This window comes from Aotus nancymaae, unplaced genomic scaffold (genome assembly GCF_030222135.1).
Source record: "Aotus nancymaae isolate 86718 unplaced genomic scaffold, 86718_ANA_hifiasm-v0.15.2.pri h1tg000065l, whole genome shotgun sequence".
Lineage (NCBI taxonomy): Eukaryota > Metazoa > Chordata > Mammalia > Primates > Aotidae > Aotus > Aotus nancymaae.
In genome coordinates this window covers 6,144,746-7,298,178 of record NW_026988480.1, presented here as the reverse complement: position 1 = coordinate 7,298,178, position 1,153,433 = coordinate 6,144,746, and the positions used below count along the sequence as shown (strand labels likewise).

The 1,153,433-nt window shown below is 39.8% G+C and overlaps 8 protein-coding genes, 1 long non-coding RNA gene and 3 pseudogenes across 16 annotated transcripts; 4 read left to right on the top strand and 8 right to left on the bottom strand.

The window, feature by feature from the left end:
- Positions 1–28,956: 28,956 nt before the first annotated feature.
- PKD1L1 (polycystin 1 like 1, transient receptor potential channel interacting) lies at positions 28,957–188,366 on the bottom strand. The gene is given in 57 exon segments (XM_064366637.1): positions 28,957–29,439; positions 48,688–48,858; positions 52,044–52,205; positions 56,156–56,386; positions 58,631–58,765; positions 62,829–62,969; positions 64,034–64,138; positions 66,634–66,868; positions 68,202–68,374; positions 69,017–69,100; positions 70,284–70,407; positions 77,078–77,188; positions 81,479–81,597; positions 83,498–83,674; positions 84,118–84,202; positions 85,304–85,439; positions 87,161–87,323; positions 88,401–88,447; positions 89,012–89,084; positions 89,177–89,287; positions 90,997–91,170; positions 93,390–93,606; positions 94,418–94,524; positions 96,974–97,181; positions 99,125–99,208; positions 100,995–101,187; positions 106,205–106,305; positions 107,710–107,867; positions 107,983–108,093; positions 109,809–110,036; positions 111,334–111,546; positions 116,460–116,516; positions 117,638–117,833; positions 124,450–124,561; positions 126,668–126,788; positions 128,113–128,255; positions 131,131–131,208; positions 132,313–132,489; positions 135,012–135,071; positions 136,110–136,478; positions 138,407–138,567; positions 141,669–141,890; positions 145,002–145,183; positions 149,249–149,455; positions 153,439–153,571; positions 155,395–155,634; positions 156,170–156,338; positions 156,845–156,964; positions 159,122–159,295; positions 164,982–165,072; positions 165,074–165,148; positions 176,493–176,820; positions 177,831–178,048; positions 178,626–178,746; positions 182,235–182,323; positions 185,434–185,558; positions 188,339–188,366. Coding segments are annotated over 57 exon segments (8,442 nt in total). The 3' UTR covers positions 28,957–29,370.
- A 16,584-nt stretch (positions 188,367–204,950) lies between these two features.
- Positions 204,951–223,067, bottom strand: HUS1 (HUS1 checkpoint clamp component). The gene is made up of 8 exons (XM_012458629.2): positions 222,974–223,067; positions 222,236–222,363; positions 221,964–222,140; positions 219,884–219,991; positions 218,802–218,876; positions 212,777–212,876; positions 211,372–211,491; positions 204,951–209,005 (listed from the first exon to the last, which is right to left on the bottom strand). Exons 1-8 carry the CDS (start codon positions 223,023–223,025, stop codon positions 208,923–208,925), a joined length of 843 nt encoding a protein of 280 aa, XP_012314052.1. The 5' UTR covers positions 223,026–223,067; the 3' UTR covers positions 204,951–208,922.
- Positions 223,068–233,741: 10,674 nt separating this feature from the next.
- SUN3 (Sad1 and UNC84 domain containing 3) lies at positions 233,742–271,000 on the bottom strand. The gene is made up of 10 exons (XM_064366643.1): positions 270,719–271,000; positions 267,510–267,571; positions 258,012–258,115; positions 253,597–253,637; positions 251,731–251,893; positions 250,593–250,677; positions 241,626–241,741; positions 239,789–239,956; positions 235,382–235,474; positions 233,742–234,041 (listed from the first exon to the last, which is right to left on the bottom strand). The coding sequence occupies exons 1-10, from the start codon at positions 270,838–270,840 to the stop codon at positions 233,922–233,924; spliced, it is 1,074 nt and encodes a 357-aa protein (XP_064222713.1). The 5' UTR covers positions 270,841–271,000; the 3' UTR covers positions 233,742–233,921.
- LOC135270722 (mRNA export factor RAE1-like) lies at positions 256,329–257,837 on the bottom strand (annotated as a pseudogene).
- Positions 271,001–277,825: 6,825 nt separating the features above from the next.
- On the top strand, positions 277,826–296,137 carry CUNH7orf57 (chromosome unknown C7orf57 homolog). The gene is made up of 8 exons (XM_012459268.3): positions 277,826–277,912; positions 278,464–278,619; positions 282,528–282,713; positions 284,955–285,063; positions 287,856–288,012; positions 291,267–291,364; positions 294,158–294,369; positions 296,043–296,137. Exons 2-8 carry the CDS (start codon positions 278,565–278,567, stop codon positions 296,066–296,068), a joined length of 843 nt encoding a protein of 280 aa, XP_012314691.2. The 5' UTR covers positions 277,826–277,912; positions 278,464–278,564; the 3' UTR covers positions 296,069–296,137.
- Positions 296,138–302,557: 6,420 nt separating this feature from the next.
- Positions 302,558–324,672, top strand: UPP1 (uridine phosphorylase 1). 7 transcript variants are annotated; one of them, XM_064366689.1, is made up of 10 exons: positions 302,782–302,880; positions 303,516–303,706; positions 308,730–308,794; positions 309,823–309,949; positions 315,719–315,836; positions 318,463–318,621; positions 319,919–320,033; positions 323,142–323,351; positions 323,624–323,770; positions 324,469–324,672. In XM_064366689.1, the coding sequence occupies exons 5-10, from the start codon at positions 315,759–315,761 to the stop codon at positions 324,606–324,608; spliced, it is 849 nt and encodes a 282-aa protein (XP_064222759.1). In that variant the 5' UTR covers positions 302,782–302,880; positions 303,516–303,706; positions 308,730–308,794; positions 309,823–309,949; positions 315,719–315,758; the 3' UTR covers positions 324,609–324,672. The 7 variants fall into 7 exon arrangements, with proteins under 7 accessions (XP_064222757.1, XP_064222759.1, XP_064222758.1 ...); XM_064366688.1 differs by having other exon boundaries at positions 309,823–309,992; XM_064366687.1 differs by lacking the exons at positions 302,782–302,880; positions 309,823–309,949 and adding an exon at positions 302,558–302,742.
- Positions 324,673–333,847: 9,175 nt separating this feature from the next.
- LOC105722085 (carboxy-terminal domain RNA polymerase II polypeptide A small phosphatase 2-like) lies at positions 333,848–334,767 on the bottom strand. Its single transcript, XM_064366642.1, is given in 2 exon segments — positions 333,848–334,291; positions 334,294–334,767. Coding segments are annotated over 2 exon segments (831 nt in total). The 5' UTR covers positions 334,766–334,767; the 3' UTR covers positions 333,848–333,932.
- Positions 334,768–349,918: 15,151 nt separating this feature from the next.
- ABCA13 (ATP binding cassette subfamily A member 13) lies at positions 349,919–787,358 on the top strand. 2 transcript variants are annotated; one of them, XM_064366685.1, is made up of 62 exons: positions 349,919–349,994; positions 373,419–373,512; positions 380,360–380,483; positions 391,697–391,848; positions 393,599–393,627; positions 399,378–399,541; positions 402,024–402,154; positions 406,232–406,365; positions 411,951–412,115; positions 413,553–413,752; positions 418,369–418,496; positions 419,298–419,398; positions 419,650–419,817; positions 422,040–422,245; positions 423,017–423,156; positions 440,625–440,739; positions 443,405–448,180; positions 449,722–451,548; positions 452,971–453,080; positions 459,557–459,675; positions 467,464–467,627; positions 468,661–468,740; positions 469,769–469,890; positions 481,872–482,066; positions 485,308–485,472; positions 486,469–486,646; positions 489,736–489,875; positions 506,625–506,738; positions 509,543–509,633; positions 518,948–519,124; positions 520,486–520,792; positions 542,952–543,066; positions 546,596–546,925; positions 548,762–548,831; positions 551,086–551,217; positions 561,763–561,900; positions 562,969–563,149; positions 566,071–566,289; positions 578,093–578,289; positions 584,038–584,195; positions 585,612–585,842; positions 601,146–601,251; positions 622,933–623,182; positions 634,873–634,965; positions 639,129–639,198; positions 647,335–647,453; positions 650,089–650,176; positions 656,265–656,373; positions 675,248–675,302; positions 676,762–676,939; positions 680,257–680,372; positions 685,981–686,137; positions 689,287–689,540; positions 693,245–693,437; positions 697,526–697,635; positions 727,487–727,637; positions 734,429–734,563; positions 742,499–742,602; positions 753,083–753,175; positions 784,694–784,799; positions 786,013–786,150; positions 786,843–787,358. In XM_064366685.1, exons 1-62 carry the CDS (start codon positions 349,926–349,928, stop codon positions 786,936–786,938), a joined length of 15,177 nt encoding a protein of 5,058 aa, XP_064222755.1. In that variant the 5' UTR covers positions 349,919–349,925; the 3' UTR covers positions 786,939–787,358. The 2 variants fall into 2 exon arrangements, with proteins under 2 accessions (XP_064222755.1, XP_064222756.1); XM_064366686.1 differs by lacking the exons at positions 680,257–680,372; positions 693,245–693,437; positions 697,526–697,635; ... (5 more) ...; positions 786,013–786,150; positions 786,843–787,358 and having other exon boundaries at positions 689,287–689,375.
- Positions 426,725–429,715, bottom strand: LOC105721603 (serine/threonine-protein phosphatase 6 regulatory subunit 2-like; annotated as a pseudogene).
- Positions 774,189–777,915, bottom strand: LOC105721592 (chromosome-associated kinesin KIF4A-like). The gene is given in 2 exon segments (XM_012458704.2): positions 774,189–774,634; positions 774,637–777,915. Coding segments are annotated over 2 exon segments (3,696 nt in total). The 5' UTR covers positions 777,887–777,915.
- A 1,285-nt stretch (positions 787,359–788,643) lies between the features above and the next one.
- On the top strand, positions 788,644–805,641 carry LOC135270738 (uncharacterized). Its single transcript, XR_010338873.1, has 3 exons — positions 788,644–788,871; positions 791,750–791,843; positions 805,075–805,641. It is a non-coding gene; the product is annotated as an uncharacterized LOC135270738 (long non-coding RNA).
- Positions 805,642–1,002,351: 196,710 nt separating this feature from the next.
- LOC105721981 (rab GDP dissociation inhibitor beta-like) lies at positions 1,002,352–1,009,942 on the bottom strand (annotated as a pseudogene).
- Between the last annotated feature and the right edge of the window lie 143,491 nt (positions 1,009,943–1,153,433).

Here is a 1,153,433-nt window from a genome sequence, read left to right as displayed (position 1 = left end):
GGGGGAGCCATTCCTCTGCCTCAGTCACAATCTGACAAAGCAGAACCATTGTGCAACTTAAATGCTCCAGGCTGGGCTCCAGGGTCTGCCAAAAGCACAGCTGACATTCATTCACTGCTGCAGGGCAGAGGGTGGCAACAGAGACAGAAGGGCATTGGCCTTCAGCTCAAGCTGCTCACACTGGTCTAGCTCGTTCCAATTTCCAGGTCCTGAGCCAGAGGCCAAGGGTGTGGCTGTGACTATCTCCCATCCCCTGCCCTGTCTCAGACCATGTGAGAACCTTTTAGGCCACATCTGTCCTCCAGTCCCATGATGGTCTTCCTAGCATTTCACATCTGTGGCAAGTCGTTTCCATTATGTGGGGGCTGGTCCATCTCTCACTTGGGCTTCACAGCCTTTGTCCTCCCTGGTTTCAGAACCTCATCTTCAGGTGTCTAGCAAGACTGGTGTCTGCATCTCACAACCCATAGCTTTCCTGCCCACACTTCCACAGGCCCTCACTGCAGCCTCCCATCCAGTCCAGACTGTTACTCAAAGTGTGGTCCCCAGACCAGCAGCGTTAGCATCTCTGGAGAGCTGATTAGAAATGTATAACTTTAGGAACTTAGGTCCATGCCTGACCTGCTGAATTCTAATCTTCATTTCATCAAAAGCCCCAGGTGGCATGTGTGCAAATTCAAAGATGGGAATCACACCCTGGCTTTGGAAAACCATGCCATCTCCCAGAGTCACACTTTCCTTGTCTGTTAATTGAGGAGCTGCATCAAAAGAGTCCTGGGTTTCCCCCTCTGTGGTGTCTTATGGCTCCTCTGTGTGGGTCCACCTTTTGTAAAGTGTTTAACAGCAGCCCAGCTCCACGGGTTGCACAAACCAAAGACTGAACCATAATCACATCGGTGGCTGAGTTGTTAAACTCCTAAACGGAATCTGTGAGCTCTATGGTGTGTGACTGGAATGAGGCACTTGGACATTTCTAGGGACTGCTCACCTTCCTTATGAGCCTAAGCCACACTGGTGCCTGAGTCACAGCAGCAGCCTCCTCAGGGTCTCTGCCTCTGCCCTCAACAAGCAGCCGGAGAGCTCTTTGCAGAGCCCACATGGACAGAGCAGGGTCCCTGTGGACTCAGAGCAGAGCCCGAGTCCCTCCACCAGAGCCTCCCTCACCTCCTGTCCCTGCTCACTCACCCTTGCCTCCAGCAGCCTGGCCTCGGCTGGCCTTTGAACTCAGGTCCTTAGTCTTTGCACATCCATTCTGTGGGCCTGAGACGCTGCCCCATAGGCCCAGCCTTGTCTGCTGTCACAGCACCCTGGGGTCTCTGCTCAAATGATACTATCTGCAGAGGCCTCTCTGGAGCAACCTATTTGATGCTGGCACTTGCTTTCCACCAGCCCACACCACACTCCTGGTCCTCTCTGCCCTCCTCTAATTTTTTATTTTTCCATAGCAATTTCCACTTCCTAAGACGATGCAGCATTTTCCTCCTGTGATGATGGCTGTTCTCGTCAGTTTCGGTTCCCGGATGTTTCCCAGCATCTGTGAATGTCTGGCATAGAGCATGCACAGTATTTTTGGGAGGAACACATTTCTTATTCCTCTAAGTTTCAGGGGACAGGCCCCATCAGGTGCCTCTGTGTCTCCAGGTGATGCCCAAGGGAGGCCGAGAGCCGAAGAGTGGCATTCTCCCGATGTCCTGACCTGGGCCACAGTGGGGCCGGGAAGCCCTCTGGTACTAAACACAGCCTGGTGGGCCTGCTCAGGCCTGAGGTCTCCTCCTTCCCTCTCTCTCTGTCCCACGCTGGCCTCCCCATGTGGTCTGCCTGCCCTGAGGCTTCCTCGAGGATCTGTTGCTTGTTGCTGCTGCTTCTCTGCCTCCAGTTCTTTCTCTGCAGTGTTCCCTCAGCAGGACAGCTCCTTATTTTCTCTGTGGACCCCATGGCTTTCTTAGGCAACACGAAAGAACCAGCACCTCAGCACAACGACAGGATGGTCACTTTGGGAGATTGGCTGTGTGGCTTTAATACATGGTGGCTCCTGGGAACATCAACCAGGAGGGCTTTTTATTTTTATTAATTTTATTTACTTATTTTACTTCTAAATCTTATCTGTGGCTTGACAGGGAGCAAAGCAGCTGGACTTGAAAGTCCAGATCCCTGCCCCCACTCCCAGCTAATCATCTGCAGCTGCGGGTACAGGGTCCCAGTGTCCCTGGGACTTAATGCAGGTAGCCCAAGTCCCGGACACACGATCACAAGAACGGGAGCCTTACTTGTGGAAGCGGCATAAGCGTTACTCAGCAGATAGTTTATTTATTTTCTCCTTGTATTTTAGAAGCCCCTCCTCTGCAGAGGGTGCCTGGAGGCTGCTCAGAGGCCGTCGTACAAAAATCAAAATGTACTAATGTGTTCACACACACACAATGGAATATTATTCACCTTTCAAAAGGAGCTCCTGTCATTTGCAACAATATAGATGAACCTGGAAGACATTTTCGTTAAAAAAATAAGAAAAGCCAAGTTAGACAGAACAAAGCATGAAATATTCCCCAAGTATCAAAATATGACCATGACAGTGTTCTATTCTATTTCCTTTCAGTCTCCACGTCAATGCTTTGTACAATGGTCCCCTCACCTGAGTGGCGTAGCTTCCAAGAACCCCAGTGGATGCCTGAAACGGTGGCTAGCACCAACCCCCATATACACTACGTTTTCTCCTACATACATGCCTATGGTAAAGCCTAATTTATAAATTAGGCACAGTAAGAGATTAGCAACAATAAATAATAATAAAATAATAGAACAATTATAACAGGTGGTAATAAAAGTTACGTGAGGCCAGGTGCAGTGGCTCATGTCTGTAATCCCAACACTTTGGGAGGCCAAGGCCAGTGAATCAGCTGAGGTCAGGAGTTTGAGACCAGCCTGGGCAACATGGTGAAACCCCGTCTCTACTACAAATACAAAAATTAGCTAAACATGGTGGCACGTGCCTGTAATCCCAGCTACTTGGGAAGCTGAGGCAAGAGAATCACTTGAACCTGGGAGGCGGAGTTTGCAGTGAGCAGAGATCGTGCCACTACACTCTAGCCTTGGCAACAGAGTGAGACTCTGTCTCAAAAAAAAAAAAAAGAGTTATGTGAATGTGGTCTCTCTCAGAATATCGTATTATTTCATAATTATTTCATCTGTTTTTGGACTGCAGTTGACTCAGGGTAACTGAAACCTTGGAAAGCAAAATGGGGACTACTGTATATGTAAATAATATGAATATATATCACAGTTTCTTTGTTTATTCATCTGTCAATGGACATGGAGGTTGTTTTCATATCTTGGCTATTGCAATTAATACTGCAATAAAGTTTAATGGAAGTAAGAAAAATTTTCTTCCTTCTCAAGCCAAGTCTCCCCAGGCTGGCTCTCCTTCCTGCCTACTACCTGCCCCAGCAGGTGAGCTTCCACTTCTGAGAAAGAGAGAGCGATTGCCTGCCTCCTGCCATGACCCCAAACCGCAAGCTCACCTCTAGACTCTGAGAACGCTTCCTCTGTCCTCCCACCTCCTCCAGAATCAATCGGAAAGGTGCTCCTTTACCTCCCTGTCAGCTGGGGCTCCAATCTCACCACTCTTCCCTCTTAGTTCTTCAATAAGTTCCTTTCCAAAAGACTCTCCCCTAGAAATGTGTTAACTGCACCAGCCTGATCTGGGCACCCACAGACCTGATGTGTCGTGGTGTGGGCTCCCTGCGTGAGTTTCTCTGTGGAATGTTCTTACACGGAGAACTGCCAGCTGCAGGATGTGAGCATCTTCAGCTTTCCTAGATGTTGCTAAAAAGCTATGCCCTCATTACACTAATTTAAGCTCTACCAGGATGCTTGGGGTTTATAGAATTCTTAAAGGACCTGTGGTCTTGGACAGTAGCTAATCAGTTGATACAGAAATAGTGCCATGATCTAGGGGCATGCTTAGAATCTGAAAAGGTAGATTCTAGAGGAGAGAAGCAGTTCTTCATACCGTAGGGACGGACGTAAGGAATTCATTACCTAGGAGGTCATGCGGGTCGACAACATAAATAGACTCAAGAAAGATGAAGACACTCTCAGGAATGATCCATGAGCAGCCGGGTCGTTAGGAAGAGCGGAGCACCTCTTTAAGCCCTTGTGTGTTTATTTTTCCCATTAAAAACACATTTTCATTAAAAAAAATTAGAGATACCAAGTTAAATAGAATTCAAAATTAAATATGCCAAAGTATCAGAATACGACCCCCAGTGCCATGTTTTCCTTCCAGTCTCTCTGCAAATGTTCGTCTAATTGAGCCATTGTATATAAACAACTTTATAACTTGCGTTATAATTCAACATTAGATCATAAATATCTCACCAGAATATTTAAAATTCTTTGCGACCATTTGTAAAAGGTTTAAAATCGTCCAAAGATAGGTTATTTACAAGCATATTGTGATGAATAATTTTGTACTTGGAATATTTTTGTATATTTAGGGTTGTTTCTTTTGGTCATTTAAAAATACATATTAAGTTTTTTTTTTTTTTTTGACAGAGTTTTGCTCTGTCACCCAGGCTGGAATGCAGTGGTGCAATCTTGGCTTACTGCAACCTCCACCTCCTTTCTGCCTCAGCCTCCAGTGTAGCTGGAATTACAGGCATGCACCGCCACGCCTGGCTAATTTTTGTATTTTCAGTAGAGACGGGGTTTCACCATGTTGGCCAGGCTGGTTTCGAACTCCCAACTTCAAATGATCCACCCACCTTGGCCTCCCACAGTGCTGGGATTACAAGTGTGAACCACTGCGCCAGGCCTAAGCATTTTCTTTAGTAAGATTTGCTGATACGGATTACTGGTTGAAGGATCTAAACATTTAAAAGGTGTGGCTATCTCTTATAGTTTTTAGTACGTATTGCCTAATTGCCTTTGAAGATGGTTGTACTGATTTATACATTTACCAGCATCGTATGTGTTTCCCTGATTTTACCAGCTTTAGGTATTATATTATTTTTAAAGTTTTGTTAATTTGATAGACAGTAAAATAACCTCATTACTTTAATGTTTATTTCTTTAATCACTAGTAGGGCTGAACATTTTCCCATAGGCGTGGGAATTCCCTAATTCTTTTTCTTCTGTTGGGAATTATCTTTGCCTATTGCTCACCTGTTTACAGGATCTTGTTAATTTTCGTAATTTGTATGAGCTCTTCGTGTAATAAAAATACCAAGCTGCTAACTGAATGCTGGCACCGTGGCTGCACAATATCACACGTGGTTAGTGCTGAGGGCTGGCCTCACCCAGGGGAACATGTCAATGTATTTTTTCTGGGTCGTCCTCTCCTTCCTAGGGCTCTCTCTGCATCAGATTCACCCTTTCTGAGCGGGGTCATGTTTGTTTTACTTTTCACAACAATTTATTAAAATAAATGAGTCTGCTTTTACTGACAGCCCACTTCCTCCCTGTTCCCTCAAGGAAAACACAGAGAATCAGCAGATCTGGTGCTGGCAAGGAGCTCGCCTGGAGCAAGCTGTGCCTGGAGACCCTCTGCAGGCTGTTAATCAGTCTCAAAGGAGGGGCCAGTGCCCAGATCCTGAGCTGTCACACAGGCAGAGTCAGGTTACAGTGGCAGGGTAGCCTGGACAGGGAGTGGGTTCTCTGAGTGAGTGGAGTGGGGGTAGGGGAGCTCTTTGTGCCTGGTTGAGGGAATGATGGATGGAAGGGTTGAGGAAGAGATTAGTGGCTATAAGACACAGAACGATCTCTGTTCTACGAGGTAGTGCACTTTAGAAAATACTCTTACATGATCCTTACAACCGCCTTGTAAACTGGGGACCATTTGACCCATTTCCTGGGCAGGGAAGCTGAGTCTCAGGGAGGTGGGGTACATTGCCCACTCTCTCAGAACCAGGGATGCACCTGAGTAGGGACTGGTCCAGCCGAGCCTTCCCAGGCAGGCAGAAGAGAGACTGCACCTGGTTGATGTTCATAGGCCTGAGAAGACTGCAGCTCCGGACCCATCGACCCAGGAACCTGGACCTTACGGAGGTAACATCAAAGAAGACAACGAGCTGCAGCCAGCTAAGCTCTAAAGTGTTCTGGGTGGAACGTCTCATTTCCAGCCCAGAAGTTTCACCCATTTTGTGAAAAATGAAGAAAATAACCAAGAAATGCTAGAAAACTGGTCTTATTGAGGATAAATTTCATTCGTTTATTCATCCATTCAGCAAACGATGATTTTTAAATGATATATTTTAGATTAGCATACAGTAATATTAACCTTTTGTGTATAGTTCTATGAATTTGAGCACGTATATAGATTTACGTCACCACTATGGCAATCAGGATGCAGAGCCACTCCTGACCCTTAAACCCCTGGCACACTATCCTTCAAGGCACCCCTACCCCAACCCTTGGCAACCACTGAGCCGTTCTGTGTTGCTATAATTTTGTCTTTTCCAGAATGTTGTGCAAATACAATCATACCTATTGAGACTGGCCTCATTCACTTAGCATAATGTCTTAGAGATTATCCATGCTGCATATAGCAACAGTCCTTTGCGTTTTAGAGCTGATAGTATTTCACTGCATGGATGTATGACCCTTTCAACCACTGGAGGACTTCTGTGTTGTTTCTAGTTTTTGGTGATTATGCATAAGGCTGCTATAAACGTGTGTCACGCTTTAAACATCGTAAATTTCTTTAGTTTATTTCTTTAAGGTAAATGCTTAGCAGTGGGATTGTTGGGTCATATGGTCAATGTATGCTTGACTTCATAAGAAAGTGCCAAATTATTATCTAGAACGGCTGTGCCATTTTGTATTCTCAGCAGCGATATAGAGTGGTCAGTGGTTCCACACCCTCACCAGCACTCGATATTGTTAGTATTTATCCCAGCCATTCTAGTGGGTATGTAGCATCCCACTGTGGTTTAATTTACATTTCCCCAATGGCTGATGGTGTTGAACATCTTTTTATGTGCTTATTTGCCACCTGTAGTAAAAAACCTGGATACTCTGGTGAAGTAAAAAGACCTGGGTAGTTTGGTAGGGTATCCAGGTCTTTTTACTACTTTTCTTTTCTTTCTTTTTTTTTTTTTTTTTGACAGAGTATCACTTTGTCACCCAGGCTGGGGTGCAATGGCACAATCTCAGCTCACTGCAACCTCTGTCTCCAGGGTTCAAGCAATTCTCCTGCATCTGCCTCCCAAGTAGCTGGGATTACAGGCACCCGCTACCACGCCCAGCTAATTTTTAGTATTCTTAGTATAGATAGGGTTTTGGCATGTTGGCCAGGCTGGTTTTGAACTCCTGACCTCAGGTGATCCACCTGCCTCAGCCTCTGAAAGTGCTGGGATTACAGGTGTGAGCCACCATGCCCGGCTGTCTTTTTACTACTTTTCAATTGGGTTGTTTGTTTCTTTCTGTTGAGTTTTGAGAATTCTTTATACCTTCCAGAGTAATTTGCCTGATTTGCAAATGCTGTTTGATGGTCCCCAGGTCCCAGAGCAGGGCTGGGTATGGAAACTGTACCTCATGTGAAAGTGGCCTGCAGGAGCCTCCAGCAGGGCTGAGGCCAGCCAGCCAGGAAGCTGTTACCTCTGAGTGGGCTGAGGGCACACAGGGCACGTCTGCTCCAGCCTTGGGTGTCCAGCATGACTTTCCAGATGAGACGTGATCTCGGCTCACCGAAACCTCTGCCTCCTGGGTTCAATTGATTCTCCTGCCTCAGCCTCCAAAGTAGCTGGGACTACAGGTGCCCGCCACAACACCCAGTTAATTTTTGTATTTTTTAGTAGAGGCAGGGTTTTGCCATGTTGGCCAGACTGATCTTGAACTCCTGGTCTCGAGTGATCCTCCCACCTCAGCCTCCCAAAGTGCTGGGATAATAGGCATGAGCCACCTCACCCAGCCCATGATTCTGTTTTTAAACAGTCAAATTTTAAGCTAGTAAGGAGATCACGTATGGAGAAATCAACTATGTGCCAGGAGTTTTGCGTATCTCAGCGCAATTTTAATGGTATATTTTGACATTTGTTTTCTAGTTACCTCCCTCACAAGACGTAAGATCCATGAGGGCAAGGGTTATGTTGAAGATTCAGCCCCTACCTCGGTGCATACTTACCAGGAAACAGACAGTAAAGACTGCTTCCTGTAACAATAATTTTGGTTGATTCCTATGAATGATACACTAGTATCTGATTTCCAAGGTGTGGGGAGGGTGGAGTACCTGATTTATCAAAAATCCTAAGAACTGGCAAAATAAGGATTCAGATCAGGACTTCTGGTTGCAAGCCTGAATCTGTTCAACTTGAACGCAGCCCATCTTCTCAGAACTTCCCTTTCCCCACAGGGAGATTAAGGTATTAAACTATCTCAACATGAAGATGTATCGCAGTTCTTGATGTGCCGGAAGTCTGAGCATTCAGGACTTAAGGCAGCATGGCTTAGAAAAGGGTGGGTCCAGACCTGGCTGCCCATCCTGGCCCTAGCGCTTGCTGTCCGTGGCCATGGGCAAGATGGTGAACCTCACGTGGGAAGGGTGAACAGTATCTACCTAGTGGAGCGGAAGGAGGAGAAAATGATGCAGAACAAACACCATGATGCCCTCCTCAGGGCAGCCGAGGTGCCCGATGAATGAGGGGGAGATCGGGGAACCACAACCTGCAAGGGCAGAGGGCAGAGCAGGTGAGGGTGGAGCAGAAGTGGCGTCAGAAGAGTGTGGAACAGCCAACGTTTTCTGCTCAATGAGAGTTCCTTATTTCTCATTCAAAAAATATTTCCCAAAACGAAGGTAAACGTCCTGCCTCCTGTTATGCTCTTTAGTCTTTGCTCCTCTGGGGGTCTTGCTGCCTCTGGGGTTCAGGGTGTCTCAAGAATTCAGACAGCACCGTTCAGAACCAGTGGAGGCCCCCCGATGTGACCCTGGAGCTCCATGCTGTCATTTGTCTGTACCATGCCCTGCCTACCAGCTTCCGTCTCTGTCCCAGATTGTGGCTCAGAAAATACATAATAAAAAGATACTTGGCATAGTTTTGGAATGACCAGGTAGAAAGTTGAAACAGACTGATGGACTGACTTGCTAATTCTCATTAAGGAATTAAATGGATCAGAGTGTGTATGTCTTCCAAGTTTCTGGCAAAATAAAATAGATTACTTTTAAAAGGAAAATAGTTTTGGTTGCTAAGGCCATATATCTAGATCAAAACCATCCTGGCTTCATAAACTTTAAATTATTTTAGATTTCAGAAAAACATGTTTCAGTCTGATGGTGAGAAAATGGGAATTTCAGACATGTGCCTAATGCTATACCAAACTGTCTAGAGAGAAAATCCATCACGATTCTTCCTGAGAATGGAGGTGAGTGGGACTTCTTTAAAAGTAAAACCTACGTTGGGTTTCCCCACTAGGCAAAAGAGAAGCCCAGCCCAAATATATCTGTATAAATATCATATGTATTTATTATTATTATTATTTTTTGAGATAGATTCTTGCTCTGTTGCCCAGGCTGGAGTGCAATGGTACAATCTCGGCTCCACCTTCCACGTTCAAGCAATTCTCCTGCCTCAGCCTCCCAAGTAGCAGAGATTACAGGCCTGTGTCACCACGCTCAGCTAATTTTTTTGTATTTTTAGTAAAGACAGGTTTTGCCACGTTGGCCAGGCTGGTCTCAAATTCCTGACCTCAAATGATCCACTCGCCTCAGCCTCCCAAAGTGCTGAGATTACAAGCATGAGCCACCGCGCCTGGCCACAACAATATTTTTAAAGCCTGGTTGGAGAGCTGACTGGGCAGGAAACCACAGATATGCCACTGTAAAAACCCAAGCGGAAAACAAGGTGGTTGAAGCAGGTGGAGGCAAATGGCGGGCGGCTGGCAACAGGGGCTACTTCACTGATTGGATGTCGGGGGAGAAAGTGGCCGAGGACGGGAAGTGCAGGATGAACTGGGCCTCTGGCTTGAGTTGTTGAATGGATGGTTGGGCCAGTCACTGTGCTAGGAAACTCAAGAGTTAGGGACACTTTGGGAGAAGTTACTCAGACTTTTGATACCTTAGTTTCCTCTGCTGTAAAATGAAGAAAACATCATATACTTGACAGTTGAAATAAACATTGGGAAACTTCATAAAACATCTGAAAGTGCCAGGAATGGAGGCTGTTGTCAGAAATGCTTTTTCCACTGTCTCGTGGCACTCCTGTTTGCAGGCGCAGCGGCTCCTCCCCACAGACAGGCATGTTAGCCCACACTGCAGCAGAACATACTGTTCCTGCAAGATGGCCCGCCCTTCACTGGCTGCCCTGCTGGCCACGGAACAGAATCACCATTCCCTTCACCCACAAAACTGCTGTTGGAATGCAGGCATTTCATGGTGTGAGACAGTATTTTTACACTTTTCTCAGAAATTGGTCAAATTCTTTTTGCTCCCTGCTATTTTCCCCTTCTCCCTCTCCCCTTTCCCTTTTCTTCATTCCAGCAGTAGCTGGATCTCTACTGCCCCTGAGAAAGGACCTGACAGTGGCAAAGCAAGGAACGACAATAACAACCAAACTCCTGAGCCTGGCTGGCCTCGATCTCCCAAAGCAAATCAGTCAAGCAATTAGGAAGGCATGAGCAAAATAGAAACGCACACAGAATCTTTACTACCTGTGGGGAGGACTGCGAGGAAAAAAGAAAAATCTATTCCTCTGTGCCCCATGGGTTATGGAAAGAAGTCACAGATGTGAGGGGTGTGTGTGTGTGTGTGTGTGTGTGTGTGTGTGTGTGAGAGAGAGAGAGAGAGAGAGGCAGAGACAGAGAAGGAGAAACAGAGAGAGAGAAAGAGAGACAAAGACAGGAGAGACAAAGACAGACAGACAGAAAGACGAAAGAAATGGAAAGAGAGACAGAGCAGAGAGAGATAGGCATAGACAGAAGTGTCTCCTGAGGCTGGGCCTCTGAGTCCTGAGTCTTGCTCTCTGGGAAGTGCTCTTGAAAAATGGCAAGACCGCAGGGACCTTGGTGTGTAGAAGACTGATTGCCAAAGCAGGAGCTCTGGTCTTTGGCCAGATACACCGAAGCAGCCAAAGAGTCAAGGTTCCCTCTGGGCTGTTGCCTGGGGTGCAGAGGTGTGTGAAAGGCCATAGCTGGGTGCAGTATTCCTCTAGGTCTCAGGAGAAGTGACAGACACCACAGGAAGCACCCACAGCTTGGACCTGGTGCATCCATTGGTGTGAGCAAGACCTATATACAAAAAAGTGAAGGTGCACAACGAACTCAGACTTTATGTGAAAAGGGGTAAGATCCGTTTCAAAATTGGAAGTAGGGGCCAGGCATGGTGGCTCATGCCTGCAATCCTAGCACTTTGGGAGGCCAAGGCGGGCAGATCACTTGAGGTCAGGAGTTCGAAACCAGCCTGGCCAACACGGGGAAACCTCATGTCTACTAAAAATATAAAAAATTAGCTGGGGGTGGTGTGATCCCAGCTACTTGGGAGGAAATCACTTGAACCTGGGTGGTGGGAGAATCACTTGAACCTGGGAGGCAGAGGTTGCAGTGAGCCAAGATTGTACCTTTGCACTCCAGCCTGGGCAACAGAGCTAGACTCCATCTCAAAAAAAAAAAAAAAAAAAAAAAGTTGGAAGTGGGGCTGATTTGAAAGAATCTATTTTATGAGGATAAACTGATTATGGGATATATTCTACAGATAAGGCTTTCCTTGACTTCTCAGAGAACAGATACACAGAAGGTAATTATCGAGTTAGAGTTGCCTTTTGATTTTGAGAAAATGATAAGACAATTTACATTTTTCAGTCTTGCCTTCTTGCCCCACCAAGGGTCACAGCTGACCTTACACATTTGGGGGTGTGGGCACAACCTCACCACTCTTCCAAGGACCAATGTAAAACCACGCTGGCACCATCCTTTGCTCACTGAAGACTTCCCCACCAAATCCATGTCCTACCTGTGCCTCATCCATCACTGGTTAATTACTATGATTAAAATAAAGCAGTGATTTGGTGTTTCCAAGGAGCTTCATTAGAATGAGAAAAAAATTATATTTACCAAGGAAAGGAGGAAATGGTTGAATAAAAAAATAATGACAAGTAATTAGATTTTAGGTCAATGAATGCTCCACTGTGATTCAATTCTGACACATGGAACAAATAATGAGATGATCAAGCCCTCTTCTTCCTTGCAGAAACCCGCTAATCCATACGAATGGTCTGTTGTTCATGAGCATCTGGTTCCCTTAATGATGTGTGGCCTGTTTACTCCGTGGGGAGAATCTGGTCCTCAGAGCAGCTTTAGGGTCTACACACACTACTAGACATCCACAATGCACCACAGAGTGTGTTGCAGCAATTTCCCATGCGAGGACTTTTTAATCCTAGAAAAGTTGGGTGAAAAGGACAAGATAATATCATCTTTCATATGAGATAATACAGGCTTCAAAAGTTTGCAAAAGAGCACATTTAGATAGTCCCAGAGTTGGGATTTGAACGCCTTTGCTTCTGATTCTAAATTGCATATTCTTCCCATCACGCTCATGGTAATCTCTAGGAGGTGTAGCGAGGTGGACATAGACCCGGTAATCCTGCCAGTGCATCTGTGCACTGAGCTTCTGTTGCTGGCTGTCCTTCCTGGCATCTTACGCAACAATAGCTACTATAAGGGGAGAGATAGTCTTATATTTTGTGAAAGAACTCAAATGGCCAATTTATATATGGCCAGTTTACTTAAGAATGAATTACTGGCTGGGCGCGGTGGCTCATGCCTGTAATCCCAGCACTTTGGGAGGATGAGGCGGCTGGATTACCTGAGGTCAGGAGTTCGAGACTAGCCTGGTCAACATGGCAAAACTTTGTCTCTACTAAAAATACAAAAATTAGCCAGGTGTGGTGGCGGGTGCCTAAAATCCCAGCTACTCAGGAGACTGAGGCAGAAGAATTGCTTGAACCTGGTGGGTGGAGTTTGCAGTGAGCTGAGACTGCGCCACTACACTCCAGGCTGGGCGATGGAACAAAACTCCACCAAAAAAAAAAAAAAAAATGAATTGCCAGGCTCTAAAAACCTATCAATAAGCAATTCTTTTTTTAAAAAGATGGCACTTTATGCTAAGGAATTTGAAAAAACACAATGTTCTTAATACACTGTTGATAAGATAAAAAATCTTTAAAAATTTTTTTTTATTTTTAATTTCTGTGGGTACACAGTATGGCTATATATTTATGGGGTATATGAGATGTTTGATACGGGCATGCAGTGTGAAACAGGCACATCATGAAGAATGGGGTATCCATCCCCTCAAGCGTTTATTCTTTGTGGTAGAAACAGTCCAATTATACTCTTTTTTTTCCCCTAAGATGGAGTTAAGCTCTTGTTGCCCAGGCTGGAGTACAATGGCACGATCTCTGCTCACCGCAACCTCTGTCTCCCAGGTTCAAGTGATTCTCCTGCCTCAGCCTCCCTAGTAGCTGGTGTTACAGGTATGCGCCACCATGCCCGGCTAATTTTGTATTTTTAGTAGAGATGGGGTGTTGGTCCATGTTGGTCAAGCTGGTCTCAAACTTCCAACTTCAAGTGATCCGCCCTCCTCAGCCTCTCAAAGTGCTGGGATTACGGGCGTGAGCCACTGTGCCCGGCCCTCCAACTATACTCTTTTAGTTATTTTAAAATGTCCGATTAAGTTATTATTGACTATAGTCTCCCTGTTGTGCTATCAAATAGTAGGTATTATTCATTCTTTCTATTTTTTTTTTTTTTTTGGTACCCATGAACCATATCCACTTCATCCCCCTAGTCCTATACTACCCTTCTCAGCCTCTGGTAATCATCCTTCCTACCCTCTATGTCCATGATTTCAATTGTTTTAATTTTTAGATCCCACAAATAAGTGAGAACAGTGATGTTTGTCTTTCTGTGCCTGGCTTATTTCACTTAACATAATGTCCTCCAGTTTCATTCCATCTATGTTTTGCAAATGATAGGATCTCATTCTTTTTATGGCTGAATAGGACTCCATTGCGTAGATATACCACATTTTCCTTATCTGTTCATCTGTTGAGGGACTGTTAGTTTGCTTCTAAATCTTAGCTACTGTGGACAGTGCTGTAACAACATGGGAGTGCAGGTATCTCTTAATATACTGATTTCTTTCTTTTGGGTGTATACCCAGCAGTGGGATTGCTGGATCATATGCTAGCTCTATTTTTAGTTTTTTGAGGAACCTCCAAACTGTTCTCCATAGTGGTTGTACTAATTTACATTCCCACCAACAGTGTACAAGCATTCCCTTTTCTCTATATCCTCGCCAGCATTTGTTATGGCCTGTCTTTTAGATAAAAGCCATTTTAACTGGGGTGAGATGATATCTCATTGTAGTTTTGATTTGCATTTCTCTGATGATCAGTGATGATGAGCACCTTTTCATATGCCTGTTTGCCATTTGTAAGTCTTTTGAGAAATGTCTATTCGTTTCTGATTTTTCTATTTGGATTACTAGATTCTGATTTTTGGTTGGATTACTAGATTTTTCCTGTTGAGTTGTTTGAGACCCTTATATATTCTGGTTATTAATCCCTTGCCAAATGGGCAGTTTGCAAATATTTTCTCCCATTCTGTGGGTTGTTTCTTCACTTTGACAAGATTGCTAATTGCCTTAATCATTCTAAAAAGCGATTTGGCAAATAAGGGCTGAATTGTGTCCCCCACAATGTCTAGGTCCAAGTCCTAACCCTTAGTATCTCAGAATGCAACTGCATTTGGAAACAGGATTTTTTTTTTTTTGAAATGGAGTCTCACTCTGTTGCCCAGGCTGGAGTGCAGGGGCACAATCTTGGCTCACTGCAACCTCCGCCTCCCAGGTTCAGGCAATTCTCCTGCTTCAGCCTCCTGAGTAGCTGGGATTACAGGTGTGCGCCACCATGCCCAGCTAATTTTTGTATTTTTAGGAGAGAAGAGGTTTCACCATGTTGGTCAAGCTGGTCTTGAACTCCTGACCTCGTGATCTGCCCGTGTCAGCTTCCCAAAGTGCTGGGATTACAGGTGTGAGTCACGGTGCCCGGCCTGGAAACAGGATTTTTGAAGATGCGATCAAGATAAAAGAGGTCAAACTAGAGTAGAGTAGGCACCTAATTCAATAGGACCATTGTCCTTATAAAAAGGGGAGATTTGGCCTGGTGTGGTGGCTCACGCTGTAATCCCAGCACTTTGGGAGGCCAAGGCGAGTGGCTCACCTGAGGTCAGGAGTTCGAGACCAGTCTGGCCAACATGGGCGAAACCCCATCTCTGCTGAAAATGCAAAAAAACTAGCTGGGCATGGTGGCGGGCACCTGTAATCCCAGCTACTAGGGAGGTTGAGGCAGGAGAATCACTTGAACCCAGGAAGCAGAGGTTGCAGTGAGCCAAGATCACACCATTGCACTCCAGCTGGGCAACGAGAGTGAAACTCTGTCTCAAAAATAAAAAACATATATACATAAAGGGGAGATTTGGACCCAGACATGCCTAGAAGGAAGACGATGTGAAGAGGCATGGGGAGAAGATGGTTGTCCTCAAGCCAAGGAGAGAGGCCTGCAACAGATTCTCCTTCGGCCTTTAGAAGGAACAGCCCTGCCAACACCTTGTTCTCAGACTTCTCCAGAAATTGTTAGACAATACACTTTTGCTGTTCAAGGCAACCAATTTGTGGAACTTTGTTCTGGCAGCCCCAGCAAACCAACACAACAAAATATACACTGCTACTGAGGACCTTAGTATTAGCGATATCATTTGGCACAGGAACGCCTTGCCTTTGGTTGCCACCTAAGAAATCATGCATATTGACATGGAATTACACAAAGAGTATATTCAGCTAGTTTTTCTTTAACATGCTATTGCATAAGGAAAATTCAAAAGTCCTCCCAAATCCCAGCTGATTTCTGAAAGTTCCCTGGGAGCCTGCACGTCAGCCATCAAAATGCATTTTGTCACCTTTTTCTTTCCTTTTGGCCTTCTTTTGTGAAGTCAGCTGCCTGAGGCTGGGCGGAGGTGTCCGACACTCCCTCTGGTTTGGGGGGTCATGCTTATTCTACTGGATGTCACTGTCCCTGAGCTCTGCCACCACTCTCAGCCCCGGAGCTCTGGATTCTGTTCATGAGAGGGGCTGAAGATGAGCCTCTCTCTCAGGCCCAGACCTGAGTCTACAGGTCATCCAGGGCTGGGGCCTTGTGGAAGCAGGTGGTGATAGAGGATATGTCAATGTCACAGTCACGGAGGACACTGCCTCTCCTAGCCCAGCCTCTGTACCTGGACCTCAGCTGTAGACCCTGCCCCCTCGTGCTCTCCCTGACGAGAATCTCTAGGTCTTGAGCTACCTGACTCTTCCCAGTTGGCCTGACATGTCCCAGTGAGTGATCGCCATCCTGCTCTCATCTCACAGCCAGGTGATCAGTCTGTTCACGCTTCACCTACTCAAGTCCAGAGTCGCACATCCGAAGCAACATTTGCATGAGAAATTCCAACACTCGGGGAAGGCAGATCTGGGACAGATTTCTTTCATTTTTTGATCTGCATTTGCCAGATGTCCTCTGTAGCAAGGGCAGGACAAACAGTGAGGACTCCACCAGCACTCACCGGGTGACCCCTTTGCTTTGGAAACTTACTCAGAGTGAAAGGAATTCTGATTTTAAACAGCACCTCTTTGTGTGGCCTGTTTGAGGCACCACACAGAGCTTGCTGGAGCGGCTCTGTTGACCGCTGACCCTTGGCCTGCTAACTGAAACAAGGTGAGTATTTCTAAGGCCGTCCTGGCCAAGGGAGGACCAGAGAAGAAATGTGGACCTATTTACATTCTCTTTTCCCTGAAGGTGATAAATGGCTTCCCCCATCCAGCCCAGGCCCCTCTAGGGCTTTTATTTGCTATTCTGGTTTTAAAAGGCAGGCCGGGAATGTATTGAGTATCTTTCAACTGTTTACTAGCAGAAGGGCAAAGATCAGATTACCAGCTCAGAGTGATTCATCTTTTCTCCCAAATCAAAGCCATATGTACACAGAGTCTGTGTACATATTAGTTCATTTCATTCATTCATCTGGGTCAGGAGAGGGAAACCAGGGACAAAGGCCCGGCAGAAAGATGGAGGCAGCAGGCCGCAGACAGTGAGCAGTGTGGGTCCTTTCTCTGCCTTCACATTAGGACTTTAATTTTTTTTTTTTTTTTTTAAACATAAGTGTCTCTGATTTCCTGTCTGGCCAATTAATGAGGTTTTCCCCCAGGTTTCTGGTCTAGGGGATGTTTAAATTTGAGAGAAGTGTCCACCTACAAAAAGACATATTTATACCTTTGGAAACATTAAGCCTCCAACTGTGAGGACCAAGATTCATATTTAAAAGGAAGTGTGAGGTAATTCTGTGAGTCTTAGATTGATGGTACACAATGGGAAGCTCCATTATCACTGACATTCCAAAACTATGGGTAACTTCAAATACACAAAAGCATAAAAACAACATAAGGAACGCCTGTATTCTCACCTTCAAAACTGTAACACTTTGCCAGATTTGTGTCAGTTCTTTTTTCCTTAAGAAACAACATACCCAGGGATCCTGGAAGCCCCTCCATGCTTCCCTCCCTGTCCTTAAACTGATTTTTCATCTGCAGAATGACACTGTATTAATTCTACAGATGAATGGCTCCATAAACTATATATAGCAAAGTATCGAACTTTTGTTGACTACATCACTCTTTAACAAGATTTTTTCACTGAATATTATGTTTTTGCAATTTCATAATGCCAACAGATGTAGCTACATTCATTTAACTAGTGTATTGCATTTCGTTTTGTTACCAAACTGAACTTGGTTTCAACCATATGGCATAGCAAAGCCAAACACTGACCCTGGGATTTGCAGTGAAAGAAAATGAGGCATTTATAACAGGGCACCAAGCAAGGAGAACCACGCAGCTCTAGGACCTAACCTCCCTAATGGCTTGCATGTAAGGGTTTTTAAAGGTGGGAAGGCAGAAGTTATAGGCAAAGTCATAAATCAATACATGGAGGTTTTACATTGGTTTGGTAAAAAACATGGGATATCTTAAACTGTGGGGTGAGGCACAGGTCATGGGTAGAGTCAAAGATTTTCTGATTTGCAAATTGGTTAAGGGGGTGAAATTTTGTCTAAAGACTAGGGGTCTGCAGAAAGGAATGCTGAGCTCTGACCTCTAGGCGTGACTTCCTCCAGGCCTCTCAGGAAAAAAATTCAAAACAAAAAATGTCAGTCAGAATTCAGTCCCAATTCCTCTGTATCTAAGGTCTATGTGCCAGCAGATGTCATTTTCCATTTGGTGGGGTCCAGGTTTCTTGAAAACAACTCAGGGATATATATTAAGATGCTATCTTTAGTTTCTGTAGGGAACCAAACCTTTGGCTCTCACTTTCTTAGCTATTGTTGTAAGTTGTAGTTACCTTCTTGCTTATCAGGTTGCTCACGTACTCCTCAGGGCTAGCTGGGTGCCTGGAATTTCCCTTGAAGGAACTCAAGATTTTCCTTTATTTCCTGTATTTATATATGCTTGGTGGGGAGGAGTGACAAGCCCCTCAAAGGGGTCTCTGCTCTGTCTCCATTTCACGTGAATCATGCAATTTAATCATGATGATGATAATGGATATTTGGGTGGCTTCTGTCAAGAACTGTGAAGAGGCTGAGATGTCACTCACTACTTGCAGATTCACTAGTGAGACTGCTGCCCCAGTTTCCTGGATGCTGGCAGAAGACTTAAGATTTCCGAATCAGAGACAAAAGACTTCATTTATTATTCACAACTAAAGCAATGGCCAGTATCAGCGTATTTGCACTGGTGCCCCAAACCCTGATGCCCACGGGGTAAAGCAGAGGTCATATGACTCCCACACATGCACTGGGTTACAGTTACAGTAGAGGACCACTAAGCTGGGGCGCCAAGTCGACCTACTGCAGACAGTAGGCAAGCCCACTCTTTGTCCTGGAGCCAAGAACGGGCTCCCTGCAACTACGACCCTGAAAAATGGATCTTGTAAAGACTAGTTAAGATTTGTAGTCTTGGTGCACGTAGTAAGCCTGTAGGAGAACGGGAAGCCCATGGAAGACTGTTTCTTCCAAAAGTTTCCAAGTGTTAGCTTTTACAGATGTATAAACAGTACTGCCATGTGTCTCCATGCATGGTATATCCAAGAAGCAGACTTGCTTCTTGCCAAATTGTTTCCCTCAGTGATTGCAGGAATTGACAATTCCCAGTCGCATATAGGAATTTTCCTGCGTCTTCGTTTCCTGGCTAATTCTTGTGCTGCCAGACACTTTCATTTGTGCTAAGCTGATAAGTATCAAATGATGGTACAGGCTATTCAATATGTGTGTCCTTGATTACTGATGAGTTTGAGCAATCGTCATTTGTTTGTTTGGTCATTCAGTTTCCTCTTCTGTCCTTAGCCTTTTCACATATTTTGCCTGTTTTTGTCAGCGTGCCCTTTTCAAATTGATTTTTTGTTGTTTTTTGTACGTTGAGTTGTTGACTACAGCGAATTCCAAATTTCTCTTCAAAGAATCAGTATGCCAGTATGTTCAGTTTCTGTGTTCTTTGTTCTCCATTTTAAAGTTTAACTTTCTTGTCCTCTTCCTTTCCTTGCCTCTAGTTTCAGTAAACAACATTCCCACCAGCTCCAATCAGTAGTTCATATCTGTACCCCTGGTCACCTGCCTTGTCCTGAGTCACCCCTGGTCACCTGCTCTGATCTGAGTCACTTTTAGTCACCTGTTCCGTAACTGTCTTTCCCACTGAAACTGCTCACCCTGCCACTCTGACTCATACCCCTGCTCTCTTTAAAATGGCCAATCGGAATTAGCTTAGACTGTGTGGTCCAACCCCAGGCAATAGTGGAATGACACAGCATCGGGGTGACCTCCATCAGGAATAAGAACCCCTTTCCCTCCCCTGTTCAGGTGTGCACTCGCCATTGCTCCATCTGTGACACACCCTTCTATAGAAGTAAAAATTGCCTTGCTGAGAAAATTTATGTTCAAGTGCTATTTCTTTTGCGGCACCAAAAATTTGCTTCTAATACCGTATACTAATTCTTTGTCATTTATATGCATTAATAATGTCTCCTTTCACTCTATGGCTTGTCTTCTCAATTTGTTTTTGGGTTTTTGTTTCAGAGAAAATTTTAGAAGCTTTAAATAATAAAGTTTATTTATTTTTAATTTGTTTGATTTTGCTTTTGCATCTTGTTTAAGAAACCGTGTCCTACTTATGAATAAGGCCATAATTATTTTTCTTATCTTTCTTTTTAAAATACAAAAGTTAGGCCAGGTGCAATGGCTCATGCCTGTAATCCCAGCACTTTGGAAGGCCGAGGTGGGTAGATCACTTGAGGTCAGGAGTTCAAGACCAGCCTGACCAACATGGTGAAACCTCGTCTCTATGAAAAATACAAAGTGAGCTGGGTGTGGTGACTCATGCCTGTAATTCCAGCTACTCAGGAGGCTGAGGCACTTGAAACTGGGAGGTGGTGGTTGCAGTGAGCCAAGATCATGCCACTGCAGTCCCGCCTGGGCAACAAGAGTGCAACTCTGTCTCAAAAAAATAAAAAAAGAAAAAAAAGAAAAAAATATGAAAAATTTGCTTTTTTCATTTAGGTCATGAATACATGGGGAACTTAACTTCTTATGCAGGGTGAGGTATGAATCTAATTCATTTTGCATGTGGACAACCAGTTGCCTCATCACCTTGTGGCAGATGCTCCTTCCCTCCCTGAAGACATGTAAAGTATCCATTCCATCATATCATATATCACTTTGCCAGTTGCTCAGGCTGAAAACCTTGGGGCTATCCAGACTCTCTTGTGCCTGACATCCAATCCATTTGCAAATCTTGACAGCTCTATCTTAAAACAGACTTTCTGAAGCCAGCCATTCATCACACCCTCCGACACTGATGCTCAGGGTCAAACCACCGCCACCTTTTACCTGGATTACTCTATGGCCCCCTAATTAGTTTATACCTTCATCTTTTGCTCCCCTACAGTTTTTTGTCTACATAGCAACAGAGTTATGTCTTTTTTTTTTTTTTTGAGATGGAGTTTTGCTCTTTTTGCCCAGGCTGGCGTGCAATGGCACAATCTCAGCTCACCCTAACCTGTGCCTCCCACATTCAAGCAATTCTCCTGCCTCAGCCTCCCAAGTAGCTGAGATTACAGGCATGTGCCACCATGCCCAGCTAATTTTGTATTTTTAGTAGAGATGGGGTTTCTCCATGTTGGTCAGTCTGGTCTTGAACTCCCGACTTCAGGTGATCTTCCCCACCTTGGCCTCCCGAAGTGCTGGGATTACAGGTGTGAGCCACCATGCCCGGCCAAGTTATGTCTTTAAAAATACATTCGATCATGCTCTTCCCTGCCAACACTCAGAATAACATTCTCAATCTTACTGTGTCTATAAGACCTCCCATAACCTGTTTGCTGGTTGCGGTTTGTACCTCATTTTCTACTGCACTTTCTCTCTCTCCTGCTGTGTTCCAGAAACACTTGTGATTTCTTGCATACCGAATGTGTTCCCAGTTCAGACCTTTGCACTTGCCCTTTCTTCTTCCTGCTGTTCCTCTTCCCCCAGAGAGCTGTACAGCTTGCTTGAACCTCATTCAAGGTTTCTGTTCAAACATCACATTATCAAGAGAAGCCTTCCCTATTAACCCTCTCTAAAATAGAGCCCTCCCTAAGTCACTTAATTTTTCTTCATGACATTCACTACTGCCCACAACTGCAGTATATTATTTTTATTACATGACCCCCGTGCTAGAATGTAAGCACCCTGAGGGTAGGCATTTTGTTGGTTTTGTTGATTGATCTATTCTCAAAGCCAAGAATAGAGCCTGGCATACAGTAAAGTTTTTAAAACATGACAAATAAATGGATGAATGAATGAATGAAAAAGTAAAATTTTCCATTGGGAAAGATAAAATTTTTTTGGTTATGATTGCACTGAGTTGAGATCTAAGACTTTCCATTTTGTTATCATTGTAAAAATTATCTTAGCTATTTTTGGCCCTTTCTTTTCCCATTTGAATTTGATAATCAGTGTATCAAGTTTCACATAAACATGCATTGAAATTTTTATTGGAAATGCATTGAATTTATACATTCCTTTGACATGAACACCTTCCATAAATATGGGATGTCTTTCCATTCAGGTTTTAAGTTTTTTAATAATCATTAGGATTTTTTGAAATAAAAGGCATGCCCATATTTTTCTAGCTTTATTAGGTACACTCATAATTTTCTCTCTGTTATTGTTCCCCCACAGTGAGTAAGATATTTTCCTTTCACATTTTAAAATTGTTGGTGTATAGGAATATTATTCATTTTTTATGTCAATCTTCTAAGAAGTTTTCTTAGTTTACTGTCTTAATTTGGGGAGGAAGGTAGGCAAATATGTCATCTGCAACTGAGGACTGTTTGTTTGGTTTCTCTGTCTTCTTTTTTTTTTTTTTTTGAGACAGAGTCATGCTTTGTCACCAGGCGCCAGGCTGGAGTGCAGTGGTGCAATCTCGGCTCACTGAAACCTCCACCTCCTGGGTTCAAGCAATTCTCCTGCCTCAGCCTCCCAAATAACTACAGGTGTGCACCACCATGCCCAGCTAATTTTTGTATTTTTTTTTTTAGTAGAGACGGGGTTTCACCATGTTGGCCAGGATGGTCTTGATCTCTTGACCTCGTGATCTGCCTGCTTCTGCCTCCTAAAGTGTTGGGATTATAGGCGTGAGCCACAGTGCCTGGCCTATTCTTAACCTTTCTGCACCTTATTCGATGACTTTATCTTACTGGTTGATTGCATTTTTTATTACATTGGTTTTCAACCTACAGGATACATGCAGAAATAGCAGACTTCCATGTCCTGTCCTCTGTTTTCCTAGGAATGCTTCTAAGATTGTACTATTAAGTATGATGTCTGCCAATGATTTGAGAGGATAGCCACTTTGGTTTCCTTGCACAGGTTTGATTATGAAATAATGTTGAGTTTTATTAAGTACTTTTTAAAAAATTAAAAAAAATTATTTTAAATTTTTGAGATAGAGTCTTACTCTGTCTCTGAAGCTGGAGTGCCGTGGTGCAATCTCGGCTTATTGCAACCTCTGCCTCCTGGGTTCAAGCAACTCTCCTGCCTCAGCCTCCTGAGTAGTTGAGATTACAGTTGTGAGACACCACATCCAGCTAATTTTTGTATTTTAATAGAGACAGGATTTCACAATGTTGGCCAGGCTGATCTCAAACTCCTGACCTCAGGTGATCTGCCTGCCTCTGCCTCCCAAAGTGCTGGGATTACAGGCCTGAGCCACTGTGCCTGGCCATCAAGTACTTTTTTTCCTTTAATCTTTAATGTGGTGGATACATTATTTTCTGATGTTAAGCCATCTTTCCATCTTCAGGATAAACCCCACGTATCACACGTTATCTTTATATACTGCTGAATTTGATTTGTATTTTATTTAAGATATTTGAAATTATGTTTATTAGTAAGATGGATCCATAATTTTCATTTTTGTATGTTTTTAAAAATCCAGATTATTCTAGTTTCATAGAACAAGTTGCTAAAGTTTACTTCTTTTTTTAATTCTCTGGAAAAATTTGTATGAGATAAAGAGAGCTGTTTTTTGAATGTCTGGTAAAATTTGCTCGTAAAAATGCTCAAGAAATTTTAAGTACCATTTGATTTCTAATTCTATATATTTAATGTTGGTAGTTTACATTTCCTATTTTTGTAGTCAAATTATTTATATTTGCTAGAAAATATCTAATTCATTTAAGTTTTCAAATGTTTTGAAATAGAGTTGTTCATAGGATTATCTTACCAGTTTTTTAATCTTTTTTTTTTTTTTTTTTTTGAGACGGAGTTTCGCTCTTGTTACCCAGGCTGGAGTGCAATGGCGCGATCTCGGCTCACCACAACCTCCGCCTCCCGAGTTCAGGCAATTCTCCTGCCTCGGCCTCCTGAGTAGCTGGGATTACAGGCAAGCGCCACCGTGCCCAGCTAATTTTTTGTATTTTTAGTAGAGACGGGGTTTCACCATGTTGACCAGGATGGTCTCGATCTCTTGATCTCGTGATCCACCCGCCTCGGCCTTCCAAAGTGCTGGGATTACAGGTGTGAGCCACCGCGCCCGGCCCTAATTTTTTAATCTTTATGATGTCTGAATTTGCTGTTTCATGCTCTTATTTTTAAATTTTTATCATTATTTCTAAATCAACTCTGCTAGAAATCTATCCGCTTTAGTATTTCAAAAAACCATCTTCTGATTTTGTTGCATCTCTCTACTGTTTCATTGTTTTTTATTTTTGTGCTTATATGTTTAATTTTTATATTTCTAGGGTGTTTTGTTTTTTGAGATGGAGTCTTGCTTTGTTGCTCAGGATGGAGTGCAGTGGTGTGATCTCAGCTCACTGCAGCCTTTGCCTCTGAGGTTCAAGCGACTTTCCTGCCTCAGCCTCCCGAGTAGCTGGGACAACAGGCGAGTGCTACCATGCCCAGCTAATTATTGTATTTTTAGTAGAGATGAGGTTTTGCCATGTTGGCCAGGCTGGACTCGAACTCCTGACCTCAGGTGATCCACCTGCCTCGTCCTCCCAAAGTGCTGGGATTACAGGCATGAGCCACCATACCCGGCCATATTTTGATGTTCTTTTTGTTTATTTGACTTATCTTCCTCTAAGTTCTTGAGTTGCATATTAAATTATTTATTTTTAAACTTTCTTGGTTTTAAACAAATATATGGCCGGGGGCGGTGGCTCACACCTGTAATTCCAGCACTTTAGGAGGTTGAGGCAGGTGGATCCAGAGGTCAGGAGTTCAAGACCAGCCTGGCCAACATGGTGAAACCCCATCTCCACTAAAAATACAAAAATTAGCCAGGCGTGGTGATGGGCGCCTGTAATCCCAGCTACTCAGGAGGCTGAGGCAGGAGAATTGCTTGAAACCGGAAGGCAGAGGTTGCAGTGAGCCGAGATCATGCCATTGTACTCCAGCCTGGGCAAAAGAGCGAAACTGTCTCAAAACAACAACAACAACAAAAAAAAAAACCCCAAAACAAATATATTTAAAATATAATTTTCCTTCTAAATACGGATTGAGATACATCATATAACTTAGTTTGCATTGTGATTTTTCTCTGTAATTCATCAGTTTTTTCAGAGTCATTTTAAGTTTTCAGTCATGTGGCTATTTTCAGATTATCTTTTTACCCTTTGTATAAACTGGTCACATTGTGGTCAGATAATGAATTCCAGATAACATCAGTTTCCTGAAAATTTTGTTGAGAGTTCTTTCTACAAGGTGTCATGTGAGAAACTCCTTTTCAAAATTAGTGTTGGAGTCTGAGCTCAGAAATCCACGTCTGTTCATTCACTGCAGTGTTCCAAGCAGCCTGGGCGGCACCTGGGGGTGCGTGCCCGATGATGTGATCGGAGCCAGCAAGTGTTTTCCACTGGAGAGCTCTTTAACAGCAAGGGTTGTGTCTGCCACGGTCTTTTCTTAATCTTGGCCATCAGCAGCTTAATTTCAGTGATTAATTTTCCTCCTGGGGTCATTTGCTTTCCTTTCCATGACTTTTTATTAACTACTGTGTAGTCTGGACATCTTTCTTTATACACTGTCTTGATTTAGTTTTTTAATGGAGAGAAGCCAGGTAGAAAGGGAAATAGAAAAACAGAACTCAATGCCATTTGCAATAAAAGCGTTTTTTGTAAAAACAAAAATAGCCGGGCGCGGTGCCTCACGCCTGTAATCCCAGCGCTTTGGGAGGCTGAGGTGGCTGGATCACAAGGTCAGGAGTTCGAGACCAGCCTGGCCAAGATGGTAAAACCCCGTCATTACTAAAAATAACAAAAATTAGCCAGATACAGGGGTAGGTGCCTGTAATTCCAGTTACTTGGGAGACTGAGGCAGGAGAATCGCTTGAACCCACGAGGCAGAAGTTGCAGTGAGCCAAGATTGCACCACTGCACTCCAGCCTGGCAACAGAGCAAGATTCAGTCTCAAAAAAAAAAAGCCTATAAGCAATTTTTTCCACTTGTCTCACATGTGACTGTACGACCAGATTCCTAGAAAATGTCCCTGTTTTTCTCATTCCCCTCCCTGTGGCAGGGAAACAGGATCCCCAGGTCTAAAGGACGAGAGCTCTCAGGGTGCAGGTTAAAACTGGATGATGGGAGCCCAGTGGCATCGGCTGGCTGTGCCCCGGTGGGCCACACAAAGTTCAGCAAGAATAGAATTTAATTAAATATTCTGCATAATGGGATGGAATAGAAGACCCTTTTGAGGAAATAATAGTTTCTCAAAGAAGTGGAGAAATGCCCAAGGGAGTAGCACATTCAGAGCAGGCATGGAGTGGCTGGATTTCAGAAGGAATTTGGCTGTCACCGGTCCGAGGCCAGGTCACTCCCCTCTGAGCGGGCTCTGACAGCAAGGAGCTACTCGGACCTGGATGTGTGGTGAAAAAACAAAATGGTTGTATGTGCAGAATTTCACAGTTAACAAATCACTTTAATAAAACAACCTCATGGAGTCCTCCTCCCAAGTCTACGGGAAAATGTTAAATGTATTTATTTTGTGAAGTTGCATATCAGCTCACAGTTTCTTTGAGCCCAATGTGAGCCCCAAACTGTATAAAAACATGCATTCAGCCCTTCTACCACCTCTATGCAACTTTACTTGCTAAAAATGTGTGACATTCCAAAGTTCTAAAGTGGCCAGGGTGACCGATCATTCCCAACCATTGCTAGAAATCAATGTGTCCAATGGGGGCAAAGGTAACAATTGATACAATCACACCCCCATTTCTCCAGGTTTGGTTTGACAGTTCCTTTCACGCCTTCCTCCTTGGGTTGGTTCCCTAATTGTGTCCCCCCACAGAACCTTCTCCCAGGTCCACTTGCCCCACTAAGGACTCACATGGACTGTGAGTTGGAGAGTCAGCCTGTCACTTCCTGTGTGACCTTGGGCAAGGTGCTGATCTACCCTTGGACCTCAGTTTACCCATCTGTGAAATGGATGATGATAACAGAGTTGTGAAGAGTGAATGAGCTGACGCGATAGCCCTTGGAAGATGCACTGGCACATGATGGCATTTCCCTTTCCACAGAAGCTACTGCCCTCTCTAGCCTCTGTTTCCTGTGAAGTGGGGTTAGTCAAAGCTGTGCCCCGAGGAGCTCTTGTAAAAGAGGAAGGCTTCTGTGGGAGGCGGACAAACACTCCTCCCAGACTTCCACGGCGTGACCCTCAGCACCTGTTTCCTACGTAACAAAGGAGATAAGGCTGCAGATGGAATTAAGGCTGCTTGTCAGCCACCTTAAGATGAGAGATTATCCTAGATTATCCAGCGGGCCCAATGTAACCACAAGGGTCCTTATTAGTGGAGGCAGGAGGCAAGAGTCAGTGTCAGAATGATGGGATGTGAGGACTCAACTTCTCCTTGCTGGCCTTGAAGATGGAGGAAGGGGCCATGAGTCAAGAATTGCAGGTGGCCTCTGGAGACCAGAAACTACAAAGAAATTGATTCTGTCCTAAAGCTTCCAGAGGACACTGCCCTCATGACATCTTGAGTTTTGTTCAGTGAGACTCACTCAGACTTCTGACCTTCAGAACTGTAAGATGACACATTAGTGTTGTTTTAAATACTAAGTTTGTGGTAACTCGATACTGAGCCTAGCAGGGTGCCTTGCTCAGGTAACGCTCCTATACGGGACACTGTCACCATGTTCATTACCATCACCATTGTGGGCCTAAGGTATACAGAAGTGAAAGTTATCCCAAAGGTTCTCACAGTGGCTCATCCTGCAATGTAGCCTCATTTTAAGATTGTCTGATCTCCATGATGCATTACCTCCTCATCCAGACCACCCAGGGCATGTGAGAAGAGCCACTCGTGGGGCGCCTCAGGCATGCTTAACTGCGCCAACCTGCATCCTGTGCGCTATGGGAAAGGCAGCAGCCTGCCAGTGTTGGGGTTGGTTCTCCCCTCCCTTATACAGAGCTTACTGCGTCCCCTGCTGAAACAGCTGCCTATAAAAGGGGCACGGGCCTTGCTTTCTTTGTATTTTTCAAAGCTCTTTGAACATGGGAGTGCTCCATGAAAGTATTTGGAAGGAAAAAGTCCATGAAAAGAGTCTGTCAAAGCATAGCCGATGGAATGAAACAAGATATCGCTGGGTGAGGACGTATTTTGTGATGCCTTATGACTTCACTGGGGAAGAGAGGAGCCTTCTCTAAGCCACCCACCCACCTGGCAACCCTGGCTCATGTAGAGGTCTAAAGTCTGGATGCTCTCTCACTGTCTGTCAATGTGGAAATAGGGCAACATCCCCCAAATAAGTTAGCCTGCCAACCACACAATTTACTCCCTGAGGAGACCTGTACATTCTCAGATATATAAACGCACAGAGAGAGTAGGCATTAGCTTCAGTCAAATCAGTGACACAGAGTTGCCATATGCCATCAGGCACTGTGCTACACAAACTCTTTGAGGCAGGTTCCATTATACTCCCATTTTGCCCATGAGGTAATTGTGCATTAAGACGGCCATGCACCTTGCCCAGGTTCTACATACTAAATGATTACATTGAAAATCTTTCCCAGGTCTGCTTGGTAGACCCTCTACCCCTGTCCTTTCCCTGTGTGCAGCCCCAGGCCCACGGGGAGGCCACGGCACGGCGTGTTTCCATGGTTACCTCCATCCCATCCAGCCACTTGTACCCACTGTCACTGATGTGCACACCAAGCCAGGCATTTTGAAATTATTTAGAATCCAAAAACATAGCATGCACTCCAAACTTAATAATCTCCTTAGCAAATTCTTATCTAAGCATGTGGGTTTTTAAATGGATTCAAAAACAGCAGCCCAGATGACTTCAAAGTTCAGTTTGAGTAACCATTTTACATTGAATTAGTAAGTCAGGAAAAATGAGTTATTAATATAGCATGATTCAATTGTTAAATTTACAAAATAAGGACTTTATTTCAAAAATCTTATTTAAATATTAGAATTTTATGCTGATCTCTTTCATCACTTTTATTAGACCTAAAAGAAATTCCATAAGATAAAAGCCTCTGAATACTCAGACAGATTCTGTAAAACAAACAAACAAATAAGACAATACATAACTCTAGGGCAACTGGCAAATGGATCATTTGGGAGAAGGCTGGAGTTGGAATCTTGTCTCACATCTGAGCTCTCTGAACGGTGGTTATGAGTAACAGTCTGATGACCGATAACCCCTGATTTTCATCCTGGTTTCCCATTTACTTGTTGTGTGAGCTGGAAAAATCAACAAAACTTCTTTGAACCTCAGTTCTTCTCACCAGCAAAACCAGGATGTCTGCTAAAACTGGTCGCTTAGTGAGTTAAGCAAAATGGGGTCCAGAGTGCCTATGCGAGGTGCCAGCCTCCTGTAAGTCCTTGATGTCTTCTGGCTAAAAAGAAAAAATGAAAAACATCTTATACTGAAACAAATGCCAAGTCAACCTGATATAGGTAGCAGAAGCAAAAGTAAATCAGTATTCATATGTTATCGGGATGAAAAACAATTATATGAAGCATAATCCCAATGGTAAAAGCTGGGAAGCTACAGCAGGTTATGGATAAGGTTTGAGACATCTATAAAATCAAAATGGAAGGTCGGTCATTGAGAGGCAAGATAGCATGGTGGTTCAGAGCTGGATTCTAAAGCTTGTGTGCCTGGGTTCAACAGGAGCCTCACCTGCTCATAGCTGTGTGACCTAGGACAAATTATCCTCCCTCTCGGTGCCTCATTTTGCTCAGTCTTCAATGGAGCTAATAAAATCTAGTCCACAGGGTTGTTGCGAGGATGAAAGTAATTAACACTTCTGAAGAATTTAGAACAGTGCCTGACTTACAGAAAGTTCTAATTTAAATAATATATATAAAACAACTTACACCAGCCCCTCAAATTTTTGCTATAATGTTTTGTTATAATGTTGATGAGGAAAAACAGCAGTTTTGTTATATGTCATCTCACTTAAAAATCACGGTGTCCAGGAACCTATTGAAGATGGCAAGTGTAGTATGTAGTCCCTCTTCCTACATATATATATGCATATACGTACATATAAAATCTGTTAGCTATCAATATAAAAAAATTAAAGGGCAAAAACAGACTAATTAAAGATTGAACAAGTTTACACTCTTATTTTAAAGGGTATTGAAAAATCAGACAATAGGATAAATATTTCAATGGAAAACTAGACCACATACATGAACAGACTATATATATTAATATATTATATATATGCATATTTATATATGTGAAGGTCAGCAAACATATATAAAAATGTTAAACTTTTTTATATAAAAGAAATGTCAATTTTAGCAATGAGATTAATAGCAATTTATCACATCAGTCTAAGACATAAAACAAAGGGGATCCCCAGTATGAGCCACTGTTTTTTGAGGAAAGAAACCTCTCTCCTTGCTGGTGGGAGGGTAAACTGAAAAAATATTTCTAGAGGACAATTTAAATTGATGTCTATTGTTCTAGCATGTGGGGTTGTTTAGATACTATTGCTCAAGGTCGTTGCCAAAGTCTGATTGCAAAAATTTTAAAAATTGCAACCTCAGGCATAAATGGGTTAACAATAGTTATCAAAGACCCAGCTTCAAAATACATTTTGCCTGATCTCACAGGGTTTTTTTTTTTAAGTTTTTTTTTTTTTAAATTTCTCTCAGAATATAACTGGACAGGTGAACAGCTATTTGCCGTGCTGGTGTCAAGCAGGCACGGTATCTGCTGCCCCTCTGCACAGTCTCTACCACCGAGAGTCACGCGGGATGGGAGAGAGAGGGTGACAAGAACCCCAGGGCAGGGCTGTGGGTGCACCACCATCTTATGGCTGCTTTTCTAGTTTTGCCTTATGGCCCTTGCTCTTCCTTAGGGACAGATGAATGTCTCTGGGTGAGGAATAGGACTGACAGCTGCCAAGCTTGCTCAGGATTACTATTTTTTAAACAGTTTTATTGAAATATATTTGACAAACTGTGCACACTTAAAATATAACATGTGACACACGCACACATGCACACACCTATAAAACCATCACCATAATCAAGATCATCACCCTTTTTGTCATTCCTCCCTCTTGCCCAGCCCTCCTCACCCCCAGGCAGCCAGGATCTGCTTTCTGTCACCCTCCATTACTTTTGCATTTCCTAGAGTTTTCTATGAATGGCAGCATTCTATAGGCACTCTTTTTTGGTCTGGCTTCTTTCACTCAACATAAATACTGTAGGGTTATAAATATATTTCATATATTCAAAAAGTTAAGAGATATGGAAGATATGCTTTTTTAAAATAAAACTTTTAGAAATGAAAACTAGAATGTGTGAGAACAATATGCTCCATGGGATTCAGGGAAGGTCAGACATGGCAAAAGACTTGTGACCTTGAGGATACAGCAATTAAAAATGTTCTAAATCAAACACAGAGAGAAAAAGGATGTCTTAAATGGAAAGAATACCAGTTAAGCTGTGGGACAACTTCAATTGGCCTAATACACTTGCAGTTGAAGCCAGTGAAAGTGGGTTTTCTGATCTTGATGAAAACTATAAACTCCCAGATTCAAGAAGCTCAGCAAAGGCCTCGCACATAAACATTAAGACACCGAGACACATCATAATCAAATTGCCCCAAACCAGTGACAAAGACAAAATCTCAAAAGCAGCCAGAGAAGGAAGACACTTTATGTACAGAGAATGACTATAATGTGATATGAAGCAAAAACCAAGAGAATTGCAAGAGAAATGGACAACGCTGCACTTACAGTTTATGATTTCAATACCCGTCTCTCAGTGATTGACAGGACAAGTAGGCAGAAAGGCAGCAAGTGCTGAGCAGACCTGAACACCACCATCAGCCAACTTGACCAAGGTGACATTTACACAACACTTCACTCAACAACAGCAGAATACACATCTTTTTAACTTCAAATGAAACATTTGCCAAGTTAGGTCATATTTTGGGCCATTAAAACAAGCCTCAATAACATTCAAATGATTCAAGAGATATGATGTTTTCTGACCACAACAGAAATTTTAAGTTACATAAGGCCGGGCATGGTGGCTCATGCCTGTAATCCCAGCACTTTGGGAGGCCAAGGCAGGCAGATCACAAGGTCAAGAGATCAAGACCATCCTGGCCAACATGGTGAAACCCCGTCTCTACTAAAAATACAAAAATTAGCCAGGCATGGTGGTGTGCGCCTGTAGTCCCAGCTGCTCCAGAGGTTGAGGCAAGAGAACTGCTTGAACCCGGGAAGCAGAGGTTGCTGTGAGCCAAGATCATGCCACGGCACTCCAGACTGGCAACAGAGCGAGACTGTTTCTCGAAAAAAAAAAAAAAAAAAAAAAAAAAATCAGTTGGACATAAGGAAAATCTTAAAATACATACAACTAAATAATATACTTCTAAATCACCCATGAGTCAAAGAAGAAATCAAAAGGGAAATTAGAAAGTATTTTATCTGAATAAAAATGAAAACATATCATTTTCATTCAGGGATCAACGCTAGCTAACACAGTACTCTCAGAGAAATCTGTAGCACTAAATGCCTGTATTAAAAGAAGAAAGGTCTCAAATGACCTCAGCTTTTATGTGAAAGACTAAAAGGAAAAACTACTTAAACTCAATGTAAATGGAAGAAAGTAAATAATAAATAAATAACAAAGATCAAAGCAGAAACCGGTGCTATAGATAACAGAAAAAATATAGAGAAAATGAATGAAACCAAAAGCTAGTTCCTTGAGATCAATAAAATTGATAAGCCCCTAGCCAGGATGATTAGAACGACGACGACGAAGACATAAATTGCCAATATCAGGAATGAGAGAGGTGACAATACTACAGTTTTTACAGATAAAGGATAAAATGGAAATATTATGAACACCTTTATGCCTATACATTTCACAACTGAGATGAAATAGAAAAATTCCTTGATGATAACATTACCAAAGCTACCTTAAAAAGAAATAGATAAGCTGTATAGTCCTATACTTATTTAAAAATAGAATTCATTGTTAAAAAGTTTCTAATAAAAAAACTTCAATTCTAGATGGATTCTCTGGTGAATTCTATCAAACATTTAAAAAAGAAATAGTTCCAATTCTAGACAAATCCATCCAGAAAACTGAAGCAGAGAGAATATTTCCAAATTTATTCCAGGAGGATAGCATTGCCCTGATGCTAATATGAGATAAAGACATTAGAAGAAGAACAACAACAAAACAAAACTCAGGGTCCCTCAGTGTCACTGGCTGCTTCTCCCTTGAGGGGTTCTCCTCCAGGTCTCTCACCTCCAGCTCTGGTGCACCCCGATTTGCCCCAGCAGCTGATTGAACCTGGCCTCAAGCCTAGCACCTATCCATTCCTGTTTTCTCATCTGCTTTTACTGGATTGTGAAATCGTTGAGAAACTTTTTTCTTCATAACCCTGTGCTGAGAACATAGTAGGTATTTGGCAGATATTACTGGATTCAGTTTTGAAGCTGGGAGGCAGGTTGAACATAAATGTTAGCAGAATCCAGTTCAACCCGGAATGCTGTGATAAACAGAACATACGAAATCGAACAGGAATAATAATTAACAACTGTATTTCTGACCACAAAATAGATAGCACCATTATGGAGAGAAAGGTACAGGAGCAAAGACGTTGCTCAGCAATGAAATTTAAGGATGGGTAGGGAGGGGTTGGGACCTCCAAAGGTCCTACTGGTTGACACTTAAATTCTTTTTTTTTTTTTTTTTCTGAGAAGGAGTCTTACTTTGTCAGGCAGGCTGGAGTGCAGTGGTGTGACCTTGGCTCACTGCAACCTCCACCTCCCAGGTTCAAGTGATTCTCCTGCCTCAGCCTCCCAAGTAGCTGGGATTACAGGTGTGCACCATCACATTAGGCTAATTTTTGTATTTTTAGTAGTGACAGGATTTTGCCATGTTAGCCAGGCTGGTCTGAAAATCCTGACCTCAAGTGATCTGTCCACCTCTGCCTCCCAAAGTCCTGGGATTACAGGTGAGAGTCACTGTGTCTGGCCAACACTTAAATTCTGATTATCCAAGATGATTAGTCTAAATTAATCATAATAATTCCATTTCACCATGATCAATTTGGGAATGAATGTGAGGGGAAATATTCTTGGGGACTTCCTGAAAAAGTTTCCTCCTACCTAGTGATAAGACCAAGGGAGATGGTATCCCCCTTCCATGGACAGTTTATCTCTGGCTGTGATGCCTGGACCTGTAGCAGATATCCTGCAACCAAGCGGGGCATCCACCATCCTGAGGCAAAGCCAGCACACAGCAGAATGCAGTGACGGCATCAGCTCTATCTCTCAACTTCTGGCTTTGTAGATAATATATTCCCTTGCCGTTTCAGTCAGTTAGGGTCATGTTTTACGTTATTTACAGTCAAAACCATTGTCAAAGGTTATAAATAATAATGTCATTGGGGGCTGCATTAGTGTAAGTATAGGTTCTAAGGCAAGTGTGAAGTGTGAGAAATCATATATTAGTTAGGTAAAAGCCATGCTGCTGCTGTAACAAAGAGCCCTCAGATTCTCCAGAGCAAAACAGGATCAAAGTTTATTTCTACATAAGCAGCGGGAAGCCGGCACAGTTCCCAGCTTGGAAAGGCTGTCATCTTCAACACAAGCCTTCTAATCTTGCTCCAGGTATCACTTACACTTGGGAAAGAAAAAAGAGCATGAAGAGGTGCATGCCTGATGCCTTCAAGAGCAAGTTCAGAAGCAGGACACATTGCTCTCTCTAGGGGCTGTGTGGAGCTGCAGGGAGGTGGCTTCAGTTCCTGGGCAGTAGCTGTGGCCTTGGGCAGTGAGGGAGAGACAGAGATGGATGCTGTAGCCACATCAACATTTAGCATGGCACGTATTTTTTTTCTAATCATGGCACTCCCGGACTACTGTTTATCATTATGAGGAGACACAAGAAGTACAAACAAGGCCAGAGGAGAATTACCAGTAGCCAACCAGCAGATGAGGTGAGTCAAAGCCACGTCATGGGAGGATGGTGGTGGTGGGGGCTGATGGGGCTTAGGCTGGGGAAGGAAGACCACCAGCGCTGCCAAGGCAGGAGGAAGAACACAACCTTTCCTCACATGCGTGAGCAATTATAGTGTGGAGAAGTGATTAAATGATTAATTTTGACTCCGGGGCAAAGACCTTCTGTTTGGTGCAGTTTACAGAGCAGGTTATGGCTCAACATCAGGAGGGAACAAAAGAACGATAACAGTTGAAGTTACTCATGATTAGAATAAAGAAACGCCAGTGAGTCACACGGAGGAGATAATACAGACCTGGTGGCTCATCGAGGAGGTATTATAGCCCACAGACAGGTAAAGATGAAGAGAACATTTTCTCTTACAAACAATGATGCATCTGTATTTGATCTACTGGAAAGGTCTTTGACCTATGATTTACCAGCTTCCAGTATGCTTAAGTCTAGTACAGAGACAAAGGCAACTGAAATGAGATGATGTACTACTGATATATGGGAGATTTATGATGTTAAAAGTCATTCTCAGGGAGGGCTCGGTGGCTTATGCCTGTAATCCCAGCACTGTGGGAGGCCGCTGAGGCGGGTGGATCATCTGAGGTCAGGAGTTCGAGACCAGCCTGGCTAACATGGTGAAACACCTTTTCTACTAAAAATACAAAAAATTAGCTGGGTGTGGTGGTGCCCGCCTGTAATCCTAGCTACTTGGGAGGCTGAGGCAGGAGAATCACTTGAACCTGGGAGGTGGAGGTTGCAGTAAGCCAAGATCTCATCATTTCACTCCAGCTTGGGCAACAGGAATGAAACTCCATCTCAAATAAAAAATAAAAATAAATAAATAATAAATAAATAAAAATAAATAAAATAAAAGTAATCCTTATCTTGTATGAGATTCTTAGTCTCATAAGAATTTGAATCTCGGGACTGGCCTTCAGCAGATGAATGTCTTCTCTGATCCAGCATGCTGTGGAACAGGCTTGGACATTGACTTCCCACTGACCTCAAAGGCCGCTCTCTTCTTGAACTGGACCTACTTCAAATGCAAGGCAGGACTTTTTATTCTGGAAAGAATTTTGCCCACAGAACAGACACTGGCGATCATATCCTTTTTAAAAAATGATGTTGAGCTAACAGGTTGTTATATGAGTAACTAAACTAGGAGTTGTTGTCCTATGGAGAGAATCTCAAGTCTTCCAAAACATTCTTTTCTACCTTTCACTCAAGTAATTTATCTACTCTGAAGAATGCCAAAAACACACTGCTGTGCCCTGCCCAGCACCACACACATTTCCACTTTTTTTTTTTTAGGTGAATCAGCAAATGTGGATCCAAAAGTGGAAGATATTAGACACTGCTGATGGCAGATGTTTTGCCTATAGGTCAGATGGCTGCACGTTTTTAATCAAGCATGCCCCATCACCTGAGAGCAAAGATCAACTGATCAAGGTAGTGTGTGTGGACAGCTTTTTCCAGCCACTGGCAGACTCAGTTTCCTTTGTCAATTTCTATCTGGGACATGATGCTGTTCAAATGCTGGTGAGCCTTTTGTAGTTAAATTATTCTGAAACATGGTGTGTTTTGAGGAGCAAGTTGTCAGCCAATTCAACGATACCATCAGTGGGAGTGGTCTGTAACTCAGGCACAGCTCCCGTATCTCTGTGGCTTGGTCGGATTCTCTAATGACTCTTTCACCACATTTCTTGCTGTTATTCTCTATGGAGATATTTGGTTACTGATACAGACATATTACTCTTGTCCCAAATAACTCAGAATGTTTGAGCTTCGGGGAATGGCTTCACCTTTACAGAGTCTAAGACGACACAGGCTCTTCCCTCCACCCCTATTTGGGTTTTGGTCTAGCAGAAAGTGTGAACAGATGGTGCAAGGCCCACAGATGAGGCCAGAATCTCATTAGGTAGAAATCCGAGCAATTCAGGATGTCCAGCTACTGCAGGAGCTCAGATGCCTTCATGCTTTGGAGCTTTCATCTATAAAAGATACTTGGGGCAAGGATAAACCATGGGCTGGGTGGGATACAGGAGGTGTCCAGAAAGAGCATTTGTTATGCACATTTGTGACTGGAATATTCTCTTGTTTGCTAGAAAAAATCATTAATATTTGCATTGGTTTTTAAGTTAATACCATTTCAAGTTATTGTAATTTTGCATACTATAACAACCTCATTATTTTCTAATTATATTTTTGTACTTTGAGATAATTGTAGATTCACACACAGTTGTAAGACATAATACAGAACACTCCTATGTATCTTTTACCAGATTTTCCTCAATGGTTACATCTTGCAAAATTACAAAACAATATCCTAGCCAGGATACTGACATTGATACAATTAAGGTAAAGAACATTTCATCACTAAGGTCCCATCTGCTGTCCTTTAATAGACACACCTAAGCCTTCCTCCTTCCTCACTCTCTTTTCAACCCTGACTTCTGGCAACCACAAACTGCTTTCCACATCGGTAATTTTGTCATTTTAAGAATGTTATATTGGCCAGGTGTGGCGGCTCATGCCTGTAATCCCAGCACTTTGCGGGGCCGAGGTGGGTGGATCACTTGAGGTCAGGAGTTTGAGACCAGCCTGGCCAACATGATGAAACCCTGTCTTTACTAAAAATACAAAAATTAGCCAGGTGTGGTGGTGTGCACCTGTAATCCCAGCTACTCGGTAGGCTGAGGCACAAAAATCACTTGAACCTGACAGGTGGAGATTGCAATAGCCAAGATCACACCACTGCACTCCAGTCTGGGTGACAGAGTGAGACTGTCTCAAAAAAAAAAAAAAAAAAAAAAAAAGTATAAATAGAATCTAGTATGTAACCTTTTGAGTTTGGCTTTTTGCATTCACTCAGTATAATTCTCTGGGGATTCACCCAGGTGGTTGTGTGGATCAGTAGTCTTTTTGTCTTTGCTGCTTAGTAGCATCTCATGATATGAAGGCACCACAGTTTGTTTAAGCATTCACTCAGTGAAAGCTATTTCCAGTTCCGAGGTGTCACAAATAAAGCTGCTGTGAACATTCATGCACATGTTTTTATGTAAACCTGTCTTCACTTCTTTGGGATCTATGATCCAGATAATTTCTGGGCGATAAGGTTTCATGTTTCCTTTTATAAGAAACTGCCAAACTATTCCCCGTAGTTGCTGTACTGGTGGGCATACAATTTTACATTCCCACCAGTCATGTATGAGTGATGTGGTCTCTGCATCCTTGCCCGCACTTGGTGTTGTCACTGTTTTTTATTTTAGTCTTTCTAGAGTATGTGGTGTTATATCATTATGGTCTTAATTTGCATTTCTCTAATGGCTAGTGATAGTCACATCTTTTCAGGTGTTTGCCATCTGTACATCTTCTTCAGTGAAATGTCTATTTATTTATTTGTTTATTTATTTATTTTGAGATGGAGTCTTGCTCTGTCGCCAGGCTGGAGTACAGTGGTGTGATCTGTTCATTTTTTTTCGTCCATTTTCTAATTAGATTATTTGTATTTTTACTGTTGAATTCCAAGGCTTCTTTATATATTGTAGATACTAGTCCTTTGTTGAATATGTGGTCTGCAAATACTTCCCTCCAGTCTGTGGATTGTCCTTCCATCCTCTTCACAAGGTCATTTGCAGAACAAAAGTTTTTAATTTTTAAAGTTCCAATTTATCTATTTCTTCTTTTATGGATTGTTCTGATTTTTCTCCTTTGTTTTTTCTCCCCCAAATTTGACAGGTTTATGTTTTGCATAACATTGTTCATGATTCATTTTGAGTTACTTTTGCATATGGTATGAGGTATAGGTCTAAGCTCTTTTTGTTTTCTTTTGCTTTTGGATGTTCAATTGTTCCAGTAACATTGTCAAAAATGCTATTCTTTCTTCATTGAATTGCTTCAGCAGCTTTGTCAAAATGAGTTTGGCACATTTGTGTGAGTCCATTCTGGGATCTCTTATTCCTGGGATCTATTCTGTTCCAAGGACCTTTGTCTCTCCCACTCTGTGAGGACCACATGGTGTTGATTGCTGTGGCTGGATAGTATAGTATAACCACCTTCTGTGCAACGCATCTAGTTCCTCCCCCTCCACTCTGACCCACCATCCAAGAAACCAGCTGCCTATGAGAGTTATAAATTATGTCCCCCACAGCTTTTGAAAAAAGATGCTCAACTTCTGCAGGGTGCAGGGTATGGGTAATTTCTTCAAAGGTCAGTGCACATTTCTAAACTTTAATAATTACATTTCCTTACTCCTGCCTGGCAACAGGACCAGAATGGTAGTCAAAAACAATGCAGTAACTTATGAAAGTAGAGGCTGCAAGGAGGCCCTGGCAAGAACAAATCTCTGGAAAATGATTCAACTCAGGACAACTGCAGCAAAAACTTTCCAAGGTCTCTACTCTTTCAAGGACAAGGGCTAGTATTTCAGTGATATTTAAGTTGATTCTAAACTAGCAAGAGAAGCCAAGAAGAAGGTCACCATGAGAAAAGTGTTCCTTCCTACAGTCCCAGAGATTTGTATAAACTCATTCTATATTTACTTGAATTCTGAAGATCGGAGAGAATAAATCCCCACACTGGTGTAGTGAATGACACTGGAACACCCTTGTGTGCTGGCTGTAACTGGGACCCTCTGTCTTCCACTCAAGAAAAGTCTACTGGGATGTGGGATACTGGTTGAGTGAACATGGCTTTGTAATAGGGAAACCCTTGAATCTGCTCTAATTATTCCTCTCCTTGGTCTTACTTAAAACCAATTAATTGTCAAGGCTTTTAACTATATGCTGAGTAATAAATTATTCGGGATATAGCTAAGAGTGCAAAACCATGAGAACTGCTTTAGTAGATTTTACCAAAGACAGACACTCACTCCCAAACTGCTGGAGAAATGGATTCCATCTTTACTAAAGGTGTTGTGCTGGTGACATGGATGAGGTATGTCCTCTGGGATTCTTAAGTGATTTTATCCCTTGAGAATGAGTCACTTACCCGAGGAGGCAACAGGAGCTCCTGACCTCAGAGGCCCTCCTACATTCCTGCGTTCTGTAACTTAGACAGGCATTGGGAATATATATTGATTGCTATATAGTATTTTTGGGAAGACCCAATGGTATTTCTATTTAAAATTGCAAAAAAAATCATCTTTTGTTATTACCTGATCTTTCCCAAAGTCAGAGAACTCAGATAATCTACCTGTTTTGTAATCTTAATGATAATCAATATGTACCAGCATATAAACATCATTCTTATAAAAGCATCCCTAAATTAAGATCTACACAGAGTAAAAAAGAAGAGCTTGCAAATTTTTTGAGTATTTTGTTTTACTTTTGTCAGATGAATGAAATTGAATTTTTCAAAAAGCTGGAGTTAATGGAAAACTATAATACTCATCTGCAAAGATTCACATTTGTTTAAATGTATTTGTTATGGATTGAATTGTTCTTCCTCCAGAACAAAAAAGGAGGTTAAAATGCTAACCCTCGGTACCAGTGAATGGGACCTTATTTTGCTGATGATCAAGTTAAGATGAGGTCATTAGAGTGGGTCCTAATCTAGTATGATTGTGTCCTTATAAAAAGAGAAAATTTGGGCACCCAGGGAGAACGCCCTGTAAAAATGAGAATTACACTGCCACAAGTCAAGGAGCTAAGGGAAGCTGGAGAGCAGCCTGGAACAGATCCTTCGCCAGGGCCTTCAGAGGGAGCGTGGCCCTACTGACACCCTGACCTTGGACTTCTGGCCTCCAGACTGTAAGAGAATACATTTCTGTTTGTGGCACTTTGTCATGGCAGCCCTAGCAAACTAATACAGTATTTCCATATTCTTTTGGGAAATAACTGTAGTTTGCAAGCCTCCAAATTGAAACAGAAACGTCCAAAAGAAGCCAGCTGACAGTGCATTTGAGTTCTTGAGAATTCAACTTTCTTGAACCCTGCTAGGAGACAATTTGGCCCAAGTAAATGAATTATGTGTTCACAGTAATACAAAAGCCCTGGTTTATATCCTTAGTGCCTCGAGTGCCATTCTAGCTCACATCTAAATAAAAGGGATTAGCAATAATATTTCAACTTCATTGGAGCTATGTCTGCCAGGAAGGAATGAATCAGCAGCCACAAAAACATTCCTGCTTGTGAAGTCGACCCGGGAAGACTTAGTATAATCCATGAAAGCAGAGACAATTCGTTTCAGAAGGCTGTCTGCTTCAACATTTCTGTCTAGGTTTTAAGTGATTCCCACTTCTAATATATTAAGTATTTGTAAGCCATATTTAGTTCTTCTAAATTTAATTAGCTTTTCTTGTGATGTCCATCATGGGAAAAATTCCAAGATATATTTAGAAATATAGAAAAGCTTAGAAAAAACAGTAAGGACCATTAAAACAAATCATATCTTACAACCATGACCCTATCATTTTGTCATCTCTTTACTTGAGTAACACAATAGCTTTCTTTTTAAAACTGTTTCACTAGGAAATAATTTTAAACATAACAAGAAAGTTACAAGAAGCCCTCAGCAACCCTTTCCAGAGCCACCTATTAGCACTTTCCCATGCTTGCTTATTAGTTGCCCTTTTCTATCCACATACATCATCCACCACTTATTTTTTGCTCAATAATCAGTTCACTAAATATTTGCTGAGTGCTGGATTCTGTGGAAGCCACAGTGGTGGAGAGAAAGTCATGAGAACTCAGCAAGGGCAGAACCAGGATGTGAGAGCAGGTGAGAATGATCATTTTTAGTTAAGTCCAGGAATATACTGGTCCTTAACATACTGAATGGAGTCTGGGAATTCTGGGGAGCATTCTTCCTGAACATACCTCATTTTAACTTGATGCTTGCATCCTTACTGGCCCCTGTCGGCTTCACCTGAAGAAACACATCAGAACATAGGTCCGAGTGGATACAAAGGTTGCTAAGGGTTTTGTCCATAATTTTGAGATTTGTATTTTCCAAGTTCCAGGAATATAATGTTTTCTGGGTGGACATAGTTTACTTTCAAGTCAGTCTGGTTCATCTTTGGATTCCCAGCCTCTAGAATTGTGCCTGGCACAAAAATACTTGAGGAATGCATGAAACATGAAAGTTTTAATAGTCTATATGAAAGCTATAGAGCGCACTTACAGCATGCAGACACAAACTCCTTTACCTCTCTCAGTGGTTTCATGGGAGAGGCTCTACTAGTGTCCTCCTTTTACAGAGTAGGATGTAAACACACGAAGAAGCTTGCTTTCACGTAGTCCCCCAGCCAGTGGTTAAAACTGAATCACACTCCACAGTTGTGCATCCCTCAGACCTGCCTGACCTCTATGTTTATCAGCAGAAGTTGAGGCATCTCTAGGACATCATACTTTCTACATGTTCAGGCTGAGTTGATATTTCCCTTTTTTTTTTTTTGAGACAGAGTATCACTCTGTCGCCCAGGCTGGAGTGCAGTGGTGCTATCTCAGCTTACTGCAACTTCTGCCTCCTGGGTTCAAGTGATTCTCCTGCCTCAGCCTCTTGAGTAGCTGGGATTATAGGCACCCACCACCACACCCAGCTAATTTTTGTATTTGTAGGAGGGATGGGGTTTCACCATGTTGACCAGGCTGGTCTCGAACTCCTCACCTCAAGTGATCCGCCTGCCTCAGCCTCCCAAAGCTCTGGGATTAAAGGTGTGAGCCACTGTGCCTGGCCAGTATTTCCTTTAAAAAGTCCCTTCTAGACTGTTCCTTCCTTAAGGATTAAAACTTAGTGTTCAGATACCTTGCATCATCCATTAGAAAATATTGAAATCACTGAAGATTCAGTAAGCTTACAAAACCCAACTATAATTACAAAACTTCTAGATTTGAGGAATCTCTGTGACAGTCACCTGTGATGGAGGCTATCTAAAATTAGCATTGGGAAAAACTAAGTATTCTAAGTCTTCTCATTATTCTACAGACTGGCAAGTTAAGGGAAGAAGCTGAGAGAAAATTCACCCTCTTGATGGTTTTCTGCTCCTAAGTAACACTGACTAGCAGAGCTCAAGTACAAACTTTGCTGAAAAGAGTGGCTGTAGACTGGCACACCAGTCTTCACAAATTGTGTTGGGGACCCCAAATGTGAAAGGGAATACAGATTTTCCAGTTATAAAAAACATCTCAACTTCCTCCTGGCAGGTAGGTGCTAAGGAATTACACTGAAAAAAAGAACCAAAAATCCTCTAGGAGAGACTCTGTGCCCTGAGGTCAGGCGCTCCCCTCTGGATGTTCCTGCCTTACGCAATTGCAATCGTATTCACAGAAGCAAATCAAGAGGAAAGTATGTGGAGGAAAAACCCTTGTGACATCTCTAAATTGCATCTACTGACTAGTGGCCCAGCCAGCTCCTCCAAAGTGGTGAGTCACTGCAGTAGAGAAGAGGCCCAAGCAGGGAGCTGGGCAAGAGTTCTGAGGTCCTTCTGCCCAATCAGCAGCAGCGCCCGGCTGGGAGCTGTCCTTGGGGTCCAAGGCTACATAGCTGAGAGGCCACAGAGAACCAAGAACCGTTAAGGGGACCGAGCTGGTAAGGGGGAGAAAGTGGGGGCTGGCAGCTCACCGCATTTTGTTGCCATGAGTCACTTAAAAAATACAAAGAACAATATGATTTGTAGGTGGTTATTGATAGCTCCAGGCATCCAATCCTTCTAGTTTATAAAGATACAAATCTTAATTATTAATGGTTAAGAGGAAGAAACAAATGCCTGAAGTTAGGAAATTCAAACGAATTGTTCCCTCAGATCCCCTCACACAAAAGAGGGTCTGTTCTGTGAAGTCCAGCTTGCTTGGCCTATTCCAAGACCAGTGACATTCCTGGTTCTTTCCCAGTGAGGCCAGTTAAACTCATGTTGCAGAAACTTGAGTTCTGCAGGCAGAAACCCACCTGGGAGCCAGGTGAGAGAGGCCCACACCTGGCAGCACTGACTTTTTGCCAAATATACTTTGGATGAATGCCTCATAAAGTGATAGTCCAGAAAGCATTGTTTTCCTATGGAATGAACCCAAAGTTGTGATTGCATTGTTGCTAAAAACGTCCCACTCATAGACAGGAAGAGTAAGTCAAAAGGGCAAAGACACAGCACCTACAGGCCTCCACCATCATTTGAGGGAAATTATTTTCTCAGCCATAGGAAATTAGTATAGATTATTATGTGTTGTAGCTGTACAAGGACTCACAATAGTGTGTGCTGTGTATATAAAAGACTACTCAACCATATGATAAATTTAAAGTTCTTGCTAGCTATATGAGCTATCAAATAAATATATATAAACAAAGTGGGTTTATAGGAATGAGATGAGGCATACCCCTTTAAAATGCTGTGGTGGGACTTGGTTTTCATTTGTTTGTTTTTTTTCTTTTTGGAGACAGGTTTTCACTCTGTTGCCCAGGCTGGAGTGCAGTGGCATAATCATGGCTCACTGCAGCCTTGACCTCCCCAGCTCAAGTGATTCTCCCTCCTTAGCCTTCCAAGTACCTGGAACTAGAGATTTGTGCCACCAGACCTGGCTAATGTTGCATTTTTTGTTGAGACAGGATCTCATTATGTTGCCCAGATTGGTCTTGAACTCCTGAGTTCATGTGATTCTGTAGCCTTGGGCTCCTAAAGTGCTTGTGTTGTAGGCGGGAGCCACTGTGCCCAGCCTGTTGTAGGACTTTTGAATTGACAATCTTTTTGTCCTTAGCCTTAGTAGTAAAGGCTCTGATGTTGTATTATTAAATATAATACTGGCATTTAACTTGAGCTATATTACTACATTTTAAAAAAATACCAATTTCACTTTTATTAAGAATATGTTTCAAAAATTAGGAATGAATGTTGAATTTTATCAAATGCAGCCATGGAAAAATATCAAATGATAGTTTCCTCCCTTTTTGGTGAAGGCTATTAATATTCTTATTTTATTTCATTTATTTTTATTTATTTATTTGTTTTTATTTTATTCATATATTTTTATTTTCTTTATTCTGTTGCCCAGGTTGGAAGTGCAGTGGCATGATCTCTGCTCACTGCAACCTACATCTTCTAGGTTCAAGAGATTCTCATGCCTCAGCCTCCTGAGTAGTTGGGATTACAAGCATGCACCTTGCCTGGCTAATTGCTTGTATTTTTAGTAGAGAGACGGTTTTGCCATGTTGGCCAGGCTAGTCTTGAATTCCTGGCCTCAAGTGATCCACCTGCCTTGGCCTCCCAAAGCGCTGGGATTACAGGTGTGAGCCACCACATCCGGCCTAGTTATTAACATGCTTTAAATATTAAAGCCTTTATATCCTGATTCAATACTGATGATCGTGGAATTTAATTTTCTTACTCTGCTGCTGGAGACTATGTGTTAATGTTTTATTTAGATTTTTGGTATCAAAAATCAATAAGACTGGCATGTAGTTTCATTTTTAATTTGGAATATTTTTGTCCAACTTTTAGATCAATAAATTGTTCATTTCATAAAAACACACTTGGAAGCTTTTCTTCTGTCTCTGCTGTGGCATAGGTTGAAAATTGTTCTGGACTTATATGCTCCTTAATAGTTTGGTGTATTTTCTCTGTGAAACCAACTGGGATTGGTGCTTTTGGAGGGACAGAACTTGCAAATGCTGTTTCAGATTCTATCTCTATTCAAGTCAGTTTGTTGCATAATGAACACTGATAACTGTTTTCTACTTCCAAAATTTTATAATTTATTTAATTTCCTTAAAGTTATTTTCCATTTCTCATTTTTATTTTATGTATGTATTGTACTCACTTTGTTCATCATATTTAGATATGTTAGCTAATAATCTGTCATTTAATTGTTTGTAAAAAGAATAATCTCTTGGATTACTTCATTTTGCAGTAGATGTCATTAAATTATACTTTCATTCTTTCAACCTCTTTCCTTCTGTTTTGCTTAGTGCATATGTCTGTGTGTACACTTGTGTGTGTTGTGAATTTTTCCTGTTTGAGTGAATACACACTTAGGTTACTTTTATTTGTTGTTGCTCCATATTATACCAATGGGGTTTCTTCTGTCAGTGCTTTCTGCTAAGCACTTACATTGTCCTTTGTTTGTTTTAATCCTATCATCCAAAAATAACAATATATACATTATGGTTTAAATATAAATACATACAATTATCTTTATTCTAAAATTTTTAATTACATTTTTTCATTTTTATGTTACAAATATAGTAAATACTATCCCATCTTTTTTTTCCCTATATAAATCCTCTATTTTATTTTATTTTATTTTATTTTATTTTATTTTTTGAGACAGAGTCTTGCTCTGTTGCCCAGGCTGGAGTGCAGTGGCATGATCTCAGCTCATTGCGACCTCCACCTCCCAGGTTCAAGCGATTCTCCTGCCTCAGCCTCCTGAGTAGCCGGGACTACACGCATGTGCCACCATGCCTGGCTAATTTTTTGTATTTTTAGTAGAGATGAGGTTTCACCATGTTAGCCAGGATGGTCTCGATCTCCTAACCTTGTGATCTGCCTGCCTCGGCCTCCCAAAGTGCTGGGATTACAGGAGTGAGCCACCACGCCTGGCCCAATTTTATTTTATGTTTTACAAAATTGGTCATTATAGTTTCTTTTCTTAAAAATCATGTTTTTCTTATCATTTGCCCAATTTTCATATGCATATTTAAACAGTTTTTTTATAATTAAAACAATAATAATAATTAATAAATAATTTAAATAATTTTAAAACATATGGAGGTTACTTGATTTTGAGGGGTAGGAAGTATCTGGATGTCAGTAGGATTATCTTTTTTAAGTCCAGTGACTTTATTAGGCTGTGTTTTAGTTCTTTTTTTTGAGATGTGGTCTCATTCTGTCACCTAGGTCAGATCACCACTCACTGCAGCCTCTACCTCCTGGACCCCAATAATCCTTCAATCTCAGCCTACTGAGTAGCTGGGATCACAGGCATGCATCACCAAGCCCAGCTATTTTTTTTTTTTTTCTGTAGAGATAGGGTTTCACTATATAGCTCAGGTTGGTCTTGAACTCCTAGGCTGAAGCAGTCCTTCTGCCTTGGCCTCCCAAATGCTGGGATTATAGGCATGACCCACTATACCCACTCATATTCTAGTATTAATAGATGTGAATCCATTTCTTCCCTGGGACACAGTTCCTTTTTAAATATATAGGTCTATATTTCTTTTCCAATATAGTTTAAAAAAATTATAGTTTAAAATATTTTTCCTGTTCAAATTTCCTGGGCTTTTTTGGGGGAGACACTAATTATAGATACCCTTTCCTTGTCTTATGCACATTCTTCCTGGTCTGATTTCCATGGGTATTATTTTTCCTAAAATCAATTTTAACTGTTTTTATTTTGCAGAATTTTCTCCAACATGTCATCCACATAGTTTCCTGTCTTTTCTGTGAATCCATTTACTTTACTCTTTTTCTTTTCCATTTCTTTTCTCAACTCTGTTAATTCATTGCCTCTTTATTTCATCTTGGAGTTCTTTCATTTTGGCTTTAAACTCTCCTTTCAAAGAGACTTTTTTTTTCCCATTAATTTACCTTTTGTGTGGAGAACTTCTCAGTTACAATTTTTACCTGTTGATGACAATTGTTTTCAAAGTTATACCTTCATCTTCTCTTTTGGTCATTTTTATACACCACTTTTTCCTGAAGCAGATTTGCATAGATCCAGTAATTATTTGCTTTTATTATTACTATTCCTCTCTACATGTAGAAGTTCACCTTTTCATAAAGGATGTTATTCCCTGGGTTGTTGTGAATTAGGGGCAGGGAAGGCTGGGGTAGAGAGTTTGTAGCAGGTACCTCATATTCTCCTCTGCCTTCAGAGAGCTCCTTCATTGCCACTTAGCCATATGAACATGATTGCTCTGGGCCAGCAGAGTATGTCTCTGGATCTCAGGGCAGTTACCACTGGAAGCTATTTATCACTGGGGTACAGCACTCATCTTTCCTTTTCATTGTGTACCTGGCACATGGTGTGTCTATTTGTGTTGATTTTTCTATAGTTTGCAAGTGGTGTAACTCTAGGTCTATGAATCACCAATGGTTCCTCCTCTAGGTAGCCACATCAACAAACAGCTTCCTACAAAGATGGCTTCCTGCATGTTTTTTCCTTCAGTCCTATGTCCTAGGAATTTTGTGGCATTAGGGTTCAGAGAGATTCTTTAAACCATTTTTTGCTCTATAATCTTTTCTTCCAAATGAGGGACCTTTGTTGGCTCTTCCAGATATGCTGTCTAACTTGGAGAATTCTGTGTGTTCTTAGAAATGGTAGCATCCTTTCTCCTTTTGGTCTAATTTTTACTGTTCTTGGCATCCATTCTTGGATTACTGGTCATATTCTGGGCCATAGATTTCTTTTTTTGTTTGTTTCTGGGAAGACTGAGTTTCTGTTTCCATTTCTCAGTATCTTCATTGATTTCAGTTGTAATCAGAAATAAGGGGCAGATAAGATACTTACGCTACCATTTTAAACTGGAAGTCACATTATGCACTTTAAATTATTAAGTGGTTCTTCAGTTCTGGCTAGAGCATATCTTATCAGCAGTATGATTCCCTAGAGAGTATTTATGCAAATGGACCTTACATTTTAGAACAACAAGTATTCAAAAACTCCTTTAGAACTGAAATTGCTGTAAAGAAAATTGACGTAAATAATTTTGCATGGTCTTACCTCAGTAGCTTGGTAACTGGAAATGTCCACCAGGGGACTCTCTTCTGCCCTTGCCTCCCCTGTGCTGTTGGATGTTTTTTCCAGAAGAGGGAGTTGTAGGCTGTCAGACAAATCATTAATCTTCATCAGAAGTTCATCTAACAGATCTGCAAATTCATCCAAGTAGTAATTCTGAAGGGAAGAATATTAGATTAGTAAATGCATTCAAGAATCTCATTTTCCCTCTTTCCTCATTATGTGAAACATTTAGGGGTACCATCTGTAGATGGTATTGTGCTATGTTAGGAAACATACTGATGCTGCCTGCAGTCAGAAGACTTGGGTGCTGGGCCTGCTCTTATGTCTCTATATCTCAGTTGTTTCAATAATAATGTACATATACAGATATATACGTAAATGCTACGGTTAACAATACCTACATAAAAAACTATTGAATGGATTTAAAGGCAATAATGCATAGTGCTGCTATGGGAAAATGAGGTCATTCTTCCATCCCTTCGATTAATAAATCTTTATTGAGTACTGTTCAAAACAAATAAAGGCAATAATGGATGGGGAAGCATATGACATAGAGTAAAGCCCTATCAAAATATACAGTACCATGATTACATATGACTGCCTTCAGAACCTCACTGGATGATACCTAAATATCAGCTCATAGGGTTTGGCTATGTCCCCATTCAGATCTCAACTTGAATTGTATCTCCCAGAATTCCTGTGTGTTGTGGGAGGGACCTAGGGGGAGGTAATTGAATCATGTGGGCTGGTCTTTTCCATACTATTCCTGTGATGGTGAATAAGTCTCATGAGATCTGATGGTTTATCAGGAGTTTCTGCTTTTGCATCTTGCTCATTTTTCTCTGGCTGCCTCCAAGTAAGAAGTGCCTTTCGCCTCTCGCCATGATTCTGAGGCCTCCCAGCCATGTGGAACAATAAGTCCAATTAAACCTCTTTTTATCCCCAGTTTTGGGTATGTCTTTATCAGCAGCGTGAAAACGAACTAAGACAGTAAATTGGTACAAGTAGAGTGGGGCATTCCTGAAAAGATACCCAAAAATGTGGATGTGACTTTGGAACCGGGTAACAGGCAGAGGTTGAAATAGTTTGGAGGGCTCAGAAAAAGACAGGAAAATATGGGAAAGTTTGGAACTTCCTAGAGACATGTTGAATGGCTTTGACAAAAATGCTGATAGTGATATGAACGATAAGGTCCAGACTGAGGTGCTCTCAGATGCAGATGAGAAACTTGTTGGGAACTGGAGCAAAGGGGACTATTGTTATGTTTTAGCAGAGACTGGTGGCATTTTGCCCCTGCCCTAGAGATTTGTGGAACTTTGAACTTGAGAGTGATGATTTAGGGTATTTGATAGAAATTTCTAAGCAACAAAGTATTCAAGAGGTAACTTGGGTGCTGTTAAAAGCATTCTATTTTAAAAGGGAAATGGAGCATAAAAGTTAAAAAAAAAATTGCAGCCTGACAATGCAGTAGAAGAGAAAAACTCATCATTTGCTGGGGAGAAGTTCAAGCCAGCCGTAGAACTTTGCATAAGTAGCAAAGAGCCTAATGGTAATCCCCAAGACCATGAGAAAAATTTCTCCAGGCCATGTCAGAGAACTTCACAGCAGCCTCTCCCATCACAAGCCTGGAGGCCCAGGAGGAAATAGTGGTTTCGTGGGCTAGGCCCAGGGCCTCTGTGCTGTGTGCAGCCTAGAGACTTGGTGCCCTGTGTCCCAGCTGCTCCAGCCATGGCTGAAAACGGCCAATGTACAACTCAGACTGTGGCTTCAGAGGGTGGAAACCCCAGTCCTTGGCAGCTTCCATGTGGTGTTGAGCCTGCAGGTGCACAGAAGTCAAGAATTGAGGTTTAGAAACTTCGGCCTAGATTTCAGAAGATGTATGGAAATGCCTGGATGCCTAGGCAAAAGTTTTCTGCAGGGGTGGGGCCCTCATGGAGACTCTCTGCTAGGGGAGTAGAGAAGGGACCTAGTGGAGCTGTGAGAAGAGGGCCACCATCCTCCAGACCCCAGAATGGTAGATCTTCTGACAGCTTGCACTGTGTGCCTGGAAAAGCCACAGACACTCAATACCAGCCCATGAAAGCAGCCTGGAGGGAGGTGTACCCTGCAAAGCTACAGGGACAGAGCTGCCCAAGACCATGGGAACCCACCTCTTCAATCAGCATGACCTGCATGTGATACCTGGAGTCAAGGGAGATCATTTTGGAGCTTTAAAATTGGATTGCCTTGTTGGATTTGGGACTTGTATGGGGCCCGTAACCCCTTTGTTTTGGCCAATTTGTCCCATTTGGAATGCCTGTATTTACCCAATACTTGTACCTCCATTGTATCTAGGAAGTAACTAGCTAGTTTTTTATTTTACAGGCTCATAGGCAGAAGGGACTTGTCTTGTCTCAGAAGAGACTTTGGACTGTGGACTTTTGGGTTAATGCTGAAATGAGTTAAGACTTTGGGGGACTGTTGGGAAATCATAATTAATTGATTTTGAAATGTGAGAACATGAGATTTGGAGGGGTCAGGGATGAAATGATATTGTTTGGCTGTGTCCCCATTCAAATCTCAACTTGAATTTTATCTCCCAGAATTCCCACATGTTGTGGGAGGGACCTAGTGGGAGGTAATTGAATCACAGGGGCTGGTCTTTCCCATGCTATTCTTGGGATAGTTAAAGATCTGATGGTTTATCAGGGATTTCCACTTTTGCATCTTAATCATTTTTCGCTTGCCACCACCATGTAAGAAGTGCCTTTCACCTCCCATCACGAATCTGAGGCCTTCCAAGCCATTTGGAACTGTAAGTTCAATTAAACTTCTTTTTGTTCCCAGTTTTGGGTACGTCTTTATCAGCAGTGTGAAAATGAATTAATACATTAGCCATGGAAGAAAGTGAGTGTTCAGTGTGCAAACATCTGGTTTGATTTGTTTACAGTCATGTCTGGGGTAACTAAACTCAAACAATGCACCTAAGGCTCCATGTTTTGGGTAGAAATTTGGGTTTGATAGCAGGCACCACAAGAAAATAACTAACTCAGGGGGCAGAATACAGCATGTCTGTGTCCTAGGGAAGACCATAAACTCCATCTTTCCAACTGTACAGGTCATTATAAGGATATAGTGAGTTAATGCAGGAGAATGTGCTTGGTAATCTGTAAAGTGCTTTAGAATTTCAAGGGAAAATTCCATGAGTTCCATTATGATTGAAACTAATTTTGTCGCTTTGCAATGAGATTTGGCACGGAAACATACTCATGCTTTGATAATTGAAAGCAAAATTCTGCAATGAAACCATCGTCTTGCGTGTGCTATCATGCTCAGTAACCCAAGATCCCACAGCTTACGTGATTCTCAATCATCTCAGCCTCTTCTAACTTTGGTGCTTTCAATCTCAGAAAGGTGAGGGCCTTTTCCCACATATAAGCAGTGACATCTTTAAGTCTCACAACAGATTTACTCTGAAAAGATTGTCTTTTTCGGGGTAAAGTCATTAGAAAACCTCTCAGCTAAAAAAGAGAAGAAAAAATAAAGACAAATTTCATGTCAGCAACCTAAATAAACAGCCTTGTTAATATGATAGACTATGCAATGAAGATTATATCTGATGATGCTACTTTACGACCTTTTGGTAAAATAGTGACTTCTTGTTTAAAAAAAGCAAAATCAGGAAAATATCTCTCCTGAGTTGAACTAAATGTTGGTAAGATGATCTCAGCCGTAGAAATTCACTGTATTGTAAAGGATGTTTTCAATATCTAACTTTGAAGACTGAGATTATCAACACAATGTTCATGCTGATAAGTAAAGTCTGTGTCTCAGTTTCAGTCCCCTGGTGAGCTGTTCTGAGCTGTAGGTGAGCCTCAGGAGAGAGCCCTGTGCCTGTGCCTGGGAGACAGAAAGGGTCTTGTGATCAGCAGGCTGTTGTGCCCTCAACGTGTGTTCTATAAGCCTCCAGGTGGTTTATTTCTTCACCGCAGGCTGTAAGCTGTTAGCTCAAAAGCCTGCTGGTACCAAACTCAATCTTTTACACATCCAATTGTTTTAAAAATAACCCAAATAAACAATTTTTTTAGCCATTTAGAGCCTGTCAGCTTTACATATCCTGCAAAACCTCAGGGGACAGCTGTTACCCACTGATAAGATTATAAGGCCCCAAGCTGCCGCTGGCCTCAGGAGCTTTCTGACCCAGAGCTTCCCCTCCACGCTGCTGAGCAGTATCCTCTAAGGGGTAAGCTCCCTCTCTGTCGCCCCTCTCCCCTGAGATCTCCCTTGCTCTTCTTCCTTTTTGGATTGTTCTTGAACCCTACGCTGTAAGCCTTTGGACAGTTTCATAGCATGAGGGAGTTCCCCTACATGGGAACACTTCAAAACAGTACCTCAATAAAGCTTGTGTGTGTTACTGTCTCTTGTGGTCATGTTTGTCCTTGATTGGTCCCCAAATCCCTCAAACTCCTCACAAAGTTTTAGAACTCTGCAAAGATGCTCAGGAGCCTGAAAGGGTAGGCCACTGGTGTGTAGGTTTGAGGCCTTCCAGCTTTACCAGCAAAACAGCCACGGGGGACAGCAAGGCCTGACTCTTGCACCCAGAGACCTCAATGCAATATTGCCTGCCTGTCTCAGAAGATAGCATCCAAACGCCTAAGTACGACATGCAAGGCCCTCCACTCCTGACTCCAACCATCTTTTTCAACACGATGTCTGCTTGAACCAGAACTGCAGCATGGCCCTCTCCGTGTGCTCCCCTGTCTACACTGCTCTCAGCAGTTGTCACCATGAGCGGAACTCCTCTTCAAGGCTCCCTTTACTGCTGTGTGAAGATTTCCTGGTCTCCTTAGGAAGAATAAATGAATCTCTGATCTAAGTTTCTTGCTCTTTGGGGACACTTTCAGTAGGCTTTAAAATTGCCTATAATTATGTAGGATCTGTATGCTGAGGACTATAAAACAGTGATGAAAAGAAACTGAAGATGACCTAAATAAATGGAGAGATATACAGAATTCTAGGATTGGAAAAAGCTTAATATTATTAGGATGCCAATTCTCCCCAAATTTGATTTATACTTCCACGGTAATTTCAATCAGAACCCCCACATGATTTAAAAAACAAGATGTTAACAAGATGATTCTAAAACTTATATGGAAAGGCCAAAGAGCTAGAATAGCTACAAGCAAAACAGAGCAAAGCTGGAGGACTCATCCACTCTACTTAAAGATTTGCCATAGAGTGATCAAGACCTCATAGGACTGGCTAAAGGAAAGATCAGTGGAGCAGAATAGAGAACCCAGATACAGATCCACACAGATACAGCCAATCACTTTTTGACAAAGTTGTAAAACCAATTGCATGGAGTAAACATTCTTTAAAAAAATTGTGCTGGAATAATTGGATATTCATCTATAAAAAACAGGAACTCTGTTCCATGCCTCACATCTTATATTAAAATTAACTAAAAATAGATGATCAACCTAAATGTAAAACATAAAACTATAAAAATTCTAGAAGAAAATAATAGGAGAAAATATATGTGATCTTGGATTTGGGAATTCACTTGGGCCAGGACACCAAAAGCAAAATCCATAAAAGAAAACATTGAAAAACTGGCCTTTATCAAAATTTACAACTTCTGCTCTGTAGAGACGCTGTTAAGAGAATAAAAAGACAAGCTACAGGTCAGGAGAAAATATCTGCAAATCACATGACCAATTTAGAAACTATTTAAAATATAAAAATTACCATAATTATTTGTATATGCCAGCGTTCCCCAATGGACTATGAGCTCTCTGAGGCAGAAAATATTTGCAAATCATATAACCAATTTAGAAACTATTTAAAATATAAAAATTACCCTGATTATTTGTATATGTCAGTCTTCTCCGATGGACTATGAGCTCTCTGAGGCAGTTATTATCTTTTTTTTTTTTTTTTTTGCCTTTGCCTGAATATAATGGGCGTTCTTTAGGTTTTTGTTGAATTAGTGCATGAATGAACAAATGAGTGAATTGATGGATGGATGGGTGGGTGGACAGGTGGACAGGTAACTAGTTTGATGAGCAGGTGGGTGGATGGGTGATGGACGGATTTATGCATTCATGGATGAGCAGGAGTAGGGAGCTAGGAACGTTGATAAAAGCAAAGGACTGGGGTCTGAGTGTTGTCAAGGTGTGAACATGAGCACTCACTTTTAGTTTCCCTCTAGCTCCTAAACTAGAATACCGGTAGACTTTTAAGGACTGCAGAGAATTTTAATCCACTTACAAAGCTTAATATTCAATTCGCTGAACTTACAGTGAGCTCTACAATGTGTCAGGAACTACCCTAGAAGGCAGGCACACCAATATGCCTGCTAGGAATGTGGCTAGAGTTCAAAAGCAGACAAAAACCAACAGCATGGGACAATGGGTGCATTAAGGAGCATGCTCAGAGCCTTGGGGGTCCTGGGAGGGATCAGTGCTGGGAGAGCTTCTAGAGGGAAGGACACACTGACCCTGTCTCAGAACCTAATGCTGAATGAGTCACAGTGGAGGGATCTGAGGGAAGGCATGTGCAGTAAGTGTGGGCAGCACACCAACAGGCCTAGTCAAGCACAGAGCAGGGGTCCCAACCCTGAGCCTTCCATAGGAACCCCTGTAGGGCTTTCTGGAAATAGAAGTGATGAGTCCCACCCTTGTGAATGGGCACAGCAATCCTGGTCGGGCTGGGCAGAGCAGGTGAGAGCCTTGGCAGGGAGGGGTAACATATAAGACACTCAGTTACGTTTTAATTTCAGGTCAACAACAAATAACTTGTAACATAAATATGTCTGAACTATTGCAGGGGGCTAACTAATACTGAAAACTTTAATACTGCTTACTGAAATTTAACTGAAACTGGGTTCCAATTTTATTTGCTAAATCTGTTGACCCCAAGTCCGGGCAGCAGGACGAGACCATGGGGGAAACTTTTTTTCCATTGAAGGAGTTTAAGCTGGCTGTGACATGACTAGATTTGCCAGTGGAAGATCAGTAGGAGGGAGTGAAACAGGGAATCATTCCTCCTTCGGTCCCCAGCCTGGAGAACACGTCCAGCGGAGGGTGGCGGATGGAGTGCAACTCTGATAAGATGGAAAGACTGCGAAAAGGGAACAGATACCCTTGAGGCAGCGTGAGATTGCAGATGAAGTTCAGAGCGAGAAATGATGTGATTTAGTGCAGGGTGAGTAGGACCAGGGAAGCTTCCTGGAGGAGGCACCCTGGGGTGGCTGCTGTTGTGCTGGACTGTTCTAGGGTAAGGGAGCATCAAACTAACTGTGTTTGATTCACCTGATCTCCCAGGTCAGGTGAGCTGGGTCCCAGGGATTCATTACCATGAGACCTGACCTGTGCTGCCTGGCCCCGCCCACATGGACCACAGTTTCACCCCAACAGCAAATGAAACTTGTACAAACCATGACTTGAAAGTCGGGGACACATTTACTTACCATTCCAAAACACAATGTGGCAGAGACTATTAAAAGGGCCCCAAAGTAACAAGCCATGGCCTGCTGCTCGGACTTGGAAAGGCTAAGGAAGGAGTCTTTTCGGCTTCTTCCAGGAAAACGAAACAGCAGCCTGGGGAAGGCGTCTGTGAAGGTGTCAGGTGGTGGAGCCCACATAGAGAGCAGGAATCGGTGCAGGTGGGAGATGGCAGCCAGCATGGGGGCCCCTGCCAGCTGCAGAAAGAAAAGCCGGAGAGCACTGACCTTAGGAGTGGAAGACTCGACTTCTAAATGTTTAAAATAGAGACAAACTTGGAGGGGCAGTTTTGGGAGTGTGAATCAATCACACAATCCCTAGTTTTGAACCCAAAAGGTGGTGTCGCCCTCTGACCTCTCTCTCAGGCCTCCCTCCTCGCACCCCTGCCGGCCCCGCTGGTCTCCCTCCTCCCTTTCAAGGGCTCTTCCTGCCAGGGCCATTCTCTCCTCTGCCTGTGATGACAAGTGGCCTGCTCCCCTGGCCTTTGGCCCCCTTTAGCAGGCCATGGTTGCCATGAGGGGGCAGCTCCCTCATCACCCTTATGTCCCCTGCACCTGGCCAGAGCCTAGTAAAATATACCACTTAGGAAGCATTGAGAAGTCTTGCTGACTTTGATGTGAATTTGGTCAAGCTTAGGTTTCATGGTCCTGGTTATAACACACTGGGAACTTGGTCTGAGATCTGAGGGGTTCTATCACCGGCCCTGTTCATGCTTCTCCCTCCACCTGCTCCAACCAGCTCTGGTACCGACAAGCACTTTCTCCACCTGGATGTTAGACCACCAGGCAGTCACCCCACAGGTCCACATGGTCGATGTGTGCAGACTGTGGACAGGCCTGCAGAGAAGACCCACCCAGCTGCAGCTATAGTCACGGGCTGTGTTCTGTGTGGGTCCTTGCTGGCCTCCATGTGTAAGCCTGGACAGGTACCCAAAGACTTCCCTACGAATGCACTGGGACTCATTTTAGTATTATTTACTCCACAGGTGAAATCAGACATCAGTGGGACTCAGAAGAAAGCAAGCACAATCTATGAGTCTACAGCTGGACAAACTGAGCTGGGTGGTGTCCCGGTCTCCTCCTGGTGCCTATGAGTCTATACTTGCTGCACAGTTAGAACTCTGCTACTTAATCTGGATACAAATTATTTATATTCTGGGCTTTTCTCCCCTTACATAAAAGCATTTTTGCACGTTGCTAAATGGTCCTAATAATGACTAGTTTAATTGTTCCATAAATTCTACGTGCATATAATCTTAAAGGTCAGTAATAACCGTCAGGGCAAACATCATCGATGCTTTTTCTAGAGGCAGAGGTTGGGCAACTGGTTGGTGTTCACAACATGAGCTAGGGCCTGGGACAGCCAGGTTAGAATGCCACTCTCTCTGACTCTTAAGTCCCTTCTCTCTGCCCTGGTTTGCTGAGTGTGTTCCTCAGGGTTTGGGGGAACCCCTTACCTGGAGCAGGAGATCTATGCTTTGTGTCCTGTGTGGCCTGGATCCTGATAGCCAGAGCCTCCAAACTCAGGTCACTTGGCCAAGACTCTCCTTCGGCCCTGATTGCAATTCTGTGCTGTATTAGGGCCTGTCAGGTTGGAGCAAGCTCTTTCCCTGCTGGGACCAGATTGGAAGCACCAGCACCCCAGGAACGTAAGCAGGGCTCCAAGCTGTACTCTGGACCTGTTGATTTGGGGCTTCCCACTCCAGACCAGACTTCAGGGCCAGCTCTGGATGAAGACCTGGCTGTGCCCTGGGGTTTGAGGCAGGCATTCCTGAGAACCTTCTAAGAAGAACTGTGCCTGCCCATAGCTTGGCTGTGATAGTTAAATGAAGTAATCTATGAGAGGCCCAAAGTGCCATTCCTGGCACTTAGAGAAAGCTCAGGAGGTGATAATAACTACTTCTTCTGTAATAATAACATGCTGTTGTAAGGCACAGTACAGAGCAAGTGTTTCATAAATCATGGTTATTGTTGTCATGACCATAACTTACTATATAACTGTTGATATCAGTTATTTAAAAGCACACTGTAAGGGATTAGAAGACTGGAATTCTAGACAGTGTTCACCTTGAGAGCAGTTTGTTCTTCCCTTGAGGAAGGCTGAAAAGAGTACCCAGATCAGCCTGTAATCCCAGCACTTTGGGAGGCCGAGGCGGGCGGATCACGAGGTCAAGAGATCAAGACCATCCTGGTCAACATGGTGAAACCCCGTCTCTACTAAAAATACAAAAAATTAGCTGGGCACGGTGGCGCGTGCCTGTAATCCCAGCTACTCAGGAGGCTGAGGCAGGAGAATTGCCTGAACCCAGGAGGCGGAGGTTGCGGTGAGCCGAGATCGCGCTATTGCACTCCAGCCTGGGTAACAAGAGCGAAACTCTGTCTCAAAAAAAAAAAAAAAGAGTACCCAGATCAATGGTTTATGAGGGAGATGAGAGTTCTTACCCCTGCTACAAAGACGCTGGGGAGTGAGTGGCGCATCATGGAGGAGCAGGATGCCATTGTGTTTTGAATGCCAGGAAGATAGATGCATTTTAATGTCAAGAGGAATAAGAGGATTCCCTGGAGCCATCGAGCCCTCTGAGACAAAAGAACAGAGCAGTCAGTGTGCCACGCCAGTCACTGGAAGGTGCAGACATAGTCACAGCTGTCAGCAGTACATAAAGAGTTCACTGGATTTGATGTTATATAGACCATGAGTCTCCAAGGGACATCAAGTGCAGATGTCTGCAGAGGAGGATGAGTTGGAACTAGGGGTAAGTACAAATCATAACGCATTTTCAGAAGAACTGCTCTGAATTCTGGCCTGGCCATTTCTTTGGACACCAGGATGGAGCAGGTCTAGCAGGCTACGCAGACAGGACTCTGTCCACCCCAGGTCTGTTCTCCCTGTCTGAGACTCAGTCTCTTGAGCTGTAAGAAAATCATCACCATGGAGTGGGCTCAAAGAACGTATTTAGTGCATGCTTGTTTCCTTCCCACTCGTTACATGTATAGAATAGGCCACCAACACTTTCCAAGTAGGTTTTTAAAAATGCAATCCTCGTGGCCGCGTGGTGGCTCACACCTGTAATCCCAGTACTTTGGGAGGCTGAGGTGGGCGGTTCACAAGGTTGGGAGATCGAGACCATCTTGGCTAACACGGTGAAACACTGTCTCCACTAAAAATACAAACAATTAGCAGGGAGTGGTGGCATGAACCTGTAATCCCAGCTACTTGGGAGGCTGAGGCAGGAGAATCGCTTGAACCTGGGAGGCAGAGGGTGCAGTGAGCAGAGATCATGCCACTGCACTCCAGCCTGGGTAACAGAGGGAGATGCTGTCTCCAAAAAAAAAAATGTAATCCTTGAAGAAACCAGAGTCACTCCCCTGTTATAGCTCTAGAGTCTATGGCTCAGACAAACAGTGTGAACAGACAAGCACAGTACAACTGGAGACATGGCAGACCCAGGGGCAAACAGCCTCCTGGACTCGTTCACACTCGGGAGGCCTCTAGGAAGGCTGCTCCCTTCCCCCCTCCCTACGAGGGGCTCACGAGGAACGTCCTTCTGGGTGTATGATCTCATATGCTCTCACCAAAATTACAAGTCCAAGAGAAAAGAAATGACTGCTGGATGGTTTAAAATTTATATGGGCAACGAATCAAGGTTTTCTGTTTGTTTCCTCGGCAACTGGGACAAGGTCAAAAATGACTTCTGACAACCAAAACCTAAACAGTCTGTGAGTGGCTGTCACCCCTCAGGTCCCCTTCAGAGCAGGCAGGGCCGCACATGGGAGAATGGGGATGAATGGAGCTCTAGCCAGCACCAGCCAAGAGAAATGCAATGCAAGCTATGGGGGGAATTTTCTAGTAGCCATGTTTTAAAAAGTACAATTAAACAGGGTGAATTTATTTTATAATATATTTTGTTTAAATGAGTATGTGTAAAATAATTGAAATAGCATCATTTCAGTATATAACCAGCATAGAAATTATTGAGATATTTTACATTAAAAACAAATTTTTTTTGAGATGGAGTCTTGCTCTGTTACCCAGGCTGGAGTATGAGTGCAGTGACACAATCTCAGCTCACTGCAACCTCCGCCTCCCAGCGGGTTCAAGCAATTCTCCTGTCTCAGCCTACCCAGTAGCTGGGACTACAGGTACATGCTGCTACACTTGGCTAAGTTTTTTTTGTATTTTAGTAAAGACGGGATTTCACCTCATTGCCCAGGCTGGTCTTGAACTCCTAAACTCAGGCAGTCTGCCCGCCTCCCAAAATGCTAGAACTATAGGCGAGAGCCACTGCGCCCGGTACATTTTAAATTTTCATACTAAGTTTATGAATTCCAGTGAGTATTTTACACTCACAGCACATCTCAGTTTGGACTAGCCACATTTCACGTTCTCAATAGCCATGTGTGGCTAGTGGTGACTGCTGGACAACACGGCTATAAACTTCCTGTGGACAGAGTGGAAGGGCCCCTTTCTTGCCTGCATCTGATTGAGGGATGCCATAAAGCCTTCTGAGTAATTGCCATTATTATGACTTTCATATATGGAACATCTTCTAGATGCCAAGATGTTCCAAGGATATGTTTGCATGTGTACATACAAATACACACACACACACACACACATGCACACTCTCTCTCTCTCTCAAATCCTAGCAAAACCCACAAAGTATGTATCATAGTTCTATCTTATTAAGACTTGAAAAAAGTTAAGAAACTTGCCTAATGGCACGTGGTCAAAGAGGAGCTGGGAGTGAGTTTTAGGTCTGCTGATTCTAAAGTCTGTGCATTTTCATTTTCACACAGTCAAATCATAGGATCTTTAATCCTGGGTGTTAAATTCCATCATTAGAAAGTCATTTGTGTTTATCTTGAAGATGACTTGTTCTTCCAGCACCCTGGATGCAGCCTACACTGAAGTTAGGGCTAAATTCCTCTAGCTTTGTCCCAGAGAGAGATGCCAATAAATTAAGCAGCCAGTCCTCATCGGGCCCTAATATTGGTACCAGAGGAGCAGTAATGAACAAAATAGATACATTCTCTACTCTGCAGCTTCCAGTCTTGTCGGGGAAGACAAATAGTAAATCAAATAATTGCTTAATGAAGACTTCAGTAGATACTGATATGTGCCTGCAAAACAGGTCCCTGGTTGGCCTTAGCCAGCCCAGCTCTTCCCTTTTTCTTGCTTGTAATTCTCACAATAAATGTTGAACGTGCTAGGAACACAACATCCGGAGATAAGGAGGAACTACTTGGAACAGCCTGGGCTCTGCTCCCGTTCCTCTGAGAAGAGGATGCCCTCCAACACTTTAGCACAGCATGTTATGTTCCCCCAGCTTATGAAACTTCAGGGCAGGCTGCTTTCCAGGCTCTCTGAACTGGTGCAAGTGGGACACACATAGGACTCTGTCCACCCTGGTCAGCTTTCCTGAGCCAGGGGCACCGGCTCACCCTGCAGCCCAGGCTTCTGTTGTCCCTGGCTGCCAATCTGTGAGTGACAGTTGCTTTGCCTTGCTGTGTAAGTGTTCTCTCTCATCAGACTCATGGTTTTTTTTTTTTTTTTTTTTTTCCTTCGGGAGAAAAGCCAAATCTTCTCCTGCTTGGGCTCCTTTAGAACCTGTTTCCTCTAGCCTAGGGAATTTCTCTTGCTTGCAACAAAGTGATCTCCAACAAGGAGGCAGGGACTGGTGCACTGGTGGAGGAAGCAGAAGTGTAGAGGAAACCAGCCTCATCCTGCCTGGTTCTCCTTACAGAGCAGACATGAGCCAAGGAGTGAGAGGGAGGCTGTGGGGGAAACTGACAGACCTGGGGAGGAAGGGCCTGAAGCTGGAGGGGAACTGGCCCTTGTTCTCTAGGTTGCTATAGGACCCACTCAGCCCTGGGAGTGGCCTTGGTACCCTGACCACCCTCTAGATGGGAAAAGGAAGACAAGGCAGGTAGGGGAGGGGCCGGTTCTGACAGCAGCAGGGCAATGAAGCAGAATATGTGGGCTCATCTTCCACCACCACAGGAAGGCAATGTCCCATGCTGTTGTGGGATCCTTCCCTGTCTCATGGGCCCCCTCCCCAGGGCTCATCCAGGCCCATCTGTGCACATTTGCCTGGTCTTCCTGGTAGGAGCTCCCATTCCTACAGGGAATGGGGAACCATTGCCTGCAGAAAGGGTCGCCTAGGAGAAGGAGGTGCAGGGACTTTGAAACCAGACTTCCCTCCACTGAGGGACTGGATACTTTCCATGAGCCTTGGTGTCTTCACTTGCAGAGTGGCTAATACTGCTTGCATTTATGACTGTCGCCAGGATGAAGAGAGAAAATGGTGTGTCTAAGCAAGTAGGCACTAGCCTCCCTCCTCCACACTGCACCAACACCTACTTCCTGTGCCCCTTAGGGTCTCCTGGAAGCACTGGGGGGAGTTCCAGGCTCTTGAGTTCTGCTCCATGCAGAATCCACATACCCTAGTATGCAAAGCATGTCTCAAGTTCTCCAGGCCCTTCACTGTCCTGGCCACCCCCATCTGCCAGCTCAGAGCATCATCTCTCAATATGGAGCAAATCTGTTGTCTCGCACCTTGTAGCGCTTGTGTGACCTCTGCCTTCCGGATGGCATCACAGTGCATCGCCTCTATCTGCATGGCCCCGAGCACCCCCGTACCTGATTCCATGATGCCATAAGGGTGAGGTCCATAAATGCGTGGCAAAGTCCTCTGTGAAACTGGTCGGTGACATCTCCAGCAAGAGTAGCAAGGTGGCCGGAAACTGCATAGTAGGTGAGGCTCACTCCAACCACAGAGAGCTGCAACATCCAGCAGAAAGGCCTTCAGATGGCTCCTGAGGAAGGGCTTACCTGGCACCTCACGTGACACAGGTTGTAAGTTACAGTCATGCATTGCTTAATGACAGGGATGCCTTCTGAGAAATGCATCACTGGGTGATTTTGTCCTTGGGTGAACACTGTTCACAAATACAGACAGTCCCACACACCTAGGCTATATGAGACAGCCTGTTGCTCCCAGGCCACAAAGCTGTGCAGCATGTTCCTGTACTGAATACTGTAGGCAATCATACACAATGGTAAGTACTTGTGCATCGAAATATATCTAAGCATAGAAAAGATACAGTAAAAATCCAGTACAAAGGTAAAAAATGGTCCACCTGTATCGGGCAGTTACCATGAATGGCGCTTGCAGGACTGGAAGCTGCTCTGGGTGAGGCAGCGAGTGAGTGGTGAGTGAAAATGGAGGCCTAGAGCATTACTGTACACTATTGTAGACTTTATAAACACTGCACACTTAGGATACACTACATTTATAAAAATATGTTTCTTTCTTCAGTAATAAATTAACCTTAGCTTACTGTAACTCTTTTACTTAAAAAACTTAAATTTTTAAACTTTTTGACTCTATAATAACACAGCTTTAAACACAAATACACTGTACAGCTGTAAAAAAATATTTTCCTTATATCCTTATTCTAAAAGCTTTTTTCTAGTTTTAAAAGTTTGTAAACTTTTTATTTTTCAAACTTCTTTATTAAAAACTAAGCTGCAAACAGACATATTTAGCCTAGGCCTATACAGGGTCAGAGTCAAGATGTCATTAGGTGATAGGAATTTCTTAGCACCGTATGATCTTATGGGACCACAACCTTGGCTGAGATTCGTGTGGTGCGTGACTAACTGTGACAACACTGAAGGATGCCCGATCTCAAAGCTGTTTTGAGATTACCCTACACAGGGAGAAAACTGCAATAATGCTGGCGGTAGCTAGTGCATAATCAATTTCTTATTTAAATTAGTTTTTAAAGATACAAACACTTTATTGCTATTTTTGAAAAAGAAAATGACACAAGCGAGGCTACCTCCAACCAGTTCCTTGGCTTTCGCCAGTAGCTGAGGACACCCTTGTCCAGCATACGGTGGAGTTGAATGTAGAGGTGTATCAGGCTGAGCACCAGGAAGACCAGCTGGCGGAGACAGTGTAAACAAACAAGATCAACGCAAATGCTGAGAAACTGTTTTTTGAAGACCTCCACATGTGACCAGCTCCCCTACCTTTGAGTAGCGAGGATGCAGGCCCATTTCCTGTTCTGTAGAAATTTAACCCTACACTTGCTCTTCAGTAGGTACTTGGGGTGGTTTGGTGCCTCTCCACAAGTCAAGCACTCACAGAAACTCCATGCCAGGGGTTAGAACCTGAAATGGCCTCTGCACTCAGGGAAAGCACAGAGTACAGGTATCTATGGCCATGAGGCCTCTCCACCACCATGTCAATCCTCCAGTCCTTCCCTGGCACCACTCAAAAGAGTGAGTTTCTGTGTATGTGTGAAATAGATAACATATGAACTATATACATATATATTAGTAGTTTTCTCAGCCAAGTAAAGCCTTCTTTTTTTTTTTTTCTTTTTTTGAGATGAAGTCTTGCTCTGTCTCACAGGCTGGAGTGCAGTGGCGCGATCTCGGTTCACTGCAACCTCCCTGGTTCAAGCAAATCCCCTGCCTCAGTCTCCCGAGTAGCTGGAATTACAGGGGCATGCCACCACGTCCAGCTAATTTTTTTCGTATTTTTAGTAGAGACGGGGTTTCACCATGTTGGCCAGACTGCTCTCAAACTCTTGACCTCACGCAATCTGCCCGCCTCGGCCTCCCACAGTGCTGGGATTACAGGCGTTAGCCACTGCACCTAGCCCCCAAGTAAAGCCTTCTAAAGCTCCCTTATAAGCACTTTCTTAAAGTTCTCTACGTGGTTCTCTCTCCATTGTTGAGTTATCTTTTGATTCATGCCTTCAATCACTGAACCAAACTCATATTTAGTTATGGATTTGAGAGGAACCAGAGCACATCGTCAGGGCTTAGGCATCTTCTCTGTCCTCTGCTGGAGTTACCTGCGTTGTGTCCCACTGGCCCGCTGTAGGGAGCTCCACACATAATCACAGCAGGATTCACTTTTGGGTGCTGAAGTGCTGTGCTGAGCCCTATTGGAGCCTGAGGCAAAGAAACTGTCAGGAAAACTGACCCTGCCATTGTCTACAATTTCCATATTTTGTCCAATATGATTTTTTGATATGAATTCTGATTTTTCATAAATATTGCACCAGAATAGTGTTTGCTTTGATTACCAAGTATTTGTGGTGCCCCTTAAGTTTGATGCCCAAGGTAAGTGCCTCACGTGTCTCTCCCAGGCAGACCCTGACCAGTGTCCCATGCTCCCACCCTCCCTTCTACCCACACCAGCGTGCGCTGAGCTCTATGCAAATCTCAGCCTTTCCTGGGTCACTGAACAGTCCCTAGAGTCTAAAACCTCTTGGGACCCCCCTCTTCATTGCTAAGGCAAAGTAACCTTGACTTGAAGAGTCAGCAGGACTTAGTTCTTCATAGCAGAAAAGTCAACTACAGGCAGAAAATCAGGAACGTTCTCAAGGAATAACTGAGAGTGACTTCTGGTGTTTTGGATTGTTTGGTGAAGCTGTGTGATCTCACCAAGATCCCGGGTTCTATGGATTGAAGGTTTGTGTTCCCTTAAATTCACAAGTGGAATTCCTAACTTCCAGTGTGGATATATGTGGGGATGGGGCCCTGGTCCTATAGGATTAGTGTCCTTACACAAAGAGACTCTAGACAGCTCTCTCTTGCTCTCTTTCCCTGTGTATACCCACAAAGGAGAGGTTCTGTGAGCACACAGTGAGAAGGCGGCCATCTCCCAGGATGAGAGCTTTTGCCAGAATCTGACCAGGCTGGGATCCTGATTATGGAATTCCAGCCTTGGAAGTGTGGGAAATAAATATCTCTCTCTTTTTATTTTTATTTTTATTTTTTTGAGACAGAGTTTCACTCTTGTTGCCCAGGCTGGAGTGCAATGGTGCAATCTCAGCTCACCACAACCTCCACTTCCTGCGTTCAAGTGCTTCTCCTGCCTCAGCCTCGCCAGTAACTGGGATTACAGGCATGCACCACCACGCCCAGCTAATTTTATATTTTTAGTAGAGATGGGGTTTCTCCATGTTGTTCAGGCTGGTCTCGAACTCCCAACCTCAGGTGATCTGCCTGCCTTGGCCTCCCAAAGTGCTGGGATTACAGGCGTGAGCCACCACGCCCAGCCATAAGTGTCTCTTTTTAAAGCACCCTGTGTACACTATTCTTTACAGCAGCCTGAGCTACATCCCCCAGGGTATCTAAACATCAGGCCCAATTCCCCCGTGATGAATTTGGTACCTCAAGACAGGTCTATATTTGCACTTGCCACACATGTGAGAAGTGGTTTCCCCACTGGGGGTCTTCTTCATCTCGTGCCCCTGCACTTAGTGTGATGCCTGCCACATGAAGGGGCCATGACAAGAGTGTGCCCAGAGGGGTGGGGAAATGGGTGGGGAACTAGTCCCGTCTGGTGGAGAAGCCCAGCCCAGGTGAAGCTCCATCTCCCTGTGCACCTCCAGGAGGCCCAAGAGGCAGGTCAGCTTACCTGAGGAAGCACAAGGTGGCACTGCAGGGCTGAGTTGCTGCGGAAGATGCTGAATGACTCCACCCGGGATGAGGGGATGAGACTCCCTGTGGGGAGAATCTCCACGCTCAGGGACACGCTGGTGAAGAGTCGGGTTGGAGGGTTATAGAGGGTGAAGTGTACAGACACGACCCTGGTGCTACGGTCAATCCACGTGTTGGCCCTGAGTCGGGACAGGGCTGTGTGGGCTTCAGGCCTGTAAAGCAGCACACGCTGGGGTAGGGCAGGGCAGGGAGGAAGGCGCAGAAGTCGAATGAGGCTCTGAACTGCAGGTCCCATGCTGGGAACACCCCATGCAAGACTTCGCAAGGACAAATAGTGCCTGGGCTTCAAGGGGCTGGACAGATGGCCCTCTATATCTAAAGGATGGCATCAATGGCCCTCTGTCCTCACTTCTTGACCCACCCTCTTCCCTGCAGGAGCCCAGGGGACCCTCAGGCAGGAGGGACCTGGAGAACAGAGGCCTCCATTTCCCAAACCCCATGTAAGGTAGAGATGCCCAGCATCTCTCCCCAGGGACTCAATAATATTTATTTTTCTTTTTTTTCTAGCGACCCCATTGTTTGGAACAAACAAGTTTGGGGAGGCAGTTACTAAATACAAATTAAATAATTTACTTCTTCTTCTTCTTCTTTTTTTTTTTTTTTTGATGGAGTCTTGCTCTGTCGCCAGGCTGGAATGCAGTGGCACAATCTTGGCTTATTGCAACCTCTGACTTCCTGGTTCAAGCAATTCTCCTGCCTCAGCCTCCCAAGTAGCTGGGACTACAAGTGTGTGCCATCTCACCGAGCTAATTTTTGTATTTTTAGTAGAGACGGGGTTTCACCATGTTGGCCAGAATGATCTCGATTTCTTGACCTCGTGATCTACCCACCTCAGCCTCCCAAAGTGCTGGGATTACAGGCATGAGCCACCGTACCTGGCCTATCATTTATTTCTTAAAGAGTATTCCTCAAAAGCACACATTAGTGTAACTGCCTAGAGCTCCCCACTGTTCTAAGACCATCAGTGTTACCACTGGGTCAGCACAGCTCTAACCCAGTGTGAGGAAGCCAGGGGTGGCTGTGGGCAACAGTGTGACTGGCTGGATGGGGCAGGCAGCCTGACCTCAGACCTAGCTTGTTACGCACTTGAACGTCCACCCCTCATCCTTACCACATAAGAAAAGTAGCATGGGGCCTACTCCACAGAGCTGGGTGAGGATTAAATGAGACAGTAAACACCCAGCTTGGCACAAGGTCAGCACACAACAAATGCTCCTTACTTTCCATGAGCTCCAGATGTTCTAGCAACCACTTTACGAAAGAACGTTTGCTTTGTGCTGTCCCACACACAAGGCCTGAGCCTGAGTGATGCTCCTATCATTCACAACAATGACAAGTCTTGCTGGAGCCCCTGGCAGTGGTGCACTGGCCTCGGGGGCCTGTCTGGAGGCTTCACCTGCTACAGATGCGCCGTGTCCTGCAGGCACCAGAGCTGGAGTGGCGGCAGCAGGCAGGATGAGTGCTGGCCCTCTGAATCTCACTTACCTTGTTCTGCCCAGACTAAGCACATAGTCCTCCCTTGCCCCACAGCCCCCAGGACCATTCAGGGTCACGTTTTGGTTCTCTGGGTCTATCAGGCAGGGCTTCTCAAGGCCTCCAACTTCGGGGCTACATGTAGGAAGAGAGTCTTCGATGAGCACTGAAAATGGCCTGGGAGCCTGTAGAACAAACCAGCAGTCAGAAGAAGACACAGATGCTATTCCTAAAGCTACCCTGCAATCCGGGGTCTCCAGGTCTGGCCAGGCCACACGTGAGCACATGCTCTGTCCTGCAACATGGTGCCCTTCTCTCCTCATAGGATCATTCTGCAGCCTGTTACATTCATGGTCTATGGACTCGAGCTCAAGCTACAGGATCAAGGCTCCACCCACGGGAGGCTGGCATCTGAGGTGTACACAGGTCTAAGGCTTGGACCACTTGAAGACTTCCCCATAATGAGATGCCAGGTAAAGTACCCATCTCAGGGCTCACTCTCCCAATTAGAAAAGGATATGGATTTTTTTTTTTTAATTAAAAATCCTAGTTTTGTCTAGAATGCTAGTCTGTAAGGCCAAAGAGTGAATTGGATAAACCTGCAGCAGAATGCCAAGGAAGGAAGAGGCTTTGGGAAAGGGTTCATAAGGGCGAAGGAAGGAAGGAAGGGCGAGGCGCACCCTCTTCCCAGCCCCGGCATCAACAATTCCAATCACCACCAAACTCTCAGAGAGGTTCAAATGATCTGCTGGGGTCCTGTCCCAGTGCGGCCTAGACTTCTCTAATTCCATTTATTTTTGGAAGCAAAAGGAAAAGGAACATCTTACCTTGCATAAATGGTTGGGAAAAACTTTTAGCTGCTTAATTATGGAACTACCTATTAGGTAGCATTTTCCTCCAAGAGCTCCAGGCTGAAAGAAGAAAAACAGATGAGGACCTGGTGTGCTGTGGACTTCTAACCTCATCAAACAGTGCTCAAAGGGTGTGAGGGGGCTCTGGGTAACTCCACCTGCTACCGTAGAGATCAGAGTTTTACTTTCCTTCCAACATCGTTTTAGGGATACAACCAACATTCTAAGGCAGCAGCGACCTCCTCAGACTTGTCCTGGAAAAGGGCTAGCGTTCAAATGATGTTTGTAACTTATGTCACAGGAGAATGTTCTCTTTTATCTTCTTTGAAAGTTTCTCCAGTGTTATCAGCTCAGGAGGCCATATAGAATACAACCAAATAAAACTAGCAATAAACTGCCTAAGGAATATGGACAAATATATTTCTCTCTTTTTAAATTTAGAGACAGAGTCTAGCTCTGTTGCCCAGGCTGGAATGCAGTGGTGTGATCTCAGCTCACTGCAACCTCCACCTCCCAGATTCAAGCAATTCTCCTGCCTCAGCTTCCCAAGTAGCTGGGATTACAGGCACATGCCACCATGCCTGGCTAATTTTTGTATTTTTAGTAGAGATGGGGTTTCACCATGTTGGCCAGGCTGGTCTTGAACCCCTGACCTCGTGATCAACCTGCCTCAGACCCCCAAAGTGCTGGGATTATAGGCGTGAGCCACCGCGCCCGGCATATTTCATTTTTAAACATGGGAAAGGGGTTGAAAATAAAAGATGAGCAAGGAACGGGGATTATGCAAAATGCATATTCACTTTATCTTCAGAACTTGGGATCAGCCTCACCTCTTTCTGGAAGCTTCCTTGCATTTCCTCTGTTTTCAGGTGGTTCTTTTTTCTCCCTTTCAGGGTATTTTGCACAATGAACTAGATTCTTCCATTTCCTGACCTCGCACCCCATCAACCTGAGGGCTCCTGAGGCTCTGCCGTGGCCCCTGTGTCTCTTTCGGGCCTGGCAACCACAGGAATCTGGAGAATCCCGTGCAGCTCAGGAGGGTGTCATGGGATGGGGTGAGCGGGTTCTGGCAGGAAAGGAACAGGATGCTCTCCTGGCCCCCGCTGGAGAGCCACTGGCCTCACACCTGCATGGTCATTCAAGAAGCTACGCATTGTTGCAGTTCAGCATCGGTGACTGTTTCGCCCACTGCAAGATGGTTTTTCTGAGACGATCTCCTGTGAGGAGGAAATGGAAAGCTCACCTGAGCCCCTGGCACACGGGTTGATGGGGAGCCTCCCGGGTACAGGCCATCCAGCAGTGTGGTCAGACTCCAGTCCCACCAGTCAGTGATGTTTCTCAGGCCACCCAAGGAGTTTCTGGCATTTCTGAACGCAAGAACAAAAATAAAAGTTGCTTCTACATCACCAAAAACAATTAAATGTGAGAACAAAAGCATGTTTTCCTGCCATTTTTTCTCTCATTCAGATTTCAGGTACTCCATAGGAATTAAGCTAAAGCTGTCTGCAGCGCGAAGCATGAAACCCTGCAACTCACTTTGCTCCTTAGCAACAGGAGATAAGAGAGAATGGTGGATGAAGCACTTGTTCATTTGCTTACTCAGTCAGTCACTCAACAAACATTACTATGCAACTACTAGGCGTCAGACACTCTTCTAGGCACTGGGAAACAGAAAATCAATTCCCTGCCCTCCTGTGGGCAAACAGGCAACAAATAAGATAAATAAGCAAACATATACTATGTTAGTGACAAATATGAAGGAAGAAAAAAAGCAGGAAAGACAGGTAAGTGGTGGGGTGAGCAGGTGGAGTAAATTTTAGTTCAAGTAGCCATGGAAGGCTTCAGTAGGCGGTGACGTCAAGTAAAGACCTGAAGGTGAGGGTGGAGCCCATGGTCATCTGAGGGAGGGTGTTCCAGGCAGAGGGAATGGCGAGGGCTTCCACAAGCCAAAGGGTGGAAAGGTGTGGGGGCCACAGGGCTGGCGCAGAGGGAGCACCAGAGCCTGGGTAGACAAAGAGAGGCGCTGGGACACCCAGACCAACACCCAGTCCTTTCTCTGCACTGACTGTCGACTGGATACAGCCTGTGACTGGCCTCCCAAGATGCCTGTGAGTGGCATATGTGAAGGCATAGACGAAACGCAGTGTTGGCACAAACACTAGTCTGTTTTCTTTCCAATTAACTTTTTTTTTTTTTTTTTTTTAAGAAGGAGTCTCACTCTGTTGCCAGGCTGGAGTGCAGTGGTACGATCTCGGCTCACTGCTAACTCCGCCTCCTGGGTTCAAGACATTCTTCTGCCTCAGCCTCCCGAGTAGCTGGGATTACAGGCATGCACTACTACGCCCAGCTGATTTTTGTATTTTTAGTAGAGACAGGGTTTCTCTATGTTGGCCAGGATGGTCTCAATCTCTTGACCTCATGATCTGTCCCCCTCAGCCTCCCAAAGTGCCAGGATTACAGGCATGAGCCACTGTGCCCAGCTTTAACTTCTTTATTATGCTTATTAGATATACTTCATTTTTCCACCAAGGAACTAACTTAAGGAAGCATTGAAATAATGTCAAATGAACAAAATTTGTCATTTTTAGTTTGCTCAGACACTGCCATAAAGCCACATGCTCAGGCAAAGGTTGTGCATGGCAGTGGCAGGGTGTACATTTGGCTCTGAGCTACAACCAGAGGCAAAAGGATAAACTCAAGTGTTCCTAAGAGAAAGCAAAGGACCTCTCACTTAACTCTAAAAAACTTTCTCATACATGGCTTCCCATGAAGAGCCACTGAAGAATGGCAAGGATGACGTGCTCACCAATACGCCCTCAGCAAATAAAAATGGCTCTGGTGGGGCTGTTTCATCCAGGTTTCTCGCCACAAAAAAGGGGAGATCAAAATAGTTCTCAGGAAAAGGAATTTTGTCATAAGGTGAGAAGAAGTTAGAAAGTCACCCAAGTATGCACAATTGAATGCCTGTTTCAGCACCAGCTCCAGACTACTCCAAAGAATGAACACACTGTAAGTCATTCAGATGATGGGTATGGCTTTAGTAAATGAGGCTTGAGAGCAAAGTTGGGCTGTAGACAGCAGGCCTGGAGCCGGATCTCACTGTGAGAACCAAGTTTATACAACTCCTTCCAACTCCATGTTCAGTGATGTCACGTTGGTGGTGTGAAAGACCATGGTGGGTCCCAGCACAGTGGCTCACTCCTGTAATCCCAGCACTTTGGGAGGCTGAGACAGGCAGATCACCTGAGGTCAGGAGTTCAAGACCAGCCTATCCAAAATGATGAGACCCCATCTCTACTAAAAATACAAAAAATTAGCCGGGCATTGTGGTGCACCCCTGTAACCTCAGCTACTCAAGAGGCTGAGGCAGGAGAATCACTTGAACCTGGGAGGTGGAGGTTGCAGTGAGCCAAGATCACACCGCTGCACTCCAGCCTAGGTGACAGGGTGAGACTTTGTTTCAACAAAAAGATGATGGTGGGAGCATTTACACCACAGAAATTGGCAGGCAGATGCTGTAAGTCAGTGCTTTTGTTTTCCAGTTGTTAACTGTTTCCAGCACATCACAAAGACTGTGTTCAAAGGTAAGGTGTGAAACTGATACTCCACTGTAGATTCAGAGCAGATTTTGCAGATAATTTAGAAAAAGTTTCTGAAAACCTGATAGTCATGACAATAATTGGACAATATTTAAAAAATCAAGGACAAATAAATGTCACTAGTATACAGATTAATAAAGAGATGCAGTAGCCTCAACCTATAATTTATATGTACTATAAATGTGTTCAAAAATTTCCATATGGCTGGGCGTGGTGGCTCATGCCTATAATCCTAACACTTTGGAAGGCTGAGGTGAGTAGATCACTTGAGACCAGGAATTCGAGACCAGCCTGGCCAACATGGCTAAACCCCCATCTCTACTAAAAATACAAAAATTAGCCTGGCATGGTGGTGTGTGCCAGCTACTTGGGAGGTGTAGTCCTAGCTACTTGGGACTACATGGTGTAGTCCTAGCTACTTGGGAGGCTGAAGCAGGAGAATTGCTTGAATCCAGGAGGTGGAACTTGCACTGAGCCGAGATCACATTACTGCACTCCAGCCTGGGCAACAGAGCCAGATTCTGTCAAAAAAAAAAAAAAAAAAAAAAAAAAAAATCCGTAGCATGTATGAGTAAAAGTCTAATGAATTAATTTATCTGACTGGCTTTATTTCCTTTTTCTTATAGAGAAGTGATCTCTTATCCTTTCAAGTATTTGATTGTCATTGGTTTATACATCTTTAGAGCTTAACCTTTGCAGGTCTTTTATTGTGTGCTGGTTCTTATCTCCGGACTTCTTTACAAGTTTTGTCAAACTATCAAATGCAGAGCAAGTTGGAGGGCTGCCAGAGCACCCAGAGGGTGGAATGAACAACAGAGAGGGAACAGGAAAGGAGAACACAGATGGAGACAGAGATGGGAAGCATAAGGTAAGCAGATACATCTCTGCAAATATTCAGGCCAAAGGAAAGGACGAATGAGCCAGGGGGCACAGAGATGCAGTGGAAGGGCTGGAGGGTAGAGAAGAGGCAAAGGATGGCTGGTGGTGAACTTTCAACAAAGTAAAGTGTTGAACGTTTGCTGTGGGAAGCAAGATGATTTGACAGACAAACATTGTACATTTATAGCAACTAATACACTCTATATTCTATGTTTTTAAAGAATAAAGTAGTATAGACATTATAGCCGTGCTGAGTTTGCACCACTTTTGGGAAAATGGTATCACTTCTTGACACTTGCATCCCTATTGGTATAACATTAGAGAAACGAAGTCAAAAAAGCCCTGAAAATAACCCAAAGCCAAAAGTCCCAGTGGCCAGACTGTAGACATCTCATGCCTCATTCCTGGCACACCCAAAGTGCAGGTAGTGAACTAAATGAGCCAGGAGTATTCTGGCCCTATCTGTATTAATGACTGCAATTATATAAAATAAGCCCACAAAGCTGGCTAAACAATGCAAAAGATAAAATCAGTTGTTATTATACATTTATGGCACTTAGATAGAATACTTGCTTCATTGATTTGTGCTTTATTTGCTGGTTTATTTTTTGTTTTATATTTATTTTATTTGGAATTTCATGAAGTCTTTCTTGAGTTCAGAAACACATCAAATGCAACTTAAATATGCCAAAATCCAAGAACACGATGACTTCTTAAGACATAAGGTATTCAGCAGCCCAGTTCCTTCCCTTTACAGATGCAGATACTAAGGCCCAGAGTGCAAGCGCTTGCCAGAGTCACCTGGCAACCAAACCTGAGCTGGGGGCCCAGTCTCTGAACTCCGTTTCATCTATTTCCCCTCCTGGGCTTAGCTTCTCTATCTGGAATGCTAGTAAATGCCAAACCCTCAGTTGTTGGTGATGTTTCAGGATTAGGTATTGGGGGCTGGGGGTGAGATGGAGAGGCTCCACTTTAAACATTCCATTACCAACTGGGACACAAAAATATCCTTGCCTGGTGGCCAGAGCACCCAGAGGCAGTGAGGTTTTGCATCCCTGTGGGAAACATAAGGTCTGTGCAAATCCACAGGAGTTGTGAATGTGCGCACACCAGTCTCATGTGCACCTGAGATAGCTCACAAATATGATCTCAGCTGCGATATTTCTGATTTGAATATCAAGAAGCAACAATTCACATGAGAAATATGTCAAATAATGTTGACCTGTGAAATGTGAGATAAAAAAATAAACTAGTAAAATCCAGAAGTTGTTCATGTTTAGATTTCCATTTCCAGAGGACCAAAATTATCACTTTGTTTTGCACACAGCACCACCTACTGACACAGGCTGTGCACTTGCACAGATAGGAGAGCTGAAAAGTTGGTCACGGATGGAAATAACTGCTGGTTTCACAAATGAGGAGGCAGAAAATTCCACTTAATTTCACCATTAGAATGCTCAGCAGAAAAAAGCAAACTTGGATTACTGAGCTACAGAACACCCAGACTCACTGCACTGGGACTTCCAGGTCTTTCCTTACGAGACCACAACGCTGACAAAGGGGACAACATCCATCGGCCAGGATCTCGCTGGGTATGAATAACCCTCTCTCTTACAAAAAATAAATATGTTCTGAAATAGCTGATAAAATTAAACAGACTTTCCAGCCACTCACTTTTGCCAAAAGATTCAACAAAAAAGTATTTACATCAAATTGAATTAGTCAAAGGCAACACACACAGAGATGCTGTATAACTGTGTCTTTAAATAGTCACCAGAGTAAAATAACGTAACTCCTGAAGCACACTGAATTATTTTATATATTTATTTATTTATTTAGAGATGGGGTTTCACTCTTGTCGCCCTGGCTAGAGTGCAATGGCACAATCTCAGCTCACTACAACGTCTGCCTCCTGGGTTCAAGTGATTCTCCTGCTTCAACCTCCTGAGTAGCTGGGATTATAGGCATGTGCCACAATGCCTGGCCAGTTTTGTGTTTTTGGTAGAGATGGGTTTTTTACGTTGGTCAGGCTGGTCTGGAAGGCCTGATCTCAGGTAATCTGCTCACTTCAGCCTCCCAAAATGCTGGGATTACAGGTGTGAGCAACCGCGCCCAGCTGAATTGTCGTATTTATCAGCATTGAAATCATAATGAAGAATGGATATTATTTCATATCATGCACTTTAGAATTCAAAGCCACACTGCCTTGAAAGGACTATCAGACTGACTGTTTGTGGCAGATGAAAATAAAGCCTAACCATGGATTCAAGAAAACCTCTCAATAAAAAAGGAAGATTAGGTTAAATGCACCTATTGATGACAGTATGCATCCCAATTTTAGAAGCACTGAAACGTGGAAAAGAAATATGACACAGGCCGGGCGTGGTGGCTCATGCCCATAATCCTAGCACTTTGGGAGGCTGAGGCAGACGGATCACGAGGTCAGGAGATTGAGATCATCCTGGCCAACATGGTGAAACCCTGTCTCTACTAAAATACAAAAAATTAGCTGGGCCTGGTAGCATGAGCCTATAGTCTCAGCTACTCGGGAAGCTGAGGCAGGAGAATCACTTGAACCTAGGAGGTGGAGATTGCAGTGAGCCAAGATTGTGCCACTGCACTCCATCCTGGCCATAGGATGACCAGGATGAGAAGACTTCATTTTTTTGAGAAGACTCTGTCTCAAAAAAAAAATAAATAAATAAATAAAAGGAAAGAAAAGAAAGAAAGAAAGACAGAAATATGACATAACAAAATGCTATCACGCTTGCCTCTGCCTGGAGGTATCATGGAAATTTTTGTGCTTTACACTTTTCATTTCTACTAGATTTATCTATGATGAACATCTACTATTTACAGAAAGAAGGAGGAAGCATTTGGGAAGTGATCAAGAACTTGAGTGGTGTTAGAAACTGTTTGAAGGCCGAGCGCAGTGGCACACACCTGTAATCCCATTACTTTGGGAGGCTGAGACAGGTGGATCACTTGAGGTCAGCAGTTCAAGACCAGTCTGATCAACATGGTAAAACCCCATCTCTACTAAAAATACCAAAAAAAATTAGCTGAGCGTGGTGGCACATGCCTGTAATCTCAGTTACTTGGGAGGCTGAGGCAGGAGAATTGCTTGAATGCTGGAGGCGGAGGTTGCATTGAGCTGAGATCGCCCCACTGCACACCAGTCTGGGTAACAAGAGAGCAAAACTTAGTCTCAAAAAAAAAAAAAAGAAAAAGAAAAAAACTGTTTGAGTGTCAGTTATTATAAATTGCAACCATAGGCTTTGAAAGAACTCTGATGTCTCCAGCAAAAAAGACATTGCAAGACCCTATTTTGGCACAGTATTTAAACTTCTATGAAATATCCTTGTTTCACTATTTACCCCAAATGAGATGCTAGGAACGTGTTCAAAGTCTGTGAATGGAGGGGGCGTTATTAATACCGGGGAAATGTGACAACCTTTCCAATGTTTCATATGTGGGATGTGGAACATGGGAAAGATGCACACAGACCATGGACTAGTGCAATGGCCCCAGATCGAGAGGAGTTACCTGAACCTCCTACCTTGTAAATTCTTTCCGGATAGCTTGATTGAGGGAGTATTCATCTTGGGAAAATCTGGCATATATTATACACAAAAGCAGAAGAAGCATGAGGATGTCCATTGAAATGTCTCTGTAAGAAGAGTTTTTAAGTTAGCATCCATACAGACCCTATATGTAGGTATCTGAGTGATTCAATCTGCAACATATATATATATATATATATAATTTTTTTTTGAGATGGAGTCTCCCTCTGTCACCCAGGCTGGAGTGCGCTGGTGCGATCTTGGCTCACTGCAACCTCCACCTCCCGGGTTCAAGTGATTCTCCTGCCTCAGCCTCCTGAGTAGCTGGGACTACAGGCATGTGCACCACACCCAGCTATTAGAGATGGGGTTTTACCATGTTGGCCAGTATGTTCTTGAACTCTTGACCTCAGGTGATCCACCTGCCTCAGGCTCCCAAAGTGCTGGGATTACAGGCATGAGCCACCGCACCCATCCAAAAGATTTTAAATGAAACTTGGCTTTGCCTTGGAGGAAATTTTTGTATAAGATGTGAGGTGTGTGAGGGGTTTATTTATTATTTATTTATTTATTTTGCATATCAATATCCAGTTTTCTCAGCACCTTTTTACAAAATTTTTTTTTTTTTTAATTGAGAGAAAGTCTAGCTCTGTCGCCCAGGCTGGAATGCAGTGGCGCGATCTCAGCTCATTGCAACCTCCCCCTTCTGGATTCAAGTGATTCCCCTGCCTCAGCTGCCCAAGTAGTTGGGATTACAGGTAGCCACCACCACATCTGGCAGTTTTTTGTATTTTTAGTAGAGATGGGGTTTCACCATGTTGACCAGGCTGGTCTCGAACTACTGACATCAGGTGATCCAACTGCCTTGGTCTCCCAAAGAGCTGGTATTACAGGCGTGAGCCACCGTGCCCAGCCCCCAGTACCATTTGTAAAAGACTATCCTTTTTCCATTGGATCATCTTTGCACCTCTGCCAAAATGTCAGTTGAGCATGTTTAAGGAAGTCTATTTCTGGGTTCTCTATTCTGTTCCATTGATTTACATGTCCGTCCCCAAACACTATGCTGCCTTGGTTTCTGCAGCTGTATAGTATGGCTTAAAGTCAGATAGTGTCCGTCCTCTGACTTTGCTCATTGTTTTAAGAATTGTTTAGGCTATTCTAGTTCTGTTGCTTTCCATATACATTTTAGAATCAGTTTGTCAATATCTGTAAAAAAGCTGTGGTATTTTGGGTGGGATTGCACCAAAACTACGTATTAAATTAGAAAGAGTCAACACCTGAACATTATTGTGTCCTCCAATCAATGCACACAGTCTATCTCTCCATTTATTCAGATCTTCTTGACTTCTTTCATCAGTGTTTTGTGGTTTTCAACATACAGATCCTGCACACATTTTCTTAGATTTACATCCATGTATTTCATTTATTTGGTGCTGTTGTAAATGGTATCCCTTTTAAAATTTCAACTGTTTATTGCTGGTATGTAGGAATATAATTTACTTTTTTTATATGGACTTGTGTCTTGCAAACTTGCCAAATTCACTTATTAGTTCGAGAAAACTTTCTTTGTAAATTATCTGGGATTTTCTGCTTAGACGATTTATGTCATTTGCCAATAGATGGTTTTATTTCTTCCTTTCAAATCAATATGTTTTTAATTTCTTTTTCTTTGCCTACTGCATTGGCTAGGACCTCCAATGTGATGTTCAATAGGTGTGATCAGAGAGGACATTTCTGCTTTGTTCCTTATCCTAAAAAACATTCCATGTCTCTCTATTAAGTATGATGTTAGGTGTTGAGTTTTCATAGATACCCTTTATTGTTCAGGGAAACTTTTCTATCCCTATTTCTATTCCTAGTTTGCCAAGAGGTTCTTTTTTTTTTTTTTTTTTTGGATGAATTAATGTTGAATTTTATCAAATGCTTTTTCTGCCTCTATTGAGATGATCATATGGTTTTTCTTATTTAGTCTGTTAATATGGTGAATTACATCAATTACTTTCCTCCTCATGTCTCGTCCAGTCTATAGGTATCATCTCTATTTTTGCTTCTTTGCAATCTATTTGTTGAGCAAGTGGTTCTTTGTACTATAGAGTTCTCAGAGTCTTGCTTTTCCATGGTGGTATCTGACATACTCTTACTGTAAACTACAAGTTGGCAAAATCACCTCATCAGATTAAGATTGGACTGTTTTGGGTAGGTTGCCTTGTAGATGATGTATTCACTTTTCCAGTCCATCTTTTGTTTTCAAGAGTTGCTGGTTCTTTAGGCTGGGCGTGGTGGCTCATGCCTGTAATCTCAGCACTTTGGGAGGTTGAGACAGGTGGATCACTTGAGTTGAGCCTGACCTACATGGTGAAACCCTGTCTCTACTAAAAATACAAAAAAATTAGCCAGGCATGGTGGCACATGCCTATAATCCCAGCTACTTGGGAGGCTGAGGCAGGAGAATCACTTGAACCTGGGAGGCAGAGGTTGCAGGGAGCTGAGATTGAGCCACTGCACTCCAGCCCGGGCAACAAGAGCAAAACTCCATCTCAAAAAAAAAAAAAAAAATGGAATATTAAAACTTTGTTACAAATATTTTTTCCTAGTTTGTCACTGTCATTTTATTTTATAAATAGTTTCTTTTGACATAGGAGTTTTTTTTTTCTCTTCTTCAAGTTTTATATAATCCAATTTATTTTTATTTTCCCTTTCTGTGTCTGGATTTTAAGTCATAGGGAAGTTTTCCTCAGTGAAATCTTAAAGAAACTTATACTTAAGATTATGCCTAAGTGTATTTTGTTGTATTTATTATTTGCTTTGTTGAATATGGTCTTGTATTAAATTTCTGACTTTTGCTTGTATATAAATATGATACTGGTTTTTGTCTTTTAATTTTATAACCTAATACTTTACTAGTTTTGACTCTTTCCTAAATGCTTTCTCTGGGCCTGTTCTGCTTGGTTTGGATACTTTCCCCAGCAGCACCCCGAGCCACCCACTTTTAGAAGGCTACGTCCTGGCAGAGCTGGGTTTGGTTAGTTCTGAGGAGAAGCAGAAGTCCCAGACCACGTGCTAAGTGCACATATGGATGGGATTAAATCCAATTGTGTGTGTGAATCCATGCTGGATGCATGAAGCTGGCCCAGCAGTTCCAGACCTCCAGACCTTGCACTCATCCATGAACTTGAGTGTGCAAACTCCTCCCAGATGTGCCCACCACACTCCCAATGAACAGCACTTGCAGGAGCTTGGTGTTCTTCTATTCTCAGATACTTCAGGTACCCCATCCTTCCCTCCACCATGTTCTGTAGCTGCTGAGCTATAGGGTGCGGGCACTTTATGTTTGGTCCCCATCTGTGTGTCTTTGGGGGTGTGTGGGGTGGCGAGCAACTCATGTAATTTTGTTGTGCGTGTTTTCTATAGGTCTTGTTTTTGCTATCTTGCTCTATTTTTATGAGGATGTTTGATAAGATTAAAAACCTTGGCCACTGCTCCATCTTCCTGGAACTCCTCTCACACTCTCCTTTAAATGTGACACCCTAATACAACCACAGCTCTTCTCCTGGGAAAAGGAATGTGAAAATATTTAAGGGGACGCTAATGGTGTGCCACATTGTATGAAGGGATTATTTTTTAAGGAAGATGATTGGAGGTGCTTCTATGATACGCCATTTTTGAAAAACTATCAGAAATTCCCAAATCCTTCACCAACTACACCAGAAAGATTTTCCGGAGACCAAATTCATGTTCTGAATTTGAAGAGGCATTTTGGCTAGCATTTAGTGAAGGCTCCTTGTGGCGGCTGCCATCCAGTATCACCATGATGGGACATGTTGGAGGTAGAAGTTGGAGAGCTTTGCCACAGCATGATTATTTCTTAAAGTTTGTGTTTTATCTAAAAAAATTCAAAATATGTTATGAACACCATAACATAGCTGTACATACTGAACATTAAACGCTTTTTAGATACCTGTCACTGGGCGAAATCCATGCCCTAAGAGGAGGCGTTGCATTTATCTTACAACTTTCACATCCCTAGGCATCCTGGCTGGAGAAGCAGAAGTCCCAGACCACGTGCTAAGCGCACGTATGGGTGAGATTAAATCCAATTGTGTGTGTGAATCTATGCTGAATGCATGAAGCTGAGGCCCAGAGGAGGAGGTTTTCTTAAACAATTTCTCATCACTGGCAAATTGTGGAACTGAATTTTCTGACTTCAGTTCTGTTTCCCTGAATTCCCCCCATCTGCTGGGCAGGACAGCTTGTTATATGGATAAGGACAGCTCTGGGGACAGCAAGGTGGCCACCACCTCCACTCCCCACTCCCCGAGGCGAACAATCGAAGGGTGCTCCCTTTGAGAGGGGAGCTGGATCGGAGCAAACCCCTCCCCAAGGAGGCTGCCACCCACCTCAGGGCTGCCCGTGTGCGACTCTCTCTCCTCATTCCCTCTCTGGTGACCCTCAGCTGGGCCTTGGAAGGTGGACGCGCCCAGCGCAGGTGGCGAGCTCGTTGTCGGGCAGCCAAGACCTGTTAGGGACAAGAGTGCTGTGAGCCGCGGGCTGGCGGGTGGAAGGAGAGAGGCCCTTGCCGTTCCTGCCAAGCCAAGGAATGCGTCATTGCTGTGCTGTGCATTCAGCCTGGCATTTGGGAACAAAGAGGTACTTTGTATGGATAACACAGACCAGGTTGTTGGGAAGGGGTCAGAGATGGGGGGTAGACCCATTTTTAAAAATCTGCTCATGTCCCAGGCAAGCTTTTTTGGCAGGGATTGCAGTTGGGCTATTACAAAGAGCTGCTGTATGGAAGGGGTGTGTCTACTACTGTCAAATTACAGCAGCAGTCATCTTGGGCACTAGCACAGTATTTTCTCTTAAAGACTTTCAAGGTATGGAAAAATCATTTTAAAGTGTAGTCTTAGCAAAAAATGACCTTTCTTTTGTTTTTTTCAAAAGTCATTTTTACTTTCATACTCTGTTTGTGGTCAGGGCATGACAGTAGCCAGATACATGAACTCATTGTAGGTATTCATTCATTCAACACACATTCACTAGCTCAGGCACTGGGGACATCTGAGGGATCAGAGACAGTCCTTCCTCTTAGAGGCTTCCAGGAACTCGACAGCAAGGATACGAACAACATAAAGCGAGAAGCTGCGCGTGCAGAGCTCTGGGGGTTAAGTTACTCTCTTCGGCTGTTGTGCTGTTCTGAGAAGGGAACGTGTGGCGGAGAGATCTGTGGGAGGCTTGGGTGTGGGGGGGCACCCTGATTCTAAGGTGCTAATGGGCCATGCGTAGGTTTGGAGATGCCAGCCTGGCCCTCAGGATCAGGCTGAATTCATTGGAAGGAGCCTCATCCCTGAGGTTGGGACGATAGAAAGAAAATGAACAAACTGGAAGCATGGCGGGGCATAGCTGAACGTGGGGAGAAGAGGAAGGAGAGCCTCTGAAGCAGAAAGGAAAGTTGAGATATAGCAGGTGTGAGGGAACCAAGAGCTAAGGTGCTGCAGAGCGGGGGTGCAGGAGGAAAGGGCAAGGTAGGCCAGGTTTGGGTCCCAGACTCCCCTTTACTGCAGTGTGGCCTGAGTCTAATTGCTTCACCTCATCTTTAAATGGGGTGCAGTGATGCTGCCTACTTCTTAAGGAACAAATGATACGATAAATGTAAATCCGGTGTAGATGTAAAACAGCACAATGACTTGTACATAGCCTGCGTGCACCACCCACCTTCAGCAGTGGCAGCCTCAGTTTCAGGCAGGGCTGAGGGGCTTCAGACAGGTCCTCAGACATGGAACTTATTAGGCTCCTTTGTGAGGAGGAGGGCGGAGAAGAAGAGAGGCCCAGACGGGGGTCTGACTGTAAATGAACTGGGAGTGTGTCCTTGGTCATAAGTGACTTGTGGTTATCACAAAGGAATAGAGAACCACACATGCGTTTCATGTGCACTTAGTCAATGAGCCTGCGAATTTCTTTGCGGTGGCTGGTAGACCTTTCTCTTCCTTCATATCATTCACACTAAGAGAATGCTACACAAACAATAGGCAAAGCTCAACAGGAAGGGACAAAGGGATGAAGGAAGAGAGGGAGAAAGGATGGGGAGAGGTCCATTTTCTGTGGGTCCACTGAAGTGCAAATGGTCTAAAAGTTCCAAAATCATGGCCAAGAATTAGAGTTCTCGTCTGCTTCAGTATTTTAAAATATGCTCATTTTCTTGATGCTCTAACTTCTTTAGGATAGGAGTACAAAAAGTAAGTCCTATATGTTCATCTGTCATGTATGCATGTGCAAAAGCAGCATAAGAAATTAGGACATTCCACTGGTCTCCAAAGATGCAACTCAATTTGAATTCAAAGCCTACATTCAGATACGCCTGATAGAACATGAAGCAGTTTTCTGAAGCTCGATTTGCACTGCACAGGTAATTTTCTTACTTTTTCGACCTCGCCTGCACAGTCAGGAATGCTGTCGCTTGAAGAGAGGGGAAGGCAACTCCAGGAACGTTCTGCCAGTTCAGAGTCCAGATTCCTGGTTGCCTCGAATAAAGACTCAGTAAAAAAGTAGTTGTCAGCTCTTCTTTTCCAAGCAAAACCCAAGGCCACGAGGCACACCTGGAAGGAAAAACATGACAGTGCAGAGAGTCGGCCACACTGTGTTTGTATTCAGTCCACACAGAGCTGTCCTCCTGTCCCCTAATCATGAACAGGGCTCCATCTCCCAGTTTTAAGGATACCAGTAGTCACTGCCTTGGATTCCCAGCCCAACTTCACCAGGTATGGCCTTGCCCAAGAGACCTACATTCTCTGAGGCTCAATTTCCTCAAATAAAAAAATGTGGGTTAAAGTGGTTCACTCCTCATAGGATTTTCATGATGATTAACGAAGAGGCCCATGTGCCGCTTAACACAGAGCCCACTTCCTGGTTCTCTCTCACCACAACTTAAATCAGTCTATAAAGGAAAGCAATACACCATCAAAATGAAGCCTCTGTTTCCCCTTCCCGTCTAGGTCCCCTGCTGGTGGAAGGCACCTTCACCATGGAGGGTGTTTCTTACCATAAGTGGCTGGGTGATGAAAACACAGCAGACCACGGAGAGGGACAGCAGCTGCAGCCACTGCACACACTGCTCCTGGCCAAACCTGCCCCGGGGGAAAGTGTGGTGGTCAGCATCCTCTAGGGGAGCAGGCCACCCAGCTGTCATTGCTACCCAAGCACAGAGACACTGCATGAGAGGGCCCGTGGCCTCGCTGTGGCAGGAAGCCAGCTATGGGGATGGCGCTGGACATGAGCAGTATCTTCCTGCTCATTAAAGGGGAGCCCGTTGCTGCCAAGAGGATAACAACCTCCCTGAAGCTGCCCAGTGGGAAAGAGAAAGGAAAACCCAACATGCAGACAGAACAGAGCACAGAGAGGGGAAGGGGCAGAAAATGGGTTGGGGTATAATAATAATGACGGCAGCAACAACAAAGCTGGATGCCGGCGGGGCTCTCCGCAGGACCAGGCATGATGCCAACAGGACTGCTTTCGTATTTCAGCTGCTCCTCCCCAAACCCTAGGATTAAGCTCTTTGACATTCCTATTTTACAGATGAGCAAACTGAGGCACTAGGGAGGTCTAAGTACCTTCCCATCCTCACAGAGCGATTCAACACCTACAGTTGAGAAGATGAAAAGAGATGGGAAGAAAAGGCCTTGGCTTTGTGGCTACTCTTTGTGGTTTATGAAGACGTGGGCCACAGAGCTACACTGAATGACCCTGGGGTCTCCGATGGTGAGTCCAAGCTGCACAGGAGCCAGAGAGGCAGCATGTGCCGGGTGACAGGATCAGAATCCATGACACATACATCATAATCCCTGTCTCAAAGGCATATGCTTTTTCAAATGATGGGAGACCAGGAACAGCATATTCCAGCCACAGCTCCTGGCTGGGAACCTGGTCCTCTCAGGAGCTCTGCAGCTGGGTTCCTTCCTTCCTTGCACGGAGGTCCTGCAGCTTCTTGTTTAACATCTGGACTCCATCCAAGCCTGCTGCCATGGCAGGGCTGGCCAGGCCAAGCCACTCTTTGAGATCTGCATATTTTCTTTACCCCAAAAGGTGAGAGGTTAGAAATGAGGGAGAAAATAGCAATAGTGACATCTGGAGCCTGCATCTGATGAGTTCCCAGAAATGCAAGGTTTATTTACAAATGCTAGACTTTCCCCCCGAGGATCTGAGGATGTTTGAAAACTTCTACAGCTCACCTGTAGCCTAGAAATCCTGTCCCCAACCCACAGGCCAGAGAAGTGGTCCCACAGATGGCCCACACTGCAGAGTTCCACCATGGCAGAGGGGCTCTTGACCACCGGGGCATTAGTCTCTCCAAACCACCGCTGGGTGCTGTGGAAGAGTAGGACAGAGACAAGGCAGCTCAAGAGACCTCGGCATCTCCATCCACACGGAGTATGGTGGTGAATGTTAGGTGTCAACCAGATGGGGTTGCAGGGCGCCCAGGCATTTGGTTAAATGTGATTTCTGAGTGTGTTTGGGGTGGGGGGTGTTTCCAGGTGATATTAACATCTGAATCAGCCAAGTGAGTGAAGCAGATGGCCTTTCCAGCCATAGCCTCCTCCAATGCCTCGAGGTCCTGAATAGACCTCACAGGCTGAGAACAAGGGAACTCCTGCCTGACTGCTGAGCTGGGACATTGGTGCTCACCTAAGGGTCTAGGGTGGGGGTGGTTGTGGTGAGCAGCAACTCCTGCCTCACTGTGCCCTCAGAAAGCTTTTGGGGACCTCCTCTTCTGAACAGATCAATGGGTCTGTTCAGAGGCAGAGGGACCAGTTTCCATTTCAGACCCAAACAACTAAGCAGGCTGACCTGGAACCTGAGGGTCTGCCCTGATTTGGATCAAGTCCCACATGCCACTAGGGACAGGGCTTGCGACTGGTCCCCTGAAGTCTTCATCCTTCCCTCTCTGCTGTTGATTTCCCCAGGGCCAGGTACAGGACGAAAGGGTTGCCCCATACGGTCTTCATGCCTTCAGATGCAGCCATCTCAGCCCGTTTCTAGCGACTGCTCTTAGAGGCAGATGCCATGTCAACCTAGGGCAACCGAGCACAATACCTTTCAACAACAAAGGAGCTCTTACTGGGAAGCTGGTATTAGACAAACCGGGGGACATTGGTTGAATATAAATCAAGGAATGTGAGCTGTGGCTGGAACAGTGGAGTCGTCCTGAGACACACCTTCGCCACAGCCTCATCAGTGACTGGTCTGCCAGTGTGAGCCTTGCACTTCTGAGTGCTCCTTTCCAGCCCAGGCCACGTGTCCAGCTTGTCTGGGAGGGTGGCCGGTCTTTGGGATGAGTTTGCCCTCTGATCCGCTGCTGATACTGGTGCCTACACTGAAGGCTCACCTGCCTGAAGCTTGTTCACTCACAGAAAAGATCCTTCTTGTGCCCCACTGTGTGTAAGGTGCTGTGCAGCATGGGCCCAACCAGACGCGGCTGCACGCACAGGCCTTGCCAGCCACTGTGAACAAGCACCTGAATCCAGTACACAATGACCTGGGCTGAGCTGGAGTCTCAAGAAAACCATCTCCTCATGCACCAGGTGGCTCCAGGATCCTGAAGCCACACACGCTTGCCAGGCCAGGCCCACCACAGTCTTCTCTCTGCCAGGATTTGGCTGTCCTCCTAGGATTACAGCAGGATTCAATCTCCCTGCACACAGCCCTGTTTGTCCTAGGGTAATCCCTGCCTCAACCAGCTCCCTGCTGAGACTCCAGCATAATTGGAAGCTGGGACTATTGTTCACCGTCATTAGCATTAAGAAATGCAAAGCTTCAAATTCCAGAATATTTTTAAAAAGTTACGAGTGTATTACTGGCTTTTAAAAAGATACGACCAAACTTATGTTAAGTACTTGCCAGAAAGCACCAAGACTTTGGAGGACAGTTGGATGCCTCCGTTTCGGGTGGACCCCTGCCTGGTTTTTAGATCAGACTAGAGGATTCAGTGACATTTGGCTCAACTGTGGCTCTGCTTGTCCTGCCTCTCCCAATGGCTGCAGGTCTGCTGGACTGGCAGGAAGGGGGCTGTGGTTGTAAGCCACAGTTACCTTGAGCATGGGGCGGGCAGCAGTGGCTCTTCCCCGTCAGAGCAGTCCCACTGTGGTCAGCCCCATGGGCCTCCAGCTCAGGGGCTGGACAGGCTGTGCCATTATCACTTGCCGCCTTCCTTTGGGCCCTGCCACTCCCAGAGAGAATGGCTGATGCAGGATGCTAGAATGACAAGGTCAGGCCAAGGTTAATGTCTCCGCAGACAGGGCCTCACATGTGACGCTCAACAGTGGTATGGCTTGCCGCCTTCTCAAAGGATGGGCCTGGCAGGGGCGGGGTGTGGTGCTCAGGCCTCTGGAGAATTCTGAGGGAGGAGGCACAGGCGGCCCTGGAGCCAGCTCCTTCATACTCCTAGGAGGATGGCGGGTGCCCCTGGGGAAATGTTGGCGGCCTAACAGCAGCTCCACGTAGTCAGGGTGATTGCATCTGGCTCTCTGGGAGGCTTGACCCTGCCACCGAGGGGAATTCAGCCAAGAGCAATGGGTTGGGCAAAGCCTCTGAGGGGGGAGGGTGCAGAGCCCCAGCATGGTGTTCGGCACATGGAGGGGGTGGGGGCACACTGTGTTTCGAGCAGCGAAATGAGAATACCACCCTCAGGAACAGGAGCAGCGGATCTGCCGCCAGGGAGTTAGGGACTGGCAAACAAGGCATTGTGTGTGCCCTCACATGTCCCATGGAGCAGAATCTCATGTAAGCGAAGGGGCAATCACACACATCCGAAAAGCTCTATGGCAATGGGGTGCTGCAGCTGTGCTATTAGAAACTGCCCTATGTCACGGGCCTCTTTGAGACCTGGAATGGAGCTCCCAGCCCTGGGGCAGCTTCTCTGAGCCCCCTCCTCCCAAGGAGGTGGAGAAGCTCACTGAACAATCACCCCGAGCCTTGCTGCCAGTGTCTCTCCCACAGTCCTACTGGTATTTACTGAGTAGACACATGGGGCTTTCCAAATTCTGCTGGGCTGCTCCTCCTTCCTGCTTTAGGCCTCTGCCGAGACCCCTTCTCTCTAACCCACTTGGACAGCCAGCCTGCTGTGGCATGTGTCCTGGGAAACGGACCTCCTTGTAGGGAGGATAGCCCCTAGCCAGCACAGCAGGTCTTGCACTGATCTTTTCCTGTGTCCATCTCACTGTGGGCCTGACCCATCCATGGCCAGACCACAGCCAAGGGAGGATGCCAGAGAAATCTAATTGTCAGCATTTCATGCTAGAGGATTAGCTGCTGCACATATGACTGATTTACCTTGCAGGTTTCCTGTGCATCTGATATCCTTCTGCAGGAATTAGAACCTGATTAAAAAAAAAAAGTCCAATATATGATGCTTTGGGATCATACATTTAAACAGGGATACGCTTAAGGATTAGCAGGGGTACTACTTTCTTTAGCAAATACTCTTCCTTCCTGACTCAGCCAGAATGAGCCTTTCTGAGAGGACAAGACTAGAATTAGGACTTTCTGTTGATGCTTCAGTCCTGGTATTGGCTTGGGCAACTTTCATACTCACTTGAGGTTGTCCTAAGGAAACATGGCAGCTTGAGAAAAATGTTTAATTAATATAATAAATGGCACTATCAATGGGAAAATATATTCACTATCCTACTTTACTTAGGAGGTGAAAAGCGTTTATACATCACTCAGAAAAAAAAGGATTTTACAAGGTTCATATAAATGTGGGCACATAAAAAGGACAGACCACAGAAAATAAAATGACTTTTAAACACACGAAATGATGCTTAATGTTACTCATGATAAACACAGTGCAAATTGCAAGCAGAAGATACAATTTCTACTTAGTAGATTGGTGTAAAAGGCTCAGCCCCACGGAGTTTCTGAGAGTTTTAATGCACATTTACCCTGGGGTGCCTCGGTCTGTGCTCCTCCTCTAAGGGGGCTGTGTGGCTCCACTCGGACAGGCCCTGGGGCTTCCTGCAGAAGGAAAGAGGTGGTTTGCCAAGGGCATTCTCCAGCAATAAAGGGGCTGCTCAGGAGAAAAGGGCCATGAGACCAAGAGCAGGTACCTTGCTGAGCCTGAAGAGCAGGGACAAGAGCTGGGCCCCTGGAGAAGCCAGGAGGGTACACAGGAGACCCATCCTGAAGGATTCAAGGGAGGGGCTGACATCCAGCTGGGGCTGCAACAAACCAACAGCAGCTATTACATCAATCCAATATAAGTCCAACTTAAAACACAGTCATTGTGTAATTACAAATATACGTAATATGAATACATACATTATATTTAATAAAAGTGCTCTCTTGATGAATCATGAATTTTAAGTTAGAATTCTATCTATCTGTCTGTCTATCTATCTATCTATCTATCTATCTATCTATCAATTAAAGATGGAGTTTTGCTCTGTCACCCAGCCTGGAGTGCAGTGGTATGATCTTGGATCACTGTAACTTCTGCCTCCTGGGTTCAAGCAATTCTCCCAGCTCAGCCTCCCAAGTAGCTGAGATTACAGGTGTGTACCACCCACATCCAGCTAATTTTTGTATTTTTAGTAGAAATAGGATTTCACCACGTTGGCTAGGCTGCTCTCAAACTCCTGACCTCAGGCGATCTGCCTGCCTCGGCCCCACAAGATGCTGGGGTTATAGGTGTGAGTCACCACGCCTGGCAACAATTTAATTTAAATAATGCCTGGTATTCAATATTGTTCTAAGAAAAAAATAGAACTATATATAGACCTGATACGATGGATACAAGCAGAAGGAATCCAGCAAAGGCTCTTCTACTCCAGGAGTGAAAAAAGAAATAATTTTGTTTCTTCTTATACAAATCCTTTTGGATTGAACAAATGCTTGCCGAGCACCCACTCTCTACCAGGCACGTGCTCTGTGGATTGAATCATGGCTACAATCCGGCAAGGCATCAACACCCACAAGGTACCAATGAACAGACCAACATCAGACAACATCAGACGACCTTTTTTGAGGTCTACCTCAAAAAAGAGGCCAACCAAAGATTTACTCACCATAGTCCCTGGTCCATTTCCAGGTGGACAGAGCTGTTCCCTTCCTGCTACTTGATGGTATTTCTTTATCCTATTTTTACAAATTCTATGTACTGTTATGTTTTTAATCCCACCAATCCATAATTGCTATTGGATATCTCTGATACCTGGTGTCATAAAGGAGCCAGTATGCCCAGCTGTCCCATGGATGGATCGCTGACCCCCACGTCAGAAACGGACCTTGTCACCACGTTCTCCAGCTGCACCATGACCCAGTGGTGAACCGAGCGGACTGGGTGCATGAATGGCCATGATGTTGTAGTAAACAAGTCAGTTTTCCCTCAGCCCACCTCCTGCTGTGCTGTTTTTCCCTCAGGAAAGGCAGGCTCTCCCTTTTAAATGCTGGCACTGATTTGGAACTAATTTTCTACATCTCATGAGGAACAATCAGACCAGAGCTGCCAGTGCAAACTGGCATCCTGAAGAAAAATGTGGTCATCAGAATGGTTCTGCATTCCTTTGTCCAGAGGATTTGTTTAAAATCTAAATGAATTACCAACTTAAAAAAAAAATTCAAGAGCATTCTCATAAGACAGCCGGCTGCCAGGCTCTCTGGAAAAGTTCTGCTGCTGGCTCTGGGGCACGAGCTCCCGCACAGCAGCTGTCCACTGAGCCGGCGGACTCAGGACTGTGCAGGTCCCACCCAGTGCCCACACCTGGCAGAGCCCTCCTGCTCCTTCCCTGGCCTCCAGGTGGCCAGGCTCACTTTCCCTGGTTTAAACTTTTCTCGGATACTGTGAGCTTTGTTCACTTCTTAGGCAAAAAGGGGCCACAGTATAGTCTGGGATCTGGAAGCTGCTAGAAGGAAAAGTGATGGCTCTCACCTGCTCTTGCCCTCCAGCAGTGACCAGGGCAGTGAGACAGGCATAGATGCACAGCAGGGAGAAGGACACGGTGAGGCGCGGCGTGTGCAGGTAGCGGCTGGAGGAGGGCCTGCTGTACACCGACAGCCAGACGTGGAAATCCTCCAGGTACTCTGTGAACTTGCAATAGAAAAGCTGAAACAGAAAACAGAGGAAGTGTTCCCTGACATGGGGCATTCCTGTCAACAAAGCAAGTCCTGACTGTTAAGCAGTGATCTGAGTGGAGACCGTGAGCTTTCTGGTGCTTCTATCCCAGCTGCTTAGTTGTGTACCAGGTGGGCTATGGTGCAGGTGGATGGCACTGCACTTCCCACACTCTCTGGCTCTGCTTTCCTGGCTGCTTAGCTGGGTACCAGGTGGGCTGTGGTGCAGGCAGACAACACTGCCCTCTACATGCCATCTGGCTCTGCTATCCCAGCTGGTTATCTGGGTACTAGGTGGGCTGTGGGTGCAGGTGGACAACACTGCCCTCTACATGCCATCTGGCTCTGCTATCCCAGCTGTTTATCTGGGTACAAGGTGGGCTGTGGGTGCAGGTGGACGGCACCTCAATCTCGGCCTCTTGAAGCTGCTCCCCCTTCCGCCTCCTTGGCAGCCCCCTTGCTCAGCTACCCTCCTATCAAGCTGGACTCTGGCTCACCCTGGCCCTCCCCTGGTTCCTCCTGAGCTTTGACACATGCTTCTCCCAGCTTCGTCTGCCTGGCTCTCAAATGCCTTCATGCCCAGCCTCAGGAGACCTTCTCTCCAGAGCTTCTGATCAGTCTCTCCTTGGTTCTTCTTTGTGTTCCTAAGAGACTTCCTAAAATCCCTTCACTCTCAGAACGTTCCCTGGCAACAGAGTTAATTTCAACTGGGCTTTGAGTGCACTGAGAGTGGGGCTAAGTCGCTTCCACCTCTGTCCTCAGTAGCCCACAGTGGCTGGCACACAGTAGGAAACATGTTGCTTAGGAACTGCACTGAATTTTAAGTTCCAATTCAATTTAAATAATGCTTGGGCCTAAACGTTGTTCTAGAAAAAACAAAATTATACACAGAACTGCTCTTATGGAATATGAGCAGAGCACAGAAGCGAATGCCAGAAAAATCGTACTAACAGAATGAGAATATACCTTCTTTATGTAAATGGACTAGCCAACAAGCAATGCCTGATTTGCAGCACACACAAGTGCTTATACGTGACTAAATTAATAAGCCTATGTTTCTCACAAAAAGCTCTCAAGCACAATAGCTGGAGGATAAGCAATGTATGTCTCCCACGGTTAACTCCAGTTCCTCAGCTCAATAGTCATTCTTATAAGGAGACCATCATCTAAGGGGAAGCCCCAGTTGAATGGACCTTCAGTTCTAGATGTTGAGGAATTTCCACATGCTGTGGCTGATTGAAAACTTGTTTCAAATCCTTCGTGATCAAGTTTCTTACTAACTTAGCAGTATGTCAGGCCTGAAAATGCCAAGGTCTTGAGCCTGGGACTCTCATCAAGGCAGGTGGCAACAGGGCAGGCTGGAAAGAAAACCCAGTGGCCTGGCAAGGTCCAGTGACACAGGAGACTGCCTCAGTTCACTGGGCTCTTACCACGGTTTGAGATGCAGCCTCGGGAAGTACTCACCAGGAACACAGTACTCACACACGAGAGTTCCCACAATGTTGCCCATTACCACAATAAATGAAAGAAAACTGTAAATGCCCAACAGGCCTTCAGCAAAGGGTCACGCACAGTGGGCCATTATCTAGCCCTGAAACGATTTTGTAAAAACTCATGAAGCGGCCTAATCTAAAATGTTGAATAAGAAAGTGCAAAATGCGTGACAATATTATCACAATTGTATGAAATTTGTTTGTATACAGGGAAAGACGGAAAGGACATGCGAAAATCACAACTTCCACGGTTAGTCTGTGAGGGTATCTGTTATTTTGTCACTTTGGCCATCTCCTGCCATCCTGGCCCTGACCACATCTGTACTGCATCTGTATTACCCTATTGATAGTTATCTAGGTTGCTCCAGACACACACAGGGCACTGCAAAGTCTTCAATTACCGGCCTTCTGGACATCACAGACCACCAGCAACCATAAATTCTAGAAATGTTTATGGAATTACATTTACAATTACAGAGAAGCATTACTGCAATAATTAACAGTTGCAAAGGGTAATGGATCCATGCTGGGATGGCCACTTAATGAATGTATCATTTAAGATATAGATATCTTGGTAATCAACTATGAAAAGAGGAATACACTTTAGAAGAGTTCAAAGACACAACTGTGGCGAGCAAAGCAGAGCCAGGTGCCATGCTCTGCCAGTCAGCCAGGTGTGCCACAAGAGGGTGAATAAATTTCACCCGGAGGGGCCTACCTTCCAGAAGCCAAGTCCCCCTCGCAGACAGGTGAGCTCCCGCTCCACACGGCCATCACGCCGGCCGGCACACAGCCAGCACTGGGCGGGGAAGAACCAGCCCCATCCTGTGTGCAGCTCCTTCACCATCACGTGGCTGATGAACCAGCTAGGGGAGGGCCCACAGCTGTCGTGCCAGAGGCAGATCTTCCTCAGCAGGCCCAGCTGGGCAGGAGCGCTGGAGGCACACACAGCAGCATCACATCAGCTGGGTGGGTGATGGTGTGGCCCTGGCATCCCACCAGCCCCAGTGCTCACCCTGAAGGCACTGATGGCCCACAGAGGGTGGAAGGGACATGTCAACAGATGATTGACATGCAGAATGACATGTGAAGCCCCCTGGAACCTGGCCAGAGGATGAGAAATCCCATCAAGCACAGTGACCCTGCACTCAGGCCTTCAATATCCACCAGCTTTCCCAAACCAAAGTCACACAAATCCCGTTCATGTATCAGTCTCTAGTGTGGATTAGTCTAAAGTTAACCTTTTCTCTCTTAATGAAGACATAATACTCCAAACCAATAAATATCATACATGAAATTTACCAGAAGAAAAAATAATTTTGTTCAGTCTTTTCACATTTTCTAAAACACCTGGTGCTTGCATCCTATCTTGTTAAATTCCCTCTTTCCCCAACCCCACCATCTTTGTGACACCATGTGTCCTCACTCTTCCAAACTGGGGACAACCCCAATTAAGGTCAGCAGGTTTAGTGTCATAGAAAGCACTAACTATGAACTTTACTAGTATGTAAAAATAGTAAGTGTTCCTCTCCCACCCACCCTCCTTCCTTCCCTTGCATAAACTTGCTGTTTAATCTACTCAGAATAACAAACTGTAAAAATACACCACAAAATTGTTTGTCTATAAATTGATGCTCAGTATTAAAGACTAATGTTATATTCTACTGTTTTGTTTTTGTGATAAGGTTACACCAATTCTGGTTGACCTCTCTTTCTCAAATCTAGCAGTGAAATATTTTGGAGTACCTCAGGATAAAGGTGTGTCTGGAATTCCTTTCAAACAGGGGTTTCTCTGGACAGGAGAGCTCCTTGGTTTCTGACCGTCCATTGTCGCCACATAAAACAATGTACACCTCAAAACAAAGAACAGGGGTAGGAGCTCAGGCTATTTCATGGCAGACACCATGCAATGCTGGGCAGGGCTTCCTTGTACTTTCTCCCAGCTTCCCACCTCTCCACAAAACCACCTGCATAGTGATGTGTCCCTGCCTGGAGCCAGGGGGTGAGGGGGCATGCCCAGTCCCAGGCCTCCCTGGAGAGAGCCTGGTAGAATTGGCCATTTCCTCACCTATTTGATCTAGAAAAGCCAGATCCCAACTAGGATCCGGGAGGGCATTTATTTTCTCATGAGGGTAGAAGAACACAACGGTGGGCATACCATTTTCCGCCCTACAGCTTGGCAGGGAGATGCCGGAGGAGCCTGGACCCTGGGGGTGGGGGGCACCCATGCACCTGTGGGTACACCCTGGGGAGGCACATGCCAATCTGGCTGGGCTTGTCATTCCTCACTGTGTCTTCTGTCACATAGAAATGAACAATTCTGATGTAATGTCACTTACCAAGCTTTCATTTATTTCTGTTTTTGAAATCTTTCTTATTCTCAAGTATATATTTTCTTTGACTAGTTTCTAAACTTTGTGTTTTCACCTTTCTGTCTCTAAAGTTCTGGAGTTTATTTTTTGTGTGTATAATGTAAAGATTTAATAGTACCTTCTTCTACAAGGTCAGCTATTGTTCCAAAATATTTTTTGAAACAGTCCACCCTTTTCTGTGGTTTGTAAGACCTCTAGTCTGCCCCAGAAATCCTTCCTCAGTGCCTCTCCTGAGGTCACAACATGATCTCAGGTACTAGTTTCAAAATAAGCCTGGATATTGGGTCGGGAGGCCCTTGCCCTGTTCTTGTCTTGAGAGTTGGCATCACCAGTCTTGTAATTGTTTCGTATTCTTGTATTCTTTTCCACCTAAATTTTAGGCTCAGTTTGTCAAGTTCCACAAAACACCTTCCTGGAATTATGAGTGGATTTCATTAGACCCAACCTCATCATGCCTTAGTTTTTCATCTGTAAAGTGGGTATACGAATAGAATTTAATTCACACTATTATTATTAATGTGATAGATTAAGTTGGGAAAAATGAAAAAGGAAAATCAGCTTTCTCATCCATGAATGTAGCTCTTCATTGAGATCTTTTATGCATATCAGGCATAGTTCCTTCATGTGGTATTGTATGTGGGGTTTGATGAATTTACTTGTAGGCACTCCATCATTTTTGACTGTGATGAAGAGGTTCTTATTTTCAACTCCATGTAAATATAAATTTATATTCATATATATATAACATATAAATATATATATTTGTAAATAGTTATTGCTGTTTCATAGAGATTATTTTGCTGATTTTTTCTTAATCACAAATTCAGCAAGTTTCTTAAATGTTATTGGTGCTACTCATGATAGTGAAGAAGCTTCTCCGCTTGCTGTGTAGACAACCACATCCTGCTCAAAGAACCATCTCTTTCTTCCTTTCAGAACCTTTTTTTTCCTGTTTATTTCTTGCTTTATTGTTTTCTACTAGGATTTCTAGTGCAATGATAAATAGAGGTGCTGACAGCAGACATTCCTCAGAAATCACCTGAAGTTTCACCACTCAATCTTAGGTATGCTGTATGTAGATAATCTTTGTTAGGTTAAGAGCATTCCTATGTGTATGGTATGCATTGCTTGTGAATATATACATGTATGTTTATCTGATAGACAATTTAAATATACAGTTGGTGATGAAGGGCTTATGGTGAGTAAGGGCCACATAAGCTTTAAAAATGTGTTGTGTCCCCAACTATCCTACTACACTGTGGTGCCCCATCTCATTCATTCTTCTTCCCATCTAACTATTTCTCATCCACACCCCAATCCAATGGATTCTGTAAAGTAACCATGGTTCCCTCGGGAAATGGGGGCATGAGTTCCAAGTGCAGAGGGAGCCTCCCTCTCTCTGTGGGATCTGTGTCACACACACGTTTAATTGCACACGGCTCCACCCAGGCTCCAGTTTCCACCCCTGCAGACCTCACCTCCACAGCCCACACCGGCACTGCTGCTTCACTCAGCCCAATGCTAGACTATTTCCTCCTCCTCCACCACATCCGCTTCCCACCCCACTCATCCTCCACCAGCTTTTCTGGAACTGTTGTCTTCAGCCCCAAGTTTAGAAGAGTACAACTCATTCTCAGAGTCTCAAAGATGCACTCAGAGACAGAACAGATCTCCTGGGGCTGCTTTCCACGGTGGAGACAGAAGGAGAAGGGACTGGAGTGGCTGCAGAAGGTGAAGGGGTCTGCTCTTCTCCCTGACAGACATGCAGGTAGAGGGAGGGCCGTGGAAAGGGCAGGCAAGCCTTGCCCCCGCAATTAGATGGGGCCACTGTGACAGGTAACAGACAGGGCAGCCAAATTACCAAATCCTCACTTCTGATGTTGACACTGCTTAGACACCATCAAAGAGTACCCCCGGATGCTCAAGCTACCTTTGAGGTCAACCTGGCCGGAGCCCGGAAGCCGGTGTCAATGACGACCGCATACAGCTGGTGGCCCGGCAGGGGAGCTTCTTGCAGAAATATGTAACCAGATTTCTTTTTTTCATGATGATCTACTTGTCTGCTTTTAGTGACCAAAAATCCATAAAGAATCATAGAACCCATAATAAATATACTGGGAAGCAAGTTTTCTGGGTGGCTATAAACAAAAGGAAAGATACAAAGAAAATTGCTCATGAAAATAGACATATAGGAAAAGAGTGATCGCCACCCCTAGCCCCCTACAAACAAAAGTCCCTGCTGGACTTCACTGATAACGTTTTAATACTTGCTTGGGCCTGAGTTGGGAGGGCTTTGAAGGCAGGGAGCTGCCCTGTGGTTCCGTGACCAGCACCCCACAAGCATGGATTCCAGAGCCAAAGAAACCTTGTAATGGACCAGCCTCTGTGCTGAGAGACTGTGCCATGCTGGGTCTGAGGAACTTTCATTGTGAACTATGGCTAAGAATGCCAATCTCACTGCTACTGTAAAGATTAAGCAATACAAATATGCAAAATTCCTGAAACATGCAGGTGCCATTATGCTCCTCTCTCTCTCTCTCCTGCTAGCAGAACAAGGCTAGGAGATGCTGGTGGTGTTTTGGAGACCCTGCCTCTGCCTCCCACTGCCCCTGTGAATGGTGCTGCTTATTCCCTAACTGCAGGATCCACCAACCTGTTCCCAGGCACCAACACTGGCTGGGGAGAGATCACTGAACCCCTGCAGATCCATAGAATGACATTTATATAAAGCTGCTGTGCTGGGATTCTAATCTAACTGTAGTCTTACAGATTTCTGATAGATCTCAGAGGGTGGGCACCATGGCCTATGCCACATGGGGATGTTGCCCTCCCCGCCCCCTGCCATTCTGCTCTTTGATTCCGTCTGAGGGCTGGGCTCTGCTCTTGGTTTCTCACTGCCCTCTTTTTCCCCACTGATTTCTAACTTAGGTTTCAGGGGAATCTTTTAAACTGGGTCTTAGTCATAAAGTTATAATTATTACAGTCTGTCTTCCTTTCACATTTCAAGCTCTGTGCATAAATACCAGTTCCTGAACAGGATGCAGCCTGGCCAGAGCTCTGCCCCATGAGCTCTGCAGGGTGCTCACATCCTTCTGCCTGGATAACACTCTGAAACCTTCTGGATTCTGGCAAGATATCCCAGTTGCTACTGCTCCTGTATAACTTCAGGTGTTGCCTCTCTCTGGACGTCTTCCAGGCTGCTTCCCTCATGGTTTGCCCCAGCCCCAGTGGTATCAATGTCGCAGTCACCCATGGTTGAGGCTGCTGTCCTTTGAGCCCTGTTCACTGAATGGCCAGTGACCTTTTCTGCACCCAGCATCTGTTGCATTAGCAATTAATTTCTTATTTACTAATTATCTGATCCACCAACTAGTCCGTAAAGTAACTTGATTGATGAAATAATAAAGTAAGATAGAGTTTCCTGTTACATGAATATAATGAGAAATAAAATTAACACCCAACACCCCAGAAATGCAGACTCTGCCCTAGATATTTATTCAGCAAATATTTACTCTGAGCATCATATTAAATGTAGAGTGACACTGATGAATAAGACAGAAAATGTTCCTGTCCGTATCAGCTTACACTGTACCTGTAACTCAGAATCTAAATATAGCCATGTCATAGAAAAGTGGCTATAAAAATAGTGTACATTTTAAATCTATTACCTAAAATGGGTTACTCCAGAGAGAGCAAGAGGGAGCTATTAATAATTAGGCTATGACAATAAACATAATCCAGGACAGGCCCCTTAGGCAGTATTGTCACTGTAGATACCAACCCTACCAATGATAATTAACCAAATTCACACTGCACTAGAACTAAACTTAAAAGTATGAAAACTATGTTGACTTCCTTGTATTTATAAACCTCTCATCAGTGAATTTAAGTATAGAGAGATAAAACAGATAAGATATATTCAATTTTATAATATTTAAAGATAATTATCTACTAATATGCATATTTCAAAAACACAATGATAGTAAGTAACATGGATATCAAGCACCCCGGAATTATATGTGGGCAACCTGAGTGAAACAAATAAAGTCTATGAAGTCTTTATGTAGGAAATGAAACTTACCTCTGGAACTTGGAAATGCCACTCACTTCAAAACTGGCCTTCAGCTTTCTCCTTAGGAGAGCGAATGCCGCGACGTGATCGTAGCTAGGAGGGAAATGGGGATGAGGATACAGAATGTGTGGAGAGAGCAGCTGTTGATAGTGTGACAGCACGTTGGTTAAAGGAATGTAAAAAGGAAGGCGGATTGTAATAATTATAAGTTTATGACTAAGACCCAGTTTAAAAGATTCCCTTGAAACCTAAGTTAGAAATTAGTAAGTCTTCTGATGTGCCAGGGTTCTTCACATCTGCGTGTTGGGACACACGGCTCCCGTGGAGGCTGTCCCGAGATGCAAGACTCCGAAGCACATGGTGGACTTCATGACAGCCCTCCACAGCATGGCTGCAGCCTGAGGCTCTTGGGTCCCAGTCATAGCCTCGCTGTGCCACTAGTCAAGCTCTCTGCCTAAGTGCCAGCTCCTGGCATTACAAATATCCCACCCTGACAGTCACTATAAACACTTTCTCCTTTTTAAAAAATAAAACCTATCTTACCCTTATTATCTTGTGAGCAGGTCCTATGTGTTATTAATTTCTTTTTTTTTTTTTTTTTTGAGATAGAGTCTCGTTTTGCTTCCCAGGCTGGAGTGCAGTGGCATGATTTTGGCTCACTGCAACCTCTGCCTCCCAGGTGCAAGCAATTCTCATGCCTCAGCCTCCCGAGTAACTGGGATTACAGGCGTGTGCCCATCTAATTTTGTATTTTTAGTAGAGACGGGGTTTTGCTAGGTTGGCCAGGCTGGTCTCAGACTTCTAACCTCAAGTGCTCCACCTGTCTCGGCCTCCCAAAGTGCTGGGATTATAGGCAATGACCCACCACGCCTGGCCTGTTATTCATTTTTGTAATCCTTGGCTCATAAAAAAGTGCCTAGCAGAGAGTAGTTACGTAATGGAGACTAAATGATTGCATTGATGCATTAATCAATAATTTAATATTGAAGCAAAATATTGGGCCCTTACCAGTAAGTTTGGATGCGCTCCTAGCAATGGCATTAGGCAAATTTAAGAGTGCAACATAAGAAAAGCAATAACTGGCTATGAACTGCACTGATATGGCATGCTCTGGATATATTTGCCTCCTAGCAGGAAACCACAAAATCTAATGTCTTATGGCTTACTTGTTCTTTAAAAGGAAATGACTATCTCTGTTTCTAAATATGCCTAATAATCATTTATCTATATCCTAATGAAAAGGTAAGGGAAACAAAAATGAATGAACTAAGTAAGTTTCTCATAGAATTGTTAGTTTGTCAGCTAGATGATAAAGAATTTCTAATTTAGTGACATGACTCATACTCCCAGAAATTCCTGAGAAGGCTGCTCATATCTGCACAGAGACTTTTCTTGCCTCAGAAAGCACACCTTCACCGCCAGGCTGTGGAGGGTCCTCTGAAGATGAGGGGCTCTCAGGGCAACATGGGGGCATGGTGAGAGCTGGGGGTCCCACCTGCCTGACTACAAACTGCATACTCAAAAGATGTCAGCACTTCTCTGATAAGAAAACTGATGGATTCATCTATCACTCATCCGTGGACTCATGTCTTCAACAGACACTAAACACCTACTGCATGCCAGTCACCACCGGAAGGAGGAACACAAGGACAGTCTATAAAGCAGCCCCTGCTCCTTGGAAGACGGCAGAATAGGAGAACCAAGACTGACACACGAAGTGGTTACACGAGAACTGACAGGCTGGAGAGTGGCACAAACCAAGAGTGCTCCAGCTTCTTGCGGACAAAGTTCAGGAAAGGCTCTAGGGGCAGTGCCAAATGTGGAAGACAATGCAGTCATTCACTAAAACTCTCAGATTCTTTCTCAGGTGTGTCTATACCTGCAGTTCACTTTTTCAGGAGAAGTTCCTGGTTGTGGAGAGAAACGTTCAGATTTCCACTCTCTCTTGTCCCAAAACAGGCATCGGATCCACTGGAAATGTACTGTATAGTTCACTGCCTTAGCTAAATATTTGTTTGGAGGTTTTCTGTCATAGTCAGCATCCAGTAAGGATAAATAGCCGACGTTGGCATCTAAAAAGAGAAAACATAAATAAAAAGTACAATGTGAGGTTTGCAGAAATGCATACTCCATTTCAAATGCAGACAGAGTAGCAGATAGGTGGTGACAAGAAATAGAGATGAGCAAAAACTGAAAGACAACATCAAATTCTAGCCATTTTCTATCCCTGGAGCATTTAAATTTGGATTAAATCCACCCAGTCAAAGCTCTTGGATGCAAATATGAATTGAGAAATGGCAGAGAATTGGGAAGAAAAACTGTTTCTAGCATGCCTTGTGTTCCAAGTGCCCCCTGACACCCTAAACAGGCCACTCCCCTGACCCTAGTGGGGATGGAAGAAGATTAAGTCAGTTTCTTTAGCTGCCATTCAAGCCCAGTTCCTGCTCCTTGCAAGTTTGTCAGCCAGCCTGCAAAATTTCAGTACGCCCAGAGTCTGAACCCACTCTGGTAAGGACAGCACAATGATCCATGGAGTTTTAGCCTATCATTTTGTTTACTTTTTATGTTTAGCCTACTTTTTATGTTTAAAAGCAAAAATATTTAATATTCTATTTATTTCTAAATTGCCCCTAAGACTTTTTAATAAATGGTGTTGGGACAAATAGATACCAGCCCTTTGGAAAAATATGGGCACCTCATGTTATAAAAAATAATAATTGAGCAAACCAGATATCTAAATATAACAAAAACAAACTGCACAAATACTAAGGAACACATGAATGACTTCTTTTTATATACATTTCAAACTATGGCTCAAAATCTAAGAGCCTTACAAGAAAAGCTGGATAAATTACTATTTTAAAAATAGCCCTAACATACAAAGAGCTCTTAAATGTCAAGAAAAAACAAACTCAATATAAAAATGGGCACATATGAACAATTTACAGAAAAAAATGGATAATGGATTTAAATATATGAAAAAATACCAACTTAATTCATATAAAATGCATGTTATAATTAACATTTCTCCATTGTATACTGGCAAAATTCAATAGCTTGAAAATACATCCTGTTGGCAAAGTAGTGGGAAAATAGGCAGTTTCAGACACTGCTGGAGGGGAACATGACAATAGTTATCAAGACCACATAGGCATTTACAGTTCAACTCAGGAATAGCATATCTAGAAATTTAACTTGGAGATACACTCCTCCCCTTACATATAATACAGTGTATGCACAAGTCTTCCATGTGAATACATAGGAGACTGGCTGAATAAACCACGGACCATCTATACAATGGAGAAGCACGCAGCAGTTAAAAAAAATGAAGATGATACTGATGAATAAATACATACAGAGTGATTTCTAAATATGTAATTTAAGTAAGAAAAGCACAATGCAAATGAGTATAAGAAATTAGGGGAAATAATATGTATATGCATGGGTTTATTCTCCCAAAAAGAAACATAAGAAAAACAATTCCCATCAAATTACAATCATTATTCTTCACAGAACTAGGAAAAAAGAATCCTAAGATTCATATGGAATCAGAAAAGAGCCCACATAGCCAAAGAACTACTAACCAAAAAGAACAAATCTGGAGGCATCACATTACCAAACTTCAAACTATACTATAAGGCTATAGTTACCAGCACAGCATGCTACTGGCTTAGAAATAGGCATGTAGATCAATGGAACAGAACAGAGAACCCCAAAATAAGGCCAAATACCTCAAACCAATTGATTTTTGACAAAGCAAACAAAACATAAAGTGGGGAAAGGACACCCTTTTCAACAAATGGTGCTGGGATAACTGGCTAGTCACATGTAGAAGAATAAAACTGGATCCTCATCGCTCAATTTATGTAAAAAATCAACTCAAGCTGGATCAAAGACTTAAATCTAAGACCTGAAGCTGTAAAAATTCTAAAAGATAACATTGGAAAACTTTTCTAGATATTGGCTTAAGAAATAATTCATGACCAGGACCCAAAAGCAAATGCAAAAAACAAAAATAAATAGATGGGACCCAATTAAACCAAAAAGCTTCTGAAAAGCAAAAGAAATAATCAGCAGAGTAAACAGACAACCCACAAAGTGGGAGAAAATATTTGCAAACTATGCATCCGACAAAGGACTAATATCCAGAATCTATAAAGAACTCAAACAAATCAGCAAGAAAAAACAAATAATTCCATCGAATAGTGGGCAAGGACATGAACAGACAATTCGCAAAAGTAAAGAAGATACATAAACAGCCAAGAAATATACGAAAAAATACTCCACATCACTAAGTATTAGGGAAAATTAAAACCACAATGAGATACCATCCTACTCCCACAAGAATGGCCATAATTTTAAAAAAATAAAAAAAATAATAGATGCTGGTGTGGATGTGGTGAAAAGGGAACACTTTTACACTGCTTGTGGGAATGTAAACTAGTCCAACAGAACCAACCTGAATGCCCATCAACCAACAAGTGGATAAAGACAATGTGGTATGTATACACCATGAAATACTACTCAGCCATAAAAAGGAACAAAACAAATGCATTTATAGCAACCTGGATAGAGTTGGAGACTATTATTCTAAGTGCAGTAACTCAGGAATGGAAAACCAAATATTGAATGTTCTCACTTATAAGTGGGAGATAAGCTATGAGGATGCGATGGCAAACGAATGATATAATGGACTTTGGGGACTTAGGGGGAAGGGAGGGAGGGTGAGAGATAAAAATGCTACTCATAGGATGCAGGGTATACTGCTTGGTGATGAGTGCACCAAAATCTCACAAATCACCACTAAGGAACTTATTCATGTAACCAAAAACCACCTGTTCCCCAAAAACTGTTGAAATAAAATAAAATAAACAAATGAATACAATTGCCCATAAGGAATAGGTGAGAACAGGTAGAGGAATAATGCTATTGAAAGATTTAGTTCTGAATACATTCATCTTTAAATATGGTTTAGACATTTGAACAATAAAAATGTTTCACAAATTCAAAACAAATAATGTTAAAAAAATGGGGCTGGGTGCTGTGGCTCACAGCTGTAATCCCAGCACTTTGGGAGGCCAAACAGGGTGAATCACCTGAGGTAAGGAGTTCAAGACCAGCCTGACCAACATGGTGAAACCCCATCTCTACTAAAAATACAAAAATTAGGTGAACTTGGTGGTGTACGCCTGTAATCTCAGCTACTCAAGAGGCTGAGACAGGAGAATCACTTGAACCCGGGAGGCAGAGGTTGCAGTGAGCCAAGATCACATCATTGCACTCCAGTCTGGGCAACAAGAGCGAGATTCCATCTCAAAAAAAAAAAAAAAAAAAAAAAAAAAGATAGAAGTAAGCCTTAGCATTAAGTAGATGCAAAAAAGTGAACCTAGGTGTACACAACATTTACAGCAAAACTCCAAAGAGAAAATAATTTATTCAAGCAACTTTTGACTATGTGCTCTTACTGTAATATCATGTAAGAATGTAAAGTCAAAACTAATCAAAAAATTCTAGAAAGAAATATTGAACTTCATCTAGTAGGGGTTGTTAGGGGTACAGGTACTTTAATTCTCAAATGATTTTGTGTACACAGTAGGACAGAGCAAAGAGAGTTTTGCTCATTGGAAACTGGCTGTCAAGTTGTCATGTTCTGGCAACCGGAATTCTCACTATAGGAGAATGGGGATCTAAACACATAATGGGAGAAAGTAAGAAGGAACCCTGGGTGTTGGATTTGAATTAAGGCACTGACATAAACTCATTTTACACACACACACACACACACACACACACACACACAGAATTAATAAATCAAGGACACCCCAATAGCAATGAGCAAATCTGATGCACAGTTCTTGTGTTCTAATGTCAATTCCCATCAAAGAACCAAGCCTCATTGAGGACATGGCTGCTTCCAAGGAAGGGCTGGCCAAACACAGGATAAGCCAGGACACCCTGGTGTCCCAGAAAGTAAAGAAGCACTTAAGGATTGTGATATCATGTCAGAAAACCCTCAGGAAGCATCTTGAGGTAACTCCCACTGGAATAATTTGTGCATCAAAAAGTAAAATGATGGAGGTGAACTAAACATACCGAGTTTTTAAGAACTGCTATGCATCGTAGAGACAAGAGAGCAAGAGTAAGACAGCGAGAGACAGAAGCTCTTTTTCACTGAAGATTGCCAGCTAATTCACAGTGGAATTAGCAAATCACCATTTTGTAGCCCACTAAGTACCTATATCACCCATGGATCCTTCAAATCATGGGGTGACAGTTTGTAGGGGAAGAAGATATTAAGATGGTCTCACAAGTATCATCTCTCATTTTTAAAAGAAACAAATGTAATTTGTTTCATTTTTAAAGAAACAAATAGTGACTGGTTCTCAGAGGAAAATAATTATATTCCAGTAAAAATGTAGAGACAATGGGTCTGGTCCATTCATTGACAGTCAGAAGCCAGCTCCTCTCCAGGGCCAGGGCCTGCGGAAGCTAGTGTAAAGCACGTGTCTGATGAGTTGCCTGTGGGTGCACTTCAGCACACTGAGTTCCAGTTTCTTGCTTCTTTGGGGAGGGGTCGCTGGGGCTCAGAATTCTAAGTCACCAGGGGCAGACCACTGAGTGGGGCTGAGCCCCAAACTTCACACTCTGCCCTCACACTGTTTCAGAGGGGGTCCTGTGCCCTATTAATACATGAGATACAGAGGTGCCTCAGAAGTCCTGGGTCAACTCCGAGGTCAGGAAAGCTTAGTGGAGGTTGGTTTGAGGGAAGCAAGCTGGGAGGGTGTTGCAGGCAAAGACGCAGCCTGAGCATACTCAGAGACCTGAGGATCGAGCACTCGCAGAGCCCTGAGGATCAAGAGGAGGCAACGGAGATGCATTGGGGAGAGATGGGAGGGGCCGTGAGCAGCACCAGCCACTGCATCACCACGTGTGATATCTATTGTGGAGCAGTTTGTTTATAAGCAGGCAGAGAAAGGATTTTGATGTTTTTGTTATGAATAAGGAAAAATGCCACAAAGACACACAGGTTATAGGGGATGTTTTAATCACGTAAACAGAATTGGAAAATAAGGCACCTTGTCCACTGACCTTTCTGAGAAGCAGCAGGTATATAAATCTGCACAATTGACTCATCCCAGAAGTAGATCTGCTTTACAAGAAAATCAGAGGGAGTAGGTTTCTCAGAGAATCTAGGAGATAAAAATAAAATAGGGATTTCTTGTTTTTTTCTTCTCCCTCAAAGATTTTAGTCAAATTTCTATCAAGTGTTTACTCAATTTGTGCAAAACATCCTTGTCACTGCAAGGAGGTAGCCTGGGACAAAAAAGGGTCAATATGCTTAATTCCATAACACCACTTGGTCTCTTAATAAAAACTCCTACATAACACTTTCACCCTGCATCTCATTAAAAAACAAACACTTCAGTAAAAAACAAGAGCAAGAATGGCCATGTGCTTAATTGCACAACACCACTTGGTCTTTTAATAAAAACTCCTACATAACGCTTTTACCCGGCATCTCGTTAAAAAACAAACACTTCAGTAAAAAACAAGAGCAAGAATGGCCCACACAGTCTGTAGGAATAAGACAAACAGCACTGGCTACACAAGGTTAGGGAGGGCCACTGCAACACACACACATATGTTTGCATGTTTGTATTAACTCTGTATCGTAGCCTGTTTGCAGATAAAAGATAACAAGCACAAAGCACAGGAGTAGTCTTAGTAGTTAGACTCAGAAATTCCTCAAAACTGATTTATCTTTTCTGCATGTGACTTAAAGAATTAAGTTAAAATCCAAACTCTAAGCAGATTGCCACTTTTTGACATTGAATGGCTTAGCTCATTTGGCAGAATGAGAATCAGGCCAACAAGCAGAGATTAAACTGTGTGCTAAGGGCTGTGTGGATAGCCCCTGCATAAGATACAGTCTTGCTCACAAGAATCCTTTAATCTAGTTGAGATGCCCACCCAACCAATCAGGAGCAATGAAACAGTGAGCATCTTTGCCACATAGCCTAAACACACAGGGACTTGGAGAAAAAAAGTAATCAAGGCCCTGCCCATCCAGATCTCCAATGAACTCTGCAGACTGGTGGTTTCCTTTATCACTTTTGCTGTAGAATTCCAAAGAATCTTTTCAATAGTCATTTATTTAACCTTCTCAGGTAATTTATTTATTAACTGGGGCCTATGCAAGTCTCATGAGCCCAACATCCCTGAGAAAAATAATTATTTTATCGAGTTTCCTAAGATATATAAATTTAAATACATTTTCTCCTTTTGGAAAAATAAAAAAAAATTCTAGCTCAGATCTATACTGAGAGAATTAGATTTCTAAATGAGATCGTATGTATTATTACTAATAATTATAATGCTTTTCACTCCAGTAATCAGGGATTCAACCTCAAAAAACAAAGTCAGGAAGCTTACTGTCTGAACAGCAGAAGAGGTAACAATTTCTTTAAACAATGAGCCTCATTATTGCCTTAAAACATAATTTAATTCACTGATTTTTTTTTTCACAAAACATTCGTAAGGACGATATGCTTACTCCAATCTCATTCCCATTGTAGCTGTCACCGTCAACACACCTTACTAGCAACATGACGGGAAACGCCCTTTTAACAGGTTTGGAAAACTCAATTTCTATCTGTAGAGATTCCTGGGGGTTTTCAGAAAGCTCAGTGAACTGATGGAGATTCACTTTATCCCGAAGCAATACAAATGTTGTTTTATTTCTCCTATTATCCTGTCATCACAAAGGAAACAAGTTAAGCAAAATTTGCCTTTGGTAAAATAAACACCTTACAAATCAGCCAGCACAGCCTAAATGAAGCAGAAATAGCGAGAAAGGCTCTCCTTACCAGGCCTTCTTCCTCCCCAAACTCGACCATCATCGGTTTCCTTAGCCACTGCCTGTTGATGGGTCTTCTGCTGGAGCAGTTGTAGAGATTGAGGCCCACAACTCCTCCAATCTTGGGGAACAAAGACCATCTCAGAGCAAATGGCAGCAAGCAGTGGATGTAAGCAAGAAAAGCAGCCAACCAACATATCATGGTGCTACTGTTACACTTACATAAAATTATATGTCTGACATTAGAGGATAGCATACAAAAATAAACCAGTTTTGCTAGTCAGGATGGAAGGATTGCGGTGAATATAATGCTTCATTTGCATCATTCTTATTAAAATTAATAATTTCTGAAGTATTGTGAAGTATTTGTTATTTTAAAAGCTCATACAAAAGAAGCATCTGGTCATTGTAGATAATCAGGAAGGGATAGAAAAGTATACAGAAAAGTGAAGAATAGCTTTCCTATAGTCCCATTGCTCAGAGAAATCATAGTTGAGGACGCTGAGTGCCAAACTTTCGCTATGTAATAGAGTACTTAGTTGGCAGACAATTCAGTCATCTGTATTTTTGCACAGTCTTCCAAAATTACTAAAATTCCCTGATTGACATAATATAAATTAGCTATATGTAAACTCTATCCCTATGTTGAACACTTAGGTACATTTCTATTTGAGTTTTCATAAATAATGTTGTTTTAAGTAAATAAATAAGACAAGACGTCTTGCTCTGAATAAATCTTTTTCATTTCCCTAGTGTAGATTCTTACAAGGGTAACAGTGGAGGCCAGACTGTTGCTGGATGCCTAGCTGACAAAGTGCTTTCCAAAACGTCACGCTGACAGGTGCCCTGGTTTACTCAATGCAGCAACACAAGCAGTAAGTGTTTTTAAGTAATTGCACTTTTGTAAGTTAAAAAAAATCATTTTAATTTGTGTTTTTTTTGCTTGTTAGTTTGAATTATTTTCATATGCTGATTAGCCATTTCCATTTAAAAAAGCAAATGCTATAAACGATGATAATATTTTGACCCAAATAAGATGCACCTCATTAATTTGTCTATGTATCCATCAGACATTTGTTAGGTCACCAAATGAGCGAGGTACTTGAGCCAGACTGGGGTCTGGGGCTACAAAATATGGAGAATCCTTGCTCTCTGCCCTTCCAAACTCACTCACGGTGACCCTGGGGTCATTCACAAAGCTTCTGAATGTAGACATGAAGTGGACATCTACAAAATGGCCAAGTGGCTGGGACAATCCTCCCTGACTTCCCCATCCTCACATCCCCCTTTCACTGTGGTCTCCCGTTCTGCCTGACCTCCCAGGGAGCCAGGAGCCATTCCACAGGTTCAGCCTGGCTGTGCCTCTCTGGAGAGCATGGAGGAAGGGTGGTATGCACTGCCACATTCTCAGCAGCCCCTTCTTAAGTGTAATTCAGGTATACTCCCCATTTGAATAGAACCATGTCTTCATCATTCTAAAGACATGACTGGCCATAGTGCTTGCATAATCACTGCATCACATGCTGCAACCTGCCAGAGCCTTCTGTTCTCTGGCAATGGATTAGAAAACCTCAAGGAAACACTGAATGGGCCCAGTGACCCAGATACAAGTGACATCTCATTTTGTCAGGGTTTTTCCAGAGAACCTAATCTTCTAAGAGGAGCAGAGTCAACAACATATTCTAAGTGGCCCCTCTTGGCACTGAGAGGGTGAAAACATGCAAAAAAAATCCAGGTGCAAATATGCCAACCTAATCTGTCTTTTTGTCATTAAAGCCCAATTACTGTAAATTTGAAATGGTCATTAGAAGTGGCAGGTCATCTGCCAGCTTGTACCTGCCCAGGAACTTGGCCCCCTGGATATGGGTTCTTCTTGAAGAGCATAAGCTGGCTAATGTAGCATGGGCTCTGTGTCTCCACCCCAGCAGGACTTTGCCCAGCAAGGTCACCAGGTAAATGCACCTGGACAGATCCCAGGCTCTGGACAGAGCTCTGAAGGTTGTGATGAAGAAGGGTCCGGAACTCCATCTGCCCAGTGCTAACATGATTCAAAGAGAGACAACCCTGAAAGACAGAGTATAGGGAGTGGGATGTTTACAACACAAATGAGCAAACCATCTTGAATCCAGACCAAGGGAGAGGGGAAAAAAGTTAAAAAGATAGCCCATCGCAAGTTAGATTGGATTCATTTGCCTGATGAAAGATTTTGATAAAAGGATATAAATGGCATTTTATTTTGACACATCTTTCTGTGATATGTTATTCATTTTTCAACAATTGGCATGCTTCTTGGGAGTTCTTAAACCATCAAAAGGAAGTTTTTATACCATAATGATTTTTAAAACATGAAGACACGGCAGGAAGCAAGAGTGCAGGCCTTCGGGGTCAGCGCTGGGCAAGTAGGCAACAAATGTTCTTAAACACTCATGGGTAATGCTGATGATTATTAGTAGGTTCAGATAGACTATTTCCCAAATGTTACAGTAGCCATCAGTCAAATAAACCAGCAGGACTGGAGAGGATGCTCTGTTGGCAGGAGAGGAAGGCCAGAGCCTATTCACTTACTGCTTCTTGAAAGCATTGGCCATTTCATAGAGTAAAAGTAAAAAATCTCAGAGAATCCCAAAGTTACCAGAGCAGAAATAAATGAAATAAACTTTGGCCTTTTTAAAGCAGTTATGTGTCAGCAGGGCTACTTTTTTTTTTTTTTTGAGACTGAGTCTTGCTCTGACACCAGGCTGGAGTGCAGGGGCACAATCTTGGCTCACTGTAACGGCCATCTCCTGGTTCAAGTGATTCTTCCGCCTCAGCCTCTTGAGTAGCTGAGACTATAAGCATGCACCACCACATCTGGCTAATTTTTGTATTTTTAGTAGAGACAGGATTTCACCATGTTAGCCAGGATGGTCTTGATCTCTTGACTTTGTGATCTGCCTGCCTCGGACTCTGAAAGTGCTGGGATTACAGGCATGAGCCACTGTGCCTCGTCAGCAGGGCTACTTTTAAAATTACTGCATGCAATAAATTATTTGCATTACTTTACATCATTCCTCAAAAAGCAGAAAGTATCCTGAGAAATAATGTTTCTAAGTCAAACATCCCAAGTTCCCCAAATGAAAATCTACCAACATAAAAAAGGATAAAACAGAAGAAAGGTTTCACTGAAAACATTACAATGTTACCATGAAATACTTAAAATTCAAAATGAAAGTCTCCAAATACCAAACTCCACCCAGAAAAATACACACAATACTTCAGAAACTGATTCTATTTTTGGTTTTGAGAAGTAATTACAAATACAGGTTAACATCCTGGGAGAGGAAACCGGTATTTTTATGGATGGAGAAAAAGTGTGATTTACCAACAATAAATCTGAGATGACCGTAATTCCTTCCTCACGTAGATAGCCTTCATCCTTTGAGTTTTCTTGCTCAGAGACTTCCCAGACTCTGGATATGAGACCGATGAGTTCAAGCCTCACTCCTTTCTCAACCACAAATGGCCCTGAGAACTGGCCTTGAGCAAGGAGCGCCCGGGTGTACTTGAGGATGAGAACTGCACTCATAAAACTTAGCTGCACGAAGAGAAAAGATGTAAATAAAATGCTTCATGGTGTATGATGCATATATACTTGCATCTTTTATTATTATAAGGAATTAAAATGACTGAACTATGGTCAGAGAGGACTGGATTTAAGTCCAGGTTTGGTCTTAATAGGTGATCATTGGCTAACTTCCTAAGTAACATGTTGCTTTCTGATACTCATCCTCTTGACCAAAGAAAAATAAATGGTCTCTATGCTCTAAGATGTTACTTGGTTTAAACCCCAACAACCACTTTGCAAATCCCTTCACAAACTGGCTCCTGCTTCCTCCCGCAGCCTTCTCCCTCCCCATTACCTAAGTGCATGCTATTCTCAAGGCACTCTGAATCTTTTTATTCAATTCCAAAAGAATTGAGGCTTTTTCTTGATGACTTACAGATTCCCCTGCCTGCAGTACCTTTACCCTTGTTTAGACTGGCAAAATCCAATCCCAAATTTCTCTCTTTCTTCTTTTCTTCTCTTCTCCTCTCTTCTCTCCTCCCCTCCCCTCTCCTCTCTCTCTGTCTCTCTCCTTCCCTCCCTCTCTCTCTCCCTTTTTGTTTAGAGATGGAGTCTCATTCTATCACCCAGATTGGGGTGCAGTAGCAGAAGCACAGCTCACTGCAGACTTGAACTCCTGGGCTTACATGATCCTGCCACCTCAGCTTCCCAAGTACTGGGACTACAGACATGCCCAGACTTCTCTCTCTCTTTCTGAATTCTTAATATAGTCCCCTTTCAACCTTACACAAAAGTAGAGAGGATAGTATAATAGTATAATATGCCTGTCATCCAACATTAACAATTATTCACCGGAATAGTTTTTCTTCTATTCTCTACTCAACTTTAAACACATATTTAAAAGCAGAAAGCAAATCTCAGATATTACTTTTATCTATGAACACTTTAGTGTGTAGTACTGATAGATAAGGATCCTTTCTGAACCATGCCCACAATGCCATTATCACATCTAACAAAACTATGATTCTTTACTACGTATCTTCTAAAACCAACCTCAAATGTCCACGAGACAAAGTCAGCTGCATCACTGCTGGTGTTTATGCAGAATTTTGTCATTCTCCTAATCATAGAACTAAGCATATTTGTGGAAGCATATCTGTTTGCAACTTCATTCCTCAATGCTTAAAAGACACAGACTAATCTTTTTCTTCTTTGTACCTTAGCAGCTCCTAGCAATTGCTAAATAAACGGGTGTTCATGAAATGGAATTGAGACTCTATTCTCTGTTGGCCATGCTTATTTAATCACAATGATATCTAATGGCTTAGATATACCTTTTAAAATCTAGTTCTTTCACCAACAGTAAGGTTAAACTAGCTTGGAAATGCATTTAAACTACTATTAAAGGCCCTTTACATGAGGTAGCTTACCATGGATATTAGGACTTAGAATGAAAGAATAGTCTTTAAAATTAAACAAGTGCTTTAAAGAATATATTATGCCCACTTTCACAATACCAACTTTTTTGATCAAAAATATTAGAGATGGTCACTTTAAGAGAACAATCATGTTCAGTTTTCTCTCCCACTCTGAACTAAGAATTGTGGCAGACCCTGGGGTGCAGAGATGGTCGTAGGAGGGATGGTGGCAGGAATGATTTGATCTCTACCAGATTCATGCTCTGGAGCCTCATGTAGAGTCATCGCTGGGAAATAATTCCAATTCCCAGGTCCCTCGAGTCCAGGTGAGGCCATGTGATGCTCACCAGAGGAAGGTGAGTGCAGCGAGGTGTGCACCTGAGGGCCACATGACTGACCGGCAGCATACCTTCTCCATGCGCTATTTCCCTGACTTAGGAAACCACAGAGTGGAGGTGTTAAGATGGACAGAGCCAGAGTCCCTGAGTCACCATGAGGGAGACCACCCACTGAACACCTGCTATGGAATGTGTGCTAACGAAAAAAAAACATCTGTTGTATTCAGCTTCTGGGATTTCAGGATTATCTGTCATAGCAACTGAATTTATTTTAACTAATACACTTTGTGTCTTAGGAGACTAAGTAGCCTAAAGCTGGAAGACAGATGTACAAAAAGAAATTATAAATCAAAGGTGTTGAAGTGGTAAAACAAAGTCATAAACAAATTTGTCTCCAACAAAACGGACTCTGCCTTCAGACCTCAGTGAATATTTCACAAAGAAGGTGGCATTTGAATCTACCCTTGAGGAGAAAGTAATATTTTTTCCAGAAGAACCTGCTCCAGTTATGGGAAAACATACCATTTGAAGGACAGAAGGGGCATCCCGAATGCCTGCACAGGGAAGCTGCCTGTGTTGGGTTGCACAATGAGGTACAGAGAGTCAGGTGGAAAAGGGTGAAGTCCTCCTATGATACAAAGAACTATTGGATTTTGTCCTCAAACTACTAGAGAGCCATCAAGTGTTCTGATCAAACAGATGGCATGACCAGGTGTGTTGTTTATGAAAACAGCTCATCAGAAGAGAGGAAATGATGATGCCCTCCCACCTCAGCTGGAGGCTGTTGGAGTGGAGTGGCCCGAGATGAGGAGGAGAGACTCAGGCAGGAGGGATGGGAGAAGGACAGGGCCACCCAGCCAGTTCTTGTATCCATTCCCTGTCTCTTCTGAGCTCCTGCCATGTGTCATACCTATGGTATTTTTGTGGTGAAAGGAAGGTCCCTGGTATTAGGGAGTTTACATTCTAGCGAGGAAAGAGCAACATTAAAGAAACAAATGAGATAGCTGCTGTTGTGAAAATATTGAAGGAGACAGAGCGTAACAGGAAGAGAGGATGACTTCAGAGGGTGAGTGTAGGACAGTGCCTCTAAGAAAGTAGCATTTGTGCTGAGAGTCCATGAAAGGTCAGCTATTTGAGAAGCCAAGGGGAGGGCATAGTAGGAAAAGGAGCAAGCCAGTACCCCTGGAGGATTGCAGGAACGGGGAGAAAAGCCAGGAGAAGAGGACAGAAGGAACGAAGGAGCCAGACGGTGCAGCCATGTAAGATGTTTGGTTTCTATTCCACAGGCAATGGGCAGCCATGGGGAGTGTTGAACAGGAGAGCGGCACTCACTGACTCAGGCTTTTATGGTGACCCTCGGCTGCTGTGTGTAGCATGTATTCTAAGGTGGCCTGAGAGGAGGCAGGGAGGACAGGACAGTCAGAGAAACTGCCAGCCTGGATGAGAGTTGACATTTGCTTGGTTTCGGGTGGGGGCAGTAGAGGTAGGAGGGTAGGAAGATTCTAGATGTGTGTTTGAGGAAGAACAGACAGGACTTAATTGTAAGTGAATGGATGAGGGGATAAAAGGACTCTGGTGACACCTGGGCTTTAACATGGGATTCTGCATGGGTGCTGCCCTGTCCTGGGCTGGGGAAAGTATGAGAAACAACGTGGTTTGGTTGGAAGTGGTCGGGGGAGGAGCCCACTCTTTCATGCCGGGTCTGCGCAGTTTCGGCCCATGTGGAAATGAGAGAATGTAGTTATACGCGTGCGTCTGGAGCGCTTGAGTTAGGTTTGGGTTGGAGGTGTCGGATATAGAGTCCCTACCAGATGAATGTAAAGTGGAAGGAGTGGATGAGACCACACAGGGAGGAGGTGTGTCCCTACCAGATGAATGTAAAGTGGAAGGAGTGGATGAGATCACACAGGGAGGAGGTGTGGACAGAGAATCTAGGAGGCCCAAGAGAAAGCCCTGAAGCACTGACCACGTAACTGTAGATGGGAGGAGCCAACAGGGGTCAGTCAACAAGGCCAACCAAGAGACTGTGTCATGAAGCCAAGAGGAGAGTGTGTCCCTGGAAGCAGGGTGAGTCCCATAGAAGGTGCCTGGGAGAGAAAGAATGGGGAGCAGAGGGTGTCCAGTGTATTTGGCCAGATGGAGATCTGCTATGACTTTGGCAGGAGCAGTGTCAGTGTGGAGATGGAGATGGAAACCAGAGTTTGATGGTCTAAAATGCATGAGAAGTTGGGTGTGGTGATGCGCACCTGTGGACCCGCCTACTCGAAAGGCCAAGGCAGGGAGGATGGCTTGAGTCCAGGAGTTTGAGGCAGCCTGAGCAACACAGTGGGACCTTGTCTCTTAGAAAAAACACATACACAAGAGGCAGCAAGGATAGCCCATAGCAGGCTCAGAACTCACTTTTTAAATGCTTTGCCCTGGAGAGGAACATAAAAGTTAGGTGGCAACTGGAAGTGGGTTTGATTTCACTGGAGGGATCTTTTTAAAGAAATAAGTGAGATTCTAAGCATGTGTGGGATCATTCAGCAGAGGAGAAATGGAAGCAGCAGCAAAGAGTGGAAAATGAAAGGAGATGAACTCTGGAGAAGGCAAGGTGGGCAGGAGCCACACAAACTGGGCACTGCCCAATGCTGGGGCACCCATCACTCAGACTGAGATGAGGGGCAATGAGGGGGCCTGGAGGGGAGCCCCACACAAATCAAGGGAGGAGCCCATGCCAGGGCTGGAGATTCCTTCTATGGTGACAGAGCATGGCTGTAGTTAGATTCACACACTGGAGGTAGATGAGAGAATGACGCGTGCTCTTCTCATCTCTCAAGTAGCAATGCAGGGGCGAGCATCAGCCATCGGAGAGGAAAGTGTGCCAGAGGCTCAAGAAGAAAAGAAGGTGTGATGAAGGGAAAACCCAATGCCATGTGTTACCAATAAAGAACAAGCCCCTCACCAAAATTCTTCACAGCATGGATAGTGTGTGTTCTCATCCATTTCTACTTTGGGATTCCAAATTCCTATGTTCAAAATTTCTGAGATGGGCTTTGCTATTCACATGAATTCTTAAGGGAAAATCACACTTCTAACCTAAGTGTCAAAACATGATTCTGGACAGTGTATTTTTCAAGAACTGATAAGGTCCTTCAAAACTATATAAAATAGCAGGAAAACATTCTTGGGAAAAAATTGCACTTACCTTACTAGAGAAGCTCACAAGGTCCCTCAACATAAGAACAGAAGCAGTCATTTCTTCCTGACCAGGAGAAACAACAACAAAACAAAAAGAAAATGCAAGGAGAGGAAAATTAGCTTGTTTGGGTTAAAGTTACAGCTTGCCTATGTAGAAAGAGCACATCCCCTGCGTTTTGGCCAAGAGACCAACTGGAGGCCAGACCTTCTGTAGAGAGACCATGACTGTGGTCTCCAGTTTTCATTCTCCAGTTTGCTTCCAGCATCTCTCCTCAGTGTGGCCCCTGCACGTCCCCAGCACACCCCACCAGGATGATGGAAAAAGGGCACAGAGCAAAGCAAAAAAAAATTTTTTTTTTTTTTTTTTTTGAGACGGAGTTTCACTCTTGCTACCCAGGCTGGAGTGCAATGGCGTGATCTCGGCTCACCGCAACCTCCGCCTCCTGGGTTCAGGCAATTCTCCTGTCTCAGCCTCCTGAGTAGCTGGGATTACAGGCACGCGCCACCGTGCCCAGTTAATTTTTTGTATTTTTAGTAGAGACGGGGTTTCACCATGTTGACCAGGATGGTCTCGATCTCTTGACCTTGTGATCCACCCACCTCAGCCTCCCAAAGTGCTAGGATTACAGGCATGAGCCACCATGCCCAACGCAAAAATTTTTAAAAGGGGTCAGGAAGAATGACAGAAGGAGAAAAAAATTACATCCAGTGAAGTATCTTACAATTGTAATGAAATAAGATACATTCTTTGTAGATGTGAATATTGACAATTATAAGATAGCAGGTGCAGAAATGCTGTGAGCAAAGACAATAACATTTGAATACATGGTAATTTCTTCAGAAGTTTCACACAGTCATGAACTTAACTCTCCGGGATATCATTGTTAACAAGATAAAATCAGATTGTTTTATATAATTTTTACTTAAACATTAGCAGAATTATCTGTAACAATGACTGACTTGGTGATTCTCTTTTTTATAATCCAGTAGCAGTCATTTGTGATACATATCAGCCGGCTAGAGAGACCACAGCCATGTATGGGAGCTGAGCTGGCTGGCCCTCTTGGTCTCATTTCTTGCCCGTGTTTCATAAGCATGACCACTTGTGAGTGAGCCAGCCAGTCATGAGCCCTGCCACTTGATAAAGGTTTACAGACACTAAACTCATCCTCCTCTGGGCCATACCTGATCTACAAAAGCTAGTTTGCATACTGAAGAAATTAATGCATCCTGTGTTTGTGACCATTGGTTGCAGGAGGCAGTTTTGTCCTCCTTAGACAAACGACTCAGGATTCTGGTGATCACAGTGATGTAGTTCCTGATTTCTGTATAACTCCCCATCAGCTGGAGGGTAGACAGGTTTTTCAGGCTGGAATTATACCTGAAGGAAACATAAGAGTTATCATTACTGTTCCAACACACAGCAACACTTTTCACCCTGCCTACCAAGAATGGGATGGGATTTGTTGCAAAAACACTTCTTGGACAGGTCAGGCCAGAAAGAGAATGATATAAAGGAGAATTGGTCTGTGTAGCAGAAATTCGAAATTTTACAAAAGCTCCTTTTATCAGAACTAAAAAAGGCACAAGAAACAAGATACTAATATAGAAGCACCATGGCAAATGAAGAAATATATTCCAGAGCCAGACAGAGATACCACCAAGCTACAGCTGGCCAGAGTTTATGACTCTGGGTTTCAATAATTGGGTATTTATTTACTTATTTACAAACAGCATACTTACTTGCACTTGAAAAGACAACATAATATCGTGAAAAGAGCCCTATGCATGTGGTCAAGGGCCAGTTCCAGCCCTCGCTCTGCAGTTTCTTTGGTGTATGAGCTCAAGAGTATTGTTTAAGAGAACAAATGAGTCCCAGTTTCCAAATGTATAAAATATAAATTTTCATCTGGACACACCACAGTGGGTCATTTCAAGAAGTAAATTAATTAGAAGTTATGTTCTAACAGATTAGAAAATGCATCATCACAGGCTGTATACACATATGCTTAAGCTCACCCTTGACCAGTAAGTGATTTATGGAGACTAAGACCCTAGGAGGCCAAGCTCAAGATGAAAAGAACAAATACATCTGAGCAGAAACATCACTGGCTGCACAATGAGGGGAAATACACTTTACAGAATTTGTTTTCCCAAACTAATAAACATATAAACAAATGACCAAACAAACAAAAACAATGACAACAAGCTCAGGAAAAAGGGGAAGCTCAATACCCAGAATGGTTGCAATATATTATCTAAAATGTCCAGTTTTCAATGAAAAATTATGAGACATCCAAAGAAACATTAAGTGTGACCGAAACATAAGAAAAATAAGCAGGCAATAGAAACTGCCCGTAAGGAGACTCAAATGTTGAATTTAGCAAGGACTTTGAAACAGCTATTATAAACATGACTCAAAGAATGAAAGGAAACCATATTTTTTAAAATCAAAAGAAATTAGAACAATGATTAGTCAAATACAGACTATCAATAGATAGAAACTATAAATTAAGAAGTTATAGGAAGAATCAAATGGAAATTCTGAAGTTACATGTACAATACTTATAACAAAAGAGGTATTCAAAAGCAAATTTGACAAAAGAAAGACTCTGCAAACTTGGAGACAGAGCAATAGAGATTATAAACAACAGGAAGAAAAAAGTAGGAGGAAAATGAATAGCAACTCAGAGAAATGTTCAACAATGAAGTTCATGAATTACATTTTTCCTTTTCTCTCTCTTCTTAACTTGTTTAAAAAGCCATTGCATAAAGTCATTTCTATAGAGCTGTACTTTGGGCCTCTAACACATGGAAATGTAATATAACAATAAGAACACAAATAAGGGAGGTGGGAATAAAACTATATAAGAATAAGGAAATTACACTAGATGGTGACTTAAAGCCACAGGAAGATATGAAGACAAACCAAAATACTAAATAAGATGAACATACATTAAAAGCAACTTCTAAAAAGATCTTTGTGCTCTATTCTCCAGTGTCTTTAAAAGACAGAACATTACATCAAACAATAATTATAACATTGGACTTTTGGGTTTGTAACACTAATAGATGTAACATATATAATAATCATAACACAAAAAGGGAAGATGAAATGAATCTCTGGAGGAGTAAAGTTTCTACATCTTGCTGAAATTAATATAAATTTGAATTAGTTTCTAGTAAGTTAAGGTGTATATTGCCAGTCTGCATGCAACAACTAAGACAATATCAAAAATACATACTTAAAAATCATTAAGGGAATGAAAATGATACACTAGAAAATACTCACTTAGCATAAAAGGAGGCAGTAGAGAAGAAATGGAGGAACAAAGTAATAATGAGGCATGTAAAAAATAAGCAAAATGTCATACATAAATCCATCCAACCACATCAATAATAATATTAAATGTGAATAGATTACATGATCCAATCAAAAGGCAGAGATTGTAAGACTGTATACAAAACTGCAATTCAACTATATGCCGTCTACTGGAGACTACTTTAGGTTCAAGGATACAATTAGGTTGTAAGTAAAAGGATGGAAGAAACATGCAAACAGTAACACTAAGGCATGTAGAGTGGTTATATTTCTATCAAAAAAGAAATTAGACAAAAACAGTAACAATAAAGAGGGACATTTTCTAATGATAATAGAGGTAAATTCACTAGGAAGATTAAAAAATTATAAACATACAGGGACATAATGACAAGTTCCATGTACACGAGAAATAATGGATAGAACTGAAGGGATGGGCAGAAAACACAAAACAATAGTACTGTCAATAATGGATAGAACCACTAGACAGAAAATCAACAAGGATACATAAGAGTCGAACAATAATATAAATCAATTAGACCTAACAAACAATCACTGAACATTTTAGCCAACAGAATCAGATACATATTCTTTTCAAGTGCACATGGGACCCTTTCTAGAATACATCATATAGCAGGCCACAAACAAAACTCAATAAAATTTAAACTACTACGAATATACAGAGTATATCCTCTGACCATAATGGAATTAAGTAGTTAGAAATAAATGACAAAAAGAAATTTGGAAAATTTACAAACGTGAAAAAGTAAACAACATACTCCCACATATTATAATCAATGGTTCAAAGAAGATATTGCAATGAGAATTGCAAAATGCTTTGAAATTAATGAATGAAAACACCAACATTCCAAAACATATTGGATGCAGCAAAGTCAGTGCTTGAGGGAAATTTAAAGCTATAAATGGCTATAAAGAAGAGACCAAATCAATAACCTAATTTTCCACCTTAAGAAACAAACAAACAAGAGCAAACTAAATCAGATACAGCAGAAGGGGGTTGGGGGGGAAGAATAAAAATTAGTACAGAAATGAATGAAATAGAGAATAAAACAACAACAACAACAAAAAGTGAAGGCAAAAGCTGGTTCTTTGAAAACATCAACAAAAGGACAAATCTTTAGCTAGACTGAGACAAAAATAAGAGAGAGAAAAAGAGAAGACTTAAATTACTAAAGTCAGGAATGAAACTGATATCTCTACTGTCCATATAGAAAAAAAAGGATGATAAGAGAACACCATAAAAAATTGTATCCCAAAAAAATTAAGGAATGTAGATGAAATGGAAAATTCCCAGGAAAAAAAAAAAAAAACTAGTGAAACTGACTCAATAAGAAATAGGAAATCTGAATAGTAAAGATACTGAATTAGTCATTTTAAAATTTCCACAAGGAAAATGCCAGGCCCAGATAACTTCGCTGGTAAATGTTTATAGAAGAATTACTCCCATCCTTCACAAAATCTTCCAAATACAGGACTGCAGGGGAAGCTAGGTGCGGTAGCACACACCTGTTATCCCAGCACTTTGGGAGGCCGAGGTGGGAGGATTGCTTGAGCCCAGGAGTTTGAGAACAGCCTGGGCAACATGATGAGACATTGTCTCTAAAAAAATAAAAAAGTAGTTGGGCATGGTGACATGTGCCTGTAGCCCCAACTACTTGGGAGGTCATCGAGGTCGAAGGATGGCATGAGTCTGGGAGGTCGAGGCTGCAGTGAGCGATGATCATGCCACTGTACTCCAATCTAGGCAACAGACAGAGACCTTGTCTCAAAGCAAACAAACAAACAAAGAAAAACAAAAACGAAGGATTACTTCCAAATTGATTGGGGCCAGTATTATTTTGATACCAAAACCAAAGACAACACAAGAAAAGAAAGAAAACTACAGGCCAATACCTCTTATGAAACAGACACAAAAATCCTCAAGAAAGTACTAGACACCAAATCCAGCACACAGAAAAAGGTTTATACATCATGACCAAATGGAATTTATTCCCGGACTGTAAGAGTGATTCAACATTTGAAAATCAATCGGTTTTATATAACTTGTGTCTTAGTTTGTTTGTGCTATTATAATAAAATACCTGAGACTGGGTAATATATAAAGAACAGACATTTATTTTCACAGTTTTGGAGTATGGTAAGTCTGAGATCAAGACACCAGTAGGTTCAGTGTCTATTGAGATTGCTCTCTGCTTCCAAGGTGGCACCTGTTGCTGCCTCCTGCAGAGGGGAGGAAGGCTGTGGTCTCACATGACAGAAGGGACGGAACGAAAAAAGGTGGCCTATATAGTTCCCTCCAGCCATTTTATAAGGCTACTAATTTCATTTATGAGAACAGAACCCTTATGGCCTAATCACCTCCTATAGGTACCACCTCTTACTACTATTGCATTAAAGTTTCAACATGAATTTTAGAGAGGACACACACATCCTAACCATAACTAATTAACAGACTAAAGGACAAAAAACATATAATCATCTCCATAGACCTAGGAAATGCGTTTAACAAAATCCAATACTTTTTTTTTTTAATAATAAAACACACACAAAACAAACTGGGAATGGATGAGAACATACTCAATCTGATAACGGTTGTCTGTGAAAGACCTCTAGCTAATAGTTCTACTAAGTGGTGAAAGACTGAATGCTTCCTCCTTAAAACTGAGAAGAAGATCAGGATTTCCATGCTTGCCATTTCTGTTTGGCATTAAACTGGTAGTTCTAGTCAGGAGAATTAGGCAAGAAAAAGAAATAGAAGGCATCTAGATTAGAAAGAAAGAAGCAAAGCTATTTCTAGTGACAGCTGACATGATCTTACATAGAGAAAATCTCAAGAAATTCGGTAAAAAACTATTAACACTAACAAACACAATCAGCAGGGTTACCGGATACAGGATACTCCCCAAACTGGTGTACAGACTTGCCAAATCCCTATGAAAATCCTGGCTGGGTTTTGTTTTGTTTTTCTATCCCCTTCAGCAGGTGTCTGCAGCCCTAGCCTGCCCAAGTCAGAGCAAGGTTGGAGAGGCTGGCCAGCACCAGAGCCATCGTGCCATGCTTGTGCTGCTTGTTTTTACAGAAATTGACAGACTGATTCTAAAACTCATATGGAAATATGAGAGGCCTGAAATAGCCAAACTTGTAAAAAGAAGAACAAAGTTAGTGGGTTCAGGCTTTTCAGTTTCTAAATTTACTACAAAACTGTAATAATCAAGACAGCATAGTACTGGTATGAGGAGAGACATTTAGACTAATGGAATAAAATTGAGAATTAAGAAATAAACCTTTTAATTAGGTTATCAATAAAAATACAGATAACCTACGTAAAAATGGGTAAAGTAGTAAGCAGACATTTCTTTAAGGAAAACATACAAAGCACATGAAAAGATGCTCAACCTCATCAATCACTAGAGAAACACAAATCCAAACCTTAATGAGGTACCACTTCATACTAACTAGAACAGCTGTGAACAAAAAGACAATAACCAGCGTTGGTTAGGATATTAAGAAACTGGAACCCTCCTACATAACTAGTGGGAATATAAAATGGTACAGCCGCTATGGAAAACAGTTTGGTAGTTACCATATGACAGAGTGATTCCACTCCTAGTTACCTACCCAAGGAAAATGAAACCACACACTCACATAAAAACTTGCACATAAATGTTTATAGCAGTGTGATTCATTATAGCCAAAAAGTGAAAACAACCCACATGTTTATCAACTAATGAATAAATAAAATACAGTATGTTCACACAATAAAATATTATTCAGCAATAAAAAAGAATGAAGTACTGATATATTTTACTACATAGATGAAACTCAAAAACATTCATATGCTAAGTGAAAAAAGACATTTAAGATCATGTGCTGTATCATCTCATTTATATGAAATTTTCAGAATCAGCAAACCTGTAGATATGAAATAGATCTGTGGTTGTCTGGGGCGGGTAGGACGAAGCTGGGTGGCAGGTAAAGGGAGTCACTGCTAATAAGTCGAGGTTTTCATGGGAAGATGAAAACTGTCTAAAACTAGCTAGTGGAGAAGGTTGCATAATTCAATAAATTATTAAAACCTAGGAACTGCATACTTTAAATGGATGGACTAGATGGAATGTAAATGATATCTTAAAAAATTGTTTTTAAAAAAGAAGAAAGTGAGGTCGAGTGCAGTGGCTCACATCTGCAATCCCAGCACTTTGGAAGGCTGAATCAGGTGGATCATGAGGTCAGGAGTTCGAGACCAGCCTGACCAACATGACGAAACCCCATCTCTACTAAAAATACAAAAATTGGCCAGGTGTGGTGGCATGCACCTGCAGTCCCAGCTACTCAGGAGACCGAGGCAAGAGAATTGCTTGAACCTGGGAGGCAGAGGTTGCAGTGAGCCAAGATTGCACCACTGCACTCCAGCCTGGGTGACAGAGTGAGACTCTGTCCCAAAAAAAAGCAGAAAGTGGCTTTATAGGCTCTGAAGGACCTGCAAATATGAGTTAGCAGGACTGCAGTGATAGCACTAGAACTTTTTTCTTTGCTCCATCTTGAGAAGATGAGTTTTTGACATGTTTTTGACAGCTGTTAACAACTTGAGGGAGAGCCAACTTTTGAGGAAATACAAACAATGTCTAGGATGTCTGCGTGGCATTGTGTTACTCACAGGTCCTCGCCCAGACAGTCATTTCCATGGTAGCGGGGCAGCACAGTTACCACCACAGTGCACGGCTGGACCTTGGAGCCTTCGCCATCTGTGATTTCAGTGGAAACCATGACTGTGAAGGAACATGTCAGAAGAGGGTCATCTTGGACATGTGGGTTACAGAGATGCTTCTTCACATGCAGACAGCATCTCCTGGATGACTAAAACTGTGACAAGTGATGAAAAAGGGGCCAGGCTCCGGGCCACAGGGAGCCCAGGGAGTAAAATACAAATTCTGCAATGGACTGTCAAGGCTTGGGGTTATATTTTGACCAGTTCCTAAATGATAAATAGAAACTTAACAGGCCTAGAAAAATGGTGAAGAAGAATTCTGACAGAGGGGACTCTTTCATTAAAAGACCTAAGACCTGCTTGGGGGACCCAGGAATTCCTTCATGTAACAGGGGTGCAGGGCTGTGGTGAAGAGACCTGCAGATCAGACTCAGGGTGCAGGTGATGACCAGATGGTGAGGGCCACAGGTACCATCATGGGAACCACACAGAAAGATCGATGCCCAGGTGTGCCCTATGTATCTTCATAACAACGTTCTCAACCTGAAACCCAATGCCAAGGACTGGGGTTTAATTTTGGAGATTAGTGCTTCTCAGGATGTGGCCTATGGACACTTGCAGCCCAATCACCAGGAATCTTGTCCACAAGCAAATTCTGGGCTCCATCTTCTCCCCACGATTCTGAGTCAGTAGATATTAGGTGGGCCCTGGAGGCAGTAATTTTAACAAATACTCTTAACAGATAAGGTTGGTCCTATGCATGGACAGAAAATCCAAGAGAAGGAGCAGTTTTTAAGCAAGACTCCATTTACTCGGACAAGCTGAGTCTGTGCCATACTCACTCATGCAAAAGATGGGACAAGAAAAGGTATGTATTAAGTTTTTACTATATTGTATTTATTTTGTGTCTGTTTACTCCCTTATAAATCTTGAGTTCAGGTATTCATAGGAATTGATTGTACTGATACTGATAATTACAAACAAATACCATGCTTGTGAATGATTTTTGTAACATCACTAACCCTGATACTGCTCTGGGACTGTAACCTAAATTTGGTCTGTAAATTTATGTTAAGAAATCCTTACTTCCAACACAGAGCTGAGGCCATGGCCCAAGGTTCTTCTATTGGGACGTTTGCCCAGCCTCGGTCTCACATAACCCTGTGTGCAGCTTGACTTCATGAAAACTCAAGAAAAAAGGGAGTACAAAGTCACTGTGATACAAAGCAGAGCATGATTATGAAGATCTCAAAATGCCCTGCTCAGAAGTTTTGCTCAATATAACTGGCTTGTATCTAGAAGGTGCAAGTGTTTCTAACTAGAGGTGACAGGCAAGGTTTCATGAAGAAGGCATTTCATCTTGGCTTAAAGGAGAGGTGAAACTTAAACAAATCAGGTGAATGAACTGGTTCAGACTTTAGGCTTTAATAATCTTACCAACCCAAATCAAAGAAACTTCTAGATCAGTGACTCTCAACCTTGCCTGCACATTAGAATGCTCCAGATGTTTAAAAAGTAAATCAGAAACTTAAAAATTCACCACCAGCGAGATTTTTATTTAACCAGCCTGGGGTGGTGCATGTCAAAATACCTTCCTAAATGGTTGCATGTCTCTTATGCTCAGTTGAAACCATTTCCAAGGGACTGGTTTAGAAGTAACCATGACCTCAGGAACAGGGTCACAGCAGAAAGCTGTCAACACTGTGGGATCATTTTGTGTTGAGGTTATATTACTAACATGCTAACTCAACATTCATTTACCCCACATTTTGTTCCTTAGGGGACTACCTTGATTTGATTTCATCCATAACAAATGCAAGATTCACCAGATATGACATATTTCATTCATAAATAAGAAATGTCCTGATTTTAAATATTTAATTTATATACAAAAAAACATCCTCTGGCATTTTATAATTTGCATTATATTTCAGTTAAAATTTAAGGTATGAAAAACTGATTTAATTTGTTGATATTATTAATGTTCTTTGTACACTAAAAGGTAGATAATCAACCTAAACTGAAAAGCATTAGTCTGATCAAGGTCAATAAACACTTTTATTTTCCAGACACAGTTTAAATGATTTTTAGTTTTTGAAAACCAGGAAAAAAGCTTTAGAATTCTAGGTCAGCACAGCTAGTGACCCCAGCTGGCACCACGGCTTACCTTTGTAATTGTCCAAGCGCTCACCAGCTGGCAACACAAAATAATACTGGGTGTCTCTCCCATGGTACAACATGTGTTTAGAGGTGTTTCCTATCTGGTAACCAAATTTATAATGGAAGTCCTATGATCCAGTCCATGGGGAGCAAAAAATAGTATAAATGAACACGTGAATGACATCCCAATACACACACACACACACACACACACACACACACACACACACACACCCCTGCAGCCTTCATTGTGCCCAAGGACGTTCTTTACAGCCAGGAAGAGGGTAAGTGACAGGTAAGCAGCATTCCCCCTTGCATAGCCCACGTGACAGACCTCCCTGCGCCCTGCAGTGCTCTCTGTTCCCCAAGGCCAAAGGGCTTCTTGAACAACCCTGAGATTCCTCACTGGGGTCTGTGTCCTCTCCTTGCCCAGGAACCTCCCCACAGTCACAAATCAGACTGTCATGGCCTCCTCAGGGTGAAGGTTCCGGCTGCCCCTCAGCTTCCCCACTGCTAGGCACTACACAGCAAGAGGAGCAGGAGGGAGGGGTGGGCATGCCTAAAGGAAGGCCAAGATCTGGCCCCACTGGAGGACAAGGGTGGGACTTCCTAGAAAAGGGGTCAGGCAGAAAGGCAGGGAGGCCAGTGTCCTGGCTAAGAGGATGGAGAGGGCAGTGTCAGGGTCACAATATCACAGGGTCCTGCCCTGCCTTCCCACCACCTGAGGCATTCATCTTTTTTTTTTTTTTTTTGAGATGGAGTCTCACTCTGTTGCCCAGGCTGGAGGGCAGGGGTGCAATCTCGGCTCTCTGTAACCTCTACTTCCTGAGTTCAAGCTATTCTCCTGCCTCAGCCTCCCAAGTAGCTGGGATTACAGGTGCCCACTACCACACCCAGCTAATTTTTGTATTTTTAATAGAGACAGGGTTTCACCATGTTGGTCAGGCTGATTGGCTTTCATCTTTTTAAATCCATCCTCTCATTTCACCCTCACAAGACCCTGAGTGACAAAATCACAATGTTCTTCTCCATGGCCCAGATGAAGAGTGAGGGTAAGTCTGGGTTAGAGATGCGCCCTGGGAGGGAAAGGGCCATGCTCCTCACTTTGGGTCACATGCCTACCTTCTTCTCACGGGCAGCATTAACAGAGGCCCCTGCTCTAACAAGGCTGTGGAGCAGTGGATGCCCTGCCATGTTTCCTAGTGAGCAGGCCCTTGTCTCTTCGTGAAATTCTGAACCTTCTCAACCAGGGGGCCACTTTGCACTCCTCTCATTAGTGGCTGGGGAAGCCCACTTATGCCTAACCAACTTTCTAACATTCAACTGCAGGCCAAATTCCTTCACAGGTGGGAAGGACATTGCTGTCCATTCCTACAGCACCCATGACTGCTGTGACAGCCAGGTGCCACTGTCTTGGGTCTCTCAGGACAGACATGGGGGTTGCCCACATACCGGTTTTCCTGACATGCAGAAGACACTGAAGATGGTATGTGCCTCCAGACCGTGGTGGGGCTGCACCTGGCAGGTCATGTCCTGTGGAGCTGGGTTGACTGTCAAGTACAGCTGAGCTTTACCCAGTAAGCCAAGCTTTGAAGCTAAAGGGAAAGATCAAGCAGGGGTTTCACCCATGACGGAGAATTACAGCAGCGTAGGATTAACTTTTTATAGATAAACCTTATAGCAGGGGTTCTGAAAGTAGGGTCCCCAGACCAGCAGCCTCAGCCTCACCTGGGAATTTGTCAGAAATGCAGATTCTTGAACCCTACCCAGACCTGCTGACTCAGAAAGTGAGACTCATTGATAGTTTTCGCACACACTAAGGGATTCTGAACTGCTGGGGTTTGAGAACCACTGCCTATAGCATTCAATAATATAACAAACACTCACTGGGTGGGGCAGGCACTATCCTAGGCCCTGGGGAGACAAAATTGACTCCCTACCTGGGGGCCACATGGCAACCACCCAGACAGAAACCAAAGCCTAAGGGGGAGATGATGCTAACAGACCCATCACCCAGCAAAGCACACTTTCTCCATTCCCCTGGATTCCCTCAAAACCTCGGACATATACACACATAAGTACAGATTAGTTGACTGTATAGCACTGATACAGTTTTATATTTATTTTATTAACTGTATTAATGTTGTAACTATTTTCCATGTTGACATATAGCATCCAAAATCACTGTTGTAAATAGCTGCACAAGATTCCATGGAACAGATATACCCTAACATGCATAACTGTTATCCCCAACAATTAAACATTTTGTTTATTTTCTATTTTCTATTATCGATCACCCCGTAATGATTATTCTCATACACATAGTTTTTTTAATGTTTAATGTAGTTTTCTTGAGATGGACTGTAGAAATGGAATTTACATGTCAAATGGTTTAAAACCTTGATGGTCATTTTCCTCATCATAACAGCAGGTACCATCTATCCAGCCTCTGCTACACACCAGGTGCCCTGCTAGACACTGTTCCTGTACTATCCTACTTAACAGTCGCAACAACCACAGAAGACAGATCTCATAACAAAAGCAAAATCTAAGAGAAAAGGGTGATGAATTCTGTCTGGCTGACCAGGGAAATCTCAATAAAGGAAGACACATTTGAGCAAGGAGTGTTGGTGTATCAGTCTTATACTGGGCTTAGGAAGGGATGTGGGGAAAAGAATGGGCATTCCAGCCAAAATAACCACAGGGAAAGACAGAGTCACGAGGGGGTCTGGTGTGATCTGAAGAGCATGGGAAGAGAGGGCAGCAGTCAGTGAGGGTGTGCAAAGCCAAGGGAGAGGAGGCCAACAGGAGACCTGGAGCCTGACTGCACCACCTGGCAGCCAGCCAAGGACACTGACCAGGCCCATGGGCCATGGAGAGGCTCTCAGGTGTCTCCTGCAGCAGTAAGGAATATGATCCAGCTAAGAGAACTGTCTTTACACTTGCCACTGGGCAAATTTCAGAGGCAAAAGAAAGAGATCCAGCCAAAGAGCAAAAGGTATTTGTTGAAACAAAAGCAAAAGCTGCCCATCTCGAACCCAAAGCAGGGACCCAGGGCTAGTTGTTAAATGCTAAATGCGGAAAGGGCAGGCTGATGTTTACAGAAACTGTGAGAATCAAGATGACCCTCAGGGATCTCACTGAGCTCAGCCCAGCCAGTTCTCAGGAGAAAGTGAACCTCGTGTTTCCCACTTGCATGACACAAGAGTTCACACAGAATGCAAGTGTGCAAATTTCTGGTGGGTTTTGATTAATGCAAAACTGTGGACCTTGAACCAAACCTATCTGTAAATAAAAATTGTTGGCCGGGTGTGGTGGCTCATGGCTATAATTCCAGCACTTTGGGAGGCCGAGATGGACAGATGGACAGATACCTGAGGTCAGGAGTTGACCAGCCTGGCCAACATGGTGAACCCCTGTCTCTATTAAAAATACAAAAAAGTAGCTGGGCGTGGTGGCAGGTGCTTGTAATCCCAGCTACTCAGGAGGCTGAGGCAGGAGAATTGCTTGAAGAGGCGGAGAGTGCAGTGAGCTGAGATTGCACCTGGGCAACAGAGCGAGACTCGGTCTCAAAACAAAAAAATGTTGAGTCCGCTGTGCTTCTCATATGGAATGAAAACCTCTAGAAATGGGGGGAAATGTCTACAAGTTCCCCGAAATGATGATCTCAGATTGAGAGAGGCATGGAAATGCAAGGAGGAATGCGGAGCAAGGGGAAGGGAGGCCTGTGGGTGAATTTCAATGAACATCAGCAGCACAAGACAAGCATTAACACCTTTCTAGGGTTTAAATAGAGAGAGGGAGAGAGATTATGGACAGATTTGCAGGGAAGGAATCAACTTGTCCAGTTGTCTAGCATTAACAAGATTTATATGTAACTTTTTAAAAAGGCAACTGCTTGTTCAGTCTTTACCCTCAAGTAGACCTGCACCCAATTCCTCAGGAAGAGTAAACTCACAGAAACACGGCAGGCCTCCTTTCCATCCTCTCATAAATCCCACTGACAATGTAACATACCCACAGATGCCTGTAGGACGTACGTCTCTCCACTGTTCAGCCTTTACCCTCAAGTAGACCTGCACCCAATTCCTCAGGAAGAGTAAATTCACAGAGACACGGCAGGCCTCCTTCCCATCCTCTCATAAATCCCACTGACAATGTAACATACCCACAGATGCCTGTAGGACGTACGTCTCTCCACTGTTCAGCCTTTACCCTCAAGTAGACCTGCACCCAATTCCTCAGGAAGAGTAAATTCACAGAGACACGGCAGGCCTCCTTCCCATCCTCTCATAAATCCCACTGACAATGTAACATACCCACAGATGCCTGTAGGACGTACGTCTCTCCACTGTTCAGCCTTTACCCTCAAGTAGACCTGCACCCAATTCCTCAGGAAGAGTAAACTCACAGAGACACGGCAGGCCTCCTTCCCATCCTCTCATAAATCCCACTGACAATGTAACATACCCACAGACGCCTGCAGGACGTACGTCTCTCCACTGTTCAGAGAGTATGGCTTGATTGTCACCGTCTGTTCTGTAATACCTGCAGGAAAGATGTGGCTGCATGGAAGTGACACTCAGTGGACTCAGAGACAGAGGTCAGATGGTGTCCTTGGGAATGGGCTCCACCCTTTCCCTAGAGGTGAAGGTAACATAGGTGCTAGTGAAACATGCTACTCCTGCTTGGAAAGGCTGTTAGTTTGTTGGTTACTGCCTTCTATAAAGAGCCTCTCCCGCCCAGCAGAAGCAATACTGAGGATGTTCCATCCATCCCTGGCTCAGAAATGGCACTAATGTCCCAAGCAATATGAGAATTCTGGTAAGATCTTATTTTGCTTGTTTATAATTATGTTCATGTTTAATTTGGCAATTTTATAAATCACACTATGAAGTATGATTAAGGAATTTCAAAGCTATTCTGAAGTCTGCAAAATACTGGTCATGGACAATTTTTAATCTGGGTGTAACTGCTGACCATGACTGGGTGACTTCCTTAGCAGGGAGGGGCTGACCCCACACCACTCACCCTGAAGAAAGGAGAGATGCCAAATACAAGACTGATGATCTAAACACGGACAGTTTCTAAAACCACAATTGTACAACAGTACTTCCTGAAATGCTTTAAGGGAAGGGTGAAGGGGAAATTATCTAAAAATAGTGTGAAATCCAGATCCTCCCCAAGAGGTTTATAGGGATGACACATCACACGTATTACTACGAAAGGTGGCAATCCCACAAATTGAGCAAAACCAGCATGTCTGGGCTGGGAAAATCTATTAGAAATTCAATTGTTCTTCAGGAGCAGCTTCATTTTGATCAATTCATGCAAATTCTGTCTGCCCTACAAAAGTCTGTCACGGAAAGGCTGTGCACCCCACGGTGTCTGTGCACAAAACGTGCATCGGTTGGAGGCACCTCTCTTTCCCTTTGGTGTGCACACGGGGAGCTCCTGGTAGCAACAGATGCTAACTTTACTTTTGGTAGAAGAGCCTCAGGCCATAGTCCATAGAGGAACAAGCACAAGTAGCACAGGTACACAGTTCTAAATACTTATCTAGTAAAATGAAAAGTTCAGAAGAAATTGAGGGCTGAGATCTAAAAGCTTCAGAAACACTGCAATTGCAGGGTCGAAAGAGAGCATTCACACCTGAGCTTGAGTAGCCTTGGAGAACTGCTCTTCCCAGCAGGGCCTTGGGCCAGTCAATCATGAGGACAGGCTTGGCTCTGCCTGCAGACAGGGAGGGGTCCATCAGGTTATCCCCATCTCCAGGACTCTCCTTGGCACTCAGGCTAGGTCCTGATCCTGGAAAGCTGGTGTCATTTGCTGGGAAGATAAACCAAGCCAATAGATGTTAAAGACAAATAGTCATGATGATCTTAAAGCATTAGTGATTCAATGCTGACATTATTTGTACCATTGCTGGATACCGCATATCTAATATAATGTCTTCAGCAGCTAAGCATAGTCAAGAGATATACTTTGTTATCATATAATTAGTGGTCCAATGGCATCTTCCCTCCCTCCCTCTCTCCCTCCCTCCCTCCCTTCCTTCCTCCCTCCCTTCCTTTCTTCCTTCCACAAGATTTATTATGGTCTACAAAGTCCAGGTACTAGTCTAGGAACAGGGGACACAGCGTGAACCAGATCAATGGTGTCCTTGCTGTCTGGAGTTTAATAGTGAGGCGGTCAGAAAAATAAATGAGAAAACACATAAGTAAATAATACAAAGTCAGGTAATGAAGGAAAGCAAAGCGGAGTTGCAGAGGAAGAGAGAGGGGTGGGGAAAGGGAGTCCTTTTGAGAGGGAGGTCAGGGAGGTCCTCTCTGAAGACCAAGACCGGAAGGAGCTCTTTGAAGGTCTGAAGGAAGGAGCTTCCAGGTTGAGTAAAACCAAAATGCCATGGGAATGATCTTCCCTGGTGATTGGAGGGAGGCAGGAAGAAAGGGCAGGAGGAGGAAAAGCGTGGCTGGAGGCATTGCCAGGGGTCACATCATGCTTGGTGCACAGACATGGGCTTGTGTCCTAAGTGCCCTGGGAAGCCACTGTGGGGACCTGTCAGGAGAGTGACAACAGCCTGGTTTGTGGTGAAAAGAGTCCTTCAGCTGGACTGTGGTGAGGTGACTGCAGGCAGCAAGCAGAGAAGTAGCCAGGGTGGAGGAAGGGCTACTGCATGGTCTAGGCAAGAAGAAGCCGCTGCGCTTCATTTAGGCTAAGGAGGCTCTTTAAAACTTAAACCAAGGTCACCAAAGCAAGATATAGTAATAAAACACAGATGTTGAGCGGTCAGATTACTCCTGTAAGGAAGAATAACTTTGTAAATGCAATACACAGGCAGATCTATTTTTCATTCATTCAGTCCTATTGATGAAGCACCTACTGTGAGTGTGAATGGGAGCCTCTACAACAGATCTGCGTGTGTATTGTGAAGACTTTTAAATGTTTTCAATGTATGATGTTTTGATACTGAAAAACAAAGTGAAACAAAAGTCTTCTAGCTAAGAAGAGAGTGCTCTGATGGCTTCTTCTGGGGCTGGGGATAGCCAACTCTTAGAGACCACAAAAGGCCCAGCCTGCAATGTGTCTTTGATTCACAAACTGACAAATCCAGAACCACCTCTGACAAATTATCCTGGGCAACTAGAGACCACCCTTAGGCCCAGGATCTGCTGAAATTAAACTAGCTGATTCTAAACTATTCACACAGCCCTGCCTTGGCCTTGCCTTTCCTTCCCATGGAAACCCCAAGAAAGACCTTGGCCTAAGTGCTCTCCTTGCTCCTGTCTGCTGCCTCCTGACCTCCCTGTGGCTTCCCCACGTGGCCCTGTGTGGCCTGCCATGCCTCTTGTCTCTAGGACCTGGGAGCATTTCCTTTGTTTTTCTCTCCCCTGACTGACCATCTCCTCCAAGAACAGCATAACACACAGGAAAGAATGTGGGAAGGGCTGGAGAGGCCGAGGAGTTGGAGGCAGCTGAGGAGGACTGCTGTAGGAAACACTGCCGCAAATCAAATTGCTCATTCATCATCCGTTATTCCCTTGAGAGATAAATCATCCACTCATCAGCCATTTATCCATTCATTCAACAAATAAATCATTTACCTACTCATTTGACAGATAAATCACTCACTAGACATCCGTCTCTTCCCTACACAGATAAATCAGTCACTCGCTGATCATCCATCTGTTCATTCAATAGCTGAATAAGTCATTCGCTGATCATCAATTCATTCTACAGTGTGCTCACTGAGTGCCAATGTGCCAGGGACTGTGATCTATCCCGGCACACAGCATAAGTTGGCCATGGAAGCTTTCCTGGAAGAGCTCAGAGCAGAAGACACAGAAGCACAGACACGGAAAAAGTCACTAAGTGCCAGGTGCCATCTGCTTCCCAGAGGAGGGAATAAACACTGAGCTGAGCTGGTGTGTGTGTGTGGGTTGGGGTAGTGGCGGTTGGTCCTTATAAGACAAGCCTGAAGAAGACTTCCCAGAGAGAAATGAAGCCAGACCTGAAGAAGACTTGCTGAGCAGATGACTTAGGAAGGACGTGGAGGGAGGCATTTTTGGCAGATGACACTCCATGACCAAGGCATGGAAAAGCTGGGATGCCCACTCTTGGGTCTAGGGCTACTCTCAGGATTTTGGAGCATAGGGAGACAGAGGGCAGAAAGAGGGGAGCTAGAAATAAAGGTTTGGTTCAGACTGTGCCATGTAAGAGTTTCAACTTTTCCCTGTGACTCTGTGAAGCTCTAAGTGGCCGTGTGAGGGAGCAAGTGGAAATCCAGATTGCAGAAAGGCTGTGGAGGAGAGCTGAGAGGAGAGAGGCAGTGGGCACAGAAGCACAGTCACCTGGCTGTCTTCCTTCTGATGGTATTGCTTCTTGAATATCGCTGTAATAGGCTTCAAAATCTACAGGAAAGGACAAAATCATAATGTTTCCTTTAAAATCACAGAATCTCCTGAAATTAATAGCAACTCTCCTGATGGGTCACATTGTCCTTGGTCTATTTCTAGACTCCATACATTGCTGTGTCAATTACAAAATACCCTCAGTGGTGGCATCTCCCCTCCTCCTGACAGCTGGGTGAAGCAGGTGCCATTGCCCCAGGGCCCCAGGAGGAGGAGCTGGAGCTCCAGTCAGTGTGTGGTTTCTAAGAATAACTCAGTGAGTAAGACGAGGCCAAGGCTCACATGTGGCTTTCTGCCTCCACACCCACATCTCATCCTCTCTTCAAGCAAGTGTTTTACCGTCCTTTTAGAGAAGACATCTTGCTCTTTTCTTTTAGGAGAGAAATGGACATAAGAATGTCCTGCTGCAAATGTCACTTCCTGTCCCCTCAGCCCTCCTCTCCCAGAAGCTAAGGAGCTCACAGTGGTCCCTCCAGCCAGACAAGCCATGTCTGGGAGGCCGGAAGCACAGTGGCATTGACAAGAGCATGCAGGCCATTAGAGCGCCATCGCCCAAGAGTAAGCAGCAAAATCAAATGGGGTCACCAGCTGGGGACAGTGACAGAGAGACAGGTGCCAGGCCAGAGCTTTTCTCACCATTACCTTTTCTCTCCATTTTTTAAGTACCAGAATGGTTTCTGTTCACCTGAAACCCAAGGATAAAGTGAAGCAGTTGATGCCAGGGCAGGGGAGAAGGATGAGGAAGCCCGAGTGGAACAAATGGCTACTGTAGCACAGACACTGCATACACGGGACCTCACTGACCTCACTGCAGCCTCAGAACCTGCTGCGGCTTTGTCATTTTCCCAGTCCAGAGATGAGGAATCCGAAACTCCATGATTACCGCACAGTCAGTAAGTGGTAGGTGTGGACCTGGCACTCTCTGACTTAAAGGCCCACGTTGATGTGATCTCACACCTTACCACCAGATTCGCTGCTTCCAAAGGTAACTTTGGTGCCCAGACAAGGGGGAGGACATGCAGGAACAGTGGCACTTACCAGAGAGGTGAGGGTCAGGGCTGTAGGTGGGCTGACTTCTCTCCGAGGGGTCAGTCATCAGGGATCCCTTGCTCTGTGGCCCTGGCTCTGGGTCTAGCGAACCTTCCTCTGGAGCCTTCCCTGGGACTGCAGAGTCCCCCACAGCAGGAATCCAGTAGACTCCAGTCATGGGATCTGTGGGGGTTCCCCTTGGCGCTGAAGGGGCAGGCTGGCCAAGGGGCATGGGTGAAGGTTCCCGTGAGAATGGTGTGGTCGTGGCATCAGGATCTGCAGTGCCGGGCTCAGTGGACAGCAGGTTTGACTGTGATGATATTGAAACGGCACCGAGTCCCAGTGAGCCCAGCAGCCCCACTACTCTGCAGAAGGGAACTTAAGCAAACATTTGGCAATGTTAGAATTTTGTAGCAAAAATATAAAACATTTGCTTAAAAAAGTCTACAGACTATAAAAGGATGCTCTGTTTTCAACAAATCTGTTGTGAATTTGAAAACCTACACTTAAGAGACTGAGGGCACAGAATGTGGTGTTGGCGTGTTCTGTGTTGGTGTGTTGGCCAACAGCAGGAAACACACATATGGAAGTAGAAGGTAGGGTTCACAGCGATTGCACCTGGCGTTTGCTCTTCGAAGTCAAGGGGTGGGGTCTGCTGAATCCTATGCATTCCCAGGCTTGGCTTATTCATGGTTGTTCTAGAAACAACTTGGGGTGCATAGGGTTTCTCTTAATCCTCACTCCCTTGTCTGTCAGTAAGTGATATGGTTTGGATGTTTTGCCCCTCCAGGTCTCATGTTGAAACATAATCCCCAGTGTTGGAGGGGAGTCTGGTGGGAGGTGTTTAGGTCATGGGGGCGGATCCCTCACCAATGACTACTTAGTGCCCTCCTTGCTGTAATGAGTGAGCTCTTGCTCTGAGTTCGTAGGAGATTTAAAGGAGCGTGGCATCTGCTCTGCCGCCTCGCTCCCTCTCTCACCATGTGTGAAAGCTCCATGAGTAAAAGCCCTCCTCCATGAGTAAAAGCTTCCTGAGGCCTCATCAGAGGCAGATGCAAGCACCATGCTTCCTGTACAGTCTGCAGAACCATAAGCCAAAGTAAACCACTTTTCTTTATAAACTACCCAGCCCAGGTATTCCTTTATAGCAGTGCAAGAAGGGATGAATACAGCAAGTAGCTAGTATAACAGTTTTCAAAACTGCTGTTAGAATTTATGATGAAGGATCAAGAGCAAAGAAAAAATGCCACGAGCATATAAATGACCTCTCGATAAAGTAAACTTTTCCTTGCAACCATGGGAGAGCCCAATTTTCTAAGACACATCAATCTAAGGGCCATGATTCACTTTGCTGAAAGTCTAACCACTGGATGTGTTTCCCCTGCAGGTTCTTCTCATCTATTCAGCATGGACTCTGATTCAGAAAACTCAATTTACCTAAAAGAATTTGGAATGCCTCTTTTGCCAAGAATGGCACAATCACCCTATATGTCTTCATGTCCCTGTAGCCGCTGAGGCCAGCTGTACCCACAGCTCTACTTGTGGAAGCTTTGTATGGCCTCATGGAGGGGATCTTTAAGAAACGTGAAGGTCAGCTGGGGCTTGGCACCAGCTCTGTTGTAGGAGCTGGCTCTCCAGCTCAGAAATAAAGCTCCTCTGCTTGCCATTGAGAGCCACCTCTCTGATCACAAATAACGCCAAGTGAGAACTCAGTCTCATGACTGGTTCAAACCTTTGTGTCCTGCAGTACCCAGTGTCCTTCAGCAGTGCCCGGCATGCTCCACACATTCCATCTAGCCCTGACACCACTCTGTGAAGTTGTAAGGTCTTCATCTTTCACTCAAGAAAATTAAATCTTGAGCTGCTTAAAGCCACCAGCTGGTAGTGTGGAATCAAGGACTGGAACCTTCCACCCTGGTTGCTCTGCTCGTTCCTCACCATGCAACTGCCCCCAAAAGAGAGGTGAGAGGGTGAGGGACACAGCCCTCTGGGCAGTGCATCACATCTCAGGTCCTTCCGAACTGTGGCTTTAGCTCAATAAAACTGCCTACAAAGATGTTGGGAGCAGCCTCCCATATCACGCTGAGGTCAGAAGCAGCCCTCGAGTGTGTCACCTCTTCTGCCGGTGCCTCACAAGTGTTCACATGGATTGTAGAGGCAAGAGGGCTGGGGAAGCACGATGGACCCTTCACCAGGCAGATCAGACACACTGGGTCACGCCAATTGTATTTTGCAACATTTTAGAAATCTTACATAACCCTGAGTTTTTTCCTCAGACAATGAAATAAAGCCATCAGTCTTTTTACCTTCTATCCTATTCTTATCTGTTGCATTGACTAAAAAGAGATCCCAGGAATAAGACAGGTTTGGCATTTCACCACAGTCCGCACATATAGCTTGAAGAGAGAGTTCGTCATTCCAGTTGACAAAGGTGTCTTTAAAGCTGACCCAGGAGATGTGGAGGAATCTGAAACATATATCTTGGTTTGAGATCTTAGGAAAATAATGTGAGGGTTATTTGGTCACATTAATTCGTGTCAGGCATATTTAAATCACCCTACTTTGGATCTTTATTAAGGGAACTGAATAGCAATGTCACAGCACATATGACGGCACATACGGAGTGGCCAACACTGTGCCATGCTCGACACTAGCATGATCTGCTTGAACATCCACGAGATCCAGTGAGGCAAGCACACCGCCACTCTACAGAGTTCAGAGAGGCTGCGCAGCCTGTCTGAGTCACACAGCAGTGAGGGCAGAGCCGGGCCTGGCCAAGGTCCCTCTGTCTCCAAGCCTGGGCTCTGGCCCAGCTCTCCACACTAGAGTGGCTGCCACCATGTGGCTTCTCCTCGCTGCCCCACCTCAGGGCTGGCTTCCACCAGTCACAAACCCATCCCCTCCTGAACCCTCCCTGTGGCTGTCCACCTTTGCCATTCCCACACGGCCTCAGATGCTCACAGAGAAAGAAGTCTCCACTGCCTTGTCCCACCTCCTCCCTGCGAAGGGTTGTGGGTGATGGGCAACACACATCCCATGCCCACAGTCTGGCGCCCACTTCCTTTGGGCCTGCTTTCCATGGCTGCCTGCTTGCAAGCTCTCCAGCCTCTTTGCTGACCCAGCACTTTCTAGAGTGCACTTTTATGGTTTTTCATGATATCACAGGGGTGGGTTGGGATTTCACAGATTTATTTCCTGTGGGACTTAGGGAGGCTTTAAAAGGCCAGGTTGGGGCCAGGCATGGTGGCTCATGCCTATAATCCCAGCACTTTGGGAGGCCGAGGTGGGCGGATCACCTGAGGTAGGGAGTTTGAGATCAGCCTGACCAACATGGAGAAACCCTATCTCTACTAAAAATACAAAATTAGCCGGGCGTGGTGGTGCATGCCTGAAATCCAAGCTACTGGGGAAGCTGAGGCAGAAGAATCATTTAAACCCAGGAGGCAGAGGTTGTGGTGAGTCGAGATCATGCCATTGCACTCCAGCCTGGACAACAAGAGCAAAACTCTGTCTCAAAAAAAAAAGGCCAGGTTGGTAGAAATTCCGGGGTATGCGTGGCACCTGGGGTCTCCCATGCGAACATCCCATGAGTCTCAGACCACGGCCTCAGCATGTGGCTCCCAGCACAAGGGCTGAGGGGCCATGGTGGGAGAGGCCACACAGCATCCTTGCCCGGCACTGGGCCCAGGCAGTCTGTGTGTGTGAAAGGGCCCATCCATGTGTGTGCAGAGTGGGATGACAGGGTTGCAGATGGACATGGGCAAAGAGAGGTCCCTCCAGCCCCAGACCTCCTGGGGACATCATCTACACAGGTCCGGACCTTCCCGACAGGATCAAAAGAGGTTCACCTAACAGTGTTGGCACATAACGAATGATTTTTTTTTTTTTTGAGATGGAGTCTTGCTCTGTCACCCAGGCTGGAGTGCAGTGGCATGATCTTGGCTCACTGCAACATCCGCCTCCTGGGTTCAACCGATTCTTCTGCCTCAGCCTCCCAAGTAGCTGGGACCACAGGAGCATGCCACTACACCCAGCTAATTTTTGTATTATTAGAAGAGACAGGGTTTCACCATGTTGGCCAGGATGGTCTGGATCTCTTGACCTCGTGATCCGCCTGCCTCAGCCTCCCAAAGTGCTGAGATTACAGGCGTGAGCCACTGTGCCTGGCAGAAATAATATTTTAAAATAATTTCTGTAATTATCTCATGAGTAGCAGAAGTGTGTAATACATTACATTTTTGGATTAAAAGTATTTAATTTGTGAAATTTAATGATATAAGTTGTGCCCAATTGTTGTAGGCAGAAATAATATTTTAAAATAATTTCTGTAATTATCTCATGAGTAGCAGAAGTGTATAATACATTACATTTTTGGATTAAAAGTATTTAATTTGTGAAATTTAATGATTTAAGTTGTGTCCAATTGTTGTAGACTTGTACCTGGCATTTCTTCACTTTTAATACATACCCAAAGCCTCAAATAACAGTCAGTGGTCTGGGCCTGTGGGGACCCCTGGGCAGCGCTGTGTGACCTTGGGGTCCACCATGGCATGGCCCACTCTTATCTACTGAGCCTTGTCTTCATGGCTCTAATCTTGAAACCCTGAATTCCAGTCTGGGGCATGACCTTCAAAGCAGTCTTTCTGATCTCTGAGGACAGCAGATTTTCTTCCTTCTCCAGGAAGCCTTCCCAAGCCACCCAGCCCACAAATAGGACCATAGTAACTACCCAGGCCCCTTCCCCCTACCGTTCATGATGGAAGCAACTCAGCCTGCCTGGGGTCTTCTATGTGACATGTAGGGCTATGGGCAGAGGGTCACTCCCAGCACTGCTTCCTGGGTGGGTGCCAGCTTGCAGCCCCCACGGGAGAGTGACCAAAGCAGGTGGGCCTGGGCTCCTGCTCCATCCCTGCTGCTCACTTACATAATGATCCAACCCCTTAGAGGGGAGGCTGGGAAAGAGCTGCAACCCATGCCCACACCCGCACTTGGCTTGGTCCTGGTATCCTGTGTTTGGTGTCTGAGGGCTGCACTTCACCCATGGGTGCTATTCTGGCCTCAGTGCTACAGGGGTTCTGGGTTTGGGGCACAGGACTTCTTTGCCCCTGCACCTTTCACAGTCTCAGACATCACAACTGGGCCCACACTGCTGTCCCCTCAGCCCTGTGATGGCTGGAAGGCCTGGGCAGAGGCCCTGAAACCCCTGGCTTGGAACTTTATGGCTTTGCCTCCTGGCTTTAGCCCCAAGCCCCAGGACAGTCCCCGATCTTTTGGACAGATGCTGTGATGGGAGGGTTCCCACTGAAGTTCCACTTGGAACCCCCTGCTCTGCCAGCTTTAGCCAGTGTGCTTGGCTGTCAGATGCTGCCCAGACATCAGCCTGGGAACGGGGATCGCTTCCCCAGCCGCTTTCTGAACAGCCCTCTCCTCCTTCTTTGCAGTGAGAATCCCACATGGCCAAACTCCAAACTTCTTGCTGGGCACAGCAGATTCCTTTCACAGATGCTAGCACCAGGTGGGAGCAGACACTTGTGAGGTGAGCTGTGCTGAATGCAGGGCAGGTGGTACCTGAAGGCTGAGTCAGGATGGGGGGAAAGGAACACCCGGGCCTCAGAAGAATTCCGGCCACCACTGGAGACCATCAGCATCACAAGGAACTGATCATGGCTGTCACTGAGCCACTGTGCCTCAAAGGAAACAGTGGGAGCCCCGGCGTCTAGTTGGTGTGCAGTGGAGGGGCTGAAGCAGGGATGTCCTGGGGAGCTGGCGGTGGTGCATTCCCAGTGATATCTGTTGGAGAAGTCATCAGAGTGGCTGAGGGGAGCATCGGGCAGAGTCAGGACCACCCTGTGTCACTGTATGGATTTTTCCTGGGTGAGAGGGACCATAGAGGACATGTGGCTAGAGATTTTGCTTCCCACATTTTCTCCCATAAGTAAGGTGGGAGGTGGCAAACGGACAGCAGCACCACCATCTGGGGTGGGCTCAGGCCACCCCTCCTGACTCATGGAGGCTGACTCCAGGCAGCCTTATTTCTGGCTGCCCCAGGCTTCCTACTCCTTCTCTGTGCACAGTGACCTCCTCTGCTCACATCACTGCCACCTCCCAAGTCACACTGCTGTGCTGCCCTCAAGTATTTCCCAAACACTGCACCCCACCCTCGTGACAGCTCCACGTGACAGACAAGAATGCCACGTGAGCCCAAGTTTAGGAAGAAAATACATTTGGGAGGCCTCAGAGAGCTTCCCAGTAGCACAGCTAGTGAGGGGTCTGTGAGACGAACTTCAGGCATCTCTCCTCCCAGTCTCACAGTGTTTCTGCAATATAACACTTGTCACACCCAGCGAAATAAACATGGCTGCTCCAACCACGTCAAGCGGGAAGACAAAGTCATCCCCAACCTTGAACTGGTCTTACTCTAGCAGGGACGCACATTCAAACATGCAGTTCCAGTAGGGAGGAAATGCTGCCTTGGAAATGTTTGTGGCTAGGAAGGCCTGGCCCCATCCTGCAGCCATAAGCCCTTTTCAGAGGTGCCACCTAAATCTGAACTGCTATTGATCTTTTAAAGGCATTTCTCTGTCTGGTGTGCAGGCACCTCATTCTAGACCTCTCTGTTTCCAGAGCCTGCATAGAGAGGCACTGTGATGACTCAGGAACCACCCCGCTCAGCAGGAGCACTGCTTCCAGCTCACGGGCTGTGCAGAACAACTGCCCCTGGGATTTAGCTGGAATATTCTGTACTCCCAGGGAGGAAATTCAGCTCATTTCAGCAGCCACATACAGAGCTCTTGTTTTTGGGCACTGTGCTGGGTGCTAGAACATGGGGATGTGAGGATGAGAAAAGACACAGCCTCTGTCTCCTTAGGTTGGGTGCAGGGAAGGCTGCAGCCAGCTGAGGGCTTTTCCAGAGCATATGCATGGATCAAATTGGTGAATCCAAGCAGCCTTTGCATCCTCTCAACTCAAGAAACACCAAATCCTACATTTGTAATACAGCAAATATGTGTGATCACAGAGGTTGGGAAAACAGAGCAATTCATCTATTGCTTTTTAAGTAAATATTCCCTGACTAGTTACCATGTGCCCAGCATAGGAGACGTATCAAATAAGAGCCCTGCCCTCCAGAGCTTAGATCACTCAGTTAACAGTGACCACAGTAAGTGAGGAAAGGCTGGATGTCAGGAGTGACTACTGTAAAGAAAGAGGCCATCAGATCAGGGCAGGATCTGTCATTTTGGAGTCTCAGGGTGGGCCTCACTGGGAAGGGAATATTTGAGCAGTGAGTGAAAGGAAGGGGATGATGGCAGACATTTGGTGAACTGAGTGACGAGCTGCAGAAGGAACCCTTGCTGTAAAGAGCTGAGAGAGACGCAAGTTGGGTAAGTCCAAGGAGGGGCAGGAAGGCCCGTTTGCAGTGAGCTGTGGAGGCAGGAAGGGACAGCTGAAGCTGCAGTGGGTCAGGGGAGGTCACGTCAGCCTCATCGGCAGTGTGAGGACTTTGGCTTTTACTCTTGAGTGAAAAGGGGGTGCTAGAGGGTCGAGCTGTAAGTAAGGTCTTCTGACTGTTTTTAAAAGAATCTGTCTCCAAAAGGAGGGAGGGTGGGAAACAGGTGAGGAATGAGAAATTACCTAATGGGTACAATGTACAGCAATGATTGCATTAAAAGTCTAGACTTTAACACTAAAAATTCAGGCAATGGTTACATTAAAAGTCTAGACTTTAACACCATCAATATATCCACGTAACAAAACTGCACTCACATCCCCTAAATCAAAAAGAATAAAAACCAATACTACTAGAAAAAGAACCCATCCCTGCCTTGGAGACAGGGCTGCAGGGGAGGATGGCAGCATGAAGACTGGCCAGGAGATCTTAGGGAGATGAGCCCAAGCCCCTGGCAGCTCAAACCAGGATGTACAGGGGGTGGGGGAGGTGGTGGGAAACTCATATTTAAGGGAGGGCCAAAAAAAAAAAAGAAGAAAAAGTAAAAGATGCTGCTAAAAATTTTTGGGTGCATTGGCTCATGCCTGTAATCCCAGCACTTTGGGAGGCCAAGGTGGGCAGATCATTTCAGGTCAGAAGTTTAAAACATGGTGAAACCTGTCTCTACTAAAATACAAAAATTAGCCAGGCATGGAGGCACGTACCTGCAGTCCCAGCTACTTGGGAGGCTGAGGCAGGAGAATGGCTTGAACCCGGGAGGCAGAGTTTGCAGTGAGCTGAGATCAAGCCACTGCACTGCAGCCTAGGCAACAGGGTGAGACCCTATCAAAAAAAAAAAAAAGAGAAAGAAGATTTTGGCCTGAGTGACTGGAAAGGCCCTTCCATGGGTGCAGAAGGCAGGTATGTGGCTGAGGTGTATCAAGGCTGTCCAGAGGGGGCGCTGGATGGAGGCCAGGACTCACAGCCTGGAGTCCGGGGAGCGGTCTAAACAGAGAATCCCTATTTGAGGCTATTACACATAGACCATGGATGGATCCACATCAGGACCTTGGCTGAGGCCATAGGCGGGAAGGGGTGTGGATGGAGAAGAGGACCAAGGCCTGAACTGGGGCAGCCTCCAGCAACAGGAGATCTACCCACCTGGAGATGAGTAACCCTTGGAAACCAAGCCTCCCACACACCACAGCATCTCACCAACCAAGAATTTAATAATAGCGATACTCAAACTCCACATTCCAAAACAGATCACTCTTTAAACACCACCTTAAAAAGTGACCTACATTTTACTTCCACTCTTTTCCTCAATTCCCTTATATTTTGATCCTAAATAAAGCAGTTAAACTTATGAAATACACTTAAAATTTAAAACTGCTAATAGCCTCCAATGTTCCAGAGCCTGCATTTGCAGAAGGCACAGTCTGAGCTGCACAGCTCTGTGTGTGGGTGGTGCTCACCTGAGACTGGCCCCAGGGTTGTCAGGGTCGAAGGACTGGGTCCCTCTGAGGACAATGGGGGATGAAGCGGTCCTAGAGAAGAACAGGTGTGTGCCCTCGGAGATCACACTGACAGGGGCCTGGGCCTGCACCTCCAGGCCCACACAGTAGTTGCTGTACACCACACTGCCTTCAATCTGAACCTGCGGAGCCAAGAACAGAGGATGTCATGCAGGGACAAGGCAGGAACTCGCTGGAGAAACACACTCATCTGAAAATTAGAAACACACTCATCTGAAAATTATAGCATCCCTGGCTATAAATAAAACAGTCATGTTAGTCAAAATAATCACTCTACTGTGCGCCATGAGAGCTGTGGCTAGAATCCACAAGAGCGTGGACATCTTCCTATCCAAGTCTGTGTTCATGTACAAAGTTCGGCATTTCCCAGCTTGTGAACACAATAGAGACTTTCCATGCGTGCACATCTTACGGTTTTCAAACCTCCTCCTTCCACAGTGAATTGTTCCATGCTCCTGGCTTTTGTCCAGCCCCCTTCACCTATCTTAGAACTGCTTCTTTCTAACCCCCAAACATATCATGGACTTTAGGAAATGTAAATAAAATTTAAGACAAATACTTTGAAACCCAGGAATAGCAGAACATGTTATAAATAAGGCATTCACATTGTTCTTTTAAAAATTTGATGCAGCCAGGCGTGGTGGCTCATGCCTGTAATCCCAGTACTTGGGGAGGCCAAGGCAGGCGGATTACTTGAGCTCAGGAGTTTGAGAGATCTCCCTAAGATCTCCTGGCCAGTCTTCATGCTGGGCAACATGGTGAAACCTCATTCCTACTAAAAATACAAAAATTAGCCTGGCGTGGTGGTGCATGCCTGTAATCCAAGCTACTTGGGAGGCTGAGGCATGAGAATCATTTGAACTCAGGAGGCCAGGAGTGGGAGGCTGCAGTGAGCTGAGATCATACCACTACACTCCAGCCTGGGCAACAGAGTGAGACCCTGTCAAAAAAAAAAGTCTGATGCAATTTGAAAATATACAGTTGAACACTTGCTGTTCCGTCACTGGGTCTCAGACTCAGTCACTCTAGATTTTCGTCAGATGCACACAGTTCTCTGCTGGTCAGTCTCCTGAGTGGGACCATAGATAACAGAACAGCTGCAGGATCAGAACTCCCATTTCCACCTCAACCTCTGCTCACTCAGCCTCTCCAGCCCCAAGGAGCCGCTGAGAATGTTCCAAGTATATACAGAGGCTGAAGGAGGCACAATGCAGGGAGCTTCTTGGGAAAGATGGAGGGATGGCCAAGAGCAAAGGAAACCTGAGGCTCTGACAGAAATCAGAGACAGCAGAAGTCACCTTATCGGTCAGAAAGTCTCAGACCTAGAGAAAGACACAGGTCCCCTGTAAAGACACTGAAGACCACAGAGGTGGCTCCCAGCTCACAGTCAAGCCTCCCTCGGAGCTCCTATTACCTGGCCCGTCCCACAGGCTGGACACATGTTCTATGGCTTGTCGGGCTTAATTTAAAAATTATGTAATTTATAAATTAGAAAGCAGAGTTTTATTTTTTAAGAAAGGAATTATCTGCAGGAAGTGTAGTCTCTGGCTAAAAAATTGAAAGTAAGTATTTTGAGGAGGGAGGGAGGGGCAAGACAGGAATTTAAGTTGAATGGGTTATCCCATATTCACAGTATATAGGAGCTATGGATATTTATGGGAGAGGATTGTGTTTTTGTATAATAAGTAAACATATACATGTGTTTTATGTTTACTTTTGGGTGGAGACAATATTGGAATGTATTATAATTAGGTCTTTTATGTTAAAAGGTGAAATAGGGACATGAAGGCACTTAAATGTGTAGTCGATAAAACTGGGCAGAATTAGTTTATGGTTGGTGGTTTTTTATTAGGAAAAAGTTATAGAAATTAGGTTTTTGTTTAATTAAAGTTGTAGTTATGACTTGAGGAATAGGGCCGTTTAGTTAGTTGATGTTTGGTGGTTGTAGAGTTGTAATTGTTTTAATATTGTTTATTTTAAGGCTAGTATTTGTTTAGCTGATAGAGAAAAGGGGAGAAAACATCCTGTGGCAATGAAAACACAGTTTACTTTTTAATTGTAGGACTGTCTGACTTCACCCTTGCCTGGCATCGCCTTAGGTCTTGTTTATAATTTGGTATCTTATTATCATAGAGTATGTCCTGGCCAGGCATGGTGGCTCACGCCTGTAATCCCAGCACTTTGGAAGGCTAAGGCAGGCAGATTGCTTGAGCCCAGGAGTTTGAGAGCAGCCTGGGCAACAGGCTGATACCCCATCTCTACAAAAAAATTCACCAGGCATGGAGGTATGCGCATGTAATCCCAGCTACTCAGGAGGCTGAGGCGGAAGTATTACTTGAGCCCAGGAGGTAGAGGTTGCAATGAGCTGAGATCGCAGCCATTGCACTCCAGCCTGGACAACAGAGTGAGACTCTGTCTCGAAAAACAAAAACAAAAACAAAAACAAAAAACAAAAGGGAGTCTGTTCTGTTCTGTCAGTCTTATAATCTCTATTTTAACATTAATGTTGATCAGTTGTGTCTAAACTATAAAAGGGAGGGGGGTAATGAGGCATGGCCAGGAATTTTATTTTTTAAGGTTTTTCTGGGTCCCCTTGGCCAAGAGGGGGTTTGTTCAGTTGGTTGGGGGTCTTAGTATTTTATTTTTAGTTTACAGGCTCCATCTACCTCCTCCACTCGGTCCTTCACGCAAGTGTGCAAAGACCTTATTTACATTCAAATTCCTCCCCCAGCACACAGCCAGGTACAAATAGTGCTGTTTTCATTAGGAAAATGAACAGCAGCCTCACCCTCCTCCACTCGTTCAGTAGTACAGATTTTCCTTTGCATTTCCCCTTGGCTTCTTACAATTAGCTACTCAGCAGGTCAGATGCTCCCTACCACCCCAAGGTCCCCCCGACATTGACCCTGCTCTGCTCTCTATTCCCTGGCCGCTACCTGCTTCAGCCTCTAACGACTTCTCAACTTCACTAACACCCTCCAAACATCCCATCCTTCAGTCTGCTCCCAACTTGTTACCAGTTAACATTTCTAACGAAGAGTATAGAGCCTGCTGGGGAAGCTCTGGTGTTTCCTGCAACCTGCATCTGACATAGTGCTATGCAAGGCCTGGTCTGCAGCCTGCTGTCGATTGGTCCATTGTTACCTGCCTAGTTCACAATGACATAAGTACAGACACTGAGAGGAAGCTTCTGGTAACTTTAGCGTTTGCCATTGCTGTGACATCCCAGAACAGATTGAGTGGACTTGCTTCCTCAGGCAAGGTCAGGGCAGTTTGAGTGCCAAGGAGCTCTGTGGCAAGTCACATAAGGCACCAGCTGGAACTGTGCTCAGTAGGACTGTGTGCCCCACAGCTTAAAAGAACAAAGCTCCTTCGCTGCAGATACCTTGACTTGAGGGTCCCTGTTCTGGCACTGGCAGCCTGGCCTGCCCCCGCACAATTTGACCCTAGACTCTCCCGCCAGGACCTGCTCACTATCTCTGATCTTCTTCTGCCCCCACACCATTTGATCCTAGACTCTCCTGCCAGGACCTGCTCACTATCCCTGGTCTTCTTCTGCCCCCGCACCATTTGACCCTAGATTCTCCCGCCAGGACCTGCTCACTATTCCTGGTCTTCTTCTACTCTTTGCCAAGCTGTTGCCCTTTCCAGCCCCTTTCTACATCTATGAACAGATTCTCTTTTCAGGACCCCCTTTCTCAAAGCCCACTCTTTAAAAAATGACCTCTCCCTCTTTTAACCCACATATTTTCACCATTTTTCCAGCCAAAATGCACCAAGCACATGCTGTGAATCAAAGCGCCAAGAAGTCACTGTGAATGCCTCTTGCGTACCCTGCCCTCTGACTGTCATCCCCTTTCCTTTCTGGGTGATTGGTCCCTAAATGGCAGGGCCATATATTCTCCTGACATCCCGGCACCAGCACAGGGCTTATTCAAATTAGGTACACAGGAAGGTTTTGTTCACAAATGGGAAGGAGTTCTTCATCAATTGCTTTGTCAGCATAACTTGCTCTCTTTGGGGGAATTCATCATTTCTCTTAAAATCCTAGCCAGATTTGTTTTTTAAACAACTTCCCTTTTCCTGGATAGAACAGGTGTTGAATTACAAATGCTGAGCTCTTGCTCCAGGGTGATGGGAAGCATGGGTTTCACGGGGCTGGTAGAACAGTAAGTCAGCGAGCTGACCTTGGCAAGGGCAGTGTAGTTCCCGTACTCCAGGGTGTGGCTTGGGAGGAGGAGGGTCTGTCTGTGAGTGTCCACAGAAGCAGGAAGGGAGACAGGGAGCCCGTCAGAGTCCATCAACTTCCAGGTATAAGAAAGACCTTGGGAAATGTCACAGAAGACTGCAGCTTCAAACGTCACTCCCAGCCTCACAGGCTGAGACCTCCGTATCTAAGTATCAAGAAGAGAAGATGTCTCGTTAAAATGTCCATGACGTCTAATGCACTGGTAAATTACTAGAAACTTAGTCTTAACTTTAGATCTCCAATTATCTGTTTGTATATTCACAGAATGGTATTCTTAGGGCTGGACTTTAGACTACACCAGAATAAAAGTACATCTGTTTTATAAACAAAAATAAAAGGTAAACAAAACAAAATAAAAATAGTAAGTATTTATATATTCGTAATAAGAAAAATCTTCCTATGCATAAAATTAATGGAAAAATAGCAAAGATATCTGCTATTTGATTACATAAAAAATTTAAGCTTCCAAATGTCAAAAATATAAATGTTACGCTCCTGGGTTTTGGCACCTATGTGTGTGTGTGTTTGTGTACATATATATATATATATATATACACACACACACATATATATATGCATATACATATGTGTATATATGTAAAAATTTATATATACACATGTACATATATATGTGTGTATATATATAAATTTTAAAAATCAATATAAGAAAGTCATCTGCAATATACATGACAGATATTTGCTTTCCCTATTTTATTCTTTGCTGAAATATTCTGAAATCATTCCCAGAAATCATGAAATTTAACCCCTAAATATACATCTCTAATAACTAAGGGAATTTTCCTACTAAACACAATACTGCTATCTTACCTTAAAAATAAACAATAATTTCTTAATATAATCTAAACGTAGTTTATGATCAAATTTCTCTTATCGTTTCCAAAACATATTTTTGTGCAATTGTTTGATTTGAGATGCACAAAGCTTCTTTGGTTTAAAAAAAAAAAAAAAAGGAGAGAGGAGAAAAAAGTTTTCTTATCAGCTAGAACTATGAGGTTTTCTAAACTACAGTTTGTTCAGGAACATAAGAATAAATGTTTAATTCTTTCCCTTAATTACCAACACTCAGAGTAAGAAGTTGAGGCACTAGTTACTTCCAATGGTGACCAGTGTGTTCTATGTGTCTGCCTGCTTGGTGGGTGCAGGAGAAGCTTCTCATTCTCTTTCAGCATAATTATTTTTAAAATATTAGCATTATTCATTCAATCGTAGATGTTATATTTTCCATGCTCCAAGTGGCCCATCTGGGCCTGGGGCATTCTCTTTGGCCTGGCTCTGGTAACCTTCTCATATGACCCTGCTAGTCTTTGAAAGTGATGGTTTGTGGCACTATTCTTTCTACTTTCATTTATGCTTTAAAATTTTCATAACAAAGAATTTTAAATGTAAATAGTAACTGATACATATATAAAAAGCATATTTGCTCACTTTAATAAGCCAATAAGGACAGGATATAAGGGGAAATATTAGTGTCTACCCATCCATATCCCTTGTCCTTCCCAGCCGCTCTGTCTTTCAGAAGCCCCTCCACACCCTTTACTTTGAGCTGGAGCCAGATTCCAACTCAAGCATGGAGGAGCAAGCGAGGCTAGGGGGCTTCAGGATGGAGTCTCGGCCTGGCCGGGGTTCCTCCACCCTGGGGCAGACTCTGGGTACAGAGGCTCCGCTTGGAAGGTTTTTTTTTGTTGTTTAATTCCTAGTTTCCATAAAAATAAAAATTGGAAAGTTTCCATAAAAATAAAAAATCAGCTGGAGGCAGCTGCAAAATGGGATTTTAAGAAATCTTGGTGCTCATTATAAATGAATTTTTACTTTTGATATTCTTTAAGTGACTTTATGATTAAATTACCTTTCAATTACTTTTTATTGTTTCTATTCTGAATACGATATAATTCTAAGATTTGTCACAAAACTGCCCAGATTTATATGGGTTACAGCAAATTTTAATACTAGGATTCCAATTTTTAGCTCATTCATAATAATAAACATTAAAAAATACTAAATGCCTAGTGAGGGTGAGAGTTGGTCCCTCAGTGCAGACACATGTAAGTTGCTACAAGAACATCTCTAGGCTTGTTGAGGTTTCGGGAAACGCATTGTGCCCTTCAATTCTGTAACTTGCAGTCATTATTCCTATGAAAAGGCCATACACTTGCAGACCAGTGTGCAAACAGTGTAATCGCCAACTTATTTGCAGCAATAGGAAACTAGAAACTTGGCGAGGCATGGTGGCTCATGCCTGTAATCCCAGCACTCTGGGAAGCCAAGGCAGGTGGATCGTCTGAGGTCAGAAGTTTGAGACCAGCCTGATCAATGTGGTGAAACCCTGCCTCTACTAAAAATACAAAATTAGCCAGGTGTGGTGGTGCGCGCCTGTAATTCCAGCTACTCGGGAGGCTGAGGCAGGAGAATGGCTTAAACCCGGGAGGCAGAAGTTACAGTGAGCCGAGATCATGTCATTACACTCCAGCCTGGGCAACAAGAGTGAAACTCTGTCTCAAAAAAAAAAAAAAAAAAAGAAAGAAAGAAAGAAAACTGGAAACAACAATTGTTCAATCAGAGGACATTATAAAATGATGCATAATTTGTATACATTATTTAACATTAGAATACCATTAAAAACATGTAATCAAAAGGCTGCTTAATAACCAAAGAGAATGCTCACACTGCAACCCAGGTTTGTGACAAACACACATACCACATATAAAAAGCCTCAGAAAAATACAGAAAATAAATATAGCTGACAAAAGTGGCTATTGCCTACTGCTTGGATTCAGATGATTTCATTTTTTTCTTTATACTTTTAGAAAACATATAAAATAAATAAAAAATGACCAGGCAGGGTGCTTCAAGTCTGCAATCCCAGAACTTTGGGAGGCCAAGCTGGGTGGATCACTTGAGGCCAGGAGTTTGAGACCAGTCTGAGCAACATGGCGAAACCCCGTCTCTACTAAAAATATAAAACTTAGCTAGGCATGGTGGTGCATGCCCATAATCCCAGCTACTTGGGAGGCTGAGGCAGGAGAATTGCTTGAAGCAGGGAGGCAGAGGTTACAACAAGCTGAGATTATGCCACTGCACTCCAGCCTGGGCAAGAGAGTAAGACTCTGTCTCAATAAAATAATAATAATATTAATAAAATGATCAATATTGGTTTCTGTGTTTACAGATAAATAATAAAAATGTTTTACAGATGGAAAAACTCAAGAAAACCACTCTGTCCCAAGGTTCAACCTAACGGGAGCCGGAGCCCTCCTGCCTGGGGTGTGTGCTTTTTCCTGCTGTGCCTTTTGCTTTAGTCCCTTTGCTGCTTGGGTCCATCTCTCACACCCAGAGAACACGTTCCCCCAGCACGCAGACCTACCTAACAGTGTGGGTGCTTGCTGGCCTAAAGGTAGGCAGGGGTTTTGCCTGTGTGGGGGCCAGGACCCTCTCTGGAGTGCCTTGGGAACTTGGTCTCTGCACACTAATCTCCACCAGCACACACTGGGGGCTGACCTCTCAGGGCCAGATGCCATAGAAAGCATTTTAGCAAATGTAGCTCAGTCATGGATTTTAATTCCCATGTGTCATTTGAGCACTTTTGCCCTGAAAAGGAAAATTTGCTGTAAATCACAGGCCTCAAAGGAATGAAAGAAATATAAAGCAATCCTATTTTTTCTAATCCAGAGTAGGTTTTCAACAGATAACTGATCATGTCCTTTCATTTTGGTGCCACATACATTTAAATGTTTTATTCTCCTGAAAATGCTAAAGTTCTTAGCACAATCAAAAATAATAATAATGAAGAAAATTAAAAAAAGAAAAAGCTCCTTAAAGTGAGCCGTGCTGAATGCCAGAGTAATGCAGGCAAATAAAGAACTTATTCACATGCCACACCCCAGAAACGACGCTGTCTCCTCCAGTCCAGGCTGGGGTACCCCTCCCTCCCCCGAGGACCAAGGCCACCCCCTCTGAGGCCCTTATAGGTGCTCCTTTGTGTAAATTGCAGCAGGATAAACGGGACAAAGCCTCGCTTCATTCCCCAAACTCTCGCCCCTCTAAACAGTGGTCCCAACTCAGAGGGAGGATGAAGAGGCTGGTCAAGGATTTCCCAGACTCCGAGCCTACCTGGATTTTCCCAGGCCCCATGTTCTTCACCAGGGGTGGCTGGCAGGGCTTGCACACGATGAAAAGTTGCTTTCTTAGGATGGAGGCACTGACGTTATTGAAGGCAAGGACCTCCACTGTAAATTCTCCTTCCCTGGGAGGGTGGAAAGCACAGAAATGAACAGATTGACATTGCTGGACATCAGGCTTTCATTCACTCTTCATACCTACCCCATCTGCAGAATTATAGTATTTGACAGCAAGTCATCCCAATGAATAAGAACAGAAGAGGCAAGGGTCACAAGATTGATTTCCACAGAGGTGTTTCATCATTTAACCAACAGACTGGCTCCCCAAGTAGCCTGTGCCAGGCCAAATACCAAACTCCCAGACCAACGTCACATGCTATATTCAAACAATACGTCCATGTGAGGGGCGTGTTGCTTCCTTCTTTGGGCAACCCTCCCCACAGCCATGGCCTGGCCCCCTCTTGACAACAGAGCAAATCTATATATTTTCCCTGTGTGATGGGTACCCTAACCCATAACTGGGGCATCTTTGGGCATGGTCTTCCTGTTCTATTTCCTGCTCCATGGATCCGTTTTCCTGATCAGATTCTCAGGGTCCTAAAAACTGAGGAAGGGCAAGCTAGATCCATAGCCTGTCTCCAGGGGAGGGGAGCGGGTCACAGCTGTGGAGAGATTCAGGACAGTTGGAGGAATGAGCTGGGTAGCTCCTGACCAAGCAGGTAGTGCTTTATTAGGAAATACTTGCTTATTTTGCAAATGTTGCAACATGGATAATTACTTCTGAATTTGAAACAGAAAAATATTCCCATCAGAAGACCAGAAATTTGAGTCTGCAAGGACCAGAATATCACTTGCCATCCTGGAACTCCAGCAAGAAAGGTAGGACCTACTGTTAAGAATGAAGACTGGATGGTTGTCTCAGGTTGTCAGACAGCCTAGGGGACACTCTAGAGATGGCAGTGGAGCCACCGAATAAGCCATGTCACTTCCACAGGGCACAAAAGGGCTCCTGGAGCTACTGAATACATCACCAGGGACCTAGGCCACCACATGCTCAATTGAGTATGCAGCAGTCTACAAGCCACTACTGCTCAATTCCTCATGTGAAAATCTATTTCTGATGAAAAAGTCCCGGATCCATAGTTAGTGATGGGGCTATTCTGTCCCCATCAAAGCACAGAGAGGCTGCAGTGTGGGTTCTCGTGGAAATCCTGCACTGGGGGAAGTCTGCAATGTTTCCCTGATGCCACTGCCTACGTAAACCTCATTTTCTAGATACTTCTGCACGCTTTGATATTTCTCTATAGCAACATAAAGTTTTGATGCCAGCCTGAGGCTCAGCCTTGGCCATGGATGTCTCCCCACTGGGGATTTGACCCACTTGGGTCCTAGAACTCACCCTAGACGCTCGGCTGGGAACGAGTGGTCCAGCCAGTCTGCACCTCATCATATGTCCATAATGCTCAGGAAACACAGTTAAAGGACAGAGTTCATGCTCTTCCATATGACATCAAGGCCCTTCACAATCTGCCAACCTACACTTATCTCCCTCTTCTATATACATCTTGCCAGTCAGTCCAAACATCTCCTGTTGGCACCTCACCTATCGCCTGTGCCCAGGCGCTTGTCTGTTTGGGATCCTCTCTCCTGTTTCCCTTTGGCATGCTCCTACTCAAGATTTCACTCTCAAGGAGCCATCCTCACCACACTGCAGGCCTCCTTTGCAGCCACAGCCCCTGTACTGAAAGCAACTCTTTCCTCTTTGTCTTTCCCCTGGACTAGGAACTCCTTGAGAGGCATGGCCGGGTATTATTTGTCTCTGTGTAATCATCTGTCACCTACATTGACGAAAGGCAGATCTCTATGGGGAACCCAAGGGCTGATGCCTTAAGACTCTGATCCCAGGCACTGTCTGTAGAGAGCACTCCCCTGCCTTGCAGTGGCTCACCTACTGTAGACATGGCTGCTGGAGCTGCTCCCCAGGCTGACGGTGCCATCCCCAAAGTCCCACAGGTAGGCAACATCTGTGCCGAAGTTGATCCTGCACTCAAAGGCCACGCTGGTGTTTACCAGAGCTGATGAGGGGGACATGAGCCGATTGGCCACAATTTTCTTCTGCACCCTGATGATGTAGGGCTCAGAGACCACACTGCTGATCCTGTTGGAAGCCTTAACCATCACATGATACCTGCGGGATGGGGACAGGAGGGCAGAGAAGGCAGATGGCAAGACAAGAACAGGGTCAGAGCTAGAGAAACCGTCTGCTTTACTTCAAAAGGAAGGCAGGGGAGGGGAGGCATCATTTAATTTGTAAGAACTACCAAAGTATCCAGTGGTTTTCATCTCATTAGGAAGGAAGCTGATATTTTTGACTACCTCCTCTTCATTATTTAATTCATTTCTCAAAGGAGTGCAGGTAAGGATCATTGCCCTTCCTTAGATGAGGAATTTCTTAGGTCACATGCATGGCCAAGATAGAATTCAAACCTAGGACTGTCTGCTTGAAAGCCCTACACCGTTTCCTTTAGTACAAGCTGAAGAGAGATGGACTAAATCTTCCTTTAAATCTTATGTTTGAATTCACTTCACAGAAGAACCTAGTGGCCCATTATAATACAAATGCAACAGCCATAAGATGACTTCAGTAGCAGCCTCATGATCTTAAGACTGAGTAGAGGCTGAGGTACAAACAGCTACGGAGCAGGACTGCTACTTTTACTGACCATTGGGGGATGCTGAGTCTTTTTTTAATGCTTCTTGAAGTTGTCCTCACTGCTGGATCCTCTCCAAAATACCACTCAAACTCCAGGGGTATTGTTTCCTTGGTAATAGCTACAAATGTGATGTCTGTGTCTGTGGCAAACACAGTTCCATTTGTGTAGACAGAGACAGCTGTGGCAAAAGAAAGGATGGTGTGGCTGTGTCAAAACAGAAAGGCTGGAATCTCCAGAGAAACTGTACCTCTACTTTCCCACTTGGTCATGGGTTTAAGTGATGGTGAGGAGCCTCTGACACGCATGCAGGCTGAGGGCAAGGATATAGCTGTGGGGACGAGGTAGGCAGTGCTGGCCCCCATTCAAAGGCCCTCACAGGAGGAGCTCCTAAGGCCATAGGGCCAACTCCTTTTGGGAGTCTGCTAGAAAGGGTTTGGCACGTGGAGCTGGTAGATGACTGTCCCAATAATCCACCTTCCCATTCCTTCAGATGGGAGCCTTAATGCCTGTGGTTTCAGAAAAGACCCAGAACAAATGGCAGGTGAACAAAGAACCTGTTCAAGGCGAATGGGGCTCTCGGGCAGAGCTGATAAGAAAAACCCAGCTCTGCCTATGGCCTTCCTAATCTCAGCTGACCACAAGAGGGAGGTTTTTGTTAAATCTGGAATTAAAACAAAGACATACATTGCATCTTATACCAGACAGTCATGCTATGCCAAGCCTGGCTGTCACCCACTTGAGTTGGAGAAATAAAGGACACGTTATACGAAGGAATAGATGGAAAGTGATGTATAACAACAGTGCCTAAAATGAGAAAAGAAAGAAGAGAAAAAGTCTTAAAATTAATTCACTTTTCTCATACAACACAGTCAATATTTTTCAATTTTAACTTTCCCTCTTTGAATCCCAATAAATTTCAAAATTCTAAGCATGTGCTCTGAAATCAGACATACCCGGGAAATGTAAACTTAGTCACAGAATTTGTTATTAAATTTTTCTTTGTATATTTTCTTTATCTGAGAACTCCCTGCATGGTATTAAATATGTTAATTCCTTTGAAATATGTCAATTACTTTGATAGATGGCCTTGTTTTAAAGTATTTCTCAATGTGTACACTAAGTAGTCTTCACTTCACAGTAGTTCTTGAATAGGGGTCTACAGATGAGCCTCATGCATTCAAGTCCTATAAGACATAATGTAAGATTGTGCATATATGTATATATACATGTACACACGCCATACCCATACCACACATATAGCATATATACACATATACATCATACACACATCATATGCAGCACATGCACCCATACACACCACACACATACCACACGTGTACTCCTACATACACACCACACAGGTATTACGTACATTCATACGGAGGTGGATAGCAAACACTGAATCAGATTCTGAAAGAGTACTGTGATGTCTAAGAAGATTTAGAGCAATTCATTTATCATAAAAGGCTATTAAGCAGGGAGGGTTATTTATTATTACTACTGTTCTTCTGCATAGTTTTCTCTTTATAAAGAGAAGATATTTGCTTATAACAGAGATCAAGTGGAATGGATATTCTGTCCTTCATCAATGCATCAGAATTTTTGAATATCATATGACTAAAAATCAATATCATATGATAAATAAATATCACATGGTCTCATTAACCATGTCTGAAAATTAATTCTGAGCACAATCTGATAATCAAAAGTGTTTAAAAAGATACAATTTACAGATTTGCACAAGCATACCCTATTATCAATCTGTGGGCTGAATTCAAACCTGGACCTTCCTATTCTAAATCCTGGCATGGAGCCATTGGAGATTTACAAGAATTGTGCTCTTGCTCTGGCTAGACCTGCTGCTTATTTATTCAGGTTTAGATAAGACGAGTCAATAGGAATGGCCGACTGGCTAGTTAGGGTAAGCAAACATGTTAAAAAAAAATCCTTCCATGTATATTTCATAATTTCTTGGATGGAGAGTTCCTCACTAGTCTGATTGTGAACGTGTACAGCCACTGTGTGGAACAGTTGGAAAGAATTCTTAGATGGATGAGTTCACCGGGACTCATCCCTCCATTGGCTCCTCCTTCCTTCTGTTTCTGGGAAACCTGAGCCCATCATTCCATCCACGTAGGCTGGGCACTTTGGGAATGCCTCTGGCTGGCTCCCCATTTGCTCGGTTGTAAAGTGCCACGTAGGCTGGGCACTTTGGGAGTGCCTCTGGCTGGCTTCCCATGTGCTCTGCTGTAAAGTGCAGGGACTCTTTTTCTCTACAGTAAGTGGCTGGAGTTCCCCTTTCCCACCCACTGGCCTCTGAGCTTCCGGTTCCTCCCTCTACAAAACTTACATAAAGGGAATACCTCCCTTACACGTAGCTGTGTGGATAAAATGAGGTGACACGCATAAGGCATTAGCGGTGGATAAAGTGGAATGGATATTTTATCCTTCATCAATGCGTCAGTACATACCTGGCACACTCAGTGAGCACTGGATGCTTTCTCAGCTACATGTTTGGCTCAAGGCCAGGCTGTCTGAGCAACATGTCTCTCTTATAGGGCCAGCCTGTGCTGCAAGGCTCATCATGTATGCTAGCTCCCACCTCATATATGCCTTGTTCCCATAGTTAGATAAAGTTCCTATCTCCTAAAATCTCCCAGTCCCTTAGCCATGTCCTTCCTAAGCATTTTTAATGTCCTGTCTCATCTTGCTCCTGTGCATATCTTAATCTTTTCACTAGATAATAGATTCCTGGAGATGAAGACTTTGTATGACTTTATCTTCACGTTCCCCTAGAACACAGTATTCTGCAAAACATATTTTCTGAATTAGGGAAGAACGAATGAAGAATGTTATATCGAATTTAGAACTGCTATAACCTGAACAGTATAATGAAAGCAGAGATGCCTGCTTCATTTATAGCTAAGGTGTGCTTGCTCAGACTCTAGACACAGGTCTTACTTTTCTGATTCACTTGAGAGTCAGCAAAGACAAGGACCTCATCCTCATGGACACTGCTGGAGTTCATGAACACAGACATGGCCTCATGGCCGATCTCCACATAATAAGGCCCAAGCTCCACTTCGGTTCCATGAAACTCATTATAAATAACAGCCTTGAGCATATAGACTCCTTCTGGAAAAATAAGAAAGAATGGACATTTGATGAATTTTTAATAGCAGGCATAACAGTTAACATTTCTAGAATGGCCCTAATGAGTGACTAATATGGGAACCGATACAGGAAAGGTGATCTTTCTTATCTCTTGTAGCAGCAGGGCCATTTCACAGACATGTGACCCATACAGTTGCACAGAGTCCCACAGGCAATGGAGCTATGTGAGTGATTTAATGTTCAGCTATCTTGAAATTCTTCATAATTGTTTTTAGCAAGGGGTCCTGCATTTTCATTTTCCACTGGGCCTTGAGAATTATGTTGCCAATCCTGTGCAGCAGGAAGGATTCATAAGGATGAAAATAGATATTGGCTATCCCACAGCTAGACAAATAATACTTAAACAGCCAAATGGGAGTATATCAAATAACTATGACGGTGGATGACAAAAATGGCCCCAAACCCTTCCCCCTTTTTTTCCCCACACACTTACAATATAACTGTAATATGACACTGTGGTTCCTCTCATTAGGTGGTGAAGTCTATTGCTTCACCCTTCAAATCACTGCAAATCTTGTGGCCAATGGATTTACAAAGTGTTTGCACATCGGGGTTTGCCCCCTCTTTCTTGTCTTGGGACCCCTGTCATTGCTACCATGTGAAATAGCCTGGCCAGGTCTGCTGAAGGATGAGAGACACATGACTGAGTTCCTCCATGGCCCCAGCCGAGGGTCAGTCACCTCCAGGAGAAGAGCTACCTGCCTGATTGGCAACTGGTCGCAGATCTGTGAGTGAGCCCCTCTAGGACCAGCTCAGACCTGAAGAACTCCCAGTACAAGTTAGAAAAGGTAGTTTATATAATAGTCAAGACTGCAATCTATGGACTCAGAGGAATTTGGCATTGGAAACCTTTGTGACCAAATCTTAGGCATATCTTATTTTAAAGCTGACTTTTTTTTTTTTTTTAATGGAGTTTCACTCTGTCACCCAAGCTGGAGTGCAGTGGCATGATCTTGGCTCACTGCAACCTCCGCCTGCCGGGTTCAGGTGATTCTCCTGTCTCAGCCTCTCTAGTAGCTGGGATTACAGGTGTCCGCCACCACACCCAGCCAATTTTTTACATTTTTAGTAAAGATGGGATTTCACCATGTTGGCCAAGCTGGTCTCAAACATGTGACCTCAGGTGATCCACCTACCTCAGCCTCCCAAAGTGCTGGGACTATAGGCATGAACTACCGCACCTAGCCTCAAGTTGACTTTAGACTTAACCCCTGATAGGAGATGTAAATCCCTGATATAATATGGATGTTTTCCTCTCCCTAATCTCATGTCGAATTGTAATATCCAAAGTTGGAGGTAGAGCCTGTTGGAGGTGACTGGATCATGGGAGTGGATTTCTCATGAATGGTTTAGTACTATCCCTTGGTGCTGTCCTTGCAATAGTGACTTATCCTGAGATCTGGCTGTTTTAAAGTGTGTGGCATCTCATTCTCTCTCTCTCTTGCTCCTGCCTTCACTGTGTGATATGCCTCCTGCCCTGTAGCCTTCTACAAGGATTGTAAACTTCCTGAAGCCTCCCCAGAAGGTGAGCAAACATCAGCACCAGGCTTCTCGTAAAGCCTGCAAAACTGTGAGCCAATTAAGCTTTTCTTTATAAATTACCCAGTCTGAAGTATTTCTTTATAGCAATTTGAGAATGACCTGATACAAAGTCCTTACTTTATTCATAAAGCAACAAAAGAAACCAATGAATATGTATCAAAGTTGCAGATGCTTAAAATTATTATAATAGAGCAAGTCCTGATGTGAAATAGAGATATAATCAGCCTTCTACTTAATCTTCCAGGAGTTAATCCAAAAGAAAAAAGGAAAACAGTGAATAAAAATGAAAACTCTATCTCTTTTCTGTTTGGTGAAAGTAGGAGGTAGCTAGCATGCTCACAATACAAAACAGATGCAAGAGCTGTTAAAGTGGCAAATATCAAGCATGCATGAGCAGGAACTGTACTGAAGGAAGAAAATAGAAAACGTCCTAAAGTGAGAACTCAGTTGCCAAAGGGCTCAGTGGCTGTGAATACCATCAATGCACATACGTGTGTGTATGTAACATGCACATACGTGTGTATATAACACACACATACACACACACACACACACTCCACCTGCAGTTAGTTCAGAAAAAAATGCAACTCTTTCAATTGTGATTAATGCTGTGAAGAAAAAAAAAGGAAGGAAGAAAGGAAGGCAGAAAAAAAAGGAGGGAAGGATAAAGGGAGAAAGAAAAAGAGAGAAGACCATTCAGGACATACAAGATAGTATAAGAGTCAAGAGGAGAAATTCAGGAAATGCTCATAATAGATGATAATTTATCAGAAAAACACCATCCACAAGAATAGGATCAAACAACTTGAGGACTTATTATTTTTTGAGATGCAGGACCAGAGAGCAGAAATGATAGAAACGAAGTCAGGGTATAATGGAGAACAGAAAGTGCAGAACACAAAAGAAGGGATGCAGAGGAAAATATGAGGAGAGCAGGACAGGTGAAAAAAATTAAAGGAAAAACAAAAAGGATTTGAAAAGACAAAAGAGAACTTATAGATGTATGACCAGTCTTCCAAAAAGAAAGCTGACATATTGGAATAGAAACAATTTAAAGATCTAATTCAAGAAATCTTTCCTGAAAGAAAGGACACATTGAACAGGTACATCGTGTGCTGGAGAAAGGTGACCCAGAGTGGTCAGCACTTAGACATGTTCTGGCAAAGCTCCTAGACTTGCAAATAAAGAAATAATTCTCAGCTGGGCACGGTGGCTCACACCTGTGATCCCGTTACTTTGGGAGGCCGAGGTTGGGGGATCACTTGAGGTCAGGAGTTTGAGACCATCCTGGCCAACATGGTGAAACCCCGTCTCTACTAAAAATACAAAAATTAGCCAGGTGTGGTGGCACATGTCTGTAATCCTAGCTACTTGGGAGGCTGAGGCACAAGAATCACTTGACAGTGGAGGTTGCAGTGAGCTGAGAGTGTACCACTATACTCAAGCTTGGGCAACAGAGTGAGACTGTATCTCAAAAAATAAAAAAAATAAAAATAATAGTAGTAAAAATTCTCTTAACAATCACACAAAAATAATCAATGAGGGAAAAAAAGAAGGCTGGCCTTGGAATCGCCATAGGATAAGAAAGACAGAATGGAGAATTTCAGGGAGGCTTCTTCAGACACAGAGTTCTGGGGCTACCAGCTGAATTTCTGATTCGGTAGGTCTGCAGTGGGTCTGAGTGTCTGTATTTTAAGCCAGTCTCAGATGGTCATGATGCTGCTGGGCCACACTTGGGGAACCATGGTTACGGGAGAGAACAGAGTGGAAAGACAACCAGATTTCCCAGGAAAAAAAAACATGTGTCCAAGGAGTCCAGAGCCAGCACACTGTCATTCCAACATAATGGCAGCAACAGTTTTGAATATGTGGGAACTTAGAGGCAGCTTATTCCATAAATCTTCATAAAAATCCTATTAGAGGACAAACTTCAGACAACCAAATAGGAACACAATGACAAAAAGGAAAAAACCAAGAGTGAGGACTGAATATGTGTAGCTCTAGAACCAGAACGAAGACTAATGTGGGGAGGCAGGTTGATATGGTTTGGATCTGTGCCTCCACCAAGTCTCATGTTGAATTGTAGTCACCAGTATTGAAAGTTGGGTCTTCAACATTGGTGGTGAGGAGGGGGGAGGTGATTGAATCATGGTGGCATATTTCTCATGAATGGTTTAGTGTCACCTCCCCACCACCCAACCTTTCGTGCTGTCCTCACGATAGTGAGTTCTCATGAGATCTGGTCATTTAAAAGTGTGTGGGACCTCCCCCCTCTCTTATTCCTACTCTAGCTGTGTAATGTGTGTGCTCCCCGTTCGCTCTCTGCAGTGACTATAAGTTTCCTGAGGCCTCCCCAGAAGCTGAGCAGATGGCAGCATCAATGCTTCCTGTACAGTCTACAGAAGTATGACCCAATTAAATCTCTTTTCTTTATAAATTATCCAGTGTCAGCAATGCAAAAACAAGCTAATACACAGGTGGTAGGAAATAAGGTAAATATTTCATGTTCTGACAATGTAGAAATCATATAATAAACCAAATTTGGGTGGGGGGAGAGAAGAAGAGGTGGGAGCTGTGGGCAATGCAGATTGCCTCTTAAGTAATTGCTGGAAATCAAAAGACATGAAGATTCAACAAAGCAATTAAGAAAGGTGAAAGCATACATAAGTAAGAAAGAAAATGACTAAAACTGGTGATAAAGAAGAGAGAGGGGAAGAGGAAAATAGGGAATAAGCTAATTTCATCATTGCTCATGGTAGGTAATGAATGGTTACTCTAAAGAAGCAGAGGGATAAGGACATTTTACAAATAAAAGGGGTCGACTAAAACAAAGCACAAACCTTTCAAGTATCAGAAGGCTAACTCAGATGAACGTACACAAGAAAGAAAAGATACTTTAATGAAATGCATTTAAAAATGTACACAGAACCCATAATGTAAAATATGACAAACATCTGTGATTTCATAAAGACAAAATCACTAAACTCATGTATCTCAAATAAGAATGATCAGAATGATTCACACAGCAAAGCTAACTCCACTGTAGAGAAACATCTAGGACAGTGATTCTAAAAGGTGGCAGAAGAAAGAATGCCCAAAGTTGTGAGTGGCTGTGTGATAAGGTGGGAGCGACACCCATGCTGCAGGGCCCCCAGGCAAGGCAGGGCAGAAGACACAAAGGGAGAGGCTTGGGCCACCTGGGTTATTAAAGGAATTGGGATTTGCAGTGAAAAGGGTAAAGAGACATAAAGGTTATGTCTTCCTTCTCAGGACAGAGGGCCAACCATGTGGGAGGATCACATAGAATCCTGATCCTCAACCTCATCTGACCCAGTGTTTGCCTCTCTCTTCCTCCCTCTCTATTTGTTTTCCTTTCTTTCCCCTCTTCCCTCTCTTTCTCTTTCTTTTCTTCTCCCCCTCCCCAACACCCCCTCTTCCTCATCAGCCTTTTCCACTGGTGGGTGTGGTGTGGTGATGAGGACCACAGAAGAGGGTGAGCAAAGGGGCTGAGCAAATGGCAGATACCTGGAGCCAGCCCACAGTCACTGTACAGGAGAGACACGGGCTGCAGCTGCCTGTAACCTCCTGAGCAGCCATGGATTTTTATTCCTAACACTGACCATGTTTTAAGCCATAAAGACAACATCAAGACTTAAAAAATGTTAAAACAGCAGAGAAAATATGTGCTTATCATGCTACATTAAAACTAGAAATTAATAATGAAAGCAATTCACAAAAGAGGTCACATGACGTGAAAATTTTAAATGTAAATAGTAACTAATTTAGCATCTGGGAAAGAAAAGAAGCTTTTTTTCTGAGGAATGCAAACCTCCTCTAAATGATCAGTCCCCAGAGGCGCATGGGAATGAGACTGCAGTCACATTCTACTTCCCTTGTTGGGCTAAGGAATCCTGTCTTGAAACTGCTAGCTATCCCATGAGTGGCTATAAATTAACCTAACAATGGCACACACGGGACACTGTAACCCATACAATGTATAGCCAATCACAAATCAATGTCATCTCTGTAAACCAATGAAAATTCCTGACAAACAGCTTTATATCAGTCCAGTCCCTGTGGACTCTTTTTGCTTTTAAAAACATACTTGTGACAAAGGCAGAAATAAGCTGTTATCCAAGGTTACTGGGGTCTGAGTCTTCCTGACAGCTGTTTTCATTTTGCTACAAGTAAACTTTTTAAAATTATATTTTGTGCCTCTGCTTCTTTTTAGGTGGAAATATCCAATTGAAAATGTAAAAGAAGGAAATAATACTTATAAAAGCAAAAAGAAGAAAAAAGCAGAAATTAATAAACTAGGGGAAAATGTGGAATAAACAAAATCTGAAAGTGAGTTCTTTAAATAAACTAATGAAAATTTACCCAACCAATTAAGGAAAGAAGAAGACATAAAATAAAATAAAAATGATAGAAGAAAGTAAATATAGATACCAATTAAAATAAAAGAACTTTAAGAGCCTATTTTGCTCACCTCTATGCAAACAAATGTAAAAGCCTAGATTAAATAGATAATTATTAAACAAGAAAAAGTAACTTGAAAGATCCATCTGGTGGAGAAATTGAAATTCTTAACAGATGAATTTCCATAGAAGAAATAGAGGAAGGTGTCAATGAGTTACTCCAAAGGTAGTAAGAAGAAAGTACCAGTTCCAGAGGGCTAATAAGAAAATTCTTCAAAATAGAATATGTATTTCTGATGCTATTTAAACTGTTTCCAGACAAATAAAAAATAAAGAAAACTTTCACATAGCACTGATATTAAAGATAAAAACCATTGCACAAAAATCAATGACTAGAAATTGTTCTGTACCAGTTGTGTGAATGCGACCCAGTACCTATCTACCTACCTGTCTTTGAGGAGAAAAGCTGTAATGAGGCAAAAGGAAAATTGAACTATTTTTCAAATGTATTTGCAAATGCCTTTAAGAGTTTTAGCATTCAGAATCAGGTCTTGCTGTTACCTTCTGAGTTTTTCTAGAGTTGACCCATTCATTAACTGGAACTTGGGTTCTAAGGTTTAGGTGCCTTAGTCCACTCTTTAAAAATAACTAAATAAAGGGGGGAATCATGGTGGATGGGAGGCAGGACTAGACTGCGGCTCCCACATGGACCGACAGTGCAGCGTGTGGAGGCTCACATAGTGAATTTTTGCTCCAGAACGACTGCAGGAATAAATCAGGAAACCTGAGAGGAACCACAGACCCTCCAAAGGAAGCAGATTGCTCCTGCAGGACCCAGGAGACACCCCAAATACTGTGCTGGTATCCATGGCTGAGATACCCACAAATAGTTCACCTCACAGGACTCTGTGCAGACAACCCCCAGTACCAGCCTGGAACCTGGTAGACTTGCTGGGTGACTAGATCTAGAAGAGAGATAACAATCACTACAGCTCAGCTCTCAGGAAGCCGCATCCATAGGAAAAGGAGGAGAGTACTACATCAAGGGAATACGCTGTGGGACAAAACAATCTGAGCAACAGCCTTTAGCCCCAGACCTTCCCTCTGATACAGCCTACCCAAATGAGAAGGAATCAGAAAGCCAACTGTGGTAATATGACAAAACAAGGTTCTTTAACCCCTCCAAAAAATCACACTAGCTCACCAGCAATGCACTCAAATCAAGAAGAAATCCCTGATTTAACTGAAAAAGAATTCAGGAGGTTAGTCATTAAGCTAATCACGGAGGCACCAGAGAAAGGCAAATCCCAATGTAATAAAATCCAAAAAATGATACAAGCAGTAAGGGGAGACATACTCAAGGAAATAGGTAGCATAAAGAAAAAATCAAAACTTTAGGAAACAAGGGACACACTTACAGAAATGCAAAATGCTCTGAAAAGTCTCAGCAGAATTGAACAAGTGAAAGAAAGAAATTCAGAGCTCAAAGACAAGGTCTTCGAATTAACCAAATCCAACAAAGACAAATAAAAAAAGAAAAGAAAAGAAAAACAAAGCCTCCAAGAAGTCTGGGATCATGTTAAATGACCAAACCTAAGAATAATCGATGTTGCTGAGGAAGAACAGAAATCTGAAAGTCTGGAAAACATATTCAGGGGAATAATTGAGGGGAATAAACTTCCTCAGCCTTGCTAGAGACCCAGACATCCAAATACAAGAAGCACAAGGATGGGCACAGTGGCTAACACCTGCAATCCCAGCACTTTGAGAGGCCAAGTGGGCAGATCACAAGGTCAAGAGATGGAGACCATCCTGGCCAGTATGGTGAAACTCCATCTCTACTAAAAATACAAAAATTAACTGGGCATGATAGTACATGCCTGTAGTCCCAGCTACTTGGGAGGCTGAGGCAGGAGAATCATTTGAACCTGGAAGGTGGAGGTTGTAGTGAGCCGAGATTGCGCCACTGCACTCCAGCCTGGCAACAGAGCAAGACTCCATCTCAAAAAAAAGAAACACGAAAAACACCTGGGAGATTCATTGCAAAAAGATCATTGCCTAGGTACACTGTCCTCAAGTTATCTAAAGTTAAGACGAAGGAAAGAATCTTAAGAGCTATGAAACACAAGCACCAGATAACCTCTAAAGGAAAACCTATCAGATTAGCAGCAGATTTCTCAGCAGAAACCATACAAGCTAGAAGGGTTTGGGGCCCTATCTTCAGTCTCTTCAAACAAAACAATTATCAGCCAAGAATTTGTTTCCACTGAAACTAAGCTTCATGTATGAAGGAAAGATACAGTCTTTTTCAGACAAACAAATGCCAAGAGAATTCACTGCTACCAAGGTACCACTACAAGAAAAGCTAAAAGGAGCTCCAAATCTTGAAAAAAAAATCCTGGAAACACATCAAAACAGAACCTCTTTAAAGCATAAATCTCACAGGACCTATAAAACAAAACTACAATTTAAAAAACCAATAACCAAGATATACAGGCAACAAATAGCATGATGAATGGAATGGTACCTCACATCCCGATACTAACATTGAATGTAAATGATCTAAATGCTCCACTTAAAGGATACAGAATAGCAGAATGGATAAGAATTCACCAATCAACTATCTGCTGCCTTCAAGAGACTCACCTAACACATAGGCACTCGCACAAACTTAAGGTAAAGTGGCAGAAAAAGGCATTTCAAGTGAATGGACACCAAAAGTGAACAGGAGTAGCTATTTTCATATCAGACAAAACAAACTTTAAAGCAACAGCAGTTAAAGGAGACAAAGAAGAACATTATATAATGATAAAAGGCCTTGTCCAACAGGAAAATATCACAATGCTAAACATATATGCACCTAACACTGGAGCTCCCAAATTTATAAAACAATTACTAATAGACCTAAGAAATGAGATACACAGCAACAATAGTGGGGGACTTCAATACTCCACTGACAGCACTACACAGGTCATCAAGACAGAAAGTCAACAAAAAACAGTGAATTTAAACTATACCCTGGAACAAATAGACTTAACAGATACGTACAGAACATTCCATCCAACTACCGCGAAATACACACTCTATGCAACAACTCATAGAACTTTCTCCAAGATAGACCATAAGATAGGCCACAAAACAGCCTCAATAAATTTATGAAAATTGAAATTATATCAAGCACTCTTTCAGACAACAGTGGAATAAAATTGGAAATCAACTCCAAAAGGAACCTTCAAAACCACGAAATATATGGAAACTAAATAACCTGCTTCTGAATGATCACTGGGTCAAAAATGAAATCAAGATGGAAAGTTAAAAATTCTTCAAACTGAACAATAGTGACACAATGTATCAAAACCTCTGGGACACAGCAAAGGCAGTCCTAAGAAGAAAGTTCATGGACATAAACGCCTACATCAAGATTGAAAGAGCACAAAAACTGACATTCTAAGGTCACACCTCAAGGAACTAGAGAAACAAGAACATACCAAACCCAAACTCAGTAGAAGAAAGGAAATAGCCAAGATCAGAGCAGAACTAAATGAAATCAAAATAAACAAAAAATACAAAAGATAAATAAAACAAAAAGTTGGTTCTTTGAAAAATAAATAAAATTGATAGACCATTAGCAAAATTAACCAAGAAGACAGAAAATCCAAATAAGCTCAATAAGAAATACAACAGGAGATATCACAACTGATGCCACAGAAATACAAAAGATCATTCAAGACTACTATGAACACCTTTAATGCACATAAGCTAGAAAATCTAGAAGAGATGGATAAATTCCTGGAAAGATACAACCCTCCTAGCTTAAGTCAGGAAGAATTAGATACCCTGAACAGACCAATAACAAGCAGCAAGATTGAAATAGTAATTTAAAAATTACCACCACCACCAATAACAAAAAGTCCAGGTCCAGACGAAATCAGAGGAGAATTCTACCAGACATTCAAAGAATTGGTACCAATCCTATTGACACTATTCTACAAAATAAAGAGGGAACCCTCCCTAAATTATTCTATGAAGCCAGTGTCACCCTAATATCAAAACCAGGAAAGGATATAACCAAAAAAGAAAACTATAGACCAATATCCCTGATGAATATAGATGCTGAAATCCTTAAAATACTAGCTAACTGAATCCAACATATCAAAAAGATAATCCACCATGATCAAGTGGGTTTCATACCAGGGATGCAGGTATGGTTTAACATATGCAAGTCAATAAATGTGATACACCACGTAAACAGAATTAAAAATAAAAATCATATGATCATCTCATCAGATGCAGAAAAACCATTCAACAAAATCCAGCATCCTTTTATGATTAAAATTCTCAGCAAAATCAGCATACAAGGGACATACCTCAATATAATAAAAGCCAGCTATGACAAACCCAGAGCCAACATAATACTGAATGGGGAAAAGTTGAAAGCATTCCTTCTCAGAACTGAAACAAGACAAGGATGCCCACTCTCACCACTCCTCTTCAGCACGGTACTGGAAGTCCTAGCCAGATCAAGCATGAGAAAGAAATAAAGGGCATCCATATCAGTAAAGAGGAAGTCAAACTGTCACTGTTTTCTGCTAATATGATTGTATACCTAGAAAACCCTAGAGACTCATCCAAAAAGCTCCTAGAACTGATAAAAGAATTCAGCTAAGTTTCTGGATACAAAATTAATGTGCGCAAATGAGTAGGTCTTCTATATATCAACAGAGACCAAGCTGAGAATCAAATCAAGTACTCAACCCCTTTTAAAACAGCTGCAAAACAAAAACAAAAACAAAAAAACTTAGGAATATACCTAAAGAAGGAGGTGAAAGATCACTACAAGGAAAACTACAAAACATTGCTGAAAAAAATCATGGATGACAGAAACAAATGGAAACACATCCCATGCCCATGGATAGGTAGAATCAATATTGTGAAAATGACTACACTGCCAAAAGCAATCTACAAATTCAATGCAATTCCCATCAAAATAGCACCATCATCTTCACAGAATTAGAAAAAAACAATTCTAAAATTCATGTGAAACCAAAAAAGAGCCTGCACAGCCAAAGCAAGACTAAGCAAAAAAAAGAAAAAAAAACGAATCTGGAGGCATCACATTACCTGACTTCAAAGTATACTATAAAGCCATAGTCACTAAAATAGCATGGTACTGGTATAAAAATAAGCACATAGACCAATGGAACAGAATAGAGATCCCAGAAATAAACGCAAACACTTACAGCCAACTGATCTTCAACAAAGCAAACAACATCATAAAGTAGGGAAAGGACACCCTTTTCAACAAATGGTGCTGGAATAATTGGCTAGCCACATGTAGGGAATGAAACTGGATCCTCATCTCGCACCTTATACAAAAATCAATTCAAAATCAATTAGGGACTTAAATCTAAGACCTGAAACTATAAAAATTCTAGAGGAAAACATTGGAAAAACCCTTCTAGACATTGGCTTAGGCAAAGACTTCATGACCAAGAACCCAAAAGCAAATGCAGCAACAACAAAGATAAATGGTTGGGACTTCATTAAACTAAAGAGAATTTGCATGGCAAAAGAAACAGTCAGCAGAGTAAACAGACAACCCACAGACAAGGAAAAAAATCTTCACAATCTATACATCTGACAGAGGACTAATATCCAGTATCTACCTGAATTCAAACAAATCAACAAGAAAAAAAGAAACAATCCCATCAAAAAATGGGCTAAGGACACGAATAGACAATTCTCAAAAAAAGTATACAAATGGCCAGCAAACATATGAAAAAACACTCAGCATCACTAATGATCAGGGAAATGCAAAATCAAAACCACAATGTGATACCACCTTACTCCTGCAAGAATAGCTATAATCAAAAAAATCAAAAAATAGTAAATGTTGGTGTGGATGTAGTCAACAGGGAATGCTTCTACATTGCTGGTAGGAATGTAAACCACTATGGAAAACAGTGTGGAGATTCCTTAAGGAACTAAAAGTAGAACTGCCGCTTGATTCTGCAATCCCACTACTGGTTATCTACCCAGAGGAAAAGAAGTCATTATATGAAAAAGATACTTGCAATGCATGTTTATAGCAGCACAAATCACAATTTCAAAAACATGGAACCAACTCAATGCACATCAATCAATGAGTGGATAAACTGTGATATATATATATGTAAAACATTTATAAAAATGTTTTTTATAATATAAAAACTTTTTTTAAAAAAAGCTTAATTGAGGAAATAAAAAAACATTTTTTTAAATAACCCTAATTGAGGGGGCTCTTGAGCAGCCACTTGCTCAAGCCCGCTCTTACTCTGTGAATTGTCTTCAATAAATCTGTGTCTACTCTGACAAAATAATAAATAAATAAATAAAATCAGTGACTAGAAGCCAATGCCATTCACAAAGACCAGTGGAAGAATCGAGAATAATATGTTAGAAAACTGAACTCAGCAGCATAACTGAAAAGTAATTCACCAAAATCAAGTGTTTTTCACCCCTAGGAATTCAAGAATGAGTCAATAAGATATTAGCTAATATAACACATGATATTTGTAGTTCTAAAGAAGCAAAGAAGGAAGTTATAAGATCAGCTTCACAGATGCTGGATAGAATTTAACAAAATCAACAACTCTTGATTTTTTTAAAGTCTTCATTAAGAGAGGAAAAGATGAAAACTTCATTTACATGATAAATTATAACTGTCCAAATCTAGTATCAAGTTTAATGAAAAAATGTCACAGCCTGATGGGTTCCTCTTTCCCACTGCCCTGAAGAGACTAATGAGAACAGCAGGTGTTGCAGCAAAGAATGTAATAATCACAGACCTGCCAAGCAAGGACAACAGGGAAAACATTCTTGAACCTGTCACCCCCAGAATTTGGAGGCTGGGGTTTTCAAAAGTACTTTTTAAAAAGTACTTTCCCAGCCGCATTCTGGGAAACTGGAACAAATGATTGGCTGAACAACTGGGATGAAATCACAGGAGCATCTCAAACTGTCTTTGTGCAGCTGGGTTAGTTCCTTGGCAGGGATGTGAGGGGGTAGTCTCAGAACCAGATGGCGTCTCTTGGTCTACTGAAATGTTAAATCTAAAAAATATCTGGAAGATCAGATCTTTAGGTTTCACAATAGTGATGTTATCTATAGGAGTAGTTGGGAAAGTTACACATTTTGCAACTCCCAGTTACATGACTGGGGCAATAGACAACCTTTAGAAACAGAAACTGAGCAATGGCAGGTTATTTTTTAACTATGCCTGCTCATTAGCAAAGTCCAAACCCCTAACATAATTTTAACTGTGCCTTACGAATGTGGCTTTAATCTTCAGATAAGGAGGGTGTCAGTTTCCTTTGCCTCCAAGTTTAATGATAAACTAAATCTTTCTCATAATAATCTTGGCCTCTGCATTAGAATAAGTAAAAAAATATTTAGTCTGTGAAGTTAGAAGCAAGATGGAGTCAGTCAGGCTAGATTTCTCTTATGACTTATAATTCTGCAAAGGCAGTTCAAAAACACCGGAAGGATTTTGAGACTGACATGCCCATCATCATCTATCTCATTTAACACTGTCTTGGCAGTACCAGTCATTGTAATTAAACAAGAGAAAGAAACTGGAGATGTCAAATTGGAAATGAGAGGTTGATAATCACCATTCATAATTAATATGTTTACATAGCTGAAAAACGCTAAAGAATACACTTCAAGATAACTACAAACAACATGAGAATGCAGTGAGAGGAGTATCCAAAATCAACAGCAAATAGTAGCAGCTCTTCTATATAACAATGACAACCAGTTTGGGAACAAAATGGGAAAAAAATATTCCTTTTACAATAAAATAGTGCAAAAAATAAAGTATCATACAAGAAACATGTATATTCCATACAAAAAATGTTCAGGCTGGGTGCAGTGGTTCATGCCTGTAATCCCAACACTTGGGGAGGCTGAGGCTGTAGGATCACTTGGGGCCAGGAGTTTGAGACCAGCTTGCTCAATATAGTGAGACTCCTGTCTCTATTAAAACAGAAAAGGAAATAAAAAACAAAAATGTTTAAAATACTTTTAAAGAAAGATGTATGGAAAAATGGACAGGAACAGGGCAGTGCATGCAGGGGGAGATCTTGCATATAAAGACTCTGCATAAATTAACTTGTAAATTAAACATCTGTAAACCAAAAATAAAATTCTAAGTCCTCCAACTGACTGAATGAACCCCTCCTTTTGGCCAAGCACATTCCAAAGTTAACCTGAAAACAAGTTCAGGCCATGATGGGAAGGGTGAGTCAGACATGCCCCATGATACCCTCTTCCCTTTGGAATTCAGGCACAAGTGACCAGCACTAACAGTTAAACAGAGGGCTTAAAAATGACAAAACAGACTTTTTGTCGCAATAAGATACCAACGTGACATGACACATAGCAGGCCCTGAAAGAAACTGAAGTACTTTACTCCAAAATGTATTTCTTCAACATATTGAAATGGTCTTACAAAGCTGTATCTTGCAAGGAAAATCTATGTTCTGTAGAGAATACCCTTCCCTTTCCAGATCTTTTCCTGATCCAGGACAGAATTAACAGAATCTGGCACCTTTTGAAGACTGATAAGAAATATTTACAACCTATTCTCTCCAAAGGCTACTACCTGGAGGTTTTGTCTGCACAATAAAAACCTTGGTCTTCACCACCTCTTATTTTACCCAGATACTTTTTCTTATTAATTCTAGGTCTTTCGATAATACTTAACTCTTTTAACCAATTGCCAATCAGAAAATCTTTGTATCCATCCATGACCTGGAAGTCTCCTCCCACCCCCATCTTTGAGTTGTCCCACCTTTCTCAACAGAACCAATGTACCTCTTAGGCGTATTTGATTGATGTCTTACATCTCCCTAAACGTATAAAACCAAGCTGTACATGACCATCTCAGGCACAAGTTCTCAGAACCTCTTGAGGCTGTGCCTCAGGCCATGTTCACTCATATTTGGCTCAGAACAAATCTCTTCAAAAATTTTACTTAGTATGACTCTTTTCATCAACACGTCATTTAAATAAAAATACCAACAAGATATTTTTATACTAGTCAGTGTGAGTCTAAAGTTCATGTGGAAAAATAAACAAGCAAAAGTGGCAAGAATAATGCTCGAGAAGATGAGTGACAAGGGAAGCCAGCAAACCGTCTGAGGGCAGAGAGGAAACCAGCATAGGTGGAGCTAGCACGCCCCATCAGTGTGGCAACCGGATCTTCCAGCAAATGACGCTGAGCCAAATGGGTGGCCTTTCAGGAAACGGTCAAATGGAATCTACAATGCAGGCTTTATGCCAGGATATACATTCAAATGCATTCAATATTTAAATGGAAAGAGAGAATAATAAAAACTCTAGGAGAAACCATAAGAGAATTGTTCCATAAACTTAGAGTAAGGAAAGCATTTTTAATTACAACGTAAAACTCAGAAACCATAAAATAAAAGGTTGATAAAGTATACTTAATAAAAGTTAAAAATTCCTACATGGAAAGAAAAAAAAACTATAAGTAAAACCAAAATACAAATGACAAACTGAAAAAAAATATTTGCAATGTATACTAAAAGGACACATTTTCTTAATAACTAAAAGAGCTCATCAAAATCCCATATTAGATGGAACTGTGAAAGTGCTCTGCTTGGTTGAATACGGTCATATACTGGCAGTTGACAAGGATGAAACTAATAAAATGCAAATTTTAAAACTTCAGAAAGATACTCTTTTTACTTATTGTATTGATCTCTATATTGTTCACAGGATTGTAAACTGGCCAAGAGTCCTAATTAAAAGCAATTTGGTAATAACTATCAATTACAGATGCACATAGCATTTGAGGCAATAATCTTGCCTTTCCATTAAATGACATACACACGTAATCATTCACTGCGATGTTGCTTGCAATACTGAAAGATCAGAAACAATTTCAACGCCCACCAATAAAAAGAAATAGTTGAGTAGATTTGGTGCATTAAATTAATGGACTACTCAGCAACCACACCAAAAGCCAGGGAAGCTCTTTCTGTGTAGACAGGGGAGCCTGTCTGGATATGGATTTGCATAAGTGGGCAGGGAGTGGGACACTGCATGATATACTTCCATTTGTGGAAAGGAGAGGAAAGAACATTTATACTTGCTTATACACATAAAAGACATAAGAAGTAGAAGATAGTAGTTGACTATGGGTCAATAGAAAAGGACTTTTTACTATATATCCTTCTAGAATGCGGGAGTTTATACCACAAGAATGTACCATGCTCAAAAAGTAACTTATAAAAAAGAGGGGGGCAAGGTACAGTGGCTCACACTGGTAATCCAAGAACTTTGGAAGTCCCAGGCGGGCAGATCACTTGAGGTCAGGAGTTTGAGACTAGCCAGGCCAATGTAGTAAAACCCAGTCTTTACTAAAAATACAAAAAATTAGCTGGGCATGGTGGCATGCACCTGTAATCCCAGCTACTTGGGAGACTGAGGTGGGAGGATCCCTTGAACCTGGGAGGTAGTGGTTGCTTGCGCCACTGCACTCTAGCCTGGGCAACAGAACAAGACTTCATCTCAAAAAAAAAAAGGAAGAAAGAAAAAAAAAATATTAAATGCTATCAGCAAGCAGAAAAGTATCAGAACTCTCCACTCACCTCCCACCCTCAATCATCTTCTCTAGGGGTTTAGTAGTTGAGTAGACTGGATCCAACACTGGAATGTAAATATTTTTTTTTTCTTACTTTGGTTGAGACTACGAAATGTTGGAAATTTTAGTGTAAAAGAATTTGCATACAATATTGCATGTGTGTGTATGTGTGTGCATGTACTTGAAGGACAATTTAAGTAATTTTTCAGTAGTTATTATTTTTAGAATTCTGCCTCCACATAGGATGAAGTGCCAGTACATTAGCTTTGCGACCTCAGGGCACATCCCTCAGCCTCACCACCCCTACCTCACAGGACAGGTAGAAAGATTAAATTCGATGAAGTATGTAGAGTTGGCCACAGTGCAAAACACAGTGCATAGACCCGCCTATGTGCACAGTGTGCCAATGAGCTACTGCTCTTGGAGCCAGGAAGGTTGGCTGAATCCAGAGAAATGGAATAGGGTTCCCTTTCTATTCCCAACACTGCCTCTTGAGTCCCCTAGCTCAGGATCTCCTTCCCAGGCTCCTGATAAGGACACTGTGCACCTTACCTTTTGAGTACTGGTGGTAGGCAGTCACCGCCATTGCCTCAGACATGTTGTGTAGCCTCATTTCAACCCCAGAGCTGTCCCCAAAATCCATCATTAGACAAATAGCCTTTCCAGAAGCCATGTGCACATGGAATCCCAGATTTGGAGGTGCCCAGGTTTCCATTTCCAGGAAGCAATCGATAATGGGGTTTATGGAGTTATCAGGATTTTGAGCTAGGATGGCCACAGGAGGACGCTGAGTAGGGGGACAGAAGCTCTCAGGACCAGGCTGTGATGCTATGAGGCTGGGGGTGTGAGGAGTACCAGGTGGAAGGTCATGGGAGCTGTGGGAGAGAGAGAGAGGCTTCAGATTTCATGACAGTGGACAACATCACCAGGTGAGGTGGGAGGGCAGAAGTCAAGCAGCCTGTCCTGGGCACAGCCAGCTAGAAGCCAAGTCTGAGAAACCTGATGAAAGGCTTCACTTCCACTGGTTCTCAGAGCAGGGTCACAGGGACAGCAGCATCAGCATCACCTGGGCACTTGTGAGACATGCAAATTCTTGGTCCACCCCAGACCCACTGGGTCAGAAACTGGGGTGGGGACAGCAAGCCCCCAGGTGACTCTGAGATCAGCAAAAGTTTGGGAGTCACTGCTCTAGCTACATTATTAATAGTAAAATGTAGAGTTTCTTTCATCACTGATTTAATGTACATGAAAGATGGTATCTCCCACAAGTCACTACCTCCTGTGTTTTCGCAAAAAGCTCCACGTGAGGGTGGGTGCCATCCTTTCTACATTTCATCCTAGTTTCTTGTGCTGCAAATCTGTTGGGGAATTGGGAATAGTTTATGATACTCAAGCTTCAGCTTCCAATCACACAAGACTTCCATGATCATCATTTATGTGTTAAAAACTGGTCTTGAGTGAAGCATATGGTATTGGTACCATTACGTAGCTGGCAGTATAAATGAAAGATTAAAGAAAGCAGGAAAAGAAAGATCATGGAGGTAGAAATGGCTTAAGTATCTAAATGGCCAATTCTCATGCTCTCATGTATTTTTTCCCTCTCCCAGTGTGCTGCTCAAGTCCGGTTAAAAATACACACAGTCAGATAAAGCCTCAGTCTCGGTATGTGATTGATGGGAAGCATAAAGGCAACCAGGTGATACAGGTCTCCGATGGCAAACAGTGGCCAGTTACATCTACAGCATGGTGACTTGAAAATCACTGGACTCAACTGCAAGTATAATTAAAGCAAACCATGAAGACACGAAAATCACCAATAGATTGGGCATGGCTCCAGACTGGGGACGGAGAAGTGGTGCTGGCCTCTACAACTCCTTCACCTTACCTTCTGGGAGAAGTGGGAAAATGGGAAAGTGGCCACAGGGGTACTCACTGGGTGCTGGTTTGAATGGGTCTGGCTGCCTTGGTGGGGGTCTCCATCGTGACAGTTCCAGGAAGGAGCCCCGAGGCCACATCCTCCGCACAGCACAGCAGTCTCAGGACACAGCAGGAAGCCTCCATCTTCAGGCTGCAGGGAGTTGCTGCAGAAGAGGTGCCCTGGACCTTAAAAGTTTAAGAACAGCTCAGGGTTTATTGAATGGCCTCATCTGGCATGAGTACTTGATGTCCTCCATGCTCAAAAAACCAATTTAATAAAGAGCCCCCCGGCTGCTGAGGTCTCTGCTACTGGGTGGGTGACCACAAATTGGCCCCGTGCATTGGTGCTTTCTCGAGAGTGGTAGGATTCATACTTTCCAGCATACTAGCCAAGACAGTGCCCAGGTGGCACCAGATAGAATTATGAGGCATGTGTTATCAGGAATGTCAGGGCTGCTTAGTATCAGAAATTCATGTCACTCCCTCAGCTAAGCCGACAGAAAATTAGCAATTTCATAAGGTCATCTATAATTCTATAAGGTTGTCAGCTTAGAGATGATGCTCTTGCAGACGGCAAAAATATAAAGTCCATTTTCCCTTATTGTGGTGACAAATTTTAGTGATCCCTTTCAACTGCTTGAGCAGTATCCAAATGACGTAGAAAGGCAAAATAGGGTTGGTTCACTGACAAACACTGAGGCTGCCTGCATACGGGTGAGTCTCCCAGACGCATTAAATTCAGCGGCAGGGGTTAGACACCAACCTGGAGGCAGCCAGAGGACGCGCTGCCTGTGGTCCCAGTAGCACACAGCCGCCTGTGATGGAAACTGGGGCCACTGCTGCTCCGGGCACTTGCGATTATGACAAAAGGTTTGTGGGGAAAGCTGTATGGGAAGGAAAATGCAGAAAGAAAAGGAAACTTGGTTGTGTTTCAGTCACACATCCGGCTCATTTGATTAAAAATTATGCCTTTCCTGGGCTTTGCTGGAAATTCTCTTGCTGTGATCGCAGGCCCATTCCTGGGAGTCAGGCCCAGGCTGACCAGGGGGATATGATGTGGTTCGAAGCCAAACCAGTGGGGCTGCTGCAGGCACTCGAGGGACAGGTCTTAGGTAGAGTGGAGCTTATTTAAAGCTATTTACTAAAATCTGCACCCAGCTAGGACACTGCTTCCGACAGTTTACCCAAAGGGGTGAGTCACGTTTAAAACGTGCTCTGTCTGCCTTGTGGGGCCTGGACTCGGCTGGAATACACTACAGTGCGGTGACTGAGGGGCGCTGTGGGAGGCCTGGCGGTAACTGCTTGCCCATGCTCAGTGCAGTCAAAGCCTGGCAGGGAGGCAGGGCTTGGGAATGGGACTCGAGGATGCTGCCTCCAAGCGGCAGGGACAAGAGCCAGTTAGCGGGTTATCTTCATGTCCCCCTGTCATAGGACCCTGTTTTCAGCTGTCATCACCACCTCACCCCGCTGATGAGCCCCAGTGAGGCCTGCAGGAGGGAGTGAAGCACAGTGGGTTCCTTTCTCGGCTGCAGCTCTGGGCTCCTCCTCTGGCAAGACCAGCCTTACTCCCAGCCTCTACCCCGACATGGCTCCCATGAGGTGAGTGTCTCTGTCTCAGGCTGTGGCAAGGCCCAGCCAGCGCTAACCCTGCATGAGAAAAATACAGGATGATATTCTCAATGCCTGCAGCCGACTGGCTCTGGGCTTGCTCTGCTCTGCAGAAGAGGTGGTGTGGGCACGCTGGCTGCCAAGTGAATGGGAAGTACTACGGAGAAATGCCTCCTTAGGAACTCCATGTAGCTCGTGGCTTTAGTGATTGAATCACAATCAATAAAAGCCTGACATTGTGGAAAGACACAAACACACGTGGACCTGGTTATCTTTAACACTGCACTACTCATGACATGTCAGCTCTGGGGCTTGTGGTGCGGGGACTCACAAGCTGTCCACTCTGTCAGCCGAAGCCCACTTCTAGGCACTTTCAATGGCATGTCAACCCGGATCGTCTGTCCTCCCAGAGGGACATCTGAAGTCACTTAGGCTGTTCCTAATGTGACATATTTTTAGTCCATTCATCATCCTAGTCACTTGCTTCCTATTTTTGCCTTTATATTCCTTTAGTTCTTAGTCATTTTCTTTAGGAAAGCAACAACAAAAACGACAACAACAAACCTGCATGTCTTAGCTGAGTCCTGGGAGAAAAGAAAAGGGCACATGCGTCTGTCCAGATTAAGTGTAAAGGGCCTCAGAACAGGGACTGGCTTGGGGGTGGGCGGATTGTGCTCAGACCTCAGGAAACAGACACAGGAGTACCCCCACCAGACTTCACTCTGCTCACAGCTAAGAAGGTCTTCTGTTGCTAGGAAGGAAGACCCTCTCCTTCTAACCAAGCGCACAGGCCAGAGGTTTGCTCACCCAGCACTTTGGGTTTGTGACCAGTGACGGCCCAAGCCAGACTGCAGCAGCTAAGCAGAAGGTGGGACGTGGAGTCACTGAGCTCCCACACAGGGAGACCCCACCCTGATCTTGTTCACCGGGTGTATTTGAAGGCCCTGCCTGCAATGCAAGGCCTCAGCACAGAGACAAGAATAACATTCCTGTGGTGGCTGATTCCAGTTGAAGATTTCTCTCTAATTGAACGGTTACTTACACCTTAGCTAAGTCTTGAAATAATGTCTCAAAAACAAGTTGTGAAATTCTTCATTAGTTGACCCTAGCATTGGAGAAAATCATTCTGCTCGAGCTGCAAAGAATAAATTTTCTTAACGGGGGCTCCAGGGGATGTGCCAATCTACCCAGTAGAATCCAAACACAGTAAGAATTTCACACAGAGATGCTCTACCCTGAAATGGATGCTACATAGAGGCAGGACAACCACAGGGCCTCAGACATTGAATTTCCGGGGGACAGACAGACAAATCCCGTCATAGAAGGCAGGCTTATTGTTAGGAAAATGGATTCCGAAAAACAACAGCTCTGGGCCCACGCATCCAAGTGTCTGGTCACAAAACATCTAGGGGGTCCAATTCTCCCTAGTACTGCTGCCGGCAAAGCCTCGGAGATCACAATGGTGGGGAACAGTCAGGTGTGCAGCGTGGGCTGCCCTCACAGGTGGCTTCCACTGATTTTTCTTCTCCCAAATTTCCACCTAGTGGCTGAATCATGCACGTCCATGGGCACAGGTTGGACCTGGCCCTTGGTATCTCAGGGCATGGTGTTCGCTTCATGCTCTGCCCAGCTCCCTGTTTTGTCAGGCTTGAGGATTTTACAAATAAATAAAACCAGCAATATTATAGCAGCAGATCAAGAGTAAAGATTAGGTGGATTGGAGGTAGACCAGAAAGGACTGTGATCAGTGTAGCTGTTCTTGGCACCATTGATGGGCCATTACCAGTCACTGCCTTTGAACAGTATCATGGAAGGGAAACTTGCATCAGTGAAAATGGTGGAACTGAAACAATAATGAGGAAAACAAAGAAACGTCTAAATTTACCATGTTTTTCCTTTAAGAGAGAAAAGTTACACTTGTTCTTTGTATGCTTAAATGTTTAATTTCCATTAGAAGGAGTAAAACCATCGATTTCAGGTATAGCGTGACATTAGAGAATCCAGAAGGCGGCCAACTGTTTTTAAAAAGCATGCCTACTTTAAATTTGGTATTGCCTGGTGCTATTTTGTTTTCTTAAATTGTGGTTAAAAAATAATAATAACATAAAATGTACCATCTGAACCACCTGAAGGCACGGCTCCGTGGTGTTAAGTGTGTGCATACGTACATGGTTGTGCCGTTCATTTTTAGGACTTGCCTATCCCACAGAACTGAAGCTCTGTACCCATTAAACAATGCTCCATTCCTCCTCCCCCAGCTCCTGGCAACCAACACTTTCCTTTCAGTGTCTGAATGTGACTACTCTAGGAACCTCACACAAGGAGAATTACAAAGGATGTGTCTTTTTGTGACTGGCTTATCTCATGAAGCATAATGTCTTCAAGGTTCACCAAGTGCTGTTTTAAAATCTGTATGTTATGCACCATGAAATAACCAATTACCACCATGTCGAGTGCTCGTACCCAGCTAAGGCTCAGCATATTCCTTCCCAGGGTTCATAACAGAGATGATGATGATTCTTGTATGAAATCACCTTCTATGGCTCCCAACACTCAAGAGTTTCTCATACTACCTGGTCTACTCCTGCAAATTAACTTCAGAACACCATTCATTTTTCCATCAATTTAAGAGCTGCATTTGCTAGCCCACCCTCAGATCATGTAGGAACAAGCGTGGAGTTTCACATCTGAGCAATTCTTTGTAAGTCCCATGTCATTTGCATGTTGAGAAAAGCAAGATTTTTGCCATGGTACATTGACATACCTATTAGCACTGTTATCACAATCCAGAGGCACCCATGTTTTTTCATTAACAACACTTGACACTGCTTTACTAGTTGTTTTCCAAATGTTCTGTAAGAAAAAAATAAAAAAATAGCATGAGAGAGTTGCTTACGAAAACCCAGTACATTTGGGAAAGTAACATTACTTCATTCACAAAATAACAGTGGACCCCTGCTGTGTGCCAGGCACTAGAGAAGCAGCAGCGAGGAAAGCAGACCAGCGTCATCCTCCCAGGGCTCGCTTTCTGCCAGAGGAAGCCAGAAAGCAAGCATGTAGCCATAACAGCACCTGCTGGTAGTTGTGCTGCTGAAGAATGCAGCTGCAGGAGGCATTCATGTGGGGTGAGGATGGGTGCTCTTTTATACACAGGGTCAGAGAAGGCGGCTCTGTGTGATGGCATCTAAGCAGAGCTGGAAGAAGAGAAATGCAGAGCTGTGCCAAGGGCAGAGGCACACCTGCCTCGTTGGAGGAGCAGCAGAAGGCTAGTGGGGCTGCAGGCACCAGGAGAGCACAGGAGGTGACCTCAGAGTCAGGGGAGGCCAAGTGGGGTCAGACTCAGGACCTGGAGTTTCATTCTTAATGAGATGGAGGGTTCTGAGCACAAGAGTGGCACACTCCAACCCACAGAAGCATCAGTGTGGTTGCAGTACTGAAAAAAGCCTGGCAGGCAGGAGTGGCAGCAGGGGAGCCACTCTGATGGCTATGAGGATGGCAGGCCTTGATTGTGGAGGGAAGGCAGAGGATGGATACCTCTGTGGCTAGGGTGGCTGGGCTGGCTGCTGGACTGGAAGTGGGATGGAGCCCAAGAGAGAACTCGGAGACAACTCCATGGGGCTTGCTTGGCCTGAGCACACTGAGACCTTAGGTGGGGTGGGGGCACTGGAGAGCAGGTGAGGGGCGCTGGGAGCCCATCTTGGTTATGAGGCCTCTGTTGACCTTGCGTTGAGCCATGCAGCTCTCCTTGTGACAAAACCTCAATCCCTGTGGCACAAGGAGAGCAGGGAGGTGCCCATGGCACAGGAGGTGGGGGTGCTTGTGGCCTGTGGGAGGCTGGCTACCTCGTTTCCTCTACACAAAAGGATGCCCATCCCCAGATAAAGCCCCGCTATGGACACAAGTACAGAAAGCAGCCACCATCCTTCAGACTGAGGGCCCAGGGCCTCACTCTGGTTCTTGATAGAACAGTTACCAGAAGTAGTTCCAGCCAATTAAAAAGTTAGCATAGGATAACCAACGGCCCGCCCCTCTCTGGGACGTGTGCTCCCCATGCTGCAGGCCTTTTAAAGATTTGTAACTACAGGACATCAGGGGCTTCATCTCCCAGAACAACGGAGGAAGGTGTCAAGAAGGCGAGGGTGGAAGCTGAAAGATGCCAGCTCACACCTGAGTGCATGCGCCTGGCACCTGCCCTTTTTCTATGACAAGAACAGGGGACCCTACTGTGGCCTCCCAGAGCAGGACCTGGGTAGATCCTGGCAGTTTCCTGAGGATGTGAAACCCAGGGGCTGAGGCAGCTGCATGTACCTGCAACCCCTAAAAGGCACAGTGAGCTAGTAAGCAGCATGGGAGACACAGAGCTTTGCAAGACACTATCCTATAACTATGCCGGTCAGCAAACTGCCCAGCATGTCCAGGCCCTGGTGTATGGCCCCAGGTGACCCTCGCCTGAGCCCACTGGGGCTGCAGAGAGCAAAGCGGCCAGAATGCAGCTTGGAAATGGGTCTCCCAGTCAACCAAAGCCAGAAAGCCCCCCAACTGCACATTTCACCAGGACCAAGGCCTTTGGGACATGATGATTAAATCCTAAAGGCAGTGATCTACGCCCAAAGCTGAGGGCCCAGGTGGCTGTACCTTGGAGTCACCAGGGTAGGGTGGGTCGAAGCACCAATGCCCTGAGCCACGCTGCAGCATACCACCGTTAGAATCTTCAGAGGCAGGGCTTGTGTGCCGTTTTGTTTGGGTTCTTTGATTTTTTTAAGCTCCACAGGTGATTCTGCATAGCAGATCTGCATCAAGTGTTCAAGAGGCATGAGGCCTGTTTGCTCCCTTGTGTTTTGGGTGTGGGGGCACTAAAAATCTCAGTAAGTCACTGTATGTGGATATTTACACTGTATAATATGAGAAATGCAGATAATATCACCTCCCCTCTAAAACACCTCCCCCCAACCTCCTGTTCTCAGAACCATCGGACATTCATCTTACTAAATATCCTTCCTTGGGAACCTAAAAATGCCTCCTTGAACTTTCATTGAACAAAGTGATGGCAGAGCACAGCAAAGCTCCCAAACACAAACAGTGTGGGTTGAGATCAAGTTTATTTCGATATAAACTGTGCTAAGTAGGGGGTGGTTTAATAACGCTGCCCTGCATGAGGAATATTGAAAAATGAACTGCAAGAGAGTCTTTGCCAAGGACAGCAGAGGTTCTGGGAGCTTCAGAGAGAACTGGTTTCTTCGAATTTGAACTAGAAACGCACAACTCTGGGCTGTCTCTGCATGTCCCTTTGGAACCAATACTCATTCTGGGTGAAAGCATGTCTCACCCAGAAGTTTTCACTCTTCTCTTGCCCCACCCCAGATGTGAGAGTCACTCCTCTCATGCTTCTCCTCCATCTCCAGGGCACTGCCCAGGCCTTCAGACCCAAGCCCTGTTTAGCTACTCTGATAAATAGATGCAAGGGAATTCACATGTCTCCAGGTAGCCCAGTCTTAATTAATAGGGGTCTTCAAAGAGCTCTCTGAACTCTGAAAAATAAGCAGGGTTTCAGCACTTTGGGTGCTGGAAGCCTTGTCTGTGCTGGAGCCACCTGGGGGCAGCTTGTACTCCCCATCTGGGGAGCAGCACCCATTCCTCTCCCCACCCCAGCGTAGCCCTCACTTCCCACCTGAGGGGCAGCCCCGACTCCCCACCTGGGAGCTACCCACCCCATTCCCCATCTGAGGGCTGTCTCCTACTCTTCTGGGCTGGGCTTGCCCTGTCTGCATTTCTTATCTGTGGAACTACACTCTGGAGCTGAATTAAAGGCTTTATAAGTTATATTTGCTTCATTGGCACAAACACACATGACAGGAAAACAATCCCTGATAAATTCCTGCTGAAACACGGAGGTGTTTTTGAGTCATACTGTACATATACTGTGTTCAGGAAGAAAAGACTGATTTCCCCAGATCCAGAAATACCTTCTCCCCGGAGGCCAATAAGGATGGGCTCTGTGATTCCCCGTCTTCAGCCTTTCTGTTCAGAGCACACCGGGGACAGCCACACTTCTCATCACTCATAAGAAGCACACGATTGGCACAGACCTCTAGGGAAAAAAAAAAACAAGCAAACAGATTCTGAAGACTGCAATGTGCTGGGAAGGTGAGAAAATAAAGCTGGAGAAGCCTTAAGTCATACACAAGGTCAAAGCCACCCCGGCCTAACAACGGCTGATCATGAAGATGCGTGCCCTTGGGCTGCTGTGTCCTGCGTTGTCTTTTCTATTTCCTTGCTTACACAATGTCTCAGGAGTAGCCCACACTAAGCAATATGAGGGAATGCACAACCACCAGCCACACTGATGATGAACGCCTGTTCCAGAAACACCCAGAGGTCTGGTCATAAAATGATGAGGGTCAAGCGTCCCGCTGAGGGGTGTGTAGGAGAGGGGGCAATACCACAGTAGGAAGGAGTGGTGGGGAAGCTATTGGACAAACAGGAAGACCAATAAAGACACTCCAAAGTTTATAAGCAGGATGTTCCCACCCGGGCAGTCTGGCCTTGACGCTAGCGTGGATCTGGCTGATGTTCACTCTTCCCATCTCTGGGGTCCAAAGGCCAGGCAGTGAGTAGGGCCAGCGCCCACCTAGCCAGGAGGCTGAGCACTCTGCCACATCCCACCTCTGTGGGAACAGCTGGAACAGGATCTGCGCACAGCTGACAACTGTTAAAGCTGATGACAGGTCCATGAGTGTTTGTGATGCCATTCTCTCTACACATGCGGATGTTTGAAAATGTCCATAATAAAAGTTCAAAGAAAATATTTCTGCCAGATCTGGCCCTGTACAGAGCCACTCTCAGCAAGAAGCCAAGCAAGAGCTGTTTTCCCTGAAGCCCCCACCCCTCTGCCCGTCGGGGAGGGCCCTCATCCCCAGGCAGGAGTGGAAGGAAGTGGGGGTGGAGGGTAAAGAGGGGACTAGAGCACCATGCTGCTTTTCTCTCTGACCTGAGTCCCCACAAGGAAACCTGTTTCTGTGTGGGCTCCCCACTCTCTCTTATTCTCGCCAGCTTTGCTTAGGCTAGAAGGAACCCAAAGGCCTGCAGGCTGCCAAGAGCAGCATGTTCTCCAGGGGCTCCAGGCCAGGGCTGGGCCATCCTCACAGGGGATGTGGCTTCCAATCCCTGCACCCCCAGCAGTGGTGCCGGCAGTCAGTTTTCCCCTAGCCTCCCAGGATACTCTCAAGTTTAGCCTAGGACAATATCAAATCCAGTTTTGACATTGTGAGTAAAAGCCACTATTTACTGTCAAGACTTCAGTGTACTAATATTCTGAGATAATAAAAGCTGAGGAAAAATCAAAGGCTGTGTTCCCGAGGGTTCTCTAATATGTGACGTGCTACAAGCGCCATTGCGTGTCGTCGAGCACCCACACAGGCTGGATGCTACAACTGAGGTATGAAGCAATTTCCTTAGCTAGACACATCCGAGAGGAGGAAATATTTTTAAAATGTTTTGGGATAAGCTAGAATAGTCAAGTGACTCACATTTCTTTTTTTTTTAATGTCTTTTAATTTTATTTTATACTTTAAGTTCTGGGGCACACGTGCAGAACGTGCAGGTTTGTTACATAGGTATGCATGTGCCACAGTGCGACTCATATTTTTCTGAACCCAATTAATCATCAAAGTCACTGTGCTCAAATTATCTGAAAAAAAAAAGCAGACATATCCCTGAACAGAAAAAATTAGGTAAAAAATCATAAAAAATATACAAAATTGCAAAATTGAATAAAGTATGTCACAAAGGGAGAAATAAACTAAATGAGTGAAACTAATCCTGGAATTGGCCTAACTGTCCCACAAAACTGATATTCACGGGTTTCAGAATAAACATGGAAACTGACTCTCCTAGTCTTAAAACTTGAAACTTAACGCCCATCTCATCTGAGTTCCTCCCTCAGGAAACCAACCCAAGGAAGGGACTGAACCCACCAGACCCCTGCATCCCGCCAGGCCCTCCTTCCTCAGACTGCTTCCTCACCCCTCTCTAATTTTTGTTTCCTTGGCTTTTCTGCTATATAATCCCCCAATTTTAGTCAGTTTGGGAAGACATATGAGGCTTTATCTCCCTTCTCCTCATCTGCATCACCTGATAAAGCTTTCTTCCCTGGCAATCCTCGCTGTCTCAGTAATGGTTATGCTTTCTGTGTAAGCAGCGGCAGCAGGACGTCAGGCAAAATTCTGCATTTAGCTAACAATTCCACACGATCTTAACATAAGAACTGCAAAAGAGTTGACGCTGCATTGTTTCAACATCGATGCCAGGCACACACCTGCCTCCTGACACACACACACACACACACACACACACACACACACACGCTCCATTTAAATCTCCATTTAACTCTTTGGAAATTTTTAAAAAATTAAAAAATTTTATTTTTAAAAATTAGTTTCTCAGATCTAACAAACGTGCAGCCTAAGTTGAAAACTCAAAAATTCCTTCTACTTAAAGAAATACTGGCAATTACGTTTCAGGCAACACTTTAGAATTTTCATTTAAAAAGTTAAAAACCCCACACCCGTGGCCATGCAGACACCTCCTGTAACCTAAGTATCCCCTTCACTGGGCATGGGGAGGCCCCACTGTAGTCTCAGTGGTTCTCGAAGTGGGGCCCCCAGATTTCCTCAGCCTCACCCCAGACTTCCTAAAGCAGAAAGTCAGGGGTGGGCCCCAGTGAAGAAGTTAAAATTATACTACCCTGGCATGTTGAGTATTTAAGTTAGAGGCCCTTGCAAAACAGCAGGTTTAAGATCACTCTGACCTTCCTTCTGTTTCTTAAAAGCAGAAAATGAAATTCCCATGTGGAAGATGTCCTCTTTATACCAGGGAAATAAAGCAACATTCTTATCATGGCGGCCATGCCTCATTCCCCAAGGCCTTACCAACCCACACTCCACCTCCAGGAGGGCTACAGCTGTACAGATGAAGACCCCAACTCTTGTCAGTGCTCACAGGCATATCACCACAAAAGGAAAGGCAGCAGGCAGCCTGGAGACACCTAGGGAAAGAAAATAACCAGAGGAAAATGAAATTAAGTACAATCATTTAATCATAGCCGTCCTGTGACCACTCTTCCATCCATATCCATATTTCTGCCACAGATTTATTAAGTACACAATTGGCTGCCATATGAACAAAAAACAGCTTGCATCTATGGTTTTTTCACTTCATAATTCCCAAACTCAGGGTCTGTTTTGGAAGATTAGCTGAAATATAGTTCCCATCTGACTACTAAAACAGCCTCCGAATAGACCCATCCCTCTTCCTGCTCCTTCCAGGGCTTCCTGCCAGATGCATAGCGCTGACCTTACAGGGCAAGGCCTGGCCTCCTCCAGGGCTCCTCTTCCTCCTCCTCTCTTCCTGCCAATCAATCGCCCCCGGGGTGTTGCCTACGGCTGGGGGTTCCCTCGCAGGGCCCCGCTGGGCCCTACGTCCCCCCAAGTGCAGACCCGGCGGCGCCCGCCCTCCTCTTCTGGCCCCGCACCTTTGCCCTACTCCCCTGCGGCCGCGTGTGGGTGTGGGGAAAGGGGGCCCGGCTGGCTTAGGAGGAGGGGGCAGCAGCGCCGCCCGCGAGAGGAAAACGGGGAGAGGGAGCCGGCTCGGGCCGAGTTCCCGTGGGTGCCGCCGTCGTGGCCCGGGTTCCCAGCTTGGGAGCTCCCTCGCGCCGCACGCGGTTCAGAGGTCTGGGGTGCGTTCGCCCGGGCCGGGTGGAAGGTCCCGCGCCGTCGTCGGTCGTGGTCGGTGTCGAGGGTTGGGGGGGAAGGTGAGGTCAGGTCCTGACTCACCATCCCCATTCCTGCTGCTCACTCGCAGCCCTGAGAGCACGTTCTTCCAGCCTGTGGGGGTCTGGCATGCTGCAGAAAGGAACAGCATGAAACCCACGGCGCTGGGGAGAGACCCCAGCACAGACGCAGAGAGGGTCCTGCATGGCATCCTCTTCGTTCATCTCCACAACAGACTTGAGAGGTTCTGAGCAGTTATTTTTTAAGATGCTGTATCATTTGGATATTCGTCCCTGTGCAAATCTCATGTTGAATTGTAATCCCCAATGCTACAGGTGAGGCCTGGTGGGTGGTGTTTGGATCACGGGGGCAGATCTTTCATGGTTTGGTGCTGTCTTTGTGAGTTCTTCAAGATCCCGTCATTTAAGTGTGTGGCATCTCCTCCCCTCCTCTCGCTCCTGCTGTCTCCATGTGGTGCACCTGCTCCCCCTTCATCTTCCACCATGATTGTAAGCGTCCTGAGGCTTCCCCAGTAGCAGATACAGCATTATGCTTCCTGTACAGCCTGCAGAACCGTGAGCCAATTAAACCTCCTTTCTCAGTCTCAGGTACTTCTTTATCGCAATGCAAGAACAGCCTAATGCAGATGGGATCATGGAGGCCCAGCAAAACAAGTTAGCTCGGCAAAGCTCACACCATCAGTGAGAGGCAGAGCCAACGTTTACACCTGGTTCTCAGCACACCCAAGGCCAATGCCAATTCTATGGCACCTTTCTTCAAAGCTCTCTACAGGTGTGCCTCCAGAGTTCAAGCTGCAGCTGAAGGCAGCCCCGGAGCTCTGCCCCTTGGCACAGCTGGCGGCTTTCCTTCTGGACTCCCTAGGCCTTGACAGCTGTCTGCTGCTCTCATATTTGTCAGCAGAGATCATCGTGGGTCATCATCTGGTCCCTGGTCACTCCCCTTCAGGCTGTAGCTCCTTGGGACCTGAGGTATCTGTGTCTGGCACCAGTCGACTTGAGAAAGATCAAGTACAGCGAGTGAAATGGTCCTGAACTAAGGTGTGGGTTTTCTGGGTTCTGGTCTTGACTCAGCTGGAAATGGATGGTGTGATTTGGGTTTTTCCTCCATGCCCATTCCCAGCAACAGGGCAATGGGAACCATTGCCAAGTTCCCAGCTCCATGTGGGCTACTGTGCCAAGGAGAAGGGCAGGCTCTATCTCCATCTCTTCTAGACACAGGCAGTCACCTTGCCTCTCTGTGTCAGTCTCCTTCTCTGTATGACGAGAATGACACAGACCTATTTCGTGGGGCTGCTGCCAGGACTGTCACTCCAGAAAGGGCCACCCTGTATTAGATAAATGCTTGGTAACCAGCTGCTAAGGGTGTTTGCCTTGTTCTTAGATGCTAGGTTCTACCTTTCCCTTGAAAAAATGCATTCAGCTCTAAAACTTTCTCTCTCTTTTTTTTTTTAACCTGTTTTGGAAGTCTATAAAGTCTAGAGGATACCATTTTATCTTAAACAAGGTTTCTACAAAGATAAAACTGTGGATTGTTTCACTCAAGTTTTACAAGCCTGGTTCTTGATGCCCAAGAAGCTGCCACCAGAGGGCAGACGAGGACACTATTTATAGTTGAGGAAAGTTTTGGGGAGGTGCAAAGCTGTATTTTGAAGATGAAGACAGTCACAAAGTCAAAGGCCTCCAACTGTTGAATAATTCCAAGGATTTCCTTGTCTACTCTCAACTATGCTTGTCTTCCAAAGGCCAGAGAAATGAGAAAATGAAAAAAAAAATAGAAAAGGGGACAATTTTGGAATCATACAGATCAGACCTAGAGGATTTCTGCAATGATCTGGAGGGAAATAAAATTGAGGAAAGGACTAACCTAATCTCTGTCCACCACATACGCCCCACAGCCCACGGCTACAAGACTGCCCACCACTCCGGGGCACACACAAGGTGAGATAGCCCTGGCACCCACCAAGTTCCAAGACCCTCCCTGACGCCCCCACAATGGGGTAACTTCCAAGTGCTACACACAGAAAACACCAGCCCTGATTCCTGGCACATAGTTGGCCCTTGAAAAGTAGCTTTCTGCCTCAGAAGGTGAGAAGCACATCCCCAGCAGGTGTGTCCTCCACTCACAGAGGTACCAAGGACGATGCTGCAAAGCTCATTTTCCTTGAGATGTCAGAAATCTTTTCAAATAAAAAAATGGAAGGGGGAGATGATTTAAATACAAGGGAGGCTCTTTTTCCTGGTGTTGTGTGGAGGCAGGCCCCCAGGCCCTGGCACAGAATCAGCAGCATTTTCACAGAGGTACCTGGCTTCCTCTTAGTTAAACTAACTGTGACTGTTGGGGAACAGGATAAGACTGATGGCTCAAACATAGGCTCTGAGGCATCATGTGCCTTGAGGGAACTAGTTGAGCCATTTGTTTGAATTACACCACAGATCTCTTAGAATCCCTTAAGAGTGAGTGTTCTTTAGGGCCTGTTGTGGGGTGGGGGGCAAGGGGATGGAGAGCATTAGGACAAATAAAAAATGAATACGGGGCTTATAACCTAGATGATGGGTTGATAGGTGCAGCAAACCACCATATACACGTATACCTATGTAACAAAACTGCATGTTCTGCACATGTCCCAGAACTTAAAGCAAAAATAAAATATTTTAAAAGTGGGTGTTTTTGAGCAGTTGGAAGATGAGAGTATTGGAGCTGAAGTCTTATCTAGAACCATTTCACCCACTCTGGCAAGGGGATCCTGGTTATAAAGGCAGCGGCAGGGAGGGCTAGAGTAGGCTCTGGGGCTGGTCCATCGCAGCGCACCAGGTGGACACTTCCTCATCAGCAAGTCAGGATGAAGAAGGACAGTTTGCTGACCAACCTCAACAAATGAAATACTGACGAGCTGGAAGCTGCAGAGACCTCATATTCAAACAGATTTAAAGTGAACTAGGCAGGGAAGCAGAAAAATGATGGTCTTTCTTGGTGTTCAACACTGAGCTCTGACATCAGGTCCTCAGATGGAAATCACCTTGGACAGGCATTTGCGTCATGACGACTTTTCTTGTGTTCTTTTTACTGCCCCAACTAAGTGGTTAGACCAGGCACTGTCACTCTAGGGATTCCACTTATCAAGGTCCTGGAATAGGATTCCAACTACTCCACCACCACTCCAAGGTAAGATCGAGGCACTGTAATATCCTCAAGGGACTCTGCTAAGTTTGCTGCTGGGTGAGTTTTAGAGACCAGGGAATGTAAATGCAAACCATTTAGGCTGGAGATGGATTGTGGGGGTCTCAGGCCGAAGAAGATGAAACTGGGAGAAGACGAAAGATCACACTCACATTCACATCACACACCACACACTTATACCACACACACACCATATACACCACACCACACAGCATCACACACAACATACACACTACACACTCACATCATGCACTTACACACCACACATACCACATAGTATACACCACACACTCTTACCACACACTCACACCACAGCATCACACACAATATACACACACACTCACACCACACACACCACACAGCATCACACACAACATACACACAGTACACAGACCACACATACCTCACACACATGTACCACACATTACACACAATATACACACTACACATTCATACACACACCACACACATACATTCACATCACATCACACACACCACACACACACCATACACACACCACACACATACCACATACACCATACAGCATCACACACAATATACACACTACACACTCACACACCACACACTCACACCACACAGCATCACACACAATATACACACAGCACACACACCACACTCACACCACACACTCAAACACCACACACACTCACACCACACAGCATCACACACAATATACATACACCACACAGCACATACCCACCTACCACACAATCGCACACACCACATTCCATGCACCACACATACACAGCATACACACAAACACCACACACCAACACATCACACACACATCACACAAACACATACACACAGCACACATACAACACCATAGACACACCATACCACACATACCACACACACACAGCACACACCACTCATCACACACACACACCATACCCCCCATACCATACCACACATACCCATACCACCCACTACACACACAGACCACACACCACACCACCCACACGTGTGTCCTACACCACACATACACACACACACACACAGACACTACAGACCTAACTGCATGAAACAAGGGGTACAGGAGAGTCAAGAAAATCTCTTCTGTTTCTATGAACAAGACCAGCCACTGTCTTGCTTTAGGTGACTCAGGAAACCCCAAAAGGCTATGACTTCAGAAATGGGGCCTGGACACCAGTCACAGTGGCTAATGCATGCATGAACTAGTTGGTCTGCAAGTACAAGATGCAGAAATATACAGGGGAAAAACATCAAGTCAGCGACTTCCACTCCTCAGCTTTTCTTTCCTTTCTAAGGACAAAGGGTTAACGCCTTGCAAGTCTTCGCCTGATAGGAGTGAAGGTCAAATTGGGCAAACATCAAGACTCTAGGAGTCTGCAGGAACACAGACATTTGGAATAAAAGAAAAATGAGGTAACAAAAAAAAAAGGAGCGGGGGGGAATTGTAGCCAAAATCAGACAATATTTGGCAGCAGTGACACAAGGCAAAGAAATTTCCAAGCATGAACGTGGCCAACCCTGTCAACGCATGCAACCTAACTTTCTCATCATGGTTTGCTTTGCGTTTCTTGATAAAATGATGGTGATGACACAAAGACAGTAAGCTAACAAAGGCAGCAATGCTGACAGCAAGCGTTCATTAAGGATACTGATCTTTATAATGACCCGCTGGAGTTTACAGATGTGATAACGGGGGTACTCAGATTTTCGGGATGAGAAATCTGGGGGTGAGGAGGTGAAGTGACCTGCAGCAGCGGGGTACCCCACTGGACAAGATCTGCAATCACAGGCTCCCATCACACCAGGCCAGGAGACAGCAGGGACCCTACGTGGGTCCTTACCACATCCCACAGGCAGGTCACCTTGCTGGCCCCATGCCCAGGAAAGGGGGCATGGAGGTTTGTACCATGTCACACTGCCATGAGACAGCCAACAGCAGAGCTCATAGTTACCCAGCCTCAACAACACATGGGTGCTGGCGTGCGCAGAACATGGGAAAGAGGGTTTAGAAATAAGACCCCTGGCCCGAGACCCCATGATCTCTTTCTGTGCTGGGCTTCTCCTGGGCTCCATGCAAGGAACCTGGCAGAGAAGCAGACAGCTTAACTTTGTCTCCTGCCAGGCAGCAGAGAGTCCTGGAACTTGAAAGGTATCCTGCATTTGCAGGAAGAGCAATCATCACTTCTCATGGCTGAGGGCATCTGCTTGGAGGAGTCTTTTCAAAAGCCTTCAGGAAAAAAAAATCCATTCTCATCACCAACTCCAACCTCTGAACTGACCCTGCCAGCCAACTGCACCCTCCTGGTACAGGCCCTGCACCCGTGCCAGAGACAGCCCATGTCCTAGAGATGATGACTTTTGAAAGAAAATTTCTGAATGCATACTTTAAAATCAATCTTACCAAACCCTCTGAAAACAGTGCTAACTCACCTTTCCTGGTCATCAGAAAAGTTTTTGGCTGCCTTCTCGGTCATGTCCTGTGCAAGCTGGTCACAAGTATCACAGTCAGCAGACCAGCTTCTTTCTACAGCCTCTGGAAGACAAATAAATAGAACTTAATGCCTCCAGCTTCTGTACTTGTGACCTTTTATCAGGACATACATAAAACACAGAGGGAAAAAACCAAACTCCAATAACATTTTCCTACTCAGAAACACCTTTTGTTTTCCTAACACTGTCAGACAAATTCCTTCCTGAGAAGTGTGCTTTTGCCAGGCATGATGGCTCATGCCTGTAATCCCAGCACTTTGGAAGGCTGAGATAGGTAGATCACTTGAGGCCAGGAGTTTGAGAACAGCCTGACCATCATGGCAAAACCTTGTCTCTACTAAAAATACAAAAATTAGCCAGGTGCCGTGGTTCATGCCTGGAATCCCAGTTACTCAGGAGGCTGAGAAGAATTGCTTGAATCCAGAAGACAGAGGCTGCAGTGAGTTGAGATGGCACCACTGCACTCCAGCCTGGGCAATACAGTGCGACTCTGTCTCAAAAACAAAATAAAGTGTGTTTTAGGTAGGGATCTTTGTGGCTGCCTGAAACAGATCACTACTCAAGGGAGAGACTGTACAAGGAAGCTGAGAGAGGTCTGAGAATAAAAAGCTGTAACAAGGCCAGGTGTGGTGGCTCACGCCTGTAATCCCAGCACTTTGGGAGGCTGAGGCAGGTGGATCACAAGGTCAGGAGATCAAGACCACCCGGGCCAACATGGTGTAACCCCTTCTCTACTAAAAATATAAAAAAATTAGCTGGGTGTAGCAGCACACGCTGGTAGTCCCAGCAACTCGGGAGGCTGAAGCAGGAAAATTGCTTGAACCCAGGAGGCGGAGATTGCAGTGAGCCAAGATCATGCCACTGCACTACAGCCTGGGCAATAGTGCAAGACTCCATCTCAAAAAAAAAAGCTTTAACAGTCCACAACTGCACTGGGGAACAGGATACCTTCCAGAAGAGTATTCATAAGGAAGGCCAGCAAGGCACATACTAGGTACACAGTTTCTCCTGGCGGAGCCTAGGAATGAGCTGGTCTGAGCCTCCTGCACCTCTCCTTGTTTGCAACTGGTGGGTCAGACTGAGTTCTCTCCATTATGAAACATTTTCTCTTTTATTTTTAAAGCACTTGTTAGTTGCCTTAGCTCTTTATACCAACATTTAAACCTTAATAGAGATTTTTAGAAAACTTACTGTTTTACTCAGAAAACTAGATAATTTTTCTCTCTACTCTGAAGAGAGTGATAGCAAGAAGACTGGGAATGGTTTTAGGCACAAGCTCCTTCTCAGATGGGAACAGGGACCCTTTGAACAATGATGATCCAAGCTGTGGGGGGTCTGGCCTTGGATCCTGTGTTATCTGGAACTTTGCTGCAGATGGGGTGAGTAACCAGAGCCCCGTGGAGGGTAAAGGGGCCTGCTGTTGATGTAACACACCTGTCCTTCCTGGGGCTTGCTGCCACCTCTGCTCTTCTCACACTGCCTTGTCAGTGCCTCTGGCTTTGTCCCCACTGTGTTTGTTGTGGGTAAATCTCAGATTTGGGGGAAATGCGTACTTTCCAGTTTCTTTAGCGATATGCTTTCAAATGCACTTGTGACCAAGGAAAGGATCAACTGCAAACTGCAGTTCCTAAATGAACAAAATCCCTTCTTTCTGAAGCCCCTGTGATTTGCTCTTGACACCTTCCTGTCAAACCTAAACAGAGTCCACTGGGTAAAGACACCTGCATGACCCTGCCTGCTGGGCTGGCATCCATACCCACATGCACACCTGGATGTTCTGACTTTGCTGCTGCCTGTTCCTTCCCTGTGGGACTGGACATCCTGAGAATAGGGCCTACATTTAAAGTTTGTGATGTTTTTGAAGCCAGCAGGGCTAACCAAAGATGCCAGGAAATGAGGAGCAAAGAAAGTGACAAAATTGAGGGAAGAACTATGCCTGTAATGTCCTACGAGGGAGCCACTCTCAGCTACTGGAGCTTAAGTTACGTACAATTAAATAGAGTTAATAATTAGCTTCTCCATCGTTAGCCACATTTCAAGGGCTCAGTAGCCAAGATACAAACTATAGAATCAGAGCACCCTCGTGGCCAGCACTGGGCTGGGCAGCCTCACCTCTTTTTCCGGGCAGCGTGGCCAGCATTGTGTCCTTAGAGCAGCTGCATCCAGACAAGGGATGGGTTCCTGGTTCATGTACATTCTTGGGCCGTATTTCTTGACCTGGGGTTTGCCGAGCACTGCATTGGCACAACAGGGAGCACAACATGGAGCCAAACTCACTGCTTCCCTCCCGAGGACGGAGGGGTGTGCCACTACGGTGAGACGTGGATGCAGCCAAGCAAACTGGAAAGTGTGGCGTTTTAAAAACTGTTTTAAGTAAAAATATTCTGAATAAAATTAGGTAAATGGCTTCTAAACATGGCCCAGTTTAAGAAATCACTATCTAAGCTCCTCATTTAGACACCATCAAAGACTCGATCAGGATTTTGACTCTCCTTCAGACCTTGATGAAAGGAGGAAAAAGCAAAGGAAAAACTGTTTCTCTTTGAATGAAATCAATGTGCAAGGACAGAACCCCCTGGCTGGAAGAGGTCCTGGGAGATCTTTCCCTTGGTCTTTGTTGTTTTAAACAAAAGCCACCTCCTTAGAATTTGTTTTTTAAGCCACACATTCTGTATTTCACATTTAATACTTAGTTTCTAATACTGCTCCTTACATAATAGTTCACTTAGTCAACCTCTGCCTTGCTTCACAGATTTAAGGGGCTTAACATGTACATAGTTCAGAATGGACACCTGAAAGTAGGTAGCATTGCCTGAAGACTTTCAATAGTCAAGTAGAAAAGCAAACATAGGTGTTTACACAGGTCACAGTGTAAAAAGGCACAAACAGAGCTGCAGTTTCAACAGCATGGGGTTCTTCCTCAGATGGAAACCTCAGCAATTGTTCTCACATGGGTCCTCATACTTGAAGATGTACTAGATGACATTTAACGAGGTTAGGTTTCAGATTTGGGGAAATACTACATTTGCAACTCAGACAAGTGTATACATAAAATATACAAGAAAAAATAACACTAGAATGTTGGTTTTCATGAGTAACCAACTTTGTTTCTCAGGTCTCAGTGCAAGCCCAGTGTCTGATCATCATCATCTCATGTTCTGCCTACCTCAGTTTCTCACCTCCAAATGGAGCTTCCTGGAAAAGCACCTGGCTGGCCTAAGATTATTCTTTGCACATGCTGACATGTCCCTTCCTAGCAAGACTGCCAGTCACTGTCATTTTCATTCTGGTCCTTGAAGCAGCTTGTGGACCTCTACTCATTTACCTTTACATAGTCTACATCTTTTTTATTAACAGCCCATTCCCACTCCCAGCCCACACTCTGGGTCCCATCACATTCACAGAATCAAACAGAGTGATTGGACAAATTTTTGTAATTAATTGTGGCAAAAAGAAAGAAAAATTGATAAGATCTTGGTAGAATGTCAAACTTACCATCCTTTGATGTGGTCCCCAGAGTGGGCTGCACCAAGGAGAGCAGGGGCAAGGCTGCGATCAGACCCCTCCACCCCGCTTGCAAGCAGTTTGCTCCCATGAGGCTGCTGATCAGCATCCCAATCAGGATGGCTTTGGGCAAATGAGCACAGGTAGAAAGCCCACATAAGGATCCTAAAGCAAGAGGGACTGGCCTTGCTCCGCCCCATGGGCTGGAGCAGTGAGCTTTCCCTGCCTCCATTAGCATCTTCGGACAACCAGCCAATCGTAAGCACCCCCTGAGAAACAAATCTCCTGCCCAGAAAAGCTCTGGGGCCTTAGCCTCCCCTCACCCCAACATGCTCCTGGGCCGGTTCCTCTGAGATGAATATGTCCTAAGTGATGTTAATTTGCAGGGGAAAATGTGTCAATCATCTGTGAGGCTCAATAGTAGCTCCACTCAAGAAAAACAATATAGTTATTAAAGTATCATGATTTTGTGAAAAATAGCTGGGTGCCCTGTAATTTGCAGTGGAAGGGCATCATGGGACACTTTTTAAGCCTCTGTCAAGTTAGAAAAGACAAACTTGCTACACCTGGGGCTAAAGTAGGTACTCTGTCTTATGTAAATACTCAGTAATTTGAATTATAAATGGCACCTCTCTCTTCTATAGTCTTCCATGCTTTCCATTGGCTTCAAAATAAAATTAAATATCCATGGCTTGATATTTAAACACCTTGATAGGCTGCCCCCAAATGCCTTGGGTCCTTTGGCCACTTGGAGCATAGGGGAACATAACCGTGCCCTAATTGTTCTTTCTCTGCAAAGTCACATGCAGCAAATTCTACTGAAGGAATGTGATCATCACAGTAGGAATCATCTTTCAGCACTACAGAGTTTGTTGATCACTTTAATTTTTCCCTCTTAAAAGTACGTTACAAATAGGGAATTACCATAACCACCTTTGCATTTATCTTGTTCCAATGCAATTGTTAAGAAAAGCATAACACACATATTATATAGGGTAATGAATTAGGTTCAGAAGCACATATTTTGAGTAGTATACAATTATCCATATTATCTCAGCTTCCTCACCCCCGCCCACCCACCTTGCTTTCAACTAAGTCTGTTCTTTCATCTGGAGTGGTTTCTCCACACTGAATAACAATATTATTCAATATAGAGAACTGATATTTCATAAAGTATGAATAGAATCCTCTTAGGAAAGCATTGCTACTTATCTGAGCCCAGATTGTATGATGGTACATGCCAAGGCAGACCCAGGACAACTCCCATGGTCCTGGGCATGGTCCCTCTCAGCTTCCCCATGGGGCTGAGCTGGAGCGGTGTTTCTCCTGGTTTTTTCAGACTTGTCCAGTGTGAAGGGAGGCCCACCTGTCATTTAGGACAGATAAGCAACCAAACATCTAAGAATCACACTGGGAATTTGTTTCTAGATTTAAGACTGCATGCTCCAAAAACTGGACCCAGGTAGGAGTTGCTTTGGGAAGGCCAAATATGAACTAGGTGAAGTGTTAATAAGGAGGTCCCACCTCCCATCAGGCATTTCCCTCATGGGGGCTCCTTAAGTCCTCTACCTCCTTGGCAGGGTTTATTTGCAAACAGTGAAAGAAGTGAACAGAGAAAAGTACAAAAATACAAGGTAGATGCCCTCTACTCAGTTCTGGTTCTCACTTCTGTCTTGTTATATTTTTCTTCCCCTGTAAGGGGAGGATCCTCCCCCAGAAGACTTCACTAGAATTTTCTCAGTAAGAAAGATAACAGATAATTTTAAATTGAAACTAGTATGGTAAAAAGTGGTTACAGTGTATATATGTAGATTCCTTTAAATTTTTAAATAGCTTGAGTTTAGAAACGCAGGGCTGTCTGGTCACAGAGTTTGAGCCCTAAGGTCACTGGATGATGACAAGGTGTGCTGAGACATGCCAATCAAACCTCTGTGAGCCTCAGAAGAGCCATGGAAGCCACCCAGTCTGCACCATGTGCTGCTGTGAACTGGCAGCTTCTGTTTAGAGAGAAAAAAGCCAATTTTTGCCTGTTCTGTTTTGTAAGGCTTATGCTACGGTTTGAATGTGTCCCCTAAATTCTCATGTTGGAAGCTTGGTCCTCTGCAGCAGTGTTGGGAGGTAGGGCCTGGTAAGAAGTGATGAGGTCACGCAGGCTCTGCTCTCATGATGGCTTAATGTTGCTATTGTGAGAATGGGTTACTTACTGAGAACAGGTTATCGAAGGCGGTCTGCCCCTCTTGCCTCCTTTTTGTCTCCTGTACCCGCTTCTGCCTTGTGCCCTTCTGGCAGAGGACAATACAGCAAGGAGACCATCTCCAGATGCATCCCCTTACCTTACTTTGGACATCCTAGCACCCAAAACCTTAAGAAGTCTCTTTTATTTATAAAGGACTCAGTCTGTGGGAATCAGGTACAGACAAACAACACAGATTAAGACTGCTTATAAATGCTCATATTTTACACTTCCCAATTTAGAAACCTGCCAATGAGTAATGCTATTTTCTTTAATTACAACCATCACAGGTGGTCAGTGTGTTTACTCACTGTTAGAGAAACTTGCTGGAAAGAGCCAAAATCCATTCCCAGGTCTTAGGGTGTGGAATTCACCATCTTTCCAAGCTACACATGCTGGATATAGTTACAAAGATTGGTTCATTTGGTGCTACAGGCAAATAGGACCTAGATTCCAGGAAGGTAGCTACATTTTCTCGTGCTACCCATAGGGTCATCTTCCTTAGTGTCCAGTGATCCGTGAAGTCCTCTGCGTGGCTGGTCTCTCCCAGGATCCCTCAGCCTAGAACTTAATAACTGGTCACTCTGCCCTCACTGTTACAGACACTGATTGATCCTCATCCATGTTGGGCCCATGGTAAAAAGAGATGATTCTGCCATGTGGTGCCACTTTATTGATAGAAACTCCAGTATTCTAACCTGGTATAATAACATAGTAACAAATAAAAAATTTAATTTTCTATTTATGAAAATAAGGATGTGCTGTGAAGAGTCTAAAGCCTAACGTTCAGGAAACTGTAATTGCCAAGTGAATATGTAAGGCACTCAAATAACAAATATTTATTATTTAGTCCCTTAAAAATAATTTATTACAAAAATAGTAAATACCATTTTTAGAAAATACACACATGTACAAAGATTGAAATAAAAAACACTCAGAAATACCCAGGTTTACATGTCAGTGTATACCTTCCCGATCGTTGTCTATTATATTGTGTATACCAACATCTAACCTGCTTTTTTTACTTAACTGTAAGTCATAAACATTTTGCCATATCAGTACACTTTTTTCTGTTACATTATTTTTATAGCATATCAAACCATAGTTTATTTAACCAATCCCCAATTAATTCATAATTAGAATATTTTGTGTTTTTCCAGTGTAACAGTTCTAGAACACCTTTGATTTATAACCTTTGTGTAAATTCCTATAAATATTGAGTCAAAGGGGACACACAACTTTTCAGGCTTTCCATATAAAATACCAAATTAGACTCCAGCTAAGTGATATCAGTTGACATTCTCAATAGCACCATCTAAGTGTGCTAATTTATCTCCTTGATAATCTCAGGCTATTTCTAGTTATAACATATCATTTTTATTTATTGATTCATCAACTGTACTTAGAAGAAGCTCTAAAAATCCAAAACTGAAGCTTCCTTTTAGATCCTCCCTATTAGAATCCATATGAAAGTACAGAATTCGAGAATGACATCAGCAAAACTGAGGAGTGAGAGTTCTTAGCTTTTCTTCCCACCACATAAATTCAACTAGCAACTACCTAGAGGCAAGACTATTGCCCTGAATATGCCAGAAATTAGGAGTGAAGCTGTGACAACTCACTGGGCTGCAGAGCCAAGAATAACCATGATCAGAGGGTAAAGAGAATGATTCTGTTTGCTCATGACACCCCTCCCCTAACCCACACAGCACTGCCCTTGGAGAATTTCTCTGGATTCAGTTTCTACAGTGGGAAAAAGAGAGTGGGAGGTGGGCACTCGCCTTCCCCACTATTCTGAGATTCTCACAGGGGGCACGCTCTGGTCTTTTCCCACTGGAAGCATCGCAGGTGCCAGCAGGGTCAACCTCCTAGGTGTAAATTAGAAACAAAGAATGGGGTGGGGCTCACAGCAGTCAACAAACAAATCACAGAGCCGGCTGCAGGGAACCTGGGCTTATGGCACCATTTGGCACTACAAGGGCTGTGGCGCTCATGGGCTTAAAGACCAAAAAAGACAGTAAGCTTAGAATTTCTGGATAGACCTACTGTAAAAGGACAATCACAGACAAAGCCAGATTGCAAAGACTGTTTATAAATACCTACGTATTCAATGCACAGATATCAATGTACGACTACAAGGATGAAGAACAATCAAGGAAATGTGATGTCACCGAACAAAGTGCCAGTGACTGACTCTAAGGAAGCAGAGATATATGGTATTTCTGAGATAATTCAAAATAGCTGTCTGAAGGAATAAAACTGGTAAAAATAACTCAGGAACTGATAACCAAATGATGATGATGATGATGATGATGATGATGAACAACCCAGAGGACTGGTTGAATTTGTTGCTCAAACCAGAGAAACACTGTCCTACTAAACGACACTAGTTTATTGATTGATTGATTGATACTATTTTAAACAAACTGATGGTTCATTACTGTCAAGCAATTAAAGTCCTTTCTCCAGATACGTACGAAGATGAAAGTTTTGCTCAAATTCAAGTGAGATTTAAAAGCTGAATTAAAAGCTATTCAAGAGCCAGATGATGCAGAAATGGCTAGAGCAAACTCTAAGACATTTGCTTTTGTGCCTATGTCTTCTGCACAATTTGAAATATCTCAAGGTAATTTCAAAGAAAGTAAACATCTTCTTCATAAAGCTGTAAAATGTGGAGCAGTACCACTAGAAATGCTGCAAAGCGCCAAGCAGAATTGAAACCTCCAAGAAAACAGCTATTTTCAGAGAAGGAAAAGAGTTTATTGACATTGAGAATATTAACTACCCAAGATTCATTCTCTAGTTCATTGACCATTTACAGAATAGGAACATGCTGTAATTAGGCAATTAGGCAAGAGAAAGAAGAGGCATCCACATTGGAAATAAGGAAGTTAAACTGTCCTTGTTTACAAATGACATGATCGTAAGTACAGAAAATTTTTAAGGACTCCACCAAAAAACTATTCAAACTAAAAAACATTCAGTAAAGTTTCAGGATACAAAACCAACACACAAAAATTAGTATCATTTCTTTTTTCTTTTTGAGAAAAGATCTCACTCTGTTGCCCAGACTGAAGTGCAGTGTTGCAATCACAGCTCACTGCAGCTTCACTCAACCAATCCTCCCACCTCAGCCTCCCAAGTAGCTGGGACCACTGTACCTGGCTAACTTTTGTATTTTTTGTAGAGAAGGGGTTTTGTCATGTTGCCCAGGCTGGTCTCAAATTCTTGAGCTCAAGCAACCCACCTGCCTTGGCCTCCCAAAAGTGCTGGGATTACAGCCATAAACCAGTATCATTTCTATACATTAATAGTGAACCAATTGAAAAAGAAATCAAGAAAATCCTATTTACAATAGCTACAAAAAAAAAAAAAAAAAAAAAAGTAAAATACCTAGGAAGAAATTGAACCATGGTGAAAAATCTCCAGGATAAAAACTATAAAACACTGATGAAAGAAACTGGAGACACAAATAAATGGAAAGTTATTCTGTGTTCATAGATTGAAAGAATTATTTCTGAAGTGTTCATACTCTCCAAAGCAATCTGCAGATTCAGCACAATTCCTATCAAAATACCAATGACATTCTTCACAGAGATAGAAAAAAAAAAAAATCCTAAAATTCGTATGTAACCACAAAAGACCTTGAATAGCCAAAGCAATCTTCAGCAAAAAGAACAAAGCTGGAGGCATCATAATACCTGACTTCAAAATATACCGTAAAACTAAAGTTAAAAAACAGCATGGTTCTGGTATAAAAACAGACAGCTAGACGAATGGAACAGAATAGAGAACCCAGGAATAAATCTACACATTTACAGCCAGCTGATATTCAACAAAGATGCCAAGAACACACATTTATTGAAAAGAAAGGACAGTCTTTCAATAAACAATGCTGGGAAAACTGAAAATCCACAAGCAGAATAATGAAATTAAACCCTTATCTCCCACCATATACATCAATCAACTCAAGCTGAATTAAAGACATAGATGAAGAACTGAAACTATGAAACTGCTGGAGGAAACACAGGGGAAATGCTTCATTACATTTGTATGGGCAAGAATTTTAAAAACAAGACTTCAAAAGCACAGGAAACAAAAGGAAACAATGGGCAAATCAAACTACATCAAACCAAAAAGCTTCTGCACAGCAAAGGAAACAACCAACAGAGTGGAGAGACAACCTACAGATCAGGAGAAAATATTATATTTGTAAACTATACATCCAAGAAAAGGTTAATATCCAAAATATATAAGGAACCCAAACAACTTAATAGTAAGAAAACAGGAGAAAATATTATATTTGTAAACTATACATCCAAGAAAAGGTTAATATCCAAAATATATAAGGAACCCAAACAACTTAATAGTAAGAAAACAAATAACCCTATTTTAAAATGAGCAAAAGACCTGAATAGATTTCTCAAAAGAAGACAAGCAAATGCTCAATGGGTATATGAAAAAATGTTCAACATCACTAATCATCAGGAAAATGAAAATCAAAACCACAATGAGATATCACCTCAGTCACCTCATACCAGTTAAAATGGTCACTACTAAAAAGACAAAAGATTAGCTTTGTTTGGACCTTTATCTAAAAAAACACAAAAGATAAGCGTTGGCAAGGATGTGGAGAAAAGGAAGCTTTTGTATGCTGTTGGAGGAAATGTAAATTAGTATACCCATTATGGCAAACAGTATGGAGGTTCTTCAATATATTAAAAATAGAACTATCATATGATCCAGCAATCCCACTACTCAGTATTTACCCAAAGGAAATGAAAACAGTACATCAAAAAGACATCTTCCCTCCCATGTTCACTGCAGCATTATTCACTATGGCGAAGATATGGAAGCAAACTCAGTGACCATCAACAAATGAATGGATCAACAAAATGGACATATACACAATGGAGTACTATTTAGCCAACAAAAAGAACAAATTATTGTCATTTGCAACCATATTGTTGAATCCCTGGAGAACATTATGTTAAGTGAAATAAGCCGGGCACAGAAAGACAGTGCATGATCTCACATTTAGAATCCAATGAGAAAATATCATAGAAGGAGAGAGTAGAATGGTGGTTAACAGTTTCTTCAGTGTTTGGGAGCAGGGGAGAAGGGAGATAGTGGTCAAGAATATATAATTACAGTTGGATAAAAAGAATTGCTGGGTATGGTGGCTCATGCCTGTAAGCCTAGCACTTTAGGAGGCTAAGGCGGGCAGATTGTTTGGGACCAGGAGTTTGAGACCAGCCTGGGCAATGTGGCAAAACCTCATCTCCACAAAAAATACAAAAATTAGTCGGGAGCAGTGGCACACACCTGTGGTTCCAGCTACTTGGGAGGGTGAAGCAGGAGGATTACGTAAGCCCAGGGGTTTGAAAGTGCAGTGAGATGTGATTGTATCACTGCACTCCAGCCTGGGGGACAGAGCCAGACCCTGTCTCCCCCAAGAAATAAAAAAAAAACCTAAAAACCAGAATAGGCAAATATGTAGAGACAGATATTAGACAAGCAATTGCCTGGGGCCAGGAGGTATATGGTGGGGGACAGCAGAATAAGCTGGGAGAGAAAAATGAAAAATGATTACTTGTGGTTAAGTTTCTTTATTGGGTGATGGAAATGTTCTAAAATTGATAGTGGTGATGGTCGCACAACTCTGAAAACATACTAAAAACCACAATTAAACGGATGAATTGTGTGATACGTGAATTATATCTCAACAACGCTTTTTTAAAAAGTACTGAATTGTATCTCTTCAAAATGATGGATGCTTTGCTAAATTGGCAATATACACCAAGAACGTGAATGTTGTTAAACACCTTTGCCTAGTGGTAGAACCAGAATTCCACCCCCAGGACTACTGTTGAGGCCACATTCTAGGTCCCCAAGAGTGAGCTCCTTCACAACAGGCACAGTCCCTCACTATAAACTCAGCCTACAGACCTGATGGCTAAGCAGTTCCCTGCTGGACCAAGGAAGGACTGGAGGAGGATGGCAGGGCCACCTGGATGCTAGCCAGGAGCAACTGGAATGGGAAATTCTTAAGTGTCTCCAATACGGCACAGAATGACCTCAAAACTCAACTGAAGATGTGCCTACCGAAAGAATGTGGGGCCCTGAGCCCAGGGCAGGCAAGACATGGACTGCCTTATTTGCCCTGGGGACAGTATTCCACAAACCACAGTTCTTATAAATTGCAGTCAGTGAAAGTATGTCTCAAAATCCAGAAAGCTATTTAAACAAAGATCTCCACACTTTGAGATGTTAGTCTGGAAATAAATTAAGTTTTCAAATTACATTCATTCCTCTAAATGGATTAAATTGCTATGTCTTGACCTGACAAAATTTTACCTTGGTAGATCATTCAGTGAGGCAGCACCGTGCCCTTCCCTAAGTCTGTGGTTTTGTACCAACCAGTTCCTGTCATCATTTTTCACAGCTCTTTGAGGTGCAAAGAGGTGGAGGACTTGGTAGACACTAAGGAGCAAGCTGTGATAGAATCAGAAACAGACCCCAGCTTCTTGAGTCCCAACCAAGGTTTCTGTAGCCACACTCTACACAAAGATAAAATCTTAAGCCATCCATTAAAATCTTCATGTGTATTTCATAATAAACATCATATAGAGCAATGGTTAAGTCACTAACACATTCTCTTTAACAGCAATTTCAGTTTTATAAAACTACTTTCAGATATTGTTTCATTTTGTATCATGAATTTTAAGTTTTCTCACTGTAGCTGGAATTAATTTCATTACAAAGAGAGGAGAAAGGGTTTAAAAATTAAAATGGTGTCTTCTAATTTTAAAATGTTAATTTAGCAAAATATTCCATCCTATTTAAACATTATTAACATCAAAAGAATCATTCAAACACACTGGTTTTACCAAAAAACATGAAAAGCCAAAAAATAAATTTTCATTTTAGCTAACCTTCCATTTCCTCATCTTATCCTAAGCAACTTAGGTCTCAATTTTGTAATGTGACATTATGATAATGTTTATGGATGGGTGTGTGATGGCTAATGCCTGAAATCCCAGCATTTTGGGAGGCCCAGGTGGGTGGGTGGCTTGAGCCCAGGAGTTCAAGACCAGCAACACAGTGAAACCCTGTCTCTAGGAAAAATTAAAAACTAGCTGGGTGTGGTGGCACAGACCTGTGGTCCCAGCTAGTCAGGAGGCTGAGATGGGAGGATGGCTTGAGCCAAGGAGGTCAAGGCAGTGAGCCATGATTGTGGCACTGCACTCCAATCTGAGTGACAGAGTAAGACCCTGTCTCAAACAAAACAAAGCAAGAAAACAAAAGATGTTTATCATGTCCACCTCCACAGGACAATGAGATGCAATTATAACAGGAAATATGATGGATAGGTTTCTGGGAGAATGAGAACATCTACCAGTACTGAATCAACTTTGATATTCAGAAACATCAAAGAAGTATAGTCTCATCACTTAACACAGATGATACCTTGTAAGTTTCGTTTGTTTCTACCCTAAGTAGAAGGATCTTCTTTCCACAATGACATATCTGATGCACTGTAGAAGAAAGAAATATGAGGAATTACAACCTAAAACCAAAACTGGCCCCAGGAAGAAACTAATTGGAATGGCAGAAAGAGCCAGATAAGAACTGCGTCGGCTGGGCCAGCTCTCCAGGCATCAAAAGGGGAGTGGGCCCAGGTGGGCTTGAGTCCTCAGCGAGAAAAAAAAGAGACTCCAAATGCTGCGCTGTGACACCCCACAGTACTCTGAGTGACCAAGGCAGTGGCGGCGAGGTGACAGAGGCTGTCCTTTCTGTCACTGGGCTCTGAGGGACAGGAGCAAGCTAAGTGAACACACCAAAATGCAAGACCGACTGTGTGCTACACGCCGTGCTGAGCTAAAGCCTCTGCCCAGAGGGAAAGTACCAAGCTCCCAGGCAACAGCTTTATGAATTCTGGCTACTATACCAAGTCTACTAAATACATGAGAATTTTCACAACATCAATGAGAAATTGTTATTTAAAGTCTGAATAAATTCTAGCTTTCCTTTTTAATGTCTTAAAAACAAAACAAAACAGCCATGAGCAATATGAAGTGATATGTTTATCCAACTGTGTGTCAATCAATCAATTTTTAGTTTAAATGTTAGAGAGGGACAAATAAGTACAGTGTGTCGATGTGCGGTGCTGTGAGGACACAGACCAGTGAGTGGGAACACCATGTCTATGGCCTCTCCCATCCTGACAAAGTCTCTGCATGCCAACTCCAACCACAGGGTGCTAGGACAGCGCGGGGATGAAATACTGAAGGGAGACGTCCTCATGAAGCAGATCAAAATGCACCATCTTGTTAGTCACAATATCTGGGAAGAGAAAAGCCATGATTTTAAAGACCGAGTGCAGCACACACATTTTCATTCCTACTTTTCAGAGCAGCCTTCCTAGCCTCCACCTGTTTTAGGTGTGTCTTCCCTGAGGCAGCTGCGGAGGCCACAGTCTCTCACTCTCACTGCTACAGCTGAGGCTGCATCACCGCCCCAGCACTGGCGGCTCCCTGCAGCGAGGAGAGGAAGAGTGAAACTGCCAAGCCCTTGGCAAAACACCCAGCAGGCCGGCTTCCTGGCAAACCACATTTACCCACATTGGCGTCCTTCTGCGGGGAAGAGCAGCTCGTTATCAGTGAGGAGAGAAGTGTGCTCAGAAGCGCTGAGAGTCACGATCCCCAAGCACCTGGGACAGGCTGTGTCACACACTGCAGCATGGGATGGACCGCTGCATCTCAACAGTCCTGCCAATCCTGTGAGGGCCACGGCCAGCCACTGTGCTGCGTGATGGCTAAAATCCAAGGCATCAGGCATGCAACCAAGCAGGGAAGTAAAGAACACGTGAGGGCGGGCAGGAGCACACAGTGTGACAACTACGGCAAGCTCGGGGAGCTGCAGCACAGCAGCCGAGGAAAGCACTCCAGCAGATGCGAGTGAGTGACAAGAAACCATGCGTAAGCAGGCTGCAGAGAGGCCAGTCCCAGGAGATGGGAGGTCAGGGAAAGGACCACAAAGCACAAGCAGGAAGACAAACGTTCTTTAGGAGAGGCAGTGCAAGGGCACAGGGGAGGCAGAGACTGAGGGTGGCAGGACCTAGATAGAGAAGAGGACAACTGAGCCAGCACCTGCAGAAGGCTGACACAGACAGAAAAGGAGCTTTGGGAAGTTAAGGAGAAGGTATGAGAAGTTCAACCTAGGGTCGTTTTTTTTTTTAATTTTGCTACATCACAATTTGCTGGTCCTCCTTTCTCTGCTACACTTGGGTACACCAAACTGAACGTTGAGAAGACATGTGACTTAGTCAAGCACCTTTGATAAGAACTGTGTTCACCAACCTTGGATTCAGAAGGTCCCCAAAATGTCAAGTTCAAAGACTGATGTTGTGCAGCACAGGGGCCCCCCACATCCTATGTTTCCGCACTCTGCAGAGAGGAGGGGTATTTCACCCTCTCACCATTCAGTGTGCTTGTTAGGACCAAGGGTCTGTTCATTGTATAGGAGCTTGTGAGAAGTGCAGCCGTGAGGCCCAGCCCAAATTATGAACATGGAGTCTGCTTTACAAGGCCTCCAGGTGACCCCCATGCACATCAAGGTTCTGAGAAACACCTTTAAGGACCCTACACTACCACACAGCTCCCACTATGCTCAGCCCTAGAAATATGACATCATCTATGTCAAAGTTCCTTAAAATGCAGCACAGGTGCCTCACCCCAGAACTCCCCATGATCTGGGCTAGCCTAGCTTTTCCATCTCTACCCTAAAGCTGCTCCTCTAGGGATATCTCCTTCTGTGCCCATCACTTCAACTGACGCCTTCCCCAATTCCCAAACACCCATCGCCCCTCCCATGGTCTCTTCTGATTCTCTTCATGTCTCTCATTCAAAAGGGCTGGTCCTTGACATTGCCACCCAGAATGTTCTGTTCCTTCTCTACAGTACACTGCAGATTCTAAGGGGATGAGGTGCAGCATGGGGCCAACCTCCCTCTCAGTTCAGCCTGGGAGCTATTCTACAAAACGTGGAACTTCAAATGCAGGCTGCAGTTTCTTTTAGATTTTGTGATTCTAGTAGGAAGGCGACAAAAATGCCTTGAAAAGCTCTTGGTAGGTAATGCCTTTCTCATGTGTGGTCAGTAGATGAAGAGGGCCGGAGCAGGTGTGTGACCGCACAAGACGGGGCCCAGCCAGAATCAAGAGGCAACACTTAGCAACCAGCAGCTGAGGGACAGATAGCAGGCAGCAAGCACAGGCCAGCACAGCCACAGAAAGGAAACAAGGCATCACAAGGGAACACTTAAATCCAAGCAAAACCGTGTCTGGGGCTCTGAGTAGGTAAAATGAGATGACCATGGAGACGGTGGGATGATCAGCACCCATTCTCCCGATGGCGCCTCCAGGTATGCTGGCCAAATGAAGCAGCACACAACCCACCTACCAACCAGTGTGGCTGCAGGTTTCCGGCCCTAACAGAGTGCCCAGGGGTTGTTTCTCTGCTGCCACCTTTAGGTACTTCAGAATCCAGGAAAATCTAAAAAACCCGACTGTCCTAGGAAGCTAAAGTCTACATAATTGAGCTTTTCTTTTCCTTTTTTTTTTTTTTTGCATTTATGAGACTATATGCAATCTGTTAGACTCGAGTTGACTGAATTATTTAAAATATGAAAAATAAACAGAAAAGCAAACTCACTGCATAAGGCCTTTGTGGGATTTACTTGTTGTCCAGCAAGAAACTGTAGGAGCTTCCTAATATCTATGTGCACTTCAGCCATGTGTCCTGGGTTTCTGTCTTGAGAGGTGCTTTCAGAGGCTAAAATGACAGGAATGCTTTTAAATATAACATCTTTGCATATATCAGGAAACCTAGAGATACTCAATGCATTTTACCTAAATAAATGATTCACTTTAGCACTGGTTTTAGCATCCTAGAGAAAACTTGTAAATGTTGTCACTCATTAAGCATTAGGTCCTAACTATTTAAAATACTGTGATAATTTCCAGGGCCTCTTTATTTACGGGGGACTTGAAATATGACTCAATTTCCCTCTTTAGGTTAAAGAAAATTATATTTATTAGTACTCACTATGTATTTAAGAGTGAAAATATATACATTAACTAATACAAGGCCTGTAATTCCAAAGTGAAATTAAAAAAAAAAAAAAATCCTTTCAACTTCTGAGAAAGTACCAAAGATAAGTCCTATCTTGTGTTTATTAAAATAAACAAAATGAATGACATCAGAATGAAGCACTTTATACAATATTATCACAGCCTTAACCATATGGATTTCACTCTGCTGAAATAGGATGCTCTTAACTAGAAAGTAAAAGTTCCTTGCAACTCTATGCTAAAGTCTATGTTTACATTCAAGCAAACTTGTAGTAACTTAATTCTAAAAGTGACTAGGGCCTATTTTATTGGTTCTGGAACACCTGTGTATCATAAAATGACTTTCTCATCATCCACAGGTGTTTCTCTCATGGTCCTTTGCCGGCTTTCCTGCTCAGGCAGCCCCTGCAACTATACAGTTGCCCACTTTCCAGCCATGATTCCAACCTCCTCTTGGCTTATGACTCACCAAACTGTCTAATCGTCCTTTCTTTCCCCACCTACTGAACTGACTCCATCATCCCTAATTACCTTGTATGAGATGAGAAATGTGATCAAGTAAAACAGTCTTAAATCTGCTACACTAACTTTATACATACGGAAGTAACTAGAGGAGGAGAATATAAGAACAAATGTATCTACCCTTCTGAATCCATTCCAGGTGAGAAATGAAAATCTTTAGGAGCAGAACAGGAATTGAAGAGCTGGAAGGGATCTTGGAGTTTATTTAACTTGATCTGAATTCTACAGAGGACAGATACCCTGTATAGATCCCTTAGCTACTTAGTGGCACAGCCCCTCCCCATGGTGGCTAACTGTCCCGCTACGCCACAGCAAAGCGTAGTCCAATCTCAATTCCTTTGTTATTTCCCCAAGCATGAAACAAAGTCAACTGAATTTCAACCTTTTTACATGAAGAGACCTCAATAGGTAGGTTATCTGAAACAACTTACCAGAAGCAAAATATAACCCATTAGAAAACTTACCTAATGGAGGATTTCCAAGATCTTTAAAATGAGTTGTAACACGTACTAATTCAGTTTCTATTTTCAAATTCAATTCTCCATCTAGGTTTGCTTCAATAATCTGCAAATAAAGTATTTTACATGGTCTTAGAAAAGGAAGACAAAAGGAAAAAAACTCCATGGGCAGCAGCTTTCATGTAACCAGATGACAAAGTAACCTACAAAACCTCAAAACACTTCGGAGCACGCTCAGATCCACATGGTATCAGCACAAACGCAAGATAAGGCCTAAGAGCCAAGAACTCAGAAATCTCCCAAAAATCTTAAAGGGGAAGTCCCCACGCCTGCCTCCCGAAATGGAGAACTCAGTGAAGATGTGAAAACAGGTGGAACTCAGAGGGACTTGCCAGGAGACTACAGCAGCACAACGGCAGCTCCAGGGAGGGCTGGGCGGAGGTGATGAGCAGGAGAGTCCTGCACTGAGAAGGAACCACAGAAGTAAGAGCCTCCATTGAGCAGAATGGGCATGTTGGGCAAAAAAAGGGAATGAAACTTTAAATGATGGAAAAAGAGGGACAGATCTCAGAAAGTCCTGGGAAGTGGAGAGGATGCATGTTTTAATATTTTGTGGTTACAAAGAATGGAGAATTCTAGAGTCACAAAGGTAGAAAACTATTCTGGTCCACTCCCACTCCAACAATGAAACTTCTCTTAAAAGAACCAGAAAAACCACCTACAACAGCAAAAACAAATGGATTGTGGTTGACTTCCATATGATATTCAGAAAAAAGAAAAACAGAAATTATAATACCCAAATAGCACACTTAGAAACCTAAAGGCATTCTGCAAACCAGATGCAGAGTGTAGCCTATTATTTTAAGACCAACTAAAAGAAATTAACAATAGAAGCTATGAAAGAACAACATAAATCTGAATTAGGGATGCTCAGACATGAGATGACCAGACAGCATGCACATATGAAAACACAGCTGACAACACAGGAAATGATTAGAAATATAAGAAAAAATTTAAGAAACAGAAACTAGTTTAGAAGGAAGAAGACTAGAGCAAACAGGCATTACAGAGAGAATAGTAAGAGAAACTGGGATGGAAAGGAGAAAAATAAAATTTAACAAACAAAAAAAGAGATAAAAAGGATTTGACAGAAAATAATAAAGAAGATGGTGAAGAAGACCCAAGCCCTCTGAGTCCCAGGAAAAAAAAACAAAGCACTGGAAAAGAAATGCTATCAACTATAGCTCAAAACGTTCCTGAAGTGAATGAAGAGTTGGGCCCACATACTGAAAGTTGGTTCCCACCACATACTGTGTTGGTTCCCACCACACCTGGGAAAACTGACCCTGGATGGTCAAGACAATTGGATTTTAAAAAATGGAAAAAAATGCATATGGTATTTAGTCCCCACCTTCAAATAAATAAATCCAAGCTGTGAAACAAAATCAGAATGGAATCATCTTTTTGATAGCAATAATCTACACCTGCAGAAAATGCAGTACAGTGAGCCATACTGACATTGAACCCGTGATAGCCAATGAAATCCTATTCCCATGAGTCCTTTCTAGGTGATATGCTAGAGAATAAGCTTTTGATAACCAAAAAACTGATTGGAGAAATTACAGCATAAACAGTATAAGCCTTATTTTGATCTGTAGAACCAAAACTAAACAACAGGAGTGAAGGGGACAGAATAACATGTAATAATTTTATGCTTTGATGATGTAGACATAACTATTGCAAAATAGGAAGAGGGAAAATGAGAAAAGAATGTGAAAAGCAGTGTCCTATTTTTATAAAACATAAATAAACCAGCTGTTATAACTACACATTTAATGACTATAAGCCTTTTACAATCTCATGAGAACATAGCTATTTATTTCGAAAATAAACTCACATGTTGGAAAATGAAATTTCCAAATTCAGAAGGGCCTGGGGCTGCTGTCGGGTTACCAGGACTGAGGATGGCTCAGCCAAACTCCACACACCCAGGCTACCAGACTTCTGCCTCTCCCTCACATACCATCGGGCACCCCTCTTCTACTCCTGCTCTTGCTGCCCTGGGACTGTCTCCACAGGTCACAGGGGGCTCCTTTCCTTTGAAGCTCTTTTCTACCCACCCCAGCAACCACTCAGTTCTTCTAACTGGTTGGAACCTATAAATGAAGCATATGCCACAGTGTGGTTTGAGGTTATGCTAACCCATCCGGGTCCACTCCTACACCTACAATGAAACTTCCTCCTGAAAGAACCAGTACATATTATTTCTCTTTATGCTGTTGCTATCTGCCCAGTGTTAAAGCCTAAGAGGTCTTTGGAAAGCCTGTGTGTGGTCTGCTGGACAGCATTTTACCATCTAGTAATACAAAAGTGCCACCTAGCATCTAGTCTTACTTAGGGCTATTGCATCCTCATAGTGTCACAGAGAAAAAGCAGAGAGGGCACCCTGTCTTCACAGCTCTGTATCACTGTCCACGTTTACTGAACACAATTTAGTGTTCCTTGTTCTTATTCCTTAAAATTGGTGAACTCTGAATATTTTTCATTCCACAAACAAAATAAAGTTTTTCTAAGTTGGGTGAGCTCTTATTTCCGAGCCTTTGACATTAATAGAAAAATAGTGCCCCAAACTTACTTGTTGTATAATCTAGTACATTAACCTTTGAAGGAGAAATACTCATTTTCAACCTTTTTCTTTCATTAATCCAAAAATATACTGTTATATTTCCACTTTCCTATACCTGGAACACTAGTTGACTGAAATAAAACATATAAAACAATCTTTGTGAATATGCTGGACTGCTTACTGGGGCTCTGTAAGGCTAACACATGACTTATGCTCATTTGTTCCAAACAACCACACACCTAAGATTTGTAAATTCCCACGGTTTTGAAAAACAATGGCTTTAGATATAAATAAATAAATACATATTCAAAAATGCAACTTGCGACAGTCCTAGATGCACTTTAGGCTTAAATATTCTCTTGCGTTTTCTTCCAATTCCTAAAAATCTCAGTAACAGAACATTAGGTTCCAACTCCCTCCTAACCATACCCAGTGTCTGGCACATGGTAGCCTTAAATCAATACTTATGGAAGAAATGAACAAACAACTAACTCTCTGAACACTGCTCAGTCATGTCTATTTTAATAATTCGATTATTTGGACTATTATGCGTATCAACACACTTGATTTCTTAAGTATCTGGGTAAGATCTTTCAATGATTTCCTTAATAACAGTCACCTATTGTTTATTGAATGCTGACTATACTGGACACCTAATAAAAATGATCTCTAAATTTATAAAAAGTAACAAAGCCCTGTCGTAGCTGCACTGTTAACCCTGTTTGGGGTAGTATCCAGCACTAGGGCACTCACTGTACAGCACGGCCTGGAACTAAACCCAGGTGTGTGGCTCCAGTGATTCCCCTCTTCCACAGCATGACTCCTAAACCTAGACTCTCTGGGTTTCCATCATTAAGGTGACCCTGCAAAGCGCTATTTCTCAGATAACATTTGAAATGCAATATAGTATGGCACTGATATGGTTTGTTTTGGCTCTGTACCTTCACCCAAATCTCATCTCGAATTGTAATCCCCAAGTGCCGAGGAAGGGACCTGGTGGTAGGCAACTGGAACATGAGGGCAGTTTCCCCTATGCTGTTCTCATGATAGTGATGGAGTTCTCATGACATCTGATGGTTTTAAAAGTTGCAGATTTTCCTGTGCTCTTCTCTCTCCAGCTGCCATGTAAGATGTGCCTTGCTTCCCCTTTGCCTTCTGGCATGATTGTAAGTTTCCTGAGGCCTCCTCAGCTATACAGAATTGTGAGTCAATTAAACCTCTTTTGTTTATAAATTACCTGGTCTCAGGTAACATTTTTTATAGCAGTGTGAAAATGGAGTAATACAGGCACACATCACAAAGCACTGCTATTTGATATGGTCTGAGGATAGGCAGCATTGACATCCCCCAGGAGCTGGTCAGAAACAGAGCCTCAGGCTCCAGCTCAGACCTCCCAAATCAGAACTTGCACTTTAACCAGATCCCAGCAGATTCACACACATGGTAGAGTTTAGAAGCAATGTCTTAGAACATGATGTAGATTCCTTCCAGTTCTTACTTCTTTTTCTGTTCCTGCATGAGTCACATACACAACCCACCCCATCAGTCACATCTCACATTTAATGGAAGAAGGAAGTGATTGGGCATCTCTCATGGGAAGGTGGACATTTTTAGTGTGTTTAGTCTGCCCATTCTCCTTAATTCTATTGCCTATTCAGATATAGAATTCTGGAGACCCAGGAAAACCTCATTATGTACTTTGCTACAGTAACTTGATAACTTTCCATTTAGTAATTCCAGATTGTAGTAGCTACTCCACAAAATTTCTATATATTTTTTAAACTCCAAAAAAGAGAAAACAAAACACCTCTGATGATTCTAAGCTACCCTTCTACCTCTCTACTTTGCTGACTCATTTCCATTGAACAGAAAGAACAAACAAATGCCATCCTTCAGTTAACTGCCCTGTCTTTTCTCTCCTGGGCCTCTCTGAATTTCTCTGGAAGTCCCCAGGGTATCCCCAGATGAAGCCAGGCTGACAACTGGATCAACATCACTGCAGTCACAGGTGAAACCAATGTCTGCACAGTGCACACTGCTTCATGGAAAACAGATTTTAAATTAAAATGAGCTCTATATAAAGTTATGAAGATAAAGCTTTGAGTTAGACAGGCCCAATGACAGCATTGCTCTTAGTGAGCAGAATTCTAGAAAAAGCAGCTCAATGCACATTTTCTAGGCTTCAAAAAACTTTTGTGATTTCAAAGACCTCTTGAACCTAATTTTGTTCCAGATCCATGTAACACTTATTGCTGCCTACCGAGTGGCGATCCCATACTGGGCAGCTGGGACACAAAGATGATTAAGACAGGGTCTTCCCTATCAAGAAGCTGGTGATTCAGGAGACATTCTGAGATATTAGCAGGTGATTTATCATGTACACTGGACAGCTCACCTCCATGGAGGAGGCACTTCCAGAGGGATGATGGGGAAAGGTCTGTAATGAAGCATGAGAATGGCTAAGTGCCTTCAGGGAGATGGAGAGAAGAAGCCACATGTCAAATGGCAAAGAAACTGAACCAAAAAGAAGAGGCATTGTTGGGGGATACCAGAATCCAGCCTGGTTCTGCAGGGAGGGTGTGGCAATAGAACAGAATGTGGCTATGGAGGTGGCCTGGCACACTATGAAGATTAAAAATATCCACTTCATCAGGTGGACAGTGGTTTTTAAAAGATTCAGGGACATAACCAAGTGTGTTTTTTAGGGTGGGAGGGAGCAGGGGGTGGGGCGGTAAGCAAAGGAAGAATTCAGAATAACCCCAGGTGTGAATGAGGATAATCCACACAATTCCCACCACTGTCACACAATGTAACATTTTGAGCCTTGTGGCCATAGGAGACTTTCACAAAATAAACAGAAATATAAAAGTGTCTCCCAGCTTGGCGTGAGAGCTGCTTGGAATAAAGGGTGCTATGGTGTGGCAAATCTTTGTCCCTGGTCCACTGAAAGACACTTGACATGCAGATAGGACACTCCAAACTCACTGTCAATAGTATCAGTGACTCACAGTAAAATACAGGCACACTAGCAGGTAAAAAATACAATGTTCCATCCAAAATATAAGAGGAAAAAGAGGTAGAACAGCTGAACAAATTCTTAATATACTATAAATATAAACACAAGGGATTAAAGGCAAATATAAAAGCTTTCCTCAGTGAATGAGAGTTGAAAAGTATTAAAATAGGTTTCTAAATCCAACTAGCAATCTATCTGCAGGTTCTCGACACCAGGCCAGGACCTCATGAGTGGAAACTTGGTTAGGAGGTGCCTGCCTGCATGGACCACTACAGGGTAAGCTAGAGCACCCACACCTCAGCCCACAGGGAAGCTGCCTCCCAGAGTGTGCAGCCCACACAGCCCCACCCAATACTTCAGAGTTATTTTCTAAAGAAGTTGTAACTTACAAGGTGACTGCTGATGTTTTTCATTTTTTCCACAACACTCTTCATAGTCTTCAAGACTGGTAAATAAATACTAACCTACAAAACCAATAAGAAAAATCACAAGTATTAAAAATATTAATACAAGTGCTCCATAACTAACTCTGGAACACATGCATGCTCAAAAACTACAGAGTACTATTTTAAAATTTTCTGAAATAAAGTTCTTTTAAAAATATAAGAAGAAAATCAATTCTATTTCACTATCTCATGGATGCTCAAGCAAAATCAAAGAATGGAATGCCTGACTCTGGTTACCTCAGCAACCATGTCCCTGTGGGCGTTCTTCGGCTGAGATGCTCCTGTATTGGTCTAGGGGGAAGAAAACTCAGGCACTCAGCAGGAGGCCTTCCTCTAAGGGCTGTTTACACCTGGGATTCAGGGGCCTTTTCCACGCTCTGTGCAAAAATACGGCAGGCAGTCACCCCATCATACTTGAGTCTGTTACCAAGCGTGCTCTATAAAACACGGGCTTTTTCAAAATCAGCGTAGATGACTTCGAGTAAAAGTCAAGTAATTATTTTACCCAGCATATTTTTGTAATTTCTTCTTAAATAAATTGTGAGCAAGAGGCAATGGGCCTTTTGGCATCATCTTTACTTTCAGGGGCTCTAGGGCTAACCATCAGCATGACTGTTAGTCCAAAACCTAAGCCATGAAATTCCTCTCTCCTTGGCTTTCGTGCACATCCAGATGCTGCTTCTGACAGGCTGAGGAAAAGATCAAGTCCTGTGAAATCCATAATGGTGTTGAAGGCCAAGAATACTAACAAATACTAATTGTCCGCCAAAGTATCATTTCAGTTTTGTTTTGTTTAAGTGATGTTACTGAACGAGACGTTTTCTATATATAGGACAGCACGGCATTTCTGTCATATGCAACATGTCTTAAGATGCTTTATGTAAATAACGAAAGGCAAATATTCTAATGTTTTCCTTACGTATCCTTTAAAAATAAAATATACTGTAAGACTACAACTAAAATTAGAGAATTCTAGTCATGCCATTTAATGTGGAGTGTACAACAGGACTGCAGGCATCACTTACATCAGGATCTGGGACCATCGGTTCTTGTAAGTCTTTCCACAATTTCCTAGGAATAACCTTTATGGGGATGTCGTGTGTCGCAATGCGGCTACTGCTTGACATAGAAAACTGCCAAGAAAAGAATTAACCTAAAAATACTTTTATGTTAATATTAAACAACAACAAAACAAATCCAAAGACCCGAGGATAAAAAAGTTGAAATGACAAATCTAAGTGGAATGTTGTCAATTTATTCACTCAAAAGCCATTCGACCAACATTGATGGTGCTAATATTTATGAAACATACTCAGGGTACTTTCAGGAATTGGGAAGTGTGGTGAATGAGACAAAAAGGTCCCCAGTGTTCCAGTGGAACAAACAGATCAATAAAAAAGCGAACAAATGAAATTGTATAAAATGCTCATTAGAGCCATGAGAAAGCACAGCACAGTGACCAGGGTGAGTGTGGGGGGGTTTCCTTAGACTAGGGAGGTGACATTTCAGATACCACCAAAACCAGGAGAAGTAGCAGCCATGGGAAGACAGGAACAAGGGGACAGTGTTTCAGGCTGGGGAAACAGCATATGGAAAGCCGTGAGGCAGAAAGAAGCAAGCCTGCTATGTTGAGGCAACCGAGAAGGCCATTCTTTGGGCATAGGACACTCAGTGTGTTGCAGTTTCTAAACAGTTAAAATGCAAACTGTATTTATCTATTTCTAGGGGTGTCTATGAGACTCACAGACCAAAAGATTTTGCACTTTTAGACAGAAAAGTATTACATGTTACTATCTTGCTTTTCCTTAAGCAATAGAAAAACATACCAAACTTATATTGTGACATGAAATACCCTAATTAGCTCTAAGAACTGCCTGACTGCAAAGAGTTGAGACTTACGAAGAAAAGCTGAGGAATCCTCTTCCACAGAAAGCTTGAAACTAAATATAATACTCACCCATAGACGGATAAAGTATATATAATGGCAAAAACCACAATTACTGTTGCACCAACTGAATACAATATATAAAGAGAGGTAAGAGAACAGAAGGCTGGGGCAGGGGCAGCATTGGTGCCGAGCACTAAACGAAGAGGTTTCAGAGTGAGAAGGAAACAAACTCCAAGTGGAAGCCCAACATCACCAAAGCCTGGGAGTTGAGAAAGAATGGGACACATCTAGGGAAACCACTCAGGGGATCACAGTTTATAATTTGGTCCCTAAGATGGGTTGGGCCATATATGAAGGGCTTTGGTCATGTTAAGAAACATGAACTTCAGGCCAGGCGCCGTGGCTCATGCCTGTAATCCTAGCACTTTGGGAGACCAAGGCGGGAAGATCACCTCAGGTCAGGAGTTCAAGATGAGCCTGGCCAACATGGCGAAACCCTGTCTCTACTGAAAATACAAAAAATTAGCCGGGCATGGTAGTGGGCACCTACGATACCAACTACACAGGAAGCTGAGGCAGGAGAATTGCTTGAACCTGGGGGTGAAGATTGCAGTGAGCTGAGATCGCACCACACCACTTCATTCCAGCCTGGGCGAAAGAGCAAAACTCCATCTCAAAAACAAAACAAAACAAATCAAAACAGAAATACGAACTTCATCCTGTGAGTAGGAAGAGCAACTCTGTGTTGTATGTGTACACATGAGTTTGTGTATTTGTGTGTTTGGGGGAGAGCTGTGCACTCAATTCATCTGGCAGTAGCATATAAAACATAGGTGTACTGAAGAATGAGGGACCATTAAAGGCTATTACAGCAGATGAGGCAGGGTGAGAGTGAAGAGAAAACATGTCAAAGGTGAAAATGGATTGAAATCATGATTTCTAGACAAGGTGACAACACCACTACAAGAAATAAAGAGCTGGAAGTTTTATGACTTGGAAAAAGCAGCATTCTAGTTGAATGCATATGATCACAACACTATAAAATGAGGAGGAACTGACTCTAATGCAAAATATAGTTAAGGACCAGATCTTTAAATTTAAATAAGCCAAATAGTTTTCAACAATATTTACTGTTATAAAGGCTAGGCTAACTATTCTACTCCTTCGAGGCCAAGATTTCTGTGGGAAATTTCAGAAACCCTGACTCTCCTACTCACCAGCTCCACGGAGACTGTGAGGCAGGGAAAGTGTTTATTAGTCAGTTTGATTTTCAAGGCTCTGGCATTATGGGCAGTTTTCAAGGCTCGTGATAAGTTTTCCGATGTTAGCTCTAAATAAATCTCATTGTTTTCTGCAGACAAACCCTCCATTTGAAATTCGCTGAAGAAGTTCTCCTAAAGGAAAAAAAATGGGGGATGAGGGAGGGCATTTGTGGTCTTTCCAGTGACAATCTGTAGCGTGTTCAGGCCTCTCAGAAGCTTTTGCTCACCTGTTCCAGCTCACACCACATGCTCACCCCTCCATTAGCCAGCTTGTCACAAAGGATAAAGTTAAGCTTGTCAGGGCTGATGCGGAGGGTGCAGGTTTTGGCAAGCTTGGCTATCATGTTGCTGATTCCTAAAGCAGGTGTTAAAATAAGGAATTACTAAAATGCACATCATGTATCCTAGACACCAACTTATTTTACACAATTTCTTGTTCATCATGGTGCAACTTCCCGGTGAAAAACATAACGACATACGTTTGTATCACACTGGAAAGTACTTTAATACTTCTGATGTCATGCAATTCTCCCAACAAACCCAGGGAGATGTACAGCACACATCTTCAGTGTCCTACCAGTCATTCATTCATTCAACATAAACTGACTACTGGGTACTGCAACACAGAGTTGAATGCAAAGTTAGGCACTGTCAGGGTAGAGGGACGAATGAAGCCTTGAACCTGATAAAGCCGTCTAGGGGAGCAGTGGCCGCTTTTTTAAAAAGCCACATGATCGGAATCAAGTTTCAGAAACGTCCCTTGAAAGTCGCCTTCATCCCTACAAGTCCCTACGGCTCGCCCCGCGCCCTCCCGCGGCTTCCATAAGCACCCCCATCCCGGACTCCATCCTCCAGCGGCCCCTTCCGGCGCCCATCCCCGCTCTGATCCTCCCCCGCGGTCCCCACCGCGCGCTCACTGCCTTTTTCCGTTCCTCCCTCGCTCCCCTCCTGCCTCCCTTGCTCACGTGTGAAGTGGTTCAAACAGGCCCCGTCCACTATCTTGGCCCGAAACTTCATTGCTGCGCGGCAGCGTCTATGGGTAACGGACAAGTGTCTCACCCTGAGCGTCCCCGCCCGGAAACAGGGCGGTGCACACAGTGGTTCCGCCCGGCTAGGGCTACGCGGCTTTTAGCAGGGTAGCCTCCGGGCCACGCCCCGGGGAAGGTGGGGCCACGGGTCACGCCCCAGAGGAGGTGGGGGCACGGGGCAAGGCTCTCGGGTCACGCCCCGGGGGAGGTGGGGTCCCAGTCTCTGGGTTTGCCTCGTTGCTACGGGGTGATGGTGGGATATACCTTTAGTGAGGCAGAGGCTTCAAGCTCCTGATGTGGGGACGTGTTCTGAGAATTCACGTTTTGAAAGAATTTTGTGACACCTATTTCAAGTTCTATTCTAAAATATCCAAATAAAATTAATCGTTTATAAAGGTTAAACAATATTATCTCTTCAATATACCTCTCTAAGATAGAGCAGCTTTAAACTCTCCAATCTCAGATGACGGTACTGGTGTACTTCGGTATTGAAGCATCTTGGTTAAGGTTCTGAAAATCGCTTTAAATGACTTTTTAAAAAATTGAACATATTACTGGCTAGTTGGTAAAGGCAAGACGCTTAAAGAACACTGACGTTAAGTGATAATTCTGCAATTTGTCTCAAGACGAACTTCACTACCTCCGATAAAATTCTTATTAGCATAAGTAATGTCATTAGGATTTTTTTTAAGGAAATAAATTTTAAAGGGGGAAATGAAGCAACATTGTATCTAATTTGGTTTTTCAAAGCCTAACGATCATTATGTTAATAATTGTTATTTTTAATGCCCTTTGCAAATAGGAGCCTAGAACCTTGTCTTTAGCTTGACATATAGAATCAAGATAATGATAAAGGAGATTATTATTATTATTATTGAGATAGAGTCTCACTCTGTCCCCCAGGCTGGAGTGCAACGGCTCGATCTCGGCTTACTGCAACCTCTGCCTCTGGGTTCAAGTGATTCTCCTGCCTCAGCCTCCCAAGTAGCTGGGATTACAAGCATGTGCCACCACACCAGGCTAATTTTTATATTATTAGTAGAGATGGAGTTTCACCAGTTTGGCCAGGCTGGTCTCCAACTCCTTACCTCAGGTGGCCCACCCGCCTCGGCCTCCCAAAGTACTGAGATTACAAGGCGAGAGCCAACGTGCCAGGCCCAGATTATTTTTAAAGTGCAAAATATAAAATTTGCAGTTTTTGCCTATCTTAAGACCATAACATGAAGCTAAAGTCTAATCTTCATTGTCACATGCGAGTGTTTGCCAAACCAAACTTCATATATCACTTTCAAAGTTATGCCAATAGGCCAGGTACAGTGGCTCACTCCTATAATCCCAGCATTCTGGGAGGCAGAGGTGGGTGGATCACCTGAGGTAAGGAGTTTGAGACAAGATGCCTAAACAGGCTGGCCAACATGGTGAAACCCCATGTCTACTAAAAAATACGAAAATTAGCCGGCCATGGTAGCAGACGCTTGTAATCCCAGCTACTCGGGAGTCTGAGGCAGGAGAATTGCTTGAACCCAGGAGGCAGAGATTTCAGTGAGCTAAGATAGGCCACTGTGCTCCAGCCTAGGCAACAGAGTGAGACTCAGTCTAAATAAATAAATAAATAAATAAATAAAATTTTGCCAACATTTTTTATTTGCCCCATATGATCTGCAGGAAAAAAGCATTTTTTAAAATTTCCTCATAACTGTATTTTGAAGAATTGAGCATCACATTAAATAAGGTGGCTGCTAGTAGATAAATGAATATAATTAAAGAATATATTTAAATAAACTTTGTAAACAGTATTTTGTAACAGCTTGATCTTTGCTGTAAATTGCTTAATTTTGTCAAACTTCCTAAGAAGATGTGATACTATGCATTCTGCATTGACAAACACTCAAATAATATAGGAATTTGACTCAAGAAATAGAAAATAAAGTTGCAGTTATCTTTTCTTGGAAGAATAAAGAAATATTTTATGTGTTCTTGTAATTTTCTTAAATAGGTTTAGCAAATTAATTCAGTAACTCCAGAATTGACAATTAAACATATTGACACTATTTCTCTACTTTCCAAGTGATTTTGGGAGAAGGAATGTGATCTCTAGAGATTTCTAGAAGCCCCATGTACCGAGTTTTCTAACGCAATGTATATTCATGTTCTTGTCTAGCTATAGTAAATAGACTTCTGATTTAAGAACTGCCAAACCTCAGGGGTGAGTTATTCAGCCATGCAATGATCTGGGAAACGGTGTTGACGCTGTTCATTAAGTTTGTTTATTGGGGAGGTAAATGCCTTAATCTTGTCTTAGAAACTGAATTAAACAGTGATGTAAATAAAATGTCAGTCAGCATATATAGTTGGAAGTAAGGAAAATAACCTCTCTACAGCTGCAGATGGTCAACTCTATCTAGGTAAGCACTTGGCCAGTGTCTTTCAGGTATTTCCTCATCTTCTCTAGTCCCTAGGGGAAGAGGCAACAATTTGCAGCCCTGTTGTTAGCAGTGAAGGTCAGGAAAGTTACCCAAGAGAAAGAACGTGACATAGCTCAGATGTTCGCACCAAATTTGAAAGGCAGTATTTGTCTTCTTTTTTTAACATGAGAAAACTGTAAAATGAAGGAAAGCATACCCTGAAGTGGCATGAGTGAATGTCTTTTGAGAATTGTACTTGTTTTAAAAGATGAGTTTTTGCTTAAGCAGCCCTTTAAAGACTCTGCTCATCTTTTAGGTGTCAGAAAAAATACTTGAATAAATTCCACAGATACTTTTTAAAATGAACGTTTGTGGAGCACATGGGAAGTGTCAGGCATGGTGGTGAGTGACGGGGATTAAAGCAGGGGACAAGCCCCACTCAAGAGGAGGGGGATCAACATTTGTTGGATGCCTTCTATGTTTCATTTTAAAAGCACTATTTAAATATTATTGATCAGTAGAGTGAGATAGCTAGCTGTCATTTTATAGCACTGTACACTGATATCATCACTTACATAACATAAACACACATAAAATAAGCACTATTATTCCCATTTTATTTTATTTGAGATGGAGTCTTGCTCTTGTCGCCAAGGCTGGAGTGCAGTGGCACGACCTTGGCTCGCTGCAACCTCTGAGTCCTGGGTTCCAGCAATTCTCCTGCCTCAGCCTCTGAAGTAGCTGGGATTACAGGCACCTGCCACCACACCCGGCCAATTTTTTGTATTTTTAGTAGAGATGGGGTTTCACCATGTTGGCCATGCTGGTCTCAAACTCCTGACCTCAGGTGATCTGCCTGCCTTGGCCTCCCAAAGTGCTGGGACTACAGGCATGAGCCACCATGCTTGGCCTATTATTTCCACTTTAAAGATGGGGACAGAGATAATTGGAAGTGGAAGTTGGCCGTGGCATGCCTTATCTCACACTCTTGATGAGAAACTGCATCACTGGATTGCTGAGGGTCCAGTGACCCACATGCTCCTGCTGACTGGACAAGCTTTATTTACACTTGACCTTCAGGAAAACAATTGATAATGTGGAAAGAAATGAAGACCAGGGGCCAGGTGCGGTGACTCAAGCCTGTAATCCCAGCACTTTGGGAGGCCGAGGCAGGCGGATCACGAGGTCAAGAGATGGAGACCATCCTGGCCAACATGGTGAAACCCCGTCTCTACTAAAAGTACAAAAAATTAGCTGGGCGTGGTGGCGCGTGCCTGTAGTCCCAGCTCCTCGGGAGGCTAAGGCAGGAGAATTGCTTGAACCCAGGAGGCGGAGGTTGTAGTGAGCCGAGATTGTGCCACTGCACTCCAGCCTGGTGCCTGGCAACAGAGTGAGACTCTCTCTCAAAAAAAAAAAAAAAAAGAAAGAAAGAAAAAGAAATGAAGACCAACCAAATGCAACAGGCAAAGCCTATTTATTCAGAGTCAGCCATCATCACTTGCATTTTGGCAGAGACTCAAAGGCAGGCAGAGGAGAGGAATGCTTTATAGTGGAAAAGGGAAGGCTCGAGTGAGCCTTGATGGAGGCCATTGGCCTGGGGAAGCTGAGGAGGGTTATCAGAAGGGGGGCTGCCCAGGTGATTGTTTAAGGGAGTGTATTTGCCTTTCTCTAGTTAGTCCTAAGTTGCAAGAAGGGACAAAAATTAGGGAAGCTGCCAGTTATTAATCAAGTCCTGGCCACTTGGGGTGAATTATTAAAGGAGTAGTTTGGCCTCCTGGATCAGATGTTAGAGAGAGCTGTCTGACTCCTACACAGATTCTGTCTCCTAGTTAGCAAGGGGGCGCCCAGGCCAGTTACTGTAGAGAATGGCTTGGCTTTCTGGGCAGGTTGCTACAGATTGTGGGTCAGAGTTCTGTTTTTCTATATGCTCTGGCCATTGTCGATTTGCGTATTCATTCTCTCAATAGGCTGCAAGCAATTTGCAGCTTGGATTAAAAAAATGGAAAAGGAACTCAGCCGATTCAGAGTCCTCTTTCAAAAACTGGGAATAGGAACTCACGGAATTGTAATAATTAGGGAGTGGGAAGAATATTGGTTACCTATTGATGTGTAAGACACTACCCCAAACATGTGACTTCGCCAAGAATTTAGGATGTTGGCTGGGTGATTGCTCTGCTGCTTTCACGTGGGCTCTCTAATGAGGCTGCATTAGGCTGAAGGTCTGCTGGGCTGGAAGGTCCAAGGTGGCCTCACTGACTGGCCCGGGAGTTGGTGCTAGGATGTTCCCTGGGCACCTCGTTCTCCACTACACAGTCTGTCGTCCTCCAGCAGGCACGTCCAACTTCTTGACAAAGTGGTTTCTGGACAGTAGTTCAAGGGCAGGGTGGAGGCTGCAAGATCTTTTAAAGCTAAAGGACCAGAGCTCCTAGAACATTACTTTTGTGACAAACTACCATTCAGAGCAAGCCACGGGCCAGCCTAGATACAATGGACTAGAGAAACAGATATGCCTCAATTGTTATCAATAGGTAACTGATATACTCCCCACTTCCTGACTGCTACAATTTCTCAGTTTCCTAGTCCCAGTTTCTTTTCTTTTTTCTTTTTTTTTTTTTTTTTTCCTGAAATGGAGTTTCACTCTTGTTGCCCAAGCTGGAGTGCAATGGCGCCATTGCAGCTCACTACAACCTCCGCCTCCTGGGTTCAAGAAATTCTCCTGCCTCAGCCTCCTGAGTAGCTGAAATTACAGGTGCGCACCACCACACCTGGCTAATTTTTGTATTTTTGGTGTTTTGGTAGAGATGGGGTTTCGCTGTGTTTGCCAGGCTGGTCTTGAACATCTGACCTCAGGTGATCCACCTCCCTTGGCCTCTCAAAGCACTGGGATTACAGGCATAAGACACCACACCTGACCCCTATTCCCAGTTTCTAAAAGAGGACTCTGAATTGGCTGAGCTCCATCTCTATTTTTTACTAAGTTGTAAGTTGCTGACCACCTATTGAGATAATGAATTTTTAGAGACAAGTTTCTTTTGATTTTAGTTGATAGTGGTGACTGCATGATGACACAGGGGGATGGGCCAATGCCACAGGAAGAGTCCCTCTCCAGGGCCACATGGGGAAGTGCCACTTTTTGGTTATGCTGTGGTTTGGATGTTTGTCCCCTCAAAATCTTATGTTGAAATGTGACTTCCAATGTTACAGTTAGGACCTAATGAAAGGTATCTGGATCTTGGGGACAGATACCTCATGAATGGCTTGGTGCCATCATCATGATAATGAGTGAGTTCCAGCTCTATTTGGTTCCCATGAGAGCTGGTTGTTGCAAAGAGCCTGGCACCTCTTTTGCTTTCTCCCTCTCACTTCCTCTCTCTCCATGTGACCTGCATCCCAGCTTCCCTTTGCCTTTTGCTATGAGTAGAAGCTTCCTGAGGCCCTCATCAGAAGCAGATGTTGGTGCCATGCTTCTTGTACAGCCTGCAGAATTGTGACCAAATAAAGCTTTTTTCTTTATAAATTACCCAGCCTGAGATGTAATGGAATATTCCAGCCTTGAAATGCACTTTAAAACATTTTTCCTTTCCTTTCTAATTTCAGAATGTAGCCTTGTACTGTGAGCCTCTTTGTTTCTCTGGCTTTCCCACCAGGCACATTGGTGCACAACTCTTGCTTATCTAATTACGTGCTGCTTAGAAATTTCAGGGGCCAATTTTGAAACAAACCAGGCAGAGAGACCCAGCTACAGAATCATTCCACTCACAGGAAGTTAGAAGCATGGAGCCTACCACTACCAGGAGTTTCATTGCCAAGGGACTTCCGTATGGGATGTGTGGAGGGAGGAGTATGTGGCCATTAAACAGCTCCCCTACTCCCAGGAGCCTGGCTGGTATTGGAACAGCCATACTAGTCATGTGTGCAACTCCAGAGAACAGCTGCAGCTCCTGATCCTTGGTCATGAGGTCTGGCTATATTTTATTTCCTGACCTTGCATTTCATGATCTTTTGGGAACTTTGTAAGAACTCCTTCCCAACTACTGCACTAGTTGTAGGGTCCTCTTTCTTATAACCAAAAATTCCTTTTCTAGAACACTGTCCAAGGTCACAGTGCTTGTTAGCTTTGAAATTGTCAACACACATCTCTTTATTTCAAGTCTGCACTTTAAATTTACATCACCCAGCTGGAATTAATATCCACCAGTTGAAATAGAATTCCATATTTTATTCCTCAACCTAAGGAAAGCCAAGGGAACACAAAGAGATGCCAGCATCATTGCCACCTGTGAGAAAGCTGACTTTGCCAACTATTGGTGCATGTCATGGGTAAATTGCTAGAAGGAGGCTTAGTTCAACTGCCCTGGAAAAGACTCTTGCAGACTGATTTCCACTTTGATAGTGTGGAAGCAATTGCTTTATTCACCCCATTAGAGCAATGGCCGTTTGTGGCTCAGAATGGATCCCATTCTAACCAGCCTTTGGACCCTTTCCATTGATTCTGTTTTCCCTCTCATTTCCCCTCTTTTCCATTTGTCTCTTTCCATCCTGCTATCCCCACTAATCACCACCTGGGCTATTGCAACAACTCTCTCACTGACCTCCCCGTGCCTACCCCTGGGCCTCTAGGGTCCATTCTCCACATTCTGGCCAGAGTGACACATCTTAACTCCACTTATGATATCACCATCTTTTCTTAGATCCTCAATGGCTACAAAAACATCGCTTCTCAGGTAAAGTCTAAAATCTTCCATCTACTTCCCTGAGTAGCACCGCCTACATTTTCTAGCCACTCCACTTGTCTCCTGCCATCCCACTGGTCTTAAGCCATTTTTGCAAAGGTCTTGAACTTCTTCTAGTTCCTCCAAAGTGCCACATGTGTGCCCCTGTTATAGTCACAGAATGACCACCCCTAGTGCCACTCATGGTTTCATAAAAAGCCACGTTTTCAATAAAGTGGTATGTTTCAGGGGGGCTACCTGTTGGCAGTTAGGAAACACACACATATATAGAGAATTGTTTGCTAAAGCTTCCAATCTGCTTAGCAAATGCACAGAAACTGGGCTGCAGCTGGGTGGCCACATGAACAGAAGGAGTTTGGAGCTTTCCTTAGCCCAGGGTCTCTAGAAGTGAACCCTGTGTTCAAAAGGGTGATTTACATGGAGCTGAGGACCATAATTTTGTGCTGGTTTTCCATGATGAAAATCGGAGGGCAGGCATTACTATGGCTCATAAAAGTCACCCAGGCCTTTTCCATTTTCATACCACCCCATTGTATCCACATCGTCAAGAGAATACGCAGCTTCCCGGTGTCTGTTTTCTCTACTTTCGTCTTTTCAGCTCTTGGGTGTTTCAGAAAGCCCACTGATATTTCCTTGTATGTTCAGGGGATTCTAATACAGAGAGTAGCCTGAGACCACTATCTCACACATCGTTTTCCTGGCAGGGGGCTCCCCTAATCTCCTGGCTAAGGTCCCCAGTTTTGTGTGTCTCTTTCTTATTTTTTTCTTTTCATTACATTTATCACCTTTTACTAATTGAATATCTATTTTCCTTTGACCATTATATTAAAATACAAAAGAACATGTCTATTTAAAAAACCGTGTAATGTCTAAATTGGCAAAATATTCACATGGTTTACAAACAAAATAGTACAAATATACAGGAAAACACTTTGCTCATACCTATGTGGGGGCCTCCTCCTACCCCATTCCTACCTCTCTCATTCCATTTCCTCCTGGGAAATATTGCTGATGAATAACTTTTCACATATGGTATTTTGCACATGGTAAGTTTTTCAGTCAAAGGGTATATTCATCTCTAATTTTTATAGATAGGCCAAGTTCCCTCCATAAATGTCGTATCTATTTGCATTTCTTCCAGCAATGTGTGAAAGATCCTGTCTCCCCAAAGCCTTGGAATAAAACACTATCAAACTTTTGGATCTTTCTAATTTTATCAGTGAAACATCATACAATATAATTTTTGTAATTTTTCTGGAGTAAATAAGCTTGAATATCTTTCATATGCTTCTGTAGATTATCTGTTCATTGGCCATCTTTCTATTGGTTATGGATTTTTTATTGCTTTCTTGAGACTGTGTATATATTAGAAAGATTTGTCCTTATAATATCAATTGTGAATATTTTTTCCATTTTAAGTTTTGTTGGATATGCAGAGGTTCTTGATTTTTATATAGTAGAATTTTTTTTTCTGTTTTGGCTTCTAAATGTTGGGTCATATTTAGAAAGACCTTCCTCTATTCAATGCCATACAGGAATTATCCCAAGTTTCCTCGTTAATATTTTTATGGTTTTATTACCTACTTGTGTATATTTTACCATATTGGGAGTTTGTCGTGTTGTAAAGCAAGAAATATGGATGGAACTTTATTTTCTTATTGTCTACATAATTGTCCCAAGCCATTTGGTTTTTTCCCCCCATGTCCTTTTGAGAGTCTACCTTTATCATACACCCAACTTCCACATACATGTAAATCTGTTTTTGGACTTGTCTGTTCCATTCATCTATCAGTTTGCCAGTATCAACAGTTTTAACTATTGTGTTGTACCTGTGTCATAGAGCTATTTCTTTTTGCTGGTTTTTTTTTCTTTTCAGAGATTTTTCTGGATTTCCTTTTGCTAAGTTTTTATTTTCCATATGAACTTTAGAATCAATTTCATTTAAAACATACTCCCTTTTGAGTTTTTAAAAATATATAGGTGTCTTAATTTTTAAAAACTTTTCAAATGAAAATATCAAGCATTTATAAATCTAGACAGAACAGTGTAATGAAGCTCCATGGACTGGCAGCAACCAACTTCAATGATCGTTTCATGGCCATTCTTTTTCATGAAATTTTAAATACATTTTCTCCGCTTATGTTATTTTGGAAAAGATTCCACATAGATCATTTCAACTTTAAATACTTAAATATGTAAATCAAAAGTTAAGATTTATTTTTAAAGCAACATTGTAGCACCATTATCAGACAGACACCTATAATTTTTTTTTCAGACAGGGTGTTGCTCTGCTTTCCAGGCAGGAGTGCAGTGATCATGACTCACAGCAGCCTCAAATTCTTGGGCTCAAGTGATCCTCCCATCTCAGCCTCCCAAGTAGCTGGGACTGCAGGTGTGCACCGCCATGTCCAGTTAATTTTTTTATTTTTAATAGAGACTGGGTCTCACGATGTTGCCCAGGCTCATCTTGAACTCCTCGAGTCAAGCAGTCCTTCCACCTTGGCCTCCCAAAGTTCTGGGATTTTAGGTGTGAGCCCCTGTGCCTAGCCCAAACTATGTTTTTAACAATAATTCTTTAATATCTCATAACTCTCCCACAAATGCCATATTTTTCTGGTTTTTGAAACCAAGTTACATTTATAAATTAACTTAGAATTGACATCTTGAGGGCTGAGTTTTCCCATCCGAGGATATGGTATCTATCTTTCCATTTATTGAGGTCTTCTTTTTTCTTTTTCCTTTTTTTTTTTTTTTCCAGAAAGGGTCGCCCAGGCTGGAGTGTAGTGGCTCGAACACAGTTCACTTGAAGCTTCAACCTCCCGGGTTCAAGTGATCCTCCCACCTCCCACCTGTCTCCTGAGTAGCTGCAACTACAGCATGTGCCAAGACGTCTGGTTAATTTTTAAATTTTTTGTAGTATGGGGTCTTGCTATATTGCCCAGACTGGTCTCAAACTCCTGGGCTCAAGTGATCATCCTCCCATGGTCTCTCAAAGTGCTAAGATTACAGTTGTGAGCTTCTGCGCCTGGCCTTAAGTCTTCTTTTAGTCATTCACTGCTGTTTGGGATTTCTTCACATAGCTATTTTACTTTCTTCTTTTATTTGATGTTTAGTCTCTTTATTGTGGATTTTGTACGTTATACCCTGTAACTGGTTGTTGTTTGTATTTATGAATGATATTGATTTATATTTGGTAATTTTGTATCCACTAACTTACAACAGTTTTTCCTTGTTTGAAATCCTTTTGAAATAGACTTTATTGCATTTCAAGTAACTCATCAAATTATCTGTAAACGGTGATGGTCAGAACTCCTCACTAATTTTTACCTCTAATTTTAAAATTACTGGTTTCCTAACTAATTGCACTGACCAGTGCCTCCAGATCAGCACTAAATGATAGTGGGGATAGTGGACATCCATGCCTGGTGTAAATAAATGAGTCATTGAAGGCAAAGATGCTATTAAGAGGGAGACTGATGATGAGACTATCTTCTTCTAAATACAAAATGAGTTTTCAATGCTCTAACAACATGAATCATCCTTAAAGACTAAACTATGGCAAGGATATTTAATTTACTTCCATATTTTTTATTAGTAAAATTCATTTACTTTTACAGGCAAGTATGAACCACTTTGAAGTTTTCTTCCCACTCCCAATTCTCAATTCCTATGTGTGCGGTATCATCTAAGAGAATAAGCGTTCTTGAACATTCCGGACGTGTGGCATGGCCTTCTGCACCAACTCTTCTAGATGTGGGTGCCTGGTGTGCCATGGACCCTGAATCGATATAAACAAGTATAGCTCGGATGTCCCCAGTTGCTAAAGATATTAAGTTTCACACATAATAAATATTCAGAAGCTGCATGCTGAAAATAAAGAAAAGAAAATCAATGCCTTATAAACAAATTCATCTCAAAGAATCCCAATGAATACTAACATAATTTAAAAATTATATACACTTTTTTTTTTTTTTTGAGATAGGATCTGGCTCTGTCACACAGGCTGGAATGTAGCGGCGTGATCACAGCTCACCGCCACCTCTACCTCCTGGGCTTAAGCCATCCACCCAGCTCAGCCTCCCGAGTAGTTGGACTATAGGCACATGCCGCCACATCTAGCTAATTTATTAATTTTTTTGTAGAGACAAGGTTTTGCCATGTTGCCCAGGCTGGTCTTGAATGCCAGGGCTCAAGTGATTTGCCTGCTTAAGTCTCCAAAAGTGATGGAATTACAACCGTGAGCTGCCGTGCCTGGCCTATATACTTTTTCCTTTTCTAACATAACTGTTTTCAAATATCAGTCTAATGAATGAGAAAACAAGCTACTGGAATAAAGAACTTATGAAAAGATGAGTAGGGAGGGAGGAGGGTAATACGGTGGCCAAGTGAGCTCACTGTTCCACTGTCTCTCCCTTCCACACTCCTAGCTGACTGTGCCAAGGAGCAGGGGAGAGAGGGCATATTGTCTGAAAATCAGATCTATGAAGCCAACTCTAAGAACAGATAATATGAGGCCCAATGCATATGAATATACAATCAAATATGAAACTCTACAAATATGTTCATTTCTAATATATATGTATTGTTTTATCTTTATTTTCTCACTATTTAGCCAAAAAGTATCATAAAACACTTGTTTTTACATGATATAAAATGTCTTCTACAGCTCTTCAGCTACTTCCTGTGGCCAATGAAAAACAATGAGAATATATTTCATACACCTTTGTGAGTTTCAGGGGATTTATAAGTTACCAGTTGATATTTTCCCCATTGGGTTAGGAAGAGAAGTTTTACTTGCATTATCTGATATTAAATCTTTATCCTCCCTTCCTCTAAGCTCCTCTCTGCCTCTGTCCACTTCATATTGTACCATCATCCTCCTCCCCTTTACTCAAGCAAGATGAGGTAGTAACTATAGTATCCAAGGAATGGAATAGTTGAGAAAGAACTGAGAAATAGAATACATATATTTTTTAAAACAATAGCAGATAAGGAAGAATTTGACTCAGAAACTGCTTTTGCATTTGTATGTCTTACACATCAAAATCCTTGTAAGCACTTGGAGCTAAGAATTGAAGTTCAGATAAGCCTTGTGTAACTCATGCTTTTGTTGTAATGATTCTCATACATCACTTTGCATGAAGCAATCCCAACAAATCTCTCCCAGTGATAGAGCCACTCATATCATTTCCCAGGGCACACATTACCTGGAGTTCAAATGTTTGAATGGTGGTTCCTGTGTTGTTATATATAAACTGACCTAGGAAAATTTCTTCTCCGTCACATTTTTTTGTGATGCCCTATAAAGAAAGCAACAGATATAGAGGTTGTAATGAATGGATACAGTTGTATTTTCAAAAAAATACCAACAATTTACCGGATATCTTTGTGTGTCCACCAGGGGCACAGTGCCGTGATCATGCCGGTACTAACCTATACACCGAGAGGGCATTTAACTAAGGGGCCAGTGAGGCCAAAGGCTAATCATGGGACTGACTAGAAGGATAGAGGATGGATGGATGGATAGATAGATAGACGGATAGAAGACGGATGAAAGATAGATGATTGATAGATAAACAGATGGTAGATGAAAGACATATAGATACATAGAGATAGAGCAAATCCCAGCCTTAACTCTGGCCTGATAACTATATTTGCGATAAGCATACTTCGAATAAACTAAAAATGGGTCCCCATGTTGAACTGATGTTTTCCAAAATGATATAAACATAAGCCAATTGCCAGATTTTGATCACAGAAGATATTTCCTATGAAAAGTAAGCTTCTGTTGACTAACAAAAACAATAATGTTTTTCTTTGTATGCAATTTCTCTTGTGCTTATGGTTTTTCTTCTCTATGTTTCAAACTGAAGATCTGTGAGAGGAGAATGCACTGGTGCAAACTAATTTATTTTGTGACTCTAAAGTTTCTTGTTAGGTTCCTAAAGTTATAGTAACACAGCAAAATAAAGAGTTCATTCATTGAATCATTTTTATAATAAAAATATTAATATTGAACTACAACATTTTTATTAAAAGAATTGGATACAACATGGTTACATAATGTACTCACAATTACATATGTATTTATGACTTAAGCCTCATATGTTATCTTTAGCCTAAAAGAGGAGTGCTAGTTTTATTTCTGCCTCCTTTATCACCTTGTTGGGTTTTTGAAGAAACAGGATCTGATGGAATACTATGCAGTCATAAAAAAACAAGATCATGTCCTTTGCAGGGACAAGGATGGAGCTAGAGGCCATTATCCTTGGCAAACTAACACAGGAAAAGAAAAACAAATACCACATGGTCTCACTTACAAGTGGGAGCTAAATAATGAGAACACATGGACATAAAGGGGAACAACAGACATGAGGTCCACTTGAGGGTGGAGGGTGGGAGGGGGAGAGGATCAGAGAAATAACTGTCGGTTACGACTACTTAGCACCTATATAACAAATCTGCACATATACCCCTGAACCTAAAATAAAAGTTAAAAGGAAAAAAATGGGGTCTGGCCATGCTGCCCTCGAATTCCTGGGCTCAAGCGATTCTCCTGCTTTAGCCTCCTAAGTAGGTGGGATCACAGGAGTGGCTACTGTGCCCAGCTCTTTTATCACCTTGTTTTAATCTTACTTGGTTCATAAATTCTCTAATGTAGAAGAAAATGATGAGAAGCAGTTTTTATTACTGGGATTCCTGCCTGTGGGATTCACCCATAATTCATCTAAATAATGAATGTGTTCACCTTTCTGACATGGAACTTATTTGCTCAAACTCAACTTAACTCAGCCTTTCAGAGACATCACTTGCAGGTGGTGCCAGCTTCTATGAAAAGACAGCAGCCCTCTGTTTTGAAACTCACATATGGAATATAGAGGCATTTGGGTGGCATGAAAGGCAGGCTGTTCAACCCTGGGCCCTCCTCCAGATGGGAAGATCAAGTAATTGAAGTAAGGCATAAACGTACAAGGTAAAAGTAGGAGTAGACAGTAAAACCAAACCAAAACCAACAAACAAAAGTGAAGATGGCCAAATGGTCCTGGAGAGAAAGAACACAAACTACTCTGGCTGTAGGTAGAGTCAGTAGCGCAGGAGGGAGTCCACGTGCGGCAGGGGACGGGGAAGGAGCCCAGATCTGCGGCTCAGCTGACAGTCATTTCAAAAACTACTTACAACCCCTCCACGCCCCCTAGCCCCGCCTGGCCCAGCAGAGGGCTCTCTTCTTCCTCCCATCTCTAAGACCACTGCCAGCGCCGCCCCGGAACCGCCCTCAAGTGAGAGCATCCCCTCTGCACAAACTGGTGGCCCCGCGGCCCTCCTCTCCCCAGAAGCTCTTGGTGTGGTGGGCCAGGCTGGCACCTCCTGTGTGCACTGCAGGAGTCCTCTCAGGGTCAGCTGTCCTGATAGCAACACTTGTGATTCCAGAAGAAATGGCCCGACCAGGTCATTCCGGCTGCAAACTCAGGACGTAGGAGCCTCACAGTGCACGCAAAGCTTCCTGCCGGCTTTGCACCGCCTATCAATTCATGTGACAAGCATCACAGGCATGGGAGAAAAGGATCGTGCAGGAAACAGAGACTCTACAAACAAGGGTGAAAAGTGGGGCTAGGAAATCCAGACCTGGAAGCCAGCAGAAGAAAATTAGAAGAAGCCTACAGTTAGTATCTTCAGAAGTGTAAGAGAAGGTACTGCCTTCGTAAAAGAAAACAATGTAGGCTCTAGAAAACGGAATATGTACAGAAACAAGAAGTCTTAGAAACTATAATCACGACAGCAGGAATGAAAATTTCCAGAGGGGTTAAAATATGAATTAATATGATCTTCCAGAAGATGGAACAAAAAACACAAAAGGGAAATAAGAAACACTCTTAAAAATAATAAATTAGACAATAAGTTGACTCCTCAAGGATGCAGAAATGAAATCCTGTGACAACAGTTTGAGTGTCAGGCCTACCTAGCGAGGCTGGAGCAGAAGGCAGAGGGCGCCAGAGGGATATCTCGAGAAAAAAGAAAATGAAGGAAGGAATGAAGAAAGGAAGAAATTTATAAATTATCTGATGTGAATTAACATAATGGGAGAATATTTGTACTTCTGAAGAAGAATTTGGGAAAGTTTTGGTTATAAGAATACAGAAAACTAAGCAAATTAAAGACAAATAGGCTGGGCACCCATGGCTCATGTCTGTAATCCCAGCACTTTGGGAGGCCAAGGCAGGAGGATCCCCTGAGCCCTGAAGTTTGAGACCAGCCTGGGCAATATAGTAAGACCGCCATCTATACTAAAAAATTTAAAATTAAAACAATCTCAAGAGTTTGAAGTTGCAGTGAGCTGTGATTGTGCCACTGTACTCCAACCTGGGCAACAGCTGAGACCCTGTCTCAATAAAATAAAATAAAATAAAATAATAAATAAACTTAAAACAATTATTACCCTCAGAAACATCAAAAAATTACGGAAGAAAGTCGTATTTAAGTACACTAGATAGCTCAACTTAGAGTTGTTTTGTTCACATAGTCACTGTATTGCTTGAACAAAAGACAATGTAGTCTTCTAGCAGTGCCTCAAATGATAAACCTACATTTGCCACATGATCTAGCAATTCCAATCTGAGGTATAAACCCAAGGGAAACAAAAATTCATGTCCACACAAAAACTTGTACATGAATGTTTATTGAAACATTATTCACAATGGCCAAAAAGATGAAAATAACTCAAATGTCCATCAACCAGTGAATAAATAAAATGTCATATATCCATACAATGAAATGTTATTCAGTAATAAAAAATAAATGAAATATTGAGACATACTACATCATGAATGAATCTTGAAAACAATATGCTAAGTTATTCACAAAAGATCACAAATTATTCATGGTTCAATGTATATGAAAATGTATAGAACAGATTAATTCATTGAGACAAAGTAGATTAATAATTGCTAGGGGCTGGAGGAGTACAACAGGGGAATAGGAGATGACGGCTAAGGGGTATCGGTTTCTTCTTAAGGTAAGAAAAATGTTCTAAAATTGATTATGTTATACACAACTCTGTGAATACACTAAAAGCCACTGAAAGGTGTACTTTAAATGGGTGAACTAATTGTCATGGGAATTATATCTCCAGAAACCTGTTTTGTTTTTAAATTAAGACATAAACATGGTGGGAGGATGGAAGTGCCATGGAAAAGAGCTAATCTTCATTTTCCACGAGAGGATGTCATAACCCAAACTGAAAAATCAAGAAATAATGGTAAAAGCAAACATGGAGGCAAGTGCTCACCTAAACATCTATTGTTGCAAGTAGAAACTCTGGGATAATGAGAATTGGAGACATTAAGAAGTGGGACAAGGAATTACTGTTTCTTTATAAACTTTATGGAACTATTTCATTTTTACTTATACATGTCTAACTTTGATAAATGCAAAAAATAGAGTTGCATAATATAAATCATTTGGTCCAACTCTCTCTCTTTGTAGATGAGAAAGCAGAAGTCCAGGAAATAAGTGACAGAACTAGTTATCTGTCCTAGTTCAGAGGACAGCCTCTAATTCCTAGCCAACTACCTTCTATCACAGGCCAATCTGAATGACAAATTTAGATAGCTTCTTACATAGACAGAAAATTCCTTGGGTGCACTGGAGATGTTTCCTGAGGGAGACACCTTCTCTGAGATGTGCTCCATGGTAACCGCAGTTGGTATGATCTTCCTAGCAAGCTTGATTAGAGTATGACCCTGGGAACCTGGAAAAGCCCAGCACTTTCCAGGGTAGACATCTGGCTGGAAAGAAAACACTGAATTAATCTCTTAACAAGTTATTTAAATCCATTCCCACAATACTGGCCAGCTAATCACTATTGACTGCTGATCTCTCTTATGCCTGTCAAATGGGAAAACTCCCAAGACACCTCTAGTGTGGTTGCTCTTCAAGTGCACTGTATGCTTATAACAATCAGAGCCCTTTATTGTATGAGCATGTTTTCTTTCATTGCTCTAACTAGACTGTAAGCTCTCATAAGGCAGCTAGAGGGCATGAGTGGTGGTGCTGGTAAGGCTAGTGATGGTGGTAGTGAGGATGATGGTGGTGACCATTGTGGTGATAATGGTGGTAATAATGGTGGCAGTGGAGGTGATGGTGATGGGTTGTAGCAGTAGTCGTGATGGTAATGGTGATGATGGTGGTGATGGCAATGGTGAAAGTAATGGTGAGGGTAGTAAAGGTGGTGGTGCTGATAGTGATAGTGATAATTGAAATGGTAGTGGTGATGAAAGTAGTGATGGTGGTGGTGGTGGTGGCAGTGATGGTGGTGGTGGTGGCAGTGATGGTAATGGTGGTGATGAAGAAAGATGGTGATGAAGGTGGCGGTAGTGGTGGCAGTGATGGTGGTGGTGATGATGGCGATGGACATGGGGATTGTGATGAAGAAAGACAGTTGTGGTGGTGGTGGTGGTGAAGGTGAGGGTGTTGATGGAGATGGGGGTGGTGGTGGTGGTTATGGTGGTAGAGAAGAAAAGTGAGGTCTACTACTTTGTAGATATAAACTACAGCCTGAAATAAGATCAATAGATTTTACCCCTGAAAGTTCTAAATTTGCAACTAATTTCAGGTGTATGGATGAAGCTTGACAGGTGCTCTGCTGTCTGTTGATGCCTACTGCCTTTAGAATGTAACTGAAACGTTTGGTGGGGATCTTACCTGGAGATTTCTCCTGTTATAATTGGACTTAAGAACATGTGATCTGAATAGTACTTAGCAGAATGCAGTACTGGCACTTAGAAGACAAGAACTTTCAACAAATGTTTGTTGAATGAATGAAGTTGTCAATGAAAAAGGGTGGTCACACAATGAACTTACAGAAAAGACATGGAATGTATATGTTCTATTTGAATATAAAATAATCTAGTTTACTAATCTTAAAATGATAAATAAGTAATCAATTAATCATAGTTTACTGATTATAAAATAAGACACAATTCATGCAGTGTGTTGACTATAAAAAATGTAATGAGATGAATTCAGGTCTTGTAACAAGTTCAGACATTCTTATATTGCCTCCATTTTATTATTTATTTATTTAGCAACCGAGTTTCACTCTTTTCACTCAGGCTGAAGTGCACTGACACAGTCTTGGCTCATTGCAACCTCTGCCTCCCGGGTTCAAGCAATTCTCCTGTGTCAGCCTCAGGAGTAGCTGGGATTATAGGTGTCTGCCACCACGCCCAGCTAATTTCTGTATTTTTGGTAGAGACTGGGTTTCACCATGTTGGCCAGGATGGTCTGGAACTCCTGACCTTAGGTGATCCACCTGCCTCGGCCTCCCAAAGTGCTGGGATTACAGGCGTGAGCCACCAAGCCCCAGACCTCCATTTTTTTAAATTAACATTTTCATGATAAATAATAATAACAAAATCCTAAAATAGAAATAAATGATTCTTAATTTAGCTTTACCTGAAGAATAGTATCTGGAGGCATTTCATGATTTAGGAAACCTATCCCATGCCAAAACAATTTTGCTTTATCATTTTTATAACTTTCTGAGGTCCCAGCTTCAATGATGGAGGCTCCTAAAATTGTAAAGTAATCTTTAAAATAAAGAAACAACATACACAATTCAAAATGCATCATTTGAATTCTAGCAATGTCTCTTGAAAATTATTACTGGGCAAATTATAAGTGAGGTAAAATTCACACTCAGGAATTGATAGGAAGAGTATGACAGTTTTCACTACCATTGAAATTTTGCCATTTTGAAAAAAATGTTCTGTTTAGTTTCACAAAATTGAATTTTGAGGCAATTAAATTAGACATGAGAATATTATATGGATTCTGTATAACCTAAAAAGGTATATATATCTCCATATTTTAACAGCTGATGTGATAAATGAGACTTCCTATCATCTCCATTCACTCAATAACAAAAAAAGCAGAAAACTGACCGGGTGCCATGGCTCAAGCCTGTAATCCTAGCACTTTGGGAGGCCAAAGAGGTCAGATTGCCTGAGCTCAGGAGTTCGAGACCAGCCTAGGCAACACGGCGAAACCCTGTCTCTACTAAAAAAAATACAAAAAATTAGCCAGGTGTGGTGGCATGCATCAGTAGTCCTAGCTACTCAAGAGGCTGATGCAGGAGACTTGCTAGAACCAGGGAGGCAGAGGTTGCAGTGAGCCGAGATGAGCACTCCAGCCTGGGTGACAGAGCAAGACTCCATCTCTAACAAAAAAAGCAGAAAACCAGCAATGCTGCCAATGTCCTTCAAGTTACATTTGTAGCAGTAATTATGCAGATTCATTGAACTCAATTTCAATCAAAGAGATACAAAATATACCCACCAAACATTATCCCTGCAGGTTACTTCATTTTAGAAGCAAAGTGTATTTTATATATAAGAAATAAAGAAAGCATAAATTGCTTTTCAAATTGCATTTGTGTAACACACCACAGCACTAAAAATACATGTGCCTCATCAAATATCTGATTATTCATGGTTTTTCTAAGATGATACAGTTTTTGAAATAGTAAATGTGTGCCTGGAGTTGTCAGATTTGGCAAATAAAAATACAAGACTGGCATTTAAATTTGAATTTCAGGTAAACAAAGAATACTTTTTTAGAAGTGATCATGTGCCATACAATATTTGGGATATATTTTGCTATTTGTCTGAAATTTAAATTTAACTGGGCTCCCTTCATTTTATCTGGAAACCCTATGTGTACCTCGTTTTTGAAGGCTGATGCTGATGCCCAGTCACTATTCTACTCGACCAACTGGCTGGACAGAATCTACACTTTCACCTGCTAATGTGAGGAATGAACATCCCGCCCCCATAATCTTTTTTAAAAAAAATTAAAATTGTAGTGTTGTGGAATTTTGAAAATAATTCCTATTTATTCATTTTCTGATTCATTTAAAACATTTTAAATCAGCTTTATTAAGATATAATTCACATCCTATACAATTCACTCATTTACAGTGTATGATTCAGGGTTTTGTATTACACTCTTAGAGTTGCACATCACCACAATTAATTTTAGAACATTTAGTAAGTCCCAAAAGAAACCCATAGCAGTTAGCAGTCATTCCCCGACCTCCCTCCTCAAGCCTTGGCAATTATTAATCTATTTTCTGTCCCTGTAGCTTTACCTGTTCTGGTCATTTCTTTTCACTGCGCCCTTGTAGTCAATCACAGTATTAGCCTTTTCACTAAGGCTACTTTCATTTAGCCCAATGCATTTGAGATTTATGAACGTTGTAATGAATATCAGAAATTCATTCCTCTTATTGACTGCAGGTTATTATTCCATTGTATGAGTCCATCTGTTAGTCTTTGTTGATGGACATGGAGTTGTTCTCAGTTTTGGTGATTACGAATATCGTTGCTATAGACATTCTTGGCAAGTTTTGATGTGAACATATTTCAATTTATCTTAGATAAATATATAGAAGTGGGATTGCTGGGTCAATAAGGTGGTATATTTAACATCGTGAGACAATTGTCAAACCTTTCCAGAGTGGCTGTGCCATGTTGCACTCTCACCCACAGCATATGAGAGGTCCCATTGTTTCATGCTGTTGCCAGCCCTTGCTATGGTCAGTTTTGTTTTGTTTGACATTCTAGTAGATGTGTAGTGATATAACATTGAGCTTTTAATTGATGTTTCACTAGTGAATAATAATGTGAAGCACTTTTTCGTGTACTTTTTTGACATGCATATATCTTTTTAATGAAGCGTCTTCCAAATCTTTTGCCTATTTTTTTTCAGGTTGTCTGTTTGCTTAATTGAGGCTTGAGAGTTTTTAATAAATTCTGGATTCAAGAACGTAGGTGGTTTCCAAATATTCTCCCCCAGCCTGTAACTTCTCTTTTCATTCTTGTAACTTTTTTTGCAGAGCAGAAGTTAATTTTGATGAAGCCCATATTATCTGTTATGTTCCTTTTACAATTATAGTTTTTGATATTGTGTTTAAAGAACTTTTAAAGACAAGGTTTTTTGTAGATAAACCTTTTTCTAACTCAAAATATTGTTTTTTCTAGAATTTTATAGATTTAAGCTTTATATTTAAGAATGTGACCCATTTTGGATTAAGTTTTATAAATTGTGGGTTTTGGGGCAAGGTTTTTTTTTTATTTGTGCATATGAACGTCCATCTGTTCTAACACCATTGACTTACCTTTTGTCTTTTTTCAAAAATCTATTCACCACATGTGTGGACTATTCCTAGACTTTCTGTATTGTTCCATCGATTTCACAAACACCACACTCTCTTGATTACTGTAAACTTAGAGCAAGCCTTAAAATCAGATAGTATGAATTCTCAAACTTTGTTCTTTCTTTTTCCCCAAATAAATTTGGCTATTCTAGTTCCTTTTCCATTCTACATGCATTTTAAAAATGGCTTGTCAATTTCTACAAATAATCCTGATGGGATTTTGATTGGGATTCTATTGAATCCATAGAAAAGCTGGGCAGTATTGTCATCTTAATGGTATTGAGTCTTCTAATCCATAAACGTGGCATACTTGTCCATTTCTTTGTATCTTCTTTTATTTATTTCATTATTGTCTTTTAGTTTTTAGATCTCAGTTTCCACATTTTGTTAGTCTTATACCTAAGTATTTTATGTTTTTTACTTTACGAATAGTGCTACTTTTAAATTTTCTCTAATTTTCTATTATTAGTATATAGAAATGGTATATATACCCTTGAATGTGTAAACCTCATTTATTTTAGTAGATTTTTTTAGTGATTTTTCTACATAAGCGTTCGTGCTCTCTGACTAGAGCCATTTTTAATTTCTTCCTTTCTAATTTACATGCCTTTCCCCCCCACCTTCTGCCTTTCTTACTTTCTATTTTTCTTCATTTCCCTTTTCTGCCTTTTTTTATATTAGTTAAAATTTTTTATTCCTTTTTTTTTTTTGAGACAGAGTCTTGCTCTGTGACCCAGGCTGAAGTGCAATGGTGCAATCTTGGCTCACTGCAACCTCCTCCTTGTGGGTTCAAGCAATTCTCTTGCCTCAGCCTCCTGAGTAGCTGATATTACAGGTGCACACCAGGACGACCGACTGTTTTGTATTTTTAGTAGAAACAGGGTTTCACCATATTGGCCAGGATGGTCTTGAACTCCTGACCTCAAGTGATCTTCCCGCCTTGGCCTCCCAAAGTGCTGGGATTACAGGTGTGACCCACTGTGCCTAGCCTCCATTTTGTTTATCTATTGGTTTTTGGATCTCTCTGTAATTTTAAGTAATTATTCTCGTGATTACAATGCATATACTGAACAGCTCATGGTTTATATAGAGTTAACATTTTATCATTTATATAAAATCTTTACATTTATAAATGCTCCTTAAATCTCACCCACTGACTTTTATGATTGTCACAGTATTAAATCTACATATATTAGTCCTCCACTGCCAGATAATGTCATATATTTTTTCCTTTCAACAGCCACTCATATTTTAAAGTACTTAAGGAAAGAAAATTACCTCATATTTTGTTGTTGTTGTTTTAAGATGGAATTTCACTCTTGTCACCCAGGCTGGAGTGCAGTGGTGTGATCTCGACTTACTGCAACCTCCGCCTTCTGGGTTCAAGAGATTCTCCTGCCTCAGCCACCTGAGCAGCTAAGATTACAGGCATGTGCCACCAAGCCCAGCTAATTTTTGTATTTTTACTAGAGACAGGATTTCACCATGTTGGCCATGCTAGTCTGGAACTCCCGACCTCAGGTGATCAACCTGCCTAGGCCTCCCAAAGTGCTGGGATTACAGGCATGAGTCACCACGCCCGGCCACCTCATCTTTACTCACACATTTATCTTGGCTATTGCTCTTTCTTTATTCATTAAGTCCAACGTTTCTTGTTACTGTCATTTCTAGTAAGCTGAAGAACTTCCTTTAGCAGATCCATTGGCAGAGAATTTTCTTATTTTTTTCCATCTAAGAATGTCTTAACTTTGTCTTCATTCCTGAAAGGTATTTTTATTGGATCCACAGTTCTGCATTGCTAGAGCCTTTCCTTCAGCACGTCAAACATGTAGTTTCCTTCTCTTCTGGTCTCTTTTATTTCTGATAAGAAATCTGTAGTAATCATAGATTATTTTTTATCTTCTTTTAAATATTTTTCTTCATCTTTGATTTTGAGCAATTTAATTATGATGTGTCTGCATGTCATTTTCCTTGAATTTATCTTGTTTCTGGTTTGCTGTGCTTTTTGAATCTGTAAATTTATGTTGTTTTTAAATCAAGTTTGAGATGCTTTTAGCTATTACGTCTTTAGATTACTGTCCTACATTGATCTCTTCCTCATCTCCCTCTGAGACTGAAAGGATAAGAATGTTATACCTTTTTATAGTGTCCTACAGGCTTCCGAAGGTCTGTTTGCATTTTTTTCAAACATTTTTTCATTCTTTGAATTGCACAATTTTAAAAAATCTGTCTTCAACTTCACTACTTTTTTTTAATTTTTATTTAAGTTTGTGGTACATGTGCAGGTTTCTTCTGTAGAAGAACTCAGGTCATGGGGATTTGCTGTACAGATTATTTTGTCACCCAGGTGTTAAGCCTAGTTCCCATCTGTTATTTTTCCTGATCCTCTCCCTTCTCTCACCCTCCATCCTCCAATAGGCCCCAGAGTGTGTTGTTTCCCCCATGTGTTTATGTGTCCTCATCATTTAGCTCCCACTTATAAGAGAACATGTGCTCTTGGTTTTCTATTTCTGTGTTAGTTTGCTAAGGATAATGGACCCCAGCTCCATCCATGTCCCTGCAAAGGACATGATCTGGTTCTTTTTATGGCTGCATAGTATTCCATAGTGTATATGTACAACATTTTCTTTATCCAGCCTATCACTGATGGGCATTTATACTCATTCCATGTCTTTGCTATTGTGAATAGTGCTGCAGTGAACACACATATGCATATGTCTTTATATTAGAACAATTTACATTTCTTTGGATATCCCAGTAATGAGATTGCTGCTTTAAATGGATTTCTGTATTAGGTCTTTAAGAAATCACCACACTGTCTTTCACAGTGGTTGAGACAATTTACACTCCCACCAATAGTGTATAAGCATTCCTTTTTCTACACAACTTTGTCAGCATCTGTTAGTTTTTGACTTTTTGATAATAGTCATTCTGACTAGTGTGAGATGGTATCTCATTGTGGTTTTGATTTGCATTTCTCTAATTATCTGTGATGTTGAGATTTTTTCAAATGATTGTTGGTCACATGTGTGTCTTCTTTTGAAAAGTGTCTGTTCATGTCCTTTGCCCACTTTTTAATGGGGTTGTTTTGTTTTCTTGTAAATTTGTGTAAGTTCCTTATAGATGCTGGATATTAGACCTTCATTGGATATAGAGTTTGCAAAAATTTCCTTCCATTCTGTAGGTTGTCTGTTTACTCTGCTGATAGTTTCCTTTGCTGTGCAGAAGCTCTTTAGTTTAATTAGATCCTGTTTGCCAATTCTTACTTTTGTTGCAATTGCTTTTGATGTCTTTGTCATGATATCTTTGCCCATGGGTATGTCCTAAATGGTATTGCCTAGGTTGTCTTCCAGGGTTTTTGTAGTTTTGGCTTTTACATTTAAGTCTATATTCCATTTTGGGTTAATTGTTGTATATGGTGTAAGGAAGGAGTCCAGTTTCTGTCTTCTGCATATGGCTAGCCAGTTATTCCAGCACCATTTATTGAATAGGAATCCTTTCTGCAATGTTTGTTTTTGTCAGGTTTGTAGAAGATTGGATAGATGTAACAGTGTGGTCTTATTTCTGGGTTCTGTTTTCTGTTCCATTGGTCTATGTGTCTGTTTTTGTACCACTACCATGCTGTTTTGGTTACTGTAGCCCTGTAGTATAGTTTGAAGTTGGGTAACATGATGCCTCCAGCTTTGTTCTTTTCACTTCGATTGCCTTTGCTATTTGGGCTCTTTTTTGGCTTCATATGAATTTTTAAATAGTTTTATCTAGTTTTATGAAGAATGTCAATAGTAGTTTAATAAGAATAGTATTGAATCTACAAATTGCTTTTGGCGGTATGGTCATTTTAATGATATTGATTCTTCCTATCCATGAGCATGAGATGTTTTTCCATTTCTTTGTGTCATCTTTGATTTCTTTAAGCAATGGTTTGTAGTTCTCTTTGTAAAGATCTTTCACTTCCCAAGTTAGCTGTATTCCTAGGTATTTTATTCTTTTTGTGGCAATTATGAATGGGAGTTTGTTACTGATTTGGCTCTTGGCTTGATTTTTGTTGGTGTATAAGAATGCTAGTGATTTTTGCACATCAATTTTGCATCCTGAGACTTTGCTGAAGTTGTTTATCAGCTTAAGAAGCTTTCAGGCTGAGACAATGGGATTTTCTAGATATAGGATTATGTTGTCTGCAAACAGGATGGTTTGACTTCCTCTCTTCCTATCTAGATGCCCTTTATTTCCTTCTCTTGCCTGATTGCCCTGGCCAGGACTCTAATACTGTGTTGAACAGGAGTGAGTTCACTACTCCTTTTCTCTGTTTTTGTTTTTCTATTATTAAGCATATGTAGTCAATTTTTATTTTAGATATTGTATTTTTCAGTCATAAAATTCCATCTGCTTCTTTTTATTCTCTTGGCTGAGAACTGGTATCTTTTCATTCAAGTGTACTTACTTTCACCTCATAAAGCATAATTATGGTAGCTGCTTCAAGTCTTTGTGTGACAATTCCAACATCTGTGTCAGGATGGGGTTGGCATCTTTTCTCTTGGAAATTGGTTTTATTTCCCTAGCAGTTTGCATGCCAAGTAATTGTGATTTGTACCCTAGACATGCTGAATATTATACTGTAAGACTCTGAGTCCTATAACAAGGGAATGCTTTCATTTGCTTCATCCATTAGTTCAGAACTGTCAGTCCTCCCTCCTTTTATGCGAGGACTCAATTCAGTCCTTAAAACCTTTGCTACAGGCCTGTCGTGTCCATGCACCACTTAGGGGTCAGTCTAAGACTTGAGCCATAGTTTACATCATTGCCAAATTCTCAAAGCCTCCACTTTGCTGCTTCGGGTCTGTTCCCATGAATGGGCAGCTGAGATGTGAGGCCAGAAGCTGGCCACAAACAGATAGGGGAGCGAGCGTCTTCTCTGCAGATTTGCCTTCCCAGGCTTTCTCCCCACACTCTGGCCCACAGGACTACTTTATTCTGCGTCTTTGGCTAGAAAAGCGGGACTTTTTCACAGTCTTAGCTGCCCAACTTGCTGCCACGTTTGCAGCTCTGTAGTTGCTGCCTGCCTCAGCCGAGGCTGCAAGAGGAAAGAAAACACCCACAGGGCTCACACCTGCAGTTTTTGGTTCCCCTCCACCAACTGCCTGCTTCGTTTACTTTTCAGCCCACTCAGGTCGTTATTTTTTGAATTTTGACCAGGTAGTTTCTCATCATAATCGGTTGGAAGGGACTTAATAGGCTTTCTCCATCTTGGCCAAACCAGAGCTGACGTTTGTTTCCACATCTAAGGTTACAGAAGAGCCTGAGCCTTTCCTTCTTTTCCTCACTCTGCATGAGCTACTCATGAGCCTACATTCACCACATAGGCTTTTCAAAATGGAAGTTGTAAATACATCAATACAAAGAAGAAAGCATTAAGCAAGTGTGTCAGAATATCATAAAAAAAAAAAGAACTATGGTTCCTCTCCCATCTTATCCCAACACTCATGCTTTAGGGAATCAGGTTCAGGAAAGTTCTACCTTCTAACTCTCTCAAAAAACACACGCTCACAAGACTGAGTAATCATCCTGTTCCAAATGCTCTCCAGTTCATGCAAGCTGGAAATTTATTTTCCTGGCATAAATTTGACTATCAATTGATCAAAATTAACATGACTGTGTGTTTTATATTTTCTTCCTCCTGTCCCTTTCTTCTTTTCTTCCACATTGTTAACTGAACACATCTTGTTCATAGACGATTATAGGCATGGTAGAGAAGATTAAGGTTAGTGATTCATAGCCTTAGCCCTTAAGAATTAATCTTAACTGGAAGATACTAGGAACATTATATATAACCTTTAAACATTGTCATTTAATCCTTAATAATGCATTTAGATTGATTATCATAAGTCATTTTAGCATGTAATAATATAAAATGTCCTAATATTTTGTGCCTTCCGCAACTTCATTGTGACATCTTGGCTTTCTTGGTGGTTCTTTCAGATGCGTGCTAGTGAAGTTGCACAGGACCTGTTCCCTGGAACATTTGCTCTCGGAAAGCACTTAGTAACAACTATTTCTATTCTCTTCTTTAATTATCTAAATTGATTAATTCCTCCCCCCCACAAGTCACAAGATAAGTATGTTTTCCTCATATAGAAATGTAGAGAATAGAGACACTCTTGGAGCATTCTTTTTTTAAATGCTCCTCTTTTCATGTTTTCCGTACTCACCAGCCGACTTCAGGGCATAATCAGCCATCTGGACTTGGTCCTCTCTCAACTTTTTAAGTACGTAATTAACCAAGTTTGACATTTCCTGTAGAAATTTTAGAAACACGTTTCTGTTAACAATCTCTGCCAGCTGCTTGAGTTTTGACCATTCATTTTTTGGACCTAATCTGCGAAATTAGAATAGCAGTGAACACCTATCAGCTGCACTCTGAGACTCGCACTGTGCATGGATCTGGAATGACGTCTTCACTGCTCTTGGGAGTGTCCTTCTCAGGTATATGATGTAAATAAAGCCAAGGTGTGTTCAGGGACCCCCCCCAAGGTCACATGGCATGGTGGACCGAGGGCCCCTTCTGAAGCCCTAACCACTGCACCACAGTGCTTTCCCAGTGAGGTGTGAGATGAGGTTATGCTGTGACCTGCTGTGTTCCCTCCCTCATTAGTGTCCTGTGCTTAACAGTAAAGACTTGAACATTCTAGAGTTATTTGGGAATCAAGGCAGTTATACACAGACTACACAATTGCTTATATTAGACATTTTTCACCAACTCTAGTTAATATTGGGTTAAAGCACCCTGAGCAGACGCAACAGTTCACATTCAAGCTGCCTAAATGTAACACCTTCACAGTGACAAGGCCTGGAGGGTGGCAGGTGGTCTGCGTCAGATTGCTGTGCATTTCAAAAAGTAGACATTAAGGAAGAAGAAGAAGGTAGTTGTGACAGCCGAAGAGAAAGAAGCAAAATAGAGTTCACGGTTTCCATCATAATTTTGCCTGAATCTGATGCTGACTAGACTAACTATACTAGCTATGAAGATGGTGAATGCAAATCTTTTGCTATTTAAGGTATTTGTGTATAGAACTCAGAGACTGTTATTTCTATTTTTTTTTTAACTGAAAAATAGAACAGTTGTTTATTTGGTGTGAAGTAAGTCAAATGCAATAGAATGTATTCTCTGTGACACAGCATTTATGAAACAGTGGGTTTCCGTATACCAACCAAATATCAGTCAACACTGGATTTTCCCCTGGGAGAAGCAGCGGATTTGGCACTGAAAGGACACACTCCCCATCACCCTGGATATCCTCACTATCTGACACCCCAATCCTGCCCAACCCGCCTTGCCTCATCCAGGACCTCTGTGTGGTCCGGGTCCTCTGCCAGGTCTCCATGGGTCCTCCAGCTGTGATTATTGTCCATACTATCCTTCATACCTCTAAGCAATGCCTTCAGGACATCTATTTGTTCAATCAAAAATAGAATTTCACGAAAATTGTTTTCCAAAGTCTGGCTTTCTTTCCTGTAAAGGGAGAACCTCAGCATGAGAGGAAGAAAGTGTAAAGCTCCCATTATCAGCTGTTGCTGGGCTTAGGAGCCTGCCACATGGCAAGGTACTTTATATTGTTGAAGATATACGTTCTTGAGTGAGGGGAGAGCGGAGCATGCCCATTTGTCTAAAGCATCACACTTCACTAAAAAAAAAACAAGGACAAGCGGGGCACCGTGGCTCACGCCTGTAATCCCAGCACTTTGGGAGGCCAAGGTGGGCGGATCTTGAGGTCAGGAGTTCAAGACCAGCCTGACCAACATGGTGAAATCCTGTTTCTACTACAAATATAAAAATTAGCTAGGCGTGGTGGTATGCGCCTGTAGTCCCAGTTACTGAGGAGGCTGAGGCACAAGAATCACTTGAACCCGGGAGGCTGAGGTTGCAGTGAGCCAAGATCGCGCCACTGCACTCCAGCCTGGAGACAGAGCAAGACTGTGTGTCAAACAAACAAACAAAAATGAACAAAACAACGACCTCCAGGGGTCACATGGCTGAGGGTGTCCTAGTGTAGTGCTTGGCCGGGCTCTGCACGGGGAAGGCAAGGCTCAATCAACCTTGCTGGTCCCCCAGCTGGGTGATTTCACACAGGTGAATCCTAAATCCCTCCTTCTAGTCAATCGGGAACACCTTGCATTTCCAGTGTAGTACAGAGCAGTGACTTTCCAACTGTAGCCTGAGTTCAGTGGAAATGCCTTAGAGAAGGGGTGGCTGGGGGATCCAGCCAGTGGGCAGCCACCAGTTACCAGTGTGAGTGACTGCCCGAGCATGCAAGATTTTACTTCCCAAGCATGGGATTTCTATGTTTACAGTTTGAAAAGTACCAGTAGAGAAAATAAGAAAATGTCAAGTGAAAAGTTAGTTCTTTATGCTGAAAAAGTGTAAGCACTACTTATCTAGTATTTTTCCCCATTTGTGAAACAATACATGTTTAAAATTGGGGAAAAAACCAAGCATTTAGAAGAAATAAACACCATTAAATGTTAATGACTTTCTACCAGTGTTTATTTCATGCAAAAAATTAGTAACAAAATCATATTTATAATTTTGTGTCTCCACTGCACTTCCGAATCATTAAACCTATTTTAAAATTATTTGAATGGCTTTATAATTCTTCATTTCATGAATATATTCCAATGTATTTAACCATTGGCCTATTTTTCTTATAGAGTTGTTTTCCATTTTTAATAATCATAAATAATAGGGAAAGCACAGCTCAGTGTGTATTTTGTTAAGGAATGCTCCACAGAGGTGGAAATATATAAAAGGGCAAGTAATTTTCTAAAGTAGGAAAAATGTTACTGTTTGGTGTTTACAATTTTAAATTATGTATATGCACAAGTGAGAGGAGGCCATTTTCTTGGGCTGTTTCCTTCTTCTGATAAATCCAAATCACAATAAATGTACTATTTTTAATAATAAATACAGCGTGTGTAGATTAATTCACCTCTAACCTTTTAATTTTTTCTATCTCCTTTTTTTCTTTTTCTTCCTGTATATATACATAGAGAAATGCTAGGAATAATGTCATTAAATATTAATAATAGGTATTTCTGAGAGTGAAATTTTGAGTTATTTCAGGGAGTAACTTTTCTTTCCTATACTTTTCCATACAAAAACATTTCAGTATTTGAAACCACACCAAAAAGAGGCACATAGCAAAAAATTTCACTCACTTTAAAAGTTCCAGTTGTTCTTTAGACATACGAAGTCTGGCCTGAAAACAGCAGAAAAAGATAAATCATTCTGAATTCTGCTTATTCAAATAGAGTTTTGTTTTGTTTTTTTCTTGGAAAAGGGAAACAAATAGCACGTTGACTCCTGATCTACAGACATGCTGGCTGGAACGCAGGAGCATCCTCTGAGAGGCCTGCCTCTTTCCCAGCCTCACCTGTACATCATGAAGGCAATTGAAGGAAATTTATTTAATGAGTGACATTCAACGGGAGTTCTTAGATGGGCACATCATTTCCTGTTTCTCAAGACTATAAAGGCCTGAACACAGTCTGAGGAGGAGGAGGGGGGGATATTGGAAAAGGAAAAGAATAGAGGGAGGAGGAAGAGAGGGAAGGGAGGAGAAGGGGAGAGGTGCCCCTGGTGGATGTGGGAAAGCCCAAGAAGCACATGGCGGCACTAGAGGGCCATGCTGAGCTCTTTGGGTTTGTCCCTGAACAAGAAGGGGGCCTCCCACTTACAAATAAGAAAGGGGTGTGATTACTTTTGGGTTAGATTAACAATCACAATCAGAAAATTGCAGAAATTTCTCTAACACTGGAGACAACACTGGTGATTTCTGGTACGGATGGTCTTGGTGGTGCCAAAACCAAGACAAGAAACCAGGAAAAGGTAGATTGAATGCTTGGACATAACGTGGCTGTAAGGGTGCTGTGGAGGTGATCAGTGAAAATGTAAACCCTGGAGAGACAGAGGATGCCGGAATGCAGGGAGCACTCTGGCCCGCACTACTGCACTGCCTGTCCCTCAGCCTGGAATGGGGAATGGCCTAGCTGCCTCTTCTTGTCACTGAGAAGACCTCAGTGGTGTAGCCTGGGTAGCCAGCACCTCTGTGCCCCTTAGCTCATCCTGGTGTGTGACCTACCACAGACGACAGTGGTTGTCTGCTCACATTCCAACGTCCTGCACTCTCTTCCCACCTTTCTCTACCCAGCATGAGACACACACACAGACAAACACACACACTCCACAAACACACACTCACACACACATACACACATGCTCATAGGCATATAACATATGCACACATGCACAACCCCTACTCCAACATGGGATGGTTGGAGAAGGTCAATAATATTACCCACAGAGAAAGGGAGGCAAAAGAGGGCACTTTGGGGCGCCAATCTTAAAGGGCTCAGAAGCCAACAAGAGTGTGGACAAGCTGATGAGCACGGGAGGACAAATGTGAAAAGGTGATCTCTTCCCCAGAGAATTCCAGTCAAAACAGTCAACACTGGCCATTGAAGAATGGCTCCTGACATCCTCTCTTTACAGTCTGGAACTCCCCTACCCTGACATGTCGTTATTTAAGTAGTTTATCAATAAAAAGGCAATATCTTCGACTATGTGCCAAGAAAATAATGTAGATCAGAGTGGAGGGATGATCAAGTGTGAGAACGAAGACTGACTCAAGCAAAGTTTCCTTGGGTTTACACTTAAATCTTGGAGGATTCCAGCAGCAGTTTCCAGAATTCTGTCTCATCCACATACTCTCCCTGCCAGGCTAGGAAGCAGACACCTCTGCATTTAGGGATCACTATTTTGCAGCAACAAAGCTCACACTTCAGGTGACCAAGAGAACTCAAAGGGACCCTATGAGTTTCCTGGGGCTCTTGTCACAAATGATCGCAAACGTGGTGTCTTGAAACAATGGAAATTTATTCTGTCACTCTTCTGGAGGCTGGAAGCGTGAGGTCAATGTGTCCACATGGCTACACTCCTCTGAAAGTCCTCAGGGAGATTCTGTTCTTGCCTTTTCTAACTTCCGGTGGCTCTGGGCGTTCCCAGGCTTGTGGCTGTGTCACTCCAATCTCTGCCTCTGCCTTTTCGTGGCCTCCTCTTCTTCTCTCTGTGTGTCTCTCCTCTGTAAGTCTTCTAAAGAGACCGCTGTCATTGTATTTAGGACCCATCTGCATAATCTAGGATGATTTCATCTCAAGAACCATCTGCAAAGACCTTTTCCCAAATAACGGTCACAATCGCAGGTTCTGGGGGTCAGGAGGTAGACATATCTTTTTGGGGATCACCTTTCAACCTCTTACAGTGACCATCAATGTGTTATCTGGGAAATAATGCCCCATCTCTCCGCAGTAGTTAATCTTCTTTCCTGATTCAAAGACTGGCTTTTTGTCAGTTTGCTTTGCCCAAAATGGTGCAACACGCTATAAATGTGTGTGTCTTGTGTGATGCTATTGTGTCATGTATGATAATAGTGTCAAGATGGAATGTAGTGTGACTCACAGGAAAAATACTGCCTTACTTTTTTCTGAACATTTACATTTTTTTTCCAATCTGCAAAAGACTTTATTACAAAATATAACACAGGGCTCACAGACGGTTTTCCAATATTCTCTAACACATACACTGCTGAATGGTGCACTGCAATAGGTTGTGGTTGGCAGTGCCCACAACCTAATGTCTATAATAATTTCAATCCCCTTAGAGTTACAGAAAAACTCTGCACGCCGCAGTGGAGCGGAGATTGCAAGGCGCCGCGGACAGCTGGGCTCTGGGTGCCGAACAATGACAGCCTTTTCTCCAGGGGTTGAAATCCACGTCCGTGGCTGACAACCCAACAAAGCTGGGACCCAAACTGGTACAGAGGTGAGGCAGAGCGGACAGAAACAACTCTGGCTGAGCCAGAGTCTCGGCCACTACTTCTCATTCTGGGGCTTTAGCTCTTCGCTGCATTATGCAGGAAAATGTAAATTTTCTTCTGGGGATTATAAAATTCATGTCCCTTTGACCAGTCATAGCTGGAAGTGTATGCAAATATGTTTCCATTGTGATGAAACGGCAAGCTGAGATGGGTTGATCTAACTGTTCGGAAGTTTTTAGTTTTCTTCTGGCATCTTTGTCTCAGAAGCTGAAGCTACCATCATGATCCCACAGTCGCAAGGGTGCCACGAACAGGATGGAACACGATTCCATTTACCACGTAGATGTCTTGAGGAGCTGAAGTGTTGGTTCCATTAGATCGATGACATTTAAAGGTAAAGTTATCTTTGGCAGGGTTCGGGGGGTTGATACAGTGAATAACAACTCCCCTCAATACTTCCCAGGGCAAAACCAGTAGGCTTATTCTGTTTGTTTTTAAAAACAGTCATACACCTATGCTGATGTTTCAGTGGAGATTCTATCCTCCTGAATTCAGAAGGTTGATTCTCTAGTTGATAGATCAGGCCCCTCTCCGCAGTTGCCACCACGGCCATGGGGTATATCATGTCAGCACAGTAGCACTGTTGACCCGGTAATCTGGCTCAACCAGTTCTGCCATAGCACCCAGGAACAGAAGACAGCAAGAAAAATCTCACTTTGACCCTCTATGATTTAATCTCCAAACTGACCAATCAGCATTTCCCACTTCCCAAGCCCCTACCTGCCAAATTATCTTTAAAAACTCTGATTCTCAAATGCTCGGGGAGACTAATTTGAGTAATAATGAAACTCTGGTCCTGCACAGTTGGCTCTGTGTGATTTACTCTTTCTCCATTTTAATTCCACTGTCCTGATAAATTGGCTCTGTCAAGACAGCGGGCAAGGTGAATCTGTTGCGTGGTTGCACTGCCACCCTCCTCCCTCCAGTCTTCTGAGTTTCTGAGCACAGAAGGGACAAGGCTTATTCTGGAATGCTGGGGGTGGGGTGGATCAGAAAGAGGACATCCAATGACTGGCCTCAGTCTAAGCCCATTTAGCTCTAACTAGCTTCAGGACAAAGGGAACTGCCATACTCCTGTTCAGTGTCAGGCAGAAGTTGATGGTAAAGATTTATTTGCCATTTTATTTGTGCTTGAGATTCTCTTGGAGAACTGTGGAGAATTTTTAGGACCTCATAGCTATGAAACTATTGTCTTATTCTGTTTTCTTGTGCTATAACAGAACACCACAGCCTGGGTAATTTATAAACAACAGAAGTTTGTTTGGCTCACAGTTCTGGAGGCTTGGAAATCTGAGAGCATGGGACTGGTATGTGGTGAGGGTCATTCTATGGCAAAAGGGTGAAAGGTTACATGAACACATGAGACAGAGAAATGGGGCCCAACTAGTCCTTTTATTAGGAACCCACTCCTCAGTTGACTATCCCACTCCAATGATAATGGCATTAATTCAGATCCCTTATGACACAATCACTTCTTAAAGGTCTTACCTCTAAACAGTTATAATGGCAACTAAATTTCAACATGAGGTTTGGTGGTCAGTTCAAACTATAGAAACTACTTAATAGAATTCCATTTCCTACGTTAATTTTATTAGATATGCTCATATAAAACAAAGATAACGTATTGAAAGTTGGATTAGCCTTGTAGCATATTAAACTTTAATCAGTGATATACAAAATGAATTAACAAAACATCACCTGATATTTATAAAGCCTTGAACCATATTCTGCAATTATGGCATACAATTGTCTGGATTTCTGAGGATCCTCTGTCTCTTTAAGCCACTGATGACTTAGGAGTCCTGTTAAAGAAAAGACAAACTCTGATTAAAGAGTTTATCTGGAAACATAAAATATTTTACATGTATTCATAAGAATTGCCCTAAACATGAAGAATTACTGTTAAGAATATCAGATCCTTGGGTGACATCATGGAAAATGGTGGAATAGTACACACAAAGAATCAGGCCTCCGTATAAACAATATAGCTGGTAAAGATGGACAGAATAAACATTTTTGGATCTCTGGAATCTAATCCAAAACCTACAGCAACTAGATAACTAAGGATAGGGGGCTGGTTTCTAGTAACAGAGCATGTAGCATTTTTGTTTACCTGACTACCATCTTCCATTTCCCAACCTGGTGGTGGCAGCTATAGGGACAGCATTTCACATTCTTTCAATATAGACCTTGTTCTTAAAATACCATGGCAATGGTTTTGACCCATCAAGTGGTTCCCTGAGAGCTGGCTCAGAAGCTGACCTGTGTTTGTTCCACCCCCATAGCTTTCTAGGAGGCAGCAATATCTGTTGGAAGAGTTCAAAGACACACTGCCCAAGGCCAACTGGGACAAAGGACAGTAGATGATGAAAGTGGCAGACAGACCCCAAAGCCCATGAATAAAGAGGCAGTCTCTTGCTGGAATGAGGGCTCAGAAAGACTGCTACATCATGTACTAGAAAAGGGAGAATGTAATATGCATTTCTAGGACTGGACACATGTTTCTAAATGACCCTCAAGAAGATACTGGCTTGCACCTCTGGAGGATCTGTAGATTGTGTATAAGCAGGACACGAAGGCTAAGGCAGAGTTTTGGGTGGCCTGGCTTAGACTTGAAGAGTGTCTCAGCTAAGAGCCAAGCTGCAAAGACTGAGAGAGTAATCTCTCTGTCTCTGTTTCTGTCTGTCTGTCTCTGGATTCAGGAATTCAAGGAAATATGTGTTAAATCAGTGGCTAACCACTGAGATCATGCAATAGAAAACATATATGACAAGAAATACAGTCTTAAAAAATGGTTTGAAAATATAACTAAACAAAGAAGTGATTTCAGCCTTCAACATGCAACAGCAGGTAAACCCTGGGGAAGAGGAAAATCTGATTTCTAGAGATATTACATTGTAATATTAAAATGCTCAATTTACAAAATTACATGGCATGCAGTGAAACAGGAAAGTGTGACCCATTCAAAAGGAGAAAATGACAGAAACCATCCCTGAGGAAACTGGCATTGGAATTACGAGACAAAAACTTTAAATCAACTGTTTTACATATGTTCAAAAACTAAAAGAAACTGTGGACAAAGAACTAAAGGAAACCAGGAAGATTATGTAGGAATAAAATGAGAATATTGATAAAAATAAATTATGAAAGAAACCAAATATAAATTCTGAAGCTGAAAGAGGAATAACGAAAATGAAAAACTTACTAGAAGGGCTCAACAGGAGATTTAAGCAGGTAAATGAAAGAATCCGTTAACTTGAAGACAGAGCTATTGAAATTATTGATCTGTAAACAGAAAGAAAAAAGCAAATAGAGCCCAAGAGACCTACCAGACACCATGAAGTGGATGAACATATGTATTGTGGCAGTCTCAGAAAGAGGAGGAAGAGAGAGGAAGGGGCAGAAAGAATATTTGAAGAAATAAAACCTATGGGATACAGCAAAAGTACTACTAAGAGGGAAGATTAAAGCCATAAGTGCCTATATTGAAAAAGAGGAAAGCATCAAATAAATGACGTAATGATGCACCTTAAAGAACTAGAAAAGCAGGAGCAAACCAAACCCAAAATGAGAAGAAAACAAATAATAAAGATCAGAGCATAAATAAATAAAATTGAAATGAAGAAAACAATACAAAGATCAAAAGAACAAAAGTTTTTAGAAAAGTTAAACAAAATTGAGAAACCTTTAGCTAGATTAAGAAACAAAAGAGAAGATACAGATGAAATTAGAAATAATAAAGGTGACATTAAAACTGATACTGTGGCCGGGCGCAGTGGCTCACGCCTGTAATCCCAGCACTTTGGGAGGCCGAGGCGGGTGGATCACGAGGTCAAGAGATCGAGACCATCCTGGTCAACATGGTGAAACCCCATCTCTACTAAAAATACAAAAACTTAGCTGGGCACGGTGGCGCGTGCCTGTAATCCCTGCTACTCAGGAGGCTGAGGCAGGAGAATTGCCTGAACCCAGGAGGCAGAGGTTGCGGTGAGCCGAGATCGCGCCATTGCACTCCAGCCTGGGTAACAAGAGCGAAACTCCGTCTCAAAAAAACAAAAAAACAAAAAAACAAAAAAACAAAAAAAAAAACTGATACTGCACAAATACAAGAAATGGACAAATGACTAGACACATACAACCTACCAAGATTGAACCACGAAGAAATTCAAAACCTGAACAGACCAATAAATAGTAATGAGATTGAAGCCATAATTTAAAAATTCCCAGTAAAGGAAAGCCCAGGATTCCATGGCTTCAGTGCTGAATTCTACCTCATATTTAAAGAAGAGCTAATACCAAACTCACCCAAACTATTCTGAAAAATAGAGGTAGAGGTGAAGGGAATATTTCTAAAATCATTCTATAAGGCCAGTATTACCCTGATACCAAAACCAGATAAAGACACATCAAAAAACCAAAAAGAAAACTATAGGCCAATATCTCTGATAAATATTGATGGAAAAACTCTTAATAAAATACCAGCAAACTGAATTCCACAGTACATTAGAAAGATCATTCTTCATGAGCAAGTGAGATTTATCCTTGGGGTGCAAGGATGGCTCAACATATGCAAATTAATGATATGCAAATCAATTAATGTGATACATCGTGTCAATAGAATGAAGGATAGAAACCATATAACGTTTTCCAATTGATACTGAAAAGCAGTTGGATAAAATTCAACATCTCTCCATGACAAAAATCCTCAAAAAATTGGGTATGGAAGGAACATACCTCAACGTAATAAAAGCCGTGTATGACAGACAGATCCACAGCTAATATCACACTGAATGGGAACAAACTGAAAGGCTTTCCTCAAAGATCTGGAACATGACAAGGATGCTTACTTTCACCACTGCTATTTGATATAGTACTTGAAGTCCTTGCTAGAATAACCAGGCAAGAGAAAGAAACAAAGGGCATCCAAACTGCAATGAAAGAAGTTGAATTATCCTTGCTTGCTGATGATATGATCTTATATTAGGAAAAACCTAAAGACTCCACACACATAAAAACTATTAGAACTGATAAATTCAGTAGTGTTGCAGGATACAAAGTCAATGGACTAAAATTTAGTGGCATTTCTATATGCCAACAGTGAACACTCTGGACAATCAATAAAGTAATCTCATTTACAGTAGCCACAAATAAAATTAAATACCTAGTAATTAACCAAAGAAGTGAAAGATCTCTACAATGAAAACTATACAACATTGATGAAAGAAATTAAAGAGGACACAAAAAATCGATAGTTCATGTTCATAAATTAGAAGATCAATGTTGTTAAATGTCCATACTACTTGAAGTAATCTACATATTTAATGCAATCCCTATCAAAATACCAATGACATTCTTCACAGAAATAGAAAAAAAAAAAAAAACCCTAACATTTATATGCAACCACAAAAGACCCAAAATAGTCAAAGCTATTCTTAGCAAAAAGAAAATTGGAGGAATCACATTACCTGACTTCAAATTATACTACAGAGCTTAGCAACCAAAACAGCATGGTACCGGCATAAAAAGAGAGAGAAAAGCCAATGGAACAGAATGAGAACCCCTATAGATAACTGATTTTCGACAAACGTGCCAAGAATATACACTGGGGAAAACATGGTGTCTTCAATAAATGGTGCTGGGAAAACTAGATATTTGTATGCAGAAGAATGAAACTAGACCCCCGGATTAAAGGCTTAAATCTAAGACTTTAGGCTATGAAACAACTGTAAGAAAACATTGGGGGAAAATCTCCAGGTAATTGATCTAGGCAAAAATTTCTTGAACAGTATCCCACAAGCACAAATGCAAAAATGGACAAATAGAATCACAGTTAAAAAGCTTCTGCACAGCAAAGGATACAATTAACAAAGTGAAGAGATAACTCACAGAATGGGAAAAAATATTTACAAACTACTGATCTGACAAGGGATTAATAAGAAGAATATGTAAGGAGCTCAAATAACTCTATAGGAAAAAAAAACCTATTAATCTGATCAAAAACATAGACCAAAGATTCAAATAAACATCTCTCAAAAAGGACACACAAATGGCAAATAGGTATATGAAAATGTGCCTGTTCCATTGATTGTCAGAGAAATGAAAATCAAAACTACAGTGAGATGTCATCTCACCCCAGTTAAAATGGTTTATATCCAAAAGACAGGCAATGACAAATGCTGGAGAGGATGTGGAGAAAAGAGAACCCTCATACACTGTTGGTGGAAATGTAAATTAGTACAACCAGTATGAAAAATACTTTGGAGAATCTTCAAAACATGATAAACAGAGCTAACATGATCCAGCAGTCTGACTATTGGGCATATCCCAAAAATAAAGGAAATCAGTATATCAAAGACATATCTGCACTCCCGTTTGTTGCAACATTGTTCACAATAGCTAAGATTTGGAAGCAACCTAAGTGTCCATCAGCAGATGAATGGATAAAGAAAATGTACGTGTATATACAATGGTGTACTCTTCAGCCATAAAACAGAATGAGATAATGTCATTTGCAACAACATGGATGGAATTGGAGATCATTATGTTCGGTGAAATAACCCATGCACTGAAAGACAAATATCACATGTTCTCGCTTATTTGTGGGAGCTAAAAATTGAAACAGTTGAACTCATGAACATAGAGAGTAGAATGATGATTACGAGAAACTGGGGAGGGTAGTGTAGAAGAGGGAGGAGGTAAGGATGGTTAACAGGTACAAAAAATAGAAAGGATAAATAAGACGTACTGTCTGAGAGCACAATGGGTGACTACATTAAAAAAATTACTTTATTGTATATTTTAAAATAACTAAAAGATTGTAATTGGATTGTTTGTAACACAAAGAATAAATGTTTGAGGGGATGGATACCCCATTCTTCATGATATGATTATTTCACATTGCATCCCTGTATCAAAACATCTCATGTACCCCATAAGTGTATATATCCACTATGTACCCATGAGAAATTAAAAATTTTTAAATTTTAAACAAGGAAAAGAATATTTAACGAAATAATGGCTGAGGGCTGGGTGTGGTGGCTCATGCTGTAATCTCAGCAGTTTGGGAGGCCAAGACGGATGGATCACTTGAAGTCAGGTGTTTGAGACCAGCCTGACCAACATGATGAAACCCTGTCCCTACTAAAAAATACAAAAATTAGCCGCACATGGTGGTGGGTGCCTGTAATCCCAGGTAGTAGGGAGGCTGAGGCAGGAGAATGGCTAGAACTCAGGAGAGGGAGGTTGCATTGAGCCGAGATCGTGCCATTCCACTCCAGCCTGGGTGACAGAGCAAGATTCTGTCTCAAAATAAAAATAAAAATAAAAAAGGCTGAAAAAGTTCTAAATTTGATTAAAAGCCGTGAATCTATACATCCAAGAAGCTCAACAAACTTCTAGTAAAACAAACTTAAAAAGACCCACACTACCTGTAATCCCAGCACTTTGGGAGGCCGAGGCGGGTGGATCACGAGGTCAGGAGATCGAGACCATCCTGGTCAACATGGTGAAACCCCGTCTCTACTAAAAATACAAAAAATTAGCTGGGCATGGTGGCGCGTGCCTGTAATCCCAGCTACTCAGGAAGCTGAGGCAGGAGAATTGGCTGAACCCAGGAGGCGGAGGTTGTGGTGAGCCGAGATCGCGCCATTGCACTCCAGCCTCGGTAACAAGAGCGAAACTCCGTCTCAAAAAAAAAAAGACCCACACTGAAACCTATTATAATCAAACCACTGAAAGACAAAAACGCAGAGAGAATCTTGAAAGCAGGAAGAGAGCAATGCCTTGTCGTATACAAGGAAGCCTCCACTGGATTATCACCTGATTTTTTCTTCAGAAACCATGGAGACCAAAAGACAGTGGAATGACATATTTAAAGTGCTGAAAGAAAAAAAGATTCTATATATGACAAAACTATTCTTCCAACTGAGGAAAAATTAAGATATTCTAAGATAAAGAAAAGCTCATGGTGTCTTTGCCACTAGACCAGCCCTTCAGGCAATGCTAAAGGGATTCCTTCAGGCTGCAGTGAAAGGACGTTAGAGAGTAACTCAATGCCACATGAAGCAATCAAAATCTCCAGTAAAGGTAACAGAGAAGTAAATATGAAACCAGTATTATTGTTTTGGGTTTGTAACTCCTTTTTTATTTCCCACATAATTTAAAAGAGAAATTTATAAAGCATCATTACAAATCTCTGTTTGCAGGTACCCAATGTATAAAGAGGTAATTTTTGACAACATAAAGAGGAGTCAATCCCAGTGAATGGAGGTCATAAGGAGGAAAAAAACAAACAAACAAAAAAAGAGGAGCAGACCTAAATAGGAGCAGAGTATTTGTATTCCATTAAAGTGAATTTGGTATAAATTTAAACTATATTGTTATAAATGTAAGGTGTTTGTTGAAATCCCCATGGTAACCACTAATAAAATATCTAAAAAACATATACAGAATGAAACAGAACAAAATCAAAACAGTACACACGACAAAGCAATTAAACACAAAAGAAGGCAGCAAAAAAGGAAATGAAGAACAAAAAAGGTATAAGATATAGATTTTCTAAAAAATAGAAAAGTGGCAGAAGCAAGTCATTCCTTATTAGTAATTAATGTAAATAAAAATGGATTAAACTTTCCAATCAAAAGGCAGAGGCTGGCAGAATGCATTTAAAAACATAATTCAACTATATGCTACTTACAAGAGATTTACTTTAGAATCAAAACTAAAAATTATGAAACATGGCTGAAAAAAATTAAAGAAGACCTAAACAAAGGGAAGGACAACTTATGTTCGTGAATTGGGAGATTTACTATTGCTAAGAGGGCAAAACTACCTCCAGCTCTCCACAGATTCAAAGTAATCTTTTTCAAAATCCCAACAGTGTGATACTGGATAATGACAGACATATAGACCAATGGGTTAGACTATCCAGAAATAAACCTATTCAACTATAGCAAATTCAGTTTTTGGAAAGGGGGACAAGACAGTCAAAGATTCCTATAGGGAATAATATTTTCAGCAAATGGTCCTGGGACAATAGGCTATCCACATGCCAAATAATGAAGTTGGATCCCTTGCATCATATACAAAACTGAACTCAAAATGGGTCAATTACCTAAATATTATAAGAACCAAAACCACAAAACTCCTTATAAAAGGGGGTAAATCTTCATAACTTAAGATTTGGCAATAGAATCTTCAATATGACACTCTCAAAATTATAAGCCTTTGTATATCAAAGGACATTATAAAGAAAGTATAAAGGCAACCTAGAATGAAAGAAATATTTTCAAGGGTTGTATCTGAGAAAGGCTTAGTATCTAGAATATACAAAAAACTCTTCCAACTCAACAATAAAAGACAAACCTAATAAAAAATGAGCAAAAGACTTTAATAGACATTTCTCCAAGGAACACATACAAATGGCCAATAAGCACATAAAAACATGCTTGACATAATTAGTCATTAGAGAAATCAAACCATGATGAAACAAGACTTTTCATCCACCATGATGGCTATAATAAAAAGAGGAAAAAAATTGGTATAGAAATTGAACTTCTTGTTTTAATCCATTTGTGTTGCTTTAAAGGAATATCTGAGGTTGGGCAATTTATAAAGAAAAGAGGTTTATGTGGCTCACAGTTCTACAGGCTGTACCAGAAGCATGACACCAGCATCTGCAGCTGGTGAGGGCCTTTGGCTGCTTCCACTTGTAGTGCAAGGCAAAGAGGAGCCAACATGTGCAGAGATCACATGATGAGAGAGGGAGCAAGAGAGAGTGGGAAGAAGTCAGGTTCTTCTTAACAATCAGCTCTTACAGGAACTAATAGAGGGACAACTCATTACCGTAAGGATGGAACTAAGTGATTCATGAGGAATCTGCCCTCATGACCCAGATGCCTTCCATTAGGCCCCCACCTGCAAAACTGGGGGTCAAATTTCAACATGAGGCTTGGGGGGACAGATATCCAACTGTAGCACTGCTTATACACTGCTTGTGGGTATGTAAAATAGTGCAGCCATTGAGGAAAACAGTCTGGTGGTTCCTCCCTAGAAATGTCACTCCTAGGTATATATTTGAAAGCATTGAGAACAGGTGTTCAAATAAGCACATGTATACACTCACACGTCACTATTCACAATAGCCAAAAGACAAAAGCACTCTAAATGTCCATGAATAGATAAATGGATAAATGAAATGTGGTATATACACACAATGGAATATTATTTAGCTACAAAAAGGAATGAAGAACTGACACTTGCTAGAATATGGATGAACTTAAAAACATTATGCTAAGTGAAAGAAATGAGATAAGAAAGATCACATACTATGTTATCTTCTTCATAAGAATAACTGGATTGAAACCTTGATTTTAATGGGAGCTCCATGCTTTAAGTTGTCAATACACTAAAGAGCAATTTTGCAGTATGCCGGGGGTTGTGGGTTGTGATATTGCCCAGTAAGAAACTACAAACTGGCCAGGCACGGTGGCTCATGCCTGTAATCCCAGCACTTTGGGAGTCCGTGGTGGGTGGATCACAAGGTCAGGAGTTCAAGACCAGACTGGCCAACATGGTGAAACCCGGTCTCTACTAAAAATACAAAATTTAGCCGGGTATGGTGGCAGGCGCTTGTAATCCCAGCTACTCAGGAGGCTGAGGCAGAGAATTGCTTGAATTCAGGAGGCGGAGGTTGCAGTGAGCTGAGATCACACCACTGAACTCCAGCCTGGGCAACAGAGTGAGACTCCATCTCAAAAGAAAAAAAAGAAACTACGAACTGCACATTCAGCAGTAACTTCTTTGGGACTGTGTGATGAGCAAGAGTCTCTGGTTGTCAAAACCTCCCAAGTGGAGTGACCCAAATTTAGAAAATGTAAAATGTATAATATGTTTGCAATAAAAATGTTGGAAATTCTTAACTTTAAAGCAACATCCATGACTGTAAAATTTACAAAAAGAAAATCACAATTCCAAGAGAAAAAAGGTCCTTTCTTAATTTTCTTTTAAAAAGCCAATATTACCTTTACAATCAGAAATTTACAAAAAAAAAAAAAAAAGCTTCAAGAATGTGCAGGTCACCTCCAGCATTTTCTGTGGCATTTATTTACAAATATGAGTCATTCTGTTGAGCTCTCTCTCACCAGGCAGACATATTCTGTGAAATGGCTTTAAGGATCATTACTTAGGAAGACTTACCTACAAGAAGAAAAGTCAATGTAAACATTGTACTGAGAATAATCTTCCGTGATCGAGTTACCCTAAAATAATAAAAACAATGATTAAAAAAAGAATTTAACAACACCATGCATTTTACTTGGACTTTAGCCACTACACCCAAGTTAGTAAACTTATTTGTTCTCATTCTTGCCTAATCTAGGTTGAGTCTATGAATTACTTTAGTTTCCAATCCACTATTTTTTAAATTGAGAGAAGATCGTTTTCATGATGATACACACTCACCTGCATATATGTGTGCACATACATACAGTCATACCTCTCACTTTCACATATGTAACGCTTATGCTAGTATGTGTCCATTTATATTCTTAAAATGCTTATAAGAAAAAAACAAAGACAGTATTCTAGAGGTCTCAAATATAGAATTAACTAAGAAAAAAAGAAAAATCAGGCTCTAATTTTATGGAAATTCAGTATAAAGCTACAGAACTATGACAATTAACAAATATCTGATAAAATCCTTTAAAGTCATCATGACCTTTTTTCCTACTCTCTGTTGAAGTATAGTATGCTATGCAAATATGATCTGTGTTCTTTTCTATATAATTGTATAGCCCAGTGATGCTTCACAGAATGAACACATCCATGAAACCTCACACAGGACTGGAAATTGAGCATACTCAGTACTGTGGGTTGAATTGCACCCCACCCCGCAACACACAGACACAAATTCATTTGTTGAAGCCCATGCCCATTGCTACTGTATTTAGAGATAGGGTCTTTAATTGCTAATTAAGGTTAAAAGAGGTTATGAGTGGGACTCTAAGCTAGCAGGATTGTTAGAAGAGGTGGAAGAGAGACCAGAGATTTTTCTCTCTTTGTGCACTCAGAAGAAAGGTCCCATGGGGACTCAGTGAGAAGGCAATCCAGGGAGAGAGCCCTCACCAGAGACCAAATCAGCTGGAACCTCGGACTTTCTAGACTCCAAAACTGCGAGAAAATAAATTTCTGTTGTTTCAGCCACCCAGTCTGTGATATTTTTTTATTACAGCCTGAGCAGTTAAATACCCCAAGCCCATCAGAAGCCCATCTTGTGCCATCATCAGATGCCACACCTCCCACTTCTGAAGGTACCTGATCTCCTGAGCTCTATCCCCATTAAGTAGATTTGTCTGGATTTGAACCGTCTATAAATGGACCCAAATGGGTATGGGCTCTATCTGTCTGCCTCCTGTTCCCAGCCTCACAGTTGTGAGAGTTAACTGTGCTGTTGTGTGTAGTTGTGGTTCATTCATCCTTACGACTGTAAAGTATTCCATTGTGTGAATATACCATGTGGGTATCCATCCTAGCATTGGTGGGTGTTTGGAGCTATGATATATAATGCTGTTATAAATATTATTACAAGCAATGCAGCTATGAACATTCTCATACATGGTTTCTGATGAAGACAAGTATGTATTTCATTTAAGTATATTCCCAAGAGAGGAATTGCTGGGTCATAGGATATATTCATAATCTGTTGCAGTAGATTCTGCTAAAGAGTTTTACAAAGTTGTTGTAAGGATCAACTTTTCACATCCAACCTTTTAAAAAACCCTAAAGGGTGGACGGAGAGGGAAGCTAAAATGATCACATTAAGCTAAGGTGAAGGCTGTAAACTTCTGGATAAAGTATTACAAGTTGGCAAACTAAAAATTTCTACTTAAAACATAAGAAAAATCACATTAACATGGACCATTCATTAACTGCATTCACTAGAGTGGGCCACTCAATTCCCCCAGTACAGAATCTTTAAGTAGCTTATCTCCCCTACATAAAGCAGTCACGCCTGTTAGCTATCCAGGAGTGTGGGACAGTGTGGAAAGCAACTAAGAAGAGAATTTTCTTAACTCTCTTCTCTTCAGGGAAGTGTATTCTTGAACCTCTTCCTTTTAAATGTTATTGGACCTGTGGAGAGTGGTAGGGGGTCCACTGAATAAAAAAATTATTCATAGAGCTGGGTGCCATGGCTCATGCCTGTAATCCCAGCACTTTGGGAGGCTGAGGCGGGCGGATCACGAGGTCTGGAGATCAAGACCATCCTGGCCAACATGGTGAAACCCCATCTCTGCTAAAAATACAAAAATTAGCTGGGTGTGGTGGCATGCGCCTGTAATCGCAGCTACTTAGGAGGCTGAGGCAGGAGAATCGGCTGGACCTGGGAGGTGGAGATTGCAGTAAGCCGGGATCGTGCCATTGCACTCCAACCTGGTGACAGAGCAAGAGTCTGTCTCAAAAAAAAAAAAAAAAAGGTTATTCAAGGTAAATTATGGCCTACAGGGGCTCTCCTGATGGGCTGAATTAAATGAAAACTATCACATTACCGTATTTACCAAAGATTAATTCCATTTTTTTTCTGTTAGAAAACTGGCTGCCAGGCTCTGCAATGCAGAACTCCTTCTGTGCCTTTGCCCAGCCAGGGGGATTCTGCCATTTGGGGCAAGCATATTTTGTTATTACTGTGATTTTGAAATGCTACCATCCTTGTACAATAAATTTGTAGTATTCCTTTTATTTTTATTGACAGTTTTGTTTCTGTGCAAGTGTTTCCTTGTTACCAATGGAAAAGTTATTTCATTGCTTGCAGTTTTTGTTTTCCCAGCAGGCAGCACATGGACAGGGGATTTGTAAATAGGTTTAGGGTCTTTGGATTCCCTGCTGTCTACTTACAGATGATCCTCACATATGTTCTCACTAGAGGAAACAGGGTGATTCACTCAAAATGTGCATCCCCTACCAGAGTCTTTAGTCAATTGTCACCCAAGAATGTAATAAATGCCACTCTGTGTCCAGAGTCCCGAGCCCGGCGCTAAGCTCTGCATATCACCAAGACTATACAAGCTAGCCCAATGACAGAAAAAAAAAAAAAAGTAAATTATCTGGAAGGTTTTAAGTTGCTGCTGCTGTGGCTCATTCTTTGAAACAGGGTGGCTCTCCTTTCTTAATCCTTGTCCCCAGTCTGCTGTTATTAATCCAGATACCGTTGACATAGAAGTATTGTGATCAAGTGTAAGCACTATGATCAAGAGAAACGTTCAAAGGAAACTGTTTGGAAATGATTTTCTCTATAAAGGGGGAAAACACTGTCTGTCAGGTGACAGGTAACAGGTGAGCAGGGCACGAGTGATGGATGTAACACATAAAACCTACAGTCTCAGGCACACCACTCTGCTATGTTTACCTACCCATTCGCATCAGGGTTTTCGTGCTCTGATAGCAAAGCATCGCCACTGGTGCTACCGCTGGCTTCTTCAGAGCAATCTCTGAAAAATATGGCAGCCATTCTCGCCTTTATTTTTCCACTCATGATCCCCCACCAGAGAACAAACAGCTGGTAGGATGAAGAACATTCATCCTCTTTCCTATTTTATGAAAAACATGAACTATACATACAGTTTTGTAATTTGTTTAACGTCTTCTTCCTCTATGGGTGTTTCTTCTTGAAGAGGGAATTTTGAAAAGGTTCTGAGTCTTCTGTTGCATCATCCTCTGTGACACCGCATCATGCAGATGGCCACCACGCCCAGCCAGGGCATGGACACACATCCTCCTGTCTGCTTCAAGGGCCTAATTTTACCATATGTCAAATCCACTGAATAATACAAAGGTCTCCCATGTACCTACTGCTTTTCTATAGCGAATCTGGATGTTTTGCTTTGCTATATTTACTTCAGTGCTTTCCTTCCTTCCTTCCTTCCTCCTTCCTTTCTTCTTTCCTTCCTTCCTTCCTCCTTTCCTCCCTCTCCCTCCCTCTCTCCGTCCCTCTCTCTCTCTTTCTTTCTTTCTCTCTCTCTCTCTTTCTTAGATGGAGTTTCACTCTTGTTGTCCAGGCTGGAGTGCAATGGCGTGATCTTGGCTCACTGCAACCTCTGCCTCCCAGGTTCGAGCGATTCTCCTGCCTCAAGTAGCTGGGATTACAAGTATGCGCCACCACACCTGGCTAATTTTGTATTTTTAGTAGAGACAGTGTTTCTCCATGTTGGTCAGGCTGGTCTTGAACTCCCAACCTCAGGTGATCTGCCTGTCTCAGCCTCCCAAAGTGCTGGGATTACAGGCATGAGAGCCACCACACTGGCCTACTTCAGTGCTTTTCTGATAAACAAAATATCAGAAATATAATGGTAGACCCCCAAGTATCCTCAAATCTCAGCCCTCTCCCTTATTTTTCACAGATAACTACAACATGAAAATTGATATACTCTATTCCAATTATTTTTGATATTTTACAATGTAAATCTGTATCTAAAGATAATATTGTTTTCATGCTTAAAACATAAAATAAATGATATGCCACTCCTGGTTTTCTTACAACATTGTCTATCTTGAGATATTAACTTCTCTCATTTTAATTACTCTATGGTATTTTATTATATATCCATCACAATTCATTTACTCAGCCTTCTGTAGATGTATACTTAGGTTATTTTCAGTTTTTGGCAAGAAATAATGCTCATTGCAAGTTGTTATATGCACACCACAAGGTTTTTCTAAACATAAACCCAGAAATGGAATAGCTAGGGGGAAGGATAATCTAGTTTATTTGGGGCATAAATTCTAGGGTGACGATGATTTCAATCTTAGCACTTTGGGGATACTACTCCATGGTCTTGTGGATTGATTGTTACCGATGAAAATTCTGTCTGGTTTTCATTCCTCTTCATTTTTTTTTTTTTTTGGCAATTTCTCTGGTAGTTTTTAAGATTTTCTGTTTATCCATATTTTCCATTTTATTTTGGTGTATCCAGGTTTGATACTAGTTTTTGTTTTTCCTCACTTATAACTTAGAGTCTTTTCAGGTTGAGTACTTGTGTGTTGTTTTTTTCAGGTCTGGACTATTTTTCAATCAGGGCTTCAAATATGACTCTCCGCCACTGCCTCGATTTTCTCAGAATGGTCCACCTGTTGGCGCTTGTGTCTCCCTTTTACTTTCCATATAGTTCAACTGCTCCTTCAGATTCGTTTCTGCTCTTTTCTCTTTCTACTTATGTTGATTTCTGGATGAATTCTTAAGTGTTATTTTTCAATTTACTACTTTTTTTTTCCTGAAAGCCTACATCTGTCCCAAGAAACCCCCAAGCTTCTACTTTTTTATCTACTAATCCGAAATTCGAAAGTTACAAAACAGTACACACCAAATATGGCCTTTTCACCTGGCATCTGCCTTCTAGCTATTGGTTCCTCTCCCTCCTAGCATCTATGTTACCATTTATACTCTTTCCACTCAAAGATGTGATATGCATGTACAGTATGTGACGTTGCATTATATATGTAATATTTTAAATGTATATTTATCTCTCCACATTCCTAATGGCAGCTTACTATAAACTGTGCTCTGCATCTTTCTTCTTTCACTTAAACATTTATCTTGGAAGTTTTTCTGATGGTTTGAGATAATCTTCCTCATTCATTATGATTGAATAGTGTTTCCTTGGGTGAAGGGGCCATAGGCTGTTTAGCCTGTCTCACATCGATGGGCAGCTTGATATTTAAAATAACGTGCAGTAGTAACCTTGCATTTAAGTTATTATCCATATATGTGAGTATATCTTTAAGGATATATACCCAGAAGAGGAACTTCTGAGTCAAAGTCTATGTGTATTTTCCAAGGATAAACCCACACATATACAGTCAACTAATCTTTGACAAATTTACTAGGTGTACACAATAAGGAAAGAATACTGTAGTCTCTTCAATGAATGGTGCTGGGAAAACTAGATATTCACATGCAAAAGACTAAATTAGACACTTATCTTACACCATACCCAAATATTACCTTGAAATAGATAAAATACTTAAACATAAGACCTGTAACCATAAAATTCCTAGAAGAAAATGGAAAAATCTCCTTGACATTAGTCTTGGCAATGACTTTTTAAATATGACACCAAAATCACAAGCAAAAATAAATAAGTAGAACCACATCAAACCAAAAAGCTTTTGCACAGCAAAGGAACTTAATAGCAAGAAAACAAATAACTCAATCTAAAAGTTGGCAAAGGGCCTAAACAGACATTTTTTCCAAAGAAGACGTATACATGACCAACAGGTATATTTCCCTAATCCTCAGGGAAATGCAAATCAAAACAACAATGCTATATCACCTCACAGTTGTTAGAATGGCTATTATAAAATAGATAAAAGGCTAGTGTTGCATAAAGTGGTACATGCCTGTAATCCCAGCTACTCGGGATGCTGAGGCAGGAGAACTACCTGAGCCCAGGAGTTTGACACCAGCTTGGCAACATAGCCAGATCCCATATTTAAAAAAAATTTGTTAAAACAAACAAACAAAAATATATAAATATAAATGTAGGCAAGAATGCAGAGAAAAGGTAACCCTTATGTACTGTTGCTGGGATGTATTGGTATACTCATAATAAAAAACAGTATGGAAGTTCCTTAAGAAATTAAAAATAGAACTACCATATGATACAGCAATCCCACTTCTGGGTATGTATACCCAAAGGAAATGAAATCAGTGTGTTGAAGAGATATTTGCACTTCCATGTTCATTGTATCACTATTCACAAGCCAAAATATAAAAACAACCCAAGTGTTCATTGATGGATGAATGAATGCGATTTACATACACACACACACACACACACACACACACACACACACACACACACGGTGTGGGGGAAAGAGAAAGTGAGAGGGAATGGAATATTATTCAGTCATAAAAAGTAGGAAATTGTGCCATTTGTGGCAACATGAATGAGCCTGGAGGGCATTATGCTAAGTGAAATAAACCAGACATAGATAGGTGAATACTGTATGATCTCATTTGTATGTGGAGCCTAAAAATGTCAAATTTGTAGAAGCAAAGAGTAGAATGGGAGTTGCCAGTGGCTGACAGGCAGAGAGAGTGGGAAAAGGAAGATGCTAGTCAAAAGGTGCAGAGTTTCAGTTACAAGAGGAATAAATTCTGGGGATCCAATGTACAGCATGCTGACTACAGTTAGCAATATTGTATTGTCTATTTGAAATGTGTTGACAGAGTAGATCTCAAGTATTCTTACCCCAAACACGCATGCACAAAGGTAACTGAGATGATGAATATGTCAATTAGCTTGATTGTAGTAATTATTTGACAATGTATATGTGTATAAAATTAATATGTACAACATAAATATAGAATTTTTTTTGTTAATTATATCTCAATAAAGTTGGAAAAAAAACAAAATGTGTCATTTTCCTTAAGAAAAGTTTCAACCAAAGACAAAGGCTGTTATTTTAACACAATGCAGGGCACTGCAGAGTCAAAGAAATCTAGTCTCTCTCCTGCATATAGATGATCTTGTTTCTCCAACTAGGCTGAAAACCCAAGCTGCTATATAACATTGAAATACATAGATATATACCAAAAAGAAGAAGCGTGTCTTTAAATTACTCAGATTATCAGAAAAAAAGCACAAAATATAAAAGTCCCTCCAGTTTGTGGACCCTCGGTGAGAGTATGCTGTATATTCTGGAGAGAAAGACTGAGCCCGCAGAGCTGAAGACTGGGGAGGGGAACTACACCAGGGCTTTCAGCTGCTTGATATTGGAACAGCCAGTAACAAGGATGGGAAAAGTGGAGAGACGGAAAAGCGCAAACAGAAGATGTGTCCTGCAAGTTTAAATAGACCAGCTTCAGCCAACAACATGGAAAAATCAACAGAGACCAGGCAGGCAGGAAGGGCCAGAGGGCTTCAAAAAATCAGAATTTGTACTCAAATATATTTTTTTCCTCTTCTCAAAATGCCCATAAGCAGGAGGTAGAAGTTAAGTGAATATTCATAAGCATATCTACAAGTAAAGTGAATGAAATTAGGCATAAAGTGAGAATATGTGTCAGAGGATGTTGGATCCTTCTAAATACTGAGGGCCATTATGTGGTAGAAATGATTATGTGATAAAGTATGGGAAATGAAGACATTGAGATAGTCTCACTATAAATAAATTATTCTTGTGTCATGTTTTAATTTGCATGGCATCATTACTTACATTCTTATCTGATCTGGTTTGCAAATATTTGTAATTTCAATCACACTGCAAAAGTCAAAAGTTGGCCAGGCGTCGTGGCTCATGCCTACAGTCCCAGTGCGTTGGGAGGCTGAGGCAGGAGGATCCCTTGAGGCCTGGAGTTGGAGACCAGCTGGGGGATGTAGCAAGACCGTTGTCTTTACAAAAAAAAAAAAAAAAAAGTAATTAGCTAGACGTGGTGGTGTGGGGCCTGGAGTCCTAATTGCTCAGGAAGTCAAGGTGGGAAGATCTCTTGAGCTCATGAGTTCAAAGCTTCACTGAGCCATGATCACACTAACGCATTTCAGCCTGGATGACAGAGCAATATCCTGTCTCAAAAATAACAATAAAACAAAATAAAAATAAAATAAAAAGTTTCTTCTAAGGAATACTTCATTATCATTCAACTTATGAATTCAGCTAGTAAAGAAGGTTATCAACTTGGATGAATGCCGTACTCTTCTGTTAATACAATGGAAAAATAGAGAAACTCTTTGGTCATGATAGCTCCAGCTATTATGATCAATTTTTTTTTTTTTAATAATCTTCTGAGCCAGGTGCTGTGGCTCATACCTGTAATCCCAGCAATTTTGCAGGCTGAGGTGGGTGGATCACAAGATCAGGAGTTTGAGACCAGCCTGGCCAACATGGTGAACGCCCGTCTCTACTACAATTACAAAAATTAGCTGGGCATGGTAGTGTATGCCTGTAATCTCAGCTACTCTGGAGACTGAGGCAAGAGAATTGCTTGAACCCGGGATGCAGAGGTTGCACTGAGCCAATATCATGCCACCGCACTCCAGCCTGGGCTACAGAGCAAATAAAACCTTCTTTTGACCATACAATCCCGTAGCTAAATGATGCTGTGACTTTCACAAACGAAAGCATTTGTCATGCTTGGCGATAACCTAAGAGCCTGTATATACAGTGGAATGAAAATTTGATATTGCAGTATGAAGTCTTAATTACTCATGACTGCACCACTAAAGATGCTTAGAATTCATTATGATATTATATTAGAGCTGGATAAACCATAGTATTAGAGTTAATTCCTGCACAAAAATTATCTTCTTTTTAACCAATTCTGATATTACCTGTCTCCTGCTAGGTTTCTAAGGCTATACTCATATAACAGAAACAGATTCATGTTCAGTTCAAGTTGTCAAATACCCACCATTATGAAAAGTCTTGGTTTTTTTTTTTTTTTTTTTTTTTTAATTCAACAAGAGAAATGCAAGGCTACTAGCTGTTGCTGCAGTCATTAGAACAACGGGATTTCTTTGAATGTTCTCTGTAACAACTTTTCCCTTTGAACTCTCACAAGGGGTTAACACTGGGTAATTAGCCCCATTATTTTGCCAGGGTGGTATGGGGCTTTCTGGATATCAAAAGTGTCTCCTACTGAACTGTGCCATAGCTGTTGGTGTCTGTTAGCCTCACCAAGTACATGCCAGATAGATGATCTTCATTCTCAGGAAACACCATCAGTGATATAGTCGTTGTACTTTCTGTAGATCTCAAAATCCTGGCAGGCAAAAAGTTCACAGTTAAGCCAAGTGTTTGGAATTCTAAACCCAATTTCATATAAACATGGTTAAGAGTTTTAAAAAAAGTCTCTCAACTTACAAAACAGAAATATGCCCAAATAATATCAGGAAGAATGTTCGCATGATAATTTTATTGTCGACACACAATTTCCAAGTACTTAGTCTTTTAAAAAATGCATTAGATGAGAAATTTGCAAGCAAATTTGTCTAAAATTAAGGATTCCTTTACTAAGTGAATTATTATTTCTGCATCTTCTTAGTAAATTCTTTGTGTGTGCGTGTGTGTATACTGGTGGGGTTTTTTGTTTTGTTGTGTTTTTAGGATGAGACAGTTATACTTGTTTGGAAAACATGATGCATGCCCCCAGTTTTTCTGGACTGCTCTACAGTAGCTGTGGTTCCCAGAAAGAGCGGCTAGAGGATGACTGAGGCCTGACTTTCGCCCTGCGCCCACGTCCCCACTCCCCACACCCCTGCACCAGTAACGCCCTGCTCCCTTCCCAGCAGCTCCCCGTTCGGCTCCCCGAGGCCTCGCGGCGCTGCCCTGCCCTGGTCCGGCTCTGGGCTCTGGAGAGTTGACAGGCGTTGCCCGCGCCGCGCTCCCGGCCCTGGTTGGCTCACCGCTGCCCCTCAGGCTACCCCTATTGGCTGCCAGTGATCCCGCCGCGCCCGCCGGTTGGCCGTTCAACCGTTGCCCCGGCGACGCGGATGTTGTAGTTCCGTGGCGCGCTGGGAGTTGGGTTGGTTGGCTGCAGCCCGCCAGCCCTGTAAAAACTCCAACCCCGGGCGCCGCGGGTAGCACCCACGGAGATCCGCGGGGAGCTGGTGAGTCTGAGCCGGCTGGAGGGCAATGGGGGTGCCCACTGGGGCCTTGTCCTTGTCCACTGTCCGGAGCTCGCCGTGCGGGCAGTGCGCGCCGGGGCTGCAGGGAGGGGACCATCTCGTCGCCGGGTTGGGATGAGCACAGGGCGGGATCTCCCAGCCAGCCCAAGTCCCACGGCCCTGTGGTTACCTGCTGTTTACCCTCTCTGTGTGCACCGGCTGAGCACCTGGCGTGGAACTGCCTGTACTGGATAGCCGGCGTGACGTTCCCCCTGCTGTGTGCCCCGCACGCACGTGTCTCTGCTGAATACCCTGCGTGAATGTGCCCCTGCTGTGTACCTGGAGTGCATACGCCCCTGCTGTGTACTCTGCGGATGTGCCCTGTTGTATACCGTCGTGATGTGCTCCCTTCTGTTTACCTGGCGTGAGCATGCCCCCTGCCGCATACCCTGCAGGGACGTGCCAGCGCTTGGCGATCGTAAGGTGCCTGCAGGCGTGTCAGGTAGAGGCGGACAGACCGACCGAGCGGGGGCGCGCGGATTTTACTTTTGCAGCTGCAGCTCCTGGCAGCGGGTCAGGCCGGCATCGCCCAGCGCACCCGCGAACACCAGGTCCGGCAGCATCTGTCTCTTCCCGCAGCGTGCAGCTCCCAACCATGAGGAACACGAGCAAGGAACTGCAGGGCGCCACGCACCGCTACGCTCCCTGCGGTGAGTGCGCCCTCAGCGCGTCCCGGCCAGAAAGAGCCGGCTGCTTGCACTCTGCTTGCTAGACGCGCTGTGGATCCATTGTCCTCTCTGTGGGCGGGAGCGGGGTGTGAACTGCGGGAGTAGGGGACCAAGTAATAAAACTAACAAGCCAAAAAAGTCACGAGCTGCTCCTGTGCCTGAGTGTGAAATCAAGACTTAAAGAGAAATATGAGTCGGGGAAGTCTTGTTTTTCTTTATTTTCAACAAGAGAGAACCAAGGCTACCTACCTTGGTTCAATCTGGAGCAACAGGATCCCTTGGAAGTTTCCTCTGTCGTAGTTGAACCCTATGCAACTCTCACAACTGCGTTCCTGAATGTTGACTTGGGAAGTTTCTTTTCTAGCAGAATAACCTAGGTATTTCACTGAATCCCTAGCCTTTGCTCCTACTTTAGACCCCAAACAAGTTAAATATATGTTCTGGTTTCAGGGTCTGGATACAGGAAAAGGAATTCAGTGAGGTTCATGTCTTCTTATATGACAGCATTTGAAGCAGAGGAGGAGAGGGGAAGGAAAAAGTCTTGAGATGCTGTCTTCTCTTTCTTTTTTCTTTTCTTTTTTTTTTTTTTTTTTGTGAAAGACTGCAAGAGGGTAGAGAAGAGGGTCCTGGAGGTCAGCTGGGACAGCGGAGTTGGAGCTGGTCGGCACTCTGGAGCCAGCACATCTGCTCAGAAGTGAACCAAATGTGGCCCTTCTTCATACTCTAAACAAGCTTCTATCCCAGAGCCCTACCTTGTGACCACTGCTGGAGATAGTGTGGCCATGCTGGGGATTGGGAAAGGGACAGCACAGGAAGTCTGGCTGATTTGCCTTCTCAGTGGGTTCTGAAGCCTTTATGTGATTTCTTGGTGCCTTCTAGTGGCCTTGTCTGTATGAACAGCACTAAGGAACAGTAACAACTGCCAGGCACCGTTCTTAGTGCTTTGTATTATACACTAATTCATTTAACCTCATAACAACCCTATGAGGAAACATTACCCCCATTTTATAGAGTTTGGAGTAAGTTGCCCAAGGTTATACGCTTAGTAAGTGGCCCTGTAGCTGTTCTGTAAGGTCACAGCAGCCTAAAACAGGAGCCTGTGCCCCTGTGGGTAGGTGAGCATATAACACACTTCCTTGTGCCTTTAGAGACCAGGAGAGCTGAGGGATCTTCAGTTCATCTCATAGACTGTCACAGACTGTGTTTCCTCACTGAAAAAATAAGGGTACTAATATTTGACAAATGAGAAGGCAGGGAAGGCTACATAAAAAAAAAATCTATAGGATAGTAAATGATTGATATCATACAAGTACCAATGATTTTTTGCATGATAAAAGCTGAGATAACTCTTAGTTCCTTTAACCCTCTCTCTCTCTCTCTCTCTCTCTCTGTGTGTGTGTGTGTGTGTGTGTGTGTGTGGTGGTCACAGTTGGTTCTTACTGATCTGAGCCCTTGCTCTCTGAGTGCTTTCTTTGTATGCATTTATAAATGGCCAACCAGATTTGAGTTCAGTGCCTGTCAACAGCTTCCAGTAATGAGAAGAAGGTAGAAGACACACTGTTCTCTATGGATTAATTAGTAATCAAAACATAGAGAAAAAATAAAGCAACAATCAAATGCCTTCTCCCTAAAAGAAAATATTTGAACTGAATAGGATCAGAGTATGAAGCTGCTAAATTCTCTTATTCATTCTTAAGTTGATTCTCTGTGATCTTTTGTGTAAGTCTTTAACACTTTTCCAATCTTTCTTTTCTTTCCTTTTCAAAACCACATAGTGTTGATTCAGCTATTTAATGTCCTTTAGATACCTAAAAGATTGTCTGCATTAAAACCCATCCATTAAAAATTTGATGTCTAAGCTTTTGGCTTTAAAGGATGGTTTCTTCTTATTTCTCTGTGCTTACATGAATCAATTTATTCAGTACTATTTTCCTGTGCATCTACTGTGTTACTCAGTGTTCTCCAGGGCAATATAACCAACAGCATATGCATGTCTATCTACATACATACACATATATACATAGATAGATTGATTGATAGATTATATACATATAGATATATAAGATCTCCATTTTAATGATAATGCTGGTCAGCTGTGCCTGAATTCCAAGGCCTGTTCAACCTCCTTCCTGTTATGGCCTAAACTAGTTTTTCAGGTTTACTTTGGAATACAGTTGGCTGAGTGGGGGCATTCATTCAGTCAGTTGGGGGGCTTAGAATTTTATTTTAGGTTTACTCTGATTGGAGGAAGCCCACCCACATTATAGAGGACAATTTACTTCACTTAAATTCTACTGTTTTACATATTTTCATCTAAAAAAGTCTTCATAGACACAGCTAAAATAATGTTTTGCCAATATCTGGGTACCATGGACCAGCCAAGTTTACACATAAAATTAGACATTGTAACCACCCAAGAAGTGGGTATTGTATTAGACTCTGAACATACTGACCCTGTGACAGTTCATTCTGATAAGTGCTATTGCATACACCCAGTCATAGTGTCACATTAATAGTATCTTTCATATCTTACATTCTTCTTGGGTTTTGTTTCTAAAGTTTTCAATCAGGTGTGATATTTTTTCTTATATTTCAGCATTTGGTTAGTCAATATCAGCTTCAAATAGTTACCTAGAACCCCAGTTGTCTGAGTGCCCCAGATCTCTTCTCTCTGTGGAGTCATCAATAAACACTGATACCTCCAGGTCCCTGGGTTTTGCCAACTCACTTGACGGGAGCTCCCGTAGGACTCCAGGGCATCTCCTGGGTGGTTTCAAGCCAGCCTGCAGGGCCTGTCCTGGATGACCTCAGCTCAAGGCCTTAGGGAGCCTCATGGCTTCACCAGGCTCGTGTGAACTCCTCTGTCCACAGCCCCTTTCTGCATGGGCTCTAATCAGGAAAGGAGGAAGGACAGACAACAGCTCTCCTCCTCCACTCCATTGTGCCTGACTTCTTCTTCATGGGTCCTTTCATAACAGAAGTCATGCAATCTATACTCGCTGTGTTTCAAGTTGATCTTTCTCAAGGGAGCCAAACACAGTCACCTTAGGAATCTCTGATTCTCCAGCTGAGAAGTTTTTCCATAATATGTGGTCACCTGTTTCCAACACCTTTCAGGAACCATTTAGACTTCTGGCCACCTTTCACTGTCCTCTTTGGCCTCAGGCATAAGCAAAGCCATTATTATTGAAAACAGTAATTACACAATAATAATAATAAAAGGGACAAAAAATGAGGGAGAGGGAGAGTGATAAGGTGAGATGAACTCTCGCCTGGAGAATCTGGGTGGAGGGAATGTGGGAACTTATGCTGTACTCACTCATGTGGAGAGAAACTTCTGAGCTGATTCAAGCGCCCTTACTCGGTGGCCAGGCCTCTGACCACTCCCTAGTCCTGCCTCTTCTCACTCTTGTGCTATTGGTAAACGTGTTCAAACAGGCTGTTATTTCTGTGACGGAACTTAGATTTCAGTATTTTTATTATACTAAATTTAGCAAATCTTGGTCAACATTTGGCCATGTTCTCCACAGGCTTACCCATAATGTTTTAAGTGATTTGGGGTTTTTCGGGAATGTATATTCCCCAACATAACCAAAAATAGTTGTCTTATTTTTATGGAGGATTAGGAGAGATAGACAGAGACATAATGGGCCTTGGGTACCTTCCTGGGTACCCAATGAAAGGCTGAGCCCTCGCACCTTTCCCCTCGGTTGGTGCCAGTGGTGGCATCTTGGTGGGCAGTACAGACTGGGTGGCATGGCTGGTGTTATGAAGAGGGCATTCTCTTCCTTGCTAATGGGCTCTGTGGCCTGCACTGCCCTGGCGGTGTCATCTGCATAGAGACGCTCTGACACACAGCAAGAGCATGGCCCCTGCCCCCTCCTCTATAGATTGGTATTACCACGTCCCGGTGAAGCGCTCTGAGAAGGCTGTGGATGCCCCGCCAGTGTCCCAGATCCCAGGTCTCAGCAATTTGGGAGACTCACAGAGCGGGAACTTGCCTGGGACTCGGAGACACTGGATAAAAGAAACAGATTCTGAATACGTGAAGCTTGCGAAACAAGGCGGCAGGCCCGGTGAGCCCCTCCACGCGCGAAGCCTCCTGCCCTGTTCAGTGTGGCAGCCCCACGGGCATTGAGGGGGGGATTTGTACCTAATTCTGTCCATATAAAAATATTACTACAGAGTCCATACGTTTCGCTTAGGGCCTTTGGAAATTGGGGTTAACTGAGTCGGTGTAGTGATGGGCATGATCTCCAGGGATGAGCTAATTTTTATGATGTTAGAATAAATAGGCCGAATTCACATGGAATTGCCTGTGTAGGATATTTCTTCTGAGTAATGCCTTTGCGATAATTCAGCCCTTACCTCACCCATTTTATATTCTTATTACAAAGAGAAATTCAGGAAGTTCTTGGCTTCTTGAGATTCTTGGCTAATTTGTGAAAAGGTTTTGTTTCCTGTTTTTTACTCTCATTATGGCTTGTCCTTTGTATGAAAATATTTGAGATAATGAAGACCATAGATGAATTTCAGTGGTGATGCTGAGGAGGGTCAAATTTTGATACATGATTTAATTGAGAAAGTGCTGCTTAACCATGCTAAAAAAATAAGACGTTTGAGCTCAATAGAAATCACTGACCAGATGGTTGAGAGACATCTAAAATGTCTCAGAGCCAGCCTTGGGGTCAGTGACTTGCAGAGACACTAACTTCTTTTTTCTTCTGGCTGCCATTACCCCTGTGGGGATGGTCAGAGAGAAAACAGGAAGCAAAATGGTGAAATCTTTGCTTTAATATTAAAACGCCTGGACCAAACAATTTAGTGGACTAGGTGTGAAGCTCAGAGAACAGGACTTAGACTTCTTTTTAGATATACCCCGTGCTATTGATTAAAAGAACATTAAGGGGACAAACTTGAAATATCTGTAATCAGATAAGAGAATTGCATCGACAGCAATTTCCTGATTGTGATCATTGCACCATGATTATGTCAGGAATGTCCTTTAGCAACATTCTCTGGGGTATAGGGGGCTGACTGGGCACTGGGTCTGCAACACGCTGCCCGATGATTCTGAAAACAATAATGACAACAAAATGATAAAAAGAAAGAAAACATAAGGCAAATGTGGTAAAATATCATTTGGGGGGTCTAGGTGCAGGGTATAGGGGAATTCATACTATTCTTGCAATGTTTCTGTAAGTCCAAAACATTTAACAATGAAAAGTGTTTTAAAAGTAAAAAAAAAAAAAAAATGGAAAGTTAAAATTTTCTCAACAATAACGACAACAAAAAGGCTGGGCGCAGTGGCTCACACCTGTAATCCCAACACTTCGGGAGGCTGAGGCGGGTGGATCACCCGAGGTCAGGAGTTCAAGACTGGCCTGACCACCATGGAGAAACTCCGTCTCTACCAAAAATACAAAATTAGCTGGGTGTGGTGGCATGCACCTGTAATCCCAGCTACTTGGGAGGCTGAGGCAGGAGAATCACTTGAACCCAGGAGGTGGAGGTTGCAGTGAGCCGAGATCATGCCATTGCACTCCAATCTTGGCAACAAGAGTGGAACTCCATCTCAAAAAAAAAATGTCTTACTGATAGTAATAGGTCAACCAAAGTTGCCTGCTGCTGCCACGGGCATTGTTATCATTTTGCTGTCCTTATTATCAGGAAAATCAGTTCTTCCCACTCCCTGCCTTTTGACACCAGGGGAGAGAAGTGTGGGGAGCTACAAAGTAAGTGGGTGAGTCAGGAGCTGACCTGGGCCTCTGGGAAGAGCCTGTGTTCTCTGTGCTTCTCAGGGTTGGCTCCAAGGTGACTGTGAAATCTCCCAGGTAGCTTTCAGGGGCTTGTATCCTACTTCCCATCTGGAAACCTGGAGGGGATGGCTTCTCCTGGAAATGGTAGGGGTGGGGTTAGGGACAGTTCCACAGTGGCAAAGGACAGTCAGACTGTCCTATGCTTGGAGAATGGTGTGGGGGTAGCTGAGGATGAGGGAGCCAGCATGTGCAGCCCCTGGAGACCTGAGCTGTGGAGGGATGGGCCCCCTCCAGGAACTGGTCTTTGTCCAGATCCGCAAAGAGTGAGATAGGGGGAGGCATACAGGATGCCCCTGCTTGAGCACAAAGCAGGACATCCACCCGTCAGCCTGCGCAGAGACAGGTAAGGATCAGGGATGCTCTGTTAGCCCCTGGATCCCAGAGGCAACCCCAGGGAGACCCACAGTTCCCCTTCTAAATTGAGCCTTTCACTGGCAATGCTGTGTGTGTGTGTAGGGGTGGCAGGGTGTCTCACAGCCATGTCATTTTGTCTTTGAGATTTGTTGAAGCACTTTGCCCCCGGGACCAGGAAAGGCTCCCCAGTGGCCTACTCCCTGCCAGACTGGTATATCCACCACAGCAAGCCACCAACAGCCAGCCAGCGAGAGTAAGTATATTAAAGCACTCATGTTTTTGTTTATTTTTGCAGGAAAGAAAATAGCCCAATACTGATAGCAAGCATGTGGTATGGCAACTTCAGTTTCTCTTTTATAATAGGCTGCTTTTTGGGGGACATAGCCTAGGTGGTCATAAAACCTGAGTTCTGGAAACCTGTGACATTTTGTGCCGCCCTAGAGTCTTGGGTCTTTGGGCTCCTTCTTGGTAAATGGCACTGCAGGACTGACCATGTCCGCCTATCATAGAAATAACCCATCCCAAAGCGCTCTTGTTAAAGACAAAAGGCAGTGCCTAACAAGCTACAAATACATGAAATCCTAAGTATCTATGCTCATTATTGAGTTATGGGGAGCGAATGTTCCCATAGTATTTGAAATGTCTTAGAAATTCCTATTTGTGGACATGTAAACTTTATCTCCAAAACCACCTCTCTTGGATTGAGAAGTAAAATAAAAAATCATTTCAGGTCATTTCCCCATTTTTTTGGCTTGAAAATAGGACCACTGTAGATATATCCAGGCTGTTATCCAGTGTCGTTTGAATGTTCTGACGTGGTCACAATGCATCTTTTGTCTTCAGGATTCTGGTCCCCCTGTTGTTTAAAATGAGTATGTGCAGTGGCTCACGCCTGTAATCCCAGCACTTTGGGAGGCTGAGGTGGGTGGATCACCTGAGGTCAAGAGTTCAAGACCAGCCTGACCAATATGGTGAAACCCTGTCTCTACTAAAAATACAAAAATTAGCTTGACATGGTGGTGTGCACCTATAGTCCCAGCTACTTGGGATGCTGAGACCGGAGAATTGCTTAAACCCAGGAGGTGGAGGTTGCAATGAGCCAAGATTGTACCGCTGGACTCCGGCCTGAGCAACAGAGCAAGACTCCATTTCAAAAAAAAAAAAAAAAAAAAAAAAAAGGATACTCTGTGCTAACAGGTTACATCGAAGTGGATGAGCTGAACAAGAAGAGACAGGCTTAGAAGGGGAAGCAGGAGACTGGGGGCCTCCTGCAATGCTGCCTGTGCTTGCAGGAACAGAGCAGGTCAGGCAGCCTGAGGTTAGGGTAGGACCCGAGTATCCCAGGCAGATGTGGAGGGATGGGTTTCCTGAGCGCCCTTGACCCTGAGCTCTGACTGAGGGATGCCCAGTGGGCCAGGACTCTAAGCAGCCGTGCATCTTCTTGCAGCCGACGATGGCTCCTGCTCTATCTGGGTGTCCTGAATCGACGGTAAATTCTGGGGGAGGTGGGGACACCTCATGTCTCTGGGGTGCTCCTGGAGACCCTTACCTCAGGCATGCCCCTTCCTCCCATACTCACACTGCCACATGGACTTTTTCTTCCCTTCTTTCTGCTTTTTTCTTCCAGTCTGCTTGTACCCCTGTTCCTTTGCTGTCACCTCCCACCCCATATGTCCTTACCAATTGTCCAAGCCTCCTAGTGATGATCTATTTCTGGGGCCTTCAGTGTGTTCCTTCCTCCTGGGACCTTGTCCTCCTCTGGACTGCAGACCACTTGCTCCAGGTCCTGGGACAGGGAGAGGATGTGAACAGTGGGACTTGCAGGAGAAATCCTTCCTTCACTGAAAATCTGGCAACCTAGGAGCTACAACTTAACACTGCTTTTTTTTTTTTTAATTGTCCCTCCCTTTGTTGTTTTCAATGCTCATCTGTCTCTGCAGGCTTTTTCCTGCCCTCAGACCATATCAAAAGTGGGAGGGCTGGAGAGAGGTACTGTTTCTCACACCTGTGCTCCCTGAGCAGCTCAGCCACACTCCCAGCTTCTCTTACTGGGTATCTGCGACCACCTCCCAAGCCTGCATTCCCAGCCTCCGACTGCTGCTCCCTGGTCTCCTCACTTGCTCTCTCAGAGGCTCCCAGCTGCCTCCTTCAGGTGCCTTACTGCAGTGGTGCTCAGGACCCCACCCCTCGGCCCTGCCCCTGACACCCAGTCTGTAGCTGGGGCCTCTTCTCAGCCTTCTGGAGCCCTGAACAAGTGCAAATGAGGAGCAGGACATGGGGGCACCCCTGCAGCCCCTCAGACACCACGTGGGGGCATGTGTGCTGCCGTGTGAAGTTTGAATCCAGTGTTCTTCCCTGTTCAAACCTGGTTATGTGTACAGATGGTACCTTCAGGGATCTAAAGGCTAAAGCATTCCAGTGCCTCTGGGTGCCCCTCCTGTATGTGCTGTGTGTATGGGAAGACTGGTTGTTAGTCATTAAACATGATCATCCAACAGGAAACAGAGAATGTTTTTATTATTTTAAATGATCATGTTAAATGGTAAATGTTTAGGAGCATACAGCTATTTTAAGAAGTCAAACTAGTAGATGCTATTCTAAAAGAAATAATTATTTCATAAGGTATGTTTTATAAATTCATATTTTAGTATATCTTGTTTTACTAATGTTGAGACCTTGTGATTTTGGAGTGGGCCTCCTGATTCTGTTTAGCAGGCACAGGAGGGAAGGGCCCATCTGTGTTTTCAGAGGATGGGTGGTGCTTATGTCAAGAGAGATGGAAGAGAAGAGAATAAGGGAGGGAGAGAAAGAAAAAGAGAGGAAAAGAACAAGAGGAAAGAGAAAAAGAAAGAGAGCAAGAGAGGGAGAGAGAGGGAAAGAGAGAGGAGAAAGGAAAGGAGGGAGGCAGTGAGAGAGGGAGGGAGACAAAAGGAGAGAGGGGGTGGGAGAGCCAGTGATGGAGATGCAGGGAAGGGAGGGAGGAAGGAAGGGAGGGAGCAGGAGTGGCTCTGAGCACCAGGCTGTAACTGCTGTCTGTCCCTGCAGAGTCCCAGTCATCTCCATGCCGGATTACATGGTTCATGAAGAATTTAATCCCAATCAGGCCAACGGTAGCTATGCATCCAGAAGAGGGCCCTTCGACTTTGACATGAAAACATTTTGGCAAAGAGAGGCTGAGGAACTTGAAAACGAGGAAAAAAAGGTGACGGGAGCTGCATAGACGGCATAGCCGCATAGCCGCAAATAGATGACATCAGCATCCGCTTTGCTTCTGTGGCCCCGAGTAATTAAGTGCTGTGATGTTAGCTTCCAGTGGCATCTTATATGGCCCGTGGCATTGGCCCCGTGCTCTGTATTTTAAGTTTGGATCTACTGAAAGGCAAGCCGCCACCATACTATGTCTTTCTTTTTCTTTTTATGAATAATGACTTTAAGAGGTAAGATTCCTTTTTGCGAAATGATTTATAGTTAGTGCTTATCTAGAGGGAAACTGACATAGCACTTCTTATCTGGCAAATATAGAAAAGGAATTTTATATTTAGTCATCCCATTTCTGAATATTTTCATTTATTTAAGTATTAAGTTAAAAGTTTTTTGAAATACTCTTTGTTGATAATAAAGGAAGAGAAGATGAGCTATCTTCTTCTGTACAAACTCCTGGTGGTGTGTTTGACCACAGAGAAGTGACTGGCCTTCTCAGAGGATGCGTATTCTAAGAGTGCAATGGAGAAAGTTGGAAGCAATCTTGAACGGGCAGCTCTGCTGCTGGGAAATCTTAATTGGAGGCCCTTCCATCCCCTTTCCTTGGTGCTGGAAGGAGTAAGAGCCAGGCCTCCAGCTCTGCCCGAGGGCTCAGTGTTGCCCAGGGAATCAGCACCAGGTCTCAGATTAGTCTCAGTTCTTGCAACATTGGGGTTTGTGAGTGAAACTGTGAAACTCACATTACAAGTAACAACAGTGTTTGATACTGAGAATAAGAGTGAACACCACTGTCACCCGGTGGGTGATCATTCTGAACAGTGAAGAGCCTGGAAGTGTCTCAGCATAGGCGGAAGTTGTTGTGAGCTATCCATGCCAGATTCCTAGGCTGTTGCCTCAGTGTCTTGGTTTGAAGGGAAACCCCTCAGTTTATTTTGGGGACTTGAGTAGCTGAACACCAAGTGGCATGTCAACTGGCTGCAATGGGCCACGTGCTTTTTCTTCAAGATCTCCTCCATGTCCAGCTGTGATTTGGACTTTGGGTTGTTTCCATGATCCATACAAAGGCACTGGACCTTTTTTGTTGTTTCTCTTTTTCTTTTTTTTTTTTTTTTTAGTTAGAAATTCTTGCGTGTCACACAGGCTGGAGTGCAGCAGCATTATCATAGCTCCCTACACCCTCAAACTCCTGGGCTCAAGGGCTTCTCCTGCCACAGCGTCCTGAGTGGCTGGGTGTGCACGCCACCACACTTAGTCAAAATGGACCATGTTAAGAATCAGAGCTATTTCTTAGTGATGTGCAGGTGGCCAATTACCCTGAGCTACAACCTCTAGTGATAAATGAACCTCTGGATATTAACCATGGTTACAGCTCATATCTAGAGAAATCTTAAAATGCTAAATGCTGTGTCACTCCCAAATCAAGGGAGGTTTTTAAGTTAGTACCCATTTACAAAAGCTGTGCTAGGAGCTGCAAGAAGTTCCTAAAGCCAGTCCCCCACTGTGGGGAAGGAGATAAGATAACAAGGCATGGTGGTTAAAAACACACACACTGAATATTTAACAGCTAGAGGGACATAGTGTTGGGTAAGGTGCAGGGGATAAGCACCACATCGGGATGGGCTCTGATTGTCCTAATGAGATACACCATCACCAGTTTGGTAGGAAGCTCACCTATGAGTGGTGATCGCATCCTGGGAGTGGACCAGCGGACAACGCGCTTCCTCAGTGCCCTGGCCCCACACGGGGCACATGGTGGACACTTGACAAGACTTAGGGCACATGTGTTGGCTGCTGGTTACCCGCATTCACGGGGGTCTTGCTCACTTACAGGGTAATCGGGGGATCTTGTTTCCTCTTTTTGAATAGCCATCTTTTCTTCTTGTAATTGTTAGCAATACCTCCGTGGATTTTGTTTGCTTGCTTTTCTTTTTTCCAGTTTTCCCATAGCATTTATTTCTATGTTTCTATTTCTTTCAATAAGATATAATTTACAAAGAGGGAAACCCACCTTTTATAGAGAACGGCTCTCCAGGTTTTGACTAATGCGTCCCTTATGTACCACCACAGCCGTCAAGGACCATAGCAGTTTCTTCACCCCCAGCATTTCTACGCCTCTTTGCAGTCAGCCCCCCACCAGCCCCTTGCAAGCCCTGATCTGTTTTCAGTCTTTATAGTTCTTCCTGACAGAGCAAAAGCATTGCCATCTTGGACAAGTCTCTAGTTCTAAGAGTTCACCTTAATAAAAATTGTCTAAATCCAAGGGGTATCAACCTAATGGCTAAAGTCAACCTGACCATAAACCACAGATCACATCTCCAACCAGAAACTTTCCAAACTCCTCCCCAACCAGAGACATGACCCTAAATAAGCCCCCTCCAGCAGGGAAGATGCCAGCCCTGAGATAACTCTCCCCGGGCTGAAAGATATCTGCCCCAAAATAACCTCTCCTTCTCCCATAGAGATTCCAACCCTGCCGTGAACTTCTCCACACACATAAACTTTCCAAGCTTCTGATAAGCCCCCTCACCCTAAAACCGATATATACTCTTAGTCTGTAAGAGAAAAATGCTCCTGACCGCAATCAGCCAAGAATGCCTTTCAGGTTTTAACTAAAGAAAACCCGTCTTTGACTGCCAAGCCGTGTTTCATGTTTCCCCTTTCTTTAACTCTTTTACTTCCTTTTCCAGAATGTGAAATCGATGGAAACATACAGCGTGGAGTCTTTCCTGCTTGGCTTCTGCCATGTGTTGTAATACATTTACATTATGCGTTTACATCACATACACATGGCGGTGCTGTTCTGAGTATCTAGTTCATTCATTTCTATTGCTGAGTTTCATTGGCTGATCATGATACAGTTTGTTTATCCATTCATTTGTTGGTGGACATCTGGGTTTTTTCCAGTTCTGGGTGATTATTATAAAAGCATACAGGTGATTTTGTGAACATATGTTTTCATCCGGGTGTGGGAAGTTCCTTCAGGACCAGGATCTTAGTTGTTCATTGTTTTTCCTACTAAGCAGATGGCATCTTTACTCGAATATAGCATCTGCTTTTAAGTTACTGACAGTCCCTTTTACATAACTATATTGAATGGTATTATTCCGAATTTATATTTTATTGTGACCACTTACAATGACCACATTGAAAGTCCAGCCCTATGAGCTTTGTACCTTTGCTACCATTGGTGAGTTTTCTTCTCTAGCTATTGAATGCTTTCCACTAACTCAGGGATTTGTGTGTTTCCCCACACAGCTGAGGCTACCAGCCATTAACTCAAAGTATCTGAGCAAAGCAGGCACCCCACTTGGCTCTAAGGACCCCACAGGAAGTAGACTCTCCTTTCCCCCCATGTAAGTGCTCAAGCTACGCCCCCACTGTCTGCTCTGGGTTTGGGTTTGGCCTTCCGTCTTTCATCCAGTGGTGACTGCGCCAGTGATAGCATCTACACAGCTTCCTGAAGCCCTGCCCGCAGCCTGGCTTGGGTGAGCCTGCCACCTCTTCACTGTAGTTTCTGCTCCTTTCTAATGTCATTTTGCCCCTGTTGAGCACATCTTCCCTTCCAGGTCATGCTTGCTGCAGGTTGGCGGTGTGAAGGCCCTGCTTCTCCATCAGGCTGTGCCCTGCCTGAAGCCCCTGCCGCAATATCACCCTCACCACAGTTTGCAGGGGCTGCTTGTCCTGCATGTGGGGGCGACCAGGTCCTGACGTTTCTGTGTCCAAGGCCTGAACTCAGGCTTCCATGCCTTGCAAGCTCGCTAGCTCTGTTTCCAGCTGGAAGATACAGCAGGCACACTGACATTTGCCGATCCTCCAGCTGGAGAGTGAAACCCCTGAGGCTTTAGGTGTCTTCTTACTCTCCCAGAATCCAAGTTTAATGCTAGGATAAATGTTATTAATTACCTGACTAACTCTTCAAATGGCTTCTTGTCCAGTGGGGGAAAAATAATCAGATACATTGTATTGTGACAAATGTTATGAGAGCACCACACTCAGGCTGGTAGAGAAGGAAATACATATGTATTCTGTGTGTTTACAGATATGTAAGTATATATGTATACATAGACATGTATTTACAGATGTACAAGGGAAAGAAAATGAAACATTAGGAGTGGCCTTGATAACAAAGTGATTGAACCCCTCCTGGGTTCAAGAAATCCTCCCACCTCAGCCTCTCAAGTAGCTGGAGCTATATGCATGCACCACCACACCCAGCTCATTTTTTATTTTTTGTAGAGACAGGGTCTCGCTACGTTGCTCAGGCTGGTATCAAACTCCTGTGCTCAAACAATCCTCCTGCCTGTGTCTCTCAAAGTGCTGAGATGGAGGCTCAGAGAGAACAGGTGGTGCGTTGCTACTGCTTGAGCTGAAGCTCACACTGCCTTGTCACTCTTCAGTGTGGGTCAGGATAAGATCTGTGAAGATGCAGTAGACGGTGAAAGGCTAAGCTAACGTCAAGAAATGACTGGAGACAAAGCTGTGTTCAGAGAGTAAAATAGCAGCAGATAATCTTTGATAAGGACAAGAAAGAACCAATAAGAACAACTGGTTCTTATTTCTCTTTATTTGAGATGCAGTCTCGCTCTGTTGCCCAGGCTAGAGTGCAGCGGTAACATCTCAGCTCACTGCAGCCTTCACTTCCTGGGTTCAAGTGATTCTTCTGCCTCAGCCTCCCGAGTAGTGGGAGTATAGGTGCCCACCACCACAGCTGGATAGTTTTGTACTTTTAGTAGAGATGGGGTTTCATCACGTTGGCCAGACTGGTCTTGAATTCCTGACCTCAAGTGATCCACACACCTGGACTTCCCAAAGTGCTGGGATTACAGGTGTGAGCTACTGTGCCCAGCCTCTTTTTTTTTTTGAGACAGAGTCTTGCTCTGTCGCCCAGCCTGGAATGCAACCTCTTTCTCCTGGGTTCAAGCGATTCTCCTGCCTCAGATTCCCTAGTAGCTGGGACTACAGGCGCATGCCACCACGCTCAGCTAATTTTTGTATTTTTAGTTGAGTCGGGGTTTCACCATGTTGGCCAGGATGGTCTCGATCTCTCGACCTCATGATCCACCCACCTCGACCTCCCAAAGTGCTGGGATTACAGGCGTGAGCCACCGCCCCGGTGGTGTTTTTTTTTGTTTTGTTTTGTTTTTTAAAGGTAGTTCTAAGCAATCCATTACTACCAGGGAAGAGGGTGGTGTTTTCTTAAGAGGGATTCCTGTGAAATACTAGAATTATTACTATTTTCTTTTTTGAGACAGAGTCTTGCTCTGTCATCCAGGCTGCAATCTTCAGCTCACTGCATCCTCTACTTCCTGAGTTCAAGCGATTCTCCTGCCTCGGTGTCCTGAGTAGCTGGAATTACAGGTGTGTGCCACCACACCTGCCTAATATCTGTATTTTTAGTAGAGATGGGGTTTCACCATGTTGGTCAGGCTGGTGGTCTCAAACTCCTGACCTCGTGATCCGCCTGCTTCAGCCTCCCAGTGTGCTGGGATTACAGACGTGAGCTGCTGTGCCTGGCCTAGAATTATTACTAACTCTTTTTTTTTTTTTTTGAGATGGAGTCTTGCTCTGTCGCCAGGCTGGAGTGCAGTGGTGCAATCCCGGCTCACTGCAACCTCCACCTCCTGGGTTCAAGCGATCCTTCCACCTCAGCCTCCAGAGTAGCTGGGACCACAGGTGTGTGCCACCACGCCAGGCTAATTTTTTTGTATTTTTAGTAGAGATGGGGTTTCACCGTGTTGGCCAGGTTGGTCTCAATCTCTTGACCTCATGATCCACCCGCCTCAGCCTCCCAAAGTTCTGGGATTACAGGCGTGAGCCACCGTGCCCGGCCACTATTACTAACTCTTAATTGACTATCACAAAGAAAGATTTTGGAAACAGAACTAAAAATGCTCTCATGCCTGTACAAGGGATGCTTTGACATGCACCTTCTTATGCTTAAAAATGGAGACAGCAAGACAGACAGGCAGAGGGAGAGACAAAGGGGCAGAGAGAGAGGGGGAGACAGAGACAAGGAGAGATAGAAAGAGAGCTCTTCATGAGGTTTGAAGGGACAGTAACTCCTAGTTAGCGTGTTCACTGAATACTGCTTCTGCTTTATCATTACCCTTGTACTTAAGTTTCACATGACTTTCTCTCTTTTTAAGGCCTGGTCAAAAAAAGGGTTCACCAACCAATTTTTCCAAACTCATTAGCAATGGTTATAAGAATGAGTGGCTGCAGCAGCAGCAAGCTGACTCAGACCAGAGGACCCCGAAGACATCCCGGGCGTCATTGTCATCTCAGTCCCCACGAGACCTGGAAGGTGCCCAGGATGCAGGAAGGCTCCAGGATGCAGAAGGCCCTGAGGATGCCCCAGGTGAGGCACAGGCAGCCATCTGCGTTTACTGGAGGCTTGGTTAATTGTAATGCAGCAGCTGACATTGTTATCACATGATGCAATTTGTAATGAGAACTGAGTAACCCAAAAACCATGTGAAAAAGCCCACAGAAATACTAAGGTTACAGGGCCCGGCACAGTGGCTCACGCCTGAAACCCAGCACTTTGCGAGGCCAAGGCAGGCAGATCACAAGGTCAGGAGTTCGAGACCAGCTTGGCCAACATGGTGAAACCTTGTCTCTACTGAAAATACAAAAATTAGCCGGGCGTGGTGGTGGGTGCCTGTAATCCCAGGTACTTGGGAGGCTGAGGCAAGAGAATCGCTTGAACCCGGGAGGCAGAGGTTGTAGTGAGCAGAGACTGCGCCATTGCACTCCAGCCTGGGTGAGAGAGAAAGACTCTGTCTCAAAAAAAAAAAAATAAAGAAAAGAAAGAAAGAAATACTAAGGTTACAGATAAACCTGAGGGTAATACGTGTTTTGCTCTTTCCTCTTTATTCAGATGAATAGCAGAAGTCATGACTGCTGGGGCTTTATGTTTTATTTGTCAAAATTTTTGATAGTCCATTTGATATAATAGATAATATACCAGATAACATCAATTTTTAATCTTCCAGATCCAAAAAATTTTAACCCTAAAATGCTTGTACTTTTGCATAAGCAGCTGGTCCTTTTTGAGGTCACTTCTTGGAAAGCTTTCATTCTTTGAAAATAAGTCAAAACTCAAACTTAAAATTACTCCATTATTGGCATGTCTTAAGCTTTGAATAATTTAGAACTTTCTCTGTAATTAGGTGTTCAAAGTAGTATATTAGTTTCTAGTCTATTCTAATATTTTATTTAATTTTTTGAGATGGAGTCTTACTCTGTTGTCCTGGCTGGAGTGAAGTGGCACAACATAGCTCACTGTAGCCTCGACCTCCTGGGCTCAAGCGATCCTCCCACTTCAGCCTTCCAAGTAGCTCGGACTAAAGGCATGCATCACCACACCCAGCTATTTTTTTATTTTTCATAGAGACAAGGCCTCACTATGTTGCCCCAGCTGGTCTCAAACTCCTAGGCTCAAACACTTTTCCTGCCTCTGCCTTCCCAAAGTACTGAGATTACAGGTGTGAGCCACTGTGCACAGCCATTCATTTTTATTTTTAGTAGTTACAGAAAGAATTCCCCTTATTTTTTCAACACATCCATCTTAAAGCCTATTGAGCATTATGTTCAGTATCCATAGCTCTATTAGTTATTGACAATTTGCCTCTGGGAAACTTGTTTTTACTACTGAGGCTTGATTGAGTTCTTTGATTAAGAGGAAAGATGGCGTGTTATACCTCTGCAGACAGTTGAAGTGTTTGGCGTGGTTATTCGTAAGTGAGGTCATGGCTTGCCATTCCACACCCAGTTCCTTACTGTATTTGTTGAGCAAGATCTGCCACTTACTGGCTAACTCTCATTATCCTGGAGGATGAGATGGTGACAAGTTCACATGCAGTGTTGTTAAAAAGTGCCCTATTGAACTTTACAATGTCAACAGTGTTTTATGACTTATTGCTGTTTTAAGATAGAATTTTTATTAAATCTTTAAATAATTATGACTTCTTTTAACACTCGATCTGTTTCATTAACCTGAATAACGAATGTACTTGTTCTTTATTACAGAGTCTTCTCCAAGTGAGTATTTATGAAGTAATCTGCATCAAAACACAAAAAGTCTTACACAAAAAAATCGATGGACATAGTCCTGCAATCTGAAACCGAAACCTCTTGGCAGTCTGCAACGTCCTTCTCCAAACCTCATGCATTCTGACTACAAAAGCCTGTGCCGTACATGCTTTAAAAAAATCAGCGTTCCAGAAACATAACTTAGGGGGAGGAAAAAGGACCACTCACATTATCACAGCATGGTTATTATTCTTTTATTCGTGTTACACAAGCAAAGAGTTTACTTCCTAGACACACATTGTATTACTCGCCATGTGAGAGTCATACTGGAAAAAATTAGTAAAAGCCTTTGTTTTTTAGTTTACTTTTTATTTTATTTTTAATTGACAAATAATAACTGTATACAACTATGGGATGCAACGCAATGTTTTGATATATGTATATACATTGTGGCATCATTACCTTAAATACTTATGCTTTCTTTTGTGGTGATCACATTTAAAATATGTTCTTTCAACAATTTTGAAATATGCAATATATTATTAACTGTATTCACCTTGCTGTGAAATAGATCATTAAAACTGATTTCTCCTAAGGGAAACTTGCTACCCTTTGACCAACCTCTCCTCTTACCGCATCAACTTCTGCCCCATCCCCAACACCTAGTAGCACATTCTATTCTACTTCTATGAGTTCAACTTTTTTTGATTCCATATGTAGCTACCATTTTACAGTAGTTGTCTTTCTGTACCTGGCTTATTTTACTTAGAATAATGTACTCCAGGTTCACTCATGTTGTCACAGTGATAGAATTTACTTCTTTGTAAAAAGCTGAATAGTGTTCCGTCGTGTACACACCACATTTTCTTCCCTTATTCATCTGCTGATGCACAGTGCGGTTGATTCCATAGCTTGGCTTTTGTGAATAACGCTACAGAAAATTTGGGAGTGCAGAAATAGCTTTTTGACATACTGATTCCGTTTTGTCTGACGTATACCCAGCAGAGGTATCACGTTTGCCATAATGACTATTCTAATTTACATTTTACCTGCAGTATGTAAGGGATCCCTTTTCTCCACATTATTGTCAACACTTACTTTTCGTCTTTTTGGTAATAGCCATTTTGACAGGTGTGAGATGATATCGCATTGTGGTTTTCATCTGCACTTCCCTGATTATAGAGATGTTGAGCTTTTTTTTTTTTTTTTGTATACCTGTTGGCCATTTACATGTCTTCTTTCAAGAAATGTCTGTGCAAGTCCTTTGCCCATTTTTAAATTGAAATTTTTTTTCTTTTTTTCTTTTTGCGACGGAGTGGAGTTCCTTATATATTTTGTGTATTAACCCTTATTAGATGTATGGTTTCCAAATATTTTTTCCTGCTCTGCGGCTTGTCTTTTCATTTTGTTGTTTGTTTCTTCTGCTCGCAGAAACTTTTTAATGTAGTCCCACTTAGTTTTCCTTTTGTTGCCTGGGCTTTTGGTGTTCTATCCAAAAAATCATTGCCCAGACCAATGGTGGGGAGCTTTTTCCCTAGTTTTTTTTATAGGTTAAGGATCCCAAATCTGAAAATCTGAAATCAAAGAAAATGCTCATTGGAACACTTCAGATATGCAAATATTTCAAAATTTAAAAATATGAAATCCCAAACACTTCTGATTCCAAGCATTTCAAATAAAGGATACTCAACCTATAGCAGTTTTACAGTTTCAGGTCTTTTGTTTAAGTCTTTATCTACTTTGAGTTGACTTTAGTATATTAAATGAGGTGAAGATCCAATTTTATTCCTCTGCATGTGGATATTCAGTTTACCCAGCATCATTTACTGAAGAAACTGTCCTTTCTCTCATTGTGTGTTCTTGGCACCTTTGTTGAAAATTAATTGACTGTTAATGTGTGGGTTTATTTCTGGGCTCTATCCACTGATCTATACTTCTGTTTTTATGCCAGTGCCGTGCTATTTTGCTGACTCTAACTTTGTAATATATTTTGAAATCAGTGTGATTCCATATACCTGTTTATTTTCTGTTTGCTCAAGATTGGTTTGGCTATTCAGGGCCTTTTGTGGTTCCCTACAAATCCTAGGATTTATTTTCTATTTCTGTGAAAAATGTCATTGAAATTTTGATAGGGATTGCATTGAATCTGTAGATTGTTTTGGATAGTATGGACATTTTGACAATATTAATTCTGATCCATGTATGTAGGCTATGTTTTCATTTAGCTGTGTCTTCTTCAATTTATTTCATCCATGTTTTATAGTTTTCTGTGTAAAGGTCTTTTACCTCCTCGGTTAAATTTACTCCTAAGTATTTTTTTTAAATGCTATTGAGAACAGGATTGTTTCCTTACTTTATTTTTCAGATCTTTTGTCTGTTGATTTTGTATCCTGCAACTTTACTGGATTTGCTTATCAGTTTTCACAGTTTTTTGGTGCAGTCTTTAGAACTTTCTATATACAAGACCACATTGTCACCAAACAGAAGATTTCACTTGTCTCTTTATAATCTGAATGATTTCTATTTCTTTTTCATGCCTAATTGCTCTGGCTAGGACTTCAGGTACTAAGTCAAATAGAAGTGTTGATAGTGAGCACCCTTGTATTTCTCCTGATTTGGAAAAAAACTTTCAGCTTTCACTGTTGAATATCATATTAGATGTGAGCTTCTCAGGTATGGCTTTTATTGTGTTGAGGTACATTTCCTCCATACTTAATATGTTGAGAGTTTTTATCACAAAAGGATGTTGAACTTTGTCAAGCACCTTTCCTGCATCTATTAAGATGATCCTTTGTTGAAAATTGACTGTTAATGCATGGTTTATTTCCGGGCTCTATCTATTTGTCCTTCATTCTATTAACATGGAATATCACATTTAATGACTTGCATTTGCATATTTAATGATTTTCATATCCATCGTTGCCTACCAGGGATAATTCCACATGATCGTGGTTTATGATCTTTTTAATGCGCTGTTGAATTTGGTTTGCTAGTATTTTGTTGCAGACTTTTGACTCTATGTTTATCAGGGAAATTGGCCTGTAATTTCCTTTTTTCTTTCTTATAGTGTCCTTGTCTGACTTTGGTATCAGGATAATGCAAGTCTCATAAAATGAGTTTGGAAGTGTTCCTTCCTTTTCAATTTTTTGGAAGAGCTTGAGAAGGATTAGTATGAGTTCTTCCTTTACATGTTTGGTAGAATTCACTAGTGAAGCCATTATGTCCTGTGCTTTTCTGTGATAGGAGAGGTTTTTTTTAACTGATTCAATCTCCATACTCATTCTTAGACTGTTAGATATTCTGTTTCTTCATGGCTCAGCTTTGGGGGGTTGTATGATTCTAGGAATGTATCTGTTGGTGTAGAATTGTTCACAGCCATTCTTTATGATCCTTTGTGTTTTGCAGTATTAGTTGCAATGTCTTCTTTCTTTTCTTTTTTTCAGTCTTTTCTTTTTTATTTTTCTCTTAGTCTTGCTAAAGATTTACCAATTTTGTTTATAATAAAAATACTACTCTTACATTTTTTATCTTTTCTATCTTTCCTTCTGTTAAACTTGGGCTTAGATTATTCTTCTTTAGGACCTCAATTTAAATATACAAATGCAGCAGGTACAGAAGATCACCTTCATAGGATATGATAAGGGTTTTATTATTCTGCATTGTCTTAAGAAGATAGAATTTACTTCACCATTGACAAAATATTATATATGATCTGATGAAGGGACTATCATTTGTCATTCATATAAACATATAAACTTTATATTGCAGGTGTTATGTAATCTTTATATTATCAGTAAGATCTGCTTAATTTTGAAGAAACCTTTTAACCTTTCATATTAATGAAAGCCTAAATAAGCTGCAAAGCCCCTAATATCTGGAAGAATCGTCATGTGGAGAGGAGGATCTGCTCTGTGTACTTTCTGGATAGCTGAGGCGGGTGTCACTATGAAACACCTGCTCCCACCTCTCAGTATCTCTGATGCCAAGGCTAGTGCTAGACCTTTTGACAATCACATTCTCTCCACTGTCAGTCTGACCACCTTTTTTCTTCCTGTATTTCATTTCCTCTTTTTTCTATTTCCCCTTCTTTTTTCCTATTTTCCTTGCTGTTCATCACCGTTTTAACTTTATAAACAATAGGCAATTTAGAAAGTGCATTTTTCCTTCCAGCTGGACAACTCTCCACTTAGAGTGTGTTGCTATAACTTTCTGGAGACTAATCTTGTCAACGTTTCTTATTTTATTTGTTTGAGGCAGGATCTTCCTTTGTTGCCAGGCCTGGAGTGCAGTGGTGCAATCATGGCTCACTGCAGCCTTGACCTCCTGGGCTCAAGCAATCCTTCTGCCTCAGCCTCCCCAGTAGCTGGGACTACAAGTGCATGCCACCATGCTTGGCTATTCTTTTTTCTTTTTTTGAGATGGAGTCTCGCTCTGTTCCCAGGCTGGAATGCAGTGGTTCAATCTTGGCTCACTGCAACATCTGACTCCCTCGTTCTAGCGATTTTCCTGCCTCAGACTCCCGAGAAGCTGGGATTACAGGCATTCGCCACCACATCCAGCTTTTTGTATTTTTAGTAGAGACGCAGTTTCACCATGTTGGCCAGGATGGTCTCAATCTCCTGACCTGATGATCTGCCCTCCTCAGCCTCCTAAAGTGCTGGGATTAAGGGCGTGAGACACCGCACCCAGCCAATTTTGGTATTTTTTGTAGAGAGGGTTTCACCATGTTGCCCTGGCTGTTCTTGACCGCCTGAGCAAGAGATTCACCCACCTCAGCCTCCCATAGTGTTGGGATGATAGGTGTGAGCCACCACACCCAGCCTAAGGCTTCTTTTTAATGTTTCTTTCCCTCCATGAGACACAAGATTATTATTATTTCCTTATTGCATTTTTTTTCAGCTGCCTTAGATGTTTTGACATGCCCTAAAGCTGGGCATTAGGAAACTGGTACATTTATTGTACTTTGAGAGGGTCAACATTAATGAAGATTGCAAAAGGCTTGGGGAGCAGGGACACATGCTGTGCAGAGACTGACAGCCCGAGTTGCCCCTCCTGCCTACTAGCCTCACCCAGGCTGTGCTTATACTATTTAATAATTCTTTTCAGTGCGTTTATGTCAGCAGAAAGTTTCCACCATGCACAGGCAAAACTCATGAATTGAACCGGGGCACAGCTGTTAACCCCTCCCCTCCCCCCATCCCCTCTCTCCGCTCCCCTCCCCCCGCTCCCCTCCCCGTCCCTCCCCTCCCCTCCCCTCCCCTTTCTTGAGATCAAGTTTGCTCTTGTTGCTCAGTCTGGAGTACAATGGCACGATCTCAGCTCACGGCAACCTCCGCCTCGCCTCCTACATTCAAACGATTCTCCCACCTCAGCCTACCTAGTAGCTGGGATTACAGGCATGCGCCATCACGCCCAACTACTTTTTGTATTTTTAGTAAAGATGGGTTTTCACTATGTTGGTTAGACTGGTCTCCAACTCCTGACCTCAGGTGATCCACCTGCCTCGGCCTTCCAAAGCGCTGGGCTACTGGGCGTGAACCACTGCGCCTGGCCCAACCCCACGTTTTCTCAGGAACTGCCGGGCGCGGTGGCTCACGCCTGTAATCCAAGCACTTTGGAGGCCAAGGCGGGCGGATCACCTGAGGTCGGGAGTTCAAGACCAACCTGACCAACATGGTGAAACCCCGTCTTAAAAAAAAAAAAAAATGGAAAGCAAGTTAGGGGCGTGCTGGGCTGCCCCGGGCCGCTAGGTCGTTTTGTTTCCCAGGCTCGGTGCTCTCATCAGAGTGCGCCTTTCCAGAAGCAGGGAGAGGACCAGGGAAGACACCTGAGCCGGAGAGTGGGCACCGGCCGGCGACAGGTAGGACTGGCCGCTGGTGTCAGAGTGCAGCGCCGGTGTGGGGCAGTTCTGCCACTCAGCTGCGACTCTAAATGAATGAGTCACTTCTCCTCCCCGGGCGAGCTCCTGGCTGGGGACCTCCCGGGATCAGGAAGGTCCCAGAGAAACTCCCCAAAGGGGAAGCTGAGGCCGTTCAGAGAGATCCAGGGTACACACAGTGCCAGTGCCAGCCCCACATCCCCGACCACCGGCCCAGGGCTGGTTCCACGCCGTCGTTTCTCTCCGCTGGCCCCAGCCGCGGGGCCACCTCCAGACACACGGACCCGGGCTCCTGCCTGGCGGCGTGACCTTGGGTTAGTCCCGAGCCTCCTCTAGCCGGGTTTCCTCCGCCACATGCTAGGACCGCGTGCGTAAGATTTCCTCTGTAGCAGGGGAGGTTTAATGAGTAACAGAACTGGCTGTCGGTTCTTGACAATTGCCCAGCTGCTCCACGGAGGGGAGAAGCAATAGCGGGCGGAGGCTTCTGGCACCTTCCCGGCCCGGGATGGGAGGGGGACGGGGGAGGCGGGGCCTGTCTGCGGGCGGGCCCAGGGTACGGTCAGCTGAGTCAGTGGGCCCAGGGCAGGCGGGGCTGGAGCCAAGCGGCGACCCCCGGGCGGGGCGCTCGCAGACTCCATTTGAGATTCACCTTGCGAGTGGTTCTCTCATTCGAGTGGTCCCGGGCACAGACCCTCGCCCTGCCGTCCGCGAGCCTCGCGAGAGCTGCCCCTTCCTCGGGCCCTGGAGCAGAGCGTTTGTCGCCGGTGTCGCCGTGCGAGGATGGCGCAGCGGGTGTAGGGTCCCTGCGCAGGCCGAGCGGTGAGTCGCCCGCGGCCCGGCATCTGCCGTTCTCTCTTCTCGGGAGGCTGGCCAGTCCCCTGCCTCGGCGACGCGCCCGTTTACCTGTAGGGGCGGTGACGGAGGCGCAGGTGCACCCGGCTGCCAGCTGCAGAGAAGGTGCGGAGAGCGGGCCTGAGGGGGCTGCGCGGGGAGGAGGGCGCGCGGCCGGGAGGTTCCGGGAAACAGTGTGTGCGGGGCGAGGTGGGCGTCGGGGGAAGCGCGCGGGCGGGATGGCTTCATTGGGTCCACTCGGTGCCCACCTCTCTCCCACGTCCCGGCGATCGAGTGCCCGGGGCCCCGGGCGGGGAGCCCACCCGGCCGAGGCGCTGCGAGGGAGGCAGAGCCGGCAGGGTCAGGTCCCGCAGGGCGCAGGCGGGCGCTTCTCGCAGCCCAGGCCGGGGCAGGGAGTGCGGGAACCACGAGAACTGTGCTGGGAGCCCCGGGCAGAGAGGAAGGAGTTGGTGACTGAAGTGACGAAGTGATATTTTGTCCCCACCGCCTTTTAAACGGAGAGGGGATAAAATTTCATTTGGAGGCTGATTGTTACAGGAGCCCTCCGAGTTCAGATGGAGTCAAGTGTCCATTGAATCAACATTTAATCACATGTTACCGCATAAAAATATTGGCATCGAGTCATCTGGCAGCTCCGCAGAGAGAGTTTACAGTCATACGCCTTATATGACATAATTTGCATGGGGAAGGGAGTCCTTTTACGATTCGTTTATATGGCAACCTTTCCTTGGACCTGGCAGGGCCCAGAGAAGCGAGGAACTCCGTAGCCCGCCGGCGGTCAGCGCTTCTCTTCTCCAGTCCCAATTCAGGGCTTGGCGAGGTGACTCGCGGTCGTGAGTGACTCGCTGGCAGCCTTCCTGCCCCGGCCTGGAACGCCTGGAACGCCTCCCGCTGCAGACGTCTGTCCTCCTCCAGCCGCCCTCCTCTGACGGTCAGTTTCAGAGAAATACAGTCTAAAATCCGGAGTAGAAAGGGGCGGTTTCCCGTGAAGGCCGTGGAGGCAGTTTCCAGGCGCCTGGATGACCTGTCTCTGCCCTTCCGTCTCTGGTTCTCCGTCCCCATTTCCTTTCCCCACCGTCCCCGCCAGGCCTTTCCTAGGCTCATTTTCCACCTAACTGGGGTCTTCTGGGTTAAAAAGACCCCTGGTTCCATTCATTGGCTGTAACCTTGGGTCTTTAAAAAACGTTGTGACTTCCTGGAATGGAAGGAATGTCTTAATTTGGGTTTCTAAAGCCCGGCTGAGCCTTTCCCAAGGCAGGCCATTGTCTCTCCCGCCTTTCGATTTGTTTGCCCATCTGCATTTTGGCCCAAGCTGTCCCCACTTCTCAACCGCTTTTCCATTATTTATTTCTTCAGAGGCCACTCTGACCTTCTGGTCCTCTGCGTAAACCTCATCACTGCAGATCATTTTAATCCAGCACAGGTTTATCAAGCAGAGATTATATTCTTGGTTCCAATACTTTCAGCGTTGGTGGGCGTTCATGTTTCACTTAAGAAGGATAAATTACTGTTTCTTTACATGTTTTTTTTTTTTTTTGTCGAAGCGGACTTTTGTTGTCTTTACTTATCATAAAATTAACGCAAACTTACTGTAAAAAAGGAAATCAAATATATAACAGAAAATGAAACTTCTAGGTTTTCCTCCTCCCTAAAGATAAACACCATTCTTCTTCCTTCTCCTCTCTCACACACATTTACTTCTGAAATATGTTCATTCAAAAAAGTATTTTAAATGTTTGCACACTAAGCTATTTATGCATGTAATTTACCAATCTGATTTGAGTTTAATGGGTTAAAACTAAAAAAATCTTCAGGTTTTTTTTTGTAAGATGGATCTGGCTGGTAATAGGTAGGGGAGCCAGAGAGCCAGGTTTAAGGATTTCCCTGGGAGATAGAATTTCCAACCCAGGTAAAACCAGCAAAAGTCTCCTGTTATGTGGGGAGGGGAGCGAAGAGCATGGCTTTCTAGAGAGGTTGTAGAAGACTTGCTGAGAAACTGAATTTCATTTCCTTATAGAAGTTAGAGAACATTGCTGTACAATGTTAGGAGAAATGTTTTCTAAAATCAGCCCAGTCTAACATCTTCTTCCTCAACACCAGGGTCAAAATTCACCAGCCCAGGGGTTGTGTGGGGCTTTGGAAAAGGGATCAGCTCTTATTTCTAAGGACAAAGGGCACTGATGCTATCCAGACCTCCATTCAAATGTCCCAGTGCTGCTGTCTGATTAGAGTCTACTTGTAAAATTAGTGCTCTGTGGTGAGGACTTTGTCCTGGACATTCTCTCCCCTTGGTGTCAATCTGTGCTTTTAGTCCAGGGCTTAATTGTTGATTCCTGTGTTTGCCCTTGACCCCTCGTTCCCACCTGCCGTTTCCCATTGCCATCCTTCCCTTCTGTTTCAAATTGCCGAGTGATGACTCCCCAGACCTCGTTTTCCCACAAGGTGATGAACACAGGTAACTTGTGCAGGCACCATGGTGCCTCCAGTGAAATGTGTAACCTCAGCCCTATGCCTACTAGATGACCTGTTGTCCTTCCCTATTATCCTAGCTAGAAACGACAGCTTTGTCCTCATGCCACGTTCCAGTCACCTGGAGATAGGATAGTTTGTGACAATATCTGAGTGTGGTAGTGTGGAGTGAATCCTCCTAGAAGAGATTAGAGTTGCTCCTGTGACAATTGAATTTAGGTTTTAGGAGGTTCTGCTTTTAGGCAGATATGGGATTTCAAATGCCTTCAGCTGAAAATAATTGTTATGCCATAGTAGCTTATTCTGGACTTCTTGGTGTAGTGCTAACATGCAAATCTCTGTCATTCTCTGCTTAAAATGTCATTTTAGAAAACAAAACAAAACAAAAACCCAAAACGAAAATCAAATATATAACAGAAAATGAAACTTCTAGATTTTCCTACTCCCGAAAGATAAACCCCAAACATCATTCTTCCTCCTCCTCCTCCTCTTCTCTGTCTCACACACACATTTGGTTTTGAAATATGTTCCTTCAAAAATGTATTTTAAATGTTTACATACTAAGTTATTTATGTAAGTAACTTACCAATCTGATTTTAGTTTAATGGATAAGCTTAAAAAATATATATCTTCAGTTTTTTTTTGTTTAGTAAGTTAGATCACTTTTTCCGTGATCACCTGGGGCTCCCCTACTTGTTGCTAGATAGGACCCTGGCAATAGGGGAGACCCCAGCCCCCTCAGGCTGATGCTCAAAGTTTTTACTGGGACATGTAACCACCTGGGGCCCTTCCAGTTTTATTTGCCCAGGCTGAGCTGTTGATCTCTCCACATGTGAGTGCTGCTTTCCCTCTTGGCTGTCTGATGGGTTTCCTGTCATCTTGCCTTTGTTTTTACTGTTATTCCTGTCTAAAGGGTCCTTTCCTCACCAAAAGTTCTCTAGGCTGATTCCTAATTATGAATCATTAAGAACCCCTAGGAGCATGCTGGGCTGGCTGGCTTTCTTTTTTTCTCTTTCTCTCTCTTTTTTTTCCCCCAGAGACAGAGTCTGACTCCATCACGCAGGCTGGAGTGCAGTGGCACAATCTCGGCTCAGTGCAACCTCCACCTGTCAGGCTCAAATGATACCCTTCTACCTCAGTCCCCAAAGTAGTTGGGACAACACAGGCACGCCACCCCACCCAGCTAATTTTTGTTTTTTTTTTATGGAGACAGGGTTTCGCTATGTTGCCCAGGCTGGTTTCGACTTCCTGGGCTCAAGCGATCCACCTGCCTTGCTTTGGTCTCTCAAAGTGCTGGAATTATGGACATGAGCCACCACACTTGACCTGCATTCATTCTTTTCTGCTCTGTCCTTGCTAGCTGAAGTAAATAAATCTTCCAGGCCCTGGTTGCACCTTTACTTGGCCACTTGAGTTGGAGTTGACTCTTGGCTTGCTGACCGCTAGCTTCTCAGTGTCCTGGGTCTTTCCCGTCCCACTGTAGATCATACATGTCATTAGAGATGTTCTTATGCCAGCCTGATTCTAAGTCTACAGTCACTTAATGAGGGGCCAGAGAACAGCTTGTTGGTCTCCTTTATTTTACAGAGGATTTCAGATTCTTTAAATCATTACCATATGTAATACTTAGCACTCCTGGTGTCTTATAGACATGTAATGCCATTTCTAATTATGTTACTGAAAGCACCCAGGCAAGCACCAGTATTCACCCTGTTATTGAAGTTATAGCCAATGTTTTTGGTGGGGTAAGGTGGGAGAGGGCTGAACCAAATTGCAACTTTCCTGAGTAGACAGTGGCTGGAAGGGGGGCTAATTCAGTGCTGGGTTTGGCAAACTGGTTTTTTTCAGCCAAGCAGGAAACAGGAAGTGGAAGGCTGCACTGGGGTCAGATCTGGGATAATGAAGAGGCTGGAAGTCCATAAATCAGATATGTCTCATTAGGAATTAAACTATACATATTGTCTGTTAGAGGAAAAACGTCCAGGATGCACGATAATCGTAATTCAGTAAAAACAATTTAAAAGCAATTGTCAGAAATATTTCCTGAAAGTCTATGAATAACTTATAGATTAAAACAAGATGCCAGTTAAACTGAACAAAAGGCAGTGCTTGGAAATCCTCATGGCCGCGTCCTCAGCTTTCAGAGCCAGGCCGCTTTCCAGCCTGGGTGCCTGTGTGGGAGACACTCCTTAAGGTATTTCTTCCAGTGGCTAGAAAGGGGTACTGAGAAGGCCTTTTGTCTGGGTCTTAAGTTGTGATCTGGAATTGAGTATATTACAGTTGACACTGGGCCCATGAACCTCTTCTCTCACCCCCTTTTCTAAACTAAATTCTACTGGGCCGAACTTCTAGCAACCTTTGAAGATTGGGGAAAACACATGCAGCCTGGTGGCCTATGGGAACAAAAGTCTATGTGAGTGACCACAAGGGTGTGGCGGCTTCTAGTTGTGGGGCTCCAACTAGGCTAAGGGGAGACTTTTTTTTTTTTTTTTTTGAGACGGAGTTTCGCTCTTGTTACCCAGGCTGAAGTGCAATGGCGCGATCTCAGCTCACTGCAACCTCTGCCTCCTGGGTTCAAGCAATTCTCCTGCCTCAGCCTCCCGAGTAGCTGGGACTACAGGTGAACACCACCACGCCCAGCTAATTTTTGCATTTTTTAGTAGAGACGGGGTTTCATCATGTTGACCAGGATGGTCTCAATCTCTTGACCTTGTGATCCACCCGCCACAGCCTCCCAAAGTGCTGGGATTATAGCCGTGAGCCACCGCGCCCGGCCAACTGTGTTTTCTTCTCCCTTCAACTCCTGGAGAAGAGCATCTGAGATTGTAGAAGGGTGAGGCAGAGAGGTATGGTGTGTTGGGTCAGTGAGTCTTGATTTGCTGGGCTGGGAAACTGGGAATAAGGGACAGGTTTGTTTGTTTGTTTTGTTTTGAGATGGAGTCTTGCTCTGTCACCCAGGCTGGAGTGCCGTGGTGTGATCTTGGCTCACTGAAACCTCTGCCTCCCTTGTTCAAGTGATTCTCCTGCCTTAGCCTCCAGAGAGTAGCTGGGATTACAGGCATCTGCCACCACACCCAGCCAATTTTTGTATTTTTGGTAGAGACAGGGTTTCACTATATTGGCCAGGCTGGTCTTGAACTCATGACCTTGGGGGATCCACCCACCTTGGCCTCCCAAAGTGCTGGGATTACAGGCATGAAGGGAACATATTCTCTGAAGGTGTGAGATTCCTGTTTATTTAGGCTTTTGGCACATTTTCGCCACCTCCTCTCTGAAATTAGCAACACTGTAAACACACACACACACACACACACACACACACACTCCTTTCTCTCTCTCTCTCTCTCTCTCTCTCACATACTTTTATCAGGGGTTTAAGGAATTCCACTTCATTGCACTGACTTTCTACATGTTAGTGGGGCTCTGCATGACCTTGGTTTCTATTGGGTGAATTCACTCCATTCTGTGTGATTTTTTTCCCTTAGGGTCCTGCCTCAGTTGAGGGAATGGCGGCCACAGAAGCCAAAGCAGAGAAACCTGAAAGTCACAAGTAAGGTTCCATTTCCTTCCAGGTTGGGTTGGGTTGGATTAGGTTTATAGAGCATACGTTGTGCCACACGTGTGTCTAAGAACTTGACATATATGAACACATTTGATGCTTGTGACAGAGACTGAGGCCTGGAGGGATCAATGATTCAGTAGGTTCAGAATTCAGGTGGCTGAAGACCTCTGGGGTCGGGTGCTGGGACCTCAGCTCTTGATTCTTAGGACATGTCATTTTAGAAAACCAGGCAAGTCTCTGCTCAAATCTCAAGCTCCGTCTCCTGGGTTCAAGTGATTCTCCTGCTTCAGCCTCCCAAGTAGCTGGGCCCACAGGTGTGTGCCACCACGCCCGGCTAATTTTTGTATTTTTAGTAAAGATGGGGTTTCACCATGTTGGCTATGATGGTCTCCATCTCTTGACCTGGTGATCTGCCTGCCTTGGCCTCCCAAAATGTTGGGATTACAGGCATGAGCCACCGTACCCGGCCACTTTTCTTAAACAAAATCCCCTGCCTATCACTCAGCTCTGCCTTGGTTCTGAATCTTAAATGCCTTCTTATTCCTTTGCAGTTTGTCAGACTTCTGGTGTGCTTGGCATGACACCTATTGTGTTTAGGCATTGCTAGAGAAGCAAGAATTTCTTGTCTTCCTCTCGATTCCTATGTGGACTTGAAATCCGTGGATCATTCTTGTTCTGTCGCCCCCTAGTTGTCTCCCACCTCTGCTGCAGTTACTTGGGCAGTCCTCCCATCTCACTTCCATGGCCTCGCCCCAGTCCTGTGGCCTCTGACCTTGGCACCACCCAGGGTTGTGGTGAACTCTGGCCACCCTTGCTCTGGATTCCTGGTCCTTTCTTCCTCTATAACTTCCCTGAGACCTCTCTGGAGTCTCACATGTGACAGCGGCATACCCAGGTTGTAATTCCATGTGAACAATGCTCCCCAATCCTCCTCCATTCCTTAGAAGTCCTGGTGTCCCATTTTGGAGTTTCTGGTGCCTGGGGCCATTCCTTGTTGTGATTTTTTTTTTTTTCAGACGGAGTTTTCCTCTTGTCGCCCAGGCTGGAGTGCAGTCAGTGGCGCTATCTCAGCTCACAGCAACCTCCGCTTCCTGGGTTCAAGCGATTCTGGTGCCTCAGCCTCCCAAGTAGCTGGGATTACAGGTGCAAGCCACCACGCTTGGCTAATTTTGGACTTTTAGTAGAGGTAGGGTTTCGCCATGTTGGCCAGACTGGTCTTGAACTCCTGACCTCAAGGGATCTGCCCACCTCAGCCTCCCAAAGTGCTGGGATTACAGGTGTGAGCCACCATGCCCAGCCTCGGTGATTATTTTTTAATTAAACTAATAGTAATTCCTGGTACTTTCAGTCATTGACAGCCAAAAATGCTGTCTGGAGCTCCCCTCCTTCCTCCTCCTGCCATGACTTGAGGTTGAGGCCCAACAGGAGGCTGGTGGGGGTAGAGGAAGTGGTGGAAATGAAGGCTGGAGAAAACAGGGCTGGCATACCAAGTGCTGAGCAACTCACTAAGGGCTTCCTCCCCTTCCCTCTCTTCAGTAATTATTTTACGCTCCCTTGTTTTATTATCAGCTATTTGCTAATCATGTTCCACTTGCTGAGAGGCAGTCAAGTATAGAGCTCAGGGGTACAGCCTCTTATGAAGGATGTGACCTTGGACCTTTGAAAGGGGTTACTGATGGTACCTAGTTTATACTGAGAGTATTAAATGAATCGATATGTGCTAGCTATAAATAATTTCATTTCTACCCCAAGTTGAAAGACTTCCATGAGTGGAACTGGATCTTACGCATCTTTATGTTCAGTACAGGACACCTGGCTGTGTGAGATTCAGCCAGCATTTTCTGGAGCCCTCCCGCTTCCCCTTCCCCAGTACCCCAGGCCTCTGTGTCTCCCTATCTCATTCTCTTCTTTTCTCCACTTGTGCCTGTCCTAAGCTATTTGGGCAAGTTTATATAAAGGTTGATAGCATTTTCTCTTTCCTGCTGATAAACTCCTGCCATCAGAAGCCAGTTTTCATTTCTTTCTCTCTCTTCCTCCATCCCTCCCTCCCTCCCTCCCTCCTTCCCTCTCTCCCTCCCTCTCTTTTTCTTTCTCTCTCTCTTCTCTTTCTCTCCCTCTCTCTTCTCTTTCTCTCCCTCCCTTCCTTCCCTCCTTCCCTTCCTTCCCTCCCTCCCCTCCCTCCCTCCCTTCCTCCCTTCCTTCCTTCTTCCCTTCCTTCCTTCCTTCCTCTCAGGGTTTCAGAAGCCAGTTCCCCTCCCCTCCCCTCCCTTCCCTTCTTTTCCCTTCCCTTTCCTTTTCTCTTTCCAGGTTTCACCCTGTTACCCAGGCTGGAGTGCCATGGTGTGATCTCAGCTCACAGCAACCTCCACCTCCTGGGCTCAAGTGATCCTCTCACCTCAACCTCCTGAGTAGCTGGGACTACAGTCATGTTACAAACCTGGCTAATTTTTGTACTTTAGAGACGGGGCTTTACTATGTTGTCCAAGCTGATCTTGAACTCCCAGACTCAAGCGATCTGCCCACCTCAGCCTCCCAAATTGCTGGCATTACAGGCATGAGCCACCATACCCAGCCAGTTTTCATTTCTTCCATCTCACACATTTCCTTTACATAGTAGATGCTCAGTGAATATTTGCTAGGTGAATAAAGTGATAGAATTAAGCAGAATAAAGTAACTTGAATTTATATGTAGACTTGAGAAATATTTTTCCAAGTAGTATGTCCCTGACTTGTTATTTTAAAATCCTTCAAAAAATAAATTGGGCCATCTTCTGGTTCGTTATGGTACATGTTAAATTTATTTATTTATTTATTTATTGAGAGAGTCTTACTCTGTCACCCAGGCTGGAGTGCAGTGGTGTGATCACGGCTCACTGCAGCCTCAACCTCCTGGGCTCAGGTGATCCTCCCACATCAGCCTCCCAGGGAGCTGGGACTACAAGTGCATGCCACCATACCCGGCTAATTTTTTCATTTTCTGTTGAGTCAGGGTTTTATCATGTTGCCCTGGCTGGTCTCGAATTTCTGGGCTCAAGTGATCCACCCACATCGGCCTTCTAAAATACTGGGATTACAGGAGTGAGTCACTGCACCCAGCCAAATTTTCATATTTAAAAATCATTGCCAGTCTTCATGGTTACACCCTATTTCCTTCTCCTTCATTTCGCAGAATCAAGGAGGAAAGACAGGTTTCTTTTTATTTTGAAATATGTGGCAAAATTGTCTTAATCACATCCTGTTTTGTCATTTTGAAGCATGACTCTTAGCCCTTCTGTGTTGTACTCTGTGTATTCCTAACATCCTGAAGGAGGATGGGAATGTTACTCACATGAAAAATAAGCTGTCACTAAAGGATCCTAGAGTGCTGCGGAGTGTGTGGATTGTCAGAATTTCAGATTGGTCTAGAGATCAGAAAGGCTTTCTGAGAAAGTCCAAAGATGGTCCTTACATGATTCTGGATTTGGTCCCTTGAAAAATGGCCTTGCCCCACACCCCAGAGTAGAATGAACCCTGATTCTGGAGACCCCCACAGCTTGTCAGGAAGAGGTGGGTTTAGAGGCAGGTGGATGTGGCTCTGTGCTTCAGACAGGTCGCTGTGCCTTCCTGAGCAGGGTTTTTAGCAGAGTCGCTGCTGTAGTCAGCACAGTCCCCGCCTGCCCATAGAGCAGACAGTCCCCTAGGCCCTGCCCCTTTATGCAAAGATCTCCCCGTCTCTGTTTATAAACTTCTGTATTTATCTTTTCTATATCAGCCTTTGGGAAATGTTCAGGTGAGAGCTAACCTGGGCCTTGCTCTAGGGGAATGGACAGGAAGGAACATTTGACAGGAAAGGAGGAAGCAGTCAGGTATAGGCCAAGGGAGAAGCAGGAGCCCTCAGTGTCTAGAGCCTGGGTGTCAGCTGTTGATGCTGAGTGCCAGAAAGAAACAGGGATTTGATAAAATGATAGATAAAATAAATAAAAGAGGATGGGGCCATCTCAACCTTGTTTTGCTTGTCTGCGGTATATTCCGTGGGATTCGGAAATAAGTAAGAAGTGATTGTGGCCTCCAGAAGTTTTTGTTGCTGGAGGTAAAGTTATTACATTAGCTGTATATATCAGTGTTAGACTATAGATAATGTGTGCGGGAGAGAATGGACATCTGCGAAGGGGGTGCATTCCTGATGTAACAGTTATTTCCAAATCCGTGGCAGCTGAGACCCTGGCTCTCTTGTATCTTTTTCCATTCTCATGAGTTAGATTGAGGAGGAGACATGACCAGGGGGTTCTAGACAGAAAGTCACACGCAGAAGGAAGAAAAAGAAGTCCCCAGTTGCCCTGCCATCAGAGTCCCATGTCTGCCTCGGTTTCCTGTGAGGGAGCCCACACCATCTCAGGGACTCAGAAGGCATACATTGTTGAAGGAGCTGTGTTTGAGGCTGGCTCTAAGGGACTTCAGCAGGCTTGAGATGGACTCATCTAGACCTGGGGCATTTGTTTTGTAAGTAAGGTTTTACTGGGACACAGCCACACTCATCTGCGTGCTGTTTATAGTTGCTTTCATATGCTTGTGGTGGTACTGGAGAAGTAGCAGAAACCATGCAGCCTGCAAAACCATATTTATTATCTGGTCTTTTTTTTTTTTTTTTGAGACAACGTCTCCTCTGTCACCAGACTGGAGTATAGTGGTGTGATCTCGGTTCACTGCAACCTCTGCCTCCTGGGTTTAAGCGATTCTCCTGCCTCAGCCTCCCGAGTAACTGGGACTACAGGTGCATGCCACCACACCCAGCTAATTTTTGTATTTTTAGTAGACATGGCATTTTACCATGTTGGCCAGGATGATCTCGATCTCTTGACCTTGTGATCTGCCTGCCTCAGCCTCCCAAAGTGCTGGGATTACAGGTGTGAGCCACCACGCCCAGCCTGTTATGTGGCCTTTTTTTTTTTTTTTTTCCACAAAATGATCAACATCATTTTAACACCCCCCTTCTCCCTAGCCTTAAAACATGTGATGTTGATATTTGAAGTTTAAGTATTTTCCAGAAGTCTTTATGTGGGCAAAATACCTAAATAATTTGAGCTAAATAAATGTTCATTTGTTTAAAGACAGACAAAAGGCAAAACCAATACCCCTCCCTATGTAAACTTCTTGACTAAAGAGAGAATTCTCTCCATCCTAGAGGTCTGCAGTAGGAACAGCATCATCTAGAGATGATGCTCAACTCAGCCAAGCCTCTCAAAGGACCTGCTACCCTGGGTAAATACCTTATGCTGCAACTTCCCTTCCTGTTACTAGAAGGAAGTAGCCTCTAATGGGGAAGGTACCCATGACTTCTCTCCTATGCACACTCGAGGCAGCATGGTGTATTGAGACCAGGGCCAGGACTGGGGCATCACACTGTGCAGAAGAACGCCCACTCAACATTGTTTTATGAAATACTTAAGTCTCATCTTTGAACTATGACACTGTCCCAAAGCTTTTGAGATTGAGGAACAACAGCTGCATTTTTGTCTGCTCTGCACTTTTGGTGATTAAACCAAGATTGATTGGTTCAGAGCCGTGGCCCCTGAATGCAATGCCAAGGCCTGATGGCTGGGTGTCGATGCTGGCTCAATTAAGAAAGTTGCTGAGTAAACTTGTTCCACTTCTCACTCTCCATTTAGCTATTTTATTTAAATGGCAGCCTCCTCCTCTTTGAAAAAAAGGACGTATTGTTTAGTTGAAGAAAACTGGGAATTCTGTAAATTAGAATTTAATCTAGTTGCTCTGCAATATCACGTACAGAAGAATCATGTGTAAAGTTTATCAAAATGCAGGTTCCTATGTCCCACCACCTAGATTCTGGTTCTTTAGGTCAAAATAAGGACTGGGAATCTGCTGTTTGAATAAGCACTCGGTATGACTTTGATACAGAGGTAGTCCAGGTCACACTTGGAAATTACCTGGCTCTTCTACTTAGAAACTATGTGACTGTGAACAGATCCCTCAACTTGAACTCCTGACCTTGTGATTCGCCTGCCTTAGCCTCCTGAAGTGTGGGGATTACAGGCGTGAGCCACTGTGCCTGGCAAACAGATGTGTTATCTTGTCACTCTTATTGAATATTGTGCTAGAGAAGTGGTAGCTAGTGTAACAAACAAAACGAAACTGAAGGTGTGCAGTTTGGAAAGGTTATCTCTGGGAGGTAGGATTAGAAGTTGTTTTTCCTTCTATTTCTGTTCATATTTCCTATGGTAAACATAGTAGTTTTAAAATAAAGTCAAGTTTATACATGGAATGAACTTGATTAGAGAAGCAGCTGGCTATACTCTATACTCCCTGTATAGGTACATTGAACTTTTCCATCTTTGTACTTTTTTTTTTTTTTTTGAGACAGTCTTGCTTTGTCGCCAGACGCCAGGCTGGAGTGCAGTGGTGTGATCTCGGCTCACTGCAACCTCCGCCTCCGAGGTTCGAGCAATTCTCCTGTCTCAGCCTCCCTAGTAGCTGGGACTACAGGCGCACACCACCACACCCAGCTAATTTTTATATTTTTTAGTAGAGATGGGGTTTCACCATATTGACCAGGATGGTCTCGATCTCTTGACCTCGTGATCCACCTGCCTCGGCCTCCCAAAGTGCTGGCATTATAGGCGTGAGCCTCTGCACCTGGCCCCATTTTTGTACTTTTATGTGCTCTTCTGATTTCATCCCTTTTGCCCTCCAAACAGAGCCCTGGGAGCAGCAGGGGTGAAGAGGAAGGAGAACAGGGAAGAACAGAGGGGAGGCAAGTGGGGACCTTGGCAGTGCTGGGGTTGTCTTATCTCCAGGGTCTGGCCCTGTCCTTCTCCCACCATGAGCCTTGTGTCTGACATAGGCCACTTCTGTGATAATGTCAGCTGTCAGGCACTGATGTTCTGTAAGCCTTCCACTTTCTTGTTTTTTTAACAGTGATTGCCTCGTCAGACTTTCAAATCCAAACATAGCAACAATGAAAGAAGATATTCTCTATCATTTCAATCTCACCACTAGCAGACACAATTTCCCAGCCATGTTTGGAGATGTGAAGGTAAGGGGCCAGGCATTGACACCTTGGGATTTGTCTTAAGATCAACCTCCCCCTATATGATACAAGTAGACCAACCCACAAATGCTTGAGAGGCTACAGCTGACAGGTTTATGAAGACAATGTTTACCAAATTTTTGCAAATTTTTAACTTTCAAGTATGTGAACGAGCAAGCAAAAGAAAACGATCCTAAGTAGTGCCATATTGTTCCCTAATTCATCTCTTGCAAATTCAGTGCAGTTTTGCATTGCTTAATGGTGGGAATACAGTCCAAGAAATGCAGCCTTAGGTATTTCATCATTGTGTGGACAGCATAGAGTGTAACCACACAAACCTAGGTGGCAGAGCCTCCTACTTGCCTGGGCCGTATGCCCCTAGGCTACAAACCTCTATAGCATGTGACTGTCCTGAATACTGTAGTTGTAACATAGTAGTAAGCATTTGTGCATCTATACATATGTAAACATAGAAAAGCTACAGTAAAAAATGGTAATCTATAATTTCCTGAGACCACTGTTGTGTATATGTGATTCTTTGCTTACCAGAACATTGTTATATGGGGTATAACTATGTATTTGAAACAATATATAAAATAAACTTCCTAATGCTTCATTGAGAGAAGAGAAAGATGTAAAAATTTCCTAGGGAAGCAAAGGATAGTAAATAAAACTCATTGTAGGCCGGGCGCGGTGGCTCACGCCTGTAATCCCAGCACTTTGGGAGGCCGAGGCGGGTGGATCACGAGACCATCCTGGTCAACATGGTGAAACCCAGTCTTTACTAAAAATACAAAAAAATTAGCTGGGCAAGGTGGCATGTGCCTGTAATCCCAGCTACTCAGGAGGCTGAGACAGCAGAATTGCCTGAACCCAGGAGGCGGAGGTTGCGGTGAGCCGAGATCGCGCCATTGCACTCCAGCCTGGGTAACAAGAGTGAAACTCTGTCTTAAAAAAAAATTGAATAAAATAAAGCTCATTGCATATTGTTTGTAATATAAGACATATTAATATTCTGTTTAGTTAATTGCCTTTAATTTCTTATTTTGCTTCATGCAGCTTCCAGTTAATTTTTTCTTCAAAGTCTTAAGACCTTCGGTTCTGCTTTATCTTAACATAAGACTTTGAAATGTCTAATGGGTAAAGAAGAACTGACATATAGAATAAAAAATCAAAATATACCAGGACCCTAGAATCCAATGTTTCTACATGGGCTCATAATAAAACAATAGTGTTATGTCTTATCAATCATCTGTTCTTTGATAGTGTTGGTTTCAAATTGTGGACAACTTTCCATGTGCTTTTAATTCATTAAATTTTCATTCATCCTGTTAAGTTAATCTATAGTGATTTTTATTCCAGGGTATGAAATTTTCTTTTGTATGTTTAGAGAATAATTTGTTTCTTTTATCTTCAAATTCTTTATTTTTTATTTTTATTTTTTTTGAGCTGAAGTATCACTGCCCAGACCTGGAGTGCAGTGATGTGATCTCAGCTCACCACAACCTCTGCCTCCTGGGTTCAATCGACTCTCCCACTTCAGCCTCCTGATTAATTGGAATTATAGGCACCTGCCACCATGCCTAGCTAATTTTTGTATTTTTAAGTAGAGATGGGGTTTCACCATGTTGGCCAAGCTGGTCTGGAATTCCTAACCTCAGGTGATCCGTCTGCCCACTCTCAAAGTGCTGTGATTACAGCTGTGAGCCACCATGCCCAACCATCCTCAAACTTTTTAAAAACTTACTCACTTTTTTTTTTTTGGCAAAACCAACATTTTCTTTTCTTTTTTTTTTTGAGACGAAGTTTGGTTCTTGTTACCCAGGCTGGAGTGCAATGGCACAATCTCGGCTCACCGCAACCTCCACCTACTGGGTTCAGGCAATTCTCCTGCCTCAGCCTCCTGAGTAGCTGGGATTACAGGCATGCGCCACCATGCCCAGCTAATTTTTTGTATTTTTAGTAGAGACGGGGTTTCACAATGTTGACCAGGATGGTCTCGATCTCTTGACCTCGTGATCCACTCGCCTCAGCCTCCCAAAGTGCTGGGATTACAGGCATGAGCCACCGCGCCCGGCAAAGCAACATTTTCTTACATGGCGTTCTGCAAATTAAAGTTTTTACTTCTCTGAAAGAGACCCACCAAGAATAGCCGTCACTTAATGAACCTCCTCTAGGCTTCAGCTGGCTCTTCCCAAGAATTGGACATTTGGCACTCAAGTGACCAGGTGAGAGAGTGATCAGTAGCCCGTTTTGGGGGGCCCTGGTAACACAGAGGGACAGTGAGGAGTTGCTCCCTCTTGTTTGAAACCCAGGCTCTCTCCACAGGCTGCCTTCTACATGACAGAGGGAGGCCGAGTATGCACAGGACCTGGAATTACCTCCTCAGAGAGAGTGAGGGTCTGGATTCCTGTTTGTGGAGGTGACTGCCTTTTGATGCATGGCAGCTCCCACTGAGCACTCACCAGGGGCCTTGTTAAAGCAGATTACTGGGCCCCTTAGATTCAGCAAGTTCTGGTGAGGCCGGTGAACTTCTATTTTTAGCAAGTTCCTAGGTGATGCTGATGTTGCTGGTCTAGGGACCCCTGCTATAGACAGTGCACTAATGGGGGTCTGTCTTCTCTGGCTGCAGTTTGTGTGTGTTGGTGGAAGCCCCTCCCGGATGAAAGCCTTCATCAGGTATGTTGGTACAGAGCTGGGCCTTGACAGTCCAGGGAGAGACTATCCCAACATCTGCGCGGGAACTGACCGCTACGCCATGTATAAAGTAGGACCTGTGCTGTCCGTCAGTGTGAGTACCTGCCCTCCCTTGTGCTCAGTGTCTAGGCTCCACAAGCCCCTGCGCCCCACCCCTCTGCACACACAGACAGCTGGTCCCCTAACACCTGTTTACTGTAAATGACTGGGAGCAGGGTGAGCCCACAGTAGTAGTGATTCAGAGATTATTGAACACAGGCTCCTGCCCTTGAGGCTCAGTCTCCAGGGGAGGCTAAATACACAAATGCAAATGCACAGCTGTCTGTCTACACAGTGTGAGGGTGGCAGGTGCAGGGAGTTAGAGTGCTTGGGGTGTACAGGAGGGACAGGAGAGGGTGCCCTGCCTGGAGCAGGATGGAAGGAGAGCCTCAAACTACCAGCTCTTTTATCCCCTCTGCCACTTCATAGTGAGTTACTTCAAAACACATTTTGATTTAGCAGTGAGCATGGTGAACACAGAAATCTCTAGATTCTACCATAGAATTCTTTTCATTTTTCAGTTTTGATTTTTTTGTGACGAGCAATATAAATGAACTGTTGCAGAGTAAGGAAAGGGAACCCCTTGTGGTGAGATATGTAGCGGAGGCCTCTAGCTATGTCAACCAGCTAGAACACATCGGGGAGCCGAGGCAGTATTCAATTACTGATAGTCTGTGCAAAGCTTTCCTGTGTGTAAGGCTCCGTGACCAATTCCAGCAGGGATGCCTCCACTGTATGGCTCATTCACAGGAACAGCCCCTGGAAAGTGCTGAGGGCATCTGGGGAGAGGCATCACAGAAGATGTGACACCAGGAAGGGGGCTCTGAGGGGGAGAGCAGGAGGAGGGGTATGCAGAGACCCCAAAGAGACGAAAAGGCACAGGCAGAGGTACAAGACCAGCAAGGCGTCCTGTGTCCAGTGGGCTGAGGAGCCAGCCAGTTACTTCGTTTGGCTGAAGCAGAGGGTGTAGGGAAAAAAGAGAAAGGAGATAACTCTACCCTGTGGCGGGGGTGTGGGGGAGTAGGGGCATTTATGCAGGGGCTCAGATGCTAGAAGGAGCTGTTTGTTACCTGGCGATAGCAGACTGCTGCTTCTCTGCTGAGCCCCTGGCTCCTCAGCTGTTACCTATTTGACTAATTATATCAATCAAATGGGGTTTTGTCTTTGACAGCTTTGAGTAAACTTTTAAGTTTCCCACAGTGTTACTAGTTCTTAAATTTATGTTTAAGAAGTGTATCTTCCATGACCACGACAATGGGCATGGTAGATTAAAGTACATAACATGGAAAGTCAACCAGAACATTGGCAGAGTCACAGCCTTGGCTTAACACGGTGTTTCTCCCTGGTTCCAGCATGGTATGGGCATTCCTTCTATCTCAATCATGTTGCATGAGCTCATAAAGCTGCTGTACCATGCCCAGTGCTCCAACGTCACTATCATCCGCATTGGCACTTCTGGTGGGATAGGTAAGGTCTGCAGAGGGGCCTCTTGCCCTGTGAATGGATGAGAGACTGGGGGATGCTGAGGCAGCTTCTATATGGTGTGGGATTAGACACAAAGAGTTCCTTTCTTGGCTGTGTTCAAGGAGAGCTTGTTAACAGGAGGTGTGAAAAGAAGCTTGTTTTGTTGTTTATGTCCAACCCATTCCTCCAACCCGCACCCCAGAGCTGGGAGCAGAAGGGCGCCACCCCGTGCGTGTGGGGAAACTCATCTTTTTGGGGTTACACTGTTTGTGCCTTCTTATCTGCTTGATTCTCTCTTATTCTTTCTAATCCACCTTCTCCATTCTCTCCTTTCCTTTCCTTACTTTTCCTCCTCCCTATGAGATTTGAGATTTGAAGCACCTTATGAGAAAAGCCACAGGAAAATCAAAGCGGGGAAGAGAGAGGTGCAGTACAAAACTCAGACAAGTGTCCTTAAATTAGCTCAAAATGTCCCTGTCCTCAACGCGTTTCAAAAAACAAAGATGGCAAAGTAAGAATGAGATTTCATGAGAACACAAAAGCTAACATTGTTGGATTGTAAGTCAAAGTCTGATGGGCAGATGTGTTTTAAATACGTGGTTTGCTCTCTGGGGTTCCAACTCTGTATCATTCTTTCTGCTAAAAACTGGGTTCTAGTGATTCCTGCTCCCACCCAGGTGTTCGAGCTCAGGGAAGAAGCCTGAAAGTGCCCTAGAGAAAGTTGAGCTTTGACGCTGCTGGTCAGGCCTGTGTGTACTTGACCCAGTCTGTCTAGTTCTGAACTGTCTAAGATTTACAGCAATTCTAGAATTTAAGTCTCCTGACTTTGAAAGGGGACTTGCTTTAGACCCAAATCTTTTAAATATGTTATCTTGTCTCTTCTCTTTTTGTTATGTAGATTGATGTGTAAAATCTGTGTTTGTATGACTGTAATTCCAGGTTTAGTGAAATTGTCCCTAGACCGCATGCCAATGGCCATGAGCTGTCTCGGTCCTGCAGACTTAGTCTCCAGTAAGACACCCACAGCTATGCATACATAGCATGCTGGCCTCTGCCAGGAACTCTAGCAAATGGTTCTTGAGTTTTTGCTCTGGAGTCATTTTTAAAACAATAATCAGAGAATTCTGGAGGGAGTAGTGTGGATTTTGAATTTCCCTCAATTGCTCCATAAAAGTGGAAAGAGCAAGTAGGGAGCAAAACCCAAAACCCCTGGACACAGTTGATAATAAAGTGTGATGTGCTATCCTCACAAACCCCAAAGTGTGAACGGGTGGGGACAAAAAGCCTCAAGATCTGGGTTGTGTTGGCAGCTGCTCAGGAGGAAGCTCAGAGCGACAGACAAACCTGAGAACAAGAGTTTCAGGTATTCCTAGGAAGGTGCAGGGGACACAGTGAAGATGGCAGCTGACACTGGAGGGGGCCTGCACGTCCCGATGTGAGTGACGCTGGAATCCCAGGGGCTCTATCACTCTGGGCCCTGTGGGTTCACCAAGGCATCGGCCAAGCTCTCCTCTAGCTCCGGCCCCAGTGCTGGGAGAAGCTGCTGCAAGGAGACTCTGAATTGCCTAGAACAGCCGCAGGAATAGCAAGGGAAAGAGGAGTTCAGATTCATGTGGGGAGTGAAGTGAAGGTCTTTGCAATTGGCCGTGTTTTTTAATGTTTCATGAAAACAACTGACTTGGGAGCTCTGGAAAAGATCTTCTGCCTTATTGTTCCCTCCCACATGTTTAGGAAAATCAATTTTGTACCAGAAACCGATCATGGTTATCTTAGTCCCTGTGGGTTGATAGACAAGATGCCATTGACTGGGTGGCTTATAAACAACAGGAATGTATCTCTTACAGTCTAGAGGCTGTGAAGTCCAAGGACAAGGGGTCAGCAAACTTAGTGTTTGCTGAGGGGTAGCTTTGGGATTCACAGAGCTCTGTTTTATTCCTGTGTCCTCATGTGGCAGAAGGGGCAGGCTGCTTTCTGGGGCCCCTTTTATGAGGGCACTAATCCCACTTATGCAGGCTCCACCCTCATGACCTAATCACCTTCCAAAGGCCCTGCTGCCTAAAACCACCACCTTTGGGGTTAGGATTTCAGACTCTGAATTTTGAGGGGGAGACCAACATTCAGTCCCAGTCCATAGCAATGGTCAAATCTCATCTAAAGTTATTCTAGCACAAAAGAATAAGGAGCAGAGTAGTAAGTAGTGTCCCTACAAACAGAAAACTACTCCAGGAAGGCATGCCCAGAACACATGAACTGGACCCTAATAATGCATCAATCTGAGAGGAAGGCCAGGTAGGTCAGCAGTTGGTCATAACTCCCCTGGATTTAGGGTGTGGGAGTTCATTATACTGTTCCAGTCTGCTTTTTGCTGGTTTACTTTTCAAGTATTTGCTTGAAAGCTTAAATATGAACAAGGTACGAAGTAGGGAATCAATGAAACACATCATGGTATAGGTTCAGTGATAGACAACAGTGGGAAATTGCAATGAATGGAAGGCAGAAACATGGGACAAAGTACCTGAAGGGTCCTGGCTATTTTATTTTATTTTACTGAGACAGTTTGCTCTTTTTGCCCATGCTGGAGTGTAGTGGCACAATCTCGGCTCACTGCAACCTCTGCCTCCTCAGTTCAAGCTATTCTCCTGCCTCAGCCCCCCGAGTAGCTTGGATTACAGACATCACCACAATGCCCAGCTGAATTTTGTATTTTTAGTAGAGATGGGGTCTTGCCATGTTGGCCAGGCTGGTCTTGAACTCCTGACCTCAGGTGATCTGCACACCTCGGCCTCTCAAAGTGTTAGGATTGTAGGCATGGGCCACTGCACCTGGCCCTCTGTTTTCTTCTTTGTGCCTTTCTCTTCCATAATGTCCATAATGATCATGCATTAATTGCTTTCATAGTTTTCAAAGAGTTTAATGGGAAAATGGGTCTCTGTGTATTCGAGAACAGTCCTGGATGCTTCCTGTTTGGATGTGCGGATGGATCGTTTCTTTCCTCCATGTGCTTTGCTGTTTGTTCCCTGGCTGCCCTGCATAAATGTCTCCTCTCTTCTTATAGTTTATTTTACTTTGTTTCATGTCCTGCATAATCTTGATGTCTGCTTTTCCCCCCAGGTCTGGAGCCTGGCTCCGTGGTCATAACAGAGCAGGCAGTGGATACCTGCTTCAAGGCAGAGTTTGAGCAGATTGTCCTGGGGAAGAGGGTGGTCCGGAAAACAGACCTGAACAAGCAGCTGGTGCAGGAGCTGTTTGTGTGTTCTACAGAGCTAAGCGAGTTCCCCACAGTGGTGGGGAACACCATGTGTACCTTGGACTTCTATGAAGGTAAGGCAGTGGCTATCAGGAGGCATCTTTCAGCCAGGGAACCCTGGTCTCTCCCCTGAGCTTGCCTTCTCACTGTGGGCTGGGGTTTCCACGTGCCAGGCTGCTGTCTCATTGCGCCTCTCCCAGGGTAGCCAGAATGACCCGTATGAGTGGACCTAGGCAGGACCTGGGTGGGTCTTGCTTGTCCCTGTGTCCCTCAGGCATCGTGGTGCTGATGTGTTGTAGGAACTTACTACATGCCTGTGGTTCTCATATCTCCATGTGTGCCTCAGGGCAGGCTCGTCTGGATGGTGCTGTCTGCTCCTACACAGAGAAGGACAAGCAGACATATCTGCAGGCGGCCTACACAGCCGGCGTCCGGAACATTGAGATGGAGTCCTCGGTGTTTGCCGCCATGTGCAGCGCCTGTGGCCTCCAAGGTAGGCAGCACTCGATGGGCCTCGGTGCCCCCTCCCTGCTCCGCTCCTGCTCTCCTGGAACCCCCTCACTGGGGCACCTTCTCCTGGAGCACCCCAGTACCCATTTCTGGCTTCTATCTCCCCTGCCCCCAAGTCACTTTCTGACATATGTATTGTACTTACAACCCTGTGTTTGATGTCCTTTGATTGTCACGTGACAAAATGCAGGATTCTCCGTGTCCTTGTATAGGAAAGATGACAAAAAAGTTTTGCTGCCCCATGAGGCTGCCACCAGCTCTATAAAAAACTCGGCTTTCAAAGCGCTTTGGCTTTCGGAACTGCGGTTTATCCACCCCCAAGGTCCTAGCCACCCTTGAAGGGCAACTCAGAGCTCTGCAGAATTCCCTCATCACCTTGGCCAAAATGTGCCTTTCAAGGTGGTGCTTGCAGCCCCGAGCTCGTCCTGGAATGGGGAATTCCTTTTGGAAGCTGAGGCTCGAGAATAAGGGAGGGATGGGGCAGGGTGGTGTCAGAGAGGGAGGAGCCTTCCGAGCACCTGGACCACTGCCTTTCCCTCCCGCACTGCATCCTCCAGCTCCGTCTGACTGAATGGGCAGCCTGGTTTCCTGAGTCGCCAGGGCTCGTGGATGCTTCATTCCGTCCCTGTGAACCATTAGACCCCCGGCACCTTGCCTTGATGTGGTATTTGCCTTCTGCAGCGGCCGTGGTGTGTGTCACCCTCCTGAACCGCCTGGAAGGGGACCAGATCAGCAGCCCTTCTAATGTGCTCGCTGAGTTCCAGCAGAGGCCGCAGCGGCTGGTGAGCTACTTCATCAAGAAGAAACTGGGCAAGGCCTGAGCGCTGCCCTGAGCCTCCGTAGACCTGCTGTGATCACTTGCCATTAAAAGCATTGTCCAAAGTCTCCTGTTGTGTGGACTCTAAGCACACTTTGCACAAGAATCTAGACAATCAGATTGCAATTAAGAGACAGAAAATCTTGAATTAACCGCATGGGAGATGTTCTTCCTTTTGAAGTTTCATTGGAGCATTTTCAGCTATGTTAGCCTAATTTGGGGTTTCTTCAAGAACATTCTACCAATTTTTGTACTATTTCTAGGGAAATGTTTTAGACTTTAAAATTCTAATGGTGGTCAGATTTCGTGTCACTAAACAAGAAATCTGACAATAGTGCCAGAAAACTCATTTCCTGATGGATTTTAAAAATCCCATGCACCACTTGCAATGAGAGACGACTGAAAACCAGTGAAGCAGACAGCAGGTGTCTGAGAAATGATGCATACCTAAAAATGCATATACACAGTTTCTAACAGTCACACACATTTCCAGAACTGTCCATACCAGCTTAATCACATGACAGTAAGCCTCCCACCCATTGTCCGCACTGCTAGTATCTTGATCCAAGTACCTGGGGATGGGAAACAGGACACCTGGGCTCAACACAGCTTGTCCTGTTGTGTCTGTCCATGGCTGGTCAGCCTTGCATTCATTCCTGGCCTCACACTGACATTCCCCGACTCTGAGTCTCTTAGCTTCCTCCTGGGTTGCATCTTACAGCAGAGGGGAGAATCTACGGTGGCCCCTCTGTCTATCTCGGGTGAGTCTGGCAGCAGCTACTTCTTGGGCAGGCCTAGGTCCCCAGCTCAGGGGCAGTTGGGTCTTGGGACCTCGCTGGCTTGTGGGTTGCCCAGCGACCAGGCTGACTTCTCAACTTTCCCCACATCGATGTGGCTTCTTTCTGATATTTTTGTTTCCTGTCCTTGAGATGGGCTTATTTCCTGATGGGCTCTAGGGGAGCGTTCCCATGCTCAGGGGCTCTGCTTAGCAGTTTGCTGTGTGACTTGGAGTGGCACAGGGAGGTGTATGGGGAGCTGGTGTGAGTGCACGTGTCTGGTCTGTGCACTCTTCCATGCGCCTTCCCTGTGATTCTGAGATTCAGCCCAAACTGAGGGTCATTCAGCATCTCCTGAGCCCGTGTGCCCTTCTAGGTGCTAAGAGCAAGAGAGACCCTTGCCCCAGTCAGAAACTTCCTTCCCTTCCACCTTCTCAAGCTCTAAGGGCTGTCCTACATATCTGCTTAGGGTGGAGAGTGAATCTTCTTCCATTTCTCTCTCGGCAGAAATGGTCTTCTTGGGCCCTTTGTTGAAGCTGTCTGGGAGAAACTGGAGCTCTCAGAAAGGCTCCAGGGTCCTGGGATGTGGCCGTGCAGCCATCTGTGCACCCAGGGCATTGTGCTAAAGGGTCTGCTCCTGGCCTGTCACTCCAGCATGAACTGCAGGGGCTTGACTTGCTACTGTTGTGCGTTCATCTGTCTGCAATTACCGAGTGCCCCCAGACTTCAACTGGATGTCACCATGCTTCTGTGGGTACATGACCCAGGGTGGGCTAGCCTTTCTATTCTCTGACCAGGCTGAGGATGCAGGTGTGGACCAGCTAGTAGGTGACTTGCAGGTTAATTTCTTTCACACCTCAACCCATGCAAGTGTGGCCAGGTGGGCCTGCCACTTCCTAGGAGGACATCTTTGGTAAAGCAGAGAGAACACACACACACACACACACACACACACCCCAAAATTTAAGGCTAAAGAGGAGGCTGCTGTTAGTAAGAGAAGGGCTATTTCCTTTTCGAGGTGTTTTTCTCTGCACTGCCTTAAGTCTGTCTTGCTCGGGGAGCCATCACAGAGCCTATGGCCTCAGCGCCCTCCTCCTGGACAAGGCAGAAGGTAAAAGGACTTCTGAACATGAGATTCTTTCTACAGGTGTCAATGGCTAAGTTGCAGGTGTGGGCACTGCACTGCCCTCTGCTGGCTGTATGAGGTACGGCATGTCAGCTACCCCAGGTGGATCTCTGTGGCTCTAATGGGGCGACATCCCTGTCCTTACAGGTGAACCCGACAGCTCCTGACACGGAGAAAATGCTGGTGGAACAAAACATCTTGTTCTGATTGAGTAAACATAATAACTATACTTAATGACAACCTGTTGGATTAGTTTATGTCGGCCTAAAAGGAAGAAGCGGAGGCAAAATCGGTAAAAGTAGAGTATGTTACTGACTGGGGCCAAGCTTGAGGACTACAACACAAGAACATAGATTCAAGATCGCCTGAATGAACACTCCGATTAGCAGCACTTACTAGTGGAGTTTTAAAGGCAAAAGGGAAATGTAATGGGCTGATACACAGCTGTCTGCCAGAAATACTCATTGGTAAGCCATAGGGTGTGGGTTATACTGTCCGGTGTGGCATTATTAGGTTCATTTATAGCTACTTGGGGCAATAGCAAGCAGTTCCAAGAGATGAATACATAGTTAAAAGGGAGGAGTCATTGATGTCTTTTTCTTGTAACAAGGTCTTGCTCTGTCACCCAGGCTGGAGTGGAGTGGTGCGATCATAGCTCACTGCAGCCTCCACCTCCTGGGCTCAAGCAATCCTCCCACCTCAGCCTTCCAAGTAGGTGGGACTACAGGTGTGCGCCACCACACCTGGCTAAGTTTTGTATTTTTTGCAGATATGAGGTCTTGCTGTGTTGCCCAAGCTGGTCTTGACCTTCTTGGTTCAAGAACTCCTTCCACCCTCCCAAAGCGCTGGAATTAGAGACGTGAGCCACTGTGTCTGGCTTACTGTCCCATTTTAATGTCTCTCTGGGCCTAATAATTTGAAAGGTCTCGAATTCCTCAGATGAAAGTTCTTTTCGTTCCTTATTCAGCTACCAAGATGTCTCTGGAGCTGATGTTATAAATGTTCTCACATGCGTGTTACTTGAATTCCTCAGGAGACCACCAGAAACTCAGTCCCCTTCCTCTTCCTACACCAGCCACTGTTTGACTTTCAGGCCCTTGTGCCCTGGGCACTGGCCCCTTCCTCAACCCCTTCTCCATTCCCAGCGCTGGTGATAAAGGCTCCTCTGAGTAGGAATATAATGATGCCAACACGGTTCACTTGGTGCTTTCAGCAAGGGGGAGAGAATTAGGAATGTAACTGGGATTGTTCTGATGGAACTAATTACCCCGGATTTCAAACATTGTTGTCAGTGAGTTCTCTTCCTGTTTTCCTCTAGTGCAGTCCTCAAGTGAGATGCTCAGAATGCCTCCCACTAATGTGAAAACCAAACTCTAATAACTATCCAGCCCTTTGTAAATTGGAAAATCAGCACATCACTAGTGAGTTAGTCAAGAGTTTACCTTGGGAAGGCTGCCGCACTCTCATGTAAAGGGTCGGGCTTTGGTGTCAATTGCAGGGGTGTCTGCTCCTCATGGTCCAGTCTCATCACAGCAATGACAATACCACCCTGACCAGAAACAATGAGATGATGGTTTGTCTTTATAAATGACAATAGGGACAAATGTCATTTGTCTTTATAAATGACAACAGTGGAATATGTTAGGGCATAAACCTCCCATACCTTTATCTTTAAGCCTGGTATTAAACCATGTGTCTTTTGTTTGTTTGTTTTTGAGACGGAGTCTCGCTTTGTTGCCCAGGCTGGAGTGCACAATCTCGGTTCACTGCAACTTCTGCCTCTCGGGTTCAAGTGCTTCTCCTGCCTTAGCCTCCTGAGTAGCTGGGATTACAGGCACCTGTCACCATGTCTGCTAAGCCACGTTTTAAAGCCAGGTGTCCAACGTGTATTATCTGGCAATTCCACTCCTGCTCCTGGGATCGCATGGAGAGAACTCATGTGGCCCAGGAGACGTGGAGAGGAATGTTCATAATCTCAATTGCCTCGGTAGCAAAAGCTAGAAGCCCCCAAATATCCATGTGCCAGAGAACGAATGCATAGAGTTTGCCGTGCTCAGATGATGGAAAACAGTGAAAATAAATGCAGACAGTTTCACCATCAGTACAAAACCATCTCAGGTAACATTTTACCTGAAAAAAGCAAATTGTATAATAGTACCTACGACATGATTCCATTTATATAACGTTTGAAAATGGACAAAACTAAACAATATCTTGTTTAGGATTGCAGGCATTGCATGGTAAGACTAGGGGAAAAAACTCCATCAGGGATTGAGAAAGCCCATCTTGAGATCAGGAGTTGCCTCTGTTGGGAGGCCGGGGGCATTTGGGACCCTCAAGGACCTCAGCGATGTTCTGTTTCCCAGGTTAGGAATGACTGCACATCTGGGCTTCTGGGTTCTGCTGCAGCTTACTCATATTTAAGTACTCCCTGGTATGTATGTAATAGTAGAATATCATCTAATTAGCAGAATATCATCTGAACTAATTATCACCACCCAGGGGTTAGGCTCAATTTATAAAATAAGGAAGCAGTGCCAGTGTAAGAAAACAGTACTGCTCTGCTGGTGCTTAGTAGTTACCACGTACATGAAGGAGAGTGATTTCTGACTAATTTTCATGGCGTTAGGAGCAGCTCTGCAGGTGTCAGCTTTTACTAATAGCTAATATTTATCGAGCCATCGTTGTTGGGCCCCTTGGGTGGAACTCCCATCAGCGATCTTGCCTGACCCTCTCGCCATCCATGTTATCCCCAAAAGCCAGGTGAGGACACAGCCTGGGCTCAGTCAGGTCTGTGTGAGGGCTGGGACTGTGCGGCCATAGTGTGTTATTTACCTACGTGCACATATACACACCTGCGCGTTTCCATGCATACACTGTCATACACGCACAGCCACGCAGAAGTTTACTTGCTAGGAAAAGAGTGGCACTCAGTTCTTTGGACTTTACAAGGAAAGAACACAGGTGTGAATGTCAGTCCTCAGCATCCCGGAGTAGTCTGTACTGCAGTGGGGTGGGGGTGGGGTGGGGTGAGGGGTGGTGGAAGTTCTCTTTTAGGGTGTTCTTCAGTGAATATTTTGTAGGAATAAAATTTTCAAAAGGGTAAAGTCACAACTGTCATACAGATATGAAACGAACATGTGTGTTATGGAAATAAAGCCATCCCGCCAGTGTAGGTCTTTCCATGCCCATGCTAGGAAAGGGAAAGCCCCAGTGATCAGAGGCTAGTGCGCTGAGACTCCACGTGTGTGGGAGGGGATTGTGTGGAGAGACTCTTACTCACATTATTCAGTGAAGTGGAGGAAGAATGAGAACTTCTCCCAAATATTCTTGAGGGGTGACCTTGTGACAGTCCCTGCGTGCCTCCCGAGGGCGCCTGAGTTATTTGGGTGTGTGTATTCCCAGTTGTAGAGGGCAGAAGGCCCTAGACCTTGCATTATAGAATCAAAATCTCTCACCCGGTGGATTCTGGAGGCACCCTAAGGAGGGAGGAGGGAAGCAACTATCTCTCACAAGAAAGGTTCATCCTTTTACCCTTATACATGGAAAAGACTTTTTTCTTTTTTCTGTTTTTTGAGACACTTTTGCGGGTGACTACTCTAGAATGATGAGAATGTTGGAGGTTATGATACCTACTTGGTTATGGCGGGTGCAGGAAGAGGAAGCCTGTGGCTCCAGCAGAGGAAATTCCCAGTAACATGCCAGAGGAATGAACTTGGTGTGTGAGAAGGTCCCAGTGAACGGGATTAGTGGTGTGCCATCCCAGGTGGGTCTGAGCTGCTGAGAGATTACACAGATTCCTGTAGACCACACGTGTCCTTGTAGACCACACAGGTCCGGACAGGTCCCCAGAGACCACACAGGTCCCCGTAAACCATGCAGTTCCCACTGTAGACCACACAAGTCTCTGGAGACCATATTTTCTTTTGAGTTCACTGAAAAATGCATGTTACAAATATAATCAAATTTTATAGCAGGAGGAAATAAGTGAAACCAAGCAAAACCAATTATATTAAAATTGAGAAAATATAGGCAGCCAAAATAATGGAAAATAGCATTTTTCATGGTGCTGTCACTTTTTTCATTGCAAAATCTAAGAACAAAATCAATGTCTAAACAATCACTTTTATGAGATTTCCATCAAGTTACATTATTCATCTTATTCTTCAAATCCAAACTCAAAACTTGTTAATAGTTTTATGTGTATTAAAGCAAATTTGACAACAATGTTTTGTATTCTGTAACTGGCTTTGGTCGTTATTTTAAAAATGACTTTCCATGTTTTTCTTACAGGCCCCAAAAGACAATCATGGCCCAGAGGTAGGGATGTCTCTATGTTTTCTGTCATTTATGATATAGGTCTTTGTTCGAGTTTGAAAGAAAAGCATCAGGAAAGATGGTTTGCCTTCTTAGGCGTTCATCGGTTAACATGTTGGAGGTGACAAGCAGGTCACCAAATAAATGCCAGCAATGTCTTTCTTTCCCCTCATTCCTTTCTTCCTTTTTCATTTTTCTCTTCCCTTCCCTTCCGTTTTTTCTTAAGATTACTTTTTTTTTTTTTGAGATGTAGTCTCGCTCTGTCACCCAGGCTGGAGTGCAGTGACACGATCTCGGCTCGCTGCAACCTCTGCTTCCCGGGTTCAAGCAATTCTCTGGCCTCAGCCTCCCAAGTAGCTGGGACTACAGGTGCATGCCACCATACCCAGCTAATTTTTTTGTATTTTTAGTGGAGACAGGGTTTCACTGGGTTAGCCAGAATGGTCTTGATCTCCTGAACTCATGATCTGCCCACTTAGGCCTCCCAAAGTGTTGGGATTACAGGTGTGAGCCACTGCACCTGGCTCACTGTTTCTTTCTTTCTCTCTCTCTTTCTTCTTTCATTTTTCTTTCTCTCTTTCTTTTCTTTTTCTCCTTCCTTCCTTTCTTTCCTTCTTTCTCTCTCCTTCCTTCCTTCCCTCTCTCTTTCTTTCTTTCTTTGTTTCCAGACAGAGTCTTGCTCTGTTGCTCAGGCTGGAGTGCAGTGGCATGATCTTGGCTCTCTGCAACCTCCACCTCCTGGGTTCAAGCGATTCTCCTGCTTCAGCCTCCCGAGTAACTAGGATTCCAGGCGCGCACCACCATGCCCAGCTAATTTTTTTATTTTTAGCAGAGATGAGGTTTCACCATGGTAGCCAGGCTGGTCTTGAACTCTTGACCTCAACTGATCCACCTGCCTCGGGCTCTCAAACTGCTGGGAATACAGGCGTGAGCCACCACACCCAGCCTGTTCTTTATTTTTAAGATGCATTAGTGCTGATGTTCTCACTGCCCTTGAGGTTCGCCTCTTCCCACCAGTGTGTTTAAAATCATGCTGCGATGGAGGATGGCGCACAGAAAGCTCTGATAAATGGGACACTTTCCTCCAATAGCCCTCTCTTGATGATTGATTCAATTTTAAGTAGATTGTGGAAGAGAAATACTGGCTGGAAAAATTTTTTTTAACATATCTGCCACTTCCCAACAAAAAAGAAAGGAACTGTTTCTTTGCTTTAAACTAGACCACATTTTCTTTATCCAGTCCACTGCCGAGGAGCACCTTGGTTGATTCCCTGTCTTTGCTATTGTGAACAGTGTTGCGCTGAACATCTGAGTGCATATGTCTTTTTGGTAGAACAATTTATTTTTCTCTGGGTGTATACGCAGTAATGGGATTGCTAGGTTGAATGGTAGTAGGACATAGGAATCTTTTGATTTCTATTTGGAAATGTGTTTCCTGATATAAAGAAACAAATTGAAGATAATGTAATTGGAATGGATAGGTCAGCCCTTTGATATCACTTGAGCTGCAGTCCAATTATTTGAGGAATTACAAACAACTGCCCTTGTCTTAAAATTGAGACTTTACAAAAACAAAAATGTGACTCTGGAAGCAATTCAAAACTGATCCATCTTACTTACCAACACCCAAACCTCCTCTATTCACCTGGAGATGCATCAGGTACTGTAAAGTCAGGACACTGGAAATGTAGCCATCCTGCATTTTTTTTTTTTTTTTTTTTTTAAGACAGAGTGTCTCTCTGTTGCCCAGGCTGGAGTGCAGTGGTGCAATCTCAGCTCACTGCAACCTCTGCCTCCCAGATTCAAGCGATTTTCCTGCCTCAACCTTTCAAGTAGCTGGGACTACAGGTGCATGTCACCACAGCTGGCTAATTTTCATATTTTCAGTAGAGTCGGGGTTTCATGGTGTTAGCAAGGATGATCTCGATCTCCTGACCATGTGATTCACCCTCCTTGGCCTCCCAAAGTGCTGGGATTACAAGCGTGAGCCACCACACCTGGCTGCCATCCTGCATTTAAGAGAAGAGGAAAGTTTAAATAGTTATAACCTGAACCTCCACCATAGGCAAATGTGCTTCAGAACTCTTTCTTTTTGCCTTTTTGTTTGTTTGTTTCCCATAGGTTATTGGGGTACAGGAGGTGTTTGGTTACATGCGTAAGTTCTTTAGTGGTGATTTGTGAGATTTTGGTGCAGCCATCACCTGAGCAGTATACACTGTACCCTACATGTAGTCTTTTATCTCTTGCTCCCTCCAGTCCTTCCTGCCAAGTCCTCAAAGTCTACTGTATCATTCTTTTTTTGTGTGTGTTTAGAAGAGAATTTTAAAACAGAGTCAAAAGAACGGAAATCAGTTATGTGTCCTCTTCCCAGGCAGGGAGAAAACCTCCCTCCCCACAGGTTTGAGACTATGGCTAGGTGTTGAGGAAGGCAGGCTCAGCACCCCGGTCTTGGGGAGACACAGAAAGGGCCCGTCCCAGGCACTCAGCTGGACGCAAGCATAGCCTCTGGGCCACAAGACCTGATGGCCACTGAGGGGCTGGTCTGGAATCAAGTCCTCATCTTCCCAGAAATGTCATCTTTTGTCTGCAGCAGCTGGCTGGAGGATTTCAGAAAGGTGTGTGCCTGGAGCACCCAAAGGCATACCTTCCTTTCTCCTTGGCATAGGCCTTACAACACTGAGGAAAGGCCATGGTTTGGCAATGAAGCCTTCAATAGTCTTCATCCTTATAGAGCTCAGTGGCTCCTAGGGTAACAGGAGAGGAGGCAAACTCACTTGGGAAGTCTTGGTCTTTCAGCTTCTCCCCCAGTGAAACACTATATGCTGGGGCCACAGTTCATGGCAACACACACACACACACACACACACACACACACTCCCTCTGTCAGACACACATGTTGACAACTTGGTGGCAGGTAGCTCTGGGTATCGTTGGTCTGGCATTTGCCCACTCGGCATCTAGGTTGTCCTAAAGCTCTTTCCAATCTACTTCTCACTGTTTCTGGACCATGTGGTGAGGCGTTCCAGCTTCCACTCTGTCACGTTGATCATTAAGGCACAGTGTGGGAAAGTCCCGTACTGGAATGGCCGTCGCCTGGAAGCAGGGAAGGCTAAGGGGCCCGCAGCTGCCCAAGGCTGGTGTAGACGTCCTTTGCTCCACTCAGCTCCTCAAAGATTGGGATCAGGTTCAGTAACTCAGTGTCTGCCATGTCATCAAACCAGGACTGCACAGGCACTGCATTCTCAGGGTGGAAGATATAAGAAGCAGGCGAGTTGTCCAGGATGAGAGTCTTCCTCAGGTCCCTCCCCAGGCGGCTGAGGTCCTTGACGTAGCAACCCTGGTGAAACACGCAGGACTCACGGAATAGGCGGGCCTGGAACACTCCACACCGGTCCAGCAGGTCTGTCACAGGGTCGGCATACTTGGCCCGGCTGGCAGTGAAGAGAACACATTCGAAGAGTTCCCCATGCGTCTCAGGAACTCATCCACATAAGGCCTCTTGAGCACATACACCTGGTGAGTGGTCCCCTCAATCTCTATAGGCACCATGAAGTCAGCATTATTTATTGGCTTAAAGGAGCTGTGCACGAGGGTTTCGTCCAGGTCAATGACCACACAGATCCTTCCTTGATCTTCCTCTGTCACCTCTGGGAGCAGGCAGGTCCCCGGGATCAGGCCAGAGTCACGTACCTGGTAGAACTGGTACTGGAGACACTGGAGTAGATCCGACTTAGCAATGGTGTTCGCTTCCTCCTTATAGGCAGCGAGCTCAGTGGAGCAACTTGACTGGCCAACATGCTGGGCGCGAAAACAGCAGAAAAGGGCCTTGAAGATGTTACGTCCACGAGGCTTCTTAGGAGAGGACTTGGAGACCAGGCCTTGCTTGGTGAGCACCAGGGCGTCTTCCCTCTGCGCCTGGGTGATGATGGAGCCGTGTTCCATCTAACAATCCTGCGGGCCCGGGCTGGCTGGGCGGGAGGACGGGCGGGCGCGCGGGCTGGGCTGGGCTGGGCTGGGGGGCCTGGGCGGGGGCCCGCTCCGGCTCCCGATACTCCGACTTCCACAGCTGTTCACATCCCCCCTCTCGTTTCCTCCCCGGGCCGGGAAGGGAGGCGGCCTGTACGGAGGGCGGGCGGCCCAGGCAGCGGCTCTCCCGGGTGCCCCCGGCCCCGATTCCCCGGCGGCAGCTCCGGGCTCCTCAGTTTGGGACCAACATGGAGAATCCGGAGCTAAAACAAGCTACTGTATCATTCTTATGCCTTTGTGTCCTCCTAGCTTAGCTTCCACGTCAGTGAGAACATATGGTGTTTGGTTTTCCATTCCTGCAGAGCTCTTATTTTATTTTATTTTTGAGACAGAGTCTCACCCTGTTGCCGAGGCTGGAGTGCAGTGGCATGATTTTAGCTCACTGCAACCTCCACCTGCCAGGTTCAAGTGATTCTCCTGCCTCAGCCTCCTGAGTAGCTGGGACTACAGGTATGCACCACCATGCCCAACTAATTTTCGTATTTTTAGGAGAGACCGGGTTTCACTATGTTGGCCGGATGGTCTCCATCTTTTGACCTCATGATCTGCCTGCCTCAGCCTTCCAAAGTGTTGGAATTACAGGCATAAGCCACCGTGCCCAGTCTAGAACTCTTTCTTGAAGAAAGCTTCCATGTTTTGTCGGTGCCACTGAGGTGTAAATCTTCCACTTTGTTTTCTCTTGGACCCAATTACTGGCCAGTTATTTTGTAGAATGTCTTTCTGTTTGGGTCTGCATAACGTTTCCTCATGGTTAGATAGCAGGAATGATGCTGTGTTTTCATAGCATCTTATTAGATGATGCGTGATTTCAATTTGCTCAGTTACCAGTGATGTTTACTTTAATCATTTGATTATCTCTGCCAGGCTTGTCCACTTAAATTTACTCATTTTTAACTTTGTAATAAATATTTTATGGGTAGAGACTTTGAAAACATGTTAATAATGTGTTCCCCCTTGAACTTCTCCACCTCCTGTGTTCAAGTGATTCTCCTGCTTCAGTCTCCTGAGCAGCTGGGATCACAGGTGCCCACCACCATGCCTGGCTAATTTTTGTATTTTCAGTAGAGACGGGGTTTCACCATGTTGACCAGGCTGGTCTTGAACTCCTGATATCAGGTGATCTGACCGCCTCAGCCTCCTGAAGTGCTGAGATTACATGCATGAGCCACCGTATCCAGCTGTTTGTTCATTTTCATTGCTAAGTAGTACTCTGGTATGGATGTAAGACAGATTGTTTAATCATTCATCTATTGATGGAAATTTTGGTTGTTTCCAGTTTTGAGCTATTACTAATAAAGTTGCTGTGAACATTCATGTACAGGATCTTGTGAGAACATTTTTTCATTGTTTAAATAAGTGCTCAGAAATATGATTGCTGGATTATATTGTGAGCACATGTTCAGTTTTTATTTTTTTTATTATTGTTTTTGAGACAGGATCTCACTGTTGCCTAGGCTTGAGTGCAGTGGTGTGATTTCAGCTCACTGCAGCCTCAACTTCCTAGGCTCAAGCAATCCTTCCACTGCAGCCTCCTGAGTAGCTGGGACCATAGGCACGTGCCACCACACTCAGTTAATTATTTTTATTTATATATTTTGTAGAGACAGGATTTTGCCATGTTGCTGAGGCTGGTCTTGAACTCCTGAGCTCAAGAGCTCTGCCCACCTTGATTAATGGCTCACACCTATAATCCCAGCCTCACAAAGTGCTGGGATTATAGGTGTAAGCCATTGCTCCTGGACTGTATGTTCAATTTTTTTGGGGGGGATGGATTCTCACTCTGTTTCCCAAGCTGGAGTGCAGTGGCATGATCTCAGCTCACTGCAACCTTCACCTCCCAGTTCAAGTGATTCTCCTGCTTCAGTCTCCCAAGTATCTGGGATTATAGGCACATGCCACCACACCCAGCTAATTTTTGTATTTTTAGTAGAAACAGGGTTTCACCAGGGTGGTCTTGAACTCCTGACCTCAAGTGATCCACTTGCCTTGGCCTCCCAAAGTGCTGGGATTCCAGGCATGAGCCACCATGCCTGGCCTGTATATTCAATTTTTAAATTGAACTATTTCTGGAGTGGGCATACCATTTAGCCATCTCACCAGCAATGTACGAGAAATCTAATTTAACTGCATGCTTGCTTCCATTTGGTGTTTACACTAATTTCTATTTTAGTTGTTTTAAGACAAGTGTAATGATATCCCAGCTTGGTTTTAATTTGTATTTCCTTGATGGCTAGTGATGCTGAACATCTTTTCATGGTCTTATTTGCTATTGTATATCTTCTTCACTGGTATGTCTCTTCATGTTTTACTTTTGATAAATTAAAATTATAATTTTTGTCTTTCATGAATTATTCTTTTTGTGTTGCATCACTGTATTCTATATATATTTTTTCTGTGCTAATATCTTTCTCCTCTTGTTCAGGCTCATCATTGATCAGAATGTTAGAGTCTTTGGTATTGTTTCATACATTCCTGAGGTTATGCTTTTTTTTTTTAATCAACTTTTCCCCTCTGTTGTTCATATTAGATTACTTTTATTGCTCTATCTTCTAGTTTCCTGATTTTTCAATTTTCATATACATTCAGTTATTGAGCCTCTCCAGGGATTTTTTTATTTGTGTTATTTTATATTTCATTTCTATAATTTTCCATTTGGTTCTTTTTTTATAGCCACTAATTCTTTGCCAAGAATTCTTTGCCAAGAATTGGTGTAATTTTTTCAAGAGTCTTTGCTGTCACCTAATGGAGCATGGTTATAATAATTGCTTTAAAGTGTTTATCTAATAATTTCACATTATCTTGGGATTGCCATCTGTTGATTGCATTTTCCACTGAGAGCTTTAAAAAGGTTTTTCTGGCTCTTATGTATGTTGGATAATTGTGGATTCTCTCAGATATTTTGAATATTATGTTACAAGATTATGGATCCTTATAAAATCTGGGGGGAATTTTTACTTTTATTTTTGTAAGACAGGGTCTCACTCTGTAACCCAGGCTAAAGTGCAGTGGTGCTATCTCTGCTCACTGCAGCCTTGACCCCTGGGGCTCAGTTGATCCACCTCAGTGGCCCCCAAGTAGCTGGGACTTCAGGTGTGTGCCACCACGCCTTGCTATTTTTTTGGAATTTTTTTGTAGAGACAGGGTTTTACCATGTTCCACAGGTTGGTCTTGAACTCCTGAGCTCAAGCAATCCACCCACCTTGGCCTCCCAAAGTGCTGAAATTACAGGCATCAGCCATAGTGCCCAGTCCATTTTTCTTTATCAGGAAGTTAACTTAGTTGGGTTTGCTCTGCAAGTCTTGACCCATTTTCTGTAGGATGTGCATTCAAAGTTAATTTAATTTCAAAGCTGTTGCAGTGCTGTTCTGTCTGCTTCATATCTGTGCCACCTAGGGGCCAGTCTGGGGAGTGTTCAATGTTGTAGTTCAGTTCTCAAAATCTTTGCTATGTTGATTCTTGTCTATTCTGTGCATGCATAGTTCAGGGATGATCCCAGGATTTCATATATTGATCTAAAGGCTCTCTTCTTTAGCTCCCTCTACTCTGTGGTGTTCCTTACACACAGCAATTCTTAGGGTCACTCTTTCCTGGTATCCTAGTTAGGAAGCTGGTACTTTATTGTTTCTGTGCTGCTGCACACTTCCTATAACAGTGTCCACTTCAGGGCAAAGCAGCAAGAAATTGAGGCTGTGGGGCTGCTATCACCACTGTCACCACTGCAGGAGTCCATATTTGTTACAGGGGTTCACCAGAACTAGGGTTGGGAGACTCAACAGAGTTCCATACTATAGGGACTCTTGTAGGTTCTCTGTCTAGGGTAAGAGTATGTGTTTCTATTTTTTTCTCCCCCTTGGAGGCTTTCCCATATGTGTCTGTTCACAATTTCAGGATTTTGGTTGTCCCAAATTCTATGTAAGGCAATATGAGAGGAACCAAATTTTAAGAAAAAACAAAAACAATTTACTGCCATCTGGGTTATTTTCTGAGTTTGATTTCCCTGACTAGTCTCTCTGCTTCTATTTACTTCTCAGCATTCTTCAATAACCTTTTCTCTATACTATTTTAAGGGATGTTAGTTGCAGTAAGTGGGAGATAGGGTGGGATGGGGTTAATTCATCCTAACTGGAATCAGAACCTTAAATCTTGGTTTTGAAGTATAAAGGTCATGGTCCAGATATAAGGCAGAATATTTGAGAATAATAGTTAATGGCTGGGCTCTGTGGCTCACGCCTGTAATCCTAGTACTTTGGGAGACCGAGGTGGGTGGACCACCTGAGGTCAAGAGTTCAAGGCCAGCCTGGCCATCATGGTGAAACCCCATCTTTATTAAAAAAAAAAAAAAAGAATAGTTATCAGATTAAAAAAAAAAATACTCACTAGGAGTCTAGATAAATTTGCCTAAAATACATATGGATGAGATTATTAGGAAAAACTGAATGGAAATAGTTTTAAGAGGGGACCCTGTACCCATCTCTTCTCCCCTACCATGTTATCTCCAAGGTGAGGCTGGGACAACACAGCCCCAAATAACAATTGGGATCTGAGTAGAGGCTAGTGATCCACTTCCATCTGAAGCCCTGGGTGATGAAAATCTTTCAGGAAATCTGTGCTATCATGGCATAAGAGTGGTAGAGTAGAGATGACAGGGAGTCACTGAGGCAGAGATAGTCTCACTGAGTCACAGTACTAGGGATGTCAGAGAACAGCTTAAGGTTCTCTGTGTCTCTGAGAAAAAGGGGAGAGATGTCTCATGGTCAGGATGAGAGGTCATAGCAACAAAGGGCCTGTAGCCCTGGGGACAAGAGCCCAAATTCAAATGTGGGCATTTCAGTAGAGTTCAGCACTGAGGTGAGGTGATGTGGAAGATTGCTCAGGACCATCCAACACTGTGAATGTCAGTGAGGGGAGGGATCAGACCTGTGTACAAATTTGGAAGCAGTGAGTGCATAAATAGTATTTAAGCCATGAGCTTGGCTGAGGTGTGGGTGAGATGAGAAACTGGCAAAAACGGAGTCCAGGACACTCTGAAGTTCAGAGGATGGAAAGATGAGGAAGAAATGATAACAGAGACTGAGAAGGTTGGGCCTGAAAGGTGGAGAGGAGGCAAGACAAAGTGGTGAGGAAAGAATGAAGTACTGTGCCAAACACCACTGCTGGGGTCGGGCAGGAAGGGGTTTGCTTTGGTCTGGCTCTTAGACGTGGAAATGTGGAACATGGAGGTCACAAAGAAAAGTCAATGGAGTGGTGAGGACAGAGCCTGACTGCTGTGGATTTAAGGTGGGTGGAATGAAGAATTGTGGACAGAAAGAATATACACTTGATCTTAGCCAAAGGCTGAGAAGCAATGACAGAAGACTGACAACTATTTTGAAGAATTCTGATGTTAATAAGCAAAGATACAGAGCAGTACTTGGAAGAACTGCTTTTTATTGGGTGGTAGTGATCTTAGCATGTTTGCATGTTCACTAAAGGGTGGAAAACAGATAATCCTGCAAAGGGCACGAGATGCAGCCAGTGCAGCAGGAGGAAGCTGTCTTTTGGTAGGCACAAGGTGGGTCGATCCATTGTGTCAGGAGGGTAGGCAGATGATCTGAGTAAAGATGAGGCAAGCCAGTCCATTTGGTGGAGGGATTCTGTGAAAGTTTTATTCTAACTGCCTCTGTTTATTCAGTGAAATATCAAGCCTTAGTTTTCACATCTGTAAAATAAAACCTGTAATACCTACCTATTTTATTGGTTTGATGAGCATAACAGAGGATGCATTTAAACATATTTTGGAAATTCCAAGATATTGTACAAATATAATTGTTGTTATGGGCCTCAGTAAAGTTGTTCCCTCTCTTTAGATATGAATGTTTTCTCCCTGAGGTCCTCAGGATTCTGGAATGTTGATTTAGGAGGCATCAGCTTCTCATTGCCCTAGCCTGGCAATGACTCCTTTAGGGCAAATTCTCTTCCCTTATTTTTATACTGAAGGAATGGTATCCTTAAGTCCTATTGCTAAATGAATTTTGATTGTGTCATTCTATGTTTTCAAATTAGACAAACAGGCTCTGATACCAGGGTAAACAGATTTTGCATTTCATATTTTCACCTGGAGAAATATAATTTTACTCAAATGAAAGATGCAAGGAGCATGATTTAAATCTCAGATTGTATCAAAGAGATGAAAAGGAGAATTCTACTCAATGCCCTTAAAATCTAGGCAACTTTTCTTTCAATGGAGAAATGTAATTGTTAGTAGATGTTTGAGGATTTCTTTTAAATTTTCATTGCTCAGTAGACACTAAATAGCATTAAAAGCTGAAAACCACTTGTCCCTATCAATTTATTACCTTTTGAACATTCTTTAGACAGAAATTGAAATTATGTTTTTTATTAGTGTTAAGAAGGGAAACTAATTCAGATTAATAAGAAATTACAGAAATTAGCAAGAGAGAATTTCGGTGTCAGAAAAAAGTAAGTTATTTAAATTACCTTTGAGGCAATTATTTTCAAGATTTATAAATTACAATCAAATATTTGGGTCATGAAAGTTCTTTAAACTATGGAACTTCGAACTGCTTATTGCCATTAATTTTAATAAAGCTTTTTAACAGAGACAAAGAGGAAATGCTACTTGAAAATGCTGAATACTTATAACTTTGAAGCCACATTACCATAACCTTTCAAAGGAATCAGTCAAGTGTGTTCTTGATCATCTCATGCATTCAAGTCCATTGCGTACTCATCTGACAGTTTGCTAGGCTCTTTGGGAACTATTCAGCTCTGACCAACTCAATTTATGCTTGAAACTTATTCCATCCAAGCAGCACTAGACTTAAGTGTAACTGGGAAAGAGATAAGATGGTGTTTTGGCCTGCGGGGCCTTTGTTCTTCATTCCTTTCTTGGTAGACCCTCCTTTCTTTCTTCCCTCCCTGGTCTGTGCCACGCTTCAGGTTCTCTTAACCCATCCACTTCTCTGAGGAGTCAGACCTCCATTTAAAATATCAAGTAGAGTGGCTTCGAGGTGAAAAGATCGGGGGTGGTGGAGGAGCAAAAAAGAGCAGAGACTGGGAGCAAGTTTTGTTATTAGTCATAAAGCCAAATGTTATTATTTATTTATTTATTTATTTTTTTGAGATGGAGTTCCGCTCCTGTAACCCAGGCTGGAGTGCAATGGCGCGATCTTGGGTCCCCGCAACCTCCAACTCCCCGCAACCTCCGCCTCCTGGGTTCAGGCAATTCTCCTGCCTCAGCCTCCTGAGCAGCTGGGACTACAGGCACATGCCACCATGCCCAGCTAATTTTTTGTATTTTTAGTAGAGACGGTGTTTCACCATGTTGACCGGGATGGTCTCAATCTCTTGACCTCGTGATCCACCCGCCTTGGCCTCCGAAAGTGCTGGGATTACAGGCGTGAGCCACTGCGCCCGGCCCAAATGTTATTTTTATAAACTAATATGAGATGTCTTATGACAAAGTACCAGTAGACATGGAATTCTGATTTGCAATGACTGATGTGTGAGGCATGCAGTCTGTCCTGCACAGATAATTCGTGACTCCGTAATGAATATAGAGGGAACAATTCTCCTCAGAGGGAGATTCAGCTTTATGCAAGATCTCCAAAATTTCATCCTCTGGACCCTCTTATATAAAGACTTTTCTGCTAACTCCATGATTTCCTCAGCAATCTTCAGGGTCAAAGGAATTCCCTGATCTAGGTAAGGTGTGAGCATCAACCTTAAATTCCTTGTCAAGATTCATCTTCATGAACCCAAATGCAAGTTTAGGTTGCAGGTCCCCTTTTTATTTTATTTTTTATTTATTTTTTGAGACGGAGTTTTGCTCTTGTTACCCAGGCTGGAGTGCAATGGCGCGATCTCGGCTCACCGCAACCTCCACCTCCCGGGTTCAAGCAGTTCTCCTGCCTCAGCCTCCCAAGTAGCTGGGACTATAGGCACGCGCCACCATGCCCAGCTAATTTTTGTATTTTTAGTAGAGACAGGGTTTCACTATGTTGACCAGGATGGTCTCGATCTCTTGACCTCGTGATCCACCCACCTCGGCCTCCCAAAGTGCTGGGATTACAGGCGTGAGCCACCACGCCTGGCCAAAAATATCTTTGAAATAAATGAAAACAGAGAGATAGCATACCAAATTCCCTGGGATGTAGCAAAAGCAGTGTTAAGAAGAAAGTTTATAGTGCTAAATGCCTGCATCAAAGTTAGAAAGATCTCAAATTAACAACTGAACATTCTTCCTAGAAAAACTAGAGAAACACAGTTCCTAGAGAAACTAGAAAAATGAAAGCAAACTTCAAAGTTAGCAGAAGAAAATAAATAACTGAAATCCGAGCAAAACCTATTGAAACTGAGACCCTAAAATCCACATGAACAACGAAATAAAAAGTTGATAATTTGAAAGGATAAACAAGATTGATAGACTGCTAGCTAGATTAACCAAGGAAAAAAGAGAGATCCAAATAAGCAGAATCAGAAATGACATTGCCACCAATCCCACAGAGATTCAGAAGTCCCTCAGAGAATATTATGAACATGTCTATGCACACAAACTAGAAATTCTAGGAAAAATGGATGAATTCCTGGGAACCCATAACCTCTCAAGATTGAATCAGGAAGAAAATTGAAACCCTAAACAGACCAACAGCAAGAATGAATTCCAAAATTGAATTAGTAATTTAAAAAAACTACTAATCAAAACAAACAAACAGCAAAAAACAAAAACGAAAACAAAACAAACCAACAAAAACAAACAAACAAACAAACAAAAACAAAAAAACAAACCCTGGACCAGATAGATGCACAGCTGAATTCTGTCAGACCTACAATTCTGCTGAATATTTCAAAAAAAAAAAAAAAAAAAAAACAGAGGAAGGACTCTTCCTTAACTAATTCTGCAAAGTCAGCATCATTCTGATACCAAAATCTGGAAAAGACACAATGAAAAAACTAAAGTACAGGTCAATATTCCTGATGGGTATAAATGCAAAAATCCTCAGCAAAATAATAGCAAACCAAATCCAACAGGACAGCAAAAAGTTAATTCACCACAATCAAGTAGGCATTATTCCTGGGATGCAAGGTTGATTCAACATACGTAATTCAATAAATGCAATTCACCACATAAATAGACTCTCTCTCTCTATATATGATTATTTCAATAGATATGGAAAAAGCTTTTGATGCAACTCAACATCCCTTCATGATAAAAACTCTTAAAAAAACTAGGCATCAGCTGCCAGGCGCAGTGGCTCACGCCTGTAATCCGAGCACTTTGGGAGGCCGAGGCGGGTGGATCACAAGGTCAAGAGATCGAGACCATCCTGGTCAACATAGTGAATCCCCGTCTCTACTAACAATACAAAATATTAGCTGGGCATGGTGGTGCGTGCCTGTAATCCCAGCTACTCAGGAGGCTGAGGCAGGAGAATTGCCTGAACCCGGGAGGCGGAGGTTGCGGTGAGCCGAGATTGCGCCATTGCACTCCAGCCTCGGTAACAAGAGCGAAACTCTGTCTCAAAAAAAAAAAAAAAAAAAAAATCAGTAGCATTTCCATACGCAAATAACATTTAAGCTAAGATCCAAATCAAGTTTGCAATCTCATTTACAATAGCCACAAAACCCAAAATACCTAGAAATACTCCCAACTTAAGAGGTGAAAGATCTCTACAAGAAGAACTACAAAACACTGTAAAAAGAAATTATAGATGACACAAACTAATGAAAAAATATTCTATGCTTATGGATTAGAAGAGTCAATATTGTTAAAATGACCGTACTGCCCAAAGCAATCTGTAGATTCAATGCTATGCCTATCAAACTACTAATGTCATTTTTTACTGAATTAGAAACAAAACTATTATAAAATTCATATGGAATCAAAGAAGAGCCTGAATAGTCTAAGCAATCCTAAGCAAAACAAAGTTGGAGGCATCAAATCGCCCACTTTACATGATACAGCATGTCTATACTAACCAAACAGCATGGTACTGGTACAAAAACAGACATATAGACCAATGGAACAAAATAGAGAACCCAGAAATAAAGCTGCACAGCTACAGCTGTCTGATCTGTGACAAAGTCAACAAAAATAAGCAATGAGGAAAGATCTCCCTACTCAATAAATTATACTGGAACACACCTGCAATATCTGACTAGCCATATGCAGAAGAAAATAACTGGATTCCCACATTTCACCATATACAAAAACTAACTCAAGATAGATTAGAGATTTAAATGTAAGGCCTCAAACTATAAGAATCCAAGAAGTAAACCTAGAAAACACAATTCTGGACATTGGCCTTCAGAAACAATTTATAACTAAGTCCTCAAAAGCGACTGTGACAAAAAAAATTGACAAGTGGGACTTAAACAAAAAAGATTTTGCACAGCAAAAGAAACAATCAACAGAATAAACAGGCACCCAACAGAATGGGAGAAAATATTTGTAAGCTATGCATCTGATAAAGGTCTAATACGCAGAATCTATTAGGAACTTAAACAACTGAACAAGCAAAAAAAAAAAAAAATTGTAAAGTGGGCAAAAGACATGAACAAACACTGCTCAAAAGGAGACATACAAATGGCCAAAAAACAACAGATGCTGGTCAGGCTGTGGAGAAAAGGGAACACTTATAGACTGTCTGTGGGAATGTAAATTGGTTCAGCCACTGTGGAAGGCAGTTTGGAGATTTCTCAAATAACTTAAAACAGAAATAACATTCATTCCAGCAATCTTATTAGTAGGTATCCATCCAAAAGCAAACAAATTGTTCTATCAAAAAGACACACACTCATATGTGCATTGCAGCACTGTTCACAATAGCAAGACATGGGGTCAACCAAGATGCCCATCATAGACTGGATAAAGAAAATGTGGCACATATACACCATGGAATACTATGCAGCCATAAAAAAGGATGAATTCATGTCTTTTACAGGGACATGGATGAAGCTGGAAACCATTTTCAGCAAACTGACATAAGAATAGAAAATCAAACACTCATGTTCTCACTCATAAGTGGGTGTTGAACAATAACACATGGACACAGGGAGGGGAACATCACTCACTGGGGCCTGTAGTGGGGAGGAGGGGCCGGGGGAGGGGTAGCAGAGGGTGGGAGTATAGGGGAGGGATAACAGTAGGAGAAATGCCTAATGTGGATGATGGGGGGATGGATGCAGTAAACAACCATGGCACATGTATACCTATGTAACAAATCTGCACGTTCTGCACATGTACCCCAGAACTTAAAGTATAATAAAAAAAAATAAATATTTTATCGCTTAACTTTGACAATCAAAAAAAAAAATGAGACTTCAACTTTTTTTCTGCCTTCAGACTTGAACTGAAGCATTGACTCTTTGTGGTTACTAAACATGCTGGCCTTTAGATGGCACCATTTGCTTTCTTGGTTCTCAGGCTTTTAGCCTGACTAGAGCTACACTATTGTCTCTAACTTGCTACACCATTATCTCCAAGTTGCTGACTCATTTGCTGATCTTGGGACTTGCCCAGCTCCATAACTGCTTATGTCAATTCCTTATAGTAAATTTCTTTGTATATATAAATATACATATGATTCTGTTTCTCTGGAGAACCCTAATACAGATTTTGGTATTAAGAATAATTCTGGAAGAAGAGAATCTACAGGATAAACTTAAATAGGTTCTGAGGTTTCTGGAATTAATTCTCTAACCTGATTAGATTTAAGACTACCAAATCTCTTTCTAGTAAAGAGAAAAATGGTGGCCATGACATAACACAGCATTAAAGATGCATAAAATATCACATTAGATACTCCTAATGAAATACTTAAGAAGAAGCAAGGGTCTGGATGATCTTGTATTTGATATTTTCTTTTTTTGAGATGGAATTTCGCTCTTGTTACCCAGGCTGGAGTGCAATGGCAGGATCTCGGCTCACCACAACCTCCGCCTCCTGGGTTCAGGCAATTCTCCTGCCTCAGCCTCCTGAGTAGCGGGGATTACAGGCAGGCGCCACCATGCCCAGCTAATTTTTTGTATTTTCAGTAGAGACGGGGTTTCACCATGTTGACCAGGATGGTCTCGATCTCTTGACCTCGTGATCCACCCGCCTCGGCCTCCCAAAGTGCTGGGATTACAGGCATGAGCCACCGGGCCTGGCCCATATTTGATATTTTCTAAGATTTTTTGTCAAACTCATAAGTAAAATGAGGTTGACTAGTTGCTTCTAATGTTGCTGGACAAAGTGGAAAAAGAAAAGGATGACCTTAGGGGTCAAATTCCCAGCTGAAGTGCTGCGTAAATGACCTGAAAGTTTCTATGTGTTTCCTCAAAAGAGACCCTTATTTCCTGTAGCTGCAGGGCTAAGATTGCTGAAAATCAAACCAGAATCTTATCTTGCAACTGGCTGAATTACAATGCAAGTTTACTGCTAGTCTTGCAGGGTAAGAGTGAACAGGCAACCAACAAAATGGGAAAATTTTTTGCAATCTATCCATCTGACCAAGGGCTAATATGCAGAATCTACGAAGAACTTAAATTTACAGGAAAAAAACAAACAACCCCATCAAAATTGGGCAAAGGATATGAACAGACACTTTTCAAAAGAAGACATTTATGCAGCCAACAGATATGGAAAAAGCTTATCATCAATGAGTCTACTATTAAAGTAAAGGCATTGATTGGAAGGGAATAGGGTGCAGAAAGTTGAAATGGAGATATGAGGGAAGACTCTGATGAAGCTGAAGACATTGAGCCCCTAAATTCTGTTTTCTCTGTTAGTGGAAGAGGTCTTCACACCCAAGTAGAGGCAGAATCCCCAGTCCTAGTGGAAGCAGTCTCTTACCCCATGTCTGAAGGGATTAACCCTGTCTCCTGCCTTGCCTAAGAAAACTCTAATGTCCTACCATGAGGCAGTTGCCATGCAAGGCACTTCTGCTTCTCCTCAGAACCTACCACCCAGCATTCCTCTTTCATTTCAGACCTATAACTAGATCCAAGTCTCAGCAGCACCTAAAGGGGAGATATAAGGCATAAACCATGAGGAAGTGTGCTATACATCAAATGGACAATTTGAGTTTTCTAATTTATACAAGCAGAAAACTGGGGAATATGTGTGGAAATGGATATAAGGGTGTGGGATAATGAAGGAAGGGACATAAACTTGGATCAGGCAAAATTTACTAATATGGCCTCACTAAGCAGTGATTCTACATTTAATGTGACAGCTCAGGGAGTTAGGAAGGACTCTAATTGCTTGCTTATTTTCTTGGCTGAAACATAGACCAAAAGATAGCATTATTCTGGGAGTTTCTGTGAGGGTGTTTATAAATGACATTAACATTTAAGTAGGTAGAATGAGTTCAGCAGATGGCCCTCCGTTGTGTGAGTGGGCCTCATCCAATTAGTTGAAGACCTAAATAGAACAAAAAGTCTGACCTTCCCCTAAGTTAGATAATTATTTCTGTCTGATGGCCTTCATACCAGGACATTGGCTTTTTTTTTTTTTTTTCTGCCTTCAGACTTTATGGAAATATCAGCTCGTCCTGGGTCTCAAGTTTGCCAGTCTTTGGATGGAAACTACACTATTGGGTCTCCTGTTCTCAGGTCTTTGGACTTGGACTGGAACTACATCATTGGCTTCCCTGGGTCTCTGACTTGCTAATTCACATTGCAGATCTTAGGACTTACCCGCCTCCATGATTGTGTGAGCCAATTTCTTATAATCAATCAATCAATCACCATTGGTTCTGTTTATCTGAAAACCCTAACACAGCATTGTTCCATGAAAGCAATGGATGAAATAATTTTTATGCCCTTGGCATAATTCTGGCACAGCAGCATAGAAACTGGCTGCTGTGAACATATGATGAGAAAAACCTTATGGTTGGAGCCTTTTTCTTATACTAGATTAAAATAAATTATGACAATTACCTGTAACGTAAGGTGTTCTAGATGTTATCTGCAAAGAGAACCAGAGTAGTAATACTTAGGCAACCCCAAAGACCTTTGAGAAGTCATAGATCAAGGGAGGACATCATGTGGGGATCAAGCAAATTCACTTATGGGCACTGGGCCCCATTCTGCTAAGTAATGGCCTTTACTGTAGTGCTGCCAGTCATGTAACAAAAAATAAAATAGGTCTTCTTTAAAAAAATAACTTTACAAAATAATTGAGTTAATTTCTTTGCTGAAGCCTGTGTTCCCTGTTTCCTATTGCAAAAGCCATTTATCAAGCATTCACAGCTTGTGAAAATTGCTTTATGAAACAGAAGACCACAAGACTGAGTTGCCTGAAATAATTCTGACCACAACTGGGGGCAACAGGAACTCAAGAGGGCCTGGCTTCCAGGACGATGAAGCCACCAACTGGCCAGCTGAATCCATCATGCCACTTAAAAAGTACAAGTGGGCCAGAATCAAACAGGACTCAGAGGTAATCCACAGGCCACTTGCTGAGTCCTGCCACTTTTGCACCTGCTACCCTCTGAAATGTAGATCCCACTCCCTTTGGAGGAAATGGGTGAAAGCGAAGTATGAAGTGCAGGTGCAGTAGCAGAGTGGAACTTCAGTCACCCATTCCCCAAACTCCCCAGACACCAACACTGCTTCCATCTCCTTCCCTTCAAATTCTCTGCCATGGGACCACCAAAATGGTAATATTTTGGCAAATTAGTATAAAAGCCAATGCTTCAGAAGAAAAAAGGAAAATTCCATCTACTTAATATGCAGAAAAAAGGGAGGTAAATGGTAAATGTGGACATTACTTCTTGTCACACAGATCACTTATGTGGGTTCTTGGAAAGGGTGGGTGCCCTCTGTGTGTATGCTTGGGAAAGTCCCTGAAGGCAGCTTTGTGTAACTCAACCCTCCCGAAACACTGAACAGCTAGTGAAAAGATTTCTCGGCAGACGCAGAACAAGAGGGGACATCTGATGCCTGCTTTATTCAGTCACGAGTAATCTCTCTTGCATCACTCACTTTTGTTAGAATTGACTAATAGGCAACATGCCTTCACTTGAGCCCAGCAGATATAAGCACCATCCTTACAGGGTGGCATCCTGACTGAGAGCAGGGAGCAGCAGGCATGGGGCATGCCGGGCACCAGTTCCAAGCTCTGCTGTGGAAGAATTGGCTCTGCAGACTCAGGAACCCGGTGAGTCCTTGCCTTGGTTTTCCATAGAGTTCCAGTAAGGTCTGGAGTGAGATCAGGGTCTCTTCTTGCTTGCCTGCCTCTGCCTCCTGGCAGGTACAAACACTCACATTGCAGGGAATTTAGGGAGGTTGGATTATTTTAAATCAAAACCTGTCCAAAGGGCCAAAGTAGCTGAATACTTTAATGACTGGCATGAAATCAAGGCTGAAGAATTTATCAGAAAAGGGCAAATGTAGAAAAACTCTTAAAAAAAAGAAAAAAGAAAAAAACAAGTAGAATTTGAACTATAATTTGTGTTCTAAGCATTCATTGTAAAAACTGAGCAGTGACTTCTCAGGTTTAAGGAACAAAGCATTAGCTGCATTTAATGCATAAACAGAATGCTACAGGTACCAACTCCAAAGCACGCGACTGCACAATGTGCCTCCGCAGAGTCAGGCATGATGCATCTGCTCAGTGTTATTCTGTAGGGTCACATCTTTAGTGTTAATTCACATCTATTTAGAACTGTATTCAAATTACATCAGCAAGGTTTTCCTAAGCAGATTGGAATTGCTCAAATCAAAATTGTGTGAGTACGTAAGCAAATATCTTGTATGTTTTTAAAATCAAATAGAAATCAATTGCTTATTATTATGATTAATATTATTATTGATGCCACTATAGAAACATTAACACCTATAAATGTCATTATCAGTAGAAGTAAATCTGCAGTAATTTACCTACATCATTTCTGATTTTAAGGTCTACAGTTAATCCTATGGGATTTTTCTGCTGACAAATGCTTCGGCTTGAAGAGATTCAGTAATTGACATTGAATTACATTTTGCCTAATCCTCAGAGCCAGAATATTCTATCTCTCTGTCTCAAAATAAAATACATGTTAAAGGAGATGTTTTATTTTTTATGTGATCTTTAGGATCAAAATAATTTCAGTTGAAAGTTTGTATAACAGTTTTTAAGCTCAGGAAAAAAGGAGTGAGACACTCTTCATGAATTGTTAGTGTGCTGGTGTCTGTGTAGGTAGTTTAACATTTATAAACAGTGTATTTCACTGACATGTCCGTTTGTTTTAGGGAATTAGCCTATTTTCCCATGAAAAAGTGTTACAGGTGGAAGTTGGTTCCCAGGCACTGCTCTTTCTGCTTTCTGTATATCAACCTCAAAACAGTTCAGTGACAGAGGTAGCCAGACTGCCTACTCCTCCTTACTGGACATTTGAGTTTTAAAAAATTTTCACAATTACTTTTGCTGCTAAACATACTCATCAGAAGGTTTTATTTGTTTGATAACTGTTCATTTAAAACGGTAACTCCTGTGCTCCACCTTTCTTTGCCTTATTTTTCTTTAGTATTTATCATCTTGTACCACACCACAGATTTTCTTACTTGTCAATTGCCTCTGGATCCTACATGTTACATTCATGAGAGCTGGACATTTCCCCCAATTGGTTTACCAATGTATTTTTCAGCACCCAGAACAGTGCCTGGCACATGGTGGCTATTTAGTAAATATTTGGTGAATAAGTAAAAGAAGGAAGGAATAAAGCATTTATGCACCTCTGTTATGTGCCAGATAGTGGGTGAACAACAAAACTGAGTTTCCGGCTCGCAAGGAGCTATAGTCTGTTCAGAGAAAAGCAACGAAAAATGCAATTAAATATGTAATGAAGCCACCTCTTGGGATATATCCCACAGATGTCCCTGCACAAATGGGAAGTGATATTTGTGCAAGGTTATTCATTATAGCAATGCCTAGAATAGCAACAGAGTAGAAACCACGCAAGTGGTTCCATGCATAGAATTTGGAGCTGCCTGACTGGGTTCACATCCCAGCTCTGCCACTTGCTAGTTTACTTATTCAGTCAATTTCTTAACTTTTTCATCTCTGTAGAATGAGATTGTTTGTAAGTATTAAATGAGTTTGTGCATGTAATGTGCTTCTAACAGTGCCTGGTATAGGAGTGGGAGCTGTTTTCTTATTTGGTAGAAATGGGTGGCCTCAGATATCTGTGGATATGAACTGTGGGCTGTGAGGAGAGGAGGCACAAGGCTAACTCTCAGTTCTTGGCTTGCACAATTGGGTTAGAATAGAACTCCAGGGGGATAAAATGTGAATATGTTTACATATCTTAATGTTATTACAGTGGAAATATTGAGGGCAGGCCCCTCTGGGTGAATGTCTTTAAACTGACCTATTTTTTGTAGCATTCTCCCATTCTCCAATGATAATCTGTAAATTCTTTCTTCTGAATTACGAAGTGAGGTGTTGGCATGAACCGTGGAATCACCAAACTGCCTGAGTGAATAAATGGCCTCAAATAAATGTTTATTTAGTGAATAAAACCAGGAACTATTTGTTAGATGAAGGAAGCTTGTCTGTTTTTACATTTACTGGTTTTCTTGAGCTTTTTTTTTTTTTTAAATCATTGATGCATAATAGATGTATAGTGTCAGCACATATGTGATAATTTGTAATAATTTGTATCATTCATAAGAGCAAATCAGTATATGTTTTTACATTTACTTTTTAAAAATCCTTATCATACTTCATGATTATAGTTTCATCAAAAAACATCTTATAGATTCAAATAAAAATTTAAAAAGAAGAACAATGGATGAATAGTACCCATCATACTTAACACCTGGCTTTATAGATCGTTAAACTTCTACTATTCTTGGAAAAAATAGTTTCTTAAGATTATTTTAATACCATTTATTTTTTCTCTTGATTTTTATTTATTATAAAAAAAAGCACAAAAACAAGAGAAATTTTTAAAACGTCATCTAAAATTTTATTACCCTAATTAACTTACTTTTTTGTGGTCTTTTCTTATCCTTAGGCATACATAATGCAATATTTTTACATAATTAAAGCCATAGCTTTTCCCCCACTTAATATTGAAGCCTAATATTTTAAAAGTTACTGTTGGGTCTTTATATTTAATGATTTTATTGAATAAAAGTTCATTAGTTGGGTACACATAATTATTCCACCATTTCCATATGTTGAGCATTAAGGTTCTTTCCAGCTCTTATTGTTATGAAAAAATTTGTTATAGGAAGGACATACCTTCTCCTGGATCATTTCTCTGGAATAAGTTTCCTGGAGCAGATGCTGGGTCAAGGTAAAAGTGCTTTGCTTTTGGGCAGATGGAGAGCAGTTGATGATATCTCAGGGGTGTCCCCATGGATAGTTCCAGTGTGACCCCATCAACATTGACAAATATTCAGTAGCTTCGAGCCATGCTTTTCCACATGAATTTATATTAATTTCTACATTTTATTCTAACTGTAAATCAGTCTAATTCATTACTTATTTTATGTTTTATTTCTTTTAATTTTATTTTAAATTAATAGATAATTGCACATATTCATAGGGTACATAGTGATGTTTCAATACATATAATTTATGGTGATCAGATCAGGGTGACGAGTATATCTGTCATGTCAAATGTTTATCATTTCTTTGTGTTGGGGACATTCAATATTCTCCTTGTAGCAATTTGAAACTATATTTATTATTATTATTATTATTTCATACAGAGGTTTGCTCTTGTCACCCAGGCTGGAGTGCAGTGGTGTCATCTTGACTCACTGCAACCTCTGCCTCCTGAGTTCAAGTGATTCTCCTGCCTCAGCCTCCTGAATAGTGGGGATTACAGGTGCATTCCACCATGCCCTGTAATTCTACTGTTCTTGGAAAAAATAGTTTCTTAAAATTTTTGTAGTTATAGGAAAGATGGGGTTTAACCATGTTGGCCAGGCTGGTCTCAAACTCCTGACCTAGATGATCCACCTGTCACAGCCTCCACCCAAAGTGCTGGGACTACAGGCGTGAGCCACTGTACCTGGCCTATGTGATATATCATTGTTATTATATAGTCATCCTACAGTGGTATAGAGCACTAGAACTCATTCCTCCTATCTAGCTTTAATTTTGTATCCTTTAACAAATCTATCCCTATGCTCTCCTTTCCCCTACATTTTCCAGCTATTTCTTAAAGAATTAACAACAACAACAATAACAACAACAACAAGAAAATCATGTAAGCCAAGTGTAAGCTCCTTGGATATCTCTTAGTTCTGCAGTCGATTTGGGTTCTCCCATGTTTTAATATTGAATAGAGCAGTTGAGCCTGTAGCATGTGTACTGTGGATGGCACACTTACCCTAATGTATCCTTCAAATCATGGAGCAGTGACCATTCTCAGAGTCATTGTTGTCTCCAGGAGCCTGCATCCGTTGAAACCTCGGATCTCTGTTTTGAATCTCACCTCCTGTTTCTGCTACTCACTCCTTTCCCTCTCCATTCATTTGGACAGGACTCTGAGCCCTTACTCCATTAATGAAAGCTGACATCCTGTAAGTGATATCAGCTTTTTGGGTTTGGAAAGTTTTACTGAAGACTTGGGCAAGTGGAGGAGGGTTGAAGAATAGTCTGATACGAAGACATCAAAGCTTTAAAATACTCATAGTGTAACCACGGCGGGGCTCAGGGGCTCAGCTCTCTCCCCGTGCTTGCAAAAGATGTAACTGGGGGATGGGAGCAGAGCTGTGGGGGCATCTCAAAGATGCTTCCAGTTCTTGAGCTTATCGTTGGAATAATGTTCAGCAGAGAGCGATTTATGAGAGAGGTAAGGAGCCGCCAGTTTTTAACCTCGGAGTTATTCCCGCCCCATTCATGTTCTTGTCCAATGACAGGAGTTCTTTCAAACTTCCGCTGGAGTGATTGATATTTGACTCTGATACCGGATTGGCTGCTAGGTCCGCAACAGAGGCCCTTCCTCTCAGAGCTTTTCGCGGGCTTTTTGAACAAAGAAGCTCCTGGAATTTCTACCTAGCCAGCGCGGGAAAGTCAGGCAAAGAACTTTAGATTGGGGACGTGGATGGAGGCATGGCCTGGGAAATTCCTGCCTTTGAAACCACGCCCCTTGTGGACTCGGTAAGAGGTTTTTTCTCCTTAACACGGTCCCTCAGTGGTTCTCTCTCATCCATGGGCTGGGAGTGGGTCACGGAAACAACAAAACTACACTGGCCAGTTTTACCAGGAACATCCTTCTGCCCACGGAAACCACACCTCAGAACCCAGCGACAGATATCCAGATGTCTACCACAAATAAAACACTGAATTTTTTTTTTTTGAGACACAGTCTCGCTCCGTTGCCAGGCTCCAGGCTGGAGTGCAGTGGCGCTATCTCGGCTCACTGCAACATCCACCTCCCAGGTTCAAGCAATTCTCCTGCCTTAGCCTCCTGAGTAGCTGGGATTACAGGCACGCGCCACCACGCCCACCTAAGTTTTTTGCATTTTTAGTAGAGACGAGGTTTCACCATGTTGGCCAGGATGGTCTCGATCTCTTGACCTAGTGATCCGCCCGCCTCGGCCTCCCAAAGTGCTGGGATTACAGGTGTGAGCCACTGTGCCTGGCCAAACACTGCATTTTTGGTTTAAAAGGCCACACTGATAAAATGCATACTTTCTTTTAGACATGAATCAGAATTATGGTCTCACACCACGGCTCATCCTTTAGCCTGGCTTTTGGGGGATGGAGGGAAGCCTGTTACACTGTCTGAGTTCAAATGCATACCTCCCACCAGCATTAGAGAAACCTGAATATCCTCCCACCAGCATTAGAGAAACCTGAGTTCAAATGCTATCCTCCCACCAACATTAGAGAAACCTGAGTTCAAATGCTTTCCTCCCACTAGCATTAGAGAAACCTGAGTCAGCTCACCCAAACCAAGGCTGAATCCCTGCTGGGCTCTGCCTCTGCATATCTACCTCCTAGCGATCTACCCTGGGGCTAAGTAGAGGAGCTTTCCAAGATCACTACCTTGGAAGTCACTGTTGTTTTTTTTTTAAGATGTAAAGAAACATGTTCTCAAGCTGTTTCACCTACTTCAAACCTTAGAGGTTTTGTGTGTATATATGTGTATGTGTTTCTTTGAGATTTTTGTCTGTCACTGAAATCAGGTGCTAAAAACTGAACTTGGTGTTAAAGAACAAATTTTCTTTTGTAAACATCCTGCTAGCTACAATTTCTGTATTTTTCTGAAATGGAAACAAAATTTACAGATATCAGGTCTCAGAAGTAAAGTAGCTCTTATTTCTTTTGAACGTTGTTTTAGAGGTTGGATTTTTGCTGGTTTTGCATAGTTACATGTTATAGCTTATCAACTATTTGTTGTCAAATTTGCTATAAGGATTTACTAAGGGAATTAGCAGACACCAGAATGTCAAAGGTGAGGTGACTGATCTCTCTCATAGTCAGGTTGGAAAAAGTCTTGAATTATCTCAAAAGATATTCCCTGAAAAGATGCCACTGAGGTTGTGTATAATAGGGTCAGGTGCTGTACTCATGCTTGTAATCCCAACACTTTGGGAGGTAGAGGGGGGAAAATTGCTTGAGCCCAGGAGTTGAAGACCAGTCTGAGTAACATGGTCAGACTTCATTTCTACAAGAAATACAAATGCAATTTTCTGGGCATGGTGGCGTGTGCCTGTAGTCCCAGCTACTCTGGAGGCTGAGGTGGGAGGATTGCCTGAGTCCAGGAGGTTGAGGCTGCAGTGAATGAAGATTGTGGATTGCACTCCAGCCTAGGAGACAGAGTGAGACCCTGTCTCAAAAATAAATAAAATGGCAGAAAAGCTTTATATTAGAAAAAATCTCAGAAAGTTTACTTGTGCAACCATTGACTATATTGACAGACTGCTGTTGGACGTGTTGCTAAAGGAGTTATAGGTAGAATGAATACCAATGAGTGGGTTTTATGAAATAAAAAAGTAAAAGAAGTCTCTGGCATGGAGTCTTAATGCTGAAAGAGTGGCTGAGATTTGTTTACCAGCCCAGCATTCTTTCACCTGGAGTCCTACTGTGCTTTGGCTAGTTGGTAAGAAATTTCTCATCAAAAGAGATTTTCTCTGAATGAGTCTTCTCTTGTTGCCCTGCAAGGCAGTTGGGATGCACCCATGGCCTGCCCATGGGAAGTGTATGAGTCTGCTTAGCCTGCTGTAACAAAATGCCATGGACATGGTGGCTTAAGCAAAAGAAATTTATGGCCTCACAATTCTGGAGACTGTAAGTTCAAGGTCAAAGTGCCACAGAGTTGGTTCCTCTGAGTGCTATGAAGGAAGGATCTCTTTTAGGCTCTCCTTGGCCTAGGAGGAAAAGATGGCCATCTTATCCTTGTATCTCCTCACATTGTTACCCCTCTGTTTGTATATCCAAATTTCTCCTTTATAAGGACAGTCGTATTGGATTAGAGCCTATCTCTCCTACTCTAGGTGAAGACCCCGTGGTAACTAATTACATCTGTAATGACTCTATTCCCAAATAAGGTCACATTCTGAAGTACTGTGGTTTAGCATTTCAATATATGAGTTTTGGGGGAAGACAGTTCAGCGCATAAGAGAGTGTTAACATGACCCAGCCTGGGGCTTTATTCATGTTAACCCAACTCCAGCCTCAGGGGACAAACCCATGTTTTGAATGGCTTGGCACTTTTAAGTAGCTCAGCTGGAATCTCTGGTGCCACCGCTCTAGAGGAAGTATGATGTTTAACTCACTTAAGTCAAAGAAAAAAATTTCATCAGAACAAAGGCTCCTTAAGAACAAGCTTAAATTCTGTACTCAGCATGGAGTGAGGCATGACAGGTTGTGGTCCACTCTGCCCTTCCCTCCCAGGCTGGGAGATTAAGTTACAGCTTCGGTGCTGTTCCCAGGGCTCTGATAAATAAGCTGCCCAAGGGACAGGGATGGCCAAATGGTCCCATGGTCCTGGCCTCTGCCATCAGGACTGTCTTACTCCCAGCTGACAGTCTGTCCAGTTGCACATCCAGGAGCCCTCTACTGTCAGCAGTCTGAAATTTAGTAGAATATCTGTGGTCTGTTTGAATGCAATGATGCTGAATTTCCTGGGCATTGATGAGTCTACTCTGGCCGTCCTCAACTGGACTCACTTTCAACATCCCAGTCCGAGGTCCTCTGGCCAGATGGTTCTGAGAGTTCTCTCATGGAAGGACCTGGGTCCTGTGACTCAAGACACAGCTAGGAGTCTGGCCCTGCTCAGACCCTTCTGATGGTATGTCCAGCACAGGCTGCAGGACTTGGTGGTGACACTGGGCAGAGCCTGCTGGGCCTTCTGAGCCCCAAGATGGGCATCATGGTGGCAGTCAGCCCCATTCTCCTTGGTGTGCTGGTACTTCCCAGAAGCTGCAAATGAGCATAGTGTTCCTATGGCTAGAGGTCCCTGGGCTCAGGGCCTCCTCACTGGCTTTGAGTCAGAAGTGGGGCTGGGGTGCTGCTGAGTGGCCACCTGCAGGCCAGCGTGCTTTCTGCTCCACTTCTCAGCAGTGGCTCATGTCCAGGGGAGCTCCGTACACAAACCTACTCAGCTGCAGACTCCAGCACTGTGGAACAAGATTGACAGAGGCGAGAGGGTCCTCAGGCAGTGTGGGAGCCCTTGAACTATTCTCTTTTCCAGCACTTACACAGAAGTGACACATTTCTTGTGATTAGGCCACACAGGTGACTGACATGATGGCTTCTCCCTCTCTGGCTGCAGTCATACAGTGGTGCAGGTGCGACAGCCTCCAGATAACTTGAATCTCCCACCGTGCATGGTGGCTCACGCCTGTAATCCAAGCACTTTGGAGGCCAAGGCTGGCAGATCACCTGAGGTCGGGACTTTAAGACCAGCCTGACCAACATGACCCTGTCTTTAAAAAAAAAAAAAGTGGAATAATTTAACTTCTGTTTGGCTAGATGAGAAGATAAAGTTGATGATCTTCCTACTTGTCATTAAATCAGGAGCCCATGGGACCCTGGGGCTTGGCTTGGGCTGCCCTGGCCTTCAGGACTTGCCTCCCTGGGAGGAAACTGCTTTGGTCACTGCAAGACCACTGAGGGCCATCTGGATGCAACACAGTTTACTCAGGGCAATGATTTAGGAAAAGCAGTTCAGAAATCTAATAAGAAGCAAACATTCTTTTGTATTTTTTTTTTAGCATGGGCTGGCACCTACGAAGCTGTTTGAGGTTGGTTGGTTTGTTTTTCCTCATTCATAATCAGGGTATCAGCAGTGCCGTTTCTTTAATTTTGATTGATCTTAATTTGCTTCTAAACCTTTAATTTTAGCTTTATTTTCCTCCTCCACTCTCTCTCAAAGCACTAGTGATTGAATCAACAACCAAACATAAAGGAAGAACTTTGAAAGGGAGTGAGGGAACTTTTTGCACAGTGAAAGCGTCTCATTAAGAGTCTGGCTGTGCGGTGAGTGTCTCTTTTGTCCTGCATTGTTGCCTGAGTTTAATAATGTGAGAATAGTGGCTGGGAGTGATGATTTACACCTGCAATCCCAGCACTTTGGGAGGCTGAGGTGGGCAGATCTGACTGAGTTCAGGAGTTTGAGATCAGCCTGGCCAACATGGCAAAACCCCATTTCTACTAAAAATACAAAAATTAGCTGGGCATGGTGGTGGGCACCTGTAATCCCAGCTACCCGGGAGGCTGAGGCAGGAGAATCACTTGAATCTGGGAGGTGGAGGCTGCAGTGAGCCAAGATCGTGCCACTATACTCCAGCCTGGGTGACAGAATGAGACTCTGTCTCAAAAAAAAAAAAAAAAAAGGAAGAAAGAAAGAAAAATAATTTGAGCATATCCAGTCTTTTAAAGGTATGGAAAACCGACTGGATTTCAAAGGCAAGCCATCCAGTTTCTCATTTACCGATTTGACTGTCAGGTTGAAAAGAGAAAATAATTCTCTCTAGGTTGCTCTTTTGCTGAAATTGTTACCAGTGTATTGGAGAGAAAATTACAAGATCATCAAAAGGCTAGGTCTGGGAGATTTTATTTAGGATAGTGGATTTACGTGGCTTCTGTGTAAAACAAAAACCAAAAATTAAAACAGAAAACAAAAAACCGCAAAGATTTACTTTCCCAAGAGCCTTTTCCATCTTACTTGCAAATACAGGTCTCCTTGGGCAGCCTGGAGTTTCCTGGTGTAGTTATTTACTTTGGCCCAGATAAGGCCTGGGTTTTTCAATTACAGGAAAGGTTTTAAGAACAACAACAAAAACATCATAGAGAGCAGAGGGAAAGGCAGCCTCAAGCCTTATTTTCATGATATTGTGTTGGAGACTGAGGCTGTTTTTGGGGAACTGGTCCTTCTGAAAAACACATTTCTTTTTCTATTTTGGAACTCTGGGGGCTCCTTTGAAGGAAATCTTGCCTGAGGTCAGCTCTTCATTTTCCACTCTGTGTGTCCTCTCCTCTCTCTGCTTCATTCCTGTCAGGAATGTTTTCTTCCTCAGCTGCCTGCTTTGGCTAAGCCAGAGAGCTCCCATGAGGGGTAGTACCTGTGCCTGGTCCTACCCAATTCGGGGACTGTCCTGGCCAGACAGCACCTGTCATACTCCAGGTTTGAAGTTGGAGCTCCTGGGAGAATTGAACATGTGCGTCCTTGTTCCCACCTACTTGGAAAATACCAATTCCTTAGGGATGAGAGGGAAGCAGCCAGGAGGCATGGTGCCCTGTCTCGGATCCACAGAATGATGTCTTTTGAGTGTCAGCTCACAGGAACTGCTACAAAAGATCCCAAATGGAAGTTAAAATAGTGCTGTGCTGTGATCCTGACAGGCTCTGAGAGCACACCCTCTCCCTCTCCACTTGGTCACATCAGCCAAGCCAGATGGTGTCAGGGTGTGCTCTTTCTCCCTGCCAACAATCATCCTGCACTTTAGACCATGATCCCAGTCATATTTCCCACACCCCTGCATGACAAAACTTCTCATTCCCGTTTCACAGATACAGAAAATGAGTCAGGAAGGGTGATTAACTTGCACAGGCCCACTTGAAGGAAGCAACGGAGCTGTGCTGAACCCCGATTTTATCTGATACCTGAGACCATGGCACTCCTTCCTGGACAGGCTCCTTGAGTAAACGGCACCAATACATCACTCTGAATTTATCGAAGGCTGGAGTGGGTGAACTAGGACCAAATACCACCAAAGTATGATAATTAGGAAACTCTCTCTTGCACATACTAGGGACTGCCAGGAATTACTGGAGGCATTACCACAGGACAGCATTGGTGCTGTCTACAGCACAGCCTTAAACTCTGTCCACAATACACACTGGAATGGGTGGTATGAGTCCCAAATTCCAGGTGGGGTTAGGTGCTGCCCTTACCAGTTCTGTTTTGGGGTTTCCTTGTTTCTGGTGGTATCTCGATTATCCTACATGCTACTCTTTTAATACATCATATCATATTGATGCTGGACATCTTTTTTCCCTCCCTCCCTCCCTCCCTCCTTTCTTTCTTTTCTTTTCCTTTCCTTTTCTTTTCTTTCTTTTTTTTTTTTGACGGAGTTTCTCTCTTGTCACCCAGGCTGGAGTGCGAAGGCACGATCTCAGCTCACTGCAACCTTCATCTCCCGGGTTCAAGCAATTCTCTTGCCTCAGCCTTCCAAGTAACTGGAATTACAGGTGCCCCATGACTGTGCCTGGCTTTTTCTTTCTTCTTCTTTTTAATATATTTTCATATTTTTAGTAGAGACAGGGTTTCATCATGTTGGCCAGGCTGGTCTTGAACTCCTGACCTCAGGTGATCCATCCACCTTGGCCTCCCAAAGTCCTGGGATTACAAGTGTAAGCCATCATGCCTGGCCGATGCTGGACATCTCTCAATAAATTCTAAGCCAGGTGTGGTGGCACATGCTTGTATCACCAGCTACTAGGGAGGTTGAGGCAGTAGGATCACTTGAGCCCAGGAGTTCTAGGTTGCAGTGAGCCACAATCCTCCTATAGCTCTCCAGCCTGGGTGATAGAGTGAGTTCCCATCTCAAACAAAACAAAACAAAATGAAACAAAAAAACTCACAACCAACAAAACAAAACCAACACACAAAAAACCCAAATTCTAAGTAGCAATATGGCTCAGCCCAAAGGGAACTCATATTACTAACCCTTTTTGGGTTTGTGCCATCTGTTAGCTGGCTTCTTCTCGGAAGGGACGCACAATTCGTGTAATGCCATTCGATCTGTCCAGTACTGTGTTGTCCTTGATTCTGTGCTTGCAAACTGAGTATATGTACAATGGCATATTAGGGCTAATTTGGTTGTATATTTTGTGGAGTTAGTGTAAGAATGAAATTTTTTCTTTATTTTTTCCTTATGTAACTTGCCCATCAAATTATTTCCAATTGTGCCATTAGAGGCCTGGTGATTACTTGCATGCCAAGTATTTCTTTGGTTTGCTATCCTCTTTTTTTCTTATTTTTATCGTTCAGACTTAAAAATTTATATATCTTAAAGTATTGTCTTTTCTGTTTCTTTGAAATATGTCTTTTGTAATTTCAAAACTGCTGAAATTATTCTTCATTCATCCATAGCTTTGATCAATTTTTTACTGTCTTCTTGTTTTACTAAAATTAAATTTACTCTATTTTGCACTTTCATTTACTTTTGAGTTGTATGTTTTAATTTATTATTATTATTTTTAAAGTCTCAATTCACGTAGTCTAATGCCATTGTTGAATTACTCTTTTTTACTTCCTTGTACTTAAAAGGTAATTTTGTTGTATCTTTTTTTAAAATTACACTTTAAGTTCTGGGGTACGTGTACAGATTGTGAAGGATTGTTACATAGGTACACATATGCCATCGTGGTTTGCTGCATCCATCCTCCCGTCATCTGCATTAGGTGTTTCTCCTAATGCTATCTCTCCCCAATCCCTCCACCCCCTGCTATCCCTCCCCCAGCCCCACCCCACAACACTCCCAACAGGCCCTGGTGTATGATATTCCCCTTCCTGTGTCCACGTGTTCTCATTGTTCAACACTCACTTATGAGTGAGAACATGTGGTATTTGGTTTTCTGGTCTTATGTCAGTTTGCTGAGAATGATATCATATCTTTGAAAGGCAGTAGAGCCTCTTTTGGACTTCCCATGCCACTGCATAGATTTCCATTTCTGTTTTTCACTAATTTTATTTTTTTTAAGCACTGAAATGTCAGACTATGTTATAATATTTTGTAGGATTAGAATCTTTCATAGCTCTTCTTTTTTCTTAGGACATTTTTGGTTTTAAAAACACATTTATTTACCAATTATATTTTAGAGCCATTTTGACTGAAGAAATTATTCCAGTTGGTATTTTGGTTATATTTCCATTTCAATATAAATAGGAACTTGGGATGAGAATGTTCTCTCATCCTCCCTGTTTCCTCACTCCCTGAGTCATCTTGGCTGACTCCAGGGTCCCTGTGGATGGAGTACTTGATGTCCCGTATACCTACCTCCCTGCTAGTCTCCTTGTGGCTGTACCATCCCATAGAGTACCTGCACTCAGCCATGGCAGAAAAAACACTACGTCCTAAGTCACTAGTGCAACATCCTAACTTGACTATAATAATTGCAGATTAAAAAAAGTCTGTAAATATATATATTTAACTGCATTAAAAGTAGTTGTGTTTCACTGAAAATGCCGTAACAATACCCTAATGGTTGATGCTTAATTTCTAATTTTTTTGCAGTTGAAACAATATTAAAATAACTCTTTTGTACATATTTTAGATACTTTCCCAATTGTTACCTTATGAAAAAAATCTATCAAATGAGAATATTTGGGATGAAGAGTATGCATATTTCACAATTTTAAAGCATCTTGCTTACTTGACTTCCTGAAAGGTTATACCAACATGCATCTCCTTTCAGTGTTCATACTTAATTTTGATTGTTTGTCTCCTTTGAGTACTTGAGTGGAGAAATTATTCCTCATTCATGTTTATATTGCCAAAGTCTTTAGCTGAATGTTTGACAAAGTACGTGCTAAATAAATGTTCAATAAATGAACATTGAAAGGAAAGCAATTATTTTTCAATATAAAGCCAAAAAAAAAAAAAAAAAAAACCTGTTCCCCACAAAAAAAAAAAAAAGAGAGAAGGAAGAAAAAATTAGTTTATTTCTTTCTGTCAGTATCCAACTAACTAAAAGATTTGCAAGAAGTTCGCTTGGGGAAGAAATTTTGGACTTTGATGGAGAGATGTTTGGAAGGCTTGACTCCTAACTATAAAGGATATAGGCAGATCAACTGTGACTATAGTTGCTATTTGATATTTGACTCTCTCTTAGCTTTGACTTGTGCTTTGTTTGATCCCCTTGGGTGAACATTGGACTGTGTTTTCCTGCAGTGATTAACAACAAGAACTTCAAAATCCATCTGGGAAAGTCCCCTCTTTTGAGAAGTTGGCATCTAGAGGCCCCAAATGCCACAAAGAGACATAATAGAATTTCATGCTTCCTTCAAAGCCCTTCATCTCCAAAGTCAAGGGCAACAGACTAATTATGTACTTTACTTTAGCTTCCTTGATATTCTAAACTTAAGGTGTTTTTCTCTTCTCTCAGCCAATGAGATCTTCTGGTTAGCTCCTCCCTTTGAAAGGCTCTCTTTCCTTCTTACTCATTTGCAATTTTATTTTTTGTACCTAAGCATTTTATTCTTTGTGGTTTTTAGTTGCAACCAAATCCATATACCACATGAGTCACTTGGAGAATTTAAAAATATATTTAAACTGAATCTGGAAGACAGTTTGTTCAAGACAGATGGAAAATTACGTATTGAATCTGTAGGCCTGAGCTTCTGTCCATGTACCATCACAAATTAGTTCCAAGGTGCTGAACGAAATAATGATCTTCATGACATGCAAGTGTAAAACTGGCACAGTATTACCTATCTCACTGATTGTTGTGACAATTAAATAATGAATGAGCAAGTGCTTGCAAATGCTCCATGGTTATGCAAAATTTAAGGATAGGGCTTGGTCTTCACATTGGAATTCCCAGGAGAGCCTCCTTCAGGGGTTGTGTACAACTCTGCTTCATTTACTTTCACAAGGACATTTTTTCTATCCTCTTAGACAGAAACTAAGTCATGTTGGTTCACTGTTATTTCCCCAGTCCCTGTAACAGTGCCTGACGTGGTACACAATTCCTAACGAATGAATGAGTGAACGCACTTCGTTTTATTGCTCTAGTACCCAACAGTTTACTGATCTATTCTTCCATTGATGGGTTTTGCATAACTTCCAATTTTTGTTTTCCTTTCACAAGTAATGCTGTGTAAACACTTTTGAGCATTGAGCATACCTCTTGGTTCATGTGTATAATCCCTTCTCAACAACTGTGTGTTTGGTTAAATCACGTTTTTTTTTTTTTTAGTTTGAAACCAATCTAATCTAACAAAATTAATATGGTTCAACTTACTACATAGTTATGGAATTATTGAGCCACAGAATTTGCAAAGCCTTAGCTTACTAATGTTGTCAAATTGCTGTCCAAAGTTTCTGTGTATCCATATGGTCGCTGACAATGAGTACAGTCAGACTTCTTACATTTTCCCAAACTGGTGGGTGTAAAATGATGATCTCATTGGGGTTTAATTTGCATCTACTTGAGTACTACTGAAATTGGGCATCTTATAAGGTGTTTACATGTTACTCTCGTCTGCTAATTTCTTTTCTTTTTTGGGGGGGGGTGGGGAATGGAGTCTCTCCATCACCCAGGCTGGAGTGCAGTGGCATGATCTTGGCTCACTGCAACTTCTGCATCCTGGGTTCAAGCAATTCTCCTGCCTCAGCTTCCCAAGTAGTTGGGATTGCACACATGTGCCACCATGCCTGGCTAATATTTTTGTATTTTTAGTAGAGACAGGGTTTCACCGTGTTAGCCAGGATGGTCAATCCTGACATCGAGATCCACCCACCTTGGCCTCCCAAAGTGCTGGAATTACAGGCATAAACCACCACACCGGAGTCATCTGCTTATTTCTTTTGACTGTGTTAGATTATATAATTTCTTTCTCACTGATTTGTAGGCATTTGTAGGTATTACAGATGCTGCATTGTCAGTTATATATGTAGAAATAGATCCTTCAAGTCTATGACTGGTCTTTCCACTCTTCAAATGGCTTTTCTGAAGAACAGAGATTTCAGATTTGTAAATAGCTTAACTTTTCTTTGTTGTTTATGATTTTTGTGTCTTATTTAAGCATAAACAAAACATAAAGCAGACTGTGTGTTTTCTTCTGAACATTTTTAAAAAGTTTATTTTACTTTTGGCCAGGTGCGATGGCTCACACCTGTAATCTAGCACTTTGGAAGGCTGAGGTGGACAGATCACTTGAGGTCAGGAGTTCGAGACCAGCCTGGCCAACATGGTGAAATTCCATCTCTACTAAAAATACAAAAATTAGCTGGGCATAGTGGTGTATGCCTGTAATCCCAGCTGCTTAAGCGCCTGAGGCAGAATTGTTTGAACTTGGGAGGCAGAGGTTGCAGTGAGCTGAGATCATGCTACTGCACTGCAGCCTGGAAAGCAGAGCAAGCCTGTCTCAAGAAAATAAAAAAAAGTTTCTTTTACTTTTCATTAAGACAGGATCTCACTTTGTCATCCAGAGTCGGGTGCAGTGGTGAGAACACAGATCACTGTAGCCTCAATCCCTTGGGCTCAAGCAATCCTCCTGCCTCAGCCCCCTAGTAGCTAGGACTATATGAGTACACCATCATGCCTGGATAATTTTTGTATTTTTTGTAGAGATGGTGGTTTCTCCATGTTGCCTAGGCTGAAAGTCGTTTTTTGTTTTTGTTTTTCCACATTTGGAGTTTTGTATGTCTCGATGAAAAAGACCTAATCTATCCCTGCTACTAATCTAACCTAATCTATCCCTCTCTACTCTCAGAAAAACCAATTTCATGGCACAATTTGTTGCAGAGGAATTATTGTCCCTTTGATTTGTCAACCACTTTTCTCATACATCAAGTTTCCAAATATGCACAGCTCTGTTTCTAGGCTGTTCCATAGGTTACTTTGCTTATTATGGAACTAATAGCATGATTTTTTAATTACTATTATTTTATAGAAAGCTTTGTTATGGAAAGGACAAATTCTTTCAACCTGTTGATGAAAATTGTCTTAGATATTTTTGACCATTGTTCTCCCAAATACATTCTAAAATCAGCTTATTAAGTACAACAACAACAGCAAAATAAAAACAAATAAAACCAACTGAACAAAAATCTTTTGGAATTCCTTTAGAATAGCATCAAGCCTATATACAAATCTGGGTAGGTTTAACATTTTTATGGTACTGAGTTTTTTAATGCAGTAATGATATTAATCTGTTCATATATTTACTTTTCTTTGCTATCTTTCAATTAAGTTTTATAATTTTCTTTATGAAATAATTGCACACACTTTCATTAAAATTTTCCCCTAGATGCTTTATCTTTTGTTGATAATACAAATCATATGTTAAAAACATTTTTTTGATTAATACTTGCTGTTGTAAAGAGTTATTGCGAGGTAGATACTGGATTCTCCTCCTATGAAAGTAAATTCAGAATTTTCTTCCTGTAATATAATATTGCAATATAATGCAATTGTTGTGCTTTGTATTTTGAGGCTAAATTGTTCGGTATACACATGCATAATATTATTATACTTTTTTCTTATCAATCTTTTTGTTATGTATTAATCTTCTCAGTCATTGATTGATATCCTTATATTTTGATAAGAATAACAAGATTCCTTGTCTTAAAGTCTCTTTGATATTAACTTAACTAATTTGTTTAATATTTACCTACCATATCTTTTTTATCTCTTTTAACCATTCTATGTCCTTACATTTATTTATATCCATTCTAAACAGCATATAACATTTTCTTTTTGAAATCAAGCTTGGTAATCCTTGTCTTTCAAATAGTGAGTTTAATCTAAGCCTTATTTGAAAGTAAAGCATATTATTTAAAAGTTTCTTTGGTGTATCTGTTGTTGGACAACTTGGTTTCTGATTACGTGAAAAATTTCTTTCAGCCTCATTCCAGAGAGACTGTTTTTCTGGGTACACAATTCTAGACCAACAGAATTTCTCTCAGCAATTTAAAGACATTTAACTATCTCTGATTTCTCATTTTTGATGAGTCCTTGGTAGTTCTAATTTTTTTTTTTTTGAGGTAGTGTGTCTTTATTCTTGAATGATATTGGGATATTCTCTTTTACTTAGTTGTATTTTGTTGTTGTTATTGTTTAAAGGCCATTTGGTTGGACATCATTTTTTTGTAATCCAACTTTCTTTCTCTTAGAAGTTTGTAAATATTGATACATTAGTATCTAACATGGAATGTTTTGAGGATATGTTTAAGGGCAGACTGATTTTTTTCTCCTCTTGTTAGGGAGTTGCCGTTTTTTTTTTTTTTTTTTTTTTTTTTTTTTTTTTTTGATCTGTCTAGACACCTGTAGTAGTCTTACTTTATTTTTGAAGCTCAATAGCTTGAAGTTTAATGGCCATGGTTTAACCATGGCTTATTTTATTTTTTCTGAAATGCAGTATACTCTCTTAGCCAGCAGATGAAATTTTCTCTTTTTCATGGAAATTCTATCTTATATCTTTGAGGAATATCCTCAAAAAATATTTTGTTCCATTTGTTGGGTTCTTTACTTTGGGGATGCCAGTTTTCCTTATGTTGCATAGTCTTTGTTTTTCAAATATATTAGCTTTTGTGTCTTAATATTTTTGTCTTTAAAATGTTTTTAAAAATAATTGTTATTGTAAGCTGTTTCTTATTCCAAAATTTGAAATTTAACTAGTATGTATTTTCTTTTTATGGTTTCTAAATCATTTAAAATTCCACAGTGATGATTCTTTTGTGCTTTTTTTTTTAGATCCATAATTTCTTTTTTCACTTATTTGTTTATATCTTTTTTCTGAGCCCTTGTTTTCTGATATTTGTCCTTATTAAAATGTTCTTCTTAATGAGGCATTCGTAAAGAAATTCTTCATTTAATTGAATTCTTTTCCAGGCATGCTTTATGACTTCCTTTTGTTCACTTTTTCTTTTTTTGTTGGTTTGTTTCCTTCTAAATGTTTAGATAGCTGCTGTGCTCTTTGTTTTATTACCACTCATACTTGGGGAGCTCCGCCCAGGTATTATATTTGCTCTTGACTCTCTTTTCAATAAACCTGGGACCAGTTTTATTTCTCCTTAATATCTAGAGTGATCCCTGAGCATATCCTGTATGCTGTAATCATCAATAAAAGGAGAAGATTGGAAATGGTCAGGAGGGCCATGGAAAAGAGTGAGGGAAATCATCTGAGATGCAATAAAATTTTATTAGACTAGTTGAGCTCCGTGCTCTCCTGTGAAAAACTATCAAACGTTTTATGTAATGTTTAGTTCATCTAGTTGTGGACATTGCTCTCCAGCTTTGGATTCTTTTCACATTTTTGTATGTAGTCCTGGAGGCCTCCCCAAGATTCAGCCTCATTATTCACTTGCCTTGTTTATTTGATCATTCTCAGTAGCAGTTTTTCCAACTCCTCTGTCAGAAGCGGGAGATAAGGAGACTCCTTTGAGGTGCTCATCTCCATGGATGTGGGTATTGGGTATAGTCACCAGGATTGTGAGAGGACATGGTTATGGCTTTAGAGATTGTCGCCTGTGTTGGGGTTGAGGCATGGTGGCTTATTTGATCTACTCTAGAAACTTTTTTTTTTTTTACCTTGGTAGTTTTTTTGTATTAGGCAAATGCAAGTTTATTCCTGCCTCCTCTAATTTATTTTCTTTTCTCTCCCCGCACACCGCCCATTTTGTCTTGAAGAAGAAAAATTCTGTGAGGAAGTTTCAATGTATCATTTTATCCAAGAGTCTTTGTTGTGTACATGTTCATCTGTATGTATTGTTCATGTCTTTCCAAATGCCACTGTGGCTCAGCTATGCTGACGGAACCATGGAAAGGTTTATATTTATGCTCGGGCCACAGGGTGAGAGGAATGAGAGTGGGACAGGGATCTGGGCATCCATGAAATTCATGGTGAGAAGCACCTTAGGGATGGGAAGCTCCAGAGTACAGGACTGAACACTCCCACCCTCTACAGGTTGGAGCTTCCCTCCTGGAACAGTACGAGGGCTTTGTGGTAGTTTGGTAGTGGGGTCATTGTTTTGTTAACTGCTAACAGGTTTACCAGACGATTATTTTTCTTGAGAGGAGAGCCTGTGGTGGCATCTGCACCATTGCATTTGGGCAGCAGAAATGCCAGTTTCTGCTTCTGCCTGGGTCACTTCCTGGTGTTAAGAAGTTGGCACTGGAGGGTCTGGAATGTGGGAGATACCACGAAGCCCTAACATTAATCAGACAGCATTCCTATTTAACAGGGATAAGATTCAAAATGTTAAGCCAGGTTCAAGGATAATAATGACACATAAGAAAAAAAAGTGACATAAAAACGTGATCAGAAAGGGAAGGCTGCCTTTGCACCCCTGCAGAGAAATGGTCTCATGAAAGAGTGATTTACTGGCGCACAATGGACAATGACACAGCAGAACTGGAGTCTGGCTACTTTGCTCTTGAATGGAGCAACTTCAAACTCCGAACAAATGAAAGAAGTTTTTTTTTTCACTTGTGCTTTTCAGAAGGATCAGTGACCAGCTTGTAAATAAAACACTCTGAGATATTCTGTTTTTTAGCTTTAATTGGAATTCTGTTATTATTTCAAGACCCTTAGAGAAGCTTCTCAACAATAAGCTTCAGGGTTTTATTTTCTTCGGATTTTATTTTCAGTTGAAACTAGAGATTGGATGTTGATTTTTAAGACTGGACTCATAAATATTTGTGATTTTAGAGTTGCTACTATTATAATTTGGCTTTGGCAGGGTCCTTTAGATAATGTTGTCTATGTGAAGGCAATAATATCCAGATACTATAAATAAAAAGATTGATAAATTAATAGCATGAAAGATTTAGACAATAAAATAAAAAGGCAAATACAAAATTGGAGAAAATATTTGTAATACCGTAAGCCATGAAAGGGCTGAATTCTTTAATTAAAAAATTAAATAGAAAATGATGCTTTATAAGTCGTCAAAAATAAAGAATAACTTAATAGAAAAATAGGCAACTGGAAGGACAGAGAGTTAATAGGCAAGGAATTACATGCTCAACTTATGAAAAATGTTTGATCTTAATGATTAAAGTTATCATATTTTTGCATATTGACTTGACGAAAAATTGTTAATCCCAGGTGCTATTGAGAGTATAATCAGAGTAAATGATAATTGATTTAGTTTTTAATGAGGACATTTTGGTTATATCTATCCAAATTAAAAATCCACATTAAAAATCATATACATTTTAGTGCAGTAATCCCATTTATCAATGGTACCTCATGGATCTACTAACAAAAGTCAGCCAAACATGTAAAAAAAACCTCATGATATCACTGACCCCAAAGAGAAAAACATGCAAATTTTCATGATGAAGTGATTGGTTAAATCGATTAAATCCTACAGTGTAATATTATATAGTCTTTAAAAGTAGCGAGGTAGAACTAAAAGTGCTGATACGGAAAATTGGTTCTAAAACACTAGTTTTCATGTACATGTATTTTGTAAATAAATAATTTATCCTATAGGAGAGAATGCAAAAGAATAAAAAGCCCAAGAAAATTATATGTTTTTTCTTCTTAATGCTATCAAGTTATCATTTAATATGAGGTATATTTTTTATTTTGCATATTCATAGTCAGTCAGAATTAATGATAGAATCTTCCCCCACCACCTCCCTAATCCAGTACTCCAGTCACTTATTAATTTGTTACAGAGAATGACCAAAATGATTTAAATAAAAATAGTGATCTCTTGAGTGTCCTTGACCTTTCTTTATAGTTTAATTGTGGTCCCTTGAACTAGAGGGCAATCTGCAGGCATTTTCTTTGTTACCAGAATATGTGATACTATGTTTCAGGACTAGGTCATAGAACTTTTTATCATGATGCACTTTTTGACACAAGAAATACTTCCTCGTGGACTATTTCAAAGAGATTGATTTATTTTTAATTAAAAAAATTTCTTTTTGAGATGACATCTTTCTCTGTTGCCAGGCTGGGGTGCAGTGTGGTGTGATCTTGGGTCACTGCAACTTCCACCTCCCGGGTTCAAGTGATTCTCCTGTCTCAGCTTCCTGAGTAGCTGGTATTACAGGCGTGTGTCACGATGCCTTGCTAATTTCTTTGTATTTTTGGTAGAGATGAGGTTTCACCATGTTGGCCAGGCTGTTCCCAAACTCCTGACCCCACGTGATCCACCCACCTTGGCCTCCCAAAGTGTTGGGATTACAGGTGTGAGCCACCATGCCTGGCTAAAGAGGTTGATTTCTTTTCTTCCTTAATTATACCAGGTACAGAAAAACTCTTTTCTGCCTGTATTTTGCCTTGATGGCTTTAGGCAACTCATCTGGTGACATTTAGATCTGCTTACAGAGAAGGGTTACTGCAATGGGATATGACCATGGCAGTTTAAAGAATAAAGGAATCAAAGTGACCAGAAGTTCATTTTAGTTCAAAGCATTATAACTGGGAATCTGAAACAGTAAGACATCCTCTTTGGTGTTTGATGAAGCAGTGTTAACTTTCAGAATTTTAGGTTTTTGTTTGTGCATTTATTCAATGACTTGCCTATTTGTTGTCTGGCTATTAACTTTTGTATTTATAAAATGATGTTGCCTGAATTCAATACAAGATTATCCACCATAAAACAAGTGAATAATGATGGCAGTAAAATTAATTTTATGATAATTGAGGCTTTTCTATTAATTTGGGGGGCTATACCTTATAGGTGGTATTTTTTTTTTCTTCTCGAATGATTGAATTCCATGTATCAATGGCAGTTCCTTTTAACTTTGAAAATTTAAGGTTTTAAAAATTATTGCAATCTTTTTGGGTAGTTCTTATGTAGTCTGTGTCAAGAGATTTTACTCTAGTAATCTTAGTTTTGGAGTTTGTTCTAATCTTAAGAAAATAATTCAAATAAAAAATTATTTATACACAAAATGTTCCTTAATAGAAGAATGTGTGAGTTATGGGATATTCATTTGGTAAGAATGTTATACAGCAAGTAAGCTGATAGTTATGAACCTCTTGTGGCAATATTGAAAAATATGCATAAAGTGAAGGTAAATGAGAAGTGGGGGCTACCACCAAAGCCAGCAAAATATGTTTCAGTAAAAACGTCAGAAATATTAAAGAAATTAGAAAAATAAACATAATTGTTATATTGAAGTGTGGGAAATATGGGGGAAGTTATTTATTTCTTTAATTTCTCTAATGTCATAAGTTCTACAATAAATAAAAATATGCAGAAAAAGGAAAGAAGTAAAAGCTAGGTCTGGTGGGAAAAGAACAAGGAGGTGACACAGTCACAGGTCGGGATGCAATGATTAATAAACTAGGCCGTCTCTGTGGGCTCCTGTCCCAAATGATTGTTCTGAGACATATAGCAGGGATTATGATGACCTCCTTGAAGAGATGAAAATATTGTAATACTTTACAATTTATTCAAGTGGTTTTTTTTTTTTTTTGAAAAAATTTTCTAGGTTCTTTTCCTTGCTGAATTCTTCTGGCCTTGTATCCTGTTTATAATTCTGACAGTACTTCGTTTTCAAGAACCTCCCAGACACAGAGACATTTGTAAGTTTCACTTTTAAATATCCTTTTTAATTAACCTTCAGAGAAAAAACTCGTAGCACTCTTTCTCTCTTTTTTTAAATAAACTTAGAATGCTCAGTGGAATGAATAGACAGGGTTTCATTATGACGATAACAACATATCTGGAGTATATACCAATAAGCCAAGATTTAGGTTTTGTCTCTTAAGAATGATATTCACACAGGTTCACTCAATCTAGCAGAGAGATTTATTCTTCCAATTAAAACAGACATAATTTGGGCATAAGTATATAGCCATTATAAATATAGAAAGAGTAGAAGAAGAAGTAAAAGTAGGAGATGCATTTCATAGTTTATCAACATGATACTGATAGTAACGATGATGGTGGTGATGATGGTGGTGAGAAAATAATGATGATGATATGATGGTGGTGAAGATGGTGATGATAGAGATATGGTGATGATGATGGTGATGATAGTTATAATGGTGATAGAAATATAATGGTGATGGCAGTGATAGAGATGATAGCAATGAAGGTGATGAAGATGATAGTGATGATAGTGATGATGATGGAGATGATAGTGATGATGGTGATGATAATAGAGAGGATAGTAATGGTAGTGATTATGGAGATGATGATGGGGAAATAGTGACTATGGTGATAATGATAGAGATGATGAAGGTGATGACTATGAAATGATAGTGATGAGAGTCATTATGATGGATATAATAATGGTGATGATGATGATGGAGATGATGATAGTGATGATGGTGATGATGGAAATTTTATTATTATTATTTATTTTATTTTATTTTATTTTATTTTATTTGAGACGGAGTTTCGCTCTTGTTACCCAGGCTGGAGTGCAATGGCGCAATCTCGGCTCACTGCAACCTCCGCCTCCCGGGTTCAGGCAATTCTCCTGCCTCAGCCTCCTGAGTAGCTGGGATTACAGGCACGCGCCACCATGCCCAGCTAATTTTTTGTGTTTTTGGTAGAGACGGGGTTTCACCATGTTGACCAGGATGGTCTCGATCTCCTGACCTTGTGATCCACCCTCCTCGGCCTCCCAAAGTGCTGGGATTACAGGCGTGAGCCACCGTGCCCGGCCCAATGATGGAAATTTTAATAATGATGTGGTGCTGATGATGGAGATGAGAGTGATGATGGTGATGATGATAATGGAGATGATGATGATGATGGTGATGATGGAGATGATGAAGATGATAGTGATGATGGTGATGATGGAGATGATAGTGATCATAGTGATGATGAGGGAGATGATAGTGATGATGGTAATGATAATAGAGAGGATAGTAATAGTAATGATTATGGAGATAATGATGGAGAAAATAGAGACAATGGTGATAATAATGATGGAGATGATGAAGGTGATGTCTATGAAATGATAGTGATGAGAGTCATTATGATGGAGATAATAATGGTGATGATGATGATGGAGATGATGATAGTGATGATGGTGATGATAATGGAAATTTTAATAACGATGGTGGTGATGACGATGGAGGTTAGAGTGATGATGGTGATGATGATAATGGAGATGATGAAGATGATAGTGATGATGGATGGTGATGATGGAGATGATGAAGATGACAGTGATGATAGAGATGATGATGAAGATGATAGTGATGATGGTGATGATGGAGATGATGATGAAGATAGTGATGATGGTTGGTGATGATAATGGAGATGATAGTAACTATGGTGATGATGATGGAGATGACCGTATTGATAGTGGTGATAATGATGGAGATGATGGTAGTGATGATGGTGATGATGATGCTGAAGATGATAACAGTGATGACGATGATTATGATGAAGATAATGGTAATAATGGTGATGATGATGGAGATGATAGTGATGATGGCGATGATAATGGAAAAGATAGTAATGATGGCAATTATGATGGTAATGGAGATGATGGTGATGATAGTGATTACTGTGATGATGTTGACAATTGTGAGGATGATGCTCTGTTAAACTATTACTGGTAACTTCCTCTGCTGCAGGAAAATGGTCAGATGGACCATTTTGTTTCTCTGGTTTGAAACCTTAACAATATTACTCTTTGAGAAATAATGATGTGCTTTGTCTCTATCAGGCTATACCACTTAAAATATCTATAATGTGATTGACTCTGTAAACATTACATAAATAAGGAATTAAGTGTTGGGATTTAACCAAAATAGTATGTCAGTTATATTTAAGTTTTACACGTATTAGGACCATTTCTATCAGTTTGTCTTTGTTGTTTGGGGATTCTGTTGTGTGTTGCAGAATGAAAAAATGTGAAACCATGTGAATAAAATATTATTTAGGAAAAGCTGAAAAGCTTCTCAGTGGTCCTACTTTATTATTTACTTATTTGATAAATATGTATTAGTGCCTTTTGTGTTTCAGGCTTTGCTGAGAGTAAAATGGTATACAAGGCATTTTTTCCTGCCTTTACAGAGCTCACTGTAGGGCCAGATTATTACAATGCAGTGGGAAAATTGCTATGGTGGGGTTTTATACAGGGAGCCATGTGAACACACAGGAGGGGTAGCCAGTCCATTCTAAGGAAAGGCTTCTGAGGCAATGTGCAGCTTTGTCAGAACAAGGGAATGCAGGGGAGAAATTGTCGAGGCAGGGCAGACAGCATGGACAAAAGCCTAAAGTGGAGCCAAAAGGCAGAGATGTGCTGGAGGAGTAAGCAGGGTCAAATAAATAAAAGGCTTTGTATGATGTTGAGAATGCTGAACTCTCAAAGAGCATGGAGGAGCCATTGTTTCAGATAAGGTCATAATAAAATGAGCATTTAGGGGTCACATTCTGGTTACTGGAAAAGGTTGAATTTGGAGTGGGTGGAGAGCAGCTCTAGAAAAGGCAAGATCAACTTGTGGAGCTCTTGAGTAACCAGGCAAGAGATGATTGTGCCCTGAAGCAGAAGGAAGAGGGCAGATTCAACAGATATGAAGGAGGTAAGATGTAAAGAAACAACTGGCTGGATGCATGAGGACAGGGAGGCCTCTGACTAGAACAGCAGAGTGGAGAGTGTACTCCCAATGAACTGAAGGGGCACAAGACCTGTCAGGGATTTGGGGAGCTGTGCTCAGCGTGACCATCCTGAGTTTGAGGGAACCTTTTGATTGTCGGGGTGAGCTGCCTAATCAGTCAGATTATGAGTTTGGAATGACATAGATGAGGACACCTGAGAAGGAGAAACTTCTAGAACATAGGCCTTAAGAAAAACACATTGGAGGGACAAGCAGAGGAGACAATAAGCAGCAACCAGACTGCTGAAAGGGAAACAAAGAGATTTGGAATCTGTCTGAGGAGCATTGAAGGAAGGAGATATGGCAGAGCGACAGGTGCTGTTGCTGCATGGGTAGATAAGGGCTGACAAGTTCTCCACAGCAGTTCAGTGGAGGGATGGGATGAGGAGAGCCAGGCTGCAGCAGTCTGAAGAGCAAGGGAAGTGAGAGAAGGGAAAGTAAGTGATGGAAAACCAGGTATACTGTGCAGGAGAAACAGGCAATACAGGGCAAAAAATGTTGCATGCAACCAGAGAATAGCATGGTATCCAGCACTGATAAGAAGCCTCAGAATGATAGTGGCTAATGCAAAATTGTGAATGATTTAGTTGTAAATTATAGAGAGCATGAAGTCTGTCATCCAGTGTGATACTAGCTCAGTCCTGCCCTGTGGAAAGAGCAGCTTACGATGTTCCTTATCCTCAGAGTTTTCATCCATCCCTTAAAAGTTTATCAAGCTCTTGCTTTGTATCAGGAGTGTAGTCCAACAAAGATGTGGCCCAAAGAAACACTGGAAGTGTTTCCTAGAGGTATGCACATAAGCTTTCCTACAGAAGAGAAGACTTTCTCAGAATCTCAAAGGGGCTCAGGAGTCAAAATTGATCAAGTACTGTACGTTGACGCTCCATCAAGCCCCTCATCAGCTCTGTGCAAACAGGCATGGCCTGCAACCTTTGTGAGTCTCTTCTCTATAAAGACAGCAAATTTCTCCTGGCTCCCAGGGCTGCTGTGAGGACTTGTGAGAAAGCCGGTCAGGAACATGCACTCAGCATGGGGCCTGGCATGGAGATGGCCAAAAAATGCCCATCCCCCTGCCTTATGTTTCCCACTGTTTTGGGATAGTCTGATGTTAACGTGCCAGGTCTTTAATCTTGGAGACAAAGTGTGTCCAGGTCTGAAGTCCTCAATCTCTGACACATTGATCACCCTCTATGGGGCCACCATTATTCCTGAAGTGTTCCTGGAAAGATGGGACACGGGAGTCATGCCAAGGAGATGCACTTCTATCACTGTCTGGGCACTGTTGCTGACCCCTGAAGTCACCACCATGTGGAAGCTGTTCTGTGCCTTTCTTGTTACAGGAAGTGCTGCCCCCTTTCTTGTGCTGTAACTGAGAAGGACCTTAGAAAAGGTTATGTGGATCTTGTAATTTTAGAATGAAGCCGAGACTGCATATATGGGTATTTTCACTAAGAAGAAATAATCTTCCAAAGTTAAGATTATTTGCATAGGAAAGTAAAATTTCCTGTTAAGTACCTTGAAAGATTAAACAGGGAAGCTTGAGAAGCTTTATTTATCTGTCTGTCCCGGTACAATTCTGTTTGTGCTGGTGAAGTTAGGCTTGCGATCACCTATGGTTTGGGCAGGTTGCACATGCAGGTGGACACTCACAAGTCCAGGGCACTGCAGCTTCCTCCAGCTACACAGGAATGTGAAAACTGCTGTCAGGGCAGCACTGCCTTTGTATTCCCACTTTCAGGGACCAGAAAAAGAGAAAAACAAGAAGTGGTCAGGGATCCTGAAGAGACCTGGGAAAGTGCTCCAGGTTTCAGATGGGCTCTGGCAATCCTGGGGCACTGGACAGGCATCTCTGTTCCAGGTCTGCTCCCTGGGGAGGTGATGATGTGCGGTGGAATGAACATTTGACCTGGAGTCATTCTTGGGTTTGTGTGTGATTTGGGGAAAGACATACCTGTGATTCTCAGCATCCTCACTGTAAAACATATTTTAATTGCATTCTATGAGATGTCCAAGATGTTCATACCTGATTACTTGGTATTACAGGATGGCCCAATGATACCAAGCCAAACCTTTAGTCTTGGAGACACGCTGTATTCCAAACTGGCATCCTCAAATTCTCATTCACGGAACACCTCACCATGGTGACTTCCATTCCTGATGTGTTCCTGAGAAAAACAGGACACAGAAATTATGCTAGAGAAATACACCTTTTATAGCTAGCTGGGATATAACTCCAAATCCTTAAACGGTCTGTTATTCTAGAGCACTGAGCAATGTGTCTACTAATAACCCCATTTGTCCCCTTAGCTAAAAGCCTATTCACGTATTTTTCATTCATCAAACATTTAGTGAATGTCTTCTATGTGCGAAGCACTGTGCTAAATGCTGGGCATAGTGGGTCTCTAAGTCCTGGATCATCTCCCTGACCAAAGTAGAGGTGAGGAGTAAGGCTGTCAAGCAGGGTTTCAAGAGCTACATTGTAATAGATTACGATGGTAATCATAACTTCCTTCCTTCCATCCTTCTCTCCTTCCTTCCTTCCTTTTTTTTTTTTTTTCAGACTGAGTTTTGCTTTTGTCACTCAGGCTGGAGTGCAATGTCACCATCTTGGCTCACTGCAACCTCTGCCTCCTGGGTTCAAGTGATTCTCCTGCCTCAGCCTCCTGAGTGGCTGGGATTACAGGTGCCCGCCACAATGCCCACCTAATTTTTGTATTTTTTTTAGTAGAGACAGAGTTTCACCACATTGGCCAGGCTGATCTTGAACTCCTGATCTCAGATGATCTGCCTGCCTCGGCCTCCCAAAGTTTTGGGATTACAGGCATGAGCCACTGTGCCCGGCTGGTAATCATAACTTTCAAGTTGCTGTAGCCATCAGCACCCCCACTACTCCCACCCTCCTGGTGGTGTGAAGGGAAGATATGGTTGGGGATGTTAAACAGCATGTTATTCACAGAGGTGGCTTTTTGTAGTGACGTTTGTCCTGAAAAGGCCTATTCAGTGTATAATTTTTTTTTTTTTGTATTACACGATATTTAACAACTATGTTTAAACATCAAGAATTTAATTTGTGACTGGGCGCAGTGGCTCACGCCTGTAATCCCAGCATTTTGGGAGGCCGAGGCGGGTGGATCACGAGGTCAAGAGATCAAGACCATCCCGGTCAACATGGTGAAACCCCGTCTCTACTAAAAATACAAAAAATTAGCTGGGCATGGTGGTGCTTGCCTGTAATCCCAGCTACTCAGGAGGCTGAGGCAGGAGAATTGCCTGAACCCAGGATGCGGAGGTTGCGGTGAGCCGAGATCGCGCCATTGCACTCCAGCCTGGGTAACAAGAGCGAAACTCCGTCTCAAAAAAAAAAAAAAAAAAAAGAATTCGGTTTGCATTAAGCTTGAATTTTTTGACAAAAGCAAAATCTCCTAAATTTTTATATGATATAAGAAGCAGCATCCTTCTTATTCTTCCTGCCCACAGCTTGTTTACAGAGAGCCGCGTCTGGAAGCTTGGCTGTGAATCAGGGGTATTTCATTCTGTGAATGGGGAAGCTCCCGAATCCTGCAGCTATGGCTGCTCAGAGCCATTCTGCCTTGAAGCATGAGTACTGACTCTGGAAGAAAGGTGTTAGATATAAAGGTCTTTCATTTTATTTTTTATTTTTATTTTTTGGTCTGAGTCCTTAGAGGTCCTTTAAATTAATACCATGGTTAATAATATAGTCTGATGTTATATATTACAATTCTAACTCAACAGGGATTCCATCTGTGGTAGCAGGTATATGAACTCCTTTCTTCCTTGTGTCTTTACCTAGGTTATTTGCAGCCCCGAGATCTGCCCAGCCGTGGCATTATTCCCTTTGTTCAAAGCCTTCTTTGTAACACTGGATCAAGGTGCAGGAACTTCAGCTATGAAGGGTCGATGGAGCATCATTTTCGGTAGGAGAAACACAAAGATCTTTTTCATAAATCTCAGAAAGCTGATACATAGAACAGGCATCTGCTTTTTGTAAAGCCTCAATAATTTGGGAGAGGTCAGAGATCATGAAAAGTACAGAAATTAAAGTTACAAAAAAATCAGTTTTATTAAATTCAGCATCACATAATTCTGGCTAATGGTTAGTTTCCAGCAGGAGTTCTTTCTGCTGTCACTTGCAGGAGTCACAGAGTAATGACTGATTAGCAAATGCCATTTGCATGGGATAATTTGTTTTCTGTAGGTTAAAACTCTGACTTCAAAATTACTTGTCTAGCCAACTTTTCATTTAGACTTGTCTAGCCAACTTTTCATTTTAGTGCCACATGCCCCCAGAACAAGTATTTTTTTTAGCTACCTACAGGGTTTTTTCTACTGTGCTATTTGTTGACCAGAAGCCTGTCTCTCCCCGGGAGAGAGCAAATAGAAACTGGGCAGTAACTCTTTATTTGTCATAAACCCCCTAAATGGGCTACAGGATGGGTAAGTTGCCTTCTCTGAGTCTCTGAATGTTGAGCTGTTCCTGTGGTTATCTGTGGTATCAGTTGGCCTTAAAACTCAAGAAGAGAAGGAGAAGAAGATATCTCATGTGGGAAGAGACAGAGTGAAAAGGTTTCACTTGGGGGATCCTGAATGCCCTGGAAACTTCTCCCAGGTGAAGTTAGGAAGGGAAGGAAGTGACTAGTTGATTATGAGAGTTTGAATTTATCAGGTATGAATGATCTGAGTTTTATTTAATCTATATATCCTAATATTTAACAATCTCAGATGTTTAAATGTAAAGCAAATGTTGACATATATGATCTTTATCTTTCACCTGTAAGTTACAAGAGGAAAATTAAAAGCTTCCAGATAATTTTTGGTGTATTGGGTACAATATTTATAAATTGTGTTGTTTTAGTTCATTTGGGCTGCTACAATGAAATAACATAAATGATGAGGTTTATAAAAAACAAATATTGGCCGGGTGCGATGGCTCACACCTATAATCCCAGCACTTTGGGAGGCTGAGGAGGGTGGATTACGAGGTCAAGAGATTGAGACCATCCTGGTCAACATGGTGAAACCCCGTCTCTACTAAAAATACAAAAATTAGCTGGGCATGGTGGCGCGTGCCTGTAGTCCCAGCTACTCGGGAGGCTGAGGCAGGAGAATTGCTTGAACCCAGGAGGCGGAGGTTGCAGTGAGCTGAGATTGCACCATTGCACTCCAGCCTGGGTAACAAGAGCAAAACTCCATCTCAAAACAAAACAAAACATTTATTTCTCATAGCCACTTATAAAACCATCAGATCTCAGAGAACTCACTCACTATCATGAGAATAGTATGAGGGAACTGCCCCCATGATCCAATGACCTCCCATAAGGTCCCTCCCCCAACACATGGGGATTACAATTTTGATTACAATTTAAGATGAGATTTTGGGTGGGGACATGGCCAAACCGTATCACATAGTTATGTTATTTATTTGAAGTTTTTTTTTTTTTTTTAACTTTTGTGATGTAGGCATTTATTGCTATCAAGTTACCTCTTAATACTACTTTGGCTGTATCCCACAGGTTTTGTTATGTTGTTTTTCTACTTTGATTTTTTTAAGCAATTTTGAAATATCCTTTTTAATTTCTTCATTGACACAGTGGTCATTTAGGAGCATATTATTCAATATTTATGTTTTTATAACTTACAAAGTTGGTCTTATTGATACCTAGTTTTATTCCATTGTGGTCAGAAAATATACTTAATATAATTTTAATTGTCTTGAATTTTTTAGGCTTATTTTGTGGCCTAATGTAGGATATATCCTTGAGGGTATTCCATGTTCTAAAAAGAAGAATGCAGATTCTGCAGCTATTGGATGGGATGTTCTGTAAATGTTTATTAGATTCATTTGGTTTATAGTGTAGAAAAAAATCTAATGATTCTTTGTTGATTTTCTGTTTAAATGATCCATGCAATGCAGAAAATGGGGTGTCAAAATCTCCAGCTGTTATTATATTGAGATCTATCTCTCTCTGTAGCTCTGTTAATATTTGCTTTTTATACATGGATGGTCCAGCGTTGGGTGCACCCAATTTATATTATTATATTTATATTACATTTCCCTGTCTGAGAGGTTACCTATCTCTGTCACTCCAGGATTTGTCACTGATGACTTATTTAGTTTCTTTGTTGAAGTCATGTCTTTCTGGATGTTCTTGATGCTTGTGGATGTTCATTAATGCCTGAGTAATGAAGAGTTAGGCATTTATTCTAATCTTTGCAGGGTGAGCCTGTTTGTACCCATCCTTCTTGAGAGGGCTTTCCAAGAATTCAAAGGGGAATGAATGTCATGGCCTCAGCCTGTGGTCACTGCAGCTGTTTCAGCACTAGCTGTTTCATTCCTAAGCCCAGGAATGCTGCAACTCTTGGAGATTCCTAGATAATCAGCCTTGTTGGACTTAGGGAAGTTAAGAGAGCATTCTTTGGGTTACCAGTTGAAGTCTCTTTCTCTCTTTCTTCTGTTCCCCTAATCAAAAGGAGTATCTTTCCACACTTGGCTGCCTGGAATTGGGGGAGGGGTGATGCAGGCACTCCCATGGCCACCACAGCTGGCACCATGATGGGTCACCTGAAGCTTATGTTCTTCCTGACCAGTACAGTACTGGGGCTTACCCAAGGCCCCTGGCCATTACTTCCTGGCTGTTGCTGATGTTTATTCAAGGTCCTAGGTCACCTTACTCAGGATGTGGCCGATCCTGCTTGGACTGGGTTCATCCCATCAGGGCAGCAGATTCCCATCTGGCCTAGATGGGTCTAGAAATGCCACTGGGGAACAAAAGCCTGAAATTGGGAGCTTCAGAAATCTGCCTGGTATTTTATTTTACAGTGGTTAAACTGGCATCCAGCTTGCAAGAAAATGTCTTCTGTAATATTTCTTCTCCATTCCTCAAGTAGAAGGAGTCTTTCCCCCAAGCTGCACTGCCTGGAGTTGGAGGAGTGTTGATGTAGGCACTCTAATGGCCACTACAGTTGGTATTGCATTGGCACTGCAAGTCCTTTGCCTTTAAGACCAGCACAGCACCAGGGCTTACCCAAGGACTGTAGTCCTTGTGGTCTGACTGCCACTCAAATTTATTTGGAGTCCCAAACCACTTTAATCAGCCTGTAATGCGGCAAGCCAGGACTTGGATATCTCTTGCTGAAGTACAGGATTCTCATCTGGCTCTGGGCTGGTCTAAATGTTCCCTCTGTGGGCACCAGTAGAATTCCGCCCTTTGTTGCATTCTTTTGTGACAGGGCAGCACTAAGTTTCAATATAAAAATTCACACTGAGTGTGCTCTCCCTCCCTCAAGCACACAGAATCTTTCTCCATGCTGCACTGCCTGGGATTGAGTGAGGAGTGTGTAGGCAAAGCAAGACTGTCCTTTGTATCCTCTTCAATACCTCTTTCCTTTTTAAATGTTATGAACATTTAAAAATAAGTATTTGTGTGGACAAATATTTTAATTTTTTTGGGGTTAATACCTAGGAGTAGAATTGTTGGAATGAATGTTTAGTGTATGTTTAGCTATGTAATATATGTCCAGGCTGTTGTGCAGTTTTATACTCCCAATTGTGTTGTGCAGTTTTATACTCCCAATATCAATACATGGGAATTCCAGTTGCTCCACATCCTTGCTAACACTTGGTATTATGTTGGTCTCTTTAATTTTAGCCATTATACTGTTGTATTGTGCTTTCCAATTGTAGTTTTAATTTATGTTTTCTTGATCAGGAATGATGTTAAGCATCTTTTTTGTATTTATTGGCCATTTCAATATATTTTGAGGAAAGTGTCTGTTCAAATATTTTATACAATTGATTTTCTATTTTTCATTTTATTGAATTCTTAGAGTTTTTATTTTTATTTTTATTTTTTTTACATATACTGGTTACAAGTCTTTAATCATATGTATACATATTACATATGTACCATAAATATTATTTCCTCATTTCTGCTCTGTCTTTTGAAAAGCAGGGGTTATTTATTTTGATAAAATATAATTTATCACTTTTTTCTGTTTTGATTTGTACTTTTTGTATTTTTCTCTAAAAAAGAAATATTTGCCTAATATTTTAGAAGATCATTCAGATTTTTCCCTGTATTTTCTTCTATATGTTTTATGATTTTAGCTTTTGTTTACAGATACAACTTATTTTCAGTTTATTTCTTTATATGGTGTGATAAAGCTTTTGAGATTTATCTTTTTACATATGTATATACAGTTCTAGTAACATTTGTTGAAAAACCTATTCTATTCCATTAAAATACATTGGGACCTTTGTTTAAAATCAATTGATTTTTTAATAGTATGAAGGACTGTTTTTGGACTCTCAGATCCTGTAGGTTTAGTTTCATAGCATCGGAATATAGCAAATATTGCAATAAAGTGAGTCACAAGAATTTTTTAGTTTTTCATTGCATATAAAAGTTATATTTACACTATATTGTAGGCTATTAAGTGTGCAACAGCATTATCTAAAAAATATACATACCTTAATTTAAGAAATAATTTATTGCTAAAAAATGTTCATGGTCATCTGAATCTTCAGTAAGTCATAATCTTTTTGCTGGTGGAAGATCTCACCTTGTTGTTGATGACTGCTGATTGATCAGGGTGATGGTTGCTGGAGGTGGAAGTGGCTGTGGCTATTTCTCTAAGTAAGACAGAAATGAAGTTTACTGCATCATTAACTGTTTCTTTCATGAAATATTTCTCTCTAGTATGTGATGCTGTTTTTTATCATTTCCTTATAGTGGGACTTCTTTCAAAATGAGAGCCAATCTTTGCAAACTCTGTCACTGAGTTATCAACTAATTTTATATAATATTCAAAATCCTTTGTTATCATTTCAATAATGTTCACAGCATCTTCACCAGGAGTCAATTCCGTCTCAAGAAACCACTTTGCTTGTTTATCCATAAAAAGCAACTCCTCATTCATTAGTTTTATTATGAGATTGCAACAATTCTGTCACATCTGAAGGCTCCACTTCTAATTTTTGTTCTTTGGCTGTCTCCATCACATCTGCAGTTACTTTCTGCACTGAAGTCTTGAACTCTTTCAAAATCACCCATAAATTTGAATCACTATCTGACTCTATAGCTTTATGAAATGTGTTTATTAAATAATAAGATTTGAAATTTGAAGTTACTTCTTGCTCCATGTGCTGCAGACTGGATGTTTGTTAGCAGGCATGAAAACATTAATCTTGTACATCTTCATTGGAGCTCTTGGATGACTGGTCTCATTGTCAATGAGCAGCAATATTTTGAAAATATTTTTTTCTGAACAGTAGGTTTTGACAGTGAGTTTAAAATATTCAGTAAACTATGCTGTAAACAGAAGTGCTGTCATCTAAAGTTTGGTGTTCCATTTACAGACGCAGTTGATTTAGTGGAATTCTTAAAAATCCTAGGATTTTTGGAAAGAGAAATGAACACTGGCTTCAACTTAAGGTCACCAGCTGCATTAGCCCTAACAAGACAGTCAGCCTGTCCTTTGAAACTTGAAGGCAGGCATTGACTTCTTCTCTCTAGTTAATAAAAGTCCTAGATAGCATCTTCTTCCAATATAAGGCTGTTTCTTCTGTATTGAAAAGCTGTTGTTTAGTGTAGACACTTACACCAATTATTTTAGCTAGATCTTCTGGAGAACTTGCTTCAGCCTCTATATCAATGTTTATATCTTCACCTTGTACTTTTATGTCGTGGAGACAGCTTCTTTCCTGAAACTTCAAGAACCAACCTCTGCTAGCTTCAGACTTTTCTTCTGCAGCTTCCTCCCCTCTCTCAGCCTTCATAGAACTTAGGAGAATTAGGACATTTCTCTAGATTAGACTTTGGCTTAAGGAAATATTGTGGCTTACTTGATCTATCCAGACCTCTAAAACTTTTTACATATCACTTTCTTATCATTTGTGTTTTCACTGGAGTGGCAGTTTTAATTTTCTTTAAGAACCTTTTCTTTGCATTCACAAATTCATCAACTGTTAGTGAATTGCATTTATTAACTGCTTGGTGAAAGAGGCCTAGCTTTCAGCTGATCTCAACTTTCAACATGCCTTCCTCACAGGGCTTAATCGTTATTAATCATTAATAAACATGGGAGGTGGAAGTCACAGTGAGCCGAGATTTTGCCACTGCACTCCAGCCTGTGCAACAAGAGTGAGACTCCATCTCAAATAATAATAGCAATAATAATAATAATAATAATTCTAGCTTCGGATTTAAAGTAATAGACATGTGACTCTTCCTTTCACTCAAACAGTTAGAGGTCATTGTCGGGTTATTAATTAGCCTAATTTCAATATCATTGTGTCTCAGGGAACAGAAAAGCCCAAGGAGAGGAAGAGATATGGGGGAATGGCCAGTAAATGGAGAAGTCAGAATACACACAAAATTTACTGATTGAGTTCTCCATCTTATAGTGGCATTCCCAAGCAATTGTGATAGTAATATCAAAGATCACTGATTACAGAACACTATAGCAGATATCATAATGATGAAGATTTAAAATGTTTTGTGCGGATTACCACATGTGACACAGAGAAACAAAGTGAGCACATGCTGTTGGAAAAAATGGCATTTATAGACTTGCTCAATGCAGGGTTGCCATGAACTTTCAATTTGTGAAAAACACAGTATCTGTGAAACACAATAAAGCAAAGCATAATAAAACAAGGTACACCTGTACACAACTCAATTAATTATTAGCATATTCACAGTGCTGGGCAATCATCATCACAGTCAACTTTAAAAAAATTTCACCAACCCAACAAGAAAATCTAAATGTATTAGCCTACACTCCTCATTTCCTCCCAATCTCCCCCATGCCTAATCTTGGGCATACAACTAAACTACTTTCTGTCTTTATAGATTTTACTATTCTAGACATTTCCTACATATAGAATTGGTATAAATTATAGGCTTTGTTTGGTGACTGCCTTCTTTCACTTAGCACAATGTTTTTAAGGTTCATTATGTTGCAGCATATATCAATGATTCATTTTAAAATTGATGATCAACTAATATTCCATTGTATAGATATAGGACATTTTCTTTATTTTTTCATCTGTTGAAGTACATTTGAGTGGCTTCTACTTTTAGACCATTATGAATAATGCTGGAATATTCATGTACCAGTTTTAAAATAAATGTATGTTTTTGTTTCTCTTGGATATATGCTAGGTCATATGATAGCTCTATGTCTAACATTTTGAGAAACTGTCAGATTGTTTTCCAAAGTTGCTCTACCATTTTGCCCTTCCATCATCAGTGGTATAAAGGTTCAATTTCTCCACATTCTCATCAATACTTATATTTCTGTTCTTTAGATTGTAGCCATCTAGGTGGGTGCGAGGAGTTATCTCATTGCAGTTTTGATTTATGTTTCCCTAATGATTTATGATGTTGACAATCATTTTTGTGTTTTTTGGACATTTGTCTATCTTCTTTGGAGAAATGCCTAATCAAATAATTTGCCCATTTCAAATTAGATTATTTGTCTTTTTATTATAAAGTTGTAAGAGTTCTTCATATATTTTAGAGACAAGTTCTTATCAGATTTATGATTTCCACATACTTCCTACCTATTTTCTGGGTTGTCTTTCCACTTTGTGATTGTGTTTTCTTGAAGTAGAAGTTTTTAATTTTGGTGAAGTCCAGCTTACCTATTTTTTCTTTTGTTTTTTTTGTGTTTTTGGTGTCATATCTAAAAGGCTTAACCTGACCTAAAAAGATTTACTACTATGTTTTCTTCTAAGAGTTTTACAATTTAGCTCTTACATTTTAGTCTATTTTCCATTTTGAGTTGACTTTTGTGTATGGTGTGAGGAAGGGATACAACTTAATTCTTTTGCATGTGGATATGCAGTTGTCCTAAAGGGTTACCTTCTATATATAGATAAGTTTGAAGGAAATTAACATTTTAAAAACATTGAATTATCCACTCCATGAGCATGATATAGCTTTCCATTTATTTCAAGCGTTTTTGAATTTCTCTCAGGAATGTTTTTGTAGCTCTCAGTTCTATGTACATTTTGTTAAATGTATTCCTAAGTAATTCATATCTTTTAGTATTGTTTTAAACATTTGATTTCTCAAAGAACTAAGAATAGAACTACCACTCTATCCAACAATTTCATTACTGGTTGTCTATCCAAAGGAACATAAATCATTATATTATAAAGATACTGGCTCTTGTGTGTTTATTGTAGCACTATTCACAAGAGCAAAGTTATGGAATCCACCTAGTACTATCCTCATATCCTTCCTCTCTGGGACAGATAAAGGGGAACAGTAATGTGAGTCAGCCATAACAGCCTTCCTAGGAGAATTATTTCTGCCTTTAGATCTGCTTAGAGAGAATTCTCATTTAACAAGCACTTACCCTGTTTATCTCAGCAAAAATTAACAAAAATTGTAATAGAAAGAATAATCTTATTTCTTCACATTTCTTAATTATTCTTGTAGCCCTTATGCTGAAAATGTGCATATCTCATTGTTAGTCTCACTATTGCCGCTTCCCTTCGTGCTTATTTACACAGTGCTGGGTGCTGGCTGATCCTGACACCACCCTAGTAGGTGGGTAATATTTTGATCTTATTTTAAAGATAATCTCCCAAGGGTGACACTTCTTTAAAAACATTTTGACTCCAGGGGAGCTCTCATTGGGTCTAAGTTTTCTCATCTTCAGACGAGATCAGGTGCATTCAGGGTGGTGTGGCCGGAGACAGTTTTCTCATCTTCAAACTGAGGAAGGGACCCAAATAATGATTTCTTAAAAAAAAAAAAAAAAAAAAAACACAACAACAGAAAACCAAACACCATATGTTCTCACTCATAAGTTGGAGTTGAACTATGAGAACACATGGACAGTGGGAGGGGAGTATCACACACCAGGGCCAGCTGGGGGTTGGGGGTTAGGGGAGGGATAGCGGGGGTTGGTGGATTGGGGAGGGCTAGCATTAGGAGAAATACCTAATGTAGATGATGGGTTAATGGGTGCAGCAAACCATGATGGCACATCTATACCTATGTAACAAACTTGCACTTTCTGCATATGTATCCCAGAACTTAAACTATAATAAAAATTTGCTGAAACAGTGAAAAAAAAAAAAAAAAAAAAAAAAAAGACGGGGTTTCACCATGTTGGTCAGGCTCGTCTTGAACTCCCAACCTCAGGTGATCCGCCTGCCTTGGCCTCCAAAGTGCTTGGATTACAGGCGTGAGTCACCACGCCGGGCCCAAATAATGATTTCTAAGTCCCAACCACTTCTGACACCCTCAAGTGAGTCCTTTGCAGAATTGCAGGGATGTCTGTAGGTGCAGTGCTAGTTCCTGGACCTTTGAAAGGGTGATTCTCAGTGCCAGTCTGAGGATTGAGAAATTTCAGTCATCTCTGCCCAGTGGCCTTCTCTTGTCCACCCCACTGTAATCTCTTTTACCACCCACCTTCCTTTTACAAGTGTTTTCCTAGCCTGGCAGGGCAAGTATTACCTGATAAAAGTCTAAATAAAGACCCAGACTCAGAAAGGAGGAAACTGCTCTCTACCCAAATCCTATTACAACACTGAGATTTCCCTGCTGCTCTGGAATTTACCCTCTCTCTTTCTCTGACACACACACAAATTAACATTTAATCAAGGATTTTTAATGTATTGTTCCACTATAAACATTTCTCATGTTAATAATAGTTCCTAATCTGGTCTTAAGGACAAATTGAGGTACTTTTGAGATAATAACTAGAGAAAGAACATAAAACCTGCTCATTATTACAGGGGAAATTCATCTTGAATTACATCAGTTTCTATAATCTGATAATTCTATTGTTTCCCAGGCAAATCTCACATTTGGTTGAGGCAGGAGAGTTTGAATCATGGTTCACAGGTTTCAGAGGTCATTTTTAGCCTTTAATATGAGGCCTCAGTAGAGAAGTAATTTCTTGTTCTGCTTCTGAAATTCGGATCCACTCAAGTTGAAAGCCACATTTAAAAGGCAAGATTTCTGGCTGGGCATGGTGGTTCATATCTGTAATCCCATACTTTGTAAGGCCAAAGTGGGAGGATCACTTAAGGCCAGGAGTTCAAGATCAGCCTGGGCAATATAGCAAGATCCTCTCTCTACATTTGTTTTTAAAGCAAAGCAAAACAAAACAGTTGAGGTTTCTGTTGAGTGTGTGTAGCAAACACCTGTAGCAGAAGGTCATCTGAGCCAGTGCTCAGTTCTCTGGGCTTCAGACCTTGCTTTGCTGCAAACAGCCTGCTTGCTTTTAGCAAATTCACTTTGATTGTCTGGGCCACCTTTCTTCATCTCTAACTGGCTGACTTAAAAGTCGTTGAATTGATTTCATTCATCAATAAATGCTGAAACTGCTCTGACTTAATGATAGGTTGTGAGAATTAAGTTATAATATTTGTGGAAGAGATTTACTATAACTCTTTGTCATGTAAGCTTTGTTATTCTTTCATGGTAGATTTATATGTTGATAACTTAATTCATTTTCAATGTGTTCTCTAATTTGTAAAATAAAGGCATGGAATTAAAAACTAAAACATTCCCCATAATTATCTCTGTCTCCTCCTCATGCAGAGATCATGTCTGTTCAGTTCACTGATGTATTTTTTCTCAGCACTGTGCACAGGGCATGCTGTATATGTGTTAAATAAATGAAAAAAAAAAAGGGCTTATAAACACAAAATGTAGCTTTCAGATAGTACAGAGAATGAAAACAGTTTTCTAATTTTAAACATGTGAAGACTTTTTTTTTTTTTGAGACGGAGTTTCGTCCTTGTTACTCAGGCTGGAGTGGAATGGCGCGATCTCGGCTCACAGCAACCTCCGCCTCCTGGGTTCAGGCAATTCTCCTGCCTCAGCCTCCTGAGTAGCTGGGACAGGCACGTGCCACCATGCCCAGCTAATTTTTTGTATTTTTAGTAAAGACAGGGTTCCACCATGTTGACCGGGATGGTCTCGATCTCTTGACCTCGTGATCCACCCACCTCGGCCTTCCAAGAAGATTTTTAAAATAATGATTTCTCTTTTGGATGAGTGTCAGGTAAAATGGGCTCTCAGGGGTATCAACAATCTTAAAAATGCCAAGGAAACTTATTCTTGTTAAAGAGTTTCACTTGCAGTATTTATTGTGTTTAAAGTTTATCTAGGTTCCAAACTGCAGCTGACCCCAAGAAAGTCAACAACCTGGACTTTTTAAAAGAGATACAAGACCTGGCTGAGGAAATTTATGGAATGATGGACAAGGCAAAAAACTTACAAAGACGTTGGGTAGAACAAACCAATACTCCAGGCAAGTAAATCTTTCATAACTGTGACATTACCTACCTGGACACAGCTTAGGGAGAGCTGTGGAGGATGTGAGAGCCCAGGATGTTTAAAAAATGCTTAAATCCTTCCTGTGCTAAACTCTCCTTGTAATTGTTTGATGGATGAAGCCAGCACTTGCAGATGGTTGTGGAGGTGAAGAAGGATTCTCCCTCCTTGACCCCCTGGGAAGGTACCTTGTGCAGTGCACACACTGTACAACCTTTAGAGGGCTGCAGCCCATCCTGACTTTGTCTCCACAGTTACGTTCTCACCACTCTACCTACTCCATCATGTTCTTTGGCTGTTGTCTTCCTTTCTTGCTTTTCCTTATTCTGCTTTTAAAATATGTCCCCACCTTTCCCAAACACACACACACACACACACACACACACACACACTCTCTCTCTCTCTCTCTCTCTCTCTCTCTCTCTCTCCCTCTCCCAATTCATTTCCTCCTTCTTGAAGATTTGGATTGGTCTTTTTCATGTTACAAACCTTTTGGATAATTGGGGTAGATTATTCCCTAAACAAAGGTAATTTCTGTTCATTATAAAGAATATCCACATTATAAATGGCTTTGTCTTATTTATAAATCTACAGTAGAGAAAGTTAGGATGGACATAGATCTTAGAGAGCTTGGCTTACAAATGGAGAAGTTTGCACCTCAGAAATAGGCAGCCAGTTGTCTCTCTTCACATCCGAGTCATTGCCTAGTGTAATATTTCTTAATAAATGAGGGGCATTCATTAAATTTGACATTTAAATAACAAAAGTTTGTTAATATGTATGTCCCAAATGTTACATATGTTGGTAAAAAATAATTTATTTTTTAATCTGAAATTGAAATTTAACTGGATGTGCTCTGTTTTACATCTGCTAAATCTGGTAAACCTAAGTACACAGCTCCAAATTTTCTTCCTATGTATTTTTTTTTTTCATGGAGTGTATACAAAAACATGAAATAAAGAGTTTGGCAGAAAAATGAAGAATGAGCTTCCCAGAGCAGATGGCATTATGTGTTATTTTTAAGAGACAGAATAGCACCTTTGTCCAGAATGGGGCAGGACTGGCTATGGCCTCCCTGAAGGCTGATATCACAATGGTCCCAAAATGTATCAACAATAGACCAGAATGGTTTCAAACACCAAATGATGGCAGTCTTATGTTACACTCTATTATGGGGTCATTCTACTTTTTATAAAATTTGATTTTCAAATGAGTTTTTTAACATTCTATTGAAAGAAGAATTAAATTTTTTTGAGATGAAGTCCCTACTTTATTTCTAGTTTTCTATTATTTGAACCATTTTCTATGGTATATGTAATTAAAAATCTGAAAAATTATAATTTTACTTTTTAAAAAATTTTTCCTTCATTTATTTTGTTTTTTTTTTAAAAACTTTCATTTATTCCCTCTATCCTAGCCTGAATTTTTACAATGCCTGGTGAAATTAGATACTAATAAAATAATACAATACCTTTGGCAAATTGTTGAAATTTGGTTTATCAGTTACATTTTTCTATAAATATACATACTTGCATTTGGAAATCTATGGTGATAGCTTTATTCAGAAAAATCTTATGAAGATAGATTTATTCTTCTATTTTGGTGTATTTAGCTTTTGGGTCAGGGCTCTTGGATATTCCATTTGACTTTAGAATTAAAGTAGGTATTTAGCATGTGCTTTTTCATTGATGATTGAACTAATATCTCTTAAATCTTCTTTATCATAGATTCTTCTTATGGTTCCAGTTTTTTTACAGTAAGTATCTTAAGAATAGTTTGAAAATTAGTCTTCAAAGACAGAATAGTTAAGTTCACAACACTGTTTTTAAGTTTAATTTACATTTTCAAACAATGATTTCTAATGACTTGAGTTGTATAACAATTGTGTAGAAGCTGGATTTGAGAGAGCCAAGATCTTTGTAGAGATGGACTGAAAGATAAATTTGAATTTTCTGAAGCAAGGCTCTGGTCTGTGAAAAGCAGGGGTGAAACCTGAGGCCAGCAGGTGGTGGACGAACCACAGAGTTGCTTTGTAAGATGGGTACTGAGTTTATCTGATCCCAGGGAAGGTCTGAGATTTGTACTTGGCACTTAAGCGGTGACTCCCTCGAGACACGAAGCCCTCAGTTAAAGCACTAGTTACCAACAGGGGATGATTTTGCCCTCCATCGTATATTTGTCAATGTCTGGACACATTTTTAGTTATCACAACTGTGGACAGGTGGGGAGGGTGATATTAGTCTCTGGTGTGCTGAGGCCAGAGATGTCGCTAAGAATCTTAAAAAGCATAAGACAGCTTCTACAACAAAGAATTATCTGACCCAGTAGAATTATCTGTCTCAGTAGTCTGGTTGAGAAACCTCAAGTTAAGGGGCAAACTTGATAGTATTAAAAATTCTTTGTTGCTGATATTGCAGCACCAGACACTGACTGACTGTACAGGCATTTGTAGTAACATTGCACTAACTGCACTAACAGAAGCACATGTGTCTGTATCTGTTTAATTCTAGGAAAGATTTAGACAGCTCAAAAAAACATATGCCATAAAACCATAAGAACAGGGGCCAGCTAATGAATAGCAGGAATGTCAGTGTATCCATTAAATAATTACACTAGCAAGGAGTATTGAACACTCAACGTGGAGCTTTCTGATGCGCCAGATCAAAAGGAAAATGTAGGATACACACACTCAAAGTCTTAGAAATAATGAAATAAAAATAGAATAAAGCATCATTTTAATGATTAAATTAGCATTTAAAAAGAAATAATACCTTATGCTTGTGATGTTATAACTTACTGATATAATGTCATATGGTTTATGACAATAAAAAATGGATATAATAATTTTTAGAAAAGCAACTTGGTATTTTTGTCTTGTAATTGTTCTGAAAATTAATCTTATATATAATAGAAATAAAAAGCTGTATAAAATATTCATTGATAATGATGGATAATTTGAATTTCCCAAAGTAAGATAAATTGATATTGATTACCTTCTTAGTACAGCCACTTAATAGTAAGTATGTTATGTGGAAAATGAGTATGTTATTGGATCAAGTGTAAAAAGGAGAGCACAGCATCATATCCGTCATATGTTTGTGATGTGAAAACATTTTGGTACAAGGAGTTGAAGCAAAGTGGCTACAGGAAAGCAGTTCCATTTGTTACAATGAAATAATTCTAGGTCCCTTTTTTATTAAACAATTTTTATAAAGATGTTATACTGTTTGGTTTTCACTGAGAGTGAAATGGCTATCTGAATAATCTGAGCAGAGGAATGATGGGACTTGATTTATGTTTTTGGAGGATTTCTCTGGATGTTGTGTTGAGCAGAGACCGACGGTAGCCAGAGCAAAAGTGGGAGTCCACGTAGGGAATTTGCTCATCCTTCTATGCAACAAGTGGAGGTCTTTTAAAACAGATGCACAGTTAGTGAGAGAGGTAGTGAGATGTGATGGTGGTTTTGATATATTTTGGAGGTAAAACCAGTAGGCTTTACTGATGAATATGAGATAGGTTATAAGAGAAAAAGAAGAATCAAGGATGAATCTATGTGGTTTGACCTCAGTAATTGGAAATATGGAGTGGCCATTTACTCAGGTGGGGAAAGATTGAAACAGGATTTTTGGAGCGGAGGTGAGGAGAGGGTAAAAAGGGAAATCAGACATTGATTTGGGACATTTTAGTGGGATATCCAAGTGGCGCTGCCAAGGAGGTTGTGGGAGGTTCCAGTTTGGAGCTAAGATAAATGGTCTTGGCATAAATGACACTTCAAGGTCATGAAGGGAGAATGTGTAGACAGAGCAGAGAAAGAGGGCTGAGCACCAAGCACTTGCATTTGAAATAGTGTCAGGCAAGGAGGAGGAAAGTGAGGTTGTGGGGTGTCGTGGAAGTGCAGGAAGGCTATTTTCTAGGAGATGGGATGATCCATTGTCTCAAGTGTGGCTGAGTGATCATGTAAGAAGAGGATGAAGTGCCACTGGGAGTAGCAACATGGAGGCCATTGGTGATGTTGACAAGAAAGTCTTTGATGGACTGATGAGGGGAAAACCTGATTGGAGTGGGTTTAGAAGAGAGTGGGGGCAAGTAAGTGGAGACAGAGAGTGTATATGACTCAAGACGGTAGGCTGTGAAGTGGTGAGGCATAGGGTGGAAGCTGCCGGGCACTGCAGAGGCCTTTGGTGTCTGGTTCCCACCCTACTGGCTCCCTAATTTCTCCCCAGCTAAGATGGACAGTTCCCCAAGAGCTCAGACTCCTGGTCACAGGGCCCCACATCAAGCATGTGCTGAGAGTATTTTGCTTTCTGTTCTTGCCTGAAGTCAGCTCAGCTTGAGAGGGCAGGGGAGCTAACACCCCCAGAGCAACCCACAGCCGAGGTGACCACCAGACTCACATTGCCTGGGACTGAGAGTCTCTTGTTCCAGAAAACATCTCAGTCCTGGGCAACTGGGGAGGGTTGGTCCACCTTCCCCCAGTAATGGGTCACTTCTGGGCAGCACCTTTGTTCCTGAGAAACTTTGAAGATTTAAGGCAGCATGGTCTGTCCAGGCCCTTGATGGCTGCATTGACTTTTCCCTCTTTCCTGTCTCATTCTTTCTACCTCCTCAACTCTTTCCTGGGATCATCTCCTGAACATGCCACCTACATACAAGTCCTTGATTCAGGAAACCTAAACCAAGACAGGAAATATGGATTTATTTTCATTCCTTCCTTCCTTCTTTTCTTTTTTTAGAGACAAAAAATAAACGCTGTCATTCACCTTCAAACTCCTGGGCTCAAGCCACCCTCTGGCCTCAGCCTCCCTAAATACTGGGATTATTTAGGAGGAATTAGCCTCCCCAAATACTGGGATTATTTAGGAAAGAAGGAAGGGAGGGAGGGAGGGAAGGAACCACTGTTCCCTCCCTCCCTCCCTCCCTTCATTCCCTCCCTCCCTCCCTGCCTTCCTTCCTTCCTTCCTTTTTTCCTCCCTCCCTCTCTCCCTTCCTCCCTACCTCTCTTTCTCCCTCCCTCCCTTCCTCTATTCCTCCTCCCTCCCTCTCTTCCTCCCTCTCTTCCTTTCTCCCTTCCTTCTTGTCTGCCTTCCTCCCTCTTTCCTTCCTTCCTTTCTTCCTCCCTCCCTTTCCTTCCCTCTGCCCTCCCTCTTTCCCTCCCTCCACCCTCCCTCCTCTCTCCTTCCTTCCTTCCCTCCCTCCCTCCTTCCTTCCTTTCTTTCTCCCTTCCTTTTCTTTCTTCCTCCCTTTCTCCCTTCCTTTCTTCCTCCCTCCCTTCTTCTCTTCCTCCCTCCCTTTTTCCTTCCTTCCTTTCCCACCCTCCTCCCTCCCTCCTTCCTTCTTCTCCTCCCTCCCTCCTTCCTGTCCTTCCTTCCTCTTTCCCTTCCTCCCTCCCTCCCCCCTCCCCTCCTCCCTCCCTCCCTTCCTTCCTTCCTTCCCTCCATCCTTTCTTCCTTCCTTCTCCCTTTCTCCCTTCCATCTTTCCTCCCTCCTTTCTTCCCTCCATCTCTCCCTGTTCAGTACAGATGCAGCCATCCATTTTTTTCCTTAAATTTTTTCAACCTATGGTTGATTGAATCCAAGGATACAGAACACACAGATATGAAAGCCTGACTATACTTCATTGTGTACCTCTGAAAAAGAAGGAATTCTTGTACATAACTACAGTACAATTATTAGAATCAGAAAATTAACACTAATACAATAGAATTGTTTAACCTATAGACTTTTCCAGATTTACCAATTGTTGTAATAATGTTCTTAACAGCAAAAGAAAATCTTGGATCATGCATTGCATTCAGTTGTCCTGTCTTTAATTTTCTTTGGTCTGGAACGGTCTTTCTTTGTCTTTATTTCATCAGGATTTTTGAATACATCACTTATTTGTAGATCGTCTTTCAATTTTTGGGTTGTCTGATGTATGTTCATGATTGCATTTGGCATTTTGTACTTATGGCAGGAATAGGTTGTGTTTTTTAAGATGGCACATAATGATATGCTGATAGGAATGAACTGATAGAGGGGAAAAGAGAGAGGACAATTGCTGAACGATGCTCTTGAGGGGTGGGAGAGCAGTAGGGCTGAGCTCAGCCTGAGGACTGAAGCGCTGAGTTTGACTGGAGATGGAATTTATTATTTATTTATTTATTTTGCCAGAGGAATATATGATAAATTATGAGAGAAGAAAATAGTTGAGTGAGTATTCAAGGGAAAGATCATCCAGGGATCAGGGGCATGAGAGCAAAGAGGACAGGAAAGAGGTGTTGGCACAGTGGAATGTGGGGCCTGGCAGGGCTGAAGAGTCATTAGAGTTGGGGAACTATAGAAAAGGAGTGGGGTTGGTCATGGAAAAGTGAGGTACATAATGTTGTAGCTATTGACAATGAAAAAATACAGATTTTGACCAGAGAAATGGGTGATTCAAGCAAGTGGAAGACAGTATCACTGGATGGAAGGGAGGTCAGTAACAGAAGGGATTTGAGGATTATTAGATATGGAGATCACTGAGAGTGGTGGCTGAAGTCATGCTGAAAAGCATGACAGTGTGCTAGAAGCCAGAATCCTCCAGAAATGACTGGACTGACTGTACTCCCTGGGGAGCTTGTCCTGGGAGCTTCCCAGGACCCTGCTGAGTTCTGAAACCCTCTCTTCATTCCACTGACAGTGGTGTGAGGAAGAGGGAGTGTGTCTTGTTTGGAGTAGTTGGACCACTGGAGAATGCCTCTTTTTGTTTGTTTAAACTTTATCTCATCTGAAAGATAAATGTTGTGACTTTTATGGGTGGCCTAAAATGCAGCATTCACTTTTATTGAAGGAATGGAAACTAGACTGCAAAAAGAAAGCCAGAAACTGTGGAGCTCGGAACACAGAGTGTGGGGTAGTTCTTACTGGGATGTCATGGAGCATTGGGGTGTTTTTCTACCCAGAGAGAGCATGCAGCTGCAGTGAGGCACTGGAGACCCATGTTCCTTCTATTTCGGCACTTTGTCATTCTTGGCATGTATATAAAAGCCTCAGGTATCTAGAGAAATCCAAAGACTCTATACCATAGGCCAGCTGCATTTGCCTTCTGACCAAGCCATCAGTTCTCAGTGAAATATTGGGTTTTCTTGTTCATATTTGAATTATTCTCTTTTTTTTATCATTTATATGTAAAAAATAGATCATTACATTCTTATCTAGCACCTATCTCAAAGACGTTGTTGCTTCAAAAACTGCAGAAGTTGGTACAGCTTGTCATGAAAACCAGCTTTCTTTTTCTCCTTGCCCCATTTACACTTTCCCCCCCCATCCATATTTTTAAACCATTAAAAAAAACCCCTTCAACTGAACAGAATAGTTTTAACATTGTGTTCAACATAGTGGCAAATCTGTTCAGTGTAGTGACATATGAAGTGTGAGTTTCTACCAGGAGAATTTCTACAATTTTGCACCTTTGCAGCATTTCTGTCTCTCATTTACTTGATTAATAAAAGTCCAGAGGGAAACTTTTGGCATTTTTTCCCCCATCAGATGGATCTCAATAAGACCGAGGAGGTAATATTGAAACTGGAAAGCCTCCACCAGCAGCCTCATATCTGGGATTTTCTACTTTTACTACCGAGGCTACACACAAGCCACGATCACGTGGCAGACGGCATGCGTGTTGCAGTGCACCTTCTCCGGGCTGTTTTGAAGTAAGTGAAAATGAAAAATGTAAGTATCGATACGTTGTTTTTCACCTTATTTTTAAAATGGGAAATAAAAATTACTGAGTGTTGGATTAAAAAAACCTCACAATAATGTCACCTTGAAATGACAGGAGCTTCTGCACCTCCACGTCTGTCCCTCATCTATCTGTGTACATGTTTTATGTAGGGGCCATGATGTTCTTCATAGCGTATTCTCCCTGATTTAAAAAAGTTAGCTCCATACTTTAATATTTCATCTGTTATTATAGCTGATAAATGGTCGTTTTGAATGGCTGCAGCATATATCATTCTGGTAAAGTACAATATAGCATAATTTACTTAAATTTAGCATTAGATTTTTGGTTGTTTCTAAGTTTTTCACTATTAGAGATAAGGCTTGAATATAATAATTTAAACTAATTTCTTAAGAAGTTATGCCACAGTTGCCCACATAGTATTCAGAACTGATAAGCTCAGTTGTGTCAGTGGTGTAATTCAGTGAGCTGGACGTTGGTCTCCTATGCTGGATCTGACCCCCATGTTACCTGGGGTGACTTTGGGAGCATCCCTTCCCATGGTGGGTTTCCCATGCTTTAATCAGCATGACGCTCTTTTACAAATAATTGAATTATTTTGTGTAAACTCATTGTATGAATAATGGGTTTTATTATTTTTTATTAGCAGAAGTTTATATTCTTCTCTGATTTTTAACTGTTACTTATTTTATCTGCCATTGGTGAGAGAAACCCACATTGCCCTTAGGCTGGGACAAAAGGGGCCCTGTCCTGGGGCCTGTGCTTTGGGGAGTTCCCTGTTCTGGCCTTCCTCAGACTGTGCCTCTGCTCATGGCTCAGAATGCCCATGGGGTGAAGGGGATGTGTTCACAGAGCCCACACACCCTGATTCCCTCTCACCGTGGAGTTCCCTAATCTAATGGCCAGAGCCTGCTCAAGCCTCTTTTCCTGACCCCTCCTTCTGAGGGAGTCTTACCATTGGACTGTGCCTCCTCCAGCCTAAGGGTGGTCTAGAGATGACTGCAGCCATTGGCAAGAGTGTAGGGTGAGAGGCATGGGTGCTGTTGGGCTGTGTAGGCTGGAGGACTCACCTCTGAGCACTAAGGCCCCTTGAGGTACAGACCAAGCTGCATGGGTGCTGTTGTGCTGTGTAGGCTGGAAGACTCACCTCTGAGCACTAAGGCCCCTTGAGGTACAGACCAAGCTGAGGGTGGGGAGCACATAGGGGAGGAGTGGGCTGAAGGTTGTGGCCAGGGACAGGTGCTCCCTTAAACTCCTACAGTCTGGTGTACAACTCCGAGGATCAGACAATTCTTAATCTGAATGTAGCTTTCCAAGTTGTTATGTAGATCTATGGGTCAATGTAGGAAAATGGAACATATTATGATAGTTAGCTTGATTTATAACTTAAATATTTAAACACATTAGAAATGCCTCTTTTTGTATACTTGCCTGAAACCCTGACTCTGTTAGCAGTGAACAATGAGAACAATGGGGCTATTCAGAGAGACGCAAAATTTAAAATGAGAAGATATTGATGACGGTTGTTGAACCGTATCAACTTCAGCATAAATTGTATTTCCATATTTTGCTTCAGTAGCATGATATCAAGAAAATCTGGATTCATAGACAGAAGTATTTGCAAGTGGTACCAGGTTTCAATGGTATATCTTATAATCCTGGGATAGTCTTCAATACACCAAATTGTCATAAAATATTTTTTTTTTGATGAAAATCTACAAGGAAATAATCTGTTTGGAAGCATAGCTTATGGTTGTGTTGGTCTCATGTTGCCAAAATACAGATATAGTCCACCTTCTGTTGAGTGCATTTTCCAATTTACAAATTGAAGCATATTTATTTATAAAATATAATATTAATATTCTAAAAATAAAATTAATACCATGTATATGTAGACTCCCCCTCCCCAAAGCTCCCTTTTCTTTGAAACAATTTGACAGCCACTGATTGAACCCTTGACCTATTCAGATCCATAGGTTAAGACAGGGTGGAGGATTGAGATACATGGCATTGCCCTGAAAATATTAGACTGATTATCTGAAATTGAAGCAGCCAGGCTGACTGTTCATTTGCTTTTCTAATATGGCAGCGCTTTGCACCTTGCTGGCCTCATCAGCTGCCCTGCGGCAGGAAGAATCAAGGCTGTGTATAAAATAACACCTATGGCAGAGCCGATGCAAACTTGAGTTGTGTGTCAAAGGCAGAGTGGAAGATGGCCTAAGTTCTCAAGTGTTTCAAGAGAAGACCTTAACTCTTACATTTAGTTACTAGTCCAGGGAGTTAGAGTCAAATTAAAGCCATGAAGAATGCTGACATATAAATGGTCCAGCCACTTCTTGCAACAGCGCTAGGGGCCCAGTCCACGGGATGTTAAGTAAACCTTGAATTGATGCTACTTGTTTTGCTAACTACCCATTCATACTGCTTTTTGTTTTGTTTTGTTTTGGTTCTAGTTCCTTAATATCCCTAGAAGATTTAGATTGGCTGCCACTCAACCAAACTTTTTCCCAGGTTTCTGAATTTGTACTGAATGTGACCATTTCGACACTGACATTTCTGCAGCGACATGGAGTAGCAGTCACTGGTATGGGTGCCTTGTAGCTATAGCTATATTTAAACAATGTTTAACTACTTAAATTCATTGACCATCAACAGAGAGCTAAAATGATGTTCAAAATGATTTAATTAGAATTTCAAATTCAAAAAAGAATCAATTGTTTCTGTTAATACATGACAAAAATAGAATAAAAATTTGGAACTCAAAACTGAATTTGACTTTCTACCACTGTTGAAATTCTGCAGTCATTACTAACATAAATAACATTTTTGAATTAAAATAATTGATTTTAAAATTCTTTGACATTATTTCTTCTAATATTAGACCTATTACTGGTTCTGTGATTTTACTCTTTCCTCTCTCTAACCTCCTATGGGAAGGAAATATTTTAAAAATGGTAGTTAGTAAGAGGAGGCAGGTTGATGTGGACTTACAGAGTCCCCTAACTAAATAAGCAGCCCTATCACAGGGGAGGGAATGGAACTATGTAGCTCTTTTCTTGACCCAGGATATTATTTCCTGAATTGTCAACTGAGTCTGAGCATTTTACTTTTAATTCTTTTCTTTTGTCTATTTTTCTATCTTTGGCTATTTCTTTAAGAGAAATATAGTGAGAGAACAACAAAGTTAGACTTCATCCACTCATCTATTCATCTATCCTTTTATTCATTCATCTGTCCACCCATTCACCCACACATCCATGCATTCATCCATCCATCCACCCAACCATCCATCCATCCATCTATCCATCCATCCATTTGCCTACCCATTCAACCACTAAACAACCCATCAACCCATTTATACCTCTATCTGTCTATTCATCCATTAATTCATCCATCCATCCACCCATTCACCTACTCACCAACCCACCAACTCATTCATCTATCTGTCATCCATCCATCCATCCATTCACTCATCCATTCATCTATCCATTCATCTACCTCCCCATTCATCTACTCACCAACCCACCAACACATCCATTTGTTCATTTATTTATTCATTTTCTCATTGAATAAACAATGAGCACTTCCTATGAGCCAAACACTTCCCCAGACAGTGGAGTAAAAAGCTGAATAAGACATAGTTCTTCAATGAGAACACATGGACACAGGGAGGGGGACAACACACATCAGGTCCAGTTGTCAGGTGCAGGGGTGAGGGGAGGGAGAGTGTTAGGACAAATAGCTAATGCAAGGGGGGCTTAAAACTTAAATGATGAGTTGATAGGTGCAGCAAACCACCATGACACATGTATACTTAGGTAACAAAACTGCACTTGTATCCCAGAACTTAAAGTAAAAAAACAAAACAAAACAAAAACAAAAACAAAACATAGTTCTTGCTTTCAAAAAAATCATCTTTAGTAGAGAGATATATCAATAAAGAAAAAAAAAAAAGACCACAGAGTAAGGATCTGAAATCTGTTTCAGGAAAAACTTCAAGGAGGAATTTTGAAGGGTGAGTTGGAGTTTATCAAAGAGATGAGGGAGCATTTCCAGGAAGGAGAAAGAGTGTGTGAGATACTTGGGCTTGCTAAGAGCTGTGAAGGTTTGACATTCAGCTTGTCTGAGGTACAGTAGGCAGTAGCGGGGTTGGCATAGAAAAGAGCCCAGGCCAAAACATGAATGGCCATGGAAGCAGTAAAATTAGATCTGCGTTATAGAAAGATACTCCTGGGCAGTGTGAGGAGTGGATTGGAGGCAGGCCGGTCTGGGGTTCAGGATTCTGGGAGCAAGTCTTCCACTGACCACTTTCTCCTTAGGTCTCAGTCTCCTGAACTATATTATTATTTGAGATGGAATCTTACTCTGTTTCCCAGGCTGGAGTGCAGTGGCGAGATCTCGGCTCACTGCAACCTCCAACTCCTGGGTTCAAGCGATTCTGCTGTCTCAGCCTCCTGAGTAGCTGCGACTACAGGCATCTACCACCCGGCCCAGCTAATTTTTGTATTTTTAGTAGAGACTGGATTTCACCGTGTATTGGCCAGGCTGGACTCAAACTCCTGACCTCAGGTGATCTGCCTGCCTCAGCCTCCCAAAATGCTGGGATTACAGGTGTGAGCCACCACGCCCAGCTCTGAAGTATTATATAATGAGATTGTTATGCACAGAGATTTCTACAATCCCATTCAGAATTTTGCAGCTTTATGGAGCAAACTAACATGAAACCCTCTATTACCCCAAATTCTGCCTGTTGCTTCTTTCTTCTCATTGCTTGTGACCCAGCACAGTGAGATCCACATAGAAAGCGTTTTTATTTATTTATTTATTTTATTTTATTTTTGAGCACTCTGTAAAAGAAAAGTTAGCTCATTAACGTTTAACTCCATTTTCAGGTTAGGTTAGTTCTAATGAGAACTATTTCTTATGCTGAGAACAAAACACAGAGGTGGGGTGTGGGATGAATAAAACACCTCATTGAAGTCTTCCCAGTGACCTTAATTTTAACAAACTCATTTAGAAGCTCAAGTTTTTGTACATCATCCAAATTACAACAACCAATTTACCTTACAATTGGAAATGTAATTACCGCTAAGAATGTAATTAAAATAAACAATTTTCTATTAACTCTCCAGTGAGTCAAAGCTAAGGAACACTATTACAAAACGTACTTTGAGAGGTAGCTAAAAATTGTCTTCATGTCTCTTGTCTCCAAGAAAAATTCTTTGGCCTGATGAGCTGATTTGAAGGGAAAGGATAAGTGGCCTCATGTGGCTTTGGGCTACTGGTCCAATTATGTTATGCACTGGAATTGTTAATCTACACATTCTGAATTCTCTGTTGTTTTAGCAACAAATTTCTGAATCCAAGGCTCCTTTCACTTTTTGAGAAAGATTGTGTACTTTTATAAGTATGCTATACTGACGTCACTATTCTTTTCTCTCCTTTCTAGAACTCTGTGAGTAATTCTAATACCTTCTGAGACCAGTAGAGATTAATAGTTACAGCTCAGCTTCAGGAGCCATATCATTTGGGTTTGAATCAGAGGCTTGATCTAACATGTGTGACTCTAAGAAAAAGGAGATAATTATAGCACCAATCTCACAGTGTTGTTGGAGGACTAAGTGAGACCTCCCATGGGTTATTCTTAGTATAGGTCCTAGTACCTCTTCAACATACAATAAATGCTAGTTTATGCCATGTAGAGACAATCAGAGTGGAAACAAAAAGTCTTGTATTCCTGGGATCTTGCCCATCTTCAGTACCTTCCTGAAGTCCTCATTGACTTGGCCTTTCTTTGTAAATGTCATGGATTGTGCTTTTTTTGTAGACCTCACTGCGATTATAAGGATCCTATGAGATAATGCATGTGAAAATGGTTCAGTAGTGGTTGGCAAGTACGGGGGCTCAGTAGGGTGTTGAATCATGATCTAAAACAATCTAGTTTCTAGATGAAGGTTCAAGGTTCAAACACACCTTGAAATTTGTCTGTTTTTGTGTTTATGCCATAATCCTCATCTGAGGCATAATCCTCAGAGATTTTGTCATACCTTGGGGGTCTTGGATTTATATTTTGAATATGTCATTTCTAGATAGTGTCATGAGTTTTTTGGGTAGCTCATGAATTTTATACGTTGACAACTTGAGTTAGGGGAACTTTTTCTTGTGACTTCAAATAATTATTGGAAATATAGTTTTAAAGAACTCCATAGTATTTTATGCTATGAATATACTATAATTTATCTTTTCCCTTGATGCTAAGCCCTTAGCTGGTTTTCAGTATTTAATCAGTATAGAACCAATAAAATTTTGTTATACAATAATTTTTGCTCAGATATCTGATTAAGCTTCTTGAGAAAGATTTTTAGAAGTGAAATTATTGGGTTCAGGGACTTGAATTTTATAAAGCTCTTGAAATATGTTTTAAAATTGTCCTCTGGAAATGTTGCAACCATTTATGCTAGGGAGTGTGTGACACTTCACCATTCTCTCTATAGCAGCAAACGTTTTTTTCTGTTTGCTTTTTCTATTTGATGCCCAAATGGTGTTTTGTCTTCATTTGCTCTTCCTTTGAGGTGAAAATGCTATTTTTTTTTCTGAATTACTTTAGACATATCAAAATATTCAACCAACTGATGGTGTAAATCTTTTGTTGTTCCAACAGAGCCAGATTACCACCTGTCTATGCAGAATATAGTGTGGGATCCACAGAAAGTCCAGTATGATCTCAAATCCCAATTTGGCTTTGATGATCTTCACACGGAACAGATCCTGAACTATTCAGCTGAACTGAAGGAGGTACACATGCTTGACTGCTTCTCACACCATTGGGTCTTTCCTGGAGACTGGATCTACAGTCTGTTGCTGGGGCAGGGTGGGCAGGTACCACAGGAGAGGCAGCCAGACAGGAGGGTTCCGTTAAAACCTGAACTCCTTGCACAGAAGAGACCCCTGCTGTCTTCAGCTTTTCTAGAAGTGTCTCTTTCTTCTTACCTTGAAGTTTTATCCTGGAACGGAAGGGCAGCTTGGAAGTAATATGATACTTGATTGCTCTGGGAACTAGCAGTGGGAGAGGCCAGGTCAAGTGAGGGTGTGAGAATCTGAAGACAAGACAGTGCTAGTGGGGTCCAGGTAGGAAGGTGGTGCACCAGCCGTAGTGTGTTGGGGTACAATTGGGTGAATTTTTAGATAAAGAGATCATTTTCCTTAGAAGAGTAGGAGCTGTAGGTTATAGATGCCAGCTGGGTTCCCTGAAGTTGAGCTTCTTCCCAAACTAGGTGAAATAAGGGAGTTGGACTGGATGATCCCCAAGACCCAGTTCACTGCTGGTATTGCTGAGGTTCTGGGAGGTAACTTTTAGTCACAGAGTTCCTTTTGCCACTCTGGCCTGTTTGTTGGCACTTCTCCTTTGCATGGTGCAGGCCCAAGAACTATGCACCTGGAGCTTTGGTCCATAGACTTTACTTCCAGGGTTAGAGCATTTCTGCTGCAGCTCCTAGGTCAGGGTTGAGCTAGGCATGTTTGGAAAAGACTACTGTTCTGTTAGGATCTCAGTCCGTGCTGGGTGTGTAGATTTTGCTCACTTCTCTGTGAGTTCCCCACAACCTGGTCTTCCCAGATGGCACTTTTCACATTTCAATGCAGCTACTGTTTTCGTTCAGACTGTGGCTTTCAATATTTAGACTCTGGATCTGTGTTGTCAGTCTGAAGGCTTAGATGGTTGGCCTGCAGCCAGCAGACCCTCATGCTGGCTTGGTGTTTGAAAAATTCTACCGGGTAGGTTAGGGCTCACCACAGTATACTAAATTTTGTGCTTCTTGTACCCCTGGCACAATTTTGTTTATCATCTTACAATTTTAGGAACTATTTACCTACTATATATAGAATTTGAAATTGTGACTCTTGAGTTTTCTCATGGGTGCTGATATAGATGGAATATGAAACCCCAGTTGGCTGACTTTTATTCTAGTTTTCTTCATCTTTAGGACCCATTTTCTCATTATATTATAGTTTGAGTAAACTTTGTAAAATTTTTACTTTAGAATGTTAAATATATTGAGATTAGAATTAAAAGGAAAATGATCAGAAAATGCCACTGTGTATATCAACAAAGCTCCATTTATAATCTGATTGTGTACATATGATGTACATATGATTGTACCTCATATGTGTGAGCTTTCTATTGCTGCTGTAACAAGCTACCCCAACACGGTGGCTTAAGGCAACCCACATTTTTTTTTAAAATCATAGTGTACTGTAGGTCAGACGCCTGAAATGGTCTTACTGGGTTAGACTGAAGGTGTCTGCAGGGCTGCATTCCTTCTTGAGGTCAAGGAGACATACTGTTTTAGGGGAGGAAACATTCTTTTTTTCTCTATTATTGTGTTCAATGGCTGGGGATCATAAATTAACCTGAGAAAAGACAGATAAACAAGAAGAAAACCAGTTATTATGTAGGTATGTAAGGGAGTTCACAAAGAGAAATATATAGATGTTCCCTGACTTAGGATGATTCAACTTATGATTCTTCAACTTCACAATGTTGTGAAAATGATATATATTTAGTAGAAACTGTACCTCGAGTACCCATACGATCATTCTGTTTTTCACTTTCAGTACAGTAGTCAATAAATTACATGAGATAATAAATGCTTTATTATAAAATAAACTTTGTGTTAGATTGTTTTTCCTATTGTAAGCTAATGTATGTGTTCTGAGAACAGTTCAGGCAGGCTAGGTTAAGTTTGGTTATGTTTTGAGGTTAGCTGTATGAAATGCATTTTTGGTTTATGATATTTTCAAGTCATGATGGGCTGATCAGGATGTAACCTCATTGCAGACTAAGGATCACCTGTATTTTAAGGAAGCAGCCAGATGATGAAGGCTTATACACCATCCAAGTCTATCTATGCAAATACAGGGGTTTTGGGGTTTCTAAGCAGCAAGGCAAGTTATGGGAAGGTGAGGGGAGGAAATGTACGGTGAATGAGTTATCCTGTTTTGCAGAGAAGTCTTCCTGGTGATCAGAGTTATTTGAAGAAGTAGTTCTCTTTGTGGTAGGAGAGATCTTTTTTTTGAGACAGAGTTTCACTCTTGTTGCCCAGGCTGGAATGCAGTGGTGTGATCTTGTCTCACTACAACCTCCCGCTCCTAGGTTCAAGCGATTCTTGGACCTCAGTCTCCTGAGTAGCTGGGATTACAGGTGCCTGCCACCACACCTGGCTAAATTTTTTTTTGTATTTTTAGTAGAGACAGAGTTTCTACTACCTTGCCCCTACTAAAAATACAAAAAAAAAAAAAAAAAAAAAAAAAAAAAAAAAAAAGAATTGGCTGGGCGTCTACTACCTCATGTTGATTGGTCAGGTTGGTCTCAAACTTCCGACCTCAGATGATCTACCCACCTCGGCCTCCCAAAGTGCTGGGATTATAGGAGAGAGCCACCATGTCTGGCCAAGAGATACCTTTACAGATGAAAATTATCTTTATAAATGTAAATTTTCTTTAGAAATCTAGGTTTCCTTTACCAAAAAGAAATTTATACTCTATTTTTAAGCAGTTAGGGAGAGATAAGAAGTTTTTCTTACTATGCTGGTTCTCAGTTTGAGTCTTTAGCTCAAAATAATACATATGCCAAAGAAACATACTTTGGGGTGGTATGTTCTGTTTTCTTGCTTTTTCCAGCTTCTAGTGACAATCCGCATTCCTTGGGTCTTAGCCCCTTTCTCAGTTATCAGAGCCAGCAACAACAGGTCTAGTTCTTCCCACATCCCATCACTTGGGCACTAACATTGTTGCTTCCTTTCTCCAATAAGAACCCTTGTGATTACATTGGGATCACCAGGAAACCCAGGATAATCTCCCATCTCAAGGCCAGGTGATAAGCAGCCTTAATTTCATCTGCAGCCTTAAATCTCACTCACCATACAATATAACATATACATGGGCTCTTGGGATTGGGACATGAATATCTTAGGGGATCACTGCCTGCTTCCCACTCTTTGTAAGTGTAATTGCCTGGTGGGTTCTTCCTGCCCACCGCATAGACAAAAGCAATTCACTGAGACTGCAGTCTTGCAGTAGAGAAAGGATTTAATTAATGCAGAGCTAGCCAAGGGGAAGAAATGGAGGTATTACTCAAATCAACCTCTTTGAGAACTCAGAGGGGTGGGTTTTTTTTTTGTTTTTGGATAGTTTGGTGGGCAGGGGACTAGGAAATGGGTTCTGCTGATTGGTTGGGGATGAAATCACAAGGGTGTGGAAAATGCAAAAGTCTAAAAAACATCTCAAAAGATCAATCTTAGGTTTGACAATAGTGATGTTCTTTATATGGGCAATTGGGGAGGTCACATATCTTGTAATCTTTGGCCCCATGACTCCTGAGCAGCAAGGGATTATAGAAGGCCAGCTAGGGGCCAATGGCTGGTTTTCATTTAGCTACACTGACATTTTAGCAGCATTCAGGCCCCTCCCATAATCTTAATTTTGTGGCCTTTTATTAGTCTTACAAGGGCAGGTTCTGTTCCTGAGAAAGGAGAGGATTCATCTTAGGGAGGGACTACTATCACCCTTGCTAAAAAGTTAAACTATAAACTAAATTCCTCCCATGGTTAGCTTGATTTATGCCCAGGTGTGAGCAAGGACAGCCAGCCTCTGAGGCTAGAAGCAAGATGGAGTCACTCATGCTAGACTTCTCTCACTCTCATGATCTGCAAAGGAGGTTTCACAGGGCCCTTTCCATCTGGATCAGCCTGTGCTTCTAGGCCCTCCCTGGGATCTGTCTCACTCCTGACCCCTCCAGTCTCTGGGCCTGCTGGAGACCTCAGCGCATGCTGCCACTGCAGGAGAGTAGTCCTCCTCTCTCACTCTCTCTGCTTCTTGAATTGGGAAATGATTTGTCTAATCTCACATCCTCTGTGGAACCCCTGTGACCTCATTTCAGCCTCTGCCTCTACTCCTTCAACCTTCCATAATAAGGCATGTCCAAGGGAACCTGATGGCTGCATGTCTGCCTCTCATAGACTGAGAACATCTGAGTTGGGACTCAGCCTTATCTATCTAACACGATACATGGTATTGTTGATTTTTTTTTTTTTTTTGAGATGGAGTCTCACTCTGTCACCCAGGCTGGAGTGCAATGGTGCGATCTCGGCTCACTGCAACCTCCACCTCCCAGGTTCAAGCGATTCTCTTGCCTCAGCCTCCTGAGTAGCTGGGATTACAGGCACGTGCCACCGTGCCCAGCTAATTTTTGTATTTTTAGTAGAGACAGGGTTTCAACATCTTGGCCAGGCTGGTCTTGAACTCCTGACCTCATGATGCACCTGCCTCGGCCTCCCAGAGTGCTGGGATTACAGGTGTGAGCCACTGCGCCTGGCCAATTTCTTTTTTTAATCAAGGAAAAAAAATAGGACTAAAACATCAGGGACCCTGTGCTTGGACAGTCACAGGCTAATATTTTAAATCTTGATCCTAAAAGAACCTAAAAGTGAACACAAAAGACTAAAATTAAGCTGTTTGACTACTACCATTATTTAGCCAATTTAGGCTGTTGTAACAAAAGACCATGGGCAGGGTGGCTCGTAAACAATGGAAATTTATCTTGCTGTGTCCTCACATGGAAGAAGAAGTAAAGAAACTCCCTGAGTCTCTTTTATCAGGGTACTAATCCCATTCATAAGGGTTCACCTTCACGATAGTTCCCCAAGGCCCCACCTCTTCATGCCATCACCTTGGGGGCTAGGATTTTAAAATATGAATTTTGCGTACAGTCCATAAGCATTTAGACCTTGGCAGTCATCAACAGAATCTCTTAAAGATAGCATTATAATTGTTGTAAAATGATATAATAGGGGAATGTGGTTCATTATATTACAAACATAAGTATTTGTAAAGCAGTGTTAGAGGAATTGTGTTGAAGTTCACGTGTAAAATAAAGGAGGTTTGTTTCAAGCATGTTAAACAGTTTCTGACCCAAGACCTCAATTTGAATCTTTCCGGTATTATCCACTTTTGATAATCAGAAAAGAAAATGTTCTTGGCAAAACAACACTGTTAGTCCAAAGTATCGATTAAACTGGGCTAACCCATGTTCACTTTTGGCCTGAGAACAAAAAGAAACAAGATTTGATGTCATCTCTATGTCCTTGGCCTGGAGAAACAGCTGTTCCCATTGTTTGCGGATGAAACTGAAAAATATAACCCTTTTTTTTTTAAACTACCAAGTCTCCCCTCAAGGTAAATCACATACATATTATCACTTGTTACTTCTACAATCAAGCAAATGTAAGACCTTTTACTATGGCAAGATCGTGGTGTTATTTTTAGAAGAGGAAGTTTCTAGGAAAGGAGCTTTACTTCTAAATACTTTTTCATATTGTTGTCAGATACCCATAGACAGCTCTATGGAGAAGATGGTGTGTTCAGTCTTGTCTAGCATGTTAGAGGATGAAGCTGAGAGATGGGGCCATGCTGGAGACTGCCACCCCAAGTGGTCAGAAGCCAAAAACTATCTTGTCCATGCAGTCAGCTGGCTGCGAGTCTTCCAACAGGTGCTGTCTCCTATCTAGATGTTCTGTCCAAAGGTGTGCCAGTTTGAGTGTCCAAATCCATTCTCCTCCCTTGCCCCACCCCCACCATGTTGTTTACTGTTGGATTTTATGTCCCTCCCAGGAATGGACCTTAGGATCCCCACATCCTGGCCATTGAGTGCACTTTATCTCATGTGCATCAACTGGCCCCAGCTCCTTAGGCCTAGGCCATCAACCATCATCATCAAACGGTCCATCTTAGGCTTGCACACACACCTTGGCAACTCAGAAGTTCCTAAACCCATGCTCTGTAATTGGTGCATGAGATTCCCCTGGGCTACTTTGACCAGCTCCTTGGACGTTTGCATGCTGGCATTCGGCATCCCTGCAGTACTTTGAGCTCTGGACTGGCCTTGTCCCTTCACTCTGGTTTTGACCAGAAGCTCTGTGCACAGTGACTGTAATTTAGCAACATGAAGGGAGGCTCTGGTCTGTCTTTACAGAAATGTTGGTGTGGGGCAGAGTGCCTGAGTGATCAGATCGCTCCTGGCCTCAGAAGCTCATGGGGCCCTGGCTGTTTCACAGCTTTGTGCTTCTTGGGGAGGTTTTGGAGACCGTGAGGCAGAGCTCTCATGGCAGTCACTTCCTATTTGGTTTATCAGGCTTTGCCATCTGCATCTCATGATTTTCCTTAAAGAACATATCTCTTTAACTTTGTTCCCCTCTAGTATGTGTCATTTATAAAGGCCAAATCTCAAATAGCGGACAAAACATCATTAAAAATATATAGGTGTTGTCATCTGCTTTATGGTACTAAAGTCATCCAGCACTAAAATAATCAAGGGACAGTGCTGAAATGATCAGCATCCAGTGGTCTAGTGGATACCCTTGCTTTGTGCATTACCTGGGTAAAATAACTCGTGGTTATTTAAGGTGTAGTTAGCACACATATGTGTACATCATGCACCTCCCATGCTATCAGGCTTGGGCAAGAATGATCTATTTTGGTATAATGTTGATGATAAACCACATTGCTAATTGACATCAGTATCATCCTCCCCATGTCCATGTCATAAAATGGCACTTAGTAAATATGTATTAACTTTGGTATATATTTAAAAATATGAAAATATACTTATGCTATCCTAAATATGTCAGTTTAGGTTTTAAATTATATTTCATTTGTTTTAAGGTGTATGTTATTCCCTTCTCTCTCTCTCTTTTTTTTTTTTTTAATCTTGGGAGAATAAAGAGAAATAAGGCAGAGATTATAAAGTTGTGTGCATCCATTGTTGCAACATGAAATCTTTAATTTCTGAGTAGAAATTAAGTCATAATGCAATTGCTAACAGATATTCTAATTTTCCAAAAAAAAAAGATTGTTGTATTTATTAACTAAATATTATTCTTTCCAGTTTGCTATTATTAATGCTAGTATTTTTGTTTCCAAATTTGTAGGTATTTGATCAGTGGCAACAGGGTAGCCTGCTTCAGAAGACACTCAGAGGCATGGGCCACAGTCTAGAGGCTCTCAGGAATCAGTTTGAAGAAAAGAGTAAGCCCCGGAAGGTGGTGGAAGCCCTGCACACTGCACTGCTCCTCCTGAATGATAGCTTGGCAGCAGACGGCCCAAAAGATAATCACACATTTCCAAAGATGTAAGGCGCATTTCCCTGTTTGATTATTGATTAGGTATACGGCACTGAATTTTAAGGAGAGCATAATGATACTGTTACAAACACATTCTGTAAACTACAGCTAGACAATGAATTTCAAGTTAGCAAATGGGATATCAAAGGCTTTCATTGTGGACTATCACCAGGATAGAAGTTTTTGCAGCACTCTGGATACCTATTCAGAGGCTGAAATTGACCTAATATGGGAGCAATATTTGAGAAGGTGTCAGTTTCCTGGATTTTGGATTTTATGTGTTTGGTATTTGTTTAAAAATGAATAAATACATTTCAGAGGCATTTTCATATACAGAACTACTTTACATGCTGTTTTCCTAGAATCTTCCTCTTGTAAAAATACATTTTTGTATTTACTTAAAGATTTTGTATAGTTGAAGTGTTTACATAAGGTTCAGAAATATTTTAGAATTAGGAAATGGTGGAACTTGTTTCTTCCTTTTTAAGATAACCACAATTTATTCACCAAAATAGCCGACTACATCTTTTTCCTCAGTAGGTGTGGCAGTTTGTAGTAACTTGAATCTTATTATCCTTCTGAAGTTAAGGCTTTCCTTGGAAAAGAACAATATGATTTCTCAATATTATCTCAAAAATGTTCATTTCAAACCAGGTCAGACAAACTGTTGCTCTTTGTGTACCATGAAGGAGAGTTGAGATGACAGAATTGGATGGGACCGTGTTGTGTTATTATGATTACTTAACAAATAGCAATTCTAAACACTTCCAGTTTTTTCACATTTTCTGGAACCGTTAGCAAACAGGATCTTGCTTTTGAAGGCCCTGTTTCCTAACTTTTACTTAAGAGATGTTCTGGGGTATGAGGTGCTGGTGCTAGAGGTGGCAGTACAGTTCCCCATCAGGGCCATAAAAGCTGTAGGAGGATGGTCACAGGGTACCAGCAAGGATGCCTTGAAGCAGTGATCTAGGCAAAGGGCAGGGACAAAACATCTGTATTAAGTAAACAAATGCCAGGACATTGCATTTGGGATGTTGAAAACCTCCCTGCTGGTCTGTTACTTAACGAACATTAATAGAAACACCACATTAAGTCACCTTAATTATCCTGCACACCTTGAACTCCCCCTGGCACTTTAGCCTAGGATTCTGCCTGCTCTGTGCCAGGCCAGGGGATTGAACCCCAGAAGCTGTACCTGGCTTTTAGTCCTACAGAGATTGGGGAAGCTGAAGACTACATCACACCCTAAGTACAAAGCTAGGACAGCCTGCATTCTTCTGTCCCCATATATAATTTCCACACATTCTCAGTGCCAGGAAGATGAGGCCCAAACACTGGCTTTGCTGTCCATCTGCTGTGTGTGTGTGTGTGTGTGTGTGTGTGTGTGTGTGTGTGTGTGTGTGTGTTTGAGACAGTCTCGCTCTGTCTCCCAGGCTGAAGTGCAATGGCATGATATCGGCTTATTGCAGCCTTCACCTCCTGGGTTCAAGTGATTCTTTTGCCTCAGCCCCTTGAGTAGCTGAGATTACAGGCATGCCATCATGCCCAGCTAATTTTTGCATTTTTAGTAGAGATACGGTTTCACCATGTTGGACTTAAACTCCTAGCCTCAAGTGATCTGCCCTCTTCGGCGTCCCAAAGTGCTGGAATTCCAGGTGTGAGCCACCAAGCCTGGCCTGAAGCCTCCATTTGTATTTGGATACTGCTTTGTTGCCTGTAATAGAAAACTGCCATCTCTTGGCTGTTACAGCTTTGGCCCTTCTGTTGGCTTCCCTATGGGATGGACTCCTGGCTTGGTAATGGCATTGCTAGATGATTGCTAAGGCCCTCACTAGTTTTTAGTTCCTTGGTTTGCTGGAGACTTGGCACACAACTGCCCAATGGCCCTGTCTTCATTTGTTAAGAAGGAATCATCTGTTCCTGCTTGTTAGACTGCTACCGGGATCAACAGAGACCCCTGTGCTGAGATGCATCACGCTCTGAGTGGATGCCCTAAAACATCAGTCTCTGCCACCAAAATCTGCTAATCTCTCTTTCTAAACCCACCCCTCTATCCTGCCATCCTTCTTCTCTTTACAAATTCACTGATTTTCCTACATGGGTGTGAGATGACACTTCATACCTACCTTCAAGACTAATCCCTTTTGTTAATATTTTCAAAGTAAATTTTTTCTCTTAGTTTTGTATGGATTCATGAGTCCCATCCCAGTAGGTGCTAGTTTGTGTGTGTGTGTGTGTGTGTGTGTGTGTGTGTGTGTGTGTTTGTGTGTGTGAGATATTCTAATTGCTTTCTCCTCTGTGTTGTGTGGTTTCTTATCTACCATTCCTATGGCACAAATTCTCTCCTCTGTTTGCCTCCTAAGCATTTGCTGAGTGCCTCCTTCTCCACCTTAGTATTTTATTGTTGTTCTACATGTTGATATATCTATTAAGTCCTTTGTGAAGTTTAATCCTTGTTTCTTCAATTCAGTATTTCAAATAAAGCAGTCACTTGTCTTCAGCTCTTTTTTTTTTTTTTTTTTGAGACAGGGTCTCACTCTGTTGCCCAGACTGACTGGAGTGCAGTGGGCAGTGGCACAATCTCGGCTCACTGCAACCTCAGCCTCTCAGGCTCAAGCGATTTTCCTGCCTCAGCCTCCTGAGTAGCTGGGATTACAGGCACGTGCCACTACCGCCCGGCTAATTTTTGTATTTTTAGTAGAGATGGGGTTTCACCATGTTGGCCAGGCTGGTCTTGAACTCCTGACCTCAAATGATTCACCTGTCTCAGCCACCCAAATGCTGGAATTACAGGCATGAGCCATCATGCCTGGATGCCTTCAGCCTTCTTTAAATCTTTCTGAGAATCACATGCACTCTTAGCAGAAAACTGTGTATCTTTTATCATTAGCTTTGGTCCAGGAAACCCCACCCCTTTTTTCCTACCCTGTCTCCATAATCAATTGTTCACATCTTTTTTTCTTCCTAAGCCACAATGTTCACTTAAAAGAAATGGAAATCACACCAGACCCTCAGTTTTCTACTGAGTTTTTTTGTGTCATTATAGACTCCCTTTTCTTCTCCAGATTCTGTCTGGTTCCTGCCCACATCCCTGCAGTCAGGGTGGCTGAGGTGTGGGTGCTCTTCACCCAGGCTCTAGCAGATAGTGTGGATTTTGGCAAGGCGAGGACTCACAGAGGTTCCTCCAGACCCTCCAGCAAGGACTCACCTTTCAATGTCACACATTGCTGTGAAGTGTCTGTTCACAGATGTGGGAGGAGGGGTGCGGGGGTGGGTATCCGTACTTGTCAGAACTTAAAGACACTTGACAGCAAGATCCAGATTCCAAGTCATGCAGCATTTCTTTTTTCCCTGGGGAAAATGAAATAATCTTCTTCCCACTTTCTGATTCTTTCCAAGAGCCACTCTGCTTCCTTCTCAGTGTAACCCAAAAAGTCAGAGCAACGACTAACCTAAGACCACTTCATTCTGCAGATGACCAGTTCCAAAAGCCATGCTTCCAGCTTCACACTAGCACAAGGTGTCAGGAATCTGGTCAGCAGCCAGAAAGCCCAAGCATGAGGATGTGATGAAGCAATTGCTCCACCTTGTGGGGTGATGACATGGGGATGGGTACCTCTTCCTGCTGGTGTCTCGTAGAAGAATTATCGTTGGGGCCTTGCTCACTCTCTGTATACCCTCTACAGTGGTCAGGTCCATCAGTCCTCCAGCCAGAGAATAGCAGCAGTATTTATCAAGCCTGTGTTCAACCCCAGACTATCAAGGTGCCATGAAGAGACTGACCACTATGGGACAGAAGTCCAAATGGACACCAGGGGCTCAAAGCTGTGGCACGCCTCCAGCCAGTGGAATATTCTGCTTAGGCTTCAAGTAGCTCAACTCTTTCTGCTTTTCTCTTTTTGTGGCTTGCCTTCTTTATTATGGGCGAGGATTCCATGTGGTTCCTTAAAGACACAGAAAGCTTGGACTCATCTGCTCTGGGCAGTTCTGCCCATGGTGTGGCTGTGTCTTGCTCCTCCCTCTCCCATATTTATTCCCATTTCAGGTTCTTTGCATTATTAAACTCATTTTCTTTCCAGCTTCTCTCTCAGTTATTTCTTCCTTATCTAGAGCCCGTTAGTCTGACACTCCAAGGACTATTTGTATTGAACTGCCTGGCTCTTCATTCTTCCTTTGACCTTGGATAATCCTACAGGCATTGCTAATTTGCTCAAGTTGGTACCACTGTGATGGTCCTGTACACCACCACACACCATCTCTGTATTTGAAACTTCTCTCAAAATATTTTTCTGTATCTCATTAACTTCATGGCAAGTGTTTTTAGATCCCATGTGAAACTTTATCCTAACCCTCACTTCTTTTAGACACTGCTAGGAATATGCTTTTCCATTTTAGGGTAAAGAGAGTATTTAATCCATATTCAGTACCAAAAGCATCTCCAAATCAGCTGATTCAAACAATGCAATTTGTCAAGAATCTGGTTGTATGGTGAAGTGAGACTTTCGGTCTGTGAACACACTTCTCAAAGTAGTGGAATATTTTCCCTTGAATGGAATTTTTATTTCCCTAGTTGGCACTTTGAACTACTTTTTATTTTATTTCATTTATTTATTTTTGCCCTCAGATTAGAGCATCTCTGGAAATTGCAAAGCATGCTGCAAAACCTGCCCCAGTGGCCGGCACTGAAGAGATTTCTTCAGCTTGATGGAGCTCTCAGAAATGCGATAGCTCAGAATTTGCATTTTGTCCAAGGTAAGCTAGTTCTGGTGTTATTTGTCCCTGACTTACTAAGTGTAAATGTGAAATTTATTGGAAAATGGACTTGAAACTGCCTAATAACATTGTAAAGTTGAAGATAAGTTGGCTGGTGTTGAATGCATATTTATGCTTTGCTCTGATGCCTTCTAGGGAATTTAAAATATGGCACACCAAGGCTAAATAAACAATGAGGGCACAGTGAAGAGCGCATCCTTGATGTGGCCTATGACAAGCAGTGTCCTAGGGCTGGGTTCACTTTCACATTCACAGCAGCATCCATGGTTGTCAGGCTGGAAAGGAACCAGAGTGCATTGTGAATAAGCGAATTTTTTGTATTCTGTTCCTTCTACCACCTCCTGTTACTGCTGCTCCTTGGTGTCTGGTAGGGATAGCATGTTTCCTGTGGGTTTATAGAATGCCCTTCTTTAAACTTCCTTGACACTGCTGAGCATTATTTCCTTGCCCTCTTCTGAGGAAGTCAGGTTTGCACTTTTGCTCCCATGGGCTGCTGCCTTTGCATTTTCTCAGGGAGGAGAGGGAAAAAATGAGGGGGGTTGTTACTTTAGAAGCAAAACTCTTCTGTAACTAAAAACACATTCTCATGAGTCTTCAGAAAGGATAAAATGATTTACAATGACTTCTGTTTTTCTTTCTGAGGAAGAGAATAAAATATATAATAATAGGTCAAGTTTTTTAAAAAAATCTAAGTGTTCAGAATTCAGTTTCTTGATTCGTGGCCATGTGTAGAAGTAGCCTACCTTAGGTGAATAATAAATGAATTTGTCTATTATGCAGAAGTCCTCATTTGCCTGGAGACATCAGCTAATGATTTTAAATGGTTTGGACTTGACCAATTGAAACTGGAAAAGGATGTGTTCTTTTGGGAGCTAAAGCAGGTAAAGCACAGAAAAGAATTGTAAATAAATAATATTAATAAAACATTCAAGAAGCTCATGCAATATTCAATTTTGCTCCTGTTGTGAATTGTGCTAGCAAAATAAAGAGAACAATATGCAGGTTTTCCAAAACTTTATGTTGTGTTTAAAATGTTTGTCATTGCTTATTATTTTTGCAGTTCTTGAGACCAGGAAGAGGGTATCTAAGCCTCTATAAATGTTACTTTTTCTCATTCTTATTAATCTTTTAGATGTTGATGAAGAATGCTCTCTGCTCAAATGGTCATTTGTCTGAGAAGGAGGTCTTCTTGCCTTCTGGTAACTCCAGCATTTGGGTTGGCTTCCAGGGACTGTTGTGCTATTGTAACTCCTCCAAGACCAGTGTTTTAAACAAGCTACTTGATTCAGTGCAGGATGCTGTAAGTATTTTACCATCTTAGCTCCTCTAAGAGCACCAGTGAACTCATTTTTGAGATTAAATTCACCAAAGATGCTAATATTTAACCTGGAGTTTTGAAGAGGAAAATGTTGCCATGAGCCCATAAACTTAAGGGAAGCTGGCTCTCTGAACTCCAGCTGTCCTTCAATGCTGACCCTCCTGTTTGACTGTTTGAAAGGTTGTGTGCTATCCACCTGGCCAAAACCTACTTGAAGTTCCTCAAACTTTCAAACCATGCCATTTCTGCTTTTCTGGCTTGCTGGCTCCTTGATCTGCTTCATTCTTGGCTACACATGCTAACAAAAGTAGAGGAATCTCTCTGGTGATCGGTCAGTCCCAGCAAAACTGTGGCTTTGAATGGTCACAGGCTTTAAAACTCATGTTCTTCTCATGTAAAACTGCCAAGGACAATGAACTACCTCTATTGAGTGTTCAAGTGGCACTGCAGAATGTTGAGCAATTTGTTTGGAAAGATTATTTTGTCAAGTTCTAGGCCATATTCTTCTTACTGAGAATTAAAAATACAGTATTTTTATTTTTAGAGTTAATTTTTCTCTCTCAGTATTACCTATTTTATTTTTTAATATCCTTCCTCATGTACCATGGAAATAAAACCAGTGAAATAATGAAATTAGTGAAATATAAATGATGTCACAGCAAAATCAAAATTGAGATAGTAATTGCATAGTGTGTATGATTCAATCAGTTGTTTCTTAGCATCTACTCTGGGCATCATGGTATATGGAAGGGAGTACAAACATGAAGACGACACTATTTTGGTAGAGAAGGGCAAACAGTGATAAGAGCCTTGGAACTCAGCATCTAGGAGTCTTCCCAAGTAAGTCAATGAACCTTAGATGAGGTGTAAGCCAAGAGAAGTCAGGAAGGCATGCTAGGCAGACAGCAAAGTGTATGTGAAGGGCTGGGCATGGTGGCTCATGCCTGTAGTCCCAGCACTTTGGGAGGTCTAGGTGGGCAGATCATTTGAGCCCCAGAGTTTAAGACCAACCTGGGAAACATGTCTAAACTCCATCTCTACAAAAATAAAAACAAAAATTAGCCAGATGTGGTGGCATGTGCCTGTAGTATCAGCTACTCAGGAGGCTGAGGTGGGAGAATTGCTTGAGCCCGGCAGGTCAAGGCTACAGTGAGCCATGATCACACCATTGCACTCCAGCTTGGGTGACATAGTGAGACCCTATCTAAAAAAAGAAAAAGAAAATAAAAAAATAAAGAAGAAAAGTATATATGAATGCATGCAGGCACAGAAAACATTACCTGTTTGCAAATATCTTTCTTGCCACTGGATATCAGCTCTTTCCTAGCGGAAATCTCATCCCAAATTTTATCTGTAAAGCTTAACTTATAGCCTCAAATAAAGCATGGAACTATATGTTTATAGGTTACATATACATGAGATACCCTTTCTAATGATGCCTAGGATGCATATCACTAACAAATCACCCCAAAGCTTAGTAACCTAAAACAAAACACATTCTGTTTTCTCTCTTCTGACTCTGGGTTGACTGGGCTCAGTGGGGTGGTTCTTCTGATGTTCTTACTAGACATCATTCATGTAGTTCCAGTCAGAACGGCTGTTGGGGCTGGAGTCTGGTCAGCTGGGACACTGAGACGAAGGCCTCTTGCTCTCCTCTCAGACTCAAGGTGTCTCTTCTCCAGGTAGCCTCTTCATGCGGCCTTTCAGCAGGGTAGCCAGACTTCTGACATGGCTATCCAGGGATCCCCCAAACAAGCAAGAACAGGCAGGGAGGGAGAGCAGGAGCTGCCACTCAGAGAAGGTGGACCTGGAATTGGCACAGTTCACTTCTGCTGCATTTTATAGGATCATGTCAGCCAGACCTCAGCCTAGAATAATTGTAGAAGGTGGTACTAAGAACGAGACTCTCAGGGGGTTTGGGTCACAGGCTACTTGTCACTACTAGCTAACACAGATGGCTATGACACTGGGTTGCATCCTACTTTATTATTGGATTAGGTTTTATTTTGGGACATATTAACTTGAACATGAGTAAAAATTCAAGTCTAGAACTATAACTTGCTTACCATGCCATAGGACATGATTTTTGATGTATAGTTTGAGTGGACCCTTTGTTAAGTGGTACAAGGTAAAGGCTGCAACTCAAATACCCACATTTGAATTGGTTTATTTGTTATAAGCAATTATCTTCTTTTCCTGTTAAGGATCGTATTTTGCAAGAGGTCATTAATTGGCACACAAGCATGCCAGTTTTAATACCTGAAGAATATTTGGACTGGCAGGAACTTCAGATGCAACTGTCAGAAGCAAGCCTTTCCTGTACTCGGCTCTTCCTGCTGCTAGGAGCTGATCCCTCTCCTGAGAATGGTGTCTTTTCTAGTGACTGTAAGCGCCAGCTTGTCTCCATAGTGTAAGTACATGTTTGGTGAAAAACTTATAAACAAATTGGACATCAAAATGATTTCAACTGCCCTTTCTACACAAATGATAGATCACTATGGTAGATTATATTTCTAATAGAAAGAGGTTCAATATATTTTAAAAATATTAACCTACTGGTATTGTTGGAAAGCATCTAAAAACTGTAAAATATGAAGCAGTTCCTTTAATTTAACCACTGACTTAATCGTTCATAAAACATCGAGGATCCCTGTGAAGTCCAAGGTGTGCATGTGATTGAAGTTCTTGTTTACTTCATTACTCAGAAATCACGCATTAACTACCAATGGGAAGGAGCTTCTCTTGGGATCTGTAACTCTACAGAAAATTTGCCTTGTTTTTATTTTATAACTCTGTGAACTATATATGTAATCAATTTCTATTTTCCTTGACTTCTAGGAAGTTCTTTGTCAACTATGTCAAATAGGGAATATATATTTTCTTAACCTAAAGTTTACTTCCTGTTATGGCCTTTAATTTCCCTTCTTTTTTCCTTCTTGATTTATTTTGTCTTATATTTTATGTATTCTCATAAATTGCTTTTCCTCATTTTTCAAATTAAGGTAGAGGAGTTTGTAAAGAAACTAAAAAAATTAATAGAGCTGTTAGAAAGATTCTATTTCCTTACATAAGTGGACTGCCATACTTTTGCATATATTTGTTTTTAGATAAATTTATAATGATCTATCATCTGCAAGATCATTTTTAAATTTAATTTTCTCTGGATTCTTTTTGACTGCAGGATATTTCATACACTTGAAAAAGCACAGTTTTCCCTGGAACAAGCATATTACTGGAAAGCCTTTATAAAGTTTATCAGGAAGACTTGCGAAGTGGCTCAATATGTAAATATGCAAGAGAGTTTCCAGAACAGACTATCAGGTAAGTCAGTAGCCTAACTACAGGAAGGAGAATCTTCTCCCCTTTAGTGGGGTGACATGATTTCCTGAGAGTCTATCCTATTTAACAAAGCAGGGCTTAATATGGTGGATCTCCAAGCACAATTTGGCATTGTGATTACTTCATACAATTTTTTCTCATCAATTATGGCAAGACTTACCAGAAGTCCTTGTTTGACTGGGCCACGTTGTCCCTGCAATATTTCTAATAGTGAATCCTTTTACTCTTAAAACTGTACTAGTTTGGATGATAAATATGTAGACTCATCATGATACTACTCATAACAGTCCAAATTTTCTGCTGTGGGCCTTCTCACTTTACTCAGCATTAAGACTGCTGCTCACACTAGGGACAACACCCCATGCTTCTGTAGAAGAAAACACAAACTGTTTTTCTCTATACTCAACATTTCCAACACTGCTGTGACCATATGTGTGGATTCTTCCACAATAAGCAATTCTCCACTTCTCCGTTGGCACTAATTGGCGCTAATCCAGCAATTCAATTCAATTCTAGCACTATCTACCTGGAATTAGCATCAGATTCTACAGGTTAAGGCTTCAGTTCCACAAGACTGCCCCTATTTCAGATGCCAACCCCAAGTCCAGGTCTCCCTTCTGACTTCTGACCAACTGGTTATAAAATCAGGATTTGCATGAGCCCCTCATTGTGTTCAATAATTTGCTAGTACAAATCACAGAATGCAGAAAAAAAGTTTGCTTACTAGGTTTCTGGTTTATTAAGCAGATATAATTTAGGGACAGCAGATGGAAGAAATACATAGGGCAAGGTATGGGGCGGCATGGAGCTTCTATGCCCTCTCCAGACCTGCCACCCTCCCAGCACCTCCATGTGCTCATCAGCCTACAAATACTCCGAACACTGTCCTTTTGGGTTTTTATGGAAGCTTTTTTATGTAGGCATGATATATTAAATCATTAGCCATTAGTGATCGACTCAACCTCCCTCCCTCTCTCCTTTACTTAGAGGTTAGAGGGAAGGTAAGGGAATGAGAGGAGGGAGAACCTGGAAGTTCCAACCTTCTAATTACAGGGTTGGTTCCCCTGACAATCAGCCCACATTCTGAAGCTATCCAGCAGCCCCTAGTCACCAGTCATTCATTAGCATACAAAAAGACACCACTTCCTATATTCCAAGGGTCTTAGGAGCAATGTGCCAAGAAACAATGGCCTAGACCAAATATATTTATTTGTTATTATGTTAACAGCTCATCTCTTTCCTTTTCAGCTTCCTCCCTCTCTCCCTTCCTTCCTCCCTTCCCTCCTTTCTTTCCTTTTTTTCTTTTTCTCCTAATTGCTGTGGCTTGAACTTCCAGTACTCTGTTGAATACCAGTGGCAAAAGTGGCACCCTTGCCTTGTTTCTGCCCGAAGCAGAAACACTTTGTCTTTTACCATTGAGTATGCTGTTTGCTGGGAGCTTTTCATTATGGTTTTATTATGTTGAGGTAGTGTTCTATTCCTAGTTTGTTAAGTGTTATGAAAGGGTGTTAAATTTTGTCAAATTTTTTTGTGTGCCTGAATTGAGATGATTATGTATTTTCTTTCCTTCATTCTGTTAGTATGGTATATTGCGTTGACTTATTTTTGTGTATTGAACCATCTTTGCATTATAAGAATAAATGCCACTTGTTCATGATGTATAATCCTTTTAATTCTTTTTTTTTTTCTATTGAGTTCTGTTTTTGTTTTGTTTTATGCTTGTATTTGTTTTTTATTTTCATAGATTTCGGGGGAACAAGTGGTGTTTGGTTACATGAATTTCTTTAGTGGTGATTTCTGAGATTTTGGTGCACTCGTCACCTGAGCAGTATACACTATATCCAATTTGTAGTCTTTTATCTCTCACCCCCCTGCCACCCTTCCCCCAACCTCCAAAGTCCACTGTATCACTCTTATGCCTTTGCGTCCTCATAGCTTAGCTCCCACTTTTGAGTGAAAACATACAATATTTGGGGTTTTCCATTCCTGAGTTACTGCACTTAGAATAATGCTCTCTCATTCCATCTACTGCAAATGCCATTATTTTGTTCCTTTTTATGGCTGAGTAGTATTTCATGGCATGTATATACACCATAATTTCTTCATCCACTCATTGATTGATGGGCTTTAGAGCTGGTTCCATATTTTTACAATTGCGAATTATGCTGCTGTAAACATTTTGCTATTGAATTCTATTTGCTAGCATTTTGTTGAGTTTTTGCATTAGTGTTTATCAGGGATATTGGTCTATGCTTTTCCTTTCTTGTGCTGTCTTTGTCTGGCTTTGGTCTCAGGGCAAAGCTGACCTCATAGCATTTGAAAGTGTTCTTTTTTCTTCATTATTTTGGAAGAATTTGAGGAGGATTGGTGTTAATTTTTCTTTAAACATTTGGTAGAATTTACCAGTGAAGCTATTTGGGTTCCGGGATTTTGATGGTTGGAAGATTTTTTATTACTAATTCAAGCTCCTTCCTAGTTCTTAGTCTGTTCTGATTTTCTAGGTAGATGAATTGTTCTAGGATCTTACACACTTCCCCTAGGTTATCTAATTTTTTGATATGCAGTTGTTCGTAGTATTCTCCAGTAATCCTTTTTATTTCTATAAAACCAGTTGTAATGCCCTTTTTTTGTATATGATTGTAGTTATTGGAGTCTTCTCTTGTTTTCCTTTGTCAATTCCGTTAATAATTTGTCAATATTGTTGATCTTTTAAAATAAGCAACTTTTGGGTTTTTTGTTTTTTTTTTTTTTGTCTGAATGACACGGCTTTTATTGGGAGTTTTCGGGGGTTTTGGGTACCCTGTCAGGTGATCAGAACATTAAAAATTGACTCAACGTAAAATAATCTGGACCCTTCTAGAACGACATGGCCATGACCAGTACTGCTAGAAACCAGTCTCTGATCCCCCAGTGCCTTGCCGTGTCCCTGACCTGCATACCTGTGGGGTCCCCTTGCCAGGCCTAGAGGGCCTTGTGTTTTTAAGGCAGTCAAATCTTACAGCCTGGTTCAATGCCAGCTCCAAGGGCTACTGGGCAGCTGCAAGGGTCTGAGACCCTGAATGCACTCCTGCAAGTCAGGTCTACCCAACCCAGGCCCTTGACTCTGCCCTGAGCTTGCAGCTGGATACAAAGTGCAAAATAGCTTGGCTCCTGTATTCTTTAAAAAAAAAAAAAAGTAAAAACAGCCTCCACGTCCAAGCCCTTCCTGGGCCATCAGGTCCTGGCGGCATCTCAGAGTCCTGCTCCCACCCCCTACCCCAGCTCCTGCGGCTCCTGCAGCTCCTGCAGGCAGAGTTTGCATGCCTGAGACCTTATTGCTGCGCTCCGGGCCTGGGGGCAGCTGAGGTGCACCCTCTGTCCTCCAGCAGGGCCCACTCGGTCAGGCAGGAGAGACGCAAGCTGGCCTGTCCAACTGGTTTCAACTGGCAGCTTTACCAATGCAGCATTTATTTCAGAATTCAATTAAATTAAAAAAAAATTGCATCACCAGGTAGTTTTCTCATTAGGATGCAGCCTGACCAGGGTGGGCTGTGGCCAGGTGGCAGCAGCATCACATGGGGCCATTTAAGGCAGCTCCTTCTGGCGAGGCATTTGTCTTCCCGTCTTTTGTCACTGTTCCCAGGGTGTCCACCATGGCTGGGGCTGTTTTGACTGCCATGATGGGCCTTAGGGGGGCTGCCACGGCCACTGCAGAAGAGACTGCTGGGGTGGCTATGGCAGGGCCAGCCTTGCTCAGTGCTGTGGTGGTGGCCACGGTAGCCTCGGGGGGCGCAGCCACAGCTGGGGCAGAGGTCACTTCCTTTGGCATGGGGCAGGCAGGGTCTAACAGCTTGCTGTCAGCACACTCGGCCCTGCTGACAGCTGCCTCTGTCCTGGTCACTGTGGGCAGTGGTGGGGCCTCCCAGCTGGGACCCCTGCTCACAGCATCCGTAGCGCTTGCTGCCTTCTGGTCGTCATCCTCGCTGTCAGAGCCGCCAGAGGAGCTACTGTCAGGTCAGCAGGGGGGCTTTCCTGGTGGCACACACATTCCAGGCACACGGGGAAGCCGGGCTGAAGGCTTTCTCGGAGCCTTGGCTGCGGCTGCCCTCGGCATGACTGCATTCTGTGTCCACCGGAGAGCTGCACCTGGGCCCTGACTCGGAGCAGCAGAAAGGCTGGAAATCAGTGAACTTGGCCCAGCCTTCTCCTCTGGAGCTGAGGTACCAGCTGCCCACACACAGGAACCCACATCCCTCACCACTCCTGGGGCCATGGGCGTCGAGTTTGCTGGCTCATCAAACACTGCCGTCCACGTGGCGCCTTCTGAGTCACCCTCCACAGGGGGGGCTTCGTTCTTCCCAGGGGCCGAGGGGGCATGTGCCCCAGGCACATCTCCGTCTACTGAGCTCGCTTTCCTGTCCTGGCTTCTGCACTCCAGGCTGTTCTTTGAGCAGCTCTCTGAAGCATGGGGGGCTCCAAACCTGGCTCTGGCTGTCACCCAGGTGGCACAGCGAGTGTCACTGTCCTCCCAAATATCCTCATCCTAGTCATCGTCAAAGGGCTGGATGTGGTCGCTGCAGCAGGCCTCAAACAGAGCTGCTCTGGGACTGTCCTCGTCAGCATCGATGTTGAAGTTGATCTCTGCAATCCTGTCAAACGGGGCATTGATGTTGTCATCCTGGTCTGCAAACTCCTCATCATTGAAGCCAAACTGATCCACGAAGTTGGCTGTCATCTGCTGGATCTGGTAGTCAGAGAAGGCCTGCTGAAGGGACAGCTCGTTAGAGAAAGCACCCTCAATGTCCTCGTCCTCACTTGAGGAGTGAAGGTGGTGAGTGCTCACCAGGTCCACGGTGTTCCTGCGGTTCGTCTCCATTAGCGTCTCCTCCACAAAGCTCTCCCAGCGGCCTCGGCAATCCGCATGGAGCCCTCGAATGACCTCGCTGATGTACGTCTGCACAGGGCTCCGCTCCAGGTTCTGCACCACCGTGTTGGCGATCCGCGTGAGGTGGCCCATGTTCCCACGCCTCACGCCACCTGCTGCCTGTGCGTGGTCGTTGGCTTCCCAGGCCTCCAGGATCCTCTGCACCAGGCAGCACTTCTGGAATAGATGGGTCACCATCATGTTGTCAGGGGGGCTAGTGGCAAGCCGGGGGGTCTCCAGGCTCCGGTTCTTATTCTCATGCGGAGGCTCCACCCTGCTGTCGGATCCGCGGGCTTCTGTCCTCTCCTCACGGGCAGCATGGGACAGAATAGCGGCTATGCATAGTTCCACTTGGAAGTGCAAAACGTTATTCCAGGTGTACTTAAAAAACAAGTCCAGCAGCAAGTCCATGGTGTTGAGCCGGCAGAGCTCCTGGTTGATGCTGGGTGTGTTTGTGTGCAGCAGTGCTGCCATGAGGCGGGGGCCATGCAGGCGGGCATTCCTCAGGGGCTCCTCCAGCACACCGATGGTGGGCAGGATCGCTTTCTTCTTGGGCAGGTTGAGCAGGACCTGGTGGAAGTCCTTCAGCCGAGGCTCGATGCCGTGTAGCACGCTGCTGCTGACAGCGTACGACCTTTCCAGTCCCTGAGAAAAGGAGTCCACCAAGCCCTCTGTCCCAACCCGCCTGGTTTCCAGCAAGGTGAGTAACACCTGAGTCCCGCTGACGAGGCAGCTCTCCGTCCTGTCCCCGTCAAACATGTTCTTTAGAAGCTGCTCCACACAGTCCTGTGACTCCAGCGCTGTGAGGAGGGGGTCTAGCTCCAGAGCCTCTTGCAGCTGACTGCCCTGGTCTCTGCCTAGCCTAACAATGTCACAGAGAGTCTAAGCAGCATTCGACTGCCTATCTTCATCCTCACTAGGGTGGATCAATTCCACAAGCCCCTGGATGACTTTCTCTTCATTCAGCCAGTGCAGGACTTCCTGCTGGAGCCCGGCTGGCTCCACACAGCAGACCAGGTGCAGCAGCAGGTCCATAAGCGCTGAAGTACCAATGTGCTTCAACACCAGGCTGATGAACTTGTCCTTCTTCTTCAAAAATGTAATCAATCACCTGTTCGGTTTTTCTTGCAATGAGATTGCCAATGGTCTTGCTGAAAAAACTGGCCTGGCGAGCAGAGGATTGAGAGGCGGCTCATGGCCCAGGAAGTCATACAGGAGGCTCAGCAGGCTCTCGTCCCCACCGAGGCAGTCGCTGATCTGCGGCACATCACAAGTCAGAAGCTCACAGGCTGCGTTTGGATATTTGAAGCGGACCTTCTCCTCCATGTCCAGGGGTGGATCCTGTGTGATGAGGCTCACCAGCTCCTCCATGCACTGCTTCCTGCACAGGAAGTCCAGCAGCTTCTGGTTCTGAGCCTTACACTCCTGCAAGATGTCATCTTCATCCATTAACTCCTGCAGCGTCACATGCGCCTTGTCCAGCAGCTTGTCAACATGGGACGTGGTGTTCAAGTCAAACTTCCAGAACATCGTGACGGCCACGGAGCTTCTGCGGAAACCTCTTGTTTAAATCATGTATTCAGGCAAAATAGAAAAACATTTGTGGATTTTTTTCTTGGAGTATATGCAGCTTTAAGAAAAATTTTTTTCATTCAGTGGAAGATTTATAAACTCTTTACCTGCCCTGCGGGCCGGGCGTCGCGGCAGCTCCTGGGAGACCCGTGTGGAGGCCCGAACGGAGGCCAGGGCGCTGGTGGAGGCAAAGCCCAGGCTGAGGCAAAGCCCAGGCGGCCTCGGGCGGGCCGCACACACATGGACCCGGCCCGGGGCACAGCGCCTATGGACACCGGCGCGGCCGGCCGGCGGCTCGAGATCCACTCAGGGCCGCGGGCGGCACTTGGATCGCTCCAAAATGGCCTTGGGTTTGTTGATTGTCTTTTCTATATTTCATTTATCTCTGTTCTAATAATTAGTAGTTCCTTTCTTTTGCTAGCTTTGCGCTTAGTTTGTTCTCTTTCTACATCCTTAAGGCATAAAGTTAAGTTAGTAGTTTGTGATCTTTTTAAAAAAATATAAACATTCACACCTTTATATGTCCCTCTTAGTGCTGTTTCCCCTGTGTCTCATTAAGTTTTGGTATGTTGTGTTTTATTTTCAATGATCTCACAATAGTTTCTGATTTTCCTTGTCATTTCTTCTTTGACCTATTTGTTTGGGAGTGTATTACTGAACTTCCCCACATTTTCCAGTTTTGTTTCTACTATTAATTTCTAGTTTTATTCCATTGTAATAAGAAAATACACTTTGTATTATTTCAGTCTTTTAAAATATATTAAGACTTGTTTTGTAGGCTAATGTATAGTTTATCCTGGAGATGTTCCATGTAGACTTGAGAAAAATGTGTATTGTGCTGCTGTTGAGTGGAGTGTTTTGTACATGTTTATTAGGTCTATTTTTTCTGTAGTGTTGTTGAATTTCTCTCTTTCCTTTTTCTTTTTTTTCTTACTGACATTTTGTATGGTTGTTCTATATTTTACTAAAAGTGGGGTACTGAAGTCTCCTTGTACTATAGTAGAACTGTTATTTTTCTCTTCAATTTTGTCAATGTTTGCTTCATTTATTTAGGAGCTCTGATGTTTGGTGCATAGATATTAATACTTATTTTATCTGTTTTGGTTACTTGATTCTTTTATCATTACATAATGTCCTTCTTTGTCTCTTGTAACAGTTTTTGACTTAAAGTCTATTTGTGTAATGTTGGTATAGATGCCTTATTTTCTTTTGGTTACTATTTTCATGAAATATCTTTTATCACTCTTTCTATGTTGATTTATGTGTGTTCTTAGATCCAAAGTGCTTCTTTCGAAAACAGCATAAAGTTGGATCCTATATTATCATTTATGATACTAATTTGTGTCTTTAGATAGGGGAACTTAATCCATTCGCATTTAAAGTAATTACTGATAGGGAAAGATTTACTTTTGTCGTTTGACATTTGTTTTTTGACTGTCTTACTGCTTTCTTATCCGACATTTCCTACATTACTCCCTTTTTAGTGTTTAATTGACTTATGATTTGATTCCCTTTTCATTGCCCTTTGTGTGTATTTAGATACATATTTTAGGCTTTATAAAAGTTGTGAAGATATAAACCAAAATTACAATAATAGATTTGTATATTTGTTCATATATTAATCTTTACTGGAAAACCTAGTTGAATGGCTTTATGTTGCTGCCTAATACCTTTTTGTTAGAGGCATAGATTTAAAATATTTTCCCCATTCTGTAGGTTGTCTGTTTACTTAGTTAATAGTTTCTTTTGCTGTTGCGTAAGTATTTAATACAGGATCAACATTAAAGCATACATTCATTCCTTGGTGTGTCATGAACCATACAATTTCTGCCAGGTGCTTTAGAGATAAAACTTGTTTTATGTTTCTGTAGGGAGAGGCACCACAACTAATGGGTGAGAGTTACAAGGGCCCAAATTAGCCTTCAAAGTTTAAATACATATTTGTGTTTTTAAAATTAGTTTTTAATTTGCATCAAATTAGTACATAGTACATTAAATTTAAGATGTCAAATATAAGACAAAATGAAAAGCAGGAGTCCTCTGCCCTACGCCTCTCCAACTTTAATTTTTGAGAGGCAGACTCATTCAGTTCAGGACTTTTACTTTTTTATTTATAAGTAATATGCCTTTTCCACTAATCCTTGACTTTTTATATGAGCTATTATTTATTGACTTTCCACTGTGTAAAGTGAGGACTGCTTCTCTTACATGCTCCTCTTTTCCTTGCATATTTCCCCTCTACCATCTTACCAATGTCGTTTAATCACATTTTTGTTAATTCAATGTAGCAGCCTTAGAGTACCATGTCTTCATTAATAGTGTTCATTTCTTAATTTTATGGGGACCAGGATCACATATTCTTTCTTGTACACTGTTCTATTTTTCTTGAGTTAATAATTGTCTCATAATTTTCATTTGATAGTTTTCTATGCATTAATCCACTTTAAAACCAATTTAACTCACACTTGCCAAACCTGTACACTATTAATATGGTTAAAAATGTTAGATAATCTATAAGTGTATAACTGTCTTCTATTTTTCCTGTTGGCTTAATGCTTTGTGGTCTTCATGCTCCAATTGTAGTTTTGTGGTCCCCTAGAGCTGGGGGTTGCTCTCTGGTGATTCTTTTACCTATATCCTGAAGAGTCCCTTCTCTGCTTTTCTGTGTTGGAGCTTGTTTACTGGATTCTAAGTTTTTTCTTTCTTGGTTTATACCCTTGTTCTAAAGAAGTATATCTTCCAGCAACTTTTTCAGAGAACATTTTGTAGGTAAGTGATTTTTAGAGCTTGTATGTCTTAAAATGTCTTTTGTTTTTTACTCTCAAATTTGATTGGTAACTTAGTTGGGCATAAAAACAAATTTGAAATTAGTTTGCATCATGTACTGTGGTATATTGAAGCCGATATGCCAGCATGTTGACTCTCTCAGTCTGAAACTTTAAGGCTGAGCTGATAGCTTTTAGCTATGAGAAATCCTTCTATTTACCCCAGTAAGCCTGATAAGTATTTTTATTTATTATATGTCATGTCTTCAAAAAGTTTGGGAAGAACTTTAGTTTCTAGTGTTCTTGTTAAAAAGCTCTTTAGATAAAATTTCTAATTTTTTAATGTAGCTTCTCCACCCCCTTTTACTTCTCACTGGTAAACTTTAGTATTCTTTAGTATGATACTTAAAAACATTTTGGAAAATATTTTTGTATTATTTCTCTGTTAATTTCAAACCCCACCTTTCTTTTTCTTTTTAGAAGTCCTGTTAGCCATCAGTTGAACCTCCTGTATGAATTCCTAACTTTATAATCTTTTAGGATATTTTTTCTTCTTCTTTCTGGGATATTTTCTCGATTTTATTTAAAATACTTCTTTAAAGATTTTAAAAATCACATTTTTAATTTTTGAGAACTTTTTCTTATTCTAAATATGTTCATTAAAATAGTTTTTTGCTCTTGTTGCATCTTTTTTTTTTTTAACACGTTGAGATAGTCCTTTATTTTAAAGTTTACATAAGCATTTTCTATTTCTTCTGGGTTTTTCTTTTTTTCCTTTGTGTGAACTGTCTTTTACGTGTAAACTTTCCCCAGTTTGTAATGATTCTAGGCTGTTCATTCATATTTAAGAATGAGGCACTAGAATGCTAATGGGAAGTGCTATGTAAAAGAGAGTGGTTTGTAAAGTGGAAGACATCACTGAGGATAATGAGGCAGTAAGCTAACCTCCCATGAAATGATCCTCAGTTATTGGCATAGTTTTTGGCACATCTTTTCTTTTAGGTAGTTCAATTTCTCCAAAGCCTACAAAACGGAAGTCTTCAAATAGCTGCTAACACCACGCAGATGGAAAGGAATAGACCTGACTGCCAGCATTATGGGATACAAACAAAAAATGAGATGATGAAAATATCACTGTTCAGAAATAACAGGTTAAATTAATCCCCAATATTTCCAGTAATGTTGTGACATCCATACTATCAATTGTGTCTATTACTGGAAGCTCTCTATCAGTCTGGTTCTATTTCTGCAAACTGCCAACTTCTAGCTTTCTACTGACATAGGAGAGGAGTAGTTCCCTGGCTGGGGTGATGTAAAGTGTGTGTTAGAGTTTATTCTTGCTCAAAATTTTATTTAAACGCATCTGCATATTTTTAGTTCCACCTCTCACACTTATAGTCAGATGCTTATACCTCTAAGTCATGAGACTTTGGGGGATTCTGTGAAGGAAACAAACCTTACTCTCTTTTGATTTCTTCTTTTTGAAGTTTAAGCTTAAACTTTTCCTTCTCTGGTATACCATATACCCCTGGTCCATTTGCTTTCTTCCCTCTAATTCTTTTTTATCGGCTGTTGTTTCCTTTTCCATTCATTTTATCTGTATGCTTATATATTTTTATATTATTTACTCTCATTTCAGTGGTATTTTGGCTCTACTTTTCACTGGAGATTCCACAGCTTGATAGGGGAGCCCTAAGAATGTCCAAGTTGGTGGAAAAGATAGACATATTTAGAGGTGGATGTCAGCATAGAGCTCTGGTATACAGAGCAGATAACAATTTGAGCTGTTTGAACCAGAACTTGTGGAATGAGTAGAATTTGACAGGTAGCAACTGAAAGAAGAGTGTTCAAATACTTGCTTGGTATAGTCTCCTCAGGGACATCAGACACACAGATCTTTCCATATTGAACTTTTAAATATTAAAGCTTTGAGCAAATGAATGCATCATAAAAAATTTTTATCATCATATAGAGACATGGATAAGGTAAGATGAATATTAACTGAAGAAAATTAATAGACTGTGTGTTCTCTTTTTTTTTTTTAATCTTATTTTACTTTAGGTTCTGGGTTACATGTGCAGATCATACAGGGTTGTTTTATAGGTGCATACTATATCCAGCATTTCTCCCCATGTTATCACTCCCCACTCTTCCCACCCCCCGCTGTCTCTCCTCTATCCTTCCCCAACTGCCCCCAGTGTGTGATGCTCCCCTCCCTGTGTCCATGTGTTCTCATTGTTCAACACCTGCCTATGAGTGAGAACATGTGGTGCTTGGCTTTCTGTTCTTGTGTCAGTTTGCTGAGAATGATGGTTTCCAGATTCATCCAAATCCCTACAAAGGACACGAACTCATTATTTTTTATGGCTGCATAGTATTCCATGGTGTATATGTGCCACATTTTCTTTGTCCAGTCTATCATTGATGGCCATGTGGGTTGTTCTCTTTTGCTTGTGTTGCATGCATTGTGCACACCTGATTTGCTTACATCCTTGCTGTGCAAAGTGTGATCCCTGGACCAACAGTATCAACATTATCTGGATCTTTTTAGATATGTAGAATTGTGGTCCCATTTCAGACCTACTGAATCAGAGTATGCATTTTAAAAACATTCCTAGATGACTTGTAAGCACAGGAAAGTTTGAGAAGCGCTGGCTGTTGTTATGCATTCATCATTAGGTTATACATTCTTTATTTCCTCCTTTTCCTGTTAAAACTAAACAACTGTGTATAAGACATGATAAGAATGTGGTATAATAGAGACATTATTTATTCTAGTCAGTAGACTATCTTACAGTTACTTAAATTTATGGAGTACAGTTTTATGATGCAGATAAATCATGGACTGTTTGGTGTTTTGGCATGGGTTTTGGAAGCAGATCGACTTGGGAGCAAACATTGCATCTGACACATTCTTAATTAGTTTTATCCTTGGTAAAATGAAAATTACATGGTTTATTGAGTTGCTATGAAGATTAAATAAATAATGATTGTAAAATGCCTAGCACAGTATTGTAGGCACATGCAATATTATTACCCTTTTCTTTCTCACCAAAATGAATGTCAAAATTTTGATACATTGCAACCAATGGCCAGGGAATTTGATATGGAAGATTTTATTTATTTATGTATTTTGTTTAAAAAATTATTTGATACTATTTGACTTTTTAAAAATGTTTAATTTTTATGGGTACATAGTAGGTGTATATATTTATGAGTTACATGACATATTTTCATACAGGCATGCAATGTGTAGTAACCACATCAGTGTTGACATATACATATATCCATAAAATTGTCATCACAATTAAGACAGTGAACATCTTCATCACTCCCAACAGCTTCCTCTGTATAGTCAATTTTGGCCCCCTGCCTGTCACCAGCTACCATTGCTCTGCTTTCTGTCACTATATTTGAGTTTTTAATTTTTAGAGATTTTTATAAATGGAAATATGCAATATGTCCTTTTTTGTCTAACTTATTTTACTTAGCATAATTAGTATTAATTAGTTCAAGATTCATTCATGTTGTAGTATGTTCATTCCTTTGATCACTGAGTACTATTCCATCATATAGATGTATCATAGTTTGTCAGTCCATTCATGCAATTTGCAATTGGGTTGCTTACTCTGTCTGGTTATTACAAGTAAAGCTGCTGTAAACATTCACATACAAGTCTTGCTTGGAAATAAACTTTCTTTTTCTTAAAATTGAAATGGTTTGATTATGTGGTAGTTGTATGCTTAGCCTTTTACAAAACTCACAAACTTTTTTAAAGTTATTGTACCATTTTACACTCCCATTGGCAGTCCATGAGAGCCAAAATACTTCCACTTCCTTGCCAACACTTGGTATGATCAGTCTTTTAAATTTCAATCATTCTAATAGTTTTGTAGTGGTATGCTACTATGGATTTAATTTGTTTATATGAGTAATAATTTTGAACCCCTATCTTTTCATGGACTTATATGCCACCTGTATTTTTATTCATAAATTGTTTATTCAAATCTTTCCTACTTTTTAAGTTGGGTTATTTGTTTATTATTTAGTTTATAATTTTCCTGTATATACAGAATACAAAGTCTTTATCAGACATACACTTTGTGAATATTTCCTCTCACTCCCTGGATTGTCTTTTCATTCTTCTGAGCAAAGTATTCCAGGAGCAGAATTTTAATTTTGATGATGTCTTGTTTATCTTTTTGTTTTTTCAATAGATCCTGCTTTTGGTGTTGTAGCTAAGAAACCTTTGCTAACTCACGAGTTTGCAAAGATTTTTGCCTATATTTTATTCCATAAGTTTAATAGATTTATGTCCTAAATTTAGGTCTATAATTCATTTTGTGCTATATTTGTATGTGGTGTAGGCATATACTGAAGTTTATTATCATTACTTTTGCAATCAGAATGGGGACCTGTTGCGCCAGAAAAATTACTTATAAAGGCTATTCTTTCTCCATTGAGTTACTTTTGTATCTTTGTCAAAAAGCAGTTGTATAAATATATGGGTCTTTTTCTGGACTCTCCATTTTATCCCAGTGATCTATTTGTATATATTTATACCAATATTGACTACCTTGGTTATCATAGCTTTATAGTAAGGCTTAAATTCAAGTAGTATTAGAACTTTAACTTTTTTTTTTTAATTGTATCTAACTATTCTAGGTCATTTTCCTTTCCATATTAATTTTAAAATCTGCTTGTCGATTCCTCAAAATTCTGCTGGAATTTTAACTAGGTTTGAATTGAATCAATGGATGAGTTAAGGGAGAACTAACTTTTAAATTATTTTCAGTGTTCTAGCTCATGGTATATCACTCCATTTATTTTGTCTTCTTTGTTTTTCCTTAACAAATCCTTGTAGTTTTTATTGTAAAAATCTTTCACATCTTTTGTCAGATTTATCCCTATGAATTTAATACTTTTATTGCTTTTATAAATGGTTTGGTTCTTAAAAATTTCAATCTTCAGTAATTTGTTTCTCATATAAATGTATATATAAATATATATTTCATTTTTATATATTCATCTTGTATCCTGCAAACTTGCTAAATTTTCTCTTTAGTTTTTTATAGATTTCATCAGATTGTCTCTAAATCATGTTATCTGTGAATAAAAGTGGTTCAATTGTTTTTGTATGTCTTTTATTTGCTTTATTCATTATTATTATACTGGCTATAACCTCTAGTACAAAATGGAATAGAAATGATGAAAGGTAACATCTTTGGCTTTTCCTTGATCCTGGAAGAGGAGCATTTAATCTTTGGCAATTGAGTATAATGTTAGCTATAGGTTTTCATAGATACCTCTAATTGGATTAAGGAAGTTTTCTTTTATTTCTAGTTTGGCAAAAGTTTTTAATCAGAAATAGATGTTAGATTTGTCAAATGCTTTTCTGCATCTATTGAGATGATTTTTCTTTTTAATTTTTTGAATTTAGTTTTTCTTTTAAATTTTAGTCATATAGTAAATTGCATTGTTTTAAACATTAAATTAACCTTGCATAACTGAGATAAGCTCCACTTGATAAAGATATATTGCCTTTTTATCTGCTACTGGATTTAATTTGTTAAAATTTTGTTTAATATTTTGCATCAGTTTTTATGAAGGACAGTGGTCTTTAGTAGTGTTTCTTTAATTTGTTTTTGTCTTCTATTGAGAGGTGATCATAACCTCATAGAACGAGTTCAGAAATATTCTCTTATTTTCAATTTTCTGGAAGAGTTTGTGTTGGATGGGTATTATTTCTCACTTAAATGGTCGGTAGAATTCACTAATGAAGCCATCTAGGCTTTTGGGGTTCTTTATTAGAAGATATTTAATTACAAATTCAATTTTAAAAAACGGTTAGGGCTATTCAAGTTGTTCAATTCATTATCATAAGGCTTTTTTTTTTAAACCATTCTATTATTATTCTGTTAATTTGTATAGAATCTGTGGTAAAAGCACCATTCTCATAGTTGATATTTGTAATTTGTGCCTTTTTTTCTTGATCACTCTGCCTGGAGGCTTATCAGTCTTATTACTGATCTTCTCAAACAACCAGCCTTTGATTTCATTCATTTTTCTCTAATGTTTTTATTTTTATTTCCTTGATTTCCACTATTCTTTCTTTATTTTACTTAGTTTTGGTTTAATTGACTCATCTAATTTCTTTACATGGAAGTCGAGATTATCAATTTAAGACTATTTTCTTTTCTAATGTAGGAGTTTAGTGGTATACATTTTCCTCTAAATACTTTTTTTAGAGGCATCCCACAAATACTTAAATGTTGTACTTTCATTTTCATTCAGTTCAAAGTACTTTCTATGTTTTCTTTTGATTTCTGTTTTCATCTATGAGTTGTTTAGAAGTGATATTTTTCAAATATTTGGGATTTTCAAGACATGTTTCTGTTATTGATTTCCAATTTAATTTCATTTTAATCATTGAACATTCTTGGTGTGCCTTTAATCCTGTCACGGTTATTGAGACTTGTTTTATGGCCTGGAATACAATCTACCTTGATAAATGCTCCATATGCACTGGAGAAGAATGTATATTATGTTGTCTTTGGGTGGCAGTTTTTTTTATAAACAGCAATTACATCAAGTTGTTTAATAGTGTTCAAATCTTCTGTATCCTTACTGCTATTTTGTCTTGAGCAGTATTGAAATCTCTTGACTCTAATTGTACATCTATCTATTTCTTCTTAGATTTTTATTAGTTTTTGTTTCATGTGTTGTGAAGCTCTGTTGTAATGTTCATAAACATTTAGAATTAATTATATGTTCTTGACTGATACTCTTATCATCATGAAATAATGATTATGTTATCTGCTGAAATCTACTTTGTCTGATAGCTTTCTTTTGATTAGTGTTAGGGTGGTATGCCTTTTCCATCCTTTTACTTGTAACTTGTTTATGTCCTTGTGTTTCAAGTGTATTTCTTACATGTAGCATACAATTGGATCTTGTTTTATTCAATCTTACAAATTTTGCATTTTTTGAGCATGTAAATTATATATTAGGTTGGTGCAAAAGTAATTTCTTTTAAATAAATTTGCCATACTTTTAAAGGCAAAAACTGCAATTACTTTTGCATCAACCTACTAGTATAAACTAAATAACATAAACCATTTTATGTGATTAATGTTCCTTTCTGCTAGGTCTACCATTGCTGTCATTTTTGATTGATTAGTTTTTCTCTTCATTATGGGTCATATTTTTCTGCCTCTTTATATGTCTGGTAGTTTTTTATTGGATTCCGAATATTACAAATTTCAACCTGGTTTTTTGCTAATTATTTTTACATGCCTATAAATAATCTTTAAACAAATTGCTTGAAGTAACTTGATTCTTTAGGATCTCGTTTTTAGGATTTGTTAGGCAGGACTGGCAAAATGCTCAGTCTTATTGTAAATACTTCCCACTCCTGAAGTAAGACCTCTTTTTTGTACTGTACTCAATGACTAATGAATTATGGCTTATTTCAATCTGGCTGATGGAAACAAAGTCTATTCCTGGTCCTGACCACCAGACACTTACCAGGCATCCCTACCACACTGGGCTAATTTTTTGTATTTTTAGTAGAGATGGAGTTTCACCATGTTGGCCAGGCTAGTCTTGAACTCCTGGCCTCAGGTGATCCATCTGCCTCGGCTTCCCAAAGTGCTGGGATTACAGGTGTGAGCTACCATGCCCAGACACTTTTAATTCTTTTGGGTAGGTTTTTCCATGGTCTCAAATAGTTTCCTCAAATGCATGTGTTGATTATTACTCATCTGCATAGTAGAGAAAAACACACCGTCAATTTCCTTGTCTTGTGCAGCCTTCTCTGGTACTCCGTCCTGTGGTTTCTAGCTGTCTTTCAGAGTCTAAGCTTTTTCCCATCTTAGCATTTCTACTGGGCTCTGGCTCAGTTTCTCCTTCTTGTGCCATGGCCTGGACTCTGTCTTAAACCTGTGAGCAGGGATAATCATGGGTCTCGCCCTGTTGTTTACTGTCTTTCATGGTTCAGTGTCTTACATTGCTCAATGATCAGTGATTGGTTCATCTTGTCAGGAAGCACAAGTCAAATTGGAAAGATTCCTAATTGTCCTTTCTTTTTCTTTTTTTTTTATTTTCACATTTTCAACCATATTAGGTGAACTACTTTAGCATTTTTCACTTATTAGATTTGTGTGTTATACCCAGCTTATAATTAATGCAGAAAATGTCTTTTTATTTAGCTTTTTCTCAGGAATCTCCTTGTTATGAAGAAAACATGGATTGGAAAATCATCAGTGATAATTATTTTCAATTTTTGAATAACCTATTCAATTCTCCAATGACTTCCATATCTAGGTAAGTTATCAGAATTTAACTCCCAGGTCTTGATTTAATTATCATTGGAAGATAATCAAAACCTAATTACAGAATGTGCACTCTTTAAAATTTACGAGCCTGATTTAGGTATTGACACAATCTTTCATATGAGTTGTTTAATAAATATTTCAATAGAATATGTGAGTCAAGTTTCAAGATGTTTAATAGAATGTATGACTCAATGGATTTTGAAAGGAAATACAGATTGTAGTAAGAAGGTTTTCCTTCAATAATAACATGATTTATAATAGATGCTCCAAAAGTAAAGTATTTGTTTGTGAAACATTGTCTTATCTAGTTGCCTAGAGTTTAGACAGGAAATCAATACTATAGATCCTGGTAGTTTCAGAGACTCTTGGGAGAGAGAAGTCATCTTTGGAACTAAATTTTTCTGACTATTTTCTACTCTCCTATTTCAGTCTACATATTGAAATGCATATTTTTATGTATGGATATGAATAGTATGTTCAGTTTAAAGGTACACTCTATTATTTGTGTGGTGTGTTGGAACATGATGGGAGACTACAGCACTAACTCTCAAACTTGAGAATGGATTAAATCTGTGAAGACTGCTAAAAATTTTAATGCCTGCACCTTGCCCCAGACATATGAAATCTTACTCTGTGTAAAGGACTCAGGTTTCTATATATTTCACACATTCTATAGGTGGTTTTGGTGCACACCAAAGTTTGAGAACCATTCTTCTATATCTGTCTAGAATGGAGATTAGTCATTCATATGCGACTTCTTCAGCCCAACTATTAGTAGGAACAAGGAAAAGACAATGGGATGGACCCTCTGGAGAATCAGTTCCTTGCCTATATCAGATTTTTAATTCTTTCCTAAAAGCCTCAAAAATTTAATAGCCCTGGAAAAACAGCACAAAACTAGTCTGTATGTGCACAAGAACATGTTTAATTTTATATTTGTAGACCCATAGCAGTTGGCAGTGTCTTTCATGGTAGATATTAGATAATTAGATGTTGATTTAATGAATGAAATTTTATTGAACATTAAGTGCAATTTATATTAAGAAAGCTGAACTTGAAATGAGAAAACCTGGGTCTTGTGCTAGTCATGCCACATAATAACAGCTGAATCTGCCAGTTGAAAAAATAAAGTTTCTTTTTTCATGAAATGAAAATAATGATGTATACTCAAAAGGCTGTTGTAGGAATGAACTAAGATTGTGGTTGTGAAAGTGCTTTATAAACTGTAAAGTAATATTAAAATATGCGGCAATAATACTATTAGTAGTACTACTTTTACTTCAATTTGTTATTCTATTGCTACTCCATAACCTCTCAGTTCCCAATACAAATAAATATAGTTTTATATTCTCCTCTATCAAGGCACAATGACTTGGATAGTAATTATGAATTTCTTTCTAGGCAGGGCTGGATTTAGGCAAGGTTTATGCTGAATTCTTAATAAAACTTTCCCTTTCCCTATGGGATTTTTTTCCCCAGGAATTATTTCAAAGCAGCCATTCTGTCCTAAAAATAACAACCAACTAAATTAAGCCTATATTTTTGTGTGGTGTGCTCAGGTCTCAGCTATCAGAGAGGAAAACAGTATTCTTGCCTTTGATAGGTCTTTTATCTGCCCTGTGTCAGAGAATGTGTTATACAACAGGAGCACAGGATTAAAAAACTTAGGAAGTAATTTACCCTTTAAGGCATTAATAGCCAGTAAAGGTAAAAAATTTTTTACCCACAATTCTGAACTCTTACAAAGTCTGAAAATAGATGCCTTTTTTATGGTTGACGTCAGAACTCATTCAGCAGAGATTTAGCATGAACTGATGTGAAGCAGTTTCAAGTGTGTTATCCTACACTATGAGATCATTCACAGGTATCACTCCTGAAGTGTTAATATGTTGATGATCAGGGCTGCCCCAGCCCTTACTGAGATGCATGAATAGATATCTGATATCTGTAGCATGCTATGTTTTTAAAGGATGAACGTCCCGAATTTTGAAACATGTATAACCCCAAGAATGTCAAAAGTGGACTTGTAACTTCCGAGTTAGTAGACGTTAGCTCTGCAAGTGTGGATTTCTATTACAACAGGGGACTTATAGTGTCTGAGTTGCTCTTCTGAGAACTCTGTATTTTAAAATTAAACACCTGGAGATAAATTACCCCATATATAATAATGAGTTTATAACAGTAGCATATATATAGTAATGTTGAAAGAACACTGGAATTGCCTTCCAGGAAAGTGAATCCCCATACCTTCCTTAAACCATACAGGCATGGTTTCTAATGCATTCCACTATTTGTGCTACCTTTATAGGCCAAGACATTTTGAGATGGAATTAAATCCTAAGATTCTTCTCTCATAAACAGCAACTTTATCTTTAATAATCATACATATTATTGTTACATATGCCAGGGAAAATAATTGAGAATGCGTTCTTTTTGGTGGTAGGAAATATTTTAAGCTAAACGTATACAACTTCATTGTGGATTTTTAAAACACTCTCAAATGCTCACATTAGTTTAATTTCTGTTGGGAAACATATTGTCTATTAAATGTTTCATTTATGTTTTACTATCAATAAATAAGTATTAACTTGGAAACCTGATAAATCGAATTTATTTTTCTATCTAATACTAAAATAATTCTATTAATATTACAGGGCTTTAAATTTCACAAAGCACCTTCTAATGATGGAAAAGAAGTTGCATACCCTTGATGATGAACAAATGAACTTTCTTTTATCATTTGTGGAATTTTTTGAGAAATTATTGTGGCCTAATCTTTTTGACTCCTCGATCGTTCCCAATTTCCATAACCTCCCATCTTTCACAGAAGATATTCTGAATGTAAGTTATCTGTGGACAAATCATTTAAAAAGTGTAGAGAGAGACCCATCTGCCAATGACGCTCAGAAACTCTTGGAATTTGGCAAAGAAGTGATTGGGAAAATGCAAACTCTCGTAAGTCACTGGATAAGGAAGGAACCAAAAAATCTTTTAAGATTCACGGAATTAATACTTTTTGAAATTGATCCCAAATTACTAGAATTATGGCTCTATGGCATTTCAAAAGAAAAAAGAGATAAATTGGAAAACTTGTTTACACTTTTAAATTTTTCTGTCCCAGAAAATGAGATTCTGACTACAAGTTTTAACTTTTCCCAGTTGTTTCATTCAGATTGGCCTATGTCACCAGCTATGAACATAGATTTTGGACATTTAAGTGAGACTATAATAAATAGTCTCTCTGAATTTGGATTTTTGGGGCATCAACAGGTCTCAGAAGCTTTGAACACAGTTTATGCTATGAAAAATGCATCTGATCTTTTCTCAGCCCTTTCTGAACCTCAAAAACAAGAAGTTGATAAAATGTTGACTCACATATACCTAAATGTCTTCAAGGACAAGGATTCAGCTTTACTTCTGCAAATTTATTCTTCATTTTACCAATATATTTATGAATTCTTGAATATTCAGAGTAGAGGTTCTTTGCTAACTTCCCTTACACAAATCTCAGAACACATTTTGGATTTCATAAAACAATTTAATTTCCAAAACATCAGTAAAGCATTTACATTTTTATTTAAGACAGCGGAGGTTCTTGAGGGAATTTCTAATGCATCTTATTGTCAGCAATTGTTTTCAATTTTTAACTTTTTGGAGCTTCAAGCCCAATCCTTCATGTCTACAGAGGGCCAAGAACTTGAAGTGATCCACACTACTTTGACAAGCCTCAAACAGCTGTTCATAATTGATGAAGATTTTCGTATTTCTTTATTTCAATATATGAGCCAGTTCTTCAACAGTTCAGTAGAAGCCGTATTGGATAATGAATGCTTCATTTCAGACAATAAACACATTTCTTCCATGAATTATTCAAGAAGTGAAGAGTCTTCATTTGTTCTTCCATTGGCACAACTTTTTTCAAACCTCTCAACAAATGTCAGTGCATTCAACAAATTTGTATCCATTCACTGTACCGTTTCATGGCTTCAAATGTGGACTGAGATCTGGGAAAGCATATCTCAGTTATTAAAGTTTGACATGAATGTTTTCACATCTCTTCATGATTGTTTCACTCCACTTTTGGATAAACTGGAAAATGATGTGAAAGTCTCTAAAAGCTGTCAGGGAATATTTCCCATCCATAATGTTGCTAGACTCATGCTAAATTTGTTTAAAAATGTAACTCAAGCCAATGACTTCCACGATTGGAAGGACTTCCTGGATCTCAGGGATTTTTTGGTAGCTTTAGGCAATGCATTAGTTTCAGTAAAAAAACTTAACTTGGAGCAAGTGGAGAAATCCCTTTTCACCATGGAAACTGCCCTGCATCAGTTGAAGACATTTCCATTAAACACAAGTACAAGCAGAGAGTTTTTAAATTCTCTGCTCGAAGTTTTCATTGAGCTTAGCAATATCTCGGAATATATAGATAGAAATGCAGGTTGGATAAATCACTTTCTTTCAAATAATCTCACAAATTATGAAGAAAAATTAGAAAATATCATCACTGAGCTAAGGGAAGCAATATTATTTCTTAGAAATGTATCACATGATCTAGATTTGTTTTCCTGTGCTGACATTTTCCAAAGTGTTACTGAGTTTATTTTAGAAGATGGCTCTTTATATGTAAATACCTCACAGAGAATGTTACGTATTCTGGCCATGTTAAATTCCACATTTTCCTCTGAGAACACAATTAGCAGGCTGAAAGGATGCACTGTGTGGATAGATGTCATAAAACATTTGTATTTGGTGTCTAACACAAGTTTTTCACAAGGCTATCTTCAAAATACTTTGGAGAATTTCAGAGATATGGAAAACAAAATGAACTCTATATTGAAAATTGTAACTTGGGTGTTAAATATAAAAAAACCTCTTTGTTCATCAAATTACTCAAATATAAATTGTGTAAACATTTACTTGAAAGATGTAACTGACTTTCTAAATATTATACTTACTACAGTCTTTAAAAAAGAGAAGATACCTAAATTTGAGATTTTATTAGCTCTTTTAAATGATTCCACAAAGCAAGTAAGGATGAGTATCAACAACTTAACAACAGACTTTGATTTTGCATCTCAATCTAATTGGAAATATTTTACTAAATTAATTCTAAGACCAATAGAAATGTCAGATGAAATTCCTAACCAGTTTCAAAATCTTTGGCTGCATTTAATAACACTGGGGACAGAATTCCAGAAGCTTGTAAAAGGTATTTACTCTAACATTCTGGAAAACAATTCCTCTTCTAAAACTGAATACTTGTTAAACATATTTGCTACCAGTCCAAAAGAAAAAGATGTAAACAGAGTAGGCAATTCTATTTATCACTTAGTTAGTTACCTTGCCTTCAACTTATCTCATGATCTCCAAAATTCACCAAAAATAATTTCACCTGAAATAATGAAAGCTATGGGTCTTGGTATTCAACTGATGAGGGATGTGTTCAACTCCTTGATGCCTGCAGTTCGTCACACTAGTCCACAAAATACAGGTTATATGCAAGTTTTGAAGAAGGTAACTTTTGTCATGCGTACTCTTAAGAAGGCGGATGTAGACCTTTTAGTGGATCAGCTTCAACAAATTAGTGCAAGCCTAATAGATTTCTTTAAGAATGTCAGTAATGTGAGAACTGGCAAATTAGGGGTCAACTTGCTTGTTGGCTTGATAGAAAAATTTATAGACAGCTCGCATTCTTGGAATGTTAATCACCTGCTGCAGCTCTCGCGCCTGCTTCCTAAAGATGATGTGGATGCTGTGGTAAATGTGTACTACATGCTTCCTCAGGCTGTAAAGCTCCTGCAGGGAGTACTTGGTAAAAACATCACTGATGGCCTCAAGGATGTCTACAGCTTCACACTCCGTCATGGCATAACCATTTCAAACATCACCAAGGAAGACTTTGCAATTGTGATAAAAATTCTTTTGGATATTATTGAATTAATATCAGATAAACCAGATATTATTTCAGAGGCTTTAACTTGTTTTCCTGTGGTTTGGTGCTGGAATCATACAAATTCTGGATTTCAGCAGAATTCAAAGGTAGACCCCTGCAATGTCCATGGGCTCATGTCTTCTTCCTTTTATGGCAAAGTGGCTAGTATACTTGATCATCTCCACCTGTCTCCCCAAGGTGAAGATTCACCATGTTCAAATGAAAGCTCCCAAATGGAAATAACTAGGAAAGTGATCTGTGTAATTCATGAATTTGTGGACTGGAATTCTTTTCTTCTGGAGTTCTCTGACGTCTTCCATGCTAACATTTCTCTTGTGAAAACTGTGCAGAAATTTTGGCATAAGATATTACCATTTGTCCCACTTTCAATAAATCACACTATGGAAAACATGTCTGAACTTTGTCCTGGTGGTCCCATAAAGCAAGTTGCTTTGCAAATCATAGAAAAACTTAAAAATGTCAACTTTACAAAAGTTACATCAGGTGAAAATATTCTTGACAAACTAGCTAGTTTAGACAAGATCCTTAACATTAATGAAGACACAGAGACATCTGTTCAGAATATTATTTCCTCAAATTTGGAAAGGACAATACAATTGATTTCTGAAGATTGGAGCCTAGAAAAAAGTACTCATGATCTATTCTCTTTATTCATGATGTTTCTGAATGCAAATCTCACAGGTAGCAGCTTAGAAGCATTATCAAGTTTTACTGAAAAAAGTGAAACAACTTACAACTTTGAAGAACTATGGCCTGAGTTTCAACAAACCATGAAAGATCTAACTGAAGATTTTAGAGTCAGACACCTGCTCTCTGAAATGAACAAAGAACTCAAAAGTACAAATTCAGTGGCTGTTCAAAACATAACTTTGCAACTTGCCCATTTCCTGGAAATTTTGGATTTACCATCACTGAAGACATTAGAAATTATTGAAGACTTTCTATTGGTCACAAAATACTGGCTTCAGGAATATGCAAATGAGGATTACTCCAGAATAATAGAAACATTATTCATTTCTATAACCAATGAGAGTTCAATTAAAGATATAGCTTTGCTAACCGAAGCTATTACTACTTTTTTGGGCTCTTTAAAAAATATTTCTAGAGAAGGCAGTTTTGATTTTGCCTTTCTTACTCATCTGCTAAACCAAGAACAACTGACTAATTTCTCTGTTGTTCAGTTGCTTTTTGAAAACATCGTAATCAGTTCAATCAATAGCATAGCTGGGAACTCTCAAGAAGCAGCTTGGAACTTAAGTGATACTGACCTTCAGATAATGAATTTCATTAACCTTATCTTGAACCATATGCAGTCAGAAACAAGTAGGAAAACAGTTCTCCCTCTGAGAAGTATAGTAGATTTCATGGAACAGCTTTTGAAAATGTTCTTCTCCCTTTTGCTAAAGAAAGATTCTGAGAATAAAATATCTCTTCTGCTGAAAGATTTCCACAAAGATGTTATTGCAGAGATGAGGTAAGTCTACTTTTGCTTTGTGTAGTATATGCAGTTGTGATACATCTCAAACTACTTTATTTTCTGGAATATAGACATGTTAATAACAGTATTTGTATCTAATACCTTTGAAAGATCTTTGATGTAAATTTGTCTTAATATTTTATCAAAACGTCAAGGTTAAATAATTTTGATTACTGTCATCTAGCTAGTAAACTTACAAACCCAGCCTATGATAATTAATCACATATTATTATTATTACATTTTTAGATTATGAAAACACTTATGAATCCTATTTTATATGGATCTGAAAAATTAGTTTTCATACCTGTACATGTATATACAGCATTGCCATAATTTGAATTGCTATACTATCACCAACTAGGGGCTTATATATTCTCAACCAAAGGAATCTACTGTGATATTTGCATTTAGAGACATAAAAATGGATAGTCACATTATCTTTTCTGCATATATCTTTAAAAATCTCATTTAAAGTTTGCCAGTGGAAAGCCTGGAGGAAATTCCAATTATTCCATGATGTCTGCTTCAGTCAGGCTTCAATCAGAGTAACAACAACCATCAAAGAATTTAATCCAAGGAGACCAGCTTACACAATTTTGAGGGCTGGCTAAACAAGCCTGCAATCAGTAGGCTGACTGCCAGGAAGGGAGGGCCACAGTAGGCAGGGACGCCGTGGGCATGAGTGGAAGCCCCTTGTCCTCAGGTGGTCAGGAAGGAAGACCAGGGGAAGGGAGAGCCACTGACTATGAATATCCAACTGTGGTTTTGTGCCTCTAAGTTAGAGAGGTCCTATGCCCTCTTTTAGAGTTTTCCTGGCCCACTCAGAACGATATCCCTTCTGACTAATTTAAAATTAACTGATCAGGGACTGTAACTCCATCTGCAAAATCTCTTTATAACAACACCTAGATTAGTGTTCGATTGAGTAGCTGGGAGAAGATGTATTTATATTACAAAATGGCTATAACTACCATCTATCCTCCATCTCTCATGAGGGAATCTCCCCTGTAGCCCACCCAGATGAGAAACATACAAGAAAGGGACTTTGAGGGCTGTTATTCAGCCTAGTTACATTGATACATTGGTCTAAGTAACTTCCTAGTACTTCTAAAGCTCAGAAAAATATAAATATGCTAACTATTTTTCAGAGACTTATTTCTTACATCAAGAATCACTTTCTAGTTATTTTACCTTTTTTCCTAAGTAAAAGCCATTTTAACCTTTTCGTAAGCAAAAGTATGTGGCTTTTTAAGTTGCTACATTCAAAAAACTGTAATAGAATTTGTTCATGAAATTCCTCACCCTTTTCATTATTTGGGAACAAAATATTGAGTTTCATCTGAAATTATTTTAGCGTGTCATCTTTTGCTCAGTATTATCCTTTCATGATGCTATTATAAAATAAGTAAAATTATAAAAATCTATATACTTTAATATTTCCACTGTTGATGTATTAAACATAAAATTAAAAGTGTGTGTGTGTGTGTGTGTGTGTATATATATATATATATATATATATATTTTTTTTTTTTTACAGTTTTGTCCCCAGAGATAAAATTCTAGAAATTCTGAAACTGGATCAATTTCTTACCCTGATGAAAGAAGACAGATTGACGAACATTTTTTCAAGTTTAAAGGAGACTATATATCATCTAATAAAAAGTTCATTTATATTAGACAATGGAGAATTTTATTTTGATAGTCATCAAGGACTGAAGTTCATGCAAGATTTATTTAATACCCTTCTCAGGGAAACTTCAGTTAAAAATAAGATTGAAAATAATATAGACTTTTTCACAGTGGTGAGTCAGTTGTTTTTCCATGTGAATAAGTCTGAGGACCTGTTGAAACTCAATCAAGATCTTAGGTCAGCTCTTCACCTTGTAAGAGAATGTTCAACAGAGATGGCAAGACTTCTGGATACAATTCTAAACTCTCCTAATAAGGACTTCTATGCCTTTTATCCTACTCTCCAAGAAGTTATACTTGCTAATCTAACGGATTTGCTTTTCTTTATAAATAATTCATTCCCTTTAAGAAACAGAGCAACATTAGAAATTACTAAGAGATTACTTGATGCTATTTCAAGAGCTGGTGAAGAAAGTCGTGTCCCAGAACCCCTCTTAGAAATGTCTGGGACTCTGGTCATGCTGTTGAATGACAGTGCTGACCTGAGAGATCATGCCACATCAGTGGACTCCATTGTGAAACTTCTTAAGCTGGCCAAGAAAGTTTCGGTGATGATAGCCACAGTTTTTAAAACTCATTTTATCTCTAATACCACGGACATTATGACATTCTTTGACACTGTCTATTTCATCATGCAACAAAGTGTTCAACATCTTGTGAAAGAAGTAGCTACGTTGAAAAAAATTGATCATTTCACATTTGAAAAGATAAATGATTTGTTGGTGCCATTTCTTGACTTGGCCTTTGAAATGATTGGAGTAGAACCTAATATATCACTGAACTCTGATATTTTCAGTATGTCACCTAGCATACTCTCATATATGAACCAATCTAAGGATTTTTCTGATATTTTGGAAGAAATTGCTGAATTTTTAATGACTGTGAAAGTCAGCTTGGAAGATGTGAAGAGTCTTGTGGTAGCATTTAACAATGAGACTCAAACATTTTCTTTGGATTCTATCAACTTAATAGAAGAAATTCTGGGTTGCTTAGTTCCTATAAATAACTTCACCAACCAAATGGACTTCTTATACTCTAATCCAATTTCCACTCATAGTGGCCCTCAAGATATGAAATGGGAAAAAATTCATGAAGTGATCCCTTTTTTGGATGAAATATTGTCACAAAACAGCACAGAAATAGGGTCTTGCTTGAAAATGGTGATTGGTCTCACCTTAGAAGCTCTTTGGAAAAACTTAAAGAAGGATAATCGGAACATTTATAATCTGTTGATGACATTTACTCAGCATCCAAATAGCCTTTTGAAAACCATTGAAACAGTTTTAGAGGCCTCCAGTGGAATTAAAAGTGACTGTGAAGGTGATTTGAGTAAAAGTTTATATTTTGACAAACCTTTAATTCAGAATATAACTCATCGTCAACTTGAAAAAGCAATCCATAATGTTTTAAGTAGAATACGCCTCTGGAGGAGAGGGCTTCTGTTAAACAACTCTGAATGGACAACTTCCACAAGAACTTTGTTTCAGCCACTTTTTGAGATTTTTATTAAAGCAACCACTGGAAAGAATGTCACAGCAGAACAAGAAGAGAGAACCAAGAAAAAGATGATTGACTTTCCTTATAGTTTCAGACCACTTTCCTGTTTTGAGAAATACCTGAGAGGATTATTTGTATTGACTAAATACTGGCAGCAAATCCCACTGACAGATCAAAGGTAATAAAAAGCCTAATTCACTTTGTTTTTTTCCCTACTGCAGTAACTATAAAATAGAACCATGCAGGAATTACATTGAACAAGGGTAAGTAGTTCTTGACTTCAACTTTCTTTACACTCTGAAATTGGTTTGAACATAGAGCAATTCAGGTCCAGTTATTCTTATCACAAGTTGACTTATTATTTGACATTCAAATATAATTAGAATTTATTCAAAAATATTTCGGAAGTAAGTTATTTTATTCTCAGAAGTAAAAACCTCTTAATTCTATTCACTTGTCCCAAGAATAGGTGCATAAACAATTTTTCTATTCATTTCCTCTAGCAGCCAAGGGTCCTACGATTCATGGAACATGAAGCTGCTTGCTTTACAGAATATTATGCTTCCAGTTGTAGCTAACCACAGGAAAGGGCCAGGCAGCTGCTGGCTTCTACCCTCTTTCCATTCTGCTAAACCTCACATGGTTGATCCACCTTCAAGCCCTCCCATCCCTGAATGTTGTCAGTGGAAACCTGTTCTTAAAAGCTCCAGTCTTGCTAGCTGTCATGCCCTGGAAGCAGTCTGTTGCCTTAAGTTGGAGACCCTGTGCCTCTTGGTGTGCAGAGTCCCTGAGATGCTGCAACTGTCCCTACCTAGCCTTTCTGTGGGTAACAATACTGTTAGGGTGGTCCCTGGTCTCTGTTTCTCCCTGCCTCCCTTTCAGTGTCACATGGAGCTTGGAGATGCCATGTCAACCTGGTTCCTTTGCCAGGCGAGCTGACTTATTTTCCATTGGTTCTGTTACTACAGAGCTATGCCTTGAATCCAGTGACGATTTATGAGTTGGAAAGATGTCTTTACTTGATGAAACAGGTAGCTGTTGGCACAAATAACTGTTGCTACATTGGAATTTGACTGCTAGTTTTCAGAGCATCCTGCCTCATCTCCTCCTTGCTTCTGATCCCAAACTATATTCTGTTTGACTTTAGTGCTCTGATCCCCAACTATACCGTGATTGACTTTAGTGCTCTGCTCTGAATTTTCTTTTGAGCTGAGGTGGTCCTGGCAACCCATTCTTCACCAATCTCAGATTTTATTTGAAATTTTTTAGTTATCCACAGAGGGAGTTTGCACCTTAGCTCTGCATACTGTCATGTTTTGACACCCTTTCAATATTTACCTTTGCATTTCAAAAGAAGGGATCAAAATAAGAAAGAAAAACAAACATTAAGCTTACTGGCCACAAAACTGATTCAGGAGACTTAAAGTTTTCTGAAGGTCCAGACTATGTTATCTGTGTTTTTTTTATGTTCCTATGAAGAAAATATGATTATGTAGAGAGGTTGGTTCTTATATGTGTGTTATGACTCAGCCTACACAGTATAAATGCACCTGGGTTGCACATTTTTACCCTTTCATGCCATTGTGCATTTTTTTCTAAGTGTTGTTGAGATGTGTGAAGTTTTCCAGCAGCCTGTGAAGCCCTCAGAAGCCATGGAGATGCTGCAGAAAGTGAAGATGATGGTCGTGCGTGTGCTCACCATCGTTGCAGGTGAGCTGCTCATATAACAAGTGCTCCACAATTGCCCTGTGCCAGTTTTCAGAACTCGAGTGTCAGAGAGATGAGCATACCGCACTTGAGCTTCTTTTAGAACAAAGCACAGCTTTCTTAGCCTGGCTACTAGGCCTTAAGGGATCTGCCCCTCCCAACCTCGTTCCCACCACTGGGTCTTGGCTCCAGCCAAATTGAACAGCCCCTTCCTGCTCCTTTGCTGGGTTTTCTGGTCTCTCTGTTTTTGCTCATGGAATGTGCTTCGCTTGTCTCCTTGACTTAACTTACAGCCATACTTTGTAGCCTAAAGTTGGGCATATCTTGTCCAGAAGTGTTCCCCCATCTCCTTTTCTGGCAAAGACCTTGAGGAGACTAATCACATGCAGTACAGTACTTTCTTCTTTCTTACATCTCCTCCCTCTGCTACAGTCAATGTTTTTTGAAGATAGAAACTGTGTCATTAACTTCTGTGTGCATTTCTTGATGGGTGCTGTGTAGTCCCTGCACTGAATTCCCTGCAGCTGTGGCACTTACTGCTTGTATCATAGTTTTTGGTATCTCCTTTTCCTGCTGCAGTCTGTAAGCTCACTGGGAACAGGATCAGTCTCTTGTTAAATTCTGTGTCTCCATAACGCTCAACATAGTATCCAGCCATGGTGACTATATTGTAAATGGATTAATTCATCTGCTGAGATGATACTTGCCAAATCCATTCCTGCACATTTCAGTGCAACTCCTTTTAATGCCACTGCTGAAGGAGACTCCCATGAGCAGCCTTAGAGAGTTACTAGGTGATCTTAGGGCTTTTCTGAAAACGTGAGCATTAGATTTCAGAGCACACTTGAGTCCATGGAATAGACCATATTTATTTAAATAATTCACAGGTGCACAGAGTTGCTCCTCTGGCCCAATCTCCTGAGCAGGGCTGCCCAGAGCCCTCTCAGTGGGCTTTCAGGCCTGAGTGCTCTGACTTAGCTGATGGCAGTGGGTTTTGGCAAGATGAATCCAAGCCCAGAAGAGGAGGGGCAGCAAGGAGAAATGGGGAAGCCAAGGGTGGATCTGATCAGAGCAAGAGGAAAGGAGAAAAGTGAGAGATCATCTGAGTGGGGCTTACCTCCAGATCCTGTGTGAGCTCCACTATGGCTGGCCCCGGACTCCCCGCCCCTTGGCTCATCTGATCCACATGTTCGTTCTTCTACCTTCCCCTGATTTACTCTTGGATTATTTTTATTTAGATTACTAGCAGATTGTTGTATTATGATTGTAGATTAAGTGTTATTTCCTCTGGAAAGTTTTCCTTGACCTACTCTGTCTGGGCTCACATAGCCTTAGTCCCCTGTAATGGCTCTTACCACTGTGTGCTGTCCTGAGGATGAACATGTGTCTCTTCTACAGTCGTGAGGACCTGAAGACTGTGCCTGTGTATTGATCACTGTAAACCTAGCACATGGGGATTAGAACATGGGAGATGCTGATGGATGTTTGTTGAATGAATGAATAAATGCCAGGAGCCCTTCTATACTTATGTCATGGTTCATGGGAATTCCTAAATGTGAAATCTATTCATGTGGGAGTGCTCAGCAGTGAGAGGTACTGGGTGGGCTGTCGGCATGCTCTGGGCCTATTTTGTACAACTGAGCAAACCTTGGGGACCTGGGGAGGATGTTGTAGAGAGAAGACTCTGGTTTACCAAGGAGGGGGCACAGTGGACGTACTCCCAACATCCACTGTCAGAGAGGAAGGGCCACCGGCCCCAGGATGGTTAACTGGTGGGTGTGGGCTGCTGAGTCTGTGAGCCAGGAGTATGGGCCAGCATCTATTGGGGAGCAAAATGGAGGAGAAGTGAGCCTTGGGCAGAACCAGCATGTCAAATCCATTTTTCAAAAGCAACTCAAAGAAGATAAATTCTGATACTGGTAAGTGCTAGAAAGAAGCTAAAGTATTTCCAGGAGGGTGCGAGTGAGGGGTGGAGGAGAGGAGAAGACCTTGGTGGTGCAACTCTGGGTGGGGACATTTCAGGTGAGACTTGCATGGTGAGGATGTGTGTCTGCCATGTTTACTGTTATATCTCCCCAGGGTTTAGAAAACATCCTGACATAGACATGATAGGCATTTAATCAATATGTGTAGACGGACTGGATAGGTCAATGCATGAGGGCTGGCACCGGGTTGGGCACTTGTCACTGCTTGAGTTCTTCTACACAACCACTGATGGGCTTCAGGCTAGTGTGCTGGGGATTGTGGTCTGCAGGCTGTCTCCTTACTATCATGATGGGCCACTTAGGGTTATGCACCATCATGTCTGGTAAGGCTTTATTGCCCCAGATGTCTTCAAGGGCAGAGTCAAACATGACTGCTACCACAAGTGATGTTTTGAAAAGTGGTGTAATTGAAGAAGCAGGCACTTTGATATTGAACAGGCTGAGTTTCTTGATTCACACTGAGTGACACAGGGTAATTACTGAATCTCTGTGAGCCTTGAACAAAAAATGGGGTAACCCCTATTTTAACCTATTTGAGAGGATTAAATAAAATGAGTCCCTTCCATGGGCCTTGCCCTTAGGAGACTCCTTGCACATGCTAGTTTCTCAGCCCTGCAAGTTGAAGATGCATCTCCCTGCACGCCACTGGGAAAACTACTTCTCGGCTTACAAAGCTAGTGTATAAGTAAAAATTGGTAATTTAGGAACTGTCTATCACAGGGTTAGCTCTAATCTGCTCACTCACCTCCTTTTTGTAATACAGATGGTTATTTGAACCAAAGAATTGATTGGTCATTTGGCCTAAGAAACATGGAAAAGGAGTAAGAAACAGAGGGGCAAGTGGGGCAAGCCTGATTTAAAAATGAAACCCGAACTGCTGTGTAGGGGTTTTGCATGAATTTTTTCTTTTAAGATAATCTGTATTTCCAGTTCGATGTTATGAACATTGGTGATTAGGAATATTGCTTTGTGTTGTCAAATAGAAAGCAGTAAAGCATTACAATGTGAATATAAATTAGGATGGTCAGTACATGATTTCAGCGTGTGGAAGTATGCTCAGGTAAAATTCAAATCAAACTTCTTCCTCATTCTTGAATGCCTATCTGGCATATTGAATTTAGCCATGTTTGAAGACATAATTATTTTGACATTTCACAGTCAGCTAACGTAATGGTTTTTAAATGAATTAAACATTCATTAATGCATGGATTTATATTTATTTTGCCATTCTGTATTGCAGCTGCTAAATTAATATAGCATACTTGAGATCACATTAGTAACAGAAAATTAATTTTTAATTTTTATATTTCATTTCGAGGAAACACAAGCATAACTAACATTTAAACTGCCACCCCACTGTCCTTATTGAACTGTTACTCCATCCTGTAGAATTGGAGGGCAGTGACAGATCCCATAAAGCTGGAGGGGTCGGGTGGAATTGACCAAAATGGGCAAATAGCTCCTCCCCTCCCACCATATGAAGGGAAGAGCAGTCAGATCTGTTATTATTTTTGTTGTTGAAAATGCTCTAGATTTTTGTCATGTCACAGAGTTGAGTTCTGTATCTCCAAGAGGAAAGTTGTCACTTTTTTCCTCCTGGTCTAATGCTTTAAAGATACCAAACACAATTGCAGGAGAGCTCATGCAGCAGAAGGAACCTCAGTGGGCAGCTACTTTAATCTTCTAGTTTCCCTAAGTGATGAATTGAGGCCCAGAGAGTGAGAGTGAGTTTCCCAGGGTTTCAGAGTGAAGCAGTCAGAGCCCATTTTCAGTTGAAGAGACCCGAGGGGGTCCATGGGGCTGGAAGGAGGAAAGGGAAGGAGTCCACAGAGCGCTGACAGACCTGGAAAACCTGAGTGGGTCTGAAAGTGTCCTCAGAGCCACGCAGAGGGGCCATAGCAAGTAGAAAGGGCTGGAGCCAGGGATCTGAAGAGGCAGTGAGAGGTGGAGAAAGGGTACCTGGGGAAGTTGGAGGAGCCAAGGCTCAAAACCAGCTCTTGTTAGTGTCAAGACAGTTGTCAAGTGTCCTTGAGGGTGGTGCCTTTGAGGACAGGCCTCAAGGTGTGTCAGCTGTGAGGCAGATGGAGACCAGATGGCCTGACAGCCAAGGACTGTGTGCCATGATCATACCATCCCTGACCTAACCTTGCAGGAATGCTGGGCATGGTCACTGTCTACTCCACATTGTCATTTTACACTGAGGAAGCAAGGGGCCGACACAGCTCACAGCTTGCCTAATGCCACATGTTATGTCAGCTTTTCAGGGTGCATTCTCTGCTGTTTTAGGTTTGAACATCGTAACTTATAAATACATTACTGTATCTTCCCCAAAGCAAAGGATATGTTTATGCTTAAAGATAAGTGCTGTCATGTTTAACAACACTTCACTGCCTTCATTTCAAATTTTAATAAGAGATTACTTAAGAGACACATTTTACATTTTCTATAATAAAGATACTTGTCTTCAAAATTGGTAAAAGGAGATTAATGAGCAAAGAAAAATAACTAAGGCGTCTAGGTGGGTTGCATGACTTTGGGTATACAGTATGTACTCTGCATTTTATATGACTGAAAACTGTTTTATTAATTAATACATTTTATATTTTACAGTAGTTTTACATTCACAGCAACCTTGAATGGAAGGTGCAGGGATTTCCCACATAATCCCTTCCCCACCATAGCCTCCCTTATGATCAGTATTCCCCACAGAGTGGCACATTTGTTATAATTGATGAACCCACACTGACACAGCATCATTCTGAGTCCACAGTATGGGGTTCTTTCTTGGTGTTGTGCATTCTATGGGTTATGACAAGCATGTAATGACATGTATTCTCCATTATAGTATCACACATAGGGTTTTACTGCCTGAAAAACCCTCTGTGCTCTGCCCATTCATCCCTCCCTCCCCTCTAGCCCCTGGTCACCACTGATCTTTTCACTGTTTCCACAGTTTTGTCTTTTCCAGCACATCATTATATAATATGTAGTTGAAATTATATAATATGTAGCCTTTGCAGATGGGCTTCTTTCACTTAGTAATATGCCAGAACTGTTTTTCTAAAGGACTTTTGAGAAACAATTCAAGAGTCAGGATGGGCTGGGCGCAGTGGCTCATGCCTGTAATCCCAGCATTTTGGGAGGCTGAGGCGGGTGGATCACGAGGTCAAGAGATCAAGACCATCCTGGTCAACATGGTGAAACCCCATCTCTACTAAAAATACAAAAAATTAGCTGGGCATGGTGGCGAGTGCCTGTAATCCCAGCTACTCAGGAGGCTGAGGCAGGAGAATTGCCTGAACCCAGGAGGTGGAGGTTGCGGTGAGCCGAGATCGCGCCATTGCACTCCAGCCTGGGTAACAAGAGTGAAACTCCGTCTCAAAAAAAAAAAAAAAAAAAAATCAGGGTAACATTTTTTTCTAATTAAAAATATTTTATTTCTTATAAAAATGTATTTTATTTTCTGTCATGACCAAACATCTAGGAGGTACAAAGCCCTGTGCTAGATGCACAATGGCAGGAAGGCAGTGATAAGAAAAGTCCCTCATGGCGGGTCTTGTGCAGATGGATTTATTGGGCAGTGGGCAACCACGTAGGGAGGTGAGCACACAGGCATCTGTGCAGCAGGGAGCGGAGAGACTCTGCTCAGCCTGGGAAAGGTGGGTGTGTGGAGGCAGAGCTCTAGAAGATAGGTAGGTTCAGGAAGAGAGAAGTGGTGCCTTGTATCTGATGGCCTTGAGGAGACAGGAGGGATACAGGGCATGAATGCAGAGAGGTGGGGGCACCTGAGGCTGTGGAAAGAATTTGGAAGCAGCATGTAGCCTTTGGGCAGATTTCTGTAATGGGGGATCTTCTTTGAGGAAGAGCCTGGTGGCCCAGAGCATAAGGCAGATTGGAAGGATGAGGTGGGGGTGGGACTGTTAAGAGCACAGCAGTTTCCTGGGCGTGATCTGTGGGTGCTGGACAGAGGCACGGATGGAGAGCCATTGGGGAGGTCACGCTGAGCAGATGGGGAGGTTGGTTGGCTGTGAGGACCAGGGGGAGGAGAGTCATGACTGGCTTCCAGGAAGTGACTTGAGAGGCGTGGGGCATGGAGAAGACCACAAATAGACAGTGTGCTATTCATCCTTCAAACTGGGGCACTGTTCATAAGCACCTAAGAACAATAGGTGGAAAGCAAGTCTGTCCTGGGCAAACTGTGGTGAATGGGTACCCTACCTATAGGGGATACAAGGAAAGGAGCCCGTTTGGGGAGGTAGAGGAAATTTATATCTACAAAATCAATTAGGTCCAGAACAACAAAATCTTTATTTTATTAAATTTGGAACTCAAAAGGCACAGCTTTGCCCTCATCATCTGAATGTTCATCTTGATGATTTAAGAAATGTTTAGGAATTTGTATCATTTTGAATCTTTAAAATGTGATTTTGTGAGAGTAGCTAGTTCAGGAGAGGACTGTCTACTAATTACTTCTCTGTGTGTTGCCTCTGACAGAAAACCCTTCCTGGACCAAGGACATTTTATGTGCTACTCTGAGCTGCAAGCAAGGTGGGATAAGGCGTCTCATTTTATCTGCTATACAAGGAGTCACTTTGTTGCAGGGCCATTTCCAGGTTTGTGCCTTTTATATTTCAGAGAATTTCACATTCATCACTATTGGCCCTTACAAGGCAGTCAAGTTATTCAAAGCTTGCGGCTTGGTTCTTACAACTACAGCAACGGTGTCACACACAGTCTTGTTGGAAGTTGGGGGTGCAAAATGACAGCTCACCCTTCCTCCCTCTTGGCCTCTCCCAGTGGTGTGCTGGGGTTGAGTGGCACTGCATTGTGAGAGTTGATTGTTAAATTTTCAGGAATTTTGCAAGCTGGTTGTTAAAACAGATATCATCATCATAAATAAATTATACCGACTTATGACAAAATAAATCATATTAGAAACACAGCAATGATTACCCAAGATTCATCACTTCCTAATTATTTTAGTATGTTTTACTGTTATCTGTCTTCCTGTGATGATTTCATTCATCCTGTTGTATCCACATGATGGAAATACTATGTAGTCTTGTGCTAAGTGCAGTTCTTCCCAACTCTATGTTTAGTGATGTTATCATGGCAGTTTGAACTAGGCTATGTGGGAGCATTCACACCATGGAAATTGGCAAGTGCTACTAATCAGATTTTTTTTTCTGGAGTGTTAGTTTCTAAATATTTACCAGCTCAGCACTGGCTCTAACTAATCGAATATACTGGCTAGTACCAAAAATTGATGGCCGAGTGGGAACCAGCACAGCAGTTTTCTTTTTGTTAAATTGGGCACATGCCCAGTAGGCTCCTATGCAGGGTCTCCAACTACAGCTGAGTCAGAGAATGTGACTCTTATTTGGAGCCTACTCCCTTACCTGGAATTAAAGACCCCTGGCCCATAGACAGGCCTGATCTCCCTGAGAAGCTTGGACAATGGTGATGTCTTTCAAATAATGCAGCAAAGACCTGTGTTTCTTCTAGGTCTGGTTCTGAATGTTGTTGCTTGCTTTCGTGATGCGTATGTCTGTGAGCATGGGATTATCACAGAAAGCGGAGAAATAGATGATGCCCGAGAGAGATGAGAGATAGTCATGCCAGACTCCCACAGCATGGCAAGGGTGTAGAATGCCATGCCTTGGGGAAGTGTCAGGAAGGAGTGAGAGCTGCTGATCCCTAATCAATGTCCTGTGGCCTTTGGAGGAGTGGTGCATGTCAGCCGAAAGCCCTGAGCAGTCGCTAGTGATGACTGACTTTACAGCCCCAGTAGTTTGTCATACTCACATGGATTTATTTAGAACATCAAATTCTTATTTCCAGGTTGTGCAGATCTTTTTCAGGTATTAAATGTGGATACAGGAAAAAGCCTCACAGACAATTATTTTTCTTTTGAGATGGAGTCTCATATTGCTGCCCTGGCTGGAGTGCAGTGGCTCAGTCTCAGCTCACTGGAACCTCCGCCTCCTGGGTTTAAGCAATTATCCTGCCTTGGCCTCCTGAGTAGCTGGGATTACAGGTGCCCACCACCATGCCCCGCTAATTTTTTGTATTTTTAGTAGAGACACGGTTTCACTATATTGGCCAGGCTGGTCTCAAACTCCTGACCTCATGATCTTCCTGCCTCGGTCTCCCAAAGTGCTGGGATTACAGGCGTGAACAACTGTGCCCAGCCCCTCACAGAAAGTTTTTTAGTGCTGAGTGAAGGTTATGATAATAAAATAGTCAAGAGACTCCAGCTTTCAAAGCAATGGATTCAAAGACTGTATTTATAGTTGAAATTTCTATATGGTTATCAACAAGTCTGGCTGGTAACAGTTGAGTTACTTTTGATAAAAAGCAGAAGTTCCCGTCTTTAATGACAAAAATAGTATGTTGCTTATCTCAGGATGCAAAGCTTTTAGGATGGGTCCGTGGTTCAAAGGCTTCAAGTATGTGAGACTTTTAGAAATATAAATCTTTTTCAGGCTGTGGGATATGAAGTACCCAACAGAGGTCGGCAAAGAGCACAATGCCGTTTGCTAGTTTTCAATATCTAAATAAATATTTTAACATACTGTTTTCTCAGTAGCAACATGGAATAACCATTGAAAGAGAACATTTTAGCTGATTGAATTGACATGACAAAAGTTCAGGGCTGTCAACTCCTTACCCTCTTCCACAATCTTTGTTCCAAACAGTAGAAAGCGGCAATAAAGAGATGAATGGGCAGCAGAAATTAAATTTTAAAAACGACAGCAAGTGCCCACTGTATCTCCTGGGATACGCCGAGTTGGAGAATGCAGCTGGAATTTCAGGTTGGGTGGGGGCTTCCTACTGCCTCTCCAGATCTAGACCTTTGGGTCTACCTGTGTATACTTATCCACTGTTTATTGATTCCAGGCCTGATCTAGCCAGAGAAGAAAAGTCTGATAGGTGCTGCCTTTTCCATGGGGTGCTTTTACCCAGTTCCAAAAGTATAGCCTGATCAATATCAATCTCTACCTTTCTGCTAGATATTTTTCCTTACCTGGAGCCTGGAACACCTGTGCTGAAGAAACTTGGAATTTTTCTTCTAGCAGTCCTTGCTACTGGGGCAGAATGTGCATTTTTCTACTTTATAATCCCTTCTATGTCAAAATTATTATTTTGTTAAATTTAATCATAACATCCACAGCAGGAATATTATAAATGCATTGAATGAAAATTAATTTGCACGCAGTTACAAATTATGAACTAGATGTTTTTTGCTATGAGGGAATACTCCATGGCAGAGCCCCCATGCAATGGGTTTAATTCGATCTATGTTCTCAGGAGTGAGTTGGCCCCTAAGGGAATACTCACTTATGTCTATTGTTCTGACCTAGTTGTATCTGTGCATTGGTATGCTACAAAAAGGGATCTCTTTGGAGGAAGGAGAATATCGAGCCTGTGAAATGCTTGGTGAAAGAACTGAGGAAGGTTAGAGCTTCATTCTCCGGGAAAAAAAAAAAAAAAGCAGAGTGTGAAAGTCCAAAGGCTTCTATGACTGTTATTAGAAATGTGCATGTAGCTTGGAGTTTTGAGACTGGACCTAGGCATCTCTCTGTCTTGCAGATGCTCTGCCTGAGTTTGCTGCCATCCTTTTCCTTTCTGCTTTGCTGTGGTTATATTCAGACAATAAATGCGGTCTGTGCACATGAGGGACAGTGGGTGAGAGAAGGCTGGAAGAGGGCTGTGTCTCCTCTGATAGAGCAGGCAGCGGAAACTTAAGTGAAGAAAGGAAAGAAGTCTGTGCCCTTGAGTCCTGCCACATGACAGAAAATGGAGAGACTGGCTTGAGCTGACCACTCCCTGTGAGACCCCTTCAGGTGTTACCCACACAATACATGGATTCCATTGCTTGGCGGGTACCAACTCAATGACCACAACCAAGGAGGATTTGGTAATGGGATTTTATTACTTGTAACGAGTAAGGAGAACACCAGGGTTGGTTCCCAAAGTAGTGCCTCCAAGCTGGGGACTGGGTGAGGCTTTATAAACATAGTGTAATGAGGATTTGATTGACTGGATCCTGCCGTGGGTGATGCCAGAGCTCAATCCAATTGGATCCTGGATCCTGCCATGCAGTATCCGCTTCTTAATTCAGTCCCTACTCCCAGTCTAAGCACTCGGCCTCCCTCTGTGGTTACACACTGGTTCGTTGGGGCATGCTGGGGTTATGTGACCTGAGGGTCCATGGCAACTGAAAAACAACTCACAACTTTGTTATGTAAAAGTTGAACCAGATTGGCCTGTTGTGGCTAACACAGACAGCAGACACCTCTCCAACTGCCCAGTCCCTCAACCTCCACGTGTGGAGTCTTACTCCTTACCTCTGGCGTCTGAGCCCGGCATTGACACAGACTCATCCATGCCTATCCCCATGTCACTCAGCTCCTGCGACCTTCCCTGGGCTCCTCCTGCATCCTCGGCTGACTGTCTTCATCTCCACGCCTCACTCCTCTATGTGGCAGAAGGACCCAGACTGTCTCCAGACCTTTTCTCTTCTCAGTCTATGCTCACGTGCTAGGAAATCTTATCCAGATTCCTTTGCAACCTAAAAATCTTAATTACTTCCTGACAACTCCCAAATTTCCTTCTCCAGCCAACACCTCACCTGATCTTCATCCTCATTTGTTAAGTTGCATCCCCGCTCAGATGTCAAACAGGCCCCTCAACTGTACTCATCTGAAAAAAAAAAAAAAAAAAAAAAACCTTTTCATCTTTCTGTGTAATTTTTCCCTTCGCTGGTGTTCTTTCCTTCCGATGCCAGGGACAACAACCTTGGCATACTTGTTTAGTCTTTTTTATTTTTTTCTGTTAGAAAACTCTCCCTTCTACCTTCCAAATGTTTCCATGATCTGCCTATGTTCCACCACCTCCCCAGCACCTCCCAGATCCAAGCCAACTCTCCCTTCCTCCTCCCCTTGCCTCGATCCGCAACGCAGTTGCCAGAGTGATCCTTCCAAAACATCATCAGATCGTGTCATTCCTTTGCTGAGAGTGCCCAGTGTCTTCCAGTCTTACTTAGAATAAGTGTCAGATTTCTAAGAGAGGCCGCTGCTAGGTACTGCTGTCTGGGTGGCACATCCCTCCACCTGCCCTTCCCAGCACTCTCTTCTCCACCTAGCTGGCTCCTTTGTACCCACCTCAGGACCTTTGCACAATCTGCTCCCTCACCTGCAGTGTGCTTCCCTGATGATGCTAAGGAGGGTTGTACACCTCCCTCTTGTACCTCCAGCACTGCCCTTACCCCCACCTTATTTTCCTCCAGGTCACCTTGTGACATACGACCAGTTTGCCCTTACAACTGTCTGTTGGTAGTGTTCCTGCACTGGGGTGGGAACCTCATGGAGGCAGGAGTTTTGTCTTCTGTGTTCACAAAACTCTCAGTCCAGCACCTAGCCTGGGCTTGGCATTTGGCACGTGCTCCATAAATATTTTTTGAATGAATGAATGAATAGTCTTATAGGATTTCTGTTCAAGTTCCACTCCCAAATCACTTGGGGAAAAAAAGAAACTTATAAAATGAATGACAATAATAGATGAATTAGAGTCAAAAAGTTGTATGCTTTGTAATAATCTATTGGTTGGTTTAGTTCCCCCACACAGTGAGATTCTGGGGTTTGGTTGAGGTGGTGGTGACAGCGGCATGAGTGCTCTGATCATGGGTTAATGTTCATCAGTTCCCGAGAAGTCTTCACCCACAACTAAATCTACCTTAGCTGTGCCGGGGTCCTCACCTCAGGGTAGCCGCCAGAGCTCAGCACCCAACCTTGACTTTTCAGCAGTCTTCACATTTAACTTTCCTTGGAACATATATTTGTTAGCTCCCTGTGGTCACTTGAATGATTCATGATTTTCCTTTGCAAGAGAAACTGACAGTGGTTTTGAAAAAAATATTTAAAGTTTTATTTCGAAAGAAATATTATCTAAGTGTTGACCTACATATAATAACTTCCCATAATTGGTGTAACCTGGAACTATGCTTCTAATAGTAGTAAGAATATGGTAATATAAATAAAATGTGATGAAGCAAATAAATTCTGATAATGTAAAATAAAGGATTTATGGTAAAATAGCTGTGTCTAGGGAATGTGTATAGATTCATGTGTATTTTTATAGACATAGATTTTATATGTGTGTGCTGTTTTTCAGGTTGTTTTAATTTTTAAATTACCTATATTTGTCATTTAATTCCACATATGGTAAGTATTTTGCATTTTTTCAATTAATAGGTATGATTCTAAAAGGGTATTTTTTTTTTGGCAAAATGATTGGTCTTTTAAAAAAACTGATTGTTTCTAGGAAGATACTGGTAAGATGTCCATGAAATCTTAGTGGGGGCTGTAGATGCAGAGAGTGGGGACCTACTTCTGAGGTCTTTCCAGATGTTCCCCAGAGTCTTAGGAGCTTCTCCACCTGCAGTGGGGAGGACAGGAGATGTCCAGGCTGCACTGCTGACCTTCAGAGTAGGACAAATCCAGGTTTTATTCACTTCACATATGAATAACCACATATAATTTCTAATCATTGGGTTTGTGGCTGTGAATTTTGTAAAGCCTAAATTTTCTTTATTTTTCAATATTTTCATATTTATTTTTAATAGTATATATTTTAAGTGTACAACATGATGGTTTGCTAAACATATGCAAAGTGAAATGATTACTACAAACAAATTAACATGTCTGTCCTCTCAGAGTTATCTTTGTGTGTTGTGTATGTGTGTGTTAAAAGCACCTAAAATCTACTTTCTTAGCAGATTTCCAATATATAATACAATATTGGCAACTATAATTCTCATGCTGTATATTAATTCTCTAGATGTTTTCATTCTACCTAACTGTAACTTTATACCCTTTGACCACCATCTGCATTCCTCCCACGTTCATCCTGCGTAACCACCATTCTATGCTTTGTTTCTATGTGTTTGAATCTTAAAAAGTTTGACTCTATAAGGATACATGCACATGAATGTTCATTGAAGCACAGTTTACAATAGCAAAGACCTGGAACCACCCCAAATGCCCATTGATGATAGACTGGACAGGGAAAATGTGGCACATATACATCATGGAATATGCAGCCATCAAAAACGATGAGTTTGCGTCCTTTTTAGGGACATGGATGAACCTGGAAACCATCATTCTCAGCAAACTGACACAAGAACACAAAATCAAACACCACATGTTCTCACTCATAGGCGGGTGTTGAACAATGAGAACACATGGACACGGGGAGGGGAGCACTACACACTGGGGTCTGTTGGAGGGAAATAGGGGAGGGACAGCAGGGGGTGGGGAGTTGAGGAGAGATAGCATGGGGAGAAATGCCAGATACAGATGAAGGGGAGGAAGGCAGCAAATCACACTGCCATGTGTGTACCTATGCAACAATCTTGCATGTTCTTCACATGTACCCCAAAACATAAAATGCAGTAAAAAAAAAAAAAGTTTGACTCTACATGTAAATGAAATCATGCAGTAGTTTTCTTTCCGTGGCTGACTTACTTCACTTAGCATACCTTCTGGTTTCATCCGTGCTGCTGCCAATGGCATAATTTCCTTTTTATGGCTGAATAGTATTTTATTGTATATAATGTCACATTTTCTTTATTTGTTCATCTCTTTATAAACATTTAGGCTGATTCTGTATCTTGGCTGTTGTGAATAATGTAAATATCTCTTTGGGACATAATTTTCTTTCCTTTGGATTTATACCCAGAAGTGGGATTTCTGGATCATATGGTAGTTCCATTTTTAATATTTTGAGGAATTTTCATACTGTTTTCCATAATGGCTGTACTGATTTACATTTGCACCAACAGGGCACCAGGGTTCCCTTCCCTGCACACCCCACCAACACTTACTGTTTCTTGTCTTTTTGATAATAGCCATCCTAACAGGTATGAGATAATATCTCATTGTGGTTGATTTGCATTTTCCTGGTGATTAGTGAAGTTGAGCACCTTTTCTTTTACCTGCTTGCCATTGTTATGTCTTCTTTGGATAAGTGTCTGTTCAGGTTCTTTGACCATTTTTTACATTGAGTTATTTGTTTTTCTCCATTGAGTGGTATGTCTTCTTAGAAATAGAGCTTCAGGAAGTTAGGAGCCAGGCCATGGAGAATTGCATGTTCTCTGCTATATGGTGAAGAACACGCTGTCTTGCCTGGCTGGCTAACAGCAGAGCCAGGAGTAAAATCTGGGCTTCTGTATTTCCACAGCCAAGGGCTCTTTCTACTACTCTGCAATGCACAGAAATGACTGACATAATTGTTCTCTGTGTTTCCTGAAACTAATGAGAATAAACTAAAATCTTACAATGCATGTAATAGAAATAAGTATGTGTGTTTCTCACCTATATCATTGCTATGTTTTCTAGGAAATTGAAAAGATATGGTCCTCGCCCAATCAGCTAAATTGTGAAAGTCTTATCAAGAATCTTTCTAACACCTTGGAAAGCTTCAAGAGCAGCTTGGAGAATGCCACTGAACAGGACTGTGCATGCCAGCTGAGGCTGGAGACCATACAGCAGCGCTTGCACATGTACGCTCTAATATTCTTTCATGCCCTCCCCAGAACTTCCATTCATACAGAAGGTGTCTAGCACTTTTAAAATGCGAATTTCAGACAGTAGTCTTCACAACATACTCTTAATGTAAATATTAATATGTGTTCTCCAAACATCAAAGTTTTCTGTGACAGTTTTTGAGTGGTAAAATATAACAGCAGTATTATTCAGAAGGCTAACTTTATTGGTGATCAAAATATTAGATACAAAAATATAACCCTGTATGTTTGGTGGCAAATGCCTGTAATCCTATCTACTAGGAGGCTGAGGTGAGAGAACAGCTTGAGGCTAGGAATTTGAGACCAACCTGGGCAACACAGCAAGACCCTGTCTCTAAAAAATAGAAGTAGCAAAAAATATTTAGTAGGATGTGGTGCTGTGCATTTGTGGTCCCAAACACATAGGAAGCTGAGGCAGGAGGATCGCTTGACCCCAGGAGTTCAAGGCTGCAGTGAGCGTTGATTGTGCTACTGCACCCCAGTCTGGTTGACAGGTAAAGGGCCTGTCTCATAAATAAATAAAGTTCAGTATGAGCAGGTAAATATTTTTCACATTACCTTCATGTTTGATTAATTTTGCTCAGTGTTCTAAAAGTGCAAAGCACCAGAAGGGGAAATGAGGAACTTTGAATTCTGCAAATGACTTTTTCAGTGAAAGGATGATGTTCATCTTACCCTGGCTATCCTAATTTCTCATACATTCCATGATGTATCCTATCTATTCTTTTCACAGTTGTGAAAAGCCATTTATTAGGCATCCTCATTCCCTTGGTTCATCTCGCTTGGCAGGAGCTCTGAGAAAGAAATACTGGAGTGTGGGCAGTATTAATGGATATTCACATACAGATGGTGTCGGGAGACACATGTGTCTAATTGTTGGAGGAACTTTATGGAAATGTGATCTTGTTATCCAGCCCATCTCCTGGGAGCTGAAGCAGTGTTATTCATTCCAACATTGTTTCTGATGTTTTATCTTGTCTAATTTAGCTTTAATTTTCTGCCATTTTAGGTTGGCCAAAAGCCTGGAGGAAACTTGGTCATCAGGGAATCCTATCATGACTTTTCTAAGCAATTTCACAGTAACTGAGAGTAAGTATGTGGTTTTCCAAGTTTGCTTGATTAAAAATTAAATTTAGTTTCTGATGCAAATATATTATTAAAATAAAACATACAACAGAAAATTTATGCTATATGTGATACATAATCATTTAGAACTTGGCTGGTCTGATGTATTTGGCACTTACAAAGGAAGTCCTGAAATCCTAGGGTACCATATTGAAGCAGGGGAACAAAGAGAATCTTCTGTGGTCTGGATTTTGCTCTGGTCTTGCCTCCTTGGACAAATAATTGATGTCTGTTTGTCTCTGTTTTTTGGCTGTTCAATCTATCAATTCATGAAGCTTCTTGTAGCATCAACATGCCATATCTGAAGAATTCTGGCAAATCCTTAAATGATCCCTCTCTTGTTAAAAAAGTGAGATGAATAGATGTATATCTAGAAGTGTATTTCCTATAACACTTGGTCACTGCTCTCTAAGAAGAAGCTTTCTTTTCCTTTTTCTTTTCTTTTCTTGAGATGGAGTCTTGCTCTGTCACCCAGGCTGCAGTGCAGTGGTGCGATCTTGGTCTTCCATTCAAGCAGTTCTCCTTCCTCAGCCTCCTGAGTAGCTGGGATTATAGGCATGTGCCCCCACACCCAGCTAATTTTTTGTATTTTTAGTAGAGATGGGGTTTCACCATGTTGGTCAGACTGATCTTGAACTACTGACCTCATGATCTGCCTGCCTTGGCCTCCCAAAGTGCTGGGATTACAGGCTGAGCCACTGCACCTGGCCAAAAGAAGCTCTTTCTAAATAAATATTCTTAAAACACACAGGCCGTAGTGACAGTAGACCAGTAACCAGAAAATATTATGGAACCTGACATTTTGGTTTACTGTAGTATAAATTATTTAAGTTACTCCCGGGGGCGTAAGATGTGACTTTATTTAGTGATTTATGGGCTGAATGGAGTGAAAGAAACTATCTTAGCCAGGTTGTAATGGCAAATTTTGTTTTCGCAGTTAGTAATTATTTAAACATTTATTATAAAATTTTCTTATTTTCCTTACTTTGCAGATGTAAAAGTAAAAGATCTGATGAAGAACATCACCAGATTGACTGCAGAGCTTCGCTCTTCCATCCCCATCTCGGATGAGACTATCCATAGCATTCTGGAAGCAAATGTTTCCCACTCCAAGGTGCGGTGCTGCTTCTTGTCTGTTTTGCTCATTCAAGGAGCCTTACTTAGCCTGAAGTTACTGGCATCGTGTTGTCCTTTCTTCCTCTTTCCTTCCTCTCCTTTGGCTAGTGAAGTGCGTTGCTGCACGAATGATATAAACTGGAGGCAGAAAGGAAACAAGAGAACAAGCGCGGAAGGTGTCATTGTCCCATGCCAAAATCTTAGGGTTTTAAATTCCATAATATTTTCTTTATTTGGGGCTAGAAAGAACAAAGTTGGCAATTATTTATTCTGGTGATTTCTAGCCCTGATGTATGATACCTAGGGGGGCTCTGCTTGGTTCAGTAGATGTTGCAAAATTCTCAAAATACCCAAAACCAAAAGCAGTTAAAAATATCTAAGAATCAACTATGACTTCCTCTGATTGGAGAGTTACTGGGCACAGTCTGACTGTGTGCTACTGTAGTGACTCGCCGTGAAAGCAAATGAGTAATGGCAGGCTCTGTCATCTCCAAGCTGAAAAATCTGATAAAACACTTAAAGGGCTATTGCAACAAACCAAGGGATGCGTAACACATACTGGCCACATGGAGTATGGTTTATCTCTGAAAAGGGGAACAGGGACGTTTCATGTTGTCCACAGCAGATATCACCTGGATCCCTAGCAGGAGCTTTTCTGAGACAGCTTTCAGTACTTCTAGCTGGGGTTTTACCTTCCTGTACAGAGAACCTTCCAGAAGTAGTAACCGTGAAACTGACTCATAAGTGAATATTGCAATTGACCATCGACTGGGCCCCAACACAGGTTTAATTTCATGTCAATTCTGGTTAATTGGGGGCTTATTGCAAACTTGACGGGTAGACTAATGAAGAATTAATAAATTAATCTAAATTAAAAAAGAGATTGGAAGCTGGGAACCCAAAATTCAAATGACAGTGTCACCAAGTTACTTATAATAAGGAACTTAGTTTTCAAGGAAAAATGTCAAATTCAGCTTATTAAACATGCAAGAGCCAAAAAAAAGCAGGGGGCAGTGCTGAAATTTTCTCTCCCCACCTTCCATACTGCCTTATAGAGAAACAGTAATTATTTTTGGTTTAAAATCCTTAGTTATTGAAATGTGGAACAGGGGACAGAAGCAGCAGCTGGAGTAATTTGAGTAGCTACCTGGGAATGCTTTAAGACCAAGGTCAGGTTAGCTAACTTCTGGGGTCCCTTTCAAATTCAAAGTTTATTTTATTTTATTTATTTAAGTATTATACTTTAAGTTCCAGGGTACATGTGCAGAACGTGCAGCATTGTTACATAGGTATACACGTGCCATGGTTCTCACCAAATTCCGAGTTTTATGATACTCTTTGGGTTTGGGCTCATCTGTTTTTGATGACCGCTGCCTGATGAAGCAAGTGGCCACTAGGTGTCACTGCTGTTCTATCATGGGAGGGCTGTGCGCAGAAACGGCTCCTGTGATAATGTGATATTGTCTTGTGTAGAGGGTTCTGCAGTGGATTTTTTTGTACTCTGTGTATCTTCCTCTACCTCTTTGTCAGTATGAATCATTATGATTGCCTATACAGCTGGGCAGTTAAGTAATTGGGAGGACTATTTAAAAAATTGCATTTTTGCATTTCAAATAAGTAATGAGATCATTTGCTTTAATGGTTAAGTATATAAATGCACATGTATCTGCAGATCCTAGGTAAGGAGTTTATGTTAGGTTAGGTTTGCAATGATGGTCAGTGTTAAGAGACCAGAAAATTCTATGATGCACATAGGAGGTGACACTTTGGATACTTGTTTTTTTCTAGATTGTCAGGTTTTCAGCAGCACCATATTATTTCTAGTATCCTTTTCTTATCTTTCTTCCTGGGCTTCTCTACCATAGCTTTAGTCAGTTTGCAAATAATTACATCAGATTCTTAGTCCAGGCTGTTGGTGGCCTGCAGGGAATACTTTTCAGTGGGGCTAAAGCCCTGGCAAAATTGCAGCAATCTTAGTTCATTCATTTCTTCATTTATTCACTTAGGATGTTCTGATGTTTTCGGCACAGTCCCAAAAACTTGGGCTCAAAGCCAGTGCTCCAAAGGAGCCAATGATCTATGGGGGATGACACAGTAAATTTACAGACAAATGATGGTCAGTGTTAAGAGACCCGAACATTCTATGACACACACAGAACACAGCAATGAGGACAGGTGGTCCCTGGAAGCCTCCCTGAATTGGTGAAGATGGATGTCAGACTAGAATGATGATGAGCTTATGAAGAGCTATGTGAGAGTCACAGAGCTGGGGACATTCCTGTCAAAAGACTAGAAGCAGGAATGAACAGAAGGAGCCAAAGGCAGCAGATGCATGGATACCATCTCATTTTTCTTTCCTGCCCTCTTCACTGGCTGCAGAATACCTACTGTGAGCATCCACCTATGGGAAGTTTCCTTTTCTTGCAGAGCTCTATTCTCTAATATCAGCATCACCCAATTAAAACCACAAATCACAGGGGCTTGCTGGACCCTGGAGCCTGTCCTAGGCCAGACTTCTGTCCTGAGCTTGGATCCTGTCCACCTGCCCTGTGAAGCACCCACCCACTTCATGCTGTGTTCCTATGTTTTAGGTGCACGTTCAAATCAACAATGACTTCTTTCTTTGTGTTGGACCAAATTATTATTCTTCTAAAATTAACAATGAGATCAAAGTGTCAGGACTCAAATAGATTGAAAAAGCAATCAAAAAGTCTATCTTCTGACCCTTTATTTTCTGTGCTAAACAATTGGGCAGTGTTCAGAGGACCTTGATCTTTTGCTTGGAAGATGACTATTTTTTCACAATTCTCAGTGGATTTATTCTCCCTGCTCCACAAATCAAGCAGAAAGGGAGAGGCCATGTCCAGAAAGTTCTGATCTCTTCTGGGAGGCTCCTTGAGATGGGAAGGTATTCTGAATTTTTTCCCCTGTTTCTTTTGAGCAGAAATGATTGAGTTTGGTGAATCTGGTCAAATTTCCTTATCTCACTTGGGACTGGTCCTGTGGCCTGGTTCTGTCTGTTGCTTCCTTGACAGAGCTGCCAGGCACAATTTGTGGAGAGGGAGAGTTTTCTCTCAGTAGTTTGGAAACATTACACATTCCATTTGTTTTAGTACATGAAGTTTGTTTCCTGAAAAGCTCCAACAGATAGTTCTTGGTAAAACTTATTTCAGAGCAGATACTGGTCAAAATCTGCTCATTCTGATTTTTTGTTTGTTTGTTTTTTTCTTTCTCTGAAGACAAAAAGTAATTAATGTGTGACTAGAGTTATGGGTTTCTGGGATCATGAAGAGCAGTCTGGCCCGAAGTTTCCTGGAAGACACTGTCTGTTGTGTGCTGTGTCTCATCCTAGCCAGAGCCCTTCCTAGGCACTAGGCTGCTCATCTGGCTCTGTTACCATATCATGAGGTTGGGGCTTATGGTCCTTGTAGTCTGTGGTGCCTGGAATAAAGTGCACACACCCATCTACCACCATCTCATTCTCTGGTGCTCTTAGAGTAGGACTTTTCTCTTTTTTGATTTGTTGTTCTACTAGAGTGTGCTCAGTAAATGTGGTATGTTCTCATTAAACATTCACCAAAATGAAGTGAAATTCCAGCTGCTCTCCTTCCATTAAGTCAGCTAGCGTTCCTTAGGTTTATGAAAGCCACATTACCTTATTTGCTCATTAGGAATTCTGAGAAATGAATATTGTGCTAAGGGCATTTGTGTCTCATTTAACCATGCCCTCCCAGGCCATTTCTCTTCTTTCACAGATGAATGTGGTGCTGTGAAAGTCACAGCTGGGAGAGGGCCTGAAATCAAACCCAGGTCTTTGAACTCAAACTGTGTTATTATTCCATCACATGATGTTATTGCTTTAATTTATTATAAATTAACAGTTCTAAGTAAATTGCTGCTTGCAGATGGGTTTCCTCTTCTCCTACTTGCACTTACACAAATATTTTTAAACCTTAATTCCCCAGTTGGCATTGATCTCTGTAAAAATACTTCTTGCTAGTTTTGGCTATATATATATATATATATATATATATATATATATATATATATATTTTTTTTTTTTTTTTAATTTTATTTTTGGCTTAGGAGTGCATGTGCAGGTTTGTTATATAGGTAAACTCATGTTAGGGGGTAGTTTGTAGTACAGATGATTTCATCACCCAGGTACTAAGCCTAGTATCCAATAGTTATTTTTTCTGATCCGCTCCCTCCTCCCACTCTCCACCCTCAAGTAGGCCCCAGTGTGCTTTGTTCCCCTCTTTGTATCCATGTATTCTCATTATTTAGCAACAACTTATGAGTGAGAACACGTGGTATTTGGTTTCTGTTCCTGCATTAGTTTGCTGAGGATAACGGCCTCCAGCTCCAGCCATGTCCCTCCCAAGGACATGATCTTGTTCTTTTTATGGCTGCATAATATTCCATGGTGTACATGTACCACATTTTCTTTATCCGGTCTGCCCTTGATGGGCATTTAGGTTGATTTCATGTCTTTGCCATTGTGAACAGTGCTGCAATAAACATACATGTGTATAGGTATCTTTATGGTAGTATGATTTATATTCCTTTGGGTATATACCTTGTAATGGGATTGGTGGGTCAAATGGTAGTTCTCTTTTTAGTTCTTTAAGGATTTGCCACACTGTTGGTTTCCACAATGGTTGAACTAATTTACATTCTCAGTAGGAATGTGTAAATATTCCCTTTTCTCTGCAACCTCGCCAGAATTGGTTGCTTTTTTGACTTTTTGATAATAGTCATTCTAATTGGTGTGAGATGGCATCTCACTGTGGTTTAGATTTGCATGTCTCTAATGATCAGTAGTATTGAGACTTTTTTCATGTGCTTGTTGGCTGGGTGTATGTTTTCCTTTGAAAAGTATCTGCTCATGTCCTTTGCCCACTTTTTAATGGGGTTGTTCGTTTTTTTCTTGTAATTTTTTAAAAAGTTACTTATTGATACTGGATATTAGACCTTTGTCAGGTGCATAGTTTGCAAAATCTCCCATTGTGTAGATTGTTTATTGATAGTTTCTTTTGCTGTGCATAAGCTTTTTTGCTTAATTAGGTCCCATTTTTCAGTTTTTCCTTTTCTTGAGATTGCTTCTAGCATCTTCATCATGAAATCTTTGCCCATGTCTATGTTCAGAATAGGTTGTCTTCCAGAGTTTTATAGTTTTGGATTTTACATTTAAATCTTTAGCCCATCTTGAGTTGATTTTTGTATAGCATAAGGAAGGAGTCCAGTTTCAATCTTCTGCACATTGCTAGCCAGTTATCCCAGCACCATTATTTATTGACTAGGGGATGCTTTCCCTATTGCTTGTTTTTGTCAGGTTTGTTAAAGATCAGATAGTTAAAGATTTATGGCCTTGTTTCTGGGCTATTTTCTATTAGTTCCATTGGTCTATGTGTCTGTTTTTGTACAAGTACCATGCTGTTTTGTCTAATTAGATATTCTTTCAAGGTGTTTTTTAATATCAAATTCTGATACTTTAATTTGCAAAACATCATTTGTTTCTCTCAGCTTCATCAGTCACCAAAAGATGAGAGTATCTTTTATACTTTCGTCCAAGTCATTAGTGCAGAAAGATTACCATGACATAGGAAGATATCACCTGCCACCTATTTATTTATTTGGGCTCTTAAATCAGTTGCAACATGTCTGTTTGGGGTGTCTTGGTAATGTATTAGCCTAATAATTTCACCGTTAAAAGAAAATGACTTTATATTGACATGGCTCATTGATCATGACTGTATCGACATGGTTACCAGCAATTTTCTTTCTCTTCAAGGGCTTACACATAATCTTTTGGATAATCCATGATCAGAATTCTTCCAGGATTGAAGTTATCATCTGTTAGTAATTTCTAAAGTCTACTTTAAAAAATAAAACCTAGATAGTTTTTGTTTCTATCATGACTTCTTAAAAACTGTAGATAGAAGAACTATCATCCTTTCTGAAAGTATGAAGAGGAAGCAGGGAGAGAGGCAACTGGAAATGGAGACAAAGAAGGTGGTGGAGAGGGTGGCGGGACAGCAGCTGTGGCCTCACTGAAGAACCGCGGCCAGGCTAAATGGTAGGTTTCTTTGAGAAATCTCCACACTGCTTTCCACGGTGGCTGAACTAATTTACATTCCCACCAACAGTGTATAAATGTTCCCTTTTTCCGCAATCTCACAAACATCTTTTATTTTTTGACTTTTTAATAATAGCCTTTCTGACTAGTGTGAGATGGAATCTCCTTGTGCTTTTGACTTGCATTTCTCTAACGATCAGCGATGGAACAGTAGACATTAGAGGGGGACTACTGGGGGGAGGAAGAAGGGGGAAAAAGGGTTGAAAAACTACCTATTGGGCCCTATACTCACTACCTGGGTGATGTGATGGTTCATATACCAAACCTCAGCAACACATAATTTACCCATGTAACAAACCTACATGTACCCCGTAAACCTAAAATAAATTTTGAGAAAACAAGGAACTCAGCCAGCGGATGCCTGCCTCACTGAGCAAGGACACCATTGGCACTGCCCTGGAGGCCGGCTGCCAGGATGCTTATCCACAGACCTCTTAGGCATCTTGTTTTGCCCCTGCAGTGTGAAGATGGCTCTCTTTAGGAATATGAAAACAAAGAAGGAATTAATTAGTTCTCTTATTTTAAGTGTTATCATTTTTAATCAATAAACCCATCTAATTCTTATTTATCTTTTCCTTTAAATATTCTATAAGTCAAAACTAGGCTTTGGCTGATAGGGACAGATAGGCTTCTTAGTAGTAATGTCATTTTTGAGCACCTACATACACCACCCCAAGCTGAATGCTTGACATCTCATTTAATTCTCCTAACAAGTCTTTGGAGTCCTTTGTCTTTTAATGTCATCCCTGGTTGTATAGACAAAGAAACTGAAGTATATAGCTGTTAAGCAGCTTTCAGGAAGTCACACGGTAAGAGCTGGAGTCAGGATCCACTATCTTGCCACAGTGTGGCTTCAGTCCTTCTGGACAGGTTCTCGCAGCTCTCTCCTGCCCTCCGATGCTCATCTCTTGTACTTGCCTCTTTATCCTGTGAGCAGCTTGAGCTCAAATGGGGCCCCAACAGCAGAGAGCCACACTGCTCCACTCTGAAGTGCACAGGGTCTATTTTTAAATACTTGCCCTCCTTTCATTGTCTTGTCTTACAAATCCTATGGCAGAATCTCTCTCCCCGACATGTCCAGTTCCCTGAGTAACTGTCAGTGTTTCCTTTCTGGTCACAACTGGGGCTGAGGGCAGCCTTTCCTCCCATGCTTTGCTGCACCTCTGAGTCTACAATGAGCAGCTGGGCAACATGGAGGCCATCTCTGGTGCTCTCCTCTGAATGCGATTAGGGTTTCGGCAGATGTCCAGTAAACAAAGCTCTTGCTAAAAATGCAAATGCCTCTCCTAAGGATCATTCTCATTTTTAAACCACATATATACCCAGGTAATTATCTAAGTGGCCAAGTGTGTTTGAGCCAGGCTTACAGCTAGGAGAGGCGTCGGCCCTGGATCCTCAGCCTCCTTGCAGCTTTCCAAGCCAAACACGAAAACACAGGAAAACCAGCAGGAGCTTGGCATTCTGTTTCTGATAATTTGCAGCATTAGCCTATGCAAAGCCTGAGTTAAAAGGTGCCTGTTTTGCTTTGAATAGCAATCACACACGATGTTTCCAATCAAGTACAATTCAGTGTTGTCTTTGCTTTTTAATCTTCCTCCCCTCCTACCTAGTCTCAAACAGGAATAATGAACACAATCAATTTTTATTTTTATTTTTTATTTATTTTTTTATTGCATTTTAGGTTTTCGGGTACATGTGAAGAACATGCAAGATTGTTGCATAGGTGCATACGTGGCAGTGTGATTTGCTGCCTTCCTCCCCTTCACCTCACAATGCAATTTTTAAAAGATAAATAGTAATATTTGGAAAACCACAGGAAAGGAGAGGCAGCAAATGTGCTGCTGGGGCTGTTGCTTCTGTGCATTGTGTCTGTGGAACTTCCACACGACAGGGTGTGGGATCCTCTCTATTTGGTAAAAAGAGATGTAAAAAATTTCGGGACAAATATTTTTGTCCTGGGACTAAACTCTAAAAAAAGTATTAATTATGATCTTGCATGGGGACCACAGTATGACGCCCTAGAAAATAATTAAGACAAATGTTCTATAGTAAATGCAGAACATTGAGCCAGCTTAGGTTGATGCTCATGAAAAGCCAGGGCGACTCCCTTGAGTTGGGGGTTTGGATGATGCCCCTTTTCAGGGATGGTTTCATGCAGAAGACTATTTTATGGGACTGATCAAAGAGAGACTGCTCTTGTGAAAGCAAAGGGTAGATGCCCATATTCTGCTCCCAGCCTCCTCCTGAGAGCTTCCCCTTTGTCCAGAGACAGCATGTTTGAAAGCAGTGGCATTAAGGAAAATTTCACCAAGGTATGTCTGCACAATGCAAGTCCTATGTGAAAAAAAGGTCTTCTTGGTAAATTAATGACAAAAACACTTAATATTCTTTCTTAAAGACTCAAAATGCACACTGGCATACTAGCGCATCATAGCCATTGGTGATGATTAATTTTGTGTGTCAGCTTGGTTAGGCTGCAGTACTCAGATATTCATTCAAACATTATTCTAAATGTCCCTGTGAAAGTATTTTTTGGATGACATTAACAGTTAAAGCAATAGACTTTGAGTAAAGAAGATGACTCGCCATAATGTGAGTCGGCCTTAACCAATCAGTTGAAGGCTTTAAGAGAAAAAAATAACCAGGTTCCCCAAGCAGGAGTAACTTCTGTCTCCAGACAGCCTGCAGACTTGAGCTATAATGTCAGTTCCTTCCTGGGTCCCCAGCCTGCTGGCCCTACAGATTTGGGGCTTGCTAGCCCCCACGTTTGCATGAACCAGTTCCTTAAAATAAATCACTCCCCGTATGTGTATGCTTCATTTCACTTAATGACTAGGATTCATTCTGAGAAATGCATCATTAGGCAATTTCATCATTATGTAAACTTCATAGAGTACTTATACAAATTTAGCTGGTATAGACTATTACACACCTAGGCTATATGGTATGGCCTATTCCTCCTAGGCTACAAACCTGTACAGCAGGTTACTCTACCGAATACTGTAGGCAATTGTAACACTGTGGTAAGTATTTATATATTAAAACATAGAAAACACAAGAACATATTTTACTATACCTTTTCTACACATAGAAAAGGTACTGTAAAAATATGGTATAAAAGATTAAAAAAATAGTTTGCCTGTATGGGATACTTGGCAGGAATAAAGCTACAGGACTGGAAGTTGCTCTGGGTAAGTCAGTGAGTGAGTGGCAAGTGAATGTGAAGGCCTAGGACATGTCCGTACAGCACTGTAGACTTAATAAGCACTGTACGCTTAGGCTACACTAAATTTATTTTTTAAAATGTCTTTCTTCAATCCTGGATTAATCTTAGGTTACTGTAACTTTTTTACTTTATAAACTTTAATTTTTTTTTTTTGGCAGAGTCTTGCTCTGTCACCCAGGCTGGAGTACAGTGGCACGATCTTGGCTCACTGCAACCTCCAGCTCCCTGATTCAAGCAATTACTCTCCCTCAGCCTTCCGAGTAGCTGAGATTACAGGCACATGCCCCCACGCCCGGCTAATTTTTTTTTTTTTTTGTAGTTTTAGTAGAGACGGGGTTTCACCATGTTGGCCAGACTGGTCTTGAATTCCTGACCTCAGGCAATCTGCCTGCCTCGGCCTCCCAAAGTGCTGGGATTACAGGCGTGAGCCACCGTGCCCAGCCTAAACTTAAAAAATTGTAAAAACTTTTGGACTCTTCAGTGATAACACTTATATTAAAACACAAGTACACTGCACAGCTGTACAACTGTTTGCCTTTAGGTCTTTATAAGCTCTTTTCTATTTTAAGAATTTTTTACTTTTAACTTTTAAAACTGTTTTGTTAAAAATTAAGGCAGAAACACACAGTCTAGCCTGGGCCTACGTGAGGTCAGAATCATGAATATCACCGTCTTCCACCTCCACAGCTTGTCCCACTGGGAGGTCTTCAGGTGCAGTGAAATGCCTGGAGCTGTCTTCTGTGCTAACAGTGCCTTCCGGATACCTCCTGAGGGACTTGCCTGGGGCTATTTTACAGTTAACTTTTTCTTAATAATTAGAAAGAGTATATTCTAAAATAATAAAAATATAGTTTAGTAAGTATATAAACCAGTAATATAGTCATTTACTTATATCCAATATCCTTATCAATATTATGTACTGTAGATAATTGTGTGTGTGATACTTTTACTATGAATGGCAGTGCAGCAGGTTTGTTTACACCATCACTGCCACAAACACTTGTGCAAGGCTACATAATATGCCAGGCTACAACATGACCATGACTGATGTCACTAGAAGATAGAAATTTTTTCATCTTCATTATAATCTTATGGGACCACCACCGTATATGCGGTTTGTCATCATGTACCAGATAGGGACATTTTGGTCAACAATGGACTGCATATATGATGGTGGTCCCATCAGATTATATACTACTGTATTTTTACTGTACCTTTTCTATGTTTAGATAAGTTCAGACACACAAATACTTACCACTGTGTGACAATTGCCTACAGGATTCAGTGCAGTGACACGCTGTACAGGTTTGTAGCCTAGGAGCAGAAGGCCATACCCTATAACATACGTGTGTAGTATGATCTAGGATTGTGTAAGTGCACTCTATGATGTTCACAAAATTAAAAAATTACCTAGTGGCACATTTCCCAAATGTATCCTTGTCATTATGAGACACATGACTGCACATGCACACACACACACACAGACTCTCTATTGGTTCTGTTTCTCTGGAGAACTCTGACTAATACACCATCATCTATGTCTCTCTCTCTTTTTTTTTTTTTTTGAGACAGTTTCTTGCTCTGTCATCCAGGCTAGAGTACAGTGGCATGATCTTGACTCACTGCAACCTCCACCTCCTGGGTTCAGGTGATTCTTCTGCCTCAGCCTCCTGAGTAGCTCAGATTACAGGTGTATGCCACCATGCCCAGCTAATTTTTGTATTTTTAGTAGGGACAGGGTTTCACTATGTTGGTCAGGCTGGTCTCAATCTCCTGACCTTGTAATCCGCCCTCCTCAGCCTCCCGAAGGGCTGGGATTATGGGTGTGAGCGACTGTAGCTGGTCATTACCATGTTACTATTATCTATCTCTTAATGTATTTTGGGGACATTTTATGGCATATGAAAGCATCTGATGAGTTCTCCATGCTCTTATTCAGTGCATATGGCTCCTATTCACATGGGTTTATGCACTTCAGCCTTACTTGGCCTGAATGTTTCACAATAATTCCCATCAGGAGCAAAAACATGGAGCAGGAAGTATGGTTTGTGTTTTATTTTATAGTAATAAACTAGAGACTCATACAAGTTGTCCTAAATCCCTCCTTCTGAGTTTACTTGCTTTAAAAAAATATTTAACAAGCTTGGTAATCCTGTTTTCAATCTAGAAATGGAGGAGGCAAAAAATATCAGCTTCACACTGATGACAGTGAAAAGTGGAAGCTGATAAACTGAATGCCAAGGGTAAGACAATATCAGACAAACAAGACACAGATGCTAATTATGAGGGTGGCATCGGAGGGTGGGGGCTGGGTGGGCATTCAGAGTGAGCCCCTCAGAGAGCAGAGGGATGGAGTTTCAGAAGGGTGATCCCAAGACCTCAAGCAAAGGCAAGTTTTAGAAGAAGCCACAGAATGATGTGCACATTTCAGAAACATTTCCATCAAAATGTTAAGAATTGAACCACAGGTTGGGCTCCCTGCATCTGCAGGGCAGTGCCCGGAGCGGGGAAATCTACTTTTGGTCAACTCCCTGCTTTTGAAGCTCTGGTCTGAGGTGGTGAAGCACGTGACGTTGTAGGTATGCTCACTTCTGATCTCTGTGCTTTGAAACAGGTTCTCTTCAGTGCCCTCACAGTAGCTCTGTCTGGAAAGTGTGATCAGGACATCCTTCGTCTCCTGCTGACATTTCCCGAGGGGGAGAAATCTTGGATTGCGACGAAAGAACTCTGTGGCCTGCTGGGGTCAAAAGTATATCCTCTGATTGTATTGATGAGTCGAAACCTGGATGTTCGGGCTTTCATTTACAAGGTATAGGGAGCGTGCCAGCTGGGGCGGGCCTCTATAGGACTCTGCTGCGGTGGCTGTGGATAAGTAGGTCCTGGTGGCGCAGCAATGGGAGACCAGCACCCAGCTACTCTGCAGTGGCCTCCACCAGCCTCTGGTGTCACATGTTTGCTCACTCCAGGGTGGGGCTCAAGAGGACTTTGATGTAATAAAGGGATGTTCAGGAGACTCTTCAGGGATTCCTTGGAGACAGGTGTCAGGGCATTGGCACAGAGTTGGTGGTAGTCTCCATGCTCATTGTGGAAGGACCCACTTGCAAAAACACACCACCTCTTCTTAATGCCCGATGTTCTCTCCTCTGTAAGGGGCATCTCCCTGGAGCATGTTTGGAGAGGGATTGTGCATGACCTACTCCTGAGCGGCCCAAGTCAGGTGCTGCTCCCCGCACTGTGGCCCTATCAGTCAGTAGGAAGCATCCAGCTCTGCCAGGGCCTACCCTGGAGAGAACATGAAGGGGTGGGCAGCTCAGGAAGCCCAATCCCCTGTGGGTGCCAGTTCTGTACTTGCCCTGTGATCCTCTGACAAGCAGCAGTGTGAGGGCAGGGTGGGGCTGGAGGAGGTAAAGATGGTGCTGTCTGCAGGAGAGTGGAGAGTGAGAAGTGAGGAGGAGGAGCTGGGACAAGCCCAGGCCCAGGACTTTCCAGAAGGCCCCAGAACTGGTGTAGGAGCCACCCAGCTCCCAACCATAGCTCCCTCCCCTCAAGCTGCTCCTTCCAGAAGCTCCTCCTTCCGACCTCCGCCGTTTGAATCTTTACTTAAATTTCCAGAAGCTTCCCCTTCTGCCGTTAGGCATTGATCTTGCTCCAAGTACCACTGTTTTTCCTTTAGGGAAGTATTTCACAAGCTCTGGGTTCATTAGAGGGGCTGCAGGGTTTGCAGTATGTCAAGGTGGCTGTGGAGTCTGGGAGAACAGATTTAGGGTAGAGAAGGCATAGGTTTGCCATTTCAGCCACCCATGGTTTCCTTGCTTTCTGTTATTCCAAGAGTCCAGGGGATAAATGTTGGAAGGAACACATAAACAGCGCGCGCGCGCGCGCGCTCGCACACACACACACACATACGCACACACTCTCTCTCTCTCCAAGAACAAATACTTATTCAGAATGATTACATTTCAAACCAATAAGGAGGAGGATAAGTATTTCTTGTGTCCTCATAATTTGCAAGCCCACCTCTATCTTGGTGGAATTCATATTTCTCGCAACATGCATTAGCTCTGTATTTGCTCACCACAGCCTCTCTTCCAACTGTACAATTTGCCTTGTGGGGAACAGAGCTCCCATTGGCTGATACTCTAGTGGCCACTTTGTTATGTGCATAAAGGACCCCCCAATTTGAAATGAGTGCTTTTAGAGGCCCGCATAATTATTGCAACAAGAGCTATCATCTATACCAAGATTCCTTTGGAGGATAAGATAGTAGGTTGGATTTAGTCTCCTAGACACAAAGAAAATGACATCATCATAAATAACAATAGCTCTTATTTATCAGGTACCTTCTATATGCAGGGATGTATGAAAGTTAATTAAATACAAGATATTGCTCAGGATGTTAGAGCAGTCCCACCTCCACATGAGGGTCACATACAGCAGCATATCACTCCCAAGTCCATGTACTTTCTGATTCACTCAGCTGACAATGAATTTCTGAAGCCTTCAGCAAATCACAATTTGCTATATTAATTTGGCACATTAATCTGGTCTGTTGGCGTTGCACTGGGTCCCTGTCACTCCCTACCATAAGTCAGGGGTCGGTCACTGTGTGCCATTTTTATTAAAGGGCAGCTGTAATTAGAAAGGTGAGTAGATAAAGTGACAAAAGCTACACACCATTTCTCCTGCTTGAGCTGTCTCTATAGTATGAATGGAGAACTCCACCTTTATTAGTAGAGTGCCTCTGCGAAGGATGGAGCTGTGATCTCGGAGCCCTGGAAGTCATCTGCAGAGCTAGCAGCTAGAACACTAACGAGTAAAAATAAGAAGGAGCGACAATTGGGTTCCTCCGCCCGAGCCTGGAAAATGGAAAAATTCAGTGTGCAAATGACAGACGGTGGAGATTTGCTGTGATTTTCCCTGCCCTGTGCAAAGAGCTGACATTTCCTCCTTTAACCATTCATCCAACAAATATTTATCGAGCAGCTAATAATCGCTGTTGCTATTTTATTCCCAGTAGCTACATAAATGATCAAGATAGAAAAAAAAACCCTGCCTTCAGTCTAGAACTGCGAATGTGCAAAAAAAAAAAAAAAAATCCAATGTATAACACAGAGCATGTCAGGTGGTGATAGCATAAGTAAGTTTCAAAGGGCACTGATATTTTTAAAGAATCCAGGTACCTAAAATGCAATTAAAAAAAAAAAAAAAAAGAATCCAGGTTAAATTCACATCCCTGAACCTTTCTAACTGTGAGACCTCAGGAAGCCTTTTAATCTCTTACAGCCCAAATTTTCTCATCCACAAAATGAACATTATAATGAACATCTCCAAAGTATTATGAGAACTGAGATGACGTGTGAATGTTACGAATACCGTAAAGCAGTAGATAAATGTAAATTGCTTCACATATAAGCACTGCTCATATTTTGAGCCGCTTCTTAAATTTCCACCTTGATCACTTCAAAGATACAAAGAAATATTTGGCAAGTGATTTGAATTTTTTTTTTTTTTTGAGGCGGAGTTTCGCTCGTTACCCAGGCTGGAGTGCAATGGCGTGATCTCGGCTCACCGCAACCTCCACCTCCTGGGTTCAGGCAATTCTCCTGTCTCAGCCTCCTGAGTAGCTGGGATTACAGGCACGCGCCACCATGCCCAGCTAATTTTTTGTATTAGTAGAGACGGGGTTTCACCATGTTGACCAGGATGGTCTTGATCTCTTGACCTCGTGATCCAACTGCCTCGGCCTCCCAAAGTGCTGGGATTACAGGCTTGAGGCACCGCGCCTGGCCGTGATTTGAATTTTAATGATGGATCACATTTGTTTCTGGTTTACATGTTAACAATGCTGGTGCAATTTAGTGTGCTCTCAAAACACCTGAGCTATGTATACTCTAATGACGAGAACTTTCATATAGTATAGCAAAGGCGTCTCTGAAGTTCAAGAGAGAATAAAATCAAATAAATAAGTTTCACAGCTCAAAAGATGCTTGTGAGGGTAAAAATACAGTGTTGCTTATTTCATGTTGTTATGTTTTTGTTTGTCCTTTAAGACTCTGGTGCCTTCTGAAGCAAATGGATTGCTCAACTCCTTGTTGGATGTAGTTTCCAGCCTGAGCTCCTTGCTTGCCAAAGCCCAGCACGTCTTTGAGTATCTTCCTGACTTTCTTCACACCTTTAAAATCACTGCCTTGCTAGAAATGCTGGACCTTCAACAGGTGTGTGTTTCATCTTTGTCCCTAGGGAAGTATTCAAATTTGTCCTTTCTTTGTATTTGCTCCTTTTTGCTTTTATCTTCTCACTTCTAAAATTTGCATTAGACAACCAAATACAGGAATGGAAGTATCTTTTTATATCTCTGGAAGCAACAACATAACATAAGAGTAAGGCCTGGCATCTGCCTGTAAACTGCATGAAACTGACTTTTTAATCCACATTCCACCAGTGTGGAGATTGGGATAGTACATGCATTATCTATAAAGTAAGAAATTACTAACTCAATTATTGCACAGATGAGACTTCAAGGGCCTGTTTAACTTAATTCAGAGAGCAGATTGCTTTCAAAAACCTTAAAATATTTATTTACACATAAATAATTGACTTACAAATTACAGATCATTTACTACAAATGCAAACACAAACTTGAATTAGTTTAGTGGCTTGATATTAGTTTTTGCTTGAACTCTCTTTGCCTGGAATGAAACTGACTGGGTACGAATGAGGAGGAGTGTGGAATTTTTATGTTTGGAGGTGCAGGATGAGGAGTCAGATAACAATCTTCTCAGAACTGCCTTGGAGACAGAATGTAAGCCCATCACGTGATAGATAATTTGTATAACTATAAAATGTCTGGATATCTTGGTAGCATAGACACACATTAAGACTAGTAATTAGTCTGAATTAGTGATATTTTATGGATTAATAATTTATTACTGGACAAATAGTAAGGAGTTGTGTGTGCTTGTGTGTGTGTGTGTGTGTGTGTATGTATGAATGACATTTCCCTCTTCTACCAGGTATCTTGGCCAGAAAAATTACCGTAATGTTTCAAATGGTATCCCAAGGACAGAAAACTCTAAGGCAGACATTGCATTCTTTTGACTTGTTGAATATCTTGCACATTCAGTGGAGGAAGGAAGAAGACTTTCAAACGTGGGTGAAGGAATTGTTTTAAGTCACTGTGTAACTGCAATCTAGTTTTCTTATTTTCTCAGGTTTCACAAAATGTCCAGGCCAGAAGTTCAGCCTTCGGGTCTTTCCAGTCTGTGATGAAGATGATTTGCAAGGACCAAGCATCGTTCCTTAGCAATTCTAACATGTTCATTAATTTGCCCAGACTTAACGAACTCTTGGAAGATGACAAAGAAAAATTCAACATTCCTGAAGATTCAAGTAAGACAGTAGTAATATATATATTTGTGTGTTTAGATTCCTTTGTATCTCGATCATTGGCCTGACTTTATATTAAATATTCTGTCTGTGTATGAGGTTGCTATATACTGGCATAGAATCTTCTGCTTCCACCTCCCCAAATTCTGGCATGGCAGCTGACTTTGAATGGTCCTAGTGCCCTTGAGCACAGACGAATCCTCCCACCTGGGTCACTAAGGAACTGTATCACAAAGGAAACGTCTAAAACACCTGAATCCCAGCCCCATTGGTTTCTCAGGCTAACCAGTATTGGTGAGGGTCCAGGCATACAGACCATGAGCATGGCTTTGGTCCATGCTAATGGCTTTATTATATAACAAACAGAACTTGTCTGTGGCCACCTCCAAATCTGCTCTCTATGAAGCTCGGGTACAAATGAATATGCCATGATATGTACAAATGAATGCAAATTAATATGTAATTTTTTGGCCCCATTAAGTGAAAACATTTTTATTAGAAAGGCAGAATAAACATGCTGGTGAGGTTTTGGAGGTTAGACAGTTCAGCTCCACTAGTTGTACATTTTTGGTCATGTTGTTTTATGTGTCTACATCATGTTAGTTTCATTTATAATGTGGAAACACTAGCATCTGGCTCATAAGCTTGTTGTGAGATGCAATATGGCACCTTAGCACAAGGGTATACGTGTATCCTAGTGTATTTGTTTTCTATGCTGCATGACAAATCATTGCACACTTAATGGCTTAAGACAACACACATTATCTCATAGTTTCTGTATGTCGGGATTTCTGATTTAAAATTTTTAGTTTTGTGCTTATCATGACTACACCTTTTTCTGCAATAAAATTGCTCCCGTTTATATTAAGCTTGCAATGTAAAGAGTAAGTTATTAAATTTCAGTAAGAACAACCTCCATAATTAATAGTTTTGAAATTTATTGTGTAGTCATACTCTTAATTTATACTTTAGGGGGAAGTATTTCTATTGATTCTGTAGTACCTGTCAAATAATTTTTCCCTTTCAAATGAGGAATTTGGGAAAATGAAATTAACATTTAAAGTAATCACAACAATCACACCTTGAGTATTTATGAATCATAGTACCAAATCTAAGATAATATGTTCATTTTATCCTTATGAAGCTAAGATAATATTTTCATTTTAAATGTTCTCTTTATGGATAAAGGCATAATTATACTGAAGTACTCCTCACTAGCTTAAAACTTTCTAGAAATAGAAATTCCATTTGACCCAGCAAACCGATTACTAGGTATATACCCAAAGGATTATAAATTGTTCTATTATGTTTATTGCGGTACTATTTACAATAGCAAAGACCTGGAACCGACCCAAATGCCCATCGATGATAGACTGGACAAAGAAAATGTGGCACATATACACCATGGAATACTATGCGGCCATAAAAAATGATGAGTTCATGTCCTTTGTAGGGACATGGATGAATCTGGAAACCATCATTCTCAGCAAACTGACACAAGAGCAGAAAACAAAACACCACATGTTCTCACTCATAGGCAGGAATTCAACAATGAGAACACATGGGCACCGAGAGGGGTACATCACACACTGGGGTCTGTTGGGGGGTGGGGGGCTAGGAGAGGGACAGTGGGGGATGGGGAGATTGGGGAGGGATAACACTGGGAGAAATACCTGATGTAGGTGACAGGCAGATGGAGACAGCAAACTACCATGGCACATGTGTACCTATGCAACAATCCTGCAAGATCTGCACATGTATCCCAGCATTTAAAGTACAATTCAAAAAAAAAAAAAAGAAAAAGAAAAACTTTATAAGATTTAGTACCTAGTTATTAAGGTGATGAAATCGCTACCCTCATCAGATAACTATTGATTTAAACAATTAAGTTGAGTAAATCTTTAATTGAAATCAAGTAGCATCACAAGAACAATGAGAGCCACCAAGAGGGATTAAGTATTTGAGTGAAAATAAGGCAGTTTAATATGTCAAAAGTAGTAAGTTTGACAGTTCTGCATGGGTTCATCAAATACGATTCAGTAGTAACTTGGAAAGCTGACTTCATAAGAGAAGCTCGGTTCTGGTGTCAATATTGTGACTGTTGAAATGAGCATTTTCTTGATGAAAAACCAGATTTATTCTTCTACATGTCATTTTCATTTTCAAGTGTCCATGTCATTATTTAATATTCTTATTGATTAATTACTTTGAAAATGTGAGTCATACTTTCCTTCCTTTGAAGTCATTTAAGTGAACACAGTATAATGAAGTTTCTTACAAGATGAGAGCTACTGAAAACTATAACAGGGAAGAAAATCTTGTTTTACTTCTTGTCTTAGTTTATTCGGTGTTGCTATACAGGAATACCAGACACTGGGTAATTTGTAAAGAAAAGAGATTTGTTTGGCTCACAGTTCTGCAGACTATACAAGAAGCATGGCACCAGTATCTGCTTCTAGTAAAGCCTCAGGCTGCTTCCACTCATGGCAGAAATTGAAGGGGAGCTCTGCCATGTGCAGAGATCACAGAATGAGAGAGAGAGGAAGCAAGGGGAGGGAGGAGGGAGGTACCAGGCTGGCTGGCTTGCTCCTTCCTTCCCTCCTTCCTTCCTTCCTTCCTTCTTTCCTTTTTTTCTTTCCTTTTTTCTCTCTTTCTCCCTTGCTCCCTCTTTCTCTTTGTTTCCTTCCTTCCTTCCTTCTCTTTCTCTCTCTCTCTGTTTTTCTCTCTCTTTCATTCTCTCATTCTTTCCTTTCTCAACCAGCTCTCTTGGGAACTAATAGAGTGAGAACTACGCTCATTACTGTGACAATGGTACCAAAACATTCATGAGGGATCTGCCCTCATGACCTAAAGACTTCTTGTCAGGCTCCACTTCCAACACTGGGGATCAAATTTCAACTTGAGGTTTGGGAGGACAGACATTCAAACTATGGCACTCCAATGTTCAGAGTCATGTCAGAAAAAATATGTCTATCATTGAAAATGATGTGATTTGTGATTCATTCACATCATGATATGTGAACGAATCTCCCTGTTAACCTAGGCATCCTGTATCATTAGTAATACTTTTTTTTTCTTTCTAATTGCAACAGCACCATTTTGTTTGAAGCTTTATCAGGAAATTCTACAAATGCCAAATGGTGCTTTGGTGTGGTCCTTCCTAAAACCCATATTGCATGGAAAAATACTATACACACCAAACACTCCAGAGATTAACAAGGTCATTCAAAAGGTGAGTTAAAATGAATGAGAATCATGTAGACCATACATGCACTAAATCAGAAAGGAATCTTTAAGCATGTCTAACATAATTGTTATGTGCCTTGGATTATGTAAAAGGCTCTTGTGTTGAATCTAATTCATTTTAGCCTGAGTGTTTTACCTGTCATTGTTGTTAAATCTGAATTTGCTGACTCCTTCCCTTAGAGGCCGCTTTGGGGCTGGGTTGTTATTTACAATAATTAATGCAGTGAACTTATAGGACTCTAATATTAAAAGTCAAGGACAATGAGGCAGAGAGGAGGGCTGTTTGGAGTAATTCCAGAAAAACTTGGAGAACAAATGCTAATCTGTTTTGCTTGGTGCATCTAGCAATTAAGAAAGAATCAGACACAGTACATGCAAACTGATGTATTAACAATTACTTAGTATTTTGGTTTGTGATGTTTCTGAATTCACTGTGAGGCTTTGCTTCACCCTGTGGAGAATAAGGTGAGATGAAGACACCAAAGCAGGGTCTACCCAGGAAGAATTTAGACACTATGTGGCTCTGCTTGTTTTCCTTTTCTTATATTGTGTAATCTCTTAAATCTATTTACTGCAGGGTTTGTTATTATTCATATTTGCAATTTCTTTTGAAATAATTGTGTTGTATTTTCCTGGAGTCTTTTCTGACCTGTGTGGGGGCCTGTAAGCCTACAGGCACCTGAACAGGGGCCATTTTATCAAGGTCATAGGAATAATTGGTCTTATTGTGAAACACGGAAGAGAAGATACCCATACTATTCATGATAAACTTCCAAGCCTCAAATAGTATTAATAATTTAGAAACTGCGATCACATGATGTGGGATCATATGAGCAGTTAGGTCATTTTTGATCAAACTTGCTTTCACGAGTTTCATGCTCCTGATCACAGTTGCTGTGTAAGGTCATAGCAGTATTTCCTAAAGTTCCCTTTCCCACCTTGCCACCCACCTCATGGACTGCCCTTACCTCTGCCTACTCTGAATGGTATTTAAACTTTAAAACATTTATTTATTTTTAATTAATATTTCTGTTTTTTGGAGAGACAGAGTCTGGCTCTGTCACGCAGGCTGGAGTGTAGTGGTGCAATCACAGCTCACTGCAGCCTTGCATTCCTGGGCTTAAGCAGTTCTCCTGCCTCAGGCTCCCAAAGTGCTGGGATTACAGGTGTGTTCCCCCACACCTGGCTAAGTTTTCATTTTTTTTTTTTTAATTGTAGCGGCATGGTCTTGTCTACTTTCTAAAAAAAAATCTCGAAAGTGTCCTTTTGGAGGGGTATTTGCCAAGTCTGCACTTACACATGGAATTACATTGATCTCCATATATCCTTGGTGTGAGCTGTTCTGTCAGACAGGAACTCTGGCCTCACAGCTGCCATCCCTGGACTGGAGTCTCTGTGCCCATTACTCGAATTTCCTTAGTGTAGTGAGCTTTTTGGGGTTTTGGATATTTAAATAATTTATTAGAAAATGGCTTCATATCACAACTCTATTTTAAATTCAAAATTTAAAAATGGGCCATGACTTTAAAAAATGATGATATGTTACATTATTATGTTAATATTATTAATATATGACTATAGCATTGCATATTATGCGGTTTTCTATGGTATAACAATTAGTATGATAATCTCTGCTTTTAAAGAGCTCACCCTGTTGTAGGGAAGAGAAGGCAAATAGCTGAAGAAATAATTTAGATATACTATGCTGTAAGGCTTGTTCAGTGTAGCAGAGGCACAGGCCTGGGGGGCAGCTGATCTCCCTGGAAAGAAAGATTGGGCAAAGCACTTGGAAGGACAGGTTGTATAAGCCCCTGTGAGGTGGAGATGGGGGGACCATGGGCCTGGACAGAGGTGTGGGGAGGTGCCAATCCCCACATGTGTGCTCTGCTAATCATGAGAATTTTTGAAAAATCACCAAGATTTTTCGCTGGTTCTTGCTAGCTCCTTTTTAGATCTTACAGGCAGTGTTAAGAGCTGATGTCTTTTTTACTTACTTAAAATTGCTAACAACTTTGCATGTAGGTGTCCTGGTTTTGCACTTATAAAGCTGACTTTATGGCATTGTACCTGGGATGAATTATCCTAGCAGTCAGCTACGGCTATTTGGTTTTATGAAAATTGTTTCTAGTCATTAGACTCATGGTCTAAAGGCCCGCAGAGCTGGGAGACGCTTGTAGCTTTGCCATGGGGCTATGTGAAGCAATATTATTTACAGTGTTGGAATGGCCCAGGCTATAAATTATTTAAGACATGGTCTTTTTCTCTTCATTACTTCTTGTTAGGTGAAACTGTCTGAAGCTGCCATTTTTGCAGGAAAAAAATCGATAAAAGTTGGTAATTTCATTTGGTTTAACTTGTAATAGCCCAGGTGGCACCCAGAAGCATGATGCCATGGTATGAAACGTGTGTATGTGTTGGAAGGCTGGATTTTGGTTCCCTTTTTCCTAACTCTCTGTGACCTTGGGGTTATTGCTTTCTCTTTGAAGTACTCTTTTTCTTTACGAAATGAAAGACATGAGCAGATCTGTGATTTTCAGTCATCTGGGAGACGGCTCTTCATGGGGGATGAATCAGAATCACTCAGGGGCCTTTAGTAAGGCCTTCCCCCTTCTGGGATCTGACATCCGCCTCCCTAGGGGCTTGTACCCCTCACATCTACCCACACCTTTCCACGGAGGTGTGTGCATCTCCATCTATCAGCCTCAAAGACAATGGAGGTCAAGCACTTTCATGAACTGGAAAAAAAATGATGGCCAAACCTCTAGAGAGTATTAAAAGATAAACTTAGGGACATTAAAATTTCAACAGGTTTGTTTGAGCGTTTGGTTATTCATGAATTAGGCAACGCCAGACTATTCAATGCTCCACTGACTACATTGGGGTGTTGGGTGAGGGGTAAGAGAAGCTTTTATAAAGTGTTTGCTGCAGCAAGATAAAAATATATTCGTTAAAGTCAAAAGTCCCTAGTTGGAGTTTAGTTGGAGGTTTCTGATTGGTTAATCTTAACTTTTGTTTTACTGTTTGCATTGAATTGGGTTTTGGTTTGCTTACATAGGAACTCAAGATGCTATAGCTGCTACAGCTTCCCAATTAATTATTATAACAGGAGTTAATTTAACTTATACTCTGAGGGTGTCAGACTCAGTATTTGCAAAGGAACCGATGATATTTCCATGTTCTTAGTCAAGAGATTCTAATGCATTAATATACTCTTTTTATTTTATAGGTCAAAATTGTATTTGATTTTGACCCCAGGCTGATGCAAACATGAAGAACAATGTGTAGACAAAATCATGAGCTTGAAGGGAGCCTATAAAAGTGAAAACAGATAAAATAATTATATTGTTTTCCCAACAATAAGTATCATGCCTGAAATGATACTTCAGTGAAAATCACCAGGCACATTCTAGTCCCTTGCTGTGCAAAGTAGGTTTAGTTTGAGCTCCTATGGGATGTACAAGCCCACGACAGCAGACCATCTTGTTTTAATCTAGCTCTCTCCCTTTGGCCAAGTTATTTGAACTGTCATGCTCAATTTCCTCCTTTGTGAAACAGGGCTAAATCATAACTCTCTCTCAATACCATTTGGAAGTGGAAAAAAATGCCAGAAATAATATTCAGAAAACAGTAAACCAATGGGAGCACCTTCCTTAAGAACGTTATTCCCAGAAATGCATTCTGCCATTGTTGCCTCTGGTGAGTGGGGAGAACAGGTGTCACCTCAGAAAGAGGAAAGAGATGGTGGAGGCCAGTGGTTCCAACCAGGGTGGTGTCTGAGAAATTTTACCCAACTGAGCATGTGTGACAGTATCTGAAGATATTTTTAGTGTCACAAGTAGGAGGCACTGCTGGCATCTGGAGGCTGGAGGCCAGGGATGCTGCTAAACATCCTACAATACACGGGACCGCCCCCAACCCCAAACAAATAATCATCTGGCTTACAATGTTAGTAGTGCTGAGGTTGAGAAACCCTAGCATAAAGGGTTTATAATGCCAAATGGGAGCAGATGCGAGCAAGCCTCTGGGAAGAGAGGGATGAAAGTAGAGGAAGCTGGTGGTCAGCTGGGCATCCTGGCTTCTCCTCTCCTAATCATGGTCCCAAACAGGGGCTGTGGAATGATGGGGGAGCTGCAAGCTGAGGGCCTTGGCCCTGCCCATGTGTCTTGGGGGATAATCTCTGTGTAGGCCGGCCCTGAGCTAACATGTGGTCCTAGCAGTTTGGTTGAGCAGAAGGATACTTGAATTAGTGTCTCTGAGCATGGAGTAGAAGGGAGCCACATTTCCCTGACACCCATGTCCTGAGACTGCGTGTCAAGTGGAGGCCTTGGAGACCTGCTATGAGCCAGCTCCTGTGAGAGCGATGTGGCCTCTGCACCAGGCTTGCGGAGGAGATGGCTGAGGCTCAGAAAGCCGGAGCTGAGGGCAGCAAGGGAGAAGGTAGTGCCAGATCCTGAGGCTCTAGGTAAGATGTAGGCTGGACAGGCCAGGCCCTGGCAGCATCACAGACAGGCAGACGAGGCACGAGGCTGTGGGAGTCCTGGGCCCACCACGCCTGTCTGTCACCAGGCTGGCTGCTCCTGGAGAACACCAGGGGGGTTGAGCATTCATCCTAAAGAGCCTGAACCACTCAGAAGATGGTGTTTGAACAGGGAGCCACTGTTAGAGGGCAATTTTGGGACTTTGTTCTCTCTTCACCACCCACAGTGGGTAAAAACTTGATTAGCAATAGGAAATACAGAACTACATTTTTTTTTGCAGCCCCAAGTAGTTGGGGTGCTGGATATTTGGCTTTGTAGCATCATATGTCTGCATGCATAATATCAGTCAGGACACAGAGCAGGTCCTATAAAATGGCAGCCCTACGGTGAGCACCTGCCTGATCCTTTGTCTGGAAGCCACCTGCAGAGGAGGGACTCTGGTAGTTACGTTTGTTTCCAAGTCTTTCCATGCAGCTCAAGTTGGCCAAGTTTTTCAGTAACCTTGTGTATCACTCAAGACATACGGCAGCAGCCCACACATATCGGGAATTTAAATGCCACACTTTCTCAGGATCCGGTGTGGCTGAGAGGCATGCCCTCACCTGATCACTGTGTTGGAGAGGTCCTTCCTCCTTTCAGGTTGGTCTCAGCAGGTGGCAGAGATCAGAGACGGGGCACCAGTGGTGACCCAGGCAGCCATGCCATGTCTCTCCCTGATCCTTCTCTTCCTGTCCTCCCAATTCCCATGGTAGTTGGTGCTCCTGTCTCTAGCTCCAGCTCTGGGGGGGCTCCAGATGTCTTTTTCTTGCCTTCTGTGTTTCTGGAGCTTATCCTCCAACCTTCTTAAGAAGTATCTTCTTCCTTCAGGCACCCCCTAACAGGTACTGTGTGGTTTTGCTTTGTTTTTTAATTAACATAGAGTAAGTTTGGTGGACTTTTTTTGGGCCTACAGCTCTCACATTTGTCTGGATCAGTAGAAAGAACAGTTCCATTGCCCCATCCCACACCAAATCCCTCATTTTGTCTCTTGGTAGTCAGACTATCTTCCCACCCTAAACCCATCTATTCTCTCACTATAGGTTTTTCTTTGTGAGAATGCCCTAGAATGGAATCGTCATCTGTAACCTTTGAAAGTGGTCTCTTTTACTCAATACGAGGGCTGTGATTCACCCCGGTCATTGTGTGTATCAGCAGTTGCCTCCTCTTTATTGCCAAGTGGTATTCTGTGGTGTGGATTCACTGCAGTGTATTCATCCATTCACCCGTTAAAGGGTATGTGGGTTTTTCTAGACTTTTGTGATTATAAAGTAGAGCTGCTACCTTGCTTTTATCACTACTTGAAATGATCTCATTGCCTTATGAGCATACTTGTTTATTATTTGTCTCTTGCTGTAATACAAGCTCCATGAGGGGCAGGAGCTTTTCTGTCTTCTTGGCCATCATCCCCAGTGCCTGGAAGAATGCTAGGAATACATTCGGCAATGGCTGTTAAATAAGTTAAAGAATAGCAATTATTTGGCTCTGGTACCCATTTGAGACAAAGATATTCTGGTGTTAAATACACAAGGGAGAGAGAGTAGACTATACGCCAAGCCCTCTGCCCCCTGCCAGAGTCCAGGGCCCCTCCATCATGGCAGGAGCCGGGGCTTAGCTTTGCAAATCTGCAATAGCTTTGTCTGAGTTTAGCAGTGGTGGGTGCCATCAAGAAGATTATCTCCCATGGTCATTAATTTCATTTACTGAGCCTGCACCAGGCACCTTGTGTAGATTATCTTATTTACTCCTCACAACCACTACTGCAGGTAAGTACTGATATCCCCATTGTATAGCTAGGAAAACCAAGGCTGAGAGAGGGTAAGTTAACTTGTCCAGAGTCACACCCCTAGCACGTGGTGGAGCTGGAATTCAGGCCCAATCTATTATTTTGAAGTCTTAGATCTACTGGTTTGATATGGTTTGGCTGTGCCCCAACTCAAATCTCACCTTGAATTGTAATAATCCCCACATGTCAAGGGCAGGGCCAGGTGGAGATAACAGAATCATTGGGGCAGTTTTCCCCACACTGTTCTTGTGGTAGTGAATAAATCTCATGAGATCTGAAGGTTTTACAAATGGGTGTTCCCCTGCTCAAGCTGTCTTGTCTGCCGCCATGTAAAACATGACTTTGATCCTCATTTGCCTTTTGCCATGATTGTGAGGCCTCCCTAACCATGTGGAACTGAGAGTCAATTAAACCTCTTTCCTTTATAAATTGCCCAATCTCAGATTAGCAGTATGAGAACAGATTAATACAGCCTGTATTAATTTTCTCAGGCTGCCATAACAAAATACCACAGATCAGGTGGCTTAAACAACAGAAATGTATTTTCTCAACGTTCTGGAGGCTGGATGACCACGGTCAAGGTGTTGGCCGGGCTGGTTTCTCTGAGGCCTCTCTGGCTTGCAGATAGTCATCTTCTCCTTGTGTCCTCACATGGTTGTCCCTCTGAGTGTGTGTCCTAATCTCCTCTTTTTATAAGGACACCAGTTATATGGATTACAGTTCACCCCAATGACCTCATTTTAATTTAATTGATGATTTAAATAGGATCTTTAAAGACCTATTTCCAAATAAGGCCACATTCTGAGGTACTGAGGTTAAGACTTTGGCATATGAATTTGGGAAGCACATAATTCATCTAGCCCACAACAGTGCCTCTTTGGAATGATCATTTACCACTTGTAAATGGAAATAATTAGAGCTGTCTTATGAAACTTGCAAACCCTGTCCTTATGGTTTTGCAGCTGGTTATGGAATCACATTGAAAAATAGTAGCCCAGGGAGGCTAGTTTGCTAATTACTGCAGGAACCTAGGACTGTATACTAAAAAAAAAATAAGCAGAAAGCACTTGGAAACCAGTTGCAGGTCATCTCTCAGCAGCCACCTGTCCTCGGGACCTATATGAATTCCCCACTAAACAGTAGATGCTCCCAGTGCATGATGTTTGTTTCCTGGGAACGTACCCAGGGCAGGGTCCAGTCTCACTCATCTGTGTTAACTGCCTAGCATGGTACAATGATGCACAATGTTTGATTATGAAAAGCTTGTTAAACTGCATTTATGTATGAAGATTTTTGTTGCAAAGCCATTTGGAGAAGGAGACGATGTGGTTCAAATTGCTTTCTTAATTAAAATTTTTCTCTACAGATTGAGCTAAACATTACTTCCTCCTTCCCTTTGGTCACTAGAGACCTCTGTCAGAGAACCAACGATGTCTTTTTTATGCTGACAATAGTTTGCTCTAAAGTTACTGAAGCGGTAACTTAGACATGCTTATTCGTGAGAGGACTGCTAATTTGTGCCTGAGTACATTTTTGCAGACTGAGGATGGCTTGCAGCTGGTGGCAAGAAAGCTGATCCATAATGTCCGATTTTTAGTTTTCCCTGTAGTCCAGGTACATTCTGTAAATAGGACTTGGTGCTGGGTACATGAACTGAGGACTGAGAACCAGGAACCCACTGGTGACTGTGACCACCCTGTGGTTATTGTGCAGAACCCTACCTTACTTGAGGCATCAAAGCATTGGAATCTCTGCCTCTACCCGCCTCATGCCCTTAGATTAACTTTTGTGACTTCATACTTTTGCCAACATCACATCCCAAGAGGCTTTTTTTCTTTTTCAAAAAATATCAGGCTGTGTTTAAAACTGTAGCTTTTGGTACTTTCAGTGATCTTGACACATTTAGGAAATCTGATTACTTTCTCTTTTCGTTCTTTTCATGGCATCTGAATTTTTTTGCTGTTTCCTGAGCCCAGTTTCCATTTTGTTATTAGCCAATGTATCAGTCAAGGTTCAAGAAGAAAAGAGAAAACTGGTTAAGTTTAACGTGAATAATTATTACTATAAAAAGGTATTAGAGTAATGACGGATTGGTTAGCAGTAGTGAAGAGGTCTCTAAAGAATGCAGCAATGGCAGATACAGGGAACAACTCCTGCCCCTAGAGCTGGGGCAGAGCACCCAAGGAAGAAACAGAACTAGAAGTAGTTTCCCCATCCAGGCTTGAAATCTAGACCCTACTAGAGTTCACATAGCCATGGCCCACAGGATGGCAGAGAAAGTCACTGAGGAACCACTTCGATTTCCTGGTAATTGCCAGGAATCTGAACTCTGGGGTGCCAGGAGAAGTTCTACACTTCTCAACTCTGCAAGGCTATAAAAGGGCATGCCTGGGGAAGTCATCCAGGCGGACATGCTACACCAGCAGAATTCCCTAGGACACCACTCATTGGGATGCTGTAGATGTTGCCTGTGAGAAGGTGCCATGTGCTGCTGCTTGTGTACATTGCAGGAGCTGAGCTTTAGAGAAGCTAGATGTGGGGGAATCCAGGAGCTTGCTCCATGGGAGCCTGTTGGAAGCAGCACATTGGAATCTGGAAGAGAAAATCCCTCTTCCTCTACCGTCCTTCCAGGGCCGTCTTCTGGCAAAGCTTAATATTGTATCAGTTGGCAAGGGAGAATGTCTACAAGGCTCAACTTTATTATTTCACAAGGCTCAACTTTATTATTTCAGAACAGGCAATGAAGGGTAAATTTCGAGTTGTGAGAAGGTATGTTAATAACTGGCTAGCTGTAAATTGGTTTCTTTGTTTTAGACTATTGAAGTATAAAGGGTTTCCATAAAGTACATCAGTTCTTAAATATAAGTTTTAATTTATCAAGCATATATTGAATGGAGGTAGAAGGAGAGATGCTAGAGAAGAATTACCTGCTCTAATGCTGACACTGCTAAGAGCTAATGTGGGTTGGAAACCCCATTTATGCCTTATACCTACAACAGGAATTGGCAATTATCTTACTCATTTTGCAGGTAAAGAAAGTGAGTCTTAGGGGTAAGTAACCTTATCAAGAGCTCTCAACAGGAGGCACAGGTGGCATTTGAAACAAGGTCTGTTTAACCGTAGGGCCAATGTTTTATTTTTTTCTTTTATACTTTACGATATTCTCTAAGTAGAAATTCACATGGGAATATACCTATTTCTGCCTCAGAGGAACTGCTTTTGGTATGAAGGAGATATGGAGTCCCAGTGATAAGGGCATGGGGAAGACTGCTTCCTATGGAAGGAGCTGGCCTCAAACTTCCACATTGGAATATGAGGTTATGATGGGAAGAGATTGGCTGTCAGTCTCATCTGCCTAGTATAGTGGATTCTGATCATATCTGGAGCAACAGAGCAGGACAGATAAAGAGTTTTACATTTACTCATAGTTTCAGAACTCTAACACCAATAATTTTACCATTTTAAATGCAGACTGAATCACTCTTTATTTAACTTTTACTTCTATAAGGTTAGAGGAACCATCATGTACGCTGTCTTAGTCCATTCTCACACTGCTATGAAGAGATACCTGAGAATGGGTCATTTATAAAGGAAAGTGGTTTAATTGACTCACAGTTCTGCATAGCTAGAGAGGCCTTGGGAAACATTGATGGTGGAAGGCACCTTTTTTCTGGTGGTGGGCAGCAGGAGAGAGAATGAGAACCTAGTAAACGGGGAAGCCCTTTATAAAATCATCAGATTTTATGATAATTTAGTGTCATGAGAATAGCATGGGGGAACTGCCCCTGTGATTCAATTACCTCCCACCATGTTCCTCTCATGACACATGGGGATTATGGGAACTACAATTCAAGATGAGATTTGGGTGGGGACACAGCCAAACCATATCAGACACTTTCCCAAATCCTCCCTCATTTACTTCTTACAAGAACCCCATAGGGTAGGCATTATTAAATCCATTTTATAGATTAAAATTGTAAGAATTGGGCAAGTTTACATTCCCAAGTTTATTAGATGAAAAACAGAAGCTAATGGCTTGAATCCAAGTTTGGCAGACTCTGCAGTCAATTTCTTTTCATTGGCAATATTTATAGTATTAGTTATAAAATAATAAGGACCCTGTGCACTAAGGCTTCTTTCACATCATCACTTTGGGCTACTGGGTACCTAATTTATCTCATTAAAAAAAATAACTTTGTGTAACAATGCACGGCATTTTACCGATCCCCAGAATTATGATTGTCTTCACCTTTGGGAGAATTAAAATGAAGTCACACAGATTAAAGGATATTTATTGTGTCATTGTTTGTAAGCAGTAGAGATGAGAAACAGCTTGGCTATCAATACAGAATTTGGTGAATCAAATATATGCTGATCTTCAGGAGAATATCAGGCAAAGTGAGGAATAAACACAGGCTATTGCTAATGTTATCATTAAACAGACACAAAGCCTGATAATTAACTTGCATAGAAATGAAAATTCTTGGTTCCATGATACTTATTAAAGATGAAAAATGCCAGTGAAGTGGAAGCTGCCTAAGCCTGGAGTCTACATAAATCTGTACAGGCTGGAAGTGCACAGGCTCTGCACATATGTGAGACTTTTTACATGTGCAGAGCAATAGGGAAGGGCACTGGTAGGACCTTTAGGCAGGTCAAGATATTTCCCAGGGAGCCCCACAGAGAGAACAAATTTCATTGCAATCTGACTGTAGGCATTGAATCACGTATTGGAAAGCAAGTTGTCAGTGGTTCAGCAAGGCTCTCAGGTGGGTGAAAGTGTCCAATATGGAACATTTGATCAAAACTCAGCAAAGTTGCCCAGAGTAGAAGTAATTACATTTTACAAGTGGCCTTGTTTGATATAATCTTGTATAAAATAACAGTTCTCTAAGACAACAGTATCAGTAGACCTGTGAATATACTTTTCTGTGAGACCAGATAACATCCAAAACCCTCAGAAGAGCACGGATATTGCTCTTTGACTGACCTTGGATGCCTGCGATTTCCCATCATTCCTCTTCCTGTCTGCTTCGAAATGGTGGTCTATTTAATACAATTTTAATTAATTTATTAGTGAAATAGCACATTAGAACATGAGCAAAAATATAAGCATATAGTTTAAAAAAGTAAAAAAGCCAAAATGTATTTTAAACAAATGAAAAGATGTTCAAACTTAAGTAATACTAACAGAAATGCAGATCCCCAAAATGAGATACCCACAAATGAGATCTCATATCAAAATGGTAAAGGCTCAAAATTTGATATATTTTGTTGTTTGGAGGAATTAGGAGAGAGTCAATCTCATACATTGCTGTTGGGAGTATATTTGTGTTATGTCTTTGAGTCATTTTGGGAATATCTATCAATACTACAAAAACATCTATTCACACATGCAAACAAGGATATTTATTGTGCCATTGTAAGCAGTAGAGATGGGAAACAGACTGGACATCAATACAGAATTGGTTGAAGCAGATATGGACGGATCTTCAAGAGAATTTTAGGCAAAGTGAAGAAGAACATGGGTAGTAAGAGTGAATACAAGCAGAATATCAACATATGCACCTGTTTTTATTAACACATAGATAAACTTGGAGTCTGCACTTCTCAAAAGAAGATATTTATGCAGCCAACAAACATGAAAAAAAGCTAATCATCAAAACCACATTGAGATAACATCTCATGCTAGTTAGGATGGCGATCATTAAAAAATCAGGAGTCAACAGATGCTGAAGAGAATGTGGAGAAGTAGGAAGGCTTTTACACTGTTGGTGGGAGTGTAAATTAGTTCAGCAATTGTGGAAGACAGTGTGGTGATTCTTCAAGGATCTGGAACTAGAAATACCATTTGACCCAGCAATCCCATTACTGGTTATATACCCAAAGGATTATAAATTATTCTGTTATAAAGACACATGCACACCTGTGTTTAATTGTGGCACTGTTCACAATAGCAAAGACTTGGAACCAAATCAAATGTCCATCAATGATAGACTGGATAAAGAAAATGTGGCACATATACGCCATGGGTTACTATGCAGTCATAAAAAAGGATGACTTCGTGTCCTTTGCAGGGACATGGATGAAGCTGGAAACCATCATTCTCAGCAAACTGACACAAGAACAGAAAACCAAACATTGCATGTTCTCACTCATTAGTGGGAGTTGAACAATGAGAACACATGGACACTGGGAGGGGAACATCACACACTGGGAGGGGAACATCACACACTGGGGCCTGTTGCGGGATGGGGGATTAGGGGAGGGATAGCTGGGGCTGGTGGATTAGGGGAGGGATAGCATTAGAAGAAATACCTAATGTAGATGACAGGGTGATGGATGCAGCAAACCACCATGGCACGTGTATACATATGTAATAAACCTGCACGTTCTGCACATGTACCCCAAAACTTAAAGTATAATAATAATAAAAAAGCATTTTCCAAAATCAAAAGTTAGTAGGTGGTGTATAAATGAAACCAAAACCTAAGACGTTTCTCCTAATGAAGTAAAATGGAAATAAGACTTTAATCACAGGGTATCTGAGAATCCTGACACACTTTTACAAGGGATTATGAGCTCTGAGCCTCATTGATTCCCTACAATTTTCTGAAGGTGATCAATTAATATGATTATGAATTCATAGATTTAAACGTGGTTAATACATTTCAGTCAATTACACTCTTTATTCTTTCTGATGTTCAAATGAACCCATCTGTGGTCAGTGAGTACCTCTTCATTTAGAATTCCATGTTCTTTTAAAAATTAGTTTTTAATCTTGAGACAGTGGTAGATTTACATGCATTTGTAAGAAACAACACAAAGATTGATGTAGCCTTCACTCGGTTTCCTAGTGGTAATATCTCATGAAACTACTTGTAATGCAGTGTCACAAACAGGATTCTGCCATTGATACAGTTCACTTATCTTCCAATTTCCCATTTTACTCTGTGTGTGTGTGTGTATTTAGTTTATGCAGTCTTAGCACCTGTGTAGGTTTGTGTATCCATCACCAGCACTGAAGCAGAACAGTCACAAAGTCTCTTGCTTTACTTTTTATAGCCACACCCATTAATTCCTATACCACTCCCCCTAAGTCCCTGACCCCTGCCAGCCACCAACCAGTTCTTCATTTCTATAATTTTGTCATTTCTAGATTGTTGTACACGTGTACAGTGTGTAACCATTTGGGATAGACTTTTTAAACTTAGCCGAATTCCCTAGAGAGGTATCCATATTGTGCAGATATCATTAATTCATTCATTTTTATTGCTGAATAGCATTCCCTTATATGCATGGTCCACAGTTTCTTTAACCATTTACACATTGTGAGACATCTGGGTTGTTCCCAGTTTTTGGCTATTGTGTCTTCTATTTCTCTTTTCTTGCCTTCCTGTGGATTACTTAAACATTTTTGAGCATCCTTACCCTAAGACGTGATATTAGGACACCCATCCTAAAAAATGATTTATTGATAGTGTTTTTGAGTGTATCTTTTTGTATGATGTTCTTACAAAGAACATCTGGCTCTAGATATTACAATACAGACATACACACGTGGCTTATCACAGTTCATTGGCATTGAGATTTTTCCACTTCAAGTCACGTGTGGAAACCCCACTTCAACTTAGGTCTCTTTTCCTTCTTTGCTTTTAAATATCATCGTCTTAACTGTCAGATGGTGTTATGATTTATGTTTTAATTATGAAATACATTTTATAAAATTCATGGAAAACAGGGTAGTCTGTTGCATTCATCAACATTTCTGCTCTTTTTGTTGTTTTTTTCTTCCTTCCCAATGCTCCAAGATTCCCTCCCATATTTTCATTTTTTAAAGTATTTCTTCATCTGAGAATGTCTTTATTTTATCTTCATTCCTAAAAGATTTTATATTAGATTCAGAATTCACAATGACAATTCTTTTATTTCATCATGAGAAATGTTAGGCTACTTTCTTCTGGCTTCCAGGGTTTCAGATGAGAGATCTGCTAACCTTTGAGTGGGTGTTCCCTAGAGGTAACATGTCATGGTTCTCCAGCTGCTTTTAAGCTTTTATTGTGTTCAGATTTTAGAAGTTTAATTATGGTTTCATTTAATGTAGATTTCTCTCAGTTTATTATATTTAGTGTTTGCTTAGCTTCCTGAGTCTGAAGGATTTTGTATTTCTACAATTTTAGGAAGTTTTTCAGCCATGATTTCCTGTCACACTCGTTCAAGTTCCACTTGGTTTCTCCTCTCTTTCAGAGACTCCAATGACACCAATATGAAATTTTTATTACTGTCCTACAGGTACTTGAGGCTCTGTTCATTTTCCTATCAATCTCCTTTTCCCTGTTGTGCAGATTGGGTGCCACACACTGATCAGCTCTCAGGTTCACTGGTTCTATTCTCTGCCCTCTCCATTTTCTACTGAGACCATCCAGCAAGTTCTTTTATTTGCGTTACCGTGTTTTCTAGTTCTGCAGTATCCATCAGTTTATTGCTTTTCTTTTCTTTTTTTTTTTGAGACGGAGTTTCACTCTTGTTACCCAGGCTGGAGTGCAATGGCGCGATCTCGGCTCACCGAAACCTCCGCCTCCTGGGTTCAGGCAATTCTCCTGCCTCAGCCTCCTGAGTATCTAGGATTACAGGCATGCACCACCATGTCCAGCTAATTTTTTGTATTTTTAGTAGAGACGGGCTTTCACCATGTTGACCAGGATGGTCTCGATCTCTTTACCTCATGATCCACCCGCCTCGGCCTCCCAAAGTGCTGGGAGCCACCGCGCCCGGCCCTTGATTGCTTTTCTTAATTCAAGTTGTGTTTTCTTTGGTTATTTTTATAATGGGTGATTTTCAATTGTATCTTGGGTATTTTGAGCATTATAATAGGGGACTTTGAGCCTTATGTAAAATTATTTATTTTTGTGGGTGGTCATTCTACTTTAGCTTAACACACAGATCTTGGTCCACTTTGTGTGCTGTGGTTCCAATAGGAGTTTAATTTTGGTTTAACTGATGCTTCTGGGATTCCCTGATGTTGCCATATAAAAGGACAGATGAGATTTCTCCAGCTGCCTCCATGTTAGGGAGATGGAGCCTCCAGCAGTTGGGGAAGAAGGGAACTTCTTAGAAGCCCAGGTCTTTGTTGCATCAGGAGCCATCCTGCTGTGGGGCAGCCAATATTTCCAGGCAAGGTCACTTGTCATTGTGGAATACCCTTTGCCCTGTCTCCTGGGTGCTTGTTGTGGTTCCTCTACCCCCAGGGGCAGAACAAACATTTCCCTGGCTGTTTATTATCAGTGGCATCTAAGCTGATGCCCCTTGTTGGTGTTTCAGGGCCAGTGTGGTTTGTTGGAAGGACTCCTGGTCCCTCCAGAGAGGCAGCCCAGCTAGGCTGCCTTCTGTCGCTAGAATGTTAGAAATGTGAGGTCTTTTGGGTGGGGGTTTTAAGGGGGGTGTGTGTGTGTGTGTGTGTGCGCGCATGTGTGTGTGGTGTGTGCATTCTCTATTTGTAGTTTTAAAATATTTTACAGATCTTCTAAATTTGTTACATTAATAGTGTTATTCAGATATCTGTATGCATTTTTTGACTGGTATAGCTGGTATTTACTGAGTATTTACTATGTGCCAGGCCTGATGCCAAGATATTGGAATACTAATTTATCTTAATACTTAGAAGAATCTCTACCCCTATTATTCTGGAAGACTGAAGCTGAGAGTTCAAGGTTTTTCTCTGTTTGCTGTGCTATTTCTCAGCTTCTGTGCTACTGTGAGGGTCTCTTAGTGACCCTAGGCAGATGTAGTTAGTCCCTCAAACCCTCCTTAAATATTGTCTCTTTGGCATTTAGACTATTTTTGTATTAAATGTAATAATATTGCAATAGACATATTCATAGAAATAGCTTTATATTTTATTTAAACTATTTCCTTAGGATAGAGTTCTTTTATCTTGAGAGAGAAAAGCATGTACATTTTTTATGGATCAGTGACTGTGTTTTTCTGATACCCAAATTATTTTTTATAAGTCTTATGCCAGTGTACTTTGCCTGTAGCAATAAATGAAAAAATGTACCAATTTTATTCTATCCTCAATAGTGCTGGGTACCACAAAACAAATAAGTATTAGTTGAGAATCCGTTTTTGAGGAAGAAATGTGGGCAAGCATTGTTAATTTGTTCAGTTTGTACTGGGGACATATACTGTACCCAGCAGTGAGCCCAACACTGGGGAGACAGTGGTGAACAGGCAGGTAGCCCCTGGATGGACAGAGTCAAAGAGAGAGGTCTCAGAGGACTCACCTGTGATGTGAGGGCACTGGAACTTTTCATTTTATTAAGGAAGGCTTGCAGGTAGATCTTTGCTCTGGTGGCCACTTCATATACAGTTTTTGTTAATGTCCTTGTTGGAGCTGAATATAACGAGACATACCCAAATATTCTTCATTTTGCAGGCTAATTACACCTTTTATATTGTGGACAAGCTGAAAACAGTATCAGAAACACTGCTGGAAGTGTCCAGCCTTTTCCAGAGAAGTGGAAGTGGCCAGATGTTCAACCAGCTGCAGGTGAGTGGTTGGTCTTCACCACTGAGGGATGGGGAGCTACTGCTAGGGTATGTTTGAGACATCAGGGCAGTCCTGTAGAGGATTCTACAGAGTCACATCAGGCATGGTGGTTCTAGCTGATTCATGTAACTGACATAAAATTAGAGATGTGTGAAAACTTTTTGTGATTTTTCAGTATTTTGCCTATGCAGGATGGTATAATTGTGAGAATAATTAATAATTTGTTAATAGTAACCTGTTCTTTAAATTCTGTATTAAACTTAATGCCTTTTAGATTGTTTGTATACTTTTGAATTGTAGGTCTATTCAATGATTAATGATCATTTTTTCCTATTCTGTATTGACAACCTAATATTTTAAAAAGAAATGACTTGCAGTTTAGAATGACCCAACTCCATTAGAGCCTGACAATCAGTAATTGTCAAACTTTAATTCAGGTGGATCACCTAATAATTTTTTGGGCATTTGTGTAGCTTCAACTTACCTAAACTCTGATAAGATGAGAAAACATGCTTTCATTTTAATTCATGTTTGGTTTATTTATTAACCACCAGGTGGGTAGTTCAGAGTACAGACTCAGGAGCTAGAATTCTTTGAGTTTGATTCCCAGCTCAACTCCCGACCAGTTGTGTGATCTTGGATGAGTCACTGAAATTCTCTGTGCCTTGGGTTTCTTCCCTGAGAAATGAGGAAGTGATAGTTCTTATGAGGTATAAATGGGTCAGGATACATAGAGCACTTGGAATAGGTTTTGACACAGAGAAAATGCTACTGTGTGAGTCTGGGTTTTCCAAGAAGCAGATGCTAAGATGGGATTACATGTGCAAGAATTTGATTTTGGGAAATGGCTGCAGAGCAAAGGAAGGGGAAGGTCAGACAGTCTGAAAGTGAAGTTGTCAATGGTGATGCGAGTCTGATCCTGAGGGAAGGAGGGAGGGGGATGGTCGGGTGGAAGCATCTTGGTGGGTCCTGCAATTTAATGGATATCAGACAAGGCCGAGAGCAAGTCACAGAGCTAAAGTCGGTTATCAAGGGAGGGGTCCCATGTCAGTGGAGTTCTGTGGCTCTTGGGAGTGGTCCTGATGTGGTGGTCATTGGTGAGGGACACCCCATGGGAGGTGTGACCTCAGGGCAAAGTGCCATAGATTCAGAGTGCAGCAGCAGGCCCTGCCATTTCCATTTCCTGCAGTTGGAGGTCTCTGATGTTCATTCTTACGGCGGCCATGACCATATGTGTTAGCTAGTATTGTAATCTTTAATTTGTTTGTGCATGGACTAATTTGTTAATACAGATATCAGCAAACCTTTGCAGTTAATGGGCCAGATAGTGCTTTAGACTAGATAAGGTCTCTGCTGCGACTATATGTAATCCCACGCAATATTAAATGCCAAGTTGAGAATGTACAAAGTTCTAGGAGAACATAAAACAGAGCCTATCTTGGCCTCAAAAATTGGGCAGCTGTTTGTGAAGTCTATGGTGTACCTGAGTACTATTTACTAAGTAGCCATGTCAGAAATCAAAGTCACATATTCTACCAGTTGAAGAACTTATCTTCCATAGGATAAGATGGTATAAGGTGTTCCTCTGTTTCTTAACTTTGGGATCATGCTCAGGAGCTCCCAGTGCCTTGGGTTTGTAGTAGTCGATGTCTGTGTTCCAGGCCTGGTTCTGCCACTAGATTGAGTGGTTAGAGCCTCTGGGTAAAGTCCTATGTTTGCTCTGCTTCCCGGCTTCATCAGGAAAAGGCAGCAGTAACCTCAAGGGGATGTTGTTGAGATTAAGTGACATGATGCATAATAAGTGTCCTGTACACTGACTGACAAATAGCTAATGCCCAGTGAAGGAAGATAAATAAGATCCAAAAAAAGAAAAGCAAACACCAAGCTTTCATAATAAATTATTGTCATCTGTAGACAAGATAAGTTAAAACCATCACATGCAATAAGGTGAATGTGCGAAATAAAGGAGCTAATTACAAAGGGTACATATTATTTGAGAATTCCTGTGCTGAGCTCCTGTGCTGGAACAAATCTGTATAGCGTACAGATATTCTCTAAGAAATTGGCAAATTCCAAAATTAATCCCCAGTTTTGGATCCTGAGGTGGAGCCTGGATGCATCAGTGTTTTTCCCTCTTAGTTTCTTGTTGGTTATTGTATGTTGTAAGTGTGGAGCAGTGCAGTGCAAGCACATGCATATCAACAGCAAAATAAAGGAGCAAGATGTCATTTTGCTGATGATAAAATCTTGGGAGAACTCTCCACAGTAAAACCATTGACAAAATAGGCAAAGTCAGAACCATCAATAGTAATGAGAGAAGAATAGACAGATGAAGCAATGAAAGATGCTTCCGAAGATGATGAATAGCCAAACATTGAGAGAGGCTTTGGGAAATTCTGAAATCCTCCCTCAGAGTTTTTGCAATGAAGACCCTTTCTTTATAACTGGCATCTGGGGAAGGCCATGCAAAGTAAAGGAAAGAATCTTTTAGAAAGTAAAGGATCACCATATAGGTTCGTTAGAAAATTTTGCCAAAAACAAACACTTAATTCAATCTTTGTTTTTAGTATGAATACATAATTACAATTCCAAGATAAATTTTCATAATTGTTGATTTTGTCTTTCAAGATAAGGGCCTAATCAAATGTTATCCTGTTATTGTGGTGTTTTAAAACTTCTTTTAAGTGGATTTAGTTTATGTGTCTTTTTCCTGTGTAATGACATTGTGAATAAGTCTAATAAGTATTATTCAATAAGACAAAATAATGCGATTATTTTTGTTACACTATATTATTTTTCTTTAGGAGGCCCTGAGAAACAGATTTGTAAGAAACTTTGTAGAAAACCAGTTGCACATTGATGTAGACAAACTTACTGAAAAACTCCAGACATATGGTAAGTGTGCTGATGGGTATGGTAGCATTCTCCTGCCCAAATGGCTCTGCCACTTGGGCGAGTCCTCCCCCTTGGGCCATGACGTTGCTAGGTGACTTCCAGCAAGTCACTTTTCCTCCCTCAGTTTCTATTTTCTTATCTGGACCCTGAAGGGGTCCAGATAAGAAACACTCCAAAGTTTGTTCATGCCTGAAGTTTTTTGATTCACTGATTCAGGACTTAAGTAGTAAAAAACCTAGTTAAAAAGGAAGTTTTCTGATTCAAACACAAGAATTGTGAGTTAGGAAACAAGTTTATAAAAGAAATTATTATTATTGAATTAAAAGTAAATTGAAAATCATTGCATGGGTTTGAAAATGTGAAGCTCAGATAGAAACATCACCTATCAGTACCTCTGCAACTGATGGCTCTGTGAATTCATTTAGGTGTTGAACAAACATTTGCTGGACACACAAGGAGAGCCAGTTCTATGAAATAATTCATAGAGGGGCATTTAATATTCCTATTCTGCCATGCAGTGCAGAGAGGAAGATGACCATGCTTAGCAACTGCAACACTGTGGCAAAATCGGCTGTCTCCAGGAATATTAAGGATTAGCAAAAATGAAATCAGACATTATAAATGGAAAATTGTAGAAATAAATTTGAGACTCCTGATGGCGCTGTCTTCCTCTAGATAATATTATTTGCCTGCTTCTGGCAGAGAGCTAGGGCAGGGCCATGTTTTCCTAATCCAGTCGGGGATGGAGTGGATTGATGGAGGTGGACTTCAGCCTTGGTAGGGAAATTTCCAGTTTCCTATACTCCTGGGGAGATCCCCTATTTGGGTGGGGTGGGGATCTCACCTATAAAACTGGTATTGATTAGGAACCATGTAGGTCCTGAGCTGAAAGCCCATGGACCACAGAAGACTCAGCCTCTCACTTTTTGGCAGGACCAAATACCAGGCTTCCCAAGCCTCCCTTTTCTCTTGCATCTCAGACCTTTGAGCTTTTGCTGCCTTGGAAGCTCTTTAAAGTTTTTTTTTTTTTTTTTTTTTTGGACAGAGTCTCTCTCTGTTGCCAGACTGGAGTGCAGTGGCATGATCTCAGCTCACTGCAACCTCCACCTCCCGAGTTCAAGCAATTCTGCTGCCCTCAGCCTCCTGAGTAGCTGGGACTACAGGTGCATGCCACCACGCCCAGCTAATTTTTGTATTTTTAGTAGAGATGGGATTTCACCATGTTGGCAAGATGGTCTTGATCTCTTGACCTCATGATCTGCCCACCTTGGCCTCCCGAAGTGCTGGGATTACAGTCGTGAACCACCATGCCCAGTCTCTTTAAAGTCTTTATATGGATTTTCTTTTTTTAAATTTCACTCAGCTTTTGGGGAACAATTGGTGGTTGGTTACATGGATAAGTTCCATACTGGCACTTTCTGAGATTTTGGTGCACCCATCACCTGACCAGTGTACACTATATCCAATGTGTAGACTTTTAAAAAATTTTAAACTAAAGTCTTTTTTAGATTTTTTTAAAAGTCATTCACAATTTCTGGTTCTTCTTGGCAGGAAACTTCATCTGCACCATTTTGTCCTCCATTACTCTAAGCAGGGATTTCCTCAATAGGGCCTTTCAATCTGAAGACGATGACTTTTCAATTAAGAGGAGTTTTCTTGTCATCGTTTCTTTGATATTTTTACCTTTCTATAAAAATGCCATTTTTAACTTCAGTTTATTTTAAAATCAGTATTACTGTTTTCTATTTGTTTATTTTGAGTTCTCTCTTTCACGTTAGAGGGTTTGCTGAAATGTTTGGTGATATTTTGAGTGAGGCATTAAAACTAGACTGAAAGTTTTTTGGTGAGCAGAAGTTATTGTGACTCAGTTCACATCAGCAGTTCTCAACTGAGGATGATTTTGTCCTCTAAGGGATGTTTGGTCCTGTCTGGAGATATTTTTGGTTGTCACAGCTGGTCACAGCTACTGCCACCTAACAGGTAGAGGTTAGGGTACTGCTAAACATCCTATGCTGCACAGAATAGCCCTCCACAGCAAGGAATTATGGGCCCAACATGTCTGTAGGGCCTCGATTGAGAAACTCTCATTTAGAGCAATAGGATGGAGTCACTTCTTTACCTGTGCTTCTTTACCACGCCTCTTGTTCCCTGGGACCTGTGTGTTTTTCTTGGCCCATTTTTACTATATATTGTGAGCTGAAGAGACCTAATAAGAGCTGTGATTCTAGGACTCTCAGCAGGGGCTTCGCCCATTCATGTCTTGTCCTCTCTACTCCATCTTTCTCTCATAGCAGTGTCCTCATCATTTAGGATGGGGAGAGTACTCAAGGTCTCCAAAGTGATACAACATGCAGAATACTAGATCACATTTTATTTTTATTATATCCACTTCATTGTGTAGGAACTGTTACCCAACAAGGATATTGCTTCTTTCCTCCCAGAGGAGGGAGATCTGCCCAGTGTCCTAAGACCTAAGAGTTTTTATGTGGAGCTGCTTTTCTAATTTGTAGTTAGTGCTACGTAATAACGTTTTGGTCAAGATTGATCTGTATACATGATGGTGTTCCTATAAGGTCATAATGAGCTGAAAATTCCTATCACCTAGTGACTTCGTAACTGTGATAACATTGTAGAACAACACATTACTCACTTGTTTACGGGGATGCGGCTGTAAACAAACCTACTGCACTGCCAGTCATAGAAAAGTCTAGCACACACAATTATGTACAACACATAACAAGCTCTGTGTGTGTTAATGCCCTGAAGACCCCTTCCAGTGGGACAAGAGGTGGAAGTGGAAGAAAGTGATATTGATCATAATGACCCTGTGTAGGCTTAGGCTAATGTGTGGTTTTGTGTGTCAGTTTTTAACAAAAAAAATTAAAAAGTGTTAAAAAAAAACTAAAAGTAAAAACAAGCTCATAGAACAAGGAAATAAAGAAAATATTTTGGTACAGCTGTACAATGTGTTTTGTATTTTCAGCTAAGTATAATTACAAAAGAGTCAAAGTTAAAAATTAAAAAGTTTATAAAGTATAAAGTTACAGTAAGCTAAGGTTAATTTATTTTTGAAGAAAAATTTTAAAAATAAATTTAGTGTAGCTTAAGTATACAGTGTTTATAAAGTATATAGTGTACGGTAATGTCCTAGGCCTTCACATTCACTCACCACTTACTTAATGCCTCATCAGAGCAACTTCCAGCCTGCACGCTTTATTCTTGGTGAGTACTCTATACAAGTGTATCATTAAAAAAAATCTTTCACACTATATTTTTATTATACCTTTTCTATGTTTAGAGATGTTTAGATAAATACTTACCATCGTGTTGCAATTGCTTGCAGTATTCAGTACAATAACATTCTGTGCAGGTTTGTAGCCTAGGAGCAATAGGCTATTCCATACAGCTAGGTGTGCAGTAGGCTGTACCATTTAGGATTATGTAAGTCCACTCTGTGATGCTCACACAATGATGAAATTGCCTAATGCCGTATTTTTTATGCTGCATTTCTCAGAATGCATCCTCGTGATTAAGTGATGCATGGCTGTAGATGTATCTATGTCGCACAATTATATGCGTGATAAGAAAGCTTACAGCCTTCTTCAAAGCAGCTTCGATTCTGCCACTGGAAGATAATGAAAGTCACACTATAGTGAGACCAAGTCACTCTTCACTGTGTTTAACATCTGGTATTTTATGCAGTTAAAATGTCTAACCACGCTTACTAGGCAAGCTTATAGTGCAGCCTATTCTAAATAGCAAATGGTCAGCAACATACAGCTGCATAGAAAAATGTCTCTAGTTTGCCCTACCCTGCGAAATTTAACAATCTCCACTTGTCCATTAAAAAAAGGCCCCCCACAATGCACAATATACTTTTTATTTTTCCATTTTCTAGTTGTTCTGCTTACCTTCATGCAGAGAAATTAATTAAAGATAATTAGTTGGAGCCTCACTCTCTCCTTATAGCTGTTATATGATAATAGCACTTGCTGTAAATCAGATTATAGTGTATATATAAACTTCAACCACGTTTACTTTTCACAACAGTTTCATGGTAATTTTGCTTTTCTTATACTACAGATGAGGAAACTGAAACTTTTACAGACTAAATAACTATTTAATATAAAACAAGATAAATAGTGCAGTTGCCATGGGAGCAAAGCCACGTCTTGTTGGCTTTGCAGCACCAGGGAACTATACTCCTGTAGCAGTGACAGCAGGGTCGATGCGACTTCTATGCTCCCAAGCCAGGTTATCCCGGCCCACGTTTTTCATGGGTCTTGCTTTTTGATGCCTCCCAGGGCTATAATTGCACATAAGAATATCCAAGATCAGCCTCATACCCACACTATTTAGAAAGCAGACGGACCCTCAAGGGAGTTTTCATCACAGTCATTGCATACCCTGTAAATAGCAGCCCTTAGAGTAGCATTTCACAGCAATGCTGTCTCCAGAACCTGATACCTCAATGCTTCTAGCAGGTGCTAGGCAGTCTTCCAGGGCCCATGGAAAATCATGGAGTAAACATTGTGAAATATCCAAAGGAATCACTTTTGCAACAACGTTTTGGGGAAAATGAGACATAATTTCATACTAAAACAAATGAGTAGAACAGTACAATATCATTTTCACGCACAAAAGTCAGTTATTTCATGGAATTTTCTTAAGTATACAATTCTCAAGGCTCATCCAGGATCCTGTCTTCTTCTTGCACACCCTTGTATCCACCCTTCTCCCTGGGTGGAGTAGCCTGAGAAGTGCAATATAAGAAGGCACCGTCAGCACAGTATGATGGACTCACCAGCCAAGGGCCAGTTCAGAGATGCAGTGCCATCTAGGAGAAGGAAATAGAGGAAACGGTCAAGAAATGTTAAGAACTGCTGGTGTCAGCACTGCCTCCGTATCAGCCAGTCCAGGCCAGCTGTCCAGCTCCGGCCCTCTGTGTCCCCCACAGCAGATAAACTGGGGTGCTGAGTGATTCATTTTGGTTGGGTGGGGGTGGGGCTGGAAATCTGGAAATTGCCCTGCCACACAGGACATTGCTTTGATTGTGCTGTGTTACCTGAGCTGATATTGGAGACTTAGAGCAAGATAAAGCCAGTGGAGTTTGTCTCCTCTACTAGAAACAATTTTATGTAGTATATTAATAACTGTGATACTAGGAAATAGTCATTGAGTACTCTCTATGTGCCCGACACAGTGTCAAGCGTGTTACACATTATTTCACTTCATCTTTGGAAAAAGACCGTTGAGTACGTAATTATTTTCTTTTCATAAAGAGGACGAGGATTAAACAGCGTCAGATGCCCACTGAGGGGTGGTAAGCAGGCACCCAACTCCATCTGACCCATTGTCCATGAGGTCCATTAGACAGTGGAGATCCTGTGTCCCCATCTCCAGGCCAAATGGGCACCATGCCAAGAGAAATTCTTTAAACCAAACCATGTGACCTCTTGTTGAGCAAGGTGGACTGGACCAGACTGCTAGCCACCCCCTAAGCTTTCCATGTCAGTGCCGAGGGAAAGGCCTCACTGGTGTACATCACAGTGGCTCAGAGGCTCAGAACTTTTCCAAGGGACTCTGAGATGCTGTGTCCCTTTTAGGGGACTTGGGGGACTCATGACACTCTGAGGCAGAAAACTGGACACTGTGGATCCTTGTAGCTCCTCTTTGATTGTGTTATCCAAACAGCCAAAGGTCCCTTTCTGCCTTAAACCTTAGAAAGTATTGACTGTAAAACTAAATGAGAAATGAAAACTGCTGTGCAATGACATGTTTCTGCTATTGATGCCATTTGGGAACTCTGGCTTGAGCTATTTTCTTCTCACTGATTTTTCCAATGAGCTTGTTTCATTATTCTGTGTATTCATTTTGACTATCTTAACCAGGCCCTTCAGGCTCCACCAAATTGGGGACTGTGGGAGGATTTCTATGAGATGTGTGTGAGCTCCGATGGCAATAGTTAATTGATCTTCTGCTTTAGAGTTTACTAAATAGCTTTATGCCTTTTGAAAAAATATATTTTTTATCTCTCTTTGGAAAACAGTACCAAGATTTTCATTCTTTCTAAAATATAGATGATAATCTGTATTTTAGAGACTGGCTCTTTCAAGGTCCTGCAATATTTGGTGGAACCAAGAACACAATTCCTTGAACTTTACTTCATGTAGTTCTTCTACTATGTTTTAGGGAGGGCTATCTGGAATTCCTGATGTTTGAATATTTTTGACACACATTAAACAGCAGTTTCGTATGGTTCCACTCAATACAAATGCAGCCTGGTGTATTTGTAAGAAGGTGGATTCCACAGCTAGATAGCATGTGTTTGAATCATGGTTTTGAAATTTCCTTTGTGCCTTAATTCCTACACTTTAAAATGAACATGCCACTAGCAGTTCCCCATGGATATAAGGATTCAGTGAGATGATACAGAAGTGCCCAGAATTGTACCTGGCACAAGACTGACTCTTCTACGATGCCACCTTACTATTATTATAGCTATTTGGCAAAAACTTAATTATCAGAAATCCAGATCCTTACACTCATGTCTTGGCCTGAGATCTGCAAATTACTGGAACATAATAACAGCAGTAACAACATAATGAATAACAGTCTTTTATTTGAGAAACTGAGCAATTAAGGTTGAGGAGATAAGGGGCAGAAGGGATGAGGGGTCCTTACCAGGGAAGAAGTTGAGGTCAGGATGTGTCAACTGATTTTTCTACAGACCTCAGGATGATGTAGTTGGATCTTGATGTAATTTCTTATTCAAGGCTGGTTCCCCTTTGCAGAGCCCCAACATCCCTTTCAAACACAGGCTGAATGGCAAGCAAGCAAAGCCCAGACTTGATCCAGAAACCTAGAAAACTGGGAGGATCTGGGAGCAGGGAAACCAGTACAGGAGGGAAGGGAGTGTGAGAGGCAGAGGCCTGTTTGATGTCAGTGGGGACTGATGCTGCCATGTCTGGGGACAGGATGGCAGGTAGGCTCCAAGCTTCAATGGAGGGTGGAAGTGAGCACAGGGAGCAGCTGATTGTCATTTGGAAAGTTGAGCTCAGGAGGTCAGTGAGATGCAGGAGGACCAATGGAAAGCAGTGCCTGCACACAGAGCCTAGGATAGATTATTGTCTGCCACCATAGAATGGAGGGCAAGTGATAGAACCTGCAGGCAGAGGCTGCCCCCAGACCACAGAGGAGAACAACAAAGTCAAGGGCTGACACTGGACATGCCTATGGAGAACTTCTGTTCCACAGAATATTTCTGAGCTGGACACTTGGAAGTCTGGTGTGGAGTATTGCAGTGTTCCTTTAAGAGGTGTTTGAACCACAGCAACTCCATTTTGAATGTGGGCTAGGAAAATTAGGCCGAGACTTGCTGGGCTGCATTCTCAGAAAGTTAGGCATTCCTAGCTGGTAGATGTTTATGGTTAAGGAAACAAATTAATAATGTTTACTAAACAGACCTAGACTTGGGAGCGTCCAGATATCCTGATACCTGGAGAACAAAAGCTTTCTTAATATCAATTCTTACAAAATACAGCAATTAAGAAAATTAATCCTGTACCTAGGGTGGACGCATTCCCCCTCTTACTTTCTTACTTTTTTGAATCTCTGTCCTACTTTGTCTATGGAGTAACTGTTCTTTTGCCACTTTACTTTCTTAGTAAACTTGCTTTTGCTTTGCACTGCGGACTTGTCCTGAGTTCTTTCTCACGTGAGATCCAAGAACCCTCTCTTGGAGTGTAGATTGGGACCTCTTCCCTGTAACTTTCCCAGGAATGACCATCAACAAACTGCTGGATAGAAAATGCACTCGTATATTCAATAGCAGAATAATACAGAACAGCAATGTTAGCCATTCAACACTCACCCCAAAGTACATCATTCTTTGGTAAAAGTAAAATGTGCAGGAAAGATTAAGTGTCATATAAATTTGTAAGTGTGATCTTGGAAGATTCTAAATGTGCTTCCATTTCTTTCTGGCTTCGAAGATTCTAAACATGCTTGCATTTCCCAGACAGTGGATGGTTCTGGTCAATCTGATAGATTTGGGGTTGGGTGGAGGCTAGTTGTAACCAAGCTCCTTTAGGAGAGTTTTTTGAGAGGAGGATGTGTCAGGAGTTGAGATCTCCCTACTGCTTGGGACTGGATTAAGCAGCTCCCATAGCTGAGTAGGTGATCGATTACTGGCAACCAACAGCTGTCCCACACTGATTTTGTCTACACAGTTTTATAATTTGCAGTGTGTGCTTGTGCAGATTGTGGGTTTCTAAAAACACATTGATATGCTTTCATGTGTGTTAAATTTTTCTCAATTAATTTTAAACATTTTTGATAAAATCTTGAGCCAAAAAGTAAATTCTCTGGGTCTCATTAAGGAGGGGGTCCTAGGGTTGGTGGAGACTCCTTTGCCGTGAACATCACACCAGCTAGATGAGCAGGATCACTTCCTCTTGTACCATCGAGGGTGAAGCCACACTCGCCCCACCTGATGTGATGGAGGGACCCTGGGCAGTGACAGCATCTTCTGCTGCCAGGGCCTCCAGCAGAGCAAACCTGAGCAGCTTGGTTCCCCACACAGCTCCACCACGTATGGACTTTGTGATCTTTCCTGCTGCTTTCCTTCTTGAGGTCCTGTTCTGGGCTTTCTTGCCATGCTGCCTTACTCTAGATAATTTGGTTTTTCTAGTTCCTTCCTGAAACCAGAGTGAAAATACTGAGATATCCTCAGCCTTTTGCCCTGAAAATGTTTGATGTCAGCATTCTTAGCCAAGATGTTGCGACTTTACTCTGTTACTCTATTTCCATTTTGAATGCACAGATCCAGACAAAGACTATACGAGGATTTGGTTTCCTCAGAGTTGATACTCCTTGATAATTGCTTTTGCAAAATTAATGTAACAAAATGACTTTCCCAAAATGACTGCTTCAGAGAAAGCATTTTTTTTTTTTTTTAGAATGACTTGACTCCAGGTTGAAACTGTCTTTCCTATCACATGTAGACTTTCCCTCTGCTGTTTATCCTATTATCGTCAACTTCCTTTCCTTAGGCTGCTGTATCACCCTTTGTGATTTTTTTTCTCATGTGCATGTATCAGTGTTACAGAGCATGCATATAAAATGGGAGAGTTTACACTCAGCAAGTAAATGGCAAATTTTGCATTTGTACAAAACTTGACTCCTTTGAGCAATTTTTTAGTGGAAGAATTCATATTCATTTTCAGATTCATTTGGATGATCTCCACTATCTGAACGGTAAACACTGGGGGGAAACAGAAGTTGATCTGTCCTAATCTGTACCCTTTGCTCAGGAGGGCTGCTGGATGAGATGTTTAACCACACAGATGCCAGACACTTCCGTTTCTTAGGCAGCATCTTGGTCAATCTCTCTTCCTGCGTGGCACTGAACCGTTTCCAGGCTGTGCAGTCTGTCGACATCCTGGAGACTAAAGCACATGAGCTCTTGAAGCAGAACAGCTTCTTGGCCAGTAAGTACTCAATGAAAAAACTATGTTCACAAAGGTGCCAATTCCCATAAGTTGTCATTTTGGGAGTTTCTCCTTAAAGGTGTCTTACGGTAGCTCAGAAAGAAAATAAGTTCTTTCCAGATAAAACATAAAATAAAGCAGAAATATTTGCCTTCATTAATGAAAAGTTGTACCTTATGCCATTGTGACTGATAACGTTTTCACCATTCTAGGATCAATGCTATTTACTGCATCTGCTTTTACCATTTTATGACATCATGTTCTGGTTAAATCTCACATAAATTATGTTATTCCTGATTAAAGTTATACTCTAATTTCCTGCATCATCACTTTTACTTTGATCAGAGTATCTTGATATCCTGGTTGGGGCAGAGAGCAGACAATGGTCAACCCTGCTCCATTATTTAATTGTTCATTAATGGGTGAACAATTAAAGATAAATATGGTGGTGCTCTCATATTCTTTTGGAATATACATTTAATTATTTTTAATAGAGGTTTTGTATTAGTTTGTTAAGGTTGCTGTAACAAAGTATCACGGACTAAAACAACAGAATTTTATTGTCTCAGAGTTCTGGAAGCTAGATATTCTGGATGGAGGCATACACTGGATTTTTCTGTGGGCTGTGAGGAGAGGATCTTCTCCAGGCCTCTCTCATTGGCTTGTAGGTGACCATCTTCTCCCTGGGTTCCTGCACCTCATCTTCCCTCTATGTATTTCTCTGTGTTTAAGTTTCCCTCTTTTTATAAAGACGCCTTCATACTGAGTTAGGGCCCACCCTAATGGCCCTCATTTTAACGTGATTATTCTTTAAATGTTGTCTCCAAATATAGTCACATTCTGAGGTACTAGGGGTCAGGACTTTGACATATGAATTTAGTAGGGGACACGATTTAGCTGTAATAGGCTTTGTGCATGCAATTCAAAGAATCCATGTGGCAGAAAATAGAGTCCATGTATTTAAATTGCGAATGATAAGTAACCCTGAAGAGATGGGTTCTGCACATTGAGTGCAGAAGAGATGGATTCTGCTCTTGATCAGCAATGAAGAGAAGAAATCCCTGCAAAAAACACCTAACAAAGAATTTTTTTGGTGTTAATTATACCACAGTATGCTTTTATAAAAAATACAAAGCAGCACTGGACAGGGAATTAAGAGGTCTTGGTTCAGGCTTACCACCAATTGCCTGTATGACTGAAAGTCAGCTTTGCCCCTGGGGGCTTGGGCTCTGAGTCTGCAGGAGTGGAGGGCTGTGATGGGTCGCAGGGTCTTGAGACTTTCCCATCTCACCCAGTATAGACGTGGTATAACCAATTCCTTGCAGTATGGTAATGCTTCGTTTTTCTTTTTCTGCCACTAGGTATCATTTTCAACAATTCCTTATTCAGCAAGAACTTCAGCTCAGAGTCTGTCAAACTGCCACCCCATGTCTCATATACAATCCGGACCAATGTGTTATATAGCATGCGAACAGATTTGGCAAAAAACCCTTCTTGGAAGTTCCACCCTCAGAATCTACCAGCTGATGGCTTCAAATATAACTACGTCTTTGTCCCACTGCAAGACATGATCGAAAGAGCCATCATTTTGGTGCAGACTGGGCAGGAAGCTCTGGAACCAGCAGCACAGACGCAGGCGGCCCCTTACCCCTGCCATACCAGTGATCTGTGAGTAGCCTGGGGCTGGAGCCAAGCTGCCCTCCAGGGTCCACCAACAGTGAGAAGGGCCTTGCATTTGGCAAGCTGAGGAGAGAAAACTTTGAGTTTTTTTATGGTTATTTCAAAAAGCACTTTTAAAAAAGTTTACCCCCACCTTTTAATTTCCCAAGGTTCATTTTTTTTTTATATGCTTGTACTCTTCAGGTAGAAGAAATACAATGCTTGAGATAATATGATCAAGTGAAGTTTTAAATTTGACATTGGGCATCATCTATAGTTTTAAATACACTTAAAATAAATTTGATGAATAATATTCACAAGGGCTGTGCATGTCCAACAAAGGACTCCACCTGTCTAACCTTGGGGAAACTGAGGAAGGTTATTTTCTCTATAGTGCATATCCTTAGGAATAGGCTATATACTGGGCAGGGCGGCAAGGGATTCCACACAGGCCTTGCTCATGGCTTAATAGTCAGGAAGTAGGGGTTAAGACATCAAGTCACCTGTCCTTACGTGTGTGTCCCCAGTCACCTGGAGAGGCAGTCCTGACTTCAGCTTGGTGGTCCATGGCTCCATGGGTCCGTGGGTCCATAACCCATAAAGTAATATGAGAACATTTAGGAGTTGAATTGTGTAATTTGACTGGTGACGTCTACAGGAGGAGAGGCGGAGCTCAGTGAAGGGCTGGAGCAGCTGGACAAGAGGACTTGGAGGGGATGTCACAGAGGCATTAAAGCAGCTGTCAGGGAGGCCAGGAAGGGCATGTTTGCAGAGAGGACTGGAGGCCGTAGTCGGACTTAGGCTCAGTGAACCTGAGGGTGAGCTTGGATGCCTTGGCAGGGTCAGATGATGAAAGGACTGCAAAGCTCCCCAAAGTGGGGTGAACCATATTGCTGTGGGCTGTGGGGTTCAGCCTGGATTCCTTACTTTCCACATGGTGGATGCTGTTCTCATAAGCATCCTGCTCCCACAGCTGGCCCACCCCTGGATAATGCAGGTCATTCATTTGCAGTCTCTGCATGCTGGCTGTGATGCAGAGCCTCAGGAAGATACCACCTTCTCACACTCTCTCAAAAGCACACTAGGAAGTAAGTGGCTGAACATGAGGCTACCCAAGGGACAGGTTTGCATGTTCTTTTAGTTATGAGAACAGGGACAAGTACTCATCCATCATCGAGACACTGCCAGTAACAACTTATGGCACATCCCACCCCTCACTAGGGCAGAGCCATGGACCACCAAGCAAAAGTCAAGACTGCCTCTCCAGGTGACTGGGGGACACACACGTAAGGACAGGTGACTTGATGTCTTAACCCCTCCTTCCTGTCTAGCGATATGCTGCATATATAATAGCACATCCACACATTTTGATAAAAATGCTGGTGGTACAGGAACAACCTTCTGATAGTGGGAGGATAAAAGGCTGAAGACCACCTGATTGAACTTGGGGTAGCCTAGTGTGATGCAAAGAACAAAGGGTCAGGAAGAAAGAGATGAAGACGACATTTTCACTCAGGGGCTGCCTTGTTAGGCAGAATGTTAGTAAGCCTCTTAACCTCTTTCTTTGTAAAATGTCAGCTTTTCTCTTTTCAAAGTGATGATGTTTTTGGCTTTGAACATTTTCAACCAGTGATTTTCAGCTCCTAAAGCATTTTTCCTGGATGTGATAGCAGCGAGAGCAGAACCCAAGAAAACTGCTGTTGTTGGCTTAGCTAGGTGTCATGCACAAACACTTCATACCCAGCTCAAACATCTGAGAGCTCTGAGAATTAGCAATCTGTGTTAGACACTGAAAGAAGGCAATGCTTTATTATGCTCATTTTCTAAAGGCAAACCTCAAAAATACTGCATTCTGAGAGTCTCCTTCTAGCTCGAAAGTATGTTATGATCTCCACCCATGGAAGAGGGTGGTTGTGCTTACCTGGATGGGAAGATCACAGTTCCCTCTGCTCCTGTTCATAGGGAAAGGCTGGGTGTTTACTTTGTCCACTCTGACATGGGATATTTCCCAAGAAGGCATGTTGTGAAGAACAGCATACACTCCTGCAAATGTATTGATGGAAAGCCAGAGATGGCCTGAACTATCAGTTTGCAGTTCCTACTGTGTGGTTAACAGACATTGCAAGAGGGTTGGAAAGGAGGCATTGAGGGACATGGATGGAGACATACTTTTTTCATCCCTTGAAGATACATTCTGATGTATGAGAAACTTTGCAGCTTAGAACGTTGGAATGAGTGGAATGCCCAGGTGTGATTCTGGTGTCATGGAATTACCTCTGTCATTCTACTACTGAGATACAGCAACATAACTCGTCAGAAGTACTGTTTTACTTCTTTGAGAAAGATGAAGAAGTATTTTACTTCTCTGAAAGGGTTACATCTTGAGATTTCTCATTGTGCTGTATCCTTCTTTTATCTCTAGTTACAAAGTCTCCCTTTCTTGAGGGCTTAGAGTACCTGCAGTGATTGAAACACAGTCTGAAATCTTGAAAGAACTTAGCTACTTGAGTAAAAATCCTAAAGCACAGTTTGTACTGTAGACAACATTTGTTAATTTTTTAAGTAGTTTCCTCCTGCTTACTGAATGAGCTACATATTCATTAATTTATGAATTTATTCAATGACATTGATGTACTATTTGTCAGCCTCTAGACTGAATCAGTAAAGAAAATAGGTGAATCAGTAAAGAAAATAGGTGAGTCAGTAAAGAAATTAGTTAAAAATCCCTGCTCTTATGAAACTTATAGTCCAGGGAAGCACAGACACCACAATTACAATTAAGAAGACAATTGCATTGAATGTTAGGAAGTAGGAAGTGCCGTGGAGTTGGGAAATAGGATGAACAGGGTCAAGGACACTAGGAGGGGAATATGAAATTGTTAATGTGGATGGGGTAGACCCTATCAGCAAGGTAACATTTTAGCAAAGACTTGATGGGGTGCAGAAACACAAGGGGAAGTGTGTTACAGAGCAGAGGAACAGCCCATGCAAAGGCCCTGTGGTTGGAGTGGCCTAGGGTGTGTGTGAAGGGTCATCAGAGCAGAGTGTACAAGGGAGAGAGGATAGGAGATGAAGTCAAAGAGCTGATCATAGATCATGTGGTTGCAGGTGATCAGAGTGGTATTAAAAGGCTGCTGGAGGGTTTTGGGCAGGAGTGATGTCATCATCTGACTTATACTGTAAAAGCTTTGCTCATGTTGTTGTGTAGAAAAGAGCTTGTAGGAGTAAGTGTGGGACAGAGAGATGATTTAGAAGGCTGTTGTAATAACCCAGGTGAGAGATGATGGTGACTTGGCCCAGTGTGGTAGCAGAGAAGGTGGTAAAAGGTGATCAGATTCTAAGTTGCATTCAGAAACTAGAGGCACAGAGTTGCCAAAAGATTTGATGAGGGTGTGATAGAAATCAAGGAAGACTCCCCTATTTCAGTCCAAGTAATTGGATTGCTGGAATGATCTCCAACTACGATAGAAAAAACCATGGGTAGAGGTTTGGAGGATAAGGATAGAAACTCAGCTTTGAACATGTCTAGTTGCCTTTTAGAAATCCAAAGGAAATGTGAAGTAGGTGGATTTGTTCAGGAGGCTGGGGCAATGTACCTGGATCTATTAATTTAGGAGTCTCTCCCATTTTGATAATAGTTAGGACTCTAAGATTGGATGGCATTGCCATGGGAAGGAGTATAGATAGAAAAATAGAGAGGGCAAAGACCAAGTCTGGGGCCCCTTTCATGAAGAGGTCGAGGAGAAGAGGAGATTGAGAAAGTATCATTGAGGCAGGAGGAAAACCTAGGAGTGTGGAGTCCTGGAGGCCGAGCTGAGCAAGAGACTGCAGGAAGGGGAGTAATCAAGTGTGTCATATGTGGCTCATGGGTGAAATAAGGTAAAGTCAGGTAATGGACCACTGGATTTAGCAATGTATATACCATCCAGGACTTCTTAGAGAGCAGCTTCCATGATGTGGTGAGAACGATGGCCAAATTAGAGTGGACAGAAGGAGACATGGAGGGGTAGAATTGGGAAGCAAGCTCAGACAGCTCTCAGTGGGAAGAAATGGGAAGAAGTGGCTGGAGGATAATTTGGGAAGAAGATTTTTTTTTTTTTTTTTTTTTTTTAATATAGGACGCTACTTAGGGAATAGTCCAGTAAGATGGAAAAATTCGTAGTGTATAAGCGGGAGGTAGTGTATAAGCGGGAGGTAGTGTACAGCTGTGTCCTGAAGTAGTAGAGGGGAAGAGAACTCAACAAGTGGAGAGACCTATTATAGGTAGGAACATGGCAATTCATCTGTGGTAACAAAACCTGTTATTTAACTAAAAACTTTCCATCTTTCTTGCACACAGATCTCTCTCTCTCCTACTTTTTTTTTTTTTCATGTAGTGTCTACCAGCAGCTCATGGAACTACGGTCTTGAAGCATGCACTGGGAAATGTTGCTGGAGATTGTAGAGTTGGATAGGCAGCAGGAGTTTTTGAAATTTCTTGATCCTATAATCCCCATGATTCATGGGCAGTTATCATAGGACAATTTTATGATTGGAACTGTAGTGTACTTCATGAATATAAAGGATTTCAAATGTTAATGTATTGCTTTAAAGAGTAAGCCAACTTACTCAAAAGGTTTTCAGAAAATTAAAACCACAACAATATTCTGGAATTGTTTTATATGCACAAAGAATATTTATTTGAAAGGGCCACTGTTATTTCCTCTACTGCTTGTCGCCTGCTTCAATTCACATCACCCTGGGGTGGGTTCAAGAGAAGGAGAAATGGAGCGTGCTGGGCCAGGCTGAGTGATGGCTCCCGCGAGGCGTTGCATCTGGACTTTGACATGTCTTGGGCAAAGTGGAGAGTGAAGAGTTGACAGCCACTCATGCTTGAAATGTTGAATTCCTGCTTAAAAAAATCAGCTTGATCCACAACAGACCAGTGAGAGGACCTTTCATTTTATTTTATTTATTTATTTATTTTTTATTTTATTTTATTTATTTTTTTTATTGCATTTTAGGTTTTGGGGTACATGTGGAAAACATGCAAGATGTTGCATAGGTGCATATGTGGCAGTGTGATTTGCTGCCTTCCTCCCCTTCACCTATATGTGGCATTTCTCCCCATGCTATCTCTCCCCAGCTCCCCACCACCCGCTGTCCCCCCGACTTCCCCCCAGCAGACCCCAGTGTATAGTGCTCCCCTCCCTGTGTCCATGTGTTCCCATTGTTCAACACCCGTCTATGAGTGAGAACATGCGATGTTTGATTTTGTGTTCTTGTGTCATTTATCTTCCTTGGGCTTTACTTCAGGTAACCTTATTAAATACCTCACTCTTCCATTTAGTCAGTAGTCATTGTTCTTAGCAGAAATTCCCATTCCTGATTGCTCTTAGAGCTCAGAGCTGCTGGAAGCCCCCTCCATTGCCCGCAGGCTCTGTCCTGTCTCACCAACACAGGTAATTTGTTGGTGATACCAACTGTAGTGGGAAGTAGAATAAAAATCCTCGTTAAATTTTATAATTCTTCATTTTCTCAAGCCCTATACAGCTCTTATAAACTTATCTCCTTGCTGGGCAGAGGAGGATGGTTTCTGGTTAAAACCTCAGTGAATCGTTTCTCCAATTTGTCTATGTTCTTTCCCTCAACAGAAGCAATAGTAATCTCTTAAAATTGTATCATATTAAAAAAATCTCATTTATCCTCTAAGAACCTTAAAAATACAGCAGAAGAAATTGAGACTCTGATAAGTTATTTCCCCCAAAGTCTCACAGGTTCTTAATGCCCCTCACTCCTCGAATAAACTATCAATTGCCACTTGCTACTTTTAAGCACTTCGTGAGAAGCCTTGGTCACTTGACTGCCTTTTCACTCCAGTGTATTTGAAAGTCTGGCATGTTTTCGGCTGGGTGTGGTAGCTCATGCCTGTAATCCCAGCACTTTGAGAGGCTGAGGCAGGCAGATCACGAGGTCAGAAGTTCAAGACCAGCCTGGCCAATATGGTGAAACCCCGTTTCAACTAAAACTACAAAAATTAGCTCACGCCTATAATCCCAGCACTTTGGGAGGCCGAGGCAGGTGGATCACGAGGTCAAGAGATCGAGACCATACTGGTCAACATGGTGAAACCCCGTCTCTACTAAAAATACAAAAAAATTAGCTGGGCATGGTGGCACACGCCTGTAGTCCCAGCTACTTGGGAGGCTGAGGCAGGAGAATTGCTTGAACCCAGGAGGCGGAGGTTGCGGTGAGCCGAGATCGCACCACTGCACTCCGGCCTGGGTAACAAGAGCGAAACTCCGTCTCAAAAAAAAGAAAAAAAAATACAAATATTAGCTGGGCATGGTTGCATATGCCTGTAATTCCAGCTACTTGGGAGGCTGAGGCAGGAGAACCACTTAAACCTGGGGGGCAGAGTTTACAGTGAGCGGAGATCATGCCATTGCACTCCAGCCTGAGTGACAAGAGCAAGACTCCATCTCAAAAACAAGCAAAAAAAGTCTAGCATATTTTCTTATATCCTAGCCAGAACTCAGATTCAAGCAGTAGTTCATAACCTTGTTTGGTGGGAGTTTGGAAATATGTGAGGTGTTTTGATGGTAACAGTGGGGGCCAGTATATGTTTAGTGCCTGAGGGCCAGAGGTGACAACTGTTTTGTAACAAATGGCACTGTAGTGTTCAATGAAGAATAGTCCTAGCCAAATTCCAAAACACCCTAATTTAGATCCACTGTTTGCTTTGCCTCTGATAAATTATTTCAAGGCCTTCATCATTCACGTATATAGTTATTCCTCTAATCATCTATGTAAAAACATTTTGTTTTCGTATGTTTCATATGTATGACACACATTATTCTATGCTGGGATGGATGCAGAGATGAGCACAATGCAGTTCTTGAGGTCAAGAAACTCACTGTTTAATGCAGTAGTCAGCGTACATTCATAACTAATAAGGGGTGAGAAAGGAGATACAGACCCTTTAAAAGTGGCAGCACTGGGTTGATCCCAATAGGCTTCATGCCTTCCTCTACCAAGTAAAATATAGGAGAATTTCTTGGTAGAATTTTTATGACCTGTAATTCTGAATTAAGTTCTCAAAGTCTCCTTCTTCAGATATTTTAGATCCTGACGGTACATCTCACCTTCTAAGGTTATCTGATCTCTTTCGAGCTTCCTGGATCCCTTTAGAATCTTAGACTCGGAATGATGACAGAGCTGGGATGAAAAAACTGCATTTGGGTGCCAGCTTTGCCACTTGCTGCTTCGCAAGACCTTGGGCCAGTTTTGCACCAGTTTTGAGTGTCAGTTTCCTTACCTCACACGAGGTATTAATTGCTGCCTGCCCAGCGTGCTGGGTTGTAGGGCGCAGTGAAGCTTCTTGCTTGAGGAGACCCTGGGACTTGTGAGGGGCAACATCAGGCACTGTGAGTGGGTGGGATGCTCTGAGTGGCAGCTCTCTCCATTCTTGAACAGTTTCAAACGTAAGTAAGTTCTTCCACCTACTGACGCGGAAGATCAATACAGGTCTGATGTTCTTGGATGGTGTTAAGATTCAAAGAGGTAGGGATGCATGCGACTATCTTCCCTTCTCCCTGGCTTTTCCAAGGGAATTGCAAAAACCAGGAACAATAAAATGAATGAAAGCCAATGTTCCTCTTTGTTTGTGGTTAGGGAAGTGCACTTACTTGCATGCATGGCTCTGGCAGTGGCTGAGTCAGGAACACCAGAGTCTTAAATGCCACTTGCTCCACCTTCCCTGACCTCCATTCCCCTCCAATTCACAAATCACGTCAGACTCTAGCTGGCTGTGTTGCGGAAGGCAGCGGAAGACAGAGAGCTAGCAAGTGACAGGGGTAACATCAATCTGTGCCTCTGGTTTCATGAAAAGGAAAGGGAGGATGAAGGGAGAGAGAGAAAGCAGAGGCCAAATGCTCTGGTCCTGCTGTTCAGCAACTGCCCCCTGCTGTGTCCTTTCTCCCCAGGATTGGTGAGGACAGGTTCTGGGCAGTAGTGGTGATGAGGGTTGGTGGAGAGGGGCAGGGTAAGGGCAGGCAGAGGCCAGGCTGACGTGAGAGGCGATGGCTGGAAATTTGCCATTTCCCTGCACTTGCCTCAAAGTCCTACATCCTGAGCAAAAAAAACAAAAAACAAAACAAAACAAAAAACCCAGCTGATTTCTTATGGTCATTCTTTCTATAGTAAGACTGGTCCAACACGCCCATCACTTTTTTGTCATTGCACTCACTGATAGTGTTGACAGAGGCAAGTAACAGATCAAATTCCATGAACGAGGCTTATTAAAATGGAAACCAAGGAGGTCCACCTGCAGAAAAAGCAATGCTGACAATGTTTATGAAGATCAGAGTATCTCTTTAGAAAGGCTTAAAGAAGTAAGAGAGTTTAATTTCCTAATGGTAAAATTTATAGACAGTTCTTTGGTTTGGGTTCCAGAGAAGGGAAAACATACGAGGAGATTCTAGATTTTTAGTTTGATTCATGCTCTCCTGATAAGAGGAAAATTCTATTTCTTAGGTCAGTAAGACATCCTTGACCTTTGTGTCTTTTTAATTTTTAGTTTTATAAACAAGTAGTAATCAAGAGTGAAGAAAATAGTGAAAATAATTCACACTTAATATCCTGTTCTAAAACTACGTTTATTTATTTATGTTTTGTTTTGGGATGAGTCCCAACGGCATTCTTTGCCTTTGTGATGCATGTTTTACCAACTAGAAATCGCAAAATCTTGCCAAGATTCAGCCTGAAAATTTCTGTGCTACATATTCATCTAGGAACTATTTATGGAGCGCTCACTGCATGTCACACACTATAATTGCACGACATATGTAGTAGGGAAAGATGTAGTCCTGCCTCGAGGAAGGTTGGAGAGAAGGGATTGTTAGGACTGTATTAAGAAAAGAAAACCAGCCTGGACAGCATGGCAAGACCCACTCTTTACAGAAAACAAACAAAATTAGCTGGGTGTCGTGGTGTGTTCTGTAGTTCCAGCTACTTCGGAGGCTGAGAAGGGAGAATTGCTTGAGCCCAGGAGGTTGAGGCTGCATTGAGCCCAGATTATGCCATTGTACTCCAGCCTGAGCAACACAGTGAGGCCCTGTTTGGAAAAAAAAAAAAAGACAAGAAAACTACGAATGACTGAAATCTGCTCTGCTGTCACCCTGCTCTCATGGAGACCCCAAGGGATCAGAGCAACTCTTCAGAACTTGGTACTCAGTGCAGTTGTTGTTGGTGATACATAATACATAATACTTCAACTTTAATATGAACCTTTTCCAATTATTAAGATCCTAGATAGGAATTAAAGTCAAAAAATGAAATCATCTTATCCTCTCCCTTTTCCCTATTCATCCTCATTCATTTCCTCGCTTCGTAAGGTTACTCCTCTATAACATGCTGTCTTTTTCTTTTTTTTTTTCTTTTTTTTCTTTTTTTGAGACGGAGTTTCACTCTTGTTACCCAGGCTAGAGTGCAATGGCGCGATCTCGGCTCACCGCAACCTCTGCCTCCTGGGTTCAGGCAATTGTCCTGCCTCAGCCTCCTGAGTAGCTGGGATTACAGGCACGCGCCACCATGCCCAGCTAATTTTTTATATTTTTAGTAGAGACGGAATTTCACCGTGTTGACCAGGATGGTCTCGATCTCTTGACCTCGTGATCCACCTGCCTTGGCCTCCCAAAGTGCTGGGATTACAGGCTTGAGCCACTGCGCCCGGCTGTCTTTTTCTTTAGTTTTAAAATTCATGATGTGCAAGTTCTTTCTTTCTTTTCTTATTTAACTTCCATTTTTACAAATAACCATATTTGGACTTAATCAATTCTCTCTTTTGTCTCTTCTAACTTATTTCTACTTTTATTACTTCCTTACTTTTATGTATCTTCAACATGTTCTTTTATAATTTGAGACTAATGTTTAATTCATTATTTTTAGTATTTTCTTACATATTTGTAGTTAAATATAATATTAGGTACCTAAGGTAATGACTTTTCTTTCAACCACTACCTTATGTCCCATAGATTTCATTTGTAGCTAATAATTTATTGTTTTCTAGATGCGTGCAGTACAGGTTTCTATTTTTTTTTTTTACCCAAGAGCTATTTGAATAAAACTTCTTTTAATTTCCACTTGGAAATTCTCAAGAATTTTAAACATATGAAAAACTATGTTTACGCAGTATACTTGTAATAAGAAACATACAAATTAAATCTTCTCTGTGATAGCATGTTTTTACATATCAGATGGACAAAATACAAAATTTGCAACATATACTAAATTGCCAAATTCTGTTGCTAAATCTTAATTTCTGAATTGCAATCAAAATATTATTCTTATTATTTCTGTTTTGGTATCAAGTAGTATATAACCTACTTTTGTGAATAATTCATAGACACTTGAAAAATAATTTCTAATTCTCTATTTTAGGGCAGAGAATTTGATTTGAGCTAATTTTGTTATTTAGGATTTTTCTATCCTTAATTTATGTCCTTGTGATCTGTCTTAGACTGGGATAGTAATTCTAGTCCCCCATTACTTGGTTGTCCCTCTCTCTTTTTCCTGTGGAGTTTGGCTTTTGAATTTTGGTGGTTTGTTACTGTGTGCATGACTATGAATAATTGTGCTCTGGGTCTTTTAATGCTTTGTGGACATAACTTTACCTTGTATGATATTGAAATGGTAAACTCTGCTGTTTATCTCTGTTTCTTCACTCTTTCCTCCTCTTCCTCCTCCTCCTTCTTCTCCTCTTCTTCTTATTTTTCCTCTTCCTCTTCTCCTTGCCTTTTAATGTTTCTATTTGCTTGATATGCCTTTGCCCATCTTTTCATTTACATTTTTTCTGAAGTATTTTGTTTCAGGTGTGTCTCTTGTATGCATTATATAGCTTCTTATATAGGTGGCATTAATTCTTTGATAGTATAAAATGCAAATATAAATATATATATTGTCTTACCTCTATCATATTTTTTATGCTTGTAATTTTTCTTTTAAGCTAATATTTAATAATGTTTTATTATTGTCTTAGTGGTTACCTTACAGTTACAACTTTATGTAAGTAATATAAACCCTTGTTTTTTTTTTTTTACCACAAGCAGTAAAAACTTAAAATATGTTCTCTTATTTCATCATATACTTTCTTTTGTCCATCATGCAATTTTAATTGGTATTGTTAATCTTACTTAATGTCATCTTTTGTACTGTTAAAGACACTTATACTAATATGCTATGTTTGCCAATATTTTAAAAAATAGTATTTTAGTTTGGCATACACCAACTTTTTTTTCCTCTCTGTCTCATTCCCCCTTATCCTTCCATTTGTTTTTCATATCACTTCTGCATTTCAGGGAATAGTAGCATTTCCAATCTGTCTTGTAATCTTAATTCCTACTTTTGTTTGAGCCTTGCTTTTACGGGAAAATGTATTCATTGCTTACCATTAGCCCTTTCATTGTAAATTACCAGTCATCATTTGGCAGGATGAAGTTTGCCATCTAGTAATTTCTTTAAGATGCTCTCATAATATTACCTGAATTATGTACATAAAACTCTTTGTAGCAATTATATTTGAAAGACAGCGTTGGGAGGAAATAGGGGAGGGACAGCGGGGGGTGGGGAGTTGGGGAGAGATAGCATGGGGAGAAATGCCAGATACAGGTGAAGGGGAGGAAGGCAGCAAATCACGCTGCCACGTGTGTACCTATACAACAATCTTGCGTGTTCTTCACATGTATCCCAAAACCTAAAATGCAATAAAATAAATAAATAAATAAGTAAATAAATAAATAAAAAAAAAAGACAGCTTGGCTGAATATAAAACCCTTGGCTCATTCCTTCCTTAAGTATCCTGTAAAAATAGTAACTCTATTGTCTTTGGTCTTGAATGTTACTATGGAGAAATCTGAGGCCACCTTGATATTTTCCCGCTTTTATATGACTTTGTAATTGTGACAAACTGCCAGTAGCTTGAAAATTCAATAAATTTTATTAGGGTATGTTTAATTGTTGAACATTCTAGGACAATTTTCTATAATGACAAGATAGGTTCTTTGGATGTGTAGATTTGAATTTTTTTAAATTGAGATTCTTCATTATTCTAGCTTTGCAAATTTAGAAATATTTAGTTTTTCTTTTTCAGGGAGTTTAATTGCCTGCATTTCTTTTCCCTGTGTTTCTAATCAATAGATTTTTATGTTTTTAAGAATTCTTTATTTCTGTTTCCTTTAGTTGCATTTCTTGCATCTATTTTCTATATTCCTTACTGTATTTTGTGCAGTATCAATTTGGCTTGTGTTTCTTCTGATTTTATTCTCCTCTGCCTGATGGTTACTTTTTTCCATCTATTTTTTCTAAGTTCTTTCAATTCGCATTTTCTATCTTTCTGCTACTTTATCATCTCATTAATTCAATCCTGTGGTGCTTCTTATAGAGGGACTTGCTTTTTTTAAGTTGTTTAAATATGTTTAAATTGAAACAAAAAGTATTTCGCTATTGTCACATGTTCAGTGTCATCAACTTTTTGGCATGGGTTTTTCACTTGTTAGTAATTGTGCAACTCTCAACCTCTTTTTATTTCTTGCACAAATGTTGTGCTTAATTTTTGTTACCATGGTTGTTACTCATCTGGGATAAACTGGATATTCCTGCCCAGGTATCTGCAAGAAGATCCTGTTGGTGGTGAGGACCAGGTGCCATTAATGACCACACAGCTCAAAGGCTTACTTTTCCATTGCCACAAAGATAAAGTGCTTCCTGAAAACATATGGATTCCTCACATGGCCTTCTGTCTTCTGTTTCCCTGGAAATAGGGTCTAGGAGCAGGTGTGGCTTCTCACACTACTTTATTTATTTATTTATTTACCTTTCTATTGATACACACTAGTTGTTTATATTCATGAATTATTTGTGATAATTGCATACATGCATACAGTGTGTAATGATCAAATCAGGGTAAATGAGATTGCTATCACTTCAACGATCATTTCTTTGGCTTAGGAATATTCCAAAGCCTGTCTTTTAGCTATTTTGAAATATAAAAGTTATTGTTAGCTACAGTTCCCTTAGCGTGCTATTGCATGTTAGAACTTATCCCTTCTCTCCGTTTGTACACACTAACCAACCTTTAATTATCTTCCCCTCCCCTCTACGCTTCCCAGTATCTGGGTAACTCACCACTCTACTTTCTACCTCAGTAAGTTCAATTTATTTTTAGCTCCCTTGTATGAGTGAGAACATATATTTGTTTTTCTGTGTCTGGCTCATTTACTTAATATAATGTCCTCCAGTTCCATTCATGTTGCTCCAAATGACAGGATTTTATTCTTTTTAATGGCTGAATGATAGTCTAATTTTTATATATGCCACATTTCTTTATCTTTTCATCCGTTGATGAACTCTTAGGTTGATTCCTTATCTTAGCTATTGTCAATAAGTTTGCAGTAAACATGGGAGTCCAGATACCTCTTTGATATACTGATTTTCTTTATTTGAGATATATACTCTGCATTGGGATTGCTGGGTTATATTGTAGTTATATTTTTTAGTTATTTGAGGAAACTCCATACCTTTCTCCACAGTGTCTCTACTAATTTTCATTCCCACCTGACAAAGTATGGGCTTTCCTCTTTCTCCATATCCCCCACAGCGTCTGTTATTTTCTCTCTTTTTGATACTATTTTAAATTGGGGCAAGACGATATCTCATTGTGGATTTGATTTGCATTATCTTGATAATTCATGAGGTTCAGCATATTTTTGTACAACTGTTGGCTGTTTGTGGGTCTTTTTTTTTTTTGAGAAATATTGATTCAGATCTTTTGCCTATGTTTTAATTGGATTATTTGGGTTTCTTGCTATCCTATTTCCTTGAGTTTCTTATATATTCTGGCTATTAATCCCTTGTCAGATGGATAGTTCGAAACTATTTTCTCCCATTCTGTAGGTTGTCTTCACACTTTGCTGATTGCTTCCTTTGTTCGCAAAAGCTTTTAAGCTTGATGTAATCTCATTTGTCTATTTTTGCTTTTGTTGTCTATGCTTTTGAGGTCTTACCCAAAAAGTCTTTTTCCAGAATCAGTGTCCTGAAGCAGTTCTCTGATATTTTCTTCTAGTAGTTTTATTGTTTCAAGTTTTACATGTAAGTCCTTTAATCCATTTTGAACTCATTTTTGTATATAGTGAGAGATAAGGATCTAGTTTAAGTCCTTTGCATGTGGTTATCCAGTTTTCCCAGCACCATTTGTTGAAGAGATAGTCCTTTTCCCAATGTATGAACTTGGAAACTTTGTTGAAAATGAGTTGACTACAAATATGTGGATTTATATCTGTGTTCTTTATTCTGTTCTATTGGTTTATGTGTCTGTTTTTATCCCAGTACTTTGCTGCTTTGATTACTATGGTTTTGTATTAAATTTTGAAGTCAAATAGTGGGATGCCTCCAGTTTCCTTTTTTTTTTTTAATTTTTTAATTTTTCTCAAGATTGCTTTGGTTATTCTGGGTCTTTTGTGGTTCCATATAAGTTTTAGGATTTTTTTCCGTTTCTATGAGGAATGTCATTGGTATTTTAATAAGGATTGCATTAGCTCTGCAGATTGCTTTGGTTAGTATAGATATTTCAACAATATTAATTTTTAAATCAATAAGCATAGGCTATCTTTTTATTTTTATGTCCTCTTTAACTTCTCACATCAATATTACATAGTTTGCTTTGTAGAGATCTTTCACTTCTGTGGTTAAATGGAATACCTGATATTTTTTATTTTGGTAGCTATTGTAAATGCGATTGCGTTCTTGATTTCTTTTTCAGATCACTGGTGTTAATGTATAGAAATGCTACTGAATTTTGTATGTTGATTTTGTGCCCTGAAACTTTGGCTGAATTCATCTATCAGTTCTAGCAGGTGTTTGGTGAAGTCTTTAGGTTTCTCTAACTATAAAATCATTTTATCTGCAAAAAAAGAAAATTTGACTTCTTTCTAATTTGGATATCCTTTATTTATTAGTCTTGCTTAATTGCTCTAGATAGGACTTCCAGCATTCTGTTAAATAAAAGTGGTGAAAGCTGTCTTGTTCCAGATCTTGGAAAAAAGGCTTTTAATTTTTCCCCATGCCATATGGTATTAGCTGTGGATTTGTTATATTTGTTCTTTATTTTTTTGAGACATATTTCTGGTATACCCAGTTTGTTGAGCGTTTTTGTCATGAAAAATGTTGAATGTTATTAAATAGATTCTCTTTTAGCATCTACAGAAATGATCATAAGATTTTTGTTCTTGATTTTATTAAGGTGATGAATCATGTTTGTTGATTTGCATATGTTGAACCATACTTACATTCGTGGGATGAATCTCATTTGATAATGATTAACAATCTTTTAAATGTGTTGTTGTATTTGGTCTGTTAATGTTTTGTTGAGGATATTTCCCTTTATATTCTTAAGAAATATAAGCCTGTAGTTTTTTTTGTTTTTTTTTTTCAATCATTGAGGCCTTGTGTTGTTTTGGTATCAGGGTAATCCTAGATTTATAGAATGAGTTTGAATGTACTCTCTCCTCTTCAATGTTCGCAATAGTTGGAGTAGAATTGGTATTAATTCTTTAAATGTTTGGTATTATTCAGCAGTGAAGCCCTCAGGTCCTGGGCTTTTTTTTTGATGAAAGACTTTACATTAGAGCAGAAATAAATAAAATGGAGACTAAAGCAAATAAAAAAGGTGAACAAAACAAAAAGCTGGTGTTTTTATTGTTTTGTTTTTCTTTTGGTTTTATATTGCCATAATTGACTTTAGGAAATTCTTTATAAGAATTGTTTTCTTGGGCCAGGAGCGGTGGTTCATACCTATAATCCCAGCACTTGGGAGGCCAAGGCAGGCAGATCACGAGGTCAGGAGTTTGAGACCAGCCTGGCCAAAGTGGTGAAACTTAGTCTCTACTAAAAATACAAAAAATTAGCCAGGCGTGGTGTCTTGTACCTGTAGTCCCAGCTACTCAGTAGGCTGAGGCAGGAGAATCACTTGAACCCAGGAGGTGGATGTTGCAGTGAGCCGAAATTGCACCACTGTGCCCTGGCCTGGTCTACAGAGTGAGACTCTGTCTCAAAAAAAAACATTGTTTTCTTAAAAGACAATGAAAATTTATAAATACATTTTTTTCTGAATACCTGTTGTAAAACATTAATCAATACTTAAAGGTAGAATTAAAAATAAATCTCCCATCCCTGATTGTGAGCCGGTTTCCTCTCTCTAGGACAGTAAGTAAGAATACTTTTTTTGGTGCATCCTCCAGGAATATTCTATGTGTAAGTACCATTTTATATGATTTATTCAGCATTCATTCAATACACACTAAACACAAACATTAGCTCACTATGAATCTTTTCTGTACTTATTTGTTTTACTTAATGGTATCTAGTGGAGAGTTCTGTATCTTAGGCTATATTGGCCTCATTCTTTTTTTTCTGTGCAAATATATGTCATTATGTGAATATAGATTGCATGATGTTTTATTTAGTGAAGGCTCTAATTGATGGATATTAAGTATGTTTTCCATATTTTTAAAATATAATTTTAATTTTAATGTTAGATTCAGGGGGCACATGTGCAGGTTTGTTACATGGGTATATTGTGTGATGCTGAGGTGTGTGGGATGCAGTTGATCCTGTCACCTAGGTAGTGAACATAGTACCCAATAGTTAGTTTTTCAATCCTTGTCTCCTTCTTTTCTCCCCCTTCTAGTAGTCCCCAGTGTCTATTGTTACCATTATGTCCATGAGTACCCAGTGTTTAGCTCCCACTTATAATTAAGAACATGCAGTATTTGGTTTTCTGTTCCTATGTTAATTCACTTAAGATAATGACCTCCAGCTGCATCCATGTTGCTGCAAAGGACATGATATCATTCTATTTTCATGGCTGCATAGTATTCCATGATGTATATGTACCACCTTTTCTTTATCCAGTCCGCTGCTGATGGGCATCTAGGTTGATTCCATGTCTTTGCTATTGTAAATAGTGGTTTTGAACATGTGAGTGCCTGTGTCTTTTTGGTTGAACGATTTATTTTCTTTTGGATATATACCCAGTAACGGGATTGGGGGTTTGAATGGTAGTTCTGTTTTAAGTTACTTAAGAAATCTCCAAACTACTTTATACAGCAGCTGAACTCATTTACATTCCCATCAACAGTATAAAAGCCTTCCCTTTTCTCCACGGTCTGGCCAGTATCTGTTGTTTTTGACTTTTTAATAATAACCATTCTGACTGGTATAAGATGGTATCTCATTGTGGTGTTGATTTGCCTCTCTCTGATGATTTGTGATGGGGAGCATTTTTTTATGTTTGTTGGCTGCTTGTATGTCTTCTTTTGAGAAGTGCCTGCTCCTGTCTTTTGCCTGCTTTCATTGGGGTATTTGTTTGTTGAATTGTTTAAGTTCCTTATAGACTGTGGATATTAGATATTTGTTGGATGCAGTCTGTGAATATTTTCTCCCATTCTGTAGGTTGTCTCTTTGTTAATAGTTTCAAAGAGGTGTTTTTTTAAAAAAAAGATAAACAAATTCAATAAATTTTTAGCTAGATTAAGAAAAAAAGAGTGAAGACTCAAATAAAATTGGAAACAAAAAAGGAGACATTATAACTGATACCACAGAAATACAAAGGATCAGTAGACACTATTATGAATAATTACACACACACCAATAAATTTAAAAATCTAGAAGAAATGGACAAATTCTTGGACACATATAACCTATCATGATTGAGCAATTAAGAAATACAAAGCCTGAACAGACCAATAATGAGTAATGAGATCAAGGCAGTGACAAAGCTATCCAATTTAACATGTAACTTGACATCCACCTAACACAATCTGTTGTATGTATTTTGCCTCTCGGAGTGTGCTGCTTGCTTTTAAGAAGTGTTTTCTTTTTTTTCTTTTTGGAGACCGGGTCTTGTTCTGTCACCTAGGTTGGAGTGCAGTGGCACAACTAGAGCTCACAGCAGCCTCAATTTTCTGGCTCCAGTGATCCTCCCATCTCAACCTCCCAAGTAGCTGGGACTACAGGCATGTTCCACCACATCTGGGTAATTTTTGGATTTTTTTGAACAGATGGGGTTTAACCATGTTACCATGTTTTCTAGGCTTGTCTCAAACTCTTGGGCTCAAGTGATTTGCCTGCTTTAGCCTCCCAAAGTGTTGGGATTACAAGTGTGAGCCACTGTATCCAACCAAGAAATGTACTTTCAATAGTGCATTCTGAGATCTGCAGAGGGTGGGGATTTGCTACTGAAATCTCTCCTATTTACATTTTTGTGTGAATCTCACATGAACTTAATTTCTTTCTTTCTTTCTTTCTTTTTTAAAGACAGGGTTTCACCATGTTGGTCAGGCTGGTCTTGAACTCCTGACCTCAGGTGATCTGCCCACCTTGGCCTCCAAAGTGCTTGGATTACAGGCGTGAGCCACCACGCCCAGCCGAACTTGATTTCTTAGCACCGTTTTCAAATGCTTCGTGTCTCTTCTAAGCATTTATATAAATTTGAATTTATGTCTTTTTTTCTTCTCTTTTTGATTTTAGACCAATTTCCAGGTGCATATAAGAAATAGTCTGAGTTACATAGCCATGTCTTGTAATCTGTCATCTCCAATTTGTTATTCTATTCTATTTCTACCAAATGACTTCAGTCTGACATGTCTGTGCAGAGTGTCTGGGTGTTCTCTTGTATCTGAGGTAGGTGCTTCAAGATTTTCAGGGTTAGGTTGATCCAACTCCAAGCCTCTCATGACTTTCTCCTTTACAAAGCTTCAAGGGATCAACAGGACACACACATGGTACAGAAGTCTGACCTAAGGTGACTTCTGAAGCAACAGCTTAAAAAACAATCTTAGATAATGCTTGTGCATGATGCTTATGGGCTCTTTTGTAAGATTCAAGTTGCTGCAAGAATAGAGTTCAGTAGTCATTGATTCCACTGCCATTAAGTAAAAAAAGCGAAATATGTGAACAAATAGACAAACTTTTTCAACCCTCTTAATAAACTCAGTATTAGTTGTCTTTAACTTTACAGATGATCCAAGCTTCCTCTCTGTGGTAAACTATGTTACTCTGAGAAAACAAATGGCGTTTGTCGGATAGACACGCAGATAGAGTTTATGGCACTTCCTGTTCATAGACTTCTACCTGCTCTGAGCACTACAAAAATAATGCTTTTAAAAAAACCCAGACACAAAACTGGAAATCTAAAAGACTCTGCCTTCTGCAAGCAAACAGTCACTGTATAGCATACAAGTTAACCATATTTAACTTCCTTCCTTTCTGTCTTTTCTTTTCTTTCTTTCTTTCTTTTTTTTTTTTAGAGAGTCTTGCTCTGTCACCCAGGCTGGAACACATTAGCTCAGTCATGGCTCATTGCAAGCTCTGCCTCCTGGGTTCAAGTGATTCTCCTGCCTCAACCTCCTGAGTAGTTGGGATTACAGGTGCCCGCCACCAAGCCTGGCTAATTTTTGTATTTTTAGTAGAGACGGGGTTTCCCCATGTATTGGCCAGGCTGGTCTTGAACTCCTGATCTCAGGTGATCTACCCGCCTCAGCTTCCCGAAGTGCTGGGATTACAAGCATGAACCACCATGCCTAGCCCATATTTAACTTTCAAATGTGACTCGCCAAGTTGACAGCTTGTAAAAGTTGTCTTAAGCAGAAAAGTGAATAAAAACAAATAATTTCCTTTTCTTTGTTACACATTCATGTATTTATTAATAAGTATTTGGCTTCCATTATGAGGCAGGCCCTTGCCAGGCCAAGGAGATGCAGTGGAAGGTCTTCCTTAAGGAGCTTAGATTCTGGTATGAGAGGCAGACATCAAGTCTTGAACATGTTCCATGCTGTTGTTAATGCTATGAAGAAGTTCTGGAGGGCCTCTGAGATGCTATTGCATCAGGGCAAATATCCAATCTGGTCATTTCCCTGTCTTCAGGGCCACTGTCTTTGTTGGGGAGCCCTTATTTCTCATCTCGACTGTTGAGTCTGCTGTAGCCTTCTGACCCCTTGCTTCACAGGCTTCCCCACCTGTAGCCCATAGTCTACATTGCATTTAGTGGTCTTTTTAAAAACAGTGTCCACCTGACTATGTCACCACTCTGTTTTTCTCTCTCCTTTTAAAGTCTTTTCAGTGTACCTTCTTGTTCACTAAGTAAAATATAGAATTTACCCTGACATGAAAGATTCTTGCATGATCTGGCCCCTGCTTATGCTCTGACCCCATCTGCTGCTGTTCCGTGAAGGCCTTGGCTGCTCCTGACCCGTGCTCTGCTTGCTCCCACCTCTGGCCCTGCCCTTTCTTTTCCTTTGCCTGGAGGATTCTTTCGGATACCTGTGTGACTCATTTCCTTACTTCATCTGCTTTCTGCTCAAATATTTTTTTCCGCCGTCTGCTCAGCTGATCACCCTGTCCAAAATAGCATTCCTTCTCACTTTTGGTTGAGCTGGTTCTTTTTCCTCACAGCATTTATCACTACCTGCCATTATGCGTCTCTGTTTTTGTCCTTTCTGTGTTGCTGTTGCAGAATACCTGAGACTGGGTAGTTTGTAAAGAAGAGAAGTCTATTTGGCTCATAATTCTGGTGGGAGGTCCAAGATCAGGCAGCCTGTTTGGTCAGCGTCTGCTGAGGGCTTCATGCTACTTCAACTCATGGTGGAAAGTGTAAGGGGAAGGGGGTGTGCGCTTCACACCTGAGAGGCAACCCTGCTTCGTAACGGCCAGCTCTCTCAAGAACTAATCCAGTACCCTGGGAACTCACCTAGTCTTATGAGAACTACATTGATCTATTCACGACAGTGGAGCCCCCATAACCCAAACACCTCTTAAAGGCTGCATCACCCCTCGATACCTTTACATGGGCAATTAAATTTCAACATGAGTTTTGACAGGGACAGAACATAGCAATCTCTGTTTATTGAATTATTTTGTGTCCCTTTCCACCTGGCTGACTCACTAGAATGAAAGATCTTTAATGGCAGGAACTTTTTTCTCTTTGGCTCATTCATGTATCATCAGCCCAGTAACATGGCTTGCACCTTTGTTTGGCCTCAATGTTGAATACATAATTATTATGTGGATTTAGAGCTCAGAGACTATATGATGGGAAGACAGAGTATCCAGCTTGAGGTGATAATGCCTACATTTAAAGGCAGGTAAAGGAGATGTTGCCAAGCTGTGGGTGCAAAGCTCGGAGTTGTTCTGGAAGCTAAGAGAAAAGAGAGGAGGAGGAAATGACCAGTGTCATCAAACATGTCTGAGAACTGAAGAAGGAAAATGACTGGGATAATTCTCATTGGATTTTGAGGCATGACTGTCACTGATGCCCTAGATGAGAGTCATTTCAAGTGTGTATTAGAAATGGAGCCCAGTTAGAGTAGGTTGAAATATGAGTGTTGGAAAAATGGAAAGGAAGACTTTCATTTGCCAATTTTCACATGTTATAGATGATAATCTATGATCAGTTAATATCAATAATTGAACATAGATAAGGGTCCCTATTAAGTGGGAGAAATGGTAGGTATGGATTAATTACCTGTTTTGCTCCAACCTGCTTTGCCTATGGCAGGTGTCAGAGAGTATTGGGGCTGGGCTGTGGCTATCTGAGAGACCTTGAACCAGTTGTGTCTCTTTCGTGGGTTCTTTCATGAGTTTGCACACCTACAAAATAAGCACACCAATCGTGGCTGTCCTACCTAAGTCACAGGCATGTAGAAATGACCAAAGGAGGGCCAGGCACAGTGACTCACACCTGTAATCCCAGCACTTTGGGAGGCCGAGGCGGGTGGATCATGAGGTCAAGAGATTGAGACCATCCTGGTCAACATGGTGAAACCCTGTCTCTACTAAAAATACAAAAAATTAGCTGGGCATGGTGGTGCATGCTTGTAATCCCAGCTACTCAGGAGGCTGAGGCAGGAGAATTGCCTGAACCCACGAGGCAGAGGTTGTGGTGAGCCAAGATCGCACCATTGCATTCCAGCCTGGCTAACAAGAGCGAAACTTCATCTCAAAAAAAAAAAAAAAAAAAAAGAAATGACCAAAGGAGACATCACTCCTGAAAGTGCTTTGTAACTTGGAAGAAAAATGTAAAAAATCAGTAGAGTCATTTTGCTTGCCTCTGGATGCTGACTGAATTATGCCTTTACAGATTCCTGAACAACGTTGGTTTCTTTTTTCCACTGATAATGATGCTGACGTGGATGGTGTCTGTGGCCAGCATGGTCAGAAAGTTGGTGTATGAGCAGGAGATCCAGATAGAAGAGGTAAATATTCTTAAACCTTGCTGGGAGGCAAAAACAGGGAGAGTAGGGACTTTAGAAACAGATCTTGTCCCATAACTAACCTGAGCCTCTCTGTTTTGCTTTCCTCTCCTCTGCTGGAGTTCTGGTGTACAAAAATAGCTGAGCCCCTGTCTCAGAAAGATGATTTTATGTTGAAGTCTGAAACCATGCCAGAGTCTAACAGATATTTTCCATTGACATGAAAGAAAACCAAATAGCCATATGAGATTTCAAGAACAAATCAATGTTCCTCATTCAGCAACTTTTAAATAACCCAGAAAAACATAGCAACAGATTTCCCATCTTAATTTATGCTTAGAATTTTTTATGTAAAGGCCTTGCAATTTTTGTTGTAATACTGTTATAAAACTTGAAACTATAATAACTTAAAATTTTTTTATTTTCATAGAGTTTTTCGGGAACAGGTGGTGTTTGGTTACATGAATAAGTTCTTCAGTAGTCATTTCTGAGATTTTGGTGCACCCATCACCCTAGCGGTGTTCCTTGCACCCAATGTATAGCCTTTTATCTGTCACCACCCCCCATCCTTTACCGTGAGTCCCCAAAGTCCAATGAATGACTCTTATGCCTTTGTGTCTCATAGCTTTGCCCCTACATGTGAGTGAGAACATATGATGTTTGGTTTTTGCATTTCTGAGTTACTTTACTTAGAATAATAGTCTCCAAATTCCATCCAAATTGCTGTGAATGCTATTATTTCATTCCTTTTTTATGGAAGAGTAGTTTTCAATGGTGTGTGTATATATACATTTTCTTTATCCACTCATTGGTTGTTGGGCATCTAGGTTGGTTCCACATTTTTATAATTGTGAATTGTGCTGCTATAAACAAATGTGTGCAAGTATCTTTTTCATACAATAACTTATTCTCCTCTGGGTAGATATCCAGGAGTGGGATTGCTGGTTCAAACAGTAGATTTACTTTTAGTTCTTTAAGGAATCTCCACACTGTTTTTCATAATGGTTGCACTAGCTTACATTCCCACCAACAGTGTAAAAGTTTTTCTTTTTCACCACATCCATGCCAACATCGATTATTTTTTGATGTTTTGATTATGCCCATTCTTGCAAGAGTAGAGTGGTATCACATTGTGGTTTTGATTTGCATTTCCCTGATAATTAGTGATAATGAGCATTTTTCATATGTTTGTTGGCCATTTGTTTACCTTCTTTTGAGAATTGTCTATTCATGTCCTTAGCCAACTTTTAGATGGGATTGTTTATTTTTTCTTGCTGATTTATTTGAGTTCTTTGTAGATTCTGGATATTAGTCCTATGCTGGATATATAGATTGTGAAGATTTTCTCCCACTCTGTTGGTTGTCTATATACTCTGCTGATTATTTCTTTTGCTGTGCAGAAGCCATTTAGTTTAATTAAGTCCCGTCTATTTATCTTTGCTTTTATTACATTTGCTTTTGGGTTCTTGGTCATGAAGTCTTTGCCTAAGCCAATGTCTAGAAGCGTTTTTCTCATGTGATTTTTCTAGACTCTTTATGGTTTCATTAGATTTATGGTTTCATTAGATCAAAGACTTTTTTTGGTTCCATATGAATTTTAGGATTGTTTTTCCTAGTTCTGTGAAGAATAATGGTGGTATTTTGATGGGAATTGCATTGAATTGCAGATTGCTTTTGGCAGTATGGTCATTTTCACAATATTGATTCTAGCCATCCATGAGCATGGCATGTGTTTCCATTTGTTTGTATTTCTTTTTGCAGTGTTTTGTAGTTTTCCTTGTAGAGGTCTTTCACCTCCTTGTTTAGGTATATTCTTAAGTATTTTCTTTTATTTTTTGTAGCTATTGTAAAAGGGGTTGAGTTCTTGATTTGATTCTCAGCTTGTTCACTCTTGGTATATAGCAGAGCTACTGATTTTTGTACATTAATTTTGTATCCTGAAACTTTGCTGAATTTATTTGTCACTTCTAGGAGCTTTTTGGAGGAGTCTTTAGGGTTTCTAGGTATATGATCATATTGTCAACAAACAGCAACAATTTGACTTCCTCTTTACTGATTTGTATACCATTTATTTCTTTCTCTTGTCTGATTGCTCTGGCTAGGACTCTCAGTACTATGTTGAATAGAAGTGGTGAAAGTGGGCATCCTTGTCTTGTTCCAGTTCTCAGAGGGAATGCTTTCAACTTTTCCCTGTTCAGTATAATGTTGGCTGTGGGTTTGTCATAGATGGCTCAGACCATGCTCCACTACATGATAGTGGAGTAAAATTGAAAATCAACTACCAAAGGAAACCTCAAAACCATGCAAATACATGGACATTAAATAACCTGCTCCTGAATGGGTCAATAATGAAATCAAGATGGAAATTAACTGAACTAAATGATAATAGTAATACAACCTATCAAAACCTTTGGGATACAGCAAAAGCGATGCTAAAAGGAAAGTTCATAACATTAAATGCCTACATCAGAAACTCTGAAAGAGCACAAATAGACAACCTAGGGTCACACCTCATGGAACTGGAGAAACAAGACCAATAGAAACCCAGCAGAAGAAAAGAAATAACAAAGATGAGAGAATAACTAAATAAAATTGAAACAAAAAATACATGTAAGTTTTTAATCCATCTTGAGTTAATTTTTGTATAAGGTGTAAGGAAGGGGTCTAGTTTGTCTAATTCTGTGAAGAACACCAGTGGTAGTTTAATGGGATAGCATTGAATCTATAAATTACTTAGAGCAGTATGGCCATTTTCATGATATTGATTCTTCCTATCCATGAGCATGGGATGTTTTTCTATTTGTTTGTGTCCTATCTTATTTCCTTGAGCAGTGGTTTGTAGTTCTCCTATAGTGGAAGTCATTCACTTCCCTTGTTAGCTGTATTCCTAGGCATTTAATTCTCTTTATGGCAATTGTGAATGGGCATTCATTCATGATTTGGCTCTCTGCTTGTTTCCTGTTGGTGTACAGGAATGCTTGTGATTTTTGCACATTGATTTTGCATCCTGAGACTTTACTGAAGTTTCTTATTAACTCGAGCTTTTGGGCTGAGATGATGGGATTTTCTAGATATAGGATTATATCATCTGCAAACAGAGACAGTTTGACTTCCTCTCTTCCTATTTGAATACTCTTTATTTCTTTCTCTTGCCTGATTGTCCTGGCCATAACTTCCAATATGATGTTGAATAGGAGTGGTGAGAGAGGGCATCCTTGTTCTGTGCCATTTTTAAAGGGGAATGCTTCCAGCTTTTGTCCATTCAGTATGCTATTAGCTATGGGTTTGTCATAAATGGCTCTTTTTAAAAATTTAATTTAATTTAATTTTAAGTTCCAGGATACAAGTGCTCATGAAAATCAGATATCAAGCTCTAGGAAGCAGCGTCCTTCCCAGGGCCCTTCACAGGGCTGAATTTGCAAGCAAGCAGATTTACCTTTCCACTGGTCCACTTTCTTTCTCCTGCCGTCTGATCTGCTCTTCCTCAAGTATGCATGCTGTGATAACCCTGGGTTTTCTCTCTTTTTGATAGTACATGCGGATGATGGGAGTGCATCCAGTGATCCATTTCCTGGCCTGGTTCCTGGAGAACACGGCTGTGTTGACCATAAGCAGTACTGCTCTGGCCATCATTCTGAAAACAAGTGGCATCTTCGCACACAGCAATGCCTTTATTATTTTCCTCTTTCTCTGGGATTTTGGGGTGTCAGTCATCATGCTGAGCTACCTCTTGAGTGCATTTTTCAGCCAAGCTAATACAGCGGCCCTTTGCACCAGCTTGGTGTACGTGATCAGCTTTCTGCCCTACATAGTACTATTGGTTCTACATAACCAATTAAGTTTTGTCATTCAGACATTTCTGGTAAGTAAATTGTTTTGTCAAAATACAAAATGAAACAAAACTGTCATCTATCTAACAGAACAAAACCTACCACCCTCACCTGTTCAATTTGTCATGTTCATATCTACATGGGCTTTTGGATAACTGCCTTTTAAAATCTTACCCTTAAAGGCAAACCATTGAAATTGCAGTGTTTTTGCTGCACAGCAGCACCTTAAGAATGTCCAGTTTTTATGTAACGGAGACTTTCTGCAGACTCTGGAAAATAAGCAGCATCTTTAAGGAAGCATATAACTTTATTTTCTCTTTCTTTCATGCACGGAAGGAAATAGATTTCTAAAGCTGTTTTAGAAGTTAAAAATAAGCATTTTTGAAGCATTATGAATTACATCACATTAAGTGGAAAAATCTCTCTGTTAGCAATGTCAGAGTCACTCATCCATTTAAAATGTACCTCCTAAAAATGCATGATAACACTATCAAGTCTGTAACATCAAATATATAGAACATACAAATGTATTCATTTTTTGTGACAGTTGCTGGCAAGCACAGTGCCTGACACATAGTAGGAACTCAAAGTGAGGGTGAACACATCGCTATTGAAACAATCTCTTTCAGGGAGCCAGTGGCATCACTTGCACTGTGCTCAAGACTTTATTCTCCCTAAAAGGTCAAGTGACTTCCTAAAATTGCAGTCTGCTGAGAGATATGACAGAGTCATTATCTCTTAGAGACTTTGGGGAGGTGTCAAGGAGACGTAGAACACAGGGATGCTCAGGGATATTTAAAGGCCCTTGAAAGCCCTTTAGTCCAGCACAGGCTTCATGACAACTCCAGTGCTTCATTCACTTACTGGGAACAGAACACTTTCTCTGCTCATTTAGGGCCGAGAGTAAAATATTTTATGAAAGCCAAGTGATTTTTCTTCAACTTTAAAAAATAATTTAGAGCTCTCTGGTTTCTACTAGCCATATACACACAACATAGATATACATGCATAATGAAAAAGTGGTTATATTCCATCAGTATTTTATCTATTGACATGTGTTCATTGGTTTTGATTAGCTTATGTCACATTTGTACAAACTCATAACCAATAATTTTAAGTTAGTGTTAATTAGGTGTTTTCAGGATAATTAACACAAGTGGGACCAGTTGGGGTCCTTCCCCATATTTTCCTTACACATAGAAAAGGAGTCATTCATGATCTGACCTAATTTTCAAATGCTGCTATTTTTAGTTTTACTTCAGTCCTTATATGTGTGGGTTCTATGCATACAAAATTTTATTTTCTTTTTATATATTAAAATGTTTTCTAGCAAGTAAAAAAAAATCTAACTCTGGTACATTGTATTGTTTGATGTAAGATTTTTTTTTCAGTGGGGTTTTGTTCTAACATAAGACCTCTCCACTGAGATAAAATAACATTTTTCTTCAATACACTTTCTTTCTAGTGTAGAATAGTGTATGTATTCCATCAGTCAGCCTACAGTGTGCTTCAGGGCATTCACTTAATAATAAAAATAGTAAATTGCTCTATTCCGTTTTTCACTGTTTCGTGTTGCACATTTCTGTGTATGATGCATTGGATTTATGACACTTTAAGCATCTCAGTGAACAGAAGTAATTCATTTTAGCGTTAAAAACTAGCTTGTTATCATGCTTTTCAGAGTGGACTGACATTCTAAGTTTTTCAGGTTAAAATATTTAAATGTCTGCCTGAAGCAATGGCTGGGTGTCATCAGAATGAGAAGTTGTCACAGCTTCTCTCTTTGAGTTAAGCGTTGTGGATTTTCTGTGGTTCCTATCAAACACTAACGTGCAGTTTTTCTCTTCACTCCATGAATCTGTGCGCAGTGCCTTCTCTCCACAACTGCCTTTGGACAAGGAGTATTTTTTATTACATTCCTGGAAGGACAAGAGACAGGTAAGATGAAGGCATGTGTAAAAAGTGACTCTCAGTGAATCACCTTTTTGAAAATTAATAATTAATTGCAAGTGATCCAGCTGGAAGTCTTCATTGTCAAGTAGAGCATTCAGAATGAGATGGGTTGTTTTTGCTGTTGTAAACACCTCCTACCATCTGGTGCCCCTACTTTTGAGAGCAATCAGGAATAATCATGGCACCCCTTGCTTTAGATGTTATCCAGGTCAGCCACCCAGCCAATGCTTGGGTCTTCCTTATACCACCCCTGACGTCTGGTCAGGTGAGTGACTGTCTAAACCTTCCAAGAACAAGGTATGCAAATATGTCCATCTGTTAGACCAGGGGTTCCCAACCCCTGGGCCATGGAGCAGTCCATCCCCTGTTGGGAACTGAGCTGCACAGCAGGAGGTGAGCAGCAGGTGAGGGAAAGAAGCTTCATCTGTATTTGCAGCCATTTTCCATTGCTCACGTTATCACCTGAGCACTGCCTCCTGTCAGGTCAGCGGGGGCATTGGATTATCATAGGAGCCCAAACCCTGTGTGAACTGTGCATGCAAAGGATCTAGGTCATGTGTTCCTTATGAGAATTTAATGCCTGATGATCTGTCACTGTCTCCTGTCACCCCCAAATGGGACTGTGTAGTTGCAGGAAAACAAGCTCAGCTCTGAGGTTGGGACCCGCCGTGTTAGATGATTGTTGACTTGAGATCTGTCTTCCTGGATCTTCTACCCGTGTTTTCTAGTGCCTCCTTTCTAATGATCGCTTTCACATGACAACCATCCACATATTTGTTGGCTCTCATTTTTACTCCTAGATTTGCTAGATCATTCCTGGAGGTCAGGATCCAGAAATAGGTCTAATCAGCGTAAAATAGAGTGCAATTATCTCCTACCAATGCATCCTAAAATGATTTTCTAAAAATCCATTGGTAGCATTTTTTGCTTACATTGAGAATTTGACAACTAAAATTCTAAACCACAACAGACATATATTTCTTAGATATTTGTATAGTTTTGGGGGGTATGTTTTGTAAACAGTAGTAAAACACATGCTATAAGTAAAATTTGACTCCAGCTATTGTCGTATTAGCCAGTTAATTTGTACTGGTCTTTCAGTTCTTAGAGTTTTTCAATAAGACATATAAAAATGTTCTTTTACAGATGAGTAATCCTCAATGATTTCTTCTAACTAATCTTTAGAATAAATTGAATCAAGAAGATAGAAACAAGAAATGGTCACTGTTAGACCATTTGAATATTTTGTTCTAAATTCCAAGTACACAATGATTAAAAGATATACTTTATTGAGCTGTAGCCTAGTACCATAGGGAAATTTAGAAAGGGGAATATTTTTCTTAAATTATATGTTAATCCAGAAGTAAATCACAAACATATTGTATAAAAATACTAATTCTTTCCCACCCCAGTTATTATATTTCCTATTTATATATTTTTCAAGAAAACAGAGAGTTACACAGTTTAGAATTTGGGTTCTCAAGGATAATTTTTAAATTTTTTTTCCAAATGCTTATGTTCCTTAAATATAAAGTCCTTCCTAGTTGGGTAAATAAAATGAGATATAAGTAAGGTGACCTTTAAAACTTTTTAAACCATCCAAATACCCATCAATGATAGACTGGACAAAGAAAATGTGGCACATATACACCATGGAATACTATGCAGCCGTAAAAAACTATGAGTTCGTGTCGTTTGTAGGGACTTGGATGAATCTGAAAACCATCATTCTCAGCAAACTGACACAAGAACAGAAAACCAAACACCGCATGTTCTCACTCATAGGCGGGTGTTGAACAATGAGAACACGTGGACTCAGAGGAGCATCATACACTGGGGGCAGTTGGGGGAGGCTAAGGGAGGGACAGTGCGGGGTGGGAAGGGTGGGGAGGGATAACATGGGGAGAAATACTGGATATAGTATGCACCTATGCAACAACCCTGCATGACCTGCACATGTACCCCAGAACCTAAAGTAAAATAAAATTTAAAAAAAACTTTTTAAAGTATTAGATATTAAAATGCAGTTAACAGTCACCCCACCTGATATCATGGAAATAGATGTAAGATTGCGCAAGTTAACATTTCATTTGAAGAGTTATGGCCAATGGTATTGACCTTCCTTTTGTTTTAGCTGTATTCAACTTTACTTGAGCTTCCAGAAGTAATGAACTTATTGTGACAAAATCTACCATAAAAGAGCTTGTGCAGTTCTAACTGACCTTTTTCTTCCTGCTAGGGATTCAGTGGAATAATATGTACCAGGCTCCAGAACAAGGGGGCATGACATTTGGCTGGGTTTGCTGGATGATTCTGTTTGATTCAAGCCTTTATTTTTTGTGTGGATGGTACTTGAGCAACTTGATTCCTGGTAAGAATTTTGTACTTTATAAGATAAAATAAGTTTTTAAAACAGTTTTAATTAATATGCATAAATATTAAGATAACCACTTATTCTTTAAGGAAGAGTCAGAAAGGGAAGTCTTAGGTTATGTTTTAAAAGTAAGTGTACATTCTTGAGAAAAAATGGATGCTTTTGTTTCCCAAGTGAAATGCCAAAGGCCAAGTGAGGGGTTAGCCAGGATGAAATTAGCATGAAAACCCACCAAGCCCACCAACCAGCTTCCAACAAGTGGGCTTCAGTCTACACAGAAATGATCCTGCTTTCCCAGATAGAGTGTTTGGGGAAGGCAGGCATGAGGGGTGAGGATGAGAGAGTCTGGGGGCCCATGGTGCTGCAGAATCCTAGACAACAAAGAGGTCAGATGGGGTGGGAGTGCTCAGAATGCCTTGGGCAGAAAGTCACTCCTAGTGGGGGTGCAAGGGCCAAGTGCTCAGCCAGCAGCAAGTCAATCGGTGGCAGGACCTGGGGAAAAGCAGGCAGAGCCCAAAGGCAGCTGGATAGGGTGGGCTGGGAGTGAGGGACTACCTCCAACCACAGGGCTTTCAGTGTTGTCACAGACATGGGGTTTCCCAAATATGGCACACTACTCTGGTGTGGCAAGCACGCCCCAGAGGTCTGGAGGACAAGTGTATCAATGGCAGAAAAAGGCCACTAATGGTGATGGGTTTTCCTAGCTATCTTGGGAGGAAAAGAGGCATGCATACCTTTACCTTTTTGGTTCAGGCCCAAAAGAGCAAAAATGGCACTTAAAATTAATTTACTTTATAAAATTATTTTATTTTTTAGAGATAACACTTTGACGGTGGTGTATTTTCTTGCTGAAATTACTTGTGACTCTGGTTCTATGCTTTTCAAAGCAAATGGCATCAAATTAAATTAAAATTAAAAATGGAAAAGAGAGTTTCTAATCTTATACAAATGAAAATGGAGGGATAGAAGGAAAACAAACGCAATTCATTCTGTTTGTGAAAACACATTCCACACTTGGAGAGCTCATGCACCATTTAGGGATGGGTAAACATAAAAATAATATGGGTCACTGAAAAGATTATTTTACATAAAAGTAGGAATATATGGCCCTCAAGAGATAGAGAGAGAACATAAATTGGAAATGTGATTTATTTAGGAAAAACTTAGACTGCATCATCTTGGTACTTTGAATAAAATTTAAGAAAATAAAATTTAAGAAATAAGATTCTAAGAAATAAGAGATAAAAAAATGAGAAGGCCAAGGTTTCAAGGAAACTGGATGAGAAGCAGTTGACTATTGAAAAGAAGCAAAAATAAGAAAGTAATGTTACAAAATACATTTGTGATGTCAATTTACAATACAAAGACCAGCAAAAAAGTCTACTCTCTGCAATGTTGAGATGAAGATAAAATGTGTCCCAGGACCCAAAATGATCTGATTTCTCCCTCAACCATCAGCACCTGAGGCAAGAGGCTCCTGGGGCAATATTTTTCTGCATTATAGTAAAGCAAATGAACATTGTGTTCAGCTGAGACTTTCCCTCCAAATCCCACTGTGGAATTCCAAATTGAAAAAAGAGACTAAGCCTTGAGATGGATGTCAGGTGTGCAGAGGGCTCACTTTCTAGGTCATATTTGAAGGGAAGATACGTGGAGATACATTCATGTAGAAAGGTAACTGAGCTCAGAAAAACAGTGATGGTGAGAATGTCCCCACCAGTGGGACAGTATTGAATCATTCCCTATCCTGTGGGTCAGGGGATGATCGACCAAGCTGGTGGCTTTTAAGAAGAGATTTTTTTCTAAGAGTTCAATGAGTTCAATTTGAGGCTCAGAGGAAATTTAAAAAAAAAATTGTTTTCTTCAGGAAACCAGGAGATTCAAATGCTAGATTTGGTAATCTTTTGGAAGTACCTTGGCCATTGGAACCATGCTGAACCATGTCACATTTGGAACTTTCGTATATTCGACTGGCGGAACCATCACTCCTGTTCCTTCTTTCATTTCCTCCTGTCCTTCCATTTCTTCAGGCTCCTAATTCCCTGCCTTCCCATTAAGCGAAGGTTAAACCAACAATCCACTATCTTCATACACTCACACTGCAATCCTGCAGTCTCACCTACGGCTCATGGTTAACTTCTACCCAATATGTTAAACTTGAGCTACTTTGGAATCAGCGGTTACCCTGTCACATCCAACTGGGGAAAAAGATCTGCTGACTTTACTTTGCAAATCTCTCTTAAGTTCACATGGGTGTGCCTTTTCTAGGAAATGTCTCCATATTTTCATCAGGCCATACAAAGTGCTCTGTGATCTCTAATGAGTTATTGGAGCTACGTTGAGCTATATTGGATTCCACACCCTGCAAAAGGAAGCAAATGTAGGAGGATCTCAATCCACGTTTGAATGGCAAACACTCATTTCAACATTTTGTTTAGTGAATTTAGAGTGGTGGGTTTTTACATTTTCTTTTTGTGATTATAACACTAATTTTAGCTACTGACTAGTTAGGAAGAAAGATCAGAGTCTATTAGAGAATTTTTAAAAAAATCAAAGCTGAACATATTTATAACACATATTTAAAAATATAAAGACATAGAGCTGAATAAATGTCAATAAATATTTTTGAATTTATCATGAAATTCTGATTCTTTTATTTCAAAAGACAAAAAAAGAGTTGGCAATTTATATATTTTTAAATTATACAAGGGTACTTATTTTCAACTTTGACAAAGTTTGCCAAAAGTAACAAAGAATAAAATTGCCAGACACCATAAATGGGCTTTCAGATCCATAAAGAGGGTTATAATTTCTAGGAATTTTCAAATCTTCTTTTTAAGAGAAATATTTTATATTACTTCCATTACTCTCTTGAAATGAAACTTACAGATAATGAAAACTATCTGCATGAGTCTTAAAATTAATGTAATTTTAATATTTTAATATAAAAGAAATAAAGTAATTTCTAATAAGATAATATGTAAATTCTCAGTGCTCAGGCATGAATTCATGAGAACACAGGATGAGATATTCAGTTGCTTACACGTATGTGGAAAAAGTTTGGATTTAAAAGAAGGAAAATGGTCAGAAACCATTTGGTAGTAAAAGGAAAGAAAAAGCACAAGTAAAGATTAATGTAGACACTGGAATTAAAGCTATTGTTAATGTAAGAAATACTAGATCAGACTTATTTGTATGTGGTTAAAAAGATGAAAATAACTTTCATTAAAGTAGGAAAAATATGGGAAGAAATATTAAACATGAATGAGGTGAATAAAAGAATGATATTTTTGTAAGTGACCTAGGCCTTATTTAAAAGTAATCAAGGAATTCCCTATGTTAACACATGGGGCAGGTGATGACAAAACAGAGCAGAAGATACATTTCCTGTCTTGTAATTCTGTCTCATTTCAGTCTTTCCATTCAGCCTCCAGTCTTTTAAAGGCTTTCAAGATCTATTCCTTAGTAGTGACAGGAAATACAGAACTGATTGAACAAAGAAATAATAATAATAATCTAAGAGGGCTTATCGAGAAGCCGAGGGGTGAACATCTGGGAACAGCATCAAAATAAGTTTGAAAGCTCATAGAGAGGCTCATATTCATCATTTCAATGTGTAATTTTTACCAAATGGTCTTATTGTGCTATACAATTTTAAAATATATATGGAATGACAATGTAAAATATAGTCACTAACCCTTATTAATACAATTTAGTGTATTTTGTGAATGTCTGCTAATTTAAAAATATTTGGTTTTAAGTTTGTTAAAAGCCATCTTTATATCTTTTGTCATATATTTGCATATAATAGGGCAGAGTGAAGACTGATACAGCCATACTGCATTGCAAACTCAAAAGCAGTGAGTGGCATCACTACTGATGGCATGGTTTTCCAAAAGAATAAGCAGTTTCTGCTTTAAACAGTAATCTTCCACTGGTTTACACAGTGGTTGCATTTCTGAAAAATTACCGAAGCTGCATGGAAACTTTGAGTTTATATGTCCTAGGCTCAATAATCATGAAAGACTGCACTTGCACAGCTGCGATCAGGCTCACAGAAGGCAAGTCAAGGACAATTCTTTTGTTGTACTTTGTAGGATATCAACTAACCCAGGCATCTGCACACTAAAGGCAATTGTACCATCCCATTGTGTTAGTCATACTTCTTTATTTTCTGTATTTCTGATGCTTTGACTGGGGTTGGAGGGGTGCAGTTACCCTAGAGGGACTGCCCCTTCCAGGGATAGCTAGTTCCTAGCCATAGTAACAGACTCACCTGTAGATGTGCCTTTCACATGCAAACAAATCAATCCAGAGGCTACACTCCTACCGCCTCCTCTTTGCCACCCAGAGCCACTGTCCACCTGGCCTGATCAACCCAGGGCTGGGTACCAGCCAACTAGGGACAGACCTTCTCCCCCAGAGCCTGCTGAAATGATTCACACTAGTCAATTAGAAACATGCTTGCCCTTCCTCACATGTTCCTTTTCTTGGAAACCACAGTAAAGGCTCTTGTTCACATTCCCACAACAGCCCCCCCCTACTTCCCTTGTCTCCTGACTGACACTGGTGCTTCCCTGTGTGGTGTATAAAGTCTCCTTCTCTTGGGATCTGTGAGTAACAAAGTATAGTTTCAGTGAAAGTTATCTCCTGATTTGTTGGCATCATCATACTTGAGTAATAATAACATCTACATTTTAAAACACTTTTTCAAAATCTCCTGTGGGTAGGAGGGTGTCTCCAGATGGGAGGTAGGAGGAAGGTGAGAACTTTCTTTCACTCTCTGTCTCTCAAACACACACACTCACACATACACACACACAAATGCATTTCTCTCCATTTTCTTCCTTTGTTATAAAGTGACCCTGTGAGTATGACCCCAGCATTTCTCAGCCCTGCTGTCCGACTGGGAGACTCTATAGATTCAGTATCAGATCATTTCCTAGCCTGTGGCGCTCAGTGTCAACTGCAGTTCTCCACACTGGAGTCAGGAGCTCACAAGCAAACATCTGGTCCTCTCTTTTTCATTGCATAAACTCTTTTTATATGCTTCCAATTAAATTTGATTCTGCTCGATCTGTCTAATTTCATTGACTTCTTCTTTCATCACTGTCAGTTTTGGGGGGCAATGCTAATTAGTTTCCTGGCCTGCAGAAGCCAGCAGGCAGTTCCCCTTGAGGAGAAAAGCTCAGTGTAAATGGAGGGCCTTTGCACATATTAATGTGCCTAATTACATCTGATAATGTGAGCAGGTTGCATATGCTTCTAGAGCATGCATGTAAAACAAGTTTGGATTTATAAGCAAAAGCCGATTGCAGAGGCAAGCCAAAGAACTGAGTGGCCTCCATGCCAACTTGCATTTGGCAGCTCCCTGCTTTAGTTGGATTAGTAGATTAATTAGGAGGTTTTAAAAGTCCAGACAGATTATGGCTGAGATGGTTTAATTAGCAAAGCAACCCTTAATATTCAATTTATTTCTAATTTCTTTTTCCCTAACTCTGGAAAAATGATGTCTTTCATATTTTGTTTCTACTTCCCATCCCTGAAGTCACTACCTTAGTTCAGGCCTCACTGTCCCTAATCTGGACTTACAGCAAGTTACAGTGCCCTCGTAACTCCTTCCCACTCCTCTAGGTACATATTCATACTAAAACATTACTTGTTGTTTGTTTGAATTTCAAAATTAATTGGGCATTCTATGTTTGTATTTTCTAAATCCAGCATCCCTCCCAGCCTCTCTCTGTCTTTTCATCCTCACTTCTTTTTATTGGGTTGAAGGGCCTGCTTTTGTTTTGCATAGGTGGAAATTCTACGATGGCAAAATTGTCTTGTATTTTTCTCTCAATGATTTTATTATATTTTATTTTGGTCATCTGGACTAGAAGAAAGATCATAAGCAGGTGCAGTCTCTGCCTGATTGATTTGTGTGTTCCCTCATCCCACTAGAGGGTGTGACTCGTTAATTTCTGTTTGATGACTGACATCTCCCTGGAACAGGAAGGTATAAACCAGAGAGCAGAAGGGCAAGGGATAGGATGTTCCAGATCTAGGGGACCTCCTCTGCTCCTTTGTCCCTGTGCTGAGACTTCTCCTGTCCTGCTCATTCTTGAACTGACAGCTGGAAGTGTGAGCCTTGGAGATGAGCCAACCACTCCCCTCCTACCTCTGTACAAAATTCTTAGTTATTCATTTCTCAGCAAAGCATCTCCCACGTAAGTCAGGGCTGGAGGAAGGTGTCATTTTCCAAAGACTCAAGTGAGAAAACAAGGACACAAATAATAATGAGTAATGTCTTAGCTCCATTGAAAGAAACTGGTGACTCCTGACATTGTTGCAGTTGTCTGTGTGTGCACACTTGTGTGTGTGTACATGTACATGTGTGCACATGCTGCATGAGTATGTGCATGTGTACGTGTGTACTCGTATGTGAATGCCTGTGTGTGTGCATGCATAGGTGGGTATACTGTGTGTGTGCACACACACATGTATGGTGATCCTCACTTTGAGTCATGGCCCAAAGTTTGAAACCATGTTCATCTTTGTACAACTTCCACTTATATCGAAGTGAAGCAGAGCTGAGGCTTGCTTCAGGATTTCCTTGTGTACACTCAATATGTAAAGGTGTTCAACGACTTCATTTGGAACAGGTAAGTTGTGCCTCATTTTACCTTTAGAATGTGCATGTATGAAATATTCTTTTCTCCCCTAAGGTTCTGAAAACTTGAGCTGTAAAATGTCAGATGGATATGTGCTTATTGTAAAATATTTGAAAAGTTTATAAAGAAGCAGGAAACATTTATGAGGAAGCAGAAAAAAAATTCAATTATCTTCAGTTTCACTAACCAGAACCAACATTTCCCAGGCTTTTTTCCAGACAGTTTTCTGCACCTAGTTGGGTTTACACTGTGTATGTAAATTTCCCTCTATGTTTAAAAAAATATTTTTATTCTAAGCATTTATCCACATCTTTGAAAGTACTGTTAATGGCTGCTCAACATTTCATTAAATGGAAGTAATAACTTCCTGTACCTTTCTCCTACTTTGCAAATTTAAATAATTTCTGACTTTTCCCCACTATAAGTGATGTTACAGTGAATATATTTATGTTCAGATCTATGTCCCCACTTTGTCATTGTGTCATCTAGATTCCTAGAATTTTGATTGCTAATTCACATCTATAAACACTCTAAGGCATCCAGATCCCATTACCGACTGTGTTTGCTAAGGGTGGTGTTCACTTAAGCTGCAACTGAGTGTGGTTCCCTGGGAGGCCTCTCAGCCCAAGAGCTACAGCTTTGTGAGAATAATTTTCCTCATGTATTTGCTTGCTTTCTATCTCCTTTGATTTCCACACTCATTTTTCATGTATGTGTCAACTGGGGCTTATTGTGTAATTGGTACTGGAAGAAGCTGTGTGCTTCTTTCTTGTTGTAGAAGGCAACCCAAAGCATCCTGACTGCTGCACCTGTGTGTTCAGACAAGCAGGAGCTGCTAGAGAGGATAGCCAGTGTGTAGCTTCTGGAGCCACCAACTGTAAGTCACTGGGCAAGCCTTGCTGTTCCTTCCTTTTTCATTGGGAAGGGAGAGGTGATAATTGTACCTGACATGGTGGTGGTCACAGGACTGTGTGAATTAATACAACCAGATACTCTGAACAGTGCCTGGAACAGAGAGAGTGAGTGGAATGCTGGCTGTGATGTGACCTGATTATCCAGCTGCTACTCATCCTCTTCCTACAGAGGGATGGTTATTGCTTTTCTAGGTTCTTGGAGAACACCTGCCTGCATTAATTTTCTCAGCCTGCCATAACAAAGTACCACAAACTGGGTGGCTCAACAGGAATATGTTGTCTCACAATCCTGGAGGCCAGACGTCTGAGACTAAGGTGTAGGCAGGGGTGGTTTCTCTTGAGGCCACTCTCCTTGGCTTTGCAGATGGTGTCATCTCTTTGTGTTATTCCTGTGTATCTGTGTCCAACTTTTCTTTTATGAGGACACCACTCACATTGGATTAGTCCTTGCTCTTGTGACTTCATTTTGCCTTAATTACCTCTTCGAAGACCACATCTCCAAAAACAGTCACATTTTGAAATATAGGGAGTTAAAACTTCAACATATGAAACCTGGGGAGACACAACTCAGTCGGCAAACAAAAGGCAGTTGCTACACCTGGCAGCAGGTCAACAGCTTTCCTTCACTTTATTATTATTATTTTTTGTAACTTTTAAGTGCAGAGGTACATGTGCAGGTATGTTACATAGGTAAATGTATGTCATGAGGGATTGTTGTACAGATTATTTTGTCACCCAGATATTAAGCCTAGTACCCATCAGTTATTTTTTCTGATCCTCTCCCTCCTCCCATCCTCCACCCTCTGAAAGGCCCCAGTGCATCTTGTTCCCCCTCATGTGTTCTTATCATTTAACTCCCACTTATAAGTGAGAACGTGCAGTATTTGGTTTTCTGTACCTGCATTAGTTTGCTAAGGATAATGGCCTCCAGCTCCATTCACATCCCTGCAAAGGATATAATCTCATTCTTTTTTTATGGCTGCATAGTAGTCCATGGTGTATATGTACCATATTTTCTTTATCCAGTATATCATCAATGGGCATTTAGGTTGATTCCATGTCTTTGCTATTATGAATAGTGACACAAAGAACATACGTGTGCATGTGTCTTTATAAGGAAATGATTCATATTCCTTTGGGTATATACTCAGTAATGGAATTGCTGGGTCAAATGGTTTTTCTGTCTTTAGGTCTTTGAGGAACCACCACCTGTCTTCTTCCAGGTTCAATGGTTGAATCAATTTACACTCCCACCAACAGTATATAAGCATTCCTTTTTATCCACAACCTCACCAGCATCTGTTGTTTTTTTAACCTTTTAATAATAGCCATTCTGACTGGTGTGAGATAGTAGCTTATTGTGGTTTTGATTTGTATTTCTCTAATGATCAATGATAGTGAGGTTTTTTTCATATGATTGTTGGCCCCATGTATATTTTCTTTTGAGAAGTGTCTGTTCATGTCCTTTGCCCACTTTTTAATGGAGTGTTTGTGTTTTACTTAATTTAAGTTTCTTAATATTCTTCACAGAACTAGGAAAAAATGTTTTAAAATTCATATGGCATCAAAAAAGAGCCCAAATATCTAAGACAATCCTGAGAGAAAAGAACAAAGCTGGAGGCATCACACTACCTGACTTCAAACTATACTACAGAACTATAGTAACCATTACAGCATGGTTCTGGTACTAGAACAGACACCTAGACCAACGGAACAGAATAGAGAACCCAGAAATAAGAACACACACCTACAACTCTCTAATCTTAAACACACCTGAAAAAACAAGCAATGGGGAAAGAATTTTCTATTTAGCAAATGATGTGGGGCTAACTGGCTAGCCATATGCAGAAAATTGAAACTGAACCCCTTCCTTATTACCTTATACAAAAATTAAGAGGTATTAAAGACTTAAATGTAAAATTCAAAACTATAAAAACCCTGGAAGACAACCTAGTCAATACCATTCAGGACATAGTCACGGACAAAGATTTCATAAGGAAGATGCCAAAAGCAATTGCAACAAAAGCAAAAATTGACACATGGGATCTAACTAAACTGAAGAACTTCTGCACAACAAAGGAAACTATTGACAGAATAAACAGACAACCTACAGAATGGGAGAAAAATTTTGCAAACCTTCCCTTTACTTTCAAAAGGTAATGGATACATCTGCTCTCCTTTGAGTACATGAACATCTCTTTCTATTTTTCAGATTAGACTGTGTGAGGGCTTGCATATCTCTCTTCTGCTTGATGATCAAAGTGCTATAATAGTCTTTATATAGGCCTTTTAAATTCTAATCAGTTGTAGAATTTAGGCCTTTAGGTAAGTTGCGTTCATCAAACTTAAACTAGAATGGATGTGTTCAAAGAAAATTGGGAAGTGTTAATAATTAAATCCCCTTTCATTTCAACATGTAATGAGGGTAAAGTGACTGTTAAATGGGCTGAAATGAATTTGGAGAATACTTTTGAAGAATGGTAATATGTTTCATATGGAAATGTTAGCATTATAGATTATTCTTCTTTGTGGAAGTTTCAATTGATTAATCCCCTCATGCACTTACCTCATGTTCTTCCTCTTGTCTAGGAATTCATGCAAACATCAAAAATAGATAAAAGAACAATCACAAAATAGAGGAGCAGCGTGGGGTAGGGTGGGACTTTACTCTGGGGAATATTCAGCAATTGTCCAAAAAGTGTTTATTTAACCCTTACTATAAAGGCCTCTTGGGGCAAGTGGATGAGAGGTGGTTTTAGCACATGGCCTTGGATCAGGCCGAGAAGGGAGAGTTAGGGCTTCACTGCAAAGCTAATAGCTATGCCCTAGGATATCACTTTTTTGTATATGGGACATATATTAAAAATATTAACATGGAATAATACTTTATATTAATTACTTAAGATATTCTAAAACAGAACCTTCATCTAAATAGAAAAGTTAAAACTAATTTTAATTGTCTCATTTTTTAGGAACATTTGGTCTACAGAAACCGTGGTATTTCCCCTTTACTGCCTCATATTGGAAGACTGTGGGTGTCTTGGTGGAGAAAAGGCAACACTCTCTAAGTTCTAGTCTGTTCTTCTTCAATGAGAACTTTGACAGTAAAGGTTTGTAAGGAGTAGAATTATTAGATGCATGTTTTTTTCCTTTGATCTATTTTGATTTTTTTTTTTTCTGGTCTAGCTTTTGCAAGTGTATGCTGATTCCTAGAGAGACTTACATTTAGGCTGTCTTGAGCTGGGAAACAGTTATAAGGCCAAGATGTGAGGCAGTATGCCCTGACAGTGTTTGTTCTGTGAAACCCAGGAACTCCAGGGAGTTCCCATTATTTATTATTTAACATCCTCCCCTTATGCATTATGTGCGTTTGTGTGTATATTACAATTTAGTAAAATTGAAGCCTTATTCCAAAAATGAATATGTGTAAGAAATAAAAGCAAAGATGGGCAGCTACCCTGTCATGCACTTTAAAATTTTTAAGTGTTCTCACCCATGCCACTTTATTCAATGTTCCTGCGCGAGGGACAACATCACTGTCCCTTACAAATAGGGATTATGGTTCTCAGGAGATAGAGGCAGGACTGTCCCTGGGCCTCTGCACTCCAGAGTCATGGCCTATTCCTGCAGGTGCAGGCGCAGGGCACCTCTGCCAAAGGATGACTTCAGAGGGGATCTCCATGGAAATAGAGATGCATCACCCAGAGACAAATGGGCTCCCACCATGGTGGGTTAGGATTACAAGTCAACACTGTAATCTAAACAATCTAATATTTTTTTCTGAATTATGAATCTTTTAGAAAATGTGGAACACATCGACAAGCACCTATCAACTCTCACCTTCTCAGGAGACTATTTCTCATGAACATTTTATGTGTAACTATTCTGCCTATTGTTTTTTCTCTCAACAAACAAAAATACATGTGTGTGTGTTTATTTTTAGCTTTTTACAAAATGGTTATCATAAGGGTTCAAAACTTTGTAATCAGTGATATCACTTAATGTTTGCCATTATATAGTCTGCTTCTTGTTCTTGCTAAAGAAAGACTTTTGAGTTGATTTGCATGCTTCACAGGGCTGGAATTCAATTTCAAAGCAGAACATTGAATTAATAAATATGAGTATTATTTTCAGGGCTTTTGAAGTCTTTTCACAGTGAATTTGCATCTCTCACACAGAGTCATCACTGCAAAACAGAAAAGGAGAGCTTGAAGGAAGTCCCCCGGGAGTCACCCTGGTGTCTGTGACCAAGGAATATGAGGGCCACAAGGCTGCAGTCCAAGACCTCAGCCTCACCTTCTACACAGACCAAATCACCGCCCTGCTGGGGACAAATGGTGCCGGGAAAACCACCATCGTGTGGGTCCCATTTTACCTTTATCAAACACTAGGCACTGGATTCTTAAAATTTCAGTTTACCCGTGAGGCAGAAGGTTTGATTTCTTTTCCTTTTTTAAAAAGGTTGAGTCTCAGTGCAGAGTTTAGAGACACAGGAGAAAGGCAGAGCCCCTCGTGAGTGCCCATGTGAGGGAGGCCCTGTGTCCTCAGTTGCACAGGTGCACTTTCGGTCTGGGCTCCAGTCAAAGGGTTAGGGGTGAATGGGTTTTTAAAAGTCTTTCTTCTGTTTTCTACAAATAATTTATGGTGTTGTACTTTAGTCTTTGAAAGTCCTTTGACACTTTTGGTGTTTGTTCTACTAAGTATAATCTTGCTTGCATATCTATAGAAAGAGGAATATCACAGTGGTATTTGCAAATTTTTTAAACCCCTGACTATTCTTTTCCATGTTCTCATTTTTGTGTGATTCTTTTCTTGTTAAGGGTGAATGTTTGGTTTAGGATCCAATGGCTCTAGATTCGATTAAAGAATCAAATCATGTGCTCCCAGAGAAACAAGGAATTCAAACATTCACAGCCTTGGGCTGGCTGTGGAAGTGGTGGTTTAAGGTTAAACTACTGAAATTATGGAGTATCTCTTTTGAACAAATTATTTACTCTTTTGTTCTTTTCTCACGAAATATGTAGCATTAAAGTGTGAATTGTTAAAACAGTGAACAGGGTTTTGTCTCATATTGAAAAAATAGAAAGAAAGAATATGGACTGTTTTTATTTGTTCCTTGGATACAGAAATGGACCTGGAAATGAGTCTCAGTATTTTCTTGTGTGTTTGAAAATTGGGAAACCACAAGTTACACAGATAATGACTCATCCAGCCAGCTCCTCTAACTTTGCTTTTACTAAGACACATTTCTTGCAAGGAAAACCTGAGCTGCTTGTTAAGCACAATGATGAGAATTACATTTGGAGTTTCTCGATGATTTAAGGTTCAATGACTGCATTGCTTTTGTACATTTTGAGTCATCCTAAGCGGCTGCCTCCACCTGGCAATTCTTAGATGAAAGGCTGAGAGGTCAAAGACAGGGTCTTCACTATTTAAAACAAAAATCTGAGACTTCCAGGGAATGTGTATACATTATTCTATAGTATCCCCCAGAGAGGTTTGAAAATAATATAGCAAAGAGTTGATAAGTTCATTGAGGTCTAATCTTTGTGCAGTAAACAGTATCTGTTGATATGTAGTTTGATGAGTTTTGACACACTTGGTTAGCACTGGAACAAGCACCACAAATACAGAACCTTTCTATGCCACTCCAAGGCTTCCTGTGCTCTCCTTTGACCCTGGCCTTCACGTGACCACTGATCTGCTCTTTGTCACTATAAACTAATTTACTTATTCTAGAATTTTATGTAAATGAGATCATGTCCAGCTTCTTGTACTCAGCAGACTACAGAACCAGGAATGGTGGTGGTGGGCCAGTAGCCTGCTCCTTGGGACAGCTGAGTGGTATCTGCTAGATGGAGGCACCCCATTTTCTTTATGTTTTCATATGTGGGTTGCTGTTGAGGTTGCTTCTCTTTGTCAGTGATTATGAAGGCAGCTACTGTGAACATTTGTGCATACAGCTTGCTGTAGGCACACGTTTAATCTCTCATATGTAAATACTAAGGAGTGGATTTGCTAGGTCTTCTGGTAGGGACATGTTCAACTTTTCAGAAATAAGAAACCAATTCAAAACTTAAATAATAAACTTCCTGAAACAAGGAAGCAGAACCAGGCAATTCTCAGGCTTCTGCTGGTAAAGTCAGATGTGTGAGCTTATGGTGGCAGGCTTACTTGAGTTTTCGGTTTTTTTTTTTTGAGATGGAGTTTTGCTCGTTACCCAGGCTGAAGTGCAATGGCATGGTCTTGGCTCACTGCAACCTCTGCCTCCTGGGTTCAAGCAATTCTTCTGCCTCAGACTCCTGAGTAGCTGGGACTACAGGCGTGCACCACCATGCCCGACTAATTTTTGTATTTTTAGTAGAGACGGGGTTTCACCATGTTGACCAGGATGGTCTCTATCTCTTGATCTTGTGATCTACCCGCCTCGGCCTCCCAAAGTGCTGGGATTACAGGCGTGAGACACTGCGCCCGGCTGAGTTCTTGTTGTTTTAGCACACACAGACTATCCTGATAGGAGCAGAAGGAAGACTGGCTCCAGGGTTGGGGGCTACTTTCACATCTCCATTTTGCTTATATTTAATGATGAGGATTTAGGTAAATGTGTCAATTCTTTAGCAGGTTTTCTCATCTGTAAAAAGTTGAATGTTATCATCTTAAAGTCTCATACAACAATAATGCTCTATGATCACTGTTCAGACTTACAATGGTTCAATTTAATGATATTTTGACTTTATGATGGTGTGAAAGTGATACACATTAGGTAGAATCTGTAGTTTGAGGACTCATACAGCGATTCTCCTTTTTACTTTCAGTATAATATTCAATAAATTATAAGAGATATTCAACACCTTATTATAAAGTATGCTTTGTGTTAGATGATTTTGCCCAGATGTCGGCTAATGTAAATGTTTTGGAGACATTTAAGTTAGGCTAGACTAAGATGTGATGTTAAGTAGGTTAGATGTATTAAATGCATTTTTGACTTATAATATTTTCAAGTTTTGATGAGTTTACTGGTATATAACCTGATCAAAAGTCAAGGAGCATTTGTATTTCATATGGAAGCATAAACATTATGTTAAGCTCACATTTTCAAGATCAACCAGCTAACTTGCCCTCAAACTCCTCACACCTTTTAACTGATTGTGTAGAAACCAGATCAGCAGAGGGTGAGTGCTCTTGGCAGGAGGCATGCGTCGTCCTGGAGCTGACTGGATTGCTGACATTCAGAGTATCAGCAGCACGTGTTCCCTATGCTGACTTATTTTCTCTGGCAGATCCATGTTGATGGGGCTCTACCCTCCCACTTCTGGGACCATCATCATCAATGGCAAGAACCTGCAGACAGACCTGTCGAAGGTGAGAATGGAGCTGGGTGTGTGTCCGCAGCAGGACATCCTGTTGGACAACCTCACCGTCCGGGAACATCTGCTGCTCTTTGCTTCCATAAAGGCACCACAGTGGACCAAAAAGGAGCTGCATCAGCAAATCAATCGGTTAGTAAACAGTTGTCTCTCTGCTCCTCCTGCCTCTGCCCATTGTGTAAGGAAGTGAAGGCACTAGAAAGAGACACTTTACAAAAATCACTGGTGTCTACATTTATAAGAGGAAATAATTAGCAAATGGTTGTTCACTATGGAATTATGACACAGCCACCAACAGTGGGAATGGCAGAAAAGACTTCTGTGGAAAGGCATGGAATTTGATTTGATTTGTCTTTGAAGTGGGGAAGAGATGAGCACATGTAAACACAGAGGCTGTTGGTGGAAACTTTGTTTGTCTGGAGCAAAAAGTCCCTATGGGTGTCCTGAAATGAAAAGAATTCAAAGGCAGCAGGAAAACTGGTTATCAAGAAGCAGATTAGTCTGCCTTCTCTCTTCTTGATCCCTAGCTCTTCCTCAACTCCTTCCTTCCTTCCTTCCTGTCACACACACAGAAAAAATTAAGAAAAAAGAGCCTCATTAGTCATGCTGAGGAGTTTGAACTTCACTGAGCAAGTAGGTGTTCATGAGTGGGGGATTGTGAGTCGCTTGATATCTGGAAGATCTCTCCTGCCAGACCATAGCAGGTGCCAGGGGAGAGACTAGATACAGAGCGGCCACTGTAGGCAAGAGGTGGGGACAGCCTGATTTATGGCCATGCCATGGGGGTACATAGTCAAGGAAGGCCTGCAATGGAAGATATTTCAAATTTAGAAGAATCAGGTCATGCTGACTAACTGGTTGTACAAGGCGGGGAGCAGTGAAGTCCAGGTAGGGCCATGAAGAATGGGTAGGATATTGGTTAGTCCGTATGGAGGGCTGAAGCCTGTATCAAAATGGAAAAGCACGAGGAAGATCTAGAGTCAAGAACACATGAGGAGAGGTGGAACAGAAGTAGGGTATCCAGGATGGGAAGCAAGGCAAAAGCAAGGCAGTGTCCCCTGTCTCATTGGACACTGATAGAAGTTTAGACCAGAAGGAAAAGGGAGCGACAGCAGGTTCCTGATTAGAGAACAAAGTGGTGTTTGAGGGTGATGACCATGGAAGCATGGATTGGAGGGGTAAGTGGAGGAATGAAAGTCAAGGAGAGTAGCTGGGGATGGAAACATTAATCCAGTGGTGGGGTCATCGATTCAGCAAACAGTGGTAGTTAAGTGTGCAGGCCATCTGTCCCGTGCTGGACTCTGTCCCCTCAGGAAGATGCATGGCTCTGGCCTCCTGGGGCTAGTGCTTCATCCTTGGCTATTTCAATGGATGGACTTTGCAAAAGAGAACATCAACCAGGGCATGAGTATGTGGGGAAGGAGCCCTCGGAGGCAAGTGTGTAAGTGTAACTGGTAATGGATTGCACATCCCTAAGAAGAAAATGTGAATGTAATGAATTCTTACACATTATTGTTATTTTATAATATTTTTGCAAGCTTTACATTTATAAATAAGTATTTATAATCTACATTTAATTAAGGTGAAAACGCACAGGGTTTTGGTTGTTCTTTTGTATGGTGTAACCTTATTTCTTCATCACTTTTTCCATTATATGCTTCAGGATGGTGGAGTTTCTGGCCCCAGAACACTGAGACAAAGAGGAAGGAGTTTTAAAGTTGTCACACACTCTGCGTGCCTTTGGCTGTATGTCCAGAGACCAAGCAAAACATTTGCAGTGAGAGTGCTCCACTCCACCCTTCCTTTTGCTCGGCCTCGCCATCTGCCATTGTTTGCTTCTCCATCCCTGCAGTTGCAGGTCACCCCTGCATCATGCCTCTGTGGAGATGCCCAGGCTGCAGCTGGCCTTCCTGCTTGCTGTCAGCTTCTCCCTTTTCCTCCAGCCCCTTTGGCTCACTTCTTCAAAGCTTATCTTTCTCCAAACCCAACCCCTAGATGCTCTTCCCAGATCATTGTCTAGCTTCCGGATGTCCCCTGCTTTCAGCACTACACATGGAGTGCTCCTTAGAAATGTACCCGGGTCCTGGCCCTTCTCTGCCCACTGCCCTTCAGGGACTCCCCACATCACCCGACGTACAATCTAAAGGCTACGGGCGCCTACAATAGTGTAATTTATATTCTCGTGCCTGTTGTCCCAGATTTATTATGAGTGCCCCCTTCCAACTCAAAACCCTCCTCTTTTGGATTATAAATTTATAAGGACCTGCCAGCCTCTCTTGCTTCACCTCATCCTTCATTGTGTGGTGCCAGCTGCACTGGTCTTATGGTGGCTCCCTGAGCACACTGAACAGGCCCTTTGCTGCATTTGTGCTCACTTGTACAGCCTGCCTCACTGCCGTCCTGGCTCTTCCCAGACACCATCTTACCAAAGCAGACTTCCTGAGCATTCTGTCCAAAATACCCTCCACTCACCCTCCTGAGACCCCTCTGTTTCTCTGGCTTTTATTTACATTTATCACTACATAACATGCTCTGTGTGTTTGTCTTCTGTTGCTTTCCACCAGATAGCAAACCCCTTGACTACAGGGACGTAGTCTGCTTGGTTCACTGTATATAACTGTTTTTCTTTTGTCAATTTTTATTTTCTTATTTTATTTTCCGTAAGTTATTGTGGTATAGGTAGTATTTGGTTATATGAGTAAGTTCTTTAGTGGTGATTTGTGAGATCTTGGTGCATTCATCACCCAAGCAGTATACACTGCAGCATATTTGTAGTCTTTTACCCCTCAACCCCCCTCACTCTTCCCCCAAGTCCCCAGAGTCCACTGTATCACTCTTAAACCTTTGTGTCCTTATAGCTTAGCTCCCACATATCAGTGAGAACATACAATGTTTGGTTTTCCATTCCTGAGTTGCTTCACTTAGAATCATAGTCTCCAGTCTCATCCAGGTCACTGCAAACACTGTTAAGTCGTTCCTTTTTATGGCTGAGTAGTTGAATAACTGGATTAATGAATGAATAATGCTATTTTCCTACTAAAATCCCTCCATGCCATCTTATCTTCTAAGATAAGATTCCTTTAGCTTGGGGTATATAAGGGACTCCCCCATCTTTCTTCATCCTAACTTTCTAGCCTTTCATCCTAGTGTCCTGATTCATTCCACACATTTTATTTATTCAACCAATGTTCAGCAATGTCTGAGTTTGCTAGAGCTGCCATAACAAAATGCATAGAATGGGTGGCTTAAAGAACAGAAATTTGTTTTCTCACAGTCCTGAAGGATAGAAGACAAAGATGAAAACATCATCAGGGTGGGTTTCCCCTGAGGCCTCTCTCCTTGACGTGTAGACAGTTGGCTTCTCCCTGTGCCTGCACATGGTCTTTTCCCTCTGTGGTGTCTGTGTCCTAATCCCTTCTTATAAGGACATCAGTCATACTAGACAAGTCCCCACCCTGTCTCATCTGACATAATTTTCTTTAGAAATACCCTATCTCCAAACCGATTATAGGGTAATAGGGGTTGGGACTCCAACATAGGAATTTTGGTGAGACACGTTTTATCCCATAACAGTATGTGGTTGGGTTCTAGGAAACAAAGATGCAGCAGTCCCTGCTCTTGAGTTCAGAAAGAAGTCTCAGGTGCAGACAATGAAGCTGAATGAACTCTACTGGGGTGTGTATGAAGTGGGTGCAGGGGTCAGCTGCCCCTGGTTCTATGGTGAGGGGTCATAGCAGAGGTGATGATTGAGCAGCAGGCTACAGGATGAATAAAGATGACCTGAGGTTGACTGCAGTGGGTGGGCTGCAATATGTTACAGCATGTGCGGCTTAGAGGGGCCACAGGCCTCCCTCTTGCAGGCACAGGGCAGGCCGGAGAAGCTGGAGCACATTACAGAAGCTTCCTAAGCCTTGCAAGATTTTAGGTTTTGTGCTGTAGGCTGTCCATGGGCCTGAGGCCTCTGGAGAGTGCTGAGCACTTGGCACAATGGCAGCCCAATGGTGGGTCACACGCTCTCTACAGTTGCAGGTGGAGGATTGGGTGGGCTGGGGTGAGCCCAAGTAGTGAGGAGAGCTGGGGGCTCCTGCATTAAAAACAGATTAGGCCAGGAGATGTCTAGGAGTGTGAGAAGGAAGGAGAGATGCAAACCCAATGGCGAATAAGAGAGGAGGGGACGTCCATGGCAATCCCTAGGTGTCTGGCTCAGGCAAGCACAGTGCTTTTCAACATACAGTTGATTCTTGAACAACACAGGTTTGAACCCTGAAGGTCTTACTTATATTCAAATGTTTCCAATACAAGTAACACCCAGTGCACCTGCCTCTTCTGCTGCCCTTCCATCTCCTCCGCCTGTCCTGCCTCAACCACCTTTGAGATAGCAAGACCAGCTCTCCCTTTCCTCCTCCTCCTCAGCCTACTCAACGTGAAGATGACAAGGATAAGGACCTTTATGATGATCCACTTCCAGTTAGAGAATAGTAAATATAGTTTCTTTTCTTTCTGCTTTTTTAAATAACTTGTTTTCTCTAGCTTGCCTCATTGGAAGCATACAGTATGTAATGCATGTAACACACCAAAGGGGTGTCCACTGACTGTTCACATTATTGGTAAGCCTTCCAGTCAACAGTAGAATATTAGTAGGTAAGTTTTGGTGGAGTTGAAAGGCGTATGCAGATTTTTGACTGTGTACAGTGTCCCTGCATTGTTCAAGGGTCAGCTGTGTGTATAGAGAGAGCCTATTTGAGAAGTGGGGAGAGGGAAATGATGAGTTTGTCTTAGAGATGTGAGTTTAAGGAGCCTGGAGGTATCTGATGCTGAGGCCAGCTGTGGTGCTAGACTCCCACCAGGGCATTGCCAGCCTGTGCTCCTGCCTATGCTGGTTTTTCTTATCCATTGCCCTCTCCTCTGCTGCTACCTCAGTTTCCTTGGTGTGCCCAAATCCTGATATCCTTCAAGGACCAGATCCCTTCCCACCGTGGCCTTGGGATGTTGTGAAGGCCATGTGGGCCAGGGCAGGAAAGAAGCACCCTGTGGGCTCTCTCAGATGGCCAAAGGGGCCTTCTGTTTCTAGCCTCACCTCTGTAAGGGCTACCTATGTTGTATAAATTAAGCCTTTCATTTGTTTAACACCTTTTTTGTGCCAGCCACTACTGTCGATATGCTCTAGGAACTTACATGTGTGGTCTCATTCAAGTATCTTTTCCCTGGGATGCAGGAAGGGCAGAGGCTCTGGGAGACGGTGCCATGCAGTTCACAGAGGGAAGCCAGGATCTGACTCAGGACTCTCAGATACAAAGTGCCTTCTGCTGCCTTTCCTTCAAGCTGGCCACTGTGCTGTAGCATGTGGGCAAGGCCTCTGGGAAGACAAGACTGGCAGGTGGAGAGAGGGTGGATTCTCTAGCACGTTTCTACTGTTGATGCCCTAATGGGAGTATGGACACCCATGGGGGATTCCAGGAGTCTGAGAAGTGAAGGTGATTTGTTAACAGTTGCTCTCTCTGGAGCTAGTGAATGCAGTAGCCTTAAAATGCACTTTCAGAACCTGGAAGGCAGAGCAGGTGGGTCACTAGCACCCCACAGTGGGGAACGCGTGGATGAAGGATCCCTGGTGCATTGTGGAACCTGCCTCTGGAGCATTTCTTTTTAAGGAGTCTCACCTGAGAAAGGGCAAATTGCACACAGGAGATCCTAGAGGGCCTAAGTGAGGAGTATTATGGACATTCTCTTGGAGATACAAAACACAACAAAACAAGACCATAGACCCGGAATATGGTAGAGGCACATATTACTCAGGGGCCAGGGTCTGAAAGCAGGGCATTGGGGAAAACCATGCTCACTTTACCCCTGAAAATGTTTTAGTGGAGGGCAGCATTGGAAAATGAAAAACTGGTTCTCTAGAAATGCACCACTGCACATTGCATTGTAGTTTTATTTTTCCCATACTTGGATAGAATCACTATCTGTTTAGATGATCTCAAGTTAAATTTCATGGCTGTGTTTACAGACCAGCTATACTACATAAGTGCATCTGTAGAACAAGCCAAATCTCCTTCTGGATAGATGCTGACACCGTGAGGGCCATGTGCAAATTAAGGTTGGATTGATGGAAAAAGTCCTTGAGGGACAAAAGTCCATTGTTAAAGTGATGGATGATACCATACATTTTATTTAAATCATCCTTTTTTCTTTCATCCCCCTCAACATTCACATAATTGGCATAATCTCTACTGGAAGGCACTCTCTACTGGAAGGTGGCTGGTTCATATCTCATGCTGTCTTCAGAGAATGGCTGGAAATACTAATAATGTTAATGACAGTGGATAGTGAGTGTGCAGGTAAAATATTTAGTTTGTACTATTCAAACCTGTCTTAAATTTTAGTGGGTACTTAATGAGAAATGGCTAGGTATATGGACTACATATTACTAGATACCAAATTGTCTAGGTTCAACCTAATTTCTAAAAACAAGTCATAGGTTACCTATTGTAATTTAAAAAAATGTCTCTACCCTCGACCACAGTCAACTCTTTTGTGATTAAGATTGGGAGCTTAAATCAAACACCTAATAATACTACATTTGCTTCATTTTTTTTGGGTGCCAGGCAGCCTTAATGATTATTAGTGCACAGCATGTTACCTAGCAACAAAGCCAATTTGCACAAAAGCAATCAGAATAAGATCATGTTTTAGGACAGTAGTCTTCAATTAGAGAAAGGGAAAACTGCAAACATCTGATTTAGATCCAGCATGCTCCCTATTAGTCTCCTAAACACCGCTTGGTTTCTTTAATGTGTAGCTTCATTAAAATGTGAGTTCGAGGGAGGTGGCATCCCTGCTAGAATCTTTAGAGTAAACTTGTGTCAAGATTTGGATCATTACTGTTTTGCCCTTAACTTGGCCTAGAGAAGATTAGCGTAGTCAAGAGAGGAACTTTGTCAGACCTTTAAGTCAGTGTGATGTTGTTATGTAGTTAATGTTATCACTTAGAATTCTGGAGTTCACCATGTAACTCAGGTTGGAGGCACATTTGTTTAATAGTAATGAGATCATTGAGGGCATAAGTGCAGGAAGAGTAGAAGACGGGACAAGGCATTGATCCCTGGACACTCCAGCATGCGGTGTGTGGAGAGATGAGTTGAAACCAGTCAAGCAGACAAGAAAGAGAAACCAGTAGCAAAGGTGGAAGACAAAGAAGTACATCAAGTTCACTAACGGTGAGGGAGTGATCCGTGCCTTAAATGCTGTTGAGCGTCAAGTAAAATGAAGACTCAAAAAATGGCCTTTGGATTTAGTGTGTAGAGGGCTCTAGTGACCTCCAGAAGAGCAATTTTAGAAGTGTGAAGGGAATGAAGGTCTTATTGGAGTCAGTTAAAGAGAGAATGGAGGAAGGGAAGTTGGCAGCAGCATATCTTCTCAGGAGATTTTCTGCAAAAAAGAGCAAAGAAATATGATGGTGTCAAGAAGGAAAAGTGAGGTCAAGAGGAAAAATGCTCTTCTTCCATTCAAAGAATTCAAAGACAGGAATAACAGCAGCATATCTGTACACGGATGAGAATGCCCCAGTAGAAAATAGATAATTGAGTTGAGCTACAGAGCAGGTGGCTTGCTGGAACACTATTCTGTATGGGACAGGGAAAGGAATCTAGACAAGAGACAAGGGGTTGTCTCTCCTGAGAGCACAGCAGGCTCCCTTACAATAGAAAGGGCAAAGGCTGAGTTGGTGAGTGTTTCCATTCAGCTTCATTGTTTTTCAAAATAAAGAGTGCATGCACAGAAGTGACTAACTAGTCAAAAGAGGATGCCTGGAATTGAGAGCCTGGAGGAGCTGTGGTTGTTAGAAATTACAAGGTCTAGGATGTACCTCAGTTGTGAGTAAATGGGATTGGTGGAGTGAAGGAAGGATATGCTACATCAAATACAAATAAAATCTCTAAGAACAATGACAAGAGCAGGGCTGAAGAAAGAGTGCACAAGAGCAGACTCAGGGATGGGTAGATGACAACAATGATACCACCACCCAACAGTGGATGATATGCTCAGATGACCTGACATTCAAGGCTGGGGGCTTTAACAGAGGTGGGGAAGGTCACAGTGAGACAAAAAGAGTCACCTGCCCCTCATGGAGACTCAGTGAAGGAAAGAACCAGCAGTTACAGAACAGGATTTACAATGGGTATGTGTTCTGGCTCTAGCCTCTCTCTCCTGTATTATCTGAGGTTATTGTATGGTTTTCCCTGTACTTCAAGGACAGAATCTCTTTGTTTCTTGCATATGCTGTTCTTTCTCCCCCAAGTCCCGGCAAATGCTTTTCTTTTTTTCCTGAACATACTGTTCAAGCATCCCCACTTCACTTGCTCTCACTACCCATCTGACTGATTTTATATGCCACTTTCTCTGGAGTCAGAGGGAATCCCCATAGCACCTGGGACTTTATCATTACCCTACTTATATTTTTATTATAATTTCTTGCCTGTCTTTTCCACTAGACCTTGAGTTTCTTGAATCAAGGATAAGATTCGATTTATTTCTCTATACCTAGCAGGTGGCAGGTACCAGGCATTGTAGGGGTTCAGTAAACATTCCTTGAATAAATGAATGGATGATTAAAGAGCAGCATCTGAAACACATTCTCTGGTGTCTAATTGGGACAATAGGAGAAAATGTCTTTTCCTCCTTTCCCTGCTGCCTAGCAATGTTCTCAATTAGAGGATTATCCTGTCCTTTTGAGAAGGAATTTGGAAATGTAACTTTGCAAAATTATTTGCTTCTTTTTGGTATGTATAAGATCAATGACTAGAAAAACACTCGCCTCTGAATAACTTTCAAATTAAAAAAAAATTTCAACAGGTTAAAAACTTCTGACAGTTTTTAACTTCTGACAAATTGCTCTCTTCTTTAATTTTTGAGTGTGCTGTAAGCATCTGAACAATGCCTAGAAGCCAGCAGAGTGGAAATGGCTGGGTTTTGCAATGGGGTTCTCTCCCTGCTGCAATGATGGGTGTTCAGAGATTGTTGTATTGGCCCCGACCGATGCATCAGTGGCTTGGAGTCCTAGGAATGTGTTATACTATGCAAAATAAGTCAAGGACTTTTACTTGCATTGACCTTCATGGATATTATATTCACTGATTAAAATGCCATGAGTGCCAATCATCTTCAGCCTCCATGTCTGGTTCTGGGAAAACAGACCTTGTAAGACAAAGGGCTTGTTCTTGGGAAAGCCCAAGTCCACGTGAGGAGTGACACACTCAGCAGGCATATGATGCATGTCACAGGGACCCAGTGGATGTCAGTGTTTATTCTGGCTTCAGACTGCTAGTGTTTGAATGCAACTCCTCCACTTAGAGAAGTTTTTACAATACATATTATCTCTCTCTTGGGTTTTCCAAATATAATGTGGTCCTAATAACAAGAAGACCTTCATTTGGAGGTTATGTGGATTAAACTAATGTATATACTCAAAGCACTTAGAATAGTACCTATTGTGTAGATATAGGTCTAATAAATGTTAAATATGATTATTCAGGCCAGGAGCTAACATTTAAACATAAAATAAAAAAGTATCTGGGATTTCTTCTGTGGGAAAGAGTTTATGAAATGAATGAATGATATTCTTTAAAATAATATATTCTATGGTATTTTTGTGGTGTGATAGAAGGTTCTACTTTAAGCTGGATCTCTCCAAGACCAATAACTCACCATCTCCTGTGAGCTCCCCACAGCACTTTGTTTATATGTCATCTGTAACATTTCTCTCATTGTGTCCTAATTGGATATATACACATGATTTCTCTACAAAACTCTTATGTCCTGCAGAAGGACCTGTGCTTTGTTGCTCTTTGATGCCCCTACCCTTATATGCGATATGCAACCAGCATCTTGATGCTATAGACCATTTGTGCAATCTTGCAAGAACTGATAAAATACATTTGAATGAAATAGGCTCATCATCACTCCTACACCTATCATTATTACCTACCACTCTTGGTTTCAGGAATCTTAAAAACCACACACATACACATACAAAAGATTGGGAGCAAAGTTGTCAGTAAAATGTGTTGTATATTGAAGTTCAAAGTGCATCAGAAAACAGGCATGTACTGAAAACAGAAGTAGAAATACAGAGTGAACCCAACTGGTCAGTTGAATGCTAACCAGTTGCATAAGATATAATAGACAACAGGCCCCAGCCTCTTTGCATAAATTTGATTGTAGAAGCATGGTTGGTCCCTTTTGCTTACATCTTGTTTGACGCTTGTGTAGTGAAGGTTCTGTGAAGGGGACTGCACAGGTGGGGACAAAGTGGCAGGGGGCTGAAAGCATTCCTGAGGCTCAATGCCAGGTGTATGAAGAGGAGGTGGGCTTCCAGCTTGGTTAGGGTGCACAATGAAGCAGCAGCAAGGGGCCACCCAAGATGGTACCATAGACATCTGAGTGCCCGAGTGGTGCCCAAGGAAGAAATGAAGAAGGAAGGGTTTGGGGTTGAACATAGAAAGGTAACCAGAACATGCACGTTTGAGAACATCTGACATCTTACTGACTTGTTTTCTTGTCTGTTTGTCTTCTCTGCTGACTGATCTCTGGTTAATGTGCTAAGTTCGGCTTAATAAATCCACCTTTTCTGCTAGATTGGAATCTCGCAGCTGGGAGGGTGTTGGGAGATTGCAGGGCCTGGTGAAATGGAAACATTTGTCTTCCTCCTTCCAAAAGGGTGTTGTCCACACTAGGAACACCTGAAAACCAGGAGCATAAATTACTACTATAAATTTAGGTTGAGATTTAACTAGCAGAAAATGCACTGTAAGACTTGGATGAAACATTAAGTGCCTAGAGTGAGCACTAAACACTAAGAAGCGGGCTTGAACTCTTTCTAGGTCAACATGGGAAGTATTTACATGAAAAATTTACTTAGTCATCAGGCAGACAATGGGATTCACCCAGTTCTTTGCTTGGGATGCTGGAATGTTCCAGGCCCCAACTATTCTTGAAGCTCCACTGTATGGAACCAGTCCAGTCCTCCTCTGCCTGTCTAGCCTCCTCTCTCTGGCTGCAGAATGGCACCTTGACTTCAGCACCTGGGTAGCAGGAAGGCAGAAACATGCCTGCAGCTCAGGGGAGAGACTCCACTTTTGTTTGAGTGGTCAAGGGAAGGTTTCAGGAAAACATTGTTTAAACTGGATCTCTAACAATGAGTAAGATGGTAAGTAGGTGATGAGGGCAGTAAGCACTCCTGTAGAGTTAACAGGGGCACAGTGGTGAGGGAAGTTATTTGTGAGAAAAGAGAGTAGATCCCTGGAGAGGGGTAACGTTTCACATAGGGAAGGCTTAGTGCTGGGTATCTGAAATCTGGAACTCCCAAGACTGAATGATCCTGCAACAGAACAGGAGACTTGTTCTTACATTATTAGCAAATGATAATTTGTACTTCGCACATGGCATTTTGTTGGAACACCTGCATTAATCAGGAAGGTGGGGTGATCCAGATTTAGTGCACAGAGGGCCAGGGAATGAAGGGCTTCTCTGGTGAGCAGTGGGGCTGGGCCTGCCTTGCTGCTTCTGACCACACTGGTGCATCAGCCATTCCACTATACTCCATACCCTGTAGAGGGATACAGGGCCTTCCTTGGCAGGAGCTATGAGTGAAATGAGAGACATGCTTCTCCAGAGAGGAGACAGTGCAAGTATTTCCAAGCACAATTCTTGGTGGGTATTGCTGGTCTGCATCACGGTTAGTCCCTTGGCATGATTCCATCTGAACCTGAAGAAGGTCAGTGCTGCTCTGGTGAGACTCACATGAGCGTAGCCTCCAGGCCTCCGTGATAGATTTGTGGTTTATAACGATCTCAGCCACTGTTAGTCATTATTTCTGGAGTGAAATTAGAAACAAAGCTTTCAGGTGTTCAGGGAGAAGAGTGACGTTTTATTCTAATTTCAGAACTCTTCAGGAGGTGGGCTTAACTCAGCATCAGCACAAACAGACCCGAGCTCTGTCTGGAGGCCTGAAGAGGAAGCTCTCCATTGGCATTGCTTTCCTGGGCACATCGAGGACTGTGGTTCTGGATGAGCCCACCAGTGGGGTGGACCCTTGCTCCCGGCACAGCGTGTGGGACATCCTGCTCAAGTACCGAGAAGGTAGGCACTGGGCCTCGTTCTACCTTCTCTTCCCACAATGTTGTGTTTCAGGAAATGCATTGCTATTGTATGGTAGAACCAAGATGTATCCCAATGAGGCTACATTATCCTTTTCAGAAAAACATGAATTTTTAGAAGTGCTTATAGGAGTATATTCATTAGATAACATCTCTATAGTGCTTAGAATTGCTTACTTTGTATTTGAACTCTCAATAACAGCAGTGACATCTATGTACATTATACATCATCGTACATGATATTAAGGGAAATTGTCTTCTTCTGGAAGCATAGTTTCTTAGAAGAGGCATCCCAGATTATAGGACAAGACTTCCTTGTCTCAGATGAAGAAATGAAGGCTCAGAGAGATGGGCATGTGATTTACTCACAGCTACAGAGGCAGTTTCCTGAACTGAGAGTGGACGTTGAGCCTCTGGTTAATATTTCTCACATCTATTATTGTTTCTTACTAATTCAGGACATTTAATGGGCAGTTACTAATTTCCAACTTCTGATTCTTTCTGCAATTCTGACAGCTAGGAAGTGTTGCTGTACATGTTTTCTATGAGAATACTCCCTTTTGGAAAGAAACATTGCAACAGTAAAACACATCTTGGTGCTGGTAAACAAGTGTAGCAATATCAGTGGCAGGATTAATACAGATTCTTATAAAATGTTATTTTGCTTTTTCTTTTGCCTTTTGAATATAAAACTTTCTTCTGACTTGACCTAAAGCCTCCATTTTTTTGGAGGTGAACTAGGATTTGCAAATGAAGAAATAAAATGAAAAATAACAAGAAAGAGCCCTTCCTTTTCTTAGTATTTAGAGGGCTGAGCCCACAAGTCTTGGACCATCAAATTCTATCTTTGGAGTAGAAAATATACTCCAGCCTGTCACTTAAAGCTTAATCATAGGCTGGAATCAGACAGGAGAAAAATAACTAAAAGGAACATAGAAGAACAGTTTGTTTCTTTCTGTCCCACAGTTTTGGTGGAATTATGGAAGGAGAAGACACAGATAGAGGTGGGGAAATTGGGCAAGCAGATGTGGCTTTTTGTTCCATTCTGGGGTTTGGCCTGGCCTGGGCAATTGCACTAGAAAAGTGCAGGCCACATCTGTGGTGCAGCCACATCAGAGTTCATGAGGCTGAATGGAATGCCAGGACCCAGTGAGGTACTGAGGGCTGGTATTCCCTACATTTTCAGGCCCATGAACTTTGACACTGAGAGGCAGGGCTTGCTAGGGATGCTGCCACAGAAGGAGGGGGCCCCTTGGAGTTAGCTGGCCAGAAGCCAGGGCTGAGATTCAGCCATCTGCAGTCAGCAGGACCTACTGTGAGGCCTAGACAGCCTGGGAGCACTCTGCTCTGGCCTGACCCCTTTGGACTCAAAGCACAAATGCCAAGGTGAGGAGGAGGACAGCACCAAGTGGTCTTGTTTAGCACCCAGACACCAGAGGAGGCTGACCACATTGCACCCAAAGATTCAAACCCTTCCCCATTGCCATGAGATCACCAAGACTCCTGGCTCCATTTACCTAAGTGCCCCTTGGGGAAAGACATAGAAAGGGCAGAAATGGGACACTGACCACCACTTCAAAAGACTGATTAAATTTTGAGATGAAACAATTTAAACTGGACTAAATAATTCACCTGCTACCCTGGCTGGGGGCTGATGCAGAAGATCAGTGGGAGATAGACAAATAGATTACATTATCTCTGCAACTGTGAATTGCAGTGCAAATTAAATACTGCAAGCCCACTACTCTTGTTTAGTTTAAAAATTAAAGATGGAGTCTCAAAGGTTTAGCTGACAGAATATTTTTGTAATTACATAAAGGTTATTTTAGACAGAAAAATAGATACAATGAAAGTCTCAGAAACAGACAGTTTTCTTCAGTTTCTGTTGTTATAATACAAATGTTTTCTCAGTGTTATTCATTGTTTAGCAATGTTTTTTGTCTTTGGAGAACTTTTTGGTATTGTCCCTGTACTGATTGAAGTGCAAAATCAATAGCATGTAAGCAATTAGATAGGCGGTATTGGAAGAAAAATGTGTTTTCAAGAATCAAAACGTATGGCTATTTCTGAAGTAGCCCAAACCTCTAGGTAATCATACAGCTCTGTGAGACAGATCTAAGGACTGTGCAGAAACGAACGTTCCCTGATGAGAAGAAAGAACTCTTCTGTCGGAACACCAGTGCACTGGGGGCTCCGTCTACCTGGAATGTTGTGTGTGTTTCTTGCTTAGTTATGTACAGTGAGGGCTCTTGATCAGCCCTGGTACCAGTATTTCTGTGTCTCCCATGGAAAAATAAATAAGGAAGCAAAAGATACCAGCGAAAACTGGCACGTCTCAACTAAATTTCTGTCCTGGGGAATGCACTTGCTCTACAATTCCCATGTGACCCTGCAGAAATGATCAAATGCTTCTGAGCGCCAGTGTTCTCATTTGCAAACATCTCACAGGATGTGAAAGTGCACAGTTGTATGTGAAAGTGCACAGCTTGGTATCTGCCATGTGGGCGCTCAATCAATGACAGGTTATCATTATTATTATTAAAATAGACAAGGGGTGAACGTGGAAGTGTAGCTTTTGGAGGAAAGCGGGCAGAACATATCATCTGAATCAGAGAGAGAAACAGTCAAGCAGTGTCTTGGGGAAAACAGCAACGTTGCTCTTTGAAGCTGGGCGTGGTGGCTCACGCCTATAATTCTAGCACTTTGGGAGGCTGAGAGGGGTGGATCACCTGAGGGCAGGAGTTCAGGACAAGCCTGACCAACATGGCAAAATCTCATCTCTACTAAAAATACAAAAAAATTAGCCGGGTGTGGTGGTGCACACCTGTAGTCCCAGATACTTAGGAGGCTGAGGCATGAGAACCACTTGAAACCAGGAGGTGGAGGTTGCAGTGAGCTGAGACCATGCCATTGTACTCCAGCCTGGGTGACAAAGTGAGACTCTGTCTTAAAAAAAAAAAATCTGGGAAACAAACAAACAAAAAACCAATAAGAAATAATAATACAGCTATAAAAAATAATACAAATAAAAACAATAGAGTATTACAACTATTTAAATGGTACTTACATTATATTATTAGCAGGTATTATATGTGATCTAGAGATGACTTAAAGTATATGGGAGGATGTACATAGGTTATATGCAAATACTATCCCATTTTACATAGGGATTTTGGTAGCTTCAGGGGTCCTTGAGTCAATGCCCCATAGATACCAAGGGCTAGATGTACGTATACATTGTGAAATGATTAAATCAAGCTAATTAACATGCCCATCACCTCACATACTTCTCCTTTTGTTGTTGAGATCACTTAAGATCTAATCAGCAATTTTCTGGTATACAGTGCATCATTATTAACTGTAGTCACCATGCTGCACAATAGATTACTAGAATTTATTCACCTGTGTCACTGAAACTTTGTGTCCTTTAACTAACATCTCCCTCCTTCTCCCTGCTCCTTGCCCCCTGCCCGCCAGCTCCTGGCAACCACCATTCTACTCTTTGCTTCTCTTTTGGGGATTTAGATTCTAGTTGACTTTTAGTTTTAGACTTCATTGTATGGGAATATATCATCTGAACTACATGATAGCTCTAATCAGAGTATCTAAACTGCCTGTAATCCTAGATCAGGGATTAAGCAAATTTTCTTAGCCTCAAAGTTCTAACATGCAAGGAGCTTGGCCTTGGGCCTGGGGACAGGGACACATATGTGGCAAGAACTGGTCATTGTGGACCTTCAAGCTCTGTTGCTCTTGGGTCCACCTTCCATAGTTTCTTTGTAAATACATTTTTTTAAAATGAAAGTCCTAGTCTTTTAAGGTGTCTCCTCTATTGTTATCTTTTACTTGTATTTTGTTTTTAATTGACACATGATAATTGCATATATTGATTTATTTTTATTTTTTAACTTTCGTTTTAAATTCAGGGGTACATGTGCAGATTTGTTCTATAGATAAACTTGTTTCACAGGGGTTTGTTGTACAGATTATTTCATCACTCAGGTATTCAGCCTAGTACCCATTCATTATTTTTCCTGATCCTGTCCCTCCCCACTCCCTCCACCCACTGGTAGACCCCAGTGTGTGTTGTTCCCTCTATGTGTCCATGTGTTCTTATCACTTAATTCTCACAAGTGAGAACATGCGATATTTGGTTTTTTGTTCCTGCATTAGTTTGCTAATCATGATGGCCTAGAGATCCATCCATTTTCCAGTTGTGGGTTACAGTGTGATGTTTTGACACATGAACACATTGTGTAATGATCAAATCAGGGTAATTAGTGTATTCACCACCTCAGACATTTACTTGCATAGAGTTAAAGACATGTTTCGCCTTCTCTCTTTGAAAATTTACCTTTGGAACAAGAATCAATCAATGTGTTTCTTTCTATTCAATAGAATGGAACATGTTGAATGGGGCTCAGCGAAAGCCAATGGGCAACGGCGAAGCTTAAAGCAGCAACATTGTTTAAAATGCAACTGAATCAACTTCACCAAAATGACTTCTAGTTCCTCTGGCCTATGCTCTTCCAAAACTAAACCTGAGGCTTTTTCTTTCCAAGCAAAAGTCATAAAACTTGACAAGACACTAGAATGCTTCGGGAAAACATTTGAACTTAGTATTTGTTTCTGCCAAAAGAGGCCATGGCCACTGGGTTCAGTAATCTCCTGCCAGAAACACCCAAGTCTCCCTCCAAGTCTCCCTGGCTCCCCGTGCCTGTCACTCACAACGTAACTCTCCTCTCTGTGGGTCATGGCTGCCGCAAGCTTTTCCAGGGAGGCAGTGTGTGTTCTGATGCTGCTACTTTGAAGACTAAGTATGTGTGGTTACCTCATCTCTGATTCCAAAGGGTATCAATGCGTATCATGACCATTTCAGATCTCTTTTTTATGATTGATTTCTGCCTTAACTCAGTGCTGTGATTTTCTTATTTGATAGCAATTTCATAAAATATAGCCTTCTCCCTACATACATCTCCCTTATCATCCAAAGGAAAATGAGGAGGGCCGGACACGGTGGCTCATGCCTGTATTCCGAGTAGTTTGGGAGGCTGAGGTGGGTGGATCACTGGAGGTCAGGAGTTCAACAGCAGCCTAGCCAACATCATGAAATCTTGTGTCTACTGAAAACACAGAAAAAAAAAATTAGCCAGGCGTGGTGGCATGCACCTGTAGTCCCAGCTACTTGGGAGGCTGATGTGGGAGAATCACTTAAACTCGGGAGGTGGAGGTTGCAGTGAGCCAAGATCATGCTACTGCACACTCCACCCTGAGTGACAGAGCGAGACTCCCTCTGAAGAAAAAAAAAAAAAAAAAGAATGAGGACTTTTGTATCTGAGGAGAGAGATGCCCACTCTGCTTTTTTTTTTTAATTTCTTTTTTCCATTCATTCAGTGATCTGCCTCTAAGCAGGAGAGAACAGGGGGCTGTGCACAAGCACTCTGTTTTGCCCTCAGTTTTAACCCCCATGCCTGGCAGAGCACCCACTTGGGTTCATGGGGGTGGGGGTGGGAGATCCGTGGAAACAACTGTAGAGGAAAGAGTTTCAGAACCTCGAATTGGCCAAGTGGCCTTGAGTAAGTCCTTCCTGCTGGACACATTTCAATTTTTTTGTTTGAAATTGGTAAGGATCTTTAAATTGTGCCCTGGATCTACCATCCTGAGGAAAGGAGGGAGGTCCTTCTGGGGTCTTTGTCCTGCCGGTCCTGATGTACCCTATGCTTGAACCCAGGTCGCACGATCATCTTCACAACCCACCACCTGGACGAAGCCGAAGCGCTGAGTGACTGCGTGGCCGTCCTCCAGCATGGGAGGCTCAGGTGCTATGGTCCTCCCTTCTGCCTGAAGGAGGCATATGGCCAGGGGCTCCACCTGACGCTCACGAGGCAGGTAAGGAATGCAGCCATTTCATCTCACCAAAGTCCCATTCCTGTCTGTGGCACAGGAAACAAGTGGCAACAGTTACACAGTAATAATGTCTCAGTAGAGGCTTTCTGTGCACAATGGCCCACATGCCAAAATGAGTGCCCCCAGGCCTGTGCAGGGAGCAAGCCTCTGGGAACCCAAGCATGCATTTGACCACTAGGAGAAAATACGTGAGGGGTCAGAATTACCTGATAGGTAACAGGAGCTGCTGTGAGTGTCAGGGCCAGGAAGTACATGACCTAGATATTCTACAAATATTTTTCCCTCCTTCTCTCTCTCTCTCTTTTCTTTTCTTTTCTTTTTCTTTCTCTCTCTTTCTTTCTTTCTGTCTCTCTTCCTTTATTCCTTCTTTCTTTTTGAGATGGAGTCTCACTCTGTTGCCCAGGCTGGAGTGCAGTGGCACAATCTCTTCATTGCAACCTCTGCCTGCCGGTTTCAAGCAGTTCTTCTGCTTCATCCTCCTGAGTAGCTGAGATTACAGACACCTGGCACCACACCTGGCTAATTTTTGTGTTTTTCAGTAGAGGTGAGGTTTCATCATGTTGGCCAGGTTGGTCTCAAACTCCTGACCTCAGGTGATCCAGTCGCCTCGGCCTCTCAAAATGCTGAAATTACAGGCGTGAGCCACCGTGCCTGGCCTAGAAATATTTTTCTGACAAAGATATTCCCTCTTAGAGGCTAAAGCTTTGCCAGAATGCAGAAGAGCAGGGAGGGGATAGAGCGAGTGGAGTCTGGCCTGAGAGGCCGAACCTGTGTCACATCTGTAGTCATCATTACCTGTGTCAATGGAGGTCAGGCAGTGGTGACTCTTGGGCTGGGATTCGGGTGTGTGGGAAGTCACCTCTCCACTCTTGATGACTGTATTTGACCCTTGGTGGCCCAAGAAAAGTCTGTCCCCAGCTCTGAGCCAAGGTTCCTATTTGCTTCCTCTCTAATTCAGCATGAATATCACCATCCCCAGGTGGATTCTTTCTTCTTTGGCTGAGAATTCTCATCTCCCTTTTAAGAAGACTCAACCCAGTTTCCTGCTGTTCAATGCTAGGCCCAGGACTTCTTTGTGACTCTGCCAGGGGATGGGGGCACTTCATGAATACAAACCCCAGGAGGCTGGCTATGGCATGCCCAGTAGCCAAGATGGGCACGTTAGGGGGCATGTGGGTATGTCCCCACCAGGTTTATCACTGCAGATCTATATTTTTAAAAAGAAACAAAAAAAATACAAGGTATCATTGAAATGCCTATTGCTTAAATGTGATATTTGATTTAAGCTTTGAAGTGGAGTTTTGATATAATTTGCTTATGGATCTACATGAAATGAGTTGATGTAAATTTGAATCAACATTCCTTACTGGTTTCTTTTTTCCTTTTTTTGGTGGATAGCCTTCTGTTCTGGAGGCCCATGATCTGAAAGACATGGCTCGTGTTACATCTCTGATCAGGATGTATATTCCACAAGCGTTTCTCAAAGATAGCAGTGGAAGTGAGCTGACCTACACCATTCCAAAGGACACAGACAAGGCCTGCTTCAAAGGGCTCTTTCAGGCCCTGGATGAGAACCTGTGTCAGCTGCACCTGACAGGCTATGGGATCTCAGACACCACCTTAGAAGAGGTACTGAAAAAACTGAAGCATGCTTTAATTATTTATGCTTTTTTGGCCATTCCACATTAAAGGAAGAGATGTGGTAAAGGAGAAAAGGTGGAGAAAATGTGCACTTTTATTTACATTTAAGTTCTGGTTAGTAGCATAGTAGGTGCTATGCTACTAACAGTAACTGAACTTAACACGCCTGACAGGTGATGATTGTTCTTTAACTGAAATGTCATTCTTTTAGCATGCTTATAGTTGAGAAGCTTGGTGCCTTTAATCCAGAATAATTCGGTGTTTAAACAGTTGTTAATAGTGGATGATTACTGGTTGTAATTCTTCATGTAGAGGTGCCCTCCTCTATCTGCTTCTGTTTGGGAGCCTCTGGCCCCATGCATGGTCTCCGTGATGTGAGAGGGTTTAGCATGGGAATGGTACAGACGCCTGGTGAGCTCCCATCCCCCAGGTCCCACCTTTTCTCTACTGGATCTGAGGTGGATGAGACCACTCCACGTGGGTTCTTCATGGACTACACTCAATAACAGGCAGAATTAGGCATTTCCTCCAGGAGTACGTTGCTGTGTTGTGTGACCCAACCTAAGGCAAGCTTTGTTTGGGGTTCTTGAAGTTGGCTCTCTGTGTGGACAGTATTTGAGCTTAATTTTACATTGCTATTATTTACGTAAATGTTGCAGATTTAAAAAAAATCAAGTGCTGCAAGTTAAAATTTTAAAAAATCTGCAGAAGTCAAAGTCTGAACATTCAGGCGTGTGTTGGAACTGATTCCTTGGGTTAGTGATGCAGGAGGAAAGGCAATCTTTTGTGTGATAAATCAGTGTGGTCCCAAATAGATAGCAGCCATCACAAGTTTTCTCTATAATGAATAGTCATAAAAGATTGTGAAACATAGAAAAATAACATTACAAAAGCTTTTATACATAGAATATATTTGGTTCCCCCAAAGATCTGTAACTTACTATTCCTGTTTTAAGGTTGAGTAAGCTGAGGCTCACATAGGCTAATTTCTTTACCCCAAATCATGAAGGTCATAAATGGTGAGCTATACTTAGACCTAGGCTTTCTGATAGTTAGTTGAATTCTGTAAATGAGCCCATGCCTTTGTAGTTGATGCTCTGTATTCCATTCATCATCAGGACGGGAGTCCATCAATTCCCACTGTGTTTTAATAGAGCACATTAGAGTTTAAGAGACAAACAAAAAGCAGCCCAATAAACACGCATGATGAGTATGAGCTGTTTTCTAAAGCCAAAGGATGTGGTCACTGCATCTTTTCTTGCCTGGCTGTCTCTTATTTTCATTCTTCAAGTCTTGACATGAACGGCGCCTCTGCAGCGGATTCCCAGATTCCTCAGCATCAATTCTCTTCTGTGCTCCCCCCACCCGCCCTCACTGCACTCTGAAGCTTCTCTTCATGACACTTCTCCAAACTTGTTATGCATGCATCTCTGTCTCTCCCGTGGAAGTTGAGATCTGTGAGTGCTTGTATCTTCTCTGCCCACCTCCAAAATACCAGCAGTGCCCAGGACAGTTGCTGGCACTTGTAGTTGCTTAATATATGTTTTCTAAATGAACAATGTGCAGGACCCTTCTAAAGATTCATCCAGAAAGATTCATCCAGCTTCTGGGAGTAGCATGTTACAGTGGAAAGGGCATAAACTGTGCCCCAGACAGCTTTTTTTTTTTGAAGGGCTTTTTTTTTTTTTTAATTGTACTTTAGGTTCTGCAGTACATGTGCAGATCATGCAGGATTGTTGCATAGGTACATACATGGCAAGGTGGTTTGCTGCCTTCATCCCCCTATCACCTATATCTGGTATTTCTCCCCTCGTTATCCCTCCCCTCCCTCCCCACACCCTGCTGTCTCTCCCTTAGCCCACCCATGACTGACCACAGTATATGATGCTCCCCTCCCTGTGTCCTTGTGTTCTAACTGTTCAACACCCACCTATGAGTGGTAACATGTGGTGTTTGGTTTTCTGTTCTTGCGTCAGTTTGCTGAGAATGATGGTTTCCAGATTAATCCATGTTCCTATGAAGGACACAAACTCATCATTTTTTTTTTGGCTGCATAGTATTCCATGGTGTATATGTGCCACATTTTCTTTATCCAGTCTATCGTTGGTGGACATTTGGGTTGGTTCCAGGTCTTTGCTATTGTAAACAGTGCCACAATGAACATACATGTGCATATGTCTTTATAATAGAACAATTTATAATTCTTTGGGTATATGCCCAGTAATGGGATTGCTGGTTCAAATGGTGTATCTATTTCTAGGTCCTTGAGGAATCGCCACACTGTCTTCCACAATGGTTGCACTAATTTGCACTCCCACCAACAGTGTAAAAGTGTTTCTATTTCTCCATGTCCTCTCCAGCATCTGTCTCCAGATTTTTTAAAGATTGACACATTGAGATACCATCTCACACCAGACAATTCTTAATTCAAATCTTTGTCCCTCCTGAGCTCTAGAAACTTGAATAAATGCCTCAGCTTTTGTGAGTCTCCGTTTTTTAACTCTTCATTTTATTTTTATTAATTTTCTTTTCTTTTTTAATGAACAGGGTTTCATTGTGTTGCTCAGGCTGATCTGGAACTCCTGGGCTGAAGTGATTCTCCCATCTTAGCCTCCCAAATAGCGGGGACTATAGGCGTGTGCCACTGCACCTGGCACCAGCTTTTGATCTTTAAAATGGAAACATCAGAACAGTTTGCATAGTTTTCCAAGGAGTAACAATAATGATTAAATGCCTGGAACAAATCAGTCATGATTTGTTCAAGAATGGTAATGGCTTTTCTGACTTACAGTGGGATTGCATGAGATGTTGCTACCATAACTTTGGAGTATCCACAGAATTAGATAACATCTATACCCGCAAAAGACATCTTTCTTCCAGGGATTTTTGGCAGACAGCAGTGTTCCCTGAGCCAATGTAGAAGAACAAGGAATTTCCTAAGCCCGTTTTCCCTGGATTGCATGAGTCAGGATGTAGGTTTACAGGCCTGCTGCTGACTGAAGCACCGTACTTGAATGCAGCTAGGTCAGGCACCACAGTTGTCACTATCTTCTTAAATGTGAATAGCAAGTCCGAATATTACATCAGAAGCTAATCATTTGGATAGCTGAGAGCTGTCAGCTGGCATGAATCAGTTTCCCTACAGACAGAAGGAGGTATGGCTTCCAGGGGTAGTTTCACCATCCTGGGTCACTTGGAAAAGAAAAATAAAATAATATTTTCTGGGTTATAAAGAGAAATTGTCAAAAAAAAGTCCAGACTTGTTATGTTCGTGTCTGTCTCTGTATTCACTGGGTTAATGAGGTTGTGTACTAGTTATCTGGCATCTTGTATAGATAAATTGAACATATTCATAAGCTCACTAGACTCTCAGGGCAGGAAGGAAGACCCTGTGGGAATATGGACCAAGCACACTTACCAGTGAAATAATGAGTGTTCACCCCCAATATATGTGTGTTTACTGATTTATAAAATTAAACACATGTGGCAGGGAGAGTGGGTGTTCTTTTACATAAGTGGCATTTTGCTTGTTGCTAATGAAATAGAAAAGCTCAGTAATATTTTTAATTTTTAGTATTAAGCAGAGTGAAATTTTGTGGAACATTTTGCTTGAATATTTTATGAATTTAAACATCATAGAAAACAAAACTGGTGAGGAGAGTCTTTATGTCCTGGGCAGATGCTTAGCCTTTAAATGTTTTGTTAATTATTGTAGCATATATGACCAATAAATAATATCTCATGGTAAAATGTACATTTAAGGAGAGGCTTATTCATATCCATAGAACACGTGAATAAGATACTTCATTATTATTCTTAGTAATTCCCTTCCTTTTTGCCTTCCTTCCCTACCTCTCTTTTTTTGCTTCCCTTCTTCCTTCCTGCTTATATCCTTTTTTTCTCCCCAATTTTCAGGTCTGTCTGAGTATTTAGTCCATCTGAGACTAAAATGAAGAGCCCACAGGAGTAAGAGTGTCAGCTGTGCTGTTTCGTGTTTGCTGAGCTTGCGTTACTCGTGTTATCTGCAGAATCTTTTAAAGCCACTATTTCCTTTATAAGTGTTATTTTAGTAAAAACTAGATAAATCAATGTAAAAATCCACTGAGGCCTCTACAAAGTTGCAACCTGTTGGAACTTAAAGAACTGTCACTGTGGCCACAGAGGCCATCAGTGTTCCTACCAGTCTTCAATATGAGGACTTCTTCATGTCTGATAGGTTCCATCTAGGAATAGAAACTGAGATTTCCTCATTTCCTCCTGCACCTCCTGGGGAGCAGAGAGAGCCAGGCCTGGATAGAGCCTGCAGGGTGGGCTAGGAGTGCTCTGCACACTTGACCATGCATGGTGCTCTCTCTCTGCAGAATGACCTCCCCACTTTGGCACCCTCACCTGTAGGTTGGGAATCATGGAAGAAACCACAACATTGGATTGAAGGGAAGAAACTCCTAGTGCAGCGCATGACACACAGACAGATGCCATTTGTTCCATTTGACAGGGACTTGCATGAGATACCCCGGGAGGATCCCCAGCCCGGGAGTGCCCCGGGACCAAGCGAAGCCGCCTGCAGGCACTCACACACAGTGGACAAGGCCCAGAGCTGCAATCTGGCTGTGTCTTGGGGGTTAGAGGCTGCCCCTTTTTCTCCCTTATCCATCAGCCACAGGCCCAGCCTCCCGCCTCTTCCAGACCTGCGTCCATGCTTCTCCTTCTGATGTCTGCCCCTTCCCCACTCTTCTCCCTGCAGAGCCCGGACCTGTGAAGTGCTTGCTGTACTTTACTCCTTCCATGCCCAGAATTCTAAACCAGACTTGAAATCTCACTTCATATACCATTTTTAAACAGGAGTTACCCATTTCACAATGTTTATCTTGAACAGTTTTAATTCTTCCCATCATGATGTCCATGGTGATGTAATTTCTTTTACAATAAATATGGCCTCATGTAGTTCCTCCCCTCCCTGCTTTAAGGCACTTTGGTTGTTTCCAGAGTTTTAATTTTACCATTGAGATGATACAAGGCCGAAGAACAGGGTCCCCCAGCTTCTCCATAAACCGATTCCCAGAAGTGCAATTACTAGGTCCACGGGGATAACCCTCAAGGTCTGTGGCGGGATCAAATGACAGAGTCCCAAAATGATGACACGCATTTGTGTCCCAGATGCCCGTTTTCATATGCCTCAATCTTTTCATCACTTCAAAACAAACACAGCACCTTCCAGTCACATTTAGAATTTCCTAACTGGCCTGCTGCCCTGTATCTTCTTCAACCCGTGGTTGCCATGGGAAGGGCCTGGGAATCAAGAAAGAACATTGACACTTGCATTTATGTTTCCTCACTTCCTGTCGGGGGGCAACCTGGATGAATCACTTCGGCTAGAACCACATTTATTTTAATTTAATTTTTAAAACTTTTTAAAGAGCAGTTTTAGATTCTCAGCAAAATTGAGCAGAATGCACAAAGGATTCCTGTGTTCCTCTGCCTCCCATGCCCCCAGCCTCTGCCACTATCAGCATCCCCACAGAATGGCTCATTTGTTGCAACTGATGAGCCGACGTGGACACATCACCACCCAGCACATTAGGCTTCACTCTTGCTGTTGTACGTTCTGCGGGTTTCGGTGAATGTATAATTTCATGTATCTGCCATTTTAGTATGATATAGAACAGTTTCACTACCCTAAAATTCTCTTGTGCTCTGCCTAGTCATTCCTCCCTGCCCCCAGTCCCAGCCCCTGGCAACCACTGATGTTTTTACTCTCACTGTAGTTTTACCTTTTCCAGAATGTTGCAGAATTGGGAATCATACAACCCTGGTAGCCTTTTCAATTTGGCTTTTTTATTTTAGTAACATGGATTTAAATTTTCTCTGTGTCTTTTCATGGCTTGATAGCCTATTTCATGTGACAGTGAATAATACTCCATTGGCTGAATGTCTATTTTATCTATTCACCTACTGAAAGACATCTTGGTTGCTCCCAAGTTTTAGCAATTATGAACAAAGCTGCCATAAATACCGGTGTGCAGAATTTTGTGCAGACATGTTTTCAACTTATTTGAGTAAATACCTAAGACTGCAATTGCCATATCATATGATAAGAGTGTCTTAGTTGTGTAAGAAACTGTCAAACTCATCCAAAGTACCTGCACCATCTTGCATTTCCACTAGCAATAAATGAGAGTTTCTGTTGTTCCGTATTCTTGCCGACATTTGGTACTGTTAGGGTTCTGGATTTTAGCCATTTTAATAGATGTGCAGAGGTATCTCACTGCTGTTTTAATTTGCATTTTCCTGATGGCATATGATGTGGAACAACTTTTCATATGCTTATTTGCCATTTGAATATATTCTTTAGTGAGGTATCTGTTTTGGTCTCTTGCCCATTTTTTAAAAATTGGGCTGTTTTCTTATTGTTGAGTTTTAAGAGCTCTTTGTTAAGTTCATTTTTCTCATCTCTTTAATAGGATTATCTTCCCTATCTTCCACACACAGTTTTTGTTTAGGTCAAATCATACAATTAACACTGAGTGCAGGTTACATATTGCTGGATTATGACATAAATATGAGGACTTATCAATATTTTTTTCTACCATTTATATCCAAAACACATGTGCTGTGGTGCATTTTCAGATTAAACATTGTTGTATTTTAACCTATCTGTATTTTAATGTTACAGTATACATTGCATTGTAGCATAACTTCTGAAAATTCTTTTTATGTTATGTGTTAGTCCATTCTCACATTGCTGTAAATAAATACCTGAGACTGGGTAATTTATAAAGAAAAGAGGTTTAATTGACTCATGGTTCTGCAGGCTGTACAGGAAGCATAGCAGTATCTTCCTCTGGGGAGGCCTTGGGTGGAAGGTGGAAGGCAAAGAGGGAGCAGACATCTTACGTGCAGAAGCAGGAGTGAGAGAGAGTGGGGCATGTCACACACTGTTGAACAACCAGATCTCACAAGAACTCACTCACTCACTCTTCAGTACCAAGGGAGGGTGGTGCTAAACTATTCATGAGAACTCCACCTCCATGGTCCAGTCACCTCCCACCAGAACCTACCTTCGACATTGGGGATTACAATTTGACATGAGGTTTGGGTGATAACACGGTTCCAAACCATATTATCCCATATTCCTTAAATATCTTTATTTCTGTTTAGTAGTCACCTTTTACAAAATATTTGTATTTGTACTTTGCCCCTTCATATTCCTTTTGGAAATTTCTCAATCTTCCTTCCTCCTCTTTGCCCTCTTTTCTTAAAAAATATATATTTATTACTTTATATGTAAAATTTCTACAGTGAAATCCACTATGAGTTTGACAAATGTGTAGAATTGTGGAACTACCACCCCAATCAAAGTACAGAGGAGTTTCATCCCCACTACATTTTGAAAAGAATATTTCTTCCATGTAACCCGCCTCTGCAATTTTTTAAATCCAAGATTCATGTTCTTGCTGTTAGTCACCCGGAACAGCAAGAAATCCTCATTAGTCAGTGAGGAGCAACAGAGCAAGCTGTTCAATTACTTTGGAGATGTAGTACGTGTTTCTTCCATTTCTTACAGTAATTTCTACTTTCTACATTTACTAAGTGCTTTGCACATAATAGGTCTTAAATAAATATTCATTTAATAGATTTTACATCTCTCTCTTTTTCACATCTCTCTCATACACAGATATTAAAAAAGAAATCATCTTTCCAAGGACAACGATGGGCAAAGAATCTGGAATATATATAATGTATGAGATCTAACAAAATATAAACAGTATATTTAGAGCTGTTTGAGAAAGGTATCTTCAATTGGAAAAAGATCAGGGGCTTTTGAAGCACCTTCTTTTGTTTGGTAGAAGCTATAAAATGTCTGTCTCAACCAATTTTGTCTCTTCACACTTGGCAAGCATTGACTTGCTTTCTTATGTCTGTTATTGATCCATAGTTAGCATGGCTGCTGTAGCACTGAGCGTGCTTTTCCCTTCCTTCATCTGCATTTTGCCTAATGACTTTACAGGAGTGAGGGGGACCTGCCAATTAACTCTCCAGTGTAGCTCTTTAGCTAAAAAGCATATTTCATTTCTAAACTGCAATTCATTTACTATAAATTTTTATCTCCAACTTTACCTACAAGCTAGTGAAATTGAGATTTAAAATGGAATCGCGATAGTCACCAGTTTCATTAAGGCATTTGTATTTCTACTCTGTTGCTTGGATCTAAGGACCATGCTGGCAAGTCACAATGTTTACTCTGTGTGGGATGGGGCCACGGAGAGCTAGAAGGCTTGGCTGTGCATATGGAATATATTTGCAGCAATCTCTGAAGCCAAGACAAAACTTTCTGGCATAATGCAAACAGTAAATTTTAGCAGTGCATTTTTAAATAATTTTGAAGTGTTTAGTGATGTTTTAGAAAGGTTGGAGAGCCTGCATGAGATGGGAAGTTTCTTTTCTCATGGCTTTGCTAGATACTGATTAGTGGGTTCCCTTTGTACCTTTGCCAAGGAGGTTCTGGAGGCTAGTTCCTTGGGTGCATGAACTCAGCTGCCCCATCCTACACAGCATTAAGAGGTAAAGCCTGGGCCTCAGATGTAGGGCTTGATTTCTTTCTTTCTTTTTTTTTTTCTTGACTGTTTTTAGAACAATTTTTGAGGAAAAAGAATTCTTGTATAATCTTTGCCCATTTAAGTTTCAATCGTGCCCCTCGTGTACCTGAGAGCAGAAGGATCTGGTCGAGGGTCACAAGCTGCACTCAGTTGCATGCCTCTTTAGTCCTTGTCGATCTGCAAGAATTCCTCAATTTCCTTGACTTTCATGACCTCAATATTTTTGAAGATTCCAGAGCACGTACTTTGCACTATACGCCTCAATATGGGTTTGCCCTATTTTGCTGTGATTGGTCAGGTTACGCATTTTTAGCTGGCATATTCCAAGAGTGATGCTGTGTTCCACTGCTCCTACCAGCCTACTGAGAGGCTGATCTGTCCCATGGTTAGTGGGGAGATCTTTTATCCCAGGTAAAGTGGAAAGTGGTGTCTGCCAGGCTTAAGATTAACTTAATCTTAAATTAATTTCCTTTTCTCTGTTTTTTTTTTTTTTTTTTTTTGAGGACATTTTGAGACTCTCTAAATTCCACTTTTCTCACCCACCTGTGTCAGCATCTTCTGATATTCCTTGCCAGAATTAAAAATTATTACTATGGCATTTGCCAAGTGGTTTTTCTAATTCCATCATTCATTGTGTGTGTTTTAGTTGGCATTGTCCAGTAAAGAAGAACTGTCTCTTTGCCCCATTGACCTATTTATAGCAGAGCCACTCATAACCTCCTCTTCTACTCAATGAGTTACAATTAATAGGGTCACTGTTTACTTTGAGGCTCAAATCATACCAGGCTGAGTCAGTGGGAAGTTCGTCACACTGATTTCTGTGCCTTTTAACTCATGCCTCCATTCTTTGGGCATTTTCCTGCTTTCTGACAAAACAAGATGTTCCAGGATTGCCATTCTTTCTCAGGCCTAGCTCTAGAATCAGCCATTTCTCCAAGAAGTCCTGGCTGCTCAATATGTTCATAGTGACCAGGATATTGCTGCTCTGAGGTTCCCTCATAGATAAAGCAAAAGATTCACCTCAACTTTTGCTTCTCTTTCTGCACGTAAATAGAAAACTAGGAGTTCAACTCCACATGGCATCTCTAATTCCAATCCAATGACACAGCATTCATTTAGTGTTTCCTCTTGCCTTATTTGCCCTCTTGTGGGAACCTGTCTCACTCCAGCTGCCACTTTGTGCTGGCCCCATACCCTAATCTGATATCTTCCTTACAAAAAAAAAAAAAAAAAAAGAGAGAGGAGAGAAAGAAGAAAGAGAGAGAGGAAAAAAGAAGCAGGTACTTGATTTGAGAACCCGTTTTCTTTTCCTTTCATGTGACATCCTGCTTTTTTTCCCCTAAAGAACAATACATTCAATATTTTGAGGATTCTCCATTTGGGGGCTAAGGTCTTCGTAACTTAGAACAGCCTCAGGGTCTAAGCACTTATGCAGCCTGGTGTCTTCTAAACACTGAGTGTTCTATCAGTCCTTCGGCTGGAGTGCTGTGACCCATTCTTTGCATTCTGTTTATAACAAGGTGTTGTAGGATGTCACAGAGCCTGAGTGTGAACTAGAATTGACCTTTTATAACATATGTCTTTTAATCTTCCCCTTGTAGGAATAAGCAAACTGAGACTGAGAGACCAAAAAGATAATGAGTTGACCGAAATCAGAAATTGGAATTTTTTTCATTTTGTGTTGAGCTCCAAAATTTTCTACTCCACTTTCTGACTTTTACTGTTCTATAGTGTCCAGGGACACCTCAGATCAACAGCCCTTGTTTCAAAGGTGTGCTGATGGTGGGACAGTTCTAGGATAGGCTGGATAATGGTCCCCCAACGATGTCCACTTCCTTATCCCTGAAGCCTGTAAATGTTACCCACATGGGACTGTGGCAGGAAGATATCCCAAATTACCTGGGTGGACTTGATATAATCAAAAATATACATCCATGAGGGATCCAGGAAGGTCAGAGGGGAAGAAGGTGATGTAATGATGAGGCAGCAGTTGGAGAGAGAAACTTTGAAGATCAAGGCTGGGCTCACTAGCCAAACAATACTGGCAGCTACTAGAAGCTGGGAAAGTCCAGGGCATGTATTCTGCCTTGATTTTAGCATGTCAGGGGACAGCCCTGCCCAAAGTCCTGTATTTAGAGAGGAATTTCTAGTACCTCTAGTGTTTCTTATCATTTAAGTTGTTCATGTGTTTTCATCTGCTTCTTTAAAAAACAATCATGGCCAGGCACGGTGGCTCATGCCTGTAATCCCAGCACTTTGGGAGGCCAAGGCGGGAGGATCACAAGGTCAAGAGATTGAGACCATTCTGGGCAACATGGTGAAACCCCGTCTCTACTAAAAATACAAAAATTAGCTGGGCATGGTGGCACACACCTGTATTCCCAGCTACTTGGGAGGCTGAGACAGGAGAATCACTTAAACCTGGCAGGCAGAGTTTGCAGCAAGCCGAGATCATGCCACTGCACTCCAACCTGGTGACAGAGTGAGACTCCATGTTAAAAAAAAAAATCATTTTTGGGAAACTTAAAGAATACATCTTATATTACATGTAGGTCAAGTTTAGAAATTCGTCCTCTGTTCATGTCATCATTGAGCTGGATTCCATTGTCCTTGTCTTACAGAAATTTGGTCAACTTCATGAATTTCTCTGCATCTAAGCAAAAAGTACCTTGCACTGACCATCTCCAGGACACAGTCCATCAAACTGACAGTTTAAGTGTTGATCACATCTGGGGTCTCATGCTGCTTGATCCCTTTAAACAGAGAACTCAAAAGCATGGACCATACGACTCCAGGCTGAGGGATTGATAGTACAATCAGTGTAGAGATGACACTAAGCTGTCATAAATGCTTAGACCTTGAAGCTCTTTTGAATTAAGGAGATGTAGACCCCCAAATGAAGAATCCCAAAAGTTTTGAATTTACTGTCCCTTGAAAAGAAAGATTAGATACACCACAGGCATTGGTTTTAAAGCCATAATTTTGTTACATTTTAAATGACTTTCATGCTAGTTAGTGTCCTTGAGATTTAATTTCATCATTTCTTATTTTCTTCTTATTTATTTTGTGTGATGAATTTACCTAAAAATTAATGAGTAGTTTGACCAACTTGATTGTCCTTTGACTTGAGAAGCTTGTCATTTCAGTGGGATTCAAAACATTAGATAAGATCAAAAAGCAATATTCTAGTCCTTTTGTATGAAAGTGGGGAAGTGTAGGTCTTATTTGGTCCACTTGAATTGGCTTATGGCCTATATTCAGTTATAATGATAGAAATTACCACCAAAAAGAGGAGGAAGACCTATGTATAAATGCCATTCCATACCAAATGCACAAACGCAGCATTCTTCTTAAACTGGAAAGTGTAGCCGGGACATTAGATGTTTAACCTGCATTCAGATAACTTCCTGTGCAGCTGCTTAACCCTTATTTCTGTCTCTTGAAGGATTGTTTACATGTTTGATCAGGACTTTTATAATATTAATGAAAATCTTTTTGCTGTATTTTGCATCTCCTCATGATCGTTGAAATGAAACAGAGCTTACATTCCTTTATCTGAGTTACTTTTAAAAACCTGAAGAATGCCTTTCAGTACAAATACTGATTTAAATATTGCTGGAAAGCATGTATCAGATTAAGAAGGAATACAGTGAGACTTCAGTTAACATTGTTGATGGGTTCTTGGAAAGCAAGACTTTAAGCAAAACAATTTTTTTCCCTCATCAATGTTATAGCAAAATGACATTGAATGAGATGACATTATTTGAGGACCTGCTGTATATCTTTTTGCTTAAAGTTTCAGTTGTGACCAAGAACTTACTGATGACACTAAGTGAGGACTTACTATAAAATGATATAATGTGGAAATTCTATTTCCAGAATTCAGTGAAATGTTAGGAGCGTTCTCATAAGTTTTCTTTCATTAAAGCACTGGGTAATGTTCCATTCTGGATGTTAGGGTTACTTGAGATACTTGCCCGGCAGAGTTTTACAATTGCTATCTGAGTGATTCAGCATGATAATTATAGTGCAAAATCACAAAGGCAAAGTCTGCCATCAATACTCTAAATCTTTGATCAATATCATATTGCTTTTGAAAACAGTAACCTTTTTTGGTCCTCTCTCTTACTGGGGCAACTTCAACATTTTCTCAAATTCTCAGAGCCTCCTGGACTGTGTGCCTTCAGTTAAGATGAGCTGCCACTTGATGGCGCTCATAACATTCTGATTGTCTTAGACTTGCCTTTCACCATTCACAGGCAAATTTCCAGAATTCTCAGAGGCATTGTACCCAGATACCTAGTGCTGTAGCATAATTGATTGTATCTCCTGCTGATCTGTGAGATTATTGGGGGCAAAAACTCTGTCCTTATTCTGTTTTCCCCTCCAATACACATATGCACACAAATGTGTGCATTCAAACATGTACATACACATTCACACATGTTCACACATACCTACTCACACACACAGCCACTCACCCTGCCCCCCACCCCCACATATAACTACGGCCTTTTATGAGAGAGGTTAGAAAAGGACAATTTAAAATGAGACATGAATTTATTGTTATCAATAATGCCTTAGTTATTAAGATATGCTTCATATAGTCATAGTTAAATGTGACCATTAAATGAAAATTCCATTTAGAATAAGATGCAAAGGAAAATCTTTAGTCAATGAACAATTCTCGATTCTCACTCTTTCTATCGTTTTCAATTTAATTCCCTATAAAGGCACTAGGCGAAGACTTATTGCACTAAGCCTCAGTGTCCACATCTTAAGCAGGGATAATAGTACTTATCAGAGTGATCTGAGAATTACATGATGAAACAGCACACACACCCGATTACACTTATTCATCCTTATCTAGCTATTGTTAAGCCTAGACATTGCCAGTGTGCTGCATGCCAGGCATCGTTTTCATAACTTTATATATAAATGCCTTTACTGCTTGCAACAATCTGATAATATGTCTTATTTATTACCATTTATCATGCGAGGAAACTAAGTTACAGAGTGGTAAAATAATTTTTCCAAGGTCACATGGCTGGCACACACTCAGAAATGTTATTAATCATTATTATTCTTGTTATTATTTGAAATAGTAGTAAGGTTTGCAGCTTTTCCTTGGAGTCCTACTGAGAATCAGCAAAGGGTTACCTTTCACATGAAGGTAGCTGCATCTGACCCTTCACTAGCACTAAGCATGCAGATTTTGCTCAGTAGGATTCCATGCAAACTAATTAACCACGTGCAGAGAGATTGCATGCCTCTCCTGAAGGCTCGCTTGCTCATGGCTTCCTCTTTCTGGTGCCTTTCCCCATCTTTCCCTATGGCTGGAGGCTCCCCAGGAACATCTAGAGAGAGTCAATACCTTTTTGTTTATTTAGAAAAATCAGAATGGTGAGATTGTGTATACAGAAATCAGAAGTGAGGCAGGGTGCTCAGTATGGGCTGAGCTCTGTACATGCAGGTATAGGACTTCACCACCCAGAGCATTGGGTAGGAGGTACCAGCTGGATGGACAGTGACACTGGCCCAGCAGGAGTCACTTGGAGAGGGGCCAGGGAAACATATCTCTACGGATGTGTGCAGAGGAAGGGGTGATGAAAGCACATGCACGGATGATGCCAAGCAGAGAGAGTGGCAGTGCACAGTGCCTAGCTTGGTGCATGGCCTACAGAGGACGTTCAGAAAATCTCGGCTAACCACATGAATAATAGAAGACTTACTGCGTGCTTCCAGAGTCTGTGCCTAGCACTTTGCAGCCATCATCTGCTCAACTTTAGATACTGTGATCATCATCCCTGTTTTATTAATACGAGGCAGCCAGCACTCTGGGTGGTGCAGTCCTATGCCTGCAGACACAGAGCCAGCCCACGTGTTGTCAAGAGTGGAGCTCCAGCAGTTAGGACCAGGCTGCTGCAGGGCTCTGTCTCCTTGACTTTTATGCTTCTTGTGCACTGCCCAATGTTTATTTTAGAGATTATCTTTCCATCACTCCATAAATCCCTGCCAGCAATCCAGGTGCAGCTCAAGGGCCTGGAAGTCTCCGGCCCACCTCATTTCCTTTCATCTCTGCTTGCACTTCTGCTTTCTCATCTTATTTTTGCTACTTTGGTCATAGTCTTTTGCTTTGAATAAATTGAGGTTGGACTTCTGCCTCCACTGTTAACCAAGAAGTGACTTCAAGCAAGTTACTTAATTAACTGCCTTAGTGACATGATACATCATAGCCCATGGAAAGCACACATTTAATGGGGATTTTCATGTTTGAGATCCCATCTACTGTAACGAAACTGAGCGTTGCAATTTTATTGTCTGATTCACCTCTGAATTTCTAGGATGCTGATAGAGTGAGTCACAAACTTGAGTTGCATTGGATACACTGTGTTACTGTCTGTCCCCTCCCTGCCTACGGCTCCACCGTAGGCAGCCTTCACCAGCCCATAAGGGTCTGGGAGCTCACAATCAAGTTTCATTCATCTTTGCATCCTATGAGTAGCCTATCAGCTGTTTTGCTGAGACTTAGATAACCTTGGAGTTATGCCAATTAATTAGATGGCTAAATGAAATATATGGGGTGTGTTTGGTGTATGTTGTCACAACTGGATTAGGCGATTGAGGCAGAAGAAAAAAATGCAGTGTGTATAGAAACATAAAATAATGCATGGCTGATTTTTTTCCCTGAAAGGTGTTTTTGATGCTTTTGCAAGATTCCAACAAGAAATCTGACGCTGCCTCGGGGACTGAGTCAGAGCTGCAGAACCACAGGCCTGCAGGACATCTGCCTGGCAGCTGTAAGTACAGAGTGGCTTCCTGCATTTCTGCTGGAGGAACAATAACACCAGCCCTATTCAACATCCCTTGTTTTAAAAGTTGAATAGCAAGATTCTGAAGTTAGTGAGGAGATGTGAGTGTATAGGGAGGGGACATAAGTAAACACAGGTCAGAGGCAGAACACTTTTGAGTTTTAGCCTGGCTTGAATAAAATAACTGTTTGTTTATGAGACACATTTATCCTTTCTTCAGGACTTGACTTAGTATTAAAATTTCTCAGTGTATATAGTTAGAATAATGACCACCGTTCATTTTGTTTTACCTTCATCAAACAAACTGATCCGGTCTACCTGTGTGGTTTGTGTCTTATGTGCAGGCACCTGCCTGGTAATGGGTTTGCATGGCTGAACAAAGCCCTAGATGTGGGCTTTGCCTTCATGCAACCTCTGTCCATTTGGGACCAAATCATGGCTTCAGCCTTTGTATGCAGCCTCCTTTATGGGTTTTAATGATTAAATAGAATCCAGATTTGGTTTCTAGGTGTGTGACTGAAGCTCCAGTTCAATCCAATTCCTGGCATATTTATTAGCAGCAACTCAGCAAGGATCCCTGAGCTGAACTCTAGGGAAGTGGAGGGTAATAAATCTCAGAGCCTTCCTTTGGAGATTTCAGTCCACCAGGCACATGAATAAGTAACTAGAATTAAAGATGTTATAACCTTTTATGATGTTTGCCAAATTGCATCCTCACCAGCAACTGTAGAAATTGCTATTGCTCTACTTCCCTTTAGCTCTTAGTAGTATCAGATTTAAAAAACATGTAATTTAGCTATTAAAATAGATGTGTTGTTTCTCATTGTAGTTTTAATATGCATTTTCCTAATAATTATGTTAAGCGTATCATTTTCTTTCCCACAGCTTTATTGAGATATAATTCACCTAACACACAATTCACTCATGTAAATGGGACCATTCCATGGCTTTTAGTTCCTTCAGAGTTCTGCATTCATCACCACAATCAACCTAAAACTATTTTCATTACTCTGAAAACTGGTGTCACTTAGCAGTCACTCCTCAAAATCCTCACCCCTTCAGTGGTAGGCAACTCCTGATGTACCTTCAATCTCTTATAGATGTGCCTATTTTGGACATTTTATTTACATGAAATCATAACACATGTGGCCCTCTGTGACTGGCTTCTTTCATTCAGCACAGCGTTTTTGAGATTCATCCATGTCACAGCAGGCCAGTACTCAGTTTATGTTGATTACCAAATATTCCATTGTATAAATACACCACATTTTTGTTTGTCCATTCACCAGTTCGTGGGCATTTGGTATTGTTTCCAGTTTTTTTGCTATTGCAAATATACTATTATGAACATTTATGTACACATTTTTTTATGAATATGTTTTCTCTTACATATATACCTAGGAATGAAATTGCTGAATCATATGTTTCAATCATTTGAGAAATTGCTAGACTGTCATCTAAAGTGACCACACCTTACATTCCCACCAGTAGTATGTGAAGGTTCTAATTTCTTCACGTTCTCTCAACACTAGTTATTATCTGCTGTGTCGATTACACCTTAGTGGATGTGACACACACCTTAGTATATATCTCATTGTAGGTTTTATTTGCATTTCACTGGTGGCTAATGATATTGAGTATCTTTTCATAGGCTTAATGGCCATTTGTATATTTTTTTTTTGAGAAATCCATATTCAGATTTTATGTTCATTATTAAAATTGGGCAGATTTTATTTCTAGAGCTGGAAGAATTTCTAATTATGGAATTGTGGGAGTTAAAAGTGTAATGGTAACTAGGTTTTCATAAATGCCCCTCATGAAGTTGAAGAAGTTCTTATCTATTTCTAATAGTGGCATGTTTTTAATCATGAAAGGTGTTGGATATTGCCAAATGCTTTCTCTGCGTCTATTGAGATGATCATGTTATTTATTTATTTACATGGCATATTATATTTTTGATTTTTGGAAGTTAAAAAAACATTGCATTCCTGGAATAAATTCTACCTGTCATGTCATATATCGCTGGATTTTATCATACTAGTATCTTATTGAGGATTTTTGGATCTTTGTAACAGGTACTGGTCTGCAGTTTTCCTTTCTTGCAATGTCTGTCTGGTGTTGGCATCATGGTACTCTTTACCTTATAGAATGTGTTGGGAGGTGTTCCCTTTTCTTCTTTTTTTCTGAAAATGTTTGTGAATACTTGGTATTAGCTCTTCTTTCCATGTTTTGTAGAATTCACTAGTGAAGGCCTCTAGCCTGGGCTTTTCTTTGTGGGTAGATTTTTTATTGTTATTATTAATTCACTTATTTAATTGATGTAGGCCTATTAGACTGTCTATATTTTTCTCAAATCAGTTTCAGTGTTTTGTGTCTTTCTAAGAATCAGTCCATTTCATTTCATTCTTTATGCTATTTTATATTATGGGCATACAATTGTTCATCGTAATTAGTTTTAATTCCTTTTATTTTTTAAAAGTCTGTAGTGATGTTTCACCTTTCATTTCCAGTTCTAATAATTTGAGTCTTCTCTGTTTTCTTGGTTAATCTAGCTGAAATGTTGTCAATTGTGGTAATGTTTTCACAGAATCAGCTTTTGGTTTTATTGATTTTCTGTTTTCGGTTTCATGAAATTCAGCTCTAATTTTTATTATTATTTATTTATTTTTTTTTTGCTTACTTTAGATTTAATTTGCTTTGTTTTTCCAGTGTCTTCAGGAGGGTGTTTATATCATTAATTTAAGATCCCTCATTATTTATAGTAATAAGCATTTACTGCTAAGTTTTTCTCTAAGCATTGTTTCAGCTGTATCCTGTATGTTTTGGTATGTTGTATCTTCATTTTTCATTCATCTTTAAGTATTTTTTAGCTTCTCTTTTATTTCTTTCATTGGTTACTTAGGTTGTGTTGTTTTGATTTCCACATATTTGTGAGTTTATAAATTCCTTTTTGTTATTAAAATCCCATTTCATTTCATTGTGACCTGAAAAAAAACAGAATGGGTTTGTATTTTTAGTAGAGGTGGGGTTTCACCATGTTGGCAAGGCTGGTCTTGAACTCCTGAACCTGGGAAGTGGAGGTTGCAGTAAGCTGAGATCGTGCCACTGCACTCCAGCCTGAGCAACAGACAGAGACTCTGTCTCAAACAACAGCAACAACAACAAAAAACAGAATGGGTTTATGTCTTTTCAATTTATTTAGGCTTGTTTTATGTTCGAGACTGGAGAAGGTTCCATGTACCCTTGGAAAGAATGTTCATCTGTTATGATAGGTGGTGTGTTCTGTAGATGTCTGTAATGTTTAGTTTGTGTGTAGTGGTTATTAAGTCTTTTGTTTTCTTGTTGATATTCTTGTAAATTATTTTATCTGTTAATAAAATTTGGGTATCGATATTTCTGATTATTATTGTAGAATTGCCTATTTCTCCCTTTAATTCTGTTGACTTCTGTTTTTATGTCTTTGAGTGTTCTGTTAGGTATATAAATCATCATAATTTTATTTCTTCCAGATGTAAGGCTTATTTCGTATCTTTTATAGTCTTCTTTTCTTTTTGCATTTTTCCTGGTCTTTTTAGACAGCGCTGGCACTACACCTGATGAAGCAATTTTCTCAAGAACTTTGTGAACCTTTTTTGGATTTCAGTAATAGTCACCCATTAGACAAAAACCAAGTGTTTTTGAAATAACCTCTTCTCTATTTTTTGGCTTCTGCATAGATAGCAGACGGAATCACCCCACAAAGCTTCCTAGAGGTCCTCTGATTTGGTTGAGTAGACTTCTGAGACACACTTGATCTTTTAAAATTTTTTTTTCATCTAGAAAATTTATTAGTAATATAAAATATCAAATGGCAAATTAATTAGTGAATGTGTTTATAATATATACGATAAATGTATACTATATAGTACATATATTTATGTAAATATGTAATATGTATTTATGTATTATATTTAAGATATATATTTTTACCATGGTAAAATATACGTAATACAGATTTTACCATTTTAACCGTATTTAAGTATATAGCTCATTGGCATTACACACATTCACATTGTTATGTAACCATCACCCTCATCCATCTCCAGAAATTTTTATCTTCTCAGATTGAAACTCTGTACCAATTAGACAACAGCTCCTCATTTCTCCCTCCCCTAGCTCCTGGAAACCACCATTCTACCTCCCATCTCTATGAATTTAACTACCTCACATAAATGGTATCATACAGTATTTGTCCTTCTGTGACTAGCTTATTTCACTTGGAGTAAGAGTTTCAAGGTTTATCCATGTTGTAGCAAGTGACAGAACTTCATTCTTTTATAGGGCTGAATAATATTCTGTTACATATATGTATCACATTTTGTTTATTAATTTATCTGTTGATGGACATTTATGTTGCTTTCATCTTTAAGCTACTGTAATAATGCTGCTATGAAAATTGATGTACAAATATCTATTCAAGCACCCAGCTTTTGCTTCTTTTGAGCATATAAAAAGAAATGGAATTACTGGATCCTATGGGATGTTTAATTTTTTGAGAAATTGCTGTATCATTTTCCGCAGTGGTTGCACCATTTTACATTTCCACCAGCCATGAACTAGGGCTCCAATTCCTCCGCATCTTTACAAATACTTGTTATTCCACTTTTTAAATAATAATCACCTAATGGGTGTGAAGTGGTATCTCACTGTGGTTTTGATTTGCATTTCCCTAATGATTAGTAATGTTAACATTTTTTTTTTCTGACTTTACTATATCTTCTTTGGAGAATCCTCTAGTAAGGCCTTTGTCCATTTTTGATTGGGGTTGGTTTTTGTTTGTTTTCGTTGTTGTGGTGAGTTGTAGAAGTTCTTATGTTTTCTGGATATTAATTTCATATTAGTGATATAATTTGTAATTTTTTCTCATTCCCATTCATTCTCATTACTTTTTTACTCCATTAATTGTCCTTTTTCATGTACCAAAGTCTCACCTTTTTATCCCATTGCCTCAAACATTCTATTCTGGTGTGCTTGCTGAATCAGGTGAGACAGATACCAGTCCCTTGGGCACTCTACAGCCAGGCAAGGCAAGTATTTTGAAAATGATTTGCACTCTGCTCTTTCTGCCCTGAAGGAGAGATTAGGAATTGGGTCATTTCTTTTACCCCACCAATATGGGAAGAGGTGAGCAAAGTCGAGTAAAACACCACAGAATTTATCCTACCATTTGAATGTGTTTTGTTTGTTTCTGACTGGGAGTTTGCTTGGTTGCTATAGATCTTAGACTAATTTCCAGAGCTCTTATAAAGCTCTTGGTTTTAGTTGGTCTGTAATTGTTTATTTAGTGTCTCCATGGGGGCAGAGGAGTTGTGGACTTCCTAATCTGCCATCTTGCTGATGTCATTCTATCCTCTTAATCCTTTTAGAGGGCCAATTTTGTGACCAAATACTGGCACCTTGTGAGTCTTTTGAGGTTTTAGCAGAAGGTTCTATAGTTACATATTCAGCCTTTTCTTTCTGCCATGTTATCAATAGCTTTCTTACCTTCTACTACTTTTTCTTTTTTTTAGTCTGCTGAGGCTGAGAGTTATCAAAATTATCAGTTTATTTACTTATTTTTTGATTGCCTGTTTAACATTTCTTTCCTTATTTTATTTTTCTCTCCTCTCTCATTTTACTAGAAACCAGACAGTACCTTCAATTTTTCTTTAGAAATCTCCTTAGCTAAATATCCAACTTTATTGCTAACAAATTCTGCTTTTCATGTAACCACACAATTGCAGGAGACCGTTTTGTTAAGTTTTTTTTTTTATTGTTGTTTTTTAAGTAATGATCTGACCAAGGAAATTTAGGTTTTTCTCTAACATTCTTCTGAAAATTCTTTTACCTGCTACCTATTCCATGATTTCAAGTTACTCTGACATTTTAAAGTATTTGTTATGCCACTTCTCCATTTCCAGTTCCCAAAATTTGTTTTAGTTTTCTATTACTATTAATAAATTACCATCAACTGAACAGATTAAAACAATGCCTATTTATTATCTCACAGTTTCTTTTGGTCAGGGGACTGGACACAGCCCAACATCCAATCTCTGCTTAGGATCTCAAAAAGCTGAATAAAGGTATTATTAGGACTTCATTTTTATCTAGAGCTTGGCGTTCTCTTCCAAGATTGTTTAGGTCCTTGGCAGAATCAGTTTCTTGAGGTGCTCGTTTTTTTGGCAGGCTGTCAGCTGTGGACTGCTCTCAGCTTCTAGAAGTCACCCTCAGGTCTTAGATAAAATGTTTATGAGAATCTAATAATCACATTTCCTTTAAATTCTCTCTTACACGTAAAATTATTCAGAATTGTATCTTAAAGGAACTGAATGCTCAGAAATTAAACCTTTAGGCAAAATGCTAATAACTAAAAGAGAAAATAATGCATATGTCCAGTAAATTTTGACATAAACAGTATAATGTAGAGACCAATTATGATACTTGCAGGAGACTATTACTACATAGAAATTACATAAGCAAAAAATACATTTATAGAAATGACAGACTTTTGTAATACCATATAATTCCTTTTACATAAAGTTCAAAAAACAGGCACAATTATACTAAAGTGATAGAATTACCCTTGGGCATAAACAATTTTATAGGAGCTCTGTCAGAAGTAAACTGGCAGTTTACTTCTTTAAAGTGAGCAGGATAATCTGTTTTGATTAATTTAAAATAGGCAACTGATTAGGGCTCTTAATGAGATCTGTAAAGTATCATCACCTTTACCATATGACCTAGTCTAATTGAGGGAGTGACAGCTATTGTATTCAAGGTCTCACTCCCACGCAAGGAGAGGGGATTGTACAAGGGTTTGAGTCACTTGGGGCCACTTTATACTTCTCACTGAAACAATATTCTAACAAGCTAAACTGAATTTCCACAACTTGAACCTCTCTTCATACTTAGTAGCCATTTGTATTTTCTGTTTTGTAACAATGTTGTTCCTTACTATTACACATAAATTACATATTTATTTAAGAATAGTGTTCTAAATTTATTTTCACTAGTGTAAACTACATCCATCTTATAATAAATGGCAGAGATGTTAATTGTGAAACCAGATGGATTTTTCCATGGTATACACCTGTGTAACCATCACCCAGACTGAGCTAGAACATTCCTAGCGATTCAGCAGGTACCCTCACATCCTCTCCCCGTCAAATCCCTCTCCACAAGGGTAACTGAATGAATCACTTTAGAATAATTATGCCTGTTTCTGAACTTCATATAAAAGGAATCATACAGTATGTACAAAAGTCTGTTTTTCTCTACATATGTATTTTGTTTCTGACATCCATCTATGTAATTGCTTGTGTAATTTCTATGTAGTAATATTCCCCTGCATGTATCATAATTGGTCTCTACATTCTGCTGTTTACATCAAAATTTATTTTAACTGGAGATACCCATTATTTCATTTTTGGTTATTAGCATTTTGCCTAAAGGTTTAATTTCTGAGCATTCAGTTTTAAAAAATATATTAGTTAATAACTTTTATATGTAAGAGTGAATTTAATGAAAATATGATTATTAGGTTCTCATAAACATTTTGTCATCATGAGAATTTAGGATAATTTATGTTGAAAATGTATTGGCTGTAAATGTCCCATATATGGGCTATATTTATCCTGTTTATTATGGTTCTACATCTGTTTTAAAAATAATAATTTTATATTCTGAATTTGGAGAACATTATAAAAAAACCCGTGTAAATAATTTGGAAGTAAAACATGTGCAATAAAAGCTAATGCTATATGGAAAAGAGTAGTGTTTTGAATTTAAGAAAGAACCATGAAGAAAGAAAAATTATGTTTTTATTACCATTATAAAATATGACATAAAAATGTAATTTTATTTATCATTCAAATTACAAATCTGGGAACTGGAATGTATATTATTTAAGAATCAATTTAAGTATTTCATTACCAAATAACAAGTAAGTCCAGGATGCATTAAAACAAATTTGGTATGAGATTGCCTACATTTGCCAATTTTATTATATTCTGCAAATTCCTCCCATAAAACTCCACATCCTGCCTCAATCCAAGTCCAGTTTATGTTACTTAGTAGGTATAACTTAATCACAACATTAGCTCAGGATATTGAACACAGTATGCATTAATGTCTTCTAAATAAAGGGATTTAGTTACTTTTTGTGTGGTGTATGTGATCTACACTAGAGAAATTTCATTTCTAGAATAACCATTTACAAAGGCCTTTCTCCTCCTATTGGTGCCCTCCAAGATTATTCTTTTGTTATTGATTCCTACTCCTGGGCTGCGCCTGCCTGTGGGCACACCTTCTCTCTACAGACGCCATATGTCTTCAGAAACAGTCTTTCAAGGGCTAGCTCTGAAATAGCTCACTCCTTGCTTCTCTGAAGGATTGATGAAGGCAAAATAAAATATAAAATATATACTTTTTAATCATAGGGACCCTAGTAGCTCCGTAGAAATGAGTTATGAAGACCGATGCTTGTAACTGCACTTTTGTCCTTGTGTCTGCACTGCAGAGTGTGGAAGTCATCACTTCATGGAGAAAGAAACTATTTATTAGCTGCCCGAAGCGGATCAGACACTATGATAGGCACTTGAAATGATCTGGATTTTCTCACTTAATCATTACAGCCAGTTTGCAAACAGGCTTTCCTATCTCTGTTATTTGGATGGTATAGAGGTGTTATTTGGATTTCTGGGCAGTATTGAGAGTCCTGTTATTGAGAATCTACTATACAGCCTGCAAACTCTAATGATAAAAATGCTAAACTTACTGAGAAAAAATGAAAACCATGCGATGAGCAACAACGAATCAGCATGGTGAAACCTACAAGAGAAGTGTACACTAACTGTTGGAGGAACATGTAGGACAGAGTAAATAACTGCTCAGAAGAGCTGAGAGGCTTCCAGAGGAGGGACTGTGTAAACAGAGGCTGTGTGAGTGCTCTGCCATGGCCAGTGACCGTAGGGGCCAGCTTTTACTCTAGAGGAAGACAAGTGGCATGAACACACAGAGTGCCCCATCCCAGCACTGAGCTGCTGGGCTGAGGAATCAACCAGCCAAACTCACATTGCCCATGTGTAAGCTCTGCAAGGAAATGACTTCCCCAGTTGTATTATGACTTCCCCAAGTTGTAGTTGTATTGGCAGCTCAGGCTGCCAAACAAACTACCACAGACTGAGTGGCTTAAACAACAGACATTCATTATCTCACAGTTATTTTCTAAACCTTGAAACTGAGGTTTAGAGGTATTATCTGATTTGCCCAAACCCTCAGCAGGTTCAGCCTGTAACTTTCATCCAGGCACAATGCCTCTATATATCCTCTTTCTTACAGCTGTACATCTGCCATTGCAGTCTCTTTAGGTCCTTTTTTAATAATTTTTAATTTTTGAAAGGACTTTTCCAAGGCCCAATAATCTAGCGCTTAGTATAATGTAAAGAATACACATAAATCGCTGAATTACCTTGTTGGCTTCCTGAGAAATTTAGTGATTTCACAACTGAATGATGACCTGGAGAGTTTGTTACAACACAGGTTCCTGGGCTTCACCCCCAAATCTTCTAAGTTAGGAAGTCGAGGATGGGGCCTGAGAACTTGCATTTCTAATGAGAGCTCAGGAGATGCTGCTAGTCCATGCATCACACCTGGAGATACTGTTTTGGTGTGATGGAAAAGGAGAGTTCTATTTACAATCATAACTTATGGGCTATTCTCTCTTTCAGTGGCTTTCTAGCTGTGTACTGGAGTTATGTACTGAACCATGTTCTCTGTTCGTCTTAACCCTCAGTACCTCAGCATGTGACTATACTTAGGGCTTTAAGAAAGGTAATGAAGACAAAGTGACATCAAATGGGTGGATGTCCATTTGAAGATGTCCTCTTCCATAAGAAGAGGAAATTTGCGCATAAAAAGAGACAACAGGGATGCACACAGATAGAGAAAAGACCATGCAAGGCAGAAGACTGCTGTCTGCAAACCAAGGAGAGAGCCCTCAGAAGAAACCAGCCCTGCCCACACCTTGCTCTTGATGTTGACAACCGTGAGATAATGATTGTCTGTTGTTTCAGCCACTCAGTCTGTGGTAGTTTGTTTGGCAGCCTGAGCTGACTAATACAACTGGGGAAGCAATTTCCTTACTGAGCTTACATATGGGCAATGCAAGAGTTTGGCTGGCTGATTCCTCAGCCCAGCCACTTAGTGGTGGGATGGGGCACTCTGTGTATTCATGCCACTTGACTTGATCTAGAGTAAAAGCTGGTTCCCACGGGCACTGGCCATGGCAGAGCACTCACACAGCCTCTGTTTACACAGTCCCTCCTGTGGAAGCCTCTCAGCTCTTCTGAGCAGTTATTTACTCTATCCTACATGTTCCTCCAACATTTAGTATGTGCTTCTCTCATAGGTTTCACCATGCTGATTTGTTGTTACTCATCACATGGTTTTCATTTTTTCCCAGTAGGTTTAGCATTGTTATCATTTAGAGTTTGCAGGCTCTATAGTAGATTCTCAGTCACAGGCCTCAACACTGCCCAGAAATCTAACCCTGATTCCCTGGCCAACTCTCTCATCTTGTGCCAAGTCAATTTCAAATGTCCCCTCTCCTCATGCCTCTGGCTCCTCTTTCTCCCACTCCCATTGGAGGAGGGGGTTCCTGCCTCAGAGAGAAAATAAGAGTGAATAAATCCCTACATCCACCTCCCATCCTCTCCTACCTGCATCCTCTTTCCTTCCTGTTACAGGAGAGAGGAGGGCCCTCTTCCCAGGGGAGGCTGATTTCTCTGCCAAGATGAATCCTTTCCCGCCTTTGAAGGAAGAATTCTTTGCCCACTGTTGTCAACACCTCCCCATACCCTGATCTTTCTCATTAGGGATTAAACATGTTCATGACTCTTCCTTTGCTAAAGACAAAGCACCATAAAAGACAAAACCTTTCCTTCAAACCACTTCCTTCCAGATACCTCCCTAGCTCTCTCCCCTTTACAGCCAAACTTCCGTCTCAAGAGTTGTCGAGACGTGCCGTGATGTGTGTTGTTGTCTCTCACGTGAGCCTCGGTCAACTCAGATATGTGCCGTTCTCCCACCATCCCACTAAAAAGGCCTGTTTTAATTTCACTGGTGACCAGCACATCACCAGTTTCAAAAGGCATTATCCTTGATCTCTAAGCTATATCCAACTTCCTTTGGGCAAAACTTTCTTGGGACCCTGTAACACGTCACTTGTTTTCCTTTGATCATCCTCACCTCACCTCCTTCATCCTGACCTTTGCCTATTAGCGTTCTACCATGCTCAGTCAGTCCCTGAGCTCCCTTCTCTCTTTATTCTTCTCAGGGGTCATTTTGTCCCTGACTGAGGTGTCATCATTCCCATGCTGTGGCTGCTCACACTTTTGCTTGGCTCTAACTGCCTGATGAGCATCTTCATTCTAATGCCTCCCAGGTGCCTCCATCTCAACACATTTAAGCCCAATTCATGATTTTCACCTAGAAAACTTTTCTCTGACTCATCATTCTTGGTCTTAGAGAATATTGTCACTCTCTACCTAGTTCACAAACAAGAATGTCAGAGTTATTCATGAACCTTTTCCTCTTGCCCTCCATATGTAGCCATCCCTAGATTCCAGCAGGTATGCTATACACTGCAGCCAAGTCTTTTCTTTGTTTGTTTGTGTGTGTGTGTGTGTGTGTGTGTTTGATTTTTGAGATGGAGTTTTGCTCTTGTTGCCCAGGGTGAAGTGCAATGGCATGATCTCGGCTCACTGCAACCTCTGCCACATGGGTTCAAGCGATTCTCCTGCGTTGGCCTCCCAAGTAGCTGGGATTATAGGTGTGCACCACCACACCCAGTGTGGTGTATTTTGTACTTTTAGTAGAGATGGGTTTTCACCATGTTAGCCAGGCTGGTCTTGAACTCCTGACCTCAAGTGATCCATCCACTTCAGCCTCCCAAAGTGCTGGGACTACAGGTGTGAACCACTGTGCCTGGCCTGACCAAGTCTTAAGAATAAGTATTTGATCACATTATTCTCACTCCCAGATATGTAATGGTTTTTCATATTCTGGTACTCAAATTCTGCTCATGGACTCCTAAGATGATACAAGGTCTGGATCCTGCCTGCACCTTGTCTATCCCAGTTGGACTCCTTTTAGCTTCTTAAACAGATCAAGCTCCTTCTTGCCCCCAGAACCTTCACAACAGCTCTTCTCCCTGCCCGGAATGCTGCCTCCTCTTTCCCCCTTCTCTGAGCTAATCTTTGCTCATTCTTCAGTATGTGATTTATCTGACCCTTCTGCAGAATCTTCTTCAACTTGCCAGACTGAGTTAGACCCCTCCTGATAAATGCTCATGCTCCCCTCTTATGCTTCACAGCACCAGTGGCAGATTGTATTAAATAGCTAATTGCATGTGTTTAACGTCTTTGCCCAATGAAAGAACGTAAATCCAGTGGAGCTATGTCATGTGTGGCTGTATTTCTGGCAGGGAATGCAGTTTCTATCATAATAAACCTGGAATACAGGTTGCTTGCCTGACTAACAGACCAGCTGACTGAGAAGGGAGACCTGCATATCAAGGCAAGTGGTGACCATTTGGCCTTACCTGGGTTCACCTATAGGGCTTCTGGAATCCATGTGCCACTGCACATATCTGGCTTTTGGGGGCCCTGTTCCACCTGCGGAATGAACAGTCCCACAGTGTTGCCCATACTGATGTGCCACTGCCTTGGTTACTATGTTCAGGATGTAGTTTTAAGAGAAGGAGCCTTTTTAAAGAAGGTTTAAAAATCACCTAGGTACTTATTAAGAAGGCATATTCTTAGGCCTAACTTTCAGAAATTTGGATTCTAAAGACTTAGGCATTTACATTAAAGAGCACCCCAAGTTCCTTGATTTAGATGGTCTATGGCCACTACTATCAGAAACATCCCAGTAGAGTCTCTTTAAGCTCAAAGTTTATGTGAAAGATCACAAATCTATCTAATACTGAGTGATTTGGGGAAACATGATTGTTTTCTTTATATAAGGCTTTGTCATGCCCATTTTTTTGGAAGAAACCTTATTCCCTGATGTGAGACCTGAGATTGCATTTGAATTTTTAGCTCTACGATTTGCCAATACCACTTTACATAAAATTCTGTTCCTTTTTCTCCCACAATTTAATCCTCTATATTTCATTCCTAATTACTGCTTCTTCTGATGATGGAAAGCAATTTTGGCAGCGATTAATTTGAAGGGTCTGCAACCTCTCCTTTGCTTTTTAAGACAATCCTATTTGCACAGCTCATCCTGTGAAGGCCTACTGTAACTCTCTGCCTCTTCAGAGAGCTGTTCCAAATTCCTTGTGTGTCTCCTAGGCTTAACCATGGTGCTAACCCTAGAGTGCTGTTTTTTCTTCCTTGTCCAAATTTCCTCAAATCTCAAAAACCACCCTCCCTGCAAGCAAGGTGGGAAGGGACATGACTGCTGCCAATTGTACAGGCCAAAGAAGGTTTGTTTTCCACATCAGCTAAAAGCAGCAGAGAGCTAATGGCAGGGTGCTTTGCAGAAAAGAGTCTGCCAAAACAAAATGGAATTGAAATAGACTTGGGCAGAATAAATGCTGGTGGCAGGTGCCAGAAAGCAGCACCTTCTGTCAGGGGCAGTGAAAAGTGAAGAAAGTGTGTGAAGCTGTAATTCTTGCAGCCATGCAGATCAGAGCTACTAAATAAAGTCCCTGAGGTTAATGATAAATAGTTCCAAACCTCATCTTCTGTACTGGAATATCATATCCCTGTGAAATATTTAACAAAAGATAAGCTTCACTCATCTTAAATGCAGTCATTGCTTCAAAACTGGATAATTCAGACAGGACTAGCTCTGGGCAACTTTCACTAACATATCTACTTCCAGGAAGCTAAGCATAAATAGGCCCTTGAGTGCATCTTCAATTCCATTTCAACACGCGTCTCCTCACTGGAGCCTAGGAGAGTTTGGTAGGGCATCTTGAACTGGATCTTTCAATTCTATCTGCCTCTCGACTCCCGTAATCTCCTTTCTTTCTCCCTAGTGGATAGAGATGCCTGGGAATACTGTGAACAGCTGCAGCTATCTCTATTCAGACCATGGTACAAAATCATGACTTTTCTTTGTCAGCTACTTTAACTTTATTGTTTATTCTCTGTAAGTCATGCTGCAATGAAGCCCCTCTTAGTGAGTTGACAACTGCTCTGGAATGAGGCCCACTAGGCACAGATGTCAAAGTTGAGAGTGAAATCAAGAGGTGAAAGGAACTGCATAGGTGGTATTAAGTTTTCTGAGGAGGGGAAGAATGGACCTAGGAGAGAGAGAAGCCTCACCTCAGGAAGGCAATAAATAGGTAGGGATGCTGAATACGGTATTTGGTCAGTATCCATCCATTCAATCACTCGTCAGACCTCACTGAGCATCTCATCTGGGCTTGGGGAGTGAGGTTAAAACTGAAGATACTGAGATGAATTTAAATTAAGCTTCACTCCTTCTGGTTTCAAGGACTTCAGCGCATATGAAGAAGAAAGGTAAGTGGAAGGTGATAGGAACAGTGAGGGAGATGAACATTGGGCTCAGGTTGAAGAGAAGATTTGGTCTTAGGGAAAATTTTCTTCTTTTTTAGCTATGTTTATTGGCCCTCACTTGTGCCAGATGCCACCATAAGGGCTCCTACTTGCATTATCTCAATAACTTTTCCAAAAGGAGCTGTCTGAGCCAGTCTTCCAACAGGCAGATGCCTGACAACAGAGTCCACATGCCTGCCCCCGTATACCCTTGCCTCCCAAATGTAACTAAAATAGAAATCAGAGAGCAGGATTAAAGCTGAGATCACGATTAGGGTGGAGCAACAATATCTCTCTTTCCCTAACCATCAGTGACAACTGTGAAGGAAGCTCAGGTTTGGAAACTCAAGTGTGAAACTGTTTAGAGACTGCAGGAAGACCTGTCTTTGGTGGATATTTAGAGTTTAGGTGCCTTGCCCAGGTAGTATAAGCACTTTAGTGATACTGCTGGGTTTTTATCACTATTGTACCACCAATTCAATATCCCTGATTCCCTGAATGTCAACTCACTGTCTTTTCAGTACAGGTTTAATCAAAAGGGTTTCAGCAACCTTTATTCCAAAAATGTGGTGGATTTAAGGGATGACCTTATTCACAAGTGAAATACTAATTTGATCTTTTGACATTTTGGCTATTACAATCATAGGGCATTGCAAAGAACCACATCAATGATGAATTAGCCACATAGCAATTGGAAATTTTAATGGTATGACATGTAGTGTTTTTCTTTTACCTATCTTTTTTTATTTTTAAGAAAAATCACGTTTGAAAAAGCAGTATAGTTTTTATAAAAAATCAACAGATAAAGTATCACATAAATTGATAAGATATAATTATGAGATTATCAATAAAACTGTTTAAACATAGCCTCCACTTATTAGTTTATTTAAATAATTAAGCATAATATTGATTTTACTTTTTAAGAATATATTTAACTAACCTAGTGGGTTTTTTTGTTTGTTTGTTTGTTTTGAGACAAAGTCTTACTCTGTTGCCCAGGCTGGAGTGCAGTGATATGATCTCAGCTCACTGCAACCTCTGTCTCCCAGGTTCAAGCAATTCTCCTGCCTCAGCCTCCTGAGTAGCTGGGATTACAGGCACCCGCCACCACGCCCAGCTAATTTTTGTATTTTTAGTAGAGATGGGATTTCATTATGTTGGCCAGGCTGGTCTCGAATTCCTAACCTCCAGTGATCCACCTGCCTTGGCCTCCCAATGTGCTGTGATTACAGGCGTGAGCCACCGTGCCCAGCCCCTAGCATTATTCTTAAATTCATATATCTCGGTATTATCATATTTAAGAAATATTTGTTTTTCAGGTTTTATGTTGTGTTAATAAGCACCCACATGCCACAAAAACATTGTTTTATTTTTTCTTTTCCTTTTGAATTATTTCTATTCTCTCTCCTATTTCTTCTCTCCTTCCTTCCTTCTCCTTCTCTCTTCTCTTCTTCCCTTTTCTCTTCTTCCTTAAAAAGATGTTTGATTTTATTGGCCCTCTAGAGTTGGGGAAACAAAAATGCTTTGAATAAGATAATTTAGTAATGATTTAGACAAATTTCATACACACACACATACACACACACACACATTTATATTTATACCAGAACAAAGATTGAAGACTATCCTATCTAACAGGGAAGAAAATTACCTGTCCAAAATGTTCAGTGTATTCAGAGTTATCCAGGGCTGGAATTCGGGCATCCTAATGCTAGAGTGTGTGACTTCCCCCGTGAGACATTTACAAAGTTAGTACCCATCTTAATGATGTCTGCCTATTGAATTAAAAGTATATTTCCCAAGGAAACCTGTAGCACTGTTAGGGTTTCCATGCAGCTCATCTGATTCTATTCTCTGAATTGGTGCGACAGGTGCAATGTTTCACATCTGCCAATGATTCTGAAATACAGCATTATGACTAGGGTCAGCAGAAAATAGCCCTCCTACCCTTTCCTTAACCAGCTTAGCATATTCCATGTATTTGCATGAGATTCCTTTTATTTCTTCACATTCTGGTTACCCTCCCTACCTGTCACAAACATCTTTTTATGTTTGAATTGCTGGCATTGGCCGACTCCTTGAAGAAACTTCCTCTGATCTGACATTACGTTTATTTCACTGTGTTGTTCAGGTTTCACTGACATGTTTTGTTTACCTGTTTGACTCCATTACAAGACAAAGAACTTCTCAAAACCTTATTCAAATAGGTTACCAAGTACCTAGCATAGCACTTGCACTAGTAAATATTTACAGAATTTAATTCCCCGAATTTAACTCATTTCACAACCTCTCCCAAACTGGATTTATTTATAAATAAATGAACCTTTTGATGCACATTAGTTCAGAGATCCATTTCAGCACTAGAATTCTGTAACTCACTGAACAGGGAATTATACTGTTTCTATCTCATAACGCCACGCTTTATTTCCTAAATAAGTCCACGGTCTTTACAAAGTAATTTATCGTTTACAAGATGATTAAGTGTTCAGAATATTGTGAAGAAGATTAAAGGAGTCATAACCTCACCACAAGAATATAAGCCTTTAAGTAGGTTAAAAAATGCTTATACCGCTTTCACTTTTCAAATTAAAACCCTCCATTTTATCAAATGGTATTTAGGGTATATGAATTATTGGATAAAATGCAACTTTTCACTGAAAACATATCCAAATATTAATTTTTATAGTTTAATATTAGTAGTTTTAGCAAATTATGTTCATTCTATATGTATTACTTTGCAACGCTTTTCATCTGATATATGATGAATATTTTCTCATAATTTCATATGTGATGTTTTGATCCTCTCTCATTTTTTGGTTAATACATGCTGTTAATACTTGGGTCATATTCCCTCTCCCACTCATTTTACTGAGTAACCTTTCATGTTCATTTTTCAAAAGATTATGTAATTTAATCTTAAATTGCTTTATTCATTTACAAAATGAAATAAACATTCTCTATGAGTATTTATCTATACTATTACCTCAAGCAGATTAACATATTTTACTACATCATGGTATTGTAATTTGTTCAGTCAATACCTACATGTTAAATATTTAAGTTGTTTCTCGCCTCTTGCTATTATTATTACTTTCTTTTCTTTTCTTTTTTTTGGAGATGAACTGTCACCCAAGCTGGAGTGCAGTGGTGCAATCTTGGCTCAGTGCAACCTCCGCCTCCTGGGTTCAAGTGATTCTCAGGCCTCAGCCTCCCAAGTAGCTGGGATTACAGGCATGCGCCATCATGCCTGGCTAATTTTTGTATTTTTAATAGAGATGGAGTTTCGCTATGTTGGTCAGGCTGGTCTTGAACTCCTGACCTGAGGTGATCTGCCCACTTGGGCCTCCCAAAATGTTGGGATTACAGGTGTGAACCACTGTGCCCAGCAAGCTGTAACAAATCACCTGGCTTCATGTATTTGATGACATTTTATTTTTTATAATAAAACTCTTGTATTGGGATTCAGCAGATCAAAGGCGACCTGTATTTGTCGCCCATAGAAAGACTACACTGATCTGTTCTCCCACCAGCATTGTATAAGATCCATTACCTTAACCTTCAGTGACATTAGATGTTAACATTGCCTTAGTCTTTACATACTGATGAGTTTAAATACTAAATTATTGCCTTAGATTATCATATTTACATATTGGCTGCTTAGTAGATCTTTTATTAACGGTATATTCATGAATGCTGGGTCCCATTTTCTTTTGGAGTGTTCATCTTAATCTTATTGACTTGAAAGCATTACGTTTGTAAAGCTTTATTTTAAAATCTTCAAGAACACTTGGATGAACTGGGTAATGTGGAGATCATATTCTTGGATGCTTGCTGAGACTTTGATATTTAAGCTATTTCTCACAGGTGTTGTTAACGTTTGAACAATTGAAGCCAACTGACCACGAAAAAAAAAAAAATCTTTGGACATTCTTCCTAGGCACTTTGATGGTCAGGGCAAATGGGAATGCATGATTATGGATGAAACTAGAGTCCTTGAATATAATTGCACTCATAAGTCAAAGAAGGCAATTCATAACAATTTGGCCCAGCATTTTAATTATGTCTGTTAAATTATTCATGTGAATACTTTCATGAGTTAAGCCATGAATATTTGATTGGTGGTTGATTCATAACCATAAACTATATTAGCCCTTTATTTTTCTCATTTATGTCCAATTAACATATATGGGAAGGTGGAGAAAATTTATTCTTCTTAATATGAGAAACATCTTTCCCCACAGACTTATTGAGGCTGTCTGATGAACATTTACTATGACTGCAGGTCAACATTACGCCTGTTCTGGCAGTTTAATAATTGTTCTAATAATAATTCTCATTATGCAGAGAAAAAATATCACAAATCTCCACTTTACAAGTGAGGCTATGACATTCAGAGAGGTTAAATAATGTTCCAGAAGTCACACAGTATGTTAGCGGCTGAGATTAGATTCAAATCCAGGATTAAAAAGTTGAATATTCCCCACCCCACAGTGGCTGTGATGGTCATTCTCAATGAACCAGGCCAGTGTGCACGTAAATCACTGCTCTCCGAGTCTGCTCCATACCTTTTCTCTTAACAGAGCAAATTGCTAAGTAGATATCCAATACACGTTTAGTCATGTCAGTCTTGTATCACTTAACAAAAATCTCTTCTGTCAAATAAACAGGTATTTACAGCCTTCTTGTACACAAATATGAGAAGGTGCACAGTTTGGCAGGTGGCTAAGGATGGGTGGCTACATGTAAATATCAAAAGCTGCTATGTAAAGGCTAATTTGTAGGTTGTGACATCTGGTAAACTGTGGGTATTCAATTCCTTTTAAGCCTGAACAAAGTATGGCATTTTACGTTGTCAGAGAACGTGCTCCTTAGGCAAAGGTCAGTGAAGATGTCAAGTAATTATCCCCATAATTACTTTTAGAAATCCAGAGATGGGCCCCCAAAACATCTCAATTATTTTAGCTTGAGTAAGAGAATTCAAATACTTAATGAGTATGCAGACTTAATAGAATTGGTGTTATTCAGCATTATAACCTCATAAAATTATCAAGGAGGGTGTATGTATATGTGTGTATATATATATGAAAGGGTCAAATTTAATGACATACATTTTTCCTAGTAGTATAATCTCTCTATATGCTGACTTAATAACTGCTTTATGAGAGCTAGATATGGATTGCCATTGGTAAATACATTAAATCAGTAGTTCCATAGACCACTGAACCTTGGAAGATCGAATTTCAATCTTCTGGGAATTTCTAAAAAACACGTTTTTAACTCTGAATCCCTAGGGATTGGGATTTTTCTTCTGAGATAGGGTCTGGCAACTACCATTTAAAATCTTCCCAGGAGAATCTGATATGCAGCCTGCTTTAGAACCACTGCTTCAACCACATAATGCCTCATTCTCATTAGAGCTTTGCTGTTAAAATTAAATACTAATATTTGCCTTATAATTGGAAAGTCTAACATATAACTCAACCCAAGTGACTCCTGGGTTTGGAAGTCTTCAATGTCCAGCACAAACCCTGAAATCCTTAAAAATGGGTGTGCAGGTCTTTCTTGTCTTGGTTTCTGACCACCTTTAACTCTCATCTCCTGCCACTTGCTACACATATGTGCCACATTCTGCTCCCTTGCTATTCACAGAGAATGCCAGGCCTATTTATATCTCCTGTTTTGATCTTTAGACTTCCACATTTTCTTGTCTGCCTGTAAACTCCCGAGATCTCAAGGATTCTGCCTGAATGTCCAGGCGGCTGGGCCTGTTTTCTCACTTTTTCCTCAACATCCCAAGGACTCATTCCTTGGTACTAACTTTCCAGCCTGAGGCTTTGTTATGCTGTGCTGGGTTATTTCTTTACATTTTTATCTCAGTCCCTATGTTGGGGACAGAAGCCAAATAGCCCAGTGCCTGCACACTCTGGGCACTCAATAAATATCCCAAATGAAGGAGTTTTTCTCAGATATGCATTTTTATCCCCACGATGCCTCTACAACTCTTCTCAATGCTATGACAAATGATTTCTTTTTCAAATGCTATGGTTTCTTTAAAAATGTTCTCTTTCGGGTCTTCAAACTTGTTTGCTGCTCTCTATTAACTGTGTTTCAGTTTGGTATCTGAGCATTACAATCCGTTTAGTACATCTGTTCCTTATAGGACTGCCTTTCTTGTGAAATACTTCCTATTGGATTTTCTGGAGTATTTTAGAGGCAATGATCGGGAAAAACTATCAGGACAGCTGATTGATCCGGCGGAGTTCTGTTTGGATGTGGTTTAGGACTGCAGTCCTGAGGCTGCATCTGTCTCTGCTCCCAGCTTCTCATCCTCACAGTGGACAGGAAAGCTACTCTCCACAGCTTGTTTGGAACGCACAACCTCAACTCTAGGAGGTTTACTGAGATGCTTTTGTGGAGGCCTCAAAGGATCACTCTTGAGGGGGCATGGCCGGATGATCAGTGGATCAATGATGCACAGCTCACGCTTTCCTTTCGAATTTTGTCTGTGGACCGCTCTGATTGCTGAGGATGTTTTCAGATCCACTGCGTCCCACAGAGCAGGGGAGCGGGAGCAGTGAGACCCCGGGGCACAGGCGCCGGGCTCGCCTATGCCCTGCATGGAAGTGGAAGGTGCAGGGGGGCTGGGACGGTGGAACTGAGGAAAAGCAGGCCATGAGGTTATTCTCTGAAAGAATCCCGACCTGCACATAAACGGGTTTCCTCAGGAGCGACCTGGGGTTAAGAACAGAGAGGAAAAGGACGTGGGAGAGGGGAGGAGGAAGCAGAGGGACAGCCCAGGTGTGTCCTCCGGTCTAAGCACAGTGGAGCCCACACGCCCTGTTCCTGCCACGCGTTGCCACAAGGCTTCCTCTTGCATTGCAGCCTTCCCACCCAAAGCCCAGCTTCGGTACTTTAGGTGTATAAAGGGGGGCCATCAAGGGAGCCCCAACACGGATGGGCCTGCGTGGCATTCCCATGGCTGCGAGTTGCCTCAGGGTCACCGAGAGGGCAAATGAAGCGAAGCGCAGTCACCTCCTTGGAGCTGACCCAGCCGCCTTTCCTCCCTCCCGTCGTCCTGCAGGTGGCTCCCTAGCCCGGCCCACACCTGTGCGGGGCCTCCCACTGCTCCGTGCGCAGATGGCCGCGCTCCTGGCCCGGAGGCTCCTCCACACGCTGCGAGCCGGGAAGAGCACCCTCGCCGACCTGCTGCTGCCAGTCCTCTTCGTGGCCTTGGCCATGGGCTTATTCATGGTGAGGCCCCTGGCCACCGACTACCCTCCCCTCAGACTCACACCAGGACAGTACCAGTGGGGCGAGACCTACTTTTTCAGGTAAGTTGTTTTTGTTCCTTTGACTTCAAAATTATGTCAAGGCAGATTATGAATTGCAATAGCTTTGATACTTTTGAGAATTCTAGATAAAAACTTGAAATATAAATATTTTCATTGTTTCCAAGAGCTTCTCATTATTTCACGAGGAGATTCTTGGAGAAGCTCTTGCTCCTCTGAGGCTGTCTCAGGACAGGCGCTTAAGGCTAATGAGCCTCCCTGGCCTCCGAATCCAGAGCTACTGACCCCTCCTCATGATGCTAAGTCCCTGCGCAAAAGGGCCATGCAGCCACCTGCCGACCAGCAGAGGGCTGGCGCGCCCTGTCCCACAGGAGGGCCCTATAGACTCAGGATTTGTAGGATTCTAGAACGTATTAGATATAGGTAGTATATTTAACAAAACCCTCCACAGTTGTTTCTGGGACAACAGCCACACAGTTGCGCATACCTATTTGCAGAGAAATGTATGACAGCAGGGACGGGATGAAAGCCCTTAGCCTCCACAGGCCAGGGTCGGGCAGGGTCTATTGCCTTTGTGTTCAGAAGAGCCTGGGCGTTTTCCCACTAAATGAATTTATGCAACTCAGAGCTTTCTGTATTGTAGATTCATACACAAGGGTTGGGAACCTACAATAGGAACCCATTCCCTAAGTTCCTTTGCTTCTGTTTAGTGGGCTCCTCTCTAGATTCAGGAGAATCTGTGCAGCCAGGAAGGCCCGGCCCCTGCCTGGCACGGCCATAGCTGTGACCACAGACATCACTTCATTGAATATGCAGAGTCGTCTTCAAAGTAGATATAATTTTTCACATTTAGGGTGGGGAGACAAGTGACTGGGACTCAGTGATACTGGTGTACAACTGCACGAGTGTACTGCCTAGGCTTTTCATCATGAAGACAACTAAGAGGACCGTATCAGTCCTGCTTCTGTCAAATATATATGCTTACTAAAATAAGCAGCCTAACCAGCTAGTGTCCAAGCACCTACTAATATTTGTGTGACTTTTACAGTGATGTGTAATTTGGAATTAGAGTTAAACAAATACATGGACAAAGGAAAAATCTATGGTAAACTCTTCAGTTTGTTCCCTTCTCCTTTGGTTAATGATGTTTCTCCTTCTCTGGATGTCATGAGACATCGGGTCTGAAGCAACAGGAAGTGTCCTGTGGTCACGGTTTGTTGACTTGCATCCATGTCCCTAGTATCGCCTCAGCTGGCTTTCCTAACTTCTGGGGCCATGTCTTTTATTACTCTGCCCTCATTCTTCTTTCATGAAGTGCTTAAAATGAACATACCTATATGTGAGAATGTCTGCTAATGCCTTTATTCTCTCCAAATGTTCAGATTTCTGTCACACTCCTCAACTATAAAAGGGCTGTCACATATTTTGATTATAAAATATATTTCTTGAAGAAAATGATACAAAGCATAGGCTAGCCAAAAAATAAAATAAAAACAACCACATGTAATTTTACCAGAGATACCTACTGTAAACCTATTGGTATAATCTCCTGCATAATATACATAATACTCATATCTACATACATTTTTATTTTTTATCACAATGAGATCATTCTATAATACTCCCTGTAACTCTTTTACACACCATAATATCTTTGTATCTCTTCTTATAAATCAGTACAACCATTTTACCCATGAAAACTACAGGAGCCTGACTACTATATGGCTCTATAGTAGAGCCACATTAATTTATTGGAGGTACATTAATTTATTTAGACAATCTCTTTTGGGGGCACATAAAGGCTTATTTATTTATTTTTTCTATTATAGGCAATGCTATATAAGAATCTTTGTTTAGTTAGATTTATGTGACTGCTTATTCTTACTATCATACATTTCTATTAGAATTTTGGGGGGCAAAGTCATCAATATTTTTCTGGTAGATATTGCCAAATTACCCTTACAAATGTGTGCCAATTTACAGTCTTATAAAGTCATTGATTCTTTTGTTCAACAAATATTTACGGTGCACTTACTATATGCTAGGTACTGTTCTAGGTGGTAGTTATATGTATGATTAGAACAGGCCAAAACTCCTATTCTTGTGGGAGAAAGGAAGCTTATTTCTGTAAACTCTAATAGTTTTGAAAGTCCACACCTCATATTTTATTGCTTTATTTGGCAGCTTTTGATTACTATTGAAGTTAAATATTTTCAAAGTTTTTTGGTTATTTAAAATGTTACTTTACATATTGAATATATTAAGCATTATCTGTATTATAAGTGTATTTCCACATCATATTTTGCTTCTAAGTGACTTCTTCACCGTCCTCCCCTCTCTCAACTTTACCTCTTGCCTTTGTCTTCTGAGACTGTTGAGAATTTCTCTACATGGTGTTTATTTCACTGATACCATTTTCAGTTGACTCCAAATAGCCATTCATTTTCCCTACTGCATTATTAATTTGGTGATTATATTTTTCATTTGAAAGCATTTTTCCTACTCTCCCAGTATTCATTTTTCATGGAAGTAATGTACTTTAACATTATTTTGTGTCTGAGAGTTAAGATATTTTTTCTTGTATTTCTAAGAGTTACTATTTTAAAGTAAGATAGTTGTTTGTTCTCATTTTTCATAATGTTACTTAAATTATTAAACAGAGGAGTTTACATATCTGGAGGTTTCTTTGCTCATCCTTACAGAGGAGTCCTGCCTGCCATTGGCTATAGTACCGGTTTTATCAGTGATTGTAAGTGCCCCACTTGTAATGGTTAATTTCTATCTAAAGAGAGAAAAGAGCAAGTTTACATTTTCTCAGTTTTTATTTTAGTAGCATGGAAGTTTAGTTAGTTATGAGGAAAAAGTAAAAAGCTACCAGAGAGCATCCACATTGATGGAACATTTTCTTGCTTTTTTATTATTATCTCTAATGTTTGTAGTGATAGTCAAAAATTAGTGGGGGAGAAGAACAGCTATCATCATTTTATCATTTTGTCACTGCTATAACTGCTCTTGTTAGGAACTCTCCACTGACCTTCATTACTTTTCTTCTGTGTACTGGATCCTCTCTGAGCGTGTACCTTGGTTTCTCTCAAGACAACCCCTGTTTTTTTGTATTAAACTTGCCTCTTTTCATTCTCAAAAGTGTCCTGGTATGAGTGATAAATGATGTGGCCATTCCTTCTATATTAAAGCTGAGCACCATGGTCTAAATCTTGGCACAGGAATGATTCACAAAGAGGCCCAGATTTTCACAGCTCATAGTCCTCCTGACTCCCTGTGCACACAGGCTGCCTGTGGTCACCTAGCACCCATCCTTGCGGCTCCAAATGTGGGACAACCCCATTTGATAACATCTGTGAGCATTCTCCTTTGGAAGGTATATAGGATTGCCATTACATTCCCTTACTTTCTCCTTAGGGTAACTCCCTGTTGATAGGTGCATAATTCAGACCTGCATATAGCTTTCAAAAATCATTAATGCATTAGCTTTGTGTTGATTTGGATGGCATGTATAAGTCTTATAAGTGTTTTGACAATTCTCAATAGAGCCCCATGTTTCTAAAATTTTAGAGTTGAGAAAATGCAACTATATATCTACATTAAATTCACTGAAAATTTCTTGTAGAATACAAATCTTCATAAAAGCACAAACCAGAAGAAATGCACCAGAGAGGTTCTCTTCTACCTGAATCCTTCTACAAATGAAGGCAACAGATAGCACCCCCACAGTTCATAGAGGGTTTGGGCTTTTTGGACCCAAATAAACCTGGGGCTTTGGCAACTCAGTCTCCAGTGGTCTCCAACTCACATGCCTTGGGGGCCAGGTGGGGAGCGAAGGCATGACATCCACAGGGCTGTAAAGCTGCAGAAAGATGCTTGTTTTGTGACTAGACCTTTCCAGCACATTGCCTTCACAGACTGAGAGGGAGGAGGAGAAGTATGGAGCATGTCTGTGCTGGTTTTGGGTCTGGCCAGCCGCTCATGACCCAGGCTTCTGACTCAGTTTTATTCTGAATCAACTTGCTCTCTGATTGCTATTTTGAGAGGGCTCCAGAAAATCTCCCTTCCCACTGAGAACTGTGAGAGAAGAGTGGCAGGGCCTCTGTGCCTGTTCATGGTGGATGTGAGCAGCACAAAGCAGCCCCAGAGAAACTAGGAGAGGGCAGTACAGCTCTGAGAGATACAATGTGAACACAGCTGCACCCGCTTGCACACATCTGAGGCTGGTGAGACCTGACAGACCTGCTGCAAAACCTCGAGCACCTCCACGTTGCCCAAGGGATGATGTCAGCACATCTTAACACACACCACAGGTCCTCCTGGTGCCTCTATTACTCCCTTTAGTTCATTCTCTGAACTTCAGAGGGACACAATCATGCATGATGTTGCTGCATCTCTCAATGTTTAAGGAAGTGAAACTACGTTCCTCTCCTCAGTCCTCTGCCACTCCCACTCTATATACTCTAATGTTTCCAGCAAAATATGAACGCTTTCAAAACCTGGCTTGGATGTCCCCTCTTCCAGGGATCCTCTGTGGCTGCTCTCTCATCTGAATGTCTGTCATTGCTTTGTGGATGTCACTGTGGCTTAACTTAGTGCTGGAGATTCTTGCCCTCCTTCCTACAGGGAGACTTCTTGGAGGGTAAAGATCAAGCTTTCTTCGTCTCTGTACCTTTAGTTTCTGCCACTATGTCTAGAAATGATTACTTTCATTAAGTCCTTGTTAAATTGAAGCACTCAATGAAAATGAAATGTACCAAAAATGTCTTCCAGAAATTAACTTGGACAGGTAGCAGACAAACAAATGGAGCATGGAAAGATAGCGCTCTACATATTAAAAATATTTAGACTCCATGACCTCATCCTCTGGGATGGGGCTCTTAGTCCTTACTGGAGGAGATGCTTTTAAATTCACCACCAAGTTCACTGCATTAGGAAAACCTGTGAGTCCTCCTTGAACATGGACATGACGCTGGCCCATTGCCTGCTGAGTTTGTTCCTACGCCCAAACTCTCTCTCCTTTTCTCCCAGTTATCCAACCAGAAAATGTCCTAGAAGGAGCAAGTGGGGGACTCCAGGTCCTGGTTGCTATACCAGTTGTCTAAGAAACCAAGAGGGCCAGTGTATGTATGTGGCCAGTCAGTGCCCGCTGTCACCATCCCCTTCTCCTGTTAGCATGCCAGCAGAAACTGGATGCCTCTCCTAGTTTGCTAGGGCTGCTGTACCAAAGCAGCACAAACTGGATGACTTAACAGAAATGTATTCTCTCACTGTTCTGGAGGCCAGAAGTCTGAAATCAAGGTGTCAGCAGGACCATGTCCTCTCTGAAGGCTCCGGAGGAGAACTCTTCCATGCCTTTCCAGCTTCCGTGGCTGCTGGTGATCCCTGGCATGCCTTGTCTTGTGGCGGCATCACTCTAGTCTCAGCCTCCCATCTTCACGTGGCCTTTGTCCTGCGTGTCTCTGTGTCCACATTTCCCTCTTAGAAGGACACCAGTCACATTGGATTTGGTACCCAGTCTAATTCTGTATAAACTCATCTAGTTATATCTGGAGAAACTCATTCCAAATAAGGTCACATTCTGAGGTTCTGAGTGGGCATGAGATTTGGAGGGGAAATACTCAACTACAACATTTCCTACCATCTTCCTTACAAATACCACTAAATTTGACCAATTTCTTGGCCACTTGCCTACAGTAGAATCTCTTGGTGTTCTATAAAACTCATGCTTTTCTGTTATATGCAGAAAGATAATATAAATTAAAATTAATTGAAGACTGACAGTGATTGTTGGTGTATACTCATTGGCTTTCTGTCGTCTCAAAAACATCCACCAGGTTTTACAAAATGGCCACTGGGATGTGACAAATGTACACTTGATGATCCAGTGATGTTTTCATTCATAGAGAACATCTTCAATTATTTACATTCTTCTCCCCATATATGTACAACTTCCTTCTATGTATGTGGCATCTTTATCACATGAGATAATAGTGCTTGCTTCACTTTGTTTCAGTAATTCAGTGAGAGGACAAATGGAAAGCAACCGGGCGATTATCTGGAAGAAATACAATGAAAGTTACTGTTCTTCCTATTCTTAGTAAATCCTGGGATGGACTTAATATATCATCTGTGCTTCTGAGTGGGGCTGGGGAGGAGGTAGTACACTCATGAGCAGGCTCTTGGAAGCCTTTTTCTGGCAGAATAACATACAGAGTGCTAGCTGCCTCATCTCCTGGCTGCCCTTCCCTCATCTGCAAGGTCTGCCCTCACACCAGGCTTCATCCAGGTCATGAAACATCCAAATTCTGGACCAACTTTGCATGTCCAGTTGGATCCCCCAAGAGCATTCTTCCTCTCGGTCATGACACAGAAGCTGCCTTCTCAGTGCAACTCGCCCATAATCCCTTTACAGGCCAGTGGGGAAAAAAAATAGATAGTAAACAAAATAACTGAAACTATTTGCTTGACTTAATTATGTATACATTGTATGGGGACAAAGTCCAGCACTAAGTAGGCATTTTAAAAATGTTTACCATGAGTGAATGTATATCCTTCATGCTCTACCTAACCATGAATTTAAGATGTACTTTATGGCCCCTCACCCTGGGTGAACTATTCTTTAGCTTGACCCACTTGAGATTGAGTCATTTATGAACTGTTGGTAGTCTTAGTGGTATGAAATTATAAAAAGAGAGAGGATACCTGATGACAACATTCTCATTGTGAGGACGCTGAACTCATAGATGTTGGGTAAACTGCTTAGTTGGCACAGCCTAGCAGAAGCAGGACTGAGAATCCAGTTCAGGCCCCCTGACTCTAATTCTCATTTTGCAAACGCTTACAAGGCCATAAGTTCTACCCTCAGAAAGTTTACAGTCAAGCAGAGAAGTGATCCCTACAGACAGATGGGAACATCTTATAGGTAGATACTTTGTACAGGGGTTGTGCATAAGCCACATGGGGAGATCTGCTTAGGGATGTCAAAGAAGGTTTCATAAGGATGTGGCCCCTAAATTCCTTCTTCTGAGATAAGTAGGTGTTTTCCAGTCATGGAAGGGAGAAACTTTCTTCTCTTGTACTCTCTCTAAAGAAAGAAGTGTGAGTAAATGTGAAAAGTAATGAAGGAAATCAAGCAAAAGTTGGGATGGTTTCTGGCAGGTACTGTAAGACATTCTAAGGAGAACTGACTTTATCCTGAAAATGTAATGCAGGGAGGCATTAAGGAGTTCTAAAATCTGGGAAGTGATATAAGGGGTATTATTTTTGTAGCTTCCAGGTATGAAGTCTGATTTGGAGCAGTCTATCTGAGTCTTTTCCCCCATAGGTAACTTTTTCTGTCTGGAATTGTATAAGATTTCTTCTTTATCCTTGGAGTAAAGGATTCCTTCCCACCCCCCCCCCCCACCCCACTGTTTCCTCATCAAAACTGTAGATTTTAGTCTTTTTTCAGTTCAGGATAATTTTTTTTTTTTTTTTTTTTTGAGATGGGGTCTCACTCTGTTGCCCAGGCTGGAATACAGTGGTGTGATCTTGGCTCACTGCAACCTCCACCTCCCAGGTTCCAGCGATTCTCCTGCCTCAGCCTCCTGAGTAGCTGGAATTACAAGTGTGTGCCACCACACCTGGCTAATTTTTGTATTTTTAGTAGAGACGGGGTTTCACCATGTTGGCCAGGCTGGTCTCGAACTCCTGACCTGAGGTGATCCACCTACCTCAGCCTCCCAAAGGGCTGGGATTATAGGCATGAGCCACCATGCCCTGCCAGTTCAGGGTAATTTTATTATATTATTAATCTAATTGTTTCCTCTCACACATTTTTCCTTACCCTCCTTTCTGAACTCCTATCACGTCTCATGTTAGGGTCTTCCAAATCCAACTTTTAATTCTTTATCTATCCTTAAGGATTTCTTTTTCCTTTCTTTTCCTCCTGTGTGGGTATTTCTCATATGTCACTGTTTGTATGTAAACAGTGGCTACCATCTTACTCAATCTACACCTCTAATATTATCTTCAGGAAATCATTCTTCTTGGTTTCAGAAAGTCCTGTGTAGGTATACGCTTCTCCTTTTTTTTTTTTTCTTCGAAGTGTGTATTCTTTCAGCGCCTTTATTTTTCATAAGTATTGGCGCTGTTCGGGTATTTCTCTGGTTGCTGGAACCCAGGGACATGTGTTTGTTGTTGCTGCTTTGACACATCAGATAAGGGTGTTGCCTATCAACTGCACGAAGTTCCAAGTCAAAGCGCATTCTGCCTCTGTAGAGCAGTAGCTGGGCTGCCAGTGCTTTCTGCTTCTTTCAGGGAGGTGGAGACCTTTGTTTCCTATATTCTCTCTCATTTAGAAATAGAAGGCATAAGCCTCTTTAATTAAGCTTTTTCTTGACTGCTGGGGTCCAGCAAGAGAGGAGAGGCTGAGGTCTCTAGAGATTTGCAGGTCTCTAAAGGTTGCTCTTCCCAGGATGGTTCCTTTCTGGTCCTTTCCCTGGATGCTCTGCTCCTGTTCTTCATATTGAATTCGTATGTGGCCTGGCCTGTGGGGATGATGGTCCTGAATTCACTTGGCCAGTAGTAACTCCCTCGGAGCCCAAGACCTCACCTGGAACCAGATGTTTATCAACACCAAAAGCTGGTTAGATTACGAAAAGTCAAAAGACTGGAGCTGAGAATGTGGAGAAGGTAGGAAGGAAGGAAAGAGTACAGGCTGTTGTCTTCCCAGAAGCCCAAGAGTTTCTCAAGGTTGTTTTGATCCTCATCTAAATCAGAACCACCGGGGGGCCTCGTTAACCAGGAAGGCCCTTTGGGATGGTGCTTAGGAGTGTCCATTTGTTCAGCCAAGCTCCTTGGGTCACTTTGGTGCACATTAAATTTTAAGAGATGATTATTAGAGAGAGTGATTCCATTTATGAACTTCCTCGGGAATCATAGGTAGTAATTTTCAATTTCTAGAATCTGGTAAGGACAGATGTCAAATGATTCTAACATAGAGGTTTACTTTAAAACATAGCCAGGAGTTTGAAGGCAACAAAGCAGGGATAGTTTAGGAAAAAGCATTTGAATTTTGTGGTGATTAAAAGAAGCTTGTATTTCTTAATTTGTTAGAAACCTGAAGGCTGTTTATACAGAGGTCACACTGCCTACCTATGAGACATAACTTCGTTGTAAATTTCAACATGTTCCATCATTGTGTGTTTCTGGCCATTGCTGTAGGGAATTATATTAGAACAGTTGTAAGCCATACGAATATTTTTAAATCCTTATTAAATTTTATGCAGTGGGGAAGATAGTGTTTTTCTATAAATATTTCTGGGTTTGGATGCTACAGAGGTGTTTGCATTTTAAGTAGCTCTGAAAACAAAGCCCTCTTCAGCAGAAATATAATACTAATTCAGTGTAATAAGCTGGAATTTTTTAAAATTAAATTTTGTTTTTGTTTGAATGGTAAGAGTTCAGAAAAGTCCAGATTTAGGGAAGTGAAATAATTGGATAGAGATTAAGGATGAGGCCAGTGAGTTCAGTGCATTGTTAACATATCACAACTTGTCCAACATATCATTTATGAGACACTACTGAGTTTCATAAGCATTGTGCCTTTCCTCAAGGATTGCTTTGTTCCAGTTATGAGACCAAGGATGATCCTCCAGTTAAACTCCAGTGAAGAGGTACTAGGGCTATCAGGTAGGACAAATGGAGCAGAGAAGGCAGGAAGGACTTATTGTGGAATCGGTGTTCCAGCCAAGGTTTCCAGGCCAAGCTGGAGATGGCTTTCAATCAACTGTCCAGGATGCTGGGGATACCGACTCAGAGGGATCAGCACTCTCAAAAGCAGATCTGCTTAATCAAACAGTGATTCTCCTGGGCTGGACTGGGCTGTGCTGGCTAGGCTGGGCTGGATGCTATGTTCAGGAAGAAATGTTGAACAATAGGCCCTAAGATTGTAGAGAAATTCAAATAGTATTTCAAGACACATAGGTCATAAGAGGTCATTGATAAATTTTGAGCAAAGAAAATGTCAGATTGGTATATTAGAGAGCTCACTAAAGGAATTAGAGAAATTGGGAGTCTGTGAAGTTCTCATCTATGTGTAGGGTCACACTGAACAGTAGCCTAATGAGAAGTTTCTTCTCATTCTGAGCTTACGCTTGTTGTGCAGGACAGGGTTGGAAATTCCTATATTTCCAACTAAGACCTTTCTACATTTTAATGCTAATGCTAATATCAATTCAGAAAAAATTTGGGAGTCAATTATTTTATGTCTGTGAACAAAAAATTAATTAGAGAAATCAGTGGTTGAGGATTAGATTACTCTGTGGTTACTTACATTTCTTCTCTCTTTTTTTTGCATTTTCTGTTTTAAAGCTTTTTTATTGATCATAATAATTGTACATATTTATGGGGTACATGTGATATTTTGATACATACATAGGATATATAATAACCAAAGCAGAGTATTTAGGTATTTATCACCTCAAATATTTATGATTTCTTACTTTCAGAACATTTCAAATCTTCTAGCTGTTTTGAAAATAGGATGAATTGTCATTAAACACAGTCACCCTACTGTGCTACTGAACACTAGAACCTATTTTTTCTAACTGTATGTTTGTACCTATTAGCCAACCACTCTCCCTTTCTTATTCTTCCTAGCCTCTGGTGCTTGCATTTCTTCAATGTAGCAAATGTTTTAAGTTCTTTGAAACTCATCACTTATGTACATTTGTTAATTTATATAGTAATTCTTTCCAAAAAGAATTGAGGTCATCAGGTATATCTATATAATCTATAATGCTGCTTATACATCATTTTTTTTTATTTTTGAGACAAGTGTTTGCAAACATGCTTACTCAAAAAGTATTCTTATAAATAACACCATGTAAGTTCTGAAAAGTAATAAATCTATATTTTTTCTAAATACTAATTTAGAATTTTAACTAATTAAATGAGCTCATTCCCATTCAATCCAATTTAGAAAATCTTAAAATGTCTTTTTCTCTACATTTTCTCAAGGTTTTCTTACAATTCAGGTATAAAGTTTAATACAGAGTTTGTTTCTACAACTCCCCACAGTGACATGAATAGTGTTTTATTGCTGGTGGTATCTTCAGTAAGGAAATCATTCAGTATTGGTTTTTGGCTTTTAGTAATGCTGTCTGAACTACTAATAGACTTCTGAGATGTGTGCCAGTAAAATAAATATAATTTAATGTTTACTTAAAACACACATAGGATTCTATGTTGAAAACCTCTTGTTAAGAAAATGTAGTTCAATATAGCTCACATATAGAAACCAAATGATATAAATATAAGAAATTGTTTTATTTTAGGACTATGTAATATTCAGACCAAACTAGAGCTCCAACTTTAAGAGTATAGTTTTACAGATTTTAATATATTAACACAATATGGTACTATACCGCCTTTAAAATTTGTTTTTAAAAATGATGCAAATATGTGAAAAATGGTTGTGTTATAATATTAACTGAAAATGTTGAGGAAAATAAGGTACTGTGAATGCGAGTCTATAAAAATGCATATCTGATGGCAAAACTATGCTTTTAATAAATTTTCCAATTTATTAAAAACAGTGGAAAATCAGCTTTATCTCACTTACTAGGAATCATTAGATGGATCAGCCTGACAGGAGCACAATGTGAGGTCAGCAGCTGGTTCTGCGTTCTCTGTTGGGAGCCACTAATAATCCTACTTTGTTTCCTTTGTCTCAAAATAAACAGCAGCAGTGGGGGCGATGACTTGGACCTCATCCATGTGCTTCTGCAGAAGTTCAGAGATCAAGATCTGCCCTGTACAGATTTAAACCCAGACCGGTAAGTATCAGGTGCTCTCTGCAAAAGTGAACACTGCTAACTGGTAACATTACAGCCTGGGAGGATCGTTTTTCTCCATGATTGGTTATTTCATGTCACAAATTTACATTATAAAAAATGAAAATTAGCCTAATGAGTAGGTTATTACTGAATGGGCCTTATGGGTATCGCCATCTAAAATGACCCGAAATAAACTACATAATTACCCCTTTCTCCCTTCATACACCCATGCTTTGTATTATTGCAAAATAAATTAAAACTAATAGCATTTAATTTGTTTAATAAAACCCAAAGCTCAAAAGAATGAAGTAGTTATTAGGTCTGACTTAGGTATTAGCTGTTATTTACTTTAGAGAATACTTACATATATCAAAAAATTAATTATAATTTTTTTTAACTTAAAAGACTTAAAGGTCAGTACTATACATCAATGTGGGATGAATTACTTTGAAAATTATCTTTCTAGTATTTAAACATGGTTATTGTGATGACCTTTCTATGAAACCTGGATAGGGGATGCTTTTCTTTATAAACACTTATTTCCCTCCTATTTTGCTCAGTTGTTATGTATTGAAGATCTACTACAAATAAAATGCTGCTGTAAGAACCAAGATTAATGAGAAATATGGCCGTGATCTCAAGGATTTTATAATTCTGGGTAGAGCAAATGAGGCAAGTGATAAAAACCATAATGATGTATTAAGTGCCAGAAGTGTATGTTTTTAAGTAGTAAATATTAAAATCTAATAATAATACAATATTGGCAATATGTTTTCTAATTTATGATGACATATTTTGCCCATTAGTCATGTTGGTAATTAGTGTGAGACTGAAAAACTATAAATGTTCTCAGTAAGGGAGAATTAGCAGATAATTAATTATGTTGCTTCACTCTAGTCTTCTCTTGCAAAACAAATTAATTTATTTAACTGAGGCTTCAATGGTAATATTTTTATTTTTCTTCTCTCTGATGAAACACACACTATGTAAAATATATCTACCTTTGAAAAGTTCAAATGTTACCTAAGGCCCCATGGGGTCCAGCCCTGGCCCAGGATGGCGTTGAAGAAGAACCAGTTAGCAAAAAAAAAAAGTTATTTTATCTAGTCTTTAGAGAGGAAAAAACAAAAAGGAGAATCAATGATTAAAGGACAGCAGAACACATTGGATATTTTGTTTGGACACATACTTTACTTCCAGTTCCTTTCACATGGGTTACAATAGAGCCTCAAATTCTCCTCCTCTCCTCTCTCTCTTCCACAAGCTCCTGCCCTCCAGCCCAGTGTGCAGATCAGCCTCATTGCTTTTCTTCTCTGTCCTTTCTTTTACCTTCCTGGATTTGTTTTTGTGTTCTCCCTTTTCTTTGTGAAATCACCTAATCTATCCTTAACTCATTTCTATTTTTAATCATTTCTATCTATTTTTGTGATCAGCATAAAAAAGGCTGGGGGAAGTGGTACATGAAAAGATGCTGGGAACACTTGTATTAATAATGTGTGTCCATTTTATACAAATAGGGCTTGATTCACTGGGACCCCAAATCAAAGCAAAAAGTTTTACTTAAAAACTGTAGACTTCCTTCTGTAAGTGTAAAATATTGTTGAATTTGATTAGGTTTACATTTTACCTCCTTGGAAGACTTGGGCAATCACTTGACAATTAACTAAAGGAAGCATTTTAAAATAATAGATTGGATTCTGCTGATAGGTTGTTTTTCTGTTGAAATATTCAACTCTTGAGTGTCAACTCAAGGGTGCTATGTTGAACTTCTCATATGTACCTCTCTCTCATATGAAGACAATGAAGAGCTCTAGAAAAATCCACCATGGTATAAATCTGATCTAAAGTATGAGTTTATCACAGTAGTAGGTGATGCATAATTTAAAAGTTAAAATGTGTTAAAGTTGCCAACTTTAACATATTTAGCTTCATTTTAGAAGGTTTACATTTGGTGACACTTCAGTGTGAATTCTTTGACTATTTCTAATGCGAAACGGTCACTTTCCTCACCCATCCTTGTTAATGCTTTAATACAGAACAAAGGTGGTAGCAAATCTTCTATTTCTATCAAACTTAAAGAGCCCAGTGGGGAGATGGGTAAGGCTTATTTTTGTAATTAAAAGGAAAGTTATGATTAGATTGCAGTGTTATAATCGTCTCGGCACTCAGGAAAATCTGGAAGGCTCCTTATTAGCCAAAAGGGATCTTCAGAGCCTAGTATGGCTGGTGACAGATTCCCTCTGAGGGGTCTGTAAAGATGAACGTTGAGGTCAGGAATCAACAGTGTAGAGAGTGCATACCAGGCATCGTGATAGAGGGGTTAATATGGGACCAGTCTACCTGAATCCAAATCTCAGCTCCACTACTTATTGGCTTTGTGACCTACCCAACTTGCTGAAAATCTCCCTGCTTTTCTTGTTTGCATCAATGTGCTCCCAGTTCTGTAGAAAGAACACTCAACAGCAGAGTAGTTCTTGCGGAGAGCTTTTGTTCTCTTAAGGCAAGTTCCTGCCTCAGAAAGCTACTCTCAAGACAGTAGATCCTTAGAGCTTCTGCCTCCCTCTTCAAGATTTAAAATGCACCTTAGGCAATTGAAAACTCCACGCAGCCCTGTAGTAGAGAGAGCTATTTCATCCAGTGCATCCAAACCTGAAGGACCAAATGACTCTGCTCCAGCAGCGTCACTGAGGCTGTGTCCCATAGGCCACTTTAGGGAAATGCTTTGCTTAGTCAAAGTGTATTTTTAGATTCCTAAGCTTTAAAAGATAAATTATCTAGATATGTCTGATTTCTCATAGATCATCCCCTCTGTTTGTCCCTTTTACGAACATTCACACAGCTTCCTAGTGAATCTGTTTTAACACAAACGTTGGAGGCTGAGAGGTGCTCAAAAAACTACCTGTCATGGGTCATTATGCACCTCTAATGGACATATATTTTTACTCTATGAAAGGGAGCTAGGAGAATAATAAGGGAGGATTTGGAAGAGAAAAAGAGGACTGACCTTTTGAAGTCATATATTATAAACACTTGTTAACCATTATCGAAGGTATCTGAAGGAATAAGAGTCTGCTGAGTTTCAAGAGTATAAATGGATTTTTTAAAAGTACACATCAGATATAGTACTCTGATTAAATACATAACTCACTTAGATATTATTTCCATGTAAACTCTTAAGTTTCAAACTGGAGTCCCTATAAGCTAGTCAGCCAAGAAAGTAGTGTGGAGAAATCGTTACATTTTTTGTTTTTAAGACATTGTACCTTGCTAACCTGGTTAATAGAAATGTCAAGTTTCTTTTCACTGGACTGTGCTTTCTTCAATTGGTGTCATACTGGCTTTCTCACTGGAATAGCACACATTTTGCATAGAGCTGGGATCTCGACAGCTGCTTCACCTCTCTGGACCTGGCTCTTCTTCTGAAAAGCAGGGCTAGTAAGAATGCTGGTAGAAATATCTAGCCAGTGCTTGTAATTCAGTAAATGCTACTTTCCTCCCTTCTTTTCCAATTTTTGAGTAATTAAGAGTAATCTTCATTACTAAAATAAATTTTGATTTACAAATGCTAAAAAAATATTTTAGAGTATGGGACTCATAATGGAATAAAAACAATCGGGAAACTATGGAATAAAAACCTGTTTTTGAACCACTGCTACAAATGATTTTCCTGTTTCTGTTGCACAACCTTTCTGCAACAGAAAGTTTAAACAGAAAGGTTTAAAATGGAAATTTAAAAATTGTTTTTCTTTAAGTGATGATTAAATTACTGTGTCTTGCCACAAAAAGGAATTAGCGTCTTGCTGTGTTTATTAATTGCTTCTTGGTACCTAGTTATGAGACTGGAAGCCTCAGGTTGCACTAGGAGCCCCAGCCTCCGTCTTCAACACTCGTTCCATGAAAGTCTCAGGGAGCCCTGTGATACACTCAGTACAGTGAGAAAAGTGAGCCCCATGTAATATAATGGAAATGCTGGCATTGTAATAAACATTGTCATCAGATTAACAGCTCAAGCTGTGAAAACAAATGTAAGAGCTCTGCCTTCTCGGCAGTAGGAGATGATTATCTTGTGAACTCTGCTCGAGTCTGATGGAACTCTTTTTTATGGAAATACAATGGTTTTGTAAATCTGAAAGATCATTCCAATTCTCTCCTTTGTTTTTTAGGAAGAATTCTTCATGCTGGCACACAGATTCCTTTTCTCACCCAGAATTCCAGGATTCATGTGGCTGCCTGGTAGGTTTCTGCAGCATTCTTGATCTTTTTAAGTCTAAAATTTCAAGTGACAAAATTGTGTTTACTCCATCTATAAAATTTCCATGTTTGTAACTGAGTCTCTTTGACTTTTTGGTTTCCTGGATTAGCTGTTTCTGGGAAAAGTTTCATCACATAAAGTGAATATTTATAGAACACAGATTCTGTATGGATTGACAGTGCCCCTCTCCTTCATTGCCTACTGCCTTTGGTCTTTAATACTCCCTCTGGCATTCATTAAGAAAATGAATCCTCTTCAAGTAATGATAAGGAAGCTAGAATTGCCCTATGGAAGGAAATTTTTCTAAATTTCAAGGCAGCATGACCTCAGGGCTCTTGCCATGTTTTTATTTGGGCTAGATATTAACAGCTAAGATGCCCCATAGCTCTCTGACTATGGCTGACTTATACAAAAACATGTGGAAATAGGTGCACCCCCATTGAGGTGAAAGACATCACTGTCTAATCTGTGAAGGAGAATAAATTGAAATTTATTTGGAAAACTGATTGGAACTCATCTCAAAGAAAATCTCAGACTCTAATTAATAAAAGGCATAGACCTGCTAGCCACAATCCACAAACAAGTATGACAGTCCTAATTTACAGGAAACAGGGAAAAGAAAAAAAAAATTGAAGTTAATTGAGCATCTATAATGGAAATGGCCACTGGGAGAACATGTTTACAGGGCCTTCCTGTAGTGCCTCATGAGATGCAATTCTTCTTAATAGTTGCCAACCTAAGGGAAGAAACTGAGACAAATTAATATAGGTAGAGAATTTATTTGAGCCAAGGTTGAGGACAGCTATGTGGAACACACTTCCAAGTTATCTTTGGAAGTGCCCCAGAGAACAAAAAAGCTCAAGTGAAGTGGCCTTATTGTCTAGGGTGTCACCTGAAGTTCTTTGTCTCAGGGCCAAGAAAATCAAGGATGTGGACACACCAAAAGTGAGCTTAGAGCAGAAATTTAATAAGTGAACGGAAGAGGGAAAGCTCTCTGCTACAGAGAGGGATCCCAAAAAACGATTGTCATTTTAAAGTGAAATGCAAGGGTTTTTATAAAAAAAAAAGCTAGCAGGGAAGGGTGCTGCATTTACATAGGGCTAGAAAAACTGGTTAGGACTAGGTGTGTCGTTTGCATAAGGTGTGAATCCCTGGCAGTCTCCACCCCATCTACTTAGTGCACATGCGGGTCCTTAGCCTAAGTTATTCCGTATTGCTTATCTCCTCCTACTGCACATGCTTTAGGGGCAGAACCCTTTGTATTCGTCCACTTTCATGCTGCTGATAAAGGTATACCCAAGACTGGGCAATTTACAGAAGAAACAGGTTTATTGAACTTATAGTTCTACGTGGCTGGGAAGCCTTTCACAAATGCAGAGGGCGAAAGGCACTTCTTACGTGCAACAGCAAGAGAGAGAGAATGAGAGCCAAGGGAAATGAGTTTCCCCTTATCCAACCATCAGACCTCGTGAGATTTGTTCACTACCATAAGAACAGTATGAGGGAAACAACTCCCATGATTTAATTATCTCCCACTGGGTCCCTCCCACCACATATGGGAATTATGCAAATACAATTCAAGATGAGATTTGGGTGGGGACACAGGGCCAAGCCATATTACCCTTCAAGGTGGATGTGCCTGGCTCAGGGTAGCTCTTCTTATCCATAGTGTTGTAGGCATGTTCCGAGCAAGACCCCATGCAAGCTTCCTTATCTGAGTATGTCCAAAAAGGAAAGGAATGTGCTCACTGGGCCCATGGTATGCTAGTGAAACTTACTGACTACACAGGAGGCCCCTTTCTGTGCTGGAATTAATCTCCCTATCTATGTTTGCAGCCGGAGCTTTCAGGCTGCTCTTGGTTAGAAAAGAAATCCTGCCAAAGAATTTGCCCTAACTATCTGCCCAGCCAGTTTCTTCCTTTCTTCTCTCTCATAATTTATTAAAGAAAAAAGAACAAATCAGGAGAGTGGGTGATTACAAAAGTTGTTTGTCAGGGATTCTCATTGACGTTGTTAGGTTACTTTATAGCTCTGGTGATGGCACTCAGCCTAGAGTCCATATAGCGAGCTGCTCAGAAATGATTGCTTAGCTCAAGGGGGATGGGGTGGAGTGTGACAGCTGTCTCACTCCAGTGCCTCTTTGGGCCTGATTATTTAATGGGAGCTCACATTCCTCAAATAAAAAGTTTTTTTGGTTTTTGTTTTTTCATAGTTTAGAGATTTTAGAAAGCTTGCTTTTGGAACAACTAGTCTGCTTTCTTCTCTTAGACAAAAGATACACATGTAAGAGGTAATAATGACACAGCACCTTTAGGGGACACTCAGAATGTTGGTTGATTTGGGAGAGCTAATGGAACTCTTCATGTTTCCCTCTTGGCCTCAGCTGTCAATATACTCAGCTACATTTAGTAATCCTTTGCGTGACCAACTACCTTTTTTTTTTTTTAATAGACATAATTATTGTTTTTTTCCCTAGTATTGTTTTTCCATTTATTCACTTTAGGGGCAAAGGGCAAACTTCCCTTTCACCCTCTGAAGCTTCACTGAAAATCAGTTGACAAAAAGCAGGTTAGTTGGGGAAATATCATACAAATGTGTTAATGTGTATGGGGGGATCACATCGCAGAGTAAATACCCCAAACTCCCAAAGAGGTACAGAAATTTTGATCCCATTTTCATAGGGTAGGGAGGAGATGGGGAGTGTGGATGGTTGTTAGAGAGAAAGAATGGGTCAGGGAGACAGAAATTAACTTGTAGTGATTCTCTTGGAATTTGAGTGAGCCCAAAAGTCAGGCATTATCTTGTGAAAAAGTCCATCCAAGCATGGTTACATTCTTTACTCCTCTTTTCTGAAATACATAATGAGATTTCAGGGAGGGGATTAAGAACCTATGTTTTTTTTTTTTTTTTTCTGGTACAGAATTTTTTGGTCAGAAATGGAAATTCCAAAGAGAATTGGAATGGAGGAGGAGCAAGAGGAGCAAGACAAGGTTCTAGGGACCTTGATTCTGAGGTTTATTTCTGAGGCCTTTCAAAAATGCCCAGCATGCACAAGCATCACGCTTTGGGGGATTGTTTTCTATGCCCCAACACTCATGAAATCTCTAATTATTTGCACCACACTCTTATTCTCTAGCCTTGATTTGATCATTCTATTGTACTAGTAGCTTTTAATACCACCAGCTACTTAAGGTCTATTGGGATTAGACTGGGCAAATATCAGAATGATTGGTGTTTATGTTTGTAAATTCACTTCAACTCACACGAAGTGTAAGATTTCAGTAATATGTAAGAAAGGTTTTACATGAAAAAGTTCCATAGTCACATAAGTTTCACAAATGCTGGATAAAGCAGTATTAAGCAGGTATCTTTGCCATAGTTCTTCTAAGAAGCTATTTGGTGATAATGAAATTGTCCTTGAATTGACTGTGGAATAGATGCAGCATTTTTTGTAAATTTGACTGAAGAATCCTTCCCTTTTATGGTGCCTATGTTTTTTGAGATGTACTTTGAGAAATGCTGGACCACATGTTAGAAATCAGAGAACTTCAGGAGAGAGGGAGTTGAGGTGGAATTAATGAAAGTTCTAAGGAATGGGTGTGGCTACTCTTCTGTGTTGGCTCAAAGGAGATGTACAAAAAGATGTGTGGAAGGAAGGCCTATATACCCAAGGCCAGGTCCCTGGTCTTTAGTGTTCATGTTGAGCCAAGTTGACTGTGTTTTGTCAGAAGGAAAAATGTTTCTCTCCCCTCAAATACATATGTGCTATCCAGAAGCCCTGGGTCTGCAAAGGCATGTCCATTTCCTCATATTTTATTTGTCAAAGATGCTGTGACTCTCTCCAAACCTACAGAAAAGTTCCATGGTTAGTTCTTCTTCTGAGGATGAAGACATTATTTGGAAAAGACCCCGTTAGAAAAGGCTCAAAAGGGAACAGGAATTGAGCTAACCCTAAAGAACAAGCAGGGATTTTTAGGGCCTGAGCTCCCATAGATAACAACACTGTGATCCAATACATCAGGAGTGAGTGTGGCTTTATACAGAATAGGTGGAGGGTTTCTTGTGGCTGAGTTAGTAAATTACCACACACTTGGTAGAGGACAATCTGTCCTTTTCCTCCTCCAGCTTCTCTTGCTTCCAGCCTTCCTTGGCCTCTGGTCACATTACACACATCTCCAGCTCCATTGTCACAGTGCCTCGTCCTCTTCTTTCTCTGTCTAGTCCTCCTCTGTCTCCCTCTCACAGTGGCACAGGTTGTAACCAGCCAAAGGGTCTGGCTGCTCGCTGCTTATAGAAAGAGGCCAAAATAATAACGAGGTGATTAAAAGACAGCAAGACTTTATTATCTGTGCCAGCAAAGGGGAAGCTTAGAAAGTAATTCCACTGTAACTTGTGGAGGGAACACAGGAGTTTTTAAAGAAGCGGGTTGGAATGCAGAAGAGGCGGGGTGGGAGGTTGGGGGTTAGCGGGAGGGGAGAGCTAGGAGATCCCAGGTGGGGTTACTTACTCCAGTGGTTCATCTTGAATTATTCTTGCATTTGGTGAAGAGGCTGACACCATCGTGGATCCTGCCAGGTTATAAACTAATTACAGTCAATCTTGCAGTTAGTCTTCAGCTGGGAGTGGGTTCCAGCCTTGAAGTAATCTTCTGTTGGGGACAGGTTTTCAGAGGTGTTTCATCCATATCAGGATTCAACCCCTGAAGCTTCTAAGGAAATAATATGACCAGATACGTGAGCATGGTATGTGGTTAACAAGCATCTAGGTAAATAAATGTGTGTAAGGCATGGGGGCATGAAGTGGGAAAGGAAAAAGAAAGAAAACATTTTGAGGCTGTAAAGTTCATCTCAGAGCTACATCTTAAAACTAGGGAGGGGAAGGATGAAAAGGGAAAGGATAAAAAAGTTTTAAAATGCAGTTTGAGGCTAAGCTGTTAAGTAGCTCTGTTACAAGGTGACTGCATGAGGGTGCACTGTCAGAATCCAGGATAATCTTCCGGACTCAAGATCCATAACTTAATAACATCATTGGCCGGGTACAGTGGCTCATACCTGTAATTCCAGCACTTTGGGCGGTGGAGACGGGTGGATCACCTGAGGTCAGAAGTTCGAGACCAGCCTGCCCAACATGGTGAAACCCTGTCTCTACTGAAAATACAAAAAAATTAGCCAAACATGGTGGCAGGTGCCTGTAATCCCAGCTACTCTGGAGGCTGAGGCAGGAGAATCACTTGAACCTGGGAGGCAGATGTTGTAGTGAGCTGAGATTGCGCCACTGCTCTTCAGCCTAGGCAACAAGAGCGAAACTCTGTCTCAAAAATAAATAAATAAATAATAATTTCATCAAGACAGCATTTAAAGATTCCAGAGATAAGGGCCTGATATTTTGGGGAGGGGGTGTTTTTATTCAGTTTAATACAGAGAGTGTATTTGGGGATACCTATGCAGATAATGGTTAGAACGAGACCAAGGACATTTTCTAGTAGACCTGAATTCTTGATAAGAATTTGAATCTTTTTAGCAAGAGAATCATCTAACTGAAAACAGAATTTTAGAAGGATATATCTTGATGGGTCTGGGGATGTAAAGTGAATTGGAGAGAGGAAATCTTGAGGTAGGGAAAGTTTAAAGGTTGTTATGTTCATCAAGTTTGGCTGATTTATTTAATTGACAAGCAGAAATCATATATATTTGTGGTTACAGCATGATATCATATGTCATGATATTTTATATATATATATACACACACACATACATTACCTCATGTACTTATTGTAGGGGCACAGGAAAACTTTCCCTTCATCTCCTATAGGTGTGCTAAAAAATCAACTTGTAAAAGGCAGATTAATTGGAGAAAAAGCATATGAATTCTTTTAACATGTACAGTGGAAGACTCACAGAGTGCTTATCTACCCCCCAACGAAGTTCAGAAGTTTATATATCATCTCAAGTTTACGGAAAGAATAGGGCCTTGGATCCTGGTAAATCAGGTTATGGAGGGAGGAGAAGAGGAAGTCTTACTGGAGCAATAAAGGATTTCAAGGGAGAGTAAATGGATCTGGGAACAGACATTATCTGTTTAGGTATGGTTATATCCTCGATCTTACAGGGAAGAGAAGAAATAAAACAAATATTCTCCTTGGTGGGTCTAGATGTTAGGTAGGTAAAGGAATTTCCACTTCATCCTGTGCTTTGGGAGAGATAGTGGGTGGGAGGGAGGTCAGAGAGACTTTGAAGCTTCTTCAGCTCAGCACGTGAAAGCACCATATTTTGTGGTATTGTTTGCTGAGCGTCAGCATTACTACTTGTGTACATGTGTGTTGAGGATACTTAAATCTACTCTTTTAGCAATTTTCTTTTTTTTGAGACAAAGTCTCGCTCTGTGGCCCAGGCTGGAGTACAGTGGCACCATATTGGCTCACTGCAACTTCCATCTCCCAGGTTCAAGCGATTCTCCTGCCTCAGCCTCCCAAGTAGGTGGGACCACATGAGCATGCTACCACACCCTGATAATTATTGTATTTTTATTAGAGATGGGCTTTCGCCATGTTGGTCAGGCTAGTCTTGAACTCCTGACCTCAAGGGATCTGCCCACCTCGGCCTCCCAAAGTGCTGAAATTACAGGCATGAGCCACCTAGCCTGGCTCTTTTAGCAATTTTCAAGTGTACAATATGTTATTACTAATTGTAGTCATCATGTTGTACAATAAATCTCTTGTACTTTTGCCTCCTGTTTAACTGAAATTTTGTATCCATTGACCAACATCCTCTCAGGCAATCACAATTTTACTCTGTTCCTATGAGTTTGACTTTTTTAGGTTCCACATATAAGTGAGAGTTTGGCTGAATTATGATTTACCACAATTATTATTCTTTTTAGTATCATTCCTCAAGCCTTTCTATCAAGACCCTGAAAGCAGTATCTTAAATGTATATTGCCCTTCTTACTTTGTCATAGTTCTTTCATGTGTATCTGAACCTAACAGCAAATCCATGCATTTAGGTAAACCTGTTTTTATTTTCATTTTGCAAATCAGAAGACAAGTTTCCAAAGCCAAAAGGAATGTGAAACTGGCCTAAATGTCTCTTAGAAATAATATTTATGGTTTTTTGGATAAACATAGAAATGGACCCTCCCTGGTCTTAAAACCTGAAACTTACATTTGTCTTAACTAAGTTTCTTTCTTAAGAAACTGATCCTCAGGCAAGGGACTGAAATACATCACATCCATACATTCAGAAAATGAGACTCTGGACCCCTCATCCATCATGATTGCTTCCTTACCCCTCCCTCATTCCTGCTTTTCCACTTTCCCTTTTATATAACCCCACCAGTTTTAGTTAATTGAGGAGATGGATTTGAGACTTTCTCTTCCATTCTCCTCAGCTCTAGAACTCAGTTAAAGCCTTCCTCCCTGGCAACACTCATTGTCTCAGTGATTGGCTTTCTGTGCAGCAAGACCAAACTCCTGGCATTTTGGTAACAAAAGATTCAGAGACAGAGTCGCTTCCTAATTTAATATATCATCTTTTTCGAAAGAGTTTGAGAAATGGAAACAAAGCACATTAATTCTAAAGCTGGTGTGGCAGGTCAGGGCACATCACTGCACAGCCTCCAGTGGCCTGGGTGTTTTGTTGTGTTGACCACTGCCTCCTACATCATTAGGTGAGTATTCCATGATTCAGAGCTGGTGCTGGCACGCTGATGAGTTGCTGGAGAAGAGCTGTTTGATTTCTACTTTAGACACTTATGAAAGTGACATATGCCTTTGAATTCTCCTGCTTATCTTCCTCTCACTAGTTGTCTCTGGCTCTCTTTCAGGTTCATCAAATGCAAGATCACCCCAGTGAAAACATTTGTTTTTTCTTTTTGGCTTTTATAAACCCTCCCAAACTTACATACAGAAAAGGATTTTAAGTTCTCAGATATAACTGACTGCAAAAGTCACAGTGGTATTCTGGCATAATTCTCAAATGTAGGTGACTCTGAAAGAGATTTTAGAAATCAGAACATATAAAAGGCAGCAGATTATTAAAAATGGAAAGCTAGAGAAAAAGGTGAACCAGTTTGTGAGTAATAAAAAGTTTTTGTTTTTATCTTTTTGAAAACAATTTCAGAAGTGTCCAAATAGAAGTGCCAGCGCTCCCTACCTGACCAACCACCTGGGCCACACACTGTTGAATCTCTCAGGCTTCAATGTGGAGGAGTACTTGCTGGCGCCATCTGAAAAACCAAGGTGTGTTCAATGCTCTTGCTGGGTCTTTTCTGTTGTGTTTGGATTACTATGGAAAACTTATTGTTTTAAATGCTAATGTTCTTAAATACTCAAAAATCTAAGATTGACCTTGATGCTCATAAAAATTCCAAATTGATACCATGGATCTTAATACGATTCCTTACTGCTGACTTTCACTCTTTTACATGCTGGGGGAAATCCTATCAACTGAGATTTGTCAGTGGCAGAAGTGTGAGAGCCAGAAGCAGTTTTACTGCTTTAGGGAATAAGAGCAGCTAAGCTTACAGCATAATAAAAGAAAGGCCTTCTTTTAGAATTCCCTCTATTATGCAACATTCAATATGGGAACCTAGGTACAACTATTATCTTGAAATTCCTCTTGTGCAATTTTTGGGAAAACTTTTGTGTTGTGTTGAATTTCCTTGAGCCTAAGAGGATGAATCCAGATGAGGAGGATGGGCAATGGGTGATTCTCATTGCTTTGAATATTTTTTTTTTTTTTTTTTTTTTTTTTTTTTTTTTGAGACGGAGTTTCGCTCTTGATACCCAGGCTGGAGTGCAATGGCGCGATCTCGGCTCACCGCAACCTCCGCCTCCTGGGTTCAGGCAATTCTCCTGCCTCAGCCTCCTGAGTAGCTGAGATTACAGGCACACGCCACCGTGCCCAGCTAATTTTTGGTATTAGTAGAGACGGGGTTTCACCATGTTGACCAGGATGGTCTCGATCTCTTGACCTCGTGATCCACCCGCCTCGGCCTCCCAAAGTGCTGGGATTACAGGCTTGAGCCACCGCGCCCGGCCTGCTTTGAATATTAATAACATCTGTCTACTGTAATTTTTCCATGTCCCCAAATGTATTATATCGCTTCATGTACGAAGGCATTTCACAGGCTGTCTGTATTGCCTGGGACACCATCCCTGCCCCACTGGGGTGTGCCTGCCTCTGTTCTGCTGTCCCACCTCTTCGTGTCTTTCAGCATATACTAGAATCTCTGATTTTCTGTTCTAACTCTGATGGTTAGCTTTTTTTCTTTTTCTTTTTTCTTTTTTTTTTTGAGATAGAGTCTCACTCTGTTGCCCAGGCTACAGTGCAGTGGCACAATCTCAGCTCACTGAAAGCTCCACCTCCCGGGTTCAAGCGATTCTCGTGTCTCAGCCTCTCTAGTAGCTGAGTCTACAGGTGCCTGCCACCATGCCCAGCTAATTTTTTTTTGCATTTTTAGTAGAGACGAGGGTTCACCATATTGGTCAGGCTGGTCTCAAACTCCTGACGTCAGGTGATCTTCTGGTTCTGACCTCCCAAACAGGATTACAGGCATGAGCTGATGATTAGCTTTTTGAAGGTGGGAGCTTGTGTGCCCAGAACTTAGAATATTATCTGTCACATCAAAGGTGTTCAGTCAGTATCTATTGAATGAATGAATGAATGAATGTATTTAATTGAGCCAGTTGGGTATGTGTACTTATTTCTTTGCCTGAATTTTTGCTAAGAGTAGAACACTGTGATAGAATAGAAGACTATTCTTCAGTATCCTTTTGTCTAGTGAGTAGGAGATAAAATTTATTTATATAATAGTCAACATTATATTTTTAAAATGTTAACTATACTTTTTGAAGTTTAATAGGTACAAGATACTGTGCAACTCATGGAGATATAAAAGATTTAATTTCCACCCAGGAAAATTCACAGAGCTGCTTAAAGATAAACTAGCAAATAGACAATTAAAACCCAGCGTGGTAATTGGTAACAATGGATGGAAATGCAGGATATTGTGGGAACTCAAAAGACAAGGAATATCTTCCCCACCTGAAATTGTCTGGAATGCCTTCCTGAACCAGGAAGATTTGAGTAGAGTATTAAAGAAATAGAGTAGGGAAGACAAACCAGAGTGGCTCAAAAGATTATGCCCACTATTAAGAAATCCTTTATTTATTTATTTACTTTTTTTGAGATAGAGTCTTGCTTTGTTGCCCAGGCTGGAGTGCAAAGGCATGATGTCCATTGTAAACTCTGCCTCCCAGGTTCAAGCGATTCTCTTGCTTCAGCCTCCCGAGTAGCTGGGATTACAGGTGCCTGCTACCATGCCCAGCTAATTTTTTTTTTTTTTTTGTATTTTCACAAAAGACTAAAAAATGACAGGGTTTCTCCATGTTGGCCAGGTTGGTCTCGGACTCCTGACCTCAGGTGATCCACCTGCCTTGGCATCTCAAAGTGCTGGGATTACAGGCATGAGCCACCATGCCTAGTCTGAGAATTTCTGAATAGTGGATTTGTAGAGGAAATGACTATTAATTATTTAAATAATTACAGTGCTGATGGTCAAGCTCTCTCTGTTACACAGCATATATTTCCTAACAAGACAGTAAGGTGTGACAAGTACACTTTCTAATGTGGCCAGCCTTATCCAGATCCTCTCAATTATCAGTGGCTTCCATTTTACTTGGCTTGGGAGTTAGGCAACTTCCATCAGCACGGCACCTCTGCCTGTCTGTTCATGTCACAGACCACAGATGCTCAGCTGGCTACTGTCCTAAGACTGCTGTACCTGCTGGGGTTAGTAACGAACACCCTCTTCTGGTTAGAAGTCCTGGTGCTCTGTGGTTGAAGCACTAACACAGCGTTTATTGTTAACAGGCTTGGAGGCTGGTCTTTTGGAGTACGAATCCCCAGTGAAGCTGGAGGTACATATACAAACATATCAAAACCCCAAACTCTGGCAAAGGTAATCATATTCTTTTTATTTTTTTTTTCTGTTTTAGAAAGTATTTAGGAAAACTCAACGTTCAAATATATTTTTGAGCACAAGGTTGGGAAGGACCAGATTAAATGCCAGCATTTGTTACCAAGCATTAAGAAAAATTATACGTAAACATTGTCTTGAAAAGAAAATGACTTGTTTTTCTTTAGAAATAAAGCGAATAGGTTTCTGCTTTTTGTTAAGACAGGACTTCACCAAGTAGATATAAAGTGGAGGAAAACTCTATTTTTAAAGATATCCATAGTTGTGATAATTGGAAATATCACTAGTTTCTTTGCTGGCCAATGAGTTCTTCCATATATGAACGTGAATGTCTCATCTTCCAGAAGGCTGGATGGATAGGCCTGGAGATGACACAAAGAAAGCAGCAGTTACACAGCAGTTACTACTCTTAGGGGTTCTGAATTTTCAATCCCTGCCAGAATTATTCCTATGAAATAGGAATGGTCCCCTTGGAATTAGAGAGACGAGGTTGGGGGGTTATTAAGTGAGGGAATGAGGACTGGAACAGAGGAAAAATGCCTTGATCCATCAGTGGGAATACAGAAATGGTGAACCCAACAGGTTGTGTTGTTTAAGAAAAATAGCCAACACTACCTAAAAATGGGGAGAGTGGAAAGATTCAAGGCATTCATTCTCCATGACTGGAGAAATAGTACTGTGTTTGATTGAGAGAGATACTGGAAAAGAGTAGATTATGGGAGCAAGTTAAGTCCACTGCGGGAGAGTGAGTGCGAGTTCTTGTTGGGACATCAGTATAGACATTTCATGCTGTAGGGTGTGGGCGTTGTATCTACTCATTAGCCCATTGTGGAACTGTGGGGACAAGAACAATCTCCATGAGCCCAGGAAGGTATTCTCTCTCTTCTGCAGTGGGGACTTTCATGGTTCATGTGAACCTGAAGAAGCTTATTGGGATAAAGACATGCACATGTTGGAGGTTTACTCAGTGAAATAAAAGTTCTTACAGGCACTTCACAGTGTCATCCCTGATGAGACAGTCATACTTCACGATGTAATCCCTAAACAGAATTTTAAGTCATACATTACAATGTAATCCCTGAGAAAAATATTCATTCATAGTGTGGACGATTCAGAAATTTCTCCAACAGCTGAGATTTGTTCAAATCTCTCTTCCTTCTAAAGGCAACACACATGAAGATTTAAAGCTCGATATGAGAATATCATTATTCATAACTTGATAGAAAAATAAAATATATTTGCTGACATATATTGGAACACATTACGTAGCCATTATAAAATTATACCTAGTTAGTAGAAGGAATCTGTTCATTTCCTCTATGAATATTCCTTTTTGTAGAGGAAAGGTGAACTTTTTAGTCTATCCCAATTTAAACCCTTCTTACGTATTCATAGGAGACAGCTGTGTCTTTGCTTTGAAGTGCTCAAGGCACGGATCTCTTGTTTAGTTGATGAGTGGCTGGGGATTTGTGTGTTCCCCTCACATCTTTTGCTTTTTGTCTTTGTTTAGTTAGATGAGTCTTCTGTACTGACATGTTTGAGTGGTGATTGCTGAAGTTTTTAATGTTATTTACGTGTCTTGTGATAGGCAGAAGCATGCAGGTGAATTATACCTGACCTTCTGGGGACTGAGCTCCACTCCAGCAAGCCATGGAATCCGACATTGCTGTGGGGCATAAAGGGCAATCTATTATTTGAAATACCCTCAGCTGGCAGCTGATATTGCATCAGAGGATTGCGTTTATCTTTTTGTAGTTAATGACCAGCTTTTTCTTTCAGCCTTTAGGCTACATTCATTGACATTGATGATATGATTTTCATAGGCTCTTTGAAGGAAAAATGAAAAATTTGCATATGAATAGGCTTAATGTATGGTTCATTATCTTGTAGAATGTCTCTTGTGCGACCTTTATGAGTTCTATCATTCACATCTTGAGTGTTTAGCTTGTTTAATCAAAACACTCTTTATAATTTATACACTTCAGTTAAAGAAGCCAAAACAAAAGTCCCTTTTGTTTTTTTTGCATACATTCTGTTCTCCCATGGAATTTTATACATTTGAATATCCACTGAGGTTTTTTTTTCTTCTTCTTAACAGCTACTTAGTTACTTTTCTGAGGGGCTGTATTGCTAAGATGAAAGGATTGTTTTGCTGTGTGAAAATATGTTCCTAAAAGAAGATTAACTTCCTATTTCATTTATCGGACTTTATCACTTCTTGACTTATGACTCTAGGTAGGGAAGGAAATCCCACAGCTTATTTCCAGAACACAGTCCATTTTTAGAAAACCATTCTTGGGAGAAAAAGAAAGAAAAGCTTTTCCTTTGAACTCTGCTAAGTCCTGAATGCTAACTTTAAGATCATCATAAAATATGCATTCATTACTTAAAGAATTTATAAAACCTTTCCCAACTAAAGGTCAATTTATAAAGGAACCGATCAGGAGTTCAAGAACATTTTAAAATCTGTTCCTTGGAACTCTGCAAATCAATCATTTATTGCCAAAATGAGGCTTTATAGCAAACAACTGCAAACCGTTAGTAGCATTGAGAATAAACATGCATTTAGCTCATGGGTCTGTGGTATTGTGCTGCTGTGGGCTGTGCATAACAGATGGTGCCAGGCTCTGCTAGCTGTGGGGAATTTGGGATGCTCCTTAGCCAGGCTCTGGTTCTGCATCCTGGGAATGTTCCCCAGCTCATCATCTGCACTGACCCTTTACTCTACCAAGTGCTTCCCCTTCCATCGCCCTCCATGGCTATGTGTGAAGATACTTGAAAATATGCCTTTTGAGCAGCTCTCAGCCTGCTTCCTGCCTGTGGACAGCTGGGCTCTCAGAGCTATTTACATTTTAGATGTAGTTCAGCCTGGGGTACCTTCTTGATATAGCTCCCTATAAAGCACTCTAGGCTTTCTAGTTCTCTGAGGTCCACAAGCCACTCTCATGATCTTGTTGAGGTATGCTGCTCTCTCTAAAATTAATTAGTGGCATTTTGGGATGGGCAGAGTACTAGAGGACAACACCCTTTAGGTTACTAAAAGACCTGTGTACCCCTGAGAGGGTCCCTTAGCAGCATTGTTCTTTGAAGAGCTCAACAAAGTTCTTATAATTGTACCTTTGACATGACCTTTCTTCTGAGGCCATGTCTTTCAACATTCTCTCTAGAGATCTCCATATCCAGGTCAAGATGTTTATTGGGCGGCATTTTCATCTTTGAAGTTAGTATAGGTGGCAATATTACCCACTATTTTCACACTGTAATATGCATCACCATTTTTTCAGTTATCTTTAGCAGTTTGTTTTTTTTAGTATTTTTTTCCCAGTATTCCTAAATATTTTATCATGTATTTCCAGGCTTCTAGAATTGTCTCTTTGTCCCCCGACTTGCTTGTCTCAAAAGCAATGCCACCTGTTTTCAGTTTTTGGTACAGTAATACCCCATTCCAGTGTAAATTACTGTATTGGTATTCTATTGCTACACTAATGCTCTATAACAACAATTTCAAAGCTCAGTGGCCTCTACAGTGGACATTTGTTTAGCTCACAGGTCTGTGAGGTTTTGCTAATACAGGCTGGGCTGGGCTGATCTTTGCCAGGAACGATCATGTGTGTGGTTGGCTGGCCGTTGGCTTCAGCTGGGATGACTGTGGAGGTCTCAGCTCCACTGTTGCATCTGATCCTCCCACAGGTTAGCCTGGCCATGCTCCCATGGTGATAGCAGAGGCATATGGGAGACTTCGAGTACATACATGTGCCTCTCAAACCTCTGCTTGTGCCGCATTCTATTGGCCATAGCAAGTCACATAGTCAAGCACAGCATCAGAATGGGAGGGCGTGAAAGTCATGTAGCAAAGCATGTGGACACAGGGGTGGTGAAAAACTAGGGCCCTTAATACAATCAAGAACAGAAGTCTCGGCCAGGTGCAGTGGCTCATGCCACTTTGGGATGACTAATCCCAGCACTTTGGGAGGCCGAGGTGGGCGAGTAACCTGAGGTCCCGAGTTCAAGATCAGCCTGACCAACATGGAGAAACCCTGTCTGTACTAAAAATATAAAATTAGCTGGGTGTGGTGGCTCATGCCTGTAATCCCAGCTACTGGGGAGGCTGAGGCAGGAGAATCGCTGGACCTTGGGAGGTGGAGGTTGTGGTGAGCCGAGATCACACATTTGCACTCCAGCCTGGGTGACAAGAGTGAAACTCTGTCTCAAAACAAAACAAAACAAAACAAAGCAAAACCAGAAGTCTCAGAGTCTACAAGGGGTGAGGTGAGGGAGGCTTGAGGAGGCAGCCTCCTGTCTTTCCAGCTCCATTCTGCCAAAGAAGCTCTGCTTTTGTTTCTGTGCCATAATGTGGTGTTATTTTTTTTTTTAATCACTCTACTTTAAAAAAATTTAAAACAAACAATAAAACAAAATTAGAAAAACCTTAATTCAGGGCAAAAAATTGTCTCTCTTACTTTTTTCCTTCATTTGAACAGTTAAGGGAATCAAGACTTGGGGGAGAAGGAGGTCACAGACAGGGCTAGTGGGAGGTTAAACTTTCCACAGGCAGTGGGCTTGTCTACTACATTAGCCTGTCCCTTGCCTTCACCAGAATCCTAAGTTTCTATCATTTCCAGAAATGTGGCTAATGCCTGTGCATGTATTTATGAGGGGGCGGGGTGGCATGGGTGAGACCCCAGAAGGTGACAATACAGAATTGTATGGGTGGAAGACATGGACACACCTCTGTTATGTGACATTAGTTCCTTCAGTTCACTATTGACTTTTCCATCAAGGGAACTTGGAATTTACCCTACTTTGGAGAATTGTGTGTCTATGTTGCTTTAGATTTTTTTTTTTTGGTCATAAAATTCCACTGTTTAGGCATAGCTTTGAACACTCAGTTCTGTAGTTAGTAGGTCTCAAGATGCACTTCTTCCCCCTAAGGTTTAAAATAATGATTTGCAAGGATTTCTCTGTGAGCTTAAGAAAATATTTAAAAACGTATGGTATGAAAGATGGGGTCTGCTTTCTGAATTGCCTGAAGAAGCAGACTGTTTGAGAAAGAATTGGGGAACATTGTCTTGTATAGCAGGGTTTTGTTTTTATTTTATCTGTTTTTGGTTTTTTAGCTATATAATCATTTTATTATTTAGCTGTTTCCATGAACATGATAGCTGCCACACAAGACTCTGGTTAAAAAATAATTAGTTATTACATGAAGGCGTGAAAAGAAAATTGATTGGAAGCCCTCAAATTGGAAGGAATTTGAGATCTAGTCCAAAGTTTGCAAAAACTATGAGAACTTGAATAGGTTTCTCCAAGCATTAACTCTCTGTGGGGGAGTTCTAATTCTATCAAGTGAATTATCTGTCACAAAAGGCAGCCTTTTCTAGAGAAATGAGCTGTTCAGTCAATTGAATTAATACCAAAATGCATCAGTTGGATTCATCATACTTCTTGAAGACACTTGCTTTTCAAATTGAGAATATATTTTTCATTTTTATTAAAATATTGATACTTTGAAATATAGATACTGATGGTTTTATTGGTGTTTTTTATGATACTTCTTATTCCAGCTTTAATAACATTGTCTTTCTCTTATTTTCACCTTTCTCCTCTCAGGCATGCTACTTTATTCTCAGCAAATGTTCAGTTCAGTTTATTTTGAGAAATAATGTTCCATGTTCAGTTATTAATTTGAAAGTAATAATTTTTTTCTGATCATCTTCCACACTTTTAATTTGCAGGTCAAATTTCATTAGCTTACTAACTGAGAAAGAAAAAAATGATAGGGTTTGGTTCCTTTTTTCTTGTAAGAATATAATTATAGAGCAACATCCACATTTGTTCTGGGGAAAATTAATCTATTTTTAGCTGTAAATTATATGCTTGAGATAAATATAAAATTAGCAGACTGGAATTGACTGCTCACTGTCAGCCATGCAGGAACATTACTTTGAATCCTGCACTCAGGTGCCTTGGAAGTTAATTGACACATACGTTCCTTATACCCCAGAATAGCTGACAAACAGACTTAAGAACTAATTTCATGAGAGCCATTAAATTATTTTTCTTTTTTTAGGTGTGGTATAATCAGAAGGGTTTTCATTCCCTTCCTTCCTACTTAAATCATCTAAACAACCTTATTTTGTGGCAGCACCTACCCCCTACTCTGGACTGGAGACAATACGGTAATGTTATTTTTCATTCATTATAATTCACTACTTTCAGATACGTTCCATCAATACCTAGTTTATTGAGGGTTTTTAGCATAAAGCGCTGTTGAATTTTGTCAAAGGCCTTCTCTGCATCAGTTGAGATAATCATGTGGTTTTTGTCTTTGGTTCTGTTTATGTGGTGAATTACATTTATAGACTTCCGTATGTTGAACCAGCCTTGCATCCCCGGGATGAATCCTACTTGATCATGGTGGATAAGCTTTTTGATGTGCTGTTGCAATAGGCTTGCCAGTATTTTATTGAAGATTTTTGCATCTATGTTCATCATGGATATTGGCCTGTAGTTTTCTTTTCTTTTTGAGTCTCTGTCGGGTTTTGGTATCAGGATGATGTTGGTCTCATAAAATGATTTGGGAAGGATTCCCTCTTTTTGGATTATTTGGAATAGTTTCAGAAGGAATGGTACCAGTTCCTCTTTGTATGTCTGGTAGAATTCGACTGTGAATCCATCTGGACCTGGGCTTTTTTTGGGTGGTAGGCTCTTAATTGCTGCCTCGACTTCAGACCTTGTTATTGGTCTATTCAGGGTTTCGACTTCTTCCTGGTTTAGGCTTGGGAGGAGGCAACTGTCCAGCAATTTATCCATTTCTTCCAGGTTTTCTAGTTTATGTGCATAGAGTTGTTTGTAATAATCTCTGATGATGGTTTGAATTTCTGTGGAATCTGTGGTGATATCCCCTTTATCATTTTTTATTGCATCTATTTGGTTATTCTCTCTTTTCTTTTTTATTAATCTGGCTAGTGGTCTGTCTATTTTGTTGATCTTTTCAAAAACCCAGCTCCTGGATTTATTGATTTTTTGAAGGGTTTTTCGTGTCTCTATCTCCTTCAGTTGGCTGCTCTGATCTTAGTTATTTATTGTCTTCTGCTAAGTTTTGAGTTTTTTTTTTTGATCTTGCTCCTCTAGCTCTTTCAATTTTGACGATAGGGTGTCAATTTTAGATCTCTCATTGCTTCTCATATGGGCACTTATTGCTATATATTTTCCTCTAGAGACTGCTTTAAATGTGTCCCAGAGATTCTGGTATGTGGTGTCTTCGTTCTCGTTGGTTTCGAAGAACATCTTTATTTCTGCCTTCATTTCATTGTTTATCCAGTCAACCTTCAAGAGAAAGTTGTTCAGTTTCCATGAAGCTGTGCGGTTCTGGGTTGGTTTCTGAATTCTGAGTTCTAACTTGATTGCACTGTGGTCTGAGAGACTGTTTGTTATGGTTTCCGTTCTTTTGCATTTGCTGAGGAGTGATTTACTTCCAATTATGTGGTCAATTTTAGAGTAAGTGTGATGTGGTGCTGAGAAGAATGTATATTCTGTGGATTTGGGGTGGAGAGTTCTGCAAATGTCTGTTAGGTTTGCTTGGTCCAGGTATGAGTTCAAGTCCTGGATATCCTTGTTAATTTTCTGTCTCGTTGATCTGTCTAATATTGACAATGGTGTGTTCATATGCAGAAAGCAGAAACTGGATTCCTTCCTGACACCTTAGACTAAAATTAACTCCAGATGGATTAAAGACTTAAACATAAGACCTAAAACCATAAAAACCCTAGAAGAAAACCTAGGCAAAACCATTCAGGACATAGGCATAGGCAAGGACTTCATGACCAAAACACCAAAAGCATTGGCAACAAAAACCAAAATAGACAAATGGGACCTAATCAAACTCCACAGCTTCTGCACGGCAAAAGAAACAGTCATTAGAGTGAATCGGCAACCAACAGAATGGGCAAAAATTTTTGCAGTTTACCCATCTGACAAAGGGCTGATATCTAGAATTTACAATGAAATAAAACAGATTTACAAGAAAAAAACAAACAAGCCCATTCAAAAGTGGGTGAAGGATATGAACAGATACTTTATAAAAGAAGACATACATGAGGCCAACAAACATATGAAAAAATGCTCATCATCACTGGTCATTAGAGAAATGCAAATCAAATCTACATTGAGATACCATCTCACGCCAGTTAGAATGGCGATCATTAAAAAATCTGGAGACAACAGATGCTGGAGAGGATGTGGAGAAATAGAAACACATTTACACTGTTGGTGGGAGTGTAAATTAGTTCAACCATTGTGGAAGACAGTGTGGTGATTCCTCAAGGACCTAGAAATAGAAATTCCATTTGACCCAGCAATCCCATTACTGGGTATATATCCAAAGGATTATAAATCATTCTACTATAAGGACACATGCACATGAATGTTCATTGCAGCACAGTTTACAATAGCAAAGACCTGGAACCAACCCAAATGCCCATCGATGATAGACTGGACAGGGAAAATGTGGCACATATACACCATGGAATATTATGCAGCCATCAAAAACGATGAGTTCGCATCCTTTGTAGGGACATGGATGAACCTGGAAACCATCATTCTCAGCAAACTGACACAAGAACACAAAATCAAACACTGCATGTTCTCACTTATAGACGGGTGTTGAACAATGGGAACACATGGACACAGGGAGGGGAGCACTATACACTGGGGTCTGTTAGGGGGGAAATAGGGGAGGGACAGCGGGGGGTGGGGAGTTGGGGAGAGATAGCATGGGGAGAAATGCCACATATAGGTGAAGGGGAGGAAGGCAGCAAATCATACTGCCACGTGTGCACCTATGCAACAATCTTGCATGTTTTTCACATGTACCCCAAAACCTAAAATGCAATTTAAAAAAATAATAATTCACTACTTTCAAAAGACAATGTTTTAAAAGTGAAGGAAGTAGAAAAGGTTCTGAGTAGAAATGTGAGGAGCAACTAGAAGGTTTCAACTTGGCAGCCAATCCATGTCTAAACACAATACAAAGTCATACGCTTTCTTTGCCTTTATTTGTGTGTCATTAAATGTCTTTACCTTCTTGAACCTGTGACCTCATCTGTGGGATGAGGGGAACAAAATGCGACGTGAGAGTTTGCCCCTAAAATTATTTTATTCTGTGACTTAATGTCTTACAGAAGCAAGAAAAATTTTACTTTTGAAAGACAATATTATATAATACTGTTATAGAGAATACAGACTGTCCCTCTGCCTTATCATCGGGAAGATGAACATCACATTTTGATTTATGCTGAGCCCTCAATTCAACAATTATTTATATTGGTCATTAATTCATTATCTGTGCTTTCTTATTTTGGTAAATGGCACAGGTCCATTTCTGGTATCCAGAGTTAACTTATTGGTTTAAGTGAATATTTATTTATTTCACTTGGGTGAGATAAATTATAATTTGTTAATTTAATTCAGTTTCTTTTTTAAAGACAGGAAAGAAACAAGAAGTATAAGCAACAACAGGCCATGTCCACCACAACTTATGCTCAAAATGTATTTGTCGAAACATTAATTCACATACAAATCAATACTAAACAATTTTTCTAATATGCTGTCACTTTATTTCAATCATACCATATTTGTTTTTCCTTCTACACCAGTTTTTGAACAAAGTAAATGTAATTATTTTGTGGCACTGTAATTATTTTGAAATGATAATATGTAATATAAAAAATTAAAAATGTATATAACTAAGGAAGTACAAAAATAGTACAATAGTCATACAGAGTAGGGACAGCAGAATAACATATATCAAATGTCTGAAATGTATCAAGAACTTCATTAGATATTTAACATCCATGATCTTATCTAATTTTTGTGTCAATTTTGCAAGATGGACAATGTTTGCCTACTTTACTGATTGGAAAACTGCTTTTCAGAAAACATCACCTATCAGCTATGGCTTTGAGCAAGGTAATAATGGGGCCATGATTGGATTCTAGGTCTAGCTGATAACAAACTTTTGCTTTTCTACTACATCAAACTGAAATGTCATTCTAGTTGGCATGAATACAGCATGGTTCATAGAGGGGAAGTTATTAACGATGGAACTTGAACAATGAGCAGAAGTTTAACTGAGGTTAGAAAGCCATTCTGGGTCTTAGTAATGCAGTAACAATCATAGGGTATGTTCAGGTTATATGGAAGAGTCCGGTTTGACCTCATGATAAAGCTGAACATAGAAGGATAATTGTTGATCTCTTCAGAACGATTGTTTAAGATCAAATGCTGCTTGGCTTTGACTGATATGATGAAGAGTATGGACTTTAGTAAGTGATAGACAGGTTTTACCAATATGTGAGAATAAGAATGACATAATCTATGTAATATGTTAGGAAGAATGATCTGGAAGTCATTGATTAAAGGGAGAGGACTGGTTGTAATTCAGTGACCTATTGGAAGTGTACTGCTCACAATTTTGAGATCAAGGCCAGGATGAATCCTGAGGGGGAAAAAATGATAAATTTCAGACAGATGGGAGAAAAGATTGAGGTACTAGGGTTGGGATTAAAAAAGATATTAAGAAACTAAAATATAAATATGAACATTTTACAGCAAATGTTCAATACTGATGATATTATAAGAAATGTCAGGGAGAAGAGATGTTTTCAAGGAAGGGGCAAGGTGATTTGTGCAGGATCAGAGATGCTAGTTTGGTTCACATATATAGATGAAAATGTGCAGTAGAATTCAGAAAACTGGAGAGAAAAGTTCAGTAGAGTAGTCATAGGTAACCTAAGTTCTAACCTTAATAACAAATGGTAGATAAAGGTGTTGGTAACGTGAGATCCTGCATGGGTCAGGCACAGACGCAGAACAGAAGAGGGCTATGGGTAGAACAGAGGGAAGAGGACAAATATTCTGCAGCCTTCAAGGTAGGAAGATCTTAGTGTGGAGGCCAGGGGAGGGCAGAATTTCAAGCAGATGGGCAGGAAAAATGAACTATTACAGGGTCATCCAGCAGAAGGAGAATGAAGAGGTTTTGCTGCTGATCTCCAGAGGGCTAGTTCAATGGTGTTTCAGAAATGGAAAATTAAAGTAGAAGGAATGAAACAGAGAGAGTTTATTTTTAAAACTTGCGACTAAACAGATAAATTCCAGTTTGACTTGTTTATGCATCATCATGGGAAAGGAAGGCTTGTGCAATGAATTGGGAATATGCTATACGTAGCACCACAGGAGGATGTGTTGGGAGTTATTATCAAAATATTGATAAAGAACTCCCACGAGCAGGACTCTGATGAAAATATTTTATCACATCCCTTGATGCTTGCTTGTTCCTATAGGAAATGGACAGAGCTAGAACTATTAGTTTAATAATTATAGTGAAACAAAAGCTTGCCCTGATGTGAAACTTCAATAAATCCTATGAAAGCAGAAGCTGTTTCTTGCTCACTGTTGGTCTCAGCAGTCCCACAGCACCAGGCTCAGGGAACATTCAGGCTATACCAGGCAAATGCATGGATCATTGTACTACACGGACAATATACCATACTTTTCATCACAGTGGTTTTTAATGGGGTTTCGGCAATGTACACATTCTAATATTAGAGATTTCTCAACCCTGATGCAGGTCACTTGATAAGAAGCTATTTTCTTAGAACCCAGGCTGGCCATTTTTCTCTGCTGAGTAAATTTGCAGCTTGTTAGAGCCCTTAATTTTTAACATAAAACTCATTGTAAATCTGAATACTATAACCATTCAACTGAAGTCAGTTTCTGAAGTATTGGAAGGCTGGTACTGGCCTAGACCAAATAGATGTGGTTTGAGAAGTGAATCTCCAAGGTAAATCATTTCCTCCTACATGAGCATGACTGTAGTTGGGGTGTTCCCTACTTAGTGCATGCAAAAGATGCCAAGATTTTCTTGGGTGATGAGAGGGAGAGTTTTGCAAGTACAGCAGGCACAGATTTGGGAGTACATGTAAGGGATGAAAAAAACATGAAATATATTTTCATATCAGAGACCTCTTTTCCCTCTTTATGCTCACATCAGTAACTTAGTCACACTTAATGTCATATAATATTTTTCAGAATCTCAAGGAAACTTAAAGCCCGTTGAGGCCAAAATCCAAATATTGATTGTGTTTTGTCCTGAATATTCCTTGGTAAATCAGCAAATCTCATCTCTTCTGCCCTTGAACTCCTGAATGTACATCTTTTCAGTATGTTACTACTGCTCACCTGGCCCATGGTACCATCCACTCCTACCCCGGACGCCTGCACCAGCTTATTTTGTGGCTCCTTGGGGCCGCCCTTGTTCCCTACCCTAAAAGTCTCATCTCTGCATAAGTGCCCACCATCACCCCTGGAATGCATCTGTCAGATCACAGCATCTCCTCTGGCTTCCTATGTCTCTTAAAAAAAAATCCTAACTATGACCTACAAGTTCTCCCTGGCCTAGGCCCTGCAGCCTCTCCAGCTTCATCTCAAACCACTTATTCACAACCTTGCTGAAATTTCAACTCCAGCCACACCTGCCTCCTTGCTGTCTACTAAGTATGCCACCTGTTCTCCCATTTCAAATCACAGTTCCCTTTTTCTGGAATTTTCTCTCCCTCATAGTTACATGGCTTGCTCACTCACTTTCTTTTAGGTTTTCCCAGCAATGTCCAACTAGGGTGAAATACTGAAAACACAAAAACAAAACACAAATCCAATTTGATATGCCCATCACAGATGACCTTGTGTAACTCTTTGATGATAGTCCATGTCTGAGCATCTTTCCATTCTGGTTGCTCTCTTCTGAGAGCATTTTTGTCAAGATTCCACTTACATTGATTCAGCAATAAAGTCACAATCAAGGTGTTGACATTTCTCTGGGAAAAGTATGTCTAAAAATGTTAACATTGCCCTTTTTGCCCAATACTCAGGACTGTTAATGCCTCACATATGTGTTCATGATAAAGACCACACTTCTAAATTTGCATGCACTAGATGCTCCTGACCTACCATTTCAGTCTTATCTCTTCCTTATGGCCTCTCACTTTCCCCTCAGTGTGGCTGGCCTTTGCATCGCTGGCCTGTCATCCCTGTGAGCCTGGTAGCTGCATTGCTTCTGCTGAGACTACCTGTCTTCTTCTGCATCACCTTAAGCATTTCTGCTCAACTTTCAAAGCCCATCTCAGACATCACCTCTGTTGAAATACTCACCACCCTTGCAGAATGAGTTAATGTCTTCTCTTTCTTCTCCCACAGTTATTTGCTTATAAAATTCATCCTTTTTTTTTTTTTTCTGCAAGCATTCATGTAATGGCAGATATTTCCCAGACACTGTGTTAGGGCATTGCTGTACTTTAAATGTGTCCCCCTAAAGTCTGTGTGTTGGAAACTTGGTCCCCAGTATAACAGTGTTGGGAGGAAGGGCCTTTGGGAGGTGCTTGGGTCATGGGGGCTCCACTCTTAGGAATGAATTAATGCCAGTATCTCAGGAGTGGGCTACATATTGCTGGTGCCATGCCCTTGGACTTCCCAGACTCCAGACTGTGAGAAATAATTATTTTCCTTTATAAATTACCCAGTCTCATGGCCAGGCATGGTGGCTTATGCCTGTAATCCCAGCACTTTGGGAGGCTGAGATGGGTGGATTACCTGACATCAGGAGTTTGAGACCAGCCTGGCCAACATGGTGAAACTCTGTCTCTATTAAAAATACAAAAATTAGCTGGAGTGTTGGTAGGTGCCTGTGATCCCAGCTACTTGGGAGGCAGAGGCAAGAGAATTGCTTGCACCCAGGAAGCAGAGGTTGCAGTGAGCTGAGATCATGCCACTGCACTCCAGCCTGGATGACAGAGCGAGCTTTGGTCTCAAAATAAATAAATAAATAACCCAGTCTCAGATATTCTATTATAGCAACAGAAAACAGACTAAGACAGTCATTAGAGTAGTTGATACTTTACATTATCATTATTTGCTTATATTCTTTTGTTAATAAGAATGTAAACACTTCATGAAGGTGCTTATACTACTGATGTTTGTGTTTCTAAAATCTTTATTCATAGGTATTCAATAAATATGTCATTTAAGTGAATCAGCTTTTGCACTATTATAGGGTTACTGTAGTACATTCCATTATGATACATTCTAAAATAAAGATAAATATGCAGCAAAATATACTTGCTACTTTCATTATTATGACCTTTTAAGTTGGCATAATTTTATTAAAATATTAAAGATATAAAATAATGAACCTAAGTGGAAATTTGTTTTAATAGGACTAACAAGTGAAGATAAAGGGACACTCTGGTAAGGGAGGATTCTGAAAAGCATCAGTACTAGCTTGCCCTTGCTGGAATCAAGAAGGAGTAAGAAACAAAAGAACAGCAAAGCCAGTTATCAAACCCAGTGTGGAACAAGGACTGATCTCCCCTGCCCTGCAACCACAGAGAGGAGAACATTGAATACACTGGGAGGGTGTTTTCATGGGGAGCATCTCATGATGTATTTCTATCTGCATAATAGAGGGAAATGTGTGAACTCTATGAAACAGAGAATAAAAGATAAGAAGAAAATGCCAGGCTGAGCTGCAGAGTGTGACAAAAAAGGAGCTAGCTAAGATGAAGATGGAAATATGAATTTTCATTGGATGCAGTGACTAACATTATTGGGATTACAAACCTCTCTCCTTCACTCAGAATTATTGACCTAAAGAGCAAACATGCAGTATTCTCTAAGAAAACACAGGGAAAAGGTGGTACAATAAAACTGACCTAGGGGAGGAGCTAGGGGAATCGGGTAAAGAACAAAAGCAGATGAATAATGAAGTAACAAGGAATGATGTAAGAAGAAAACAAATTAAACACAAAACAAAACAACAAAACAACTCCGTACCAATGGATTGGAAGAGTTTGCCATGATTCTGCCAAAATTTATGAATTAGGTATTGTGGCAGTATCAATGATTGATGCACAAATTTGGTGAATTTTCTAAAGTTAAAGTATAAAAAAAAAGTTTTTACAAAGCTACATCAAAGCACATTTGTTTCTAAGGAATACAAATAAGACTGGCCTCTGACATTTTTTATAGTTTCCTTTGATACCTCATCTTTGATCCAGGGATTATTAAGAAACAATAATGTTTAAATTCTAAGTTTTGAGATTTTCCTGTGGTCTTTCTGTTACTGATTTCCGGTGTGATTCCTCATGGTCAGTGACCATACTCTGCATTATTTAAATTGTTTTAAATTGGTTGATGTTTATTTTATGGTCAGGATATTGTTTATCTTGAAGCTTCTATGGGTGATTAAAAAAAGTATTCTACTCTTGTTGGTAGAAATGTACCTTACATGTCAATTAGATCCCGTTGGTTGATTGTTTGGTTTTGTTCTTCCACATCTTCACTGATCATTGAAGAGCACTGCATCTTCACTGAAGTTCATCACTGACATATCATTTGCTGAGAGGCGAGTAGTAAAGTCTCCAAATTGTGGCTTTCTTGTTTTAGTTCCATCAGTTTTCATTTCATGTATTTTGAGGCTCTGAGATACTTGTCAAATGTTTGTACACATTTGGGATAGTCACATATTTCTGGTGGATTGATCCTTTTATCATTTGGGGTGATTATGTTTTCGTGGTAGATTAATCCTTTGCATATATGTAATGTCCATCTTTGTCACTAGTAAATGTAGTTGCTGTGACATTTGTTTTATCTGATATTAATTAACATAGTCACTTTTTGTCTTTTGCTTTTGATTAATGTTTACATGCTATATCTTTTCTATTATTTTATTTCTAGTCTATCTCATTGTGTAAATGAGTTTTGTGTAGAGCGAATATTGTTGGGTCATATTTTTTAAACCGTGCTGTGTATCTCTGCCTTTTAATTGGTGTTTAGGAACCATTTACATTTAAGGTAATTACCAATATATTTGGGTTTAAGTCTTTCACTGTCATTTGTTTTATGTTTCCTCTGTTTGTCTTTTCTTGCTTTCCATGAGTTACTTGAACATTTTATTTTTAGGATCCCATTTTGATTTATTTATAGTATTTTTAAGATATATATTTATTTAGTTATCTTCGTGGTTCCTCTAGGTGTTATAATACATATGTACGACTTATCACAGTCTACTGATATTGTTATTTACTACTTTGGGTGAAGTGTAGAAAGATTACTTCCACTTAGGTCCTTTTACCCTGTTTACCTTCAATATATTATTGTCTTAAGTAGTTCCTATTCATTGAACACCACATCAGATAGTGTTTTAATTCTTACTTAAGTCACCAAATATGAGATGAATGATAGTCTATTATATTTACTGCTTTTTTTTTTAACATATATTGATGTTCATCTTTCCTTTTGGAAGTTCTAAGTCTTTTTCTGTTATGATTTCCTTTGTGTTTATGTAACTTCTTTTTGCTATTCTTTAAGTGTAGGTTTGCTAATGACAAATTTGCTTATTTTTTTTTTAACTGATACAAACTTCATTTCACCTTGATTCTTGAAGATATTTTCACTAAATATAGAATTCATGGCTGACAAAGAAAAGCTCAGTGCTTGAAAAATGTGCTACTTTCTTTTGGCCTGCATGGTTGGGCCCTGCTGAAACCTGAGAGAGTGGGGACAGTTGTTTTGCTGGTGGTGGTTGCCTCGAGTAAGGCAGATATTGCAAAAGAGTTCCTTTGTTAGACCACTGTTTTCTGGATCCTTTGGTTTTTTATTTTTTGGAGCCTTTCTTATTTGTACTTGTTGGGTTTCAATTTGGAGGCTTTAGCAATGCCTTGTTCAGGATATATGTGAGGTGATAAGGAAGCCAGGGTATTTATTGTTGAAGTCTTGCAGTCTCAGGGGACCACCATCTTGTTTGCACCCCAGAATCTTTCTATTTCTGTTTGTTATGTCCAGCAGTTTTTGGTTGTAAAAACGAGGGCCTGGCAGAACTGGGTCTGCTCCATCTGGGAGGAATGTCTCTGGCATATTAACCATAACTTCAAAGGCAGAGAATAATAGAATAGCACCTATGGAAATGGAAAGAAAAGGTTATTCTCCTCACATTCTGCACCTAGTGAAGATGTTGCCCATAAAGTACATAGGCCACAGAGATATGCTCATGTAGAGAATGGCTCAAAAATATACTGTAGACAGATTGTTCATTAAAAAGAATGCCAAAAGATAGCATTTGAGATATTAACTGAAAGGCGGATCATGAAAATACTGAATGCACACAATGAAGAAAAGAACTTGGGTGAGCACCGATTGTAGTGAAGGCTATAGATTATGCAAATGTTTGCATCCATGTGGTGAAAAATTAATTGATGATCAAGAATTATCCATTAAACTGAAGATAGGTAACATAAAACTTAATAATGTGCACATGTAGAGAAAATTGTCAACAGAAACAATTAAGACCCAAATGCAAACAGTGATTACTTCTGATTGGTTTTGGATAGGATTATAAGTTATTTTAATTTTTTCTTTACCCTATTTTAAAATTTAAAACATTTATACAATTGGCATCTAGTACTCATAAGAATAATAATTAATCTTAATATTGAGAAAAATACATTTTTCAGGACAGATTGATTAAGGAAGAGAGAGAGAAACCGTTGAAATGCCTTGTAGTCAGAAGAGCTCATATATTTCTTTTAATAGTTTGTTAGATTGAATTAACTTTTTACCCTTCCATATTTCACTAATATGTCATAGTGAATTAATTATAAGAACATAAACTTTCCGCATATGTTGATGGTAAGACAAGTTTTTCCTTTTGATGTGGATGTTTACAGACATCTGGGCATTAATACTTCTAAAGATATACATTTTATAGGAGTAATGAACCCGAAAGTGACTACTTGAGTTGGAGACATGTTAAGTATCTTGCTATCATAATGGATATTGGACAAAAGCACAGATGTGCATTTTTACCAATGACAAATAAACAGAGTCTGGAAACCATAACAGATGTAGCCATAATGAGACCACTAAATGAGAAAACTAATTTTGTACATTCATACATTGCTGTGGGCCAATTCCTTGAAAGAAAAGCCAGAATATAAATGATAAGACTAATCAAACAAAGAAAAATTATTTAAATGTACTCAACATGTACATTTTGAAATGTCATTTCTGAAAACTTGTAATGTTATAAAGACTTGAGTGAGCTGCTTCTACTCAATTCTGGTATTAAAACTATGCCCCTTTTACTTGGGAGCCTTGGGCCTTTTACCAACATCGTCATCTCAAGATTCTATCACAATATGATTGTTACCTAACTAGAGTACTGAGTGCTCAACATACAATGAAAACAACAACACAATTACAGAGATTGTCCATTGCAATAATGTGGTTTTTACAGCAAGGATATAATGATTTTCCTAGTCTTGTAGGAAATTTGTTAAACTGGTATCTAGAAAATCAGGGTTGTAGTTCTTATTCTGGTACCAATTGTACTTGACCTCAGATAAGTTAGTAGAGTGTGCTTATGTCTCAGTTTCCTTCCCTGCATCCATTCACCAATCTACAGCTACACTTTCTCTGCAGTAGGCCCCACACGTCAGATAGGGTTCCTCGTTATGAGGCAGCGCATCGCCATCCTCTCTTTCTTTGGATCCATGAAGAGAGCTCTGCTTTCTAACATTTTACTCTTTTAAAGAACAAGGGGCATCATGGGAAGGTACAGGATAGTGTGAAGGTGAGCCAGTGTGGTGCAATTGTTCCTACCTACTGCTTCTTGCACACATATCTAGGACAACCCAGGACCCTCAGGTAGGAGAGTAAGCTTCCACCAGTGTCATCTTTCTTTATTCATACTCTTATTTTTGTGAAAATACACATTATTTATTTAAATAACTCTAAGTCCTTCTTCCTTTTTTGAAAAATAGGAATAAAATCTTTTTAGCACCAGTTTAAAGATAGACATATTTGCTTGATTTTTATATATGTTTAATTCTACACAGATGCTTTCAAAGAATGACTATGACCCTAAAAACATCTAATGCAGTGATTGATAAGCTAAATTGAAATATAAAAATGAAAAGGGCTGGGCGTGGTGGCTCACGCCTGTAATCTCAGCACTTTGAGAGACTGAGGCGGGGCGGATGACAAGGTGAAGAGATTGAGACCATCCTGGCCAACATGGTGAAACCCCATCTCTACTAAAAATACAAAAATTAGCTGGGCATGGTGGCACATGCCTGTAGTCCCAGCTACTCGGGAGGCTGGGACAGGAGAATCACTTGAACTCAGGAGGCAGAGGTTGCAGTGAGCTGAGATCGTGACAGAGCGAGACTTCATCTCAAAAAAAAAAAAAAAAAAAAAAGGAAAAGAAAAGAAACGTTCACCTCATATTCCTAAACCAAAACTCTGCATGGGTTTCACCCTGCAGCTCCCTGCTACCCCTCCAGTCTTCCCATTGAAGTTCCAGGGCAGCCTTGCAGGATCACACTTTCCTTGCACTCCAGCCCTGTGCTGGGGTATCCTGTGCATCTGGAATTTATCCTTTCTTAGAAAGCTCCCCAACTTCCTCCCACCCTGCTGGACCCAACCTCCTAGGCAGCCTTACATGGAACATAGCCCTGTGAGTGGGCTGTAGTCCACCCACCATGGTGGGCCCCCCAAGGGAGGGCCTGCTTGTCCCTCCCATCAGACTGCTTCAGCATAATGGGCAAGGAAAAGATGCATGTTGAATGAATTCTCAGTCCTGTGAAGGAAGAGGAATCAAATCTTTATTTGACCCTTGGCGAAACTCAATTACTGTGCAGTGCCCTGATTTTCACCACTAGAGTCCTAAAAAAGGACCATTTAATCAGAACATTCTTTGACCCTTGGCCTGACAGGAGCAGGCTGTTGTCTTATAAGAGCTGGTGGTCAACGCCTAGTCGGGGGAGGTGGGAAGTGAACTCAAGACTGACAGCAGGTCCAGGGTTTTCCCTACTTATTGATGGCATTGTTTTCCTAAACACTGTGGTCTAGGGCCCTCTCTTTGTCTGTGTCTTAGCTTTGAGAGATAATTTTTTAATTTTGGAGTTGAAACATGGGAATGTTAAGCCCCAAAGTGCTTAGAAATTGTCCAGGAGCACTGAACACTGAGCAGGAAGGCCCCATTCCAAGGCCATAAAGATTCCCTGGAGGGCCCTGTGAGAGGAGCTGTGGATCAGTATGTTCTTCAATAGAGTGTCTTTAAATGTTTACTCTGTGACAAATATGTAAATTGTAGGACTCTAAAGCCAGTGCCAAATGAAAAATCTGTGACCCCTCTGAATTATTTATGAGTAAAGGACCTAGGAAGGGAGGGGCAGCCACTGTAGTTTGGGGGGTTCAGGTATTTGCACCAGTGGTTTTGTACTCTTAAGACCTAGGTAGGGACAGAGCTCATGGAGGATTATAGCAATGTGCAAAAATTAGAAGGGAAGGCAAGATGGCTGCCATCAGTGGGCTCTCTCCTGAAGTTCAGAATGTAAAATTTATCAGCTGCTCTCTTCTGCTGTCATAGTTGAGGTTTTCATTTCTATGTTATACTGTCATTGGGATCCATTGTGGATCACTGTAGAGGCAGTATTTTCAGTGCTCTGTATGTTAGTAGGTGATTTGATGAAAGAGGCACAAACCTGAGATTTCAGACTCGTGGGTTCTGCCTGTGTCAGGAGCAGGTTCCAGACTCCAGGAAAAGTCACTACATTCCTCTGATTCTGTTTTCTGCTTCTGGAACACGCAGGTGTGTCCAAACTAGACCACTTCATGGGATTCCCTTTTCCTGTAAGAATCTACAATTCTAAAATGCTGAGAGCTGACTTACAAAGAACTGTGCATAGAATACTTGTTTCTTTAACACAATTTCACCATCAGATTACTGAATGAGAAAATGTATTATGAAAACATCCAGGAGAGGATCTGGCATGTTGGGAAACTACTATCCGTAGGAGCAGTCAATCAGTGAGATGGGAGACCAGATGTACTCTCGCCTCCTAGATTAAAACCCTAAAAGAATGACACAAATCCAGGAAATGTGCTAAAATGAAGGGGAATAAATTCATAACAGAGGAAATAGGATACAGAAAGCAAATAGGAAAGCGCTGTTTTTAATCTTTCAGCAATGACTGTCACGGTTTAAGGGAAGAAAAGGTATTTTATGTATGTGACTTGATCAAATAAAGATCCAACCTTGGTAGTTTAACATTTTATTATTGAGCTCCCCACAGAAACAACAGTGTTTTTTGGCAGCTTTTCACTGCAGAATGAACAGAACAGAGGCCTTCAACCTCCAGCCATGTATCATTCCCACTATATGGCTATATTCTTTGGAAAACCAGACATGTGTGCTGAAGAAAGACGTATGATATGCTGGCAGGGAAATGGTTGTGGTGTCTGCAGACCAAGGTCTCAATCTCAGCTGTGCCATAACGGTCAGTCTACAGGAAGATTTCCTAAATACCTGTGCTTCAGATACTTCTTCTGTAAACTAACATAATAATTCTGATTGGACATAGTTTCTCTATGAGAATTTATACAAATAGTCTAATGTCCTAAGCAGCATACAATGCATGGCTACAGGCTAATTTTTGTGTATTTCTGGTTACCAACCCTTTATCTCTGCTCATAAGCATGAAAGGACTTAGAGTTTGAGATTTTCCTGTCCTCCTTTTTACCCATCTTCATACTCCTGAAAATTTAATTTCTTTTTTCATGCATGGTGAGGATAGCTAATGTTATCAAACATCATCAAATGTTTAGTATGCAAAACATTATTAACTATAGTTGCCATGCTATACATTAGGTCTCCAGAACTTATTTGTATATTTACTTATGTATGTATTTATTTATTGAGAAAGACAAGGTCTCACTCTGTTACCTAGGCTGGAATGCAGTGGTACAATCACGGTTTACTGCAGCCTCAAACTCCTGGGCTCAAGCAATCCTCCCACCTCAGCCTTTCAAGTAGCTGGCACTACAAGTGCATGCCACCATGCCCTGATAATTAAAACAAATATTTTTATAGAAATGGGATCTCTCTATGTTGCCCAGGCTGGCCTCAAACTCCTGGGCTTGGGTAGTCTTCCTCCTTTGGCCTCCCAAAGGGCTAAGATTACAGGTGCGTGCTTCCATGCCCAGCCTTTATTTATCTTATGTCTGGAATTTTGTATCCTTTGACTAACATCTCCCTATTGCATCTTTCCTCTGGCCCCTGGTGATAGCCTTCTACTCTCTTTGTGAGTTTGTCTTTTGAAAATTCCACATATAAATGAGATTTTACGGTGTTTGTCTTTCTTTGCCTGGCTTATTTCACTTAACATCATGTCCTCTGTGTTCATTCATGTTGTCTCAAAGACAGGATTTCCTTCTCTTCTGAAGCTGAATAATGTTCCATTATGTGTGTGAATGTCTATCTGTCTATCCCATATTTTCTGCGTCCATTTATTTATCAATGGACACAGATTATTTTCCTGTATTGGTTATTGTGAATAATGCTGCAATGAACATGGACCTGCAGATATTTCTTCAAGATAATATTTTATTTTACTTTTTTTTTTGACCTATATCCAGAAATGGGTTTGCTGGAGCACATGGTAGATCTATTTTTAATTTTTTGAGGCACCCCCATACTGTTTTCCATAATGGCTGTGCCAATTTACATTCCCATCAGCAGGATAAAAATTGTGGTAATCATTTTGTAAAGTATACATATATCAAAACATTACATTGTATACCTTAAATATATACAATTTTTATTTGTCAATTATACCTGAATAAAGCTGGAAACAATACAAACAAAACGAGAGCAATAATAATTGAAAACAAAGGAAATTTAATTCAGCATCAAACAGATGTGAGACAGGAGTGGGTTATCAGCAGCGTTGGACAGAAACATAAGGAAATGATGACGCATGCCTGCAGCCATAGAGTTTGGGGAAATGATAGCAATCTAGCTTTTCAAATGGGAGCAGTGGGAGAATATAGAGATTGGACTTGATTTTAAAAGAGATGTGTGTCTAAGTAAAGTACACTGGCTCTGTGTTTTTCTATTTCTTTCTGGAAGTTCTCTAGGATTTCTGGATGGGGGAATTCATGGGTGTGCAGAGAGGCGAGCTGAGAGGGGATGCACGTGTTTGTGAGGGAGCCCTGGCACTGTGGGGACGGAGATCAGGTGTAAATAATATGACTTGGCAACTTCTTGGATGTGTAGGGTGAAGAAGAGCAGGGAGATGAGGAGGACTTAAAGTTTTTATGAGTCTGGGTGACTGGGAAGATGATAAGGGTATTTGCCACAGGATGTGTGTCTGTGTGTGTGTGTGTGTGTCTGTGTGTGTGTGTATTTAGGTTAAACAATTTCAGTATTCTACTGTGTTCCTAAAATAATATAATTCTAAGACATGTTCTCAGCTAACCACATTTCTCTGGATTCTCTCTAATCTAGAATGTTCCCATTCTTAAGTAGAAACTAGACGAGCCTATGACATTGCAAATATATTCCTACCGTCTACAGCACCAGTGGGGCACGGGTCATACTTTGGCAGGATCTGATACTTTATAAACACTGTCTAATGTCACTTGGCTGTTTCTGACCCCCTGATAGGGTTGGTTGACATTGGGTTGCACATCAAGTGAGAAGCTGCCTGTGAGTCAACACGTTAGCTAGGAAGGATGGGACTGGCTGGCCCATGAGGAGTAGGCTAGAAGTTAAGCTTGGTGAAGGAAAGACTATAGGAGAACGACTGGTGAGTGTTATTGGTCCAGAGAGGCAAGGGATTGAGACCACACAATTCAGTTCACAATGAATGTGTTAAGTCCAGGATCCAGGAAGTGGCACAGCAGGTGTCAGGCACACACACTGCAAGCCTGGATCAGCATATCTGGAAAGCATTTATTTATAATCAAAGAAATTATTCTGGAAAACTGTACAGTGGATTTGCTGAACCAATAGCTCTCACTGTTGTTGCTTCTGAGTTGGAACTTGCCTTAGTGTGTGGCTGAGTCCACAATGGAAGGGAAAAAAAGGCTGGCATAACTGGGGAGAAGAGCAGGTGGCAAAGGGACAGAAGTCCAGATGCCTGGTGGCAAAACTGTTGGAATTTTGGAGCACTGTAGCCTGTTTCAATTCTGTACCTTTTATGTATGCTTACTTAAACCCTGTGGTGTTTCAGTAGGGATTTAATGTATTCTCAGAAGGCAATACAAAATATCAATGATAAGATAAATTAAAATACAGATGATAGGGTAAATTAAAGGTGAGTCAAAAGAAAAATAAGCAAAATCTAGGACTGGCAACATGAACTGGAGCAAGGATGTGTGCCTTGGGTAATAGCCTCCATGTACAAGCCACACATTTGGCTCTCATCACTGACACAACCAATTAGGAAAAGGAAACCTGCTTACTTTCACAGTCCACAATGTCTAAGATAGAACATGAGCCAGTTTTATTTATGGAGTTCTTCTTAACACAATATTGACTAGAATTCTCTGGGGAAGTGCTATCCCACTCTGTGATATTATAAACAGCTCTTATAATAAGATCCTTTTAATTGATGAACTGACAGAAATTTCTTCATTTTGGCTGCTGGCATCACACACATGCAAAAAGCCCAAGAAAGCAAACCAAAACAAACAACTCCAAAATCAAAATTGATTCAATGAAAGAGTCCAGTTCTCTGTCTGTCTAGACCTGGCTTGATCTTGAGGTGAATATTGACCTGATTTATATCAAATAGTCTTCTTTGTATATTGTTACTTAGCCTGAGTATGTTTCCTCTCTGCAAACATAGGCTGTGGGATACTTATGAGGATTAGACAATAAAACGTAAAAACCTGTAAACACAGTGCCTGTCATGTAAAGCATGAGCAATTCATGCTGGTTATGTTTGACAACTACATCAGTGACAGATATCCCAGCACACATTTGCTGAATTTCAAAATGGAACTTGCCATTCTTTTCTGCTAATTGGCCAGGGCCTGGGCAAAGCAAGCAGGAGACATGTTGATGGCACAGGGAATCTGTGTAGCTTGTAGATGAGCTGCAATTCACCATGCAGGAGCAGGCTCCAGGCTCACTTTCCAATTTGTCTTTCACAGGAATAACACTCTACAGCCACCCATACGGAGGGGCCTTGCTGAACGAAGACAAGATGTGAGTTGATGGAATGCTGAGTGAGGGGTGTGTGACTCTGACAACGGAAGAACATCTTTGGGTTACTTAGGGATGACTTTGATTCCTCTTTTGCATTTGCCCCAAGAGATGACTTATAGAGTTAGAAATGCCCACAAGAACTGGGCATTTCTTTGCAAAGTATGAGAAAATGGCTATTAAGAGAGGCAGTACATTGAGCTTAAAACAGACGAGTATGTCATGCAACTGTACTTCTAAGCAGAAATTATTCTAAAGGAATGATTTACCAGAAGTTTATGTGACTGTACATCTTCTGAAGACTTTTTTTGGGTTAAAATCACAAACATTGCATTCATGTAGGTGAACATAGTAATGCCTCCTTGAATATTTATCACGCAAGATTTTCCTCATGATCCTGATGGAGTCATGGGTGGTGATAAGGCAAGAGCGCTTCAGGTACAGAATTCGGTGTCAGTTCTCACTGTCTCTGTAAAGGGTAGCATGCTTCCACCTGTCTTCTCTTTTCCCCCCATCTCCCTTCTCTATAATGTGGTTGACAATTTTTAAATTAAAAGTCGACAATAAAAGAAGGTATTTTAAAAAGCTTTTTATGACCTACCAAATTAAGTTGGAGAATGCAAATCTGCTTAATGGGCATTCTCTGCTCAAGTCGTTAATATGGCAGGAAGCAGCAGGAAGCATAGGTTGGGTTGCAGCTTGTCCTCACATTCACATAATGATTTTCGGGATTCTAGCTTTAACAGTGTTAGACACCTCCTGGAATTCCAAGAGTAGGCTAGCTGACATCTGTTGTAGAATGAGACACAGTGGAGCAGAAGGCATGGAACAGCAGATTACTTCTGCTGAGGAGTTCCATTGTGTCGGCCTCTTGAAAGACCATCTGTGGTCTGGTCATGACAGTTGACTTGAGTGAAAGATGTTAGCAGTAGGGCTCCAGGTAAAACAATTACTAAGAAAATGTACAGTGTATATTACAAAGCACCTCAATGTATTGCAGAATCTCTTTGGCATTTCATATGACTAAATTCAGAGATGGGCAAGTTCAGTGTGGGGCTGTAGTGAAGGCTCCTCTCTGGCAGGTGTTGCTGTATTGCAAAGCAGTTCCCATGTGGGCAAAGGTCACAGCTTACCTGGACACTACTCAGAGGATGTCCTTCATCTTTATTGGGAATCAGGCTCAATGGTGAAGAGCAGACTTTGACACAAGCAGACTCTGGAATGCCCTCAAACTGTGCTCCTCAGTTATGTCTTCTGTAAACTGAGCTTAGTCATCCATGTCTCAAAAGCTGACTGAGGGGATTCAATGTGGGAATCCATGCCCTTAGCCAACATGCCTGGCCAATTATGAATTTTTAATTAGCAGTTTTCACTGCTGTCATCATTGCAGATTGCTATTGGCAAAGAAGGCTTGTGTTCTTCATCTGGTGCCTGAGAGTTGGTTGCTCTGTTTTGCCTGCAGCCTGGAGAGCATCCGTCAGTGTGGAGTGGCCCTCTGCATCGTGCTGGGATTCTCCATCTTATCTGCATCGATCGGCACCTCCGTGGTGAGGGACAGGGTGACTGGAGCCAAAAGGTTGCAGCACATAAGTGGCCTTGGCTACAGGATGTACTGGTTCACAAACTTCCTATATGACATGGTAGGATATGGGAATGAGATTCTGTGTGCCTCCAAGCTAGTGATCTAAATAGTGTGTGTGTATGGAGATGGGTGCGGGGCACTGGCTGCTTTAGAGTGTCCACAAAAAGGGGTCATCTTATTGGTAAGGGCCTTTTAGATTAAGTCACCTTTACTGATCACCATAGAATTGGTTCATAACAGGTAGACTGACAAGCTTCAGGCTGGAGAACTGGGAAATAATAGAATCTCACAAAGACACAAAGTTTCTTATTGAGGAAATGAGAAAATAATCACCTTTGCTATGCTCTTTTCAATGGGATAGCAGGTGAGGTGATAAAAATCATTAGAAATGATCTTTTATTTGCATGCCTAACTCCCCCTCCTGTGAGACCTGTGCCTCACTGCCTAATAGGTATGGCAGGTATTATTAGCATTTCCTGAATACACTCAGTTCTCTGATGGAAATCCTCTGGATCAGTGTCTCCAGTCCTAAGGGACAATAATAGATGCAGTGTCTAGTTGTTCCCTCTTGTTCAGGACATTTATCTTAAGTAAAAAAATGCAGCTTATAAAGTAGGTTGTTCTTAGTGGCCAACATCTACTGTCTTTGTTCTCTGGAGCTGTCTTTATTTTTTAGGGAAGTGATATCCCTGCCCTCATAAATATGATTTATTCTATGATACAGAACATTGTATGTAAGTCAGTGGAAGGCCAGAGGGCTGCCATTTACTGAGCACCTTCCATGCCGTCCTGGCTGTGCGACACTGTGCACAAAGTCCCATGTATTAATGTGTTGCTTTCCTGTGAGATTTATTCCTTTGAACTGGCTTAGAATTAGCTAATTTATTTCCTTTTGATCATGTAACTTGGATTTTTGTTTTGTTTTGTTTTGAAAGTAAAGTTTATTGGGGTCACACTTAAGTTACCTAACGTTTCAGGAGTTCATTTAACTTAATCAGACGTTTCCCTGAACCTACCTGGTGATAGATATCACCAGGGACATTTGTTAACAATAAGGATTCCCAAGGGCCTGTCCTTCAAAATTCTATTCAGTAGGTCTGGGGAGACTTGGAGATCTGTGTTTTACTAGGTACTTAAGGTGATTTATGAATCTTAACTAAGATTGACAAATTCTGGGTCTCCAGACCTTTATCTTTACTGAGGGATACTTGAAGGTAGGCAAGTGGAAGTAACTTGTCCAAGATTTTACATCTAGTTGGTACAGAGATGGCTTCTCAGTACCAGCTTCTGTCTCCTGGTCCAGTTTGGTTCCCAGCACTACACACTGCTGCTGGCTACTCAACTGTCTTCCATCTGTAATCAGTGTCTAAGGACCACAACTTACCCAGAGAAAAGGGAAGAAGGGTGTGCCAAGAGAGAATCACAGCATACAGCAGGACATGCTTCCAGGACACCATGGGGCTTTGAAAGTCTCCAAAACCCCAAGGTCTTCCTTCTTTCTTCACCCTTAGTTTATCTCTCTTTTTTTTTTTTGAGACAGAGTTTCGCTCTTGTTACCCAGGCTGGAGTACAATGGTGTAATCTCGGCTCACTGCAACCTCTGCCTTCTGGGTTCAAGCAATTCTCCTGCCTCAGCCTCCCGAGTAGCTGGGACTCCAGGCATGCGCCACCATGCCCAGCTAATTTTTTGTATTTTTATTAGAGACGGGGTTTCACCATGTTGACCAGGTTGGTCTCGATCTCTTGACCTCGTGATCCACCCACCTTGGCCTCCCAAAATACTGAGATTATAGGTGTGAACCACTGTGCCTGGCCCTAGGTTATTATCTCTTTATGCCTCCCACTCAGTCTGGCTCTTCTTTACTTTGTGATGTTTGACCTTGGGGATTCAGGACAGGGAGTGTTCTTTGCTTCTTGGTTGGATGGTTTTCCATCTCCATACAACCATTCTCTGCTTATTCTATTCAATCACTAATTTAATAAATATTTTTGAGGATCTGTTATGGGTCAAGCTGTATCCAAGTTTGCTATAGACTGATTATGTCCCTCCAAAATTCACATGTTGAAACCTAATCCCCAGTGTGATGGCATTTGGAGGTGGGATCTTGGAGAGATAATTAGTTCTGAGGGTGGAGCTCTCCTGAATGAGATTAGAGTCCTTGTAAAAGAGGCCTCAGAGAGCTCTATGTAAGAACATGGTGGGAAGTCACAGTCTGAACCAGGCAAGTGGCCCTCACCAGACACTGAACCTGCCAGCACCTTGATTCTGGTCTTTCCAGTCTTCAGAACTGTGAGCAATAAAGTTGTGTGGTTTATAAGCTACCTGGTGTATGTTATTCTATCATAGCACTCCAAATAGTGTTGGCCATAAAGCCATGCATAAAGCCTCAGAGAAGATTTTTCCCCTCAAAGAAAGGAGGAAGCAGAAAACAAGCAAGTAAACAAACAAATAAACAAATGCACAAGATACGGTTGACCCATGACGGGGTCTACTGAAAGAATCAAGAGAACACTGGGATGGGGGTTGACTTCAAATGTGGAGGTCAAAGAAGACAGTGAAACTTAAGCTGAGATCTGTAAGGAAAGAAGGGGCCCTCCCCATGGATGACATTGAGAAAGCTCTGCAGCTTAAGGCTCTAAGAGAAGAGGGAGCCAGGTATGTGAGAGCCCCAAGGAAAGCCATGGCTGTTGTTGGCCAGTGGGGAGCACCTTAAGGTGAGCCTGGATAGGGAGGTAGCCCGAGGAGTCTGGCCTTGGTTCTACATGTGTACGAGGAGGCTGTGTTTCATGCAAGCTGATTGGATTCCTTGACCCTCCTCAAAGGACATGAGTATGCATGACAGTAGTAGTCAGCTTAGGCTGCCATAACAAAATACCACAGGCTGGGTGGCTTAACCCCGGAAACTTGATTCTGTCACTGTCCTGGAGTCTGGAAGTCTGAGATCAAGGTGTTGGTAGGGTTGGTTCCTTCTGAGGCTTCTCTCCTTGGCTTTTGGATGGCCATCCTCTCCCTGTATCCTCACATGGTCACCCCTCTTTGAGTGACTGCCTCCTGATCTCTTCTAGGGACACCAGTCATGTTGGATGAGGGCTCATCTGAATGACTTGATTTTACCTTAATCACTTGTTTAAAGGCCCTGCCTCCAAATACTGTCACATCTTGAAGTACTGAGGGTTCAGTGTATACATTTTAGGAGGATACAACTCAGATTATAACAAGCAACTTTCCAGACTTACTTCCATGGCTACAGAACTCCTAATGTGCAAAACAGGAAATATATTTGTAAAGTTGAAAGGAAACTTCAGGATAAGTAGACGGTAATAAATATGACCATCTGATGTAACAGCTCTCCCTATTTCTTTTTATTTTCTCAGCTCTTTTACTTGGTTTCCGTCTGCCTGTGCGTTGCTGTTATTGTCGCCTTCCAGTTAACAGCTTTTACTTTCCGCGAGAACTTGGCAGCCACAGCCCTCCTGCTGTCACTTTTCGGGTATGTGATAAGAAACTCTGCTGCAGAATTACGGTTTGTTTTCTGAAAGAGAAAACCCTTAGGATGGCTTTGAACCTGCTGTCGGCTTCATGATTTCCTCTCTTTTGAAGCAATTATGTTGCTTCTACAAGGGACAAGGAGCAAACAAGCCTGAGCAGGATGATGAATGCCCCGTGGAGGAAGGAAGGGCTGACCTGGTTGTGATGAAGACAGCACTGTCCTGTCTCAGACAGGCCCTCAAGCTGTTTGACAAACTCGTGCAGCTGGAAATGGATTCTCTATTATTCTTACTTTGACATTAATCAGGGGCTCAAATATATAATCCAGTTAGCTCGGAGATTACATTTGTGGAGGTTCTCTCAGCAAGCTGTCTGGCATTTTTTCTCCTCTCCTATGATATTAGTAGTTTGAAAATGTTTTGTCTAACTTCTATCACTTTTTTCTCAGATGAAAAAATAGCAAATGGAGAAAAGTCATCTTATGAATTTCTGATTTATGCATACTAGTGAAGATCATTAGTAGTGGCCTCAAAATTATATCTATCTGGTATCAGGATATATATGTCTTCTTATGTGTGATGCACATATGCTTACATACAGGCCATGTAAGAGATACTTAGTAGGGAAAATCATTATCATACTACTGTATTATAATTCAAGGCTATTTTTAAAGATAAAACAGTTTGCTTTTATTTAAGAGGATTACAAATAAAATGGTTTTTGCAGTTTGCATTTATGTAAGTGACCCAGAATTATTCAAAACATCTAATTAGAAGACAAAGTTTTACTTAAATATACACCATTACTAGATGAATATATAGCTGGGTGGGTGGATGGATGGATGGATGGAAGGAGAAATAAGTATGTAGATAAGAGAGAGAGAGAGAAAGAGAGTAAGAGAGAGAGGGAGAGGGAGAAAGAGAGGGAGAGAGGAATAAGAAAGACAGACAGACAGACTTGGGGGTAATATTGATTTTACCACTCATGAACTTCAATTCTGTGACTTTGGTGATATTAATTATTCTGTCTAAGCCTCAGTGTTTTCTTTGTAAAACTTCATGTCTTTTGCTATAAAGATTAAATTAAATAGTTTATATGAATATCATGGACAATGACTGGTACAAAGTTCCCATTAAATTAATTTTAGCCATTATTGTTACTCTTCAGAATTATTTTACTCTTTAGAAGATATAATGTCCTAAGCTATAAAGCATAGTAGACACATGTTTATTATATCCAACTGGAAATTTATGAACTTGTGCAGGAAGATCTAATGTGTGTATACCCAGCTCTAAGAACACAGTTTGATTTCAGTTTATTGATCCAATCGAATGGATAGTATTTTCATATCTCCTTCTATTTTGAGTAAAATAGACTTTGTTATAAAATTATTTTTGAATTTTAGGAGAGCATATCTCAAAAACTGAGTTAAAACTTAGATTAAATGGTTAGAAAGCCTTAAAAACATGCTTTTAGAAATTTTTATTAATGTTGTTTTGATTGTGAAACCCTTTAAGACTTTGAATTAAACTAAGAATTTTCTCCATATAGAGAATTATGTTTTTCAAAGAATTTCTAGAGATTCATGGGTCTGTTGAAACATAATCATAAGTAATAGGGGTTACACACTCCTGGTTAAGTTGGTTGCAGGGACTGGAAAGGTGTAAAAGATAACTCAGACCGTGTTTGTGATCACGGCTATTTCCAGGGAAGAAGAGCCCTCAAGGGAGGTAGACCAGGGTTGCTGGGTGACATCCATGGGGATGCAGCTTTAGAAGGTAGCTCTTTCTTCATTGGAGCACAGCCAGTGGAACTGGTGACCCTCCACTGTAACAGGAGGGGCAGTGAGAGACCTAGTCTGGGGAGCCGCTGTCCCCTGTGTGCCTGGCAATCTCTGGGCGAGGACAGCAGAGTTGGCTCATGACTGTTGTCCCTATAAAGACCTGTGGGTACAGGGATCCCAATGGCAGGCTCAGGAAAGAAGAATCCTGAGCTGAAACCTAAGAGCACATCCATGCATTAAATGACTACTTAAAGGCAGGAATCTGAAGGAGTAAGGGATAGTATACACAAATTGATTCTTTTAAGAGATAACAAGACAAACATGCCCAACAGCTGTTTTATTGTTTTTCTTCTTTCTGTTAAGGGCAATTTATTCTTTAAAATATAAAAGAGAGAGTGGGGAGAATTAGCATCCAAAAGAGGGAAGTAACACCTAAAAATGAATGAAAGAAAAGAAAGCATAGCTTACATAAAAATTGAAACCTTAAGAACATATTTGATGTATATTTAATACTAAAAGATGAGGTTGCAGAATCCTATTTGGTGTCTTGGGAAATTCACAAAGCATGGGGAAGTGGCCGATTTTCAAAAGGGGAATTTTCTTCCTCCATAAATTTCATGATGTCGTGAACAGTAGGCCAATCTCTAGCAAATTTTAAAATCATTAAAATAATATTATATTTTAATGAAAGATGAGATTATTAAAATTCGCTGTAATTTTCACAAAAAATAAATTATGCTCTATAAGCCAATTTAATTTTTTTCTTATAAAAAAGGAGACTGGAGCTGCTAATATGTTAATTTAAGACAAGTATTTGAAAGATAACTAATGAAAATGTAATTAAAAAAGTGATGGAATCATAGCTAGTTGAAAAACCACACTGGAAGACTCTTCATTCATCTAGCAATAGAAACTCCCATGTGGTATCATTTAGGACCATGTCTCTGATTCTTTGTTTTTCTTAAATAATGCTTTAATCCACTTGTCAAATATTTAAATGACATAGCCCAGCATGGCAACCTTGTGTAATAAGTAATAAAGTACCACTCCTAAACCATCTCAAAGGAAGCAGAGCCTAGTGTTGAAGTGGTAATTAGTCCCTCAAGTGTGGATCCAGTATGCAGACTCCACAGCATGACAGGAAGGCTGCTGCACATTAGATTGCATGGTTGGATGTGGAGATGCTGATCAAATCAGATGATGATCTTGCTCTGTGTTGTGCCAGGCCAACCACATCGTATCCTCTGTGAGGTGCCCTTACCGAAACTCCCCTAAGCCCTACAATGCAAAATTTAACAGAGAGAGCTGGTTGAATATCATGTTGTTAAAGGAGCAGAGAAAGACCCAGCCTTTTATAGTGGAGGTTTAAGCAGAATAACATGGCAATCTTCAGCTATTTAAAGGACTGTCACACGGAAAAGAAAACCAATTTGCCATGTGTTGTTTCAGAATATAGAGTTTGAATCAGTAGTTATAAGTTGGAGAGATTTTTCATTCACTCTTAGAATGAATTTTACAGCAATTATAGCTGCCCCAAAATTCAGCTCACAAACTTTTACTACTGCTTATGTTTCAGTTGCAAAAATACTTGGAATTCTATGATTTCATTTGCTTCTCAAAACAGCCACATGATGGAGTGTAGCACTTAATGACTGTCTCGGAAAGGACAGTACAGGAAAGAGGGTAGGTGTGTGGTGTAGGTGAATATGTGTTGGGGTTTGAATCCTCTCTGTGGTAGTTTATTTCAGACAGAGGTGTTGATAGTGTACAACCCCAAGAAGTCATGACTTACCTCTCTAGTAATTATATTGATTTATTTAGTTGATTGTCTTATGCAGCAACTGTTTTAGAACAGCTCTTGCCTCCGTTGTGTGTTTTGAAATAATTGTTTTCATGTCTACATTTTGAGGCAGGTTAGTATTGGGTAGAGTGTCTAAAACACTATATGATTTCATATGTCATAGTATGTATATCTTATGAATTATGAGAATGTATCTTTTAACCCAGGAAAGCATTCTAATATCACAGATATTATATGAAAGAGGATGTATACTAGACTAAGAGATAATTTGAGGGCCTGGCATCTCTTGTATCATTTTGAAGTCTCATACTTTTCAGAACTTGTTAACATATTAAGAAAACTTCAGACATTTTGGAGGCCCTGAAGTGTTGGAAACAGTGATACAAGTTAGCAGAGAACATATTGCAGCTCCTGATACATGAGAGTCTTTTGGGAAAATTGTGATTCAAAATCAGTGACTTCTCTGTTGATATTAGGAACCATTCATTCAACGTGTGTTTCCTTTATTGGGTGCAGTGGGATTATTTCAGGAAAGAGCTGAGGGAAGTTGCCAGGAGTGAAACCTCGCTCTAGAATTGAAGAGACACAATAAAGAAAATGAGATGTTTTCCTTTTAGGGATATTTGGATGGTATCTTAGATCCTGATGTCATCTGACACATATGGAGACTGCTTCTAGAGTTCAATGTTTAGTAGTGTCTCTTTTATTTTTATTTTTTATTTTATTTTCTTATTGTATTTTAGCTTTTGGGGTACATTTGAAGAACATGCAAAATTAATGGGAAAAAATTTTTGCAGTTTACCCATCTGACAAAGGGCTGATATCCAGTAGTGTCTCTTACTCCCAGGTTTGGGGCCACATAGAAATGAACCCCATATTCAGCTTCATCTACTTGCCACCTCCAAAGCTCAATCAAGCGTCTGAACTCTGCAAAGCCCCATTGTTCTGCCTGTGAGATGACAGTTACAGTGCTGTCTCCTGGGTTGCTGGGGGCTAGAGGAAGATTAGGGAGCTGTGACTGAGGAGTTACAGACAGTACTCCTGCACAGTGGATGCTGAAAGAGGGCTTTCAGTTTTTATTTTTAGGCCTTATTTTCTTATGTAGCTCTGCAGCTTTTTATGTTCTTGACACCTTTTAATTCTCAGTATAACAAGTAAGTATTATTCCTGCTTTCCTGATGAGAAGCAGAGCAAAGAAGCTTCCCTTTTGGGGAAGAGAAGTTGGAGAAGTCAGCTGACTTTCTCCAGGCCTCAGAGCCAGCGAGTTCAGGTGCAGGTATGACCCATGTGTTGTGACCCCATTCAGTGTTCCTTCTGTTGCATTGCAGAGTCCTCTAAGGCCCCAGGGCTTTGGAAAATACCATGGGATGTATTACATAAAGTGTATTTCTGTTCACCAAGTAAAGAAAAAGTGCTGGACCAATAAAATTGCCTCTGTAATTCTGTCATTATGTAAATACAGCTGTCCCCTTATCTGCTTTTTTGCTTTCAGAGACTTCAGTTACCTACAGCCAACTGTGGTCTTAAGATATTAAATGGAAAATTCCAGAAATAATTCATGAGTTTTAAAGGGCACAGTGTTCAGAGTAGCATGATGAAGCCTTGCACTGTCTTACTCCATCCTGGCAGGGACGTGAATTTCCCTTTTGTCCAGCATATCCTCACTTTGGACCTGGGAGTCAGTGAGCTACCAATTTGACTGTAGCAGCATGGCTGTGCTTGTGTTCAGGGAACCTTTGTTTTACTTGATGGCCCCAAAGTGCTAGAGTAGTCATGCTGGCATATTGCTGTAATTGTTCTATTTTATACTAGTCATTGTTCTTAATCTCTCACTGCACCTAATTTGTAAATCAAACCTTATCATAGATTGTATGTATGGGGAAAAACATAGTGTATATAGCATTCAGTAACATCTACATTTTCAGGGATTCACCCCAAGGTCTTAGAATGTATCTACCATAAATAAGAGAAAACTACTGTAAATGTTACAGTAAAACAAACATGACTTTTCACTTTACTTTTCAGATATGCATCTCTTCCGTGGATGTACCTGATGTCCAGAATCTTCTCCAGTTCAGATGTGGCTTTCATTTCCTATGTCTCACTAAACTTCATCTTTGGCCTTTGTACCATGCTCATAACCATCATGCCCCGGTTGCTGGCCATCATCTCCAAAGCTAAGGTCAGTAGCTTCGTAGCATCACCTCTACACCTCTGTACCTCTAGTGCAAAGACGGTATTAACTCATGCCTCTTTTGTTGCTTTTCCAACTGGAATTCAATGGAAATGCATTGGTATCCACTTTCTTTAAACTCCAAAAAGATAAATTGGTTCTAATTTGCAGAAAACATGTTGCCATTATGAAAGCCATGCCCAGGCTTAGCGACAGTTGATGAAAAGATGTGCTGTTTTGGCCACTCCATTCTTGAGGTAGAGCCATGAAGATGTTCACTGCCACATCCATAGCATTTTCATCAGAGACTGTTTGTTGATGAATTACTGATGAATGGTGGAGAAGTGAGTCATTGAAACATGTCAGTGTTCACCATCGTTGGGATCAGAGACTACAAGGGCCCCAGCCCAGCTGAACATACTCTCAGGACACAGCATGTCTGGATGATAATCTCGGGGGACTCTGCCCTCTTCTCTGTGATTTCTGGAACAAATTTAATTTTGCTATTTTCCAAGCCTGGCAGCCACAGGCTTTCCTAAGCATGAGCCCCGTGGTCAGGAAGAATTTCTCTTGTGATGCCAATGCCATTCTCCAATTGCTGTTCCCATTAGCAAGTCATTTTTTAGGTGTCATCTTCAGCAGGTGTCTAGGTCAAGCTGAACCCATTCATCCTGTCACATTCCTTTCATGCCAGTCTCCTTCCTTAGTGAGGCCTGCCTGGGTCTTTGCCTCTGCTTTAATACACCTTTCAGCCTCTCAGCATCCCTTGTGCTACCTGGAGATATGGACTTCAGATTTTGCACTTTCCTCTGCCCCAATATTGCAGTCCTTTTCATTTTATTATTTTTCTCAGCTCTGACCACACTATTCTCTCCTGATTCCCTGCTGTTTGCATGGACTCTGATTCCTCAGTAGTTCCCAAATGTTTGGCCAACTCAGGGGCAGAAAATATGACCGGAGAAAGGTATTGAGCTCCTAGTTCTGAAGCATGTGCTGCAGTTCTCATTTTAAATCAAACAGGGACTGACACCTGCTTAACTGGGATGAGTCTACTTCCTCATGGCTGGACTTTCAGAGACTTAGTAGACTTGCCAATGATAGGGGATATTAGTTTTTATAATTGTGCTTCATATTTGCATAGAAGAAGTGAACTCTATAAACATCTATTATGCATTCAGTGATGGTAATAGTCTATTTTGGTGACTTTTACAGATTGATTATTGATACTAATCTATATTAGTATGTCTAAACTTTAAATAGAAAACTTGCAGAACAATTAATTGGCTTTAGCTTGAGGAGAAAATTGAAATCATTAGAGATAGTGTACAATTTCCCTCTTCCCTCATCAGATCTCTAACATGACATGATCCTTCAGGATGTCAACCATGAACCATGGTGAAACCAAAAATAGACTCACAGTAGGTAATCCTCGTGGTGAGAAACTTGGAAGCAGAGAGCTGCCCTGGAAAGAGAGTCACATAAGTGAGATTTAGATCCAAAAGAAAAAGGAAGAATTGTCCATATCCAAAGAGGAAGCTGACCAGGAACATTTCCACTCATGAGATTATACCAGTGTGGCAAGTGGAAAGGCATTGCTACCTTTAATTATAAACAACATTGCTTACTTGTTTAAAAAAATCGATAGGCAATGAGGTATTTGCAGAAAAATGGATCTAAATAAATTGGTAGCAAATAATAAAAAGCAGTTTATTGCTTTTCTTTGGGTCTTTCTTTTCCTTTGCTCTTTATTTTGATGTTTGGGAAGCAACATTATTCAAATGTTTATTTCAAATTTCATTTGTAGGTTATGGAACAATGTTCTTATAGAGTTAATGAAAGAAACCAAGAAAAGTGACTGGATTCTCAGATCAGTCTTTTTTTTTTTTTAATTATTTTAAGTTCTGGGGTACATGTGCAGGATGTGCAGGTTTGTTATATAGGTAAATGTGTGCCATAGTGGTTTGCTGGACCTATCAACCCATCACTTAGGTATTAAACCCAGCATTCATTCGCTATTTTTCCTAATGCTCTTCCTCTTCCACCTAATTCCCCAACAGGCCCCAGTGTGTGTTTTTCCCATCCTTGTGTTCATGTGTTCTCACTCTTCAGCTCCCACTTATAAGTGGGAATATGTGGTGTTTGGTTTTCTGTTCCTGCATTAGTTTCCTAAGAATAATGACTTCTAACTCCAACCATGTCCCTGCAAAGGACATGATCTCCTTTTTTATGGCTGCATAGTATTCCATGGTGTATATGTACCACATTTTCTTTATCTAGTATATCATTGATGGGCATTTGGGTTGATTCCTTGTCTTTGCTATTGTGAATAGTGCTGTTGTGAACATACGCATACATGTATCTTTGGAATAGAATGATTTATATTCCTTTGGGTTTATACCCAGTAATGGGATTGCTGGGTCAAATGGTATTTCTGGTTCTAGATCTTTGAGGAATATCCACACTGTCTTCCACAATGGTGAATTAGATCAGTCTTAATATCTAGTGTAACCAGTATTAACTATTGTGTATACAAGCTATAGTGTTAACTATAGTATTAACTATTGTGTATACAAGCTATAGTGTTAATGTGATCATTTCCATTGTTACCAAATCACAGTTGATATATGATGACACATTTTGAGTTCAAACACAAGATCTGAAACATCTGTCTTTCCCACTGGTGAGGCTTCCTGTTGGAGTGAGGGGGTTAGGGGGAGCAAAAATTTGTGTTTTCTAATTTATTTCTTTGTATAATGATCATTTTCACATAATCCTAAATCAAACGTCATGGATTGTTATTCTTTGAGTTTGCGCAGCTGCATCCCCCTTATGTGTATGGGTTATTTGTGAACTCAGTGTTCGTATATTGCTAACACCTTTGTTCATACTTGTGTAGAGATCATTGTGAATTCCTTAAAATTAGATGTAAAATCATCACTGTTCTCAAGCAAGTAAAATCTTGAAAGGCAAATGTCAGTAGATCTAATATCTCAAGAAGGATCTGCTTTATTTTGATGGCTGTCGATCTGAGAATATCAGTGAGTGGTTGGGAGAGGGAGGACCTGGAACACAGAACTAACAAAGGAGAAAAAGAAGTTACTGGTATATGTGATGAAAAGGGGAATAGCTTTTAATTGGATTTCTTTTTCACTCTACAGAATTTACAGAATATCTATGATGTCCTCAAATGGGTCTTTACTATTTTTCCTCAATTCTGCCTGGGTCAAGGGCTGATAGAACTCTGCTATAATCAGATAAAATATGACCTGACCCACAACTTCGGCATTGATTCCTATGTGAGTCCCTTTGAGATGAACTTTCTGGGCTGGATCTTCGTGGAACTGGCCACGCAGGGCACAGTACTTCTCCTCCTGAGGGTTCTGTTACACTGGGATCTTCTGCAGTGGCCAAGGTGGGTTCCAAAGGGCTCATCCTCGAGCTGCACTTACTCCTGCAAAAAGGGAGGAAGAGAAAAATTCATCCTGGAAATTGTAAAATAAAAATTGTATCTGATCAGCATTATACATAGTTCTAATGTGTTAAGATTTTGTTATTTTTTAAATGTTGATTGGTGTGAGTCACCCACACCAGGAAGGAAATTTTCAAAGGATACTGTGCCAAGCATTAAGATAGTCTTTCCAATTATTTGTCTCAGTCTATTTTCACTTTGAAATTGCTGAATTTCTCTGTTACTTTGAAGCAGCTAAGGTAAATTTGGTTGATACCATAACATTATTTTTACAACTAAATGCTAAGAACTCTGGAAGCAGAAAGATAGGAAAGTTCAGTGCAGATGTCTGTGTGTCCTTTGCTGGATCTTGTTGCTTATGCTGCTGTGTTCTCATCTTTGTCAGGTAAGGTCGAAAGTCAGTAGCAGGGGACATATGTAGACATGTAGATGTATGATGTGGTTTATACACATGCACGCACACATATACACACGCATGCATTCCTACTACTCTAAATAGGATTTAATATGGCCTTGCAAGGATATCTGAAATATTGTAAGATAAAACATTTGAATGACATAAGGAAGCAACGTGGTTTCCTGTGTAGGGTCCACAATGGTATGGCTTTCCCTCCATGACCCAAGTGGCCTGAATTCAATGGCCTGCTCTTTCCAAGGCTTATGTATTTCCCTCTGACCTCTACTTGAGGGAAGGATCCTTTTTGGAGAAATTACCAATTAAGACCATGTCACTAGAAAATCTGTTAAGAATTATAAGGACACATGATTAATATTTTATGGTGATTCCCTCATATAACGTTTTTTCCTTTCAGCCATTTCCTGACATATTTTCTTACCTAACCCCTTTTAATAAAGTAAAGTAGACAACTGTTTTGAATATAAATCCCGTGTGCTTTTGAATTGGCCACATCACCCTGGAGTCTGCAGATTTCCAATAGCTGACTGAACCTGGAGTAAAATGTGGAGTGCCTTTTAAACATAATTTTTTCTCTGATGTCCCTTACTAGTTTAGTCTATTTTAAAAACCTATAATGTAGGATCCCCTTGGGCAGATTTCAGGGTACTCCATTTTCCTATAGTATCAAAAACTTTTCTTTAAAGAGAAAAATCTGTATTACCTTTACTTTCTAGAGTTGTAAGTATAAGTTGAATTGTATTTTAGAATAATGTCCTTGTTATCCACAGTAAAGAGTCAATTTTTTTCTCTACGTGAAAGTTACAGAACATAGAAATTTAAGTGAATTTAGACACTAGTTGCCTACTACTGTTTTATGGATAATTGTCATAATGACTGCATGACCCAGTCAATTTACTTTTAAAACCCAGATCTAACTAAGTCACTAGTCATTGGTTGAAAGGTAAAGCCTAAGGTTCATAGGTCCCCCTCAGGTGTGGTGCCTCCTGCTTAGTGAAGCTGTCTGTGATCCTCCTCCCACCCCACAGGGACATTTGCTGCCCTGCCTCTGGGGCTGGGCTGATGCCTTCTCAGTGTTTCTGTTATGTCCTTTTTCTCTATTAGGACGCATCTGTGTTGTTTTATAGTATTGACATGCTATTCATAGTTGAATCTTGGAAGAGAATAGGAAGACCCTGCCCTCTGCAATGGGGGATGGATAGATCCTGCCTTCCTGGCCTGTGCAGGGCCCCTGTCACCTGCACCCACTGCAGGACGTGAGTGCTGAATTCCCACTTCCTTGCTGTCCTTCCCTAGCCTACACTGGCTCCTGTCCAGCTGTCCCACTCTCCTGCTGCTGGCCTTGGGTTGTTTGCCAAGAATTCAGGTTTCTATTAGGACCAGAGCCCTAGTTCTTGTCTATTCTCTCTCCTGCCTGGAGCTGCACTTTTGCTCTCTATACCCTAGGTGCTGGCTGGGTTGGAACCTCCACACGGTTCAGATATGAGATATGCTGCATATTGGGAAAATTCTGCTATACCTAGGGCCCATGTGGATTTTTCCTATTTAATGTAGAGATCATTTTTTAGTGATTTTCAGTTAGAGGATAACTAAGTGGCACCTTTCTGGGCATAGTTGGATTTCTGTATTAGGACACTGGATTTTTGTGAGTGGGTGGACCAGAAGTAACCTCTGTCAATTGTCCCCACCAACTAGCATGACTTAAGGAGATTTAAATGAATGTGCACACCTGGGCCCGTCCCTAGAACTCTATGATGAGAAGCTCTGGAGATGAGACCCAGGAGCTGTTCATAAAGCTTCCCAGGTAATCCTCCTGAGGATAGGATGAGCAAGCTGATGTGGGTTACTGTGAGGACTGATCTGCCAGTCAGGAGGGAATACAGGTGGCCCAACTTCTTGTTGGAGTGGGAAGACTTCTGGAAGTCCAGGACAGGATGAAAGGTCAATAAACACACCTTCATCTCGAAAAGGGAAAAACCATTCAAGCAGAAAAGTGTAAAATTTAATGAATTTTCACAAATTGAACACATTTATGTAACCCCCCCTCACTAATAAACTGAATACTACCAACACCTCAGATGGCCCTTCATAAACTTCTCCATCAATAGTTGCACTCTAGGTAACTGCAATCCTTATTTTTATTTTTATTGATTCATTTTTTATGCCTTTGAATATTATATAAATGAGGTCATAGAAGATAGACTTCTGAGTATCTAGCCACATTTTCCTCATCATCTGTGTTCTGTGTAGAATGAATTGTATGTTTGTCAAATGGTGATTTCAGGTGTGGAAAAATAATAAGGAAAAGTTGCCATGGAGAGTTGCTGGGGATACTTGGAGCTTGCCATGGATATTGAGTTTTATTCTTAATATGTTTTTTATTTTGAAACAGTTTAATAATCAGAAGAAGTTGTAAAATTAGTATAGAAAGTTGCTATGTACCTTTCACCCAGCTTCTCCCAATGATAATATAATAATTCATGGTAATTTACACTGTCAAAGCCAGGTAATTGATGTTGGTTATGATACTAACTCGGGGTTATCATTAAAATATAATCATTAAATATGTTTTAAATGATTAAGTATAATAATTAAAATGTTGGCATATTATAGTTTATAGGGGAAATTGAAATTTAGTTGAAAGTCAAATATCTCAGATTGGAAATTATAAAGAAGATTAAAAAGTGAGCAGCTCAGATTTAGAGAAAATAAGAGTTGAAAATTAAGTTTGCATTCCTTTGATAGATATTATCGAATACTTTTTGCAAAGTATTGTGCAAAGTGCTGGCTATATAATCCTTTTATATGATTCAACATATAAACTTACAGTGTTTGAATACTTTTATATGCAATTTACTTTATTAAATGATTTGTTTAGTAAAATCGCTTGATAAGTAAATGCCTTATAATTTTGTGATAAATTATTTTAACATTTAGTACAAAAGTCTGGCATGACTTTATTATTCATAAAATTAAAAACTGGTTCTAGTTTAGTGTCAATCAATTTCAGTATCTTTTAGGAACATATATATTTTGTTTATGTTAGAGAATAAAAATGGATTCTTGCCTGATAATCAGGATGGCAGAACTAAGGTGCTCTAGACAAAGTGATTGTGCAGAAGTGAGAAGGCAGTAGCTTTCGTTTTTTACAAATCTCTGGACTTTTTCCCTTTTATAAACTCTTCTGGTATCATTTGCCAGGTGTGAATTCACTCTGATTTCATCTTCCCAGGGGTCATTCTACTCTCCACGGCACAGTCAAATCTTCTAAGGATATAGATGTTGAAAAAGAGGAGATGAGGGTGTTTGAAGGAAGAACCAGTGGAGACATTCTTGTGTTGTACAACCTTAGTAAACATTATCGACGCTTTTTCCAGAAGATTATTGCTGTTCAAGATATTAGTTTGGGCATACCAAAAGGAGAGGTAATGAAGCTCCTATTTTTATCTTCTTCTATTGTGAACCTGTGCAACTCTAACTGCTGAGCTACTTGTGTTATTCTCAGGATATTTGAAATCAGAGCCAAAAACAGCCCTCAAATTTCAGAAATTCCTACAAAATCAGCAGAAGCAGAACTGATAGAGGATCTGTTGACTATTTTATAGTGAAAACTTAGTTGATTGATAGAATTTGTTTTGTTTTATAATTTTAAAATTTCCATGTGATTGCATAGTTTAATTATGACTTGGGCTATGGGATAACTTTTTGTTGAGCAAATATTTTGTGAATCTAATTAAAAAAACCACTTTTATCTCCTACTGGGACATCAATACTCTAAAGTCCAATTAAGCCAATCTGGCAAAATGCTACTCTGAAAAGGTAGAGAACACTCATTTATCCTAGTGATAGCTCAGGAAGTTTTTTTTTTTTTTTTTCACAGATAAGACATTAATTCTAGTTATAATGTTTAATCAGAACTGACAGAAGCCATATAAATTGTTCTGATTTGTGCTTAATATATAAAGGGAAATCAGCTCTGGAAATGATTGCCTTTAATTAACTGTTAAAAATAAAAGAGCACCTTGCATTCTCAGGTTCCCAGCTCCTGAGAAATTCAAAACAGGCTATATTGTTATCTGATTGGTATCTATGTTCTACATGTGATCTGACAGTAGGCATTTCAGATATGACTATTCTGAGGTAAAGAGAAGCTGAGAGGCCAATCTGAAGTAATGCAGGCATATTCTTACTCTTTGAACTATGAGTTCTGGTAGATTAGGACAAAATGTTAAGAAAGGATTTTTTTTTTTTTTTTTTGGTGGTTGTTAGCTTCTGCTCTAAGACTGGCTATGCAATCTTACCCATCTTACTGAACTATTATTTTTTTACCCTTGCTTTACAAAGCATAATTATTTTAGTTTTCCCAGTTCCTCTTCATAGTAGTTTGAAGCAAACAAGTGTAGGGGCCAAGGTTCACTGAAAATCGACTGACAAAAGGCAGATTAACAGGAAAAAGGCATATGAATTTATTTGATTATAGTTTTACGTGCTACGAGAGCCTTCATAATGAAGACCCAAAGATACGGGGAAACCATCTAATTTTATGCTTACGTTCAACCAAGTGTGGACAGCCATGTAGAAATATGGTCGGACAAAAAGGGTATGACTCAATTAAAGCTATTAGACTGAGTGGGAAACCCAGCAAGGCCTCTCTGTTTAGATTTTTTTTTTTTTTATTTTGGAGTTATTATCTATATGTTTATGATGTTTTATTTTTATTTATTTTTTTAAATTATATTTTATTATAAGTCCTGGGATACATGTGCAGGATGCACAGGTTTGTTACATAGCTGTAAACGTGTGCCATAGTGGTTTTTGCTGCACCTCTCAACCCATTACCTAGGTATTAAGCCCCACATACATTAGCTATTTATCCTGATGCTCTCCCTCCCCGCTGCCCCCCAACCAGGCCCCAGTGTGTGGTATTCCCTTCCCTGTGCCCATGTGTTCTCATTGTTCAGCTCCCACTTATAAGTGAGAACATGCAGTGTTTGGTTTTCTGTTTATTCCTTCTGGGTGTGGGGCAGGACCCTCTCTGGAATGCAGGTCTGTCTTATAACCTATGGTCAAACAAGGTAAGACAGATAACTTCTTTAGGGCTAGTTTTTGTGCTGAAAAATATGTAAGGGGGGAGAAGTTAGGGTAACATTTTTAGGTTTTATGGCTGGCTTTGGGGAAAAGAGGTTCTAGTTTCTATGACCAGCCTCAGGGGAGGAAGAGGGGCCAGAGACAGCAGGGCAGGAGGTCAGAGGAGAAGCTTTGGATTCTGAGGCTGCCTTTGAGGCCTTCACTTTGGGGTATTGTTTTCTGAGTCCCAACAGCGCTAAGAGAGAAACTTGTAAATCATTGATAAGAATGATGCTCCAGGTATGTTAAATGATCCAAGATGCCATTTTAAGTTGGATTTTATTTTCTTAAGCTCTTATAAGCATTACAGTTTAATTACCTAGATGGAGAGTGTTATTCAAGAGTCTGTGGAAAATACATAAATGACCAAGATATGGTCCTACATTGCTTAACAATGGGGATATGTTCTGAGAAATGTGTCATTAGGTGATTTCATTATATAATATACTTTCACAAACCTACATGGTATAGCCTATAACACACCTAGGCTGTCTGGTATAGCCCATTCCTCCTAGGCTACAAGTCTATACATCATATGCTGAATACTGTAGGCAGTTGTAACATAATGGCAAGTATTTGTGTATCTAAACATAGACAAGGTACAGTTAAAATATGGTATTGTCATCTTGTAAGATGACCATTGTGTGTGCGGTTCATCATTACCTGAACTATCATTGACTGTATGTCCTTCTCCATCTAGAAATTAATGATCAGGAAACAAAATATCATAAACATATACTATGTTACATGGGAGCATAAGCATTCTCCCAAAGCAGGGACAATGATAAAATAATATGTTCTTTGGAAGTCACATCATCATAATAATTATCATCCTCCCAATTTCATTTTTGTGTATATTAAAGTACTTTCTGAAAAGAACTGGAAGGTTCATGAGTGGTATTGTCTTCAGTGCAGGGAGGAAAGAAAAGGTAGGAGGACAGGGTATGCGGGGAGAGCTTTATGAAAAGGTGAGTTTATAGCTAAGCCTTAAAGCGTAAGTAGAATTTGGATAGGCTGATGGTGGTGCACCCTGGGACATGGACAGGGTAGGCCTGGATCGAGATGGACTCATATTGCAGATAGTGGGAAAGATGCAGGGAAGTGGAGGAAAATGGTAATTGAAGCAGGTGGCAACTCAGGGGCATAGTGAAATCCAGAGGTCCAAAATAGGGTTATGTGATGGTTAGGTAGGGCTTGGTGGCAGAAAATCCAGAAGCAGTCACTTTCCAAGATTTGAGAAGCCAGGAAGCCAGTTTGTATCCATAGATTGCAGCAACTAGCCATCAGAAAACAGTCTTGGAAGGAGACTGACAAAACCAGAGAGACACAGCCACCAAGGTGGGCTCTCGGGCACTGTATATGCTGAGGCACATGATAGCGACAAAGTGTAGAAAAGACAGCAAGAAGGCCATTTTTCACATTGGCTTTTAAGGTGAGATTGGATCAGTAACTGAATTGACTCTATGCTCAATGTCAGAATATAGAACGAGAGGTTATCTTTTAATTAATACCAGGATTAGCCTAGACTCTGAGTTAGGAGTGAAGTTACAGGAATTTTACAGCCTCTTCAATGGAAACAGAAAGTATGTAAAGGAAGCTGTGAGCACTACACAAACATACACACATGTGTACATACACACACACACATATGCATATACAGTAGAAGATGGAATCTTTGAAGAAAATACTTTAAAATATGCAAAAATGAAATTAGGAGAAAATAATTATGACGACGTGACTTCCAAAGAATATTATATTAAGTCTGCATAATTTGGGGTAGTTGGCATTTACTTCTTATCCTCTTGAGTTTTCCACACATGAATTTATTGTCTGTAAATTACTGCTGAAATTCTTTTTTTTTTTTTTTTGAGATGGACTTTTGCTCTTGTTACCCAGGCTGGAATGCAATGGCGCGATCTCGGCTCATGGCAACCTCCGCCTCCTGGGTTCAAGCAATTCTCCTGCCTCAGCCTCCCGAGTAGCTGGGACTACAGGCGTGTTCCACCATGCCCAGCTAATTTTTGTATTTTTAGTAGAGACGGGGTTTCACCATGTTGACCAGGATGGTCTCTATCTCTTGACCTTGTGATCCACCCGCCTCGGCCTCCCAAAGTGCTGGGATTATAGGCGTGAGCCACCGCGCCCGGCCGCTGAAATTCTTATAGCACTCAAGTGTCGTCATGATTTGGAGAGGACTTTGCAATCTATACAGTGTTTTATATAATATTATGATTTTAAAACTCCACAAATAACACAAACCAACAAAGTCAACTCGAAGCTGGCTAAAAGCAAGTGCTGTTTCTAATATAATTTTGATTATTTAACTTGTTCTATTTATTTAGCTTGTTTGATTGAATGTGCTTTACCTAACTTTATTTCCTCTTAGTGCTTTGGACTTCTAGGGGTGAATGGAGCTGGGAAGAGCACAACTTTCAAAATGCTGAGTGGTGAAGTTTCTCCAACTTCCGGACACGCCTTCATCAGGACGCCCATGGGGTAAGATCCAGATTTCATTACTTTTTCTGCTTAAAGAGATAATGAGCCCAGAGAACCCCCAGCATTCCCTCAATCCTGTGTAATAAAATTTGAAAACATGATTTTCCTCCAAATTTACCTTCCAATTATCACTTCTCTGAAGGGGGAAGTTTCCAAATATGAATGAACTGAGCTCAGTACTTCCAGCTGGAGTAGAGGGTCATGGAGGTCTTATCACAATGCAGCTAAAGGCCAACCTCCCTGGGAGGTATCAGAGTGGACTGCAAGTACCCTGCTCCTCTCTGCAGATAGAACGCAGGGGAGCAGAAAATGGCAAACAGGTGGTTCTTCTTCGTTCTCTTCTGGATGAATCTTTAAATGTTCCCACCAGCTTAAGTGGCCAGATGGTTTCCCTCTTTTTATCACCCAGACTTCCTCTTTCAGGTGGTCATGACTCCTTCAGGGTAGGAGGAGTGAACACATTAAAAACCAAGAAAGCAGACTCTGGGAGAGTGGGAAAGACATGTATTCCCCTTGCTCTAACATATGTGAGGTCCCTGTGCACCCTGCACACTCAGAGGCTGCCTGAGGCCAGATAACCCCTACAGGCTCTGTGGGTAATGTGTACTCATGCACTCCTGTATGTCACTCTGACCTGGGCCCTTTCACTCCCATTTCACAGGGACACCTGATCCTTCTAAACTGTGTGCTTGATTGGGAAGATTTAGGGCATGGTGCCTTCATGCCCCTTTCTGCCCTGTGTGGTAGCGTGTCTTCCCTTTTCCCCTGTTCTGATCAGGACTAATGTTAATGATTTTTCTCTCCACTGCAAGAAGAAATTTCCTGCTCTAAACTTCTCTGTGCTCCATTTGCTCTTTGATTTGTGTGCTAGCAAGTTTTATCCTAACAGCAAACTAGGCTCAATATCACAAACTAAAATCTTAGACTTTTAATTTTACAGCAGTTTCTGGTGATTATTTCTCCATACATCACTTCTGTGCTATGCCTCCTAATATGGATGTCCTGTATCCCATTCTGTTTCAGTACTGTGGTACAAGACCCCAGGCACCTATCTTTCCTTTTTCCCACTATAGCAAACTCATTGTAACTTGATGGGTAGTCAAATTCACAGCTATCTTTATGAATTTAAACCCAGCTTCCAGCAGCCAACAGGTTGAGACCCGACCTCTAGCTTTCTGTTCAGTTTCTGATCCACAGAAATATTTAGTTTTAAGAGTGGTTTTATGTTCTCGACACTAGTTTTGTAGCAATGAATATGGCAAATAAAAATCGATTAAACACTGTTTTCTGGATATAGAGAAAGAAATATCAATAGGGTTTTGGGGAACAGGTGGTTGATTACATGATTAAGTTCTTTAGTGGTGATTTCTGAGATTTTGGTGTACCTATCACCCAAGCAGTGTACACAGTACACAATGTGTAGTCTTTTATCCCTCACTCCCCTCCCACCCTTTCTCCCCAAGACACCAAATTTCATTGTATCATTCTTTTAATTCATTGTATCATTCTCATGCCTTTGTGTCCTCATAGCTTAACTCCCAATTATGAGTGAGAACATAAGAATGTTTGGTTTTCTATTCCTGAGTTACTTCACTTAGAAGAATAGTCTCCAATTCCATCCAGCTTGCTTTGAATGCCCTTATTTATTTAGTTCTTTTTTATGGCTGAGTAGTATTCCATATATATATAGACACACACACACACATATATACACATATACATACATACATACATACATACATACATATCACATTTTCTTTATCCACTTGTTGATTGATGGGCATTTGGTGCTGGTTCCACATTTTTGCAGTTACAAATTATGCTGCTGTAAATATGTATGTGTTAGCTATCTTTTTCATGTAATGACTTTTTTTTTCCTCTGGGTAGAAACCTCGTAGTGGGATTGCTGGATCAAACAGTAAATCTACTTTTAGTACTTTAAGGAATCTCCACACTGTTTTCTATGGTGGTTGTACTAGTTTGCATCTCCACCAGCAGTGTAAAAGTGTTCCCTTTTTACTGCGTCCATGCCAACCTCTATTATTTTGATTTTTTTTTATTATGGCCATTCTTGCTGGAGTGAAGTTGTATCACATTGTGGTTTTCATTTGCATTTCCCTGATCATTAGTGATGTTAAGCATTTTTCATATGCTTTTTAGTCATTTGTATATCTTCTTTTGATAATTGTCTATTCACATCCTCAGCCCACTTTTTGATAGTATTGTTTGTTTTTTTTTGCTGATTTCTTTGAGTTCTTTGTAGATTCTGAATATTAGACTTTTGTCAGATGTATAGATTTTGAAGATTTTTCTCCCACTCTGTGGGTTGTCTGTTAATGCTGCTGACTGTTTATTTGACTGTGCAAAATCTTTTTAGTTTAATTAAGTCCCATATATTTATCTTTGTTTTTGTTGCATTTCCTTTTGGGTTCTTGGTCACAAAGTCTTTGCCTAAGCCAACGTCTTGAAGGGTTTTTCTGATGTTATCTCCTAGAATCATTATGGTTTCAGGTCTTAGATTTAGGTCTTTGATCCATTATGCCATCCTGTATTTTTTAAGTGGAGCATTTAAGCCATTTACATTCAATGTTAGTATTAAGATGTGAGTTATTATTCTATTCATCATACTATTTGTTGCCTGAATACCTTTTTTTTTTTTCATTGTGTTATTGTTACATAGGTCCTGTGAGATTTATGCTTTAAAGAGGTTTTATTTTAGTGTATTTTAAGGACTTATTTTAAGATTTAGAATTCGTTTTAGCAGTTCTGGTAGTGCTGGGTTGGTAGTGGAATTGTCTCAGCATTTGTTTGTCTGGAAAAGACTGTATCTTTCCTTCATTCATGAAGCTTAGTTTTGCTGGATACAAAATTCTGATAATTGTTTTGTTTAAGGAGGTTGAATATAAGACCTTAATCCCTTCTAGCATGTAGGATTTCTTCTGAGAAATCTGCTGTTTTTCTGGTGGCTTTTCCTTTACAGGTTACCTGATGCTTTTGCTTCATAGCTCTTAAGAGTCTTTCCTTCATCTTGACTTTAGATAACCTGATGATTATGTGCTTATTTGTATGGTTTTGACAGTTCCTTAAAATCTAGGTGATGATCTTTTATCAATGAATTTCCAAGGTGTTCTGTGAGCTTCTTGTATTTGAATGTCTAGATATCTGGCAAGGACAGGGAAGTTTTTCTTGATTATTCCCTCAGATATGTTTTCCAGACTTGCAGATTTCTCTTCTTCCTGAGGAATATCAATTATTCTTAGGTTTGGATGCTTAGCATAATCCCAATCTTCTTGGAGGCTTTGTTCATTTTTTTTAAATTCTTTTTTCTTTGTCTTTGATGAATTGGGTTAATTAAAAAGCCTTGTCTTTGAGCTCTGAAGTTTTTTCTTCTGCTTGTCCAGTTCTATTGCTGAAACTTTCCAGTGCATTTTGCATTTGTCTAAATGTGTCTTGATTTCCAGAAGTTGTGATTTTTTTCAAAATGATGCTATCTATTACACTGGAGATTTTTCCTTCCATGTCCTGTATTATATTTTTGATTTCTTTAAGTTAGAGTTCATCTTTGCCTGGTGACTCCTCAGTTAGTTTAATAATTAACCTTCTAAATTATTTTTCTGGCAATTCAGAGATTTCATCTTGTTTTTGATCCATCGCTGGTGAGCTGGTGTGATCTTCTAGAGGTGTTAAAGAATTTTATTTTGTCATATTACCAGAATTGTTTTTCTGGTTTCTTCTCATTTGGGTAGACTATGTCAGAGGGAAGCACTGGGACTCAAGGGGCTGCTATTTAGATTCTTTTGTCCCACAGGGTCTTCCCTTGGAGTGGTGCTCTCCCCTTTCCCCTAGGAATAGGACTTCCTGAGAGCCCAACTGTAGTGATTGTTTTTGCTCTTCCAGTTCTAGCCAACCCACAGAGCTACCAGGCTCCGGGATGGTACTGGGGAGTGTCTGCAAAGAGTTCTGTGATATGATCCATCTTCAGGTCTTTCAGCCATGGATACAAGCACCTGTTCAGGTGGAGGTAGGAGGGGAGTGAAGTGGACTCTGTGAGGTTCCTTGGCTGTTTTTTTGTTTAGTGCTCTGGTTTTGTATTGGTTGGCCTCAAGCCAGGAAGTGGCTCTTTCAAGAGCGTATCACAGCCCTAGTATAGCAAGGATCAGGCGATAGGTGGGGCCATAGAGCTCCCAAGAAGATTATGTCCTTTGTCTTCCACTACCAGGGCGGGTAGAGAAGGACTATCAGATGGGGGCAGAGTTAGGTGTGTCTGAGCTCAGACTCTTCTTGGGTTGGGTTTGCTGCAGCTGCTGTAGGGGATGGGGATGTAGTTATCAGGTCAATGGATTTATGTTCCTCAGGGGATTATGGCTGCCTCTGCTGAGTCACACAGATTGCCAGGGAAGTGGGGGTAAGCCAGCAGCCACAGGCCTTACCCCACTACCATACAGCCTGAAGTCCTAAAGGTGGGTCTCACTTCCACTGTGGCCCCCTGAATAGCACTAAATGAGTTTCCAGGCAGTTGGTGACCAGGGCTGAGAACTTGCCCCAGAGAACTCAGCCTCACTGCTGAAAAAGAAAGTGGATTCATAGTTTTCTGGCATCCCAGGGAGCCAGCAGCAGTGACCGAGTTCCTTCTGTGGATTCTTGCATCTTTCCTGTATGTTCCTGGGGTAGTTCTTATAGCAAAAGTTCATGATATGAGTCTCGACATGCTGCTCTGTCTGTCTGAGCAGGAGCTGCAGGCTAGTCCTGCCTCCTATCCCTCTATGGTAACATCTCTGATTCTAATTCTCCTTATTGCTTTCCCTAGAACTATCAACACAATGTTAAATAACAATTCATTTTCTCATTTAATGGTAATATTTCCATTTATGAAGTATTCTGAAGCAAAAATTACCTACAAATTTTCATCTAAAGTGGACATTATTTTGTTTGCAATTTTATAATAAGTTCTTATAAGAATATCTTAAATTTATCACTTTAAGCCCAGGTACAGTGGCTCACACCTGTAATCCTAGTACTTTGGGAGGCTGAGGTGGGTGGATCACTCGAGGTCAGAAGTTCAAGACCAGCTTGGCCAACATGGTGAAAACCCATCTCTACTAAAAATATAAAAATTAGGTGGACATGGTGGTGTGTGCTTGTAATTCAAGATAGGTGGGAAGCTGAGGTGGGAGAATCACTTCCACTCCAGAGGCGAAGGTTGCAGTGAGCCAAGATAACATCACTGCACTCCAGCCTGGGTGACAGAATGAGACTCTGTATCAAAAAAAAAATAAAAAAGTTATCACTTTAACATTAAACATTTGTAAAGTTGCATGTATTTCTTAATTCTTTTCCTTTTGACCTATTTGTTATAAATAAGAGATTTTTGATTATCCTTAGCTTTCTGTGATAAATTTTATTTTTGTTAGATTTCTAATAGTTTTTATTAAATTTCACATGCTAATTAATAGTCTATATAGATTTTGTATTTATTATTGATAAGAAAATTAATTTGTTGAAAACTTCATTTTCAATTTTTGCTATTAACTACTCTTCTGAATTTTTCTCATTTTGACAATTTATGTTTCCTTAGAAACTCATTAATTTAATTTAAAATTGCAAATTACTGACATAGGGTTATAACTATGATTCACCTACAATTTGTATGTCCTTTCTGTACCTGTATCTGTATGTTTGTGTTTTATTTCCATGAAATTATATTTTCTAGAGTCTAACTTTTATTTTTAGAAGGATGAAATATTGAATTTATTTAGAAATTCAAATTATTTTTAGTTTTCAAATTTATCAAATTTTGTCATCCTTTTTAATCTCCCACCATGCTTTTTTCAATCTATTTGTTGTTTTATTTCTAACTTTTTGATTTAAGTGACTTTTGCATTTTTCATCTTAAAATAAATAATCAAATTGTGAGGACTATCAGTATGCTTTTTTGTACAGCTTTACCTCGATCCTAAAAATGTAATAAGTGACATTATTGTTGTTATTCTCTAAATGACATATATGATTTAATATAGTATTTTTCTCAAAACTTTAGAAGGCTTTTTTCAGATACTCATTATTTCTTTTTTCTTTTTTGTATTTTTTGAGACAGAGTCACTCGTTCTCTCCCAAGCTGGAGTGCAGTGGCCTGATCTCAACCCATTGCAACCTCCACCTCCCAGGTTCAAGCGATTCTTCTGCCTCAGCCTCCTGAGTAGCTGGGATTACAGGCACACGCCACCATGCCTGGATAAGTTTTGTGTTTTTAGTAGAGATGGAGTTTTACCATATCGGCCAGTCTGGTCTCGAACTCCTGACCTCAGGTGATCCACCCGCTTCAGCCTCCCAAAGTGCTGGGATTACAGGCCTGAGCCACCACACCCAACCTATCTTATTTCTTGCTTCAATATTTTTACAAGATCTTTTTAAAGACTTTTTTGAAGTTTAATTGAAATATGAAAAGGAACATCCAGTGACTTTTCATAAAGTGAATATAATTATATAATCAATACCTACCTCAAGAAACAGAACAAGACCAGCACCCCATAAATTCCATCTAATCATATCCCTGTTGAGGGTGACTCTTATTTGCATCTTTTTTGTTTTTGTTTTTAATAGAGCTTAATGTATTATTATAAGATAAACTTGTAAACAAAACTCAGGACAAGAAATAGAACTTTGGCAACTAACTTATAAGTCATTCTGTGTATTCAGTTCCAAACACAACTTCTTCCAAGTAAATGATTTTTTATAATTCGTTACTAAAGAGTGTATTCCTAGACACCATAGTTTAATCTTGCTTATTTGTAGGATAGTTGATATGGCCTTTAAATTAGTCAATTCACAGGTCCTTTCTCAATTTTTTAAATTTCTTTACAAACTCTCTGTCAAAGAACCTGGACTGTTGAATTTGGAGGGTTGCCTACAAACTGCTGACTGCATACTGATGATGTAATTTAACATGTTCATTTGTTCTATTTCTTGCAATTGCCTTTATTTAGAGGTTTCGTTAGGCTCAGGTTCAATCCTTTGCATGACTTAACAGGAGATGATATTCTCTTTCATCAAGAGGCGGCTCATGCCTGTAATCCTCGAACTTTGGGAGGCCATGGCAGGTGAATCACATGAGCCCAGAGTTTGAGACCAGCCTGAGAAACATGGTGATACCCTGTTCTACCAAAAATACAAAAATTAGCCAATCTCATAACCTTGTATCAAAATAAATGAATAGATAAAAATTAAAAAATAAAACTAAAAAAGCGGCACATAACAGCTCATCTTTAGTTTTCTTTTTTTTGATGTTAGCAGTTTTGATGGTTAATGCTTAGATGAATTAATCCATTGCAAAATGGTGACATTTTAACCTAGTCTTTCTGTTTTCATTTACTAGTTAGGATAATTTTGTACAGAGATGCTTTAACTGTCTTTCATTTGGCTACTCAGAGGTACAGTTCATACAGGAAAAGAGACAGATAAAATGTTTAATTCTTTTCTTTTAGTTACCCAGCTTTCAGGATAATCAGCTGGTTTTCAGCTGATTATATCGGAAAGTGACAGATTGGGTTTTCATGCATTTGTTTCCTCGTATCATTCTGACTTCACTCTGATAGAATTAGAATATATCGCTAGAGTCACTTTGTGCTTAATTATCTCTTTTACATCTTGGGATTTCCTTTTTTGGTTCTCTCCTTATTCTCCCCTAGTCATTTCTTCATCCATATACTAGAAATAATAACTCAAATGTTTAAATGAAGTTTCAATGCTGTACTATATAAAATCCACCTTGTGCAGAAACAGACATGCTGTTGTCATTTAAGAAATATTTTTTCTCCTAACTTATATAAAGAAAGTTGCAGACCTGAAATCATATCTATCTTGCTCCAGATGCTACATGCTATATCTATTCTGTCTGTGGGCAGATAATGCAGCTTTACTTTGGTTAATCTATGTCAATAGATGAAAACTCAATATTAAGAGCTAATTATGTCTGAGAACAGAAAGTAGAGAAAATTTATTAGTTGAGCAAGTGTTTGAAGTTGATATGTGTAAAGAGAGTTGTTTTACTACTTATTCTGAAAGGAAATCATGCTGTATGGGATTGACTCTCTCTCTCAAGTGTTTTGTTGGTTTTTCCCTGTAGTCATAGAAGTAAGAAGTAAGATATTTTTGTTGAATTTGGAGGTGGGTTTTGAAAAATAAAAATTCTAAATTCTCTATTTACATATAGACAAAAGAATCATAACTTATAAAGCAAGATTAGGTTTATTTCTTCGTCCCTAGAAGACTGACTCTCTCCTTTATAATTCTATTTCATCATTTGTAAAATAATTGGAAAATGAAATTCAAATAACTTCTCGAAAAGAAGAATAAATTTACATCCAAATAATGGTCTGCAAGTCCCTTATTATACTACATATCTGTGTAATTAGTTTAATTATAACTGAATCACACTTGCATTAATTATATTTTAACCTTGATTTTTTGTAATGTTAATTGTACATTGGTATTCAAAGAATTAAATAGGTAATTAGAAGCATAATGGAATTTTTCACTGCTTAGAGAGTTGAAATGTACCTTCCTGCCTGTGAAGCCCATAGCTTATTGCTATGTAATTGAAACACATCTACTCATTCATTCATTATATTAAGGTATTTTTGTCTCTTCTTTGAGGTTATATTATCTAAAACAGTGTTCTTTTGCTTTCCTGTGTAATTAATTAATTTCCATGAATGCACATCTTCAAACTTGAGAGTAATACCTGTCTAAATACATTTCAAAATTGGCCACTATAGTTTGGTTCAGAGCATGTCATGTTCTCCTGATTTGTTGATAGTTGTCAGAAATTGACCACAGGCCAGAAATCACATGCATTTTTATTTGGCCAGCACAGTGTTAAAATTTTGGATTTGAATTGGCATTGGTCAGAACATATACTTCCCATTTTGTCACAGTTGTCACCATTACTTATCAACTTATTGATGGACATCATCAAATGTTTGTTTGGACTGTTACATCCAGAAGTTACTGAAATTTGTGGCTCCTGAACACCATAAATGTTAACATCATTAGCCATTATTTCCTGTGTCTCTCTTTTTCACCAAGTATTAAGTTAGGGCTTTACATTTTTTATCTTATTTGGTAATTATAATAGCATAGAAGTTGTTATACTAATTTTACTGACAAGAATTTAAGATTCAGAAAAATTAAGTAGCTTGCCAAAAGTCAAACTTCTAGAAAATAATGGAGCTTTGAATCCAAGTTTTTGAAGTTCTAAATCACACACACTTCCTGCCACCTCTTGACTATTAGAGAAAACCCACAAAGTAGCCATAATCAATGAGGCAGAACATAAAATATTTTAAAAGGAGAAGGAAAAGGTATAAATATATGTATATATAATAGCATGTATATAAATGTATATATCATAATTATATATATAAATATATATATATTAAATGAAAGTTGACGGATACCAGAGCAGGCATATATTTTTATTCTAATAAATAATTGAGAAGATGTTGTTCCTATATATTTAACAATTATATTAATTACAAAATGTTGCTGCAAAATCATTAAAAATAATACATTAAAATGGAAGATTGGGATAACTTAAAAATGCTCTCATTACTAGATAAGAATTGTCTAAAACTATTATATGAGTACCCATCTGAGGCCACAAGAAAGAAAGGAAATGTCCAGATGCCATAAAAGAAGAAACCGACAAACCTGAGGTGATACTGTGTAATATATATTTTTGTCGTAGACCCATTTCCAAGCCTACAACTCTGAGAATTCTTGGAATCTCTAAATTGATGTATTTTTTTATGCTAATGAATAATGGGGCTGGCAGCCTCTAGGTCGCTTCAGGATGGGGCTGGTCACCAGAAAGACCAAGACAGGATTAGAAGGTTAGGACTTTTAGCTGCACCTGTCAGTCTCAGGGGAGGATGGGGGCGCTGAAGGTTAAGTTGATCGCAAATGGCCAACGATTTATTCAACCATGCCTATGTAATGAAGTTTCTGTAAAATCCCCCAAAGACTGGGTTCAGGGAGTTTCTAGATAGCTGAACACATGGTGGTTTCTGAAGGGTGGTTTCCAGAGAGGGATGGAAGCTCCACACCCCTTCCCACATGCTTTGCCTTATACACCTTTTCATGTCTATCCTATGTAATAGTCTTTGTAATAAACTGGTAAATGCAAGTAAGTGTTTCCCTGAGTTCTGTGAGTCATTCTAGCAAAGTAATCAAACCCAACGAGAGGGTCATGGGATTCCTGGCTGATCCTAGAAGGTCAGAAGATCAGGTGAAACAACCTGAGGCTTGTAACTGGTGCCTGAAAGAAGGCAGTCTTGGGGACTGAACTCTCAACTTGTGGGATCTGATGCTGTCTTCAGGCAGATAGGATCAGAATAGAACTGAACTAGAGAACACTCAGCTGGTGTCTGCTGCAGAACTGATTGCTTAATTGGTGGTGGGGAGAAATCCCCACATATTTGGTTACAGAAATCTTGTGTTTATTGTGGTGGTGGGAGAGCAGAGGAAAACCAGAATTTTCCCACTTTCATTCCAGAGTAATTGCTTGTGTGGCCACCTAAGAAAGAGGCAAAGCGTATGTGGATGTCTGATTTGGAGACATAGGTTTTAATGTCCCTGTGGTATGACTGCAGCTCTGCACAAGGAGAGTATTGAACTGAAACTCTGTATAAAGCTAGGATCATTGAAGGGCTACATCCTTACTCAAGGGGTAGGATCAAGAAAAGTCCTTCCACTGGGATAGAAAGATGATAGGAAAACATTGATTTCTGTCTAGGATTAAAGGTGAAAAAAAAAAAAATCTCCCCTGGAATTTTGAAACTCTGAGCTTATACCCTAGAACTTAAACTCCTAGAATTGTGGGAGTTTTAAACCTGAGATCTGAGAACCACAACTCCCCCTACCCAGGAATATAACATAAAAATTGGCCCCAGTTTGGTGGTACCCATGGGCACCTTTAAGAAGAAAACACAAATCTTTGCAAGAATGCTCTCACAGCTCATATTTTATTTTTTTAAAGGGCCCCATTAAAGTGGAGTGCCTAACCAAACATTACAAAACACACAAGACAACTATTTACTATAGATATAAATTAATGACTATAACAAAAAGGAGAATTGGCACACCAAGAGTGTAATGTAAAAGAACTACAATCACAAAGATAATGTAAGAAGTACCATGATATTATGAGAGAGAATCGATTTGAAAAAAAAGTAATATAATAAAAACTATGGCTATTAAAAAGAAACACATAATGGTTGGGTTAAAAGCAAATAATATACTGCTAATAAAAATATGAAAATATGTAAAATGTGGAGGATAGAAAGAGGTCTAACATGATTAGAGTTCTAATCTGATCCAATTAGATTTCTGAACAAGAGAATAGAGCAATGGGAGAGAGGCACCATTTGAAGAAATAATAGGTAAGGATTGTCTAGTGTTAGGACAGTTGATTCCTTCAAATGAGGAAACATTACATTTATTGAGCATAGTAAATAAGACATTCATACTTAGGCATTTTGTGTTGAAACCAAGAATTCCAAAAACAAACTTCAAAGAAACAAGATGACAGATCACCATAAAGTAAGAGGTACACCTGCACCTGTTCACAATAATAGCCACTGGCCACTTGTAGCATTTAAAATTAAATGTAAATACATTAAAATCAAATCAAATTATAAATTGTTTCTCATCAGCCACTAGCAACGTTTCAACAGTACAAGAACTTTCTGTTCAGAAGGCACTGATACAGAACATTTTCATTGTTGCTGAAAGTTCAATTTGCCAGTGCTGAATTAGACCAAAGACTAACTTCTTGGCAGCAAATTTATAAACAGAATATAGTAAAATGAAAGAGCATAATAAATCAAAATGCATTAATAGGTCAATAGTTGTTACATATAGAGAATTACAGGTAAGTTTTATTTTTTTCCTTAATCCTTTCTGTACTTTCCAAATCTAGTGCTATGATCATGTGTTAGATTATCAGGTAATTAAATAATAAACAGGATGTAAACTCTTAAGACAAAAGCCTTTCTCTTCACATTTCCAACTAGTATTTTTTGGGTTTGCTCCATTGTAATGTATGCAACTGGGATAAACTGTTTTTTCCTTTGGTTTTCCTGTTTCTTAAGTGACCTCATCATAGAATTCATGTGAGCAGTAACTATGAAGTGCTATGACACCATCAAAATTCTAAGTATTATATATATAACACTTAAAAATGTATGTACAAATTACTGTGCCTCACATAAACCAATACACTACCCATATATACAAAAATACATGGGACTCATTTATTGCTTTTAAAGGTTTTATCTTCTTTTAGACTAATATGAATCACAAATTGGAGTAGTTTTAACCATAAATCCACCAACTAGCAACTAATTGACAACTTAATTTTCTCCCATTTTTAATTAAATGAAAATTTAATAATAATAGAGTTAGGAAAACAATGAAAGAAAATCCTGTCTAATTTTACATCAAAGTGATTTTTGTTCTTGCATACCCCGGTTTAAAAAAACTGTCTAACTATTCCTCTATATATGTATGGATCAATCATCTGTCTGCATGTACACGTGCTTACAATGCTTACATGCACATACACACAAAAATGCTCACATTGTTAGTGCTCATATATAATGACATATATATATTTCATTCATTTCATCCAGTTTTTCGGTTTACGTTATCGTATCAAAATGTTTTCAGAACTGCTGTACAGTCTTCACATTAATGCCTACCTTATATTCTACTGGTTTTCTATGCCAGGATGTACAGAGTCATTTCTCTATTACATAGTTATAGTCTCATTTGAATTTTCCTTTACTGGAACAAAGTATCTCCTAGCTGAAAAAAGTCTTATTCTGTGAAGAAAATTCTGCCTGTTCCATGCTATGTCTAAGCTACAGCAGAATGGGCAAACTAGCAGAAAGCATCTGTATTTAGCCACGAGCGTTGACTTCAGTGGGCCCCATGTAGATCATCACTCTGTATTAAATGGGGTTCCCTGCTGCTTGCTGCCTCAGGCTTCCTTGGGGAGTACCCAGAACACAGTATGTACAGAGGTGTTCTTAATTTCACACTGAAGATGTTTGATTCTTCTTATGAAATATAGATATGCATGTTACCTACACTGGTGTCATATGCACCATTTATAAGATTAATTTTCGAAATACTCTGTCCAAAATGATGTAATTAACTTGGTGAGGGAATAATGATGTAAAAGTTTGTTTTTAAACTTAAAAATTTGTTATTATTCTTTCCACTGATGAATTGATTATTAAGCCCATAAGGACTCTTTTCTAAACCTAGATTTTTGCCACCATCTGGTTATGTAAACTTGGTAAGTGTTTATCTTTGTAAACATTAGTTTGCTAATCCTTAAAATGAGATGCTGGTACTTACCTGAAATGTTGACGTGAAGGTATATTAGCTAATCCATGTCTGGCACATAATGAGTACTCACAAAATTTTGTTTATTATTGCCTACATTGACGTTTTATTATTGACATGTCTAGAAAACAAGGAAAAGTTCATGACCAGGTAGGTTTCTAGGTCACAAGGAAACTTTTGTACTTTCTTTTAGCCTCTCAAGTTCATAGTCAGATGAAGCATAGCTAACATTTCTGTCCTATGTGTACCACAAAATAGCTGAATATTTATTTTTATAGATAATTCTGCCTTTCATATATTTTCTTTTTTACCAAACTCTTTGAAGTCTCTATTTTCTTTTTTGTTTGGAGATGAAGTCTCACTCTGTTGCACAGGCTGGAGTGCAGTAGTGTGATCTCAGCTCACTGCAACCTCTCTGATTGAATCACCCTGATTCAAGTGATTCTCCTGTCTCAGCCTCCCCAGTAGCTGAGACTACAGGTGCCTGCCATCATACCTGGCTATTTTTTTTTTTTTTTTTTTTTTTTTTTTTAGTAGAGGTAGGGTTTCGTCATTTTGGCCAGGCTGGTTTTGAACTCCTGACCTCAAGTTATCCACCCACCTCAACCTCCCAAAGTGCTGGGATTACAGGCATGAGCCACCATGCCCGGCCTCTATTTTCTTTTTTGTCTTCGAATGACAAATCTCCTAATTTATGTGTGTGTGTACTTATGTGTTATTGTGTATTCTTTTTTCAGTGGATGATGCCACTGGCTGAAACATACTGTGAATCAATCTCTCTCTCTCTCTCTCTCTCTCTCTCTCATATCTATCTTTAATCTGTCCATCCATCCATCCATCCATCCATCTACTTATTTACAGACCTTGGCACAGATCATTCATGCTGTGCCACCTCCCACACTATCAGTGTGCACCAACTGGCATCCCAGAGACTGTTTTTAATATTTTTAAAGATAAGACTAATAGAGGCCAATTGAAAAATATTATTTCTCTTTTTTTCTTTTCTTCCTTGTCCTTCTTTTTCCCTCTATTCTATCTCTTCTTCTTTACCTGTCTTCCTCCTCTTTTATAAAACAGTTAAGATGGTTAGGTGTGCACCGCATAGAAATCCTTGTCCACTGGGATGTGAAAAAGGCATTGTCCTTTCCCTCTTTTTACATATTGATATACTCACATCATCTTTTCCCTTGTCACTTTGGTGCAGGTAACTATGATACCTATTTTAGCTTTTCTCTGCATCAAACCTGGCTGAATAAACTTGGGAACTCAAAAACCTTTTGCAGTGCAGCAGTGAGGGACATGTGACAGGCTCAGCCTGTGGGCTGTGTTCTGGTGTGTGGGCTGCCCCACAGAGCCTCAGCAGAGCCAGACACTTCTCATGTAGTATAATGTCACCATATGTATTATTGTCCAGTCCCATCTTTTGCACCAGGAATTCTAAACTAATACAGGGAAAATGCATTCTGAAAGTAATATAATTATAAATACTTTCTACAAAACTACAAAAACAAGCAAACAAATGAGACACATACTACATTTTCATTTAACGTAACATTGGAGCAATTAATTAATTGACATCTAAATTCTAAGATACCATTTGTGATTGGGTATAGATGAGTTCACTGAAATTTTGATTTCTAGTTATTCAAGTGGTTTTATCTCTATCTTGAGTAATTTACTTGTAACTCTAGAGTAGTGCTTAGGAAAGCCTTTCTCATCTCAATAGGGGTCTTTATTGCAGATGAAAATTGTAATATTTTAATGGTTTAAGTAAGTATACTCTTAGTTATTTTTAAATGTCTAATTAAGTTATTATTGACTACCCTGTTGTGCTATGAAATACTAGGTCTTATTCATTCTTTACAACTAGTTCTTGTAGCCATTAATCATCCCTACTTCCCTCCCCCAACACCCACTACCCTCCCCAGCCTCTGGTAACTGTTCTTCTATTCTCTATATCCATGAGTTCAGTTGTTTTAATTTTCAGCTCCCATGAATAAGTGAGAATATACAAAGTTTGGCTTTCTGTACTTGGTTTATTTCACTTAACACAATGACCACCAGTTCCATACATGTTGTTGCAAATGACAAGATTTCATTTTCTTTTATGGCTAAATAGTACTCAGTGCACTGAGTATATGTGCTGCATTTTCTTTTCTATTAATCTGCTGATGGACACTAGTTTACTTTCAAATCTTGGCTATTGTGAACAGTGCTGCAGTAAATATGGGAGTGCAGATATCCCTTTTATGTGTTGATTTCCTTTCTTGATTGCTAGGTCCTTTGGTAGCTCTATTTTTGGTTTTGAGGAAATTTCAAACTTTTCTCCATAGTGGTTGTACCAATTTACATTCCTACTAATGCTGTATGAAGGTTCCCTTTTCTCTCCATCCTCTCCAGCCTTTGTTGCTTGTTGCCTGTCTTTTGGATAAAAGCTGTTTTAACTGGGGTGAGATAATATGTTTTTGTAATTTTGATTTGCATTTCTCTGATGATCAATGATGTTGGGAACCTTTTCATATACCTGTTTGTCATTTGTATGTCTTCTCTTGCAAAATGTCCATTCAGATCTTTTGCCCATTTTTAAATCAAATTATTAGATTTTTCCTGTAGATTTGTTTGAACTTGTTATGCATTCTGCATTTAATTCCTTTTCAGTTGGATAGTTTGCAAATATTTTCTCCCATGCTATGGGCTGTCTCTTTACTTTGTTGGTTTTTTTTTTTTTTTTTTCTGTGCAGAAGGTTTTTAACTTGATGTGATCCCATTTATCTGTTTTTGCTTTTGGTCACCTGTGCTTGTGGGGTATTACTCAAGAAATTTTTACTCACACCAATGTCCTGGAAAGTTTTCAAAGTAATAGTAATAGTAATTGTTCATCTTAAAACTGACAGGCATAAAGTTGTGATTTTGATATAATTTGTTACCTGTGAATATGGTAGATGGTTGCCAAAATTATGTAGCATAAATAATACAAATATTTGGTGTTATCCTCTGTAATGATACTAATATATTGTGATTTCCAAAAAGAATGATGATGGCTTATAGCTTTGAGTTATTACATATAGGTATGTATGTGTATATATATGTCTGTGTGTCTACACACACACACACACACACACACACACATATGCCTTGTGATGTTGCTTTAGCATTTGCATTTGGCATGATCATTTTAAATATTTTTAAATATGCAATGCATGTTCATGGTATAAATATCCAGGCTACAAAAAGGTACAGTCAAGGTGTGTCAAAAGCATTGAAAGGTAGAATTTTTTCCCAGTCATGCAGCATTTCTCTTCACAGATTTCTTGTTTAGTTTTGTGTACCTTCCGTGAGTAGATGTGTTACGGTAGGGAGGTTGTGAGAAGGAGTTGTTCTTTAGCATATTCTTCCTAATTTCTACATAGTAATTCATCATTGTTTGCCATCTGTGAGGTCAGTTTGGGTTATTTATATTTCCTGAAGAAGGGGAGAGTTAAAGGCTAGAGTAGAAAAGTATTGGGTACCTAGTCAGAGTAGGGAGATGTATCATTAGGGTTCTCCCTCACTTCTCCCATAACAAGGTCTCAGCAGAGATGATGAAAGACCCAGATAAGGAGATGAGAATGAAGTCACCGGGCTAGAAATGCCAATATGTGTAAGAGCATGACTGGCCAAAAGAGCCTGAGACCTTGACTGGGACCTCTTTCAGAGACTTCAGTGCATTGGATGTGCACTCAGTCTGATAGAGGAAGGACAACTTTCCCCATGAGGCCTGTCAGGTACAGATTTCTTAATGGCCTGTGGTCAGGCCTGAAAAGTTGCATAAGTCTTTAACTGGAAGCTAGACACCTCAAATACCCCCCACCCCAATCATGTTTAATTATATCTGTGTATGGTCTAGCTTTTGTTGCTTTTGTTGACTGCTTTTGTGTGTGTGTGTGTGTTTTGCATGGCCTCATCTTTCTTCCTATAATTCGGGAGATTTGTAGTCTGTGTTTAGCTTCTCTGGTTTCCTCTACAAATATAACTCTATATAATTCTTGGTTTCCTACTTCTTTACAGGGGCTATATTAAATCCTCAGTATAAACAATAGCAATGTTATTTCTTTTGGAAAATCAGCATGGCATGATTCTACAAGTGAGAATTGGACCTACAGCTAGATGTTCTGGTGTAACTTAACTCTCAGATCTATATTAGCATATTGATTTGGATCGAGTTGGGACAATGTAACTGTCATATATGGACTTGAATTCTGTTCCCCCTTAAATTTGTAAAATAATAATAATCTTATTTAATCATTTTTTTTGAGGTAGAATACATTAGAATCTTTGAAAGACACTGACAGCTTTAAAGAATGCTATAATATTGAGGCATTATCGTCTATGGCTATTGGTTATCAACAAAAAAATGAAGTTCTTTTTCTGACAGCTGTAGTTTCTACTTTTTTAGTAATAATTATTCTTAGCATATTTTGATACATAATATAGTAAAATAAGCTGTGCTCACATAAGTTTTTTTTTTTAATATCCCTTTAGGAAAATAAGAATCTTAGTAAATTTACCTGCCTTTGCTTAAACAAAAATATCAGTCAGGTAGAGAATAGTTGTACTAACATTCTCAATCTGTCATTTTCTTATAAATAGCAAAGTTTTGGTATTTCTTTATATGAAAATTTCTTATATAATTTAAAAAGTTAAATATATCCAACATTAGAAAAATTTGAAATACTAAAGTTTACAAACCCTTCCTGACAACATCTATTATGGAATTAATAATGCATTTAAAATTTCTGAATATACATACATTTGAAAAATAATACAAACATATGTAAGCTATATTACAGACACTTGTTATGTGAATTAGTGTCTCTCATATTTGCTATCCAGATTCTATAAAACTTACCAATAATTTGCTTGATCACTAACACTGACTTTGTGGAAGAATTAGATTTGGTAAAGGAGTTCTGAGAAAACTGTAACTGCTGTTTTCTGGATAGTTTTTAAAACTGAACCTGTGTGTGTCATAAATTAAGACACCAAATGAAAGAAACATTAAATGAAAATTCTGAATGACAGTGGAACAGGTGATAAACCTAAGCCACCATTCGTTCTTAAAAGTATGTCTTTGATACATTAGTCTCTTCCTCCAATAAATTATTAAGTGGGAATGTTGGTAGCTGCTGTGCACAGAGCATATGTGTAATTTAATGAGCTGTATTTTTGTCGGAAGTTTGTAACATTTTCTTCTTGGGCAAGAACAAAAAAAATCTCAGGAGTAAGAAAATATAATTGTTTGTTAATTTTTCTGTTTTGAAAAGATGTAATTTAATCAGATTTGTGGTGTCTCCCTTAGCCAAATACAAAAGGAAGAAAATGAATAAAACTTATTGCTTAAGTCCCTAAATGAATGACTATGTTCTCTTACGTTGCAATTGTACTGATGTTTAAATACTAATCTGAAATACCTGAGAGAACTTCACTTGTATTAGATGGTTAAATAGTAGTGTATGTGTGTGAGTGTACCTTTAAACCAGGAGAATAAACTTACTTTACCTTTCAAAGGATAAGGTAAAAACATATTCCTGATTCATATGTAAGAAACAAAGCAGCATGAGAGCACTGTGATTTTTCTAAAACAGTGTCAAGCTGTCATGGAGAGTACGCTCCCTGAAGCCGTCTTTCGATTCAGTTTCTTTGATTTGGGTCACAGGCTCAGGGCTTTCTCCTAAAAACACATGATTTGTGTCCAAGAGCCAACAAGACCAGCAGACAGGAGCATGTGACGGTCCTGTTAACACACAGAAACAAATCAGATATTCAGAATCCAGTCACTTGATGAAAGGGTAGATGGTAAATTGGAGGTTAACCTTGCAATAAAGTATGGATAGTGGCAGTAGAAAAGTCAGCACTTTGGAAGCAAATGAATTTAAAATACTAACTGGAAAGCAAATCAGATCAGGACCTGTTCTGTCTTGATTCTCGACCTCCTTTCACAGTTTATAGACTGCTGATAATATAAAGGAAATTAAATGTCTGCAGTGAGAAGGTTCTTGATTTGGCAAAGACCCCTCAGAGTGCTCAAACATTTTATTTAATTTCCAAAATTTCTTGATCTGTTATGTCATTAACTAAAGGGGGAGAAACATCTGGTCAGGATGCATCATGATAAAAACCACTTGAAGCTTGCTTTTGTGTCAGACCCAGCACTAAAAAATGTCTTGCCTTTCCAAGTGGTGCTGAAGCATAAAGCCTACAGTTATGACTTTCACTGTTCGGTTGAGATAACTGAAATGCAAATATATGGAAGCTGTAAAATGGATGTGAGCATTTTCTAATAATATCAATATGATTGACAGTGATTTTGATTAAGGAGGTGTTGGTTAGCATCTCACAGAAATAGATTAGAAGATTTGTATAGATGAGCTCACCTCTTCTAGGTCAGTCAGAATCAGCTCTGGTTTAGATATTAAACTCTTGCCATGCTGAAAAGCTTTATTATCATATGACCTCCTTTTGTATGCAAATCTGCACAAGGCTGAACCCACTTACTGTTTCCAACTGGATTATAATAAGACACCATGGAAAATGGGTCCTGTTCACTTAAACTTAGTTGTCAGGTTGGTCTTCATAGATTCTTATTTTCCTCAAAATTCAGATGAAGAAATTTAGCTATTCACAGAGCAGCGGATATTTAAGCTAATAAAACAGAGCATAGGAAATCACAGTACAGTTTGTCTTAACATGTCTTTAAATACTATCTGAATACCGACCTCTACTGTGGTTTAGCACACCCTGGATCCTTTCTGCAAACATTCTACCAAACTACCTGTAGTGATAGACATCAATGCTTAATAAAATCTACAGAATTAATAGATATACTGTGTGCAAAAGTTGAGTGAGGTGATTTCCACTAACTGCAAAGCAAATGTTTTAATTTTACAGCATGCAGAAGATACCCTGCTCTAAAAGTGAAAGAAAAGGTTCTGCATGTGTTTCCATTATGAAGTCACACCCTTAGTTTAAAAATATAACTTAAGCAATTAAAAATTAGTCAGCCTTCATTGAACTGGATGATGTGTTGCTTTGAAGGCAGAAAGGATTTTTCCATTGTTGAATCCCTGTATTCCCAGAGTGCTATAATTCCTGTTTTGAAGTTGAAAGATATTGAGTAGAAAAAACGAGTATGGATCTTGGCCAGTGCAGAGGCTGGAATGCAAAGAATCTTTGAATATGTATTCCATATCTTTATATATTTTACAATGTTTAAAATCTATACTATATGTTTTTAAATTGTCATAGAGCTCATTAAGATTGGGGAGTAGTTGGTAGGAGACTATTCAAACAAATTTTAGCAGAACTTATGTAAAACCTTTTTAAACATGAACATTTGTGCTAGATGATTTATGAATTAATGTGTGGAGATTACCAGCATTTAAAAAATATCAGCTTAAACAATGAGATATATAATAGTCATAAATCATAAATATATGAGTTGACAAACTTTTATAACTATCATCAGGAGAGAGACCTTTGGCAGACCCCTGAGAAACTCCCTTCATGACCTTGTTTAACTCAAACACTATTCTGGCTTTTATTACCATAGGTTAGTTTTACTTGTTTGTGAATTTTATATAAATGGGATAATACAGTTTGTATTTTTACATGAGTAATTTTTTCCTAAAAATCGTATTTGTGAAATGCATTTATATTGTCACGTTACAATAGTTTTATTTTCATTAATATTGACGGACATTTGTTATGAACAAATCCTGATACACATAGAAATGGAATTGCTTCCATAGAGCATGTGTGTGTTTAGCTTTTGTAAATACTGGTAGTGTTTTGATTAACTAAGATATAATTCACATACCATAAAATTTACACTTTTTAAAATGTAACAGTTCAGTGATTTTTACCATATTCATAAAGCTGTACAATAATTTCCACTATCTGATTTTAGAACATTTTCATTCCTTTGAAAAGAAACCTTATGCCAATTAGCAGTCATTCCCTTTTGCTTCCCCCTTCCTCACCAGTCTTCATCAACCATTAATCTACTTCTATCTTCATGGATTTGAATATCCTGGAAATTCCATATAAATAGGTTCATACAGTAATTTCCTTTTATCTGGAGTTATTTTACTGTTTTATTATAAAAAGGTATTGGACTTTGTCAAATTCCTTTTCTGTGTTTAATGAGATATGCGGTTTTTGCATTTTATTACCATGGTATAGATAATTGGTATAATCAACAAATGATTGATTTTTAGATATTAAACCAACTTTAAATTCCTGGAGTCAGTTATACTTGAGCATAGTGCCTATTTCTCTTTATGTGGGCTGGATTAGATTTACTTGTATTTTGTTGAGGATTTTTAAACATCTGTTCATAAGAAATACTGTTATATAGTTCTGTCATATTTAGTTATGGTATCAGGATGATACTGACCTTAATTAGTTTGGGAATTTTTTTTCTCTTCTACTTTTTGAAACAGTCTAGAAGCATTAGTGTTAATTCATCTTTAAATATGTGGTAGAACTAACCAGTGAAACCAGTTGGTACTGGATTTTTATTTATGAAAAGGTTTTTGGCATTGTTTCTATTCTTTTTTATCATTATTGCTAATTCAGCATCTTTACTTGTGGATCTGTTTAGATTTTCTTTTTCTCATTTGGTCACTTTCAATAGTTTGTGTCTTTCTAGGAATTTGTCCATGTTTTCTAAATTTCTTAGGATTTTGGCATATGAATATTTGGACTATTTACTTAAAAAATTTTCCATTTATTTAAGATTGGTAGAAATGTTTTATTTCTTATTTTAGTAATTTTAATATTCTTGTTCCCTTTTGTTGGTAAATGTAACTGAGTTTGTAGGGTTCATTGATCTTAAAGAATCACGTTTTGAGTCTATTTTCATGATTTTTCTTCTTCCCTGTTTTATTTATTTCTGCTCAAATCATTATTATTTTCTTCATTCTGTTTACTTTAGGTTTAGTTTGCTTTACTTTTTCTAATTTCTTAATGTAAATGCCTAGGTTATTGTTCTGACATCTACCTTTAGAAAAATAATACACATATTACAGCTATATCTTTCTCTTTATGCACCTTTTTAGCTGAATACCATGCTTTGGTATGTTGTGTTTTTATTTTCATTCATTTCAAAGTATTTTCTAATTTTCTTTTTTATTTCTTCTTTCTTTGACCCATTGATTACGAAGGAGTATGTTGTTTAATTTCTACACATTTGGGATTTCCCAAAGTTTGCTTCTGTATTGATTTTTAATATTTCAGTCCATTGTAGTCAAAGAACATACTCTGTATGATTTAACTTCTTTTCATTTATTGAGGGTTTTTCTTTTTTTTTTTTTTAATGGAGTCTTGCTCTTTCACCCAGGTTGGAGTGCAGTGGCATTATCTTGGCTCATTGCAGCCTCCACCTCTCGCGTTCTAGTGATTCTCCTGCCCCAGCCTTCTAAGGAGCAGGCATTACAGGCATCTGCCACTATGCCTGGCTAATTTTTGCATTTTTAGTAGAGAGTGTTTTTCACCATGTTGGGCAGGCTGATCTCAAACTTCTGACCTAAAGTGATCCACCCACCTTGGCCTGCCAAAGTGCAGGAATTACAGGCTTGTACCACTGCACTCAGCTATTAAGGCTTTTTTTTTTTTTTTTTAAATATAGCCACACACTTGTTCTATACTGGAGAATTTCTTATATATGAAGAATGTGCATTCTGCTCATTTTGGATGGAGAGTTCTAAGTCTCTATAGTCGCTTAGGTCTAGTTGTTCTGTTGTATTGTTCCAATCTCCTATATTTTTGTTGATCTTCTAGAATAGTTATTCTAGGAAATATTGCATATGGTGTATTAAACTTTCTATTATTGCTGAATTGTCTATTTCTCCCTTTAATGCTGTCAGCATTTGCTTTGTGTGTTGTGAGGCTCTGTTCTTAACATCATATGTTTTTATAATTAGTCTGTCTTCCTAAGGAATTGATCCTTTTATTGTTATATGATTTTTTTGTTTTGTTTTTAGTAATAATATTTTCTTCAAGGCTATTTTGTTTTACATTAGTAGAACCACCTCAGCTCTCTTTTGGATACTGATTTCATTATATATCATTTTGCATCCTTTTACTTTTAAACTATTTGTGACTTCTATTCTAAAGTGTACATTTTATAGACAGCATACAGTTCAATCATTTAAAAAATCCAATCTATGTGTTAAATGGTAAAATTAATTGATAATTATGTGGTAATTACATTAAATGTAAATGGGCTAAATAATCTAATTTCTGAGATGGTAGCATTGGGTTTCACCATTTTACTATTTGCTTTCTATATTTCCTCTGTATTTTTCATTCCTCTTTACTTCTATTACTGCTATCTTTTGTGCTAGATAAGTATTTTCTAGAACAACACTTTAAGTCCTTATTGTGTTTTTTTGCTGTATATTTTTGTGAGTTATTTTCTTAGCAGTTTTCCTGGGGATCATAACTAACATTTTGAGTTAAAATCCTCTAATTTAGATTAATACTCACTTATTTCAACAGTTTATAAAACTTTGTTTCTATATAGCTCCTCTCCCATTTATGCTATTATTATTGCAAATTACATTTTTATAGATTGTGTGCTCATCAGCATTGATTTTTAAATTATTTTATTATAAAAGTGCATTTAACTAAAATTAAAAAAGGGATTACAAGCAACCTGTACATTTATCTTGTCATTTATATTTCTTTAATCAGTAATCTTAACTGGTGCTTTTTGTTTTATGTCATTATGTGGATTCAAGTTATTGTTAATACTTTTCACTTCAGCTTAAAGACTTCCTTTAGTATTTTTGGGGCAGTTCCACTATCAACAAATCTCTCAGTTTTTGTTGAGCTGTGAATATCTTAATCTCTCATTCAATTTTAAAAGATAGTAATTTCTTCTTTGATATAGAATTATAGGCCAGCTTTTTTTTTTTTCTTTTAATCTTTCAACACTTTGCCTATGCCTTCCTATTGTGTTCTGGCCTCTATGATATCTATTAAGAAAGCAACTACTAAGCTTCCTGGAGACTTTTTGTGCATTATGAGTTATTCTCTCATTGCCGTCATGATTCTCCCTTTGTCTGAAGCCTTCAACAGTTTGATTATGATTTGTCTAGGTATATATATTTTTTGTATATATTATACACATAAAGATGTCATTTCTGAACATATGCAACATTATTATTTTCTTTCAATCTTTATAACTTTCTTTTAACTTGACTTATTGCACTGGACAGCACTGACATTACCATGTTGAATAGAAGAAGTGGTAATGGGGACCTTACTTTTGTGTTTGATATGAAGGGGAAGACTTTAAATATTTTAAGATTAACATAGGCTGGGTACAGTGGCTCATATCTGTAATACCAGCATTGTGGGAGGCTGAGGCGGGTGGATCACTTAAGGTTAGGAGTTCAATGGCAGCCTTCCTAATGTGGCAAAACCCCATCTCTACTAAAAACAATAAAAAAAAAAAAAAATAGCTGGGCCTGGTGGCACATGCATGTAATCCCAGCTACTTGCGAGGCTGAGGCATGAGAATCACTTGAACCCTGAAGACAGAGCTTGCAGTGAGTTGAGATCATGCCACTGCATTCCAGCCTAGGTGATGGAGTGAAACTCTGTCTCAAAAAAAAAAAAAGATAAATAAATTTTTTATTATTAACATAAATATATAGTTTCTATGGACTTGGCATACATACTTTTAAAAATCAAATTAAGAAAATTCTTTTATATTTCTCTTTCTGGCTTGTAACTTTATTTTCAAGTTTTTACTTTTATTTGTTTATTTTTATAAAGAATGTATTTAGAGACAGGGTCTTGCTCTGTCACCTAGGCTGGAGTACAGTAGCTTGATCATAGCTCACCACAGCCTCAAACATCTGGGCTCAAGTAATCTTTTTGCTTCAGCCTTCTATTAGTTGGGACTAGATGCACAGTTATTTTTATAAGCAATAATTTTAACATTTTACTATTTTTTCTCATCTTTTCTTTATACTTTTAGTATACTATGTTACATTAAATAATTTTTAAATTTTATTTTTAAAATATTGAATTCGTGGATAACGTTGACTTGGTCAAATGTTAATACCCCTTTTATATATCACTTGATTTAATTGAGTAATAATTATTAAAATTTTGTGATGACTATTATGAGAAATTATCTTGTGATTTTACTTATTGAAACGCATTTGTCAGGTTTAATTGTCAAGGAATAATGGCCTCAATAAGTAACTTGAAAATTGTTTCCAGCCTTTCTAGTTCCCAGAATAGTATGATACATGTAATTTTTACATATATATTTCAAAGAATGCTCTAATGAATGCATTTGGGTCTGAATTTTTCAAAAGAATTTTAATTAACGATTCAGTTTCTTTTTTGAATTAGAAATTTTGAGGCTTTCTCTTTCCTTTTTTGGTATGTTGTATTTTAAGGGATTTTTCTATTCCATCTAAATTATTACATTTCTATGTAGAAATTTGGTGTATCATATACTTTTTATTTTTAATATCTATCTTAAGTGATATTGTTAGTATTTTTGAAATTGGTATTTTATCAAATTATATCAATGTTACTATATATTACTGTGTTTAAAGTACTCTATTACTGTCTTAATTTTGCTTGTTATAACTTTCCAGCTCTAAAATTTTTATTTTATTTTTAATATAGATTTCAGTTTTCTGATGTAATTCACCTCTTTTTCCTCCTTTTTGTTCATTTATTAATTAAACTATGTTAAAATCTCTGTCAGATAACTCCAATGTCTGTATCATTTGTGGGTTTTTTTTGTTGTTTGTTTTTTATCTCAGTTTTTTAAAATGATATTTCTGATGTATTCATTTGTTAGGACTACTGTAAAAATATGCCATTGGCCTGAAGCAGTGGCTCATGTCTCTAATCCCAGTAGTGCTTTGGGAAGTTAAGGTGGGAGGATCATTTGAGGCTAGGAGTTTGAGAACAGTCTGGGCAACACAGCAAGACTCCATCTCTACAAAACAGAAACAAAACAAAGCAAAACAACAACAACAACAAATGTTTAATTAGGCAGGCCTGGTGTTGCATGTGTGTAGTCTGAGCTACTTGGGAAGCTGAGATGGGAGGATTGCTGGAGCCCAGGAGTTTGAGGCTGCAGTGAGCTGTCACTGCACCACTGCACTCCAGCCTCAGCTACAGAGTGAGACTCCATCTCAGCAACAACAACAAGAACAACAAAACACAAACTTAGTGGCTTAAACCAGGAAAACTTACTCTCTCATGGTTCTAAAGGCTTGAAGTCTGAGATCAAGCTGTTGCCAGCATTAGTTCTTACTGACTGCTGTGTGGGAGGGATCTGCTCCAGGCCTGTCTCCTTGGCTTATAAATGGCCATCTTCTCTCTCTGTGTTTATGTAAGCTTCCCTCTATGTATGTGTCTATGTCCACATTTTCCCTTTTTAAAGGACATCGATCATACCAGATTAGGGCCCACCATAGTAGCCTCATTTGAATTAGATTTTCTTTGTGACATTTTATCTTCAAATAAGGTCGTATTCCAAGGTATGGGGAGTTAGGAGTCTAACATGATTATTATTATTTTGGATGGGACACAATTCAACCCATAATAACTGATAAAGTTTGATTGAATGAAAACATTTAGAGACTCTGGATGATTCTGTTTTCCTTCAGAAAGAATTCTCTTTATCTTTGATATGGAATTAGAATAGATAAAATTGTCTCAGAAAATTTATCTCAGAAAATGAGACGATCTTATTAAATGATTTTTTTAAAGAGCTTGTCTATTTTTGCATTTCCTTTGGCTTCACTGTTGAGTGGCCCTTATTAAAAGCCATGGTTATTTACCAGAGTCCCAAAACCTGAATGTCTGCTGAATGACAGTTTACTTACTTGTTAGATTCTTAGAGTTGTGTCTTGATTTCCCTTTTCAATTATAGGCCTGCTTTGCTCATGCATTAATGAACATCTCAAGAATGAGACACCTAGAGTTACAGAGTTTCTCTTACTTTCTTCCCTCTGGGATTTTGGCCCCTCAAGTCCTATCTGCTGTGGTAGCCCTGAACCTCAATTTTCATCTTTTCTAAAGACTAATAACAGCTTTGCTTGGCTCCTTTGCCTTTTAGCAGTCACTTTCTCCATAGTATCACTACTTCTTCCTCATTTTATCTGTGACTAATACTTCAAGGAAAAACAAACAAAACACATGTCTCATCTCAGTGAGTTTTTCTTCTTTTTGGGATTTGAATCTTTAATTCCTAGTCTTTAAATAGATTTTTCTGCATTTTATCCAGCTGTTCCATTGTTTTATGGGCTATTGAAAACGACTCCCATTTTAGCTTCAATTTTGATAATAAAACACAAGGATAATATAGCACATGGATGGTATGTTTGAAGCCATAGATAATATATACATTAACATTTACAAATATTCCCCTATACAGAAAATACTTGAAACTTGTATTTCTAGTAGATTTTTTTTTGTATAACACATAATAACACATATAAACATTTTGCAGTACATACTTACACTTAACATTTATTCACTGTCTATCTGAATTACCAATGTAAGTGGATATTCTGTATTTTCTTCTGGCAATCTTGCCCCCCTTATGAGAATGCATTCATAAACAATAATACATCAGAATAATTATGGTACAAAAACTGGAGCACTATGAAAGATTGTAACTAAAAATTATGCATGAATATTTTTGTTAAGCATAAGGGAATGCTTTTTTTAACAGTTGATATTCTAATGACTTAAAGGTTAAAATTTTATGACATGAATGTAGAAACTTTCATAACACATGTACTAGCTGAATTTGAAAGACAGGAGAATATGGATGCAATCGGAACTAAAATGAAGGAAATTAAGATCCATGATAGGCAACACAGTACGGAAGAAGAAAAAAATCTAAAGAATGACATTACCTGACTTCAAAATTTACTATAAAGTCACGCTAATTCCCAGAGCTAGCCCCTCACCAATACAGTCAACTGATAGATGACAGAAGAACAAAGGCAATCATGTGGGGAAATAATCATCTTTGCAACAAATGGTGCCAAACAAATGGACATCCACATGCCACACAATCAATCTGGGAACTTAACTTATACCTGTGACAAAAATGAACTCCAAGCAGACCTATGACCTGACTGTAAACTGCAAATTATAAAAGTTCTAGAAAATAACATAGGAGAAAATCTAAGTGACCTTGGATTTGACAATGGCTTTTTAGATACATATCAAAAGCATGATCCATAAAAGAAAATGTTGGTAAGTTTGACTTCATTAAAGTGTATTTCTGCTCTGCAAAAGATACTGTTGAGAGATTAAAAAGTCAATCCATAGCTGGGAAAAAATTTTTTTGCAGACCCATGTCTCATAAAAGACTTGTATACAAAATACACAAAGAATCCTTAAAATTAAACAATAAGAAGACACACAGTTAAAATATGGGCAAAAGATATGAACAGATGTCTCGCCAAAGAAGACAGATGCAAATAAGTTCATGATAAGATGCTCAACATCATATGTCATTGGATAATTGCAAATTAAAGCAACAATGTAATACATCTATATACCTAATACAATGAATAAAATACGAAACACTGACAATACCAAATGTTGACAATAATGTGGAGCAATAGAAACTCTCATTTTCTGCTGATGGGAATTCAAAATGGTACAACCACTTTGACAGACAGTTTGGCAGAATCTTATAAAACTAAATATAGTCTTTCCATCTGATTCAGCAATACATATTAATAAGAAAATAAAACAATTTGATTATGTTCAAACTTTTATTTTCTTATTAATATGTATTAGTTTACAGGAGTTTCACACAAAAAATAAGACTCAAGTAGCTGGCCAGGTGATTGAGGCTTATGCACCCTATAAGGTTAAACAAAGAAAAAAAGATTTGGGGATTTTGGGCAGGGGATGCCAGCTATGGGAAGGTGAAGGGAGGAAGTGTATGGTGAATTAGGGTTGTCTCTAATTCAACCCTAATTGAAAGGTTGCAGATAAGAGTCTCTCCGTTTCAGAGTTATCTGGCAAAGTAGCTCTCTTTTTGGTAGGGAGACATCTTTACAAATGAAAATTTACTTTGTAAATGTGAATTTCCTTTTCAAAAGAAGACATTTATACTCAGTTTTTAGGCAGTTGAGGAGAGGTAAAGAGCTTTTTCTGTGTCTTCTGGTTCTCATTTGCCTTTAGGTCAAAATAATCCATATGCCAAAGAGGCATATTTTGGGGTGACTTCTTGTATCCTTTATTTCTCATGAATTGAGCCTATTCTTGTGAGATGAACTAATTGTTTTAAATAAACTGCTGTGGGCTTGTTACTGATGAGCAGCATTTTAAAAATGGGGTGATGCCAGTTTGGGAAGCTGCTGTTCTCAGCCTGTGCTGCTTCTCTCTGCAGAGACACCGTGGACCTGTCTTCTGCTGGCGCCGCAGGCGTGCTCATTGGCTACTGTCCACAGCAGGATGCCCTGGACGAGCTTCTGACTGGTTGGGAACATCTCCATTATTACTGCAGCTTACGTGGGATTCCAACGCAGTGCATCCCTGAGGTAAATGTCCCTAGGGTCTTCTAGATAAAGGGACCCATTGAGGAATGCTTGATGGCCACCTCTGGCTCCAAGGGAGCTCTCTCACCCTGTGAGGAGAAGGAACTGTAGTATCAGGTAAACTTACCTGCAAGAGATTTTTCAATATGATTATACTGAAGAAAACATAAAATATATTTGCCTTATTCGCATTATATATTTGAAATGTATCTGTGTGAGGCAGTCATGTGGTCAAAGTTAAAGCATAAATACATCATTGATAACTTTGTATCCCCCTTGCTGTTTTTTTCTCTCTAAAGGCCTTTTACATTTATTGAACTCTTTGTATTCAGGAAGAATTATCATAAACTCTGTATTTTCAGGGCTTATGAAGGAGTGGGCACAAAATATGTGTGGAATCTGGGCGATTGTTGGAGGGATGACTTCCTGATGGACAGATTTCCTGTCCATGACTTCCTAATGGACAGAGTTGATGGACAGATTTCCCTGTCAGGGGATTCCTTTCTAGGTGGCCTTAGGGAAATGAAGGAGTGGCAGAAACTGCAGATCCCATATCCCCCATACCCCGCATCACTGCCTGTGACAGGAGTGAGGCAGGTGGAGCAGTGAGAGAGCAAGAGACAGATGCCACTTCTCCTGAATGAGGAGAGGTCAGTGAAGCAGAGCAGACAGCTTTGATTGACAGCTTAGGACGTTGTACCATGAGCCATCAAAATTGCAGTTATTTAAACACATTTTTACCTTTTCTGCACCTCATTATAGAAAGTCTGGGGTGTGTGCTCCTTGGATTTCTGGATTCTGAACTAGAAGCAGAAATAAGTGGCTTCTATGATGCATTCGCAATTTGATTCTGTGGGAGAGGGAACATTCTAGGACTCACGGTAGATAAAACTAATAGCCTTCACCTTCGCTGGTCCATGAACATACATTCTCTGTTGTGTTTATATAATCCTTCAGCCATTGTTTCTTATGCTTCTAACTTTAAGTGAAACTAAATAGAATGCCTGCACCTCATTGTAAGGACTCTGGTCCCTTTTCCCATCGCCCATCTTAATAAAGCAAAGATAAATGACCACTTCACAGAGACCTGCTGTTGTAGTTAAACAGTTATTGGACTCCAGGACTAATTGTTGGCTCAATTTTTAATCAGTGTTCATCTCTGTCCGCTCCTCCTTGTTAGTTTTTGATGAAAGAGGTGGGTTCTTGGCAAAGGCGTTAAGCTGGTGCCTTTGTTTTTTGAGAGAAACATGATTATGAAAAAGCTCTCATTAATATAGTAAGGATTGGTTCTTTCTGTCCTTCAGGGCAATTGTGTCTTGATACTCAGCTGTCTTACAATTTTGTTTTTCTGAGCTGTTCTACCAAGAAAAGTTATTTAAATGGTAACCAATTAGGAACTAGCTTCATTTCCTTTATAAAAACTGAAACTGATTTTACAGAAAGTATTGCAACTTACTCTTGTTTCTAAGATGTCAACACACTTTTGCATCTGTTACCAAAGGAGTTAGCTCCTTTTCTGGAAAAATTCTGTCTCCTGTGTATTTGGGGAATATTTAAGTTATAGAAGAGGTATATCCATTCTGAGGTACTTATCACAAGATGACCAGAAAGAATGATTATAAAATAATGGAAAACAATAGTTTTATCTTTCAGTATTTATTACATATCAGGTCCTGTTCTAAGTATTTTACAGCAACTGTATGAAGTAGATGCTTATTTCCACTTAAGAAACTGAGAATTAGACACAGTTTAATTGAGATGCAGAGACACAGGAAAACTGAGACACCAGAGAAATGAGGCAATTTACCCACGTTCACATGGCTAGTATTTGGCAAGGTTTTGCTTTGAAACAATATAAACCAGCTTCAGGGTACAAGTTCTTGATTAAGACGTTACTCTGACACTTATTCAGGTTGTTTGTTGTATAAGATGGAATTCCTGGTGGTATCAACAGTTCAGTCTTATTTTTAATACCCCTGGGGTGGCCAAAGAAGTGGGAACTGTGTGGGTTTAGTGCATGACTTCTCTAACATGGAGCTCCTCCTGCTGATTGGCTTTCCATTGGGCTGGAGTTGGGCTCAGCATGTGCGCTTCACCTCCAGGCTTTCAGAACTCATAGATATGGGGGTAATCTTTAGACATATCTGCTGCTTACCTTGGTTGTTTCCTTTAGGCTGCCATCTATTTTCATTGTAATATGGACAGCCACCATTGTATGCTCTATGATTCTAGTGGAAGACCCTCTGTGCTTGCTGGGAGGCTCCTTTGTTCAGCCTCATAGTCCCTTCTCCTCCCTCCCTGGGACCCTCAGAGCCCATCCCTTGGCTGAGCCAGCCCACCTGTGCTTCACTTGCTGGTCATTTCTGTGTATGGTCAAATTACTCACTTCTCCCACCTTTCAAAAGTTTGATGAGGTAAGAATAAGATGCCACTTGATAAAGCTTGAAATTAGGTTCGTCAAGTTAACATAACGATTTTCGGTTTTCTCATGATTTACACTGCACAGTTTTATGCAGTGTACATATTTGAGCCTGAATTTAATTAACCTGATAAAAAATTTTACATGAAGTTCTATCATTTGGTTATTACCAAATCATGCAAGAGATAAGGGCTACATAGTCTGGGATGCTAGAGAAAATGTGTAAAAGTTGATCATACTAGGTAGTTTCAGTGATAGTGTCATACCAAAAAAACCAAACAATACTTCTAATTGGGAAGAGATTTGGCGAATTCTGCATTTTAATTCTCCTTGGTATAGAAGAGGTATGACCCCTTATCATCTTAGTTTTATTAATACCTGTGCATCCCTACCAGGGAATATCCCTATTGTGTCTTGCTTTCCCTTATCTTCTCTAAAGATACGATTTTTATCTTTAAGTTTTTTTCCATTCACACAGTTTAGCTAGAAGGAGCTAGAAGTTTTAAGATAGCAGGAATGGGGAAAGGAGGTCATCCTGAGGAAGGGCCAGGAGAAGACAATTCCATCTGAAATCCTTGGTTCCCTTTTCCTACTTTACTACTCAGTTTGATCTTTAATCTCACAGAAAATGTTGACCTGGCCATTATGTGTTCTAGTGGAAACACTTTGGCCTTGGAGTCCAACAGATGCATGTGTGAATCTCTGGGCAATTTATTTTGGCTCTAGTGATATTGATAGAAGCCCTACTAAGTGCCAAACATGAATAAGCACTGAGAATATGCATCCCAATGCAGTTTCCATTCGAATGCATCCCAAAACGAATGCATCCCAAAATGAATGCATCCCAATCTCTTGCCTTACGTGTGGTACAACTCGTAGAGCTCCATGAGAGAAAAATACCAAACTGCAGGGAGAGATTCTGTGAACTTTTGACATTTTGTGATTTTAGGCATATTTTGTCAGCCAGATTGCTAAGGCATTGCTTTTGCCATTACTTTTACAGTAGTGCTGAGTACAGAAAAGACTGTAGCAAAATACTTCTTATTAGGCTATCTTCAGTTATTTTCTGACAACAGGACATTTAGAAAACATTGGATCAAACTATACATTTGTTCCTGTATACTGTGGAATCCTTCATGTGGTTAACTAATCCAGAATTTGTAGGCTGTAACGTTTAACCTTTTGTGAAATTGGGAAAACATGACATATGTTTCCTAACTTCATAAAAATATGCAATAATAATTTGGCAAGTTCATTCAAAATGTATCTTGCATTCTCAGGTGCATTTCTCCAGAACCAGGTGCTTATATTATTGTTTTTTTTCATTTGTCAGTTTATCAGCTTTCATTTGTATATTGCTAATCTTTGAATAACATGGATGAGAGTAACTAAAAATGTATTTCTAATACATGCACACACACACACATACACATTTTCATTCTCTTTTTCTTGTAATAATTATAGATCTAACATAACCAAAAAAATCACTTTCACAATTTGTCATTTTTGCCAGCCTCACCACTGTCAGTACAGCAGGTCCCTAAATAGGGTTGTTTAGTTCAACATTGTTTTATTACAATGATGGGAAAAATAAAATTGATTTCTGCCAGGACCACTGTTGGAGAGGAGTTTGCACACTTTCCCAGGTCTGCATACATTTTCTCCGGGTATGCTTGTTTTCTCTAGTGTCCCAAAGCCATGTACATTAGTTTCTTTGGTGCATCTACATTGAGCCCATGTGGGTGAGTGTATGTGGGTGAGTGAGTGTACCCTGCAATGGAATGGCATGCTCTCCCGGGCTGGTTCCTGCCTTGTGCCCTGAGCTTCCAGGATAGGCTCCAACCACCCTCAACCCTGAACTAGAATAATTGGGTAAATCATGTTTTTAGCTGACATTTATTTCAGTGTTTGTTATTAGAAGGGTTATTTTTATTTAGAAGTTTGGAGATGTTTTTGTGACCAGAAATATGCCATAGGAACTTAACTCTCGTTTCTACCAATCAGTTTATGATAAAATTGGTTTCATTAAATGTTGATTCCGTTAAAGTGGTTTCCAAGAACATATAGATATCATGAAGTAAGGACTGCATTGGCTTTTTCCTGACAAATAAAGCTTTCTAACAGGGTCTACCTTGCTCTTACTTTTCTTCTCTTTTATGTGGACATGTACCTTCTTTGCCAGGAAGCCTCCTTGGTTCCCTTCCTTCATCTCTCATATGAGTGTTTATCTAGCACTGATTTACATTTCTTGGCCATTCTTCTTTGAGAAAAATTTGGATGAAGATACATTACTACTTCTTTTATCTCTTTAATTTCGGAAATGCCAGGCATCTGTATTTCTTCAATTTTATGGCACTTCCCTTAATATTTGTGTTTGTTTCCTTGTGATGAATAAAATGTTTCATCTTGATATTTTAAAATTCGCTTAAATGAATTTTTATTCAGCTTGTGATAATTGAAATAATTTGTCTGAATGGAGCCAGGAAAAGGGATGATTCTTATAAAACATTCTGGTGAAAATGATTTTACTTTCAATAAGACAAACTACTGACCTTGAGATGATCTTTGGCAGATAGTAGGAGATTAAATATTTCATCTTTATGTATCTTTTGTGCCTTGAAATCTGCATTTCCTAGAATTATGCTATTTTACCATAAGACCAGTCCTTGAGCCACTTCATTCATTTGTGATGTATTTTGAAGTGGCACAAATAAAGCCATATAAGAATTTCTGTTGAAAGATTTTATTGGGAGGCATGATTATCTGAATATTTGTGGAGGTTCTTAACACTTCATTATCATTATTGTTATCCTAACTTTTATGCACTTGTCAAAAAGAGAATACACATTAGTTTAAATTTATGTTTTATTCAGTTATTTGGGATTCACAGTTATTAACCCATCTTCATAGTCTTATAGAATTTTTCCCTTTTCTCCTAAATTTGAATTAAGATGTGTGATCTTGGTCAATTTGGCTATATGATGATGTCTAAAAATGAATTTATATTAATATCTCTATGGTCACAAGAGTTAAATAAAATTGTTTGCAAAATTTTAAAATTATGCTGAGTTGGAAACAAAAAAGTTGCTTACCTTAGACATCAGGAAGAACTAATCCAGCATAGGTGACAGAACTGGAAACAGAAAATATAGTGTGGTACAAATTACAATGGGAAACACTAAATAAAAGTGTTCTATAGACACATACAATACACAGAAGAGGTGACACATATACCACACAGAAGAAGCAATAATTATTTTTTTCTGAGGGGAAATATGGGCTGTGCCTTCAAGGATGTGGGATAAGATGGCTGGATGGAAGGCAGGGAAGAATAAAGGAGCTGTGAACACCAGGCTCTTGGAAGCAGTCTGAATGATCACTCCTCTGTGGCTGGGAGAGGGAGGTTTGATAAATGCTGCCACCATCTTCGGGACTTAGTAAAATGTTTTTCAGCCATTGCAAATAAGAAACATGCCGCCATTCTCTTCTCCACCTCTAGTTACTTTATAAACCAAACTCTGAGCTTGCAAACATAAAGAGTGGCTTCTCAGTGTCGAAGAGACATTTCCTTCCTTGTGTTAATATTGAAAATTCCCTCCAGCCATAAAAACAAAATCACATCCTTTGCAGCAGCATGGATGCAGCTGGAGGCATCATCCTAAGCAAATTAACATAGGAACACAATACCAGATACCATGTGTTCTCATTTCTAGGGGGAGCTTAACATTGGGTACACATGGACACAAAGATGGCAGCAGTAGACACACGGGAATCCAGGGGTGTGGAGGCAAGGCATGGGACATGGGGTGAAAAACTGCCTGTTGGGTACTATGCTCACTATTTGGGTGATGAATCATTAGAAACCCAAACATCAGCATCACAGAATATACCCATGTAACAAACCTGCACATAGACTCTCTGAATATAAAATTAAAAAAATTAAAATAATAAAAAATAATTTTCTACCTCTGTTGTCTCCTGCCTTGAAGTTTTGACACCTCTGCCTATTAGTTTCATTCCCATTTATTTCCTTCTCAGTTTTCTTTTTGGCATACCCTTCTCTGCTCACCTCAACGTGGATATTTATCTGGACCCCCAACCTTGAGTGCATTTCTTGCCCACCCTGCTCCCTGAACTCCAGATGTGATTATTCTGACCTTTACTTAGATGTCTCCAGCTACAGAAAACTCCCACCTGTTCACTCTCAATTACTGCCTATATGGTGAACGGGGATGTTTCAGGAGATATACCTGATTGTATGTGTGAAGTTGGGCAGGGTTATTGGGAGGGAGAAGCAGGAGTCAGGACTGAGATGAGGTGTCTGGTGGACACTTCGGTGAATGGCAGTGTGCACATGGACATTCCTTTCTTCCAGGTTGCTGGAGACCTCATTAGGCGCTTACACCTTGAAGCCCATGCGGACAAACCTGTGGCCACCTATAGTGGGGGAACCAAGCGGAAACTCTCTACAGCCCTGGCCTTGGTGGGGAAACCTGACATTCTTTTATTGGTGAGTAGTGGAAATAGCAGCAATATGTCAATGTTTTGGAATAAGATACATTGCATATGGATTTATAAACTGATTTTAACTGACTTTAAGAGTTTTTCTGGGAAGTAACTTCAGAATCTGCAAAGCTGGTTCATCGAACTGATAAACTGTTTTGCCAGAAGTCAGCATTTCCCAAACATCATTTGAATTTTATAGAAATAGAACATTTATCTTTTGCTAGATTTGCTTGTATTTATCAAGTTGAAAATTCTATATAATCTTGACATTAAAACAATGTTTTAGAACATTATTAGAATTCATCTGTAATCTGAAAACCAATTATGTTTTCCTCTAGAATATTGCTTTTAAGTCTTTTTCTGTGTGCAGATGTATGTTTATCACAGCAGCAGTGAAACCAATCATGGTGAATCTTGAAGATGGGTGTTGAAAGTGAAAGATATGATATTGAGAGTAGGGAAGAAAACTCCAGCAAGAGTGTAGAGTATATGCAATGGTCTTGAGACAGGTGGTCTGTAATCAATCTAGGAACTGCAATTAATTTGATTGGAATGAATCAAAGCATTAATTAGGGGCAACAATTGTCAAGAAATGGAGTTAATTGTCTTGCATTTCAAAAAGCAGCGATAATTGTTAATACAAGTATTGCCATTGAAACAGTAAATAAAGGCTATTGTTACATGCCATAAATTGGATTCTTATCACTAGAGTGCACCCTTGGGCTTCACACCAGTCAAGAGTCTGGGGGGAGTCAAAAAGCTTGGAAAACAAAACAGATTCCTTTTTGTATCTTTCTTCATCAAATGAATACACCCTTTTAGTGGGGTAGTAAATGGGGATTGAGAAGGTCTGTGTCAGAAAATGGTCATCGTTTGCTGGTCGTCTCCTGGAAACTCATCTAAATATTCTTTTTATGTGTCGTAAATTTGCTTTTGCAATGTCCAAATCCTGGACTATTGTGTAGTTTAGTATTCTGGAATCTGATAATAAAACTACCATTTGCACAATTCTGAAGTTTACAAATTACCTTTTATTTTCAACATGAGGCAGGATTATGTTGAGTAGTTAACAAGGTGTGGGTGTTCATTACTTTCTGCAGAATTTCCCTATGCCCAGCCTCTTACAATGCATCTCCTCAGTTGGATAAAGGGGCCTCTGCTCTACAGCCATGACCTGGCTCACTGCAGACCCCGACATTCTTTTCTTTGATACATCCTTGCTCTCAGATTCCCATAAATGCCAAAACCTGTGACATAGTGGTCAAGGTGGGGACTCTGGAGTCTGACTGACAAGCATTGAATTTTGTTCTGGAGCCTCCCGACACTTGGCCTTATATGTTCTAAGCCTGCTTCCTTGTCATCTGAAAATTGTCCTGATAGTACTGTCTGTCTCATGGAGTCATTGAAAGCAGTAAATGAAATAAACTACATTAAAAATATAGCCCAGTGTCCAGTACATGGTAAACCACAGTAACCATTTGTGACTAAGATGAGGGTTACTGTTCAGAGAATTAGGTGAAAGAGATTTGTTGCTGGGCCTTTGAAATTCTCAACAGAGAGAATAGAAGTGACTCTCAGAGCTGACATCAAGGAAGGAATCAGGAAAATGTAAACTTACACATCCAACTCTGGTACTGAGCATTGTGTGATCACACCTTTTATTTACTTATTTTTATAGCTAGTACATATATATTGCTTGATTTGCAGAAAAGACTAGGTATTTATTTTCTTGTTCAGTGCCTCTGCCCCCAACCCCTACTGCTTCCCATCTGTTTCTTTCCTTGGGGAAGTTTATGACCCTAAGCTCTTAAGAAATATGTGTTTAGTACTCCCTGGCTAATAAAAGCACAGAAATACATCTTGCAGTTTGGCAAGATTTCTCTAAAAGTGGTTCATAAAAGAAATGCTTTCGTGTCTACTGAAGGAGAAAGCTTCAAGTTCTAAGAAATATCAATTATTTGATTTTGCTAAATAAATGAAGCCTTTTTCTGCTATCATATGTCTTCCTAGGGGATATCATTCTAATATTTCATGGAGGTTTAAAATTCATTTTAAAAACATCAAGCTTGGCTTACCTAGCCAGATCATGAAGGAAAAGCAACCTGATGTGAAAATATAGACCAATTCCCCACCTCCCAGTTTTATGGAGGTATAATTAATTAATAAATATTGTATATTTAATGAATTCAACATGTGTTTTGATATAAACATTGTGAAGTGATGACTACAGGCAAACTAATTAACATACTGATCACCTCATATAATTACCATCTTTTTCCTGTGTAGTATGAGAACACTTAATATCTACCCTCTTAGCAAATTTCAAATATGTGATACAGCATTGTTACCTACAATCCCTGTCTTATTCCACTGTGCTGCTATAACAGACTGGACGATTTATAAAGAACAGAGAACAGAAATTTGGGTTTTGGAGTCTGGGAAGTCCAAGATCAAGGCACTGCCAGGTTCAGGTGTCTGCTGAGGGTGCCAACTCTGCTTTCAGGATGACTCCTTGAACCCTGCTCCCTCCAGAGTGGGGAATACTGTGTCCTCACAAGGCAGAAGTCAGAAGGGCAAAAAGTGGTGAATGTCCTTCCTCAGGTCTTTTTACAAGGTGCCTTAACCTCATAAATTTGTCCATTTCCAAAAGAGCACACCTCTCAATACTGTTTCATTGGGGATTGAGTTTTAACATGAATTCTGTAGGGGTCAAAACATCCAAACTATGGCAGCCCTATATGTTGTATATTAGATCTCCAGAACTTGTTTGTTCTGTACAATTGGAATTTTCTGCCCTTTGACCAGTATCTCCCCATTTCTGCAGGCTTGCACCTTTCTATTTTCAAAAGTTCCTATGAGGTCAACTTTTTTTTATATTTCATTAGAAGTAGTGTTTTTCCATGCATGGTTTATTTCACTTTATGTTTGGCATGGTGTCCTCCAGATTCACCTATGTTGTTGAAAAATGGCAGGATTTCCTTATTTTTCAGGCAGAATAATATATAATATTCCATTACACAGACACACATTCACAGAGGAAGGGGGAGGGAGGGAAGGAGGGAGGGAGGAGGGGGAGAGAGAGAAAGAGAGAGAGAGATTTTCTTTTCCTATTTATCCACTTAGAGTTCCTTAGGTTGTTTCTGTATGTTGACTTTTGTAAATAATGTTGTAATGAATATGGCAGTGCAGATATCTCTTCCAGATATTGATTTTATTTTTTTGGAGATATACAACAGAAGTGGGATTACTGGATCATATGGTAGTGGTATTTTTAATTTGTAGAGGAAACTCCACACTGTTTTCCATAATATATGTACATTTACATTCCCACCAATTGTGTATAAGGGTTCACTTTTCTCCAGATCCTTGCCAGTGCTGGTTATCTTCTGTCCTTTTTACGATAACCATTCTAACAAGTATAAGATGATACCACATTGTGGTTTTTATTGTCATTTCCCTGATGATTAATAGTGTTGAGCATCTTTTTGTATACCTGCTGACCATTTACATGTCTTCTTTTGAGAAAAGTCTGTTCAAGTTTTTTGTCCATTTTTAATTATTATTTTGCTATTTAGTTTTATGAATTCCATACAGTCTATATATGGAATTCTTATTGAATATATGGTTGCATGTATTGAATATATGGTTGCAAATATTTTATCCCTCTTATTGAATATGTGGTTGCAAATATTTTATCCCTCTTATTGAATATATGGTTGCAAATATTTTATCCCTCTTATTGAATATATGGTTGCAAATATTTTATCCCTCTTTGTAGTTTGCCTTTTTTGTTGATTTTTTTTTTCTTGTACAGAAACTTCTTTAGTTTGAAATAGTCTCACTTTATGTTTGCTTCTGTTTTCTGTTTTTTGGTGTCTTATTTAAAAAACAAACAAAATCATTTCAAGGAGCTTTGTTATAGTTTTCGTTTTTTTTTCTACAAGTTTTTTTTTTTTTTTTTTTTTTTTTTTTGGAGACGGAGTTTCACTGTTCTTACCCAGATTGGAGTGCAATGGCGCGATCTCGGCTCACCGCAACCTCCGCCTCCTGGGTTCAGGCAATTCTTCTGCCTCAGCCTCCCGAGTAGCTGGGAATACAGGCACGCGCCACCATGCCCAGCTAATTTTTTGTATTTTTAGTAGAGACGGGGTTTCACCATGTTGACCAGGATGGTCTCGATCTCTTGACCTCGTGATCCACCCGCCTCGGCCTCCCAAAGTGCTGGGATTACAGGTGTGAGCCACTGTGCCCGGCTCTCTGGGGCTTTTCTTTTCTATGGGTCTATATGTGTGTTTTTATACCTGTACCATACTTTCTAAATTACAATAGGATAGTAGTATATTTTGAAATTAGGAAATGCGAAGCCTCCAGAACTACTGTCCTTCTTGCTTAATTTCTTTAGCTATTTGTGGATCTTTTGATTCTTTTTTCTTTCTTTTTCTTTTTTTTTCTTTCTTTCTTTCTTTTTTCTTTCTTTCTTTTCTTTCTTCTTCCTCTTTTTTTTTCTTTACAGATTTTAGTGTTCTGGTCTTCTATTTCTGTGAAAAATGCTAATGGAATTATAGGAATAGTACTTAGTCTGTAGATTGCTTTGGGTAACATGGGCATTTTTAAAATATTAATTCTTTTAGTCCACGTACATGGATAGCATTCCATTTATTGTCTTTAATTTCTTTAATCAAAATGTTATAGTTTTCAGTATACAAATCTTTTACTTCCTTTGTTACAATTATTCCTAAGTATTTTGTTCTTTTTGATCTTATCGTAAATGAAATTGTCTTAAATTTCCTTTTCTGACTTCACTGTTATTTTATGGAAGCACAATTGATATTTGTAGGTTGATTTTGTATCATATGATGTTATTAAATTTGTTTATTAATTCTAATGGAATTTTTGGTGGAGTCTATAGTGTTTTCTGTATATTAGAGCATGCTTTTTGAAAAGATAATTTTACATCTTCCTTTTTGATTTGGAGGCCTTTTCTTTGTCTTGACTAATTGCTCTGGTTAGGATTTCTAGTATTATGTTGAGTAGAAGTGTCTAGAGTGGGCATCCTTGTCTTGTTCTTCTTAGAAGTTTTTAGCTTTTCGTTGTTGAATTCATGATGTTAGCTGTGGACTTATGGTATATTACCTTTTATTATTTTCTTATTTCTGCCAACTTTAAGCTTAGTTCATTTCTTTATCCAGTTTCTTCAGTTGTTTTTCTTAGATTACAAGTTTTTAGCTTTTCACTGTTGAATATGATGTTAGCTGTGGACTTCTGATATATGGCTTTTCATTATTTTCTTATTTCTGCTAACTTTGGGCTTAGTTCATTTCTTTATCCAGTTTCTTCAGCTGTAAAGGTAGGATATTTATTTGAAATCTTTATTTTATCTTAATGTTGGTGACTTCTTCCTCAAACCTGCTTTTACTTCATCCCGTAAGTTTTGTTTTGTTTCCATTTTCATTTGTCTCAAGATATATGTATTTTATAATTTTCTTTTTAATTTCATTTTTGACCCATTGATTGTTCAGGAGTGCATTGTTAATTTATATGTATTTGTGAATTTTCCAGTTTTCCTCCTTATTAATGTATTTTTTAAAATTTTCTTTTTAATTTCATATTTGACCCCTTTGTCGTTCAGGAGTGTTTTTTTTTTTTCAATTTACATGTATTTGTGAATTTTCCAGTTTTTCCTCCTTATTAATTTCTAGTATCATACCATGGTGGTCTGAAGTGACATCATACTGGATATGATGTCAATTTTTTAAATTGTTTAGACTAGACTTATTTTGTGGCCTAACATATGGTCTGTCCTGTATTTTATATGTGCTGGGAAAGAATGTGTGTTCTGCTACCGTTGTATGGGATGTTCTGTGTATGGCTATTAGGTTAATTTAGTCTAAAGTGTAGTTCAAGTACATTGTTTCCTTAATAATTTTCTGTCTTGGTTAATCAATGTATCATTGAAAGTGGAGCCTTGAACTCCCCTATTCTTATTGTATTTATGTCTTTTATTCCCTTCAGTTCTGTTAATCTTTGCATTACACATATAGTTACTCTAGTGTTGGGTGCATGTCTATTTATAATTACCCTTTTATCATTTTATAATAAATTGACCATTTTACATTGTAGTTTTCTCTTTTTACAGTTTTTGACTTAAAGTGTATTTTGTCTGATATAAAATATAGATAAACATGCCCTCTGGGTCATCATTTGCTTGGAATATCTTCACCAATTGTTTCACACTCAGTCTATTTATATCCTAAAAACTGTACTAAGTCTGTTGTAAACAGCATAAGGTTGGATTTTGTTTTTTTATTGATTCATTCACTTTATGTCTTTTGATTGACAAATGTTGTCTATTTGCATTTAATGTAGTTATTAATAGGTAAGAACATACTTTTGACATTTTGTTAATTGTTTTCTGGCTATTCGTAAAGTTATTTATTCTTTTATTCCTCTATTACTGTTTTTCATTTAATTTGATAATTTTTTTGTATTGGTATGCTTTGATTCATTTCTGTGTGTGCGTGTGCTCACGTGCACATCTACTACAGGTTTTTTATTTGTGGTTACCATGAATCTACATAAAACATCTTATAGTTACAAAAGTCTTATTTTTAACCTGATAGTAACAGAACTTACATAACATTTAAAAAAAAAAACTACACTTTTACTTCCACCCATCTTATTTTATGTTTTAGATGTCACAGTTTGCAGCTCTTTAGATTGTGTTTCTATTAAAAAATTATTGTAGCTTTAGTTATTTTTAATATTTTTTTGTCTTTTAATCTCAATATTATAATTGATTTACACACCAACATTAAAGCATTAAACTTTGCTGAATTGGCTGTATACTGTGAGTTTTATAATTTCATGTTGCTAATTAGAATCCTTTTATTTTGTTTTGAAGAACTCCCTTTTTAAAATTTTATTTACAACATTTTAAAATTTTATTTAAAGCATTTTTTATAAGGCAGGTATTGTGTCAATGAACTCCTTCAGCTTTTGTTTGGGAAATTCTTTATCTCTTCTTTATTTCTGAAGGGCAGCTTTGCTGGGTAAAGTAGGTAAAGTTTTCTGATTTGGCAGGATTTTTTTCTTTTGGCACTTTGAATATATCAGCCTACTCCTTCCCGGTTCTCAAGGTTTCTTCTGAAAAATCCACTGATAGCCTTGTGGATGTATGTAATGAGCATTTTTTTCCTCTTGTTGCTGTGAAAATTATGTTTTTCATTTTTGACAGTTTGTTGTGTATCTCAGTAGATAATTCTTTAGGTTGAAGCTGTTTGGGAATTTTTAAGCTTCATATAAATGAGGTTTTCAAATATTTATTTCTTTACTCAAATTTGATAGGGTTCCAGCCATTATTTCTTTAATAAACATTCTGCTGCCCCTTTTTCTCACCTTCTTTTATTTGTAAATCTCATAATGTAAAAGTTAAGTGTCTGGATAATGTGCCATAAACCCTGGAGGCTTTATTTCATAATTTTTTTTGTTTGTTTTTCCTTGACTGGATATTTTCAAATAATCTGCCTTCAAGTTCCCAGATTTGTTTTATCTGCTTGATCAAATTTGCTTTTGGCATTCTCCATTGTATTTTTCATTTCATTTATTTTGTTTTTCTGCTCCAGTATTTCTATTTGGTTCTTTTTATATGTAAATAATTTCGATCTCTTTTTTGAATTTCTCTGGATTTGGTGAGAAAGAAGTGGAGCTCTTGGGTAGCATGCTGCATGGCTGGGGAGTCAGGCACTCACTCATTGTTCTCTCACATTTCCCTATCATTCTGGCTTTGTTGAGCAGAGTGCAACAAAACCAATTGGAGAAGTGCCTGTTAGAGCCAGAGCAGAGATTTTTCTCTCACCCAGGGTTTGGCCTCCCATATCATTGCATATATTTCTGTGTGTGTTTTTCAAATGCCAATGACTATGTGTTGTATTTTCTTCAGGATGAGCCCAGCTCTGGGATGGATCCCTGCTCTAAGCGCTACCTGTGGCAAACAATAATGAAGGAGGTTCGGGAAGGCTGTGCTGCAGTGCTGACCTCCCACAGGTGAGCTACAATCTCTCTTGTGGTGATTTCCTGAGTAAGACTGAGTAACAAAGCTTAAGAAGTGCATTTAGGCCCCTGCACAGTGCTACACATAGACATTTATTAATCTTAGCACTATAATGGTGATATTGTGTGGGAATTCACTCAGGGTGGTAGCAAAAATATTAAGGGAAAAATATTAGAGAAAGTTATGGAATATAGTCTCAAACCCTTTTGGAAAGCCTAAGGGTTTTTTCTACAGTTCTTGGCTGAAGGCAGCCACAGTCTCTTTGCAGGAGCCAGAGAGATTAGGGTGCAAAGACAAAGGAATGTGGGAGTTTAACTAACTTGTTTACTCATGTGGTCTTAAAACTAACCTTTGAGCTGGATGGCCCTGTCAGGGGTTGGTCCATCAGGGATATTACCCATTAATGGTGTTTGCTTTGGGCATCAGAACTTGTCCTTTAATCTTTCAACCTCTAGTGGTATTGACTCAAACCTTTGTCAATTAAACTTTACTAAATAATGTGAGTCTTACTGGCAGGTGGGGACTGGTGGTCACAACTGTTTATAGCACTCCTCAGGGAGTCTGTAAATGGCCACACTCACTCAGTGGAACTAGCAAAGCATAATATCTGTGTGTCAGTGTACTTTATTCATCCATCACTGAGTCAGGGTCTGCAGGACAGACCCCCACAGGTGGCAAGCCCAGCAATATTAATGTTAGCCTTCACTGTATAAATTGAGACTGAAGCCATGAGGTATTACATTATGTAACCATGTTTACATAGCAAACAGCTGGCAGAGCTAGAATTTGAACCTAGTATTCTGTGTCCAAAGACAATATTCTTACCTCATCCATTGCTACTGTTGAAGGATGAATGCTAGACTACCTTTTTCAGGTCATCCTGAAGGATCTTTCAGATCCTTTTTATCTAATGCCTCTTATTTCAGCAGGTAGAATTAGCTGAACTAAAATACATAACAAGTTATTAAATCTGGTTTAATATTTTCTTTATCACAGAATTAAGTTTGTAATTAGATTTCAAAACCATTGGCTTCTTTTTAACTCTCTAGAACACTGTTCTGGGCCACACAGATATACAAATATAGATTTAATAAAACCTGCTTATGGGGAGTGAGCAGTATGATTTAACTAATACAAATCCTAATGATGTAATGAAGATCAGGCTTTAAAGTTTAGACTTGTTTTGTCTTTATGCTTAAGTAAAATATACTGTAAATAAGATGTCAAGAGCTGCCAAAGATCTGACATTTTGCCCTTTTGCAAGCTAACAAATTTAGATTGATATAGTTTTATGGAAGAAACTATATCAGAAGAAATGAGACTTCTTGGTTGGAAATGAAAGACTTTATTCCTCACAGCAAAAGCAGTAGCAAGAATGTTGGCATGGTTTCTCATTGGTTCCCTAAACCCCAATTTCTATGGGACTAGTGGATACTTGCACACACAGGAAAGGAATGCCAAATCTAGTGAAATTACTGCCTTATAACACCTGATAAGGAAGCCAGCTCTTGGTTTGGGAGGAGGTGTCACCTCTTCTATGGGTGTTTGCTGCAAGCATAACTTTGAGAAATGGCCTGAGTGAAGAGCAGTCAGGGCCTTACAGTCTTGGAATTCATGGAAAGACATGTAGGAACACAAGGGACCAATGGAAGTATGCCTCCCAACAGTCTAAATCATTCAGTCTATGTTTGAGTGGCCGAGCCCTTGTTACCAGAAGTGAAATATAAAACTAGCCCTATCATTTGAAATGTGAGATTTCTGAGAGGACCTCAGAAGACTTTCCTGATTACTGCAGCATTATTAGTTTATATAAAAATACTATTAAATGCTATAACTCAGCATGCATAATCCTTTTACACATAAATCTTACAGCCATTTTCTGTAACAAGTGTTAGTGGCTGCAAAGCCAACTTATTGTGAAGAAATCAGCCATTCACACATTCCTCACATTGCTTCATGTTAAAGTAGACTTTTCTTCTTAATTTTATATCTCTGGGCTTTTTATTATTTTTTAAATTCATTCACTGGTAGGTGTGTCTATATTGCTTAACATTCCCCAATTTTCACTGTCAGACTGAACTTTACACTGTTATTTTTTTAAATAGCTTTTTCTGAAGTATAATTTACTTTTCATATAAATTAACCACTGTACATAAGGAATTCTATGATTTTTTTTTAGTGAATTTATAGACTTTGCAAATGTTACCATAAATAAGAAATAGAACATTTCTGTCACCTCCCCCAAAATTTTCTCATGCTTATTTTCAGTTAAATTACCATTCAAAACCCCCACCTAGGAAAACATTGATTGCTTTCTGTCTCTGTAAATTTGCTTTATATGGATATTTTATTAACTGAATCATCTAATAAGTAGTCTTCTGCATCTGACTTTTTTATTTATCATAACATTTTAAAAGTATATCCATATCGTGGTTTATGTCAATAGCTTGCTCCTTTTCATTCTGAACAGTATTCCATTGTATAGCTATACCACTTTTGTCTATCCATTCACTAGTTGATAAACATTTGGGTTGTTTCCAGTGTTTTGCTATTATGAATAACATGTTATGAACAGTCATATAAATATCTTTGTATGTAAATACATATGTTTTAATGTTTTAAAAATTTTCACAGAGTTGCTAGGTTGTATAGTAAGTTGTGTTTGACACTTTAAAAAACTGCAGAGTTATTTTCCAAATTGGCCTTATCATTATATGATCCCAGCAACAATGATGAAATTTCTTTATTCCACACCCTTTTCACTACTATCTTTTTTTATTATAGGCATCCTAGTGACTTGGGGTTTTAATTCACATTTTCCTAATGACTAATGCTGTTAGAATCTTTTCATGTGCCTATTGGTTATTTGTATTTATTATTTAGTAAAATATCTATTCACATATTTCCTTCATCCTCCATTTTTTTAATGGCTTTATATTTTAGAATAGTTTAAGGTTCACTGCAAAACTGAGGGTAAGGAGATATTTTTATATTCTGAATACAAGTTCCTTACCAGATATATGATTTGCAAATATTTATTTCTAGTCTATGGCTGTCTTTCCATTTTATTAATGATGTCTTTGGAAGGCAAACATTTTAAATTTTGATTACATTCATTTTATCAATTTATTTTTATATGGTTTGTGCTTTTGGTGCATCATCTAAGAATTATTTGTTCAAATAAAGTCCTAAAGATATTCCATCTTTTTTTCCTAAAGATTTTAGAATTTTAGCTTTTATATTTAAGTTTTTGATCTATATGGAGCTAAATTTTGTGTATAGTATGATAAAAGAGTATAAATTCACTTTTATGCATGTAAATATCCAATTATTTCAGCACTGTTTCTTGAAAAGATTATCTTTTATATCCCACTGAATTGTTATAGCACCTTTATTGAAATCAGCTGATTATAATTGTATGGATTTATTTTTGGATTCTCAATAATTATCCATTGATATGTATGCCTATTTTCTCATTAATATAATATCATGTTGATTATGGTTGTTTTCTATTAAGTTTTGGAAGCAGGAAGTGTTAGTCCTTCAGCTTTTTCTTTCTACTACAAAATTTTTCATTCTCTTAAAATATTTTCCAATTTCCTTTGTGATTATCTCTTTGACCCTTAGTTTATTTAGAAGTGTTGTTCAATTTCCTAATATTTGGAAATTTTAAATTTTTTTTCTGTTATTTATTTCTGATTTAATTCTGTTGTAATTAGAGAAAATGCTTTGTATGATTTCCATCCTTTTAATTTGTTAGGACTTTTTAATGGCCTACCAGAGGGGTTGCAGTTTTTGTTTTTTCTGATAAAGCACTATATTATATATATATTTGCTTTTGCAAATCAGATGGTGTGTACTGCACTATCCAACTCCACTGTTGTAGTGTGAAAGCTTCCAACAGCATTAGATAAATGCATAATTGTTGTTGTATTCCAATAAAACTTTATTTATTCTTCTCCTCCAACACCCCACATTATGCTAATAGGCTGGATTTAACCAATGGGCTACAGTTTTCTACTCCAGGCTTAACATGTGGTCTATCCTACAGAACTGACCATGCAAAGTAATATGTATTCTATAATAGTTGGATGGAATATTATATATGCAGCAAGTTAGTTTGTTAGTGTTGTTTAAGTGTTCTGTATTCTTGTGGAATTTTTCCTGGTTATTCTATGAATTACAGAAAATAAGATGTTGAAATCTTCAAGTATAATTGTTACATTTTCCTTTCCCTTCTTTAGATTTTGTCACATTTTGGTTCATGTGCTTGGAGTCTGTGTAGTTAGGTGAATATGCATTCTTAATTGCTATTATACTAATATTTTGACTTTCTTAATATGAAATGTCTTTTTTTGGGTCTAGTAGTGTATCTCAAAGTCTACTTTGTTTTTTAAAATAGCCATTGGCTCTGTCTTTTGGATACTGTTCATATGGTATATCTTTTCATATTCTTTTACTTTCAAATAATTTGTGTCTTTGAAGAGAAGCAGTGTTTCCTGTAGATTGTGCATAGTTGGATATTGTTTTTTTCCTAGTCTGACAATGTCTGCCTTTTGTGTGAGGTGTTTAAACCATTCCACATTTCATGTAATTGTTAATATGCCTATAGTAACTTTGGCCATTTTGCTATTTTTTGTATAATGTCACCTATGTTTCTTGTATCTCTGTTTCTACTTGACAGTCATTTATTTCTCATATAATTATTGTAGATTGTTCTCAGGAAGACTGCATATCACTGCAATTTCTCTTTTATATCTTCCTATTCATTTAGTTTCACTATCTATCTATCTATCTATCTTCATTTCCCTAAGTCTGTCCATATTCATGCAATACAAAGATCAAAATTACTCACTGTTAATGAAGAGTGGGGAAGCTTATGATTTATTCTGTGATTCTAAAATGGCGGCCTTTAGTTGAAAAGAAGTCTCTGTATTGGATATTTTTCTCTTAACTTAGAGTTCATTTATCATTGCTTCTTCTAGTTCCTTGCCCCAGAGAATCTTGGTATAGCATGAGCATGGAGCAAGAAACTAAGGAGAAGAAACTTGTATACTATTCTTACTAAGAGAAGTTGAAACCAGTACAATCAAGAATGACTACTTTTTCTTGCACATCCAACATCATGAATTCCAATATGACTCTTGAAATCTCTGCATTGCCTAGCCATATATCTGAACTACTTAGATTAACCAGTGATACAGGAAATTTTGTGTTTATTTCTTGAAGCTGGCACATCTTATGTGGCTGGAGAAGGATAAAGCGTGTCAAGGGGAAGGTGCTATACACTTCTTAACCAGATCTCATGCGAATTCACTCATGATCACGAGAACAGCAACAGGAAAACCTGCCCCATGATCTAATCACCTACAACCACACCCTTCCTCCAACATTGGGGGTTACAATTTGACATGATGTTTGGGCAAAGACTCAAATCCAAATCATATTATTTTGTACCTGGCTCCTCCCATACCTCATGTCTTTTTCACATTGCAAAATGCAATCATTCCTTCTCAAAATTCCCACATCTTAACTCATTTCAGCATTTACTCAAAAGTCCAATATAACTCCTGAAATCTCTGCATTGCCTAGCCATATTTCTGAACTACTTAGATTAACCAGCCATACAGGAAATTTTGTGTTTATTTTTTGAAGCTGTCACATCTTACCTGGCTGGAGAAGGATAAAGTGTGTCAAGGGGAAGGTGCTACATACTTCTTAAGAACCAGATATCATGAGAATTCTGAACTACTTAGATTGAAACTTAGTCCAAAGTTTCATCTGAGAAAAGGCAAGGCCCCTCTGCATGAGCCTGTAAAATAAAAAAACAAGTTAGTTACTTCCAAGATATAATGAGAGTACTGACATTGGACAAATACACCTGAACCAAAAGGGAGAAATCAGCCAAAAGAGATAGGCTACAAGCCCCAAGCAAGTACGAAACCCAGCAGGGTAGTCATTAAATTTTAAAGCTCCAAAATAGTGGATTCCATATATCCAAAAGATATGGAATCAAAAGCTCTTTTGATTCCATATCTCACTTTCAGGCCACACTGATGCAAGGGGTGGATTGCAAGGCCTTGGGCAGCTCTGCCCCTGTGGTTCTGCAGGGCTTAGCTCCCATGGCTGCTCTCAAGGGCTGGCATTGAGTGCCTGTGACTTTTCCAGGACTGCAGTGCAAGCTGTCGGTAGAGGTACCATTCTGAGGTTTAGAGGATGGTAGCCCTCTTCTCATGGTTCCACTAGGCAGTGCCCCAGTGGGGACTCTGTGTGAGTGCTCCAACCCTACATTTTCCATCTACACTGCCCTAGTAGAGGTTCTCCATGAGGGCCATGCTCCTGCAGCAGACTTATATTTGGACATCCAGGTGTCTCCATATATCCTCTGAAATGCAGGTAAAGGCTTCTAAGCCCCAACTCTTGCCTTCTGTACACCTGCAGGCTTACTGCCATGTGGAAGCCACCAAGGCTTACTGCTTGCACACTTTGAGCAGTGGCCTGGGATCTATCTGGGGCCATTTAGCTATGGCTAGAGCTGGAGCAGCTGCAATACAGTGAGCAGTGTCCTGAGATTATGTAGGACAGTGAGGCCCTAGGTCTAGCCACACAAAATCATTCTTCCTTCCTAGGCTTCCAGGCCTGTGATGGGAGGGGCTGCCTAGAAGGTCTCTGAAATGCCTTTGAGGCATTTTTCCTATTGTCTTGGGTATTAACATTCAGCTCTTCTTTATTTATGCAAATTTCTGCAGCCATTCCTCCTCAGAAAATGTGTTTTTCTTTTCTACCACATTGTCAGGCTGCAAAGTTTCCAAACTTCTATGCTCTGTTTACCTTTTAAATATGAATTTTAAGGCGGGCAGATCACGAGGTCAAGAGATCGGGACCATCCTGGTCAACAAGGTGAAACCCTGTCTCTGCTAAAAATACAAAAAATTAGCTGGGCATGGTGGCATGTGCCTGTAATCCCAGCTACTCAGGAGGCTGAGGCAGGAGAATTGCCTGAACCCAGGAGGCGGAGGTTGCGGTGAGCCGAGATCACACCATTGCACTCCAGCCTGGGTAACAAGAGTGAAACTCCGTCTCAAAAAAAAAAAAAAAAAATATGAATTTTAATTTCAGAGCATCTCTTTGATCATGTCTAACAAAAGTGAACTTTGCTCCAGTTCCCAGTAAGTTTCTCATCTCTATCTGAGATCTCCTCAGCCTGGACTTGTCCATATCACTATCAGCATTTTGTTCACAACAATTTGACAAGCCTCTAGGAAGTTCCAAACTTTCCCTCATTTTCCTGTCTTCTTCTAAGCCCTCCAAACTGTTCCGACCTCCACTCGTTATCCAGTTCCAAAGCTGCTTCCACATTTTCAGTTATCTTTATTGCAATGCATCAACTTTCTGTATTACTTTGTTCTCACACTACTATAAAAAAAGTTTAATTGGCTCACAGTTCCATAGGCTGTACAGGAACTATGGCTGGGGAGGCCTCAGGAAACTTACAATCATGGCAGAAGGCAAAGCGGCAGCTGGCATGTCTTACATGACCAGAGAAGGAGGAAGAGAGTGAGAGGGGAAGGGCTCCACACATTTAAAAAAGTAGATCTTGTGAGAACTCACTATCATGTGAACAGCAAGGGGGAAATCTGCCACCATGATCTGTTTACCTCCCACCAGACGCCTTTTCCAACATGGATGATCACAATTCCACATGAGATTTAGGTAGGGACACACACACAAACCATATCAGACCTTTGCTTGTCTGAACCCCGTTTAAGAAATTAATGTAAAAGTGACTTCATATTCTACCTATTTAATTAGAGTACCTACAGTGTGCCCATCAGATAATTACTTTTAAATTGAAATTAATTAAAGAAATATATGTTTCTACAGGAAAATATATAAGGCATATTTGGAAAATTTATGACATGTATTTCTTGGACTTCACACTAAGCAACTATAACAAATAAACATCAATTTACAGTGGCCCAGACAAGACATATTTTTTCCTCTTGCTTAATTCATGTCAGTGAGCTGTGCATCATCAGGCCAACCAAGTCCTTGGGTTCGTTCCACCATGCCACCATCACAATCATCATGCTTGATGTTGACTCATCAGCACCATGTCTACATCTCAGCTCAAGGTCAAGCGGCTTGCTGTATTTCATCATGATCCATAAATTGTACATTCCATTGACCTGAATTTGTTACATCTCCACATTGAGGTGCATGGAAGGCTGAGAAGTATCTTGATTTGAATGCCCATTAATCCACCTAGAAAACTACTTTATGACTGTTCTCCAATAATATAAATAATACATGCTTCCTGTAGAGGATTTGGATTATGCAAAATGGTAAAAGAACTAAAGAAAATCCATCATTAATTGCACTGTTGAGATATTGACAGTCATACTTTCTGTGTGTTTTTATCCTAGGAAGTTTTTTTCACATACCTGTACAATCCTCTTAATACGCATTGTCATTTTACCGTTGCTATATTATGAACTTTTCTCCATGTGATTAATTGACTTTGGTGAACTTCATTTTAATAGCTAACACATGGATGAACGCTCACTTAAATGAGTGGTATATTCTCCTACTGTGGAACATTGACCTGTTTCCAGATGTTTACTATTGTAAATAAGTTGTTCCATTAATTTATATTTTCAGTGTTTTCTAGGGTAAGTTTTTAGGAAAGGAATTATTGTCAAATTGGTGTTCAAAAAGTTATGCCAATTTTTCCTCCCACCAGCAATATATAAGATGACACATTTAGAATTACTGAGAAAATGGTGTTGACCTTCTGGGTGTCTGTTTGATCTGATAACTCATTGTTTTTTGAAGTGAGGACTGGAAAAAAAAAAAAACTCATTTTTCTCTACAATACACAAAAGCACACATGAATACTTTTCCAGCAAGAAAATAGTTTTAAAATCAATTGATTTAATGGTTTATATTTTATAATTCATTGGTATGTTTGTTAGCCACGAGCAGTTCTTTGAATGGTCTCTACATGTTATTTACCCCTTTTTATCTATTATATTTTTATTATTTTCTTTTAAACTAACATATATGAGCTCTTTGTAGTAGATATATCAACCTCTACCCAGTATGTCTACTTAGATTTTTTTTTTTGCTTTTAGACAGAGTCTCACTCTTATCACCCAGGCTGGAGTGCAGTGGCATGATCTTAGCCCACTGCAACCTCTGCCTCCTGGATTCAAGCGATTCTTCTCCCTCAGTCTCCTGAGTAGCTGGAATTACAGGTGCCCACCACCATACCCAGCTAATTTTTGTACTTTCAGTAGAGATGAGGTTTCACCATGTTGGCCAGGCTGGTCTTGAACTCCCAACCTCAGGTGATCTGCCCACCTTGGCTTCTCAAAATGCTGGGATTATAGGCGTGAGCCATCACACCTGGTTGGAATTTTTTAAATGTTAGTTTGCTGTGTTAAGGCACAACTAGTACAAACACCTTCATAGTTTCTTCCATTGCTTTTCAGCTTAGAAAGTATGTTCCCATATTCAAATCATTACATGTGTAAGATAGTAACATCTTGTTTGGGGCTCTCTTATCTTGTTCTAATGACATCTGCCTTGTAATTCTTTAGTGTATTACCGAATTGGAATTATTTTAGTTATATAGAAAATATTTATGTTTTCTGGAGCGAGTCTTCTTTCATGATTCTTCTTTTATTATTTTTCTTCCTTTCACTAAGTAATTTTAAAGATATACATTATAATTATTTTAAAATTTTCTTATGGGAATGATAAAAGTAAAATTTTAATTGGATTATACTATATCTGTATTTTCATTAATATAATATAAATTACCAATTTTGTAACATATTTTGAATTGAAATGTCAAAATATAATTTAAATTATAATTACACATTAAAATGTTATAGTATTGTATTTTATATTATACACTATATTAAAATAGAATTTATATTTTACATATAATTAATTTACTTATATTTTATATTTATACTTAAGGTAATATTTGATATTTACATTAACATATTAATATTATTTTATGTCACACTAATTTTCATAACAGTTTTTCCATTTTCAAAATATCCATTCTTTTCTTCCATGCCTCCTTCCATTGATTCAAGGTTTCATTTGTGCCTATTAGTAAAGCTTTCTTGTTTCTTTTCATAAAATGTTCACATTGCTTTGTAAAGATTATTCTCATTTTTTATTTTTGTACTATTGCTAAATGCTTCTCTCCTACATATTTTATAGCTGATCTTCCTGATGTAAGAAAATATAAATTTTTTTGTTAATTGTATAATTGGCTGTCTAAATAAAACCTTATAGTTTTTAAAAGCATTTTATTTGGTTAACATGATATTTCTGTATAAAAAATTAAGTAATTTGCCCTAATGGTATCTTGTCTGCTTTTTGCTTTGAAAAGTTTGACTCAAGCCTCCCCTCTTCAGGAAATGGCTCATTTATGTCTCTTTCCCTTCCTCGCAGCATGGAGGAGTGTGAGGCTCTTTGCACGAGACTGGCCATAATGGTAGATGGCAGCTTCAAATGCGTTGGTTCTCCTCAGCACATCAAAAATAGGTGCGTTGAAATTCTCTTTTTGCTTAAATATTTACTATGAAATCAATAGCATGATGCAGGGTTATGACTGGAGGTGCCTTAGGAGTAAGTGTGTTCCAATTACCTGCTGGCATAAAATAGGAGATGAAGGCTCTTAAGAGATAAAATACTGTGGTTAGTAAGTGAAAGACACAGCAGCTCCCAAACACAAAGTCTACTGTTCTCCCTGTAAGGGAGACATTTTGCTTTTCTCTTCCTAGGAAGAGAAAAGCCCTCATTGTAGTGACATTCGTAGGGGTGACAATAAGATTGAAGAGTCAAGATGATGACAGGACACCAGATGTCCTCTTTACGCACAAAATGCCTTATGAAAAGGCTGTGCAAATATGTCCCTCATCCGCAGTGAATCAGAGTTCCCATTTTATCCTACCAAACACTATTCTTTTGAAAAAGATCATCAATTTAAGAGGGTAGGAGACGGTTGTTATGGTTGCTTTTCATTTGGATTATGAAAGACTAAAGACTTCTTTCCTGTGCTCATTGATCCTTTATAGTTCTTCCTGGATTTAATTCCCTTCATGTCTTTTCTTCAGGTACTTTTTGGAATCTTAATGATTTTGTTATTAATTTGTATGAGCATCGTTACATCCTAGTATGACATTTAAAAAATGAAGTTACCTATATAAATATCAACTTGTTTAACCTGTCATTCTTGTGTAGAATACTTTATTCATTTATGTTGATAAATCTCTTATTTTCATGTATTCAGTGTTTTTAAGGTTAGGATTCTCAAGCAAAGATTTGGTAAATAGTCATATGTAAATTTTAAATACTTTTAATTTATGGAGAAAATAGCTGTTGCTCAGGATTGAGATGACATAGTAGCAGGCGGGTGTCCATTTTTAGAATTAGGCATTGCTGTAATAGTCAACCTCACAGTTGCTTGCTGCTTCAAGTCAACCACTGGTCAGATGCACCTACTGGAAACTATTCTCGATATGTACTCTGCCCACTTTTAATAAGTATCTTCAAAACAAAAATAATATTTCATGCTCTCCAGCCTTTATGAATGCCTACATAAAGTTTTATAACCCATTCCTGATTGTTGGGTGATTTATGACTGATTTATGTTTACAAAAATTTGCTGCAAGAGCCAGCAGGATGAAGCACATGGGGATAGGTTTTCTCTAGCTGGTGCATTCTACACACTGGAAAAACTCTGCCCATTTCTGAGTTTTGGTTCCAGTAATGTGATACATGGGTTGAGCATGAATTGTTAGTGGATATGAACTATAGGACTATTTTAAATAAGAAATGGCTTGTGGGTTATTCACTGAAACATCAAACTTAATAAAATTTAAAAAATAATTTGTGGCCAGATATGGTGGCTCACACCTGTAATTCTAACACCTTGAGAGGGTGAAGTGGGAGGATCACTTGAAGCCAGGAGTTTGAGACCAGCCTGGGCAACATAGTGAGACCTCATCCCTACAAAACATTTAAAAAATGATTTGTAAAAATTAAATCCAGGCATGATGGGGTACATCTGTAGTACTAGCTAGTTTGGAGGTGGGAGAATCACTTGTGTCCAGGAGGTTGAGGCTGCAGTGAGCCATGATTGTGCCACTACACTCCAGCCTGCATGACAGAGCAAGACCCTGTCTTAAAAATAAGTAAAATAAAATAAAATAATCTGTAAAGTGTTTATTTTCCTATAACTATAAACCTATAACAAACAAACATATGATGATGTATATTTCTATAATATTGAAATAAAGAATAAAGGATTGATCATGACATAGATGATAATAATTACTAGATTTTTCAGAATCTTGGACATCCATACCTGGGAGTTGGCAACATCTGAACCCATTTCTCTGTGTGTGACACGGCGGTGTTGAGGTGGACTAGAAAACTTGTAGTGGGGCTCCTTCCTCCCCGTCTCCATCCCTTTCTTTCCATGAGCATTCACTGTGGCTGATGCCCCTTAAACACTCTTGTCTAGGTAGCCTTAAAGCACACAGAAGATGGAATTCTGCCTCAGATATTGTTGTCCTTAACTTAGCAAGCAGTACACAGTCACCTGTGACAATCTTGCTACAAGGGCAGAAAGGAGACTACCTCCTGCATGTTCTGATGACATCACCATAGGACGTGCTCCTCAGTGGTGACCTCGGATGTTTAGTTTGGAGTGATTTCCAGGAGGATTCTGAGTGCCAAGGCACCCTCTGGGCTCCTGCAGATGGTGACAGCAGTGTAGAGATGAGGGCCTGTTCCAAGTTTCCCAAGTGCACTCATCACATGACCTCTCTATTCCCATCTGCTCAGCTGTCACATGGGTCCTTATAAGCACTAAACAAGCATGAAAGCACTTTAGGAGAAGGCCTTTCACAGTCCACGATTGAATGTTTGCTGCCATTATTATTGCAGGCTATCTGAACAGAACTGACTTTCACCACAGGGCTTCCCACTGGCACTTTGCAAGGGCCAGAGGAGTAGGGAGGGAGGATGGTCCATGAGTAGGCTTATGCAGCAGTCCCTTTGAGAGACAAGAAAAGCTAGAGCTGAAGGCATGGGGATGCATGTGAATGAGTAGTGACTCTGAATGATAGTGTACTGGGAGCAGTGGCCAAGTTTACGGTCAGGAGATGCCTGGCACAGAGAATAGGAGAAGCCAGAGATGCTCTTGAGATTTGGGATTGGGGGAATTTGAAAAGAGCAAGGGAAGAATGAGGAAGAGTAGGGTCTGGGTGTGGAAAGAGGTTCTGAGGAGATAACTCAGGAGAAGGCAAGGGTTTTGGAGCAAGGGTTTTGGCTGAATTTGGGAAGGGATCTGAGCGTCAAGATTTCCCCATGGAGAGGCAGGAGGCTGGTGAGTAGGGTCCCTGGCTTGGGCTGGGTGACATCGGCCCAGAGGGAGAATAGAAGAGAGGAGCTACAGAAATCCCACAGAAGTAGGACCCATAAGGCAGGGCTGGGGCCTCAGAGACCAGCTGCCCACTGGGATGGGCAGGTGCAGCAAGAGCCCGAAACAAGAGCTGAGTAAAGTCAGGCCAGGGGAGCACGACGGTTTAGCCACTTTTAGCTTCTGAATTGCAAGGCTGACTTTGACCTTATGAACAGTCAGGAACCCTCAGACTTCAGTGCAGGTCTCATCAAATTTGCCTGGACAGGAAGCTGAGGCTTGCACCTGTTAGGGCAGTTTGCTTGGGCAAAGCAGCCATCTTTTAGGGTGAAGGAGGAATGTAGAAAAGGAATGTAAGGAAGAGAAAAATGAGGAGCCATAGAATATAGAGGGAAGAATGTATGTGACAAGTAGGGACAGATACAAAAGAGGAAAAAGCAAAATGGAAAGTGAAGTAAAATTGCCCAAACCAAAGAACTCTCCCTACCTCACTCTCTGGTGCAGGCACAGCCCTCAGAGAAATGGGACCTCAGGTGAGAAACAGCTCCTCCTTGGGACGTCAGACCCCCGCCCTGGGCTCCCTGAATTCATCCCACCTTCTTGAGCCTGGGGAACAAGACTCAAGCACAGGGATCATGTCGTACCCCAATCTGTGGGTGGCACTCTCTTTCCCACCCTCTGTCAGTTCAGTTGACCCCATACACCCATGCCTAACTATGCTCTGATTCTCTTCCCTCCTGCTGTGCTTATTTAAATTCCTTCCTTGTGTCCTAAGCACAACCCACATGCACTTTATCATCAGAGAAGGGTTTCTGCAGAAGACACCAAATCCCATTCCCATGCTCCTAACAGAGCATTAAGGCCCCAGCATCCTGCTTCATGCCTGGACCGACCTCTTCCCTAGCCCACTGTTTTAAAATATAGTGTATTAATAGAACTATTGAAGTACAATAAGGCTAAAAGATCAAGAGATGACTGCCTTTGAAAATACCACGTATTCATTTCCAAGAATAGGGGCATAGCACACAAGGTCACATGAAGGAATATCAGGTCAGCCAGGAGGCAGAGGGCAGCTGGAAGGAAACATGAGCAAGAGCTTGTATTGTGGTTTCCATTGGAAAGAACAGGCAAAACATGGCAAACAGACCTAGGGTTTGCTGGTTTGAATAACTGTATTGGGCTGTGCAGCATATGTTTTCCCTAGTTGTCTAGGACCTGTCCCTGGAGTGACTGCGGGAGGTGGATTGTGGCTTAGCATGTGAAAGTTTCTTAGAGGAGGTGGTTGAGATGATGTATGCTCTGGGTCAACTGGTTTGTATTTAAAAAATGAATTTATGTACAAGTTGTTCACTATCTTTAGAAATTGGCTAATTCTGAGAGGGGCAGTTCTTCCAGAGTCAGCAAGTCCCCGCATTTTCAAAGTATTAGAATACAGAAGATAAAAGATATGGTTAATACTCTTGCTCCAGGACTCACTGAGGCTGAGTGGAGCCACAAGTGCAGGGTCCATCACATTCTCCCTGCCTGGAGGAAGCCAGACTTGCCCACTTTGCGGAAGAAGGCAGGGAGCTCTGGCTTTGCCAAGCATTCTGAAGTCCCCATCTTCTTCCCTGGTACAGAGTTTTGTTCTTTCTGGAAATCTTTTTGATAGCTGGTTTTAGAGCTATTATCTAGATAATGAATTTTCAAAGAATTTGAGGTTATAGAGTTGTATTAAAAAATAAGTTCCTTGGAACTCTTGTCTATGGATAACCTAAAGCTCTGTGTGACTGGTCTGTATCAATCATCCGTGGAGAAGAGCCTTGAAGGAAAAACAATGCCATAGGCCGTTATCCAGTGTGTATGTCTATCTGTTGAAATCCAGTTGTTATGTTAACTCTGATGTTATTTCTCAGCTGAGTAACAATTTAAGAAAAATCAATCAATATTAAATCTTTTGCTGGTAAAATTGAGGTTATTTGCTTCTGACACTCAATACTTCTTTAACAAATGTTTATTGAAACCTGGCAAGGGGATGCAGAGGTAGGTCTGATGCAGCTCATGCTTGCTTTGATGCTTCCAAGTACAGAGAGTGGGCTTTGCAGACACCTGGTGACATCACAAGGCCTAACAAGGCAGGCAACATAGAAAAGGTATCAACTAGAGCGTTCAGTGAAAGGGCCATATATGCCAAGTGGCCTCCAAACCCAGGAAAAGCTGAGAAACCAAAGAAGGAGGAAAACAAATTCAGTTTGTTGGTAAAGGGCAATTTCCTGGGGTACTTATAAACGGAAATGTGGTCTCGGGAAGCAGCAAGACAGATAGATCTCTGCATCATTACTTCCTAGACTCAGGGCTCGTATATCATAGGGAAAGGGCACCTACTCTAGAGAGACAATTAAAGATGCCCTCCAGAACAGGCAAGAGCGCTGCATGCATCATGGCCTGTCATTTGTGCAATAACATCAGGGTCGCCTTGATCTAAAGGCAGGAGCACATGTTCTTACGGGAAGAACAGGAAGTGAGGTAGGAATCAAGAGGCATTTGTGGGACTGGGCTAACCAGAAGTGCATGTGGTAGATTAGCATCCATGATGGAGTCACTTTGAAAATACCACGTATTCGTTTATTCCACATGGAGAAGGAGGAGGCGGAGGCTTTTTTTAGTTTGAAGAAATACAGAAATATCTTAGACTTGGAAGTACAGGCAAAATTTGGTTAAAAGGGGATTTAATTCTAGATTGTATTTAGCAATGAAAACATCACTACAGAATCAGAATTTGAGAGCAAGTAAAAGGGACAGACATATACTAGTCAAAGCAAAGTTTAGATTTCAACATGAAAAATGAAATCCTACAGCTAAGTAAAAGCAGCATGACTATTTTAAATGTTCTTTGAGCAACCCTCGGCTTTGTGGTCTTAACTTTGTTTCAGCAGCTCAGCATTATTTCATTTGGGGTTGGATAATTCTTGGTTGTGGGAGGTTGTCCTGGGCATGTAAGATGTTTACCATCATCCCTGGCATGTGTGGCACCCTCACCCCAATTATGACAACTAAAATGTCTCTGGACATTTGCAGATGTCTTCTGGGCAGCAAATTGTCCTGGTTGAGAACCACTGTCTCAGCTGTTACTTTGTTCTATGTCCCCAGAGACATAGAACTTAGTGGGAAACCTAGTTACAAAAATAGTTAGACCATATTCCCCAAAACATATTAGCCAGTCAACCCTGCCTTTCCTTTGGCCAGATCTCTTGAAACTTGTCCTGCTCAGTGGTTAAGAGGAGGCAGGTGTATGAAGTAGGAGTATGTCAGGAAATGGGCATAAGGATGGGTAGAGGGCATTGCACACAGGGTATTGTCTTCCCACAGGCAAACCCTCTGTGCTGTGGAGTGACCTCATTTTGCAGAAGCTCCAAGGTTCATGGGAAAGGAGTGCCCTCTTCTTTTAGTCTCAGTACAGCTCCAGTATGAGATGTATGAAGTCATAGCAGAAAGCCAGAGGACCTGAGAGGAGCTGCAACTCTGCAGGCCAGGGTCACGCAGGTGCTTTTTTATGCTCCTCTACATACATCTGTATCCAGTGTCTGTTCTCACTTGAACACCTTGTTTGCACCACTCCCCATCGTTGACTGTATAATACTCCCACCCACCGACACCCAGAATGATTCTTCCTTTTTCCTTGAGACTTCTCTGGCTTTTCCAATGCTTGGCATTTTCTTCCCTTTGCTTGTGTGTGTGTGTGTGTGTGTTTTCTTCATAGCAATAATCTTTTCCTCTGCTTTGGCATGAATTTGCATCCTGCCCGCCAAAATATCTGTTTGTAGAGTGTTTAATATCTACAATCTTATCTCGTTCCAATTCAGTGTTCCGCTCCTGGAGAGTGCAGACTTTGTCTTTCATCAGTCCTAGTATTGTGGTATGCTCATTCATCCATGTGGTTTCGGAGGTAAAATCTGAGGGCAGTGACAACCAGTCCAGTCCCGGAGGCCTTAGTGTCCGAAAACCCAGGAGTACCACAATAAAGAGGATGTGTGTGGTCCTGAAATGTTTAGGCTTTAGTTCACCAGGAGGTTCAATACTGCCAGATTCTGAATTCATTATTTACTAAATTGGTGTTCTATGCTCTTCTTGAGCTCTAAATCTTCTTGTTATGGTTCCTTAAATTATCTTTTTTATATTTCTAAGTAGTTAAACAGTACTTTTAACTTTAGAGGTGGTATTCCAAAGCATTTCTAAACTGCTGTATGTATTTGTAAGTTAAGAACCAACCAAATTAAAGTTTAAGAGTTTTGTCTATGGTTTATCCTTCAATGAAAGAAACCAACAATGGATTTCTATTAGTGGGGTTTAGCTAAAGGGATTTTCCTGACTCTAGTTTGAGACCTCACCATACTCTTCCTGTCTTCAGCCAGTACCAGCTGCCCCAATCCTGAGCCTAGTGCAGATGGAAATATTTGTTCAAAATTGGTAACTGATTTCCCAGAAGGACAGACAGCATCTAGAGTATAGAATTTCAGGGGCCCAACCTTACAGGGAAAAGTGAATTTGCTCCCTCCATGGACATCTTGACCTCATTCCAGTGCCTCCCTCCTTTTCTCCTACCCTTGTGACTTTCTGGCCTATTTCAGCTGGAGAAATCATCAGGTCCTTCCTTGTCCCCTCTCTAGGCTGCAAGACTCTTGCTAAACTTGCAAGGTCTTCACAGAGTGCTCCTCAGGTGCATTCTTCTTCAGTTGTCCTTCCTGTGGCATTACCAAAACACACCCTCAAAGCATTATTACTATTTGTTCTTTCTGCAGAACCTTCCCTCCTCTAATTCATTTTCTACTTCTCAGTTTCCCGAGGCTGGACCCAGTTTACACCTGGGCTCCACCTGTGCCATTTTCCTCTTGGAGCAGAAGGGATTAGAATGCTGCTGGATGGCCTCCCTTCAGTCAAGAAACTCCTGGAAAATTCTCTTCTCCCCTTTTATTATCTGGCAAAGGAAAATTTACCCCTTATAAAATCTGTAGTGTGTGTCCTAACGTGCAGTCCTGGACCATCTCTTAGTGATGACGTGTCCCCTTGTCTTGCATCACTTTGTTCCCTTCTTACTGGCTTTCTAGTCTATAGGTATTCCCCTTTCCTAATTGTCCTCATACTCATCTTTCATCTCTTTTATCTTCACCATTTGTTATAGTCTCTTACCTTTTGTTCTGAGCAAGGTATATAGATTATCTAGCAATCTGGACAATAATATTGAGAACTAATTCTTACATAGTACTTACTGTATGTCAGCTCTATGTGCTTTATACATAGGAATCAATTTATTCCTCATGACAATCCTACAAAGTAACTGTTATTATTACCCTTCATTTTATAGGTATAAAATAGTAGTCATTGAAAGGTTGAGTGACTTTTCCAGGATTACCATCTAGTAAGTAGAGGAGCTGAGATTTGAATGTCAGCATTCTGGTCTACTTTGCTCTATGATGCATCATCTCATGATTGTCCTCATTTAATAAATGAAATAAGTGAGCCTCCTACCTGTGGTGGAGCTGCCTTTCAATTGCAGCCAATATGACTCCAAGCCTGCAGGTCTGGTCACCATTTCTGCTTCCTACTGCTGGAGCACTTCCCAGAACTGTAAGCATGGACATGCAAAGTCTCGCTGCATCTTCAATGGCATCTGCACCAGCAACTCTGTCTTGTTGACATGTCTCTTGGTAAAGTTTTAACATCTTTTCCATTCCTATTGAGACCTCATCACCCTATTCATTTAATAAGTAATTCCTAATTTCCTGAGAGATATCGCCTGTCAACTAGCTTTTTGATGGGCTCTCACAAAGTTTTTATTTCTTCATCATTATTCTCTTTCTTTGTGCCTATATCTGAGAATGAAATCTGCCTCTTTATTAAGTATTTTTCTTCTGTTTGATGATAACATGATCACTTTTTCTTTCCTTCTGTCTGTGGTTTCATTCTCCTTTATAGCCTTAATCTTTTCACAGTTACAAGCAGTTATTTGTCTATTATAACAGAACATCAACCACACTGACTTAACCATATTCATTGTTATTTGTAGTAAGAATCCGGAGGTAACTGGTTATTGGCATTCCTTAAGAGGTCCTAGGCCTGACAGTATGGGTATTCCCGAAGTGGCTGCTGTAGCTCCACCCGACATATCTATGTTTTGGGCAAGAACTGAGAGGAGAAGAGAAAAGCAAAAAGAGCACATGCCAACTGTCTGTTTCCTCTTAAAGTAGCTTTCTGACAGAGTAACACCCAGCAACTTGTACTTAGGTTTATTTGTTACCCTGGCTACAAAAAATCTAAGCAATGGAGACATTAGCTGGCACCTTGCCCTTAAATAAGGTTAGGTTTCTGTTCCCAAGGAAGACAGGGAACATGGATATGGAGTGGGAAGCCTGCAGCCTCACATATTCACTTGACTGGATTCTTCTCCTTTGTTGAGGGTAGGTCATTAGGTTGAGCAGTTGAGCTGAACAGACTCTTGGACTTTCAATTTAAGATTGTCATATGCTTTGAAAGAGCCCTATATGTAATAGAGATTCATGAGTTTATGTGTGAGCACATGATTGTGTGTGTGTGTGTGTGTGTGTGTGTGTCTGTGTGTGGCTCAGTTAACAACAGAGGCGAACTGGAGAGAAGTAATACTCACCTAATAGCCACATGTGGCTAAAACAACCCTTTTGGGCACTGAAGTTATGTCCCAGCCAATTAGAGTTACATCCTCAAATCCTCTGCATGTAATAAACTGAGCACATAATGGTGCCCTGGTAGCTAGATGCCTTTGTACTTACAGGCGCTGGGCATATTTGTAACTCACCTGGAGAAAACCATTAATAGCTTCATGTGGCACCTGTTTGCTTTTCTCCTCTCTTGGACCTGACTGACACAGGAGGCTTAAGTCTGACTGGTAAACACACTCCTCTCATGGAGAGAAAATAAAGAATGCTTCTGATGCACAGAGTTTCTAATTTGAAATACTCAGGCCAATTTATGATTTTGGGGTGAGGGAGGATAAAGCCTGTTTTTTTGCTTATCTGTTTGTTTGTATTTTGTTGAGACAGAGTTTCACTCTTGTTGCCCAGGCTAGCCTGCAATGGTGCAATCTTGGTTCACTGCAACCTCCGTCTCCTGGGTTCAAGCGATTCTCCTGTCTCAGACTCCCAAGTAGCTGGGATTACAGGCGTATGCCACTATGCCCAGCTAATTTTGTATTTTTAGTAGAGACAGGGTTTCACCATGTTGGTCAGGCAGGTCTTGAGCTCCTGACCTTGGGTGATCCACCAGCCTTGGTCTCCCAAAGTGCTGAGATAACACAGGTGAGCCACCATGCCCAGCCTGGGTTTTTGTTTGTTTGTTTTTATTTATTTATTTTGAGACGGAGTTTTGCTCTTGTTACCCAGGCTGGCGCGATCTCGGCTCACCGCAACCTCCGCCTCCTGGGTTCAGGCAATTCTCCTGCCTCAGCCTCCTGAGTAGCTGGGATTACAGGCATGCGCCACCATGTCCAGCTAATTTTTTGTATTTTTAGTAGAGATGGGGTTTCGCCATGTTGACCAGGATGGTCTCGATCTCTTGACTTCGTGATCCACCCACCTCGGCCTCCCAAAGTGCTGGGATTACAGGCGTGAGCCACCGCGCCCGGTCCGTGTTTGTTTTTATTTAAAAAAAAAAAAAAACAGCTTCAAATGATTTAAAGATTATGAGAATTTACATTTCCTTGAGTTGTCAACTGAAAATGTTGGGAACCAACAATAAAAATAGAATAAACTTCAGAGGATCCCATCATAGATGTGTTATATAGCTGTTAAAGTTAAAATATAGTTTTAACTTTAAGTCTAGAGGGGTTTGTTTGTGTATTTTTTTTTCTTAAAAAAATGAAAGGAGGCAGAATGATGTTTGAGCTCTCAAGCTATACCACTATCTGAGTAGCTGCAAATTAATATATCACCTTATGTGGCACCATATGCTTTAGTGTGGCAACTTTGACTTAATACATCTATAAACCATTACTATAATCATAACATCTCAGATTAAGATTGCATCACCAGATAATGAAGTGGATCATTTAAAAGTGAGATAGATAATTCAGTATGTTTATTTCATTTTCACAAATGAGGAAGGAAGTTTGTACATGAGCACATAAAATAATTTCTACCATAATGTGGAACTATGGAATGATGTGCTACTGAGTTATATTTTTCTACATTTTACTTCAGCTTAAAGCATCATATAATTTATCTGCTGCTACTAACCACTGAATTGATTATCTTTACTAGAAATGATTATGAGAAAGAATATAGCACACCTTCATATCCTCAGCATGTTTCACCTCAACCACTATGTGTTATTTGTCATCTCATTTGTTTTCACAACATCATGTTGTATGAACACAATGTTGCTCTGACATAATTATCTGGGAAGAGTTTCTGATTGTCATGCCATTCTCATGCTGGGCATTTTGGTTAGCTGCCTTTGGTCTTGGAAATTCAGGTCATGAGCAATATCACCCAGAGCTGTCACTTTACCAAAAGTAAACATTCTGCATTCATTTTCTAATATTTTCTGTAAGAACAAACAGAATGCTTTTCCTTCACAATGAAGATGGAAAATAGAAGTGTTGGAGATATTTTTAAATGGGCGAAGTTGTTGGAAACTCAGACTCACATCATGAGTCCTGTTCATTCATTTACATTTATTGAGTAATCACTTTGTTAGAAATGATGAAGATGTGATTCTTAATCTCAATAAACTCGGCATAGTGTCAGAGACAGAAACATAACAACGAATGCAACACAACGTGATAATTGTTTTAAGTGACTGGTGAACAAAATGCTGTGTGATGCACCTCAGTTGAAACCTGCAAACATTACCGAATGTTTACATAATGCCAAGTCTTGGGATTAAGTGGGTAGTAAGGCATGAGCCCTATAAGAACTGGACTAGACACACAAATACAAAATTATATAAGAAAGACCATTAGAGCCACAAGAAAGTTTCAAAGCCCATGAGGTATGAGTTAGGAGGAGGAAGAATGCACACCCATTGTTTTAGGGGAAGGATTGGCACAGGTGGTTTTAAGGGTGAGGAGGAATTTAAACCACGTGTATGCTTAACCAGCTAATCAACTATGAATGCTTTAGGGGTAGTGGCACAGAGATGAACAATGCAAACCATGTTTAGAGCAGCTTAACTGTAAATAGAATACAGGTAGAATTGTGAGGCATACGCTTGAAGAGAATCTTTGGGACAAAATCATGGGAAATACTAATTCTAAGGTAAAAAAATGGCCAATAAAATGGAGGAACAGGGGAAGCAACAAGAAACAGGAGAATAAATGGGCTATTAAACAGAAATTTTTATTCTCTAGCAGGAAGTTAAATAAGACAAACTGAAGTCAGCTGGCAATCGAGCACAAGGAGCAGGCAGCATGGGTACAGGAGACATTGGAGAACACGATGATAAAACTTTACCGCTGGCTGACCTGAGCTTGAGAAAAGGAGGTGCCTTTGGGTTTGGGACACAGAAAGATAGTGATGTCATTAGAGAAATAGAAGTTGGGTGGGCTGTCAGGGTGAGGAGGATTCTGGGTGTTGAGTATGTTCCTAGGGAAGCATTGATGGGCTGTTTGGAGAATTCCTGTGAAGAACGGCTGCTGATACTCATGTCCCTTTTGTTATGGCAAGAGTTGGGAAAGCAAATCTAAAGTTGGAGGTGATTCTTGCATATGGTTGAGACAGACAAATAAGTAGCTGAACTCATCCCAGCTTTGAACCAATATGTATAAACTCTGAAGTAAAGTGAGCTGAGCCCAGATTCATGCTGTTGCATTTATTTTATTTATTACTAAACATAGGCAATTTGCCAAATGCTTTCTGTGCATGGTTTCATTTAATTCTTATTACATAATGGCTATTATTGTACCCACTTCACCATAAGGAAACTGAGACCTAAAGAATTTAAGCATTTGGCCCAAAACAGAGTTAGTATTGAGAAAAGCAGTTTTCCAACTCAATTTTTTGACTCAAAATTTCTTATTTTTTCCACACCACTTCAGTAGTCTCAACCAACTTTGTGTATAACTGACTAAAGAACAAAGCTTTGCTTCAAGTACATGTCATGGACACCTGCATGATGAAACCTACACACTTTACTCTTCTGTTGAATTTACTTCCTTGTATTTACTGAGAAAACGGACTATCTTCTTTTAAAAAGATGCACAGAGTCCTCTTTGAAAGCCTGGTTTGATGAAATAAAAGACATCTAGAGTAAGACTTTTACTCATTTATATTTACTACCTATATAACTTGGAAAAAGTTAACATTTCTGGAGGTACTTTTTTTCTTTAATGGAGATAATAATACGTATTTTATAGTATTTTGAAAAGAAATGAAGGAATATACCAATCATTTTCCCACCTCTGTTAATCTATTTGCTGTTACTATAACAGAATACCAGAGACTGGGTAATTTTTTTTTTTTTTTTTTTGAGACAGAGTTTTGCTCTTGTTGCCCAGGCTGGACTGTAATGGCTCAATCTCAGCTCACCTCAACCTCTGCCTCCCAGGTTCAAGTGATTCTCCTGTCTCAGCCTCCTGAGTAGTTGGGATTACAGGCATACACCACCACACCTGGCTGGGCTTCTTCATGTTGGTCAGGCTGATCTCGAGCTTCCACCTCAGGTGATCCATCTACCTAGGCCTCCCAAAGTGCTGGGATTATAGGTATGAGCTACCATGCCTGGCCGAGACTAGGTAATTTATAAAGGAAAGAGTTTCATTTAGTTCAGAATTCTGGAGGTTGGGAAGTCCTAGATTTGGTGGCTGCCTCTGGTCCACTTCTGGTGAGGGCCTAGTGCTGCTTGATAGCATGGCAGAAGCACAGAAGTATGAGTGCAAGCTAAAAGAGACAAGCACAAGGGGTCAAGCTTGCTGTGTAACAACCAACTTTAATGAGAACTAACCCAGTCTCTAATGAACAGCATTAATCCATTAATGAAGGAAGAGTCTCCTTCACCCAAACACCTCCCCCTTAGTCCTATCTCCCAACACTACCACATTGAGAATTGAGATTCCAATATGTGAACTTCTGAGGGACACGTTCAAGACATAACACCACCTCAACGTGTTATGCTTTCTCTTTCCCTCACTGTAAAGTCTTTTCCAAGAGAAACACATGACTAGTTCCTTCAGTTTTCTGCTCAACCATCCCTTCTTCAGAGAAATCTCCAGTATCGATTCTATCCATTCATAGAAGCAGAAGAACACCTGGATGTTAGCCAACAACATGCCTACATAGGAATAAGACTGTTTTCCCACTTTCCCTACAGCTACATGTGGCCAAAGAGTTATAGTGAGAAGAGATGTCCACAATTTCAGGGATATGAATTTGCAAAGAGAGACATGCATGTTTCTTCCCTTCCTTCCTTTTGGTTTATGCAGATGTGGTGGCTACAGACAAAGCAGCTATCTTGAGCCACAAGGAAATCTTAGAAATGGAGACCTCTGAAGCAGAGCAATAATACAGAACGAGCTAAAGAAATGCTTTTTCTGCTCTGTCTGCCTGACTTCAGACTTTAAACACTAACATCCCTACTACCTTGGGTCTTCTGTCACTGTACATGAGTCTGAACAGACTAATATTCCCTGTGACATATTAAATATAGCATTAATTTATTTGCATGGTTATTGTCTATGTCTGCCCAGTAGAATGTAAACTTTCTGAGGGTAAAACCTTTACTTCTGTTTACTTCTGTATCCCTACCATGTGAAATAGTGCCTGGTCCATAAATGTTCTCAACGTATTTGTCAACAAATTCGTTGAATGTATTAATAATGAATGTAAAATTCCTAGTATATGGAAGCTTTTTGCTTGATGGGAATTCCTTTCAGAATGCTGTGACTAGACTCTAAAAGATGAATCAGATGAGGCCACTCAAGCATTCAGCTTCTGCCTAGCTTAATAAACAACCACTACTAAGAACAGTAACTGACCCCTTTGATGGAGACTTTTACTCCAATCCCATTTATCTTTAGACAGGGTGAAGCCTGCTTTCTCTCAAAACAGTCTGCATTATTCATGATTAGTTTGCTGCTTTTCAAAACTGGACTCTGTCTCTCTTCAGCATCTCCACTAACAGAAACTATCAGGTGTGTGATTCAGGCCTAATTGCTGCCATGGCCTTGGCAATATTGTGCTGTCACCTTCTCTGCTGGATAGCCAGACTTAGCAGTGGTGCACATTGGCTTGCCAAGAATTAATGTACACTGCCGACAGCAAAAATATGCCATTCCAGAATCCAACTGTACACTATGGGATTATGATTTCCTTTTGTAAATACAGCCTAAGTGCAAGAAAACATAGCCTCACAAGGAAATGGATTTCTATATTTCAGGTTTAAAATGTATCTGGATTGGAATTTGGGAGAAAATTTATTTACTCTGAGTTCAAACTATCAGCCTAAAATGTGTGTATGAGTGTGTTTGTGTATTTTTTTAAATGTACCAGTCCACATTTCTTTGTTTCATAGTTAGCTTACAAATTTTATGTTTTCATTCTATTTTCATAAAAGAACAAAAAAAAATTCCTAAACATCATTTACATTTTGGTACAAAAAACACTGCAAAGTTTATAAAAACTCAGTGGCTTAAAAAAATCATCATTTGCCCTCAAGGACGTGCAGGTTTTATGGAGATGAGCTGGCCTGGTGTGGACTTCTGCACCTGTCCCTTGTCATCCTGGGATTGGTGTCTGGAAGGTTGAGGCACCAGAAGGGACAGGCCAAACTGCACAAGGATGAATCAAGCCTCTGGTCACATCACAGCTACTAATGTCCTTTTAGTCAATCAAGTCACATGGCTAGCCCAAAATAAAAGCATAGGATGGTACTCCCACTCATAGTGGAAGAACACCACATATAGCTACATGGCAAAGGACACAGAAGTAGGAAGGGGAAGAATTGGGGCCATATTTACAATGTACTACAATCTCCAAACATTTTGTAACCAGTTTTTAAAATTATTGTTAGCTATTTCTAGGTCTTTTTGTTCTACTTTTCCTTTTAGGAGAGTTTCCTAGATTTAAATATTTTATGTATTTTAATTTTGAAGCGCTTTTTTGTTTCCAGATTACTACTCTAAATCTTTTATGTAATATCCTGTTAATATTTCAGGGATAAAATGTCTTTATTACTTGTTTTTAAAAACTTTTAGTTTCAGGGGTACATGTGCAGATTTATTATATAGGTAATTGCATATCATGGGGTTTGGTGTACAGATTATTTTATCACCCAGGTAATACACATAGCATCCTATAGGTAGTTTCTCAATCTTCATTCTCCTCCCATCCTCCACCCTCAAGTAGGCTCCAGTGTCTGTTGTTTCTTTCTTTGTGTCCATCCATGTATGCTCCTCGTTTAGCTCGCACATATGTGTGAACATGTGGTATTTGTTTTTCTGTTTCTGCATTAGTTCAGTTAGGTTAATGGCCCCCAGCTCCATCCATGTTGCTGCAAAGACATAATCTTGTTCATTTTGATGACAGCACAGTATTCCATGGTATATATGGGACACATTTTCTTTATCTAGTTGATGGTCACTTAGGTTGATTCCATGTCTTTGCTACCATGAATAGGAGCTGCAATGAATATATACATGCATGTATCTTTATGGTAGAGTGATTTATATTCCTTTGGGTATATAACCAATAATGGAATTTCTTTATGGTAGAGTGATTTGTATTCCTTTGGGTATATAAGCAATAATGGAATTACTGGGTTGAATGGTAGTTCTGTTTTAAGTTTTTGGGAGGTCACCAAACTGGTTTCCACAGTGCCTGAACTAATTTACATTCCCACAAACAGTGGATAGGCATTCCCATTTCTCCACAGCCTTGCCAGCATCTATTTTTTTTTCTTCTTAATAATTGCCATCCTGACTCGTGTGAAATGGTATTTCACTGTAGTTTTGATTTGCATTTCTCTGATGATTAGTGACGATGAACATTTTTCTCATATGTTTGTTGACTGCTTATAGATCTTCTTTTGAGAAGTGTCTATTCATGTCTTTTGCCATTTTTTAAATGAAGTTATTTGTTTTTTGCTTGTTAAGTTCCTTATAGATTCTGATATTAGACCTTTGTTGGGTGTATAGTTTGCAAATATTCTGTGGGTTGTCTTTTTGTTTTTTACTCTGTTGATAATTTCTTTTGCTTTGCAAAAGCACTGTAGTTTAATTAGGTCTCACTTGTCAATTTTTATTTTCATTGGAATTGCTTTTGAGGACTTAGTCATAAATTATTTGTCAAGGCTGATGTCCAGAATGATATTTCCTAGGTTTTCTTCTGTGATTTTTTTTTTTTACTTTGTAGTCTTATATTTAAATATTTAATCCATTTTAATTTTTATACATTGTGAAAGATGGGATGCAGTTTTATTCTTTTGCATATGGGTAGCCACTTATCCCTACACTATTTATTAAACAGGTGGTCCTTTCCCCATTGTTTGTTTTTGTCAACTTTGCTAAAGATTAGATGGTTGTAGGTTTGCAATTTTATTTCTGGGTTCTCTAATCTTTTCCATTGGTCTATGTGTCTGTTTTTGTACCAGTACCATGATGTTTTGGTTATTGTAGCCTTATAGCATAGTTTGGAGTCAGATAATGTAATGCCTTCAGCTTTGTTCTTTTTAATTAAGATTGATTTAACTACTGGAGCTTTTCTTTATTTTTCTTTATTATTATTATTATTTTTTTGGTTCCATATGAATTTTAGAATAGTTTTTTTTTTTAATTCTGTGAATAATGGTATTGGTATTTTGATAGGAATTACATTGAATATGTAGGTTGATTTTGGTAATATGGTCATTTTTATATTGATTCTTCTAATCCATAGCATGGGATGTATTTCCATTTATTTTTGTCATCTATGATTTCTTTCATTAGCACTTGTAATTCTTTTTGTAGAGATATTTCACCTTCTTGGCTAAGTATATTCATAGGTATTTTGTTTTCCTGCAGCTTTGTAAAAGAATTGAGTTTTTGATTTGATTCTCAGCTTGGTTGTTGTTCGTCTATAGCAGTGGTACTGATTTGTGCCATTGATTTTGTAAACTGAGACTTTACTGAATTCATTTATCAAGTCTAGGAGTCTTTTGGAGGAGCCTTTAGTGTTTTCTAGGTACACATTCATATTATTGGCAAACAGAGATAGTTTGACTTCCTATTTTCTGATTTGACTGCCCTTTAGTTTTTTATCTTGCTTGATTGCTTCGGCTAGGAAACATATATGAGCCACATCTCTGGAGCAATGGGAGCAATGTTATGTTTCTTTCTGAATGATGCTCCTGCTTTAGGAACTGAGCACTCATTGGAGAGGGAGGACAGTGACCTCAGATTCTCTCAGCTTGCTTCTCCCAGTGTGGAAACCCTACACCATGATATGAGGCAAGAACAAGGGGCACCCCAATATTCTCAGCAATGCTGTTCTTAATTTAAAACTTGTGTCTAATGAGGTAGAACTAGGTAAAAAAGGGCACCATCACCTCTCAACTGTACTCACTGGAAGCTTAACTTCATGAATAGGTAGCTGGGGCCAGAATGAGAGGGGAAGACTGCTCACTCATGGGGAGCTAAGGCAGGAGGGAGCCCCGTGTTCTTGGATGCAGTGGTCTGGAGTGGAGTTTCCATTTTCCTGAGCTGGGAGATAGGAGAAGAGTAGGTCTTGTTTTAAATGCCACAGACATTCACTGTTCTTAGTTTCAGTAGACTTTCTTGAATAAATGTATTTTTTAGCTTGCTGTATACAGAAATATACCATTTTGGAGACTATTGCTTTTTTAAAAATAATTTTCACCAGTCTTACTGGGAAATGAGTCTGCAGAGCTCCTCATACTGTCCTGATGTGTCTTGACTAAATTCTTTTAAAGACATCTATTTATGTCTACTTCATGCCGATATTGCACCTACATCTAAAGTGACTGTGCCTGTAAAATGGGGAGTCAAGGTCCATTGATTTTTAGTCCAATTTTAACATCTATCTTGATTTTTTGATCACCCCTGCTTTCTTATTTAAACAGGGGTGATCAAATTATTGTAAACATTTAATTATTGTAAACATTTTAATTATTGTAAACATTTATAGTATTAATTTTATTGTGTACAGAGGCATAGTTGAATGATTAAAGGGCAAGCACCAGCCTTTTGAGAAGACTTTATCAATCACTCTGGCACAATTGTTCACAAAGCAGGGAGTCAGCTGCCTGCGGTATAGGCATCCCCGCAACCATAATGTGGAGAAGCTGATCCCAGTTAGTACTTTCTTTGTTATAGCTCCTCTAGTTTGTAATTAGTCTTTAAAAGAATCCAGAGTAACATGGAAAAGATGCACTGTCTTGATTCATTTTCATAACCCAGCTGTCACTATGGTCTTTCCTGCCTATGGGAGATTTAGGAAAATGTGCCTGATTTCATGCCAGGTGATCCAGGACCCTTGTCTAAGGGTTCTGTGAACTCCTGATAAGTCGGAGGCCTGTGCAGCCTGCCCTATCTTTGAGCCTGCACATTCCTGCCTGGACATGTGCTCCAGTGCCAGGGGAGCCAGCCATGTGTCACCACACATACACACAAATGTCTCAAGAATTCCATGAATTTAGTAATTTTCTAACACTTTTGAATGTGGGCCTGAAGAGAGAAGTGATTGGGGATCCCTGGGCTGTCTACCTGTCTTCGTCCTCAGCTGTTTCCCCTCTCAAGTCCCTGGCTGCCAGGGTGCTGTCCTTACCCAGGCATCCAGCTGGAAAGTTCCAGCCACATTTTGTCCCAGAGTCTCTTAAACAGAGCCTGGCTTATCAAAGCCTTTTCTTAACAATAGGAGGGAGGTTGCACCTTTAAGTAATTCTTCTCTGTTAAAGCAATTATGCATTTTTTTCTTATTATTTTATTACTTATTTAAGGGATGTATTACATGGGATATGACTGGAGTCCATAGAGGTTATTTGCGAAGCCTTTGAAAATGAACTCAGAAGTTTAATCCACTCTCCCAAGGGAACTATGTCCCTATAAAAATGTAAAACTGCAGCAAAACAGAATAGAGAAGATTTGCTTGTGTGCCTATAGCAGAACACCCCCTCCCTTATGGTAACACCTACAAAGCTTCCGTCTTTGCCCAGATGGTGGCTGAATGGGGTGCTGGCTTTGAAGGCTCCCTGTTTTAATATTGTTTTCCTCCACGTCTCACCCACAAAGTACTACAGGCTTCTCTATGGGCAGCACTCATCAAGCCAGAAAGTAGCTTGCTATGGCTTCTTCTATACGCCGTTCTCTTTATTATGTTTAGAGGCTCAAGTAAAAAAAGAAAAGAAAAGAAAATCAGAAAGAAAATGGCTTCTTTCGGTCTCTTGGCCTCTCAAGGTGACTGGTATGAGAACAGCTTGGCAGCTGAGGACAGAAAATCACATATACAACTTATTTCAACAATAACAGGTTTTTAGACCCTCCTCTATGCTCCAAACAAAACTTGTCTGCTGCTACTCTTAGTGGAACTCATGTGTAAGAATTTCGACTTCATGGGTAATCATTTATTTATTTATTTATTTATTTATTTAGATGAGCTAAGGTTTATTTACTTACTTAACATTTAAAAATAGTTCATTTACTTCAACAACATGGCAGACAGTCAAGAGTATTATTGAAACACTTACAATTCAGAGAGGGTCAGGACAGAAAAGATCACAACCCCATTCCTGAGGTGGAGTGAAAGATCTAAGCCAGGCTTCCATCCTAGGCCAGGCTCCTCCATTAAACAGACAACCAAAAGATAGGAAAGCCATCAGAAGATAGCCTGAACTGCTCACAAATAAGAAAGAACTTGACCATACTGAGGGCTGGTTCCTGATGAGTCATTAGGAAAGTCAGTTGGTTCTCTCTTTAGTAGGTGGTTTAGCACCCTTCTGGAGAGAACAGTAGTCTGGGGCTGGAGGCTGAGGGCCAACATCCAACAAAGGTTACCTTCTTTTTAGTAACGCTTTGTTCCTTTTTACAACAGCAAGAAACCTGAAATCCAGAGGAGTCATTTAAAAAACCCTTTCTGGCTGCAACCTGAAAGCTTCTCTCAGGCCAGACTGGGGGTAGAGATGATGACTCCAATTTCAGTGGGCCTCTTCTTCAATAGGGGAGCAGCCAGAGAAGAAGCTGGTGTTGCTGGCCAGAGCTCGTTTCTTTTTCTTCTCTGGAGCCTTATTTCCTTGGTATTCTGCTGCTACATGTTTCAACTCTGGGAGGTCAAAAGGGGAGGGAGGTGGGGCAGTCTTCTTTGATAGCACTTGCTTCACGTCACACATCTCTTTCAGGATCTTGCTATTGGGGGTGGCACAGACAGGGTTAAAGAAGCTCAATCCTGGAGTCACCTCGGTAGGATCCTCCAGTTTGAAGGAGGCTTCAGAATCCTGGGTCCATTCAACTGTGCTCAAGCTATCCTTTCCTTGCTGGCGGTTCCGACACTTTGCGGGGTCACAGCTACAGTCCACACCACAGTCTGACTTTTGCTTCCTGCACCCACACTGCTTGTTTCCACACCAGCCCTTGCAGGAACACCTTGGATGTTCTTCCTGGACACCTTAACTAATTTTGTTGGCTTCCATTCCTCATCATCCCCCTCATCGCTGTCACCATCACCATCCTCATGCTCATTGACAGAATGCTCTGAACAATATTTTAGATCCTCGATGTCCATGCTTTGCTCCAGGAACTTTTCTTTAACACGAGAAGGTTTTGGCTTAGGTGGGATATATTCAAAAGAAGAGTCTGGAGATAGAAGGGTATCCTTAGGAAGAGGTTTCTGTCTGCTGGCTACCTGGAGGAGGGTCAGTTTCTGCTTGATGATTTCATTCTCTCGGAGAAGCTGCTGACTTTCCTCACACACTTCTCGCATCTTCTCAAGTTCTTCATCCTGACACTTCAGTGTGCTCAGGAGCCGCTGTTCCTTTTCACTGATTGATTCTTCTAACTGTTTCTCTGCCATTTGGCTTTGCTGCAGCTGGCTGAGAAGGTACAGCACCTTCTCCTGGTGCTGTTGCTCCATTCTGACCAGCTCAGCTTGTAACTCTGTCTCTATCTCGGCAAAATGATTTCGTTCCTCAAACAGCATCTTCTGCATGTCAGCACAGCTGGCCTTGCTCTGTTTCAGGCTGCTTTCAAGTTTGCTGACTTGTATTTTGGAGGAGACCAGCTCTCCAATCAAATATTTCAGGGCACACTTGGCTTCCACAATGGTGGCAATATTCTTCCAGTGTTGTTTTGGTCTGTTCTCACTTTCTGCATCTAGCAGCTTCTGCTGTAGGTCAGCAATCTGAGCACTCCTGAATTCCATTTCAGTCTCTAGGCTTTCAATCTGCTTTGTAATAGAATCTTCTGACACTGAAACTTGACCACACACTTCAGTAAGGGAGAATGTATGCCTCTGGAGTTTAGGAGGTGGATTCTCCCCAGATTCCTTTTTTTCTTTGAGTTGAGCCACATCTTGAGCTAGGATCTTTCTGTCTTCAAGGAGGTCATTCAGATGGTGTTTGACTTCCTCAGTACTAACCATAACCTCAATTTCATTTCCAAGCCAATTCTTCACTTGAGCTGCAGTGCTTTCCATTCCATGACTCTGAGTCTCTTTCTGCTTATCCGCAACCTCCTGTTGTTTCTGGAGAGCATCCTTGAGACGCTTATTGGCAGTTGTTGCCTCCTCTGTTTTACGTCTGAGCACATTGGATTGTTTTTGGAAGTTTCTTTCAAGTTTCAGCAGCTCAAATTGCCTCTTACAGTCTCGTTCTTTTAACTGCATTACTTCTTTGTCTTTTTTCTGCTTCCACTGTCTGAACTTCTCAGCATCCTCTTTCATTTGACGCATTAACTGTACCCGCTGGTTTTTCATCATCCGTATCTCCTGGTTCAGTTTGGAGACAGTATGCTCTGTGGATTCCTTTAGTTTCAGAAGTTTGGACTGCTCATTCAGTTTCTTCTTCAGATCAGCGATTTGACCCTCCAGCTCCTGGAGACGTTTGTGGCGGTGCTCACTCAACTTGGCTTGTATGACATCCTTCTTTGCTGTCTGAAGTTCAAGAACCAATTCTTCCTTTTCCTTTTGCAGATTGATGACTTCTAATTCTAGACCTTTTATGTTATCCTGATATTGGAATTGAATGAGCTGTAGTTGGCTGTCGTTCTGAGTCATCTTCCTAGCCAGGGCCTCTTTCAGTGCAAGGGCTTTATTCAACTCAGTCAGCTCCTTAGACATCTGCACCTGATGGAGAGCATGCTGAGTGGTAAAAGCGTCAGAAGACCTGCTCACCTCTGGACTGGTTTCCACTTGGGCTTCTTGTTCCACTGCAGTGTCAATGACTGCAGCCATGCAAACAACAGTTTCATCTGATAACTGGGTAATCAATTGCTGCAGGTTACAAATTATTTCTACATTTTCTTTCAGTTCCTCGTCTTCCAAAGTCTCTACTAGCTTTTGAAGATTCAGTTTGCAGGCCGCATGCTGCCTGAGCTCTTCTAGCTTGGCGTTCATTTTTTCATTCGCTTGCTCTGTCAAAATGATCCTCTCCAACATCTGGGCTGTCTGACCAGCTGCCTCGCTCAGACCACGACTTAATTTTTCATTCTCCTCTACCAGGGACTGATTCTTCTCCATCAGGGACTGCAGATTCTCTGATGGTTCCATATTTATAGATCCAGGCAGGGTACCTCCATGGGCTTGTAGCAACAAGACCTGTAGCTGTTGTACCTGTTGCTTCAGATGATTAAGTTCAGCTGTCTGGGGATCAATGTTAACAATAGGTTTGTTCTTGATTTTTCTTGCTCTGTCAGCATAGCGAAGGGTGTTTAATGTTTCTTCTAGATTGGAGTCAGCAGGACTCACACAGGCTATCATAAGAGTATGACTATTACCTCCCAGAGAATCTTGAAGCAGTCGAGTCAACTTGGAATCTCTGTAGGGCACAAATCCACCCTTTTTGTCATCTCCAAGAGCACTGATTACATTTCCCAAGCATAGGAGGCCTCGGTTAATATTAATACCCTCTTTCAGACGATCCCCTTCGGCCTTGGTTTTCTTCTGTCTTTCTGATCCAGCGAGGTCTACAAGATGCAGCTTAGAGTGAAAGCTGCTATTCTTGTCACTTTTCTTTCTATGCTCTATGGAGATTGTAAAGATGGCATGAGATCGGGATGACTGGGAGTTCATAGCTGTGGAGGCTACAGTCCTAGAGTTGTTGCCCTGCTCCAAACAGGAAACAGTATCCAAGGCAACTAAAACAGTCTTCTCAGTGAGTCCCACAATCTTTATGCCTTCCTTAGGATCCTCCCGTATATTTATTTGAGATTTCTCACAAGATGGGCATAGAAGATCCAAAATTTCTTCATTGTAAATCTCTAAGTAAGACACTTTCAAAGTAAATTCAAAGTCACTCTTTTTATCAATTTCTTTGAAGAGCAGTTGTATTACCCTAGGAATAACCCCAACTGTCAGTTCATTCTCTTGCTCTGCAGTGTATGCACCTCCCATCGAATAGGTTTTTCCAGAGCCAGTCTGCCCATAGGCCAGGACCGTTGCATTATATCCTTTAAATACGCCTTTTATGAGAGGCGCTACTGCTGTATTGAAGACTTCTTCCTGTTCAGTAGAATGATCAAACACAAAATCGTAGGTGTAGGATTTATCAGCACCAACCACCACCTGAGGCTCCCCGGGCGTGAAGGAAAGGCACATCTGGCAGCCCTCGCTAATCTCTTTGGGGACCAGAGGGCGACAACGCAGCGCCACTCTTACAGGAATTCCCTTCACCTCTTCCTTCATGATCCTATCTCAGCTCTGTCTCAAACTAAATGTCCCTTCCCCATTCTCCCCAGGTCTCCCGCCGCCCTGTCCCAGCCGGAGCTTTAACCGCCAAATTTCAAATCCGTCCCAGAGACGCTAGCCAATTGCAGTGCAGACTGCTGGAGCGGGAGCGCGCCCCTTGGCGGCGCGCGCGTGTGCGCGCAGGCCTGCACAGTAGAAAGGGGAGAGTCCGTGGGTAATCATTTATTTCCCAACTTTCTCTTTAAAACTTCAGGGGACTACCATCCTGGTCAACATGGCGAAAACCCATCTCTACTAAAAATACAAAAATTAGCTGGGCATGGTGGTGCGCGCCTGTAATCCCAGCTACTCAGGAGGCCGAGGCAGGAGAATTGCTTGAACCTGGGAGGCGGAGGTTGTGGTGAGCCAAGATCGCGCCATTGCACTCGAGCCTGAAATATAGCAAATCACTCTTGCAATATTGTCAGCTGTAAAAGGCATCTTTTGTTTACATAGACTCTAGGGTATTTCTGAAATGAAGGGAAATGTTCAGAGACCATTAAAAATGCAAGAGGCCACATAAGGGGCTGAGTCATAGAGCTGTCACCTCACCATCTTGGAAACAAAATGCTCTATCGTGCTTGTTTAGCCGGTGACAGTGATATAATGTTGGAGATGAGGCTACGTATTTTTTTTGTCCTGCTGACTTGGCTGTTGTTCCTTGCTTTAAAATGATCCCTTTTGATTGCTTTAAAGAAGGAAGGAGAAACAATAGATATACATTTTGCTATTCAGTTAAGAAAGAAATATTGTTTCCATTACACCAAAACCTGACGAGGAATTTTTTTTTTTTTTTTTTTTTGAGATGGAGTCTGGCTCTGTCACCAGGCTGGAGTGCAGTGGTGCGATCTCGGCTCACTGCAACCTCTGTCTCCTGGGTTCAAGCGATTCTTCCGCCTCAGCCTCCCGAGTAGCTGGGACCACAGGCGTGTGCCACTACGCCCAGCTAATTTTTGTTATTTTTAGTAGAGACGGGGTTTCATCATGGCCAGAATAGTCTCGGGGTTTCATCATGGCCAGAATAGTCTCAATCTCTTGACCTCGTGATCCGCCTGCCTTGGCCTCCCAAAGTGCTGGGATTACAGGCACTCGTTACTCCATTAAATATGAACTGGGCCTCTGCAGGGCTGTTAGAGTCAGTGGCAGAAGGGTCTATGTGTCCTGTCTTCTTGGAGTTCTACTGTAACAACTGATGGCATTGAAGGATGCACCATACACCTGGATGTACGCAGGAAGGACTTCAGAATAGGGCCTTGCACAGCCAGAAGAGCGCCTTGCACAGCTGAGCACTGAGTGAGTACGGAATGGAGGGAGCAAAGGAGATTTGGTATGGGTAGCATGAAGGATACTCTTAGATGCAAAGTCAGAGAGGAAGGCACTAGTTACATTGGAGAGCTTTGTGGACAAGCTGAAGAGTTTGATTTTGAGTCAGTCATTCAGAGTTGAAGCTGACACGGTCTCCAGACTTCTGAGACGGTTCTGTTGGCCTTTCCTAGAGGTGACATTGACCCAAGCACTTTAATCTGGATCTGTGACTGGTAGTGTCATTTAAGAAAGTGACACATCTAGCCACAGAGAGTGATGTGTATTAACATGAATCAAGCTTCTTTTTTATTGTGAAGCTGTGTCATCTACCCATATGATCTTGTCTTTAAACTCAGAAAGTGTATTGAGGCTCTTTTCAAAGAGGGTTTCTTCCCCAAGAGGAGAGCAGGTGCCAGCTGCCAAACACTGTTTTGTTGTTGTTATTTGTCAAAGGCTCTCTTTATGTTAATACCTTTGGTCTGTAATCCTCACAGCCATTCTGATTTGCATATGCAATGATTAGAAAATGATCCAAATCAAACTTAACTGAAGTTGAAATAATAAAGGTGCTTGCAATGAAGGGACATGGTTTTGAGGTAAGCCCCATGGTCTCAGCTCTGCTAGCTAATAAGCTGAGTGACAAAGGAAAAATCCTCTGATCTCTTTGGGCCTCAAATTTTTGCATTTAATAAAGAGGAAATGGTATCTGTTCTAGTCAGTGTACAGGTATGATAAGAGTAAAATGAAATTATTGATGTGAAAGTATTAATATAAAGGATGTAAGAGCATTATGATGAGATGAGATCCTGCTGCAGGCTGCAGTTTTGAGGTTAAGTGCTCAGCATAGGAACTGTACCTCCCTCCATTCCCTTTGAGTTGTGTGACCTGAACGAGTTATGTAGCTTCTCTAAGATCCACCTTACTTCTGTAAATCAGAGACAGAGAGAGCAACATCAGCATTTTGTGGGGATTAATTAGGATAATGTGTTTTGGTGCCTCACTCACCGAGGGTGCAGGACAGAGCTCATGTCCTCAGTCTTCTCTCTTGGGTTCCTTTCCTTTCCAGTGGGTAATCATGAGGACAGATTGCAATGAGGAAGTTTCTATTAATAATACAGAGATAGCCAGAGTGCAACGGCTCACACTTGGGCTAGAAACCAAGGCAGGCAAATCACAAGGTCAGGAGTTCAAGACTAGCCTGGCCAACATGGTGAAATCCCGTCTCTACTAAAAATACAAAAAATTAGCTGGGCATAGTGGCGGGTACCTTTAATCTCAGCTACTCAGGAGGATTAGGCAGGAGAATCACTTGAACCTGGGAGGCGGGGGTTGCAGTGAGCCAAGATTGTGCCACTGCACTCCAGCCCAGGTGGCAGTGCGAGACTCCATCTCAAAAATAAAAAATAATAATACAGAGATGCCAGCTAAACATCAACTGCTCACATACATGTTTGCATCCCGGTGTTTACTTGGCCACCCTTCCTCAGTGCCGTATGCTCCTCCTCTTCATGCATCCAAAGACAAGCTATTACAATTCAGTAGGACCAATCACTGGAATTTGGTACATTGTTAAGGCACCAACCCATGAGGAGTGGGGTGTGGTGAGGTGAGGCAGGAAGATGAGAATGAGGGACCAATGTAGTCTGAGGCAGCAGGGGTCCCACATTCCACAGTCAGTGCTGTAACATTTGTGCTGGATGAAAGCTTAACTTGAGACCATGGGAGGCCTGGTCCCCCTCTGCTAGCTGTTCTCACTCTGTGGTGGATGAGGGAGAAGTCATCTTTAAAGATATTTCCTACTCAGATATGTGTAGGGAAGGGCACATGTATGGGGCTGTGGATGTGAGTGTGACTAGACTCCTTGTGGGGCAGATGATGGAAACCAGTGGGTATATATCTATAAAAAATAAATAATACAAATATTACATATTTTGTAAATCCTATTATTTTCTAAAGTCTAAGATTAGTTTCTATACCAAGAAGAATTTTATGCATTTAATTTTTAAAGGCAGTATGACAAAAAGTACCTAAATAAAATTTTTATGATAAAAATTTTCTGATTTTTAAAATCAGAAACTGAAATACAGTTGTAGTATATGTTCCTTTTATTTTCTTAGAAACTGTGTATATTTTTTCTTTCTAATGATAAAGTTATATGTGCTCATTATTTTAGAATTCAGAATAGCATAAGGGAAAAAAACCAACAGTCATATGATTATTGTCCAGCTAGCATTCCAGAATTTATTTCATTCTGACTGTAAATATATGCAAATATATTTACATAATTAATAGAATAGTGAGTCTATGATTTTCTATTTTGCACTTAATATAATAGCCATTTTCTCTTAATATAACAGCCATCTTCTCTTTACAAAAATTATTTATAGAGATTTTTAATAGTTGAGGCTGAAATTAATGTATTTGTTATAAATAGATGACTTTTAATTTTGGAAAAAGGACTTTTATAAAGGGAGCCTTAAGCCCAGGAATGCAAAGCTTCATAGGCAGTTGGTATAACTTGACAAGTGATTTTTCAGAAATGTCTCTGCGGGTGCATTGCCACCTCTTTTGTTCTGCTTTTGAAGTGTCTGAGTTTTAAAATACATGTACGTATTTTTGTTCTTCCACTCACATATTACTATTGCTTCTGTTTTAGCATTAATATATTACATTTAATGTCTGTGGTTCCAAAATGTTGTACCTCAAAAAATTGCAGAAAATTTCTTATAAGCACCTTTACCTACAGATAATATCATTTATTTATCTCTATTTAATCATTGATTCTACAAATAATGTGCACATAATGTATTACCTAGAAATGTTAGATCACTGAGTGAACATAGAAATAAATGACTCTTGGGCTATTTTGAAGCCTTTTATTCTATAATGAATTTAATAATCTAAGAGTGTCTTAATTGTTGAAGGTGCCATGCTTTTATAATTTTATGTTTAGAAGTCTTCTTAACTATTAAATGTTCTACAGAGATCCTGTGTAATCTCTTTCAACCTTTTTCCTATTTCAGGAATATTTTCTCTAGAGTTTTTTTATTTTTGAAAAATGATGTAATTTACCCTTTGTTTAATTTTTTTGTATAATTTTTCTTTTTGTGTAATTCAACTTCTTCAAAGTAAATTTGGAAATGTTTTAGTTCAAATGAAACTTTATTTTGAAAGAATTTTAAGTATTAATATGCGTATGTGCTTATAGAGAATTTATTAGATAATTATTGTTATTTAGCATGAATTTGTCAAAATTATTAGCAAAATATACCCATAGGTCTGCAATTTTTACTAATGGTGAAAGTGGATCCTAATATGCATAAGGACATATAGTCATCTCTCTGCCCACTGTCTCCTCATATCATTATCTTTTTATGTAGTGCTTACGATTCGTGTTTGAATTGTTTTATCTGCTTTCATCTAAGTTCTCCAAATACATAGTGGCCTTCTTCACTCCAAAAAGAGCATTCTTCTGTTTTGGTCATATTCTGCACAGAGCCTAAATTTCACTACTTATTTATCTACTTATTTACACAGTGCCAGACATTGTCCCAAGCAATTTGCAAGGATTAATTCAGTCAGTCTTCTCACAATCTTATTAGGCAGCTACTATAATTAATCTATTTGCTAGATCAGGCAACTGAGGTTAGAAAATTTACCTGACTTTCCAGGGTCACACAACTAGTATGTGGAGGAGCTAGATTCCACATCAGTAGTGCAAACACTGCATTTTGTCATGCCATCAGAATCCTTGATAACCATGAGACCTGGGCACATCTCCATCCAACACATCCCCTCTGCCCTGCAACACAACGTTATGCCCAGACACAGCTGAGAACTCTCCCAGGAATAGTTACAAAGCTCCAGCGACTTGGTGGTTCACCTTGGGAAGCCCCTTCAACCACCTGGGCCTCAATCCCTTCTTTTCGTGAAACACTGACGTATACACCCACTTTGGGGATTTGTTGAAGTCACAGTGGGTTGATTGTGTTATTCAGCAGCACAGCTTGTAACATACTGCTGAGAAGAGAACAGCCACAGAATATATACCTCTTATACCAACCCAATGTGTTGGCCTTTAACAATTCTTAGAGATAGCCAAATAGAAATGTTAGAGACGTGTATGTCTATATGCTTTTATGTATATTTTATCAGTGTCCTCAGCAATCTCTCAGCCATGTGAAGATTAGAAACAATCAACTAGAATGATGGAAGGCTATGGGGCCATACACAGACCTCAAGGGGTAATGACATCTGACAGCCTGAAATCAAGGCAGGAGGCAGGAAAACAGAACTCGAGGGCGAGGAGCTCCATGGGTGCTCACAAGGGTGATCTATGCCACTGAAACAAAGTCACATTTTCTTGGGTATTCTGTCTTTACCAGACAGACTTGAAAAATAATTTGACCATAAATGTATTAGGGGTCAGCTTCATTTAGGGAAAATTTACTTAAATATAGCACATTTTTCCCCAGCAATGCTTTGTAAGTAAGATGAATATGATTGCTAAGACTAGGCATGCAATTTGCTCATTCTTCATTCATTAAACTAGTATTTATCAGTGCTAGGTACTAGGTACTTATACTGTGCTTGGTACTTAGAAAAGATGCCTTAGTGAACAAAACAGACAGAAATTTTAGTCATCAGAATATATTCATCTATTTATCTTTTATTGAACAGATCTTTATTGGGATGCTATGATGCGTCCAACACCACGTGAGATAAGGCAGTAGAATAATTCATATAGTTTTTGGAGACTCCCTACATTCCTGGAGATTGCTATTTGAGGTTACCTTAGGGTATGAGTATGGGCTTGTGTCTTGATGGGACACCAATGGAACTATTGTTGACAGCTCTACAATTTTGTCTTGATGGGACACCAGTGGAACTATTGTTGACAGCTCTACAATGTGAGGAACAGAGCCCCTTAGGCAGAAGACTTCCTTTGTAGTCATAGGGCCTGTCCACCTAGGCTGGGTTGAAGTACAACTGGGAGAATTATTTTATGTAACAGACAAGTGCCTGGTTAAATTACATATGTAATCCCTTTCATCTTTTCCCAGCCAAATTTTAATCAGTACAGACCTTGAAGCAATGAGGCCAACAATAATAATGCTTCCCAGGGCCAGTTTCCAGCCCAGCTTCCCACTTCCTCTAACTCAGGACCTTGCTTTCACTGTTTGCATTTTCACCTTTCATTTTTTATTGCCTGGGTGTTGATTCCAAGACTTGCTGATAATTTTTTTTTAAGGTAAATCAGTATCTGTGTCAAAATAAATGGAATAACAACCAACTGCATAATTGACTTGCAATTAATTTCTGTGTCTTATATTGAGAATCCAAACTCTCAACAGTTTGGAGTAGTTATTTCCTTTCTCTGCCTCTATGTGAAAATGGACTTAAAATTTAGTCATCTTAGGTCAATATAATAATCATGTTTTTATTTTATTTAACTCTCAGGTTTGGTGATGGTTATACAGTCAAAGTTTGGCTCTGTAAGGAAGCAAATCAACATTGCATTGTTTCTGACCACTTGAAGCTTTATTTTCCAGGAATCCAGTTCAAGGTAGTGCTAATATTCTGTATTGTTTCTTTATTTTCAGCTACAAAATTGATAAATGCACCTGTCTATTTCTGTTTTTATTCTGTGCTTTTATAAGATACTGCTTGTTACCTTAGCCTCTTTGCAAAGTATAGGCCCTGCCTTCCTACCAAAAACAGCATGGATAGCTGATATTGCTTGACCACTCTGAAGAGTGACAAGTCTGCTTGGCTACTTGCTGGACTGACCAGAGCAGCCTGTGATTACATATCGCCCTTCTTATCTGTGGGCACAGGTTCATTGCATAGCTCACCTTGTTCAGCATAGATGATTGCAAAAGCTAATCTCTTTCATATATTTGCTGTAGGGTTTATAGGCTTGATGGTTTCAGCATTGCTTCACAAAAAGAGCCCTATGCTTGAGATCACAATCGTCTACAAACTTGCTGTCATCTAGTATGGTCCCTGAACCAGCAGCATCTTCATTACCTGGGACTTGTTAGACATGCAGAATCACAGGCCCCAACCTATTGAATGGGAATCTGCATTTTAGCAAGGTGATCCAGTGATTCCTATAGATGCTAAAGTATGAGAAGCACTGTCTAAAATTCTCTTGGATAACTGTGGGATGCTAGCTTATTATAACTTCTAGCAGGTTGTAGTCTATATAGTAGCTATGTTCTATTTATTTCAACAACTGCCATTTAGTGAAATCCTACTATGGAAGAAGCATCTGTGTGAGACTGCCTTTCATGCTCAATTATGACTTTGAGCCATCCTACAAAACAGATATCATTGTCTACATTGGCATACATGAGGACAAGGATCAGAGGTTTAAATATCTTTCCAAGAGTTGCTCAGCTAATGATGAGAACAGCTGAGAGATAAGCCCAAGTCCCAGTGTAAAGCTCAGGGTTCCTCCATCCATTTCTGTTAGGCCACGTTAATTTCCTACATCTCAGATATCTGTGGGCATCTTGATTCCTTAAAGAGTGCTTCCCCATGCTATGGCAAGGTGGAAGCATATAAAAGGGCAATGCCATTCAGGTGAATGCCATTTGTCAGATATACCCCATGAAAAATTGTCATCAACACACATTCATTGGAGACTCACAAAATTATGTCTGTAGGTTGAGAAAATACAACTGAATTTATTTGCCAATTAAATGTAGTATGATCAATGTTGTTTAATAATATTAATTATGTGATACGTTCTTTAAATTTTTTTTTGCTTTTAGGGACAGCACCTGAACTTATTAGAATATCATGTGCCAAAAAGATGGGCATGCCTAGCTGACTTGTTCAAAGTTATAGAGAACAATAAGACCTTATTGAATATTAAGCATTATTCCATTAACCAAACCACTTTGGAGCAGGTATAGTATCTTGAACGATTCAGGAGGTTGCATTTTGTTCTGTTCATCAAACATAATCTAGCCAATTTTAAAATTAATCAAATTACTTCAATTCACCACTTTATTCAATTCATCTTGTTCAATTTTATAAAATTATCAATGATAAGGATAGAGAGTGTCAGAAAGTTTGTTTATTGTATACCCTTCTACTTAAGGTAGATATTCAATAGAGCTTCAATGTGTTCATGATTCTATTGGACATTTGGCAAGTTAAATCATGTCACATTAACTTTCCTTTCTCCACATTACCCAGCCTCACAAGACTTGTGTGTGGGGGGGGGAGGGGTGAGGGGGGCGGGGGCTCTACTGTAATCAGTTGATAGCTAACTTCTGAAGAAACAAAAAGGGTTTGATTTACTAAGAGTTCCACAAATATAAAAATACATCACAACATCTTTCTAAAACCAGGCTTAAGGTATTGAGAACTTCTAGGCGATTTATTATTATAATTGTCTAGAAATATAAACATTCTTAGAGTTGTGTCCTCAGTGGATTTACATGTTTATGTGATTTGGGAGGGAGTGATATAAATTAATGATCTGTGGCTTTTAGGACAAGTTGGCCAGTATTCTGAGAGAATGTCTTTTTTCTAGTAAGTGAGACCAAAAGGTTTTATTCTTATACATTAACAACAATTTTTATGACTTTTTCAGGTATTTATTAATTTTGCGTCTGAGCAGCAGCCGACTCTACAGTCTACTCCTGATCCATCCACTGACAGTCATCAACCACATCACTTGCCCATCTGAGCACTAAAGAAGTTTCCATAAGGAATAAAACCTTGTCTTTCATTGCAATTAACAGTCAAGGATAAAACAAGCACATATACAACAAAGGAGCTGAACACACTCTCCAGGCAGTCAAATTACATTCTCTTGTTCATTTTCTATTTTGAAACTCCTTGTTAGTTAATAACGAGCAAATGGAAAGGTCATTCTTTATGTAGACTTTTGGGGAGTTGCTCCAAGATATTTCTTCTCTTTACCATGCCAGATGGACACTAGCTTCTTTGTGACAAAGGCATGAATTATTTGACAGTGTCCAAACTGAGACATTCTAGAGCTGGAAAGGCTGTCACAGATTGTCCACTGTAAACATGTCACTTTACTATTAAGAAAACTGAGCACCCCAGATTAAAAAACTTTACTAACTTATTTGTATAGAAAATAGTAACAAGGACTATTTTCTATTGTTGTCATCTTTTTACTAGGTACATGTTTTTGATGATTTTAATGTAGGCTTTTACTAATGCTGATGACATGATATGAAAAAATCACCAATTTCTACATATAAAAGAAGCCTTTTTAAAAAACAGAATTTAAAAAGCTTTTAGTACACGCTTTAGCAAAATTAATTAAATTGAACTAGGTATTCTGTATCAATTACAGTAGTTTTACCAGAATCTCACAGATTATAATTTTTGAAGGTAGAGAAATAGAATATAGATGCATTTTCTTTTTCTTAATTTGGATGAATAATTACTGCTTTTTTAATTCTAAGTCAGTGGTTTTCAAGGTCTCCATATTAGCTGGATTACCATCTCCTGGGAGCTTGCAAGAAATGGGCATTCTCAGAATCCACTCTAGACCTAGCAAATTTCAAATTCTGGAGCTTAAACAAGCACATTCCAGTTTAAGAACCAATAACTTATGGGAATGTCTAGTTACTTCTTAGTTATACAAGCAAAATTGGCATAGTATGTAGTTTATTTTTAAATGTATTATTAAAAACTCAGTAAAAATTATGTCATTCTTGGAATTGTTGTCTTCGAAGCATTGTCAGATATGAAGTGCTCAGATGTGGCTCTTAAAGTCGATACAAATCTGCTATTTTGCATCCTATAGTTAGTAAAATGTATAAAATCAATCTATTACTGAAATAGTTTCCAGTCAGACATTTCTGAGTTCAGATATTTCTCAACATTCTTTTACAAGATTTCTCTAAGTCTTCAATAGAAAATCACATTCATCTTACTTGGGAAAATTTGATACTTTTCAACACTAGCATTGAGTACCACTAGCTTGTGATCAAAGGAATGTACTTCATTATGAGATTTCTTTACTAAAGCAAGATTTCATTAAATCTCTCTTTCCTAAATATCATTCTACATAAGAGAAATTTTTAAATGGTAAGGATTAAGACAATCACAGATAGCTTTGTTGTGAGCAATTTTGATTCTCATGTATCACATGAATTATACTTCTTTAAATAAATTACAGTTTATGGCTGTATGATTTATTCTCTAATTCTAACATAGTCTAGTTGTCATAAAGAAATACATAATCTTTTTTATGATTTTGAATCGATAAATACCAATTTGTGAAACATGAACATGTTTAAACTGCAGTGAATAAATGAGATGTGCTTTAATTTAACCCAATTCTTGGAATGTAATTGTGTTTTTGCCAGTATATTTTCTTGTATCTTTATTTGTATCTTTAGGGATCCAATTTAATTTAGGTAAGCAGGAAATGAAGCTACTCTAGATCTTTTAAAGTTTGAAAGGTTAAAATTTAATTGCATTTTGCTCTGCTATATTCTGCTCTTAGGGGTTCTTTTCTGGTTTTTGAACTGCTGTATTATTGAAGTTTATGCTTCAAGGTATGCCTTTGAACAATAAACAGAAAGAAAGAGAAACTCAACATGCTGAAACACCACATCCCAGAAGACTGGACACAAAAGGTCAAATCTTATGTTAATGTTGAAAATGTCATTGCATTTATAAGTCATGCAGGTATTTTACGCCTTTGGAGTCAAACATTTGTCTTAAGACCTTTGGGCTTAAGGTCACACAACTGAGACCCTTAAACAAACTACCTTCATTTGAAATCATTCTGAGTAGAGTACTTTATAAAACAGAAATAACAGTGATTATTCCAGTTCTAGTAATCTAGCATTTACTATGTAGTTTATCTTTACTCAGATATTTAAACAGATGATGTATTAAAGCTTTCATGCAAAATCAAGATAGTAAAAAGCAAATAGAAAGTATATTTTTAGAATAGGAAAGACTAGGTGGCTTAAGGTCATAGGTAGTTTTGTTTAATAAGCATTGAATTGAAAAATAGCTCAACATGGCACCTTACAAAACATCTTAGAAAATATACAGCCCCATACACACCTTGCAATCTCACCCATACGCACACTATTAGCGTTAATGAGAATGACATGAATATTAGCATAATCACAAATGTTTCTGTCCAAGTAGGAGTTACAGACACTTCAAATTTTCAAACTGGGTTGACTATGTTTCTCCTTTGGCTTTTGCTTTGGTCTGCTGCGTTATTTCAGCCCAGTGAATTTTTATGATTACTTATTACAGCTCAATTTCACACACGAATAATTCAAAGCCCTTTCGCACATATACACAGACATGCATACACACACATCATCCATATACAAACATACACATGCACACATGCACATGTATGCACACTCAAACACACATTTCTTCCTTCAACTAATACTTTTGATCTCATTCCATGCACATAGGTGGTGGGTACTGTAAACATGGGGTGGTGGACTAATCAATCGAAGAGCCACAACAACCTGCTTGTTGTCCTTGAGGAGCACTCAAGCAGGTGGAGATGGCAAGGCGATACCTACAAGCAAGGAATACTCTCTGACATAGGGTCAGAATGATTCACTCTCATGGGGAAAATGACATCCGAGGCTAAGAATATCAGAGAAAATGGAAAATATTTAATGAGCAATGGATGCTTGCTTATTATGTTGGAGATAGATGGCTAATATAATAGTTCTCGTAGACATCAAGAACCTAGTGTCTCATTTTCAGAATTTCTCTTACATTCCAGAATGGCTGCTAGATCTCTAGCTATCACACTATTCAAAGCTGAAATAAAAGAGAAATTGTACTAAGGTGATAATAGCACATCTATTTGAAGAGCTTTCCTGGCAACCTCACCTGCATACTTAGGCTTATATTATATCACCTAGAAGTATTCACATGGCCCTAACTAGCTACAGTAGTGTTTGGTCAATGTAGTCTTTATTCAGGCTTCTGACCACCCTAAAATAAAATGAAGGCTCTGATTATATGTGAGAAGAACTAAGCAGATACTGGATAGATAACCAACAGTCACTACTATAGAAACACAGAGAAGTTTTGTGGTCATTTTGCTTGGGAAAAGAATGCATTCAATTTTGGACATGTTGAATGAACCAGGTAATGTTAAATTATGTGGCCATTTTGGGTACTCTAGGCTCTAAGAGTGTTACTATTTTCAGGATTAAAGTTTATGCTGAGATCTGTGGAGCAGATATCATTTATGTTTATAAACATTACTGTCAAATTGAATGTGGTAGATAAAGAGAAGAAAATTTTATGAATATTTTCCATTTGGGCTAAATAAATAGTGTTGTCATTTTCTCACAGTGAGAATTCCTCTTGAGAACTTTAATGAATAAACTTCTCTTGCTGGAAAGGGTTGCAAATTACAGAAAGAAGTCAGAAGCATTTTTCTTAATTATTTGCTATTGCTTGCCATCACAAGAGACGTTTCACTGTCTTTCACTGTAAGTGAATCTGTCACATTTTTTATCTTAAGTTAGTGTTTTAAAGAAACACTCTTACATTAAAATGTTTTAAGGAAATATTGGGTCCACTGAGTTAAAGATACATCTTAAACCTAGCAAAACTCAATGGTTAAAAAACACATCTGGAAATTTCATGAGCATATTCCTCTTTCCAATACAAGGCAACATTCTGAACACCAAGTTTGCCTTCACATTTATATTCCATGGGTGTGGCTTGGTATTGATGTATGACAACTGTTGTTGGTGGGGGTCTGTTTGTTCTGGCGTTTTGTTCATGAAACTCTGGGGACTCTTTGTGGGGTGCCATGCAGGGTGAGGAGTCATTGCTTTACACTTTTACTCAGTGTCATATTGCAGCTTTTTCTACCTACACTTAACCAAGTAAAATCTTTGTTTGCCTCAGCATAAGTTTAAGCGAATTAGAGTAGTAAGCTAGTGCATGACAGCAAGTCCAAGGGGTAGTTCATAGGCTGGGAATCAGGAGACCTGGCTCTACTGCCAATCAGTGTGTGATCTCCAAGCCCCTTTGCTGATGTGCGCTTCCATTTTCCTCACGTTTGCAATCATGGCAAGATCTTTAAGAAGGCTAATGAAATCAGCAAATTTCCACAGAGAGCACACAAATATACAATTTTAGAAAAGAAATATACAATTTTAGAAAATCAGCAAATTTCCACAGAGAGCACACAAATATACAATTTTAGAAAAAAAAAAGTGAAGAGAGTAATAAGAAAATAATATGAAAAACTTAATGCAAAATATTTGAAAACAGATAAATAATATTTTAAACAAATAATTAGGAATCAGGATTGTCTCAGGAAAACAATAGCCACTCCAGAAATTAAATCAACCATGAAATGTCATCACAGGTATATCCCTACCAGTGTCCCACCACAATACAGCAGACCCAGATGGTTTTACAAATGTGTCATTCTAAAGGAGATAAGCTCCCTACTACACAGCCTATTATTTCAGAAAATAAACAAATTCTATCTCATTTCAGATGCCAGTATAACATTGACAAACAAATTTGTCCAGGAATGAAAGAAAGAAAAATATGGAGAAATTCATGTATGAACATGGACACAGAAATAATGGTAAATAGAATCAGTAGTATATGTCTCATAATGAAATGTGATTTATCTAGAAAATGAAGTTGTGATATAAACTCAAACTATTAATGTAATTTATTGCATTCAAAGGTAAGAAAATAGTCTCAAATACAGGAAAAATATTTCATAAAATCAATAATCTGTATTATAAAGTTACGATTACAAGTATGTTTTCACAATCTGATATGATACAGCTAGTAATATTTATGAAATTTTAAAACCTAAATTGTGTTACACTGTCTGAATATAGCATGCCCTTCTCTGGAAACTTTATTTTTTATTTCTCTTCTGTCATGTATATGTGTTCTCTCTCTTAGAGGTAGGCTCTTTCTAGCAACACTTAAGATGCTTTAGTCTCTCCCATTGTATAAAACACTGTATCAATGCCACATCAGTGTCCACTCAGTAATCCATCCCTCCAGTGTCTGCTCCATCTTCACCTCCCACCGCCTCCTCTGGCTATTCCTCTCTGGGTGCTGCTCTCTCTATGCCACCAAAACAGTCCCAGCTAAGATCCCCGAGGCTCTCCATTTTTCTATGTCCCAAGAGATGATTCAAAATTCACACCTACTCACCTCTCTATTAAAATACTTTTAATTCCTTGGATCCCATGACACTACTCTTTCCTTGTTTTCTTTCCCTCTCCTTAGTTTCATTTTAGGCAAATGCTCCTTCACATGGCAAATGAACTGGGGGCCTTTGAAAGCCTAGTCCTTGGCCTTCTGATTTTCTCTCTATCTTTTATCTCTTCCTCACCAATTATCACCCATAAGTTGCTGACTCACAGATTGGTTTATCCGTAGCAGCCCTCTCTACTGAGCTCTAAACATGCAACAAGGCCCACTTGGCATCTCCACTAAACTCTCATGGATTCATCCTTCTCACCAAGAGAACAGATGAATGTGCCTTCTCTCCAAGCCAACCAATTCATCTCCTTTATGTTCAACATGCCAGGGAATATTACTAAGAACCTTCAAGTTTCATGAACTATCCTCTGAGAGTTGTCCTTAACATCTACTGCTCCCTAATGTTCCAGAATCAGTCCTTTATTAGTCCTGGCGATTTTCCTTAACAACTCTTGCTGATTATGTTTTCACTTCTTCTTTCACTATCTTAATGAAAGCCTGTATTATTTCTCACTTGGATAATAGTTTTACACTGGTATCTTAACTGGTTTCCCTTGATCTAATTTTGCCTGTCTATCATCTGCCTTTTATGTTTCTGATGGGGTGATTTTTTTTTTTTTTTTTTGAAATGTAAAGCCAAGAATGTTATTCTTTTGATTAAAACTCCATGCCTTCCCAGTGCTCTCAGGATAAAGAAAACACTTTTAATAATGCTTGGAACATCTTGACTGGTTTTCTTCCACATACCTCCTGCTTCAGCTGCTAGAGCTGCATTAGCCTTGTGTTCTTCCAGTGTGTCCTAATCCCCTTTTATTACAGAGAATGTGTGTGTGTGATATCCTCTGCTGTGTTCTTCCTCCTTGCTCTCTTATTTACCAAGCTAACTTCTCCTCCCATTTCATATCCCAGCACAAGTGTCACTCCTCATGGGAGCTTTTCTGAACACTGCCCAGGGTCCCTGCCTCTGCTAATCCCTCTCATTTCACCCAGTACATCTCCTTCATAGCAAGTACCATGATTCTAATTTTACTTGTGTACAATTATTTGAAAAATGTTTATATCTCTGTACTAAATTGCAGATTCCATAAGGGCAATGACAATGGGGCAGAGGTTGGGAGGTGTTTGCCTTTCTCCATTTTATTCTCAGGGCCTGGCACTGAATAGATGATCAATAAATATCTGTTGAAATGATCAGTGGATGTATTAATTCGTTCCCACACTGCTATAAAGAAATTACCTGAGACTGAGTAAATTATAAACAAAAGAAGTTTAATTAATTCACGGTTCTACATGTCTGGGGAAGCCTCAGGAAACGTACAATCAGGGCAAAAGGAGAAGGGGAAGCATGCACTCTCTTCAGAAGGCAGCAGGAAAGGAAGAGAGAGCATAGGGGAAACTTATAAAACTATCAGATCTCCTGAGAAGTCACTATCACTAGAACAGCGTGAGGGAAAACATCCTCATGATTCAATCACCTCCTAGCAGGTCCCTCCCTAGATACATGGGGATTATATAATTTACAAATTCCAGATAAGATTTGGGTGGAGACAGAGCCAAACCATATCAGTGAATGAGTGACTGGCCATCAGTTAGACTGCAGACTTCCTTAGGCCTCCAGGGTCATGTTGAGCGTGGAGGCAAAGCTGGCAGCATGAAGTGCCTTGGGAGCACTGGGAAAGTCAAGGAAAGGTCGACAGAGAAAGTGGCATTGGAGCTGATAGAAGAGCTGATGATACAAATAGCCACATTCAGAACGGGGAGTGGGAGTAGTTCTGGGAAGGCACAGACACATGAAAGAACTTAAAGTGTTTGAGAACCTGCAGATAATTCACTCTGGTTGAAGCTTAGCATGCCTGTGAAGAAATATCAAAGAAGGCAGATGAAGGTCTGGTTCTGGGCTCACCCTTTAGACCTGCAGGAGCAGACAGGAAGGTTTGCAGCAGACGCATACCCTGATTACATCTGTAATTTAGGAAGAGAGCCTGTCAACCTGTCTCCCTCTCATTGTTCATCTGTGTGTGTTTTATAGAGTAGCCTCTGATTGGACTCCTACACAGCTCTCCATGCTGCTCCAGATTGGTTTTCCAGAATGAAACTTGGTCATAAAAGGCCTCTTCTCACAGGTGCTTTGCTGACCTCCAGGCCGTCTCCCCTTCCTCCTTTCAATGGAGAGTCTGTCTCTGCTCCCCCACCCTGCACCACCTCCAGCTAGAACACCAGGTCTGCTCTTGTGCAACTGTGTCTGTGGGACAAGCTCTTTTCTCTGCTTGCCGAGGCTCATCTGTTGCCTTCTAGAGAATGCTTTTCGGGACACTTTACTATTCCCTCTCTTATTCTTCCTTGAACCCTTTCCCAGCTCAGAGAGTTAATTATGACCTCTTTTGAGTATCTCCATTTTTATATATGCCTTTGTTGTCAAAAACTGCATTTTTTCATATTAATTTCCTTGTATATGGTGGAATTTTTCAAAAATAACTTCAGAATCAGATGCATCATTATATTCCTAGAGCCTCATAGTAGATCCAGTTCTTATAAATGTTTGCTGAAGGAGAAGAAGAACAATGTGGAGGATGGAGGCAGGAACTACATTAACCTTAAAAAGTGCATACTTACTATTAATCATTGTTATCTGAAACTAAACAATAATAAGGGAATAATTTAGTTTATGTAAGAGACTCCTCAATTTCCTGTTAGGCTATGTCAGTTCTCGAGATGGTCCATTACCCAACCCTTTCAGCGAATGCTCATAGACACAGAGAGTGTGCATTGCTCCACGACCCTGGGATATGGGAAAGTTCCCTGATTATAAATGTGTCTGTGTGAATCCCATGGTCATGTGCAATACTGAAGTCCTTGTCTTCCAGAGTTATCAAGGCCTCCCTAATTATTCTTGTATTTTCCTTGAAAACCCTACAGTCACTCACTGTTTTCTAAGAAAATATTTGTGCATTTTTAGATGCATGAAAAGTGTATCCATTTTTCCTTCAGTTTCTGCAAAGTGAAAAATGTGGTTATTCCCCATCTAACTGTAATGCCCATAAGGAGAAGAAAATGCCCAGACTTCATGTCCCAGCATTATTTAATAGGGTGATTAAGACACACTCACCATACATCAACTTAATTTCATTTCCTTCAAGCAAGTTGGTAACAAAATCTTAATAGACACTTGGCACTTTTAGGGAAGGAAATATTTTGTTCATCAGATAAAAGCAGAAAACATGATTACTACTGATATAATACTGATAATATCTCCTGTGCTTGATTGCAAAAAGAAAAAGGATACTAATCTATTTTAAAGACAATTTTCACAAAGATACCTGTCATCACAAAACGAGGACTGGGCACTATGCTAGTTTGGGCAAAATTTCTTTCCAGGGCTTAGAGTGTAGTTACTGATGCTTGTGAGATACTCCCTGTCTCTAGGCAGGAAATTAGCATAGGGGAGGACAGAGAGAAATAAGCATGGCCTGGCAGCCAGAGGAAGCTGAGCAATGTGTAATAGCAACCCCGTTAAGAATATCTCTCCACCCTGAGATTGTTATTGAACTGGACTGGGGTCTGCTCACCCAGTGCAGCTAAACCAAACACTGAGATTGGGAAAGGTGTGAGAGAAAGTGAGGCATTTATTGCAGGGCACCTAACAAACAAAATTGGGCAGCTTATGCGTGAGAACTGAGCTTCAAGGTGCCTTACAAGTAAGGGTTTTTAAAGGTGGGGAGACAGAGGTTACAGGAAAGTCATACATCAATACATGGAGGCTCTACATTGGTTTGACACTGAAAGGCAGGGAAGCTCAAAGCAGGGTACCACAGGACGTAGGTGGATTCAGAGATTTTCTGATTTGCTGTTGGTTAAGGAGGTGAAGCTTGTCTAAGAATTTGGGATCAGCAAAAAAGAATGTTAGCTCTGGCCCATGGACATGGCCTCCTCCAGGACCCTTAGCAAGAAATTTAGAAGAAAGAACAACCATCAGAGCTCAGCTCTTGGTTTCCCCCTTATCTGAGGTCTGTGTGTCAGAGAACCCATGTGGTGGAGATCCATGTTTCTGATTAAAAAAAAAAAAACCTCAGGGATGCATGTTAAGATGCCATCTTTAGTTTCTATGGGGAGCCAAGCATTCCTGTGACTCTAACTTCCATGGCTATTGTTTTAGGCTACTATTCCATTCTTGCTTACCAAGTCGCTCATGTACTTCTTAATGCTACCTAGGTGCCTGGAATTTCTCTTGAAGGCACTCAAGATTTTCCTGTTTGGCCCCTAGCAGGGGTCTTGACTCCATCTCAAAATTTCCTCCTGGCCACTGGGTTGAGTTCGGAGTGGAGGGGACATGAGTTTGGATCCTGAAGAGAAACTTCAATAGCATGGGATTTATGACAATAGAATAGGGAGGCAGAAACTTGGAACCTGGCAGCCCATCATAGGACTAACTTTGCTTCTGAATCTTTCTTCTTAAATCTCAACTCTTATTTTTGCTTCACTCTACCATTACCCTCTGGATTTTGTAAATTCCTCTTTATTTATTTATTTATTCATTTATTTAGAGATGAAGTCTTACTCTGTCATCCAGGTTGGAGCACAGTGGCGTGGTCTCACTGCAACCTCCACCTCCTAGGTTCAGGAGATTCTCTTGCCTCAGCCTCCTGAGTAGCTGGGACTAAAGGCTCCTGCTATCATGCCCAGCTAATTTTTGTATTTTTAGTAGAGACAGGGTTTCACTATGTTAGCCAGGGTGGTCTCAAACTTCTGACCTCAGATGATCCTCCCATCCTCCCACTTTGGCCTCTCAAAGTGCTGGGATTATAGGCATGAGCCACCATGCCTGGCCTAGATTCCTCTTATAATTTTTATAATTTACTCCTTTATCTTCCTTCTAGTTTTAGGACTCATATTGTAAATCAAGAGGGCAATAAACATTATCTTTGGTACTTTCATTACTCTTACATAAATAGCAACTACTCCTTTTGTTCCTGTGTTATTCTGCCCTCTTCTGACCGAAACACAGTGACCTAAAATAATAAGCTAATTCTTAGTTTGGTATGTGCAGCCTTACTTTGTCCAACGACAGCCAGAAGCTGACTTCTATTTGGTCTTCCAAGTTGTTCTTGGTAATTGGGAAAGTCTTTGATGAGAACAAAATGCTTTTACCCATCAGTAATAGCTGCTCAGGTCTGAATGGGTGTGTGTGCCTGACTCAAAATTTGTGTATTGAAGTCCTAACCCACAAGGTAATAATTTTAGAAGTTGGGGGTGGTTAGATTATGAAGGAAAAGCCCTCATGAATGGAGTTAGAGCCCTTGAAAAAAAAAAAGGCCCCAGAGAGAACCCTCAGCCTTTCCACCACATGAAGACACAGAGGGAAGGCACTGCCTATGGGGAAGCAGGCCCTCACCAGACACTGAACCTGTTGGTGCTTTGGTCTTGGACTTCCCAGCCTCCAAAACTGTGAGGAAATAAATATCTGTTGTTTGTAAGCCACCTAGTTTACGGGTATTTTCTTATAGCAGCCTAAATTGCCTAAGACAGTATCCATGCAAACTAATTTACACAACACACACACACAAATTCCAAATATTTTGTTCAGAAGTGGAATGGTCTATGTAATAAAAAAATTAGATTTTGAGGTTAGACTGGATCTTATATTTTGGCCCTAGAGTTGCCGTAACAAAGTATCTGGGTGGCTTAGAACAACAGAAACTAATTCTCCCACAGCTGAGGGTAGAAGTCCAAAATCAAGGTGTTAGCAGGACCATGTTCCCTCCAAGACTCTAGGTGGACTCTTTTCCTGCCTCTTCTAGCTTCTGATGGTGACCATTATTGTTTTGCATTCCTTGACCAGAAGACACATCCTTTGAGTCTTGGCCTCTGCTGTCAGGTGGTGCTCTCCCTGTGTACATCTGTCTTCATGTCATGTTCTCCTTTTCTTAAGAAGATACAAGCAATACTGGATGCTGGTCCGCTCTGATGGCCTTTTCTTAATTAACTCTGCAAAGACATTACAAATAAGATCACATCCACTTCAACATCTATCTTTTTGGGGAACACACTTCAATCCACTTAAGCAGGTTGAATTTCAATTTTATTAAGCTGGGGATAATAATGCTGACTTCCTAATGTTTCTGTGAATTGAAATGGGACAGCAAATGTAAATGACTACCATGGTGACTGACTGATATTAGCATTCTGTTTATCCCCTCACCTCCAAGAAAGGTGTATTCATGCCTTTTTCAGTCACTCGCTTTTCTCTACCTTCTTTGCTGCTACATGAGGCATAGATGACATTTCAATAGCCTATATCTCAGATTTGTTTTGTGGCCAAACTGCTTTTTAGTTCTAGATCTCTTTTTCTAAATATCCACTTGGAATCTCCCTTTGAATGACCTTAAGGCCGTTAAGCTCATTATCCAAAATCTAACCAATGCGCTTTCTTGCCAAACCTTAATCCCCTTCAAAAATAACTATCACACTCTTAGGACTCATATTGTAATTCAACAGTGCAATAAACATTGTCCCTGATACTTTCATTACTCTTCTCACATCCAGTCCACTATGAAGTCCTGTCAAGTTTGCCTCCTTTTAGATGGAGTCAGGGGCCAGCAGCCAAGGAATGCTGGTGCCTTTAGAAGCTGGAAGGGACAAGAAAACCCATTCTCATCTGGAGCCTCCAGAAGGAGTACATCAGGCCAATATCTTGATTTAAGCCCAGAGAGATCCATTTCCAACTTCTGGCTTCCAGAACTATAGGATCATAAATGTCTGTGGCTTTAATTCACCATGTCTGTGGTAATTTCTTACAGCAGCAACAGGAAAATAATATGCTACTGTTTGCCTCTTCCTTGACACAGACATTCTTGACACAGACAAAATAATGCCATCTTTGAGAATCAGATCTTATCATGTCAACTCCCATAGTTGCTCCAGTGATTTTCAATTCTTCTTGAAATCAAAATTTGATAATCTTCCTGATGCATTCTTACATCCCTGGTCCACACTTGTCTGAGCCTACTGTAACATCAAGCCCTCCGTAACATCAAGCCCTCCTTGGTCTTCGCATTCTCTGCACTGAGGTCTCCCAATTCCTGGATCTCACTGGCTCCTTCCTGCTACAAGAATTTGCTCATGTTGTTCCCTGTCCTCAAAACAGCTATGCAGCCCTGTCATCACTTATGATGTATTATAATGTAAGTATTAGAAGATTATCACTTCTTATAATACTCTCTTAGTATCATGCATCTTCTCTTTTTAACCCTTGTCATCATTACCATTGATATTTTACAGTTCTTAGCCTTTAATTTGTGTCCCTTTTTCTACCTGACTTTATGTTTACTCCTCCATAAAGTCAGGGACATCTCCTTCTTCTTCTTTCTTTACATCATTGTGTCTCCACCCTCCAGCTCAGTGCACATGTCATTGTGAGTGCTGAAACGAGTTTAGGCAAGGAATGCCCAGAAGAACCCCAGCAATATCCAGGCTGGAGGATGTTTGTATTGCTGCCTGGACTGTTAATAGCATCTGTAGCTTTGTAATGTATCTAGTTGACTAACTACATTGACAGTGTTTCTACCCATATGAAAGAAATAAATGAACTTGCATCATCATTTCATAAGTTCAGGAAGGGTGTTATGGAGTTATCATCATTTGCTTGTCAGGATATTTTGAGGCACTGAAGTCATTGACAATTCAGTGTAGGAAGTGATAGTGTTGCATTTAAAAAAAATCTGTAACAGTATACAGCCAATGTGTTCTAAATCTTTATGTCTCAGAACAGTAAGTTAATATAGGTAAATAAAGCTAAAAAAAGAGAATAAGATTAATTTCTAATCTGATATATGAATAGGAGCATAAGGTAATGTTTAATTCTCTACTGCATTCAGTTATAAGCCAAATGGAATATCAACAATCTGGAAAAGATTAAATAAAAGGTTTAAAGCACATTTTTCAGTTCAAAAATAGGCATTATTTTCAATGCTCATGGCACTTACAATTCCTTAGAAATATTGTGTCCCTTTTTATGTTACAAGTGTGTGGGAGATGGCTGTTTCACACAAGAATGAACCTGGTTCAGGCCCTGTTGTGAAGTGTTTCTCATTCAGAGAACCCAAATCCACAAAAGCCCACTAATCCTAATCACCCAGCTAATCCCTCTGAGAAGAGGATGGAGACAGGGTGGAAGGTGAAGGTGCCACTCAGGGGAGCAGTTACACTTTCTGTGTTCCCAGAAACGTGGCCTCCTCCAGGAGGAAGGATTTACTGGAATTCTGGTTGTGGAGGGGAAGCTGGGTGGGATAGGGTGGGGCAAAGCAATGGGTGCTCAATCCAAACACTTGTAGGATCTACTCCAAAATCTTCAAATTAGTGAGGACCAAAGAGAGACGCTGTCATAATTGACATGGAGTCATCTGAGAGGAGGGCCTGTTCAGGGCAGCAGGACAGAGGGAGGGGCAGGGGCTTGGATTGTGTTGGAGGGAGGAGAGGGTTTGCTGCTTTGTGAGTTTGACCTTATGCAGAGGACAATGGCTGCATCCACATGTTCAGGCATACTATAGTCCCACCAGTACCTGCAGGGGTTCTTTTAATTCAGTATGTTGTGATGGTAACAAAAGGGTTAGTTTGGAAGGGCCTGCTCAGAGGGATGAAGGATGTTGTCTAGGTGGCTGCTCTACTTACTGGAGCACAGGTTGAGACAGGCGTGGTGAGAGTTGGAGCTGGACAGGCTGGTAAGGCATGGTTGTGAAGGGCCTCCAGGGCCATGTTTCGGATTTGAGACTTCACTCCAACAATGAACTCTATGGGACCTTGCTCCAGGAGGTTTTTTTCCTATGGTTCCTGAGCAAATGCACTGTATATGACCTCTCCCAACACATTCTAGCTTACACCCTGTTGTCAATAGGAAACTGCTGAGGAAGGTTAACAATGGAGTAAAAATGTCCTATTTTGGACAGACAACCCTGGTGTCCCACCAGTGTCCAGTTGGAAATAAAAAGAAGCTAAAAGCTCCAGCATCTTCCAGGTGACTTTGGCCATCATCTGAATAACAATACTGGAGGGCCTTAGCCAGCATGGGTGAGTTGGGAGATACTTAGAAAGCAAAATTGGCAGAAGTTCAGCAGGGAAATGAATATGTACATGCAGCAGAGAGATCTGGACTGGGAGAAGACATCTGGCAAATATAGAGAGCTGTCACATCAAAACTGTGGAGAGATTGACGTTCATTAAGGACAAAGTGTGGAGAAAGAAGCAAACACACAAATGCTAAGGAGACTAACATGCCAAAGAACAAAGGGAGATGAGCCCTTGTTGAAAAGTGAGAACCAAGCAGAGGTTGAGGAAAGTCAGAGAAGGATAAACAATCAGGAGTAATGGGAGGAAAGCATTTCACCAAGGGAGATGGCAAAATGCTGCTGTGAGCAGCCTGCTAGAGCAAGCCTCTCTTCCGGACTACAGTTATCCTTACAACTTCTCCTTTCCAAGCCCCTGGCTGAGAGTTTTGGTTACTGCTGTGGATTTCTTCTGTCAGATACGCTGCCTCCTGACTGGTATCACCTCGGTCCTTATCAACAGGATTGGCAATGTATTATTCCTCTCACCTCTTGCTTTGGGTGCACCTCTCTATTCGACTTCCTAGACATGGCCAGAATCCTTTCTTCTCCCCACCCCCTCACTTTGCAATCAATAAGATGGATAAGGCCCTTTATTCTGAGAACATCTATCATTTGTTCAATGAGCCCTGTCTGAGTCATTTACTCTTTGTGTCTAAAAAATACGTTGAGAAGGAGGGAAATGCAGCCACTACCGCTCAGAGGTGACTTCACTACCACCCAATGGACTGCTCAGGAATAGACTGGCAGGTACCAGAGGCACTGGCCCTACACTTTGCCCTGGAAGGTTGAAGCCAGATACCAGAAACTCCCAGGCTCATGTGCAGCAGCAAGTGAATTTAGTTAATTAATTAATTAATTTATTTTGAGATAGTCTTGCTCTGTTGTCCAGGCTGGAGTGCAGTGGCACCATCTCAGCTCACTGCAATGTCCATCTCCCAGGTTAAAGCAATTCTCTGCCTCCGCCTGCTAGGGCTTTCACTTGCAGCAGCAAAGTGAACATCAGTATCCTGTGACAGGCTTTTGAGGAAGTTTGCATGGGTCACTTTACATTGTTTCCTAGCAATAGATTGATGATGGTCAAACTTTCTGTGTATCTAGACTACACCATCTTGGGTGGGATGTGGGTCTCCTGGCAGTGGCATACAGAGGAGTTGTCCCACTTCTCCAAGAAATGGAGTCACTGAGACCATTTGACATCTGGAGTGAAACAAAGGAACTTTGCAGGCCTTGTTCAAGAGAAGGATGAGGAAGCCTGTATGTCCAACCATTTTACCCTCTCTGGACCACTTCTTTGCATTTGTGCTGCATTTTCTGATCCAGCAATGTTCTCTTTCAAGATGGGATGGGAATAGAGACCCATGCTCCTTGCTGCCAGCACCTGACCCAGCTGGCACATGTAGAGCAAGGCTAGTCCCAAGTAGGAAAGCTGGTTCCATATTGTGGTGAGACTAGGGGAGTGGCAGAGAGTTCTTTAGCCTCACATGCTACCCTAGCTAAGCTCTGGAATGCACCTCGCTTTTAAGCAATGCAAAAGATAGAAGACGTTTCTCTAAAAATGGGAGGCTATCTCCTCTGGCCAGCTTCAAATGGCTATCCCTTATGATGGTTACATCTAGGTAAGGTATGGAGAAGAAAATACAGTCTCAGAGTTTAAAGTGAGGCTTCATTTTTGGTATTAATTTCAGGACACTCAGTAGGAAGAGGAAAGTGAAACTTGTGGTCCTAGATTTCAAATTTCCAAGTAACTGTCAGGGTTTGTAAAATTTCTGGGATTTTTATTCTGACTGCAACCTAATACATTAACCTGTTACTGCTTCATAATGCTGGCAGAAGACATGGTAGTCCTGTATCAGAAACAAAGGACTTTATCACTCATGGTGAAGCAAGCAGCATGAGCTTCACTTTGGTTTACATTGGTTTCTATTTCTCCCCAAGTTTCATGGGCCGACACAGGTGGGTCTACATGATGCCTGTCTATGAAGTTGATTGGGTGACAGCAATGGGACCTGGAGCCTGGAGAACTTATTGCATTTGCATGGAGCAACAAGCAAGCCTGATCTGTGTCTGAGGGAATAGGAGTAGATGGCATGGGAGTAGATGGCACTGTTTCATCATCCTTCATTGATGCTGGACAAATAAAATCCTGAGAAAGGGTCCTGGATTCTTGGTACACCAAGCAAAAACAGGCAGGAATGCTAAGGCACCATAGAGTGTTGCCTTTCTGACAATGACTTTCTGAAAAGGATGCTGTTACCATGCTTTTTAAAGAGATCATGCTATTTGTTCAATTAAATATTTAGTATCTATAACAATGTTATAGCATGTGCTGGGGTAGTAAATCATGAAAGACCTATTTTTATTTCAGATGTATAACATATTTGTGTATGTGACATGAAATTATTTGGATTATATGGAGATAATTTTCTCTGCAAGGGTTCTAATGCCTATGCAAAATCCAGAATGTGGCATCTTGAGGATTTCCATTGGCCCTTTATCTGACATGTTATTCTCCAATATACTGCACTTGTAACATTTGTTCTTAATGCACAAATGGATTAATCTCCCTGCTTCCACTCTTCAGTTGCTCATGAAGTCTAGCTATAGTTACCTACATCTACTCTCTTTCCTTGGACACAGCAACACCTGGATGATGAAAGATCTTTTCACAAAGATGGTGTCCCTCTTCTGTGATTCTCTACAATAATCAATAGCACAGATATTTTCTAGGTCTGTGCATAAGTGGATATACCTGCCTCTGTATGTATAGGATCTATAGGATACAACCAGATAGAATATATAAGAATCTGATTCTTAGCGGGATAGCTCTATTGTTACTGCTCCTACAAATGAACTCACTGGATCATTCTTTCACCATTGTGGAATTTACTGACAACAGTTTGTCACCCTTCTTGAGGTAAAACACAATGTTCCCTTGCAACTGTGGCTTCACTCTCACTGACTCCCTTAGTGGACTGCTGACTGTGTCCACCATCCTCACTTCTGGCAGTAGCAGGAGGAGTTGTAGATTTTTCAAGAGGATCTGTGATATATTTTTGGCCATGCCAATAGGCTGAGCAAGTTTTGATGACCAAGGCTTGGTTCCAGTGAAGGCTAGGGGAGCCCTATTAGTTATGCTATGATAATAATGAAGGACCAATGAAAAAAGAATCATGGAAATGTACCTTGTCACCAAAGAAGTGCTCCAAAATGCTCTGGAATGTTCCAGAATGACCTTCCAGCAGGTGAACCCAGGAGGTCTCCAAGTGGGACTCTTGGATTCTGTGGTCCTTACACTGGCAGGTCGGTCATGCAGCACTGGGCTAAAGTACAGTAAAGCAAACCATGCACGGGACAAGAGGTGATGTCAAGTGACCATCTCACACCTCTCCTCTCCTCCTTACTCCTTCCACTTGCAATATTCTTCACTTGCTTACTGGCACACCCCAGGTTTCCAGATCCCTGATTCCTTTCTCACTTCATTTTCCCTCTTAGGTTTATCCATTCTCTGGATTCCTTATGGGATTGTTTGCTAAGTGGCTGTCAACTCTGTCTTCAACCTTCTCTGCTCACCTAGTTCTTCTATATCTAGGTATGTAACCGTGGTGGGTGGGGAAGTGCTTTTGTTGATTAGAGAAGAAGAGATGCTCTCCTCTGGGATTCAGGAAGTAGGAGAAATTGCTTCCAGGTAGAGGTCAGGGAAACACTTGTGGAGGAGAAACCAGCTGCCTAGAATCTTGGAGACAGTTTGCATATCTAACTAGGAAGACATCAGGAGGGGCTGGACAACAACAGAAAGGCCCAGAGACAGTGCACCGAGGGCATCATGAGCAAGGGTAAGAAGCTCAGTTTAAATGAAACAGGACACACTTAGGTGCTACTGAGTACTGAATTATCAGATGTTGCTTTTCTAGTAATTATGCATGTAATTTTCCCTCTCTCTTTTTCACTTTGCAAATGTTTTTTTTTTCTTTTCAAAACTGCAATGTGGGTTGCCACTCTGAAAGCTCAGTGTTATCTGGAGAAATATATGCATTTTATAGTCCCCATTCCTGACTCTTCCTTAACAATCTCATCTTTGTGCTTTCTTCAGCAAATTTATCTGAACAGCAGCACATTATTTTTTGTTTATCTTGGATCATTTAAAAATTTTCTCAAAGGGATTTCTTCAAAATGCAGTAGTTTCTTTATCTTGCCATTTGCCTGTATTCTTGGAATCATCCCAGCATTAATGATTCTGTGATTGCTGGACCATAGAAACTCGCCCCTTGTATATTTGTTTTCATCATTCTTTGTTTATTAGGAGAAAATCCAGTAAATAAATCAAGAAATCAAAGCATTCTCTGGAGTTTTACTGTGGCTCAGCATTCCTTAAAAAATATGTCCTGCTGTTCACTTATTCCAGAGTGTACTTGATGATTCTCTGGGAATTTACTGTCCATCACATGTTAGAACATTGCACCATTCAAAAATTCATCCCTTAGGGACATAAATTCATCTGGGAGAGTTTCTTTAGCTGTTTTTCTCATTAGTCTTCAACTTCCCAGAAACTGCCTTAGAGAAAGCTTTAAATGCTCACTATCTAAACTACAAGTATACAGCAGTGGTCTTTCCATTTTGTCAGAAACTTCCGATGGCTGCTGACAGAATTGGATCTGCAATAAGAAGAGTGAAAGAGATGGATCAGAAAACATTAGAATGCAGAATTTAAAGGATATATTTGAACATACTGTCTGAATAAAAAGGAATTAAGCCATAAAGTTGAAAACGTTTATGTTGTATAGCAGCCCTTCTTTCCAAGCACAGACTTGGTCATGCCATTAATTTTTCCATTGAAATTTCTTGAATTAAATACTTAACAAATATAAATTGAGTGACTACAGTGTGCTGAGTACTTAAGACACAAACAATGCAGGCAGAGTCTCCAGCTTCAAGCATATTACAGATTGTAGTGGAATAGCAAGATTTAGCAAATGATTTTGATAATGAGCCAAATAAAGATAATGTGGCCAGATGTTCCCACCAGTGGAGGAACTCTCCATGCCTGGGCACAGGCTAGGATTGACATGCTTATTGCAAAGGGGTGGATTCCAGGAAGTAGCACCTAGATGGGGGAATATAGCCAAGAGCAATCAGGATCAATGAAAGGAAGGTGAGTGGTCAAGAGATTGGAGAAAGTGTGTGCTATTATCACAGTGGCACAGAACAGCCCTTGTGAAGATACAACAGGAGGAATTCAGGTTCTCATAGCATGTTTTTCTGTGTTGACCCACCTTTCGTTATATGTGCTGGGGGCAGTTAGAAAGTAAATTGCAAAATGGAGTTGGTTAATGTGTGAAGAATGATAAGAATAAAGAGCTTGTTCAGTTCTGTCTCGGGAAGCAGTGAAGGCACCATAGGATGAATTGAATTCTGAAGGATGAGTCATAGACCAATGCTGTTTTTTTTTTGTTTGAAATGAAACTGTCATCAAAATATGTATTAGATCATCAAAATATGTCTTAGAGATTTTCCTTCTAAGATTTTTTATGTATGTGTAAGTGTGTGTATATGTTTGTGTGTGTGTACGTGTGTGTGTATGTGTGTGTATATATACACATATATATTTGCATATACATGTGTTTATATATGGGAATATATATATTAGAAAAAATATGTATATTTCTTGTTTTCTGAAAAACAAAAGGCTATCTTGAAATGTTTTTTATTTATACAGTTAAACTATATTTATATCAAATATACAATGAATTAGAAAACAATTTTGTTTTGGTTAATCTAATTGGTTGAGAACATGGTTCTGTTTCTGATTGCATTATTCTGTTTTCTACAGAAAAAAAGAATTAATTCTTTTGGGTTCAAATAAAGGGACTTTAACAAAGAGAACAGTTACAGATGTGAGGTCTTTGTTAAAAACAAGGGTACTCAGAGATGAGCCACAGCAGCAGGAGAAAACTGGCATGACTTGTAATGCCTGATAGATGATGGGGGAGGGGATAGGAGATGGTTTTTGGAGCAGTGATCAGGGAGAGAGATGGAGAAAAGGATACCTGAGAAGGTTTGATGCCGAACCAGAATACCCAAATATACATCTGGACAAAATATATTTGTATTAGTGATATGGTTTGGCTGTGTCCCCACCCAAATTTCATCTTGAATTGTAGCTCCCATAATTCCTTCCTATTGTGGGAGGGACCTAGTGGGAGATAATTGAATCACAGGGGTGGTTACCCCCATACTGTCCTCATGGTAGCGAATATGTCTCACGAGAGCTGATGGTTTTATAAGGGGAAATCCCTTTCACTTGGCTCTTACTCTTTGCTTATCTGCTGCCATGTGAGATGTGACTTTCACCCTCTGCCACGATTGTGAGGGCTCCCCTACCCTGTGGAACTGTGAATCTACTAAACCTCTTTCTTTTGTAAATTGCCCAGTCTTGGGCATGTCTTTATAAGCAGTGTGAAAACAGACTAATACAATTGAGTTATCTGTAATTTGTTAGCCTGGGTATAATTCTACAACAGTAGAAAAAGCCATTCCATTCAGAGAAGAAGCCTGTATGAAGGCAAGACGACAAGAAAATACACGGTGACCTGGAGGACACTTCAGTGGACTTCAGGTGATGGAGGGAAGAAGAAGTTGAGTTTACAGAAGAAGATTTGGGGAGAATGCAGGTCTTGTGCCATGGTTGATGGAACCTACAATTAGCATCAATCTTCACTAGCCTACAATTAAAAATATCTTCCAAACTGAATGTGAGACTCCATCAGAGACAAGTAAATTGGACTTAACTTGTTAACTGGTGAATGGGACAACTTCTAGTTACTTCAGATTCTGTCTCAGGAAATAGAAAGTGAATTGAAACTTTGTGAATGACTTTTATATCACCATCTCTCTGGAATGTTTTGAAAATTATTTGACTAATTCAGAAAGAATTTTCTGAATCTTACTATATGCTAGGCTCTGTGATACAAGATATAATTCTGATTTTATATTTTAATGGTAGGCATAAGAGAAATACAAATGCTAAGAACTGAACTAGAACAGTGAAAAAGATGAATAGAGTCCTTATCTTTATGGAGTTTATATTTCAGAAAGAAACACTGATAATTTAAAGTGTTTATGAGCACATGGCATTTTTGAAGGACATGTGGCAGGTGTTATATGTGGAGCAGGTTCATGGTGCACCAGTTACCAGTCCTAGGGGAGGGTTCCTACTGCAGGGAAGACAGCAAAGACATTCACGAAGTCAATCACCAGGAATAGGAGTCCACACGCTTTCACCTATTGCATTTTGAGCTGCAATTTCTACAACTTGCACAAGTCTGGTGAGAGAAAAATTATATACATGAAGCAACTTTATTACTCACAGACATGCAGCAAGAGACAGTAGAAGCCTAGGATCCTTGGTGAGCTGATCTCTCAAAGCTCAGGAAAGCTTCCTAGGATAGATGAAGTCTCACCTGCACGTTCTCTACATTACTTCATAGCTGAGGAATCCAAAAAGCATTCTGCCATTTTCCCAGGGGAAACTGGGATCACTGGCCTAAAGCATCGTGGGACACCCTGTTCCAGGAGGGATAGAAACAGAGCTCAGGCTGCTTCAGCCAGTTACTCCTTATCTCAAGATGGTGCATTCTCATCATGTTCAACTGTTATTCTGAGACCTACAAGGGAGAATCAGGGAAGAGCTGGGTCAGCCAAGGCTATCTTGGGATGTCCTGCACTATGAGGAAAGTGGAACTTTCATCTGTAGGTGATAATTCAAGACTCCCCAGAGGGAGAATGATAAAAGCCGAGATTGAAGGTGGAAGACTGAACCATGAAAGCAAGTGGTGAAGGTGGACATGCCAGTGCAGAGTCCCATTTCAAACAGGGAAACAGTAAGAGAGTGGGGCTTCTTTGAGAAACATAAAATCATTATGTTTAAAGTAATGACTGCAAGAAAGAAAGCTAGGTTGCCTTGTGCGAGAAACCATAAATGTGGTTTGCAATACACTGACCCTGAAAGATAAAGTTCTTCGTAATGCTAAGTTAGTTGGCACAAACCCAGAAATTAATTCCACCCCTGGTGTTATGAGAGACATCCAGTAGTTAGAAGCTGAATGAGGACACTGTCATTACTTTGTGGAGGGTGTTATTTCTAGTGTACCTATCCTGGCTGTCAATGTGAAGTGCTGTATATTGAAAGTTAATATATATCACTCTGTCTTCACTTGGATGTGAAACCGCTGGTGGAAGTAGCAAAGGATTTGCAAGTTTAGTCAAGTCTAACTGACACTCCCAAGGGCAATGAGGCATTTGCCCCTGATTTAGGTGACTAGGCTGGTACTCCCTTCCAGGGTCCCTTCATTTCTCAATAGATAATTATTGGGTACTTGCCATGCGTTGGGCCTTGTACTCAGAACTGGGTTGATTAAGTTATAGCTCTCAAGGCAGCCACAGTCTATTAGGAAAGCAGAGAAGATTATACATCAGAAATAATACTGCATGGTAATGCTTCACAAAAAGGAAAGTACAATATCTTAAGGGAAAAGAGGCTACCTGAGGAATCTGAGTTAATTCATTTGAGCCAGCTTCAAGGAATAAACAGGAGATTTATAAAAGTGAATTGCCATGGCTGAAATTTCAACTGACTTGGACGTTTGGAATTTATGTTAGATTCAAAAGTGTTTAGTGCCCACTACCCCCACCAAAAAAGTGTCCAAATATTTTCCAAAAATTTACTAGAATACTTGCATCAAAAATAACATTTATGGTTGGATATAAGGATATTGATCAAATACACTTGTATCGCTGAGTTTCTAGAGAAGTGTCAGACTTTAAGCAAGAAGAATTAAGATATTTACAGAAATAGCTGAAAGGGACTTCTTAATGCAGGCCATCATTTATGACTGTATTTTATAACTATATTAACTGTAGGGAGACAAACAAAAGGGCTGTCCAGTATTTACTTACTGAAATCTCTCAGGAACTTTCATCAAAGAGAAGGACTAAATACATTCAGATCTTTGAAATGGTATTTTTTTTTTGGTAGCTCAGTGGATTCTGATATTTTCCCAGATAGATTGAGCCAGATTTCCCAGATAGATTCTCTATGCTAAAGAAGTCTTCAGCCAGTGAGATTCTGTTCCTTCCCCTCTATAAGAAAAAGGGTTATTAGGGCTTCAGAGGACTGAATTCTAGATCTTTGGGTAATTGCTAAGAAGCATAGTTATAAGCTGTCCTATCATAAAAATATTAAAATTTTAATTAAAAATATTAAAATTTAATATTAAATATTAAAATATTTTATATTAAATTTTAATATTTAATATTAAAATAAATTTAATATTAAAATATTAAATTTCCAAAACCAAACAATTCCTTTATGTATAGGTGCCACAGATGGATGGCTGATCAGTGTGAATAATAAATGACTAGAAGTAAGCTCTTTAAGCAAATGCTAGCCTCTAGCTGGGGTGTTATAGGAGTCCCATTCAGAAACAGAGTTTGAATTGAGCTATCCATGAAAGCTTACACTTGCTTTAGTCTGTGATACTGCCACAGTTTCATCTTTGCCTTCAATGACTGATTCCTCGAAAGAAAGAAAGCAGCAGAACCAAATGTACACTCTCTCTATAGCCACTTGAGGCAGCAACATTTGCAGCTGCTTGGTATAACTGCAGATTTAAAATTACATTAGAATATTTTTTCTTCTCCTTCTTTTCCGTTTTTTTTCTGAACAATTCAGATCAAAAGTTGTTAGGTGGGTCTGAGCAAGGTTACTTTCTGCAGTGGGTGGTAGATAGGATGCAGGGTCTTGGCTTAGGTTGTCAGAGACCTAGCAGTGTGGAGAGACTGTCAGTCAGTTGGGGAAGAAGGTGGCAGCTCAGCATGGGTTATTGGAGCTCTACTGGAATAAACAGGATGTCTGAGGGGCATGAGTGATAACAAGAAATTGGTTCCATACAAAGGAATGCACTGAACAGGTAATAATATGAGGATATTGAGAGACAGACTCTCACTGTCAGAGAAGAAAGTTAAGTATCCTAAAAGGGAGAAAATTAGAATGAACCTTATTGATTTGGAGATAACCGTGTACACTAATTTTCAAACATCTATAAATAAATTTAAAAAGTCTATATTTAAAAGTAAAATAAGAGAACAGCAGACTAAAAAAACAAATAATGAGCCCTAACATAAAGAATGAAAATCCTTGCTTCCAGAATCTCTGTAGAACTGACCTGAAAACTTGAGGGATGCAGCTGCATGACCTTGAGAACAAATCAAATTTGAGGTCACCAGTAGAGACTCAAAAACAATAGACAAAGTTGGAATCCAACAACAGGTATACAATAGTTTTTTTCCTGAAGCTTGTTTTTCTCCCTAGTTCCCCATTTTTACCAAAGACAAATCATAGCAGCACCAATTTATTTGCAAAACAAGTTTCAGTTCCATTGTATTTGTCTTAATTATTTGCATGAAATGAATTCTTTTCGTAAGGAATTTTAGATTTGACATTTTAAAACTCTCTTGAGCCCAGCCAAGGATTTATCTGTGGCTACAGATACCTGTATGAATTGGGCAAATTCCTCTCTTCTTGCAGTCTCAAAATAACTTGGGGTTTCTGGGCCTGTCAGAAAGTAACATTCTTTACTCACCACAGGTCAAGAACACTGTACAGACAAGATATGAGGCCAGTTTCTCCAAGGGGCTTTTATTGGCTCTATAAATCAACTTCAACTCCACAAAGCAGTCTGAAAACATGTTATTCCAGTCAAAATCTTGGTAAAAATAAGCAGTGTCTCCAACTGTGTTCTGTTACAAAAGCTAATACCTATATTGCTATAAATTAAGAATAGTCACCAATAGTAAAGTATACTCCTGTGAGCAAAATTTGGAGCACATTTCTTTCTACCTGATTTCTACAGAATGTGGAAACTATTGGCTGTGAAAATCAAAACCAAAATAATCAACATTTCAAATAAAAAGTAAATCTCTTACTCCTGTTCTACTCGATATTGGGCCAGCACTTCTTAAAAACACATCAGCTCTCCTTGACAGTCCTGGAAGTTATTGTTCTCTATTCCAATGACACAATTTTTAAAGCTATCAGGAACCCATCAGAGCACCCAATAGTGTCTTATAGCTGGTTATAAAATCACCTTTTGAAAAGGATTAAAGTAAAGCAGAAAATGTGTATTTTTTAATTAAAAATTGGATGACACCCTTGTATAAATATCTAAATATTCTGAAAATTTTCATGTATTCAAATATAGGGAAATAGGGATCATCAAACTTTTTGTAACGTGAAATACTGGAAATACCATTACCATATTGGAGAGTAAAATCAGTATAACTATTGCACTATAAAACAGAATCACTTACTGTTTGACTTCATAAAGCTCAGAAAAAAGTTAAGGACTGTTGTGCTCCTCAGATCTAGGGAGAAGTATTGTATCACAAAAGATGGGCACGATACTCTGAGGGTCCTCACATGTGCTCCAAAAAGGTGACTGGTAATGTGGTGAAGCTCTAATGAGACTGGTATGCTACCTAGAAGATTCTGCAGTGCACTCATATTTTAGTGAGCAAGATTTTGGAGAAAGGAGGAATGATAATCCTATGTGAGGTAGAATAAAGAGAACCAGTCTATTAGAGCCTGTATCTATGTTGTTTCTAATTTTGGTGAAAAGGAGGACAAACCATCTTCAGACTGGAAAAGATAGATCAAACGTGAGCAGGAAGGAGTAGGTGAGTTACTTAGGAGACACAGTGGGTATTTGTAGAGGCAAAGACACAAATATTGGCTCTCAAAACTGGCCCAAATGGTTTTTTCTCCAGGCACAAATAGGGTCCTTGTAAAACTCTGTGGCATTCTGAGGGATCAGGAAATCTTGCATCACTGTGAACAGAGGTTCGCAAGATGGGTAGGTACTGTTTCAATCTTTAGAAAGGAAGGAAAGTGTGAGCTGAGTAATTTTACATTGGATCACTAAAAAGGTGGTTTGTGAGAATATATAAAAAGTCAGGAAAAAAGGAATCTATGAGAACAAATCACATAAAACATTCTACTTCTTTTATGATACACGTAAAGAACTAGTAGGTCATGGGTTAGTCTTCATATTGTAAGTTAATACTTCAAGACACCATGCTATGGGATAAGCCTGTGGAAAGCTGGAGAAATGGACAAATGTGAGCTGATTAACACTAAATAGTTGAAACACAGATGATAATGCACTGAATTACTGACTTTAATTATTGATCTGGGTGATCCAGTAACCAATCTGTAAAGGAGAAATAAGGCTTTGTGGTTTAGCTAGTCCCCTTCAAGGTGTTTTCAAAACATACAAGCATCCTCTGCATGTGAGATTCCACAGTGTGTCAAACAAACTGGCTCTGTGTGAAGACTCATGGCTTGCAGCCTGCTCACCCTTAGAGACTCCATTTTTCACATTTGCTCACTGAGTAGCCCCGAGTAATCCCTCCTATGACGAACTTTGCTCTTTCATACATCTGAATATTTTCTGTATGTCTCCTCTGTTTGAAAGCTTTTGTTCTTCTCTACCCCCTGAATGAAATGCTATAAATGTTTGGGAAGTAGTAGGAAGACAGATTTTGAAATTAGAAAGACCAATTTTCAAATCTTGCCCCTTTTGCCTGAAAATAGCAGGACAACTGGAGTTGTTACTTAAACTCTCTTGACCTTAGATTTCTTATCCGTACAATGGATATGGAGAATGTCTTTAACTGAGAGTTGTTTTTTAGGATCAAATTAGGTAATTAATATAATGCTTTTATCACAAGTGCTCATGTAGTAAAGATTAATAAATATTAGCTGCTCTATTGTCATTGCTATTATCAGACCCAAGGCTAGATCATGGTATCATTAATAGTCTGGGCTTTGGTTAGATGTACCAGCTGTGTGACTGTGGAGAGTTTAAACTCTCACTGATTCAGTTTTCTTATCTGGAATATCTGGACAGTAAGGGTTGTTTTGGGAATTAAATGAGATAATGGATGTAAAACTGGCATTTGTCAAGCACTTAATAAATGTTAACTATTTTCATTACTAGTTGCATTAGTAATGAAAGGGAGGGCACACATCAGAAATTTCTTTCTCACAATTCTGGAGACTGGAAAGTCCAAGTTCAAGGTGCTGTCAAGGTAGGTTTCATTCTGTATGTGTTTCTCTTTGCTTATATGCTGTCCCCATCTTGCTGCATGTTCACATGACCTCTTCTTTGTGAACACATGGAGAAGGCAGAAGTTCTCTGGTGTCTCTTCTCATAAGGGCACTAATCCCATCAGACCAAGTCCTTACCATATGGCCTCATTTAACCTTTACTTCCATAAAGAGCCCTCTCCAAATATAGACCCATTGGGGGTTAAGGCTTCAACATACAAATTTTGGAGAGGACAGTAACATTCATCCTGTAACACTATTACTATTGTCGCTGTTATTTTTTAAGGGCCAACATAAATATCCCCGTGTATTTTAAGCCTTCTCTTACTCTCAAGATGCTTTCTTCTCTGCATTTATGTCTTTATGTATAGAGGTCTTTCCTCTTAAAAAAGGTTTAAGTTATTGGCATCACAAATAACTGGCTCACAAGAAACTTCAATAGACCTTTAATGAAAAAATGATAGAACAAATACATTCGTATGGAATTGATTTCACACTTATTATTTGTGACTGTAGACAGCTGGAGTAGTTACAGTGGGTGGAAGTTATATGAATTTTGGGTTAATATTGAAATAACTTTCTTACAATTAATGTTGACTGAAATTGAAATAATTTGCCTCTGTGGTAGCATTACCAACTTATTTAGTTACTTAATTATAAATAGACTGGCCCCTATGATGTGTTCTTGGCTGAAAACTACCTAAGTTACCTGGGGCAATGCACTTCCTCTTTATGGGCCTCATGTGTAAAATGAGAAAGTTGGTAGAGGTGTTTCTCTAAATTGTTTTTCATTTCTTCTTTATTGCCATGGAGATGACTTTTTGTTTCTGGTTATCATGTTCTACACTTTTTTTTTCTAAGAAGTCAAATACGCAGGTGAGTATTCATCTTAATCTTAAGCCCTATGTTACCTGCTTCTTTTACTCAGAACACATTTACTTAAAAGAGCAGAAACTCACTTGAGCTAACTTAAGTAAAGGAAGGTTTATTGTAAGGACATAGCAGGCAATCTCTTGAGCATCCTATACTGAGAAATAAAAGAATTGTACCTGAAAAGTCAGATTCCAAGGCTATGTCTTCTTCCCTCAATAAAGATAGCATTAAATTCAATCTCCATTTTCTCCCCTTGCCTGTTCCATCATCTCTCTTTTGAATCACTAGCCTTCTCTGCTTCTTCATGAGTGTGCCCAACCAGTGGTGCCATGTCATTCTGGTGATAGCTGCCTGCTCAACTCGAGCAATAATGACACAACAACAACAGCAAATTAAGCCAGACTAGTCTCTATACCCCTTAATTCAGTTGGCTGAGATGAGAAACTTGATTTTTTTCAGAACTAGCCTTGGATGGTGACCCTTGGGTTGGGCCTCCCTTGTACCAAGTAGTTGTGTGATTGGTGGTTAAGTGGAAATAGAATCACAACTTCCAGGGACTACATGTAGGAAAATAAAACTGACTGATAAAATAGCCACAGAGGTGGTCCATAAATGTGCAAAGAGTCATATAATGGACTGCTGAATTTCAAAGAACTTTAGGGAATGAAACATGGTCCAGGGAAAAGAGAAAGATTCTCAAGATGCTAGCAGGATAATGTGGACCCTCAGAGTGAAACCATGTGGTTCCCAGCAGGGCTGACTTGAGAAAGTGTGCATCTGTTGATATGCTTTTTCCTTTTATTTTTTAAGGTATAACATATATACAATGTAATTCCCCCATTTTGATGTATAGTTCTGCAAGTCTTGACAAAAATGTATCGTTGTATAACTACTAACACATTCAGAATGCTGTACAGTCCAGTTGCCCAAATTCCAAAATGCTCAAGTGCTCCTTTGTAATCAATCCCTCCCCATCCCCAGACTCTGGCAGCCACTGATCTGTTTTCTGTCCCTAGAGTTTTGCCTCTTCCAGTAAGTCACATACATAAAATCAACATTCTGTAACTGTTAATCTGTCTTCTCTTACTTGGCATAATGCATTTGAGGTTCATCCTTGTCAAGTGCATCATACTGGTTTGTTCCTTTTCATTGCTGAGTAGTCTTCCACTGTATATATACACCATCGTTTGTTTATCTATTTGCAAGTTAAAAACATTTGAGTTGTTGCCAATTTTTCTCTGCTATTAATATCCTTCATAGGTTTTTTTATGTATGTAAAAGTTTCCATTCAACCTAGATGCCTAGAAATAAAATTTCTGGAACATACAATATTTCTTTAACTTTAAAATAAATCATTAATTTGTTTTGCAAAGTGTTTGCAACATTTTACATTCCACAAGCAATATATGAGAATTCCTGTTGCTCTGTATCCTCTGGATGTGTCAGTTATTTTTATTTTAGCAGTTTAAATAGATGTATAGTGCTATCTCTTTGTGGTTTTAATTTGCATTTCTTTAATGACTAATGATGTTGAACATCTTTTTGTGTGTTTATTTGCCATCTGTATGTTGTCTTTGATAAATTGTCTGTTTGAGTCTTTCACTGATTTTTATATTAGGTTGAATGTTTTCTTATTTTTGAGTTTTCATAGTTTTTAACATATTCACACATGCATATACACACTCACTCGCTTAATCAAATATGTTATTTACAAATATTTCCTCCCTATCAAATCTTGTATTTTTTTTTCAATTTTCAACTCATTTTAAACTTACAGAAATACAGAATCAGTTTCCTTATGTTCTTCACCCTACCTGGTCTAATGTTACCATCTCACATGCTCCCTTAATAGCATTGTTTGAAGAGCAGAAGTCCTTAATTTTGATCAACTCCAATTTATCATTTCTTTTTCCATTGTAAAACACATTTTTGATTTCCTATCTAAGAAGCCTTTACCTAACTCAGAGTCACAAAGGTTTTCTCTGTTTTCTTCTGGAATTTTTAGAGTTTTAGAATATATGTTTATATTGACCATTTTGGGTAAATTTTGTATATGGAGTGAAGGGTGGATTAAATTTTATTTTAGCTTTTTTTTTTTTTTTTTTTTTGCAAATAAATATCCAAGTATTCTAGTACTGCTTGTTAAAAAGACACCATCCTGTTTTCACTAAATTTTATGTGCAATTGTGTTGAAAATCACTTGACCATAGGAGCTTATTTCTGTATTGTGTTCTGCTGCATTCATCTATATTCTTTCACCAACACTATATTGCGTTGATTACTGAATGTTGTAAGTCTTAAAATCAGATAACATGACTTCTCCAAATTTGTTCTTTTCAAAGTTGTTTTGACTCTACTCTTTTTACAATTTCACATACATCATAGAATCACTGAGTCTATTTCTACAATTCCCTGCTGTGATTTGGACTGGAATTTTGTTGAATCTATAGAATCACTTTGGGGACAATTGACAAATAGTTTCTAAAGTAAGAATTTTAGCCTATTGATGTGTGACCTTTTTTCTTTTCTAATGTACAGTTATGTACTACTTAATGATGTTTTGGTCAATGATGGACTCTGTATATGATGGTGGTTTCATAAGTGTGCAATATTATATTTTTTCCATGTTTACATATGTTTAGATGCACAAATACTTACCATTGTGTGTAATTGCCTACAATATTCAGTACAGTGACATACCGTACAGGTGTGTAGCCTAGGAGCGATAGACCATACCATGAAGCCTAGGTGTGTAGTAGGCCCTACCATCTGGATTTGTGTTAAGTCTATTCTATGATGTTCTCACAATGACTAAATCACCTAACAACACATTTCTCAGAACATATCCCTGTTGTTAAATGATGCATGACAGTGCATGTACACTACTATAAATTTACCTCTATTTGCATCCAAAATTTCATATGCTGTAATTTTTATCTTATTCAGCTTATTTTCTAATAGCCTGTTTAATTTTTTTAACTTAAACCACATAGTAATTCAAAGTTTGCTGTGTAGTTTCAAATAATGTAGTTTTAACTGAAACCATATAGTAATTCGAAGTTTGCTGTGTAGTTTCAAACTCAGAGGTTTTCATTGAGACTTTTGTATTATTGATTTTTAATTTGATTTTTTTTGCACAACATATTTTGTAGAATTCCAATCTTTTAAAAGTTATTTAGAATTGTTTAATAACCTCAAATATGTTCTATCTTGGAAAATATACATATACACTTGAAAAAATGAATTTTATATGGCTGTGGGACAGAGTATTTGATAAATATCAAAGGTCTTTTAAAAATTAAGCTTATAGCTATATTTATTCAAAATTTCTTCTTCCCTCACTTTTTAAAATTGATTTCATGTATGCATATATTGGCCCAAATGAGATGTCCTATAGTTACTCATTAGTAGTCTTTTTCTGGCCAAGTATTCGATTCTGTGTTTCATTTTGGATATTTTAATGGCTGTGTCTTCAATTTACTAATGTATTCCTCTACAGGGTTAAATCTGCTGTTCCTTTCATTTAGTTATTTTTCATCTCAGACATTGTAGTTTTTATTTCTAGAAATTCATTTTGGGTTTTATTTTTTATATCTTCATGTCTGATGATTATTCTCTTTTCTACTTTATTACACATATGTATAAAGTTATAATAAGCATATTAATGTCATAATAATACTAATAATGTATACTAATTTAATGTCTGGACATTTTTAACTAGATGCCCAATATTATAATTTTATGTTAATTAGGTCTCTTTTTTCTTTAGCTGTAAGTTACATCTATCTGACAGTATATTTCTAAATATTCTCCTATTATTTTTCAACAATTATTAGTTCTTGTTCAAATTACCTTTAAACAGCTTGACTTTTTGAAGCTTGATTTTAAGGCTTATTAGATTGAATGAGACAAACATTTAGTGCAGGACCTGTCTTCCCCACTTTTGAATCAAAACCCTTGGGTTAATTCTTTCCAATTCCTTATGCATTATTTATTTGTTTGTTGGTTTGTTTTACTTGGAACAGTGCAAACAGTAGCTCTTCCTGGCCTTATGCTAGCTTTGGAGATTATTCCAATTGCTCCTTTCATGTGCTCGTCTTCCAAGCTTTGGGTGTTTTCTCCACATGCATGCACTAAGCAGTGCTCTGTTATAAACTGGAGGGAGACCTTCTGCAGACTCTGGAGCTCACCTACCATGCAGTTCTTTTCTCTAGAATACCTTGCCCTAAAATCTCTAACTATTTTTGTTCTGTCCAAACTCTGCACTCCATCTTCTGACATCCAGGCAATCATTGGGCTCTGTCTTTATTTTTCCTTTTTGCTAGTACCCAGAGGCTCTCTCCAGGCAGTAAGCATGGGCAATTGCAGAAGTCTTATCATTTGCTTTCCCACTCTTAGGGATTTTCAGTGTCTCAGAAAATGTTTCATATATTTTTTTCCATTATTTTTAGTAGTTTAAGGTGAGGGGACAAATCTGGTTTTTGTTACTTCATCTTGTAAGAAACAAAAGTGCCTCTGTAAATATAATTCTTATTGAGAACAATAAAAACCAAATAACAAAAGGGCTTTCCAAAAACAAGGTGTGAGGGATCTCATAATACTGATATAATAGAATACTTTAGAGGCAGAGAAAAAAGATCACATGGAGAGAATACACAACTATTTGAATTACATATAAATTAAGTAGCAAAAAATATGTCAAAATGTCTTTTCATGGGGTTTGACTCAGATTAGAAACTTTAATATTAGGAACGGGGGATGGCGATGTTCTGCAATTCTGTTCATTTTCTTCCATTCAATTCCACTTTTTTTTAAATCAACAGTGGTTCGGGAATTATTAATCAGGTAGTTAGAGAGGTGACTTACAAATTACAGCTTTCGGAGTGTATTGTGATGTACAGGGGCTTCAAAACAAGTTATTTTGAATATAGAATTGCCCTTTTTTTTTTTTTTTAAGTCTAAGGGAAGTATTCTTGAAATTGGAATTCTGTTTTTAAGTAGAAAGCAGACATGTCTAATTCCAATATAGTGTTCATTTCTCTGAAACTAGTATCAAAATTCAGATTATTTAGTGTTTAGTCCTTTCCGAAATATATTTTCAAGCTCTAAAAAGAGTTAAGTTTCATTTTGTATATATTCTCAGAAGAATACTCCTCAAGTAAATTCCCACCACATCCTCATATTTACACTGCTTTTAAATAATGAAGCAATGCAAATTGTTTTTCATGCATATGGATTAGAACATTCAATTAGTTTTCAATTATGTACCCGACTGCTTTTAAGAAATTCCAAGTTTGTATTATGATAGCACCAGCTACTATTTCTTTTTCTTTTTAACCTTAAGCAATTTTAAGAAATCATCTGGCAATATTACAGCATCTCATGAACTGAGGAAGAAAGAGTTCATGAAGCTTCAAAATAAAAGAAGTTTGGCAGAAATGAAACATTATAGCATAGGTCTCCTGTCTTGTCTACTGGATTCAATTCAATTAATGGCGCTATTTGCAGAGGAGCATAAAGAACACTTCAAGGTGTTTACAAGCCAGAAGAGCCAGACAATAGGGACCAGAAGACACACCCTGAGGTTCATTATCCACTTACTCATTCCTCTCTTTAATAATTCACAGGATTTGTACCCTGCTGATACTAAGCAAAGTGCTGGAGACTGTCAGTAGAAGAGTATGAAAACACATCAGAAAGGAACCCAGCCTCTAACAAGTCTACTGAGCTATTCACACTGATCATAATCAACTAGTCATAATGAGCATTCCCTTTTGTTAGATGCTTGCTCTATGACTGGCACTTTTATATGGCTTAACTAGTTGACTCTTCCCAGTAGCACTGACCAGAGGATGTTATTCTTTCAATTTTATAGAAGAGGTAATAGGAAAAAATAACATTCACTGAATTGCCGAGGATATAGTGGAGTTCCAGTTCAAACCAAGATCTATTTGATGCTAAAATGATTATTTTTTTCCACTATGAGGCATGATTCCATTTTACTCAAGATTTCTCTTATAAATTAGTATCTTAGATAAACTTGAAAAAGAAGGAAAAGGACAAAAATAGGAGTAAAATTAACCATATGTGCAGGCCTCATCCTCTCTCTGTATAGGGTAGACCATGCTGGACCTCAATCAGATGTGTCCATTTCAGACATGACCCTGCCCCACCCCAACCAACCTAAGGACAGAACTGCTCTGCTCACCAGCTTCCCTGCAGTGGCTTAGCTGCTCACGCTGGCCTCCTTGATTGCTCCAGGCACATTCTCATCTTAGGACCCTCACCTTTATTGTCCACTTTGCCTTGGAGCTCTTTCCTCAGAGATTCTTACAGCCACCACACTTACCTGCCACATGTCTATCTAAATGCCACCTTGTCAATAAACTCTTTCATGATGGCACTATGGGAAATCGTAACTGTCTCACCAGCATTTTCCATCATTCTTCCTGCCTTCATTTTTCCATTGCATATGCTAGCTTTTAATATATACACTTTGCATATAAATGTCTTTCTTATTTTGTTTATTTTGTCTTACCCAGTTAGGAAATAAATTTCATGAGGCCAGATATTTTGTTTAGTGGTGTAATCTCAGCTCTTAAAACAGTGGATGGTGCTTAGTAGATGTCATTTATCAGAGTTTCTATGACCAATTACCACACACTGGGTGGCTTGACGGGCAGCTATTTTTTTAAATTTCACATATAAGTGAGATCATGCACAAAGATAGAGAATGAAACAGGAGTTATGGGTGGTAGGGGGAGAAGAAATGGGGAGATGTAGGTAAAATGATACAAAGTAGCAGATAAGTGGGATGAACAAGTCTAGAGATGGAATGTACAAAATGACTATGGTTAATAAAATTGTATTGTATTAGGAATTTTTGTAAAATAAGTAGATTTTACTTGTTCATGCCACAAAAAAGAAATTATGTGAGATCATATGTTAATCTGCTTCATCAGTATACTATCTACTTTATCTATCTATCTATCTACCTGTCTATCTATCTATATCCCATAGTATCATGTTGTAAACCTTAAATGTATACAACATAATTTATTTTGAAGTAGAAATAAAAAAAACGCAGCAGGGATTTATTCTTTCCCAGCTCTTCAGGATAAAGATCTGAAATGAAGGTGTTAGTCTTCAGTGCCATGCTCTTTCTGAAGGGTTTTCAAAGAATACCCTTCCTTGTCTCTCCCTGGCTTCTGCTGATTCCTGGTAAACCTTGGTGTTCTGTGGCTTGCAGCTGAATCCTTTCAGTCTTTGTATCCACTGTTATACAGTGTTTTCTCCTTGTGTTTATGTGTCTTGTGTCATGTCTTCTTCCTCTACGGCACCAGCCATTCAATTTAGGACCAGCACTAATCCAGTATGACCTCGTCTTAACTAATTACATCTATGATAATTCTGTTTGCAAAAAAAGTACATTTTGAGGTTCCAGGTAGACATAAATTCTTGAGGGGAGGGAGTGTTTATTCAAATCACAGCACTTGGTATACAATGCATGCTTGTTGAATGATGGACTGTATAAATGTCCTGCACCTGCCCTACATGGCAGCATAGGAGACTCTTTGTCTTTGGCCAGTTGATTAAAGAAATGGGCTCAAGTTTTTCATACTCGACCGTGTCCATGCCTTTGAATCTCAGTTTAACCATTCAGCTGGGATTAGCCAATAAGACATTGCAAACGTGATGCAGAGATTGGAGGTATTTGTGCGTTAGGGCTTGTTAGCTGTGTTAGGAACCCTGAGCCCTTCATATGAACATGGTTTGTGCAGAATGAGGGATCATATGGAGGGCTCCCATCATTCTAACTGGCCCACTTGAGACCATCAAAAACCTGCCAACTCTAGACAGCCTACCAACTCACCACAGATGCATTAGCAAGTTTAGCTGAGTGCACCAGGGCCTGATACTGAATAAAGCAACTGCTTAAGTGAACCCTGCCTAAATGACCAAGCTGCAGAGTTATGAATTCAACTTTTGGTTGATTTTTTTAACCCATTGAGTTTAGGGGTATTGTTATGTAGAAATTATTACCTCAGACCTTGACCTTCAATGGCTCTCTGTTCTACTTTACTAGGAATAACACACACACACACACACACACGCACACACACCTATATCTAACTACACATATATATATACACCCTACTAATTCAGAATGAATTTAATATTGTTTTAATTTTATTGAAGAATTCCAAGTATAGGCAGATAATTAAGTAATATTACCAATCTAAATTTTAATTATCCTTATTTTTAGATGCCCTGCACACAAGTTCTAAGACAAGAGATTTACATAGAATTAACATTTCAAGATCCATTTACTTTGAATAATTTTGGAATGCATTCACTTTCTTACCAAAGAGATTATCATACACAAAAGAGAAAATTTACACTGCTGTCGTCAGCTCACATGTAATTCTATGTCTATGTGCATTTATTCAGTTATGGAAGGAAGAGCCCTATGAGTCTTCTTCTAACAATCTCAAATATAATTACTCTTTATAGAAATCACATTATACAATGAATAGAAAATATATTTCATTTTTTTTTTTCACATACAGCTTTCAATTTAGCCTTGAGGTTGTAGAATTTCCCTAAGGGGCAATAAAATCCTAGCAGAAAAAAATTGTGATTGCAAAAGTCTAATAAATTTGATAAAGTTAGAAAATGCATCAAGTTCACAAAGTATTTGTAGCTAGTGCAATTTTGGTGGAGTGAATTTTTTGAGGTTCAGTCCTTTCTCTGGAACTCTTTGGCGACAGTCAAAATGCCTTATTGAAACTTGGGTTCTGCTTAATTCTTGATCAACGCTTTCTTTTTAACTGTAACTATGGTTCAGCTTCATCAAATTATTAGAGTGAAAAAATGCCAGAGAAAATTTACAAAAAAATTTTCTTAGGATACTTGACTCATGAAATCAAGAGAGGAGTCCAGACTTCCTGAGATGATAGGAATTTTAAAAAATGTTCCCAACACCAGAAGGCCTGCCAGGCACACTATCCTTGGAGAGATTTTAGGGTGGGAAAAGCATTGCAAAGGGCCAGCTTGACTTGACTATTCTACCGAGGCTGCTCTTGAATAGAGGGCCTTCACAATGAGCCCGAAGTGAATAAGAAACATTTGGAGCAGACCTTGAATACATCTTATTGCAATTAACAGGTTGCCAGTTTTCACATGTAGGAGTTTGTCTAAGTGATATTTTTACATAGTTTTATCAGAAAATGATAATTTATGTGTAAGATCCACTCAAAGTTATTTTTCTGTCAATCTTATTCACCTTTTTATGTGGAAGCAGCAGAAAAAACATGTTGGGATTCTTTTTTATGCCATGTTTTGATCAGCTTAGCTCTGTCTGAATGTTTGTTGTAAGGGCTTGTGGCGGCTTCTAGCAGGTACCATTGTTAGGCAGGAATACAGACACTTTCTGATTTAAAGAACCCCATCTGTTTACAAAGATAACTTTTTCTCTGAAGTTTTGACTGAGAAAGGGGTTGAGGCCAAACCTGAGAAAATGCTTACATTGTACTGTCTTCCTGAATTCAGAGCTATCTCTAAGTGGTGGGGAGGCCTCTTCACAGCCCCGTGCTGCTCCACAGTCTTTGTGCTCCATTGCACTTGGGTTCTTATCAGAAGATGAGGAAACGGATGCTGTGAACAGAAAGTTCATTGGACTAACGTGATTTGACTTTGGGCAAGTATTCAACCAGTGCTTATAAAGGCAGGATTAGGCATGCAGTGAGCATCCTAAACCTTAGAGAAATTCAGCCCCTTACTCTTGTTTATCATCTTTTTATAAAAATATGTATTAAAGCCAGTGTGCAAAAGTTGAAATAGGGATGTCTGCATTGGAAAGAGATTTATTTCTCAGGAGCAAGAATGATAACAAAATATGGTAAAACAGCATTTTATCATAATTACAATCATCTAGTGAACACTTGCTATGAGCAAGTTCTCTGAGGTTCTGCTCACATCACACGTATTTTTTCACTTCTGCTTACAACAGCCCTTTTGGGTAGATACAAATGTGCCCTTTTTTACTGTTGAGAAATCCGAGTCTCAGAGAGGAAGAGTTCCAAGCAGAGCTAGGGAGTTGCACAGCCTAATTTCAAACATGCCAGTGTGTCTCTTAATATCATTCTATAACCACTATATTGTTTCATATTACATTTTAAATGTGCATTTCAGTGTCCTTTTTATGTTTAATAGCTATATTTACATTTTTTTTTTTTTGTTTTTTCTTAATGATTTAATGCAATAATAGACAGAAGCCAGAAAATGGTGACAGGAAAACTGGGCTTCAGAGAGGTTAGTAAATTGCTAAAGGCCGTGCAGGTAGCTGGAAAGATAGAATTGGACCTGAGCTCTCTCTGACCACAAACCTCATCTAACATATCATGATGTTTTTGAGGCAGTCTGGACTAGAACTAAATTATTCCGCTCCTATTTTAGAAATACTGGTCCCTATATGAAGATTGTAAGTGACACTGCTTTTCCCTTAAGAGAAATTGAATAAGGGAAGCTTCACATGGTGTATGGAATAAAGGGGAATAGGTAAAATGCTGGCTGCAATAAAGTTTTGACATTTTTGAAGAGCAACTTATTAATTGGAACCTTAACTAAGTTTAATTTAGTTCTTGGATCCCAGTTCCATGTCCATCAACCCCCACCCCACAATCTTTTTAGAACAAGAGCAACGGACAAGACTTCAGCAGCTAGATGATCTTTAAGAAAGCCTAATATTCCATGATAATACATTTTACTTGAGGAAGTTGAACTTATTATATGTGACATGAATCAAAAAAACTTTTAATTTTGACCATTATGTAACTGATAAAATAAGAAAAAGGGCAGAAAATTCTCATATTAAAAAAACCATAATTTTACAGTAAAATACATCATTGTATTCATATGTAGTAAATAGTTATCAATCTATTTGTTGTTTTGCTTGTTGCTTGCTTATAATTCTTTCCTACTAATTCAAAAATACCTGAAGAATCATGCATTAATACAACATTTGTACTTTAGGGGAAAAGTGCAGAACAGCGACTAAAAAGATTAAAAAGAATAGATCACATTTTATTGAAAAAAAAATGCATGATTTCATAGTCTAAAACTATGATAGCATTTGATGAATGTCAACATACACCATCAGAAATGATTATATCTTGCATTGTGAAATGACTTCTTTTGAACTTTGTATCATCTTGGGAATCACAACAGCAAATATGTATTTGAAAGCAAACATCACCATCATTTACTACCCTCTGTACCCTCATACATTCTAGGTGTCATGTAGCACCACAAAGACACGTGTTCTGACTTCAGATTTCTAAAGGTTAGCTATTAAATTTAATGGGAAGGTGTTGTACAATGAGCGTATTTGGTTGAGGTCTACAAAATATCACTACACATGTATTTTAACAAAGACATTTTAATCACTTATTTAATTGTCCACCCTTTATGTATTCATCTCATAAAAAAGAATATAGATTTGTCTCTAAAAATTTCCCAGGAGCAAAAACACTATTCAAAGTGCCTAATTTTGAGGCTTTATTTTTAATTTACACCCAGGGATGGTGTGATAAAACTGGTTTCATTTAACACATTTATAGTCTGTTTTTGAAACTGTCCAGATATATTGAGCATCTGTCTTAATCAGATTAAAAATGTTTTCTAGGTCAAAAATTTTCTGCAAAAATGTCATCCATTCATTCAACCAAAAAATACACTGAATTCCTACTGCCTTCCAGTCAGAGTAGTGATTAGACAGGTGGGATGCCTGCATTAAGGGTGTGTTAATTCTAAGAAATAGGATAGACACTGAGCAACAAACTTTAGGAAAGGGAAGCCCAGTTCACCTGAAATATGTGAATCTGGGACCTAACTTTATGCAGTAATATATTCATGCCTCCAGTGTTCTGTGTTTACTTAACCACAGCACAAACATCCTTGCATTTTAATTGTCTGTTTATACTTTTGATATGAGAGATAAAAAAATTAGATATTTTATTCATCTAGTTTCTAGTAGTGTCTCACATATGGTAGGTGGTCAACATATTTTCTTGAACAGAAGTTAACAATGGATGTGGATACTTGCAGAGTATACCATGGACTTCACAATCAATCATTTCATGAGCGAGTGGGTGAGGCTAGGTAAGCAATTTAGCCTAAATTCTCTTTTACCTTATTCAGGGTAATTTTTATTCTCAATAGTAGTGTTTTCTTTAATTGTGCAGGGAAATCCATGGCCTAACATTAGAGCATGTCACAAAATCCAAAGATTTAGAAATTCCTATCCTAGATAAATAAAACTGAAGAAATTGGTTGTGGGGGGCTTCAACTGAACAACGGTAACTTAGACCTTGTCATATTTGGACAATTAGAAATAAAGAAAATTGTGTATACAATTGCTGTAGAATTCTTTGTTTGTTTTGAGCAAATCCTAAGTAGAAGAGTCATCAAATTTACCTAGTTCTGGATATATAAACTTACTTAAGGAAATCAGAAACCTTTCTACCATATGCCGATGAGAAATGCTATTTAGAGAGGAGATGCACCACGAAACAGCATGCTATCACACACTTGCCGGATAAGTACCTCATGGGTTGTCTTAGCTTGGAGTCTACCAAAAGCACAGCCTGAGCTAAGCAGTATTGAGGCAAGGGTTTGTATGAAAGTAATTCATTTGATCAGTGATCCTAGGAAGCAGTGTGAGGGAGTGGGGAAGGAAGATGAAGGAGGGAAGGATGTCAACAAGGAGTGCGGTAAGGGACAGAAGACCTCTGCAGACATTTGCAGCTCAGTACCCCTGGGGTCTCCCTAAGAGATTGTGTGGAGCTGTCTCACAGAGAGAAAAGAGGACTGGGGCTTTTGCACCCATGCTTATCCCTTCTTGGTCGAGGTTGATCCTGGGGTGTTACCTGCAGTCTGTACCTGTGTGTGCCTGGCACACTCCTAGGAGCAGAGAGCACCCTCAGGTAGAAAGATGCTGGATACCATCAGCAGAGCTGGGAATTATTCAAGGTTACCTCCTGGGTGGGTTGAAAAGACGTGGACAAGGACCAACAGCATCAGCTACATATATTTATGTCAACTCTCAATGAGCTGGTGAGGCTGGCTATGTTGCTCCATTGTTATAATTGAGAAAAAGCCGGAGAGGTTAGTAACTTACCCTGGTTTATCAGTATAATAAGTGACAGAGCAAAAGCTCAAACCCACCTATACAGAAATCCAGGACTTTTTGTCTTCCCATTATACTATGCCTAATATATAGGGATTAAACAAAGAAAATGTTATAATCTTTTTTTTTTTTTTTTTGGAGATGGAGTTTCGCTCTTGTTACCCAGGCTGGAGTGCAATGGCATGATCTCAGCTCACCACAACCTCCGCCTCCTGGGTTCAGGCAATTCTCCTGCCTCAGCCTCCTGAGTAGCTGGGATTACAGGCACGCGCCACCATGCCCAGCTAATTTTTAGTATTTTTAGTAGAGATGGGGTTTCACCGTGTTGACCAGGATGGTCTCGATCTCTTGACTTCGTGATCCATCCACCTCGGCCTCCCAAAGTGCTGGGATTACAGGTGTGAGCCAAAAATGTTATAATCTTTTACTGATGCACAACTGCATCAAAAATGCTGAACTCAAAGCCTGAAACATTAGATATCTCAAACTTGTTATATTCTGCTATCATAGCACAAATATAGTACCTAAATTCAATGGCTGGTATCTCTATAAGACAACTATTTATAATTTTCTGCGTAATATTTTTGAGAAGAAGAATTTAATTTAGATATTAACAGATATTTTTGAAAGAAAAACAAATGAAGGAACATTAATTGCAAGAATTTGGTTTGTACAAATAATAATTTTTAAAAATGCATATGTTTGTTCATTATATGCACTGAAAGGATTTTGTTATTATTTATTACTTATTTTTAAATAAATTCAGCACTCTCTAAATGGCATACTGTATGATCCTTTCCAAGTTATTTGAAATTTTATGGTATAAGTTAAGGGACCTTTATTTCTTTGTGAATCCCTGCTGCCTCCTTGTTACTCTGGCAATACATCCAAACAGCTGTCTTTCTTAAACTATGTAATTTTTCCTCATTAATTTATTGCACATCTTGCAAAAATCAACATGGAAACATTAATAATGACCAAAGCACAGCCACTGAGCAATACTGATGCCCAGAACCCAGGCAGGCACGATGGAGTGAGAGGCTTTACCTTAATAAATGGCCACTTTGCCTTTTTTGAGCAGTTGTCATAAAAACACACCTTAGAGGGGTAATTTCTCTTTCCACCAGAACTTTTTATTGTTTGTAATTTAGAGCCTCAGTAATTGAGATGTTGAGTGGGGAATTGGTGACAGAAAGGTGAGAGCTTGGGGAAAGGAAGTTTTGACCCTCACGTTAATAATGCACAATCACACCTTGAGAAGATGGTAGATCCTGTTTTTAATAGAAGAAAAAAAGAGACTTGTCTTTGTTGGAGGCTAAAATAGCAGCCCTGGAAATTGAAGGGGAAGGAATGGATATTAAAATGAAGACACTGGGACTGTATTTGTTAAGAAAGTTGTATTAGGCTTTGGTAACAAGAAAATCTATGCGCTTGATTTAACCTGACAGTGTCTTTGAATTTTGAGATCTCTCCTCTTTTCTCCAGCTGCTAAAAAGCCAGACTTGTATTGTCTCGCAAATATAACAAATGCATAAGACATTATATGGGATGCATTTCATAATTAGTCTTTTCTCTCAAATGAAAACTAATTTCCTACTTTTCTTCCTTTATCTTTTAAATTTTGTTTAGTATTGTACATTCTTCTGGTCTCAAAGCCTTCACAGACACATGCAGGATGTAAATCAATCTGTCGATTTATTTTAATGAACATGGCAGACTAATAAAGTGAACTAGACCATCAATCAATCATAAATATATTGCATTGTTTTTAACTCTTTTTATTTACAAGAAGAGGTCAGAAATGCATTTTTTTTCTTTTAATGTTTATCATTATTTAGTTACCCCTTTCTTATATTTATTCATTAAAAAATGAGGTTGCATTCAGCTTACAAAACGTCTGGCTTTAGGCAAACAACTAGGGTTGCACATCCCATAAACTGTCAAAAAAGGGTCTGAGTTAATACATTTTACTTCATGATTACTGATTTGAAATTTTGAAGTCATAGTTCCAAGTTTCATCACAGATGAAGCTCTCAGCAAATGTAATTCTGACCCATTTCAGACAAGCATAAGAGGATGTGTGTCTGTAGACATGGTGAGCACTGCTGCTTACAGGGTCCATACAACACTGAGCTCCGACCCCTCTCAAAGCTGGGCCACAGTTATGATGGCGTTTCGCTCAGTATTTCAGAGTCCTCTTGCCTCTGAGGGATTTGACTCTATGTTTTATTGTCTGTGTGGTCCCAGGGTTTGCAGATAGTAGAGCCTCAAAGAACAGCTGATAAAGGAGTGTGGCGTTTACTCCTCCATAAACTGCTCTTCTTTTATTCCTGTAACTGATTTCACATTCTTTCATTTTCCCAGACCAGACATCTTTTATTTTCATTAACCCTCTACTTCATTTGAAGGAAGAAAAATGATAAAGACTTTCGGATTCTTCCTTAGAAATGTATTCTACAGTAAATCTCTCTAGACTTTATTTTCTTTTTCTTTCTTTTCTTTTCTTTTTTTCTTTTCTTTTTTTTTTTTTTTTTTTTGGAGACAGAGTCTTGCTCTGTTGTCCAGGCTGGAATGCAGTGATATGATCTTGACTCACTGCAACCTCCGCCTCCTGGGACTACAGGCATGTACCACCACACCCAATTAATTTTTTTTTTTTTTTTTTAGACGGAGTTTCGCTCTTGTTACCCAGGCTGGAGTGCAATGGCGCGATCTTGGCTCACCGCAACCTCCGCCTCCTGGGTTCAGGCAATTCTCCTGCCTCAGCCTCCTGAGTAGCTGGGATTACAGGCACGCGCCACCGTGCCCAGCTAATTTTTGTATTTTTAGTAGAGACGGGGTTTCACCATGTTGACCAGGATGGTCTTGAACTCCTCACCTCAAGTGATCCACCCGTCTCAGCCTTCCAAAGTGCTAGGATTGCAGGCTTGAGCCATCGTGCCTGGCCAGTATTTCATTTAATATTATCTTTATCTCTGGTCTTATCATACTGGGTGCTATATACTAAAATAACTGTGGGACTATCTTTGCTGTCTCCAACTGTCGCTTTCTTTGTGCCATTGTAATATACCTAAAATATGGTTTTTTGTTAAGTCTTTTCCCTGATGAATAATTTCTGCCATTTAATATTTAGTATGTCTTTTTTGGGCACTCCTCTCTCTCTACAATCTGGCTCCACCTCCCACCCACATTATTTTCACCAGACTTCTTATCCGTTGTTGGCCTTCAGAAAATGTTATTATAGTGCAGATTCTGATTTTACAACCCATGTTTCTCCTTTGCAGAGGCATGTAAGCATCGGTCTTTAATGTCAACATATGCACCACCAAGAGCATAACGTTCTTCTTCATTGCTCAGATCCATTTATGTTTTTCATCATGACACCTGAGACTCTAAAATAAATAGTGAAGGAGAGATGGAAGGATACTGGCAAGACATTTTATTTTACACATGTAATAAAATAAGGATGTGCCAGATTAAAACATAAACATTAGATGGACACACCAAGCTCAAAATTGAGATTCATTTTCTCCCCATTATACCATGACTTAAATAAATATTAGAATTTTTCTGGGTTCTATCTCATATTGCATTTCTTCTCTTGCTGGAGCACACAACATAGTTCTTAGTTTTCTGTGTTGCTAATATGCCAGTTACACCCAGTGCTATGCCTCTTGTGTCTGTCTATCTGTTGCATGTTGTCCTAACTCTACCTAGGTGTCTTCAAACAAACTCAAACGTTTTAAGTCATTGTAATTTTCACTAAAAGGGTTTATCCTTCAAAATGTTCTGTTAAATATTCACCTTGAAGTCTACCTTCTATAGAAGACTTACAAAAAACAGGAGACTCTGAGCAGAAGTATGAGAACAAGAATGCACCAGGCAAGGGGGAGGGCCCATTGTGGTGTTTGGGAAGGACGAGATGGTAGCTTTAGTTGGTAAATAAACATGCTACAAGTCACAAGAGTAATGCACAATGGAATTGAAGTGGAATGGATATGTTCCAAAATATTCTAAAATAAGGTGGAAACATTTAGACCACCTCCCCCTCAAAAGAATGAAGGAAAGGCAAGAATGGAGGTAAGGGGATAGAAAAAGAAGGACAGAGGCAAAATGTATTGTTGAAGATTTAAAAGGTGATGTATACCAATGATCAACAAATAATAATGCCCTAGAATCACCTATTGAAATAAAATGAGCAAAACTGTCCTTCAGAAATTGCCAGCTATAATTTATGCGAAAATAAGAGGCCTATCACTGAAGCGTAGTTGAAAGTAAGGGGTTTAACTTAGAAAATACTAACCATGAGAAAGTTATGAAATATAATAATTTTAGACGAAACAGACTTTAATAATAAATGCATTTTGGCCAAGCAAGGTGGCTCATGCCTGTAATCCCAGCACGTTGGGAGGCCGAGCAGGCGGATCATGAGGTCAAGAGTTTGAGACCAGCCTGACCAACATGGTGAAACCTTGTCTCTACAACAAACACAAAAATTAACTGGGTGTGGTGGCATGTGCCTGTAATCCCAGCTGTTCAAGAGGCTGAGGCAGGAGAATAGCTTGAACTTGGGAGGCGGAGGTTGCAGTGAGCCAAAATTGTGCCATGGCACTCCAGGCTGTGCAACAGAGTAAGACTCCATCTCAAAAAAAAAAAAAAAAAAAAAAAAAGCATTTTTAGGCATTTGGAGGATAAAATGTGTGATAAAAGGTTCAATTTAGCAGGAAAATATAATAGTAATCATCTTAAATGCATGCAATAAATTAAGGTAAAGGAAAAAATTGTATCATTACAGGGAGAAATATAAACTACACTAACAAATATGGGGGTTGTAAAAGAATTCACTTAGCAGTCAAGCATTTAACATACATACACCTAAATAAGCAATCTATATAGTATAAACTACATGCTTTTAGTTTTTTTCCACCTTAAAGGAGAACTCAGGTTCTCAAGAACATATGCAATTTCCAGTTTGCCGTGGTCTTTGTATTGCATTTTTTTTAGAAATAGAATTTGAGATAAATATATGAGTGCCAGCAGTTTACTTATGAGGTGAAGGAAACACTGATAAAGAAATGGAAAGTGAGATAGGAAAAGGAAAAGCTAAAGCGCTCAATTTTAAAGTAGTTATCAGCAAGAGTAAATGGAACTCGTTCTTGCTGAGAAACTGATAGTCGGCATAAAACATGCATCTGAGTTATTCCACACAGGGACAAGGGAAATTGATAGACCAACTCCCATCAGTCATTGGTTGAGTGCTGCTCCTTGGGGATGCAAATTCTTGAACACCCCTTGTGCCAGCTGGGCCATAGCACGTGTAGGTGGTGGCCGAGGCCATGGCTATCAAAAGATGCTTACAGGCCAGGAGGTGCTGGCAATTGGAAATCAAAAAAACTGAAGTGGAAAGGAGGAGAGAACAAGGCTACACCATCAGCAGTGTTGCTATAACAGCATTCTAACCAATATAACAAATATCAGCACATTTAAGGAATCTGTTCCATATTGTTTGAAGTCTTAGGTACAGTGCAACTAAAGTATAGTAAAGATATTTTAAATCTGCATACATTTGAATTTTTTAAAAAAGTTCTAAATAACAACACGTCAAAAATAAACTCAATGAAAATTTAAAGAAATACTCAGAATTGAGAGATAATGAAAATTATATATAGCAACTTAGGAGATGCAGTTATAGAAAGATTTAGGAAAACATTTATACAAAAATGGCTGAAAGTTAATAAGCTAAGCAGATACATTATAAAGTAGCAGAAGTACAGTAAAATAACCTAAAAAAATCAAAGGAAGAAGATAATAACCAAGAGGACAGTAGAAATTAACAAAATTAAAAATATCACCGAAAGAGTCAGGAGAGCTAAATGTTGATAGAAAAACAAAAACTAGTGGAACAGATAAATAACTGGGAAGACAAGAAAAATGAAAGAAAAAAATTCTAAATAAACCATATTAGAACATTAACTATACATATCCTATAGGGAGAGCCCATATGATTGTGTGTGTGTGTGTGTGTGTGTGTGTGTGTGTGTGTGTGTATATATATATATATATATAATGGTGTGTATATGTAATGTTTATGTCCCTAACATAGTTCCATATATATGGAAGTAATTCAGTACATTTTAAAATGTAGATGAAATATTTGAGCTTCTTTTAATTTAACATTTGAACTGCCCCTCAAGTCATAAACTAGTTTTTTGCCACAGGTTTGTGTACATAACAACAACAACAACAAAACACTCCCTTTGAGATTAAACACTCCTCTGGAGACAATGATGACATTTTACATGGCTCTACAAAAGCCAACCAGAACATTGACATTGGTATTACACTTTTAGCTGGATTAGAGACTTTGGTCATTTCCATCTTTACATGCAAACGTGTGTGTAGTATGCTGTGTCCAATTCTTTAGAATGAAATTATTTTTAGAAAATTTAAAATTAAGTAAAATTAAGCTATATATGGATATATTTTAAAGATGCTTATGCATATCATAAATATGTATCATAGAATATATATTTAAAAACATGGTGACATAGGTGAGGAGATATGCAGTGACAGGGAGAGGTCATTTTAATGTTTTAGTTTTTAGATGGGTGGTGAGTTCACAAATTTCATTTTAAATTTATCTTTCTAATTTACATATATGAAATATAAATATATCAATTATTGTGTAATAAAATATTTCATTGCTTGTAGAAATTTGGAGGCTGTTGTTGATCTCCCTAGGACTGTTGCAGAAGGTGTCCCCAAATGCTGACACAGAGATGATGGAGCAAGCATTGCTCTATTGAGTGGATGGGAGGGGAAGAGAGAAAATGCAGGCCTGAATGGGGCATAGCAAGCAAAATGGCTTTTGTACACATTTATGCTCCAGCCTGGGAGCCGTGCACAGTGGATGACACTTAAGTGACTAAAGATGGAAGAGACATCCAATGCAGCCACAGGGAGGGGATCCCTCATGAGCATCTGATTGATCACTATTAAAGGAGATTAAAGAAGGTTGACCTCCAAATCTTGGTTGGACATTTTTGTGCTTGGGGGAAAGTTAGGAGAAAATATCTGAAATATTTTCTGCTAGATGGCATTTATCTTTTCACTGGTACCCTCCAAAGGTCAAGGGTTGAGAGAACAACAGAAGCTAGGCTGGATGTGGATAGCAGACACAGTGCAAAATAGCTACAGAGGAGGAGAACAAAAGTCATCTGAGAGAGAATGAAGACTGATTGTGGGCCCTGCTGGGATCAGATTACACAAGCGTGCAGGGGAGGTTTATTATATTCTTTGATGGGAGCCTGACAAGGACTGGGTATTAATTAGCCACTGATCTATTTTAAATGACATATATTTGTTTCCAGGCTATGGCGATTTGGAGTGCATGTAGATTGGTAGAAACAAGCATCCTACCAGGTCAGTTGGGAGAACATTACCTTCCATGGGCATCATATGATATGCATTATGAAGACATACCCAACACACCCTCTGTCTACACAAGAGTCCACTAAGCTAAGGGATATTGAAATGTAAAATGTTTTGATTGAGATAAGAGGATTCTTGGAGGAGCCCACTTATATACTACCCTGACTGCTCTCTATCTCTGAAGAGGGCTTTTTTTAAAAGAACATCGTGATCTGGAGAAAGGCAAGGATTAGGTTTGCTAAGCTCTACATTGAGAAGATGGAGAGTGAGAGATTGGGTGCCCCATACGCTAAGTAGTACAGGAATTAAAAACAAAAGCCTAGAAACTATGAAGAAAGAAACTTTGGAATATGCCTTTGATTCAATGACCTTTAAAAAATATGCTGTATGCAAATTTACATTTACGTCTATATCGTCTACATCTGTTTCTAGATCCATGTATGTATGTATGTATGTATCTATATCTGTTATGTATTTTTTAATGAATGCTGGCAAGCAAGTTTAACATAGAGAATATCCCTGATTTTAAAAGGTGCTTACGTCCACAATGGGTTGGGGTGGGGCTGGTGACAGACAGGTAGAGAAACAATTTAATGCTATTTAAAAGGAAGGGATATTGCTGGATGTGGGTTGTGGGTAAATGTGGCAACCCTTAAGATCACAAAACATAATAAAATCAACAATAATCATAACAGGTACTCTTTCTGAGCACCTAACTTAAAGTAGGTGCTTTACAGTACTGTTTCAACCACAATGTTCTTATCTTATTTTGTTGAAAGCTGCAAACACTTTAAGGGCAAGAACCAAGTCTGTTCTGTTCATTGATCTATACCAGAGACCTACTCTAGTGCCCAGCTCACTGTAAGAATAAATAAATAAATAGATAGTAACAATAAATAACGGAACTGAATCTGTCCACCACACCACGCTGTGCTGGTGGTAGGGAGAAATACGTTAAGTCCTTGCAGAGGCCTAGTCAGCCCTTACCGGCCATCCCAGCCTGTAGCAACCAAGTCAAGTAGACTGTATTAAGTCCTGTCCCACAGGTTCTGTCCATGGCTTCTCCTCTTTGGCTGGATACTTGAGAGAATCTAATATTCAGCACCTGACCCAGCAGGCAAACGTTCAGAAGCCAGCTTTCCCATCAGCAGTAGCACTTACGCCCCAGCCTGGGAGCCGTGCACGGTGGATGGCATTTGAATGACCAAGAATGGAAGAGACACCTGCAATGCCATTTGTGGTGTATATGTCCTTCTTTAAAAGCAAACATGGCAATTTGTGCATTTTAAAGTATATAACATGTTGGGAGGTTTCAAAGCAAAGGGGGCAACTTGGAACGCCAAGTAAATGACAAATTCATAAAATCGTTTTAAAGGAAATGCATGAATAACCGATTTTTAAAAAATCAGTAAATAGCTCTTTCCCCTTCTAATTTTAAAAGTTGAGTTATTCATTTTCCCCAAGACTTTCATTAGCCTTAGCAAATGCGTGCTGTTCAAGCCTCAATTCTTGCCATAAGTGCTATTCAGAGAACATCTGCGTGTATCGGTTCTTTCTCTGTTTCCAAGCAGAGCTGCGACACTTGCTGAAAGGGAGCTGCCACACTGTTGTGTCATTGATAGGCCCAATCAGGCTGCCTCTTTCAGATGTTGAAATCGCATGTTTTCTGTACAAAGCAGATGCTTCCATCATACAGGACTAAATTATCCTAAGGGGTTGAGGGAAGGGTCTTAGGATGAGCCAAAACAGGAAGCTCTGCAGTAGGCTTCAAATGCTGCTAAATTCTGGCGTTTGTTTATGTTGAAAAGAAAACAATGAGAGAATGGGACAGATGATCAGTGGCATAAAATTCCAACCAAAGCTGAGGAAAAAAATGAGCTCATAGTTAGGTTTTCTGTCAAATGGCCCTGTGTGGGTTAGTTAGCAGAGACTCTGGGCTGAAACTGTGATCCATGCTCTTAAGGGGGTCCCCAAAAATGTATCTTCCAAGGCAGAACTGCCTGCAGAAGATCCCTGGAGGCTGATCTTGCCAAGTAGATACTCTTGAGTTTTTAACTCTAGTCAAAGTGGCTTTACTACGAAAAGGGTCTACTTCAGTGAAGAAGATCGGGGCCTGTCAATGAAGCTTGGCATAAGCCAGTTGTGGTTAGGGGATCTGCCCTGGCCGTAGGACTGGACTCTGGTAACGGGGCTTCCTGTCCAGTTTAGGATGTCAGAATGCGCATTGTGGATTCAGTGGGTCGATGGATCCTATCCAGTAGGGGAGTCTCCCAGTAGGTGGGTTTTTGACTCTGAGATTCTTCTAATCTTGGGAATGCTATTGTTTTTGATCCTCTATCAGTCTTAAAGAAAGACCTCAGCAGGCAACTGTGGCTACAGAAGGCATGCTCAGCTTCCATGGAGATAGGACAAGTGGTCAGGGACCCAGCAATGTGTACTGATGTATAGGGGCCCAACAATGTGGTAAACAAGATCTAGCAAAAGGAGAAGTTCAGAAACACATTTGTAGAGCACTATAATGAAGTCCTAGGCTACCTCATTCAATTCCTAAAATCTTCTGAAGGGTAACTATTATTATTATGTCAGATATTACATACAAAATATAGAAATTTGTAGTGGTGAAGTAACTTGTCCAAAGTCATGTGCCTAGTAAATGGTTAGGGAAGAAGGGAGTTTCAGGTGTGGATTACAAATCTTCCATCTTTATGCCATGTCATACAACCAAACTGGAGTGGCGTTACCAGGTACATCTTCAATATTGAAGGGCCCTCATAACAGACAATCTGGATATCATGGACACAGCAGCACATCTTGGAATCCAAAAATCTCGTAAGCCTGGTTCAGATAGGCTGTGAGACCTGAAGTTCAGCCTGTGAGATCCAATAATGATGGCAGCAGATGGGAGTCACTGGTTTTTATGCAAATGAGCCCATATGCAAAAGGCAATTTTTAGCCACCTGGAATACTAGGTGAAGTCCCTGTTTAGCTGGTCCTATGCCACAAGCAGAGTTGACAGCTCAGTGCTACAATTTCTCCGGTGTGATCCAAGATGGGACTTGCCTAATAACCTGGAATTTTATACAGCCCCTTTCACTACGACTGAATACTACAGCTGAATACTACAGTATTCAGCCAGGCGAGCTAATGTACATTCACACTCCTTTCAGATTTCCTTCAGTTATAAAAATCAGCATTTGTCAGACAAATTTATTAATGTCTTCCTCAAGATCGGAAGCTAATTTCTAAATGAATTCCATGACTTTTGCCTTGCGGAACAGGGAGTACTGATGTACCAGCTCTCTCAGAAGGTGATCAGGAAGTTTGGGGAAATAAAATAATTCAGGTAGGAAGATTCCTGCAAAATAGAGCTGCAGTGTTTCTGCATGTTGCGCCTCCAGCCTGTTTAATGCACAGCTGTGTGTGAAGAAGGAAGTTAATTCATTCTCATTTAGGCATGTTGGGACATTATCTATGTGCCTGTGGGGTTCTAGGGATATAAGAAAACTCCAATATTTAATTAAACTGCCTGCAAACATTGATTCATCTACTACCACCTGAATGGATTGGTCAGTGAATGTCTGCAGCTCCTTGGGAGAACTCTGGAAAACTGATAAATCAGAGGCAGAAATCTGATGTTAAAGGGCCACAGGGAGAATGGGAGTTGCTTCTTCCAGAAATGCCTTAGGGAGGAGCCATCCTACAAACCTTTCACAAGTATGCAAACTTGGGCCAGGATAGCAATATAAGATCGAGTAGGAGGTAAGGGGAGTGTGAGAACTGTTGGATACTTAATATGCCTTTGATTCTTAGAAACAGCGGTTTTATGCAGCAGTTACTTGAATTTCTCTCCTAAATGTTTGAAAGAAAAAGTACTGGTTAGTTAGGATTATGCTGACTTTGGTTAATTTTCTGAATAAGTGTTCATCCAAAAAATTTATTGAGAACATGTAGTAGATGCTCAAAAATGGAAACATAAAATCGCTGGCTAGGGAAATAACTATAGGAAATTTTGCTTTTTAGTTTTCATGCCTTTATATATAGAATATTAACTGCAGTAATCATCAATGTTCCAAGCAGACTCAACTTAAATATCCATCATTATATTAATACATTTGTTAAAATTGGGCATTGAAAAAGAAAAATCAAAATTCAGTTGAGAATGCCTGAATGTATACTCTAAAATGAGGGTGGTATTTTTCAGTAGCATAACTTTGTGAATACTTATTTTTGACAGACTCAATGTTATCCACTTAATTTTCTCGTCAGATTTTCTTTTTGTGCACTCACTTTTGGTATGACTCTTTAACCAGTGCAATCAGGGGACTAGACCCTATCTTGGCTTATCCTGAACCTTGATCTCAGCTTCAGGAGCTTTGACTCTCTTTACTGAAAGGGCCATTTGTCAATGTGGGTAGAGTTCAGAGGTGCTGTTAAACATCTGTAATGCACAGGAAAATCCCCCACAATAAAGAATTATACAATCCAAAATGTCCATTGTGCCAACATTGAGAAACCCTATCTGGACCAAGATCTCCACCTTTAGCAAATAAAAATACAGGACACCTAGTTAAATTTGAATTTCAGATACGCAACGAATAATATGTATATATTATATAACATACAAATAATATGTTATTATATATATATGTTTAATTGATTATGAAATGTGATGCTTAATATGTCTGAAATTTTGCATGAGATATACTTTTTCTAAAAGAATATATAGTTCATTTGAAATTCAAATTTATTTGACATCCTGAATTTTTCCTGGCAACCCTAGCTCTATGTCTTGTACAATAATGTGACCTAGTCCATGAATTCTAAGCTTTTCTGCAACAGAAAGAAATTTATTTTGTTTGCAGTTTTTTTATGCAATTGCATAGGTTTTGGAATAAAGCATGTCTCAATTCAGATTCCATTTCTGACCCACTGTATAATTATGGAGAGTTTATTTCTTTAAGCCTTAGTTACCTCATATATGTTATGGGAATAATCATGACAACCTCATAGGTTTATTGTGAGATGGAAATAAAATAATGTATATAAAATGACTAGTATTCATCAAGGATAACTATGATTTTTATTATTGATTTATTATTTTCCTCAGTAATACCTTGAAGTTCTCTGTCAGCCCAAGTTTTATCAGGATATTTTTTCTTTGTAATATATCCTGTGGGATTATTGCAGCTTGTTTTACTAGATAACCCAAGAATGAGTTGAATTTTATCTTTTCTTTTAGTGTTTGATGAAGTAAAACACACAATGACCAAGTGAGCAAATCTCGATTATAGTCTTCATCACTTTTATTTACAAAGTGAACATACACATAGCTATCATTTAACTCAAAATGCAGAATGTTGTCCACCCCCAGAGACTCTACTGTGACTTCTTCTATTCATTACATCTCTAAAGATAATTAATATCTTCATGTCCATCACTATATATTAGGGTTTTTTAAAATTTATGATGAATGGAGTTACGTGATAAGTACTCTTTTGTGTCTGGATTTTCTTTCTTTTTTAAAAAATATATGTTTTTGGATTTTCTGGCAAGATGACTGAATAGAAACAGCTCCGGTATGCAGCTCCCAGCTAGAGTATTGCAAAAGATGGGTTATCTCTGCATTTCCAACTGAGGTATCTGGTTCATCTCATTGGAACTGGGTAGATAGTGGGTGCAGCCCAAGGAGGGCAAGCCTAAGCAGGGTGGTTTGTCACCTCACCCAGGAAGTGCAAGGGGCTGGAGAACTCCCTCTTATAGCTAAGAGAAGCCGTTCGGGGCTTTTCCCCTTACTCCGGCATTCTGGCTCAGATAGTGTGCTTTTCCCACGGTCTTCACAATCCTCAGACCAGGAGATTCCCTCTGGTGCCTACAACACCAGTGCCTGGGTTTCCAGCACAAAACTGGGCAGCCATCTGGGAAGACACCAAGTTAGCTGCAACAGTTTTGTTGTTTTTTTTTTAAATAACCCAGTGGTACCTGGAAAGCCAACAAGACAGAACTGCTCATTCCTCTGAAAAAGGGAGCTGAAGCCAGGGAGCCAAGTGATCTGGCTCAGCGGATCCCACCCCCACGAAGATCAGCAAGCTAAGATCCACTGGCTTGAAATTCTTGCAGCCAGCACAGCAGTCTGAGGTCAACCTGGAACAGTCCAGCTTGGTGGGGGAGGGGGAGTCCACCATTGCTGAGGCTTGGGTAGGAGGTTTTAACCTCACCTGTGTGAACAAAGTCACCAGGAAGTTTATACAGCAAGTGGGCAGAGCCCACGGCAGCTCAGCAAGGCCCTCCTTGCTGGGCAGGACATCTCTGAAAAAAGGCAGCAGCCCATCAGGGACTTAATAAAGCCCCCACCTTCCTGGGACAGAGCACTTGGGAAAAGGGGTAGTTGGTACAGCTTCAGCAGACTTAAACGTCCCTGCCACACAGCTCTGAAGGGAGCAATGGATCTCCCAGCACAATGCTCGAGCTCTGATAAGGGACAGACTGCCTCCTCAAGTGGCTCCCTGACCCCCGTGTATCCTGACTGGGAGACACCTCATGGAGGAGAGCTCTGGCTGGCATCTGATGGGTTTCCTTCTGGGACAAAGCTACCAGAGGAAGGAACAGGCAACAATCTTTGCTGTCCTGCAGCCCCTCACTGGTGATTTCCAGGCAAGCAGGATCTGGAGCAAACTTCCAGCAAACTCCAGCAGACCTGCAGCAGAAGGGCCTGACTGTTAGAAGAAAAACTAACAAACAAACAGGAAGAAATAGTTTAACTTCAACAGAAAGGACATCCACTCAGAGACCCCATCCAACAGGAAAAGCTGACTATCCTAAATATATATGCACCCAATATAGGAACACCCAGATATATACAGCAAGTTCTTAGAGAACTACAAAGAGACTTAAAATCCCTCACAAAAATAGTGGGAGACTTTAACTCCCCACTGTCAATATTAGACAGATCAACAAGACAGAAAATTAATAAGGATACCCAGGGCTTGAACGCAGATCTGGACCAAGTGGACCTAATAAACTATAGAACTCTCCACCTCAAATCCACAGAATATACATTCTTCTCAGCACCACATTGCACTTATTCTAAAACTGATCACATAATTGGAAATAAAACACTCCTCAGCAAATGCAAAAGAATGGAAATCATAACAGGCTCTCACCCCACAGTGCAATCAAATTAGAATCCAGGATTAAGAAACTCACTCAAAACCACACAACTACATGGAAACTGAACAACTTGCTCTTGAATGACTACTGGATAAATATTGAAATGAAGGCAGAAATAAAGATGTTCTTTGAAACCAATGAGAACAAAGACACAACATATCAGAATCTTTGTGACATGTTTAAAGCAGTGTGTAGAGGGAAATTTATAGCACTAAATGCCTACAAGAGAAATGAGGAAAGATCTAAAATTGACACCCTAACATCACAATTAAAAGAGCTAGAGAAGCAAGATCAAACAAATTCAAAAGTTAGCAGAAAACAAGAAATAACTAAGATCAAAGCAGAACTGAAGGAGATAGAGACATGAAAAATCCTGCAAAAAAATCAATGAACCCAGGAGCTGGTTTTTTGAAAAGATCAACAAAAAAATTGACCACTAGCCAGACTAATAAAGAAGAAAAGAGAGAAGAATCAAATAGATGCAATAAAAAATAATAAAGGCGATAGCACCATGGATCCAACAGAAATACAAATGATCATCAGAGAATACTATAAACACCTCTATGCAAATAAACCAGTAAATTTAGAAGAAATGGATAAATTCCTGGACACTTACATACTCCAAGACTAAACCAGGAAGAGGTTGAATCCCTGAATAGACCAATGAAAAGGTCAGAAATTAAGGCAACAATTAATAGCCTGCCAACCAAAAAAATTCCAGAGTCAGATGGCTTTACAGCTGAATTCTACCAGAGGTACAAAGAGGAGCTAGTACTATTCCTTCTGAAACTATTCCAAACAACACAAGAAGAGGGAATCCTACCTAACTCATTTTATGAGACCAACCTCATCCTGATACCAAAACCTGGCAGAAACACAACTAAAATATAAAATTTCAGGCCAATATCCATGATGAACATTGATGTGAAAATCCTCCATAAAATACTGGCAAACTGAATCCAACAGCACATCAAAAAGCTTATTCATCACCATCAAATAGGCTTAATCTCTGGGATGCAAGGCTGATTCAACATCCACAAATCTATAAATGTAATCCATCACATAAACAGAACCAAAGACAGAAACCACATGATTATCTCAATAGATGCAGAGAAGGCCTTTGACAAAATTCAACAGCCCTTTATGCTAAAAACTCTCAATAAAGGTATCGATGGAACATATCTCAAAATAATAAGAGCTATTTATGACAAACCCACAGCCAATATCATACTGAATGGGCAAAACCTGGAAGCATTCCCTTTGAAAACTCACCACTCCTATTCAACATAGTATTGGAAGTTCTGACCAGGGCAATCAGGCAAGAAAAAGATAAAGTGTATTCAATTAAGAACAAAGGAAGTCAAATTGTCTCTATTTGCAGACGACATGATTGTATATTTAGAAGACCCCATCGTCTCAGTCGAAAATCTCCTGAAGCTGCTAAGCAACTTCAGCAAAGTCTCAGGATACAAAATCAATGTACAAAAATCACAAGCATTCCAATACACCAGTAATAGACAGAGAGCCAAATCATGAGTGAACTCCCATTCACAATTGCTACAAATATAATAAAATACCTAGGAATACAACTAACAAGGGATGTGAAGGACCTCTTCAAGGAGAACTACAAATCACTGCTCAAGGAATTAAGAGAGGACACAGATGAAAAAAATATTCCATGCTCATGGCTAGGAGGAATCAATATCATGAAAATGGCAATACTTCCCAATGTAGTTTAGAGATTCAATGATAACCCCATCAAGCTACCGTTGACTTTCTTCGGAGAATTGGAATAAACCACCTTAAACTTCATATGGAACCAAAAAAGAGCCCACATAGCCAAGACAATCCTAAGCAAAAACAAACAAAAAAACAAAAACCAAAAACAAAGCTGAAGGCATTACACTACCTGACTTCAAACTCTACTATAAGGCTACAGTAATCAAAACAGCATGATACTGGTACCAAAACAGAGATATAGACCAATATAATAGAACAGAGGCCTCATAAGAATGCCACACATCTACAACCATCTGATCTTTGACAAACCTGACAAAAACAAGCAATGGGGAAAGGATTCCCTATTTAATAAATGGTGTTGGGGAAACTGGCTAGCCATGTGCAGAAAGCTGAAACTGGACCCCTTCCTTACACCTTATACAATAATTAACTCAAGATGGACTAAAGACTTAAGCATAAGTCCTAACACTATAAAAACCCTAGCAGAAAACCAAGGCAATACCATTCAGGACATAGGCATAGGCAAGGACTTCATGACTAAAACACCAAAAGCAGTGGCAACAAAAGCCAAAATAGACAAATGGGATCTAATTAAATTTAAGAGCTTCTGCACAGCAAAAGAAACAATCATTAAAGTGAACAAGCAACCAACAGAATGGGGAAAAATTTTTGCATTTTACCCATCTGACAAAGGGCTAATAACCAAAATCTACAAAGAACTTAAACAAACTTACAAGAAAAAAACACAACCCCATCAAAAAGTGGGCAAAGGATATGAACAGACACTTCTCAAAACAAGACATTTTTTCTTTTTTTTTTTTTGTTTTTTTGAGACAGAGTTTTGCTCTTATTACCCAGGCTGGAGTGCAATGGTGCGATCTCGGCTCACTGCAACCTCTGCCTCCTGGATTCAGGGCAATTCTTCCTGCCTCAGCCTCCTGAGTAGCTGGGATTACAGGCACACGCCACCATGCCCAGCTAATTTTTTGTATTTTTAGTAGAGATGGGGTTTCACCATGTTGACCAGGATGGTCTCGATCTCTTGACCTCGTGATCCACCCTCCTCGGCCTCCCAAAGTGCTGGGATTACAGGCGTGAGCCACCGCGCCTGGCCAAAACAAGACATTTATGTAGCCAACAAACATATGAAAAAAATCTCATCATCACTGGTCATTAGAGAAATGCAAATGAAAACCACATTGAGATACCATCTCACGTCAGTTAGAATGGTGATCATTAAAAAATCAGGAGACAACAGATGCTGGAGAGGATGGAGAAAAATAGGAATGCTTTTACACTGTTGGTGGGAGTGTAAATTAGTTCAACCATTGTGGAAGACAGTGTGGTGATTCCTCAAGGATCTAGATATAGAAATACCATTTGACCCAGCAATCCCATTATTGGGTATATACCCAAAGGATTATAAATTGTTCTATTATAAAGACACATGAACACATATGTTTATTGTGGCACTGTTCACAATAGCAAAGATGTGGAACCAACCCAAATGCCCCTCAATGATAGACTGGATAAAGAAAATGTGGTTCATATACACTATGGAATACTATGCAGTCATAAAAAAGGATGAGTTCATGTTCTTTGCAGGGACATGGATGAAGCTGGAAACCATCATTCTCGGCACACTAACACAAGAACAGACAACCAAACACCGCATATTCTCACTCATAAATGGAAGTTGAACAATCAGAACACATGGATACAGGGAGGGGAATATCCACACCAGTGCCTGTCAGGTGGTGGGGGGTTAGGGGTAGGATAGCATTAGGAGAAATACCTGATGTAGATGATGGGTTAATAGGTGCAGCAAACCACCGTGGCACTTGTATACCTATATAACAAACCTGCACGTTCTGCACATGTATCCCAGATCTTAAAGTATAAAAATAAAAACAATTTTTTAATTCTTTTTATTTCTTTTTTGAACCATGGAATATTTAATAGTGTATTGCTTTGTTTCCAAAGATTTGAGATTTCTTTATTATTTTGTGAATTATTCTCACCTTAATCATTTTAAACATTTATAACACATTTTGACAATATTTTAATTTCCATATGATCAGATTAACATTTTTTTTTTAGACTTTTGTTATAGTTTAGCATTTAATCAATTTTAGTACATATTCACATGGAAAAAAATAGTCTTTTGATCTGTGTTCAAGTTTTATATGTGTGTGGGCTGGGTGTGGTGGCACACGTTTTTAATCCCAGGAATTTCTCCCAAATTGAGGTAGGAGGATTGCTTGAGCCCAGAAGTTTGAGACAAGCCTGGGCAACATGGCAAGACTGCATCTCTACAAAAAATACAAAAATTAACCAGCCATGGTGGTGTGCACCTGTGGCCCCACCAGCTACTGGGAAGGCTGAAACAGGAGGATTGCTTGTGCCCAGGAGGTCGACACTGCAGTGAGCCATGGTCACGCCACTGGATCCTAACCTGGGTGACAATAAGACTCTCTCTCTCAGCAAAAAAAGTTTTATGTGTGTTAATTATATCAGTGTGTTAATTGTATTGTTCTAATATTTTATATTCTTTCTGATTTACTTATGTTGCTCTGTAATTTACTGAGAATGTTACTTAAATATGAAATTATAATTATAGATTTGTCTATTATTTTACAATTTTTTCATCATTTTCCCCAAGTTTACCTTAGTTTTATTAGTAAGTAGAAAAAGTTTAAGCCTTAAAAATTGTGTAATTGAAGACAAATATATTCTCCAAGACATTTTTCTATTTCTCTACACAAGTTTAATAATAACATCCATTCCTGTCTTCCTATGGTGCATAACATTGTTAATTATGAACAAGCGTGGGGAGCTTGTTTATAAATCTGTGGTTTACACCAACAGATTTTCTAGGACTACCTTTGACATAATTTTTGACACTTAATGTCAAGATATGACTAAGTTAGTAGGTATATAATTTTTGTCTCCCCTTAAATAGAACAAGAAAAGGCAGAAACATTTGAATGTTTAGGCAGATAAATACAACTACTACAATCTTTATTACATCGACCTGTTAGAACATATTTCAATTATAAATGCCACAGAGGGGTTTCAAAGTCTAAATGCTCAATTAAGGCAACTAGTTTCTATTGGATTAACATTTGCATAATCTATCTTTGTCTTTTATTTTACTTTCAAGCTACTTAAGTTATTGAATTTAAAGTGAATTTCTTATAAACAGCATATCAATGAATTCTGTTTGTTTATACACTCTGAAAATCTTGATACTCAATGTAATGCCTATATGACCTAGCTGAATTTCTACCAGAGCTTAGCTCTGCTTTGCTTTAGGAGACAGGATGCCTGAGGTCAGAAGTTCCGCCTGGTGACCAAACCAGTTAAGTCTAATGGGATTCAAGTTCCAGCTCACTTGACCTTTGAAGAACCTCTAACTTAATTATAATTTAATTTCCATGCTAAATGACACTCCCACCAGTGCCATGACAGTTTATAATCACCATGACAATGACTGGAAGAAACTATGAAAGGATAAAAACTAGGCCACAACTCCAGCTCCAAGGAATCCTCCACCAATTCCCAGAAAAGACAAGAATATTCCTCCCCTTGTTTTTAATGCCCAAACCCTTCATTAAAGGTGCCCCATATCTGTGACTTTCTGCCTCTCGTGAACTGAGAAGTTAATTTGTGAGCCAAGCTCTTGCTTCTCAAGTACATGGCCATTGAATAAAGCCTGCACTGTTTGATGCTCACTTTGGTTACATGCATTGACTTTGCAGCACTGAAAAGATCCCATTTTAAAATCAGTAATGCTCTGACGTCTAATGGATTAAGTTTGCCATTTTATTATTTGTTTTCTGTTTGATTTGCTTTTTGTTCTTCCATTTCAAGTGGGTTACTTGAACAGTTTTAAGAATTCTGTCTTTATTTACAGTGTTTTGGAGTACAACTCCTTGTACAGTTTAATGTTGTTGTAGGTTTCACAGTATACCTCACATGTGACTTGTCAGTCCATCAGTATCAATGCTGAGTCCTGTGAAAGCTTATTTCCACTTAGATCTCTTTACATTCCTCATTTTTAAATATCATTATCTGAGAAACAAGATGATATAATAATTTTTATTTCACTAAACAAATATGGTTATAGAATTCATAAAGAAAAGGATAATATATTGTTATGTATCTATATTGCATGTCCAGTTTTTTCTTCCTTTCTGCTAAGATCTTCCTTTATTTCCTTTCTGTTTGAAGATTCCTTTAGCCAGGCTTTAAGAGTAGGTCTACTAGCGACATAACCGTTTAGTTTTCTTTTGTCCAAGACTGTCCCTCTTTCGTCTTGTTACCTTAAGGATAAGGTAAGAAGTTACAGAATTTGTCGTTCAGTTTTTTTCTTAAATATCATTTGAAAGTTTTGTGTCACTTTCTCTGTTTTCCAGGGTTTTGGATGAAAAATTCACTGCCATTTTAATTGGTGTTCTCTTGTAGATAATATAGTTTCTCCAGCTAATTCCAAGTCTTTTCTTTGTCAGTTTTCAGAAGGTTACTTATGATCTTTCTTGATATAGATTTCTTTGGATTTATTCTATTTGGGGCTCATTCAAATATTTAAATTTGTAAGGTTTATATATTTTGCTAACTTTAGGAAGTTTTTATCCATTATTTCTTTAAGTAGAAATGTTGAATATTTTATTTTTCCATATCCCTAAGGCTCTGGTCATTTTTGTGGTGGGGGGTCGGGGGGCGCTGGGAAGGCCTGTTTGCTATCTGTTATTCAGACTGGGTAAATTTTAGTGATTAGTCCTCAAGTCCACTGATTCTATTTGCTCTCATCTCTGTTCTACTAAGAAGCCCATCTGGCAAGTTTCAAAGTTTCTGTTATTTCACTTACACTTGGGTAATTTTGATGTGGTCTTTTCTGGAGCATTTTCTATATATATATATTTTATTTTTGGTGAGATTTTCTACTATTTCATTTGTTTCAAGAGAATTTATAATTGCTTATTGATTCATTTTTTTGATAGCTGCTTTAAGGTCCTCATCAGATATTTCCAACATCTGTGTCATTTCAGTGTCGGCTTCATTTGATTGTATTTCTCAGGTTGTGATTTTATTGGTTCTTGGTAAGATAGGTGATTTTCAGTTGTATTCTGGTCATGCCTATTATATCTATTATGTTATGAGATTCTGGATCCTGTTTAAATTTCCTGTTGCAGCAGGTTTGTTTTCTGTTTAGATTTAGTAGTAGTAGTATTTGGTCTACTTGGTTTATACGGTGTGCCTGGGGCTCCTACTGGACCTTGCTGGCATCCTAAGCGGGCAGAAAGTAATTTCTCAGGACAGGCCTTATGTCCCTCTAGATGGGGGAAGTGATTCTCCACCCTGGAGGGATGACAAGTCTTCCCAGGCCAGGTAGCTTGTCGAGCCAGGTTCCCACTTGCCTGTGCTTTATGGCCACCCAGTGTCTCTCGGTGACAGAAGAGATTTTCATGACTTGTGGGGATAGAGAGTGCTCACCAGCAGATTTCCATCTACTAAAGTTAAGACAGTTATTGCTTCATAGCAAGGATACAACCTATAAGAAAAAGCCAGTTAGTTTTGGCAGATGTCAGTTATGTGAACCAAAAGTCAGACAAATTTGGTAAGTCAGACTCTTGCCCTGTCTACTGGAGCATCATCTGAAGAAGCTGCAAGTTCTCAGAGGTCTCATTTTCAGAAGAGTCATGGTTTTCATCAGGGTGTAGGAGTAGAAGGGATGACTGAGGAAGGTGTCATCCTTTTCTTCAGATATGTATATATGAAGAAAGTTCTCAGGACCTAATCTACTTTATTATGAAGCAAGATGAGATGCCGATTGTTCCCAGCAGGACATTTCAAGGGCTTAGTGGTACTTCCAGGAGCTGAGCAAGGGCCAAGCCATCCTTTGAGCAATGTTAATCCTTCACTGTGTGGTTTGCTATTGTCATTCCTCTGGAACTGTGCACCAGTTGGTGTGGGTCTGTTTATGCCTCTAGACTTCCTCTCCTTTGGTGGGAGAGACTGCAAAGTTACATGTCAAAAGGCACAAAACTTTGGAAAATAATGTATTCTATCACAGTGAGCACCCTGGAGCTTAGCTTAGGACATCAGGGAAAACGATAAGGGGAAAAAGATACTCAAAGACTATCTGTGCCAAAAGGACCACTTTGAGATAAAGTGTGACTGTGATAATAATGTTTGAATTTAACAGGAAATTCAAAGAATTGAACTCGAAATATAGAGATACCTCATATATATATTTGAAGATGGAGGGACTTGTAGGATAGATGAGTGTTACCAATATCTACATTATAGAGTATCAAAGAGAATGGAGAGGAGGACACAGATCAAAAACAAGATGACATCAAGGTTGTGGATGTAGGGGATTTGAACAAGGCGCAGCTGAAGATGATTCTATTTTTCAGTTGGGTGCTGGGATTCTAGGAATGAGATTAACAAAATCAAGAGAAGAAAGAGCAACTTTGGAGAGAAATATCAGCTCACTAGGGCTCTATCACAATTGTCTTTCTACTAACTTCTCATATATTTCCGAGCTCTTTTTGAAAATGACATTTTTTCCAGGCTGTCCCATTCTCCAAACATATTTGATCCAACCTGTTTTCCTGGCTTTGTCCTAACCTTGCACCAAACCTCAGCTTAAACATCACTTTCTCTGGGATACGTGTTTTAACTACATATATTAAATGAAATATCCTGATTTCACCCAGCCCTCCTCTTTCATGACATTTTTCCTTTTATTTTTCGGTAACAACTTTTTTTTAATAGCTATTTTCATCACTTAATGGTAATACCAATAAAGGGGGCTAGGAAGTTCATCTGGCTTATTGTATATTCCCTGTGCTGAGCTCAATGCCTATTTCATAGTTGGCACTTAATGAATACATTTTTGTTTGAGATGGAGTCTTGCACTGGCCCCCGGGCTGAAGTTCAGTGGCACGGTCTTGGCTCACTGCAACCTCCACTCCTGTGTTCAAGCAATTCTCCTGCCTCAGCCTCCCAAGCTGGGATTATAGGCACCCATCACCAGACCTAGCTAATATTTTTTTGTATTTTAGTAGAGACAAGGTTTCACTGTGTTGGCCAGGCTGGTCTCAAACTACTGACATTGTGATCTGCCCATCTCAGCCTCCCAAAGTGCTGGGATTACAGGCATGAGCCACCGAGCTGGACTCACTGAATGCATTTTGAATGAGTGAGTAAATGACAGAATAAACAATGCTATTATCATTGTCTGAATGGTCCACCATTCTGTATTTGGTCTTTCCAGAGATGACTTCAACCTGTTTCTCACAAATCTGTCATCCTTACTCACCAGGGAGTATTTTTCACAGTGTAGTTTCAGAGTACTGCATATATAATAGTATTAATATGGAATAATATTTTTATTCACTTGTATTTTGATTGTAGAGTGAGCCTACAGGTAATTCCTGACTTTTGAATGTTTAAAAGTTAATGAGAAAACAGTATGGTGTAAGGAAAAGCAGACTAACCTCAAACTTAAAACAGAATCCATTCTGCTTCCCCCAACAGCCATTTTCCACTGGAGCAAAGACTGTTTATTTTTGAAGTGTTCTCCAGATAAAAATTGATAATTGATTGAATTATCAGCATGCCATAATTTTTCTTTAGAAAAAAAGCAATGAAGAAATCTCTATAGTAAGTAATGTATTAGGGTTCTCCAGTAAATGGAAACAATAGGATATGTAAATACATATATATCATGAAAATGATACAGATATGTGAGACAGGACCTGTTAGGAGGGATGACTCACATGATTATGGAGGCTGAGAAATCATGCGTTGGAAATGGAATCCCCGATGAAACAGTGTTGGGCGGTGGAGCCTAGTGGAAGGTGTTTGGGTCATAAGGGCTTCACCCTCAGAATGAATTTATGCCAGTTGTAAAAGAGCTTGAGGCTGCCAGCTGGATGTCTTGCTCTCTTTTTGCTCTTCTACCATAGGTATACACAGCCAGAAGTCCCTCACAAGATGTGGGCTCCCTGACATTAGACTTACTAACCTTCAGAACTATAAGAAATAAATCTATGTTTTCTTATAAATTATCCAGTCTCATGTCTTCTGTTACAGCAGCACAACATGAACAAAAACAAATATATGTGTCACTTTTTAATTTAACAAATATGTAACACTTGTTGTGTGGCTGGCATTATTCTAAGCACTATGCACACTAATTTAATTTTTACAACAACTCTATGAGGTCATTGCTGTTATTGTCTCTGTATTACAGAAGAGAGCTGTGGCACAACGAAGTAAGTTCCCCAGTGATCTTGTTTGTCTCACGATCAAAACCAGTGTTTTCTTTCTTCTCCAGCTTTTAAAGTGGTCTGTGTAGTAAAACAATTTTAAAAAACAGAAACACAATCATTGTTTTTTCTTCCAGAATGTCCAACTGAAAAGTAGTTGTTTTTAAGTCAATTAGGAAATTCTAGTTTTGAAGTGTAGCCCTATTGTTGACAAGAAGAGAACACCAAAGGAAACTCTTGGGACTAGCTCCGTAATGTTGGCTGTCTCTAGTTTTCACACAGAAAGATGATTCTTAAATTTGAAACTAGTTACTAACAGAACAAAACGAGAAGGCTCTTTGAGACAGCATGACACAGAATGGGCAATTACTTTTAGAGGACTTTTACTCCAATATTTCTAATAAACTGGAACGTCTTTACTCAATCCTGCTCTGAAGAAAATATTACTAACCTAAATCACAATAATAACAATCCATAATAAAGGAAAGAAATCACACTTTTCTAGTTTTCTTTTATTTGCATTTAATAATATGGTAAAGCTTCAGAGATCTTTTCCAAGATTGCTTTAGCAAATTTGTACCTTTGATCAAACATACCACACACACACACACACACACACACACACACGCATGCACACACGTCTATTTTGAAGTCCAGTTGCCTTATTAGTCATCATAATGGTGCTGTCTATTCTCAGCTTCCCAATACTTCTTTTATGACCAAGAACTGGAAAATTTTCAATACAGAAAAGGCAAATCAAGGAGATAAACCATATGACAAAATGTAAATAGGTGTCTAATAACAAAATCTCATGAAAATTACTGGTGGTAGAATAGCAAAAGGATTTGAGATCATCTGAAGTTCACATCTCTATGGCTCTCTTGCCTATTTGGGAGCTAGACTTAGTGGAGACATGCAATAATACATTTGTTTAATAAATTTATGAGTATGCCAATAAAAAACTAAGGCCCAGGGAAATTAAACAACTTAATGTCATGCAACTACGAGATAACAGAGAGAAACACTGAATCTAGGCATTATACCATTATGTCCTCATATACTACATTCTTTCCCTTATGCCTTGGTTATTATTTTTACACAGTGCAGATATTTATTTTGTTGTTTAAAATAATATATAATGCAACTATTTATGGAGTATAAATCAATTTGGCTGTTACATGTTTGTCTAAATGAATTTCTGACATTTATTTTACTACAAAAATGTTCCTAAATAGCAAATAAATTTCTGTTATTATTTTATTAGAATTATTTTGGTGTACCTAGTTGCTTCTCCCTCAAAAGTGCATGGCTGCAAAAATGCTTGTGCAGGTAGTCCAGGGTGGACAGAAAGGTCTATGGGAGAGAAAAAAATGTAAAGATTAAACCTGAATAAGAAGTTTGAAATTGATGTGCTTTATCAAGAAATTTCAATAGGAGTAAATGTGTGCCTTTACAGAATTAATAAAGTAATCATGGTATTTATTTTCCTTTGCCTATTATTGATTTATTAGTTCATATTAATAGATGTCTTCATTTAAAAGTATTGAGGAGTTCTCAAGTTATACCCTAAATGATCAAAGCATAATACATGCTGTTTCCACCCAAATCTCATTTTGAGCTGTAGTTCTTATAATCCCCACATGTCATGGGCAGGGCCCAGTGGAAAGTAATTGAATCATGGCGGTGATTACCCCCATGCTGCTCTTGTGATAGTGAGTTAGTTCTCATGAGATCCAATAGTTTTATAAGGAGGTTTTCCTCCTTTGCTCTACACTTCTCTCCTGCTGCCATGTAAAGAAAGACGTGTTTGCTTCCCCTTCTGCCATGACTGTAAGTTTCCTGAGGCCTCAGTCATGCAAAACTGTGAGTCAATTAAACTTCTTTTCTTTATAAATTACCCAGTCTCAGATATTTCTTCATAGCAGTGTTAGAGCACACTAACACAGCAAATTGGTACCACAGAGAGTGGTGTACTTCTTTAAGGATACCTTTTGGAACTAGGTATTGGCAGAGGTTGGAACCATTTGGAGGGCACTGAAGAAGATGGGAAAATGTGGGAGAGTTTGGAACTTCCTAGAGATTTATTGAATGTCTTTGACTGAAATGCTGATAGTGATATGGACAATGAAGTCCAGGCTTAGGTGGTCTCAGATGGAGATGAGAAACATTTTGGGAACTGGAGTAAAGGTGACTTTTGCTATGCTTTAGCAAAGAGACTGGTGGCATTTTTTCCTTGTCCTAGAAATCTTTGGAACGTTGAACTTGAGAGAGATGCTTTAGAATATCTGGCAGAAGGAATTTCTAAGTGGAAAAGCATTCAAGAGGAAGCAGAGCATAAAAGTTTGAAAACTTTGCAGCCTGACAATGCAATAGAAAAAAAAACCCATCTCTGGGGAGAAATTCAAGCAGGCTGCATAAATTTGCATAAGTGATAAGTAGCCAAATGTTAATCTCCAAGTTAATAGGGAAAATGTCCCCAGGGTATGTCAGAGAATTTCATGGCAGCCCCTCCTATCATTGATTTAGAGACCAATGTGGAAAAAAATGGTTTCCTGGGTCCAGCTCATGAACCCTGCTCTGTGCACCCTCAGGACATGGTGCCCTGCCTCCCGGCTGCTTCAGCTCCAGCCATGGCTAAAAGGGGCCAAAGTACATCTCAGATCATTGGTTCAGAGGGTGCAAGCCCCAAGCCTTAGTGGCCTACACATGGTTTTGGACTTGCAGGTGCACAGAAACTAAGAATTGAGGTTTGGGAGCCTCCACCTAGATTTCAGAGGATGTTTGGAAAACCCTGGATGTCCAGGCAGAAGTTTGCTACAGAAGTGGAGTCCTCATGGAGAACCTCTGCTACGGCAGTGCAGGAGGGAAACGTAGGGTTGGAGCAGGATCTCCCCTGGGGAACTACCCAGTGGAGTTGTGAGAAGACGGCCACCATCTTCCATAGCCCAGAATGGTACATCCACCAATACCTTGTACTGTGCACCTGGAAAAGCTGCAGGCACTCAACATCAGTGTGTGAAAGCAGCTGGGATGGGGGCTGTACCTGCAAAGCCACAGGGGCAGAGCTGCTCAAGGCTGTGGGAGCCCACCTCTTGCATCAGCATAATATGGATGTGAGACATGGAGTCAAAGGGGATTATTTTGGAATTTTAAGACTCAATGAGTGCCTGATTGGATTTGAGACTTGCATTGGGCCCAAAGTCCCTTTGTTTTGGCCAATTTCTTCCATTTGGAAAAAGTGTATTTACTCAATGCCTGTACCCCCATTGTATCTAGCAAGTATAGTGACTAACTTGCTTTTAATTTTTCAGGCTCATAGACAGAAGGGACTTGCCTTGTCTGGGATGAGACTTTGAATGTGGATTTTTGGGTTAATGCTGGAATGAGCTAAGACTTTGAGGGGCTGCTGGAAAGGCATGGTTATGTTTTGAAATGTGGAGACATGAGATTTATAAAGGGCTAGGAGTGGAATTATCTGATTTGGCTGTGTCACCACCCAAATCTCATCTTGAATTATAGTTCCCACAATCCCCACATGTCCTGGAAGGGACCCAGTGGGAGGTAATTAAATCATGGAGGCAGTTACTCCCAAGCTGTTCCTGTGATAGTGAATGGCTTCTCACAGTATATTATGGTTTTACAATGGGCTTTTCCCCCACCCTTTGTTTGGCATTTGTCTCTCCTGCCACCATGTGAAGAATATATTTGCTTTATCTTCCACCATGATTGTAAGTTTCCTGAGGCCTCCCCAGCCATGTCGAACTGTGAGTCAATTAAACCTTTATAAATTACCTTTAAAAATTACCCAGTGTTGGGCAGTTCTTTACAGCAGCATGAGAACAGACCAATACACAAGCCTATCGTGCATTGTGGACACTGCTCTTACTCTGCACAGATCTCTGGCTCCCACCTGCAAGTTCTGTTTATCCTTCCCTTCACTACTATGTGCTTTTGCTTCCAAACATCCTTTGCCTGGAACTTGTTTTGGAGACCTGCTCTTGGACTTCTAAAAACTCCTGGAGCCACTTTGCAGACCCAAAAGAAGCAGAAGTGCCTGCAACTTTATGTTCATGTGAGCAACCCATAGCCAGTGCCTAACTTGTCAAAGTGTGTGAAAACCCAGCTCCTTGCCCAGTCTTGGGACAAACTCTCAGATATCACTTATACTCCAGCATCTACCTGTAGGTGGCCTAACCTTTCCTGCCTGTGACTTTGCCTGAAATTTCCCTTGCTTTTGCATGGCTTCATCTTCCCATTTCTTTTTTCCTTTCTCTCTCAAACATTTTTTCCTGGGAGCACTTGTAAACCACTTGCCCAGTAATCTTTGTTTTATTGTCTGCTTCTAGGGAATTGGCCCAAAAATGTATACTACATGATTTGCTAATGTTAAATTCTGATTTTAGCTTCTGTATCAATTTTCTAAAGGAGTCTATATGTTTCTTCTGGAGACTCTGGGGAGAATTAATTCCTTGGGGGTTCTAAGTATGTTCCTTGTCTTCTGGCCTCTTCTTCAACCTTCAAAGTGTATCAACCAACCTCTGCTTCCATCAGCAAATCTTGCAAGTACCCTTGTAATTATATTGTGTCCACCCTAATAATTTATGCTGATCTCCTCATCCTGAAACCTTTAATTAAAGCAAATCTGCAAGTTCCTTTTGCTACATAAGATCACATGTTCACAGGTTCTGGGGATTAAAATGTAGAAATTTGATAGGGTGGATTATTCTCTTTACCATAGCAACTTAGAAAGATGCCCTTCTCTGAAATTTTTTTCACCTCATTTTTACTGTTTTCTGTTACTTATAAGTGAGATTGATCTATCAAAGGTTTTTCTTTATGTCATGGTTTTGTATAATATTGTTGTTAGTATAATAGCATTTACTGAGAAAATTACTTTTTACTTTTGTCTAAAATTTTTTACATTGCAAACAATGATCAATGTGAAAAAAAGTGTTTATAAAATCAAAATGAGAGGACAATGATTGAAAGCTGTTCTTAAGATTAAGAAAGCTCACAACACAATTTTTCCAATTATTTTCAGTATTTTTTCCCCATGAAAGTTTTTTTATTTCTTCTGTGTCAGTTGAAAGTCATTTGCATAGCATTTTATAGGATGTCATCTGTTTTCTTTTAAAATATATCCTGGATTCTCATGTTTTCTAATATAATGTTCTCTTTCTTTCTTTCTTTCTTGATTATAAAGTGCATGGAATCTTGTTACTATGCCTTTAAATGTCTTAGCTCTTAAATTTATATATTCTTTTATTTACACTTTTTCTCTTTTAAATATCTTGCATATAATGTATTTAGGCTTGCTCATTTTTCATTTGCTAGAATTGAATATTTAGCTTATATTTTATATTAAATGATAATTTTTTTTTTGCAAATAAGATTATTAGTTTCATGCTGCCCTTTAATATTTCATTCAACTATATTTTGCATTATTTGGAATAGCGGGAGAATTTTTTTTTCTTTCTTTTTTTTTTTCTGTATTGCTTATACTCAACTTTATTCTCATTTCACAATACCCAAATGTCCTAATCCAAACAGAATAAGGTAGAGGTGAGACAATCTTGATGGGCATGTGTTATCTGTGTGTAAAGTCCCCTATTATTTTGGGGCCATAATGATGTAAAGGGCCAGATTTTTAGATTTCTAAAGAAATACTTCCCCCAAATTAGGAGGCTACAATAGAAATGCTGATTTTTTTTTTCGAGATGGAGTCTCACTCTATTGCCAGGCTGGAGTGCAGTGGCGTGATCTCAGCTCACTGCAGGCTCTGCCTCCTAGGTTCAAGTGATTCTCCTGTGTCAGCCTCCCAAGTATCTGGGAGTACAGGCGTGTGCTACCATGCCCAGCTAATTCTTGCACCTTTAGTAGAGACAGGGTTTCACCATGTTGCCCAGGATGGTTTTGATCTTTTGACCTCATGATCCACCTGCCTCAGCTTCCTAAAGTGCTGGGATTACAGGTGTGAGCCACCACATGCGGCCTGACTTTTTATTTCTACCAGGTATAGCCAATAAAAACAAATACCACACCACTGTCTCCTGTCACCATCATTTCATTTAACAAAAGAATATTTCCACTCAAACAATTTGAAAGAACAGAATCTCTCACAATAAATTTTATTTTTTAATTTTTTGAGACGGAGTCTTGCTCTGTCGGCAGGCTGGACATGATCTCGGCTCACTGCAACCTCCACCTCCCGCTTTCAAGTGATTCTCCTGCTTCTGCCTCCTGAGTAGCTGGGACTACAGGCGTGTGCCACCACGCCCAGTAGCTGGAGAATTTTATAGATATACCATATATAACTGATCTCTTATTGCTAGACATTGAGATACTGTTCAAGATTTTAATATCAGAAAGAGCACCGTGATAAACAAATTTATATTAACTTCTGTATACTTTTGTTTAAATTTCCTTCGAGAATTTTGACACAAATCTTGAAGGAGAAATTGTCTGGGTGTTGGAAGAAATCATCGCCATCCCTTTTCTAAAGACAAAGAGTCTACCAAAGATTTGAATTCCCATTTTAGGAGCTCTGGTCAGCTCCCCACCTTCAGTATGGCCCCACAACTCAGCAAGTTTTCTTTAGGGACATGTTTGTGGCCCCTTGGATTCCTAGAGCCCCACTCCATCCCTGTGTGAGTGAATTTTTGTTGGGTTACATTTCCCCAGCAGGGACTTTCCATGTTGGCCAAGAGTGACACTTACTTGTGCCAGAATTGGCAGTTGCCCTAGGGAAGACCTGGCTAGAGACTGTCAGCTTCTCTTAGAAAGAAGTCTGTCTCTGAAATTTTAGTTCATGTAGTCTTTGTTGCTTATTCTGTCAGATAACACTGATTGAGCATCTACTCTGTGCCAGAGATCAGGAAGTGTCTGTGAGTGCAGAAAATACTGAAAATACTTTATTGCTCTTAAAACAACCAAAGACAAGGACTGAAACTAGTACAGTGAGAAGTAAGATTAGAAGAGTTTCGTAAGAGGGGACATAGACTGCTTATAAATTGAAGAATTCCAGGCATTAGTGCATACATTTGCATCCTAATCACTGTTTCTAGTAAAGCCTACAAATAATTGAAGCAAAGGTGTCTGGGGGCTGGATTAACTGGGTGTATTTTCTCAGTTCAGCACTTGTACTTGAGGGTGTTGACACAGTGCAGAGGAGAATTGTAATCCTATTGACAAGGCTTCTGTGAGAAAGAACTAATAAAAATGGTGTGAAGACAAACACCCAAGTCCTGTTTCCCAGGGTTTCCAACATTACTGTAAATGAAGTTCTGTTTTCAAAAACTCAGCTGAATCTTTATGTCAAAAAATATACCAGAACTGATGTTTGATACACACAATCTTGAGGGCTCTGTGTCTGTCTGTGTGTGTGTGTGTGTGTGTGTCTGTGTCTGTGTGTGTGTGCATGCATATATGAGAGTCTGGCGGTTTACTGTATTCAGGAACATATATGTATGTATGCATGGGATGTCAGGGACTTGGAATCAGAGCACATGGATAACCTTTCAGCAACCGAATAATGCTGTGGCCTCTGACAAGTGACAAAGGAAATCCAGGCTTTCGCTTACTTTTCTTGGTATTCAAAATAATTATTTGCCTCATGGAGCCATCTTGAAGTTGAGATGAAATAATGCCTTTCATAGTGGAGCTGTCTCCAAGAAAAGTAAGCACTGAAACAGGCTCCTTTTTCAGAACGATGATACTTACCTGGGCCTTCAGCCCTTGTTAATTACATTTAATCATCATAATAAATGATAACCACAATAATTGATGGCCACAGTAAGTACCATAATAGTACCAATTGCTAATATCTACTCAATGACTCACTGCACACTCCCAGTACCCACTCTGGCCAGGCACCGCCCATTTCTCTGCACAGTAAGGTTACAGTATGCTGCCAAGATCACTACAAGCCCAGCTGAACTAAAAATGCATTAAAATGCAGAGATAAGAAGGGTGGACCCTGTTCCCCAGTTTAGGAGCCAATTCTGGAGGTGAGACCAATTGGTAGAGCAGGTAAACAAGAAGAAATGGACTGAAACTAATTTAATCACATGGAACCATCTGAGAAACACCTGGAAGCATCAAGCCCTCAAAAGGTTCATCAGTTTTTAAAACATGGGCTTATATTTGCACATTATACTAAAAAGCATACTCATTCTTTTTTGGTTTCCTTTTTTCTTTGTCTTAAGGTTTGTGATTACTGCCGCCCTGTTGAAGGCACCATGGTTTTCCCTATTTTCTGCCTAAATTGGGTTGTGGCAATCCCTCCCTCTTGAAAAATCCAACACTGCTTCCAAGAAGATTCAAACATTCCTTCGCCATTTCTCTATTTTTCATGCCTCACTTACTTAGGAGCTCTAGCATGATGCACAGTACAACCGATGAGAGTGGAATTCCTTCTTTTATTGCAGATTTCAAAAGCAAAGTTTTCAATATTTCACCATTAAGTGCTGAGAAATGTAAAAGAAAAATCCATTTACAGTTCTGCTTGTTTGATGGATACCAAACTTGAATGTTGTCTTTTTACCACAGTTCTTCTATTGACCACCAGCTGCAGCTCTTTAAAGACCATAAACTTTGTTTGGTTGGGTTTAGTATGTCAAACACTTCCTGAGCCTACTGAGTAATGAATGATGGAAGTTCTTTAAACCAATGGTATACAAATGATCGCACTGATTCTATCATCTCCAGAGCGTTAATTTTCAGTGTTTGATTGGTATCCCATCAAAACATGGACTCCTCCACCCTGCAATATCTACCAATGAAATCTTCTAAAGTTTTCCTCCTCTGGATGCTCAGTGAAGTCCTCCACTTGTCTGTATCCCTTACTTGGCAAACTATTAAATTCCTTTCTCAGCTTTTCCTTAAAAAAAAAAAAAAAAAAAAAAAAAACTTCAGGAAGAACTCCTTTATTTCTAATTGTCTAAACATTTTTATTATGAATTGAAAACTGAATTCTGTCATATTTTTTTCTGTACAATTTGGCCCTTATAGGCTTTCTTTTTGTCTGGATTTACTTTGCCAATATTTTGTTTAGAATATGTTCATCTTTATTTATGAAAGAGATTGGTAGGTAATCTCACTTTTCTTGAAGAATGTTCACCCTTTCAATTTTCTGGAAAGCTTGGTATATGAATGAAATATTTCTATATTGAATGTCTGGCACTATTATCCAATAATAGTATGTAGTGCTGGAGTTTTTTTGTGGGAATAATTTGGATAATTATTTTTTAATAGTAGATGATTTTTCAAGTTTTTGATTTTTTCTGAAAGGTTTTCTTTTGATTGCTTCTATTTTCTTGGTGAAATGAAAAGTGAGGTTAGGAACTGACAGTGAGTAGGTATTAGGGAGTATTAAGGACTGGAAGAGAAGAATGAGTTATAGAAGAGTTGTTCTAGACAGTGAAAGGATGAAGTGACCAGGAATATGTTGTATGATTTCCAGGCAGCTTGAAGTAGTTGTTCAAGGCTTATGGTCATAAAATCTAAATGACATCAATTTCTGTGGCTGTGTGTTCTCTGGATATGGAATAGGTAAAGAGCTGGATGTAACTCAAATTGATATTTTGACCTGTAAGAGTGAAGATAAATAAATAATGCTCATATTCTTTTGTTTCGTTAATATTTGCTGCCCTTAATTTTATATTATCCAATAATAACTTTCTTAATGTTCACTTTTGCTTTATATTTTAATATATTTGGCTATCCTTTAATTTTTAATCATTTTGTGCCATTTGGCTTTAGAAAACGTATCTCTTGAAAACAGCACAAAACAGGTGGTGATATGCTCTTTCTCATTCTCCCAAATTATGTTGTGTGCTTCCTTGCTGTTTTTATTTCCTTTTTATGATATCTTAAATTCTCATGTCTTCTCCCATTGGTTTTAAAATTATAATTTTAATATTTATCCTCTGATGGTTTCAAAACATACTTGATACTTTGTCTTCAACTACATTAGAAATAAAGATGGATAACACAATGTTTTCCAAAGGAATGTGAAAATTTACTATTTTTGTTCTTTCTATCCTCTTTCTCTCTAAAAGTATTATTTAATTGTATTAATTTTTACTAATATGAAATCTTTGAGTCAGGTGTTTACTATTACATGTTTACATTTTAATAGTTACTTTCTTCACTAATCAGGTAAATAGAATTATTTTTCTTTTATTTCACAATTCATTATTTATTATCTTTGAAATAATATGTTTCTCCTGTCTTTGAATAGTATCCTGATCACATAAAGAAAAAGTTCCCAAACTTAATATGCACACAAGTCACTGGGATTTTGTAAAAAAGCAGATGATGACTCATTAGTTCTGGGTGGGCCTGAGATTATACATTTTTAACAAGCTCCAAGATGGTACAGATCAGGAGATTGTCTCATTTGCTGATCACTTTGTATAGCAAGGATATAGAGTGTTTCCTTGAAAACCTTTTCCTAGGAACAGTGCATAGCTGGTATAGTTTCTGAGTTCTGGCAGAAACTGAGACTATTCCAAGACTACTGTATCATTATCCTTGTGCAATGACAGTAGTCTGCCTAGCTAATTGTCTTCTGGTGTTACCGCATTTTTTTCTCATAGATCTTCTTGTTGTCATTTTTCAGAAAGTTTTTTTTGGAAGATGACGATAGATGATGTGAGTAAGAACATACACTCAGTGAGACCGAATTTTGTGTCATAAACTATTTCATTAACTTTAAATCATGTAAAATTTCTGTATTAATATTTTGAAATATGTTTAGTGTTTGATGTATAAAATATACCCCACTTGATGAGATGTTTCTAAAGATGTTTATTTTAATACAACAAACATGGAAAAAGAGACAGCTCTGTGAATAGCATCCTTCCAAACATATGTGATACAGCACTGATTATAATCAGCAGAATTCCTACCTTCATGGAGCTTAAAATAAAAAAAATCCTAGAATTAAGCAGTAATAATGGAGATAAAGAGATGTGAATACATTCAAATGCTACTTAAAATTAAAAATTGCAAGAATAACTTGTAAGTATTTTAGTCTTTGGTGTTATAGCAATTTAGCTTGCCTGCTTATTACTGAAACTTATGTTGATTTTGTTAATTTCTACGCTCTCTTTATATAATGTTGAAAATAATTGTTACATTTAAATATTATCTTTATTTTTAAAAAATTAAGTTTGATTTTTATTTAACCAAACTTTTTGATATTTAAATGATAGAATCTTTTGCATCATGTCTTTGCATTTACTTTTCTGTTTGGGAAATCATGTTGTGCATGTAATTTTGGGTCATAAACTATTTGGTTCACTTTATATTGTGTAAACTTTCTGCATTGATATTTTGGACCATGTTTAGTGTTAATGTATAAAGTGTTAATTTTTATACTTTGAATGCCATTACATTGTTCAAATGTCTTTTTTTCTTTATATAGTCATATTTATTTTGTCCTCTTTAAACCAGTTTGCCTAAAGTCAGATTAAAAAAAAATAATAATAAATAAAGAAACTTTTGTTTTAAGTTCAGGGATGCATGTGCAGGTTTGTTATATAGTTAAAATTATGTCACAGGCTTTGATGTACAGATTATTTTGTCACCCAGGTACTAAGCCTAACACCCAATAGTTATTTTTACTGCTTCTCTTCCTTCTCTCACCCTCTAGTAAGCCCCAGTATCGGTTTTTCCCCTCTTTGTGTCTCTGTGTTCTCATCATTTAGCTCCCATTTAAAAGTGAGAGCACGTGGAATTTGTTTTTCTGTTCCCACATTAATTTGCTAAGGATAATGGCCTCCAGCTACATCCATGTTCCTGCAAACAACATGATTTTGTTCTTTAGTCTATGCATAGTATTCTATGGTGTATATCTACATTTTTTTTTTTATCCAATATGCAATTGTCTTTGAAAAGTCTCCAAGAACTTGCTTTATGAAACTGGGTGCTCCTATGTTGGGTGTATATGTATTTTGGGTATTTGAATAATTCTTGTTGAATTGCAGTCTTTACCATTATAAAATACCCTTCTTTGTCTTTTTTTGTCTTTGTTGGCACAAAGTTTCTTTTGTCTGAAATTAGGAATGTACCCTCTGCTTTTTTATGTTCTCCATTTTCTTGTTACATTTTTCTCCACCCCTTTATTTTGCAGGAGTTCTCTGCATTTTCTGAATTTGAATATTAGCTTCCCTAACTAGGTTGGGGAAGCTATCATGGATGATGACCTAAAATATGTTTCCCAAGTTGCTTCCATTCTCCCCATCTCTCTTTCAGGGACACTAATGAATCACAGATTTAGTCTCTTTACATAATCCCGTATTTCTTGTAGGTTTTGTTCATTTTGTTTCATTCTTCTTTCTTTATTCTTGTCTGACTGTCTTATTTCAGAAAGCCAGTCTTCGAGCTCTGAAATTCTTTCTTCGCCTTGGTCTGTTCTGCTCTTAATAGTTGAAATTGCATTATGAAATTCTTGCAGAGTGTTTTTCTGCTCTATCAGGCCAGCTATATTCTGTTCTATACTGGCTATTTTGTCTGTCAGCTACTGTATTATTGTATTGTGATTCTTAGCTTCTTTTGATTGGGTTTCTCTGTTCTCTTGAATCTGGATGATCTTTGTGCCTGTTCATGTTCTGAATTCTATTTCTGTCATTTCAGCCAGCTCAACATTGTTGAGGATCCTTGCTGAAGCACTAGTGCAGTCATTTGGAAGAAAATCACACTCTGGCCTTTTGAGTTTTCAGAGTTCCTGTGCTTGTTCTTTCTCAACTTCATGGTTTCATGTTTCTTCAATCTTTGAAGTTGCTGTCCTTTGGATGAGAATTTTTTCTTTTTATTTTATTTGATGACCTTAAGAGTTTGATTGTGGTTTAACATGGATTCAGTTGACTGGCATTGTGAACAGAAAATTCTAGGGGGCCATGGCTTAGCTGAGGACCCCTGGACTGCATGCTCTAACTCTGGGGTACTGTTATTGTCCTGGCTTTTATCCCTGGGCCCTAGAGATTAGAAACCTGCTGCACTGGAGGGGCAGTTGCTCCTGGATTACTGGTCATAACAGTTCGATAGGTGTGGCCAAAGTATTCACAGGGCGGTGGCAGTGGAACCTGTCCTTGTTGGCATGGGCTAGCAGCAGCAGTGGCAACAAAAAAGGGTGCACACTTGTCAACTGGGCAGGGTGCTAGTGGATGCTAGGGTGACAGCCTCTGTGTGGACGTTCACAGCAGCAGTGGTGGCAGTATGACTTGGGGGAATGGGAGCCCCCACTGGTGACTGTGTGTGTTCATGCTGGTGGTGGTATTAGCATGGGAGTGGGGGACTGGTAGACACAGGACTGTATGTCTTTGAGTGTTCAGGCTGGTGGTCATGGCTGCTCAGGGCTGGGGTGGTCTGCCTTTTTCCCCTGTCTAGTTTGTGGTATCAGTGTCGGCACAGGGATGTGGTGCTGCTGGGGGCAGGTCTGGCAGGCACCATGCCGACCAACACTCTCACATCACTGGTGGTGCTGCGTGGGGGTGGTGGTTCAGGGTGCACGCACACCTGCAGCAGTGGCACTACAGGGTGCACATGTACAGTATGCTGGTGGGGAAGGAAAGGTTAGGTCTGTCAATGTACACATGTTCTCACAGAGCAATGTTGGGGTGGCCATGGGCGAATGCCTGCAGATGAAGCAGCATGGGGGAGGCTGCAGTGGCTGGGAGGGCTTGGGTAGGCTCGTCCATGCCCACAGGGGCTGCTCTGCTGGAGCACTCTGCCATCAAGTAGTCCTCCAGCACAGGAGCTATGATGTGGGCCCCGCAGGAGGTAACTGGCCTGCACGAAACCCTCTGGGCTCTGCATTTGCTGGAGATCTGCTGTTACCACTCCTTAAAGCACCTTTTCCTGCCAACTCAAGTGTCTGTGGTGGTTGGGAGTTTCCCCCTGCCAGAATTACCGAGGCCCATGGTGAGAGCGAGTTGCTCTTTGTCTGTTCAACTCACTTCCACTGCAGGAGTCTTAGGGGGCCAGGAATGAGTCCTGGTGTACAGTAGCCCCATTCAAGGTTCCCAGCCTCTTCCACCTTCAGCTTGTGCTCTGTGTCTTCCCTCTATCTGCTGCTGTCAATGCCTTCCTACTGAATATCTGCTAGGAGTGCACTGGTCTTTCAGATGTCCTGGTCCCTTGGTGTAGGATGTTATTCCTGGCTACATCTAGTCGGCCATCTTCCAAGCATTTTTATATTAAGAAATTATTGGACTTTTAATTATTTCTTTATGCCTTTTAGTCAATTGGTTAGGCTTAGGCAAGTTTTCCTGACAATCAACTGGATGTGCTATACCCGTGAGATTAATTCAATCAGTGATCATATATGCATATTGTGAACACATAAACATCACACTCTTTTAATTTGTGTTTTTGAAAACAAACACTTCTTAATTCTATAAAAAGTTAATTTAATTATAAAAAAATAATGTGCTATTAGGCAATTATTTATCCAGTTTTTAAATGAACAGACTTCCTACAACACATACTTTTCAACATTTAAAGTTAATGCAGGAATTAATTGCCTGCATTTCAAATTGTAAATTTTATTTTAATAAATATTTGCAGAATTAACAAGTCTACACTGTTAGAGTGATCCTAGACTTGTTAGTGAATCAACAGAAGAGGATTAAGATGCCTAGACACCGAAGAGACAGTGTAACAGGAATACATCACACAGGAATGGGAGAGAATCAGAGATGAGAAGGGGAAAATGTCACAGAATCCACAACACTGAACACTTAGTGTGTCCCTAGTTAGACTTACTATGTGTGAAGGAAGGTAACGTTCAGCAACCAGCGTCATGGGAAAGAGCATAAGACAGAACAGATGGAGTAAAATTCAAGCACTTCACCATACAATACCAGAGACAGGAGTTAAACACATTGCACTAATACTCTAAATGCCGTCACAATGGAATGATTTAACTTAGTTCAGTGTTTGAGTCATCACTGTCACCATAGCTAATTACAGGGGAGTCAACATGAAGCAACAGCTAGTAGAACATATTCAAGGACCAGGACTGCTTTCATCTGTGAATTTTGACTTTAAGTCACTGTCTGTAAATAATCACAGTCAAATATTTGTTGATTTCTCAAAATTTTGCCGTTGGATTCATTTACTGATATGTCTCAGTTGCATGCAGTTGTTAATTGTGTTCACAATAAGTATATAAATATTCAAAACACCATTTGGATGATAACGTCACAACATTATAACATAGTTTACATACTGTATATATGCCTCAATATATAATTATTTATGCCATTTGTTTTAAATGTTAATAATAATCTTTCATTAAGTCACTTTCACTCTTCCAGATGACTTCCAAAAACAATTTGCTAGGTTACAAAAGTATTTTCCTTTGGGTTTTTGACTAGTATTTCATTAAGGTATATACGTTGGCTTTGAAACATTGGTGTTTGATCACCTCATTCAAGAAAATGCTCTGTGTCTTCAGATTATCCAAGTCACTTTTATGTCCACTTGTAAAGTTTTACAATCTTATTTTGTAGTTTATGCATCCTTCTCACAGTATATCCTGAAGTATTTTAAATATTACTTGCTATAGTGAAGGAGATCTCATATATTCTATCCAGCCAGATGGGGCTCATCATGAGGGTATTAATTTTTACAATTTATAATATGTATACTATTTTATTGGACTTTTCTAATCATATTTGGCATTGATTGGAGCCTTTATTGCTTTCTCATTCAATGCCATGGGTATGTCTGTATTGATATGGAATTGAGTCTCAGCAGACTCGAAGACTCTAAAATATCTGTCAGAAACTAAAAACTTGTGGGAACGCCTGAAGTGAATCTCGCCTTTGGAAGGGCAAGAAAGTGAGAAACCGGTTAATTTTGGACTCTCCGGTGGACACTATTAGATTTTACTCTTGAAACATCTGGGTGGCAGAGGTCAATTAAGCATGGTTATTCCTCAACTGGGAAGTTATTATTGTAGTCTTTTACTGTACCATCTACTTAGAGAAAGTATTATTTTTAAACTTTCGGTAATATAATTTTATCTTTTCCCTAATTTATATTGCTGCCAAATGGGAGAGCACAGGTCTAAATTATAGCACCTGCCACACCTACATGACGTGAAAAATACTCTAAGAGTATCTTTGTGCATAAAGGGAGGATTCATGGTGCTTTCATCTGTGGACCTCCAGTGGCAGGAGGACAATCCAGACCCAATTTAGAGCATGGTGGGAGACATGTCTTTCTATTTCATATCTTTACAATTCTATGGAGGGGAAGTAACTGATTCACACAATTTAGACATTGATTTATCCTGTTTACTTGGGCTGCTCAAACAGGGCATATAATTCTTAATTCCAAGGGAGGATAATAAGGTCTTCTTTCCTTGCAATCCAGAGGTTGAACATTCATGTATATTCTTTTCAAAGTCAAAAATATTACCCATCTGGGAAAACCCAAACAAGCTGTGAGATTGCTCTTAGTTAAATGATTATCTTAAGCATAGATATATACATGGAAACACATGCAGTTGCATTCGCCCACTCCTGTTTGGTATATTAATTGTTCTTCTCTTATTAGCGTAATAGTGGGACTTCAAGTAAGTAGTCCTTGATCATGCTCTATATTCATTATGATCTAGGACAGAGGATACATCTAGCCCTCAGACACCTTGGTTTTGCCTTCCTGTTTCATTTTTTAACATTTACACTGATATTAAAATATATTGTTTGTGTGTCTAAGTTTATACCACCATTTAAATATTACTAATCAACATTTTCAGCTTTTCTTAGAAAGAGAAAGGCTGCTCTGCCTATGGCTTGAGCTCACATCCACAGGGGCCCCCTTTAGATGGGCATGTGCCCCTGGCATCTGCCATGAATTCTCAAACAATGTCTTGGTCCCATTTATATCTGCCTCTTCCACTAATTTTAGCTTCATGTCTGGTTCCTGAAAGCAGGTAGAACTCTCATTTTCATTTCTCTAATTCATTTTTATAGACTATTCCTGTATTTCATCAGAGGCAGCATACAGATTAAAGAGTCCTTCCCTGTCAGTTCTACTGCTGCCTGAGGAAGTTTTGTCTTTAATATAAAAGAAATTCTTTTCTGTCTCCTATTTTCCTTTCCTCTTGGCAAAGATCCAAGCAATAATGAAGTTTCAGGAGTCGTGGATATGCTAATTTCTTCTTTATATATATACGTATCCGACACAATATGTGGAAAGGAGCAGTTAGATACCTCCCGTGTCAGGAATGAACATTATCATTTCTGGGTTAAATTTGATTCAGATAGATTATGGTTGTAAATATTTGTACAGCATTATGGAATATATAAACGATGATTACATCTTTCTTATTATTTGAAACAACTTGAACTATGTTCTATGCTGTTGAGCTCAAGAGCACCAGAAGTGTCAAGCAGACATGTGAATATGTCTAGGCATATGTTTTGGGTGGACAGGGCTGCACTTCCAGCCAGCTTCTCTGATGCTGATTCCTGGTTTTCTCCACAACACCATGACTTCATGTTTCTATCAAGAAGTGCTTCTCTGGTCATCGAAAAGAAATGTAAAAATTGCCAGATATAGGTGAAGGGGAGGGAGGCAGCAAATCATACTGCCACGTGTGCACCTATGCAACAACCTTGCATGTTATTCACATGTACCCCAAAACCTAAAATGCAATAAAAAAAAAAAAAAAAAAGAAATGTAAAAATTGAACCTCCCCAGGTTTATGATTTAGCTGCTATGCAGCTTAGGGAGAGTTGGGGGAGCTAGATCCTGATAGAGGAGAAAAAGATTAAATAGCTTTAGAACAGGTGACTAGTTCCAAGGTTCTTAGGTTACCATAAATGAGAAAATAATTTTTTTTGAGACAGAGTCTCGCTTTGTCACCAGGCGCCAAGCTGGAGTGCAGTGACACGATCTCAGCTCACTGCATCCTCTGCCTCCTGGGTTCAAGCAATTCTCCTGCCTCAGCCTCCCTCCCGAGTTGCTGGAACTACAGGCGCGCACCACCATGCTCAGCTACTTTTTGTATTTTTAGTAGAGATGGGATTTCATCATGTTGGCCAGGATAGTCTCAATCTCTTGACCTCGTGATCGACCCTCCTTGGCCTCCCGAAGTGCTGGGATTACAGGCGTGAGCCACCGCGCCCGGCCGAGAAAATGAATTCTTAAGCAAAGAGAAGGAGTTTACTTTGGAAGAAATCACTTCTAAAGAAGTCGATATGTAGAAGGGACTTAGTAGCTACTTTGTGCCAATTACTGTGTATTCACAACCTTTCATTTGTGATCTTGTGGAATAATTTATAAAGCGTTACGTCACCATCAGAAAGCCATATGAGGTAGAAAACAATACTAAGTGTTTATAGATGAGAAAACTGAAGCTTTGTGTGGTTAACATACTCAGTTAATACTCTGAGTAAGTGGCTGAGTGAGGGTTTGAGCCCAGGACTCTCGAGACTGAGTCCATCACAGCTGTCAGGAATGCTAGAAGGCAGCTATTTTCTCGGAACTGTTCTATTTCCCAAGTTTCTTCTTTATTTTTCCAACGCACTCTGCTCTACCTTCATGAGACTTCTCTGATTAAAGACACCTACATTGCACGATCAGAATCTGTCAGGCAGCCACAGATTGATTTTCTTGCTGCTAGAGCAGAAAAACACATTTTCTATTTCCCATATAGATTTTTCAGTGGATCTGTGCAGGTAATAAATTATTGGCACATTCAGATTATGGGTGATGCACAAAATCTAGATGTGTTGTATATGATCTTCCAAAAATGCAAATTAAAAGTGTATTTGCCTCGTCCTTCAGCTCCAGTGTTTCATCACCCAATGTCACTACAGCCCTCTGACAGAAACCACAGGAATGTTAGATTTGGAAATTCTGGTAAACTTTATTTAATATGCACCCTATGCAGAGAGACATGGAGAAGATATACCTGTGTTTGGAGAATATCTTTAAAAAATTAGCAGGACAAAATGAGGCTAAAGGCGTGACACATCTTTTTGTCCACAGCCAGTCTGTAGCTCAGAGTTCTCTGGCACTGGGGTTAAAGGAAAGACCATATCTGGCTATTCAAGAGACAATATTTACAGGAAGCTGTCCAGTGGCACATCAGTGCCCATGGAGGTAACATCTTTCCCTCTCCTCATGTTTCTGTGCTGGTCCTTGGTTTAGGAGTTTTATCAAATATCTCTATACTCTGGGGAAGTTCTGGTGGACTTTTGCCATCATTTTTGCCTTCTTAGAAAAGTGTTCAGAAGGAAGGGTCTGTCATTTCTTCTAGCCCCTCATTTTTTTTTCCACAAAGGAGAAGGGGTGGTTACATATTGGAGGGGTCTGGGGTAAAAGTCCCTTCATATGTATGATATCCTCTCCCACTTACTTTCTCTCCAGTCTGCCTGACAGAAGGAATCATGCCTCTAGATAACATTTCTCTAGTCTGCTTTCTCTAGTCTGTTAGATAAAAACTAAGTCAGACCGGGTGTGGTGGTTCACGCCCATAATCCCAGCACTTTGGGAGGCCGAGGCGGGTGGATCACAAGGTCAAGAGATCAAGACTATCCTGGCCAACATGGTGAAACCCCGTCTCTAGTAAAAATAAAAAAATTAGCCGGGCATTTGGCACGTGCCTGTAGTCCCAGCTACTTGGGAGGCTGAGGCAAAAGAATCGCTTGAACCCAGGAAGTGGAGATTGCAGTGAGCCAAGACTGTGCCACTGTGCTCCAGCCTGGTGACAGAGCAAGACTCTGTCTCAAAGAAAAAAAAAAGAGTAAAAAAAAACTAAGTCAGTCATGGTCCCCAGGGAAGCTGATTGGTTTACTGTCTGCTGTTCATATCCTAGTAGTATCTCACTAACCTAAAATACTGGTCCCATGACCCACTTTAGGGGAGAAAAAGGAAGCATTTGCTTTGACCTGATACAAAATCTCATTTTCCAGATCACCTTTATCATTGACAGCACTGACATTTTTATTCCTGTCTGACTGGTTTCTGTCTTTAACTCTGAACATAAAGGAAGATGAAGTATTTCAAGTGTAGTGATCCATTGTCTTACTGACATTAGATTAGAAAGAGAACACAGCAGAAGGAGGGCAAGCCTTGCAAGAGGTCACCACAGTCTAGAAACTAGGTTTGCTAGGACAACTAGCGCTTATCAGGACCTCGGAAATGGCCTTCATTAAACAAATCACAAAGCATTAGAGCTTACTCGTTAATATATCAGCAGGCAGTGAGAGAAAAAATGTTCAGGTATCCCACTCTCCGGGACCCATGTTCATCTCTTGGAGTGATATCTAAACGGCGTTCTTACTGGAAACAAAGATGGCCTTGATTGAGAGGAAAGGCAGGGCACTGGATGATCCTGCTGGCCCACATTAGTAAAGCTGGCAATCTACCACAGACTCACTATTGGGACAAATTATCTCCATGTGGTGGTACTGGAGACAAAATGAAAAGATCTTGGTGGTGTGGTGGAGGGAGGACTTTATCTATAGCTCACACCAATGACTTCTCTCCTACTACTTTATTATCACTCTAGACACAGGAGTTTAGGGTATGGGCTCTCGGGAAAGACAAGGCCTGTGTTTGAGTCCTGGATGTGTCATTTACTCGTGTGAACCTTGGACACGAACCTCGTGAGGCTCAGTTTGCTCATCTGAGAAATGGAGATGACAATTACACCTACCCAATTGGTGTGGTGTGAAAGTCAAATTAGCGCTATGCATGTAAAGTACAGTGTCTGACTAGTAATAAATAAGCAGTAATTATAAACTACTGGGCCTCAAGTGAAAGAGCGTTTGACAGTAGCTCTAGTAAAGTTTAGTGTAGGTGTTGTCTGAACAAAGATTCTGCAGGGCAAATGTGAGAAGAAAACTAAACCTTCCTTTGCAAGACAGGAATGATAGTTCTAACTACACTCAGAGATGAGAGGCAAACTTTCTGCCTTTAGATAGTATGACGACTGCTTTGTAAACTGATGGGCTCTATCTCGTGTGGCTACAGAGTGTGTTAAGAGTGCAGGCTTTGTGGTTAGACAGACACAGAAACATATTCCAGATCTCCTGCTTAGTAACCCAAAGCTTGTGCTTCTTTAAGATTAGGAAAAACAAGCATAACTATTTTACAAGATTGCTTAGGATAATAACTATAAGGTACTTAGCTCAATCACCCAATAAGTAGTTGGCCCTTACTGACTACAAGAAAATATCATGCCTGCAGCAGCTACCACAGGTGGCATGCCATAGCCTAATAAATCCCAGGTTTATCTCTTAGTCATCTTTCTGTCCTTCCATCCTCCCAACCTGTCATCCTTCATTTCTTCATTACTTTCATCCTTCTATCCTTCCTTCCACCAATCTTTCCAATCTACCATCCTTCCATTCTTCTATCTGTTCATCAATTTATCCTTCGATCCTCCCTTCCTCACATTCCCTTATCTTTCCATACGTCCTTCCCTCCATATTCCATCCCTCCAACCTTCCATCTGTTTATTCATTCATGCTTCCATCCTTCTATTCTTTCATACCAACCTCCTTGGGATTTTTGACTATATTCACACAGAGGCTTCACACTAAGGTTCTGGAGTCACACATGTCTTGCAGGTGACTAGGGGACACTGGAAGGTCTGGGTATCTAGAAAGAGTAAGGAAGGAATACTAGGCATGACAACTCATGCTAGATCAGAGAAGTTTCTGATTTGAAGAAGGAAAGACTTCTTTTAAACCTTAGGACTACATTATCCCCAAGCATCCTTGGAGCTGTGTTTAGCTTTTGCGTGCTGGGATGGTGCAATGGCCACTGTGTGGACTAACTTGCTGTTGTCCATGCCATCCCTGTCATAAATATCTAATTAATCCATTTAGGATCTGGAATCTTCTTCAGGAGGCTGAAACAAATTCTTCTAGACCTAATAAAGTTCTTAAGCAAAATTGTCTCCTTACTATTTGGAATAATTCAAACTACAACAAGACAATTAGTAGCATGAAACAAAATGGCTATTTACTCTATTAGATTTCTTGGTTAACTCAATGTCAAGTCTGTTGTGCTGTGTGTGTAGCTGTAATTTCCTATGGTAAACTTATGTGTTTACTTATACGGTCACCAGTCGTGAGAATCCCGGTTAATTGTAAAATCTTAAAGTATGTATTAAACTTACATGCTATTTCTAATGGAGCTCTAGTTTATTTAACATGGTATGATTTTAGTTATTTTTATCAGTTACCATATTATTATTACTTGTGTTTTTTACAATTTTCAAAATGCTTTCTATTCTACAAGTATCCCTTGGCTCTCAAAACAACTTTTTGCAGAGAAATCCCTGTCAGAAGAGAAAACTGAAACTCAGGGACTTATGTAAGATTTTGTGGCCAACACATGGCAAAGCCCAGACTGGAACCTGGTAGTTAAAAGGGTTGAGTATTAGCCATACACACACAGGGAGCAGAGAGCAAGAGGTCTGAGGAAAGGAGACACTCAGGATAACCACTGAAGGTCAACACAGAGCAAAGATGTGTCACCTTCAAGACACCCCTGCTAGTCTCTGTGTCTCAGAGCACTAATCTACTATGATGGCTCATTTTAAATATCAGTTTTATGGGGCCACAGGATTCCAGATCTTTGGAAATATTCTTTCTAGGTGCTTCTGTGAGGGTGTTTCTGGATGAGATTAATAGTTGAATCAGTAGCCTGAGTAAAGCAGATAGCCTTCCTCAATGTGGGTAGGTCTCATTCAATCCTTTGGAGGTCTGACTAGAATAAAAGACTAAGAGAGAATTCCCTCTGTCCACCTGACTGTCTTCAATCTAGGTCACTGGTCTTCTCCTGCCTGCAGACTTGGACTAGTTAGAACTCCATCAGCTCTCTTGGTGCTCAGATCTTTGGACTCAGACGGAAACTACACCACGGGTTCTCCTGGGTCTCCAGTTTGCTGACTACAGATGTTGGACTTCTCTACCTCTACAAGTGTGCCAGCCGATTTCTTATAGTATATCAATTTCTCTGTCTCTTTCTACGTGACTGTCTCTCTCTCTCCTCCTCTCTTTGTACACACATACACACAAACACACACACACTCACACACATACACACACGTGTCCTTTGATATCTGCAGGGTGTTGTTTCCAAAACCCCCATGGATATTAAAATCCACACATGTTCAAGTTTGTTATAGAAAATGGTGAATTATTTGCATATAACCTGTGCGTGTTCTCCCATATACTTTAAATCATCTCTAGATTACTTATTAATACCTAATAAGACACAAATGCTATATAAATAATTGTTATACTGTATTTTAAAATAAATAAGGACAAGACAAAAAGTCTATACATGTCCAGTGCAGACACACTATCTGTTTTTTTTTTTCTTTCCAAATATTTTCCATTTGCAGTTGGCAGTATCCACAGATGCCAAATTCACAGATATGGGGAATTCACAAATACACATACCCTTGATTCTGTTTCACTGGAGAACTCAGACTAACACATTTACTATGTACTAACCCAGACTAACACATTTATTATGGCACTTTCTATCACATTTATTAGGGATTATTCCTTTTGTAAATTCAACACAACAGTTGTTTGGCCTTAAGGCATACTTTATAACAGTAACAATTAACATTTGTATGGATTTTTTTTTTACCTTCTATTATGCGTATTTTCACATCTAATCCTGTTAAAAGCCCTCATAACAAGGCATTTATTATCATCTCAATTTACTGATGGGGAACTCCTGGCTAAAAGAAATGAAGTAAGGGCTGTATGCAGTGACTCACCCTGTAATCCCAGCACTTTGGGAGGCCGAAGCAGGTGGATCACTTGAGGTCAGGAGTTCAAGACTAGCCTGGTCAACATGGTGAAAGCCCATCTCTACTACAAATACAAAAATTAGCAGGTCACGGTGGTGAATGCCTGTAGTGCCAGCTACTCTATTCTGGAGGCTGAAGCAGGAGAATTGCTTGAACCCTGGAGGCGGAGGTTGCAGTGAGCCGAGATCGCCCCACTGCACTCAAGCCTGGGTGACAGAGCCAGCTTCTGTCTCAAAAAAAAAAAAAAAAAAAAAGAAAGAAATGAAGTAAGGTGCTATAGGTCACATCTCGATAGGGTTACAGGTGACGCATGACTGAGCAGGGCGGAGGCCTGTGCTTGCCCACGCTAGAGCTGCCTCTTTAAAGCAGGGCCCTCTGCATTTGACAGTGAAGGCAAATGTGCTCAGCAAGATGGCATTGATGCTTAGTCCCTCGATTTTTTCTCTATCATATTCTGTGATGTTTCTGGTTTTAAAAGACCATTCCAAATTTAATAATATGAAATGTGCTATTAAAGAACAGTCTTTTCAGTTGTGTCACATTAGAATGGACTGCATTTTAAAATGTGCCTTTTTATTCAACTGCTCTCTCCTTATTGCTCACCATTTATTCATGATATGTTGGCAAAGGACTGAATCTTAGTAATTTATATTTTCAGACAGAGGCTGGAGATTGCCTTTAACAAATTAAACATTATACTAATGCATGCAGGCAGCCACTGTTTGAATGAATTGTGAGAACAAGAGCACCTATTTATTGTTATTTTCTTTCTAGATTCCTGTATCAGACTTTAAATTGTTTCAGAGCAGGAAATCATGAAGTACATTACCTACGTATCATTTTTTCTTTTTGTTTATATGCACAAAATTTAGATGGATGCGCGCGCGCACACACACACACACTTCCAGGAACTATGCTAAAATAAGGCTCAGAAACAAGAGAAAATTACTTTCCTGCTGCAGCCTCCTGCCTGCTCTTCCTCTCTCCCCAACAAACAGAAACACTATCATTATTTTATCTTAATTATCCCCATTTTCTTTGCTCTCCTTCCCCCACCGGAAATATATGCATCTCTAAGCAGTCTATTGTTTGGTTTTAGGAGGTCTGGGGCTTTGTCTAACAGAACCATGCTGCGTGCATTATTCTGTAACTTTGCTTTTTATCCAACCTATTTTGAAGATTCTTTTCCACATGTGTCATATACACAATTTGCCCTAGAAATGAGCAATTTAAAAATTGATTAGTAGGGAATCATCCACTTTCAACTAAATGGACAATCCATATTGCCTGGAAAATTATCTGAGGAGATAAAAGCTCCAATTATCCCTAGTTGAACAAAAGCCTTTGACAGAGCACTGAGGTCATGGGCAATCTTGGCTTCTGGAACCTTCAATCTTGTAAGTTGAAATCCTCCATGTAATGGCTGCAGCCTTTTGAAGTTCCACACCACCTGTCTATGTTCTACATGACTGTTATTCTTCTCCACACTACCTAAATGAAAGGTAGAAGCTCGTGCCAGAGAAACAGGACCAATAGAATGTGCATGTGTACACACACACACACACACACACACACACACACACAATTATAGAGAAATTTATTATAAAAAATTGGCTATGTGATTACAGAGGCTGGCAAGTCCAAGCCTGCATTGTGTGTGACAAGCTGGGGACCCAGGGGAGCTGCTTGCGCAGATGAAGTCCCAAGGTCATCTGCCGAAGATTCCCTCTGGTTCAAAGGGATCAGTCTTTTGTTCTATTCGGCCTTCAACTGATTGGAGGAGACCCACTCACATTACAGAGGGCAACCTACTTACTCAATATCCACCAATTTAAATGTTAATTTTATTCAAAACACCCTCCAAATTGATGTATGAAATTAACCATCACAATGCTGGAGAGCAAAAATTCAGAGTTTTGAAATGTCTACCTGAAATTATTTCTGCTCCATAAATGTAGATGACATTTGTGACAGCTTCTCTAAAGAGTCCTCTATGTCGTTATGCTCTTATTGATATTTTGTGAACTACCTTAATGCCTGATGTGTACCACCTCGTTACTGTTATTAGTTTATCCTTTTCTTCAGGTAGACTAATTTCAGGTCAGACAATGAGTCTCATTCACTTCTGCATGTCTGGGACCGCATACTGTGCATGGCACAGAACAAGTAGGCAGCAAATACTTGCTGAATGCAAACCAACACAGTCCTGATAAATCACCCTCATTTCAATATTAAGTACAATGATATTAAATAGAAATAAGCCTCTTTAATAGAACTTTGTGAAAGAAAAGGCTATTTTCTTAGCTTTTGCTTTCTGGTAGTAAGAGCTTGATTCTAAGTGTCTGGAATGATCCAGTCATTCAGAATATATGTGTGAATAACAGGGCTAGACTGGAAGATTCTCTAAAGTGCACCTCTATAAAAAGGGCGAAAGGATTGTCTCTCTTGACTGAAATCAAGTAGAACTCTATGTGCTTTGCTTAGCAGTTAACTTAGGCAGAGCTCCAGACCACTATACACGCTCTACCGTGACACTCTTGTTCCAGCTCTGACTTTCTATGGGATTAGTAACAACCACAGTGACAAAGAGATGAAATTTACCTTCATTTGGTACTTTTTTTCTAGATTCTGCTCATACACCCTCAACTAGAACTCAATTCATGACTCTGGGATGTCCACTTCTGGCTAACAATTCTTGCAATCAATTCCAGACAGTTTGCAGAGTATGCTTGACCATTTTAAGCAGCATGCAATTGGTAATTGTTATTTCTGGAGGCAAAATAGTCCCCTCCACGGTAGCTTCTGCCACTCCAATCATTTTCCACAGAAGTCATTCTGAGCATGTCCACCCCTCTACCGGTTCACTCTGGAAGTGGAGTTGGTCTCATTATTCTCTGTCTAACTTTAGCACTCTGTGTTTGCAGCAGACTCTGATTCATATGCATCTTTTGCATTAGACATGAATAGCACAGGAGGATTTGAAAAAGACATTGGGTGTGGAGAACCCTCTCTTCAATGTGTGAACATGCACAGCTCTTTGTGTGATTTAATTTAATCTTGTGAGGTAGGGTAACTTATCTCCATTGTGCAGATGAGAAAATAATCTAAGAATGGCTCAGATCACAAAACTTATAAGTGGTTTGGCCGAAATTAAAACCCAGATCCGTCTCTAGAGGCCATGCTTTCCCCTGTTTAACTCTCCTCTGGATAAATGAGCACAAGAAGCCCTGGTGTGTCTGCTCCTCATCTGGCCCCTGAAGGCATATGAGGAAGATAGTGATTAAGAGACTACTTAGAATGGCTTTTCTGACACTATGCCTTCTTTGTCATTCTGACCTCCACCACTGTCCTTACCAAGCACACCACCTTTAGCTGTGGATGAGGACCCAGTGCTAAGGACTGAACTGGGAAGATCTCTGTCATTGTGCCTCCCATATATCCCGGCAATCATGACTCCATGCATTGACTTCCAATGGGAAACCTCTAAAAACGCAGCTTAATTGCAGGCCAGGCCAGAAGTTCTGGGGAGTACCCAGCTCAACACCTCAGGAGCAGCCTTCAGCCAAAGGGCTGACCACATATCTCTCTGTTAGATTGGTCTAGTTGCAATCAAGCCACAAACTGCACGCTGTGGAACAATGGAAGTTCACTCATTCAAATCTGACCAAAGAGAAACTGCAAGTGATAAGGCATTCTATAATGTACTGGGAAAGTGGAAGAATAAGGAGGATGAACAAATTTGGAGGTAGTCCCTTCCCCAAAGCAGGGATTCTGACCTCACTAGAGAAGGTGCAGTTGCAGCCCAATAATAGGCAAATCTCTTCAGTTTCCTCAGCCAGAGTTGATCCACAGTCAGTGAGCAAGCAGGAAGCAGCATCCCAGGGCACAGGCCAGATATGTGGTGGTGTGAAGAGGGCATGGGGTGCCCTAGTGGACAGGAGGCCTGAAGTGCTGTGTCAACAGTGAGGGAGCCACAAGGATGTGATCACCTGGCTGGCCTGGAGCTATAAGGTCACTGACAGACCATGCATTTTGCATATGTGGCCAGAGCAGAGCCCCATCAATGTCCTCACATCTACACTTCTGAGTGGTCATATGGCACTGCTAGCAGCAGGAGAACTCCCTGATCCTGCATTGTCCCTTGCAGAACCCTCTACTGAGAAATCTCAGAATCGTCATGCTCAATGTAAAGGAGGAAGGCATACAGCAATTTCATCTATTATTGCAGTGTGTATTGAAGGGTGAATTTTGACTTGAGAGGATGACCCATTGGTTAGGGTGACTCTGAGGTATATTTTGCAATGTGTCCCAGAGTCTCCCAGCATGTTAAAACCCAGTTGTCCACAGATCATATTTTCATCTTTCATGGGCATCTTTTAATTTATTTTTCACCTCCACATTTACTGATATTTGTTTCCTGGGACTTCTTCCATACACATTCTTATCTCTTCACATGGTTCTGGAAAAACACAACCTTAGCCGAAAAATCAAGTAGAGAGTTCAAGAATGAGTAATATATCGCCGGTTTTTACTATGACAAGTGTATGAGGTCATCCTGAACAAGTATGAAGCTAGTAAAAGACACACATGGGGATGAAAAATTGGGAGTCACATAATAATTGTATAATACTAAAAAATTATAAGAGCTTTGAGTAAGTCACTTGCAATATGCAGAAAGCAACTCAAAGGGCTGCTAAGAGGATTAAATGAAATGGTGAATGAATAGATGTTAGAATGCTCACAAGAAAACCTTTATCTTCAATCAAACTTTCATTGAACTAAGCCAATATGCATGGTTTTAACAATAAAGAAAAAGAATGATATTATGAATGTTCGAGACTAAAATGGGAAAAATGTCTTGGCGATCATAGGTTTAAAGTCAGTACTTTTGGAGGAAAGTTAATGAAAGCTAACTCAAACATTGAGAGCGAGAGAGAGAAAGAGAGAGATAGAGAGAGGGAGAGGGGGAGAGAGAGAGAGAGAGAGAGAGAAATCACAAACCTACTGACCCATAATACTGTGAAGTCCAGTGGTAATGGCTTCAGGCACACATGGATGGAGATGCTTAGGAAGGCCTTCACTATAAATTTTTGCTTACTTTTCAAATGGCTTCATTTTAAACTCAGGTCTTCCTTCATGAGACCCCATCATCTCCAGATTGAGATTTGATATATTTTCTTTGTATTTAGTTTTAAGAAATTTGATTACGATGTGTCTGGGGATAAATTTTTTTGGGCTCTTCTTGCTTTAGAATGACTCAACTTTTTGAATTTGTAGGTTTATGTCATTTGCCAAATTTGGGGATTTCAACTATTATTCCTTTGATTTATTTCCAGCACAGCACTAATTCTCCTTTTCTTCTAAAACTTTGATGGCATGATTGTAAGATATTGTATGTTATTGCCCTGCAGATCCATGAGGCTCTGTTAAATTTATTTTTCATCTCTTTTGTCTGGATTGGATTATTTCTATGGATGTGCTACCTCTTATGCTTTCCTCTGTCATCTCTATACACCTAGTTAGCCAATTCATTGATTTGCTTCACTCTATTATTGTATTTTTTTAGTTTTAACATTTTCAGTTTTATCTGGCATTTACTATGACTTTTTTATGTTTTAATTTGTTTTAAGAGTGTTCATGATTGCTTGTTGGAGCATTTGTGTGAAAGGTGCTTTAAAGTTCTTATCTGATAATTCTCACATCAGTGTCATGATGTGGGCATGTTTCTTATTGAAGTTGAGATTTGATACATTCTTGATATGCTGTGCAATTTAAGTTTTTTTTTTGGACATTACAGTATGTTATAAGACTAGATTCTGTTGTTAAAATATTTTATTTTATCAAGCATTTGATCCATTTTGGCTGAGGACATTTTGTAGTCTATGGCTTAGATGAGAAATTAGTTTTCAAAGCCTTACAGTGCTATTCTGCTGTTCCTGTTGATATGCAGCACAGTGACAAGTCTGAAACCTGGACTATTCCATGCTGCAGCTAACTGTCTTAAACTTTCAGTATGAGGATTATAGAGTGTTCTGGAAAGACTTCAGATACACCCTTAACCACTGTCTCTGGCTGTCTCTTCTTCTTCTTCTTTTTTTACTCTTTACTTGAGTGAGAAAGGGGCACTCTGCTGGATTTTGGCTAATGTAGGGGAGGGATCATAGTAAGTATTCAGCCCCACGTGTCTCTGGCTACAGTATAAGTGGAGAAGGGAGAAGGTAGGTCAGCCCTCTGCTTAGCTTTGCTAAATGCAAGGTGAGGATAGTTGAGAGGTCTCTACTTGTTCTTAGCTACTGAGTCAGTGGGGAGAAACAGCACTTCTTACATGGCATTCAATTCAACTGATATATAGTAGGTATAATCTAAAGGGTTCCATCCTGTAGGGCCACACTCTTCTGTAGCCTCTGGCAAAAATGAAGTTTTTGTGGGGAGTTTTTGTTCTGTGTATTTTTTGGCAGTTCTAGCTTGTAAATTCTTCGAACACCCAGGTTGGGATATACATATAGCAAATGGGAACAAAATAAGCAAACACACAAGCAAGCAAAAACACACACACACATACCATACACACACACACACACACACACCATACACACACACACACACACACACACCCCATACACATGAATAAACAAACAAACAGGAACTCTATAGGAAATTACTATATTTGTTCCTGGAATCCTGAGGTCTTATTTCTTTTCTTTGTATTTCAGCATTTTCCCATTGTTGTTACATTGATTTTGTTCACGGTTTCTAGTTATAATTAGTGGGAGGCGTAGGATAGAGTGTGCTTGCTGCATCTTGGCCAAATCTAGAAATACCTAGTTTTACATTATATTTCAATGACAGAAATAGACATTATATATGTGTTAGGTATACTTGTATCCAACCAAACTATCATTGAATCGATAATTCCAATTGTCTTGAATTTAGAATGGTCTGAAGCCAATTTAATTTCACAATTAAACTGTAGATGAATTCTTCCATCTGAATGATGGCTATGACAGATTAACCAGAAAAAAATTAAGAAATAACTGTTAGTTCATAGTTTACATTTTCCAGACCTATCATCTATTTCTGCTGCCTCATTTTGACTCAGAGATGGGGGAACAGATCTGTTGCTGTAAGATAAAATGTACTCCAATTTTGCTTTTTTTCTCCTTGTGGTTAAAGGGACCATAGTCAGTACTCTACCCTCAAGCTGTCTGAATTTATAGAACTATACAATTTTAGAGATGAATGCGATCTTCATGATCAACTTTATGTTTACTTCAACCTAATGTTTCTCTCTGGAACTGTATTTTCCAACACGGTAGATACATTTCAATTGCCTAATAGCTACATGGGGCCAGTGGGTATTTTATTGAACAGCAATGATAAATAATATTTTTATCCACATGGAAACTTTACTGGAAAGCTATGATCTAGAACCTTCTTTATTAAATTGCCAGGCAGTAGCTCTCTTACCTATAATTGAATATGTCTCTTTCAAACTTTAATACTTCTATTTCAGTAGTAAGAATTTTAACTAGATATCATAGCAGTCGCTGCTCAGAGCAAATGTATTTGGAAGATCAAAGGCTCTCAAGTCAGAATGATCTGGGTTCAAGTTATGTTTAGAGATAGAAAAATATGGGATATGTCAATTTACTGTGTTTTCATGAATCTCAAGTTTATTATCTGTAAAACAGAGAGAACAAAGCTTCACACATAAAGTTACCATGAGAATTAAATAAAATAAATGTGTACAAACAATTAGAAGTTACATACCTGATTGCTTGTTTCCTATTCTGAATCACACTGAGCTTCTTAAAACAAAAAGAAAACCCTAAGGTGTATGATTTTGTGTGTGTGTGTGCCAGAATGCTGTATTTGGACATTATCGTTGCAGAAGTGTTATCTCCCTCATTCTTTAATTATACCTTTACTATTTTTGGACTCAGGTGTAGGATTTTATATTCATTTGTGTTGAATTCTGTTCTACTCCACTAAGCCTATTACTTAAGCCTTTGAAGGACTTTCCAATCCACATATGAGGCTCTTTTTAAGCCTCACATAATGAACACTTAGAGGATAGTTTTTTTATTTCTATGTCCAAAAGGTTTGTGCACATGTTGAACAAAAGATAAAGTTGGTCCCTGGGTGTCTTTTAACTAAGTCCTGTTGACCCCAGCTTAAAGTGTGCTCTCATTACTTTGTATTCTGTTTACACAAGTAGCAATCCAAATCCCTAAAATATGAAGTCTTCACAGAGATATCTCTTTCTAATAATAGGCAAAGGTTGTATACCAGTAAATTTAGTGCTAGTCTTTACTTGGTTTATAGAATAATGGCCCCATTAAAAAGCTCCATGTCCTAATCTCTGGAACCTGTGAATACATTCACTTACAAAGTAAAAGGAATTTTGTGGATGTGGTTAGTTTAAGGAAATTGAGATGGAGAGATTATCCTGGGATATCTGGGTGGACAAAGGGTGTTTATAAATGAAAGAGGACAGCAGAGAGTCAGAGAGGAATTCTAAGATGTGCACTGCTTTCTTTGAAGATGGAAGAAGGTGCCATGAGCTAAGGAATGCAGATAGCCTCTAGAAGTGGGAAAAGACAAGATACGGATTATCTCCCAGAGTTTCCAAAAGGAACACAGCCCTGTGGCAACTTCATTTTAGTCCTGTGAAATATATTTTGGACTTCTGGCCTTCAGAATTTTAAGGTAGTAAATTTGTATTGTGTTAAACCATGGAGTTTGTGACAATTTGTTACAGCAGCAAAAGGAAACAAATACCTTACATTCAGAAAATTTTCATTCCACCGTGATATCATCCATTGAGACAGATTCCTCCGCTGCTATTCCAAGTGCTTGCTACTATAAGGGGACTGTATTAGACAACAGTTCTCTGCCAGATACTTTAAAAAGACTATGCCATTTAATTTTCACAACAAATCTATAAGCCAAAGTCATTTTTCTAAGTTAGTTAGTTAATTAATTAATTAATGTATTTATTTTGAGATGGTGTGTTGCTCTGCTGCCCAGGTTGGAGTGCAATGGTGCGATCTTGGCTCACTGCAAACTCTACCTCCCGGGTTCAGCCAATTCTCCTACCTCAGCCTCCTGAGTAGCTGGGATTGCAGGCGTGTGCCACCATACCTGGCTAATTTTTTTGTATTTTTAATAGAGACAGAATTTCACCATGTTGGCCAGGCTGGTCTCGAACTTCTGAGATCAAATGATCTGCCTGCCCTGGCCTCCCAAAGTACTGGGATTACAATCATGAGCCACCATGCCTGGCTTCTAAGTTTAAATACAAGAAAACTGAGGATGGGCACCGTGGCTCACACCTGTAATCCCAGCACTTTGGGAGGCCAAGGTGGGTGGATCACAAGATCAAGAGATTGAGACCATCCTGGTCAACATGGTGAAACCCCGTCTCTACTAAAAATACAAAAAATATCTGGGCATGGTGGCATGTGCCTGTAGTCCCAGCTGCTTGGGAGGCTGAGGCAGGAGAATCACTTGAACTCGGGAGGCAGAGGTTGCAGTGAACTGAGCTTGTGCCACTGCACTCCAACCTGGCAACAGAGTGAGAGTCCATCTCAAAAACAAAAATAAATGAATTTTAAAAAAAGAAACCTAAGGTTCAGAATTAGGAATATATCAAGTGCTTCAGAAGTAGAAGTCCTGGCAACTTCTCCCTGGCTCTTTGCATCTCACAGTTTAAAGAGTGTTACTGGAAAGAACCTTGAACATTTGCTTTTCCTGCATTTTATTGTTTTAGCCTGAGATTCTAATTTTGTTTTCTCATAAAGTAGTGATAACATAACTGCCCTATTAATGTCACAAAGGGATGTTATGATATACAATTGGGGAAAAGTGTATAGAAATGCTTAATTTTATAAAACACTTTACATATGTATTCTGTTTTAATTGCAATTTAAAGAATTATTAGTATTATTTTAATCCCATATTTTCACAGAATTTCCAAGAGTCTAAGCTTCACAAATGTTACATAGCAATGATAAAAATAGCAGTATTTGTGTATCCAATTATGCATATTGGAAAATTACTACCATTTTGGAATTAATGAAATACTAAATTGCCCAATTAAGGTGAGTGTTAAATTCATCTCTAACGAGCATTGTCTGTGCATTCAATTGTTCCCCAATGAACACAAGATTTCACCAGAATAGTTACAGTTATTAAACAGAAAATTCATAGCTCTCTCTGAGATGTTTTTGTTAAAATCAGTATGAGAAAGTCCACCTAATTGCAGCAATTATCCCTTTCTCAACTTCAAATTGCTGAACTCCACATGGCTACAATCACCTTATAAACTGTGATGCTTGGGGCATTGATTGTACGCCTCAGCAGAATTTATTTTCTGATATATATTTTTTAATTTTCCTTTTTAATAGCTAGAAAGAAAGCACAAGCTTTTTGACCTGATGACTGAAGTCCTTAAGCAACTGACAATTTTTCTCCTAGGAGAAAACTGAAAGGTCTGCCCTTTGTATTTTAGCTCCTTTTGAGCAAATGCTGCAGCCTGGATTTGAACCTGGACCTAGATGAGCAAGTTGCTTGCAGGTCAGACTGGTTTGTGTGAGAATATGTTGGCACTAGAGTCAACAATGCATCAAAGGAGAGGCACAGACACTGCAGAAGCAGCTAAAATTGGTAAAACCTGAAATTATTCTGCTAATGAAATAGTCCTAGCATGGTAATAGCAGGAACTATAATAGCAGGAAAAATAGAAATGCTTTATTTTAAAACAATAGGCACTTAAAACTGTTTATTTGAAAACTGGATGGAGAGGTCATCAAGAATGAGTGACAGTAGATGAATATGTGTTTTAGAGTCAAATTCATCTAGATTGATATTTTGTTTCTTTGTTTTGAGATGGAGTTTCGCTCTTGTTCCCCAGGCTGGAGTGCAACGGCATGATCTCAGGTCACTGCAACCTCTGCCTCCCGGGTTCAAGCAATTCTTCTGCCACAGCCTCCTGAGTAGCTGGGATTAAAGGCATGCACCACCACGCCTAGCTAATTTTTTGTATTTTCAGTAGAGACAGAGTTTCACCATGTTGGTCAGGCTGGTCTTGAACTCCTGACCTCGTGATCTGCCAGCAGATTGATATTTTGGTTGCACCTTGGTATTTGTGGGTTCTTAGCCTGTGTTTCTTCATCTGATAAATGATTGTCATGCCATTTGCTTTAAAGTGTGGAAATGAGCTACAGGAGTGTAAAGGTTCTGTGTGGGGCACACGTGCAAATAGTGATAGCTATTACTACTGTGACTGATGTTAACATAAAACATGGGTGGCCAAAGTGGAAGTTATAATGAACCGTTGTCTCTAGTTTGATCTTCAAACTGGAAATAAAACTGATACCCCGAGTATTGACTTGGGGTATATTGAGATTATTTTCTATTTTATGCAAGGAGAATTCATCTATTTAGAGCCCAGGCCCTGCCTAACTACAGTCTCTGCAGATCTTTGTAGCAAGCCTTGCTTAGTCCCAGGGAAAGTTGGGAAATAGTTAAATTTTGTATTGGGCTCTTTACAGTCTCTGTGGCTCTGCCCTCACCTCCACTCTTAATCATCATTCTTATCATTTATCCCTATTGTCTTAGGCACCCCTGGCTTCTGTAACAGAATGCTGTGCTGCACATTGACTGGGTGGCTTTAACACTAGGAATTTAGTTCTCACAGTTCTGGAGACTAGAAATCTAAGATCAAGGTGCTGGCCAATCTGGTGTCTGCTGGTGTCTCTCCTTGGCTTGCAGTAGACCTCTTTCTTGCTGTGTCCTCAAGTGACCTTTCTTTGGTGTATGTGGGTAAAGAGGAAAGGAGGAAGCAAGTTCTCTGGTGTTTCTTTTTATAAGGGCACTAATATTATCATTCAGTCTCCACTGTTCTGGCTTGATCTGAACCTAATCACTTTCCGGAGGCCCCATCTCCAAATACCATCACACTGGGGATTAGGGCTTTAGCATATGGATATTTGGGTAACAAAATTCCATCTATGGCACCTATTATTTTAAAAATAAAACAAAACAAATAAAACCTCACACATTTTCTCATGTGCTTCACTATTCATTCTCTCAACGCATATTTGTTGATCATCAGAGCTTGGCAATCGGCTGGCATCTGGAGGCTCTGGAAGGAGTCCGGTTGACACGTCCAACCTTTGGGAGGCAGACAGTCTGGCAGTATAAACAAAGATAAATCAATTAATAATAGCAAATTGAGATAGTCTAATAACTATGGATTCTAGAAATGTCCTCTAGAGGTTTTCAACTATAGATCTGACCTATTGAAAAGATTACAGCAATAAAGTGACATTTTTTATTGAGTTCTGAAGGATGCGAAAGAGGCATGTCTAGTACATTTATGGACTCTTCAGTAAAATTTCAACTTACATGTTGAATACCTACTATGTGCTAAGCTCTAAAGTCAACACAGAAAAACTGAATGGTATATATGTTCTGATCAGAATATTTAGCTTTAAATTGTAGTATCCATTTGCCATTAAATGCTAAAAACTCTTATTCATGCACTGCATATGGGATACACACCCATTCCATCTGCTAGAATTTAAGTAGCTAAATATTATCCTTGGAGCCATCCAAAATCACCAGTTAGCTAAGGTATTACTCATAACATCGTCTGGTCGCTTAAAGAAGGGATTTTCCTGAATAGCATCTCTGACGCACATTTAAGAACATTAAGAAAGATAAGCATAGAAAACTCGCTCTCCCCTTCATAAGACTTCATGGAAAGAAGTTTTTGATTTTTTCCTTTATTTGTTTCAGCACAAGGAAACCCCTCTATTTGGTATGAATAGTTTGATTTTATAGTAATTGAATTCCAATTATAATTCTATCTTTGCTGTAGCCAAATTTGTTGTTCATTTTAAATAATATTTCAGGATATTATCACATGCATTTTTGTGTATTAACTTTATGTCACATTTGGAATGTGTGTACTGATAAACTGTTTGACTTACAGTAAAGAAACTAAGGGGAAGGTGTTACCTTACACAAGAAGTACGGAGAGAGTACATGGCTCTGATGCTGATTAATTCGTTGGCTCAACAAGGGGGCACTCTTTGCTTGCTGCCTCCTCTGAATGCTGGCTTTTGTTACTGGAGTTCTTCTCATGGGTGCAGGATGGTCCTATCACAAGGAGATGTGCTCACATTGAAAGGAAGGAGAGGAGCCTACCCGGAGATTTGTCTTCATGTCTCTGACCAAACTGCATCCCATGTTTTTTTATAATCCAATAACCAGCAAAGAGGAGTGAGATTAGCAACATTGTTCTAGATTTACCGGTATTCACCCCTCTGGAACTGGAGGCCTGCTCCCTTCACACATACAGTGGAGGAGGCAAATGAAAGTCAGCGTTCAGCTAGCAAAGAAGGGTGAATTGCTGATGAGTACATATCAAATTTGTATTACATTTACCTGTGTTTTATATAGATATTTTTACCCTTATGTCTTTCTTTGATGCAATGCTCTCATCTAGTCATTCTATTCTATCTTACGTGAATGTCCTCAATCATTTATTTTAATGTAAAGTGTAGACATAATCAAATAACAAAAAAAATCGATATTAAAAAAGTCCACATACTCATGTGATAAGTCCTACGTTTGGTATTAAAGCTATAGATGTAAAAAAATAAAAGGAGCAAAAAGATTAGGCCTCAAGGAGTAAAAAATCAAGAGGCTTTTCTTATGGACTTGATACAGAACCCAGAGGTGAGGGGAGTGTGCTGCCACTCTGAGTCTGACAGGAGACCCCGTAGGTAGTGCTTCTCACAATTATAGGGGACGTAAAGGTGAAAAAAGTATTCACCAGCGGCATCATGAGTTTCGAAACACTATTAGGTAGTTAGGTAGTTATAGCAAATGTCACAGAGGGCTTGTCGTGAGTTTAGGTTCAAACAAGCTGTGTTTGAGGTATCCTGATGAAGAAATCCAAGAGGCACTCGTGTGCACCTATAAAAGCATTTTGAAGTTTAGAAAAATACTTTCATAATGATTATCTCATTTGTTCTTTCGAATCCTGCTAAGCACTATGCATTATATTTATAAAGAAACTGATCCTCTGAGTGTGTGTGCTTTGTTCCACATCACACAGCTAACAAGAGTCCAAGACCTTTTAGACATGTTGTCAGGTATTGAGTCCAAAGCCTCAGGCTAAAATTTTAGAATTCTACAGTCACAAGACTTCAGTTGGATAAGAAGATGCTTTGGGGTGGAACAGGTGGAACTGAGGTGAGTTCACTGTTTCTTAATGGATCAGTTGATGAGGAAGCCTCATAGCATCTGGTTCATGTAATTTACTAACTTTTGATTTGTCCATTTATTTGTTCATTTATTCATTTGTTCACCCATTCAATAAACATTAAAGAACACAACTGGCCGGGCACGGTGGCTCACGCCTGTAATCCCAGCACTTTGGGAGGCCGAGGCAGATGGATCACGAGGTCTAGAGATCGAGACCATCCTGGTCAACATGGTGAAACCCCGTCTCTACTAAAAATACAAAAAATTAGCTGGGCATGGTGGCATGTGCCTGTAATCTCAGCTACTCAGGAGGCTGAGGCAGGAGAATTGCCTGAACCCAGGAGGTGGAGGTTGCGGTGAGCCGAGATCGCGCCATTGCACTCCAGCCTGGGTAACAAGAGCGAAACTCCGTCTCAAAAAAAAAAAAAAAAAAGAACACAACTATGCTAGGGACTGTACTGGGTGTGTTCAGATACAAACCATACAATTCAGAACAGAAGACATACATGAGAAAAATGTGTGTCTTGTGCAGAGGGGCTGTTTCAAGGATGTCTGGAATTTAGGTTCAATTACTACTAGGCATTTTTTGTTCCCCAGATTCTCAGTATCCACCCTCATCCCAAGTTAGATACATGTGATAGAAGAGGACAAGGCAAAACTATTTTGTCTTGCATTAGAAGCACATTGTAAGAAGGGGAATGGGTGGAGAAGATATTCAATGTTTATTCTATGGGTCTATGGCTAGACAGTCATTTTCATGTTGCCACATAACCCTCACAACATTTGTGTGAATGGACATTATTCTACTACTTGGTTGACTTGATAATTGGGACTCAGAGAGGTTAAGTACCTGGCCCAAGTTTGTATTCATTTAAAGTAAATATATTAGTATATATTTTATAATAAGTATAATAATATAAAAGGCTAAAGAACTTTTTTGCTGATAAGTCTCTTGGTTTTTCCTAAACACAACAATGTTAATTCATAAGATTTATAAACTTAGATTGAGTGACTGGGGAAATTCTAAAAAATGGAAGAAAATATTTTAAGGAGTAAAAGAAGCATTTTAGTGGATCTCTAGACAGAAACACATGCTGTTTTTCTCGTGTCACTGGAGGAGATCCTGGTGAAGAAGGAAATTGGAACAACGGGAGTAGTAAAGCTGTGGGGAAATGAAATAAAGTTGCCTGGAACGCACTCGCTTCAAAGGTCTCTGCAGCCTGGCCTCTTATGTATGCATTCTCCTGGCCAATTTTCCCATCTGTGAGCCAGAAACATCAAGCAATTTGACAAAATAAGAGCCTTCAAGTCTTTGGTATCAGATTAAACTTTCTTAAAGGTTATAATAGAAAAACTATTAGGTGGGTATGTAGTTACAGCCAGTGTCAGAGAGGGCTTGTCAGGTTTCACTAAAGGTCCAGAAAAATTGGTAAGTTGCCAGCAGAATAGCTATTTATGAGGAAGAGGTACAGAGAATTCCACATTTAATTCATTGCCTGTTTTAGTGCCTTTCTGCTTAACTAGAATCTTACTCCCACCTTCCCCATCTCCCACTTTGCAGAGAAGACTGAAAATTTTATGGCTTACCCTTCAGTTTTGTTCCTTGCCAACCCAAAATGGTGCAACACTTTCAATCTGGCACTAATCAATGAGGCAGCATAAGTTGAAGTGGGTCAAGCAGGCCCCTGGATGCAATTGTACAGAACGATCACTTCCTACCACTAACCCAAACCCCAAGTCCTGTGGCTTGGCCCTTGCTTGTTTCTGCTCACTGGATAACCTGGACTGGGGCATTCTTGCTTGCTGCTCTTGGAGACATTACCTAAGTAGATAATGCACCATTTTTTGGTATCCTGTCCACACTCAAAGTTTTGTTCATATGAGCCATCATTGCTCTACTTCTGTAATGAAGGCATCTTGACAGACATAAAAAAATTACTTATGTTAAAGTCTAACCTTACTAGAGTGTTACTGGATGCATTTTAGGAAATATTTAACACATGGTAAATCAGAAACAGGTAAAAATGACCCATATTATACGGGATCCTAATACATGACATAGTATACATAGCAAAATGTCTCATAGATCTTAAAAAGGAAATGGTCACATCAATTAAAAAAAAAAGATATCCATTCTTTTTCTCCTGTGACTGAATTCAGGTTCCTTCTCTCAGCCTGTAATATACCCAGGGCTTTTCCATCCAAGAAATGCTATAAATTCTCCAGCTACCTTCCTTTTTCTTATGCTGTCACTTACCAAATTAGTTAAAAAGTTGTCCGTATTTCTGATTTCCCATCCTCACCATACATTCACCTTCATTTCATAGTGATCAGCCTGCTGTCTACTGAAACTACACATTCAGGAGTCACCGGGATCACTCTAGTTTTCCATTTAATGGGCTGCTTCTCAATTTTCTCTCTCCTGGCAGGAAAGATGTTTTTCCTGAAATATATTTTTTAGTTAGTGGTTAAAGCCTTTTATTTTGAGTCTGGGTCGGGAGATTTGGCTCTACTGCTTTCTAAAATTATGAGTTTAGGTAGGTTATTATGAATTTATAAACCTCAGTTTCCCTTCTGTAAACAAAAGGTTACTAATTCTTACTTCAAAAGGTTTGTGTGAGGATTCCAGGAGATAAGCCATGCAAAGCATTTAGTGAGATCCCAGCTCAGAGTAAACGTGCCGTGAGTGCTAGCTTTTGCAGCCAGCTTCTTTTCGTTTCCCTTTGATTGCAATGTCTAGGTTCTTCGTCTACCACTCTAACCCCATCACCTTAGTTCTCCTCTCCCTCGGGGCTTCTAAATAAACATTCTATAAAAGTTACTTCCTCTGCTCACTTTTCTCCATGTCCACATGTTTTGCTTTGATTACATAATTATTCCTATTGCTAGTATCAATGCGTCTATGCTCTTAACTCCCAAATCCACATCTCTATTTTAAGACTCAGACTCCTGCATCCAATTCTTCACTTACTATCATATCTAAATGTCTGTAGGACGCTTCAGATTCACCACAACAAAATCTGACCTCACCTCTCAGTTTCTAAACTGCTCTGCGCTCCCAGCGTCATCTTCCAGAAACCGAGAACACACCCTGCAGCAGCTTTACACCCCCATCCCCAGTCCCCAGTCCCCAAGGGAATCAGCCACCAAGTCTCTTCCCAGCTTCCTCACCTCTAACACCTTTTCCATATCCTTAATTCTTTTTCTTTTTCTTTTTTTTTGAGATGGAAAGATGAAGTCTTGCTCTCTCACCCAGGCTGGAGTGCAATGGCACAATTTTGCCTCACTACAACCTCCACCTCCCTGATTCAAGCTATTCTCCTGTCTCAATTTCCCTAGTAGCTGAAATTACAGGCACCCACCATCATGTCCAGCTAATTTTTTTAGAGGTGGGTTTTCACCATGTTCGTCAGGCTGGTCATGAACTCCTGACCGCTGGTGATCAGCCTGCTTTGGCCTCCCAAAGTGCTGGGATTACAGGCATGAGCCACTGCACCTGGCCCCATATCCTTACTTCTAACATCATTTTCTATTTCAGTATCTCATCATTTCTTGCTTTATCTCTAGTAATAATGTCTAAAGTATTTTTTCTGCTTTCACCTCTGCCTCTTCTTCACATTTTCACATGAACTGCCTTTCACATTGTAGCTTTCATCATCTTTCTCCTCTGTGCAGTTACTAGGGAAACCTACCCTAGGCTACAAATAAGGGCCAGATTCCAATATCCAATTACTTGGTACAAACTGAACTTCCCAGCTTCTCATTTAAAAATATTTTCCCTGCCACTGTCCCTGAGCTTTGACCACCACAGCCTAGTCTCCATGTCCTGAAAAGTTTCCCGCCTCCACCTCTTCTGCCCTAATGCAGATTCCCCCATTCAGGTCTCTTCTCTGAAATGCCCTTTCTCCTGCCTCATCCTGTCTCTGTCCTTAGAGATCCTTCATGTCCTACAAAAGCCCTTCCTCTTCCAAGAAGTTGTCCAGAAAGAAAATAGTGTATCCCTTTGTCTGCTCCCTGGGCACCTGGTTTTATCATGCCATTACAATGGCTTCACCCTAGTTACCAGCATGCATGTATGCTTTGCCATTCATTCCTTCAAGTCAGAGACCACATCATTTTGAATTATTATCTTTCTTCAGTGGCATGAATATGTTAAAAAATGCAATTGACGCTTATTTTACTGAATTATTGACTGTTTAGAAATTACAGAACCAAAACCACAACACATTAGTGTCGTGAATATAGAATTTATTAATTTATTTTAAAAATCACAATTGAGAACAGATCATGTGACAAATGTTAGACATTCAAAGAAAAATGTAATCTTTCTCCTTGTGCTGGATAGTATCCCAGTCTTTAGACAAGTGGTTCTCAAACTTTGGCATGCCTCAGGACCATCTGAGACATGTCAAAAGGTCATGAGAGCTTGTCAAAAACTCCAGTTTCTGATTTGGTGGATCATGGATGATACTACAGAATTTACATCTCTACAAATTTACAGGAGGTGCCAATGCTGCTAATTGAGAGACCACACTTTGACGATCATGGTCCTAGATAACTAGTCCAGAATTGGTTTAGGTGAAGTCACTTCATTGTCTGAATCTTACTTTTCTGTTATGTAAAAGGTAATCACTGGACAAAGTAATAACTCGCCCAGCTCTAATATTGTACATCGACTTGTGTAACACATTTTTAATGAATAAACAAAATCTGGAGATCCTAGAAGTATTAACATTTCTTTCAATACTTTCAATAAGAATGGGAAATGAGTTATTTTCGTATCTTGGATTGTGGATTGATTTCCCCAAGAAATCTTTTAGGAAATCTAGATTATGTTTCAAGGCCAGTGTGCAGTCATCTCAACCTTGATTTGAAATAAGATATTTTGTTGACAGGCATGGATGGCTGACTTTGTTAAGTGGTAGTTGTTTTCAAAGAATTCTAATGTGGATAAAATCCGTCTTACTTTTTGCATTTGTCTAGGCTGAATCTGGAACAAGTAATTCACAGACTATGAGTTCTGGGCCATCATTTGAACAGCATCACCTAGAAAGTAGTTCTCAGAAATATTTGTGATGGAGAACCAGGGAACAGAGATAATTTATGATAAATTGTCTGATAAGTGTTTAGTGTAGTTTTTTTGGTATTATGAGCCTAATTTTTGTCCAGGAGGCATGAGGTCTGGGGAGATGGGACCGTATCATCTTCACTAGGTAACCCAGACCTTTACCTGAGAAGTGGAGCAGAGCGGGAAGTAGCAGGTGTTGTGTGGCTGCACTTCACTTCTCTCATCATGTTCATGTGTTGTTTTTATCTGAGAATTTGGCCAAAAATGAAAGGAAACCAAAGGATATGCTGCCCATAGGCCAATCTGTTTAGTTTCCCACAGGACAATAGAACTTGGCAGGGCCTCCCAGCCTGAGTCTCTCATTGAGGACATGATCAATGGCAATTAAATTTACACAGTGAAGACACAGCTTCATCCTATGAAGAGTCAAGCTGGGATAGAGAAATCCTGTTAGATTCTCATTCTTTCTTTCCTCTGTCTTAAAGATACAAATAATTTCTATAGAAAACATAGTCAACATACGGGGTTGCTGTCTATATGTAAACATTCTGCACTCTTAGAACACCACATACACCTGTAGTTGAGCACATTGAGTTTTTTGCTTGATACATTGAGAAAGAACACACACCATGGGACATCTCAATAAAGGATAGAGGGAAGGACTTATAGGATTTGGGCTTCAGTTAGATAATATTTGGTAGGGTTAAAAAATAGAGCTCTATTCTGGAGTGGATGCTGTTGGGAAGTAGTAAAATTCAATGATTAATAACTTAATATATTTTATCTATATGTTTGAATGAGTCTATCCTAAAGCTCCGACAGGTAAAGAAGCAGCAGACATATCACTCATAATAGCCAAAAAAATGAGGCTACTTGGCTATTTTTGTGGTTAGGAAAATGTTCATAATGGTATCTATGTTCTAACTGATTTGTGAAGTTTTCTTATATTTTTCATGTTCTATTACATTCACACTCTGGCCGTGTGTATTGTTGGTATACTGTGAACCTGTTTATGCTCAGCAGGAAAATACCAAATCCTAGATAGCAGTACCAGGCTGGCTCCTGAATGCCAGCAATTGCTTTATTCTTTCTTATATCTAAAACACTAATCTGTGCTTACTATAAGGTAACATATGTCTACAATTAATTCCATATTCCCAAAGTTTATATCCAAAATAAAAAGCATACTATATTGTGCAAAGGAGACTTTTTTCTTCTTGTTCTTCAAAGCAAAATATAGTTTCACAGGTAAAAAACCCTCAGAAATCATCTAGTAATCTAATCCTATGTTGGTCAGGACTCTCCAGAGAAACAAAACCAATAGGACATTGTGTGTGTGTGTGTGTGTGTGTGTGTGTGTAAATGTGTGATTTATTGATTTTTTTTGTAAGAGATTTGTTCTCACAATTATGGAGTCTGAAAAATATCAAGATTTATAGTTAGCAAGCAGGAAGCCCAAGAGAGCTAAAGCTGTAAGTTCTACTCTGAGTCTTAAGGCTCTGAGAACCAGGAGACACAATGGTATAAGTTTTAGTCTGAAAGCTGGCAGGCTGAAGACCTAAGAAGAATCCATGTTTTAGTTCAAATCTCAAGGCCCAAAAAGACCTAAGTTTTAGCTCACCCAGTCAGGCAGAAAGAGGTCCCCCTCTTACTCATATTTGTTGTTCTAGTCATGTCTTCAATAGATTGAATGAGGCACACCGTATTGTGGGAGCCAAACTGCTTTACTCATATGTAAATATTAATCTCATTCAGAAACACCCTCACAGACACACCTAGAAGAATGCTTACCCAAATGGTTGGACATCTATGATCCAGTTAAGTTGATATATAAAATTGACCATCAAAGGCCAGGTATGGTGTGTAATGCCTATAATCTGAACACTTTGGGAAGTCAAGGTAGGAGGATTGCTTGAGGCTAGGAGTTAGAGACTAGCCTGGACAACATAGCAAGACCTCATCTCTATAAAAAGCATAAACAATTAGCTGGCTGTGGTGGCACATACCTGTAGTCCTAGCTACTTGGGAAGATGAGGCAGAAAGATTGTTGGAGCACAGGAGTTCAAGGTTGCAGTGAGCTGTGATCACACTGCTACACTACAACCTGTGCAACAGAGTAAGACCCTGTCTCTAAAATAAAATTAAATTAAAAAAAAGAACTATCACAAAGCCCAGTTGGGAAATAACTAAAAGTAGTAGTTTAGAAATCAGGGCTCGAAGTAAGTTTTTCTGGATCCTTAGAGAGTAGTCGTCTCACTAGTGCACTGTTGTTACTGGCGGAAAGATTACAGGGAAACTTGATCTGCTTAGAACCAAAGTTTAACACCTCATTCCAAATTAAGAAATGTTGACAAAAAAGAATCAAAATTTGTAAAATATTTGAAGAGATTTACTCTGAGCCAAATATGAGTACCATGACCTGTGACACGGCCCCAGGAGGTCCTAAGAACACATGACCAAGGTGGTTGGGCTATGGGTTGGTTTTATACATTTTAGGGAGATATAGGACATCAATCAATACATGTCAGATAAACATTGGTTCTATCTGGAAAGGCAAGGCAACTCAAAGTGGTGGTGAGGGTGGGGCAGGGGGCATCCAGGTCATAGGGGGATTTAGGATTTTTTTGGTTGGTAATTGGTTGAAATTGTGAGGTTATTATCTAAGGACCTGGAATCAGTAGAAAGGAGTGTCTGGGTTAAGATAGGGGGTTGTGAAGACTGAGGTTTTCATCATGCAAATGAAGCCTCCAGTTAGCAGGCTTCAGAGAGAATAGACTGGAAATGTTTCTTATCAGAAACGATGGTACAGGACATCTACTGCAGCCAGGACTTGGGTATTTCCCCTCTCCCATGTGGAAGGGTATGGCTGGCTGAAGTTGGGTATTTGCCTTTCTTCAGGTCAGTTAGGCTGTGATAAAACACCAGAGGAATAGGCTGTGTTTGACTAGTTTCTCCAGAGGGCAGACATTATTAAGAAGAACAGGACACTCTGGCATATTTCAAAATGGGTCCTTCTCTCCTCCTGCTGCTGGAAACACAAGGGAATTTCTCTCCACTGTTCACTATGATGTCTAGGCAGTAAGGCTCACAAAAGCATGGGGTCCCCCTAGGACTGGGCTCCCCTGGAGTTTTTGTCTCTCAGACTTGCTCCCACTGAGCCTTCAGCGATTCAGCAATTACAGCAATTCATCAATTACAGTTCAGTTTTTCTCTGCGACGATGGTTCCCCAGGGTGTTTCTGCTTGTGGGTTTCTGCTCTGGTTAAGTTCTGATTTTCCGTATCCTCTTGTCTGTCTCTCCAATTCTGGGGTTTAGCAGTTTGCTTTGTGACCTCACTTCACTGCTGGATCTAAGAGGAGCTGTTGATTTTTCAGTTTGTTTAGGTTTTACTTGTTAGGTTGAAATGACAGCTTCTAAGCCTGTTACCTGCCAGACCAGAAACCAGATGTTGTTGTCTTGTCATACTTAATTGTGTTCCATAAATTCTGTATTTGAAATGTTGTTTGTAAAAAAGGTAATGGTGAAACTAGGATAATGCTCTATTTATTTCAAGGAGCATTTGATTTTCTTTTGCTGGTACTTGTACAAAATGGCAGAGTTGTCACTGCGGTCCATTTTTAGGAAATGAGATGATTAAAAGTTAAAGATTTTTCCTTTATAGTTCCAACCCGAAGAGTGGGAGGTTCACGAGGAGCCTTTCCACTATGGATCCTGAATGGCTTCAAACGTTTCCCCTAGACTTTCAGGGCTGTGAATTCACCATTCAGCTACTTGTCTTCTCAGACACCCTAAAGACACAGGAAAAGGCAAGTCCAGATGCTGCGTTTGGGATTTTGTGTGTCTTCCTTCTCCTGCATCTGGGTTGGCTATTTCTTAAGTGCCTTCAATAAAATTTCTGACATATATATTTTTTAAATAGCTTTCTAAATTTTTTAAGTAGCTTTCTAAATCCTCATATGAAAAAGAATGTGATTCTTTTTCCTGAGTAATTCCAGGTCTGCCCATTTAACTCTGCCTCTGAAACATATCATTCCTTGCCTTATAGATACAGCCTATCACAACCTATACCTGTGTATCCATCTTTCGATACCTCTGATCTTCACAGTTTGCTTAGTTTCCAATTAGGAGCCTGAGGTTTGATATTTATTTCCGATATATAATTAATCTGTGAAAACCAAGTCAGGTGCCTAAAACCTCAAAATATCTTTAATTTTCATATAATTCCATGCTTGGATCACATTAATACTATATTTAGAGTATTTAGAGTGAAGCATGTCAAAATCATTAACCAAATGATTGTACTTAGTGGTACCAGTGTGAAAATTGAATAGATGTCCTTTGATTGACTGTATTTCACAGGTGAAAGAAAAAGTTATCTATTTTTTCTATTAAAATATAATTTTCCTGCTCTTTGTTTAGTAGCTGTTAAACTTCTATGTCATAATAACTCTTTTCTTTGATTTAGCTCTTCTATTTTGAGGTATCATTTACCCTTCAAAACTCTAGAGTGTTCATTATACCCTTTGGCAAAGGGAAGTTTTCTCAGTAAGCAACAGCAGTTAAAAGTCTATAGTTTAAGTTGCTGAAATAAGGTTTAAATTCATGTTTTAATCAATACAGAGGCTACGGGTAACATGGTTATGTTTGCAACATTTCTGACTTAATCAGTGAGTTAAAATGGCTCTGCTCTTTTAAAACCATACTTCAAAAAATACCCTAAGGTCTTTAAAGATTCTAAGACATGAAGCTCATAAACTTTTCATTTTCTAGAATCAAGAGGAGCCTCCAGCATACTTTGACTGATAGGCTTCTACATTTCAAGTACCCATTTGGTAACTAATTCACTCCTGGCCATCCGACTCCCCTCCCATAACACTGTCAGGCACAGGTGAAAAACTACTGCTTCAGAAAGTTACAGTCAGAGGGCAGACAAATTTAACTGTTTCATTGCCAGGTGAGAATCTAGGTCCACACCATACAACATCATGACAAATATGAGAGCACACGCCTGCTCCATTTCACCAACAAGGGTGTACAGGCTATCTATCTGTGCTCATGAAAAAGATAAACCTGCCCACATAGAAATTATCTGATACAGGAACCCAGAAAACAAACCAACAAAAAAGCATAAGAATCAGTAGATAAAGAGGCTACAAAAAGGTTCGCCGCAGTGGTGACAACTGAACTGGGACTGAGGCAATCAATTAGAAGTGGCCACATGAAGAAAATGGCGATGTAGACAACGGCTTGGATGCAGCAGTTAGAGCAACAGACAGAAAAGCGATATGTCTAGAAAGGGATGGAAGATGAGGCCAGCAGGGCTGAATACACCCAGATCGGGGGTCTTATAGAACGTGGACAGTAAGTCCAGATTTGATTTTAACAGCAAGGGAGACTTATGAAGTTTTAAAATCTAGGATGTTACTTACCTTTTAAAAAGTTCTCTGTGCTGTGAGGAGAAAGTTTTATAGGAGGATATAAGTAGAGGGGTGTAGTGGTGGCCTGGGAAGTGGTCATGGTGATTTGGGCTAGAATGATGTGATGGTTAATTTCAATTTTATGTGTCCACCTGAATGGACCACCTACCCAGATATTTGGTCAAACATCTGTCTAGATGTGTCTGTGAAGGTGTGTTTTTAGATGAGCTTAACTTGTTTTTATTTTTTTTAAGAGACAATATCTCACTCTGTTGCCTAGGCTGCAGTGTACTGGTGTGATCACAGCTCACTGCAGCCCCCAACTCCTCAGCTCAAGTGATCCTCCTCCCTCAGCCTTCCAAGTAGCCAGGACTAAAGGAGAATACCACCATGCCTGGCTATTTATTTATTTTTTTATAGAGACGGGATCTTGCTATGCAGCCCAGACTTATGTCAAACTCCTGGTGGTTAACATTTAAATCAGTAGACTTGGAGTAAAACTTGCCTTCTATATGTGAGCAGGACTTATTCAGTCAAGAGAATTTCTTAAGAGAAAAAGTCTACCTTCTCTGAAGGAGAAAGAATTCTGTCAGGAGACTGCCTTTGGGCTCTAACTGCAACTCTTCCCTGAGTCTCCAGCCTGCTGGCCTATCCTGAAGATTTTGGACTTGCCAGTCCCACAACCCTTTAAAATAGTTCTCTATCTGTCTTTGTGTGTGTGTGTGTGTGTGTGTGTGTGTGTGTTTGTATGCATGCATGTGTATATGTGTATATATATCTGTCTCTCTATATATAGACATATGTAACCATAGATACAGATATATCTTAAGTACATAGATATCTTCTATTGATTCTACTTCTCTGGAGAACTCTGACTAATTAATATAACTGGTTACAGAGACATGCAGAGAAAAGGGTACATTCAAGGGATTCAGGGATTAGGAACACAGATATTTGCTGATACATTGCTGGTGGGGGATCTGAAAAAGAAAGTAAGTGAGCTTAGCTCCAAAGTTTGGACCCAAGCAAATGAAATTCAGTGGTGCCATTTGCCAAGCTGGGGAAGAAAGAGGAGAGCCAGAGTGTGCAGCGGGGGTTAGGGGAAGAATTAAAGACTGCTGTTCTGCACATGCTGAGTTTGAAATGCTGATCATTCCATATCCAAACGCACATATCTAGTGGGCAGTGGCATGCATGGATTTATATATAAAAGGCATCTTGGGGCTTTAGAAAGAGCATGGACTTTGACATTCATTATCATGGGTTCAAATCTTGGCTTTGCCAATTTGCCTTTTGATGCCAATCAATTCTCTTTTTATATTTGAGATAAAAATAGCATCTATGTCACATAGTTTTTTTTGAGAGAACGTATTGCAAAAAAATATATCTCAGCATAGAAAGATTTAAAATGCCACATAAATGTCAATTATATGCTCACAAGAGTATTTGATTTGATGGAAAATAAACGCCTGAGACAATGCTATGTGTAGTCTTCCTCATTCCTTAGTTGCTACAGGTGAAAATTGGATTTTTTTTCACAAGTGTAAATTTAAATACTTACATAGATGACAAGAAGCCTCTGATGTTAAAGTAGAAACTGGTCGCCTTCTCTGAGAAGGGGGCAATCACAGTAAAGAGTCACCTGATGAGTTCCAGGAAAGAGAGGCTGGGAAGCCAGTGGACAGGACAGGTAGGGGCCACTGTTTGATGTCTGGCCTCAAGGGATCAAAAAAGTTCTGTATCCCTGCAGAGAACAGGGTAGGAAGAGCTCCATCTGAAGGATGATACATAATCAGCATATGGCCTGTGGGTTTCTCATCTGTGGTGAAGCATCTTTTTCCTTCATTTTTTCCCTTAATGTAAGTGAATCAACAAAATAGAATAAAAATAAAGCACAAGAAACATAATCTTAGAAAACACAAAAATGTATAAGACAAATCCTAATCATTTATAATTAGATTTATACCACTGATACAGTTTGGCTGTGTCCACACCTAAATCTCATCTTGAATTCCCATGTGTTATGGGAAGGACCCAGTGTGAGGTAATCGAATCATGGGGGCAGGTCTTTCCCATGCTGTTGTCATGATAGTGAAGATCTGATGGTTTTTAAAATGGGAGTCTCCCTGCACAAGCTCTCTTTTCTTGTCTGCTGCCATGTGAGATGTGCCTTTCACCTTCCCCCATCATTGTGAGGCCTCCCCAGTCATGTGGAACTGTAAGCCCAGTAAAAACCTCTTTCTTTTGTAAATTGCCCAGTCTTGAGTGCATCTTTATCAGCAGCATGAAAATGGATTAATATACACATGTAAAATGAGTCTCAAAAATTGCTGTAAAATACACTAAATGATTTGTCTGAAGTTTTGCATTTGTCTGGGTCTGTAGCCATAACAACTAACTTGCCAACTGTGAGCTCCAGCTATAATTGGGGAAGCATCATGTAGGAAGTAATTCTCAGAAATATTTGAGGTGGAGACCCAGAGAATAGATAGAATTTATGGTAATTTGTCAGATAAGGAGTTAGTATTGCTGTAATTTGGATATTAGGAGGTAGATGACCCTTTGTTTTGGCCAAGAGCAAGTGATCTGGGGAAGTTGGGTCTTATAATCACTAGGTGTCCTGGGCCTCCGTCTGAGAAGCAGGGTGGAGTGGGAAGTTGCAGGTGTCCTGTGGCCACACTTCACTCCCGCCGTTGTGCTCCTGTTGTTTTTGTCTGGGAGTCTGGCCAAGAATAAGAGGAAAGCAAAGAATACATTTCCCACAGGCCAAAGCTGTTTATTTTTCCAGTAAAACTTGGCAAGACCTTCCAGCTTTGGTTCTTCTTCAAGTATATCATAATAGATAATTATATCTGCATGATGGAGACATAGCTTTATGTCATCAAAAGCCAAATTTCTGGACTCGAGACAAGCATAAAATCCGGTGAGCGGCAGACAGCTGGCCCTGGGTCAGCCCAGAGCCTAGCCCAGGGGAGGCCAGCACATAGTCAAAGGGGATGGCCAAAGGTTAGTGAGGTGGGGGTTGGTGATGCTTACAGCTCGTGTTTCTATGACTCCACAGTTTACTTTGTTGGTACTAGAAAACTCCACTGTTAACTAATTAAATCTCAATTAGAAGAATCATCCTAGTAAAATGCCAACAAATATTATCACTTTCTCTGAAAGAAGGCTTTACTGGCTTCTAAGAAAGGGAACAGTTAATTATTTGAGCCCTCACAACAGTAATAGATTTGCGAACAAGAGCACGTAACCAAACTGGTTATACTGGGATTAGAAGCAGGAAAGTTCAGTTTTGCCCCTGACACGCTGAGCAGGAAGCTCCATGGATTTGTTTCCTTCCACAGGTCACGGGGCACCTCCCATTTCCATGCTGCTCTATCCAGAGCTTACTCTGTAGGGGTTCGGATCTGATCCAGGCCAAGTGCAGAAAGCCAGGTTGGGTCATGGAGTACTGAAATCATCTCCAGGTTCCTGTTTATTAAAATGTTAAAAAAGATTTCAGTTCATTTGTTTCTTCACTTCAACTTGAGGCAGCTAAATAAATAAGTAGACAATAACAGAGTGAAGGCAAAAGTAAGAAAAGTCCAGATGGATATAAAATAAAAATGAAAGCAATCGGCAAGCTACATGAAATGCATAGCATAGAGTCATGTAACATTTCTAGAAGTTGAGTCTGAATCTACTTCTAAGACAACATCAGTGGGAAATCATTGTTCATTAATGGAGTCTTGTAACTGCATGCACCAACTAGAGAAGTCCTCCTGTATCCATAGGAAATATTGTCAAGGCCCACAGTGGATGCCTGAAACCACAGATAGTATCAAAGTCTATCAATACTATTTTTTCCTATAAATATATATCAATGGTAAAGTTTAATTTATAAATTGGGTACAGTAAGAGATTAACAATAACTAGTTATAAAATAGAACAATTATAACAATATGCCACTATCACTACTGTTGCATTTTGGGGCCATTATTAAGTACAGTAAGGGTGACTGACACAAATACCTCATTACTATGACAGTCCATTCGATGGCCAGATGGCTGCTAGGTGACTAACAGGCAGAAGCACAAACAGCCCGGATCCTCTGGGCAGAGGTGCAGTTCAAGTCCTAGGACAGACAAAGTGGCATGGAGCAAAATTTCGTCACTGGACACAGAACAATGTGCAATTTAAAATGTATGTATTATTTCTGGAATTTTCCATTTAGAATTTTCAAACCATAGTTGGCCATAAGTAACTGACACTTCAGAAAGTGAAACTGTGGATATGGGGGCACAGAGGTGTTACTGTAACTAAGTGTCTAGAAGTATTAGTTTCCTGAAATGAAGACATGAAGACATGAGAATTTTGTGTGTGACTTCATAAAGAAGATACAGGGTGATGTAGAGATATTTGACTTTCTGTTCTTTTAAATGCTAAACAAAAAGTGGTTTTCAAGTGAATTGATCTCATAGTACATTAAAATGTTGTCATTTAGCTGCATGATTTATTGTGTACTCTTTTAAAGGCAGTAACTTTTTGTCATGCATTATATCAAACTAAGAAAGTAGTGAAGAGATTATATTCTTATCTAAGTGCATTAAAATGCATATGTAGTTTAGAAATGCAAATCATTTAGACAGAGTCTATGACAAACTGTGGCCTTATTTTAAATGGTTATAATAGAATCCCTTTCACATAAGTTAAATATTACGATTCCAAGACAAAGATCTTCTGAAAACATTTGAGGATTCTGACCTGTGGAGGTGGTAGCATAGAAACGTGGGCTCTATTTGAATGCACATTGAAAAACTAGCAGCATGAAGGACTTTTTCTTCTGCTGACACCCCAGTCTGAGGAGGACTCTGTGGGTATCTTTTTCCTCTCATTCTAATACACGGGCAGTTTTGTTTTTCTAATGCATCTGGTGGAAAGCAGGGATGGTGCATCACTTTGATTTATAGTTCTAGTAGCACATTTTCTTCACTGCTACTGCTCTAACACTTCTGGATGAATTTTAATATGGTCTCCAAGTGCCCTTTTTAGCAAAATAGATGTGGAAGACAATGGATTTTTTTTTCTTTACTAGCTGAAAGTCCAGAAATATAAAAAATACCTTTAAATATAGTGTGTGTATGTATGTGTGTGTGTGTGCATGTTGACAGCTGAAATCAGTCTTCTGTCATGAGAAGATATTTTATTGTCTATGCTTCAGTCTGGGATAGTTTCTTTATTCATTTAAAAAGTTGTAAAAAATTTGAATTTCTATTATTATTAGAAATTCTTTTATTAGGTTTATTAGATGTCTTTCCAAGCTATATCTGTGTGATTATTTTACATAATTATAACTATTACTCACATACTACATAATAGTAGTTTAATAGTAGTTTTATATTTTTTTTTGCACTTTTGTTATGTAATACTCCACAAATGTGTTTTCATGTCTTTCTTAAAATCATTTTAAGAAAGAATATGTAATTTACTTACATATTCTAGGAGCTCTAAGATTGTTTTCCGTGTTCACTTCCACAGTGAACGTTCTGTTGCATGACCATTCATTGTGCTCAGTGGCAACTCTCCTCCTGTCATTTCGTTTAGGACCTGAATGAGGCACTGCTGGTCTCAAAAGAGGAAATAAAAGAAATGGGTGAACCCCTCACTGTCTCCTAGAGGCTCTGCTCAGGAGTGGCTTTCATAACCTCCCATATCATCTCATTCAGCAAAGCACTTCAGATGGCCAATCCTGAAGTTATCAAGGCAGAAAGTAAAATCCTTCCCCACAGAGAGGAAGCGACTCATTTGAACAAAAATATAATCTAGTACAACCACTGCACTCTACTGCTTCTTTGAGACATAACTGATTACATTTTAAGAGAGCCTTCAATGGCCAACTGCATTTATTGTGTGCAAGGTCTATCTTCTTTCCTTTCCCACTTCTCAGCTAAAAGGTTCAGATAGGCAATATCATGATGTCATCTTTCATATTAATATTAAATTTATCTGGTGAATTGTGCCAGACATTGCCACTTAATTAACAATGTATGAATTATGCTAGACTTAGACACATTTGGAAAAAAAAAACTAGTATTGCAAAAACCGTATTAAAGATTTATTAATTTTACAACTAAAGTTGATATGAACACAGGTAAAAATCATATCCAAAGCACAGCAGAGTCAAGATTTAAGAGAATGCAGAAAGCAGAATTTTTTTTTGTATTTCTTTTATTTTTATCTTTGTATTTCTTTTATGTATTTGTTTTACTTTGTATTTTTTTGTATTTCTTTTATTTTTATTTTTGTATTTCTTTTATGTATTTATTTTATTTTGTATTAATTTTTTTGTATTTCTTTTATTTTTATTTTTGTATTTCTTTTATGTATTTATGTCACATTTCTGTTTAGGATGCAGTCCTTGCTTTCTCAGTCACCAGCAAAAAGCAGTGTTCATTATTTGAAGACTAAACTTTTTTTTTTTTTTTACTTTCAGTCAGTTCAAAATATCAATCATTTCTAAATTCATCATTGAGACCCCTGAATAAAATGATGCACAAGAAATTACATAAAATTGACAGTGAACTAATATTTTTAGTTATTTGTATTGTCCAAAATTTTACTATATTTGGGGAATAGTCAGGGCTAAATTTCTCAATGACTGTATTTGCTGAGAACTGCCACTTATTTTTTGAACTTAGTATTTTCTTTCCTTTTCCAACAACAGAAATTCTGTCCTCTGCAAATGTTTTCTGTAATATCACAGGCTAATTCTCAGTGTTTGTTGGTCATCTTTCTGAATTCAAATTGTATTAGTTGTAAAAATAAGCATTTGCAAAGTTACTTGCAAATTCTTTGTAAGCAGACAGTGCTATAATGATTATTTTTATTTCTATTCATGTTTTTAGTTTTTATTTTTGTTTAAAAAATGCTCTTCTGTAGAATCTCAGGAATGAGAGTACTGAGTTTGAACACCTTTTCAGCTCTTGAAATCTGTGCCAAATTCCTCTTCTAAGTGAGATGTACCAATTTACAGCCACAGTCTGTATATTAGAATGCGTGTGCTATTGCAGCATTGCCGATCTTAATTATTAAATATTGGCTTATGTAATAGATTTTTAAAAAGTCATCTAATTTTGACACTCCTGGGTTTACACAGTGTTTTCTATTGTCTAAGGTTGTTACTATCATTGTTAGTGGTAATATTGGTAGTAGGTGACATGTTTCCTCATGACCTTTACCTCCCAAGGTCTTCACCTTCTGTCACATGTAAGCTGATCCAGCAATCTTTTGTCTCTTTTAGAAATAGTCTTTTAATTGTATAAAAGTTTAATCATTTTATATATTTAAATGTTTAATAATTTATTCGTCTATCAGTCAGAAGATGAAAATTCTTTCAGTTATTTGAACAGAAAAAATTTATTATTAAGAATTGTTAGGCCGGGGGTGGTGGCTCACGCCCATAATCCCAGCACTTTGGGAGGCCGAGACAGGTGGATCACGAGGTCAAGAGATCGAGACCATCCTGGTCAACATGGTGAAACCCTGTCTCTACTAAAAATACAAAAAAATTACCTGGGCATGGTGGCGCGTGCCTGTAATCCCAGCTACTCAGGAGGCTGAGGCAGGAGAATTGCCTGAACCCAGGAGGCGGAGGTTGCAGTGAGCCGAGATCGCGCCATTGCACTCCAGCCTGTGTAACAAGAGTGAAACTCCGTCTCAAAAAACCAAAACAAAACAAAAAAAAACAACAACAAAGAATTGTTAACTTAGTATAAAGATGTGAACTACTGAATAGATAAAGAGTGGACGCTGAATTGTCAGGGAGTTGGCAGCTAAAGGAAGCCATGCTCACCCCTAAAGCTAAGGGGACAAAAGGAAAAAAGAAATATGGAGGTGGGCACCACAGAGAGAAACTCAGTCCTTTGAGTAGAGAGGACTACATGCTCCGGTCTCGATTCCAGAGAAAGTGCTGAGAGCTGCGACCCTGACCTTCTCAAAGGAACTGCAGCCACAGGAGTGAAGATGTGATGCATTAAAGTTGTGCTACAACGGGAATTAAAGGGGACAAAGGACTCCCGTCACTTCTCCAGACTTGCAGTTCCTTCGAATGCCCTCTTTTGGTGAAACATAACAGAAGTGAGCTGGGGAGCAAAAATGTGGCTTGTGTTGTTTCAGCCCCAACACCACAAAGCAGGGTATAGGAGAGTATGCTCGAGCTGAGGGTCAACAACAGAATGACTAATTACATACATTGGAAGAGGTTGGGGTAATTATTTGAACTCTGTTAAAAACAATTATTCTGACACTCCTTAAAAAGATAAGAAGGCTTTATTCAAGACCGTCAGAATACAGGAGAGAGATCAGGCTCAACTCAAACACAGCGAAGAAAAGTGGGAGTTTATAGCCAACAAACAAAGTGAAGGAGTTCATGAGTGGAAACTTACTAGGAGAAGACATCAAGGGTATGCGGATTCTTGCTAAACCAACTTGACAGGATTCTTGCTCGAGGCAGGTCAAGGATCTGTACACCAAAGGTGGGGGATGACAAATTTTATTAGATATCAAGGATGGGGAGATCCTTGCTAAGTTGACTTGGCAGGATTCTTGCTAAAACTGAACTAGGAAGGCCAAAGACAGGACAGGGACCAAGGTCAAGGCTTAATTTAGAAGAGGGCTTACCAGAACCTTACTAAAGTTTAATCAAGGAGAGAATGCCTGCCAGGAAAAGGCTGAGGGTAATTATTTGGACTTCTAGAAATTAATATGGCCTCTATGTACTCTTTCATCCTACAAGGAGAGAGAGAAATACACATGTAATTGCTTATTTATGATTTTATAGCTTCCTTGTATCACAAAGGATTTGATGTCACTTACCAATGTTAGTGAAAAAATCATTGTGTATCTAGCTCTGTTTGAGATTTTCAGATTTACATTTTCTTGAATAAATTTCATATTCCTGATTTAATTTTCGAAGTGATATTCAACAGGGCACATACTAGTTTAACATATTACTTCCAACTAGGTATTCTGTCTATTGCCTTTTAAAAAATTCTTTCTTGGTGAATTAGGCTAGATACTTTTACACACAAAAGTGGTACCAAGTTTTAACTAAGTAGTAGGCACTGGGCTAAGTATATTCCTTATTACTGCATACATTTTTTAGAGTTTTATGTGAATGGGCTTCAAAAGCACCACAAGCCACTGTTAATGCCATTAAAATTTAAGAACTCTTAGAATTAGCAAATTCTCCTTTATTGCTCCGAAACATAAAGATTAGTTGAGTAATAAAGTAATGAATGAATAAGTGGAACTCTTTGTTATCCAGCCACTAACTGCTGGTTTTCTGTTTCAACCCTTATTCCTTTGATTATACACACATATATGAAATAGTGTGATACAATATATTTAATCATATGTTTTAAACATATTACCAGGTCAATAATGATTGTTCTGTTTTATCATTTAAAGTTTTTGCAGTGTTTCAGTGAATTCCATTTTGGATGTTAGTATTATTTTTAATTGTTTTTATTAAAATATGGCTGCAGAAACTTTGAGTTTTAGCTCCACATGTAAAGAACTTAAAAGTTGTCACTCTGTCCTTAAAACAATAATGAAACTGAATAAAGTAAAAGTCAACAGATTTTTTGGGTCCTATCAGATAAATGAGGTCACAGGGCAAATAACCACCACCAAATCTGGAGAGACAGCTAATTAGAGAAAATCATAGTTGAGATCATCTTATGATGAGCAAAAGATACTGGAACCATAAGTTGGTAGGAAAAAGCAATAATAACTTACACCAATTGGTAGAGGAGGTGTGAAAATTTCTGGGGTTTACAGTCTTAGAATGGCACAGTTTTATTGATTTTCCTCTATGAACCTCACAAGTTCTAAGTAATCATTTTGAAATATATTCAGAGTTTTCTCCATAGCAGATACCAAAACTCTTAGGGAAAGGACATTTCTAGATACTTATCTGACATGGAGAAAGGACAATTTCCCAACTCCAGCCCTATGTAGCCTTCCAATTACTCCTAGGGAGGGTAAAATCAGTGAAACATTTCTGAAGATATCACAGCCTAGGGAAGCCTGTACACTAAAAGTCTGAGATTTAGTTATAAGAATATAGAATGATCCTCTCTGCCACTCCTAATCACAGGACTTCAACATAATAACAGCAGGTTTCAGCAAGGCTCCAACTCTAAGGAGTTTTTAGGAAAACCCAAAAGTAACAAGGAAGACAGAAAGATGGATAGTGGACAGAGGACGTTGAAGGCTCTGGAACCTACAGCTACCACAAATGTGAAGCACACCCCAACTCATAGCCAGAGGGACATAAAATTCACCCCAAAGGTTCCACTTATCTCTCTTTCTAGTAGCTGATGTGTCATGTCTGGCTTGCACGAACAGTTGCAAAACATTCAAAGAGACAAGAAAAAAACATTATCTGAAGAGAAAAAGTTACCAGGCTCAGGTAAGACACAGAATTTGGAACAATCAGATAGTCAATTTATATAATTATAATTAACATATTAGGCACATATATGTTATATTTGTTTTATATAGGTTATAAATATCACTGAGAATATACACATAAAGCAGAATATCCAAGATCTGCATAATTTCAAGAGGTATAAATTAGAAATTATTGGAATAGTAGAAAAAGAAAAAGATAAGAGAGCTGAAAAAAAATTTAAGTATATAATAATGCTAAAAATGTTTCAAAATTAATGATGGTCATGAAATCATATTGCCAGGAAGCTCAGAGAAGGCTGAGGAGGATACATGCCAGATAATTTAAACTTAAGCATATATTTATTTATTTTTATTCCCAGATTTGTTAAGGGATAATGACAAGTAAAAATTATATGTATTTATGATATTCAACATAAAGTTTTGATTAATTTATATATTATGTAATGATTAAATCAAGCTAATTAACCTATTCATCACCTCACAGAGCTAATTTTTATGATAATACAATGCCTAATTTCTTAGCAATTTTTAAGCATATCATGTTGTTTCATTTTTAATTTTATCATGTCTATTTGAGGTCTACACATGTTATTGGATATGTACTGACAGTAAAATCATGATAAAGCAAATGAACACATCTATCACCTCATGTTACTTTTTTGTGTGATAACAGCAGCTAAAATTTTATTTAGCAGAAATCCCTTATAAAAGTTTATTAACTATAGTGCTCATGTTATACATTAGATTTCTAAATTTTTTATCTTCCACATCTACTAGTTTGTATCCTTTGACCTACACCTCCTTCTTGTTCCCAAACCCCATACTATAGAAACCACTATTTTACATTGTTTTATTCTCTCTGTATATTTGATCTTTTTTTAAAAAGAAAAATTCCACATTTATATGAGATCATGCAATATTTTTCTACTGGTAGTTTTTATGTCTTCTTTAGAGAAATATCTGTCTCGATCATTTGCTCATATTTTAATCAGGTTATTTGATTTTTGATATTGAATTTTAAGTGCTTTTCATATATTTAGGGTATCAAGTCATTATCAAATATATGGTTTGCAGTTATTCTTTTTCCCAGTCATAGGATGCCTTTTCATTCTGTTGATTTTCTTTGTTGTGTTGAGGATTTTAGTTTGATGTAGTCTCATTTATTTATTTTTGCTTTTGTACTCTGGGCTTTCAGCGTGATATCCAAAAAAATTCATTGCCAAGGTCAATGTCTAAGAGCTTTTCCCCCTATGTTGTCTTCTAGGAGTTTGAGGGTTTCATGTCTTATCTTTAGTTTTTTTTTGTTTTTTTAATCCATTATAAGTTGATTTTTATGTATGGTATAAGACAAGGGTCCAATTTTATTTTTTGTCTGTGGAAATCCAGTTTTTCCAGCATCACTTGTGGAAGTGACTGTTTTATCTTCACCATGTCCTTTTGGCATAATTTTTGAAAATTATTTGACTGTGTATGCTTGGATTTATTTTGCTCTTCTGTTACAGTAGCCAAACAAACTAGGACACATACCAAGTATCATTTCTGACCACAGTAGAATGAAATTAGAAATCAATAACAGAAGGAAAACTGGAAAATTCACAAATATATGGAAATTAAACAACACCTTCTTGAATAAACATTGGGTCAAAGAAGCAATCAAAATGAAAATTAGAAAATATTTGGAGTCAATGAAAGCAAAAAACTTACCCAAACAGATAAGATATAGAAAAAGCAACACTAAAAGGGAAAGGGCATGCCAATAACTGCCTGTGTTAAGAAAAAAGAAAAAATTAAATAACTCAATTTTATACCACAAAGAACTAAAGAAAAAAGAACAATCTAAGACTGAAGATAATAGAGGGAAGGGAATTTTAAAAATTACATGAGAAATATCAAATATAGCACATAGAAAATTAATGGAAAAAAACAACTAAGATTTGGGCTTTTTTTAAAGTAAAAAATACTGGAAAAAATAAAAATACTCAAATAAAATCAGAAATGAAAAAGGAGGCATAACATCTGATGGCAAAGAAAAAAAGGTTCATAAAAGTCTACTGTGAATAATTATATGTCAGCATGTATAAACATACTGTACTAAGACTGAATCATGAAGACAGAAAAATCTCTCTTAATAAAGAAAAGTCCAGGATCAGGGATGAATTCTGATGAATTGTACCAAACACTTAAAGTATAAACACTGATCCTTCTCAATCTCTTTAAAAAATATTGAAGAGTGGAGAATCCCAAAGTCATTTTATGAGGCTAGTATTATCCTGACAACAAATACAGATAAAGAAACCTTTACATGAAGAGAAAACTACAGGTCAATCAATATTCCTGATGAATATAGATGCAAAAACCCTCAACAAAAAACTAGCAAACTTAGTTCTACAGCACATTAAAAGGATATATACCATAACCGAGTGGGATGTATTTGTGGGATGCAGACTGATCTAACATATACAAATCAATAAATGTGATACCACACATTAGTAGAATTCAGGATAAAATTACATAATAATCTCAATAGATGCAGAAAAAGCCTTTGACAAAACCCAACACACTTTCATGATAAAATATCTCAACAAACTATATGCAGAATTTTTTTGTGTATGAAAAGCCCACAAATAACATGATATAGAACATGAAATCATAAAAACATTTTCTCTAAGATCAAAAAAGGCAAGATGAACACTTTTACCACATCTATTCCTTACAGTACTGAAATTTTCAGCCAAGGCAATTAAGAAAGAAAAAGCAATAAACTATATTAAATTAAAAAAGAATGAAGTAAAAACTGTCTTTTGGCAGAAGACATGATCTTATATGTATAAAATATGAAAGACCACACACATAAATTTTCAAAGTGATGTTGGGCAAAAAAAACAAAGCTAGAAACGTCACACTTTCTGATATTAAAATATACTACAAATGTAAAATAACCAAAATAGCATGATACTGGCATTAAAACAAATACATAGACCAACGGGACAGAATATAGACTTCAGAAATAAACCCATGTACATGCGGTAAATTTATCTTCAACAGGATGCCAAGAATGCACAATGGGGAAAGGACAGTTTCTTCAACAAATGATGCTGAGAAAACTGGATATTCGTGTGAAAAAGAATGAATTTGATCTTTATCTTATGACATACACAAAAAACAACTGAAGGTGGATTAAAAATTAAATGTAAGACCTGAATCTACAGAACTCAGAAAGAAACAAAATACATAATCATTATTTTAGGCAATGGTTCTTCTTAGGCAATGGCACCAAGAACACTGGCAACAAAAGCAAAAATAGACAATGGGGTTACATGAAACTAGAAAACTTCTGCACGCAAGGGAAATAATCAACAAAATAGAAAAGCACCTACAGAATGGGAGAAAATATTTGTAAACCATATGTCTTATAAAGGGTTAATGTCTAAAATATATACAAATCTTTCACAGCTCAATAGCAAACAAACAAAAAATGAACCTGATTTAAAAATTGGCAAACTATGTAGATATTTCTCTAAAGAAGACATGCAAATTGCCAAGTATATAAAAAGATACTCAACATCACTAATCATCAGGAAAATTCAAGTCAAAGCCACAGTGAGGTATTACCTTACCGTGTTTTGGTGGCTGTTATCAAAAACTAAAAGATTTTGGAAAGAATTTGGAGAAATTGGAACACTGTTAGTGGAAATGTAAAATGGTGCAGCTGCTATAGCAGTTTCTCAAAAAAGCAATAATAGAACTACCATACGATCCAGCAATCTCACTTCTGGGTATACTTTTTCAAAATTGAAATACATATTATAATGAAATATTAACACTCCCACATTTATTTCACATTTATTTCACTGTTATTCACAATAGTCAAAATATGGAAGCAACCTAAATGTTCATGGAGGGAGTGCATTAAAAAATGTGATATAGATATTTTTATGCAATTATTTTAATAATAATTAACATTTAATTAATTATTAAATATTAAATCATATTAATTTAATAATTAATGCAGTTAATGTAATTACTTCAATAATTAATATAACTGAATTAATTATTAAATCATATTGATTATTAAAATAATTAATTAAATGTATTATTTTAATGTAATTATTATTACATGTATTAGTAGTAGTATTATTACATTTTAATGTAATTATTTTAATAATATAATTATTTTGATATATAGATTTTAATATAATGTATTATTATTTTAATAATAATTAAATAGTATTAATAATTATTATATATTAATGATAATATTATTATTCAGCCCCCAAAAAGGAAATCCTCCCATACGTGACAACATGGATAAACCTGTTGGTCATTATGCTAATTGAAATAAGCAGGTCACAGAAGGACAATAACCTATTATTTCACTTACATAAGAAATCTAAGATTATTAAACTCATCCAAAGAGAGTAGAATGGAAGATGCCAGAGGTGGGGAGAGGAAGGAATGGGAAGTTGTTGTTCAATGTGTATAACATTTCAGTTATACAAAATAAATAAGTTCTACAAATGTGTTGCACAATACTGTGCCTATAATTAACAATACAAAATTTTTCAGTTAAAAATTTTGTTAAGAGGGTAGATTTCAGGTTAAATGTTCTTTCCACATATAAAACAGAAGCAAAGATGAAATAAAATAATTTTTTTATTCTTCATTGATCCAGTAGATAACACTTAGTTTAAAAAAATAGTGGCAACATTGTACTTGGTGACTATAGCAGGTGGATAACTGAAATTAACCACATCAGTATAATGAACAAGAGAAAGGAATGGCAATCCTATATTAAGGTTTCTGCACTGCCCATGAAGTGGTATAATGTTAGTTGAAAGAAGACTTTGATTAGTTATAAAGACGTATTACAAACGCTAGAGCAATCACTAAGCAAAATTTAAAGAGATAATTATTAATATATTAAGATAGGAAAGAAAACTGAGTTATACAAAATGCTCAACTAAACTCAGAGAAGGTAGAAAAAGAAAGAAAAGAGGAAACAAAGAGTAAATAAAATAAATGGAAACATTATTAATGAGTAGATACTAAACCAACTAAATAAAAATCACTTACATATAAAGGTGTAAATACACCATTTAAAGACAAAGATTGTCAGAGTGATTACAAAATAAGACCCAACTTTATGTTGTCTATGAGAAATTCACTGTAATTATAATGATACAAATAGATGACAAATGAAGAGATGGCCAATTTATTTTTAAGAATGATGCTAAAATAATTCCATGGGCAAAATAATAGTCTTTTCAACAAATAATACTGAATAGAAGCATGCAAGGAAATTAAGTTGTACCCTTTCCTTACACCATATACAGAAATTAACTCAAAGTGAATAAAAGACCTCAATATAAGTCCTGAAACTTAAAATCTTAGAAGAAAATTAAGGGGATAAATCTTTATGACTCTGAAATCAACTATGGGTTCTTGGATATGACATCAAAAGCACAAATTTAAAAAATAGAAATATTGGATATCAGCACAGTTAAAATCTCTTTTTGCTTCAACAGACAGTATAAAGAAACTGAAAAGTAAAACTCACGTATTAGCAGGAAATAATCACAATATGTATCTGATAAGATATTACATCTTGGGTATCCTCACATGAAAAGAGCTCATAGAATTCAATAAAAAGACAAGTAACCCTTTTAAAAAATAAGTGAAAAGACTGAATAGACATTACTTAAAAGAAGAGATATAAATGGCCAAGAAGCACATGGAAAGATCCTCAAAGTTATTAGCCATCAGAAAAATGCAAATCAAAATCACAGTGAGACAACACTTTACACCTACTATGATAAATAGAATAAAAAATTCAAATGATAACAAGTGTTGGTGGCAGTGTGAAAAAATTGGAATCTTCATACAGTGCTGGTGGGAATGTAATGTTCTAAGTCAAGAACAGGGTCTTGAAGTTTCTCAAATAGTTAAACATAGTTACCAATATAATCCAGCAATTTCATCACAGATACTTATCCGGGAAAAACTGAAACATATGACAAACACAACAATTAGCACACAAAAATATATAGCAGCCTTATTCATAATAGCCAAAAGGTGAAATAAATCTAAAAAATGCTCAACAACTGATTAGTGGATAAACAAAAATAGGATATCTATACAATGGACTATTATTCAGTCATAACGAAGAGTAAAATACTAAAACACACTAAAAATGAATTAACCTAGAAAACATTACACTGAATGATCAAATACAGTGACAAAAGATCACATATAATTCAATTAATTTGAAATGGCTGTAATAGCCAAATTTCTAGATACAGAAAGTAAATTAATGTCTGCTTATGGACTGGGATGATGGGTGGATAGAATGGTGATAGTTAAAGGGTATGGGGTTTCTTTTTGAGGTTATAAAATGATTTAACCTCAAGAGTGGTGATGGTTGCAGTTACCTCTGCATATGTTAAAAATCATTGAATTGTACACTTTTTGTTGATGAATTGTATTTCTCAATAAAGATGTTTTAAAAAGTAAAGAATTAGAGAAAGACATACCAAAAGAAAACTGGGGAAACTATGTAAATTTCAGATAAATGAACTTAATATCAAGGAAAAGTACAGAGATAAAGAGGAGTATTACAAAATGACAATGGACAAATTCTCCAGGAAGACATAAAATCTTTAACATATATATACCTAACAGCAGAGCATCAAAATATGAGGCTACAATTAACAGAACTGCAAGGAAAATAGACAAATCTAATAGTATGATTACAGACTTCACCATTGCTCATCAGTAACTGACAATTTCAGCAGGTAGAAAATCAGTAAGGATATAGTTTAACTGAACAACACCATCAATCAACTGGATCTAATTGACATTTAAGGAATACTTTATTTAACAAACACCGGAATCCATATTCTTCTGAAGTTCACATAGAACATTCACCAAGATAGACTATACGCTGGGCAGCAAGCATATCTGAACCAGTTTAGAAATAGAGATAATATGCAGAATGCTATTAGACCACAACGAAATTAAACTATTACTAAAAAACAGAAAGTTAGTGATGAATCCCAAAGTATATAGAGATTAAGCAATGTTATACTTAATAAATAAATAACATACTACTTCTTTTGGCATGGGCAAAAGAATAAATTTCAAGATAAATTTAAAAAATATTTTGAATTAAATGACAAGATATAACTTCTCATAATTATGCAACACAACATAAGCAGTTTTTAAAGGGAAATTTATAGCAGCAAATGAATAAAAAGAAGGATCTAAAATCAATAATGTAAGCTTTCATTTTAGGAAACTATAGAAAGAAAAATGACGCAAACCTGTAACAAGCAGAAGAAAGAAATTAAGACTTAAAGTAGAAATCAATGAAACCAAAAACAGAAAATGAAGAGAAAATCAACAAAACCAAAAGCTGTTTCTTTGAAAAGATCTGTACAATGTATTAACCTCTAGCCAGGCTAATCAAGAAAAAAGAGAGAAGACACAAATTACCAATATTAAAAATAAAAAAACATGTATTTCTCCGTTGAGTATATGCCCTATTTGAACAGTGTAATCCTATTTATAGTTCAATGACAATTTTTAAAAGAGCATATAGATCATATTGCTGCACAGCCTTCTGGAACCAGTTCACCTTAGTTTGAATTCCAGCCTTGCCTATTCCAACTTTGCATATGGTTCAGATAATCTTTTTCTTTTTAAATTCAATTTATGGATGAATTTTTAAAGATGATTTAATAGCCACAATTAAGATCAATATGTGGTGGTGTACAGAAGTTCATGTCAGTTGGAAAGAGTGCTTGTTCATTTTGTCAGGGACTGAGCAGGCATGATGTAAGTCTCAACTAGATTTACAACCACAGGTAAATTATTTGAACAACTCATGCTTCAGTTCCATTAGCTGTAAAATAATAATATGAATAGTACAGAATAGTACATACATTATAATATTAAACTCTTAAGAATATGAAATGATTTATGTTGCCTGACCTACAATAATTATGTAAATATAACTATATAATTATTCTTCAATATTTTGATCTACATAGTTTATTTTCTAATGTTGAGCTGACTTTTGCTTTCTGAAAAAAATTTCTACTGGTCTTTCTTACTCCAATTTATCTTTATTCTTTTACATTTAGTAATATACAATGGGACACATATGAGATAAAAGAGGAACAAAAAATTAAAAATAGAGTTAACACAGCCCTGGCATGGTGACTCAAGCCTGTAATCCTAACATTTTGGGAGGCCAAGGTGGGTGGGTTCCTTGAGCCCAGAAGTTCAAGACCAGCCTGGACAACATGGTAAAACCTCATCTCTATACAAACAAACAAAGAAAAAATAGCAGGGCATGTGGTGCATGCCTGTGGTCTCAACTACTCAGGTGGCTAAGATGGGAGAATTACTTTTACTTGAGCCTGGGAGACAGAGGTTTCAATGAGCTGAGATTTCACCACTGCACTCCACCCTAGGTGACAGAGTGAGACTGTCTCAAAAAAAAAAAAAAGGAAACTAAGCACAACAGTTACCCAGGAATGCTCAGTTCTGACAAAATTAACAAGCATTCTATCCAATTGACGTGAACTCTTGCACACCACCACATATTGATCTTAATTATGGCAATTATGTCATCTTTAAAAATTCTTCCATAAATCTAACTTAAAGGGAAAATTAAGAATTATCATTGTTTACATTTGTACACTTCTATCAATATGTTTTTAATGTGTTTTTTAAACTTGGTATCATATATATATAGATAATGTTTTCACTCACTTTAAATATCATCTCTGACATATTTTCCTATGCTATTAAAAACATAGCATAGGAAACAATGCAAAGTTTACATAGCATAGAAAGCAATGCAAAGCTGTGTTAAGTTCTCATGAAGTCACTTACACCAGAGCTGCTCAGGGTTCCTGGCAAAATGGACAAGCACTCTCTCCAATTGACATGAACTTCTGTACGCTACCACATATTGATTTTAATTGTGGCTATTATATTATCTTTAAGAAATCATCTATAAATCTAACTTAAAAGAAAAAAAAGATTATCTGAATTATATGCCAGACATATGTGTGGGTCACTCAATTTTCAGCCTGCCAGTTTTCTGTAATAGGGAATTTCTAGTGATCTCTATCTTTTCATAAACAAAACACTGGAAACGTCTTTATTGTAACTTTCATTTTAATCTTCTAATTACCTGGCCGTGTGCTAAAAATTATTAGTTTCTCTTCTTACAATAAATATATTATTTCATAGATTTCAGTAAGATGGACTTTCGATACATAAAAAATACTGATGCTTGCAAATTTTCACTAGTGAGATTATTTGGGAAAAAAATTTTTATTTTACATTTTCAAGAATGTCACATAGAAATGAGGTTTTTGTTAGTTACAGAAGAGATAATTCGTGTATTCATTTTTTATTAATGCTATAAGAAATTTCCACAAATGTAGTGACTGAAACAATACAAACATATTATATTTTTGTAGATTCAAAGTTCAAAAAGGATCTCACTGGGCTACAATAAAGGGGCTGGCAGGGCTGGGTTCCTTTCCAAAGGCTCTGGGGGAAGAAACTGTTCTCTTGCATTTTCCAGCTTCTAGAGGCTGCCCTCCTTCCTTGGCCCATGGCCCCCTTTTCTCATACTCAATGCCAAAAGTGTTGCCTTCCTCTGATCCTTCTTCCACAATTACGCCTTCCACTAACTCTGCTGGCATAGGTTCTTCAACTTTACAGATCCATGTCATTACATTAAGCCTACCTGGATAACCCAGCACAATCTCTTCTTCTCAAGGTTTTTAACTACATCATCTGCAAATTCCCTTTTTCCAAAGTCTTTTTTGGAAGGTAACAACATCTTCAGTTACAAAAAAATGTGGTGCATTCAATTTAAATTTTCATAAAAGTAAATGACATTTGGGATTCCCCCAAAAATTCTGAATCCTATGGTTTATCCTTTGTGCATTTAATGTACTTGAAGATCTTTGCTCTTTCCGCCGTGCAAGTCATTAAAGCCAGGCCATGCTCCACAGCTTCTGAAAAGTCATGACCACACAGCTGAGAAATGACCCAGCAACAGATGACAGAAATCCCACCGCCTTATTATTCATATCTTTCAACTCTCATTACAGGTCAATTTTAAGCCCCACAGAGGTATTTTAGTGGGGCCACAACTGCCACATTGGATGACTGTCAAATATTCTAACTGTGGCTGTCAGGAAGACAAATAAACAATCCCTGAATCAAAAGCCCACCAGGCTGTGCTGGCTGTCATAGACCTGGTGCTTTGCTTTGAGACAAGCCCTTTCCCATTTGTGACTTCTTATGTCCTCCAAAATTTATATGTTAGGTGGAGGGGCCTTTGGGAGGTGATTAGATCATGAGGGTGGAGCCTCATAAATGGGATTAGTGCTCTAATAAAAGAGGCCCCAGGGAGCTGCCTTGCCCCTTCATCATGTGAAGATACAGCAAAAAGACAGCCATCTATGAAACAAAAAATGGTTCCCCTACAGAACACCAAATCTGATAGCACCTTGATCCTGGAATTCCCAGACTCTGAATCTCTGAGAAATACATTTCTATTGTTTTTAAGCCACCTAATTTGGGATATTTTGTTACATCTGCCCAAATAGAATACGACAGGGCTCTAACGGTAAGATTTTGTTTTGTTTGTTTGTTTGTTTAACTCTGGGCAAATTATTCAAGCCTCTTTTTTCATATAAAGTGGAGATACCTGACACTTTGAGTAGAAATATATTTCTATGTATTTAGCTCACCAGAATTATAGCAGAGATTCAACAAGTCTTAGTTCTCAGTCTCTGACCATCAGGTCTAAAGAAGGTCCTACCTTCCTTTATTTCACAACATTTATTAGTAGTTGTAATTAATTATTGTTCACTTTGTTTACTGAACTTTACATTTCAAGAGTGATAAAACCATGCCTTTCTTATGTAGCCAGGTGTACCTGATCCCTAGAACAGTTTAATGTACTCAGTAAATGCTTAACATTTTCTCAGTGATTTCGTTTCCTCTTTTCTTAGCTCCCTTACACGTGTTAAATCCATGACAATCATTCCTAAGAAACTTGATCACCAAAATTATGAACAATGGCACACATATTTAAACTTATCGCCTGATTTATTGCTGGTGTCACCTGCTGGAATTAGACAGTGTAAAGGAAAATTTTGTAGAAAAAGTTAAACCGAAGACCTGAATATAGATAACCAGGCCTAAGAGAAAAAGATAAATTCCTGTCTTTCCTTGAGACTGGAGGGATTTCTAGGCTTTAAGAGAGGATATCAGAGCAGAGTCAGTGCTCTTGCTTGGGTCAAAGCAATGTGCCTGCTTTTCAGCATACAAAAAAAGAATACGCTAGGATGCAAAGAGGAAATAATGTCGTTGAACCATTCTGAACAGGTAAAACCTGCTTAAGCGTTTAATTGGAAAGTGAAAATGAAAATATCCAAGAAGCAATACTACACACTTGAATAGATTTAAATAATTAACACATTTGTAACCAAAATAGGGCTTACTATTGTAAGTTTTGAAACTTGAGCGTTTATTGTCCAGGGCCTTTCCAAGGCCATGAGAGTGGCTCTAACAATCTCTTTACTTGATTACTTGTTTTGTAAAGTTTTCACTTCCATACTTTAACTTGTTTTTTTCTTCCACGACGCCCAGTAGTTTAGGTATTTGGGCCCATCTTTTCCTCACATTTTTGTTTCAACCTGCTGGATTATCCAGAGAAGTTCCACTTTGAGACAGAGCACAGCATTATTTCAAGCAGGAAAATGCCAAGATACCAAGTGCTGTGTGGGCAGATGGCAGCTGGGCTATGAGACTTCCCCTTGGACGTGTATTTTCGGGGCAGTAATGACCACATTCTGAGGAGAATGACCATGATTTTAAGGAGATTTGTTGTTGTTGTTTGCTCAGGGAGAGAATATTTGAAAGAACAGAGAAAACTTGACTCAGAGGTAGACACTTGGGTACACAATGACACTCTAGGAAGATGTTCAACTTGGACTAAAAGAAATAAAACTGAAAAGAATTCTGTATTATCACCTTAAATAAGTCAGTTCAAATTTATGGTCTTCTGTTGGCTTAATTTTTCAAGGGTAAAGTCAGAAATTGAGTCATATTATAACAGGAAACCGAGTGTTCGTTAGGCCTTTACCTTGTGTGAAGCACAGTGATAATTACACATAATCATCAGAGCAAGCTGAATTAACTCAAAATGGATCACTGACCTAAATATAGGAGAAAAACAATGAAACTAGTAGAGAGAAACATAGAGATAGTCCTTTATGACCTTTGATTTGTTAATAGGTTCTCAAGTTTGACAACAGAATCAAAAGCAACAAAAATAACAGACAAATTAGTCTTCATTAAAATTAAAAACTTTTATGCATCAAAACACATTAGCAAGAAAGTAAAAAGACAACCTACAAAATGGGAAAAAATTGGCAAATAATATTTCAGGTAAAAATTTAGTTTCCAGAATAGAAATACCATATCACATATACTAGCATGGTAAGATAACTATACCAACAACAACAACCAAAGGAAAGAAATGAAGAAAAGAAAAACAACAACTGATACTAACAAGTGTTCACACAAATGAAGAGAAATAGGAGCCCTCATGCATTGCTTTGGGGGTATAAAATAGTGCAGTTTGGCAGTTCTGCTAAAAGTTAAACAGAATTACCATTTGACATTGGAATTTTACTCCTCGGTATATGCCCAAGAGGAATAAAAACGTATGTCAAGTGACTATGTTCATAAAATAACTTGTAAGGCAATGCTTATAATAGCATTATTCATGACAGCACAAAGGTGAAACACCTGTTCAGCAAGGAAGGAATGGATAAACAAATTTTGGTATATACACACAATGAAATATTATTCAGCCATAAAAAGGAATGAAGCATCGACACATGCTACAGTTTGAATGAACCTAGAAAATAATATGCTAAGTGAAGGAATCCAGCACAAAAGGTCTCAGGTTGCATAATTTCTTTCCTATGAAATATCTAGAATAGGTAGATCCATACAGACAAAAAGTAGATTAGTGATTGCCAGGGGATGAGGGTGAGAGGGAGGAAGGAACAGTCATTACTTAAAGAGGATGTAGTATTTTTCTGGCATGATGAAAAATTTTGAAACTAAAGAGAAGTGGTGGTGGTTTACAGCATAGTAAATGTACCAAACGTGCTATGTGAAATAGTTAATTGTATATAATGTGAATTTTGCCTTAAGAAAATAGTAATCATAATTTAGTATATAAACACCTTGAAAAGGAAGAAAAAAATTACACTGTTATCTCTAACAAAAGTGGAAAAATCGTTGGGCAAAATCCAACATCCATTTCTAAAAATCTTTCAGCAAAATAGTAACAGGAAGGAACTCCTTTAGCTGCATAAAAGGCATTTAAGAACATCCTATTGCTACCACCTTAATGCTGAAAGATTGAGTGCTTCCCTCCAAAATAAGGGGAAAAGACAGGGCTGTCTACTCTCTCAGCGTACATAGGCAACCAGCTGGAATATGGTCGCTGTCACTGATGGCAAAGGAACACCACAGAGATGTCCTCAGCACCTCCGAGAAAAAGAGCTGTGTTCAAATAGCTGCTGGGTCCACAGAGCCCTGCAGTTAGATCAGCCCAACAGCACTCATCAAGCAGGAACTTTCCAGGAAGGTTACAAACAGGGTTGCCATGTTTTTTGGAGAACGACTAGAAGCACGGGATGAGACTGCCATCTCCCACTCCCCTCCCCAAGTCAGGCTTCCGTTGGGGGATGTGGAGAATTATTTCCTTTAAAGCAAGAATAAAATACTGACTACTACAAAACAAAACAGGACATGTGTCTGAAAGGACCAGAGTCAGGTGTATGTGCCCTAAGAGGGAACATAAACCTCTGGGGCCTATGGAGGGTTTCATCCAAGAATTCCCATCCCACACAGTGGGTTAAAAGAGCAGTGCAAGATGAAACCAAGCTGCTTCAGGACTGGATCCTGCAAGTGAGCCCACACAGGGGCAGGCTGCTAGTAGCAGAGAGAAAAAGGAACAACCTACCTAAATAGGCATTAGTGAGACCAGGTACCAGGCACGGGGGAGGATAGGATGTTCTTTCAAGTCCTTGGTCCCTCACTCACCCAAGAATGGGAGAGGGGACCACACTGGATGTAGTTGGCTCATTTAAGTAAATATCCGACCCCAAAGAGTTTTGCAGAAAGTGATTTATTTAGACAGAGAGAGAAAAAGAGGAAAGAAATAGAGCAGCTTCCATGAGGTCGTGGAAAGGGATCCAGAAATGGAGTCTGCACTGATGAGAGAGATGGGGACTTTTAATCTGGGGGTAATTCTCACCCCATTCAGGTTTTCTGTCCTATAAAAGGAGTTCCTCTAAACTTCCGCTGGAGTAATTGACCTTTGATTTCCCCCCACCCTCCCCACCCCCGCATGGGCGAAAGTTAAACAAAGACCTTTAAGCTCCTAGATGGAGATGGGGGTGGAGGTATAGTGCAGGGAAGTTCTTGCCTTTAAAACTACTCCCCCTTGTGGACCTGGGAAGAGAATACATTCCCTCATTAGTAGTATGATTTGGGGTCAGAATTTCTCATATAAATTGCCACATCATCTGTCTTTCAATGTTCTTTCCATTAGGCAACTCACAGCAAGAGAAGTAATTCTGGAGAAGAAATTAAACATTTCTATATTCCCTGGAAAGTATTCCATCAAAGTAACACCCACAGTAGCACCCAAAATAGCACCCACAGTAGAATCCATTTTTTGAAGCCATGATTCCTAATGATCAGGGTTTTTGGGATCCTCGGCTATCCAGTTCCAGCTTAGACATAACATCCTTGCCTCCTGCTGCCACTGTGCAATGGACCATGGATGAAAATCCAAACAAGACTGCTGACTGCTCTTTTTAAAAAAACCCCTCCTGTGTCATTGCTTCAGTCTCTTGGCCTGACATGCTCCTTCCACGTATGAAGTTAATAACTTGCTGCCAACACTTAATTCAAAAGCCACCATCTACCATGAAGCCTCCTATCATTCTTACAGCCCAAACGTAATTTTTATCTATTTTAAATTCTGTATCAGTTTTCTCATCCATTTCTATCATACGTTTACTATTTTACCTACATTGCAAAATTCTCTGTGCTTAGAGCCATATTTTATATGCCAAATTGCCTGCTACAGCAGACGGTGCTCAGTAAATATTTGTTCAATGAATGAATGAATAAATGAGTGAATAGAGCTGAAGGAGTGAATTAAAGAAGAGAGTTACAGCATTTCCCTTTACAAGGGTAGAAATAATGATCCCCATTATGGATTGAAACTTTGAAAATATAAGCAGTAGAAGTATTGTGTTGCAACAAAAGTCTTATAACCACAGCCTTTGTTCAAGATATTTCCCATGTTTCTCTACAAAGCTAATAATACTCTGATTCATCTTCCTAAGAGAGTTATAAAATAAAAAGGAATGATCATCTGATTGAATATCTGATGTAATTCCAGTGATGCATAATTAACTAGCTTCTTAGCCCCAAACTGTTTTTTAGTGTTAGTAATCGCATCTGTTCCGCACTTTCAGAGAATAAAGTACTGCCAATCAATATATGATAATGATTTTACTAAAATGTTCAAAGCAGAAAACAGATCTTACTTACTAAATACTTTATCAGTTCTAAATTTACTCAGAACTCTTTCCTCAAATAAGTAATATGTTTTAAACAAGACTGTGGTTTGCTTTCTCCAATATTCCTCTCATTGCACGTGCGTTAGTTTAAGATCGCCAAGGTTCTTTCCTTTCCCCTGCCCTGTGTTGATGACCATCAAATGAGGAAACTGACATCTGGACGTTGATTACTTTCATCTGTTTGGCTGATATTTATTAGAAAAAATGATAATTGCTAACATATTGATGATTCATTATGTGCCATGCCTCTAATATTTATTTTATATACAGTATCTCGTTCAGTACACGTTGCAAGGGACTGTATAAAGTGATGGGCTAAAATATGTTCCCCTCAAAATCATATGTTGAGGTCCTAATTCCCATAGTTCAGAATGTGACTGTATTTAGAGATAGGGCCATTAAAAAGGTCATTGAGTTAAAACGGGGCCCTTTGGGTTGGACCTAGTCCAATATGACTGGTGTCTTTATTAGTACATTGTCCCCGGTACACAGAGGGCTGACCGTGTGAAGAGACAGCAAGAGGGTGGCATCCATCAGATAAGGAAAGAGGTCTCAGAGGTCATCTGCCCTGCCGGCACCCTGATCTTGGATTTCTGGTCTCCAAAATTGTGACAAAATAATTTTTTGCTATTTATGCCACCCAGTGTGTGGTATTTTGTTATGGCAGTCTGAGCAAACTAACATAGATACAATTATCATCTCAGTTTTACAGATGGGAAGACAGAATCTTGAAAAGGTCACAGTCTAGCCTGTGGTGGAGCAGATGCTAAAACTGCAGTCTGAGTTCAAAGGCTATGCACTTTGATATTTTCTGTTAGCACCTCCTTGACATTAAGATCGAATTGATTTAACTGTATGATTATGGCAGGCACTGTGCTAAGAATTTTGGTGCTTTATCAAACCTGGTTGCTGATACACTTAAAGAATGTCTGAAACTTTGTCATTTGTATTTTTTGCTGCTGACCACTTTATTCCTCAGGGCTTCTCCAATTCTCTTAAATGGACTGTTCTCTTTTTCCAACCTTTTCTCCTTCCCACCCTGTATCTATGACAAAGTCACAGTAAATTTTCTTGGTTTTTAAAAATTTTTTATTATACTTTAAGTTCTGGGGTACATGTGCAGATCGTGCAGAATTGTTACATAGCTATACACTTGCCATGATGGTTTGCTGCATCCATCCCCCCATGATCTACATTAGGTATTTCTCCTAATGCTATCCTTCCCTAATACCCCACCCCCTGCTATTCCTTCCCTAACACCCCCATTCCCCAACAGGCCCTGGTGTATGATGTTCCCCTCCCTGTGTCCATGTGTTCTTACTGTTCAGTACCCACTTATGAGTGAGAACAATTGGTGTTTGGTTTTCTGTTCTTGTGTCAGTTTGCTGAGAATGATGGTTTCCAGTTTCATTGGTGTCCCTGCAAAGAACATGAACTCATCCTTTTTTATGGCTGCATAGTATTCCATGGTGTATATGTGCCACATTTTCTTTATCCAGTCTATCATTGATGGGCATTTGGGTTGGTTCCAAATCTTCGCTATTGTAAATAATGCTGCAATGAACATACATGTTCATGTGTCTTTATAACTGAATGTTTTACAATTCTTTGGGTATATACCCAGTAATGGGATTCCTGGGTCAAATAGTATTTCTTTTTCTAGATCCTTGAGGAATCACCATACTGTTTCCACAATAGTTGAACTAATTTATGCTCCTACCAACAGTGTAAAAGCATTCCTATTTCTCCACATCCTCTCCAGCATCTGTTGTCTCCAGATTTTTTAATGATCACCATTCTAACTGGCATGAGATGGTATCTCAATATGGTTTTGATTTGCATTTCTCTAATGACCAGTGGTGATAAGCTTTTTTTCATATGTTTGTTGGCTGCATAAATGTCTTTTTTTGAAAAGTGTCTGTTCAAATCCTTCCCCCACTTTTTGATGGGGTTGTTTAAAAACAAGCCCAAGTCCTTTAAAACTCAGGCATCCAGAGATAGATACTGGCTTCTTAACATAGTTGCGGCCACTTGTGGACTGTGACTGGGTTTTCTGTATTGAAGCCCAGCTCCTGCCTTTCTTTTCAGGTCACTCCAACAACGTTCTCTGCACTGTGTACAGATTCTGCAGTTTTGTCCCTAGACACATGATTTATTGCCACCCTCCACTTCTGGTCCTTGTGAAGACAGTTTTATCTTCACTCTTGGATGCTTCCCTGTCTTCCTACTGCTTCAGAGGCCCTGCCGTTTCTGTGATCCTCTGAGCTGTCCCTGTGGCTTCCATGCAGACGAGCACAGGAGGATCAGGGTTAAATGATCGGTAGTGGGTGAGCCAATGTCACATATGAGAAGAAACAGGCTGTGACCTGAGAGTGAGATGCTGAAAAAATTGGGAGGTGAAAGTTACTGCATTTGAGAATTCCAAGGATCTCAGAAGACAGAAATCTGTTGAAGTGTCCACGCGGACCCCGAAGTCGGCGAATATGATAGTGCAACATAAAGGTGAGTTCTCAAGGCCCCCCAATTCCTCCTACTGAGAAGAAGACACAATTATTTCTAGAATTTTTATATATTTTTAACAAAATAATAAGCATGTGATAGTGTAGCTTGTTTTATGATTTTCAACTGGGTAAAACTCTATGCAAAATGATTTTCCATCTTATTTAAGATTTAAATAGTCATGACTATATGGCTATATGAATATCACCAGAAGAAAAAAATCCTAGCCTATGTAAATCCAGTCTTAAAATAGCCTATAAAAACCTATAAAGTCCTCCACAGCCCCCTGCCCTCATCCCCCTGTCCCCTTGCTAACGGGTCAGGCATTTTCCTCCCTGCCTCAGGACCTTTGCATTTGCTCTTTACTCTGCCTTCATTGCCCTTTGTTCATGTATCTGCATAACTCATTTCTTTTCCTCCTTCAAGACTTTGCTCAAATATAATTTTCTCCTTAAGGCCTTTTCTGAATACTCTGCTTAAAATTGCAACTCTCTGCCCCAAAATCATCTTATTTTTCTAGGCATTGTATTTCTTTATAGCATCTATCACCTTCTGTCATATCATTTACCCATCTATTTTGTTTATTTGCCCTTGTCTACAATGTTCAGAATGGCTTCTTTCTTCCTTATTGTATTCTTTGATGTATCCTCAACACTTAGGTGAGTGCCTGGTGCACATATTAAGTAGTCATTACTAATTTATTAGATGAATGAATAAATGATGTAAGGAAGAATCTTTGTATCTGCAACTTTTTGTCTGCTATAATCTGTTAATTTTTTAATATATTATACAGTTCAATTATGAAACTTACCTTTCTGAATATCAGAAAACCCCTTAGCCTCTTTAATCTGCAAATTAACTGGATTCTTCCAGAGATTATTAAATCATTCTGATGATTTTATGATTGGCCTCTGTTACCCTATGATGGATGCATTTGCTACGGTCCATACTGAAGACTTCTGAAATGCTCCTAACCCATGCTACATTGATAGTTTCCATGACTATATGGATATCACCAAAAAAGAAAAAAAAAATCCTAACATATGTACGTTAAGATATTATCAAACTTGAGGAAGAGAATTAGAAAGACAGAAAAAAAGGGTACAAAACAGTGATCACTCATAAACCACCTAGCTCAATAAATATTACCGTTTGAGTGTACATACCCCTCCCAACATACACAAAATTGCAATTGCTCTGCTTGTTGACATTATTCCTAAGTCTTTTCCCTCCTTTTTCAGAACTCTTCCTGACACCTCTAATCGAATGCCAGTGCTGTAGAGGCTGCAGTGAATTGTGGCTGTTGGCCGGGGGCAACCCTCTTTGTTGACCCTTGCCATTCACACTTTTGGCAATTAATCTTATTATGGAATCATCAATGTTCAATATTGATAATTTTAAAGATGTAAAGACATAAATAAAGGCAGAAACATCACATGTAATTCCAAAAGTCAGAAATGACATCTATTTCTTGAAAAATTTTTAGTATTTACTTCTAGAAATCTATTTATGCATTTTCATTCGTATATGCATCTTTTCCCAGAATTGGGGTCACATAGTACATTGTGTTTATAACCCACTTTCTTTCATGTAATAATAACTACGAAGATTCCCAAATGCAGTTAATACTCCCACGTATTGCCTATGTGCCATTTTTCACCTCCACCAACAGAGTTATTAAGAGGACTGCCACAAGTAAAGTTACAGAATAATCCATCTGAAAGCTAAATTAAACCTAAAACACATCATATTTTCCCTCCTTTATTCATGGTAAATGCTGTTATCTCTACCATTTGGCCTCCAGCAGCAATTTATGTTCATAAAGAATTTCCATCCAGGAAAGAAAAAATGACACTCCACCTTTCACTCTCAATGTTTTATAATGTGTGATGTGCTTGACGGCATTTCACTGCTTTCTCTGACCACAAACAAACAGTGTAACTGAATGGTCTGTGTCTACTGTCACCCCGCTCGTACTTCCCAGCTTCCTTTCATGGTTGTCTTTACACAGAAGACATGTAAGCATGGAAAATGTTGGTATAGTAAGAGCTGTCACAATAAGATCGGAGTAACCTTTTTCTCACTCTTAATGGCAAATTAAGTTTGTATAACAAAATCTTTGGAATTACAAATTAAAACCACCAGACATCATTTCACACTCATTTTGTTTAGGAGAAAGTACTAGTCAGATGTTGAAAAGATGTATAAACTCTTACTTAGAGACTGTAGGAGATACATTTGTCACAATCACTTTAGAAATATTTTTGGCATTATCATTTCAATTTTAAAATGTAATAGCCAGAGATGCAACATCTCCAGGCATACCACATTATCTTACTTGAACACTTGCATATTTATGAGGGCTAATCATAGCATCATTTACAATGGCAAGAAATAAGTAAATAAAGCAGATGAAAGATACATAGACACACATATGGATAAATAAATTGTGGAGTATTTTCTCAATGGATTGCCACACAGCAGTAGAGATGAATTCTGCCCAAAAAAGGAAAGAAGGTAAATATCACACATCTTTGTTGAGTGGGAAAAACCACACATGTATACAGATTCCTGGAAGGTTCATATGCCTTGCCCCACATGAGTGGAACAAATAGGACTTGAACCCAAGGCCTCTAACAGAAGGGTGCAGCTGCTCAACAATATACTAACCCAGCTTGGGCAGATGTGCATAACATACAAGGAGCAGTGGGAAGGAGCATCTTGAGAATGACAAAGAGAAAGGAGGGGACCCAGGGAGTGCAGTTCTAGAGGGGGCAGGTGCATGGTCAGAGAAAACAGCTGTGCCACTCCGGCAGCAGGAAGGCTGACCGTGGGCATGGGTGCAGACGGAAGAAAAAGGTTGGAGTGGGGGCAGAGGGATGAAGGTACTTTGTTAACTTAATTTTGTTACATACAAGTTATGCATTCAAATACTAAAACTGTCAGAGTACCACAGCATTGTGATAAAATATTCACTGTAGTTCATGCTCCATATGATCCACTCTGGAGTCTCCTTCTCCAAACTAACTTTTCTAGCTCTCTCTTCTGACATTTATTTGCATGATTGCTAAATATCCTATATCATTATTTCTTATGAAAATTTTAATTATTATCTATGCACTTTCATAGAAGATAATGATTGTATACTCATAAACCAACCTCACACCATCCTCCTCCATTACCTTTCTATCATAATTTTTAAAACAATATTTACCATTTAATTTATAGAAATATAATTCTTACCACTGATGATCTTTAAGGTTAATGTATAATTGAATTTTCTTTCCCGTATTTTCTCTTCTGTAAAATGGCAATGACAAAATAAAACCTACTTCACAGGGCTGTTAAAAGTAAAAGTGGGAATGCATAAAGGGTCTTAAACAGTGTCTGGAAGATAATCCAATAAATCTTAGCTTCATTTACTATCAAAAAGGCAGAGGAAGATATAGAAATTGACAGACTCAGGTTAAATTCAAAGTTTCTCGACCTCCCATTCAAACGCTATCCACAATATGCCACATTCTTGCTTTTGTCATATGTAAGTTTAAATGTTTCAGAAAGTAATTGCTTTGAAATGTTAGAAACAACTTGGCCTTGCACATAAAGGTCAACAAGACATCCCAAGTGCGACTTGATGAGTACTTCCATATTCTCCTCAAATTTATTTTACTGCCTTGACCTTTACTCCCAGCCTCAGCTGAGTGATTTTCCTGGTTTGTTGAATACGTTTTGCAGTGATGTTGTGCTTTTGTGAAGAATGAACCCTGTTGTATGTCAGTACAAATACCAATTTAACGTCAGAGTGATTCTGGAGGGAGTTGTGTTTATGAGTTTATTTATGAAATAATGAATATTACTCATTAGTCCGGCACTGATTTATTTGAAGGGATAGGTTGGATTAGAACTTTGGTGGTAATAGGGCTATCATAGCATATTCTAACTGTAGGAGCACTGAGAGAATAATTGCTGAATTAGAACTCTGGTGGTAATAGTTCTGTCTACTATATTCTAACTGCAGGAGCATTGAGAGAATGGCAGTTACAGAATGAAACCTGCAGCTCTCTTAACTAAAGAAACCCAAACACTTTCTTAAATACTGAACAGCAATTATGTTATTTAAACTGTTCTCCCAACAGTAGCCCACATACTAAACAGGAGAGAAAATTATTCCTAGCCAGGCTGGGCAAGGTGGCTCACACCTGTAATCCCAGCACTTTGGAAGGTCGAGGTGGGCTGGGCACTTGGGCAACATGATGAAATCCTGTCTCCACAAAAAATAGAAAAGTTTTCCTGAATGTGGTGTGTACCTGTAGTCCCAGCTACTAGGGAGGCTGAGGCGGGAGGATCAATTGAGCCCAAGAGGTAGAGGCTGCGATGAGCCATGAACAGGCCACTGCACCCCAGCTTGGGTGACAGAGTGAAACTGTGTCCCAAAAATAAGAGAAAAGATTTATATTCCTTTGGGTATATACCCAGTAATGGTATTGCTGGATCAAACTGTATTTCTATTTCTGGATCCTTGAGGAATTGCCACACTGTCTTCCACAACGGTTGAACTAATTTACACTCCAACTGGCATGAGATGGTATCTCAATGTGGTTTTCATTTGAATGACCAGTGATGATGAGCTTTTTTTATATGTTTGTTGGCTGCATAAATGTCTTCTTCTGAAAAGTGTCTGTTCATATTCTTTGCCCACTTTTAGATGTTTTTTTTATTCTTGTAAATTTGTTTAAGTTCTTTGTAGATTCTGGATATTTGCCCTTTATCAGATGGAATATAAATCATTCTATTATAAAGACACATGCACATGTATGTTCATTGTGGCACTGTTTACAACAGCAAAGACGTGGAACCAAGTCAAATGCCCATCAATGATAGACTGGATAAAGAAACTGTGGCACATATACATCATTGAATATTATGCAGCCATAAAAAAGGATGAGTTCATATCCTTTGCAGGGACATGGATGAAGCTGGAAACCATCACTCTTAGCAAACTGACACAAGAACAGAAAACCAAACACTGCATGTTCTCACTCATAAGTGGGTGTTGAACAATGAGAACACACAGACACAGAGAGGGGAACATCACACACCAGGGCCTGTTGGGGAGTGGGGGGCTGGGAGAGGGATAGCAGGGGGTTGGAGGATTGGGGAGGGATAACATTAGGAGAAATACCTAATGTAGATGACGGAGGGATGGATGCAGTAAACCTCCATGGCATGTGTATACCTATGTAACAATTCTGCATGATCTGCACATGTACCCCAGAATTTAAAGTATTAAAAAAAGAGAAAAGAAAGAAAATAATGGCTACCCAGTATGAATGCCCTAGATCTGCGAAATGACTCATAACCATTTGTAACTTTTGTTTCCCAGTCCACAAAGCATGTACTAAACTACCACTAACTATTACTGCCATAAGGAACTCTCTGTTTTTGCTGTCATGAGCATTTAATATCCTCTAACAATATAGACAATGTCACCTTCTCATAGGGTGTATTTCTGACCTTTCATACTCAGAGGAAACTCTCAAATACTCTTGAACCTGTAGAAAACTGTTATTCTCTTCAAAGCCTATCTATCTAAAATTATATCATTTTGTTTGTTTGCCTATGTGTTATTTACTTCTCCCACTAGATTTTAATCTCCATAATATCAAGAATTTTGTTTTTTTCTTTCATGACTCTATTCCCAGTGCCTGAAAAATTTTTCAGTGTAAGGCTGTGCCCAATAAGTAGCCACTGAATTACACAGTTGCTAAATGATAAGACACAGCTAGTTCCATTCTGGACTCATGGGAGCACTATATAAATTGCACACCTAGCTCAAAAGACTCCAAAATTTTGAGAATCCACACATCAAAATGTGGAGCTGGGGGATTATTAGAGGACTGAAGGAAGCAAGCTTAAAAATAAATTCTTAGCTGTTAATTTTAAAAGTTTGTCTTCGGGAACCTCATCTTGATTAATTTATTCTCTGATGGGGTTTTGGAATTTTATAATTTATGTAATTAACAATTAGGTAGCAAAAATTTTACAAATAGCTGAGTTATAAGTATTTGAAACAACATATTTTTAATTGCAAAAATTCCTTTTCACTTATTCAGCATCTATGTGTAAAAAGCAAAATTAACATAAATACTCTACAATTTCAATGAACACTCTAATATTTTCATCTCCATACATATCTACCAAAAATGTCTTCAAGGCAAGGACTTCTGAGGCTTTCCTCTGAGATAAAAAAATGTATGCAGATATAAGAGAAGGAATTTCCCAGCATAAATATGTTTGGCCAGGAGATTTATGATGGGAAGAATGTCTTTCTCTGAGGTCATATATCTCAATTTTGAATGAGCTATGATTCTCTCCATTAGTTTACATTGTTCTGTAAGCAAGCAAACTCTTCTGTTTCAAGAGGACACACAAGTGTTTGAAAGCACTAAGTTGCTATACAGGGACATCAATCATTTGCAGTAAGTTTTAAAATCATAGAGTATTACAGACACCACAAAATCATAAAGGATTGCAGAAGACTCATTGCTGTTGGGTGTGGGGTGTAGTAGAACCAGAAAAAGAGTACCTGGGCCATTTTAGCACTCTATGATTGTGCCCCAATTCCTGGAAGAGACCCACATCTCTAGGAAATGCAGTGGAAAAATTATAATTGTGAAGGCATATGTGCTTGATGTTGGGGAAGCTGTGATGCTAATTTTAACTCTACTATATTTACTTGGGCTATATTAGGCAACTCGAACAACCTCTCTGAGCCTTGGAATCTTCATCATTAAAAAGCAGAAACTACAGTAGTAACTTCCTTAGAGATTACTGAAAGAATTCAACACCTTATAAATTCTTTAAACTATGGCAGTGCACCTGCTACAAAACAGTTCCATGCTATTGACTGCATGTTAAAAGGCCATAGAGACAGATGAAAAAAGAGGTTAAAATTAATAATCCTTTCTTACTAATTCTCATTTAATAAATTTTATATTCCTTCCCATATGATATGATGTAAAACATTTTATTCTTTTCCATTAAATAAATTACTACTACATTATTCCAATAAAGTCTGGAGAAACACTTTTATCCTGTTATCTTGGCTTTGAAAGATGTCAAGATGTAAAACTTATCCTAGAGGGAAGAAATGTCAAATATGTAGATTCATTCATTGTGATTTTTTTTACCTCCTGTATTATTTACACTTCTTGTCATTTATATTTTTATACAATTTTAATCTTAATATATTTTTAAATGAAATTTAAACTTTGAACAATTTTGATTGCTATTGCTATCTGTATTTGATCACAACAAAGACACAAAATAAAATGAGAAGCTGGATTAACATGTGTAAGTTCTAGGTACATTTGAAGAGCTAACAACTGATCTGATGATAGATTTCTGAATCAGAGATTAAAATTATTGTAAGAAGTTCTACTAGTATCAGTTTTGGGTTAGGGTATTCAGACAAATACCAGCACTGAGATCAAATTGAAAGTTAGACCAAATATTAATAATAAAGTTAAAGACATTGAAGAGCTTCCAAGGCATTGAAAATTTGTGACCTAAAATCAGGGAGAAGAGGGGTACCAAAAGTTAAATAAGCCATTTGGAGTCTCTTTTAGCCTAGAGGTATTTGGTGATTTCAAAATGCTTGATAGAAATGTTGAGGAGCCACAATAAACTATCAACAACGTAATGGAAACAGGCCATCAAAAACTGCAGTTCAAGGACCACAAAGGAGGAAGGGCATGGATCAACCCCTGGCTTTTCTGTTGGGCTCTACAAAGCTACAAGCTAGGAGTAAGAGTGAATATTAAACAGACTATGCCTCACAAGACTGAAGCTCAGCTTAAAATCATTTTGATCTATAATTGGATTAAGGTGATCTGGGATCCTAAGTACCTCTGCAGGAAGATAGCATCATGTAATGCTTCAAACCACTTGTATAGCATTTCATATACAATGTCTAGCACTAAAAAATAACCAGTCATTTGAAAAGACAAGACCATGTGGCAGAAAATAGAAGAAACTACAGACAATAAAGAAAAAATGAGAAATGGATAGTTAGTGGAAATAGAAGGTGCAGATTATAAGTAGCTGACCAAAAAAAAGAAATAGTGAACTAGAAGCCAAGTTAGAAGAAAATATCTAGACTGATGCATGAGAAGACAGAAGGATGAGATGCTCAGGAAAAAAAAAATGACATATGTCAGATACAGTACAAATGATTACATATATTTGGGATCCCAGGGGATGATGATAATGAGACAGAAATAGTAGTTGAAGGAATAATGATTGATAATTTTCTAAGATTGTTTGAAGTTATCAAGCTATAGATTTAAAAAGCACTACTAGAGGTTTAGGAAGAATACACTCCAAAAAATACGCCTACTAACACCATTTTAAACAGTTGAAAAGTTCAGACCAAGAGAAGATCCTTAAGAGAGAGACAAAAAATAATAATAAAACTAAGACTTTCCAAAAAGCAACATTAAGAACTGAAGCTAACTTCTCTGCTAGATTAATGACAAAAGATGATGAAATATCTAAAAATTCTGGAAAACAGGGGAATAAAAAAATCATGAAACTAAAAATATCGATATCCAAGAAAAAGATATATATCAGTAATAAACTGAAATAAATACATTTTCAGCCAACCAAAACCTGAAAGATTGTCACCCACAAACCTTCAACTAAAGAAATAAAAACATCCTTCCTTCAAAAGGAAATAATCTCAGATTAAAATGGAAGGTTTATTAAACAATTAATATGTATGTGAGTAAATACTAATTTGATGTATTTATACATGTATTATTTCAGGACATAAGTATATATAATATCTATTTTTATAATGCATAGTGCAATTACAATAAAGAAAATTAATATATAAAATAACAAGACTATAGAGTTAAGGAAAGCTAAAATAGTTAACATAGTTAATGTCTTTGCCTTATCCCTGTGGTATGTGTATGTGTTTGTGTGTATTTGTCTAACTGTATGTGTGCTTATGAGTGTACACAGTAAAAGTTAAGGATACATGCTGCCTTCTTTGGAAAACTACAAAAAATTGTGAAGGAATAGATACTGATATTGTTTGGCTATGTCCCCACCCAAATCTCATCTTCAACTGTAGTTCCCATAATTCCCACATGTCCTGGGAGGAACCTGGTGGGAAGTAATTGAATCATGGGGGCTGTTACCTCCATGCTGTTCTCATAATAGTGAGTGAGTTCTCATGGGATCTGCACTTCTCCTTGATGCTGAAGGAAGAATGTATTTGCTTCTTCTTTTGCCATGATTGTAAGTTTCCTGAGGCCTTCCCAGCCATGCAGTACTGTGAGCCAATTAAACCTCTTGATTTTATAAATTACCAGTCTTGGTATGTCTTTATTAGCAGCATGAGAATAAACTAATACATATACCTGTCGAACAGAGGGGAAATAAAATAATTTTAAAATTTGCATTAAATTAATCAAAAATCAAACACAATAACACAATAAAAAGAACATTAAAAAGGCAGGACAAATTTAAATGAATATTAAGGTAATAGACTAAATCCAAATATTTCAGAAATTGCATTAAAATATGAATGGATTTAATACTCAATGACACATCTTTCCAGGTTTCTGACAAAACACATATCTAAATGTAGGGATATCAAATATATGAAAAGCATATGAATTTGGGGAAACAGATGTTCAGAGCCTAGCAATGTTATGTACTTTATATATTGCATATTTAGCATATACTTTATATAATTTTATTTTATAAACAAAAGTTTAAAATCAAGATGATATGACATTTCTAGATTTGTGTTGACTTGTTAACATAACTTTAAAATACATTAATCAAAAATAATTAAAAGAGCAGAAAAATTTCTAATTATAGTGAAAATTTTAAATATACACTTTCAGTAACTACAAAATCAAGGACATAGGAGATTCTTTAAACATTTTCAACACATTTGATATCATTTCACTGCATTTAGTGCAGTGAAATCTTCCACTAAACTACATCAAGATACTTCTCTTTTCAAAATACGAAATTATTATATGGTCATAGTGCTATTAAGCTAGAAATTCATGTATAAGTTAACATTTGAAATGTCCTACTTATAAGACATTAAAAAATTCACTTGAAATAATCCATTAAAATGAACTCTGTAAACTTAGAGAATATTTGTATTATCTTAGAAATGCTAAAAATGAAACAAGTGAGGCCTAATTAAGCCACAATTACAGAGGAAATAGTGTCAAAAACATAAATTTTAGAAAAGACAGAGGCTGCAGATCTATTTTTGAGAATTCGTTCTAAGAAACAAGCAAAAGAAGAGTTAATAAACACAAAGGAGGCAAAAGGAAGGAAATAATACCATAGGAGGGAAATCAGATAAAAGTAACCTACATAGAGGGTTTGAGGGAAAACAAGAAGGAGAAAGGCGATAACCAATACCATGAATGGTAAAAGGGCAACATGAGGATCCAGTGGATATCAAAAACATAAAAAGATTTTGAACAAATTTATACAAGCAAATGTGAACATTTGAATGGCATGGGCAGGTTCCTAGAAAAACACAGTTTGTTAAAATCAACACAGAAAAATGGAAAAATATGAAGTGTTTATTATATATTAATGACATTGAACTCATAAGCAACCATCTACCAAAGATAAAAATAGAGTCCAAAGGCTAAACTACAGTTTATCAAAATTACTTTTGAGGTTAGCATAACCTTGGAAATCATAAGACATCTCACCTATGAATATAGACAAAAATTCCCACAGAAATTATTTACAAACTGTATCTAGCTATCTATGGATATAAATACAGTTTTAATTTTAGATGTAAATATAAATTTAAAATATAAATTATAGGATAAATAAATCACAACCAAGTTGCTCCCCAACCTAGAAATGTAATTTCAGATTAACAGTCAAAAATTAATCATTGTAACTCACTGTATTAACAGTGGAATTGAGGAGAAAAAATATGATCATATTAATAAATCAAGATAAAGCATTTTGTAAAATAGCATCTATTTACAATTTTAAAAACTGTTTGCATACTTACAAGATAAGAGCTTTAATCTAATTATGTTCATCTCCAATTCATCTATTTCAAATGTTACACTTAATGGCAAAGTATTGAAAACTAATATGTCTGGGATTGAGAGTGGGCTACCACTCCTTCTATTCAAATTTGTACTGGAGGACCTCTGTAGTAGGAAATTTATTAAGTAATGTACATAATAATTGGAGAGAAAAGTAAAACTCATTAGCAAAGGGTACATTGAAAAAATAATTTATATCTACAGATAATGATAGTTAAAAATAAACCTCCGGATTCAAGGTAAAAAAGCAACATTAAATGTATTCCTTTATATGAGAAATAAGCAGCTATTGAAATGAAATTCAAAAAGATATAGTTTACATTAGCAACAAAGTCACATTTATGTAAAAATTAACAAAATATGTTAAAGAACATTTGCATTATACTGCATTATAAAAATATTATAGTAATTAATAAAAAGGAGGTTTATGTTAGATAGAAAGAAAACCATATTTATACATGAGAAGAGTAAACATTTCAAATTTGTTAGTTTTCTTCAAATCAATAAATTAACATAACCATAATAATTGTTCAGCCATTTATGTCTTTGTGCATATGTGTGTGTGTGCCAGAGAAAGAGTGAGACAGAGAGAGAAAGAAAGCATATGTGCAAATTAACAAACTGATTCTACAATTTACATGAAATTGCAAAAGAACAAGAACAGATAAAACATTTTTAAGGAGGACAAAGTGAGAAGACATACTGTACCAAATATCAAGAACTATTATGCATCTATATAAATAATTCAGTATGGTAATAATACAATAAATGGGAATTGGACCAATGAAACACAAAGGAGAGACTCCAAAGTCAGATTCATGCCTGTATGAACAGTTTATTTATGATAAAGCTGGAACTATATAATATGGAGGGAATATATATGTATGTGTATGTATACGTATATTCATACACACACACACACACACACACACACACACAGTTATGGTGCTGAGTCAACTGGCTATCAAAATCGAACAAATAAAGAGAAAAAAGAAAATCCCTACCTCATACCAAATATAAATATTAAATCCCAGTAAATTATAGATATAAAAGTAAAAGGCAAAACCAATAAGGCATAGATAATATTACAGGAGAGTATCTTTGGACATTCAGATGGGGAAGATTTGTTAAATAATACACACAAAAAGCCCTATTATAAAGAGAATCAGGATTGGTCTACGACAACATCTGAAAGTTCTGCATATTAAAAAACACCACTGGGATAGTGAAAATGTGACCAAGAGAGTGGGAGAAAATACCTGCAACATATGTAACAGTCAAATAATTTGTATTTGGAAATACATAAATAAATATTACTAAGGCAACAATGCAATTAAAAATGTGCATTAGATATGTATATGCCAACTCATGGATAAGAATGTTAATAATGGCACAACTTATATTAGCCCAAATCTGGAAAAATTCTAATGCCCATCAACTGTAGAACAGATACAAGCATTCACAAAATCGAATATAATATATGCAGTGTAAATAAATAAATTATAACTCTATGCAACAATAAAGATGGATATCACAAATGTAAGGGTGAGTGGAAGTAGCTGTACGTAAAGGATTGCATGTGTTTAATTCCATTTATATACAGGTCAAAATGGGTTGGGAATCAAGATGGAGGGTGTCTTTGCAACTGGGGATGGAGCCAAGGAAGAGGCATGAAGGGATTTTTCTGGGCTGTGGACAATCTTTATTTTTGACTTGCGCTCATCTTTGTGAAGCTACATGTATAAACAGACCTAGTTGGGGCGTGTTCCCTGGAAGCAGAGCCTGGTTCTGTGTGATTTATTGAGGCAGTGCTCTTCAAGGAAAGCAATGAAGGAAGAGAGGAAGAGAGAAGACACTAAGAAGAAGGTAGTGTTAGTCAAAGGTGAGGTTTAACTAGAACTTAACTTAGCCCATCCAAGGAAGAGTTCTGGACCATAACTCACACCCCCACCTGCCTTCAGAAAAGGGGCCATTTTACCCGATGTCGATCAGTTAGTTACTGAGCACACATCCTCTTCTGTGGATTGTTGCTGAGGATTATAGCCTCTCCTCCGAAGCTAACTCTTGGTCAATTCTCCAGAGAGGGACCAGTAGCTAGGGCAACTGTTAGCACTCAACTGTTAAAGCAGCAGAGGATGGGTACCCCTGATGGTGAAGCATGGAGCACCATAGCATTTACCCTGACGTGAACCCTGCTGTTACAGAACTTACACACTCAAATGTTCTCAGTATTCATGCCATGGGCTAAAGTCATGAATCTCATAAAAGAGCACTATCCAAAGAGCAGGAACTAGCTAATCAGGTGCACTCAGGGGTATTCCTTATCCACAGCCTCTCCCCAGTAACCCAACCCTCCAAGCATTTTTCTGAATGCTTTTTTTCTGTCCAATGGTTGATTTTCAAGAATGCTCCATCCTATCTTTATCATGTGGATTCCTCCTTGTGAGTTTTATAAATTTCATATTCTCTGGCGTCCATTGACTAATGAGTCTTTCCTCCATGATTTTCTTTTCTGCTGGGTCTGCAGAGGGGACAAGTGTGCACAGATCTGTTGATATGAAAAGAAGAAAGGACAGTGAGGGCATCTCACTACGAATGTATTCTTTTTCAAATCTTTCAAAGGCAAAATGCTTAATGTCTCCAAGAAAACCTCTCCTCTAGGTTTGATGAGAGTCATATTCTGCTATTAATGAAACTGACAAACATTCCTGCTTCCCTCACCTTGTTACATTTAAAGAGACTGACTTTGACCAAATTACTTTCCCTAACCATAAATTGCTTCTCTGGCCACAAACAGGAAAGGCCATCTCATTTATCCACAAAAACATTTCTTTGAACTTTGAATATTCCCATCTCCGATGTAATGAAATGTGTTAAATCTCACATAGAGGGAGGCGAAAATTATAGAAGGCATGAAGAAATTAATTTTCCCTTTAGCATAGTGGGAGATGAAGCTAAAGAGATGTAATAGGATGATATTATTGAGTGTCATATTTCCAAAAATATTTATTAAGCACCTATTAGACATTGGAACTACATTTATTAAGCACTTATTAGACATTGGAACTACAGAAATGAGTATTTTCTCTGAGAAAGATACTGGAATGATACATTGTTTGGATTTTCTCTTAATCAGTGGCCATGTTAAGCAAGATAGTCATGTTGTCCTGTGCGTGGTTAAGATGCACAACTCTCTGGACAAAGTGAAGGATAGATTCAATGGTGGGATGGAGAACAGATAATAAAGAATCATTGAACATTATACTGCATAATGTAAGTAGACAGTGATATAATTGAAAAGATGGTGAAATTGCAACCTAGATAGTGATAGATTACAGGCAAACGTAGGCAGGGAAATTCAATGGATTTTGTGATGACCTGAAGGTAAAAAGTGAGAAGGAAACTCAGCAACGACTGTGTTGCTCTCAGATTTCTCTCCAGTGTAACTTTTGGTAACACTGAAGGGCAAGTCAGTGAATGTAGGCAGAAGAGATTTGAGGAAGAAGATACAGGATTTGATTTGTGGTAACTAGAATTTGTGATACTTGAAGAAAAAGACGTTTGACATGTTTAAGAATTCTAAAACTCTGCTGAGGGAAATGCATCAATCACTTTGTTTAATGTTCAAGAAAATATCTGGTTTTTAAAAATTTAATTTAATAGTGAAATGTTTTATATAAAATGTTTTATAATTCATAACTATACTGATAGCTACAAAACTTGTCATTTTCCAGTAGCTGGCAATGCATTTTTCTAGCCTTTAATCCTGTGAATTTAATTTAATTATCATTGTAGAATAACAAAAATGACAAGAGGGTATGTGACTGTGTCAAGTTCAACAGAAGAACTGGGATTGCACAATTTCATCTAGTTCCTGGTTGAAAGCTCTTTTTTCTACATCACTATTTCCCTCATGGATTTTCTTTCTATTTTTATGGGATTGTTTTCTAATTAGAAAATTCATGGCCAGGCCCGGTGGCTAAAGCCTGTAATCCCAGCACTTTGGGAGGCCGAGGCGGGTGGATCATGAAGTCAAGAGATCGAGACCATCCTGGCCAACATGGTGAAACCCCGTCTCTACTAAAAATACAAAAATTAGCTGGGCGTGGTGGCGCGTACCTGTAGTTTCAGCTACTCGGGGGGCTGAGGCAGGAGAATCGCTTTAACCCAGGAGGCAGAGGTTGCAGTGAGCTGAGATTGTGCCACTGCACTCCAGCCTGGCACCTGGTGATAGAGTGAGACTCTGTCTCAAAACAAAAAAAAAAAGAAAATTCATTTTAACATTATTGTTGTCATTTCAAAGGTTAATTAGCTGTGCACTGTTGCATCATCTTCATATCTGTTGAATTTCTTCACCTTTAATAAAGATCGTTAAAGGGATTTAATGGCTTACTTGTAATTTCTAAAATTTTTATACACCTGAGATCAAAGCAATCATAGATGTTACCTGATATTACAGGTGAAGAAATCGAGTCAGAAAGAGGAATTCAAATCTAAAACCCATTTTTTCACTATACTATGGTGTTAAATTATTCTCTCATGTTAAGGCTAAGATACGTATCTCCTAACTCTGGCTCTCAAATATAAATCAGCTAATACATATCACTGTAGGGGCAAACAAATACCCTTGTATAATACATTCTTAATATAATGACATTAACCTCTAATCACAGAAATCACTAAAATCAAGTCAGTTTCTAGTTTATCATGGGGAACATAATTTCATCAGTATATGATTCAGTAGGTCTTTTTTGATACTCTGTCACACAAGTGGCACACATGCGCATACACTTACACACACATGTGCACACGCACACACACACAGACCCTAAAAAAATACAGTTCTTAATATCTCTTCCAAGTAGCCCTCGATGATACTGTACACACATTTAAAGTAAAAGAAAGAAAATTAGAAAATGCAAACAATGCAGAAAAATACAAAATTGCAAGGAAAACTATTTAACCTACCTCACACCCAAGACCTCTTCCCAAATTCAAACACTGAAAATAGATTTTTCTGTTACTCCTTTCATAAGCACATATCCATATTTATATAAATAGGCATTTGTTTATATATTTATATATTCACACATACATTTATTTTCTGTTTAATAAACATTATCATAATATGCAGACCTGTTTTCCTCACTTAATGTCAGATCTTAAAAGATATGCTCCTACATATATATCACTTTTGTCTTTGGGTCAGCATAATTACAGACATAGATTTAGAGCTCATTTCAGTCATTTGCAGAATTGCATTGTCTTTAAAACAGAATAGATTTTCTAGTTAACTGATTTCTAACTTTCACACATTTTCAGGAAAAAAATGGTTAGTTGTTTTTAAATATGTCGTATCCTTTTCTAAGATTAAAACCTGCTGGCCCAAGTAATTTGAACACATCACCAAGAAATAATTCAATGTAATTTTTCCACAAACCAAAAAAGTATCATCACTGCAAATACACCATAAAGTTACAGTTCGTTTGTTTGTTTGTTTTGAGACAGAGTCTTGGAGTCTTGCTCTGTTGCCAGGCTTGAGTGCAGTGGCGAGATCTCGGCTCACTGCAATCTCCACCTGCCAGGTTCAAGCGATTCTCCTGCCTCAGCCTCCCACATAGCAGGACTGCAGGTGTGCACCACCATGCCCAGCTAATGTTTGTATTTTTAGTAGAGACGGGGTTTTACCATGTTGGCCAGGATGGTCTTGATCCATTGACCTCGTGATTGGCCCCCCTTAGCTTCCCTGAGTACTGAGATTACAGGCGTGAGCCACCATGCCTGATTACTGGCATTTAAATGTCAACAATTAGTATTTCTACTTTTTAATCATTTTTAATTTTACATTCTGTATTCGTACTTCATTGTGTATTCCAGGAAATTTTGCTGTTGTCCCATAGACTTCACTGTTATCCATGTAAGGACTCCATTAAGTGGAAGGATTCTAAACATTACCTTTGAACATGATATGTTAATAAATTTTAATAGGTTTAAATAATCTATGTTGAGTAGCTGTATATGTCTTTGGTTGCATCACTGATCATTTAAGACAACTTCTTTGAAGTGGGATTATTGAGTCAGGAATATGAATCCCAATGTTAAGACACATCAGAGACTTTGATGTAGGGGTATAGACATTACTGATGTTTTTCTTGTTGAACAAGTTTCTCTCTATGAATAATGCACAAACCACTGCTTGCCAAGTCGAAAAAGAGAATTGCCACTGGGAAATGAAATACATGGGTAGACTGAAAAAGAAAGCTTTTGAGATGTGTTAGTGGGGGATAATAACTTAAAATAAAACATCTATTTAAAACAAAAACTTCGACGGTATCGTGTGGAACTCCACCCAAGGGAAAGGACGAGTAAAGGAGAAGTTGGACATTCACAATACTGCTATGAGCAGAAACCCTAAAACTGGTTTAGGGGGTGAGGCAGAGTAATAAGCCCAGCACATGCTATGGGCTAACGTTTGTGCCCCACACCTCACAAAGTTCTTATGTGGAAGTCCTCATCCCCAAGGTGATAGTGTTTGAAGGTGTGGCCCTTGGGAGTGATTCAGTTTTCATGAGGTCATGGGTATGGAGTGTCCATGATAGGATTGGTGCCCTTTAAGAAGATTTCTGTCTCCCTCAGCCCATTTCCCAACAAGGAAGAGGTCATCAGTAAGCCAGGAAGAGAGCCTTCACCAAGAATAAGACCAGGCTGGCACCTGAATCTTGGACTTCCAGCCTCCAGGATTGTGAACAATTGTTGTTTTAGTCACCCAACCTGTGGTATTCTGTTATTGCAGACTGACTAGGACAGTACATGAGCTGGGAACAGGGTACACTTAGGCTGGAGAATGAGGTGGAAGAGAAGATACTCATCTCAATATCTCATGAGTTGTGCTGGGCTTCGGCAATGCAACAGGGAGAAGCCCACCTGCACTGAAAAGACAGATGAGTGCATATGACTGCAACAGCGGAGGGCTCCAGAACTTGCTAATGCCCTCTTAGAAAATGCTGCGGAAGGGGTTTAAATGAAGCTGCAGGATTTGCCTGGAGGATCCTGAGATTCTGTGAAATATATTATGAGAGTTTACACTGCAGGGCTTGCTAGAAGTAGATATTTCCAATGAATTTGAACAGTTTGATGAACAGAACATAAAGAAGATTTGACCCCAGAGGGCTGAAGCCTGCCAAGGAAGGAAGAAAAAAAGAAAAGAGACATAGAAGTGAAGGCTGAGCTGAAAGCAGCATTCCTGTCCTCCTCCTTTTCTAATACTCCAAGGACATCACCAACTGACCAGCTGTGTCATCCCAGCAGCTTCTAAAGTGTTGTGCTCTCTCTATTTTTGTAAGAATCACACAATGCATAGCACTACCCAGGCCACGATTGTGCCCACCTCTTCCCGCAATGATTCCTCCATCTAAGCGGCACCAAATAGGTGTAGCTTGTCTTAGTCATTTTGGGCAGCTGGAACAACAGACATTTATTTCTCACAGTTCTGGAGGCTGGAATTCATCAAGGCACCAGCTGATCTAGTGTTGGGTAAGGGCCCACTTCATGATTTGCAGACAATGCTTCTTGCTATTTCCTCACATGGCAGAGATAGATGCAGAGAGAAAGTGAGCTTTTGCGTCTCTTCTCATAAGGGCACTTATCACAGACAGGAGGGCTCCACCCTCAACCTAATCATCTCTCAAAGGACCCACATCTCCTCACACTGGGGATTAGGATTTCAATGTATAAAACAAACATTCACTCCGTAACACAGCCTCTGCTCAATATAAACAATGTTATTTTTTCTGTTTGCAAATGAAAAGGTTGTATTTTTATGAAGATTTATGATAAAGACATGCACAGTAAGAGAAATAATTTGAAGGTGGGTTCCTGTACTGCTCTGTGTGAATAAGTAAGGGTTGAAGGATACTCACATAGGCTCTCCTTTTGTGCTGGTGAGACCCTGGCATACTGTCTTCCTAGGCTCTATGCAGATAATGTGGACATTAAACACGCTTAGTTTCCTCCCTTCCACCTTGGGCTTAATCTCTCCATTTAAGAAATAACGAATGGGTAACATACCATGAGTGCTACAATTTCTTGAATTAAGGAAGGTGTGCAAAGACAAGTAAGAAAAATTGCAATACTCTACTGTTTTCAAACTATTTTGTGAATTTTGGAAGAATAATACATCTAGAAAACAAGGTATAAAAATAAAAGACTTGAAAACCTTTGACAAAATAAGTAGACATGCCAAAAAAAAACCCACTTTCATATAACTTTTTTTTTCCTGTTAAAATACAATTTTCCATTGCATGATATTTTAATCAAATTATACCAGGGAACTGAAATGAAACCAATAGACTGTAGTGAGTGTTATTTATCTAACCAGGGTACCACACCAGTTTTAAAGCAATTTTGTTGCATTATCATATCTTGCTGTGTCATGTCGCATATCAGAGTTGCAATTGAAAATGAAATTATCTGTAACCACATCACCTTAATAGTATTTATTTAAAATGCAAGTGTTCTTCTCTGGCACTTTATTCTAAGAATACAATGTGGTAATTTTAACTAAGGACTATGCATAAAATTAAATTTTAAGTTAGGCTGAAGATCCAGTTGTCAAGTAATGGGATTGTGAGTACGCATGTGTAACGAGTAGCACACATAGACACACTGTACCCAGGAGAGGAAGTATTCTGAAATAAAGTATGCTTAGTTCATTTTGCTCTCTCAAAACAGAACACTCTGACCGAATGGGTCAGAGTGGGTCTATTTGCCTCATTTACCCACATGGAAAAAAGTCTGATGGGTTCCTTTAACATGTAAGAAACCAACAGCTGGGGTTCCCGGAAGTGAATAATCTCACACTGGGATGTTGACAACATTTATTTTATTAAACCATTACCTTGAGCAAAATATTTACATCAAACTACAAAGAGCACGGAGTTGGATTTTAATTTTTTTTAGAAAGAATCAGGTGTAGTTCCTCATCGCTGCTTCTCAGCTGGGCAGAATCTCTCTCTGTAGGATGGCTGTGGAAGGAGGCTCGTCCGCACTGGGGATTCTCTTTACTTGAGCATGTTTTACTTTCTGCAGCTTCTTATCTCAATGTCCCATGTTGTTCTCATGTACACAAGTCTGTTCAAGGTTGGTGTGTATGTGTTGCGGGGTAGGTGTGTGCCTCTGTGTTTGTGTGTGCACATCTGCATGTGTCTCTTTGTGAATGGGTGTGTGTATGTGTGCCTGGACATGTCTAGGTGTGTGTCTGTGTGGGTGCATATATATTTGTATGTCTGGGTATTTATGTGTATGTGTTTATGTGTGTTCATGTGTGGGGGTGTGTCTCTCTGTGTTATGTGTCTGGGTGTCTGAGGGGTGGGAAGGTGGATGTGGATATGTGTTTGTCTCCGCTAAAAATTTTAATCCAAATTACTACATAAGGACGTGTCTGCTGCTCATTTTAGTTATCATCTTTCTAAGTTTGTACCTGGAGATTTTTGTTTATGGTAAATGACCTCAGCAAAATGCTTCCAATTCGTATTAATTCTCACTTCTGTTTATTTGCACATGTATGTTTTCTAATGAAAGAATTATCAACTCGTAGTTTTGTATGCATCTTTCTGTGTCTGTGTGCTGATAGGAAATATATTTTATTTTGGATTGGAATATAAGCAGAAAAAGGATTCCCAGAGGCCTGGAGCCCCAGTGCAGAGGAACATACTTTGTACAATCCCATTACACAGCTATCTGGCCTCAGGGAGCCTGGGACCAGTTCAACCTAATTAATCTGCCCTCAGTCTTATGTGCATTACAACATGCTCCTCCTGGCTTCTTTATCATTTGAAAACTGCAGTGAGGGCTTTGGATTTAAGTGACCCTGCCCGACATACAAGTAATGGCATTAAATATATTTTAGAGGACTGTGTTATGTAGGAAACCCTTATCCACCACACCTAAAAACTTTGAAATCCCAAAAAGACTCATATAGCAAAGTCAAAAAGTACTATATTGGCCTGGGGCGGGGGCTCGCACCTGTAATCCCAGCACTTTGGGAGGCCCAGGGGGGTGGATCACCTGAGGTGAAGAGTTTGAGACCAGCCTGGCCAACATGGCAAAACCCCATCTCTACTAAAAATACAAAAATTATCCAAGTGTAGTGGCAGGCATCTGTAATCTCAGCTACTTGGGAAGCTAAGGCAAGAGAATTGCTTGAACCCAGGAGGCAGGAGTTGCAGTGAGCCAAGATCACGTCACTGCACTCCAGCCTGGGTGACAGAGATAGATTCCATCTCAAAAAAAAAAAAAAAGTGCTATCTCAATTTTAAAAAGTTATATTTACTCATTTTAATATTTTAAATGGCCAATTATTTTATATAATAATAATATCATTATGGAAGCTGAAAAAGAAAACGGTATTAAAAGAATGAGAGAGAATGGGGGAAAGGGAGAAAAATGAAAGAGACTTCAATTTTATAACAAGAACAAAAATTCTTAATAGCAAAAACAGGAAAAAATAGTGCAAAAATAAAAGATTATTTTATGTGAAATAATATCTATATGTGAAAATACTATATAAGAAAAAGAAAAGTGAACAGAAGAGTACCTGTGGTGAGCTGCCTTGAAGAAGATTCTTTTGTTTTTTTAAATTTATTTATTTAACTTTAGGTGCATACTATATCTGGCGTTTCTCCCCATATTATCCCTCTCCACCATCCCCTCCCTCCCCACCCCCCCGCTGTCTCTCCCCTACCCCCCTCAACTGCCCTCAGTGTGTGATGTTCCTCTCCCTGAGTCCACGTGTTCTCATTGCTCAACACCCACTTATGAGTGAGAACATGTGGTGTTTGGTTTTCTGTTCTTGTGTCAGTTTGCTGAGAATGATGGTTTCCAGGTTCATCCAAGTTCCTACAAAGGACATGAACTATTCGTTTTTTATGGCTGCATAGTATTCCATGGTGTATATGTGCCACATTTTCTTTGTTCAGTCTATCATTGATGGGCATTTGGGTTGGTTAATGCCCCCACCTCCTGGTGAATGGTTAATTATTCCATGTAATAGTAACATTTTGGAAGCTACAAAAGAAAATGATATTAAAAGAGAGTGTGAACTGAATTCAGTTACTCACTTATGAATAGAACATGCTAGAAGTGATGAGATGTCATTTTCATAATGAAGTTACAAAATACACTGGCTCTGTCTCGGGAGGCCTGTGTCTTGCATGCAAGAGTGGAGGGAGGTGGCTGCCATGTGGGGAGGTCCATGTGGCAGGCCCTGGGTGACCCTTGTTGGGGAAACTGGGACAGCCATCAAGGAACCAAATCCTGCCCAAAACTGCTTGAGTGAACTCAAAAGCAGATGTTCCCCCAATCCAGTTTTCAGATGGTCCTGCAGCCCCTGTTGAGGTCTTGACTGTAGGTTTGCGAGAGACTGAGCAGAGGCACCCAGCTGATAGCACTCCCGGGTTCCTGACTGACCTATAGAAACTGTGGAATAAATGCTTGTTGTTATAAGGAACAAAGTTTCTGGGTAATTTGCTATGCAGCAAGAGATTAATTAATACAGTAAATTATCCTTCATTCTCTAATTTAGCTAATAAATTCAAGGACTTACAAAACTCATCAATTTATTCACAGAACAAAGCAAATTGTAGAGTGTGTACCAGATGCTATGTGAACGTGAGATTAGAGGGTTCTGCCCTCATAGACCTTCTGTTGCAACAGGGAAGACGATCTACAAGGACTTTTGGTGAAACTTCTTCCTTACTTTGCTTCACCCGATATGGCTTGAGTCCACTTCTCAAAGTGCAAACTGGGTCCCTTCCCACTGCATCTCTCAAACATGGGTGCTCTCTGTGTGATGCATCTAACTTCGTAAAGTGGGATTGTGTTTTAGGTTTTGAAATCCAGGGTCAAGACTTTAGAGACAAAGGGTCTATTCCTGGTCCTGAGATGCTGTGAAGCCACATGGCCAAGCAGGATTTTCAGCTACAAAGTGTCAGGTTTGCTTGGTATACATTGAGAACTCTGAAAGGATTAATGAGAATAATGTGAAGACTCACTACATGATTCAGAAGAAAAATGCAGCATGACAAGTATTCTTATGTTCAAAGGTAACCTATTTTTTCTTAAAATATACCACAGGGACATAAACCTTTGAAAAAAGTATATTTTTGATCTATTTTTTAACTGTAATGAGACTGGTGAACAGCTAGCAAAAATCCAGGATACATAACTTTTTTGTCATGATGTTACGGTGTCTCAAGCCCTATTCAAATCTCATCTCCATCACACATTGACCTAATGATTTGGGGCCAGCCTTTTGACCCCAATGTTTGAGCCTTAGTTTCCTCATCTGTGAAGCAGGCATAGGAAGCCCTGCCCTGTCACACCACAGGGTTTTGTCAGTGGTTCCCAGCACTTGGCATCAGAGCACCACCTCCACAAACAGATGAGGGGGTGTTGTGGATCAGACCAGGAAGGTGTGGGAATGAAGCTGGAAAAGCAGCTTAAAGTCTGTTGGGAGTCTCTTGCTTTAGAACACACATTAGTGCAGAATTTGCTTTCTAGCCCATGTACAATATAGTTAGTACAGATATTTCCCTACCTTGGAGAAAAAATTGGAATCATAGGAAGATGTGTGATAACCCCAAGTCACCCTAAATCTCAGTGCTGCAGCAGTGGGCACCTGTGTGTGCTCTGTCAAAGTCCAGTGAACACTGACAAGTGTACTGGGCGGCTCTTCGTGATGACCAGCCCTACTACTGTCCAGACTCCTTCCACCCCACACACCTCTGTGTCAACAGATTTCTCTGGCAGGGAGAAATCAAATTAACAAGGTGAGTACCAGGAATTAAATGCTTCTATGAGGAAGGGAGACCCATCACTTCTGTTCCCATTTCATTGGCCAAAGCAAATCTCATATCTATTCAACATCACATAAATGAGTGGAGGGTCCAAGAAGAATTAGTGAGGGACTGAATTTGGTCAGTGAAAAAAATGCCCACCACACTGTGTCTAGATCCTGCTCCCTTCCTCCGAAATATCCGTATGAAGATTCAAGTAGAGTTCATTACCAAAACAAATGCAGTCAGATTTAGGGCCAAACAGGATATCCAGATCTGGTTTCTCCTTATACATAAAGCATCTGCTGCCCATATGAAAGCATCTGTCCTATTCACCTCCCTTGGTTTAGACCCTATTGCCTACACATCAGTTTCTAGGCCCTTCTGGAATGCTCTTTATGCTTCCCAGGAGTCACAATGGCCCCTTAAGCCAAAGCTGCAAAGATGTGCTGTCCTTGCCTCTCACAACTGAGGCCTGGGATAGAGAGTCTTCACATCTTTAGACTGGGGTATTTTCTGAACAAACACTAGAATTCCAGAACCACTCTGTGCTATGATGCTGACATCTCCTTGCTGGGGGGTAAGGATGGAAAGGAAAGCACAGAGTAAAGAGCAGAAGGTGCCTTCTATGTGCCCTGGTATTCACTTTAAGGGAAAATAAAGTGTAAGTGAATTTATTTTCTCAAATTTTATTTATTGTTTTATAAGTTAATATGATTGTTAGCTTAATAAGGTCACTCTGTCTGTGAGCAAAGTACCATAATGAATGCTGGGAAATCAGTGAGGTTGACACTTCCCGTGCCCTCTGGCTCTTGCTGGGGGCTCTCCCATTGCATTTTAAGCCTTCTATAAAATCCTATTTGTAGATGCCCTCCTGTAGCTTTTCCATGCACTGGACCTTGTACTCGTCAGGTTCAGTGAGGGACCCCTGCAGAAATACCTTGGCCATGGGCAAATACAGGGACATGAAGAAATGTCTTTCAGCAGTAGTAGCTCCAAGACTGGAATTTACAGCAGGTCTTACATAAAACAAGGTCAGTAACTCTGCATCTTTGGTGTATAATGTGGTTATTAGACCCCTCTTGTCTTTGGTTACTCACCATTTAAACTCCCTCAGACTTTAGATTAATAAATAGATCAAAACTGATATCAGTAAGGAAACTATAGAGCTCCAGCAAAGTTCTATATGACAAAAGGAAACATACAGGATTAAAAGGAAAAGTGATTAACAAACATATTAAAATTTAAACTTGTGAATATTCAAATAATTAAAACTATAACCACATCATACATTTTCATCAAAATGGCATTTTCTTTTCTTTTCTTTTTTTTTTTTTGAGACAAGAGTCTTGATCTATTGCCCAGGCTGGAGTGCAGTGGCAAATCTCGGCTCATTGCAACTTCTGCTTCCTGGGTTCAAGCAATTCTCCTTCCTCAGCCTCCCAAGTAGCTGGAATTACAGGCATGTGTCACCTTGTCTGGCTAATTTTTGTATTTTTAGTAGAGACAGGGTTTTGCCATGTTGGCCAGGCTGGTTTTGAACACCTGACCTCAAGTGATTCGCCTGCCTTGGCCTCCCAAAGTGCTGACATTACAGGCATGAGCCACCACGCGTGGCCTCAAAATGGCATTTTGAAAAATGATGATATTTGCTTTTGAAAAATGTGTGGTTAAATATATGAACATGCTGTATAGGTAAATGCCAATATATATCAAGCATAATTAACAAATTTATAATTTTTGATCACAAATTTCACTGCTAGGAGTTCTTGCTGGGAAATAAATGGTACCAGAAAAGAGGGAGGGTGGTGGATAAAGCTTTAAAGTGTTTAGAAGTTTAGGAGTGGTGAGCCTGAGATGGGAGGGTCAGTTGAGCCTGGGAGTTTGAGACTGCAATGAGCTGTGATTGTGCCATTGCACACCAGCCTGGGTGAAAGAACAAGATCCTGCCTCAAAAATAAAACAAAATAAAGTTATGGAATGGCTAATTAATCTGTTGTAAATCCATACTGAGAAAGTTTTGCAGCCATTAAAAGGACTGTGACATTGGAAATATTCATGTCTTATAGCAAAATAAAAAGCAAGAATATACAACGACAGCTTAGATTGTTGAGCTATTCACTCTTTAGACTTTACTGTCTTTTCTCAAATATTCTACAAAACCTATGAATTGTTATTAATATCACAAATAATCAAAAAAAGCATTTGGGCATGTCTTGCATGCTGGAGGAAGTGATTAAATAATTTTGCACAGGGTTGTGTTCTCTGCAGCTGCACTTAGGTATAAGTTTCTTACGCAAAAGTTTTATTGAAGATTGTCATTGTTGGCAAATTCTTCTCAATCACTTTGGGGAAAGTTGAAACATGGAAAAAGTACATCTGCCAAGTTTCTTAACAGAACTCTTACCACAAATTTCCATGAGTAGAAATTAAATCAATAGGTAGATGCAACCATCATAAATCACTGAATGCAGCATATGGGGAAGCTGAAATATTATTCTCTCTGCGAATGTCCTTTGCTTCTCTCAGGGAGGCTTTTATGGCCACTGGTATTATTTGCTTCCCCACTAATCTAGTGCACATGGACTTTCACTTCCTAGGTCTAGATTTGGTATACATATTGTATTAGTCAGAGCTCGCCAGATAGATAGATAGAAGAAAGGCTGATAGAAAGAGAGAGACAGATAAAGGGATTTATTATACGCATGGCTCACACTAGTACAGTAGCTCAGAAGTCCGATGATATGCACTCTGCAACCTGGAGAACCAAGAAGGCTAGTGGTAATTCGGTCCTGGACCACACTTTTAAGAACCCAGGGGCCACTGGCATAAACCCCTGAATCTGAAGTCAGAGGATGGATGTGCCAGCTTCAGAGGTGAGGATAAATTTGTTTTCTCTCTGCCTTATCTATTTGGGCCCTGAACATACTGGATGATACCTGCCCACATTGAGGAGGGTGGATCTTCTTTACTCAGTCTACTGCTTCAAATGCTCAGTTCTTCTGAAAAAAATCTCTGCAGGCCCAGAAATGTTTACCAGCTACTTTTGCATCCCTTAACCCAGTCAGGTTAACAGAAAAAATTAACCATCACACTTGCTGTGTTCTTCCTATGATTCTTTAGTCTCTGAATTGCTTCTTCAATATGTGCTTGTCTCTGGTATTAATACCACATCTCTTCAATGCAAACTACTGGGACAAATGAGCATATTTTTATAAAATAATTGTTTTGTCTACTGTAGGTCACCTACAGTAGAAAAAATCTTTTTATATTTCTCTCTATTTAAACTTTAAAATTTATTTATGTAAATCACATATGCTTGATTAAAGGTGATATTTTTCCCATTTTAGACTCCTCTTCAAACAATTAAAATTTCTTTCTGTCCTTCTTCATCCTCCATGAACCATCTCTCCATCCCATCCAAGCCTACACAATGGCTTTCTTAAGGCTTACACCCAAGCAAAAGTCAAGTCAGAGCTGAACGATCAGTTAATATCTATTGGTTAACTGCAGCCTACATTTCTGCACCTTAGAAATGTCATTTCAGCCCAAGCATGGAGGAGAGACTAAGATTTGAGGAGAGACAGAAGTGTTTATAAGCTGTTAGTAGCTCAGATGGGCGAGGGTAAGGGTTAAATTAGGGCAGTAACCTATGTCTGAGTCACGCTGGTTGTGCAAGAAAGAGAAGAGTAAAGCTCCTCTTGTATGTGTATGAGACGAGGACTCAGGGCTCCTGTGAATAAAATCTTCCAAAGTCTCTCCCTTATGGAGCGTCCTGGTTGGGTAGCCAAGGTAGGCACCATGATTGAGTCCCTTGTTGGCTAACTACAAAAGCCATTGGTCTCTAAGAGTATTTCACTAGACTGTAAATGCTACTCCAGCACACACATTGATACTTTTTTTTTTTATTTGAGACGGAGTTTCGCTCTTGTTACCCAGGCTGGAGTGCAATGGCGCGATCTCCGCTCACCGCAACCTCCGCCTCCTGGGTTCAGGCAATTCTCCTGCCTCAGCCTCCTGAGTAGCTGGGATTACAGGCACGCGCCACCATGGCCAGCTAATTTTTTGTATTTTTAGTAGAGACGGGGTTTCACCATGTTGACCAGGATGGTCTCGATCTCTTGACCTCGTGATCCACCCGCCTCGGCCTCCCAAAGTGCTGGGATTACAGGCTTGAGCCACCGCGCCCAGCCGATCTTTAAAATTTTGTATTCACTGTGCATAATTTAGAGTCTGCCACATAGTAGGGAGCATCTGTGAATACCAATGATGAAGTTTATCGTCTTCACAAGCAGTGTAATTCCTTACGAGGCCTAAAATCTGCCTATATGGAGGTGAAATATAATTTTCTGTAATTTGCGTTAACAAGTCTTGGACACATGTTGTTGCCACAGTGTCTACCACCAGCTGCCGTCACCCTCTTTCTCCCTTGGCTGTCTTTCTCCGTGGAGGTGAGCAAAGCCAGACACCAACCTCCCTGCAACTGGTGAGGAGACGTGAAGCAAATGATTGACAAGGGGGGCTCCTGGGGTAACGTGGAGCTTCTTCAAAGATTGTTTCTTGCAAAGAAAAGAGTAGCCCAAGAAGGAACACTTCTGTCCTGCACTCTTCCTAGTCTCCTGTCTTTGAATGTGATTGTGGGCATGAAGCCCAGAGTTATAGAAAAACTTGGTAATCATAAATGCTCCATATCACCCAAATGCCAGCCCAGAGCACAGACAGTCGAACAGCAGCAGCTACTTTCTCATAAATGTCTTGCTATAGGAGAGCAGTAATGCCATTTTTGGTCAGGTATTCTGTTACTTGTAACTAAAGCTTTCCTAACTGGTGTCATATCCTACATATGTATATCATTTGCTCCTTTATTGGGCTTGGGAAATGAAAACATGGAAACTAATTCACTAATTCATCTGTTTCTTTTCTTTTCTTTTTTTTTTTGAGACAGAGTCTAATTCTGTCACCAGGCTGGAGTGTAGTGGTGTAATCTCTGTTCACTGCAACCTCTGCCTCCCAGGTTCAAGCCATTCTCCTGCCCCAGCCTCCCAAATCGCTGGGACTACAGGTGTGTGCCACCACTCCCAGATTATTTTTGTATTTTTAGTAGAGATAGAGTTTCACCATGTTGTCCAGGATGGTCTCGATCTCTCAACCTTGTGACTCGCCTGCCTCAGTCTCCCCAAGTACTGGGATTACAGGCGTTAGCCACCATGCAGGGCCCATCTGTTACTTCTAACACTTTATTTAAATGCTGTGAATTCTTGGTTCCAAATGCTTTAGTACAGTTGTCCCCAATCCCTGGGCCACAGACCAGTACTGGTTAAGAACTAGGCTACACAGGTGAGTGGCTGGTGAGTGAGCATTATTGCCTGAGCTCTACGTCCTCTCAGATCAGTGGCAGCATTAGATTCTCATAGGAGCACGAACCCTCTCGTGAACTGTCCATGTGAGTGATCTAGGTTGCCTGAGCCTTATGAGAATCTAATGCCTGATGATATGAGGTGGAACAGTTTCACCCCATAACCATCCCCCCACCCTGTCCATGGAAGAAGCATCTTCCAAGAAACTGGTCCCTGGTGCCAGAAAGTTTGGCAACTGCTGATTTAGTAGAACCAGAGTAAGACATATCAGTTCATTTTTGTTTCTACTCACCTGACATTTGTTTATTGAGCACATGCTACTTATCAAGCTCTATGCTAAGAGTTACTTTACTTAGCCTGTTAGGGAGTTCCTGACAGCCTGAAGTTCCAACAGGCTAAGTAAAGCCTTCCTAACAGGCTTGGTAAGTAGCATGTGCTCAATAAACGTGTCCATTCTTTTAATACATTATGTCCTCTGTCACATCAATGGATCTGAATTCACACAGTATTTCTCATTAGTGTCACATAAGTAGTAGCCTGAATTCAAGAAGCCTCATGAGAGACATCATTGTCATAGAAAGACTTAGCCTTCTTAACAGGTTAAGTAAAGTAGCTCTTAGCATAGAGCTTGGTAAATAACATGTGCTCAATAAACTTGTCCTTTCTTTTAATACGTTTATGTCCTCTGTCACATCAATGAATCTGAATGAATACAGTATTTCTCTTGTTAGTGTCACATAGGTAGTAGACTGAATTCAAGAAGCCTCATGAGACATCATTTGTCATAGAGAGGCTGGCTGTGGTGACAGGTGTCTCCTGTGAGGATTTCAAAAGTACTAGGAATGATGGATGAATTTTTCAACTTTGCTGTGATTTTATTAACAAGTGTATTTTCAAAGGCTTGTCTGGTATCTGCTTTGCAGATTTTCCCTTTGCTTTTTTAAACCATGAGCTGAAGGGCTATATCATACTGACAGCAACAAAGCATTAGATGAATAAGTTATAATGTTCTTCTCATAGCAGCCACCTGGATCCTAACCTTCTCTCCAGTCTCTGGAAATTCAGCCAAACAAGTGTTACTTTGAGTATGACTTTATTACCAAATCATAGTATTGTTGAAACATTCATTTAAGATGCATTAAAAGTTGGAGGCTGTGATCATTGGTATTGAAAGTCGTTCCTGCTTGGAGACAAGTTAATGTTGACATATTGCTCTTTCACCGACTCTCCCAATACCCCAGCCTTAGAAACATAGGAATACAATATGGTTAAATAGATAGCTTAAAAGATGGCATTTCTTTTTTTCTGTTCTATGTTGGCTTTCCAAAGCAAAGTCTTAGAGAACTAAACAATGTGTGTAGAAGATCACACATGGATAAGTGACAAGTGATAAATTTTATACCTGATCAGTGTCATCCCAAAGCCAATATGCAGCTCTGCACTTCTTGGGAATGGAACAGACCTCTCTTCCTCAGCCAGGAGAGCCCCATGAAGCTTCATCCCTAAATTCTGGGTTGGGGGTAAAGTAAAGAATAGGACTGATGGGTTGCTCCTAAGCTTGTTACTCATTCATGTATCTTCTTGCCCTTTTTGTTTGGTGGGATTTTCCTTAATCATCTGTATCCTCTGGTGTTCACCAGGAGTGGGACCTAAATTCCCAATTAGATCGCCTTTATGAAATTTTAAAAGTAAATGCATATATTGGAATTAGTTCAGGAGAAAAGAGAGAAGAATAAAAGGAGATAGGTAAAGATTCATATTTGGCCTTAAATATTCAAGCTTCTGGATGTCATAAGTGTTTTGATTGATGGGGACCTCAAGAATCATTTTATTCATGACTGTCCCAACACTTGCCTCCCATCCACAATATTTCTGTCCAGTGAATGCATTGTATTTTATTTTTTCCAGTTTCTGTTGGAATACCCATATCTGATAGGAAACAAACTATGTCTGAAGGCATGCAGTGAGGATATTGATTTCCCTTGCCTTTTCTTACCAGTTATTAATAGATTCAGAAACAATTTACTGAATGTTTGCTCTTTGCTGGAGAAATGGTTCTTGCTAAGAAATGCAGTTTCATATGAGACAGTCTTGCTCTTGGAATTTGTATAGTCACCACCCTATTCATGAACCCTTAGAGTCCTGTTTATAATAATTTAAAAAATCCTAAACACAGCTGATTAGAAAAGGCACTTCATCCAGGTTGGAACACTCAAATCCCTTCTTCTATGAAGTGGATGTGAGTCCCAGAGCCCCTCCTTATTCTTTTTGGGGTTGCTGAGTGAAATGCTCATTCATGTAAAATTTGATCTGGGTAGCCATATCTGAGACAAGTGAAAGGTGAGCTGAGAAGGCCATGCTTCTAAGAAAAAATAATAAAACAGACTCCTAGAGAGAAACAACAATGATTGACCATGTGGCACCAGAGACGATGGAGACTGTTATCTATCCTTTCAGCCTGAGGTGGTTCCCTTCTAGTGACTGGCATCTGCTTCTCAAGAGATCTTCTCCTTAAGTTCCAGAGATAATCTCTTATTCTTCCTCCCTCAGGCCTCCTGCAATTGTCTGGCTAGTTTGAGAGTGTTTGTGTCTACAACTCAATGATTCCCGCCTGGGTCTTTGTTATTCAAGTAACCACAGGAACAGGTTCTTTTGACTTACTGAAAAGATGCATCCATGGCCACCTCTCTGTGGGAGGAAAGTAAAGGGCTCAACTTTTCTCAGACAGGTTATTTATTTTTCATTGTTGAGTCCCTTTTGTTCCTTCTGCCTTTACGGTTGAACTCTAATGTGGGTGGAGGGTTTTAGACATGAAGAAGGTTTTATTTTCCCACCCAAATTAGCTACCATTTTGACCACCATTATTTCTGCCTAAGGCAGGACATACAGACAACTAGAGGAAGGTTTGAAGAGCAGTGTACTAATTGTCTCCAGGATTATCTAACCTAACAGAGTTAAGGCTATGTGGAAAAATAAGCTATTCTGTATGTTTGGATCAAACAAAATGGTTGGTTCTCACTGACAATACTTACTGGAAACAAAACCCAACAAATGAGGTTAACTAAATTACAATGGCCAAAGAGGGTGGTCATGATGCCACAGTTACTCTGAAATTCCTGAACCTTTTGACTTATATAAGGAATTCCACGAGCTGGGTTCATCACAAACTGATAATGACTATTCCAAGAAGTGCTGTAGCCTTTAGCCAATCATGTTAGCTTCTTTCTGTCGACCAATGGTATTTCTATATAAACACACTGACAACACCTTGCTGTATCTCTTCATTTTGTCCTGAAAAATCTGCTAGTAACCTCCCTAATTGAAAGCACTTCTCTGAGGTAGTTTGGATATGTGTTTCTTAGGTTGCAATCCTCAAATCCTTATACTAATTTTGCCTTAGATTTTTCTTTCAGGTCAACATTATGGATGCTCTAGATGGAGGTTTTTTAGGTGACCCAATTGTTCAGTGGGTGACCTCCATTCTTTATCTCTTGCTGAAACCTCTTATTCTTCCCTTAGTCCTATTCTTTTAAGTTTTTCCTTCATCCTAAATTCTAGCCCTCATTTTTTGTCTATTTTAGTTACCCTACCCTAAATACATACCCAATTACAAATCTCCTCTGAAATTTATAGTGACATTATTATCCCCAGATCCTCACAGCTGCTTGTTTATGCTCCTGGGGAAAGAAAAACTATGGCATCAGTCATTGAGTTCCTTCTGCAACCTGGCTTTCTCCCTTCCCTTTCATCTGAGTTCCAGCTATAAGCTTGTTCCCAGAAGCTATACTTGCTTTGCAGCTCTGTTCCCTGTACATACAGTAAATACTCTCCTACATTTCTTCCTTTTGTTGCTTACAATCCTCTGTTCAAACTTGGTGTCTTCCAGAGTACTTGTATCTTATTTTATTATTTGGTCACTGCACCTGAGAATTTGCCTTGTATAATTCTACATAAAGAAATACTGTATGGTAATGTATTCAACATACCATCACATCTGCTTATCTGTTACAACTGTTTGTATGGCTATGAAGTTTAAATAACTTAAAATACAAAAAATAAGGGATATTGAATTTGGGAAATACAAGAGTTGTAGAATGATTGTCTAATTAAAATAATACAACAGTAAATGACTTTATGACTTCTAGTTATTTTTCAAGATGGAAATTATTTGGGATATAAGAAAATAGAGGAATATGAATGATATTTCTCATAAAATAAAATGATTACGGTGGGGATTTTATGTGGTTCGTTTATTTACTCCTCTTGCATCAGAACAATTCAGGAGGATCGTGTTTATGAGAACCATTTATAACACATAATTTGTCTTTAAATTAAGGCATATTTTCAAGCCAGGATTTTTTCCCCCTCCATACAAAAATAAAAGATGGATTCTGTAAGGCCTCCAAACAGTTTAACTAAGCTGCCTGCCCTTCATGCCAGTGACAAGTAATGAGTAAGAACTATTAGATATCATTGAGAAAACACACATTGTAATGCTAGTGCCAATCAAAATTATCTGGTGGTGAAAATTGGACTTTAAATTTTAAAAATATGTGAGAGCTGTTAGAAAAATTGTGAAAAATTGAGTAGGGTCACAGCGCTCAACAAATCTTCCATTTTCTCTGCCACAGGCTTAGTGTCACTTGTACATTTTCTAGTCTAATAGAATGTAATAGTCCAAGAGGGTCAGCAGTGATATGCACCTCTCCCAAATACAGTTCCGTTTACATTCCTGAGGTCCAATTATAATAACAATGCCATAATTTGAATTCTAAACACATTTGTATTGCTGATACAGTCTGAAATTTTTCAACTAATTAGAAAATTCTACCTTTAAAAATGCACAGTGAATAAATATAGCACATACACATGTGCTGCTGCTGTTTCTGTTTTTTGTTTTTGTTTTTTCCAATAGCTAAGTCTATGACTGCTACTTCAGGTTCTATTTATCAATTTAATATGAGCTGAGGACCATTGCACTTTTGGCCTTCAAGCTTGTATTCTATCAGGAAGATGAGATAGAGAAGAATTGGTAGATAACATTGTGTGTCTTTGAGGGCACACGCTCGTAGTCCCAGATACCAGGGAGATTGAGGTAGAAGGATCACTACATCCCAGGAATTCAAGACCAGCCTGGGCAACATAGTGAGACTTTGTCTTTAAAAATCAATAAATACAAGCAAGTAAGTTTTCAAATAAAACAAAATATATATTTTTAAAAAAATTGTATGAACTCAACATATGGGTAATTTCCTTCATTTGTTTCATCATTAATGAAATTAAGGAACTATAAAGATTCATTTCAATACAGATTTATTACTTAGAATAGAAGTGTTTGAACATCTTTACACTATTTACTCTTTTATCACAAACTCTTCATTGCTTTTTATTCTTGGTACAATTCTTAGCAAAATTGAGACCATAGCTGCAGCTTCTCCCTGCAAATCTCCATCTGTGGTTTAGCAGCCAGGTGGTTCACTGCCACATTCAGAAGAAACTTCATTCATTAAGCCAAAAATAACTGAGAAATAATAAAAATGTTTCCTATAAAGTCTAAAAATTATACTAAAGTGGGTATCCGTTTATACTACTGTTATGAATTGAATCATGTTCCCCCTTCCAGATTTCTGTGTTGAAGTCTTGAGCCTCAGAACCTCAGAATGTGACCATATGGTAATACTGGAGCGGGTTGGGCCCATCATCTTATATGACTTGGGTCCTTACACAAAAAGGAAATTTGAATATCTCAAGCTGAATGAAAAAAAATGATAATTAATATATACCAACTTTAACAAGACCCAAATGTTAACGTTGTCTAACACAGATTTTAAAGCAGCTGAACTGAAAATGCTCCAACAAGCAACCAACCACAGATGAAAATATTAAATAATAATAATAGCAATACAATAAAAACAATACAAATAAGAAACCAGTATAATATAGCAACTATTTACATTGTATTAGGTATTCTAAATAATCTAGAGATGATTTAAAGTATGCAGGAATATATAAATAGGTTATATGCAAATTTTACACCATTTTTTGTCAGGGACTTGAGCATGCTCATAGGTTGATGTCCAAGAAGGGTCCTGGAACCAATCAGTCAACCACAGGTACAGAGGAATGACTGTACACTGCGAAAAAAACAACAAAAACAAAAAGCTAGAAAGCATCAGCAAAGAATTAAACAACTCGGCAAAGACCAAAACATAAAGACTTTGAGAGAAAAGAAGAGAGAAGTTAGGGACAGCTGCTCTAATGTGATAAACAGAGCTTTGAAAAGCTAGGTACTTTTACATTTTTATTTGTGGTTACATTAGTTTGCTAGGGACAAACACTTTGATCTTTTTTCTTCTGGATATGATGTCCACCTGTATTTCCAAAACAATTGGCTTATGTCATAATTTCTCATTTATCTTTTTTTTTTTTTTTTTTTTGAGCCAGAGTCTTGTCCCTCAGGCTGGAGTGCAATGGCATGATCTCAGACCACTGCAACCTTTGCCTCCTGAGTTCAAGCGATTCTCCTGTCTCAGCCTTCCTAGTAGCTGGAATTACTGGCACCCACCACCACGCCTGACTAATTTTTGTATTTTCAGTAGAGACAGGGTTTTGCCATGTTGGTCAGGCTGATCTTGAACTCCTGACCTCAGGTGATCCACCTACCTCAACCTCCCAAAGTGCTGGGATTATAGGCATGAGCCACTGCACCCAGCCCTGTTTTTTTAGTTTTACAAATTGTCTGTTGACTTGTTGCTATGCAAAATGAGGATATCATTGAATACACACACACCATTGAATACACCATCTCCTTCCATTTTCTCAGGGTAGTTTTGGATTAGAACAATATTCTATGTTACATTTCTATGATGAAATATATATTATCTGCTTGAGTAGTGGAGTATATTTTGAGTTAAATTACATTCCATATGCATTTCTGAAATTCCCACCATACTCTATATTTTTACTTTTCTATTTCTTTTAGGCTTCTTTATTGTTTACTATCCAAGTTACAGTCTAATTTGAGATTTCCTGAAGATTGATCAGAGTCTGTCCTTGGCATTGGAAAAATGGAATGGGAAAAGGCTTTTTGCTTTATTAGTTTTGTTTCCATTTTAAATTCCATGTGTTATTTTTATAAAAATAAAAATGTTGAAGGAGAAATAAAAACAATTACTAGGAGCTTAGAAGAAGTGAACACTTTTTTAAGTACTTGAGATTATTATATGGTCCCACTGTCCATCAATTTTATAAAGAGAAACTGAGGACAAGAGAGACTGAGAGAAAAGCACCATTCCCCAGCTAGGGAAGCCGGGGCTTCAGCCCACATCTTTCTGACTTCCAGTCCAATCTCTGTGCAATACCCTATTGAGAGGTAGGGGAAGAAGGCAAGCGTGACTCGGGCTGGCATGCTGGCTGTTCAGAGGATACCTTCAGGGCTTGGAGAACAACACTGTGTGGTTAGCCACCATGATCCAATTTGCAGCTAGAAAGGTAATCCACGTCCCAAGGATGACAGCGCTGGATTACAAAGGGTTGGGAGCTTCTGTCAGGATTAATTGGTGACCTGAGTAGAAGAAAAGACACTCAACTGTGAAGAAAAATAAGGCAATTATGGTAAAAAGGCCCCTCTTAGGTTCACTTGCAACTACGAAGCACTATTTTCTAGACATGAGCTTAGTTTGGGCAGATTAGCAAACTCATATATGAATGAACAAAGGAAGATAGTTTCTTGGTCAAATTAGTCAATGCAGTGCTGTGTGTCTTCCTTGCTAATGTTAGTTTACTTCAAGAAAGGGTTATTTATACTTATCTTTCATCCATCACCCCCGAGTCAATTAGCAACGTGCACAACTGCTTAACGAGTAATGCCTATATTATAAAATACTCTCAAATATGTGTGATGATCTGTAAATGTTGGGGTTTTATTTGTACCTCTCACCATGCCTTTATGTTACAGGCAATAGTAGAACAGGCCATTAAATGTCTATTTAGTAATTGCTTGTTTATTAAGCACTTAATAAACTTAATGAAGTGTTTCCAATTAACACGTGGGGAATTTAAAGAAGAAAATAATAGGAAAATAAATTGTTGACAAATGGATGTCATGGCATATGGATAGTGTTGTCAAGGACTACAGTCATCAGCATCTGACTTTTTTTCTTCTTTCAAATACTTATCACTTCTTTTGTGTTCTAGTATCTGAGCTAGGTGTTGGGGGTACAGAAATATTCTACAAGCAGTCTAATCCTGAGAACACAGAGGAAAGAGCCATCACCTGCCTGTCTTCAGCGGAAACGTAATACTTCAGTGAGATGTTAAGCTTGAGTGGAAGTTTTCCAGCAAAAGAGGGTATAAAGGCTTACTCTAGAAGGGTACAAGGCCACACCAAGGCTTGCTTCCTTTGCCTCTGAAGTGTCCAGTCATCATGAGCAGGTCTTGTTAGGGCAATAAGTGTTTTATTTATGAAATTATGATTAATTAGAAGTATTTGTTCCCCTCCTTTTTTCCTGGTAGTTATAATAAACGCTTTAAGATTTTAATGGAATATAATGTTGCTCTAAGGCAAGCTTGTCCGACCTATGACCTGCGGGCTGCATGTGGCCCAAGACAGCTTTGAATGCGGCCCAACGCAGATTCATAAACTTCTTAAAACATTATGAGATTTTTTTGCGATTTTTTCAAAGTTCATTAGCTATCATTAGTGTATTTTACATGTGGCCCAAGACAATTCTTCTTCTTACAATGAGGCCCAGGGAAGGCAAAAGTTGAATACCCCTGCTCTAAGGCTAACAGATCCTCATGTAAATCCAAAGTCCTCTGCTCTTACCATGTGACTTCAATGTGCTCAATCTACTTTAAATTGCCTCCTCATTTTGAAATAAGAAATAGCACAGCCTATCTGCTAGAGTTATGCTGAATGATAAATGATAAAATGATAGTAGCTAGCACTAGATAAATGTTGTTTCTCATCTCATTTTGCTTTATTTCATGTGACTGTGTTATAATATCTAGTGTGAACAAAAAATAAACAAGATTTGGTTCTTTGCAACGAAGAAAGTTCTAAAGCCTTAGAAATTACAGTTTCAAGCTTTTACAGCCTTTCAGAAATTTATTCATCGAGCAATAGATACACTGAAAATGGATAATTGTAAACATCATTGCTTATTTTTTTTAAAAAAGAAAAAAGTGATGTTAACAATGGTTGAATGTTGCATGATGTATTTCATTGAAGAATCAGAGCCATGAAAGTATTTCTGAGATAAAGAAGTATTTATGAGACTGGGCCTTGATATAAGCTATAACATGGCTTAAGTAGGCCTTTCTCTGGACCAGGGACACATTAAAAATCTGGGAATAATAGGCATATAGTAGCTATTTAGGTCATGCATGGCAAGTATTCACCGTATATATTTCCTTCAAGAACATTACCAGCCAGCCATTGTGGCTCATGCCTATAATTCCACCACTTTGAAAGGCCAAGGTAGGTGGTGGACAAATCACTTGAGATCAGAAGTTCAAGACCAGCCTGGCCAACATGGTAAAACCCTGTCTCTACTAAAAATACAAAAATTAGCTGGTTGTGGTGGCCTGTGTTTGTAGTTCCAGCTACTTGGGAGGCTGAAGCAAGAAAATCACTTGAACCTTAGAGGCGGAGGTTGCAGTGAGGCGAGATTGGGCCACTGTACTCCAACCTGGGCAACAGAGTGAGACTCCATCTCAAAAAAGAAAAAAAAAAGAACATTACCAGTGGGGATTTGCTTGGGTGCTATAGATTTGGCTGGCATTCATTAAAAAAAGAAGAAAAGTAGAAAAAAATTTAAATTATGGGTGAGATCTGCTGAAAATTATAAGGCTGAGATTTCCTTTTTCAGTGAAAATAACTTAAGAAGCTCAATTACTAAGTTAGTATTTTCTAATGTTCCTTCAATTCCAACACACACACACACACACACACACAGACACACACACACAACTTGAAATTTTCTCTTCCAAATACTTATAATGTTTTATAATTTGAATGCTAATCTAATAAACATTTTCCGGAAACTGTTCTGAATATTCACTGCGGACCCCCCTTTAGCTAGCTGAACATTCCTAGCCAGTGAGTAAGACCAATATGGTATTGATCGGTATTTTGGTGTTAAAATGTGGTATTAAAAAGATTGTTGTTATTGACAAGAAATTAGTCTCTCACTTTTCCCTGTTGGACACTACCTGAATTGTAGTCAGGAGTAGCCTTCAGACTCTGTGCTTGAGGGTAACCACGACCTTGAGTAGCCATCTCTAAGCCCTGCAGGAAACAGGAAAGGAGGCATGTGGAGTAGAAGCTCACGTTTTTCCACAGTACTGATTTTTGGCTGCTGTTCACCTTGCAGACTCTTCTGGGAGGCTTCACAGACCAGATCAATGATGGCCTGCGCTAATGTTACATGTTAGGAAAGCAGACTAGGGGTTGGCCAGGATAACTGACTAGAAACACCAATATTACAGGTCACCTACTAAATTTCAGCTCTAATGATATACTTTTGGAACAATATAAAGACATTTTGTTACTTAATGGCAATTGATAGATAGCTTACTTTACTTTTATTTGAAACCTTTCAGAAAACTTCCACCCATGTGGGCTCCAGGACAGAGTGGGCTCTTTGCAGGATTCCTCTAAAATAATCGTGCCTGTACTGGGCACTCTCTCCTATCATAATCCCAATATTTCAGTATCGGGCCTGTAAGCTAATGTTTCATAATGAGTCTGCACTTAGCACTTCTATGACTCTCTTAGCTCTTTATATTCTCTTGTATTTATGCATCATTCTCTCATAAGCCACCAGGATGGTAGAGTGTATTCTCAAAATCATCTAACCATGCTCAGCATTTAATTGCCATATAAAGTACTCTCTAAATTACAGAGGCTGATATTTCGTATTTTACCTTTAAATTATCTATCTTGAGAGGGCTAAAATAAACATGATTTTATGTGCAGATCATTATTTAAATAGTAATTGATTTGTGGAAAATACAACAACTTGAAAGCAGGACACGGGTTGTAGTCTTCATTCAGAAGTCCTTGTAAATCCAGCTCGTCTGAAGCTTACTACTTCCTTGCGCAGCACGGGTCCACCTACGTTGTCTCCATGTGATTTAGTCACATATGTAGAGTGAGATTACTAGATAACACTCTTTCCAATGGGAACATGGTCAGGCTCCTTGTTTAAGAATTTAATTTCCTTGATTGTGCTGAATACAAAATGGAATAACATTAAGTAGAGTGTTTATTTTTGCTACTGTTATAAGGACTCCAGTTTCAGCTCAGACATGTGAAGAGCTGGGCAGTCATCACATCGACCCACAGCAACAAGAAATCCAAGCAAACTGAAAATCAATGACTTTTTTGGACCCATCAGAAAACTGAGGTTGTAGAGTTTGTTAGTCTACATTGCTATGAAGGAATACTTGAGACTGGGTAATTTATTTTAAAAATAAATTTATTTTGGCTCAGCTGTATGGGAAGTGTGGTGATGGCATCTGCTTTTGATGAGGGCCTCAGGGAGCTTACAATCATGGCAGAAGGTGAAGGAAGCCATTGTCATGTGACAGGAGAGGGAGCAAGAAAGATGGGGCTAATTTTCTATTTTTAGTAGAAGCAGTGTTTCTCCATGTTGGTCAGGCTGGTGTCAAACTCCTGACCTAAGTGATCCTCCCATCTTGGCCTCCTAAAGTGAGTGCTGAGATTACAGGCATGAGCCACTGTGCCCGGAGTGGTGGTGCACACCTGTAATCTCAGCTACTCAGGAGACTGAGGCAGGAGGATCACTTGAACAAGGGAGGCTGAAGTTTCAGTAAGCCCAGATAGTGTCATTGTACTACAGCCTGGGCAACAAGAGTGAAACTCCGTCTAAAAAAATAGAGAGAGAGAGAGAGAGAGAGAGAGAGAGAGATTGAGAGAGAGAGAGAGAGAGAGAGAGAATGAATACAGGGGGTTCCAGGTCCTTTTAAATAAGCAGATCTCACATAAACTAATACAGTGAAAACTCACTCATTATTGTGATGACAGCACCAAGCCATTCATCAGGGATCTACCCCCATGACTCAAACTGTCTTCAGTACACCCCACTTCCAAAATTGGAGATCACATTTTAACATGAGAATTGAAGGGATCAAACATCCAAACTATATCATAGGGAAAAGTGACATCCCAACACCTGGAAATAAGGTCCCCAGCATTTTCTTATCTGAAACAGAAGCCACTGTATATTATATAAGCCAATCAAAAAATTAAAAATCTTACAGAACTTTTGGAGGCTCAGGGTGGCCTAATGTGAGAATATGAAGCTCCCAAGGGCTGTATCCTAGGAGAGAGTTCCACTCTCTTGCGAGCTTTTTGTCCAGGAATTCACCCACATTTACAAAGAACAAGAAGAAAGAACCTAGAAAAAGTTCACCCTCACCCCTTTCCCCACATACACCATAGTGCTGGCCGGGAGTGGTGGAAGAAGCAGCCACTGCCAAATCCACCCAACTATTTCCAACTACCCACTTCATGGCACAATTTCCTTCTGTCCAAAAGAGAGAACAAAACAACTGCTGGTCTTCACACTAGGACTGACACTAGAATGGAAAATGACCTCTTTAGTTTCAGATAAGAAGCCTCCAATCTTGTTTCAAGATTAACTTTCTGTTGTTTTGTTTTTAAGTGCATTTTAGTTCTGTTTTTCAACTTCTCTTCACTATATATGTTAAAAATCCTGCATTTTTTCATAATGTCAGGAAAATCTCTGAAATTCAGACCACTGAGAAGCATCCACTATACCACAGGGGTCACCATCTTCTTTCCTTTGCCTTTAAAAATTGAGATATAATGTAAATACAATGCAATGTGGAAATCTGAAGTGTACGTCCAGGTCAATTTTTGCTGTCTGCTTGTCAATGAGATAAAGATACAGAATGTCTCTGTCACTCAGAAAGTCCTTCCATCCTAATTTCTAGTCAATCTTCACAGCAGAAGTATTCATCATTCTAACTTCTGTCATACCATGTTCTACATTATCTTGAATTTCATAAGTGGACTCATGCACCATGTACTTTTCAACACCATAGAATGTTTTTGAACTTTACTTTGTGGTTTTATGGCCCACTGTCCATTCCTTTTCATTGCTGTGTAATAGTCCCTTGTGTGATTTATGACAATGGGTCTGTTGAGATGAAGCAGCTGTCTTTTTCTGCTGCTTCATCTCAATAGACTCATGAGGCCTGATCATAGTGCACTGTGCGATCACTGAGAATCATCCCACTCCTTTGAAAATTCCTGACTTCAAATCACAGCATTGATCAACGTGTGACCCTGTTCACAGAAAGAAAAAATAAAAGGGATTAGCGGGTGGGAGTGGGCAGGAGAGACAGCAACACTGTCAATTTTGTTTCTCTGCAAAACTTAAATACCCTCCCCATCATCTTCTTGTTTTAAGGAACAATAAAGAATAACTTTCTGGGTCTCTTGGCTGTTTTAATTAAGTAGCCACAGAAAGTACTAGCTAGAAAAGTCTGTAGCGACTCATATACAGAAGTGATAACATTTTAGAAAAAGGAGTTTTGGCTTATGGCTGGAAAATAACTTCTGATCCAATACCTTTTTTTTGGTAAAACTTTGATTTGGATAACCAAATATGTCTAGTTGTACTCTCTTTTATATTATTTTATGCCCGAAGCTCAGCCTAGCCCTTGTGGAGTAGACATCTGTCAGATGTCTACAACCTCTGCTGCCTGGGGGCTGCATGAGGGGGTGGATAGAGTCAGGGGAGCAGAGAGGGACTGCACATTTACCTCTGAAAGGCTCCCATGAAAGATTGTCTGGATTTCTGCTTAAAAGCAGTTTATTTATAAGACGAACAAGTGGAATTTGATATAACTGCATATATGCGTTACCAAAATTTGATGTCATCTTTCCAAGGTCACCTTTTAATTTGTAATCAAGGCACATAGAAATAGGTTTACAAATGTAATATAAACACAAATGTTGCATGTAATTGCAAAAATCTCAGCACATTATCAAATTGGACATACTCTATGACATCATTTGGATGATACTACTTTAATTAAAACGAGACAGCATTGAATAATCTTAGAAGTCTGGACACGCAGCAAAGAGTAGAATGGGTGAGAGTGAGCCTTCTGCAATAAACTCTCCTGACCAAAGTGAGACTTCGTGGCATATACAGTGATCCATCAGGGATGTCATCTGTCTATGGGAGTTCATTGCTAAAGCAAGGTCCTCTTAAGTTAGTCTTTCGGGGCTCTTTGAACAAAGGATAGTTCTTACCACTGATGTTTTTGGGACACAATGCTCAAACACTTCATATATGAAGCAATAAAGTGACTTAAATTCCCTTCTCCAATTTTATAAAACAAACATGACTTGAGATGAGCTATCTTAGGGGAAAGGAAACTGTGCACTAAGTGCATACCATATGCAAGACGGTGTTGAACATCATCAAATTATATGCAAGTGATATCATTTTGTTTTTATGACTATTATATAAATATTAATATTCTCAGTTCATGGATGAAACTAAGCCACATTCTTGGGTTATATAGATACCAAAGATCTGTTTTTCACAGTCAGGAATGATGTGATTCTGGGCTTGATCTTATTCCCTGAACTTCTGGTTATTTTTATTGTAGAAGCTTGAAGAGAAAATCAGTTAAATCTTTGGGAGCAGAAAATTTTTCTTATGAATATGCATGCCTTATCTCTCAGTGCCTTAGGTAAGGACATCTATTTATCTTGGAAATAAATGGTACTAGTTTTCTTAATAGCAGGACTAATGATGTGTGGATAGAACACAATCAGAAACCGTATTAGTAATAAAATCATGGTGTACTTTATCAAATGGGTCTTTGATATGCATAGTCAACAATGTACTGAGGATGAAAAATGGTGCTTCACAGGCAGGACGAGTCTCCTTACAGGAAAGCAGAAGTACGGGATAAAAGTAGAGCCAAGATGGACTTTCATAGGATGCCTTAGGCAGAGGGTAAGAAGAAAAGGGAACTGGGGCAGCAATTGAGTTTTGAAGGGTTTATCTGGACTGTGGAGAAAGGATAAGAAGTCAGAAGGACACTATTGGTATAGAAAATGATAATATTTTATCATTATTATGTTTATAATGCTAGGGAAGGCAAAAACTAGAGTTAGATGACAATGATTAAGAACAAACATGTTTATTAGGGATGAGGACATGGGAGAAGAAACCTGAGATTATATCAGAGAGAAAATTAGGTTCTAAAATAAGTTTAGAGCTTTGACTGTTAAGCATTTGGGGAACAGCTTCAAAGTATCACCCTCCAAACTGGTTGCTAAAGTAAGAAGTAGAGACCATGAGAACATAGAGAGAAGGCCCAGTGCTTGGGGACTCATTTGCAGGAGATCAAGTTGAGTGGAAAAGTGCAAACCAGGCCATCATAGTCAGTGAACGTCCAACAGTAACCCTCAGTTGCAGACTGTAGGTGTGGAAGTAAGCATGGCTTTAGTTTGATATACACCAGGATACAGATTGCTATTAAATAGACAGAGTGAATAAGAATCAACAGCTTTATTGTGTAATCACAGCATCTCAATTTTTAAAAATTACAATGAGTAAAGCATTAATGGTGAAATAAGCTACGTTGCTCACATGTTGCATTTTATTATTCATGTGACATTTCTGACTGGCTAAAACGTTTCAGTATATTAGGTGGCATACTTAGTTCTAGAAAGACAGAAAAATTAGTTGCAATTACTGGCTCATAATCCAATGCATGTGTTCAGATGAGTGGAGAGAAGAGGCAGACCATACAAATATCATGCATGCTGCAAAGGACCTGCAATGTACGGACTGTGGTGTTTACCAAGGAGAGAAGAGCTAGTTTAGTGGCTGTGGTAAAGAACAGACGTAGTCACTGAACTTCCCATTCTCCGTCAGTCTCCAAGTGTCCTTGTCTTTCACTTAATTATTTACATGAGATTGATCACATATAACCAATATCTTAGGGCCTCGCTTAGGTGATCAATTTGTAGTGTCTCCACATAATAAAATATCAAAGAAGAAAGCCATGATAGTCTGATGAAATACCATCTTTTAAGGACCACTTATGTTAGCATCTAAAGGGAGAGTTTAAAACACAGTTCTTAAATCTGTGCTCTAATATACAAATCAGAAGACATTAATCTAATAGGGCAATGTGAGTTCATTCCTCAAACAGCAGTGTGCACAATGAACACTTGGTTTACACCAGTGCATCTGCACACGGTTGAACTTCAGAATTATTTGGAGAGTTTGATCTTCAAAGTGTAGCTCCTTAGGATTTGTCAGAGACTTTCTGAATCAGGAGTTTCAGGAGAAAGTCCAAGGCTCTGCAGTTATAGAAGCCTCAGAAGGAAACACTGATGCTCAGCCTAACGGAGTGACCAATGTTCTAGGAGGGTCTTAAAACTCTGACTGAAGCACCATGGTGAATTCTATCCATATTGGAGCTGTCTCAGTCTCTGGTTTTCCTGCTCCCACAGTCCTGATGCAAACCTGTTAGAACATTCTTTCTAAGCGGATCCTCTGATTATGCTATGTGCCTTCTCAGAGTTACTCAGTTTCCTCTGACCTACAGAGCTGTCCAATACACTCTACACATTCTCCCTGCCTTGCCTTTGACTGTGGCATTATGCCTATCTGTCCATAATGACAGCCTAGTTCTGACAGCTGACTCATGGAAGCTAACTTTTACTACCCTTTATTCTATGTTGTGACATTTGTCTGCTCACCTGTATCACAGTTCTTATATGAAATCATCATTTTTGGTTTCGAATATTATAAATATTTGCTGTATAAAGAATGAATTTTTTTTTCTGTGACCTTTTCTGCAGAACATAGGCTTCCATAGCAAGTATTTGAAAATACCAAAAGAGCTGAGATCCAGTAACTGGATATTTGAAAGCACTAAAAGGGAGAGTGATGGGTTTGACTGCCTTAGAACACTTCAGAGGACTTGGCCCCAATCAATCGCTCTTTCTAATACCAGCACTTTCCTGGGCTATACTCTCTCTCAAACCACCGGCTTTCAAGTTGTCTTTTATCCTAAGCAATTTGCATAATATTACCTAGATTTCTCAGTAAGATTTGGAATAAAGGAAAAGAAATTCATCTTCTATCTTGAGTTCAGCTCTATAATTGCAAGATTTGCACAGAGGCTGAAAATTTCCACAAAGCATTTATTTGCCCTTGGGTGAGTTGCTGATTCTCTGGAGCAATCTTCTCCTCTTTTGCATGCATAGAGTAAGGTAGCAGAGATGAAAGACAGCTTTGAGCTTCAGCTACAAATCAGAGCAGAAGAGTGGTGCTGGACAGCCTCAGAATTATAACTGATCCAGCTTGGCTCAGCAGTGATTGGAATTAGGTCAAAAAATGGCAGTGCTGGAGTCCAGAGTGTGTGGGAGAATACTACATCTCCTTTAATATTCTAACAGTTCCTTGTCTTGTTCTCCGACTTTTTACTTCTTCGTGCTCTTCCTGTAGTTTTTAATCTTTGTATGCATAAGGAGACAAAAGGAGCTGAGAAATTTTTGATATAGAAAAGTGATGAGAAATCTTGATTTATAAGATAATAAATGTATTTAAAACTTAACAATATTTATGACACTGAGGTCATTTTTCAAGAAGAGACAAACAGATCAAAAGCTCAGAATGTGAAGCCCAGGAAAACAACTTAGTGTAAATAAAAGTTAATAACTGATAAATGAACATCTTAAATTGATAATGTAAATATGAACTATTTAATAACTTTTCTTGGGGAAATTTTCTATCAGGAGAATTTGGTTAATTTGCCACCAAAATAAATACATGCTAGGAAAAAAAGTCAAAATTTAGTTTTTAAAATGTAGTCACAAAACAACATGAGAGAAAACTGAGGATAACATTTATTTGCTTTGGCAGATGGGCTAACATTCAAATAATGAAAATTATAAAAGACATGACAGAAATGGATGAAAAAAACAAATGACATTAAAAAACACTTGTACATGAAAAGCAACATAAAGTTAATTAAAATTCATAAAGAAGACAAATACAAGGATTGGGAAATTATTCTAAAAGTGCATAGAATTTATATACATGGATAGGAAAACACTTATGTCCAGAAATGAAAAGGACAATGGAGATACAAAAATAATCCACAAATGACTAAATTCAAATGGATAATAAACATATGAAAGACTTTGTTTTCGTTTGGTTTGATTTTGCCTTTTGAGTTAAAGAAAGCAAATGAAAATAACACTCATGGTAGTTTTTAGTGCTAGCAATGGTATGGAAAGATAAGCATATTCAGACACTAACATTAGAGAGTGCACAAATTAGTAGAAGCATTCTAGATGCAGTTTGGGATTAGAAATCTCAATAACATACAACTCCTTTAACCTTATAATCCTGATAATGAGAATTGTAAGTTTCCACCAAATATTTATAAAACTATTCATTGTGCATTCATTTTAAATAACAAACAATGGGAAACAACCTAAAATATGGTGTATTAATATAAAAGAGTATTATATGCCTACTCATGAAGATTTCCAGTATGTTTCTGAAGTGTTTTTATGTCCTCCCAACAAGCAGGCAAGTTGACAAAGACTAGTCAATGCCGTTATGGTGGAATGGAATCACAGCATCTGCTGCTGAAATACCAGCAGTGACTGTATCTGTGGAGAGTGGCTATCATCCAGCAAGAGATGGTGCAGGTAGTCCTCCTGGACCTAGAAATAATTTGAGAAATATTTCTTAAATAAAATTTGCAAAGCTTGGCAGCTAACTGTGGATGGTCTGGGAAAGAGAGGGAAGATGTTTAAGAGATGCTGACATTTATAGGTCAATGAGCTGAGCTGGTGGAAACAATAACCAAAGCTGTGAGAATGAGGAAGGTAACTAGGCAGAAACCTCGAGTATTCAATTCCTTTTGGAACTGACAAATGAGAAAACAGCTTCAGAGAGACTTGAGAGTTCATCTGCACAAAAGAGGGATGGAATTAACATTTGGGGAAGTCTCTACTCTGTATGTATCAAACGTATTTCTTATTCTGTTTTATTTAATTCTCATGGCAGGTAAACAAAATTTTTAGATTTAGGCATTCAACAAACCTTTCTTGCTTCCCCGCTATATAAGTGAAGGAGAAATAAAATCCTCTATAGACAAGCAATTGCTGAGAGACTTCATCACCACCAGGTCTGCCTTACAAGAGTCCCCAAAGGAAGCACTAAACATGGAAAGGAACAACCAGTACTAGCCAATCCAAAAACATACCAAATGGTAAAGACCATCGACTCAATGAAGAAACAGCGTCAACTAACAGGCAAAACAACCAGCTAGTATCAAAATGGCAGGATCAAATTCACACATAACAATATTAACCTTAAATGTAAATGGGCTAAATGCCCTAATCAAAAGACACAGACTGGCAAAGTGGATAAAAAGTCAAGACCCATTAGTGTGTTGTACTCAGGAGACCCATCTCACATGCAAAGACACACATAGACTCAAAATAAACGGATGGAAGAAGATTTACCAAGCAAATGGAGAGGAAAAAAAAAAAAAGCCGTGGTTGGAAGCCTACTCTCTGACAAAAGGAACTTTAAACTAACAAAGATCAAAAGAGACAAAGAAGGGCATTACATGATGGCAAAAGGACCAATGCAACAAGAAGAGCTAACTATCTTAAATATCTATGCACCCAAAACAGGAGCACACAGATACATAAAGCAAGTTCTTAACGACCTACAAAGGGACTTCGACTCTCTCACACAATAATAGTGGGAGACTTTAACACTCCCCTGTTAATATTAGACAGATCAATGAGACAGAAAATTAACAAGGATATCCAGAATTGAATGCAGATCTGGACCAAATGGACCAATAGGCATCTACAGAACTCTTCACTCCAAATCCACAGAGTATTCATTCTTTTCAGCACCACATTGCACTTACTCTAAAATTGACCACATAATTGGAAGCAAATCACTCCTCAGCAAATGCAAAAGAATGGAAATCATAACAAACAGTCTCTCAGACCACAGTGCAATCAAATTAGAACTCAAGATTAAGAAACTCACTCAAAATCGCACAACCACATGGAACCAGAACAATCTGCTCCTGAAGGACTACTGGATAAATAATGAAATAAAGTCAGGAATAAAGATGTTCTTTGAAACCAATGAGAATGAGGGCACAATGTGCTGGATCTCTGGGATACATTTAAAGCAGTGTCTAGAGAGAAATTACAGCAATAAATGCCCACATGAGAAGTGAGAAAAGATCTAAAATTGCCACCCTATCATCACAATTAAAAAAACACAGGAGCAAGATCAAACAAATTCAAAAGATAGCTGAGGACAAGAAATAACTAAGATCAGAGCAGAACTGAAGGGGATAGAGACACAAAAAACCCTTCAAAAAATCAATTAATCCAGGAGGTGGTTTTTTGAAAAGATCAACAAAACAGACCGTTAGCTAGACTAGTACAAAAGAAAAGAGAGAATTGAATAGATACAATAAAAAATGATAGAGGGGATATCACCACCAATTCCACAGAAATACAAACTACCATCAGAGATTACTACAAACAACTCTATGCAAATAAACCAGTAAATCTAGAAGAAATGGATAGATTCCTGGACACTTACAGTCTCCCAAGACTAAACCAGGAAGAAGTTGAATCCCTGAATACACCAATAACAAGGTCTGAAGTTGAGGCAGCAATTAATAATAGCCTATCAACCAAAAAAAGTCCTGGTCTAGATGGATTCACAGATGAATTCTACCAGACATACAAAGAGGAACTGGTACCAATCCTTCTGAAACTATTCCAAACAATACAAAAAGAGAGAATCCTCCATAACTCATTTTATGAGACCAACATCATCCTGATACTAAAACCTGGCAGAGACACAACTAAAAAAGAAAATTTCAAGCCATTATCCATGATGAACATTGATGAATCAATGTTCATGAATTCTCGATAAATGAATCCTCGATAAAATACTGACAAACCAAATGAAACAGCACAAGCTTCATCCCAGGATGCAAGGCTGGTTCACATATGCAATCTATAAATGTAATCCATCACATAAACAGAAACAAAGACAAAAACCACATGATTATCTCAATAGATGCAGAAAAGGCTTTCGACAAAAATCCAACAGTGCTTTATGCTAAAAACTCTCAATAAAATAGGTATTGATGAAACATTATCTCAAAATAAGAGCTATTTATAAGAAACCCACAGCCAATATCATACTGAATGGTCAAAAACTGGAAACATTCCCTTTGAAAACTGGCACTAGACAAGGATGCCCTCTCTCACAATACATATTCAAAATAGTATTGGAAATTTTAACCAGAGTAATCAGGCAAGAAAAAGACATGAAGTGCATTCAATTAGGAAAAGAGGAAGTCAAATTGTCTCTATTTGCAGATGACATGATTGTATACTTAAAAGATCCCACCACTTCAGCCCAAAATCTCCTTAACATAAGTAACTTCAGCAAAGTCTCAGAATACAAAATCAATGTGCAAAATCGCAAGCATTCCTATATACCAATAATAGACAAACAGAGAGCTAAATCATGAGTAAACTCCCATTCACAATTGCCACAAAGAGAATAAAATAACTAGGAATACAACTGACAAAGCATGTGAGGGACCTCTTCAAGGAGAACTACAAAACACTGCTCAAAGAAATAAGAGAGGACACAAACAGATGGAAAAATATTCCATGCACAAGGTTAGGAAGAATCAATATTGTGAAAATGGCCATATTGCCAGAAATAATTTATAGATTCAATACTATCCCCATCAAGCTACCATTGACCATTTTCACAGAACTGAAAAAAACCACCAAAAAAGAGCCCATATAGCCAAGACAATCATAAGCAAAAAGAACAAAGCTGGAGGGATCTCGCTATCTGATTTCAAACTATACTACAAGGCTACAGTAATCAAAACAGGATGGTACTGGTACCAAAACAGAGATCTAGACCAATGGAACAGAACAGAGGCCTCGGAAATAATGCCATACATCTACAACCACCTGTTCTTTGACAAACCTGAAAAAACAAGCAATGGAGAAAGGATTCCCTGTTCAATAAATGGTGTTGGGAAAACTGGCTAGCCATGTGTAGAAAGCTGAAACTAAACCCCTTCCTGACACCTTATACAAAAATTAACTCCAGATGGATTAAAGATTTAAATATAAGACCTAACACCATAAAAACCCTAGAAGAAAACCTAAGCAATACCATTCAGGACATAGGCATAGGCAAGGACTTCATGAATAAAACACCAAAAGCAATGGCAACAAAAGCCAAAATAGACAAATGGAATTAAACTTAAGAGGTTTTGCACAGCAAAAGAAACTATCATTAGAGTGAACCAGCAGCCAACAGGATGGAAAAAATTTTTTGCAATCCACCCATCTGACAAACGGCTAATATCTAGAATCTACAAAGAGCTTAAACAAATTTACAAGAAAAAAAAAACCATCAAAAAGTGGGCAAAGTATATGAAAAGTCACTTTTCAAAAGAAGACATTTATGCAGCCAACAAACATGAAAAAATGCTCATCATCGCTGGTCGTTTGAGAAATGCAAATCAAAACCACATTGAGATACCATCTCATGCCAGTTAGAATGGCAATCATTAAAAAAATCTGGAGACAACAGATGCTGGAGAGGATGTGGAGAAATAGGAATGCTTTTACACTGTTGGAGGGAGTGTAAATTAGTTCAACCATTGTGAAAGACAGTGTGGTGATTCCTCAAGGATCTAGAACTAGAAATAGCATTTGACCCAGCAATCCCATTACTGGGTATATATCCAAAGGATTGTAAGTCATTCTATTATAAAGACATACACATGTATTTTCATCGTGGCACTGTTTACAATAGCAAAGACCTGGAACCAACCTAAATGCCCATCAATGATAGACTGGACAAGGAAAATGTGGCACATATACATCATGGAATACTATGCAGCCATAAAAAAAGATGAGTTCATATCCTTTGTAGGGACATTGATGAATCTGGAAACCATCATTCTCAGCAAACTGACACAAGAACAGAAAACCAGACACTGCATGTTCTCACTCATAGGTGGGTGTTGAACAATGAAAACACACGGACACAGGGAGGGGAACATCACACACTGGGGTCTGTTGGGGGTTTGGGGGCTAGGGGAGGGATAGCAGGGGTTGGGGAAGTTGGGGAGATTGGGGAGGGATAACAATGGGAGAAAAACCTAATGTAGATGACGAGGGGGATGGAGGCAGCAAACTACCATAGCATGTGTGTACCTATTCAACAATCCTGCAAGATCTATATATATATATATTACTTTTTCTGTGTTATAATTTGATTTTTTTCTAATATATATTCTAATTTATTATTTTTTCAGTTATGTCTAATCTACTTTTCAACCCAGCTCTATTTTTATTTTAATGTTTATATTTTTATTTCAAAAATCTTTTTTAAACAGTCATAATATTTATAATAATCTTTTATTCATTCCTGTAGTATTCAATTACTTTTCTTATATTTTAAGCATTTGGGACATATTCCTTTTACAGTCTGTTTTTGTTCATCCTAATATCTGAATTCTTTTGGCTCTAAATCTGGTTTTTGTTGTGTTTTCTTATTCTTTCTCACAGCTGCTTGTTTTGTTTTATTAACTTTTTATTTTTTATTTAATTCCGACTCATCTAAATCTTTGGGAATATCAAAAGCCTGGATTGAGGGTGTGTTTGTCTAAAGATAATTGGTGTTTAATTTTTCCAGAGGCAATTAGCCTTGAAAGTAATAGGAGTGACTTCTGATGAGAGTGGGTTTTTTTTGGTGGGGTTGTGTTTGGGGGAGAAGCATGATCTAAAGTTAGATAGTAGTGGTGTTTACACAACTCTTCAGTATACTAAAAACCACTAAACTTCATACTATAAAGAGGTGAATTTTATGGTACGTGAATTATATCTCAATAAAGCTGTAATACAAAAATTAGTCAAGAGGACGTTGAATCAACTCTACATTCTCTGTCAAACTTTCCTTCAAATAGTACCGAGATGTGGAGTTGTCCAGTGGAAAAATGTGGGCAAAGAGCACTTAGTAGCTGTCTCTGATGTAGAGATGGCAGTAAGATTTTCCCGCTAAAATAACATCTGCAAAGACAATTTTGGGATGCAAAGGATTATGTGTTTTTATCTAGTTGCAGGAAATAGAAGTAGAAGCATTTTTACTCTTAATGACTTTTTTTTTTTTGTCACTGGCCATTGGAAGGACTACAATATGAAGGCTAAGATCGATGACCTCATTAGTGACTACTGATAGGAGTAGGGGTCCTGGAATGTTTTGCATCTACATTGTCTCGCCTGGCATTTGACTTCATCTACATGGTCTGGGCAGCATCAGAGCTGAAGACAGAAAGAAACATATTAGGCAACTTTTAATTGTGGATAATTAAAAAGCCTTTGGTTATTAGAGCCTTTCCTACTTAATGATGGTAGGAAACAGTTTCTAATGGAGAAAAGAGAAAACGAAGTGGCCTAGTGCATGACAAAGCAGGCTTTAGTCACTGCAAGTGTCGGGAGGGGAAGACAGGGGAAGAGAATAGTAAAAACATGACCACAGATTAGCAAAATCCTAAAAGTTGATGAGATTGCTGAGCAACAGGAGTTCTCATACATGGATGGTAGAAGAGCAAACTGATGCAAAACTTTCAGAAAACTCTGGCAGCATCCACAGAAGCTAAGCATCCTTATTCAGCAAGCCCCTCCTAGTCGTAGTCTTCAGCCAGCAGAAGCATACGCCCGTACAAAGTAAGGTCCATGTCCACAAACAATTAGCTCCTCTCTGATCCTTTAACTTGATTTCACAGAGCATGATACCTTCAATAAGATTCTTAATGACAGAGAACGATAGATTAATGTTACTATTAGAAGGCTCTATTTATTTTATTTGTTTATTTTTTCTTGCTCACAAGAAACGGACTCACAGAAATAAACTGCTGGGATTTCAAATCCAATAATCTATCATGAAGTACTTGAAGACAGCAACCATGCCCCACTCCCTTATTGTTCATCCCAAAATCTAAGAAAGTGCAGGTGTTTTCAGGGACTCAATATATAAGTAAGTACTGAATATAAGATTCTTAGATGACAGGCTTATGCATTTCATTAACAACCAAAGAGAAAAAAAAGGAAAAAAACCAAAGCAAAAACCTTCAAATTTTCCTAAACTAAAATATAAAATTAAGGACATTTTGTGCATTACAATCATTGTGGTATTTATTAAGTTTGCCATAAATATTTTACAACATTTCTACTAGTAATTGATGACTTTTACTATGTTTTTAATGCCTTATCATGAAACAAATTATTTGGTGCTAACAATGTATTTTAAATTACTGTGTTGAATATCTTTTATACTCTAACAGAAATTTTTGGAAATGAGGTGAAAATTTGTTGTAGGTTTCTTTATGATGTACATTTATCATGTGATTCTTTTCAATGATGAGCTTGCCAGGGCAGTGGCAGGTCTCTGTTTTAGTGGTGGTTTTCCTAACCATCCCTCCCAAAGTAGCATCCCTAGTTTATTCTTCTGCAACCTTACACTATATTACATATTTTTATTTGCCTATGTTATCTCTCCACTAGTAGAATATAAACTCCTCGAAGACACTTTGTCAATTGTGTTCACTGATGTATCTCAAGCTCCTATAAATGCCAGTGACCTAAGAACTTACACATCTACCCTCAGAATATGTCTCTATGCAGTTTCTTTTAGGGGCCTTGAGATAGGCCTGCTTCCAGCAGCTCTCTAAGTTCTCAACTATGCAGTTTATTCCATCCTTGGCTGTAGCAACAGCACTCTTTTTATTATTATCATTATTAAACTTTAAGTTCTGGGATACATGTGTAGAATGTGCAGGTTTGTTGCATAGGTGTACACTTGTCATGGTGGTTTGCTACACCCATCAGTGCTCTTTTCTTAGTAGTTGACAGTGCAGATGTTCACAATACTGGTATCAATTTGGAAGCTGCTGACCTCTGCTGGCCACCAGGTTGCCAATGCGAATGCTAGTGTTTCTTCCTCTAGGTCCAGCAGAATTCCTTCAAGCTTTGAGCAATTTTTTCAGAGAAAGGAGTCTTCTCCCCACCTTTTGTTTAACTATAGTCCTAGAGAGGCAGGGATACAGTCAGACACAGCCTCCCATTATTCCTGATGCCGTTTCTCAAACCACATGCCTGTAGCCCCGTCTGACACTCTGGGCTTGATTTCTTGACATATGATGATTGTCTCTAAAAGATGCCTCTGTCTTCCCATGAATCTGGTGTTTTTAGGAGTTGTCCAGGCCACTCGATGTCCTATATGTGTCTATACCCCAGTCATTACTGAATTCCATCAAGTTCCTTGCCCTGGGTTTCTCGACCCAGGAGATGTGAATGGACAACTAATTCAAACTCCCGGAGCATTCTATTAGGGTTAAGAATTTCTCACATATCCCCTGGCAGTTAGGAGCCTCGTCTGCCCTACATACACTGGGGGCATCTTTTGTGTGTTGTGGCGTCTCCCCGTCAGCAAACAAGATCTTAGGTCTATACCAGCCCAAACAGTAAAGACAGTGGATCACAACCACAAAGATAGAACAGAAGACTAGGCAAGAGTTCTACTCTTGTGCTCTTTTCCAAGATAATTGGTTCTTGGAGAGGAAATGTAGAGTTCACATGAACAGATATGAATGGACTTACTCTATGCCAAACAGAGCCTATCATGAAGGCTCTGTAGGAAATCTCTTCCCTCCTGTCCCCACATTTGCATTCATCACCAGGTGTCTCTTTAGGTTTTGAGTTTCAGTTCATCTGTTCATATGATCTCTACATTTCCTCCCTGAGGACCAATTACGTTGGAAAAGAGCACTGGAGTGGAAGTCTTGCCTAGTCTTCTGCTCTACCTTTGCGATTGTGAGCCACTGTCTTTACTGTTCGGGTTGATACAGATGGAAGACCTCATTTGCTGATGGGGAGACACCACAACACGCAAAGCCGTCCCGACTGTATTTAGGGCAGAGGAGGCTCCTAACTTTTTGGACCATCTTTCCTGCTGTCTCAGGAGAGCAAGACACACACACAAAACCTTTTCTAAAGCAAACACACAACACATTTTTAGGATTGTGATACATAACCCTTTTATAAAAAATATTCATTTTAAATGTGAATATGCTAATTGTAGAAATTTTAAAACAAACCATAAGAAGGAAATGGCTTCCCAGATCGCTTATAGCCATAGAATCCATTGTTAGCATTTGATTATTTTTCCTCTCAGTTTAAGAGCAGTGTTAAATCATGGTTGCTCTCATGCTTTAATTAAGTTGTGTATCTTGGTTTTCCATTTAGGATGAAATCAGTATTTCATTTGATAAACATCATTTTAATAGGTTGCACATTACTTCTTTGAGCAATTCTACCACAACATAATAGCCTCTCACTTGGGGAATTTGGGTCTCTAGTTTTAGCTCATACTGATATTGTTATTTTATATATAATACTATAATAATACTCACTAGGGAAAATGAAATAGTAGGCAATCTTCCAGTATGTATTGCTTTGAAGTTAATAATAATACTAATAACCCTTGCTAGTTTAAGGCCTACAATGTGCCACTCAGCTATTTTCACATTACCTCCTTCAGACCTTAAAACAGTGCTGCAGATACACCCTGTGAGTCCACGTTTCCCAGATAAGCCCACTGATTAAGTGATGCTTATTAACTGATACTGATGCTCACTGATTAAGTCACACTCCCTGAGTCATACAGTCATCACAGGTAGGAGCTGGATATTAGAACCTAGTTTATCTGAATCTAAAGTCTATGCTGTTTCCATTGTTCAATGCTGCCACAGATAAGCATGTATATATAAAGTGTTCCCTGATGTGAAGATAAAAGCATTTTTTTCTGCACTGAAATATGTATCAACTAGGTAGAAAAAATGACCAAGAAGTATACTGGGTATGAGGAAATATCAATGTGTACATAATCCCTGTAAGTATAAATGTCCCCCAGCATTCTGCACTGTGAGGAACAGAGATGCAGGTGACTTAGATTGGGCCATTTGCATTGTTAAATAATTGAGCCACAGCCAGGCTCATTCAGGACTATGCACAGTTGAGGTACTGCCCAAATGAATGATGAGGACTTGCATTTTAGGTGCTCAACAAATAACTAAGGCTCAGGAAAATAATAGGTTAATGGCTGATATGTCTTCTCCTAAACCTTGAGCTGCTGGCACTATGCAGTCTCTTTTCAGCACCTCATGCTTTGTTCCGTAGCCTGGTGTGGCACCGAGCCCCATGCTGCTGTGAGGTGCACACCCAGGGCAAGGATTTTGGGCAGCCTAGTTGGACCATGTCATCTCCATTAAACTCCGCATTCTCTTTACATTTTTTCTTTCTTTTAAACACAGCCTGAACATGAATGAGACAAACATCTGTAATCTTTTCTAACAAGATCAGAGGATGTCCTTTTTCTATTTAGAAGGTGGATTAGATTGAAGTTAAGAAGAGACACAGGGGAAAATCATATTATTCACAAACAACATAACCACCGTGAAAATACAATCTGTTTTTTCCCCCTTTGGAGACCTAGTTACTATATTTTAAAAAGTGTTTGTGCAAGGAAATACAGCTTATTAAAATGCATGAAGTCTAGCTTGCCTACAACAATAATCAGAATATTTTTATCTGCTGTCTATACCACAGTCTCATGTTGACATGTAATGAGGTTCTTCTCAATTTTGCAAGGATGACACTATTGTCCATTTGATTTCTCCATCACCTGCTGACCTACTTCCAGTTACTCCCCCAGCAGGCCCTCCTGAGGCAACCTGCTCATGCTCTTCTTGGTTCTTCTATGCCCTTTATCTAGTAACAGTCTATCTGTTTCACCCCTACAGATGGTTTAAATTGCCACCGACTGGTCAATGGATGCAGCTTCTTATATATCAATACACCTGCTTCCACAAATAGCTCTGACATCATTTCTCAGATAAATTGGTCTCTCTCTTTCTTCCTATTTTGTTCTCTCTATGATGCCAAATGAAATGTGAATTTTTCTCTCCCGTTGGAGTACTACCCATGCTTACATTTAATCTCCATTTATTTTACTCATACACTCCTACCCCAGAGATTTTCAGAAAGTGAGAAAAGTATTAGAGGTTTGGAAATGAATATACATGTCTCCAAGCTTTTGAAATCTTGTTTCCAAACATAGAGCTGACTTCGGTAGAGAGAAAGAGAACTATTAGCAATGTTCTTAAAGGATGACTTTACAGTGATAATCTGAATTTTATTCTGTGGGCAGATTTCTTCAATGGTGATTCAGTTATTTATAATAACAACTATATGAAAACCAATAATCATGAAAGAACAGTGGTCATTTTTCATGTGAACACAGTGTAATGGGATTATCTTCAGAGACTCTAAAAATCACAACTTTCCCAAGATCCAGTGTATATGGTGGATGTAGACCAGCGGTGAACTGTTTCATTGAATTATCTTCCCGTTTCCAGCAGATGGAGGGCTGGAAGTCTCTGGAAGAGGACTTGAAGCCCTGAACTGGTCCTCCTCACACAGTGGCAGGCCAGGCAGCCCTCACTTTTTTCCCCAGCCCCAAGTCACACTTGGTAGAATTTCTGCTTAGCCCCCAGAAGCTGTTTGGATCTTGCTGCCCTGGTATTATTTGGTCTTGAGGAATGGCTGTTTTCTCACATGAAGGGAAGAGCTGGGTGGATTGCCTCCCAGGACTTCTGTCTTCCCTGTATCCATATTGATGTGAGGAATTACAGCAGAGTCTGTGGGAACTGTGAACATGTAAGAGGACAGAATATCACTGTGTAATATGACTGTATTTTCTCCAAGAAACAGAAAGCTATCAGCTGTCTGACACTAATTTTTAAAATACAAAACAAAAAACAGATTCTTTTCTCCAAAGGCAGGGAGGAAACCTGAAGCTCAGGGTTTTCTAAAGCTTCTTTGAATTTGATGAAGTAAAACACTGAAGATTATTGGGAAAAGGGCGAGTTAGAAGCTTATGGTGATATGCTTTCTTACTTAGGAGATTTTGCTAACTACAGCTTATTTTCAGGAGGTGTGCACATACTGAGTGTCTCTATTATTTTTCACTTTTCTGCAGCAATAACATAAAAAAATTCAAATTCCCAGACCATGTCAACATACTTACTTGTTCTTTGGAAAATGAATTCAGCAGAAAGAAAAAGAATCATATATGTGATATTTTTAAAAGGTGTTTTATTTAAATATTTAATAATGATGAAAGCCCCAAATAATCAAAATTGGCACATTTATATTTTAATTTCCAACCAACCAAGGGAAGCAGAAATTCATAGCCTTTGGCAAGGATATTTTAAAGTGTGTTGATGAAGCTTGTGGTGAGTGCGCACTACTCTTCACCCCGGAGTGAAGAAAGGACACCCCTGGGAACAGCCGTGTGGCCGTGATAAATGAAGGGCCATACCCTAACTTATGATATTGACATCTGGTCCCAGAATTGTGCAGTAATTGAAATCAATGTGCAAAACACTGCTAAATCAGAAAGGCACTTAAGGGAGACCCTTCCTCTCTGCCCTATTTAATTTAACACCCTACTCCAATATACCCTTTCCCCTTTCCTACCTGTTTTTCCCTGGCACTTCTGTAGCCATGTATTCTATGGTCACATGTAGCCACTGTGTATGACACTTATTTATTTATTATCTGCTCACACACTAGAATGTAAGTCCTTACATATCTGCAGTGACTGCAAAGTGCATGAAACACAGCAAGCGCTCAATGCATATCTGCAGCATCAATGAATGAATGAATGTGCTTTTAATTACATTAGTAAATATTTATAATGAGATAAAAGAGTTCTACTGACATTGCAGTGTAAATATCTTTAATGGCAGGGTGAATTATGTAAACTGAATTATAGAAGTTCAGTGCTGAAACAGAAATTAGAAAATTAGAAATTTTCCATATGACAAAACTGAGTTCAAGAAAAGCTCTAACTTGGCAATGATCATGTTTGTAGCGCACAACATAATTTAATTCTCTTGAGACGAAATAAAGCCCCAAATATAACCCATTATTATTATGCATTTGGTTGCCTTATGTTATTAGCATATAGACTATTCGAATTTATATACTTTTAGGCTCTGCTATTTTCATGTGTCAGTATTCAACTGTTGTTTATCTCAAAAATATGTATTCCATTCGCCTCACCCTTAAATGTAATGGCTTTATAACTTTATTATTTTTTATCAATGTTTTGAAAATATTTTTTCATAAAAAAATGAACCCTTCAAATACTGGAAGTTTCTGCTGTATTTAGCTTATTTGAAAATCATAGTCTCTGTTATTTAATAAACAGTGTCTTAGTGTTTTTGTACTGATATAATAGAGCTCTGTAGGCTAGGTAATTTATAATTAACAGAAATGTATTTGGCTCATAGTTCTGGAAGTCCAAGATTGAAGGGGGTGGCATTAGGTAAGGGCCTTCTTGCTGAGTCACTCCATGGTGGATATAAGAGGGCGAGAGAGGGCTGAACTTGTCCTTTTATAAAGAACCCACCCCTGAGATACTGAACCTACTCCTGAGATGACAACTTTAATCCACTCATGAGGGCAAATGCCCCATGACCCAAACACCTCCCACCAGGCCCCAACTCCCAACACTGCTGTACTGAGAAACAAATTTCCAACACATGAACTTTGGGGGACACATTCAAGTCATAGCAAGTATTATTCTAAAATATATAAACTAAATATTTAATAAACAATTGAAAATTATTGGGGAATAAATTACTGTCTTTGTGGCAGAAATTAAATACACACTTTATTTTTTCCATTAATTAAAAGTGTCTAATTCAAGATAACAAAGAAACTCTACAAGTTTCTAAAACAATGTTCAATATTTTTTATAAATAAACGTCATTGTTAAAAAAATCTCAGTTTCAAGAACATTTGATTTTTCAACCCATAGAGCCATAATTATTTAATTATGCAAGGATTCTAATTAAGCCCAGAAGGAGAGGCAATCTACTACTTGTGTGCATATATTTATATTAGCCAGGGAAGATATTGATTAAATTTTCATATTAACATTATTTACTTTATCCACTGATTATGATATTTAATGTACTTGCTGAATTGCACAGTATGCCATTTTACAAAATCAGACTTTAAGGACTAAAGCTTGGATGTCTTGAGCCAAATGATCAAACAGAAAAAGCACAGACAATTTGGCCTAGGGAGAACCCCAGCGATAGATAAGGCAGACAAATCAATCAGGAATAATGAGCCATAAAAGAAACAATTGATCATTTTATTTGACTGCCTGATTTAAAATATGCACATGGCTTGGAGGCTCCCAGTCACATTTATACACATAAATTCCCCTATTTTTTTCACTCCTTCAGCACATATTCATCGGGGGTTTATTAAGTGGCAGTCACTCTGCCTGTCACAAAAACATCTAGAAATTATAGTCAAAGATCTCACCAAGGAGGATTGGGTGTGACCATCTGAGGGTCCCCTTCAACCTCCCGTAATACGGCCACCACTTCATGTTTATTGTGTATGTTAGGGACTGCTCTAGGATAGCTACAATAAGAAACTGAGATAAGTGAGAAATTAGGAGCTCTAAGAATGGTAACACAGGTAACACCATGTAAGACACGGTGGCTCACACCTGTAATTCCAGCACTTTGGGAGGCTGAGGCTGGTGAATCACTTGAGGTCAGGAGTTTGAGACCAGCCCAGCCAACACGGTGAAATCCCATCTCTACAAAAAATACAAAAATTAGCTGGGTTTGGTGGTGTGTGCCTGTAATCCCAGCTACTTGGGAGGCTGAGATATGAGAATCGCTTGGACTTGAGAGGTGGAGTTTGCAGTGAGCAGAGACTGTGACACTGCACTCCAGCCTGGGTGACAGAGTGAGACCCCGTCTCAAAAAAAAAAAAAAAAAAAAAAGAACAATAACACTGACTGACAAGTTCACATCCTATTCGAAAGGAATATTTACGAGGAAATCGGATTAATGAGGCTGGTCCAGAAAGGCTAAATGGGTGAGGTGACTTGAGTGTGCTCTGAAGAAAAAGGATCGTTTCCCTGCAGAGAGAACAAGGAACAGAGAGAAGGAATGGCACATGCAACACACAAACCAGTAAAAGGGCATGATGGGAGGGTGCCCTTGAGTGGGCTGGCCCTGGTCTGTGGTGGGGGAGAATGGTGAAAGACAGATTGAAGAGGAATTTGGAATTTGTCACTGGGACCCAATATTGAGGATGGGAACAGCCGCAGCAGCACAGAGGAGCTAGGAAGCATGGAGAGACGGACCTTCGGGAGATGCAGGCTTCGTGCCAAAAACATTGTAACTGAAGGTGAGCTCTGGACAGGGAGCATTCCTAGAGAGGAATGGAAAACAGTTCTGGGCTGTTCTCGATGGAAAAATAGTAGTAGCCATATTTATTTAACGAGACAATATGCTTTGGAAGAGGAGACAGAGTGGGCTGCTCAAAATAAGGAGCCAGCCAGGGCTTTTTATCTGGAAAATAAACAACAAACAAAGTGAGTCAAGTGATTCATACTTGCATTTGAAGGGGAACATTGCCCATTTTTAGACAAAACTATACTGTGTGATTCTTTCTTTCTTTCTTTTTTTTTTGGAGACAGAGTCTTGCTCTGTTGCCAGGCTGGAGTGCAGTGGCATGATCTCTGCTCACTGCAACCTCTGCCCCACCAGTTCAAGTGATTCTCCTGCCTCAGCCTCCCAAATAACTGGGACTACAGGCACATGCCACCACACCTGGCTAATTTTTGCATTTTTTTTTTTTTTTTTTTTTTTTTTTTTTGGCAGAGACGGGTTTCACCATGTTGACCAGGATGGGCTCAATCTCTTGACCTTGTGATTCACCCGCCTCGGCCTCCCAAAGTGCTGGGATTATAGGCATGAGCCACCGTGCCTGCTTACTGTGTGATTCTTAAGTTCCCTCAGCAAAATTGTCCTTCTGAGAGGGTTTGTGATTTGAACCCTTTCTTCCTAGGAGTAATAAGAGCCTTTCCCATTTCCAGGGCAAGTGCCCTATTGTGGCACCATCCTTTCCCCTGGGCCAGGTGTTCTCCCCTGGAACATGCAGTCCTCACAGTCTGGGATACTAGATCAGAGAAGGTGGCTGAGCAGGGCCCTATGAGCAAAGCGGATGTTTTGATGTGTCATCCCTTCCTTAGGCACTCTCACTGGGAAACAGAGTCACAAACACCATGTTCAATTCTCCTTTTCAATGTGCTTGTTAAGAACTCTGTGAGCATAAAAACTGGGGTTGCGGGGAAGCTGAATGGTATGAAATCCTGGAAACTAGGCAGCTTCAAGAAATGGCTTGTAGGAAAAGGGGGCTTGGGACATTTTTTGAAGCTTACAGCAGGCAGAGGAGCAATTCAACAGACGTGACTCACCAGGCGGCTGCTGGCTCTGAAGACATGGGACTTGTGTCTGAGTCCAAGCTATGGTTAGTAGGTCCCCATCCCTGCTGCCAGTCCAGAACATCCCTGAGGATATGCTTTCTGGGGGCTGTCAATAATTAACTCCAGTTTGTTTCTGCAATAAGAAATAACATTTTAGTACATTTTACTCATTTGGAGTTTATAACATCCTTGCACTTAGAGAGGTGATTATTATTCCCATGTTACAGCTTGTGAAACGGAGGTTAGGTGAGCATAGCCAGCTGTTAAGCCTCACCTAGCTGGTAAACCACAGATCTCTAATTTGGATTTATGCCTTTAAGTCATCACTCTCAGGCTCCCCCAGTGCTACTATTCTTTCTCTAAGAGCCCTTTTGAGGATGTGTCTGTCATGGCAACTGAGCTGTGAGAATTGTGTGATGAGCGGCAGTTCCAGGCAGGAGGGGCTTGAGAGCAGGGGACAGAGAGTGAGCAGAGGGGTAGAGACATGGAAGGCTCTGAGGAGGTCAGAAGCTGCTAGGAGAGAGATTTTCCCCCAAGTCAGCAATCTTGCAGCACTGGTCTCCATGAGGAGCGACTGGAATTCAGTTAGTTTTAAAATCCTAGAGTCTTACAGTGTACTAGCAGAGTTCTACATAACAGCCTGAGACAAGAAAAGACAGAAGGAAACACCTATCAGCATTCTTGGGATCACTCACCCACTCTCATTCTCCTAATGGTCGTTCAGCTTTTGATTTCAGCATTGACCAGTTCAGCAGAAATTTCTACCCAGAATCGGTGATTTCAAGTCTCTTAAAAGCCCGTGGTATTTATCTGGGCTTTGCCTTCAGCAGCACCATCACTGCCTGATTGCTCCGCAGGTCTCCAGGGGAGGCTGGCAGCCGTGGCAGCATCTTTATCATAAAGATGATGTATCTCTCTTTCTCCTGATCTCCCTTCGGCTTTTATCTAGTACTTGAAGGTGAAATATTTTGTAGAACATTATGTACAGTATGTTCTTATTTCTTTAAAAACACAACACAACAAAGCAACTTGCATATGCACATAAACAGTCTGGGAATCAGGCTAACAGGGCTTCCCTCTGCGGCTGCAGCTGGGGACTGGGGTGCTGCTGGCAGGTGGTGGGGGGTCTCACATTTTCTTTTATACATTTTTTTTCTGTAGCATTTTTTAAAACTTGAATCACTTAGGTAATAAAGTAATACTTTATGAGGTCAATGGAAAATCTATTTAGATATATGAAAATTTTTTTAAATAGAACTTTAAAATAAAAGAAAACTGATTTGGATTCCTTAAAAATTTGCATCTCAGCATCACCCAATACAACTTTGTAACAGTTGTATCGAGGTACTGAATATGTACCTCCTGAACCTGTAATAAAAGTTGAAAAAAACTTAAATGTCCTTCTCTGAATATTGTAGGATATACTGATAGATTCCGGACGCATGTCCAGGTCAGAGTTCTGTTTTCGGGTTGGAGACGTCACGGCTTATATTGTCTAGAAAGATGATTTTTTTTAGTGTTTCTGTGCCACAAAGATGTGTGTAACATCATCTTCCTCTACCTCCCACCCCAACACCATATGAAGGACACATTTTGTTATGCAAAGAATATAATCTGAAATGGCTTAAGGGGACTTGATTGGCTAGGAGCTGTCAATGGCAAGCAAAATGCATGGACCTGCTAGGAGGACCTCCTAGACACGACTTTATGCAGTAGCTCCTTCTTAGCTGTGGAGGATATGTTCAAAAACCTGCAGTGGATTCCTGAAACCATGGATAAAACCGAGCCTTAAAATACACTATGGTTTTTCCTATACATACATACCTATCATAAAGTTTAATTTATAAATTAGGCACAGTAAGAGACTAACAACAATGACTAGTAATAAAATGATTATAACAATATGCCAGCATCAGTACCTCCATGTTTTAGGGCCATTCTTAGGTAAAATAGAGCGACTTGAACACAAGCACTGTGATACCGTGACAGTCCATCTGAAAATGAGGCGTATCTGAAAAGCAAGGCAGCTTTCATCACACTGACAGATGCAGGAGGCAGATCGGGGGATACCCGGACAATCTCTGACCCGTCCCACAAGTGTTTACATCACATGCTTTTGTGCAGATGACAAAACCTGCCTAGGGTCTTGTCTGTGCATGTCGGGAATGGACTGGGGACCCATCTGGGCACTGGGAGGATGGGGTGGAGCCACAGAAGTTCACGCCTTGTGCAGGGGAAGGAACCAGGCCTCTTCAGCTCCTGTGTGTTGGCCTGGTGTGCAATCTGTAAAGTGGGAGCCCATTGGCAGGACTCCCTTTCGCTTTGCTGAGTGTTTTCTTTCTGCTCTCCTCACCCTTCAAAGTGTCCACGTGCCTAATTTTTTTTGGTCATGACACAAGAACTTGGGTTTAGCTGAACTAAGGAGCAAAACTTCTGCATCATTTAGGTGGCCCATATGGGGACATGAGGAAGGGTGAGTAAAGTGTGGACCAAAAAAAAATTTTTCCCTTTTATTTCTAAGCTTGTTTGTCCTTGGACTTCTTCTGAGGGTAAAGGAAGCTATGCCTGCCACCATGCACATCACTCTCGGAAGTTGGGAATGGCAGTGTCAGTCCAATTCAGCCTTTCTATGGCATTTTTCTTCTTTTTTTTGGGATGGATAGGCAAGCAGTGGATATGGCCTGAAGGTCCCGCGTGGCAGACTGGCCAGCATTCCCCACCACTTGTCCATAGAGTCTTCCCTTCCCCTGACTGAGAAGGCCAGCTCCCTCTGACAGCAATTAAGTTTTTCTCCCTGTTGGAGGAAACTGTTTGCTTAAGAATAAGTGGTGATTGTCCCAAGGGTCTTTCCAACCCTGCATTTTAAGCTGTTTTTTTTTTCTACCCAGTTAGCAGTTAACACAGCCCTGCACTTTAAGTGTTTTTTCTTTCCTCCACCAGGTCAGTAGTTAACTTTAAAGTGAGAGTTTTTTCCATTTAGAAAACATTTTACTAGGCCAGGACCCCAATTATCACTGTTTATATTTTCTGTAAACAGTGATATTGTTTTTGTGAGATTGGTCTTAAGCTGTAGCCAAGCTGGTGTGCTTTGCATGTCTTTCTGTATGGTCAGTAGCAGACTTTGCTGCAGGCCTCCATCTTGTTTTGTCTTTGGGAAGTTGCCTGTAACCATGTGGTAGTACTCTCTTTAGGCCTCCCTATTTTACAGTGACAGCCCAGGTTCAGTCCTGGCTTAGGGAATGAGTTCTTTCTGGTTTGGTATCTGGGTGACTGTTGCCATTTTTTGATTCTCTTCCTCTCTCCAAACCACCTTGGATTTTCCTTTCTCTAAATCTTTAGTAAAGTTTAGAAGCCAGAAATATTGGCCAGTTGGTACAGCTAGAGTTGGGTAATAAGGGATTTAAAAAAATTTTCTTAAAGAACACTCAGCTTAATTCAAAGTGGATATCCAAGTTACAGGAATATTTAAAAGGCTTTTATGTTTTTCTCTTCTTGGGTCTTGTTTTGCTGCAAATGTTTTTTCTGCATCACCTGAATTATTTTTCCCCATTTAGCCTTGCCACTCTTACTGCATGCATGAGAGGGAGAGACCTCTGTTTTCCTCATAGAACCCCAGGAATTAAAAGCAGATAGATCCCTCTAAAAATCTGTTTTTGTCTTTCAGCTATCCCTGTTTAATAGGCCCTAGAAACCATGTTTTTCTAGTCTTGCTCTTAAAGGGCTCCACCCAGAGGCCAGTAATCCAATTAGTAAATGGGCAAATGAAAAATCTTCTAGCTATTGGAGTTTTCTCTGCTGGTCTGTGTAGTTATATACGTATTGTGTGTGTGATGTCTAGGAAAAAAGAGCTCTAATTAACTGACTTAAAGAAGGAAAAATATAAAGGGAAAATAAAAATTGTGGTACCTTGTAGTTCACGATTTTAATATTTGAGAAATAAAAGCAGCCTTAAAGATTATTGGTAAGGGCCGGGCGCGGTGGCTCACGTCTGTAATCCCGGCACTTTGGGAGGCCGAGGCGGGTGGATCACGAGGTCAAGAGATCTAGACCATCCTGGTCAACATGGTGAAACCCCGTCTCTCTAAAAATACAAAAAAGTAGCTGGGCATGGTGGTGCGTGCCTGTAATCCCAGCTACACAAGAGGCTGAGGCAGGAGAATTGCCTGAACCCAGGTGGCGGAGGTTGCGGTGAGCTGAGATCGCGCCATTGCACTCCAGCCTGGGTAACAAGAGCGAAACTCCGTCTCAAAAAAAAAAAAAAAAAAAAAAAAAAGATTATTGGTAAAATGCAGATATCATCAAAATTTAAAGTTTTTGCCTAGGATTCAAGGATTGTTTTGAATTAGATAAGATAAAGGTGAAAGTTCAAACAAGCTGTTGAAGGATTATAAAAATTAATCTTACAAAAGAAATTCCGTGTGTGAACATATTGGCTAAATGCAAAAAGGTATGATACGGCTCTTCTGTAAATTGGGCATTGAAATAAAAGCACAACAAGCTACTCTTAAGGCAGTAATCTGCTCTTTGGCAAAATTTGTAAAAGGCTAGAAAACGTTTTTGCTTTTTAAAATTTCTGAGTCTTCATTTTAGCAAAGTAAACAACTTACGGCAATCTGGAATTCTATTTCACAACATAAAGTGTTTTAAAACTCTAACACATTTAACAGGTCTCCCAAAGCAAACTTCAGTTTCAAAATTGTCTTTCCTGACACCTGGCTTTTGGATGCTATAGAGGGAAACTGAAGCATCTGAAAGAAAAATAAGCAGGATTATTTGACATGTTTAGGTACATGGGAATGCCAAAATAATGTTTAATCTTCTTTAGCCTATATTACAGAGAAATATTAATATATGTTCCAAAATTGTAGGGGATTTCTGAAGTTATAATGTCTGATTATATGCTATCAATCACAATTATAGTTGTTATATTAAGTTATTGTAAACCCCTGAGATAACCAATGTCTTTATCATTTGTGTTTTTAACTGTAACTTACTTGGATATGTTGCTATTTAGAGACAATTGTCTTGTTTTGATCCTCTTCATAAGATGGTTTATAATCAACTATAGAACTTTGACATGTTCTTTCAGATGCAAGTTTCTAATGCCTTTGGAGACTGTGACATTGGAATAAAGGAAAATTGTATAGGACTCATAAAGAGCTGAAGTGTTCACGAATATCAGGCAAAATAAGAGTTACCTGAATGAACTGAACTAATAGAAAATCGAATTAATCTTTTTGACTTCTGCTTGCAAAATTGCTGATCCTTGTTTTGTTTTTCAGAGTCAAGGAAATTTATCTTGATCTATTTGTGGCCTTTAATAACTGAGTAAGATATATTCCTGTGAATAAAATTTGGAGCATATTTGTCTCACTGTCTGGCTTCTCCAGAATTTGTAAATAGTTGTGAGTATTCTTAACTTATGGCAATATAGTTGTTTGCCTCAGTGCAATAAGAATCCATTTTCTTTTGCAACAAGATACAATTGGAGAAACTGGTTGTCTCACCAAGTCTTTGACTGGAAGGGTATGCTTCTCTTTAAGGAGTCAAGCTTGACTACCAGAGCCGATAAAAGCCCCTTGGTAAAACTGATCTCACACCCTGTCTACACCATCCCTGTGCAGGTTTCCTAACCTGCAGTGGATAAAGACTGTCACTTTCTGACAGGTCCAGGAACCCCATTTTCTTGGGACCTCAAGAAGAGAGGAGTTTACCCAACTCACAGGAATTCAAAGGTACAAAACCATAGCTGGGTTTAGCTTTGGAAAGTCCTTTGTGAAACAGAGTTCCATCAAAGCCAATCTAAAAGACTTATGTAAAATTAACTATTCTTGTGGCACTTTATGCAAATATCAGGCCAAGTATAAGACTAAAATCTATTTGTCAAACAACTCAGTCACATCATGATTTGTTTTTAACAAAAATGAGGACTGAGAGACAGAAATTACGTTTTAAAACATCACACATTTGTCATTGAATTCTAGACTTGTTAGTTGTTTTTAAGTGTTTGCCTACATTTCAGGCTAACTCTGTTTATTCCTGTGAACCAACCAGCAATCTCCAACTCCAGCTCAGAAGGAACAAAAGAGGATGGGTGATGTAAATCTGGATCAATATTCCAGTTCTGAGCAATTATCCTGCAGATCCTGCCGGGTGATGGGAAAAAACAGGATGCCCATCACCCAGAGGTTTCCTTTTTGGGAAAGTAAGACCAAGGGAGCTAACCAAAGCCAAGTCCCATGCACCCAAATTTGGCAAGCATGACTATAACCACCAGTGGTCTGGGCATGTCACAAGACATTTTTTCTCTCTCTGTTGGGGGAGGACTCAATTCCACAGCTTCATTTTAGCATTTGGCTTATAATAATGAGTCCATGTGCCCCCCTCAAAACATATTTTTTGTTCCAAACTCAATTTTAAGCTTCAGGTAGCAGCCTCATGAAAGAAAACTGGATCTGAGGGATCCAGATCCAGAAGCCAATGGTAACAGAAGTTAAAAGGTGCAGTGAAAGTGAGCCTGACTGATTCCTGCTGATTAAGTCAAGCTTCCCATTTCTTGGATAAAGCCATGCTAGTATTTACAGCATAAACAAGGTGTAGGGAATTCTAAGGCTACTGACAGCAGGGGATATATGGTGTACAAAGCCCCTGGCCCCCATTAACATGGGTGAAAGGCTTTTTGATACCCATGAACGGCACCCTGTTGCCCTGTTGCACTTGCTGGGACTCAGGGGATATAAGAATGGAAGACAGAAAGAGAAATGCCTCGCTTTCTCTCTCACACACACTCTTGGTGTCTGCTAGAAAGAGAAGGAAACCTGGGATGCCTCACTCCCGTCTTTCTTAGTCAGTAACCATTCATCATCAGTCTGTACCCTTTTCAAATGCATCCTGAAACCCTGGGACTCCGTTGAAAGAAATGCCTTCCTTTTTTCTTTTTCCTCCTCTCTCCTCTCTTTAGAGAGGTAATTTTGTCTCCATACTACTGGACACTCCCTTGGATACAACCTCCAAACAGGGAAAAGTTAATTTTCCAAATTTTAAACTGGTTGATTTAGGATTGGGCTTGGGGGAAGGAAATCCAGAAGTCTGAAATGCCAGCAAAAGGTAAACTTTTTTTTTACCAGTAGGGATTTTTTCCTCCCTCTTCCTGTGCAAATTGGCAAAAGACCTTGGAATTTTTGAGCTGTCCTTACCCCACCTTTGTTTCATTTTGATACATGTTTTCTAATAACCCGGTTTGTCTTTTCTCACCTACAAGCCATCAAGCTTCAAACCATCATGCAACCAGAGCCTCTGACTATAGCCCTTCTGCAGGGTACCCTTAGATCAGCCTCTGAGTGAGCTCTGACTCCAAAATAGTGCCCCGTGTCAGCAGGAAGCAGTTAAGATTGGTCTTCGTCTTTATCCTTAGCCTTACTTTAATGGTAGCTAGATGTATTTCTTTAGAGGGTGGAATGATAGATTCAGGAAACAGATCAGGGGCATCCCTGGAGAATCTCCCACCTTCCCCTACAAGGATTTACATCAGTTGCTTTTATGCAGGTGAGGGATCCTGCCCAGGGTCTTGTCTGCACATTCCTGCAATGGACTGGGGACCCACCTGCACACTGGGAGGATGGGGCAGAGTCATGGAAAGTTCATGCCTTGTGCAGTGAGGAGGAGCCTGCCCTCTTCAGTTCATGCATGGTGCCCTGGTATTTAATCAGTGAGGCGGGAACCCATTAGCAGGGCTCCCTCTTGCTTTATTTTATTATTTTTTTCTTTTCTTTTCTTTTTTCCTTTTTGCCCAATAAATTCTGCTCTTCTTACCCTTCAGTACGTCCACTTGCCTAATGTTTCTTGGTTGTGGCTGAACTAAGAAGTAAAAATTCTACGTCAACACTATGCAGAATGGTGAACAAGTTAAAGCATATGTTTATTTCTGGAATATTCCATTTAATATTTTAGGACAACAGCAGATCTTGGATAACTGAAATCTTGCAAAGTAAAACCTCAAATAAGAGGGGATTACTGTATATAGGAGGTGGTTGGCTAAGTTGTATTTTTAGTACTGAAGATCAAAATCAAATTAACTCAGTGAAAGGTCCTATCTTATTTGCAGAACAAAGAAATAATATTATGTGTTTTCTCATTAATTGACAGTTTAAAGACAAAGAATTTCTCAGCCTAATATACTTCTTTATTTTAGGCATCCTTAATTAATTCTAGAATTTTCCCATTTCTGACATAATTCTTAAAGCAAACAAACACTTCATTCACAACTAACATCACGGCAAGGCTATGACTTACTTTAAGAATCCAGTAGGAAAAAACTGTTGGAGCACGGACATAACACATTAGCCATACACAGGAGATGGGGGCTAGGTACGGCTGTGGTGGCATGCCTTGTCATTCTGTCTCAGGCATAGAAGTGGCTTTAGAAACATCCAATAACTTACTTAACAAGGTAATCTATTTTTTTGGGGTGGGAAAATAATGTTTAAGTAACTTGGCTAGAGTTTCCCAGGTACTAAAAGCTGAAAGAATTGACATTCCAACCCAGAAAAGATGGCTCCAAGGCCACACTCATGTTTAAACTTTATTAATTACCTCCTCATACCATATATATATATTTATATATACACATGTATATAATATATGTGTGTGTGTATGTGTATGTGTGTGTATGAATGTGTATATATATATATATATGTATATGTATAATGAAGCCACTGGCTTTATTTTTGGATGGCATGCAATGAGGAAGCTTCCCTGAGACTTAAACAATTGAGACTCATGCCATGGGGTGAAACAACAGTTGGTAAAGCCAAAAGTTTAATATCTTGGAAATTATTGGCTGAAATTGTAGCTCTGGTGGAAGAAGTTGGGAAATAGAATATTTTCACCATGTATTCGTTGCTATAAGCTCTATTTTTCAAGGTATTACAGAGTAGGAAAGAGAGAAAGAGAGAGGCAGAGAAGAGGAAAAATAGTGAGAGGGGGAAGAGCGAGAGCAGCTCAGGAAGAACTGATCACCCTGCAAGCAGGAAGGAAAAGAAATACAGAGGTCCAAAAATCTGTTGCTATATGTGGCAGGAAAAACATTTTCTTGTGTAGCCCAAATATTAAGGCATGGATCTGAGAAAAAAGCTTTGAGTGGCAAAGACCCAATTAAACCTTTCAGTTAGTTATAGCAAATCGAGGCAAAATCATACTAAGGATGATGGTACTCTCACCTCTTGCTCTAAGTAGTCCAATGTAGTCTGTAGTTTGTGCAAAGAAAGATCTGGAAGCAAGAAATTTTTTAAAGTACCAAAAATTTGAAAACTTTCTTGAAACAATTTAGGCTGTGATTATACACACAGACTGACTGGAATACATTGATTTCCCTGGTTCTAAGAAAAATATTTTTCCCACATTTTAACATTTATGAAGTAATAGATGAATGTCAGAGTATCAGAGTATAATTTTCTTCATTTGTTTTTTAGTAATACATAAAGTATTACAATAATAATTTTTACAACAGATTATAGGGCAAACTTTTCTAAGAAAAGTGTATAGAAAATAAAGGAAAATATGAACAAAGGCAAAAAAACAAAAACAAAAAAAACTCTTTGACTGATTTGACTGTTAGTCTTTGGGTCTTCAGTGTTTTCCAAGCAGGAATCAGGCTGGAAAGCTGTGTGGTGCTCCAACACCCACATGGCTCCATGGCCCAGGGGAATGATGGAAAAGAAAGACCCCTCCACAGGACAGAGAACAGGCACCTCTGCCAGTAAGATGAATCAGAGCCTCATTGGGCAACATCGAGCAATTGCTCCTCACCCAACAGAAGGCATTTGCTGCTGAGACATGAGACTTATTCTAGGTCAGAGTTGCAAAAAGGGCAGTGTTGAGTGGCATCCATGAAGAGGGCAACATTTTTCTCTTTCCTCAATACAGTTCTCTATGGGATTTACTATCTTCCCACATTTAGTATTGTAGAAGAGAAGCCTAATGCTAATTTATTAATTCTTTTCCTTTGCAGATAGTTGTGTTTTCTGTAAATCATATTATAGACATTTTTACATTGGTTCTTCTTATTTTCAAAAAATCAGAAATTTTACCAAGGCATGTCTGGATGTCAATCTTTTTTTTATTATTTGTTTTCTCTTCAAGAACTTTCTTCAGATTGAGTATGTCTTTTCTGTGAATCCTATGACTATAGCTGTTGGTTGTCTTCCCTTCTAGTTAGGTATAAGCACACACACGCACACACATACACACGTTAAGGCACAGGAACACATACATGAACCCAGACACGTATACACAGATGAGTTTTTTTATTCTCTGGGATCTATAGCTTTTATCAGTAGCTTGTAGTTTTTCACTTTGTCTTCATCTGATAATACTTTGTCTTCTAAGTAGGAGAAACTTTCCTCTTAACAACAAATTCCATTTCCTTCCTGTTCAGTATTGTTTCCAGCTTTTGAAATTTTAATAATCATATTTTCCATCTGAAAGCAATCATTTGTCATTTCTGATTGTTCTGATGTTCTCACTAGATAGCCACTTTTTTTCTTTAATCTGCTAAAGAATATGAATATGAAACAGAGATTTTTGGAAATATTCTTTTTCTTCCCATGGAATGTGTCTACAGTTTAATACAGTAACATTTAGATTGACCTGTTACTCCTCACAATGGTTTTTTTTTGCAAATTTTTCTATATTAAGAGCTAGTTCTCTGTTGTCATTTTTGTCCAGTCATAAGTTTTTTTTTGTTTTTTAAATTACCCAAGGCTACAAAAGTTGCTTTTAAAATGTATATTCCTTATAATACAGCCATAAAAAAAGAATGAGATCATGTCCTTTGCAGGGTCATGGATGAAACTGGAGTCCATTATGCTTAGCAAAGTAACACAGGAACAAAAAACCAAGTACCACATGTTCTCACTTACAAGTGGGAGCTAAATGATGAGAACGCCATGGACACATAGAGAGGAACAACACACACTGGGGCCTTTCAGAAGGTGGAGGGTGTGAGGAGGGAGAGAATCCGAAAAAATAATTACTGGGTACTACACTTAATACCTGGGTGATGAAATTGTCTGTACAATAAACCCTAATCAAATAAGCTTACCTATGTAACAAACTTGCACTTGTAGCCCTGAACTTAAAAGTTTTAAAATATATTTTTAAAAAAGAAAAACACATAAATAAAATAAAATAAATAAAATACGTATTCCTAAATATTTCCAGTGGCTTTATTTGGATAGGTTAGGCAGTTGAGTCTGAAGTGGGCTTTTGTGTCATAGCCACACTGATGTCACCTTCTACTTCATGAATGCAGCTGGCAGCAGATCATAATTGTTCACCAGATGTTTTGTTTGCTTGGAGGGAGAATATTCAAAAACATAAGAGAAAAACACATGCTTATATCTGTTTATATAATCAGCTTGTTAACACTTTGTGGACTAAGGACCAATTTGCCATGTTCCTGGACAGAGTAGGTTCCACTTTTATAATCGTCCACACAGTGTCTTCAGACTTTTCTCAAGAAAGTCATGAGCTTTTTGAAGGCAGAGATGGTGTCTCATCTAGTGTTGAGGCATGAAATTTACACTTGTGTTCAGTGTTTAGGACTGGTCGTAGGAATGAAAGAATGAATGAAGATGCAAGCCAAGCAGTCGATGAATGAGTTCTCCTGTAATCACTGTGCTGGGGGAGTCCTACTGTCCCTAGCCTGCCTCACTGTGCCCGCTCCCTGGGACAGCTGTGGTGGGTGTACTGTGTGGCAATTTTGTGCTATGCTGGGGGAGTGTCTCAGGGAATGGCAGGCGTGTGGCCTGGGAGATGTACATGTGGTCTCCTTTTATCCAAGTCTTACATATTTCTGATGCTGCACTTCATCTCTCCTTGGAACTCTCTCCATCTCTATCCTTTTTTTTCTGCCTCCATCTTCTCTGTCCAGGTGACCTTCCAGCCCAAGGGATGCAGAAATCATCAGATCAGTACATACAATAACTTGTTTAAATTCCGACTTTTAAATAAGGGGTCATGTGACTTTGGCCAAGCTGTTCGCTTTTATTCTAAGTTTCAGTTTCTTTATATACAGGACCAATTTGCCATGTTCCTGGACAGAGTATGTTCCACTTTTATAAGCTTCCACACAGCGTCTTCAGACTTTTCTGTTCCCAGCACTGGAACAGATGAACTTTCAGGTATTTTTGAGTTTCTTTAGTCAATTCTCAGTGTCAGTTCCTGCCCACAGGTCAGGTTCCCAGCTAATGTTGGCTTCCAGGTGGGCACCCCACTGCCTCTCCCCACTTCTCTTCCTTCACTCTCCATAGCAGCCCATACTGCTGGAAGTGGGGCTCTCTCCTTAAAACTCACAGCGTTATCTATACTGCTCTGAGGTGCAGATACCAATCCCCTTCCTAGATAAGACAATTGGAGTTCAGGGAGGTGAAATCACTTGCATAAGTGATATGGCAGTTAACTGTCAGGACCAGAATTCGATCTTAGGCCAATCTGAAACCATGATCTCCTGCCCTTTTGTATTTTATTTTGCTCAAAATAGAAATTCAGAAAGGTTGAATCAAACATGGTTTTTATCAATTTAGAAGTTAGTTCACAGTTCTGCGTTGTTCTTTTCTCCTTATGTGTTGGGCCCTATGCAGAGAACACAGACTGCTTTGGTAAGAGTTAATAAAAGGACATTTCAGTGCTATTTGATGCTGACCCCCAGACCCTGGCTTGGAGTTGAATAAGGGTGATAGCTCTTAGCTCTCCATACAGAGGTAAATGGGCAATGCCCTGGCCACCTGTGGTGTCTGCAGCAGTGCCGAGTCTATCTTGCAGGTCAGTGGTCAGTGGTGGAAAAGGACTCCTGCTCGCTTGATGTCAGAGCTACCACATGAGACAGGCTGCACAAGTTCTGACATCAAACTGCCTGGAGAGAATGTACTCAAGACTAAGTGGGTGTGCGCCTGACCGCAGTCTTAAGTCATTGACTAATTTTTTAATTGGTCATGCCACTCTTTCTAAATCTAACCATAACATTTAGAAACAACATTTATTTCAAAATTCAACCTGCTGCACTAGGACCAAGTTAGATCATATCGCTTGTGACTGGGGGCCTAGAGACTGCAACGAACAAAGCAAAGATGTGGTTGGTGTCCAAAGGGAAAAGCCCCTCATTTCAAGGCAACATCTGCTTGAAGGACCTGGTGCCCCAGAGAATACTTTACCAGAAGGCCATTAAAGATACAAATGGTTTCTAAACTCCAACTTATTTTCAATTCAGCAAGCAGAGTCATCATTTTTTTTTTTTTTTGATCTATTCAACACAAGTCAGGGAGGTAGGTAAACATGAAATTGGCAAATGATAACTCTAAAAACTAACTCTATATAGTAAAGCCAAATTGAAACCTTTACAGATGTTCTTATACTTGTGTGTTGGTTCATTCAAAATAGAGATTTCTTTTTTGATTTTTAAATAAACACTAGTTTCATTCCCATGACAGTTTTATTAAATATAAAGAATGTTTTCCTGTACATCTTCCACAGGACAATAAACAAATTGAAGTGCAAAGTCATTCCACTCTGAGAAGGGAAATTTTAAAATACATTTTAGAATCCAGGATCTTTTGCACTGCATGTGAATTAACTATTTTTAGCCTAAACATAAGACTTATATTTAGAGACTGGAATCAGCTGATACAGCCTTATTTATGGTCTGACCCAACTGAGAGATGAAATCCACTGTGATCATGGACTCAGACACATAAATTCAAACTTAGTCTCTAAATATAAGGGGCTCCTGATGACTAAAGGTAACATTTGCTGGAGTATTCAGACTTAACAAAAGAGTGTCCCTTTTTGACTCTTTTATATTACATTTTTTTAAAATTGAATTTTTTTTAATTAGGCAGTTAAATTCCATTTAAAATGATTTTGTGTTTTGTCTTGATTACTAATGGGAGCTTAGAAATCATACTGAAAACTTCACTAAGTTCTTCATTCACATTTCACCAAAAGTTGCCTCAATTGACTTTCATATGTATTTTGCAAACTTAGATTAATTTTATCAGAACATCTCTGGTAAAAATTATTGATATGCTCTTATTTCTTTGGAAAAGATAATGTATTAGCCAACCTAGTGTGGCAAAATCAACTGTGGTTTTCTCAGTAGAGTGATGGTCCATTCTTCTCTTTATTCTTGTAAGCAGGAGAGATCAGATACTTCCCCAGCCATAAGGATTCAGAATTACTCATTTGAATGACAGGACGTAATCTCAAACTTGCTTTTGAAGCTAGTAAATATCATCCTAGTCTAAATTAGTTCTGTCCAGAGATAATTAAATGAATGACATGTCTTATAACTGGATTTTACCTTCTTTTCTAGTGAAAGTGCTGCTACACTGTGCATGGAGGAGATTGTGCAAATCCAGATATCTGACTTTTGACTGACTCAGTTCTCTGGAATAATGACCTGACAGGAGTTGACATCACTGGTGTTCTTGATGGGCTGGCTGAGGACCCAAGTAACTCTGATTACTTGGTCCACTTTTTCTAGCCAATCTTTTACATAGCGGGGGTCACAGATGAGCTACTTACAGCGAGCAACTTCTCCTCTGGATTTTACACCAATTACTTTTCCATTCTGCACAATGATTTATTCAATAGGTTTATTCAGCATATAGGTACCTCTATACATAGCACTTAGCCTTGCAAACAGCCGTGTGACAGTTCTCCAAGGCCACAGAGTGGATAAAGGGATGGACTTCTGCCATATCTTGAAAAGATTCACTGTCATGTTTAATTCCATTAATGGTTTCACAACATGGTTGATCTAAGTAGTCATCAGTTCTGTAAAACGCAAAAGCATGACCAGTAAAATCTGTAACATCTTGGCCCAAATAAAATTTCTTATACACCTCTCACATTGGGTTTTCTTAGGATCAATTCCCTCAAAAATTCTCAGATCTTTTCCATCTAAGTTGGAACTTACACTAGGGATTTCCTGAAGCGACATTGTTTAAACAGTCCCCTTAAGCTAGATGCCAGGGCTTCTGCCTCAGTGGAAGAATCCTTGTAGATTTGTCCACCCTTATAGACAAAGCTCCCTTTAGTCACTAAAATCCAGTTAGTGAGTTACCTCTGTAAAAAGCAGCATCTTAACCAGCTGACCATTAGCTATAAGGAACTTGGGAATCAGGTCAACACTACAGTTTCTTCCTCTCCCTACTGATGCAGGTGGTGATCCTGGTATTTTAAATCTTTTGTATAAATCTTCCAGTGGTGTTATAGAGGCACTCTCTCCTCCATAGTAAGGGTTTCAATTCATATGAAGAACTTTCTTTCCCTTCACTAACATTATACCTGAAAGGATACATTCCATCAGGCCTATGCCCAGCATGATCGTCTTGTACTCTTCATTCATGGTGGGGCAAGCGTGAATGCAGGACCAGAGAAAGGAGAAGCCACCCGGACTCCGTAACCACCCTTCAGGGCAGTGAGGTGTTCTCTGCCATGAGGGAAAAGGGAAGAGCACCTCTCCACTTTTTAAGGAAAGATTATTTCTAGTTAAGTTTACACTGTGGATCTTCAATTTTATGAAAATCGTGTAATTTAAAAATATCATCTTCAATACTTTGACTTCATTTTCCTAAGTATGTATTTCCCCTGCTTGAGAATGGCTTAAATGTATTATTTCGTTTACACGGTTTGAAGAATAGTGGATTTAATGTTAGCAGCATGTAAATCACTACTGTGCCATTTACTCAGTTGAATGAAATGGGAATAATAATGTCTACCATGTGAAACTGCAGAAAGGGTTACTGATATGATGGGCAGAAGATCCCTAGCACACACAACATCTAGTAGACAGCTCTCTTCCATAAATATGTGGTAAACTGGAAAATCAAGTCATGCAATCTTTGATTTATTTTTACAAAGCATATGAAATAAGATAGCAAATTAATGATAGAGGCAGGGCTTGTACCCAGCCCCTCTGTTGTTTCAACCACCTTTTCAGGCCCAAAGATACAAAGCTAAAACATAAAAAGTAAAAGTAAATAAAATAGATAACACAAAAACTTTTTTTCCTTCTTCCTTAAAACGTATTCCTGTTTGGTCACACATTTATTCTGATCCAAGTTTATCTGTAGAGAGTCGTTGTCTGCTGTTTATTGTGCATATGGATGGTTAAAAATGAATTTAAAATTCTCAGCTCTTGCAAACCAACTGTAAGGACAAAGAATGACAGCCAAATGGGGAGGATAGGTGTCCCATGAGAACATCTCACAGAATCGCTAACCAATATGCCCTGCAGTATTAGAATCTATTGATGTTGTTTCTAAGCTGAGCTCCACTGCTGTTTGCTATTTATTTTGGCAAGCAGTTCAAACCATCAAGAATGTGCTGATTCATCGCCCCTTTGATAGGAGATCATGGGGCACAGGGGACAGTTTGGTGAGTAGGCTTCACATTGTACTGTTTTTTTCCCAGAAGGATTGGTTTATCATTAAGAAGCAGGGAAATGTGGCAGAAAAAAAATAGCCTTGATTATAGGACACTTTTTTTCTAGCCCCAGTTCTCCTAAAAATTCTCAATGTATGGGCTTGGATAGTTAATTTTATGTGACAACATAACTGGATCATAGGATGCCTAGCTACTTGGTCAAACATCATTCTAGGTGTACCTGTGCAGGCGTTTGTGGATGTGATAAACATTGGAATCAGTAGACCGAGTAGAACAGATTGCCCTTCCCCTGGTGGGTGTACAGTATCATCTACTCAGGTGAAGACCTGAATAGAATGAAAAGCTGAAGGAAGGAAGAATTCACACTCCTCTCTGCCTGAAGCCTTGAGCTGAAACATTGGTTTTCTGCTGCCCTCAGACTGGAAATTATACCATTGATGCTTATGATTCTCAGGCCCTTAAACTCAGGCTGGAATCATGCAACTGGTTTTCTTGAGTCTCCAACATGCAGAGATCAAATTACAGGATTTCTCAGCATCCATAATCAGGTGAGCCTATTCCTTATAATAAATATCTTTATATACATTGTATATATAGATACAGATATATGGTATCTATTATATTCTATCTATATAGGGTGTACGCATATCTATCTTTAGATCTATATCTATCTATCTATATGTATGTATGTATCTATCTACCTACCTATCATCTATTTTATTGGTTTTGTTTTTCTGGAGAAACTTGGCTAGTGAAGTGCATCCTTAAGCAATTCATCTTTGTATAGACATCATACCGTGTACTTATACAATCAAGGGTGGTATAGCCTACTACATACCTAAAGTATATGGTATAGCCTATCGCTTCTAGGCTACAAACCAGTATATCATGTACTAAATATGGTAAGCAATTGTAATCCAACGGCAAGTATTGGTTTATCTAAACATAGAAAAGTTGGTGGAGTATAAAGTATTAAAAAATGATACACTTTTATAGGGCACTTATGAATGGAGCTTACAGGACTGTGAGTTGCTCTGGGTGAGACAGTAAGTGAGTGGTAAGTAAGGCGTGAAGGCCTAGAACATTACTACACACTACTGTAGACTTTATAAACACTATACACTTAGGCTACATACAATTTATTTAAAAATATTTTTCTCCAATAAAAAATTAACCTTAGCTTCCTGTAACTTTTTACTTTATCGACACCTAGCTTAAAACTCAAACACATTATGCAAGTGTACAAAATTATTTCCTTTATATTTTTATTCCATATGCTGTTTTCTGTTTTTAAATCTTAATTTTATTTATTTGAAAACTTTTTGATAAACACTAAGGAAGAAACACACACTAGCCTAGGCCTACACAGGTCAGCATTGTCAATATCACCATCTTCCACCTCCACATCTCACCCCACTGGGAGGTCTTCATGGGAAATAACATGCATAGAGCTGTCATCTCCTGAGATAATGATACCTTCTCTAGACACCTCCTGAAGGACCTGCCTGAAGACATTTTACAGTTAACTTTTTTAAAAGTAGAAGTAAACTTTAAAACAACAATAGAAGTATAATATAGTAAATACAAATAGTCATTTATTACAGTTATTAAGTATTATGTATTGTGCATCATTGTATCTGCTATGATTTTATACAACTGGCCACACAGTGGATTTCCCCACACCAGCATGTCCCCAAACATGTGAGTAATGCTTTATGCTATCTTACCACAGTTAGGATGTCACTAGGCAATAGGAGTTTTTCAGCTTCGTTGTAATCTCATAGGACCATCCTTGTACACGCGGTTCATCTTTGATGTTTGGCGTCGTCATGCAGCACACGACCATAGATGGCAACACTACTTCCAAATTATACTGTTGATTCTCCCACTTTCTCCCCACTGCGTCATCGTGTTAGCAGTTTTCCTATCTTCTTTCACCTGGATCACAGCAATAGCCACCTAGCCAGTTTATTTACTTCCTTTCTTGACCTCCTATACTATGCTATTTATCTCCACCATAGCCTGGGTTATCATTTATAAATGAAAATCAGTTCACAACTTTTTCACTTATTTATTTTATTTATTTTTTTTGAGACAGAGTCTCACTCTGTTACCCAGGTGGGAGTGCAGTGGCATGATCTTGGCTCTCTCCAACCTCTGACTACAGGGGCATACTACTACACCTGGTTAATTTTTTGTATTTCTTTTCAGTAGAGATGGGGTTTCACCATGTTAGCCAAGATGGTCTTGATCTCCTGACCTTGTGATCCACCCTCCTTGATTTCCCAAAGCGTTGGGATTACAGGCTGAGCTGCCATGCCTGGCCCACTTTCAGAGGCTTCCCAATAGAACATAAACCCTACCTCCTTGCCACGGCTTGCACAGGTTCTTCACGGTCTGCCCCTGGCTACTGCCCCCACTTCATTCCACACCATCCTTGAGCTGGCCACTAAACTCATCCACGGTGTCTTTTGTTATATGTGGACTTTTGTACTTCTGCCAGAGGGGCTTCACACTAGGAGATATTTCCAGCCAGAGACACTCTTTCCTATGACATTCATGCCACAGATTGCTTCTTACCATTTAGATCTCAGAAACAGCTTTCCAGACGATCTCAACCAGCTGTCCTCATTCTCTTGTCCGCTTCACAGTATTCCCTGCTCAGCATACATCACTATTTCCTAGTTTTCAAATGATTGAATGAATTTTTTGTTGTGCTAGTTGATTTGCTGCCTCTCTGTCTGGCTCATGAGGCTGTATATTCCCTGAGAGAAGAAAGCAATTATTCAATACTATTTCTCCAGTTCCTGGTATGGAGGAGTGTCTAATATAGAGGAATCATCCCAAAGTATTTGTTGAATTAAGCAATGTGAGACATTTATTTGAATAGTGTACATCAAAGGAATTTGATACAAATGCACAATTTATATGTCAAATCTACCTTACTTCTTTACTCATTAGTATACTACAATTAAAATACATGTGAATGTAAAGAATTCAATTATGTATCAACACTGCATTGTGTGATGGTTTTCAATGCTTTATGATCTTGTCTTTGTCAGCTTGGATGGTTATAACAAATTATCATAAGCTGGGTCGCTGATATACAACAAAAATTGATTTCTCACAGTTCTGGAGGCTGGAAAGTCTAAGGTCAAGGCAGCAGCAAGTAGGTTTACTGTCTGGTGAGTGTGTACTTCCTGGTCATATATGGTTTCTTTTCATAATGTCTCCAGATGGTAGAAGGGGAGTTCTCTGGGCCTCCTTTATGAGGGCACTAATCTCTCCCATGGGAGCTCCACCCTCATGACCGAATCACCTCCAGGAGGCTCCACCTCTGGCCACCATGATATTGGGGATTAGGTTTCCTCATATAAATTTTTGGGAGACAAAAACATTCTGTCTCTGGCAGATCTCTTATTATCATCCACAAAATGAAAACACAGAATAAAATAATTATCATGAGGAACTCACTGCTTCCTGAAACATATCTATGGGTTTCAGGCTTTGAATGTACTAGACTAGTATTGAGACAATTACCTCTGAATGTCTGGATTCAATTGAGTTTCTAAATGTAGGACTTTGAGATTAGTGGTAACTGAAGGAACTCCTGATTTCCTCCTTGAGAGCCCTGGACTGAACATAGACAGTCTTCTCTTCTAATATCTCAGTAGAATCATCTAAGTACAAAGCCGCTCTTCTGAAGAGTTTGATAGAAGAATTTGGTACAGTTAATAATTTAATTAGCTCTCATGATTGGAGTCTGGGACTCCTAACTCACAAACATAAAGGTATGTGTCAATAAGTTATTTTCAGATAAAAGAGATGGATATGTCTATGTTTTTTTCTTTGTTTTTATTTTATTCTAATTTCCAGGGATGATTCATTACTGTATTAGATAATATTGCTATTGCATGAGCAAAAAATTCTGTATTTCCATAGTAAGTGGAAAAGGATATATAACCTCAATATTGATAAAATGCCATTGAATTAGTTGAAATGCAATGACCATACAATGCCTTTGGCAAGGCTGGCCACCCTCATGGGGACTGAAACTTGATTCAAAATTAGCATATTGTATTAGTTAATGCACAATGTAGTGACACATCATGGGTAAATTGATTTGATCCTTGTCTATTAGAATGTTTAAAATGATGTTTTTATAAGAGAAAAGCAACTTACAAAGAACCAGGAAAATTAAGGCCCCATACTGTTACTGTGAATAAGTCCTTGACATCATTCTGTCACACCCTATTCTTATACTGGTTTAAGAAGTTAGGGCTGGGCGCGGTGGCTCAAGCCTGTAATCCCAGCACTTTGGGAGGCCGAGGCAGGTGGATCATGAGGTCAAGAGATCGAGACCATCCTGGTCAACATGGTGAAACCCCGCCTCTACTAATACAAAAAAATTAGCTGGGCATGGTGGCACGTGCCTGTAATCCCAGCTACTCAGGAGGCTGAGGCAGGAGAATTGCCTGAACCCAGGAGGCGGAGGTTGCGGTGAGCCAAGATCGCGCCATTGCACACCAGCCTGGGTAACGAGAGTGAAACTCAGTCTCAAAAAAAAAAGAAGTTAGAGCTAGAAGTTTTAATATATAGAAGAATGATAAAACAATCAGGCCTCTACAGTGCATGTTTTTTTAAAGATTGCTATTATTTTATCTCAGAAGAGACAAACTTATGGAATGATATTTTGTTAACACAAATTCCCTGCTTGCTTGAGTTTGCACTTACAAAATTTTGACTGAGGGTTAGTCCACAGAAAGCTAAAAAGAGAAATCTTTCATAGAATCGCTGCCAGGCCTATAACAAAAGCCACCCTGCTGGTTGTAGCTCTAATAATAAACTCTCTTTTATATAGGCCTTTCAAAGTTACAGGGTCACAAAGTGCCTTGAAATAAATTTCAAAGGGAACAGAAAATTCTGGAATCACACCCAAACTCTTTATGTTCATGACTGTAACAGAGTTAATAAATTGTGGGTATAAATGAATAACTGCAGTGTCCTGCTTGGAAACCCAGTGGTGAGTATGTTCATCAGATAAAAATGACCAGGTGTTGACAGGCAATAGAAAGGAATTATGAGCAGCAGGGGTTTAGTATCGATACCTCAGGAATTTAACTTATGTGTCAGAAACAAGGCTAGGGCCCTGGGAGAGGGAGACGGGGAGATGGATGTACTTTGCAGACTATTACTGTGAAGCTTGGCATAAAGAGAGACAGGAGACTGAGTTGATTATCATATTCATGAGCTTGTCAACAATAATTGGCAAAAGCCTTGTTAAAACAGAAACTGTAAGAGTCTTGACTGTTCATTTTCTGGGATTATCTCCTATGCAAAGCCCGAGGGCGCCCAACCATCCCCTACTTCACATAAAGATGATTTATTTTCTTTCTTGTCTTTTTTTCTTCCTCTCCTCAGTATTGAGAAAGAACAAATACTTTGAATGGAAGACTTGGCATATTTTGGGTCCAAGACAGAGACTCTGTAGTCTCAGTTCTCTTATACACATAAGGGGACTACTGATATTTGAAATTTCATGAAGGAGAGTCAAGTGGAGTCTCTAACATGTTAGGACCTGGTTCTCTTAAAAGGACGACGTTTTCTTCCCTCTATTCTAAACTCCCAAAATCTTAGCATTTTCTACTTTGTGTTATACTTTACATAAATGTTATTTTACTTACATGTTCTCTCCTCTGGTCACCTCTAACCACCTTTAACAGAACTCTGTATACTAATTTCTCATCTCATCCACTAGTATTTTGTGTATTGTACAGTATCAGTAAATATTCTTCTTTTACTGTATTTTTATCTCCATGATAAGAAATTCCAAAGTATGCTTTGTTAGTTTCCTCATTTATTACTTTTATTAGGCAGAAAAGGCTTTTTTATGTCTAGCTTACTGTGTATTCATTTGCTAAAATCTATATTTATTTTAATTGAGTTAATTCTCCAAGGCAGTGAAGAAATCTTCTCTGATTTCTGCTAACCTATAAATCACATATCTGAGTTTTGTGTATTGGCATTTACAAAGTTGCCTTTATTGTTAGCACACTGTAAAATCTATTGTAGGTAAAGTTTAACTACTTAAGGCAACTTGGAATTATGTTCATATATCATACCTCTGATTGCTTCATTAAGTAACTATTGATTTGGAATTAGGTACCATTTCCTGCTTTACTATAGGGTCCTTTGATCCAAAGAAAGATTATTAGTCACCTAAGCCACAACTTTCACTTAATGCTAAAAATTTTGCCAATATTTTGCCAAATTATAATCTTTAATCTTGAACATAACGCTTCCAGGGACTGGAGGTCGAAATCATCCTGTTCCAACTCTGGGCATCTTTTCTGATGTAAAGTGCTTCCTGAACTAAAACCAATATGTATTTAACTTTTCTTCAATGGTGTTTGTCACAGACACTGAAGGAAAAAAAAGGAAATAACTGTATGATAGTCAAAACTATTTTAAAGTTGTTTCATTTCTCAGAGTTTTCCTCATTTAATGTAGTTTGGAGACTATTCGCTGATGTAAACACTGCCTGCTAACTGGGTTTGCTTGTGCTGCTGAGAGTAGCCTGCAATGAGGTCAAGTAGTGCCAGGAGTGGGACAGGGTATGTTTTGTTCTGAAGTTATGGTCTCTGTGAAGCTGACATTCACAGTAGGACTTTTTAAAATTGCACAACTCTGTTGAATAAGATTGAGCTTATAACTGAAAACCTTGTGTGTTTGTTTTTAATCTATGCATTTATTTATTCCTTGAAATATGGGGTCCTCTGTAAATATGCTGGTGAATTAGGTCAACATAGATCTTGCTCTCACTGATCTTAACATCTAGAAGGCAAAAAAGTCAATTAATTCAGCGGCACGTAGCTGTGCAAAACATAATATGACCTATAGGAGCAGCATGGGGACCTGGAGCTACAGAGAAGGAGTGCATATCCTAGGGAAAGGCCAGTTATGCTGACTCAGAGGATTGGGGAAAAGCTAGAATCTTGATTCCTGGAAATGGTGGTCTCCTGCAGAGGGCGGTGGTAGAACAGAGATAGGTGGGATCAGGAAATACATATGTGGAAGGCAGATTTAGCAGGATTTGGTGATTGATCATATGTGGAGGAGTAAAGGAAAGGAGAAATGCAAGATGATGCCATATTTGTGGGTTGGGGACCTGGCTAGTCAGTGAGGCTATTCATGGACCTGGGTAGACAGTAAGGCTGTTCAGGGAAGGAGAGGAGAGAGGCAGGGTTGGGAGAGTAGAGAGGCAGCATTGGGTAGTACCTGAGATCACACACGAACTGGGAGAATGACAATAGAAGAGTCCTCAAACACAGACACAATCAAAATAGAAAGGATGATCCCAAGGTCAACATTCAATGATTCCAACACACTGGCTAGAAATGCAGAAGAGAAAGTCTGGTATCAGGGAACCCAGGGGCGAGGAGTTTTATACAGAAGGAGAGAGTCAACAGTGTCAGGAAGCACACAGAATTCACAGGCACCAAAGCCTTATAAAATCAATTTCATTCAATAATAAGAAAGCTATTCACGACTTTAAAAAAAAGTGATTTTGGTGAAATGGTGGAGGCAGAATGTACTATATTCAAAGGTCAGGAGAAAGTAAAGAAGACAAGAAAGTGACTTTGGCAACAAAGTTCAGAGATCAGACCAGAGGGAGTAGCCACATCTGTGAGGGGAAGGGTATTTTTAAGATGAATAGATTGGGATATGTTTCCATACTGATTAAAGGGGCCTGGCACAATAAAAGACACTAACAGCCTGCAAGAGAAGAGGAGTCAGTTGCATTATCCCAAGAGAAACGTTCTCCAGAAAGCTTCTTCTTTCAAAAAACATTTAAACAGCTTTATTGAAGTATAATTTGCATATCATAAAATTACCTCACTATAAGTGTGCAATTTAGTTATTATAGTCATTTATAGACCTGTGCAACTACCTCTGAAATCCAGTTTGAGAACATTTCTGTAATCTCCAGATGTTTTCTCACACGGCCTTGCAGTTCTTCCTTGCTCCCATCCCCAGCAACCACCAATCTGCTCTTTGTCTTAACAAATGTGGCTATGCTAGGCTATTTATATAAATGGAATTATATAATGTGTATCATCTGTGTCTGTGTTCTCTCACTTAGCATAATGTTTGTAGACTTATTTGTGTTCCAGTATGCACCCTTTTATTTATTGAATAGTTTTCAATTTAGTGGACATAGTACACTTTTATTTATCTCTTCAACTGTTGATAGATATTTGGATCGTTTGCAGTCTTAAGGTACTAAGAATAATGATGTCGTGAACTCACGTATGCATATTTTCAAACAGACATGGTTTCATTTCCCTTGGATACATTCGTAGGAGTATAACTGATGGTTATATGATAAGTTTATGTTTTAAGAAAATGCCAACCTGTTTTCAGAATGGTTTTATCATTTTATATTCCCATCAGCACTATGTAATTGTTCTTAGTCCTCTGTATTTTGTCAACAGTTGGTACTGTCTGTCTTTTAAAATTATAGCTATCTTAGTGGGTGTTCAATGTTATTTCATCTTGTTTCAATTTTCACTTTTCCTAATGACTAATTATGTTAAGCATCTATACGTTTGTTTACCATTCCTATATTTCCCGAGATGAAATTTCTATTCAAGTTTTGTGTTCATTTGTAATTGAGGTGTTTGTTTTGTTATTGAAAAATCTGAGTTACTTGCAATCCCTTTGTTAAATATAATTTAATTTTACAGATGTTTTCTTCCAGTTTGTGACTTGTATTTTCGTTTTCTTAATGATGTCTTTTGAAGCACAAAGTTTTAATCTTTTTGGTAAAGTTCAATTTGTCCATTTGTTCCTTTTTAGGGATAACGTGTTTGGTGTTCTATTTAAAAACTTTGTGCCTAAACCAAAGTAATGAAGATTTTCCTTCTGTTTTCTTCTAAAAGTTTTATAATTTTAACACTTAAATTTACTTTAATAGTGAATGCTGAATTAATTCTTGTATATAATGTGAGGTAGAGATCAATGTTTATTGTTTTGTTCTGGATATTCAATTGTTCTCACACTATTTGTTTGGAAACACACACACACACACACACACACACACACACACACACACTATTCTTTACCCATTAAATTTCCTTGGAATCTGCCAAAAGCCAAATGACCATAAATGTTTCTCTTTATGGTTTTAAATAAATAATTACCAAAATTAATTGCAGCCTGTAACACTAATTACTGCTAAATTTTATCAAAATTGAATCAGTTGCTTAAGAATTAAAAGTTAAGCAAATTAGAAATAATGTTTTTTGAAAATACTTGGAATAAAATATTAACAAATCTTAAGAATACATCTATCTTCGAAAAGGAATAAAGTATACATGAGGGATTTTGAAGTACACAGAAAGGCTTTCCAATGATAAATTATCCATAGATATTGTTATAACATTAAAGTAAGTATAAACTTGAAATGTGTTCTTAGTCAGACAGAAACCTCAGGAGGCCAACAAAGGTTGGGGAACAGAATATTCCCCTGAAAGACAATAAATGAAGTCCACACAGAAAGTGAAGCAGTTAAGGCCGGGCATGCTGGCTCATGCCTTAACATCAACACTTTGGGAGACTGAGGTGGGTGAATCACTTGAGGTCAGGAGTTTGAGACCAACTTGGCCAACATGGTGAAACTCTGTCTCTATAAAAATACAAAAATTTGCTGGGCATAATGGCACACACCTGTAATCTGAGCTACTTGGGAGGCTGAGGCAGGAGAATTACTTGAACCAGGGAGGTGGAGTTTGCAGTGAGCTGAGATCACGCCACTGTACTCCAGCCTGGGTGACAGAGCAAAACTCCATCAAATAAAAAACCGAAATGAAATAAAGGAAAGAAAAGAAAGAAAGAAGGAAAGAAAGAAAGAAAGACAGAGAAAGAGAAAGAAAGAAAAAAGAAAAAGTAAAGAGAGAAAAAGAAGGAAGGAAGGGAGGGAAGAAAGAAAGAAAAAGAAAAGAAAGAGAAAGAAAGAAAGAAAAAGAAAGTGAGGCAGTTAAAAATGGAGTTTCTTTAGTTTACAGGCTTTACATGGAATTGGCTAATAGCATCTGCCTGGTACATGCCTGATGGGTGAATGAGCTAGTGATTGGTAATGGGGCTAAATATCAGAGCCAAGAGAAGAAAGCACAGCTCAGCAATAAGTAGACAAGAAATGTGATGAAAGGGTCAGTTGAGAAAAATCTCAGTATTAAAGACCAAAGCTAAACAGTTATTCTTACTTAGGCTTTCCTGAATTTTGAGATTAAAGGAAGCAAGAATAGTTTTTGCCAAATATGACAGAATCCTGTTGAATAACATTGTGCCGTAGTCTAATCCTGAAACAGGACATAGAAACATTTTTTTCTTGAGTGTCTACCATATGTTGGTACTGTTTTGGGTGTTATGCAGATTTTCTTCGTCTGCTTTTAGATACCATATTGCGTCGGTCCATTTTGTGTTGCTATAAAGGATTACCTGAGGCTGTGTAACTTATAAAGAAAAGAAGTTTATTTGGCTCAAGGCTTTTCAGGCTATGTAATCATGGTGCAAGCGTCTGCTAAGTGAGGCCTCACAAAGCCCTCAATCATGGTGGAAGGTGAAGGGGTAGAAGGCATGTCACATGATAAAAGAGGGAGCAAGAGAGAGGAGGAGGTGCCAGGCTTCTTTAAACAACCAGCTATCATGTGACTAATAGAGTGAGAACTCACTCATTATCATGGGGAGAGCAACAAACCATTCGTGAGGGATCCATACCCAGGACCGAAACACCTCCCACCAGGCCCCACCTCCAACACTGAGGATCACATTTCAACGTGAGATTTGGAGGGAACAAACATGCAAACTACATATGAATAATAATTTTCAAAAAAGTGAAAGAAAATTGCCCAAGGCACAAAGGACCTGAGTCCAGATTTAAGAATAATCATCTTTCTTTGTATTTATTTCAGCCTGAAAACTAAAGAAATATAGTAAGATTTTTTTTGCTCTGTCCTCCAACTTTCAAAGTTAACACACCCAGCCCCTGTGAAATTAAAGAATGACCCATCAAAATGTGATGGGCTGTTCATCCCAGCTCTAGTTCATATTGTTTGGTGATGACGGATCATCAAAATGTGTGCAGCCTCCAGGTCCCTATAAATTTCTGCTGTATGGGAATTATTAGGAAAGAGTTGCAAAGTGGCTTTGGGCCAAAACATTTTACTTTTATTTTACCTTTGTCACCTGCAGTTTAATCTAAAAGCAGGCTCTTGATCCCACAGGTGGAACCCTTATCTAGATTAACATCTGAGGGTAGTGAGCAGAGCAAAGATGACTCTTTAGCTTCTTATCATCAAATTCATCAAAATTCAGAGTATCTATGTACTGAGCACTGTGTAAACACTTAAGTCACACTGACTGTAAGTTCCACCAGTAGTCCATCACTATAACCCCTATATAAAGAACATGGTCTCAGATCTTGTGTGCATAAAGTTCACAAGGGAAAATTTTTAAACACAAGTTCCTGATGGGTTTAATAACCAATGATTCTGATTTAGTAGATCAGGGATGGGGCCCCACATAAGTGTTTAAATAAATTTTTACAACAAAGAAAAAAAACCTAGTGATTTATGCATGTTGTCAAAGATGAAATTTTGAAATTTTTCTCTGTGCTTCATGTTTATTTTACATGTGGGTAATGGAAGATATTAAGAATTGATTCAAGGATTTAGATATCTTAGGTCTGGTTGCAATTATCACAGGTAATGTTAATGGAAATCCAGAAAATTCGACAATGATAACCACAGCTAAGATGCAGGAAAACAGATCAAATCAGAGAGCCACTCACTGAGGGAGCCCAGATATGCATCTAGTCTGATTACCCGCTGGGGAAGAAAGAGTTAAACAGTTAGCTTTCCATCCATTTCTTCCCTGAAAAGTAGACTAATGATCTAGTCTCACTCTTTATAAACATATGTTGATAATTTGACCCCTTGGCAATAAAAGAAAAGGGAAGTTATTATCTATGGAATGCTAATGGTTGGGTGTCCCTGTTTTAGGATTGTTTATAGAAAGCAAACCAACAATCTGTGGACTTTTGAGGGCTGACTTCAAAAAACGTCATATAAGATCTATAACTCTCTAGGTCTATAAAATGGAGATGCTTCCTATTACAAATACTCATCACTCTGTGAGGTGACCCACAAATCTCTGCTAGAGACCTCATTTCAGCCTGGGACAGACAGCCTGTGTCCAATGTGAGAACGGAAAGATTTAGAGAGCCACATGGAATGCCCCCAGTTTTCTCAGCTTTGCTTTTGTTTTTGATTGCCTGGGTCCTTCAAACTACTAGTAAATCTTGATTCTGGGCAAGATCTCTGATTAATTTGCTTTGATTTGACAGCCCAATCATTTGTGTTAGATCAGTTAGTCTTCATAGTGTTGTCAGAGATGGTTTCATTGGTTAAAGCTTCCCACCAGAGTACCCTGTAACACTCTGATTTACCCATTAATTAAATGATATAATGGGAGCCTGAAAACTCACTACAGTTTCCAAAGACTCTCGGACTAGTTAAGGAACATAGTTGATATACTTATAAGCTAAGTCCTCAAGTGCAATTGTTCATTGTAAGAAAAGAAACCAAAAATATAGTTTGGATTGTCAAAATTATAGTTTGATGTTATAATAGAAATTTGAAATTTAAATATTTCGAATATTTTACCTGTACTATATTTACAATTGGTAAAAAAATTGGTATTTTCCAGTTGTGGTTAATATAAAAAGAGATACTTCAAAAAATGTGTTGGAGGAATAAAATTACTTTATAATTATCTGACTCATAAATGTTGTACAAAGTCGCACTCCGCATATGGATACTATATATATATATACAGTTTCCATTATTTTCCATTTAGTACTTTCTTGACTTTGGACAACTCTCTTAATCTGTTTGACTCAGTTTCTTTATTGGTAAAATGAAAATCGTGAAGGACTGAAGGAAGAGGAGAATAAGAATGAAAGATGAGGAAAGGGAAAGGGGAAGAATGGAGGATGAAGAGGAGGAGGATTAAATAAGGGAAAGATGAATGTGTATGACAGCACTTAAAATAGACTCTGACACCTTATAAGTGCTATATAAATGTTAACTAGTATAAGTTTAAATTAAAAAAAATTTTAGACATATAATTGTACAATTTATGGAGTACAGTATGCTACACATGTATGTATATGTAAATATACATACATATATATACATATATAAATACATATATATATAAATATGTTTTATCCTTTTTTTCAGAAAATAAGCATGCAAATATCTACATGCAGTACCATGAGTATTCTAATGTTCATCCTTTACAGAATTATTAGAAAAGACTGTATGTAACATTTCTTAATAAATATATAAATAATTTTCTTATACACGCCTAAATTGTTAAAATATAGGAAGGTAGAAGTTTGCTGACAGTGTTGGAAAATAATTAAAAGCAAAATATTCTGTTCTCTCAGAAAATCTCTCTATAAATGAAGCAGAGTTTTGTTATTGAATTAACATTGAAGATGGTGGTGATGCCACCTTCATCACAGGCAGTTGCTAAAGGTAGCACAGAATCAGAAGGAAATCTGACCCTTTTATATAGTCAGGAAGATACAATCCAATACATATATTTTCACAGGATAAACAACTAGCTAGTACTCAAATAAGAGGTGGTAACAGCACCATTTGCAATATACTGTTGATTCTAAATTCATCTAGTAATAGAAGTGGCTATCTGTGTTGGTTAATTGCCTTTATCGAGAAAAATGGAACTTCTTAAGTCTCCTTGACAAGCAGGTAGTTTTACAGCTAGAAACCAAACACCTAAATGAAAGTCTCACTCTTCCGCCTAGAAGGGGAGATAGAGGCACTAATGTCCTTGACATTTACATTTCAAAGAGATGGCTCCAAGCCCCTGAGGAAAACATTTCTGGTTATAAAACTGGAGAGAGGCTTACTTAGCATTTAAACAGGTTTACATACCTCTCAATGGGACAGGGAAAGGATTTAGAATTATCAGTTTTCTAAGGGAAATGCTCTTGGCAAAGAGGAGAGGTCTCTTTCCCCTTTTTACCAGGGAGATTTTCAAAAGTTCTTTTCAGATTCTTATTTGCCCTTATGGTAGCATAGACTTCTGACAAAAATTAGATTTTATTAGAGTTTAGAATAAAACATATGTTCTACAAATGAGTTTGTTACTGGTTTACTAGTTCCTTGCATTCATTTACTTATTCTTCCCAGCTTTCGATTCCACAAGGGCTTGTTAATAAATCTCAAGGGAGCTGTTTGCCTGTGTCACCAAAAGTCTACAGAATATTCTGTGATTAACAAAAATAGATACACGGAATCTTCTGTATAGAAATTCAGAATCCTAGCTTGTCCCTTCTTCTAAGATATTTTAGATGTTGCTAAGCATGAAGGCTATGGGGTATGACCATTTCATGTTTTATTTTTGATATGAAATGATGCTCTTTTACAAAATGATATATTTCTAGAAAAAGATTCCAATGGAAGAGATTAGACTGATGTGACACAACCAGAGTTTTTTCAAAATGAGCAGAGAAACTGTTCCAATATCAACATTAACAGTGGTATCCTGATCATTTCCCCTGCTAATGTTGGAATGAACATTGATTTCCTCCTTCATTAAACACAAGCATTTCTGTCAGTTGCCAGAGAATATTAGTCACTGGCTTCATGGAAGGCTCTAGGAAGAGTCAGTGCTTTCCACAAGTCCAGTCTGGTCATTGTGACTGTTTCCAGACAAATGAGGTCCAGCTGCTTATTCTCACTGCACAATAACAAGATGCAGACAAACTGGGAAAGAAAATTTATTTCTGAAACGGTTACAGGGAGAAGGTTGGAGTAACTATCCAGGCAAACTTAAAGTTACAACTTTTTTCTTTAGCTTATGTATACAATTCAGGTTTATGCCTACATGCCAGAGTCTCATCTGCTTTCCTTTCCCCTTTCCTCCTTTCCTCTTTCCTTTCCTTTCTTTCCTTTCTTTTTGTCTTTCTTTCCTTTCCTTTCTTTTTGTCCTCCTTTCTTTCCTGATGTAGTTTCACTCTTGTCACCCAGGTTACAGTGCAGTGGCACGATCTTGGCTAACTGCAACTTCCACCTCCCGGATTCAAGCAATTCTCCTGCCTCAGCCTCCCAAGTAGCTGAGATTGCAGATGTCTGCCACCACCGCCTGGCTAATTTTTGTGTTTTTGTGCCTCTTAATTAACTGTATTAAATTTCAATTTTAACTGTGTTAAATTTCAAATTTCTCCCTCTTGGCCAGGCTGGTCTCGAAATCCTGACCTCAGGAGATTCGCCCATCTTTGCCTCCCATGGAGTGTTTCTTAATCAATTTAATCTTAACTAAGGGTCTGCAGGTAGGAAAGTTTGTTAGATTTGTTCTTGGACTAGACTAAAGAGGTTGAGAAAGTCTAGGTGTGGTTTTAATGCATTTGTTTTTGCATTCCAGGCCTGGTGCTCAGGCAACAATTTCTCCAGTTCTTTAATGCCAATCTTACACATTCATTATTCCAGCAAATGGCTTATGCAGACTTGGCTGCTTGTGGAGCTCTGGCCTGCCACAGGAGAATTGAGCCCAGAAAGAGTACCTCTGCCAAGGGACAGGACCCCTGGAAACCTCTCCAAAAGCTGATGCCTCAAATAGATATTGAAGAGTAATTTACCAGGTGGGAAAGCAGGATAAGGCATTTCAGTTAAACCAAAGTTATAAAGACTTGAAAAAAGATATTTGTTTGGAAATAAGTGTTTGTGTGTGTGTATGTATGTTTGTGTGTGTGTGTGTGTGTGTGTTTGTGTGGTGGTGGTGGTGGTGATGATTTAGTGAGTTAGAGGAGAAGTGTCAAGAAAACAGCTAGAATGTGAGTTAGGAGCTATGTCATCCTGACTTAAGGAACTATGTAAGGCATTTTGCATTTTATCCTGAAGAAGGTTCTGACAGATTTCAACAGAGATGGAAAATCATTAGTTGCATTGTTATAATAAAATCTTCTCTTGTGATGGATTGAAATTGGTACAGGAGGCAGCACTGAGGAATCTGTGCAGTACAAGGCCAGCAAAATGGCAGGGCTTGTGCCACCAGCAGATTCGGTGGAGGGAGGAATTTAGTGGAGTTTGTTAAAGGTGAGGGGTTGAAGGACATCACTTTTGAGAATTAGGTCTTACAGTTGTGAATTTAGCCTTGATCAAGCAAATTTGTAGCTGATTGTTTTTAAAACTTGCACTATTGAAAGTAGGATTCCTTGGGTGTTTCCTATCTGAAAAAGACCAACAACAAAAAACACTGACTGTTTTATAGCCAGCCTTCTCTCTTGAGAATGCGTGCCAGGACAGCGAATGAGAAACAGGTAGCTGTCAGGTGACTGTAGAGGACCAAAGAGGTCACCTCAGTGAGGGCTAATTTGGCACTGAGGCTGATGGGAAAGGCACCTTGTTGTAGTCCCTTTTGTGCCTCTTAACTAACCGCATCAAATTTCAATTTTCTTAAAATGCAGGAATTGAACGGAGACCGCTAAGGGCACTTTGAGCCCTCATGGTCTAGGACTCTTGATTGACATCATCTAATTTGGAGCTCATGGGCTAGTTTTCAATTTTTAAACCTTCTGTTTTTGATTTTCACGAGAAAAACTTTCTATTTCTGTTCACATACATTTTATGTAAATGAATTAAGTAGAGAGAAATATAGAGTACCTTTCCTCTTTTTGTTAAGATAATCTTCTTCATGTCAACAAAACAATGAAGATTATGCTTGTCTGTGAAAATAGAAATGGAATTAAAACTCTTACAGATAAATTTTTTTTTTTTTTTAAAAGAATCTGATGTGATTTTGCTTAACTGGTAAGGTGCCATTCTGCAAGGCACAGGATGTCATCCACAGTGAGAGCTTCCACCTTCCTATGCTCCACCTCAGATTGTCTCGTTGGCATACTCCACTTCAGTTTTCAAAGCTAATTAGAAGATATTCACTTTTGTCTCAGTTATATATTCAGGGAGAACCCATATATCTATACAAATGAGGTAGACTTCAATTGCCATTCAAGTTTACTGAAGGTCCCAGGCAGATGAGGACCTGCCAGAGAATTTTCCCCAAGGAAAGCACAAGCAGAGAGAGGCATCCTGTGCACGGGCCCCTACTCTGTATGCTGGAGGGTGTGCTGGAGCCTGCTTAACAGTCCTTCAATAATTATATCAGTTATATAAAGATTTGTTCCAAGGTTTAGGAAAATCAGTCTCATAAAAATGAAATAACTTACCCCACATCATGAACTAGTAAAAACTCGTATTTTGGGGAGTCAGGATGGGAACACAAGTTTGATTCTCAAGCCATTACCTTTCAGCCTCACTCTGATTCAAAATAAAACAATCCATCACCCTTCCTCTGGAAGCAACACCACAAAACAAGAAATAACTACTACACTCTTGATTCAGAGCAATGAGAGAAAGGCCTGGCCAGGACAAACTAGCTTTGTTAAAAGTCTAATACTGTAGGCCCTGCTAGACTCTTGTATTTGTTCATCAGATTTAATTAGCAAAAAAATACTCATGAAATAGTGATATCACCACTTCATGGATGAATAGCCATTGGTGAATGTTACATCAAATGTGAGTATACTCAACTTCAAAGCCACTTCTACACCTGAAGTTTTGGATACACAGAACTGTTGTGATAAACAACTATATGAGTTGATAGTCTCTGCCTTTTAATTGAGGAGCCAAAGGTACGGGGAGATTACTGTCTCAACCACATTTGCTAAGTTGGAACATGCCAAGTGGGGATTTGGACCCAGTTCTCCCACTTTTCTCCAGTGGTCTTTTGCTACCTGATTTCTAAAGTCACTAAGAATGCTGCCCTCTTCACTTTTATTTAGGATTTTCTTTCAGTCCAAAATGCCCTTCCCTGCATGGTAGCAAACTTAATCTTCAAGATCTTGGATCTTTAATTTAAAAACCCAAAAATCTTTAGGAACCTGGAGTGCACCTGGGTATTGTGCTACATGCTGAAGAAACTGCAGAGAGGAATTCTGTTGCCTTTGTGAAAGTCATCAGAATCAAAATGGAGTCAATAGTGTCAGGAGCAAAAATCCTTCCCAAAACAACAACAACAAAACTCCCAAGTTTTACAAATAGGGCTGCAGAAGGCCATAAAATAAAAAGAGGGAGAACCATGTGCATATGCCTACTAACAAAAACTATCACAAAAAATGCAAAAGTCACAACCTTGCACAAAAACCATCACTACTTTACACAAAAGTTATTTCTGCAAGGACATTTTCCCAGTAACTGCTGGTCCAACCTTGGACTGGCATCATCTTTGTTATTGAATTTGTCAGGCTGTTCTTGCATTGCTACAAAGAAAGACCTGAGCCTGAATAATTTATAAGGAAAAGGGGTTTAATTGGCTTATGATTCTGCAGGCTTTATAGGAAGGATCGTGAAGACATCTGCTCAGCTTCTGGGGAGGCTAAAATCAAGTCGAATGGGAAGCAAATGTCTCATATGGTAAAAGGAGGAGTGAGAAAGAGAGGGAAAGGAAATGCCCCACACTTTCAAACTCTAGATCTTGTGAGAACAGCACCAAGGGAATAAGTGTTAAACCATTAGTGGAAACCCATCTCCATGTTCCAATCACCTCCCCTCAGGTCCCATCTCCAACACTGGGATTACATTTCAACATGAGATTTACGGTAACAAATATCCAAACTCTGTCATTCTGCTCCTTGCACTCCAAATCTCATGTTCTTCTCACTTAGAAAAATACAATCATGCCTTTCAAATAGTTCCCCAGTCTTAATGTGTTTCAGTATTAACTCAAAGTTCAAAGTCTAATGTCCCATCTGGAGAGAAGTTTCTTTTACCTATGAGCCTGTAAAATTAAAACAAGTTATTTATTTCAATGATACTATGCAGGTTCAAGCATTGGGGAAACATTCCCATTTTAAAAGGGAGAAATTGACCAAAAGAAAGGGCAATGGATCCCATTCAAGTCTGAAACACAGCAAGGAAGCCATTAAATCTTAAAGCTCCAAAATAATTTTATTTGACTCCATGTCCACATCCAGGGCACACTGGTATGAGGGATAAGCTCCGAAGCTCTTGGGCAGCTTCACTCCTGTGGCTTTTCCTCATTAAGGGTGCAAGCTGCTGTTGGCTCTACCATTCTGAGGTCTGGGGGTAATACCCCCTTCCAACAGCTCCACAGTGCCACAATAGAAAGTCTGTGTAGGGCCTCCAATTTCACATTTCCCCTTGGCACTGCCCTAGTAGAGGTTCTATATGAGGGCTCTACCCCTGCAACAAGTTTCTTCCTGAGAACCCATGATTTCTGATACATTCTTTGAAATGTAGGTGGACACTGCCAAGCCTCCTTCACTCTTGCACTCTGGATGCCTACCAGGCTTAACACCACATAGAAGCCACCAAGGCTTATGGCTTGTGCCCTTTGAAGTGTGGTGCAAGCCATATCTGAGGCCCTTTCAGACTTAGGTGGAGCCAGAGCAACCAGGATGTGAGGAGCAGCTTCCTGTGGTGGTGCAGGGCAGTGGCACCACAGGCCTGGCCTTAAAACCATTCAGTCCTCCTAGGCCTCTGGGTATGTAATGGGAGGGGCTTCTTAGAAGATCTCTGAAATGCCTTCTAGGCCTTTTCTCCATTGCCTTGGAAATTTGCACTTGGTTCCTTTTTCATCATGTGAATGTCTCTAGCAAGTGGTTGCTCCACAGCTTTCTCGGATTTGTACTCTGATAAAGCAGTTTCTTTGCCACGTGGCTGGGTCACAAATTTGCTAAACTTTTATGATCTGCTTCCTCTGTAAATATAACTTTCAACTTTAGGTCACTTGTTTGCTCTCCCATCTGATTTAGGCTGTTAGAAACAGCCAGACTACATCTTTAACACCTGCTGCTTAGAAATTTCTTATGCCAGATACCCTAGGTCATCACTTTTAAGTTCAAATCTCTACAGATTTCTATGGCATAAAAACAATACAGCCAAGCTCTTTGCTAAGGCATAACAAGGATGACCTTAGCTCCAGTTCCCAGTAAGTTCCTCATTTCCATCTGAGACTTCATCAGCCTGAACTTTAGTGTTGATATTACTATCAGCATTTTGCTCACAACCACTTAGTGGTCTCTGAGAAGTTCCAAACGTTCCCTCATATTCCTGCCTTCTTCTGTGCCCTCCAATCTTTACCAATCTCTACCTACTACCCAGTTTCAAAGCTGCATCCAAATCATCAAGTACCTTTGTAGCCATGTCCCACTCCTCAATAGTAATTTTCTATGTTACGCTGTTATTGAAGTGCTATAAAAAATCTGACACTGGATAATTTATAAAGAAAAGAGATTCAATTGGCTTATGGTTCTGCAGGCTTCACAGAATGCATGGTGCCAGTGGCAGCTGCTCAACTTTTGGGGAAGTTTTAGAAAGTTTACAATCATGTTGGAAGGCCAAGGGGATGAAGACAACTCACACTGAGAGGGAAGGAGCAAAAGGGAGAGCAAAAGTGCCACACACTTTTAAACAACAAGATCTTGCCAGGACAGGACCACAGGGATGGTACTAAATCATTCATGAGAAATTCACCTTTATGATCCAATCACTTCCCACCAGGCCCTGCCTCTCACATTGCAGATTACATTTCAACAAGAGATTTGGGAGGAAAATAACCAAACTCCATCATTTATCTTTGTAGCCAAGGATATTTGTTTCAAACAATTATATAATTCTTCTCATTTTATTCTTTAAAAGCCTTCGTCTTCCTTTACTCCACAGAATATGCATATATTTTATTATGGCATGTGTATTCCCATTGTTATGCTTTATTCTCAAATAAATAACCTTTTATTCTACAGCCTCTCTTTTTGTTATTAATGTTGACATCTTGATCAGTCTAATAGAGAATTCCCTTGGATCATGGTGAAATCTCACTCCTCTTTAGCAGCCCTTTTATGTTTCTCCAGGTAAAAGGAATGTCTGCCTTTTCCTCACCTTCCCAGCTGTTCCCCTGTGCTTCTGTTTTGACATTTATCAAAGCTATCTTTTGATTCTACCTATATATAAGTCCGTGATATCTGCAAAATTGAGTCCTGGAGGCAAAAAATGCTATTTTGGGCCCCTGTCCTCTTCAGTCTTTTATGTGAAAATCAATACATATTTGTTCAATTTGGGAAGTGGGGTAAAAATTCTCATGAAATAGAGTGGAAAGAAGGAAAAGAAAAGCAAAGCCTCGTTAACCAGAAAGAATAATCCATGGCTATTTGCTCAGTATGGTATAATGATTCTCCAGTGGCAGATAACATTTGGGTGGGCATGTATTAAACTTTTGAGCCAGTAATTCTTTCTCTGTTCTTCTCTTTTGTCACCTTTCCAGGCAGAATTTTCATAAAAACAGCTTGGAAGTTCAGATGCTTTCTGGCTGTCATGTTGTCAGTATGATAATTACTGTGCTAATCACCAACACCTTGCAGATTAGTGGAGATTAGCAGCAGGCCTGAAGAGTGAGAAGGCAGACTGACTCAGAGGCAGGATTTACAAAAACCCTCAAAGGAGTCCAGGTTAACAGGCTAGTAAAGAAGAAGTAAACAAAATATTTTTGAATTATTTCTCAGGAGGATCTGTAGAAGCCACTGTACTCTATGAATCAATGAAGGGTATGAAGATTGGTCCTGTAGTTCTTCAAGTAGTGTCTCAAGAGAAAACATGGGACATAGTTTTACCAGAAATTAAGAAAAATGAGATGAGAAGAAAATGTTCCAAGGCTCAATTAGTTTGGGATTCTCAAGATTAAGTAAAGCAATTGGGATTTTGTTACCCGAGAATTTTTCAGAGCCCTCAATAAGCCAGTAAGCATGGTGAGTTCTTAAGCATAAAATACCTAGAATTTCCCTGCCTTATTTAAGCATAGAACTCTGAACCCTACTCATCTTCTTATTATAGGATGGAGGTTCTGCAGAGCACTTTGGGAAATTCTGACTTAAATGCAGAATTTAAAAGACAGAAGGCAAATTGTCTTTCTTTGGGAAGCCACTGGTACCCACGTATGTGTGTTACATGCTTTTATATACATTTTTCACTGAATCAACCAAACCCAGTGATACAGAAAATACTATTTTCTTTCCACAGATGTAGAAATGAAAGTTCAAAGGCTTAAATGGCATGCTGAAGATGAGCAGAGTTTTGATTTAAATCAAAGTCTGGCTGGTTATATCCCTAAATTGACAGCGATGATGAATCTCCTTGACAAGAAGAAGTAGGTCTCCAACGAGCTTGAAGGCAACACAGGATCTCCACCATAATTAGATTCCATTGAATGGGTGATGAATATACAAAATAGTTTTAGCAGTTACTGTAGTCATATTAAAATGGAATAAAAGATTAAGTTGAAGATGGGTAAGGACTCTTGGAAACTGAAATACTATTCTAGATAGCTTTGCTTCCTTGTTAGTTGGAACAAACAAACAAAATAAAACAAACAAACAAAAAAACAGAAACCATGCATACACAAATCTATAAACGTATTCCTTCACATAAACAGAACCAAAGACAAAAACCAAATGATTATCTCAACAGATGCAGAGAAGACCTTAGAAAAAAAATTCAACAGTCGTTTATGCTAAAAATTCTCAATAAACTCGGTATTGATGGAATGTATTTCAAAATAATAAGTGCTATTTATAACAAACCCACAGTCAATATCATACCGAATGGGCAAAAACTGGTAGCATTCCCTTTGAAAACCAGCACAAGACAAGGATGCCCTCTCTCACCACTGCTATTCAACATAGTACTGGAAGTTCTGGACAGGGAATCAGGCAAGAAAAAGAAATAAAAGTATTCAATTAGGAAAATAGGAAGTCAAATTGTCTCTATTTGCAGATGACATGATTGTATATTTAGAAGACCCCATGGTCTCTGTCCAAAATCTGCTTAAGGTCATAAACTACTTCAGCAAAGTCTCAGCATATGAAATCAATGTGCAAAAATCACAAGCATTCCTACACACCAATAACAGACAAACAGAGAGCCAAATCATGAGTGATTTGTTACACAATTGCTACAAAGAGAATAAAATACCTAGGAAAACAACTAACAAGAGATGTGAAGCACCTCTTCAAGGAGAACGATAAACCACTGCTTAAGGAAATAAGAGAGGATACAAACAGATGGAAAAACATTTCATGCTCATGGTTAAGAAGAATCAATAGTGTAAAAATGGCCTTACTGTCCAAAGTAATTTATAGATTTAATGCTATCCCCATCAAGCTACCATTGACTTTCTTCACAGAATTGGAAAAAAAAATCTTAAATTTCATATGGAACCAAAAAGGAGCCGACATAGCTAAGACAACCCTAAGCAAAAAGAAAACAACAATAAAAAAAAAAACAAAAAACAAAGCTGGAGGAGTCATGCTACCTGACTTTAAAGTATACTGCAAGTCTACAGCAATCAAAACAGGATGGTACTGGTATCAAAACAGAGATACAGACTAATGGAACAGAAGAGAGGCCTCAGAAATAACGCCACACATCTACAACCATCTGGTCTTTGACAAACCTGACAAAAACAAGCAATGGGGAAAGGATTTCCTGTTTAATAAATGGGAAAACTGGCTAGCCATATGCAGAAACTGGATCCCTTCCTTACACAAAGTTATACAAAAATTAACTCCAGATGGATTAAAGATTTAAACATAAGACCTAACACCATAAAAACCCTAGAAGAAAACCTAGGCAATACCATTCAGGACACAGGCAGAGGCAAGGACTTCATGACTAAAACACCAAAAGCAATGGCAACAAATGCCAAAATAGACAAATGGGATCTAATTAAACTAAAGAGCTTCTGCACAGCAAAAGAAACAATCATTAGAGTAAACCAGCAACCAAGGGAATAGGAAAAAATTTTTGCAATCTACCCATCTGACAAAGGGCTAATATCCAGAATCTAAAAAGAACTTAAACAAATTTACAAGAAAAAAAAAAAACCATCAAAAAGTGGGCAAAGGATATGAACAGTCACTTTTCAAAAGAAGACATTTACGAGGCCAAGAAACATGAAAAAAAGCTCATCACCACTGGTCATTAGAGAAATGCAAATCAAAACCACATCGAGATACCATCTCATGTCAGTTAGAATGGTGATTATTAAAAAATCAGGAGACAACAGATGCTGGAGAGAATGTGGAGAAATAGGAGCACTTTTACACTGTTGGTGGGAGTGTAAATTAGTTCAACCATTGTGGAAGACAGTGTGGCAATTCCTCAAGGATCTAGAACTAGAAATACTGTTTGTTCCAGCAATCTCATTACTGGGTATATACCCAAAGGATTATAAATCATTCTATTATAAAGACGCATTCACAGATATATTCATTGCAGCACTGTTGACAATAGCAAAGACTTGGAACCAACCCAAATGTCCATCAGTGATAGACTGGATAAAGAAAATGTGGCACATATACACTGTGGAATACTATGCAGTCATAAAAAAGGATAATCTCATATCTCCTTTTCAGGGACATGGATAAAGTTGGAAACCATCATTCTCAGCAAGCTGACACAAGAACAGAAAACCAAACACTGCATGTTCTCACTCGTAAGTGGATGTTGAACAATGAGAATACATGGACACAGGGAGGGGAACATCACACACTGGGGACTGTCGGGGGTCGGGGGCTAGGGGAGGGATAGCAGGGGATGGGGGGATAGTGGAGGGATAACATTCAGAAAAATACCTAATGTAGATGACAGGGTACTGGATGCAGCAAACCACCGTGGCACGTGTATATCTATGTAAGAAAACTGCACGTTCTGCACATGTACCCCAGAACTTAAAGTGTAATAATAAAATAAATAAAATAGGAAAAAAGAGAAAAGGATAAAAGGAAAATCTACCATGCAAACACGAGTGAAAAGAAGGTTTTATTGGTATGGTAATATCAGACAAAGTAGACTTCAGCACAGGAAAAATAATCAGAGATAAAAAGGGACATTAACCATTAGAAAGGCAAGAATTCACCAGGAAGGTATAATAAATCTACATGAGTATGTCCTTCATAACAGAGCTTTAACATGTGTGAAGCAAAAACTGTCTGAATAGAATGGAGAAATGCACAGTATCCCATTCAGTGATAAAACAAGCAGAAAGAAAATCAGCAAGGACAGAGAAAACCTAAACAACTCCAAGAGACCAAATTGATCAATGGGAACACACCACACAGCAACAGCAGGATGCACATTCTTTTCCAGTTGGACATATCCTGGGTCATAAAACAAACATTCACAGGTTCAAAATAATACAATCCTGGGCAGCATGGTGAAATCCTATCTCTACAAAAAAATACAAAAAATTAACCGGATGTGGTGGTGTGCACCTGTAGTCCCAGCTACTAGGGAGGCTTAGGTGAGAGAATTGATTGAGCCTGGGAGATCAAGGTTTCAGTGAGCTGTGATTGCACCACTGCACTCCAGCCTGGGTGACAGAATGAGACTCTGTCTCAAAAAAAAGTAAAAAGAATAAAATAATAGAAATTTTAGTATATATATTCCTTGAAAATAATGAAAATTAACTGAAAATCAATAACAAAAAGACAACTGGAAAATTTATCAACGATTTGGAAGTTAAACAACAAACTTTCAAATAATCCAAATTATCTATAGTAATTCAACCAAAACATCTCGAAGGAAACTATAAAATATTTTGGAGTGATTTGAAATGAAAATAAAACAAAATGTTGAGTGATTGAGTGAAAGCATAGCCTGGCTCTATCGCCATATGGAGGACCCATATGGAGGATTTGTAGTGTGTTTCTGTGTTAACACCCTCATTATGCACTAATTCTGTGAAAGTAAGAGGATATGTGTCTATTGCCTGACTATTAGAAAAACTAAAGAGGTCTAAAGGTTTCAAAACATGTTTAAATTGGATACGTTTAGAAAAACTAAATCCAGCAATAAACAATTGATATATGTAAGATAGGGATGGCAGGAAAAAGTGAAGTAGATTGGCACTTTACGACAGGCATATTACCATCGTCCATTTGTATTTGTATCACACTTTGTACTTTCAGCACACGTGCACATCATTTCATTTGACATTCATCACAGGCCTGTAACACCCACCTTATTTTGTATTTGCAGAAGTCGATACATATATCTGACTATTTAAAACTCTGATGATGATGATGCTACTTTTTCTGACCCCTCTTTTCATTACCTCTCATAGGTTTTCCTAAATTACACATGAATATTAATTTATTCTAAATCAGACTTATGAAGGAGAGTAAACAGCCATATAGTGTTACCTGATGTAACAGAAATTAAACTGCATGCTTTGTTGAATGAAAACTAATTAATTGCATTGATAGTCTATTTACTGGTTACTAGCCTCCCAATTCCTCCCAATTATATGTTAGCCCTGTATAATTATATTTTTAAATGATTTATTCATTTGTTCTACCCAAACAGCAACAGTTAATTTTAAATTGATTAAATATATTCTAGGCATGAGCTTATGAACTGTATTTCAAAGAATAAATCATACTTTTAACGAATAGAGTTGAGTTTAATTAATTAAATTGAACCAAAAATGTAGTTGGCGATCTTTCTGTCATCTAAATTTAGTAGCTAGGGTCATCAGAGCAAGTTGTTTGCACTCATTGATATTACATAAGTCAATCCAATCAGTTTCACATACATTTAAATAATTTTGATCATTTTTGTAATCATTACTGAATCATATCACTTGAACAGTAATATTCAAACATTGACATTCATTTAAATACCATGACTGATAGTTAAATTCAGTGACTATGAAAGATTCAATGAAAATAATTTTTATAATTATAGAGAAATTAAATTGTAATCTCTGTTGGAATAACATGAACTGAATAATAATAGTTTAATTCTGCATAATTACCCATGAGTGGACACTTCAGGGCATTTACTTATTTTTGAGTAACACTGCATATTGGCATACGGCATAGATTTGAGACAGTTAGACCTGCCACTTTATTAGCTGCTTGATTATAGCTGGGTTTCTAAATTTCTCTAAACCGCATTTTCTCATTCTATAAAACGAATATAGAGCAGTACCTACCTATTAGCACTATTGTGGAAATTAAGTAAAATGTACATAGCACAGTGCCTGGCAGAAAAGTAAAGACACAATAAATATTACTACTGTTGTAATAATTTTTATTATTATTAGCATTACCAAGACTCTTTATTAGGTAGACAAATGAGATTAGTGCAGACAAGCAAAGGGAAAGAAATGAAGTTCTCAATACCTTGATATTATTAAAATATAAGCATCAATTCTTGAGACAGAAGTCACAGGCTTGCTACTTGTACAGAAACTCCCCCATCCAGGCTGGAAGGCAAATGACTGATTGAAACCAATATGTTGGCAAAGAAATCATAAATTAGGAAACCATGAGGCATTTAAACTAAAGATAGCCCAATTAGGTGTTAGGTTAAATTATGAAGTCTAATTGGTCAGAAATCAAGGGGTGGAAAAATTAAGAGACGCTAAGTCTGGAGGCAAAGCCATAGCAACAAGTTTCCATTTGAAAAAACTCTTGTTTCAAGTAGTTGTATTATTCACAGCCAGTCAGGAGACAGAAAGCATACTGGGAATGTAAACATGGAAATTTCAATACGAGTAATTATTACCTGGAAACATGTCTCTTTAGTAGTTGGTACAATAGTATGTATGCCAGCGACTAGCAACATCAGCCTGCAGTTGGTTTTTCAGTATTTCTGAAGGAGGCTTCCAGCACACCAGAAAGAAAGAATACATGAAAATTCTCAGGATTGAGAGCGCAGAGAAAGGGGCTGACTTGGGAGGGCATCTCCTCTCTGATGCTGAGTTTCAGACAACAGGAGGGCGAAGTTGGCTGGGTTGCCTTGGGGTAGGCATGTTCCATAGGCTCTGGGGTGAGGCTAGAATGCAGGAAACCGTGAGCATGGACTGGTGAGCACAAAACCATCTGCTGGGGGTGAGGATAGCATGGGTCTGAGACACTGGAAGGCTCTTGTTGGAATGGCTGAGGGTGTGCAGAAGGGGAAAACTGCTGGGTAGCTGTTTCTCAGGCATGCCATTCTGCCAGCTACCAAAGAAAAATGACACTGGCTCCAGCTCCAGAATCACAAATCAAGGCAATGAGGGTAGATTTGGAGTTCAGTGACAACAAATTGATAACCACCCAGTAGCAATAGTTCATATTATTAAAACTCACTTTGTGCTAGGTACATAAGCTTATTTAATTTTTATAATAGCCTTATGATTTAGAAATTATGTGGCCTTCTGGCCAAAAACCATGAGGAACACACTTAAAGTAAAAAAATTACAGAGTTATTAGTTCTTGCAGAGAAGAGAAGCACACACAAGAAACTGAGGCATCTCAGAAGAGGGGTATGCCATCAAAGGTCTGGGGTGTGAGAGTGAATCTTAAAGCAGCCTTGGTAGTTACGTTCAGAATTTAGAAAGCAGTCTAATCACTGGAGCAGTCAGTGGACTTATTTTTAATCTGCATTTTGTCTCATGAACCCACAGCAGAGTCATGTGGTGTCTGACACATCCTTTGACCCCACCAACAGAAAAATTTGTAATAATGCAGATGGTTATAATCTCAGACTACCGGAGCTAGACTCTTCTAGTTCTAATAGTCTAAGTTTAGCCCTGAAAGTTGATGACCATTGTCTCTTCTACTGCACTACACAGTGTGTGCCATCACATTCAGAAAAAATAAAGGAATGACCTGTGTTGGGGCCACCTGCTATGTTTTGAAAATCAAATAAACTTGATGATTTACATTTAAAGGTAAAATTGGCTACAAATGCCCTAAATTGCCTATTTCTTTTACCAGCAACAGCTGCTGCTTTTCCTTTTTTAAATAGTGCATTAAAAATCATACATGACACAGCTTTATCTTACCCTGGCAATGGAAGTGAACATTTAAATATCTTGATTTAAGGTGACAGATGTGGTATAATTCTATTATTAAATCTTCCGATCCAAAGATTTAGTCTATTGTAATTTTTTGTTTAATATCAATAAAATGTCTTTCCCATTGAGCTTACATTACAATAAGCTCAGATTAATTCCACAAGTCTCACCAGATTTATAACTGGAAGAGAAAATGGGGATTGGATTGAATTTATTTGAATTTTGTCTGATTGAAGCCGAATCTTCCATAAGTCTTTACTAAAAACAGCTTATCTGACAGGGAAACATGTACAGTGCATATTTGAGTTCTTATAAAACTTTAATTCCCTTTTCATGCTATTTGTGTCAGGGAAATATATTGCAGTAGAGAAAACTTATCATCTACTTTTGAATACTAAACGACTAAAAGAATTAAAGGTAGATCCAATTTATGTAGAATGCATTTTGCATCATAATCAGTTGTCACTTAAGCCCATGTACCAGTGGATGATCTAGAATTATGTTAAGTGGAGAATTTCTCAGTAGGTGTACAGTGGTTTGGAAAATTTCCAGGTCTGCATTTATGGAACTGGCAGCAGTACATTCACATATCCAGTGTTCAGAGTGAACCTAATAGGGTTGAAATGGGAGAAGCCACATGGCAACATAGACTCTCCCACTGTGTATATATTCTACAGGATGCAATGTAAGTGACTTACGAATTTCTAAATACTTCTTGCATATTTTAAAAATCAGGATCAAAGAGCCTGTGTTTTATTTTAGAGTAAAGCGCATACTGTGTGTGTAATATACTGTTATTTGGAGCTGGGGATAAAAGGATGTGTCAGACAGCACATGACTGGAATGGATCTTAGTATGCTGAAAGAAAGAGATTCATTAAAAGATCATTTCATTTCACTGTAATGAGAGTAATAATAGAGACAAAATAGAATATGGCACAGACACAAATTACATTTTGTGCAGGTGAAGAAATACCCGTGCCCTTAGGAGGATGAGTAGCAGTTACCACATGGGTAGTGGAAGTGGATTTACTGTTAGCAGATATTTTAATAGTTTGGGTACTGCACACATTGTTATTAATGGGTATGAAAGCACAGCCAGAAATGTCAAGAGCTGAGATTTGAAAGGGAGGCGGAAGCCAGATGTCGGAGCAACCGGAAAGTAGTGTGATGTTATGGAGCTTGAACTCTTTTAGACTCTTCATCCAACATCTGTGATTGCTTTAGGAAAAAATGGGTTTTAGGGACTGAAATGGAGAAAGTGAAACAGAAAGTTAATACACAGTCAAAACAAGGCATCATGGTGATGTAAATTTGGGCAACTATGATTTGAAAGGAGAAGAGAAGGATTCAAGAAAGGATTTCCAATTCATTCTACGAAAAGAAAAGAAAAACATCCAAACAGGAGACATTGAGGAAGCTTCAGAGTTTTGCTTAATTAAGTAGAGGATAAAATCAATAGGGTAAAGATATCGGACTTACCTATCTTTCTGCTTCTAAATCTTAGTACATTGCCTGGCACACTCATTAACTTTTGAGGAATTGAAGGCCACATCAGAACTGTGTGTTTGAACTACAGGAAATCAGCTATGGAGCTGATTACGATGACAATCTGCAGCATTAATCGAAACTAGCTTTCTTTCTTTCAATCACTAAATGTTCAAGAGTAAATGATTCTTTTTTCCCAAACCAATACATGTCTATGATTAATAAACTAAATGTTGAGATGTTTTAGCGATATATTAGTATGCCTGGTGTAATAAGTAATCTTTATAAAGCTATCGAACTGTATACATTACTTTCACATTTATTAACCATTTCCACCCTCAGAATGACGCTCTAAGTTAAGTGTGTGGCTACACTCATGTTACAGTGCAAAATGCCCAGGGCCTCAATTCCCTAGAAGCCTAATTTCTGGAGGTTGTTCCGTCTTTGTGATTGCAATGTTGGTGTTTGAGGAAGCAGAACTCAGCACTTAACCAACAGTTCTTTCATTTCTGTGTTTACTCACAAAGCACCAGGGTTATAAATCTTAGAGTGATTTGTTTGGCTTTTTTAGTTCTGTGTTATTCATTGTTTATGACTCTCAATTCTTTGAGGCTGAGCAACATGTCTTTGCACTTGATTAAATATCTGTGCCTCAGAAATAAGATGGTAAAAAGTGTGAGTGTCTGAGGAGGGCCTTAGAGAGGAGCGCCTGAGGTCTTAATGAGTGTGTTTTAAGGGCTATTTAACATTAAGCTACTGCTCTGAAGATTATGAATAGTAAATACATTACTTGTTTTGAAAAAAAGTCTATAATTCTATAAAACTGGCTGAGTTAATGCACTAGAAACCTATTAAGCAGAAATCCTGTTGCAACCAAAGTGTTGTTATTTCAACTAGCAATTCATGTAAAAATCACTATTTTTAGATGACTGCTTCCTCCAACCTCTTGGTATGGATGCTCTTTTAGTCAGCATGGAAGAAAAGGTTGCATTTATGCTCACCGTGCATTGGTAATTGACTAACTGATGAGGGTGGAAGAAAGACAAAATAGTAAAAAAAAAATAAAAAAATGAATGAATAAAATGGAATAATCCCTAGATCATCTCCTAATGCCCACACTCTTTAGTCCTAGGAAATCCAATTTTGACATTTATCTGTCTTAGGATAATGTATCAAGGCCTTTACTCATTTTTCTTGTTTATTTTATTCAGTCACAAAGGCCTCTATAAAGAAATGTCAAAAGCATAATTCAGTATATTAAACAGCATAATTAAACATATAAACAGAGGATAGCAAGTGAGTCTTAACTGGTGGGAAATGTGTTCGAAGGGAGCTTTTACACAGAATTCAAACCCATGTAGGCATGTAAAAACCAGGGTTGGAGTGCAGCTGTAAACCAGGCAAAGGAAACTAAATGTGCAGACACATGCCTTTAACAAAATGCTAAACTGAGTAGTAGCCTCCTCAGCTAGCCAAGCAGACTATTTGAAAAGTGGCAATGGCCACCTTCTCCAGCTGTTTTATCAGCTGCGCACCATCCCTCCCCCCACCCCATCTGTCTTTGCCTGTTCTCTGCATTTTGCATCCTGGATGGTGGTTCCTTTTCACAACATCACTGAACTCTGTTGCCCTCTTTCCTTCTGGTAGTTTGTTTTGCACAATGGAAGCACCACCAAGAGATTCGTGTAAAAAGAGAGAATGTTATGGTTTCCCATCCCCATGTCCTTCTTTACTTACATGGGCGTGGCAGGAGCTTCTTCTCTCCCCTTATAGCCCTTTTTTTCTTTTCTTTTCTGAGAGAGACTCTTGCTCGGTCATCCAGGTTGGAGTGCAGTGGCGTGATCTCGGCCTCCTGGGTTCCAGCGATTCTCCTGCCTTAGCCTCCCGAGTGCCTGGGGTTACAGGCACCCACCACCATGCCCCGCCAATTTTTTAGTGGAGACAGGGTTTCACCGTGTGAAGTCTAGTCTTAAACTCCTGACCTCAAGTGATTCTCCTGCCTCGGCCTCCCAAAGTGCTGGGATTACAGGCATGAGCCACAGTACCCAGCCCCCCGTGTGCCCCTTTTTCTTGCCGGGAGTTCTGGCAGCCTCCTTCTAGACCTACAGCTCTAGGCAGCTCCAGGAACATCCCTTCCCCACTTTGCCCCCTCAGGTTTGGGAGCATAAAGGTTACTAGTCCCTGGGGTCTTCTTTCATTCTTGGTTCTCCTTGCCCCACCCTCGCTACTATAAATAGTCATTTCATTAGATTTTTTTCAGTCAATCCTTTCAATGTGCCATCTGTTTCTTCCCAAGATGCTTCCAGAATGCAACTGTTTTCTAAGCTTCACACCATAACAGATTTTCCTCGTATGAAACTAATTTTGTGCTTGAATGACTCACTGAAGCCTTCTGATGACCCTGCTAAATAGCCTATGAATTATGTTGGTTTTCAACATAGCTTTATTAAAGATGTGGTAGAATAAATCAATGTCTTATCCATGCACAGGGTCAACAAACTTTATGAACCCGTGAAAAGGAAATTAAAACTTGGGACCCCAATTCACTCTGCAAAAGGAAAACATTAAGCTGACAGCTGAGTATACAAGGAGCTGCCTTTCCTTTTGTTCCTAAGCAGAAAGCTGTAGATAAAAGGTTAAACGTCTCCATAGGTAGATACTCACCTTATCCTGTGTAAAGAGCCAGTTTACTTAGCGTGAGACAGATACATCATTGACTATTCCCCTACCTGCTCCTTTTCTCTTCCAACACATGGATTTAGCAATGTGACCATACCCTCCCTCTTTCCCCTCCAGCTTTCTCTTCCACTTTAAACACTGAAGCCCTCAAAATCATCTTTGGAGAAAAACACAGACCTTGAACTATTTCTGTGATTCCCATTTCTTATCTCCCAGGCATTGTCTTTAACCTTAGCAAAATACATTTCTAAATTGATTTAGACCTGTCTCAAATACTTTTTGGTTTACAAACCTATAGAAATCTTCCAAAGTTATATTAAATGTGGACACTCCATACTGTCTAGCACGAATCCAGTGAATATGCAATGGGGAAAAAAATGTCACTTCAGTTTTGGAAAAACAAAATGCACTTTGGAAAAAGCCATATGTCAAAATGTTGTAAGAATAATGACGTAATTGAAATACCGTATATTTTCTCTTTTGATTTCTATTATTTTAAATCTCTCAGTATCTCTTGCCAGATTATGGTATCACTGACTTTCAACTGTTGGTGACTTTTCCCTGTTTTCTGCTTTCCAGCTAGAACGATCCAGTAATGCTGTTTCACCAGCTTTTAAGACTTTAGTAGTTCTTTCGGACTAAGAAGAAAGTGGAAGGTTATTAGGATGGTTGACAAGGCAGTTCCTGATCTGCTCCCTGACTCTTCTGCAAGTATCTGGACATACAATTCTCCCACAAGAACAAACTTCTCCAAAAGCATTGAGCTGGCCAGCCTTCCCTGAACATACTATTTTCACTTCATTCAAGTCTTGTGTAATGTGTCTTTATCCAACATTTTAATTTTTATTTCTACGAACCTTCTCTTTTCTTCAATTACAATTTACTCCTACCCCCATGACAGAATATGCCATTTTATGTGCGATTATTCATTCATCTACCCTTATTCTTCCTAATGGTGTAAGCTCTTTGAGAAGGGAAACTAAGCATTTTCATCCCTGAATTTCTGGTGCAAAGCATAATGTCTGGCTTCCAAGAGGTGCCAATAAGTCTGTTGAATTCAAGACCGTAAGAAGTACCACTAAGCCCATGATTCAGCTTGGACTGTACACAGAAAAGTCAGTGTTGTGTGGAGCCCTTCCATCCTCCAGCTGCCATAATATCAGTCAAAAGCTACTGTCCTGACATCTATAAAGTCTACTGAAGAGGCCGGGTGCGGTGGCTCAGGCCTGTAATCCCAGTACTTTGGAAGGCCGAAGTGGGTGGATCACCTGAGGTATGGAGTTTAAGATCAGCCTGACCAAGACGGAGAAAACCCATCTCTACTAAAAATACAAAATTAGCTGGGTATGGTGTCACATTCCTGTAATCCCAGCTACGTGGGAGGCTGAGGCAGGAGAATCACTTGAATCCAAGAGGTGGAAGTTGTGGTGAACAGAGATCGTGCCATTACACTCCAGCCAGGGCCAAAAGAGCAAAACTCTGTCTCAAAAATAAAGTCTACTGAAGAATTGGAGAAACTGAAAAATACTCCTGGAAACTTATTATTCAATAGCAAATCATGGTTGAATACATTTTAAACAAGGGCACCAATCTCGTAATGAATAACATGGATGGATCGATCCAGAGAAAGATTAATTTTATATTTCTGTGAAGAAACTTTTATGTTTCTTATGGAGAAATTCACTTAGATCAATTTTCTGCAGATTTTAAATAAAAGTCCTTTCAATATTCAACTGTAATATAATCCAGTAGCTCCAATCAAATTCAATTTTATAATGGTTTAATTGAAAGTAAATTAAACAAGTGTATGTCAAAGTTTTATCACACCAAATAATATTTTAAATTACTCTGAAAACAAGTATTTCAATTCTGATATGATGACTTTAAACATGATAATATTTGATTTGTCAGAACAATTAATAAGAATTTCACAAACATTTGGGAGCTATCTTCTATTGATTTTGCACAAAATTAAGTTGAATTTCACTTTATGCCCATGTAATCATGGTAAAGGAAGAAGACTCTGCAAATCAGATTTGAATTTTAAGTATTTTGTCAAATGCCTTCCATGGTAATAGCAAGAATAGATTTTCTTTCTCATTTTACTCCTGGTAACCAAGATTGGACTCATGAAGCAGAGCATATGCATTGAATCATTTTGCAAGTTAGTCATGGATTTACAGAGGAAGGTGGTTCTATAACGACCCTTCAACATCCTTTGAGTATTGTCATAGGTGTGTACTATTGGACAATATATTTTTAAATAATTGATATTTTATAGCCTATTCCTCAAGGAATTTGAAGAACATTAGAAAGTGAAACACATATAAATCAGAACAATTAAAATTTAAGAGCAAATAAAAAACCAATTAGGAAGAAGATAAAGGCAAATGAAATAGTTTCCTGGAATGATTAATTTCTGCCAAGCACTGCCTTTTGCCCTGTGGTTCATTCAGCAGCACAGGCAGAGAGGAAATAGATGTCAGCTCACGGGATTTTAATTCTTTTGTTTCTTCTCATGGAACATTTCTTGGCTCAGCTAAGAAGTCACTGACACTGAATGCACTGGTGACTTTGGAAAGGTGTTCTCTACTACATGGATAGTGCCCACTACATAAATTCTAGTTTGAAGGCAGAGAGACATTTCCAGAACAGATCTCTCTGCAAGCTGAGATGACTGCATTGAAGCATAATACTGTGAAGATATATAAACTATAATGAAGTTTATCTCTTCTAATCTAAGTATACATCTTTGATGATCTAACTTAAAACAGATACAATTTATGTTCTAGGCCATATCAGTGGTTGAAAGTAAAACACTGGTTCCTAAACATGATCTGGGTAACATCTCCTGCTCCCAGTGAATTTGGCTGGTGGAGGCACCTTTCTGACCTCTGCAATCTGTCAGCTACTCAGAAAGAGTTGATGTCAGTGTCATCTGCTCAAGAGACACTAGTCTACTTGTCCTTGACTGGGTACATTATGTCTACATATAACTTGAACTGCGGATAGTCACCGGGGTAGCAGCCTGTCATGAACTGAAAGACCCTCTTCAATTGAATGTTGTTCTCAGAAGCTGAAGGAACTCCATTGTCTCCCTTAAACATTTCTTTAAGTTTAACTTTGTACTGGCTTAGACTCAAATTCTGTCTCTAGTTCCTGCTATATATGTGACTTTTAGTAAATTAATTAATCTCTGGGTCTCTGTTTCTGTACTTGCAAAATATGGATGATGTCTGCCTAATGAATGTTTTGTCGTGAGAATCAGATGTGTTATGTGCCACAAAACACCAGGTGACACCAGGTGTCCGATGTCAGTATTTGTCGGTTCCTTTCCTCCTTCCTTTATCCTAGGGTTTGAGTTTCATGCTTATAGGTACCTAGAGACATGAGCTGTTTTATACAAATCTGCTGTCAACCCCTGAAGACTCAGCTGGCTGCAATTTTTAAGTCTTATCACTTTAGAATCTCTGCCACTTTGAGTGTCACTTTCAAACTTCTTCATTTTACATAGGAGATTTTTGAATTATCAATGTTCTAATAAACCAGATGATGGCTTACTTTCACCAGCTTCCTTTCTACTGGAGAAATGTTATGAATGCATATATTACCTGCTATAAAATCATGGCAGATGACAGTGGGTGGTAACTTCTATATGTGCCCAACATGCACAACATGCTCATCCACCATGTCTGTCTGCTAATCACATTATGGATTTCTGAGTTGTATCTTGCCCAGAGATAAGCCTTGTAGGATAATTATGTAACATAGGCCTCTTGACAAGTGAATGAACATTAAGATTTTCTGATTATTTTTTAAATTAAAGTTACTATTTGTTACTTTAGTTACTAAACAGACAGGAAGCAAAAATAAAATAAGAAGATTTGAAGCATTATGAGTTTGTCTTACACTCTGCACAAAACAGGGTCATGTTGCATCTCAATGGAGCTGAGTTGAAGGAAATCGTTTCTCAAAATAATAATTATTTTTTTAATTCTGTTAACGGGTTTGTTTTAAATCAATGCATTTTATAAAATCAATTATGTAAAGCTTCATTTTAGTCTAAAAAGTAGACGTTACCTATTGACCAGTTATTAACCTTTATTAAGGCTGTTTGTTGGTGTTCTGTGTCAGGGATGTGCAACGGGAGAAGAAAAGACACACACAATACTTTAAGGGTAAACAACTTTCATTCCATGTATATGGCAATGCAGATATAATAAGCAAATGATATAATAAGCAAATTGCAATGGGAAAGGGAGAAGGGAAAGATATATATACTTACACTCATCAGACTATGAAGCAGACTGGGAAGCGACAGCCTGGGCTCCAGAATGGAACACTACACTCACCAGACTATGGAGGACTGATGCGTCACCACAGCAGGAAGTGACAGCCTGAGCTCCGGAATCAGCCAGTCATCCGTGTACAGCCAAGGAGAGGACTCATGAGGCTTCCCCATGGTCTGAGTCTCTAGCTCTTTTTGTAATGAGTTGTTTGGCATGAGGCCCAGTCATGAGGGTCCTTCACTACTGGGCTCAAGGAACACAAAAAGGTCAACTTGTTTTTGCAATTGTCTTTTTTTTTTTTTTTTTTTTTTTAATAGCTAACATATAGGAATAGATTGAAATGGAGATTTCTCTGAAACAGTGCTGGATGAAGGCCTCAAGGGCTAACACAACCTGTTCCAGGACTTGGTGATTTAATAGATTAAAAAAAAATTTTCTTATTAAAAAAATTGAAATCATACCAACCATACTCTCGGAGTACAGTGGAATAAAAATGGAAATTAATCCCAGCAGCAATAGAAATGAATCCAGTAGCACATCAAAAAGATATCTCAAAACCACAAAACTACAACGCAATTTAAACAACTTGCTCCAGAAAGATTTGGTGGTAGACAATTAATTTAAGGGAGAAATAAAAATATTATTTGAAATAAATGAAAAGAGAGACACAACATGCCACATTCTCTGAGATGCAGCAAAAACAGTGCTAAAAGGAAATCTATAGTGCTAAAAGCCTACCTCATAAGTTAGAAAGATCTCAAATTAACTATCTACTGTCACATCTAGAGGAACTAGAAAAATAAGAACAAGCTAACTATATTATAAAGTTGGCAAAAGGCATGAACAAATACTTCTCAAAAGAAGACATAGAAGTGACCAACGAACATATGAAAAAACGCCCCACATCACTAATCATCAGAGAAATGCAACTCAAAACCACAATGAGATACCATCTCACACCAGCTAGAATGGCTACCATGAAAAAGTCACAACACAACAGATGCTCATGAGGTTGTGGAGAAAAAGATACATTTATGAACTTTCAGTGAGAATGTAAATGAGTGCAGCTACTGTGGAAAGCAGCTTGGAGATATCTCAAAGAGCTTAAAACTGAGCTTCTGTTCAACCCAGCAATCCTACTGCTGGTTACATACCCAAAGAAAAAATAAATTTTTCTTCCAAAAAGCCTCATGCATTTGCATGTTCATTGCAGTATCATTCACAATTACAAAGACATAGAATCAACCTTGGTGCCCACTAACGGTACAATGGATAAAGAAAATGTGGTGCATATACATCATGGGATATTTTGCAGCCATAAAAATGAAGGAGATCATGTCCTTTGCAGCAACATGGATGGAGCTGGAGGCCATTATCTTAAGCTAATTAATTCAGGAACAGAAAATCAAATACCACATGTTCCTACCTATAAGTGGGAGCTAAACAATATGTACCCATGGATATAGAAGTGGGAACAATAGAAACTGGGGACTACTAGAGGGGGAGGGGGCAAGAGGGTAAACAGTGCAAAACAAACTGTCTGATACTAAGCTCAATACCTGGGTGGCAGAATTAATTGTACCCCAAACCTCATATCACACAATATACTTACGTAACAAACCTGCTCATATACCCCTTGGATCTAAAATAAAAGTTGAAATTTAAAAAACAAAGTTTAAAAAGTGCACCTACTGCACAGCCTTCTTGTGAGAATAAAATAAGATGATGTAAGTAAGGCCTCCAGTGCCTGGTTAGTACAAAGTTGGAAGAAAACCAGCTTCTAGGGAAGGCTTCTTCAATCAGAACACTTAATTAGCTATCTAATGTTTAAGAAAAGAAATATAAAGAACATAAAAATTTCAAAATAAAGATTTGGCAATTTTGTTGCAGTCTGGAAGGTGATGCTATTTTTATTCTAATAAGGATTAAAAGGCAGGTTAGGAATCAATAAAATATAGCTTGAAATAATTAGTTTAGCTGAGTAGATTCAACATTGACTTAAAGTCCAAGGCATGACCATGAAGTAATGTAAAAAAATACATTGAGGGCCCGGCACAGTGGCTCACGCCTATAATCCCAGTGCTTCGGGAGGCCAAGGCAGGCAGATCACAAGGTCAAGAGATTGAGACCATCCTGGCCAACATGGTGAAACTCTGTCTCTACTAAAAATACAAAAATTAGCTGGGTGTGGTGATGCATGCCTGTAATCCCAGTTACTGGGGAGGCTGAGGCAGAAGAATTGGTTGAACCCATGAGGCAGAGGTTGCAGTGAGCCAAGCTCGCACCACTGCACTCCAGCCTGGTGACAGAGCAAGACTCTGTCTCATGAAAAATGAAAACTACATTGAGCACATAACTTAACTTTGAGGTCTACAACCTTCCAAGCAAGGAATGTTGCTTTAGAAAATAATATTAATACCCAATTTAAGTTTATTATCCTTGTTAAATACTACAGAACTTTTCCATAGGAACCACCAGTCCTAAGGTCCAGAAGGTCTTCCTGTATAATCTTCATACCTTGAAGGCAAACTTACATTTTTTTGAGAGAAAATAATACCCTAATTTATTAGATTTAGTGTCAAATCTAGCAAATTAGGTGAATTATCTGGAAAACACATTTTTAAGTGAGATTTTAAAAAAACGATTCTATAATTTTAAATTGAGGGATATGAGAGAGACACAGATGTATTCAACCTGGAGCCAGTTAGGCTGCTTGAAAGGGAAAGCTATGTATACACTGCTTAGGGTACAGCTACGGTAATGATTGGTTCGGTCAGTGACACTGCTGGTGTTTTATTCAACCATTTGGATTGAAGGTCTTTTTCTCATTTAATTGATCAATATTGGTGGGAAGCAGGTGAATAACCTGCAGCAGGGAGCGGAGTCTGAAGCAGTGACTCTAAACTCAGGCCAGTCTGGAGTCTGAAAAGGGAGGGACATGGAGCTTCTCTTGGTGCTTCCTAGGCAGCCTGCTCTCCCCTGCAGGTGTCTTTCAGCTGCTCAGACAGCTCCTGAACCAGTGTAGATTCCGAGAAGCTACAGAGAGCACTGGAAAGCAGGAGACCCACATGCAGATTGGTTGGAGAGTTCTGTCCTTTCTGAGGTTGTACTTCTGGTGCCTAGGGCAGTTTCTGGACAGTGTTTTCATTTGGGTATGCATACCATCACTGGAGTTGATGCAGGACAGGTGAGCCCTAAAGTGGAGCTTAGCCCACTAGGGTTCCTGACTTTGCCCAGGAAAGAATTCAAGGACAAGCCAGATATAGAAGAAAACAGCTTTATTAAAGTGGCAGTTTTACAGCTCCAGCTGTGTCACAGCTCTGGGACTACTCCTGCAGAGCAGAGCTACTCTGTAGGCAGGAGAGTAGCAGCTTAGGGAAGTTTTGCACAGTCACAATTAAACCCACTTCTAATAACATGCAGATTAAGAGGTCTTTTATGCAGAAATTTCATAGCAATAGAAAGAGGCAGTAACCTGTGGATGTTGTCATGGCAATGGTAAACTGACATGGCACACTGATGGGCGTATCTGATAGAAAGCTGTTTCTGACTCCACCCTGTTTTAGCTGGTCTTCAATCTGGTCGGATGTCTGAGCCCTACCACCTACCTCAGAGTCACACTATAATTTATATATGAAGAAGATCTGTGAAGGTCAGACTTAGAGCAAGACCCTTTGGGGTGTCTCCTGGAGAAAAAGTTTATGAATTTGAGTTTATTTCAGGCAGAATCTTAAACTGATTCCACATGAGATTGTCTTGCTATTAAAAATGAAGGTCTTGAAGACGGAAGGTTTTCTACATCAAGGGAGTGGGAAGCATGTTGAGTTTCAAGAGATAATTTGTGAAATTTGTCAGAATCAAAATGAAGTTGCTGATGTTAAGAAAACCTTGACACATATAGCCAGGGAAGGCCATGAAGGAGGGATCCCATGCTGTAAGCCTGATAACAAAAGCCATCACTAAAGACTGCAAAAACCACCACCTTGCACAAAGGCCATCATGACCTTACACAAAAAAGTATTTCTGCAAGGACATCTGTCCAGTAACTGCCTGCCCAACCTCAGACTGATATTACTCTTATTATTAATCTTTGTAGCCTCAGATAATTATTTCAAAACAATTCCGTGATCGTCTTTATTTTTTCCTTTAAAACCCTTTGTCTTCTCTTGCCTCCCTAAATATGCATAGTTTTACTATGACATGTGTATTCCTATTGCAATGCTATATTACCAAATAAACATCTTTTAGAAAAAACGAACAACAAACCCAAAGTGGTTTTGGCCATCTTACAATCCCACCAGCAGTGTACGAGACTGTGTCCAGTGTACAACAGATTAATTCATATGCTTTCCAATCAGTGCCTCGGTCTTTTTATTTTTAGCTATTTTAATAGATGTTTAATAGTTTCTCAGTGTGATTGTAATTTGTATTTATCCGAGGATTAATAATGTCAAGCACCTTTTTATGTGATTATTTATTGTCTGTGTTTTCCTTGGCGAAATATCTGTACGAATCTTTTCCCTTTTTTATTTTCTTCTTGTTGACTACGGAAATTTAAAAGTTCTTTATATATTACAGTTATAAACATTTCATATATTTATCTTTCTAGACATTTCTGTCAGTCTGTGACTTATATTATCATTCTATTGACAAATTATTTTGATAAAGAGCAATTTATCAGTTCTTTTATGAGTCATGTTTCTGGTGTTTAATCTAAGAAATCTTTGTTCAAACAAGGGTCACAAAAAATGTTCTATATTTCTCCCTACAAGTCTTATTGCTTTAGGCTTCACACTTAAGTCTATGACACATTTCTAATTAATTTTTATGTATGTGGTACATAGATCCAAATCAGTATTTTGCGAATGGATATCCAATTGTTCTAGCACTGTATGTAGAAAATATTACCTATTTCCACTGAATTAGATAGCATTTTGCATATCTAAAAAGATCAGATGTCAGTATGTGACATATAGGACTATTTCTGGACTTTCTATCCAGGTCCATAGATATGCTTGTCTATCTCGAGCCCTATTCTGCACTGTCTAAATTATTTTAACTTTTTTATAAATCTTGAAACCCACTTTTTTAGTTGTTGTTGTTGAGATGGGGTCTTGCTTTGTTGCTCAGGCTAGTCTTTAACTCCTGGCTTCAAGGAATCCTCCAATCTTAGCCTCTCAAAGTGCTGGGGTTATAAGTGTGAGCCACTGCTCTTGGCCAGTGGTTTCTTTAGAGTTTATATTGCCCATCTTCAAGTTATTACTATCTTCCTTCAAATGATCTTATATTACTTTGTTTACACAATGAGAAACCTAAATTTATTTTCTACTGGATATTTATGCTATTTTTGCCACATATTTTACTTATATATCTATTATGAAACCAATAAATATATTGTTATTAATTTTTGTTTAAGTATTCAACTATCTTTAAATATTTACCTAAGAAGAGGGTAATCTTATATAATTACCCATCTAGTTACTATTATTGATGTCTTTACTTATTTTTATAAATATGCATTTACACAATGTCATTTATTTCTGTCGGAAAGACAACATTTGATCAATTCTCTTAGCTTTTGCATATGTGATAACTTAATTCACCCCCCTCCCACTTTTTTGTATGAGACAGAGTCTCGCTCTGTCACCAGGCTGGAGTGCAGTGGAAGGATTAGTAGAGATGGGATTTCACCATGTTGGCTGGGATGGCCTCGAACTCTTGACCTCTTGACCTCTTGATCCACCTGCCTTGGCCTCCTGAAGAGCTGGGATTACAGGCATGAACAACCGCGCCCAGCCTGCTTTTGAATATTTTTTCTGGGGATAGATTTCTAGGTAGACAAGTTTTCGTTTTTCCCTTTTTACAAACTTGACAATGTTGCTACATTGTCTCTTCACTTGCATTTTTTTTTTTGAGAAATTTAATCTGTTTTCTCCTTGTCTTTGCTCTTCTGTATGTAATGTGTCATTTAATTTCTTTCTTCACTGATCTTGAGCAATTAGAGGGCAATTATATACTGATGTAGCTTTATAGTTACTGAGTTTTGTTGAGATTTTTGGAACTAAGGAGTTACACCATTAAATTTGTAAATTTTTCAGTTACAATTTTTCAGTTATTTTTTGTCCCTTTCCTTCTCTCCTCTATTTTTGAGAATCTAACTGCACGTATTTTATACTGCTTGAAATGTCTTTTAAACTCCTTATGATTTTTCTTTTCTTAAAAAGAATATTTTTTCTGTTTTAATGTGAAATCTTAAATTTCTATATGTTCTTATTTACAAATATTTTCTTCTGCAATGTCAAATTTTATGTTATTTTCGTCACAGTATTTTTACTTCATTCATTGTAATATTCATCTACAGAACTTTGATTTGATTCCCTTTTGTATTGCTCATGTTTCTCCTTAACATTGAAATGTGTAAGAAATACATGTAGTAATTGTTTCAATGTCTTTGTTTGCTAATTCTAGCACCTGTGGTTCTGAGTCACTGTTCATTAATTGTTTTTTCTCCTTATTATGATTTCTATTTTTCTGCCTCTATAAATATCTAGTATTCTTTCATTCAAATACTAGTCATAGTAAATTTTTCCCTTGGTAGATGATTGCTTTTCTATAAATATTATTGTGATTTCTCCTGAGATACAGAAAAGTTACAAATATGTATATAAATATATGTATCTCTCTCTCTGTGTGTGTGTGTGTGTGTGTGTGTGTGTGTCTTTTTTTTGAAGTGTTGTTAAGCAGGGCCAGAGAAGCATTTATTTATCTATAATTATTATCTGCTACTGGGTTAAGTCTATTTCGTGTACCCTGTTTACCTATAAACATCTTTGTACCTTTATATTTATAGTGCATATATTTTACAGAGAGAAAATTGTGGCATCTTACTTTCCATAATGGCTAAAAATCTCTACTTTTTCATTGAAAGGTTAATTATGTTCACATCTAGTGTAATTATTGATATGTTTTGATTTAGTCTTTTGGTATTTGTGTTTATTTCTCCTACTTAATTTTTGTTTTAATCAAACATACTCCAATACTTATTTTTATCTTCTTTATTATATTTTTAGCATCGTTGTTACATTTAAATTACTATTCTGCGTTGTTTTAGGAATTAAAATATGTCTTTCTAACTTATAGTCTACTAACAAGTAACATTGTATCACTTTTCATAAAATATTCTAAAAACAAACGACATAATGTAATTATATTTAACCTCCATATTTTGGTTTATTTTTCTTACATGCTTTAATTTTACATGTATTATAAGCCTCATATTAATATGACCTTTATAATTAAAAAAAATCAATACTAAGTCTCTCGCTGTAATGGTACACTGTAATCTCAAACTCTTTGCCCACAGAAATCCTCCTGCCTCAGCCTCCCAAGTAGCTGAGACTGCATGCACACACCACGTCTGGTTAATTAAAAATTTTTTTTTATAAAGATGAGGTCGCACTCTGTTGTCCAGACTCTCTAATTCCTGTCCTCAAATGATCCTCCCACCTTTGCCTTCCAACGGGCTTGGATTACAGGTATGAATTACCATGCTGGGACTCATATCTTTTCTTTACCAAAGTTTTTTTTTTTTTTGAGACGCAGTTTCACTCTTGTTACCCAGGCTGGAGTGCAATGGCACGATCTCGGCTCACCGCAACCTCCGCCTCCCGGAGAACCAAGCGATTCTCCTGCCTCAGCCTCCTGAGTAGCTGGGATTACAGGCACGCGCCACGATGCCCAGCTAATTTTTGTATTTTTAGTAGAGATGGGGTTTCACTATCTTGACCAGGATGGTCTCGATCTCTTGACCTCGTGATCCACCCGCCTCGGTCTCCCAAAGTGCTGGGATTACAGGCGTGAGCCGCCGTGACCGGCCACTAAAGTTTTTAAAAATCATTTTCAGTACTCTTTAACTCTTCTTGTTGATTCTGGTGTTACACATTTCCCTTTATCCTTCACTTCCTTTAACATATTATCTAGTGCAAATATGATGGCAACAAATTCTTTCTTCTTTCATTTATGTGAAAATGTCCTCATATATATATTTCTCAGTTTTTTTTTTTTTTTTTTTTTTTGAGACGGAGTTTCGCTCTTGTTACCCAGGCTGGAGTGCAATGGCGCGATCTCGGCTCACCGCAACCTCCGCCTCCTGGGTTCAGGCAATTCTCCTGCCTTAGCCTCCTGAGTAGCTGGGATTACAGGCTTGCGCCACCATGCCCAGCTAATTTTTTGTATTTTTAGTAGAGACGGGGTTTCACCATGTTGACCAGGATGGTCTCGATCTCTTGACTTCGTGATCTACCCACCTCAGCCTCCCAAAGTGCTGGGATTACAGGCGTGAGCCACCGTGCCCGGCCCATATTTCTCAGTTTTTAAGATATGCTACTTGGCTACACACTTCTAGACTGATTTTTTTTCCCTTAAAAAAGTTAAATATATTATTCATGTCTGCTTTCTGCCTAGCATTGTTTCTTGTAATAGTTGATCTTCGTTTTCATTGTTTCTCCATATTTATTTATTTTTAACATTGATTTTAGTTTCAGGGGTACATGTGCAAGTTTGTTGTATAGACAAATTACATGTTGTGGGGGTTTGGTGTAGATATTATTTTGTTACCCAGGTAATATGCGTGGTACCCAATAGGTAAGTTTTCTATCCTCACCCTCCTCTCACCCTCCACCTTCAAGCGGGGCTCAGTATGCATTGTTCCCTTCTTTGTGCCTATTCGTACTCAGTGTTTAGCTCTCACTTATAAGTGAGAACATGTGTTATTTGGTTTTCTGTTCCTTTGTTAGTTTGCTTAGGATAATGGTTTCCAGCTCTATCGGTATTGCCACAAAGGACATCATTGCCTTCTTTTTTTGGCTGTGTAGTATTCCATGGTGTATATGTACCACATTTTCCTTATCCAGTCTACTGTTGGAGGGTACTTAGGTTGATTCCATGTCTTTGCTTTTGTAAATAGTGCTGCAAAGAACATATGTGTGCATATATGTCTTTATGGAAGAATTATTTATTTTCATTTTGGTATATATCCAACAATGTAATTGCTGGGTTAAAGGGTAATTCTGCTTTAACTTCTTTGGGAAATCTTCAAACTGTTTTCCACAGTAGCTGAACTAATTTACATTCTCGTCAGAAGTGTGTAAGTGTTCCCATTTCTCTGCAACCTCTCCAGCTGTTATTTTCTTAGTTTTTAATAATAGCCATTCTGGCTGGTGTGAGATGATATCTCATTGTGGTTTTCATTTGCATTTCTTTAATTATTAGTGAATGTTGAGAATTTTTCATATGCTTGTTGGCTGTGGGTATGTATTTTGAAAAGTCTCTGTTCACATCCTTTGCCCACTTTTTAATGGGATTATTTGTTTTTGGCTTATTAATTTAAGTTCCTTACAGTTTCTGGATGTTAGACCTTTTTCAGATGCACAGTTTGCAAATACTTTCTTCCATTCTGCAGGTTGTTTCTTTACTCTGCAGATGGTGATTTTTGCTGTGCAGAAGCTCTTTAGTTTAATTAGATCCAATTTGTCAATTTTGGGTATTGCTGCAATTGCTTTTGGTGTCTTTGTTATGAAGTATTGGCCCATTCCTATGTCTGCAATGGTATTTTCTAGGTTATCTTCCATAGTTTTTATAGTTTTAAGTTTTATCTTTAATTATGTAATTGATCTGGAATTAATTTTTGTACATGATGAAAAGTAGGGGTCTAGGTTCAATCTTCTACATGTTGCCAGCCAGTTATCCCAGTACCATTTATTGAATACAGAATCCTTTCCTTGTTGCTTGTTTTTGTCAGCTTTGTCGAAGATCAGCTAGTTGTAAGTGTGTGGCCTTATTTCTGGGCTCTCTATTGTGTTCCATCAATATATGTGTTTGTTTTTGTACCAGTACCATACTGTTTTAGTTAATGTAGCCTTTTTGTATAATTTGAAGCCAGGTAATGAGATGCCTTCAGCTTTGTTCATTTTTCTCTGGATTGCTTTGGCTATTCAAACTATTTTATTAATCCATATGTGTTTTAGAGTAGTTTTTTTTCCCTTCTAGTTTTATGAAAAATGTCCTTAGTAGTTTGATAGAAATAGTATTGAATCTTTAAATTGCTTAAGGCAGTATGGCCATTTTAATTACGTTAATTCTTCCTATCTATGAACATGGAACGTTTTTCCATTTGTTTGTGTTATCTCTGATTTATTTGAACAGTGTTTTGTAATTTTCATAGTAGAGCTCTTTTGTCTCCCTAGTTAGCTGTGTTCCCAGGTATTTTGTTCTTTTGTGGCTATTGTGAATGGAATTGTGTTCTGATTTGTTTCTCATCTTGAATGTTGTTGGTGTATAGAAATGCTTCTGATTTTTGCATATTGATTTTATATGCTGGAACTGTTGAAGTTGCTTATCAGATCTAGGAGCTTTTGGACAGGAACAACAGGGTTTTCTAAGTACAAAATCATATATTCTACAAACAGTGATAGTTTGACTTCCTCTCTTCCTGTTTGGATGCCCTTTGTTTTGCTGTCTAGGACTTCCAGTACTATGCTGAATGGGGTGGTGAGAGTGGGCTTCTTTGTCTTGTCCCAGTTCTCAGGGATAATGCTTCTAGCTTTAATGTTGGCTGTGGGTTTGTCACAGATGCCTCTTATTATTTTAAGTATGTTCCTTCATTGCCTAGTTTGTTGTGTTTCTCTACATTTAACTTACTTTTCCCCCATTTTGGTTTCCTTTTAACCTTTAATTTTACACTTTCTTTTCAGCAGTCAATGACTGAGTGTGGTTTCTGTTTTATTTCCCATCTTTGGGGTTTCCTAAGTATCTTAGATTTGTAAACTGATGCTTTTGGAAAATTTTCACCCATTGTTTCTTCATTATTTTCTTGTCTACCTCTCCCTTTTATATAGTATAACTCTAATTACACATACTACTTGGTGTTGTCTGGATCTTTACTAATGGTATACTTACTTTTTAAAATGTATTTTTCTCCCTATGTTCTTTACTTGGGTAAATTCTATTGATATGTCTTTATCGATTTTTTATTCTGTAATATGTAATCTGTAGTTAAATCTATCAGAAAATTGTGTTTTAAATGTATTATGGCTTACTTTTAGAATTCCCACTTGAGTTTTTGTAATACGTTCTATTTCTCTATTGATAGTCCACATGTGTTTACTCGTTCTTTCCATCATTTCCTTTAAATTCTCGAGGACACTGGGGAACTGCTTAGTGGAGCTGTGAGAAGAGGCACACCATCCTCCAGACCCCAGAATGGTAGATCCATTGACAACTTGCACCATGCGCCTGGAAAAGCCACAGACACTCAACCAGCTGTGAAAGCAGTGGGGTGGGAGTTGTATCCTGCAAAGCCACAGGGGCAGAGCTGCCTAAGGCCATGAGAGCCTACCTCTTGCTTCAGCATTACCTGGATGTGAGACATGGAGTCAAAGGAGATTGTTTTGGAGCCTTAAGTTTTAATGACTGCCCTTTTGTGTTCTGGACTAGCATGAGGCCTGTAGCCCTTTCTTTTTGGCCAATTTCTCCCATTTGGAATGGGAATATTTACCCAATGCCTGTACCCTCATTATATGTAGGATGTAACTAATTTGCTTTTGTTTTTATAGACTCATAGGCAGAATGGACTTGCCTTGTCTCAGATGAGAGTTTGAACTGTGGACTTTTGAATTAATGATTAAATGATTTAAGACTTTGGAGGACTGTTAGGAAGGTATGATTGGTTTTGAAATGTGAAAGGACATGAGATTTGGGAAGGGCCAGGGTCAGAGTGATATGATTAGGCTTTGTGTCCCCACCCGAACCTCCTAGTGAATTGTAATCCCCAGGTGTTGAGAGAGAGACCTGGTAGGAAGTGATTGGGTTATGGGGGTTGTTTTCCCCATGCTGTTCTCATGATAGTGAGTGAATTCTCACAAAATCTGATGGTTGTATAAACGGTAGTTTTTCCTATGCTCTCACACTTTATCTTCTGCCACTATGCAATATGTACCTGCTTCCCATTCAGCCATGATTGTAAGTTTCCTGAGGCCTCCCCGCCATGGAAAACTGTGAGCCAATTAAATCTCTTTTCCTTATAAATTACCAGTTTGGGGTATTTCTTTATAGCAATGTGAAATTATCCAGTCTTGGGTATTTCTTTATAACAGTGTGAAAACAAACTAATACACTCTTCATCAGATTTATATATTTTTTCTGATTATTAAATCAATATATTCTTATTGATTTAATTTTCAAAGTGCAAAAGAGCAAGAAAAATACTGATAATCACAGCATTCACAGAATACTAATTACTTGTTCTTGATAATTGTTCTGTGCTTATGTAAGATGTTAACATCACAGTCTGATGAATGATTTAAGAGAACTCTACACTATTTTGTAGATTTCCTTTAAGATTAAAGTTAGTTTAAAATTGAAAGTTTAAAAATCACCACAATGTTTTTATAGACTTTTAAATATTTGAGACTATATTATAGATCTAATTTTGTATCTTGATTTTTTTAAAACAATATACCATTAGCATTTACTCAAGTCAACAAACTCATAATAAGCATTTTGTTTAATGGTGTCATAACATTCCAATCAAAAAATACATCACAATTTTCTACACTATTACCCTACTCTTGAACTATTGGACTATTTCTATTTGTGCTATAAACATTTTTACAATAGACAAAATTATTGATAATTCTTTGCCTTAATTTTGGATTATGCTCTGTTGTTGGAAATCAGGGTCAAGTGTATAAACATTTAAAAGAATAGGATCAGGAATGCATACCCCACCTTACTGAATGCCTACCAGGAGTCAGAGAGGAGAAAAACAGAAGGGTCCAGCTGAGTGACACCTGGATAGTAGGAAATTAGATTAGTTACATATTTGGGTTCCCATATGAGTAACTATAGGATCTGATAAAATATTTAGGTGTCTCATATTGGTTTCTAGGGAAAACTGGTTGTAATTCATGAATAAAGTAGGTAATATATCCATGTTGTTGTCAAATGCCTTGGAACCAGGTTCTTTAAGCTCACATTTTGGGGTGAGGTGGGTTATAGGAATACAAGTCGAATTTGCAGGAAGGAAAATAGCAAAACATAAGTGCTGCAGAGCTGCAGGGGTGCATTTGTTAGGCTTCCCAAGAAAAACAGAACCAATAGTACATGTGATATGTATATACAGAGAGAGTGAGAGAGAGAGAGAGAAGAGGGAGAGATGTATCATGGGAGTTGACTTACATGATTGTGGAGGCCTAGATGTACCACCGTCTACCATCTTTAAGCTGGAGAGCCTGGAAAACTGATGATATAATTCAGTTCAAATCCAAAAGTCTAGAACCAGGAAAGTCAATGATGTAATTCTCAGTCTATGTCAGAAGGCCTAAGAGAACTGGCAGGGGTGAGGGCGGAGGTTGGGCTGTTTGGTTTAAGTCCTGGAATCTGAAGCCCAGAGAAGGAGAAACTTCCATGTGTGCGGGCAGGAGAAGCTGGATGTAACAGTTCAAGAACAGAGAGACTGAATTAACTCTTTCTCCACTTTTTTATTCTATTCAGGCCCTTGACTCATTGATGCCCATTGATGAGGGCTGTTCTTTAGTCAGTCTGTTGATTCAAAAGTTAATCTTTTCTGGAAACACCCACACAAACCCAGAAATAAGGAATAAGTTTTTGCCAGCTCTACTGGTACACTTTAGCCTGGTCACATTGACACGTAAAATTAACTATCTCAAGGGCTAAAGCTAAAGAAAGAGGCACTCACTATTCTCGAAGGAATGTGAATGACTGGTGTACTACAGAACTTAATGTTAGGCTTTGGCCCTCCTGAGCTTATCTCAGAAGGAATGAATCCATTAGAAACAAGGAGTAAATGCTCTCTCTGGGCTTCCATTCATGAACAATGCTCACATTGATGGCCCCCAGAACATTGCCCCCTTAGAGAATAATTTGTGGAAGACAATGACTTTATGTTTGAGTATTAGGGATTGGCTGAGGCCATTGTAGGGCTAGAGAAAATCTTATGGATATATAATCCTAACACTATGAGGTTCAAGACATAGGGTAAGTGTGAGACTGCACACTTGTGGGTAGGCTTATAACTATGGTGGAAATCACTTTTAAAATATTTAGATTCTCAAACCCCACTATGACCTACTAAATCAGAATCTTCAGGACAAGATGAGAAAATCTCTGCTTTGATGGCATTCTAAGCATATCTAGAACACAAATCCAAATTTGAAAAGCACTAAGCTAGAATCTGGAGGCAGCACTAAGGGCTATCAACTGAAACCACCAGACTGCTAGGAAAGGATAACAGTAACAATAATAGTGGCAATGAGCATAATCAAAGCTCAATTAAGAGAACAGAGATAAAAGGCTAAGACCCAGGCAGAACCTGGGCTGATAAGGGAAAGAACTCTATCTAATCTTGGACTAGAAGTGTAAAACGTGCTAGCAGGGAAAAAAGTGCAGTTGCCTAAAAACCACTGAGTAATCATTAAATGTTTAGTTAGAGAATGGACTGTTTTGACTGATTCAGCTCTGAATCATTGACCCTTATGACTCCTTCAGTGAGTAGATAGAATTCATTAAGGACTTGTACTAAAATGGGCTAGATAAGGTGAAGGAATAAAACCTAAAGAATCTCAGAAGATTTCTCAATGCAGAATGTTCATTTTCCTCCCTCAAACTTTAATCCAGTTCTGGCCACAGAAGGGGCAGCAGAAATGTGAGTAAATGAGCCATGTGCTGGCACTGTTCCATTTGTCATGGGCTATAAGACCTAATCACCATTCTGCAGCCTCCCCCATTGATTGGTTAACTGTCCACAACCCTGACTACTACAATTAACCACACCACTTGTTAAGCTGAACCCATTATTACATAGATATATTTCCAAGTAGCAGCTTAAATACTAACTCAATCCATATTCCAATTAGGTAAAATATATCTATTATGTTTCAGATTCCCTGCTAGAGCCTGGTACAGTGTGAAAACAGTAAATGTTCTTTGAATTTAAGCATCCAAGAAAAATGTCATTTGAATGAATGAAAATGTGAGCATCAGTGATATATTTCCTTGATCGTTTGGGAGTTAAACATCAAGATGTTGAAAAAAAAATAAGGGTTAGAGGAATTTACACAGAGGTGGGGCCATGCTGGTGTAATTTAAAAAACACATTCTCTCAATTACTCAAATCCACAAACCACATACACATAGTTTGATTTAAATAAGATCAAGGAATTTGAAAATTGGATAAAGAGGTTTAAGTCATGAGATTTATTTTTATTATTATAAATCTTGATTGCAGATAGGGAGTCAATATTTAAAAAGTATTTTCAGTAATAATTGAAGGGAACTTAAACATCCTAAAGTGGGAATGTAGAGAGATGGCACCAATCAGAACAGGCTGGAAGTAGTTACATTAGTTGTAGAAAGCAGCTTGACCTAGCACTTCCACTCCTGGGATTTATAAACAAAAGAAAATTTCTAACAGGTTAACGAGTACATTCCTTAGAGAGAATTCTTGGTGGCAGGTTGTTAAAGGTAGTCTGGGTGAAGAGGTAAAAAGTAGTAGATACACAGTGCAGAGCACCCCTGTCTTAGGTGAGGCTCTTAGATGTGAAATCTCTTGCAATGATTTATTGACTGACTGCTCTCAGGAAAAGTGAGAGAAGCTCCATATGGCAGCAGAAGAAATGTGTTTTGAAAGGTCCAGCCCTAGCCTCATTCTATGGACAGCTCTGGAGTATAAGTGGTGTCACCATTTGTCTTAGCCTGATGTAAGGGACTGGGCTGTTAACACTTCCATTTTGGTCTGTTGAAGGCTGCCCTTGGTGGTGAGAAGCAAGCTACAGCCAGATCTGTGTAAGTAGTCTTTACTTATCCTCATTTGGGTGGTCTATATTTACTTCCACAGTTAATCCTAGGGGTCCCACTGACACCCAATCTGCATTGCCCATTGTGGTAGACACCAGCTTTTCACCCTAGTGCAGTACCACAGAGGCCTTTTGTGCACTGCTGATGGTGGCTTGTCAAGTCTGTGAAGACATATTGAAGCAGCACCAGGTCCGAAATAATCCACTTCCTTTGCATTGAGTTCCTCAGCTATTTATTCTTGGTTTAGTAACAGATTTTGTTATTGGTTCTCGTCTGTTCGGGATTCTTGGTGGAATCAGCCCATTCCTCTTTATTCTTTTTTGCAGGCTTTTGTTTTCCTGTTCTGTGTCATGCTATCTGGAAGTGCTATGTCTCATAAGAAAAAGAACTATAGGAAGGAAAATAGCCATAGACCCTAGAAGCCTCTTGTTTGAGCTGCCCTCACAGACCTGTGGGTTTACAGTTCTCACCTGACAAACTCTTGTCTACTTGGACAAACTTTGCTGCAGGTCACCAATAACACTAAATGAGATTCTCTTTCACTCTTGATTTTGCATCCTGCGGGTTAGGCGTTGATCCAGAGAGAGGAATGTCTCCGGTTTCCCACTTGCCAGGGCCAGCAGGCTGTCAGGTCTGGCTTTGGAGGCAGACACTCACTAGATTGGGGGCCCACGACATGAGGTCCACAAGTATTTTTGCCTGTCAACTGTGGCCAGCACTTACAGGGTCATTCAAGTCTTCTCTGCTGCAGGAAAGTCCCTGCTTCTTATAGGTACCCCTTGACAATTTTAATTCTTCCACTTATTTTTCTAAGTTGCATAATTTTACCAAGGATGATTTGGGAATTCAGTGGCCATGCTGGGAAATATTTGATTTCAGGACAATTTTTACTTGAGAGGCACCTTAGGAAAGACAGGGAATGAGAGTTCACAAGGCCAATGGGCAGTATTTTTTTAATTGGTATGCAGAAATCTCCAAAAAAAAAAAAAAAAAAGCTGTGAATCAGTAATTGCTTCATTAAAAGATTATTTGGCCAAAGTTAACGAGCAAGTTGACAGTCTCAAGTAGAAAAAAAATAGGCTCCTTTCCTTCGTAAATTCTCCCCCTCCTTTCCCTCCAGTTGCCTCTCTATTTTCAGCCCTCCTTTCTTATGTGATTTCTCTCCTTCACGCCCCTTCTTTACTCTTGTCCAGATCCTCTTCCTTTTCCCATCACTTCTCCTAAAACCCTAAAACTCCAGTTGCTTTTAAGAATCCTTTCCTCCCATGAGCCAAATATGCAAACAACTGTGGAATTTGAACCTTAAACCTGAGTTTAATTGAAGAGTTATACTTAAAGATTTCTCTAACCCCTCGCCCTCAAAAAACAGTGGATATATTTACAGGAGAATTTAGAATTCCTGTGTGTGTATAAAATCCAGACCTAACTGACCTATGTGAACCTGAGTACAATGCCGATCTGAACCTTGGATACTAAATCCTTGAGAGAAAAAGCTGATGGGACCGAACCTGGAAGGGACCTATGAGATCTTTCTTTCTATAATACACCCGAAGGTTAAAAAACAATGCCAGAAAAGTATATTAAAGTTTCTTAAAAGTCATACCTGAAACATTTCCCATAAAAATTGATTGACCCATAATTCAATTATGCAAACCAAAAGGATGAAACTGTAGGAGATTTACAGGATAGACTAGAAACATATCCAACAATTTTTGGGAGTGAAATAGGTACTGATGGAACAGCAGCTCTTTCGTTTCATTTTAATCAATGGAGTCAAAACTAAAACTGAAGCTCCAATTCAAAAATAAAAATCAGAATGAAAAATGGGCCCCTTAGCAGAACTACAACACCTGACAAAACATTTTAAAAGGGCTTTAGAACAAAAACAAGACTCAAAGGGAACCCATGGCCCAGCCCATCAAACAGCTATGTGGTCCACTCACCAACCAATCCCCTACTAACAAAAAGACACTTGTAAATATTATAAACAGAAGGAACATTAGGAAAAGAAAATTGTCTCATCATTCAAAAGGAAAACAAGACAAAAAATTTTCTTAATTCAGATCAATGAGAGTGCTTTCAGGAAAGAAAACATGCCCAATATCATGCTATATCCTTAAACATTCAAGGTGTTTAACCACAAACATAGATGGACATTCTTAATAATTCCTGGTAGATATGGGTATCACTCTTACTGTATCAAACCCAGACACATTTGCTCAGCTCTTCCCTGGAGTAAGCATACCACATAGATGTGCTTCTCTGTGTGTATAACTCACAGATTTTCCCTATTTCCCAGCCCTTAATCATAAACTTTGAGCTCTTGACTGAAAAACATTTCTTCCTGCTTTGTGATATTACTCCTGCAAATTAAATAGAGAGATGTACTTTCCAAATGAAATCATGATACTGAATGCACAGCAGAGGGATAATTTATTCAGGTCCCAGATGATGTCCCTATTCATATCAAGTCGTATCTACTCTGAATATACCTGTTTGATTATATTTTATAAAGAGCCCAGATAAAAACCTTAATAGTGTGTGCCTAATATCTATGAGCTAAAATTCTACTGACATAGGCAACAGAGAAGAGAAAACATAAAACAGTTCAGATAGATTTGACCGCACCATTATCTACACATTCCCAATATTCCTTGAAGCCAGAAGCAAGAGGGAATCACATCTGTACAGTGGATCCTTGAACAATGAGGGGGTCAGGGGCACCAAATCCTGCACAGTTGAAAACTGGCATATAACTTTTGGCTCCCCAGAAACTTAACTAATAATAGCCAGCTGTCGTCCAGAAGACTTATGCATAGCATAAACAGTTGATTAACATGTATTTTGTATGTCATATGCATTATATATTATATTCTTACAACAAAGCAAGCTAGCAAAAAGGAAATGTTATTATGAAATCATGATGAAGATAAAATATATTTACTATTTATTAAATGGAATCAGATTATCATCAAGGTCTTTATCTTTGTCCTTTACATATTGAGTAGGCTGAGGAAGAGGGAAAAAGAGGAGAGGTAAGTCCCCCTGTTTCAGCGGTTGCAAAGACAGAAGAAAGTCTACATATAAGTGGACCCATGAAGTTCAAACACATGTTGCTCAAAGGCTTACTGTAGTTGAAAACCTTAATCCAGAGGTCTTCTCATACCCTCCACCAGCCCTTTCAACACTCCTATCCTGCCAGTAAAGAACCCAAACCAAATGGACAAAAATATTAATTTGCCCAAGAGCTCAGGGCCATCAATAAAACTGGTATTTCTTACTTCCCAAACCCAAATGCCATCTTGCCATCAATTCCTACTAATGCCACTTGTGTCACTATAGTGGACTTTTTCTCTGTCTTTTCTAGTATGCCCCTAGACCAGGAGAGTTAGTACCTTTTTACCTTCACCTGGAGGTAGATGACAACAGTATACCAGGACAGTCATGCTCCAAATGGTCACTGAAGCCTCCTTCTAATGTCTCCCAGGTCTGAGATCTACATAAAGGCCATGACTGGAAGGACATAGGATCAAAAACATTGAGATATTTTCTCTCTTTCCACTGATGTGCTGCTCCAAAACAATCAGGTTCTTAATATAATGACTGGATTCCTTTTTTCTAGTAATTTTTATTTTTCTATTGTATTTTCTTTTGTCAGCTTCTCTCTCTTGTTTCACTCATCCTTTTTTCTTCTTCTTCTACTAATCTCTACCTTTCTTTTTAATAAACTAGGCCAGTGGATTTTATTAACAGAGAAAGGAACACATTTCTAACAAGGAGCACAAACATTCATACTCAAACTTTTTCCTACTGTGAATCAAAAACTTGCAATAGCAAAGAGCCTATCCCCTGGCTATAGCAAAAATGTATACTTCTATGATCTGATATTATGAAGCAGTTTATAGAGTTCAATATATTATCTTGTTGAGATATCTAACCTTTGGTGGAAATGTTACCTTCTTCTAACAGATATTATATGCTTAATAATAATATCCAAATCTGGTTACATTTGAGAATATTAGTATACCCTGGCATAAATGGATATCAATTGATCAGAGTGTAGTAAGGACTACATAATTATTATTCATTTTCAACTACTTATTCTAAGAAAAATAATCTAAAAATGTTTTGAGCATAAATATTTTAATTTAACTGATATTTATAATAGTAATACAAGTGTAGAAAGCATGTCAAAATAACAAACATGGAATGATTTATCTGTTGCACTAAGTTTGGCATTTAGCATTGCTTATAACACAGAGTAAATGCTAAATTTAAAATAAACTAACTGAATAAAACATAATCTATTGAATAAAGTGGGTAGAAAAATAATTTGCTTCATGGAATAGGTTTACAAAACGTGCTAGGTTATTAACTTCAATAAAAATATGTGGATTAGCTATGATTACAAGCTCCTGTGAGCCTTGTTACTTCCTAAGTGACTAGATTTTTAGGATGGAAGGATTATAGAAAGCTTTTTTAAAAAATTTACTTTCTACATGTCAAAACCTTGTATTTAAAACATGAAATAATGAGAAAACTAAGAGAATACTTACCTTTATATAAGTCATAAGTGTAAGAAACCTCTGAATTGCTATTTTAGTTGTTTGAAAATAAGCTTTTATAGCTATTAAATTTTTCTAGAGTCAAGATCATTTTTGTATAACTTTTTATTTAGTCTGTAAAGTAAAAAATGAATGAATTGAGTTGACAAACACTTGATCCACATACATATGGGCACATTCTTCAAGGCTCTGTTTTTTGTTTAAGTTCTCTGGAATAAGACTATCACCGACAGTGATGGATTCCATGTTATTTTTTTGTTAAATCCAAAGCTCAACTGATGCTGGTTTTGCTAAATTGCCGTCATTTCTTTATTGCTGAGGATTTTATTGTAAAATGAAAGTTTCCAGGGCATTAATTGCTCCCTTGAAATGCTGCATTCTAGTTTGCCTCTAGGTCTTCTTTTCATGGCATTTTTACCTCCTCATAGTTGTTGAAATTAGTGACTAATATATTCAGACTTGAATGCATTCCTGCAAACCATAATAGTGTTAATTAGTGCCTCAAATTGACAGGGTATAAAATTATGCATATTGTTTTCTATAAAGAATGACATGCATAGAATTAGAAAGTGCATGACATTTACTCACTTCATAAAACATACAGTAACACGGTATGGAAGGCATTACCGTATTTAAGTTAACAAGGATCAGAAGTCATTTTGAAGGTGGCCTAATGCCTTATCTCAGATATTTTCTGACAGTTCATTAGTGTGTAATTTTTACTGGCATCAGAAAGGTCTTTCATCCTTAGCAGTGAAGTGCTAGTAATGTGTAGTAACAAATAAGATCAAGTCTAGTCTGCTTGGCAGATACTTAGGCAAATTTGATTAGCCTTATGATGGCCTGCTTGATCAGAAATGCCAAGAGTATCTCTCGTCCAACTCAAAAATGAATCTGCTAAATCAACCGTTCATTAAAGAGAAAAATGTTTTCTTCTGCCATGATTATCCCTTATAACCTCCCTGGTTGGAGACGTAAGCTTGTCCTCAGGGGTTACTTCCTTTATTCTAAGAAGTTTGCTTCGCCGGAGTCCTTATATGCCTTCTCTTTCTGCTTTCGGATCCTGGCATTTTCAACTCCACTCCTGAACACATACTGCCTTCTTCTTAAATATATCTGTGGGTTAGGAAAACATACTCATTATTCATCACATGCACACCATGATATTAGGATATATGTATTTTGATTTTCATCTATTACTTCTGGCTCTCGGCTCCTGTGAGCCTTGTCACTTCCTAGGTGACTAGAGCAATAAGAATAACTTTTGTTCAAGTATTTAGCCTTCGTCCTTGGTTCCTGAACTAGATCTTGAACAATAAAGATTAAAGGCAGCCTTTTTTTATTTACAATAAGCCCTTTCAAAGACACCTGAATTTATGTTAATGAGGTGATTTTTGGAAAGCCCTGGAAACCACCAGATGGGCAGGAGAATCAGCAAAGTGCCCAGAGTGATTAAATTTTCAGGGGAGGGAAGAGGGGTCAAGTTGATCACTGATGGCCAATGGTTTAATCAGTCATGCCTACATAATGAAGCCTCCATAAAAATCCAACAGGACAGGGTCCAAGGAGCTTCTGAACACATGGAAGCTGACCGGAAGCTGCATAAGAGCTCATTCACATGACAGGAGGGTGGCACTCCCCAGCTCCACAGGGACAGAGGTTCCCGAACTTAAACCCTTCCAGATCTAACCTCTATATCTCTTCATCTAGCTCTTTATTTGTATCTTTCATATCACTTGTAATACACTGGTAAATGTAAATACACATTTGCCTGAGTTCTGTGAACTGCTCTAGCAAATTAATTGAAGCTGACAAGGGGGTTGTGAAAACCCTGAGTTGTAACGTTTAAAATAACATGGGGGCTTTAGATTGGCATCAGAAGTGGGGAAGGCGGGAAGTCTTGTGAACTGGGCCCTCTACCTGTGAGGTCTGCTACCATCTCCAGATACATAGTGTCAGAATTGAATTGGAGGATATCCAGCAGGTGTCTGCTGCAGAAATTATTGCTCGCTTGCTGGTGGGGAGAAATCCCCACACGTTTGGTCAGAGAACTCTTCTGTGTAGATGTTTATTACTGTTGTGGAGTGAGAGCAAAGAAAAAAAACCAGTTTGAGTTATTTTTCTTTTCCCAGATATGTATATTAGAGGATGGTGTAAAGATTACTATGACCCTAAGTAGAAAGTCTGAGCGCTTGTTTTTTTATCACTGACCCCTGTTAATGAAGATACATTCAGTACATGGTATTTTTGATGTTAACCAATCTATTTATGCACACTTTCATTTGTTATATTTATATATAATCTTGCTGTTTCCAAACTGCATTCACTTATCTCATTTTCAGTTATAATGGAATAATTCTGTGTCAATACTATGAGGTTTCCAATGAAGAGTTCTGTTGTCCTCCACCCCAGTCAAACCCTTACGGGATCCACTTACTGTGTTAGTATCTGCTGTCAACTTTCCAATCACAAAATGATCAGGAAAACGCATAAACTGGAGGACATCTTGTTCTACTCAGCAATGCTGGAGGGCTAGATATAAACCACAAGAGTTCTGAAAGAAGACACGTGGGAGAAGACGGATGTTTGTTCTTTTGTTGCCTGCCAAAGAGCTTGGAATAGGGAGCAGCAGACTTAGAGGGTGTGTCTTTCTCCAGTTTCCAATACCCGCTGCGGAAGATTGAGTATAAGGACTATTTCTGAAATTATGGAACGGATTTCTGAATCTCCTCTGGAGGTGAGAAGCTTGAAATGTCATCTGAAGAGCAGGCATTGCCTGGCAGGTGTTTCTGGAAGCTGCTGTCCACCTGTCTGTCCCCTGCACCTGCAAGGTCGGGGGCACAACATGATCTGAAGCCACACTCCAACATCAGTGGTCACAATATCAGACTGACTCAAAAAATGTCCAGGGAGCATCTCTAGTCCCTCATTTTTTGCAGCTGTCACTGCAGCCTGGTCACCTGGTAAAGACCACAGCAGCGAAAGATGCAACGGGTGCTGCTGCTCTGGGGCTCATTTTGTGACAGTCACTTTACTCCCCGTAAGACCCAGAAACCCCATAATGTGGAAGCATCTCTAAAAGAGGTAAAAGAGGAAACCCTTGAGAAGGGGAAGAAATCAGTGAGAAGTAGGTTTTGAATTGGACAGTGATTGAGATAATAATACTTGAATTTGAATTAGGAATTACAGAACTAGACAAAGTGTACCAGATTAGACTAAATTAAGTTTTCCTCTATTAGTAAAATGGGTGCTCTGGAGCTAGCATAATCACGCTTTTATAATTGATAAAAAATTCCTGGATTTGTGGAATACAGCACTAGTGAAACTTAATATTCTTTAGATATATGGATATTCACACAATCTTGATGAAATGGGAAGATAAATTATCATTATTATCATTTAGAAATGAATAATCTGAGCTTCAAAAGAACTGGGTTTGGCTTGGAAACCATGGTCTACTCATTTCAAGACCAGCATTTGTCCCATTCCTCCAATAGGCTTCCCAAATATTCACCAAGTATACTTACTAAGTATATTAATCATGGCAGAGAATACACCCATCATGCTTCTTTAGGACTGGGAAAACTTTTCATAACAAATTGTCATTTTATTGCATTTATAATAAACTTTGAAAATCAAAATTTTGTTATATAATATCCCAGCCAGAGGCCTTACCCTCAAAAAGAATATAGGTTGATAAGGTAAAGGAGATATCAGTGTCTTAAGTAACTAAAAAATTTCAAGAAAATTTAGAGTGGTAATAGTTTTATAAGCATTTTCTGAGAGGGTGTTAAACCCTTTTCAATATGGAAGGACACAGAAGCATCACACCGACTCACCCAGCCCCACCCTTACTCTCAGGTGGAAGCAGGAGGGCATGAATGACCGTCAAGAGCAAGACCCTGGACCAGAGCTGTAGGACCGAGGCAGGGGGCAAGACAGGACACCACTATGGAAGAGTATAAATCCGACTAAGGTTTTACCTTTATGAAATGTTTAACACAGCTTTTAATGACTTTATTTAGGCTATCATGTTGACAATACCCCTTTATTTTCTGGTTCATGATAATTTTGAAAAATGTTAAGAGTAACAATATTTTTTAAGTTTTCACTTAAAATGGATGAGATTGAAACATTAAAAAATAAATCTTCCAAAATGCATTCCCTTGAAAAATCACACTTTCTTTAGTATATAATTTCCTCAGTTTATATGGTAAGAAAAAAGGCATTGAAAACTCTAAAAAGCATCTATAGCATTAGCTTAATATACAAATATTTATTGCATTCTCACTGTGTACAATTCATGTGGTTATGTCTGCATATTTGTAAAAAATTAAGATAACATGTGTTTTGTTCTCAAAGGATTTGTAAGACGGAGATGATAGATCATTGAGCAAGGATATCAAACTGAAAACAGGGGTAGAAGAAATATGACTAAAGCGTTTAACACTGACTGTGATAATGCAGGCCCGCTTTATTGAAGCAGTATCATTTAGGTCACTTTGGTATGTGTGCCAGTCATCCATGTTTTGCCTTTCAGCTCTAAATCCTTCTTTGCCCTGCTTTGGGGTACTTGGAGCTGGACCCTGTAAATAATTTTCCTTTGACAGCTGGCGCAATGCTAAGCATTGCCAGTAGAGGGTGCTGGAGAGACACTGCCCTAGCAAGATGCTGTCTTCTGGTCTCTGCTGTGCTTCCCCGATCCTGCTCCTGTGGTGCCTGTCTGACGACCCCGTGCATTGCACCAAGTGACAACTTTCCTTACCCAGGTAGAGGCTTCACTGCAAGTTTCACTTTTCAGTGGCATAAAAATGGATGGCTTCCCAGAGTCTTGCTGGCCACCCAGTGCATGGTTTTCTACTTGTCATTTTGGCCTGGGCCACTTCTGTGAAAGCCTCTACCATCTAGCTGGCCATAGCCACACTGTCTTCAACCTGACATGCCTGACACCCTGAGAGGGTGGGGACTCTTATCCAAGTTTGTTCCTTCTTTGGGTTTCACTCCAAATCCCTGCCAACTCATTTCCCTTGCTGTGAGGAATTCTGATTTATATCTATTCACAGCCATCATTACTTTTATGATATCTATGCTATTCATTTTATTCTGAAAACCCCAAAGAATCCCAGAATGTTTTATGACTAAGAAGCAACCAGCTCAACATCGCTGTTGAGACAGAGGTGTGTCAATTCAAGCCATTCCTCCCAGGATCAGATGATCTATCTTAATGACCAACTCATGGACACTATTGGGGTGTTGAGTATACATTTTTCTCCTGTGTGTATCTATTTATTTTTAACTGTGCTACCGTTTGTAGTACTATAAACTGTGCAAAGATGATGTTTTCAGGGACAAGGGAACATGAAGGAGGATGCAGCAGGAATACTGGAGCCAGTTAGCCTACATTTGAACCCTAGGCCTGAACTTTACTAATTATCTTTTTGACCAACTTAATTTTTCTGAAGATCGTCTTTATGAAATATATAACCACACTGTCTTGCCTTATCTGTCTTTCCAAGCTCCCCTAAATGGCTTAATTTTCTCTCTCCTTTAAAACTATAGGTTGGTGCAAAAGTAGTTGCCATTTTTGCCATTACTTTAAACAGCAAAAACTGCAAATAGTTTTGCACCAACCTAATAATTATAATGAAATTCCTAAGCTAATTTTGATCAGTCAGAAATGGATGAGTTAATTCTATCTATTGATGATTTGCAGCATTCTTTACATGTGTTTTCATTGGGTACTTAAGAGATTTCTAAGTACTCATTTACCTTGCTTTAGCACTCAGGAGTATTTTAAAAGAGTATTTATTTATTATAAACATTTTGAAACCCATATAAAATTAGAGACAAGGGTATAATTGACACACTGTTAACTCATAAACTATATTTATAGTTGTTAAATTTTTAGCATATTTATTTTATCCTTTGGATGTTATTATTATTGCTAAAAATTTTTAAGGTAGACTATATGTATCATAATGTTTCACTCATAAATAACCCAACATCCATCTACAAAAAAGAGGACATTTTCTAACACAACCATGGTGCCATTATCACAACTGACAAAACTGCAATTACTCTTTACTAATGTCTAATACCCAGCCTGATTTAAAATTTCACATCAAAATAAATATCTTTATTAGAAATAAGAAGGTATATAGGCCCACCCCAGTAAATGTTGCTGTTATTATTATTTTTTTAACAGGAATACATCCCTTCTGTGCATTTATATGTACTTTTTCATGAAGTAAACTTGAAGAGTTTTAGTCAGTTTTTCTCATGGTGAAATTAATCATGTTCCTCTACCCTTTGTATTTTAGATACACTGTAAATGAGCTCTAAATGCTTTTTAAGATAAATTTGATTTTTTGCAAGAATATAGTATAAAGAGTGTTGTGAATGTCAGTTAGCCATGACCTTTTTATTACACCAAACATCAGTTAATTTCTGAAGACTGGCTTTTGAAGGAAGTTCAATGAAACAGTATATGATGACTTCTAAATTAAAATAAAAATAGAGGTCGGTTACCTCTATTATACTCCTTTTTTTTATTTGAGACACAGTCTTGTTTTGTCACCAGGTGCTAGGCTGGAGTGCAGTGGCAGGATCTCGGCTCACTGCAATCTCCCCCTCCCAGATTCAAGCAATTCTCTTGCTTCAGCCTCCCGAGTAGCTGGGACTACAGGCGTGCGCCACCACGCCCAGCTAATTTTTGTATTTTTAGTAAAGAAGGGGTTTCACCATGTTGGCCAGGATGGTCTTGATCTCTTGACCTCATGATCTGCCCGCCTCGGCCTCCCAAAGTGCTGGGATTACAGGCGTGAGCCACCGCGCCCAGCCCTCTATTATACTCTTAAATGGGGCATGGGATTTTTCCCACTGAAGCAAAGCTTTCGCTTTAAATGAGGAACAATATCTTTACTCTAAAAAAAAGGAAAAATATAATGTTAAGTAAATGTCATTTTACACAAGAACATTAGCTGTCTTGTTTTGATTTAGAAAACAAATTCCTTTCACTCTTTGGTTCTTAGGTTCTAAAAGTTCACATAGTTTCTTGGGAAATCATAGTTCTTGACACCATTTTGAATTAACATATTGGGAAATACGGTACAAAATGTAAAAAATAGAAGTGGAACACCCTGATAAATGGAATTACAAAAGTTATGACTAAATATTCCTAAAATATAATAGAAATTTAAAAATGTAATTGAAGATGTAGAAATAAATATTTCTTGGTAAATTTCTTGTGAATATGTTTATAGTTTTTTGTTTTGTTTTGTTTTGCTTTTTGAGACAGAGTCTCACTCTGATGGAGTCTTGCTCTGTCATCCAGGCTGGAGTGCAATGGTACAGTCTTGACTCACTGAAACCTCTGCCTCCCAGGTTCAAGCAATTCTCCTGCCTCAGCCTCATGAGTAGCTGGGACTATAGGCACATGCCACTATGCCCAGCTAATTTTTGTATTTTTAGTACAGTCAGGGCTTTACCATGTTGTTTAGGCTGTTCTTGAACTCTTGACCTTGTCATCCACCCACCTGAGCCTCCCAAAGTGCTGGGATTATAGGTGTGGGCCACCGCACCAGACCTGAATATGTGTATCATTTTAAAAGTAAAACTGTGTATCTACTAGATACACAATTCTGTGCAAGAAGATGTAATTGTCATGGGGAGAAATATAAATTTACATACAGCAAAGCTGGGAGCAATTTAATATCTTCTTTTCTCTAAGAAAATGATGCTAGCAGTACACTCAATCAAATCTAATCTTACGGTGACAGAAACATATGCTTTGCTTTAACTTTACAGCTTCTGTAAAACCAAAATCCTAACACATACTTATAAATGCTTAAATGATTTTCAAATTATTTATACATTTTATAGCATTCACAATTGTAGTAACTAATATATATATATATATATATTTATTTCCTATTTCTTGCAAGTAATTTGTTAGCTCATTTTATTTTGTCTTCAATTATATTGTCAAAATTTTTATATTTTTAATGCCCATAACAAGATTTCCTGCCATGGTATTTAACAGAAAAAAATAATAACCCACAAGATCACATTAACTAATGGACAGGTTGATTTCCACATCTCAATTGTTGCACACACATCTCTCAGAGAAATCTCTATCAGACTTTATTTGTGTCATTCTTTTGCTCAAAAATGTCTTATTCTTTTAAATATCTTAGTGTATATCACAGTCAAACTATAAATAATTATTTCCAAGAATTTCTGTTATCTAAACTACACTTCTGTGGGGTTTTTTTTGTACCAAAACTTCCTTTTATTTCTTTAGTGTATTTCATACTCTAGAATTTGGACTAATCCTTATTATGTTCTGCGCCATCTTTGTAATTTTATAACCTTTTGAAACTGGACTGTTTTTCCCATAGCCTCATTTGTAAGACTCTTACTCATTTTAAAAGTTGGTTTTTTTTTTTTTTGAGACGGAGTTTCGCTCTTGTTACCCAGGCTGGAGTGCAATGGCGCGATCTCGGCTCACCGCAACCTCCACCTCCTGGGTTCAGGCAATTCTCCTGCCTCAGCCTCCTGAGTAGCTGGGATTACAGGCACGCGCCACCATGTCCAGCTAATTTTTTTTGTATTAGTAGAGACGGTGTTTCACCATGTTGACCAGGATGGTCTCGATCTCTTGACTTCGTGATCCACCCGCCTCGGCCTCCCAAAGTGCTGGGATTACAGGCTTGAGCCACCGCGCCCAGCCTTTTTTTTTTTTTTTTAATGTCAGGATAGTCTTGATTTTTCTGAACTTCAGATGTCTTGGTTTATACTTCTCTCTTTGGAACTACCTCATTGTGACCTCCTCTAGAGAGTAGAATGGTGGCCTTAAGCACACGTCCACATTTCAATCACCAGAATCTGCCTCTTACCTCAAATGGTAGATGGTGTTTTTAAATGAAGAAGCTCGAGAGGAAGAGATTATTCTTCATAATTATCTGGATTATTATCCTGGATTATTCTGTGCTAGGTGAGCCCTAAATGCTCACCTAGCACAGAATAATCCAGGATAATAATCCAGATAATTATTCTAAGAGGAAGACAGAATATATTATTCTAAGAGGAAGACAGAATTAGATTCACCTCCCCACCCGAGAGAAGGCAATAGGAAGACGTGAAGATTGAGTAGAGAGAGTGATGCGACCACAAGCCAAGAATGCTGATGGCCACCAGAAGCAGGAAGGGGCAAGGAAGGTGTTTTCCCCCAACCTCTTGAGGGAGCACAGACCTGCCCACATGGTCATTTCAGAATTTCATCATCAAAACTGTGAAAGAATAGGTTTTGTTATTTTAAGTCTCCAAGCTTGTGGTAATTTGTTGCTTTTATTTCCTTTGCTGTGTTTGAGTCTTGATTTGTCAATTTTATTGTAAGTTACTTCAAAAGTTGTGAATGGACCTTATTTACATTTTCTCAACCATTTAGATTAGCATTTAACATACAACACTAACAGTATCCTGGGTGCCAGATACAATGTTGAACAATGTAAAAATCCCCTGCCTCTATTAACTTTTAATGGGAGATACAGGCAAGTACATTGGTTTGTGTGACAGAGTGTTTATTTTATGTAAGATACTGTGCTATGGAGCACACTGCAGTGATCTTGACCCATATTTGGAACATTTGAGAAAGGCATTTTTGAGAAATGAGATCTATGCTGAACCTGGAAGTTGAATATAATTTAAGCAGGTATGGTGTTGGGGGATGAAAGTTTGGGGCAAAAAATTAAAAAAAAATTAGGATCAATAGCTTGAAAAAAAAAAAAAAAGGCGAAGCATGGGCCACTCAGGCAATGTAAGGTGATTTCAGGTGTTTGAAGCTGTAGAGATTGAATGTGAGGGTGTGGGATGCATTGGTGCCTGGTGGAGAAATTACATATGATACTCCCAAAATAAAGAAACAGATCGGAAACATTTTCAAGTGGCATAGTAATTAGTTTTGTTGGAATTCCAAGTACAGATATTTCTGTGTTTTACAAAAAGCACTGAATCTTCTGTACTGGAAATGGAATAAGTGGAAGAAAGACAGTGAGAGTAAAGAAAGGGATGCTGGCTATGAGGTAGCTGGGACAATATAAACCAGAAAAAAGTGACATCCTTAATAAGGTTATTGCCAATGTATATGGCAAATTCTGAAAACTTGTGGAAATATTCAACAACAGCAACCACAGAACTCAAACCAAATTAGGAGGATACAGAAATTAAAATATAATGATAGTGTTCACAGCTATGATGGAGTAGCCAGTGCAGAATTAGTTCTCTTGCAATAAACAGCTGCAAAACTCAACAAACTACATGACATAAATGCTTATCTTATTGCATAGTCAGTAAAATTGTGATCTATGAGGGAAGGGAAACAAGGGAGGTAAGCCACACAGTATACCTAGCATTGGTTCTTTGTGCATCACAGCAGCAGGTTGGAAGTGGGGCACAGCATGCTGGTCCTATAGAACTGTGGAGGGAGACATGAGAGTTCAGAACTACTGAACTATTGTAGGTTGGAATCTGGGGGCAGGTTCAGAGGGAAGGGAGCTAAGTGGAGAAAACCTCTAGAAATTTGCATTAGGCTCTTCTTGAGCAATTGGTAAAATATTAAATTGTGCATTTATAGGATGGATGACTACTTAGCTATCCAAAGAAGAACTGTTAGTGGAAAAAAAAAAAGTTTGAGGAGTTATAATACAAGAAATATCTGGAGCATCCACAGGACTGGGAGCTCCTCAACTCCAACCAACCAGAGTGATTAAGCATCTAATCATAAGAAGGATACTCCAGTAATACCACATCTATGGACAGTGCTAATGCAGCCCAACAGTAGGGACTACTCAGCTCATTTGTAAAAGGTTACAAGCAGTATTCAAAGAGAACAAACTCACATTAAAAACTGCAACTGCTTTCCTGAAGAAACAAAACGAAATCTAGACAGTCTGTAAGATAACATCTATAATGCTCAGTATAAAACTAAAAATTATTAAATGTGAAGATGCAGGAAAATTGAACCCACAATCAGAAAAACAAATCTGTCAGTAGAAATATATTAAAAATGTAGAAATAAAATGTTAACTTAAAGTAGTTATTAAAATATATTGAGGATCTTAAAGGAAATATCAACCCAGCAGGAAAAAAATGGAGATATTAATGATAAACTTGAAACTGTACCAAAAACCAAATGAAAATTATAGAAATGAAGAACAAAATATTTGAGGTAAAGCCCTCACTCTTTGAGGTTAATAGCATAAATTATCAGTGAAATTGAGGAAAGATCATTTGAACCTATTAAAATACTGAAAAAAAATCTTAAAAATGAAATAGAGTCTCAGTAACATGTGAGATAATGCCAAGGCTCCTAACATATGAGAGAAGACAAGAGAGAAACTGAGTAGAATACATGTTAACTAATATTGGTCATGATTTTTTAGAACTTGATAAAAAATATTAATCCTAATATCTAAAATGCTTAGTGAATCCCAGGCAGAATAAATACAGAGCAGCAAACCAAATCATGCCCATAATCATATGACTGCAATACAAAATAATGAAAAAATTTCAAAGGAGTTGAAGAGGAAAAAGACATAATACATTAGGTACTGCAGTGGGGTATGGGAAGGATAGAATGTCTGTGAACTTAACATCAGAAACAAAAGAACACAGAAGACACTGAAACAACATATTTAAGGTTCAGAGAGAAAAAAATCCAAAAAAACACAAAAGCATCAGCAACCTCAAATCTATTTGGGAAACTTCAACATTCCACTGACAGTATTAGACAAATCATCAAGGCAGAAAATTAACAAAGAAATTATTCAGGACATAAACTCAACATTGGACCAAATCAATCTGATAGACCTCCACAGAACTCTCCACCCCAACACAACAGAATATACATTCTTCTCAATGCCACATGGCAAGTATCCTAAAGTTGACCACATAATTGGACATAAAACAATCCTCAGCAAAGGCAAAAGATCAAAAATCATACCATACACATATTCAGACCACTGTGAAATACAAGTAGAAGTTAAGACTGACAACATTGCTCAAACCCATGCAATTCCATGGAAATTAAACAACATGTTCCTGAACAACTTTTGAGTAAATAATGAAATTAAGGCAGAAATCAAGAAGATCTTTGAAACTAATGAAAACAATGATACAACATACGGGAACCTCTGGGACACAGGTAAGGCAATATTGAGAGGGAAATTCGTAGCCTACATCAGAAAAGTAGAAAGATCTTAAATTGACAACCTGACATCACAACTGAAAGAATTGAAGTGCACAAACAAATCAACAAAAAGCTAGCAGGAGACAAGAAATAACCAAAATCTGAGCTGAATGAAATTGAAATACAAAAAATTCAAAATATCAACAAATCCAGGAGTTGGTTTTTGACAAAGTTAATTATATAGGCCACTATCTAGACTAATAAAGAAAAGAGAGAAGATCCAAATAAACAAAATTAGAAATGATGAAGGGAATGTTATCACTGACCTCAAAGAAATAGAAATAACCATCATAAACTACTATGAACACCTCTATACATACAAACTAGAAAACCTAGAAGAGATGTATCAATTATTGGACACATACACACTCCCAAGACTGAAACAACAAGAAGAAATTGATTTCTTCAACAAACCAATAACAAAAATCTATAACAGCCTAATAACCAAAGAACTTCCAGGATCTGATGGATTCACAGCCGAATTGTACCACATATGCAGAGGAGAGCTGGTACCCTTTCTACAGAAACTATTGCAAAAAATTTAGGAAGAGGGACTCCTCCCCAACTCATTCTATGAGGCTAGCATCATCTTAATATCAAAACCAGGCAGAGACACAACAGAAAAACAAAACTTCAGGCCAATATCCTCAATGATCATAGATACAAAAATCTTCAAGAAAATACTTGCAAAATGAATCTAGAAGCACATCAAAAAGCTAATCCACCATGATCAAGTAGGCATCCCCAGGATGCAGGGTTGGTTTAAAATTTTCAGATCAGTATATTTGATTCATCACATAAACAGAACTAAAGGCAAAAAGCAGATGATTATCTTAATAGACATGGAAAAGACTTTTGGCAAAATTCAACATCTCTTCATGCTAAAAACTCTCAATAAACTAGCTATTGAAGGAACATATTTCAAAATAATAACAGCCATCTATAAAAAACCCACAGCCAACGTTATACTGAATGAGTAAAAGTCAGGAGCATTCCCCTTGATAAATGGCACAAGATAGGGATGCCCACTCATACCACTTCTATTCAATATAGTATTGGAAGCCCTATCCAGAGCAATCAAGCAAGAGAAAGAAGTAAAGATCATACAAATAGGAAGAGAGGAAGTCAAATTATTTCTGTTTGTATGTGACATGATTTTATATCTAGAAAACCTCATAGTCTCTACCCAAAAGCTCCTTCAGCTGATAAACAAATTCAGCAAAGTTTCAGAATACAAAATCAATGTGCACATGTCACTAGCATTTCTATACACCAAGAACAGCCAAGCCAAGAGCCAAATCAGGAAGGCATTCCCATTCACAACTGCCACAAAAAGAATAAAATATATATGAATACAGCCAACTTGGGGGGGGGAGAAAGAGCTGTACAATGAGAATTACTAAACATTGCTTAAATAAATTAGAGAAGAAAAACAAATGGTAAAACATCCCATGCTCATGGATAGGAAGACTCAATATTGTAAAAATGACTGCACTGCCCAAAACAATTTACAGATTCAATGCTATTCCTATCAAACTACCAATGACAATTTTCAAAGAATTAGAAAATACGATTTTACCATAAATATGGAACCACAAAAGAGCCCAAATAGCCAAGGCAATTCTAAGCATGAGAAAAAAACAAAACAAAACAAAAGCTGAAGGCATCATGTTACCTGACATCAAAAAATACTACAGGATTACAGTAACCAAACCATGTTATACTGGTACAAAAATATGCATATAGACCAATGGAACAGAATAGAGAGTCCATAAGTAAGGCCAGATACCTACAACCACCAGATCTTTGACAAAACTGACAAGAACAAGCAATGGGGAAAAGACTCCCTATTCAATAAATGGTGCTGGGATAATAGGTGACCCATGTGCAGAAGATGGAAGCTGGATCCCATCCTTACACCATATACAAAAATCAACTCAAGATGGATTAAAGACTTAATAGTAAAACCCAAAACTATAAAAATCCTGGAAGACAACCTAGGCAACACTATCCTGCACATAGGAACAAGGTAAGATTTCACGATAAAGACACCAAAAGCAATTGCAACAAAAGCAAAAATTGGCAAGTGAGACCTAATCAAACTAAGGAGTTTTGCACAACAAAAGAAACTATCAACAGAATGACAGACTACCTACAGAATGATAGAAAATATTTGCAAACTATGCATCTGACAAAGGTCTAATATCCAGTATCTATAAGGAACTGAAACAAATCAAAACAAATCAAAACAACCATCTCACACCAGTTAGAATGGCGATCATTAAAAAATCTGGAGACAACAGATGCTGGAGAGGATGTGGAGAAGTAGGAACACTTTTACACTGTTGGTGGGAGTGTAAATTAGTTAAACCATTGCGGAAGACAGTGTGGTGATTCCTCAAGGATCTAGAAATAGAAATTCCATTTGACCTAGCAATCTCATTACTGGGTATATATCCAAAGGATTATAAATCGTTCTATTATAAAGACACACGCACATGAATGTTCATTGTGGCACTGTTTACAATAGCAAAGACCTGGAACCAACCCAAATGCCCATCAATGATAGACTGGACAGGGAAAATGTGGCACATATATACCATGGAATACTATGCAGCCAGAAAAAATGATGAGTTTCTGTCCTTTGTAGGGACATGGATGAATCTGGAAACCACCATTCTCAGCAAACTGACACAAGAACAGAAAATCAAACACCGCATGTTCTCACTCATAGGTGGGTGTTGGGCAATGAGAACACATGGAAACAGGGAGGGGAGCATCACACACTGGGGTCTATTGGGGGGAATAGAGGAGGGACAGTGGCGGGGGAAGGGAGGTTGGGGAGGGATAACATGGGGAGAAATGCCAGATATAGGTGATGGGGAGATGGAGGCAGCAAACCACATTGCCATGTATGTACCTATGCAACAATCCTGCATGTTCTGCACATGTACCCCAGAACCTAAAGTGCAATAAAATATATATATTTTAAAAAAGACTTAAATTAAAAAAAAAGTTGGCCAATGTCATGTACAGACACTTTTCAAGAGAAGACATACATGTGGACCACCAACATATGAAAAAAAAGCTTCATATCCCTGATCGTTAGAGAAAGGCAAGTCTAAACTACAATGAGGTGCCATTTTACACCAGTCAGAATGACTATGATTAAAAAATAAAACAATTACAGATATCAGCAAGATTGCAGAGAAAAGGGACAACTTATGCACTCTTGGTGGGAGTGTAAATTAGGTCAGTCTTTGTGGAAAACAGTATGGTGAATCCTCAAAGAGCTAAAAGCAGAACTACCCTTTGGCCCAGCAATTTCATTACTGGGTATATATCCAGAGAAATATAAATCATTCACCATAAAGACACATGCACACAAATGTTAACTGCAGCAGTATTCACTATAGCAAAGACATAGCATCCAACTAAGTGCCCATCAGTGACTGATTGGATAAAGAAAATGTGGTACATATACACTATGGAATACTATGCAGCCATAAAAAGAATGAGATCATGTTTTTTGCAGGAACATGGATGGTGCTGGATGGAGGCTATTATTCTCAGGAAACTAATGCAGTAACAGAAAAACAAATAGTGCACGTTCTCACTTTTAAGGCAGAGCTAAATGATGAAATCTTTTGAACACAAAGAAGTAAACAACAGACATTTGGTGTCTTGAGAATGGAGAGTGGAAGGAGGGAGATGAGCAGAAATAATAATTAATGGGTACTGGGCTTAATTCCTGGGTGATGAAATAATCTGTAAAACAAATCCACATGACATGAGTTTACCTATGTAACAAACCTTCACATGTACACCCAAACCTAAGATAAAAATTAAAAACCAAATACATCCTTCAAAAATCAAAGTAAAATTTGAAGAAGAAAAGAGAGAGTTTGTCAGCAGAATCATACTACAAGAAAGACTAGTTTTTGGCAGGCTGAAGAGGAATTATACCACATAAAAATTTGGATCTATAGAAAGCAACGAGGAACATCAAAAACCATAAATATGTTTAAAAATGAAAGTGCACCACTTTAACTTAATATATAAATACTAATTGATGGCTTAAAGTATCACATCAATTAGCATTTAGACATATTAAGTTGAAACAGTATGGTGGTTCCTCAAAGAGCTAAAAGAGAATTATTCTTCAACCCAGAGATCCTATTACTGGGTACATACCCAGAGGAAGATAAATTGTTCAATATCATTCTATGATAATTCTGCAGACAGAAGCTTGTGTTTCAAGGTAGTCGAGGGGGTGTGTGTGTGTGTGTGTGTGTGTGTGTTTGTGTTTCAGGATAGTTAGAGCATATATATATATATGGGAGGAGGAGGGCAGTATTGCTTTTAGCTCTTTGAGGAGTCACCATACACTCTATCAATAACATCATGTGTTTTGTGCTTTATAATATATTTAGAAGTAAAATGTAAAATAACAATAGCTGAAACACAAGAGAGAAAACAATGAGCAAACACAAGTAATAAAAACTGACACAAATAGAGAACTATGCCTGCATCTATTATAGAAATTGCATTTGTAATTTAAAAATTCCCACAAATAAAAATGTGAGATTAGACAGCTCCAAAAAGAAATTCCATGAAATAAAGAAAAGTTAACATCAATTTTAACTAAACTTTTTAATAAAATAGCAAGACATGGGTTTGTACATAAAAACTAGCAAAGAATAGTTTGAAATGAAATAAAAACGGTTATCACAACAGCATTAACTATATACAATACATAGGAATCAATATAATGAAATATATGTAATACCTCATCCCTGAAAAGTATAAAAAATGCTAGAATATATAAATAAAGATCTAAAAATAGAAAAAGAAATACGTTATGATCATGGATTAGCAGACACAAAGTTGTTAATATGTCAATATTCCCAAACTGGTGTATACATTCAGTGCGGTCCCATTCAAAATCCCTGTAGCTTGGTTCTAACAAATGGCATTCTGATTTTATCATGTATATGGAAATGTAAATGACCTAGAAGAACACAGGCAATCTTTAGAAGGAATACCAGAATTGGAGAATTTACACTACATGATTTCAAGAATTAATACAAAGATATCGCACTCAAGATAGCCAAACAGATGAATGGAATAGAATAGAGTCCAGAGATATACTCATACTTGTAGAGTGAATTGATTTTTAACCATAGTGCCACAGCAATTCCATCAGCAAAGATATCTATTCCACAGGCCAAGTAAAAGCCATATATATGTCCAAATAAAAACTGGAGGTAGCTTTTTATAATCTTTGCAGAGTAAAAACTGGATATCTATATGGGATAGAAATAGACAAAATGAACTTCATTAATAACATTTATTAATGAGCTAAATGAATAATAAATAGACAACTCATAGACTGGAGGAAAATATTCTCAATCACACATTTTACAGAATATTTATACCCAAAATACGACAAGAAATTATACAACTGATTAGGGAAAAAAATTAAACAACTTAGTTAATAGATGGATACATGTACTTCAGCACAACTCTCTCAGACAGCATTTACAGCACTGTCATTCTGTAGCAGTTCTGCAAAGATGGAAGCTTGTGTTTCAGGGTGTGCGTGTGTGCACGTGCAGGTGTGTGTGTGTGTACCGTAAACCAGAAAGTATCTAAAGCAGGTCTCAATCGATTTAGTAAGTTTATTTTACCAAGGTTAAGGACCCAGCCTCAGGACGTCTTGACATGTGCCCAAGGTGGCTGAGGTACAGCTTGATTTTACACATTTTAGGGATACGTGAGGGGAAATCAATATACGTAAGATGTACATTGGTTTAGTCCAGAAAGGCAAGACAACTTGAAATGGAAAGTAGGCTTCCACGTTATCGGTTGATAAGAGAAAAATGATCACGTTCTTTTGAGTTTCTAATTAGTCTTTCACTGAATGCACAATGTACAGGAATAGCCACTTACGCCTTAGCCTGGCTTAGTGCAAGGACGCGATCACATATGCACTTGTCTCATGTGAGCAGATGGATGACTTTGAGTTCTGCTTGTCCTTTGTCCACAAGAAATTTCCTTGTGGGTAAATTGTGAGGGAGGTATGTAGCTTTTTACAATCTTTGTAGCTATCTTATCTAGGAATAAAATGGGAGGCAGGTTTGCTCAACATAGTTCCCAGCTTGACATTTTCCTTTTGTTTAGTGATTCGGGGGCCCTGAGATTTATTTTGTTTCCCAAAATTTATATATCTTAATCAAAAGGGATTATAGACCTGACAGAGTAGAGACCCTGCCCTGAAAGAAGCTGCACATTCATTCAGCACCACGTTCACCCTGAAAGCTGAGACAAGTCAGAACTGGCTGTGACAGGCAAATGACTCAGGAGGCAGTGCCCAGCTTCTGAGCCAAGCATCTGCATGCCCTCTGGTCAAGGAACGTGGACACTTAGAAAGCACAGAAGGACTGGAGGAGGCCTAGTTCAAGAATAAGAGTGTGAAGGGTGTCTGTACTTTGTAAGTGAAGGAACATGGCTGTGGCTGTGTTCTAACATGGACTTCTTTTCTCCTCCTAGAGGCCACCTGGCAGCCTCCACGTGTGTTTCTTGGCTTGTCATGTTGCTGTTGTTCTGTGTCTTTTCCATACCTAGAATGGCCTCACCACATATTTTGAGGTTCAAATCCTATCTGTCTCTTAAAGTTCATTTGTAATGATATCTCCTCCATAAATGCTTCAGGCTAGGCTCAATAAATATATTATTTCTCGGTATTTAATCTTTTCAGCATTTTAATGCTGTAGATTAAAACTTTTGCTAACATTTTAAATGCTGTTTGCCTTTACTAGCATATAAGCAGATGTCTTACATACAATATCCCTTCAAGAATTGGTCTAACACACTGCCTAGCAAAGAAAAATACTCCAAACACATTATTGCAGATTAAATGGAATTATGACAAAAATTGTGCTTGTTTGACATCAATAGTTTGCTTAGTTCTTATATTCCTGTATTCTATTAGAACATGGGAAACAATGTAAAATTCCTGGCCTCTACCTTTAGGCAAATCAGGATCTAGTGGGATAGGGAAGCATAGAAATGAACAAATGTTTAATAGAACAAAATACCGTCATATAACTCGGTCTTTGGGTCAACAGAACGTTCCATAGACAAAGGTAGAAAGCCCATTTCAGGAAAATGAATGAATATTTACAAGGTGGAGAAGCAAAAAGTTACAAGTGCAAGAAAAAAGTGCCTAACTTTATTTTGTCAGATTTCAGTGTCATGATGGCAGTAGACTGAACTGGAAAGAAAGGTTTAGAACAGACTTTCAAAAACCATTAAATATGAATATTAAAAATAAGTTGTTGAAGGTCCAGAAGAAAATAAAAGTGAGATGATTAGGTCTGTGCTGCAGAAGCATCTCCAAGAAGCAGTGGATTAGGAGTGGGGAGACGAGGAGCAGAACAAGTTAGAAATCAAGGGGCATGGCACAAGCGATGGCTGCTTCCATGCCGAATTCCCCACGGGACTGATGTGGTAGAAAAAGCAGTTGGTGAAAAGCTTTATAAAAATTATTTCTAGGCTTAAGATCCAGCTCCTGAATTTTCTTTAGGATGGAAGCCATAAAATTACATTGACATTTGGAAATTCTTTACGGCTTTCCTTGGTTCTTTATGAAAAATCCATTACTGCTATCATTTTCTGAATTTATGAGCATTTCATCTCTGGTATTCATATTTACTATTCCAATTTGACTTGTTTATTATGTTACAGAATATGATTGGCTACTTTATAAGTTTTAGATGTTAACCCATCACAATGGGTTGGCAAAACACAGATTCAAAGATTGTTTTCTAAAGGATAAATGCACAACTAAATAGGGGAATTTTACTGACCAGGATATTTTTGAGGAAAACATAAAAATAAAGAAATAATTTGATAAGCTGTTTGTAATGAGGTCTAAGGCTCCAAAGTACATGTGCAGATAAGAAATGGTTCTGAAAGTGTCTTTGGAAGGCTTTCTAAGGAGGTAGATCCGTTTCATTGGGTGGCTACCAGTATAATTTAGGGCCAGAATCAGGCTTCTTGTTAATTGCTCTGCAAAGTAGAGGCTCTCAAAAGTAGTAGCCGCAATCTTAGAAGAAGGAGAAAAGAGATGCTGGGAAGCTCCTTAGGCAAAAATAAGAAAAATGTAAGAACTGTAGAATATGGATTTTGATGTTGAGCTGTGAGTGATGGACATCTTGTTCTCTCTCTGACTCTTGAAATGATTGTATTCTCTTCTGGTTTTATATGAATGGACTCTTCAAGAGGGATTTGAAGAAGTGACAAATGTTATCTTCACAGTAGTGAGAAAAACAGAGTGGCAACTAAAATCATTTTAAATTACATGCTAGTTAGGTGATAAAATGATATGTGCCCAATAATTACAGCTTTTTTCCCTAAATGATTTAAGCATGTGTGTATATATTAATAATATATATTATATATTTATGTATATATTATATTTATTATATATTTAAGTGTATATATATATAATTAATAATAATTAAAATATGTGCCTAATGTTTACAGGTTTTTATTTCCAAAAGGATTTAAGTGTGTGTATTTATATAATTATTTTAATTATTTTAAATATAATTATTATTAATTATATATATATATACACACACACGCACACACTTAAATCCTTTCGGAAATAAAAACCTGTAAACATTAGGCACATATTTTATCACCTAAGTAGCATGTAATTTAAAATGATTTTAAATTATATTTTAAAATATCTAGAATAAATTATATATATTTATTTTTATAGAAAAATATCATGAAAGCTCAAATCAACTAAGAACATCAGCTGGTTGGGGCGATCAATTTTGGATCCATCTCCCAGAGGTAGGTTCCAGCATATTCAGACATCAGGCATGGGGTTCACGGGTGCCACACTAGAGGGGCTACATGCAGAGTCATAGCATGAAGGCAGCCTTTGCTTATCAGACCCATCAGGACTCACATCTCAGCTCTGAGTTTTCCTGCATAAACATGGTTGCCACTTGATCTCTTTGAGCATTAGTTTCTTTGCTTTTAGAGAGAAGGATAAAGACAATTTACAGGACTTATGTATACATACTTTCCGCATATATAAGATTAATGGTGATGATGCATGTGGCTCAGCTTCAGTAGCTACTCAATAAACATGCTCTTCTGTCTTCTTGAATGAACCACCAGCATTTGAGAAGTTCAGATCCTCAAGGGTTCAAAGCTGAAATGATTGGCGATCACACTGGATATCACATATTAAAAGAATGTTGGCCTTTTTTTCCCTCGTACTCTTTGCAAGTACTTTACTCTTTTTTAGCTCATTTATTTTTCACCTAACTTTTTGAGGTCAGAGTTATTTATGTTCTTGATTTCCTCTAGGAAAAAAGCAAGATATAATTGTCTTGGTAAGTTGTGACCACTAATAAGAAGTGGCACAATTAAGATTAAAACTACAGACTATGTCTTGGAATTCACGATAAAATACAGTTAGTTAAATTCCCCAGAAGACAAATTTGTTTCTAGTATGAATTGCTTAATCATAAGCAAAAACAATGGAACATGAACGCTTTATTGAAGCCTATAACTTTTGTTTTCCTCTCTATTATCTATTCATTATTCATCAAGTAATGCCACTCCCTCACAGTAAATGCCAAAGCATTCAAGATAAAATATACTTCCTTTTGTTAGATATGGAAGATACTTGATATAAATATATTATATAACAGTAGTTCTTGGATTTAAAACTGTCCCTCTATTTTTCACCTTATAAAGAAATATCAAAGGTCTGTCCATGGAAAGTGGAGTATTAATTTTAATTTCATGTATATTGCATCATACTACAAGTATTATTTATAATTGGACTTTTATTTGTGCTACTAGAGATGTGATTCTTTCAAGTAGTAAATCATTGGCAAATACTTGGTAGTTAACTAGATAGGTTGCCCTAATCATTAAGCATTTTTATTTGTTAATAAATCAACTTTACTGACTTCTTTAGGGCTCTATTCCAATTTTTAATTCATCTTAACATTCCTGATGTGTTCATTAAGATAAATAGTAGGACTCTGCCAGCCAGGTGGGCCCAAGCAATATACATACTTCTGAAAAGAAATACATTTATATATTTTATTTATATGGCTTGAATCTGGTATAAAACAGAGTGTACTAGGATTATGCTTTTGCTGCCAGGATCGAGACTACCCAGCCTGCAGCATGTGAATTACTTGGTAAAGCTAACAGTGAGGCAGGAGGTTGTTGACTGTGATGGAAGGGACCCTGGACCCAAAGTGAGGGAGAGAGCACAGTCCTGTTCAGGTCAACAGAGCTCACACTTGCTCTGCTTTTGACTCACAGTCTGTCTGATCTTTTGCAAGTCACTTACCTTCTGCTTTTCTGTTTCCTCAGCAGTAAAATCTACTGTAAAATTTTTCCTCAGCTGTAAAAATCTACTAATATCTTGGTAAAGATTGCAAAGTTTATATGCAAATCGGTAAAACGTAGTAGGGATGCAATGTGGAGTAGCCTTAATGTTATCATTGGAGAAAAACACTTGAGAGCCAAAATGCTTTCCCTGGCACTTTTTAGCTGTGAAGTATTAAGTTGGCATCAGGTCCCCAGACTTCTTATTTATAGGTATCCTCCAGCAGCCATTTTAAGCACATATTGCAGTGTGGCTACACAAGCCTCCACCTTCTTGCTTCTCATTTTTCTCTTGTTTGGCAACGTTGATGTTTGTCTCTGCTGTGCCCTGCCCCCTCTCAACTCTTATCAGCACAGACATTTGAGAAGCACTGTCATTACTGGGGCCTGTAGAGCTCATTTGCTAAAGTCTTCCCTGATGGTCCCCAGAATTAACATATCTCTCTCTTTGGAACTTGCAATGCGCAATACTTACACATTGCTTTTTGTACTTGTATCTGGTCCCCTATTACAATTGTCTATACATGATTCTTTCACACCTATTAATCTGTGATGACCTTAAGCATAAGTGTTGACTTCATTTCAGTTTGAAATAACAAGAGATACTACTCAAATACTGGGCTTTTTTTTTTTTTTTTTTTTTTTTTTTTACCTCTTCATGACCACATGCAGGCAAATTAAAAGCCAGAGAGCACATTTTCCTGTGTCAGAAAGCAATTGACAAGGATTAGGATTTTAAATAATAGCTATAGTCATCTGGTGGATTGCAGAGGGGCCTGGGGGAGAGAAATGCACAGGCCAAACTCTGACAGTGTTTATAGACACAGAGGGGTTATATAACATGATGAAATGAGAAGAGGCAGAGCCTTGGGGGACATTCATGCTTTCCTGGCTGAATGCTCAGCCACGCAAGGAGCGTGCTCCAAGCACTAGTGAGCCTGGCAGGAATCCCAGATGCAAAGGACAAAGGCAGACTCTGCCGCCAGGGATCCAAACAGAGCACAACGGAGCTCAGTTGGTCAAGGACTGCACATTACCCTTTCACCTGACTGGTGGCTGCTAAAAGAGTTCTGCTCATAAAACTCTGCTCAACCAATTTTGCTGTTGTCTACTGCTTGAACTACTTGTAATTTTTTCAAAGAAAAAAACAATATATGTATTTGTCATCTAATTTATGCCATGCAAAGGCATTCTACATTATTTTGTGTGTGTGTGTGTTTCCACATTTAAAAAATGTGAAGTTAAGGCATTGATTTAGTAAATAAATTCTCAAAGAAATTTAGTCGTGCTTAGGTACCACAGAAAGTTAGAGGAATCAAAATTTGAATGAAGTCTTTTTTTTTCTTTCTACTTTCCAAAGTCATTGTTCTTCTTAATCTAGTAGGCTCCTTTCACATTGCCTGTAAAGTTGTCTGCAAAAACAAATTAAATTGCAACTATTCAACTCCTGGAAAACTCAAATGGCTCTCCAAAGCTCTCAGAAGAAGTCCAAACTACTTGATTTGAAAAACAACACTTTGCATAGTTAGGGTTTGGTTTACTGACCAGCCCTCACCTCTTGTCACCAAAACAAGCCCTTCTCCAATTTTCTGTGTGCCATTTATTGTTCTGAAAAAGTATTTCCACATCAGCATCTTTGCATATGCCTTGGAATGCTCTCCCACTCTAGAACATGAAAGAATGTAGCTCACTTTATCACAGCTGGCTAAGATGCACCCCTTACCTCTGTATAGGGACAATCATTCTCACTTGAGCAACTCGCATTGCATTTTGTGCTGGTTCATTGTTTATATATGTATGTGTACATATATCTTAAGTATCATATATACATATAATGTACGTATATATATACATATATATGTACGTACATATATATGTATATATATGTATGTGTGTATATATATGTATGTATATATATACATGCATAATATGTATTTGTCCTACAAATATATATATATATATATATTCCTGGCTGGAATAGGGGCAATATAATGACAAGAAAATCTGCTTATCCTTCTCTGTGTTACATTTTATGTCCCAGATGTATAGTGGATTACAACCTACGTCTGTTGATTAATCATTGTTTTTTTTCCCGTTATTTTGGTGCAACATAAATCAGTTTATTAGTTACATGTATCATGTTTGTTTATCTTTAAAAGAATGAATATGGAAAAGTCTGAAACCGTCCTTATAGAATTGAATAAAACTAAATTGCTAGCTTTTTACCAAAAGCATATTGAATAGAAGCATAGCCAAGCATTCAGCTGTTGCCTGTAGCCCACTTCCTTATAGCTGTTTACTGCTTAGAAGTATGTAGCACCTGTCACAAGGCCCTAGCATCTACGGATAACAACTTTGCCTTTAAGAAACCTCAAGTCTTCTGTTTGAGATATTTTCCAGATTCTGCATTTCAGTAGGTCCACTGATGTCAGTCAGTCTGAAGACCCCTCTGAGGAACCGACCAAGTTCTGAAATGCATTTTCTTCATGTCTTTCTGATGACTTCACCTTTCGCCTCACCAATTAGTAACTCCAGCTCCTCAGCCCTGCTACCTGCCAAAATTTCCTTTAAAAGCTCAGTCCGAAACTCCTCAGGAAGCAGATGTGACATTCCCTCCCACTCCCTCCTTTGGCTGCCAACCAATTATTAAACTCTGTCTGTTGAAACTGCTACTGTTTTGGTGCATTTGTCTATCACCAGACAATGGGCACAAATCTCATGGTCTTATAACAAGTTTACTTACCCCTTTAAAATATATGCGCAATATTAGGTTCACAGATGCCAAAAGTGAAAGAATTCTGGAACTCACATGAGGAAAAAGACAAATCAAAGCCAGCCATACGGAAGCCTCACTGCCTTTTCAGCCTGGCCTCAGAAATGCATCTGAAAGTATATTTAATTCTCTCCTTCTCTAGTTTATTTACATGCCCCTCTCATTGAGTGATCCTTGAAGAAGAACAAAAGAATGTCTCTCAATCATGAAAATACAAAGTCAGAAGAAAAAAAAATACCGTATTATTTGGGGATCTTGAAGAAACCAATTCTCATTGGTTTTTTAGGTGTGTGGTAGTAGAAAATAGTTCAAGGTTGTCAGTGAAGGGAGCAATAAAATCTAGTTTGTAAAATATTCCCAAGGCATTTTCTCTTGTCTTACGGTCTTCTTTCGGCACTTCCCTTACTCATGGCTTGAGCTCAGAGCACTTTTCTTATTTCACCACTTCAATTTAATTTGATTTGATTTTTAGTGTTTCTTCACATTTCATTCTGCATGCTTACCATTCATGACTCACCTTTACTTCCTTATCAATATGGAAAGTTATATGTTAAACATTTAAGCCACTTCCGATGAACTCTGACAATTTTTACAAGTTTTCTACACATACTACCTTGAAGCTGCATGACGATTTTGCTTTATATCCACAGAATTATAATTTTAGAGTCAGAAGGTATCCAACTCAGAGAATATCTAGGTCAAACACCTAATTTCACAGGTGAGGAAGCTAAAAACCTGGTTGTTACATGTGTTGCTCAAGGTTACAAAACTAATTAAGAAAACCCTGAGGACTAAAACACTAATCTCCCAATTCCCAAAGCTGCTCTCAGACTATTTTGGCTTTTCTTACTAGTTCACATATAGCTATCTGATTGAACCCGTCTCATGTTCTAAGCTGTAGACGTTTCACCCTTGGGCTAGGCCTGATGAGACTTTAGGATATAATGAAACTGAATTCAGTATCAGAAACAGTTGTAACTACAGCTCCACTCTTCCACGTATGAACGATAGCTTGCGATTTTGGTTCACCTTCTTCAAACACAAGTTCACTATCTATAGAATGGATATTTTGATTCTTATGCCACAGGGTCATAGTGAGACAAAAATGAAAGAATAAATATAAATTATTTAGTTTAGTTTTCAAGAAAAAGAACATAATCAGGAAATAGCCTCTTCCTCGTCATTCCTCTCTGGATTAAGGATATTTCAATCCACGTATCCAAATATATATTATCCAAAGTTTATATGATAATCTCTAGCTTACTATATTCAATTTTGTCCTACAAAGCTAAGCCATATGGCTTTGTTTGTTTTTTTCATGGTTTACCAAGAAATGCCTTCATTTATCAAAGTACTCTAACTATACGGAAATGTTTAAACATTTTTAAAAATTCCCCCATAAATCAGCCTTCTCTCTTTAGGAAAAACATTAAGCATTTAAAATGAAATCTGGCAACATTATAAAATCTGGGAACATATGTTTCTATACTTGTTTCTGTTTCTGTATTTCCCTCTGTCTCTCTCTCTTTGCCTCTCTTTCTCTTTCTCTCTCTCTTCTCTGTCTCTCCCTGTGAGTGCATGTGTGTGGGTTTAAATTTACCTATTTCTCCACAGTGAAAATGCACTATGTAATAAAAACACTTGGCTTGTTTTATTTAACAATAAATTACAGATATTTTATTAGGTTTTTTTTTCTATAAAACAGAATCTTAGACAAAGACTTATGTGTGTTACTTAATTAGAAAATGTAATCTCAGAGAACAAGAGAGAAGGATGGGGAAACAAAACAGGCTATGAGAAGGTATCCATGAAATTAAGAGTTATTGTTGATTGTCATATTGATGACCGATGGCTTTAATCCATTTGCACTGTATGAAAAGGCTATGAAATGCATCTCATGACTATTTGTCTCAGGAAGAGGATAAATGATTTGTGTACTGTCTCCCATCTCCGCATCATAACTGCCCCACATTTCAGGTTCGTGCAAACACAGCTCAGAGAGAATTTCCATAGCTTCCCATGCCTTGGCGTCAATCAAGAAGCCCTAGATCATGTAGCAGAATCCACATGGCACAGGCGGAGGTCAGAGTGAAGCTGACTTATGCCCACACAGAGCAGTAGTCATGGGAATAGAGGCAGGTGAGGCTGACAATCTCAAATGGTGCAGAAGAGTTGTCTGACACAGTCCACACCTTGACCTTTCAGATCTGCTCCTGACCTCCATTTGAGCTGTTTTAGTCCCAATACTTCTGACACCAAATGTGTAAGATTTTTTTTTGCCCTTATATCCACCAATTTTTAAACTCTCTGGACACTAAATGTGTGTCCTACAAATTAATTCAATTCTAACATAAACTATTCAAAGTTAGTGTCTGGTTCCACAGGTTTAGGGGATCAGTCCCACAGGAGTCTGTCCTCGCTTCAGATGCCAGTGGCAAGTATAGGGTCCCCAGATTACCCACTCTTCTGTCTGATTTGGCTACAGAGTTCGAAGATTCCCTCCACATTCTTTCAAGTTTGATAATTTGAGAGAATGGCTTATAAAACTCCAGAAAAGTTTACTTACCATTACTTTTTATAATAAAAGATATAACTCAGGAACAGCCAAACAGAAAAGACGCATAGAGCAAGATATTGGAGCAGAGTTGCAAGACCAAACATATTTCTTATCATTCCACAGCTTGTATCCAACTCCCATACTAATTTATTAGTTCTCAACTGTGAAAACAAGATGCTCTTACTTTTCTGAGATGACGTGCAACCACTGCAGAGTCCAATTTGAGGTGTTAGTCAGCCACAGTCTCTGCAAATACTCAATGCAAACAGGTAAATGAAACAAGCTACAGTCCCTGCTGAACCTGGTCCTGTGCCCTAAATGGTATTTATTGCATTCTTCCTATAATGCCCATTTTCTATTTCACTTAACCTTGACTAGTGATTTAGCCAAAGTGGCTCATCTTTAGATATATCATTAAGTTGATCCCTGGGAGAGGTTTTTGTTTTGAGCCTGTTCTGATGTATTAAGTTGGTGCCAAAGTAATTGCGGTGTTTGCCATTAATAGCTTTAGCAAAATCACAATTACTTTTCCACCAACCTAATACCATTAACTCAGGATAAAATACAAAGAGATACCCCAGGAGGTGTACGGCTTCCTGACATACTTTCCTGGGCATTAATCAGGATAGCTCACCCTTACAATTCATTCCGCTGGCATGAAGAACCCCAAGTATAATTTCACCTATTGATAGAGTACCCCTCCTGTGGCTCAGAACCTCTAATCAATCTGATTCTAAGGTTTATTTAGAGAACAGAAAATGCAAATTCCTTAAGTGAGGCACCAGGAGTGATTGTGAAAGGGCACAATTTTACCTTCATGCCTTGGCTCCTAAGTCTATATATTTCAATTGGTAGGGACAAAATGTTGTATGCCAGGTACTGTTTCAGGCTGGGTGGATTTTTCTTCACCACTGCACCACTGCTCTTTAGAGTACAGTGCACCCCTAAATGCGCTGCACTGTGGCCATAGATTCTTTCTATTGCCTATTCCAAAATATCACGCCAATTTAACTTGGAACCTGATCCTAGTTTTTTCTCCTTTGTCAGTTGGTGTTGGAGACCCTTCTTCCAATTGAGCCATAGATGTGGGTTGAGAGAGAGTTAACTGTCAAATATAAATAGGAAGAAATATAGGAGTCTGGGCATCTTGGGTGTTATTATTTTTTTTTTCCTACTGTGGACTCAATGGTCCATTTCATTATATAGTCTGGATTGCTGATACTGAAACATGAAGATATATAATTTGGATTGCTTGTGTTCAAATATACTTAAATATAGGATTAGGTAAATCTGACAATAACTAGCTTACATCAGGAAGTTCCAGTCACATAAATACTCCATGCTCCATGGTTAAGTGCTCAGTCTTTACCAGGATCCAGTAGTAGAGCACGAATTATTTATAATACAGAAAGTTATTTGTTGTTGCTATGGAAGGCAAACATTTCTCCAGAAATACAGGAATCAGCATTAATAGTCTCTTATTGAAGCTTTCCAGAAATACTAGAGAGTACCTTTATTCACTGTGGATACCTCTAGCACTATCAGATATAATAAACTACATATCATAGCTATGAATCATATATGCTATATGTGATAAGCTATATATGTTACATATCATATAGATTTTTTAAAATAATTTATTATATAATATAATATATTATATATAAGCTTGCCCTAAGGCAAGCAGCTTGGATCAGGGTTTCCCTTTGGTGCAGAATTATCTCTTTCTCTGGGTCTCACTCAAAAATAAATGCCTGGTGAGTCATCCAGAAAAAGTTTTAAGGATTTATTCTCAAGTATTATATATTCTGTCTCTAAAATACAAAGATACCCAGTGCTGTGCCTCTTTCTTAATAAAAAGTATGAGGTGGCATGCCACAGAATGTTGCGTGTTAAAAAACTTCTCACTGATGACTGGTCGGTAAATGTGTTTGGTGTGTGTATGTGTGTTTTCTCCCTCATGTTGTAGGAAGCATGTGTCACACTAGGTTATTAATGGTACTCACCACCTCCTGCTCACCAATTCCCATTACCATAATGCCATTAGTACAGTGCACAAACATGAAGCTTTACAGAACACCAGGAAAACAAGTTTCTTAAAGATCATATTGTGTCAGAGTTCTGACAATTAATACAGTCCTGAAATAAAATAGTGAAAGTATACTATTGAGTCTCTCATATGAGGGCAAACTGCTTTTGATCAGCCCTACTGAGATGGACCAGTAATTACACATTCATAAATCAGTGGTTACAGAGTGAATGCCAGTAGCTGTATTGACCATTTTCAGTAAAGAACCAAATTGGCACGATAGCTATAATTAGAAATACCAACACCATTTGGTTATATTAACAATAATCCACCTTTTTCTGATACAATTCCCTAGTTTTAGCAGAAGCCACAAAGGTAAAATGGAGTGAGATATTATGCTAAGCACTGATACTGCATCCTTTAAGTCAGAGGTTGGCAAACTGTACAGTACATGACCAGAAAATAACTGTAGGCTTTAAAGGTTATACGCCTCTGTCACACCTTCTCAACTCTGCAGCTATAAACAATGCATAGACTAATGACTGTGGCTATATTCCAATAAAAATTTGTTTCCAAGTGGAGGCAGTGGACCAAATTTGGCCCATGGGACATTGTTTGCCAAATCCTGCCTTAGGTCTTCGATGATGGCACTAACTTGTACAATCACTCTTGAAATACAATATAGCTACTGATTTTTTCTCTGTGCTGGATGAATGTGAGAGCTATAGGTACTTCCGTTTAGCTTTTTTTTTTCTTTGCTGGGTTGACAGCATCCTTCCAAATTACACGTTCACCTGGAATTTCTGAATATGATCTGACATGGAATCGTGTCTGCAGATGTCATGACTAAAGTTAAGATGAGATTACACTGGATTAAGGTGAGCCCTAATCCAAGATTAGTATCCCAGAAGAATAAAAATGGAGACAGATAGAGATACACACATAGAAGACCATGTGATGATGAAGGCAGAGTTGGAGTGATATAGCTACAAGGATTGTTAGCAGCCACCAGAAGCCAGGAGAGAGGCATAAGATAGATTTTTCTTCAGAGCCTCCAGGACAAACCAACCCTACTGACACTCCAATTTCAGACTTTTGACCTCAACCACTGTGAGAGAATAAATTTCTGTTAATTCAAGCCACCCAGTTTGTGTGTAATTTGCTACAACCACCCCAGGAAACTAACACATATTTCCATTTTTCCAGCTCTGATTAGAGGGGTCAGGGTCACAGTTTGAAGGTACTGCCTACTGTTAAGTATATTTATCTTCGTTATGCACTCAGGGACAAGATGTTGACCATCTGGTGGATCTGCAGTTATTTCATCCATCACTTTATCACATGGCCTCCATGATTTCCTACCCTAGCCATTGACTATGCATTAACATTAGCTCAAACCCCATACCCACTAGTCCTTAAAAAGTCTAATCAGTCTGCTTTATTCAGGTATTGTTAGCTTGGAAAGAGTCCTGATCCTTTTTAGAAGGACAAGAAGAGTATTTGTTTCAAATACTTGCAATGATTTTGTGGGATCTTTTGACAAAGCGACATAGATGTCCTTTTATTTATGGACTCTGGCTCTGACTTACACCTGAAAACTGATAGGAAGGAAATGATTTCCTATTGAAAAGGGTAACATAAGCTTTCTGATCACAATATTTTGATTATTTTATCCACATTCAGCAAGAAGCTATTTTTCATCTGTATCACCTCATCAAGCTCCGTAATTCCTTAGCCACTGACATTTCCCTGCATATCAAATACATTGGCTACATCCTATTACAGTAACCAGATCAGTTTTGGCTCTCAATATTGGTTTATTCCTTTTTGTTGCTGATTAGTATTTTTTAGAATGATTCCGTGAGAAGTTAATAAAAACATTTTTCTGTAGAAGATATTTGAGTTGTACTTTTATTTTTTATTAGTACAAATTAGGCAGCTATGAACTTTCATGTAAATCTTTTGTATAGAAACATGCTTTCATTTTCTTTTGGTCAGAGGGAACAGTTAAGATTGAGATAGGTGGATTATATGGCAGATATCTGTTTGACATGTTTTGAAACTAGCAAAATATTTTATGAAGAGGTTTTATCATTTTACAATCACACTAGCAGTGTATGTAGCTTCTTGATCCTCCACATCACTGCCAAAAATAACTATGAACAATGTTTATAAATTTCAGCTGTTCTAATAGGTCTTTAGTGCTATCTCATTTTATTTTTATTTTGAGTTTTTCTAATGACTACTGATGTTGAGAATTTTTTTCATATACGTTTTTTCTACCCATTCATCTTCTTTGGTAAATTGATAAAATCTTTAACCAATATTTGTTGGATTATTTGTTTTCTTGTTTTTGAAATTGGAGAGACTTTATATATCTAGGATAAACATTGCCTGTTAGAATATGATTTGTAAGAGGACTTTTTTTAAATATGTGGCTTGACTTAATTATCTTAATAGTGTTTTCTACAAAAGAAATACATTTTGATAAAGTCTACTTTATCAACTATTTCATAAAAAATTATAGATTATGCTTTGATGTTGTATCTATTTCCTAACTTGAGGTTATAAAGAATTTCTTCTATTTTTTTCTTTTCTTTTTTTTATTTTTGAGATGGAGCCTTGCTCTGTTACCCAGGCTGGAGTGCAGTGGTGTGATCTTGGCTCACTTCAACCTCCAGCTCCTGGGTTCAGGTAATTTTCCTGCCTCAGTCTCTCGAGTAGCTGGGACTACAGACATGCACCACCATGCCTGGCTAATTTTTGTATTTTTGGTAGAAATGGGGTTTCACCATGTTGGCCAGGCTGGTCTCAAACTCCTGACCTAAGATGATCCACCGGCCTTGGCCTCCCAAAATGCTGGGATTACAGGTGTATGCCACTGTGTCCAGCCTCGTCTATTTTTTTCTTCTAGTAACTTTATAGTTCCACATTTTATACTTTGTTTTTGATTAATTTTATATTACTTTTTTACATAATCTGAGACATGTATTGAAGTTGGGTTTTTCTTTTTGACCACATGGAAATTTTTATTTCATATGTTGATAAGATTATTTTTCCTTCCTTGAATTACTCTTTCGTGAAAGTCAAAAATCAGTTATGCATATATCTTTGGTCTCTTTATTGGCTATCTTTTTCATTCATCTGTTTCTATGTCATAAAACTAATAGCACACCGTCTTGATTACTGTAGCTTTATAGTGGGTCAGCCTTGGCCAGGCACAGTGGCTCATGCCTCTAATACTAGCACTTTGGGAGGCCAAGGCAGGCAGATCACGAGGTCAAGAGATCGAGACCATCCTGGCCAACATGGTGAAACCCCATCTCTACTAAAAATACAGAAAAATTATCTGGGCGTGAAGGTGTGTGCCTATAGTCCCAGCTACCCTAAATTCTGAGGCAGGAGGATCACTTGAACCCGGAGGTGGAGGTTGCAGTGAGCCAAGATCATGCCACTGCACTCCAGCTGGTGACAGAGCAAGACCCCGTCTCAAAAAGAAAAAGGAATGACCTTACAGAATTTTCTGTCTTGTCATTTCTATTTGTATTATTGCTATATTATTTTAAACATAAAATATGTTGTTAATCTTGAAATTAACTTGACACATCAGTTCTTTTGGTTATAAAATATTAGTGGATAAATATTGATACAAGAATGTTATAAATGCATTAGATAAAATAATATAAAACAAAAGGTGAAGGAATAATGAGATTAACTCTAAGATGGATATGATGCAATTATTATTAATTTAATACAGGACAGAAATAGAAAATGTAAAAGTTAAGTTTAGATACATTTATGTTAAGAAGAAAAACTTTATTAAGGGCAACTGAAGACTAGAAAAATATATACATATACAATCTTGCTCTGTCCACATGTAAATACACCCACACACATATGCACATATATATAAGTGTGTATTCATGCACCTAAATAGGAATTATCATAAAGTGAAACTTGCAAAATTCTACAGCAATATATTAGCAATGATCATCTCTACTTAGTAACATTGTAAATAATAGGTGATTCTTCCTCTTTATAAATGTGTTTATTTCTATTTTTTTTCTGAAATGTCCATGCATGATTTGTGAAAAACTTTAGAGAAGAAAGAGAAATGTTTTATTTCAAATAGTTGGGCATCTAGAAAAGAATGGAGAGGACAGAAAGCTCAGCTCTACCACTTTCCTCCACACTGAACTTCAGAGTGTTTAAAATCTGTGAAGGAGGTCAAAGTGCATCCTCTGTGGGCAGGTGAAGGAGGTAAATCAAACACTGGGGGTGAAGGCACTTCATGCAGTCCCTGGAATTTATCAGGGCCTCAACAATTGTTGGTTGTATTAGAATTTGAGCTGCAAGGTTTAAACTTTAAACACTCTATTCTTCCCATCTTCATCACAAATTGATCACCAAGGACATTCTGGTTTGTTTTTCTTCTTTATTTTATTATTATTTTTAAGTAGGCATTTCCACAGTTTAACTACTTTGCCTCATTTTCAAAACTTGTACGCTAACCCAGACTCCCATCCACATGTTCAATGATGATTAGTAAAATACAATATGGGACAGCATGAATTGAGATAATCCAACTAATCCCTTTGGTCCCTGGTGAAGATTGGGAATATTGCTTTCTCTCTTGGGCTTCTGTTTTCTTCCAGAGGAAGGGCATTGGTCATATTATTTTATATGACTGCACACATTTTTATAGCTGAGCTATCATGCTGCTGTCAGGATGCTGTCTGGACAACTGTCACTTTCTCTGCTTTGGAAGTTAAAACCCTGTGTTTTTTAAGGACTACTATATGTCTTCCCCTCTGGAAAGGGCTTCTGATATTACTCCAACACAAAACATTCACATTTCTTCTGGCTTTATTGAGCATTTACAATACAATATACCAAACCGTCTCACTTGGTGAGAGGGCTGAAGCACACAGAACACTGAAAAAAAACAAATAAGCCTCCTTGGAAAGGGCACAGTTTGAGCAGGGCAGCACTTCCCCGTCCATGATTGCTGGGTTGGCAGATAATGTACTGACATATTTATATTGTATTCATTTATTTATTTACTTTTAGAAACAGGGTCTTGCTCTGTAGCCCAGGTTGGAGTGCACTAGCCTCATCTTGGGTCACTGCAGCCTCGAACTCTTGGGTTCAAGCAATCCCCCACCTCAGCCTCCCAAGTAGCCAGTACTACAGGAACACATTACCGTACCTGGCTAATTTTTTTTATTGTTTAGCAGAGATGGGGGTCTCATTTCATTTTCTTGCCCAAAATAATCTCAAACTCCTGGATGTAAGTGATCCTCCTACCTCAGTCTCCCAAAGTGCTGCAATTACAGGCATGAGCCACTGAGCCTGATCCTGTTTTCATTTTTGTTGTTACTGTTTTTTTAATACTGTTTTTTATACTCTGGTTTAGGCAGGGAGACTCTATGACATTTCTTTCCTTAAGCAGAATATGTTACAGCAGGGAAGCATAGAAAAGATGCTTCTAGACACAGAACTTGGAATATAAAAAATAAATTTAGTAAACGCACATAGTGAATAAGACTAATGCTTTGCACACCCTAAATTCCATGTGAATCCTTATGGTTTTTGATCTCTGAGAAAGACAGAGCTATGCCCTACTCCCAGTGAGAAGACTAGGACAGCAGTATAGCCATCAGAAGAAGGCTGTGTCCTCACACTCAATAAGACGACCAGCGAGTGATAAAACTCCAGAAGGGAAAGGGTGGCTCTAAAGGGTGTTTATGCACGTGGACCTGACGTGGCCTCCCAATTTTCTGAAGTCCCAGAACGGTAGGATGATGTTTTCTATGCCATTATGACAATGCATTAAATGATCAGAAACATCGGATGGAGACTTAAGGGTAGGAATGTGTGCAACACAATGACTTGTGTGCACCAATAAATGAGAAACAAGTGGAGTTTTGCAAATCTCAGCATCAGTGGAGTAGAAAAATGATCCAGAAGATCCTCTTCCCCAGTGTGTTGGTATGAGACTAGTCCTGTTAAACTCAGATGCAACCAAGAGGGCCAATGGGTAACAGAAGTTTTTTTTATCATACAAGGGAATGGGGAATTGAAGTGGAAATTAAGCTGAACTCCAGATAACCAGAGAAAGTTAAACTTTTTCAAGTGAGTCTGTGGGCTGAGATTTCTATGGCTATCAAATATATGGTGCTTATTTAATTTGGTAATGTAAGGAGACAGCACTTAAGGTTTATCTGGGCTTAAGGAAAATTAACGTGGTAAGAGTCAAGGAATTACTAAAATGTTCAACCATGGCTGGGCTGTAAAGGAGTGAGATGCAATAAATTCACACCGAGGAAGGAGGAGAACCAAGCAAGATTTCTCATCAGAGAGTTTTGACTCTGATATAAACAAACTTTGGACCAAATATTGTTATTTGATCTGCAGCTTTTTCATTAGTTTCTGTTTAAGTTAATTTTACAGAAACTAATTCTGTAAAATTAACTTAGAATTCGTTTCTGTAAAATTAACTTAAACAGAATTCTGTAAAATTAACTTAAACAGAAACTATTTCTAAGGACCTATCAATATCTTTTTTTTTTCTTTTGAAGAATAAAAAAGGAAGAAAGAAAGAAAGAAAAAAAAGAATGAAGAAGAGGAAGAAAAAGGAAGAGAAAGAGGGAGAGAGAACAGGAGTATTGCTTTATTGCCCAGGCTAGAATGCAGTCTAAAAATGGGAATTGAAAACCTCTTTTATGCCAATAATTGTGCTTAACAATGGAGACAGGAAGGAATAAGGGAAGAAAATAACAAACAAGCAGCCAACCAATATTTCATTTAAACCTATGAAATGCTATGCAATTGCTGAGGAGTGATTTACTTCCAATTATGTAGTCACTTTTGGAATAGGTGTAATATGGTACTGATAAGAATGTATGTTTTGTGTATTTGAAGTGGAGAGTTCTATAAATGTTTATTAAGTTTACTCGTTCCGGGTCTGAGTTCAAGTCCTGGATATCCTTGTTAATTTTCTGTCTCGTTGATCAGTCTAATATTGACAATGTGATGTTACAGTCTCCCACTATTATTGTGTGGGAGGCTAAGTCTCTTTATAGAAGTCATTAAGAATTTGTCTTATGTATCTGGGTGCTCCCGTATTGGGTACGTGTACATATAGGATTGTTAGCTCTTTTTGTTGCATTGATCCTTTTACCATTATGTAATGTCCTTCTTTGCCTCTTTTGATCTTTGTTGCTTTAAAGTCTATTTTACCAGAGGAGAGAATTGCAACTCCTGCTTTTTATTTATTTATTTATGTTTGTTCTCTGTTTGGTTAGTAAATCTTCCTCTGTCCCTTTGTTTTGAGTCTTTGTGTATCGTTGCATGTGAGATGGGTCTGGCTACAGTGTACCGATGGGTTTTGGCTTTTTACCCAGTTAATAATATATATGAGTTTAATACTGCCATTTGATGCTAGCTGGATATATTTTTGGAAAGGCTGATACTGGTTGCTCCTTTATATGTATAGTGCTTCTTTCAGAAGCTTCTGCAAAGCAGGCCTGGTGATGGTGAAATCTCTAAGTACTTGCTTGTTTGCAAAAGATTCTATTTTTCCTTCGCTTTTGAAGCTCAGTTTGGCTGGATATGAAATTCTGGGTTGAAAGTTCTTTTCTTTAAGGATGTTGAATATTGGCCCCCACTCTTTTCTAGCTTGTAGGGTTTCTGCTGAGAGATCTTCTGTAAGTCTGATAGGCTTCCCTTTGTGGGTAACCTGACCTTTCTCTCTGGCTGCCCTTAGTATTTTCTCCTTCATTTCAACCCTGATGAATCTGATGATTATGTGCCTTGGGGTTGGTCTTCTTGAGGAATATCTTTGTGGTGTTCTTTGTATTACCTGGAGTTGAATATTGTTCTGTCTTACTAGGTTGGGAAAGTTTTCCTGAAAAATCTCCTGAAGAGTATTTTCCAACTTGGATTCACTCTCTTCATCACATTTAGGTACACCTATCAAACATAGATTAGGTCTTTTCAAATAGTCCCATATTTCTTGAAGACTTTGCTCATTCTTTTTTATCCTTTTTTCTCTAATCTTAACTTCTCGTTTTATTTCGTTAAGTTGGTCTTTGACCTCTGATATCCTTTCTTCTGCCTGATCAATTCAACTGTTAAAACTTGTACATACTTCGCGAAGTTCTCATGTTGTGTTTTTCAGCTCCATTAATTCACATATATTCCTCTCCAAATTGTCTATTCTCATTAGCATTTCATCAAACCTTTTTTCAAAGTTCTTAGTTTCTTTGCATTGGGTTAGAACAAGTTCTTTTAATTCACAGAAGTTTCTTATCATCCACCTTCTGAAGCCTACTTCTGTTAATGGAATACACTCGTTCTCCATCAGGGCTTGTTTCGTTGCTGATGAGGGACTGTGATCCCCTGTAGAGAGAGAGGCATTCTGATTTTGGGTATTCTCAGCCTTTTTATGCTGGTTTCTTCCCATCATTGTAAATTTATCCACCTGTCATCTTTGTGATTTCCAACTTTCAAATTAGGTTTCTGAGTGCACGTCCAACTTGTTGATTCCCAGCGCTGAAATCTGAGCAATCCACTGTGCCGGCCAAAACAGAGGTGTTAAGATTGATGGTGCTTTTCTGCCTGGGAATCAGCCAAAAGGGGACCCAGTCCTGCTCACTCTGCACCAAGAACTGCCGCGCTGAGGCACCAGCAAAACCGCCAGGCCGGCCACAAGAGTCGTGCTGGCGACCCGTGGGGCTCCTCCGCTGGGAATCTCCTGGTCCATGAGCAACAAAAATTCGTCTGAAAGTGTGGTGTCCTCTCGTTCTCTGCACTTTCACTGGGAGCTACAATCCTGAGCTGCTAGTGGTCAGCTATCTTGGATCTCTCTCTCAATATCTTAGAATATAGGCCAGCAATTTCCAAAGCAGTACCAGCAGCACCAACTGGCAACTTGTAAAAATGCAAATCCTGACGTACTGAATCAGAAACTCAGAATGGGGCCTTACATTCAGCCTTTTAATAAGCCCTGCAGGTGGTTCTGATACACATTGATGTTAACAACTATCAGTCCAGATAATGAAAGCTAAATTCTAGCAGTTGCTGTGAATGAAACATTATGATAAAGGAATATTACACTTTTACAGCAAAAAAAAAAAAAAAAAAAAAAAAAAAAGATTGACTATGATATAACTACATGCTGACATGGATACTAAAAATTTTCACTAATTTTGCTAAAACTGTGGAGAAGGCAGAGCAAGACAGCAGAAGAGAAAGCTCCACCAATTGTACACCCCTGCCCTCCAACTGGAAGGAAACCAATTAACAATTATCTACACAAAAAAGTACCTTAATAAGAACCAAAAATTAGGTGGACACTCATAGTACCCAGTTTTAACTTCATATTGCTGAAAGAGGCACTGAAGAGATAGAAAAAACAGTCTTGAATTGCCAAGGCCACCTCTCCCTGCCCCTGGCCACAGCAGCTCAGTGCTGAGAATGTGGCCGGGCAGTAGGAGTGGGATAATACGGCAATTGTGAAGCAGTGAGCTCAGTGCCTTTCTGTTAGAAAGGAAAACCAAACCAGACTCAACTGATGCTTGCTCATAGAGGGAGCATTTAAACCAGCCCTAACCAGAGGGGAATTGCTGATCCCAGCAGTCCAAAGTTGAGTCCTGCAAACCTCACTGCTACCAAGGGCTGAAGCTCTCTGTGTCTCTAAGTAAACTTAAAAGACAGTCTAGACCATAAGGACTGCAACTCTTAAGCAAGTCCTAGTGCTGAACTAGGCCCAGTGACAGCGGACTGGGGTGCATGTCACATATTGAGACATAGACTGCAGCAGCCAAGTGAGTGCTGGCTTACCCCTTCCCTAACCGCAGGCTGCACAGCTCATGGTTCCAAAAAAGGCCTCTACCCTCTGCTTGAGTAGAGGAGAAGGAAGAATGTGGAGAATTTTATGTTGCATCTAGGATACCAGCTCAGCCACACCAAGATAGGGCACTGGTCAGTCATGAGGCCCCTGTTCCAGGCCCTAGCTCCTGGATGACATTTCTAGACACACCCTGGGCCAGAAGAGAACCTGTTGCCATGACAGACAGGACCCAGTCCTGGCAGCATTCATCACCTGCTAACTGAAGAGCTGTTGGGCTCTGAATAACCAGAAATGATATCTAGGTATGACATCAAAGGCCTTGGTGAGACTTGGAGACTTTCTGGCTTCAGGTGAGACTTGGCACATTACCAGCTGTGTAACTCTGGGTCAAAATGCCTTCTGCTTGAGAAAAGTAGAGGGAGAGATTTTGTCTTGCAACTTAGGTACCTGCATGGCCACAGGCAGGTAGAACACCAAGCTTGACCAAGCCAGTCTAGAAATGTCATCTAAGACCTCACTCCTAGATAGTATTTCTGGACCTGCCCTAGGCCAGAGAGAAGTCCACTCCCCTGAAGTGTGAGTCCCAGGCCAGGGAGTATTTATGACAAGAATAAATAAGAGACCTTGGATTTTAAGGGACCATCAGTGGTAGTATGGCAGTACCCCTCATGGCCTGGGGTGGCAGTGGCTACAAGGTAAGGATCTTATGCCTTTGGAAAGGGAAGGGAAGGACTGTATCTTGTGGTTTGAGTGCCAGCTCAGCTACAATACAATAGAACAACAATTACATTTCTAAGGTTTTTGACTCTAGTCCCTGACTCCCTAAGCACCCAGGGCCTGGCTGGCTTTGCCACCTACTGATTTTGGACCCCAGAGCCTTGAGTGAACACAGGCGGTAACTAAGGAGTGGTTATAGCAGGTCTTGGGTGAGACCCAGTGCTGTGCTGACTTCAGGGCTGAAACCCAGGTCTGTGCTGGCTTCATAGCAGTGGTGGCCCCAGGATGCTTGTGTCACTCTATCCCTAGCTCCAGGTGGCTCAGAACAGAGAGAAAGAGAGAAAAAGAAAATAGGAGAAGAGATCAGAGTCTCTGCTTAGCAATCCTGAGAATTCTCCTGGAATATGTCCAAGATTATCAAGGTGGTACCTCTAAGAGTCTGCAAGAACCACATCATTACTGGGCTTAGAGTGCCCCTAAAGCAGATACAGCTAGACCACATAGATTACTTTTGCACTAACTGATAGCTGTGCTGATGAAATTCAAGATACTCAAGATAACACAGAGAAGGAATTCAGAATTCTATAGATAAATTTAACAAATATATTGAATTAAGCAGACATTTTAGAGCTAAAAGATGCAGTTGGCATACTGAAGAATGCATCAGAGCCCTTTAATAGGAGAATTGACCAAGCAGAAGAATCAATTAGTGAGCTTAAAAACAGTCTATTTGAAAATGCACAGTCAGAGGAGACAAAAGAAGTGAGAATAAAAAACAATAAAATATGTTTACAAGATCTAGCAAACTGCCTCAAAAGGACAAATTTAAGAGTTATTGGACTTAAAGAGGAGGCAGAGAAAGAGATAGGGGTAGAAATTTCATTCAAAAGGACAATAACAGAGAGCTTTGAAACCTAGAGAAATATATCAATACCCAAGTACAAGAAGGTTATACTACACCAAGTAAATGCAACCCAAATAAGACTGCCTCAGGGCATTTAATAATCAAAACTCAAAGATCTAGAATAAAGAAAGGATCCTAAAAGCAACTAGGAAAAAGCAACAAATGACATACAATACATTTGGCAGCAGACTTTTCTGTGGAAACCTTATGGCCAGAAAAGAGTGGCAAGACATTTTTAAAGTGCTGAAGAAAAAAAAAAAAACTATTGCTGTAGAATGGTATATCTAGCAAAAATATCCTTCAAACATGAAGGAGAAATAAAGACCTTCCCAGACAAACAGAAGCTGAGAGATTCCATCAATACTAGATCTGTCCTGCAAGAAATGTTAAAAGCAGTACATTTATAATAAAGGACATCAGTGAGCAATAAATAATCACCTGAAGTTACAAAACTCATTGGTAATAATAACTGGACAGAAAAACAGAATATTATAGCACTGTAACTGTGATGTGCCAACTACTCTTATTCTAAGTAGGAAGACTAAATGATGAACCAATGAAAAATAACAACTTTTCTAGACATAATCAGAACTAAAATGTATAAATAGAGACCACAAAAAGTTAAAAACTAGGAGTACAAAGTTAAAGTGTAGAGTTCATATTCGCTTTCTTTTTGTTTGTTTATGCAAATAGCTGTAAGTGGTAATTATGTTAAAATACTAGTTTATAAGAGAGTGTTTGCAAGCCTCATGGTAACCTCAAACCAAAAAAACATACAACAGACATACAAAAATTAGAAAGCAAGGAATTAAATCATATCATCAGAGAAAAATCACTTTTACTCAAGAAAGACAGGAATGAAAGAAAGAATGAAGTTAAGATCAGAAGACAACCAGAAAACAAATAACAAAATGGCAGGATTAAGTACCTATCAATAATAGCATTAAATGTAAATTGACTTAACTCTCCAATCAAAAGACATAGACTGGATGAATAAATGACAAAAAAAGGCCCATTGGTCTGCTGCCTACAAGAAACATACTTCACCTATAAAGATACACATCAACTGAAAAGAAAAGGATGTAAAAAGATATTCCATGCCAATGAAAACCAAAAAACAACAACAACAACAACAAACAAACAAAAAAAACCTCAGCAGGAATAGCTATACTTATAGAAGACAAAATAAATTTCAAGGCAAAAATGACAAGAGGAGACAAAGTCAATCAGTATATAATGATAAAGGGGTCAATTCAGGAAGAGGACGTGACAATTGTAAATATGCACCCAATGCTGGAGTAGCACCCAGATATGTAAAGGAAATATTGTTAGAGCTAAAGAGAGATATAGTCCCCAATGCCATAATAGCTAGAAGCTTCAGCATCCCCTTTCAGCATCGGGCAGATATTCTAGACAGAAAATCAACAAAGAGACATTGGACTTAACCTGTACTATAGAAGAAATGGATCTGGTAGATATTTACAGAACATTGCATCCAATGTCTGCACAATACACACTCTTCTCCTCAGACATGAATCATTCCATAGGATAGGCCATAAGTTATATCCCAAAGCAAGACTTAAAAGATTCAAAAAATTAAAATAATATCAGGGATCTTCTCTCACCATAATGGAATAAAACTTGTAATTAAGGAAAAGAAAAATTTTGGAAACTGTACAAATACATGGAAATTAAATAAAATGCTCCTGAATGACTAATGGGTCAATGACAAAATTAAGAAGAAGCTGAAAAATGTCTTGAAACAAATGGTAATGGAAATACAACATACCAAAACCTATGGGACACTACAAAATCAATATTATTTGAAGTAGAGAAAGCAAAAAATAATGAGTCTCTAACCTACGTGGAAGAAAATTAGAAGGGTTCTTGATTTATGTAGGAAATTGTCTCAGAAAATAGACTTGAAGTTGGCTGGGATGAGGGAGAGAAAGGGATGAACACGAATGGCATCCAGGTTTGGGGCTTCGTTAACCAAGAGAAATTGGATCAGAAATACAGAATGAATTATTTCAAGTTTATGAGCCATAGAATGAGTTCACTTTGGCATTTGTTGGTTTTAAGATGTCCATGAGCAAGCCTAGAGGATTTGTCTAATAAATGCTTACACATGGGCCTGATTATTCATAGTTGGGAGTAGGATTGGGAAACAGCAGTATAATGCTGGTAATTGCAGCCTTGCCTGTGGGAGAGAGAGAATACAGAGTGATAAAAGAGCCAGACTAAAAGTTAGTGTGAGGCAGAAAGGATGAAAGTGTGGACAGGACAGAGAGAGTGCTAGTGTTAGAATCCCACCTCCAACATCAAGCTATGTCATAGGGATGCTCCTTACCTTGTCAACGCCTTAGTTTTCTCATTTGGAATAAGCAGAATGTAACTGTCACAAGAATTTACTCTGAAAATTAAAAAAGATTATACACACAAATACTAGGTATACGGCTGGAACCTTGTAAGTACATAGTTTATGGTAGCAACTATCAGAGGATGAGGACTGGAAGAAAACAACATTTTGGAATCCAAGAGGAGTGGACGTTTATTTATTGCAGCAATAGTTACAAAAATGAGGGTATGTGTCCATCAATGGATGATTAGATAAATAAAACATGGTATATACAATGACACAGTATTCAGCCATTACAATTATGAAATCTTGTCTTTTGTAGCAATATGGATGGAACTGGAAGCCATTATCTTAAGTGAAACAACTCAGAAACATAAAGGCAAATACCACATGTTCCCATTTGTAAGCAGGAGCTAAATTGTGTGTACACATGGACATATAGAATGGAATGATAGACACTGGAGATTTGGAAAGGTAGGAGGGTGGGAATGAGGTGAAGAATGAGAAATTACTAAATGTGTACAATGTACAATATTTGGGAGATTATTACACTAAAAGCCCAAACTTTACCACTATGCAATATATGCATGTAACAAAATTGCACTTGTACCTCCTAAATCTCTAAAAATAAAATCAAGATAGAAGGAAGATTGAGTCTCAAATAGGATAACAGGTTAAGCATATCATTTTAGTTTGTTAAATAAATGTGTTAAATGCATTTAGGAAGCAAATTTTCAGTGCATTAGTAGTAATATAGGCTAATGGATGATAAACTGGTAGATGGAAGATGGCAAACTGATGATTCAGTTATCTGAGCTATAAAGGAAATGTGATAGAGGTCAATTGGTAAAGAATATGGGGTCCTTATAAAGCTTTTTTATTGTGTATTTGTCATACACATGTTCAAAGAGAAAAGAGTCAGCAGAAGGAATGAGACTGAAGACACTGATGATAATAAATGATGAATGCAGAGTCAGATGCATCTCTAGTTGAGGGACTGATGCAGATACAAATTTTTACATGGCATTGGATATGCATATACGCTAGAGATATGAATATAAATGCAAATATATCTCTAAAAAATCAAGTAGCAGAAATTCTCAGATAATGAGATAAATGACAAGTACTTCAGAAGTATAATTGAATCAGATATATAAGAAGCTTAAAGGGGCTTTGAAAAATAATAGAGCAATTGGAAAGTGCTTCCTAGGATACTTATTAAAGTAATTAGTGATTAAAATGTAAATCTTAGATTGCCTCCGGTTTAGACAGAACATATATTGAAAGATCTTTATCCTTAAAAAATAATTCCAGAAAGTATCAGGGTTCAAAAAGAATAACTGAGCACTTAAATTGTAATATAACCAAACTACCTGCTGAAAACTATTCATACACGCCCAGGAGCTGAGTCCAAAATTTCTTTTGTAATCAAGCTCTTCAGAAAGCAGATACCACTTTCTGATTTAAATGTATCTACAGATATGCAGGTATGATGAATTAGTAAATGAAAAATGTAAATTATATATTAAATGTAAATTCAGGGAAATAATAACAGCTCATTATAACTCGGGTGCAAAATGTTAGGGTTTGAGCTGTAGCAATCAAAGTGTATTTCCCTGGGCACATATAATGGATATTCTAGGAACAGTTTCTGACTCAGGAATAGGAAGTCTCAAAATTTTCCAGATATACTCTAGCCATACTTAATAGTTGAAACCAATTATGGCCTGTCCTGATAGCAGCACAACTCTGTTCATAACTGGACAGTTGTTATCTAAGATTGTGATGGAAAGGTGGGTTTCCGGGTCTTCATCACCAATATGATGGAAAATAAAAAGGAGGGAAGAACGGCAACAAGTTCAAATAAGGAACACACCGGAGACGATGATTACACTGAGCTCCTCCCAGCAATCTAGGATAATCCCTCCTTCAAGACTCTTAGCTTAATCATATGAGCAAAGTCTATCTTGTTAAGTAACATAAAATATTCCCAGGCTGGCTTGGGCATTAATGTTTGTCCATCTTTTGGGGAACCATTATTGTTCTGTCTACCACAGTACTTCACTTACATTATCATCATTCAGGAGGACTGCAATTCATGATCAGGAAAAATAAATTATATATTCTATATGCAAATAATTTGCAGAGAACAAACCTGTGCCTTAGTCCATCTCCCGTCCTGATTCTCTCCATTAGGCTGTAGTATCCCTATTCACAGTATTTAGGAATATTTAATGTTATCATCAAATAGCTTTAACAACTAAAAGGGGGGAAAACACATGCCTTATTCCACCCTTCTAGCCAGAAGAAAAGTTCGAATTGGCCAAACCAGAAGGAAAAACATGCCAACCAATCAATACAAAGAATAAGATGAGTTTTTCTGAACAGAGAACAAGCCAAGAAAGCATGCACATGATTTTCATGAAAGAAGTATTATTGGTAAATTCTTGAGTTCAAATTGGTTCACATACATTTCTGAATGTAGGTAATACTAGTCTTAAACTATAAAGTTCTCTAGTGCCATTTTTCATATTATAAATGGGATCTGAGTTTATTTTATTTTGAGGGTGGTTTCCCATAGCTTTCTATTTATTGAAATTTCTGAGCACAAACAGTTCATGTGTTAAAACTTATTTTCCTCAGTCAAATTGGTCTGAATCTCATTATAGAGGCTTGGCTTCAGTGAGAACAGTTTCCTTAGCCATGGGTAACCTGTGCGCCTTGGAGTCGCCTAGACCAAATTGGCTGCAAATGAGTGCAGAAAACATTCTCACACTGTGTTTCTTCATTTGAAAATCTGCCAAAAGGTTTCCATTTGGATTATATATAATACAATCAAAAGCAATTGCTACTTAGTAAAATAAACACCTAAACCAATATGAGTAAAACAAGAAGCTCTTAGAAGAGAACACACATACTTTCAAATAATTTGTAAATTAAAAAATATGTAATCATGTTCTTTTATCTGTATAAATGCCTTTTTCTTTAAATTTTCATAGTACTTATGTCTTTTTCCTCACCAAAACACCTCAAACTAGCCTGTGTACTCAGTTCTGTGCCACCCTCTGTTTGATATTCATGTTTCAGCTAATAAAACAAAATTATGAGACACCTCTTTAATTTGTTAAGAAATATAATTCTCATTTTGATATTATACTAATTATTCGATATTCATGACAGAAAAGACTACATAATATGCAATTACATTTATATAAAATTCTAGAATAGATAAAACAAACATGATAAAACTAATCAGAGAGTGTCATGGTCCAGGATGTGTCAGAGTGAGAGTAACTTCAAAAGACTAGGGGGAGACTTTTGGGGAGTTGCAGTTGCTCTACATCTTGGACGTGGTGGTAGTTGCATTGTTCTGTGCATTTATCCAAACTATTGCATTTTATTTTATTTATTTATTTATGATGGAGTCCCACTCTTGTTGCCCAGGCTTGAGTGTAATGGCACTATCTCGGCTCACTGCAACCTCTACCTCCTGGATTCAAGCAATTCTTCTGCCTCAGCCTCCCAAGTAGCTGGGATTACAAGTGCCTGCCACCATGCCCAGCTAATTTTTTTTTTCAAAATCTTGTTTTATTTTTTTAAGTTGTACTTTAGGTTCTGGGCTACATGTACAGATCATGCAGGATTGTTGCATAGGTACACACATGGCAATGTGGTTTGCTGCCTCCATCACCCTGTCACCTACATCTGGCATTTCTCCCCATGTTATCTTGGCCCCCCTCAACAGACCCCAGTGTGTGATGCTCCCCTCCCTGTGTCCATGTGTTCTCATTGTTCAACACTCACCTATGAGTGAGAACATGCAGTGTTTGATTCTCTGTTCTTGTGTCAGTTTGCTGAGAATGATGGTTTCCAGATTCATCCACATCCCTACAAAGGACACAAATTTATCATTTTTTATGGCTTCATAGTATTCCATGGTGTATATGTGCCACATTTTCCTTGTCCAGTCTGTTGTTGATGGGCATTTGGGTTGGTTCCAGGTCTTTGCTATTGTAAACAGTGCAGCTATGAACATACGAGTGCATGTGTCTTTATAATAGAATGATTTCTAATCCTTTGGGTATATATCCAGTAATGGGATTGCCAGCTAATGTTTTGTATTTTTATTAGAGATGGGGTTTCACCCCGTTGGCGAAGCTGGTCTTGAACTCCTGATCTGAGGTGATCTGCCTGCCTCAGCCTCCCAAATTGCTGGGATTACAGGCGTGAGTCACTGCTTCTGGGTGAGTTTTAAATTGGCAACTTTTATTTTATGTAACTAGCAAAAAGAGCAAAGGTGACAATAAGCACCACAATCGTCTGTCAGTTTTCGAATGTCCCCAGTCGCTGGCTAGACCATGGAGCCTGGTCTGGCCTCCCATGGAGGACTTCAAAAGGGTTTCAGTTTTCAGCCAAACAGGCTGTCTTTAGTCAGAACATGAATGCAAGTGGATTTTTAATGGCAAAAGTGGAAAATGAAACTAGGCTATAAGTGGATCCAAAGTGGCTGAGGATAAGGAAAGAAAATAATTTATAAAAAGCATAGCCATCTAAGCTACATATGAGGGGCCATAAATACCATACTTTTCTTCAGTACATGCTAATTCCAAGTTGACCTAGATTCCAGGATTAAGATTGCTGTTGTATTCTTTACCTCGAACCAAATTTGTCCATATCTGGGGCATGCCTAGGTCTTCAGGCAAGCTGAGGAACGCCGGTACTGAGGAACTGGTCAGAGCTCACTTCTTTGACATGTCTTAGTCTGTGCCTACTTGTTACCCAAGAAACTACCAATTTTTCATTTTGCCCTGGGTTCATTGTGAGTCACAGAGAAGATGTGAGGTGCAGAGGAATTTGAGAAGGTGTAATCCTACTGTTTCTGGCTACATTCATTCTGCCTTACCATTCAGAGCAAGGTCTCTGTGAAAATACAAGCTTTTTTTTAGAGTTTCCTCTCTTCTGACATATAGTGATGTTGGTAATGATATTCTTTGGATGGGTCTCATTAGAGTAATAAATAATAGAGGACAATGGTTGGGGCAGTGATCGAGGGGTAATGAAGGAAGGACACTTCAGCCTGGGAGTTCAGAGGGTTTTCTTTGTGTAAGTAACGACTGTCTTTATTATTGAATCATGGGGAATCAGCCACAAGAGGCTCTGGTAAGAGAGCATTTTAGGCACAAGAGACAGAAGAAGTGCACAGGGATTGAAACAGAGACTAACATGAAAAGATTGATGAACAGGATTATTTTCCAATACTGTAGGAACGTAGTGAGCCAAAGAAACACTTCAGGTAAAGAGCTCACGGAGTGAAGGTGGATCAGCCCAGGCAGCGCTGAGGACCACAGCAAAGAACTTGGATTTTATTACATTTATGACAGAGGTGCATTAAAATATTTTAAACAGCTGAGTAAAATTAATTGTTTTATATTTTTTAAAAAGTAACCGGTTATTTTAGAAGTAAACCATAAGTAGGCTGGAGTAGAAGCATGTGGATCAATTAGAAGGCCATGTAAATAATCCAGTCAAGGGCTGATGTGCTGGGGTTGAGGTTGATAGCAACAGATTCCAAAAACACATGCAAATCCAGAATACATTTGATCTTGATGTGGGCCCAGTCTGCAGGACTGCCACAAGTCCTCAGATGATAAGAAGCTGTAAATACAGAGCGGTATTTCTTCTACAAAGCTCTACTAACTCTTTCAAGGAGCATCCCAGATACCTATCTTTGGAGCAGTAGTTCCTGACTCCCTGGGCAGAATCCTTCAGTCCTCCTTTCATGCTACCGCATCACTCTTTTTGCCCTTGTAATGGGGCATGTTTTACTTTACCTTTTGGTTATTTGTGTGTATATATATATATACACTTTCTGCAAGAACAAAAACTGTCTCGTTCACTACTTAAAAACTTCCGTTTCTTCACGTTAGTGTCTTCTGCCAATTCCATGTACGTGGTGTGGCATTTTGGGCTCTCAGTGGGCACACAGACAATTAAATACAAAACCACATTACAATTCAAGCTTTCGATAATTTCCCCAAGTATTTATATAATAAATATTTATTATACAACTATTATTTGCCAGGCTATGTATCAGATCTTACTTGTAATTAATTTTCTGGTAGTTATAATGGAGAGAATATTGGCTGGAATCCCAAGACCTTCACAGTTGACTTTCCTGAATATAAAAGGGAGTTCCTATTACCTCGCTAGAGGATTGTGGAAAACATTGAATATGTTAATATAAGCAAAATTCCTATTGAATTCTAAAGTCACATAAATGTCAAGGATTATTGTAGATAATCCAAAGTCTAATTCAAAAGAAGACATACAAATGGTCAAAAAGTATATGAAAAAAATGTGCAACACCATTAATAATCTAAGAAATGCAAATTAATACTTCAATGAGATACGGTCTTCTACCAGTCAGAATGGCTATTATTAAAAGGTTAAAAAATATCAGATGTTGGTGAGGATATAGAGAAAAGGGGATGCTTATATATTGTTTGTAGGAATGTAAATTAATACAGCCTCCATGGAAAACAATATGAAGATTTTTCAAATAATGAAAAATAAAGCTACCATTCAATCCATCAATCCAACTACTGGATATCTATTCAAAGGAAAAGAAATCATTATATTAAAAAGAGGCCTGCACTCATGTGTACTGTAGCACTTATTCACAATAGCAAAGATACAGAATCAAGCTAAATTCTCATCAATGGATGATTGGATAAAGAAAATGTGGTATGCATATATACCATGGACTACTGCTCAGCCATTAAAAAATAAAATCAGATTTTTTGCAACATAGATATAACTGGAGGCCATCCACGAATTAGTAAGTGAAATAACTCAGAAAGTCAAATATTGTATGTTTTTATTATTGGACACTAAATAATGTGCAAACATGGACATAGAGTGTGGAAAAAGACATTGGAGACTGGGAAGAGGAGGAGAGGAATAAGGAATGATAAATTACCTAACAGATACAGTGTACAATATTAGGGTGATGGTTACACTAAAAGGTCAGACTTCACCACTATGAAGTATATATATATTATGCTACAAGACTGCACTTGTGCCCTCTAAATCTATACAAATAAAAAATGTTTTGTTGAAGTGCAATTGTGCCTAGAGAGCCCTCTTTGCAAAATCTGTATCTGTCATTTATGCTTGCTTCTGCTCTGATGCTATGTGTGTGTCCTGAGGAACATTCTCTAATTTTTCTATACCTTTTCTCTCCTGATCTCTAAATTGGGTATTTATTAGCACTATTTTATTGGATTTAAAAAATTAAAAAGTTAATAAATATAAAGTGCTTGAATAATGCATGGCACAGTTTACCACATTATGTATTTGTGATAATTATTTATATTATTATAATTAGATAATATACTCAGGGCAGAAATACTTTACCTGAAGCACTCAAGAAACGAGAGAGAATGAATTTAAGACTGTATCATCTTTTTCCTTGAGTTGATAGCACAAGGAAGGTTTATTCTGAACTTTAGAGAAAGTTTATTCTGAAGACATAAAGAATTACATAATTGGTTTCAGGGAAATTTTAAGGCAAAAATTAAAGATTTTAAACATAAAAGTTGAAGTTATATTAAAAGTGAATCATATGCACTTGCTTACCTATTTATTATTTATTTTTATCCTATAGAAATGTAGCTTCTTTTGCCTGAGAAAATTCACTGTATGTTTATAATTTAAAATGATACTGGGTCACGCTGTATTTGAGATCTCGAGTTTAAGAAATTTGCCTTCCCAGGTTGAAAATTCAAATTATTCAATTGTCGTTAGAACACCTTTATGGGAACTGATTTTTTCATGAAAGTTTTTTTAATTACTGAATCTCATTCATTGGACTATTGCTTGCAATTAAGACTGCTTTATAAAGATGTTTGTGTTCTTCGGGGCTTCAACACTGACACTTCCAGATGTGTCACTTCCACTGTTTATTGAATGAGTAAAACAACAGCTTATCAAAAGAAAAGTGAAACTTAAAATAATAGCCACGCTTTTCTGTGCAGATAGGCAATAAATCTTCTAAATTTTAAAGAGGATGAAAATTACCGATATTTTCAGATCATCTCCAACAAATATCTTCAAATGAGTGTAGATCATTTGCACCGTTATTCATCAATTTGTTTCACTGCATAATCTAATCTTTTACCATTAAATGCAAAACGATAAATCTATTATTTTTATTAGAAAAGGGAAGAAAAAATAGAATTTTTTTGTGCCCTGCTAATTAGAAACAGACAAGTAATAAGGGCTTTGTCTGCTGGAATATTCTTTAACATGAAAATGATCTGTAGAGGAAGTGCACTGAAGTAAAACTATCATAGCCTTCTGGTTCCCAGCAGTCACGGCTCTGGAATTTCCTTTCCTCTAGTATGGAGGTCTGAGTTCAAACACTCTATGGGGAGAAGGGTATCCTTACTACATACCACAGTAATGCTTAGATACTCTTTCATTTGGGTAGGGTCACTAAACAGAAGCATTTTGGGTCATTGATTTTACCCTCAGACAGTTCAGGACATTAAAATTATGACTTTTTTGTGCCTACATTTATGACTTCCAGCCAATTTCTTAAACTTTTTGAGTTTATTCTAATCAATTGCAAAATAAATAACAAAAAAGTCTTAACATGCTTCATAGACTGATGGCGATTATTAAATTGTAGAAAGTCCTAGTTCAGTGCTGAGCACATAACAATAATAATTGGTAATATCCACTGAAGAAATATGTACCAGAAGCTATTTGAATCCTTTAAATATATGATGTGGTTTAAGCTTTTCAACAACTGTGAAGAGTTGTTGAAAAGTACTGTTTGCTCCTCCAGCATGCATTTCTCCCCTCTTCTGTTCCCAAAACTATCTGAATTTGTTCCATTTCTTCTGTGTCAGAGAATGATCCCTTCCCGGCTCCAAGAATAGAGGATGGTTCATGAAGCCAATTGTGGTAGCCCTACTATCTTGCTAAGGATTAATTTAGGCAAGAGACTGTGATTAAACTCCAACTACTGGAGATTCACTTCTCTCAGTGAGTAGGCATCTACAAGTCCTTCTGAGAAACAATTTCTCACTGTTCATGAGTTGCAGGATGGCATGGTCTATTTTCTTCCTCTAGATTCTGACAGGTCTGCATGTAATACCATGGGATGGCTGCCTTCCTGATTCAGAGGAGGAAGACTACACAGAGGAGGGCAGAGCCAAGAAAATAGCAGAGAACTGGAGCTGGGCATGATTACCATGCCTGGCACCTGCCTTTCCCCAGGTTCTCTGTGATGAGAGAAACCACTTTATTATTGATTGAGACAATCTCAGCAATAAAAATATTCCGTGGAAAATCTACTTTTCTATATGAAAAGACTAAGTTCTAGGTAAGTTAAATATTTTTCTGAAGTTCGTATACCAGCATAAGAATCCTGAGAGTCCACTTTCACGCCCATGTGCTTAACTACTATCATCTATTGCCTCCCAGTGATTGAGTTTGGTTAATGTAAAAGGTAAACTTTATTTTCTTCTCCACCATCATCAACATCTTCCTTAATTAATTCTTTCTAATATTTCTTTCTTTTCCAGTACTTGCCTCACTTTACCCACTTATGGCTGTATCGCTTTTACCATAGAAGGCACCACTGACTCCTTCTCATGTCCTAGAACAAGAAAATGCTTTGGTCTCCAGCAGTATTGAGTAAAAAACCTAGGTGGAGTATTCATTGCCTATAAGGCATTTATTTTGTATATTAGTCTGGGTTTTCTTCAAGTTTGAAATGGTTATAACTACCGAGTAAGTATTGGAAGGATGACCACAAGAGAAGGTACGTACGTCACCCAGCACAGTTGCTGAGCAGTCTCCCATGTCCTGGCTCCCTAATTTTGGTAGCTATACTCTTCATATTTTCCAATGTCATAGCCCTGCCATTTATTCGCTCTGTTCTGACAAGAGAATCCCTATACTTTGTTCTTCAGCTTAAATATCCCCTCTAATTCCTTGCTCCTATAATTAATTTTCTGCCTTAGTCGTTGCTAGAATTTTTTTGGTTTCCACTTCCCTTTTTTTTTCACGTCTCTAAAAAGCTTAAATCTCTTTTTGCGGAAACCAATATATGGAAAAACCTCAATGTTGAGAAATCGCCAAGATTCTGTCAACTTTCTTGAATTTCAGATTAATGCTTGCTTTTCTACCCATTATTATACCTTAGGCCTTTCTTGCTGGATATTTTAACTTCACTAAGGTCCCTGGTATAATGTAGAATGGGGACTATATAAATATTTATAAAGACATTTATTAAAATGGCCTGCAATGTTGAGGAGAATAGGAGGTTATGATCCCCTCACATTCTTCATATATCTAGTGATACCATATAGCCAGTTGTTACACTTCCACTACTCTAATTATCATTCCAATCAGATTCTGTAATGTTATCACTACCTCCAAGGTATTGTATACTCAGTTTTGCTGAAATAAAAATAATTTTTTTGTCTGAAACTAGAAGCTTTTTAATTAGTCTCTATCATTTATTTTCTTTTGACTATTTTAAAAATGAATTCCACCTTTTTCCCTTTTTTCTTTTTTATTGGTGCATATTTTGAGGGCACATGTGATATTCAGTACATTAGTATAATGTGCAAAGACCAAATTAGAGTAATGGAAAGTCTATCACCTTAAATATTTATGTTTTCTTTATGCTAGGAACATTTGAATTATTCTCATCTAGCTATTTTGAAATGCATGATAGATTATTGTAAAAGATTTACCTACCAATCTATCAAACACAAGGTCTCATTTCTTTTATCACCTGTATATTTGTACACATTAATCAGCCTCTCTTTATCCTTCACTTCTCCCTACTTTTTGTAGGCTCTGGTAACCACCAATCTACTCTTTATTTTCATGAGATCCACTTTTTAGCTCTCACATATGAGTGAGAACATGTGATATTTGTCTTTCTGTGCTTGTTAAAATAACAGCATCCAGTTTCATTTATGTTGTTGTAAAATGACAAGGTTTCACTCTTTTTATAACTGAATAATAGTCCATTTTATACATACACCTTTTTTTTTGACCCATTCATCCATTGATGGGCTCTTAGCTTGATTTCACATGTTGGCTATTGTGAAAAGTGCTGCAATAAATATGATCTCTTTGGTATATTGATTTTTTTCTTTTATTTATATACCAAGCAGTGATATTGCTGAAACATATAGTAGCCCTATTTGTAGTTTTTTGAGAAATCTCTATACAGTTTTTCATAATGTCTGCACTAATTTACATTTTTACCAACAGTGTCCTGAGGTTCCTCTTTCACCACATCCATGGCAGCATTTGTTATTCCCTGTCTTTTTGAAAAAAGCCATTTAAAGTGGTGTGAGATGATATCATGTGACTTTGAATTGTGTCTCTGATGATTACTGATGTTGATCATTTTTTATATACCTGTTGGCCATTTGTGTGTCTTCTTTTGAGAAATGTCTATTCAGATCTTTTGTCTAGTTTAAAATCAGTTCCTTTATCTTTTTACTACTGAATTGTTTGTGGTTCTTATATATTCTGGTTATTAATCCCTTGTCAGATAGATAGCTTGCAAGATTTTATCCCATTCTATTAGTTGTCTCTTCACTTTGTTGAATGAAGAGGTTTTTTAGGTTGTTGTAATCCCATTTGTCCGCTTTTACTTTTGTTTCTCATGTTTTGAGGTCTTACACAAAAAATATTTGTCTTATACAAAAAAAAATTTGCCCAGTCCAATGTCCTGAATCATTTCCCCAATATTTTCTTCTAGTAGTTACATAGTATCAGGTCTTATGTTTTAGTCATACTCTATTTTAATTTGATTTTTGTATATGATGAGAAATAGATGTCTAATTTTATTCTTCTGTATATGGTTTCTCAGTCTTTCCAGCATTATTATTACTTTTTTTTTTTATTTGAGACGGAGTTTCGCTCTTGTTACCCAGGCTGGAGTGCAATGGCACGATCTCGGCTCACCGCAACCTCTGCCTACTGGGTTCAGGCAATTCTCCTGCCTCAGCCTCCTGAGTAGCTGGGATTACAGGCACGCGCCACCGTGCCCAGCTAATTTTTTGTATTTTTAGTAGAGACCTGGTTTCACCATGTTGACCAGGATGGTCTGGATCTCTTGACCTCGTGATCCACCCGCCTGTGCCTCCCAAAGTACTGGGATTACAGGCGTGAGCCACCGTGCCCGGCCTCCAGCATTATTTATTAAAGAGAACCATTGTGTATTATGGGCACCTTTGTCAAAGATGAGTTGGCTGTAAATATGTGGATTTATTTCCGGGTTCTCTCTTCTGTTTCATCATTCTTTTTGCCTGGTTTTCTCTCAATATCATACTGATTTGTTTATGATAGCTCTGTAGTATATTTCAAAGTCATGTAGTGTTATTGCTCCAGCTTTGTTCTTTTTGCTCATGATTGCTTTGACCACTCTGGGTCTTTTGCAGTTCCGTGTAAATTTTTGGATTTTTTTCTTTATTCCTGTAAAAGATGTCATTGGGTCCTTTGATGGTGATTGCATTGAATCTATAAATTGCTTTAGGTAGACTTGTCATTTTAACAATGCTAATTCTTCCAATCCATGAGCATAGAATAACTTTCTATTTTTTTGTGTCCTCTTCAATTTTTTCATCAGTATTTTATAGTTTTGCTCATATACGCCTTTCACTTACTTGATTAAATTAATTCTTATGTATTTTTATATTCTTTGTAGTTATTGTAAATGAGATTGCTTTCTAGATTTGTTTCTCAAATTGTTCGCTGTTGACATATATAAATGCTATTAAGTTTTTGTATGTTGATTTTGTATCTTGCAATTATACTTAATTTTAATCAGTTCTGATAATGTTTTGGTGGACTCTTTAGGTTTTTCTACGCATAAGATCATTCCATTTTTGAGCAAGGCTAAGTGACTTCTTTTCTAATTTGAATGCCCTTTTTTTCTTTTTCTTTTCTAATTGCTGTGGCCAAGACTTCCATTCAATTCCTTTCCATTCAACAGTATTATATTGAATGGAAGTGGTAAAAGTGGACATCCTTGTCTTGTTCCAGATCTTAGAGAGAATAATTTCAAATTTTTCCCATTTAGTATGATGTTAGCTGTGGGTTTGTCATATGTGAGTGCTATTATTTTAAGGTATAGTCCTTCTATATTCAGTTTGTTGAGGATTTTTATTGTAAAAAGGTGTTGAATTTTATTGAATTTTTTCTGCATCTATTGAAATTATTATATAATTTTTGTCTTTGGTTCTATCAATATGATGAATCATGTTCATTGATTTGCATATGTTGAATCATTTTTGTATCCTGAAATGAATTCCACTTGATCATGGTGACTGAACTTCTTAATGTGTTATTGAATTTGGTTGACTAGTATTTTGCTAAAGATATTTGCATCTATATTCATCAATTATATTGGCTATGATTTCATTTTTTATTGTGTCCTCATCTAGTTTTGGAAGCAGGGTAATGCTGGACTTATAAAATGAGTTTAGAAGTATTCCCTTCTGTTCAATTTTTCTTGAAGAGTTTGAATACAATGGCTATTAATATTTTAAATGTCTTGTAGAATATAGCAGTGAAGTCATCAGGCCCTAGCCTTTTCTTTCATGGGAAGACTTTTGTTACAGTTTCAACCTCATTAGTCATTATTGATCTGTTCAGGTTTTCTATTTCTTCGTGATTTAATGTTGGTGGTGTGTATGTGTTTAGGAATTTATCCGTGTCTTATAGGTTTTTTCTTTGTGGTGTATAGTTCTTCATAATAACCTCTAATGATTCTTTGTATTTCTTTGATCTCAATTGTTTGTCTTCTTTTCATTTCTGATTTTATTTGAACCTTCTCTCTTTCCTTATATAGTTTCATTTCTCTTTAATATTTTTAGTAGAAATAAGTAAAGAAGAAACAAAACCTAACACATATTACAAATATCTAGGTAATTCTGTTGGCATATTTTGAACAAAAAATAAAATAATAGAAGTATAAATTACACAGAAAAGCACAAAGTGAAAAAGAAAAGGTCTTCTGTGTTCTTCTTTTCTTATTTATCCAAAGTTGATTAGTTTAACTTTTACATTCCTTCCTTAAAAAACAACAAAAGTTATATAATGCTGTATTTATATTTTTAGTATACACACACAACACACACTTCTTCCATTACCCCATCCCTGATTGCCTATTTATTGATAGTATCATATGATGTGTAATTTTCAAAACTTTGCTTTTAAATGTTAAAATATATATTTTTGATGTATATCCAGATCATCATATAGAAAATTATTTAGCCATTGATAATTTCATTGGATAAATGCAATATAATTGTATAATCCATTTCCACTTGAGCATTTTGCTTTTTTTCTTGCTAATACATACTTGGGGAATATAGGCATAAGCAAACTACTAAAGGTAAAATTTTTGGACAGTACACGTACTTAAAAAAATAAAGAAAGTCTGTAAAACTCTCTACGTATTACTGATAGTATATAAAAGTTTCAATTTCTTCATTTTCTCTTGAATACTTGGTGTTATCAATTTTGTAAAAAATGAGCCAATGTGATGGGGACAGTGTATTTTGTCAATTTAGATTACGGGTCACTATAGTAAGCTTGCTGAAAGGTTCACTAAGAAAAATCTAGCACGAAAGCACATGCCAAGAGCAAACAGCCATCTAGTTTCCTGTTTTCTTCATTATTTGAATTTCTCTTTCAAAAGAAAACAAATAAAACTTTCCTCTAAAAACCCTGGAAACTTAAAATCTTTCTAGAATAAAAAAACTTCAGAAGCACAGAGTGAACTAGATCTCAGGATTATTCCTTTGCCTCTAGCTGATCAAAATAATAGAAGTTTGTAGAAGTAGTCTTTAAAAACACATGTTTTATACTGCTTTATACTACCCTAGTACAAGTTATCAGACCTGAACAAGAAAATTCTACATACTTTGTTTAACATCTATAGATACTAAATGAAAAACGGGAACCAGAAACCTGCAATTCTAATTGTACACTAATTGTATTGACTGCTTTACATATATATTATTTATGTCTTCATATTGAAATTTTTTACTAAGGTTTTGAATTACCACTGCATTAAAGAAAGTATGCCTAATACAGGAGATTAAAGCAAAGAGGGGCATGTTGAAACGTTGTACTACAGGTCGTTGCTAAATAAGGTGATGTATTGGGTTTTGTCTTTCCTAATGTCCAAAATAATAACAGAAACACAAACTTCACAACAAAAGGAGTAATGTTTTCCTGGATGGCAGACAGATGGTCAAGTCTACAGACCACAGAAGAACGGGATTTTTCCAGTTCTATTCCCAACTAAAGACTGCTTTTATAATGACTAGATTATAATCAATACTACATGGTCCATTCTTAGAACTCTAAGAGATGGGCAGAACATGCATTATTTAGGAGCTTTGTTCAAGTATTTTCCACACCTTATCCACCATGGGCTTTCTTTCGGCAAGAGCAGATTCTTAGGGTTCTTTTTTTCACCCAAAATTCATTAGGGACTGGAGGATGAATGTTGTCTTCATGAAGCTGCAGATAATAGTCTCATTCCTTTTATTGGGTAGATTCTGGGGGACATTGAACATCTATTCCAAGTGGCTAGTTTTCCTCTGAAAAAATTCTTCCAGAACCAGAAGTAATCACTTTTGACCATCTTTCATGGATATATAGGCTTTGCGAATGTCCAGAGTGTTTTTCAATATCTGAGGGTTTGTAGCATGTTCAACAAAATACCAAGTTAAAATTAACTTTAGATTCTTTAATATAAAACTAAATACATGACCTAGAAGTGCCTGTCTCTGTGTGCACGTTTGCCTTGTTTCTAGTGTTCACATAATGTAGGACCAGAGATGCAGAGATGATCCAATCTTCTAGTTTTATGAGATGATACCTAATTGTTCTATCCAGATTGGCTGGAACAGCAGTCCCTGTTAGTTCCAGCTCATCCTATTCCTCTCCACCATTTGGCATTTTTCAGCTTTTTCACATTTGACAGTCTGATGAATCTGAAATGGAACCTCACTGTGACTTTCATTTGCATATCTTCATTGCTAATGAAGCTTAGCATATTTGATATATTTCTTAACCATTTTTGTTTCTTTTCTGTGAATTCCTGCTTTGTCTATTTTTTCATTAAGATTTTAAAAGTATCTTTATGACTTTTAGATACTAGGACTGTATTAGTAATATACATAGGAAAATCTTTCTCACAAGCTTTGTCTTTTAATTCTTTTGTCTTATTATTGTCAAATAAAGGCTTTGATTTTTAGAGTAGTAAAATATTTTTATTATGACTTTTGCTTTGTGTCCTTTTAAAAGATGCATTTGCTACCAAGCAATTAGAAAAATGTTTTATAATTTGAATGTTTTGCCTTTATGTCTACTTCAGTTGGCACATTTGTAAAATGAGGATGATGGTTGTGTAATAGTTATAAGAATAGTTTGAATGTTACATTAATAAAAACACACAAAGCACTTGGAACAATGCTTTCTGATCATCTAATTCTCTCTTCTGACCTCCTGGACCTCCCAAGGAAACCTGAGTTAAAAAGTTTATGTCACATACAGAAACGAGCCTTAAGGAACATGGTGCATGCATTGGCAGCATCTGTTCTCATTGGTTAGTGTTTCTGCTGTGCCAGATGTCAAATATTTCAATCACTCTGAAAATTGATTTTCTGGGGATATTGTCTGTCTGTCTACTTTTTGTACTTTTATTACATTTGTATAAATAAAACATATACTTTATGCATTTAAAGTATTTTTCAAAATTTAAAATATTTTTACGGTTGGACTTTTGAATAACATGTTAGGTCCATTTATACTCAGATTTCTTTTTTCAGTAAAATTCATACCAATGTTCCTGCCTATCCTGACTCCATTTCCATCTCCTTCACCTCTTTTGGTCTGCTATCCTTAAGACAGCAAGACCAACAACCCCTTCTCTTCCTTCTCCTCAGCCTGCTCTATATGTGACGATGATAAGGGGGAAGATGTTTGTGATAATTCATTTCCAATTAAAGATCAGTAAATATATTTATAGTTTATATACTTACAAACTATATATATTAAATCCTTATTGTTTTTCATAGCGTTTTTTCTCTACCTTGCTTTCTCTAAGAATACATTATACAGCACACAAAACATTAAAAAAAGTGTTAATTGATTGTGTTACTGGTAAACTTTAAGGTCGATAGTAGACTATTAATAGTTATGCTTTGGGGGATTTAAAAGTTAAATGCAGATATTCAACTGTGTGTGGGTCATCATAATCCTGACATTCAAGGGTCCAATGTATTATTATGCCATAGCATTTCTAATAGAGATGTATCCATTTAGTGTGTGTAGATCTAAGTTGTTTAAGTTCTATACAGAATTTTATCACACTAGTTTTCAATGGATCACTTATCCATTCTTCTGCTAAGAAAAATGTATTTCTAGTATTTTACTACTATACTCATTAGAGTAAGCATAGTCATATATGCTTCCTCACTCATTTATGCCAGAGTATTTCTGTAGCATATTTGCAAAAGTGAAAATATTAATACATAGGAAAAGAACAAACTCAATTTAATCAGAAATCCAAAGAACCTATCTTACTAATTGGTGGAGTCTTAAAGTCTAAATTGGCTAAAATTCATAATGGGATAATTTGAGGTTATTTACATGACTAGAGCAAGCGTGGTCAGCTGGATAGCAGAGAATTCTAAGGGATGGGCTGTTTAATTTCAGTACAACCATTATGCAGCTATGTTTTACCCTCATATGATAGTAATTGTCTCTGTCTTAGATATTGCTGAGACAATTTGAAGTCCTTCTAGCACATCTACAATGGATTCAATTAATCTCCTTGTTAGTTGATGCATTTATTTTTCTCTGACCAGTGAGACTGAGGTGGGAAAATACTGAGACTTGAAGACACAAAGTCTGTCTCCAGGTTTCCCAAAGAAGAAATACTGCTTCCTTGCCCTCCCCTCTACTTTAGTTGCATGTTTAATGCCACCATTACGATCATCCCGAAGATAATAATCTAAGCCTAATCAATTTGATTTGAGGCTTGTGCAAATCATGTTTTTAGTTTCTGTAAGCCTGTTACTTCAACATCTGTCCTCCATGCATATGCTGGACACACATTGTTCTGGACAACCCGATGATGTACCTGAGTCACCTTGCCTTGATGCCTTGTCTCCCTCATGATTCCTTTCCATTGCCACGGTGGAAGTATTTCTTCCAGAAGTGTGCTTTTGGAAGTCAAACCAATAATCCCAGAGTCCACACCCAAGCCCCTCCTCTATGGGGCTTTCATAGTCCAGGCCACTGTCCACCTGCCCTGATCACCCGGGGCCAGGTACCCCAAAATTAGGAACAGCCCCTATGCCCCAGCGTATCTTGTGTTTTGTTTTCATTCATTTTAAAGTATATTATCAGCCCCCTTAGGAGTTTTCTCCCCATTGGTTATAGCAGTATATTGTTCAATTTCCATATGTTCGAGAATTTCCCAAATTTCTTTCTAGTGCTGATTTCTAAATTAATTGCATTGATGTTGGAGAATATACATTGTGTGATTTCAATTTTATACAAATCTGTTGAGAATTGTTTGGGACAAATAACTGTTAAACCAAATCCTCCAAAAAAACTCATACAGAACAGGTAAGGGAACAAAACCAAACACCCACAAACACTATCTCCAAAAAAATAATAATATTACAATGTATCTCTATGAAGTCAAGTTATATGAGCAAATTTAGACATGACACCAACAGCCACAAGATTCACGTGACATCAAATTGTTTGGGAAAAAACGGAGTCAAATGGACATATGACAGTCCCAAAGACAAAGTAACTAAAAATCACCAACAGAGACTCTTGGAAAAAGTCCAGGGGCACTTAAGGCAATAGTATCTGGTACTTAGTAACTGAATTTCAGGGGACTTGGAGAATGCCTGATGGTTAGTGTAATATAGAGTATCTATATTATGCTAAATAAATATTTATATTCAAAATTATGCTTATATATGATTATTTGTCTGCATTGAGTACCTTACTACCAAACAAATCATTGTCTTGCTAGTCAGTAACAGACAATATAGATAAACATGAAGGTAACAATCAAAACAGCACCCATTACATTACGGAGCTCTAAAAATATCCAATTGGGGGCTAAGAATCTTCAAAAATCACCCACAACACTCACTGTGTTGTGGTTCATATTATTTCCCCCAGTGATTAGCTGGTCTCCATTTCTGCTTGCTCACAAAGCTCATATTTAACATGGTGTTGTCTAGGTATTGATCAGTTTCAATTGAGTAGAAATAATTAATCTAATTTTGTTGTCGTTGAGTGGCTTTGCTCCATCTCAGGAAATAATTCACTTCTTGAATACACACCTTCCCAATTGCTTGAAAGATATGACAAATTGAAAACTCTCTGAGGAGTAGTAATACATTTTACTGTCTAGTTATATTACATTTTAATGTGGGACTCTATAAAAGATTACTTAGATTTTGTTCTGGCTTTATAGAGGTATAAGTCGCACTCAATAACCCCTGTCAAATAAAGGTAAGAAGACTAATTAAGCAATAAATCCATACAAATTGTTACAGAAAAGTAATGATTTTCTTGCATTTTTATAATAGCAATACTGTATTTAAAAAACATTAGCTAGTATATCAAGCCAGACTTGAGTCTGAAGAATAAAAAAGGGATCCTTTGCTCATTGGGATGTATATCATATCTGCTCAGTTTGGTTTAGAATAACTGAGTCCTAAGACCCATCTAAATAATTTCAGATGCTTTAAGCTGTCTTGTAATATAATTTAGAAATTAGGTACTACATATGTTATTACTAGGTATAGTTATAAAAATAAGTAAATTTGTAATTGTGGAAATAAATTTGAGTTAGGATAAATGATCAGAAACTAAGATGTATTCAACAAATATTTATTAAACAGAAGCTATTGAAATGTTTTGGGTATATCAGTGGGTATGGAATTAAGCAAACTAAAAGAAGGACGAGGCCAGGATAGTGCGCTTAACTAGGTTATGAGTTAGTAAATTACCTAACTGATTACTTTCCTGTTTAATGATTACTAGTTAATGTAATTAGATAACTAGATTGTGTTTCTTAGTTCATCGCTTCGGAATCCATGATAGAACTGCAGACTCTGCAGGCTTAAAGGTACCATAAATGACCTATAAGTAAGAACAAGTGGAAGTGACTTTACAGCCATATAAATAAAAACAAATTAAAGAGGCCTTTAAAAACATATCAACATGCAAGGAACAAATACCATAAAGCTTATTGAAAGTTTAAATTTATTCTGAATCAATTTTGCTGATTATATAACCAAATAAATTTGGGCTCACAACAGATTTTATTTTAACATGTAAAGGATATATCAAGGATCAAAGAATGTCAGTGTTTAAAAAGTCACTACTGGTGAGGTAATTTCATCATCTACCCAATGCTTACGATAACTCCACCCTTGAACATCTACAAAATAGTGCTTTGTGCATAAACTTTCTGTATTTATTATTACAATAAATTTTTTGAGTTTTGCATTAGTCACAGAAAAGAACACATGGTATAAGAAAATGATATTCAAATGTCCAGGAATATTTTGGACTCTAAATATATATTGAAAAGGCATTTTTAAAAATGTAATAATTAGTTTATCATACTCAGTTTCTTAAAAGCAGTCAGAGATAGCTAAATAAAAATTAAAATACAAAGAATATTTCAATAAGTGGGAATGAAAAAATGTATATAAAATATTGCAAAGAAAAATATCATAATGAAGCACACTCTCCAATCAACGAAAAATTTTATAAAGCTTCTGTTGTCTAATTCAATAAATTGGATGTTTGTTCAGAATAAAGTGATAATTCCTTGATTTTAAATTCTCAGAACAGTTTTTAGTGATATCATTTAAATGCATAGCTTTCTGTGTAAGAATAGAATATCTAACACTATGTGAAACAAAGCTTAAATAATCATGCCAAATAAATTATTAAAGTATCTAACTTTTGACCCAATTCAAAAGTCAGTATTCTTAACTTGAACTTCTACTGGTGTTTCACAGAAGACTAAAATTGAAATAACTGACCAGTACCTGAACTGTGGGTTGCATCTTATAGTTTGAAAATGATATATATACTGTACATATTGGCAAATAATGCATCTTTGCAATAAAAGTGAAGTAGCTTGTTTCTCATGTTGTATTAGTATATACCAAAAGATAGAAAGCACACAGGGCAGACATATTCCAAGACACTCTGTGTCTATTAAAAGGCTCAAAGGGTAAAAGAAAAATGACAGTACTAGGGATTAGAAGAGAAAAGGTATACTGTTTAGCAGAAATCAATTTTATTTTTACAAAGAAGTATGGGGAGAGAAACACAAAATTACAGTCCTTTTAACAAAGGAAAAGGTGGGAAGAGAGGTGAGAGACTAACAAATGGAAATTATATAGCCAAGAGACAGCACCCTACTGGACCTGTGGTCCGTCTTTTCTATCTGATGTTCTAGAGCTCAGCACCATCAACCAAATAATCAAAGATGCTGCCTCTTCACATCTAACAGTAAGTAATGATAAATCTCTGCCTACTATAAAAATTCAATGTGATTTATTTGAAAAATTTTATTTAAGCAGGATTATATAACAGTTATTCAATAAGTAATCTTACCACAAATCACAAGCCCTTCAAGCCAAATTATCTCACTTCTTGATATGATTTTTAACATTATCTATTTAGATAGTAAAAGGAGACATTGAAAATAAACACAAATTTTGGAAAAAAATATGCATATTTAGCTGGATAATCATCATTTACTCTTTGCTGCTTCCTAGGGTAACTTGTAGCTGGCTTAGCAAAAATGTTCTCAGTGAATCTTTAGTTATCTGCTCTCCTTTTTAAACATGGGAGAATGTAATTTGCTGGATATCTAAATGACTGGATTGAGTTCCGTTGTCTGTCATTTTTCACCATACAATATGTTCTCATCTTCATCAAGACATACGTCAGTATGTGAGAGGAGTCCATGACCGGTTATGTAGATTCACAGCTGACAGCGCAAATTTCAGTCCGTTGATACGATCACTCAGAATATGATACCCAAATATATTTCTACTAATCTCATATGGCTTCAAAAAGTAAAATTAATAAAATCATAAGTGTGCTTATGGTATCGAATATTTGCCATGTTAATTTCACCCTTGTTAGTCTCCTGATTTTTTACCATTTAGTTTTGGATACATTGTGGAGGGACGTGATGATGGCCATGGGCAAGTCATGCTGTTCCCCTGGTCTGACATGTTCAGTTCACGGAGTTCACAAAATACACATGGGCATGCCATAGGGAATGACTACTCTGGCCTCTCTACTGAAAATGCGAATAAATCTAATAGAGTTTCCCATGGGCTGACCAACAAACATGTTACAATATTGTTTTAGAGGGGTATGGATTTTTCCCTCTGTAAAACGTTAATATGTTGCTCTCTAAATTTGCACACTGTTAAGGCTCTCTTATCCTAGCAGTGATCTTCTTTACACTAGGTGAAATTTAGGCAAAATTATTTCTGAATCTTATTCTTTGTATTATATATAATAAGTATATCTGCTAAGAGAGGCACTGAAAATGTGAACTTTTTAAAAAGCTTCAAAATGAGGTAGTCCAGTGTTCTTGTCAAAGTACATAATAGTTTAATTAGATGTTTATATGTATTAAATATTAATTTTCATCAGGCTAAGGAAATATATGGCTTGAGGCCTTATGGAATCTATAAGAAAATTGGGATCAGTATGGTCTAGCTATCTCTTACCTATTTCTGGGATGTCCTACAAGTACAGTTGATGCTTGAACGACAAGGGGGTTAGGAGTGCTAACCTCTGTACAGTTGAAAGCCTGCATAAAACTTTTGACTCCCCCAAAACCTAACCTCTAATAACCCACTGTTGACTGGAAGACGTACCAATAAGTTTATCAACAAATAGTTTATTTTACATATTCTTTTTTATTTTATTTTATTTTATTTTAATTTTTTGAGACTTAGTTTCACTCTTGTTACCCAGGCTGGAGTGCAATGGCGCGATCTCGGCTCACCGCAACCCCCGCCTCCTAGGTTCAGGCAATTCTCCTGCCTCAGCTTCCTGAGTAGCTGGGATTACAGGCACACGCCACCATGCCCAGCTAATTTTTTGTATTTTTAGTAGAGACGGGGTTTCACCATGTTGACCAGGATGGTCTCGATCTCTTGACCTCGTGATCCACCCGCCTCAGCCTCCCAAAGTGCTGGGATTATAGGCGTGAGCCACCGCGCCCGGCCCTATTTTACATATTCTATATTATATTCTTATAAAAAAGTTGAAGAAGAATGTTATTAAGAAAAACATAAGAAAAATATATATTTGTTATTTATTAAGTGGAAGTGGATCATTATACACATCATCATCCTTATCATTTTCACATTGAGTAGGCTGAGGAGAAAGAGGAATCAGAAGGGTTGGTCTTGCTGTCTCTGATTGGCAGAGGCAGAAGAAAATCCTGGTATAAGTGAACTCATTCAGTTCAAACCCATTCAGTTCAAGGGCCAACTGTAGGTATTCTTAGGGAAAATAGTGCAATTTGTTTTAAGTACAAGACCTAATCTTGAGGAAAAAGTAAAGACACAGATAGACATAGATGATTATCAAGCCTTTTCACGTTGTTTCCAAATTCAAATGCAAGTGCCAGTTTCTTTTATTCTTTTATGTTCCTAGTACAAAGAGGTGGATTTTTGACATTGGTTGCAATGCCATGGAGGCACCTTTACACCTATTTCTACACTGTTGTTTTGTTTTTAGCAGAATTGAACCCATCTCTGGTAGCTTAACAGGGACTTTGGCTAATGTCAGCACCCTTGGTAAGAAGACATTCTGGGACATTCTAAGGGGTTGTAGGATCATTTTCAGGGACATCTGAACGTGGCCTCCATAGCTGTGTTTTTTGTACCTGGAGATACTTTTGATACATATGGAGTGTTTCAACCTTCTTGAGTTACACTACCAGTATACAACATTGAATGAGTAGGAGTTCTCTCTTGTACACCCATCTTTTAGTCAATGAATGATCGGTTGTAGAATAGAAGCTGGGAGATATGGTTGTGTTGCTCTTTCTCAACTTGTAGGTTTGCGTCAATAAATCATATTATAAATAGCACCATGTGCTCTTATGCTGTCGGTTATCTTTTACCTCACACACCTGGGTTATGTACTCATTCAGGAGCTGATTAAGTCACATGGCCTATAAAATATTTGGTAGTATATATTTATAGAACCAACTAACTGTGTTCTTTTGTTTCACAGAGTTTGCTGTTTAAATGTGTTAAATAAAAAAAGTGTTCTTATTTAAATAGATGGGATTTACTTTCAGCATAAATTCCAAACAAAAAAGTAGATCTTTCAACTAAGAGTAGCAACTGGGTCTTCCCAGTTAACACATCAGGTCAGAAAGCATGCATGATTCCACACAATAGAGCTCTATCCACATGCGAATGGAATAAAAAATTCATCACTGGGTTACTAACATTAGTAAAATTATAATTTGTTGGAGGAAATAACCCTTAGTGTTATTACTGACAAAGTCTCTGTTTAAAATCAGAACTTTTGAGGCCGGGTGCAGTGGCTCATGCCTGTAATCAGAGCACTTTGGGAGGCTGAGGTGGGCGAATTACGAGGTCACGAGACTGAGACCATCCCGGTCAACATGGTGAAACCCTGTCTCTATAAAAAGTAAAAATAAATTTAAAAAAAGTTCAGAACTTTTATCAAAATGGTAAAATTAAAAGTCTTGGAGGATAGAGTGTAGACTACATCCAACCTTCTTGGTTTGATATGTAAAATATTTAACAGCTGGTTGAGTGCTTGCTTTCTTTTCCACACTTTAAATATAAGATTATAAAGAATGTAAAAATATATTTGAGATTTCAATAAAAGGGAGTATTTTCAGAAAAACATTCAAGTACATATAAATAAAATATAGCTGCATCAAACCTCAAAATGAAGTTTTAAAGCAGTTAGCCTTGAGATAATGAGTAAAGATGTCACAGCACATGGTGTTTCTTCAGAGAGAGGCAGTTGCAGATCCCAAGTGGACTTCAAACTTCTGCAGAGAGCGTGTGGTTGCTATGTTACACAAAACAACTGGAGGCTGCTGCCCTTTGGGCAAAGCATGCACACACTTTATTCCCTGCAAAACTGGGCCGCACTCTGAGCTACTGGGTTAGAATTTCAATACATAGATTTTATCAAGGGCCATGATTTAGCCCATAATTATACCTCACTATCATCTGTACTCAAATAAATGGCTGATTATTGAACTTTGCAGATCTCTCAGTGAGATAGACAATTAGAAAAAAAACTGAGCAAAGACATCAACATCTGCACATAAAAGTTGAAGTCCAGGCAAACCACTTAAGTAAAAATAACCAACATGTCTCCAGAAAATAAACCAGAATTGATAGTTTCTATATTATGTAGAACATTTAATTTCAATCAAAATATTAAACCTCTGTACAAACAGAAAAGTGTGATCTATAATCAGAAGGAAAAAAAAGCTTTAAATAGTATGTTTATATGCTGGATTTAACAAATACCTCAAATTATCTATTACAGATAAGTTTTAAAATTACATAAAAATATAATTAATAGAAAATATGCTAATAAGTCAGGAAGCAATGGTACAATCTATAAGGCATGAAAAATCTTGAATTAAAAAGTATAAAATATGAAATGAAGAGTTTAATATATGCCTGCTTTGATATCTTTGAATCAAGGTATCAAAAAGGAACCAGTAAACCTGAAAGAATATCAATAGAAATTATCTAATCTGAACTAAGAGACAAAAAGTTTGAAGAAAAATGAACAAAACCTGAGAGACCTCTGAAATAATACCAAGTGTTTAAGATATATATAATGAGATTTTTGGAAGTAGAGCAGGAAGAACAATGACCAGAAAAAAATACATAAAGTCTGAAACTGTCCCAAATTTGATGGAATATTTAACTTGCTTATCCAAGAAGTTCAATGAACCAAATACAGGATAAATGCAAAGAGAAATAAACCTAACACATCATAGTCAAATTGATAAAGCCAAAGACAGAGAATATCTTGAGGCAGCAAGAGAAAATGACTCTTCACATACAGGAGAACAAGATTCACCAAATGGCTGATTTTCCATCAAAAGTACCACAGATCAGAGACAGTGAAACGGTAAAATGACGTATTTAAGTGCTGAAATATTTAAAAAATCTGTAAAACAAGAATTTCATATCTGCTAAAATTATCCTTCAAAAATGAAGATGATGTGGACATTCTCATGTAAACAGAAACTGAGAGAAGTCTTTGCTCACAGACTTGATCTTAAAGAAGTATTAAAGCGGGGCTGGGCACTGCGGCTCATGCCTGTAATCCTAGCACTTTGGAAGGCATACGTGAGAGGATCACAAGGTCAGGAGTTCGAAATCAACCTGGCCAGCATGGCGAAATCTCATCTCTACAAAAAACACAAAAAATTAGCTGGACATGGTGGTACTCGTCTATAGTCCCAGCTACTCGGGAGGCTGAGGCAGGAGAATTGCTTGAACCCGGGAGGCGGAGGTTGCAGTGAGCCGAGATTGCACCACTGTACTCCAGTCTGGGCAACAGAGCGAGACTCAGTCTCAAGAAAACAAAAAAGTATTAAAGCAAATCTCAGACTAAAAAGAAATCCACAGAATAAATAAACAGCATTTAAAATGGTAATTTTGTGGATAAATATAAACAACAACGTGTGTATACATATACACACACACCTCACAGCAAAACTGATTCCATATCATTGGGTTCATAAAGTAAATAACGGATATGTACATAGTGATGATAGCATGGGGGATGTGGCATAAAACTATGTTAGTGCAATGTGAAAGTAGATTGCGATAAATCAAAGATGTATATTATAATCTCTAGAAAAACTACCAAAATTAACTAAAGTTATGTTTAAAATATCAACACAGGAATTAAGATAATTGACAATTGTTTTAAAAAGAAGACAGTAATGGAAAACCAGAGCAACAAACAAACACGTGGTGTAAAGAAAAAGAGCACATGAAACAAAGAAACTAAAGCACATTAAGAGCTACATTAGGCTGGGCGCAGTGGCTCACGCCTGTAATCCCAGCACTTTGGGAGGCCTGGGTGGGTAGATCATGAGGTCAAGAGATCGAAACCATCCTGGCCAACATAGTGAAACCCGGTTTCGACTAAAAATACAACAATTAGCTGGGAGTGGTGGCACATACCTGTAGTCTCACTATCTCTGGAGGCTGAGGCAGGAGAATCACTTGAACCCCAGAGGCAAAGGTTGCAGTGAGCCGAGATCGCGCTACTGTACTCCAGCCTGGTGACAGAGTGAGACTCTGTCTCAAAGAAAAAAAAAGGAGTTTTATTAAATTCGTGTGAACTAAAATTTTAATCAAAGGCAGAGATTGTCAGGCTGGATTAAAAATCAAGATCCAATAATATCAACAGTAAGTAATCTACAAGAGATGTACCTTAAATTCAAAGATACAAGTACACTGAAAGTAAAATAAAAGAAAAAATATGTACCATGCAAATATAACCATAAGAGAGCTGAAGTAGCTATATAAATACGCCTAACAAGAATGGATAAACAATTTGTGCCATATTCACTAAAGTCAATTTTGTAAAAAAGAAAAAGGAAATGAATATCCATTATGCACATAAATATGATTAACTTCATGTATTAATTTTGAATAAGAAAAGCAAGTTATAGAAGAATACACAGAGCATGATTCCATTTGTGTAAAATGAAAATAATAAAGACAACCTACAATGCATATTTCAGGAAAATGAAGGCATTAATAAAATATAAAAATGTAAGGGATTATTAAACATGAAAATCACATTAGATTAATTTTATACATGAACTAATTTATATTTTAAATGTTCCCCAAATCCATATTTTTATGTAACTCCTATACTATTCTGATTTTTTGGTTTGTAGGAAAATTGATATTTTCTCTTTTATCCTCCTAAAATTTTTAATGATTTGTTCATGACCAGAACTCAGGCTTTTAATCATAGTGTGTTTACATGTGTCACATATTAATTTTGATTTTGTTTTTTCTTAGTTAAACGTAGGGATTCTTCACATACAGGTACTTTTTCTCAATTTATAAATTTTTGTATATTATTTATTAAAGTAACTTCCATCTATCTTATGTATTCTCTCCCTCTGAGTCGCATACCGGATTTCCTCAAGCTTCTCTTTCTACCTTGATGTTTTCCCAGTTTTCTTTTTTAAAGGTGTTACTCATATTTACTTGAATATTTAGATTTGTAAAAACTTATTGAATGCATTTATTTCATATATACCTAAGTTTTCTGTTATTCATTTATTCTATCGATTTTTGCTCTTTTTGAAATTGTGTTTTTGGTTTCCAAGATGAATTATTTTTCTGTTTCCGTCTTTAACTTCACAGTATACTATTTTATAGATTTGATATTCACTAGGATCTCCTGAAATGTTTTCAAATTGTCTTTTGTTTTCCACTTTATTTCTGTTTATATTTCTGAGTTCCGTTGTTTAATTTGCATATCTTGCTTCTTTTGTTTCATGCTGTTAGATTGTTTCAAGTACTGGGAAAACATTTCTTGTTTTGCTTATAGATCTAAGGGAGGTGTGGTTCAATTAGTTGATTGGCTTTCCATGCAGCTAAACAGGTCAAACCTGCCTCTCTCTGAACTGTTACTTGTATAACTGGTTACTGCTTGTCTAAGAGCAAGTGCAAGAGCAAGAAATAAACAATGACAAAAGTGATAGTACAGACACTTTATTAGCTGTGTGGGAATGTTGTTATGCTTGTTATCTATATGTGTTTTTTGTTTTGTTTTTAGTTATTGCAGCAAAGTGAACTTAATTCAACTTCTTCTCTGTTACCCTCTCCAGATTCTCACCTCAGATAGAACTTGTACTGATTTGAGGTTCCATTTCTCTGTTTCATCCTGGCAAGAAAGCATTACCATGCTATTTGTTGGGAAGGGTATAGATCCTACTGATTCAGCTTTGCTCTGTGTAGACATTCAGTTAATGTCTATAAGATCATCCTACAACCGATATTAAATTTTGAATTAATTTATGGAAGATTTTATAATAATGTAAGTGAAACATATTTGTAAGACAACGACAGTGCTGAGTGTAAGATGAGCCACCCTAGACCAAAGTTCATTTAAAAATGAAGAATTTGGCCAGGTGCGGTGGCTCAGCCTATAATCCCAGCACTTTGGAAGGCAGAGGCGGGCAGATCATGAAGTTAGATCAAGATCTTCCCGGTCAACATGGGAAAAACACAAAAAAATTTGGGAGACTGAGGCAGGAGAATTGCTTGAACCCAGAAGGCAGAGGTTGCAGTGAGCCGAGATTGAGCTACTGCACTCCAGCCTGGACAACAGAGTGAGACTCTATCTCAAAAAAAAAAAAAAGAAAAAAAAGGAGAAGAATTTGAGGATAGCTATAGGGCTGGGATTAGGACTTGAACTCCTGAGTTCAAAATATCCTCAAATTCTTCATTTTTAAAAAAGAGTATGTTATTAGTATCTAACTCATAGGACTGCACTATAGATTAGTTGAACTAACAGGGTCAAACAATTTGAAGAGTGCTTGGTACATAGTGAGCAGTAAAACACAAGCAACCAGACAAACAAATAAATGAAAGTGACAATTAGTGTATTGCTATACTATTTATAATTATTTTTAGCAAGAAAGCATTGGATTTTATATTTATATATATACACATATATATACTATATATTTTACTTTGGAAGGTAGAAGGAACTCTGCATCACAGAAAAATTCATATTCTATTTATTATTTCTCTAGAAAACAATATTAGAGGAAGGCAATTCATTTTTTTTTTGAGACAGAGTCTTGGTCTGTCACCAGGCTGGAGTGCAGTGGCACCATCTCGGCTCACTGCAACCTCTGCTTCCCAGGTTCAAGTGATTCTCCTGCCTCAGCCTCCCAAGTAGCTGGGACTACAGTCGTGTGCCACCACACCCAGATGATTTTTTGTATTTTTAGTAGAGACCGGGTTTCACCATGTTGGCCAGGATGGTCTCGATCTCTTCACCTCATAATCCGACCATCTTGGCCTCCCAAAGTGCTGGGTTTACAGGCATGAGCCACCACACCTGGCCAATTTTTTTTTTCAGAACTAAATAAAGTCTCAGTTATGTCTGTCTATTTAAACTTGAGCTAATTATCTTATGACTCTGGGTCTGTCATTTTCATTAAATAAAACAAAAATAACCATGTAGCACATTCACAGGATTACATGGCAGAAGGTGAATAAACACCCTTGAGGCATCATCTATTTATTAATGGAAGTTTGTCTGCTTCCTTCCAGTGAGAACATAAGAATTAGTGTATCCTCCTTGATTTATTTACATTCTTGGGCATGTTATTGTCTTCTATCTGCATGCACCAAATGACTAATTACCACTGTGAATCCTCGGTGAAATCTAACTGAAGACCAAAGTAAGAAACATATTTGATACCAAAATTTAGAAGAAGCTATAGTTATTTTATAGTTTGACATAGAAACCAACGCTTTTATCATTGGGCCAGCTGACTTATGCAATTTTAGCTAGAAAATGTGATCTATGTTTTTCTATCTTTTAAAAAACCTGAAATAATTTGTTTGCACATATTGCACCATGCTAATCATCTGAAATTAAGCAACTCCTCCATAGAGTCAATGTCACCAAAGAGATCAATATTGAATAAGGAAAAGTGTTTCTAATTCACAAGACCAGATCCCTCTGTTCTTTTTAGAAAGAATTTAGTGAAATATTACTTTTGTGGCTAAAGATTGAAGAATGAAAGATTTGCTTTATAGTTTTAAACAGAATAAACTTTTAAAAATGTAGCAACATCTTATAAATTATAAAAATATTTTTTGCATACACTGAATTTCTTTTTTAATAATGAGGTGATGTCACTTACTGAATTAATGTAATTAATAGTTGATTTATTTCTTTGTCAGGAGAATTCATTTTAACTGTATTGTACTTATGAGCAAGACATGGGTTTCTTCCCGTACCAAATCTTAGTTAATGAAAGCTTTCACATTGTATAAGCAGAACTTATGTTGCTTTCTATAACAGTTTATTTTTATTAGAGTTGGAAGTCATGAGATACTGCAGGTGTCTCATTTCATAACTTAAATCTGATGGAATACATAGTCCAAAAACATATAATGATGATATTGGGAAAACAAGTTTAAATCACGCACTTATCTCCTTTTGTCAGAGCTTTCTCACTGACTTAGAATAGATTTAAAAGTCTACTGAAATAACAATACCATAAATTATCTTGTAATATGCTATTCTTTGTGTTTTGAGGTCTTTATATACAAGAAGGATATGGTTTAGCAGGGTCATTCTTAGCTTAAGTGAGTAATACACAACCTGTAATACTTGGCACTTGCTTCGTAAAAGTGGTCCTTTTATTCTCTCAACAGTGAGGAATTTTGATCATGTATTTTGATAATATAAATGTCTTGAGCAGTATTTTTCAATAGCTCATTTGCCTTCTAATAATATTCTGATAAAAATACATGTTTCATATTTCATTCAGTTCATTGGGTGATGACAGTATGGTTTGAGCATAACCACAGAATTATATCACAAACAGGTTTTCCCTATCATTTCATTCAACCTTCAGATAAAACCTGAGTAAATGTGGATCAAGACATGTTATAATACATCATAAGACCACAAGTAAGTGAGTGAAAATTAAAGCCACATTGCTAATTATGTAGAGAAAGAAACATGGAGGAAAATACAAAAGTTAGTCAAAAAGTTGGGACCTCAGGGGGCTTTCCCATCAGTGAAAGGGGAACTAAATAAACTATTTCTACTAGTCTGGGTAGGTGGTCATAAAGAATCTCTCTGCTAAGATTATGAAAAGGAAAGATAAAGATTGTCACTTGATAAACTAAACCTTCAAATCACTCCAAATAAGTAGTGATGGTCTAAACTTACACTACTCACTTAATGCTGGAATGACCTAGAAGAAGAGGATGTATGCAGGAATCTAAGGTGGTCATGTGAAAGAAGCAACAGCAAAGCCTCTCTCAGGAGGAACTTCCACATTCGGGTCAAGAATCTCATGTAAAAACAAGTTCCGCTGAAAGTGAATTAACAATAAAAATTAATAAAAAGGAAAATATGCCAAAGCAAAGATCTACCATGAACAAAACTAGCATAAACAAAATAACAGGAATATGTGCATGCATGTGTGCTCTGTGTGTGTGTGTGTATATATGTTGTATAAATAAATACACATATAAAATATATAATAAATAAAGGTAAAAAGTAATATATGAAAGATAGGATGATAATATTTGAAATGTAGCCAATAAAATATTGGAAGAAAAAAACGAGTGAATTGTCTAAAAATAGCATTTGATAAAAATGCCTGAGGATTTTATTAAAATAATGAAAGATCACCTTCATCTTTAAATTTTAAGTGGCCCTTTCACCACAAAAAATGATAAACTGGTGAGGTGATGGATATATTAAATACCTTGATTGACTCCATAATGTATTCAAAGATCAAAACATCATATTGTGCCCCACAAATATACACAATTATTATTTGTCAATATGAAAATTATAAATAAATAAATAAATAAAATTTAAGTAAAATTGCTGAATATTAAGGACAAAGAAGAATCTCAAAAGCACCCTGTTTACTTAAAAGGATCACAACAGTGCAAAAAGAACAAATAATAGAAATAAAAAATTTAAATATTATTACTAAATAAAAAACCTAATTTAAAAAAATTATTAAACTACATACATATGAAAATTGTAAAATATATCAAAATAATTTACAATTCTAGAGCCATTTAAAAATTTTAATAATCAAATTAAAAGAAATTAACAGTAAATTGATAATTTAAAAACACTTTCAGCTTGAAGAGGGATTACTATACACTAACTTATATAAGAAGCACAAAATTCAGTAACAAAAGACAATGGAAGCATAGTCTTTAATATATTTCACTTGTAATATTTAATAATAGTCTAGAAATCTCAGCCAGTGTATTATATTTTTTAAATGTTTAAAAATAAAAAACAAAATATTTCATAATTTTCAAAGAAATTTTCTAAATATGTGTATGAAACCTAGGAGACAGTATTCATCTTCACTGTGTTTATTTTCTCTCAAAGATAGAACCCATTTACCTGTGTTTAGATTATTTTAATTCTACTGAACACTTTACTCTTGTAATTGTATTTTTCTCATTCTTCTTGCGTTATAGTATTACAAACATAAATATACTACAGGTTACTTATTCTACTGTTGATATTTGTTTTCTACCACAATTTTTGACTATTTCCAGTTAAACTTTTTTGTGTTTCTTCTGCTGAACAAATCTACACACACATGCCTAGGATGGGAATAACGAGGACGTAGAAAATGAGTATGTTCAGCAAAAGTAGATGCTGCCGTTTTACCAAAGTGTTTGGACTTTCAACTTCACTGTGAGAGTTTTCCCACCAGCATCCTCCAACGATAACATGATCTGCTGCTCATGCTTCTACTTGCATTTTCCTAAGGACTAATGAAGTTGAAAAGCTGTGTGTATTTTAGGAAATTTTATACCACTTAGTGAAGTGCTGATACAAAACATTTGTCTATTTTTAAGTAGAGTTAAATTATTTTTACTTACTGATTTTGAGGACCTCCTTATATATTTTGGAGATGTTTCCTTTGTAAGCATATAAAGAAAGTCAATCTTCATTCACAGATTCTGTATTGGCACATTCATCTACTCATTAAAAGTTGTTGGTAACCACAAAATCAACATGTAAATTTGTGATTATTCACATACATGTGCATGGTGATAAAAAATGTGAGTGGAGTTTCCTTATACACGTTATCAGCTGAGGTTGAAAAAGGTGATGTGCTGTCTTCCTGTTTCAGCCTCACACAGAGATGTGCAGAAGATGGAGAGGGTATAGACCAGTGCAGTGCAAGGAACTCTGTATCTGAGGTCAGTTGGACAAGATGTGAACTGCAGTTCTGACAGGTGTTGGCGTGGGACCTCAACCAAGTCACTTAAACACTTCCTAACATCATTTTCTTTTTTTGTAAAATAAAGAAAATAGCATCTAGCAGGATTTAGGATTATAATGCAAGTGAGATTATATGTATGTACACACACACACACACATATGTATATATATATTTCCCACTTCTTATGAACAATAGAGTAATGGTACGATATTCGCTAACTGTAATATTTTATAAAATGTAACTACTTTGATTGATGAGAATTGAGGCTAATATAGAAATAATATCAGAATTTATGCTTGGATTTTTACTGTTGTAATGGTGTCCTTGATTAATAGAATTTTATAGTGGTTTAGAGAAATACATAATTTTTTATCCTTTATGGTCTGTGTTTTTTGTGAACTGTTTAAAAAAAACTTGGTCTATATCAAGGCATGAATATATTATTCTATGTTTTATTATAAAAGTTTTATTTTCATCTTCTAAATGTGGATACACAGTCACCAAAAACTGATTTTTATATATGGTGTGAGACAGAGGTTAAGAGTTATTTTCCTCTGCTGGATGGATATCCAATTAACCCAGCTTAACTTACTAAAAGGACTATCTTTTCTGGATGACACGTCATTATTATTACTGCCATTAATCAGGTGACTATATTTGTTTGGGTCTGTTTCTGGAATTTGTTGTGTTTACTGGTCAATTTGTCAATTCACACACTAATACTAGACTTTCTTACTAACTACAAATTCAAAATAAGATTTAATATCTGGTATTATGAGTCCTATAGTTTTGTTCTTTCCTCATTTCCTATACCCTCCTCTCCTACTTCTCTTCTTCCTCCTTATTCTATTTTTCCTGTACAGAATTGCTCCAGACACATTAGTTTTTAACTTGTATTTTCATAAAAAATTTTTAAAAAATAGTTTTAGATTTAAAAGAATACCTCCTGCAAGTTGACTGCAATTACATTGTATCTATACTTTAAGAAGAATTGATATCTAAATTCCGTATGATATGAAATCTACCAAACCTTGAATGTGGTATATCCTCTATTTATTTTTAATTTTCTTATATCATGATTTGTATTATTCAATGTGTAGGAGTTCTGTATATGTCTTTATATGTAGCCCTGCATATTTGATGTTTTCTATACTCTGTTAAATAATGTTTTACGGACTCAATTTTTTATTTGTTGCTAATATATATAATTAATTTTACCATCTCAGCATTTTTTGTATTGAATTTACTAATTTTTTTTTTTTTGAGATGAGGTCTGTCACACAGGCTGGAGTGCAGTGGCATGATTTCAGCTTGCTACAGCTCCAGGTTTAGTTGATCTTCCCACCTCAGCCTCCCTATAGCTAGGAGGCTAATTAGCCACCACATCTGGCTAGTGTTTGTATTTTTGGTAGAAACGAGATTTCACCATTTTGCCCAGGCTGGTCTTGAACTCCTGAGCTCAGTGATCTGCCCGCCTCGACATCCTCCCAAATAGAGGGCATTACAGGCGTGAACCATAGTGCCTGGCCTAAATGTTAGCATATATTTGTTTATGTGCTTCTTTGGATTTTCTTTGTGTATAATCTTGTCATGTGTGAATAATAATTATTTTATTTCTTCTTTTCTGATCTGCATGCCTCTTCCTTCTTTCCCTACCTCATGGCACTGGCTGGGCCATCCAGTGCACTGTTGAATACAAGCAAGAGAGGGAGCCTTCCTATGCTGTCCCTGGTAGTTAGAGAGATAGCTGCCACCACGTCAACACTGAGAGTGAGGAAGCACGACTGCGGGGCCAGATATCAAATTAAAGAAAGAACTTTCTATTTTAGTTCGCTAAGAATTTTTATACAGAACTATTGGATTCCATCAAACAATTTTCTGCATCTAAACTATTATCAGAGGATATATTAGTTTTCTATTGTTGCTCCTGGTGGGTCAGGAACTGTAATATACATTTAACAATATTTCTGAGAGGATTTTTTTTTTTTACTGTGACTGTCCACTGAAATTTTTAATCTCCTCGTGCTATGCAACTCCAGAATTATTTTTAATATCATGTGCCCAAGTTTTCCAGTCAACACCTGTATGCCTATAATTCTGCTGAATTGTGTCTCCCTGCAGTATGTGCGATACCTTCCAGCCTGTCAGCCTCTGGCCCGTTGCTCAGATCAGCAAACGCCCCCAGGGTAGGAGTAGCCCCAGAAGCCATTTCATCTTGCTAAGCTCCGCTCTTCAGAGAATTAGCTGTTCAGTTCCCATTCTCTCCATTATTCTCCATTGACTTCAATCCAATGATTTCTTTATTTTAGCAGACATTTTCTATTGCATCTGTGACACTTCTGTATATAGCCAACTATACTTCAAAAGGGAGAAGTAAAGAATCTCTTTATTTCAGACACCCTATTCAACTATCAAATATTTTAGAGAAAATATCTGCATGATTTTATAGTAATTATGTTAATAATCTTATTGCAAATATTTTAATATTATTTATGTTTGTGTCACTATTTTCTTGATTATTGAAGTACATGTTATACTTAAACATAGAAGAAATTAGAGATGGGATGTGGCAGACTACATTTTCACTTGATATTATATTATGCATATTTCTCTACTGCCTAATCTGTAATATTCATTCCTCTTTCTTTGCCCCAGCCCTGTATAATGAATACAGGTATATATATATATATATATAAAAATATATATATATATTTATATATATATATATTTATATATATAAAAGGATTACAGAACTATCATAGCCTCAAAGATTTTCAGGGCCTCAGTCTGAGAGGGAAGGGAAGCTCAGAGTGGTGACGCCAACTTGGCACCGTCTTTTTCCCAGTAAAATATTTGATGACTTATTAGTGATGATGGAAGGTAGACAGGATACAGGAAATAATCCAGTTTGGGAGAAACAGAGAACAGGGAAATTATTTGAAAGAAAATTTTATAATAGGTATCAAAATTTGAAATATGCAAACATTTGAATAAACTTTGAACAAATAATTTCATATTTATAAATTCAAATCCATAGATCAGAAGTTTGAAGAAGGGAAAAAAGAAGGTATGAATAAAGCTGTCCACAAATATGTGCAATATATACAGAATGTGCACAAATGTGTACAGTATCTTAGAACTTTTCACAGGGGAAAGGAAAAACTTTCATGAAATGGTTATGATTTAAGGGAAAATGTACTGTCATAAAGGTATTTTATCTTAATATATGTATTAAGGTTTGTTATTTAGGAAAAAATACTAGATGTAGTAGACATAAAATAATAATGCGTATATGTGCCTCTGTACGTGCATTTGGATGAGAAAAACATTGCACCCACCAGCTGTAAAATGTAGCCTGTCACCTGTATGGATGGCGAGAGTGTAGTCAGAGTGATTAGGGGTAAGGAAGGGCCTTAATCTCTTTATCCTGTGCATTTTGGTGTTGCTCAAACCTTTTATAATCAAACATTGATGAAATCCTTGAGCATTAACATATATATTTGCAAATAAAATATTGTTCTCAAGAATGCTTTATTTTTCCCTTTTATTTTTAAAATAAGTCTCTGTTTCCACTATTCCCAGAGGAGAAAAGTCACTGAGGTCTCAGAAACAGAAAATTATATGTATATTGTATTTAGTGAGTTTCTTTTCTTTTATTTTTTTTTAATACTTTAAGTTCTGGGGTACAGGTACAGATCGTGTAGGATTGTTACATAGATATACACTTGCCATGGTGGTTTGCTGCATCCATCCCCTCATCACCTACATTAGGCATTTCTCCTAATGTTATCCCTCCCCGATCCCCCGACCCCCTGCTATCCCTCTCCTAGCTCCAATACCCCCCAACAGGTCCCAGTGTATGATGTTCCACTCCCTGTGTCCATGTATTCTCATTGTTCAACACCCACTTATGAGAGAACATGTGGTGTTTGGTTTTCTGTTCTTCTGTCAGTTTGCTGAGAATGATGGCGTCTAGCTTCATCCATGTCCCTGCAAAGGTCATGAACTCATCCTTTCTTATGGCTGCATAATATTCCATGGTGTATATATGCCACATTTTCTTTATCCAGTCTATCATTGATGGGCATTTGGGTTGGTTCCAAGTCTTTGCTATTGTAAACAGTGCTGCAGTGAACATATGTATGCATGTGCCTTTATACTAGAATGATTTATAATCCTCATTGTGGGATGATCCCCTCCCTGTGTCCATGTGTTCTCATGTTCAACACCCACTTATGAGTGAGAACATGCAGTGTTTGGCTTTCTGTTCTTATGCCAGTTTGCTGAGAATAATGGTTTCCAGCTTCATCTATGTCCCTGCAAAGGACATTGACTCATCCTTTTTTATGGTTGCATAGTATTCCATGGTGTATATGTGTCACATTTTCTTTATCCAGACTATCATTGATGGGCATTTGGGTTGGTTCCATGTCTTTGCTATTGTAAACAGTGTCGCAGTGAACATACGTGCACATATGTCTTTATAATAGAAGGATTTATAATCCTTTGGTTATATATCCAGTAATGGGAATGCTGGGTCAAATGATATTTCTATTTCCAGATCCTTGAAAAATCGCCACATTGTCTTCCACAATGGTTGAACTAATTTACACTCCCACCAACAGTGTAAAAGTGTTCCTATTTCTCCACATCCTCTCAGCATCTGTTGCCTCCAGATTTTTTAATGATCACCATTCTAAATGGCATGAGATTTCATATGTTTGTTGGCTGCAAAAATGTCTTCTTTTGAAAAGTGTCTGTTCATATCCTTTGCCCACTTTTTGATGGGGATATTTGTCTTTTTCTTGTAAATTTGTTTTAGTTCTTTGTAGATTCTGAATATTAGTCCTTTGTCAGATGGGCAGATTGCAAAAATTTTCCCCATCCTGTTGGTTGTCGGTTTACTCTAATGATAATTTCTTTTGTTGTGCAGACGCTCTTAAGTTTAATTAGATCCCATTTGTCTATTTTCGCTTTTGTTGCCATTGCTTTTGGTGTTTTAGTCATGAAGTCCTTGGCTATGCCTATGTCCTGAATCGTATTAGCAAGTTTATTTTCATTGCATAGTCCTGTAGATCATGTAACTGATTGTGTTTTCCTCTTATGGTCTGTTGTCTAATTTGCGGTCTAGTTTGCAGGTGTAAAGTGATGACTAAAATAGGTCAGAAAGAAAAAAATTAGAAATTGGCCGGGCGCGGTGCCTCAAGCCTGTAATCCCAGCACTTTGGGAGGCCGAGGCGGGTGGATCACGAGGTCAAGAGATCGAGACCATCCTGGTCGACATGGTGAAACTCCGTCTCTACTAAAACAAAAAATTAGCTGGGCATGGTGGCGCGTGTCTGTAATCCCAGCTACTCAGGAGGCTGAGGCAGGAGAATTGCCTGAACCCAGGAGGCGGAGATTGCGGTGAGCCGAGATCGCGCCATTGCACTCCAGCCTGGGTATCAAGAGCGAAACTCCGTCTCAAAAAAAAAAAAAAAAAAAAAAAAAAGAAATTGTAAGGTAATAAGATTTTATATATTATGATCATGGATCATTTGAATATTTAGAAAGTTTACTATCTTTTGGCAGGAATAGAATGAATTGACTAATGAAACTGAAGAACATGTTGACAGTAAGAGAAGCTTCCAGTAAGATTCCCAGAGATACGGATATGGTCAAGACACCATCCTGGTGTTTTTGCATCCCAGAAGGAAATGGAACACCTGGAAGGTGTTTGAGTAGAGACTTTGTCTCAGACTCTGGAGAGAGGATAAGCAATGCACTGTGCCTCTACCCATTGTCCCCTTCCCTAGCGGTTCAGACAGCTGTGACTGCACCATGTGAAGCAGGACCACTGCCTGTGTCCCATTGGAGAGTTCCATGAATAAACACCTTCTCTAATGTGAGATTTGAGCCAAGCACCTGCAGGGGGCTGGGCAGGCCTCATAAAGAGAAAAGCATGACTGAAAAAATCACCTGCTGAAACTAACCAAACTTACTTTTTTATGTTTTTATTTATTTTTTACTCTTTTATGATGTCAACATTTAATAAAATAAAACGAATCTTTTTTCCATTGATAATACAGTCTTTTTTCAAATTTATTCACTTATTTATTTTAAATTGACAGATATAATTACATGTATCTATTCAGTACAACATGATGTGTTGATGTATACAGTTCAAGAGATCTGTCATACAGCATAGTGACTATAGTTAATGATGATATATTTTATTCTTGAAAAATGTTAAGAGAGTGGATCATAAATGTTCTCACTATAAAAATGATAACTATCTGAGGTAATGCATATTTTAATTAACAAATTTTGTACAATCCAGGTTACAGAGACCCAGTGAAACTGCAGTTAAGTAGGCATGCACCTGCAGTGAGGCTGAGAAAGCAAGCCTACTCTCACCTGGCCAGGGAGAGAGGCCAGCAAGGTTGCTCTGGGGTCCCTGATGTGGCAGATATGACTATCCCTGAGTCACCTAGGGAAGGGGGCCTGAGCTGTGGGAGAGATATC

What these genes read in the sequence shown, in the direction of transcription:
- HUS1 (XM_012458629.2), bottom strand. Translation starts at nt 223,025, where the DNA reads ATGAAGTTTCGGGCCAAGATAGTGGACGGGGCCTGTTTGAACCACTTC. An exon ending in TCACAGTCTCCGTGGAGCTG is followed by an intron (nt 219,992 to 221,963) that starts GTGAGTAGGAGA and finishes TTTTCTTGGCAG; the next exon opens with TTTTCTATGTCAAGCAGTAG. An exon ending in AAAACATCAGCAGTCACCTT is followed by an intron (nt 212,877 to 218,801) that starts GTAAGTTACAAC and finishes CTTTATTTGCAG; the next exon opens with ATTATTGAAGCAAACCTAGA.
- SUN3 (XM_064366643.1), bottom strand. Translation starts at nt 270,840, where the DNA reads ATGAGTGGAAAAATAAAGGCGAGAATGGCTGCCATATTTTTCAGAGAT. An exon ending in CAAGGCTTTATAAATATCAG is followed by an intron (nt 253,638 to 258,011) that starts GTGATGTTTTGT and finishes TGCTGTTTTCAG; the next exon opens with GCCAGACTTCGTATGTCTAA. An exon ending in TTATGCCCTGAAGTCGGCTG is followed by an intron (nt 241,742 to 250,592) that starts GTGAGTACGGAA and finishes TTACAATTTTAG; the next exon opens with GAGCCTCCATCATTGAAGCT.
- CUNH7orf57 (XM_012459268.3), top strand. Translation starts at nt 278,565, where the DNA reads ATGAGGAACACGAGCAAGGAACTGCAGGGCGCCACGCACCGCTACGCT. An exon ending in TTGAAAACGAGGAAAAAAAG is followed by an intron (nt 288,013 to 291,266) that starts GTGACGGGAGCT and finishes TTCCCCACACAG; the next exon opens with CTGAGGCTACCAGCCATTAA. An exon ending in AGGCCCTGAGGATGCCCCAG is followed by an intron (nt 294,370 to 296,042) that starts GTGAGGCACAGG and finishes TCTTTATTACAG; the next exon opens with AGTCTTCTCCAAGTGAGTAT.
- UPP1 (XM_064366687.1), top strand. Translation starts at nt 308,751, where the DNA reads ATGGCGGCCACAGAAGCCAAAGCAGAGAAACCTGAAAGTCACAA. An exon ending in TACCTTGGACTTCTATGAAG is followed by an intron (nt 323,352 to 323,623) that starts GTAAGGCAGTGG and finishes TGTGTGCCTCAG; the next exon opens with GGCAGGCTCGTCTGGATGGT. An exon ending in CAGCGCCTGTGGCCTCCAAG is followed by an intron (nt 323,771 to 324,468) that starts GTAGGCAGCACT and finishes TGCCTTCTGCAG; the next exon opens with CGGCCGTGGTGTGTGTCACC.
- ABCA13 (XM_064366685.1), top strand. Translation starts at nt 349,926, where the DNA reads ATGGGGCATGCCGGGCACCAGTTCCAAGCTCTGCTGTGGAAGAATTGG. An exon ending in CAACATTCCTGAAGATTCAA is followed by an intron (nt 486,647 to 489,735) that starts GTAAGACAGTAG and finishes TAATTGCAACAG; the next exon opens with CACCATTTTGTTTGAAGCTT. An exon ending in CCCTGCCATACCAGTGATCT is followed by an intron (nt 520,793 to 542,951) that starts GTGAGTAGCCTG and finishes ATGCCTTTACAG; the next exon opens with ATTCCTGAACAACGTTGGTT.